At 45.9% G+C, this 1,106,253-nt stretch overlaps 98 protein-coding genes, 17 long non-coding RNA genes and 1 pseudogene across 224 annotated transcripts in view; 59 read left to right on the forward strand and 57 right to left on the reverse strand.

The window, feature by feature from the left end:
* Window positions 1-2,209: 2,209 nt before the first annotated feature.
* Window positions 2,210-16,875, reverse strand: phf1 (PHD finger protein 1). Its single transcript, XM_052065400.1, has 16 exons — window positions 16,700-16,875; window positions 16,404-16,559; window positions 15,906-16,250; window positions 15,717-15,798; window positions 14,517-14,603; window positions 12,939-13,033; window positions 12,378-12,526; window positions 12,190-12,285; window positions 11,069-11,137; window positions 10,859-10,982; window positions 9,642-9,709; window positions 9,160-9,291; window positions 8,758-8,836; window positions 7,768-7,883; window positions 5,947-6,015; window positions 2,210-5,421 (listed from the first exon to the last, which is right to left on the reverse strand). The coding sequence occupies exons 3-16, from the start codon at window positions 15,981-15,983 to the stop codon at window positions 5,139-5,141; spliced, it is 1,527 nt and encodes a 508-aa protein (XP_051921360.1). The 5' UTR covers window positions 15,984-16,250; window positions 16,404-16,559; window positions 16,700-16,875; the 3' UTR covers window positions 2,210-5,138.
* A 2,153-nt stretch (window positions 16,876-19,028) lies between these two features.
* Window positions 19,029-37,030, forward strand: rgl2 (ral guanine nucleotide dissociation stimulator-like 2). 4 transcript variants are annotated; one of them, XM_052065049.1, is made up of 20 exons: window positions 19,029-19,301; window positions 21,427-21,566; window positions 27,382-27,429; window positions 27,522-27,596; window positions 28,493-28,662; window positions 28,735-28,791; window positions 29,841-30,040; window positions 30,356-30,468; window positions 30,601-30,810; window positions 31,061-31,164; window positions 31,454-31,538; window positions 31,973-32,032; window positions 32,652-32,741; window positions 32,831-32,863; window positions 33,402-33,523; window positions 34,016-34,111; window positions 34,173-34,272; window positions 35,020-35,268; window positions 35,398-35,512; window positions 36,244-37,030. In XM_052065049.1, the coding sequence occupies exons 2-20, from the start codon at window positions 21,441-21,443 to the stop codon at window positions 36,432-36,434; spliced, it is 2,244 nt and encodes a 747-aa protein (XP_051921009.1). In that variant the 5' UTR covers window positions 19,029-19,301; window positions 21,427-21,440; the 3' UTR covers window positions 36,435-37,030. The 4 variants fall into 4 exon arrangements, with proteins under 4 accessions (XP_051921009.1, XP_051921010.1, XP_051921011.1 ...); XM_052065050.1 differs by having other exon boundaries at window positions 19,030-19,301; window positions 28,496-28,662; XM_052065051.1 differs by lacking the exons at window positions 19,029-19,301; window positions 21,427-21,566 and adding an exon at window positions 25,743-25,936.
* A 711-nt stretch (window positions 37,031-37,741) lies between these two features.
* On the reverse strand, window positions 37,742-42,800 carry dnase2 (deoxyribonuclease II, lysosomal). Of its 2 annotated transcripts, none has more exons than XM_052065229.1 (6): window positions 42,648-42,800; window positions 41,372-41,534; window positions 41,120-41,195; window positions 39,911-40,075; window positions 39,615-39,812; window positions 37,742-38,668 (listed from the first exon to the last, which is right to left on the reverse strand). In XM_052065229.1, exons 2-6 carry the CDS (start codon window positions 41,525-41,527, stop codon window positions 38,301-38,303), a joined length of 963 nt encoding a protein of 320 aa, XP_051921189.1. In that variant the 5' UTR covers window positions 41,528-41,534; window positions 42,648-42,800; the 3' UTR covers window positions 37,742-38,300. The 2 variants fall into 2 exon arrangements, with proteins under 2 accessions (XP_051921189.1, XP_051921188.1); XM_052065228.1 differs by having other exon boundaries at window positions 41,821-42,800.
* Window positions 42,801-44,295: 1,495 nt separating this feature from the next.
* On the reverse strand, window positions 44,296-48,827 carry LOC127600619 (G-protein-signaling modulator 1-like). The gene is made up of 5 exons (XM_052065309.1): window positions 48,520-48,827; window positions 46,615-46,832; window positions 45,586-45,748; window positions 45,175-45,401; window positions 44,296-44,630 (listed from the first exon to the last, which is right to left on the reverse strand). Exons 2-5 carry the CDS (start codon window positions 46,819-46,821, stop codon window positions 44,490-44,492), a joined length of 738 nt encoding a protein of 245 aa, XP_051921269.1. The 5' UTR covers window positions 46,822-46,832; window positions 48,520-48,827; the 3' UTR covers window positions 44,296-44,489.
* Window positions 48,828-50,441: 1,614 nt separating this feature from the next.
* On the forward strand, window positions 50,442-57,391 carry pbx2 (pre-B-cell leukemia homeobox 2). Its single transcript, XM_052065230.1, has 8 exons — window positions 50,442-50,799; window positions 52,246-52,319; window positions 53,317-53,561; window positions 54,509-54,699; window positions 54,801-54,936; window positions 55,034-55,175; window positions 55,704-55,783; window positions 56,671-57,391. Exons 1-8 carry the CDS (start codon window positions 50,543-50,545, stop codon window positions 56,752-56,754), a joined length of 1,209 nt encoding a protein of 402 aa, XP_051921190.1. The 5' UTR covers window positions 50,442-50,542; the 3' UTR covers window positions 56,755-57,391.
* A 157-nt stretch (window positions 57,392-57,548) lies between these two features.
* Window positions 57,549-64,194, forward strand: LOC127600462 (gamma-aminobutyric acid type B receptor subunit 2-like). 3 transcript variants are annotated; one of them, XM_052065030.1, is made up of 16 exons: window positions 57,549-58,418; window positions 58,629-58,766; window positions 58,855-59,019; window positions 59,589-59,690; window positions 59,794-59,868; window positions 59,947-60,132; window positions 60,899-61,138; window positions 61,199-61,259; window positions 61,350-61,430; window positions 61,513-61,772; window positions 62,406-62,606; window positions 62,678-62,788; window positions 62,874-63,104; window positions 63,182-63,274; window positions 63,359-63,492; window positions 63,727-64,194. In XM_052065030.1, the coding sequence occupies exons 1-16, from the start codon at window positions 58,158-58,160 to the stop codon at window positions 63,851-63,853; spliced, it is 2,466 nt and encodes an 821-aa protein (XP_051920990.1). In that variant the 5' UTR covers window positions 57,549-58,157; the 3' UTR covers window positions 63,854-64,194. The 3 variants fall into 3 exon arrangements, with proteins under 3 accessions (XP_051920990.1, XP_051920991.1, XP_051920992.1); XM_052065031.1 differs by having other exon boundaries at window positions 63,416-63,492; XM_052065032.1 differs by lacking the exon at window positions 57,549-58,418 and having other exon boundaries at window positions 58,428-58,766.
* A 2,080-nt stretch (window positions 64,195-66,274) lies between these two features.
* tmem116 (transmembrane protein 116) lies at window positions 66,275-71,901 on the reverse strand. The gene is made up of 11 exons (XM_052064489.1): window positions 70,884-71,901; window positions 70,722-70,768; window positions 69,933-69,999; window positions 69,740-69,865; window positions 69,456-69,560; window positions 69,165-69,214; window positions 68,997-69,080; window positions 68,772-68,901; window positions 68,030-68,174; window positions 67,181-67,263; window positions 66,275-67,100 (listed from the first exon to the last, which is right to left on the reverse strand). The coding sequence occupies exons 1-11, from the start codon at window positions 70,926-70,928 to the stop codon at window positions 66,948-66,950; spliced, it is 1,035 nt and encodes a 344-aa protein (XP_051920449.1). The 5' UTR covers window positions 70,929-71,901; the 3' UTR covers window positions 66,275-66,947.
* Window positions 71,902-72,024: 123 nt separating this feature from the next.
* Window positions 72,025-76,775, reverse strand: LOC127600186 (zinc finger protein 189-like). Of its 3 annotated transcripts, none has more exons than XM_052064488.1 (7): window positions 76,321-76,775; window positions 75,516-75,862; window positions 75,136-75,414; window positions 74,725-74,782; window positions 73,876-74,273; window positions 73,016-73,163; window positions 72,025-72,831 (listed from the first exon to the last, which is right to left on the reverse strand). In XM_052064488.1, exons 1-7 carry the CDS (start codon window positions 76,382-76,384, stop codon window positions 72,089-72,091), a joined length of 2,037 nt encoding a protein of 678 aa, XP_051920448.1. In that variant the 5' UTR covers window positions 76,385-76,775; the 3' UTR covers window positions 72,025-72,088. The 3 variants fall into 3 exon arrangements, with proteins under 3 accessions (XP_051920448.1, XP_051920447.1, XP_051920446.1); XM_052064487.1 differs by having other exon boundaries at window positions 73,876-74,270; window positions 75,968-76,775; XM_052064486.1 differs by having other exon boundaries at window positions 75,968-76,775.
* Window positions 76,776-77,618: 843 nt separating this feature from the next.
* On the reverse strand, window positions 77,619-79,149 carry mrps12 (mitochondrial ribosomal protein S12). The gene is made up of 3 exons (XM_052064491.1): window positions 78,974-79,149; window positions 78,565-78,618; window positions 77,619-78,378 (listed from the first exon to the last, which is right to left on the reverse strand). The coding sequence occupies exons 1-3, from the start codon at window positions 78,987-78,989 to the stop codon at window positions 77,996-77,998; spliced, it is 453 nt and encodes a 150-aa protein (XP_051920451.1). The 5' UTR covers window positions 78,990-79,149; the 3' UTR covers window positions 77,619-77,995.
* Window positions 79,150-80,044: 895 nt separating this feature from the next.
* Window positions 80,045-83,220, forward strand: zgc:153896 (uncharacterized protein LOC569930 homolog). Its single transcript, XM_052066825.1, has 5 exons — window positions 80,045-80,365; window positions 80,939-81,084; window positions 81,443-82,066; window positions 82,528-82,756; window positions 82,838-83,220. Exons 1-5 carry the CDS (start codon window positions 80,092-80,094, stop codon window positions 82,912-82,914), a joined length of 1,350 nt encoding a protein of 449 aa, XP_051922785.1. The 5' UTR covers window positions 80,045-80,091; the 3' UTR covers window positions 82,915-83,220.
* Window positions 83,102-85,498, reverse strand: tmem242 (transmembrane protein 242). The gene is made up of 5 exons (XM_052066836.1): window positions 85,445-85,498; window positions 84,521-84,647; window positions 84,221-84,321; window positions 83,733-83,870; window positions 83,102-83,655 (listed from the first exon to the last, which is right to left on the reverse strand). The coding sequence occupies exons 1-5, from the start codon at window positions 85,481-85,483 to the stop codon at window positions 83,545-83,547; spliced, it is 516 nt and encodes a 171-aa protein (XP_051922796.1). The 5' UTR covers window positions 85,484-85,498; the 3' UTR covers window positions 83,102-83,544.
* A 784-nt stretch (window positions 85,499-86,282) lies between these two features.
* Window positions 86,283-92,132, reverse strand: syt11a (synaptotagmin XIa). Its single transcript, XM_052066824.1, has 4 exons — window positions 91,810-92,132; window positions 89,920-90,836; window positions 88,900-89,020; window positions 86,283-88,340 (listed from the first exon to the last, which is right to left on the reverse strand). Exons 1-4 carry the CDS (start codon window positions 91,841-91,843, stop codon window positions 88,030-88,032), a joined length of 1,383 nt encoding a protein of 460 aa, XP_051922784.1. The 5' UTR covers window positions 91,844-92,132; the 3' UTR covers window positions 86,283-88,029.
* Window positions 92,133-92,893: 761 nt separating this feature from the next.
* Window positions 92,894-103,402, forward strand: LOC127601499 (uncharacterized). Of its 7 annotated transcripts, none has more exons than XM_052066829.1 (7): window positions 92,896-93,225; window positions 93,558-93,935; window positions 94,182-94,439; window positions 94,662-94,779; window positions 94,845-94,902; window positions 94,976-95,441; window positions 103,103-103,402. In XM_052066829.1, the coding sequence occupies exons 1-6, from the start codon at window positions 93,177-93,179 to the stop codon at window positions 95,069-95,071; spliced, it is 957 nt and encodes a 318-aa protein (XP_051922789.1). In that variant the 5' UTR covers window positions 92,896-93,176; the 3' UTR covers window positions 95,072-95,441; window positions 103,103-103,402. The 7 variants fall into 7 exon arrangements, with proteins under 7 accessions (XP_051922792.1, XP_051922790.1, XP_051922794.1 ...); XM_052066827.1 differs by lacking the exon at window positions 103,103-103,402 and adding an exon at window positions 102,866-103,016 and having other exon boundaries at window positions 92,897-93,225; window positions 94,976-95,211; XM_052066833.1 differs by lacking the exon at window positions 103,103-103,402 and adding an exon at window positions 102,866-103,016 and having other exon boundaries at window positions 92,898-93,225; window positions 94,689-94,779; window positions 94,976-95,211.
* LOC127601502 (uncharacterized) lies at window positions 96,366-97,009 on the reverse strand. 2 transcript variants are annotated; one of them, XR_007962577.1, is made up of 3 exons: window positions 96,939-97,009; window positions 96,610-96,779; window positions 96,366-96,533 (listed from the first exon to the last, which is right to left on the reverse strand). It is a non-coding gene; the product is annotated as an uncharacterized LOC127601502 (long non-coding RNA). The 2 variants fall into 2 exon arrangements; XR_007962576.1 differs by having other exon boundaries at window positions 96,894-97,006.
* On the reverse strand, window positions 97,023-97,648 carry LOC127601503 (uncharacterized). Its single transcript, XR_007962578.1, has 3 exons — window positions 97,539-97,648; window positions 97,254-97,363; window positions 97,023-97,103 (listed from the first exon to the last, which is right to left on the reverse strand). It is a non-coding gene; the product is annotated as an uncharacterized LOC127601503 (long non-coding RNA).
* On the reverse strand, window positions 97,772-98,977 carry LOC127601500 (uncharacterized). The gene is made up of 3 exons (XM_052066835.1): window positions 98,316-98,977; window positions 98,133-98,246; window positions 97,772-98,046 (listed from the first exon to the last, which is right to left on the reverse strand). Exons 1-3 carry the CDS (start codon window positions 98,710-98,712, stop codon window positions 97,928-97,930), a joined length of 630 nt encoding a protein of 209 aa, XP_051922795.1. The 5' UTR covers window positions 98,713-98,977; the 3' UTR covers window positions 97,772-97,927.
* A 918-nt stretch (window positions 103,403-104,320) lies between the features above and the next one.
* Window positions 104,321-107,374, forward strand: LOC127601498 (uncharacterized). The gene is made up of 7 exons (XM_052066826.1): window positions 104,321-104,470; window positions 105,688-106,035; window positions 106,293-106,550; window positions 106,713-106,803; window positions 106,877-106,934; window positions 107,019-107,149; window positions 107,238-107,374. Exons 1-7 carry the CDS (start codon window positions 104,425-104,427, stop codon window positions 107,293-107,295), a joined length of 990 nt encoding a protein of 329 aa, XP_051922786.1. The 5' UTR covers window positions 104,321-104,424; the 3' UTR covers window positions 107,296-107,374.
* A 1,025-nt stretch (window positions 107,375-108,399) lies between these two features.
* On the forward strand, window positions 108,400-124,012 carry tg (thyroglobulin). The gene is made up of 49 exons (XM_052066741.1): window positions 108,400-108,891; window positions 109,014-109,113; window positions 109,822-109,919; window positions 110,003-110,158; window positions 110,232-110,406; window positions 110,543-110,649; window positions 110,712-110,855; window positions 110,987-111,172; window positions 111,307-111,791; window positions 112,082-112,469; window positions 112,580-112,618; window positions 112,700-112,930; window positions 113,075-113,179; window positions 113,250-113,327; window positions 113,421-113,527; window positions 114,294-114,405; window positions 114,487-114,648; window positions 114,976-115,170; window positions 115,258-115,385; window positions 115,471-115,621; window positions 115,696-115,851; window positions 115,950-116,096; window positions 116,167-116,331; window positions 116,430-116,534; window positions 116,602-116,705; window positions 116,776-116,881; window positions 116,953-117,132; window positions 117,339-117,509; window positions 117,609-117,692; window positions 117,766-117,822; window positions 117,906-118,043; window positions 118,112-118,288; window positions 118,379-118,493; window positions 118,559-118,635; window positions 119,426-119,572; window positions 119,659-119,724; window positions 119,791-119,925; window positions 120,132-120,314; window positions 120,484-120,697; window positions 120,760-120,838; window positions 120,906-121,056; window positions 121,182-121,372; window positions 121,710-121,874; window positions 121,966-122,124; window positions 122,225-122,415; window positions 122,671-122,769; window positions 123,120-123,260; window positions 123,527-123,705; window positions 123,773-124,012. The coding sequence occupies exons 1-49, from the start codon at window positions 108,819-108,821 to the stop codon at window positions 123,862-123,864; spliced, it is 7,194 nt and encodes a 2,397-aa protein (XP_051922701.1). The 5' UTR covers window positions 108,400-108,818; the 3' UTR covers window positions 123,865-124,012.
* On the reverse strand, window positions 109,104-120,621 carry LOC127601467 (uncharacterized). Of its 6 annotated transcripts, none has more exons than XR_007962568.1 (8): window positions 120,473-120,621; window positions 120,124-120,304; window positions 118,094-118,248; window positions 115,267-117,483; window positions 114,962-115,162; window positions 114,452-114,579; window positions 114,249-114,398; window positions 109,104-110,121 (listed from the first exon to the last, which is right to left on the reverse strand). It is a non-coding gene; the product is annotated as an uncharacterized LOC127601467 (long non-coding RNA). The 6 variants fall into 6 exon arrangements; XR_007962565.1 differs by having other exon boundaries at window positions 114,962-115,173; XR_007962564.1 differs by having other exon boundaries at window positions 114,962-115,182.
* On the reverse strand, window positions 120,900-121,812 carry LOC127601468 (uncharacterized). Its single transcript, XR_007962569.1, has 3 exons — window positions 121,663-121,812; window positions 121,133-121,261; window positions 120,900-121,046 (listed from the first exon to the last, which is right to left on the reverse strand). It is a non-coding gene; the product is annotated as an uncharacterized LOC127601468 (long non-coding RNA).
* A 918-nt stretch (window positions 124,013-124,930) lies between the features above and the next one.
* Window positions 124,931-127,985, forward strand: LOC127601471 (uncharacterized). Of its 3 annotated transcripts, none has more exons than XM_052066746.1 (5): window positions 124,931-125,169; window positions 125,258-125,652; window positions 126,012-126,116; window positions 126,852-126,883; window positions 127,073-127,985. In XM_052066746.1, the coding sequence occupies exons 1-5, from the start codon at window positions 125,133-125,135 to the stop codon at window positions 127,098-127,100; spliced, it is 597 nt and encodes a 198-aa protein (XP_051922706.1). In that variant the 5' UTR covers window positions 124,931-125,132; the 3' UTR covers window positions 127,101-127,985. The 3 variants fall into 3 exon arrangements, with proteins under 3 accessions (XP_051922706.1, XP_051922707.1, XP_051922705.1); XM_052066747.1 differs by having other exon boundaries at window positions 126,855-126,883; XM_052066745.1 differs by lacking the exons at window positions 126,852-126,883; window positions 127,073-127,985 and having other exon boundaries at window positions 126,012-126,434.
* A 355-nt stretch (window positions 127,986-128,340) lies between these two features.
* On the forward strand, window positions 128,341-134,108 carry LOC127601470 (protein DEK-like). The gene is made up of 11 exons (XM_052066744.1): window positions 128,341-128,503; window positions 129,330-129,602; window positions 129,671-129,780; window positions 130,919-131,013; window positions 131,084-131,213; window positions 132,005-132,295; window positions 133,298-133,387; window positions 133,471-133,543; window positions 133,614-133,756; window positions 133,832-133,900; window positions 133,972-134,108. Exons 1-11 carry the CDS (start codon window positions 128,404-128,406, stop codon window positions 133,981-133,983), a joined length of 1,386 nt encoding a protein of 461 aa, XP_051922704.1. The 5' UTR covers window positions 128,341-128,403; the 3' UTR covers window positions 133,984-134,108.
* A 1,543-nt stretch (window positions 134,109-135,651) lies between these two features.
* On the reverse strand, window positions 135,652-158,248 carry npr1b (natriuretic peptide receptor 1b). Its single transcript, XM_052066743.1, has 22 exons — window positions 157,645-158,248; window positions 153,337-154,085; window positions 148,289-148,476; window positions 147,148-147,261; window positions 145,962-146,097; window positions 142,252-142,346; window positions 141,460-141,595; window positions 141,291-141,375; window positions 140,535-140,652; window positions 140,395-140,466; window positions 140,237-140,314; window positions 139,295-139,399; window positions 139,095-139,166; window positions 138,860-139,022; window positions 138,525-138,680; window positions 138,277-138,445; window positions 137,964-138,110; window positions 137,533-137,656; window positions 137,272-137,340; window positions 137,028-137,202; window positions 136,753-136,851; window positions 135,652-136,087 (listed from the first exon to the last, which is right to left on the reverse strand). The coding sequence occupies exons 2-22, from the start codon at window positions 154,079-154,081 to the stop codon at window positions 135,942-135,944; spliced, it is 3,192 nt and encodes a 1,063-aa protein (XP_051922703.1). The 5' UTR covers window positions 154,082-154,085; window positions 157,645-158,248; the 3' UTR covers window positions 135,652-135,941.
* A 3,038-nt stretch (window positions 158,249-161,286) lies between these two features.
* Window positions 161,287-166,379, reverse strand: creb3l4 (cAMP responsive element binding protein 3-like 4). Of its 3 annotated transcripts, XM_052064904.1 has the most exons (11): window positions 166,167-166,379; window positions 165,550-165,625; window positions 164,938-165,039; window positions 164,681-164,867; window positions 163,643-163,743; window positions 163,416-163,505; window positions 163,230-163,336; window positions 162,240-162,308; window positions 162,061-162,145; window positions 161,892-161,985; window positions 161,287-161,779 (listed from the first exon to the last, which is right to left on the reverse strand). In XM_052064904.1, the coding sequence occupies exons 3-11, from the start codon at window positions 165,034-165,036 to the stop codon at window positions 161,535-161,537; spliced, it is 1,077 nt and encodes a 358-aa protein (XP_051920864.1). In that variant the 5' UTR covers window positions 165,037-165,039; window positions 165,550-165,625; window positions 166,167-166,379; the 3' UTR covers window positions 161,287-161,534. The 3 variants fall into 3 exon arrangements, with proteins under 3 accessions (XP_051920864.1, XP_051920863.1, XP_051920865.1); XM_052064903.1 differs by lacking the exon at window positions 165,550-165,625 and having other exon boundaries at window positions 166,167-166,378; XM_052064905.1 differs by lacking the exon at window positions 165,550-165,625 and having other exon boundaries at window positions 163,649-163,743; window positions 166,167-166,377.
* A 564-nt stretch (window positions 166,380-166,943) lies between these two features.
* On the forward strand, window positions 166,944-169,934 carry LOC127600412 (zinc transporter ZIP1-like). Its single transcript, XM_052064909.1, has 4 exons — window positions 166,944-167,173; window positions 168,122-168,320; window positions 168,466-168,596; window positions 169,135-169,934. The coding sequence occupies exons 2-4, from the start codon at window positions 168,203-168,205 to the stop codon at window positions 169,795-169,797; spliced, it is 912 nt and encodes a 303-aa protein (XP_051920869.1). The 5' UTR covers window positions 166,944-167,173; window positions 168,122-168,202; the 3' UTR covers window positions 169,798-169,934.
* Window positions 169,935-171,839: 1,905 nt separating this feature from the next.
* LOC127601479 (CREB-regulated transcription coactivator 2) lies at window positions 171,840-186,641 on the forward strand. Of its 2 annotated transcripts, XM_052066767.1 has the most exons (15): window positions 171,840-172,157; window positions 175,725-175,826; window positions 175,899-176,015; window positions 177,330-177,391; window positions 179,237-179,308; window positions 179,991-180,097; window positions 180,180-180,265; window positions 180,349-180,398; window positions 181,027-181,271; window positions 182,562-182,992; window positions 183,209-183,382; window positions 183,474-183,641; window positions 183,713-183,784; window positions 184,643-184,820; window positions 186,122-186,641. In XM_052066767.1, exons 1-15 carry the CDS (start codon window positions 171,993-171,995, stop codon window positions 186,310-186,312), a joined length of 2,220 nt encoding a protein of 739 aa, XP_051922727.1. In that variant the 5' UTR covers window positions 171,840-171,992; the 3' UTR covers window positions 186,313-186,641. The 2 variants fall into 2 exon arrangements, with proteins under 2 accessions (XP_051922727.1, XP_051922728.1); XM_052066768.1 differs by lacking the exon at window positions 179,237-179,308.
* A 4,916-nt stretch (window positions 186,642-191,557) lies between these two features.
* On the forward strand, window positions 191,558-207,758 carry LOC127601478 (DENN domain-containing protein 4B-like). 2 transcript variants are annotated; one of them, XM_052066766.1, is made up of 29 exons: window positions 191,558-191,741; window positions 193,155-193,490; window positions 194,610-194,865; window positions 194,930-194,999; window positions 195,067-195,236; window positions 196,394-196,635; window positions 196,709-196,775; window positions 196,955-197,013; window positions 197,101-197,245; window positions 197,317-197,492; window positions 197,735-197,835; window positions 199,273-199,488; window positions 199,632-199,777; window positions 201,178-201,311; window positions 201,381-201,495; window positions 201,595-201,801; window positions 201,936-202,064; window positions 202,137-202,263; window positions 202,338-202,502; window positions 202,637-202,817; window positions 203,019-203,307; window positions 204,396-204,491; window positions 204,586-204,761; window positions 204,844-204,949; window positions 205,024-205,227; window positions 206,593-206,689; window positions 206,764-206,944; window positions 207,112-207,170; window positions 207,250-207,758. In XM_052066766.1, exons 2-29 carry the CDS (start codon window positions 193,174-193,176, stop codon window positions 207,393-207,395), a joined length of 4,377 nt encoding a protein of 1,458 aa, XP_051922726.1. In that variant the 5' UTR covers window positions 191,558-191,741; window positions 193,155-193,173; the 3' UTR covers window positions 207,396-207,758. The 2 variants fall into 2 exon arrangements, with proteins under 2 accessions (XP_051922726.1, XP_051922724.1); XM_052066764.1 differs by having other exon boundaries at window positions 191,559-191,741; window positions 202,347-202,502; window positions 204,360-204,491.
* A 1,787-nt stretch (window positions 207,759-209,545) lies between these two features.
* aldh5a1 (aldehyde dehydrogenase 5 family, member A1 (succinate-semialdehyde dehydrogenase)) lies at window positions 209,546-217,153 on the reverse strand. Of its 2 annotated transcripts, none has more exons than XM_052064525.1 (11): window positions 217,044-217,153; window positions 215,854-216,170; window positions 215,633-215,716; window positions 213,809-213,979; window positions 213,619-213,735; window positions 213,351-213,494; window positions 213,127-213,270; window positions 212,455-212,613; window positions 212,159-212,322; window positions 211,398-211,456; window positions 209,546-210,293 (listed from the first exon to the last, which is right to left on the reverse strand). In XM_052064525.1, exons 2-11 carry the CDS (start codon window positions 216,133-216,135, stop codon window positions 210,076-210,078), a joined length of 1,542 nt encoding a protein of 513 aa, XP_051920485.1. In that variant the 5' UTR covers window positions 216,136-216,170; window positions 217,044-217,153; the 3' UTR covers window positions 209,546-210,075. The 2 variants fall into 2 exon arrangements, with proteins under 2 accessions (XP_051920485.1, XP_051920484.1); XM_052064524.1 differs by having other exon boundaries at window positions 216,902-217,050.
* Window positions 217,154-219,316: 2,163 nt separating this feature from the next.
* Window positions 219,317-236,866, forward strand: atp2c1 (ATPase secretory pathway Ca2+ transporting 1). Of its 4 annotated transcripts, none has more exons than XM_052065624.1 (27): window positions 219,317-219,618; window positions 226,863-226,970; window positions 227,067-227,183; window positions 227,954-228,043; window positions 228,127-228,162; window positions 228,234-228,295; window positions 229,805-229,913; window positions 229,988-230,143; window positions 230,498-230,566; window positions 230,661-230,736; window positions 230,804-230,870; window positions 231,247-231,371; window positions 231,454-231,551; window positions 232,097-232,192; window positions 232,268-232,357; window positions 232,497-232,601; window positions 233,531-233,687; window positions 233,774-233,944; window positions 234,047-234,147; window positions 234,234-234,284; window positions 234,375-234,541; window positions 234,748-234,816; window positions 234,959-235,075; window positions 235,287-235,434; window positions 235,528-235,623; window positions 235,942-236,083; window positions 236,221-236,866. In XM_052065624.1, the coding sequence occupies exons 1-27, from the start codon at window positions 219,595-219,597 to the stop codon at window positions 236,340-236,342; spliced, it is 2,769 nt and encodes a 922-aa protein (XP_051921584.1). In that variant the 5' UTR covers window positions 219,317-219,594; the 3' UTR covers window positions 236,343-236,866. The 4 variants fall into 4 exon arrangements, with proteins under 4 accessions (XP_051921584.1, XP_051921586.1, XP_051921585.1 ...); XM_052065625.1 differs by lacking the exon at window positions 219,317-219,618 and adding an exon at window positions 221,669-222,620; XM_052065622.1 differs by lacking the exon at window positions 219,317-219,618 and adding an exon at window positions 224,056-224,262.
* A 3,047-nt stretch (window positions 236,867-239,913) lies between these two features.
* On the forward strand, window positions 239,914-245,574 carry plin6 (perilipin 6). The gene is made up of 8 exons (XM_052065661.1): window positions 239,914-240,030; window positions 242,466-242,508; window positions 242,576-242,774; window positions 242,915-242,997; window positions 243,734-243,971; window positions 244,210-244,391; window positions 244,696-244,962; window positions 245,113-245,574. Exons 1-8 carry the CDS (start codon window positions 240,026-240,028, stop codon window positions 245,512-245,514), a joined length of 1,419 nt encoding a protein of 472 aa, XP_051921621.1. The 5' UTR covers window positions 239,914-240,025; the 3' UTR covers window positions 245,515-245,574.
* A 547-nt stretch (window positions 245,575-246,121) lies between these two features.
* On the reverse strand, window positions 246,122-252,560 carry dcst2 (DC-STAMP domain containing 2). The gene is made up of 15 exons (XM_052065638.1): window positions 252,337-252,560; window positions 251,552-251,823; window positions 251,307-251,477; window positions 251,115-251,216; window positions 250,837-251,031; window positions 250,433-250,498; window positions 250,142-250,355; window positions 249,848-250,005; window positions 249,582-249,746; window positions 249,226-249,393; window positions 249,051-249,151; window positions 248,022-248,155; window positions 247,658-247,755; window positions 247,367-247,460; window positions 246,122-246,729 (listed from the first exon to the last, which is right to left on the reverse strand). The coding sequence occupies exons 1-15, from the start codon at window positions 252,420-252,422 to the stop codon at window positions 246,555-246,557; spliced, it is 2,199 nt and encodes a 732-aa protein (XP_051921598.1). The 5' UTR covers window positions 252,423-252,560; the 3' UTR covers window positions 246,122-246,554.
* dcst1 (DC-STAMP domain containing 1) lies at window positions 251,715-258,353 on the forward strand. Of its 2 annotated transcripts, none has more exons than XM_052065652.1 (16): window positions 251,715-251,850; window positions 252,806-252,925; window positions 253,901-253,975; window positions 254,047-254,175; window positions 254,298-254,437; window positions 254,555-254,732; window positions 254,811-254,954; window positions 255,043-255,164; window positions 255,274-255,431; window positions 255,529-255,628; window positions 255,719-255,814; window positions 255,884-256,010; window positions 256,101-256,217; window positions 256,305-256,447; window positions 258,037-258,129; window positions 258,234-258,353. In XM_052065652.1, the coding sequence occupies exons 3-16, from the start codon at window positions 253,903-253,905 to the stop codon at window positions 258,303-258,305; spliced, it is 1,692 nt and encodes a 563-aa protein (XP_051921612.1). In that variant the 5' UTR covers window positions 251,715-251,850; window positions 252,806-252,925; window positions 253,901-253,902; the 3' UTR covers window positions 258,306-258,353. The 2 variants fall into 2 exon arrangements, with proteins under 2 accessions (XP_051921612.1, XP_051921611.1); XM_052065651.1 differs by lacking the exon at window positions 251,715-251,850 and adding an exon at window positions 252,458-252,710 and having other exon boundaries at window positions 252,800-252,925.
* A 382-nt stretch (window positions 258,354-258,735) lies between these two features.
* On the forward strand, window positions 258,736-268,736 carry adam15 (ADAM metallopeptidase domain 15). 4 transcript variants are annotated; one of them, XM_052065627.1, is made up of 25 exons: window positions 258,736-259,126; window positions 260,483-260,574; window positions 261,456-261,532; window positions 261,603-261,681; window positions 261,786-261,862; window positions 262,146-262,401; window positions 262,488-262,553; window positions 262,620-262,691; window positions 262,781-262,950; window positions 263,031-263,115; window positions 263,212-263,360; window positions 263,576-263,753; window positions 263,832-263,924; window positions 264,007-264,202; window positions 264,272-264,380; window positions 264,456-264,651; window positions 265,327-265,404; window positions 265,476-265,587; window positions 265,672-265,822; window positions 265,889-266,009; window positions 266,128-266,196; window positions 267,246-267,314; window positions 268,033-268,098; window positions 268,181-268,275; window positions 268,368-268,736. In XM_052065627.1, the coding sequence occupies exons 1-25, from the start codon at window positions 259,018-259,020 to the stop codon at window positions 268,426-268,428; spliced, it is 2,826 nt and encodes a 941-aa protein (XP_051921587.1). In that variant the 5' UTR covers window positions 258,736-259,017; the 3' UTR covers window positions 268,429-268,736. The 4 variants fall into 4 exon arrangements, with proteins under 4 accessions (XP_051921587.1, XP_051921588.1, XP_051921589.1 ...); XM_052065628.1 differs by lacking the exon at window positions 266,128-266,196 and having other exon boundaries at window positions 258,737-259,126; XM_052065629.1 differs by lacking the exons at window positions 266,128-266,196; window positions 267,246-267,314 and having other exon boundaries at window positions 258,737-259,126.
* Window positions 268,737-268,879: 143 nt separating this feature from the next.
* Window positions 268,880-274,590, forward strand: LOC127600819 (semaphorin-4A-like). 3 transcript variants are annotated; one of them, XM_052065640.1, is made up of 15 exons: window positions 268,882-269,031; window positions 269,333-269,493; window positions 269,570-269,632; window positions 269,716-269,814; window positions 269,889-269,979; window positions 270,056-270,178; window positions 270,244-270,371; window positions 270,517-270,689; window positions 270,862-271,000; window positions 271,690-271,879; window positions 272,050-272,165; window positions 272,236-272,408; window positions 273,643-273,713; window positions 273,912-274,231; window positions 274,317-274,590. In XM_052065640.1, exons 1-15 carry the CDS (start codon window positions 268,932-268,934, stop codon window positions 274,452-274,454), a joined length of 2,085 nt encoding a protein of 694 aa, XP_051921600.1. In that variant the 5' UTR covers window positions 268,882-268,931; the 3' UTR covers window positions 274,455-274,590. The 3 variants fall into 3 exon arrangements, with proteins under 3 accessions (XP_051921601.1, XP_051921600.1, XP_051921599.1); XM_052065639.1 differs by having other exon boundaries at window positions 268,883-269,031; window positions 273,912-274,590; XM_052065641.1 differs by lacking the exons at window positions 273,643-273,713; window positions 274,317-274,590 and having other exon boundaries at window positions 268,880-269,031; window positions 273,912-274,083.
* Window positions 274,591-274,797: 207 nt separating this feature from the next.
* On the forward strand, window positions 274,798-278,584 carry LOC127600842 (uncharacterized). 2 transcript variants are annotated; one of them, XM_052065682.1, is made up of 7 exons: window positions 274,798-275,110; window positions 276,244-276,454; window positions 276,535-276,633; window positions 276,835-276,891; window positions 276,965-277,138; window positions 277,737-277,862; window positions 277,929-278,584. In XM_052065682.1, the coding sequence occupies exons 2-7, from the start codon at window positions 276,245-276,247 to the stop codon at window positions 277,971-277,973; spliced, it is 711 nt and encodes a 236-aa protein (XP_051921642.1). In that variant the 5' UTR covers window positions 274,798-275,110; window position 276,244; the 3' UTR covers window positions 277,974-278,584. The 2 variants fall into 2 exon arrangements, with proteins under 2 accessions (XP_051921642.1, XP_051921643.1); XM_052065683.1 differs by lacking the exon at window positions 274,798-275,110 and adding an exon at window positions 275,152-275,303.
* Window positions 278,585-278,847: 263 nt separating this feature from the next.
* Window positions 278,848-281,357, forward strand: nudt17 (nudix (nucleoside diphosphate linked moiety X)-type motif 17). The gene is made up of 9 exons (XM_052065669.1): window positions 278,848-279,109; window positions 279,352-279,455; window positions 279,526-279,630; window positions 279,745-279,928; window positions 280,026-280,051; window positions 280,163-280,258; window positions 280,331-280,429; window positions 280,765-280,910; window positions 280,976-281,357. The coding sequence occupies exons 1-9, from the start codon at window positions 278,968-278,970 to the stop codon at window positions 281,151-281,153; spliced, it is 1,080 nt and encodes a 359-aa protein (XP_051921629.1). The 5' UTR covers window positions 278,848-278,967; the 3' UTR covers window positions 281,154-281,357.
* Window positions 281,358-281,532: 175 nt separating this feature from the next.
* On the forward strand, window positions 281,533-285,155 carry mtx1a (metaxin 1a). Its single transcript, XM_052065674.1, has 8 exons — window positions 281,533-281,674; window positions 282,528-282,597; window positions 282,671-282,750; window positions 283,410-283,502; window positions 283,579-283,761; window positions 284,143-284,219; window positions 284,313-284,458; window positions 284,548-285,155. The coding sequence occupies exons 1-8, from the start codon at window positions 281,594-281,596 to the stop codon at window positions 284,766-284,768; spliced, it is 951 nt and encodes a 316-aa protein (XP_051921634.1). The 5' UTR covers window positions 281,533-281,593; the 3' UTR covers window positions 284,769-285,155.
* A 441-nt stretch (window positions 285,156-285,596) lies between these two features.
* Window positions 285,597-298,520, forward strand: thbs3a (thrombospondin 3a). 2 transcript variants are annotated; one of them, XM_052065634.1, is made up of 21 exons: window positions 287,043-287,423; window positions 287,952-288,051; window positions 288,127-288,153; window positions 288,232-288,314; window positions 288,415-288,466; window positions 288,865-289,013; window positions 289,091-289,228; window positions 289,594-289,668; window positions 289,819-289,971; window positions 290,065-290,175; window positions 290,271-290,378; window positions 291,538-291,697; window positions 291,784-291,902; window positions 291,966-292,018; window positions 292,571-292,752; window positions 292,830-293,008; window positions 293,081-293,129; window positions 293,204-293,400; window positions 294,100-294,272; window positions 294,775-294,914; window positions 298,314-298,520. In XM_052065634.1, exons 1-21 carry the CDS (start codon window positions 287,334-287,336, stop codon window positions 298,373-298,375), a joined length of 2,400 nt encoding a protein of 799 aa, XP_051921594.1. In that variant the 5' UTR covers window positions 287,043-287,333; the 3' UTR covers window positions 298,376-298,520. The 2 variants fall into 2 exon arrangements, with proteins under 2 accessions (XP_051921595.1, XP_051921594.1); XM_052065635.1 differs by lacking the exons at window positions 293,081-293,129; window positions 293,204-293,400; window positions 294,100-294,272; window positions 294,775-294,914; window positions 298,314-298,520 and adding exons at window positions 285,597-285,729; window positions 286,759-286,953 and having other exon boundaries at window positions 287,167-287,423; window positions 292,571-292,979.
* On the forward strand, window positions 286,050-286,625 carry LOC127600849 (uncharacterized). Its single transcript, XR_007962431.1, has 2 exons — window positions 286,050-286,208; window positions 286,270-286,625. It is a non-coding gene; the product is annotated as an uncharacterized LOC127600849 (long non-coding RNA).
* A 289-nt stretch (window positions 298,521-298,809) lies between the features above and the next one.
* On the reverse strand, window positions 298,810-301,183 carry LOC127600838 (leukocyte antigen CD37-like). Its single transcript, XM_052065676.1, has 8 exons — window positions 300,792-301,183; window positions 300,654-300,732; window positions 300,453-300,565; window positions 300,185-300,259; window positions 300,022-300,117; window positions 299,599-299,799; window positions 299,423-299,506; window positions 298,810-299,360 (listed from the first exon to the last, which is right to left on the reverse strand). The coding sequence occupies exons 1-8, from the start codon at window positions 300,855-300,857 to the stop codon at window positions 299,202-299,204; spliced, it is 873 nt and encodes a 290-aa protein (XP_051921636.1). The 5' UTR covers window positions 300,858-301,183; the 3' UTR covers window positions 298,810-299,201.
* An 80-nt stretch (window positions 301,184-301,263) lies between these two features.
* LOC127600847 (uncharacterized) lies at window positions 301,264-302,266 on the reverse strand. The gene is made up of 2 exons (XR_007962424.1): window positions 302,133-302,266; window positions 301,264-301,545 (listed from the first exon to the last, which is right to left on the reverse strand). It is a non-coding gene; the product is annotated as an uncharacterized LOC127600847 (long non-coding RNA).
* Window positions 302,267-302,574: 308 nt separating this feature from the next.
* Window positions 302,575-305,718, reverse strand: LOC127600843 (uncharacterized). 4 transcript variants are annotated; one of them, XM_052065686.1, is made up of 5 exons: window positions 305,617-305,718; window positions 305,027-305,097; window positions 303,933-304,035; window positions 303,257-303,413; window positions 302,575-302,864 (listed from the first exon to the last, which is right to left on the reverse strand). In XM_052065686.1, exons 2-5 carry the CDS (start codon window positions 305,089-305,091, stop codon window positions 302,575-302,577), a joined length of 615 nt encoding a protein of 204 aa, XP_051921646.1. In that variant the 5' UTR covers window positions 305,092-305,097; window positions 305,617-305,718. The 4 variants fall into 4 exon arrangements, with proteins under 4 accessions (XP_051921646.1, XP_051921647.1, XP_051921645.1 ...); XM_052065687.1 differs by having other exon boundaries at window positions 305,027-305,094; window positions 305,617-305,711; XM_052065685.1 differs by lacking the exon at window positions 305,617-305,718 and adding an exon at window positions 305,168-305,609 and having other exon boundaries at window positions 305,027-305,094.
* A 29-nt stretch (window positions 305,719-305,747) lies between these two features.
* Window positions 305,748-317,032, reverse strand: pi4kb (phosphatidylinositol 4-kinase, catalytic, beta). 2 transcript variants are annotated; one of them, XM_052065632.1, is made up of 13 exons: window positions 316,878-317,032; window positions 314,679-315,259; window positions 312,246-312,581; window positions 311,416-311,457; window positions 310,351-310,578; window positions 309,796-310,023; window positions 309,609-309,715; window positions 308,283-308,387; window positions 308,086-308,209; window positions 307,735-308,000; window positions 306,595-306,727; window positions 306,378-306,498; window positions 305,748-306,288 (listed from the first exon to the last, which is right to left on the reverse strand). In XM_052065632.1, exons 2-13 carry the CDS (start codon window positions 315,222-315,224, stop codon window positions 306,107-306,109), a joined length of 2,418 nt encoding a protein of 805 aa, XP_051921592.1. In that variant the 5' UTR covers window positions 315,225-315,259; window positions 316,878-317,032; the 3' UTR covers window positions 305,748-306,106. The 2 variants fall into 2 exon arrangements, with proteins under 2 accessions (XP_051921592.1, XP_051921593.1); XM_052065633.1 differs by lacking the exon at window positions 311,416-311,457 and having other exon boundaries at window positions 316,878-317,028.
* Window positions 317,033-317,561: 529 nt separating this feature from the next.
* Window positions 317,562-325,569, reverse strand: selenbp1 (selenium binding protein 1). The gene is given in 12 exon segments (XM_052065660.1): window positions 317,562-318,094; window positions 318,198-318,316; window positions 318,447-318,539; window positions 318,623-318,744; window positions 318,824-318,902; window positions 319,086-319,267; window positions 319,609-319,791; window positions 319,865-319,985; window positions 320,694-320,879; window positions 321,947-322,059; window positions 322,134-322,187; window positions 325,452-325,569. Coding segments are annotated over 12 exon segments (1,419 nt in total). The 5' UTR covers window positions 325,456-325,569; the 3' UTR covers window positions 317,562-317,931.
* Window positions 325,570-326,367: 798 nt separating this feature from the next.
* pogzb (pogo transposable element derived with ZNF domain b) lies at window positions 326,368-338,805 on the reverse strand. Its single transcript, XM_052065616.1, has 17 exons — window positions 338,305-338,805; window positions 337,824-337,942; window positions 337,007-337,149; window positions 336,643-336,700; window positions 336,444-336,551; window positions 335,439-335,616; window positions 335,209-335,354; window positions 335,037-335,137; window positions 334,184-334,330; window positions 333,868-334,002; window positions 333,601-333,794; window positions 331,696-331,821; window positions 331,551-331,610; window positions 331,361-331,473; window positions 329,174-330,790; window positions 329,053-329,089; window positions 326,368-328,824 (listed from the first exon to the last, which is right to left on the reverse strand). Exons 2-17 carry the CDS (start codon window positions 337,936-337,938, stop codon window positions 326,916-326,918), a joined length of 5,187 nt encoding a protein of 1,728 aa, XP_051921576.1. The 5' UTR covers window positions 337,939-337,942; window positions 338,305-338,805; the 3' UTR covers window positions 326,368-326,915.
* Window positions 338,806-339,203: 398 nt separating this feature from the next.
* On the forward strand, window positions 339,204-345,306 carry si:dkey-23o4.6 (retinol dehydrogenase 13). 2 transcript variants are annotated; one of them, XM_052065670.1, is made up of 7 exons: window positions 339,206-339,796; window positions 339,877-340,011; window positions 342,086-342,277; window positions 342,387-342,548; window positions 342,629-342,748; window positions 343,303-343,507; window positions 344,951-345,306. In XM_052065670.1, exons 1-7 carry the CDS (start codon window positions 339,658-339,660, stop codon window positions 345,054-345,056), a joined length of 1,059 nt encoding a protein of 352 aa, XP_051921630.1. In that variant the 5' UTR covers window positions 339,206-339,657; the 3' UTR covers window positions 345,057-345,306. The 2 variants fall into 2 exon arrangements, with proteins under 2 accessions (XP_051921631.1, XP_051921630.1); XM_052065671.1 differs by lacking the exon at window positions 342,629-342,748 and having other exon boundaries at window positions 339,204-339,796.
* A 576-nt stretch (window positions 345,307-345,882) lies between these two features.
* Window positions 345,883-351,060, forward strand: plekho1b (pleckstrin homology domain containing, family O member 1b). 4 transcript variants are annotated; one of them, XM_052065665.1, is made up of 7 exons: window positions 345,885-346,152; window positions 346,476-346,604; window positions 346,705-346,854; window positions 347,293-347,433; window positions 347,503-347,607; window positions 348,777-348,875; window positions 348,969-351,060. In XM_052065665.1, the coding sequence occupies exons 3-7, from the start codon at window positions 346,708-346,710 to the stop codon at window positions 349,635-349,637; spliced, it is 1,161 nt and encodes a 386-aa protein (XP_051921625.1). In that variant the 5' UTR covers window positions 345,885-346,152; window positions 346,476-346,604; window positions 346,705-346,707; the 3' UTR covers window positions 349,638-351,060. The 4 variants fall into 4 exon arrangements, with proteins under 4 accessions (XP_051921622.1, XP_051921623.1, XP_051921625.1 ...); XM_052065666.1 differs by having other exon boundaries at window positions 346,708-346,854; XM_052065662.1 differs by lacking the exon at window positions 346,476-346,604 and having other exon boundaries at window positions 345,883-346,152.
* On the reverse strand, window positions 350,966-354,419 carry LOC127600839 (acidic leucine-rich nuclear phosphoprotein 32 family member E-like). The gene is made up of 7 exons (XM_052065678.1): window positions 354,217-354,419; window positions 353,619-353,768; window positions 353,262-353,384; window positions 353,041-353,194; window positions 352,027-352,160; window positions 351,392-351,461; window positions 350,966-351,313 (listed from the first exon to the last, which is right to left on the reverse strand). The coding sequence occupies exons 1-7, from the start codon at window positions 354,274-354,276 to the stop codon at window positions 351,237-351,239; spliced, it is 768 nt and encodes a 255-aa protein (XP_051921638.1). The 5' UTR covers window positions 354,277-354,419; the 3' UTR covers window positions 350,966-351,236.
* Window positions 354,420-354,835: 416 nt separating this feature from the next.
* On the forward strand, window positions 354,836-363,565 carry myo1eb (myosin IEb). 2 transcript variants are annotated; one of them, XM_052065621.1, is made up of 28 exons: window positions 354,836-355,031; window positions 355,831-355,968; window positions 356,058-356,147; window positions 356,308-356,402; window positions 356,473-356,560; window positions 356,667-356,756; window positions 356,921-357,052; window positions 357,281-357,415; window positions 357,529-357,661; window positions 357,737-357,933; window positions 358,003-358,083; window positions 358,154-358,240; window positions 358,336-358,422; window positions 358,960-359,127; window positions 359,196-359,281; window positions 359,361-359,442; window positions 359,517-359,722; window positions 359,798-359,942; window positions 360,016-360,130; window positions 360,205-360,374; window positions 360,452-360,597; window positions 361,001-361,147; window positions 361,236-361,393; window positions 361,469-361,543; window positions 361,614-361,803; window positions 362,724-362,899; window positions 363,151-363,235; window positions 363,318-363,565. In XM_052065621.1, the coding sequence occupies exons 1-27, from the start codon at window positions 355,029-355,031 to the stop codon at window positions 363,225-363,227; spliced, it is 3,297 nt and encodes a 1,098-aa protein (XP_051921581.1). In that variant the 5' UTR covers window positions 354,836-355,028; the 3' UTR covers window positions 363,228-363,235; window positions 363,318-363,565. The 2 variants fall into 2 exon arrangements, with proteins under 2 accessions (XP_051921581.1, XP_051921580.1); XM_052065620.1 differs by having other exon boundaries at window positions 354,837-355,031; window positions 363,151-363,565.
* Window positions 363,566-364,072: 507 nt separating this feature from the next.
* prune (prune exopolyphosphatase) lies at window positions 364,073-368,333 on the forward strand. Its single transcript, XM_052065667.1, has 9 exons — window positions 364,073-364,885; window positions 365,512-365,622; window positions 365,696-365,901; window positions 366,096-366,280; window positions 366,352-366,510; window positions 366,571-366,662; window positions 366,857-367,015; window positions 367,373-367,463; window positions 367,720-368,333. Exons 1-9 carry the CDS (start codon window positions 364,847-364,849, stop codon window positions 367,938-367,940), a joined length of 1,263 nt encoding a protein of 420 aa, XP_051921627.1. The 5' UTR covers window positions 364,073-364,846; the 3' UTR covers window positions 367,941-368,333.
* Window positions 368,334-368,577: 244 nt separating this feature from the next.
* Window positions 368,578-371,520, reverse strand: polr3glb (RNA polymerase III subunit GL b). The gene is made up of 8 exons (XM_052065688.1): window positions 371,366-371,520; window positions 370,477-370,594; window positions 370,269-370,407; window positions 370,128-370,199; window positions 369,279-369,335; window positions 369,099-369,193; window positions 368,882-368,992; window positions 368,578-368,804 (listed from the first exon to the last, which is right to left on the reverse strand). The coding sequence occupies exons 2-8, from the start codon at window positions 370,576-370,578 to the stop codon at window positions 368,718-368,720; spliced, it is 663 nt and encodes a 220-aa protein (XP_051921648.1). The 5' UTR covers window positions 370,579-370,594; window positions 371,366-371,520; the 3' UTR covers window positions 368,578-368,717.
* Window positions 371,521-372,134: 614 nt separating this feature from the next.
* Window positions 372,135-374,970, reverse strand: LOC127600831 (gonadotropin-releasing hormone II receptor-like). The gene is made up of 3 exons (XM_052065668.1): window positions 374,337-374,970; window positions 373,074-373,281; window positions 372,135-372,857 (listed from the first exon to the last, which is right to left on the reverse strand). Exons 1-3 carry the CDS (start codon window positions 374,823-374,825, stop codon window positions 372,418-372,420), a joined length of 1,137 nt encoding a protein of 378 aa, XP_051921628.1. The 5' UTR covers window positions 374,826-374,970; the 3' UTR covers window positions 372,135-372,417.
* Window positions 374,971-375,869: 899 nt separating this feature from the next.
* On the forward strand, window positions 375,870-391,347 carry LOC127600808 (ras GTPase-activating-like protein IQGAP3). Its single transcript, XM_052065617.1, is given in 39 exon segments — window positions 375,870-376,075; window positions 376,300-376,387; window positions 376,940-377,096; window positions 377,333-377,410; window positions 377,874-377,950; window positions 378,183-378,250; window positions 378,395-378,508; window positions 378,592-378,770; window positions 379,089-379,170; window positions 379,237-379,400; window positions 379,867-379,939; window positions 380,034-380,139; window positions 380,141-380,168; window positions 380,238-380,398; window positions 380,458-380,573; window positions 380,644-380,807; window positions 380,943-381,033; window positions 381,545-381,712; window positions 381,782-381,924; window positions 382,008-382,178; window positions 382,255-382,338; window positions 383,730-383,801; window positions 384,032-384,101; window positions 384,169-384,377; window positions 384,443-384,595; window positions 384,696-384,859; window positions 384,950-385,174; window positions 385,266-385,406; window positions 385,490-385,574; window positions 386,884-387,119; window positions 387,359-387,491; window positions 387,562-387,688; window positions 387,768-387,888; window positions 387,963-388,050; window positions 389,093-389,305; window positions 389,379-389,542; window positions 389,606-389,731; window positions 390,926-391,034; window positions 391,100-391,347. Coding segments are annotated over 39 exon segments (4,890 nt in total). The 5' UTR covers window positions 375,870-376,047; the 3' UTR covers window positions 391,214-391,347.
* Window positions 391,348-392,239: 892 nt separating this feature from the next.
* Window positions 392,240-395,890, reverse strand: LOC127600825 (ankyrin repeat domain-containing protein 34A). 3 transcript variants are annotated; one of them, XM_052065659.1, is made up of 2 exons: window positions 395,764-395,890; window positions 392,240-394,531 (listed from the first exon to the last, which is right to left on the reverse strand). In XM_052065659.1, the coding sequence occupies exon 2, from the start codon at window positions 394,480-394,482 to the stop codon at window positions 392,881-392,883; it is 1,602 nt and encodes a 533-aa protein (XP_051921619.1). In that variant the 5' UTR covers window positions 394,483-394,531; window positions 395,764-395,890; the 3' UTR covers window positions 392,240-392,880. The 3 variants fall into 3 exon arrangements, with proteins under 3 accessions (XP_051921619.1, XP_051921617.1, XP_051921618.1); XM_052065657.1 differs by having other exon boundaries at window positions 395,628-395,852; XM_052065658.1 differs by lacking the exon at window positions 395,764-395,890 and adding an exon at window positions 395,485-395,758 and having other exon boundaries at window positions 392,310-394,531.
* Window positions 395,891-396,358: 468 nt separating this feature from the next.
* Window positions 396,359-413,195, forward strand: LOC127600809 (GON-4-like protein). 2 transcript variants are annotated; one of them, XM_052065618.1, is made up of 29 exons: window positions 396,359-396,512; window positions 396,903-396,998; window positions 397,073-397,188; window positions 397,330-397,404; window positions 397,487-397,537; window positions 397,629-397,667; window positions 397,740-397,838; window positions 397,957-398,022; window positions 398,113-398,229; window positions 399,192-399,429; window positions 399,665-399,766; window positions 400,168-400,208; window positions 400,318-400,424; window positions 401,240-401,441; window positions 401,530-401,616; window positions 401,691-401,871; window positions 401,951-402,101; window positions 404,068-404,218; window positions 404,303-404,419; window positions 404,936-405,730; window positions 405,820-406,069; window positions 406,970-407,130; window positions 409,439-409,633; window positions 411,612-411,755; window positions 411,839-412,141; window positions 412,217-412,300; window positions 412,375-412,709; window positions 412,790-412,892; window positions 412,979-413,195. In XM_052065618.1, exons 1-29 carry the CDS (start codon window positions 396,374-396,376, stop codon window positions 413,090-413,092), a joined length of 4,659 nt encoding a protein of 1,552 aa, XP_051921578.1. In that variant the 5' UTR covers window positions 396,359-396,373; the 3' UTR covers window positions 413,093-413,195. The 2 variants fall into 2 exon arrangements, with proteins under 2 accessions (XP_051921578.1, XP_051921579.1); XM_052065619.1 differs by lacking the exon at window positions 396,359-396,512 and adding an exon at window positions 396,519-396,741.
* A 173-nt stretch (window positions 413,196-413,368) lies between these two features.
* LOC127600840 (transmembrane protein 79-like) lies at window positions 413,369-415,145 on the reverse strand. 2 transcript variants are annotated; one of them, XM_052065679.1, is made up of 5 exons: window positions 414,934-415,145; window positions 414,322-414,472; window positions 414,049-414,243; window positions 413,739-413,970; window positions 413,369-413,668 (listed from the first exon to the last, which is right to left on the reverse strand). In XM_052065679.1, the coding sequence occupies exons 2-5, from the start codon at window positions 414,452-414,454 to the stop codon at window positions 413,479-413,481; spliced, it is 750 nt and encodes a 249-aa protein (XP_051921639.1). In that variant the 5' UTR covers window positions 414,455-414,472; window positions 414,934-415,145; the 3' UTR covers window positions 413,369-413,478. The 2 variants fall into 2 exon arrangements, with proteins under 2 accessions (XP_051921639.1, XP_051921640.1); XM_052065680.1 differs by having other exon boundaries at window positions 414,989-415,144.
* Window positions 415,146-415,759: 614 nt separating this feature from the next.
* Window positions 415,760-435,658, forward strand: LOC127600813 (rho guanine nucleotide exchange factor 2-like). Its single transcript, XM_052065631.1, has 22 exons — window positions 415,760-416,258; window positions 419,765-419,912; window positions 420,056-420,123; window positions 420,504-420,567; window positions 420,649-420,781; window positions 420,870-420,973; window positions 421,754-421,897; window positions 421,998-422,248; window positions 422,350-422,475; window positions 423,593-423,710; window positions 425,594-425,842; window positions 425,918-425,994; window positions 426,080-426,252; window positions 426,869-426,936; window positions 427,028-427,249; window positions 427,326-427,403; window positions 427,496-427,545; window positions 428,265-428,306; window positions 428,381-428,431; window positions 428,507-428,788; window positions 430,970-431,129; window positions 434,677-435,658. Exons 1-22 carry the CDS (start codon window positions 416,202-416,204, stop codon window positions 434,724-434,726), a joined length of 2,715 nt encoding a protein of 904 aa, XP_051921591.1. The 5' UTR covers window positions 415,760-416,201; the 3' UTR covers window positions 434,727-435,658.
* LOC127600841 (tropomyosin alpha-4 chain-like) lies at window positions 435,435-441,156 on the forward strand. Its single transcript, XM_052065681.1, has 9 exons — window positions 435,435-435,658; window positions 436,139-436,282; window positions 436,362-436,495; window positions 436,570-436,687; window positions 439,926-439,996; window positions 440,171-440,246; window positions 440,320-440,382; window positions 440,585-440,654; window positions 440,726-441,156. The coding sequence occupies exons 2-9, from the start codon at window positions 436,151-436,153 to the stop codon at window positions 440,806-440,808; spliced, it is 747 nt and encodes a 248-aa protein (XP_051921641.1). The 5' UTR covers window positions 435,435-435,658; window positions 436,139-436,150; the 3' UTR covers window positions 440,809-441,156.
* Window positions 441,157-441,889: 733 nt separating this feature from the next.
* On the reverse strand, window positions 441,890-443,522 carry pmvk (phosphomevalonate kinase). The gene is made up of 5 exons (XM_052065690.1): window positions 443,331-443,522; window positions 443,196-443,259; window positions 442,498-442,650; window positions 442,300-442,429; window positions 441,890-442,225 (listed from the first exon to the last, which is right to left on the reverse strand). Exons 1-5 carry the CDS (start codon window positions 443,441-443,443, stop codon window positions 442,083-442,085), a joined length of 603 nt encoding a protein of 200 aa, XP_051921650.1. The 5' UTR covers window positions 443,444-443,522; the 3' UTR covers window positions 441,890-442,082.
* An 85-nt stretch (window positions 443,523-443,607) lies between these two features.
* On the forward strand, window positions 443,608-448,053 carry decr1 (2,4-dienoyl CoA reductase 1, mitochondrial). Its single transcript, XM_052065673.1, has 10 exons — window positions 443,608-443,802; window positions 445,116-445,318; window positions 446,678-446,735; window positions 446,809-446,895; window positions 446,974-447,121; window positions 447,196-447,295; window positions 447,380-447,452; window positions 447,539-447,685; window positions 447,760-447,822; window positions 447,907-448,053. The coding sequence occupies exons 1-10, from the start codon at window positions 443,755-443,757 to the stop codon at window positions 447,964-447,966; spliced, it is 987 nt and encodes a 328-aa protein (XP_051921633.1). The 5' UTR covers window positions 443,608-443,754; the 3' UTR covers window positions 447,967-448,053.
* A 320-nt stretch (window positions 448,054-448,373) lies between these two features.
* LOC127600848 (uncharacterized) lies at window positions 448,374-452,004 on the forward strand. 6 transcript variants are annotated; one of them, XR_007962428.1, is made up of 6 exons: window positions 448,374-448,454; window positions 448,817-448,914; window positions 449,096-449,182; window positions 449,734-449,831; window positions 450,013-450,184; window positions 451,287-452,004. It is a non-coding gene; the product is annotated as an uncharacterized LOC127600848 (long non-coding RNA). The 6 variants fall into 6 exon arrangements; XR_007962426.1 differs by lacking the exon at window positions 448,374-448,454 and adding an exon at window positions 448,537-448,635; XR_007962430.1 differs by lacking the exon at window positions 449,096-449,182 and having other exon boundaries at window positions 449,647-449,831.
* Window positions 452,005-452,205: 201 nt separating this feature from the next.
* LOC127600817 (B-cell receptor CD22-like) lies at window positions 452,206-464,094 on the forward strand. Its single transcript, XM_052065636.1, has 11 exons — window positions 452,206-452,632; window positions 453,159-453,400; window positions 454,661-454,781; window positions 455,257-455,571; window positions 457,236-457,493; window positions 459,009-459,269; window positions 460,351-460,617; window positions 461,978-462,280; window positions 462,350-462,431; window positions 462,636-462,708; window positions 463,387-464,094. Exons 1-11 carry the CDS (start codon window positions 452,545-452,547, stop codon window positions 463,705-463,707), a joined length of 2,331 nt encoding a protein of 776 aa, XP_051921596.1. The 5' UTR covers window positions 452,206-452,544; the 3' UTR covers window positions 463,708-464,094.
* A 4,124-nt stretch (window positions 464,095-468,218) lies between these two features.
* On the forward strand, window positions 468,219-473,930 carry LOC127600837 (olfactory receptor 10J4-like). Its single transcript, XM_052065675.1, has 2 exons — window positions 468,219-468,358; window positions 472,594-473,930. Exon 2 carries the CDS (start codon window positions 472,613-472,615, stop codon window positions 473,552-473,554), a length of 942 nt encoding a protein of 313 aa, XP_051921635.1. The 5' UTR covers window positions 468,219-468,358; window positions 472,594-472,612; the 3' UTR covers window positions 473,555-473,930.
* LOC127601209 (olfactory receptor 10J4-like) lies at window positions 468,247-469,480 on the forward strand (annotated as a pseudogene).
* On the reverse strand, window positions 470,189-483,228 carry LOC127600824 (sialic acid-binding Ig-like lectin 5). 4 transcript variants are annotated; one of them, XM_052065654.1, is made up of 9 exons: window positions 482,803-482,945; window positions 480,974-481,342; window positions 479,454-479,780; window positions 478,017-478,283; window positions 476,152-476,436; window positions 475,721-475,838; window positions 475,564-475,633; window positions 474,445-474,740; window positions 470,189-470,598 (listed from the first exon to the last, which is right to left on the reverse strand). In XM_052065654.1, the coding sequence occupies exons 1-8, from the start codon at window positions 482,900-482,902 to the stop codon at window positions 474,447-474,449; spliced, it is 1,830 nt and encodes a 609-aa protein (XP_051921614.1). In that variant the 5' UTR covers window positions 482,903-482,945; the 3' UTR covers window positions 470,189-470,598; window positions 474,445-474,446. The 4 variants fall into 4 exon arrangements, with proteins under 4 accessions (XP_051921614.1, XP_051921616.1, XP_051921615.1 ...); XM_052065656.1 differs by lacking the exon at window positions 470,189-470,598 and adding an exon at window positions 470,605-470,802 and having other exon boundaries at window positions 474,642-474,740; XM_052065653.1 differs by lacking the exon at window positions 470,189-470,598 and adding an exon at window positions 483,135-483,228 and having other exon boundaries at window positions 474,101-474,740; window positions 482,803-482,929.
* Window positions 483,229-486,235: 3,007 nt separating this feature from the next.
* Window positions 486,236-504,944, reverse strand: mag (myelin associated glycoprotein). Of its 6 annotated transcripts, none has more exons than XM_052065642.1 (13): window positions 504,811-504,944; window positions 498,585-498,688; window positions 494,777-494,877; window positions 494,565-494,628; window positions 493,778-494,146; window positions 492,537-492,833; window positions 491,447-491,704; window positions 491,078-491,338; window positions 490,673-490,981; window positions 489,502-489,601; window positions 487,950-488,046; window positions 487,627-487,680; window positions 486,236-487,082 (listed from the first exon to the last, which is right to left on the reverse strand). In XM_052065642.1, the coding sequence occupies exons 4-13, from the start codon at window positions 494,608-494,610 to the stop codon at window positions 486,924-486,926; spliced, it is 1,950 nt and encodes a 649-aa protein (XP_051921602.1). In that variant the 5' UTR covers window positions 494,611-494,628; window positions 494,777-494,877; window positions 498,585-498,688; window positions 504,811-504,944; the 3' UTR covers window positions 486,236-486,923. The 6 variants fall into 6 exon arrangements, with proteins under 6 accessions (XP_051921602.1, XP_051921603.1, XP_051921604.1 ...); XM_052065643.1 differs by lacking the exon at window positions 504,811-504,944 and adding an exon at window positions 501,788-501,915; XM_052065646.1 differs by having other exon boundaries at window positions 486,941-487,082; window positions 487,915-488,046.
* Window positions 504,945-506,791: 1,847 nt separating this feature from the next.
* lsr (lipolysis stimulated lipoprotein receptor) lies at window positions 506,792-514,671 on the reverse strand. Of its 2 annotated transcripts, XM_052065648.1 has the most exons (11): window positions 514,455-514,671; window positions 512,334-512,663; window positions 511,835-511,954; window positions 511,494-511,550; window positions 509,899-510,045; window positions 509,487-509,690; window positions 509,348-509,407; window positions 509,089-509,205; window positions 508,263-508,557; window positions 507,575-508,019; window positions 506,792-507,273 (listed from the first exon to the last, which is right to left on the reverse strand). In XM_052065648.1, exons 1-11 carry the CDS (start codon window positions 514,498-514,500, stop codon window positions 507,238-507,240), a joined length of 1,857 nt encoding a protein of 618 aa, XP_051921608.1. In that variant the 5' UTR covers window positions 514,501-514,671; the 3' UTR covers window positions 506,792-507,237. The 2 variants fall into 2 exon arrangements, with proteins under 2 accessions (XP_051921608.1, XP_051921609.1); XM_052065649.1 differs by lacking the exon at window positions 511,494-511,550 and having other exon boundaries at window positions 514,455-514,670.
* A 1,479-nt stretch (window positions 514,672-516,150) lies between these two features.
* zmp:0000000881 (uncharacterized) lies at window positions 516,151-521,614 on the forward strand. Its single transcript, XM_052066657.1, has 6 exons — window positions 516,151-516,258; window positions 516,997-517,169; window positions 517,340-517,478; window positions 517,834-517,941; window positions 518,581-519,028; window positions 519,309-521,614. The coding sequence occupies exons 2-6, from the start codon at window positions 517,024-517,026 to the stop codon at window positions 519,665-519,667; spliced, it is 1,200 nt and encodes a 399-aa protein (XP_051922617.1). The 5' UTR covers window positions 516,151-516,258; window positions 516,997-517,023; the 3' UTR covers window positions 519,668-521,614.
* si:dkey-199f5.8 (beta-1,4-galactosyltransferase 3) lies at window positions 520,197-534,106 on the reverse strand. The gene is made up of 7 exons (XM_052066658.1): window positions 533,892-534,106; window positions 529,055-530,124; window positions 525,791-526,026; window positions 524,778-524,965; window positions 524,480-524,602; window positions 524,249-524,353; window positions 520,197-523,260 (listed from the first exon to the last, which is right to left on the reverse strand). Exons 2-7 carry the CDS (start codon window positions 529,320-529,322, stop codon window positions 523,044-523,046), a joined length of 1,137 nt encoding a protein of 378 aa, XP_051922618.1. The 5' UTR covers window positions 529,323-530,124; window positions 533,892-534,106; the 3' UTR covers window positions 520,197-523,043.
* Window positions 534,107-535,090: 984 nt separating this feature from the next.
* psmc4 (proteasome 26S subunit, ATPase 4) lies at window positions 535,091-542,119 on the reverse strand. Its single transcript, XM_052066655.1, has 11 exons — window positions 541,965-542,119; window positions 540,770-540,868; window positions 540,401-540,587; window positions 540,015-540,161; window positions 538,806-538,915; window positions 538,630-538,723; window positions 537,710-537,877; window positions 537,513-537,589; window positions 536,898-537,066; window positions 535,562-535,617; window positions 535,091-535,468 (listed from the first exon to the last, which is right to left on the reverse strand). The coding sequence occupies exons 1-11, from the start codon at window positions 541,995-541,997 to the stop codon at window positions 535,355-535,357; spliced, it is 1,254 nt and encodes a 417-aa protein (XP_051922615.1). The 5' UTR covers window positions 541,998-542,119; the 3' UTR covers window positions 535,091-535,354.
* Window positions 542,120-542,226: 107 nt separating this feature from the next.
* On the forward strand, window positions 542,227-551,772 carry LOC127601428 (sodium channel subunit beta-1-like). The gene is made up of 6 exons (XM_052066659.1): window positions 542,227-543,874; window positions 548,456-548,622; window positions 549,543-549,780; window positions 549,891-550,032; window positions 551,426-551,500; window positions 551,650-551,772. The coding sequence occupies exons 1-5, from the start codon at window positions 543,811-543,813 to the stop codon at window positions 551,490-551,492; spliced, it is 678 nt and encodes a 225-aa protein (XP_051922619.1). The 5' UTR covers window positions 542,227-543,810; the 3' UTR covers window positions 551,493-551,500; window positions 551,650-551,772.
* On the reverse strand, window positions 545,837-549,982 carry LOC127601429 (uncharacterized). The gene is made up of 3 exons (XR_007962555.1): window positions 549,861-549,982; window positions 548,441-548,612; window positions 545,837-545,863 (listed from the first exon to the last, which is right to left on the reverse strand). It is a non-coding gene; the product is annotated as an uncharacterized LOC127601429 (long non-coding RNA).
* Window positions 551,773-553,734: 1,962 nt separating the features above from the next.
* gramd1a (GRAM domain containing 1A) lies at window positions 553,735-576,809 on the reverse strand. Of its 4 annotated transcripts, XM_052066660.1 has the most exons (21): window positions 576,616-576,809; window positions 576,388-576,494; window positions 570,776-571,375; window positions 564,786-565,014; window positions 564,562-564,582; window positions 564,386-564,470; window positions 564,192-564,295; window positions 563,220-563,315; window positions 563,012-563,092; window positions 562,796-562,914; window positions 562,343-562,622; window positions 561,154-561,307; window positions 560,892-561,038; window positions 559,323-559,444; window positions 558,973-559,115; window positions 557,775-557,878; window positions 557,460-557,675; window positions 557,285-557,369; window positions 555,498-555,605; window positions 555,229-555,349; window positions 553,735-554,680 (listed from the first exon to the last, which is right to left on the reverse strand). In XM_052066660.1, the coding sequence occupies exons 3-21, from the start codon at window positions 571,147-571,149 to the stop codon at window positions 554,597-554,599; spliced, it is 2,673 nt and encodes an 890-aa protein (XP_051922620.1). In that variant the 5' UTR covers window positions 571,150-571,375; window positions 576,388-576,494; window positions 576,616-576,809; the 3' UTR covers window positions 553,735-554,596. The 4 variants fall into 4 exon arrangements, with proteins under 4 accessions (XP_051922620.1, XP_051922621.1, XP_051922622.1 ...); XM_052066661.1 differs by lacking the exons at window positions 570,776-571,375; window positions 576,388-576,494; window positions 576,616-576,809 and adding an exon at window positions 574,060-574,504; XM_052066662.1 differs by lacking the exons at window positions 570,776-571,375; window positions 576,388-576,494; window positions 576,616-576,809 and adding an exon at window positions 567,013-567,273.
* LOC127601435 (uncharacterized) lies at window positions 555,497-557,422 on the forward strand. The gene is made up of 2 exons (XR_007962556.1): window positions 555,497-555,623; window positions 557,291-557,422. It is a non-coding gene; the product is annotated as an uncharacterized LOC127601435 (long non-coding RNA).
* A 1,718-nt stretch (window positions 576,810-578,527) lies between the features above and the next one.
* si:ch211-225p5.8 (uncharacterized protein LOC555567 homolog) lies at window positions 578,528-582,571 on the forward strand. 4 transcript variants are annotated; one of them, XM_052066674.1, is made up of 5 exons: window positions 578,528-578,718; window positions 579,628-579,794; window positions 580,115-580,349; window positions 581,098-581,192; window positions 582,462-582,571. In XM_052066674.1, exons 1-4 carry the CDS (start codon window positions 578,667-578,669, stop codon window positions 581,178-581,180), a joined length of 537 nt encoding a protein of 178 aa, XP_051922634.1. In that variant the 5' UTR covers window positions 578,528-578,666; the 3' UTR covers window positions 581,181-581,192; window positions 582,462-582,571. The 4 variants fall into 4 exon arrangements, with proteins under 4 accessions (XP_051922634.1, XP_051922633.1, XP_051922631.1 ...); XM_052066673.1 differs by lacking the exon at window positions 582,462-582,571 and adding an exon at window positions 581,465-581,533; XM_052066671.1 differs by lacking the exon at window positions 582,462-582,571 and having other exon boundaries at window positions 581,033-581,533.
* A 410-nt stretch (window positions 582,572-582,981) lies between these two features.
* Window positions 582,982-585,703, reverse strand: dnajc28 (DnaJ (Hsp40) homolog, subfamily C, member 28). Of its 3 annotated transcripts, none has more exons than XM_052066666.1 (2): window positions 585,455-585,703; window positions 582,982-584,604 (listed from the first exon to the last, which is right to left on the reverse strand). In XM_052066666.1, exon 2 carries the CDS (start codon window positions 584,588-584,590, stop codon window positions 583,448-583,450), a length of 1,143 nt encoding a protein of 380 aa, XP_051922626.1. In that variant the 5' UTR covers window positions 584,591-584,604; window positions 585,455-585,703; the 3' UTR covers window positions 582,982-583,447. The 3 variants fall into 3 exon arrangements, with proteins under 3 accessions (XP_051922626.1, XP_051922625.1, XP_051922627.1); XM_052066665.1 differs by having other exon boundaries at window positions 585,431-585,703; XM_052066667.1 differs by lacking the exon at window positions 585,455-585,703 and adding an exon at window positions 584,786-585,418.
* A 120-nt stretch (window positions 585,704-585,823) lies between these two features.
* pycard (PYD and CARD domain containing) lies at window positions 585,824-592,577 on the reverse strand. The gene is made up of 8 exons (XM_052066272.1): window positions 592,199-592,577; window positions 591,643-591,687; window positions 590,812-591,015; window positions 589,452-589,852; window positions 588,078-588,324; window positions 587,528-587,572; window positions 587,331-587,390; window positions 585,824-587,081 (listed from the first exon to the last, which is right to left on the reverse strand). Exons 1-8 carry the CDS (start codon window positions 592,443-592,445, stop codon window positions 586,819-586,821), a joined length of 1,512 nt encoding a protein of 503 aa, XP_051922232.1. The 5' UTR covers window positions 592,446-592,577; the 3' UTR covers window positions 585,824-586,818.
* Window positions 592,578-593,095: 518 nt separating this feature from the next.
* Window positions 593,096-598,344, reverse strand: etsrp (ETS1-related protein). Of its 3 annotated transcripts, none has more exons than XM_052066668.1 (7): window positions 598,144-598,344; window positions 597,957-598,038; window positions 595,999-596,100; window positions 595,843-595,917; window positions 594,533-594,937; window positions 594,289-594,407; window positions 593,096-594,201 (listed from the first exon to the last, which is right to left on the reverse strand). In XM_052066668.1, exons 1-7 carry the CDS (start codon window positions 598,183-598,185, stop codon window positions 593,944-593,946), a joined length of 1,083 nt encoding a protein of 360 aa, XP_051922628.1. In that variant the 5' UTR covers window positions 598,186-598,344; the 3' UTR covers window positions 593,096-593,943. The 3 variants fall into 3 exon arrangements, with proteins under 3 accessions (XP_051922628.1, XP_051922629.1, XP_051922630.1); XM_052066669.1 differs by having other exon boundaries at window positions 594,533-594,934; window positions 598,144-598,337; XM_052066670.1 differs by having other exon boundaries at window positions 595,999-596,067; window positions 598,144-598,329.
* Window positions 598,345-603,929: 5,585 nt separating this feature from the next.
* Window positions 603,930-622,067, forward strand: fli1rs (Fli-1 proto-oncogene, ETS transcription factor-related sequence). Of its 4 annotated transcripts, none has more exons than XM_052066855.1 (10): window positions 603,930-604,141; window positions 610,964-611,170; window positions 612,073-612,242; window positions 615,140-615,343; window positions 615,561-615,650; window positions 617,512-617,580; window positions 617,664-617,723; window positions 618,367-618,414; window positions 618,577-618,663; window positions 620,334-622,067. In XM_052066855.1, the coding sequence occupies exons 2-10, from the start codon at window positions 611,052-611,054 to the stop codon at window positions 620,861-620,863; spliced, it is 1,377 nt and encodes a 458-aa protein (XP_051922815.1). In that variant the 5' UTR covers window positions 603,930-604,141; window positions 610,964-611,051; the 3' UTR covers window positions 620,864-622,067. The 4 variants fall into 4 exon arrangements, with proteins under 4 accessions (XP_051922815.1, XP_051922813.1, XP_051922816.1 ...); XM_052066853.1 differs by having other exon boundaries at window positions 603,933-604,141; window positions 610,992-611,170; XM_052066854.1 differs by lacking the exon at window positions 603,930-604,141 and adding an exon at window positions 604,153-604,635 and having other exon boundaries at window positions 610,992-611,170.
* A 794-nt stretch (window positions 622,068-622,861) lies between these two features.
* LOC127601211 (zona pellucida sperm-binding protein 3-like) lies at window positions 622,862-625,472 on the reverse strand (the record flags this gene model as incomplete). Its single annotated transcript, XM_052066274.1, has 7 exons — window positions 624,848-625,472; window positions 624,151-624,266; window positions 623,973-624,076; window positions 623,657-623,831; window positions 623,454-623,559; window positions 623,290-623,375; window positions 622,862-622,949 (listed from the first exon to the last, which is right to left on the reverse strand). Coding segments are annotated over exons 1-7 (1,179 nt in total), but the record flags the coding sequence as incomplete, so codon positions are not given.
* A 3,127-nt stretch (window positions 625,473-628,599) lies between these two features.
* On the reverse strand, window positions 628,600-630,778 carry LOC127600784 (transcription factor HES-7.1-A-like). The gene is made up of 4 exons (XM_052065577.1): window positions 630,165-630,778; window positions 629,939-630,043; window positions 628,863-629,463; window positions 628,600-628,789 (listed from the first exon to the last, which is right to left on the reverse strand). The coding sequence occupies exons 1-3, from the start codon at window positions 630,207-630,209 to the stop codon at window positions 629,059-629,061; spliced, it is 555 nt and encodes a 184-aa protein (XP_051921537.1). The 5' UTR covers window positions 630,210-630,778; the 3' UTR covers window positions 628,600-628,789; window positions 628,863-629,058.
* A 2,504-nt stretch (window positions 630,779-633,282) lies between these two features.
* Window positions 633,283-635,489, forward strand: LOC127600782 (transcription factor HES-2-like). The gene is made up of 3 exons (XM_052065575.1): window positions 633,283-634,011; window positions 634,113-634,199; window positions 634,995-635,489. The coding sequence occupies exons 1-3, from the start codon at window positions 633,967-633,969 to the stop codon at window positions 635,322-635,324; spliced, it is 462 nt and encodes a 153-aa protein (XP_051921535.1). The 5' UTR covers window positions 633,283-633,966; the 3' UTR covers window positions 635,325-635,489.
* A 1,213-nt stretch (window positions 635,490-636,702) lies between these two features.
* On the reverse strand, window positions 636,703-643,642 carry rpp25l (ribonuclease P/MRP 25 subunit-like). The gene is made up of 3 exons (XM_052066686.1): window positions 643,230-643,642; window positions 639,047-639,184; window positions 636,703-637,988 (listed from the first exon to the last, which is right to left on the reverse strand). Exon 3 carries the CDS (start codon window positions 637,986-637,988, stop codon window positions 637,377-637,379), a length of 612 nt encoding a protein of 203 aa, XP_051922646.1. The 5' UTR covers window positions 639,047-639,184; window positions 643,230-643,642; the 3' UTR covers window positions 636,703-637,376.
* col6a4a (collagen, type VI, alpha 4a) lies at window positions 641,408-673,916 on the forward strand. Its single transcript, XM_052066687.1, has 41 exons — window positions 641,408-641,523; window positions 650,651-650,741; window positions 653,128-653,736; window positions 655,902-656,489; window positions 657,865-658,437; window positions 658,620-659,240; window positions 659,330-659,890; window positions 660,100-660,657; window positions 660,759-661,337; window positions 661,542-662,120; window positions 662,671-663,032; window positions 663,238-663,316; window positions 663,394-663,539; window positions 663,689-663,781; window positions 663,864-663,917; window positions 664,944-665,015; window positions 665,096-665,122; window positions 665,201-665,245; window positions 665,326-665,379; window positions 665,508-665,570; window positions 665,645-665,710; window positions 666,082-666,135; window positions 666,223-666,258; window positions 666,391-666,453; window positions 666,528-666,590; window positions 666,673-666,735; window positions 666,807-666,869; window positions 667,170-667,220; window positions 667,481-667,516; window positions 667,619-667,681; window positions 668,152-668,214; window positions 668,721-668,756; window positions 668,843-668,879; window positions 668,977-668,988; window positions 669,781-670,274; window positions 670,579-670,669; window positions 670,836-671,486; window positions 671,647-671,731; window positions 671,803-671,909; window positions 673,355-673,396; window positions 673,463-673,916. The coding sequence occupies exons 2-41, from the start codon at window positions 650,666-650,668 to the stop codon at window positions 673,627-673,629; spliced, it is 8,082 nt and encodes a 2,693-aa protein (XP_051922647.1). The 5' UTR covers window positions 641,408-641,523; window positions 650,651-650,665; the 3' UTR covers window positions 673,630-673,916.
* Window positions 644,269-648,018, reverse strand: LOC127601442 (uncharacterized). The gene is made up of 2 exons (XR_007962558.1): window positions 647,594-648,018; window positions 644,269-647,264 (listed from the first exon to the last, which is right to left on the reverse strand). It is a non-coding gene; the product is annotated as an uncharacterized LOC127601442 (long non-coding RNA).
* LOC127601443 (uncharacterized) lies at window positions 648,644-650,729 on the reverse strand. Its single transcript, XR_007962559.1, has 2 exons — window positions 650,591-650,729; window positions 648,644-649,167 (listed from the first exon to the last, which is right to left on the reverse strand). It is a non-coding gene; the product is annotated as an uncharacterized LOC127601443 (long non-coding RNA).
* Window positions 673,917-674,285: 369 nt separating the features above from the next.
* pik3r4 (phosphoinositide-3-kinase, regulatory subunit 4) lies at window positions 674,286-685,732 on the reverse strand. Its single transcript, XM_052066682.1, has 20 exons — window positions 685,575-685,732; window positions 684,065-684,797; window positions 683,557-683,690; window positions 683,273-683,480; window positions 682,704-683,093; window positions 682,477-682,611; window positions 681,099-681,320; window positions 680,579-680,752; window positions 679,444-679,589; window positions 679,168-679,371; window positions 678,560-678,761; window positions 678,377-678,483; window positions 677,850-678,072; window positions 676,825-677,155; window positions 676,162-676,373; window positions 675,855-675,986; window positions 675,684-675,784; window positions 675,081-675,169; window positions 674,847-674,967; window positions 674,286-674,694 (listed from the first exon to the last, which is right to left on the reverse strand). The coding sequence occupies exons 2-20, from the start codon at window positions 684,780-684,782 to the stop codon at window positions 674,524-674,526; spliced, it is 4,020 nt and encodes a 1,339-aa protein (XP_051922642.1). The 5' UTR covers window positions 684,783-684,797; window positions 685,575-685,732; the 3' UTR covers window positions 674,286-674,523.
* A 229-nt stretch (window positions 685,733-685,961) lies between these two features.
* LOC127601439 (sodium bicarbonate cotransporter 3-like) lies at window positions 685,962-699,423 on the reverse strand. Of its 4 annotated transcripts, XM_052066685.1 has the most exons (25): window positions 699,225-699,423; window positions 698,034-698,109; window positions 697,821-697,958; window positions 697,077-697,215; window positions 696,349-696,509; window positions 695,793-695,981; window positions 695,238-695,350; window positions 694,427-694,584; window positions 693,534-693,621; window positions 693,321-693,467; window positions 692,820-692,923; window positions 692,211-692,385; window positions 691,973-692,106; window positions 691,491-691,736; window positions 691,029-691,137; window positions 690,766-690,927; window positions 690,445-690,558; window positions 689,621-689,782; window positions 688,915-689,166; window positions 688,776-688,844; window positions 688,398-688,571; window positions 688,208-688,336; window positions 688,006-688,097; window positions 687,746-687,856; window positions 685,962-686,779 (listed from the first exon to the last, which is right to left on the reverse strand). In XM_052066685.1, the coding sequence occupies exons 1-25, from the start codon at window positions 699,267-699,269 to the stop codon at window positions 686,728-686,730; spliced, it is 3,339 nt and encodes a 1,112-aa protein (XP_051922645.1). In that variant the 5' UTR covers window positions 699,270-699,423; the 3' UTR covers window positions 685,962-686,727. The 4 variants fall into 4 exon arrangements, 3 of the variants coding, with proteins under 3 accessions (XP_051922645.1, XP_051922644.1, XP_051922643.1); XM_052066684.1 differs by lacking the exons at window positions 697,821-697,958; window positions 698,034-698,109; window positions 699,225-699,423 and having other exon boundaries at window positions 695,238-695,347; window positions 697,008-697,119; XM_052066683.1 differs by lacking the exons at window positions 697,821-697,958; window positions 698,034-698,109; window positions 699,225-699,423 and having other exon boundaries at window positions 697,008-697,119.
* Window positions 699,424-700,653: 1,230 nt separating this feature from the next.
* LOC127601354 (IgGFc-binding protein-like) lies at window positions 700,654-705,397 on the forward strand. Its single transcript, XM_052066536.1, has 4 exons — window positions 700,654-700,730; window positions 701,245-701,312; window positions 702,925-704,067; window positions 704,374-705,397. Exons 2-4 carry the CDS (start codon window positions 701,246-701,248, stop codon window positions 704,790-704,792), a joined length of 1,629 nt encoding a protein of 542 aa, XP_051922496.1. The 5' UTR covers window positions 700,654-700,730; window position 701,245; the 3' UTR covers window positions 704,793-705,397.
* Window positions 705,398-705,573: 176 nt separating this feature from the next.
* Window positions 705,574-721,699, reverse strand: si:dkey-11p23.7 (V-set and Ig domain-containing protein). Its single transcript, XM_052066545.1, is given in 3 exon segments — window positions 705,574-705,752; window positions 705,755-706,002; window positions 721,450-721,699. Coding segments are annotated over 3 exon segments (396 nt in total). The 5' UTR covers window positions 721,475-721,699; the 3' UTR covers window positions 705,574-705,629.
* LOC127601356 (sialic acid-binding Ig-like lectin 15) lies at window positions 707,206-727,435 on the forward strand. Its single transcript, XM_052066539.1, has 7 exons — window positions 707,206-707,360; window positions 722,733-722,908; window positions 724,498-724,869; window positions 725,041-725,409; window positions 725,484-725,525; window positions 726,211-726,303; window positions 726,979-727,435. Exons 2-7 carry the CDS (start codon window positions 722,812-722,814, stop codon window positions 727,086-727,088), a joined length of 1,083 nt encoding a protein of 360 aa, XP_051922499.1. The 5' UTR covers window positions 707,206-707,360; window positions 722,733-722,811; the 3' UTR covers window positions 727,089-727,435.
* On the forward strand, window positions 707,408-727,435 carry LOC127601357 (sialic acid-binding Ig-like lectin 15). Of its 6 annotated transcripts, XM_052066541.1 has the most exons (8): window positions 707,408-707,550; window positions 709,140-709,511; window positions 709,687-710,055; window positions 710,130-710,171; window positions 710,859-710,951; window positions 711,616-711,669; window positions 711,851-711,928; window positions 727,293-727,435. In XM_052066541.1, exons 1-7 carry the CDS (start codon window positions 707,451-707,453, stop codon window positions 711,880-711,882), a joined length of 1,062 nt encoding a protein of 353 aa, XP_051922501.1. In that variant the 5' UTR covers window positions 707,408-707,450; the 3' UTR covers window positions 711,883-711,928; window positions 727,293-727,435. The 6 variants fall into 6 exon arrangements, 3 of the variants coding, with proteins under 3 accessions (XP_051922501.1, XP_051922500.1, XP_051922502.1); XM_052066540.1 differs by lacking the exon at window positions 727,293-727,435 and having other exon boundaries at window positions 711,851-712,072; XR_007962538.1 differs by lacking the exon at window positions 711,851-711,928 and having other exon boundaries at window positions 707,409-707,550; window positions 710,859-710,955; window positions 727,215-727,435.
* Window positions 713,277-715,243, forward strand: LOC127601355 (uncharacterized). The gene is made up of 2 exons (XM_052066538.1): window positions 713,277-714,154; window positions 714,414-715,243. The coding sequence occupies exons 1-2, from the start codon at window positions 713,318-713,320 to the stop codon at window positions 714,738-714,740; spliced, it is 1,164 nt and encodes a 387-aa protein (XP_051922498.1). The 5' UTR covers window positions 713,277-713,317; the 3' UTR covers window positions 714,741-715,243.
* On the reverse strand, window positions 715,631-716,637 carry LOC127601363 (uncharacterized). The gene is made up of 2 exons (XR_007962542.1): window positions 716,493-716,637; window positions 715,631-715,949 (listed from the first exon to the last, which is right to left on the reverse strand). It is a non-coding gene; the product is annotated as an uncharacterized LOC127601363 (long non-coding RNA).
* Window positions 727,436-727,638: 203 nt separating the features above from the next.
* On the forward strand, window positions 727,639-732,377 carry cmtm7 (CKLF-like MARVEL transmembrane domain containing 7). Its single transcript, XM_052066544.1, has 5 exons — window positions 727,639-727,893; window positions 728,537-728,713; window positions 728,971-729,069; window positions 729,234-729,315; window positions 729,536-732,377. The coding sequence occupies exons 1-5, from the start codon at window positions 727,783-727,785 to the stop codon at window positions 729,547-729,549; spliced, it is 483 nt and encodes a 160-aa protein (XP_051922504.1). The 5' UTR covers window positions 727,639-727,782; the 3' UTR covers window positions 729,550-732,377.
* Window positions 732,378-740,081: 7,704 nt separating this feature from the next.
* cpne4a (copine IVa) lies at window positions 740,082-760,402 on the reverse strand. 2 transcript variants are annotated; one of them, XM_052066520.1, is made up of 16 exons: window positions 760,153-760,402; window positions 754,473-754,670; window positions 753,590-753,772; window positions 753,426-753,497; window positions 752,458-752,532; window positions 751,803-751,886; window positions 751,584-751,673; window positions 749,996-750,094; window positions 747,479-747,565; window positions 745,990-746,049; window positions 745,193-745,326; window positions 744,991-745,045; window positions 744,599-744,650; window positions 743,860-743,993; window positions 743,516-743,752; window positions 740,082-742,195 (listed from the first exon to the last, which is right to left on the reverse strand). In XM_052066520.1, the coding sequence occupies exons 2-16, from the start codon at window positions 754,644-754,646 to the stop codon at window positions 742,064-742,066; spliced, it is 1,668 nt and encodes a 555-aa protein (XP_051922480.1). In that variant the 5' UTR covers window positions 754,647-754,670; window positions 760,153-760,402; the 3' UTR covers window positions 740,082-742,063. The 2 variants fall into 2 exon arrangements, with proteins under 2 accessions (XP_051922480.1, XP_051922479.1); XM_052066519.1 differs by having other exon boundaries at window positions 754,473-754,674; window positions 760,153-760,401.
* A 796-nt stretch (window positions 760,403-761,198) lies between these two features.
* cmtm6 (CKLF-like MARVEL transmembrane domain containing 6) lies at window positions 761,199-767,728 on the forward strand. Its single transcript, XM_052066543.1, has 5 exons — window positions 761,199-761,474; window positions 763,098-763,221; window positions 763,900-764,076; window positions 765,411-765,509; window positions 766,624-767,728. Exons 2-5 carry the CDS (start codon window positions 763,105-763,107, stop codon window positions 766,807-766,809), a joined length of 579 nt encoding a protein of 192 aa, XP_051922503.1. The 5' UTR covers window positions 761,199-761,474; window positions 763,098-763,104; the 3' UTR covers window positions 766,810-767,728.
* A 1,625-nt stretch (window positions 767,729-769,353) lies between these two features.
* smarcc1a (SWI/SNF related, matrix associated, actin dependent regulator of chromatin, subfamily c, member 1a) lies at window positions 769,354-783,106 on the forward strand. 4 transcript variants are annotated; one of them, XM_052066515.1, is made up of 28 exons: window positions 769,354-769,610; window positions 770,172-770,291; window positions 770,369-770,454; window positions 770,541-770,622; window positions 770,961-771,053; window positions 771,133-771,202; window positions 771,278-771,347; window positions 771,423-771,498; window positions 771,779-771,904; window positions 773,045-773,163; window positions 773,812-773,942; window positions 774,046-774,105; window positions 774,183-774,220; window positions 774,294-774,415; window positions 774,495-774,566; window positions 775,160-775,273; window positions 775,528-775,681; window positions 775,768-775,875; window positions 776,322-776,381; window positions 776,486-776,744; window positions 776,831-776,992; window positions 779,068-779,123; window positions 779,381-779,534; window positions 779,741-779,919; window positions 780,000-780,134; window positions 780,929-781,247; window positions 781,323-781,451; window positions 781,699-783,106. In XM_052066515.1, the coding sequence occupies exons 1-28, from the start codon at window positions 769,437-769,439 to the stop codon at window positions 781,788-781,790; spliced, it is 3,360 nt and encodes a 1,119-aa protein (XP_051922475.1). In that variant the 5' UTR covers window positions 769,354-769,436; the 3' UTR covers window positions 781,791-783,106. The 4 variants fall into 4 exon arrangements, with proteins under 4 accessions (XP_051922475.1, XP_051922476.1, XP_051922478.1 ...); XM_052066516.1 differs by having other exon boundaries at window positions 781,326-781,451; XM_052066518.1 differs by having other exon boundaries at window positions 773,812-773,906.
* Window positions 783,107-786,107: 3,001 nt separating this feature from the next.
* On the forward strand, window positions 786,108-822,121 carry LOC127601352 (chondroitin sulfate proteoglycan 5-like). Of its 14 annotated transcripts, none has more exons than XM_052066528.1 (7): window positions 786,108-786,458; window positions 807,670-808,531; window positions 811,963-812,151; window positions 815,392-815,545; window positions 818,069-818,125; window positions 819,608-819,697; window positions 821,444-821,587. In XM_052066528.1, the coding sequence occupies exons 1-6, from the start codon at window positions 786,251-786,253 to the stop codon at window positions 819,692-819,694; spliced, it is 1,557 nt and encodes a 518-aa protein (XP_051922488.1). In that variant the 5' UTR covers window positions 786,108-786,250; the 3' UTR covers window positions 819,695-819,697; window positions 821,444-821,587. The 14 variants fall into 14 exon arrangements, with proteins under 14 accessions (XP_051922488.1, XP_051922487.1, XP_051922493.1 ...); XM_052066527.1 differs by having other exon boundaries at window positions 821,426-821,583; XM_052066533.1 differs by having other exon boundaries at window positions 786,109-786,458; window positions 815,392-815,467; window positions 821,426-821,583.
* LOC127601364 (uncharacterized) lies at window positions 787,440-788,749 on the forward strand. Its single transcript, XR_007962543.1, has 2 exons — window positions 787,440-788,119; window positions 788,152-788,749. It is a non-coding gene; the product is annotated as an uncharacterized LOC127601364 (long non-coding RNA).
* LOC127601362 (uncharacterized) lies at window positions 797,846-804,180 on the forward strand. Its single transcript, XR_007962541.1, has 4 exons — window positions 797,846-798,554; window positions 799,902-800,123; window positions 803,322-803,372; window positions 803,484-804,180. It is a non-coding gene; the product is annotated as an uncharacterized LOC127601362 (long non-coding RNA).
* Window positions 812,158-814,568, forward strand: LOC127601365 (uncharacterized). The gene is made up of 2 exons (XR_007962544.1): window positions 812,158-813,969; window positions 814,166-814,568. It is a non-coding gene; the product is annotated as an uncharacterized LOC127601365 (long non-coding RNA).
* Window positions 822,122-825,615: 3,494 nt separating the features above from the next.
* On the forward strand, window positions 825,616-829,996 carry elp6 (elongator acetyltransferase complex subunit 6). Of its 2 annotated transcripts, none has more exons than XM_052064908.1 (7): window positions 825,616-825,920; window positions 826,447-826,525; window positions 826,659-826,729; window positions 828,678-828,784; window positions 828,925-829,126; window positions 829,188-829,352; window positions 829,472-829,996. In XM_052064908.1, exons 1-7 carry the CDS (start codon window positions 825,867-825,869, stop codon window positions 829,592-829,594), a joined length of 801 nt encoding a protein of 266 aa, XP_051920868.1. In that variant the 5' UTR covers window positions 825,616-825,866; the 3' UTR covers window positions 829,595-829,996. The 2 variants fall into 2 exon arrangements, with proteins under 2 accessions (XP_051920868.1, XP_051920867.1); XM_052064907.1 differs by having other exon boundaries at window positions 825,617-825,920; window positions 828,660-828,784.
* Window positions 829,997-830,164: 168 nt separating this feature from the next.
* On the forward strand, window positions 830,165-845,787 carry scap (SREBF chaperone). Of its 3 annotated transcripts, none has more exons than XM_052066465.1 (23): window positions 830,165-830,376; window positions 833,510-833,713; window positions 834,403-834,523; window positions 834,942-835,099; window positions 835,325-835,545; window positions 835,818-835,923; window positions 836,058-836,233; window positions 837,362-837,488; window positions 838,107-838,219; window positions 840,020-840,114; window positions 840,204-840,302; window positions 840,373-840,582; window positions 840,692-841,074; window positions 841,152-841,301; window positions 842,185-842,377; window positions 842,456-842,571; window positions 842,847-843,312; window positions 843,407-843,495; window positions 843,557-843,639; window positions 844,445-844,611; window positions 844,694-844,774; window positions 844,962-845,168; window positions 845,254-845,787. In XM_052066465.1, the coding sequence occupies exons 2-23, from the start codon at window positions 833,595-833,597 to the stop codon at window positions 845,497-845,499; spliced, it is 3,726 nt and encodes a 1,241-aa protein (XP_051922425.1). In that variant the 5' UTR covers window positions 830,165-830,376; window positions 833,510-833,594; the 3' UTR covers window positions 845,500-845,787. The 3 variants fall into 3 exon arrangements, with proteins under 3 accessions (XP_051922425.1, XP_051922424.1, XP_051922423.1); XM_052066464.1 differs by having other exon boundaries at window positions 833,513-833,713; XM_052066463.1 differs by lacking the exon at window positions 830,165-830,376 and adding an exon at window positions 830,739-832,092.
* Window positions 845,788-849,190: 3,403 nt separating this feature from the next.
* Window positions 849,191-859,399, reverse strand: ptpn23a (protein tyrosine phosphatase, non-receptor type 23, a). The gene is made up of 24 exons (XM_052066462.1): window positions 859,158-859,399; window positions 857,684-857,758; window positions 857,486-857,613; window positions 857,217-857,293; window positions 856,881-856,930; window positions 856,682-856,813; window positions 856,537-856,617; window positions 856,313-856,444; window positions 856,195-856,242; window positions 856,047-856,103; window positions 855,917-855,975; window positions 855,759-855,838; window positions 855,469-855,583; window positions 855,329-855,394; window positions 855,109-855,254; window positions 854,660-854,971; window positions 854,429-854,583; window positions 853,942-854,273; window positions 851,378-853,868; window positions 850,879-851,063; window positions 850,700-850,804; window positions 850,340-850,478; window positions 850,155-850,268; window positions 849,191-849,862 (listed from the first exon to the last, which is right to left on the reverse strand). The coding sequence occupies exons 1-24, from the start codon at window positions 859,239-859,241 to the stop codon at window positions 849,326-849,328; spliced, it is 5,700 nt and encodes a 1,899-aa protein (XP_051922422.1). The 5' UTR covers window positions 859,242-859,399; the 3' UTR covers window positions 849,191-849,325.
* A 6,772-nt stretch (window positions 859,400-866,171) lies between these two features.
* Window positions 866,172-867,073, reverse strand: LOC127601343 (cortexin-3). The gene has a single exon (XM_052066513.1). The coding sequence runs from the start codon at window positions 867,071-867,073 to the stop codon at window positions 866,822-866,824; it is 252 nt and encodes an 83-aa protein (XP_051922473.1). The 3' UTR covers window positions 866,172-866,821.
* A 5,714-nt stretch (window positions 867,074-872,787) lies between these two features.
* sema6e (sema domain, transmembrane domain (TM), and cytoplasmic domain, (semaphorin) 6E) lies at window positions 872,788-976,010 on the reverse strand. Of its 3 annotated transcripts, none has more exons than XM_052066467.1 (21): window positions 975,763-976,010; window positions 956,907-956,986; window positions 922,129-922,206; window positions 905,063-905,299; window positions 899,799-899,913; window positions 898,671-898,728; window positions 896,547-896,603; window positions 896,352-896,453; window positions 895,997-896,087; window positions 894,898-895,020; window positions 894,729-894,817; window positions 893,878-894,095; window positions 893,629-893,760; window positions 893,233-893,388; window positions 891,687-891,863; window positions 890,339-890,476; window positions 888,669-888,746; window positions 886,688-886,746; window positions 885,958-886,008; window positions 883,063-883,203; window positions 872,788-875,958 (listed from the first exon to the last, which is right to left on the reverse strand). In XM_052066467.1, the coding sequence occupies exons 4-21, from the start codon at window positions 905,232-905,234 to the stop codon at window positions 874,733-874,735; spliced, it is 3,183 nt and encodes a 1,060-aa protein (XP_051922427.1). In that variant the 5' UTR covers window positions 905,235-905,299; window positions 922,129-922,206; window positions 956,907-956,986; window positions 975,763-976,010; the 3' UTR covers window positions 872,788-874,732. The 3 variants fall into 3 exon arrangements, with proteins under 3 accessions (XP_051922427.1, XP_051922428.1, XP_051922429.1); XM_052066468.1 differs by lacking the exon at window positions 975,763-976,010 and adding an exon at window positions 962,050-962,197; XM_052066469.1 differs by lacking the exon at window positions 883,063-883,203.
* A 44,048-nt stretch (window positions 976,011-1,020,058) lies between these two features.
* Window positions 1,020,059-1,031,564, forward strand: LOC127601320 (soluble guanylate cyclase 88E-like). 2 transcript variants are annotated; one of them, XR_007962530.1, is made up of 17 exons: window positions 1,020,059-1,020,601; window positions 1,021,389-1,021,521; window positions 1,021,895-1,022,069; window positions 1,022,674-1,022,765; window positions 1,023,113-1,023,370; window positions 1,023,472-1,023,616; window positions 1,024,319-1,024,441; window positions 1,024,597-1,024,717; window positions 1,024,805-1,024,934; window positions 1,025,251-1,025,397; window positions 1,026,290-1,026,436; window positions 1,026,552-1,026,708; window positions 1,026,809-1,026,918; window positions 1,027,861-1,027,950; window positions 1,028,491-1,028,609; window positions 1,029,364-1,030,126; window positions 1,030,173-1,031,564. XR_007962530.1 is itself a non-coding variant. In XM_052066475.1 (16 exons), exons 1-16 carry the CDS (start codon window positions 1,020,474-1,020,476, stop codon window positions 1,029,725-1,029,727), a joined length of 2,439 nt encoding a protein of 812 aa, XP_051922435.1. In that variant the 5' UTR covers window positions 1,020,059-1,020,473; the 3' UTR covers window positions 1,029,728-1,030,136. The 2 variants fall into 2 exon arrangements, 1 of the variants encoding a protein (XP_051922435.1); XM_052066475.1 differs by lacking the exon at window positions 1,030,173-1,031,564 and having other exon boundaries at window positions 1,029,364-1,030,136.
* A 9,818-nt stretch (window positions 1,031,565-1,041,382) lies between these two features.
* tnfaip8l2b (tumor necrosis factor, alpha-induced protein 8-like 2b) lies at window positions 1,041,383-1,042,856 on the forward strand. The gene is made up of 3 exons (XM_052066511.1): window positions 1,041,383-1,041,542; window positions 1,041,797-1,042,120; window positions 1,042,217-1,042,856. The coding sequence occupies exons 2-3, from the start codon at window positions 1,041,803-1,041,805 to the stop codon at window positions 1,042,457-1,042,459; spliced, it is 561 nt and encodes a 186-aa protein (XP_051922471.1). The 5' UTR covers window positions 1,041,383-1,041,542; window positions 1,041,797-1,041,802; the 3' UTR covers window positions 1,042,460-1,042,856.
* Window positions 1,042,857-1,044,051: 1,195 nt separating this feature from the next.
* lysmd1 (LysM, putative peptidoglycan-binding, domain containing 1) lies at window positions 1,044,052-1,046,678 on the reverse strand. Its single transcript, XM_052066507.1, has 3 exons — window positions 1,045,989-1,046,678; window positions 1,044,816-1,045,132; window positions 1,044,052-1,044,554 (listed from the first exon to the last, which is right to left on the reverse strand). The coding sequence occupies exons 1-3, from the start codon at window positions 1,046,169-1,046,171 to the stop codon at window positions 1,044,389-1,044,391; spliced, it is 666 nt and encodes a 221-aa protein (XP_051922467.1). The 5' UTR covers window positions 1,046,172-1,046,678; the 3' UTR covers window positions 1,044,052-1,044,388.
* A 298-nt stretch (window positions 1,046,679-1,046,976) lies between these two features.
* On the forward strand, window positions 1,046,977-1,050,400 carry scnm1 (sodium channel modifier 1). The gene is made up of 8 exons (XM_052066506.1): window positions 1,046,977-1,047,286; window positions 1,047,462-1,047,532; window positions 1,047,624-1,047,712; window positions 1,047,786-1,047,880; window positions 1,048,407-1,048,510; window positions 1,048,586-1,048,686; window positions 1,048,893-1,049,013; window positions 1,049,075-1,050,400. Exons 1-8 carry the CDS (start codon window positions 1,047,236-1,047,238, stop codon window positions 1,049,199-1,049,201), a joined length of 759 nt encoding a protein of 252 aa, XP_051922466.1. The 5' UTR covers window positions 1,046,977-1,047,235; the 3' UTR covers window positions 1,049,202-1,050,400.
* Window positions 1,050,401-1,050,432: 32 nt separating this feature from the next.
* On the reverse strand, window positions 1,050,433-1,061,123 carry tmod4 (tropomodulin 4 (muscle)). The gene is made up of 10 exons (XM_052066494.1): window positions 1,060,985-1,061,123; window positions 1,057,651-1,057,837; window positions 1,056,550-1,056,706; window positions 1,054,991-1,055,110; window positions 1,052,776-1,052,868; window positions 1,052,573-1,052,703; window positions 1,052,028-1,052,135; window positions 1,051,790-1,051,933; window positions 1,051,360-1,051,504; window positions 1,050,433-1,050,608 (listed from the first exon to the last, which is right to left on the reverse strand). Exons 2-10 carry the CDS (start codon window positions 1,057,750-1,057,752, stop codon window positions 1,050,586-1,050,588), a joined length of 1,023 nt encoding a protein of 340 aa, XP_051922454.1. The 5' UTR covers window positions 1,057,753-1,057,837; window positions 1,060,985-1,061,123; the 3' UTR covers window positions 1,050,433-1,050,585.
* Window positions 1,061,124-1,079,478: 18,355 nt separating this feature from the next.
* On the forward strand, window positions 1,079,479-1,087,532 carry LOC127601347 (uncharacterized). Its single transcript, XR_007962535.1, has 2 exons — window positions 1,079,479-1,079,721; window positions 1,087,298-1,087,532. It is a non-coding gene; the product is annotated as an uncharacterized LOC127601347 (long non-coding RNA).
* Window positions 1,087,533-1,088,648: 1,116 nt separating this feature from the next.
* Window positions 1,088,649-1,090,839, reverse strand: LOC127601345 (uncharacterized). Its single transcript, XR_007962533.1, has 3 exons — window positions 1,089,550-1,090,839; window positions 1,089,357-1,089,443; window positions 1,088,649-1,088,754 (listed from the first exon to the last, which is right to left on the reverse strand). It is a non-coding gene; the product is annotated as an uncharacterized LOC127601345 (long non-coding RNA).
* A 4,647-nt stretch (window positions 1,090,840-1,095,486) lies between these two features.
* Window positions 1,095,487-1,098,158, reverse strand: mcl1b (MCL1 apoptosis regulator, BCL2 family member b). The gene is made up of 3 exons (XM_052066502.1): window positions 1,097,539-1,098,158; window positions 1,096,445-1,096,695; window positions 1,095,487-1,096,318 (listed from the first exon to the last, which is right to left on the reverse strand). The coding sequence occupies exons 1-3, from the start codon at window positions 1,098,014-1,098,016 to the stop codon at window positions 1,096,202-1,096,204; spliced, it is 846 nt and encodes a 281-aa protein (XP_051922462.1). The 5' UTR covers window positions 1,098,017-1,098,158; the 3' UTR covers window positions 1,095,487-1,096,201.
* Window positions 1,098,159-1,103,164: 5,006 nt separating this feature from the next.
* Window positions 1,103,165-1,106,253, reverse strand: part of ensab (endosulfine alpha b) — a 7,564-nt gene continuing 4,475 nt past the window's right edge. Inside the window, exons 2-3 of the mRNA XM_052066512.1 lie at window positions 1,104,585-1,104,707; window positions 1,103,165-1,104,343 (exon numbers count right to left, since the gene is read on the reverse strand). Of these exons, the coding sequence (XP_051922472.1) occupies window positions 1,104,173-1,104,343; window positions 1,104,585-1,104,707 (294 nt within the window). The 3' untranslated portion in view covers window positions 1,103,165-1,104,172. The remainder of the gene's footprint in view (window positions 1,104,344-1,104,584; window positions 1,104,708-1,106,253) is intronic.

Here is a 1,106,253-nt window from a genome sequence, read left to right on the forward strand (position 1 = left end):
TTCACATTTTAACGCTTTACCATGGTAATTTCCCGTGACATTTTGATGTATGACTGGTGCATTTAACAAAACAAAACAAGCAATTCCTTCAAGTTCATGTCACTGGCACAGTGCAATGTTGGTATGTTGGTTCGGCTTGCCTGAAGGAATTGCTTTGTTTTGTTTTAATGAATGCTCAGGTCAAAGTCAGAATGTTGTAGTGTCAAACTTCATCGCATTATAACAAAAGTAAGTTAAAAAAAATAAAAGAATGTATCTGGTGGGCGGCCTGGGAGTCCAGTGGTAAGCACGTCGACTTCACAGTGCAGAGGTACCGGGTTCAATTCCAGCTCCGGCCTCCCTGTGTGGAGTTTGCATGTTCTCCCCGGGCCTGCATGGGTTTTCTCCGGGTACTCCGGTTTCCTCCCACATTCCAGAAACATGCATGGCAGGCTGATTGATCACTCAAAATTGTCCCTCGGTGTGAGTGAGGGCGTGCATGGTTGTTGGTCTCTGTGTGCCCTGCGATTGGCTGGCTACCAATTCGGAGTGTGCCCCGCCTACTGGCCGAAGACAGCTGGAATAGGCTCCAGCACCACCGCGACCTTAGTGAGGATGAAGCGGTTCGGAAGATGAATGAATGTATCTTGGTGTGGCAGGCTGGCAGCAACATGCTTCCACAGCATGTCTTTTCATAAAAATTCAGCCAGTTTTTGTGAAAGATATTTGCTTCGCCTGGCATTGACTGGCTAAATGGCAGCAAGACAAAATGTTAAAACTGTCTCTTTTGTATTTTTGACTTTGAAGCTAGACAGTTTATTCGGACCATTCAACATGCCACATGAAAACCATTAAATAGTTGAATCTATGTGCGCTTTATAATGCTTTTTGTAATAATGATTTTGTCAACTTTAAGAGAACACCAATAAAATAATTCAAATTTATTTAAAAAAAAAAGTCATGTCATACCTGGATGCAGCAGCCAATCATACAGCAGTGGCGCGTGTCCCGCAGCCATACATTTTACAGCGGGGCATGTCCTGCCTAGATTTCGTGCGGATTCCGACTAACGCAGTCAACTGCGCATGTGCAGGGATTTAAAAGCGGTTGCCCGCGAAGGAGCGTCGACTGTAACCAACAAAATGTGAACAAGCTTCCCGTTGTGCCACTGTAAGCACAGCCAGCCATGGGGCTTGGTCTTTGTCATCTCTGAAGGGCGAGCTAACCTGATGAGAAAGATAGTACTTTCAGTACTTTACAGTTGGGCTGCCGTGACATTCAAACAATGCCATTGTTTCGTGTAAGGAGCCTACTCCAAGGCGCTTTCTTCTTTTTAAACTTTGTTTTGTCGGTTGGCAAACAAGCTCGAAGATATTTTTCTATGTGCGGGCAACGAAAAGCCTCAAAGAAGTGAAAACAGTTAGCGCTATTCATTCTTGCCTCCTTTTGGGTGCCTGACTGAAAACCGGAAGTTCATCTGACGGAAGAAACTGAAGAGCTAAAATGGCGTTCTTTTCTTTGAGGTGAGACGAGCACAAAATGTCATTTGATTGGCAACTGTCTTTTCTTTAAATTGTATCTGTATATGTGTGTATAAATAGAGACAGCTATCCAAATAGTGAAGAGAGATAGATGGTGCGTGTGTGTGTGTGTGTGTGTGTGTGTGTGTGTGTGTCATCAGAGGGAACGAAAATGCTGCATCGAGCTTTTGTTGAAGAATTGTCGCCACTTAGTGGTAAAAAGTAGCCACAGCACAATTCACAATGTTGGTTGAACTCAAAAAGAGTGTGTGTGTGTACACTCTCTCTCTCTCTCTCTCTCTCTCTCTCTCTCTCTCTCTCTCTCTCTCTCTCTCTCTCTCTCTCTCTCTCTCTCTCTCTCTCTCTCTCTCTCTCTCTCTCTCTCTCTCTCTCTCTCTCTCTCTCTCTCTCTCTCTCTCAAAGAAAGGAGCAACTACGATCATCCAGTATCTTTGGCTTGGTGCCATATTCGGTGAAGAGTTTACTCCCCTCAGAAAGAAGCAGCCAGTGGCCTACGAAACCCAGATCTGTCGATGCAACCCCAAACAAACAAATGTTGATGCCAAATGCTGTAAATTGGACAAATCGTAAGGGCCTCCCTCTCGCTTCCGGATTGTATTGACAATCGTCGTAAATATGCTGCCAGCACCTCCACGCTCATCTCCCCACAACCCCCCAAAAAACACACAAAAAAATGACGGCTCTCAATATCCGGGAAGATGTGCGTCTTTATTCCCTCCCTCCTCCTTTTGAGAGAACAACCTAAAACAAGCACTTGACAGGTACAAACATAGCATTAGAAAACACGCTAAAGTACATTACACATCATCGCAACCCCCACCCCTTTTGCGTCCCTAATACAAAGCTACAAACTCACTTCAGGGGCTGAAAAGTGTGAAGCAGTCTCCTGCGTTGGCACAACAGAAAACAACTTATACATTGTTTGTCTCCTCTGATGCAACTTGCCAAACTCAAATAAACAATCATTGCATGTGCCGTATCAAACACAGTGCTTTCGTAGAAAATAGAAACTCTGAAACTTTTCACCCACTCTATTCTCATGACAAACATTGAAATAATTTAGCATAAAAAAAATGCCCCCTTCCCTTTGTGACATGCAAAAAGACAGTCCTTGATTGAATACTGAAGTTTCCAATTATCTGTTTTGCAACAGAAACTTCAACAACAGCACTTTTGCGTCCGATTTCAGCGTTTTGTTGACCAAATTTGCAAAATGGACTGCAGCAGTGTCAAAAAAAAATCAAAGTAATTTCCTGAAAACCCAAATATTTGTTGTCCATTTGGAATGTCAAGAGGTTTGTTTGTCTTATATCGCAAGGCGATCTGATTGGTCCAACCCAAAGAACTATTTTGCAACTACAGGAGAAATACAACAGCAGTATAATGTGGCTGCGTAATTATAATAATAATAATAAAAGACACATACATACATACGTTGGATTAAATGTAAACGTATGACAAAAAATGTATCAAATATTAGTTAAGCAAGCTACAATCTCTTCAGGAAATAATCCAATGAGAGGACTATTTGTCCACCTCCAGGTGACTTGTTTTATTTTTAGCAGGCAGGTCCTCAGTTTACGAAATTTGGAGGTCTGGAATGGTGCGGCATGAACTAGTGTGATGAGCGGCGAAAAAATATGTCAACAACTTCCTTTTTCTCGCTGAATTAGTTTTTTTAGGGCTGCCAAAAATTTGAAGAATCGATTAATCTTTTCATTTTCTTATTTTTCTCAATTCATCTATGAATCAGATAAAAAGTAAAACATTTTCATCCTTTTAGTCAATACCAAGAAATGATTTAAAATTGACAGTGCAGAGAGGGCACAAACATCACTTGATTGTGATTCAATGACTGGTTTGGTCTTTGACATTCATCAGAAAATCGGTCAAAATGTTGAGCAGTGTTTTCCAAAATAAAAGCCGACCGGGTTCAACATTAACGATGGCTTGGGGCCACCACTTAACCGGACTGACCGTGTCTGTACAGATTTCACCTTGTAATGTGCTGAAATCAACATGTTCTTGCTTATCTAATAATGTATATTTTGAGTTGGTCAGTTAATCACATTCTATCGCCCCCATTCGGTGCACATCGTGCACGACGTACTCTCGTAGATTTTGGCCACCGAGGCTACAGCTTCAATATTCCATCCGCAGGTATGTCTATAGGCTACATGTCATTCCGAATTTGCTGAAGTATTGTTTTGAATCACAATATCAAGTGGTTGCCTTGATTGCCCACTGACGCTGTGTACTCGCATGCATTTATCGGGAAAAAAATCGAACCATTCTTTTTTTTTTTTAAATTGGAGAGTCACAGCCCCCGCATTTACACCAGTTACGACTTGTCAAACTTGTGTTCCCGACGGACGCCGTGGAAAATTGCAAGCCCCCTCCGCCTGAGCTGAGCTCTCCTGTGGCCGACATGAAAACTTGGTGCTGGTGACTCCATATCACCCAGAGGTGCCTTGAGATACGAGTGACCCGGTTGAGCCGTTGTTCGCATCGTTGTATTCATTCATTTCTTTTCTTTGCCATGAGCAAAAACCTTTAATGTGTCTTTTCAAGAGTCTAGTTAGTTTTATGTTTACAACAAATACAAAATGCCATAGATGGGCCAATGGATGTTGGAATACAAACGGTGGCGTAACAAAAATAATGAACACTTGTGTGGTTTGGTTTTGAAGTGTGAGCAGAAACTTGACTTTGACTGTGAAACGAAACAAAAAGCAAAGAGTGAATAACATGTTGTTAAAACAACCACATGACTGCATGCAAGGAGAATGGTGGCCTGAAAGCAAACACAGAATGGGAAACGCCATAGAGAGGCTAGCGACTAGCATTGATGTGGTGGTTTTAACAACCTTGAAGCAATGAATATATATAAAGCAATACATGTAGACAGATAATAGCAATATGCGCTGGCATATATTCTTTATCCTTTGCAAAGAATGACTAATATTTCAGAATTTCTATCTATTTGTACACTGCCAAAGTGCAACAAAAACAGTTGAATTCTTCCATCCATCCATCCATCCATTTTCTGATACGCTTATCCTCACGAGGGACGCACGCGGGGGTGCTGGAGCCTATCCCAGCAGTCTATGGGCAGGAGGCGGGGGACACCTTGAACTGGTGTTCTTTCCATTCTATGAAATGATGTCATCACAGCATGTTTTTAGAAAGTACACTATCACAGAGTGTTATTTTTTTACCGTTAAAGAGGACATGACAACAATTGTTATTGGGTTTTTTGGGGTTGGGGCGGGGGGGCAGCTGGCACCTGATTCAAGTCTGAAAGATGGTTTGAGATAGTGTTTGGTGTCAATGGCGTCGCCACAGCGTAAATTCAACTCATAGCTCAAGGCACCACTGTACAAGAAAGGACGAATCAGCTTTTGACCTATTTGTAGCTGTTTTGTAAAGCTTGAAAGTGGAGCTGCCCGCTTGGCGCGCCGTCAGCGGCTGGGCTGAAGGAGCCTCGATCTCCAAAAGGCAAGAGTACAAACATTCCAGGAACGCTTGGGGACATAGGACTGACCCAAGCGGCAGCAACCCGCTGCATTTTTGCCGCCTTTTCTGCCTCTTTCGTGCCTTTCACTCAGTGCCTGGAGTTCAGTACAAGCCCACGTTGTCCCACTCCACGAGGTACTGCACCTTCCCGTCCGGCGTCACGCGTCTGGCCAGGATTCTCACCGCCTCGCCTCCGCTCCAACTCCTGGGAAGCCGGCCGTCTTCCGTCCCGTCGCCGCCCCCGCCCAGCGCGTCTGCCTGCGGGTACGGCGGCAAGTCGTGTAGCAGGATGGCCTCCGCTTGCTTATGTCCCGGTTGCAGGTGCTGGCCCGAGGTCAGCTGGTACGGGAAGCAGGGCGGGGCAACTCGGCAGCTTTCGTCCATGCTGGGGGAGGAGTTAATTATTATTATTTTAATTATTGATGAATCTCTAGATATTTATAATTAATTGATGAATACGAGGCGGCCCGGTAGTCCAGTGGTTAGCACGTCGGCTTCACAGGGCAGAGGTACCGGGTTCGATTCCAGCTCCGGCCTCCCTGTGTGGAGTTTGCATGTTCTCCCCGGGCCTGCGTGGGTTTTCTCCGGGTGCTCCGGTTTCCTCCCACATTCCAAAAACATGCGTGGCAGGCTGATTGAACACTCTAAATTGTCCCTAGGTGTGAGTGTGAGTGCGAATGGTTGTTCGTCTCTGTGTGCCCTGCGATTGGCTGGCAACCGATTCAGGGTGTCCCCCGCCTACTGCCCGGAGACAGCTGGGATAGGCTCCAGCACCCCCCGCGACCCGAGTGAGGATCAAGCGGCTCGGAAGGTGAATGAATGAATGAATGAATGATGAATACGATTCCCGCAATAATCGATGACTAAAATACCGGTAGTTGCGACATTGCATAAACAAAAGAGCAAAGACCTGTTGCAGGAATGGAGACCTCGGGAGAGTGCCGTGTGGTAGAGTGCGTACATCTGCTTCGGCGGAGAACTGCAAAAGGAAAAGCAGCGTTTTTTGTCATTTTTATTTTCATCGCTATTTTACAGTCATCAATGATACACAAATTTAATGCTCTTCGCAGTCAGACCAGGGTCTGGTTGTGATTTCCAGTGAGTAACGAGAGGCCATTGTACCACGTTCTTCACTTTTAGTTTACACGCCGAACATTTCGTTACATTTTTGAATGTTGACAGTTCATAATTTTAGAAATTTTACTTTGACCTTTAAAACGTGATCTACGTGATCGAATTTATAATAAAATGTAGTGTTAATCAGGCGGCCCGGTAGTCCAGTGGTTAGCACGTGGGCTTCACAGTGCAGAGGTACCGGGTTCGATTCCAGCTCCGGCCTCCCTGTGTGGAGTTTGCATGTTCTCCCCGGGCCTGCGTGGGTTTTCTCCGGGTGCTCCGGTTTCCTCCCACATTCCAAAAATATGCATGGCAGGCTTATTGAACACTCCAAATTGTCCCTAGGTGTGAGTGTGAGCGCGGATGGTTGTTCGTCTATGTGTGCCCTGCGATTGGCTGGCAACCGATTCAGGGTGTCCCCCGCCTACTGCCTGCCTGGAGACGGCTGGGATGGGCTCCAGCACCCCCCGCGACCCTAGTGAGGATCAAGCGGTACGGAAGATGAATGAATGAATGAATGTAGTGTTAATCATTAAAAATATACAGGTATATCTGATTCATGTTTAAAAAAAATTCTAAATAATCCAGCAATAAATATTAAAAAGTGAGTCGTACTTATTTCGCGACCATGCTGAAAAAAATTGACGGCAGTGGGTGACCTGATTTGCACTTCGCGATTTATCGGAAACAGACTGGCTTTCACTGGATGTTTTATTTCTCTGTTCATTTGTCTTGTTTTTTTTTTGCATACTTATTTGTATAATTATTGAAAATATCAATGGCCTTGTGTCCAAATTTCTGAATTGATGAACTGTATGTTCCTTTCAAAGGTTTTTCACCTCAAACTTGGGCAACTGGACTTCAGTGATCTCAATTCATCATTGGTACCGCCCAACTCACTCTCAAGGACTCCGCGAGAACTAAGACAATGGCACGGAAAATCCGACTGGACCCCCCACCCCTCACCCTGCCCACCACCTCTTCCAGTTACTCCCTTCAGGTAAGTGCGATTTAAACCATACACACCAAAACCAGCAAATATTCAAACAGCTTCTGCCCTCTCGCCATTAAGTCCCTAAACAGTAACTGAAATCTATTGTGACTTTTTGCATTTCTGCACACCCACGTGGGACAGTATTACCGCACTGATCATTGGAGCTCCAGCTCTCTACAATATTCCACAGCACCCGACACTTAAAAAGGGGTCAAGGACTTTCTGCACAACTGCACACTTAAAGTTGTACTGTACTGCAATCGCTTCTACTGGTAACTTAAATGATCTGCGCCAACTAGTTTTGCATTGCGCCATTGATGGCTTTATCTCTGCAGACTTGGCCAATAAAGATAACGGATGAGCATTCCCCCCCCCCCCCCCCCCTTTTCGGCTCAATTTCAATTTGCTCTTGTCTGACTTTGAAACTGTACTTGACTTACACAATCGGCCTTTGCAGCAATCCCTTCAAAACCTGCCAAGGAAAAGTGCCCGCGTAAGGTTTTGATTTATATTTTCGAACCAGTGACATGATTCCAGTTTGTACAGTCCTGCACCAAACGGGTCAAGTGACACTTCAACCATCCCGTGACCGCTAAAAAAACGTGATAAAAGGTGCGTCACCTCAGGTGGAGTTCCTCCTCGGGCTTGGCAGGGGCGTACAGGCTGTCCCCTCCCATGTAGCCGTGGCAACATGGCAGCAGCTCGATGGGGTTGGACAAAACCGGGGCCGGACACGCCTGGACATGACAGACAAAGCATGATCGCGACTCCTCCTCAACATCATCTTTTGCTTTCAACTAAATTCGTAGACAGTCAACCCTCAACAAATCCGAGTTTACTTCCTGGTGGCATTTCCAAATATGGGCATGGTGGCACTCGGTCGCCATCGTCCATGTGCGGCTGGTATATCCTCAAACAGGATAATTCATCAATCCCAAAGCACTGTCATTTTGGGTGATATCGCCCTCTGCTGGCAACCAAAATTAACATCGCAAGTACCGCCGGCAAAAGTTGTGAACGTCACGTGACCAAAACCCAGAACACAGGTTAGCGGCAGATTCCCTGTGCATGATGCAAGTTGAACAACGTTTCAAGTTCTGGCTCAGACTAGCTTGGCATCGACCTGCCGCTTAAGATAAGATAAGAAAGAAGATAAGAAAGATAAGAAACCCTTTATTAGTCTCACAATGGAGAAATTCCCAATTCACAGCAGCAAAGTTATGAAAGTAAGAAGTAGAACATCAAAATATAGGAGCTGCTGGAAAGGCAGCCACTCTCGCGGCGCCATTTTGAAGTCAAAATAACAAAAATAACACAAGACACACACAGAAAATGTGCCACACCTTCCTCCTGAAAAAAAACAAATGCATTTGTCTCTAGCAGTAAACACTTGATGAATACAAATGCCCACAGCGGTCAATCACTCGCCTCTCTGGTGAATCTGATGTATTTTATTCTGTCATGTCATTCGATAAATATTCAGTGTGAACTTGTCCTGCGTTTTGAACGCAGCGTCAAGCCACGGCGGGAGGCGGCGAGCCGCACGCCTAGACTGCAAAACGAGCGGCGCCGGACTGATTGACGGCTTATTTGGACAGCACGGGCACTGACCTGCGTCTCCATGATGCGGCGCTTTGATTTGCGTGACTCGGGTCCGGACAGCCTCCTCTGGCACGGCAGTGACAGCGGGCTGAAACGCAAACACACCAAAAAAAAAACATCAACACACACATTCATTACTATGCTAATGAGATGTAGACAGGCCTCGAGGGAAAAGAAAAAAAAATACATTTTCCCATTTTGGGTGTAAATCAGCCAAGCATGAAGATGAGATGCGGATTGACAATTTCTTTTCACAGAGCCTCTCATTGAGGGCGGGATTGACATCCATCGTTTTCAGAGTTACCAACGGCGCACCAGTGAACAAGATGGATCACTATGAGCCCATTTTAAAATCATAATCGGGCAGATTGAAAAATTGCTCTTTGTTTTGTGACCAAACGAGACGCTGACCTTCTGCGGTGGGAGATGTTGATGGGCGGCTCGGTGATGAGGGGTGACGAATCCGACGACAGTGGAGGCGGGGCTCGAACCTGAAGCCCAAAAAGACATTTCTTCTTTTTGATTTCTTTCCCAGAGACAAACCTGTTAAAAAAAAACACGTTAGTTTGCCAAAGTGAGCATGCTCCTCTTTAGGCACATGAAATGTACTTATAGCTTCAGAGAGAAACATGTTGCGATGGCATTTGTCATTATAGCGCAAGAAATTTGGGGGGGTAAAGATCACGGGCAAATTCAGTGCTTTGGAACTCATTGACTGGATGAAAATATCCAATTTGGGTGTGGAAGATGAAGAATGTGTCATCGCTGTCTTGATTCTATTGTGCGAATCAAACAATTGATGACCCAAATCATTCTTCGTTGCAACCCCAATAATCAATTTAGTGTCAAATGATAATCCAATGATTTCAGAGTTTCATTTGTCGGCATCTCACCGGTCCTTTTGGGAGTTGAGTGCGTTGAGGAGGTTGTGACATCGCTCTTGCCTCGGCGTGTCTGAGAGCTGCGCAAACGAGAATCAAACCCTTAATGCGGGCAATATTTAAAAATAAAAAAGCAGATGCTCGTAAAAATGTGTTTTAAACTCTTTCCAAGTTGTAAATGGTTATTGTCGCGATTCCCCAAGCACTACATGTAAGTCCCAATTTGGTCTCTTCAGTGTAGTACCGCCTTATGCCACAACATGCCCGGCAGCACTGAGCTTTTCTGAGTGACAAGCAGCAGAATTAGGAGCGACTAGAAGAAGCACTGCCTCCACCTTGCCGAGAGAAAATGTCTGTGATTGTTGTCTACTTTGTTTGCAACATTCATGTGCATAGGTTCGCATTTCAAATACCCGAATACATTATTAGTAATGAACGACATGGTTTGGTTGAGCATTTTGGTAACGGACAGTTTTATAGTTAATGTGAAAGGGAAGTGACAATGTGTATGTTGCTTGGTTTTCGGGTCAGTCGGTTTTGTACTTTGCTTTGTAGGCGCGAAGGGATACGTCCTGTGGTTTGACGCTCCCAGCTAGGTATGATCTCGGTTTTTGAATTATGATTGGTTATGTGCTTTTGGGTTTAAGGTCCCGATTAGCTATGGTCCAGTTTTTTTTTTTGTGGGGGCGGGTTGGCTATTCCTCACTACATCCCTTGGTTTAAAGGCAAGGGGAGACCGCTTTATTTACACATTCAATGTGCATCACAAAATTAAAAGTTTAAAATGTGAAAGCATTTGATAACAAGAAAGTTCAAGACATTTAAAACCAAAATAAAAAGTACCTTTTGAAAAGATTCTGTTTGTGTACATAATACATACATAATATGTTTTCAGGTCCCAATCAAAACTAATCCCGCCGATTGGTTTTTGGGATGGTCACGTACGTTTGGACATTCATAAATGGGCGATTCACTGTCGTGGTAAAAAGGTAGAAAACGGCGGTCATTTTGTTTTATTGATTCCTCCCAAACTAAATGAACAAATGGCTCTTTTTTTGTCTTTCTTAGCTGATGTCAATTTGGCACTTTTCTAAATGCTGTGAATTTGATTTTAGTCAGTTAATGGGCTTCAAATGTCCACTGCAAAAATAAATAAATAAATAAATACAGTGCCCGCAGCATTTCGCACAATTTCATCATGCTGCTTTTAAGTGGAGGATTCACAGTACCGCGCCCAGGAGCAACGAGTCCCAGTTCTCGTTGGTGAAGGACAAGATTTCATGGTCAAAATCAAAGTACTTCCTCTTGCAGCACAGGGACAGGTGGTAGAGCACCAAGTGGGCCAAGTCCACCCTGCAATGCAAATAAAAGAAAGGAGATTAGCTGCTTCGTATCCTGCAAGGTTGGCCAGACTAAGTCATCAAATGTTTCACCAATACCAAGTCATGGGAAGTCTTTTGACGGTTTCTGGTCCTTTATTACACACTGAGCACTGGAACTGATAAAATCTGAAACAAATGCAAAGAGAACAGTCAATTCTGCTTTACAACAAGGATAAAAATTACAAAAAGGCAAATGTCCCACCCGACACGCTCCACATACAAAAACAAATTTGCCATATAAGGAAAATTGCTCAACGGTCATGTCAATCCAATCTCGACTTTGATTTTACGCTTCCTGTTTCGACGTGACATTTTCCGTTCCTCTCAAACTACTCCAATGCGCCTCTTTGCACAATGAAGCGCTGTACGGCAGGGCTTCTCGCCGTTGCAGAAAACAACCGGTCATGAAATGGCTGTTCCACCTACGTGTGGCCACTCTCACTGCAGATGAACACCATCACCTCTCTCAAGTCGCTGCCGGTTTTCTTCTATTTCAAATAACTAGCGGCTGACCCTGGATCTCAGTTGACATGGCAACAACATTGTGTTGCATCAGTTCTTCTATCAGCTGAAGGTCATATTGTGTGTATGTGTGTTGGGTGGGGGTTGCAAATGAAACACGCATCACATACGTGAACATGTTTACTATTCCTCCTGAGAATTCAGGCTTCCGTCTTCCTCCATCACCTGCCAGGCAGTTGTCACCGCTAAACGCCAGCGCGCCTTCTCTCGCCTTTTCTCTGACTGTCAATCAAAAGGCGACGACAAGCACGACTCCCCCGATAGCTCGGGTAATAACGGCGTGTCAAGGCGGGTGTTAAAACCCAGCTGGCTAATGACAATCCCAACTTCATGCATACGTTTTATGAGGCGCCAACGATGCAGCCTGCCTGCGCCATTGGTAACTCTGAAAACGTTGGATGTCAATCCTGCCTTTCTGTTGTCTGAACGTGAAAGGGGGGCCGAGTGGTCATTGAAGCAGAGCCCGTTGAAAAAACGGGGGGGGAAAGGCTGGCATGATTAGTGTTGCCGTCGTGGTTTCCGCCGTAGTTTGTATGTGTCGAGTGTGAGTCGTTTATTCAATCATTTCGGCTAGCTCTGTTGCTAGCCTACTATCGCGCGTAAAGTCGCGATCGACAGGACAGGCGGAAGGAAGGCCCCAATTCCAGCGCACTTGCCTGTCCCCGTAGAGGAGAGGCTTGGTGAGACATTGGGTGCAGGCCTCGTGGAACCACTGGCCACAGCTGGCACACTGAAGCATCTTCAGGTTCCACCTACGCACCAGCAAAAAACAAAAACAAACATTCATTTAGTTACGTTGTCCATGAGACGTTTGCGCACGTTTGAAGCCTTTGGTCTCGCTCACTCTCCAGGTCCGGCGCAGTAGCAGTAACACTGCTGCTGATTGGACAGATGCTGCGGGTCCCAGTCCAGCGAGGTCAGCTGATAGGGCAGCCGCAGTTTCATGAAGTGCATCAGGCGGGCAAAGCGGCCTCGTTTGATGGCACCGCCTCTCTGGGGGGGAGGGGAGGAATTTGACAATGGGGCTTTAGTGGGCAGGTGTGAATTTTCCCGTATCTCTACTTTACTTGGGTACTTTTTTTTTTAATTTTACTTGTATTCCCAGTGTACTGTACAGTAAAAAAAAGTGCAGAAAGAGTTGTGGACCATGAAACAGTGAGGGACGACTGTCATAATCATAACAGTGTTTTTTTTTTATTGTGATGATGGTCATAAATAGCTGCCATTTAGCATAAGAGCTGTTTCTAATATTTTGTCCCTGTCATGGAGCAAAATAAGGCAACCAAAGCAGTAAATGCAGCCTGGAAAATCCTCAAGCGTGAGCTTGTTTTGTTTTGTTTTGTTCTTCCATAGTATGCGACGGGCTTTGTGCAGGTGTAGCCAAGTGTGAGATGAGCGTTCCGACCTTGGTTGCGACGGCAAAGACGCACTGGCGACATATCCAGGATTCGCTGTCGGCTTCGGGCTCGATGCTGGGCGTGTGGCACTCGGCGTGGTAACCTGAGGCGGGAGGCTTTTCATTGGCGTTTTGTCTGAGCGGCAATAATGGCACAGCGGCTGGTTTCCAGGTTTAGCGCCGCGCCATGCCGCATCCCTTTATGAGACTATTTGTGTCCTGGGAGCAGCAGGTCTGTTTATCAGCTCATTCCTGCGCACACGCTCGCTGACAGTTGCCTTGTTTGTCAGATGGCAAAATCTCAGCTTGTTTCCTGCCTTTGAATTCTGATGCTCAGTGTCCTATTGCTAGTTACCTCTTTACATCTGCTTGTTGTAAGCACGTACGATTAGAGTTGCAAAAATTCATTGATTTGTCAACAGCTAAACGATTATCACATTCATCCCCAAATCTTTTGCTCATCGTTTTAGAGACATTGCTGAATTCTAAATTGTTCAAATCCTCAGAAATGTCAGCCTCTCAGAGAAAAAATCTTTTGCTTTTAAAGCAGACTTATTATCTCTGTGTTTGCGCCAATTGAAACCTTTGCAAACAGCTCGTCTGTGAAATGCAAGCCATGACATCACTGCCATGACGAACAGACACCACCAGATGGCGGCATTGCGTCGTTTTGGATCTGAGCTCGGCTTGTCATGTTGATCATGAGGGAGAAAAATGGTTGGAAGTTGGACAAATTTGACACATTATAGAACGAGGGCGTGTTGCAGTGGTGAACAGAACGTGTGTACGGCGATGGGCGGGGGGGGGGAATAAGACGGCATAAAAAAATAAAATAAATAAAATGACCGACATTCCAATCGACCCATGTGGTAAATCAGCTTCCCTCGTGGCAAGTTTTTTGCAGTCGGTCTGTAAATATCGCAAAATACAATTGAAATATCAATCAAAATGCTCCAAAACAGCGACACTTGCGTTTTGGGAGTCTTTCTCACGTTTTCTTTTGTGTCTGTGTATCTCAATGTGCAGTGTATGTCTGTGTCTTGGCTTTTATTTTGCCGTTTGAAGTTCAGTTGCGTGGCAAAAGGGAATCTCTTTTCAACTCCATAAAGAAGGGTTAAAAACCCCAATAAAATAAAAATGCCAATTAATTGGTTAGTAATGACTGTATGTATTGTTACCGTTTGTATTATTTCCATCTTCACCCCTGGCTCGACTTTGCCACATTCAATATGGCGACGACACGCACATCCATTTCTGTTCTTGTATCGAATGTCTACGCTTCGGAACTGCAACCATTTTTCTTGAAAGCAGTCGGGCGATGCATGGTGGGTATTGGGCAAAGCGCCACCATCAATCACGCGTCAATCAAGATTCTGGCTCGCCACCTCGTATCTTTCACAGCTAATGTTTTTTCCTCCTAAATATGTCATTGGCTTCCCTTCCAGTCACAATGGCGGGGTTGCTGTGGCGGAGTTGAGGGGGGTTGCACATAGATCATTTATGACAACACCTTGTTTATTTTCCTTTCCGCGTCAGCTCTTCAAGGTCGGTGCGGGAGGAAGTGTGTGATGAGGTGCTACTCCTTACCGTGGCGGCATTTCAGACAATTTACGAGGGGTTCTTTAAGAGGCGGGGCCTCGCAGATACAGCAAACTTCTTCCACGCCTGCTGCAACTAGACAAGAAGAAGAAGCATAGTGGGGGGGATAAAATAAGAGGGGCAACAATTAATCGGCAGCTAATTTCTTATCAAGATATTTGACGGGCAGCACGGTAGGCGACTGGTTAGCACGTCGGCCTCACAGTGCAGAGGTGCCGGGTTCGATTCCAGCTCTGGCCTCCCTGTGTGGAGTTTGCATGTTCTCCCCATGCCTGTGTGGGTTTTCTCCGGGTACTTTGGTTTCCTCCCATATTCCAAAAACAATATTCTAAATTGTCCCGATGTGTGCGTGTGTGAGTGTTTTTTACTTTTGTATTCCTTATGCAGGAATAAGTTATGTTTTCGGATGTTTTAGTTCTGCAAAATGTAAAGTGACATTCCACATGATTGCACAGTATAAGAACTGAAATCAAATAGAATGGTGAGCTTCTTGACAATATGCGATAACAAAGGCTGCTGCGTTTATAATGCAGGTCAATTCCGATTTATTTATTTATTTTAATCGTTTTTGTCTGTCAATATGAGCAGGACAAATCACTTTTTTTTTTTTTCAAATCCGACCTATGTGCACATGAACGGGATATTTATCCAATGCGACTGCAGTCTGGATGCTTTCATGCAACCTATTTGCCATCAAAAGTCACAAGTGTTGGACAAAAGTGAGATAGCACACGAAGGAGCAAAAAACAAGAATGTTTTCTGCGCCCCCTTCTAGTTTAAAGACGATATTCTGATGATTATTGCGTTGGTGTAATAAGAACGAAACAGATGAATCCCTCTGTTTTCATCCGCCTCATTGCGTGCGCTGCAATTTTGCCATTATGTACAGTGTGCTCCGCTGTCGACTAAACTTGACATCTGCATGCCCTTGGGCTCGAATTACCAATGTCACCGTTTACCTCTTAGGTCACGTGATGTTCACAATGCGAGCCCGAGGGCACTTTGACGTCAACTTCAGCTGACAGGTGCAATACAAAATGGATGGGCGAATTCATCCGCTCCATTCCTACACCAGAAGGGCTTTTTCCACTTGTGGAGGCACACAGAACATATTCTTGCATATGAAATTTTGGACTCGATTTCCCCTTTAAGCAACGGAGAGCTGAGACTGTAAAGAGTTTTCCTTACACGAGTGGATGTCTTTTCTGAGGACCCAGAACTCAGAGTTGTCTTCGAATCTGACCAGGCAGCATTGCTTGACGCCGTCTACCTGAGGTCGGTCGGATGGGGGAGGGAGGGAGGGAGGGAGGACAGTGATTGACACCAAGCTGCAGCCTTCAAGTGGCAAAAAAAAAAAAAAGAAGAAAAAGCACTTACCCGCTTGACGTTGCCCAGGTAGAGGAGCCCATCGCTCCATCTGGCCAGTACATCGTCCCCCTCGCTCACTCTCCCCATCCTTAGTCCACCGACACACGCACACGAGCGCACACACACGCACGCGCACGCGCGTACACACACGGAGAAATGTGCGAACGGAAAATGGGATTTATGCGCTCAACACTTGGATGACGAGAGGATATGGCCGGGAGGAAGACGAGAAAGAGGAAAAGGAAGGTGTTTACACCCCCCCCCCCCACCACCACCCCCACCCCCTCTTCCGCTTTCCTTTCTCCTGGCTGGTTACGTCGTCAGTGGGGTTAAACGCCTCCTTTTTCCCTTCGCCTTTTTTTAGGGGGGTGGTGAAGGGGGGGGGGGCGGTTAACGTGAACAACAAGACACGATGAGCACACAAGCAAAGCGAGTGAGACGAAGTCAAAGCACCGCATGACGACTGCTGCGGCCGGTTCACTTTGACCAGCAGCAAAACTTGCCTACCTTCTGTAAAGTCCAACTCCTTCCGTCCGATTTCCTGCCGTCCTTCCTTCCTTCCTTCCTTCCCGTCGGGGGTCACGCCGATTCGCGGCCAGGCTGCGAGTGCATCATCCTCCTCATCATCCTCATCCTCATCATCACCTTCTTCTTCACCGCTGGCTGCCTGTGCATGCGTGCAAGTGTCAGTCAGCGGTGAAGAGGAGGAAGAGCGAGTAAGAAGCCAGCACGCGTCCTCCTCCGCCGCCGTGCTTTCTTGCTCTTCTCGTTTTTGCTTTTGTTTAGGTTTGTTTGTTTTTAACCTCAACGTTACCGAACTGCCTTCGCCGTTTTATTCTGAGCGACCGCCGGCGTATATCAAGCCGCCAGAGACGCCATCTTCATCCTCCTCCCTCGCTCTCTGTCTCTCTCCGAGCGACTTGTTGTGACGCAGACATAAAACACGGAGATAGAGAGGGAGGCAGATACAGATAGAGGAGGGAGGCTGCTGGGTGACGGATGGATGGAGCCCCAAATTGGGGGATGATGATGATGATGAGGGAGGGTAGGGGGAGGGGGTGGCACGCGGCCAGCGTGCTACCTCTAAACGGTCAATTAAGCGGCCAATTAGGGAGCCTTGAAACACCTCGTTAATTGCCGAGGCTGGATGGAAATTTGGGCTGCAGGGCTGCCCCCCAGCCACTGACATCACCAGTATTTGTCTCCTATGGGTAGTACACCTGAACTACGTCGGAGGGGGAAAAACGCACGTTGCTGCCTTAACCTTTTACTGTTTCGGTCAAGTCGGGCAGCAATTAAAAATAGCCCCAATGACATTCAAGCTCTCGCTGTGGGAACGTGTATTCATACAGTTACACAATGCGGGGCAAAGTGAACTTAACTCCGGTGCAGATTCACCTTCGTTCATTCTACCATATCGCCAACGAGGTACATTTTTTTTTTAAAAAGTCACAGGTGTTACAAAGTTCATATACACTGAGGATGTTCCATGTCAAATTTGAGCTACGTACTGAAATGAAACGTAGATTTGGTAGTGTGTTTTAAATCAGGGAAATAAGTGGGACTCCACCTCAAGTTGTTTTTATGGCAGCGGTTCTCAAAACTTTGCCATAAAGTACTGCCTAAAATAATACTTTTAGAATACAGTAGCATCGAAGGCCTAAGTCTTCATTCAAAGAAAAAAAAAGACAGTTTTTATTGGTGTATTGTTGTAAGCAGGCCATGAAGCTCCATCTCACCCGACAGGTTTTCAATGGGGTAGAGGTCTCGGTAATGAGATGGCGATGGGAGGGGCTAGATTCTGTGTCTGGGCAACTTCTTGTACAACTTTCAGTCTGAGAGTATGCTTCTGCAATGAATTTGGAATTCATATGAAGGCACCGAACACATCTTAGCCATGGCTGACTATCATTGTGGAGGGGCGCTGTATGTGCCTTGTCTCAACGAAGGCTGGGAAACAATTACTATCCGGATGTTCAAAATGGGCCCAGAACATATTAGATCTCTCGTGTGCAGTGAACAAGAACGATCATCTACAAAAGTGTTCAATTGCTCCCAAACTCCTGGGATGGAAAGTGTACTCACACAGACACATCAGCTGCTCTGGTTTACGTTCGCTGGATTCTATCATCTGTGTTCGTGCATCTGTATTAGTCACACCAGTCAGCAAGAACCCTGCCTGACAGAGTGTGTGTGTCTGTGCGTGTGTGCGTGTGTGCGTGTGTGTGTGTGTGTGTGTGTGTGGGCGTCGTGCGTGTCTTTCAAAATGGCCCCCGGCTGCCAGCACGTTCTCTCGTGGTGGTCTTTCTCCTGCAATACAAAAAGATTCCACCAGGAGGGGCGCATAACAAGTGAGCAAAATACTGCTCAGTTTGCGTTGATTGACGCGCTCAAAAAAAGGATTAAAAATACATTATGGGGATTATAGTCACTGTTTTTTTTTTCTTTGACTTAATCAACATATCACCTGACACGCGTCACACATTTTGCGCGTTTGCCTGGCGCTAATGATCACATTTGCATGAATGCATACACACTCGATTGTAAAATAGACATACTCACCAAGAGTCCATCGTGCCGCTCCGTTTTTAAGTGTATGAAAACAAATGTCATAATAGAACCCAGAACCTTTTGACTGTGAGGAACTCCTATTGCACTGCGTTACCTAGTCTTTTTAATGTCCCTTTTGTTGTGTTTTTTTCCCCACAGAAAAGGCCAGGGGAGCTAGAAAATAATCCATGTGAGATTTGAACCAAGAATCTTTCAACTGCGAGCCTCTCTCTCAACATGCTTACCTCGAGCACACCATGTCATTTTTTTTCCCATCATTTCTTTCAAAACGAATGTGTTTTTTGAGCGGGGAAGAAACCCAAAGTGAGATCGATTCATTGCAACCACTTGAGTCGAACGCTTTTTTTGTTGTCTTTTTCTGCTGGAGGAAGCCAGAGGAAGTATTTTTAAAAAATCGATCTTGAAATTGAGCACGCGTTGCTGAAGATAGTCAGCATCAATGTGTTAGCGCCTCCTAATGTTTGCTTGCTTGGTGGCGACGCTGTTGCCAGCAGCTGTGACGTCACCGTGAGCAGGGGTGGAGGGAGGGAAGGAGAGAGAGAGAGAGAAAGTGAGTCAGAGTCACTCGGTCGCCTATCAGCTGCTCGCACAGGCGAGACGGCCGTGTAGATAGAGGACGGAGGTGCGGCAGGCAAGCAGGGAGAGGCGGTCGACTACGCCCCCCACCCCACCTTCACCCCGCGAGCGAGCAAACACCCCCTGCCCTCCCTTCCTGACAACGACAGTTTCGAGTTTCGGATGGGCGCGACTCTCTCGTCGCCGCGGCCGCGACCGCGGTGGTGCAGTCGGCCAACCGCATCCAGCAGCTCTTCGTGAGGCCGAGCTACACATGTTGTAAGTTGAGCCGCTCGCTTCCTTCTTTGGTTCCCTCTTCCTCTTTTCATCACGTTTGCTGTCACCACGTCCTTGTCGCGGTCACATGACCGTACGTGGAAAACCCGACTTGGAAAGAATAGCCAGGAGATGCAAGACGATGCCGTGAGATACGAGTGGCCTGACTTGCGAGTTTTTGCAATACGAGCTGTCGAATTGACTGTAACTAGCCTACTACGTTTTCCTCCGTTGAGTGACTTATGTGATCTTGGACGTTTATGTTTGTTCAAGGTTTACTGCTTGCTTGACTGCAGTTTACCAGCAGGGCTGGGACTACTGTCACCTGGTTACAGGTGTGCGTGTGGACATTTTGACTGTTTTGCATGAGAAAAATTGGATCGGAATTGGTGATCGTGGTCAATTTTGGGTCAATTAGTGATCTTCTCTGAGCAAGCATATTAACCGGAACAGACGTGGCACAAATGTGTGTGACATATCAGCCGATCAGGGTCAGGTGTTTCCATGCACATTTGCAAGTTGCAAAGATGTTAACGCCGGGGTGGTTTGTTTACTTTGGGACCTCCATACTTGCTAAAACACGGAATGAATTCACTCTTATTTCATATTCTTCTACAGTAGATGTACAGATGACTAAAATAGTTTTACTATTGTTGTTTTCATATTTTTATTTGGTCTTTTTCATTTTGTTTTAAAATATACAAATAATTAAATTTTTGCATTAGATGCTTTAAAATGGGGATGGGTTGATGCCACTATTTGATATCCGATACCATTACTACAGCCTTGAGTATATGATGGTATACTTTGGGTTTATAGATTGAATCAGATTGGTTCTAATAAAAATAATCTGATCCTGATGCAGGTATTTTAACCTGGATTGGACTCAATAACGATTCAGTGGATCATAGATATTCCCTACTATAAAACTGGCAATATAAAAAAAGATTTCAAAAAATTGTGGTGGTAATTGAGATCGGACAAGATGGGGGGAAAAATATTTACACTATATATTTTGTCCTTTCCAAATACACCAACAATAGTGCAACGCTGATGCTGGGCTCTCAACTAGCTGTGTTGTGTTGTGTGTACACACTGAATCATCTGGGAGCTGTTTGCCCGCAAATGAATAGCGGCTATTCATTCAAGGCTGGATGACCAACCGACAAACGGAGGTCTGGGCTGGCCTCCAGCCGTGTACACGGCCGTTGGCAAAAGGAAAAAAAAAAACAACCCCCAAAAAAGCTGCGGCCGGTAGAAATGCAGATGCAAACCATGAAAAATGACACAACGGGATGTTGGGATTGCCAGGATACTTGCTAGCGGCAAGACAGACGCCATTTCGTTGTGGGAGGAGCCCCCCCCCCCCCCGCCCCTTTATTTATTTATTTTTTTACTCTTCCTTAGCCTCTCGGCACAGTTTCCCAAGTCATTTTTGAACGTGTTTGGAAAACAAGGAAGAAAAATAAAACACCACAAGCAATTGAAAAAAGATGGCGGCTAAGATTCACCCTTTGCTAATTGCAGTGAGCTAAATCAGTGCTTGTCAAACTTTAGACATAAATTAGCACCTCCAGAAATACTTGACTCTCGGAGGAGCATCATCACGACGACCAACATGAAATCACAGTCGTGCTCTAAGGCTAAGTGTTCATCAAAACCCAGCCTGAGCCTGAAGAGCTGTGCTGAGCTAAGCATCCAAATAGACAGACTGCACTGGAAGTGGTGGCTTTTTTTTCCCCCTGTGGGCCAAAAATGTTGAATGAAAAGAGAAAAAAAAGAAAAGGAGCAATGTCTACGTCTTTCAATAGCTTGTGTATTTACAATACAATACAATACAATACAATACAATACAATACAATACATGCTGATTTATATATATTTGTCAACATGCGTGGCCTCTGAAGACGAATCTGATGATTCGGACAAAAGCGAGCACAGAAGGGAATCGTCGTTCACATTTTCACTGAGAGAGAAATCCTCCATTAGGGCCTCAACATCTGTCAGTCGTACATTTGGACAGCGGCTTAATATTATTTTAAAAATCCATTTGTTTATTCTAACAGGACAGGATTTGAAATTTCCACTGTGTCAGTGTGCTTCTGACCTGTGTGTGTGTGTTTTGCAGCTGCGTTTGTCAGCATGTTGCCCCGTCACATGCGAGCAGGTGGCTATGACCTGCCGGGGTGCGAGTCCAGCGCAGTCCCCCTTCTCGCTTACCGGCCTCTCTGCGGCGACCCCTCAGGCGACCCGCACGCCACTCTGCAGGTGAGTTCCGATTGGAGGCGTTTTGCAATCAATTAGGCCTCACTAGCACCACTCCCTAAAGAAGCCAGCGCTGAGCTCATTACCGATTCTAATGACTAAATGTGGGACGCTTTGCCGTTTGTACAAGCGGAGCAAAATACCAAAAGGGAGCGAGTGAGAAGCTTGACCGCATGTGTCAACTTCCCACTACCGCTTTGGAACTCTGTTAATGTTTACCTGCCTGATGACGAGTAGGCTGATGTCAATCCGTGCTTAAAAGGCAAAGATGGAGCCATCATTTGGAAATGCGGCTGCATGGGAACATTTTGTAAACGTGTTCCAGTGAATCAGAGTCTTATTTTTAATAAGTTAAATAAGTTAATTGTTGACTGATTGCTGTGTCTCATAGAAATCCCAAATAATTGATATGACCAATTTATTTGATGATTGATGATAAATTAATTAAAAACAAGTTAAAAAAAGATAAGCAGATTATTGTGAATTTGAATGGGAAAGATGTGGAACTTTTTGTTTGTTTGTTTGTTTAATGTCTCATTGGGAATGAATGGCGAATTTTGGGGTGGAAAATGGTGAATTCTTTGAAAGTAAAATTCGGGGAGAAGGAAATATGTGGTTTGTATCAGTTGAGAAATGTGGAAGTAGTTGAGTGTCCAAAGTTGGGGAGAATAATTGTTTAGGGGTGTCGAATAAGATCATAATATCTGTCGCGTTAGCTTTTTCTTTCCCACGTGGGCTGTGCCTCCAAGCAGCCTTCCTTTCCTCGCCGTCTCATCTCTGGCCGTGCGCTCAATAATGAATGAATGTGGTGGCTTCAGGCGGGCCGACGGCAACAGTTTGAGTTCACAGCGGGATCGACTTTCACGGCACCGCCTCAAAAATGGAATCCGATACGGCTGCTCGCTGGACTTGAATGACAATGTTTGGCAACGCGAAATTCGCTTGCGGTGGGACCACGCAGGGATTGTTTGACATAGCTTCCATTCCAAACTAGCACAGTAAGCACACCCTTGTGTTTTTGTCAGGAAAATAGCGCTCTCTCAGATTGTATTTGATTAAAAACTGATCATAATAAGATCAATAAATAGAACAGAATCACTTAAAGCGTCAGCAATGTGGGATTTGGCCACTGGGGGCAGTATAGTACTCATGGTGGCCCAAATGAAGAAGATTTTCACAACTACTACACATGACTTAGAAAGCTGTCGTAATTTTGTAGCTTTTCGGAGAATATGAAGAACATTTGCCTGAGTTGGATGTTGTTTACACGTGCTGCTACGCCGCTTGTGTACAAATATCGCTTACTAAAATGGCGATACTACCACGAGACACCGATACCCCCCCGCGAGCCTGTCAATTGAATTTTTATATTGTTGTTGTTTGTATTAAGCTAAGCTAAGTTTCCTACGTGGTTGTTTGAGATTGAAAATATGAAATGTATTTTCCATGTTCATAGCTTTCCAGATTTTTCATGAGCGTACAAACTCTGAAGTCCTCTGAGTATCTGGCACAGCAGTTCCTGATTGGCCCGCTCGATCTGAAAAATTTTCTGGGAATAGAGCATGTTAGATGTAGCGGAGAGCAGATAGAGCCTTGCTGGATGAAAGGCTGGCAAGATGAGCAGGAAGGAAGCCGGTGTGCCTGGGGAACCTCCTTTATGAAAAAACACACAAACACGCACAATGGCTGACCTCAGAAGATGTAGTTACAACTCACGGGTTTGTTTTTTTTTCAGTGCATATCGGAATGATCTGTTGGAAGACAAAAAATGTCAAAAACGTGGTAACTATTAAGGAATTGAGGAAATGGCATGGTTTGGATTTGTTGTGCTATTTTGTGTTGCTGAGTCTGTTATCTGTGGGGGCCTGGGCAAATTTTTAGGCTACGGGGGGGGTTGTGCAAAGGCATTTTCTACTGTAGAGGAACGATCCATCTATCTATTGTCTGCAGCGCACGTTGCTGCGTTGACTGACGCAAGTAGAGTGGAGGACGAAGGGGAACGGCAAGAGCACGGCCGGGCGTCCTGCTTCCTGTGTTTGTCGGCTCTTATTTTGCACTTCCTGTGCCAATTTTGTGCTGCGGCTCGCGACAAGAAACAACAAACGACATGTCGATGGTGGCTCGTGAAAGACTTCCACTCCTTGCCATCGTCATATATCGCGGAACCACTGATAAAAATGCGCTCCATTGCCATACTGCATAAATACAAAATAATCAGCAATTGCATTTTTTTTAAAAAAACAAATAATTCAGCATGTTTATTATGCGTGCCATTCATTTCGTGCAATTTTCAGATTTCTTGTTCACGCAATGTGATCAATACAAATCTTCACCTCGCACGTCATGTGTACACGATACATGAAATCGTGGCTTTAAAAAAAAAAAAGACTCGCAATCTACAAGGCAAGAGTGCTGCTGTGTGTTTGTTATAACGCACCAAAGAACTTTCTGTTGCTGTCTTTTTCTTCTTCTTGATTTCTGGTCGAGGCGGCCCGGTACTCCAGTGGTTAGCACGTCGGCTTCACAGTGCAGAGGTACCGGGTTCGATTCCAGCTCCGGCCTCCCTGTGTGGAGTTTGCATGTTCTCCCCGGGCCTGCGTGGGTTTTCTCCGGGTGCTCCGGTTTCCTCCCACATTCCAAAAACATGCGTGGCAGGCTGATTGAACACTAAATTGTCCCTCGGTGTGAGTGTGAGCGTGGATGGTTGTTCGTCTATGTGTGCCCTGCGATTGGCTGGCAACCGATTCAGGGTGTCCCCCGCCTACTGCCCGGAGACGGCTGGGATGGGCTTCAGCACCCCCCGCGACCCTAGTGAGGATCAAGCGCTACGGAAGATGAATGAATGAATGATTTCTGGTCGAATTGGGATGTTTATTGCTGCCCGCCCGCTGCTTAAGTGCTGAACTTTGATTCGACCCAAGTTCCTTTTTGTTTTGGGGAAGCGCCATATCCTAATTTTGTCTTGAAAGAAGAGTCACAACATCAAATCAGTGAGTACACAAAACGGCAGCCTTTAAGCCACTAGGTGGTGCATCCATACAACAAATAAAGATCACACCAGATCACAAACCGAACCTTATTGTTGTTTATTTGCTAGATTTTAATACCAAGTGACAATTGAGCTAAATCAGGCATGTCCAAAGTCCGGCCCGGGGGCCAAATCCGGCCCGCGGTCGAATTTCATCCGGCCCTCGGCCCCCGTCATAAAATCGGTGCCGTCTGGCCCGCAGGTTGGGCGCAATGGAACACGTGTTGCATTGATTGAGGTCTCGTAGACTGGGGAGTGATGTTTCATAGAGTACTGCTTCCCTCTAGTGGCTAAATGAGTAATAGCATTCACTAAATGAGTAATAGCATTTAGACACTAGAGGGCATCACTCACGAGTTAACAAGACATCACTCCGTGTTTATATTGACTGATGTCATATTTCAAATGATCCTTGCAGTTGTGGATATGTGTATTGCTTGGTCATTTCCCCGTTGTTCGAGTCAAAGGTTTTGTGACTATTGAAAAGTCATGGTGATACATTTTATGTTTCAAATCAATCAATTTGCACTCAGGAGACTTCTGTTTAAGAAAAAGTCAAGTGAATAAGCAGTTGCATGTGATATACCTGTTTCAAATGAACCAGAAGAAATTCTTAAGATTGTTGAAATTAAAATAAAAATGGAAACGTGAAACAGACTGGCTTACTAAAATTTGTTGAACAATATTGTTGTTCAATGTAAAGAATGTCAGCCAAGGTGGGCCCCCCGACATTTTACCACATAAAATCTGGCCCCCTTGGCAAAAAGTTTGGACACCCCTGAGCTAAATGATACTAGAGGGAGAGACTTTTGTGTGGAAAATGCGCCTGGCGCTATAAACATGCTTCCGACGGAGTATACAAGCAGAAATTTGCTCTGGACTTATTGTTGTATTTGACTACACTCAGTTATTTTCCCGACACCTCATATTTGTAAAATTGACTACTTTTGTGTGCGTACTTAAGCGTATCAAATTTTTTTGTTTAAAAAAAAAAAGTGGCCCGGTAAATATCTTGTCGTGTTTGTGCTTGTGTGTTTGTACGTGTGTGTGTGTAGAAGTGCATGTGTGTAGAAAGGGTGTGCCAAAGCATAAGCAGGCAGGCAGGTGGGGGGTGTTGGGGGCGGGGTCAGGTACAGGCGGGGACTTTGCCTCAGGTGTGCGTACCGTGAGTCCCGACTAAGCGGTCGGAGCGTTTGTGTCAGCAAGTCGCCTCGGAAGCGGAGGGCCTGTCAGATGCATGAGGGAGATCGCCCGGCGCGCAAATGCAAAGAGCCGCTGCGCCCCCATCTTGAACGTTTCCAGGAAGCTACGCTGCTGCTTCCTGTCTGGACTTGCCAGACCAAAGGTCAGTGCCCCCCCCCCCCCATGGGTGCGTGTGCACTTGCGTGTCTCTTTGTGGAGCTTTTGAGTGCAGCGCGTTTGTGTTTGTGGGCTTCTTGGATGTGTGAGATCCAATCCCAAAAGTTGCGTTTGCGCAGAGGCGGTGAGTTGAAAAACTGGTTTTTGTGTTGTCACACATACCGGGAGGCCTGCTTTTGAGCTTTGCTCAAATTTAGGCAATTGTTGGAAAGCAAACAAAACGGTAGAGGTCACGGTAGAGGTCACGCGTCACAACCCAATGCCGCTCAACCGCCGTGTGGCGTGCAGCCACTTTTCAAGATTGGTCGGTCGTCGGGCTGCACTGCTTTTGGAAAAAGTCCGGCTTTCATCCATCCCTCTTCTTGCACTTACGTGGGGTGGGCTCACGCCGGCAGCAGCTGAAGCAGGGAAGCCCTGACTTGATCCAGCTGTTCCGAGGCGTTGCCATGCCAACCCAAACGACCGTCGTCTCTCCCACGTGTCTTGGGTGCAGTGGCTCGACTCCTCGCCGAGGGAACTCCTTTGGGCTGTTTGTATCCGCCATCTTGTTATCTGATTTTGCTCTTTCCCTTTTTTGTTCTCCCTTTTTCCATTTAGTCACAATGTGATATCCGACCCATGCGTAGTCCCCCTGCCTATGGTTAACAGAAGCCGTTGTGTTTTTGCCGCGGCTAACTGTCAAAAAGCCGCCCAATGTGTCTCATTCATCATCGTGATCGTTCAAAAGGGCGAGTATGTGTGTGTGTGTGTGTGTGGAAGGCAAAGCATTTGTTTGGAGAGTGTTGCTAAGACGCTGCTCACTGTTGACTCGCCAGGCAGCCAGCCGCCTTTTGTTTCTGACTCATGTGTGGCAAAAGTACACCCACGCTGTACTTCCAAACAAGTTCAGATAGCTGCGTTTAAAAAAAGAAATAAATCAAATAAATAAAAGTTTTATGTCTTCCTTGTTGTCTAACAGCCGCGGTTGTGTTGTGCAGGAAGTGTCTGTCAAAATGATTGACAGCTCTTTGCCAGCTTTTCAAGTTCCCTGTGAGATTGACATGCAAAACAAAAGCATATTCAACGTTGCACATGTCAACAAAAAAACGTTCAACAAAAGCACATAAGAACCAAAGTCTGTTAGCTTAATGCTAACATAAAAAGAGAAGAGCCATCAGTGGGCTAACCCAAACGATACGAGATGTTAGGGGAATTGAAAACCTTTGAACAACTGCGACTTGAACACACGCGGTGATGGAGGAGGAACACAGAGCAACGGAGCAGAGAGCGGTCGTGTCTTTGTACTGCACTGCAGGCGCGGAACTCAGAATTGCTCAAACTTGTCTGTATAGTTAAAAGGGATAAAAGGCCCACTTGTGCAAAAATGTGCAAAAAAACAAAGTGTGCCACGCTCTGAATCTCTGATTCGCTGATTGTGTTTGGGTGGCTCAGGTGGAGTCGTCGCCCATGAAGACGACGTGGTACTGTCCTCTGGATCTGGTGAGGCCACAGACTGCTCTTTTGGGTGGGGGGGGGTTGTTTCTCCGATCACAAAATTGTGCACTGTTTATTATATGTGTGTGTATGTGTAGTCCACAGTAGTGGAGGAGGAAGAGGACGGTCTCATCTACACAGTGGTGATCAAACAAGTGGCCGGGTCCCCCACGGTAAGAAAATATGTGAGAGGATTTCACTTGTGTGTGTGTGTGTGTGTGTGTTCAGAATGTTGCAGTTTATGTGAGAGCTTTTCAGTAATGTGTAAAAGCATTTCATCAGTGAATATGAGTGAAGGAAAATTATTCATTCATTCATTCATCTTCCGAGCCGCTTGATCCTCATTAGGGTCGCGGGGGTGCTGGAGCCTATCCCAGCTGTCTTTGGGCAGTAGGCGGGGGACACCCTGAATCGGTTGCCAGCCAATCGCAGGGCACACAGAGACGAACAACCATTCGCACTCACACTCACACCTAGGGACAATTTAGAGCGTTCAATCAGCCTGCCATGCATATTTTTGGAATGTGGGAGGAAACCGGAGCACCCGGAGAAAACCCACGCAGGCCCGGGGAGAACATGCAAACTCCACACAGGGAGGCCGGAGCTGGAATCGAACCCGGTACCACTGCACTGTGAAGCCGACGTGCTAACCACTGGACTACCGGGCCGCCCTGAAGGAAAATTAACGTGTGATTTTTTTTCTTTTTACTTCCGTCTGAGGGGAAGAAATGAGAGTATTTCGGGAGTGTTTATTAGCAAAAAAAAAAAAGTAGAGAGTTTCACTTGTGCACGCGAGCAAAAAAATGTTTTGTATTTTGTATTTTGTAAATTTGTGTAAATTGTGTGAGAGAATTTCACCTGTGTGTGTGACGGTGTTCCTTTTAGTTTTGCGTGCGCAAAAGAATTTCAATAGTGTGTGTGTGAGAGCGTTAAACTGTAGGTCGGTCAGTATTGGATGGGAGTGAAGAAAATTGAGCAGTGCGTGAGAGGGGTTTAGATATCAGTGTGTTTGTGTGAGATGTAATGTCTTGCTGTGTGTTGTTTTGCTTTATCGGTTACCGTGGCAAAGCAGTCGTGCATTTCACGCTGCCAGTGCGTGAAGGCGGGCACGGAGGAGAAGCTGACACTGCACCTGCTTCGCTCCTTCGCCTTGGGCGACCCGTCCTTCGTCACCATCTTCCTGGCGACCTATCGCTCCTTCACGTCCACGCAGAGAGTTTTAGACATCCTCACCGACCGGTAGGCGTCTTGCGATTTCGGTAGCGACCCCCCGACACAGACGAAGCCTCACTCACATGCTTGCGTATGCAGGTTGGAGAAACCGCCTGCCGACGGCGACGAAGGCCAGTTGAGGAAATCCTTCAACAGGTCTGTTCTTCTCGGTGTCTCAAGGTGCAAGTGTTATTTAATTTATCGGAAATTCATTGATTCTCAAATGAAGCAGCAACTATTTTGATTATCAATGAATCCTTTTGTTGTGAACTTGAAATTGTCCTCCAAATTTCAGCCCCTGAACAGAACTGTATGAAGGCAAGCTATCATTTTGAGTTGCGTGAATCTTGGCGTAGTACCTAATTGTGCCACAACACGACATGGGGCAGTACTGAGCTCGACTGCAAGACATGCACTATATTGAACAGCAACAAGAAGAGGCACAGAACCCCGTATGCTAACTTCTGTTAGCTTGTCGGTGGAGTCTCACATTATAGGTTAGCATTAAGCTAGCATCAAATTTTAGTTGAACATTTTGGTGTTTCAATATGCAATGCTTTTATGGTATATATATTCATTCATTCATCTTCCGAGCCGCTTGGTCCTCACTAGGGTCGCGGGGGGTGCTGGAGCCTATCCCAGCTGTCTTCGGGCAGTAGGCGGGGGACACCCTGAATCGGTTGCCAGCCAATCGCAGGGCACACAGAAACGAACAACCATTCGCACTCACAACTAGGGACAATTTAGAGTGTTCAATCAGCCTGCCACGCATGTTTTTGGAATGTGGGAGGAAACCGGAGCACCCGGAGAAAACCCACGCAGGCCCGGGGAGAACATGCAAACTCCACACAGGGAGGCCGGAGCTGGAATCGAACCCGGTACCTCTGCACTGTGAAGCCGACGTGCTAACCACTGGACTACCGGGCCGCCCATGTATATATATATACATATATACATATATATATATATATATATGTATATATATTTATATTTTCCTTTCCGCATCTATTGCAAGCTGATTTGGAGCATATCTGCCGCGACAAACAGGGGTTTTCCTGTTTGTCGCATTCCGAGTCCCTTCTGTCCATGAGCAAGTGAAATGAATGAATGAATCGCTTTGGCAGAGTCAATCAACATATTTCAGGAAGGCAAACCGCTTGCACGAGTGTCCCTAATGTAACATGCGCCATCCCCTTCCCCCGCAGAGCTGTGTGCTCGGTATTCGGCGCGTGGCTGTCCGAGTACCCTGAGGACTTCCGCGGCCTGAAGGATCCTTCGCGTCTCCTGCGACTAGCACCGCTTCTGCCTCAAGACTCGCCGTTTGCCGCCGACCTCCGCGCTCGCTTCCTCAGCTTGGCCGAGGAGCTCAGCGAGAAAGCGCTGCTGCCCGACGACACATATCGAGGTTGCAACACACACACACACACACACAAAAACCACGTTTTTTAACCCGCATGAACATATTACAAAAGACACAGAAGTGAAGTCGTGAAATGTTCCGACTGTAATTGATGTATTTATTGTTATGAGCATTACAAACCGAAGTACGTTATTCTGTTCATTTGATATTTTTGAAGTGAATCGGTTATCGGATTTTTTATTTTTATTTTTGTCAGGATTTGGAATCTGCACGAGACTCCGAAAATCCGCATCGCTCGAGCCCTAATTGCAACCATGTTTTGTAGTGTTGTAATACTGATGTTCTTCCAACCCCCGGCAGACGTGACCTTGGCCACCCGCCCGTCGTCACGAAACCTGCGCGAGTTCGAGGCCGCCGCCATCCTGGGCTTTCCGTCGGCCGTCGTTGCTGATCAGCTCACCCGCATCGAAACGGTGAGACTAAAGGACTCCTGTGGTGGAACGTATTTTTGGGCTTTGGATTCATTTGAGTCCCAAGCGTACACACACTTTCACCCGCTGTGCCCCCTAAATCAAATGTGCTATGTATGCGTGTGCGCGCGTCAGGATCTGTTTGTGCGGCTGGTGCCGTATCACTGCCTGGGCTCGCTGTGGTCTCAGCGTGACAAGAAAGGTCGCGAGGGCGCGTGCCGGTCCGTGCGGGCCACCGTCCGCCAGTTCAACCGTCTGGCCAACGCCGTGCTCGCCTCGTGCCTGAGCGGTGCCGGCGGCCAGCGGCCGGCCAGGCTGCTGGAGAAGTGGATCGCCGTGGCCCAGGTGTGCACAGTCATCGATCTGTACAACCATCCGCCCTTGATTCATCATTTAACACCCCCACTGGCTCCTTTTAAGTAGTCGATCCACAATGTTGTTTCCACTCAGGTTTAGTCCCAGTCTTGCATTTTTGAGCACCTCACATACACTGTGGAACTTTTCACACATACGCACACACACGTGCTCTGCTGTACATTACTTTGTGTGTGTGTGTGTGTGTGTCTGTGTGTGTGCGTGCATATGCCTTAAAAAGGCCTGCCGTGCCAGGAAGAACTTCTCTTCACTGTACGCCATCGTGTCGGCACTGCAGAGCAACCCCATCCACCGCCTCAGGAGAACCTGGCAGGACACCGACAGGTACCAGCATATGTGTGTGTGTGTGTGTGTGCGTGTGCGTGTGCGTTTGACTGTGCCGGGTCAATATCGCCCCCATCTGTTTGCAAACTATCCTCAGCACGTGATTCTAATTGATCTGTACAAATATTGACAAACGTATTTTTGGACGAATTCCTTTTGCTGCTTGATTTTTTTTTCTTTGATTTATTGTTATTTATTTGTTTTTTTTAATTTTTTACGGTGAGGCAGACGTGCCAATCCACCACCGTTCCGCGCTATTCATCTTCAATATAATTTCCATCATTTACAGGGAGGCAATGAGGAAGTACGAGGAGCTGTGCGAGATCTTCTCAGACAAGGACAACTACTCGCAGAGCCGAGAGCTGCTTAAGGAGGTGATGAGACGTTATGTCATATATTAATCCAATACCATTTGTGAGGTATTTTCTTTATCCTCTGCATAAAATGAGTAATATTATTGCCAGACCGATGAACAGCAGTTTTGACCTATCAATGGACAGTATATCCATCTGTCTGTGTTTTGCTGCCTCCTGGTGGACAAGGTGGGTACATCAGAGGCAACGGCCATCCGATCGATGCATTGTGACAAAAACTGTGAAATTCTTTTGAATGATTCCTGTACTGTGTGTTTTTATCAAGTGAACTACTATGGAGTGATATTTTTTTGCATTGCAACTTTTTTTTTTTTTTTGGCAGGGAGGCTGTAATGGATTCATAGCATTGTTATTCATTTCCATGGGAAAAAATCACTTGTCAGTGTCGTGAGTACTAAATTAATGTGTTTTGTTTCTTTTTGTGTTTTGTGTAGGAAGGCACATCCAAGTTCGCCAACCTGGACAATAACAACATCAACAACAAACACGCCAGGGTGAGTGAGTCTAAATGATTCAAACGATTAAAATTTTTTTTAAATTAAAATGAAAAAAAGGACCGTATGATAAAATCATCCATTGTTCATATGCAGAGGAGAAATTCAGGAGCAACAAAGCAGCCCACAGAAAACAGTTTAAAAAGCAACAGCAACAAAATTCAATGAATCTACTAAATGTGTGCTGCACAACAACGTTTTGTGGAGTTGTTAAACATAAAATAAGGGATGTTGATTTTGAATAGCAGTCAAAAACAATCCTATAATATGCTGTGATGCTGCTTGTGAAGTGACTTTCTTGGCCACCTGACTCAACAATACAGTCAGGGAGACAAACAAATGTTTCTTGTTCTTCTACTACTCGGGGGGTTGCCGTCAAAGTAGCTCTTCTTTGGTGGAGGATAAAGAATGTATGCTTGTATTGTTACAAGTCTCCGTGTATTTGTGTTCAAATATGTGTTGCCTCTAAAATTCTGACGGTGGATGCTAAACATGAGCACTATGGCATTTTGCATCATTTGTTAGCATTTCGCTATGCAGCCTTTGCTAAGATTAAGTGTCATTGTCTCTCTCTCCCCCCCCCCCCCTTGCCTGTTTTCTGTCGTTCTGGTTCACGCAGTGGGGCACGTCGCAGGGTACGGTTCCCTACCTCGGCCTATTCTTGACTGATCTGACCATGCTGGACACAGCCATCAAGGACCGGCTGGAGGTCAGTTGGTCCCGTTCGTCTCCAGCGCAGGACACTATTGTTTGTCGGGCTCTTTTGGTGATATGTCTGGCGATATTGTGTTGTTGCAGAACGGCTACATCAATTTTGACAAGCGCCGACGGGTGAGTGGCCATTGACGCCTTCATACCATGTTAGCCACCTGGCCATCCAGACCCGGCATGCCAAACGCACGTCCAATGTTATTTCAACAAGAGTACGACACCTTAGAGTTCACAAATCCAAGTAGAACTTTCAGTCAAACCATTGCTATTTGACCTTCAATTGACCTCAACGCAAAAACATGGGAGAGGAGTTTGGTCTCAAATATTAAAAGGGTTGCGACGTCAAATTGGGACACATGGAATCCGCGTCCTGATCTACGGAGAACAACAAGAAGAAAGGAGGAATGATGTCAAACCAGATGCGGAAGTCTTCATCTACTGAGAAGCATTTGCACGACGCTAAATTGCCGTCTCGAAAGTGCTGCCGGTACATCAAGCCAGTTCACATTCTCACAGCCTTTGCTGACAAAGACATTTTGCATGTCGAAGGAGGGCAGGCAGCACCAGCGGGTTCCGCTTGCAAGCTAATAAGATCAATTCTGTTTTTCTTCTTTTACTTTTTTTTTAATTCTTTTTTTTTTTTAAACCTCTTCATCAGGAGTTTGAGGTTTTAGCTCAAATCCGACTACTGCAGTCGTCGTGTAAAAACTGCGTCTTGGTCCAGGATGAGGCCTTCCTGCGCTGGTACCGCAGTGTTCCAACTCTAACGGATGAGCAAAGGTAAACTGTCCCCCCCACCCCCACCTCAAACTCAAAAATCTTTACTTTTTATATCTCAATGTATTTATCTTTTTTTTTTACATGAAAATAGAAATTTATTTTCTAAAGTGTACAAATTCAGTCATATTCAACTTCTATTATACATGCACACACACACACACACATCATGTTCATCTTAGTGATGATATGATTCCGATTTTATTTATTTTATTTATTTTATTCGTTTTAAGATCAAGCTTTGTTTTCTTTTTTTTCCCTCCAAAATATGCAGCTTTATTCATGAAAGTAAGCAGCTTTTTCTCACTGTGAATGATTTACCGTAATCTTGTTGAAGTTGAAAATCGACAGCTTTTATTCAAGAAAGATTATATTTTATCTTTTTTTTTTTTAATTAAAATCATATATACAATTAAACTTTACTCCCATAAACTTTGTAAATGTGGCATCGTCTCGAAAAACTCTGAGACGATACGGCAACTTGTGTGGCTTCAGTTACAGACTGTCCAATGAGATCGAAGCACCAAGCGAGTCAGCGACGCCCTCCCGCGGCGCCACCATGCCGGCCATCATCATCACCCAGTGCGCCGAGTAAGCCAGCCCCAGCCACATGCGCCACCTTGGAGTGTTTTTGATCCCGGCTTGTGTCCAGTTTAAGTCGCTCCGGGAGCAGCCTGGCCTCCGACGCCGACGCCGACGCCCACTTCGACTCGCCCTCGCCCGTCAACAGCCTGTTCTCCAGACTCACCAAGGCAAGCGCGGACATCGTTCAATTCGCCCGGGATCCAGATGACTTTTGTTTTTTCCTTGTGATTTTCTCTCGGGACTCTGAGAATCCCACAGGTGCCCTTTGGACAAACGATAGCCACAAAAAAATGGAAGAAAACATAATTTATGTTGAAGGGGTAAAAAAAAAAGAAAGACCCTCTTTTTTGAAAAATATCATATACAGTATGTTTGTTTCATTTTCTTTTTTAACAACATTGACAAATAATACTGTAAAATGTTCATATTTTTGAGTTTTGTTTTTGTATTACTGAGAGAAAAGTTTGGGTTGTCGGAAAATACATTTACATAGAAAAATTTAACCCTTTCATGCACCCTGTAACCTGATAAGATGATAAGTTGCTCACTCTAGTAACCACTGTTCCTGAAATAATTTTTTTAAATTGACAAAAATAGTTCTAAAAAAAACTATAAAAAACTTTTATGTCAATAAAAATGACAAAACATTACTGTTCAAATGTGATAAATTCCTGAGAGAAAAAAAAAGTAGACAGAAAAAATATGGTATGAAAAAATGGCACAATTAAAAAAATATATATATATATATATATATAAAACCCTAATAACTCACAAAAAATATGAATATTTGGGGAGAATTTTTAAGGGGTGGAAAAATAAACATCATGCGTTTTGTATTTTAGAGGAGCGTGTTATTTGCAACAAAAAATGATAACTATAGTACCTATAATATGTGTTTTTGTTTTTATTTCCAGCACATGAGATCTCCGTCAGTGTCGTGTCTGGACGTGGATACGTCGTCGCCGCCGCAGCCCGTCAACGACTCGGCGGCCTTCCATCTGGCTCCCGGGACGCCTCCCAAATCCCATCGCCGCTCAGCCTCCTGCGGCAACAACGCGAGTGCCTCCGCCGCTGCAGGCAAGGGTCAAAGTTCGGGGCCCAACATGCGCATCATCAGAATCCGCATGGATCTGCAAGACGGCAATTTGTACCGCAGCATCCTGGTTAGTCGACGCTCGCTCATCTGGTTCACTCTAGGGCTGAACGGATTCAGCGAATCAATACTCCATCATCATCATCATCGTCATCATGTAGTTGAAGCTGATCGAACACTTGGATTTGTCGGGCCTCAGGTGACGAGCAACGACAAGACGCCGGCCGCCATCACCTCGGCGCTTGAGAAGCACAACCAGGACCCGGCGTGGGCGTCATCTTATGAGCTGATTCAACTTCTGCCTGATGGAAAAGGTGCGCTTACAAAAACACCACCTCTTGGCGCATTGCCAGTTGCTGCTTTCTTCCGGGCAATCTATTCTCAGCCGCTAGATGGCGCAAAGCTCTGGCTAATAAGAACATCGTCACTGGTGTCAAGGAGGTCAGTGTGCCTCCTTGACATATTTTAGCTCACCTCACTTGCTGACTTTTTATCAATTATTTTTATTTGGAGACCATAGTTTGTGCTGCATTCAGTGTTGAAGCTTTTCGTATTTGTTTTTTAATAATTGTGGTTTCCATTAAAGGACCAAAGCCCTGTTGAGTATAAAAGCAATGCTTTGGTTACTCCGGAACTATGTTGAACTGTGAGGATGAGTTTCATTGGGACAAAATTAATGCTTTGGATAAACCTTTTCGGTGTCTGGATTATTTGCCGCAGGGCTCCATCCCAATCCCCTGCCGCTTTCTCCTTCTCCTTCCTAAAAGATGAAAAATATTCTGTGTGCACAAAATGTTTTGATGGTGTGATGATAAAATTTATCTTTACTTCCTCGAATGAAGTACATTTCAGAGTCTGCACTCGTTACGGGATTTGAAATGTTTTCTGTGTGCCTCGGGGATGTGAAGTACTAAAGAAGAATCTGCTTAAGTACTTCATTGTGAGAATCTGAGTCATGTTTATTTATTTTGATTAATTTACCGTATGTATTTTTTTAAATCCACGCAATTTACGAGTGATGTGGATGGCGCGGCTGTTCCCTTAGAGTTGCTGATCCCGGCCACGGGCAACGTTTTCTACGCCATGACGTCATCCAGCGTGGACTTCCTGTTGAGGAGGAAAGCAGGTGACATGTTTGTCAGCGGTTCACCGGCTTCCGGCCAATCGGAAAACACTGCCGCCACGTATCCGCGAATCAAGTCCAAGGGAAGGAGATTAGCCCGAACTCTCTTTTGACGGCAGCTCGGCACACGGCACTTTCAGTTCACCCCCCCCCCTCCCCCCCCCCCCATTTTATGTCAGGAAAATGTCATTTTCCTCCGCAATTTTATTTATTTGAATTTATATTTGCTCCTTGCTTTTTGAAAAAAAATCTTATGAATATACAATACATATATAATATACAGCCTTTACCAAATGTACTTTTTAAATTAATTTCATTTTCTTATTTTCTGTAAATTGTATTTGATCTTGTTTTTGTAAAAGCATGTTTCATTTTTTAAGTAAATATTAATGCATTGTACTTTCAATCATTTTAATTCCTTTTTCTATCCATAGCTCAAACCAAATTATTTTGTAAAATTTCATTTGACATTTTTATTCTTTTCTTTTCATGTTTTATTTTAACGTTAGTTGCTTTGATGCTCAAATACTTTTTGTTTGTTGTTCGTTTTTGATCTGAATGTGTTTGTCCAGTCTGCATACCAAGTGTTGTCCACCAAAACGGGAACATTTTCCCCCCTGATAGCAATCTCCAAAATTGCTTTTTTGGGGGGAGGGGGAAATCTCCATTTTCAACATCTTTCAGTTCCTCTGCCTACATCTTTTTTTTTAACCGGTCTCCAAATTTGGTGAGATTTTCCACCCCAACCATCATCTCCAAATTGTCCCCCCATATGCTTTTTCTTTTCCCTGACTCCAAAATTAGATTCATGACAAGAAAAAAAATGTTCCAGCGTATGTTCATGTTTTTAGCATCGATCCAAATGCATTTTTTTTAGTATTTTAAAATATTTGTGTTTTTCTAAAATATTATTTTGCATGTGAGATTACATTGAATGTATCCCATTTTTTTCCCCACGTTCCAACAGGTTAACCAAGTTCTTTGCCACACACATCTCAAAATCTGGGTTGCTTTTCTATGGATCACCAAATTGCTTTGTTAGTATGGAATTTTGAATGTCTCTTGTACATTATCCATGGAAGCAAAGAAAACAAAACATTTTTTTTAAACTTGTGTCAACGTGTACGTCAAGGTGTGTGAAAGTCCTGGTGCCGGGACTTGGGCTGCATTTCTTGCGGTCGTTGCCGGTGAGGCCTCTCGATAGGCCGAGGCCACCGAAGCGACATGGAGCTGATGTCCCTTTACTTAAACGAAATTATGTCGTCTTCACTCCTTGTAAATATATCCAATAAATGTCCTATTTTTGCACACACAAATGTACTTTTCTAGCAACTTTGAACTTCGCCTATTAAAAAAAAAACATCTGGTGCCACACATCAACCTATGTTGTCATCTTTGCAAGAAAAAAAATCTAACAAAATACAAAATTGTATTTATTTTGGAGGTCAAGATTTTGTTGCACGTCTGTCCAAAATGTGTACATTGTGTCAATTTTGTCGCCAGTATGTCAAATTGTTTTTTTTTCCCACTTGTATTTCCAAACCTTGTTTTGTTTTTTCAGTTTTGTGTTATTTTATATTATGAGTTTTTTCACATATCTCCAAATTTTGGGAATTATTTACATGTAGTGTACCTGCTTTTCCTTTGCCACTTTCAATCTCATGATCGTGTTCATTTTCAACAACTTTCAGTTCCTTTGTCCACATTCTGGATTCTCAATGTTTTTTTTATTTTTTATTTTTATTTTCCACACCTATTTCTAATTTGGGGGGCCATTCGCTCCAATTTCTTTTCCACGTCTTTCTGACTTGCTTCACCCCCAACAAAATTCCAGGAATTGCAAGAGTGATTTTTTTTTGGGGGGGGGTGTATAAATTACATATCTGTCTGGTATTTCAGATTAAAAGAAAAAAAACAGATTCATCAATAAAACCCAAAGTAATATCAGAGCATTTATCTTGACGCCAATGTCCAATTTGTTAATTTGCCGGTTGGGCCCCAGCCTGGCACGGCTTATACTCGAGCGCGGCACCCCGGTACGCTTTCCACACGGCGACGTCTCGCTGACAAAGCGCGCCGCCCCCTCGCTTTTCCTCCGCCTGATTGCGGTTGATGTCCGCCACGCAAATCCAACCTCCGCCGGCCGCGACCGGCTCAGGGCTGACGGCCCACTTGGAGTGGTCCTTGCTGTTGTTATAGGTCAACACGCCGCCCGGGGAAAGCTGCGTGACGTCCAGCACCTTCCAGCCCAGGCTGCAATTGGACGGCAGGATGCCGCCTGAGTGGATCCAGAACTGGACAAGGAGGTCCGACTGCAGGGTGGGGGCCACCCACAACTGGTACAGGTCTACGGCAGGAGAAAACAAGAGGAGATGGGTAGGTGAAACAAACCCCAGACTCACTTTTGGCACTTGACTGCCGTGCATCTGTCCACTGAAGGTGTGCCCAAGTCCAGTCCTCGAGAGCCCCTGTCCAGCCTGTTTTCGAGGTCTCCCTCCTCTGACACACTCGGACGGAGCTTTCTGATCATCTAATCATTTCAATCGGGTGTGTTGGGTCTTGATGAACAGACTTGGGCACCCCTGGTCAAGTGTTTATGCTTTAAATTTGGTAGCACTGAGGCAAAATCTCGAGTACAAATTTCTCTTTTGAAGGACTCTGGGAAACTGATCCTAAAATGTCCACTTCCAACCAAAATGGCTGACCTCCTGCGTGTTTTGGGGCATGGAGACTTTTTTGTGGCTCTCCTTATGATTGACATCCTTTCCAAATGTATTGTTGCATCATCAAACGAACTTTAGTGCTTGATGATGTCAAAAAAGCAAATCCATCAACTTTGAAAAATGGCTGGCCTGGTAGAGCGGACTGACAATTGTTCACTTCCTACCAAAATGGGTGAATGTTTCAAGGCCAGGCTTCTTGAGACTTATTTGTGGGTCCTTACTAAATTTCATGTTGCGAAATAAAACTGGCTTCTGAGGGTGGGAGGGAGGGGGGAAGACAACACTTGATTATCCTTTGGAAGATGGCCTTAACAACAAGCCTAATTTTTTTTTTTTTTTTTGTGGGTCTACTTAAGATTGACATCCTTACCCAATTTCATGTTGCTAAATAGAACAGGCTTCAGGGGTTGAAGGTTATCCTTTGAAGCCTAGAAAATCAAATGGACCCCAAAATGTCCGCTTCAAATTTAAATGGGCGACTTCAGCTATTTTTGGGGGCTTATATTTTTTTTTTATGCGGGGGAGGGAGGAAAATGACAATGTGAGTTAAAAAATGCGCTTTTGCGTTACCGTCATTGAAGGCGGCTCCCTTGGCAAAGCTGACAAAGACGCTACCGCCTTTGGACGTCAGCGCGACACTGCGATTGGTGGCTGGGACGCGCGGGCTGCCTTTTTTGCACACGGCGGCCAGAGCCGGTGCCGCTGTCGCGAAGGATTGTGGGACGTCGCAGTCGTACACGTTGGGCTGATTGATTTGCAGCTGCTCGCCTGTCGAAGGTTCGTATGGGATCGCATTAGAAAAAAAAACTCATTTTGGTGCGCTAATTCTTCTTTTTTTTTTTTTTTTTGTCTTTTGTGGCATTTACCGATGGTGTGGAAGCGCTCCAGCGGGAAGGTGACGCACAGGTAATTCTGTCCATAAGTGGCGCCGCTGCCAGGGTATTGGTAATGTTCCGCTTGTCGCATTGGAGGGAAGGCAGGCGTGCTGTGGATCAGCCAGAAACCCTGAGACCTGTCCAGCAGCACCACACCTCCGCGCATTAAAAGAAATGCAACAAAAGGTCAGAAACTCATTCCTTGGTCAGAAGCATCAGATTCATGGAACTCCACCAACCAAATGTTTGGAACTCCCTCTCGAGTGATGTCATGACTTAGCGGTTGAATTCCTTCCGTGACAAAGCTTGACAACAATCGGCTTTAAAAAAAAAAGTTTCTTTTTGTCCCTTGAGTGAAGACAAGTGGGGAAAAAAAGCAACTCACTCATTCAGTGACCGCCATTTTCTGAACCTTTGTTACCCTACCATATGAAAAAAAAATACATAGATGCAAATAGGATTGAATGTCTGGATTCTTGAAAAAAAAATATATATATGTATATATTTTTTATATATATATAAAGAAATAAATAATATCCCTGGCACAGAATGCAATTAAGAAGCATGTTATGCCTCCAACCTCAAGGGGGCAGTATTTCTAATGCATAAAAAAAGAATTGCACTGTTTTGTATAAAAAAATTCAAGAGAACGGAGATTAATAAATTGGTGTCATAAAGTGAAATGACTGCATGTACTTAAGTATTGGTGTTGAACACATGCCTTTAAGGGGCGGGGCTCTGAGTGCTGAGTTAGTCGGAATACGAGAGTCTGGGGCTGAGTCGCAGCCTACGCCAACTCCTTGTGCATGTGCTTGAATGTTTCTCCCATCCAATAAACGTCTGAAAGTGCATTTTCAAATGTAGCTCTTCTTGCCCACATGCCAGGGCATCACGGTACCTTTATTCCTCTATTTTTTATTTTTGTTTGCCCTTCATTTAAGTGGTGTAATAAGTCAAGTCACCTGTATTTATAGAGCACTTTCAAACAGCCATCGTTGCATACAAAGTGCTGTACATGGAGCAATTTAATATGCACAATAAAAACAAATGTTTTTTGGGGGTGCGGGGGGTGATGGAATGGACAAATGACATTTTTATTCTTGTTGGTGGGACAAGTGATTTTCACATACGAGTACGTTTTGAGTTCCAAATTGGTCACAGAAGGACTTCAACTGGAGCTCCTGCTCGAGTGGAGCTCACCTTTCGTATGTCCTCCTCTGTGGTTCCGCCCTGACGGATCTTGGTCGTTGTAAAGGACGTACGCTACTTCTGCATTCTGACAAAAAGAACGAGTACAAAAAAATAAAAATAAGGGGACACTGCATATCTGAAGGTGCGCTTTGAATTACGACTTGAGCTATCCTGCCTTTAGCCACATTTCTCACAACTGTTTTTTGCGGTTAGTGAGTGTGTGAGAGAGCGGGTAGGACGAAGGATCGATCAAGCGCGTACTTTAGCCTGCGAGTAGAGTTGTCCGAGTGTCCTGCCCAGCGCTCCCGTGGTGTCATTGATGCTCCCCTGGCCGGGCGTCCAGGCGGTGCTGCCCTTGTCCAGCAGCAAGTAGTTTAAACCCGATTGTGTGCCGTGCTTCTTTGGCAGCTTGTACATGTAAAACCTCAGTCATCAAGGAAAACAAAACATTTGTCAGCTTTTTTTTTTTCCCCTTCATGTCAGCGAGGCCTCATTGATTGGCTGGCGTGGACGCTCCACTGGAATCGTCCCATCGACCGACATATTTGTCAAGGCAGTTTTTCAACAGCTACATGTGGATGAGCTTCTCGGTCAGCTTGGGTCACATTGCGCTTTGTAACAAACCACCACCACCAATTGCTAAAAAGCTACATAGATTTACGGCGTTGCAATCCTTTGGGACGGAGATTGGACATCAGCAGAGCTTTTACCAGTCGGTGGCATCTCCTTGGTCATTGTAGCAACTAATTGGAGATGTGTCGCCCCCACGTGGCAAGCAGCAAATCAGCAGCAACAGGGAGAACATCTGGAAAACCAGCATTGTAAGTAACGCTTGATTGCTCAATGAAGTTTTTTTTTTTTTTTTTTTTTGCGTGTTTCGTGATGTTTCCGTGCCCCACATCTGGACAGCAGAATGAGTTGCTTCCAAGAGTTCAAACACTTTTATTGTCTGATACAATACTTCTGTAAACCAGGTGTGCATCACTCATATTGAAAGCTTTACGAGACTCATCTGGTGGCCAAAAGACAGAGGTGCGGAAAAAAATAAACAACATGTTTCCTATTTTTGTGAGCCACTGTAACATTGTGCAGTTTGAACGTTGAATGTAAGAAAGGGGAAATGCCACATAAAAGTGAAATAACAATTCAGACAAGTTTGAATCCAACTTGACTGTAAAAAAAATGTCCTGTACTGGACTCGGAAAAAAAACGTTGGACAAGATGTACGCATAAGTTACCGGGGTTCTTATTTGCTTGCTTGATTTGATATTTTAGTTGGAGATAATTCACTCATTGTTTTGCCCACTACAATGACAATCACTTCACTACAGCTTCTCTCACACACGCAAAGTTATAAACATGTCATTTCAACCAGATACAACGTATATAGTGTGTGTTTTTTTTAATCGAAATCGATTCTTCACACACTCGCCTTCCAACAAATGATGTCCAAGTGCTGCAGTGCAAGACGAAAAGTTTCGTCGCAAATCAACCGGAAAGAAACGAAATGCATGTATAGTCCGTGAAATCAACTTGCCTCTAAATGTGGTCGTTGGTCTTCATGCGAGTTGTTGTGTTGCATTTAGCCTCCTGGCTGGAAATCGCACGGGCTTGACGTCCGGTTCATTTGAATTATTTTTGTTCCGCTATCTCAGTTGTTGGTGTTTCTCTCACGTCGAAATGCGGAAGTGAAAGTGTTTTCTTCTACTGACATTTGAAATGCGGGTTCGAATAAGCGAAACGGCTCGCTTTCGCCTCCTGGCGACTGGCGGTTTCATTTCCCACCACTTGTGACAGCGATGATCAAATTGAACGCGTTGACGCCATTACAGTTGTGCTTGTGTAAAAAAAAAGAAACATGATTTAAGTCTCTTCCAATTTCGAGGCGTAAAAAGAGAGAAGGTGGAAGTAGAAGTGTCTTTAAAATGTCCTTTTTTAAATGTACGCAAGTGAATGCAGAAGTGGAAGTCTCTTTTTTTTTTGTTTGTTTTACTGCATTTTGTTATTTGTGATCAGTTGAGGAGATCTAAACTAATACTCCGAGTGAAAAATGTTTAAATAGTGCAGAAGAATTTCTAAATCCATATCGATGTAAAATCTTGCAATACAAAAACAGATAATGGTGTATCATATATTTTCACTAGAAACAAAATAACCATGGTATTGCCTGCAATGTTAATTATGCATGCTATTTTGCCCAGTATGTCATTTTTAGTTTCTTAATTATTATTATTAATCATAATTGCATATTCGTTAATATTCTCTTGTTTTGCACAGGTTCTTTCATGTTTTGTCCAAAATCCCCAAACAAAACAGATGCAGTTACTCCTTTGGCTTAAATTTGACAGATTTATACGATTTTTCTACCCACGTCAAGATATTGGAATTAGGCATGTTAGATGGTAAATACTGTGAAGAAGAAAAAATATCTAAAATTTCAAATGAATTCTTTCTGCCAGTTTATAGCCCCGAAAGAGAGCATACTCTTTTGTCGTTTTTTTTTTTTTTACCGACACGACTTCCTCTCTAGCGCCCCTTCAAGCCAAGAATGTGTCGAGCAGTTTCATTTTTTGCATCACTTTCCCAGCAACTTGTAAAAGACAAAAAAAAGCTGAATTTTTTTTCTTTTGTCATGTTGGTGAGCAAGTAAAACCATTGAAGAGTTGACGAAGCCTTTCCGCTCAGGAGGCTTCCTCTTTTTTTCCCCCCCTCTTCTTCTCGATGTGCTTGCCTGACACTTTTTATAGCCCTCATGTTCCTCTTAATTGTTTACCCTTTCGGAGCACAACGTGAACTATCGCATATTGATTTGAATTTCCCATTTGCAACAAATGGCGGATGAGTTTTGTACATGCCTGCAGTGTCGCCACGCGTCACTCAACAACACCATACGCGTGCACTGTCTTATTTTTATTTGAGGAAGTGACACAGCATCCCGCCTCGAGCCCGACTTCTGTCATCAGTCAACAGATGGAGCAGAACTTCCTCCTCCTGCCTGCCAACCGACTGGACCGCAAGGGACGCAAACATGCCAAAAGAAGGTCAAAGTTTAGCAGGACTTGCCATGTGGCTCATCGCAGCTGCCCACAAGGATCCCAAAGCCAGTTTCAAAAAGGTTAGTGAGTACATTTTCAGAGAGGTGTCAAAAAACATCTAAGAAGGAGAGCTCCAAAGGGAACAAGAGGCCGGGATGCACTTTTCCTTTAATGAAATGCTAGACTGAGAACAATCCCAGTCATCAAACACAAGTCCCCCCCACCCCAACCTTAAGCAGACATTCAAGAAGGTGTGCAACTTGGTAAGCAAGCAAAATGCAAATTTTAAAACTTTTTTTTCACATTTCAAGCTCTTTTTCTTGCGGTTGTCGTCTTCCTGGTGGTCATGTTTGCAGGATGCAAGGCAGTTCAGTCCTCTGCTCGTCCATGCGTCCACCCTGGACCCTCAGCAGCAGCGAGAAGAAGTCGTCGTCATCCATGGGCCCCGGAGCCCGGCTACGCTGTTCCTCCAGCCTGCCTTGAGCCTGCGCCACCGCAACAGAAACAAAAAACAAAAAAAAGTGGTAAACTCATGGATTATTGTGTGTGTGTGTGTGTTTGATCAAAATATAACATTTACAAATAGCGTCTTTTCATACTAACATACAATGTAAAACATTGAACAGAAATGAGAGTGAACATAGAGCATAGAGGTGAACAGAAATTAAAAGAGGCCCCAGAGTAACTCTTAGCACTCAAACAAATTGAACTTAACACACATACAAAATGAAAATACAATAATAATCTGAGGCATATATTTTATCTGCGCTGTCATGAAAAAAAAATGGCGCTCATGTACTTGGCAACGTTCGTTGCTTCTTCTTGTAATTACGCAGAAATTCTTCCAGTAGAGCTCAGTGCTGCCCCCGTGTTATGTGTGGCACAAATGTGGTACTACACCAAGAAGAAGTGAATGTGAAGCTTTGTAAAGCGCTTTGGCCGTCACTAAAGCCAGGAAAGAAAATGATTTTTTTAGGGGGGGGGGGGGATGCCCATTTTGCATCCCAAGCAGGAGTTGGCTGTTCTGACCTGCGTGGTGAGGATCATGTCGTAGAGCTCCTCCTTGGCGGGCATCTTGGGGGCTCTCCTGGCAAACGAGAGCTGCTTGAGACTTCCTCGGAAGCTTCGGCCTTTCCGCTTGCCCCGCGGCGACCTTTGCAGCTGCGCCCGCTGCTCATCCAGGCGGCGTGCCTGCGCCCTGGCCACCAGTTCGAAAAACTCCTCGCGCTGCAGCGACGTCATGGATGAGAAGATCACTGGCAACGACACGGCATAAAACCGTTGCGGATTACAGACTTTCAAATCCTTTCAGAATCAACGATTCTGTTAGTCCGTCGATTAAACAAGTTGCCGGGTAATTGGACACAAAGTTTGCATTGCGGTTGATTGAAAAAAATCCTAATTGAATGCTGCATGCGCTGCCCCTGGAACACGTCTTACCCCTGTGCGAAGGCTTGGCGGTGTTGGGCTCGGAGTGGCATCGCCTCCTCATGCCGCCGTCCAGCATGAAGGAGCAGCGCTGGTCGTTGAGCCGGCGGCCTTCCTGCAGCGTGCACAGCAGCTCGTACAGCGACTCGGGGAACTCTGACGGCGGGAGGCCGGCCTGGCAGGAGCGTGGACGGAGAAAAGGACCCCCCACCCCCCCCAAAAAGTACTCATTCAATTTCTAGATTCCTTTAAAGAGCCTGTCAGCCCAATTCTGACTTGGTGACTTGGAGACTTGGTGGTTCTAAAAAAACATTTAACACAAAGTAATTCCAGCCTTTATTTCTAAAAGTTAAATGTAATGTTTTTGTAAGCCACTGTAGCATTATACGCAATTTTTACATGAATCGCGTGTTTAAATCTCGGAACTCAAACTGCAGTTAAATAATGATTCAATCGATACATAGTGCACGGGAACATTTGTACCCCAAAAGGTTCACAATGAAACCGTTTTTAAAAACCGTGAATAAAAAATAACAATCATAATAATAATAATAATTAAATTATGTGAAAGAAAATTGTAAATAGTACTGAGATTTATCCATTGTGTTCATATTGTATTTAATTGAAAGATGTTTGTTGTTTTTTTTTTTTTCTTTCTCCTTCTTTCTACCTACATTCTTGCTGCTGGAGGCTGTAAATTTCCCCAGTGTGGGACGAATAAAGGATATCTTATCTTATCTTAAAGACAACATTTAATGCTTCTTTTGCCTACCACTTTCAATCGCTTGTATTTTGGGGGTCAAATTTTTAGGCGCCCGAGACGGATTGATTGGATTTACTTTCGTCTCTATGGGAAATAATGCTTTGGATTTTGTATGATTTTGGTTTTAGTCCGACATCCTGGAATGGATCCATCACAAAATCCACCATGACATTGTGAAGATTCACAATAGAGTTGTGCAAATTTTAAAACCACAATGATGAGTATTTTTTCCTCTTTGCTCCTATAAATTCCACATTTAGTGTTAGTAGTGTGTTCACCTGTTTCCCATCCCCCGCATAGATATCTAACAAGTGACGCCGAACATCCGGGCTTCCCTCCCGCTCGTGTGCTTCCTCATCCTCTTCATCCTCATCATTTAAAGTCTTCTCAGCAGCTGCGCCATCTTCATTCCTGGCTTTTTCAGCAGCCTCCATCGGGGCCGCCGCACCTTGGGTCATGTGCCCGTTCAGCTCGGCGCTCGCCATCAATTTCCAGCCTTGTAGGGGCGAGCACACAATCGGAGAAGTGGGGTGAGTTGAGATGAGGCGGGCCGGTGCCCCTTCCAGGCGCCGCGTGATAAAGTGACTTGAATATGGAGAATTAGGATCGAACCTCCTTGGACCCCGAACTCTTGCATGACTGTACTGTCCACGTACATTCAGCGAATGAGTTAAAATTGTGAAATGCTTTGCATAGCAATATCTAGAATAGCAACAGTAGAAGTCACTTCACCGTGCTTCCCTAAATTAGAACCTCAATTAAATTGTCATATTATTTGACAAAGAAAACAACGAATTATTTTTTTACTTGATGAAACGTCCTCATAAGTGGACGCCAGGCCCTTATAGTCCAAAATTTAACAGTTTTGAAAGCCAAAGACGTCATGTCCACACACATGGACGCACAGGTCCCAGCTTTCATTGATTGCTTTCATTGCTTTGGGGCACAAATGTTGGTGCCCTAGTAATAAAATATTGTTTGTTGTTTTTTTTTTTTTAACTCATTCAGTACCAGCCAATTCTAGACCAAGTCTGAAAAGACGTTTAAAACCGTCTTTGGGAGTGAATGAGTTCATAGTGCTTTTATGAATCCTCAAAGCGCTTCACACGTTATCTAGTTTTTTTGTGTAGCCACAGGTGCCCTGGGAGAGGCTGACGCAGCCCCTGCGACGACCCCCCACCCCCACCCCAAACATCCACTGTACACCGCTGTGAGTGACACTGGAGGCAAGGTAGGTGAACCCTCTTGCCCAACAACACATGACTAGGAAAAGAGCAGGATTTGAGCAGTCAACCCTTACAAGACCACCAGCGCCGAACTCGGCCATGGCCGCCCCTTCGGAGTCTGCCTAGCAACAGGTTACCGTGCTCCGGGAGGTTATCGGACTTTCCCACCAACTCGTTTTGACCTCTCTTGCGGGTGTGGGGCAATGCCCCAAACGATATCACCTTATTAATTCTGTCTAGCAAACAAGCTGCCAAGATTTGGGGGCGGGGTGGTCCTTTGACTTCCCTGACTGACCAACTCTGTCCTCATTGGTCCTTGTGGCAAAGTGCCCCATGTTGGCAGGAAAGCAGCAGTGTGTTAAAACTGATGTTGTCACTTATAGCAAAGTGCAACATTCTTCCTACAAGCAAATCGCTAATTTTGTGAAGTGCTTTCTTTTTTTTTTCCTTTTTTTTCTCCTACCACCTCTCCCTGTCCATTCTCTTGGGTGTGCGGCAGGGCCCCAAGTTGCTGACAAAACAACACTGTAGAATTGATTGTGAATGCCAATCTTTTTTTTTTATAATCGATTTGGGGCGTGAAGGATGGTGCCTCGTGAGTTGCTGCAATTCAACAAACTCTTCCGACAGCAAAGCGCGTGTACAAGCGATGACTGTAGAGTCCTTGTCCGTAGCCTGTAAAAGTCTTTGGGTGTTTTCCCCCCGATAAAAAGCAATACAGTGCAAGTCTTGAAGGGTCGCATTGTCGAGAGGAATTCCCAGCCTGAGCGGCCATAGACCAGGCTACTTGTCGTCTTTCTCTCCCGCTCTTACAAAACACAAACCAGCCCAGCAGGTCGCAGCTTGTCGCCTCGCTGATGTTGCCAGCAAAATGAAACTTTTTTTTTTTTTACATTCCTGCGAACGTTGTCAAAGGTCAAATAGTAGTCGAAGAATGTTGAGTGAATCCAAACTTACCTTTTTGCCTTCTGTGGCTTCTTCTAAAACATCGCCACAGTGGACGTTTGCATCTTGTCAAAAGCCTTGATGGAGCTCAGCCAAAAAAACGAATAGTTGGTGTTGTGTGTGTGTGTGAGACTTGCTTCACTCACACTCGTGTGTCTTCCTCTTTGAGCCGCACACAGCCCACTCCCGCGGCCATCCGCGTGCCCACCCCCTGTTTGAGGTGGATGGCGGAGAAGCAGTCAAACAAAAGCAGAAGCGAGAAACGGCTCCTCCTCCTCCTTCGCCTCCTGGCCTGGTTTTCCTCCTCCTGCTGGGCCTCGATGAGGTCACCAAGGCGTTGCGTTGCAGAGGAGGTTAGCTCCTCCGGTCGTGTTGAAACAAGCGGCAGAGCTTCTTCTGACAGCGCTGTGGTTTGGCCTCACTTCCTGTTGATTTGCAGCCGTCAAAAAAAAAAAAAAAAAGGAGAAGTTCAGCTGCGCTGTGTTTTCATGACTTGAAGTACATAAAATGGCAACACGGCGATGGTTTCCTTATTGCTCGGGCTGCATCATGGCCCATTATCTCAACTCAAGTCAACTTTATTAATAAAAAAAAAAAACAGATGCTTGCAAATCAAGTCAGACCGAAAAAGAGTTGAAACAATCCATTCAAGACGTAAAAACAGTTACCGTACACAGTGAAACAATGGTTCCGTTTGGGAATGTGTATTATATTAAGAATGTTCTTGTTTTTTTTAATCCAAGCCACTATTATTGTTATATTTGTGTTCTTCTGGATGAAAACAAAAACAAAAGATCACGTGCCGTCTGGAATTCTACCCTTACACACTGTTCGTCGTGTGCTTTCCTCATTTGTCTATATCCAATGATGAACTCCGGATCTTTTCATCATGTGTTTATTGCCTGTCTGACATGAATTAATGCATGATGAATTCTTTAGACAAGTTTCAGAGAAGAGGAAACTCATTTTATTTGCTCACTTGCATTACCTGTTTTTGCACAAGCAGATCTGTGTCATGGCATCCTCTGACCTTTATATGAATTGAGTCCGTCTTGATCATCTTTATCCTTTTGGACTATTTGGCGATTTCCCCCGTGACCCTTCAAAGACCAACAGGTGAATGCTTCATGTCCACAACTGTGGTGGTCTCACAGACAATGCTCGGGTTGCTTTTCAAGCTCTCTCTTGAAAACTGTAATCACTGTCCCATTAAAATAAGCATTCATACATTTATGGCATGTACAATGTTGAATGTTGACATGAGGAAACCCATGTCAACATTCCCATTAATGGTAAATCTAAAAGGGCGGCCCGGTAGTCCAGTGGTTAGCATGTCGGCTTCACAGTGCAGAGGTACCGGGTTCGATTCCAGCTTCGGCCTACCTGTGTGGAGTTTGCATGTTCTCCCCGGGCCTGTGTGGGTTTTCTCCGGGTGCTCCGGTTTCCTCCCACATTCCAAAAATATGCATGGCAGGCTGATTGAACACTCTAAGTTGTCCCTAGGTGTGAGTGGGAGTGCGAATGGTTGTTCGTCTCTGTGTGGCCTGCGATTGGCTGTCAACCGATTCAGGGTGTCCCCCGCCTACTGCCCGGAGACAGCAGGGATAGGCTCCAGCACCCCCCGCGACCCTAGTGAGGATCAAGCGGTTAGGAAGATGAATGAAATCTAAAATTATTGATATCAGATTGTGCAGAATGGCGTTGTAAAGTATTTTCATTTTGGTGCAAAGTCATCCTATTTCGAGGTGAAAGAATGACATCAAGACTGCGTTTTATTGAGGCCCGTTGAAGCGTCAAGGAATGTATTATTATTATTATTATAAATGATTTTGGAGAAATGAAGCAACGGCTGCCACTGGCGTATAGAGTCGCTCGCGTAGCTCCTGATGCCAGCCGCTAGGGGGCGTGTGGCCGCGATGCCTGCCGGCTGGTGGCCGCCTGGTGGAGTGCGGGTGCGACGGCGCGGTGGCGCTGGTGCGCTCAGTCGGCCAGCAGCAGCAGTCGAGGTCGCCGCCACTGCGCGTCGCTCGACGAAATGTTGCAGCAGCAGCCGCAGCAGCCTTTGACGGCCAACGGGGCCTCCAACGGCCGGGGCCTCCCCATGAGCGGCCACCCCGGGATGGCTCACCGAGCCCCTGCGCCGCCTCCGCCGCACCACCGCCCCGCCGACGAGCCGCCGGCGGGCCTGGAGAACGGCGCCGAGAACGGACACGAAGTCCGCCGGGACATCGGCGACATCCTGCACCAGATTATGACTATCACCGACCAAAGTCTGGACGAGGCGCAGGCAAAGTCAGTCAACGTTTTGCGATTTCGTTGGAATTTGACCAACTTTATTTTTGACGCTCTCAATTGACAAACTAAAGTTTGTTCCAACTTGCATTGATTGTTTGTAGCCTTTAGCCACGTGCTAACTGTTCGCTTCCAACCGCACCCTGTCAAACATTAAAACGTGAATATATATAGACGAATTGAATAATAATTCAATTTTGGGGTTTTTTGTGTTGTTTTGTTGGGGGGTCGCCTGTACTGGAGCTAACCTGGAAGGTAGCCATTGTTAACTTGCTCGGCTAAGCTAACGAACGAACGCTAAGACGCGAACGGCCGCAGCCAAGCTGTATTAAACCCAATTTTTTGACTCGGCATTTTTAATGCGCGAGATAATATAAATAGTAGAAATAATTCCTACAACGCTTCTAAGCTCTCGTAAATTGCCCGTTCGAGCCGCTTGTGTTGACAAGCGAGATTCTTGTGGCTGTCAGCGGCTGTGTTATTAGCACTTAGCCCGCTGCTAACAAGAGAGGCATGTTCTGTTGGTTTGTTTTTTTTTCCAACAACTTGTTTTACATGTCTGTGAACATTCTGCGAGGGGCTCGGTTAGTAGCTCGCGTTCCAAAATGCCGAGTTGTGGCGTCCTTTTTAGCGAGCTGCTCATTCCTTACCAACTTATTCCGGATTTCTGTGAGCACTCACCTATCTGTAAGCTTGCTAAGCAAATTAGCCTGCTTAGTACTGACTTCCAGTGCCTATGTTGTTAGCACCCTTTAGCTCCCTTGAGAATGGAATCTTGCTTATTTTAATATTTCCACTGATTCCTCAGTTACCTTGAAAAAGTAACAGTTACTTGATTTAAAAAGTAAGGATTTTCCACCATGATCCAATCATTTCTATACAAAATTTCACAAAAACAGCGATAAGCAGACACCTCTGCATTTTCGCCGATGTTCCCCGAGTGTTTCCAGAAAGAACCAAAGGTGGGAGCTTTGAAAAAATGGGGATACTCATGCAGCGTGTTATAGAGGAGTCAAATTCCTTGTCTGTTCAGATTATTCTGATTGGCAAAGTTGTCAAACATCATCGCGGCCCAAGTCCTATTCCAATTGAAACTCTGAAGAAGGCAAGATCTCAGTTGGTCTTGCGTATTAGCTTCAACTAAGAATGCATTGGTTGGATACTTGGTCAGAAAAATATGCCACATACAAAGACACTTGCCATCTTCTTCCCGCATACTTTCTTAGGAAGACTGTCCTTGGCGAGTTCTCAAGAACCGTACTCGACATTCTGGATATTTTTGTAATCGTTTTATTAACGGTCAATTCCTTGTTTGTCAGTCAAGGCGCTTCTTTGGCTACGTTTGATCAGTTAGTGTTTATCCACCTCTGTACCGTCACCTTGAATTAACCTCCTGTCTTTGAATACGATGCTAAGTGCCTCGTGTCTTTGCTGTTGTGCTCACAGGAAACATGCGCTCAACTGTCACAGAATGAAGCCCGCTCTGTTCAGTGTGCTGTGTGAAATTAAAGAAAAGACAGGTACACGCACGCACACGCTTCTCTTACCTTTGTCATGCTTGTGTGTGTGTGTTTGTGGGCTTCTCTCATCAGCAGCCAGAAAGCTGCACCCCCTTTTCAAACATTGGCTTTCAAGAGAGACAACAGCTGACCAAACAGACGTTTAGCATAATGCACACACGAAACGACTCAGACTCGTTCTTTCAGGCGAGGTTGGGAGTCACTTCTCATCGGCTCTCGAGTGCTGTCGGAATGTTTAGTGAGTATTTAGTGAGTCCTTCATTTCATGCCCTCTTTGGATCGCACAATGCATCTTGGAAAGTAGTCATCAAGTGGGGTTGAAACGCTTTTTGGAGTCAGTCACGTAGCTCAGTTCAAGAAAAAAAAAAATTCCCGGGACATTTTTCTGCTTCGGATACCCGTTTATTTACCCGTACACTGTCAGGAAGAACTCAAGCTAACAATAGTTCATGCTATTTGTGACAGGAAGACGCTGCCAAAGTGATGACAAGAAAAGAAACTTCAAAATAAAACCTTACCCGAGCAAATAATTTAAACACAGCATTGCCTAGGACACTTTTATTTTGAAGTCTCGACACACTGCCCGGCCGTGTGTTGAGACGTAGCGCCCAGAATCCGTTTGGGTCATTTATAGTGCTTCACACACAGACTTAAAAAAAAAATACACATCCTGAAATAAAGTTCAGTCATTAAAAGGCAACTTGATGACGCTGACTCTCTATTGTACGGCGCCTGCTGCCGGCGTTTAGCGACGGCTCCAGCATTCGCCGCTCGCAACGCTGTCAATCCTGTCAACGAGGATGGTTTCTTAAACAAGATTTTCATTTGAGTAATGACTGAAATCTAAAAATCCCTCAAGAGTGATTCGGGTGTACGATGCAATTCATTTCAGCCCATTTCAAAATACCCGCAATATCTTCTGTGAACAACGCTCCACGATAAACGGGACTCGACAGAAGTGAAAGTGAGGAGTCGTGCGCCGCCGGTCTGTCCACAGGCCTGTCCATGAGGAACAACCAAGAGGAGGAGCCTCAGGACCCCCAGCTGGTGCGTCTGGACAACATGCTGCTGGCCGAGGGCGTGGCCGGTCCCGAGAAGGGCGGCGGGGCGGCCGCGGCCGTTTCGGCGGCCACCAGCTCGGGCGGCATGTCGCCAGACAGCTCCCTGGAGCACTCGGACTACAAAAGCAAGCTGGGCCAGATACGCGGCATCTACCACACCGAGCTGGAGAAATACGAGCAGGTGCGCCGCCATCATCTCTCTAAATCAGGGGTGTCCAAACTTTTTGCCAAGGGGGCCAGATTTTATGTGGTAAAATGTCGGGGGGGCCGACCTTGGCTGACATTCTTTCCATTGAACAACAATATTGTTCAACAAATTTTAGTAAGCCAGTCTGTTTCACATTTCCATTTTTATTTTAATTTCAACAATCTTAAGAATTTCTTTTGGTTCATTTGAAACGGGTATATCACATGCAACTGCTTATTCACTTGACTTTTTCTTAAACAGAAGTCTCCTGAGTGCAAATTGATTGATTTGAAACATAAAATGTATCACCATGACTTTTCACCAGTCAAAAAACCTTTGACTCGAATAACGGGGAAATGAACAAGCAATACACATATCCACAACTGCAAGGATCATTTGAAATATGACATCAGTCAATATAAACACGGAGTGATGTCTTGTTAACTCGTGAGTGATGCCCTCTAGTGTCTAAATACTATTACTCATTTAGTGAATGCTATTACTCATTTAGCCACTAGAGGGAAGCAGTACTCTATGAAACATCACTCACCAGTCTACGAGACCTCAGTCAATGCAACACGTGTTCCATTGCGCCCAACCTGCGGGCCAGACGGCACTGATTTTATGACAGGGGCCGAGGGCCGGATGAAATTCGACCGCGGGCCGGATTTGGCCCCCGGGCTGGGCTTTGGACATGCCTGCTCTAAATCATACGTTTCATAGCAATATGGAAGTTGTGGCCTGAATGTGAGATGCTGGTAATATCTTCATTTCTTGGTGCCATTTTGTCCGTTCTACGCGTGTTAAGGTTCGGCTCGGTGAGTGACTCGGGGTGGGCGGGGGGCGTCAGGGAATGACAGTAGAATTGCCCCCGTTCCGAGTCCGTCTTTCGAGCGGTCAACTCGTGGCCGTCACATTTGAACATTTGTGGTCCGGCGCAGGCGTGCACGGAGTTCACCACCCACGTGATGAACCTGCTGCGGGAGCAGTCGCGCACGCGGCCCGTCACGCCGCGCGAGATCGAGCGCATGGTCGGCATCATCCACCGCAAGTTCAGCTCCATCCAGACGCAGCTCAAGCAGAGCACCTGCGAGGCCGTCATGATCCTCAGGTCGCGCTTCCTGGATGCCAGGTGAGCGCCGCTAGCCGCGCCGCAACGCTAGCCGTAACTTTAACAACACCTTTTACAAACATCGCGGGCTGCTCAACGGCCATTTTTTTATGTCCCGTCAGGCGTAAGAGGCGAAACTTCAGCAAGCAGGCTACCGAGGTGCTCAACGAGTACTTCTACTCGCACCTCTCCAACCCGTACCCGAGCGAAGAAGCCAAAGAAGAACTCGCCAAACAGTGCGGGATCACCGTCTCTCAGGTACAGGCGTGGGACTTGAGTGGGACCTAATTGAACATATATTCCATCCTTGTATTCTCGCTAACTTGGTTCGCTACGCCTCGTTCTTTTCCGGCAGGTCTCCAACTGGTTCGGCAACAAGAGAATCCGCTACAAGAAAAACATTGGCAAGTTCCAAGAGGAGGCCAACCTGTACGCCATGAAAAACGCTTTGGGAGCGAGACAGGGCGACGACTCGCCACACACGCCCAACTCAACAGGTGCGCCGCTTCCTTTGTGCTCGTCCAATGGATTTATCGGGGGGTGCGAAGTGAATTTGGGGCGGTCCGCATTTCAAAGTCACAGCCGCCAAAGGAGAGTTTTATCAGTGAGACAAAGCCGTCAGGAAGGGGAATTTTCGTGACGACGCGCAAAAATAAACAACAGTGACCGACGCGCGAACTGGATACGGCGACATGTTGCTACCTTCGGCTAGCTTTGATAGATTTGGACCATCAGCGGCGGACCACGAAATCATACAAGGGCAGCGATGCAAAGGGACGCTTTGTTTGGCGCATTATTAAGGGCAGTTCTACGCGGAAAAACGTGATGAAATGGAATTCAAAAGAACGACGCAGGTGAATGCCGCTCATTCTGTTGTGTCTGCCTTGGCCACTTGGGGGCAGTATAAGACAGATGGAAATAAACTACTGAGGACCCAAACAAAAGTGTAGCTGCCAATATGTGAACGTGCAAGTCGCGAAGGGTGCACTGTGCACGGTGAGATGATTTGGTGTGTGCGCTTTCAGGGTCGGGGTCCTTCTCCGCCGACCTGTTCCTCGGGGTCCCGCCTGTCAACGGGGAGGCCGCCTACCAAATGGGGGTGCAGGTACGCGGTGCCGCAGCCACCACCACAAGCATTTTCATTTCCGTTTTCCGCACCATTTGACCCGTTTCTGCAGTTCATGTTTATTTCATCCATAACGTCAAATTGATTATGATCTAAAAAAAAAAATGTAGATCGGAAGATCTTCAGGTAAATTAAATATACAAAAAAATAGTTGAATCGATACATAAAATGCAACCAATTTAAATTCAACAAAAAACACTTTAGTTTATTCCACAATAACAAGTTAGCAATATATAAGATAAGAAAACCTTTATTAGTCTCGCAATGGAGAAATTCCCGATTCACAGCAGCAAAGTTATGAAAGGAAGAAGTAAATAATATTTAAATAAATTAAGCAAAATATATGGGGTGGCCCGGTAGTCCAGTGGTTAGCACGTCGGCTTCACAGTGCAGAGGTACCGGGTTCGATTCCAGCTCCGGCCTCCCTGTGTGGAGTTTGCATGTTCTCCCCGGGCCTGCGTGGGTTTTCTCCGGGTGCTCCGGTTTCCTCCCACATTCCAAAAATCATGCGTGGCAGGCTGATTGGACGCTCTAAATTGTCCCCTAGGTGTGAGTGTGAGTGCGAATGGTTGTTCGTTTCTGTGTGCCCTGCGATTGGCTGGCAACCGATCAAGCGGCTCGGAAGATGAATGAATGAATGAAAACAAAATATATGAAGAGACAATATAAAAACATCTTCCACTTGCACAAACAAACAGGCAGCACCAAACCTTTTCCCGTTGTATTTTTTTCCAAAATCATACATTCCAAAATGTTTTTGCATTTTGGGTAAAAAATAATTGAACCAAAAATAATGCGCATGTGTAAAAAAAAAATAGGCAACACAATCTTTGCTCAGATTTCCTCCTTGTTTGTGTCGTCGTCAGGCCAACGGGAGCTGGCAGGCTCGAAGCTCGCCCCCGCCAGGGACCTCCCCACCCCACAGCGACCAGTCAGACAACTCGGACTGATCAACCCCAGCCCCAACACACAATAGCACCCCCACCACCCCCCCTCCCCTCCTCTGCCACCATTGCCAGACAAAAAGATTGAGGAGTGACAAAGACAGAACGAATGACATCACACTCACTGCCCCACTCAGTCGCGCTTCTTTTCATTTTCCCTTCTTGGCTTTTGTGCTTTTTTTTTTTCTTCCTGTTTTTTGAGTGGAGGTGGAAGTTTGTGTCGTGTGCATGCAGGGTGTGATTTCTTATTAATATCGCCATCAGGGGTTGTCATTTTTCCACTAACATTTTAAGTGTGTGCGCGTGTATGTACCGATTGCATTCTTCTGGTTTGAAGCACACGAAAAGTTCAACATAGACTAGAGTACTGACAATGTTGCTGTTGGATGACTTGAAGAGAGCGAATGAGGGCAATAGAGAAAATCCAAAGACTTTGTATGTTGTTTATCTTTTTTTTTTTCAGATTTTGTTGGGGTTTTTTTTTTAACAGGCTTATGTGTGTATGAAATTTATTTTTGGGGTTTCTGCTTTTGTTGTTTTTATAACAGGCTTGTGTGTGAATGATAACCGTTGTCCTTTTTTCTGTACAGTGAAACACCTGTATTCTCTCTACCTCTTTTACAATAAATATGTGTATTCACAAGCGCGGGCCACATTCTCCACTGTCTGACAACAGCAGAGCTTAGAATTTGGAGCAAAACAAACCTCCAGAGTCATACAAAAACTCTGCTGTCGGCCTAGTTGGTTTTGTGACAACATGCTAATGTTGACAGGCTAATCGGTCTTATCTTGATGTGCTAATGCGGCTAACCGGTGCCTTCTCCAATATACACATGCTAATGTAGCTAAGTAATTCCTCAGAAACATGCTAATCCTCACCGCAGAGATGCTAACATGCTAATGTTACTATTTGTTTTCATGTCTACATGCCAATGCTAATTGGTAGCGTGACCAACTAATGCCACTTGCCTGCATCCATTTCAACATACTAATTTAGTCATGTGATCTAGCTAATAGTATTTACATCAACTCGCTATGGTTGACGTGCTACTGTCAACAATCTAATCTAGCTAACAGGTTCCCACCCAGCGTGCTAAGCGGTTCCATGTCAACATGCGAATTTAGAAATGCTATGTAGCTAGCTGGTTCCCGCCCAGCATGCAAATGCTGATGTGTGAATGCAATTAACTGGCTCCATGCTAAGGTAGCTAACACGGTTAATAAAGTACAGAATCAGACTGTTTTACAGTTAATACAGCAATAGCAAATCTTTTTCAAAATGTCCACTGAAGAGGTCCAGGTGGTGGTGTGACCCGTCGCCATGGTGACGATGCTGATCCGCATCCTGATCCTTTGATCCGCTGCTCAAGTCGTCGGGCCGGCAGGCAGGACACGCTCACTTGCCCGGGATGCCGTTCCTTTGGCGGCGACTCAAAGTCCTCGGGTTCCTGTTGGTCCTGTGTGGCGCGTCGACGGACTCTGTGCCAACGCCGGCGGTCACAGGCCATCCGCTTCCTGTCCTGTGGATGCTTCCGGGGCCTTCGGGCGGGGGCGGAGCCAATGCCAGCGCCGGCCTGACGCTGGCCGTCCGCATGGCTCTCGAGGACCTCGAGAGACAACCGGCCCCCCTCGGGGATTACCGCCTGCAAATGGAAGTGATACACACACAGGTGGGGGGTGGGGGGGGCGACGTTCAATGTGTGTTGAGGTTGAACGTTGTATGTTAATGTGATTAATGGACGTGTATGTTCACGTGTTGCCACGAACGTTGTCCGTGCGTGTTCAGGTGACCATTCGCCACACTTGATCATGTGACCATTGAAAATGCACTAAAATTATTGTCGACCATGACGGCCAGAGTCTTTTTATGTTTGATTCAGTGTGACCTGTCATCGTCCCTCAAATCTCTCTTTGATGCCATCTGGGCGGGGCCAAAGTACCTGCTCCTGCTCGGAGGGGCGTGTCCTGCAGTGGCAACTCGGCTAGCTGGCGCTCTGCCAGCTCTCCGGATGGTTCAGGTCCTTTTGGGGGTTGTTTTCCAATTCGGGGACTTGAGGAGGGGCTGCAAAGTTATCGTCAGGTCTCGACGTGTCACTTCCTGTCCAGGTGTCTTACGGTAATGAGGCGTCCCGGCTATCCGGCGGGAAACGGCACGGGAACGTGTTCACCTTGGCGCCGTCGGGTCGAGCTGTCAATCGGGCGGCCGTCGAGCTGCTGCGACGCTTCGGCTGGACGCGCGTCGGCCTAGTGGCCGGAGAGTCATCCGCGGAGGTAAGTGATGCCCTTTGGCGCCCCCGTCTGGTGGGATGTTGAGCAGGTCAGACAAGAGGCTCCCTCCTCTCTTCCCCACTCGCTCGGCACCCAACAGGACTGATTTCGAGCTTGGATCGTTGGATGCGTAAATTCTTGTATTTAGCTACGTCGTTGCAGGGTACAAAAAAAGTCCGAAAATAGATTAAATGAGTGCCTGGGTGAGATGGATTTTGGGAAGCTAATGCTGTCTGCAATGCAGTGCTCCATAGTTTTTGCACATTTTCATCGAGTATCGTCAAAATATATTTAGAAAAATTTAGAATTCACTTTGCAGTGTCTTTAAACTGACATTTTTTAATGTTTTGAGTTTTTTAAGGCAGCCACTGAATGCAATAATAATACATACAGGTAGTTACAGTATTATATTACACAGTAATAATAATACATACAGGTAGGTAGTAGGACACTTAAAATACGGAATCGGAAATAGTTCAACAAAAGCCAAAAGTTCAAATAAGAATAGAAAACAAAATGCACAAAGGCCCAAAGTGACGTGGTGTCTCACTCCCCCCCCCCCCCTCGTTTAGATGACCGAGGACTTGAAGAGTCGGATGACGATGGCCGACGTCCGCCTGGTTTCCGTGACGACCCTCCCGGACCACAACTGCACGGGCCTCGTGGACATGAAGGTGCGCTTTGCTTGCTAACCTGAACTTGCCCAAATTAGTTTCCGATATGTTCCGTTACAAAGTCGCGTGATGTGACATCACCGAGTTACAAATGATTCTACAGGAACGCGACGTGCGCGTCGTCATCGTCACTCTCGCCCAACCCGAAGAAGGTTCCCTCTCTCCGGTCTTCTGCTGCGTAAGTTGAACATTCTTTGAACGTGTCGACGACTTGATGGCAACGGCGCGTCAGTGGCGTTGTTGACGGCGTGTTCAGGCGTCCAGGCTGAAGATGTTTGGTGCGCACCATCAGTGGATCGTGGCGGGCGCAGACCCAAGATGGAGGCCCGGGTTTCAGGCTCCCGGCTGCACGTCCGATGAGATCGCCGCGGCGACGGACGGTGCCATCTGGCTGCCCGTCATGCGCGCGGGCCGCTCCGACACGCCGGGGGTGTCCGGACGGGTTGGTTGTCAGTCCGCACATTTGTTTTGATTTAATGGGCCGATGTTCCTCTCTGGGGCGGCCCGGTAGTCCAGTGGTTAGCACGTCGGCTTCGCTGTGCAGAGGTACCGGGTTCGATTCCAGCTCCGGCCTCCCTGTGTGGAGTTTGCATGTTCTCCCCGGGCCTGCGTGGATTTTCTCCGGGTGAACGCACACCCTATGGGGCGGCCGGGTAGTCCAGTGGTTAGCACGTCGGCTTCACAGTGCAGAGGTACCGGGTTTGATTCCAGCTCCGGCCTCCCTGTGTGGAGTTTGCATGTTCTCCCCGGGCCTGCGTGGGTATTCTCCGGGTGAACGCACACCCTATGGGGCGGCCGGGTAGTCCAGTGGTTAGCACGTCGGCTTCACAGTGCGGAGTTACCGGGTTCGATTCCAGCTCCGGCCTCCCTGTGTGGAGTTTGCATGTTCTCCCCGGGCCTGCGTGGGTTTTCTCCGGGTGCTCCGGTTTCCTCCCACATTCCAAAAACATGCATGGCAGGCTGATTGGACGCTCTAAATTGTCCCTAGGTGTGAGTGTGAGCGTGGATGGTTGTTCGTCTTTGTGTGCCCTGTGATTGGCTGGCAACCAATTCAGGGTGTCCCCCGCCTACTGCCCGAAGACAGCTGGGATAGGCTCCAGCACCCCCCGCGACCCTAGTGAGGATCAAGCGGCTCTGAAGATGAATGAATGAATGAATGTTCCTCTGTCGCAAATCTAAAAAAAAAGCCCGCCATCCTATGTGGGCAGACTCCCGAAGATTTCGAGCGGGCCTACCTGCAGAAGACCCGGCGCCACCCGGGCGTCCGGCCCGGGCCCCGCCACGCCTTGGCCTACGATGCCGTGTGGGTGGCGGCCAAAGCTTTGAGTGACCTGACGGAGGCGCTCAAGCGTCGCCGCAAGTTCAGCAGAAACGCCGAGGTCACCGAGGATGAAGCGGCCCGCGCCCTGAGGGACGCCGTCGCTCGCACCCACTTTGAAGGCGTCACGGTGAGGAGATGGCGGACATCAAGCCGCGTGACTGCGATGACATCACCATCTCTTTCTCAGGGGACCGTTTCCTTCCAACACGGCCGCCGAAGCTCCTCCGTCGACGTCATCCAGACTCAAGGTGCGTATGCCCGTTGACAGGATCATGATTGCTGACCGCGTGTTGACGTGATTTTTTTTGCGATTCTTGCCCACGTGTGTCGACTGTCAGGCTCCGCCGGAGTCTTGGTGGGCCAGTTGGACATGAAGACACGCGAGCTGCGAGTCTCCGAGCGTCTGCTGAAGTTCAAAGGTGACGGACGCGTCGATCGCGCCGGTCCGGTTGCCACACGAGTACGCGCGTCTTGACGCCAAGTGGTTGCTGGATTTTGCAGCTTCTTCGGCGCCCAAAGACGGCGTGGAAGTGCGCGTGGAGCGGCGCCGCGTCAGCATCCTCATCTACGGCGGCCTGTCCGCCGCGGCCACGGCAATGGCCGCCATCTCGCTGGGCGTCTTCTGCGTGGTGGCCGGCTGGCGGGCCCGAGAAGTGCCGCTGCTGATGCTGACGGCCGTTTTCCTCTCCGCTACATCCGTCATAGCCGGAGGCCCTGATGATGACTTTCTGGGCCCCGAGACGACGCGCGCGCTCTGCTCGGTGATTGACACGTTTCACATCTCGGTTGTGGTCATGTTTGACGTCTTTGACGTTTTCAAAATGTTTGACCTTTGACGGGTCATCGATGATGTGCTTGACCTCTTTGATGTTGTAGTTGTGTGTGTGTGTGTGTGTCTTTTGTTTCTCGTTGTTTGGCTAAATCAAGGGTGTCAAACATACGGCCTGCGGGCCGGAGCCGGCCCCCAAGGAGGTTCGATCAGGCCCGCAGAATAATTTAAAAGTGAAAAAATAGATTAAAGACACGGAATGGATATTTTTCATAAAATGTACTTCTTGGATTATCCACTAGGGGGTCACACTGTTTTCATCAGAGTAAAAGACAACATTGTTTTGATCAGAGAAGAAAACAGCAGTCTCAGTCTGTCTGAAACAGACCCAAAACATCAGACGGTATCAATGCGCCAATGCTGCTTTATACCAAAACAACGGAACATAATGTTTTGGTTATTTATAGCACCGGCCCACTTGACATCTACTGAGTCCGGATGTGGCCCACAATGTGAAAATGAGTTTGACACCCCTGGGCTAAATCCAAACCGTGTCAGGATTTTGACTTTCTGAACGGCGATTTGACAACTACGGTTCGTTGTTTTTTTTTCTTTTTGTTTGCAGCTACGCGCGTGTTTGCTGGTGGCGTCTCACAGTCTGGCATCAACGTCGCTCTTGGCCCAAACGTGGCACCATTTGTCAGAAGGCAAGGTTCCATCCGCCTACCGCCTGGCCTTGGTCTTGACCCCGGTGGATGCGCTCCTTTTGTTGGCTTGGCAGACGCTGGCGCCTCTCGGGCGGGTGGAGATGCGACACGGACCGCGGGTAAGTCGGTGCGTTCACTCGGCGCGGTGTGTGTTCAAGCGCCTCAAGGTGTCGCTCAACCCCGTTTTCAGGGCGACTCCATCCATCCGGATGTCATCACGTGGATTACGTCCCAACGCTGCGGCGGCAACGACATGGACGCCTGGACCGCCGCCATCTACGCATACAAAGTGCCTCTCGTGGTGCGAGCACACACTCGCATCCTGTCCACAGGTGCAAATGATCGCCCACCCTGCAGTTCGTGAGTTGTGTGTGTGTGTGTTGCAGGTGTGTGGGTGTTTGCTGTCCTTGCTGCTCCCCGACCGTCACGGAGCTAGCGGCGGTCCGTGTGTGTGGTGGTGCGCACGCGTGGGCACGGCATGCGTGTTGTGGACGAGCACGTGGGCGGCCACGGCGCTGCCTCTGATTTCCCACAATCCTTCCCTGGACTTCTGTGCGCTCAACGTTGTGCTACTCGCCTGCGACATCATCGCGCTCGCCATCACGTTACGAGGCCCGGTGAGCGTTATATTGTCATGTATATTTTTCCCCATGGCACTGTCAATGAACCGTTTGATCGATCGATGTGCTCACAGCTCATCGACACGAACGTCAAGGACGGCGGGGTGGACGTGGGAGGCGGGGCCTGGGAGAAACTTAATTGGCAGCTGCAACTTCAAAGTATTGAGGTGAGGCAACAAAGATGGAGGCCTGTGTTGTGGAGGACTAACCGGAAAATGTGTGTGTGTTTGTGTGTGTGTGTGTTGGGGCAGTTGGATGCACAAATCCACACGCTAAGCATACAGCTTTGTGACAAGTGGCAAGCGCAGCTCGGCCAGCGGCAGACAGGAAGTAGCGTCACGACGTCACATGATGTCACCGATAGCGACGTCAACTCGCCTGAGCTGTAAGCGCACACACGCATTCTTCCTCTTTCACCTCGTCGTCACGTCACCTCAAACGGGACTTCCTGCGCAACATCAGCTGTTAATTGGAATTGTTGCTAGCCGTCACTTCCTGTTAATTGAACTACCTGCTTGATCTCACTTCCTGTTCATTTGACTTACTGTTTGCCATCACTTCCTGTTCCTTTTTGTGTGTTTTTTAAATTGGTTTTGGTTTGGGGTTTTTTTGCCATCAGCATGCGTCGGCGCATGTCGCTCCAGCTCCCGATTCTCCATCTTTCCTACCTTCCCGCCATCGGCGGCGTCAGTGCGAGTGACTCCGCCAACTTCGCCAGCTGGGACGCCGCGCTCACCAACACTTAGCAGACGACCGGCGGACAAAACCCAGTCAGCAAAATTGGTCTGGCCCAGCTCTGGGGCAGACACGGCACGTACGCTCGGCCCACATACCTCAATGAATGACGGTCCTGCAGTGGCCCACGTCTGGCATCCGTGATGTGGGCCGCATTCGGCCCAGATCTGAGCCGCATTGTAAAACCATATCTGGCCCTACACCGACCCGACGCTGGGCCAGAACAGGTTCCTGATATCAGCCTGAATTCAACCTCAATTAAGCCACATCTTTCATGAACCATATTTGACCCACATTAAAAAAAAGTCTCAAAAACGACTGTTATAAAAATATGTTTATTGTCATAATTTGTAAACCTCACATATAACTCCACATACACTGGAAAAATGCACTTTTCTTTATTTAACAGTGAACACAAAGTCCAAATTGGAATGCAGCTTACTCTTGAAAGGTATTTTTCTGTCCGTCAAATTATTGCACTCTACATGTCCTCTTTTCTTCTCATGCTCTCCTTCCTGTCACCATCCCGATCAGGAGCCAGATATAGCCATCTTTTGATTGTGACATAAATTTCCTGGTCTGAGGCCCAAGATGTTAGGGCTTCACATAAGAAAAAAACGACCATGAATAGGAAGGCGTTTTTAGCCGAAAAAAAATGACCATGTATAGTAAGGCTTTTTTAGCCGAAAAAACGACCATGTATAATAACGCGTTTTTAGCTGGAAAAAAACGAACATGTATAGTAAGGCTTTTTTAGCCGAAAAAAACGACCATGTATAATAAGGCGTTTTAACCCGAAAAAAAACAACCATGTATAGTAAGGCGTTTTTGGCTGGAAAAAACGACCATGTATAGTAAGGCGTTTTTAGCTGGGAAAAAAAACACATAATATAGTAAGGCGTTTTTAGGCTGAAAAAAACGGCATAGTATAGTAAGGCGTTTTTCGGCCGAAAAAACTACATAGTGTAATAAGGCGCTTTTAGGCTGAAAAAAACGACATAGTAGAGTCAGGCGTTTTTAGGCCGAAAAAACGACATAATAGAGTAAGGCGTTTTTAGGCCGAAAAAAACGGCATAGTGTAATAAGGCGTTTTTAGGCCGAAAAAAACGACAGGAGAGTCAGGCGTTTTTAGGCCGAAAAAAACGACATAGTATAGTAAGGCGTTTTTAGCCTGAAAAAAAAACGACATAGTATAGTAAGGCGTTTTTAGGATGAAAAAAACGACAGTATAGTAAGGCGTTTTTAGCCCGAAAAAAAAACGACATAGTATAGTAAGGCGTTTTTAGGATGAAAAAAAAACGACATAGTATAGTAAGGCGTTTTTAGGCTGAAAAAAACGGCATAGTAGTAAGGTGTTTTTCGGACGAAAAAAATGACATAGTATAGTAAGGCGTTTGTAGCCCGAAAAAAACTACATAGTGTAATAAGGCATTTTTAGGCCGAAAAAAACGACATAGAAGAGTAAGGCGTTTTTAGGCTGAAAAAAACGGCATAGTATAGTAAGGCGTTTTTCGGCCGAAAAAAATGACAGTGTAGTAAGGCGTTTTTAGCCCGAAAAAAACTACATAGTATATAGTAAGGCGTTTTTAGGCCCAAAAAACCCTTTGCTGACTGGGAAGTTACGCATCCACTTTTTTTCCCGGGTTTTTTAAATGTTATAAATTATGAATGATTTTTTTCTTCCAGTTTAATGATTCTAAAAATTATATTTCATGAATTATTCAACATAATTTGTTCAAAAATGTTCTGATTTTCTTTGGTTAAATATTTGTTACAATTTGTTATTTATAGTTCAGTACAAGAGCAAAGAGTTGAAGCTTTGGTCACTGGACCAACTAAGTACCAGACACTTTAAAGTAGGTTTTTAAAGTAAGATTCAAATTTCCTTGGAGACGTTTTGTGGTCCAAGGCTATATTAATAAATTTGACTTGACTAATCATTGGTTCTGATTTCTATTTTCACGTTCGTTTCTTTTGCTAATTAGCCTTTTTTGCATTCGGTTGTTTGGAAAATTGAGGTGTGATGTGCTCTCTGAACCGCAAGGGGGCATCACAGGTGCATTCGGCTGCACCAGAAAAGGCCGTTACAATTTTTTGGGCGGGAAGCACCTTTGAAGGATACGCGTGATTCACACGGTGTGCAGATTACGTAACAGGCACGTGAATGTCACTGAAGCCAAGGGGGCCACGTTGTTTGAAACCGCCAACGCTGACGTAACGCCGGCGTGCTCATTAGCGCTGAATGGGGAGCGTAGGAGGGCTATTTGTCTCGTCGTGACAACATGGCGGGGTTCACTCAACCGTAAATTCTTTGTTGTCCGGTCAGGAGTGGGCGGAGTCTGGTCAGGTGGCGTCGCCTCGTGAAAAACCACGCACAAGTGGGCTCCACTTGGGTCGGGACGGAGAAGGTCGCTTCCAAATTTGGAAGTTCAAACTTGTGCTGCGCACTCAACTCACTTAACCACAAAAACAATCTTCAAAAAAACAGCCTTCAAAATGTTGTTTACTCGAAAACAAAGACAGCTACATTCTTTGTATTACAAAAAAAACACATTTGGATTGTGGGAGGAAAACGGAGAACCCATATTATTTTGACCCTCTTCTCATAAAGTTTTTTTTTGTCTTATTTTCCCACAACATCACAACTTGACTCAGGTCATTTTGTTTCGACCTTGTAATATTTGGAACTGACCTGTGGATAAATTGAAATTTTCGCTCCTGAACTTTCTTCTTAATATTACAAGTTGAGTAATGAAAGTTCTCATTTTCTCATTGACGATTTCACTATTGCCTATGTGGTCGACTGAGAGGGCTTCGTATTTTTTCGGTGTTACTGAGTGGGAAAATTTGCAAACCACCCACCGCTCGAAATATTTCTCGAGGACTGAGAAGTTCCAAAAGGCAAGAAAAGTCCCATCGAGCGTCGACGCCAATCAACAGCCCAACGCGAAACTTCACTTATCTCACTTCCTCACGGGGGGAGTCCCCGCCCTCTTTCCTCTTTCGGCTCTCCGCGCCGCTGTTGGAGTTTCCCCGCCCATCGAAGCAAAAGTGGCTGCAGGTGTCGACGTGACGGCGGTGGGCGGCTGAGCAGGCCCGAGATCCTCAACTTGTGTAGGTCCTCGTTGGTCTCTTCTGCGCTCGCAGCAGCGGCGTCTGCGTGTTAGCGTCGCGCCATGCCAAAGTTCGTCCGGGTGGGCCACGCCCACACGCCAGCGCAGCAAAATGGAGGATGCCCGGCGACGCCGATGTGATGGCCTGCCACGCGCGGAAACACGCGGGTGACCTTTGAACTGAGCGCTCGCAACCAAACGTTGATGTTGGTGAAGGTCACCCACCTGCGTGACGTACAAGACCGCGGTGGACACGCCCTCAACGTCCGACGATGACCTTGTCGCACGCAAGGCCACCAAAGATGCCGCTGATGCAACGACAAGGATGTCACATCATCAAAACTGGCTGTCAATCAACAAGCTTACATCATACGTGTCAAACAGTTGATACGCGTGTCATTCTCATATCATTTCATCAGTAACGGTAATGACGTACCCCACTTTTGAAAATCATTTAGTTTGACAGATGAGTCTTTGAATTGTTGGATGAAATGAGTCCATTTGTCTCCGGACATCATGTTCTCAAATTTTCATTCATTCATTCATCTTCCGAACCGCTTGATCCTCACTAGGGTCGCGGGGGGTGAGGGAGCCTATCCCAGCCGTCTCCGGGCAGTAGGCGGGGGACACCCTGAATCAGTTGCCAGCCAATCGCAGGGCACACAGAAACGAACAACCATCCACGCTCACACTCACACCTCGGGACAATTTAGAGTGTTCAATCAGCCTGCCACGCATATTTTTGGAATGTGGGAGGAAACCGGAGCACCCGGAGAAAACCCACGCAGGCCCGGGGAGAACATGCAAACTCCACACAGGGAGGCCGGAGCTGGAATCGAACCCGGTACCTCTGCACTGTGAAGCCGACGTGCTAACCACTGGACTACCGGGCCGCTGTTCTCAAATTTGAAATTGTCAATTCACTTCTTAAAAACACAACTTCAAGCCCGGGAGACATTTACAGCACAAAATTTAAAAAAAATAAAATAAAAATAAAGTGTCTACCGTTACTGACGGAATTACAAGAAAATGAGCCACATACGCGAACATCCGACATGTAATGTTTGCACTAACTTGGTCCCCAGCAGAGGGCAAATGAGAGGAAGTACGCCAGCATCCGCAAATCCAACGCCCGGAAGGACACCCGCTGCTGGTTGCCAAGGTAACCGCGCGACGTCACCACGCGCCGGTAAACCTGACGAGATTTTCCCATGAGCACCTGGGGCAGGAGGAGCTATGTTAGCGTGTCGTGTCCGTCAACGTGTTACCTGGCATGTTCGCGGTTCACGTTAATAATTGCTCCTTTTTCCACATTGTGGTCGAGGAATGTCACGTGACGGGCGTGTTCGAGTGTCACATGATTTCAGGATATCACATGATGTGCTTGTGTGTAATGACAGTAGCATGGCGTGTCCTGTGACGTCTGTGGCATGCCAACTAACATGTTAGCGTGTTAGCGTGTGATGTGTTAGTATGTCGCATGGCAGTCTTAGCAAGTCACATGAAGTGTGAGTATGTTGTATTAGCGTGTCAAGATGGCGCATAGGCATGGGATAGCACATGCTAGCATGGCGTGTCACATTATTAGCATGTACATGGTAACACATTCCCTGACATGCTAACGTGTCAGCTGGTGTGTTACCATCGTCCTGTGACATGCTACTTGTCAAAGACCTGTTAACGGATAACATCAGGATGTCACATGGAGGTGTGTCATGTCAAATGTAAGCGTGTTATGTTAGCGTGAGGTGTCGGCGCGTAACATACTGCACGACATCAGCACGGTGTGCTACGGCACGCCGCGTGACGGACTCACCATCATCCCGACGAGTGTGAGGGCGAAGGCGGCGAGGAAGACGGCGCCGCAGTAACCGAGCAGCAGGCGGCAGGTTCTGATTGGTTGCTCCGCGGTGACAGGAAGCACGCCGACGGGCATGAGCAGACATCTGCCGTCGCGTGTGTATGTACGCAACATGGGTAAAACATAAATCGCACGTTCGTACGTGAGGCCAGGTGGCACACGCATGCTCATTTTTCTCACCTGTAGGCGTCGCTGCAGTTGCCCGCACAGCTGCCCACGCGTGGTTGGATGAAAACGGGCGCCATCAGGAGAGGCGGAATCACGCTGAGTCGAGACACAAGGTGAGCATGTCATCACGTCGCACGCTAGCAGGCTAACAAGCTAGTGGGCTAATGAGCTCAAACTCACCCAGAGAGCAACGCTGTCATGTTGGTGGTCGGGATGGCTCGCTTGGAAATCTGAGGATGAAAATGGCACATCAAATCAAAACAAAATGGATGCCGGGAATGTGCGGGGCTTATTTGTATATCATTTGATTTCTAACAGTGAAGACACACTCTTGTGAAATTGATTTTTAGCTTTACCAATGTTAATTGATTAAAAAATGGACACATCTTTTTTTGTTGCTGTTGTTGTTATGTGTGTGTGTGTGTGTGTGTGTGTGTGTGTGTTGGTGGGGGGGGGCGGCACAGGTGTTACCTGAGCAGGAAGCTGGTGAGGGACACACCAGAAGTTGAGACGTAGACGAGCATAGACGTTCCACATGTAGTTGAGTGTGTAGAAGAAAGACGCCATACACACAACCTGACACACACACAAACGTGTCAGGCGGACAACAATGTGACACTTTCTGTTTTCAGACGCTCAACAGAACATTTGGGTCACACGGGTTTTTGTTGATGTTGCCAGACTGGGGCGGGCGCGCGCACACAAACACACACACACACACACACACACACACACACAAATAATCTTTTTGGGACCTGTCGCGCGGCATGTAGTCGGTACCAGGCGAGGGCGCCAGCGTGCCACACGAGTAGAGCGCCCCCTAGCAGGCCACAAAGGGCGAGCAGCAGGTCGGACACCGCCAGCTGAAAAAGCGCTCGCAACTAAAACGAAACCACAGCGACGTCAGCGAGTCAGCTTCGCAGGCGCCGTTACGGCCTTCGTGCTCACCTCGGACGTGGCTCCGCCCAAGCGCCGTGACGTCACACAGGTGATGACGGAAGCGGAGCAGAGAGCGCTGCAACGACAGTGGAAGTCTGCCTCGTGATGCGGCCAATACTCATCGACGGCAAAATTAGAAGCGTTTGGGATCAACTGCAACCGTGGGTCTCAGTGGCTCCCTCTAGTGCTTGGGTGACCAACGTAGTGACCCCGAGGACCACATGAATAGCCCTCGGGGATGTTCTTAAAAAACTCACTAGTGAATTGTGACGTTCATAGACGTCAACTGACGTCAACTGTCAGGGACGTAATTTATTTAGTTATTTTAAGTTGCATGTAGTTTTTGTTTCCTAATTATTGAGAGAAACATCATTAACATGACTAGTGTCAGAAATTAATGGTTCATTGTTAATCAATCAAACAAGTATGATTAAACGTAATTAGACCAAATATTATTTCCACCGTGTACCAAATTTGTAGCCAATCACCCTGATCTGTGTACCCAAGATTTAGGTCTTATTTTCAAAAAGGTTGATGATCCCTACTCAGTTGGAAGCTACGTTTTACTTTGCTTTGAAATGTCTTTGGTTTCAAATTTTACTTTTATTGATGGGAAGCACATTGAGTTACCTTGTATATGAAATGTGCTACAGAAATAAAGGTGCCCAATTGTCTTGGAATAACCCAATTTGTTCCGTTTCACGTTACGATGAAGCCGCTCCATCAACACATCGGAACCACTGAGAGCATCAGAAGTGCTTGGAACCAACCAATAAAAGTTTTACAATGGCAGGTCACCTGATGAGAGCGATGACGACGTGGATCCACGGCAACGCGCTCAGAACCTGCAAACAGACACACACGCCAGATGACAGCTGCGCTGAAACTCATTCAAAAATTTTCTTTTGTCAGGTGTCAGTCACGGGGTAGCCGCCCCCCCACTCCCCCCGACCACCATACCTGCGTCCATTCGTGCGTTCTGGTCGGGTTGTGCATGCTGCCCATCGGTCTGTCAGTTCGTGGGTATGCGTGTGGTGTGCGCGTTGCCTATTTATGACATTGACAGGCCGTGGCCACGCCCACAATAGGCGGCCAAGCGTCCTGCCTGCGCGCAGTGCCCCCTGGTGGACTTCATGTGCTCCACAAATCAATGGAAGGGTCGTAATTAAGGTTTGACAGCAGTGGCGGTTCTGGGGGAGGGCCAACGGGGGCCAGTGCCCCTGTAGCACTGATTCTGGCCCCCCCTGTGCCACCCCCCTCCGAACGTAGATTACGTGGTCGCCGATGCGAAAAGTGGAACCAAAGTGCGTGATTTAACATTCTCGTCGGACCCTTTAGTGCGCTGCACCACTTAAAAATGAGCGGGAAATGAGAAGCAGTCCGCAGAGAAGGAACTTACCACGACGTGCGCGCGCGCGCGTGTGTGTGTAACTTTTTTAGTCTCCCTTTTTATTTTTATTTAACTGGATCACTATATAAGACATTGCCTTTTAAAATTTGGATAATTATATGCATGTAAAACATCTAGCTTCAGTGTATTTGCAATTTTTGTACCCGGCAGGCTGGTAGGTACCATATCATCCCCTGGCTTGAATATTCTCAACAGATGGACATGGCGTATTGTTACGCTTGCAGACATTTTAGCCCTCCTACTGTTTTTTTCTCATCACTGTAATATTATGACTACAATTTCAAAGTTAGAAGAAATAAAAAGTCATGTAAGATGTTGAATCTGTCTTTTTAGCCCTGGGTTGAATGTGCCCCCCCCATCAAAACCCCTGGCCCCAGCCCGGCCCCCTTAGTGAAATTGATCCAGAAACGCCACTGTTTGACAGCCTGCATTACGGGAAAAAAATGGATTGGGATTGAAGTTAAAGTTTGAATCAGGGGTTAGGATTTCCAAGTATTGCTTCAGGCCAGGACAGTTTTTTAAAGACGGGTAATTGTTTCTAATTATTGTGAGCTTTCATTTCAGGCTTGGGTTAGGGTTTCGAATCAGGGCTTCAAGCCAAGGTTAGGTTGAAACCCTAAGCATGGCTTGAAGACACTGATAAACAGTTTTCACATTGTCGAAATACATAAATAAAATCAGAAGCTAACATGCTGTTATGCTGATAATTTTTAATTGAAGATAAGAAATGTTGATTTTTGAGGCGCCCAGCGCGTCAGTCGCACTTTTCGGCACTTTGGCTCGTCTCCTCGCCGGTGATGGCGGCATCCTCGGCGGCTGCTGATGTGGGGTCGTCACCCTCGGCAGCGGTTGCCGTGGCGGCAGTATCCTCAGCAGCTGTAGCTGCGGCGGTGGCGGCTTGCGCAGCAGCGGCTTCCTTCGCCTGGTGCCTTTTAACGTGCTTGCGGAAGGCCCGCGCCCCGCTGAAGTTCTTGCGGCAGGTGCGGCAGAAGTAGGGTCGGCTGGCGTCGTGCACATCCACGTGGTAGCTGAGTTCGAGCGGCCGGCTGAAGGCCTTGTGGCATACGGGGCAGTGGTGGCGCACGTCCGAGTGCACCAGCATGTGGCTCTTGAGCGAGGTGGCCTGCTTGAAGGTCTTGGCGCAGATGTGGCAGGCGAAGGGCCGCGCGTCGCCGTGCAGCCGCTGGTGGCGGCGCAGCGCGCTGGAGAAGGTGAAAGTCTTGGTGCAGAGCGTGCAGGCGTAGGGCTTCTCGCCCGTGTGGATGCGCCGGTGCTCCTTGAGATGCACCTGCTGCGTGAAGGTCTTCTTGCAGGTGGCGCACTGGAAGGGCCGCTCGCCCGAGTGGATGCGCAGGTGCTTCTGCAGCGCCGACGCCTTGAAGCAGTCGCGGCCGCACACCGGGCACACGTAGCCGCGTTTGTCCTCGTTGGAGCACCGCGCTGCTGCTGCCGCCCTCGTTCTCGTCCTCGTCGTCGCCATTGTGGTGCCGTCCGATTCTGAAAATAGACGCCGAGGTGGTGGTGGGGGCATTAAAAGGAAAAATGAGCAGAAGACAAATAGGATTAGGGTAAAAACAATTGAGGAAAAAGATCAACATCTTAATAGAGAGGACAAACACCAAGAAAATAAAAGACACGAAGATGAAGGCAGGATCTTGGAGGTGGCGAGAGGTCTGCGTACGTATGAGGGCGGGGCTCCAGGCTTCTTCTTCACCGTCAGAGTTGATGAGACCGTTCACCGTTTCCTCCTCCCGCTGCTCTTCCTTCTTGGCATCCTGGTTGCCGTGGTTACCGGGAAGCTGCTCCTCTTTGGGAAAAGCCTCCTCCTTCTACAGATGACATCGTTATAATCAACAAGATGGCTGAACATCACCAGAACATTTAGAATCTCAATTCTTCGTCCTGAAATGTGCATGTCGCCCTTCTCCCAAACCTTTTGGGACAACCAGATGCCACACACGGTCTCATTTTTGCCACAGAGACAGAAAATGACGTGAAAATGCCACAGAGAAATTAATTTCCTAGATTTCAGTGAGGCCCGCTAATCGAGTGGCAACGTAAAATGGCCGCCGGTGAATGATTCCAAATGGAACGGCATTTCTGTTTGGTCTACAAGCAGACTCCTGAGGCCGTGATGAGATCTCATTCATTCATTCATCTTCCGAGCCGCTTGAACCTCACTAGGGTCGCGGGGGGTGCTGGAGCCTATCCCAGCTGTCTTCGGGCAGTAGGCGGAGGACACCCTGAATCGGTTGCCAGCCAATCGCAGGGCACACAGAAACGAACAACCATTCGCACTCACACTCACACCTAAGGACAATTTAGAGTGTTCAATCAGCCTGCCACGCATGTTTTTGGAATGTGGGAGGAAACCGGAGCACCCGGAGAAAACCCACGCAGGCCCGGGGAGAACATGCAAACTCCACACAGGGAGGCCGGAGCTGGAATCGAACCCGCTACCTCTGCACTGTGAAGCCGACATGCTAACCACTGGACTACTGGGCTGCCCGTGATGAGATCTCAAGAAGACAAATGTCCCACCAGAGGTTGCATGACTCCGTCTTCCATATTGGTGCTGTTGGCAGGAATCGATGTCGTCGTCGTCGTCAGTGCTGGCACAGGTACGGCAGGGAGGTCCAAGAGGTCCTGGCGCTCGTGCGTCTTGATGTGCTTGCGCAGCTCGTAGGGCCTGAGGAAGCATTTGGCGCAAATGTGGCAGCGGTGCGGCCGCTCGGCAGTGTGGATCTTCTCGTGGGCCTTCAGGTTGGTGGCGTTGGCGAAGCTTTTGCCGCACACCGAGCAGCCGTGCAGCCGCGTGGCCGCGTGGACCTCCAGGTGCTCCTTCAGCTTGTACGGCCTGGAGAAGACGCGGCCGCACAGCTCGCACTCGTGGACCTTCTTCTTCTTCGTCTTCTTCTTCAGGCGCGCCGACCGCTCTGCTGGAAAGAAGGGAGAAAGGTGATCCTTTGAGCGGCACGCTGGGCATCACGCAAAGGTTCAAACTGTGCATGATTTTGCAACTTTGTTTTAATTTGTACAATTCAGTTGTATTTCACTTTTAATCTCATCGAATTTGTATTTCAGTTTGGAGTTTTTGTTTCTGTATTTCTTGTCAGCGTAGGCAAGGAATTCAATCAAATTTATTGACTGGTGGACTTCTTCAGCACACCTGGACTATCACCGGGGGAAACTATTATTTTGTTAGTATTATTATATTATATATTATATATTATTATATTATTATAATAATATTATTATTTTGTCGCAGGCTACTTTGAAGTGAAAGCTTTACATGATTTGCTTTTGGGGGCCGGATTTGGCCCCGAGGGCTCGAGTTTGACACCTGTGCTGCGGGTCGGTGGGGGCGGGGGGGACGTCGATTCGTCTCACCTGGCAATGAAGACCCATCCTGCGAGTGCTCCTCTTCCTCACCGTCTTGTTCGTCGTCCTGTCGGCACGGCGATGGCAGCTTTAGTCATGTTAAATGGATGACGGCGTACACACGTACACACGTCGACTCCTCAATGGGCTTGTTGGACTATCACGGCGATACGTCAGCTTAACCGCCATTTTGGATGTGACAAATCTGTCAGCTACAATGTGTACAAGTGCGATACCAAGCGCAAATACGACGTACGTGTATACTGTATTTTCTAATGTCTTCACGGCGGCCATGACGGAAAAAGAACGAGGCCGATGCATCTCGGTTGCATCCACTCGACCGACTTTGCCACATCCAATATGGCATGCGGGCGACACCCGACGACATCATCACCGCAGCCTACCGAGGTAGCGACTCACCACGGCGTCTTCCAGATGTTTCTGCAGATGCTTGCGAAGCAGGCCCGGCCGGTTGAAGCTCTTGCTGCACACAGAGCAAGGGTGCGGCTTGCGGCCGGTGTGCAGCGTGGCGTGGTCGCGGAAGGCCGACGGCGTGGTGAAGACCTTGCGGCACACGGCGCAGGTGTAGGCGTCGCCCGAGTGCGTGCGCTGGTGCTCCGAGCGGCCTGCGGTAGAGGCGAAGCGCTTGGGGCAAAGCGCGCAGGCGTACGGGCGCTCGCCCGTGTGCACGCGCTGGTGCTGCGGAAGGTGAAAGAAAACAAAAAAAAACAAACGCAGATGACAGGAATTAATGGGCGGACCGGATCTTTTTCGGATAGGCGATGCTCACAAGAACAAACCTGCAGAAGGTATCGTCGCTGCAGGAAGCCGCGGCCGCACTCGTCGCACGTGTGCTGCTTCTGCGGGGCGTGGCGCAGGCGGTGGCGTCGCAGGCAGCCCAATTGGGCGTAGCGGGCGCCGCAGTCCTGACAGGCGTAGGGCTTCTCGCCCGTGTGCACCCTCTGGTGAACCTTGACGTTGATCTTCTTGCTGAAGCGCTTGCCGCACACGCCGCAGGCGTGCGGCTTCTCGCCAAAGTGCGCCGCGATGTGGTCGGAGAGGCGCGACGGGCACGAGAAGTCGCGCTCGCACAGCGTGCAGTGGTGCCGCCGCTTGGGAGGCCCCGCCATCGGCACCGAGACGTTGCCTGCCGGAAAATGCACACACGCAGCGATGTGAGGGCTCGTCATTTCGTATCAATCCCTCAATCAGTGATCGGTCAAGTGAGGCACTCGTAGCAATGGTTACACACAGGCTCCCTTTATTGGTATGCAAAAGAATCTGGCAACCACTTCAGCGTGTCGTAGGCGCCAAAACCCCACAACCCTGAACATGGGATGCGGGATTGAAAATGGATGGACAGACTGACATTTGCACTTTATTGATATGAAATTTGGGATTCATTCTTGGAAAAGCAAATCCATATTCAAGATCTCAAGATTACAACTTTCAGAATATCACTTGTCTTGTTTGTGATGAACATTTAGGGGTGCTAAGCAACTGTATTTTATCGTTGGGACTTACAGTGGTACTTGGGGAGCTAATTATTTTTTTTGGGGTGCAACTCCACATTCCAGCAGCACAACAAAACGTAGTTAATAATACCTTCAGCCAGCAAATTTGCAAGCTTTTCTTCTTCTGGTTGCTCTTCCATTTTCACTTCATTCATCTTCTCCACTCAAGGAAAAAAAGGACAAATTCCAAATGAACAGCAGTCACGATATTGAATCAACAACAAATGTTTTTATTGGGCGATGATTGCGATGCTTTTTCCCCCCTGTCTAATATGCATTTTTCTATCGCTTTAAGCGGACGGTTTTAAATCATCTGTACTGAAAATTAACAAAAACGAGAGCGCATCAACATTTTACTTAGATATCAAGTAATGTAAATATAAAAACAGAAAAAGAAGAACATAGCAAAACAGTCAAACGAATGCACCGTGAGGCAAACCATGGATAAATTTGGATAATGATTTTAAAAAGTCGTTTGTGAAGTAAAACGGAATGTTTAAAGCCGTGCCACACATGAACAAAGTAAAAACAAACATTACCGATGCCTCACAATGTTTGTTGGCAAGAGCTCACGTTAGTAACAGCGACCTTATCAGCCCTAAAAACAGCTTTCTCAACCAAGCACAGGCAGAGGTTAGCGAGAAAAAAAAGAAAACGCTTTTTAAAAGCTCGTGGAAGCTAACGCCAGCTAAAGGCGGCTACTACCCAAAGCAGTGGCACTTAAACTGAGCCAATCGGTGTTGAATTTTAAAAATTGAAGCGAATAAAAACCGAAGGCAGCTGACAAGCGTGCATTAAAAAATGAATTTCCCGTGTAGATGACGTCGAACACACGGTCGCGATGATGCTAACGCTAGCTAGCTCGGCTAACGGCGACGTGACGCGCTCTTGTCAGTCAAGCAAGGGTGGGGGGTGGCACACACACTTTGCAATCACCTCATAATCCGGATTGTGTTCAAGGTTGATCAATTAATTACCTTTAGGAGCGGCGCAGCGTCCTTAGAGGATCTGTTTTGGCGTCGAGTCGTCAGCTTGCCTGCGCCCACATGCCCGCGCACGTCGTCGGACGCTCGCGCGCGCACGCACCCTTGCTTCAGTCATTCTTCGAACTACGTACGTACGAGACGAACACTGACAACTTCATTACTGCATAAATTTTCTGCGCGAGTTTTTTTAAATCAATAACTAAATAAAATAAGGCTCTCCTCGTGAGGGTAACGGGTGAGCTGGGGGTCTCTATCCCAGCTGACTTTGGGTGACAGATGAACAACCTGGACTGGTCACAAACCAATGTGACAAACATTTGCACTGATCACCATCTGATGGTTGGCCCATTAGTCAATTGTCACTGGATACATGCAATGAATAATGATTTCCAACACACTGCACGAAGTGAACAGTGGTATTTTATTAGCCCATACCAAAATGGGTGCCTTCAAGTGACTGGCATGTCATGGCGACAGACGGCTGCAACATTGTGAGTACATGAAGACACCATCCATTCTTTTGGTTTGCTCGTACATGTGGTTCATGTTTTTGTCGTTTCTTTGGGAAGCTCCCAAAAAGTTTGTGTGGGATGACATTTCCGGATGAACCCTAAATGCTCAATGACCCTTAGAGGTCAACTTCAATTGTCCTTTCATCAACTTCTGGATGCATAGTGGATCTAACACAGTTCCCCCACTGAAAATGCCTTTCCAGACAGAATGAGCGAATTATGTCGAACGGCTGTCCATGCAGTCGTCACCATCGGCAACCGCGTGCCTTCACTGTTTCTTCTTGATGACATGCGCGCAGTCGTATTTGCCCCTGACAATGGTGAGCTTGACGCCGGGCAGGTCCTGAGTACGGCCGCCCTGCACCAGGACCACATTGTGCTCCTGCAGGTTGTGGCCTTCGCCCGGGATGAAGGCTACCGCCTCCTTGCCGTTGGACAGGCGCACGCGGGCGCACTTCCTGTTAGCCGAGTTGGGTTTCTTGGGCTTGCGGATCATCGTCTTCAGGACCACCGCCTTCATCTGTGGCTGGCCAAAGGTGGCGCCTGGCGCCTTGGGCACGGGCTTGGGCTTCCCCTTCCGGTGCATCTGGTTGAGGGTGGCCATGGGTCGGCTTGCCAGGGGGCATGTCCATGTGCCGACGTGCTGGGATACTACACGCGCATACACACTCATGAATACAGTGGTTCAGGGCTGCACGTAAACATTTTTGGAATATGAATGAATGGCCTTTTGACAATAGCAGACGTTATAATCAAATGAATTTATCAGCAACCAAAAAAACTAAGAACTGGCGATGAATTAGAAAACTGCGAAAGTGATTTTCTTTCGCGACTTGCCTTGAAAGAAGGTCGTGACCGCCGTCGACCTCAAACCTCGCAACAGCGACATCACTGAAACGCACCACAACACGGTTGATTGCGTTGCAAACATGAAGCGTTTATCTCAGTGATACTTTGGGTTTCACACACAGCACATGCACCGAGTCAACAGTCCAAAAACAAGAATATGAACAATAACAAACTGCTTCATTCATTCTCGTGATTGCATTTAATTACAAATGTGATATCTGTGCTTAGGTGAAGTAAAACTATCCATGCTTACTGATTGCGAAAAGAGAGTAAAGCGAATCTCGCACAGACTTGGTCAAAGTGATTTTTTTTCAATTATGGTATTCGCGTTGAGGACAAGCTAACACGTCCTTGTGCTAGCAGCTAGCAGCCGGCATTGGCCCAGGAAGCAACCAACCTTGGAACGACGTCATGTCGGGGACTCAAACGACAGCCAGCGGTCGGCGGTTACACTTTCCACGGCCAAACAAGTCCACGTCGCAACATTTCCAGCAAAAACACACTCACACACGCACACAAAAACCAAACCAAGCCGACGACTAGCCAGGAAGTAGAGGCCGTCAAAACGGATGTACTTCCGGGTGAGGGGTCGACACAAATCTTCGAATGAAACACTCAATAAAAAAATAATGATACTGTCAATGCATTAATAAATAACACACGTCCAACAATAATTTGTACTATATAAATAAAACAACATCATTTAATTTAAATATAAATAAAACAAAATAATGTGATATCTATTTTCTCCATCCATATTTTTCAGCAAAAGACTAAATCCAAATGAAAGAAAGTTGAAATTTCTTGAATAACAATATTTCTGTGTTTAGTTTTTTAAAAATAATTTTGTAATTTGAAATGAAACTGAAATTAAAGACAAGCATCTTCATTGGTATGTCATATTTATGTTGATGAAAGGTAATGCTAACCATTACAAAATGAAACGTGCCGCACGTGGGTGGAATTGAAATGGACTGAAATGAAGTTTAAGTGGGGAGACACAAGGACCTTGAGCCAGCTTCAAGGCTAATAGTTCTGATGTCATCACCTGGATTGCTCCCAAGTAGGTGTGCAATAAAAAGAGTGCAGTCATTTATTCCTTTTGGCAACCTTGCCATTCTAATCAGCTATTCTGATAACACGACTGGCCAACACATCAGCCTTTCCAATGCGTGAATGCACCTTTGGCCACAGGCGCCCTGATATGGACTGGCGACCAATCACTCTCTCCTGTCACGTGTCTGAATTCCACCTGTAGTATGTGCCCTGACATCTGCTGGCAGCCTGTCCATTGTTTGTCCAGATGTACCCTGACATCTACTGGCGACCAGTCCCTAGTGTGCTTCACATGCTGTGATGGTAGTGTATGTAAATGTCAATCAAAGTGCATCGCTGGTCCAAGGTCTGGTTGAAGACATCAGCAGATGTCAATCAGACTTTCAATCATTAACAAACCCTCCCCTCGTCCTCGCCACCGCCCGTTCAGTCGCCACTTTTGCTCACAACTGCAACATCATGGCGACTGTCAGGCTGCAACCCATACCCCTGATTCTCCTCGCCATCTTGTCAGCTTGGGTCGCCGCAAAGCCATCCGGAAGCCCAAGCGGGAGCGATGTAGGGAGCAAGAAGCGCCTCCTGCTCATCTCCTTCGATGGCTTCCGTTGGGACTACGACCAGGACGTGGACACACCCAACCTGGACCGGCTGGCGTGGGACGGTGTCAAGGCCAAGTACATCACACCTCCGATGCTCACCATGACCTCGCCGTCGCACTTCACTACCATCACAGGTTCCTGGACACACTCCAGCTAAATCCTGTCCTGCCGTTTGTCCTTTCATGTCCTGTAATATTATGTCCTGTCCTGTCCTGTCCTGTCCTGTCATATCTTGGCCTGTCCTGTTGTATCAGGTCATATCATGTCCTGTCCTATGGTGTCAAACCATGTCCTTTCCTATTACATCACACCCTGTGGTGTCACCCAGTTCTCAGTCCTCTCACCTGTCTTGCCACGTTACACCGTCCTGTCCTGTCGCATCGCGTCTTACCATGTCCTGTGCTTTTACACCGTTCCCTGTCTGGTCATGTCCCCTTCCCGTCTTGTCATCAAACTGTGTCGTGTTGCGATCTGAGTTATTATTTCCTGTCATGTAATATGGTGTCATGTTCCATCGTGTTTTGTCGTGGTGCCGTTTAAGTCTTTTTGAGCTGAGCTTGGTAACGTGTGAAATTCACCCATCTGAACGGCTTGTCGAAAAAGTATGACATCAAGCTCGCCGTGCCTCTTCCAAATATTCTACGTACCCTCCGCCATTTTCCTCATTTCATGCTGCTCATACAGTTGTCCTTCTTGTTCTTACTCAGGTCGCTGGGTGGAGGACCACGAGGTGGTCCACAACATGATGTTCAACACAAAGACCAATCTGAAGGTTCCCCACAAGTTGACTCTCAAGCGCTCCGAGTGGTGGGACAATGGCGTTCTGCCACTTTGGATCACAGCGCAGAACCAGGTGACAGTTGTCAAGCTCAGATTTATAGGTCAATCGATGACCCGTGTTAGTTTTTGTCCCAAGTGATAAATAGCATGACTGTGGATCAGTTGGTAGAGCAGTTCATCCAATGACTGAAGGGTCAGCAGTTTGAAACCTGGCTCAGAATGTCCCCTGTCAAAATGTCTTTAGGCAAGACGCAGAACCGCAAGTAGTCTCCAAATCGGCAATGTTGATCTTCTCAAATGTTTAACCTGGTTTGACTCATTCACTCCCAAAGAGGTTTTTAAACATCTTTTCAGACTTGGTCTAGAATTGGCTGGTACTGAATGAGTTAAAGACTAAATAAATAAATGCAAGTTTCCTCCCCATGTTTCAGGGTCTGAAGACGGCGTCTTTCCACTACCCAGGAGGTGGCGCCAACTACAGCGGCCAAGCGGTGAACCGGGCCATCGTGGAGGAGTCAGGCCTCCCCGATGACAACGAGACAGAGTGGCGGCAAAACATTGACACCGTTCTGAGCTGGTTCTCCGAGGAAGACTTTGACCTCGTCACCCTGTACTATGGAGAGCCCGACAACGTGGGCCACATGCGGGGCCCCGACCACCCGGACCGGAAGGCCATCATCCGGCAGATCGATCGCACGCTGGGTTACCTGCGGGACGGCATCACCCGCCACAGGTTGAACTCCACCCTCAACGTCATCATCACATCCGACCACGGAATGACCACCGTCAAGAAGCGCCCTCTGGTGGACGAGATTGTGCTCAACAAGTACCTGAATCTGCTCAAATTGGCCAGTTTCGAAATTTTAGACTACGGAGGCTTCGGGATCCTGACGCCGCGGCCAGGAAAGGAGCAAGAAGTACTGGAGGCGCTGGCTAAGGCCCCGAACTTGACCGTCTACAGGAAGGAGGACATGCCTGAGAGTTTCCACCTCGGACGGAGCCGACGCATGCCACCTGTCGTCGTCATTGCGGACCTCGGCTTCAACCTCAACTCAGTCAGTGTGCTAACACTCATGCTTAATATGTTTGCTTTGGGGGTCCGTGTGCTTCTTGAAGCTTTCGGCATTGTGATGTCATTTTCAATTGACACCAAATGGCAAAATGGCTGCCCTCCCGTCATGGATAAAAATGGCTGGATTTTGCTAATTAATTCATATTCCACAAAAGCAATATTAATCAAAATAGCATATTTAGACTTACGGGGGTGATAGAACATACAGTATTGTAAAGACAGGTTTTAGCTTGACCTCCTCTTTAACGTAGTTGACTACTTTCGCGTCATTATGCTAATGTGGAGCTGCTAATGTAGCTAACTACTCGAAAGCCATCACACACAAGGACCCATATCTTACCGCAACGTCAACACGCTAACATAGGTAGACGCTTCCCCATGACAACGCTAATGTTACAAATAAGGGCGCAGGCGTTAAAATATTTTTTTTGGGGGGGCCACCAGAGATTCATCGTGTACGTTAATAAAGGCGACCACGGCTTCCACAACGGTGAGATGGACATGAAGATGATCTTCAGGGCCTTCGGACCCGATTTCAAGAAGAACTTCCTATCCGAGCCCTTTGACAGCATTCATATCTATCCGCTCATGTGCCGACTGCTCGACATCCGAGCGGAGCCCAACAACGGATCCCTGGAGCACATCGCCGACATGCTGATCGCCACCCATGACGGTAAGGACCTGGAACCCACACCGAGAATAGGATGGCATGCGAGCACTTCATGAAAACGATCTTGAGTTTTGTTTCCTCCAGGAGGATCTCGGATGAGCCCGATGTCGCCAATGATGTTGACCTTCATCTTCGTCTTCATTTCCACGCCGATGCTTTAGCGTGACAAATCTCCGGGATCTCACCTGCAAGATCTCATCTGCAGAAACACAATGATGCCCCTTTCCCATGAAGATCCTTAACACCATGTCTAGATTCGGTTTCTACAAAAGAGCCTTGATGATATCATCTTAACAATCATACAAGTTCCATTGGTAAATGTTATGAAATACGATTTGCGAGCGCTACGATTATTCATTATTATTTATTTGGTTTTAATGTCTGCACATTTGCACTTTGAGATGCAACAGTTGTGTTTTGTGCTGTAAATAAAATGTATGCAATAAATATGTACACTTCACATTCAATCTATAAAGAGTGGATCACGACATGATTGACTTTTTTCTTCTTCTTAGTGGCCATCAACGTTCGTGGTTTCCGAAAGTTAATAGCCACTCTGTATTTTCGCTAGCTACAACTTTGTTGTTGGATGCTGAGGTTTATGCGCACGCAACATCGACATTCCATTAAAACACGTCGAAGCAGTTCCTTTCGGTTCAGGTGAGTGGCGCAGCGATATTGCAGATGGCTAACGCCAACAGAAAACGTTCCCACAGTCGTTGCAGGCGCCACAAAGTCGACGATCAGTCGGATGCTTTCCGTCACGCGCCGACTAGCATCATTCCGTCCGGTCACTTGGACTTGAAAAGCGAGTCGAGGTCGTGCGAGGCGCTCCCTGGCCCCACTTCAGACTTAGGGATTGACGGGAACAATGACGCCATCTTCTGTCTAAAGTCAGACAGCTGAAAGAAAAAGAAAGGTTCAGGTGTCACTTTCCCTCCCTGGTGGCGAATTTCTAACGAGGCGGATGGAGACATACACTGTGGACGCCGAGCAGCTTCCACACCCCGAAACTGAGTAGGCCCACACCGCAGCACGCGTACACCGAGCCGCGGCCCAGAGCTCGCAGGGCCAGTGCTGCACCGCTCTCAGGGAGCGCCGTCGTCGCTGTAACACCCTGTCGGGGGAAACGGATACGAATCATGACTTCATTACACATGACAGCTTTGAATGGTTTCAACAGGAGGGATTTCTACTGGTCCAAGCATTTCCTGCCACTGAGGAATATTTTTGTCAAGTCTATTTTTCCAAGTCAGCATGGAAGAGAGTCTCACCCAGCTTTTCTTTCAAATTCTGTTTTGTCAACCACTATAATACTGTAGAGAGGCCAGCAGATGGATGCCTTGCATCGCTTTGGATTCAGTATTCAATAATCATTGTCATGTAGTGTTGTAATTATCAACTGAGAAGAAGGTGTGTGATTTCGCTTCAAACAGGAAGTGTAAGCTGGCAACAGGAAGAGATCACCTTGTTGAAGCAGGCCGGATTGTTCTTCTTGGCCAAAGCCAAAGTGGATCCAAAGCCTGCAATCAGGCCCAGTGACGACACAGCCGCCAGGAAAACGGCACCTGTGCACCAGAAGCAAAAAAATTCTCACACCTTCGCGTCCTTTCAGACAACAAGATCCCTTTAAATACAATGCCCTCAAAAGTGTGGGGTGTGCGCGTACACGCGACAGTGTGCTGACATTCGCCCAAAAACACGTTAACAACCAGCAGCGAAATGTCAAACGTGGAGCCAATTTTTGGCAAACGTTTAAATGCTCACCATGAATTAGTTTCAGTCTGTCGTCGTCCGCGTTTGGAGACACTTGGACGAGGAGCTTTTCATCCGCTGCGGACATGTCACGTTGGTCCGTCGGCATCATATGACCGGACAGAAACAACGCCCCGCTCTATGAAAACAAACGAGCATTTCTCTTTATCAAACCACTCAACAATCGCTATTTAAAAAAAAAATACCAAAGCAGACGATCATCAATACATACATCAACACATTAGAGAAGCAAGGGTGTTAAAACAAAAACATTTAATGAAGTGAAGAAATACAAATTTGAGTGCGTTTTCGTTTTCAGAGGTACATGTGGTAGGTACCATTGTCAATAAATAAAAAAGGTTTGAATTACTTAATTCGCATATGTGGATTTGAAATTTCGAAAAAATCTTGAGCAAATGAAAAACATCGACAAAATTTGGTTGAAGAAACAAACCAAAACATTTTCCTATGGCAACCAAGTGAATCGTTGCATAATTTCTGAGTGTCGGGGATGGTGGCCATCTTGAATTTTGTGAAAATGTCTGGACGTCCTGAATGATGAACCTGTATAAGCTTTTGGGGCTGCTCATACACTACGTTGTTCTTTACCACAACAAATAAATCATACAATGATGGCGTAGCCATCAAGAAGCAAGTTGATCCAGACAGATGATGTGAGTGAGGAAAAAGATTATGAATAATTTGAGAAGCAGCCTCACCGATCTGGCGCTCCATTGACATAATGTTGGCCACAGAAACTAGCTTTATTTCATCCGCAGGTCCATGATAACTTCTAATAAATAACACATTACAAATTATAAATGCAGTTAAAAATTCTTGTTAAACTTTGTATGCAGCGATGGCTGTTTGAAAGTGCTCAAATAAATACTGTTGACTTGACTTGACTTGACTTAAACACGATAAATGTATACTTACTGTACTTGTATGCCTCGGCAGCACGTCTGTCTCGCTCATTCAAAACTCAGAAGTGTTAGTACCTCATCTTCCAAAAAAAATGTTCCTAAACACAGCACAATTCGGGAATTTCTCCCCAAATGCTCTGAAGCCATTCAAAGTAGACTCTGAGATGGTGCACAAAACCAAAGCCACTGCAAAGAAAATGTCATTCGCTAGTAAATTAAGATCAGCAAAATGTTGCTTTTTTACTTAGGAGTTGTTCCTGCTCGATTATGAGTGCAGTGGGCATTGTTCTGGATATGTGAGACTTTTATTTCCTGAAAACCCAACTGAGTGTATATGTTATAATAAAGAATAACACACGGATGCACGGCCACCTTTCATTGAGGTGTTGTGTCACCCTGGCCACTGAAACATTTCTGCCTATCTCCTTGTGTCAGAAGGAAGATGAGCGGAGTGATGAAATGCAACCCGTGGCCGGTCACCAACGCATCACGGCTAAGGCAAGACGACGCAGGTTTGGCGATATAAAATCCAAATAAAAAAGGCAGACAAAAGAAGGCGTCGGACTAACTTGTTTTATTTGCACGTCAAGGGGGAGGTTAGCATCATTCAGGTTTACAGCAGGGGGCGCTCCAACGCGCTGAAAGCTTTCAGGATATCGGACAGCTAGAAGTGGAACATTGATACAAAATCCACGCGTCAAGTCCCTACGTTGATGTCTGCCGCAAATCGGGAGGAGCTTCAAGGCTCGGTCGGGAGCGGCCAACAAGACGGCTCGGATCGTTGATGGTGTCATGTTTGGAGCGTTCAGGGGAGCATCGGACAGACGCCGTGGGTGGTGTGCTTTTCGGGAGGGGCGGGGGGGACAGCGGCACCGGCTGGCACAATATTCATGGTGCAAATGAGAAGACTAGTGTTGGGAATCATTCACTCATGCCTAATTACTATCCATGCATTTTGATATCGTTGACCCGAGAGCTGAAACGATTCATCGAATCGCCTCAACTCACAACGACGGGATTTGGATTGGACGTCATTGTCAACCATATAACGCACTGTACAAAAATCTTGCTACAACGATAAGAGAGTATTGGACTCCTCATTTGGAAATGGCCAACTTAGGATATTGTGAATAGGGTGTCATTCTCAACACAGCCAGAGATTTCGAGCCGCTGATCAGCACAGACGCGAATGAACAAGGCCATTACAACGCACGCGGGGTTATGACATCATCATCAAAGAAATATGAACAGGAACGTTTTCGAAGCTTTTGGAGTCATGTCATGTTACCTTCGCTGAATGCCTTCAGGTGCCGCCCGGGTTAACCTTCAGCTCATGAACAGGTAAGCATGGACGTGATGTTAGCTTAGCATTGCGATTAGCGTCTCCGACTCGACTGCCAGCCTGGCTTGGGGACGACTCGTTAGTTGCGACACAAGCCACGAAAGAAAGCGTAAAGGAAGTCCTTCATGTTAGAAACAAGCACACGCATGAATTTATTTACACATTGGAACCTGCACGCGAGCAACCCCGACAGCACGGAAAGCCGTTTGGAGCCTTTATGCCGTATCGACCGTAAGGTCCAGCTACCAGTACGCTTGTTGTCCTCACGAATACGTGCGATTCTGCGCACTGGATTAGCGTGACAATTAGTAGTATTTTCGGATCCACGACACAATTTAAGTTGATATTCTATGTGTGACATATTTCCCAAACGGAGCTCATGAAAACACGATCTGGGAATCGGGGCCACCCTCAGAGTTAATCCTGTCATGCCTCTTTGGTGCACAAACTTCCAGGTTACACACGATGAATCAGAAGTCTGTACGGGAAAATTGAGGCACCTTCAAAGTCTGAAAGCCAGGCGCACTAAAAATGACCGGAGCGTGAATGGGAGAATACGGGCCATGTCACGCACACACGCCCGTGGGAAACTCAAGGAAAGACTGGGATATGTTGTATGTGCCTCTCCCAGTCTGAATGTTGCAGTATTGGAACAGAATGAAGCAGCTGACTGCGCCTGTTTTCATCCTTCTGCAGGTGCTGCCATTTTGGCGTTTTACCGCCCTCTGTCGGCGACTGAAATTCACATCTAGGCGGCAATGCGAGCGTCACGGCTCACTATTGACTGGGTCAATCACGTTGCGCATAAATTTCAAGGTTCAAGCACGTGCATGGACCTCGAGCTGGATTTTAAGTGCATGGGGAAAAAAATGCTCAAAAGGAATTTCCATGACACTCACCAGCAGGTGTCGGTAGTCGGCAGCAAAGCATGGTGGGAATTGTCCGGACTGTGATGGGGGCAGGCTGAAGGGAGCTTTTGGTGTCCTCTTCACAAAGACATGCAATTAACTGCATGATGACAACACCGAATTGTTTTCCTTTGTCAGAACATAAGCGCACGGCACACACACACACACACACACACACAAACACACACCCTTTCCTTCGTACAAGCATATTTTGTTGAGTGTGTGGCGATAACAGACAATGTTTACAAAGAGGATCCCAAGTGTGTGTGTGCGCGCGTGCGTGCGCGCACCCGTGCGCGCTGCACACCGGGCTCTGTACACTGGTCAGTCTAGGCGTGGGTCCGGCACTCAGTACTCGCTGAGAGTGTGCCACTTAGAGACCTGCCGGCGGGGTTTTTCGCAGACCTCCCGCCAGTGGGCGGCGCCAGAGGGCAGGGCGCCGTGTAAGCCCAGGAGCAGGCGGCCCAGGACTTCGTTCTTGGCGGTGCGGTCGAAGTCCACCACCAGGAACTCCACGGAGATCTCGGGCAGCAGCTCGGGCGGGATGTCGTAGATGAAGGACTCATTGAAGACGGGGTTGAGCGTGCACTTCTTCACGTGAGTCTTCTTTTTAGCGATGCGCTTGCGGCCGTAGAACACGTTGACCTTCACGTAGGGGTCTGCGGACAGACAGACGGAGGGAAGGAAAATGTCGTCACGCCGAAGCAATTCACGTCTTACTTGCGTGCAATCTTGATGTCGAGGAGATACAGTATGTTGGAGTCAATTGAGGAGCTCCATTCAGACAAAACTACTCATTTGGAGCATCTTCTGGTGTTTGGTGTGTGAATGAGGGCTATTTTTTTCACCATCATTTAGAAGACGATTTGACCAATTAGGTGATTTTTTTTCATTGGGATTTGGGTTTGTTCACAACACAACACTCTTCTTGACACTGTGTCCAATTTAGAATACTTTTACTTTTCGGGGACATGAAAACAGAGAAACTAATTTGAGTGCAGTTAAAAAAAAAATTTCCAAGTTAGCAAAATGTTTTTTTGATAATTGCCAATGAAAACAATACATTTCCTTCTGTACTTAAGTACGTTTCAGAGTGTGCAGTTTCGTACTTTTACTTCAGTAAAGGTGTGAAAGCCTTGTACTTGCAGTCCTTATTTCAGACAAGTATGTGTATTTGTACTTGAATGGAGCGCGAGGCATCCGGCCGGCCGGACTCACTTGCAGACAGGCCGGCGATGTCCATCTTGGGGAGGTGTCGAGCCTTGTGGACCACCACGCTCAGGCGATGGGACACTGGCTGGTAGGACAACGACGTCAGCAGCTCGCCGCGATTCTCGCACTGACAACACAACGCACAAAGAGTCACTTCCTGTTTCCGTCACGTCATCAGAATGTATGCATTACGCTTCATGAGTCGAATAGGTCAAATTTATCTGAAAAATAAATAAAACTGAGTGTAAAGTATAATTGGTGGTGTAACGTAGTGAGTTGGAGCTGCGCCTTTAAAGGGCGTGGCCTGCTGAGTGAGATTTCAGCAGATTAATGAAGCCTCAAGCACATGTTCGCCCCCTGGTGTCTGGTTGACGGCTGCTTGAGAAAGTGCTTGATTAGATTTGGAGCAGAGCCCACATTTTTTTTCCAAAGCAAATATCACCGGCGATCGGGTTCATTGAATCGAGGCAGCCAAAATCGTGATCACCATTTTGGTTCGATTAATTTTACATCCCGTTCCAGATGCACGATGTGTTCTTTTTTTGATTCAACGTTGCAAATTCTGCTTACAGTTGCCTTTACAAGATGAGCAAAAGAAAAGAAAATAAAGTTGATCAATAAAGTGTGAAATTCTTTTCTTAAGCAGACAACCTCACAGAAGTCTGCAGGATTCATTTTATACATTTACACATAATTAGTTGACAACTCAATTGATTTTGTTATGTTTCAAAATTTGCCCCCCCCCCCCCTACCCGCCACATCTCCCTTACATTTTAAGTGCAGTTGTTACATTCTGGTACACATCGAAATTGTCTGTCTTAACGGAATGTTAAACGCTTTGGAATGTTTGCTTGTTTACATCCTGCCTGATGTTGTCACTTGAACATATTTGAGTTGCAGTGACCAAAAATGGGCCTTGTCAGCGCAGTTCAATTAAGATGAACAAGAGCCCTTTAGTCTGTTGCGGATGAGTGTCGCCACGGCAACAGCCGGCGCAAACACCATGATGTCCGACGGCCGCCTCACCTGTGTGTTCCTCTTGGTGATTCTCTGGCTCAGGTGGACCCGGCCCGTGCTGGGGTCCACGCCCTTGAGTGGCACCAGAGCCTCACCGATGACATCGTCGCGGGCGAAGCGGTCAAAGCTGAGCACCAGGAAGTGCAGCGTCAGCTCGGGCAGTGAGCTGTAGGCCACGCCGTAGAAGGTGAAGGTCTCGTCGAAGAGCGGGTCCAGGGTCTTCCTCAGCACGCGGGTCTTGACACGGTGCTTCTTCTCAGGCAGGACGGTCATCTTGATGTAGGGGTCCGAGCTGCCGGCCTGCTCGTCCATGGCGGGCAGTCCCCGAGCCCCGACCACCGTGACCACCAGGGCCTTCTTGGGGAAGTTGTAGTCCACGGCGAGGCTGACGGTGCCCAGGCCGGCTTCAGCTTCTGGTTCTGAGGACGCGGGCGTGAAGGGCGACGCCGTCTTGCTGCTGCTCTGACTGCTGCCGGCCGAGCTACCGTCCAGACAGCAGTAGTCTGCGCGCACGGGAAGCGCGCGCTCCAGGCCATCGTGGGGTCCCAACCCAGCGGGCACCACTAAATGGCTCATCTGAAGCTGACCCGGGACATCCAGGACGTTGTTCTCGGCGTCCACCAGAACCATGCCCCTAGCCCCCGCCGCGCCACTGCCGTCCCGCTCGGCCCACCCAGCCCGCCTGGCGTTACGCACGATCCTCTTGCTGCTGCTGAGAGATTCTGGATAAATGCTGATCCCCTTCAGCATGTGGATGAACTTGAAGGGTGGGTCCTCGGTGTCGCAGTAGCGGTCGCTGTGCAGCTTGTAGCGTCCGGACGCGCGCAAATAACGGCGCTGGCAGAAGGACCAAAGCAGAAGTGCCACGATCACCACCGCCACCAGAACGCCCGCACCCAGGAAGCCCGCCAGGACGGGAGACATGGCTGCAGCACAAACAGGAAGTGAGATGATTCTTCATGAGAGAGACATGATGTGGAGAAGTAGGCTAGCGGAAAGGGTTGGGATTAGGTGGGGGCAGCGCTTCTGAAGCTTTGTGCATTCCTTGTCCTAATGTGACACTCGCACACACACGCACACACACACGATGCAAGCGCTTCCTTCATTCACAGTCAAAATGTATTCATAGCTTGCAAAGTGCTGAAAAGAACCGGCTCGCTGCCTAGCAGCGCATGCACGCGGGCGCGCACACACACACACACCCGGACACACGCACACACTCAGTGGCTATGTTGGGTGTGATTCCCTATTCAGTATAATGGACTGGTTAGCCCTCGTATCACGTTTGAGTTTTTTTTTTTAGGCAACACGTCTTCTGTCGAAAATTCTTAATTGATGATGTGGGGGTGCGGAATGGCTAAATAATTCCCAACACAAGCAGAACAAACCATCCAGTATAGCGAAAACAATTACGTCATTTCACGGAGCTACGGCCGCACTGAGACCACCGTGTACAGACATGACATCACCCCCGAGGCCCAAACATTTTACTGCGTAGAGACGGGAGCGTGTACGCTTAAAAGTAAAGAAATATGTTATATATGTATAATATATTTTACAACCTAATAGAGAAGGGTGGGGGGTAGACAAAATATGTTACCTTAAATTTTTTTAAAAATCGTCGTCCCCATAGGCGCTGTTGTGATGTCGACACAACATTTGGACGTTTAAGCCAACGACGAGAAGCTGTCAAATGTTGAAAAGAAGCACGATAGAGTCGAAATGGCGGTCGTTCGTCGACTGGGTGGCGCCCGCGGCAGGTGCGATTTAAACCGCAGCGAGCCTTGTGGGAATCCGAGCGGAAGCACGACAAGTGCTCAATCGCGCCGAACGTGTCAGGCTTGCCCACGGGAGGCGACGCCCGGCCGCCCGCTATCAGCTTGGCCTGGATTCACTCACCGTAGGAGGTTCGCAGCTCCGTCATGTCCGCCATTTTGTGACAGGGTGTGAAGCGCCCAGACTACTGACAAGAGCAAGGAAGGAAAGAAGGAGGGAAGGAAGGAGGGAAGGAAGAAGGAAGAGGAGGCAGGCGAAGCGCTCGTTATCCTTTACATTCGTGAGCAAAAAAGACAACGCTGTTCTGGTCGAGTCCGGTCTGGTCCGGTTGGGGCGTCTTCTTACGTAGTGTCCCGCCGCCTCTAGTGCTGATGCTGCTTGGAGTGGAAGGATGCAAAGGATGCAGCGAGTCTGCGCACTCCGGCCGCCGCCCGACCGAGATGCTCCACTGCGCACACGTCTCACTCGTACTCATTCCAAAAAGGTCCTAAGTGTGCATCACCAGAGAAGGAAAACGTGCTTGATTGAAGAAATAAAGCCTCCGTGAGATGAAAAATCAAATTTTCAAGTGTGTCGACCCGGCCAGGACTGTCACATCTGACTCCAAGGCAAGAGGCAAAGAGGAAATAAATAATTGTTTCACCCCCCCCCCCCAAAAAAAAACCTACAGGAAATCAGGCAAAAGATGAATGAGGCAATAAACACATGGTCACACATGCGGAATCCAAAGAAGAAAAAAAAATCACCAAAACACAAAAGGATCTGAAGTCTCAAGAAAGAAACAGGCTTCAACAAGCTGAACTTTTAGTTGTGGGCTTGCGACAGCTTCCCTTCCAAGTCTTGATTGTGTCATTGTAAAAGTTTCACAATAACATTGTTCATTGTTTTGTACTGTATCCGCACATGGTACTGACATTTCAGTTTTCCTGAGGATAAACAGATTATAAAATGGATGGATGGATGGACATATAATAAATTAATAAAATACAAACAATGAAAAAAAGAAAAAAAGAGATCGGCTACGGTGAAATGTGTTGTCAATATCTATCAACTTCAGGCCCACCACTGATCTCTTCGCTGTTTTACTTTCTCAAAATCAATTCAAAACGGTTATGAAAATTCCAACGTTTGCGCCTGAAGGCGGTGCAACGAAACCTCAGCAGAGTGAGATATCATTGTAGCATCCTGGTGCTGTGAGGCCCCAAGCCCCGCCCCCTTGCCGCATCGTCACACATCATGACGGGGAAAAAACGCAAAAGTATGTTTAAAAAAAGAAACAGCTGTATTTCTTTCGATTAGTCGTGAAATCAGCTGTGATCCACTCAGCAGACTTTCCCATCTTTCATGGTTCAACTTGAGATCATCGTCTTCCCTTTTTCTTCTTCCTTATTTTCATTTTTGCTCAGCCCAGAAGAGGAAGAGCAACTTGTACAACCCTTTCGGCTTTTTTTTACTCTCCACAAATTTCTTCTGGTTCCTTCACTGTTACCATGATTTTTCCGCACGCAAATGTCTTGTTGGTCTTACCGCTTCTGACAGGTCAGTGACGTGAACGAGATCACCTGTGTGTATGTTTAGGGGGGTGCTTGTGTGTGTGTGTGATTAGTAATATCTCATCTCCTTTCTGAGTTTATCATGACAGCATAAATAGACGTTCTACGCAGAGGATAAAAACTACATGACTGCGACTACAGCTAAATATTGCCTGCCTATGTCTTTGTTCAACTATTTTTGTTCAGTTTGTGGCTTAAAAGATTTAAACACCACAACAAAGCTTGCGGGGCCTTTCTTTTGGCAGTTTGGGTGTATCAAATACACAATGTAGTAGTTGTTTTTATCTTCTTACATTGTATTGTATATATGTTTTATAGTTGATGTGACTCAATGTTCCTTGGATTTGGAGGACGCAGTGGAGATGATGGACCTAGTGCGCTACTCACCGTTGCCGTGTGCCATGCGTGGCTCCACCGTGACGTTGCTGTGCTCCTTCACGCCCAGCAGGCCAGTGGTTCGGGTGTTTTGGTGCGTCAATCACCTCATCTGTCACAGTGGCGTGCCGTCTGTGTATGACAGCCATGAGCCGTCAGTTGACTTGCGCTACCAATACCTGGGGGACTTGCAGCGAAACTGCACGCTGCAGATTCACGACATCAGGAGGAAAGACAATACCTTCTTCAGATTCCGAATGCAATTCGAAGAGCACATGACACGTTTCACCGGCCTCCAGGGCGTGTTCGTCACCGTCGTTGGTAGGACCCTCACCTCACTCGACTCTTTGCCATATGCATCATAAAGATGCACCGTGACTTACGGGCGCCTCAACTTACAAGATTTTCCATTTACAATTTGAGCCGTGACTTGAGATTTTTCACTCACACAGAAATGTCACACAAGCATCCAAGTCGCGTGCCGCTCGAGTTTCGGGAACTTGGAAAGAGGTCATCACTGTTTTCTGCCAAACGAAGCATCCATCCTCTCTCAATGACCTCCTCTAGATGGCGATCCGATGAGGGTGGAAAGCTCCGCCTCCGACCGCGTGAGCATGGGCGCTGCGGTGAAGTTGAGTTGCGTCTCCAACTGTTCCTTCCACGGTCTGGCGGTGAGCTGGCATCGAGACGGCCACGCTCTCCCGGAGTCCGGCCCCACCCTCTGGCTGACAGCGGCACAGTCAGCCAACTATACTTGTGGCCTGGCTGCCCGCAACACCACCATGTCGCCGCCCTTCTGGCTGAATGTGGAGCAACACCAACCAGGTAAATGACAGGTTCATCTTTTTCGCTTCTTCTGTTCTTATCAATGTTTTCACACATGTAAACATGCACGAAAATACAAATGCACTCGCATACATACAACAGTCTCTCTCTCACACACCAAAAAACAGACCAACACACATGTATCCCACATACAAATACACACAACCACACACAAACTCGGTCATCTCATTTTGTTTTCCATGCGCAAAAAACTTGCCTCAGTCTTTCGCATGTCGATTTTCTTTCAAGACGGACATTTTGCCGTGACTCTCGGCAATTCCCTCCGCCTGCTGATGGTGCTGCTCGGCGTCGTTCCGATCGTCTTCATCCTCGTGAAATGGTACGTCACCTGGCCTGATGCTAGCTGTTAGCATAAGCGCAATTAGCATGCATTTGACATCGCAGGAGGAAGTGTCGGCCGGCGTCTCGTCACGATGGCAAACACGCGGGACGGGACCAGAAGGTGAGTCTGCTGACACCGCGTAATACATCGAGGCCAACTCTTCGCCTCATCCTGCATCTGTCCCTACGTGTAGGGGTGTGAACCCGTGTACATGAACGCGACGGCGTGTGCTGAAGAAAGGCGGCCCAGACAAACAGGAAGCGGGCCTGAGCGCAAAGCAAGTCCATAATGGCGTCAGCGTCATGACGCTGTGAGCCTGCCTGATAGTGTTTATGAGTTTTCACAGCTGCTGTCGGTGATGGGCGGAGCTTCCCACACACACCTGTGCTGCTCTGCGTGTGTCAATTGCTTCTGCTGGCTTTGAGGAGGGTGGGACTTTTCCGAATTGCAATTTGGAAAAGTGCACTGCAACGGCCCTTTGAAATGGGAGTTGCGGGTTGCAAAGTCGGAAAAAAAAAAGGACCCGGAGTTCGACAACCGACTTCAACGTGACATCACTCGACAATGGCGACCCAAGGGAGACACAGACTGTGAATGGCAAAACATCATTTAAAAGATTAGAAACCTATATTACATATAAAAAGGAAATTATGAAAAAGGTTTGCTGAATGTGTTGTGCTGAATCAATGCAGTTGATTTTTCCAAATCAACTTTATTGATTACATTAGCATGCGTCATTTCGTTTTTTGTTCCTCTTTCTGCTTGTGTCATACAGATAGCGGTGTTAACCCCGCCCCCCTCCCCCATTCGGTTAAGTACTTTTTTCCTCCCCTGACAGCTTCAGGCTCCTTTTGCACTGTGCCAATTTGCTGTATCTGTTTAAATTATTGTTTTTGTGGGGGTAGGGGTTTTTTTTTTTGTGTCATTGTTGTTCAATAAAAGCCTTGCGCAATCACCAAAACTTTGATGTTTGCTAGGCTCAAAGGTGCGGATCAAACCGTCACCAATTCCTAGTGGATCGCAGTGAAGTCCGTAAGGGAGCCTCCACGCCGAATTGACGGGACTTTCCATCACTGGAGAGTTGGTGCGAAGTGGTAATGACCTTCGGGTCAGCAAAATCCCGCGGGACCGCGTCCGGCGGTATACAAATCCACCGCAGTCCTGGCGTTAAGCGCCTAGCAAGGCGGCGGACCGGATCCCCAAGCCGACCATCCCCATGGGTTATGAAGGAATGCCCACCCTTCAAAATAAAACACCGGGCCCGGCGCACCCACGGTCCAACCTCGGGTGCTGCAGACCCCCTGGACCACCACCGTCGGCCACCGCGCTGCCGTGGACCCTGGCCACGGGGCCGAAGTGCGGGGGCGGGGTTGCGACCCGTCCCCCTCCCTCACGCTACATAGTCCCCAGGATGGCGATTCTCCCCCCGCCCCCTCAACCAGTTTCCCCCTTCTCCCGATCCCCTTAACCTCAAGAAGTCCGGCGGCGATGGCGCGGGGCGTCGGGGACAGGCTCAGATGAGGGCCCACGTCCCTAATTCCACAACCACACGTTGGCGGCCGTGGCACGATGGTCGCTCCTCTTGCGAACTGGTGATGGTGCAGGGGAGAGGCAGCAACCACGGTGGCAGAGCAGGACTCTTTAGTCGTAGCGCTCCTCCCCTCAATCCGAGGAAGGGCCAATAAAAGGCGGCCTAAACACGCCCATCACCGCCACCGATCGGCTGGAGACCCGCCTCCAGCAGATTCATCCTTCATGCGGGCGAAACAAATACAAACACAATAACCGGACTGCTTTCCTGGAAATCGGCGCTTGGAATGTACGAACCCTGATGGACAATGCAAGAGCAAATAGACCGGAGCGCAGGACTGCCCTCATCGCCCTTGAGATTCAGAAGCTCGGCCTGGACATTGTGGCCCTCTCCGAGACCCGTCTCCCTGGTGCCGGGCAGATCGAGGAGCCTCGGCACTGGTACACCTTCTTCTGGAGCGGACGAGCTGTGGAGGAGAGAAGAATTCACGGTGTAGGGTTCTGCGTTAAGTCACGTCTGGTTAGGGATTACAACATCATCCCCGTAAGAACTTCTGAGAGACTCATGTCCATCACCCTACCTCTGTGTCAATCCCAATCCCTTGTGATCATCAGCGCCTATGCACCTACCCTGGACGCCTCGGAGGAGGCGAAGGAGTCCTTCTATGCCGCTCTGCGTGGCCTGATCCTCCGCGTCAATCGCCGCTCTTGGTTCTGGGGGATTTCAACGCGCGGGTGGGCCGGGACCATCAGCTTTGGGGAGGGATTCTGGGGAAGGAAGGCGTTGGCAACTGCAACGAAAATGGAGAACTACTCCTTGGTCTCTGCGCAGAGACGGAGATGGTAATAACCAACACACTGTTTCGGATGGCCAACAAGCACAAGACCACCTGGCAACATCCAAGATCCGGCCACTGGCACCTGATCGATTACGTCCTTACCCGCATCTGCGACCGAGCGGACGTCATGGTCACGAGGGCAATCCGCTCCATGGATGACGGATGGTCCGATCACAGGCTGGTAGCCTCAAGACTTAGGCTGAAGATCGCGCCTGCGAAAAGAAGGAAGAAGATCCCCAAAAGGACACGTTTCAATGTTGGGCTGCTGAGGAATCCCGAAGTCCTCGAACAGTACCAGACGTCCCTCGCGGACAAACTGGACACTCAACCTCGGACCCTTCCTGCCACTGTCCACTCAGACTGGGAGCACTTGAAAACTGCGCTCACCAAATCCGCGGAAGAGGTCCTCGGTATCCAGAAGAGGAGAAATCCTGATTGGTTTGCCGAAAACCTGGAAGACATTGAGCCACTGATTTCAAGAAAGAGAGAGGCTCGCATTGCATGGCAGAACTGTGTTTCATCCAAGAGACTTGAATAAGTCTACCGGGCGGCCAAGAATGAAGCACAGAGAGAGATCCGGAGGATCCAAAATCTATGGTGGGTCGACTCTGCCCACCAAATGCAGAGTTTCGCTGACCGTCACGATATCAGATCCTTCTTCGAAGCAACGAGGAAGATCATCGGTCCGGCTCACAGTCCTCCAATGGCTGTGAAGGCAAAGGACGGCACAATCCTGCAGGAAAAGGAGGATACTCACCAGCGATGGAAGGAGCATTTCATGGAGCTCCTGAACCGTCCGACATGCGCAGCAGACGGCTTCCTCGATCCTGTCCCCCAGCTCCCCGTGCAACACTGGATGACGGAGCTGCCGACTCTCCGGGAGATCTCCGCAGCCCTGAGGAGGATGAAGAAGAACAAAGCTGCTGGAGTCGACGACATCCCAGTAGAACTTTTACAAGCTGGGGGTGCACATCTCCTCACCCGCCTCCACACCTTCATCCTTCAATGCTGGGTCGAGGAGACGGTGCCTGGAGAACTGAAGGACTCCGTCATCGTCACAATATTCAAGAAGGGCGACAAACTCGACTGTGGAAACTATCGTGGAATTTCCCTGCTGTCAACTGCTGGAAAACTCATCTGTCGTATACTGGCCGACCGACTCACCTGTCTCGCTGAGCGGGTTTTTCCGGAGTCCCAGGCGGGCTTCCGTCCAGGCAGGGGAACCACGGACATGGTGTTCTGCGCCAGACAGCTCCTGGAGAAGTGCCGGGAGCAGCGGAGGGAGTTCCACGCCATCTTTTATGATCTGGCCAAAGCGTTTGATTCTGTGCCCCGAGCAGCACTCTGGAAAGTGCTGGAACGTCAAGGCTGCCCCCCCAAATTCATATCCCTCATCCGGATGTTTCACGACGGCATGAAGGGTTGCGTCCTGACTCAGGGCGAAATGACTCCCCCATTCCCGGTTCGGACCGGTGTCAAACAGGGCTGCACGATAGCGCCGACGTTGTTCTGCCTCTACATCGCAGCGCTCATCCACCACGTCACCCCTGTCCAGGAGCATGGAATCAATCTACGCTACCAAACTGAAGGGTCGCTCTTCAACCTCAGCCGTTTGAGGAGCAAGCGGGGGACCATGGTCACGACCGTCAGCGAACTCCAGTACGCTGATGACAATGCTGCGGTCTCCAACTCCTCCGGGGGCCTCCAGCTCATCGCGGACTGCTTCGCCGCGGCGTACAGGACCTTTGGCCTCTCCGTCAACACCAAAAAGACAAAGACCCTCCACCTGAACCATCATTCACCCCAAATCACCATAGACGACGAACCCATCGAGCAGGTCTCGGCGTTCCCTTATCTGGGTAGCATTATCCAGCAGGACGCCGGCCTCACGGAGGACCTCACTCACGGTATCCAGGCAGCCCACACCGCCTTTGGACGCCTCGGTCGTCGGGTCTTCAGTAATCACGCCATTTCCACCAACACGAAGATCATGGTGTATAAGTCTGTCGTCCTCCCGACCCTTCTCTATGGCGCCGAATGTTGGACCCTCTATCGGAGCAGCATCAAGAGGCTCGAGAGGTTCCGCCAAGGACGACTCCGATCTCTCCTCAACGTTTCCTGGGAGGAGAGATTGACTAATAATGAGATTCTCACACGGGCTGGCCTCACGAGTATCGAGGCCATGATCACACTGGCCCAACTGCGGTGGGCCGGCCACGTGCAGCGGATGAGCGATGACCGTCTCCCGAAGCAGCTCCTCTACGCGGAGTTGCTGGAGGGCACCCGTCCTCGCGGTGCCCCGAAAAGACGTTTCAAAGACCAGCTAAAGGGTCATCTTCAACGGTACCGGATTCCCCCGGCACAGTGGGCTGACCTGGCCGCGGATCGGGTGGCCTGGCGTGGGGCTTTGTGGGGCGGGGTCCGGGTCTTCGAGACTCGACGCGTCGCTGCGGAGGAGGAGCGGCGAGCGCGGAGGAAGGAGAGGGCCCTGCAACCGCCCGACCTCCCAACCCACTTCTGTCAATCCTGCGGGCGGGGTTTTCGGGGAAGACTGGGCCTCCACAGTCATCGGAGACATAAGCACCAGGAGCCATCGCCTTGTCCTGGGGGCCGCATTCCTCGATAACGAGGGCCTTCACCGACCGATATTACCTTTGACAACCTACAACGCCTGAAATAAGACTTGCTAATGTTTTCCACCAGTCTCGTTTTGCACTTTGTCATGAGTGGCCATTAAAAGGGCAGTAATTAGCTAGCTCTTCTGGGCTTAGCTCAGCCCAGAAGAAAAGAGGAAGGACGAGTGCAACTTCTCTTCACGCTTCTTCTCACCACTCATTTCCTTCTCGTCTTTTCGTCCCTTCACATCATGTCTCTCCCACACGCTAGCGCGTTGGTCTTTCTGCTTCTGGCAGGTGAGTGACTGACGTCGACGGGATCACGCGTGCGTGCGTGTATTTCAGGATGTTGCTCCAGCATGTCGTGTTTGGCAATATAATAAGCCTCTGAATGTATTCTTTAAAATAATGTTGTTATAATACTCACCATTAACGTGAAGGTTTTCCTTTCCACACGATGGTGAAGCAAAGTTAGCGGAATTATAGTCAGCTCGCCGGGTCGTTGTTGGTGGCTAGCTTAGCTTTCACCCTGCTCAGTCGCTTGCACGCTTCCTTTCTGGAGTCTCCCGCCGGTTATTTTGATGCCAACGTATCATGGCGCGTGTGAAAGTGCCGCTTTACATTCGACCGTTTCATCGGTGGTATTTTGTCATAGCAAATTAGACACACCGCAGAACCTGTTCCCTCCACAAAGGCGAATCCTTCGGTCTATTCGTTCTGAAATCTACCATTCTCGTCATCTTTTTTTTTCTTTTCGCCATTTTTATTCGTTTAGGATCAACTTTGAGCGAATTCAAAAGGGGGAGTTTACCTGTTTCCACAGCAACGGCTTATGTTGGCCAGTATCATCCAATTAAAATTGGTCCAGCAACTGCAGCCCTGAATGGGACACGAGCAGTGAAAAATCAATGGATGGATTAAACAAGCGAGAATCTTTTGTTTTATCTGCGAGCCAGATGCAGTCATTAAAAACCCTTGTGTGTTCAAAATTAAAAAGGCCTTAAGTTACGCATTTTACAATTTTGGTAATGATGTATTTTGTGTTATAAAAACATTCTTTTTTTTTTTCAAAGACTCAAAATGTTCAGAGGCATCTGTGCTATCCATACATATATAGTTTTTATTAGTTCTTTGGGATAAACTATTTGTGGATGTTTCAGTTTTGTTATTGTTGCAGAGCCAACTCATGATTTTTGTGGAAAAAGCTTAGCGATGATATGTCCTTTCTTATAGATTTTTGGGGGGGAGGTGGGGGATAAAAAAAAAATCTTTTGAAAAGAGCCACAATTTCGGGACCTATTTCAGTATGTTTGCATTATACTGCCCCCAGTGGCCAAGGCGCATACTCCCAAACGAGCAGCTCAATGTCCATTGAACTGAAGCAAAAACAGTTCCATTCTTTGGATTCTCATAAGTTACATCATGATTGGGTTTTTTAACCCGAAAGGTGAATATTGTAGAGTGCTATTTTTCAGGTTCAGCAGTTGCGGAGAAGCGGGTGAGGTACTCATCGCCGAAGTGCGCGGTGCGGGGTTCCACCCTGACGCTGCTGTGCTCCTTCACGGCCATCATGCCAGTGGCTCGGGTGGTGTGGTGCGTCAATCACTTCATCTGTCATGGGACCGCGCCGTCTGTGTACGACAGCAATTCGTCAAAGAACAACTGGCGCTACCTGTACCAAGGGGACCTGGAGAGAAACTGCACGCTGAAGATCGTCAACATCCAGAAGCAAGACAGCACCACTTTCCGATTCCGGATGGAATCCGTAGAGCGCGTCGGACATTACACCGGCCTCCAGGGCGTGTTCGTCACCGTCGTTGGTAGGACCCTCACCTCACTCGACTCTTTGCCATATGCATCATAAAGATGCACCGTGACTTACGGGCGCCTCAACTTACAAGATTTTCCATTTACAATTTGAGCCGTGACTTGAGATTTTTCACTCACACAGAAATGTCACACAAGCATCCAAGTCGCGTGCCGCTCGAGTTTCGGGAACTTGGAAAGAGGCCATCACTGTTTTCTGCCAAACGAAGCATCCATCCTCTCTCAATGACCTCCTCTAGATGGCGATCCGATGAGGGTGGAAAGCTCCGCCTTCGACCGCGTGAGCAAGGGCGCTGCGGTGAAGTTGAGTTGCGTCTCCAACTGTTCCTTCCACGGTCTGGCGGTGAGCTGGCATCGAGACGGCCACGCTCTCCCGGAGTCCGGCCCCACCCTCTGGCTGACAGCGGCACAATCAGCCAACTATACTTGTGGCCTGGCTGCCCGTAACACCACCATGTCGCCGCCCTTCTGGCTGAATGTGGAGCAACAACAACCAGGTAAATGACAGGTTCATTTTTTTCGCTTCTTCTGTTCTTATCAATATTTTCACACATGTAAACATGCACGAAAATACAAATGCACTCGCATACATACAACAGTCTCTCTCTCTCACACACACCAAAAAACAGACCAACACACATGTATCCCACATACAAATACACACAACCACACATAAACTCGGTCATCTCATTTTGTTTTTCATGCGCAAAAAACTTGCCTCAGTCTTTCGCATGTCGATTTTCTTTCAAGACGGACATTTTGCCGTGACTCTCGGCAATTCCCTCCGCCTGCTGATGGTGCTGCTCGGCGTCGTTCCGATCGTCTTCATCCTCGTGAAATGGTACGTCACCTGGCCTGATGCTAGCTGTTAGCATAAGCGCAATTAGCATGCATTTGACATCGCAGGAGGAAGTGTCGAACGGCGTCTCGTCACGATGGCAAACACGCGGGACGGGACCAGAAGGTGAGTCTGCTGACACCGCGTAATACATCGAGGCCAACTCTTCGCCTCATCCTGCATCTGTCCCTACGTGTAGGGGTGTGAACCCGTGTACATGAACGCGACGGCGTGTGCTGAAGAAAGGCGGCCCAGACAAACAGGAAGCGGGCCTGAGCGCAAAGCAATTCCATAATGGCGTCAGCGTCATGACGCTGTGAGCCTGCCTGATAGTGTTTATGAGTTTTCACAGCTGCTGTCGGTGATGGGCGGAGCTTCCCACGCACACCTGTGCTGCTCTGCGTGTGTCAATTGCTTCTGCTGGCTTTGAGGAGGGTGGGACTTTTCCGAATTCCAATTTGGAAAAGTGCACTGCAACGGCCCTTTGAAATGGGAGTTGCGGGTTGCAAAATCGGGAAAAAAAAAAGGACCCGGAGTTCGACAACCGACTTCAACGTGACATCACTCGACAATGGCGACCCAAGGGAGACACAGACTGCGAACGGCAAAACATCATTTAAAAGATTAGAAACCTATATTATACTGTATATAAAAAGGAAATTATGAAAAAGGTTTGCTGAACGTGTTGTGCTGAATCAATGCAGTTGATTTTTCCAAATCAACTTTATTGATTACATTAGCATGCGTCATTTCGTTTTTTGTTCCTCTTTCTGCTTGTGTCATACAGATAGCGGTGTTACCCCGCCCCCTTCCCCATTCAGTTAAGTACTCCCCCCCTGACAGCTTCAGGCTCCTTTTGCACTGTGCCAATTTGCTGTATCTGTTTAAATTATTGTTTTTGTGGGGGGGGGGGGTATTTTTTTGTGTCATTGTTGTTCAATAAAAGCCTTGTGCAATCACCAAAACTTTAATGTTTACTTTGGGATCCGATACTTGTGAATGGGCAACGCTCCCACTCAGTCACACGTGCACTTTCGTCAAGGAGATTGTAGTTCATGAAAATGAAATCATTAAAACCACATTTAAAAAAAGATGTTCGTGAACAAAAATGAACAATTACCAAACTAGATTTTGCCTTAATGGAACGAACTAGAACTATACCGAAACTACCCTTCATTTTCATCAGTTTTTTTTTCTTTTCTGGGAGGTCTGTGCATCTGGCCATGCTAAGCTAATGAGCATACTAACGTTCAATACCTTGAAGGCGGAAGTCACTCATGCTGACATGGCCGCCAGTTTTGCAGCTAGCAGGATTTGACAGCTACCGTCGTTAAGGAGCCTTTCGAGTGGACCGCAGACGACTTTTTGTCCGATAAATCCGGTGTCTGTCAGTTTCGGGTCAGTCAAATCGAGGTCCCGCAGTCTTCCAACGTTAGCGCGCAACTCTGGAACAAACTCAACTGGTGACACGCGACACAACAACGGAGAGGACGGCGCAAGGGTTGGGGTGGGAGGGCACGCGAGTCGAGGCCGCTGTTCAGAAGACTTTTGATTATTTTCGTTGTTGTCATATTACCTTTGACAACCTGCAACGTCTGAAATAAGACTTGCTTATGTTCTCCACCAGTCTCGTTTTGCATTTTGTTATGAGTGGCCATTAAAAGGGCAGTAATTAGCCTGTCGCGGTCTCAAAAAAAAAAAAAAAGGTCACCAAAATATTTTTGTCATCATCGCCGTTGAGTAAAACAACACTGGCAGAGTGAGAGCTAAGTTAAATCTCATTACGCAACAAAATACAAAAACTGAACGTTTAAAAATAACAATTGCAAACGAAAGTTTCTACACGCGATGAGTCGTCACGACAGTGCCGAGCTTTTCATCCCCACTGCTTGACATTGCTCGGCCCAGAAGAAAAGAGGAAGGACGAGTGCAACTTCTCTTCACGCTTCTTCTCACCACTCATTTCCTTCTCGTCTTTTCGTCCCTTCACATCATGTCTCTCCCACACGCTAGCGCGTTGGTCTTTCTGCTTCTGGCAGGTGAGTGACTGACGTCGACGGGATCAAGCGTGCGTGTGTGTATTTCAGGATGTTGCTCCAGCATGTCGTTTTGGCAATATAATAAGCCTCTGAATGTATTCTTTAAAATAATGTTGTTATAATACTCACCATTAACGTGAAGGTTTTCCTTTCCACACGATGGTGAAGCAAAGTTAGCGGAATTATAGTCAGCTCGCCGGGTCGTTGTTGGTGGCTAGCTTAGCTTTCACCCTGCTAATTCGCTTGCACGCTTCCTTTCTGGAGTCTCCCGCCGGTTATTTTGATGCCAACGTATCATGGCGCGTGTGAAAGTGCCGCTTTACATTCGACCGTTTCATCGGTGGTATTTTGTCATAGCAAATTAGACACCGCAGAACCTGTTCCCCCCACAAAGGCGAATCCTTCGGTCCATTCGTTCTGAAATCTACCATTCTCGTCATCTTTTTTTTCTTTTCGCCATTTGTATTCGTTTAGGATCAACTTTGAGCGAATTCAAAAGGGGGAGTTTACCTGTTTCCACAGCAACGGCTTATGTTGGCCAGTATCATCCAATTAAAATTGGTCCAGCAACTGCAGCCCCGAATGGGACACGAGCAGTGAAAAATCAATGGATGGATTAAACAAGCGAGAATATTTTGTTTTATCTGCGAGCCAGATGCAGTCATTAAAAACCCTTGTGTGTTCAAAATTAAAAAGGCCTTAAGTTACGCATTTTACAATTTTGGTAATGATGTATTTTGTGTTATAAAAACATTCTTTTTTTTTTTTCAAAGACTCAAAATGTTCAGAGGCATCTGTGCTATCCATACATATATAGTTTTTATTAGTTCTTTGGGATAAACTATTTGTGGATGTTTCAGTTTTGTTATTGTTGCAGAGCCAACTCATGATTTTTGTGGAAAAAGCTTAGCGATGATATGTCCTTTCTTATAGATTTTTGGGGGGGAGGCGGGGGATAAAAAAAAAATCTTTTGAAAAGAGCCACAATTTCGGGACCTATATCAGTAAATTTCCCCATTGTGGGACGAATAAAGGATATCTTATCTTATGTTTGCATTATACTGCCCCCGGTGGCCAAGGCGCATACTCCCAAACGAGCAGCTCAATGTCCATTGAACTGAAGCAAAAACAGTTCCATTCTTTGGATTCTCATAAGTTACGTCATGATTTGGGTTTTTTAACCCGAAAGGTGAATATTGTAGAGTGCTATTTTTCAGGTTCAGCAGTTGCGGAGGAGCGGGTGAGGTACTCATCGCCGAAGATGTGCGCGGTGCGGGGTTCCACCCTGACGCTTCTGTGCTCCTTCACGGCCATCATGCCAGTGGTTCGGGTGGTGTGGTGCGTCAATCACCTCATCTGTCATGGGATCACGCCGTCCGTGTACGACAGCAATTCGTCAAAGAACAACTGGCGCTACCTGTACCAAGGGGACCTGGAGAGAAACTGCACGCTGGAGATCCACAACATCCAGAAGCAAGACAGCACCACTTTCCGATTCCGGATGGAAGCCAATGAGCGCGCCGGACATTACACTGGCCTCAACGGCGTGCGCGTCACCGTCGTTGGTAGGACCGTTATGTCACTCGAGTTGCCCTCCACATTATCCAGACGTAGCTTGATTTACGCGTGCTCCACGATATCAGTTATGAAATCTTACGTGGTGGATTTTTTTGCACACGCAGACAAAAATCACACACACGCATGCACATGTTCGAATGTCATACAGTATATAACTTGCCGAGTAAAAAAAACATCGGCGACGTTTCCTCACCAAAGTGTTGACAAAGCATCCCATCTCTACGGTAACCTTGCCCCCCTCTAGATGGTGATCCGATGATGGTGAAGAGCTCTTCCCCCGGGCGTGTGCGCGAAGGCACTACGGTTACACTGAGCTGCACGTTTCGGTGTTCCTTTCACACACTGAGCGTGCAGTGGTACCGTGATGGCCACGCCCTCACAGAGTCCGGCCCCGCCCTCCAGTTGACGGCGGAACAGTCGGCCAACTACACTTGCGCCCTGGACGACCGTGCCGACACCATGTCGCCGCCCTTCAGGCTGACTGTGGAACGACACCAGGCGGGTAAGTTACTGTGGAATTCCTTTTCAAAGGTTTTTACACACACACACACGCACACATAGATGCACACGTACCACCTTGTTCTCGCGTTCTCACCCTCTATGTTTTCACGCACGAAAAACTTGCCGAGTCATCACTGTGCGGATCCGCTTTGCCACTTTCAAGACGGACGTTTTGCAGTGCCGCTCAGCATCTCCTTGGGCCTACTGATGGTCCTGCTCCTTGTCGTTGCCATCGCCGTGTTCCTCGTCAAACGGTGCGTCCCCGCGGTAGACGTTAGCATGGTTGCACTTAGCATTAGGACAGTTAGCATGTGGTGGACATTCCAGCAGGAACCGTCGACCGGCGTCTCGTCAAGATGGAACATCTGCTGAAAAGGAGCATGAGGTGAGTCCGCTGGAATTCCCATCATGCACCTGGGACAACTCTCTACCTAATACAAAGTGTACATGTGTGTATGTGTGTGTGTAGACAGGTGAAAACGTGTACAGTAACACAATGCCAGGCGGAGAGCGAGCCGGTCCAGATGGACAGGAAGTGGACCAGAGAACAGACGAAGTCAATTATGCCGCCGTACAGTTTAAACCAAAGGCCATCAACAGGTATCTCTCATACACACGCATGTGCGCACACACACACACACTTCAGCCACACAATTGTGTTGCTATTGAAGCGCTGTTGTCGTTTGAGGCCGGCGGCGACGCAAGAGGACGTCGTCTACTCGTCTGTAGCACGCCCGTCCCAGTGATTGCTGAGCACACAGGAAATGGTGTCCCAAGTCGACAGAAGTGACGAGTTTCAATAAAGTCGGAATCGGAGACCAGCAAGTTGTTTGTCATGACATCATTTCCCGTTGCGTCCGTCTGACTGCCTGCTTGTCGCAACAAAATGTTCGACCACACTTCACTTCCCGTTAACTTCATCCAAGCAAGAGATGCAATTCTCCTTCTTGCCAACAAGCGAGCGGGGCTTTCGGTAGATTCCTGAACGTAAGAACTGAACTGAACTACAGTGTAACCTCAGAAATAAGACCACCTATGTTACTGCTCAAGGTGGTCTTATTTTTGGGGTGGTCTGATTTCTGAAGTGGCATGCAGTAATGATAATGCAGAAGTAATGTGGCTCACATGGAACAATATACTGTAGCGTCATGTACACACAATGAGTAATAAATGATGGATTGTACATGCAACTGTATTGTACACAAAAGAAATTTAAGCATTTGAATAGTCTATGTATGTATAAGGCAAGAGAAAAAAAAACTACATATCACCGCTGGCTCGCTCTCCTGACAGCTTAGCGCCTCCAATGTTGTGCCTTGTTTTGAAACGATCCAGCCAACCGTTGGACGCTTTAAAGACTTCGTCCTTTTTAAGCTCCTTCGCGTATTCTCGTGCCTGTTCCTGGATCATCTGTCCGCTGATAGGGATATTCTGGCTGCGCGCTTTCTGAAACCATCGCCAAGTTAGCTCGTCCACGTCGTCGTAGTCACTTCGGTAGCACAGGCGTTTTCTAGAAGAGCTAGCGTTTGCAACTCCAAACCGCTCAGCCAATGTTCGCTGGCTCGATCCTGGCTGCTCACTGGCTCGAATAACTTCCATTTTCTGTTGTAGGGTCAAATCAATTCTCTTCTTGCTTGCTGCCATTTTCACACCTGGTCGCAATTATGAGGCGATAGCTTCCTCGGACCGGATATCGCGGTCGCAATTCTGAATTCCGGGGTGGTCTCATTTCTAGGGTTTCAATACAATACAATACATAGGCGTTCTATTTGGGACCGTACAAAACCGGTCGTATTTTTAAGGTGGTCGTTTAAATGAGGTGGTCGCATAGCGGGGTTTCACTGTACCTGGAAAAATTAGAACAGCTAACTTCAGGCACAAGGATGCCGCATTGAATTGAAAAATCCTTCTGTTGACTTATGAAGCACTAAATGAAAGCTTGCCTATCCATCCACGAGTCACACTAAACGAGCGCTTGGCTCCCCAAACACAAATTCACGTGTGGTCGCCAGTTCGACCCGAGTGCCCTAAAACAAACAGGTTCCGCATGCTCGCCTCTGGAACTCTTCATCGTCCTCTTCAAAAGTCCTCATCCAATCTCAAGTTGGTCCTCCGAACCTCTTGTCCAATGGTGAGACGTCACGCGGCCCGAGCGGCGACTCTCGGTGCCGCCGGGACAGACGTACAAGGACGCTGACTCAGCACTCCCGACGCCTTAAAAGTAGCGGCCGGGGCCGTCGTTGCCGTCACTGGCGGAGAGACGACCGCGATGGGGAGATTGCTGACCGTCGTCTTGGCGCTGCTCGTATGCCAATCGCCGGCACTCTGCGCCGGGCCTTCGGGTGAGGCTCCTTGTTTACAACCACATGCACCCATTTGGTCTTTGAAGGCTCATTCCAGATGTTGAAATATCGCCGTGGTGACGAGGCCTTTTCGTGACAGTGTTGTTGTTGATGCGGTGTAGAGTATCAGCTGGACTCGACGGTGACGCCATGCGAGGCCGCAAGGGCCGCAGCTCGCCAACCCGGCCCCAGGCCCCAATGCACTCAAAACGGACGCTTCAGGTATTTCTTTGGCGGGCCGGCCCCGCTGCTCGTGTACGGACACCCGAGTTCCTGCCGGATGCCAAACAATTTCTGCCTCAACTGACGAGCGCAATCTTGAGATACGAGCGCAGTGTGGTGGCAACGGAATTCACCTGACAACAAGCAGCAGTTTGGCAAATATTGAACAAGTCTTCAAAAGATAAAAAGATCCTTTACGCCGCTTCTTGCAGCTCCTAACTGAAGCATACTCGTGTAATAACCTTTTTAAAAAAAGGGTATTACATGTACATTCTAAAACAAAACGTTCCTTTCAGAACAGCCTGCTAGCTTAATGCTAACAGGGTTCGGTAAATTGGCATGCTAATATTAGCCTCGATAGTGGCAGTTTTACAACTCTTTCAGCAAAGGGATTTGAACACAAGGCCTGGAGCAACACATGTAAACTGAGAATATAACAATGCTCACAGGCATATTTTTTTCTTTTATCCTCTAAAAAAAAATGACAAACAGCAACTTACATAGTAGAAGAGGTGGAAGTCTATCCTCCTTCATGACGGTATTATACTGCCTCCCTGTGGTGAAGGAAAGCACACCAGAAGGAGCAGCACAATGAACTGCATTGCACCATTAAATCATCTTGAAATCATGACGGATAAAATCTTGAACTCCTTACCTTCCCCTTCATCACGTCATTACTCGCAAGTGCGTGCGTGCGTCTTCGCGTAGGCCCGTGCAGTGCAGTGGGCGGGGCCAAGAGTGTTGGTGCGTTGACGCTGAAGGACAACAAGTGCCCGGGACCCGAACCAACGGATCCATTCCACAGTGTAAGACTGATGGTCACATGACTGACTAGCTAGCCAAAGGCGACACAGGCTGAAAAGTACGCATTTGTCCCCATTGCCATCAGGTGCGTCTTCGTGCCATCTTCAGTCGTCCTTGCGATGCTCGCCCTCGGGTCACTTCCTTCCGCTGCAGTGTGACTCCAGCAGGGGGCAGTGTTGGTGTGTGGACCAGGACGGCATGGAGCTATACGGGACCAGACAGACAGGGACACCGCAAAACTGTACGCGCGCAAACACACAAGCATTGCTACGGACATGGAGACGCTTACACTTTTGAATCCAAACGTTCCGCAGGCCCCGGCAGCTGCTCGGCGCTCTCTCGTCGTCGCCTCCACAGTGCCGTCTCGTCGTCATCGTCTTGGTCTTCGCCGCCGCAGTGCTCCAAGGACGGCGATTTCCTTCCCGTTCAGTGTCAACTCGTCAACATGACTGACAGGCGAGAGATGGACCTGCTGCACGCCTTTAGCATGTAACGCACACGCTAAGCTTACGCACGTCATCTTATGCTAACGATGAACAGGCAAATGGCATCTTGTGTGACTTTTGTCTTTTTACGACTTTGTCTCGTTTTTCTCGCTGGTTGCCATTTGTCCGATTCGGAATAGATTCCCAGAAGCCTTTTCCACATTCAAATCTTTCCGGGAGGCCTTCCCGCTGGTTTCTGCCTACTGCTTCTGCTCCGACAGCAGGGGCCGTGAGATATCCGACACAGGTAACCCCGCCCCTTTGACGATGATGAAGAAGATGGTGAAGTTTGCTGATGTTCTGGTGCAGGCGTGGAGCTCCTGTTGTCCGACGTGTACGACTCCGCCTTCTCTGGCATCGGTGTCGCTCGTTCGTTCGCCGAGTCGACCGTTTTCAAGGTTCTTCACAGAAGGATGCTGGGTCTTCGTCTTGCTGTCAGCGGACAATTCCGATGTAAGTTCAAGTTGGACAGAGACGGCGAGTTGATAAAATCGCTGATTTCTCTGAAATCACATTCTCGCAATCTCCGAATTCGGTCGTTCAGAGTGCGGCAGCCTTTCCGAGCAATGCGTTGATCCCCGCAGGTCCTTCGGCGTGCGAGGAGGAACGGAGGTCGGCTACGGCGACATCCGATGTTTTTGTGCCGTCCTGCCAGGAAAACGGGGCTTTCGCTTCCAAGCAGTGCCAGCAGGGGGGGCAGTGTTGGTGCGTGGACCCCACGGGGGCGGAACTTCCTGGGACTCTTCAGCAGGGAGACTTCCTGGTTTGTGGTGAGTCGCTAAATGTGAACTGAACCAGGATCTTAAGTTTTAAGTGATCTTTCAGTTTGTCTGTAGGTGTAACTTCCATAAAAAATATCTGTTGTTGTTGGCTCTTCTGTTTTTCTTCTTGTCGTCTACAAAAGGAGATGCCGCGTCTGAGGACTGCGTCTCGCTTCGTCGCACGTCACTGTCTCGCCTGTTCTCGGGTCCTCTCAAAGCTCATCTTCCCGCCACCTCCTCAGCGGGACACTCGGCTTCCTGTCAAGCCCTCTTACGACCTTTAGAGGCTCTCCTTCCAGTGGAGGCGGATCCTCTGTCCTTCCTGTCAGTCATGGTGGACGTCATGCACGGGCTCTTCCCCTCAGTGGGCGGGGCTTTGGAGGCTCTGGCCGGCTCCTCTCCTCGTCATCTGCAGGAGTTCCTGTTTGGTGGAAAGTTCCTGAAGAACGCAGCCAGCTTCAACCTCAGTGGCGCGGTGGGAACGCGAGGCGGTCTGAATGCTGACGCGCTCCAACAGCGACATCAGAAGCTGGTCCTTGCCGTCAGCCGCGCCCTGGAGGACCAAGACTTCTTGGCTGGTGTCCGACTCACCTTATTGAGCGTGTCGGAATCCGCCTCCTTGCGTCAGGTGTGCGCATGAAGCCCAAGCGCAACAAAACACTAAAATATAGGAGGCTGTATGTTGAAGTGGAGGGTGCCGAGGAAGGATCCTTGTGGTGTGCCAATAGTGTAGACAGTCAGTGTGTAGCGAATGACAGTATTTATCGTGAGCTGCAGTCAATGAAATGGGAATGAAAATCCAACGGTTAAACTCAAGTCATGAGAATGCTAATGCTAAAATGTGATACCAATGTGCTGAGTATTCTGGATGCTCACCTTCCTGTGCCATATCTTTACGCGATTGCCGTGTTCTTCCAGGTGCTGACGCCCGTCCTCCATTCCTGCGCCGCCACCGAGAACCGAAACGACGAGGGGTCCGTCTTCGTTCCAAGCTGCATGTCAGACGGGTCCTTCCGAGAGGTTCAGTGTCAGGGAGGAGAGTGCTGGTGCGTGAACCCGCGAGGCCAAGAGGTCGCCGGGACGCGGGTGCGTGGTGTCCGGCCTCGATGTCTGTCTCGCTGCGAGATCGAGAGAGCGGCGGCTCTGCGTGTGAGGGACAAGATGGCAGCAGGGGCCAACGTCCACATTCCGGCGTGTTTGCGGGACGGAAGCTTCGCGTCTCTGCAGTGCGGGCCCTCCGGGTGCTTCTGTGTGGACCAACTGGGGACACCGACGACTGCACCCTCATTGGACAGCCACTTGGCCTGTAACGTCACGAATCACATTTAGCCAGCTTCAATTTGTTCTTCTTCCCTTACACCGTCCTTGTTTTTGTCCTCTCCTTCACCCCTTCCTCTGCTTCTTCTTGTCTTTTAGGTGCAGACATGAGCCCTCAGAATTCTCGCCCCTCTTCTGGTCAGAAAACCAAATCGTAGATGATTGTTCTGATTATTTGGAAAGTATTGTTGACTTCCTGTCCCGCAAAAAATGGCACAGGCGAGTGCGCGCGAGCATTACAGGAAGTGGCGACCTTCAGACAGGAAGTGAGCAAAGCGGTGCTTCTCTCCAACTCCTCCCAAATCCCCGCCGGATACGCATTCCAAGTGGCACAGAGTCTGGGTTTTATCCCGGAAGAGCTGCAGGTGACCCAATCGCAGGAGGCGCTGCAGGTGTCCGATTGGCTTCTGAGTCGCTCCAAAGCTGCGTTGCGATTGGCCGCCTCCTCCAGTGAGTCCCGTCCACCTACAAGGCCATCAACCACTGCACTAAATATTACACAATTAATACCACAAGTACTCGGTGACTTTACTGCACGTGTGAACTGGATTGTAAACTCGACGGTAAATGTACTGATCCTCGTTGTTTTTCCAGCCGTGCAGACGTTGCAGCCTGCAGGACCTCTTGCCTATCAGCCGTTCAGTCCGCAGTGTGACAACGATTGGGAATGGCGGCCCATGCAGTGTTACCATAGCACAGGTCCTTCTCTCTCTCTTCTTTCTCTGTCGGCCACACACACCCACATATACATACGAGTTTGTGTGTTCAGGTCAGTGTTGGTGTGTTGATGAAGATGGCGAGTATGTTCCGGATTCTTTGAGCGATCGATCACTCCCTCTGGTCAAATGTGAGCTCACACACAATTGCAGACAAAGACGCACGCGCACACAAAAGTAGCGGGAAAAAAATCTTTGTTGTGGTGTATGTGTGTGTGGTGAAGGTCTCACACGGTGTCAGAGAGCTCAGAGTCACACGCTGCTCTCTGGTTGGACGAAAGCCTCTGACGTCACGGCTAATGACTCGGGGTACAGCCCCCAGTGTGAAAAGGTAAGCACACACACTTAACCCGTGGGTCCTTCAAATGAAAAAAAAAACCCCTAAGTTACGCATTTTACAATTTTTGTAATGATGTATTTTGTGTTATACAAACATTCTTTTTTTTTTTTCAAACACTCAAAATGTTCAGAGGCATCTGTGCTATCCATACATATATAGTTTTTATTAAAAGGGAAAAAAAATTGTGTCTGGAGGTCCCACCCAAGCCCTACTAACAATCCAATCCCGACCGAACGTGTTCATGTAAAATGCATTGTTTTGAAGCCTCCTGCAAAAAGGCAAACTCATTTGCAATCCTCTGGCGCCACCTAAAGGTTGCACAACTGGAATGACCTCAACCCACCAATGTGGCATGCGTACGCCTGTCCAAGCGAAAACAAAGCGATTGACGTAAAAATCGCGTGAAATGCATGTTTACACATTAGGTTTACGATGCATTCAAAAATATGAATTATAATGGGTCTCTATGGTGCAAAATATGTAAATTGTGAAGATTACGGAATCAAAACCTTTTTTATTATTGCTGCAATGCCTGAGAATTATCAGCCGGAGACGTCATGAAATTTAGGCCATCTTAGAACCCCCCCATACGTTTCAGCTCTCTCGTGTTTTTCCGAATGCCTTTGCCTTTGATTCAAAGACATAATTTTACATTTATCGCAAGCGGTGGACTACGAGGGTTAAACATGCATACACACATTCAGACACACACCTGAGCCGAGCATGTGACAGGAAGTGTTTTTGTGACTGCGAACAGGATGGTCGCTTCTCCGTGCTCCAGACAGAGGGCGCCGCAGGCTGGTGTGTCCACCCTGTGAGCGGGGAGAGGCTGCAGGATGCTTCCACGGGCCCTGATGGCCAGCTCACGTGTATGCACGCGCACGCGCACGCGCAAACACACACACACATACACACACACACTCACTATCATGCTTCTGTGTTGCATTTAGGTCCCAGCTGGTGTGAGCTTCAGGGTCTCCAATGTCATCCCGACGGCTCCTTTATCCCTCTTCAGTGCGATGTCACTTCCTGTTGGTGTGTATCTGAGGATGGACAGGAAGTGGTGGAAACCCGGGAACTCAGAGTGACGGGACGCATGCCGTCTTGTGACCGTAAGTGGTCACGGAGTCGAAGCCAAGATTACATTGCCAGTGTTGTTTACATAATTAGCATTGTGCTAGATAAGTTGACATTGGACCAAAGCGCGATGTAGCCACATCTCAGGAAGTGAGCTAATAAGCTCGCACCTATTTAGCTTTGTGTTGAATCGTATATATACAGCACGGTTTGAGTCCAGAGCCACTTTGTGGACATGACAGGAAGTCATCAGCAAACATGCTAGCGCGCGGTTAATATTTTACTCAATGAAATCTAGTTCCAGCTTAGCATCACCAACTACACATGACAAGAAGTGCACCTTGTGACCTTGTGTCCTCCAGGTCCTGACGCTTGCCCCGCAGCCGCCGTCGCCCACGGCGCCCTCGTGTGCCGCCCTGCACAAGATGGCCGCCAAAGCTGCGATCTGGTGTGTCACCGCGGTTACCACAACTCGCTTCCCGTCCGCAGCTTCACCTGCGACACGATCGGTCGCCGGTGGGATGGAGACCTGCGACCCCTGCCTGGAGCCTGCCAGAGTACTTTTGAAACTGAACAAATTTTTCAAAGCTTTCCTTGTGTGTGTAGTACTTATGGTGTGTATGTGTGTGTGTGTGTGTGTGTAGTGAGTGTACCTCCTCAGCGCGTGTGGACATCTCATATTTGGTCACTTACAGCGCCCTGTCGAAACCCACAAGCGATGCACTCAGAGCTGTTACGTGACATGACCAGCAGGGGGCTCTGCTCAGCTCAGGTCAAATCTCACACACACACACACACAAGCAAATATGACAGCAACACAGCGAATAATATTGCCTTTTGTTTGTGCACATGTGCAGCTCCCCATGTCGGGGCGCAGCGTGTCTCTGTGTGACGCCTCTTCATTGCGTGTGCGTTGCAATGGCAACACGTTATGGAGCGTTACGGTCAGTTGGACCACCGTCATGTCTGACCTCCCGACCTCTGAACTGCCTGCGCTTCGTGACATCGGTGAGTCAACATGGGTGATGAGAGCGACACGTCATTTTTCCTGTGACGTCATGTGATATTTTCCGGCGCACTAGCAACGTTCCTGAACGTCTCACGTCTTCTGGAGAGTTTTGAGCGTCTGGTTACTCAGCACATCAACGTCACCTCACGACCACAGCTGGTTTCCACGACGACGCCACGAGTGGGCTGTGCCCACGGTTACCGACTAAGTGATGATGGCGAAGGCTGCAGTGAGTCCATTGATGACATCATCACGTAGCGTGGATTTCACAGTTGACTGAACTAAAACCGCCACACCACAACCCGGTGACGTCATCTTTGTGCGCAGTCATTTGCCCGGCGGGCAGCTACTCTGTTGAGGGGGCGTGTCTTCTGTGTCCCGAGGGAACCTATCAAGACACCGAGGGGTCGGATTTATGCAACCGGTGTCCGAGAGGCTCCTCCTCATCTCCTGGAGCCTTCTCAATCAATCAATGTGAGCTACGAATCATCGGCACGACTGTCAACCATTATTTGCGGACTCTAATGTGTGTGCGTGTGTGTAGGCGTGACAGACTGTCAGAGGCGTGGCCTTCGCTGCTCTGAAGGGGGTGACTTCCTGCCGGCTCAGTCTGACTTCCTGTCCGGCAGGTGGAGCTGCTTTAACAGCGAGGGGGCGGAGCTTGACTGGACCAAGAGTAATTTGCCCCTGACCGATGACGACTGCTCAGGTGACAAAGAAAAGTCAACCAATCAGAAACAAGATTTACGTTTTTTTTAATGTATGTGCATGTACCGTATGTGAATGTGTGTGTTTTTGCATGTGTAGTCCTCAGCAGGTTTCAGGCAGTCCCCAGGTCAGAGGTCATCTTTGGAGCTAAAGACACAGAAGTTCTTCGGCGCATGACCTCTGACCTCAGAACATGTGTTAAAGGTAAAACACACACACATGAGTTGAGTGTGTGTGGTGCAGTCACGTGTGTGGTCGTTTGTCCCCCCAGCGTGTGCAGTGGACACATCCTGCCACCATGCGGCGCTGTCCGACGGCCAGTGCGAAGTGTATAGCACACACACTCTGAACACGCACTGCAACACTTCTGACCAGGTACACACGCGGGCACGCGTGCACACACCCGTACACACTAAACACTGATGGTGTACGTGTGCGGGTGCAGGTGAAAGGGTTTCTGGGTAACAGTGAGGCCGAGCTCTTTGATTGGTTGAGGTGCTTCGTGAGGGTTAGGGGCGGGGCCTCTGATGTGCTGGTCCTCAGGAAGATTGGTAAGCAACCGTAGCAACCAGGTAGCACGCGTACGAGCATCCGCGTGTTAAGGCGGTCAGCTGTGTTTTAGGGGCGGAGTCTACTTCTGGCTTTGGGAGGTCATCGATGTTGAAGGCGGAGTCTGGCGTGTTTCGCACGTCTGTATTCGCCAACGCCTCGCTGGCCGACGCTCATCGTTTCTGTGAGCTGAGCTGTCGCCGCGACGACTGTTGCCACGGCTTCATCCTCAACCGCAACAGCCTAAACGGTGGTACGGCATCAAGTGTGCGTCTCGAGCGTGAGACGACGCGTACTGTGGTGTGGTTGTTGTCGTGTATTTGTGTGTACCCGTGTTGCCGTGCTTGCGTAGTGTGGTCTTTGCGCGCCGATGTGTTGTCCAGCGGCAGTACGTTACCACGGCAACGTGACTTGCGGAGCGAGTTGTCCATCTTGAGCTTCTTGCCCCGCCCACCTCAGGTTCTCTGCTCTGCGGGTGGATGAGGGCACCGTCCATCTTGATGTGCGACAGGCAGGACTGGGACGTGATTGGACGAGGCGCCGCCAATCGCATTTGTGGGGCGGGGCTCACCTACAACAAGCGGCAGCGCAGCTTCCTGTTTGACTTTGGAGGACAGAAATTTATCATCAGTAAGAACAAGAAAGACTCGGCGACTGCAGACTGAATGTGTGTGTGTGTGTGTGTATATGTATCCAAGTACACAAACAAATATGACATATGGCCACCAGCTGAGTCAGCACTTCCTGCTTCCAACGCGGGCAAGGAGTACCAGTCATCCATCGTAGACTTCCAAGCCATCTACCTGACGACTGGTAGAGCGCCACGTTGTCCTTACACAACCCAACACTAAAGTGTTGTGACATAACCTTTCCTCTCCTTCTACAGGCCAATCAGATGATGCTTCCTGCGCAGTCAGCGTTGACTTGACTCAGCCTCTTGATGGTTTGTACATTTCAAGTACTTTCAGTGCGTGTGCGTATTTGCGAGTGCGTCTTTGTGGATGACAACTGTGCACGCGTGTGCAGGGTCGGTGCGGAACAAGTTCACATCACTGTCCGAAGAGGACGTGCTGGTGGACACTCGGAGGTCCCTTCCTGTGCTGTCCTTCCTGCTCAACAAGAAGACCTTCACTTCCCAGAATGCTTTGCAACAGTGTCTCACCCGTGCGTGCTCACACACACGCGCGCGTGCACGCACACACACACGCACAAACCTTGTGTTTTGGTGTTAGGCTGTGAGAGCGAGCCTGGCTGCTCGGTGGCCGAGCTGAACGACGCAGACTCGGCGGATTTCTTCAGCTGCTTCCTGTTTCCTGACAGTCGCGTGTGCGGTGCCTACGACACGCCACTCAGACGCCCCTGTCGCCCCCTGCTGGACAGGAAGCCAAAAAATGCCTTTAGCAAGAAGGGTATGCCTGTTGTATTTCATGGATGATGACGTCTCACCACAACACAGTTTTTTTTTTGTTTTGTGCGTGTGTGCATGTGTGTACGTGTAGTGGATCTGGGGGGTCCGGTGAAGAGCTTCTATGAGCGAGTTACCTTCAAGAAGATGGTGACTTACTCAGTGCGCAATCGAGTTAACGTGAACGCAAACACACCGCTGCCTGAAGGGTAACACACACACACACAGACACACACACACACATTTTATATGTGACGCACATGTATCTTTATAGGTTCATGGATTGTGAGCGGCGCTGTGATGAGGATGCTTGTTGCCGCGGTTTTGGTTTCATCACAGACTCCAAAGATGGTAGCGATCATTTGCACCATATTTGGTATCACACACATGTAACCAACACAAACATGCAACAAACATTCATTCATTCATTCATCTTCCGTACCGCTTGATCCTCACTAGGGTCGCGGGGGGTGCTGGAGCCGATCCCAGCTGTCTCCGGGCAGTAGGCGGGGGACACCCTGAATCGGTTGCCAGCCAATCGCAGGGCACACATAGACGAACAACCATCCACGCTCACACTCACACCTAGGGACAATTTAGAGTGTTCAATCAGCCTGCCACGCATGTTTTTGGAATGTGGGAGGAAACCAGAGCACCCGGAGAAAACCCACGCAGGCCCGGGGAGAACATGCAAACTCCACACAGGGAGGCCGGAGCTGGAATCGAACCCGGTACCTCTGCACTGTGAAGCCAACGTGCTAACCACTGGACTACCGGGCCGCCCTGCAACAAACACATTGCAAAAAAAAACCATAACGCACACATAACACACGCAACATGTGGCAAAGTGTTCCACAATTATCACATGTAACACACACACACAAAAAAAAAAAAACAATGAGACAACCTGTAACTCATGACACATGAACATGAACAACACAACAAGTGTGAAGCAGACGCACGCAACACAAAACAGCAACGTAACACACAACGTCTTCCGAACAAGCATGCATCAAACACAACACACGGCTAGCACGCGACAGACCTGCAACAGGACACCGATGTAACATACACGCAATGCACATCACGCAAATCTACCAAATGTAACTGCCTGTGTGTGTGTGTGTGTGTGTGTGTGCAGGGACCACGGGTGTCGCGTGCGTGACTTTGATCAGTCTCGGGATTCAAACGTGCGGCGAAGACCATCAGAGCTCTTGGGCCATTGGAGATTGTCAAGCAAGTGGAGTCGGCACGTCGCCGCAACCGTTTGGCTGGTACCAAAAACCTGGTAACGCCCTCACAAAACCTCACACGGACACCTCATACACAAACAGTGTGTGTAAACACTGTGTGTGTGTGTGTGTGTGTTTTCAGTCAATCAGTGGACTTTGTCTCCAGCCTTGTGCCCCGCCTTCAGCCTGCCAACTTTGAAAAACAATGGTAAGATATGCCCCAGGTTGGCCGACCCTCGATGAGTTGTATCGTTAACGTGTTGCGATGAATCAGTGTCTATGGACGAGTGGAGTCTCCTGCCCGACTCCTCGCTTCTGCTGGACGCGTCGTCGCATTCTTATGATGTCATCCACATCAGCCGCGACATCGCCGGCGATCCGTCCCGGACCAGAGACTGGTGTCTCCATGGTAACCGATGCTCACTCCCTAATGACTACTTGGGGAATTTGAAATTGGCTGGGGAGTGATATGAAAGGCAACCCAAGTCATGGGGGGGGGGGGGGGGGGGGGGAAGCGACAGGGGGGGCCGGGGGGGGCTCATATGCCAGCAGTGCCGAAGCGTCTGTGCTGAAAGATTTCATGCAACTTTCACATGTGCCAACTTACCGTTTCAGCCTGCCAGGAGGCGGAGTCCTGCGCTGCCGTGTCATTGGCCGAGCAGGATTCGGCCACACGCTGCGTCCTTTACCCCGACACCGCCGTTTGTGGCCTAAGCTCCGCCTCCACCTCCAAAAGACCCGCTCCCTCCTGCCGGCTGGTGGTCCGAGAGCCCGCCCCCCAAGTGTACCTGAGGAAAGGTCAACCAATAGCGGCTCTTATTCATACATGGCGCATGTGTATGTGTGTGTGTTTTTACATGTTCGTGTGTTTGTTCTTCCCAGATATTTGTGCGTACGTTAAATCACCTGTTTATGTGTAAAAAAAATATTTGCGTGTTAATAACATGTGCGTTAACCTCATGATCAGTGTTGCCCTCGTCGCCGGCGACTGTGACAAGCGTCGGCATCGCCGGTCACGGCACCCTCCGAGGCATCGTCGTGGAAACGGCGCTGGGTTCAGACAGGAAGCGCGTGCTTCAGTTCCTCGGCGTTCCGTACGCTCGTCCGCCGATCGGATCGCTGCGCTATCGAAGCGCACAGCCGTCCGATTGGACGGGGACCTGGGACGCCAGCAAAGTGCGGTAAGTGCGAGCGCGCCAAATGGCCGCCCTCAAAATGGCTGACATACGTGTGCGTCCCTCAGGTCCGCCTGCGTCCAACCAGGGCGGGTGGACACCAGTGAGGACTGTCTCTACCTCAACGTCTTCAGGCCCGTCGCCACGGTGACTGACGACTTTTTCAACCAACGAAGTAACACGACATCCTCTGACCTTTCCGTGCCTGTGTCAGAGGGGGCGTGTCCCAGTGCTGGTCTTCTTCATCAACCCCCCGACCAATCAAAGCCGAGCCACCCTGGACGGCTCCACCCTCGCCGCGGTCGGAAACCTGCTGGTGGTGACGGCCGGATACAGGACGGCCGCCCTCGGGTTCCTCAGCACAGGTCTGCACACACACACCAACACATAGAGACACACAACGACACACAAAATGTCCACATGCATAACACACCAAAACACATGTGAGCTAATGTGGTTGCATTCGGCGCGTGCACGCACGGCTTGTCAGGTTCATCGGTCGCGAGCGGCAACTGGGGTGCGACAGACCAGGAGGCGGTTCTGGCCTGGGTAAACGCCCACATTTCCGAGCTGGGCGGGGACCAGAGCAAAGTGACGGTGGGGGCAGAGCGTGGCGGCGCTGACATCATCAGCCAGCTACTCATGCGCCCCGCGCCCCTTTTCCACCGCATGCTGCTTATGGTCAGTCCTAAGTGTGTGTGCTGATGGCAGATTCAAAAAATAGGGGGCGGGGAAAGTGGGTCCTGGCTTTTATACACACGCGTGTATCTGTGTGTGTGATTGTTTGTGTGGTATTTGTGTGTGTGTGTGTGTGTTAACATGTATGTATGATTTGCGTGTTTGTACCTGTTATTTATGCGTGTTTTTTGTTTGTGGGATACCAGGTATATCGTATCGTCTTATTTTAAGGCATCGGGTACTCATGGATGGTGCCGATGCCAAGTGTTGTTCCCGTTTGTGTTCGTCTATACCTGCATACGTCATTGACGTGAACCGTTGATCTATGCGTCACGCGCAGGGCGGCTCGCTGTTCTCTCCGTTGACGTTCCAACCGCCGTCAGCCGCCAGACGTCTGACCTTGCAGTTGGCCGCCGAGTTGGACTGCGCCGTGGACGACGACGAGCGCATGTTAGAGTGCCTCAGAGCGGCGCCCGTGGAGGCGCTCAATGCCGCTCAAACCAAGGTGCGCGAACTGACGCAGCGCCTCGCGTCGAGTCCCGTCGCACGCTGGCGGCCATGTTGTCGTTCCTTATAAAAACTTCCTGCATTTACAGATGCTGGCCGCCGGAGGGCCGTTCCGCTCATGGTCGCCCACGCGGCACCGAGACGCCGCCGCCGACGATGGAGGTGCGCCGGCGTCTTTGCGCAGAGTTGACCTGCTCCTCGGAACATCCCAGCATGATGGAATCCTAGCCCGGATGCAAAGTATCAAGGTTAGAAGCCACGGCGTGCTGGAGAATCACACACACACTCACACATTTTGAAGCATGGACACACATTGATACAAGTACATGGTTTTGTGTGTGCTGTCAGGACTTTGCGGCGGTGCTCCCCGGCGGTGGTGGCGGTAAAACAGCATTTTACGAAGCGCTGAGCCGCTCACTGGGCGGAGCCTCAGGAAGCTCGCTGCTCAAGGAGGCAGCCACCTGGTTCTATTCGCTGGATCATAGCTCCGCCCCCGCTGGATACAACCTCTTTTCACGCGCACTTGACAACGCCACAAGGTCCGAACGCACGTATATGTTTTTTATGCGGCTCTTTCTTTTTTTTTTTAGATGGCCAAAGACAACTTGCGGACATTTGAAAAAGAAGAAAAAAAACTTAATTGCATTAGTTAGCATGAGAAAAACATGCAGTATATCCCAAATGGTTAACATCATCATCAAACTTCACTTGATGCTAGCAACATCTTAGCATTTAAATTGTTTGCTTTATTTTTTTTTTTTACACTAAATGCATGTTATGTGCGTGCGTTGCAGAGACCAGTTCATCATCTGTCCCACATTGCGAATGGCCAACCACTACGCAAAGAACGGCGCCAAGGTCTTCCTGTACCACCAGCCGGCGAGCGCTAGCAGGTGCCAAGTGCTTACCACGGCCATTCCTGACTGTATATGAAGCCAGGGGGCAGCCATTTTACGTTGCCACTGTTACTGACAAGTTCTTTTCTTGATGGCTTTGCTTTCATTTTATGTCCTTGTTGATGGTTTTGACAGCATGACGCAGACAAATCTTTGAGTAGATAAAATTTTAAATTGTATTCGTACCCGATGAAATGTGCAAGTAACGCTTCTTCCAGACTTCTTCGTACAATCCGAAGTGTGTAGAAGAAAGTAATGGAGTCAGTAAAGTGGTCTGAGCGAGTGGCAACGTAAGATGGCCGCCATTCACATCTGTGGTCATGACCAGGTCCGTTTCCGGTTTGCAGGGCTGACCTTTCGCTCCCACTGGACGTGCAGCTACTGTTCGGAGCTCCTCATCAGACAATCGGCTCCTTGCGTTTCACCAAAGCCGAGCGCCGCCTCTCGCTAGCTGTCATGAGCTACGTGGCAAACTTCGTCAGGAGCGGGTAACCACATGCAAACCGACAAACACGCAGATCGCCACAAACACCCAAACTAACTAACTGACCAACAGACAAAGTGACACGTTTTTGTTATCTATCCGTCTGTCCGCCTACTTTACTGACCGACTGACAAACCCAAATACAAAGCACATGACAAAGTGACAGGCTGACAGTTCGTCTGTCTGCCTGTCTGACAAACAGACAAAGTGAAGGGGGGCGACACACGGGACCACACACTTACGATGTGGCCATTTTTCTCTTGCCCTCAGCGATCCAAACCCATCAGCGTCATGGCCAGCGGCCTCTCTGCCCCACTGGCGACCGGTCTTCTCCTCTGGGGTCCCGCCCACCTTTCTGGTGCTAAGCCCTGCCCTCAGCCAGAAGCAAGGCCTGCGCGAGAGGAGCTGCTCTTTCTGGAACCATTTGGCGAAAGTGCTCATGGCCAATGGTCGGTCCAATCACGGCGACCCATCACACTCAGGCGACCTCTCAACCAAACCTCCTTATGTCCACAGGCCAACTGGGGTCAGAGCCTACGTTCGACCCTGAACTCCCGCTAGATGCGCCGCACGACCAATCGCAGAGTGACAAAGACGCCTACAACTGACCATGACGTCTACACGACCCCCCGTGATGTCGTCACGGCCGCGGTGTTATGTCATCACTCGCCATCCAAACACAATATGGAAACAACCATGATGATTTTTTTTCTGATCAATTCTGTCTTCAATCACATTAAAAAAATCAAAGCGCAATCTGATGCCTGTCATTGTCACAAACACAGGTACACACATTTATAAGTAGAAGAGTGCACACACAAATTTATGAGGACACAGCAGCGTAGTAGTAATGGATGGATTTTTCATTGTACTTATATAGATATTTTATATCAAATTCTGTTCGTCTTTATATTTCGAGTTATGTCTATACAAATTATCAACCGCTGAAATTATGTAGAACCAACAAATCCATTATTTATCAAACGAAACACTCTCAAATTGTATGACTTGTTTGAATTCAAAATATGTACAAAGCAAACAATAACCAACTTTGCCACAGTATCCAGAAGCTGTTCGAAATCAGAGAAAATCCTTGAGTGCCTTATAAATTCGTTCTTAGCGATGAAAGATGGATGTCATGCTCGCGGTGTATTGAGCTGCAACTCACAGAACCGAAAGAAAAGTAAATTAAAGTACACGTTACCTCAGATACCGGAAGCCTGCCTTGAGCGAAAACCCACGACGAGCAAGTAGTGTGTCGAATAAATTGGCAGCCGCCGCCCGGCGGGAATCTCACACTTTGAAGACGTAATTTAGAGGCGACACAATGTAAGTGAACTACATTTCCCATCGACCCGCAGTGGCTACGTTTGAAATAAAACAACCCTTTTATGACAACGCATTCATGACTTGCGTTAACCAACAAGGGCTAAAACCAAGGCGCATTTTCGCTATATTTTGTTTACTTGAATACGTTTGGAAAACATAAAATGTCATATCGATCAGTCAACGTTTTCTTTTTTTTAAACATTGCCGTTTTTTTGGTTTTGTATTCTTCACGGAAATCTTTTCTATTTTAATTTGCTTTTTTTTGTCCATCACTGTTAACTCTTAATTTGTAACTTATAAGCGCGCAGACACACGCTCACAATTTGATGACCAAGGGGACCAGGGGCGTGCAGAGGGTGGGACCAATGGCCCCCCACATATCCACCTGAGGGGGAGGGGGGCTTCCATAACAAACCACATGACCATACTGTGTTTCTGCAAGGTGTGATGGGGTGTGGCCCCAACCCCTTTCTGGCGCCGCCTCTGCGCAGGTGTCTGCTTGAAAAGAGAACACGCACATGCATACAGACGCACACACAGCACAAGAATGTGGACGACAACGATGCTCGCCATGTGGATCACAGGTCAGCTCACAGGACGAAGTTCCCACTTCAAGCTGCGTTTCTGTATGCGTGTGAGTTGCAAGTTTGATGTTTGTCAACATGACTGCAGTGTGTTTCATCATGAGAGGCTTTTCCACGACAACAGTCCCACCGTCGCCGTCGACGAGCAGCCCGGGAACGGCCGCCGGCACGTCGACCAACATGTCGACAGTTCTCATGACAACCAAGCAGCAGCCAAACAACACCGGACAGTACACCACGGTTCCTGTCTCCGCAGGAACAAACGCCAGCACTGGCGCCAATAACACGACCGGGAATGGCACAACCGCCATGATGACATCCATGCCGACATCCGCCAACGCCACCTCCGTAACCACAGGGGGCGCTGCGAGCAAGACCTCTATCCCAGCGGGTAGTGGTGCCAACGTTCCCGGTTGGGGAATCGCTCTTCTGGCTCTGGGTGCTCTGCTCCTCGGGCTCCTCCTCCTCATGCTCATGGCCATGGTTAGCGTATCATTTTAAAAATATTTAATAATACATACAAATGGCAGTAAAGGCGCCTCGTGAGGGTTTCCAGCTGCAGATTTTTGCAGAAAGTTAAGAACCGTTATTTTATTTAGATTTTCGGGAAGCTCAGTCAAGTTTTGGGTGAATTACTGAATTATTGAATGTCAAATCCTTTTCGGTCCTGCTTTTTACACCTACATAGAGTGACATCTGTAGGCTCATTTGATCATGTACTGTACATGTTTGTACATGTTGACTATTCTGGAATCCCCCCCCCCCATGTCCCCCTGATGGAAGGTTATATTTTAGCATGGGGCGGTGAGGACTCCTCCACTTATGGTGTTTCTTCTTGGCAGATATTTTGGTGTTGCTGCAACAGGGGGCGTTACAACCATCATGACGACATCCCGCTGTACACCACGCACTCTCGACTTTGGACTGCCGATTCTGCCCCCGCCTATGTGAGTCCCCATACGTGTCACATGTCATTGCAAGTGGTACATGTCATGAGGATGCATGTCAAATGCCACATGTCAACATGTCGAGATTACTCGAGCGCATCACACATGTCACCAGGAGAGGTCATTTTGTACACGCCGCACGGCATATAAACATTTCACCGGACATGCCGCGTGTCCTTAGGAGTGGTCATTTAAGCACCTGGTTCCTTTCACGTGTCAAATGGACACGTATCACGTCACTCGGACACTCCGACCTCATTTGTCGGGAAATATGTGACACTGGGTCAGGTCATGTGACTAAGTACTGTCATCGAGACAATATGGCACGCCATCACGTCACTGCAACAGATCACAAAAACATCAGTTGGACATGTCAACACATCAATAGGACACCTCACATCAGAATCAGAAGAGCTTTTTTGTCAATGACCAACCGGGGTTACAGAGTGTGAGTCCACCGGGTCGCCTTTGACAGTTTTCGCAGATGTAAAGAAAACATGAAGTTGGGACAGTCATAGACAAAGCTTCCTTAGGGGAGCACAGTGTGTATTTTGAAAAAAAAAAATCACACGTTACATGTCACAAGGATAGGTGTTACATGTCAATAAGCCAAGTATGTCGCTTGTCAGGTGACACACGTTAGCAGTGACAAACGTGACAAATATCCTCCGTGTTAGTTGAAGAGCTCTTATGTGTGAGCAGCAGAGGTACAAGTTGATCTTGTTGTTGTTTCAGAAGGACATGGACAAAGACACCGAGATGACCAAGTGAGGAGATGTCACATGACCAGAATGTGTTTTTTTTGGCGGGGGGGCTGATTGCTGATAATTCTTTATGATGATTAAATCAACATGATCGACGACAATCTTGAGAAGCGGAAGACGTTTCGACGCGGCCAAGGAGCGAACGCCTTTGTGTTCTTTTATGTGTTCTTTTGTGTGTTTTTACGGTTCAAGGTTCAAGCGAGTGGGTTCGGCTCGGTGAATTCAAGCATTGAAGTTCTCCTTTGTCTCTGTGTAGAGCGCGCCAATTCATCAATCGTTAATAAACAGCCGCCGACTGCTTCGCTCTCAATTCTTTTGCCGTTCCCATTGATGACAACATTCCCGTTTTGTCCATTGGGAAGGGCGCTCGCCACGTGAACCTTCCCACCGCCCCGCTAACGTGGAACATGACAATCATACGAGCAAACCTTCTTTAGAGAGATGAATACCTTGGTGACATTTAGACAAACGGTGGATTGGCCAACAGTCAATGTCAAGACATGTAGAAAAATGATGGATTGGTCACCAGGCTCTCATCGGGCACAGGCAGACAGACAATAAATTGGTTGTCAGTATCAGGGAACGTAGACAAACGGCTATCGATTTTCACGCACACGCACCTACGGACAATATGGCGTCTTGGATGCAGCCAGCAAGCATGCTAAAATGTTTTAGGGATGACACACAAAATCTCAACTGGATTCCAGCTCACGAGATATATCTCAATTGGCCAGACTTTATTATACCAGTGTTCACATTTTGAAATGATCACTTCTACAATATTCTTGGAGAGTGACAGTGTCCCATCACTGGTGAGCTATTTTTGCAATAGGCCCACAGGTTACTCATGTAGTCCTTGAGGGCTCCTTGACGCATTTTCTGTATGCAGCCTATTATGTATGTGTGTATTTTGGGTGTGTGCTTGTAGAATGAGTTGAGTGACGTTAGATATTGTGTTTGTCTTATCCAATGTAACGACACACAGCAGATCACATAAAAATCGTTTTGGACGATATAAAACAAAAACAAAGAAGTGATGGGTTTAGAAAAAATAAACAAAAACATCTCATTTGGGAAAAATAAAACTGAGTCGTTGGTTTTGGGGTGGGGGAAATCAGCTGCGTTGAAATAAGATCAAAATAAAAATGAAGGACGTGTGTTGCGTGAAGAATGGCAAGAAAGTTAATTTCATCTGCTCATTTCCTTTGACTCAACAAAATTGTTAAATACATGAAGAAAATGTTTGTTGTTGTTGCCGGACAGGTTTGACTGAGCAGCACACGAGTGACGCGTAAGAAGAAAGGCAAATAATAAATTCGAAAACGTCGGACTTTCTGTCAAGAGAAATGAGGCGTCGCTTTATTGATGCGTTATCGCTGGCGCCCTATTGGGGGCAGGAGCGAATCGAGCGCCCTGCCACTTTCGGTATTCGAAGAAGACTAACTTATACGTCATTGCTCTCGTGTCAAATCGGGGGCGAGGATGCAGTTTTAGCCCCGCCCCCTAAGTACCCGCCATGGGGAATGAAACGGAAAAATAAAGACCAAGAGCGACAACAAGAGCTGTACGACGCTACACACAGTGACGCAAACAAAATACGACAAAGAACAACGTCCAGTCCATGTAAGCCAACTTTTGTTCGACTTCCTGACGGCCTCCGGAGGCCTCTCAAATGTTGTCTTGAATCGAGCGCCAACTCGGAACCTTGAATACAGGGGACCGAAGCTAACGTGTTAGCAGCCAGGCTGAAGACATAAAACGATACACGGCGGCCAAGGCCAAGTCAGTCTAACTCCCGTTCAGTCCAAATTAATAGACAATATAATCACGTCGATCGGAACACGCCAAGAACAAGAACGTGTCGTTATCAGCAAGGTGAATTTCATTGAATGACAACAAATGAGATCACGTACGTCTTAATGTTACATGATCTTATTTTGACAGTCCTGAAGCAAGACCTTTACACGGCGTTTTACAAAAACAAAAAAAAGACATACAAAAAAATATAATTTGTCCCAATGCAATTTTGGATGTTGGCGCCATCTGCAGTCATGCACATTTCCGTCGTTCAATGAGCAAGTTGAAAATACGATCACGTGATGGACCACACACGTTTGATTACGTACATGTACTGTACATACATGACTCAGCTCTGAGCTGAAATTTCATGTTGACCCCTAAATAAACTATAACTTTTACAGGTGAACCTAACATAACTTTACAATGCTTAATGTTGATGTAGTTTTCCCTAACTTGCTGTTCAACAACGAGTAGCTCGGAGGCAAAAAAAAAAAATTCACAACGATGATCATTCGTCATCATGAAACTAACAACACATCCCAAAATTGATCACCAGTACTTCGCTATCAAACAAGACGTAGATATAGAGGAGGAGGAGGATGATGATGGTGGTGATGATGATGATGATGGTTCTGATGTGCGTGCTCAGATACGAGTTACATGGCAAAGAAAGCATCAGGTGTGCGAGCTTCATCGCCCGAAGCAACAGCAAAGCGTCCGGAGACGTGGCAGGAAGACAAGAAGTCGGGTGACAAGAAAAGCACGGCGAGCCAAAAAGACGGGCTTCTTGTGCAGCTGGGGGAACATGATCCGGCGCCGGTGTCCGAAGATGAGCTCTGCGTGGCGGGAAAGCGCACCAAGAAGAGTGTGGAGCGACTGGACATGCAGGTGCCCCAACACAAAGAGCTGACCATCGCACAAGGTACGTTGGCCTTTTGCCGCAGCCAAAGCATGGCCACGCTGGCGCTGATGCCGTGTGCGCGCGTGCAGGAAGCGGCGACAAGCTGGGAGACATTCCGCGCATCAACTTCCAGATCGGCAAACTCAAGTCCGAAGAACTTAAGCCACTGCACGCCATCTTGTTTGAGCGGCCAGGAAAGGTAAGGAAAGTCCAGTGGGGGTGGGGTGTACTTTGCCTGTCGACAAGTACTTAATTACTTGTTTCTACTTCTTCTGAGGTGGTATCAAAAGATTGAAATCAATATCGGATCATTTCACGAGCCAAAGATTTTATCGGATCATTTCACGAGCCAAAGAATTGAACTTCAGTGGTGTAGTAACTAACAGATGCCAGCAGAGGGCGACCTAGCATCACTTTCGATTTGAACTCAGCATAGTTTTGGAGTAGATCAGTTGTGATGGAGAGAAATTGGAATTCGTACAAATTGAGCCATGGGAGCCGCCAAACAGGTAACGGTAAAAAAAAAAGGGAGGAAGAAGTAGAATTTGTGTGCGCGTTGTGAGCAAAGATGATGTCGTAGATCAGGTGTCACCAACATTTTTGAGGGTGAGAGCAACTTCATGTGTACCGATTGTGTGAAGGGCTACCAAATTGATACACGTCTGAAATAACATATTTGTCCAAAATACCTTCAATAATATGAGGATGTGTTATTTTTAATACTTGATGATTTAAATTGTCAGACTTTGATCGTGTTTCGAAATGTCTCACAGTACTGCCAATGTTTGCATTTTTAAATCATAATTTCTACTAGCAAATCACAATGTCCAGGCACTGGCGGGCTACTCAAGTGGTCTTCACGGGCTACCTGGTGCCCGCGGGCACCATGTTGGTGACCACTGTCGTAGATGGATTAAGTAGCAAAAGGCCATGTCGAAATGTTCACCGTGCGCCGTTCAGTGAGTCCGATCTGCGCACGTTGCGTTTCCGTAAAGAGGTTTTTTTTTTTTAAACACCAAAAGCCCGTTCACGGGTTTTTATTTTGAGGACCAAAAACAGCTGGTCAAAGTCACTCTTCTGCTTGACTGCTTTCCTTTTTTCTCTCGACTTTTTGGGTCAGAATTGGTCATGTTGTCCTGATTGGTTACTAAAGATGAGAACAAGTCGGAGACACGTTGTTTTGCTCGTGCAGGTTCTCTTGTGACCAAAAGACAAGATTGTGTAAATGTTGCCCAATGAGAAAAGGGTTTTTAGCCGAGTGTCGAGGTCGGACCTTCCCATTTCGTTGGTCACTCTCAATTGTCAAAGAGAAAGTTCTGACGCGTGTGCTTTGACAGATGGCGAGTGTCAAGAAGAACCTGCGCCTCTTCAACGGTTTCCCTTTCTCCGCCGGCAGCGAGGAGTACCTCAAGAAGCGAGACAAACTTCTCAAGTAAGCTCACAACATTTGGCTCCGGTGCTGGCTCGCTCTAACCGCGCCGCTCGTCCGACGCTTGCTGCAGGAACGCCCACTTGACCAACGCCAAACTCAAGCTGGTTTGTAGCATTTTGGACTTGGGGAAGAAAGGGACGCAGTCAGAACTGGTGGACAGGATCATGACCTTCCTGGTAGAGCCCAAGGACAGCGGAAAGGTCAGCGACTGCTACGTCACTAGCACAAGATTGCTCTTGTGCTGCTCTTTCCGGGTTGCAGCGTGACTGCTAAGTCTCAAGTCTAAACTGTCAAGTTTCAAACAAGTCCAGTCGTCACTTGACAGTTGGAAGTCCAGGTGGGTTTTCCCCTGGCTCAAATGCTCGCCGATCGAAATTCTGCTCCCAAAATCCCTTTGAATGAGAGTAAACGGGTAAAAATTGATTTTTTTCTCATTTGCTTGGCGCTCGTGAATGGACTTCTCCCATTGGCTGACAAGTTTCAGATGGAAACTCGTACCACTAAACTCGAACGGGATTCCCCAAGTCCATGCGTCAAAATCAGTGAGATGTTGTCGACTTAAAAAGTCAAGCGGACTAGCACAGATGGAAGATTAGTGGTGGGACAGCTCAAATCATGAATCATAGCAATGCACAAGATGTTTGATGTTTACTTTGACAGCAAAGTCTAAGAAGAGTGTCAAGCCTTGCTTTCAACAGTTATTTCCCCTCATTTTGGTCACGTATCCCAAACTGTTGAGTCCAATGGCACTAGACACTACTCATATTTCAAATGTTTGCTCGCAAGTCAAAGCAAAAAAAACAAAAAAACAAAACCATGGACAAACCATGGTCAAGTCAAAACAGACTTGCGTAAATGTGCACACCGTCTCGTAGACCAGGACAAATGGAAACAAGACTTGTCCAGTCATGTCCTTCCCAACTTTGACCAACGAAGTCAAGTCATGTGACCTGCGATTGGGCACGCTCATTCCCTCCTCTGTTTGTTCCAGCGTCTTCCCGTGAAGAAGAAGCAGCGGTCCAGGAAGAAAACATCCGCCGACTCGGGCGCCAAGAGCAAGCAGACGAAGAGCGACGGCAAGAGGAAACGGGTCTCGTCGTCGTCCTCGTCCAGCCCCAAAAAGTCCAAAGCGCCGAGTAAGTCCAAAGCCATTGTCATGGACTCAAGCAGCGACGAGGAGGAAGAGGAAGATAAGGTACCCGATGGCAAAGCCTCGGACACGGAAGACAAGTCGTCCCGTACGGATGATGATGATGAGGAGCGGGACGAAGAAGAGGACCAGGTAAGAGGACCAATCGAGCAGCGATTCCTTGAGTTGGACTACTTTGGTTATATTAGCTGTCGTTCAATTCATCGTCTTCGTAGTCCACTCGATCAAAATGCACACGGTGAGAGCGAGTCGGGAATGAGTCAACGATTTCCAACACAGACGGATTTAATTCGATTCTAGTCATGAGTCGACGACTCCTTTTTGCCTTTGAGTCGGTCCCCGCTCAGTCAGTCCAAAAACCTCAAAATGATTCCCAAGACTGCCAATGACTTGGTCTGTATTAACTGTTGTTCAACGAATCGTTTCATCAACTATGTAGTCGTCTGCTTAAAAAAAAGAAAAAAATTGTAGTCATTTGGGAAAGAGTCAATGATTTCCATCTTAGACGGTTGTTTAGCTGGACTCGGTCGGCTGTTATTGGATGCGTCGTCTGTGCCCATGCATCAACGACAACACGTCGTTTACAACTGTACGAAAACAATTGCCCGCCTCTGTCAATTATTTAATTACTTGCCATTACGAGATGGATTGTTTTACCCCGAGGACCTCCCGACTAATCATGGGAATAGACTCCAGGGCCAACCGCAACAAATCGACACTCATTAAATCTTGAAGGGGACAAATAAAAGCAGGGGAACTATCTAAAAAAAAAAAAGTAAAGGTGCTGTCGCATATGCGGAACAGCAGACAGGTGGAGGTCTACTGTAGACCACAAATTTGAAGTCATTGTCAACACAGGCAGTTATTCAGTTAATTGTCTCAGCGCAAGCGTCGCATAACAGTACAGTACGTAAAAATCCGATTCAAGCGATTCAACATTGAGAATCATTCACTCATTCCCGACTGAGGGTTGAAACCATTAATGGACACCCCCACCCCCCAACACTATAATGGGATTTTTAGTGGACCAGTTTTGGTCCACTCCATCAAAATGTATTTCTAGCCATAAAGGAATAATGAATCAATGATTCACCCGGCATGTGCACGCCTTTCAATTTGTCAATGTCCTCCAAGAAGCCCTCCAGAACTCCCGCCAAGAAGACTCCACCTCCAAGGAAGCGGGTCAAGAGAGACATCTCTGACAACGACTCGGACATCAATGAGGTTTAAAAAAAAAAAAGACAGAAGAACTCACCATACTGCGGCTTTATCCGTTTGCCTGTGTGACATCACTTCCTGTTTGTCAGGCCAAGAAAAAGAAGCCCGCGCCCAAGACCAAGAAGGCCGACAGCAGCAGCAGCAGCAAGAACACCAACACAGGTGAGAGCAGTGGTGTCAGCGCAACATGGCCCTTGAATTTTAACATACCTCACGTTCGCTTCCACGGCAGCCGACGACACATCGGACGAGGACGAGCCGCTCATCAAGATGATCAAACGAGCACCGAGCGACGATGAGCTGAAGGAGACTGTGTGCACGCTCCTCAAAGACGCCGACCTGGCCCAGTGGACAATGAAGCACATCTGCCAGAGGGTGCGTTCTCCTCGCGAACGAATGCCGCCGCGACCCGCGGCCGCGCCCTCGGTCTCATCCGTTGTTCCCTTTCAGGTGTTCGACACGTATCCCGATCACGATCTGAGCGGCAGGAAAGACTTCATCAAACAGTCCGTCAAGTCTGTGAGTGTCGCACGTGCACGTCCGCTCAAGGCTCGACTTGTGTGTTAAAAGTTGTACCTTTGTGTGTGCAGCTCATCACATGAAAAACAAGAAGACCCCCGCGTGTCATCGACTGGACGCTTCTTCCTTATCAGCTGGATGCTTCTTTGCTTCTCTTTTTTTTTTGATTTTTTTTTAGCGTGCATCTTCAATAAACATTTTCAACTAAGTCCACTTGCGGTGCTTACTTTGGGAATAGGTCATGATAGTTCATCTGTTGCAACACAGCGCTTTGGGCCGACGACCACTATGCCGTAGTTATAAAGAGTTGAGGTTTCGACAACCACACAGACCCCCCCATCATCACAGGCAATACACTCTTGTCTTGCTTTTTGAGGGCACTTCTTAGCACGGCTCAATAGAGAGATCGCTAAATGAGACACCCTTTGAAGGTCCTGACGGGAGGCCAAGCAACTTTTTTTTTTCTCTTTCTCAGACATGGAGGGAGGAAGATGAGAGAGCAACTGCGCAAACTTCACTGATGTCTTTTAGCTATGTTGATTAATGTGCAGGGTTTGAAAAAAAAAAAGCTTCATGGTTCCAGCAGATACTTGTTAGCCCCAATGACACGAGTGGCCTCTAGGTATGTTGTAAAAATAGCTCTCCAGTCACCAGTGATGGGACACTGACCCACATAACACAATGTTTATGTTGATTTTATTTTAACAGATATTGACTGACGTTTAAACAAAATGAAATTGTGTTCAATGTAAAAAAAAAAAAAATTTTTGGAGCTGTAATTTGAATGATACAGCAACATTTTTCCTCACGGTTATCCCGTTAAAAGCAAATATTAGCCCATGCCTTGCGCTGCCTTTGATACAAGTTGAGTTTGTTTGGAAACTATGCTCATAACTCAAGGGGGTCATATCACAAATAATCACTCTCAATTAAAATAAATTCAAACACCATTCATCTTCTCCAGACTGCCCCATCCCCACAAAAAAATAATAATCTACAGCAATGACCGAATTAAATGGCACTGAAAGAAATGTAACTTTTGTTTTGCTGCAATCAATGGCTTGACATGAGGCAGTCATTGCTCCAAGCTCCAAGTTATTCTTTGGAGAGGATAAAGAATATATGATAGAACAGTGTTATATTGTGTCTGCACGTTGCCGCGCTGTTTTTGTTCAAACGTTTGTTGCTGAAAGCGTTTGAACGCTATAGTATACGTCGATGCTATTAGCTCTGGCACATTGTATTGTTTGTTAGCATTCATCTAAATAAGATTTTTTCAATCAGGCAAATTTTTGTGGCTGTTTTTTTTCTGAAGCGTATTCTCCATAATACTGGGGGGTGGGGGGGGGGGGGGGGCTCATTAAAAAAGTGACGTCAAACCGTGAAATACATCACATTAAAACAAGAAATGTACCACCTTAAAATTTATCACACTACAGTGTGCAATTTGGCACCTTATAGTGTGTGATACTGAACTTGAACCCACGTTTGAAATTCACAAAGTATAATTGTCTTCATGTTGTGTTTGTTTTGAACGTAAACCTCAACCGGGCATGGGAACAAACAGCTTGAAGCCTCTTTTTAAAGCTGTGTCGTTGTGAAGTGAGTTGAGCAGAGTCACCTGACGCCACTCAAATAGCTGCCCGCACGATTGAGCAAAAAAAAAAAAAAAAAAAAATTGTCCAAATGATCAACAGCTCGAATCTCAAGGCACTGCCGTATCTGACTTCACTTGCCGTCAAGCTCCTTCGTTTCTTTTGTATTTTTTTTTTAAGCATTAGCTTGTTGCTATGTGGCAAGCGAGGCATTGCGCCATCTAGTGGACGCGCGACACGACACAGAACATCTTGACAGCTGATCGAGTTGAATGTTGAGAGCTTCAAATGGGCCAAAAGTCATAATTTGCAGTCAGGTGACCATCTGACACTTCCTGCTTGCATGGACGGGGCCTTGCCACCGAGAAATAATGCGTTGTAGCTTCCCTCATGTATTTTTTTTTTTTTTGGACAACCTGAGGCGTGGCCCCGCCCTCTTGCTGCAGTCACTGGCTGTCGTTCTCTCCCAGCAACCAGTAGGTGGTCATCTGTCCTTTGCCTTTCATGTGCACGTCCCCTCGGAGCTCCAACTGGAAGCGGCCCGACTCCTGGAGGACGTCGCGAGTGGCCGATGATACGTGGATCTTTAATGCTGCACACACACACGCACATACACACATATCAGATTCAAGTAGACATGTGTAGCGGTCATTTTCAATCATACTAAAGTCATCCTAAATAACATGATGCTCAATAAATGTCACTCAGGCTGTCTGTAGCATTACTGCTACTGGAGGCAGCCTCATGATGATGTTTCAAATACACTAAAGAGGATCTCTGAACTGAAGTGCCAGGATGAGGCAGCCATTTTGCATTCGCACAACAGCAGACAGGAAAATGTGGGGGTGATGATGAATTTGTCAAAATGCCACAACCACTGCACATTAAAAACAAAGATTCAATTTTTTTAAATACCTCCTAAAATGCCTTTATCTGAAATGGAATCATATGAAAATGACCATGATACCACTTTTTCACGAAGCTTCTATTATATGATTGCACCGGTGTATCTCATCTGTTTCTCAGCGGGACCTCGAGTGGCTGCTCACGTTGAGAAAAAAATATTTGCGAGCGGGCTCAGAAAAGTTGACAAATCATTTGGCAACATGAGCTCCTCTCTGTTGCGTTGAGTGCCATTTTATTACTTCAAGCAGCTCATGTCAGCAAAGATGTACTTCAGCGACGGAAACTTCTCAAGAATAATGAGGGGAAAAAAACGGTCCTGACAAAAACAAGGAAATGTAAAGATCTGTTGACCTTCCCCAGTGGACTCCATCCTGGATGACGTGTTGACCGTGTCGCCGAACAGACAGTAGCGAGGCATCTTCAGACCCACCACGCCCGCACACACCGGACCTACGAGAGACACAGAGGTGCATTTTGGAATAAAGGGCAAACTCAAGATTGACTTGCTTGTTCCTTTTGACACAACTACGTAGATAGAAACATTCAATAATTCATTGTGCATGTCTCCTTCAATTAGCCTTGAGGGGGGCCTTAAAAACTGCTGTGTGTGTGTGTGTGTGTCTGACCACTGTGTATGCCGATCCTGAGCTTGAGCTGCTCGTCGGGCCGATGTCGTATCCTGAAGGTGGTGACGGCGCCCAGTAGGGCGAGGGCCATGCGCGCAACCTCGGGGCCATGCAGCCTCCCGTTCCGCACCGGCAGGCCCGATACCACCATGTAGGCGTCGCCGATGGTCTCCACCTGGGGGCGCCACTCGACGTCAACGCTTGTTGCCGTGGCGGCGGCGGCGACGGCGGCACGCACCCTTACCTTGTAAACGTCAAAGTTGTCTATGATGGCGTCAAAGCACGTGTACAGGTCGTTCAGCAGCGTTACCACCTGGAGACACACGCAGGCACCTTGTTGAGGGGGAGGGGGGGTCGCGTTTTCTTTGCAAAACAGGAGGCGAAAGACAAAAAGAGCAGCTTTCCAAGTGCTAACGGGAAAGACGGCCCGTCACGTGTCTCGGGGAGCCTTTGAGGAGCGCTGAAAGGGGCGCGATGAGCGGCGCATGGGCGAGCACGTACTAACCTCCATGGGCGTGCTCTCGGCGGAGATTGCGGTGAAGCCCACAATGTCGCTGAAGTAGATGGTCACCGAGTCGAACGCTTCCGCTTGGACCGTCTCGCCACGCTTTAACTGCTCTGCCACTGAGCTGCAAGTGCGCACACACACACACACACACACACACACACACACATACAATACTGTGGGTCCTGTCCTGTGTTGCATGCAATGTGTGTGTGTGTGTGTGTGTGTGTGTGTGTGTGTGTGTGTGTGTGTGTGTATTGTGGAGGGCCGGGCAATGTATGGCCCACCGAGCAATGACGTTATCAAGAGTCCCGTATTATTTGTTGTCTGTTTTGAAAATCAAGTGTGGAGTTTGGCCTGTGGAGTGTGTCGTGTTATTTGGGGTGGCCTAGTATTGTGTCATGCGATGTGGTGTAGCGTGTAGTACTGACTGCGGCAGTATCTGGTAGAGGAGCGTCTCGGCTTTGCGTTTCTCTTCGTGATACGCTTGTGTTCGTTCCTCCACCAGCTCTTCCAGGTTGTTGGCATACTGTTCCATGCGTGACAACAGGTTGTCCAGGATGTTGGTCCTGGACTCCCTGCGCACAAAGATGCAGACGCCCATGCACGTCTAGCGCCCTTTGAGAGCAGTCGCCACTCGTTCAATTGTGTTGAAAGCATTTTGTGGGAGGGGCTTTCAAACGACGACAACAACAACGACGGCAGCTTGGTCAAGAAGCAAGCAAACGGGGCGCACGCGCTTACTTGTTCTGCTTGCGCAACAGCATTTGGATGTGGTTGAACTCGGGTCTCTCCGTGGGCTCCTCGGCCCAGCAGCGCTGCATCAACTGACCCAGTTCGGGACTGTGAGTGTGCGGGTCCACCATGGGTCTGAAACACGGCCATTCGCCCAGCACTACGCGGTCCACCACCTCTGCACGGGAAGGTCAGCCTGCGCTTTGAGAAGGCCCGGCCCGCCTCGCCCCAAGCCCACGGCGGACTTGCACTCTCACCTTTAGGACTGAGCGGGTCAGAGTCCAGGTAGAAGACTCCCCGACGTAGCGCCACTTCCTGAAGGATGATCCCAAAGCTGTAGACGTCGCCCTTCTGAGTGCCTTGGGGAGGAGGGACTTCGAGCCGGAGAAGTTCCGGGGCCATCCACAGTCTCTCTGTGGGATGACATCACATACGAGCTTTCAACACGACGTCATGCGCGCGTCCAGGTGGCCCGAGCCGATCGAGCTTGCTTGGACGACGTCGCCAGTAAAATAGGTCTAGCGAAGACATTCAGAAACCCGTCTTCACTTGAAGCTACAAGCCGACATTAAGCACACGACGTGTCACTTACGCGCGTAGTAAGCGTGAGCGTCCTTTGCCGATTGGCTCTCAGATTGCAGACTGCTCAGGCCGTAATCGGTGATCTTCAGCACAAAGCGGTTGTCGACCACGCAGTTGGACGACTTCAGCTTGCCGTGAGACATCAGCACGCTGTTATGGAGGAACACCATGCCCTAAGCGCATCAACAAAGACTGTGATCACGGGAACAACGCCCCCTGGCGGACGGTGAGAGAAAACGATCAACCTTGACGATGTCATTGATGAGAGAATATTTGAACATCCAGTCCAGGGTGATGCTGTCGTTCTCCAGGATGTCCTAACGCCCACAAACAGACAGAGACAGGTAAGGAGAGAAACACTCTCACAAGATGCAGACACGAGAGGTGATACAAACAAAGTATATACCATTGAAAGGTATGCAAAGAAAGAGATTGAAAAGAGTACCTGGAGGCTGCCTCGGGGGCAGTATTCGGTGATGATGCAGATGTTTGGAGGGTCGATACACGCTCCGATGAATCGGGTCAGATGTTCATTCTGAACGTCTCGCATCTGCATTCGTCAACAGCATCGTTACAATCTAGGACCACTCAATATGGTAGGAGATCATCGCAATGTATTTGGGATGCTCACAGTACAATATCTTCATGTTATTAAGGTCATGGCAAAAAAAAAATGCCATTGTGTGGAAAATTAACACATTGTAACGGAAGACAAACTACAGTCAAACCTTGGTTTTCGAACATCTCGGTTCTCGACCAAAAATTGAGTTTTTTTTATGCCTCGGATAACGAAGAAATTTCAGTTCTCGAACACACTGAGCGTACATGAATGCACCATTACACTCCTCTCGCCTTCCTTACACGAGGAAGTGACGCTTCCTCGTGTTGCTTTCCATTGTGAGCAGATGTGTTCAAAAAAACATTTTTATTTTAAAAAGGGCGTGGTTTCAGTTTTCGAAAAGCCTTCTGGAACGGATTATGGACGAAAACCGAGGTTTGACTGTAATCATGCTCAAATGTTCCGATGAGAGTCAATTGCTTCAAGTAAAAAGCAATTTGATATATTTTTTCTTAATTCAATGAATAATGTAAACATGGGGGGGTGTCACAATTAAAGGGGTGCCCACCTGCTTTGCTTGCGCAATAACAAATCTTGAAAACAAACAAGAGCCAATCCAACATCCTGACCACGTTTTTTTTCCATCGCTGATGCAAAAGTTGACAGCAGGGGGCAGTGTTTCACAAGCCAGACGGTATCTCTCATGCTTCTCGTTTGAAACCGTCACATCATTGCGAGAATTTTGAACAGTTACATCCCCACAATCCACGACTGTATGTTACATGTCAGAGACCTCGCACTCGTTAGGATGAATTTGTCGATACTCACGTGCTTGAGTTCAAACAGGAGCTTCCTGTTCAACTCCACACGTTTCTTGTTCGTGTACTTGATGGCCACGATGTTTCCCTGCAAGAGGGGGAAGGAAAAAAAAAATCCTAATCGATGATCAACCGATGATGCCGGGTGCGCGACAAGCACACACTTACTTTGTAGTAGCCCGTTTTTGCAAACACCTGGACGTGACCATCCGTCATCAGGGAGCCGTAGTTGGAGCCTCTCTGTGGACAAAGAAAGCGCGGTTAGGGCTCGGGCTACGGTCATGCGGCGCGATCAAGATGAGACCGACCAGAGAGAGCGTGATCCTGCTGCCGCTGCGGAGCACTTTGTCGAGGTTGCTCATGTGGATGTCGTCCCAGGAGATCCTCCAAAGCTGAGCCACCAGCTCCTTCTCCAGCTTCATCCTCCTGCAGTGGCCACAACGAGCGCGACAAATATTCAAACCCATCCAGGAAGAACCACACAACACGTGTGCGAGACTCTAAGCAGGGCTGGCGCCTTCATGCATTTGGAATTGATTTCATAGATTCATCGAGAATCTTTTTGGGTTCTCGCCGTTGACGTGATTCTGTTTGTGACCAACAGGTGGCACTGTAGGGCTCTCCCTGCAGCTGTACACCTGTTGGTCGTTATGTAATTCTTGCTTTAAAAGGAATACCGGCACGACCACTTGGTGTTTGGTCATGTTTGTTTTTGTCATGGTTCTGTTCCTGTTAGTTTTTTGCTTCAGTCATGGTTTTGTTTCGGTACTTTGAATTTCTTGTGTTCTTAGAACTTTGTTTAGGATTTCGTTTTCTCTGTGTTTTTATCAATACAACTCGTCAAGTTCACCCTGCTCCTCTCTCCTGCCTGCTTTTTGGGGTCCACCACCACCTCACAACGTGACAGTCGTATCAGACATTACAGATATTACCCCCCACCCCCACTCCAAAAGCAACACGCACACACAATACTAAGAACACTGGTGCGTTCCAATGGTTTGTAGCCTGCTGCTCTGGGACTGATCTTGCTTTCCTTTTCTGGAATCTATAAGAAAATTCCTCACCTGTAAATGAAAACGGCGACTGTCAGGGTCATGATGAGGATGAAGAAGACCACTATGGACACCATCTGGTGGATGGTAATGGTCTCTGTTGATACAAATAAAAATCAATCTGAAGAACATGCGCAGGTGCACACCGGTTGGCAAGCAGCGGCTGAACGGGGCAACTTACTGGTGTGGCAAGCGGGGTTTTCGTTCTTCAATCCGCACGCGGGAATGTCAGGTGGAGGAACTCCGCCCGGCCAGTGCAGCGACCTTCCGGGAAGGGCCGTCAGCTGCTCATCTAAGCTGTTGTACACCAGCACCATCTGGAATCAAGCGCAACGTTCACAACTCTTCACTCCGAGCAAGGACAGGACTCGTTTAGTAAGGTTCCAGTAACGCTTTCGTCCCAGGAGAGTCAACGAGCTTGTCCACCATCTAAAAAAGCCCTTGTAGTCATTTGGCAGTTGGGAATGATGATGACGATTGCGTTGGCAGTAGCACGTGGAGAAAATTTTGTTTTAGGCAATTCAAGGGAGATTCACTAATGGCAAAAAAACAAACAAACAAACAAACAAACGAAAATAAGCGGGCAGAAGCAAAGTTTGTGATATTATCAACCCACACGAGTGTTATTTGTTATTTGGACGAATGATCTTTTTGATGATACAAAGTTAACGGTGCAAACATTTTTAAAAAAAAGCATTTTGGAGGCACAAGGAAATCAGACTCCTTTTTAAAATATTTATAGAATAATTATTGATTTTATTTTATACTACTCGTTAATGTATGAGAATATAATCTGGGGTTTTTTTGTGTGCGTTTGTTCTTGACTGTGAAAAGAACAAAATTGCACATTTCGTTTTTTTTTGTTTGGTCTTTTTTGGTGTTTCGTCTGGTGTTTTAAATTTTCCCAAAATGTTGTTGTTTTTGTTGTCACACACACTGAGGAGTGACAGGAAGTGTTGCTGTGTGCGTGTACCTGGAATGCGCTGTTGTTGGTGTCAATCATGTCCCACAAAGCAAAGTCGGACTCTCGGTCTCCATTTTCATCCAGCTGTAATGTTCCAGTGACACCTGAACACATCATCATGTCCCACACACACACACACGCGCACACACACACACACGCACACACACACGTTAGTGTGGGATTGAAGGTCAGCTGACTTGGGTAATCAACACTCAGGCTGGATGACCACCAAATCCTTCAAGTGAAACAATTCCATGTTTGTTTGTTTTTTGGGACATTTAAATCATGGCTCACCAGCGTGTTGCCCCCAAGGGCCACATGGAGTAGCCAGCGGGTAGGCCTCTTCTAGAAATAGCTCAGCAGTGATGGGATAATTATGATTTCCCAGGAATGTTGTTGTTGTGATCATTTGAAAAGATGAATACTGGCATAGATTTATAGGACTACAATGTGGCATATAGATATTTATGCGTTCTAATTATTATGAGAAACCATGAACATGATTAGCGTCGTCACATAAATGGATGTCATTAACTGCTAATTAAAATAAACAGCCTGGTGCTGATAGTAATGATTGGCAGAATACAATTCTGATACACGATTAATCGGACGAATAATAACCCCAAAAAACCTAATTAATAAAATCACTTATTTTTTGCCCAATAAACATGATGCAGAGGAAAACTGGCAAAAAAATTGCCAGATTTTTCACCTATTTTGGAGGAATGTTTGAATGTAGTTATTTTTTCTCTCTAATGTTTACAAAATGAAATAACTAAACATAATCAAACATTTTTTTTAGGGGGGTGTTAATTTTTGACCATTTAAAAAGAGTTATGAGCCAAGTCGTTCAGGCCCTAAAAATACCATTATTAAAGGTAATTTGATCACATTTCTTATTTGGAACCCATTTGTATGAATCAGTTCCCAAGAAGTAGCTCAAAGCTTCCGAAAAGATGGCGACCACTAATCGAAATAAATCAATTCAATAAGTGAAAGAATGTGTAGTTGGCCGTCATGTACATTTTCATGTTGTGGTTGTCCTTAAATAACACTAGTGTAGTTGTATTTGAATGTCTGCGCATGTGCGCTGGTTTACGTGTTCCGAGATTGTAACACTGAAAAGTATCCAATATTGGAACCCAATTGAAAGTGAGCCCATGATGATGAGCAAGAAGTCACAATTTGTTTTTTTGTCTCTCAATCGTGAAGATTTGCATTTGTGGAACAGTCGAAAATCAGATGGATTCCCGTTATTGTCTTTTTTTTTTCTTCTTACAGTCTTGTTCTTTCTTGTGAAGCAGTGTTGTCTAAGTGTTGCAGAGTGTGCCGCTCATGAGGAGTAAAAAGTCACAAGTGTAAACCTGAGACCTGTTGCCTGGCAACAGCGGCGTGTAAATCAAAAGATAAGGAATTAGGAACATTACATGCGACGGCTAACAGGAAGTGACATGTCTGAACCCGCTCTTGTCCATTTTGTCCGAGAGGACAAATTGTTCGGAACGGCACAATGAGATTGGCAGCGGTGGGCGGGCGGGCGCTCTGGCGTGATGGATGTCCCCCAGGGAGGACAAAGAGATGAGCACCGAGACAGAGCATGGCGCTTTCACGCCTGCCTTTCTAGGTGCGGTACCGGGCCACACTATGACATTGTCACATGCACATCTAATATTCTAATATTTCTTTGCCAAGAAAACACTCCAACGTGTCACCATCTTTGCGCACCTCATTTTCTACATTTAACAGTGGTGTCAAAGGTACAGGGCACGGGCCAAAACCGGCCCATCGGTGGTCCAATCCGGCCCATAAGGATGGAGAACACATTCACGGCTAATTTTCAAGAAAAGCTAATGTTGTTGCTACTTTGGTCCACTAGGGGGGGGCCTGACAACTACTTCAATGACATCGTACAATAGGCTGCTACTGAGGATTTGACGCCTGATATTGATGCACTTGTGAAGGCTAAAAGATGAAGTATCAAAGTAAGTCAGATGAAATTCTGAGAATACACCTGTGTTCAAATGAATACCTCCTGTAGCAACTATTTTAACACACTGAATAGAGAGAAAGGGGCTGTGCCCAATTTCACAGGCTGCGTCCTCAGGAGGCCGTATTTACGGCCGCATGAGCCCACGCCCACTGAAACTCGACCGCAAATAGTTTCCAAACACGAGAAAGACAATTCGCAGGCTGGGTTCCTTCGAGGCCCTCAAAGGTTCCTCCTCTTGTAGCCTCCGTGGACCAAATAAACCGTGGCAAATTCGGACAGTCTTAAAGTGAGGTCGAGTGCGGTTGAGTGGCGCCGGAATTGCCGTCATGCGGCTGAAAATGTCTTCTGAGTATTCGGCCTGTGAACGTGGACCCTGGCATTGGGGCAGAATTATGACTCCCACGAGGCAGGACACCACCATTGGCTGTTGCATTCACGCAGTATTGCACGCATGAATTTAAAGTGCTTGTCTGTTTTATTATGCGCCCAGGAGGCTAAGCAAGGCGGGCACACAGGAAGGAGTAGCAATCAATTGATGTATATATGTGGCAACTTCTGCATTCTATTTTAGGATGACGTCATTCTGGAAAGTATATTACGATGGGGCGTTCCTTTTGTCCCTTCACACACAGCACGCAACAATTTTGGTTTTTTCCAATTCCTTTCAAGGGGAAAGGGGGATTTGACGTTTTTGACTTATGAGCGTGGTCACAGAACTAATTCAACTTGTATCTCAAGGCACCATTGTATATATATTGTAGATTGTTGTATTTCTTTTTTTTCTTTTTGCTAACACATGTTTGAAATACATACACCGATTTTAATTCAATCAATCAACTGAGGCAATTTTTGGAAGTGCAGTGAGCCCACTCATTGACTGACAGCACCAACACGCCTCGACTGTCATGTCCACTTCATATCCTCAAGTGTCCGCTGCTGGGAAAGCAAACAATTTGTGTGAGTGTGTTGAGAGGCAACACGCTGAAGGGTGTGTGTGTCTTGCACTGTGAAGACATTTCAAACAAAGCTTGTGATTGTTATGATGGATGACACGCTGATGGATGACCAACCAAAATAAAGAGTAGGAATGAAGGACAAATAAAGCAGAACACACACACGCGCCTGTTCCTGACAAAGTAATTGGGGCAAGTGCAAGTCTGACCTGACGTGTGTGGATGTGTGTCTGTGTGTGTGTGTGTTAGACACAAGGGTGGATTTTCATTCGCCTTCTCATCCCCACTCGCACAAAAACCCGGCCCATGCCAGACCTGAATCAGTTAAAAAATAAAAAATAATCCTGTCCTGTCTCACTCCTGGTGGAAACGACTCCCACTCTTGTGCTGCTCTCATTCAGAATGACTCCCACTCGAGTCACACTTAGGTTAGCTACTTTCAAAATGGCAGCCCATCTGTCAGTTTTTTTTTTACTCAATACTTTGACTTGACAAAGGAAATAAAAATTACGGTGAGTTGAGATGTAATTTAAACTCATTATGAAGACTAATGCATAATTTAGCTCCCAAAACTGAAACACATCTCAATGTTACACTAAGTCTCACTTTACATGTTCTTAAAAAATACTTCTTTTTCATAAGTCTTCTGAAATCATACCGTTACATTCAGATTTCTTAATTTGTAGCTGGTCAAAAATGATAAAGACAAAAGTTTGCACGAAGGTGCTTTGAAAGAAGGGAAGGTGTTTGTTTGAAATGGCAAGAGTCAAACGGACCGTGAAAGGTTCTGTTCCACATCCGGTGGGTGACCACCGTCCCCGGAGGCCGCGTGCCGGACGCACTCATGGTTTCGTTGAGCGCATGCGTGTAGAGCATCAGGCCGTCGTAGAAACCTCCGGCGATGATGTTCATCTGGAAGACACAAAGATGGCGTCATGCAAACACCTTTCACTTGAGCCGCTTGTGTGTAGAAAAGCAAAAGTTTTTTTTCGTGGGCATCAATTCTAATTGATGTTAGATTCACCGGCTAATCTTGATCTTCGACTCAAAAGCTGTGCTGCTCTCAAACCAAAACAGAATCCAATGCCGGCATCGGTTTGCTTGTTTTCATTTCAGTCTAGCCAAGCTGAGAGAGAGAGAGAGAGACAGAGAGAGAGAGAGAGAGAGAGAGAGAGAGAGAGAGCAAGAGAGAGAGAGAGAGAGAGAGAGAGAGAGAGAGAGAGATCCGCCTCCACAGCACCACCATGAAAAATGTGCTTGACCAATAGGTGCGTACATCCGTGTCAGGAAACGACTGTCAGTATGTTGAAATATACCGAAAACATCTGGAAGTGGTCAAACTCTCCCAAAAATCTCCCTCTCATGATTTGCATTTGGTTTGTGATTTGTTCACCTTAAAGTGAAACTTTCAGTCCTTACATGATTCACCAATTTCTGTCAGCAGCGCCTGGCACGACCCAGGCTGATTATTGATATTGGGCTGAAGCGCGTCGCGCCTTATTGTTGTATATCTCCAAGTCAACGTCTGTTGGCTTCTCAGCTTTGACGACACATGAGAATACACAACACAAATACACAATCGCCACTCAAATATGACTTAGTGTTTGCTGACATTTATTACGCTCGCCGAGTGTGTGTGTGTGTGAGGGAGAGAGAGAGGGAGAGCTAAGCTCATTAGTGTCTCTCAGCTGTCTGCAACTGATTAACTGGCTTTACAAGCAGACAACCTGCTCATGCCACACACACACACACACACGCACACGCAGGGTGTGTGTGATAAGGGACACAGGGTAGTGCAGTAATGTGATTATGTGTATTGCCGCATAGAGCAAAGTGGCTGATAGCAGCCGCTTGTAAAAATCAGTGCAACATTTGGATGGAGATGAACGCATGTTAGCTTAGCCTTTAGCGCGGCGTGGAAGGTCTATTTTTATTTGTGCGTACGTGCGTGTCCACACTGACCAGCGAGTCGTCGATGGTGTAGTTGAACATCCTCTTGGCGTCCACCTTCAGGTTCTCCACAAAGTTCTTGTACTCGGCGTTCTGAGGCTCTCGATATGTGAGGATCTTCACACTCTGACAACAACACGCATGACAGAAAAGGCGCGTCATGTGAACGAGACAAGACAGATACACATATGATGTCATGTATGACGACAAACGAACAACACATGACGCACGCCATGATGTCAGTGACATGTATGGCGCACGTGTCGACCTTAACAGGGCAACAAAACACATGACGCACATGCATCATATCAACCTGACATGTATGACACACATCATGCTAACAAGGCAACAATACAGAGGACATGTCATCAAGTCGGCAACATGTGTGACGCATGTCACGTCGGCAAGATGTATGACACTTGGCGTCCTGTCATCGCACATCTGACACTGTGTCATTATGTCAGCAACACGCATGACACACATCATCGTGTCAACGACACAAGACACCAACACGTGACATATTTTCAACATGTATGAAATAAGTCATCATTTCACCATTTCAGCAACACGTACGACACACGTCATCCTCTCAATGACACGAATGACACACGGCAATGTCATAATACAGATGACACTTTGTAAACATGTATGACAGACGTCATTATTCAGAATAGCAAGTGTGACACGTCGTCTTGTGAACAACACGGACATAAGACATCATTCTACATAACATGTGATGACGCACGTCATTATGCCTGTCATTTTTTCAACGTAACACGTATGACGCATGTCATGTCACTGCGGACTCGCGAGACATGTCAAGAAGGCAACAACACGCGTGAGACACATCATCCTGTCAACATATCAGACACACATCTTCATGAAAATGACACAACACCACGTAATACACGTCAGTGCGTCAACAACATGTATGACAGGCATCATTAGTGAACATAACTCGTGTGACGCACGTCAGCCTGTAAACAACGCATCCGTCACAAGTCTTGATGTCACCGAAACAACAACTTGTGACGTAGGGCAGCAGCAGTGGGGACTAACATGTTGAGCGTGGTCCGAGCGCGTCAGTGGACAGAAAGCAAAAGGTGACGGGGAAGCATACCACGAGAGGGGAGGGGATGGGGGGCGGGGCTACCTGGAAGGCCTCCTTGGCCACGGCGTCGTCGGGGTCGCCGCGTGCCCACGGCTGCCGGGGCTGCGACTTGAGGCTCTCGCCAAACACGTCGATGAAGAAGAAGACGTATTGCTCGTGGGGAAGGTCGGCGCGGCGAAAGTGCACCATCAGATTCCTGAACACGTCGGGCGAGCAGCACACGAACATCACTGAGGAAGACACACACACACAGTTAGTTTCCTTTGCGCAGAATAAATATCTGACTGTGGCCCGGTAGTCCAGTGGTTAGCACTTCAGCTTCACAGTGCAGAGGTACCGGGTTCGATTCCAGCTCCGGCCTCCCTGTGTGGAGTTTGCATGTTCTCCCCGGGCCTGCGTGGGTTTTCTCCGGGTGCTCCGGTTTCCTCCCACATTCCAAAAATATGCGTGGCAGGCTGATTGAACACTCTAAATTTGTTGTTGTTCGTTTCTGTGTGCCCTGCGATTGGTTGGCAACTGATTCAGGGTGTCCCCCGCCTACTGCCCGGAGACAGCTGGGATAGGCTCCAGCACCCCCCGCGACCCTAGTGAGGATCAAGCGGCTCGGAAGATGATGTTTCGAAATATCTGACTGGTTGAGTTAACTTTGATGTGCGCTTGATTTACAGCAGGGGAAGATGGTGCACATGATCTGAACTCGATTTTCAAGGTGCACATTTCAAGAAAAAAAATGGACTGTGTGAGGTCACAACGGTGCTGGCAGGTTTGTTGCAAGCCACAAAATCTTTTTTTTTTCGGGCCACTTTCAGAGTAGCATGGAACAGCTATCTTGCAAAAGAAGGTCTGCATCGGCGTCTCTGGTTAGTACCGTGTATTGTATCAAGCTTTTAATTTTGATCAACACTTCGAGCGAAGTGACATATTGCACTTGTTTGGAGGTGATGTATTGGAAGGTCAAGCTGAGCATGTTTCTCCAAACCTCAAATGCGCCACATCCCTCCGTTTCTTCTTCAATGCCCCAGGGAGTTCTCTTGAGGTTTTTGTACATTATTTTGCAACATGATGTTGTTATTAAGCGGTGGCTTAGTTCACTTGAGTCCCCGGTGAAGGCTCATATCCCAATGTCCCCGCCCGCCACTGCCGTTTATTGAGTGCTGAGTGACGCATTTGGTGAGCGTTCTTGTAGTATTTGTTGTGTATTTGGTGTGTGGTAGTGCGTGCATGCCGTGTCTCGTCTTCCTCTCGTGCATCAGGAAGTCTCGGGAGCGGCGTCACAAGTGCTGCTGCTGTTCCTGTTCCAGCGCCTCTATTGTTCCACTGGCAGGAAGTCAACAGTAAAAGCGGCCACGCACACGCACACACACGGCTAAAACACTGGAAGCTAGAGTGCACCCCTAAACAAACCTGAATTAGTTAAGCTCCTCCCACTGTGACATGCATCAACGCTCGCCATCTTGGCAGGATGAATTTAACATGACATTTTGTGACATTTGCCAATAAAAAATACCAATGTGTGTTCTAAAAGTTGTGTTTTTTCTTGTTTTCAGAAAATAGAAAATACTGAAAAATGACTTGGCACATTATGGCTGACACACACGTTTGCGTGCATGCCTGTGTGTGTGTGTGTGTGTGTGTGTGTGTGTGTGATAGCATTTGTAATGGGTGGCAAATGTGTGACATTGACATTTATGCTCTGATTTGTTGACTTCCGTACCGCTTGATCCTCACTAGGGTCGCGGGGGGTGCTGGAGCCTATCCCAGCTGACTTCGGGCAGTAGGCGGGGGACACCCTGAATCGGTTGCCAGCCAATCGCAGGGCACACAGAAACGAACAACCATCCACGCTCACACTCGCACCTAGGGACAATTTAGAGTGTTCAATCAGCCTGCCATGCATGTTTTTGGAATGTGGGAGGAAACCGGAGCACCCGGAGAAAACCCACGCATCCCGGGAGAACATGCAAACTCCACACAGGGAGGCCGGAGCTGGAATCGAACCCGGCACCTCTGCACTGTGAAGCAGACGTGCTAACCACTGGACTACCGGGCCGCCTTGATTTGCTGACTATATATCATTTTTCAAAAAGTCAAAGGACACCCACCACCCTGAAAAAAGGAAGTGACCTCAGACCTCTGGCAGCTTTTCCAGACAGAGATGAATACACACACACACGCACAAAATTTGGGTCAGCACTACCGAGCACCGATTCATGTGAAATCAAACAATTTGACACTGTCTTGCTCCGAGGGAAGTGAGCTGAGGAGCTTCATTTAGATAAAAGTAGTGCTTTGCTACCATTCTGTGGCATATTTGTCAAGGAAGTATGTGAAAATAAAGAACAACAAGAAGAAATGAGGAGAAGAGGGAAGTTTTAGTTGGTGAAGGAGTTTCATTTGGACAAAAGTTGCGCTTTGCCATCTTCTTGTGGCATCTATAAGTAAATAGAAAGCATTACGAGGGATATCAATAACTTGTTGAAATTAACGGCGCAGCTGGTCCCGATTGCCCCCCGATGTGTCGCAGAGAAAGTTGGGGCCCGTTTATGCAAAGCAGCTTTCAGAATCTTCATTCAAAGCAGCTGCTGTGATGTCATACGCTACATAAGCCAAAATCCCAAAAAGCCTTGCAATTGTGCCTCATTTTGTCATCTTTCCACCAAATGTGGTCACCGGTCGTACTCCTGCGATGACGGAAAGCTCTGTGTGTGTGTGTGTGTGCGTGTGTAATCGCTTGTCACCCGCTAACATCTGGCTGTGCATTAATGAGACACAAAGTCTAAATTTAGATCTCGTGAGCTTAAATTGTATTCACACGAACACCTTAAAGAATTTAGCGTGCGCCCCCTGCCTTCGCTGCTCGGTAAACTCGTAAAAGCGACGCCGACAGCGGAGTGAAAATGTTGGGAGTTCTGTGAAAATAACAATCAAATGTTAGGATGGTGGCGAGAAAGCGGGCGAGTGGAATGAGCGTGTTTGTCAGGAAATAGCTGTACATCTGATAGGCCCGCCGCAGCTTCCTTATAAGGCCGCAGGTTGCTGACCTCGGTTAATGAATGTCCTGTTGGGAGGCGGCTGGGAATGCGCGCGCACGCAAACACACACACTTATTGTGTACTGCGTGGCGCTCGTGTAGCATACGGTGCCCAATCTAAGGCTCGGGGTGGATTTTTGAGCCGAAATGAGTCACATGGCCGATATGGTTTGCGTGCATTGGTGCTTGTCAAACGCTTGACGCAAAATCCCCCCTGGCCCCAAAAATGACCGACTCAACAAACACCACTCAAATGAGCAACATGAAAATACAGAAGCATAGTCAAAAAAAAAAAAAAAAACCAAGACAAACGTATGCCTGTTGTTGTAATTTTCCCAAACTAAAGTCCATACTTCACATGCAAAATTTCAAATGACACAAAAATAGGAATTATTTGACTGAGTTGTTATCTTCTGGAAAAGAAAAAGTCTCACGGCTTGCAATCGAAAATATAATAAAGAAATATTTTTAAAAATGTCTTTATATTAAATAATACTGTATATAATAAATATTTATTGATATACTTTTTGTTCTTCCACTTGTCCCTTTCATAATTTTGCTGCTGTAAATTGGGAATTTATCCATTGTGAGACAAGTAAAGGTTTTCTTATCTTAAAAAAAACATTTTTTAATTAATGAGATAAAGAAAAAAAAAGAAGAAAAGTCCAAATGTTCGAAGCAAAACCAAGCAAAAAAACAGACCTAATTAACGATTGATTTGCTCTTTGCTCATTGAAGCTGAATACAAATCGCGCGTCAATTGAAGTTGACAAAAATAACGAGAAACTTATTTGTTTCCGTCCGTTTTGTAAAATTTTGTTGAGATTAACGTTAGGCATACCTGAATGTCACTTGAGCTGAATTTATTTGAAATGTTTGCATTCCTTGAAAAATAACCATTCCACGTATTTTTTTTGTTGTTGCTGATACCGTTTGATTGTTTTGTAATTCCTCTTCTTCTTAAAATGTCTTCCTTGATTTTGCAATTGTGAACTAAGCTAACGTGCTAGCTAGCGTTCCCGTAGTACCTCGGCGCAGATACAAAGCGGTCCGAGCTGGCGGCTGCCATCGATCTAATGGAGAAACTGGGGTGGGGGGTGGGGGGGGGGGGGGCGCGTCTCATGTTTCGGCTGCAGCTGCCCTGCGGCAAACGTGGACGCTAATGGAGGTGCGCACCAGTCACCGAGCACTGCTGTCAATAAGGTGGCGCGTCGCACGTGCGTGTGCGATCAAGTCATGTGTGTACAGCAATAGTGATCGGCGTTGATTTGCTGTAAAATGCCTTGTTTTGTTTGTTGAAGTCTTTCTTCAAAACTCAGGCAGGGTGATATGAACTTAAAATCTCAGACTTTTTTCCCCTTTGTGGAATTTGCGTTCTTTTTTCTGATAGCAAAAAAGTTACTTTTCCAGCCAATCAACATTGAAAGAAGGAGCATGTGGTTTAATTTTTGTTTTAAAGAAACCAGCGCACCCAAAGAAGACCCACCTACAGGACACGATGTCTTGAAGCGACAATTTTTAAATCATTTGCCGCGTAATTTCGGGTTTACACGCAGCTTGGCGCCATGCAGAGTTTTGCTGAAACTACGGCGGAAGATCCACCTCTGGAAAAGTGAAGTGCTAACAAGCAGGCACAAGATTAACAAAAACAAGCAGAGCGATAGGACCGCAGGCAGCTGAGAGGATGCTGAAGCCATGAGTAATGAGGGGGGGGGCATGTTGGGCAAAATTGTTACAGTTCACCATCACCTGCTGCCGTTTCGTGAGCTTTCACCATCGGTTCGTGTATATGAGATGGAAATCACACAGTGGCCGTCAGCGACCCATCAATGGGAGTAAAAAACAAATAGAGACGAGCTCGCTACTTGTCCGGATGATTACGTCATGATCAACGTTGATGTCATCCAATCCAGAATTCTCACAAGACCTCAAAAGGATGAGTCTGAATAATCGCAATCGGTGTTAGCCTTAAGAAAACGTAGAGGTCGTTCTTACATTTGGAACGTAACGCGTGGGATTTCACGGCCCTTGAATCTGCAGCGGCGGCGCAAGTACTGACCTCTGCTCTCGTTCTGTATGTCGGCGAGTATCTCCGCGTAGTCAATATGCGGGCGGTTCTCCTCAAAGACGCTGTCCTCGACCGTGATGTTGATCATCTTGAGCTCGTCGTAGAGGCCCTCCACGGCAAAGTAGCACGGCCGGTCGTCCACCTTGTTGTCGTTGAAAATCACCATGACGTGGCGGCGCCAGCCAAAGCGCTGGCAGATGCGCAGGGCGAACTTGCCGAGCTTCTTGTGGGTGGGGCCCGTGTTGGTGATGGACGGGTAGACGCCGCCGTAGAAGGCCACGGCGGGGGCGCCTGCCGTCACCAAGGGCACGTCCCAATGGGTGGTGAAAAAGCCCACAGGCGACGCCGTGTACGAGCAACCCGGCCCGATGAAGGCCCAGGGGTCGTGCACCAGCTTCAGGTCTACCGCCATTAGCGGCGCCACAGACTCGGAGCAGATGCCGTCTTTGTTCTCGCTGCTCTTGAACACGTAGCTCAGGTGCACACCGGGCAGTAGGGCGGGGTCATCGTTGACCTGCTGCACCGCCCGCACCAGGGCGGGGCCCACACGCGGCCACGCCCACGGGTAGGCCATGTTGCTCTCGGGGAGGATGATGGCCAGCGTCACGTTCTGCCGCCGCTGACCACTGCCGAGGTTCCGCTGTGGACGCGCCAGCAGCGCCAGCAGCAGCAGAAGCGGGGTGACGGCACGGTGGGATGGCGGCCTCCTCGCTCTGGTGGGGGGACCCATCATCATGACCCTGAGAAGAACCCCGCGGACTCTTAAAATGGCACAGAAAGGATTCACAAAATGTCTCACACATGAAAAAAAAAAAAGAACATCTCATTGTATCAAGACCAAAGCCAGAAATAGCTTCGAAAATATCCCGAGAATGTCTGCTAAATGTTTTTTTTTTCTTTTTTTTCACAAATCTCTGAAAACGCCCCCAAGAAAAGTTCATCAAGATCTTTAAATGCTTCATAAAACATGTCAAAATGTCTTTTATGGGCCATGGTGCATTTTGGAAACTTTAATGAGACATTTGGAGAGATGCAGAAGGTTTCTGTGGAGACATTTCAGAGATGTTTTCCTGAGATCATGAGCAGATTTAAGGAGTTCATTCGAGGGCTGGGAAATCATTCAAAATCAATAAATATCGCAACAGACAGTTAACCAAAATCCATGGAAATTGCGTTCAATATAATTAAAAACGATTTTAAAAAATTAGGAAGCAAAGCTGGCAATCTGCCAGGTTTGAAAGCTATTTTTCCTTTGGATGGTGGTGTTTTATTGAGTTTCAGCGTTTAAACTTTTTGAGACCTTTTAAAGATTTTGATTACGGTAGGTAAAAAAAAAACGTCAATAAATAAATAAAAACAATCGACTGATATGAATGACTTGTATCCTAATGCACTTTTCCGCCATATCGCCGAGCCCTCGTTCATACAGCATTTTAGGACAGTTATGGAGAAACATGTAAAAGTCATCACTAAGCTCATAAATATCTCTGAAAAGATCAAGTCATCAATGTCTCCTAAAAAGTCAGCAACACAAAGCTCATAAATATCTCGTAAAATATATAGGCGTCGTATAAAGTCGACTCCTAAATATCCCCACGCAAATTAAAATTTATCATCACAACCACCATAAATTTCTTGACTCTTCTTTGACTTTATCTCGTCTCATAAAATACCTCACATGCCCCCACAAACCAAAAATGACTCCTCAAGTTTCTCCTCAATACATCCAAACAAATTTCATAAATACCTACAAAGGTCAACCTAAATTTCTCCCAATTTTTTTCCAGACAAACCAATGTCTCACAAAAGTCTAAATAGGGGGCCACCGACCTTTATTTTCACCAGGGCTTGGTTCACGCTAGCATTCATTGGTCACGGATATTCCCTAATCGCAAATTAATCCTCATAGGGGGGGGGGGGTGATGTCATTTATTCCTGATTGGTACAAATATGCAGCGCTACAAAAAAAGAAAAATTACCCCCCCCCCCCCCCCGTTCAATCTATTTGTGCAGCCAAGTGCCACGTAACCTCACTGCTCTCAATGCATCGACACAAACTTCAGAAATATCTCAGAAATGATTGTGGCCCCAAAAACCAACCAAAATAACTCCATGATTAAAATGTCTCCGCAATGTCTCATAAATATTTCAAGACAAACCTCAGAAACGCATATCTCATCAACATACCTCCTAGATGTCGCAACACAAAACCACTCAAATGACTCTTAAAGTAGCTTCTAAATATCACCCAAATGGTTTCACACAAACCTAAGAAAGATCTCCAAGTGTGTCATGACATATCTCATAAATGTCTCCAAAAAGTATCCCCACAAATCTCAGTAATGACTCACCACAAAGGGTGACCGGCATAAATCTCGTGGACTGATGCTCATACTGTCCAAGAACGGTGAGTGCAAATGTCTCACAGTTAATGAGCCGTTGAAAAGGTTGATGAGTGAATGGCCTAATTAATAAGTTCACTTTCATTAATGAGAGCCATCCAACTCCTGAGGTCACGCAAAAAGGCCAACTCATTATCAACATCACATTTAGGTCCGAATTCATCTTGGCAGGTGGGTTGTATGAAAAATGCTATAATGTAAGGTATGTGGCAACGGACTTCTTTCTGCCTTTTTTTCATGGACATCATCATGCTTTCCACTCATCTCAGAAAAATTATTTCTGGCTTGTTAAAAAATTGTGTTTTCTATTCCAATTTTAATGGAATCTCTTCTGTCGCCTTGTTTTTAAAAGTGGATTATTTTCATTCAGTATTTTGATTGTTATCGCACACACATCTTCGACTGCCCAATAAGTATATACATCTATATTATAGCTTTACATGTTTATATATATATATATATATATTCATTCATTCATTCATCTTCCTAACCGCTTGATCCTCACTAGGGTCGCGGGGTGTGCTGGAGCCCATCCCAGCTGTCTTCGGGCAGTAGGCGGGGGACACCCAGAATCGGTTGCCAGCCAATCGCAGGGCACACAGAAACAAACAACCATTCGCACTCACACTCACACCTAGGGACAATCTAGAGTGTTCAATCAGCCTACCATGCATATTTTTGGAATGTGGGAGGAAACCGGAGCACCCGGAGAAAACCCACGCAGGAGAACATGCAAACTCCACACAGGGAGGCCGGAGCTGGAATCGAACCCGGTACCTCTGCACTGTGAAGCCGACGTGATAATCACTGGACTATCGGGCCGCCTATATATATACATATATATATACTGTATATAATAGCTATATTGGAATATTTATATTGACCTATCCCAACCAATTTTGCGGGTTTTAAGGGGCATGTAAACAAAGTTACATCCAATTTGTATGTTGCCAAAGAACATGATACATTACCAACATTTCTGTCACCTAACCATGGGTGTTGCAACAGGTGTGCAACAGGTGTGTTGCAACTTGCAACACACCTGATTCAAATGATCAGATCATCAGCAAGCGCTGTGGAAGCCTGACATTGAATCTGTTCATTTGAATCAGGTGTGTTGCAACAGGGAGACTCGGAAAACATGCAGTACAAGACCTGAGTTTGACACCCCTGCCTAACCTTGAGTGGGGCGGTACGCAGGAGAGCCGTCCACCGAAATAAGCTCGGTGTCAGGCTGCCAACAATGGTGTGGGAAACTCTGGTAGCCAAACAAACAACATGCAGATTGGTGTCGCACTGCAGAGATGGTTTTTATGGCAGACATAGTGGTTCCCCAAGGTTACCTCGAATCAAAATACATCTCTTTGCTCTGATTTAGGACTATCACGAAACAGTCGCACACCGCTTCGTACAGACACTCAGTTTCAGTACATTCTATTGCAACAATGTGGAAAGTTACTGACATTTTTTCCTGTTTTTTAAGCCCTTAAAATGTCATTGCTTCTTTAATCCTGAACACATTGATACAATTTAAACATGCTTTTGATCCATTATTGCAACTCTTTCCCTTGACATTGGTGTTGGGAGGGGCTGGGGGTATTTCAATTTTGTTGTCACGTCCCTAATTAGTATTTTTGAAAACAAATATAGTAACAACCCAAATTTGGACATAGTTGGCTAGTGTCCAAAGCCAATGATATGGTGTTCGTGAAGTCTTAAAAGATTCAAATGAGATTACAAAACGTTTTGGATGTTTTTCGAGTTTAGTGCCTCACTAATAGCCTTTGTTGATAACCAAGTGCACCTTAAAAGCATAACAATATTAAACTTAGCTTTTGCGTCATTTCGTGTTTGACATTTTTTAAATAGTATATCACAGAAAATACTTTGTTCTTACCTCAACGAGTGTGGTCTTGAGTCTTCATTTTTACTCTTTTTGTTGATTTTAGCGCAAAGCTAGCACACAAACAACACGCTAACAACCGTAGCCCGCCAAGGATGACGTCAAATCCCCACCAATTTCTATTGACATTTACAACAAAACATAAGCAATATTGTCCTCTATCACCCTCAAGAAAGAACACACGAGACAAACAGAGAAGCGCTGAAACCGTTCGCAGCTGGCAGAAGTGAACCACTTTCAAAAACCCACTTGAAATTATTCCTGAAATTAGTGCGCAGGGGCCAAATCATTTCCATGTGTTTCCTCCACACAACTTGGATATCAGAAAAAAAACAACACACACAAAGAAAATAAAAGAAAAAAAAAAGAAAATCCGGCCGGCCGGCGAGACAAGAGCCGTAAACAAACCAAATGAGTCCAGGACTGACTGTTGAATGAATGAATGAATGAATGAATGAATGACGGCGGCGTCAAGTCAAGGCAAATTGTTTGTCCTCCGTCTCCAGTCGTGTGTGTGTTCTCCCGCAGACGCGAGCAAGACGAGAAGTGCGGCACGCAAACACCAACAACGCTAAAGAGGAGGCAGCAGCCGCAGCGGCAAGCAGCAAACCAGGAGGAAGCCAGCAAGGGAGGGACTGGACTGGAGGAGGGTCAACGGGAGGAAATGAGACAGCCACGACAAAAAGAAAAGAAAAGATAAACAACAAATGGGAGGAAATGAGATGCTCAGAAAAGATACATTTGTTCACCATAATAGCAAATATTACGCTCATAATTACACGATGTTATCTACCTACAATCAATCGTCCCCATCACATCGTACGATGATGGACAAGTCACTCGCTCTCGTGTACTTGTCGATGGGCCACAAGCTTTGACGACACTTCTTTATTTGAATACAAAATGCCTTCCATATAATGATGTGAGTGAGTGAGTTTAGCGTGCGTGCGAGTGTCCGACACATCATCTTCATTATATTTTTAGTATTTCATATAAACGTTGAGAGCCAACAAATGAAACGCGTTGACTGCTTTTGTGATAAGATTGTGGACGTTCAGTCATTAATGAGGCACTCGGAATTGAGGAAAAGGTCCCATCAGTGCTGTCACACGACAACATACACGCGCAAGTGCCAGCATATCACGTGACACCCCCCCCCCCCCCCCCCCATACTACATACATGTCCCAGTGCCAGTAGGTAGACTCATATTACACTTTCCGGTCGTACTACAACAACTGATTTATTCTACACTGTGAAAGAAACGATCCCTCGAGTAAACAACACAAACTACCCAGGATTTGACAAGAGATGCCTCAAGCTATTGCCAAAGCACTATTTTTGTCTCAGTGAAAGTCATTAACTCACTTCAACATATCTCTTTCGAACCAAGATGATGACAAAGCCCTACTTTTCTCGTGTGAAACTCCCCAATTCACTTGAACAGTTCCTTGGCACCAAAACATCACAAAAAGGTGCCGATACATGACTGTTTTTAAAAAGAAAATACTCAACTAACTCCAACATAGCTCCTTACTACAAGACGGCACAAGATGGTGCCAAGGCAGTATCTTTATCAAAATGAAACTCCTCAAATCAATCCAGAATAGTTCCTTGGTGTCAAGATTCCACAGGATTTCATTATTTTTGTCTAAATGAAGGTCTTCCATTCATAATTCCTTTGCCCAAAGATGCCACCAGATGCCACCAAATCACTACTTGTTCTCAAATCAAATATTTTCACCTTCTTGTCACACTACACGTATGTACCTACAGATCACATAACACTTCCTGTCAGTCCCCATCCATATGCCACAGTGGTGTCTCCCGGCTCGTCGTCGGCAGGTGCTTCGGTTGCTGTAGCGACGCAGATGTTACACGCATGCACGCCTCAACTAGCTTAGTTTGGCGTCCAGGTTGCCATTAGCTAAAGGTCACACAAATGTGTGCTTATAAGGTCAAGATGGTGTCCGGAGCCGATCCACATACGGATCAGATAGTCCCGTTACCGAGGCGGCCTTGTGGTGTGTAGCCTCGGTCCTCGCAGGGAGCGCAGGCGCCCCATGTTGTCTGCCTGCTCAATTATTTAATGCGCTTGTGTGTGTAATTATTCGAGTACACGCTCATTATCTTCTTCATCGTCATCATCATGGAGTAGGTCGAAGATATGGTGTCAAATGATGCACGGACTTGATTTATTATTTTTTTATTGTTTGCTCAACAACAAACAAAATAAGGAGAATGGGTGCGCTTGAGAAGACCGTCGACAAATTCTTTCCCCATTTCCCCTGGGATCAATAAAACAGACAAGCACGCTCATTCCTTCCTACCTAGCTACCTTGATATCTTCTTTCTACCGATGTTCATTCCTACCTTGCTACCCTACCTACATTCCTTCCTTTCCAGCTTGCCATCGTCTTATTGACTGTATAATAATATATATTCATCATATATTTGCTTCTTTTTCCGTTGGGGCTGTTTACAGTGAGGAGTGATACATTTGTTGAACATATTAAAGGCTGTAGTGAAGAGGTTTGGGTGAAGATGACTTTGGACGCACACATTGAGGACCAGGAGACCCTTTTCAGATCAATGACTGACGCATGATGACAGCTGCTGAGGGTTGATAAGAGGGGAAAGGGAAAGAGTAAGCAAGAATGTCTTTGCCTTGCATGGCCTACGACGCGCGAGATTTCGCGGAACAAGTATGATATAAATCTCCTGTACTCAATTAAAAAAAATCGAGAGGGGCGAGGGGACTGCGGAGAAGGTTGGGCGAGATTGTCCTCAAATCTTCTCTCGTTCTCTAGCTAGCAAAATGAACTTGGTGTCTTTGCTTCCTTCATCGAGTGGTGTTTTATTTTACTACTGTCAACAGATGAACCTGACACTTACCTATCTTCTTCTTTATTAAAATTCTGCTGTCGTCTTTGCGCCAATCTGTATCTTGCTTTCTACCCATCTGCTGTACCTTCACATCAGCAACCAGGCTACCATCCTACCTATGTTGTTACCCATCTTTTCTGAAAACTTTCCTTCATTCCTTCCTCCCTGCTTCGATCACGTCCAAAAACAACAGCGTATGTGAGGACGTGGCGCCATCTTGTGGCTCTTTAACGCACCTGCAGGCCGGTAGTTTGGATGTTCTCATTTCTTTCTAAAGTGCGTCCCGTTTTTTTTTGTGCTTGTTTTGCGTTCATGTTGTTCCTCACATTTCGTTCACTTGCAGCCGTTTGCCTTGAGCTGTTGTTTGTGGGGGTTTTCCCCTCAATGTTTTCATTTGGTAGTCGTTCATCGTGTTCATTTTCTCCCGCTTTTCACGTTATGTTTGTCTTTTAGCGGTGTTTCCATGTTCTCAATGTTGCCCAATTCTCCTTCAATCGCTGCCGTGGTGTCCTCATTTTTATGAAGGCCTTAACCATCTCACGCTGATCTTCTCATTCCGTTCTCTTGCTCTACTTCTATCATGTTGATCTTTTTTGTATCCTTCCAGGTCATCGTATACTCGTTGTACTGTTGTCATGCACATCTTCTCCATCTTATCCCCGTTTTCAATGTTCTCAACTTCTTTTGTTCCTCTGGTGTTTTTTTTTAATTCATGTTCTTCTCAATGCGGTCCACACGCACAATCTAGTGTCTGAACGAACAATTTGTACATTTAATTCAACATTTACAACATGACATGACAATAGGAAGAAGAAAGTGGAGGACGTTGAGTCCAGCCAGAAAGATAAGCGCCATGTTTTGGGTTTGCAGATGACGCAGAGCTTTGGCCATTTGTAACTCAGGGAGAGGTCTCTCATGAGTCTAGTGTCAGAGTTCATTAATTAAGAAGACTGCTGAGGGGGAACCGGCTTTGCAGATTGACACTGATTCTCCAACGTGTCTACATCTCATCAGCATGCGGTAACTTGGCAGCAAGTTGAGCGGGTGACTCAGAGGAACTATTTCCAGATTGGACACCTTGTAGCACCGTGTTGTTAGATGGGACGCCTTCAAGGTTCTGCCCAGCTTCTTGGACATCCACTCCCGATTGGCTGACGTCCGACGGCACAGATGAGTCCGACGGGAGAGTCTCATCGGATGGTGTCAGCGAGGAGGCGAAGTCAGTCAAGATGTTTCTGGAAAGCACTGAAACATCACAGAGAAATGTACAGTCAGCTCGACTGAGCGCAAGCAGGAAGTGATGTCATAGGAAGTGAGGCGTGGAAAAGGAAGTGATACAATCGGGACGCATACTGACCTCCAGTGGGCCGGTCGTCGTCATCTGCAGACAAGCGCCGGCTGAACGGGCTCAAACTGGGGAGCATGATCAAACTCAACGAGATGAAGATGATCTAACACACACACACACACAAAATAAAAAAAAAATGAGTGTGCATACATGCCCACATGCACATGTATGTACATACCAGTAGGCATGTGCTGGTCTGTGCTCCCTTGCTCACTGAGTGTTTGACCAGAGACTGAAGGTGGCGCAGCTGAGTCAGTAGAGACCTCAACACACACACACACACACACACACACACAAACACACACGCATGTGAGTACACATGTGCATGTGTAAGCAAGCGTGCATGTGTGTGCTTACATATTGTGTTTCTCCAACTGCTCCACTTTCTTCTGCAGATCTTTGTTCTGCGCTGAGCACAATGCCGCCCTGCCAGCACACACACCTCAGTTTGCTGTGCAGGTGAACTCAACTTCCTTCTAGTTGTTAATGATCTAGTCATGACTATTCCATCTACATACATACGTACTGCATAGATCTACAAATCTAGATCCATCTAGCTACACTATTTCACTAGAGCAGCCATGTCCAAAGTCCGGCCCGGGGGCCAAATCCGGCCCGCGGTCGAATTTCATCCGGCCCTCGGCCCCGGTCATAAAATCAGTGCCGTCTGGCCCGCAGGTTGGGCGCAATGGAACACGTGTTGCATTGACTGAGGGCTCGTAGACTGGTGAGTGAGGTTTTATAGAGTACTGCTTCCCTCTAGTGGCTAAATGAGTAATAGCATTCACTAAATGAGTAATAGCATTTAGACACTAGAGGGCATCACTCACGAGTTAACAAGACATCACTCCGTGTTTATATTGACTGATATGTCATATTTCAAATTCCTGTTTCAAATGAGCCAAAAGAAATTCTTAAGATTGTTGAAATTCAAATAAAAATGGAAACGTGAAACAGACTGGCTTACTAAAATTTGTTGAACAATATTGTTGTTCAATGTAAAGAATGTCAGCCAAGGTCGGCCCCCCGACATTTTACCACATAAAATCTGGCCCCCTTGGCAAAAAGTTTGGACACCCCTGCTCTAGAGACATATTTACGGTCTCAAACGTTAACCATGAATTGTAGATGATCTCCCACTTCTTGAGCGACTGCATCCACAAGATCTATAGATCTACGCGTCAATGTGATGAGGATGTTTCCTTTGATTTCAGCACTAGCTAGCCGAGATCTATCCATTAAGCCTCCATCTAAGTGTGTGGACTCTCCATCGGCGAGTGGCCGTCTGATGACTGTTATTAGCAAGCGTGAGGCCGCGATTGGTCGCTGAGGAGAAAGTGAAGCCACCTGTCCTCCAGGCCGTCAATGTACTCCTTCCTGCGGCGCCGACTATCCTGCGCCGACTGCTTGTTGCGGATTTTCCGCCGAACTTTCTTCAGGACGCGTTCCTCGGCCTGTCAATCAAGGCCGGTTCAAAGGTCACCTTGGGAAGTGCTGCCGTTGCGTGACACAAAAGTTCAACACATGTCTGACCTTGGTGAGAGGAAGCTTATCGGGCAAGGACACACCCTCCTGACTCAATAGCTTCTCCTCTTCTGCCGTCAGATGCAGAGTGCCACTCGCCTAACGCACACAGCATAAGTCCGAAACATGGACACACACACAGATCACAGATCAAAAGAGACACACACATACCTTCCACAAATCGAAAACACACACACACACACACACACACACACACGCACACGGGTTTTGCTCACTTTTACCTCTTGGTCAGCAGGCACGCCGAAATGCTCTTGTCCCAGCGGCAGCTCACCGACAACACAGGCGTCAGACAGGAAGTGATGCGAGTTCCACGGCTCTGCGAAAGAAAGACATTTAACGTCTTCCGGCAGGGACAGCAAATCATTCAGCGTTTCCTACCACCATGGGGGATTTTTAGATCGACAACTTCAATAGTATCTCTGTTAAAAATTGGTAGGGAGCGAGTAAATAATTTAGAATGCACTCACTTATTCCCAATTCCCCAATCACTAGATTGGTATTTTTATATCGTGGACTATTTGGTTGACCAGAGAGCTGTAAAAATGAATTGAAAAACAGCTAACACTCAATGGCGTCTAACTAAATAACTGGCTGTCTTTGGAATTTCAGACTCTCTAAAGTAAATACTCTTTATAGTATATCCCCATTTCAAGAATTTTTTTGAATTAAAAAAAAAATTCCTTCATCACAATTATAACAGGCATCAATTATACACAAATCTCCTATACTTGCAGGCCAACCACTGTATCTTAATAATAATAGTGAATAATAAAAATAATAATAATAAAGGGCGGCCCGGTAGCCAAGTGGTTAGCACGTCGGCTTCACAGTGCAGAGGTACCGGGTTCGATTCCAGCTCCGGCCTCCCTGTGTGGAGTTTGTATGTTCTCCTGCGTGGGTTTTCTCCGGGTGCTCCGGTTTCCTCCCACATTCCAAAAACATGCATGGCAGGCTGATTGAACACTCTAAATTGTCCCTAGGCGTGACTGTGAGTGCGAATGGTCGTTTGTTTCTGTGTGCCCTGCGATTGGCTGGCAACCTATTCAGGGTGTCCTCCGCCTACTGCCCGAAGACAGCTGGGATAGGCTCCAGCACCCCCCGCGACCCTAGTGAGGATCAAGCGGCTCGGAAGATGAATGAATGAATGAATGAAAAAAGATTCCAATATTGATCCCAAAAATGGCAATGATAATTTTGTGCTATTTGTGCCTGGTGAGGGTTTCCCAACACAGTTGGGAGTCACACGTTCTCACCGAGTTGGATTGCGATGACGTCCACCCCTGCCGGCTCCCCCTCCTCGCTGCTGAGGTCATACACCAGTTGGTAAACAGGTCGGGGTGGGATGAGGTCCTCGTTCCCTGATGACGGCCCGCCGCCGCCAAACACGTCGTTGGGGTCCACAGCATGGAGGACATCTTCTGATTCGCTGTCGCTCAGCATCTGGGTTGGAGGGGGCGGAGACTGAACATAGGAAGCGAACATCACATGACTCGACGGGGGCGACGCTCACGGGATCCAGCGGGCGTCTCTCGGAGAGGGTCAAGGCCACTTCCTGTTGGCAGCTGAGTGATGCAGTGTCGCCGTGGATACGAGCGTTTTCTGCATCCATGGCCTGGAAGAGGTGTTGAAGGAAATATGACAAATGTTGAGAGTCCTCCTTAATACCAGTTACTGTACTATAGAACATTTGAACTGATATTTCAAGAGCCACACAAGCGTGATCAGTAATTCGAAGATTAGTTGGTTTCACCAAAAACAACACTTTGTGACATAAAAATGTTTTTTTTTAACAAAGACGTGAAGTGGCACAGTGACTTTTATTCCAATATTTTTGCTCAAACTATAAAGCAATAAAAACACGAATGAAACTGGGCTTTTAGTGGCAAAGGAATCATTTATTTACAATTAAGGCACCAGGGGAAATGATGACACCCTGGATGGGTCAAGAGGGGCTTTTTTTACTTGGGATTTGCTATTCACTCCATTTGCTGATCTTTTCCCACAATCGAGACACACATTTTCTACTACTTAGTACAACACAAACCCTGTCTCCATCAGACACGTGCCCAACTTCTAATCTGTTCGCATCGTTTCCCTTGCGACATGAAAATATGACCTCCACCTTTATCTTCAACTCAAAAGCTGTGCTGATTTCCCAGAGTGATGCAACACTGCTTTCTACTGGCAAGTGGTTGTCACTGCAAGAATATAGACAAGTGAAAAAAAGGGGCAAGACCTTCTTCCTCACTAGGAAGTTTAAAAACATACTTGGCGAATGAGAGTAAACGTTGAATGTTAACAGCTATGGCAGTGAATGAGTTGCCATGAATATTATGAATCATACATGACATCATTCATTTCTAACACCTTTCGTCTAATCGAGCTGAGAGGAAGAATGTTGGAATAAGGACAATTAAAAAACAGGGAAGAAATGAAAAAGAGAGCTCGAAAACGAGAGACGACTCAAGAGCCAAAGCAGAAAAGAACAGGTGAGAGCAAACATTGGCGAGGATATCCTGTTCCGCGCAAGAAAAGCAAACACTACGAGCACAAGTAACACGTGTTCTTACTGATTGAACATTTTTTTGTAGCTCCTCAAACTCTGATGTTATTGGAGATGATCAGTTTTCTGGTGTTTACATGCTCGTACATACATTTGAAGTAAACCATGATAATGCCACTGGAACAAGTCAAAGTACCACGCTCATTAATTCAACCCCAAAGAAGCAAAACACTCACTGAGGTGCCGTCACATGCGGCGGTTGCACATTACAAAGTTTTCAAAAGAGGTCCAATGGTGCTGCACAAACTCCAACAAGAAACACACAAACACTTTCACCAAACAGAAATAAAAGTCCAAAACTGCTGTTGCAATCGACGTGAAAGCCCAACTTCGCGTCAATTCGTTTCCGCCTCCTTTTCTTCTTCGTTGTCTTCTTCCCCTCGACTGCTTCACATCGGAGACGAGCACTTTTTGTTGCCCTCTGCGCTCGTTTGAAGAAACACAATTAAAAGTCAGGCAAATTTTCTGAGGCTGATATGTTATGAATCGAATCGATTCATCAAGTCGAATCCAAAAAGCGAAGTTCATATTGAAATCATATATGACAACATAGAGACTTTTGGGAAATTTGGAAGGATGTTACTGTCAAAAGCTATCAAGATTTATTACTTCCTCTTTGTCGCCTTTTATAAAATAAAACCACCTGTAACAATATTAACAATTTGTGTATTTTGTTTAAAAAAAAGCAAGCATCACCATTTCAAAAAAATTAAATTCTTAGATTGTAGATTGTACTGTCTTTATTGTCTTTTAAATTTCAGTTTTCGTCGTTTGCTACTTTCTATTTCTACTGTAATTTTGAGAATTTAGTGATGAGGGTGATTTTTAAAAAATTATTACAGTAATATCTTTTCACTGAAAGCCAATACTCGCGGAGGTAACGACAAAACAATAAAAGCGATTAAAGGAGACGAAGACAAGTTGATTTTATTTTGACAACCGGAAACACCGTGCCCGTCTACGGGAACTAACATGTTCCGCGATCAAAATGGAATCAGCTGATCGGAATTGACTCACAGTTCCCGGAGCAACGAGGACACGACAAGACAAAAAAGAAGAAAAGAAAACCAACCATGGAATAACACAATAATTGTGATTTGACATTGCGACAGGAAGTGTTCACTTCCCAACTGAAAGTTTGGTCAGAGTTTTCACGTTGGGATTCGGCGACTTTTGCTCGTAAGTTATTTTCCTCTCCAATGTGATCGGGTGACGCTCATTCTCTTTTGCAAGGTCGGAAAAGTGACGCGAATGTTTTGTCTTTGCTATTACCAACATATTTCTATTTCTCATTCTTCAGTTTGGGCGGGGTGTTGTTACAATAGTGAAGTTGTCATAGTACTTGAAAAACATTTGCCATGAGAATAAAGTCAAAATGGAGGGCAAAAATATGTACCGGTAATTCTTCAGAATAAAACTGGAATAAAATATTTTAGAGAGCAATCTACCTAAGTAATGATTCAATAACAACGGCCATCTAAATTAAAATCAAAGTTTGAAAATAGATTATTTTTTAATCCAGAGGTTTTTCAATTTAAAAGTAAAATACAACTGAAGTGATTAATTAGCCTACCACTAGAGGGAACCTCGTCTATCTATCTATCTATCTATCTATCTATCTATCTATCTATCTATCTATCTATCTATCTATCTATCTATCTATCTATCTATCTATCTATCTATCTATCTATCTATCTATCTATCTATCTATCTATCTATCTATCTATCTATCTATCTATCTATCTATCTATCTATCTATCTATGCACATTAATCAACACACGAATAAACAGTGTAAACCCGCTGGACTTAGCATAAATGCTAGTTTTCAACCATAGTCCCAAGGCAGGTTTCTTGTGTGTCAAATCTAGTTCAACAGACAAGAGAAGTGCTTTCGGGAAACATGAAAATACAGACACACACAAATACAGGGCAGCCCAATGGATGCTAATGCGTAGACGATAACGAAAGCATAGATCAGTATGGACTGGATGACCAGGAGGTGGACTGAGGAAGCACGGGGGGGTCAGTGTGACTTAAGGCTGTGAATGGCTGTTCTTTATTCTTGTGCTTATCCGCCTGTCGCGTCTCCCCGGTTGCAACGGCTCACATGACATCTCCTTTACAGTCGAGCGTGTCGTGTGATGGCCGCTGCATTTTACACCGTCACCTCTGTCTGACATCGATCGGCGTGGGGGAACGTCGTCCTATGACATGTCGGCCCTGGCAGCGAAGATGCTGGCGCTGGCAGTCCTGCTGGCAGTCACGATGATCTTCGGTCTGGTGCCCCTCTGCCTGGTGCAGGGGGCGGGGCCCTGCGCCCTCAGGCCAGGTGAGGAAGCTCACCCCATTGTTTCCGTCTCACTCATCCCACTTGTGTTCTTCACGCCACCCGTCGTTTCTGCTTCGCGTCTCCTACATGCCAACGGTGTCATTGACACCGGTTGTCACCTTGATGCCGCTCGTGTTGTTGGCAGCGTGTCGTGGGCGCGCACAGGCTCTGATTAACAGTTTTGGGGCCGGCGTGTTCCTGGCCACGTGCCTGCTGGACCTCCTCCCAGATTACCTGAGCGGCTTCTACGACGCCTTTGCCCACGCGGGGCTCACGGTAAGCATTTTCTGTACAAACGTACACTTAGTTGGAGTTTTGATTTTGGGAGAGTGTTTTTCACATTGATGTTTGGATTTTGAACTTTGAAGTCAATATTTGGAGGATTGTTTCCATGTGGACGCTTTGACATTGTTTGAATTTTGTTTTCATGTTGAGGGTTTGATTCTTGTGTAGATGTTTTCATGACATTTTGACAGCTTTAAAAATTTTTTTTGTTGATGATCTTTTGCCGTTTACTTTTTGGTTGGTGTTTTAAGGCCATTTTTAATTTTGAAGTTCTGATATTATTGTGACAGTGTTTAGTTTTTGGTTGAATTTTTGATTGTGGATGTTGAAATTTATGTTCTGATTTTGATGTTTTTTTGTTTTTTTTTTGGTGTAGATTTTTACATAATTTGTCAAAACATTGTTTGTTGTCTATATAAATCAGCATGTATTGTATTGTATTGTTTTGAGGGTTTTCCCTTTGTTATTGTCTATGTTTTTGAAATGAATCGAGTGTTTCCTTAACGAGCGTTGTTGTCGTGGGGCACAGCTGCAGTTCCCGCTGGCCGAGTTCATCGTGGCGATGGGCTTCTTCGTGGTTCTGGTTTCGGAGCAGCTGTTCTTGGCCTTCACCGAAGAGCCGCGGAAGCTGGGCCAGGAGGGGCGGGGCCTCCTGGTGGATGGTTACGGCGGTGAGCAGGCCAGCTACGAGGTGGATGACCAATGTCACCCGCAGGCGCGCCCGCTGCCTGCGTCGCCATCCGTGTTGCGCGCCTCGGTTTTGGTCTCCTCATTGTGCCTACATGCGGTGTTTGAGGGGCTGGCGGTTGGTCTGTTGGGCGGGGGCCGGGAGGTGGCGCAGGTGTGTGCGCCGCTCGCCATCCACAAGAGCATGGTCGCGCTCAGCCTGGCCTTCAAGCTGGCTCACACCGGGCTCCGGCGCGCACCGCTGCTCGGCAGCCTGCTGCTTTTTGCCTCCGCCGCACCGGTAGGCATGGGCGCGGGCGCTTTCCTCTCGGAGAGCGCGCTGTCGCCGCGGGCTGGAGTGGCACGTCGGACGCTGGAGGGTGCGGTGGCGGGCGCTTTCGTCTACATCACCTTCATGGAGGTCCTGCCGCGGCAGTTAGGCCGCGGGCGCCGCCGCCTGGCCGAGGTGGCCATCACACTGTTGGGTTTCACCGCCGTCACCGCTGTGCTCTTTGTCAAAATGTGACCGCCGCCGCCGCTCCTCTGAAAGAGGGAGTGAATTTTAAAAAACGACAACAAAAACAAGCAATTGAGATGTTTACAACATAACAATGAAGATGAGATGTGGTATTGTTACTCATTAAAAGTCATCTGTTTATTTTGCGCACGTGTCTTGATGATGACAGACAAGTATTCATATAGGATGGGATGACGACATTCTTTTGAAACAGAATGCAGTTTGTGTCGAAACTGAATGTGAAGCTGCAAAGAAATGGTCCGGGAAGCCAAAACTACGTTCTTTGGGCACTGGAGAGCCCGCCATCCACAGCGGTTCAAAAAACGAACCTTGCAATCCCTTTTTTTTTTTTTTGGCTGCTTGTCGTCAGAAGTCCATCATCATTTATAACACAGTTATAAATAATCTTTTATAACATCAAAAAGATGATAAGTTTGTTCACATCATTCAGCATTAAATGCGTTTTCAATAACCAGAAACGCATGAAGACACCAAAACCCCAGTAGCTGTCAAAAGACACGTTTATCTTTTATTTAAGGTTAAGGTTATTTGAGGTTAAGGTTATTTAAGGTTACGTCTGCTCTTCGCCGATTGGTTCATTTCAACTGTCAGTTTGCTCAGTTTTACCCCGCCTCGGAAATGCGCTTCAGTATGAGTGGCAAAGTAATCTGACCGCACTACTGGCGGAGTCCTTTTTGATAAATCAAAGTCACGCCTTACATAAAACGAACAGCGATCGAAGTTTGGATTTTCAGCCCAGAACAGAAATGGTGTAAAATGAATTCGATTCTTAAAGTGTACGATGTCAGAATTGAAGCCTCAATGTTTCGAATCTCTCAAGAAACGTGGAATTTGATTATTTTGGGTGGAAATTTGGTTAATGTCATGAACCCTTTTAAGTTTGGATGTTTTGGACTAATCCAGAAATATGGGAGGTCAATGTGTGAAATATCGCTTCATTTGGGAATTTTGCTGTGAAAATGTGTACTTTGGTGTCATGTGCTAAATAGTTATTTCGATGTCAATTAGATGAAATCGGTTGAGAAACGTGCGAGGTCCTCTTCGTCTGTAACATCTCTCTTCAGTTGGAAACGTCAGAGAAAGAAGTGTGACATTAGCATTGCGCAACCAATAACGAAGTAATTAATTTCGATTCAAGTGACGGGCGTCTCTTTTTTCCACTTGACCTGATTATTCTTTAGAGAATTCTCGGACGAGGGCGTGTTATGTAAAGCGTGACTTTGATTTATCAAAAAGGACTGCGCCAGTAGTGCGGTCAAATTACGTTGCCACTCGCACTGAACTGACAACCTCTGTTTTTTTGATGATTCTGAGAACATAATAATGGAGACGATTCTTTCAGGAGCACTCGGAGAACATTCAAAATCCCAATCTTATCGATTAAATGTGCATGGAGCGCTTATACCAGACTTACTGATACAACGGTATGCCATACACGGTGTAATTTTCGACATGGAGACATAAAATAACGCGAAATCGCTGCCGAGAAATCAATGTATTCAAGTTAGGCGTGCTTATCAAGTGGCAGTATAAGAAGGGTTTCAAACTAAAGCAGAATTGTTAGTCCGTTCGGAATTGTTAGTCCATTCATATATACGTCCGTGGTTAGACCTTACACTTGAACATTTTTTTTCTTGGTATGGATTCCTGGTTGAAAGAGAAAGCGGAAGAATCGAGCGGACTCTTTGCCGCAGTAGCAGAGCTACGCCGGCAGGTAGCGCTCTGATGCTTTGTCCCAGCAAAAGCCGAGATAGCTTATGAATGACAGATGACTCTCCCGTACCCAACGTCATATGTCACCGCGTGTTTGTTTGCGGGGGCTGATGGCTTTGTGGAGGCGTTGCCACGGCAACCGCGGCACGGTGACGTGTTGAATGAAAAATGTCCTCAATGTGACGTCACGGAAGAAATTACAGGATGGTTGTGATTTGTGGTGAGAGGGCGAAGCCGAGCGCAGCGAGCACGTCGCAAGTCATCTCTGTGCAAGCGATCGCCATGTCGGCCTGGAGGTCACAGGTCAGCGACGGCTTCGTTTGATCGCGCGCGCAACCTCGGAGTGAGGCCTCTTGACCAGCCGAGCGGTGAGGAAGCGATCTCGGGGCGGCCGGTGCAGTGACGTCATCGTGCTGCTGTGGCGGGCGGGCGCTCGTCTCGAGTGAGCGAGCGGGCGAGCGAGCGACAACATGTCTGCGGGCTCAGGCGGCCCAGCGCCGGGGCCCGGCGGCCCCCCGGCGGCCGGTGTCGGCAACCCCCGCAAGTTTAGCGAGAAGATCGCGCTGCACACGCAGCGGCAAGCCGAGGAGACGGCCGCCTTCCACGAGGTCATGATGGACATCACGTCGACTAGGGTGAGCCCGCCTGTTTGCCAGCTCGTCGCCACCGCTGGCGGAGGTGGACGTGGTCGAACGAACGAGCGAGCGCAGGCAGGCCTCAGCCGGGCTCCCGGCGCCGTCCGGCCCACTGGACGTTGTCGGAGCCCGTCGGAGGAACGACCGTAGAGCCGCCTGTCAATGTGTCTGCTCTCTAGTGGCACGTTTGCGAGGCCTCGAATGGCTTGCGCTGCGCTTCCGAGCGCCGTTAGCCTGCTTAGCATGTTAGCCTCGGCGGCTAGTCGCCTTGTTTACCAACTCACCGAGCTGTCATCCCACGCCGGAAGTCCTTCGGCACAGCGTCCGATCGGAAGCTGATTTTCGCGTTGCGGGTCGGGTTTCAATTTCGCCGTTCGACGCTGAGTTGGGCTCGCTTGGAAATCTGCACTACTTGAAACGTTCGGCTGTGGCGGAAGTCTCGCCCAATTTGCCTTTTCTTTGGAAATGGTCACTTTGGGCGCATTTTCTTTGCGACAGGAAGCAATTGGATCTAGCTAGTTTGTGAATTTGAAAGACCTTATCCAGGTGGTTGAGGAGTGCTAGTTCATTTCGTTGGAGAGAGTTATGTACTATTTATAAGCGAGTTGGTCAATATTCGCGTTGAGTCGCGTTGTCACTGGTGAACTTCAGATCGGGTTCAGAGTGATGAACGTGCGCTGTCCAAGTGCAGTTCACTTGCAATTTCACGTCAGTGGTTCGACTGGGATTGTTGCTTGACGAGTCGCCATAGTTACCGTAGTTACCATAGTTACCACCCTCTCTCAGTTACCTAACCACTGTTACCACAAGGAATGTTATTGTCATACCAACACACATTTACACTTGATCTGGCAGACTGGCACCAAATATGATATTCCGGGTTCCAGTTTAGCGCAGTCAGTCCCAGGAATTGTAAACATAAAAATAGAGCAAAATGAGATTGATAATTGTGTGCAAAGATGCAATACAGCAGAATCAGAATGCAAGAGGCTTAAATTACACTTATCTACAAGGTCATTCTGGATTTGACAATAAGAATCGAGTGTTCATCTTGCAGGGATGAATTAGACACGCGGTGTGGGGCTGATGTCAGGACACGGTTTGAGTTTAATAATCCGACAGTTTGTGGAAAGAAGCAGCTTTGTGGAACCTCAGCTTGTACTTACTCCTCCAGGTCCTCTGTAGCCTCTTGCCTGAGGGGAGGAGATGGGCGAGGGAGTGGCTTGGGTCCTTGATGATACAGATAGCTCTCATCTGTTGGTGAAGATTTCTGTAGTTGTGTGGTGGCTTCCCTATGATCTTCTGAGCAACCTTTACCGTCCTTTGAAGACCCTGCCTTTGTTCAGCCGTTGTGCAACAGCGTGATGCTGGTGCTGAGGACACTGTCCACTGCACCATGATTGAGCGCCTCGAAACACAGCTCCCCAGTCCAGCACGTCACAGCTTACAAAGGCAGTATAGACGTTGGGGAGCCTTCTTCAGGGGACGGGGAGTGTTTTAGTTCCAGGTGAGGTCCTCGTAAAGGTGGACCCCCAGGCACATGGAGCTGAAGGGCACTTGCACTTTGCTCCTCTAATGTGAAGAGTGTGTGTGTGAAGGGGTGAAGGTTATCTTTGCTTTGGCCAACTTGATGTATTACCTCCTCTGTGTACTTTTACTAATCATTGTTGGTGATCCGGGCGGCCCGGTAGTCCAGTGGTTAGCACGTGAGCTTCACAGTGCAGAGGTACCGGGTTCGATTCCAGCTCCGGCCTCCCTGTGTGGAGTTTGCATGTTCTCCCTGGGCCTGCGTGGGTTTTCTCCGGGTGCTCCGGTTTCCTCCCACATTCCAAAAATATGCATGGCAGGCTGATTGAACACTCTAAATTGTCCCTAGGTGTGAGTGTGAGCGTGGATGGTTGTTCGTCTCTGTGTGCCCTGCGATTGGCTGGCAACCGATTCAGGGTGTCCCCCGCCTACTGCCCGGAGACAGCTGGGATAGGCTCCAGCACCCCCCGCGACCCTAGTGAGGATCAAGCGGTTAGGAAGATGAATGAATGAATGAATGTTGGTGATCCATGCCACTACCACAGCAAACTTCGCTATATGACTCTATTAGCTGTAGTCATGTGAGCAGGAGGGGCCTCAGCACACACCCCCGGAGGGAACATTAGAGCTGAGGCCGATGGAGGAGAAGATGTTGTAAGGATAATGACAGTCTGTGATCTTGTGGTAGTGAAGTCCAAGACCTAGTTCCACAGTGATGGAATCAGCAGATGAGAAATCCAGGAAGAGCCGGTGGACGTGGGCATTCCTGAGGATGGTGTGGACCACCAATGAGGTGGCATTATCAGCGGAGAGATTCTTCGAGTTGGTGTACTTCCTTTTGAGGGTCCACGGTGATGTGGATGGAATTTTTGATATGTGGCATAATCAGCTTCTCCAAACACTTCGTGAGCTTAAGAGTGACGACCACTCCCAGCCTTTCGTCGGTTGGGACAGACCATGCTGGTCACCTGGTGGCCACAATCTCTCAGCTCAGTACACACGCTAGGATATCAGCGGACCCCCCGCGGCTTTGCGGGGGTTAACCGTTTGCAGGGTTCTCCTCAACCTTGGTAGGGATAAGTTGGTGGGACGTGTTATCGGGTGCTGTTTTGAGTTTGTCGGAGGAGGCGTTGTTGTTGGGGGTCCTCAAAGCAGGCGGAGCACTGGTTGCAGGTACCTGGCTCTTTTCAGTATTGTGCATCATTGGTTTCGTCGTTAAAGCTTTTTCGCGTGAGTTTGAGAGCCATTGGAGGGGCAGGCACCCCTTCCCCGTCAGTATATTATTGTTTCATATTTTTTATTTTCTGGCAGGACCCATCCGCTGTTATTTGTCGAAAATGCCGATTGGTGGAATATCCATGCTCATTCAATTTTTTTTATTCAATGCACTTAGAATAAAATAAATAAATAATAAATAAATAATTAAAAAAAATACAGAATACGGGTGACTTTTGGGTTTAACAAAAGCCACTGTAGCTCGTGGGAAAGCCAGTAGTTCATGTTGCTCATCTTTTGATACATAGCGTCGCAAAACGAGCATTGAATGAGCTGCTCTCACCACTCAAAATGACTTTGCAACCGTAATAACAGGAGAAACACATGGAGCAAGAAATGCAGCATGGAAGAATTGCATGTTTTTCCTCCATTTCCAGCTATGACTGTTAGCGGGGTTCCTATATCGCGCCTTTTTGGGTGGTGAACCCGTTTCGCCGCCTTGAGCCATGTTGCGGTGGCACTGTCTCTGCCTATTCTACATTATGCTAAGCAAAATTAGCCCGTTTAATGTTGCTCCACAGCTCATGACCATGTTACCATTGTTGTGATTGTGAATTAGCGCAGATAGCATCATGACTGTTGTTAGCATCGTCATGACCGTTTCCACTTTAAGTCAAGTCAACAGTATCTCTAGAGCACTTTCAAACAGCCATCGCTGCATACAAAGTGCTGTACATGGAGCAATTTAACTTTAGCATCTTAGCATTTGTTCACGGCTTGTATTGCAGAACGATGTGAAGAGTGTGTTTGTGTTTTGCTGTTCAGCTACAGGCTCAGAAGCTCCGTTTGGCCCGCAACCAGGGTCCGTACTACGGCGGCTCTCTGCCCAACGTCAACCAGATCGGCAGGGGGCCTCAGGACCTGCAGGTGAGTGTGATCACGCCGCCCCCTGCTGGAGCTGCGGCAACCCTCCGCTTGAGCGTGTTTGGTCTTGTGCAGGGCGCCTTCCCGCCGTCGCTGGATTCGGCTCGCTCTACGCGTCATCACGGCCTGGTGGAGCGAGTCCACAGGGAACGTCGCTTCGTGCCGCCCATCAGACCGTACCGCAACCGCCAAGTATCCTTTCTTACGCTCCTTCAAAGCACTTTTAGGGCCTTCTAATAGCCTTCAAAGAAAAGCTCAAATTGTTTTCTACTATATTCACATCTGAAAGGCAAATGGCAACAGGCCTCATCCACTGACGGTGCATTTGGCTGCGCGTCTCTCTACTGGTCCGGACTCTCTCGACTAACTTTCAGAGCATTGGTTAGAACTTCAAAGAAGTTGTCCATTGTGCTTTTCATGTTACCGCCCGTGGCCGTTTTCACTCTAAATCTGATGGACCACGATAATAATATCGTTGACGTTAGATGATTATTATTATTTTGCTGCCGATATTATGTTGATAAAGCATAATTCTAAAACATTTCATTCTCATCCTATGTAATATCAATAAAACGTACTCGGGCTGTGTTCATAAATATTCGGCGAAGGGGTAAAAAGACTCAATATATCTTGACAGACAATATTCTGCCAGTCAGGTTTCTCGGGGGTTAAGAAAAAGTGCAAAGTGACAACATGTTTTTGGGAACAGTAACAAAAAGTAACAAACAGATCACAGCGTCCTGTTCCCGCATTCAATATAAAAAGTCTGCAGCCTTTCTCTTAATTCCCCCCCCCCCCCCTCTCTCGCTCTCTAATGAATGTAGTTATCCGGTGTTGCTGTCGTCAATGAGGGTGTTTTTAGCTATTTTTTAACAAGGTGGTTCACGCACAGTCACATAAGAATTGCGGAGATGAATAACAAAAAGAAATGGGGATATGTGACTACATTGTCCTACTTTTTTTGGGGGGGGGGGAATCACTCCGGGCAAGTATGCGAACGTAGGATACACACGGAAACGCAAGCGGTGGTGTTTAGAGAGCAAACCACTCTGGGGATGGGTTATATAAGTCATCATTATGAGCCTCCTAAACGCCATCTCCATGTAGACGGAATGACCAATTGGTAAATAACTTGGGCGGAGATACTGAAACGTGTTTTCGTCAGGACGAGGGTGGTGGTGGGGGGGGGGGGGGATTTTGGTTAGAAGGCAAACTGCAGCTGCTTGTTTGACGGAGCACCGGTCATGAATCCGACGGTGATTTTGCGGGTATGCTCACATTATTTGCAGAGGAAGAACATTTCCAAGCAGGAGTGAATGTGGCCCAAAGACGTTGAAAAATTTGAGCTTTTTTGGGGGGGTTTGGTTAATACCAAACAAGCTTGGATATGCTTTGAATGAATTGATTTGAATCAAGCTGAATTAATTCATTTGTTGCATCGACTTGCCTTGTTTCCTTATGAAGACTTTTGTGATGTGAACGTTTTCTTAACAGTGGTCTCCTCAGGTGGACAACTCCACCTATAACTCCGCCTACTTGTCGCCACCCCCGGACCCCACCTGGAGAAGGTACATGCTATGACACCCCCCACCCACTCCTTGCGTCTCCACGTGGACACTGTCTGCGGCCATCTTGCTGCTACTTGGAGCCTTTGGCTGTGTTGGGAATCTTTAACTCATTCCCCACTCCTTACATGATGGTATAGTAGACCCAGAGAGGTCCACACATTTGGCCCAGTGTGGGACAAATAAAGGATATCTTAAAAGACCCCCCCCCCTCAAAGACCCACCACAAAAAAAAAAACAAAAAAAAATTGTAGTGATTGTTCATTCATTCATTCATCTTCCTAACCGCTTGATCCTCACTAGGGTCGCGGGGGGTGCTGGAGCCTATCCCAACTGTCTCCGGGCAGTAGGCGGGGGACACCCTGAATCGGTTGCCAGCCAATCGCAGGGCACACAGAGACAAACAACCATTCGCACTCACACTCACACCTAGGGACAATTTAGAGTGTTCAATCAGCCTGCCATGCACATTTTTGGAATGTGGGAGGAAACCGGAGCACCCGGAGAAAACCCACGCAGGCCCGGGGAGAACATGCAAACTCCACACAGGGAGGCCGGAGCTGGAATTGAACCCGGTACCTCTGCACTGTGAAGCCGACGTGCTAACCACTGGACTACCAGGCCGCCTGTAGTGATTGTAATGATTCCAAACACAGCGACTGCGTTCCGAATCCTTCATTGTTCCCAACTCCCTAAAGCACAAGATAGGCTTTAAAAAATAATTTTATGTATATTTTTTCATATTGTTGTCACCACAGTTGAAAAAATATGACTCGGAATGCAGGGATTGACGACCTTAAATGTTCAAAAAGCCACCCCCCCCCCAAAAAAAAACGGGGTTAAAAAAATTCTGTTGACATCAAAAGTCCCCCCCAGGTAGGGCACATTTATAAGAAACTCTCGTATGGAGCAATTTTGGAATCAATAGAGCACTCCAGAGAACACAACACTTGATCTCTGTATGTAACAAAAACCTTTTGGGTGAAACTTGCTTTCAAGTTGAATCGTCTTTTTGAGTCCTCGTATTCATGAACTTTAAGGCAAACTTTCATTTTCCGACAACTCTCGGACATATTTTGAATTGAAACAGTTGAATGCCACAATGCCACCATAATCTTCAAATTTGGAATTACGTTTGAAAAACAAGTTGAAGTTAGTGTTTTGTTTTTCTCCTCTCTGTCTTCAAAGTCACAGAGAGCCACACCAGAACCATGTAAGAACCACATCGGGGTTGCCCACCCACCCCCCCGAAACACAAAAAAGGGATTTTTATTTTATTCTCTTTACTCTGATGGACTAAATCTGACCACAGGACTGAAAGTGAGGATTCATCAAATAAGTTTGTGGGGATTTTTATTTGGTGGACTCGGGATCAATAATCTTGACTGAGTAGTAAACATTGCAACAGCCCTGGCCAATGTCGGCGTGCGTATGAAGTGGCTAGGGAGGGATTCCCGACACGTCCAAACGTTTGGAGAGACGCTTTGGAGCGCTAACATGCTAGCAAGCCACTTGTTCTTTTTTCTTTTTGTGTCCCGCCGCCGCCTCCTCCTTCTTCTTCTTCTTCTTCTTCTTCTTTGGGGAGTCTGCCAGCGTTCTTCCCGCCGCTATTCTAACCACCACGAAACACGCACCCGCATAACACGCTGGCTCCCATGACGACCGGTGGCTAGCTCACGGGATTTTCAGCGGAGGCTTCCGCTTTAGCGTCAACCCGCTTGCGCTTTTCCTGAGGCTGACTTCATCCCGCGCTTCCTCTTCTTCCACCTCACCGTGTCTTTTGCGCGCTGTTGCCGGGGCGGGCGAAGCCCAGTAACGTAACGTTTTGTTCTTGTCGATCGTGAAAAGGAATTGGTCCGCCGGAATCTTCCCGGGGGATAAAAGCCACTTGTTACATCTCCCAACCACTGCGCTCAACAGGTGAATCCTCCTCTTCGTCCTTTTCTACCTTTTTTTTTCCCCCACCTCTTCCTCCCTATCCCCGCTCCTCTTCTTTTGGCTCTTCTCACCCCCCACCCCCATCCTTTGCATCCCAGGACTTTAGTTTTTTTTTTATCTTCCACTTCCCTTCCCCCTCTTTTTCCTCGTCTCTTCTCTCTTCACCCATCTTACTTTTCTTCATCCTTCTTTCTCTTGCACATCTTTTTTTTCTTCATCTTCCTGTTCCTTGTCTTTAATTTATTCCCCCCTTTCTCCTTTTCCTCGGCTACCTCATTTCCTCCCACCTCACTTCCTCTTCCTCTTCTTCCTCCACCTCCTCCCATCTTTTCTCCCCTTATCTGATGATTCAATTTCTGCCCGAATAGATTTTCTTCTTCTTCTTCACGGCCGCCACCTTCTCCTTCGCTCTTTTCTCTTTCTCTCCTTCCGCCACGCCCCTGGCCGGCGTGCATTTCCTGTTGTCATGTTATTGGTTGGCTGTAGGAGGTAAGATGGTGTCGACCAGCCATTGCGCTCACCTTGGTAACATCATTTCTTTCAGAGCATTGAGACCGCGTCAGATGCAGGCTTGTGATTGGTCGAGCATGTTGATTGAACCGCTGACAGCCTTTGTGTGTATGTGTGTGTGTGTGTGTGTGTGTGTGTGTGTGTGGTCCACCAGGACCAACTCTGACTCAGCCCTCCACACCAGCGTGATGAACCCGCCATCGGGTGACCCCTTCGCCACAGGATGTCACACCCTCACAGCCCACGCCGGAAGACGCAACGGTGAGACGCACGTGGGCGTCACCCACCCCGGACCCGAGTCGTTCCGCAGCATCGCCATGACAACCTTGTCTGTCCTTTTTAGTCTTTCCGTACCCGGTCCCGCCCATTGAGGAAAACGTGCTGGATGATGCCAAGCTCATCCACAACAAAGCTTGGGACGCCAAGAAGGTTAAACACCATGCGTGCACACAAACACACACACACACACACAGATTAATCAGCGGTTGATTTGTGTTTGTTTATGTATTCAGTTTCCTGTGATGACCTCCAGACCAAAGTCATGTGAAGTTCCTGGCATCAAGTACGCACCCCCTCCATAACACACACACACACACGCACGCGTGCACACTGCCCTAACATCACATATGTCCTGCATACAGGGGGGCACCAAGATGGTGTTGATGTTTGGAAGCGCCATATCAGTGCCTTACTTAGTTTTTATTCTGAAATTGGCCCTTAGAAGAAATTGTTGTGGTGGCTGACTTGACTCAGAATTGAGGCTTAGCCTAGCCTACAGTATTCTTAGTACGCAAAAGTGCAGCGACACATTCTAACTGGAGCGTATTATTTAATTTCCGTTGCTCATGCACACTAGCGTGCATCCCTGATCATGAGCATCTATTTTTGCCCTATTGAGTTTGTCACAGGGCAATTGAGCGGTTTGACAACAGGGAGCCCTCTACTGGGGCTTCATTGTCACGACAGGTTGAATACATTGCCAGTAATGGCGCCCTCCTGAGGCTGATTGATTGTACTGTTTCATTCTGATTCCCCGAATGTGATATTAATCAGAGCGCCGTGTTTTGAGAAGCGCATTCGTCTACTGCTGACACATGCAATGTTTTTTTTGAAAAACAAATTCGGGGTTTCGTTTCCCTTTGATGTTCAATTTTTTTTCATCCCTCTCATTTGTGTGTCTGCGTGTTAAGCGTGTTCATGTCACCCGAGCTACCGTCGGCTCCCGCACACGGCATCCCGCCGGCCCTCAACATTAGCGGGTCGCTCCCAGATCTGTCCAGCCTTCACTTCCCCTCGCCTCTGCCCACACCGCTGGACCAGGACGAGCCTACGTACCCCGGCGGCAGCACGGGCAACCTGGCGTCCACCCTCACCCAGCTGGGCATCAATACCAGCAGCGCCGAGGGAGGCAACGGCGCCTTTCATCATCAGGCCGGTAAGGCGCACTGACTCAAGGCACACGCGACCGAACCGCACATGAGTTGCCGACCATCTGCGACTAATTTGGCTGCCATTTCAAATGTCCATTTGTGGGAAAGAAAGTGCACACCATTGCAACGGCGCAGACGGACGTTTACACGACCAATCGAAATGGCACTTTTTAATCACGTGATTCATTCATTCATTCATTCATCTTCTGAACCGCTTGATCCTCACAAGGGTCGCGGGGGGTGCTGGAGCCTATCCCAGCTGTCTTCGGGCAGTAGGTGGGGGACACCCTGAATCGGTTGCCAGCCAATCGTAGGGCACACAGAAACGAAGAAGAAGAAGAAAACCTTTATTAGTCTCACAATGGAGAAACGAACAACCATTCGCACTCACACTCACACCTAGGGACAATTTAGAGTGTTCAATCAGCCTGCCACGCATGTTTTTGGAATGTGGGAGGAAACCGGAGCACCCGGAGAAAACCCACGCAGGCCCGGGGAGAACATGCAAACTCCACACAGGGAGGCCGGAGCTGGAATCGAACCCGGTACCTCTGCACTGTGAAGCCGACGTGCTAACCACTGGACTACCGGGCCGCCCTTAATCACGTGATCTCTCGCTAAAAAAAACAAAACAAAAGAAGTGGATTTACAAATCAAAAATCAAATTTTCTGCATCATACAAACTCACGGAAAGTACAATGCGAGAAGGAAAAGGCGCAGGCAAGCGAAGCTATTTGGTTAAAGGGGGAAAAAAAATGCGGGGAAAAATAAAGACAGAAAATGGGGAAATTGTATAGCACCGTGTCAAGTAATTGTTGTAACACAAACCTTACGCTCCAATATGAAGCCGTGCAGGACCTGAGACCAGATCAAATTTACGTCTTGCAAATCACTGAGGGGAACGTTCAAGTACATTGCTAACCTAACGTTAGCCTTGCGCAGGGGCCAGATCTTTGTCAATTAGGACTACCGTCCAATTTGTAATTTGGTTGTAACCACGTACATGCCCTCGACCATCACGACGTCACACGGGGTGCTTTTAAATTTTGCCCTGGAACTGCGTGACACATTGGTGCTCTCCAGTGTCTCCATTTTGTGAACGTGTGGGAGAAAAACAAAGGTGAGGAGAAGGTATTGAACTGCTGTATATGACTTTTAGAACAAAGTTGTTTGGTAGAATTTTGTCCACTTGTTGTCGTGAATGCCCTAAAGATGGCAAGTCATAGTGCTTTGCTTTTATGTGCTGGCAAGTTTCACACGAGGTGCCCGCCATGTTTGCCCTTTCTCTCCCGCAGGTGTGCCGGGCTCGTTGGGAGGCACGCTGAGTAACCCGTCCCTGCAGTCGTCGCTGAGCAACCCCAACATCCAGTCGTCGCTCAGCAGCCACTCTTTCAGCAACTCTCTAAGCTCCGCCTCCTTGCACTCGTCACTCAGCAACCCATCGCTGCAATCGTCTCTGGGCTCCTCCCCCTCTCTGCCCTCCTCCCTCAGCAGCCAATCGCTGCACTCGTCCCTCAGCAGCTCCTCCCTCCAATCGGCCTCCGGTAGCAGCAACCCCGCCTACAGCTCGGGCTCCGCTACCTACACGTCCTCGGTCAACACGTCACCGCGGAGACGGGCGCAACCCTCGCCACTCGTCCTGCCCGTCTTGGGCGGGGACGCCCGGCGACATCACACCAAGCAGTTCTCGCCCACCATCTCACCCACGCTGTCCTCCATCACGCAGGTAACGCGCGCACTCGCATGCACGTTAATGTACACAAACGGATACACGGAAAAGGCCAAATCTCTCTCACGCACACACACACACACACACACACACTCACACAAATGTGTGCTGTCCTCAGTTGCACATTTTTGCGCATTTCTCACCCGAGCTTTCCTCCCTCGCAGAGGTGACACACATACATGCGTACACCTGTTTCCCACTTCCCACCCCTAGGGCGTGCCCCTGGACACGAGTAAGCTGACTCTGGACCAGCGCTTACCACCATATCCACTGGGCCAGCAGGCCCCCCACCAGCAGCCCCCCCACCTGAGTCAGCATCAAGCGCAGATGGTCCGCCTCCAGCAGACGCCGCCGCAGAACCTGCTCAACGCTCAGCACTTTGGAACGGTACCTAAGCGGAAAAAGCGTTTTCATCACATCCATCTTCACGTTCTCCTCCTCTAAACTTCATCGTGCGTGTGTGTGTGTGTGTGTGTAGCCGCAGCGGGCGGGCAGCTCTCAGGTCAGCTCGGCACTGGTGAAGAACAACGCCTTGGAGCCCTACCTCCACGGCACCTTGACCTCCCAGTGTCAGCTCAAGCAGGAAGCGGAGCAACAGAGGAGCGGCAACTTCCCTCAATTGCACTTGACCGCCGACCTGTACAACGTGAGACCTCTACTGGCCTATTTGTTGGTTGCCTGCCCGCTTGCCGTCATGGTAATGCGATGTTTTCCCAGGATGCCTTGCTCAATTCCTTGCTGGACGACTCTTACGTAAACATGCAGCTCAGCGGCAAAGCCGGCCAGCAGGTACGGCGACGCGTGTCACCATCGTGTCATATAAGATCTATACATGCAATACATGTCATGCGACTGACACGTGTCGCTCAACATGCTTCACGCGATCACATGACCGACGCATGTCAGTCACGATTAACGCCTCAAATGGTGAATGTGTCTCATGAGCAACTTGCATCACATGATAAGCCCGTGTCAGATCATCGACGCCCGTCACATTTTCACTCATCTTGAACATGCCGCAATCAAATCATCACGTCACATGACCCACGCATGTCATGATTGACATGATGGACCAGCAGCACGCCAACTACAGCCGACACGTTTGCTGACAACCAGCCGGTCACCTCTTCAAACCATCAATGCGTGTCGTATGACTATGCATCTCGTGAGCAACGTGCATCACATGATCAATGCATGTCGCATAAATAACATGCGTCACATGATCAGCATGCGATAAGCAATTGTAACATGCCGCAATCAAATCATCACGTCACATGACCCACGCATGTCATGATTGACATGATGGACCAGCAGCACGCGAACTACAGCCGACACGTTTGCTGACAACCAGCCGGTCGCCTCTTCAAGCCATCAGACGTGATCAATGCGTGGCGTATGAGTATGCATGTCGTGAGCAACATGCATCACATGATCAATGCATGTCGCATAAATGACATGCGTCACATGATCAGCATGCGATAAAGCAATTGTAACATGATTCAAATCATCCCCTGATCGACGCTTCATGACCAGCGCATGTCACATGATGGACATAAGTCACATGATCAGCACATGTCACATCAACACGCATCATATGATGTCCTCCTTGTCACATGACAGAGGCGCTTGTGCATGTTTGTGCTTCAGTTCCCCGCCGAGAGCCCGAGTGACGCCGTGGGCCGCAGTGCACTGAGCGGCGGCCATAATGACACGCAGATGCTGCAGCAGTCCTTAGACCAAGCCGTACTCAACCAGAACCAGAATCAGAATCACAACTATGGCGGCGGCGATTTTCGCCAGAACATCCCCAACATCATCCTGACGGGTGAGTTCGGGGCGACACGTTAAGCAACGCTCAAGTTGATTGTCTCATTTGTCTGTTGCCAGCAAACAGAAAGTTTGTTTTTCGTCTTAAAGGCCAACTCCAGTCCAACATGTTCTTTGCACTCATGTGTTCTGTATGCCCCCAAAAGTTGAAACACAATGTTCTAATGACTGTTTCGTTGGTGCAATATAAGAAGAAAGACCTCTCTGGAGTCTGACATTTTATGCTGTAGAATTAAATTGATGGCAAAGTCCCCTCGGGCTCGCATTGCTAATGTCGCGTGACGCATGTTAGCAATTGCCGTGGTTATCGTCATCCTCATCAGTCGACTTTTAATTGGTTCCTATTAGAGGTGCAACAATTAATTGAATACTTCTTGACTAATCCATCCATCCATCCATTTTCCGATCCGCTTTATCCTCAAAAAAGTCGCGAGGGGTGCTGGAGCCTATCCCAGCTATCTCCGGGCAGTAGGCAGGGTCCACCCCAAACCGGTTGCCAGCCAATCGCAGGGCGCACAGAGACGAACAACCATACGCACTCACACTCACACCTAGGGACAATTTAGAGTGTTCAACCAGCCTGCCATGCATGTTTTTTGGAATGTGGGAGGAAACCGGAGCACCCGGAGAAAACCCACGCAGGCCCGGGGAGAACATGCAAACTCCACACAGGGAGGCCGGAGCTGGAATTGAACCCGGTACCTCTGCACTTGCTAACCACTGGACCACCGGGCAGCTTGTTGACTAGTTGATTATCTAATTAATCAACAACTATTTTTGATCACCATTTCGAGACCTTGTTTGGCTTTAAATTGTGGAAATTCTCTAATTTCAGCAATAAACATTCTCTGATTTCTGTCTTCCACATGAAAGCACACCGATTGTTTTTGTTTTTAGCAAACGTCAACAGAAACCTTTTCCGATGTTTGAATGAAAGAATAGAAACCTGTTTTCTTTTTTTTTTTAATCCATTTAATAGAAAAAATAATGACAATGACAAATAATAATCGCAAATGAGATGGTGGTTAAAATAATCAGTAGTTGTTGCAGCCCTGATATTTTTTTTTATTCACTTTACTTGTGGTACCAAATGAATGAAGGTTTTCGGAAAGTTCAAAATTTTACTGATGAGTGCCCATGATAAAATTTCTGATGTAGTGACGCGTGAGTCAAAATTGCAAAATTAGCATCATTTGCTCATTCCCTGCTCGGTGGACATTTTAAGGAACTGTCTTGGTCCACGGACAGCTTTTCTCTTCTTTTTTTTTTTTGTTCCATGACGCGTGTATTTACCCTCAGGCGACTCTCCGCCGGGCTTGTCCAAAGAGATCGCCAGCGCCCTGTCGCACGTGCCGGGTTTCGAGATGGACCCGTACTCTCTGGACGACCCGCTCCGGATGGGCGCTCTGGCCCTGGACATGCTGGAGGGAGACCTCATGCTGGCCGACCCCGCCGTGGAGGACTCGTTCCGCTCGGACAGACTCAAGTGAGCTCCGGCGCGGGCCGGCGGGCAGACACCGGGAGCGGACGCGCGCCGCGGGGTCAAGACCGAAACTCACCAGCTGACCCTTCCGGGTTGCGAAGGGGTGAAGCGCTTCCGGAACGTGGCCGGTAAATTTCTACGGGAAGTTAAGATGGGTAATTTAGCAATGATGTCAAATTGGAAACTTTCCATTGGAACCCTTTTTTAAAGGCAGAATATGAACTCATTCACACCCAAAGACGTTTTTTAACGTCTTTTCAGACTTGGTCTAGATTTGTCTCGTACTGAATGAGTTAAGCTATAAAAGCAGTGAACGTACCACAACGAAAAAGAGACTCGGCTCTTTCACCAGAAAAAAAAAAAAATCAGCTCTTTCGTAAACAACCCAAAAGTGGAGAAACAAGCCAAGCTTTTCATGCAAAAAAATAGGATTTCAACATCTCTTTTGCCATTAATGTACAGATATTTTCACATTTGCAACTTTGCGGTGGAGTGTGGAGGACCCAAGCGTAGGGAGGCAAGGCTGGAATGTAGGATCAACACACAAGATCGATTGCGGGGGAGGAAAAAACAAAAGTACCGTCGTATGGTGACAAAATACTGAATTAAAAGTGTAAAAGTCACTCTCCAAAGAATCATGGGAGAAAGCACTAATTGGCTCTACAAGTGTTAACGTTGCACTTTGGGAACACAACACTTTAATTAAAAGTAGTAATTAAAATGTTACACAGTTGTCCAAGTGCCCTAAAAATGAGCATGTTTGTAAATGGTTCTGAAATTAGCTACTTCGATATCAGCGATATCAAGTACATTTTATAAGGACAGTTATTGAGCATAAAACGAACGGGGCAATGAAACACTCGGATTCCACTTCACCAATAAAAACGTCCGTAGCAGTCAACCAGTTACGGGGGAAGTCAAATCAAAAACTTTTTGGACAATAATCTGATCTGTGCGACACCACTCGTCTGTACACGGTATTCTGATGAATGAATGAAAATGTCACCCAGAACGTTTTTGACTTGACGTCTCCTGTAAGCGCTTCCATTCAAAAAAACGGATTCTCGTCAATTGCCTTTAATTGCCATGGAAAGTTTCCAAATTGGACAGTTGACGTGTCACATGACATGACATGTCAGCCATGAACTTTCTCCCGGGTGGCCACGGGTAGCGTCAGCCTATCAAAAGACAGAAAGGCCAACTGCTGAGCCTTCCAAGTCCACCTCCTGGTCCATGCACTAGTGCACTCCTTGTCCTCACTAGTAGGACATCTGCCCTATTCGGACATGTTTTTTACCCATGAACCCCTTTGAGCATTTATTCCCATGCCTTCGAAGTACTCGAGCTCTTTGCCGGATTTCCACACATATATGCCGCACCCGCACATATATGGAACGACGGATCAATAAACAGGGTGAGGAGACATCTCTAGTGGGAACAAGTGTGGGAAAAAAAAAATATGCGAGTCCGCATTCGTTGCCGAGCACGACCGTCATGTAAGATTGCGCACCCTCTTGTCAATCTATGCATCAAACTTCAGGGGGTAAAAGCGGCACTGATGAAATTGGCAAATGTGGAATAAATGCTCACAGTGGGTTTACTTGTATAAAAATCCAAAAGTTGTTCTCAACATCCCTGATGCCTACTTTCGGGTTCATACACTCTTTTTGTCCTAGCTCGTAAGACAATTCAGCATACTCGTAAGAACCACTGTGTCCTACGAATCACATTTTTTTTTTTTCTTTGCACTAGTAGTGGAAAAAACGCGGCCCGGTAGTCCAGTGGTTAGCACGTCGGCTTCACAGTGCAGAGGTACCGGGTTCGATTCCAGCTCCGGCCTCCCTGTGTGGAGTTTGCATGTTCTCCCCGGGCCTGCGTGGGTTTTCTCTGGGTGCTCCGGTTTCCTCCCACATTCCAATAAGGATGCAGGCTGATTGAACACTCTAAATTGTCCCTAGGAGTGAGTGTGAGCGTGGATGGATGTTCGTCTCTGTGTGCCCTGTGATTGGCTGGCAACCGATTCAGGGTGTCCCCCGCCTGCTGCCCGGAGACAGCTGGGATAGGCTCCAGCACCCCCCGCGACCCTAGTGAGGATCAAGCGGCTCGCAAAATGAATGAATGAATTAATGTGTCACAACACGGGCGCGTTGCGTTCACACTAGAAGTCGCATTTGTTTTTGTAGCGAGTATATAAAAAGCTGTAATTCATCACAAAAAAAAAATCCAAATTGTGCCTTGCAGTGTGAACGTAGCCTTGATTGTGAGGAGAAAGAGCAAGCATACTAGTGCGTGGACCTTAATATAGAGAACTAAATATAGTTTCAGGTCCATATACTAGTAGGATGGTTGTAGGCCTCACTGTTGAGTCAGTTCACTACACTCGCAGTCTGACTGTATCTCATAATTTAAAACACGACTTTTATTTTTTTAGTTGAAAAGCAAGTAAGGGAGGTGTTTTAATTGTGCACTGAAGGCGAAGAGCATAATAATATACATGGACCGTTAACTGAATCTCGTTTCAGGTCCATGAACTACTTGTCCAGTCGCTGTCCTCACTATTGAGACAATTTTGAAGTAGGCAGACGGCATCGTTGTGTCTCTAATTGAAAAAGGCTACCTTTAAAGACTCTTTATTTTTTAATTTTTTTGTCTGCTTGTGTGCTGAATTGTACTGACTAATGAGCATACTCGTATATGGACCCGAAACTGGACTTTGCATACTTCCTGCTCTGCTATGCAATTGAAGGCGAGAAGAGAAGCCCGCTGTCTGTCAATACCAATCAGACTGTCGGTGTTCCTCCAAAATCGTCGCGAGCCACCCAAGTGTGGCTTTTCTGCGGGTAAATGGCGAGGTAGTCACACATTCCCTGTTGGCAGCGCTTACCCGTCTTTTGGCTGAAATTTGACAGGAAGCTCCTCGGGATGTGCGTGCGCTGGCGTGCGCTCACGCAGGAAGTCTTCTCATCAAGTCAAGAAGAAGATGAGAATAAATGTCAGCGCGGCATTTTTACGCATTTGACCAGCTTTTTAGTTCTTGAGAATGAAAAAAAAGAATGTTTTCCGAGGTGAGGGAGCGGTCTCAGTCGGTCCCGTCATCATCATGCCAGAACTTCCTCTTTGAACAGGAAGTGTAAGTTTTCACACGCTTGCGTGTTGGTTGGATAAGGTCAAAGTCACATTCGCTGACAAGGAAAATTTCTTTGAGCCAAGCTAAGGTGCATGCATGTGCACACGCGATTGTTTTATGCAATCAGTTCGGCAGAAACAATGTAGTTGGAAACTCTGCCAGTGGGGGAGCTGTTGAGTGATCAGCAACAGGCCATATTTCTCTGAAACACGCACACATGTGTGCGCGTGCGCGCGCACCTCCCCTACCATGAGCTAAAAAGGCCATATTTCATGTTGTCACATTTTTACAAAGGTTTGCTCAAACGTTCTTAACGCTGTTGGGCTCGTGCTTTTAGGCTGAACTGCGTTTATGCGCGTGTTGTAATAATTTGTAATAAGCAGGGACGTGTTTGTACATATGAATGTTTGCAAAGCAGCTAACAAGAGATTTATAAACTGTTACTTCACATTCTTTTTTGCAGAAAATAAACTTTATGTGAACTTGTCAAGTTTCTCCATTGAGAGGGAAGCAACGTTACTGGTCCTTCAAAATAATAGCTCATATGACTGCACTTTTGTAAAACTTGCTTTGTTTCACAACAACTGTATTGAAAACAAAGGAACAGTACTGCTACTTTAAAAATGAAAGCAACAGTGCCGTTACTGCAAATTGAAAACATTACTTGAAAAGAAAAAGGACCAATCATTGAAAGATGAAACCTACTTCAAAATAAAAGCAATACAGTACTATAAATATAAAAGCAACAGTACTGCTATTTCAAAATAAAACCAGCAGTACCATGACTACAGATTAAAGCAACAGCTTTGTCCCCAATACGTCTAAGTTTGTACAATACATCTCTGTGATGAGCTGATTTGGAATCCGCTCCATCCTGGTGACTCCTCAAGAAAAGCCCCACATCTTCATTTGCACCGCCTCCACTTCTGCTTCTTCCTGTTTCTTCAGCACCACTGTCTGAAATCTGTACATCATAGCCAACTGCAGAAGATTTTCCCTTCATCCTCAGCGAGACTCGAACACCACATAACACCCCTAATATTTTCCTCTGCCTATGCCAACCTGTTTGAATCAATTTCTTCACACCCTCAGTCACAGTTGCTCTGGACTGTGTGACCCCACTCATTTTTAGTCCTCCACCATAGCTATACCTCCTCCCTGTAGCTTCACTCTTCTGGTCTATGAGGGTTCCCAGTCTAACCTCATCACTCAAGTCTATCAATCACTATTCCAAAGAGGAAGAGGCTAAGAACAGATCCCTGATGCACCCCAACCTTCACCTCCAACTCTTGTGCTACACTGACAACACACCTAATGAGGGTAGCAGAACAGTGGTTTTGCTACCCTCATAAATCCGTCCTGTACTATTTGAATAAACTTATGCCAATGCAGAGTTCCTCTTTCAGTTGCACACTTATTCTTAGGGTACCATCATAGGCCTTCTCCAGATCAGTAAAGACGTAGGGAAGCTCGCTCTCACCCTCTCTGTACCACTACAGTACTACAAAATGAAAGCACTACTTCAAAATAAAAGCAACAGCCCGGCTACTTTAAAATGAAAGCAGCTATACCACTACTTCAAACAAGAGCAACAGTACTGCTTCTTCAAAATAAAATCAACTTTATTTCGAAATAAAAGCATCACTTCAAAATAAGAACAGCAATACTCCTACTTCAACCACACCTTCAAAATAAAAGAAACAGTACTAAAATTAAAAAATAAAATATTGTTAAATATTGAAACGATAGTAGTGCTACTTCAAAATAACAGCAGAAGTACCACTATTTTAAAATAAAAGAAACCCAGGGACACAGTCTATCGCCTTCTCCACGTTCACAAAACACTCGACTGGATGGGCCAACTCCCAATGCACCCTTGGCGACCCTGCCTTGGGTTTTGAGGTGGTCCACTTTTCCACACTTTTTGGATTTTTGAGACAAAAATCACATGATCGAAAAGGGAAAAAAAATTACCCCCCCCCCCCCCCCCCGCCCGCCCAACGATACAAAAAAATGCAGGAAATTTCAGTTGGTATTGAACCATAGGTGAGTGCCTGCTGTCTATAAAATTAAGAAAAAAATGTGCGGGGAATTTGTATTACTCCGCGTTTTAGACCGTAATCCATTTGTTTCCCCTTCTCTTTTATTTTGAAAAACGTGAGTGGAAGTGGCGGCGCGGCACGGGTGTCTTGACACGTGTTGCCGAGCTGCCGGGGCCCAGATCAAACATGGACGTCACATGGGAGCCAATGAGAGCAACATGAGAGTCGCCGTCTTCTGCCGCCGGACGAAGCATCAAGCACGAGCAGGTAGCGTCGCTCCCAACACAAGTCGAAATTTGACCCAAACGTAACCGCTGCAAAGACGGAAGCTCGGCTAATGCAGGCCAGCGCCGTTAGCTTAACGGCGCTCGCCTATAACGGGGCTAGGCTCCGCTTGGCTGTACGCCCTTTATCGGACACGCCTCTGCCGTCCGTCGCGTCCCTCCCTGCGCGGCCAACATGTCAGCAATCCGCTGTCCAGCGTCTAAAAGAGGAACCCCAATGGTTTGCTGATGTGCGGTGGGCGGCCGTCAAATGGTTGTCGCATTTCAAGCAAATTTGAGGCATGTGTGGCCGACGTGATGGAACAGATGGCAGCTTCTGTCCGATAACGGAACTAGTAGGACGCTTGCCTGCGACCATCCCGGGTCTGTCAGTCGCTGTCGTTCTGTCTGCCCGCGTTAGCACGCGATGCGGTGGCCATCTGTGACGTCATTAGTTTATTTCCGGATGCGGTCCGATAACGGAACTCCCACTGAGGCTGAAGCTGCATGCCATCTTCATCCTCTCCACTATCATCATCATTGTGTGTGACCCATGGCATACACGCGATGGTGTGTATGTTAGGCTCCCATAGTTGTACTTTTCTTTGCAAATGGTTTCGCCACATAAAGCCATGATTGACTTGTCACACGTGACGCATGTGTGTGCGTGTGTTAAAAATAGTCACACGCATGTTGCCGATCTCTCATGTGACCTGCTCATGATGTCGTCAATCAAACCCACAAAGACACTTTTATGAGACACACACACACACAGATAGGATACTCACACACGTATGCTCACACACTCACATGCACACATACATGCATATGCTCATACATGTGGACGAATATGCTCTGACACACAAATCTGTGTGCGCATACACAAGTACATGCACACTGAAACCAACACCCACGTTGACCTAGTTTAAGTAAAGAGGAAGTGAGGTGATGACATTTTGGGCAAACTTCCTACTAGGCTGTAGTCATCTTCAAAAATGGCCACCACCGTGCTCACACGAAGCCTTTTGTGTTTTCATGCCACTCGAATGGCAGCAGGAAACACCTGACAGCATCCTTCCTATTTCGTACTTTCACATCCGGCCCCTGTGCTGACTAATGGTAACAACCTGCAAGGTTCTTCTGTAACTGGGTCCGTTGCCATGAGAACAGGCCACGCCCACTCAAGGATGACAGGCCCTAACATGAGTTGAAGGCTGTCACTACGGATTATTTTGTTAATTGGTTCATTGATTATTTTCTCATTGAATCGATTAATTGCTTTAAAAAATAACATCTGTAGTAGTATGAGTAGGTTCCAACAGAAAGTCGGCAAATGGGCAGATTTACGAAAGCCAAAGCGCATAAACATACCCCCAAAAGCCTGACTTTCTGTCGTGTGATGCGATGCGGCAAGCAGAGTCGGGCACATCGGCGGCATGACGGAAGACAAATGCCCGCAGCTGGTGGACTACTTCGTGGTGGCGGGTCTGGACCCTGCGGGACCCTGGCGACCTCTTGATGACGACGCCAGAACGGCCGCTTCCACGCCGCCGCCGTGCCGGGCGGCAGATCCTGTGACGGACCTGGTGGTGATCGCCCGCGGCCTGGGCGAGGAAGTCCCCCAGGGCTTCACCTGCATCGACAAGTCGCTGGGCGGCCACTCGGCCGAGCTGAGCGCCGGCCTCATCAACAACCCGCGCTTGTACCTCTGCTACCGGAGGGGTCGCGACAAGCCCCCTGTTGTTGACCTCGGGTAAGACATCCGCCACCTCCGCGGCGTCCTTGTCGGGCTGTCGTCACGAGTTGAGCACCTTGCTTCTGTTTTTCCACAATTTCTTCAGTTACAATATTCTTCATTTCTTTTAAAGTGAATAATAATAATAATAATAATAATAATACATTTTATTTAAGGAATAGTCAAGCATTGACACAAGGTCAAGTTAAGATCACCTGCTATAAGTAAGGCTGGTGTATTCGGTTCTGAGGCTGCACAATATATTGCAAAAATATTCCCCCGTGCAATATCTGTATGGCAAATATTCATGTATATTTAAGGATACGTCAACCCTACTTATTTTGCCACGTGAGAAATAAATTATTTCACCAGATAATAAATATGTAATTTCTTTTGGTTTATGTAAAATATTACAATAATATCAATATTGCATATCATTTCCGATGTTGCATGTTTTTCCAAGTTGGCTGAGCTCTATTGAGTCATCTGTTGATGATCTATTTATTCATTCATTCATCTTCCGAGCCGCTTGATCCTCACTAGGGTCGCGGGGGGTGCTGGAGCCTATCTCAGCTGTCTTCGGGCAGTAGGCGGGGGACACCCTGAATCGGTTGCCAGCCAATCGCAGGGCACACAGAAACGAACAACCATTCGCACTCACACTCACACCTAGGGACAATTCAGAGTGTTCAATCAGCCTGCCAAGCATGTTTTTGGAATGTGGGAGGAAACCGGAGCACCCGGAGAAAACCCACGCAGGCCCGGGGAGAACATGCAAACTCCACACAGGGAGGCCGGAGCTGGAATCGAACCCGGTAACTCTGCACTGTGAAGCCGACGTGCTAACCACTGGACTACCGGGCCGCCCTCTATTTATTTAGTTTTCAATTATTATTATTAATGGACGGATTTGATTTTTTAAAAAAAAATCAAATTGACAGTGCAGAAAATGCACAAACTGAATTGATGATGAGTCGGTGACTGGTTTGGTCCGTAACAACCGCCAGAACATGGGAAACATTTGATTGTGTTCCAAAGTTGAAATAAAATTAATTGTGTTCTACAGTAAAAAAAAAAAAACAACAACAACAAACAAACAAAAAAAATTCAAATTCAGTTTTTGGTGTGCATGCTCAGGGTCTTATACGAGGGCAAGGAGCAGCCAAAGACGGGCTGGTACGTGATCGAGACCACACCCTACAGCCGCTCGGCCAACCTGAGTTCCGGCGCCGGCCCGGCGGCGCAGCGTGTCTTCCTGACGTACCGGCGCGCCGCGGACGCGCAAGGCCTGCACTCCTTAGGCGTGACTGACATCGGCGTGCTGCTGCCTGGGAAGGGTGAAGCAGCGCCGCACACCTTCAGCCGTGTGGACAAGAACCTCAACACGGGCATGGTGAGATGCATCGGCCACGCTGACGCGCCGGGCCATCGATGCTAACTCTTGTGCGTGTTTGCAGTGGGGTCACGCCCTGTACGTGTGCTTCAAGCGAGCGGCGGCCAAAGCCAGCGCGCTGGTCTACGAGGCGGGTGAGTGCGCGGCCGCGCTTGAAAATTCGCCGGAGCGCCCGTTTAGAGCTCCCGCGTTGTCTCTCAGGTCTGCTGAGCCGCTACCCCGCCGACGACCAGGATGCCTTCCCGCTCCCCGAGTCGGTGCCCGTCTTCTGCCTGCCCATGGGCGTGGCTCTGGAGAGTTGGCCCGCCGACGCCAAATACCGGCTGCCTGTCTTCTCCACCTTCGTGCTCACCTCTGCCAGCGGGGACAAGGTGGGCTCGCTTTCTTCTTCGCTTGTGTATATTGAGGCCACGCCCACTACGGTAAAAAAAAATTTAAAAAGTGGCCAAATGTACACGTGTGGCTTGATTGGTAGGAATGAATTAGTTGAGCTCGGAAAATTGGCAGAGTTCGCGTTCAACACCTTCTATGGCATGGCATCAATGTCAGAATTTTTAGACCAAGTTACCGTTGTATTTACAATGTCGTTACGTCCCGAGCGGCACCGATTCATCAAATACTGTAACTTGAATTATTCTAAGGCCAAAGCAAAACGCCTTCCCGCAAGCTTCACGGCAAGCATTTGTCCACATGATCATCCGCGGCGTTCACGTGCGAATAATTGTAATCTGATGGCAGCCACGACGAACTTGACTAGCTAGCTAGCTAGCTAAATTCTAGCTAGCTAGCTAAATTCACACTGTCGTATCTGCCAATGTCACTGGGTGAGTGACATTGGCGTCGGGGAATGAGCTGGCTAGCATGCTAGCTAGCCAGCTCATTTGGAGCTGGCTAGCTAGCTCCAAATGACGGCTAAATGCTGGCTAGCTAGCTAGCTAGCCAGCTCATTCCCCGACGCCAATGTCACTCACCCAGTCGCAGATACGACAGTGTGAATGCTGACGAGCCGACGATGAAATGCAACGCTGTGGAATTTTGGGGGGGTGGTGTCGGTCGAAATCATTCACAAAAAATGGAGGAACTAAATACGTCAAGCGTGTCATCATTTGGGAATATTGTTTGTGAATTTTGTGAACTCGATTGTGTGATGAGGAACTTGTCTTTTGTGAAACTTTGTGAGATTTTCGTGTGGTACATTGTGTAAAAATTTGACCCCCCCCCCCCCCCCCCCCCGATGTGTCAAGTCATTCTGAGCACAGCAAATGTGTTGTAAATCCTAATCAATATTTCAACATTTGAAGGAGCACGACCTAAAAAAAAGTTCAGTAAAATACGACCGAACTGTCCAAAAAAAATAAAATAAAATGGGGCGGTTTTGAATTTTATTAATATCTATAACTAAAAATCCCTTCGTCGTGATTGGCTGACTTCACACCCTGCTGCCTAATCACTCAGACTGAAGATTTTCTAGTGGATTTGCGCAAACCGATCGCAGTTGACGTGTATTTATGTCGACCGCTTTGCGCAGGTGTACGGCGCAGCCATCCAGTTCTACGAAGCCTTCCCCAGGGAGGTCCTGTCGGAGCGCCAGAGCATGCGCCTGGGCCTGCTCAGCGTGCTGGACCGCCGTCCCGTCCCGGAGCGCACCCTGCAGGCCAAGAAGAGCATCTGCGTACTTTCGCACTGGCCCTTCTTTGACATCTTCCAGAAATTTCTCACCTTCGTCTATCGATACTCCGTCTCCGGACCCCACGTGCTGCCCCTCGAGAAGTCAGGAAACGCATCTCCATCTTTGCGTGTCGCGTTTCATGCCGCAAACTAACGGCTGATTGATCGATTGCAGGCACATCTCCAGCTTCATGCACAACGTCCCCTTTCCGTCACCCCAGCGACCTCGCATCTTGGTTCAGGTACGCCGGCTTCGCCTGATTTCCTGCTTTGGATGACCGATACCAATGTGTGCCCGCGTCACTTTGTCACCATGGCAACTTCACCGCGTCAAATCTCCTGGTCGCCAGTGTAGCTGTCACCGTGTTGTATTTATGTGAATTCTTAATTAAGACTGTGTGTGTGTGTGTGTGTGTTGCAGCTTTCGCCATATGACAACCTTCTCCTCTGCCAGCCCGTGTCCTCGCCGCTCCCCCTCAGGTGCGCGCGCCCATGTGTTTCTTTCTTCCAGAGGGAGGCAGGGGAGGGGTCTCTTAAAATATGACCTTGTCGCCCGTGTGCATTTAGCGGCGCGAGCTTCCTCAAGCTCCTGCAGAACTTGGGCCCGGGCAACGCCTGCACGCTGCTGCTGGCCGTGTTGACGGAGCACAAGGTCCTGCTCCACTCGCTGCGTCCCGATGTCCTGACGGCCGTCGCCGAGGCGCTTGTCTCCGTAAGCAAGCGCGCGCCTGCGCCTGCGCCGCCGCTGCTTGCGCCAATGACGCGGTCCTTGTTTGCGCGCAGATGACCTTCCCGCTGCGCTGGCTGTGCCCGTACATCCCGCTGTGCCCGCTGCAGATGGCCGAAGTGCTGCTGGCGCCGGTGCCCTTCATCGTGGGCGTGCACTCCAGCTACTTTGACCTCTACGACCCCCCCGCCGACGTCGTCTGCATCGACGTGGACACCAACACCCTTTTCCAGTCAGTGTGCCCGGCATAGCCTTTCAGTAGCGCGTGCGTGTAATTCATTACCGAGTCGTCTACTTGCATATGAAGTGAGAGTCTTTCACTTGTGTGTGAGTGTGTGTGTGTGTGTGTGTTTTAGTCGTGTGTGTTACAGAGATCTTCAAAATGAGAGTGTGTCCGAAACTTATGAGAACGTTGAAATTGCTTGGGTGAGCGGTTCAGAGGCCGGTTTTTGTGACTGTCCTGTCGCCCGTCAGGTCTGATGACAAGAAGCCGTTGTCATGGCGATCGTTACCCAGGAAACCCGGGAAGACTCTTTACAGCACCCTGGGCAACCTGCACAAGACTCTGGAGCAGAGTAGGTCCCAAACAACAAAAAGCCTATGCATGACATCTCAACGTGTTACGATGTGGCCGAAAAACGCCACGGCCTTCTTCTCATTCCTTCGAGTCATAAAGTGAAACGCGTACATTTGATTGGATCTTCCAAATTTCTTCCAATGGTGTCAACTATAGTCATCCAAAGTCAAAAGCACTCTTTTGTCGATATGCTGTTGCTCAATCGATTAGCTGTTTCACTTCTAATTTTCACATTCGGATATGACAGAGGGCGGACCGGTGGCCCAGCGGTTAGCGCATCGACCTCACAGTGCAGACGATCATGGGTTCAATCCCGGTTCTCCCCGTGCCCGCGTGGGTTTTCTCCGGGTACTCCGGTTTCCTCCCACATTCCAAAAACATGCACGGCAGGCTGATTGAACACTCAAAATTGTTAGACTCTGTGTGCCCTGCGATTGGCTGGCAACCGGTTCAGGGTGTGTCACCCCCCCCCCCCCACCTACTGCCCGAAGACGGCTGGGATAGGCTCCAGCACGCCCCGCGACCCTCGAGGATAATGGATGGGTGGACGGTACGACAGAGTTGTCCATTTTCAGCAATACCAAACGTATTTGGAATCAAGTTCCTGATGTCATCCACAAGGCCACGCCCCTTAAAGACACGGTTCGAGTCAACTTAGATGGACTCATCACGTCCAATCACCTGCTGCGTATGTCAAAACACCCCGCGTGCGCAGCCACAGTGAATTGGCAGAAGCTCGCAAATGCGCGCGTACTGACTTGTTAAAAAGGAATGTCATATTGTCTGCGATTGGCCGAGCTCCGAGTTCAGGGTGTAGCCCCGCCTACATGCTCCAGCATGCCCGTGATCTTCGTGAGCATGAAGCGGTTCAAATGGATGAATGGATGAATGTCATTGTTTTACTGGCTGTCAAAGGGTGTGCATGTGTATGGATGGGGGTTGGGAGGGGGTCGGGTGGGGGGGGGGGATATTCCGGGTTGCAACTGCCTACTTTTATGCTTGCCCTTTGATGGCATTTTTGAGCAGTTCTTGCTGCCCCTCCCGCCTCTCTTTAACATCATGGATTGCTAAATGTGTTTGATCTGAACACCTTTTTAGGTCGGGTTACATAACATTTTTGTCTTTGAAAAGTTGCAAACTTTCGGACAAAAGCGTCGATATAAGAAAAAGAAAATTCAGGGGGACTTTGGGCTTTTGAGGGACAAAGAGGAAGGTGCCGAGGTACCAATCACCTCCACCCCCATGTCCGCAAGCCACTAAGCGCCAACAATCGGTAATTACTTTCGAAGCCATTCTTTTTTTTATATGCAGTGCGGTCCTAGTTTTTCAATAAAATCCACTTAAGCAAAGGTCCGGCAACAAACGTTAACAATGAAGTCAAGGTTGTCAGCGTTGCATAACGTGCGTGACTTTGCCACCGTTGGTCGGCTCGCAGTTTGCTCTCCGGGCCAGGAGGAAGCCACGTTGGAGTTTCTGCTGACCGACTTCGACCAGATGTACCGTCGGCAGAAGCAGCTGGAGGCCGACATTCAGGAAGCCTTCCTGCGCTTCATGAGCGTCCTGCTGCGAGGCTACCGCACCTTCCTGCTGCCCATCACGCAGGCTCCATCCGACACCGCCACCGACTGCAGTTCCCTCTTCAACCTGCAGGGTGAGCTCTCCTGCGTGCAGGCCGTCTTGGTAATCCCTGTCCGTGTACTCTAAGCGGTCAGTCGGCCCTTTTCTAGCGCCGTTGAAATAAACGTGTCCATTCGCGCCGTTCCTTTCTCCTTTGACGCGTCTGCTTCCTTCCAGGCTTCCTGAAGTCTCGCGATCGCACTCAGCAGAAGTTCTACTCTCAGTTCACGCGCACGCAGATGTTCACGCAGTTCATTGAGGAGTGCTCCTTCGTCAGCGACCGCCACGCCTGCCTCGAGTTCTTCGACGAGTGCGTGCAAAAGGTCAGTGTGCGCTTTTGCCGATCGTCGCAAGAGAAGGAGAAGTTTGGGAACTTGAAAACTTTTAAGGGAGGAATTATGATGTATAAAAACACAAAGCAATGAATTTGTCTTTGGAGTAATGCCGCAAGGATATAAGTTGAAAGGCTTCCTGCAGATCCTTGGAAAGGCTCAACCCACCACAAACGATGAAAAGAATCGGCAGATACCGTATTGGCCCGAATATCTTTTCTCTATTCTCTTTTTGTTTTATTGTTGTTGAGTTTTGTATTTATTCATTCATTCATTCATTCATCTTCCGAGCCGCTTGATCCTCACTAGGGTCGCGGGGGGTGCTGGAGCCTATCCCAGCTGTCTTTGGGCAGTAGGCGGGGGACACCCTGAACACACACAGGGGGCACACAGAAACGAACAACCATTCGCACTCACACTCACACCTAGGGACAATTCAGAGTGTTCAATCAGCCTGCCACGCATGTTTTTGGAATGTGGGAGGAAACCGGAGCACCCGGAGAAAACCCACGCAGGCCCGGGGAGAACATGCAAACTCTACACAGGGAGGCCGGAGCTGGAATCGAACCCGGTACCTCTGCACTGTGAAGCCGACGTGCTAACCACTGGACTACCGGGCCGCCAGTTTTGTATTTATTACCGCGTTATTTTATTTTTTGCACGAAGGAGTAGCACCCAAATTTCGTTGTATGTAATACAATGACAATAAAGGTGATTCTGATTCTGATATAAAACGGTGTTTTTTGCATTGAAATAAGACTGAAAAAGTGGGGGTCGTCTTATATTCGGGGTCTGGACGTTATACCCATTCACGACACTAGAGGGCGCCAGATACCATTGAAGCGAATGCTGAACTTGAGTCCCCGGACCAAGGCGAACGAACCCCTGTCACGAAGAATAAAAATAAAAAATAGCGGAAGCACGAAGAAGAAAAATAAAAAATAGCGTTAAGGAAGAAAAGACAAGAAAACAATCGAAGAGATAACAGAAAATGGAGAAAAGTGGGTCGAAGATCGGCAGCTCAGAAGTTATGATGTCATTTACATTTCAAAAACCAGAAGCCATTCATTTACGAATGTGATTGCACTTTAGATTTGAATGAGGCAAAATAACATCCTTTTTCTCTCAAATATATTTTCATCATTTGTTTCAGATGCACTTTAATTATTTTCTGTATAAAAATGAATTTAGTGTTCAAAAAGTCTTTTTTCAAATTTGAGTCTCGAAAAAGAGTCTTATAATCAGGGCCGTCTTGTATTCGGGCCAATGAGGTAAATCGATTGGTTAGTAACTTCATAGCAGTCAGCGTTTTCTAGGAAATTGAGAATGTTGGGCAAAACTCGGGACAATCCCACCGAAGGAACTAAAGGGCGGCGCCGGTGTCCCGGCAGGTGGACGTGGAAAAGCCGGAGGACGTCCGTCTGGTGGGCGTGGACGAGAGCCACTGCGGCGAGCGCACTGTTTTCATCATGCCGCCCGAGCAGCCCACGGAAGACGATGGCTCCGAGTGCCCCGCCCACTACAGGTGATGTGACGCTCCATTGCTACGCCATCTCTCACACACGCTCTCTCACACTCTGTGGCACGGGTGCAGCTACGACACTTTCCCCGCCTTGAGGCCCGAGCTCTTTGACCAGCCGCTCGACCAACTGCGTGTCCCCGCCAAGGGCAGCGCTCCCAGTAGCCCCGCCCCCCGACGCACCAAACAGGTATGCAAAGAACGCACTCCCTGTCCACCCGGTAAAAACGTGAGAGGGAGTCGACTATTTCTCCCAAATGACACCGGCGTGCGACCGCACTGTCGCCAGGAGCTGAAGGTGGCGCAGCGGCGCGCGCAGACGTGCTGCGGCTCGGCCGACATGTGGTGCAAGTGTCTGCTGGGTCACATGTACGGCCTGTGGTTCATCTACCTGCCCACCTACGTGCGTGCGCAGAGCGCCAAGGTGCCCGCCCTCCATGCCGCTTACGATGTCCTCAAGCACATGGAGAGCAGGAAGGTCCTGCTGCCCGATGAGGTGATCGCATCGCTCGCGATTATCGTCGTGATGATGACTCATGATTGACAAACTACTCTTAATGCGCGCACCTTTGTTGTGTGTCTGTCGTGTGTTTGCGTGTACGCGTATTGCTGCGGGCGTTTTTGTCTCAGGTGTGTTACAGGATCCTGATGCAGTTGTGCGGTCAGTACGGTCAGCCCGTGCTTGCCGTGCGTGTCCTCCTTGAGATGAAGAAGGCGGGCATCACGCCCAACACAATCACATACGGATACTACAACAAGGTACGCACGCGTGTATGCGCACACAGCACAGACTCGCGATGACCTGGACGTTTCTTGCGCTTTTGCGCTCAGGCGGTCCTGGAGAGCAAATGGCCGTCAACCAATCAGGGCGGGCGCTTGCTTTGGGCCAAGCTGAGGAACGTGGTGCTGGCCGTCGCCCTCTTCAGGCAGCCCATCAAAATGCGCCCCAACGGCCAAGGTCAGGACGCCGCCGCGTCAAAACGGGTCATCTCGGCAACTCACACCTCCGCCTTCTCTGCTTCTTCTTCTCAGGACATGCAGCCGTCATGGAGGAGCACAGTCCCCGGCCCCGCCCCAGCTTGCCTCTGATTCGTCAGGCCAGCTGGAGCGGCCTGAGCGAAAGCTCCAGTCACGAATCTTTGACGGGATCCTTTGCCAAGAGCAGCAGCCTCAGCAGCATCAAGACGCCCGCACAGTGTAACACGCAACATGCCGCGCACCAATACATCCATCCGCCGTGCCCCAAAGCCACCCTTAATTGCCCGCCAAAACTGAAACAAGTACTCGAGCGTCTTTTTTTTTTTTTTTTTTTGTGGTTTTGGGTTCAACAGTGGCGAATACACGTAACAGGAAGTCGGGCTTCCGTGATGAACTGTCCAGCAAGCCTCCTCTGGCGCCCTCTGGTGGCGTTCTGGTGCGTCGCAGTGACATCTGCTTGTCCAGCTTCTACGCAGATGCCGCAGAGAATGACGAGTGCGGGGGCGACTGGGAGGCGGGTGCGAGGTCAGGAAGGTGGGACACACACACACACACACACACACACACACACACACACACCGAAAGTCGAGTTAGTATGACGTGTATACCGCTCAGCAAAACAAATGGCAACCAATCAATCAAGTTGGATGGTTGCATTGCAATCGCGAAACAGGAAGTGGACCGACAGACAGGAAGCAGATACAAGCGCGCCAAGTCGGCCTTCTTTCCCCACAGAGTGGCGAGCGCCTGCGAGGTGGCGTCGGTGGACGAGAACGACAACAAAGTTGCCGTCCCGCCCAGCCGAGGCCTGGCGGGACGGCTGCAGCAGCTCCTGACGCCCACACGACACAGGTCGGCGGTCCGACGCGCCGCCAGCGTGGACGAGCGGCGGCCGGGCGCCAGAGGGCGAGGACCCGCCGCAACTTCGAGCCGCCGGCTGTCCGAGCAGCGTAGGTCCAGGAAGTCGCAGGTGGCGGAAACGTTGCTGAAGGCCAAAGAACGCCTCGCCAACGCCACTTCGGAGGTGACGCGCCGCCGCCTGCTTGCATGCTAACTTTTGCTTGGGAAGAAGCGGAATTCACAAAATGGCCGCCCTTTACACATGCGCACTCAAAATCACAGCCGATACAGTGTGGGACGTGATGATGGCCCCGCCCCATTTTCACATTTTGTTGAATACAACATCAAGTTTTGGGTGATTAGGTTAGTCGATGGAGTCATCAAGTATTAAAATATTTTCATTGTTATTGTTATGCGGCCCGGTAGGCCAGTGGTTAGCACGTCGGCTTCACAGTGCAGAGTTACCGGGTTCGATTCCAGCTCCGGCCTCCCTGTGTGGAGTTTGCATGTTCTCCCCGGGCCTGCGTGGGTTTTCTCCGGGTGAACGCACACCCTATGGGGCGGCCGGATAGTCCAGTGGTTAGCACGTCGGCTTCACAGTGCAGAGGTACCGGGTTCGATTCTAGCTCCGGACTCCCTGTGTGGAGTTTGCATGTTCTCCCCGGGCCTGCGTGGGTTTTCTCCGGGTGAACGCACACCCTATGGGGCGGCCGGGTATCCAGTGGTTAGCACGTCGGCTTCACAGTGCAGAGGTACCGGGTTCGATTCCAGCTCCGGCCTCCCTGTGTGGAGTTTGCATGTTCTCCCCGGGCCTGCGTGGGTTTTCTCCGGGTGCTCCAGTTTCCTCCCACATTCCAAAAACATGCATGGCAGGCTGATTGAACACTCTAAATTGTCCCTCGGTGTGAGTGTGAGCGTGGATGGTTGTTCGTCTATGTGTGCCCTGCGATTGGCTGGCAACCGATTCAGGGTGTCCCCCGCCTACTGCCCGGAGACAGCTGGGATGGGCTCCAGCACCCCCCGCGACCCTAGTGAGGATCAAGCGGTACGGAAGATGATGATGATGATGATGTTATTGTTATATAACCCATTGGAATCATTTTTCTTGAACTAAAACTCAAGATTTCAAAAAAGCACAAAACAATTTCCATTCAGTAAGGCCCGTTTCCCTTCATTTTCACGGCAGGTTTGTGAATTGGAATCGGATAGTTGTATTTTTTTTTTTTTTTTTGCCAGCGCAGTGACGAGATCGCTGAATTTGTTTTTGGCCAGAGCTCTCTGTCGCTGGGCAGCGACGCCGACCCGGTGGACACGCCGCGACCTCTCCGCCACTCCTGGGATGCTAATCAAGACGCGGCGGGGATCGAGGTGAGCCAGTCCCACGTTTCATTTGTCAGGACAAATTGTCCTTGTGAGTTTTTTTGGGGGGGGGTTTCATATGAATGTTTTTAATGCGCGTGAGGTTTTGATGTCGAGCTGCTCACGGTGCCGCGCTTGCGGTTGCCTGGTGTACGACGAGGAGATCATGGCGGGGTGGACGCCTGACGACTCCAACCTCAACTCCCGCTGCCCCTTTTGTGCCGCCTCCTTCGTCCCCTTCCTCAATGCCCACATCTGTGACCTGCGACCCCCCGGCGGGTACGAGTCGCCGTCGCCGCCGTGTGACATTCCCGTGCCCGCCGCCGGCTTCATCATCTTTTGGTCTTCTGGACATTTCCAGTGACGGCGAGGGTGAAACTGGCATCCAGCCTCCCGGCGGTCAGCCGGCGGGGACGGCGTCTAACGGCTTGGGCGACGACCTCACCCCCGAGAGCGACGCAACCGTGGTAAGGCTAGAGCGATGCGAACCGGTCGACCGTGCCGCGCAGCGTGACTGGTAGTGACGGCGCGCGGCCACCAGGTGGCGGTGGCGTACGTGAGTCCGCTGGTGCTCCGGAAGGAGCTGGAAAGCCTCCTGGACCACGAGGGCGAGGCGGTACTGGGCCAGCAGCAGTTCCTGGAGAGCCACTGCATCATCTTCTGGAACCTTCTGTGGTTCTTCCAGCGCCTCGGTTTGCCGAGCCACCTGCTGCGGCTCGTGCGACTCCTCGTCAAGCCCACGCAGGTAGAACATACCAGAAAACCGCGTTTCTCTTCGATGTCAACTTCTTTGGATTCTTCAGTTTTCGTAACTTCTCTAACTGGAAAAAGTACCCCCCCCCCCTTAATTACAGCTTAATTACGTGCACCTTTTAGACGTGTTCAGATCAAGTTTCAATCCATCTTACTTAAGGTCAGATCAGGTTCCAGTCGGTTTACTTTTGCATCAGGTTTCAATTAATTTGTGAGATTCTCATCAGAAACGGATCTGGTTCACATCCGATGCAGATCTGGATCGGGTTAAAATACGTTTCAAATTAGTTTTACTCAAGTAAGTCTGATTCAGATCACGTCAGGTTCAAAGACGGTATGGATCGAGATGATCCGCAACTCCACCCATCCATCCGTTTTCCACCGCTTATCCGGGGTCGGGTCGCGGGGGCAGCAGTTTTAGGAGGGAAGCCCAGACTTCCCTCTCCCCAGCCACTTCTTCGAGCTCTTCCAGGCGGATCCGAGGCGTTCCCGTGCCAGCTGGGTGACATAGTCTCTCCGGCGTGTCCTAGGTCGTCCTCGGGTTCTCCTGCCAGTGGGACATGCCCGGAAGACCTCACCAGGGAGGCGTCCAGGAGGCATCCTAATTAGATGCCCGAGCCACTTCATCTGGCTCCTCTCGATTGTGGAGGAGAAGCGGCTCTCCTCTGAACCCCTCCCGGATGACCGAGCTTCTCACCTTATCTCTAAGGGAGAGCCCGGACACCCTGCGGAGAAAACTCATTTCGGTCGCTTGTATCCGGGATCTCGTTCTTTCGGTCACGACCCATAGCTGGTGACCGTAGATGAGGGTTGGGACGTAGATCGACCGGTAAATTTCGCTCAGCTCAGTCTTTTCCGACTGATGACCATGGTTTCAGATTTGAAGGTGCTGATCCTCATCCCAACCGCTTCACACTCGGCTGCGAAACGCTCCAGTGAGAGCCATCAGAACCACATCATCTGCAAAAAAGCAGAGATGCAAGACTGAGGCCACCAAAACGGATCCCCCTCAACGCTTCGGCTACGCCTAGAAATTCTGTCCAGAAAGGTGATGAACAGAATCGGCGACAAAGGGCAGCCTTGGCGGATTCCAACCCTCACTGGAAACGATTCCGACGCCGTAAAATCCAATTCGGATCACAATCGGGTTCATATGACTTATGATTAATATTTCAAATTCGCATCAAATACGTTTTGGGATTCAGTGGAGTTAATGTCATATAGCGAGGAATCAAATTGTAGGTTTGATTCGATGATCAATTTCAGAAGCGCGGTCGCACATCTGAAAAACAACACCTTTTCACATTGGGGTATGTGTGTGTGTGTGTGTGTGTGTGTGTGTGTGTGTGTGTGTCAGTCGGAAGGTGCGTGTCTTCGTGTAAGGCTCCTTTGGGACACCCTGACCCCCGACCCTGACTCGTGGCCACCCCTCTACGTACTGTGGCGTCTTCACAGTAAGTGAGCTTTTCGACTTAACCCCACACCCACCCGACTAATCCCCCCACCCCCCCACACCCCCTCGGAACAGGCGGCGTTCCCGTGCGCGGCTCCCGCTGGCGTCGCCACAACCACCCTTTCACGCTGGCCTTCCTGGAGGAGGTACTGCGCTGCGTGGGCATGAACGAGGTCCACAAGGCCGTCACGCTCTTCCTCAACACCGTCGACGAGGCGCGACGCCACGCCCGCACCGCCTCTCCGCCGCTCCGCAGGTCAGATGTGGAACTGCGCACTCGCGCCACATTCAGCTTTTGTGTGTGACTGACTGAATGTTTCAGTGGGTCAGTCAATTTTGTCAGTTTGTCGTTCGCCACTGATGTTCCGTGTTTCTAATGTTCTCTGTGTGTGTGCGCGTACACATGCGCACGTGTACATTCAGGAGCGTGTACCGAGAGTTGCTGTTCCTGACACTGGCGGCAATGGGCAAGGATCACGCGGGTAAGTGTGGGGAGGGGTCGTGAGGCGGCAAATTGGGTCTCTACCTTTGGGGCGAACACGGCTGCGTCGTTCCTCACAGGTGCTTTCGACAAGAAGTACAAGTCGGCGTACGCGCGCCTCAGTGGCGTCATGGGCAAAGAAGAACTGCGCGAGAAGCGAGCGCAGCCTCCCAGCGCCAAAGCCCTGGACTGCAGACGCAGCTTCCAGCCGCCGCTCCAGTGCTGATCGGTCGCCGCTTCTGATGCCAGTTGATCAGTGACAACCCACTTCCTCCTCTTCGCCGGCTCTCCGAAGCGGCGCGGCCTACCCTGCCGCGCGCCCAGGCACCCGTACGTCGTAGGCCGCCGCCACTCAACTCAACCGCAACCGCTCGATTTCCCGTGTTGTGAGCGAGCAAAGATGGAGACGCGTCCCCTTTGTGTTTTCCCGGCACGGTCGTAAAAGAGTTTTTGCGGCAGCCCGTGATGTCACGGTGATATCATTGTGATTTCATCAGCCGGTGTTTGCAGGGAAAGTTAGTTGACGAATCACTTTGTGATCATGCGACCTGAGCCACGTGTCCACCTGTGATGTCATTTTGCCCCCCGCCCCCCGCCTCAACATTATTTCAATTTAAAAAAGATGTTTACAGTGTAATTTATTCTGTTGTAAATGTTGTTGGGTTTTTTTAAAGAAAATAAAAGCAGGGATGAGAATTTTCTGATTGAACATTTTTTGTACGTCTGGTTGTTGTCGAGCGGTGCCTTTCGATATGATCACTTTTGTTCTTAAATGCGTTATGTATTATTGTTTTTTTTTGTACAATATTATAGCAATCGTATTTTATTGTCAAATACACAACGAAAACTAGTTAAATAGTTGACTTGTTCAACGTCACTTCATTTCCTACTCGAACCTCCATATCAAAAGGAAGAATACGTTTCAATCTGAAGCGTGATTTTTTTTTTCGTCCATCCATCCATTCATGTCACGGTACTGTGTCAGTCTGGCCAGTAGGTGGCATTAGAGGACTTCTGTGCACACCTGCTGTCAATCTATGATTAGTCACTCTGTATTTAAGGAGCCCTCTGATATGCACATGTCGCTGGAGTATCGAATTTCGCCTTGCTCATTGACTGCTTGTCACGTTTCGGTTTTTCGGTCTGGCCAGCAGGTGGCATGAGCGGTCTTCCTAGCACACCTGCTGGCAAATTAGTACCATTTTGTTTTGATGATCTGGCTTTTCATGCGTGTACAAAGTGTTACATTGTTTTTCGTTCGTAGTTTGTGGGCTTTACTTTCCTTTTCTTGCTCTTTTGTGCAAGCACCTTTTGTTAGTCGTTTTTGATTTACCTCCTGGTGCTCATTGTGGACCAGCGCTTTATGTTCTCGCTTATTTTCGGTGCGATTTAGACATTAAATTGTCTTTACATCGGAGACCTTGTTCTTGTCTACGTTTTTTTGATCCCCCTCCCTAACTCGGTTTACCCGAGTTCGTAACACTGCTATTGCTACAGACCTCGTCGTGTTTCGTTTTTTGAACTCTCGGTTCTCAGTGTTTTGTAAGTATGGTTCTTCGTTTGTCATTTGGCTCTCGCTTGCGTGTCGCATTGTTTTTTGTTTGCCTTCGCGATTCTTATTTTCCCCCCTTGCCTTTTGTGCAAGCGCTTTTTGTTATTCGTTTTTGTGCCCTCTGGTCCTTGTTTTGACCAGCACTTTGTTACTACTTTGTTAGTGCGAATTTTTGTGTATTAAACCCTTTTGCTACGGAGACCTTGTTTGGTGTCTGCATTTCGGGGATTCACTTCCTTATTTTTTGTTGTGCGCGAAGCGATTATCCTATCGCTTCGTGCACAACGTGACAATTCATGATTTGAACGGCGGGTCGCAGGACTGCCGAAACCTATCTCCGTTGTCTTCGGGCAGTAGGCGGGGTACACACTGAACCGGTCACTAGCCTTTAATCCAGTGGTGTGAATATTTTTAACGATGCAATTCTTGGATAATCCGCTAGGGGGCACACTGTTTTCTCCTACGTTTGTAAAGTGCAGGCAGGGATTCAATTTTGATTTTATATGTGCAGACGGTTGAAAAAAATATCCTTTCTTTATGAATCTCGTTTCATCTGAAAATGCATGACGATATTTTTCAATACCAGCGACTTGTTGAGGTTTTGTGCCTTTGAACAATCATTGGGATCCGTTCGCATTGCGCCACGAACGGCCGCTCGTCGCTCGGAATGGGACTGCGACAGAAAGATACACGGGGCAGACGCCACCGTTTCGGGTGGAACGCCTACCCGTGACGGCGACGCCTCGTGAGTGATGGCCGCCTTTTATTTTGACAGCGATGCCACAACTGTTTTATTTTGAAGGACGGACACAGAGGCAGTGACGTGCTGATTGTATGAAATGTTTTATTCATCTTATTAGAATAGAAACAGTTATTTTCCAAAGGACAACGACAAACTATTTCACATTTAGGATCAATAGACGGAAAGGATATCATGTGCTCATCATCCTGCTGACGTGAATGAGAACATTGTCAAACGGCACATACGCTCGTTCAAGCGTGATGCAAATCTACATGACATGTCGATCTAATTTGTTTTCACCTCGCATTGTGCTTGTTTTTCTTTTTTTCATCGTTTCAATGAGTGACTACAAGGAGAAAATTGTATCTCCCGATTGGATGGCAGAAGCGTCACATCATCTAGTCACGGTTTGGCAATATTGGATTAATAAATTAACGCGTGACACAAATCAGGCGTAATTTGAGATGATGCTACGCTAACTTTCATTCTACAGGACAAAATGGCAGGATGAACTAAGATCACGCGCTATAATTAGCTTTCGTCTCCCCCCTCGCCCAATCACAGCAAATCATTTATGGCACATTTTTTGGGGTTGCCGTTTGACAATCCCCGTTAGCCGGTTAGAGACAGGCCGCCCAAGCAGACGTATTTGACGTCCAGGTACTCGTCCACGCCGTACTTTGAGCCCTCGCGACCCAGACCGGACTCCTTGACACCCCCGAATGAGGCTTCCGGGGTGGATAGCAGACCCTCGTTGACCCCCACCAGACCGACTTCCAAAGCCTCAGCAACTCGCCAGATCTGAGACACATCCGACGAGTAGAAGTAACCTAAGGCGGTGAACCAGCCAGAACACACAAAAATATTATGTACTGAACAAGTGGTGGAAGACACTCAATTAGAACTGAACTGGAACAAGACAAAAAAAAAAATGAGCGCTGTCGAATTAACACTAGAAATGAACTACATTCAGACGAGCTTGTTTAGAACTGGACCAGCACTGATCTAGGAAAATAAAAAGATTAGGAGTAAGAGGACTGGAACTTGAAAAGAACTAGACTACGCAAGGTTGGAACTTAAAAAGAACTGGTATGGAATTATCTGAACACAAGGCTGCGTGGACAAGACAAGGACTGAACCGCAACTTTAAGAGACGAGACTGGACTCAAAACTAGACTGAACTAGAACTGGCCAAAAGCCAGTGAAAGACTGGACAAGAATTGAAGTGGACTCGACGAGACTGAACTAGACCTGAGCAAGTGGTGGAATTTGAGGGTAATTAGGCTGAAACTGATTATTAGGACTGTTGTAAATCACAAAAATAACCACGACTGGACTCGATCGGACGAGTCCAAAAGACAAAAGACTAGCATTTAAGTGATACGAGTACCATATTTTCCACACTAAAAGGCGCAAGTTCAATGAATGGCCTATTTTGTAATTGTTTTGTAAGACGCAATCTACAATGCATCCACTAGATGGAGGTATGCTCAAGGAAAAGCCAACAATGTCAGTAAAACTTATTTAAAGCAGCGACACGGGTCATTTAACCAACAGCAAGTTATAACATTGACTCATTAACGTTGAACTCTCTTGCCGCTGCGCTATTTTCCGTGTTCAACTGCGTAACCGTTTGAACTCTGCGTTTTCAGCACGTCTCTAGCGGGGCCTGTTTGGGGTCGAGATATTACCATAATGACCATACACAAAGGCGGATCTGATTTTAAGGCGGGCTTTGAGCTTTTAAGAAAATGGAAGGCTTTTAGGTGCACCTTTTAGTCCGGAAAATACGGTACTCAACTCGTGTTAAAGAACTGGACGTGACAAGAATACAATTGAACTGAAAAGAAGAGTTAACACGTCTCGACTCAAAATGGCCTGGCAATGGATGAGATGTACGCAAATAGCAGTCTGGGGCAGGTTTGGGTGCTCACCTGCTAGACCCACTCGGGAGGCATTGGCGATGGCGAGAGCTTCCTGCTCTGTGTCAAACCTGCGCACGAAAACGATATAATTCCGTCATCATCATTCTGATTCAGTTCAGGAAATACGCTACTGTATCCGGTTTGGAGTCGGGCGGTCTCCGTTCTGACGTTTTGGGCCTGTCACACTGGGGGGGAGGAGGCCCCCCGGGGGATGAACACACGGAAGACACTAAGGGCTAGCTGGTTAGCTAGCTCTCTCTCTCTCTATATATATATATACACACAGTATATATAATAATTATTATTATTACACACAGAAGACACTACGGGCTAGCTGGTTAGCTAGCTATCTCTCTATATATACACAGTATATATAATAATTATTACACACAGAAGACACTATGGGCTAGCTGGTTAGCTATCTCTCTCTCTCTCTCTCTCTACATATATACAGTATATAATAATAATAATAATTAATAATTATTATTATTACCCACGGAAGACTACGGGCTAGCTGGTTAGCTATCTCTCTCTCTCTCTCTCTCTCTCTCTCTCTCTCTCTCTCTCTCTCTCTATATATATATATATATATATATATATATATACAGTATATATAATAATAATACATTTTATTTATAAGCGCCATTCAAGACACCCAAGGACAATTTACTATATAATACTATATAGTATATATATATATATATATATATATATATATATATATATATATATATAAAAACATAAACTGGTGGTGAGGTGTATTAGCTCACCTGACGACAGGCACAAGCGGCCCAAAGGTTTCCTCTTGCATGCACAACATGTCGGCGCTGACGTCCGCCAGCAGCGTGGGGGCCACAAAAGAGCCGTGAAGACGTTGACCACCCCGCAAGAGCCGGGCCCCGCGAGAGAGGGCATCCTCCACCTGATGGACCACCTGACAGCCACGCGGAGGTAGGAAATGAAGAAGACGAAGAACAGCCGGGGTCAGTGTCAACGCCCACGTCCCACCCTCAGCTGCCGGTCCACGGCAGGCCCTTTGGAGGTAACAGCGTAACCTAACTCTGACCTTGTCCGCCGCCCTGTTGTTGATGAGCGGCCCCTGGGTGGTGTCCGGCTCGCTGCCGTGTCCTATCTTCAGCTCTCGGTCCATGGCGGCGCCCAGTTTGGCCATGAAACTGTCATAGATGGAGCTCTGCACCAGGAAACGGTTGGAGCACACGCACGTCTGAACACAAAACAACAGCAGCCATGTTTGGTGACTCCGAGAGCAAAAAAAAACAAGGCTTCAGTTTGTAGAGAACCCTCTATTCGGGCTAGGGTCACCTGGGAAGACCTCGCCATTTTTTTCTTGCACTTAGTTAAATCCTGTTTGTTGGCCCTTGCCTTGCCTGGATTTCGGCCTGTTTTACTGCCTCTTCTCCCATCCTCAGTGGCAATTACCTTGTCCGAGGCTCTGGATGGATTTTGCACTGACTGACTAGGACCAGATCTTAAGCGGACCACTTCCCCGGAAGCGTCGCTCGGGAGATTCTGCATCGACCGACCGGGTCAGGTCCTAAAGGTTAGCTATTTTTCTTAAGGTTTCTTAAGGTCATCTCATTAAACTGACCATTCCGCTAACACAACAACACAACACGAACAATAACATGGACGTGAGGAAACAAATAGTCACATTCACTGGCATGTCAGTTTTTTTTTTGGTCCCCTATTTTTCCCCCAGTCTGAAGATTGCGCTCACCTGTCCCGAGTTCCTGAACTTTGAGGCCATGACTCCTTGCACTGACTTGTCCACATCCGCACTGTCAAAGACAATGAAGGGGGCGTGACCTCCCAGCTCCATAGAGGCCCTCTTGACTGTGTCGGCGGCCATTTTCAGCAAAACCTGACAACGCAGCGCTCGTTAGCATGAGCACAAGAACAGACCCAGGCACGGCGCCTGGGTCTGTTCTGGTCTTGCCTTGCCTTGCCGGTGGCGGTGGAGCCCGTGAAGGAGATCTTGGCCACCAGTGGGTCGGTGCACAAGACACGCCCCACCGATGGCGTCTGCTCCCTGGAGCACGGGACCACGTTGAACACGCCCGCCGGGAGGCCCGCCTGGGACGACAGCTAACGAGACGCAACAATACGACAACATCATGAGATCTAACACAAACCCGAAGAAGACGCAACGTATGCCAACGATTTGGGTTTTGTGGAGGCACATTTGAACAGTGCGTCATGCGCTTGTAACCTCGGCCAGGGCGAGCGCAGAAAGGGGCGTGTCCTCGGCTGGTTTGACCACGACGGTACAACCCGTGGCTAGCGCGGCGCCGACCTTCCTGGTGATCATGGCGCTCGGGAAGTTCCACTAAGGCACGACACAAAGTGAACGTCACAACTAGCCTAAAGTAGCCAAGTTATCCCACTGGCCAATCACTCACCGGCGTGATGATGGAAACCACGCCCACCGGCTGCTTGAGTAGGAGGATCTTGCGATCCTTGTGGGGTGACGGCACCACGTCGCCGTACACCCGACGCGCTTCCTCCGAAAACCACTCCAGGAAGGATGCCGAGTAGGCGATTTCGCTCAGGGCCTCTTTCATGGGTTTGCCCTGAACAAGCAAACGCTCACCCTTACATTACCCAAAAGTCATGCCAACCACAAGCTAATGTCACACAAACATCACTAACATGCTAACGTGATGCTAACATCATAATTTTATCATGCTAACAACAGTCTTACATGATGATAACGTTATATGCTTACATGATGCTACTGTCATACTGACAGTACGCTAGTTTCACTCTGACATCATGCTTACACAAAACTAACGTCATAACGTATATCATGTTAAAAACATGCTAACACAGTAATGTCACTGTAATAGCACTTTAGTCCCGCTAATGTCATGCTTACATCACAGTAACGACACGCTGTGTCATGATTCGGTTTGGGACCAACAGGTGGCACTGTAGTGCTCCCCCTGCAGCTGCACACCTGTTGGTCATTAGGTAATTAGTGCTTTAAAAGGGCTCCCAGCCCGACCACTCATTGTCGGGTCATTGTTTGCTCTTGCTACTGTCACGGTTGTTTGTTTGCTGTTCCTTTGCTGCCGTCATGGTTATGGTTCTGTTCCTGTTTTGGCTGCAGTCATGGTTTTGTTTTGCTACTTTGGATTAGTTTTGTTTGTTAGCACTTTGTTTGTTTTGGATTCCGTTTTCTCAGTTTTATTCAATATAATTCGTCAAGTTCACCCTGCTGCTCCCTCCTGCCTGCTTTTGTGGGGTCCACCACCACCTTGCAAACGTGACACGCTGACGTGACACTAACCTGTCATGTTAGCATCATGCTATTGTCATATCAAAATGGCGCTAATGCAGTGCTTTTCAATTCTTTTCTTTTACCCCCGGCTCTCCAAGAAGAACAAAACATTCTGCCCCCTTAGACTCTGTTCCACGACTATTAGTGGTAACATTGGTCTATAAAATTGTGATAAGTACACCATAGCATAACATTGTATCCTTGTTAACATTAAATAACAAAAAAAACTATAGATCAAATTACAAGAAACAATAACTTTATAAATCAGCATGTATTGTATTGTATTGTATTATTTTTAGTCTGTGACGGAAAAGATTTGAAGTGCATTAATTTGCCTGAAATAAAAACAATAAATGAGTACCACTGCAACCAACTGTAGAGGATGTGCAATTGGACCAGAGATGGGCAAACTACGGCCCGCGGGCCAAATCCGGCCCGTTTGTCTTTTTAATCCGGCCCGCCGAAGGTTGGTACATAATTAAGGTTCGATGTCAACGACTGCATTCATTTCATTTGGACTTGCATTTCAACGCCAGGTGGCACAGTTACTTGAAGTTGCAGAGCATAGGGAGGAAGGGGGAGACGATACGGAAGCCCGCAGTAGCGCCAAGTCAAGCAAATCCCGCTCGATAGGACGGAATAATGTACTCTTAAAGTCTGAAAAACGTGCCAAAAAATGCTAAATACTGCTTTTTAAATAAAGAAATCAAATTAATATTATGTCGAATTTAGTTCAACCTTTTGATCCGGCCCTCCATAATATTTTCTGGTTCTCATGTGGCCCTATACAAAAAATAATTGCCCACCCCTGAATTAGACCATGTCACACGCCTCCAATTGGGGGTCCGCACCACTACTTGAGAAGGACTGCAATAATGCCACACCATATATCATGCTAATGCTCATTGATGCTAAATCAGAAAGAGGACCGGGTGGGACTAACGCTTTCAAAGGTGATGATGTTGGCCAGGTGGTCTTTGTGTTCCGTCATCAGGTTGGCCCACTTCCTCAGCAGGGTGCTGCGCTCCTGCAGCCAACAAGTACAACTCAATGACAGTGACAGCAACATTTTATGTAGTGCTTGTAGAGTTTTTTTCTTGCACACTTTGAGAACCTCGATCTAATTTCTTCTCGGGCAGTCCCGCTTTCTTGTCATCTTCTCACCTTGGCCGTGACGTCCTTCCAGAGTCGGAAAGCTTCGTAGGCAGCGTTCACGGCACGCTTGGCCTCTTCCGGACCGCAGTCAGCTACTTGCGCGATCTCGGTGCCGGTGGCCGGGTCCAAAACCGGGAAATCCTGAGTGGCGCCCACCCAGCGACCGTGCACGTAGCCCCGTGTGCGCACCAGCTGTGCGCTAGCGTCCAGGCTGAAAGCGCGTTTGAGCGGCGCGGTCCCGACTGCCGCGAGGAGGCGCGCGCTCCGCGTCGTCTTCATCATCGTCGTCATCGTCGTCGGGGTGGTCGTCAGGCTGGTGGTCGTACCTGGGTAGGCAGTGGGCGCAGGAGCCGCTCATTCACTAAGTAGCTTCCGGTCGCTTTCAACACTCGTTCTGCACTCTAGTCACGTCTGGTCACGTGACCACGCTCCCTCGCAAGGCTTTTTTTTTTGTTTGACGGCGCATGCGCACAGCATACGTACTCGCGGACGCGCATACAGGCGCTTATTCGCGACATCAAATTAGATAATCTAAACTTGATTGGTCACTTCGCTGTACACACGCAATAAATTAAAAGAGAAAAAATAGAGCGAAGGAGCACGTGATGGTAATTTGCCAATTGGGTGACGAAAAACTACTTGAACGGCACTTTTTTTTGGACATTGTCGTCATCTTCAACATTCCCAAGAAATGTGTTATCATAAAGTATTGACTATATTGAAATTAATGTATTGTGCTTGTGAAAATCACACTTGAGCCTTTTGTGTGGACTAAATGGAGCAGATGCATGTCGTGAACTGTTCGACAGTAGTACGTTGGATATCGCAAGACGAAATTTGAGCTGTGAGTGACTTCAAACGCGTGAAGTACGAAGAAAAATACAAATTAAAAATGAAGAGAACGTGTGAGAGAGAGAGCGAGCGCAAATGAGGTCCTGTAATGTCGTCACATGTGGCGATGATACTTCTTAATTTTGCATGAATGACAAAATTACAAAATCGCTTACATTGCCACCAAGTTTCACAATGCAAATGATTTCAAAATTCCCCATCTTACCTTACAGTGGTATACAGTTTAAACAGACGTTTCCCAGCGACCCTCCCACCCCCGGCCGCGAATCACACACACGCACACTTGAGTTGATGATCAGACAAAGACACCGCGTTTGTAAAGTTAGGACGGGGGGAGAAAAACGGACCTTGATTCCTGCTCTTCTGCTTCTTGAAGTCGGTTAGTCGCTCCTTTCCTTTTTTTTAATATCAAACGAGAGAGTACGGAGGTCATATGACATGCCCACTCCTCCTGTGGCAGAACAAAGTTGAACACCATCTTTTTTTTTGTTTTTATTAGAATACAAACTCAAAGTCAAAATGCCCTGAGAAAAATCGCACCAATGTTTGGCGCTAACTTAAATCTTTGGACCCTTAATTAGCGCGGAACAGTACTGAAACACTACTTCTCTGAAAATGCAATATTTACGAATAAAAATACAGCAGCATCTTGGCAAAAAAAAAGATTTGTTCGACCCAATCCTTCTCCTCGAACTTCTGTCCCATCTTTGAATCAAAGAGAGAGGCTAGATGTCGCGCTGGAATGTACAAAATGGTGACATTTACTGTGTCTTTCTCAGCACTCCGAAACCACTGATCCGACAATCGCCCCTGTTGTGAATCACAACCAGTAAAAAATAAAAGTGGAGACAAAAGGTCACATGATCAGCATTGCGTCTTTATGGGGCACAAAGTTGCATTTTACTCGATCATTGTGACTTTCAGACCATCGCCAAGGTGATGAGCACCTCCAAACACTCATATAGAAAATCATATTTCTCATTGAAATGAATGGTTCGTGCTTTTTTTCTGATAAGGAAAATCAGCTACGTATAATGTTGGTCCGGATAAGATATTGCGTAACAACCATCAACAATAATGATGTGAGACAGTGCATCATGCACACTGCATCCAATTCATTTTGCTGCCTTTCTGCTGTGCCCAACTTGGCCACCGAGAGGCAGTATAATCCAGTAGTACTGTACAGACAAAGAACAGACCATCTAAACCAGGTAGGTCCAAAGTCCTGCCCGCGGTCGAATTTCATCCGGCCCTCGGCCTCTGTCATAAAATCAATAACATCTGGCCCGCAGGTTGGGCGCAATGGGACACGTGTTGCACGGAGTGAGGTCTCGTAGACTGGTGAATGATGTTTCATAGAGTGCTGCCTCCCTCTAGTGGCTAAATGAGTAATAGCAGTCATTAAATGAGTACTGTAATAGCATTTAGACACTAGAGAGCAGTAGCACTCTACGAGACATCACTCACGAGTCGACGAGACATCACTCCGTGCACATATTAACCTCCCAGTTTACTAAAATGGCGACAATCAACAGAAAAAGGAAAGTTGACTGCGAGGGACGACGATTCAAGGATGGATGAAAATTGGACTATTTCTTCACTGAAATACGCAACAACTGTGTCTGCCTCATTTGCCAAGAGACTGGCTGTTTTTAAAGATTATAATGTCACCACCAGCAACTTTCTCTCGCCAACTTTTACTGACAGCTGAATAAGGAGAGGTTCGGAGAGATTCGAGCTAAGAAAATGCTGAGCTTGTTTGGGTCGACGTATTTGTGTGAGACGACATTCTCGGTTATGAACGTAAATAAAAGGTATGTGAGGACACGACTAACGGACGATCACCTGCGAGACATTTTGCGCATCAATACCACTGCTTTTGAGCCAGACCTGCCCTTTGTGCATCAATCCAGATCTCGATATCACCCGTCACATGAAGACAAACAAGTGATTTGTCAGCTGGCAATAAGTCTGAATAAATGTTTAAGATCTACATCAGTCCTAAGTTTCATTCCAGAGTAAAATTTTAAAAGTTCAATCAACATTTATATTGACTGATATGTCATATTTCATATCTGGCTTACTAAAATTTGTTTAACAATATTGTTGTTCAATGTAAAGAATGTCAGCCAAGGTCGCCCCCCCCCGACATTTTACCACATAAAATCTGCCCCCCTTGGCAAAAAGTTTGGACACCCCTGATTTAAACTGAGAAATTGTTTCTTGTTGTTTCATCTTGACCTCCAGCAAACTTTTGTCACAATTTCCTTAACTTATATAAATAAATAAACATCTTATTTTCAATGCATTTCATTCATTTTACCAAATAACAATGGAGAAAGACAATGGCATATCTTGATGACGTCAGTACAAATCATGTTAGTTTGTGTTATTTTGAATAGCGACTACTTTTTTGTCTGTGTCTCTGTGGGGGTCTCCATCGAAGAATGATGTCACAAGGAAGTGGGTCGGTGACTTTTTTGACTTGGACCTCCGAGTTCAACGGGGCACTTTTCCTTGTCGGAACTCGGAGAACCCCGACTTCCCACCTTCCTGGAATGCAGCATAAGACCCACCCCCTTCCATTCTTCTCTGATCAAAATACCGGTATCTTAAACTACGCAGGAAATTTAGAACCGCAGACGAGATTAAATACGTTTTCTGATCGATTGGGGGGAAGCATCTCTTCACGGCTTTAGATGTTGATTAATGTATATGTATGCACACACCGTCCATAAAACCAAACCAAATGAAACAAAAGCAACCAATCCAGTAGCGGAAGTTGTTGCTTTGTTTTGAAAGCGTATCCGGAAGAGGAGTGGATCTGCGTGATATGGTGGACGAGAAGTGTGTCTGTCGAGCTCAAAAGCTCCGCGCTGCGGTGCGATTTGACGGAAGATGGTAAAGAAACGGGAGCGGTTGGTAAGTGAAACCCGCGTCTCCGTTTCTCGGGCTGTTGACTTGAGCTCGGTGGAGCAATTTAGACGTCCGCGAGGAGGGGGGTAGGCGTGCTGGTTGGCCGGCCGGTCGACGCTTGTATCCGGCTGCGGCGCGAGGAAAGCGGAAGGACGGATCCTTAGCTTCCCGCTGTTAGCATGCTACTGACGGCCTCCCACGAGGGGGCCTACGTTCGTGAACTTGTCAGTATGGGAACGAGATGAGTTGGGAGGTAGCCGAAGGCTCGTTCTGGGGGATTACGGACGCCGTCGAAGTGATTGCAGGCGGCCAGCCAGCCAGCTACCTAGCCATCCCAGGCAGGCAGGCAGGCAGGTGCCGATGCGAGCTAGCCGGCTCACTTGGTGGGATTCTTGGCATGTTTGTAGGTTACTACGTGTTCGCTTGATTTTGCCACCTACCCGGAGTGACCCTCCACAATAAGTCTCGTTATTTTGTTTGTAAAGCCGAGACACCCGCAGAGTGCATGCCTGATGGATGACGCATTTTGTCTGTTGGGACTGACAAACTAACGGACTCTTGATCCGAGATTTTAATCTCTTTGACCTTATGGTCCACTGACTACTTTTCAAGATTTTCTCACAATGTTCCCCCACAATTGACAAAAATCCATCAATATTCGACACCTCACAAAAAGGTTTTCCAACTACCCATTGGTAGGATCACATGGTGGGAAAAGCTCTGCGTTTACCTAAGTGTTGGTTCTCGAAAATAACCAGTAAATTAAAATAATTAGTTTCTAGCCCTGATGTGAAGCTCCTTAAGTCATGTGAACATAGTTCCTTTGCAACGTGATGCAAGCGAAGCATGATTTTTGTGTAAATGGAGCTCCTCATCACATGTAAATACGGTTCCTCGGCATCAAGATAGTAGCAAAGTTCTTTTGTCTAAATTAAACTTTTCAACTCACTTCAACATAGTTCCTTAGAACCTACAGTAGATGCTATAAGATGGCTCCAAAGTAATAAATGAGCTTGGTTATGCTGAACCTTAAATATAGACTTTACATCTGCAGTCTTGATGGCCATGTCATCAACACGAGCCGCCAATGAAAACATTTTTGAGGTGCTCAGTCCTGTACTTTTACTCATTTTTGACAAAATGTGAGCAATATAATATAGGTCATTGGTCCCCAGCCACCACTCTCTGGCCTATATTGTAGCAGGCTGCACAGCGAGATAGATTCTCCACAATCCCCACACGGTCAATTATCCTCCAAAAAGCAGTATTAGTATGCCCGGGTGATTATGATTGAGAATGGTGATGTCACGTGACCAGCTACGAGACGTGAGCATATGAACGCCATCAGAGGCGGCAGAAACCTGCGCCGATGGAGCCAATCGAAGTCCAGCTTGTCTTTTTAACATTGTTTCGAAACGTGAAGTCACCAAAATGAAAGAAGAGTAACAGTAACAATGAGCGGACGCGCGGCTGATGGGCAGCCGTGACAAGGCATCATCTTTCGCAATCAATTATGTCAAATTTGCAAGTACCAACGATTTCAACGCCTTGTGAAGGAGCAGAACTTCCAAATTATGCTGTTTACATTTTAAGGGCGTATATATTATTCCTGAGGTTGTCCCACTTTTAGTGGAGGAGCACTGTGTTATATTGTTTACATTTGTTGGACCGGTGAATACGTTTTAAAATGTTTTATATAGCCAGTCGGCTAATGGCTGAAAATCTTTGAGGGTTATTCTCTAACGAGTGAACCGTCTCAACTTTCCCGGTAATTACGCAACATTTAATTGAGTTGAACTTTTCAGTCATTTTGCATTCTTGCATATTTGTTGCCGAAAGGCATCGCTCTTCCACTTCATATGTTTTGATATTATAAGCTAGCCAATATTCAAGTCGTCATTTATTAAATCTTACCAAATGTACTTAACAGGGACTTCTGGTCACCGTGTGCTGATTCAACTGGCAGAAAGAAAAAAAAAACGACTGATTGTTACAAACTCATTTTATTTGTGGGACAAATGCGACGCTCGGAAGCTAGACCCTTTGAACTTTTTCTTGCGTAACATACCTATAGGGTGTATCAGGTTTTGGGCGGGTGTGGTCAAGGTTTGGCTACCGCACGTTTGCATCGTGTTGCCCACTGTGTCCCGAGGAGCGTTTCATCAAAATTAGAGGCGAGGTTGCTTGTGAATGTTCCTTTCAGTGACAATGGCAAGAAAAGCCCTTTTGATTCTGCTATGTGGAGGTTTACTCGGTCACGTTGCAACAATTGATGAATGAACAATTGAGGCTGGAAACTTGTTATTTTGTTGATTAATCACTGAATTGGGTGGGTGGGGGGAGCCCAACATTTAATTTCCGTGCCTTTACTGAAAAACTGGACGTGACTTCAATGTGGATGTCGTGAATCCAAAATTGATGATTCCGTTTGTTTTTTGCCTGAAATTTCCATGAGTAAAAAAAAACAAGCAGATGTTTGCAAATGTCGTCTTTTTCAAAGAAAATCAGTATGGTTTCTTGGACGGCTGGACAAATCTGAGATTTACTTTTGAGTGGCAGAAATTTGACCTCCCCTCCACACCACCCCCCCAAAAAAAAGCCTGTTGAGAGGCAGACAGTTTGACGTGAATGCAGGCTTAAAAAGCGGTGAATCACTCATCAAATATTTTTCTCGATTCATTTGACAATGAATTATGAATTGAAATGCTGAACTGTTGCAACTGTACTCAGAAAGTGGATATGGCGTCATTTCCAATACAGCTGATGACCTTTTCCTTGTCTTTTTTTTGTTTTGTTTTGTTTTCATTTCTTTTCTTCTTCTTATTGAACTTGTGGCTTACCTGCTGATGTCCAAAACCCGCCCATCGGGCAATAAAAACAACCGACCCCATTGTGCGGCCCAAAAAGTGACATGCTGTCAAAGCATGTGACTGGTTCCGCGGCATTGTTGGACGTTCCAGCCGGCGCATTCACGGTGAACGCCCGTCATGCGCGGGAACCGCCCTCGGGTGTGTTTATTGGCGCGTGGGGTCTCTGTCATCACGGCGGCGCCTTTGTTGTTACGGCAGCGGCGCCACGCACGCCATCTGGCACCCGAGCAGAAACTCGCATCTCTCTCACAGCCAAAATTCCATTTCGATAAAAATAGCGATTTACTGACGCGCCGCAGTACTCTGCTTTCCGACTTCTACTTGTTACTTCAAACGATAGCTCATCCAATCACGGTGAACAGAATCGAATCACACGGGACTGTTTTTTTATGTTGCTATATCTAAAAGCTAAGGTTGATTTTCCGAGTGCATGTTACGGACGTCAATTTTGGATTTGCTGCTTGAGGTAAAACGTTTGAGGAAAGACAGTTTCAAAACTGCAGCGCAATTATTTTAGCTCGATTGCAGCTTTCGCTAGCGTTGGATGGCCCACGGCGCCTTCAGATCCGGTGCCACTTTGTTTTTGTTGTAATTTGGCATGGAACTTTCTAAGCACCCTTTCTTACAATTTGAATAGAAAGTCGATCGATCGATCGTAGGGTTGTGCACGATTCAATCAGGTTTTTCGAAACGTGGTTCAATTGGGAAGTAGACCGATTTGTGTTTGACTCGGCGGCATTATGATTTGGTGCAGTGCAGCTCTTTTCATTCATTCATTCATTCATTCATTCATTCATTCATTCATCTTCTGAGCCGCTTGATCCTCACTAGGGTCGCGGGGGGTGCTGGAGCGTATCCCAGCTGTCTTCGGTCAGTAGGCGGGGGACACCCTGAATCGGTTGCCAGCCAATCGCAGGGCACACAGAAACGAAAAACCATTCGCACTCACACTCACACCTAGGGACAATTTAGAGTGTTCAATCAGCCCGCCACGCATGTTTTCGGAATGTGGGAGGAAACCGGAGCACCCGGAGAAAACCCACGCAAGCCCGGAGAGAACATGCAAACTCCACACAGGGAGGCAGTAGCTGGAATCGAACCCGGTACCTCTGCACTGTGAAGCCGACGTGCTAACCACTGGACTACCGGACCGCCGCAGCTCTTTTCAAGAAGCTATAATGTAATGATTCTTTTTTTTTTTTTTGTCATTTTACCTACGATCAAATGAACCTGGCAGCACTGCAAACGTACGCATGGAATGGTTCGATTTGATGCACGCACATTTTTTTAAAATCAAAACAATACTGTTACAAATATTTTTTTTTGTCACACCCCTAATACAATTTAGAACATGTTGAATTTGCAAATGTGAAAAACAGGTTCACAAAAGTGCTCAAAGGCATTCTAAAGTTGTTCAGCGTTGGCGTTTCTGTTATTCAAAATTTTGATTCCAATGTTTTTCCCCTTTGCTGCAAATAAGTATCACCTTTCTCAACTGCTTCTTGGAAAAAATGTCATTCTAATCTCTTAAAGAAAACACCCTGATAGACTCGGGGTGTGCGTGTGTGTGCGTATGTGTGTGTGTGTGTGTTTTTCTGCGCACGCGTCGGGTGGAGCAGTCTCAGGTGAATACAACCGTGAAGGTAGGCGAGAAATAACAGAAGCTTTCCAGTCACAAAGCTCTCGTGGTCAGCAAACGGCAGCGAGTATGCGGAGCGAATGCAACCGGTTTCCCCGCGCCCCTCATGCACAAATGAAAATGGGCGACAAGGTCTTCCAGGTAAGACTCAACACCGAATTGATGTCTTCCACTCAATCAAATTTATTGGCGTGGGCTCTTTATGTTTATTTTTAAACATCCGATTTATTTCTTTTGGTGGAGAATCGGAGTTGGAATTTGTTGTTGTTGTTGTTGATAGGGCTGTTGTAGTGCCCATTGCGCGCTCTCACCCGTCCCTGCCGCTCAGGCCCTGAGTCCAGTTTTCTGCTCAAACGGTCACGCCACAGAGCCCGTCGCTGAGCAAAAAAATCTTCGTCTTTATGGTACTGGAAGTACTTGTGTGCGGGGCGATGGAAATCGCCTTTGTGAGAAGCCAAGCCACCGGCGGCCATCTTGCGTTGCCAAACGCGAAGTGAGCCGAACGACACGCTGTGTGTATGAGTCCGTACGTCCGGCATGCAATTATGTCATGTAAAAAGTAGAAAATAACCAAAGTTGCTATCGCCGTCCATCTGCGTCACGACGTTGTCCGTGCGGCGTCGTTTAAATCCAATCAAATGAGGGACAAACCCTGTCCGCTCATTCATGCAAACAGGTTATTCTGAATGCTTCCGATATTGACTGCACCTAATGACAGAAACGGTGGCGCTTTGCCAAAAATATGTATTTACATTACACAACTTATCGGCAAATATTAAGCATTTGACTCACTGCTTCCAAGTCGCTACTATTTTGGCGAGGTAATCTCGCGTCGCCGGTACAACCGGAAAGCTGATGAAGGCGTGCTCGCTGCCACGTTTTCCATCCATGAAGTTTAATAGCCTGTTTTATGATGGCCCATTTGTCAACATATTGCGCCAAAACATCTCTTGTTGCTCTGGGTTGATGCCAAAAATGCAGCGGAGGAAAAAAAAATTTTTTTTTAAACTTCTTGGCTATCATGAGAAACAAAGCAAATCCCAGAAGAGGGGAGAAATGGTAATTGTTTGTTTCGGCTTTTTTTCTGTTTAATGTATTCACCAATTGAGTCCCGAATTGTATTTCTGTGAGAAAAAAAAAGTTTTCTTTGAAGGCCATCAGGCTCAAACTGACTTCAAGATTAGCATTTGGCAAACGCTGCTTCTTGTAAAAAAAAAAAAAAAAAACGCACAACTCCACAAATTTGATTTGTGATCATGATTTCGACAGCCACGATGAAATGAACCTGATCGCCGACGATGATTACATTTCAAACGCTGGCTCTGCTGTTCATTTAATGAAGCTGAAATCGAGTCCCATCACTTCATCATTTTTTTTTTTCTCCAGCCGATTTGGTATTGGTACTGTTACACCCGCGCTGCAAGAAGGAGAGATACCGACGCTCGTTCCTACCGACTGCTGTCAGGCTGATGAATAAAAAATAACAATCATAATAAGAATAATAATTAAATGATGTGAAGGAAAATTGTAAATAGTACTGCGATTTATCCATTTTGTGTTCATATTGCATTTAATTGAAAGATGTTTGTTGTTTTTTTCTCTTTCTTCTTTCTACATACATTCTTGCTGCTGGAGGCTGTAAATTTCCCCAGTGTGGGACGAATAAAGGAAATCTTATCTTATTGGATGATAAAGATGGCATTTTTAAACGAATATAATTTCTTAAGTCTTAAACTTTATTGTTTCGCTGCTTGGAACTTGGGCTCAGCTGTGTTCCGCGCAACTCTTATAGCTGAGATGCCTCGTGTTAGTTCTAGTTTGGTTGGTTGGTTGGTAGATTTGCGTCGTCGATCTCCCGCTGACTCGGTCACAACTCTGAGACGGCTGCTGTTCGATTTGGCATTGGATGAGCCCGTATATGTTGGTGCAACATTTGCCTCATTTTGTCGAGTGGACAACCAGTTGTTTTTTTTGGGGCATTCGTGCCAGTGCGGAACTGCGTCTTTTGTGATCAATGACCGTTCCCTCCTCCTCCATCACTACAAAGGAAATTTCTAGTGGACGTTTTGGGCACACTGTGTGTTTTCACAAACTGTCCTTTTGGGGAAATGTTGTCACGTCGCTGTTACAATGCAGCTAATATCACACCCAGTGTGGACGGTACTTTGCCACCCAATGAAAATTATTTTCAGACTATTTTTGCTGCTCTAGAACAAAGAAAATAGGTCCCCCGCCCACGCATTACAGTAAAAATTCATTCATCCATTCATCTTCCTAACCGCTCGATCCTCACTAGGGTCGCGGGGGGTGCTAGAGCCTATCCCAGCTGTCTCCGGGCAGTAGGCGGGGGACACCCTGAATCGGTTGCCAGCCAATCGCAGGGCACACAGAGACGAACAACCATTCGCACTCACACTCCCACGAGGGACAATTTTTTGAGTGTTCAATCAGCCTGCCAAGCATGTTTTTGGAATGTGGGAGGAAACCGGAGCACCCGGAGAAAACCCACGCAGGCCCGGGGAGAACATGCAAACTCCACACAGGGAGTCCGGAGCTGGAATCGAACCCGGTACCTCTGCACTGTGAAGCCGACGTGCTAACCACTGGAGTAAAAATAAAAGGAAAAAATTCGCCCAACCGTAACTATGCGCGGGTGCGCCGTACTGATCTTTTTGAGCGTTCCCCATATGACTGTGACGACAGTGACATTTTTTTTTGTGCGCACTTGTTGGATTTTGCAGCTTTCCCACACAGATGCCGAGTGCAGCCAAGATGACATGATGGTTCCCGTGCTGAGCTCCAAAAAAGCCAGCGAGCTGCCCGTCAACGAGGTGGCGTGCGCTCTGCAGGTATCAGCCGGAAAGCTTTTAGATTTTTTTTTTTTTTTTTAAATGTGATTTTCTTGGGCAAGATTACAAGTGGGGTGAGTGTTGGTGCGCGTGCAGGCGAACCTTCAGTACGGGTTGGGTGAGGACGAGGTGTCAAGACGCAGGATCTACCACGGCTGGAACGAATTTGACATCAGCGAGGACGAGCCACTATGGAGGAAGTACATCGCGCAGGTACCCGTGAAACCTCGTCGCCATACCCGTCCGTCTCGGCGCAAGGGGAAAAAATATGCTTCTGTTCACGATCCCATTCCTGGCAATCGGCAGTACCGGTTTTGGGTGGGTGCGCGCGGCGTGTGCTTGTATTCACAAATGTTTAACTTTGAAAAAACGATGCAGTTAAATGACCGTCATTTTTATTTTTTACATTATGCACAACTCAACATTTATTGTGCAATGATCAAATTTTAACGTGTGTTTGTTGCATATTTTGATGCGCTTTTTATGCTTTCATCAACATTTTTGGTGTGAATTTAGAGGGGGCGGGGCTTGAAACGAATTGGGGCATTTACATGGAAAACGCGTCTCTACTTACAAACTTTTCTAGTGAAGACATTTTTTCCAGAAGCAATTAATTTTGTAGGTAGAGGTACCACTCACTGTATGTGATTTTTGAGAAATTTCTCAAAACAAGAACAACAAAAAAAAAGTGCTGTGGGTGCACGCCACTAATGGCTTTTGTCTCGAGCGATTTTCCTCCCTGCGGCCAAGTTAGCGTAACATGTCCGCTTGGCCCGGCGCCCGCTTTCCCATCCAAAGTCAACAAGTCGATTGGTGCCTTGTAAATGCCGTTGCCCTTTGACCTTCAGGTCTCATGTTTGTTTCCACTCACCGAGTCTCCGCCCTGACTTGCGACTCGAGCACTTGATTTTATTACTTGTTGATGGTTTTGACAACAAGATGCAGACGAATCTTTCACGTACCCCACCCCCCCCCACCCCCAGTTCAAAGACCCGCTGATCTTGCTGCTGCTGGCCTCGGCCGTCATCAGCGTCCTCATGCGGCAGTTCGACGACGCCATCAGCATCACCGTGGTACGACTGGCGCACCCCACGTCCCTTTTGACTCTGTTAGCGTTAGCTTTAGCGCTGACCGCTACGTCTGCGTCTCCCAACAGGCTATCATCATCGTAGTCACCGTCGCCTTCGTCCAGGTGAGTCTGCAAGATGCCAAGCGAGTGCACGGTGGGAAACCTCACTGATGGCCTCTTTGCTTATTGGGTAGGAGTATCGCTCGGAGAAGTCTCTGGAAGAGCTGGGAAAACTGGTCCCGCCACAGTGCCACTGGTATGCCCGCTTCGCATAATCCTCCGCTTCTAGAGCTTTCTTTGCGAACGTCACATGACCGAACCCAGAAAACATCCGTGATGCTTGCAATGCCTGGCTGAGGGCACGTTGACGTCAGTTTCAGTCGACGGTAGAGGTCGGTACAGTACAAAATGGCGGTACACTGAGATCCCCTTTAATAACACACGGAGCGGCAACATATCGAAACGTTTTGATATGTTGATCACGCACTTTGAGGATTTCCGCCACTTCATTTTCATGGACAGTCAAACCTCGGTTTTCGTCCATGATCCGTTCCGGAAGGCTGTTCAAAATCCGAAATTGTTCAAAAGCCGAAACCACGCTCTTCTTAAAATAAAAATGTTTACTGAACACGTCTGCTCACAATGGAAAGCAACAGTGAAAGGAAGCGTCACTGCCTCGTGTAAGGAAGGCGAGACGAGTCAAATGGTGCATTCAAGTGCGCTCGGTTTGTTTGAGAACCGAAATGCGTTCGTCACCCGAAGCATAAATAATTCGAAATTTGCGGTTGAGAACCGAGACGTTCGAAAACCGAGGTTTGACTGGACTTAATTACGTCGCTGTGTGTTGTCCGGTACAGCTCAGTGCTGCCCACAACTGTCATCTGGGACTTGCTGAAGCATTTAAAAAAAAAAAAAAAAAAAAAAAAGGGCGGCCCGGTAGTCCAGTGGTTAGCACGTCGGCTTCACAGTGCAGAGGTTCTGGGTTCGATTCCAGCTGCGGCCTCCCTGTGTGGAGTTTGCATGTTCTCCCCGGGCCTGCGTGGGTTTTCTCCGGGTGCTCCGGTTTCCTCCCACATTCCAAAAACATGCGTGGCAGGCTGATTCTGATTGAACACTCTAAATTGTCCCTAGGTGTGAGTGTGAGTGCGAATGGTTGTTCGTTTCTGTGTGCCCTGCGATTGGCTGGCAACCATTTCAGGGTGTCCCCCACCTACTGCCCGAAGACCGCTGGGATAGGCTCCAGCACCCCCGCGACCCTCGTGAGGATCAAGCGGCTCGGAAGATGAATGAATGAATGAATGTTTACTGAACACGTCTGCTCACAATGGAAAGCAACACGAGGAAGCGTCACTGCCTCGTGTAAGGAAGGCGAGACGAGTCAAATGGTGCATTCAAGTGCGCTCAGTTTGTTCGAGAACCGAAATGCGTTCGTCACCCGAGGCATAAATAATTCGAAATTTGCGGTTGAGAACCGAGACGTTCGAAAACCGAGGTTTGACTGGACTTAATTACGTCGCTGTGTGTTGTCCGGTAGAGCTCAGTGCTGCCCACAACTGTAAACTGGGACTTGCTGAAGCATTTAAAAAAAATAAAAAATTCCGCTAACACGGAAGCCTCCATAAGTGGCAAATATTTGGAAGTAACATTCACACTCTGCGTAAAAGCAGGGTGCGAATGACGCACGGCGATATCGTGGGCGAGCGCTGTACACTTGCCGAAACGGATTCCTTGCGCGTGCGCCTGTTCATGATGACGATGGTTTCAGCATCCGCGATGGTCAGCTGCAGCACATGCTGGCCAGGGAACTGGTTCCGGGAGACACGGTGTGCCTGGCGGTGGGAGAGCGCGTGCCGGCGGACCTGCGCCTCTTTGAGGTGAGCGCCCCCCCCGCATTTATAACACCGCACGTGGTATTCCGCCGCTGAGCCTCCCCACCCTGACGCGGCAGGCCAGCGACCTTTCGGTGGACGAGTCCAGTCTGACGGGGGAGACGGCGCCCTGTTCCAAGTCCACGGCGCCTCAGCCGGCCGCCAACAACGGCGACATCGCTTCCCGGGCCAACATCGCATTCATGGGCACGCTGGTGCGCTGCGGCAAAGCCAAGGTACAGAGTTGGACGGACGGAAGGACGGGCGGATACTCCTTCAATTTAGCCGTTTTTAAAGAAATCGGGGAAGGAGAACACTTGCCAGAAGCTGCCGGAGGCCATAACTGCGCTCGCATGCGGGCCAGCTGCACTGAAGCGTGACTCGCTTGGCCCCGCCCCTTAACTGCACACATTCAGCCCCATAGCCACCTGTGACAACGTGCGGTCATTTATTTCACTTTGTCAAGTCGATTGCTTGACCTCGTCTTTGAGTTTGTAGACACGACTGTGCTGTTTTTCTTGGTGTTCATCTGCAAATTAAACCGATCCAGCTGTTATTTGAGGAAAACCCTTATTTGCGTTTTGCGGCAGGGGATTGTCATCGGAACGGGAGAAAACTCCGAGTTTGGTGAGGTCTTCAAGATGATGCAGGCGGAGGAGGTGCGTCCCCCGGTGGCGAGCGCAGCTCGGCGCTGAGACGACCGCTCCCGCGCCCGCTTACTTGATTGTTTTTTTTGTTTTGTTGCGCGGCAAGGCTCCCAAGACGCCGCTGCAGAAGAGCATGGACCTGCTGGGCAAGCAGCTCTCGCTCTACTCTTTTGGCATCATCGGTCAGTCGCCCCGTCTCGCTCTGTTGTCGTTCTTGACGCTGATGAGCGCCGCTTGTGCTTCCTGCAGGGGTGATCATGCTGGTGGGCTGGCTGCAGGGCAAGAGGATCCTGGACATGTTCACCATCGGCGTCAGGTAGCCCGTCATTTGGCAACCAGAGCGCCGCTCATTTGCCAAATTTTTTGGGGGATTGAAACGCCTTGGCGCTAAAAATTGTTCCTGCGATTACAAATGGAAGATCATCGCAGAATATGGCCACAAAGCACCGTAACCATTGAATTAAAACCGGATGCGATTTTGTTTCTGATCCAGAAAATGGCGCCTTGTCTGCTCCCAAATTCAACTCTTCTGAGCTATTTCTCTCGTCTGCATTATATTTGTCGCGGCTTTAGTTGTCGCAGGAATTTCAAATGAGCGATCACCATTTAAATTTTTTATTTTTACCCCCATTTGTGACCTTATTGTTCCACGTGGTGTTGAAATGAAGGCTAACGGCGCGCTCTCCCCGCAGTCTGGCGGTGGCGGCCATTCCCGAGGGTCTCCCCATCGTGGTGACGGTGACGCTGGCACTGGGCGTCATGCGCATGGTCCAGAAGCGAGCCATCGTCAAGAAGCTTCCCATCGTCGAGACGCTGAGTACGCACACCCGCGCGCACAAAAAGAAGCACGCGCGCGCCCCCCGTGCGACCTTGTGACCTCGGCGCGCGTTCGTCGGCAGGCTGCTGTAACGTCATCTGCTCGGACAAGACGGGAACGCTGACCAAGAACGAGATGACCGTCACGCAGATGTTCACGTCGGACGGAATCCACGCCGAGGTGGGCCACGCTTCCGTTTGGTTACGACGCCGTGCACTGCTCGCTCCTCTTCTTCTCCAACTTGGTCTTCTTTCTTTTTGCTCCTCTCTCCGTTCCTCTGCCTCTCCATTTGCGTGAACCTGTACTTGCTCTTCTTCTTGTTCTTTTACTTGGTCCTCCTTTTGCTGCTCTTCTTCCGCTCTTGTTCTTTTTTTGGGGGGGTGGGGTGTGGGGTCTCTAGTTGTGTTGGCCTTATCCCTGTTTTTTTTTCTTTCTTTTTCTCCTCCCATCAATTGTCTCGGCTCAATTGGCCCGTGTTTTATCTGGCAACCTTTGTCGTCACTCACCTCAGGAAGATGACAACTCTTGTCTGAGTTGGCCTCTTCTGCTGATTCAATCAAACGCACACAAATGCCTCAAGCACGAATGTATGCAAATAATTTTGTATTTAAAAGTCTCCCGTGAGAATGACACTGAATCACTTGAGGTCAAAAATGAACCGAAACGGATTCCTGATTTGACTTTTTTTGCCGTCGCTGACTGCGATGATTTGTGTTGCGGTCCAGGTGACGGGTGTGGGCTACAACGGCAACGGAGAGGTTTTAGCCGACGGAGAAATTATCCACGGCTTTTCTCACCCGTCGCTCAGCAAAATTGTGGAGGTCAGTCCGTGACTAAATAATCGGGAAAGAAGCAGCGATAGACGGATGACTGGCTTGTAACGTCCGCGTCTTCAGGTGGGCTGCGTCTGCAACGACTCGGTCATCAGGAACGGGACTCTGCTGGGCCGGCCCACGGAGGGAGCGCTCTTGGCCCTCGCCATGAAGGTAGGAGGACGCATCATGTGGAACGCGTCGCACCTCGTCGTCATGCTTTCCTCCAGAGGGCCTTTCTGACCCCAAATAAACGCGACAATGGCCTCTCGTTCCATATTGCCCCGCCTCCTTGTTCCCGCCGGGGTCGCAGATGGGCCTGGAAGGCGCCCAGCAAGAGTACGTACGTCTGGAAGAGCTTCCCTTCACCTCCGAAAAGAAGTGGATGGCGGTGCGCTGCGTTCACCGCACGCAGCAGGTGCGTAACGCGGCCAACGTCTACCGGGGCACGAGCGCGCCGCGTGTTGCAAGGAAAAAAAAATGAAGTTTCTGAAACCAGCTGCGTTTCTACATGAACTGGTTTTCTAATGTCATCGAACGCGCAACTGGACGCAGCTACGGCCCGGTACTCACAGAAGGATTTTTATTTATTTTTTTCAAATCTGAAGACATTTTCTATTATCTGTGATGGTCCTCACACATACAGATAGAAAATCAGACGTTGAAGACTTTCGGTGGTGGTGTGCGCGCCGACAGACACTCAATACTGAACGGCATTCACATGGCTCTTTATTTTCATGAATATGAGGACTCAAATGGACATTGAGTGTGTGTTGTTGTTCTTATAAATGCTGAGCCATCATTTTATGAACAAATGAGCCGGAGCTCAACTTTATTATTCAGCACGTATGGTCGTGAACTCCCCCGTTACCGGAAGCCTTGTCACATGCTATCAACTCTAAACCTACAGCGCCCTCTGTTGGCCATATGTTTCACAACCGCATATCGAGACAGAGTGGCTGGCTATTCGATTTGCAAGTGAGCCGTAAAGCCTTTTTTCAAGTTGTTTTTCATACACGCAGAAAGATTTTAGTCTCTGTCGCAGTCCATTGATTTCATAAATGCAACAGACTTTATAGTTTCTTATCCATATCGGTGAACAACAACCAACAACAATATGCGATGTTCTCCAGATTTTGTGACTCCGGGTGTTTGTTTCTTTCTTTTCCCCCGTGTGAGATGGTCCCAACAGATAAGATAGTCGACTCCTGACTTGGCAGTTTAGATCCTTTTTCTTGCAACTTATATTATGTTTGACCTTTTTTTTTTTTTAAATGAGAACAGTTTGAGCAATGGCCACCCGGCAAAGCGGTCTAACTGTATTTTCACGTGATGCCCGCATGCCAGGACAAAACGGGCGTGCTGTTTGTGAAGGGCGCCTATGAGCAAGTGATCCGCTTCTGCAGCTCCTACAACAGCCGAGGGAGCGCCTTTCCTCTCACCCAGCAGCAGGTGGAGCTCTACCAGCAGCACATCAGCTACATGGGCACCGCCGGCCTCCGAGGTCTGCAGGCCAACGCCAACCTCAACCTCGGCCGCTGTACCGCGCCGCGCCGCCTCGCCTCACCCGCTCTGTCTCTCTCCCTTTAGTTCTGGCGTTCGCTTCCGGGTATGAGATGGGAACTTTGACCTTCTTGGGCCTGGTGGGCATCATCGACCCGCCTAGGGCGGGCGTCAAAGAGGCGGTGGGCACGCTCATCAGCTCGGGCGTCGCCATCAAGATGATCACCGGAGACTCTCAGGAGACCGCCGCTTCCATAGGTCAGCTTGAAACTGCTTGAAAAAAAAAAATAAAACTGGCTCTTTGTTTTGGGGAACAGAAAAAAAACGCAGTAACGTCGGCTTTCTCTCAACTGTGTGCAGCCAGTCGCCTGGGCCTTTGTTCCAAAGGAGGAGGGGAGTGTTTATCGGGAGAGGAGGTGGACCGTCTGGATCTGCAGCAGCTCTCGCAAATTGTCCCCCGCGTAAGACGCACTCGCACGTAAGATCCGAGGCACCCTGAAGTGAAGGTGGCGCTCCTGAGCAATTCTTCTCCTGTGTGTGCGCGCAGATCTCCGTCTTCTACAGAGCCAGCCCCAGACACAAGCTCAAGATCGTCAAGGTGAGCACAAAACCGCACCTGCCCAATCCAAACAGCCGCACACACACACACACACACACACATGAAGTGGTAACCTTTTGCGCGGCTTAGTCCCTGCAGAACATCGGCGCCGTGGTGGCCATGACGGGCGACGGCGTGAACGACGCGGTGGCGCTGAAGGCGGCCGACATCGGCGTGGCCATGGGCCGCACCGGAACCGACGTCTGCAAGGAAGCTGCCGACATGATCCTGGTGGACGACGACTTCAACACCATAATGTGAGCCCGACGACGGGGGGGGGGGGGGGCCTCCTCGCCGCCTTCCCGAGTTCGTTCGGCGCTACGCGGGGGGATGACCGAGATAGTTGCGCTGCTAAGAATCGCCGCGTAATGATTGCGGAGTCGGGAACGAGTGAGAGATGGCGGTGAGTTCCTAGTGGGCCCGTGCGATTCCTTACGCGCGTCTCGCTTTCCGGTGCTTGCAGGTCGGCCATCGAGGAGGGGAAAGGAATCTACAACAACATCAAGAACTTTGTGCGCTTCCAACTCAGCACGTGAGTTGTCTCGTCCTCAAGAGAAAAAAAAAAGAGAGAGAGAAAGAGAGAGGATGCCGGCTTCATAGTCCTTATTTTGTCGGACTGCAAAATGCTTTTTGCGGGCTTCAGTTTTCCATTACCTCCGTAACGCCCCCTGCAGGAGCATCGCGGCACTGACACTCATCTCCTTGGCCACGCTGATGAATTTCCCCAACCCGCTGAACGCCATGCAGATCCTGTGGATCAACATCATCATGGACGGGCCCCCCGCGCAAAGGTAACCCCCCGCCCTAAATCTCGTTTCGAACCCTATGCTGAGCTTGAAACCCGACTTAGAACCCATAACCCTGATTTGAAGTCTAACCCAAGTTTGGAACCCTCCTTTCAGCCCCTACCTGATCTTGAAATGATAACCCAGGTTTGAAAGTCTAACCCTTGGCTTGAAATGCTCCGTGGCCATCCTTTTGTGCGCGCTTGCTTGTGTTCAGTCTGGGCGTGGAGCCGGTGGACCGGGCGGTAATCCTGAAGCCTCCTCGCAACGTCTCCGACAGCATCATCACACGCGGCCTCCTTGTTAAAGTTCTGGTGTCGGCCTTCATCATCGTCTGCGGGACGCTCTTCGTCTTCTGGAGAGAGGTCACAACCCCCTTGACCCGATGCCGACTTCCTCCATTCTCCCGGTCCTCATTTTTATTTATTTTCTTGTCGTCTCCATCTTGTGTTTTGCAGCTGCAGGACAACGAGATCACCCCGCGAGACACCACCATGACCTTCACCTGCTTTGTCTTCTTCGACATGTTCAATGCGCTCAGCTCGCGCTCGCAGGTGACCTTGTTATCTGGTTTTTCACGCCTGACCCCAAACGTTTGAAGCCATAATAAAAGTCAACCCGAGTGGGATGTTCTGATACGATTTAAGGATGGTATATACGGTTTGCCCTCGCCACTGAGCCCTTGTTGCAAAGTCACTATTTGGCCAAGATTTTCATTCTTGGGCATAGTTTCATCATTGCAGTTGTGCAAAAAAAAAAATTAAAAACATGGACATCAGGCTCGCGTTGGGCGATTCACTCTGCGGCCGTGCACTACTCTGATAATTATGCAGAACAGCAAATAATCAGTTTGCGTGTCTGTGCGTGCTCAGACCCGTCTGGTTCACGAGATGGGCCTCTGCAGCAACCGCACGTTCTGCCTGGCGGTGCTGGCGTCCATCATGGGCCAACTGCTGGTCATCTACTTCCCTCCGCTGCAGCGCGTCTTCCAGACCGAGAGCCTCAGCCTGTTTGGTGAGCACACAAAAAGCTTTTCTCAACCAGGGTCCCCACCCCCCACCCCACCCTTTGCTTGGGGCACAAAGCTAACAAGAGTTTCCAGAAAATGCTGTGCGGCCAGTTGAAGTTGATTGCGTGTCACTGTTTGTCAGACTTGCTGTTCCTGGTTGCGCTGACGTCGTCCGTGTGCATCGTGTCGGAGGCCATCAAGAGAGCCGAGCGGTGGCGAAGCTTTCCCAGAAGGGCGCCTGGCGACTGCTTCCATCAGGTATGACGCAAATGGGCGCCCAGCCGGCCCCTGGAGACGGCGCTCAAGTGGAAGGACAAAACGGCGCAAGCACCTCCCTCGCCCCCAGCAACTGCATTCCTGCTCTTTGCCGCCCCCTGCTGTCCGGCGCCCTCATTCTTCTTTTGCGCACCGAGGCGTCCGCCGCCGCCGCCACGCGGGAAGTGACCTCACAGCGTCACAAGTACAGAGCGCTCGGACCGCCGATCCACTCGTATCGTGCCGAGGTTGACTCTCTGAGCTCCCGTCGTGGTGGAAGGCGCAGCAGGTCTGTCGTAAGGACGTTCAGCAACCGAACCTCACGCGGGAAGCCCACAGCAAGTGATCTCTGCCAAGCTTCCAGGCAGAGATTTCGATGAATCGTGTCAGCCCTCCGGTCTCCGCATCCTTTTCGTGATGGTTGGGGAGCAGGGACTGAGACGATGATTCCCAACACAGCCGGTTATTTAGTTGGCCAGTTAACACGCAGGCTGAAGCGATTCATCGAAAACTCCCCAACCACTGCAAAGTCCCTTTTTTAGTGGAAGTCCACCCTCATAAGTGAAATACAACAGAAACGTTCTCTCAAATCCACAAACGTCCTTGGATCCACCCGGACAATGCTGCAGTTGGCCGTCGTCCACTGGGGCGGCCCAGCAGCCATGCCAAACTGTTAGCATGTCGCAGCTCACGACGCTAAGATGCCAAAAGTGTGGCCGGCGGGCGTCGTCGGGGTCCAAACTCCTGCAGGGTCGGCGGTGTGCCTTACGGGAGCGCTTGTCATCCACTTTTCTAAGGCTTTCTCTGCGGCGCGGGATGGAAAATCTTTTTATTTTGTTTGTTTGTTTGATTGAAGCAGACATTTTAGGGCATTTGAATGAACCCTGTAACAATCCACTCGACCAATCAGTAGAGGAAGCAAAAGATTTTGGACTTTGGAGGACCACACGTGTAAGATCAACTTGTTTTTAAAGGACTAATTTATTTTGTTGTTTTCAAATAAAGGTTCACAGTTGATGAAAAAGGATAAAGTTAATATAAAAGGATACAAACACCCTGTTAACCAAATGTTCCCACATTTTCTCTTTTGGAGTTTCCCCCTGAGCCCCATATTTTTATTTTATTTATTTTTCTGAAACCTCATCAAGTGAAATGTCAACCATTTGGTGGAGGCTGCTGTTTTTAAAACTACTGATTTTGTTGTAAGTGCCCAAAGGAAATAAAAAGCAAACTTTTTTTTGTGTGTGTGTTGCTTGTTGAAAGATGTGGTAAGGAAGATCCCTTCAAACATGTTAACATGAGCATTAAGATGCATTGCATTGTATTTTATTTTGAAGTTTGTATTGCGCTACATAACACGGTGTGCACAAAACGATGCATGCAAATGGCCAGGTTCAAAAGACGACAGCACTCGTTGCCGCTTTCACGTCTGCCGTCTCGCTGCTCGTTCGCTGCTCATGAGGGAACTCCCTCAGCTGCCCATCGCTGACTTCCTCCAATGACTTTCTGGTGACTCGTTCAACTTGCAAAGCATAGAATGAGAAGCTTAAGCCTGATCGGCTGTTGTCACAGACATTTCACGCTTTGGATCGCGCAAATGTGCTTCCAGCTGATCAGCCTCGGGCCGGCCGGCAAACACAACAGGTTCAGTTTCAGGAGCAAGCATGCCAATTGGAACTTTTGGGGAAATGAGCATCACGGAAAAATTTCCTAATAACCACTGAAGATGATTTACTGCAATGCAGGGGTCAGCGAGCTTTTTGCAATTGAGATCGACTTCTTGGGTACGGATTATTGCTCAGGTCTCAAAGAAGATTTGAGACTTTTATTTGTCTCACTATGGAGAAATTCGCAATTTACAGCAGCAAAAATTATGAAAAGGTGAAAGTACACAAAAGTATTTGCATGTACGAAAAAAACCCCCAAAATGGACTGTACATAGTACAGAGTGTAATATAAATATAAGCATTTGCAAAGTGGGTTCGCTATAGCATCTTGATGTCCAGCCATCCATTTTCCAACCGCTTAATCCTCCCAAGGGTCGCGGGGGGTGCTGGAGCCTATCCCAGCCGTCTTTGGGCAATAGGGAGGGGACACCCTGAACCGGTTGCCAGCCAATAGCAAGGCACACACAAACAACCATCCACGCTCACTCTCACACCTCGTGACAATTTGTAGTGTTCAGTCAGCCTGCCATGCATGTTTTTGGAACGTGGGAGGAAAGCGGAGTACCCGGAGAAAACCCACGCAGGCCCGGGGAGAACATGCAAACTGTGAGGTTGACGCGCTAACCACAGGCCACCCGCATCTCGATGTACCCTACTGAAATAAGGCATTTTCTAAAATTACCTTTAATAATATTATTCATGCAAATATCAGATTGATTCATACATTTTTTAATTTAAAAACAAATAATAGGCAGAGTTGTATTTCAAAAATCAGTGCCGGTGTTTTATATGTCAATGCATTGCCCCTTTCAATATGGCCGCCACGTATGTTCGGGTGCCACAGCGAGGTCACTGTGGGGATGCAGAAGCTGAGTCATCTTTCACTGGAACCTCTGTAAGCAGAATGAAGGTGTGTGAGGCTCCATTTCTTGCGAGTGAGTGGCGTGGCGAAACGCGCTAAGAAGCCACGCTCACATGAGCTACCGCCAAATTAGCTTACGGCGGTTCCAGCACAAGGGGCGAATACATTTCACTTGCCTCTTTTACCCTTCTCATCTTTCGTAAAAATCGAAACATAAGAACAACTACGTGACATCGTGATCTATCAAAACGTAAACGGGGCTCAAAATACAAATTGACGAGTTAACGAGGCACACCTGGGTAAGGTACAAGCGGCTGGAGCGAGACGATCGGTTGACATGGCTGATGAGAATAGGGGAGATGAAAACCAACTTTGTTTGACAATGGCATGAACGACAGGAATGGGATGTGAAACCAAGCTAAATATGTTCAAGTCAAAGCAAAATTCCACAAACCTGACCAAAAGGATCAGTTGGAGAGTCGAGAGGAATTCGCAAGGCGTTACAAGGCAGGCGGAAGAGGACGGCTGGCACATGACAACCACCGCGTATCTCCAAAATGGGTCAAAAGACCACAAGCCGATTACAAAAGGAGGGCCGTGGCAACGCTGAAGGGCCCCAAGAGATTTCTGGCCATTTTCTGGCAAAAATTTCGAATCTTCATGTTTCCAGGTAATGTGGCAACATGCAAGGAGACCTCGTCGTTATGTTTTTATTGTACAAGGAAAAGAAAACAAACACATGTGAGGGCCTGATGATAGCTAGCTTGACATTTTTTGTCATCACCGCAGCCGATGTCCTCCACAATGGCACGGCTGAAATCGAACATTTTTTTTTGTATGCATGATTGTTGCGGTTATTTGTATACAATGTCGAGGGAATTACGAACTGTTCCAAATTTCTGTCAATGTCGGCACAACTGTTTCAAACTTCTGTTAGAAAGAAAAAAAAAATCGGCAAGAGCTCTACTTTTTGGAGCCAGTGATTGCGAAAGTGAAGCGCGTCACAATAAAGGCCCCATTCATGTGGCAAGGGCTCGCAGCGCGTGGCGTCCCATCACGTCACACGTCTCCTCCTGAAAAGCGGCCGTCCCGCGGCCCGCCGAGCTCACAAGCGCTTTGCTCATCTTCATCCGCTCTTCGTCTTCAGCAGCTGTGCCTTGCTCATGGGGTGAGTGTGCCTTTTTGGCCCCTTTTGGAGTTTTTGGCTTTTCTGTAGGGTGGGGAGTGGGGGGGGTGTTCCAATCCCAGTATGAGTTTGGGTCTTCTCCTCGCCCGCCACCTTGCGTGAGTTTCTCCTGCTCGCACTTTCTTTGAGTACTCGTTGTAAATCCCCGTAAGATTGTGACTCTCGGTCCCCCGCTCCGGCGTGAACCTGGGCCCTCGCCCAAATCCACCTGCGATGAGTTCCAAGTCCCCCTAAAGCCGATCTTTTTTTGGAAAGCGCATATGACCTGGGGGTGCGCTTTTTTTTTCTGAGCATGAAAAAAAATGTAATTGCACGTCCATTCCAGTGGGTGGCAGTGGTACTCTCATTTATTTACTAGTTTATATTTCAGGCAAATCGATGCACTTAAAATCATTTCAGTGACAAAATGTCAACAATCCTGTTGAATTTATTCTTTGTTATAAGTTGAGCTCTCTGTCTTTGTTTGAAATGTTAATAAGAATCGTCTGTTCAACAGAAGTTTACATGGAACAGTTTGAGACAAAACCATTTATTGTCGCGCCAGAGAGTTGGTGGGGAGGTAAAATGTTTTTTTCGCCTTCGGGGGGGAGGGACTTACGTAAAATAAATGAGAAACACGGAACTAAAGTAACCTGTCATGAGGATGGACATATGAACAAACACAATAAGGCACGGGTGTCAAAGTCAAGGCCCCGGGGCCAGATCTGGGGCCCCCCACATCATTTTATGTGGCCTGCGAAAGCAAATCAACCATGTCAACGCCAATGATGTTTGCTAAAGTCTGAACCAAAATTTCCAATTGTCACATCCAATCCATAACAACAGTGTTTGAACAAGCCCTTATTCTTGACTTGGGATCCGCGACAAAAATGAGTTTGAGACCCCTGCGCCAAGGCGTACCAGCAGTCCTCTAGTGTTTTCAGACGCTCGAATGCCATCAGGGCGTGGTCCTTCTTCGCCGAGTTTTTCAACGACGACGTCTTTCCTCGTTTGTTACAAAACCTTCCAGAGAAATTACGGGACGAAAAAAAGTGGACTTTGAGAACCAAGAGATTCGTGAAACTGCTATAATGGCGAACGCGGGTGTTGGTATGCATGGTGAGCAGATTGCCAAGATAGTCTGTGGTGAAAGGATGAATGCCTGAAACTCAACGTTTTGCCCTCATGAGTGATCCAAGTCGTCAGAACAACCCGCACCGGAGCCACTTTCAACTTGTGTTTTTGGGGGAAAACGATGATACCGCGTCCTTTTGGATGACGCTAAGAAGTAAATTTTCCCACGGATTGGTCTCCTGTCAATCCGGTGGAGTGAATGGACTCCGTGGCAAGCGTCAGTGGGGAAATGTCATGAGAGCGGCGCCCTCCAAAGTCCTTGAAAGGCTGTTTTGTGCGCATGTGAGCGTACGTGCATTGGCCATAGTGGGCAATTTCCACGCTGGTTCGGCGGCGGAACATTGAAGAGTCGTGTGCACGAGCAGCTGACTTCCTCATGTCGCCGCCCGCCGAGGCCGCAGACGCTATCACCTCTTCACTCGCAAATGAAGGATGCAAGTCGGCCACATGCGAAGGTCTCGTTGCTGCCCTCTGTTGGGGGTCCTCTGTTATAACCTTCCATACAAACCTCGTGTCTTTCTGGTCCATCAACGAAACTACAAAGCCCAAATCTGACAAACTGAGATGTTGTGGGTAAGGTTAAAGTTGTTAAAAAAAAATATATATATATATATATAATATAATATATGGGCGGCCCGGTAGTCCAGTGGTTAGCACGTCGGCTTCACAGTGCGGAGGTACCGGGTTCGATTCCAGCTCCGGCCTCCCTGTGTGGAGTTTGCATGTTCTCCCCGGGCCTGCGTGGGTTTTCTCTGGGTGCTCCGGTTTCCTCCCACATTCCAAAAACATGCGTGGCAGGCTGATTGAACACTCTAAATTGTCCCTAGGTGTGAGTGTGACTGCGAATGGTTGTTCGTTTCTGTGTGCCCTGCGATTGGCTGGCAACCGATTCAGGGTGTCCCCCGCCTACTGCCCGAAGACAGCTGGGATAGGCTCCAGCACCCCCCGCGACCCTAGTGAGGATCAAGCGGCTCGGAAGATGAATGAATGAATGAATGAATATGTGTATATATACTGTATATATATATATATATATATAATATATATATATAAAATGGTGCAATGGAGTTCCGCTTAGTTTGATTCACAGATTTTGAACTTGGTTTTACTAATCTCAGATGAGAGTAAATTTTACATCAAGTTAACCATGACCAGGTCTAGGTATCTGTGACATGGTATCGGCAGACATCATGAGTACCCGATACCTTGAAATAAAGCCAGCATTGACCCGATACCGGCTGTGGGTGTGAAGTCTTATAATAATCCAATGCACTGACTTCCTTCCTCTGTTTGTCTCCCTTCAGATTTGGGGAAAGAGATAACGACATGGCTCATCACAATCATGAGGTGAGATGGGCGGGACTTGGGACTCTCTTGGTCACGCCACTCAAACATTGGTTGATTGTGTGTTCAGATGAGTGTGGTGCTGAGGGTCTCGCACCTCCCTCTGGTGCGCTCGGCGCTGGAGTTGGTGACCTCGATGTACTCGGAGGCCAAAGGTCGCTACCCTCTGCTGAGCTTGGTTGGAGGCGTGGCCGAGGTGGGCGTCCAAAATGCCTCCAAGGTGGCCTTGAGCGGAGCCACGCCCCTCGTGCAGACCCTCAGGCCTCAGAGTGCGTACTGTGCTGATGCTAATGCTAAATCCTAATAATGCTGCTGCCCTGTAGCTACTTTGTACCATTTCAGCTAACGTGGTGATCCTGTGCTACTTCCTGTGTTTTCGTGACACACTTTCTGTGTTGTGTGCTCCAAGTCGAGGCGGCGAACAGTTTTGCTCTGGTGGGTCTGGACCAGCTGGAGAGGACCTTTCCCATCCTTAACCAGTCCACCGACGAGGTTGCCAACTTGTTTCTTCTTCTTGTTGAGTGTGTGACGACTTTTTTTGGGGATGATTTGCAAAAAAAGTTGACTGGAAAAGGCCTCTGTAGTGCGTGTGTGTGTGTGTGTGTGTGTGTGTGTGTGTGTGTGTGTGTGTGTGTGTGTACGCGCATGTACGTTTCTAAGCCTAAAAAGAAAATGACCATTTACTCACTGGTCAGTGAACCTAAACAGGATAAGTAATGAGTACACTACTTAGTACAACTACTACGATGGCAACATTTACACAGTTAACATCGCACTTCTTGCATATCATACTCTTATTCTGACAGACAAGATGCACAATTTCCGGTTGCTAACTTTACCGTCAATACATGGTAACCTTCACCCGTGAACCGAGAAGTCAGCTATGGCCTTCCGGTGAAACCAATAAGAAGGCACTTGAAGTATGCTCGCGTATATCTACTCAAATAATGTCCTAAACGGAATGTGACTCGATAGAAACAGGATTATTAACATCTAAGAAACGGCTAGCATAAAACCTAGTTGATACGGTCAATCCCCGTTTATTACAAACCAACAAATTTCACAGATCTTCTGGCAATGTACATGAATAATGTGGCCCGCAGATGTACATTGTCCAATGAACCTACAGCCATTGCTTTCTGTAGGCAGAAAAAGCAGGATTGCATAGAAATCCGTGACGTAGCCGGTCAGGCATGCGTCGCCACGCTAATGGTGCGCCCCCGTCCAGGTGGTGGGTCACCTGAAGGATGCCTTCTTCCTGACGCTGGATGACATGCAGCTGTGGATGGTGGATGGATTGGACGGCGCGTTGGACCAGATGGAGCGTCTGTCTAACTCCGCCTGGATGGCGGTGCGGCAGGTGCAGGAGTCGCAGGTGGGACGCGCCGCCTCGTCGGGTCTGGATGACTTGCTCAGCCGCCTGGAGGACGCCACCGCCTACTACATGCCGCTGCCTCCCACGCTCCGTAAGTTAGCAACATTTGTTTTGAACTTTGTGATTTACCATCATTAGGGTCAATACGATGATGTCCATGGTGGTCTGTAATGGTCCATTTTGGTTTGGAGACAGAGTGAGCCAGTCCACATCTGGATTTCTAGGGGAGCCAGTGATTATTTGGGGGGAAATGGTTTATTTCGGAAAGCAAGCTTGTAGGTTGTAACGGCGTTTGTTGACGTGTGCTGTGTGTCATGTGGCGTGTTGAGGTCGCGAGTGGGAGATGCGGGTTCAGGAGTATGAGGACGAAGATGACGACGAGGAGCCCAGCGTCTGGACCCGCGTCCGTAGCCTCCTACTCTCCATAAGCCTGCAGCTTTACCACCGCATGGCTAAGGTCCAAGAACAGCTGGAGGACGCCACCGGAGCCCTGGGGGACGCCGTCCAAGCGGTTTGTGCAAAGCTAATCAAAACACTCGGCTCATGCTGGTACTGTACCTTGACTTTTTTTTTTTTTAATCTCTTCGCTGAACTTAATCTTGTCTTTAATCTTTTTGTTTGCCTTTTTCGTCGCACCTGAAATGCCTTCACAGGCCAGATAAAAGGATGTGGCAGGCTAAATCTGGCTCCCGGACTGCTAGCTTGATTGTCTAGGAAGAAGCATGTTCCCAAAAAGAGAGTGCCAATGTAACGATTTTGGGATACGACCCCATACATTTATTGTGCCACACTCCCCCCCCCCCCCCCCCCTGCAGGTGGGACTGGGGACTGTGCTGGAAGTGCTGGGGGAGTTGCTGCAGTACTTGCAGAGGCTGCTCGTGGCCCTTGTGTACCGCACAGAGATGCTAAGGCAGCTGACCCTGGGCCGCGTTCGCGAGCAGGCTGTCGTGTTAGCGGAGCTTCGTCCGGTGCAGCAGATCCGAGAGCTCCCGCTTCAGGTCCGCCACCTCCTGGAGGATCTTCAGAAGCTCTCCAGGATTCTCCTCCAGCTCGTCATCAACACCACGCCACTGTACGACTTGGTGAGCACACTTTGTACGACTCATATGTCGCCATGAGCTGACCTCCGCCACAATTGGGACACATTTGAAGCGGGTTTTCGGCATGTTCTGGACATCTTGGAGTCGTGTGAGTTTGACACCAATTTCAAGCCCATGTTTCCTATGCGTCAGCTCCAGCAGCCGTCCAACAAAGAGGTGGAGGATTTCCTGAACCAGGAGGACTTCCGTGCGGACAGCTCGTCCCGCCGCAGCTCAGCCAACAGTCTGTTCCTGAAAGCCATGGACGGACGTCCTCGCCGGCGCAAGAGTCTTTTCTCCAGAGCCGCCCGCAGTCCAGGCCCGGATGCCGCCGCCGTTGCCCCTGCGGCCGCCTCCGGCCAGCGCTCCAGCCTGAAGCAGGACGCGGAGGCGGACGGCTCCCCCGTCCTTTCCGATAGCGCCGCCCAACGCCGTCCCTCCGCCGCCGAGCTCATCCTTTCGCCGCTCAAGCAGTTTGTGTCGCAGAGCCAAAAGGCCTTCGAGTACCTCAACCCCAACTCGGTGGAAGAGCCCATCAACAGCGCCACCGACTGATGAGCGCCACCCCGTCCACGCCACAGCACGGTGCCGCCGCTTCCCCCGTGCCTCCCCTGCTCCGAGCCACACCCAGTCAGCCACCCTGACAGCAGAACGCCGTGGTATGTGTCGGTCAGCGTATGGCTTCTCCGACAGAATCGGCGCAAAACTCATCTAATCGCCGTACTCACTGACACAATTCTTCTTCCTTCCACTCTCACTTGACCTCCTGTCACGGTCACGTCACGCGCCATTAAGTCCTAGTATACACATTTGTAGTTTTCATATATGAAAAGATCGATTTTGTTACCGAGCCCACTCAACAAGCTCAAAAACCGGATCACTTTTAATATTTTGGTCATACTATGTGTCTAAGAATTGTCACAAGCAGATATGCGGCGACCGTTACTGAAATTTGCGTTGAAAAATGCCCAAATCATCAGAAAAGACTTTGATTTGGAAAATACTCTTGAGAAGCTGCCTCATTTCCGGCTGCTTCCCTTGCGCTCAACTAGCCTGTTTCTTGGATTGGCTAACTTTCAGTTCCACGTCACAATTCGTAAAATCAAACAACTCCAGCATAGTCAGCTATCCCAGCAAACATGGAAGTTTTTTGGGGGGTGGGGGGGGGGTCCTAAATATTGGAACATGTGTAATATTTAAGATTCTCAATTGGGTCTTTTGAGGCCCGGCCAGCTTTTAAGACCTCCCAATTGCGACTGGAGTGTGTTGCATAACATCAAATGTAGCTTGCTAACTGCTAACAGGAAGCAATTCGCCTGCTAACACGTTAATTGTAGCCATAAAATTTTATTTTATGTTTTATTTGTGGGGGGGGGGCGGGCCGGGGTGTGTGTGTCAGTGATGTCCATCAATAAAGCTTCACACAACCTTCGTGTGACTGCTTGTTTTTTTTTACCTACTATTAATTTCGAAGCATTTTTCAGCATGTTGAAGGAGTATTTGTAAGTTTCATGTGAAAGGGGAATGGTTTCTTGGCAATAGATTGTGATTGTGTCACACACGTACATGCGCGCTTAATGCAAGGTCAGAGGTCATCAGCGCGGCGTGGGGCCACTGCCACCGAAGTCTTGAAGAAAGCCGAAGGCGGAAGAGAAAAAGCTTTGGGACGCCGACGGCTCCAGCGATGGCGGCTCGGGGCGACCGGCGCTCACATCGGCCCCGGGGGCGTCCTGGCGGGCGGCGTCCTCGCGCTCGTCCTCGCTCGAGTCACTGACGAGGTGCGTATGCACACGCAGAAGCAAAAAGAATATTTGGAATATTTCTCAGCACTCACATTGTTGTCTTTCGAGTTTTCTGAAGTTCTCTGTTTTCATCTTTGGTGTTTGTATTCGTTTGATTTTTTTTGTTTTTTCACCTTTTTCTCATTCCAGTTTTCTTGGTTTTTTTTCTCCTTATTAGTATTTTCTCATATTGTTTTTCGCTTTTTTATTTTTACATTTTTCCCAATGTCATATTTTTTCCCCATGTATTTTTTGCATTTTTCTCACTTTTTTTTTTACAGTTTCTCCTATTTTTATTTTTATTTTTTTATGCTTTTCTACTTAAGAGTTTTATTTTTAGTGTTTCTCTTGTACCTTTTAGCATTTTTTTCTTTTTTGTGGTTATTTCATTTTTTGTTTCTCTCCTTTTGGGGATTTAGGTTTTCTTTTTTTCAGTTTTTATTTTTTTACTTGTGTTCCTCATTTGACCTTTTCCTAGTGCTGGTCATTCTCATTTTTTAATTTCTCTTATTTTAGAGTTTTATTCAACCTCCGTTTTTCGCGTTTTCCTCAATTGAAGGCCGTTTCTTGTTTTTCGGCTATCGAGCGCTCGCTTTTGCAGGATTTCTCGTGGCGGCGTCACTCACGGCTCCTCCTGGCTGTCTTCTCGGAAGGTCGCCGGTCGCGCGCACACGTGACACATCTTCCCACCTCTCTTGAAACACGGCTTACAAAACACTCCTGCAAACACAGCGAGGGGAAACCAAAAACCTCGTGACAGCGGTTACCGCGGTTAGCGGCCAACACCGCGTGCTCTCCCTGACGCCACCTGACCCCCCCGCACCCCCTGCGCCAAGATTTAGCCGTAGCACGTTGCTACCCGTCTTGTGCAGAGTTGTGATTGGCGGGTGCCCGGTGGGCCTTATCGACCATCCTACCTGGACACCGATCGACGTCGCAGACGAACGGCACAAGCCCCGCCCTCCCACCGCAGGACACGCACATTTCTGACAGGTAGGCTCCTCCCCCTGGAAGCCTGACAGACACATGCATTGATACTTGATTGACTGTTGTGGAAAAGAAACACACGTGACCGACGCGGTGGCTGCGAGAGTGACGCTCATCCAGTCTCCTAATATTGGGTCGTGTGCGTTTGATTCGGACGGGCGGGGGCTCGACTGACCTCCGACTGGGGAATGACATTGGAGAAAGAGCTCATGCTTAACTTTGGCTCACTGATACCAGGTCGTTATGAAGTCCCCACGACGCACGTTATGAAGTCCAAATGTCCCCACGACGCACCTTCGCAACAGGGCCCAGAGACGGCCGCGAGGCTTTGCCCCTTTCGGCGACATCCTGGCCGCCGCCCTCAGCAGGGCTCTTCCCGCCGCCCGCCTCTCGTCCAGGATTTGCTGGCGAAGGAAGTGGAGACGTGCCTGATGGAGCAGGAAGTGAGTGTAAAGCCAGTAGATGTCGGAAAACTAATTGAGCGCATGGCAAAGGGCATATAGTGACATTCATTCATTCATTCATTCATCTTCCGAACCGCTTGATCCTCACTTGGGTCGCGGGGGGTGCTGGAGCCCATCCCAGCCATCTACGGGCAGTAGGCGGGGGACACCCTGAACTGGTTGCCAGCCAATCGCAGGGCACACAGAAACGAACAACCACTCGCGCTCACTCACACACCCAGGGACAATTTAGAGTGTTCAATCAGCCTGCCACGCATGTTTTTGGAATGCGGGAGGAAACCGGAGCACCCGGAGAAAACCCACGCAGGCCCGGGGAGAACATGCAAACTCCACACAGGGAGGCCGGAGCTGGAATCGAACCCGGTACCTCTGCACTGTGAAGCCGACGTGCTAACCACTGGACTACCGGGCCGCCTGCAAAGGGCATATAGTGACATTCATTCATTCATCTTCCGAACCGCTTGATCCTCACTAGGGTCGCGGGGGGTGCTGGAGCCCATCCCAGCCGTCTCCGGGCAGTAGGCGGGGGACACCCTGAATCGGTTGCCAGCCAATCGCAGGGCACACAGAAACGAACAACCACTCGCGCTCACTCACACACCCAGGGACAATTCAGAGCGTCCAATCAGCCTGCCATGCATGTTTTTGGAATATGGGAGGAAACCGGAGCACCCGGAGAAAACCCACGCAGGGGGAACATGCAAACTCCACACAGAGAGTCCGGAGCTGGAATCGAACCCGGTACCTCTGCACTGTGAAGCCCACGTGCTAACCACTGGACTACCGGGCCGCCCCATATAATGACAACGCGTCGCTATATGACGCGTTTCTTGGTCTATTTGCGAGGGTGTGCGTTTACCATCTCGGTGTCGGGGTGGAAGTATGCGCAGATGAGGCGTCTTGACCGGCGGACGATTCCTCCGGCGAGCGTCACCAGCAGGGCCACGCCCAAAAGGAAGCCTGAGAGATGAGCGGACAGGTCACCTCTCCCCCCCCCACGCCTCCATACATCACTTCCCGCGGCGGAGGCCCACCTATGGCGAAGCAGGAAGCGTAGTCGGGTTCCGATGGTACAAACAGACACTTGGGGCTGATGACGGTGACGTTTCCGGCCTGCAGCACGTTGAAGGACACCGCCAGGTCACGCATGATGTCGGCCATGTAGCCCGAGCCTTCCACCTGAACTGCCACCGTTACCGGAGCTGCGGGATCATACCACCCCACGCTCAGACATAACCGTGTACCCGTCCGGCTCGTTTAAGATCGTTAGCGCTCACGGCATTAGCGCTTAGGAAGGATTGAAGGACAAGTGAAGGACGATTGAAGGAATTGGAAGATGCAAGTGGAAAAAAAAAGGGTTCATTCGGGAAACGCGTCGCTGGCATAGCACCTCGGGCCACGACGCCCCCCTGGACCTGCCGGTGCACCTGATCCAAAAGCCAGAAGACCAGGAAGTCCAGAGCTACAAGAACCGCCGACATCAGCATGTGTCTCGTCACCCAGGCCACGCCCACTAGCACCGAACGACACTCTCTGCGTGTCAGCCACAGAGACACTGAAACAGGAATTGATGCCATTAAGTGGCGACAGGAAGTGATGGGTGACTGGCGTGCGACGTGGACCCGAGTCGTCAATCGTCGTTTCTGATGAACTCACGTGGCCTAATGTAGATCTGTGACTCCTTACGCGTGATTGGCAGGATGGAAGCCCCGCCTTCTGAGGTCAACCGACGATCCAGTTTTACAAACTGAGCGGTGATGTAAACGTTTTCGAAATTCAAGCGCGTCAAGTATTTGCGCTGGTACCGCACCGCCCTACACACACACGCTTGCGTTAGCTAGCAGCCGCTAGTTTCACACACAAAATCATCGGCGGACGTGCACGAAGACACGTTCGCGCAAACCGACACGGTTGCGGGTCTGGCACGCCCAGCGCAGAAGGTGCGGTCACCTGATTAGGGAGCAGGTTAGGAACAAAAGCCCCGCCCACACGAGCGGTCCTCTAAGTGTGGTGAAGACCTTGAGGTCCGAAGTCAGCTGCTCCAAGATCTCCTGAGCCGTCTGGTGTAGCGAGCGGCTCACGTTGGCGTCCACCTCCACGTCGGCCGACACCGACAGGTTGAAATCGAAATGGCTCCGCATTCGGCGGAAGGCGGAGATGACGGCTGAATATGCAAGTGGGAGGAGTCAGGGGGTGGGGCCGGGAGGCGGGAGGCGGGCTCTCAATGGCCGGCAGACTTACGCTCGGCCAAGTGCTTCTTGAGCTGGCTGGAGATATATTCCGGAATGATGCAGAACAGCTTGGGGGCTAAAAGACACCAAAAGCAGACGTACTTGTTGGATTATTTGCTTTCAGGTTTGCTTCTCTGTCTCACTAGCTTGTTTTGTCCTCTGCTGCTAGCTTGTTGTTGTCCTCTGCTGCTGTTATAGTGTATGTTTCACAGTTTTTTTGGGGGACTTTGAAATTCCATTGCTATGCTATGCTATGCTATGCTATGCTATGCTATGCTATGCTATGCTGTGCTGTGCTGTGCTGTGCTGTGCTGTGCTAGGCTATGCTATGCTATGCTATGCTATGCTATGCTAGGCTATGACTTCACCAAGGCACATAAAAAGCTAAGTCAGGCACCCGGCGGGTCAATGCACCTTTCGCCAGCTCACAAAGGTGCATGAAGCCATCGACGATGCCACACAGGAAGTTGAAGTCGCCTAGCTTAGCAACGCAGTCGCCTTTGGCCCGGATAAAGATGGCGCGACACTTCCTGTACGGCGCGCCCAGTTTGGCGTTGCACACGTTGCCAAGGTCCGACAGGAAATGAAAAACGTTCATCATGGTGCGGGCTGGAGGGCGAGGAGGACAAAGACTCAACCTGAAGACAGGTGTGCACATACACACACACACACATAGATTGTGATTTTCTCACCAACATGGCGGATGCCATCACTCAGCGAGCCAATCAGCTTGTTGACTCTGGCCGCCATGGCAGCGGCGTTCCTTCCAATCTGGCGGATGTGGTCCAGCGCGGCTGCATGGCCATGCACACACATGCACACGATTTTCTCTGAGGTGTTGCTCAGCGGAACTGCGATGAGGGAAGCCAGTGGGCGTGTCTTACCCAGGAGAGGCGTGGCCGCGTTCTTCATCAGCTGTCGTGTCTGATTGGCGGCAAACTCGGCGCCACAGAGCAGGCTGGCGGCGGCTAGCTCCGAATTCTCCAATGTATTTGCCACCGGGCCCGACACCAGCACCGCCGTGCTTGCCAGCAACAGGAAGTTACGTCCGTGAGCTACACACACACATATCATCGGATATACACACACACATACACACACACACACACACAAGAGCGAAGGCACTGACCCGAGCAGAGCGACGGCAGCATAAGGCTGATGGCGGTGCGCACGCGCACGGACATCCCCATCCCGAAGCCAGCGATAGTGGCCACCGCCAGCGTTCCGTATATACACGGCCACAGTGGCGCCCCCTGCAGAAAGAGCGCGGTGGCACCGTAGCAGGAGGCCAGCACCAGCCCCGCCCCGAAGGCCACCAGGCTCCGCGCCGCCGCTCGAAAGTCACCTCGCAAATTGCCGCGCCGCGATGCCGGCGAGGATGACGACGAGGAAGATGGCAGCCTTTGGTGTGAAAAAAAAAATGGTGAGGTGTTTTGCGTCATGGCCTTGAGAGTTTCTGGCTCCATTTTTAACATTCTTGGTAAGACGTAATTGCCTTTTGTAGAGCTCCCAAAAAGTCTTCCAATGGATTTGCCTGGATTATATTGTCTGTTTACATGTGCTGCTGCAACGTTTGTGTTGTTCAAGTATCCATGCTATTTGTTCTTCCGTCTAGGCCATTTACCATGATATTCTAGCATTAAGGTAGTGAGAGCATTCCTTTGCACAATCAGCCCAATGACGGTTCGTGGCAACAAAAAAAACAAACAAACAAACAAATCTAGTCAGGTTGTATCAGTCGTATCTCAGGGCACCGCAATGCGCTCAGTCGTAGCAACTTTTTTGTCTTTTTGTTTGGATCACATTTCTTTGCATTTTCAAAATCACAAAAAAAGTCAAGCATCTTGTCCGCTCTCCCATCTTTGACAATAGAATGCAAGAAATTAGCCGTGCAGTTCATTTGGGACATTTTACCTGCCTGGGCGTCGCCATGGTAACCAGTTGACTGCACTTCCGTCCATCACGCGACGGGACTCGTACTCGTCAAACAAGTTTTTCATTACATGGTTCAGATCGTCTCAGTTCTTTTTTTCCCCCAAATGTTTGTAACTCAAAGTTGAACGTGCGCGTCAGGAACGTGTAAGGGAATTTACTTTGACGGCGTCACGTGACATAACGCGTCGTTTAACTGTGACGTCACACTGGTTTGCGCCGGGGAAAAGGCATGGATTAGGATTTAGGATTATCAGTATATGATTGTGATCTTTACGGTCATTGTGAACAACAAGCACCAACGGCACAAGCCGGTCGTGACGTGATCATGACTCGTGACGACCAACCTCGCAGTAGTGAGTGTTTTCTTTTCATCTTTCTTGTACACGTCCTTGTGGTATTTCTGGTGTGTGACGCCATCTGGTGGCGGTGACGTGTCTCGCAGCTGTAGAGCATCTGATCAAGCACTTCCTCCCACGTGCCTGCCATCGCTTCCTTTTCAACCAATCGGACGAGCTGCGGCTTGCTGACGTCATCATACGCGCCCTGTTCGGCGCGCTGAGTGGTGCAGGTAAGAAAAATAAATCAACGAAAAAGAAAAGTAAAAAACACCAAGGTGGATGGACTTTGACTCAGGAGGTCTTGTTTTTTTGCTGTTGATATGTGGCCAGTCTAAATGGGAGCTCGGAGTGAAGTGGAACGATTGAAGTATCACGAACGAGTTGTGTTGATGTTTTTTTTTTGTTTTTTTTCCCCCAAAAGAGAAGTGTCCTCCATAATGCGCAATAATAGCAGTGGCTTTTGGAGCCATAATCGCAATGATTATGAATCATTTGAAAACCATATTGGCAGCATCTGGATCAAAATGTTCCGCACTTCCGTGGATGTTCTAGAGACGCTCAGGACCAGGGGTGCCCATTAGGTAGATCCTGATCTACCGGTAGATCTAAGACAGGTCCCAAGTAGATCCGAGGAGTGTCGAGAAGAAAAAAAACAAACAACCATTTGTGTGTCTTTGTACATGTTAGTAATATATTTTTTTGTGTTAATATACACTGCACACTAATCAGTCTCATTTTCACTAAAAAAAATATTTAAAAAATAAAATAAAGCAGGTAAATCTTAAATTTGTGTGTGTGTGTGCGTGCACGCGCCGGTAAGGGTAGATCCCGTGAGGTTAGTTGATCAAAAAGTAGATCTTCGATCCAAAAAGTTTGGGCACCCCTGCTCTAGACAAAGGGCTACCAACTCCGGTCATCGAGACCCCCTGCTGCACCGATCAGGATCGTTATCAGGCTCCTGCAGAGCTTGCAGATTATTTGAATCGGCTCTGTTGGAGGAGGGAAACATCTCGGGCTCTCATTGGAGTTGATGACCCCTGTTTTTTTTCAGTAAAATATGGTTTTATAGGGGTGGGGGGTCTGGGGGGGGCTCACACAGACTCTCCATTCAGAACCAATCCAGAACAATGTCAACTGCTAAGTCAAGCTAGCGCCGTCCAATCAACAGCAGACGATGTCAAGTGATGTGTTTGTCATGTGATCAGCCATGTTCGCTGCCATTGCGCCGGGCCTGCCCCTGACCTTTGACCTCAAGCTGGCCACAGGATGCATCTTTACTGGTGAGGAAGATGATGATGATGCGCCGCCACCTACAGGATGCCTGCGTGACTGTGCTTGTGGCCATATCCAGGGGTGTGTGTGGTGGGCGGGGCCACATCATCGGCCTTCAGATGTGCCGTCCTGCTGATGTTTCCCAGCATGCTCGGCTCCCGCGGACGCGCCTTCCTCTTACTGCTCGTTGTCTCTGCGCTCTATTCAGGTGGGTGCGCGACAGCGGGGTAACGCGATTGATAATGGACAGCGAATGCAGCACAGCTCGATAAATGCTGACCAACAGGTAGTCGCCGGATGATTGACAAGTGCGTGGCGCTTGATTGACAGGTCCGGTGTCCAACATCCAGCACAATGTCGAGACGGCGGCGGAGTCTCTGAGTTGCAATCTGGACCTTCAAGTGCGCAACGCCAAGTTGTTGTGGAGGGACGCCGTCAAGCCCTTCCTCAAGGTGGCGAAAGAAGTCGTGGTAAGACCCCCCCCCACACAAGTCATGTGACCACCCTGCTGCTGAACAAAAATAATTGCTTTTTAGCTAATGGCCTGCAGGTGATGTGCTAACTTCCTGCCTCTTTGGTGCGTCCAGCAGGGAGAAGCGGAATTCGAGTCAGAAGCTCACGGCGCCCACGGCGCCTTCGCCGACGTCCGACAGGAAGTGCTCGGTCGGGACACGAACGGCCGGCTGCTGAATGAGCCTTCCCGAAACGCAGACCGGAACAGCACGCAGGAACGTTTCGCCCTCAGCGCCTTAACGCAATGCGACGGTGAGCCTTCCTCCTCCTCCACCACCTTCTCCTTCTTCATCTCCATCATCGTCGCGTTCGTCTCCTGTCGGCCCGTAGGCATGGTCAAGGGGGGCATCGCGGCCTGCACCAAATGGTTCTCCGACAAGTGGGCGGAGTGCGCCAAGGCCATCCAGGTGCCCGTCATCAAGCACATCCTGTGCGTGCCCATGAAGTTCCACTTCCTGTGTAACATCATGAGAGGTCGGCGGACACCAGATCATCGACACATGCGCGATGATGATGATGATGATGATGATGACGACGGCGCCCGTGCGCTTTTGTTCCTCAGTCATGACGGCCTGGTGCAAGGAGCACATCCCCGTGGAGAAAAATTTCGGTCAGCTGTTCGATCATCTCAACACTTCCATTGATCTTCTCAATCGGGAGTTCACCAGCAAGCTCGTCGTCAAGGTCGCGACCCCGTCACGTTTTCGCCCGACGCCCGTATTTATTATTTACCTTCCGCGTGTTCCTGTGGCGCCTGTTGACATTTTCCCGTTCCTGTGTCGGTGCGCGACAGGAACATCAGCAGCAGTCGGCGCTGGACGGACAGCTGCTGGACGGCGACTTCACGCGCGGCATCCGGACTTCTTTCCGACAGGGGGAAGCTCGCATACGTAAACTGCTGGACATCTTCCGCCTCGTCATGTCCTTCGCATTCTTGTCCGTGTTCACGCAGTAAGCCGCTGGCCTCCAACCCAACCCCGCCCCCCACCCCCGCCGCCGTTGCAGTTGCAAATGGCGCCGGCGTCCTCGGTGTGTTTGTGTGTTCAAGGTCTCTCGGTTACGTGCGACAATTCCGAGGAGACATTTACTTCGATAACATGTACATCACCAAGTACTTCGGCATCATCGACCAACGCAGGAAGTCGCTGGTAACGCCTTCATCATTGGCGTCATCATCATCATCAGCAGCCTCATTATCATGTGTGTGTGTGTGTGTGTGTGTGTGCGTGCACATTCAGGGCAAACGGCATTTATTACCTCTCACGCCATCTGAGAGACGAAAGTTTGTGGACCCCTGGAGCCCCAAAATTCACCCTAAAGAAATCAAAGAAGTGGTGGGCTCACCTCGCACGTACACACACACACACACACACGCATGTGTCACTCATTGTCTGCGTTTGCAGCTGTCAAGTGTCGTTCAGGTTTTGTCCGTGCTCCTTCTGGCGTTTGTCCTGCTGACGGTGGACGTGTCAGTTTTTCGTGTACTGGACGTGGTGAGCAAGCACACGCGTACCACCGTCAACGTCACGAGTAAGACATCCGTTGCGTGACCCGTAAACACAAACATCCCGGGGCGTGTTGTGTAATGGTGCCCCGTGGTGGGCGTGGCCTTTTTTTCAGCCAGCCATCAGGTGGACATAAAAGTAGGCGGAACCTCAATGATGGCGCGCCTCTTGCGGAGGACGTTTTCCGCCTTCAACGGGTCGTCGAGGGTTCGCGTGGTATCCGACAACCAGCGTGAGTCGGTTTGGGGGTCAAGGGTCGCGCAGGGGTGATGATCGGCAGCCCAAATGAACTTGAATCTCATTCTCTATCCCCCTAAAGGCTGCGTGACTGCGCCCTCCTCCCTGGCCGCCTCTGCGTACATCAGCGTTGCCTGCTGCCTCCTGCTGGCGGCGCTCTTCAGCTGCCTTCAGGTTTACGCTAACCGCCTGCGGAGGGTCATCGCCGCCTTCTACCACCCGCGGGTAACGCCCCCTTATCATCCCGACATCCATCCATCCATTATCTGATCCGCTTCTACTCACGAGGGCCGCGGGTGTGCGGGTGTGCTCCCAGCCGTCTTCGGGGACACCCTGAACACCCTGAATTGCAGCGCACACATAAACAAACGGCCATTTGCGCTCACAATCAAACCTAGGGATGATTTGGAGGGTGGGGGGGTGTTCAATCAACCAACTGTGCATGTTTTTGGACTGTGGGAGGGAACCGAAGTACCCGGAGAAAAGCCACATAGGCACTGGGAGACATGCTAACCAATCATCCACTAATCGGAGTATTTGTTGTCTTCCTGAGGTTAGGCTTGCTTGCGTCTTGTTTGTTTTTGGGCCTGTGTTATACGTGAAAGCGGACAAAACGTCTGCGTCAGCTCTTCGGGTCCTTTTTGCAATAATTTACAAGCGCTCTTTGTTTGCGCCAGCTGCCGATGTCACTTCCTCTCGCATAGTGATGAGCTAGCAAAGTGTAAAACTTCAACACGTGCACACGCGGTCCAGCTAAGCCGATCAGGGCAATGAAGTGCACTTGAGAGCGTTTCCAACCAAACTCAATACGTGACGTCATTCATCTCAACTCGGCTTTATTTGGAATTCGGGGTGGATTTCTCTCATCTCATCTTCATTTCAAAACGACAACTGCGGATGTGAAAAAGTTCGGCGCCTCGTCAAGATCAGACATGAGACACATAAACTAAAAACAATTCTTAGAATGATGACGAAGAAATTCAAATAAGAACAATTGACTGATTTTTAAAAGACTCCTGCGGCGTCTTTCCTCTGTATTTGACCAATAAAATGAATTATTCTTGTACAGTATGTCACAGTTCTGAAATCGGCCATCTGCTGTTCCGCCAACGGCCTGCAGGTGGTGTCAAGGTGTATACTGGTCAGACATGGATTGTGATGCCAATTTAATGACCGCTCTTTGTTTGCGGTGTGGGGAAGGCCTCATTTTTTTGCATTTTTCAAAGCACAGCATGGAAACGGTGACGATGAAAGAAAAGCAACGTGCTTTGCCATCTGCTGTTCTTCATTGAAGCCTTTGAACAGTCCTTTGGTTGAAATGACACTTTGACTGGCTCTCAAGTTGCCCTGGAATTATTTTTGCCAGGTCAAAATATGCCCCAAAACACATGAAAAGCTTAAACGGTAACCCAAATGGCCTTCTGTCATAATATTGAACCAATTAAGTCATTCATAGTAACACCAATCTTCCCCCACTATGATATATTTATCATATTTTTTAAATCTTTTTGTAAGGGTTGACCTCTAATGCGAGCAGCAAAAAAAATATATATAAAAATAAAAAACCTCCCAAGGGTTTAGTTTTGCCCACAAAATGACGCCAATGTATTACTGAAGGTTGGCTTAATGAAATGAAGCCACACCCACTCACATTTCTGGGTGACATTTTGGGGGTCACTGTCGGCACTGTCCGCTGTCTGAGTGACCTTGGGCAGGATGCCACTCCCGGGGGGCCTGCGCGAGTGCGTGCGTGAGTCAAGATGAAGCCAAGCGTCTGCGCTGCACATCGCACATTTTGTCTTTTTGTCTTCCAGAGGGAGAAAACACGAATCTTGTTCTTGTACAACCTCAGCCTGCACAGAAGAATGTTGTACAAGCCTACGTGCAACCAACAGGCCCGCACAAACGTACGCAAACGCACTCAAAATTCTGACTACGCCACCGGCTTCTCACGAAAGTGTGTTGTATTGTGTGTGTGTGTGTGTCTGTCTGTCTGTGTGTGTCCCCACAGGTGATGGAGTGTTTATCTCGGCTGTGTCGGAGACGGCGGGAAGCGTCGGGGTCTGAGGTTCAAAGTGTGTAGAATGTGTGAAAAGATAAAGGTCGCATTAAACTCGTTTCAAATGTCAAAGGTCAAATGTTGTAAATGAATAAAAAATAACAATAATAATAATTAAATGATGTGAAAAACAATTGTAAATAGCACTGCTATTTATCCATTTTGTATTTATATTGCACTTAATTGAACGGTGTTTGTTTTTCTTTCTTTCTACCCACATTCTTGCTGCTGGAGGCTGTAAATTTCCCCAGTGTGGGACAAATAAAGGATATCTTATCTTATCTTATCTTACCACATACAAAACACAAAAAATGTACATGTGGGCTTAATGCACGCTTGATGATGTCACTGAGATCAGTTTGCTGGCAGCACACGTGTGTCAAACTGCGAAATTCCAGCAGTTGAAAGAATCCGAGCGCTTTTATTTTGTAGCCCGATTGTGTGGCTTCCTGGAAAGTGGATTAACTTGACTCGGTGGGTGACGTCACCACTCGGGTCCGTTATAAACACCAGCGAGTTGTCGGCTCGCGACGCGACTTGACGTGGACTTGGCGAACTCGAGATTTGCGTTTTGACGGAAGCGCGCCACAAGCGCAAACCTTAAACTTCCGCTTGGGACGCGGCTGGACGACGCGTGACGGAAGACAGACGAAACTCGTTCTGTCCAACGGATGTGGGACTCCACAAACATGGTGGCTCGTCCACACGCTGACCGGAAGTCAGCCATGGCGGCGAAATGAAACAACTTTTGCCGCCACTTTTGATCCTGCTGATCGGCGCCGGCGGGGCGTTCACGGACGCCCGGACCCTGAACGCAACGCCGCCGCCCCGACACCATCTTGCAGGTACCGTACCGCGCACGCACCCGGCGTCACAAAGAGGAGCGGAACTAAGACTAGATCAGGTCAAGACTAGACACGTCACGTGCTATTATTATCAGTCAGGTAGGCAGGTCAGGTGTGTGTGTGTGTGTGCGCGCGCGCGCGTGTGTGTCTGTGCGTTCGTGCGTGCGTGCGTGCGTGTGTGTATGTGTGTGTGAGAGAGAGAGCCAATGTGTGTGTGTGTGTGTGTGTGTGTGTGTGTGTGTGTGTGTGTGAGAGAGAGAGAGCCAATGTGTGTGTGTGTGTGTGTGTGTGTTTGTGTGTGTGCCATAAGAGGTTTTCGTGTGCTGCAACAAAACGTGTGTGCGTGTGTGTGTGTTAATTAAGCGGTTTAAGTGTGTTACAACAACAAAACAGGTTGTTTGTGTGTGTGTGTATACAGTTGATATTAAAAGCCTTGTGTCTTTTAATGGATCGTGAGTCTGCTGAAAAATGATTAATTGAAATAATTTCCCTTTTATGCTAAGTGTAGTCTCTAAGGTTGTGTTCACAATTAACAGTTTATGTCAGACAATATTTTCAGAGACCGGCATTTAAGGTGTTGCGGAAATAATACAACAAAATAACATGGTATGAGCTGCATGAAAACTGGCGTTTTCGAAATATAATAACAATAAACACAAGGAGTGTATAATCTGGCCGCAACACTGATCGCGATGGTAATGTTTAATGTTTTCAAAATACGATACAATGCAAATTCAAAGTGCATGAAAATCACGACTCACCACAGCCCCGAGCTTGATTTTCTGCAACCAGACGGCCATCTCGTTGTAATAGGAGACAATGACACCTCAAGTGTGTGTTTTATGTCCAGCCTACTTCGTAATTTTGTTTTAGTCGCCGTTGCTGCAGAAAACCCCCACCTCGCACAGGTAGTAGCATGTCGGAAATAGCAACAGCGCTATTGTGGCAATCTCAGAATATTCAGCCATAACTTTAATCCAGTTGTCTCGAGCGTCCTTTTAAGGCCGCCGTCATTTGCGATCTCCAGCAGGTTTTTTACTTTTTTAAGTCTTTTTTTTTTTTAGCATAATCAGTCACGTGATGCAGAAGCGTGGTTTGACGCGTCAGGCATGACAGAGACGGATGTAACAGAGAATCCAGTAATTTTTCAAAATAAAACATCTTTCGTTTTCCGAAATAAATAAAACGGAATCAAGGCAAGTTCTCTCTATGCGGCCCGGCACGAAATGCCCTGCGGACCGGTACCGGTCCGCGAACCGGCGGTTGGGGACCCCTGGTTTCGAAGACTTCTGTTAGCCACTCTACTATCGTGTCAAAAGTGTGCCAACTGCGTGTGGGCGTTGTTATTGCTTTCAGGTAACGTGGAATGGCGGCGCCCCCTGCTGGGGAGGACTCAACCTTTTGTTCTGGTTGGTGGGCAGAGGCGGAGCCTGAAGGAGGCACTGCAGGTCAGTTTATTCAAGGCTATTCATGTTGATTTTATTTGACGTGTGTGTGTGTGTGTGTGTGTGTGTGTGTGTGTGTGTGTGCGCGAGAGGGAGGGGGGGAATTCTTGAGTGTTCTGGTTAGGTACTCCCTGATCTTCCTCATTTTCATCTTGGTCTTAATAAAATAACATAGCTATGAAGATGATGTCATACACTGTGAGTCACATGACCTTCTCCCAGAATGTTCCAGACGGAGGGTGTGAGGACGAACACATCTGAGATCACATCCTGTCGAAATCCCCCAAGATCCACACCCACACCCACACACACACACACACACACACGCATACAAGGGATGATGGGAGGCGGCATGTTCAGCATGTTCGCGGCGGTTGTTGTAGCAAATTGACTTCTGGCGTGATGTCATGACCTTGAAAATAATCCAATTCTAAGAAACAAACCTACTTCCTGTCATGCGCCTGTAACAGGAAGTAGTTTCACTTGAAAGAGGAAAAGCCACTGATTGCATAGCCACTGGGTGGACATTGGTCCGGTTTGGTTGTGGTCTGAGGGAATTCTGGTTCTGGTTGTTTGTGGGTGTCGTTATTTGTCACTTTGGTTGATTATTATTATTATTATTTATTTTTTTTATGATGCTGATTGGTTGTGGGTCTGGTTGATTAGAAGTCCTGGTTGGTTTTGGTCTTTGTTTTAGTTTTAGTTTTTCCTTGACAGAGATTTAAGATCAACAGATGTTGTTCATATTTGGCAACCGTGGGCATGTGAAGCCCTATCGGACTTTCCTGTGGTTAAGGTCTCTATAAATAAAAAAATTTAAAAAAGGACTTGACTTGATCCTGGTCCTTGTTGAGTGCGGTTGTTAAAGTCGCTAATCTTTTCAGGACGGTCACCCAGAGCATCTGCAGTGTGGCCTGAAGGTCCGAGGTGAGGTCCTTGTCCTGGACCTGCAGAAAAATCGGTGAGTGAGCGCAGATGGATCAACATCACTTTTCAACAAATTTGCACTGACGGCTGCGCTTCGACCTCAGCGACCTCCTGCCCAAAGCGCCAAACGTCTTCTTCTACCTGCCCAACGGCACTGGAATTTCCATGACGGACGAGCCCGTGGTGAGTCCCTGAACGCAGCTGACCATCTGACCGAGTGACAGACTGACCGCCCGACCTTCCGAAGATGGACTGCCTCGCTGAGCTGTTTGGTTTTGTCTCCGCAGACGCATTGTTATTACCACGGCAACGTAAGAGGATTCCCAAGCTCCAGAGTAGCAATCAGCACCTGCTCCGGTCTGCGGTGAGTTTTCGCAAAGTGGTTTACGGCGATCTCTGAGCCCTGAAGGATTAACAGATTTGCCCCAAGCATCAGCGCTTACACAATTCTTCATTGTTCTTCGACACGTGCGTTTTAGCATTTTCATGGAACAACCAATAACGCGGAGCTTGCACACGTCCTTCAGTGTTTGCTTGTCACAGTGTCAAGGCCTGCGGCGAAAGCCTTGCTGGCCCTGACCGATCACCACCGAGCATTTTGTCAAAAGGGGATGACATCGCCCATCAACCGTCTTCTTTCTCTTTAGCGGCGTGATCGGCGTCAACTCCACGTTGAGTTTGGAGGTTCAGCCGCAGGAGCTCCGCCCCCTGCGCCACAGCATTGCGGCGAGTGGCGAAGGGGGCGGGGCCAGCGGAGGAGGAGTTGAAGAAGAGGCGGGAGAAGATGGAGACCACCTGATCTTCTCCGGCGCTCACGTGGCCGACCGAGCTGCCGGGAGCTGCGGCGTTTTGCGCGGCCGCGGCGGCGCGCGCCACCATACCGTTGCGCACCCGCTACACAGGGTAAAGGGGGGGGGGGGCGACGTGACACGAAATGGCGGAATGAAACCAAGAAGAAAAGCCCTCTCCTGAACGTGCTTTGTGCGCAGATAAAAAGGGACATCCTGTCCGAGACCAAATACATCGAGCTGGTGTTGGTGGCGGACCACCAGGAGGTGAGCGGACGCTTGATTGACCGCCGCCCTTAGCATATTGTGACGACCAATCTCCTTGCCGTTTAGTTCTTGAATTACCAGAAGAACAACAAGACCATCATCTACCGCTTGCTGGATGTGGCCAATCAGGTGGACTGGGTGAGACCTTTGACCTTGCCATCACCATGACGACAACCCCCAGAGCCTTAAAAAAAAAACACCGTTGCACGTGTACGCGCGGGCGGCAGTATTACCGGCCGCTGAAGGTGCGCGTGGCGCTGACGGGTTTGGAGGTGTGGAGCGACCGGGACAAGATCCGCGTGGAGAAGAACCCCGGCGCCACGCTCAACAACTTCCTGCTGTGGCGGACCAGGGAGCTCCTGCCGCGCCTTCGCCACGACAACGCTCAGCTCGTCATGTACGGTTGCCGGAAGCCATGTTGACCTTCCCGCCGACCTTACCGCTTTCTCGTTGACCTTTGTGCCGCTTCCGGCGCAGGGGAAGCGCCTTGGACGGCACGACGGTGGGCATGGCGGCGCAGGCGTCCATGTGCTCCAGAGACCGCTCGGGAGGCGTCAACGTGGTGAGTGGTGCGGCCGGCTCATCGTCATCGTCGTCGTCGGTATCGGTATCGGTATCGGTATCGACGTCTGTAGCAACCCGCCGCTGTTGTGAGCAGGACCACCTGGTCAGCGTCCTGGGTGTGGCGTCCACGGTGGCTCACGAGCTGGGACACAATCTGGGGATGAGCCACGACAGCCCCGAACGGCGATGCCGCTGCGACAATCAACCCCGCGCGGGCGGCTGCATCATGGAACCCTCCACCGGGTCGGCACCCGCGCGGCTCGCCGCCCTCATTGGCGCAACCCCGACTTAAACCCGCAGACCGACGTCCCCGCGAATGTCCATTTGACTTGCTCTTGACGTGCGACTTACCTCCTGCCGACTTGCTTTTGGCTTCCGACTGACTTGCTGGACTGTTGACATCTCGGTGCCAATTTGCTGTGGACTTAATGCCCCCCCCCCCTCACCCACCACCGCAGGTTCCTGCCGGGTCAGCAGTTCAGCAGCTGCAGCGAGTCCGACCTGTCGGCCAGTCTTCTGCGAGGCGGCGGCATGTGCCTATTCAACGTGCCGGCGCCCGAGCGCCTCCTGGGCGGGCCACGCTGCGGCAACCTCTACGTGGAGCCCGGCGAGGAGTGCGACTGCGGCCTGCTGGAGGTACGCGCCCCCCGGCGGCTCGCGCGCCGCGGGCGAAGCTGGTACGTAACCGTGGCCTGTTGCGCTCCGATTGGTCAGGAATGCCGGGACCCCTGCTGTGATGCGGCCACGTGTCAGTTGCGCCCTGGCGCCCGCTGCTCGTCCGACGGCGTCTGCTGCCAGGACTGCCAGGTAGGCGCCGCCCCCTGCCCGAGCCCCCCCCCCCCCCTTCAAACATTTGGTCTGAATCTTAAAGATACCTTGACGTCCTCAGCTGCGGGCGGCAGGCTCCGTATGCCGGGAGCCCGTCGGTGAGTGCGACCTGCCCGAGTTCTGCACGGGCTCCTCCCCCTTCTGCCCGCCAAACGTCTACGTTCAGAATGGCGAGCCCTGCGAGGACGGCGCCGCCTACTGTTACGCCGGCTCTTGCGCCAGCATGCATGCGCAGTGCCGGACACTTTGGGGACCCAGTAAGTCACGCGAAGCTAACCACCCGGTAATGTGCCGTGAGAATTCTAACGGCGCTGTCGGCTGGTCAGACGCCACCGCCGCACCGGCCGTCTGCTTCTCGTCCGTCAACAAGCAAGGAAACAAATACGGAAACTGTGGACAGCTCGCCAACGGGTCCTACGTTGCCTGCGCACCCAAGTCAGTGTTTTTGTGTGTGTGTAACATGCATGCCCCCTGTTGTCGGCGGATCACTTCCCGCGTTTGTGGTTGCAGTGACGTGCAGTGCGGCAGAATCCAGTGCCAGGGCGGCCTGGAGCGCCCCCTGTTGGGCACCAACACCGAGATCCTGACCACCACCGTGCGCTTCGACCTCCGCAACCTGGTGTGCCGCGGGACCGTCTTCCACCTGGGGGACGATGTGTCCGACCCCGCCTCCGTGGCCCAGGGCACCGCCTGCGGACCCGGCAAGGTCAGGCCCAAGCTCGCCCCTGACCTCTGACCTGTTAACTGTTTATCCAAATACATTAAGGCGGCTGGACCAAAAGCGCAAGGTTTGCGCAGCTGGCTCAAATTCGAAAAAAATCAAGTGCTTATAATTGTGAGAATTTCCACCGTCTAAAAATCTCTATGCAGTCTTGAACTATTACGTCGGTGTTGTTGTGTGGCCATGCTCGCAACTGAAAATGCGCACGTCAAAATATTTTTCAGTCAGGAAAAGAGCCCTGGACGACACTCATGATCACGTAATCGAAAAGAAAGGAAAGGCTGAAACATTTGGTGCGTCATAAATTCATTGTCCGGCACTTTGTGGTGTGAGCACTTTGGCCACCTAGGCGCAGTGTAATATGATGGTGTGTGTGTGTGTGTGTTCTTGTACTCATCACATTGTGAGGACCGGCATGAGTTTTTAGCCAGCAGAGTGAGGACATTTTGACGAAGTGGGGACATTTTGGCCGGTCCTCACTTTGACACCCTCTAAATTGTGTGTGTTTGTGCGCGTATGGCTCCAAACTCCAAAGCTTTCAGATGTCCCGATGAATGATTTTGTCTTTCATTTCTTTCGTGCCCTTCCGGTCACGACAAGGGGATTTGTAGCAACCATCTTGCTCCACTGCATCCAAAAAGAGTGGCATTGTATTTCCAGGCGTGCTTGGACCACAAATGTCAGGACGTTTCCGTCTTCGGCGTGGACGATTGCCACAGGAAGTGCAACGGTCACGGCGTGAGTGGCCCGCCGCTCACACGCCCGCCGCCCGTCGTCGCGCCGACAGCTCAGCTCTTCCCGTCTTTCAGATCTGCAACAGCAACGACAATTGTCACTGCCGACCGGGATGGGCGCCGCCCGACTGCGCCTACGCCGGACGCGGGGGTAGCGTGGACAGCGGACCGGCGAGCGCTGCCACAGGTACACGCAAGCACTCGTAAAAAAGTACACGCAAATAAAACACAAATCACACTTGAAGTGTATTTTGTGTGTACGTGCGCATAGGGTCTGATCCGGTCCTGGTGGCCCTGCTGGTGCTCTTCCTCGTCATCCTGCCGGCGCTGCTCCTCTTCCTCGCTCTACGCTTTCCTCGCCTCCGTCGCGCGTGTTTCGCTTTGGGAGGCGGCAAACTCTCTCCCAAATCCTCACACAACCGGTAAACCCGCAGTGTGTGCGCGTATGCGTACGTATGGATTCGTGAACACGTGCGACCGTTGTCCAGGACTCCGGCGACAGAGCGCTCTTCGGACCGCAACGTGGAGCAAATTCTTCCGCTGAGGTTTGAGACCAACGTGTCATCATCACCACTGTCGGACATCCCCGGAACGCCGCCGCTCAAGGAGGTAAGTGAAACCGAACCCCCCACGCCCCAAAAAAAAAAACATGACGACTTGACCACGTGAGAACACGTGGACGGCGCACGTCTGTCACTCTGCTACTTCCTGTTTTCTCTCCAATCAGCTTGCCAACAGGCCTGCTCCTCCCACTAAGCCACTCCCCCCCGCCCCCCCACTAAATCCCCCGCCGCAGGTAAACGGGCATGACCACTTCCTGTCTGTGTCACGCCATCTTCTCGCTAGGCTGTCGCGTGTTGTCATGGCTTCGCGACTGCTCTAGAGTGTGCTGGTGTGCCGACTGTTGTCGAGTGTTCTCATGCCTTTTCTGGGGAACCTGAGAATGCTCCAGAATGTTGCGTAGCGTGCTCGAATGTGTCTTATAGGGTAGGGACATTGTGTCAAATGTGTAGAATGTTTCCCCCGATGTTGTACTTTGTTCGAGAATCAATTGTCAAACGTTAGAGCGCCCTGAAATACTGCACAGAATGTTGCAATGTTCCAAAAGGCCAAATAAAAGCTTCTAGAATTTAGTCACAATCGAGTCTGTAAAATGTTGTCGTGTTTTAAAATGCTGTGGAATGTAGTGTCTTTATAGATTTTTTTTTTTTTTTTTTTGGTAGTGCTTGAATGTTCCAGGGTCCATGTACACATGCTCTAGAACAGGGGTGGGCAAACTTTTTGGCTAGGGGGCCGCATTGACTTTTAAAATTCGACAGAAGGGCCAGGTCAGCACGAGCTATGGTACATTAAAAAAAATGCATTTGTTGACGGTCCATATTAAACATCAACAGAACAAAAGCATGAAAGTACTGCATTAATATACTTTTAAAAAATGACAACAGTGTTGTTGATGACCTATTTTAGCTTGTGCATTGTTGCAGATGGGTTGTGATCAGACCAGTAGAAGTAGAGGTTCGACCCTAAGTGTTCTGCAACTTCAAGTCAATGCGCCACCTGGCGGTGAAATGCCTGTCATTACAAGTCCAATTGAAATTAATGCAATCATTCACATTGAACCTTAATTTTGGACCAATCTTTGGCGGGCCGGATTAAAAGGACCAACGGGCCGGATTCGGCCCGTGGGCCGTAGTTTGCCCACCCCTGCTCTAGAATGTTGTAGAAATCTAGTGCGGTGTGTTGAAAGTAGTTTTGTGTCTTGTTCCAGTCGCGAGTTGCAAAGTGTTGTCACGTGTGCGGCCCGGCTGCCCTAAAATTTCAGCTCATTTGTTGTTGTGACTTCAGCGATCGGAATGTCGTCCGGCTCCGCCCACCAAGCCTCTTCCACCCGCCCCTCCTGCCAGAGGTGTTCAGGTAGGAACCGTTGTCTGGACAGGAGGCACGCTGGCCATTCATTGATTGGCTGGAGAGGGAAAATGTTGATTGGCGCTCCACAAACAATGAGTGGCTTTCATAGTGATTTGCTGTAATCTGAGGCTTGGCCAGGCGGCCTCGCTGCCGTTCAAATCTCGAATCGACGCAAAATCTGCTCCAACGTAATGGGCTGCTCATGAAAACGGAGGTCAAACGAGTGTTGAGTCCTTTCGGGCCCTTTATTTATTTATTTGTATATTGATTTGTATTTATTTATTTATTATATATTTTTTATTTTTTATTTTTTCCCCTTCAAGCTATGCTTAAGGCCACTAGGGGGAGCCTCATGAAAACCTGGACTCACCCGCACTCACCCATTTTTAATATGCTTCTGTGTATACTTAATATTTATGAACTTTTTGTCCTCCACTTTTTAATTTTGCTGCTGTAAATTGGGAATTTCTCCATTGTGAGACAAATAAAGGTTCTCTTATCTCATGATGTTGTTGCAAAAACCAGAGACCTACGTGGCAGCCATATTGAAGTCAAACAATAGCAGACGATTCTATATTTAAAAAAAAAAATGTATGGGTGTCTTTATGTCTATGAATGGAATTATTCTGAAAAGGAGCCCTAATCTTCGCTACTTAACACGCATGTCAGCATGAGCACGTTTCCTGACTTTCCACTCTTTGTCCTTACCTTCGCTAATGTTCAGCTGCTAGCGAGCCGACCGGCTCCACCCACTAAGCCCCTCCCCCCTGACCCAGTCTCACCCGATCAGGTACGCGCACGCCTCTTGGCATTTTGCGCTCATGTGGGGACGCCCTACGCGCGTGATCATGTCCCACAAATTCTCTCGTTAGGGTTCACGTCCGCCCAAACCAGCGGTACCCAAAAAGCCGTCAGTTCTTCCGCCTCGCCCCCATCTGACCGTTGCGACGACGGCCTCGTCTAACAGGTTGGAACCGCCGCAATTCCGCAGTTTTTTGCCCAATCGGAAGTCATCAGAGGTTTTTTGCCTGTCTGATGACTTGTGTTCTTATTTTCCAGCCGTGGCGGTCGTCATCCTCCATCGCGTCCCACAATTCCGCCAAGACCAGAGCCACGGTGACAGGACAGTGCCCCCCACTGGTGGTGGTTATGCATTGCAGTGCCTTCTTGCCAAAGCAGGAACCGCTTCTCATTGGCTGTCTGCAGGAAGCCACGCCCCTTTACAGCCATGCCTTAGCAGGAGGTCACTTGACTGACGAATCGAAGACAAAATATCAAGTCCATTTTTTGTTTTTTGTCGGAAAAGAAATATCAAATGGGGAAAAAAACAATGGCGGGAGTGATGTCACGTCTGCAGGAAGTGATGTCACTGACTCTTCTGTCACTTTCTGTTGCTGCTTGACCAAATAAAAGTAATCGAACCCTAAATCCGTCATGTTTGCTGTCTCGAGGGGGGGGACTCCCCGAGACAGGAAGTGGCAATGGTGTGGTAAAGAGGCGGCGCAGAAGTGAAACAAGAACTTTGAAGGCATCACCCTATCGTCTGCCTCGCCCCCTTCTGAAGACCAAGCGACAGGAAGCGGTAGAGGGCCTTCCTGTTCCTCGTCACTCACTACCTTCACGATGGCCGTCGCGCTCGTCTTGCTGCTCGTCGCCATCGCGATGGACGCCGTCGGGACGGACGCCACTTTGCCGCTCCACGCGCACTCTTCCTTCCCCTTTAGTGAGTCCTCATCCTTCTTCTTCCACTTCCTGTGCGGCTGATTGGACCTCGGTCACATGACACGCGCTCTGTGATTTGTAACCGTGGCAACACTGACCGACACGATGACGATTGCTGAGGTGGTCACTCGGCGTTGTCATGCAGACCCTCGCAGTCTTGTCCGTCGAGCTGTCAATCAAACTGTCAACGTGTCATCCGTCTGGCCAGAGCTCAGACCACTTCCTGTATGAAGCGTCACATCTGAGCTCAGACAGGAAGTGCGCATGAAGTCCGTGCGCATGGAAACTGTTTTTGTGCTCAGACTCTCCCGACAGGCCACTCGTGCGCTTCTCCCTCCCCGACACCCACAACTTCTCCACGCTGCTGCTGAGCGACGACCACGACACGCTCTACGTGGGCGCGCGCGATGCTGTGCTCTCGTTGAACGTGAGCGCCGGCGACGTCCTGACCCTGAAGAAGAAGGTGAACAGACGCGGTCGGCGCCCGCCGCTCTGTCCCGACGGCGCCTGACCGTGACGTGTCTAACCCCCTTCCGCAGGTGTCCTGGCGTCCGACGGACTCCGACGTGGACGTCTGTCGGAGCAAAGGGAAGAACGCCACGGTAACCTTTGACCTCTGTGAGACTTTTCATGTGTTTCCGCAATGGGTAGAAGACTATGTGTGTGTGTGTGTGTGTGCGTGTAGATGGAGTGTGGAAACTTTGTGGGGGTGTTGCAGCACCTGAACGCCTCGCACGTGTATGCCTGTGGCAGCTTCGCCTTCAACCCACGCGACGCCTTCCTGGTGAGCGCAGGCGTCGGCCTTAATGCTGATGACGTTCTTGTACTGTTTGAAGACTCCTCCCCCCCCCCCCGCAGGACGCCGACACCTTGGCCATGACCCGCCTGCCAGCTGCCCGAGGTCGCTGCCCCTTCAGCCCGTGGCAAAGGAGCGCCGCCCTCGTCGCAGGTCGGCAACCACGCCGCCGCTCGCCGGATTCAGGTGCATAAGCCCCGCCTCCTGACTGACTTTGTGCGGGGCGCAGACGGCGAATTGTTCACCGCCGTAATGGCCGACTTCAAGGGAGTCACGCCACTCATCGCGCGACACTTCAGCAAAGGCGGGCGTCCAGACGTCAGCCAGGAGTTGTCGCCCATCCTACTGGAAGGTGGGTGACGCTGCACGCGCACGCCCTCCCCTAGAATGGCCGTCACCCTCACTTCCTGTGTGCAGAGGCGGACTTTGTGGGCTCTGCACTGGACGCCGCCCAAAGGAAGGTCCTCTTCTTCTTTAACGAAGTGGCCAAGGAGTTCAACGTCCGGGACGAGCAGCACGTGGCGCGCGTGGCCAGCGTCTGCCAGGTGCTCCGGGACTCGCGCCAAGGACACTCACATTAGCATGTAGCATGTAGCATGTAGCGAAGCACACAGCAAAACATGACCCATTGGCATACCAAAGAGTCAACGGGCTCACGCTAACTAAACACCCCGCCTTGTGGCCCGGCAGGATGACGTGGGCGGCGTCCAGATCCTGCAGAAAAAGTGGACGTCGCTGGTGAAGACCACGCTCCGCTGCCTGCCGCCTTTCGCCGTCCTGCGCGACATCGTCGCCCTCCCCCCGCCGCCGGAGGATGGCGAAAGCGCCCACACGCTCTTCTACGCCATCTTCAGCTCGCAGTGGTGCGCAACGAACATTACCTTGTCCTACTGTTACAAATAGTGACAGTAAAAAAAAAAATCCATCGATGTCAACGAGTACTGTGTGCTCACTTGCCTTAATCCGGAGAACAAAGACTGTCCTTAAGCCGTCTATCACGGATGCCACTCACTCCACTTCCCGTCGCTGTCGCAGGTCCCTCCGTCCCGAGTCGGCAGTGTGCGCCTTCCGGCTGGCGTCCCTCAGGGAGGCGTTCGCCGGCCCCTACAGGCACTTTGATGCTCACACTCACCTGTGGAGCCCCCTGCAGGCCAAAAGCTCCGACTTCGGGCAGGTTAGTCTGTCACCCATGAACGAAATGACCGCACTTTTCGCCATCATGCCTCGGTGACTCAGCAATTTAGTTGACTACATCAAAATCCCCATGTGCAGAGATTTGGGAATTAATGACTCTCAATCTATGATTAATTGATCAATCAATTAATCAACTCTCAATTAATTCTGACTCTCAATCAATGATTAATTGATTAATCAATTAATCAACTCTCAATTAATTCTGACTCTCAATCAATGATTAATTGATTAATCAATTAATCTACTCTCAATTAATTCTGACTCTCAATGATAAATTGATTAATCAATTAATCAAGTCTCAATTAATTCTGACTCTCAATCAATGACTCCCAACACAAAAAGTTACTTTGTCGGACTCCATTGGCAATACGAACCATGATTCGGTTCATTGTTTCAATCCTAGTCCACAATACAAAAATCCCGATGTACTAATCAGCGAGTTGTGAATGTGTGAATGCTACTCAACACAGCAGCTTGTTTATTTAGACTCCATTCGCTAATGCGTATTTACCGAAACATGTACCTGGCGACAGGGAATGAGTAAATGATTCCGAACGCAATCATTCACTCATCGCCGAGTCCCCGATCGTTTTTGACGGCGCTATCTCGCTCCCCGATGTCAAAATCCTTCTGGTAAGTGCCGAATGATTGTGCGTATGTGCAACCCAGTGTGGCCTGGAGGGGGCCTCGCATAGCAAACTGGAGGAGGTGAAGCGCACTTTCCTGACAGATGGCCATGTGGATCCGGAGCAAAGCCGCCCCCTGCTGGTCTCCACCCGCCACCGCTACAGTCGTGTGGCGGTCATGAGCGTGCGCGCGGCTGACGGTTGGAGTTACCAGCTTCTCTTCCTCCTCACCGGTGAGCCTCAAAGACACGCGCTTGCAAGTCATTTACATCGCCCGTCAAAGTGGTTTTTTTACTCTCTTGGTTTTTCAAAGACACCCGGTCACGGCCGATGTGTTTCTGCAAACGTGAAACTTGAAACATGAAAGCGATGTGATGTCAGTTGAGTGTGTTTGCGTTTCTAGAAAATGGAATCCTGCACAAAGTGTTTTTGTCTTTGCGGGGTCCGCGGGTCATTGAGGAGATTGCGGTGCTGGAGCGCGGCGACCACGTTACGGCCTTGGCGCTGTCGGCCTCCAAGGTAAAGCGGAGGTTAGACGTCATCCGGCCCGTTAGACGTCTTTGCTGAATGCGTCCGTGGCATTTATCAGGGCGTGGCTTTCGTCGGCTCGTGGGGCGGCGTCACCGCCGTGCCGGTGGCTCGATGCTCCGCCCACCCCTCGTGCGGACGCTGCCTATTGGCCAGAGACCCTCTTTGCGGCTGGAGCCGAAGCAGGAAGCTGTGCGCCCGTTTGGACCAGGAACCGGGACAGGAAGAATGCATGTACGGACCACGCTGTCATCCCGGCATCATTATTGCTCATGTTTTGATCACTCATAATCATGTATTGATCACATAATCATCACGTACTGGGTGGCCTAGCGGTGTCAGAGGCACGAGGTCAGGTTCACACGGAGGAATTTTTCAAATTTGAAGAGTGTTTATCTTCAGTATGACAGAGACCTTCCGCACAGAGAACATCTCCATCGTTAGGGGATTACGGTTAAGGATTTGAGGGTTAGGATTAGGGTAATGAGGGTTTGCTGTAGAGTTGGTGTTCGGGTTAGGGCATTAGGGTTAGGGTTGGGGGGGTAGGCTTTGGGTGGGGGTTTGTGTAAAGGTTAGGTTAGGATTTGGGTTTGGGTAAGGGTTAGGGGATTAGGGTTGGGAAGGTGTTGGGGGTTAGGAATAGGGGTGAGGATTAGGTTTAAGGGTCAATGTGAAGGGGGCGGGGGGAGGGTTCGGGTGAGGGGTTGGAGTTAGGGTGAAGGTTAGGGGGTTAGGGTTAGGGGTTAAGTTTAGTGGTTGGGGTTAGGGTTAGAGGCTGGGGTTAGGGTTTGGGGTCGGGTTAGGGGATTAGGGTTGGGAAAGGGGTGGGGGTTAGGAATAGGGGTGAGGGTGAGGTTTAAGGGTTAATGTTAAGGGGTTGGGGGTAGGGTTCGGGTTAGGGGTTGGAGTTAAGGTGAAGGTTAGGGGGTTAGGGCTAGGGGTTACGTTTAGTGGTTGGGTTTAGGGTTAGGTTAAAGGTTAGTGTTGGAGTTAGGGGTTAGCGTTAGGGTTAAAGTTAGGGGTTAGGGTTGGCGTTTGACTCAGCATGACTTAGATTTGCTCTTGATTTTACTGCTTGGTGCTTTCTACCGCCTTATTACTTATTACTTATTACTGATTCGTCTTACTGTTTATTGTATATGTTAAATCGCTCCATGTACAGCACTTTGTATGCAGCGATGGCTGTTTGAAAGTGCTCTATAAATACTGTTGACTTGACTTGACTTGACTAGGGTTAGAGGCTGGGGTTAGGGTTTGGGGTCGGGTTAGGGGTTTGGGTAAGGGGGTTAGGGGTTGGGTTTATTGGTTAGGGTTAGGGTTAGAGTTTGGGTTACCTCCCGATGGAATCTTTTCACTGGCATATATTGATGACACATATTGATGATGTACAGCCTGTCTTGAAATGAGCTCACGTTGTTCACATTCTGTTGATGTACCAAGAGCATTTTGAACATTTTGTGCTGATCAGGGTTCAACTCCTGGAGGGTGGTGACGTGGCGAAGGCATGTCATGGAGAAGGCGGCAACCCCCCTGTCAAAAGTGAGACATCGAGTTGTGAACTCTGACGGCGTGTGCCGTTTGACATGTGGCATCTGGTGTGCGGTGTGTGATGACTGCCTGGTGACGTGTAACACGAAATGTGGCATGAGATGATCCATGTCCGACCGTGGAGTGTGGCGTGTGTGACATGATATCTGACGTGACTGATGTCTGGCATGTGTTGTGTGGCGCATGCAGATGTGGTGGCGGGTGTCAATGAAGTCGTCAGGCTCCGGTGCAAAAAACCTTGGGAGTCGTGCACGCTGAAGTGGACGTCCTTGCGATTCCAAGACCTCCCACCGCAACTGTTCATCCGATCGGGTGACGGCAGCCTCACCTTCTTGGTCAACGCAGACACGCCGGACGTATACCACTGTCAAGCAGAAGAGGACGGCTACACGGAAACGGTCGCCAGCTACAAAGTCATTGCGTCGGCCCGACCGCGCTCCATGCGCCATGGCGCCGGCGCGGAGGACGACTGGACCATTGGGGTGGGGTCCTCATCTTCGCCGCCACAGGTGCTCTGTGAAAGGCGGAGCTACGAGGGAAGAATGGCAGGGGTGGCCCTGGTGCTGACCACCTGCATCTGTTTCCTGATGTCAGCCGCAATCCTGGCATGTGTCCGCAGGAAGTCCGCCAATTGTCATGAGGGTACATCATACACCCAGGGTGACAAAAACCATGACAAAGTTTCAGAGCCGAGGGTGGAGCTACGACAACTCCCTGACTAGCGACACTTAACCGACACGCCAGCTTAGCTTGGTTTATTTTAGCTCATTTTAGCTTGTCAACATTAGCATTGTGAATCCGAACGTGAAATTCATTTGAAATGATGAAATTTGTCACTAATGGCCGTCATTAAATCACCTGTGAAACACATCGTCTACTTCCTTTTACAGTAACCAAATCCAAAGAGCAAATTACAAAAAAAAATTGTGTATTTTTATGTATAACAATTTACCATGCCATTGTGTTTTGTACATTTGAAAAAAAATACAATTAAAAAAAAAGTTATGCGAATGACGGGAAATGTTTGTGGTGCCTTCAGCGTCTGTAGGAACTACGTATTGCAATCCATTTTCAAATTTGACTTCGTGTTTGGCTCGACGTCTATTGAACAGGTTTTAGGGCCTGTCGTACGAACAAAACGACTGATTATTTATGGATTGTTACTCAGAATATTGTGACACTTGACACGGTAATGTGTAGTGGTGTGATAGATGTTCTCTGTACAGTTTTTACAGGTGCCTACAAACGCATCATCTCAATCTCCGTGGTTTGGTCTCACTATCAAATCGACTTGACTAGGCATTTTACTAACATCCAATTATTTAACTTATTTAGAATATTAGGCAGTGGAGTGTCTCGAGTGCCGTTGAACGTCCACCGAGCAGCAGGTGAGATTGTTTTTGTTGGGTTTTTGGGGACGTCGCGTCACTTGTCTTACTTCCTGCTTTCCTTCTCGCCAAACGTGACGCATTCACCGAAACTCGTTTTAAACTTGTCCACTTTGATACGTTTTACTGTTTTGTGGGACAACGACAAGAAGTCTTGCGGGGCGACAGCTGACCACTGAAACAGGACACATTTGTGCGCAATTCGGATTATTTCACGCCATGTGAAATTTACGCGTTTGGCGGACGGACGACTTGTCAACAAGCCTTTGCGTGTCAAAAATTGGCCCCTAAATGTTTACATACTGTACATCTACTACCCACAAAAAGTTTGGGATATTTTTGTGTTCTGGTGATATTTATATAAAAAGTTCACGCTACAGTGATGTCATATTAAAAAGTAATATGAAAGTAGGACATTTAAGTAGAAGGATGCACTGACGATTTCCTCATCCCAAACAAATCAGTGAAACAAAAATGAAAGGTAAATGGTGAAGTAAGTTTACAAAGTCCCAAATGAAACATTTTATGTCCCAAGTAGTTACGCAAAATACATTGAAGAATGAAAAAAAAACCCGTCTTAAATTCGACAAACTAATCGTTTTCCCGAAGTGAAATCCCGAAGAGCGACAAACCCCGAAGTGTGACGTCACACACCTCTTAAGACAACAATAGGGCTCACTATGGAAAATGTACACAGCCGGTCAGAAATCGATTCGGAAAGCGACATTTTACACAGATCTTGGGGATGTTTGAAGAGTTGGAGGAAGATGAGGTTGTTGGCTAGATGTATACTGGACCATACATATATGAGCCGGATGCTCAGGAGGTCAGTCTGAGTGTTAGGAAGTGGACACAAACCATTTTCACAGCGCGGCGGGCATCAAATGGCACCACAGATGACATTGCACATATTAACGGCCAGGTAAATGTTCTCGCTGTATTATGCGAACAACAAATTTCCAGTCATTACCAGGACTGAGGACTTCAGTCCTGGTAATTTGCCACATCGCATGTTGTGGTCCAAGCGGGTCGTATTGGAAATGACCACTTGCCTTTGTCGTGTAAAACCCCCTCAAACGCGCTTGTTTCAAAGCCGGTTGGCTTCTACAAAAATGTGTGTCCTTCTGTGGCAGAATGGCAACATCTTCGTCCGTCACGAGCGTCGGCGGCATGCTGATCGTCACGCAGGTCATCCCGCAAGATGTCGGAGACACAAAATCCATGCCGCTACGCCCCGCGGATGCGGCTCCGCCCACCGATGAGCAGGCCACGCCCCCCGCGCTTCCCACCAAGAAGGACGCTGGCTTCGCCGATTACCAGCGAGGGGAGATCCCCGGCCTTGGGGTGAGGTCGTGCGTCCCCACAATGCCTCCGGATGCTGCGCCACGCAAGCGCTTGATGTTTGTGTGTGAACGCGTTTGCAGGTCGTCCAGCTGGTCATCGGGTCGCTGTGCGTTCTCTTCAGCCTGACGGCCATCTCACGGTTCCTGCTTGCGCACGTGGCGTTTTGCCTCTGCGTCTGGGTGAGTTGAGTGCCGACGTGATGTGTGTGATGGGTGCACTATTGTTTTTAATTTAGGCGCAAAATCCAAAGTTTGACCCAGAAGTCGTGACGCATCACTTGCCTTGCAACGCGATATTTGTCATGCGACGTACGATGTGACGTGTTTCGCGTAATGTCGTCATTTCAAGTGTTTGATTAGCGCCCTCTGCTGTCCCTCCAGTTTCTGGTGTCTGGTTGGCTGTCATTGGCGGCTCACAGGAAGCCCTCCATTAGGCTGGTGAGTCTCCTTTTGATGACATCACGCTGATCCCGTCGTTCCCGTTGTCAGCCCTTTTTGTTGCGTCATGCAGATCTGGGCGTGTCTGTGGTCCAACGTCATCAGCGTCCTGCTGAGCCTGGCAGGCTTTGCCTACCTGAGCTGGCTGCTAGCAACCAGTTGGTCGTCTAGGCACGTCTGCGGCGAGCAGTTATTCGACGATCCCTCAGCATGGGGACACTGTGTCGGAAATCTGAGATTATTGAATGTAAGTTTGTCAGTAGACGAGCCGCTGCATTGTTCAAGGAAGTTGCTCACCGAGTGGCCTCTCATCGTTACACGGTACTTACTTGACTGAGTGCTCATCGGACTCTAGAATTCCACTTACGGCAGAATGCAGCACGTGTTTATGCTCAGCTGGGTCTTGTTTTGGTGGAAGTGGAAAAAAGGTAGCCGTAAACGGGATATCCGAAAGCAGGGCTTCCAGCTACCAGAAGCTCACCAAGGGGGGGGTGTCAGTAGCTCTTATGGCATGAAATCACATCACTGTCAAGGGGCTTACTTTGATGCTATTGACACAGTATAGTTACCTGCACTCAAAGACTTGGAAGGTGACACTGTGAAACTCTTTTTCCGAAAATAAGGACAACCTAAAATGACTGCCACGACACATTGGGGTGTAAAATAAAAGTGTGCCTTTTCCTCTCAAAATCTCGGGCTGAATTTGTGGCCCCCTAAGGGACTGGCGGCGCAACATGGCACACTTGTATCGTGCCATCTTTCACACCAAAATGGATGTTTGCAGCTACCAAAGGAGACGAGGCCCACTCGCTCGTGTTTAAAAAAAAATGGAATTTTTTTTCCAGCGTGTGCTTCAGGGCCTGCGCGGCCTCATCATGGCTCTGCTGTTCATGGAGGCCGGCGTCTGTCTGATGATTTGCGTCCGCGTCACCAAAGAAATCAGGACGCGCTTCCACTACGCGCCCATCATGGTAAGACGGCACCCGTCGTCTTCTTCCAATCGCCGATCGCCATGTCTCACGTTTGACTCTTGCCAGGTGGGGAACGGAGGAAGCTGCTCTGGCGGGAATGAAGAGGCCTAGCTCGATTCAACGCAACCTTGTGACAGCGTCATAATTTCAATCAATCAATCAATTGGGTCATAATTTTTTTTTAATTTGATATACAACACAATGAGAGGAGTAACAGAAGAGCATCATAACATTTTTTCCCCACGATATAATAGGGTAGTAGTGACATTATAGCCTTTGTGTGTGTGGGGGTGGGGGGGGTTGTACTGTGATTTTTTTTTTTTATATTGTGGCTCATTAGCGAGCTAAATTAAGAATGCGTTATCATTTTATCCCCCATGAGCCTTTGCTTGAAATCGATGCACAACTCTGAGATGTACCAGTGCCTACACAAAAAGAAAGTTGGTTGCATTTTCTTTGACAAATTATTTAGCCTCAAGTAGACATACGAGCAAGCCAAATTGAACACTGCCGACATGTTCACCACATGAGTTAGGACGCTTCATGCAAACTAGCTTCACGTCACTCACCGGAAGTCGTGCAACTCGCACGGATAATTCGTTTCTTGACTTCACATCTTGCTTGCGTTTGGTTAGTTAGCGTGTAGTGTTAACTGCATGGGGGGAAATTGCACCTTCCTGCATTTGATATCAACCAAAATCAATAAAGTGGCAACAAATGTCCCGGTCTGTTTGGTTCTTTAATGACAAGTGGAGTGCATGTGACTTGGCAAACTTATGAAAGTCACACATGCAAAAATGTCGAAGATATTGATGGACAGATACAACACAAGAACTATCAGTAAAATGTTTGGACACAGTTCCTCATCCTAATGTGTGTCCAACTTTTTGACTGGTAATGAAATACACACGCATACGTTCCATGTACTTGTAGTCTTATGTTTGCCAAGACTGGGGCCCAAACTGCGCTCAGTCGAACATTTGAAGACAGGCTCTTCACATTAAAAGCTTTGTGTGCTATTGTGGTTCGATATGCCCGCTACGGGCAACCTCAAAAACTTTTTGCTTAACTTTTCCTCTTTTTTGGACAATCAAGCTGCCTCTCGATGCAAGAGAGCCTGGCCGTACAGACGTCATCGCTACGCCACCCCGAACGGCTCACCTTTATTGTGAAATTTGACACCGGATGTAGGAGAAGTGTTTGTCACTGTCGTCGGTGCGGAAACTTTTCTTCTTGCACTCACTGGCGTCGGTTTCTCAATTTTGACTTTACCGTGAAATCCAATTTGCAAGAAGCGAAACGTGCGCCGAACGAATGCGTTCGTTGCTAGAGTTCGTCTGTTTAGCATTAGCGAGCTAGCTTCTGATTACCCGCCCTCCCCCTATAAGGACACATTGGACAAGTTGCAATCAGGATTGGTTGGTCGCTACTGCTACGTGTAAACTGCATTACAAGTACGTGATTGGCGGTGCTTGTTTGTTTCCGACAGAGGAGCAAGTGATCGCGTGGTGTGTGGCGATGGAGGTATTGCGGAGGGTAATAGTATGGACGTGCATGGATGGGGCGCCGCCGCAGATGGTTCCCTTCCTCCGGGTGCGTGTCGCCTTTCCTCTCTTGGCTGGCTTGGCGCCCATCCTGACCCGGACACGGTCTCCGCCCTCAGAGCGTGACGGGCAGCTTGGGCTCTGGCGACCAGGCGAGCATCCGTTGGCGGCTGGACCAGAACCGCCTGCTGCTTTCCCGAGACCCAACCGGCATCCTCCTCCAGGTAGCGACCACTTGCAGTTACCTGATTATTATTATTAATTCGGGTATGGGTGCGGGGAGAATTCATGGATCTGATTGACAGTTTACCAGACCGTGATCGCTTTTTGCTTGTCAGAGGCCGGCCTATTGTCCCATCAAACACCTGTCCGTCAAAGAGGCGGCCTCTGTCCCATTGGACATTCAGCAGAGGGGAGTGGACGTGGGCGTGGCCATCATCCTAGAGTCTGCCGATCAAAGTGTGTTGCTGACTCGACGAGCAAAACACCTGCGAATATTTCCCAATATTTGGGTGTTACCAGGTAAGATCTCTGTCGCCCTCTTGTCCATGGCCACACCTTTTTTTCCCTCCTTAAGGGCCACGCCCACTTTCTCTCACGCCGTGCCTTTCTCCCACAGGCGGCCATCTTGAACCGGATGAGACGGTACGTTTTCCCGGATTTGTCAGCTGCTTGGCAACATGCCAGTATGTGCATGTGTGTCAAGGTTCGGACAGTTACCGATCAGTAACAAAATAATTAAAACAACAAATGTAGCTTCTCGAGGCGGGTCTGCGGGAGCTGAAGGAGGAAACGGGATTGGCTGTGGAAGCGGAACAATTCCCAAGTGCGAAGTTTCTGGGTGTGTGGGAGGTGAGAGCAGGACAGTGTATGCACGTTTGTCGATCAAATCCAAGTAATCAGACAATCACTGGTGCGTGTCAGTCAGTGTACCCCCTTATGCTGAGCAGAGGACCTCCCCAACGGCACCACCTCGTGGTCTACGTGCTGCTCCGCTCGGCCCACACGCACTTGCAGCTCCAGGTAATCCTAATTTGGGCTGCAACTATTATTTGATCCAGACAATCTATCAATTATTGCTTTTTAATGAAAAGATGAATTTTGAAAAAAAAAAGAAACAACAGAAAATCAATCTGCTTTGAAGGAGAACTACAGAAAATGCAGATTTAGTTTACTTTTAAGGTTTGGAGCAATTTGAAGTTAATATGTCAAATGGATTATCATAATGGTTGTCGATTAATTTGTCAATTCATGTTTGTGTTAGTTGCAGCCCTGACACTAACCTTAGCTAGCATGCTAACCTGGCGTTGACTGAACATTGGAGCGTTATTGATGATGCGTGTCAATGATGTCATCAGGAGTGTCTGCGCCCCTCCCCCGCTGAGGTGAGCGCTTGTCTGTGGGCTGACGCCCGGCTGGCCGGCGCCTCAGTGGCCGCCGTGGATGGGCAGGACTGTTCAGCAGCTGAAACAGACGAGCCAGAAGGCCTTCCTGCCTCCATCAGGTATGGTGCTCGCGACCCCTGATGGGGTGACAAGCACGTGACCCTTGACCTGTGTCACCTCTCAGTGTGTCCGAGGTGTCCCCTGATGGCGGACTGAAGAACGGCGCCCTGCCCGTCTGTGTCCTCTTGCGCCGCGCGCCGCCCAGGGGGCCTGACGTGGAGCGAGTCAGCGCAGGGACCAAGTTTGCCCTTAACCTTTGGCTCAAGACGCTCCGACCCAGCACAACACTATTTCACTCATGATATCATTAGACATGTATGAGTCCCAAACCCCCCCCCCCCCCCACTTGCCATTGTGTAAATGTATCTGTGTATTGTGGACTTTCTTCACTTGTCACAATGTTCCTAAATACAAGTTTAATTGAGTTGTCAAAATATCTATTAACCTTTACATGACTTTGTGCTTCTTGACTTTCAATGTATTTGATTTAAAATGTATGTCTGCAATGTTTCATGTCCTTCTACAATCAGACACGGACAGACTCACAGACAAACAAGCACAACACAAACGGGCGCGCGCACATACTGACCAATCCCTGGGTGGACGGGAAGGTACGAGTTGACAAACAGGGACACAAAACGCAATTGACTTTCTCCTTGCTCTCCGTCGGCAGCTCGTTTAGTCACTTTTACTTTGTTGGGCACAAGTAGGAAGCAGTTACTCACTTCCGGTCAGGGGAAAGATGGCGGCGCCCGATGAGCTGTTCGTGTGGGAAGGAGATTGGGGGCTGCCGTCCGTCAACAGCGACTGCTTGGTGCTTCTGGTCGGTTCCTTTTTGATTTTGGGGTCGTTTTGTGTTTGACGTTAGTTGCGTTTTGTGGCGGTGGCATTCACGATGTCAAGCTTTGCATGCTAACAAGAAGAGACGGGATATACTCTGCGTGTGACGGAACAAATAAGTGCATGATGTCAAGACTGCGCGTCAGAGGGCGACGTGAATTTATAAACAACTTCCTCCAACTATTATTGTTTTATTTTTATTGAGCCTTTTTGTAACCGGGTAAGCCCTGAATGAACAAATTCCCGTTTACATTGTCGATCTGGCTGCAGACAGCAGAGTAAAACAAAATAAAAATGAATGTAAATGCAATGTGTGGAAGTTACAGACTACATATTTACACATTACACCGCAGCATTTCGTCACGCAAACGAACACGCCCAACTGCCTCACTCACTTTTTTTTTAACCAAAGTCAGATATTTGAGGAAATGATAACTCCATCCTATCGTGCAATTCCAAAAATGCCCTTCTCAAAGACAAACGATGAGTTAGGAATTTGTAACAAACGATGAGTTAGGAATTTGTTATTAGCATGACGATGTGATGAATTCACACAGATTCATAAAAGCCCGAAAACAGGTGCACGTTTTTTAACGGTGTCCCTATCAACTTTCAACGATAGACTATTTGAGCTAGTTGGAATCCATCCATTTTCTAATCTACTAACCATAAGAAGGGTCTCGGGCGTGTTGGAGCCTGTACCAGTCGTTTTCGGGCGAGGGGGTGAGGCGTACACCCTGATCTGGTTGCCTCACAATCACACCTCGGGACAATTTTGTCGTGTTTTTTAGAAGATGGCGTGTGTTTGTAAATGTTGTGCCGCGTGTTCCTGACAGGCGTACGCTCAATTTTCCGGCGCTCCCCTCAAAGTTCACAAGGTGTGCAACCCGTGGAGATGTCCCGGAGGTGAGAGAGAGACTCCTCCTAACTCCCACGCCTGCCGACAGAGGGCGCTACATCACCTCTTCTTTCCCTTTAGGTGCCATACCCGCCCTGAGGACCGCCCACAAGGAGGCGCTGTGGCGACCCTCTGACATCATCATCCACCTACGAAAACAGGCACGTAACGAAATACCTCCCGGACTGAATGCAATGCGGCGATTTAGACGTTATTCAAGTCAGCAGCAAGTCATGCTTGAAATGTTCTCATATCCGCAACAATGATTGCTGTTCTAAAGAAGTATGAAAAAGTAATTTTCCAATTTCTATTTTTTATTTTTATTTTTATTTTTTGCATAGTTTCCCTTCCTTGAATGTGTAAGCTCCTCAAACAAATATAAAAGTCCCGACTGTAAATGTGGCCTTTCTTTCCATCAGACAGACGTTGAGGGCTTTTCAAGATGTTTGTTTTGTTTTCAAGAATGTCAGACGTCTTGGAAGAGGTTCTGGTGACATTTTCCTGCTGTGTCTCCTTCTTCATAGTGGTTTTGACCCACATTTTCCCTCATCAGACCCCCACCCCAATGCACCGATACTTCTCCCGGCAGCTGGAAGTCATTAACCAGCATGCTCGTAATATATGTAGGGACGTGCGTGGGTGCGATTTTCTTGATCACATGCACTTTGAGGTGAATCCATCCCATTATGAGAGCAGCCGTGTGTCCCGAGCGTAGCGAGGTGACTCAGAGGGGGGAAAAGCACACGTTGGTTGTCGATGGTGTTGTCATGACAACCTCGATTCTTCTTCTTTTTTTTTTTTTTCGGTGTCCCTTTTTCAGAAGTACAACGCAGACTTTGACCTCTCGGCCAAGGAGGCCGCAGACAGCCTCGCCTTCATCGCACTCATCCAACAGAAACTCACGCCGGCCGTGGTGCGTGCGTGTGTGCACGCGTGAGCCTGTGTGTGTGTATACGTGCGTGCGACAATTTTCGACTCGTGCGTTGTAGTTATACGCCTTGTGGGTGGAGCCCAAAAACTTTGTGGAGGTGACGCGGCGCTGGTACGCCGAGCACATGTCCTTCCCGCTCAGCTTGTTCCTGCCGGGCCGCATGCAGCGCCACCAGCTGGATACGCTGCGGCTGCTGCGAGGGGATGCCAGCCTGGAGGCTAGCGAGGAGCTGGAGAAGGAGGTGAGCGAACGTCCACGCGGGCGTCTTGCCGCAGCACTTTCCAGCCTTCTTGTATGTTTGTGGAAAAACGTACGCAGTGGAATATCATCATCATGCAGCAGCAGACGTTTGGCTTTTTTTCTCACTTGGCCCCCACGTGGCCGTCAGCTCGCTCCTTTAAAAAAAAAAAAGGCCGTGCTAGCTTGCTAGCCAAGATGAAGCAGCACTGCCTGTTAGCATGTAGCACAGGACATATTTTCGGACAAATGACCCGCCCACCACAACTTCAAAACCTAAAAAAATAGAAAGGAAGCAAAAGAATCGCTTCAAGTTTGGAAATGTGGACAATATGGCCGCCTGTATTGAAAGCGCACGTGAAGGTGATCGTATTTTGCCTTCCAGTTGTACGGCGACGCCACCGACTGCATGGACCTGCTGTCGCAACGACTCGGAACGCAAAAGTTCTTCTTTGGAGACTCGTGAGTCCGCCGCTGCTACGATCGACATCGTTGACCGCGATGACATTCACAACAGCCGATAATATCCGCGCATGTTTCCCCCCCCACCCCCAGGCCTTCGTCTCTAGACGCGTTTGTGTTCGGCTGGCTGGCTCCGATCCTCAAGTGCAAACTTCCCAGCGGGAAACTGCAGCAGCATCTCAAATCTCTGGACAACCTGCATGCGTTTTGCGCCAACATCCTGCTCGTCTACTTCCCCAGTCAGGACACGCCACACCTCCGTACGTTCCGTGACCGCTCGCGTCGCTAATGCCGCACCTGTTTTTCTTTCTCCCCCCCCCATCCACAGATAACAGCGCTCCCCGGTCTGGCCGCTCGGACGAGTGCCGGGACCCCGAGCACGTGCCCAACCGACGCACCAAGCAGTTCCTGTCCGCGCTGGCGGCGCTGGGCGCCATGTTGTCCTACGCCTTGCTCACCGGCATGGTGTCCGTCCAGCATGGCCACAAGGGGGCGGTGGAGCACAGCGAACTTTCGCACCCGCACCAAGACGACGACGAAGACGACTGAATTCAGCCAGCGCTTGGGGATTTTCCTCACGTTTCATTCTGCCTTTCTTCCATATTTCACTTCATCCACCTTTCTTGGGTTTCCTCTTTTTTTGTTGTTTTCATCCATGCCTTCCTTCCTGCTTCCTTCATGTTGACATGGGAATGGCCCTGAATTTAACAAAGTAATTTTATTTTATTTTTATTATTTTTTTGCTTTTTGAAATCTTGACAATAAAGCTCATGAGAGCTCCGCCCATCAGTCTGGACTCCAGCTGCACGCATGACACCAAAGCTGAGGAATGTGTGTGTGTGTGTGTGTGTTTAAACTAGATAATCTGGAAGTAGTTTGCTGTTGAGCTTTGTTAGGTGATGAAATAAAGGCCTTGGCCCATGCTGAGAAAATTTATTATGGCAACAATGGTTTACAACAAACACGAGTTTCCACAAGAACACGCATACACACACACAAAAGCTTCTTGGGGAGCCCTCGAGTTGAAGTCGAGGTGACCTCTCAACTCTGAGGTTGAAAACGTAGTCACGTGATGAAGATGCACTACATACTCAGCACAGTGTGTAACGTCATCGGATTATATTTTTCCTCTGTTGCCCGCATACATAACACACAAAAAAAGACTTGGTCGTCGTGACGTCATGTTTTCCAGCCTGGCGGCCCGGCGCGCGCGGAAACACTCCGGGCCGCTACTGGGTCTTTTTCTCTTTTTTTATTATTTTTTGTTGGTTGTTTTTTTTTCTGCGTCCGCGGCGCGTGTGGGTCCGCCCTCTTTCCCGTCCGTCCCTGACTTCCGGCCGTCCACGCGCTCCCGCCACTGTGGTACGCCCGCCCGCGGCTGGTAGGCGTCAGAGCGCGCCTGCCTGTGAGCTGGAGAGGATGAAGATGATGACGATAAAGAAGAAGATGATGACGTTTGTGTTGTCAGTGATTTTGCTGAGCACCGCGGCACAACTTCCTGAGCAGCAAGGTAAACACACCTTTCACTTTTCGCTCTTCGTCTTCATCACTTCAAGTTCTTCCTCTCTGACGTCACTCACTTGATTGACAGCAGGGATTTAGGGGTGGGGTGGGAGGACACTAACGATGTTAAGCATGCACTTCATCAGGGTGTCCTCAAACGTTTGACAACAAGTAGCATCTCCAAAAATTGTCGCTCTCCACCAAAAACTAACGAAAATGATTGAATGAAGAATGTTTAGTTTTTTTTAATGGAAACATATTGCTGCCACAAAAGAAAAAAAAATTCAAAATCACATTGGGATATAAATAAAATGTTCTAATGTGAAAAGTTTCGACTTGCTGAGTCACTTTGCCAATCTTTGATGATATTAAACTTAACATGTCTTAATGTGATAACTGATGACGTTTTTGTGTCAAATTCAAAATGGGACATTCAACATTTTTCCTGTTAAGCAGGAATGTGCTTCCGTAGCGTAGCACATAAATGTAAACTACAAAAAAATGATACCGTTTTTTTTTTTTTTTTTTGCAAAACGAGCAGCTCAAGATCAAATGCAAATGTGTTGTTCTTAAAAGTGGACGAAAACAGAATTCTACTTTCAAAAAGTAATGGAATTGAGAAAAAAACTGTGACTGTGCGTTTCTAAAAGCTTTGTTACAATATTTGTTAATATTTAAATGTAAAATATTTTTTTATTTGATTGCATTTCACGTTTTAGATGAAAACGTAGACTTTTTCTTTCGGGGAACAGTGGGTGAGGATTCTTTTTCGTACCACAAGAGGGAGCCCACGTACCTGCACCACTCTGACAATCACTGCTCACTACATCAAACAAACCGAACATCACTCGTATGGCATACAAAACTTTGAAGCAATAATTTTGAAAGCTGACGCGACAAGCTGGGACTAGTGAAATGATTGTAAATGTTGTTCTGACAATCCGAGACCGCCAATAAAACAATTTGAAGAAGCCACGATCCACGTGGGGCAGCAGATCCGGCTCGCGACCAAGGTAACCGTCCCGTCTCCTGTCAGTGATGGACGTGCTGAGCGCTCACGACTCCAAGCGTGTGGGCGAGTTTTGGGGCAGTCTGAGCGCAGCGGCCGATCTCTACGTTGCGGCGGCCGTTCGCCTGCCGCCCAAGGCCGGCGGCGTCCTCCTCGGCGTGTACGGCAAGCACGACAACAGGAAGTACCTGGAAATCGCCGTCGTGGCCAAGATCAACAAAGGTGCCCAACCGAGCGCTTGCTCCTTTTTTAGTCGCCACTTTTTGTTTTTCTTGACAGCACTTCCTGTTTATTTTAACCACTTCCTGTTAGGCGTAAACAATTCGAATTTGACTTCCTGTTTGTCCTAAGCACTTTATTTTTTTGTCTTGATGACTTCCTGGTTGTTTTGAGACAACTTTGTATTTGTCCCGATCGCTTCCCGTGCGCACGCAGTGTCGCTCCGCTTCTGGCGTGCATCCGACGGGAAGGTTCACACGGTGAACCTGGCGAACGCCAACGTGTCGGACGGACGCCGCCATTCGCTGGTGTTGCGCCTGGGTGACCTGCAGCGCGCCAGCGTGAGAGCCGAGCTCTACGTGGACTGCCGATTGGCCGACGCGATGGAGGGCGGGCCCCGCCTAGCTCCCCTCCCCTGGGAGGCGGACGCCGTGGAGATTCGACATGGACAGAAGGCGTACGCACGCGCGCAGGTACGCTTGGCCACGCCTCTTAGCGGCTCCGCGTGGGTATTCATGAGACCAAAGCAGTCACGTGTCATTTTTTTTTTGGGGGGGGTCTCGCATACTAGTTAACCTGAGATTAACATTCATTATCTGTCTCCCACATCACTCAACGGGCCAGGCCCCGCCTCTTAAAGCCACATACCCCTTTTGACACAGCGTTGAGCCACTTTGATGCATTTTATTTAATTTTTTTCAAATAGCCTCACTTAAAAATAAGGATACCGAGTCATTTTGCTTGACTAAACCTTTTGGTTTGGCATTGGTACAGAAATTCGGTGCGTTACGACTGAAGACCTCGGTGGCGGACGTTTAATCCACAGTTAGGTGAATTATTTTATTCGTCCCAGTCGGACGGGCAAGTCGTACAATGCCGCGTCACTACTCTACAGTGCATGGCTGGCCTTCGCTAATTTCACCGAGATTGATTGGATTGAGATTGGAATGACGAGTGATTGGCGAATGACGAATAACGTTGACCGGCTGTTTCCGGGTCAGGGCGCCGTGGAGTCCCTGCGAGTGGCGCTAGGGGGCAGCGTGGCCCAAGCCGGCGCCCTGGTCGACTGTCCCTTTCAACGTGACTCCGCCCACAACTTAGGTGAGTGACACGCCGCCCGGTAGGTCACGTGACTCCCGTCTGCCGTTCTTGAAGCGTAACGTTTTATGTCCGTAGCGAGTGGCGAACTGCACGCCATCCTGGGTGAGTGTGTGCAATCCGTTAACGATCACTTTGAACGCCGATGATGTCATCTGGTGACTGAGCTTTACTTCCTGTCAGCCGACCATGCCAAAGTGCTGATTGGTCAGATGGTCCTCTTCAATCAGATGCTGGGCGAACTACGACAGGATTTCAAGGAGCAGGTGACTCACACAATACATACGTTCACACATATACGGGCGTAACAAACACACACTTTTTTTTTTCCCCATTACTCACGTGAACAAATCCACACACATCCAGGCGAAGGAGATGTCTTTGCTGAGGAACACCATCCTGGAGTGTCAAGTTTGCGGTGAGTGTGATGTTGTGAGCGTGCTCCATCTGACCCGACTGAAGTTGTGTGTGTGTGTGTGTGTGTGTGTGTTCTTGTACTTATAACATTGTGAGGACCGGCATGAGTTTTTAACCAACAGAGTGAGGACATTTTGACGAAGGGAGGACATTTTGCCCGGTCCTCACTTTGACACCCTCTAAATCAACTCCAAAGTGTCCAAAACGGGTACCCTGTGCTTTTCCCCAAAGTGTTAAGTTAAGAAAAGCTTTATTAGTCTCGCAATGGAGAAATTCCTAATTCACAGCAGCAAAGTTATGAAAGGAAGAAGTAGAACAACAAAATATAGGAGCTGCTGGAAAGGCAGGCACTCTCGTGGCGCCATTTTTGAAAAAAAAAAAAAAAAATCACTCCCTTAGGCTATCACGAGGCGCGCTCTCGCTGCTCACCCAACCCGTGCCACACTGGAGTGGCCTGCATGGAAAGCCCTCATTTCCCGGGCTTCACGTGTGGACCGTGCCCGCCCGGCACCGTCGGAAACGGGACGCACTGTCACGACGTGGATGAGGTTAGCGAACACGCAATCACACGTCCGCACGGAGGACGACGCCAGCAAGTGACGATGCCATCCCTTACGTGGGCCAGTGCGAGGCGCAGCCGTGCTTCCGGCCGTCGGCGTGCGTCAACACGGATGGCGGCTTCCGATGCGCTTCGTGTCCTCCTGGCCTGCGGGGGCCGCCACTCGCCGGGACTGGACTGCGCTACGCCAAGACGCACAAGCAGGTCTCGCATACACCTGCATAAACAAATACACATACCTACGGAGGTGTGCATGTGTTTGTGTCTTTGTGATAGTGTGTGTGTGTGTGTGTGTGTGCACAACATGTGTCTGTTTTGGTATTTTTGAAAGTGTTTTGCCTGAATTTTATTGTGTGTAAGTGTATTTATGTTTGTGTGAGCATTTGTGTGCCTGTGTGTGTGTGTGTGTGTGTGTGTGTGCGCACAGACATGTTTTTTTTTTGTGTGTGTAGTTTGTCTGTGCGAACGTACTTATCTGTGTGCAAGCGTGTTTCTATATGTTATGCTACGTTTGTAAATGCGTATTTGCGCATATCCGTGCGTGCATGTGTGTTTTTGTTTTTTTTCAGGAATGTGTGGACATGGACGAGTGTGTGGAGCTTCCCAACGCCTGCGTGCAAAACTCGGTTTGCACCAACACAGAGGTGAGTGGCTGCTGACAAGCCCCGCCCCCTATCCCAACGTATCTGCGGAAAGTGATGTCTTGCCTGAAAGGGCTTTTGACGGCGCCGCACGCGTCCTGGCCATTGTCCGACATCCTTTGGTGTTGTGGTGTCTCGTTGGGGTCGGGTTAGGGATCGTTCCTGTGTGGCGCCTGTAAAGCGGGTTACGTTGGCAACCAAACCGTAGGCTGCTTCCCCAGCAATTCGTGCGCCACCTTGTCCTACAACCCCTGCGATAGCCACGCTCACTGCAACATGGAGAGGAACGGCATCCCATCTTGCACGGTGAAACACGCATGCGCACCCGCACAAACAAGATACATGTACGTCCCGTTTCTCACTTTGTGCTGACGTGTGTGTATGTGTGTGTGTGTGTAGTGTAACGTGGGTTGGGCGGGTAACGGTAACACGTGCAGTGTGGACACAGACCTGGATGGTTACCCTGACCGCTCGCTACCCTGCTTGGACAACAATAAGCACTGCAGACAGGTCCTCATCCTCCTCATCTTCCTCCTCTTCATCTCCATGTGATCAATCCTGTCACCAGTGGCGACCAATCGCGTGACGAGCCTCGTGTCCATCAGGACAATTGTGTGTTGACTCCTAACTCAGGCCAGGAGGACGCCGACAACGACGGTATCGGGGATCAATGTGATGATGACGCAGATGGAGATGGGATCAAAAATGTGGAGGTGTGTGTGTGTGTGTGTGTTCTTGTACTCATGACATTGTGAGGACCGACATGAGATTTTTAACCAACAGAGTGAGGACATTTTGACGAACTAGGACATTTTGCCCGGTCCTCACTTTGACACCCTCTAAATCAACTCCAAATTGTCCAAAACGGGTACCCTGTGCTTTTCCCCAAAGGTCCCCAGAATGTGTCCATGTTGAGAATTTTTCGCCAGGAATTCACACCCTTTTTGCTCCCTACTGCACCTTCTGTCGAAATTCGGTACTGCACCAACTTCACACTCTTTGCTCTCTACTGCAGCCATGTGAAGCATGGTCTTGGAATGGAATGGAATCCAATTTGTTGTCGTTGCACATTTCACAAGCCGAGAGCAAAGAAATTCACTTCGACAGTTCAAACCGCTTCAAGAGACATAAACAAACAATGACCAAGAGAGGGAGAGAGAAAGGGAAGCCACCATGATTTTTGATGAAAAAGAACAAAAAAGTCAGGGGGGAGGGAAACAAAAGAAGCCCCAAACTATGCTCTTACAAAGGGCCGGGGCGAGGGACACCCGAATGCAACACATCCGCACTGAAACAAGAGAAGGAGTTGGGGGGGCGGGGGGGGGGGGGGGGCGAGAGGTAGCTGACGATATGCATTGATAGTAAGGTTGCATCGTGTGGAGTGAGGCTGCGTATACGTAAAAATGGGTCCTCGGTCCTGGCGCCAGCTCGCCGGGTCAGATCGCCTCGTTTCTGTGGAGATGACCCCAATGTGTTCTGAACAGTGCCACGGAGCACAGGAGGAAGGAGGGTGGGAGGGAAACGGCGATACAGCTTCAAATTCCAGTCGGCCTAAACGTCCGGGAAGTATTCGTTTGATTCAGGTGTGTTGGCGCAGGGAGACGTTGAAAACATTCAGGACGTCGACTTTCGAGGAACGTGCTGCCTGGAACTATCCCCTTTTCTGATCTTCTCGTTGTCAATATTTGCCCAATTGCATCAACAGAGCAGCTGATCAATTCCAAAGTTTGGATTTTTGGGAGGAAAAATATAGAAATGCTCGTGTGAGTTTTGAGACAAAAAGACTTTTACACTGTCACATAAACATGACACGGATGAATATTCCGGCTCGGGTCCTGTGACAAGCCCCGTTGCGTTGCGTGTGTGCGACAGGACAACTGTCGTTTGGTTGCTAACAAGGACCAGCAGAATTCCGACAGCGACTCGTTCGGCGATGCGTGCGACAACTGTCCCAACGTGCCCAACGGCGAGCAGACGGACACGGACGGAAACACCAGAGGAGACGCCTGCGACCTGGACATCGACGGAGACGGTACGCGTGGCCGCTAACGGCAGGCCGACGGCGGACTCAAAATTCTACTCGACTCCTCACGCGTGTGTGTGTGTGTGTTTGTACAGGCATTCCAAACGTGCTCGATAATTGTCCCAAGGTTCCTAACCCCATGCAGACCGACAGAGATTATGACGGAATCGGGGACGCCTGCGACAGTTGTCCCGAACTCAGCAACCCGACACAAGTACTCGCGGACACTTTTTTTCGATTGTGTGTTCTTTGCTGACTACGTTTTTCCATTTTTCAGACCGACGTTGACGACGATTTAGTGGGAGATATCTGCGACAACAACCACGACACGTACGACACACCCGCATGTCTTGTTGTATGAATTTCAACTGAAATTTAGCAGACGCGTCGAGTAAAGTAAGCATGCGAAAAATATTTAGATTGAGGATTTAAAGGGAGAGGCGGCCCGGTAGTCCAGTGGTTAGCACGTCGGCTTCACAGTGCAGAGGTACCGGGTTCGATTCCAGCTCCGGCCTCCCTGTGTGGAGTTTGCATGTTCTCCCCGGGCCTGCGTGGGTTTTCTCCGGGTGCTCCGGTTTCCTCCCGCATTCCAAAAATATGCGTGGCAGGCTGATTGAACACGTTAGAATTGTCCCTAGGTGTGTGTGAGTGCGAATGGTTGTTCGTTTCTGTGTGCCCTGTGATTGGCTGGCGACCGATTCAGGGTGTCCCCCGCCTACTGCCCGGAGACAGCTGGGATAGGCTCCAGCACCCCCCGCGACCCTAGTGAGGATCAGGCGGAAGATGAATGAATGAATGAAAAGATTTAAAGGGATGCAGGCAAGTCCAAGGCTCCGAGTCACCCGTGGAAGAGGACGTGACGACACGCCGCGCTGTGTTCAGGGACGGCGACGGACATCAGGACAACCGGGACAACTGTCCCGACATTCCCAACAGTTCTCAGCTGGACTCGGATAACGACGGCCTGGGAGATGACTGCGACCAGGACGACGACAACGACGGTGTCCCGGACCACAGGGACAACTGCAGACTCATCGGAAACCCTCACCAACAAGACTGGGACCGTAAAAACAACCGAGCGCCGTCTGTGAATGTGCGCGTCTTCGCGTGTGTTGATGTGCGTTCATGTGAATGTGTAAAGTGAACGGCATTGGCGACGTGTGCGAGTTTGACTTTGACAACGACGCGGTCCGGGACGCACTGGACGCATGTCCCGAGAGTGCCGAGGTGACGCTGACCGACTTCCGGGCTTATCAGACGGTTGTTTTGGATCCCGAGGGCGACGCCCAGATTGACCCCAATTGGGTGGTCCTCAATCAGGTCAGGCGACACCCGCTTCCTGCTGCTCAACTTCATCTTCAGGGTTCTTAGCTGACTTCCTATCCTTTCTAGGGGATGGAAATCGTCCAGACGATGAACAGCGACCCGGGCCTGGCAATTGGTAGGTTCGTCGCAGAAGCCCGTAAATCCTCATCGTGATGATTGTCAATTTTGCATCACGATATCTGTATGCAGGCTACACGTCATTCAACGGCGTGGATTTTGAGGGAACTTTCCACGTGAACACGGTGACGGATGACGACTATGCCGGCATCGTGTTCTCCTATCAAGACTCGTCAAGTTTCTACACCGTCATGTGGAAGCAGACGCAACAAATCTACTGGCAGACGCGACCGTTCAGCGCCATTGCAAGCCCCGCCCTGCACCTCAAGGTATTACTCTAAACCAGGGGTGTCAAACTCATTTTTGTCAGGGGCCACATTGTAGTTACGGTTTCCCTTGGGGGGGGGGGGGGCAATATGAATTTTGGGAAACCATATGTTTAATCACCTCCACATATTACATACACGGCGCACAACAAATTAATGGATAACTAGTTTTAAAATCCTAAGTCAAGAATAATGACTGTTATTGTGGATTACGTATGACAATTTGAAATTTTGGTTCAGACTTTAGCGAACATCATGGAATGTGACATGCTTGATTTGCTTTCGCGGGCCACATAAAATGATGTGGCGGGCCAAATCTGGCCCCCGGGCCTTGACTTTGACACCCGTGCTCTAAACTATACCCCTACTGTGCTCTAAACTACCTACTTATTTTGACACCATACTTTTTATGCTGACTTCACACGGACTCCTCTGTTCTGCTTATACTCTATTCTGACTCTACTCTTCTCTGATTACGCTAACCTTGACTTAGCTCTTTTGTCAGTCGCCTGTGACCCGATTTTGGCTCCTCCCTTTGGACTCTGTTGAGTTTGAAACAAATTCTACTCTGATTGCACTACTCTATAATGTCTATTTGACCCAACTAGTGTATGTGTGTGTGTGTGTAGTTCCAAAAGCAGTGTCCTCTAGTGTTGTACTGTTAGCGTGTTAGCATAACCCTTATGCGCGTGTGCTGGTTAGGCGGTGAAGTCGAGCACGGGTCCGGGCGAGTATTTGAGGAACGCGCTGTGGCACACGGGCGACACGAGTGGCGAAGCGACACTCCTGTGGAAAGATCCCAGGAATGTGGGCTGGAAGGATAAAACATCGTATCGGTGGCAGGTCAGCCACCGCCCGCAGGTCGGATACATCAGGTCAGTGTGGAACGCGGCACACCAATGTCTTGTCATTCACAAATGCTAAGCTCGTACACTCATCGGGGGTCATGTGACATACTGATGCTAAGCTCTCATCTGTCAGTCATTTCTAGTGTTGGTGGTGGTGTTTAAATTGGCTAGAAAGTTAAGGTTGGAAAAAAAAAAGAAGCTAAGCCCCTTTTTAACACACTCTCTCCTTCTGCTAGCACAGACTAATGGAGGCTACTATTCTGTAAGCAAAAACTATAAGATGTGTAAATGTGGCCTATTGAGGCTAATAGAAGCTTTTCACTGCTAGCATAGGCACATGGAAGCTAAAAGGTTGCAACCAGATGCTAAGAAAAGCTAAAACACCTAGCACAAGCTAATGGTAGCCAGAACTATAGCAGTCTCTCAAAATCAAAAACACAGAGTAGGGTCTAGTGAACTTGGCAAGTTCCTAAGAGCCTATTTCCAAACAATGCTAGACTGTACTTATGTGGATTGCTCTTCACTCCAGGGTTCGCCTGTTCGAGGGCTCTGACATGGTGGCCGACTCAGGTGTGGTGATTGACACCACCTTGAGGGGAGGAAGACTGGGGGTCCTCTGCTTCTCGCAGGAAAACATCATCTGGTCTAACCTACGCTACCGCTGCAACGGTTAAGAACACACGCACACACTCTGCCCCTGAGAGTAGTTTAGAACCCCACTTTGAAAACCTGACCTTAGTTTCAAACCCTACTTTGATACTCTAACCTAGTTCAAAACTGTGCTTTAAAACCCTTACCCCAGTTTAAACCCTACCCAGTCAGCAAAATTGGTCTGGCCCAGCTCTGGGGGAGACACGGCACGTACACTCGGCCCACATACCTCAATGAATGACGGTCCTGCAGTGGCCCACGTCTGGCATCCGTGATGTGAGCCGCATTCGGTCCAGATCTGAGCCATATTGTAAAACCGTATCTGGCCCTACACCGACCCGACGCTGGGCCAGAACAGTTTCCTGATATCAGCCTGAATTCAACCTCAACTGAGCCACATCTTTAATGAGCCATATTTGACGCACATTAAAAAAAAGTCTCGTAAAAAAATTTAGGTCAAAAACGCCTTACGATACATGGTCGTTTTTTTTTGGCTAAAAACACCTTACTCTTCATGGTAGTTTTTTTCGGCTCAAAACACCTCACTATACGTGGTCGTTTTTTCGGCTAAAAATGCCTTACTATACATGGTTGTTTTTTCGGCTAAAAATGCCTTACTATACATGGTCGTTTTTTCGCCTAAAAACACCTTACTCTATATGGTCGTTTTTTTCGGCTAAAAACGCCTAACTATATACATGGTCGTTTTTTTTTCATCAAAAAACGCCTTACTATACATCATCGTTTTTTTCGTCTAAAAACACCTTACCATACATGGTCGTTTTTTGGGGGCTAAAAACACCTAACTATATACATGGTCGTTTTTTTTCATCAAAAAACGCCTTACTATACATCATCGTTTTTTTCGTCTAAAAACACCTTACCATACATGGTCGTTTTTTTGGGGCTAAAAACACCTAACTATATACATGGTCGTTTTTTTCATCAAAAAACGCCTTACTATACAACGTCGTTTTTTTCGTCTAAAAACACCTTACTATACATGGTCGTTTTTTTTCCGGCTAAAAACGCCTTACTACACATGGTCGTTTTTTTTGGGCTAAAAACACCTTACGATACATGGTCGTTTTTTTGGGCTAAAAACGCCTTACTATTCATGGTCGTTTTTTTTTCGGCTCAAAACACTTTTCTGTACATGGTCGTTTTTTTTCATCAAAAAACGCCTTACTATACATGGTCGTTTTTTTCATCTAAAAACGCCTTACTATACGTGGTCGTTTTTTCGGCTAAAAATGCCTTACTATACATGGTCGTTTTTTCGCCTAAAAACACCTTACTCTATATGGTCGTTTTTTTCGGCTAAAAACGCCTAACTATATACATGGTCGTTTTTTTTCATCAAAAAACGCCTTACTATACATCGTCGTTTTTTTCGTCTAAAAACACCTTACTATACATGGTCGTTTTTTTTCCGGCTAAAAACGCCTTACTACACATGGTCGTTTTTTTGGGGCTAAAAACACCTTACGATACATGGTCGTTTTTTTGGGCTAAAAACGCCTTACTATTCATGGTCGTTTTTTTCGGCTCAAAACACTTTTCTGTACATGGTCGTTTTTTTCATCTAAAAACGCCTTACTATACGTGGTCGTTTTTTCGGCTAAAAATGCCTTACTATACATGGTCGTTTTTTCGCCTAAAAACACCTTACTCTATATGGTCGTTTTTTTCGGCTAAAAACGCCTAACTATATACAGTACATGGTCGTTTTTTTTTCATCAAAAAACGCCTTACTATACATCGTCGTTTTTTTCGTCTAAAAACACCTTACTATACATGGTCGTTTTTTTTCCGGCTAAAAACGCCTTACTACACATGGTCGTTTTTTTTGGGCTAAAAACACCTTACGATACATGGTCGTTTTTTTGGGCTAAAAACACCTTACGATACATGGTCGTTTTTTTGGGCTAAAAACGCCTTACTATTCATGGTCGTTTTTTTCGGCTCAAAACACTTTTCTGTACATGGTCGTTTTTTTCGGCTCAAAACACTTTTCTGTACATAGGCGTTTTTTGATGAAAAAAAACGACCTACTATACATGGTCGTTTTTTTCATCTAAAAACGCCTTACTATACGTGGTCGTTTTTTTTCGGCTAAAAACGCCTTACTCTTCATGGTAGTTTTGTTCGGCTCAAAACACCTTACTATACATGGTCGTTTTTTTCGGCTAAAAACGCCTAACTATATACATGGTCGTTTTTTTTCATCAAAAAACGCCTTACTATACATCGTCATTTTTTTCGTCTAAAAACACCTTACTATACATGGTCGTTTTTTGGGGCTAAAAACACCTTACGATACATGGTCGTTTTTTGGGGCTAAAAACGCCTTACTATACATCACTGGTGTCAAACTCATTTCACATGGTGGGCCACACACGGTACCTCGGTAGATGTCAAGTGGGCCGGACCATTAAAATGATAGCATACTTTGCTATAAACAACCAAAACAATATGTCTTTCCTTTGTTTTGGTATAGAGAAGCATAAGAACATTTGGAAAATGTTGAAATTTAATGAACGTATCTTTTACAAAACATTTCATGAAGCACCTTACATTTCATTCAACAAATGTGCAATTTACTTTTATCATTCACATACTGTATATGCATTGCAACTGATCCCATTGATTGTACAAACTTTAACAAGTAATTGGTATTGAAAAATATAGTAATGCACTTTATGATTAAACAAGATTTATAAAGAAAGGAAGTTTTAAACCATTTACACATGCAAATAAAATCTAAATGTAATCCCTGCCTACACCTTACAAACTAAGGAGAGTGCTATTAAATGTGTAAATGTGTGAGTGCTATTTGATAGCGTCTGCTGTCATGGGTCTGTCCCAGTGACGGACTGAAGCTTCTGTTTTCTTCTTCTCTGGGCAAGGGCCAAACAGTGTCCCCTAGCGGATACTCAATGATTTGCACCTTATTAAAAATATGAATTCTGTCTTTTATGCATTTTTTTCATTTTTAAATTATCCTGCGGGCCTGATTGAACCTCTCGCGCGCGCCAGTGACTCCTTTGCCACTCCTGGGCCGTGTTCGGCCCACATGCATTATGCCAGTGCCGACTCAAGGCCAGCTTTGCCAGCTTCATGCCGAATCCGGGCCAGATGCCTTTGCTGACTGGGTACTTAGGGTAGTTTTCAACTACCAAATAGCACGCTACGGATAAAACTCATAGGCCCGAACCCAAGTTTAATATTTGAAACACTAACCATCGCTTAAAACCCTAATTTGAAATCCTAACCCAGTTTAAAATCCTAATTTGAAACCCTAACCCTCGTTTGAAACTATAGGACTAATTTGAAACCCTAACCACAGTTTGAAACCCTAAGACTAGTTTAAAACCCTCATTCTGAAACCCTGACCCGAGTCTGTTGTGCTTCCAGACACTCTTCCTGAAGACTTCCACTCTAGCGGCCAGCAGGTGGTGATGCACGTGCAAGTGTGACCATATGTGGAGGCGGAGCCTCGGGCCAGAGGCGGGGCCACACTGGAGCCATGGGCTGTCAATCAAAGGACAAACTTGAAGACAAGTGAAGTGAATGGTGTCAAGGATTAAGTTCAAAGAATAAAGCCAAAAATTAAGTTTGTCATTCTAGTATACAAATCGATGACATCACCCATGACATCAGACGGTACAAACAATTGGGCTGGCACACATTTGTCTTGACACTTTGATGAGCTCATGAGACCCCTTTGGGTGTTCACATGAAAACTTTGATGACATCTGCTCCAGCTGTGATGATTGACATGCAAAATGAGCCAATGAGAACAGCCACTCACAAGAGAGAGGCAATGGGTCCTCAAGGGCCCCCATCCTGCATGTTTTAGACCCCCCCCCCCCCCCAAATACAGGGTTGCTCAGCGGATCAGGGGGATCAGGATCGTGATCAGGTTTCTTCAGAGCTTGCTGAGGAGCTGACCATTTGAATCAGGTGTGGTGGCGGAGGGAAACATGCAGAGTTGTGGCCCTCGTGGATCACAGTTGCCCATCCGTGGTGTAGGCAGGGTATAGAAGAGGCGGAGTGGAAAGGAGTCAGAGTGGGGTATCCTGGAATTTTCTACCTGCTAGCGTTCGAGGCTGAGGTCCAAGGAGAATAGTCAGGAGAGGAGAGAAGGGCACAAGTCCAGCCAGAGTTGGTGTGGAATCAAGTCACAAGGTGCAGAAAGTGGGTGCTTGGAATATTAGCTTGTGATGTCACACCTGGGCAGACAGGTGTAAGCTCCGCCCCTTACTTCTTGTTTGATAATGTGGCGTTCAAAAGGAACGTGGCCTACTGGATGATCTGGTGGGCGGAGTCAGCGTCGTCACCGCTGTCCTGGGCGTGGCCTATGTGTACCGAATCAGCATCATCCGTTTGATGCGTTGTCCTCACGGTGTCCCTGCGGCGAAAAGTCCTCCAGAGTTGCAGGGCCAGCGCCAGCTGCAGCACCTGGCGGGAAGCGCAAGATGATGGCAGGCCGCTCGCGGCGCGTCGGCGGCCGGCCGCCTTACCTGCGCCACCATCAAGCTGATGTCCATTACCACCACCGTCACCACGTTCTCGTGCAGCCAATCACTGAGCAGCTCGCGGCAGCCCTGGGCGCAAACTAGCGTTAGCCTTCTTAGCGTTTGCTCGTACACAAAAACAACCCGCTGAGCAAGTGGGTGCCGCCGTGTTACACGTCTACCTGCGTGTGCGTGCAGTTAGCGAGCGCAATGGCGGGCACGTGCGTGACGTTGGGGTCTTGCGAGCACCACGCCGTTTCCAAGTTGCGTTGAGGCGAGCCAAAACACGAACAAGGAAGCGTGCTCGTGGCGCTCGTGTTGAGCGTCTGCACAAAGGAATTCTGCAGCCAATCGGACGGGCCCATCAGGCCGCAGCACGCCTCCTGCAGGCAGAGGGCGCCGTTAAGACCTGAACTTTTCACTTCTTTTCGATCTTCACAATCAAGACATTTTTTTTATATGCTGAACCTATGAGGTGGATCCACACAGTTCCCAAAATGTCCACTGAAAGGTGGTGCTAGCGCGAGAAAACAATGGCTTGCGGCCCAATTGAGGCCCGCTCCGTCATAATTCCGGCCCACAGCGTGAACGAGGAAGTGACTGACGTGTTGCTGCAGGTAGTCCAGGAAGCCATCTTGCCGTCCGTCGCCCCGGTACTGGCGTATCATGTGAGCCACCGCCGCATCTGCCTTCTCCTCGATCTGTCGGCAAAGCTCAACGTTTGATTAACGTCACGTAATGTTCACGTGCGCGTGTGAGGAGGCTCACCTGGGCTCTGCTGAGCAGCAGCAGCAGGAGAAGGCCCACGCAGCACAGGAACAGGATCAGCAGCCCCCAAATGCACTGATATCACATGAGCATCGCATGACATCTCATGATCATCAAAAATAAAGAATGACCCCAACAACCACTCGTATCTCAAGGCAAGTGTGCTGTGCCGTGTTATCATATGACATCACTTGATCATCTTGTGACATCACGTGATGTCGCGTAAGGGTTGATGTTACTCCGTGACATGACTATGACCGTTACTCACAATCAGCATGAGAATTGGCTTTTCCCAGCGTGCTCCTAAACACGCCACCAAGCAGGACGCCATCACCAGGGTGCCAATCAACATTAGCCCCGCCCCCACAGCTTGCAGCTCATCTGGGGACACACACATCCACATTCACACACAGCGTGTGAGCATGCAAAGCGGTGAGAAGAATCCAAGAACGCGAGGTCGGCTGGTTACCGGAAGAAACGACGGCGATGAAGCTGGTGTTGTCGAAGCAGATCCAAACACCGCAACAAGCCACGACCAATCCCAGAGCCTACAGACAGGTCAACGGTCAGGGAACGGCGCAGCGGCAGAAGGACATCTCGGACTCACCAGAAGTACAAAGCTCAGAAGAAGCAAGAACAACTTGAGCACATCGGCTTTCACCTCCGACTTCATCGTCTTCACCTACGCACACACGCACACACTTCCTGATACACCCACACTTCCTGATTGCCGGTGAACCTTCATCTCCGCTCAACGTGCTGACCTTTGGACGCACACACGCATACGTCACACATGATTATTTGTAGACATATCTAGAAAAAAGATGTTCATTGGCATGTGGGCAAGAGTGTGTGTGTGTTTGTGTACACACCCGTGAGAATGTGCTCATGTATGCGTGAGTTTTATGTATGCCGATGCGTGTGTGTGCTTTTCAGTGCATGTGCTTTTGTGTCATCGAAAGGAAGTAGTGTGTACATGTTGGGATTTGTTGTTTGACGTTCTTCAAGATTCTCATCAAGCGTGCACACTCACACACACTTTTGCAGCGTGCGTGCGAGAGCATTGGTACATGTCGGGATTTGTTGCCGTGACGTGGTTGAGGAGTGTCGTTTTCATCATTTTCAGTGTGTGTGTGTGTGTGTGTGCCTGCATGCGATGGCTGCGCTGCGCGTGTTGCTGTGCGTGCTGGCGACATGGCCCCGCTTGGGTAAAAGCGAGCGAGCGAGCGCACCGACGTCAAAGGTCATCTATCTCCCTTCATCGTGTTGTCGATCTTCACCCCAGCAGGAGGTCAAGACGAGAGCAAGTGGGAGGACGACCTTGTGACCCCCACGCCCGACTACTACGACTACGCGGCCACCTTTGACTACGACTACTGTAAGGACATGCACGGACACTCCGAAGTATGCGACTTGGGAGTGTCCTTTGTATTCTTTGTGTTGAAAGATACTTTTTTTTTTGGGGGGGGGGGGGACAAAAGTGTCACCCCAAGTAAATTCAATATGAAATTGGTCATGTGAAAAGATTATTTGATAAGAATAATGAAGTGGGAACCTGGCATTTGATGGTGCTCATGAAACAACTTGTAAAAATGTCCTGCAATTTTAAAACTTGTTTTTGCTAAGGATTTTTTTTTTTTGGGGGGGGGGGGGTCAAAAAAAGCAAAAGGCCAAAAAGGCTGAAGGTGACATCACTGAAAATGTCAGCAAGCTTCTTAAAGGGCCAACGACGCGCTACTGACAATCTTTGATCTGACGATGAAAACGGATCAAGCCGCTGCCTGAACGACATGCGAGGCATCGCAAAACCAAACATGTTTTTGTGACTCGTATTTTTGCTTTCAAAAAACTCCCTCCAAAAAAGCTTGGTCATGGAACAAAAAAAAAAAAACTTGCTGACTATTGTGTATTTTTGATTTAGTCTCCTTTTGATTTTGTGTGTAGTTACAGCAACTTCGCCAGAGCTCAAGAACAAGGTGAGCAAAGGTCATCAGGTCATGACTGTCAACAGGAAGGGTGTGAACTTTGACCTCTTCAGGCTTCAGCGGCAGGACCGAGTCTGGCGCTCGTGCTGGCGACCGTTCATCTGATGATGTGAAGAAAAGCCTCCCGGCAGACACGAGCGGTCACCTTCACTTTCGAGCGCAAAATAAAACTTGTGCACCCGTTGTTCCCTTTTACCATTTTTAATTCGAATGACACCCTGTCTTAGCGTATTTCAAATTCAAATTATTTTCTTTTTCGTTCAAGTAACAAACATAAAAAAAAGCACTCTAGAGCAACGTAGCTCTGACAACAGGCCTGCAAGCCAACCAAGTAAATGCTAACGCTTGAGACAAAGGAAAAAGCTTGGAAGCGTTTCAACTGGATGGGGCAAAGCGTGGGCAGGTTCATTCAAACCAGGACAGCGGCCGTCTGCCCTGCGCCATGTACTCATCCAGGTCGGCGTCCAGTCGCTTCTTGGACTTGGCCATGTAATCGTCCAGCTGCGCGTCCAGTCGCTTCTTGGACTTGGACATGTAGTTGTCCAGCTGCGCGTCAAGCCTTTTTTTGGTGGGCGCTTTGAAGTTGAAGCTCTCCCGCCTATGGTAAATACCGGACGCTGGTGTTCGACCCCGAGCGGCCTTTCGGAAGCTTCCCAATGTGATGAGGCAGCGCACAGCCGGGCTTCCGGTTCCTTCTGTGGAGGGAAACCAAGATTTCACTTTGACTAGCTCACTCCCAACACCCAGGCAGGAAGGGGCGGGACTTCCAATCATGTTTGGAGAAGTCGCCACTCATACACTGTACATTACAGAAAAAAAAAGACTATTAGTACTAAATTAGTTGTCGTCTGCCAAATATGATGTTTATTCATGGACTCAGTTCACCGCCCAAGTAGCGGGCCACTTTGAGGAGTTCTTGCTCCAATTGCGAGGTTGCACATGGCACGCACATATGCAGTGAAAAATGTTCCTACAACAGTTCAGAAGCTTCTTTCTGTCCAGGATATTTTTTTTTCCCAGAAAAGATGCTTTTCAGCACAAAAAGTGTCAAGTGTTGCCGAGGCGACGCGTGGTACCCATCACTCACTTGCTCTCGTGAGGGTGGCACGGCTCCTGCCTCTCCATCCATACTTGTTCCGGGAGGACCAGAAGCCGACCCGCCGCCAGCCCAGGCGGGTCCACACGCTTCTTCGTCTGGGAGGGGGTGGAGCCATGGGCACCAACGAGAAGCAGGCGGGCCCCACCTGGAAGACGCCACACAGACATTGTTGATAGCATAACGTGTTAGCTTGGTGTTCACTGCTTAGTCAGCATTGCTAAATTTGCCATTTCATTATTTTACTTATTATACTAAATAGTAAATAAACTCTTTACTAAATAGTAAAGAGTTACCAAGTGTTGTTACGACATGATTTGTCAAAATATAACGATCAACGATTGTAAAGATATTAGCATATTACATTCATCTCTCGCTTTTGTACAGTAGAGTTACTGAACTGTTTAAGCAGCAGGTGCTCTTTCAAAAACTGATAAAACACAGTCACCAAAGTACAATGTTAGCACATTTGCCACTCGCCTCGACTGACTATGGCAAATGTTAGAACCAGAAAATGACAAAGACCGGCCAAATAGGCATATTATGCAAGACTAACTTGCCCTTTTCGGTTCACACTTCAGGTGTGGGCGCAAAGGCTCCAAGTCACTTGGACCTAAATATCACCTTGAGGAAGAAAATGGAGCCTCCTGATTGGCTGAGAGCTAACCTGTGGGTTGATTGAAGATGAGGATGCCGTCCACAGGAGCACAGACTCAGGAACGGTCGCCATTTGGGGCCCCATCGGTTGCCCAGCCGGCACCTGAGAGAAGCTAAATCCAAAAGTGACACAAAAAAAAGCTTAATCATTCAAAAAGTCAGCATTTCAAAATAGGGTTATCCCGATCCGATCGACTTGCTTGAAAAGTGGGGCTGATCACCTGATTTTCAGGTGATTGGCTTTGTCTTAAATTTTTTTTATAAAAGACTAGATTTTCAAATTTGTCGTTTGCGTTGAAGGGATACTGGATCAGGACTCAATAGACAGATACTTAAAATCAAGTGACCTGCACTCAGATTTAGATGCAAAAATATGTAATTGGGTGATCTCTACTTCAAAACAAAAGACGACTGAAAAGTAACGGGCAATTTTTAAATACATATTCATTCCCATTGTTGTAATATCTCTCTCATTTTTTTATTTTACATGATGCAGGGGAATTAAATGTACCCTTGGTTTTGTTTCACATCGGTTGTTTTGTTGGCTACAACAAGGTAAGTCTTCCAACATAGAGTTCCTCATGAAATTAGGCATTACGCATTTCCCGAGTGGCTTGAGAAACTGCTGCCAAATTCCACACCCAATTTGACATAAAACCCCAATGTGATACACCTTTATCATATTTATTTTGTGAGAGTTTTAGTTCAGAAAGCAGTAACACGTATTTACAAATAGGGAGATACTTTTCAATCACTCTGTAGTTTAAAAAGTCCCAGAATTCAAAAGGTAAATTCTTCAAAAATAGTTTATTTAAACAGTTTCATGATTCACGGTCAAAACTATCAAAACATTTTAATTAAATATTTTTTAGAAAAGTCAATTCTTCATTAAGTAATTTATCCCCCCCCCACCCCCCAAAAAAAATCAATGAGTCAAAACTTCTAGGATTCACGTAAAGCACTTCAAAGTAATTCAACCAAGTTTATCACACAAAGCCAAATATTTGTTCACACATTTTCCTGAGAAAACAAAATCTTGCTAATTCGTACAACGGCTACATTATTTGTTGTCAGAAAATGAAATGTGTCAAGTTCAATTCTTACCGCTTATGAAGAGAAACGTTGGAAGACCTTTTCAAGCGAACACCGCAAGCTGCCATTCGTCTCATCGTCTTCTTGAAAAAGAATATGACACAAATATGCAATTTTGGAAGGATTGACCGCAACCCTGACAGTTGGGCCTACCCGTCTTTGTCCGCCCCAAGCGAGGGAGCTGTAACTCATCGCGGCGTCGAAGCGTCCAACCATCGAGTACAATCGTTGTTAGCCAAATGGACCGACCAAAAGGAGCTCAAAGCGAATGGCGGCTAAAGGCGCCATTTCAACATAGGGCGAGAGTTTGCGCGCACCCGATTCCATTTCGCATCACACAGCGTCATAACAGCTAGTGAGCCTTAATTTTGACTTTTCTAATATAGCACACTTGACGTAAAAGAACCAAGCTTGACCGTAAATTCTAATAATACGACCAAGTTTGTACAAACATTCGAGTGTTAACTAGCTAGCGTTAGCCGCAACGCTTACCCTCTGGCACACCCGAGTTTAACTTGACGTCATCTCACACGATAAACAAATGCAACTAGTTTTAAGTATTTGGGGAAAATTTGTCAGCTTCTGAGTAATAATCAGCTCACCTGTGCACATGCAGGGGGTCCTTCACAGCTTTTTCTTTTTTTTCAGCCTCCAGCTCAAGGAGACAATTATGATGCCGAAACGTTTGACTTAATGCTCAATTTCTTGTTTCACAAGCAGAAACAGTTTCAAGTTAAACTTTTTGTCACACTTTTATTTGGGTGCGTCCAAAAAGGTTTGAACAGTACATTTGTTTCAAAAGGCCATCAAATCATCACTTCCTTTCACGTTTCCAAGCAAGTGCCTGTAAAAAAAAAGTGGGCGGGGCCATGTTGGGAGTGGTAATGATTGACAGGTCACTGTGGTTAACGAGGACTGGGCACACCCAACAAAAGGAACTAAACGAGCAAAAACGTGGGGAATGTTACACAAACCTTTCTCCACGGAACACTGACCGACACGCCAGTGACAAAAACAAACAAAAACACCTGAGAATGCAATTGTCATTGTCTCCTTTGTCACGTGTGTGGTGGTCCCCGAATGTAGCGGCGGTCACATGATGCCGTTGGTGAAATACTGAAAGCCGTCATAGAGTTTGGTGGTGAGCGAGCGCATGGAGCCCACCACCATCTGCTCCACTAGCAGTTGCAGCTGCTCTTCGGTCAGGCTCATGTGGAAGCGCTCCTTCAGGCCTCGCATGGTGCTCGAGCCGTGGAAGCAGGGCAGCTGTGAGCCTGTCGCGCGCGCACACACACGCACCTGCCGTCAGCTCATGGGCTTGCATGGCATGTTAGTTTGTGTGCTCTTGGCGTGTGCTGCCGACCTTGTTGCATGATCTCGACAATCTGCAGCACGCGCTCCATGTGCTTCCGGGCGGCGATCAGGCCCTGGAGCATCAACATCTTGTAGTAGTTGAACATGTCGCCGTCGGGACCGCCCATCACCTGACACACACACACACACACACACACACACACACACACACACACGATGAAGATGCGGCTATGGCGAGCGTGGAGGCCGACGGGATGACACGAGACCTCGACAAACTCGGCGGTGAGTTTGAAGGCTGACGTCTCGAAGCCAAGGTTCTTGGGAGAGCTGGACAGGATGAAGCCAAAGTCTATGTGGATGATGTGGCCACACGCGTCCAGCAGGATGTTGCCATTGTGCCTGAGGGGATGCCAGAAAATCCAAGTTTTAGACCGAGCCCAGATCGTACCCAGTTGTAACGCAAGGCACGATCCCCTCAAAGGCTTAGTCCGTAGACCTGAGGCACCGGGCAAGTGCATAGGAGTGGAGGATCTCAGAGAAGTAAGGGAGGGGTGAGGTGGAGAGGGGGAGACCATTTAAATATTTGAAAATAAATTCAAGAAAGGATCTCCAAAAATGTACAGACATCCTTTGTGTTTCTGTTGTAAGAATCGTTAACTTAGCTAGCTGCCCAAGTAAAAAAAAAAAAGATGAATTTAACAACAGCATCAATTTGTCGGTCCAATTTAATATCACTGTTCAGTTTCAGACCCAAGTTAGAGACTGTTGGCTTTACATAAGGCGCCAGAGGCCCAAGTCAGCAGGATGGGATGTAGAGGTACGAGGCCCACTGGGGCGAAACATCCATTTTCCGAACCGCTTGATCCTCACTAGGGTCGCGGGGGGTGCTGGAGCCTATCCCAGCTGTCTTCGGGCAGTAGGCGGGGGACACCCTGAATCGGTTGCCAGCCAATCGCAGGACATGCATAGATGAACAATGAGACGCACTCATAATCACACCTAGGGACAATTTAGAGTGTTCAATCAACCTGCCATGCATGTTTTTGGAATGTGGGAGGAAACCGGCGTACCCGTAGAAAACCCACGCATGGCCCGGGGAGAACATGCAAACTCCACACAGGGAGGCCAGGGCCGGAGCTGGAATTGAACCCGGTACCTCTGCACTGTGAAGTCGATGTGCTAACCACTGGACTACCGGGCCGCCCCATATATGACAATCCTGTGTTTTTTTTCCAGTGCAACTGAAGAAATTCTGTGCCATCCGGGCCTTGATTTCCTCCGGCCAGGACAAAAAAGGGTCTTTTTAGCTCAACGTGACTGCAGTTGAATACGTGTACAATAAAAAAGATGCCCAATGTACCGCAGGGGACGATGATATATGGGGGGCGAAGTTGCTTTGCACTGACCTGTCCTTGACCTGCAGCAAATAGCAAATGAGGCTGTAGCCAGCACAGCTCTGCACAAAGTTCCTCTGCGCCGACAGGAAGGCTTCGGTGGTGGGCGCCCCGTGTTCCTGCAGGAAGTAGTCCAGCAGAGACAGCTGGCTGTGCTTCTTCACCTGATGCAGCGACACGGCGTTCACCACCGGCTCGATCATGCCGCTGTCCGATGACAGAACCAGAATCTTGTAGGGCTTGATCCAAAGCGGCACACGTTCCGCTTCCCAGATGGACTGGGGGGGTGGAACAAAGGGGCAGCGAGAGAGGGGCTTAGACGGCTATCGGACAGCGTGGGCGCGTTTCCGGATGACGACTTACTTTCAACTGCCACAGCACTTGGAAGGCCAGCAGCTCCTGACGGAGGTCGTCGCCGCACTTGACGATGACGGACAGCAGGCGCCACGTGGGCATGTGCCCGTAAGGCGAACCCTCGCGGATCCGCCTGTACAAGATGGCCGAGGTTAGGTGCCGCGCGCGGCAACGGAAGTCAAAGTGACAAGTGACGGGACGCCTACCGAACTTTCTCCTCCCATGGTTCCTTGAGGGCCACGGCCGACGGGTCCTCGGGGTCCCGTTTGAAAGTGGTCGGCGTCTGCGCCAGCTGCTCCGACAGACGCCGCCTGCAAACAAGCATTCCGAGGTGACATGTTGACACAGTAACGCGTTGACGGATACGTCAACAAATTGACGGATACGGTATCAGGAATGATGAACACGCCGTCCTGTCATACACGCGAACACGGGGGTCGGCAACACGCGGCTCCAGAGCTGCATGCAGCTCTTTAGCGACATCTAGTGGCTTCCCAGAGCTTTATAAAAAATGTTTGAAAGTGGAAAAAGATTTTGATAGGCTAATATACTGTAGCTCAGTAAATGCATGTTGCGGCTCCAAAAAAGGAGAGCTGCGGTGTTGTTTTTTTTTTAATGTACACTTTATTTATGCTTTTAACAGTCCCTTCTCTCTTCTCGTTCGACTCGAGAGGCGTTCAAAGACCGCCTCAGAAAAATGAAAATGAATGACCACTTCACTGACACGAAGAAATACTGGACACCAGAACAAAACAAAAAAAATAAATCAAGTGAGGAAATTACAAAATAAATTCTATGGGCGCACAACAAATAAACAATTGAGACATTTCAGTCTCTTACAAACATACAAAATGTGTTTCCTTCATTGTAAGTTTTATAGAAGGCTTTTATTTTTTTGCGGCTCCAGACATTTGTTTTTTTTGGGGGGGGCGGGGGGGGGGGGGTCTGTCCTCTTTCAACATTCTGGGTTGCCGACCCCTGCACTAACACGTGGGCGGAAACACCCGTTCATTAACTCTTTCATTCCACAAGACGTACTCGCTTTTTTAAAATTAGGCCCCGCCTACCAAGGACGTACTTGTACGTCCAAGTCTTTTTTTTTTTTTTGCGTCATAAAGAGGAGGAGGGTCTGATGCAATCTGTGAATGAGAATAAGCCATTTGCATTGTAAATCATGTTAAAAAAAAAAAAAAGCGACCGGTAAGTGGCAGTGGTGCCTTACGTGATTTAAATGCTTCTCCATTTTTTTTTTTTTTTTGCTCAGGAATCGCCATTTCCATGAAACTTAGCCATTTTGTAATGCCGATTGCTGAAGAATGGAATGAGATAGAAACGATTTTTTTTTCTGCTGAAAAAAATAGAGTCCAAGTCCAAACTTTATTTTGGTAGGCTCTGTGTTTATATAGCATTAGAACCAAATATTCTGCGGGTCTTGCAAAATCAGTCAAAATCCAATAAAACGCTGGGATTGAGAGGCTTGCTCCAGTGAAAATGGCTGCGGATTGAACGAGAGCTGGAAGCGGAGGACCAACCTGATGTCACCGGCGGCGATGAAGACGGGTTCTTTGCTCTCCAGACTGCCCACGCTATCCACGGAGAACTGACTGATATTGTCGCAGCTGGCGTGAACCTCCGGAAGCTGCCGGAAAAAGACCCGCATTCCTGTCACGCGGCCGCGTTACGGAGGCAGAAATTTTGCAGCGGGGGGCGGACACGCACCTCCACCTGCAGCTCGCCGATGTCGTCCACCGACCAGGCCTCGTCGTCGTTGTCGTAGTTGGGGACAGTGGAGAAGCTTCCGGCGCGCTGCTCGGCGCTCATGCCGCAGTCGGGTAGGTGCTCCACCGAGCGTGTGCTCCTGATGCGGTTCTCGGGTATTCGAGCCGGCACGTTGGACGTCTCAAAGTCGTCCACCTCCAGAACCTCCACGTAAATGAGGTAGGGTGCCTGCGGAGTCAAAAAAAAAAAACAACAAGTGGGTTTTCTCCGGGTGCTCCGGTTTCCTCCCACATTCCAAAAACATGCGTGGCAGGCTGATTGGACGCTCTAAATTGTCCCGAGGTGTGAGTGCGAATGGTTGTTCGTTTCTGTGTGCCCTGCGATTGGCTGGCAACCGATTCAGGGTGTCCCCCACCTACTGCCCGGAGACGGCTGGGATAGGCTCCAGCACCCCCTGCGACCCTAGTGAGGATCAAGCGGCTCGGAAGATGAATGAATGAATGAACTCTTTCACTCGACTCACTCACTCACTCGAGGCGGGCGTGTGGCTCTCACCTTGTCCTTGGAGTTGAGCACGACGGCCTGCGTGTGCGGCACGCGCACCACGTGGTGCTCGAAGGCGGCGGTGGGCAGCCAGACGCGAGCGGGCAGCTTGTGGTTGAGCAGCGACAGCTCCGAGATGAGCCGCTGCGTCTTCTGCTCCTTGGTGGGCAGCGTGGCCAGACGCCTGCCGATGCCCATCAGAGACTTGATGAAGTCGCGCTGCGGCGCCAGGCGCACGGGCTGCGGGGCGGACGGGGACCACCAAAACACCACAAGTCGGCGAGTGTTAGTTTTTGCGGCAGAAAAATTTGCAAAAAGGCCTGCGGACTGCCACTTTTCATATACTCTTAAGGTTATGAACAAGAACTAAGGAAGTAAACTGAAAACAACAATTTCGGTTGACAAAAACAAAACTGCTTTAAAAAAAAAAAATTCGAACCAAAAACACATTTTATCTCCAGAACACTGAAATGAACTAAAATGACAGCAAAAAAATGTCCTTTGTTTTCATCTTTGTCAATTCATTTCAAACACAGGCATTTATTTCGCCATCAATGGACAGAACATGAAAAGGTCAAACAGTCCTTCGAGAATCAGAATTGACTTTCATATGTGATACATATTTACTTTTTGGGTTTTTTTTTTTTTTGCACTTGACAAATACAATTATTAATGGCCATCAGGACCAGATGAGACCTCCAAAACCCTCAAAGCTTTCCAACCGGCGGGTTCCTTTAAGCAAGCTTCTGTGATGTCATCGTCTCATTTGAAACGAGGTCACAATATCAAGATGAAGACCAAAAACCAAGATCTGGTCTTGTGTGAGTGGAGGTCGGCGGGGTCAAGCAGCGCCGTGACGTGGCCTGATCGGAGCGTGGCTCGTTCCTTCATTGACACTCCCTCATCAAGCTCCCATGATTGTCACACCCACAAGCAACATCACACCCACATCCAGGAAGAGGAAGAATGAGAAAAAAAAAAGGAAGCGGCGACAGAGAACCAGAAACGTCAGCCTGATCGTCGACAGCGCCCTTTTCCCACAATGCAGCACGTACGGGCTGAAGTTGTAAAACTTACGGCGGTGCTAACAACGTCGACGGACTCCACGCTGGAAGTTTCCTGAGGGTCATAGGTCAGAGGTCAGAGGAGGTCGTCGACTGAGCCTCCTGCCTCACAATTTCCCGATTTCTAATCGGTCACACCGAGTCTTTGCTTTGACTTTGGGAGCATGTGATGCAACGCGGTTGTTGTCGCCTGCACTTACGCGGGGGGGGCGGCTTTTAAGCGACGCACGCATTCGCAGCGCAGAATTGAACCGAGACGTGAAGCGGCAGTCCAAGCGGTTCTCCAAAATCCAATTTGAGTCAATGTGAAATCCAGAATGGAAACATTCCTTAAAACTGGGTGGGAGCGGGGGGGGGGGGGGGGGGGGGGATCACTCTAGTTTGGTCTTTTCTATATCCAAGAAGGATTTCCTGAGGTGAAAGTTGCACAAAAGAGCAGCATTTCAGATTCAGGGAACTAAACCCAAACATTTTTTTGGGGGCAAGTAGACATCGCATGTGCCATCACTAGTTAGTATAACGTTACCATGGTGAAATCCGATTTAAACAGAAGAATTCATCCAGGTAAGCGGGCGGCTCCGTCGGGCAAAATCATCACCAGCCGCAAACCGGCAGTGGCGCGGAAGCGGCTGTTCTGCTAACGTGAAAAGATTTCACCGCCTCGTGCGTACGCCGCGAACCGAGATGAAAACGGCGTGGCGGCCATCAGACAACGAGATCCGCAAAAAGAAGAGCAGATGGCTATGCGAGTGGCGCAGATATAAATATGAGAAAACGCGTGCACGCAAAAACGCAGTGATGCTATTTTAGCAATAATCTCGCAGCGCGGCGCGGTTACCTCACCTCGTCGTAACTGCTTTCCACTTTGGGGTTGCTGGCCGTCCTCTTGAGGTTGCTGCTCAGACTGACGGCCACGGCGGCGTCGGACTTGGAGCGTTGGTGCGTGCGTTTGGAAGGCGACAGGCCGTGCTCGGCGGCGGCGGCGCAGAAGGGCGTGAGCGTCAGGGGTTCCCGGCGGGCGCGGGCGGCGGCCGGCTTGAGCTGGTCGGACAGGATGAGCTTGCGAAGTTTGGCGCCTCGCGAGTGGCGCTGCGTGGAGATGTGCATGTCGGACGAGTACGCCGCTAGCAGCCAGACGCATTGCAGGCTGAAGGAGATGCTCTGCCTGCAGCGATGCACCTGAGGGACACGCGACAGAGAAACACGCACATGAGCCTACTTGAAATCAACTTTCACTCAAATAACAGACAAAATAAAAAATACATTTTTTTATGACTTTCTCGAAAGTCACAAATTGACATATTGTACATTTTATGAGAACAGTGGCCGACCAAGCCAGCAAGTAGCAAAATGGCCTACATGTGCCCTAACGGGTGACGTTAGTACCTGGAGTCGCTTGGCGGGTGTTACGAGTCTCTGGCTTGTGAGATGACGTGGTCAACTTCAAATGCCGTTTGAAGGTTTTGTGACTTACTCGGAAAACATCTCATGGCTTTGCACTTTCCTGTCTTACTTAGCGTTGGCGTACATTCTGTCCACAAACCTTGGTTGGCAACAATGGCGGTCCAAGAGTCTCTTGGAGCTCCAGTAATCTGTTTTATGCCTTACCAGTGAAAATTCCGGCTGCCTCTTAACCCTTTTAATCCCAGCGGTCACATTTGTGAGGGACAACAATGATTTAATTTACATGGCCCTAAAAATTGTTATTACTGATTACTTAAAAGGGCAACCAATGACACCTGATTTTGATTTTTAAATGTCTGGGAAAAAAATTGGGATTAAATAGGTTAAGTACAAATGCTTGAATCTCCATTCATTCATTCATTAATTCATTCATCTTCCGAGCCGCTTGATCCTCACTAGGGTCGCGGGGGGTGCTAGAGCATATCCCAGCTGTCATCGGGCAGTAGGCGGGGGACACCCTGAATCGGTTGCCAGCCAATCACAGGGCACACAGAGACGAACAAAGATCCACGCTCACATTCACACCTAGGGACAATTTAGAGTGTTCAATCAGCCTGCTACGCACGTTTTTGGAATGTGGGAGGAAACCGGAGCACCCGGAGAAAACCCACGCAGGCCCGGGGAGAACATGCAAACTTCACACAGGGAGGCCGGAGCTGGAATCGAACCCGGTACCTCTGCACTGTGAAGCCCACGTGCTAACCACTGGACTACCGGGCCGCCCGCTTGAATCTCCAATTCTGACTTATTTCAGAATCAGAATCATCTTTATTGGCCAAGTATGTAGAACACACAAGGAATTTGTCTCCGGTATAACACGCTGCATTAGTATCATCGTAAACAACAAAATCATTGAACCATTTTAGAGTAACCAGTAGTTTTGTAGTACCATTTTGTAGTACAAGAAGAGTGACTACATCAGTGACTGTTTAAGGAGTTAATGGCTAGCGGGAAGAAGCTGTTTAAGCGTCTGCTGGATTTGGTGCACATGGATCTGTAGCGTCTGCCTGAGGGGAGTAGCTGGAAAAGGTGGTGGGCAGGATGCGGGGGATCCAGGAGGATTTTCCGTGCCCTTGTCTTGATTCTTGCACTGTGCAAGTCCTCAAGAGTGGGTAGGGCGGTTGACATCGAGTTAAACTGCATGCTAGCTTCTCTTACCACCGCCGATCCTCTCTCTCTTGCCTCCTCTTGGAGTGGGGGGGTAGGGGGGGTGTCGGTTTCATCTCTGGAAACCGACTCTCATGTCAAGCTAGCTAACCTTGTTTCACAGTTTTCAATGTTGCCCACTAGGCATCAGGCATATGTTGCAGCCTGGAAGGGGAAGACACCCCCCCCCCCCCGACTCCCCACCGGTATGCGGTACTGTACCTGTATATACATTCATTCATTCATTCATCTTCCGAGCCGCTTGATCCTCACTAGGGTCGCGGGGGGTGCTGCAGCATATCCCAGCTGTCTTCGGGCAGTAGGCGGGGGACACCCTGAATCGGTTGCCAGCCAATCGCAGGGCACACAGAGACGAACAACCATCCACGCTCACACTCACACCTAGGGACAATTTAGAGTGTTCAAACAGCCTGCCATGCATGTTTTTGGAATGTGGGAGGAAACCGGAGCACCCGGAGAAAACCCACGCAGGCCCGGGGAGAACATGCAAACTCCACACAGGGAGGCCGGAGCTGGAATCGAACCCGGTACCTCTGCACTGTGAAGCCGACGTGCTAACCACTGGACGACCGGGCCGCCCCTGTATATACATGTGTGTTTGAATACCCGTGCGCATATCGCGCATGCATGTGCACGTGCACCCACCACGTAAGGTTTGATGGCATCGCCGACGTGCTCGTCCATGTGCACGTACATGTTGAGGAGCTGCGGCAGGAAGAAGTCGACCTCGTCGTGCGGGAAACTGAAGAGTCGGTTGCCAATGTAGGCCTGCACGCCAGGCTCCTTGGAGTTGTGCAGGTAGGAGATGGCCATGGACACATCAAAGAGTTTGGACTCAAACAGACGCAGGAGCCATGACTGTTTGGAAGGGTTGGGCCGTCGCCGCCGGCGGCCGCCCTCCGCCCAGCTCTCTTCCTCCTGGTCCCGGTCTTGGTCGGCTACGGCCGGCCTGTCGCCGTCGCGGGCGGGGTCGGTATGTCTCAATTTGAGCTTGTGCAGGACTTCCCGACATGCCCTCTCAGCCGCCGCCGCGTCGATCAGTGGCCCCGCACCCTCGCCCGCCGCTGCCTCGCCAGCCCCCTCGTTGATAACGCCCAGTGGAGGCGTGCCGGCAGGGGCGGGGCCCGGGCGCTGCGAGGGGCTGTCGTGTTCCGAAGGGGCAGGGGAGAGCTCCGCCTTCTTTTCCTCCATTGAGAGCGATGGGAGGGAGGCTCCGCCCACCTCCACTACAGTGCGCACACACATGAACACGGGTGGTTACGTTGTCAACACGTACTCCTCGGCTTAATTTGGTGCCAGAAAACCTCGGCCATCATTCAAAGTTGATTTTTTTTTCTCCAGGCTAAAGTTGCAAATGGACGCCAAGAGGATGGTGCTACATCACAAACAGTTGTGAGCGGCTAAAACCCACAAACAAGATGAAAAGGCGCAAAGCAAAGATTTTTTGGACTATTACCAAAGTCACAAACCATTTGGGGGTTGTTGTTATTTTTTTCCACGTTTCCTTTTTATTGGCTTTTGACGTGGCTCACTTTTGCCCATTCTCATCCATTCTTCCAAGAGACCATTCATTCATTCATTCAGCAGAGGTGAAAGAATGGTCTTGACAGCCTTTTAGAAGATAAACTATAAAAACCACAAAGGAAGGAAAGAAGAATGGGGAAACGGCTCCCTTTCTGATTTCAATGTTGAATCCAAAATGAGGGACAGATGGTGGTGGTGCTATGACGCATGTCCTTTTTTTTAATCACAAGGACATTTTTGTAGCTTATCAGATTTCTCTGAAACACCGAAAGCCAGACTATTAGGGTTTTGATCAAGGGTAATTGCGGAAATTTCAGGACTAATTTTGAATTTGGCCTATTTGCAAGTCGACATGTGTCAAGTGTTGACAGGTTGCTTATGTGTTACTGCACGTCAAATGCAAAAGCAGTGGAAAAGCATCCGAACCTATTTTCTTGATGTGGCTCGGTTCATTTGGCAAAGAGACATCTAATTACTACAAAAAATTTAAATGGGTTGTTGCTTAGGCAACGGTAACAATGAGTCCATGTAATTGGGTCATATTGGTTCCAAATACAAATTGAACCGACCACAGCTGCAACCGTACAATCAACTCTCCGTCACATTGGCCTATTTTTTATTTGTGGAATAAAACTCGCGCTTGAGTTATCTACTGGCAAAAAAATGAAAACCAACTTCAGTGAAAACTGCTCCTCAAGGAAAAAGTTATTTCGAACCTTGCTCGTTGCGAATTCTCGTGATGCGAACGCGGTTATTTCATCACTGGATTTTGAACGGACGTCTTAGGAATCTCAACTCGATTGGACAATGATTTTGACAATGATTTCTTTTTTTTCTAATATCTCCAAAATCGGCCATTTAAACAGAGGGTGCGTGGACTTTTCTCGGCACTCAAAAAAAAACAACGGACTGGTCGCCTGTCAGTCATCAGCACGGCTCCGTGGACTGGACGCGCCACCGAACTGAACATAAACGTGAGATTCAAATCAGTAAATTGTGCTCTCGGAGCTCCACATCAACACGCCTTTGTGGGCCAGCAGATGACATGAACACATTCTGGACGAGCGTCGAGTATTCATCGGATTAGCATAAGTGGGGGCTAGTGGCTAACAATCGGCTATCAGTCGATTAGCCCGAGCGTCTGCGGCTACGGGCGGCTGTAAGGCTGCCCAAGCTCACTCGGGGAGGCTATTTAGCCTCACCAGCGTTAGCCAACTGTTGCTATGTATGTCGAGTAAACGCTTGAGCTAGATGGGAAGCTAAAAGCTAAGCCAACGTTGATTGAGCTGTGTGACGTGTTTACGGGCGGCTTGCTCGTACCTTGTTGAACTCTGGCGGCCGTCAATCGTGTCGTCAAGTCAACTTTGTCGCCCCATTGATGTTGCCGACTGGCCGCAGCCGCAGCAGATAATGGCCATTGGCCGCTAGGGGGAGACACGCTTTTTTTATGTGCCTCGCCGCTCGTTCTCTTTTACACGCCTACCTCGCCGCCATGTTGGTCCGGTCAACATTCCGGAAACGTGTTTGCGTCAAAATGAAAATGAATAAACAAATGTTCTTTACCGCATCGAATAGTGCTTCTAAAACCGAAAAAAACATTTACCTCTCCAAGTAGCACCATGACGAGTAACTTACAAAAATGTATGCTGCATTGAAATGAGTAGCCCAATGAGCGCCATTTGCAAAAGTTACTGGAGTAATTGAGTGAATGCAGTACCCTACTACTCGCCTCAGCTGAAAGAAGAGGAGTGTCACAGTTGAAGGCTCTCGACGGTATCTTTGTCTGTAGCCAGCGCAAGGATGGCAAAATGGCAATGATGTCACTCAGCCTGAGATGAGACCGATACAAGTGCCTTGCGGTGACTATCCGGTCTCAGAGATGCTCGCGTGAATTTTTTTTTCGAGAGAATTGCTACAGTCAAGACGTGCGGCCATCACACAAACCTCAACTTAGAAATATTGTCCACTTCACATGTGAAAAATAAACCCAGAAGAATGGCCTGATCCAATTTGACCCCAATGCTTTTTTTCAAGCTGGGGTGTCTATTTATTGAAAGTGACTCCAAACAGGTGGCAATAATCAGTCTGGCCTCGGTTGGCATTTTTTTTTTGGTCAAACACTCCCCCAGCAGGCCTTTTGGGGGAAGATACATTTATTGTATAAGTACAGTCATGGACCCTAGTGGTGCTGCTGTGTTTGTCAGCTCACAATCATCATACAAGTAATTTTGAATATGCATTTCAGTCGCTGATGTATTCCGAACATTTAAACAAAACCTGATGATCTTAAACTGGGAAGTACAGATCAAGTCTAACTCACAGGCACCCTAAACAGAAGCAGGGAATGTTTGGAGGGGGGCGGGGGGTAGGGCCCTCACAGCCAGATGTCGGACGTGCAGTCTCCCCCGGGGTATCTCAGCTCGTGAGCCAGTGCCGGACCACCAGGCTCATTACCGAAATCCACAAGGAACTTCTCGTTGGGGGTCAGACCCCCCTTCGAGGTGTCCACGTCGATCTGCATCATTACTGACCCCTCCCTAAAAATGACGTTAGCAACGTTAGCATCATCATGGACCAAAGCCATTACAAACTAAAAAAAACAAACATATGTGTGTGAGAAGGCATGAGAAACACACTAACCGGACCATTTCAGGGTAGAACTGTTTGTCCCAGCCACTGTAAAGTGACGTAGTTACATACAGCCTTTGACCATCCAAACTTAATTGTAACATCTGAGGACCACCGTAGACTCGCTTCCCCTAGACACACGCGTGCATACAGACAGGCAGATAGACAAGTAGGTAGACCACAGATTACTAGCGGGCTATACAGATGCCGTCAGATAGGCATAAATGAGAAATAGTGAGGCGGTTGTTCTGTCTGAGAAACCTGAATAAAACGAGGCTGGGGCTGTGGCTGGTTTTCCGGGTCCTCAAGAACTCTGACTGGTCCATCGTTGGTGATGCTGCCTCCCAAAAACACCTGCAGCCAAACAGACGGAAAGTAAAAGCGTCTCTCCCGCAAAGGGCTGCGCCTGCTGGACATTCTGTAACGTGATAGGCGACCTGTCCAACCAGTCGAGGGTTCCTGGTGTCGCTGATGTCATACTGTCTGATGTCACCGTGGAGCCAATTGCTGAAGTAAAGGAAGCGGTCATCCAAGGAGATCAAGATGTCCGTGATCAGGGCTACATACATATGGACAGGTGTTGAACAGAGGGGGGACCAAGAGACAGACAGACAGCTTTGGCGGGCGTTGATGCAGACCTGGCATGTCAGGCAGCATCCATCCTTCGACTTTCTTACTGGGAATGCTGATGACCTTTTCTGCAGCCCACTTCCCTGTCTGGAGGACAACATGGAACATGGAACAAAGAACTGTTCGAAAAAGGACAAACAATAAGGTGACCGTGGAGGAGGGTGGCAGCGTCAAAACCAGATAGGGGCCAGATGGTCCTGGTCCCGTCACGTGGAATATTTGGGGCCTCGCTGGTGGAGAGGTTCATGGATTACGCTAGGGATTGCTCACTGGTGCTCTGTAGAAGCGGAACACGCTCCCCTTGAGAGCGCAGCCCACAAAACCTTCAGTGGCGTTTGGGTCGTGGAGAAAGCGGATTTCAAGAGGAATAGCGCCCTCTTCTCCCAGATCCAGCGTCTGCACCCTCTTGTGGGTGGTCCAGTCCCACACGTGGAGGGAAGTACCGTAATGGCCTAGAACAACAAGGAATTCGCATTGGTCCTTATGGTCAAGATTCAGATGTTGGCGACGTGCCTACTAGAACCTCAACCTGTCAGGTCTTAATTTGTGATTTCTAGTAACCTGAAGATCAATCTGTGAAGTGCTGACTTTGGACATCTGGAAATTTGTGAAATCCTGATTTGGGAATACTAGAACCCGATACTCAGTCTACGAGGACTCGGTAGTACACTTGGGTTAGCGGAGAGCAGCTAATTAAAAAGAACAACAGATGCTTTTTAAAAGGTCTTGAGAGTCCGGGGCATTTTTGTGAATGAAAGACATCAGACGAGGTCCTTCTTGTCTTTGTTCTCACCTTCTGCGACATGAGCAGGATTGAACCCATTAGCGAGGGCTTTGGGGGCCCCCCATTCGCTGCTGATCATCACGTTGTGGCGAGGCTGGTACCAAAAGTCGTAGCCGAAGGGGGCCGCCTCACCGGGCTGCTCCCAGTTGCCGATCACGTCAAATGTCTAGCCGTCCAGAAGCAGAAAGCCACCTGAGAGGGCAACAGAGAAGGTGAGTCCCAAAACTTGTAGCGGTCAGGTGGTGCTCTCTAGTCCCGCTCTAACCTTTGCCGCCCCCGGACGGGTCGCCCATGCAACTGATCAGGATTTGACCGCTGCCCAGGCAGTGGGTCGTGTGGGGGTTGGCCAGGCCACACTTCCAATAGAGGTCCACTGGCTCCACGGTCTGGGAACAAAACAAGGGCTGCCGTACTCTGAAAACCCAAGAACCGCCTTACTCAGTGGCCAAGAGCCCGGAGGCCAGGACTCGCAAGAAACCGCGTGCAAGACGACATTAGCTGGAGGACTGGACTCACCCCAAAACAAAAGCATTTAGGGACTCACTTGAGACTGGAAGGTTAGGACTTGAGAGTCACACACAACTTGATCTGACCTCTCATGCTCGGTGATCAAAACCAGAGACCAAGGACCACAGTAGTCAATATCAAGACCTTAGAGACCAAATCGGTAGTTCTCGGCCACTGCAACCATATTATTTTGATGCCTTCTGTAAGTAGGGCTTTCCAGTTTTTGGTGGTTTTTGGCTATTGGGGGTCGGGTTTGGTCCCTACTTGACTGTATATTGGAACCATCTGGTTAGTTGAAGACTGGCTTTTGAATGAATAGATTTCAAATGGCCATTGCACATTTTATGACCTTGTTGATGCGACTAACTAACAAAGTCCATCAGGTCCCCACATGAGGACTCCACAATCTTCCTCAAAGAAAAGCTTGTTGACCAAAACCTTTTCTCCTTTGGGGGGAAAAACTTCATCCCCACAGGAGACCGTAGCAAAGCCTAACATATCGATTAGCATGGAGCTTGGCTGACAGGAGCGAGTTTATTTGAAGCGGACACGGCGAGTAGCAATCAGTTGCCGTTTGTGCGACAGACCTTGTGGAGTCTGGGTTTTCTGGGCTCGGTGCCGACGTCGACCACATAGATCCGAGAGGAGATGAGGGCGGGCAGGATGAGGCGGTTCCGCTTCTTGGACGCATCGCCGAAGCAACTGCTGCAGGCATTCCAGCCACTGTGGTGGAGCTCGTCATTGACGTTGGGCATAGGAAGGCGGTGGACGACCTGCAAAACAAGCTGAACCGTCTGGATCGGCGACATTGCAGAAGGCTTGCAACATTTTGGGGAATGTTTCAACTTGCTAACTTTCTGTGCATGTGGACCAATAAGGAATACATCAGTCATTTGCAAAATGGAAGGGTGGCTTTTGATAGGGAAGTTGGGGAAATCTCATACTTTGCAAAATGGGGACCAAAACAAGCAAATTCGAGCCTGCAATGATGCAGAGGGAGCGAGTTAAATGAGATGGGGCTGTTTTACGTTCAGCTCTTTAACGGAACTTTGGCGGCATTTGTTTTCCTTCGGAATGCTTGAGTTGGGCGACGAGTCATATTTCAGTCAACATGATGGTTTTCTCCTTCCAAGAAATGCGTGCCAAAAAAAAAAAAAACAAATCTAACTTGATGGTGTTCTACTTACAAATCTGTTGAAATGACCTGCTTTCTAATTCCAATACTGTATATGAAAGTCCGCCTTGGACAAAACAACAGACATTGACTATATGTCACCTTTCTATTAATTAATTCATTCATTCATCTTCCGAGCCGCTTGATCCTCACTAGGGTCGCGGGGGGTGCTGGAGCCTATCCCAGCTGTCTTCAGGCAGTAGGCGGGGGACACCCTGAATCAGTTGCCAGCCAATCGCAGGGCACACAGAGACAAACAACCATCCATGCTCACATTCACACCTAGGGACAATTTAGAGTGTTCAATCAGCCTGCCACGCATGTTTTTGGAATGTGGGAGGAAACCGGAGCACCCGGAGAAAACCCACGCAGGCCCGGGGAGAACACGCAAACTCCACACAGGGAGGCCGGAGCTGGAATCGAACCCGGTACCTCTGCACTGTGAAGCCGACGTGCTAACCACTGGACGACCGGGCCGCCACCTTTCTATTAAATGAATCTCAATTCTCAGTTTCAATTCCCTTTCTGAACTTCCCACGGAATTTGTATGGAACACTTTCCATAAATGCTAGCAGCCCTTTGCAACTCTACAGAGAAGTTCAAACCCGACAGAGAAAATAAAACGGAGGAGCGTCAGAATGATGACATTTACGACGGCAACGTCACCTGGCAATAGGATGAAGATTCCGGGTCCACGTCCACGGTGGCCAAGTAGTCGGCCTGGCGGATGGACGTGTTTCGGTAGATGCACGGAAGATATACGATCTTCTCGCGATCGCCTTGAAACACAAGCACGCACGCGTACATTGTGAGAAACACACATGCTGGCTGACGTAACCATACAGACACTCACCTTTCATGGCGTCGAGCGGGCTCCTGTACCCTGGTCCGCATCCTGAGCAGCCAGCTGCGCACAAGCAAGGGCAAAAGGTCACAAAACGGGACGTAGCAGCCGTGGCCCAGTGTGACCCCTGACCCCGTCCTCCTTGGGATGGGGCGCGACCCCGATCTGACTGCTGGAATGGACTTGAGAACTCCAGAAAAACTAGTCGCCGTCCAGTAAATGAAAGGGACGCGCATCGGGGCTCTCGTCGCCATTGTGAGAGTAAGCGCACTCATGTTGTTTTGCACTGCTAACATGCTACGTGCTAATTGTTCTGGAAAGGGCTTTGTTACGGCTGCAACTGTTGTGAAAGCGCTATTCATTCATTCATCTTCCGTACCGCTTGATCCTCACTAGGGTCGCGGGGGGTGCTGGAGCCCATCCCAGCCGTCTCCGGGCAGTAGGCGGGGGACACCCTGAATCGGCTGCCAGCCAATCGCAGGGCACACATAGACGAACAACCATCCACGCTCACACTCACACCTAGGGACAATTTAGAGTGTTCAATCAGCCTGCCATGCATATTTTTGGAATGTGGGAGGAAACCGGAGCACCCGGAGAAAACCCACGCAGGCCCGGGGAGAACATGCAAACTCCACACAGGGAGGCCGGAGCTGGAATCGAACCCGGTACCTCTGCACTGTGAAGCCGACGTGCTAACCACTGGACTACCGGGCCGCCCGTGAAAGCGCTATATACCTGGTAAATAAAGTTTTGGGGTTTTTTTGTATTACGGAGGTGAGGGAATACAATATTTGGGATTGAAGAGGGACAAACTAGTCCTGTTGTCCAAGCCGAAAGGGGAAACATTGGACTTTTGAAGAGATGTATGCTGACGAGACACAAATAAAGTATTCACAGCACTTCCTTTTTCTGCCACATTTTGTTAGGCTGTAACCCTCCTCCAAAACATATTCATAAACCCACCCCAAAAAAAAAAAAAAAAAATTCAGCATGCAATGCAACATCCAGTTTTTTTCCGTGATCTGTTTGCAAAACTATCAAGAATTTTGTCTAAGCACAAAATCACATCCGCCCACATTTTGTTGACAGGTTTTGCCATGGTGGTTATATGGGCTCAAAATCTAAACATTTGTTGTGTTTTTTTTTTTTAAACTCGAGCTTGTGCTGCGCCTACGTGTGAAGAAGCTCGTTCTCAATGGCGATTGGCTATCACCAACGACGACACATGGCCTGGACCGGCCTGAAATTATGATGGAATGATGACGGACGTCCAGAACCAGAATCATCCAGATCATTTCATTTTTTTTGGCTTCTCTTGCAAATAGGAGCCACAACAACCGGATCAATCCAGTTGCCCTCCTACCAACGCTCTGAGAATCAACAAGTGTTATGCAAGTTCGGGCTAAATATTAGCCTTGGCATCGCAGGAGGCACTTTGTTGTATTTTATGAGCAAAGAGCGACTGAAGACTGCAACGTAAGCAGCGGCACAGCTGTCAGATGCGTCCACCTGCTCAAAAACAAATGAGGACAGCACTTAACCATGTTAAAACCAATTTTAAGACAATTATGTGCCCTTCAAAAAGACACTTTGTCTTTCCACTACACGCAGCTGGCAAATCGAGGTCCATTCAGTAAAATGCCTGCATTTAATTCGGTAGGTGACTTGAGCTGTCGTTGTGTCACTGTGACTTTATCTCCCGACTAGGCTTCCTTTATCTTTTTGCACACATCGCATCTAGTTGGAACCAGTCAAGACCGTGGAGTCACACAGGGAATGTGTGACTCCACGGACCCTCACTGGGTCCTTTGAATGGCGCATTTTCGGCCAAATGAAATTCACTTCAGGCGCTACTTGACCGCACGAGGCGTCCCAATTCACATTAAAAGCCTGTCGAATTTCAACACGGTTTACGCAGCCCACACGAGAAACAGCCTTTGAAGGTGTCGAAGGACCCAGCCTGTGAATTCCTTCCATAACTTGCAATCCACATGCGGGCGAGTCGCACCCGACGTGAACCCGACGTGACGTCATGCGGCCGAAGAATGCAACCCTCGGACGATGCAGCCTGTGAATTTGGACATCGCCATTATCACGTAGTCTCGGCGGGAGTTTTTTGGCCATCGATACAGTATTGAGGCACAGCTTCCTCTCAAATGATTCGCTGCCATATTATCTTCAGCAAACTCAGTCTTGTCGAAGGCTTCCATTGATGTCAAATTTTGTGCAGTGCACTTAATTGTATTTATTTATTTTTTGGTGCTGGTGTCGCCGCTGAAAAGTCACTCTTGCAGCTAATCGCAAATGTTTTTGTTTTTTTTCGGTAAACAAAATTGTGTTAAATAGATGCTTGGAATATTGTTGAACATCAACTTAGTATGCATAAAATCTAAACTCGGGCCAATCATGTGCGAACAAATTATTAACCACGCCAGATTGGAGCTCGATGAAACTCCACAGTTTGCTAAAATATTTTGTAGATGCTGAAATGGAAACGTCAGCGTATGAAATAGAAGTGCATTCACATTTGTTCGTGTATCGGTTGCTTCTTTCTTTCTTTCTTTTTCATTTTTATAGTGACTCAAGTCCACTGCAATGGGGCAATGAGTAACTTGTGTTTCTCCGGGTTGCTACGTTGAAATTGTTGCCGAGCCATTGTGGACCCGAATGATCCCAATTTTCCAACTGTGAGGGGGTCATCTCAGGACTCGAGTCTAAAGTGTGCGCGTGTTCCCAGGACAAGCAGCAGGAGAAGCAGAAACAACAAAAAAACAACCTCTACTGAACACACCAGACACAGCTGAAGATCAGAATCCACACCCAAAAAAAACCCCAAAACAACAACATTGACGTCATTAAAACAAAGATCCCATTCAGCATTTTGGACTCACACTACTGACACTCTCCAAACATGTTTTCATTTCATCCTCATCACTGGACAAAACCAATACTGATCATTCAAGTTAGCATTTTGTTGGTTGCTCTGGAATCACCAGTTCTAAAGCTTTTTAATGTGTGTTCAAAGGTCATCTGCATTCTGCACAAATAAAAAAAAGTGCACCAGCCTTGTTGAAAAAATCAGGCAGTGACCAGATGACCCCAGTAAAAAGTCCCACACAGTGATGTGTAATGATCGTCACACTTATGCAAGACCCCCGTCCCATTCGGGCAACATATGCACACACAAAAGACTATGGTGGAAGTAGGCACTTAGCAAATAAAAGCACTTCACAATGACCCCATGATTTAAAAAAAAATGTGTTAAGTTTGTAGCGTGAGTATCAAGTTGCCTTGTGGTGTTTCTTTTGCAGAAGGTCCACTCACCCATGTCGACGCTTGCTGGGGTTCACCGTGCACAAACACACACACACAAGTTGGGTGCCAAGCAGCCTCACACACAGAGATTTGTGGCCATGCTCCACCAATGAGACACCAGGGGCGGGCCTACAACAGGCCCGTTAAATAGGAGGCGGAGCTGCAAGCAAGAAGACAAGCTCTGCTTCGGAGGTCACTTTTGGGCCTAGAGTTGATGATGATATATTCCACGTGTTGGTCAAATGTGGAATGAAACAACCAAATCGTTTCATTGTGTGACCATTTGTCAACAAGTGCCTGTGAGCAAGACCTCAATTTTGCAAAAATCCCGTCCCCACAAAGTCAGGTACACTTGCTGAATATTCAGAGCCACTTCTAAAGACAGCGTCAAATACGATGAGGCAAGCAGACGTAACAAGCACAAAGCCAACAGGTAAGCAGCGCTGCACTGACTGTCATGAGACACGCAGATTAGCATTAGCTTCTGAAGAGCATCACGGGCACGATTGTTCGGTGAAGCAGCCAACCAAGAAGTGCGTTTGGTGACATATACAGAGTAGTGTATGAAGTGCTGCTTCCTCGAGTGAAAATGCTTTTACTGCCTTTGTTGCTGCTCACTTTTTTTGCTATCTATCTTCATTCCAGCTGCCACGTCAATGAAAATCAGGCTAGCCTGATGTCTAGGGTGAGGTGAGCAGTGGCTCGCTTCACATCGAAACAGGCTCATTTTAGCCAAACAAGCACAATGTGCTATCTTTGTGGCTTCTTCGGGTCTTCTGACCTCTCAGGGGTCTCAGCAAAAACATTTTCTTCCAATCTAAAGTCATCTTTTGTTGATCGACAGAGAACATGAAAACATGATTGACAGTTGACAATTTGTCTCATTGTGTAGAAATCACAAAACAAAACAAACAAAAGCCTGAGCGATTATTGATCATAAAAAGACTTTATAGTGGAAAAACAGGAAATGGCATTAGCATCATTCAAGTGTCGTATTGGCCCCGCCCACCATAAACATGTGGCCCACGACGACAATGTCAGGTGATTGGCAGGAAACCAACAGGACAGGTAGTGACACCATCCAAATAGGAGAAAGGATGACGTCATGTTTGAAATTGAGGAGCTCGTCGCTCATCTTGCTGCAATTAGTGTTAGCACGTAGCAACAAGTCCATGCTAACAAAGTCTCGTTAACATTTACATGGAGCATTGATTGGCCAGCTGTTCTTGAATGCGTGGGCCTTTAGCAAACCTACCCTAATTTGGAAGCTAGATGCTAAGAGTTAGCCTGGAAGGTTTGTTCGTGTGCTTCAACACGTCATAGTCATGATGACTTCACACATTTCTCACAAGTTTAGAACATCAATTGAGAACGTTGCATCAATGTCCGACGCTTGGAGACTTTCCATTCGTCCATCCTGGCAGTCCCGTCGGTCAACTGGATTTTGGCTCTTCGAAAGATCCGGAACAACCTTCAGCTCTGGTCCATTTGTTGGGGCTCGTCTTGGTTTGTCTGGGCAGCTTCGGTCCTTGTCTCCGTCCTGGTCTTCATGGTTATCTTCCACTCGTCGCCGACTTCCTCTCCAATCATGATCCTGGTCTCCCTGCGCTCCTTAGTGGCCTCATTCCTGTCCTCGTTCTCCTTCTCTTCTTCTTCACTCTCCGCCTCCATTGTCAGAAGCTGGTCTGCGTGGTCTATTTTAGTGTTCACCCCTGGTTCTTCTGCCTCCAGGCTGTCTGTTTCTCTGTTCTCTTCCCAGGTTATATTGGTGTCTCCCTGTAGTGCTTCTTCCTCCTGAACCTCCGTCTCTACGTTGCCTTCCCCTTTCTCTCTCCGTTTTATGATGGTGTCTGACCCTGGTTCCTCTTGAGTGTCCTCCTCTTTACTCTCTTCGGATTTCCCTGCAGATGTCCGGTCATCTTCAGAGTCCTCCTCATACTCTTTATCTTCCACTTCCAGGAGGTCCAAACAATCTTTGGAAGGCAGCAGTAACTTTTCAAGTTTCTCTAAGAGCTTTTGCTGGTTGTCCTCTCGGTCGAGACCTTCTTGGCGGGGATCTGTCAAGGGCAGGATACCCGAGATCTCGAAGGAGGTCCTCCATGGCTGACGGAGGTCTTTAAGGAGCGTCAAGGCTTCGGTCGTCCAACGGACCAGCATTTGAACGGCAGTGTCGTGCAGTTTTCCCGGCGCAGGTAGTTCGGGCTCATTCTGGTGGTCAGTGCAGAACTTGGTCCAACGGGCCCGGAGGAAACGCTCTAGAGCCGGTTTTACGCAGAGGTCCAGAGGCTGCAGGAGGAAGGAACAACCTTCGGGGATCACGGCCGGAAGAGTGCCCGAGGTGCTCAGCTGGTTGAGGGAAATGTCTCCCACGTGGTTGTGATGCTGGTCCAACACCAACATGGACTTCCTGTGCTGAACTGGCCCAGAAAGATATTGAAGCCAAATCCTTTGAGTCCAGACCTTGAAAGCCTCCGCAGCGTATGGGTTCTGCGAAGTGACTTCAAGCACAACAAAGTCTGGCAGCATCTCACCCGTCAGCTCTCGGTTGGTTAGCACCAAGGCGGGAAGCATCGTTCCGTCAGCCAGTGCCGACAGACACACGGTGACCAGTGGTACTGAGCCTGTGAATTGCAAAGCCTCGGCGTGCAGCCGCCGGTCCTGAAAGCTCCTGTGATCCACAAAGAAGCACAACTCATCCATCACGGCGACTGCATTTTCGGGAAGGTGGTGAACCCGTATCACTCTATGAGTAAACTCCTTGAAGGACTGAACGTTAGCTTGCAGAGCCAGCGGCAGTTGGCGAGCCGGCGCTCGCTTGCTGCCGCCGGGCAGTGTCGTGCCAAGTCGGTATCGAAGCATGAAGAGCACGGCCCAGTCGTACGACATTTGGAAGGTGTCACCCAAGGCGCCGTTCTTGTTGAGGGCGGCCGCTTTGTGAAAAAATACACTTTCACTGACGGGAAGCTGCTGCTCACGCTGGCTCAGTACCCAGGCCACCAGGCGGGCCTCGCCATCCCCCTGGACCTGCACCTCAACTTCTTCCCGGTTCTTTTGTTTCAGATGGTTACTGGCTTCTTTCAGCCAGAACCGGATGAGCTGAGGCTCGGTGGCAAACACCGCGGAAGCCTGCCGCACTCCGCTGCACAAAGCCAGCAGTGCTACCCTCAGCTGGTGGGCTGATAGGAAGTCTACTCGTTCTTTGGGGGCGGGGGCAGCTGATTGGCTGCTGATATTTGCCGGATGAGCCGAGGAAGGCGGTGAAGGCGGCTCCTCTTTTATACGTTGGCTTTCCTCAGGCTTGTCTGCGCCCTCGTCTTCAGAGAAGTCCAAGTCCTCAAGTGGGGCCATATGGTCTAGGAGATTGTCAGACTCCGCCTCCCCGCTGTGACACACAATTGACAGACAAGTCAGATAGCAAGAAGGCTGCACAATGTCATTTACGGATCATAATCCTTCAAAGGGACATTCAATTCCTCAATCTCGCACAGGGCTATTAACCGATTTGATCAATCCATTTTTGTTTGTCAGGGCGTTAGGACGACATCCTATTCATCGCTCTGGCTCAGCAAATCCCAAAAGAAATACTTGTTGAGCAAGGGGCTGCGATTACCTTCGGACGCTGTCGAGGAACCCAACTTCCGTCGGGCCTGCGGAGAACAACGGACAACTTTAAGCAGCAATTGGCATCACCGCCGCGATCTTCAGATGACCTTCAAAGACGACGGACACACCTTTGTTTAGAGGCGACAGTCCGTGGAACTCCCAGAAGCATCGCGGGTCTTTGCATAGTCCCACCCCGCACGCCATGCAGCCCCAGCCAACGTCCTTGGTTCCGTTGCAGTGTTGGCACCACTTCGACGAGCCCCCAATTTTGCCCATCCGGTGCCGGCGTTGGACGCTTGGGTCGCCCCTCTCCACTTTGGGCTGCTTGAGCCCGGCGCTCCCATTCGAGGCCTTGTGGGCACACTCAGCCAGCTGGACACCCAGACGCCTGCGGAAGTTGACTTGCGTGAAGAGGCCGTCTCGCACCCATGCTGGCGGGTTGTCCTTGCGGCTCTCGCGGAGGACGATGAAGGCGTTGACCACGCTCAGGTTGACCAGGAACCAGAAGAGCGTACGCCAGTGGCGGTCCTGCAGGATTCCACCCAGCGGATTGCAGGCCAGCAGCTGCTTGCAGATGTCCACCCCTCGCATGTTCTCTTGCAGAAGTCGGAAGGCCATGGGCCGCTTTATGGGATCCAAGCTCCCCACCTTGGTCTGGGAGCGCCTCCACACCGTGTCCGCTTCCCCCACCTGGGCGTTTGTGGACAGGCAGCCCATCTCTTTGGTGTCCCTCCAGCGCGTAGCCAGCACGGGACCCAATTGCCTTTGCAGGAAGTCCCCGGGTTTGTCCAGCCGGCCGTCCTCCCAAACTCCCGCCGGCAGGATGGGACTGGGAGGTGGGAAGGAACTGGAGGTGTAGATGCCCCGCTCCAGAAGATTCTGCACCAGAGGGACGGACGTGAGCGAGTTGGCCAAGTAGATCTGGTGGTGTTTGTTCTCCAGACCCTTGACCAGCTCTTGCACGACATCTGAGCCCGCCTCCCGGCTCGCCTTATCACCGGTCTCGATGAAGAGGCGATGGCAGTAGCCGGACTTGGAGTCGCACAGCAGCCATACCTGTGGCTGCCCCTTGGAGCTCCCCGATTCCAGGTCCCCCTCCAGACCGGGAAGCAGAGCTCTGTCTACGCTCAAGCAGCAGTTGGGACAGTAGGCGTCCCACATGGCATCGCTCAGGATGTCCAGCATGCGCCTAAAAACGCGTAGCGGGTCGTCGGCTTTGCGGCCGTGCATTAATTCGTCTGCGCTGAAGCTTCCCATGCGGATGTTGGAGGCCAGTTGCTTGAAACGTTCCAGGCTCATGGTGCGCTGGAAGGTGGGGCCGTTGTCGTGCTCGTTCCACGACCAGTACTGAGACGGCTCTGGAAAGTTCTGAACGCCCATCAGGATGCACAGACCCAGGAAACCTTTGATTTCTTGGGGGTTGACTGGAACCCAGTCCCGGCAGCCCGAGCCCAGGTAGCGGCACGTCTTGGCGTGGGCATTGGTCTCTGTGGTGATCAATTCCACTAGCGCCGCAGGGAACAGCAGGTCGAAGAAATCCACAGCGTCGCCGTTCTTCAGCGGCGGCTGGCGAGGCCCACAGGGCTGAGTGAACGGCGCAATGCGGGTCTTGGCGTCCGGGTCCTCCTCGGGCCGTATCCAACTGTCGGCCGACCTCCAATCATGGTTGCAAACGGTTTCGTCCCCCTTAAGCACGCGTGGCATCTCTTCGTCAGAACACAGCTGGATGTCCGGCTCGATATACGCTGCAAACAACAAGAATCTTAAAGAAGCTTCAACTTGAACCCCAGTCCACTCATTACTCATACGTGTCTTTAGACTACACATGACTATTACATTTTTATACAGCAATATTATTTCTCTTTCGTTCATAAATCTTTTTCAAAACTTTGGGCATGCTCACACAAAATGAACATCACTAGCAGGGGTGGACATAAGTGGTGCGAAGGTGCGCATTCGATCTGAAACTAGTCATGTGCATGCCACGTTCGATCGGTGAGCATTTGCGTTTCAAGCATATTGCATCCGCATGTACTGCATGTGCTGCAGCTCAGTGCCCACAATCGAAAAGTCCAAGTTAAGTTAGCGACTACGATTGCTTACTAGCGCTAACTTCAGAATTAAACACAACTAGCGCCTCAATGTGCAGTTCTTTTTTCTACAAGTGTCAGTACTGTTACTGGAGTACTGAACACGGGTACATTTGACATCTTTTCTTGATATACACATGAATTGGTAAGTACGCCTTGAAGACGAGCCACCACTCGAGGCCATCGGAAGCACGCATTCAATTCTTGAAGGGCCGTAGCGCTCACCTCTGGAGCGACACGTGGCGCTGCCGTGCTCCGGGTTGGCCACCAGGTGTTCGGCCATCTCGTCCCCAGACACTGACGCAAAGTCACAGCGGGAACAGACCAAGAAGAAGTGACTGAAACACAGTAAGGCCTTTGTCAGCGATTACTTCACGGCCGTCTGAGGCTGGAAGAGGCGACGGCGTCGTCTCACCAGGGCGGCGGCCGCCGATGCGCGGGAAGAAGCTGGTCTTTGGTGCGCGGCACATGGTGGCTGGAATCAGATGGCAACATTCAATCACGAGCGCTGCCCACGTGGGCCCCACCCGTTCCCCGCTCCGCGGTGCGTGTGGACTTACTGGATCATGTGGGTGGCATACGCACGAGAGCAGCAGCTGCCGAAAGCGCACAGCAGGCAGCGTACATGCGTTGGGTAGTGGGCCGCCATGTCTTGCACGTCACCGCCGCACTCTAAACACCACAACCTGACACATGAAAAAAACAGACATAATTCTTGCCGTTTGCTTCGGACATATCAAATTCACAACCTCCACTTAGCAGTTTGTTCCCCATTGAAATGATCTGAAATGACAAAAATCCATACCAGCCACCTAGAAAATATCCGTTTTTTCAAAGAGCATTTCACTGCATTGTATACAAACAGAATGAAACAAAGGAGGAGGAATGTGAAGAGATAGACACGTTTTAGAAACCGGACTTGCTGTACTGTCAAATCTGTGTGTTGTATGTGTGCCTTTAAGGGGTGTGACGCCATCTCTCCTTGCCCATATGTCAGGGCATTACACTACATTGATTGCTCAGGATTCTGCATTAGCAGTGGCCCAGTGGCAACCCAAAGATTTATATAGGGGGAAATCAATAGCATGCCCCCCCCCCAAAAAAAACAGAAATAACCACACGTTATATTTTCTTACAGGTTTAAATAATACAGGAAATATGCTAATTTCATTCTGTCATGAAGATACAGGCCCGGTTCCAGCAGGGCCAACACCCATAGAATTCTGCCGACTTTCTGCTCTTGGTGGCAGGTCTGCATTTCTAACCCCCACCAATTTTGGGGGTTTATTGTTGCAGGGGTAAAAAGCATGTTTATTATATAGCATTTTTATCATCCTTGACCTGAGTGCAGCCTTCGACACAATCTCTCACCCCATCCTCCTCAATAGACTCTCTACCATAGGCATCACCAACACCCCTCTAAATTGGTTCCACTCATATCTCACTGGCCGCTCTCAGTTCATTCAACTTGATTCTTTTACTTCACAATCCCTCCCCGTTTCTTCTGGTGTTCCCCAGGGTTCTGTCCTCGGTCCGCTCCTCTTCATTGTCTACCTCCTTCCACTCGGAAACATTTTCCGCAAATTTGGCTTACACTTTCACTGCTTTGCGGATGACACCCAGCTCTATCTCTCCAGCAAACCCGACACTTCTCTCCCACCATCGTCCCTCTCTCACTGTCTCTCAGAAATCAAATCTTGGTTCACCCACAATTTCCTCAAGCTAAACAGCAATAAAACTGAACTCCTACTCGTCGGTACCAAATCCACTCTAAACAAAGCCGACAGTTTCTCCCTCACAATTGATAATGCCACTATACTCTAACTAACCACCACTAACTCACTCCTCTTCGGTGTCCATCAAAAATTCCTCCATAAACTTGTTCATAATTCAGCAGCCCGGATCATCACGAGAACCCCCTCCTTCCATCATATCACCCCCATCCTCCGTCAGCTCCACTGGCTTCCTGTCAAACTTAGAATCAACTTCAAAATACTTCTCTATACATTCAAAGCCATCCATAACCTTGCGCCCCCCTATCTGTCAGATCTTCTTCAAATCTCCATTCCCTCTCGCTCACTCAGGTCCTCATCCTCCCTCCACCTTTTTCTACCCTCTGCCCGTCTCAGTACAATGGGGTGCAGAGCCTTCAGTCGCTCTGCCCCCAAACTCTGGAACTCACTTCCTCCCAACATTCGTAATATTGACTCTCTTTCCTTATTCAAAACCCAGCTCAAAACCCACCTATTCAGACTTGCCTACCCGCCTTAAATCTTTCTTTCTTTATTTATTATTTTATCTGTGTTTTACTATTGGTCTTGGCTGTAGTGTCCTTGAGTGTTGTGAAAGGCGCTTACAAATGTGATGTATTATTATTATTATTATTATTATTTGGTTGAAGGAAAAGTCAACAGAAGAATAAACGCGTGGTCCTAAGCACGAGCGTATGCGGACCGGTCATTCACCTGCCGTTCGTCGACCCTGCGGGGGGCGAAAGCGGGGGGTCGGTCGGCGGTGGGCTCCCGATGGCGGAAGCGCTCTGTAGCTCCGTCTTGATCTTGATTGGCTGGATGAGGCAAGACGGGTCCTGCAGGAGCCGGGCCCCGCCCCTGACCGACACCACGGGAACTTTTCTCTTGCCGTACATGCGAATGGTCACCTTGCGTGCACAACAACATCAACATGAACGACAAGGCCTCATGAAGGATCTCTCAGCAGGACCGGGAGCCGACCTTTGTACCCAGCGGTAGCCCCTCCAGCTTGGCGGGTCTGCGGACGCTGCGGTGGCGCTCCAGCTTGTGGCGCTTTTTGTCAGCAAGGAAGGCGAACTGCAGGCGACACCTGCTGCAGTGGAAAGCCTGGCCTGCCTGATACAAGCACAAACGCAGAGGTGTGAGGTTGCTTCACAAATGATGTCTAATTTCCAAATAAAATCTTATTTAAAAAAAAAAAGCAAATGACAATAAATGAACGATTTAAAAATCTTCCTGACAAACTAATGAATCAATGGCGCAGCCCTAGTGCAAATGCGCACACGTGTGTGTATACCTGGTGATGCAGGACGTGCTTCTGATAGCTGGCAACGTTCCGGCTGACTTTGAGGCAAAAAACACACAGCAGGTAGCGCGATTCTTTGTGGATACTGGCAAAGTGTTGCAGGACGTCCGAGTAAAAGGACGAGCGGTAGAAGCACACCTGAGGACAACCCGAATCATTAGGATGAGAAAACCACGAGAAAACCACGAGAATTCAAGCAGCCTCCCTCCACTCCTTTTATTGTAAAATAAAATATGGCTTATTACCACACACAACAGTACCAACACTTGGCATAGTTGAGAATTTCAACCAAATCGTATTTGTTGAGGGCCAGCCAATAGTCGCTTGCCCATCTCCCAAGTGTTCGATAGTTGTTATAATTTATGCAATATATCTCGGAGATTTAGGGCGGCCCGGTAGTCCAGTGGTTAGCACGTCGGCTTCACAGTGCAGAGGTACCGGGTTCGATTCCAGCTCCGGCCTCCCTGTGTGGAGTTTGCATGTTCTCCCTGGGCCTGCGTGGGTTTTCTCCGGGTGCTCCGGTTTGCTCCCACATTCCAAAAATTTGCACAGCAGGCTGATTGAACACTCTAAATTGTCCCTAGGTGTGAGCGTGGATGGTTGTTCGTCTATGTGTGCCCTGCGATTGGCTGGCAACCGATTCAGGGTGTCCCCCGCCTACTGCCCGGAGACGGCTGGGATGGGCTCCAGCACCCCCCGCGACCTTAGTGAGGATCAAGCGGTACGGAAGATCAGATGAGATGAGAGATCTTGGAGATTTGATTTCTTCGTTTAAATTGAACTCTGCATTTTTAATCAAGCATGAATTTCAAATCAAAACAACGTGCAGGAGGCCCACCCGCACCTGACAGACGTAGGGCATCTCTCCCGGCTTGTGATTGGTCTTCATGTGGTTGAGGAAGGTCGGCTCACTGTCAAAGGCCCACTCGCAGATACGGCACGTGCCTGCGGACACCCCACGGTGTAAAGTCAGCTGTCGTTGTCAGTACGTGAGATCGAGCTACTCGATGATTTACAGGAGGAGGGGGAGGGGCCGTGAACCCGCTCGCGATGGCCCTGGAGATGAGCGCCGCTCGAAAACTGGCGGAAGCAAAAGGCGCACATCTTCTGGTCGTCGCCTCCTCTTATCAGCGGCGAGTGCTGAAGCGTGTGCTGGACCAACCTGCACAACAAGTTCCTGACGTCAACGCTGAATGACTCCTTAAATGTGGCGAAAGTGTGCCGCAACGACGCAGCCGAGGCACACCTGAGGTTGTCGCTAATTGCGCGCTCACAAATGCTGCAGTTGAAAGCGTCAGCCTCGGTCACCTGCGGGTACTTCCTCCTCAGAGGCTGATCGTCCCCGGCCGTCCCATAGTAGAACTCGTCCACGCTTAAGACCACCTTGGTTGGCGCCACGCTCGAGTCGAACGCCGAGCCAGCAGCTGCCGGGTCATGTGACACAACCAAATGGCGTTTGCGTAATGTCACACAACAAACAAAAATAAATTAATTGATGGTTGTGTGGGCGGCCCGGTAGTCCAGTGGTTAGCATGTCGGCTTCACAGTGCAGAGGTACCGGGTTCGATTCCAGCTCCAGCCTCCCTGTGTGGAGTTTGCATGTTCTCCCCGGGCCTGCGTGGGTTTTCTCCGGGTGCTCCGGTTTCCTCCCACATTCCAAAAACATGCATGGCAGGCTGATTGAACACTCTAAATTGTCCCTAGGCGTGACTGTGAGTGCGAATGGTCGTTTGTTTCTGTGTGCCCTGCGATTGGCTGGCAACCGATTCAGGGTGTCCCCCGCCTACTGCCCGGAGACAGCTGGGATAGGCTCCAGCACCCCCCGCGACCCTAGTGAGGATCAAGCGGTTAGGAAGATGAATGAATGAATGAATGAATGAATGAATGAATGAATGAATGAATGATGGTTGTGTACAAATTCATAGCCTGCATCCTCAAAAGGCTTCATTTTCAGCTACATTATTCGGCTGCATGCCGTCACTTCTAGTGTACGTCATTTCCAAACTCCGGAAAGACAGTTCGCAGGCTGGGTCCTACGACAGCTCCAAAAGCAACGCCACACGGATCCTCCATCGACGACATAAACCATGGCGAATGTGGACAAGCTCAATGTGAATTTGGACATCACTTGTGGTCGATCCACGCCGGAAGTGACGTTACAAGGCCGAAAACGCTGCCCTCGGTGTACCCCAGTTTGTGTAATGTGGACACCGGTTCTGAGTGGATTGACCAGTAAGTACCACCCACTGACCTTGGTGGCCCTTGCTGGCGTGGAGGTTCAGCTGGACGGGAGCTCCTGAGAGGATGAGGCCACGAGGGAAGGTAGAGGATACTCCCAGGGCGGGCCGGACCACAGGTGCTGTGGAGACAAGAAACAGTGCAAAAAGTCTACACAGGTTTTTTTTGCTTTTTTTTTGTGGGTGGAGTTTGATGAGAGTGGCGCAACCTACAGGGTATCTGTGGTAGGTTGACAATAAGCGAGGGTCCAGGTGATGGCAGCGGCAATGCCTAAAGCCGGAATAACACACACACACACACACACACACACACACACACACACACACACACACACACACACACACACACACACACAAGGTTTACTTGTGCTTGTTTGTGAAAGTCTGCCTCCAGCCTTATTATGAGAAAAAATTATAAAACTGCTTTAGGAATCACTAGAGTTCAAAGCATTTGACTAAATGTCGAAATGAATTTTAAAAGAATAAAATACGGTCAAAGATCCAAACTAAAATGGAATGCAGTAAAAGATTCAGTCAAGGACTGTCATGCTTGTGGTACGTGTGTGGTTTTGAGAACCTGGGTGGTGAGGAGGAGGTGTGCCCCCCCACTGGTCTGTGTCAGGATGAAGGGCGGGGTCTGAGACAACACCGGGATGGCACAGGAGGCAGGAGGTGGCGGCGCAGCTGTCGGCTTCAGTGATGACGACAACAACAAAGAAGCTGAGGAAGACAAACGCATGTCAAATCAAGACAATTTGACCATATGGTGAGCTATTTAAAGACAATAGACACGTTTTAGTTAGATCTTTTCATTTCCAAATAGTTCCAGAACAGGGGTGTCCAAATCTTGTCCTCGAGGAGCATTATCCTGCATGTTTTAGATGTTTCCCTCTTCCAACATGCCTTATTCCAATGGTCAGGATATATATGTATACAGTATCAATGGATAAATAGATGTACACAGTATAGATAGATTGACCGATAGATCTCTATTGATTGGCACTAAAATAACGCCGGCTGGTGTAATTTTCTTACTAGAATACTGGCAACGAATTGTAATATAGCAATGATGGAAGCGCTGTTAGAATAACGATGACAAAATGACGATTACAGCTTGGTTTGCCTTGGGGTAATGATGGATTGACAATAAAGGACGGGTGTCCCGGCTGTTGGGGAATGGTAGACTGCCAAAAATGTATTATGTAGAGTCACTCGTATCTCAAGTGACGCAGTGATTGGGGAGTGGCGAATGACCGAATGTTCACAAATGCAGTTGATAGATTTGGAAGCATTCATTCATTCCGGCCTCCCCAATCACAGCAAAGGCATTTTCAAAGGTACTCTCCTGCTTGACTGAGTGAATGATCCTCACCAAAGCGTTTGCAATGTACTACCTGGCTCACAAGTGCCCATGTTGTCGTCATTATCGTCTTCGTCCACGCCATCGTCCACCTGCTGCCACGGTTCCAGCTCCTCCTCTTCACACTCCATAAACAACTCCATGTCCATGTTGCTATGGAAACCACATCAAGCCATCATCCCATTAGCACACACGAACACGTGGGGCGGAGTCAAGACTATTGGACTGGAAACTACTTCACTCTGAGGGCAATACCGAGCCACGCCCAAATCACACACATATGAGAGCCAAGATCCGAACCGAGAACCTCCAAAGTGTAACTTATAACGTGTAACCGCTGTGGAGACCAACAACACATTTGTGATTCAAATCAACACACACAAGACTGAAAATACTGAAGAATGAAAGTGTCTAATGTGTGTCTACTTAGTTGGTAATCTAGGCTAAAATAAAATAAACAGAGCTAAAATAAACGAAGCCGAGAGCCCTGTCAGCATTTCCGCTGCTCCTCTGACCTGTAATGTGTGGCGGCGGCTGCAGGGGTCACTGCCGCGCCCCTCCTCGTCTATACTGATGTCTTTTTGTCTTTCTTCTTCGGTCTTCGGTTGCGATGGCTTAAAACGCGCCCGCCAAGTGACCGGAAATAGGACATAAACTCCAAGTTTGCCCAACGCAGGGGGACATAAAGGGTGCTTTGTTCTATTGGGTTCTGTTTGCTTCGGTTCGGCTGAGCGGCGTTCGGTTGGTCAAGCACCGCCCCTCGGATGCACTGAGCGTTCCCTCCGTGCTCCCGCCCAGCGGCGTGACGAGATTTTGCAAGACATGAGGACCTTAACGGGCCGAGTGGAACTGAAGTGAGCAGAACCGCTCTTACCTGCCGCGGTAACGCAAAGCCCCAATAAAACAACGGCACGACCAGCCAACGAGCGCGGCCGGACCGACGCTCGGACGGACGGCAACAGACGAAATCGCGCCGGGCGGGACTTCCGCTTAATTTTTTACTTTGGTGCCGCAGATTGGTTGTGTGTATTACGTCACTTCCGGGTAGGCGGCATGCTCACCTCTTGATACATTACAACACGAAAAAAAACATACACGAAAAGGAATAAGAGTTTGAGAGAAAAGCATCTGTTAAATTGCAATGTCCAGCTTCTGAGCGGGGCTGCATTGTGACGCACCTCTCTCTCTCTCTCTCTCACGCACGCACACTCACACACACACGCACACACACACACTCGCACTCAAAAAAAAAGAATTGACAGGAAATTATTTGTATGAAATTTGGCGTTTAACTCAAATGACCTTGACTTGATTTGATTATAAATTAATTCAAGTAAAAATTAAATTCATTGCTAGATTAGTTGGAATACTAATATAAAATAATTTATGTACAGCAGGTACACACACAGGAAGTCATGTGTTCATTTCGCCTGTGTGTTTTTTAATCCGATCTAATCAGATTTAATCTGGCTCCGCCTTCTCCGTGTTTTGTCCTGGTTCACTGGCCTGCCACACCAGAATGCGGCAATCTGAAAGGCAGAACCCTCTATGCACCGGAACACTCTATACACCTGAACAGAGTGTTGAGCAGAACACTCTGTTGACCAGAGCACGTTCTGGCCCAGAACACTACTTAGACCAAAATACGTTGTGGACCAGAATACCCAGTGGACCGGAAAACTTGGTGTATCAGAAACTGTGAAGATCAGACCATTCTGTATATCGGAGCACTCTGTGGACCAAAACACCCTGTTGACCAGAAATTTTTTTTTCAACAAGAATACTGAGAAGACTAGAACACACTTTGGACCAGAGAACTCTGTGGACTGGAACACTCTTTGGAGCAGAGCAGTGCGTCTACGCACACAATGCCAGATAGGTCTGGTTTTCTGGTCCTGCCGTGGCCTGGTGTTGGGTCAGAGGCTGAGGCTGAGGTCGAGGTTTCGGAGGGACGGGGAGATATGCTGCTGCGGGGAGGCGCCTTGCTCGGAGCAGTCCTGGTTATCTGTGAGAACAGCATCAGCTGCATGTTACCAATAAACTCGGCTCATTTGATCAAAAATCTGTGTGTGTGTGTGCGCGCGCAGGTGTGACAGCCTTGCGCAGATGGATTGGCGGTGGCGTTTGCCGCAGTGGTGAGCGCCAGGATGGGAAGACGGTGCTGGTAACGGGCGCCAATACGGGCATCGGCAAGGAGACATGCAGAGAGATGGCGAGGCGAGGTAAGCGGGTGGGGAGGACAGCCATCTTGGGAAGGATCTCGCAGGAAGTTGGCACTTTGAGATGACATCATTACTGTGATGTCAAGTGGATCTACCCACACCCGTGCGATTGGAGCACCATGACATCACAGGTCAGAGTTTGTGGTGAGGCCAAACAAAGTTGTGTAAGCCGATTAAGCAGACGATTACTTCCTCTTGCTGCATTTAATACTGCGGTGTACTTGCCCTTAAACGGATTATTACTTCCTGTTGTACAGATGAATACTTGAGGTTCTGCCACGGATACAGCATTACAGCATGGTTTACGCGAATTTTTGCTTTGTCTTGTTCGAGTTAAATGAAAAAAAAACATCCATCCATCCATCCATCCATCTTCTACCGCCGGGTCGCGGGGGCAACAGCTTTAGCAGGGAAGCCCAGACTTCCCTCTCCCTAGCTACTTCTTCCAGCTCTCCCCGGGGGATCCCGAGGCGTTCCCAGGCCAGCTGGGTGACATAGTCTCTCCAGCGTGTCCTGGGTCTTCCTCGGGGTCTCCTCCCGGTGGGACATGCCCGGAACACCGCACCAGGGAGGCGTTCAGGAGGCATCCGAATCAGATGCCCAAGCCACCTCATCTGGCTCCTCTCGATGTGGAGGAGAAGCGGCTCGACTCGGAGCCCCTCCCGGATGACCGAGCTTCTCACCTTATCTCTAAGGGAGAGCCCGGACACCCTGCGGAGAAAACTCATTTCGGCCGCTTGTATCCGGGATCTCGTTCTTTCGGTCGAGAAAGAACGAAGAAAAAAGTCATGGAGTCATGAAAGTAGTATGATGCCCTGGTATGTGTGGGCAAGAAGAGCTGCAGTCGTCATTGATTGAACTGGACAAACAAGTCAAACACAAAATGAGAATACTCGCAAGGAGCTGCCGTAGACCACAACTCACGCCTCGACGCTCCGATGCAGACGATCGAGACTGAAGCTCCTCATATCAGTCACTAGGCCACACCCCTTCACTCATACTTGATTCTCACATTTATGGTCCCTGTTGCGTATCTTTCCATTGGTAGATGTGGAAGAGGAAAAATCCAAGCTTCCGCTTATAACTGCAATGATGATCAAACACCAGCAGATGGCATAGGCGAACAGCAGAGCTTTTGAGGAGAAGATAAAGACTAGGCAGTGAATCTCAGCTTGTCTCGTCGATTATGAGCGAGATAGATGGAATCGTTTAAGCCAGGGGTGTCCAAACTTTTTGCCAAGGGGGCCAGATTTTATGTGGTAAAATGTCGGGGGGCCGACCTTGGCTGACATTCTTTACATTGAACAACAATATTGTTCAAAAAATTTTAGTAAGCCAGTCTGTTTCACATTTTCATTTTTATTTTAATTTCAACAATCTTAAGAATTTCTTTTGGTTCATTTGAAACAGGAATTCGAAATATGACATATCAGTCAATATAAACACGGAGTGATGTCTTGTTAACTCGTGAGTGATGCCCTCTAGTGTCTAAATGCTATTACTCATTTAGTGAATGCTATTACTCATTTAGCCACTAGAGGGAAGCAGTACTCTATGAAACATCACTCACCAGTCTACGAGACCTCAGTCAATGCAACACGTGTTCCATTGCGCCCAAACTGCGGGCCAGACGGCACTGATTTTATGACAGGGGCCGAGGGCCGGATGAAATTCGACCGCGGGCCGGATTTGGCCCCCGGGCCGGACTTTGGACATGGCTGGTTTAAGCAGTTGACACTCCAACACTGCATACATTATGTACCATATCCTGTCAATAGAGTATGTGTGGCTGTAGGAGTAGAAAATATATATGAGAGAAAAGATTATGCAGTTCATGGAATGAACACTGTGTAAAAACAACTCAAGCTATTTTGCTTTATTAGGAACAAGTCAAGTCAGCTTTTTTTGTCAAATATGCTCCGTGCGCAACATACAGCACAGATGAAATTACTTTTCCTCTCTCAACCACAGTGTAAACATGCAGTACATTGAACAGCTACAATTTACATAGTAAGTGAATGAAGGTGGCAGTCAAAGGCTTGCGGTGTTAGTGCTTTGCAATGTGTCCCTTTAGGCGCCCGCGTAGTGATGGCGTGCAGAGATCTGTCTCGGGCCGATCAGGCGGCAGAGGACATCCGCAAGTCCACGGGCAACGGCAACGTGGTGGTCCGACACTTGGACCTGGCCTCCCTCTACTCAGTCCGACAGTTTGCCAAAGATTTCCTGGACAGCGAGGACAGACTGGACATCCTCATCAACAACGCCGGTACGGCCGTCTGTCTCATCGTTCCCGTCTTGCTGTCAGTCCACCAAGATTTCTGCCCCACTGTTGACCTGTTTTGTCTGTCTGGATGTCTCACCGTGCGTGTATTCAGGTGTGATGATGTGTCCCAAATGGCTGACGGAGGACGGCTTTGAGACTCAGTTTGCCGTCAATCACCTGTCTCACTTTCTTCTGACCAATCTGCTGCTTCCGAAGCTGAAGAGCTCCGCCCCCAGCCGCGTGGTAACCGTGTCATCCATCGCCCACAGGGGAGGTGGGACTTTTGACCGTTTAGTTTCCAGTGACTTTTAGCTGACGTTTGAGCATTTGTTTGTTCCAAATGTTTGTGTTCAGGTCACATCGACTTTTCCGATTTGTTCTTCAGCTCTCGTCCGTACAGTCCGCTTCAGAGCTACCGGCAGAGCAAGCTTGCTAATGTGCTATTTAGCAGAGAGCTAGCACGCCGCCTGCGAGGTCACACACACAAACACCCACATACCCACACACGCCCAGTTTTTATGTATGACAACACAAAGAGGGTTGAACATATCAGCTATTCACAACTAGCGAAAACTAACAGATACCAAGAGACATTTTCATAAGCTAACAACTAGCGACTGTCATAAACTCAAGCTAGTGCATGTTTGCCAATACAGCTAGCCACCAGCATGATTTGTTTAGGACAGTTCCTACGCCGGATGCCTTTCCCGACACAACCGTTCCATTCCACGAACCCATTGCCGAGTTAAGTTTGGAGCTGCGAATGGCAAGTCACAAGCTAAGACCTGCTAAATGAAACCAAGAGCTACTGACTATCGGCCTAAATTCAAGACCCTTTCAAGTAATTTGTTTCTAAATACATGAAAACATACGCAAAGACTGAAAACAACTTAGTCGGTCTGGATTATTTGAAAGTGGCTAAAACCAAGGTGTGGCCACGCCCACCAGACTTGACATCTTAGTGCCGTATTATCTGGCGCGGTGCGGCGTGCACTCTCCTGTGATGATGCTGTGCATTTGTCGCTCAGGTTCGGGAGTGAGCTCATTCTGCGTGCATCCCGGCGTCATCCGGACCGAGCTGGGCCGCCACGTGGAGGGTTGGTTCCCTCTGTTGGGGGTGTTGCTGAGGCTACCGGCCATGCTGCTCATGAAAACGCCACGCCAGGGCAGCCAAACCAGTTTGTACTGCGCCATCACGCCGGGACTTGAGGAACAATCAGGAAGCTACTTCAGGTACGGTTGGAGGAACATGTGCCTGTCCATTATCAGCAATGTCAAAAATGCTTCAGCTGTTGTTCGGAATCAGTACCGACTCACACAGCGATCTTGAGATTTTGGCCTTGGATTGTTTCTCCACCGGGCGGCCCGGTAGTCCAGTGGTTAGCACGTCGGCTTCATAGTGCAGAGGTACCGGGTTCGATTCCAGCTCCGGCCTCCCTGTGTGGAGTTTGCATGTTCTTCCGGGGCCTGCGTGGGTTTTCTCCGGGTGCTCCGGTTTCCTCCCACATTCCAAAAACATGCGTGGCAGGCTGATTGAAGACTCTAAATTGTCCCTAGGTGTGAGTGTGAGTGCGAATGGTTGTTCGTTTCTGTGTGCCCTGCGATTGGCTGGCAACCAATTCAGGGTGTCCCCCGCCTACTGCCCGAAGACAGCTGGGATAGGCTCCAGCACCCCCCGCGACCCTAGTGAGGATCAAGCGGCTCGGAAGATGAATGAATGAATGAATGAATGTTCCTTTGTGGCGATTTAACGATTCTCACTCATTGGACTTTTCCGATTTGTTCTTCAGCTTTCAATAGTGATTTGAGAGTAATTTGCCATATCTACATTTTTCCATATTGGACAAGAAGTTCACGCTCAGGCTGAAATGATTGATCGAAGATCCAAGTCCAACTAAACAACCAGCAGTGTCTGTAATTTTTGACTCATTCATAATGCCCCGCGAGATAAGAGTTGAATTTGTTCTCTCAATTTGAAATCAGGGCGGCCCGGTAGTCCAGTGGTTAGCACGTCGGCTTCACAGTTCAGAGGTACCGGGTTCGATTCCAGCTGCGGCCTCCCCGTGTGGAGTTTGCATGTTCTCCCCGGGCCTGCGTGGGTTTTCTCCGGGTGCTCCGGTTTCCTCCCACATTCCAAAAACATGCGTGGCAGGCTGATTGAACACTCTAAATTGTCCCTAGGTGTGAGTGCAAATGGTTGTTCGCCCTGCGATTGGCTGGCAACCGATTCAGGGTGTCCCCCGCCTACTGCCCGAAGACAGCTGGGATAGGCTCCAGCACCCCCTGTGACCCTAATGAGGACCAAGCGGCTCGGAAGATGAATGAATGAATTTGAAATCATCCTTTCCCACTGAAATGGATGGAAATGCCATCAAGCCGGTCCAGTCTTCCCCAAAAACAACCCTCCCCCCAATTTTTTTTTTCATAAGAAAATAGCGCATGCTATGAAAACGTCCAACTCACTTGACAACAACTCGACAACTGTTCCAAAAAAGTAACTCTAAACTTCAGTTGGGAATGGTGAGAAAAAGCTAAAAGACTTTTTGAACAGTTATTGCTGCCTAATGTCAACCGAGTCAAGTATGAAGTCGAGTCATCAGTCAATTGAAAGTTGCTTGCTTCCAATCTTCAAAAAGGAGTGAAAACGCCATTTTCTTTTGGTTGCTTTGTGTTCAGCGACTGCGCCGTGAAGGAGGTGGCACCAGAAGGTCGGGACGATGAGGTGGCTGACAGGCTGTGGAGGGAGAGCGCGCTGCTGGTCGGAATCAAAGATACTTGCTGAGCTGTGATCCTCTTTTGGAATGGTGTGACCTCGCTCCCTGGGAGACAGCCAGCCAGCTAGCTAGCTAGCTTGGCCAGCCATGTTGCTAATGCAGCGATGCCGTACTACGAGTTGCATTCAAATACGATATATGAAGATTAGAATTCAAGTTAAGGTTGTAAATTAAGCTCATAAGATAAGATCCTGAATTAAGATAAAAATGTGGCGTGAAAAACATCTGAAGCTAATAAAACAACGATTTGAAGAACAACTGTATCTTGTGAAATTTGTTCCGACAGAAGACAAAGCACTCAAACTCAATCGACTCATGAAAATGTTTTCAATTTTGCCCAAATGTGATGCCGCACTTGACTTGTAAAAGCTTGCCCCCACATTCGGTCCCTTTCCCCGTGAATTTGCAGCCTGGCTGGGTGAACATTTCTAACCATTTTCAAGTCTTGGCCATATGACGCTGTGTGAATCACCATCTTCCCAAAGTCAAAAGGAAAGAAGAACTGCATCGAGCTGCTGTTAGCATTTGCTAACAGCTTCTGATAAGTCGTGAAGTTGTCGACTGGTCTGCACACTCATTTCAAACAAATTTTTCGGATTTCATTTTGCTGCACGAACGTTTGAGCCTGTTTCACGTCCTCAAGAAAAAAAAAAGTGGTGATTTTTTTTTTTACTGGGGCTGTAGTCATATGCTTCGATCAGAGTATTGAAGGAAGCAATTAAACTTTGCTTGGTAGCTGGCATTCACCACAGACTGGCCATAAGAGGGCACTGCAAGGCTGCCGAGGACCCGCTGAGCTAGCCAACAGGGGATGAAAGCCGGGGGTGGGGCAATAAGGATGAGTGAGGGGGAGGTCTTGGATGTGATCAGAGCAACCGGACACCGAGCGCTCCAGCGGCTTCTGTCCGCTCACATGACACCAAAGGCCGGCGGAGGCTCGGCAGAGTGTGCGGGGTTGCAGGTTGTAAGAGGGGGCGCCTTGATCCGTCTTGGACCGCCACAATGCTCGCCGGACTGCCCGACGCCAACGGCGACACAACAAAGTCATCAACAACAACAGCAACAACAACAATAAAGAAGGACAAACACCCCGACACTCACACGGTGAGTATATACACTCACGCATGCACACAGCTAATATAATAGAAAAGTTCAAAAGGAATGACAAAGGACAGAAAGAACGACAAAAGATGAACGAAGAAAGGATTACCTCGTAGCCTTTATTTTGAAGTCGAGGAATTTACTGGCTGGCCTGAAACCAGCTTCCGCTTTTCAAAATGTCAAAATAAAATAACGTCCTTGGCACAGGCGAATAGGGAGTTGGCGTGCTCTCCCCGTGCCTGCGTGGGTTTTCTCTGGGTACTGCGGTTTCCCACTTTCCAAAAACATGCATGGCAGGTTAATGGAACACTCTAAATTGTCCCTAGGTGTAAGCGTGAGTGCAGATGGTTGTTCGACTATGTGTGCCCCGCGACTGGCTGGCGACCGGTTCAGGGTGTCTCCTGTCTACTCCCCGAAGGCGGCTGGGATAGGTTCCACCACCCGCCGCGACCCTTGTGAGGATAAAGCAGATCAAAAAATACAAGGACGGATGTATCTTTTAAACCTATCGCTCCAAAGTATTTCCAGTGTGCAAATATGTCCATTGATCTCCAGCAGATGGCGTCCATTTTGTCTTGTCAAGCGGACAAGGTGGACAAAGCGGGCTGGCTGCGAAGGTTCTGCGGCAAAGTACTGTTCCGGGAGATCTGGAAGAACCGCTTCGTCATCCTCAAAGACCAACAGCTGATGGTCTGTGAGAAAGAGGTGTGTGGATCGGCATTTGGTCTGGGGGTGGCGGGGGGGGGGGGGGGCTGGACACTTGTCACCTCAGCACATCACATGTTGGTTGTGAGACGTCAGAATAGACAGACACTTGTCAGGTTAAAACTATCAACCACTTTCAATAAGAGTCACATTTCACTGAACACACACTCACACACACAGTGTAAGTGTGAGGGGGGGGGGGGGGCTTGTCCCGAGCTGAAAGGGGGTTAATAATGGATGTTGTTTCCATGACGATAATCCTGTGAAACACTGACTGCGTGCGTGCGTGCGCTGGTTGGACTATAACATGCATGCTAACGATGCTAACTTGTTTGGAAAGTGAAATGTCCACAATTTGTGAGAGTAAATGATTGACATGTGAGTGGTTTGAACGTTAATTTGAAACGCGTGAACCGATTTTGGCTGTGTGAGTCGCAGGGTCGCGCGGGCGCTGACGAGGTTTTGGACTTGAGCCACTTCGGCAGCTGCGACGACGTCAAGAAGCACAAAAAGAAAAATCGAAGCAAAAAGAATCACAGCAAGTTTACACTTCAACGATGCTGCTCAGCAAACAACACGGTATGCATGCGCGCCGACACACACACGCGCGCACGCTGGTTTGTGTGTGTAAGTGTGTCTGTGTTTTAGGTGGTGAGCGTTCTGTTCCTGGCAGTGAGTCCTGAAGACAAAGAGTCATGGATCAATGTGATCAACGTCGCCATCACGAGGGCCAAGAACAAAATCCTGGATCAGGTAGGGGTCGGTTGTCGTGGCCCAAAGGAACGGCTACCAAACGAGCGCTTGACCTTTTTGACCTTATCCTCAAACAGGCTTTCATGAAATCAAATGCACACATAAACCGATCTTGCCCAATATGATCATTCATAATAAAAACAAGAACAAAGCCCAGCAAAAACTTGATATGTTCAGAATTATTATTATATATTATATATACAGTACAGGGCGGCCCGGTAGTCCAGTGGTTAGCACGTCGGCTTCACAGTGCAGAGGTACCGGGTTCGATTCCAGCTCCGGCCTCCCTGTGTGGAGTTTGCATGTTCTCCCCGGGCCTTCGTGGGTTTTCTCCGGGTGCTCCGGTTTCCTCCCACATTCCAAAAACATGCGTGGCAGGCTGATTGGACGCTCTAAATTGTCCCTAGGTGTGAGTGTGAATGGTTGTTCGTTTCTGTGTGCCCTGCGATTGGCTGGCAACCGATTCAGGGTGTCCCCCGCCTACTGCCCGAAGACAGCTGGGATAGGCTCCTGCACCCCCCGCGACCCTAGTGAGGATCTAGCGGCTCGGAAGATGAATGAATGAATGAGTACAGGGCGGCCCGGTAGTCCAGTGGTTAGCATGTCAGCTTCACAGTGCAGAGGTACCGGGTTCGATTCCAGCTCCGGCCTCCCTGTGTGGAGTTTGCATGTTCTCCCCGGGCCTGCGTGGGTTTTCTCCGGGTGCTCCGATTTCCTCCCACGTTCCAAAAACATGCATGGTAGGCTGATTGGACGCTCTAAATTGTCCCTGGGTGTGAATGTGAGCGCGGATGGTCGTTCGTTTCTGTGTGCCCTGCGATTGGCTGGCAACTGATCCAGGGTGTCCCCCGCCTACTGCCCGAAGACGGCTGGGATAGGCTCCAGCACCCCCCGCGACCCTAGTGAGGATTAAGCGGTTCAGAAAATGGATGGATGGATGGATATACAGTACATATCACATATACTATAAAATGCTATGCTATGTAACGTTGCACTGTATGTATATTGTGGGGTGTGGGCTACTTCTACGCCGCTGCAGCAGCAGAACGTGTTCGGTGTTGAGACCAAGCAGGCTCAAGGGAAACAAATTACAGTCAAATTTTGTTTCCCAATTTGTGTTCAATGAAACGCAATGAAGATTACACCCAAATGTGTTGTTTGCTCTGCAGGTGACCACAGACGAGACTCAGTTGTGTCACCTGACCCGAGACCGAGCCAGGATCGGTCATGGTCGCCGCCTGCCGAGCCGAGGGCATCTGCTGGCTGTGGTAAGTCACAAATTCAGACACTTTGTGTTTACGACTTCCAGTTCTGTACGCCACGTGGGTCTGCCCTAAGTTGTCCTGGCTCCTTTTTTCCAGGCGTCTTTGTCAGACGGGACCATGACTTTGGATCTGATTCACGAGGAAGACGTTCCAACATCATGCAAACCCGAGAGCGGCGACTTAGAATCCCCGCTCGCCTCGTCCCATGACGGGTCCATACCGCATGGGACATTCTTCGTTGGGACTGCTCAAGCTTCTGGGAAGTCGCAGAGTCTTCCTCGTGAGGCACCGGCAAAGCAGCCGACAGGTCCCACCTGCACTTTCGGGCCAGGAAATGAATCCAGGACATCCCAGAAGAACCGCTGCGCCTCAATGGATGAGATTTCCAGCCACTCGGACAAGAACCGGGCCACGCCACTGCGCTCGGACGCCTCTGCGTCCGTAAGTCGCCTGCACCGCCTTATCAGCCTCAAGGTGGCACAGACGGAGCAGCTGCTGGCGGCCACACGGGATGCGCACGAGTTTGACCGACCCAAAGGCAAAGATGGAAAACGGATAGAGTCAGTGGAGGAAATGAGAATGGAAGCCTCCAACCTCCTGAAGGAGGCACTGGCAGCCCTGGAGCAGGCCCGCCGGGTCCTGCAGGAGGTGAAGGAGCTCAGGGAACTCCATGGCCAACTGGACCAGTTCCAAAAGAAACCGGCACCAGCACAATTCCCCAAACTGAAGCCACAAAATGGACAAGCAAACAGTGGGATCGAGTAAAAGGAAAACATCAACATCTTCTGTGTTATTCTAACTCAAATCTGCGTGTAAGCTAACAACGCAACATGCTAACTCATTCAACGTACCCTGCTGCTTTCACTGTCATGCTTGGAAACATTACTGACAGCCACCAGTAGATGGCAGCGTTGTACCGTATCAGATCAGCAGCTCAGTTAGTGACAGTTTGTGTTGTGGTCGTGAACGCAGGTATGCGCGCGCGTGCGCGACAAAATACAACAGAGCTCTTGAATGTATGACGAGGATGACAGTCGCTATGTAATGAGCCACTCAATCTGGTGAGTTTACAGCTGCTCACGGCAAGTTTGTCCTGGTTGATGTACTCTTTATTTTGCAATCAGAAGCCATTCCTACAGCGGGTGTTGCTTTCGAGAATAAAAGCACAGTGAGATCAAATGTTTGAGGTGTCACGATAGCCTAAAAAAAATATTGTATCCAAGTCACTGTTGTGCTTGATGTAGCCATGGAGCAAAGTAAAAGAGGAAACCCGTCAATCTGCTTGTTTCTTCTTCATTGGAAATGCCCGCTACATTTGTTTGGGTGAATACAACCGTGACAAGAAAAATAACTCAAGGGTTGGTCCCACGGATGCGCTTTTGCATGCATGTTTCCTTGAGTTTTCCTAACCAAAATCACTTGAGTTCTTCTGGCAGCTTTTATGCAAGTCATGTTTTGATTTCTGGGCGTTCGTGACAGCAGGCATTCCGATAAACAAGAAATTGAAGATACCAAGATAGTCTGTCTGCTCAGTTTTGACTGACCCAAAGTTCATTTTTGCTGTTTCTTTTTTTTTTTTCCCTTTGAGGCGGTAGCGGGTGGACTTCATTTTTGTTTAACTGCGGATTACCAAATCCCATATCCCAGTGAGATTTTGGAGGTTTGCAAGTGTGTGCTCACGCAACCATTTTCTTGACTTGTCAACTTTCATAGAATGTTGCAAACAAGTGTAAAGACGTCTGCCAGACATTCCCACACAGTTGTAAAGATTGCAAACAGTTTTTCTTGTCACCATAAAATTTTGAATAAGAAAAACTTTTGGAGACCATTAAAATTGTTGCCCAAAATTGTTGAACGAACCCTGCAGATAAAACAACATTATGATGAACAAGATTATGGCCTTAAAGAAGGACAAAATGGATCAGGCTGCAGTTGATTTTCCCTGCTGAAGGAGGAGAGTCTATTCCTTCGGGCAGATTTGGTGTCTACTGTATATGGAGCCAATATTCTGTGGCTCTTTAAAAATCCGCCCAAATCCTCTGAAAACAGCTGACTATCATTGAGACCTCAAAGAAAGAGTGTGACAGGTCACATTGCTTGTGGCAGTTTTATTGAAAAACAATGGCGTCATGTGACCATATGACGATGCTAGAAAACAACAAAAACACAATTAAAAAAAAAAAGAAAATCAACTGGTGGGACTTTCAAAGTTAAAAGAGTTCACTTGTATTTACACACCAGGACCAAGACCAGACCAGGACCAGCTGATCACCAACTGCGTTTCCTGTGCCACTGAGGGGGACGCGGCTCGAAGTCAGCAAAAAAAAAAAAAAGTAAAAGTGGGCGGGGCCTGGCGGCACTCATCTATTGATCATCTTCCTCCCCGTCTTCGTCATCGTCGTCGTCTCTCTTCCTCTTGTCGCCTCGGAGAGCCTCATCGTCTGAAAAGCCAATGGCAGCGTCAGCCTTCACTTTTGGTTTCCCTCGGCAATTTGTTTTTTTTTTTCTTGCAAACTAACCTCCATCTTCATCGTCCTCCTCCCCGTCCTCCTCCTCCTCCTCCACGTAGTCACCGTCATCATCCTCGTCCTGAAGACAAGTGGCAATCAAAAGAGGGTCCACACATTCATCCATTGGACACTTTAAAGCTCTGGATGATTTTTTTTTAGGTGGCTTCTGTTGTCGAAAGTGCAACTCAACTGATGTGCATTGCTGAAGGGCTTTTTATACTCGCACGTAACGCGTGGGCGATAACGTCCATAATGCATCACATGACCGAAGCATTGTGATGCGCGGCATTGATGTTTTAATAATAATTGATCAAATTCGCAATCCAAATTAAATTGATCATCTTGGTGCCATTGTTCCAGTGGGCGCCAGAGGAACTATCCACAAGTCTTTGTTCAATACAACGAGTTTAAAAAAAAATCCCCTACAAAAAAATATATAATAATATAATAATATATTATATATTATTATTATTTTATTATAATAAATAAAAAAATATATTTGTATTTATTTATATTATTAATTAATATATATTTGTATATTTTTATTTATTATATTTATAATAATATAATTATTATATTTATAATAATATAAAATAAAGTCTTTTTGTTGTGAGCTCTCAAATCCACTATATGAAGTCACCCACCTGGATGCCCTCCTTCATCAGGTATGACAGTCCGACTTCGTCCTCTTCCTCCTCCTCCTCCTCCTCCGAGACATCTTCATCGTCGTCGTCATCATCGCCATTCCCACCGTGTGGACCGACGCCGTCATCCTCGTCTGCAACACAACAGTCCACTAAACCCGTCAAAAATCGCCTCGGACGCAACACTTCCAAAGTCCCTATGCAACTCTTTCAGTGCAAACAACGTCAAGGTATTTTGTAACGTGAAGTCTTTTGTGCGCAGTGTTTCTGTTTGTTTGCCGGGTTTGCGTTTGAGTCCAGGGATATCAAAGTCATTTGAGGTTAGGAGCCATATTCACCCCAATTTGATGTCACCTGGACTCTGCAGGCAATGTTACTGCGAATTATGCATGCTTGACTTCATCCAGTAAATATGAGAATGTTCTCAAATTTGGAACGCTTTACATTAGATGATGCTAAACATTCAAATAGAAAGACTTTGGTGGTAAATGTTAGTCGGCTAACCAAAGCCGTTTGGTCATTGCACTGATTTCAAAAGCAGGACAAAAGACACGACATCTGTCACAACTCGTCACGCAAACGTCTCGACTTTTTAAAAAATATATTGTCAAGCCATAGTGTTTGGGTTCCTCATCTCCAATCAGCGCTTGGCATCGAGTTGGACTTTCTGGTCTGTACAGTGCTGTGCTCTGTTGGTAAAGGAGGGGAAATTTTTAAATTACGTATGCCAAACAAGGCACATGCCAGCCAAACCGAAGCGTTTTCAAAAAGCCTCCCAGCCTTAGTGGGAATGTTTCTGAATTATGGCAGTACCCTTTTCTGGGGTAACTTTGATCCTTCACGACTGCATCAATATCGAGCAAGAGCTAAAATCACAGCCAATTTCTGTCATTAAAGCGCCCCCCTGTGGACAAAAGCATGTTACAACAGCTACCTTTTGACCCAAATTAGAGTGACGATCATCCCTTTGTCTGGGCACACGCACATTTGACGAGCAAGTAATGGGAGTGTTACCGTTGTCCGAATCCGGTGCCTCGTTGTCGTGCCGATCATATCCGTCCAGATAGCTGACGTTCGGCAGGAGGCGGAAGACAGCGTCACGGTAGTCATCCTGCGTGCTCACCTCGCAACCAGACACGTCCAAAGTCTTCAGCTTCTTTAGGGGTTCCTGTGGGCGGTCGGGGCCACGTCAGGGGAATGCTGACTGGTAGCGATGACTTCCTGTGGGCACTCACCAAAGCCTCCAGGGCGGCCATGTTGGCAATCTTGTTGCCGCTGATGTTGAGATGCGTCAGGTTGGGACACTTTTCGGCCAGTGCCTCCAAACCGCCACAGATGGCGTTGCCGCTCAACTCCAGCTGACAAACAAAGTAAAAACAATAACTAATAATATACATTTTTTTATGAATCAGGGGTCCACTTAGGGTGTGGTTATGAGCAAGGGCCACCCACCCGTTACGCACACAACACACGTGGAATGTGTTAAGATGAAAGAAGTTTGTGTTGGCGAGTTCAAAGAATTTACATGAGCACCAGTAAAGCTTCCATCGTTGCACCCCACACTACAGGAAGTGAGTGCTGGGCTGTCCCACCTTGTGTAGTTTGGGTAACAAAGGCAGTTTGGAGAGGGACTTGAGGCCCACGTTGGACATGCGCAGAACCTCCAGACTCGAAAACTCCTCTGTCACGCCGTCCACCTCGCCGTCACCCGAACGACATGTGTCCAAGGCCAAGACGCACACCTGCACGACGACAACACTACAGTTCACATTTTAACAGCTTGTGGGCATGGGCGTGTAAATCGTGCTCAGTGGTTGTCATGACAACATCCGACTTTCGAAAGGGGAGTTCGTGATGGACGAGTCCTGTGAGACGGTCACCAGGGTAACCGAGCCGTAAACGGAGGCGGTTTCTCAACCGGAAGTGAGCGAGCGAGCACGACAACAACGCTTTGGCGCCAAAGACAAGCCAAAGTGTGGGTTTTCAAGTCACGTGACGAGAAGTGGAAGGCGCGAACGTGAAGCTGAAACAATGGCGGCGATGCGACGGAGGTAAAGAATACAAACGTCGACGTCCGAGTCCACAACCACGACTCCGACTCCATGTTGCCACATTCCTAATGAGGCATTGCGAGCAAAAAAAAGGAGACGACACAAGGAGACGTTCGATGGGCCGTCGCCGTTCACGCACCTCAGCGGGACTTCTGTCCTTCAGCTCCAAGTGGACCCTCTTCTTCATGTCCATGTCCATCGTCAACGCCTCAAAGTTGCTGAGAGCAAAAGAAAAGAAGTAAAATGGAACGTAAATGTGACGCTCGATGTACAAAGAAGGCCAAAAGCTCTGAGCTAGACCGCCATTTTGGACGCTCGCCGTCAAACCACGCCCCTCTCCGCCAACGCCAATAGAATCGCCTGGAACTCTCCTCCCATTGGTTAATCCAGTCACGAATCCTGCCCTCCCAAAAGAGATTTTATATGGATAAAATCGTGTAATGCAGTTTTGAACTGCAGTGTTGAATTCGTTTGGAGGAAATATTTTATTTTTGCTGGAGGCATACGAGTGGAACTGTGTATTGTTACATAAATATTCTACACGGTGTAACATTACACAAATAGTCAACACAGTTTGACGTCAAGGTGAAGTGAAAGATGGCTTTAAATAATTGGTCATGGTGAAAGCCACGTCAATGTGAGAGGTCTGACTCAATAGATCTCTCCACCAGGAAAAACATTCCAGATCGTATGAAGACTGGCTGATTTATTTGTCGACAGCAGAGGGCAGGCGCATGCGTTTTCCTCAGATTTCCTTGAAGGAGAAGGAGGGGGAGGCGTGGCCATACCTGTCCACACCTGCATGGACTTGGCTTCCCTTGACGCTTCGTCTGTCTCCAAAGTAGCAACTGTGTGCACAGCAGCAAAGTGGACTCATGTGGACTCAAGTGATCTGATCTGGATTGATTTTGTGGGTCAACTTCAATTTTTCAGGAAGTGACAGTTGCAGACATGGTGAGGTCAACGTCTTGGTGACACGCCCTTCTCCTGGTTCTGGTCCTTGTACTGATCATGGTTGTGGTCCTTGTAATGGTGCTGGTTGTGATCCAGATCCCGGATTTGATCCTCTCTTGAATTGTACTTGTGCTACTTGTGGCTTCTTTTCTTGAACTTTCTCCTTGACTTGTTTCTTTTTCCTGGTTTCTGGTTTGTATTTCTAATCAGAAGAGTAAAATGAACCAAAAGTAAACCCGGCAAAATGGTGAAATAAATAAAAATAAGACTATGCAAAAAAAAAAAAACATATATATATATATATATATATATATATATATATATATATATATATATATACACACACACACACACACACCAGCTCTTGGGATCAATTCTTTCTCTCTCTCTCTCTCTCTCTCTCTCTCTCATATACACACATATACGTACACACGTACATAAACAACCATTCCACACACACAAATCGTGTGTGTGTGTGTGTGAATAGTGTAGTTTGCGTCCACAAACATGAGCCAACAGGACTTTGGAATGCTGGAAATTCAGGAAGGAGACACGCCTGTGCCTCACATTATCAGGATATTCTCTGACATTCGGATTCCGTACCATGAACTGAGTCAAAATAAAAACTATGCTTTTTAGCTTTGACATTAAATCTGTCTTCCAATGTCCTCATGTGTCAAAATGAAACTGAATGTCTTATGGAAAGGTTTTCACCCTTGCCTTGGAGTGTGTGTGTGTGAGTGTGTGTGTGTGTGTTTTAGTGTTTAAAAATTGAAGTTTGGTCGTGCCACCCTTACAGGGCAGCAAAGAGCGCTATCATTGGCTGGCTCAGGATGTGAAGGTGAGCGGTGTGGACGACATGGTGCTCCTGTCCAAAATCAATGAGGATTCCATCACAGAGAACCTCAAGAAGAGATACATGGACGACTACATCTTTGTATCCTCAACACACTCCCACGTTCAGCCACACCATTTTCACTACTTCACTTACCTCTTCTACTGCAACCCTTAACATATTTTTGTCAGACCTACATTGGACCGGTTCTGATCTCCGTCAATCCATTTAAACAACTTCCATATTTCACAGACAGAGAAGTGGACCTCTACCAGGGAGCGGTACCAGATGCATGCACACACACACACACACACACACACACGCTTACACATTCCTAATCATAAAAATACAATATCAGGTTCAAGTTACTTTGTCCAGTCTTTGACCACCTGTTGAGAAGCTGCGGTGTAGCATCCATGTTGATGATGTCACCTGTGCCAGGCTCAATACGAGAACCCACCTCACATCTACGCGCTGGCCGATGACGTTTACCGCAACATGATGATTGACAGCGAGAACCAGTGTGTCATCATCAGGTGGGCGGGACTTTGTTTCGTCAAGGAAAAAAAAAAGTCTGACTCGTCTGACTTCTTTGATGGTCCTCAGTGGCGAGAGTGGCGCCGGGAAGACGGTGGCAGCCAAATACATCATGAGTTACGTTTCCAAGGTGTCGGGGGGTGGAGACAAGGTGCAGGTGAGTGGAATGGTGCGGGGGAGTGGGGGGGTGGGGGGGGCTTGTGGTGAGGCAGGGTCTGGGAGCTCTTGCGCTAATAAATGTGTGTGTGTGTGTTTATGTGTAGCATGTGAAGGACATCATCCTGCAGTCCAACCCCCTGCTGGAGGCCTTCGGAAACGCCAAGACAGTCCGGAATAATAATTCCAGCCGCTTCGTTAGTATTCGCCACTCATACACCCCCACACACACACACACACACACATTCCTGTATGACTGTATTTGTGAGGTCGATCGTTCGAGACACACACACACACACACACACAGACGGCAACAGGTGCACATAAACACACGCGCATGGAACGTGCAATCCCCTGACAGGGAAAGTACTTTGAGATCCAGTTCAGTCGCGGTGGCGCTCCCGACGGAGGGAAGATCTCCAACTTCCTGTTGGAGAAGAGCCGCGTGGTTTCACAAAATCCAGGAGAGAGGAACTTCCACATCTACTACCAGGTACGATCAGGTCCTACCAGACATCAGCAGATATTAGCGGTGGCCAGATAGCATCAGGTAGCACCTGGTACTAATGGACCTTGCCAGGTACTACCAGATCAGACCAGGCATTGCTACGCCAGCTCTCCCCCCCCCCCCGCCCCCCCAACTCCAACCCAAAATTCCAACTTAAACAAACTTAAAAGCTACAAACCCTAACTTCACTCACCTTTGACCTCTGACTTTCAGCTGCTGGAGGGAGCGAGTGGGGAGCAGAGGGAAAACCTTGGGGTCACAACCCCCGACTACTACAACTACCTCAACCAGTCGGGAACGTTCACGGTGGAAGACGTCAACGACAAGAAGGAATTCTCGGACACTCTGGTCTGTCTATCGCTCTCTATCTGTCTGTCTGTACACCAGTCTACCTGTCTGTGCGTTTGTCGGTGTCTCCACACCCGTTTACCTCTCTTTTTCTGTGTGTCTTGACGTGTTAGGGCGCCATGTCGGTGGTGGGACTGTCCATGGAGGACCAGGATTCGGTCATTCAGTTGGTCGCGGGCATCCTCCACCTGGGCAACATCAACTTCCGCGAGGAGAACAACTTTGCGGTGGTAGAGAGTTCCGACTGTAAGTCCTGAAAAATTTGGGCGCTGCGTCACGTTGCTGGTCACCGGCTCGCGTAACGCCGTGTGCGTGCTTCAGTTCTGGCCTTCCCGTCCTTCCTGCTCGGGATCCCTCAGGACGCTCTGTGCAGCAAACTGACCAGCAGGATTATGGACAGCAAGTGGGGGGGGAAGACCGAGTCCATCTCGGTCACCCTGAACACGGAGCAGGCCTGCTTTACCCGCGATGCCCTGGCCAAAGCCCTGTACAGTCGCCTCTTTGACTTCCTGGTCGATGTCAGTTTGCAGTCGCATGGTCCTGGTCCATCGGGTTCTACCTCGCCATTGACTGTGTGTGTGTGTCAGTGTGTCAATAGAGCCATTCAGAAGGATCAGGAGGAGTTCAACATCGGAGTCCTGGACATCTACGGCTTTGAGATCTTCCAGGTAAGACACACACACATACACACACACACACACACACTGGCTAATCTGGCGTTTTGTTTTGTGGCTTTAGCAAAACGGTTTTGAACAGTTCTGCATCAACTTCGTCAACGAGAAGCTGCAGCAGATTTTCATCCAGCTCACGTTGAAGGCAGAACAGGTGTTGTGACTTCACCATCGTCTCAGACAACTCACAATCCAAGAACCTCCTTCACAGATATATGCAAACGTGTGTTTCTTTGTGTGTGTGTTTAGGAGGAGTATGTTCAGGAGGGAATCAAATGGACACCCATCGAGTATTTCAACAATAAAGTTGTGTGTGACCTCATTGAGTCCAAACTGGTGAGTGGTACAATTACACAACATTAAAGATAAGCCGGCGGCCCGGTAGTCCAGTGGTTAGCACGTCGGCTTCACAATGCAGAGGCACCGGGTTCGATTCCAGCTCCGGCCTCCCTGTGTGGAGTTTGCATGTTCTCCCCGGGCCTGCGTGGGTTTTCTCCGGGTGCTCCGGTTTCCTCCCACATTCCAAAAACATGCATGGCAGGCTGATTGGACGCTCTAAATTGTCCCTAGGTGTGAGTGTGAATGGTTGTTCGTCTCTGTGTGCCCTGCGATTGGCTAGCAACCGATTCAGGGTGTCCCCCGTCTACTGCCCGGAGACAGCTGGGATAGGCTCCAGCACCCCCCGCGACCCTAGTGAGGATCAAGCGGCTCGGAAGATGAATGAATGAATAAAGATAAGCCTTTCAACATCACGTCATCTTCAAATTCGGGGAATGAATGACATGTCTTCAGCAATCAAGAGACCAGTTGCCCCCAAGACCCAGTTGAATGCGCATAAATACCTTCCGTGAGCTTCCTTGTGATCCTTCCCAGAATCCTCCCGGCATCATGAGCGTGTTGGATGATGTGTGTGCCACCATGCATGCCAAAGGGGATGGCGCAGACCAGACGCTCCTGCAGAAACTCCAAGGTCAAGTCGGCTCGCACGAACACTTCAGCAGCTGGAACAAAGGTTTCATCGTACACCACTACGCCGGAAAGGTGCACCCACCGAGCCGTGACGCGCTTCGTCTGTCGGTCTGTCTGATGAGCCTCGTGGCGCCGTTCAGGTGTCGTACGACGTCAGCGGCTTCTGCGAGAGGAACCGAGACGTACTGTTCAACGACATCATCGAGCTGATGCAAGGCAGCGAGTTGTAAGTGCCGCTCGGCGTCGTACGCGACAACCTCGTTCCTGTCATGACCTGACGGCTCCGTGCCACGCTTTGATGTCAGTCCGTTCATCCGGGCGCTTTTCCCCGAGAACCTGAACGCCGAGAAGAGAGGACGTCCAACCACGGCCAGCAGCAAGATCAAGGTGTGCGACGGACCGTTCGTCCAAGTGGCTCGGTCCGACCCCGTGACCTCATTATGATCCTCCTGTCTGGTTAGAAACAAGCCAACACTCTGGTCCAGACACTCATGAAGTGTACCCCTCACTACATTCGCTGCATCAAACCCAACGAGACCAAACGTCCTCGGGACTGGGAGGAGAACAGAGTACGACACCAAGTGGAGTACCTGGGCCTCCGCGAGAACATCCGGGTCCGTCGAGCCGGATATGCCTTCCGTCGCGTTTTCAACAAGTTCCTGCAGAGGTCAGCGAGCCAAGGAGTGCGAGCGCCGATAAGCGGGTCACCACGCCCGCCGTCGCTAACCTTTTGGCCACGCAGGTACGCCATCCTGACCAAAGAGACGTGGCCCGCTTGGCAAGGCGACGAGCGTCGGGGCGTCCTGCACCTCTTGAACTCTGTCAACATGGACGAGGACCAATTCCAGCTGGGGAAGACAAAAGTCTTTGTTAAAGCTCCGGAGTCGGTAGGAAAAACGTGTCGAGGTTGTGAGTGGAGTTCTGGATCTTGATCCACCGCGCGGTCGCGTCGCCTTGCAGCTCTTCCTGTTGGAGGAGATGAGAGAAAGGAAGTACAACGGTTACGCTCGGGTCATCCAAAAGGCGTGGCGTAAACACATCGCCGTACGCAAGTATGTGAAGATGAGGGAGGAAGGTGAGACCTCATTTCTAATGCACGCTCTCTGGAAGCAGATTCGCACCCGCTTCTATTTCTTTTTCTTCTTCCAGCATCTGACATCCTGCTGAACAAGAAGGAACGTCGCAAGAACAGCTTGAACCGGAACTTTGTGGGCGACTACATCGGCACCGACGTCCACCCGGAGATCCGGCAGTTTGTCGGTCGCAGGGAGAGGATTGACTTTGCCGATGTGGTCGTCAAATTTGACCGCAGGTTCAGGGTAAGAAACCAAACTCAAGGAACCGTTTGGCTTCACAACACCAGAGTTGTTTTTCATCTTTTTTTTTTTTGGACCAGACGGTAAAGCGTGACCTCATACTCACCCCCAAGTTCTTGTACATGATTGGTCGGGAGAAGGTGAAACAGGGGCCAGATAAAGGTCAAATCCAGGAGGTTCTCAAAAGGAAGATGGAACTCGACCATATCCAGTCTGTTTCCTTAAGGTACAAATCCAAGCTCGCGACCGCATCATTGCAACCAAAACCCGGACTTGAGCTGGACTTCGAAAAAGAACTGCAAAAAAAACACCCCCAAATACTGTAGATAGTAACGATGTGAGTGTGAATGGTTGTTTGTCTCTATATGTGTCCTGCAACTGACTGGCGACCAGTCAGGGTGTAGTCCGCCTTTCACCTGAAATCAGCTCGGATAGTCTCCGCCACCCTCCCGCGAGCGATCCTGTTTTCAGGATGAGTGGTGTTGAAAGTGGATAGACGCACGTTTGTCGTTATGAATGAATCTAAGGATCGCGAGCTAAAAGATGTATCAGGTAGAGAAGCGGAACTGGGAAAAACCGGAAATACGTGCTGCTTGAATGGAGCGGTTTTTCTTTGTGTGCATCTTTAGCACCCTGCAGGATGACATCTTTATTATCCACCAACAAGAGTACGACAGTGTCCTCCAGAGTGTCTTCAAGACCGAATTCCTTAGTCTACTTATCAAACGTCACCATGAGAAAACTCAGAGTAATCTTCCGCTCAAGTTCAACAACCTGTGAGTACCCAAATAGATTCTGCGTCTTCTTTGCAGTCAATCGACCTGCGTCTGGGTTCCCGATTGAGATCTTCCTTTGTGCGTTCAGTCTGGAGTTCAAAGTGAAGAAAGGAGGATGGGGTCCGTTTAGCTCATCGGGTTCCAGGCAGATCCAGTTCCAGGTGGGTCAGGGGGACGAGGCAGTCCTAAAACCCAGTGGCAAGGTTCTGCATGTCTCCATTGGACCGGGTCTGCCCAAAAACTCACGTAAGCGCCAAACAGGTCTCGTGAGTGCAACCAGGGTTTCCTGAGTGTCTCCTCTGACTTCCCGTCTGTTCTCAGGACCCACAAGGAGGGATAACCGGAAGAGTTTCTACCGAGACAATCATGCCACACCCAGCACCCAGAACACCCCAGGTACCAGTTGAACATACCCTGTTTTAATGATGTCAACTGCGGGACTCATCTGCACTGTTGACTTCCTCAGTTCCTCACAATGGGGGTGTCAAGACCCGCCAAGGAAGCTCCTCCAGAGGCACGTTACAGAGGCAGCAGTCCAGCATGGAGCAGCCCAGTCTGCCCCGACTCCAGAACCAGAACCAGCATCGGCGTGACAGCGGGCGCTCTAAGCATGTAGACATGGGCTTCATGAACGTCCCAGACCAGGGTGCCGCTGGGTGAGAACACTCGGATCGCAACTCCAACTGATGCTACCGCCTTTTCAGCCGAGTCCCGGCGGCTAGTACGAGGTACTCGAAGCTCTTGACACTGACTCCTCATTCACCTACTGATGATGCAGCATCAGGAGCAACTGGGGATTCAGTATCTTGGTCAAGGACACTTCGATATAGTCACGGGGGCAAGGGGAGACTACAAACACTGATCCATCCCGCCCCCCAAAACACAAGACAAGCCTGTAAAAGTCCACAGGATCCACACACGCACTCAGATCCACGGAAGCTATGGTGACGGGCGGCTCCATTTTCACTCGGGGCGGCCATGAGAGTCCACGGGACATGAATGCATGTGAATCAGAGGCCGCTTGCCGCTGTAGTCCGAGTAGAGCTTTTGACTACGTCTGGGACCTGCTGAGATCCTGTCAGTTGGAATCCGGGAAAATAATGACATACATAGTAGAGTGGGCGGCCCGGTAGTCCAGTGGTTAGCACGTCGGCTTCACAGTGCGGAGGTACCGGGTTCGATTCCAGCTCCGGCCTCCATGTGTGGAGTTTGCATGTTCTCCCCGGGCCTGCGTGGGTTTTCTCCGGGTGCTCCGGTTTCCTCCCACATTCCAAAAACATGCGTGGCAGGCTGATTGAACACTCTAAATTGTCCCTAGTTGTGAGTGTGAGTGCGAATGGTTGTTCGTTTCTGTGTGCCCTGCGATTGGGTGGCAACCGATTCAGGGTGTCCCCCGCCTACTGCCCGAAGACGGCTGGGATAGGCTCCAGCACCCCCCGCGACCCTAGTGAGGATCAAGCGGCTCGGAAGATGAGATGAGACATAGTAGAGTGAGCCCGTCGGGTTACGCATCGGGGGACCATCGCACCCGTATGGCTCCGCACACTTGACTCCCGGTTGTCATGTCTGCCTTTAGGCTGCAGCGTCGGCGTTCCAAGGAGATGAAGCCGGTCCCTGGAGCGGGTCGACCGAAACCGGCACCTAAACCAAAGCCTCGTTCCCCGCAGTGTCGCGCCCTCTACGCTTACGATGCCCAGGACACGGATGAGCTCAGCTTCAACACAGATGACGTCATTGAGATTCTCACTGAAGGTACCAGTGGAGCCGCCGTCCTCCTCTCGTCCTTCTTCAATATTGTCCTCTTTTCCTTCTACTCCTCACTCACAGCACTACAACTGGTTAACAGTGCACAAGGGAAGTGCACCGAAATGAGTTAGCAACTGAACACCTTCGTCTCCTTCTTCCTTCTAGTTATTCTCCTCCCTCTTCAGCTGCCCATTTTGCTTAATCTTTGTCACCCACTTCTTCTCTTTTCCTCTAACGATGAGACGTTTGTGATTTAGATCCATCGGGCTGGTGGTACGGACGCCTTCGCGGCCGAGAGGGAATGTTCCCCGGAAACTACGTGGAGAAGATGTAGCTATTGAGGTCAGAGCACACTGACCATTGTTTTACTGTTTAAGAAAAAAATATCTTTTTACAGACTGACAGCTGTCAGTCATCACCCTAGGGGTCACAGGTCAACGTGCTGCCAGCAGGCCGTGAAGTAGGCGGCGGTTACATGTTGCCATGGAAACCAGAGAGGAAGTCGATGCGGCGGCTGGGATTTGAGGACACATGTTCATTAACATTAATTAATTTGAAGTTAATTGTGTTAATGAGTGTTCTGTTCATCTTCTTTGAACGGGATGCGATGCCTGAAAGTCCCCGTGCAAACACAGAAATCAACTCGTGTCATTAAATGAACAAGTTGGGATACACCTTGCGTTCTTTTTAAGCCTCCCGCATTGAGCATTTATGGTGTGACGTCACCCTGAGGTCAATGAAGCTGAGCAAAAGCGATGTCAAGTTCTCCTTATTTGAAAAGGCAAGTCTGCTTCATTTCTAGAGTTTAAGTCATACACAAGTTAACTCAATGTTATTTGCATGATTGAAAGTTCAACTTCCATCCATCGATTATCTGATCCACTTATCCTCACAAGGATCGCTGGCATGCTGGAGCCTATCCCAGGTGTCTTCGGGTAGTAGGCCGGGTACAACTGGTTGCCATCCAATCGCAGAAGTTCAACTTTGAAAATCATTAAGTAAAAAAAAAAAAGTCAAGATATTTAAAAACAAGTACATAAGTAAAAGACTGCCGACTAAAAGAACGTACAGTTCAAATGAATGATTTGAAAATGTTGCTCAAGCTAAGAGAGAAAAAGAACAGTTTTTAAAAAATACTTTATTTCCCGGAGTTACATTCCATTCTACAGTTCATTCATGTTGCCTTCAAGTCCTTGGTGAAAAAATGGAAAATATTCTCCCGTTATATGTACATGAGTTACAAACTTCACTTAACACAGTTGTGTTGTTCAAAACGTTTTGCCCACACAGTAAGTTTTCGTACAGGACAACAAAATGTCCTGATGTGAGAATATTTGCGGTCCTATGATCTCCCGGGAACGAAGGAAGTTGGTGCGAGGGTGGGTTTTGCATACGTGAAAGGAACAACCATTAACAATAAAAAAGATGAGATGGAACAATTTAATTGACAAACAGAATCAATTTTTAAAAAATTAATAAACGGGAACACGTGTATTGCACAGAAAACTGGGCATGCGATACACTACAAGGTGTATGTTTATGTATGGAGTATTGCATTCTTCGTTCAGTTGAAACACTTTTAAAGTATCTCATCAAATACTGTAAAACATACTGTAGATTCTTTTGGAGGTAACCGACAGTCTTTTTTACAAGTCAAATTAAAGTACCACACCGTTGTCGCTTCCTGATGACGTGGCTCTGCGCCTCATGACGAAGAGGCTTCCTTGCAACGAACGCTTCCAAGCAGAAGAACAAAACTCAGAGCTTGGATGCATGTCAAAGATGGAGCTTCGATGACTCAAGAGTAGACGAAGCGAAAGATTCCCATTGGGAGAAGACCGTGAAGGCAGCGTGACCTTTCACACGCCACACTCCCTCGTCACATTTTGGTCATTGAGCTACTACGCAACACACAAAGACACTTGATCACTGAACCGGAACCGTGTGTGAACCATGAACGACTTTCTCTCCACTTGCCACGCAGCCGTCAAGGTAACACACGTACACATGCACAGACGCACACACGATGACGTACACGAGGATGACAGTCATTGAAGGGGGGGACGTTTTACACCATTTGCCCTCTAGGTGTCACTCGCACGTGAGCAATGCGAACTTGTCCAAATACCGCGAGAAATTATGGAGGTTTGGAGACAGGCGAATCAGGTCTCGAAAAAGCCCAAAAAACTTTGGCTCTGGCAGTGAGTCACGTCTGGCAGCCGTCAATCAATCTCAATAAACAACATATCAGAGACAGCTCTGAAACACCGCGGTTGGAGTTGGGTGTCGCGTTGGATGTTGCCTGTCAGATGTTGGCTCCTCAAGGGATGGCGCCACACCGAGGCTGGAGGGCGGGGATGGGGGTGGGGGGGGGGGGGGGGACGCACCCCGTCAGAAATGTGTAAAGTCCCAGCCAAATCCCTCCAGCGTGTCATTTAAAAAATATATGTATAAAGTACTCTCCCAGCCTATTTACAAAGTACTCTCTGGGATGTTCTGTTAAATCAGATGCTATGCATTTGTTGTCACGTGTTCAATGTGGTATGTAATTTGGATGCCAGCTGTGGAATGTTTTAGGTTGGATGTCAGATTTTGTTTGTCGGATGTCTTTCTCTCAGGCAAGTGATGGGCTACCGTCAGGCCATCCGTTCCACGTGGTTCTGGGAAATGAGGCATGCGACCTGGACTCCATGGTGTCCTCGTTGGTGTATGCCTACTACCTGTCCAAGGTGAGCTTGAATTGCGTTGCGTCCCATCAGAGCGTTCACATCAGCCAAAGGACTGATTTCCTCCTCTCGGCAGACGCGCGGCGATGAAGAGGTGCTCAGCGTACCGCTGCTCAACATCCGGCAGGGAGAGCTTTTGCTCCGTTCCGACAACGTGTTCCTGCTGCGCCAGGCCGGCCTCTCTCCAGATTTCCTGCTCTTCCGGGACCAGCTGGACTTGGCGGCGCTGTGGCGGGCGGGTCGCCTACGCCTCACGCTCGTAGACCAAAATGTCCTTCCCAGGTAAAAATTTGGACGGTGCCATGGCTGTACTCTAAGTAGGCACCCAGCGCTTGAAAACGCAAAACAAATAAATAAATAAATCAAATCAGGAAAGGGTGTAATGGGCAATAGTCAGGATCCATGTGTAATGATGCCAGCCACCACCAGGGGGCGTGAGCGAAGTGCAGTGACATCGCAGGTGTCTGTCCCTGCAGTTCAGATGCCGACCTTGAGGGGGCGGTGGTGGAGGTGATTGACCATCACGCGCTGGAGCGAAACCCCAGTCCATCCTGTCCCATTACCGTGGAGACGGTGGGCTCCTGCGCCACCCTGGTGACCGAACGCCTCATCCATAAGGCGCCGCACATTCTGGACCAGCAGCTGGCGCAGCTTCTCTACGGTAAGCGACCCCAAACACCCTCCTGCTCGACCGCCCGCTCGTGACTGATAAGCATCTACTGCATTGCTTAGCGACCATCTTGACCGACTGCGTCAACATGGCGCCCGAGGCGGGAAAGGTGACAGCCAAAGACAGCCAGTACGTCGCCACCCTGGAGGCGCGTTTCCCTTCCCTGCCACCGCGTGGTGCTCTCTTCCAGGCCCTGCACAACGCTAAGTTTGACGTGTCAGGTGAGCGTCGCCTTTACCTGGAGCGTCTTATGTCACAACTGATGATGTCATTGTCTTCAGGGCTCAACACGGAACAGATGTTGATGAAAGACATGAAAATGCTCAAAGGAAGTTTGTTCATGGCTGTCTCCGTACTCTTCCTGCCCATAGAGGTTGCTTCTCTCACACATACACACACATTCTGTGCTAACTCACTTGTGGTGAGGATTCTGAACGGGTGTGTGCGTGTTAGTGCGTGTGTGTGACAATGAGTATCCTGTGTGTGTTTTTCAATGTGAGTGTGTATGTCTGTGTTAACGTGTTGCCAATGCGTTTGTTAACGTTCATGCGTGTGTGTGTGTGTCAGGCATTCCTGCAGAGGGTGGAGCTGGAGGCGGAGCTTTGCAGCTTCTGCCACAAGCTGGGTTTGGATCTGTTGGTGTTGATGAGCATCTCCTTCACGGAGGCCAAGCAGCCAGTCAGAGAGCTGGCGCTCTTCAGCCACAGCGCTCCCTGCAGGGAACAGGTACACACTGCGGCTCATACGACTTTCATCGTCTCCGTTGACGGATTGACGGGAGAGCGCCGCTTCTCATTAGTTTGCTTGCCTAAACAACAGCAGCACCCAAAAGGGAAAATACTTCACACACTCACACACACTTTTATGTTATTTATGATGAGCACTTGGCAGCCTTGGTAGAAATGTAGTTGAGTCCATATAATAGGTCCTCCCAAAATGTACTATTCAAGTAAGGACATGTAATCAATATTATCAATCTGTCATTGTGTGATGGAAGCTGATAGCCTTGAATGTATTGAGTCACGGTGTTTAGGCCCCAGAGCGTTCCACTCTCACGACTCCTCCCTCACCCGCCCATGACAGGTGAGCCACTTCCTGGAGCGGGCCGGCGACCCCCCGCTTGACCTGCGTCCAATCAGCAGCCCTCATGCCCACGTGGCGGCCTACCACCAAGGTAAGAAGTGCGTGCTTGACATGGCTTCTCGAAGTTTGATCCAAAATTGGAATGATGACCCAGCCCAACTGTTCATATTCAACCGTAGTTTTGTTCCTCTTATTTGTTGTATTAAACACTCCAAGACAAGTTGAGTGTGTAATTCCTCTGGGGATACTTTCTCTGTCATGAGGCTGCACGGCACTCCCCTGGAGGCCTCATCTAGGAATTCCCAACATAAAGCCACGTGGTTGACTTTGGTCCGTCCGCCCTTCAGGAAATGCGTTGGCGTCGCGAAAGAAGCTTCTGCCGCTGCTCAAAGACTTTCTGAGGGCGCGTGACGGCGAGGACAAGGACGACGAGGCCGAAGACGAGCGTGGCCGGGTTCCGCCAACGCCGGCCAACAGCCTGGTGGAGGGCTGCCCCCTGGATGCCGGACCACCCAGCATTAGTGCGCACGCACTGCACGAAAAGTTCAGCAAGATGAACCCACATTGACCACGCAAGTCCCCTCCCCTCATTTGCTATTCTCAAGTGGTACTACTCTATGCAGAATTAAAGGTGACAACTTCACCTTAATTACTTTTCCCTGAACACAATCTCACACGCAACTAACACGAGCCAAATTGATATGGAACCCAACAAGCGATGCGGTGGCTTCTATATCAAGTCACGTCAAGCTTTATTGTCAAATATGCTCTGTGCAACATACAGCACAGATGAAATTACGAGGAATGGACTCAGAATGCCGCTTATTTGCTGTAGGGAGAAGTGAAGCCACCGGCGGCCATCTTGCGTAGCCACTCGCCTAACTTGAATACATTGATATCGCTGTTGCGTTATAGTGACAAAGATGAACTAAGTAAACCCAGAAATGTAGTTTTGAAATGATTTGATCCATGAACTCATCCATTGCCAGCCGCTGAATGAACAGCGAGTGTGCCCACACACGCGGGAATCACAAAACCGTCACTGCTCCATTTTTTTTCCCACCTCGCTCAGTCGGAGGTGTAGCCAAAGGGCGCTCATCTAGCAGGGTTTAGCTTCCAACACAAGGCACCAAAATGGGCCAAGTTAGAGCACTCCAAAGTCAACCTAACGGTATTTTGAGCACAAAGAAAAAAAAAACAAATCATTTAGTATATGACACCTTGTATTTAAGCCATTTGAGTAAAAAGCGAACATTTAACATGAAAAAGAATACATAAAAAAGGAATAAAAACTTTAAAATGGGAGTTGTCACATCTGCGTCACCACGGCAACAGCCCAAAGGTTTCAGTAAACGGCTTCGTCCATGTTGTCGTCGCTTTCAGCGCCAAATTCTTCGCCGTTGTCAAAGTAGGACATGATGTAATCGGTCTCCTGTAACAAACACATGGTCACCTTTCAAAATAAAAGCCATTCTTACTTGAAGCATGCGCACGGGGGCGCACACTCACTTCTTCCAGCTCTTCCTCGTCGTACTCGTCGTCCACCTCCTGATCGCCCTCCTTCTTTTTCTCTTCCTCGTCCTCGTCCTCTGAGCTCCGCTGCTCCTCATTGGCCAGCGTCTGCGTTACAACCACATTGCAGCGGATGTTTCGTTGAAGGTGCACGTGAAGGTGGCGACTTATGTTATCGGTGGAATTGAGGGTAGTAATGTGTTGTTGACCTCACCTCCAGTTTGAGGAGCACTCCTTTTTTGTCTTCCACGCTTTCCTTCTGCTCATCAGCCTGACCTCTCTTTGACCCCAACACCTCTTTGGACGCACCTGACAGCAACGTTTTGGGTTTGAACAAGTCCACCCATTTCCATAAACTTACGTGAAAGCAAGAGTGTTGTTTGTACCCACCGACCTTTTTTTATGGATCTTCTGACACATAGTCTTATTTCTTTTGGGAATCTCTTCCAGTCTGGACAAGGAAAAAAACAACAACATTAACATCAAGTGTTGAGACAAATCTGAGAAACACGTGCAGCCCCAAGCAAATGCACACTTCAGTTTTCAAATTATTATTCTTGGACATTTTAGGATCATTGTATTCATTCATTCAATTTCCGATGCGCTTATCCTCTCAAGGGTCACGGGGCGTGCTGGAGCATATCCCAGCCGTCTGTGGGCAGTAGGCGGGGTAACCCTGAACCGGTTGCCAGCCAATTGCAGGGCACACGGAGACAAACAAGACAAACAACCATCTGCGCTCACACTCGCACATGGGGACAATTTTAGAGTGTTCAATCAGCTTGCCATGCTTGGTTTTGGAATGTGGGAGGAAACCGGAGCACCCGGAGAAAACCCACGCAGGCCCGGGGAGAACATGCAAACTCCACACAGGTCCACTGTGAGGTTGACGCACTAACCGCTGGACCACGGGGCTCATATGTATTTCAAAATTCCACTTGTTGGGAAAATCACATTGATGAGGATATGCACACTGCCACCTAGTGACGGGATGACGTGTAAGATACAACCAACCATGTGTTGTGAGAAATTTACGGTCAATGCTTTCTTAAGGCTTTACTTGAAGACAATCTGACATTTTGAGCTTTCGTGGGCTTAATGAAACAATGTAGCGAGCTACGTTGGGCCCGCAAGCCTTGAGTTTGACTTTAGTTGTTGAAACCTGTGTCTCAAGTTGAATTTAAGATTAAGACCTACAGCAGCAAAATTGGGGGGGGGTAAATGGTGGGTGGGTGTACTGTACCTGTGATCCAGTCAGTCAGTGCATCCATCTGCTCGTTGGAGTTGTGATATTTGTCCGAATATCTTTCCACATCTGAAGATTAAATCAAAATTTTAAAAAAACAGATCTGGATATATGACATAAAAGGGCAAGGTCGCTGACCTGCGTGTGACCTGTGACCCGTATGCGGCTGGATGAAACCCGGTCGTGTCATCATGGTGCCTCTGAACTCCTGCTTGAGTGCCAAAAGGTACTCGGCCTCCTCACCACCTGTCAAGGGGAGGGGCTTGTGCTCCATCACCTGTGCCGCACAGAAGAAAGGTCAACCGTGAAAAGGAACGTCGGGCAATTTCCGGTGACGATCGCTCACCGGAAACAGAGGGCTCGGCTGCTGGACGGACGACAGGAGCGGTTCGCCTCTGTTGCCGATTGTGCCCTCTGGTCCGCGCCGGCCACGGCCGCGCCCCGACATCTCACCTACAATCTGTCTGTGCATCAACAACAGAAAAAGGGTGACTTTGTTTGCAAGGGGGGCAGTCGCCATGGCAACAGAAAAAAGTCAAAGGTTATGTTTTCATGTGACTTGTCATAGTAACAACTGGCAATAGCCCTTCATTAAGAGGTGCCTTGAAAACGTACTCCTCCTGTGTGAAGATGGCAAAATATAAAAATGTTTATTTAATAAAATAAACATTTGATCAATTAGAAAAGATCTCTAAGCATTTAAAAAAAATAACCACTATTAAATTTTGTTTAAAATACGTAAGGACGTCAATAAAAAAGTCCAAGAAAAGAGACTTTAATTCACCATTTTTAGGAGTGAAAACGGCGAAGTGAGTGCAACAAATGTTTCCGGAAATATTGAAATCGGTACCAAGCCATTCATACATTCGTTGTTCTGGAAATGATGCAAGCAACATGTAGCGGATAATAGAACCGATACGTAGATACAATAGAGAAAATCGGTAAAAATCTATTTTATTATTATTATTATGTTACGTGGTCTCTAAAGCGTTTTGTTACAGTTACGGCTGTTGTGAACGTACTATATAAATAAATATACGGTACATTGTATTGTATAAGTTTGAGTTATCTTCCAAAACACACGGGGGCGTATAAAGCCTTGGAGGAAGCTCCCCTTTTGTAATTATATGGTAATAACGTCACCCAGCTGGCCAGCGTGCTTAACACCAGTCGTCGTCATGGTCGAAGCTGAACTCTTCCTCGCAAAGCTTTCTGCTTTTTACCTAAAGTCTTACTTGGACTGGCAGTGGTCAGTCGGCTGAGCAGTGCAATTATTTCGTAGTTATCCTCTTTACGCGCCGGCCACCATTTTCTCTTTGTGGCGCTTCCGCTTGTGTTGGTCGTTCAGCCAATCAGACGTCAGCTCGACGCCACCTGGCGGCTTACGGAAGTACTAGCTGCAATGGCGTCAGTAAACAAATGTCAACTTCCATCAATCCATCTATGATTTAGTAGAAGTAACAGCTAACCTGTGGAAGGGATTTTACTTTCTGGAACTGAATTCTCCCCCTCTGTGAATGCTGGTAACGGATTTTGTCATCATATTTTCCAAACGTTGCAGTTAGTATGTGGGATTTTAAAGCGCGAGTGTCCTGCAACCTGAAAGTTGTCCGACGATGAACTTCTTGTTTTGTCCTCAAAAACCAAACCAAAACTTTTTGTGACTTTGTCGATGACAAAATGAAACACTTTAACCAAAACTTCTTATGCTTTAAACAACACAAATGGTGCAGCAGCAATGCAGATCCGCGATGAAACAACAGCACCAGAACTATAATCTTTATCTTCTGCAAAATACAACTACTGTAGTTACTGAGCCAATTTTAGGAGTTGCAAAACTCTTCTTCGTTTGTGTTTGCATGACAGTATTGCAGTGCCCCCAGTGGACAAGTCACAACTGCAAGTGATTAATCATGATGCACAAACTGTTATGTTTTTATCAGTAATAATAATAATAATGCATTTTATTTATAAGCGCCTTTCAAGACACATTATAGATTTTTTTGGAGGGGGGGAGGTGCAGCAAATGAATGGCATCTTCATTCATCTCAGTTTGATGAAATACATTGAGATATACTGTAAGTGTCGTGAGCAATGAATGTGGCCACAGAACCGATTCAGTTATTGTCTCAATGCACTGGCGTAAATTGCATGTGTGTGTGTGTGTGTGTGTGTATAAATGGATGGTTTATCTTGGCGGTAGCTAAAGGACACTTGCAGAAAGGAAAACGCCAGCCCTCTTCCTGTTGTCCATCTTGTTATCTTGGCGGCTTCTTATTGTACATGGTCACGCTTGGTGTTCTCCACAAGTTGGCGGTGGAGCTCCAAGACCGGTTTCGTCCCCGCCCTTGCGGATATGACAACTCGGCAGCCTTCTTCGTCCTTCCACTTCATTCTGGGCGTAGGGGACGGGGAGCGCGAAGACGGCGGCAGCTGGTTCCCGCCGGTCAAGGCGGCAGCAGGCGGCCAGGTCAGCCCTGAAGGAGGGTGTGTAGAAACCGTAGATGAGCGGGTCACAGCAGGTGTTGAGGTTCCCGAAGAGGAAGAGACTGTGGTGGATGTACTCGGGCGTGAAGTCGACCACTTCGGGCTGGAACCAGTACCACACCCCCAGCAGGTAGTATGGCGTCCAGCACACCACAAAAGACAGCACGATGACCACGGTCATCTTCAGCGTGTTCATCCTGGCCTTGGAGATCCCGTCGCTGCTGCTGCGACGCAGTTCACCTGAGGATGCACAGAAATGCGACACATTTAATTCCTGGTCCTTGAACGACAATTTTCTGTCATGTCACTTGTTCTGCCTTTCACTATATGTTGCTAGCAATCAGAGCTGAAGATGACGACACATGACTTGGAGCAAATCAATCAACTTTCTGGAACTGGACATTGAGCGTGTTTCACCAGTGGCTAGCATGTTACTTGACATGTTGCTTGAGTTACCTTTGTTCCGCATGTGCGTGTTGTTGATATGAAGCATGATGTGGCCATAGCAGCAACTCATCACCAGCAGGGGGATCGCGTACAAGGTGCTGAAGTGGAACATGTTATAGAGCGTTTCCTGCCAACGGACGCTGAAAGTGGCGTGCGTAGCACACTGAGTGAAGTCATCGCCCACCTCGCCCGCCTCCACCTCGCCGAACACAAACAGCTGCAAGTGGGGAGCATCGCATCAGTGTCTGACACCGGGATAGTGTTACGTCATGATAACTTGACATCATCCATCCATCCATCCATCATCTACCGCTTATCCGGGGCCGGGTCGCGGGGGCAACAGCTTTAGCAGGGAAGCCCAGACTTCCCTCTCCCTAGCTACTTCTTCCAGCTCTCCCTGGGGGATCTCGAGTCGTTCCCAGGCCAGCTGGGTGACATAGTCTCTCCAGCGTGTCCTGGGTCTTCCTCGGGGTCTCCTCCCGGTGGGACATGACCGGAACACCTCACCGGGGAGGCGTTCAGGGGGCATCCGAATCAGATGCCCAAGCCACCTCATCTGGCTCCTCTCGATGTAGAGGAGAAGCGGCTCGACTCTGAGCCCCTCCCGGATGACTGAGCTTCTCACCTTATCTCTAAGGGAGAGCCCGGACACCCCTCCGTGAGTCGTCACCTTACCGTGGTGGAGGGGTTTGTGTGTCCCAATGATCCTAGAAGCTAAGTTGTCTGGGGCACATCATGACATCTTAAAATAACACATGTTGAAAAAAATGATATCATGACACCGTGACGTGTTGAGAGCATGAAAATGAGATCATGAAAATCTAACACCATAGTGGCTCTCAAAGACCGGACTCTGCCCCCCCCCCCCTCCGTTCTAATGTGTTGTTAGTTTTCTGCAGGAAGCCTTGTAGCATTGCTAGCATTCCGCATGGAAACAAAGTGGTGTTGTTCGCCCAAGCTAGCAGCAGGTGGTCTTCTTCATTAAATTTCCCAGAACATTCTACCCGGGATTATCACTGCAGCATCTGCTAATCGCAAATACTCCGATATAGAATGTTCCACAAGTGTTACAAAGTTTATTTTACATTTCAACGGCAATGCCGGGTGTTCCCGAGAATTCACGGTTAACTGCTTTTAAAAATGTAGCCGACTTGAACTATCCCACTAACGTAGTAACGCCCTCGTCCCCACTCGTCCACTATTTGAACCACTACATTGTTACTACATGAGGTTTCACGCTACTGGTCTCAGTTGTAGCGCCAAAGTACACACCTGTGGCGCAGCAAGCAGCAGACTGAGACTCCAGGCCAACGCCAACATGCGTCTGTTTCTGCACCGAGCACTTAGAGCACGCAGCGGCCGCACAATGGCACGATGGCGGTCCAGGCCGATGACCACCAGCGCCGAGGCCGAAGCGTACATGGCCAACAGTTTCAGGAAGCTGAGCAGCTTACACAAGGCATCACCCCCGTACCACTGCACCGTGGCATTCCACGCTACATCCAGAGGCATCACCACAAAGGTCATCATCAGGTCGGCCGAAGCCAGGCTGACCATGAGCGGTCTTAGACGAGTGGCCGAATGACGGCGGCCGCGCACGCCGCACACACTGGCCATCAGCGCCAGGTTGCCAGCGGCGGCCACGACAAACAGGAGTGCTGTGGCGCCAACACGGAAGCGAGCTGCTGCCCCGAATGTGGGGGCCTCCCATTGGGTCACGTTGGCGGGGGACCAGACCGGTGGTGACCGCTGTCCAGGCATTCTTGGAGTGAGCGCCGCTGCACCGACAAGGTCGAAAGATGACCGGGAGAGAGAGAGAGAGAGAGAGAGACAGACAGAGAGCAGCTCAACTTTAGGTCCTGCCTTTTATCAAGCTCCACCCCTTTGCTGCCTGGCAAACCAGCTCGAAGATACATAGCCCACATATGTACATGCAAACACACACACACACACACACACACACACACAAGTATACACTAATGCACAAACACGTGACACACACAAGAACCTACTTTTGAAACCCATCCCTAGCAATCGGTGAACAAATCATTTTTTAATTCTTGGAGCGCTGTTGATGTGGAATGCCGTCAGCGGAAATCCTAACAGGGAGTGTCAATTGCCATCAAAAACAGAATGGGCAGAGAAAATCCTTGGTCAGATGGGGTTTGATCATTAATTTAAGCCAAGAAAGTTTTAAAAAATACATAATTAAACATTTGCTCCGGCCAGCAGATCACAGCATTCAAACTTTTTGGGTGGAGCTCACCACATGTCAGAACGATGTGGAAGCTTCTTCTAAAACATGGCAGACCCTCAGAATTGTATGGAAGTGTGTAGCCACCAATGTGGAATAAAAATATTTTGACTGGAAAATAAGTTTAAATGCATTCAGACGTACTCCTAATACGTTCGAACATACTTGGAAATAGGTTTGAATGTAAATGTAGGGTAAATGCGACAAACGTAGCATTTTTCACTAATTCCACGGGGTATTGATTTACACTTGCAGTATGGGAAAAATGCCAAACTTAAATCATGTACTGCAGCCATAATAAATCCATAAAATTACAAATGAACCGTGTTTAATCATTTAATAGTCAAACGTCTAAATTATTAGGAGGAAAGAAGATGAAATGAAGGATCACTGTTCCATAATTCGTTACAAGCTTTGTGTGTGTGTGCGTTTTCAATAGCTTTGAAGTTGTCAGAAATGTGACGAATTTTCACCCGTGCTGCGGTCAGCCAATAGGAAACGTTTCCTATCTGTCGACCAATGAGAGACAGGCGCGAGCTTTCAAACCTAAAGCGGAAGTAGCTTACTTGTTTGCTGTTGGCTGTTGAGTCGCTGCTGTCATCTCATCAGTCAGTTTTGTCGCGGTCGTATTTCAAGCTTTGATTTATTTAAAAACTTTCATTCGATTCCGCCTTTGGGGAAGGCAAAGTTTGACTTGATTCCGCTTGTGTGGGAGCGACGACGTCAAACATGGCGGAGTCCAATTCTCAGATTCACTGTGAGTTACTAGCGTCCTCGTCTGCTTCGGAAATGCGATTATTTCATCAATTTACTTTGTTTGTCCTTACGACCGTATCCAGAATGTATGTGTGTGTGTGCGTCTGTGTGTTCGTGCGTTTGTGTGTGTGTGTGTGTGTATGTGATTTTTTGGGGGGTTGGGGGGCTGCCTGCCTGCCTGCCTGCCGAAAGTTTTCCAAGTTGCTTGTTTTGTCCGATGAGCAGATGGCCGTCTGACAGCCGAGGAGATGGATGAGCAGAGGCTCCAAAATGTGGCCTATCACTACTTGTGTCGACTGGAGGAGGCAAAAAGGTCACCCGCTCATTTGTTCACGTATTCTTCATAGACACCCTGTCTTATATATGTGCATTACGCCAGGGTGGGGTTAGAAACTTCTATGCCACTGATTCATGCGAATGGCTACCAGTACAGGTCTGAACTGACAAATTTGACGCAAACTACTGTAATTGATGATAATGAATGATAGTCCTTTGATATATATGTATATATAACGATTTATTGCAGTCATTATCAACATTGTTTGCACATTTTTGGGAACAAATTATAATCAAAATGCAAAATATCAATATGCAACACCAATTCTAGGTGGATACAGTTTTGAAAATCGTCATTTCTACACCATTTCGAGAAAATCATAATGTGCCTCAGTGGTGAGAATAGGCCCCCAGTGCACTCATCTGTCCCCTGCAGGCAACGCGGTCGCCACGGACTCCGGGTTGGTGACCCGTGGAATACAATATGCCCCCACTCGCATGCGTTGCGTACAGTAACAAGTCATTGCCGCGGCCTTTGGCGAAAAGCTCAACAGGCATCGTTTGCTCACAATGGCATCCGTCTCCGCAGGTGGATGGAGGCATGCCTGGGGGAGGAGCTTCCCGCTCCCACCGAGTTGGAGGAAGCGTTGAGGAATGGCGTCATTCTCGCCAAACTGGGCCATCGCTTTGCGCCTTCCGTGGTTCCTCGGAAGAAGATTTACGACTGGGAGCAGCTGCGCTACAAGGTGGTTCGTTCGTTCTTGTCCGTTGCAGCCATGACAACCAACCTCATCCACAATGTGTCTATCCTGAACAATCACAGTCAGCTCGTTTCTTGTCAACCAAAATATTCATGTCAAAGTAAAGTTTTTTGGTTGGGGGGAGATTAACTCAGACTGCAATTTATCCCCAAAATGTATTTCGTAAATGTTTACTCGCTTACAAATATTGCATGTTGACCTCAAATGTTTCCTTTTTTCAGGCTATGGGTGTTGATTTTCGTCACACTGACAACATCAACCACTGGAGGAACGCCATGATGTCGCTTGGGCTGCCATCGGTGAGTAACCAAGTGCTGACCGGAGCACGGCCCTGCATACGTAGCACGACAAACTGCTGCCACGTTGGCAAATTGTTGCCAGCTACCACTGCGCCACTTCCTGGCCTGGCATGAGGCTACTCAAGAATTCATATTCCTTTGGTGTCAACAAGTCAGTCACGACTCGAGTACCGAAATATGGGGAAGAGACCACATGAATTTTCTCAATTACTTTTTTTTAATTTTTATTTTTTTAAATAAAGATGATACCATTTGTGGCTGTGTTTTAACTCAAGAACTAAAAGATTCATGCTTTACAAAATTTGAAGAAAAAAAAAAGTCTTCGGATCGGACCCAATTTCCGATCACGTGATCAAATCGGGACAGGCTTAGTGACCGCCGAGGTCATTGTTTTTACAGTTGAAAAATCGACCCTCGCCCCACCCGCACGCTTGTTCTTGTATCGCTGTTGTTGTTGATTCAGATCTTCCATCCGGAGACCACAGACATTTACGACAAGAAGAACATGCCCAGAGCTGTTTATTGCATCCATGCACTCAGGTAACGTCTGTCTGTCTGTCTGTCTGTCTCTTCCGCCTTCCCTGTTTGCTTCCATCTGGTCTGTCTGTTTGTCTGTCCTGAGTTATTGCTTCTATATAGGATTGGGCAATTTATCAAAATTGTGATTTTATTATTTTTTTCATTTCATTGGAATGTACATTGCACTTTTATATGACGAGGACATGTAGACGCAGCTGAGAGTGATTTTGTTTATTTTTTTGTGTGCGTGTAGCTTGTACCTGTACAGGCTTGGCCTTGCTCCGCAGATAACTGACCTTTGTGGGAAGGTCAACTTTACAGGTAAGCATGGATCCAAATTGGCCAAATTTCAAGCTCCGCCTTATTGTTCATATTGACAAGCAGTAATGTCAGAATTTGATCACGTCCGATCCAGCGGCTTCGGTTTAAAATGAAATGATGGTGTGTGGGCGTGGGTGTCTACAGTGGAGGAGATCAACAACATGAGGCTGGAATTGGACAAATACGGCCTGCAGCTTCCTGCCTTCCACAAAATTGGAGGAATTCTGTCCAATGAATTGTCAGTGGACGAGGCGGCGGGTACGACGACGTGCTAACACGACGACGTTTTCTTCTCCGCCCGTCAGCCATTGTTGCCAAACGCCCTCTTGTCCTCTCTTCAGTCCACGCGGCGGTGATCGCCATCAATGAGGCCGTGGAGAGTCGTGATGTCGGGGCGACGGCCCGGGCTCTCAGGAACCCCAATGCGCAACTCACTGACCTGCAGGAGGCGCTGATGAGCGTCTACCAGGCGAAGCTGTTTCAGGCCAAACAAAGAAAAGAGCAGCAGGCGGCCAGTCGGGTGAGTGCGGCTCAGGGGCGCCGCCTAGCAGACATGGGTGGAGGCTCTCGGTTCACTACCAGTTTTCCCTCTCGCACCCGTCGAATGTTTCTCGAGAAAGACGCTCCACTTTGTCCGTCTTTATCAACCAATTTGAGGCATACTGGGAGAAGCTCAATACATTTGACTTTGAGACCTACTTTAACTCATTCACTCCCAAAGACGTTTTTAAACGTCTTTTCAGACTAGGCCCAGAATTGGCTGCTACTGAATGAGTTAAGGGCTAGCGTTAGCGTTTGAGAACATGGCCTAAAGTAACGCGGTCATTGTGTCTTCCAGGGTGGAGCCTCGGAAGAGAAAGATCTGTACGAGGAGTTTCTGACTCACCGAGAAATCCAGAACAACATCAACGTGGTCAACGGTAAGAGTGTTGTCACTGTGAAGTGGAGAGCATGGCCGGTGCTGATGGCGGCGACTGCGTCTGCAGTGAGATGGGCGGTGGAGCAAGTGGACGAAGCCGTGGAGGCCGGCGACGAGAAGGCTCTTGCGTACGCCCTGCGACTGCCGTGTTTGGCCCTCACCGACGTCCTCGGCGCCAACGGGCGCTGCTACCTGGAGAGTCTGGCGGCCGAGCGCGACGCAAAAGCGCCGGTATGGCATGGACTCGCCCGTCAAATATTCTTCAAATGAGTGCTGTAGAGATTTTTTTTCGAGAAAAACTTCATATTTGTCATTGTAATCCATTTGAAAACACGGCCAGATTTCATGCACATTTAATCACTTGAAAAAGAAACTTTTCAAAATGTGCTGCCTGCAAGTGAGCAGACGACCCCGTAACGCGGCGTCACACTTGGGTCGGGCGACTACAAATGACCACGGGTGTGCATCCCTCCAATAAACACACGATTCGTACGTAACTGATTGCACAATTTTCACTTTTAGAGCTGCTCACCAATGATTATTTAAATTCTTGATGAATCTGTTATTGTTATATTTTAGCTTATCGGCGCTTTACCCAGCAAAACTCATACCACTCGAGCCATACATGTAAAGCTGACGGACGTCCCTCGAATGAATCACATGATTGATGGAATGTGTTGTTGCGCTGCCTCCTCAGGAGCCGCTGGAGCCTGACGAGCTTCAAGAAGTTATCCACATGGCAAACTGGGAAGCCTGCGCAGACGCCAAGAGTGAGTGAGATGCTTCCTCTTTGGCTCCTTGGCCGAGGTGTGGCCGCACATGAGTGACTGTATGGCGCCCCGTGCGTGTGTGTGTGCGCTACAGTGCAGGCAGCGCTGGACAGTGTCAACCAATCGTTGCGGGGCAGCGACCCCCAGCACACGGTCAGCTGTCTGATGTCCTCTGATCTTCAGCTGCCCGCGGTCTTCCCTTCAGCTGCTACAGACGCACGCGGCCCAGGTACGCTCGCCCGCTCGCACGCGCGCGTCGTAGGCAACATGCGCTGTGATGTTGCCGCGTCTCCTGCAGGGGGTGCTGCAGCAGGAAGAGCTGTTTGTTGCCGTGGAGATGCTATCTGCCGTGGTGCTTGTCAATCAGGCGGTGGAGGAGCGAAACCTGCAGCAGCTCAGCTCCTTATTGGCCAGTTCGTCTGTGGGCTTGGCTGATGTGGACCACACCCTGATGGACAAGTAAGGATTGATGAGATGACGATGATGACGGTGACGACGAGAGTGAATATTGCGCGCAGGTATTTGTGGTGCCTCTCCGAGATGAAGCAATCGGCCGGCCGAGAAGCGCTGACCTGGAATCAACTTCAGGAAGGAATCAAGCTGGCCAACACCAACGCGCTGGCCCAACATCAGCGTACGTCACAAATACCAGATGCGAAGCTCGGCTAATCGTCTCAATGCCTGCATGACCTCTGACCCTTTAGAGATCTTGGCCCTCCAAGCGGTTAATGAGGCTTTGATGAGCGGAGATGCTCACCGGCTGCTTTCTTCACTGCTACTGCCCTCTAGTGGAGTGGAGGACATCCTGCCCGCCAACTCCTACAGATACCTCCACTTGATGAGCGCTGCCCGGCAACTGAAAGCTCAGGTGGACCCGCACATACGCACACACACACACACACACACACACACACACAATTTGACGGACAGTCTGAAGTGAATCAGTCCCGGTCTAGCTTCTGTGTTTAACGTCAGGTCATGTTTTCTGCCCTAAACCAATCAGCTCAGCAAAGATGCGGGAGCTGAGCTGTGGTTGGCTGACATCCAGGAAGTAGTGAGACGAGCCAATCAGGATACTCGGAAAGCTTTGAAGTGTGAGTCAATCACATGATTCATTTTGCCTGTTCCAGCACACACACCATCCTGTTTTCGTACCAACGATGGCGGAGATTTTGACTGTCCCACTATGTTGCACATTTTCTGTTAAGCATATCCATTTTTAGTGTTAAATATATTTACAATGAAGAGTAGCAAAGCGGTTCACACTGATAACGCAGCATCAGGAGCAACTTGTATCTTGCTCAAGGACACTTCAACAACATGGGGAAACGCAGGAAACTCGAATGTGCCTGTTCAAAATTTTGAATTAAATACAAATTATTAGCTTTGCAAACAAGAAATTAAACAGCGGATTTTACTGAATTCACACCTAAAATAAAGAGATGTCTCTTCAAATGTTTTATTCCAGAATTAAAAAGTGTGTGAGGGGGATCAAAATATTTTAAAACATTTTTTTTTCGCCATATGATGGATTTTTACTGTTGCCTGGAATGCATCCCCATAAAAAAATGAAGCTTGAGTGTGTGTGTGTGCGTTTGTGCGCAGTGTGTCTGGGGGTGGCAGCTGTCAATCAAGCAGTAAAAGAGAAGCAGGCTGCGCAGACGCTGCGAGTGCTGTCGCTACCAGAGGTGGCGCTGCAGGGTGTGACAAGGCGCTGCGCAGCAGAGTACCAGCAGCAACTCGCTGCTTTGGTGCAGCGCAAGGCCAGCGCAGGTGACGTGTGCTCCTTTTAGCATGGCCGCAGGTCAGAGGTCAGCCGCTCAGACTGACAGGTGTTTGCAGGAAACAACAAGAGTCCGTGGGTGGAATTCACAACGGAAGACGGCTCGTTGTTCTTCTTCCACCTGAACAGACTGGAAGGCACGTGGGAGAGACCGGACGGGTTCGTCCACAACAACTTGTTCTTGGACCAGCATGACATCCAGGTGATGCCTTGAAACACGCGCGCACACACACAGGCATGCCACGCCACGCCGCCTCTGTCAGCTCACACCTCTCCCCGCGGCAGGAAGTGGTCAGCGGCGTGTGGTCGACGCACCAGCGCCAAGAGCTTTGGGCCGACAACAGAGCTTTGGTTGTCCGTCTGCAGGCGGCCATTCGGGGATTCCTCACCCGCCGCAATCTCGCGGCTCGCCGAAGTTACCTGCGCGGCCACATCCGCGCTGTCATCCTCATCCAGGTGCCAAAAGCAACGCCTGGTGGCGACCGCTGACGTAACCCCTTCCTCCAGTGACCAACTGGCATTCTGTGTTTAGGCTCACTGGAGGAGGTTCATCCAGCAGAGAGCGTACAGGCGGCGGCTGGAGTTCCTCTACGGCAACTGGAGGGCGGCGGTCAAGGTGACGTGGCGCCATGTACACAGACTGACCAAATGAACGCCTCATTGACCCCCCCCCCCTCCACCCACCCCCCTCAAACTTCTGTAGATCCCAAATAATTTCTCACCCTTACCCTTCAAAATAAAAGGCTTATAGATGATCCCATTCGGACTGGCTCCAGTGAATGCCACCTTCACATCCTGTTAAAAACACCAATTATGATTTTCCTATTAGTGGACGCTTCGTCGGCCAGCTCGTGGCATCTCAGGGAATTCTCCAATTCTCCGATGTGGAATATGCGGCCCAGCAGGACAGGGCAAACGTTTGTGCTCAAGGGTCACATTTGATTTTTGAAACGGACAGATGGGCCCGGTACGTCATAGATGAGGTAAAAACTACAGAATCATTACAGTTAACAGATAGCGAACGGGACTGGGCCAGCTTTGCCGATAGCCAAAATCCACATCGCATTAACAACTGTTCAAATGGATCAGAGGATCTTTTTTTTCTTTTTTTTAACCCCCCATTCAACCCCCTACCATATACATAGTGTACATACGTGGGTCAAAATTTTATTGAATGAAATCACGTGTGATATTTAAGATAAGATAAGATATCCTTTAAGCGGCCCGGTAGTCCAGTGGTTAGCACGTCGGCTTCACAGTGCAGAGGTACCGGGTTCGATTCCAGCTCCGGCCTCCCTGTGTGGAGTTTGCATGTTCTCCCCGGGCCTGCGTGGGTTTTCTCCGGGTGCTCCGGTTTCCTCCCACATTCCAAAAACATGCTTGGCAGGCTGATTGAACACTCTAAATTGTCCCTAGGTGTGAGTGTGAGTGCGAATGGTTGTTCGTTTCTGTGTGCCCTGCGATTGGCTGGCAACCGATTCAGGGTGTCCCCCGCCTACTGCCCGAAGACAGTTGGGATAGGCTCCAGCACACCCCCCCGCGACCCTAGTGAGGATCAAGCGGCTCGGAAGATGAATGAATGAATAAGATATCCTTTATTTGTCCCACACTGGGGACATTTACAGCCTCCAGCAGCAAGAATGTAGGTAGAAAGAAGAAAAAAAACAACAACACCGTTCAATTAAGTGCAATATCAACACAAAATGGATTAATCGCAGTGCTATTTACAATTGTCTTTCACATAATTTAATTATTATTATTATTATTGGTATTCGTTGACACACATGATTTGCTTTCGCGGCCACATGAAACGATCAGGCGGGCCGGATCTGGGCCCCCGGGCCTTGAGTTTGACACCTGTGGGTTAGCATATCCGCCTCGCAGTTCATTCAAGTTCATTCAGTATTTACAATTGTCTTTCACATCATTTAATTATTATTATTATTATTATTATTGTTGTTGTTATTTTTATTCAGCAGCCTGACAGCAGTCGGTATTTGTTGACAGATTCAAGCCTTCGTGAAGATGTGCTTCGCCAGGAGAAAATATCTGGCACGGTTGAGGTTCTTCCGACAAAACGTGAGTGTGCGATTGATAAACGGACAACTTAATAAGACTCAGGCAAGATGGTTGGAGGTGAAAATGAGATCTTTACACGGTTCATACATGGAAGACACTGATATTCTTCGAAGGGTATTCCCTTGAAAGGAAGCTCACTGAGTAAACATGTTTTGGTACAGTTAAGCAACAGGGCGAAGTGGTTTCGTTCTCTTAGTTCTTTCTACCCGGGTAACTGTGTCGATCCACAGGTGGGCGCCATTGTAAAGATCCAAACTTTCTTCCGAGCGAGTCGGGCGCGGGCCGAGTACAAGATGCTGGGTAAGTGTTGTCCGACGAAGCGATTGGCCCAAGCGCACCCAAAAACGAACGTCCGCTCCCGTCTCAGTACAATGGGACACGCCCCCTCTGAGTGTACTCAGGAAGTTCATCCACTTGCTGGATTTGGGCGACGGCGACATCAGGGAGGAGGCGGAGCTAGTGCGTCTTCAGCAAGAAGTGGTCCGAACCATCCGCTTCAACCGGCAGCTGGAGGCCGACCTGGACCTGATGGACTTGAAGATCGGGCTGCTGGTGCGCAACAGGGCCACCCTGCAGGTGAAGCCGCTCCCGTCGCTTCGTCAAAACAGAGGATGGTGTCTTACGGGGAGCGCCTCCTACAGGAAGTGGCGTCTCACTGCAAGAAGCTGACCAAGAAGAACAAGGAGAAGCTGTCGTCCATGATGGACGTGGAGAGGAGCAAAGGCCTGAAGGCGCTGAGCCGAGAGCGGAGGCAGAGACTGGAGGCTTATCAGAATCTCTTCTATCTGCTCCAAGTGGGTTACTGCGTCTGTGTGTGAGACAGAGAAGGGGGTTGGGGGGGGGGGGGGGGGGCGAAAGGGGTCAGCCTCCACTCAATGCGATGCTGCGTTTCAGACTCAGCCGTCCTACTTGGCGCAGCTGATCTTCCTGATGCCGCAGAGCCGCTGCTCGTCCTTCATGGAGATGCTCGTCTTCAGCCTGTTCAACTACGGAGCGGACGATCGGGAAGCCTTTCTGCTTCTCCAGCTCTTCACGCAGGCGCTACACTTCGAGATCAGGTCACATACCTTGTCGCGTCTACTCATCTTGACTTTCCCGCCGCGTGCGTAGCGACTGAGTAGCCGTACTCATGAGTGCGTTGCGGTCAGGTCCAATGTGAGCGAGCCCCGGGACGTGATCAGGGGGAACCCCTTTGTGATCAAGATGCTGGTCAACTTCTACCGACACGAGCGCGGTCGCAACGTCCTGCGGGAGGTGCTGGGTCCGGCGCTGCGCGACATCTTGGCCGACGGCGACCTCGACGTCAGGACCGACCCCCTGGAGGTATACAAGACCTGGATCAACCAGACGGAGAGCCGGAGCGGATTCAAGAGGTCTGAAACGTGCGCTGGAGAATCCCTCGCCCGCCAGGCGACCGCCGCTCACCCCCCCGATAATGTGTTCCCATCTCGCCTCGCCCGCCAGCTCGCTTCCCTACGACGTCTCCCCCGAGGACGCTTTGTCTCACCCCGAAGTCCGGCGCCGCGTTGACATCGCCGTGGTCAACCTGCACAACCTGACCCAGAGAATCCTTAAGGCCATCACGTCCAACGTCGACAAACTCCCGTAAGCCGATGCCTCTTCATCAGTTCCTCCCCCTCCTCCTCCTCCTCCTCTTCCTCTTTACACGAGTGCTTGTGTTTATGCAGATATGGCTTCCGCTACACAGCCAAGGTTCTTGGAGACACCCTGAGGTCAACCTTTCCGGCTGCCAGCGAGGATGACGTCTACAAGGTCATCACAAATGTTTCTCATTGACTTGAATTGACAATGATGAGGTCATAACAAAATCAAAACATAAATGTGGCGGCACGCCGAATAACCGGTTAGCACAGGGGTGTCAAAATCATTTTAGTCGAGGGCCAATTTGGAGTTGCGTCTCCCCTATGACAGTGAAACCACTAAATTATTACTTGGACACACACATGAATAGATTACTAGTGTGAAACCAGTCAAGTCAATTATAATCGTTTGTTCAAGTGTGTGTAAACAGGGTAACAAAATTCTTGCAAAATCTCAACGTTATTTATTCATTCATTCATTCATTCATCTTCCGAGCCGCTTGATCCTCACTAGGGTCGCGGGGGGTGCTGGAGCCTATCCCAGCTGTCTTCGGGCAGTAGGCGGGGGACACCCTGAACCGGTTGCCAGCCAATCGCAGGGCACACAGAAACGAACAAAGATCCACGCTCACATTCACACCTAGGGAAAATTTAGAAATGTTCAATCAGCCTGCCATGCATGTTTTTGGAATGTGGGAGGAAACCGGAGCACCCGGAGAAAACCCACGCAGGCCCGGGGAGAACATGCAAACTCCACACAGGGAGGCCGGAGCAGGAATCGAACCCGGTACCTCTGCACTGTGAAGCCGACGTGCTAACCACCGGGCCGCCACGTTATTTTTTTATACATGACAATTTGAGATTTCGGTACAGATTTTAGCAAGTTATGTGTCCCACACTGGGGAAATTTACAGCCTCCAGCAGCAAGAATGTGGGAAGAAAGAAGAAAAACAACAACAACAAACAACTTTCAATTAAGTGTAATTGAACGTTGTTTTTAAGTTATAAATTGGTTATAAGTTTTAATTAATTATAACTTATAACTTAATTATAAGTTATAATTAAGTTATAAGTTATAAACACAAAATGGATACATCGCAGTGCTATTTACGATTGTCTTTCACATCATTTAATTATTAATATTACTATTATTATTATTATTGGTATTAGTTGACACACATGATTTGCTTTCGCGGGCCACATCAAACGATCAGGCGGGCCGGATCTGGGCCCCCGGGCCTTGAGTTTGACACCTGTGGGTTGGCATATCCGCCTCGCAGTTCAGAGGCGGTGTGTTTGAAATCTGAGCTCTAACTTTCCTGTGTGGAGTTAGTACGCTATGCTTTTGCGTGGGTTTCCTTCGACTACTTTGGCTTCCTCCCACATTCCAAAATAACCCGGCTTTCGTTAATAATTGAAAATTTAGCTCGTGGATCTTCTCATTCATCCAGCTTCTTTGCCCGCCTTATGTCTGCCCGCAGGTGCTTTGCAACCTGGTGTATTACCGCTTCATGAATCCCGCCATCGTGGCGCCGGATGCTTTTGACGTGTTGGAGCCTTCGGGGGTGCCGGGAGGGCTGCGGCCAGAACGGCGGCGCCTGCTGGGCTCGGCGGCCCGCCTGCTGCAACGCGCCGCCGCCGGCGAGCTCTTCCTCGGAAGCGGCGAGCACATCGCCGCGCTCAACCGCTACGTCACGCACGCGCACGCCACCTTCAGGTCATTACGCAAACTGCCGCCTCTTTGACAAAACAACGGCGACAATGTTCTGCTCTGTGTTGATGTACGATAGCATAGCATTTGAGGAAATATGCATCTCACATGCATATTTCATATTCGGCAACAAACTTTCAAAGATGCAGAAGTGATTTGAAGAAATAAATGCCCGCTACTTTGCCTAACCCCGGCGATCTGCAGAAGAAGGGACGACTGTAGTGTGTGATTTTGTCACGCGACAGGAAGTTTGTACGGCGCGTGTGCGACGTCCCCAATCCGTCTCAGCACTTCCGGATGGACGAGTACTCGGAGACGCTGATCGTCAGTCGGCCGCTCGTCTACATCTCGCTGGGCGAGCTGCTCAATACGCACAAGGTACGTATTCACATGCATTCAGTGAACGCTTGTCGGGCCGCTCGTGTTATTGATGTGTGGCGCCTTGTAGCTGTTGCTGGAGCACCGCGATGCTTTGTGTCCCGAGCCCTCGGACCAGCTCAGACTTCTACTCGCCGATGTCGGGCCTCTTCCAACCCTACAGGAGCTTGTGGGTACTGCAACTACGACAGCCCCAGGTACTCGCAGCATCTCCCCGATGATGATGTGAGGGTGATGCTGGGGGGTTTATTTTATTTTATTTTTTGTATTTCTCAGCCGATCCAGGGTGCGAGTGGGCTTGGAGCAAGACGGAAGTTTCTCTGATGCTCACAAACAAGTTTGAAGTTTTCGACGAGCACGACGACGACTCGGCTGACACGGGCGCGCTGCTGCTCTCGTACGTGGTCGCGCTCTGCAGCGACTTGCGGGCGGGTCGGCGGCTAGCTATGCTAACGGCGCTTTTATGTTCAGCACCAAGCAGCTGATGGCGGACGTCATCCGGACGCAGCCGGGGGACACGCTCGCCGACGTTCTCAGAGCTGCTGTGTCGCCCGACCAGGTCAGATCGGTTCTGGTGCTGCGTCGTCATTGATCGTAATGGCGGTGGAGGTCAAAACTACCTCTCCGTTGTTGCTTAGGATTTGGAATGAAAGCAGTTCAGCTCACTGTGGCTTTCTCGAATGTTGTCATCTGCTAATTTGTGAGCAAATGGGACAGACGAGACCTTTCCTCTTCTGCAGGCACCTACATATGGCACCTCATATGGCACCTCTTTTTTTTTTTAAGGGTAATGCAAATGCACCTGCGTAACTCTTGATGTCTCATTCATTCATTCATTCATTCATTCATTCATTCATTCATTCATTCATCTTCCGAGCTGCTTGATCCTCACTAGGGTCGCAGGGGGTGCTGGAGCCTATCCCAGCTGTCTTCGGGCAGTAGGCGGGGGACACCCTGAATCGGTTGCCAGCCAATCGCAGGGCACACAGAAACGAACAACCATTCGCACTCACACTCACACCTAGGGACAATTTAGAGCGTCCAATCAGCCTGCCACGCATGTTTTTTGGAATGTGGGAGGAAACCGGAGCACCCGGAGAAAACCCACGCAGGCCCGGGGAGAACATTCAAACTTCACACAGGGAGGCCGGAGCTGGAATCGAACCCGGTACCTCTGCACTGTGAAGCCGACGTGCTAACCACTGGACTACCCGGCCGCCCCATAGGATGTGAGTTCACCCGGAGAAAACCCACGCAGGCCCGGTGAGAACATGCAAACTCCACACAGGGAGGCCGGAGCTGGAATCGAACCCGGTACCTCTGCACTGTGAAGCCAACGTGCTAACCACTGGACTTACCGGGCCGCCCTATGTCTCTTTCATTCTTGTCTTATTTCTCGTTTTTTGGTTCTTTTGTGGTTTTGTCTTGTGCCTCTTTGTGTGTTGATGCGTCTCACTCTTATCGTGTTGTTGTGCATTGTTGCATTATCGAATGTGGGAGTGGCCTAACGGCAGGCGTATTTGAATGCTGGCCAATCATTTAAAAGAAGGCTTGATGTTTGTCATTGTGTATTCATTGCTCACTGTCGCTTCTGGAAACAGGAACTGCGCCACAAGGAGCTGATGCATCGCCGCATTGCGCAAGATGCAAACACGCCGGACAAAATGAAGAGGAGGACATCCACCTTGGCCACCACCTCCTTGAGCCTGGAGGAGAAGAAGCGAAAGATCGGCAGAAGCGTTCGCCGTCTGGAAGCGTTGGGCGTCCTCCCGGCGGCACGCGGCCACGAGCGCATCCTCAAAATGATTGCGCAGGTAACGCGCGCAACATCCCGCTAGCCGCTTCTGCTTCCCCGGCACTAACGCCGCCGCTTCCCGCCCGTCATAGGACGTCCGCAACCAGCGCGTGCACCGCCGGCGTCGGGGCGGAGAGCTTGTGAAACTCGGCCAGACACTGCGCGGCCTGCGCGACAAAAGCAACTTTCTCGGCCAGCAGGTGGACTACTACGGGCATTACATCGCTTCCTGTCTGGACAAGCTGACAGTCAACGAGTAAGTCGCTCGGCTACGCGAAAGCCGCTCCTCGACGCCCATCTATCGTTTGTCGCTCTGCAGGCGAGCCGCCGTGAAGAAAATGGCAGATGCGCGAGCGAAGAAGAAAGCTCCTGTCATGAGTTACACGGCCACGCGCCTACATGAGAAAGGTGTTTTGCTGGAGATCCAGGACCTGCCCTCCACCCAGTGAGTGTGCGCGTACACACACACACACACACAAAAAAACACTCATCCAAGTGAGGACATTGCATTCAACCCCAATTTCGAATCTTGGAAATGGCACGTGAATGTCCCAATTGGGCAGGTTGCCCCAAGAGGAAGTTGTTCAGCTCTAGTTAGTCGCTCAACAAACCTTTTTTTTGAGAGAGGGTTGCGGGGGTCTCAAAAACCTCACTGGCTTTTAGAGTGGTGAGGATTCTGCCTGACCAACGGCAACGATAAACACTAATCGAAGATCATATTTACAGATAGTTCATAAAATCACTGTACATATAAATGTCACCATGACCCTCTTGGTACAAAAAGTTATGACTGAGCCTGAGTCACTATACAAAATATGCCAGAAAAAAAATTGCATTAGAGGGAAGAAAAAAAAAAGACTTGAGCTTTCACAATAAGCCCGAACATGCACAAATAGGCCCGTTGGTCCAGTGGTTAGCACGTCGGCTTCACAGTGCAGAGGTACCGGGTTCGATTCCAGCTCCGGCCTCCCTGTGTGGAGTTTGCATGTTCTCCCCGGGCCTGCGTGGGTTTTCTCCGGGTGCTCCGGTTTCCTCCCACATTCCAAAAACATGCGTGGAAGGCTGATTGAACACTCTAAATTGTCCCTAGGTGTGAGTGCGAATGGTTGTTCGTTTCTGTGTGCCCTGCGATTGGCTGGCAACCGATTCAGGGTGTCCCCCGCCTACTGCCCGAAGACAGCTGGGATAGGCTCCTGCACCCCCCGCGACCCTAGTGAGGATCAAGCGCCTTGGAAGATGAATGAATGAATGTCTCCTTGCAAGCAAATTTCTACAACATATCGTCATGCTGCGTGGGTTTTCTCCGGGTACTCCGGTTTCCTCCCACATTCCAAAAAAAAAACATGCGTGGCAGGCTGATTGAACACTCTAAATTGTCCCTAGGTGTGAGTGTGAGTGCGAATGGTTGTTCGTTTCTGTGTGCCCTGCGATTGGCTGGCAACCGATTCAGGGTGTCCCCCGCCTACTGCCCGAAGACAGCTGGGATAGGCTCCAGCACCCCCCGCGACCCTAGTGAGGACCAAGCGGCTCGGAAGATGAATGAATGAATGCACAAATATGGTACGAATGAAGAGTTGCCATATTCACTTCGACAAGTTGAGCCATCCCATGGTAACGCCAGTGTCTCATTGCGATGAAGGTTCAAGAACGTGGTCTTCGATATCGTCAGGGGCGCCGAGAAAGGAAGCTTCCTCATCAAAGCTCGCTTCCTCGGCGTCGACATGGAAGAATTCCACATCAAATATCAGGTAACCGTCAAAGCAAAACCACACACACATCAGTGCCAATCACTCAATCCATCCATCCAAACTAGGACCTGCTCCAGCTCCAGTATGAAGGCGTGGCGGTGATGAAGATGTTTGACAAAGCAAAAGTTAACGTCAACTTGCTCATCTTCCTCCTCAACAAAAAGTTCTTCAACAAATGAAAAGAAACTCCCGTGTTTGTGCGTGTGTCTTTATTCATGTTTCGTTTCATCAATAGATAACCAACAGGTCCTGTATACATATTTGTTTGTTTTTTTCACATTTATCAATAAATAATATTTTGTGTAAGACAAAACATGGAAGTGTTTCATTGAACAGACCAGCACGGGGTGGCGGCCAAATGAATGGGAGCCAGCCCTCCGTTCAAGTGAAGAGACCCGGTGAGCGGTGAGTGCCGCTTGGCTAAAATCTTTACCGCAAGCTTCACTATTTCTTCCATTGACACTTATGAAATTATATACCTGTATCTGGATAAGAATGATCATAAAACACTATATGTGCACTGCGTACACAGTATATACTGTATTTTTATGTCTCGGCATCGGGGGACTGTCTCTCGCCTGCTTTAACCCTCGTAGTCCACCGTTTGTGATAAATGCAAAATTATGTCTTTGTATCAAAGGCAAAGGCATTCGGAAAAACACGAGAGAGCTGAAACGTATGGGGGGGTTCTAAAATGGCCTAAATTTCATGACGTCACCGGCTGATAATTCTCAGGCATTGCAGCAATAATAAAAAAGGTTTTGATTCCATAAGCTTCACAATTTACATATTTTTCACCATAGAGACCCATTATAATTCATATTTTTTAATGCATCGTAAACCTAAAGTGTAAACATGCATTTCACACGATTTTTACGTCAATCGCTTTGTTTTCGCTTGGATAGACGTATGCATGCCACATTGGTGGGTTGAGGTCATTCCAATTGTGCAACCTTTAGGTGGCGGCAGAGGATCGCAAATGAGTTTGCCTTTTTGCAGGAAGCTTCAAACCAATACATTTTACATGAACACGTCCGGTCGGGATTGTTAGTAGGGCTTGGTTGGGACCTCCAGACACACATTTTTTTTTTCCTTTTGCAAAAAATAAAGAATAAAAAATCCCAAAGAACTAATAACAACTATATATGTATGGATAGGCACAGATGTCTCTGAACATTTTGAGTGTTTGAAAAAAAAATGTTTGTATAACACAAAATACATCATTACAAAAATTGTAAAATGCGTAATTTAGGGGTTTTTTTGTTTCGAAGGACCTAAGGGTTAATCCCGCAAATTGATTGTTTGGTCTGCATGAAAGCTTCTGTGCATTTTAATGGGATGTAATTAGTCATCATGCGGTGCCGATTGCTATTTTGAATCTCCGGGACTCGCCACTCATGAAATCTTACGGCAGAACCCCGCACATTGCGAGTGTACAGTGGAGGCTTGCGCAGTTCCGTTGATCCTACTTCAATTGATTGCCATGTTGTCATGGAAACGAAACCAAGGCTAGGCCAGGCAGTGCGGGAACAGGCCGTTCTGGAAACGTGTGTCGTTCCGGATTGGTCAAAATGTCAAACACATTAGCTCCATCCGTCACTCTTGATGGTCGGGCCGAGATGTCCGAGACGTGATGTGATAACGTTTATACGTCGTCGAATACTTGCAGATGCATCGAGATACATCAAAATATACTGCGTTTTTCAATACAGCGTAAGTATGAAACAGAAATGATCAAATATGTGAAGCAGGGCAAAATGTGCACCGCAGAAAAATAGTTGCGAGTTGTTCATTTCCGGTTGAGCAGAATTAGTCGGCCCCCGCATGACCCCCATCCACGAAGAGGTCAATCCCCGTTGGATTCGATGACTTTCTCAGCCAGGATCTGCTGGAACGTGGAGAGCTGCTTCATCTGTTCCGTCTGCATGGAGTGCCTCCTCATGAGCTTTTTTTTCATTTTGAAGTCAGGACCACGTTTCGGCGAAGCCGGGGCCACGGGAACCAGGATCTTATGAGTGCCGTGGACCGGCGAGGGGGGCTTGCTGTTGGAACGGATATCCGGGATGGGTCTCTGGGGGTTGATGTTGAGCGGCGGCAGAAATCCGGGCCTGGTGTGTGATATGCGGTCGAGAAGGAAGGTTCCGGAGCCGCGGCGCTCAAGGAGTCCGGGGCTGCGGCGGCGCGCAGCCGCAGGCGACACGGAGTTGGGGATGTTCTCCAGGGATTCCCGAGACGAGCTGTTGACCAGAGAATGGGGGGACGCGTTGTACTTCCTCCGCTCCAAGGACACCGGCCCAGAGTCCGGAGATCCGGGGATGGATTCCTGACCCGCGTGGCTGTCGGCCTCGCAGTGATCCGACCGAGTCAATTTGGGATGAGTTGCTATCTGCAGGTTGGTGTTTTCTTTGGACTCCGGGTTCCTGCAATATAAGATTTGGTGCTGTTGAACATTGTCCGCCCAGGAAGAGGGGGAGAGAAGGACCCGGTCCTCGGAGCAGGACCGATCCGTGACCGTTGGGGAAGAAGGCTCGTGGGTTTCGATGCTGTGTCGCCGTGACAGCAGAGCTCGAGCGGGCTGGCTGAGGCACAGTCCGTTGATTCGTTGACTCAGACGACAGATGCCCTCCGCTTCCTCCAAACGTCCCCTGACGCTCTCCTGAGACGCGGCGGCTGAGGCCAAGGGTGCCACCAGGCCCCAAGGCTCAGAATTGAGCCTCTTGAGCAGCTTGCGTGGAGGCGCCGCCGCCGTCCCCATTCTCTTTTCTCCCACAGGGCGGCCGTTAGGGGGCGGCGGTGCGCGGGCGAGCGGGAAGCTGAAGATCCCATCTTCTTTGTCTCTCTCGCGCTCAACCGGAGACGAGGTCACAATCTCCACGTCCGATGGCGACATGCAGGCGGCGGGTGTGGACTCGGGGGACACCTTATCCACCACGCCTGGAGACGGAGGAGAGTTCAGGTACTGCTTTGTCTTTTTGGTACCAGATGGAGACGTGTCGGTGGTGATGATGATGACCTCCTTGCCTTTGGCCCTGCAGGCGTCCAGCAGGACCTGCAGGGTGTCACGGTCGCCCTTGTTGAGGGCGTGCATGAGGGCGGAACACCCCGAGTAGTCTTTGAGGCTGGGGTCGGCCCCGTTCTCCAGCAGGAGGGAAACGGCCTCCTTCCCGGCCCGCTTGGCGCAGGCGTGCATCAGGGCTGTCCTGCCGCTCTTGTCCGGAATGTTGGGGTCAGCGCCTTTCTCCAGCAAATAGCGCACCATCCGGAGGCGGGTCCGAGGGTCCTCGTAGTCGGCCAGGCAGGCAGCCGACACCGGAGTTTGGCCCAGCTCGTTACCCTCGTTGACGTACGCGCCGCCCTCCAGCAGCAGACGGCTCAGCCTCAGCTTCCCTTGAGAGACGGCTTTGAGGAGGGCGTTGCCTTCCATCTGCAGGGGGTCTCCGTCTCCCATGGTCAGCTCTGCCCGCCCCACCGGGTGGTCTTTTAAGATGTCGTTGGACCTGGGGGAGGAAACCAGAGAAATTGGTTTTGTGATGACAGCGCGGTAGCCATGTTTCTATGCAGACTCTTTTTATCATTCATTCATTCATTCATCTTCCGAGCCGCTTGATCCGCACTAGTCGCGGGGGGTGCTGGAGCCTATCCCAGCTGTCTTCGGGCAGTAGGCGGGGGACACCCTGAATCGGTTGCCAGCCAATCGCAGGGCACACAGAAACGAACAACCATTCGCACTCACACCTAGGGACAATTTAGAGCGTCCAATCAGCCTGCCACGCATGTTTTTGGAATGTGGGAGGAAACCGGAGCACCCGGAGAAAACCCACGCAGGCCCGGGGAGAACATGCAAACTCCACACAGGGAGGCCGGAGCTGGAATCGAACCCGGTACCTCTGCACTGTGAAGCCGACGTGCTAACCACTGGACTACCGGGCCGACTCTTTTTATGTATTTATTTATTTTGGGTGAATCCATCTCTGGTCAGCTGTTTTGATGTGACATCACCTATTCTTATCTGCTTTTTACACGTGCCACTTTAGTGAATCACAACAACTGTTTTACAAACAGGTGTCATGCTCAAATCGATGCAAAGATCATTTGATCAGATAAAATCGAACAATTCCAGATGAAATATACTGTCTTTGCAATACGCATATTCTATAGCCCAGTATCTCCGTGATTATATTTTTGCGATTTATTGTGCAGCCCTACTGGGTTGTGATATTGCGCCGATGTCACACCTGGCATGGTGATGTACAGTGACATCACAGCTGGTTTTGTGATGTCACCGCTGGTGTGATGACGTGCAGTGATATCACAACTGGATTTGTGATGATAACACAACAGTGACAGTGACATCACATTCAAAACTGCAAGGTTCCCTATCAAGTGTGCTAATGTTAGCTGCTGACTGTCGCGTCATTACTGATAGTTAGCATAGCATAGCATCATTTACCTGACATGATGGTGACGTCACGTAGGAGCAGCGCGACCGCTCGCAGGCGCACGTCACGTTTGGTCGTTCACGCGCGATGATGATGATGATGATGATGATGATGACGAAGATGAAGACGTGACATGTCAAGATTAATGCCTCACATGTCGCTTGACGATCCCCAAAACGCTCCGCGCGTGCAGTCACGCCAACGCGGGCGCGCACACACGGCCTCGGGGCCGCGCCAGGCCCGCAAGACCGCTTGTACGTCAGAACAAAGACAATTGATTTTCTTCCTACCGCCGGGCGAGAGAATCTTCATCATCATCATCATCTTCACCAGAAAGCCGCCGAGAGACCGACGAATTGATCCTGATCCTTCTCCTCCTCCTCCACCTACCTCCTCCTCTTCCTCACTGAGCAGTTTAACCCTTTGCTGGCTGTCACGTTGGCTGCGTTAACATGAGCAGACATTTTGTCAAGTTAACTTCACCGTCACCATGGTAACTGAGAAACGCCTCTTGTTTGCAGGTACTAGAAATCGGCGCCCACCGACCAGAGATGTGAGACTCGAGGCAATTTCTTTACACGGGACAAAAATATAAACGCACCACTTTTGTTTTTGCTTGCATTTTTCATGAACATCCCCAGGCAAAGAAGAAGAGCTCACTTTAGCTTTCGGCAGATCTGTCACTGATAACAGATCCAGTTACTTCATGACGCACAGGGGAACAACAGTCCCAAATGAAACAAATAAATCGTCAAATTATCAAATATTAATATTTATTGAAATCCAGAAATCAATATCGAAATAGTGAATTGATAATGCAAATAACAAATTCAATTCTGAACTACATAAACACCGACCCGTTGAAATACATGTTTGTTTTTCCGTCCTCGCGCTTGAGAAATGTCGTCCTCCAGGTCGACAGGTGGCGACATATTGTTGCCACTGCGCTACGACTGGCGCCATTTCAGGGGAAGCTGGATTGTTATTGGCGGAAATCGAACTGACATGCCGCAAACGGGCTGGGAACAAACATTCGACGGTAAAGGATGATTTTAGACTTGTTTTAGTGTTGAGCCTTTCAAAATGAATGTCATTCAACAATTTATTATCATTTACAAGCGCCACTTGTACTGACTGAACAGAACGTCTTCAGCAAGTTGAATGGCTCATGCGATAGAATACAAGCATCATCTGTCAATTGTAGAATAAAAAAAAAATACCGTAATTTACAATTCCTTTCACCGTTTTGGGTCACATGCTTCTATGACGTGAGTAGTTAACCTGTGTTTAGCAATTCTGTCCTCTGATGGGTGAATAGATCGACTTGATGAATCCCTTTAATGTTACTTGTGTACTTGTTTGTGTTCATGTAGATAGGTCGAGCATATAAATAGGAATCAAATCTCTCTTTTTGAATTGATGTTATTAGCGAGGATGCATGAGGACGATGCAGAAGAGGGCAAGGAGACTTTTTCCGTCAAACTAAGGAGCGCTGGACTGGAAGATGAATGGAGACCTTCGGCAGGTGACTTGGAACGAATATGACGTCATCACGATCAAGTGTCATCATCTCATGATGACGTCTGCCTTGTTACTCAGGTGGGCAACAGCCGGAGGAGTCCAGCGAAGACGAGTTGGGCCGACTGGACATCGATTTGGACAGAAAGTCCAGACAACTCAACTTGACGTCCGGCAACGTGCGCACCATCTTGCATGTCAGTCACGAGCGCGGCACGCACACACACACACATACACATTCTGTTATATGAAATGCAGTTGAAAGAAATTCACAAAGTAGTCATCTCGACCAGGGATGGGGAAATTTTTGTGCACTTCAGCTTGTTTCGTTTTCTCAGGAGGTGATTACTCACGAACGTGTGGTGGACATGATGAAAGCTGCCATCAGAGCCACCCAGGACATGCCCATGTTTGTAGGTCACGCTACACCACTAACATGGACGACCTTCAAAATAAGCCATGATCATGATGGCTTGTCTTTTGTCACCAAACCAGGAGCCGAAGATGACACGCGCAAGATTGAAGAGGGCCATCCAACAGGGACAGGTGATTGATTAGCCACACACAAATAGCCGTTCATCATCATCATCATCATCATCTACATGACAAGCTGTCCTTGTGTTGTGTTGCTGTCCAGTGTCCCGACTGGAATTTTTCTGCAGAACAAAATATGCCGGTAAAACGTCACAACTGCATATTCAATATCAATGGGCTGAGTGAAATGCTGACTCCACGTTTTGTCTTCAAGCATCCTCAGTTTGTCGACATCCATCTCGACGCCGACGAAGACTCGTCAGATGAAGAGTACTGCCCTGAAGACGAAGATGACGATGACACGGCTGAAGAGGTCTGCCTTTGTATTAACAGGCACTAGTGATGCGTGTGGCTTCTGCCTGTCATGATGCTGTAACATAATTTGATGTTACCCAAATGTTCTCTTGTTTGCTATTTTTGTGCATACGCAGACTTTCCTCAGTGATGGTGACATCATTTCGCCTGACAAAATTCAACACTCTGACTCCAACTCCCAGGTAACCTTTAACCACTCGTCTTCTTTGGCGTGCCGTCGTTTCGTGCTGAGCGTTGACGTGACCTCTGGTGCAATTCTTTTTTTTTTTTAGCGGCACTCGATGCCCGCCGTCCTCCAGCTCACAGATGCCGCCGGCCCCTCCTTCCTGGAATGCCTGAACGCTGTGGAGGAGGAACTCAACTGCGGTCCCGCCTACTCTTCCTTGTCGGTAAACATCTGCAGTCCGCAGTTGGGACGTGCCGGCACGGCGTCAAGCTCTTAAAGCAGGGGTGTCCAAACTTTTTGCCAAGGGGGCCAGATTTTATGTGGTAAAATGTCGGGGGGCCGACCTTGGCTGACATTCTTAACATTGAACAACAATATTGTTCAACAAATTTTAGTAAGCCATTCTGTTTCACATTTCCATTTTTATTTTAATTTCAACAATCTTAAGAATTTCTTTTGGTTCATTTGAAACGGGTATATCACATGCAACTGCTTATTCACTTGACTTTTTCTTAAACAGAATTCTCCTGAGTGCAAATTGATTGATTTGAAACATAAAATGTATCACCATGACTTTTCAATAGTCACAAAACCTTTGACTCGAACAATAGGGAAACGAACAAGCAATACACATATCCACAACTGCAAGGATCATTTGAAATATGACATCTCAGTCAATAGGTGTCCCCCGCCTACCGATGACTGCTGGGATAGGCTCCAGCACCCCCTGCGACCCTAGTGAGGATCAAGCGGTACGGAAGATGAATGAATGAATGAATGAATGAATAAACACGGAGTGATGTCTTGTTAACTCATGAGTGATGTCTCGTAGAGTGCTACTGCCCTCTAGTGTCTAAATGCTATTACTCATTTAGCCACTAGAGGGAAGCAGCACTCTATGAAACATCACTCACCAGTCTACGAGACCTCAGTCAATGCAACACGTGTTCCATTGCGCCCAACCTGCGGGCCAGACGGCACTGATTTTATGACAGGGGGCGAGGGCCGGATGAAATTCGACCGCGGGCCGGATTTGGCCCCCGGGCCGGACTTTGGACATACCTGCCTTAAAGTATCTTCGCCGTCTGCCAGAATGATGGGCAGAAAAAAATTGCTGAGATCAGAAGGGGGAAAAGCTGAAATATTAATAAGCCCTAAAATGAGTATATTTGCAATTGTGTGCAGTCTCACGGTGCAGGCGAGGAGAAAGAGGAGGAAGAGGAGAAGGATGAAGGATCTAGCGGGTTGGCGTTCCGCACGCGTTCCAAACTTCCCCTGGTCGACGTGCCCCTGGAGCAACTGGAGGCGGAGCTTCTGGCTCCTGACATCACAGCCGACATGTATGAGCAAAGCTCCGCCCGCAAGGAGGAAGATTGCCATTGGGCACGCTGGCTGCATGGACTCATGGCGGCCGACAACGGAGGTCAGGATAAGATGAATTGGTCACCTGTTGGCCTAAACATCCGAACCGGAGCAAATCTTCACCCGTGTTCTCGTGTCCAGCGAGCCCACCAATGCACCACTACTCAAATATGACCACTTTTTTAAAATGGAGCAAGTCGTAAAGTAACGTGAGGTCGATTGGGAAATTGGCCCTTTCTGGGGGAGCGACGTCACATCTGCGCCGGTTCACCTTTTTTTTAACTTGTTTCTTGCAGAGGAAGCCGACGACGATGACGACCCGGAGTATAACTTCTTGGACGACCTGGATGAACCTGACCTGGAGGACTACAGGACAGACCGAGCTGTTCAGATCACCAGTACGTGGCCATTGATGATGATTTTTTTGGGGGGGTGGGGGGCGGAGTGACGTCACGGTGCCGGGTGGGCTCAGCTTGTGAAAGTCGCGTGATCGAACTCGGAAAACAACTGAGCCGTGATTGGTCGTTACATGAGCGACTGTGATCTCATTTTTCATCGAGAAGCGGCAGGGAGAGGAAGCCTGAATAGTGAGTCCATCCAAACGGAATAAAAATGTGGTGGAACCTGCAACCAAGTATGGAGTCCTGTCTGGCCACAAATGGACGAATTAACTGCTGGAGCGCCTGTGAAGCAATTGTGGCTGCTCTTGATGTGCACGAATACTTGACGCACTGAGCCCCCTCTCGTGTCATCCCGCTAGCATGATTGATTTGTCAATTCTTCTCTCTATCGTTTCCAGAGAGGGAGGTCAGCGAGCTACTGGAGGAGCTCTTTGACACGGTCGGTTCATCTCTGATGTCTTAAGATGATACATGCCCGTTTCTAGCCACATCGCTAGACCGCCACAGTCCAGTCCGAGGAGCTGATATGTTTTGGCATCTGTGTGCAGCTCCAGGATGACCAACCAGAAGAAGAGGAGGATGAGGAGGAGGAGCATCCAGCTGAGGGGGAGGAGCTAAAAGCCAGCCCCAACTTCAATGTCCCTCAACCTTTGTGGTAAAACGACAGCGCTCGACTTACATGTCCTGATATGTCCTCCTGTTGGGACGCCACGGCAAAGATGTGCTGCGAGCGTTTGGGTCAGGAGGAAGAACAATCTGGTCCTCCTGTTCAGCTTCTTCCAATAAGCCCTGTGAAGGAGAGCTGACCTAGAGAGGAAAACATTATTCATGATTTGTTTTTCTTTCCTTAAGGCAAAAAGAATTTTTAACCTTAACTAGGTTCAATGTTCACTGCCGCCTTAATACAAAGGTGAAAAGAAACTCACAGTAATAACTATATAATAACATAATATACATAATAATAACTCAGGGGCGGCCCGGTAGTCCAGTGGTTAGCACGTCGGCTTCACAGTGAAGAGGTACCGGGTTCGATTCCAGCTCCGGCCTCCCTGTGTGGAGTTTGCATGTTCTCCCCAGGCCTGCGTGGGTTTTCTCCGGGTGCTCCGGTTTCCTCCCACATTCCAAAAACATGCTTGGCAGGCTGATTGAACACTCTAAATTGTCCCTAGGTGTGAGTGTGAGTGCGAATGCTTGTTCGTTTCCGTGTGCCCTGCGATTGGCCGGCAACCGATTCAGGGTGTCCCCCGCCTACTGCCCGGAGACGGCTGGGATAGGCTCCAGCACCCCCCGCGACCCTAGTGAGGATCAAGCGGCTCGGAAGATGAATGAATGAATGAATAATAACTCAATGTGTAGACAAGAAGACAAAATGATTGTTGTTTACCAGAAAACATTTTTTCTTGCAATCCGTTACTCACTTTCTTTGTGATGGCACTTTTTGCATCTCCCCCCCACCCCCTTCCAATGTAGCTTGGAGCCACCGTTAGCCGGTATGCTAACCGCGCGGAAGCGAGCTGTCCGTGAACAATTCCCGGCCGTGCAGCAAAGGAGAGCCCTGCAGGACACCACCAACCGTCCGTGGCCTTCACCCGGACATGTTACCTGGCTGCTTCCCAGCTCACTGTGCCCCTCCTCTGCGCACAAACTGCAACTGCAACAGCAAATCCAGCAGGTGGCCGCCCTTTCCTTGCTTTGCCAAGTAGATAAAAAAAGTCAATCCCAATCCCAAGACGAAATCTTTATCCGTTCGCGTCTTTCAGCATGTGCAGCTTCTGACTCAAGTTCATCTGCTGAGTCGCGGCGTCGGCGTCCTGAAACATGAAGCGTTTGTCACCAAACACTTCCTGGTCAGTCAAGGTTACACGACGCAAACGCCGCTGACAAACACAAACCGAAGGAGAATGTGTAACGTGTGCCGCAGGAGGAGCTGCAGCGTTTTGCCATTCGGCAGGAGCAGCTCTTCCGTGCCTCGTCTTTCCGGGCGTGCAACCTGCAGGGTGCTCTGGATCTTCTTCAGGAGATCGAGCGGAGAGTGGACCTTCCTCCCCCCGCACCTCCCTCGTCCAGGCGCTGGCTCCCCATCATGTCTTCGTCCACCATTAGTAAGGACGCCCCCCCCCCCCCCCCACAATTCCTCACATTAGCTGCTTCTCGCTCATGTTTGGTTCCTGCTCTGTTTAGGCCACGCCTTCCCTGTATTGCCCTCCGAGACCGCCTGGTTGCTTGCCACACGACCCGTCTTTCTCTACCCGGAACTACTTCCTGTTTGCAGCCTGGATCCTTCCCACCACACACGAACCTGTCGCAGTATTTTTACTGCAGGAGAGGATGGGTAAATAAACAAATACTCTTGAATATACACTCCGCGGCGCTGATTTTCCCACAGCATACCATCGAGAGTCAAGTCAAGAGTATTTATAGAGCACTTTCAAACAGCCATCGCTGCATACAAAGTGCTGTACATGGAGCGATTTAACATACACAATGAACAGCGGCCGAAATGAGTTTTCTCCGCAGGGTGTCCGGGCTCTCCCTGAGAGATAAGGTGAGAAGCTCGGTCATCCGGGAGGGGCTCCGAGTCGAGCCGCTTCTCCTCCACATCGAGAGGAGCCAGATGAGGTGGCTTGGGCATCTGATTCGGATGCCTCCTGAACGCCTCCCTGGTGAGGTGTTCCGGGCATGTCCCACCGGGAGGAGACCCCGGGGAAGACCCAGGACAAGCTGGAGAGACTATGTCACCCAGCTTGCCTGGGAACGACTCGGGATCCCCCGGGGAGAGCTGGAAGAAGTAGCTAGGGAGAGGGAAGTCTGGGCTTCCCTGCTAAAGCTGTTGCCCCCGCGACCCGGCCCCGGATAAGCGGTAGAAGATGGATGGATGGATGGATGGAATGAACAGTAAGACGAATCGATGATAAAGGCGGTAGAAAGCACCAAGCAGTAAAATCAAGAACAAATCTAAGTCATGCTGAGTCGAACGCCAAAGAATACAAGTGAGTTTTGAGGAGGGCTTTGAAGATGGGCAGCGAGGAGGCTTGCCGAATGTTCAGTGGGAGGTCATTCCAGAGAGAAGGACCCGCAACAGAAAAGGCTCGATCCCCTCTGAGCCTCAGTTTAGTTCTTGGTACTTCTAACAAAGACTGGTCCACAGACCTGAGGCGCCGGTCAGGTGTGTAGGGGCGGATGAGCTCATAGAGGTAAAGTGGCGCGAGATTATTTAGAAATTTGAAAACAAAGAGGAGGATCTTGAAAATAACTCTAAAATGAATGGGGAGCCAGTGAAGGGATGCCAGGGTAGGAGATATATGGTCCCTCTTACGAGTACCAGTCAAGAGGCGAGCAGCGGCATTCTGGAGCAGCTGAAGGCGCTTAATGGAGGACTGGCTGACTCCAAAGTAAAGGGCATTGCAGTAATCGACCTGGGATGTGACAAAGGCACGAATTACTGTCTCAAAGTGTTCATGTGAGAGGAGAGGTTTTATTTTGGCCAGCTGTCTAAGGTGAAAGAAGCTAGATTTAACAACGGCACCAATTTGCCGATCGAGTTTGAAATCACTGTCCAGTTTAAGGCCCAAGTTTGAGACCGTTGATTTCAGATGAGGAGACAGCGCGTAAGAGAGCAGAAATATATCAAAAGACAACAGACGTCTAACAATCGTCTAACTGATCCACACGTTTTTGCTAAGGAACGCTGCGGACATGGACGTCGGTGGCTGCCAGCCGACTGTTCCGGCAGCTGTCGTGTCCAAAAGACTTAAGAAATTTGATGTTTTTGTATTTCAACACTCTTTACACTTTTTTTTTTTTGTAAAGTAATTTGAACGAAGGGCGGTCCGGTAGTCCAGTGGTTAGCACGTCGGCTTCACAGTGCAGAGGTACCGGGTTCGATTCCAGCTCCGGCCTCCCTGTGTGGAGTTTGCATGTTCTCCCCGGGCCTGCGTGGGTTTTCTCCGGGTGCTCCTGTTTCCTCCCACATTCCAAAAACATGCATGGCAGGCTGATTGAACACTCTAAATTGTCCCTAGGTGTGAGTGTGAGCGTGGATGGTTGTTCGTCTCTCTGTGCCCTGCGATCGGCTGGCAACCGATTCAGGGTGTCCCCCGCCTACTGCCCGGAGACAGCTGGGATAGGCTCCAGCACCCCCCGCGACCCTAGTGAGGATCAAGCGGCACGGAAGATGAATGAATGAATTTGAACGAATAACTGTCCATCTGATGACTGACCAATTAGTACTGATTTGTGAAGAAATATTCAAGGCGCTTTCACCCGACATTGTTTTCCCAACCGATGTCCACGCGTAGGCTGATTGTTTTAGGTCTGAAGCACTTTGAGGGAACCGCCCACCCAGAGCATTTGATCAGCTCCTACCTGCTCTGCAAGAGTGCTTGGAAGTTGACAAAACACATCCGAGAGATGAGCAGCTACAGGGCGCCGCGTGAAAATGTTCTCAAGGTGAATACGTGAAAAAAAAAATCCTCACGGGTGTGAAAATGTCCCACGATATGCACAAGTTGAGCGTCTTTCTGCCCTTTGCAGATGTTCCTTGCCCGGCAGCTCGTGGCCCCCTCGGCATTGCCTTGTGCTCGAGTGCAACCTGAAGACCAGCGCCCCCCGGTGGAGAGAGACACCTCCATCATGCCAGATTGGCTCAAGGTGTGAAAGATGGTGATGAAATAGTTACAGGGAGTCCTTAGGTTGCGGCACAGTTCTGTTCTCGAGATGGGAAGGTGCCGAAGATAGCGCACCGGGAAAATCCGAGCAGTCAAGCCACAGCAGCACGTCGCAGGGCACAGCATGCCGTCGATGAATCCGTTCACTGTGTAATTGAAGCGATGCCCCAAGTGGACATTTGCCATCATTGCGCCGCGCCTCGTGTTGAGAAACGTTTATCTTGGGAACAGCGTCGCATGCGTGAGAGGGCTTGCCGGAGTGATTTCAGAGCGCTAACCGTAGATATCGACCACAGGTAGATTTGACTCGCCCATTTGAGCGGCGGGTCTATGGCGGGTGTTGAAGTTGGTAGGGGCAAAGTGTCGGGCCAAAAGTCGTTACGTCAACCGGGGACGGGTCAGGTGTGTCAAAAAAAATCAGAAGTGGTTTGCCGAATCTTCACCCCCCCCTCCCCTCCCAGAGTTGTCATCCTCATCCTCGTTGTCGTCTCATTCACAGAATAGCCAGGAGGTCATCCAGAAGACACAAATGAACACCCGTTCTCCGTGCTACCCTCGCTTCCTTCCCAGAGGCTGCAATCTGAGACTTTACCCCTCCCGCCTCAAAACGTCCTCACGCCCACGCCCACCCGTACGCTCCCAGAGACGTCTTTTCACCCTGGCCCATAACGCATCTCTGCAACCCATCTGCCCGGCAGAACAAAAAACTGAGCCGAACGTGTGCACGACAAGTGCCGCCATGTCTTGCGCGGATGATCCACTCAAAGCCAGCTACTTCGACTACAACGCGTCGCAATTTCTCCCCTGTGTGACACTGCGGCCCGAACCCGCCGGAGATTGCACCGCAACAGTAGAAGCTCACCGGCCAGAGGATGAACACAACACGCGCTATGAAAAGACATCCGACTGTCAACAAGCAGGACGCCGTTTGACCACTGCGGGGGAGGAAGGGCGAAAGCCGCCGGACGAGGAGGGGCCCGGAGTAGAAGAAGCACAAGGGGAGGATGAGGAGCAGGGAGGAGAGGAAGAAGGACAAGGACAGGAAGATGGTCGGGACGGAGAAGAGGCAGGACAAGGAGAGGGAGAGGAGCAAGGAGGAGAGGAAGAAGGACAAGGAGAGGAAGGGGAGCAAGGAGACGGAGAGAAAGATGAAGAGCAAGAAAAGCAGCAGGAGGAGGAGGAGGACGAAGAGGAGGAGGATGAAGATTTTGATGAGCTGACGCAGGATGAAGACGAGGAGGAGGCCATGTCGTCGGCGTCAGAAGAGTCTCTTCTGTCCATCCCGGAGCTGCAGGTAACGTTTGCACTCGGCCTCCGCGGGGGGGGGGGGGGGGGGGGGGGGGGGCGCACACAGCAGCTGACCTTTCACCCGATCCTCCGAAGGAGACCATGAAGCAGCTGGCCTGGCTGGCATCCCGGAGGAGGCTGGGCGCCGACGCCGAGTCGGAGGAGGACCACTCGCCCACCTCGCCCGGATCGCAGGAGGAAGAAGAGGAAGAGGAAGAGGCGCCCAAAGGAGGCGAGGCCGGCGGGAGGACGGCGACGGCGGTGTCGGAGGACGACGATGCGGCCAACGCCGGCGAGGAAGAAGCACCCCGAGGAGGACGAAGAGGAGGAAAGAGACGAGGAAGAGGTTTGTTTTATTCAACTACGGTGATCCCTCGCTATTTCGTGGTTTGTTTATCTGGGCTTCGGTGCGTCGGGGATTATTTTCAAACATTCATTAAAAAAAAAAAAAATTAAAATCCACAAAAAATTGTGTCTATCTACTCATGAGCGTGCAGGCGAGTGTATGTGTGTTGCTGAGAGAGAGTTCGAGAGAGAAAGAGAGAGAGAGAAAAAGCAGGTCTCTCCATCCTTAATTGTCTAAACAACCTTAATTGACTAATCATAAACACTGCTGCACTCCCAGAGATCGCTGGCAGTGTGTGCGTGTGTGTTCGTGCTCTTTACTCAAGCACGAAGGCCCACGTGGGGCTTTTTTTTTTAATATATGGTAATTGGTCGCTACTTCGTGGATTTTCGTTTATCAGGTGGTTTTGGTCCCCATTAACCGCGATAAACGAGGGATTACTGCATTTCCCCTATTTGCAGTTTGATCGCTGGATAGAGAAACCTCAATTCGTGCAGTGTTATTACCGTCCAGCAGGGGGAGGCATGGGTAGTGGGCAGCTCATCTGCTTCTGCCTCTCCACCACAATTCTGCCAATCTCTTTTTCCCATCTTAAGTTCAGAGAAGCCGGCGACTTTTTCAGTCCATTCCTCCTTTTCAGTCCATAATAATGTGTTTGTGTCACAGACACAAAACCAAGGGTGACTTCAACATGGCTGGCAAATGCACGCTTAGATTCAGATGATGCGAATGGGACCGTCCGTCGCGGCACTGACATTTTGCTCTCTCAGCCAAAGAGTCGACCGCCATCGACAATGTCACGCTTGTCTATTTCCATGTTCTATCGGGATAAAAGGATTCCTTCAACAATGGGATGTCTTGTATGTGTTTTCTCTAACGTTTGTTGTTTGTGGGCATCAGGTCAGCAGAGCCGAGCTCTCGGAGGGCCGCGTCGAACTCGTCAGGAGCGTCACAAGAAAGACGAGAGCAAAGCGAGTCTGCTCTACGATGAAAACATGCTGGAGAACGACCCTCAGCGCCAAAGCAAAGATGTGGCCTTTGCTCAGAGTTACCTCAACAGGGTGAGACGACGCGCTGAAAACATTTCTCACCCCCACCATATAGCCTGAAAATAAACGCCGGACAAAAGTACAGTCGCCATTTGAAGCGATTCTTCTTTGACAACTTCACCGCTGGGAAAACGTTAAAATCGACAATTGTCCCTTTTTCCCCCGTCTGGGATTTGCTGGATTTCTTTTGAAGGCAAACAACACAAAGGAGCCTTTCTTGGGAACGTTAAGCCTTGAATAGAAACGCAGGATGTTGATGAGGTTGCACCCAGGGGAGGTGCAGGCAGAAGTTGGCACGTCAGTGGAGGAGTGATTCAGGGTCCCGCTGATATCCGTTTGGAGAGCAACAATGTCCCCCCCCCTAAATAGTGAAAATCGAGGACTCAGTTGAACTCCCTCCCCTCGTAAAGATCTATAAAGTAATTGCTTGCAGATGTCACAAGATGGTGGCAAAATACTACAAAACGCAATTCCAACGTTTTGTCGTATTTTCATAAATTTCATACATTTATTTATGTTTGCCACAACATCGCATACATAGAAATTACTTTTAGGTACCGTATTTTCCGCATTATAAGGTGCACCAAAAAGCATTCCGTTTCCTCAAAAACCAACAGCGTGCCTTATAATCCGGTGTGCCTTATATATGGATCAATATTCTGATTTTGTGGACGGGGTATTTGAACTGTTCTGTAAAGCGCTCTGTTCCAGCTGCAGCGGTGGTGAAGGTGCAATATAAATAACACTGTGGAGTTTGCATGTTCTCCCCGGGCCTGCGTGGGTTTTATCCGGGTGCTTCGTTTCCTCCCACATTCCAAAAATATGCATGGCAGGCTGATTGAACACTCTAAATCAGGGGTGTCCAAACTTTTTGCCAAGGGGGCCAGATTTTATGTGGTAAAATGTCGGGGGGCCGACCTTGGCTGACATTCTTTACATTGAACAACAATATTGTTCAACAAATTTTAGTAAGCCAGTCTGTTTCACATTTCCATTTTTATTTTAATTTCAACAATCTTAAGAATTTCTTTTGGTTCATTTGAAACAGGAATTTGAAATATGACATAGTCAATATAAACACGGAGTGATGTCTTGTTAACTCGTGAGTGATGCCCTCTAGTGTCTAAATGCTATTACTCATTTAGTGAATGTTATTACTTATTTAGCCACTAGAGGGAAGCAGTACTCTATGAAACATCACTCGCCAGTCTACGAGACCTCAGTCAATGCAACACGTGTTCCATTGCGCCCAACCTGCGGGCCAGACGGCACTGATTTTATGACGGGGGCCGAGGGCCGGATGAAATTCGACCGCGGGCCGGATTTGGCCCGCGGGCCGGACTTTGGACACGCCTGCTCTAAATTGTCCCTAGGTGTGAGTGTGAGTGCGAATGGTTGTTCGTTTCTGTGTGCCCTGCGATTGGCTGGCAACCAATTCAGGGTGTCCCCCGCCTACTGCCCGAAGACGGCTGGGATGGGCTCCAGCACCCCCCGCGACCCTAGTGAGGATCAAGCGGTACGGGAGATGAATGAATGAATGAATATTTATGTTTGCCACAACATCGCATACATAGAACTTTTACTTTTAGGTACCGTATTTTCCGTATTATAAGGCGCACCTAAAAGCATTCCGTTTCCTCAAAAGCCAACAGCGTGCCTTATAATCCGGTGTGCCTTATAAATGGATCAATATTCTGATTTTGTGGACGGGGTATTTGAACTGTTCTGTAAAGCGCTCTGTTCCAACTGGTGGTGAAGGTGCAATATAAATAACGCTGTATTGTATTGTATTCCCTTTAGCGTAGCTCCACTTAGTGGCCGCATAAGGCAACCTCAGCCACTATTATAATAATAATAATAATACATTTTATTTATAAGCGCCTTTCAAGACACCTAAGGACACTTTACAATAACCAAAAACACAAAACAATACGGTTTGAGCAGCGGCAGCCAAAACGCGCCAGCATGCACTCAACCCGAACACAAACAAGTACACAAGTAACATTAAAGGGATTCATCAAGTCTATCGTAGCATCTATTCTATGCGCCTTATAACGCAGTGCGCCCCACACATGAAAACCGTCGTCAAATCGGCCATTCATCGAAGGTGCGCCTTATACTCCGAAGCGCCTTATAGTGCGGAAAATACGGTATGTGAAATGTAGCCTTTCTAAGCAGATGATTCAAATACGCATCGTTTTCGCGCCAGTTGATGTTCTTTTAGCGCTGAGCTGCCGTCTGCCGTTTTGTTCAAAGCCAAAACAAAACTAAAGTTTTGGAAAACGAATCCAAGTCATGTTGTTGCTTGCTTGGCTTTGAGGTTCGGGAGGCGCTGCACGATGTCCCAGGGAAGATGGAGGAGTTTGTGTCGCTGCTGAACGACTTGGAGCGGCTGGAAGGACAGGAAGTGCTCGGCGTCTTCAGGAAACTACGCTGCATCCTGGGAAACCGGACGGACTTGACGCGGGACTTTGCTGCCTTCCTGCATCCGGAACAGGCCCTGGAGTGCGGACTGGTAAGGAGGGGGAGGGCGAGGGACACGCGGCTTTCCGTCTGGGACACTGTTGGGGGGGGGTTTTAAACCCTGCTAAAGAGGTCAGACAAAGTGTGGCCAAGCGAGGCCTCAAACATGAAGTGTGACATCTTGTCAGGAGGCAGCCGAATAGACGCGACTGCCCCGCCCACCTTTGAGCTCCCATCGAATGAGACTCTCCGACTCGCTCCAGAGGAAGTTGCAGGAGGATCTTAGACGGAGTGACACAAGTCACCTTTAAATTGATTGAGGAACAAAAAAAACATGCTACAATTGATCTCAAAACTGCTTTAAAAGAGCTAAATCATATGTGGGGGAGAGAGGGGGTGGGGTGATGTAGTTTTGAACCTGGATTGAAAAGCATCCGCACTTTTTGGCTGGCTTGACTTCTGTTGCCAGCCGATTCCATTTGTGCGCAGCATAACGGTTACATGCTGCGTCACCATGTTTTCTCCTTATTTTGCCGTACAGCGCAGAGACGGAACTACCAAGTTGCCGCACGGGATCTATGAGGAAAGGAACAAGAAAATGTTACTTCCATGAGAGACTAGTTTACTCTGTGTGAAGAAATTTAGTGCAAGTCAGCCACCGGCTGGCAAGCCTTATGACATCATATACCTTTTAAACGGCATTTGTTTTCAGAGGATATGTTGAACGCCCTCAAACTATTGTTCTCTTGTATTCATGATTGGTTGTGACTTGGCAACAATAGAAAAATGCAGGTACCAGTTTGACAACATTCATTCATCTTCCGAGCCGCTTGATCCTCACTGGGGTCGCGGGGGGTGCCGGAGCCTATCCCAGCTGTCTCCGGGCAGTAGGCGGGGAACACCCTGAATCGGTTGCCAGCCAATCGCAGGGCACACAGAGACGAACAACCATTCGCACTCACACTCACACCTAGGGACAATTTAGAGTGTTCAATCAGCCTGCCATGCAAATTTTTGGAATGTGGGAGGAAACCGGAGCACCCGGAGAAAACCCACGCAGGCCTGGGGAGAACATGCAAACTCCACACAGGGAGGCCAGAGGCTGGAATCGAACCCGGTACCTCTGCACTGTGAAGCCGACGTGCTAACCACTGGACTACCGGGCCGCCCAGTTTGACAACAGTCCTGTGCAATTTGCCATGACAGTTTTGGTGTGCGATGCGCCGGGTTATCATAATTCTACATTTGTCGTCATAGTCGGCTTTTATTTTGTTGTCTTTGAATTTACGTAGTTGAAATTAGTTTTTAGAGCACGTTTGTTTTGTGTGTGTGTTTTTATTCATTTTGATTTTTTTTCAATTAGTTTTCAAGAATTATATATATATTTTTAAAGATGGAATATTAAGTGCAAAATAAAAGTCAGCACTGTGTATTAAAGTAGACTACAATTCTCGGATGACCGTTTGACCTTTGCTCTGACGGACGGATAAGCAATACCAAAATAAACATTTAACATACATATAAAATGAAGGGCGGGGCGGCCCGGTAGTCCAGTGGTTAGCACGTCGGCTTCACAGTGCAGAGGTACCGGGTTCGATTCCAGCTCCGGCCTGCCTGTGTGGAGTTTGCATGTTCTCCCCGGGCCTGCGTGGGTTTTCTCCGGGTGCTCCGGTTTCCTCCCACATTCCAAGAATATGCATGGCAGGCTGATTGAACACTCTAAATTGTCCCTAGGTGTGAGTGTGAGTGCGTATGGTTGTTCGTTTCTGTGTGCCCTGCGATTGGCTGGCAACCGATTCAGGGTGTCCCCCGCCTACTGCCCGGAGACGGCTGGGATGGGCTCCGGCACCCCCCGCGACCCTACTGAGGATCAACCGGTACGGAAGATGAATGAATTAATGAATAAAATGAAGGGCATTTTTGCTATAAATATTGTTCATATGTAGTTTTTGGTAAGGTTGGTTTTTTTTTTTGGTATTAGTTTTAGTGTTAGTTTTTCTTAACTGGAACAACCTTGGTGCTGTGTGCAGTTCCAAGAGCAACAAGCCTTCGAGCGCAGTCGACGCTTCTTGCGACAACTGGAGATCACGTTCGGAGATAATCCGTCTCACTACAGCAAGATCATCAAGGCTTTGCAACCCGGACCGCACCTCAGTCCCACCGACATCGACGAGGTATGTTCCGGCCTTCGTACGCCCGCCGCGCGAACGAGCGCATCGTTGTCACCGTTGCTCATCCGCTGCCGCGCGTCCTTTAGCTCAAAGCTCAAATGGCCACGCTGCTCAAAGGACACCCTCATCTGCAAGCGGAGTTCTGGGTGTTTTTCGACGAGCTCCGCCCACCGCCGGCTCGCCCGGGACAATTCGAAGAAGCTCATTGGCCGGAGGAAGGCGGAGGCGGAACAGAAGGAAGTGAGGGCAGAGGCCGCGTGAATGCAGGGGTGGCCCATGGCGCTTTTGAGGAAGTCACCTTACCGGATGTGGACGAGGACGGACACAAGATGGATGCCGCCATGAGCCGGCGCCAGAGGAGGAAGCTGCGGTCGCGTGTAGCCGACGAGGTAGGAACAGACGGGAAGCCTCGCGAGATCCTCCTGCGCTTGCTCAATTTGCTGCGCTTCTTGCTTTCTCGCCAGGGATCCGATTGGCTCTGCCTTTGTCGCCACTCCAAGAGCCGCGCGCACCGTCGCAGAGGATGCGCCCGCTGCCACGGCAATAAGGTGCGCCTGTGCTTTGTCAACGAGGCCTCCATCCATCCGTGAGCAATGTGACGCCCCTCTCGCTTCCTGTCCAGGGTTCAGGGGGCGTGTCCAGAGCCATGAAGAGTCTAGACCCGCTCGACACTCCGACAGGCTTAGCCTTGGAAGACAAAGGTGGCGAGTCAAAGGTCGCCAACTGTGCACGTACCGGCGCACCGTCATGGGAACGCTCGTTCCCATCGGCTGACGACGAAGAAGCGGATGACGGCAACAAGGCGGAGTCACCTCCTTCCAAGAGGAAAAGGGAAGAAGAGCTCCATCCTCCCTCCTTGGCCTCCTCCTGCATCGCCCCCTTACCTCAGGACCTCCCCGTGTGCGCCAAAAACATTTCTGTGACGCCGAGCGGAGAGAAAGTGATCCTGTGGACCAGGTGCGTCCTCGACCCTCCTCTCCCGCTACCCAGCCAGGGGGGGGGGGGGCGCGCTCAAATAACTGCGGAGTCTCTTTCAGGGAAGCGGATCGGGTTATTTTGACCACATGTCGGCAGGAAGGAGCCAATCACAACACCTTCCAGGGCATCTCCAGTCTACTCGGCAACAAGACTCCCGGGGAGGTGATTGGCCGCCGCAACGCGCTGTCAAAAGCCTGCCAAGCCGGTGTCAGTCAGTCGCTGACATTCCTTTTGTGGTTTTGTTGCAGGTTTCTCGGCGCTTTCGGGATTTAATGCGTCTTTTTCAGAGCGCTGCTCGTCACGCTGGCTCAGACGATGAGGCTCCGCCCTCTGAACTTGAGGCCATTGAAGATCAGGGCTGATCTTTTTGCCATGTGTCATACTGTTTCCTGTAAATAATTGTAAATAATTCTCTGCTCGCTATTGAAAGGTTTGATGAGAATAAAATAAGATTTGTTTTGTTTCTGTTTTGACTTACATTTTCTGAGGATTTCCCTCTTATAAATAATTGTACTTAGGAAGGTGAAAGTGTTGTGTAGTCAGTAGGCTGACATGTTTGGCAAATGAGACCTGATGTTTTGGTGCAGTCAGATGGGATGCTTTTAAGAGACGTGAACAGTGGTAAAGAGGAAGTCGTCTTCATCATCAGAATAATTGGCTTTTATTACGAAAGGACAAAGCAAACATTTGAAAATGTGCCATGCCAAGCTGATGCGGCAACAAGCAATTTGTCTGCAGCTCTTGCTTTTCATCCCCAGAACCTCTGTTGGCTGATGGCCACGACGGGACGCTGAGGCGAACTCCACATGGACGGCGACTCGGCCGTGAAGATGAACACCAAGTTGGCCATCATCATCACCAGACAGGGTAGCAAGGACATGCCCAGTCCAAAAGCCCGAATGCTGCTGCCGAACGCGGCGGCCACCCAGTAAATCAACCTGCCGAGAGAACAAGTTTGCTTTATGGCACTTGCACCGGAGCCCAAAGCCAAACGTTTATCGGCCGCACCGTCCCAAGGCGAAGATAATGGCGAACAGAGGCACAAGCTTCAGCTGCTCCTGGCTCAGATAGATCGCCATGACAACCAGCTGCAGGAGGTACATCAGGAAGAGGCTGACAGACTCCCGCGTGTAGTTCCTGTGAACGTTGATTTCCTCCAGATCCGCCGTCACTTCCATCTCGTCCAAGAGTGGCCTAACGACGCCAAACCTGAAACGCGCCACACCCACTGCCAGCCAACCTGACCAGCACATACAAAACAGCTAAGTAAGACGGTCAGAAGAACGAATGGGTGGGTTGGGGGGAATGTTGTCATCACCCAGGACGATGGGTGTGGAAGCAAAGACGGAGCACCGTAGTGCATAGATCATCTTGAGGGGTACGCCATCCAGCAGGGGGGCATCAAAGGGCAGGAACACGAAACCCCCCCACACCAGGAAGGGGAAGAAGATTGCTGAGGTCATCAAGGACACACCCACCTTCAAGAAATCTCGACTGGGACAGCTATTTCCGCCTGAGACAAAAATAATTAAAAATACTTGTGCCCAATGTCACACACCTGGCCAGGGTAGGAAGTTTTCCCAAGATTTACATGCAGCGGGCGAGCTGTCATCCCAGTGGCCGTGTAGCTTGAGACCTCCCGCAAGGTTCATCTTGTCCCTTTCCCACAATGCTTGTGGCTCGGCCCCCACGCCATGGTTCTGGGCCCCCATGTACTCGTCCATGGGTGTCGGTCAGGCATGCTTGGCGAAGAGCACGACAATTACACACTTTAGGTTTGCACATTTGTTCGTCAAATTCGAGTAGTCAGTCATTCTGATGTAGGAATTTTCCAAAACAGCAAACATGTTACTTTTATAAGCCAATGTGAATAAAGCCATTAAAGGACAACTGAATGAGAGTCTTCAAGAAAAATTGGCTACAGCTTGGTTAATAAAGCACATTGAAGGGTCAACTTAACTGGTCACTTTGGCTAGTCGAGTTAGCAATTTGCTTTAGCTAGCGAACGTTTCATGAATGATGTCACTCAAAAGAACCTGGCAGATATGACGTCCTCAACTATAGCCTGACTAAAATTCAACCTTTCAAGTTAGAGTCGGGGGGAACGAATTATACTCGTCAGGACGACTGTGTACAATGTTTGCCAAGTTACGTATCAGGTGTGAAGACTCATCGAGTACTCGATGCTAACTGGCTAACTTGCCGAAAAGATAGCAAGAAGTCAAACATTTCAACGAATTTCGAGGAGTTCAACTGACCACTCAAGAGTTTCCGTCGTTTATTTGGTCTGGACGTATTGGCCGCGCTCGCGTTGAAAACGAAAACGCAGTTCAAGCAGCAAACCAGGTGTGCGTGTGTTTGTGCTACAGGTGAGCGACGTCAAACGCGCCGACTCCTCCTTTAAGGAAAAAAATGAGAGCGGAAGTGGTAGCTTTTTCCAAACGATGCCAAGATAATACTTGTTTTATTTGTCTCTTATGTATGTACTCTTAAGCGGGTGTGTTATACGACCTGGTTGAAGCTAGTTTGAAGATGACACACGAAATAGATGTACGAGGCTATAGTTTCAACTTGATACTCTTAACCGCGGGTACAAGGTCTCCCACGGCGACCACATAAGCACCCCGCGGCCCTGACTGTTTTCCCGGGACATGGAGATGTTCTTAGAAGGATGTAGAAGTGCTTATGTGTAAATACGAACACTGGCACGGGTTGTTTTTTTAATATAAGAAAAAATACTGTCTTGCCTATTCATATGATGTTTCCTAATTGGATGTGAGAAATTATTCACACAATGAATGAATACATACAATAAAATAATAACACAGTTGTAACATAATTGCAAGTAATTTGAGCCAACTTATTTCAGAAGTGCATATCGAACTGCCCTTTGTGTCTCTGTTTCAAAAAGGTTGTTGACCCCCCGAACTCGACTATATGCTTGCATTGGATAAGAAATGTATAGACTATTAATGACGTCACTCTTCATTTTATTTGTGTACGTTTTTTCCTTTCATGTCAGCGGCGTACACCGGTTAGGCGGGGCTAGGTGGCGGGTTCCACGTCATCAGAAGAATGTGGAGCCAGTCACGTGATCTCCGGCATGTTTCCGAATGGCTATCGAGTGCCACGTGACTATCTGACACGTTGTCATAGCGATGGACTCCGCCCATTTGAGCCCGCCCAGCCCTCCGTCACGTCCCGGCGTACAAAGCGAACGCCACCGGAGTGAAGTAGGTGGGGCTTTACACAGGCCCGCCTCGGGGATTGGTCGAAGGCTCTTTGAGCGGCTTCAGCTCTGATTGGACGGTAGCCTCGATGCCGTCTGTCACTCCTGGTCAAGCCCCGCCCCTGCACCCAGATTGCAGACTGCTCGTGGACCGGGATCCGAACCTCTGCCGGAGATCGATCGATTGACTGGTTGATTTATTGATTGACTGACGGGTACTTCCACGTGGACACTCGGGCGGGATGTCCCGGCTCTTGGAGGGAAGGAACAAGGACAAGATGAAAGAAATGAACGCAAAGGTGAGCCCGCTTGAAAGCAAAAAGAACGAACGAAAGGCGTAATTGATTATTGATTATCGATTATCACCGGTCCAATGCTTTAGTTACATCTATAGATATCACTTTAAGCCTCTTTTTCGGTTCCGCTTTTTACCCTCTCCTTTTCACCCTTCCCCCTCGTGGACCTGGCCAGCCCGCTTCTTTATTGTTCCTTATTCTTCAACCTTAGTTGTGAAAAGACGATATTGATCTGTGATCGGGAGACTGGTCGCTCGATCGCTTTGCGTTTGCCACAGTGGCAAGAGTTTGCCTACGAGTGTGTGCGCGCGCGCGCGTTAAGCAACTTGGCGGAAATTGAAGCATTTTCTCCCGTTTAGGTTCGGAAAAAACAAAACAAAAAACAAACACAAAACATGGCCTTTTTTCACCCGGTACTGTCATGCGGGTGCGGTGGCGTGTGTTACGTTTGTCGCCGCGCGAATTGTATTTGCGCTTCTTCCTTGCCTATGAGCGTGTGTGCGTGTCCGTTACTCGCAGCGTGGCTGCTTTGTCCTGCAGAGGAAACGGGCGGGGGGAGGGGAGGCCCGGTGCGCGCGTGCGCGTGAACAAACAGGAAGTGAAAATGTTCCACGAGAAATCGTTAACAGAACTTCATCGAGTATTTTCATATGAAAACTTGTAAATTTGTAATGGTCTTAAGTGGTATTTGGCTGTATAAGAAGTGTTAATGTATTGATATTAACACTGCTACAAATAGTTAGGATGGATTCAATTGTTTGATAGCAGTTCATGAAAGACATAACACATGTGATGTTAATGTAAACCCGCCCAAAACAATTACACAGTGTGTAAATTATTTCTTGTTGACATAACCAACATCAGCCAAATGTAAATTTGCAATGCAACATGATGCTCAACTCTTCCTGGTCAGGTGAATAGGGCTTGACCTAGAAGACCCAAAGTATGGTGTGAACCTCTGCTGGAAGAAATAGTTTCCACCTCAGTCAGAATTCAAGACCGAACTTGCCGTGTTCCGAGCATCCACAATTGAGTCAGAGCCATAAGGTGTTTGCCGCCTCTCATATTGGCAATCCCGGAACCCGTTGCTGGGCACTAGTGGAGAGGGATGCTGTTGAGATGAAGGAGAAGTCCTGTTGGGCCTTTCTGTCCTGTGAGACTCCACAAGTGGATGATGGGTACCGGCTGGCCACACCAAATGCAGCTTTGGTGGGTGGTCACTGTGCTCAGTGAGGCAATGGAGACCCACTTCTGTACGGCTTTGGGGAAATTATGGTCACCCACTTAGCTCATATGGAGGGAGAATCATTCTCGCTCTCTCTCTCTCTCTCTCTCTCTCTCTCTCTCTCTCTCTCTCTCTCTCTCTCTCCCTATCTGTGTGTGTGTGTGTGTGTCTGCAACATGAGTTTAATGTTTAACCTGCGTGGTGTTTTCATTTTCCCTTCATGTTTGCATAGCTTCTCTCTGGCTTCCTCCCACATTAAGATAAGATAATTTTTTATTAGCCCCATGACAAAAACATGTTTTTTTGGCATGGCACTATTAGTGTAAAAGTCTTGGTTCTACTGGATCTCACCTCTGTGAATACAGTAGATCACCACATTTTATTGAACAGCTTCAAAGCCTGGTCTGCCTCTCTGGTACTGTTTTTAATTTGTTGAGCTCCAATTTCACAGAGTGAGGTTTTTTTGTAGGTATGGGCTCCTCCGGGACACAAGAAATTGATTGTGTGTGCCCCAAGGCTCAATTTTAGGCCCGATTCTTTTTTTATCTCTTCATGCGTCGCCTTGGGTGACGTCAGCTGGAGACACGGGATCAGCTTTCACGGTTATCCAGATAACACCTGACAAGACAGGGCACGAACCTGGCCGTCTTTTTTTCTATTGTGAGCCAAATTTTATTCTACACAATAAGACATTAATTATTATAGTATTCTAACATTTGAAGAATGAAGCCAGAGTCGGCCTGTTGCTTGATACATGCTTTTATTTTTTTATATAACATATTCAATCTGTAAAATAACTTAATAACTCACCTGCTTGTGTCCTGATGAAAACCAGAGAGTGGGAGCACATTATCCCAACATTAATATCACTTACTTGGCACGCCCCATGTATATTTTTCATCTTCGGTACCGCTTGATCCTCACGAGGGTCGCGGGGGATGCTGGAGCCTATCCCAGCTGTCTCCGGGCAGTAGGCGGGGGACATCCTGAATCGGTTGCCAGCCAATCGCAGGGCACAGAGAGCCGAACAACCATCCACGCTCACACTCACACCAAGGGACAATTTAGAGTGTTCAATCAGCCTGCCATGCATGTTTTTGGAATGTGGGAGGAAACCGGAACACCCGGAGAAAACCCACGCAGGCCCGGGGAGAACATGCAAACTCCACACAGGGAGGCCGGAGCTGGAATCGAACCCGGTACCTCTGCACTGTGAAGCAGACGTGCTAACCACTGGACTACCGGGCCGCCCCTATATTTTTATATATATATTTGTATATATATATATTTGTTTTCAAATATCTTCATAGTCTTGGGTCTTTATATCGCTATAATATGCCTGTACCAGATCAACCCTCTATGATATGGTCAATGATTGGCCAGAGTGAAAGTCCGGCGCTGTTGGCGCTTCCTGCGCCGTCACTCTTACATCTTCCTCAGTTCCTGTGAGGTGCCATGTGGGCGTGTGTTGTGCTGGTGGTCAGCCAGTGTGACTGGAGTCTCATGACACATACACACGCACACACACAGGGCGAGGGTCTCGAGAGTCCTGTCAGCTGATTTCGGAACTCTTGATGCTTTGCAGAGGGGAAAAAAAAACATTTGAATGAGACAATCCTTGTTTTTTTTTGGTGACTTTTATTTGTTGACATCTAATGGCAAGGTTGGGCGGCCCGGTAGTCCAGTGGTTAGCACGTCGGCTTCACAGTGCAGAGGTACCGGGTTTGATTCCAGCTCCGGCCTCCCTGCGTGGAGTTTGCATGTTCTCCCCGGGCCTGCGTGGGTTTTCTCCGGGTGCTCCGGTTTCCTCCCACATTCCAAAAACATGCGTGGCAGGCTGATTGAACACTCTAAATTGTCCCGAGGTGTGAGTGTGAGTGCGAATGGTTGTTCGTTTCTGTGTGCCCTGCGATTGGCTGGCAACCGATTCAGGGTGTCCCCCGCCTACTGCCCGAAGACAGCTGGGATAGGCTCCAGCACCCCCCGCGACCCTAGTGAGGACCAAGCGGCTCGGAAGATGAATGAATAATGGCAAGGTTGTAATCAGATGTCACCAATCAGCTTGTTGACATTTTTCTGTTGTGTGAAGGCATGTAAACACAAGCACACACACTCCCTGTGCTGTGTGTGTCGAGCAGTTAAGTCGGAAAAAAAGAAGTTGCCTTCATTATCTACAATGCATACCTAACACGAGCTGCCTCTCCTCAACTTTTTTATTTCCATAAGGTCACCTTGTATGTGTGTGTGTGTGCGTACGTGTGTGTGTGTGTGTGTATGTTGTTAGAACAAGGAGAAGGAGCGAGTCAAAGAGCGCGAGAAGGAGGCTCGCTCCAACAAAGGCCACCTGTTCACATCTCTCACAGTCTCCTCCACTACTTTGTGCTCGGCATGCAACCGAAGCATCACCGCCAAGGAAGCACTCAGTTGCCCTGGTAAAACACACACACACACACACACATACACGCGCACGAAAACAGTCCCAGCAATTAATATAGTCCAGACACTGACATTTATTGAATGATTGTAAACGATCTGTCTCTAATTAGTCCGTGTGTCTGCCGTGCGCGTCTGTCAGGTTGCAACGTGACCATTCACAACCGTTGCCGAGACAGTTTGGCGAGCTGTGCCAAGATGAAGCAGAAGGTAACGGACACATGTGATTCCAAGTCAGTACATTACCGGTGTCAAACCCAAGGCCCCGGGGGCCAAATCTGGCCCGCCACAACATTTTATTTGGCCCGCGAAAGCAAATCAAGCACGTCAAGTTCCATCATGCTTGCTAAAGTCTGAAACAAAATTTAAAATTGCCATATGTAATCCACAATAACAGTCGTTATTCTTGAATTCTGATTGTAAAACTAGGTATTGATCAGTTTGTTGTGCGATATGTAAAGGGGATTAAACATTGATATGGTTTCCCAAAATTCACAACGGCCCTGCAAGGGAAACTGTAACTACAATGTGGCCTGCTTCTGCTTGTCCTCCTTCTCGCTCACGTGTCCGCTTGCCTGTCTGGTTAACAGCAACAGAAGCTGGCGATGGCGAGGAACAGTTCGGCCCTTCAGAACGTTGCTCTGCGGGCAAAAAGTGAGTAGACCCGATTCCGCCGTTGGACGTCGCGTGTATGTTGTAGTCGCGTTGTGAAGAGTTTCTCATGTCTCTTTTCAGCCCCAGTGCTGAAGGAGCGTCCCAGTTCGGCCATCTACCCATCAGACAGCCTCCGCCAGTCTCTGCTTGGTTCCCGAAGGGTCCGCTCGGGCCTCTCGCTCGCCAAGAGCGTCTCCACCAATAATATCGCCGGGTGAGTGGGAAGCGCTAGCTGCCCGCTTCTCCATCCATTTCACCTTGTAGCTCCTTGTTACAAGAAAGCCGTCTGTCTGTGCGTCCAGTGGGAGCGAGGACTCGGTCGGCCTCAGGCGGATTCTGTCTCAGTCCACCGAGTCTCTGAATTTTCGGAGCAGGACTTTGTCCATGGAGTCGCTCACTGATGATGGTGCGTATATTTCCGTGACTGCATGTCGTCCGTCAGGGTTGAGATTAACCCTTGGGTCCTTCAAATGAAAAAAAAACCCTAAGTTACGCATTTTACAATTTTTGAAATGATCTATTTTGTGTTATACAAACATTCTTTTTTTTTTTTTTCAAACACCCAAAATGTTCAGAGGCATCTGTGCTATCCATACATATATAGTTTTTATTAGTTCTTTGGGATTTTTTGTTCTTTATTTTTTGCAAAAGGAAAAAAAAATTGTGTCTGGAGGCCCCAACCAAGCCCTACTAACAATCCCGATCGGATGTGTTCATGTAAAATGCATTGGTTTGAAGCCTCCTGCAAAAAGGCAAACTCATTTGCGATCCTCTGGCGCCACCTAAAGTTGCAAAATTGGAATGACCTCAACCCAACAATGTGGCATGCATACGTCTGTCCAAGCGAAAACAAAGCGATTGACGTAAAAATCGCGTGAAATGCATGTTTACACATTAGGTTTACGATGCATTCAAAAATATGAATTATAATGGGTCTCTATGGTGCAAAAGATGTAAATTGTGAAGATTACGGAATCAAAACCTTTTTTATTATTGCTGCAATGCCTGAGAATTATCAGCCGGTGATGTCATGAAATTTAGGCCATTTTAGAACACCCCCCCCCCATACGTTTCAGCTCTCTCGTGTTTTTCCGAATGCCTTTGCCTTTGATTCAAAGACATAATTTTGCATTTATCGCAAGCGGTGGACTACGAGGGTTATAATGAAAGCTGGCATTTCCTATAGGAGACTGGTGGTGGAGCCCCCTGCTGGAGGAGCTGCAGGTGGAGGGCCGTAGCGTTCAAGCCGACAGCTGGAGTCTGGTGGTGGAGCCCAAATTCCTGCAGACGCTCCACAAAGACCTGATTAAACAGCAAGACGTCATCTACGGTAATGCCGCATCTGACAGGAACAGTTTCATCGACAGCCGACAAATACGTTTGAGCGTTGTCGTCGTTTTGACAAGTGCCTTCATTTGCTCGGCGCACAGAGTTAATTCAGACGGAATTCAACCACGTCCGCACGCTACGCATCATGGAGGGTGTGTATCGGCGTGGTATGCTGGAAGAGGTGATGCTGGAGGCCGGCGTGGTCCATACCATCTTTCCGTGTCTGGACCAGCTGCTGGAACTGCACACCGCTTTCTTGGCCCAGCTCGTGGCCCGGAGGAAGCAGGGCACCGCCGAGGGCAGCGACGCCAACTTTATCGTGCCGAATATCGGAGAGCTGCTCCTCGCACAGGTGAGAACGCCACACGCCGGGGATGTCGGAAACGGGAAAGCCGCCAATGGAATGAGTCAACGGCGTGTGTGTGTGTGTGTGTGTGTGTGTGTCTTGTCTAGTTTTCTGGTCAGTGCGCAGACGACATGAAGAAAGTTTATTCGGAATTTTGCAGTCGTCACCCGAAAGCTGTGAAACTCTACAAAGACGTTCTAACTCGCGACCGAAGGCTGCAGCACTTCATCAGGGTAAGTAAGCACGTACAGAAAATTCTTCGACTTAGCGCTTAGCTCCTCCTATGAATGCACTCAAAGCACTTTGCATTGAGTTCACATTCACCAACTGATGACGCGGCGTCAGGAGGAACTGGGTATTTCGTAGTACAAAAGGCTAGACACAGACGAGGACCTAAGGCTGGACTAAGTCCCAATCTAGTCGTTGGGGGTAGACCCTGAGCCTCTATTTCTCCGGCTAACACAGACCAGTCTGGCCTCTAGAATGCCACTCATCCAGGATTTGGTCATCTGCAAAAGTTGAACTGAGGCAATGAGACTCTTCTTTTTTTGGGGGGGGGGGGGTAACAGATGTAAGGGTTATGGGCGGCCCGGTAGTCCAGTGGTTAGCACGTCGGCTTCACAGTGCAGAGGTACCGGGTTCGATTCCAGCTCCGGCCTTCCTGTGTGGAGTTTGCATGTTCTCCCCGGGCCTGCGTGGGTTTTCTCCGGGTGCTCCGGTTTCCTCCCACATTCCAAAAACATGCGTGGCAGGCTGATTGAACACTCTAAATTGTCCCTAGGTGTGAGTGTGAGCGCGGATGGTTGTTCGTCTATGTGTGCCCTGCGATTGGCTGGCAACCGATTCAGGGTGTCCCCCGCCTACTGCCCAAAGACAGCTGGGATAGGCTCCAGCACCCCCCGCGACCCTAATGAGGATCGAGCGGCTCGGAAGATGAATGAATGAATGTAAGGGTTATTGAGTTTTATGTTTTGAAGCGAATCCCTCACCCCCATTGTTCTCTTACACAAAGTTTGTCACCTTCCACATGAAGAGTGGTCACTCATGAGCTGTTATGTCAACAGGCGGGCAAACACTCTGGGCGACACACCCACCTGAGCCCTAAATAGGGGCACGCGGCACCTGCACGTGAAAAATTGAGAATTTACAAAGGCTTACGGATTCAGGTTTTGTACAAAGAATAAAAGTCCAGTTGCCTCCATTCAGTCTTTGCGGACAGATAGGCCTTGATGAGTTAGCTTTAGCCGTTAGCATACTTCTGTGGAAGGACAGGCATCTCCATTGTTGTCTGCGCTCCAATGGCGATGATTGAACGTTGTCCGTTAAGAATGGTGCCCCTGTGTTTGCCAGCGCGCCTGCCGCGGCCCTCTGTTGCGTCGTCACGGTGTCCCAGAGTGCATCCTGCTGGTCACCCAGAGGATTACCAAGTATCCCGTTCTCATTCAGAGGATCCTGGACAACACCAAAGGTACGCCACCGTCCGTCCATCCATCCATTCGGGATCACGAATGCTGTAGTCACACCGGGTGAGGGGGAGCCCGTCCCGATTACTTTGGGTGGGGCGAGAGGCGGGCCGCACCCCGAAGTGGTCGCCGGCCAGCGCGGGGCACAATGAGACAAGCGTTCACAGTCACATTCAATCTTTAGTCTTGATTGACCCCAAGAAACGCTTCACACACCCATTCACACACCCATTCTTTTTTTTTTTTTGTTGCAAAGACTGGATACTGGAGGCAGCCTGGTAGTCCAGTGGTTAGCACATCGGCTTCACGGTGCAGAGGTACCGGGTTCGATTCCAGCTCCGGGCTCCCTGTGTGGAGTTTGCATGTTCTCCCCGGGCCTGCGTGGGTTTTCTCCGGGTGAACGCACACCCTATGGGGCGGCCGGGTATCCAGTGGTTAGCACGTCGGCTTCACAGTGCAGAGGTACCGGGTTCGATTCCAGCTCCGGCCTCCCTATGTGGAGTTTGCATGTTCTCCCCGGGCCTGCGTGGGTTTTCTCCGGGTGCTCCGGTTTCCTCCCACATTCCAAAAACATGCGTGGCAGGCTGATTGAACACTCTAAATTGTCCCTAGGTGTGAGTGTGAGTGCGAATGGTTGTTCGTTTCTTTGTGCCCTGCGATTGGCTGGCAACCTATTCAGGGTGTCCCCCGCCTACTGCCCGAAGACAGCTGGGATAGGATCCAGCACCCCCCGCGACCCTAGTGAGGATCAAGCGGCTCGCAAGATGAATGAATGAATGGATACTGGAAGATGGACTTGTGTTGAATTGATCAACATCATTATTGTGTCTGTGTGCACAGAAATATGACCCGTTGACCTTTTCACACTGTTTGTATATAAAAGGCAGAGGAACCTTGAGTCACCGTGACGAGAACCGTTTTTGTTTGGGGTTGTGTTGCCAGAGAAGATGCAACACTTGTAAAGAGCTCCGTCATTGGGCTTGTGGGAGGCATTTTCTCATAGGTACAAATCTGTGTCGAGCGAAACATAATGGCGAGCCTCTTAGTAGCGTGCTATCCATTTAAAATAATCATGTTAAGAGTCTGTGAACTTCCACCTTCGTCTATTTTTGTCGAAATGATCATTTGCTCCTTTTGGGGCCCAGCAGCGTGCGAACTTCCGGTGGCTCGGCGAGAGATAACGACATCATGCAAGCTAGCATGCTAACTGACACAGTTAGCATGCTAACTGACACAGTTAGCATGTGTCTGTGAAGCGATCAAAAAATAATAATAATCCGATTGAAAGACCTCTCGATAATTTCAGCGTGCCCGCATGTGCGTATGCGTATCGACGGCCACCGCTTCATCTTTGAGATGCTCGACTCAAAATTTGTTGACCGCCATGCGTCCAAAAATTTGAATACCGAGGCAAAGTCCATTTACTTCAATAATTTGTTTCAAAAGGTGAAGCTTGCTGTATGGTGCTGATAAGTGAGCGTTTTAAATCACGAAACACAAAGAGTAACAAAATACGAGTCACGGCAAACAAACTGCACCGTGTCAGGAAAAATGTTCCTACGGCTCAATTTTCGCGACAGCGTTGGCCAACGGGAACGCCTCGCTCGAGCTGAACGGCGCCAGCGGGGAACGATTTGTTGTCACCGGGATGAAATGAAACTTTCCAACTCCTTTGGAGTACCGACGTGTTCAAACAAAAAGCCGAGTTGGATCTCTGAACATAATGGACATCGCAGAAAGAATGAATTTCTTTTTTCGGAGCAGGAACAGGCACGGGGGGCCATTGGGCAATGTGAGGAAGGGAAGGAAAATGGAAAATTTTGCCGTAGGCGGAATGTGGGCCAGGGAAGCAAAGTCATAGGCTCACGACCATGTGACCTCCCACCAGGCAATGAGGAGGAGGTGCGAGCTCTGGAACGTGCCTTGGTCCTCCTCAAGGAGCTGATCGTCTCGGTGAATAAGGAAGTTCTGGAGCTGGAGCGGACCAGGAGGCTGCAGGAAGTCCAAGCTCGGCTGGTTCCCCGGTCTCAAGCGGAGGTGCGTGGCGGCGGAGTGTTCCGAGGAGGCGAGCTTCTGCGAAGAAAGCTCCTCCATGAAGGAATGCTCCTTTGGAAGGTCCAAGGCTCCAGGATGAAAGGTACGATACCGGAGACTGCTAACCGTGTGGGTGGAGCTAACACAATCACGTGACCTGCCTCGTTTGTATTTCCAGACGTCCACGTCCTGCTGATGTCAGACATCTTGGTCTTCCTCCAGGAAAAGGACCAGAAGTTCACCTTTGCGTCCTTTGTAAGTTCTCGCTGACGACCCCAAAGAGATTTGGACACTGGCTTGCGGAGGCTACAATGTGCGTGTCGGTATTTGCGTGTGACAGGACAAGTCTCCGGTGGTGTCCCTGAACAAGCTCATTGTCAGAGATATAGCCAATCAGGAGCGAGGGATGTACCTGATCAGTGACTCCACTCCCCCGGAGATGTACGAGCTGCACGCCTCTTCCAAAGACGACCGACGCACTTGGATGAACGTCATACAGCAGGCCTCGCTCAGGTTAGCGCCGATGCGCGAACGCCGCCTCGTTCGGCTAGCACCGCTACACGGCTACCGCCGCCACTAAATGCACCGATGTGCATTTTGGGGTGTATCCATAGAGAACGTTTTATTTACCACTGTCCATCCTCACGTTGCCTACTGTAGTATGCGGGGCTTTGAATATAGCAAAAATCTGTGATAAAACTGGAGTAGGTACGATTTTAAAACTGGAATAGGTACGATTTTAAAGAATGGCAATTCTTTGAGACATGTGAAAAGTGAACCGCGAAATGGCAAAGGACGACTGCGACATAATGGCCAACAACAGTTTAGCATATATATACTGCCCTACGACACATAGGGCATGTTGTCAAAGTCAAGGCCCGGGGGCCAAATCCGGCCCCCTACGTCATTTTATGTGGCCCGCGGGAGCAAATCATGTGTGTCAACTATCATGATTCTTGCTGAAATCTGCACCGAAATGTCCAATTGTGATGGGTAATAAATAACGTTGAGATTTTGCGAGATTTTCCGAGGGAAGCCGTAACTCCGAAGTGGCCCGTGACAAAAAATGAGTTTGACACCCCTGTAGAAGAAAAAAAATGAGTATGTGTGTGTGTGTGTGTGTGTGCAGTTGTCCGTCCAGAGAAGAATTCCCTTTAATTGAAACAGAAGACAAAGCTTTACTGCGACGACTTAAAGGTAGCGCCCCCCCCCCCCCCCCACTACTTCATTTTGTTCATCGCTGTTCTTTTCTTAATCGTTTGGTTGTCGTCGCGCTCCCCTTGGTCAGCGGACATCTTGCAGAAGGATCGTGAGGTTTTGGAGCTGCTCCAGGAGCGTGTGACTTTATTTTCGGAGTTGGCCGAGGCGACGGGAAAAAGCGGCGTCGGGGAAGGAGCTCCAGAAGTTGGCGGCACGCCTTCCAGATCATCCGATAGCCGGAAGTTGTTCCGAGCAGACTCCGCTCACGCCCCTCCCGCCGGACCGCTACTCAGCGGTGCCATCCGTGAAGGTGCAGACGAAGGTCCGCGTGTCGATGTCGCGGCGGAAAGGGCGGAAGGACTTACCATGTTCTTTTTGGTACTCAGTGGACAAACTGAGCCATCTGCTGGCAGGATGCAGCATCAGCAAAGCATCGGTCACCAACTGCAACCACGAGATGAGCAGTGAGGGGCCGCCGTCGTCAATCATTGGAGTATAAGATTGAAAATACTTCATCATCATCATCATCATCCTCCTCTTGTTGTGTTTGCATCAGACGGCGAACCCGTGACACTCAACGTGTCTCCCGAGCTCAACTCTTCCAAGGTACGTGGAGCCGCCGTCAAGCAGGCGTCAGATGAATGAATGAATCAAGGCGCTTTAAAGGTCGGAAGTCATATTTTCATGCTTTCATCTCATTTTCTGGCATATTTGTAAAATTTACTGTACATCGTGAATATTGCCCTGAAGTTTGATTTCGGGAGAAAAACTATGAAGAGATTAGTGGCCCGATAGTCCAGTGGTTAGCACGTCGGCTTCACAGTGCAGAGGTCGCGGGTTCGATCCCGGCTCCGGCCTCCCTGTGTGGAGTTTGCATGTTCTCCCCGGGCCTGCGTGGGTTTTCTCCGGGTGCTCCGGTTTCCTCCCACATTCCAAAAACATGCATGGCAGGCTGATTGAACGCTCTAAATTGTCCCTAGGTGTGAATGTGAGCGTGGATGGTTGTTCGTCTCTGTGTGCCCTGTGATTGGCTGGCAACTGATTCAGGGTGTCCCCCGCCTACTGCCCGGAGACAGCTGGGATAGGCGCCAGCACCCCCCGCGACCCTAGTGAGGATCAAGCGGCTCGGAAGAATGAATGAATGAATGAATGAATGAATGAATGAATGAATGAATGAACTATGAAGAGTTGAATCAAAAATCACATTTTCTGCCGGAAAAAAATTTGCAATTCACTCGTTTCCAGAAACGGTTCGGCACTAGTATGGAGCCTTTGAAACATTGGCTCAGGAAAATATCTTAGTCGCTATCTCGTTCGTCCTGCAGGACACGAATGGAAACCAGGTTCAGGAGGCCACGTTGAAGGAGGTGACCCTGCCGACGCCCGTGTGTATTGAGCATTTGCTGGCGCCCTCTCGCTAACTGAATTATTCCCTCCGCAGGAAGTGTGTAAGCTCCTGATCAGCGTGAGTGCGCAGCTTCACGCTCTTCAGGTCAGTGGTCGTCGTCATCGTCATTGATTGGCCCGAGCTTCCTTTCTGTTGACTCGTTGACTCCGCCCCCCTCAGGCCGCCGTCATTCGCCAGGACTCGGTGGTGGAGGTGTTTGCCAAAAGCGGCCCCGCCCCCGGTCCCACCTCCGGACCCCGCCTCAGCCGCTCCGTGTCGCGGGACACGGGTTTGGACGGCGGCAACGGCGAGGTGGGGCTGCTGAAACGGCAAGTGGAGCTCCTGCAGGACGAAGTGAAGCGGCTGCGGGCTCGAGAGGAGGAGCCTGGCAGACAGGAGGTGCAGCTTGCCGGCAGGAGGAGGAGCAACGGAGACCTGAGCGACGTCATCAAGGGAGACTCGGTAGGGAACTGGACCCGGTCTTTGAGTGACGCCGCTCAGCCGCCCGCATTTCATGAAGGAGCGCCGTTTGAATTGCAATGAGGCAGATGTAACGCCATATCAAACATAAGATAAGAAAACCTTTATTAGTCTCGCAATGGAGAAATTCCCAATTCACAGCAGCAAAGTTATGAAAGGAAGAAGTAGAACAACAAAATATAGGAGCTGCTGGAAAGGCAGCCACTCTGGCAGCGCCATTTTGAAGTCAAAATAACAAAAATAACACAACACATAGGACACAGACACATTCTGCATACATTTTGTTGTCTGAAGCAGTTATAGATAAAAGAGGAGAGGATCAAAGTGTCCTTTCACCAGTGGATCAGAGACGTCATGCTGAAAATGTGCACATGTCAGCTACAAGCTAAGTTTTGAAAGCAAACACGAAGCTGTAGCGTCCATTGACGAAAAGAGATTAGTATACTTCTCCCGTCCCGCGTAATCCGCTTCAAACTCCAAGCCGCGACTCCCAGTTCCAAAACCGCATCGGCGCTCCGCGCTAGCTCCTTTCTTCTCATCGTCGGCTTCTCAAGCCTTACATCCATCCAGCCGCAGACCGTTCAACAGCACCGATCTCTCCGCTGAACAAAGCGGGGCTGTGAAAAATGCTGCAAGACACAAGCGCAAAAACATGAACTTTTGCAACAAAAATATACCGAGCCGCATCCAGCCGTTCCCAAACTGTATACCCGTATACAGTATATATGGCTTGAGACTCATTCATTCATTCATCTTCCGAGCCGCTTGATCCTCACTAGGGTCGCGGGGGGTGCTGGAGCCTATCCCAGCCGTCTTTGGGCAGGAGGCGGTGGACACCCTGAATCGGTTGCCAGCCAATCGCAGGGCACACAGAAACGAACAACCATTCGCACTCACACTCACACCTAGGGACAATTTAGAGTGTTCAATCAGCCTGCCACGCATGTTTTTAGAATGTGGGAGGAAACCGGAGCACCCGGAGAAAACCCACGCAGGCCCGGGGAGAACATGCAAACTCCACACAGGGAGGCCGGAGCCGGAATCAAACCCGGTACCTCTGCACTGTGAAGCCGACGTGCTAACCACTGGCTTGAGACTCCTAACTAACTATTTAGGATCAGATATGCATCTGTGGCCAAAGCTTGTAGTCGGTGACAGTCATTGAAATGCACGAGCGCAGTCATAGCCAAAGTCTCAACTTGTAACTCTCGCCTGTTTCCTCATTTCTTTGGCATGATGACATGGCTGCAGCGGCTGGGGCAATCCGGTTCTGCCTTGACAAAAAATCGCTTCCCGATAAGAACACACGGGCTGCTGTTTCCTCTCTTCCAGTTAGTCGGTATGCGAGTCAGGGTTGATGGCCAGGTGTGCTGAAATCTGTTGCCGTTTGTCCAGTTCAGTGGCTCTCAGTCATGTTATTGACGTTAGCGTGAGAAAATCCGGGCTCAGACAATACATCCGAGCGCTAGGTTGCGTGATGTCTTTTGTCCTTCATGGTCCAGGTGAGACAATTGTAAACAGATTGTCATGCAAGGCCGACCTGGTTGCAGACAGCAGAGTAAACTCAAATCAAATACTGTACACATACTGTACATAGACAGCAAACGGTGTAATACATAATACTTGACACGACACCCTAAAATCAGGCGCTGCTTTGAAAACAAAGAGATGAAAGAACAAAGCTGGAATGGAGAGTGCAAGTTGTGGTATGCACGGTGAGCAGTGAGCCAAGACAGTAGCAAATGACAAATTGAACAGCAGAACCGTTGAGACGCATAATATAGCCGGGGTGCTTTCATTGTGCGATTTATTCTTGTGCTATGAATACTAACCCGAACCTGTTGACTTGTAAACTTTGCATATTTTGAAAAGATCATCATTTTTCCTCCTGCGTCGGGAGAAGTCACCCTGAGGATGGATAAGCTAATGTAGTACATTTGTCTTACGCAACTGTTGCACGGCTCATACAAATCAGGAGATATCCTCAAGGAAAAAAAAAATATACATATTGTGTCCGAGCAAACTTCGTGGTGCGCCATCACAATTTGATTCTGATCCAAAGGTATGCGCGTGTGTTCCTAATGAAGTGGCCTCTCGACGTTTACCTTCAGATTTCCTGCACCCTTGCTTACGTAACTTCTTTCTGCTTTGCACTTTGACCAGTCGAGGAAGAGGCGGGGAAGTAGAGAGCTGGATCTCCACCCCCTCGCTCCATTGGCCACTCACGATCCGCTAGACCAATTAGACGGCGTTCAGGAAGCCAACGAGGAGGAGGAAGACCAACAAGTTGTGAAGATTTCTCCTCGCTCCGACAGCCCAAGAGGTCAGTAGCCCAGTACAAAGTGCAAAGGGCACATACAGTATCGAGGAAACACGGTGGACCGGTGGTTAGAATGCATGCCTTGCCGTCAAGGGGTCTCTGGTTGTACAAGATGAAAATGCACAATTTTTATCCGATTTTCGTCATGTACATGTGTACCGTGGATTTCTAGTCCTGGGATTGACTCCCACTTGTCTTTGGTCAGTAAGTGGGGTACACCCTGAACTGGTTGCAAGCCAATCACACCTAGGGACAATTTGGGGCAGGGGTCCCCAACCATGGGTCCACGGACCAATACCGGCCGGCCCTCCAAATGAATGAAGCTATTTCGACAACAGAAGATGTTTCCCCCTTGCCGTATCTCCAGAGCCATGTGGAGGAAGAAGCTGTTGTCAAGTCAAGAGTATTTATAGAGCACTTTCAAACAGCCATCGCTGCATACAAAGTGCTGTACATGGAGCAATTTAACATGCACAATAAACAGTAAGACAAATCGATAATAAAAGGCGGTAGAAAGCACCAAACAGTAAAATCAAGAACAAATCTAAGTCATGCTGATGCCTGTTGACTCATTTGAACAAGTAGCAAGCGATCACGTGGAAAGCATGAAAATGCAAACGGTTTCCGCAGCCTGCCCCGATAAACATGAGCGGTTTGGTTGCTAATAACTAGCCGACAGCCACCGGATAAAAGCCATTTTTTCATCAGTCACATTTGAACGTGGGCAGCCCGGTAGTCCAGTGGTTAGCACGTCGGCTTCACAGTGCAGAGGTACCGGGTTCGAATCCAGCTCCGGCCTCCCTGTGTGGAGTTTGCATGTTCTCCCCGGGCCTGCGTGGGTTTTCTCCGGGTGCTCCGGTTTCCTCCCACATTCCAAAAATATGCATGGCAGGCTGATTGAACACTCTAAATTGTCCCTAGGTGTGAGTGTGAGTGCGAATGGTTGTTCGTCTCTGTGTGCCCTGTGATTGGCTGGCAACCGATTCAGGGTGTCCCCCGCCTACTGCCCGGAGACAGCTGGGATAGGATCCAGCACCCCCCGCGACCCTAGTGAGGATCAAGCGGCTCGGAAGATGAACATTTGAACGTAGCAATGATGCTAACGCGACATGTAGGATCAGAATTTTAAGATGAATATGTTTACATTGTAAGGAGTTTTGAGGATTCCTAATTGATCCATTTCTTAGTAGTTCACTTTTATTTTATTTTACATTAGTTCTACAGTCGAATAACACAGTTTTTTTCAAACTGTAAATTTGAATGATTTGAAAAAAAATCAATTTTAATAAAATGTTTAATTATTTTATAATCATCTTTGTTGTCAGTACTAGTGCTTTAAAACTGCCAATTTAAAAGCAATGAAAAAAAAAATGGTTGCTGGTTGTCTGCAAACAGCATGTACTTGTCTCAACTGGTCCGTGACACATACAGTGCCCTCCATAAGTATTGGCACCCCTGGTTGAGATGTGTTTTTTAGCTTCCAATTATTTTATTTTTTTTCTAAATAATATGGGACCTTAATGGAAAAAAAGAGAAAAATCCAACCTTCAATACAAGTGCATTTATTCAGTGGGGAAAAAATCCCACATAAAGAAATAATTATTTGACATCAAATAATGTGTGTCACAATTATTAGCACCCCTGGTGTTAATATTTTGTACAACCCCCTTTTGCCAACAAAACAGCACCTAATCTTCTCCTATAATGTTTCACAAGATGGGAAAAGACAGAAAGAGGGATCTTCAGCCATTCCTCTTTGCAGAATCTCTCTAAATCATCCAGAGACCTGGGTCCTCTCCTCTGTACTCTCCTCTTCAGCTCACCCCACAGGTTCTCAATGGGGTTGAGGTCAGGGGACTGAGATGGCCATGGGAGGAGCTTGATTTTGTGTCTGGTGAACCATTTCTGTGTAGATTTGGCCATATGTTTAGGGTCATTGTCTTGCTGAAAGACCCAGTGACGACCCAGCTTCAGCTTTCGGGCAGAGGGCAACAGATTTTGATTTAAAATGTCCTGGTATTTCAAAGCATTCATGATGCCATGCACCCTAACAAGGTTCCCAGGGCCTTTGGAAGCGAAACAGCCCCACAGCATCACTGACCCACCCCCATACTTCACAGTGGGTATGAGGTGCTTTTCAGCATGCGCATCTTTCGTGGTACGCCAGACCCACTTAGAGTGTTTGTTGCCAAAAAGCTCAATCTTGGTCTCATCTGACCAAAGCACACGGTCCCAGTTGAAGCCCCAATACCGCTTGGCGAACTCCAGACGCTTGCGTTTATGATTGTGAGTGAGGAAAGGTTTTCTCCGTGCATGCCTCCCAAACAGCTTGTTGGCGTGTAGACAGCGCCTGATGGTTGATTTGGAGACTTTGTGACCCCAGGATGCTACCATTTGTTGTAATTCTGTAACAGTGAGCTTTGGAGATCTTTTGATTTCTCTTACCATCCTCCTCACTGTGCGTGGTGGCAAAATAAACTTGGCTCCTCGTCCAGGCTTGTTTACCACTGTTCCAGTTGTTTTGAACTTCTTAATTATTCCTCTCACAGTGGATATGGGCAGCTGCAGTTGAGTGGCAATCTTCTTGTAGCCTCTGCCTGACCTGTGAAGGTCGACGCACATCTGCCTCACTTGTATGCTGTGTTCCTTTGTCTTTCCCATGTTTAAGAGTGGATAAGAGAAATGGCCTCGGTGTCACGTCATATTTATACCCCAGGGAGACAGGAAGTGATGAATTACTAATTAAATGTTCCTACATACTCTGGTAAACTTTGTAAACTACTGTAGAAATGACAGAAATGCTTCAATTATGTTTATTTCCTGGGAATTGTTAAGGGTGCCAATAATTGTGGAACAGGTGATTTGATGTCAAATAATTATTTCTTTATGTGGGATTTTTTCCCCACTGAATAAATGCACTTGTATTGAAGGTTGGATTTTTCTCTTTTTTTCCATTAAGGTCCCATATTATTTAGAAAAAAAATAAAATAATTGGAAGCTAAAAAACACATCTCAACCAGGGGTGCCAATAATTATGGAGGGCACTGTAAAAGGTTGGAGTCCGCTGAGTTAGTGTTCATCAATCCCAATTCATGTTTTTGGAATGTGGGAGGAAACCGGAGTACCCGGAGAAAACCTACATAGGCACAGAGAGAATATGCAAATTCCGCACAGGAAGGTTGGATTCAAACCCTGGACTTCTGCACTGTGAGGCGGGCGTGCTAACCGATTATCCGGCGTGCTAACCAGTCATCCACTACTATTTATCCTGCTCATATGAAAATAAATGCACCGATATTCTCCAACATTTTTTATTTTATCATTTAATATTGGCTGCCCTGTAATTGGCTGGCAACCGGTTCAGGGTGTCCCCGCTTACTGCATGATGACAGCTGGGATAGGATCCAGCACCCTCAGTGTCCCTTGTGAGGATAAAGCGGATCCGAAAATGGGTGGATGAATGATACTTTAATTTTTTCATATCATCTGGCTGAGTGATTGTTTGCTGGATGTTGTTGTTTATGGCTAACAATGACCTCTGACCTTTCAGACCTGCAGGACATCCCAGAGGAGAGCGAGTGTGGAGCTGAACCCAGTTAATGTTTCACCATGAGGTCACCGTGAAAAGGAGAGAGTCAGCACGTAAAGACGCATTTCCTGCTCCATAAAGACTTTTCCCAATAATGCTGTCTAACTTGAAACAAGAATCATAGGAGTGGGTGGGGCTAGCGATGTGTGCAAAGGTCACTAAAAGACTTGACTACACTACCCACAATGCCTTTGGCCATCGTCATCATCATGACTATTTATTTATTTTTCTTCGTGTTTTTTGAAGAGACTGAAACACTCCATCCATTTTACAGTGGCTGATGAAAAAAAAACAAAGAGGGAAGCTGTTAGCATGGTAGCTAGTAGGTGTCTTCTTCAAAATGAAGGTCAGATATTTGTGACATTTTGAGGCACTTCATTTCCTGTGTGTCAAGGGACCTCTTGGCTGCTCTTGCTTAGTTCATGTCAAACTTGTTTTTGTTCTCAGGAGAACTTTTTGTTGTTGTTGTTTTTTTTTATACAAACGTCTAAAGAACATACATTATTTGTGCTCTTTCGAAATCAACTAAGCTAGCCAATACTGTTGCATGCCCCCTTATTCATGAATACATTAGGCAGTGTTTATGAAATACAAACTATGACAATAAAGGAATATACTAGGCCGTTATATGATTTTAAAATTATTTCAAAAAGTTGGCGAGAGTTGTCCACTACGTCACTTCCTGCTCGCAACAACGCGGAAAAAGGCGGAGATCAAGCTGGGAGTTGGTTCAATACGGAAGCCGAGCCGAGCCGAACCAAAAGCAACACCACGGCCAGAATCTACGCCAAAACTGAGAAACGATCGAACTGCTGACGTTCTCGCTGGAGACTCAATAGGAAGGGGCGACAAGAAGCTGTCGTTCTTCGTCATTCACAATCCCCCTGGTAGCTGCTATTGGCTAGTTAGCCTGCTACTTGCTAACGTTTGAGGACTCGTCCAGGTAACTAATGTCGTGTCTCTCACACACACATACTCTTACACACTTGTTGGATGCTAACTGGCTAACAGGCTAATGCGGCCGTGAGAGCGGTGGTCCTCTTTTAGTTTCACGGGCGAACTAACGTGATGCCACAGAGCTAAACTTTATTGGCGGACACCGTTTGTTGCAAAGTTTGCCTCTTTCTACTACAAATGAGAGATTATTGAGCACAGTGAACGCGCCATGACACGTTCGTGTTGTGACGTCACAAGACTGAGCGTAAGCGACACGCCTGGACCCGCCCGAACCTGCTCCGCGGCACCTTGGTTTCAGCGCGAATATTTGTGATTCTCCTTCAATAAGCCGCCTCTTTGATTCGTGCGCCTTATTGTGAAATTGATGAACTTCTCGTCGTGTACCTTTCTCGCTGTCATTGACCGAGATGCTCCTCCCCCTCCGACACCTGTATGACCCTTAAAGAAACTTCCTACTACTTCCTAGAACAAAACGAACATGAGCGGCGTGAGCAGCATTGAGGCCGTTAAGAAGAAGATCAAAGTTCTTCAAGCACAAGCGGAAGAAGCTGAAGAACGTGCAGAGGTGCTGCAAAGACAACTGGAAGAGGAGAAAAGGGCTCGTGATGAGGTTAATGCACGCACACACTCATGGAACCGTGTGACCTTGACTGTCGCATTGAGCTAATTGGCCGTCATATGTTCCGCAGGCAGAGGCGGAAGTGGCATCGCTCACTCGTCGTCTTCAAATGACAGAGGACAACCTGGACCAGACACATGAGCAGCTCACTTCCGCCATTGGAAAGCTGGACAAGCTGGAGAAGGTGGCTGATGAGAGTGAGAGGTAAGCCTGCATGTAAGTGATGCTGCTGATGATAATGATGATGATGACGACGACGATGATGATAACGTTTTCAGAGGGATTCGTGTGATTGAGACACGAGCCATGAAGGATGAGGAAAAGATGGAACTTCTGACCGTTGAGCTGAAGCAAGCTCAAATCATTGCTGAGGAGGCTGACCGCAAATATGAGGAAGTATGTACACAACGCACACACGCACCACAGCTGCACACTTATGGCCAAAATAATAATCGCAATAAATTTGACCAACACTATAATCTCAAGTTTTAAATAAAAATGATTAGTACTTTTCAACAAACAATATGTAAACGGTTTCAATGCAAAATGAATAAAATACTAGTTTTTTAAATGATAATAATCAAAAGAATCACATTTAACCAATAATGAAAGTTTTGTTCCAATGGCTGACTGAATAAATGTGCTCTTACCTTGTTGAACTTGACAGAATGCTAAACAAGTCCAGACAACAGCTGTTTACCCTTTTCGAGGCACTCACTCCAGTTTTTTGCTGCACTTCCCTTCTCCGGCCATGACTTGGTTGGGTGTGCTCGCTGGCACTTAAAGAAGCTTTCACCGTGTGCCTTTCGGCCACTGGTTGGTTGGCTGACTACCGCTTGATGAGAAACTTATCAGAACTCACGTTCGATTATTATTATTTTTTTTAATCGCCAATGATCAGGTTATTTTAATCGTGGTGGGCTTAATATCTCACAATAGATTCCTTGCATGACACGTGACAGTCATCCATTGATGGCATTCAGTTAGACCTGTGCGATATAACAATGTGTATTGCAGATATATATAAATATACAGTACATATGTACATATATCTATGCTATAACGTCATCCTCTATGGAGAGAATCCTGTCATTTCCTTTCCTCCGCTTCGTAACATTTGGGCTAGCTCAATGTTAGGGCTACGTGAACGTTAGCCAAAGCACACCGTGTGTATGTGGGCTCAAGACTGCCACCAAATATGTCGCTTATGCGATGTCACAGTAAATCTGTGCGTGCTAGCTTCCAGACAGTGCTGTCCCAAACTCAGAAATGGTATCAGACGTCAATCACAATGTGCTTCCTTTTTCGATCCTCGGGCGTCCGGCAGTGCTGCTGTGAAAGGCATCATCGTGTCAAGTATTTTTGCTAGTACGGGCCTGAAATTTCGGACTCTTCTGCTAACAGCAGTTAGCCGGTTAGCTGCTTGTAGCTGTAGTGCTTGGTGTTAACGCGAGACTTAAACAGGACACACACTCGTCAGCCGCGGTGCCTGCGTCACACAGGTATTGTATTATCCAAATATTCATTCATTCATTCATTCATCTTCCGAGCCGCTTGATCCTCACTAGGGTCGCGGGGGGTGCTGGAGCCTATCCAAGTTGTCTTCGGGCAGTAGGCGGGGGACACCCTGAATCGGTTGCCAGCCAATCGCAGGGCACACAGAGACGAACAACCATTCGCACTCACACTCACACCTAGGGACAATTTTAGAGTGTTCAATCAGCCTGCCACGCATGTTTTTGGAATGTGGGAGGAAACCGGAGCACCCGGAGAAAACCCACGCAGACCCGGGGAGAACATGCAAACTCCACACAGGGAGGCCGGAGCTGGAATCGAACCCGGTACCTCTGCACTGTGAAGCCGACGTGCTAACCACTGGACTACCGGGCTGCCTATTATCCAAATAAATGACCAAAAAAAAACTAGATTACAAAACAAGTAAGAAAGGGAAACCTTGGTATTTGTGGCTCGAACATTCAAGGCATTGTCGGGAGTATTCAAATTCAACATTCCCGTCTGAGGGAGTGACATCGGCACATTGATGACTCACGTGTTCATCACAGCGGCAATGGAGGGAGGAGTCGAGAGATATTTGGCAGCCGTCCTGCACGCATGTGCATTTTACAATCCGAATGCCAAAACGGAAATCGTTTTCCATCAAATCAATTCTGAGCAGTCCTGATGCGACTACTTTGTACAACAGAGCAGCACCCCCGCCTCTTCTCGAATGTTTCACAAATTGCCAGAATACATTTCAATCACTCCAAATAATCCAGCGACCTGACGCCTTTCCTCTGTAGTCCCCTGCAATGCTTTTCAACGCCGTTGAGGTCTGGGGGACTGGGTGGAGCTTGCTTCTGTGTCCGTTGAACCATTACCACAACTGTCAGTTGTGGAGCGTTTGCTTCTGCAAGAACAATTGCGGTTTTTCGAAATGCCAGGGGGGGGGGGGTGACAATAATTGGACTGGGCCTTTCAGATCTCCACATTCACGCGCTGCGCCAAGCATGTAGCCATCGTTTGTGGTCGGAGGCGCTTCTATGAGTACAGACTGGCCCAGACCAGTGATTAATCCACCTCTGCCCCCGACTTTTCATTCGGGATGGATGGAAATGCGTCCGTCTCCACGTAAGACTGTGAGATTGTCTGCGCCCACACCATTAGAGTGAAAGGCAATCCCATATCCTGATTGGCCACATTGCGGTTAAACACACCCGTATTAAATTAGTGTGTAAGTGGGTGTGTGTGTTTCCATACATAATATATTAATGATAATGCTCTAAAAACCAGTAATAGTAGTCATACCGGTATTTAGAATTTGATGCACGAAACGTTTTTGCGAATCAAAATGATAAATACCAGTGAGGTGTTTGCATTCTATCAGTTCACCACAAGATGGGACTAAATTCTACACCAGGGGTCCCCAAACTTTTTACTGTGAGGGCCACATAACTTTTCCCTTCTCTGATGGGGGACTAGTGTCAGTTTGTAACAAAAAAAGTGTGACGATCGTAGGGGAGCTTAAAAAAAATTGTTTTCCAGAAAGCCACACATAACCAAAGAACCCTTTCCAGGTTCTTGACAGAAAAAAAGTCAGGAAACGAATAATAACACTATTAATGAAATGAATAATAACTAAGTAAACCCTCTGAGTTCTTCACAGGAAATAAATAATAACTAAATAACTCTCTGGGTTCTTCATCGAAAAAAAAAAGCCATGGAACATTATCTTTCAGATAACAAAACAGATGAACGTTCAGCTCATTTGTCAGAGCAGAATCTCTCTGACACATATGAGCAATCTCTTAAAGTTCTTGTGTTCCTTCCTTATCATCCTTTTGTAGGTTCCAGTCGGCTTGTAGACACCGCTGTTTGCAGTTAGGGTTTTTTTTGGGGGGGGGGCGTTTTTAACACAGTGACGGGTCATTTTGACCCGAGGACAACAGGTGGGTTAGAGGGCCGGGCCAAATGTGCTGACGGGCCGTATCCGGCCCGCGGGCCGTAGTTTGGGGACCGCTGTTCTACACAGTACCTTTAAAGGCAAACAAACTTGTTTCAAATTCAAATTTCTGTTGACAAAGGTTGCACGGCGAGTTTGCTGATCACATGAGTTGAGCATATTTATGATTGACAGGTGGCCCGCAAACTGGTGATGGGGGAGCAGGAATTGGAACGTGTCGAAGCCCGAGCTGAGCTCGCTGAGAGGTAACACACACACACACACACGTACCTCCGAGGAGTTTGGGCCAGTGAGTGATGAGATGTCAGGTCATGAGGCTCACCTGACACCTCACCAACTTTGACCTCGGGCTGCATCTTCTCATTTTGACCTGCACTTATTCCCATCGTGTTTGTGACCGTATGGCCTCGGCCCCACAGCAAAAGTCGTATGTTGGAGGAGGAGCTGAAGAGTCTGTCGGCCAGTTCCAAGAGTTTTGAGTGTCAGGCTGAGAAGGTGAGAGGTGGGAAGTGGGTCCTGATGGTTTGCTGGATCAGTGTGTCATGTCTCATGCCATTGCGTCTTGTAGTTCTCCGTGCAGGAGGAGCGCGCCGAGCTGGAGATCACCAGCCTCAGGAGTAAACTGATGGAGGTAAGATGCGCTCCTTAGCTCACCCGGCCACGTCAGCGTCGGTCATGTAGCGCCCCCAGCCTGGCCAGCGCTCGTCCCCATGAAATGAGGGGACTTGATGACGTGATAAGATGCGTAAATCAATTCCAAGAAAAGGAGTCTGGAACGGCGGGAGGGTCGCTCGAGTCGCTTCTTGTTCATGGCACATCTCCTTCCTCTGCAGGCGGAAAATAGAGCGGATGCTGCCGAGCGCACAGTGGCCAAGCTGGAGAGAACCGTGGAGGAGATTGAAGGTGCGGTGCGCCCCTATCGACCGACTGGCATGTCATGACGTGACCCCTGACCCATTTTTGCGCGTTTGCAGATTCGCTGGCGGCAGCCCAGTCGGCCAACGTGGAACTCCATGCCACGCTCAACCAGACCATGGAGGAGCTCAATGCCTGCTGAACATTCCTCATCCTTTCACCTTCATTAGTGGGATCAATAATCAATGTGCGCTTAATTATTATTGTTTTTTTGCTCACTTTGTGGGCATGTGCTTGGAAGGGAAACAGCCAATCAGATTTTTCTGCCAAACCTATGGGGCCAATTTGAGGTCAGACACACCTCCGTGTTCTGCGGCAGCCATCACTCGTTTTCGACCGTGATGTTGCGTGCCATCGCTATGGCATAAATTCAAGGGGCCAATCGGAGTACAGAGATGTGCCTACCTGATCAATTAAGCGTCACGTGGTCTTACGCTGTGATGATGTCATCATGACAGCTTTTTTTTCTAAAATAAAAGCACCAAGTTAATTTGTTTACCGTCTTTATTGGTGGTGGTGGTGGTGGTGGGTGGGAGCACCTCCCCTTAATGTCTTCCTCGATAATCAAGTGGAACAGACAATTGGTCACGTTGCTAGTAATAGGTTTCCATGTCCTGTTAGCATTAGCAAAGGTAATGGACGCCATGATGATGATCATAATAAATTTTATTTGTAGGCGAAAGCCCTGCTGTAGCCTTGGTGGGTTTTTGGCCGGTTGTAAGTGGATTTGAAAGTCTTCAACGGCATTATATTGTAACCATGAATCTATAAACAAGGACTCAATTTGCATTAAAATGTCTTTAATCGGCCCCGGCGAGGGGCCATCCCTGTCCTCAATATTTAAGAAGTTTTAAAAATGTTAACATAATTACCATTTTATAATTGCAGTTAAGTCTCAAAATAACATTAAGTAAAAAAAAAACAATTATGAAAAAACATTGCACAATCACTATATCAGAACCTACAAAATTGTTAGGAGGGCTAAGTCAGGACTCCTCAGCGCAGACGCACATCGTGTATGTACTGTTGGACAATCGTGGAATGCTGCTCTTAAATTTCATTTCAAATGGAATTTTTAAAAATATTTAATTTTTATTTTTAATAATTTTTTATAATTTTATTTAAAAAATATCACAAAATATATATATATATATTTTGTATATATATATATATATAGTTGTATATTTTATATATATATAGTTTCGATCGCCTTGTCCAAAACGATGGGTGTTTTTCAACAATTTCAACAATTGTAATCTCAGGTGGACAAAAAAGGGCTCTGTGGAAGACATTCCTTCCATGCGGTCCAATTTGGAACCGGTTAACTGCGTCACTTGGTGACATTATACCAAACCGGGTAGCGATATGGCGCCCGTCCCGGCTTTGTTGAATGCGGTTTGGGTTAGCTTCGGACGATCATTGACTGGCAGCTTCCGCAGCCAGCGCTAAGATTGGCCGCAACTGGTCGTCTAATGAGGGGGCGTCGGCCTCGTTCATGATGATCCAATGGTAGTCCACACCAGTGTCCAACCCGCACTCGGACTCTGCGTCATCCACGCCTGACGCAAACACACACACACAAAATCAGATGGAAAGGCGAGCAGGGGTTAAACGGGCGCATGGCCGGACGTACCCGGTGTGAAGATCCACCCCCTCCGCCTGCGCGTTTCTTCTCGACTTTGCACGCGCACGCAGCGAGTCTGTTCAGGAAAGTTGTTCCAAAACCACCGAAGGTCCGACATCCGCCGCGCGTCACTCACCACCTGAGTAATCACAGAGCAGAGCGGCGCTTGCGGGTTGCTCATCTCTACACCGAAGCGGAGTGACGTACCCAAACGGGTTGATGCGCTCCTCTGGTCGCCAGGCGGCAGAAGAATCCGGGATCTCGCAGTCTGCGAGCTTCGCCCCACCTGATCATGTCGGCCCGGTAGAGCTCCTTGTAAGGGCCGGAACTCGCCAGCTGCTCCGCGTCCAGGCCGTGTTCCTGCACAGTTTGATAACATGAAGACGACACCGGCGTTGAAAGGGCCTTTTCCCGTTAGGGAGCAGATATTGGGGGATGCAGCGCGCGTGTTGACCCAACTGGAGGCCGACTCACTCTTTGGCTTGTCCCCCTGTGTATTCGAGTCTTTCGACTCGGGATTGATTCAGTATTTTATTGTAGTTACTGTCTTTGTTATTCATTTATTGTATGTCAGACTTTAACTTCATGTACGATACTTCGTATGCGGCTTTGGTTGTTTTTAAGGCGCTCTATAAAATCCAACGGTACGCATTATAGGGATCTTGGGTGCGTATTTTTCCAATGTGAATTTGAAAAGTGGGCGTGATTTATTATTCTTTAATGTTGTTTTTAATCGAAATGCAGTTTGCGATTTTGGGGTTCTGATGCACTTGCTAGATTCATTTAAGTTTTTCATCTGTCCCCTGGCATTTCATTAAAAGAAATGTATGGGGTCACTGTGCGTGGCGTGAGACTGACGTCACTCACCCCATGATTGGCCCGGCCCTGTGTGTGACGTCACTTACCTGAGCGTAGGCTTGTTTGAGGGGTGCAGAAAGACGAACGACGCCGCAGACGTCTTCGCCTAAACTGCAGCACAACACACATGATCCAAGTGCGTGTCGATACGTGATCGACAGAGCAAGCGCAGTAGATTTTACCGATCTTGGATGAAATCTGTGACGTAATCTTTCCCCGACTTCCGTTTTCCGCTGAAAATTAAAATGAGTTTTGGTTCCGAGTGGGAACTTTCCAGAGCGGCAGAGGAATCCATCACAAGAGATGATTGTTCGCTGATCTATCAAAATTTACCTCCCGTCCGACTCCCTGAAATATGCCGGAAGTGACGGAACCGACCAATGCACTTCAAAAGATTAGTCTTGTCGTACCGCGGCAGCCACATCGCGTCCGTCTTCTTCACGCAACGAAGCGGCGACAATTGGTCGAATTATGGCTTTCTTTTCCGTTTAATTGATTTATTCCTCTATCCAATTATGTTATTATTCTTTATTCATCTTTTGTCTACACTTTGCTTTGAAAAGGTCGCGATTACGTCCGGGGCGGAGTTGAACAGCTTTCGGCAACATGGCCGCGTTGGTTCGTCGGTGTAAAACTTTTAAAACATTTGCAGCGGTGAGTGGAACTGCATGCAAACATTGTGTGATACAGTATTGATCATCATTTGTGATTAGTAACAACCTTGGCGACTTTCAACATCAGTTAAACGATTCACCTCTCACCCACTTTGCATTTCATTTGATTGTTTTTGAGGACGACTGGCCTCGTTTAGGATACGGGCCAGACTGACAGCCACTTACTTGCCATCGGGAGAAGTGAAGGCACCGGTGGCCATTTTACGATGCCAAACTTGAAGTCTGACTTGAATAGATTTGATTTATCTGCTGTACCTTCACGTTTTTTTCTGTCTCTACGACGAAGTTGACACCATCTATGGCATGTTGTTATACCAGTAAGTTTAGTTGAACTTGTTTAAGTGCTACTTAAATACTCGTCTGTATCATGGTACCATAGTGATTCACAATTAAATGATACCAAAGACCCTCAGGACAAACTTCGCTGCAAAATGTTTACCGACTGATTGAGTCTTAATCTTTGTCAGTCTGAGTTGAGTTGAGTTGAGTCACAATTCAAGATACTGAGATAATATACGATGGATGGTCAATGCAAACAGCGAGGTTCATTCTTTGAAAGGCTGTCATTACGCCATACAGAGAACCTATCGTAAAACACGCACCGATTGTTTTCAACGAGGGGGCGGCGGGGGGAATGGTCAGTAACATTGATAACGTAAGATGGCTGCCCTCTGGCTTCAGCCATGAGGGGACAATTGATGTCCATTCATTTATAAATTCAGACTTGTTTATTATATAATAATAATAATAATAATATATTATTCGGACTTATTGACCCGTGGTGAAAGGCAGAGTGCACCTAGATTTGATTTTTTTCACTCATGTTCATATTCCACAAACGCAGTCTTAATCAGAATGTCATGGTTTTACTAGTAGGTCAACAAAAAATATTATTGTTTAAGACAATTTTTCAGTTGACATCCCCTTTTTACTTGATAAACACATTTGAACTGGAATCTTTTAAGTGTTCACAATGACACCTTGACCAAATTCCATTAAACAAATGTAGCATGAACAGAATTTAGTACGTTGTGAATCTTACTACAACATTTGAAAAAAATCTCTATAATCCGGGAAGTCCTAAATTGACCCGGGACCTCACGAGTGCAGTGCGGGTGTGCTAATCGTTTATCCACCATGCGTTAATCCATTTCAATCTATCAATCCTCATCCTTCATTGCCAGTGGATGCAAAAGGGTTCAATGTCCAAGTGCCCGTCCACCAAAATGCACTTCACGTCTGTCTCGTCAAGCGTTTGCGTACAGTTGACGTGGCTGTGTGGCGCCTTGTCAGACATGTTTCCACAGCTCCTCGACCGTCGCTCAGCAGCCACCCCTTCCTCACTCGCGCTTCTTCCCGCCGCTGGAGGCGGCCATGTTGCCGGACGGAACCTTTCGGGGCCGGGTGGCCTTCATTACGGGAGGCGGGACCGGTTTGGGACGTGCCATGACTGCCACCCTCTCCCACCTGGGTGCGCAGTGCGTCATCGCTAGCAGGTCAGGCGCCCGCCGGAATCTGTGCATCCAGTTTAACCCTTGGGTCCTTCAAATGAAAAAAACCCTAAGTTACGCATTTTACAATTTTTGTAATGATGTATTTTGTGTTATACAAACATTCATTTTTTTTTTCAAACACTCAAAATGTTCAGAGGCATCTGTGCTATCCATACATATATAGTTTTTATTAGTTCTTTGGGGATTTTTTATTCTTTATTTTTCGCAAAAGGAAAAAAAAATGTGTGTCTGGAGGTCCCAACCAAGCCCTACTAACAATCCCGACCGGACGTGTTCATGTAAAATGTATTGGTTTGAAGCCTCCTGCAAAAAGGCAAACTCATTTGCGACCCTCTAGCGCCACCTAAAAGTTGCACAATTGGAATGACCTCAACCCAACAATGTGGCATGCATACGTCTGTCCAAGCGAAAACAAAGCGATTGACGTAAAAATCGCGTGAAATGCATGTTTACACTTTAGGTTTACGATGCATTCAAAAATATAAATTATAATGGGTCTCTCTGGTGCAAAATATGTAAATTGTGAAGATTACGGACTCAAAACCTTTTTTTTTATTGCTGCAATGCCTGAGAATTATCAGCCGGTGACGTCATGAAATTTAGGCCATTTTAGAACTCCCCCATACGTTTCAGCTCTCTCGTGTTTTTCCGAATGCCTTTGCCTTTGATTCAAAGACATAATTTTGCATTTATCGCAAGCGGTGGACGACGAGGGTTAAGTAAGAATTGGCTTTAGTACCGCCATGTTCAAAGTGCGGCTCGGGGGGCCAAATGCAGCCTCTGGTATAAAATTAATGTGTGACCCGTCAGCACTTACGATCACAGTAGAAAATGCACATGTATCAAAAAGCTATTTTATATTTCACCACAAGGTGGCAGCCTTCCCCCGGTGCTTTCTGAAACGCCCTTTCCCCATTTCTAATCATGAAAAAGTCATGAAAAAAAAGAAAGTTGACAGAGAGCGCCCTGGCTTCCAGGACAACTGAAAAGTATTTTTGTATATTTTTTTGCTGAAATACAAAAACTGTGGAGTTTGCGAAAAGACAAAGCCCCGCCCCCCAATGTATTCAATACCAGGAGCCACTACGAACGAAAATAGGCGAACCGCAACAAGGTGACCGGTAATGAACGGCATGTGAACAAAAAAAAAAGCAACCGAATCACCAAATCTGGCCATCTTTACAAAAAGTCGGACACTCCCGCTCAAGTGAGTGCAGCTCGGCGATGATGTGGAGGTTTGCTGTAGAGCTCGAATCCAACTTCTATCGACCAAGTCTTGGTCCACGGCAAAATCTGACAACATGAGTGGTCTGAGACTAACACTAAGGCTTTATGAGACAGGAAGTTGGAGGTCCTGCAGCAGACGGCGGACGAGATCAGTGGTCAGACTGGAAACAAGGTGAGAGGTCAAAGAAATGGCCTCGGTATCAGCTCACCTGACTTGCTGGTCCGGTCTTATCTTGATGTCTCAGGTCCACGCGGTCCAGCTTGACGTCAGAGATCCTCAGGCTGTCACGCGTTGCGTGGAACACATCGAAAGTCTGACAGGCTTGCCTGATGTAAGAATCCCTCCCCCCCCCTCCCTATCGCCACCACACACACACACAGTGACATCACAGTTGGGTCTGTGTGCGCAGGTGATCATCAACAACGCGGCGGGAAACTTTGTGTGTCCGTCGGAAAATCTGTCGGCCAACGCCTGGAAGAGCATCACCGACATCGTCCTGAACGGCACGGCTTTCGTCACGCTGGAGCTGGGAAAGAGACTCGTCCGCAGCCAGAAAGGTCAGAAGGCGTCCGGGGGTCAGGGGTCAGCCAAGGAGGCGGGTCGCTCAGTCGCAGAGCTGTTGGTCCGTCAGGTGCCGCGTTCCTGGCTATCACCACCATCTACGCCGAGTCTGGCTCCGGCTTCGTGGTTCCCAGCGCCGCCGCCAAGGCCGGAGTTGAGGCGCTCTACAAGTGGGTCGTGTGCGCACACGCGACGACAACTCAGTGGTCGCCGTGGTAACTGGCATCTTGTCAAATGCGGTTGTCCCTCATCAGGTCTTTGGCAGGAGAGTGGGGACGCTACGGTCTCCGGTTCAACATCATCCAGCCTGGACCCATCAGAACCAAAGTATGATATGTTGTCTTCATGTTTTTTTTTTTTTTTTTAATTGCGCCGGTCTGCCATAAGGCTCATCATCTGATTAATGCATCAAGGGTGCCTTCAGCCGCTTGGACCCGACGGGACAATTTGAAGCCGGAATGCTGAGTCGTATTCCGACAGGTCGACTGGGCCAAGCGTCCGAGATGGCGAACTTGGCGTCATACCTGTGTAGCGACTACGCCAGCTGGATGTCGGGAGCAGTGAGTGACGCCATCGGAGTCGGAATTGATTGGGGGAGGGGGGCGGAGGTGAACGCCATTTGTTTGTGTTCAAGGTGATTCGCTTCGATGGCGGCGAGTACGTGATGATGGCGGGAGAATTCAACGAGCTGCGCAAGGTTGGAGCTTTTCCACTTTTTCCTCAACTTCGCCTTTCTCGTTTTTTTTTTTTTTAGCTTTGGCACTTCTTCTGCCTCGCGCAGGTCACGGCCGATCAATGGAAGGTGATGGAAAAGATGATCAGGAGCACCAAAGGATCCTAAAGACCCGTTCACCACCCGTGTTGTTTTCGTCAAACTGATCCGCCCCATTTCATGTCAGCATAATAAATGCGACTTTACTACACCACATGTGCAAGTATGTTGTCCAAATGTCTCTACTCAAGTCTTGTGATATAGAATACAACTTTATCACCAACACAGGAACAATGGAAATCAGTTGGATGGCTCACATTTTGCAGCGTTGGGGTAAAACAAAAAGTTTCAGCTAGGGTTAGGGTTTTAAAGTTGGGATATAACTTCAAAACAGGGTTTGAAATAAGGGGTAGGGTTTTAAATCAGGGTTAGGTTTCAAACAAGGGAGGGAGTTTTGAACAAGGGTTGAAAATTTGGGTTGAGTTTTTGCAAACTGGGCTTTAAAACTAGGGGTAGGGTTGTAAACTCAGGTTAGGCTTTCAAGTTGGGATATGGCTTCAAAACAGGGTTTGGAATAAGGGGTAGGGTTTTAAATCACAATTTAAAATCAGGGTTAGGTTTCAAACGAGGGAGTTTCGAACAAGGGTTGAAAATTTGGGTTGAGTTTTTGCAAACTGGGCTTTAAAACTAGGGGTAGGGTTGTAAACTCAGGTTAGGGTTTCAAGTTGGGATATGGCTTCAAAACAGGGTTTGGAATAAGGGGTAGGGTTTTAAATCACAATTTAAAATCAGGGTTAGGTTTCAAACGAGGGAGTTTCGAACAAGGGTTGAAAATTTGGGTTGAGTTTTTGCAAACTGGGCTTTAAAACTAGGGGTAGGGTTGTAAACTCAGGTTAGGGTTTCAAGTTGGGATATGGCTTCAAAACAGGGTTTGAAATAAGGGGTTGGGTTTTAAATCACAATTTAAAATCAGGGTTAGGTTTCAAACAAGGGAGGGAGTTTCGAACAAGGGTTGAAAATTTGGGTTGAGTTTTTGCAAACTGGGCTTTAAAACTAGGGGTAGGGTTGTAAACTCAGGTTAGGGTTTTAAGTTGGGATATAGCTTCAAAACAGGGTTTGAAATAAGGGGTAGGGTTTTAAATCACAATTTAAAATCAGGGTTAGGTTTCAAACGAGGGAGTTTTGAACAAGGGTTGAAAATTTGGGTTGAGTTTTTGCAAACTGGGCTTTAAAACTAGGGGTAGGGTTGTAAACTCAGGTTAGGGTTTCAAGTTGGGATATAGCTTCAAAACAGGGTTTGAAATAAGGGGTAGGGTTTTAAATCACAATTTAAAATCAGGGTTAGGTTTCAAACAAGGGAGGGAGTTTCCAACAAGGGTTGAAAATGTGGGTTGAGTTTTTGCAAACTGGGCTTTAAAACTAGGGGTAGGGTTGTAAACTCAGGTTAGGGTTTTAAGTTGGGATATAGCTTCAAAACAGGGTTTGAAATAAGGGGTAGGGTTTTAAATCACAATTTAAAATCAGGGTTAGGTTTCAAACAAGGGAGGGAGTTTCCAACAAGGGTTGAAAATTTGGGTTGAGTTTTTGCAAACTGGGCTTTAAAACTAGGGGTAGGGTTGTAAACTCAGGTTAGGGTTTTAAGTTGGGATATAGCTTCAAAACAGGGTTTGAAATAAGGGGTAGGGTTTTAAATCACAATTTAAAATCAGGGTTAGGTTTCAAACGAGGGAGTTTTGAACAAGGGTTGAAAATTTGGGTTGAGTTTTTGCAAACTGGGCTTTAAAACTAGGGGTAGGGTTGTAAACTCAGGTTAGGGTTTCAAGTTGGGATATGGCTTCAAAACAGGGTTTGAAATAAGGGGTTGGGTTTTAAATCACAATTTAAAATCAGGGTTAGGTTTCAAACAAGGGAGGGAGTTTCGAACAAGGGTTGAAAATTTGGGTTGAGTTTTTGCAAACTGGGCTTTAAAACTAGGGGTAGGGTTGTAAACTCAGGTTAGGGTTTCAAGTTGGGATATGGCTTCAAAACAGGGTTTGGAATAAGGGGTAGGGTTTTAAATCACAATTTAAAATCAGGGTTAGGTTTCAAACGAGGGAGTTTCGAACAAGGGTTGAAAATTTGGGTTGAGTTTTTGCAAACTGGGCTTTAAAACTAGGGGTAGGGTTGTAAACTCAGGTTAGGGTTTCAAGTTGGGATATGGCTTCAAAACAGGGTTTGAAATAAGGGGTTGGGTTTTAAATCACAATTTAAAATCAGGGTTAGGTTTCAAACAAGGGAGGGAGTTTCGAACAAGGGTTGAAAATTTGGGTTGAGTTTTTGCAAACTGGGCTTTAAAACTAGGGGTAGGGTTGTAAACTCAGGTTAGGGTTTTAAGTTGGGATATAGCTTCAAAACAGGGTTTGAAATAAGGGGTAGGGTTTTAAATCACAATTTAAAATCAGGGTTAGGTTTCAAACGAGGGAGTTTTGAACAAGGGTTGAAAATTTGGGTTGAGTTTTTGCAAACTGGGCTTTAAAACTAGGGGTAGGGTTGTAAACTCAGGTTAGGGTTTCAAGTTGGGATATAGCTTCAAAACAGGGTTTGAAATAAGGGGTAGGGTTTTAAATCACAATTTAAAATCAGGGTTAGGTTTCAAACAAGGGAGGGAGTTTCCAACAAGGGTTGAAAATTTGGGTTGAGTTTTTGCAAACTGGGCTTTAAAACTAGGGGTAGGGTTGTAAACTCAGGTTAGGGTTTTAAGTTGGGATATAGCTTCAAAACAGGGTTTGAAATAAGGGGTAGGGTTTTAAATCACAATTTAAAATCAGGGTTAGGTTTCAAACGAGGGAGTTTTGAACAAGGGTTGAAAATTTGGGTTGAGTTTTTGCAAACTGGGCTTTAAAACTAGGGGTAGGGTTGTAAACTCAGGTTAGGGTTTCAAGTTGGGATATAGCTTCAAAACAGGGTTTGAAATAAGGGGTAGGGTTTTAAATCACAATTTAAAATCAGGGTTAGGTTTCAAACAAGGGAGGGAGTTTCCAACAAGGGTTGAAAATTTGGGTTGAGTTTTTGCAAACTGGGCTTTAAAACTAGGGGTAGGGTTGTAAACTCAGGTTAGGGTTTCAAGTTGGGATATAGCTTCAAAACAGGGTTTGAAATAAGGGGTAGGGTTTTAAATCACAATTTAAAATCAGGGTTAGGTTTCAAACAAGGGAGGGAGTTTCCAACAAGGGTTGAAAATTTGGGTTGAGTTTTTGCAAACTGGGCTTTAAAACTAGGGGTAGGGTTGTAAACTCAGGTTAGGGTTTTAAGTTGGGATATAGCTTCAAAACAGGGTTTGAAATAAGGGGTAGGGTTTTAAATCACAATTTTAAATCAGGATTAGGTTTCAAACAAGGGAGGGAGTTTCGAACAAGGGTTGAAAATTTGGGTTGAGTTTTTGCAAACTGGGCTTTAAAACTAGGGGTAAGGTTGTAAACTCAGGTTAGGGTTTCAAGTTGGGATATGGCTTCAAAACAGGGTTTGAAATAAGGGGTAGGGTTTTAAATCACAATTTTAAATCAGGGTTAGGTTTCAAACAAGGGAGGGAGTTTCGAACAAGGGTTGAAAGTTTGGGTTGAGTTTTTACAAACGGCTTTAAAACTAGGGGTAGGGTTGTAAACTCAGGTTAGGGTTTTAAGCTTAGGTTTAAAACTATTAGGGTTTCAAATTAGGGCTGTAGACGAGGGTTAGGTTTTCAAATTAGTATTTGTTGAGACTCGGGTTAGGGTTTTAAGTAGGGTCTAAAAATAGGGTTGGTGTTTTTAACTCGGGTTAGGGTTTCAAATGAGAGTTTTAAACAAGGGTCAGGAATTCAAAACGGGTTTTGAAACAATGGTGAAGGTTTCAAATCAGGATTTTAAATTAGGGTTACGGTTTCAAACTAGTGTTAGTGTTCTAAAGTAGGTTCTTAAAATAATGTTCGGGTTTCGACGTTGGGTTTAAAACTTAGGGTTAGGGTTTCAAATTTACTGACGGCACATCTGCGGGTAGTACTTTTTCGGGCACCAATTAGGTCCGTTTTGGCCAGTTACAAGAGGGTGTGCACACAACGTTATGTTAGTTTAATTGGAATTTGAATTCCCCACTCTATGCTGTAAAAATTATTTTATTCATATTTCTTTACATTCCAAAAATATGGCAAGTCAACGGGGGTGGGGTGGGGAGCAGGGGGGGGGGTGTTCTTTTCCTACCCACCACTGTAACAAAGCGGAAACGGGTGGTCCCTCTACCGATGTTCTTTCGGCAGTTGCGAGCATCTTTCTAAAGCGCTGTTGAAATATTTCTGACCTCAAAAGCAATTTCCTGTGTTAAGTCACACACAAATCAAATAGAAAAATTTCCATTGGAACAAAGGAAATAATTTGTGACATTTTCTGTGTCGACAATTTGAATGCAACAAGCCTCCGATTAGAATTTGGAGGTAGATTTATTTTTTTTTTGCATTACTCTTTGTTTCGTTTTTTTTTTTTTTGGGTGAACCAATAAAGACTCTTTCAGTTCCCCAAATAGAAGTTGAGAGCTTCGCACACACCCACATTTAGCGACGGCGCTGATGGAACGCAAGCGGTTGAATTTAAAGACTCAGCTCAAGCGAGTCCCAAGTTAAGATGAAATGAATGTTTTGTTGTTTTTTTTGGAATGATTCGCCCTTTAAAAAATTGTTCTTGAGAGAATTTCGGCAAGACTATGTTTCTGTGCATCAATAAGGAGAGAAAAACCCCTAAAATGACACACATCACGTTGAAGGTTTTTCTACTTTGTGGTTTGCTTGAAGGTAAGTAATTTGTTATTAAAGTGTTGTTAATTATGATTTTATTTTTTTTTACAATTATCTATATATTTTTTCCATTCAATAATGATAAATATATTTTTTTCCGTATCACTTGTAAATGTTTCTCATAAAAAGTACAGTACATTGGATAAAATTGCGGTTTATATTTTTACTATATTTACAAATTACATTTTCAAATTAAAAGTTCAATATGGATTCGAATTTTGTACAGCGAGTATTATTTTTTATGCTTTTTCAAATTTCATTGTAATTAAATCTTAGCATTTTAAAAAAGTGCACTAGACCCAAATATTTTTTTTAAAATGTATAATTTTTCTTCACCACTTTGAACATTTTTATTACACTAAATTTCTTTTTCAGGAAATTTTCAAATCAAAAGCACAATATAAATTACTATATTTAGAATGCAATGAAAACTTTAAAAAATTGCATTTTTTTATTTTCTGATTTACTTTATATTTATTCTTATTGAGTCTTTTTTAAAAAATGATTATCATTTGGATTTCAGGCAGCCTGTGTCAGCAGTGGGCGACTATGTTGCCGTCATCCGTGCAGGGCATGAGTGGCTCGTGCATTCGTATTCCCTGCAGGTTCAGGATGCCTCCGGACTTGGATAGTTTCCTGGACCGCACCTGTGCCGCCATTTGGAGGCGAGGCTATTACAGGACGCTCATGTTCGACTCCAGACTTACAAGGGAGGAAAGTGCCTTACGGAATGTCCTACAGGGAAACCTCACCGGGAACTTGCAGGTCAGAATAAATGTTAACATTAACTATATACTATATTTAACTATATACTGTATGTATATATATATATATACACGCACACACACACACACACACACTCAAGCCTCCTCTGCTGCGGGGTACTGCTGCTGTACTTACTGAGTAAGGACAAAAAAAAAAAAAAAAGGTGAGCACCCAGAAAGAGTGGAAAAACATGTTTTCAATACTGGAGCCAGCTTTTCAGCACACTTAATATATACCTGTTAAATTAGTGTAACAACATTTTTTAAAAACATTTTTTTTAAATTTGACTTTCAATTTTAAAAATAAAATAATTTAAAAATAAATGCATATTAGTAGCGGCCCGGTAGTCGAGCGGATATCAAAATGGGTTGATTAACCCTTGTGTGTGCTCCAAATTAAAAAGGCCTTAAGTTACGCATTTTACAATTTTTGTAATGATGTATTTTGTGTTATAAAAACATTCTTTTTTTTTTCAAACACTCAAAATGTTCAGAGGCATCTGTGCTATCCATACATATATAGTTTTTATTAGTTCTTTGGGATTTTTTTATTCTTTATTTTTTGCAAAAGGGAAAAAAAAATTGTGTATGGAGGTCCCCAAGCAAGCCCTACTAACAATCCCGACCGGACGTGTTCATGTAAAATGCATTGGTTTGAAGCCTCCTGCAAAAAGGCAAACTCATTTGCGATCCTCTGGCGCCACCTAAAGGTTGCACAATTGGAATGACCTCAACCCACCAATGTGGCATGCTTACGTCTGTCCAAGCGAAAACAAAGCGATTGACGTAAAAATCGCGTGAAATGCATGTTTACACTTTAGGTTTACGATGCATTCAAAAATATGAATTATAATGGGTCTCTATGGTGCAAAATATGTAAATTGTGAAGATTACGGAATCAAAACCTTTTTTTATTGCTGCAATGCCTGAGAATTATCAGCCGGTGACGTCATGAAATTTAGGCCATTTTAGAACCCCCCCCCCCCATACGTTTCAGCTCTCTCGTGTTTTTCCGAATGCCTTTGCCTTTGAGTCAAAGACATAATTTTGAATTTATCGCAAACGGTGGACTACGAGGGTTAAACTACATAATTAATTTCTCTTGAACACGATATTAATTAGAATATCTATAATGTTGGTGATGTTATACAGAATACTTCACAAGTGGGTGTCTACTGTATTCATTCGGATATTTTCGCATTTATAGCCTACAATTGAAGTTTCTTTGACGTCTTTCCATTTTTGTTCCGTCCCTTGTCAGGAAAAGGACTGCAGCACCATCCTTGAGGACATGACAGAGCAGTCTTACTACTATTACTTCAGGCTGGACTGTGACCGTCTCAAATTCAGCTTTGACCAGAGCGTCTTGGTCTACATTCGAGGTCGGTTTTAAATTATGGTTTCAAGTCAGAGTGAGGGTGTCAAATTTCGGGTTTGAAGCCATGGTTAGTGGTTTATGTAAAGCCAGCCTGTATTGCGGTTTCAAACCAGCATTACTGTTTCAAATTATGGTGTGAAGTCAGGATTGGTGTTTCAAATTAGGATTTCAAATTAGGGTTGAACGTGACGGTCGGAAGCTAATATTGCGGTTTCACATTTTGATTTCATGTCATGGTTAGTGTTTCAGTTGCGGGGTTCAATTTCAAAGTATGGTTTCAAGCCTGGTTTATTGCTCTATATTATGGTTTCAGGATCATTTTAGGATTTTTAGACTAGGGGTATGGTTTCAAAGTATAGTTTGAAGTCATGGCTGGGGTTTAGCATTTGGGGTTCAAAACCAGGGTTATTGTGCGCAGAACAATAGGCGGGTAACCCTGGACGACAAATTCTTGTTTTTCTTCTCATGTGACGTTCCAGACTCAGCACCCGTGCCCACTATCATCCCAAACGAGGTTGAGGTTCAGGAAGGTACCGCGCTGGTTCTGGAGTGCTGGACGCCGGCTCCTTGCCCAATGTTGCCGCCACTCCTGACGTGGACGCCGCAGCTTGGCGACGTGACGGAGGTGGTGATAGAAGCGGAAGGGGAGATAGCGGCGAGGGTCATCGCAGTCATGAATTTCAACGCCACTTACCAACACAACAGACTGGAGGTGACCTGCAGCGCCATCTACAGGAGGCAAGCGGGACGCACTGAGGTGTCCACAAAAAGCTTGTTGAGACTTCAAGTTTTGCGTGAGTAAGTTTTTGTTATACCAATAACACAAATTAATATTATTTAAATTATAATTGACAGAATTGTATTAGTTTTCTATTTCATAATATATCGAAAATAATTAAATACAATTTCAAAACCAAACATTCCCTGTTTTGGGATAAGTGGAATTTCTGAGGTGTCTAATAAATAATAGCTCTCGCTCTCTCTCTCTCTCTCTGTCCCCCCTCCCTTCCTCTCTTGAACAAGAAAAAAAGAAAAACTTAAAAATAAATAAAGAAATTGAGTTTATTTCATTTAAAAAACATCCATCATAAATTCAAAAACATTTTACGTCAAAATTAAATTAACCCTCTAATGCGCCCTGCAACCTGATAAGTTAAATGATATGTAATTGACTGTGTCTTATTCTATAAACGTCTACAAATCATGAAATACATCACAATATGGAACTAAACGATATGAGAAAAAAAATATTTATTTTGAAGAGTACTCCATGCTTTCCTCTCTGGTTGTTAGAAGTGAGTGATCATTTTACTTGGGCCAACTTTACAAAATGTTTGGTCTCGATGTCACTTTGTACTTGAGAAGTACGTGCGTGCGTGGTGACGCGTGTATGTGCAGAAAGTGAATGAGGAAACAGAACCGAAGGGAAGTTGCGCACTGTATGTTACTTCATTAAAAAGTCTCCGTACATCCAAACTGCCCTGGGTGCGCAACAATGTAATTTACTCAATCTTGTACAAAGTACCTGTGAGTGATACTTGGGTAAAAGTGAATATTTTTCAAAATTGTAAAATATTTGAATTTGTTGTTGTTGTTTGTCCTTGGCGGATACTCCCTGATTTTATTTAATTTGGATTATTATTACCGTATTGGCCCGAATATAAAACAGTGTTTTTTGCATTGAAATAAGACGGGAAAAAGAAAAAGTGGGGGTCGTCTCATATTCGGGGTCTAGACCAATTCACGACGCTAGATGGCGCCAGATATCACTGAAGCGAATGCTGAACTTGTCTTCCCAAATCCAAGCGAACCCCTGTCACGAAGAATAAAGATAAAAATAGTGGTAGCATGACAAAGAAAAATAAAAAATAGCGGTAAAAAAGAAAAGAGAATTAAATAATAGAAGAGGTGACAGAAAATGGAGAAACATCGCGACAATCTGGAGAAAAACGGGTCGAAGATCGGCCAGGTTAACCAGCAGCTGAGGAGAAATTATGATGTCATTTACATTTCAAAAACCAGAAGCCATTCATTTACGAATGTGATAGCCTTTAGATTTGAATGAGGCAAAATAACATGCTTTTTCTCTCAAATACATTGTTATAATCATTGCTTTCAGATGTACTGTAATTATTTTCTGTATAAAAATTAATTTGTTGTTCAAAAAGTCTTTTTTTCAAACTTGTGTCTTGAAAAAGAGGGGGTTGTCTTATAATCAGGGCCGTCTTATATTCAGGCCAATACGGTATTATTTTTAAAAATATATAATATAAAATATTATTTTTTTTAATTAATCATTTAATATGTTTGTATTCATACACTGATTTTTGGTGTTGGTGGGCCAACCCGGTCTGTATCCCCAGTGAAAAGCGAAGGTCAACTTTTTATTTCAAAAACATAGTGCAGTAAAAGTCGAAGTAAAAGTATTCCTGTGTTCCTGTGTATTCCTTGTGTTCAGATGGTCCTAAGAATACATCTGTGAGCTACCCAGGCCCCGTGATGGCGGGCATGTCGGTCACACTAACTTGCAACACCATCGCCAACCCTGCAGTGAGGGACTACTTTTGGTACCTAGTAGATGGAGGTCACGTGACGCAAGTGGGAAGAAGGAAACGACTCATCATCGATGTCACGGAAGCCTCTCCCAGCTTTCAATGCGGGGTGATCAACAAATACGGAGTACAAAATTCATCCGTCATCACCATTGATGTTCAATGTGAGTCCACTTGAGAGAACGCACAAAAAAACGGTGATTGGACACCCATGGAAGACGAGCTTAGCTTGGTTCGGTTTTTCCATGTGTGGAATAATGCTGATGCTAATTGAAGACAACAGGAATTCTCCAACAAGATTTTTTTGTCCCTCATACTACCATTTCATAAAATTGCTCTAGTAAAATAATTTATGAACGAGAGTATCTCAGCTCATGCTAACAACTGTTATGCTAAAAACGCTCACACAGCAAGATGGCTAGCTGAGTAAAGAAAGCGCTAAAGGCAGAGTGATAATGATTTTCATGGTCAGCTACCCTACTAAATGCTAACAATTGCTATGCTAACCACCGATGTGAAGTATTATTATTATTATTTTTTTTATCTTTATTGAACAAGTCAGAATACAACTCTCAGCAAACAGAAAACAAAACGAACGTGCTACCAATACATACATATTACAAACGTTTAAACAAAAAAGAAGGGGAAAAAAATAGAATGAAGCCAGGGGATTTTTAGACAAAAATTCCAAATAAGGAGCATATAGCCAGAGTCTTAACAGCTTTTTTGTTTTTGGAATCCATAATAGAGCTCAGGTACTGCTTTGTTTCTGCTTCAAAAATTAAGAAAAGAGGTTTTGATTTATTCCATCTGCATTTGTGGATATGGAACTTAACAAGAATGATTATTAAATTTATAATGAAGGTTTGTTTAGTGTTTTTTTCATTGTCTTTGTAGAACCCAAATAGTACATTTTTCCAGTATAGCATAAAGTCAGTCAATATGTTCAATGATAAATCTGTATACAACTTTCCAAAATGTGTTGGTATACTGGCATTGCCAGAACAAGTGAACCATTGTTTCAGGGTACATTCCACAAAATGAACAATCAACAGAGATGTCTTTCTTGAACCTAAGAAGATAATGCTTGGTGGGATAGTATTTATGTATCATTTTAAAAGAGATTTCCCTTACTTTATTAGTCAGGAGGTATTTGTATGGGAGAGACCAGATTTTTCCCAGTGAAAAATCGGGTCTCGGGCCCGGCACGCTGTGGCACGCTAACCTACAGCAGCCTGGGAGGGTCAATATTCTCCCATCAACGGCTTTTGTGTACTTTGAAATTCAGTTGTAGCTCGCTAATTTCCGAACCGATTTTCATGAGGTTTATTTTTTGTTTTTGGTCAATGTTACAAAGTGTGCTATCAGTACAGAGAAGGATAACTTTAGTTGCCGTAGGCGCACTGCTCAAAAGCGGTGCGTCTTACCCAGCGCGTTCACATCTATGAAGCAACATTCGGCGAGATGGCAAACTCGAATTGAGAAAGCTCGAAGGCACATCAGTAAGGATTTAACACTCTGCCCTGTGGTTAGGTACCATTTGAAAGGACATCAGCTCAAACGTTAACATGCTAACGGTCATGATGCTGACATGCAACACTATTATAACCGGATGATGTTTTTGAAAACTCCGTAGTGGTAGAAATCGTCATCAGAAGTTCTTTTTGCTGCGTTAACAGTCCCTCCCAAGAACACCACGGTGATTGTCGAGCCGCCCGACGTGATCCTGGAGGGCACCCCGGTAATCCTGCTGTGCCAGAGCCAAGCCAAGCCGCCTGTGCACAACTACAGCTGGTCCATAAACGGCGGAGAGTACCTGGAGATCGGGGACCTCCTGATCCTCAACGCCGCCCAGCCCAGACACACTGGCGAGTACCGCTGTATGGCCAAGAACGCGGTGGGAGAGGACGCGTCTCCAGTCGTTCATCTGGACGTTCAGTGTAAGTCTGTTGGACGTTACCAATGAGTGACTACTGTGTTATTTGCTGAAGATTGCGCGACAAGCATGTGTCTGCAGCGGGCACAGTGGCCTACTGTTGACACGCGTGACAAGGTGCACACAGTTCTTTGTGTGCAAAGACTGTTTTGTTTCATATGCGTGTAAGGTTGTACTAATGTGTCATTTCCAGCCGAAGAAGAAAAAAAAAAAGTCAGTTTGCTCCAGACAGCTGCTGAAAAACTATTTCGGGGCCAAAGCTTTTTACTTTTTTGCCAGTCATCAAAGAAGAAATGAATACAAATGTATGGACTTAAATTAATAATAATAAACACAAAATATAGTGAGTATATATACAGTATATATATTAGCATTTGATAATATATAGAAAATGGAAACAATGTAGAATAATCCAATTTATTCTGTTAAATTTGAAAAATAAGTATAATATTATTCAAGCCACAACATAGTAATTTAAGTAAAACATCTAAACGGATTAAAAAAAAAGTCTAAGAGGAAAAAAAATCAATTGAGAAAAAATATTTCAAAACATTTGCAAAAAAAAGTTACATTAAAAATACACATTTTGTTTTATGGATATAAAAATAAATACATTACATGAAGAATATAAATTTTATGAAATTGTCTTTATCAAGCTTTTGGGGGGGGGAAAAACGATGCTAAATTGTACCTACTAGCATAATTAAATGAGCAGGACGAGGTTATGTCATATATTCATATATACAAGCACCTCAATTTAGTTTTGAGTTTGCTTGATCGTTTTTTGTTTATTTTTTAAAAATTTGTGTTTGCAGGCCATAATTTGCCTTGCAATTGTCGCCGCTAGAATAAAGTCAAATATAATGATGCAATGCCCTCGCATGTGGGCAAGGATAGCTGCAGTCTTCCATGCACTTCAGACACTCAAACACACAAATAAAAAATGAGGACACCTACAAGGAGGACACTCAAAACTCACGCCCAGACTACCTGGCCAACCTGACGCAGCTCGTCATCGCTCACTTGGCCACACCCCTTAAATGTACTTCGCTCACAATGCTAACCGACACACCGTTGTGTTTCAGATCCTCCAAAGAACACAACAGTGTCCATGTCGCCACCTGGTTCTTTACCTGAGGGCAGCACCGTGACTTTAAGGTGCGCCAGTGTGGCAAACCCGCCGGCCGTCAACACCACCTGGTATCGAGTGAGCGCCGGGGAGAAGACACCAATGGGCTCGGGACAGGAAATTACATTCAATGTCACAAAGCTGTCACGGGACACGTTTTATTGTGAAAATCGCAACGTTCACGGGGGACAGTCGGCGCAGCCGATTGCCATCGATGTCACATGTGAGCATCTCATTACCTTTAGCGACGTGAAATTTGGTAGACGTGTCTATTAGGGACAGATTGGAAAAAAAAAAATAGCAAGAAGCCATGCCTGAAAAATTCTGCCGTTTCGGGTCACTTTTGACCTTTGCCATGGGTCCTTCGAAGACCAACTCATTGTGGAGATTATGTCTCCTTGCACGGCCCGGTAGTCCAGTGGTTAGCACGTCGGCTTCACAGTGCAGAGGTACCGGGTTCGATTCCAGCTCCGGCCTCCCTGTGTGGAGTTTGCATGTTCTCCCCGGGCCTGCGTGGGTTTTCTCCGGGTGCTCCGGTTTCCTCCCACATTCCAAAAATATGCATGGCAGGCTGATTGAACACTCTAAATTGTCCCAAGGTGTGAGTGTGAGTGCGGATGGTTGTTCGTCTATGTGTGCCCTGCGATTGGCTGGCAACCGATTCAGGGTGTGCCCCGCCTACTGCCCGAAGACCGCTGGGATTAGGCTCCAGCACCCCCCGCGACCCTAATGAGGATCGAGCGGCTTGGAAGATGAATGAATGAATGAATGTCTCCTTGCAAGCAAATTTCTACAACATATCGTCATGCTGCGTGGGTTTTCTCCGGGTACTCCAGTTTCCTCCCACATTCCAAAGACGTGCATGGCAGGCTGATTGATCACTCTAAAATCGTCATGCTAATAACGTAACTTCTTAACACAATTTTTTGCGAAAGTCAGATTTGTGCAGAAAGTGTCTCTCCATAGTCCAATGCGCATGTTGTGAAAATATCGAGACAAAAGAGGAGTTAGGCCGTTATTAGCACGGACGATATACTAAACATGTTGGCCACACCAAATTGCCAAACATTTTTCGTTTTTATTCATACTGTGTTGGTGCAGCATAGCCTCAAAGTTGACTTGCGATAAAACACAAAAAATACAACTTTGAGGGAAATCTAAGCCACAAAAAAACTGCTTCACTTAGTAACGAAATTTGGTAGGCATCTGTGTTATGATAGACCAACAAAAAAAAATCTCAATCAACCCTGCCGGAAAAACAACAGGAAGTCTTCCATTTTGGTTTGCAGCGGTCTCTGTCGTATCCTTTGAATTGTTATTCAGTCCCAAAAGCCAGGTTCACGTAGCAAAATTTGGTAATCATGTCTATGATGAGTAGACCCACCAAAAAATAAATCACCAGGAGCTAGGCCTGAAAAGACCATGGTAGCACCCCTGGCAATTTTTGGCGGGGAAAGCATTTTTCACTCAGCAACATAAAATTTGGAAGGCATGTCTGACATAAATAGTACCACAAAAACGTCTGAAAGGAGCCTTTCCATAAAAAATAAAATACATCAAAATCTGCCATTTACTGTCTTCAGTTGCCCCAGAGATCCTGACATCCTCCCACTGCCAAGATGTGTCAGCCCAAACACGATGTACCTGCGACAGCCAGGCCAACCCGCCTCCCTCCCTCCAGTGGGAATTGTCTGGGGTGCTCGTCAATCACTCGGACAACAGCCCCATCACAGAGGAGGCCCTTGACAGCGCCACCCGGAGGAGCGTCATCATCATGCAACGCCTGGACGGCGAAGAATTTGTGTCCTCGTTGATTTGCGTCAGCTTCAACCCGTTTGGATTTGACACTCTTGCCTTCAACATGTCCTCCCCTGCTGCTCGGACAGGTCTCTTTTGTTCACACTTGATTAAGGTTGCTATGATTTGCAGGCATCACTCATGTTTGGGCTTTTTAGATGTGACGGTTCTGGTTGGATCTGCTGTGGGAGTGGTGACCATGCTTATCTTGAGTCTCCTGCTGCTCTTGTACATTTGCAGGTGAGCACACAGGCCACTCATTATGGTCAAATGTATTTGAAAACAATTATTTGAACGTAATTGAAAAAAAATAATTAATGTATACAATATTTAAAAAATGCTGTGTGGCAGTAATTGGCAGAGAAGACAAATGGCGTCGAGACAAACATTTTCCGAAATAAGGTTTTGGTTGTTTTTTTTTTTTTGTGTGTGTTTGTCCACCAGGAAAACCAAAGGTACCTTTCCCTCTAACGACAGACAAGCAGACAACGCCACAGACTTTTTGGTCACCAATGAGGTGAGTCCAGAGTCAGATTTAACTTCAAGAAAGTCAATGAATGACCGTCTGCCAAATAAATGTATTTAAATTGGACCCATACTTTAAGTTACACAATTTAGCCTGGCGATTTTTCGGTGCTAAATTAATCAAGTTTTGGGGCAAACTAGTCAATTAGAAAAAAAAATATATATATATATATATATATTTAAGGGAAAAAAAACTCTCATGACCAAAGACAATTTCTAAAATATACTCACGTTGGGAAGAAAACTCCTATGTCCAAATTTGGTCGATTTTTTAAAATTTCACAAATCGTTACTTTTGGTTCGTGCTAATGTGGGTAGGTTAGTTTTCCAAATGGACTGATTGAAAGCGTGGAAAATGCCTTATGCGCTTTGATGATGCAATGCGAATGGCTCAACAAACATGATTATTTTTTTGTTTCCTGAAAAGTGATCGTTTTGGAGATGGGTGGTATAAGCTTGATGCCAGCAAAATCACAAATTAAAAATACTCGATGACAAAAGAAATTCATTAACCCTCTGCCCCCCCCAAAAAAAATAAACTGTCAAGAAAATAACATTGAGCAATAAAACAATGCCACCATCGTGGTGTGCATTCCCACTCAATGCCCCATTCCTAAATGCCCGTTAAATCGATGCCTTCACTTCTGAATCCATCTTTGTGTGTTTACAGACCCACACTTCCGACGTCAACGCGATTTACGCAAACGACAAGGACTTGACCAAGGAGGCGGCGCCAGACCACGAGCAGCTGCACTACGCCGACGTCAGCGTGATCCAATTGCAGGCGCGCGACCGCGCCGAGATACGAGGGCTCTCCTCCGTCACGAGTGAGTATGCGGAGATACGACTGCGTCCTGTCGGAAGCGACAAGGGCGAGGAGCCGCAAGCGGATACTGAACCGGATCCAGAATCGGAGGAGGAGAAAATGGTGGCGGACACTCCTTCTGGACAGGAAGTGGCAAGTGAAGAGGTTGCAGCTTCGACGGAGTGAAAGCCATCAGTGGTTCTCAACATACAACTTACCTTAAAAACTTACCTTGATGGTACTTATGGGTGATACTGGCATGTATGTGCATGGTCGCATTCATAACCCAGAACAGCATGAACATGCTGAGATTTTTTTCCAGCCCATAATGTGCCCCCCGCACTCCCTTTCCTTCCTTAAAATAAACATTTTTTTTTTTCTCCCTCTTGGCTCATGTTTTCCTTTTTTCCATCTAAGAAACTCGGGGCACTGAGTAGCCTACCGCTGGCTTCCCATTCTGTCTCCCTCTGTTGGTCTTTGTTACTTTTTGGCTTTGGGACAGGTTGTGACTGTTAAAAAAAATTCCTGGTGTGCTTGCACATAGTTGGACAATAAAGCTGATCCTGATTCTGACTCTCGACTACATTCAAAACAAACACTGCCGAAGCCTCACAGATGACAGCTGACAATCACGTGTGAAAATGAAGGTAACGTCTTCAGACCTGAAGTGTGCGACGTTTCTAGGCTAAGTATCAGGAGCAAAAACCTGGTAGAATAGTTTGAAAATATCTAGAGCAACTTAGCCTGAATCCTTCAGAGACATCCTCAAAGGACCATGTATAGTAAGGCATTTTTTGCCGAAAAAAACCCGGCCATGTATAGTAAGGCGTTTTTTTGCCGGGAAAAAAACGACCGTGAATAGTAAGGCATTTTTTGACGAAAAAAAACAACCGTGTATAGTAAGGCGTTTTTTGCCAAAAAAAACAACCATGTATAGTAAGGCGTTTTTTTGCCAAAAAAAACGACCGTGAATAGTAAGGCGTTTTTTGACGAAAAAAACAGGCATGTATAGTAAGGCGTTTTTTGCCAAAAAAAACGACCATGAATAGTAAGCCATTTTTAGCCGAAATAAACGACCATGTATAGTAAGGCCTTTTTTTGCCGAAAAAACAACCATGTATAGTAAGGCGTTTTTTGCGGAAAAAAATGACCATGTATAGTAAGGCGTTTTTTGCAGAAATAAATGACCATGTATAGTAAGGCGTTTTTTTGCCCAAAAAACGACAATGAATAGTAAGGCGTTTTTTGCCGAAAAAAACAGGCATGTATAGTAAGGCGTTTTTTGCCGAAAAAAACAACCATGTATAGTAAGGCGTTTTTTGGAGAAAAAAATGACCATGTATAGTAAGCCATTTTTAGGCGAAAAAACGACCATGTATAGTAAGGCGTTTTTTGCCAAAAAAACGACCGTGAATAGTAAGGCGTTTTTTGCCCCAAAAAAACAACCGTGTATAGTAAAGCGTTTTATTGCCAAAAAACGCCTTACGAAACATGGTTGTTTTTTTTCGGCTAAAAACGCCTTACTAAACATGGTGGTTTTTTTGGGCTAAAAACACCTATACATGGCCTTTTTTTCGGCTAAAAACGCCTTACTATACATGGTTGTTTCTTCTGGCTAAAAACGCCTTACTAAACCTGGTCGTTTTTTTTCATCTAAAAACGCCTTACTAGACATGGTCGGGGGTTTTTGGGGGCTAAAAACGCCTTACTATACATGGTCGTTTTTTTCGGCTAAAAACGCCCAACTAAACATGGTCGTTTTTTTTTCGGCTAAAAACGCCTTACTATACATGGTCGTTTTTTTGGGCTAAAAACGCCTTACTATACATGGTCGTTTTTTTGGGGGTTATAACGCCTTACTAAACATGGTCTTATTTCGGCTAAAAACGGCTTACTAAACATGGTCGTTTTTTTTCAGCTAAAAACGCCTTACTATATACATGGTCATTTTTTTCGGGTTAAAACGCCTTATTATACATAGAAAAATACCGTTCAAGAGTAAGCTGCATTCCAATTTGGACTTTGTGTTCACTGTTAAATAAAGAAAAGTGCATTTTTCCAGTGTATGTGGAGTTATATGAGGTTCACAAATTATGACAATAAACATATTTTTATAACAGTCGTTGTTGAGACTTTTTTTTTTTACTTTGGGTCAAATATGGCTCATGAAAGATGTGGCTTAGTTGAGGTTGAATTCAGGCTGATATCAGGAACCTGTTCTGGCCCAGCTTCGGGTCGGAGTAGCGCCAGATATGGTTTTACAATGCGGCTCAGATCTGGGCCGAATGCGGGCCACATCACGGATGCCAGACGTGGGCCACTGCAGGACCATCATTCATTGAGGTATGTGGGCCGAGTGTACGTGCCCTGTCTGCCCTAGAGCTGGGCCAGACCAATTTTGCTGACTGGGTAATACAGTATGTACTGTAAACGCTCTTGACCAGAAATGTTGAGTTCATGTGCGGTTAAAGTCCAAACAGGACAGATGAATAACAAGCTGGGCCAGTGGGGAATGAGTTAATGACGACCCTGTGGGGTCACAGTGATGTTTTCTTAGCTGAGCTTAGGTATTTGAATGATCCCGTAGGATGCTAGCGGTGCGAGATTTGCCGCTGATGGACAGTGAGTGATGTTGGAAAAACAAAGTCGGCCTCGGGGGAATGCTAGTGATGAGTCTGCGGTCAAAGCGCTGTTGTCTCTTGGGAGAGATGGCTCTGACAAACAAGGCAACAACTGATCACTGTGTCATCATTAGTTAATCCCTCTGGCCGAGCTTGTTTTTCAGTTTGCTACACACAAACAGATATTATCAGGCACTGGGCCAGATTTTCTTCTCTCCTGAGGCTTAAAGGTGGCTTGACTGATTTGTGTGTGTTTGTGTGTGCTGGCTGAAAAACTGTTTTTACATAGTGTTTAGATTTTTTTAAGGGGACCAAAAAAACGCCATTCAAAGCTAACTGACCCAGTGTCAAAAAATTACTTGCCCCACTTCCCACTTCTTCAACTACGAATTTATTTTTCGGTTCATTTTCGCCAAGCACATCCGAGCCTGATTACTTTTGGACCTGTTCAATCAAGAACTCGCCCAAATAGAACCAGTTTGACAAAATGAAGTCAGTCAAAAGATTTTTAAAAACTGCAACAAGATGCCAAGATCCAAAGAAGTTCAAGAACAGATGAGAAAGAAAATAATTGATACCCATCAGTCTGGAAACGGTTAAAAGTCATTCCAGAAGCTACAGGACTCAAGTAAATCACACTGACAGCCATTATCCACAAATTGTTGAATTTTAAAAGAGTGGTGAACCTTCCCAGGAGCCGCAAAGCCAACAACACAACAACGACCCATTGAAGATGTCACAAAGAAATCCAAGATAACATCTGAAGAACTTTTGGCATTACTCCGGATAGATTAGGTCAGTGTTCATGACTTAACAAAGAGGAAGACACCGAGCAAAAATGACATCCTGAACATCATACCCAGAGTCAAACATGGCGGTGGAAGTGTGATGGTCTGGGGCTGCTTCACCTCTTCAGGGCCTGGACGACTTTGCTGTGATGGATACAACCACGAGAATTGCCCTTCATCAGAAAATTATGAGACGGGATGTTTGACTAGGGGCGGCCCGGTAGTCCAGTGGTTAGCACGTCGGCTTCACAGTGCAGAGGTACCGGGTTCGATTCCAGCTCCGGCCTCCCTGTGTGGAGTTTGCATGTTCTCCCCGGGCCTGTGTGGGTTTTCTCCGGGTGCTCCGGTTTCCTCCCACATTCCAAAAACATGCATGGTAGGCTGATTGGACGCTCTAAATTGTCCCTAGGTGTGAATGTGAGCGTGGATGGTTGTTCGTCTCTGTGTGCCCTGCGATTGGCTGGCAACTGATCCAGGGTGTCCCCCGCCTACTGCCCGAAGACGGCTGGGATAGGCTCCAGCACCCCCGGCGACCCTAGTAAGGATTAAGCGGTTCAGAAAATGGATGGATGGATGGATGTTTGACTATCAGTTTGTGACCTCAAGCTGAATTGCAAAATGAGTCAACTTCTGAATGCCTTACAAAAAAACCAACCCCCCCCCCCACCCTAAACTAAACTAAATGAAGGTTTTACGGCGGCGTAGTTGAAGTCCAGACTTGAATCTCGTTGAAATGCTGTGGCTTAACATTTAAAAGGCTGTTCCTGCTGACAAACCTCACAGCGTTACTGAATTCGAGTAAATCTGGAATGAAGATTGGGCCAAAAGATCTCCACAGAGATAGCAAAGACGAGGTTGCCAGCATTCCAAAACACTTGATTTCAATCATTGCTGCCGAGCGTCGCCCAACCTGTTATTCGGTTTAGAAAGTATTCCGTTTTTCACAGAGCGCCATGTAGGGTTGGATTTATTATTTTTGTTCTCCATTAATAATGAAAGACTCACTTCATTTAAAAAGTTTTGTTTTTTTTTGTCTTGGACAAATATTGATTATTTGTTTGATGATGAATAGAGGCCGTCAGCCGAAAAAGTTTAAACACCCCCTGCTTTCGGGGCTTTTGCTCAATGATTTTTAATGTCTTTTTTTTTTTTTTTCAAATCACAAATCAACAACAGTACTGCAGTTCAGGGCCACAACAATAAGCCCAAAGTGTTCTTGAGCCCTGTGAGACATTTCGGCCAAAGAGGGAAGGAGCAGAACGCCTCCTCAACAAGATGACCAATCGCAGGCTGTCATCATTCCGATCATCAGCTAGATGTCTTCTTACTTCTGCGTCTGCAGCCGCCGCTCAGCAGCACTTCCATCAGCGACGACGTGGACGCTCCGACCAGGAAGTATAAGATTTATTGACCTTGAGTCATTATTTTGTGGCGTGTGCTTGTCACGATGGAACGGAACGCTGATGCTGAGTCTCGATGGCTTTGTAGATGTGGACAAGTACAGATACGTTTACGTGGTGTTCTTTTTGGCATTGTATGTTCTCATTCTCTGCTCTAATTGCATCATTATTTGTCTCGTCTGGATCCATAGGAACCTTCACGAGCCCATGTACATTTTCATTGCAGCTTTGTCGCTCAATTCGCTTTTTTTCAGCACTGCAGTCTACCCCCAACTCGTTGTGGCCGTTTTGTCTCACCAGCAGAGAGTTTCTTATTCCGGTTGTTTGGTCCAGGTTTTTTTTCTTCTACAGTTTAGGTAGTTCTGACATTTTGTTGCTGCTTGCTATGTCTTACGACAGATACGTGTCCATCTGCAGGCCTCTTCAATACGCATCTACCATGAGCACCACCAGCGTCAGCATTTGTTTGGCCTCGGCCTGGTTTGTGCCTGTCTGTGTGACAACGGTGACGGTTGTCTTTCTGTCCAAACCAAAAATCTGCAGCGTGACATTGGTTGGAATTGTTTGCAATGCGACAATGATGAATATTCACTGTACATTACCAACGTTTCTCGCTACGTGGATTTTGTTTAACCTATCCGTTATGATTGTCATCCCCGTGCTGTTCATTTTCTTCACGTATTTTAAGATATTCATGGTCGCCTATCATAGCCGGGGAGAAGTCTGGAAAAAAGTGCTCGATACGTGTTTACCGCACCTGATTGTCTTATTGGCTACCTTCTCTTTGATGACCTTTGACGTCATCATGGGTCTACTGGAGTCGGTGCTTCCGAAAAACGCGCGACTGATTCTGACTCTGCAAACGTTGGTGTACAATCCCCTGCTCAATCCGATCATTTATGGTTTGAAGATGACGGAAATCCGGAAGCACATCAAGAGATTGTGTTGCAGTCATGTCGTAGTGATCAAAACTCAAGAGGAATGAAGAGGACTTCATTTGTGTGCGTTGTGTTGGGGTGTGAGGGTGCGTGTGAACTACCGTCTTACTGTTTATTGTGCACGTTAAATCGCTCCATGTACAGCACTTTGTATGCAGCGATGGCTGTTTGAAAGTGCTCTATAAATACTCTTGACTTGACTGTGTTTTTAATTTATGTACATGCAGCTTGACGTGTATGCGTTTGTTACGCGGGTGTGAGTGCAGGCGCGCAGGTATGTGTGCGCACTTGTGCGTTTGTGGTTTGTCCGCACGCCCTGCAAATATTTGAATACGCTGATTTATTTGTACTCTGACTGTAATCAAAAAAATGACAAAGCTCGACTGTGTAGTTTCATGTTGCCACTTAATATTTTCACATCATTAAATGCCCGTGGATATCTTTTCATATCATTCGGTGGTTCTCCATTTGTTGTCACCCCTTCTCCTTTGATCACAAAGTCGCCACCCGCTTTCAAACCCACACCAAAGCTTAATCTATTCAAGCACATATATACACACACTGGTGTGAATGTGTCAGGAGGGAAGAATACGGGCATGCGCGTTTTTTGTGGTCGGATTTGGTCATTTTAATGCGTTGACCCCGGAATGGAGCAGCATGGCCTCATCATGTTGGGATGCTCGGTCACAATCTAATCAGAGCGGTGAGAAACACTAAATTGACAACAACAAAAAATTTTGTTTGCTTTGTTACAGAATTATTGATTTGAAATGCTTCACATATTTTGAAGATAGTCATGATTAAATCATTTTATTTAAATCCGTTTTTTTAAAGCAGCATGTTGTTGGAATATGAAAAAAAAATTACGTTCATTTTTGGAGAATTGTTGAACACAACAATTCCCCCAAAATAGGTTCAACTACATTGAAGATAGTGTCATTATTTTTAAATCATTTTGATCATATTTTTTAACCACCATGTTGTTTATTTAATAAAAACATTACAGGGACAAATATAATGTAAGTACACATTTTAAAATGTGAAATATTGATAATAATTACACGCACGCACACACATATATACAAGGACAACCTCCATCTATGTATCGCAATACCACCTATACCCTGAAATACTATTTTATGTAATAATTTCACACAATGCAAGTCTAAAATGCTTCGAAATGTGATTAAAGTGTACATTGTCACGATTGTCTCACCATTGCCTCCAATTAATTTTAACACTGCCAATAAAAAAACATCTTGAAATGCCTGTGAGTGATTTCTTTTGCAGCTTTTGTACCACAGCTGAAAACATCTGAATTTAAAGCAAAGGGGGCCGTTCATGACTTTATAGCGTCCTTCACATTTGAATACAAGGCTTCCTCTTCGTTCTCTTCATTCTTATTGTTACACTGTGTCCTATTCTCCGACGCCATTACATCCTTTTCTTTATCGTCATTATGCTCTAGCGATTCGTTACCATTTCCCTTTGTTTTGATCTGAGCATACTCGGTGGTCTGGTGAGTGTTTGTAACCTCCCTGGTGTTGTTTCTCATCAACGCGGAGAAGTTGATGCTGGCGTACTCCACGTCCGCTTTGGTCGCCTCCTCGCCGACAACTTTGCGGCCAGAGTCCTGACAAGAGAAAACGTCAACCTCTAAATTAGCACTAATTAGCGGATAGCTACATAGCCGCTGACTTGTTAGCTGATAAATATTGTTACGCTCTTTAAAAACAGAACGTGTCTTAGGTAGTTAAAGAATTAGCAATTAGCGTGAGGTGCTAATCACTCCAAGCAAATGCTAGCAGGCAACGCTAGCCACTATTTAGCTACCGACTGGCTCACTGATATACATGTCGCTTTGTTATGACGTGATAAGTGATTGATTTGACTTCCAAATTCGGCAAAGCAAAACAAAATTTTCAGTTTTACTGGCGAAGTTATTTTCGTGCCTCATGAATCAAAGTCACGAGCTATGTAACTCTGCTGCTCTTCTTTAATACTGTGAAATAAACAATACGATAAAAACAGCTCACTAAAAAGCCAGCTTCGACTCCTGAGAGAAACTCGCATTCATCCGGATTTGCAACCCTGTTACTGTCATTCCAGTGACAGCCATTTATTGTAAACGCCAAATAAATCATGTCATAAAAATTGTACGATTGATCTATGCTGAGCTAATCAACCATGTAATAATCATAATAATAATGATTTATTCAGATTTTCATGCCAAGATGGTGTCGTAGTTGGGAGCTCGTCTGCTTGTTCTGCTAATGTGTTCTGGTGTATGATTTTGTGTTAACTGTTCTATAGCTTTGCTTTGTTACAGCTGTTGTGAAAGCGACTTATAAATAAAGATGTAGTAAGAATGATCCCCCCCCCCCCCCATTAGTTCTTAAGGTTAAAAAAAAGGAAAATACCTGTGGGTCATCTTCATCTTGTGGTTCCACCAGTGCTAGATCCAGACGCCCAGGCCTTTTCTTTGGTTTCCTGGATATAAAAATGGACACACGTATCATAATGTGTCTTAACAAAAGTGGGGGGTGGGTCATAATGTGTCTTAACAAAAGTGGGGTGTGGGGGTGTGGGGGGGGGCGGGGAGAGAAGATGGTGTACCGGCAGCAAGTCCTGGAAAACCAGCACAAGATGGCTGACAGTAGTGCGCCGCTCAAAAATGCGATGAAGACATCCAGGCGAAACATGGTTGTCATATTTTTCATATCTCGCTCTGAATCGGTTTTATGAGGAGTCAAAAGTTCAAATATTCTAAAAAAAAGATTTGCAACTTTCCATAATATAAAAAGAATAAGTCACATTTGAACAAACTGGAAACGGTTAAAAGTCATTCCAGAAGCTGCAGAACTCAAGTAAATCACACTGACAGCCTTGTGGATAATGGATTTATTATTTTTGTTCTCCCTTAATAAAAGACTCACTTCATTTAAAAACTTTTTTTTTTGTATTGGACAAATATTTATTATTTGTTTGATGATGAATACAGGCCGTCAGCCGAAAAAGTTGAAACACCCCCTGCTTTCGGGTCTTTCGCTCGTGCTTTTTAAAGTTATGTCTTTTTTTTTTTCTTTTCAAATCACCAAACAACAATACTGCAGTTCAGGGCCACAACAATAAGCCCAAAGTGTTCTTGAGCCCTGTGAGACATTTCGGCCAAAGAGGGAAGGAGCAGAACGCCTCCTCAACAGGATGACCAATCGCAGGCTGTCATCATTCCGATCATCAGCTTGATGTCTTCTTACTTCTGCGTCCGCAGCCACGGCTCAGCAGCACTTCCATCGGCGACGACGTGGACGCTCCGACCAGTAAGTATAAGATTGCTTGTCACGATGGAACGGAACGGAACGCTGATGCTGAGTCTCGATGGCTTTGTAGATGTGGACAAGTACAGATACGTTTACGTGGTGTTCTTTTTGGCAGTCTATGCTCTCATTCTCTGCTCTAATTGCATCATTTTTTGTCTCGTCTGGATCCATAGGAACCTTCACGAGCCCATGTACATTTTCATTGCAGCTTTGTCGCTCAACTCGCTTTTTTTCAGCACTGCAATCTACCCCCAGCTCATCGTGGCTGTTTTGTCTGACCAACAGAGAGTTTCTTATTCCGGTTGTTTGGTCCAGGTTTTTTTCTTCTACAATTTAGGTAGTTCTGACATTTTGTTGCTGCTTGCTATGTCTTACGACAGATACGTGTCCATCTGCAGGCCTCTTCAATACGCATCTACCATGGGCACCACCAGCGTCAGCATTTGTTTGGCCTCGGCCTGGTTTGTGCCCGTCTGTCTGATATCGGTGACGGTTGTCTTTCAGTCCAAACAAAAAATCTGCAGCGTGACATTGGCTGGAATTATTTGCAATGCGGCAATGATGAATATTCACTGTACATTACCAACGTTTCTCGCTACGTGGACTTTGTTTACCCTATCCGTTATGGCTGTCATCCCCGTGCTGTTCATTTTCTTCACGTATTTTAAGATATTCATGGTCGCCTATCATAGCCGGGGAGAAGTCTGGAAAAAAGCGGTCGATACGTGTTTACCCCACCTGATTGTCTTATTGGCTACCTTCTCTTTGATGACCTTTGACGTCATCATGGGTCTACTGGAGTCGGTGCTTCCGAAAAACGCGCGACTGATTCTGACTCTCCAAACGTTGGTGTACAATCCCCTGCTCAATCCGATCATTTATGGTTTGAAGATGACGGAAATCCGGAAGCACATCAAGAGATTGTGTTGCAGTCATGTCGTAGTGATCAAAACTCAAGAGGAATGAAGATGACTTCATTTGTGTGCGTTTGTGTGTGTGGGTGTGAGAGTGCGTGTGAGCTACTGTGTTTTTAATGTATGTACATGCAGCTTGACGTGTATGCGTTTCTTACGCGGGTGTGAGTGCAGGCGCGCAGGTATGTGTGCGCACTTGTGCGTTTGTGGTTTGTCCGCACGCCCTGCAAATATTTGAATACGCTGATTTATTTGTACTCTGACTGTAATCAAAAAAGGACAAAGCTCCACTGTGTAGTTTCATGTTGCCACTTAATATTTTCACATCATTAAATGCCCGTGGATATCATTTCATATCATTCGGTGGTTCTCCATTTGTTGTCACCCCTTCTCCTTTGATCACAAAGTCGCCGCCCGCTTTCAAACCCGCACCAAAGCTTAATCTATTCAAGCACATACATACACACACTGGTGTGAATGTGCCAGGAGGGAAGAATACAACAATTCTCCAAAAATAGGTTCAACTACATTGAAGATAGTGTCATTATTTTTAAATCATTTTGATCATATTTTTTTAACCACCATATTGTTTATTTAAAAAAAACATTACAGGGACAAATATAATGTAAGTACACATTTTAAAATGTGAAATATTTATAATAATTACACACACGGACACACATATATACACAGACAACCTCCATCTATGTATCGCAATACCACCTACCCTGAAATACTATTTTATGTAATAATTTCACACAATGCAAGTCTAAAATGCTTCGAAATGTGATTAAAGTGTACATTGTCACGATTGTCTCACCATTGCCTCCAATGAATTTCAACACTGCCAATAAAAAAAACATCTTGAAATGCCTGTGAGTGATTTCTTTTGCAGCTTTTGTACCACAGCTGAAAACATCTGAATTTAAAGCAAAGGGGGCCGTTCATGACATCATAGCGTCCTTCACATTTGAATACAAGGCTTCCTCTTCCTTCTCTTCATTCTTATTGTTACACTGTGTCCTATTCTCCGCCGTCATTTCATCCTTTTCTTTATCGTCATTATGCTCCAGTGATTCGTTACCATTTCCCTTTGTTTTGATTTGAGCATACTCGGTGGCCTGGTGAGTGGTTGTAACCTCCCTGGTGTTGTTTCTCCTCAACGCGGAGAAGTTGATGCTGGCGTACTCCACGTCCGCTTTGGTCGCCTCCTCGCCGACAATTTTGCGGCCAGAGTCCTGACAAGAGAAAACGTCAACCTCTAAATTAGCACTAATTAGCGGCTAGCTGCATAGCCGCTGACTTGTTAGCTGATAAATATTGTTACCATCTTCAAAAACAGAGCGCATCTTAGCTAGTTAAAGAATTAGCAATTAGCGTGAGGTGCTAATCACTCCAAGCAAATGCTAGCAGGCAACGCTAGCCACTATTTAGCTACCGACTGGCTCACTGATATACATGTCGCTTTCTTGCTTCCCGACTGTCTTGAAAAAAAAAGTTCAGTATTATGTTATGACGTGATAAGTGATTGATTTGACTTCCAAATTCGGCAAAACAAAATTTTCAGTTTTACTGGCGGAGTTCTTTTCCTGCCTCATGAATCAAAGTCACGAGCTATGTAACTCTGCTGCTCTTTTTTAATACTGTGAAATAAACAATACAATAAAAACAGCCCACTAAAAAGCCAGCTTCGACTCCTGAGAGAAACTAACATTCATCCGGATTTGCAACCCTGTTACTGTCATTCCAGTGACAGCCAGGTATTGTAAACGCCAAATAAATCATGTCATAAAAATTGTACGATTGATCTATGCTGAGCTAATCAACCATGTAATAATCCTAATAATAATGAGTTATTCAAATTTTCATGCCAAGATGGCGTCGTAGTTGGGGGCTCGTCTGCTAATGTGTTCTGGTATATGATTTTGTGTTAACTGTTCTATAGCTTTGCTTTGTTACAGCTGTTGTGAAAGCGACTTATAAATAAAGATGAAGTAGAATTATTTTTTTCCCATTAGTTCTTATGGTTAAAAAAATAAAAAATAAAAAAAAGCAAAATACCTGTGGGTCATCTTCATCTTGTGGTTCCACCAGCTCCAGATCCAGATGACCAGGGCTTTTCTTTGGTTTCCTGGATATAAAAATGGACACACGTATCATAATGTGTCTGAACAAAAGTGGGGGGTGGGGGGAAGAAGAAGAGAAGATGATGGTGTACCGGCAGCAAGTCCTGGAAAACCAGCACAAGATGGCTGACAGTAGCGCGCCGCTCAAAAATGCGATGAAGACTTTCAGGCGAAACATGGTTGTCATATTTTTCATACCTCGCTCTGAATCTGTTTTATGAGAAGGAGTCAAAAGTTTAAATATTCTAAAAAAAGATTTGCAACTTTCCATATTATGACAAGAATAAGTCACATTTGAACAAAAAATAGTCTTACGATGAAATGTTACAAAAGTACATTTTCATTTTCGGTCACTCTCGGTCGAAAGTTGTATTCAGAGAATCATTTGGAATTTTCTCAGAACAAGTTGCAATTTGCCAGTAACAACTCATATTTCCGAAACAAGTATACTTTTCTGAAAACAAGTCACATACAGCCAATGTTATCACCTGTGCTAGAAAATTGACTTTCTAATCATCCCTACCTTCCCATTCTAATGTTTTGCGTTGAACGGTCAGTGTTTTCCTGAGGCCGCCATCTTGATGCATGCTGACACACTCCACCGCAGAGATATTGAGACCGTCGACAATCAGCGTGACGCTGCTGTTGACGCTGTCGTCAGACACTGCGGTGACGGCGCTGCAGAACGTCGTGTTGGCCAGCAACGGCCACATGATGGAGGGTCGCGGGACCCCGCCGCTGATACACACACAGGTCAACACCGGCCCCCGTAGCGAACATCCCGATCCGTTGAGGATTCCCCCGAACCCTGCGGAAGGGCACAATACGCATGAAAATACGGCGACAGGTAAGAGCAAAAATCCTTATAACATACCAAAGCATTTTATGTCAAAATAACGGCACAGAAAAAAACCCCAGGAAATTTTCAATGATATTTATTGTAGATCTCCATAATACAATGTCTGGTTAATGTTTAATCGTCATTCTACTTAGCGGCATTACTGTGTTTTGAGTTGTAATCCGGAAATGAAAGCATTCGAGTAGACGAGCACCGCTCTGGGCAAAAGCAAACGCAACTACCTGTCAGGGGGGGGGGGGGGGGGGCGGAAACAAAAACGAAAATTTTAAGAATCCGTATGATTTGTGCGATACGGCCATATACGTGAGATTCACCACAAAATCCATATGAACTATGGCTAAACTGTATGAGTTGACAGGTATGGACACGAGGAAAATTCTGCCCGTAACACTCTCGGGTCGCTATGGTAACGTTTAAACGTGCCTTCAAAATAAGATACACCACAAATATAAAGTACTGCATGAAAAATACGACTCGCCATCGCTGCATATTATGTAGAGTGGGCTTGGTGCGTGGGAATCTCCTGTTGAGATAAATCCGTATTTTAAGTAGGACTCCTGATACTGTCTATTAAATTCAGGCTTCTTTTTCTTGAAAGTCGTTGGCCCCTCTTCCGTCTTTTTCCCTTGCCAAAGAAACTTTCCAACGATGTTTGTTATTGCAGTGATCCCTCGCTACTTCGCGGTTCGTTTCTCGCGGGTTCAGTGCATCGTGGATTTTTTCAAACATATTAATTTTTTAAAACATATTCATGTACAGTACTGTATATGTTGCTCTCTGTGACTCGCTGTTGTTTTGCAGCTTCTCGCGGACCGTTTGTGGACTTCAATTTTTTTTTTTACCTGTTTATGTTAATTCGACGCTACTTCGCGGATTTTTGTTTATTGCGGGTGGTTTTTGTCCCCATTGACCGCGACAAACGAGGGATCACTGTACTCATTTTGCTCGCTCCTGGGTTTCATTTTTAGCGGTAACATATCACATGACCGAGAAGCGCGCCCACGTCAAGAGTGACATACTGTAGGCAGATGTACCAGAGAATCCGGTCGTTTTTCAAACTAAAACACATTTCAGATTCCAAAATAAATAAAATGCAAGTAATACACACTACATGCTGATTTATATAGCGCTTTCACAACAGCGTCAGCTGTAACAAAGCGCTTAACATAAGTTCTTTATTCTTTCTGTGGGGCCCGGTCACAAATGATCCACGGACCGTTACCGGTCCGCGGCTCGGGGGTTGGGCACCACTAGTTTAAACCATAAACTGTCACAAACTATGATCGCCAAATACTTTTAAATGACTACACCATAAAAATGTGTACCTGCAGGGTGCTTGTATGTCACCCTGAAATTCATACGACAACTGTCAAACAAAAATGAGTTTGTTAGCTTTTTCACTCATTCACCGCCAGATATGTTCAAATCGGAGTTTCCCGTACTGCCGGCCATTTTGGAGCATTTCGATTGATCTTTCAACACCCACGCAATATCGTGCTCTCTTTTAAGCAAGGCTACACTGTACTCACATGTCACCGTCACATTCACGTGGACCGTATAGTGAGTCGCTACGCATTGGTAGCGTCCAGAGTGGGCCGCCGTCACGTTGGGGATGACGAGAAAAGCGCTAGCTCCGGTCGGGCTCATCTGTGATCCGCTTTGCACGTTGGTCCCGTTAGAATAGGGAAGGTTCCAAAAGACGCGAGAGGGCGGGAAACTGTCAGCGTTGCACAAAAGAGTTAAGGTGTCGCCTTCTTTCACCGTCGTCCGCCCAGAGATGGATGGAGGCTTCGCATCTGGGACGAAAAGGTACAGGCGTCATTTCATCCCTTGCCGGAAAAGTCGGGATTTTAAGAGATTAAGTCAACACCCGCATACTTGCGATTCGCTATGTGTTAATTGGTGTTTTCACTCCGCATATATGTCAGATCAATCATTCATTCATTCATCTTCCGTACCGCTTGATCCTCACTAGGGTCGCGGGGGGTGCTGGAGCCCATCCCAGCTGTCTCCGGGCAGTAGGCGGGGGACAACACCCTGAATCGGTTGCCAGCCAATCGCAGGGCACACAGAGACGAACAACCATTCGCACTCACACTCACACCTAGGGACAATTTAGAGCAGGGGTGTCCAAACATTTTGCCAAGGGGGCCAGATTTTATGTGGTAAAATGTCGGGGGGCCGACCTTGGCTGACATTCTTTACATTGAACAACAATACTGCTCAACAAATTTTAGTAAGCCAGTATGTTTCACATTTCCATTTTTATTTTAATTTCAACAATCTTAAGAATTTCTTTTGGTTCATTTGAAACAGGAATTTGAAATATGACATATCAGTCAATATAAACACGGAGTGATGTCTTGTTAACTCGTGAGTGATGCCCTCTAGTGTCTAAATGCTATTACTCATTTAGTGAATGCTATTACTCATTTAGCCACTAGAGGGAAGCAGTACTCTATGAAACATCACTCACCAGTCTACGAGACCTCAGTCAATGCAACACGTGTTCCATTGCGCCCAACCTGCGGGCCAGACGGCACTGATTTTATGACGGGGGCCGAGGGCCGGATGAAATTCGACCGCGGGCCGGATTTGGCCCGCGGGCCGGACTTTGGACATGCCTGATTTAGAGTGTTCAATCAGCCTGCCATGCATGTTTTTTGGAATGTGGGAGGAAACCGGAGCACCCGGAGAAAACCCACGCAGGCCCGGGGAGAACATGCAAACTCCACACAGGGAGGCCGGAGCTGGAATCGAACCCGGTACCTCTGCACTGTGAAGCCGACGTGCTAACCACTGGACTACCGGGCCGCCCATATATGTCAGATCAATCATAGAGTATTTTATGTGATCAATTGGAGTCATTTGACAAGACCACACGCACAGGTCTCACGATGTGTTGTGCACAAGCGCACACACACACACACACACACACCACAAAGTTGTCAGTGGATGCTACTCACAGGTAACATTCAGTGTCACGGTTTTCTCCGTGGTCTCGTTGACTCCCCAGTAGTAGACTTGGCAAGTGACGTCGCGACCGTGGTGTTCGGCATTAGCGTTGAAGGTCAAAGTTGACTTGTATCTCCAATGGAGCGGTGTCAAAGTCTCCCACTGGAAAGTCGTCGCGTTAGGGACCACGGCGTGAGTGTCGTTGTCTAGCGATTGCTTCCACGCCCAGCTGATGGTGGGGATGGAGCCGGAGCAGAGGCCCGGGGCCACGCAGGTGAGCATCGCCGATTGACCGGCGGTCATTGGCTCGGACCACACGGTGGGCTTCTGCCTGAGAGCTGACAAGAACGCACAAAGTTTAAGTGCCATTTTCCTCACCTATATTTTGTTTTGTTAGGAGAGTAAAAAATAAAGGTTGACTAAGGCCATCAAATGAACGAATCGGGTCTCTTTTGGAAGAGATCACCGTTTACCAGAACAATGCGGATGGCTCTTGTACGTGGCGGATTTTTGGAAATTCAATTACAAGCAGATTGTGATTGAGCGTTTGTCACATGATATCGACTGCAAAGGGTGTCACAAAACAGAAAAGATGTCGGTGGTTATTTCAATTCAGAAGCAATGATGTAGTCTATGTGCACACACACTTGTGCATGGCATACATGCATACACACACGACTAAATACTACTACTACTACTACAAATCGAGTGCAAATAGTTTGGAATTGTTGGAAAACTGTGAGCCTGGTGATTATTCGAAATACAATATCTTCTTTTCTTAGTTGTAATTGGTATTTTATTTTGAAAAAATTGATTTCAGATGTTTAAGTATAGTCACTAAAGTAAAAATATATATATATATATGTATGAGCACAAAAGTCACTGTGGTGCATAAAATGCATCTTTTCACAAAAGGTTTGATTTCGGGGGGTTTTTTTTGGTCCAAAATGGAAAATGGAATCACAATTTTTTTTTTCCAGTGGGTTCAATTCAACTGCAATCATCACATTTTAGCTGTAAAAAAAACTGCGACTATCACATTCATTCATTCATCTTCCTAACCGCCTGATCCTCACTAGGGTCGCGGGGGGTGCTGGAGCCTATCCCAGCCGTCTCCGGGCAGTAGGCGGGGGACACCCTGAATCGGTTGCCAGCCAATCGCAGGGCACACAGAGACGAACAACCATTCGCACTCACACTCACACCCAGGGACAGTTTGGAGTGTTCAATCAGCCTGCCATGCATATTTTTGGAATGTGGGAGGAAACCGGAGCACCCGGAGAAAACCCACACAGGCCCGGGGAGAACATGCAAACTCCACACAGGGAGGCCGGAGCTGGAATCGAACCCGGTACCTCTGCACTGTGAAGCCGACGTGCTAACCACTGGGCTACCGGGCCGCCTGCGACTATCACATTTTAGCTCTAAAATGTGAAGTTCAAGTAAAAATAAATACATCTTCCAATCTCCAAAAGCTTGAAAGACGCTTTACTTATATGTGAAAGTCCCGCAGTGTGGCCGTGCAACTTACGTGTTACGGTGATCAACACTCGCTTTTTGTAAGTAAATCCTTCCACGGTGTTCCGCAGCAGGCCATTAACTCTCAGCTGATACGCTCCCGAGTCCGAGGGTCTGAGGTTGTTGATCATGATGCTGCAGTTCCAGCGGCTCACGTTGGACTGCAGCATCCGAACTCGGTTCCGGAAACCGATCTCCGAGTCGCCGCATCTGCTTTTGCTTTGGGAGCACTTGAACCACACCATGCTCTGAGGCGTGAAGTCAATGGCGGAGAAGGAGCACGGGATGACGGTGCAGAGTCCCGCTTCGGATACAATCTCGGTTTTGTCGAGGTTGATGCAGAAGGGCCCCTTGCAGAAGTTGTTGCTCTGTGATGCGATTGCTTCAAAACACGCGAAAAGACATTTTAAAAAGAATAATAAAAATTCAAAAACACCTTACTGACTGATGAGACGAAGACTGTCTATAATGTACATTCTGAATGGCTGCAGTGTAAAAATAATCAGTTTTAGTTCTGTTTCAAATATCAAGTTGAAAAAAAAAATGATTTGCAAATAGTTATGTTCTGTTTTTAATTGAGATTTTACACAAGGTCCCAACTTGAATGGAATTGGAGTTTAGATTTGAGATAATACATAAAAGCGTTTGAGTAGCTGTCAATCGGAGTGGTTTGAGTGGATCAGTCACAGTTGACATGAAGACTCATGACAGAAATGGCTTTTGAAGAGCAGACGACTGTGGCAACTGATGCCAAACTTTGCCGTTAAGAGTCAGACACATACCGGACTGTAGAACAAGGTGCCTAATACATTGATCGCGATCCACCTGGAGTTGCTCCTAAAGTCAATCGCGAGCGAAGTGGAAGGGAGAAAAAAGCCAAAACATTTTGTGTGTCTGTGTGCTTGTTATCAATATATTTTTGTGTTAATGTACGGTGCACTCTTGATATCCTATAAGTCTAACTTTTGCAAAAAATATTGAAAGAGTTTTTTAAAAAAACTAGAAAAAAAAGCAGGTCAACGTGAACCGTAGGTGTCAAAGTCAAGGCCCGGGGGCCAGATCTGGTCCGCCACATCATTTTATGTGGCCCGCGAAAGCAAATCAAGCATGTCAAGTTTGATGATGCTAAACCAACATTTCAAATTGTCGTATGTAATTCACAATAACAGTCATTATTCTTGACTTCTGATTTTAAAATTAGTTATCCATCAATTTGTTGTGTGCTGTGTATGTAATATGCGGAGGCGGTTGGCGGTCTGGATTTTCAGCTTGCGATCAGAGCTGTTGCACTATATATATAAAAATATTTGTATGTGATTATTATTCTCATTCAGAGTTTGTTTCATGTACAATTCACCAAAGGCACGGGCAAAGAATGTGAATCCGGAGTGCCGTGAGAAGGATTTTAAAACTGTTCACTTCAGCTACGATCATTCCCACGCTGCGCAAGTGCCTTCCATGCTTCCGCCTCAGTTCTCTGTTTCTTTATTTTTGCGTTCATTTGAGTAGTGGCTGTCATGGCAGCATGCGTGTCTAAGTGCGTGCGCGGTAACGGGTCGATTGCGGGAGGTTGGTTGATCAAAAAGTAGATCTTTGGTCAAAAAAGGTTGGGCACCTCTGCTGTTGAAGAAAGTTGCCTCTGAACAGCTGCCTATTCTTGAACTAGTGCATTAGTCACTGCAGTGGACAGGAGTGTCACATCCTAGTCTGCCACTCGCTTGTTCACGCTTACTAGTGCATATCAGCCCCTGTTGTATGAAGTTCAACTTTTTGCAGTATACCGTATTACCATATCAGTTAAACAGGCTAACATCCCATGAAGTGACTTGATTGTTTTCATACCTGTGTCGACGCACACATGGAGGAGCAAAGCAGCCCCGGCAAGAAAGAACATCCTAAAGGCAGAATTTTGGGCCACAAGTCCAACGCAACATGAAGACATGAAGTTCTGCTATTTCATGGGACACGTCTCAAACACACACACACACACATGGAATAATAATTAATCTCACACTTTCTATATTCATAAGAACAATAAAAACAAAAAGGTTCCAAACGAACTCAAATGTTCTTGCTACCATATTGCAGACAGAATAACACAGAATCATGTTGACGCTCGTTGGTAGACACTTAATAAATCCGAAAAGATATCTTTAAAATGGCGTTGAACATACCTCTCAGTATGTCTGTGTCGTGCTGTTGTCTTTTTGTGGTGATTGTTCCTCTCTCAACTTTCGATTTTTCTTCCGTCATTGTGCAATAGCAAAAGTTTTTAAGAAGTGTGGACATGATACGAATGATCCGTTTTGTCCTGCTCACACTGTGGCCTTTTTAAAGAAGGCCACAGTGTGAGCAAGTATAATACAAGTGTTTTTAAAAAACACTTGTGTTATATTTAGAACTCTCTTAATGTCATAAAAAATAAACCAGAAAACAGTTTTTAATCACCTTGTATTTTTTCCACCAGTGACCAAAATAAAAACAGTATTTTTGAAAATAAAAATATTACTACTTAAAAGTTTTTTTTGGATGAACCATCTATTTAATTGCCCCCCACCCCTTCCCCCATATTTCTGCTATTTTAACAGCTCGCATTATCAATGGCGATCACTTCTGCATTTTTTAAAAACTATTTCGCCACAACCAAATGTGGAACTAGGCCATTTTGGACAAACAAAAATAACAAATTCAATGTTCAACAGCAAATTTTATTCACAGATGGTATTATGTGTGTTTCTAAACGTATTTATGATGCTGTTCTAAACTTTTTTCTTGGATATTAGTTTTTGAGATGTTTTTATTTTTTGTTTTAATTTCAGGCGGCGCGTCTGACAACTGTTTACCATGTTGGCCTCACATATTTGTTCATCTATGTGTGCCCTGTGCTTAGCTGGCAACCAGTTCAAGGTGATTTGAGATCCTGATGTTTTAAGATTTAAGTGTCGAAAAGGATCTAATACACTTATGTCAAGACACAACTGTGTTTCTTAGTAAGGCTGGGAAAAAAGGTTAACCAAGTCGAATAAGTCATGCAGTAATATATGGTCGATATTTTTTTTTTGTTTCCAAGTCTTCGTCAAGCGTTGGCATTCGCACAGACATTTCAGGTTCAGTCAACATAAACGTCCATTCTCCTGCACGGAACGACTCATGATGTTTTCAGTTGATTAGCACCCCCTTGTGAGAGAAAGTTGATACTGCAGCCAGGCAAAGTCAATTGGCGCTCAGGAGTCTCAAATTGCAGCTTGCGATCAGAGCTGTTCAATGAAAAGTTAATAGAATAATTGATTCTAAAAATATGAAATCGTGACATCCCGGTTTCACTTATTTTATTCAGTCACTGCACTAGGCAACAAAAAATATATTGATTTACTTGTGTTTCAAAGGAAGACGACTACCAATTGACTGGGATATCGCTTTAATGGATGACTGATCATAAATACACAACATGTAGTATGTTTGAAATTATCAAAGCAAAGTCGATTAACTGTCAAGTTGAACGTCTGGTGCAATTTTTGAAACTTGGTTTTGTTTGTACTGGCATCCCGCTTTTTATCAAAATACATATGCCATAATACGTTACTTATTGACAACATGGTTATCGAATTAGACTATTAGCTTAGCATCGATATAGTGTATTATTTCCAAGATCTCTGACCACACAAACGTCAACATCTGATGCAACACTGTGAGAACATCCACACAAATGACCTCCAAAATTGCCCAAAAGAAGATATTGTCTTCCAGCACAGTTGGAGCACATATATACACAGGTGCACACACACATTGTCTACATGAGAAAACACTATAAACGTGTGCCTTGTTGCGTTTTTCTCGATCAGTGCGTTAGAGACAGTGTGGTGGAATACAAAAAAAAAAGAACGATTTCCCCTCCAAACCCATCAATTACTGACTTAGTTGCATTTCTAAACGGTTTTAAAGACTCTTCAAGGAGACGGTGACCAAATTGTTCACTGTACAAGTTAAATACAATAAAAAATACTGACACAAGGTTCCGTCTTTACCCTATCGAGCAAAAGAAATGAGAGGATGACAGAAGCCCCTAAAGATCATCGAAGTGTAGCTACTTTCCCTCGAGAAATTGTGGTATAAAGTACAACCCTATTGATCTTCCGTGTGGGACGAAAGGCTCTTTTGACAAAGCACGACCCCCCCCCAAAAAAACGTTCTGAATTTACCCTTTCCCTGATGCTTTGACAGGCAGCAGACACAGTGGCACAAATAAACGTTGACTCATGCGGCGCGCCAACGATAGACAACGAGGGGTGTAATGGTAAGGGCCTTTTTCCAGTACGGACCACATTAGGTAAGGGACAAATTGCTTCGTGCGATAGCCACACGTCGTCTTCGATAAACAAAATCATAGTTTCTTACGATTGATAACTTTTTCTCTTAAGATGGCAACTTGGAAAAAAACCCCTGCGCTTTTCATCGTGTTCATTGATGACTTCATTCTCTCAAGTACGAGTTGGACTTAATTTCTGTTGCATGAAAAGCGGTTTCACGCTACGAGAATAGAATTTGAATATTTGAAGGAAAAAAACTATAGTTTTGTGAGAGAAAACGATTATATTTCCCAAGAAATACTGTAATTGTGTTATTAGCTAAAACTTTAACGAAATATTTGTGGCGTTGACAATTCTGACTCTGTCACTGACTTCTAATTTGTATTTTTTTTTAATCGGAATACCATGAGTATGAAATCGGAATATTTTAAGAACAAAAGTCCTTAATTTTCCAAGAAAAAAAAAAGATGACATTTTCTGAGCATAACTGTCTCATACTTTAGCCACACATCAACTCAGTAATCCGACGCGGTGAAGCTCCGCCTCTGGCTAGCGGCCGTCACGGCTAACAATATATCCATCCATCCATCCATTTTCTGGACCGCTTAATCCTCACTAGGGTCGCGGGGGGTGCTGGAGCCTATCCCAGCCGTCTTCGGGCAGTAGGCGGGGGACACCCTGGATCAGTTGCCAGCCAATCGCAGGGCACACAGAGACGAACAACCATCCACGCTCACATTCACGCCTAGGGACAATTTAGAGCGTCCAATCAGCCTACCATGCATGTTTTTGGAATGTGGGAGGAAACCGGAGCACCCGGAGAAAACCCACGCAGGCCCGGGGAGAACATGCAAACTCCACACAGGGAGGCCGGAGCTGGAATCGAACCCGGTACCTCTGCACTGTGAAGCCGACGTGCTAACCACTGGACTACCGGGCCGCCCCGCTAACAATATACTTTTAGTGAAGTCACCCAGCCTCTCTGGATCCACCAAGGGAACGCTAAATGCTAAGATGACGAAGCTAAGAATCCCCGCCTCAATAATATCCAATCAACTTCTTACAAGTATCGTAGCTAAAAGACGCTGACGAAAAGCTAATCACACGGCAGAATCGGAGCAAATAGAGAAGCTATGCTAATTGCTAAAGCTAACAGAATAGGCGCACAGAAAATGAGCGCATACACTTTAATAGCCGTCGGAAATAAAAAAAGAATAAATCTGTGTCATTTTATACCTTTTCCTGTAGCTTGAACCGAACAGTCATCGGGGGTCCTTAGTTTCGATAAGCACATTCCGCTCTTACGGCGGCAACGTAAGACAAATGTGTATGCCAACGATCGGCCGCTAGAGTCCATCACTAACTTATGCTAATGCAATAGTAAGGTAATAATAACAATAAAGTGAATATTTGTATGAAACGAATGAAAAACACTAAACGGGCAGCCATCTTGGTGAGAAAGAAAGAAGGGAAAAAAAAGACTATAGCTATAAATGCCAATAAATTCTTCCAGTGAGTCGTGTGCCACGGAGGAAAAAGTTAGCACTTAAGCATGAAATTCGGACCCATGGAAAACCCAAGTCGTTGCGGGGACGAGGAGATGGAGGTTTTGCAACTGCGTCTCGCGTGGTCGAGGCATCAGGGAAGGATCGCGCTTCATTTGGCTTTGATTTCCGCGTAACTGCTGGTACCGTCGTCCCCCCTCCCCCGGCCCCCCTCCTCTCTGGGCCCACCAAGCTCCAGGGCGGCGTAGTTCAACTCTCGCCTCTCCATGCCTGCCAAAGAGCCCGCAGGTTGGAAATCCCCGTCTTCTCCCTTTAGCACCCCCGCCAAAAAAAAAAAAAGAAGGAATGGTGTTAATGTTGATATGGTTTGACTGGATTTTTGACAACTTTTTTGCTTGCAAAATGACAACTAACTCTAAAATTTGCGAATGCATCGTTTTGTTGGATGAGACAAATGTGCAACCAAATCTGAATGTGTAAAGAAACAAACCCGTTGTATTGAAAGAAAAAATAAAGTTTAATTTTTCAAGAACAAATATCACATTTCAAATAAATAATCGACTACACACACGCTTCAATGGAAAACTACCAAATGACTGCTGAATATTCCCCAGAGAGCCCCCCGCCCACCCCTACCCCAGAGTAGTGTGCAACATGCACAAATAAATTAGTGGTTACTGTTGGGAGACTTGAGACATGTTAGGTGGGCAAGTATGGACGTTAGCGATGAGGTAGCCATGCAGACGACACTTTGGCGTAGACAAAAAAAAAAAAAAAAGAACGGAAACGGCGTACTGGAGTACAGAAGCGGATATGCCGAGTGTGTGCGGTTGGCCGGGACTAAGGAACCTTACCGTGCTCTCCTCTAGAATGGAGTTAAACTTTGAGCCCAACAGCTCTGTCTTAAGCTGTGCAGGAGTTAAGGGAGAGAAGAAACAAACAGAAGAAGGGGGGGGGGGGGGGGGGGAAGAAACCCCCCCCCCCCCCCGCAGAGAAGCGATGAAAGCAAGAAACTGTGTTTCCAAAAGGTTCATGGTGGGGGGGGGCGGGGGGGGGTGTTCTCGTCACGTGTACAGGGTTGTGTGTGTGGGGGTCGGGGGGGGGGGGGCGACGACGACCACTCGTTTGACTTAACATCTTACTTCGCGTCATCGTGAGAGTCATCGGCATGTCTCACCACTTTCTTCCTCAGATTTTGTTTGTCCTTCTTGACCGCGCTGTAGTACAAAGCAGGGTTCTCCAGGACCACGTCCTGTCTAGGGAAGCCATTCTCTCTGGGGTGGGACGGGGGGGGGGGGGGGGGGGGGCGAAGTCACATGATCAAACTCGGACCTCGCCGCTAAAACGCAGGGCGACACGCAAAGCCTTTCCCATCCATTTTGAAACTGACAAGTGCCGTCGGGTTATGCTGAATGCCGCGGTTATGACGTGGGTTTAGTCACGGGGAGGGGTGGGTGGAGAGGGGGGGGGGGGGCGTGTATCATTTAGTGGGGATTTAGAAGCTTGTCATTTGAGTCCGAATAAAGCAACATAGTGGATTGAGCAAGAGGTGAGAGAAGCTGAGTGAGTGCAGGGAGTCATGCCTGCAGAATTTTTATATAGCATGTTGTTTGGAATGTGGGAGGAAACCCGAGTACCCGGAGAAAAGCCACGCGGGCATTGGGTTGTTTTTTTCACGCCCCCCCCCTCCCATCTCATCTCTCAATTATTTTTTTCTCCACGCTGCACTGATGTCAACGTTCATAAGAATCAACACCTCATAGACCCACGACAAAATCGTTCCAGAAGATTCGATACTCTCAGAACTGCAAAGCTGTCACGTCCCGTGCCCGCCAGCAGGTGGCGGGCTTTTCCCTCCGCCAACTGCACACCTGTCCGTAATTTCGGGTTGATTATCTGCCTTTATTAAGAGGCTCCGGCAGTCCACTCACTGCCGGAGAATTCCACGCCGTGCCATTGTTCTCTCGCGCTAAAACATCTAGAGTTAATTTCTCGTTGCCTTCTAGCCTTGTGGCCGTTTATCTTGCGTTCTCTCTAGTCCCAAAATTGTCTATTTAGTCCATAGTCTCATCAGACCTTCCTCGCCTTTTGTTTTTCTGCGAGCGTTTTCTGTCGTTTCCTTATTTCTTCCCTGGTCCTTATTTGACCAGCGTTTTTTGTTCCTGTTTCCCTGTCGGGCTCTTTCTGTTCGTTATTAAAGACTTTTTGTGTTCATACAAAATCATTTCGTGTCTGCTTTACCTGGGGATCCACCTCGTTATTTTGTTGTGCACGAGGCAATCTTTGATCGCCTCGGGCACAACGTGACAAAAGCACGTTCTTCTTTTTCAGTTCCCGTTTTTGAAACGGGCTCGGTGTCCCAAGTCTTGTGTCCTAACTTGGCTTTAAGCTCAATGTTGGGTTCACATAGGTTACTGATGCGCAAAGTCTGAATCGAGGCAACTGGAGTCCCCCCCCCCCCACAAGTGCTTCTACTTGACCTGCGGTGAGAACTCGGCACGACTCTGTACCGAAAAAATAAAATAAAAATCTGAATTCGTGGACCATTGCACCCCTTAGCGTATAGCGTTAGTGTTTCATCATCTTCAACCCCTAGCAGGAAATTGGCAAGGATCCGATACTCACGTCCACGCCAATCAATGTGTCAGTGTTGTTTTAGAATGGATGACAAGGCTTAGGTGTTGACTTGGATTTACACATCTCTTTGTCGTTCCTCCTCCGGTACTTACTTCTTGTTATTGTGGCCCACGTATCTCACTGCCGCAATGATGAAGGCAATGACCGCCACTCCGCCGATTGTGCCCACGATGACGGCCATCAGGTACTTCTCTGGAATGAACGCGAGGCAGTGTTACGGTGAGGGTGGGATTTAACGATAAAAATAGTTGCCGCGGCGGGAATCGATGTTGTGACTGTATTTCAGTAGATTCCTTAACGACACACGACATGGACACCTAAAAACTGTCAGCTTACTCCATTCAAAAATTCTCCGTCGTAAACATATACAGTGAAACTCCTCTACAATGAAACCTACATGGGTAAAAGTACCCCCTAGTGTGAAGTTTTCGTGCATGAAAGCCATTCCCACTTTTCTGCTCCCCCTACGATGAAAAGTCCCCCTGTTCCGTTATCCGAAAAAATGTTCTCTTCTCTTGCCTTGTAAAGAGATTCACTACAATGAAAACAAGCCTTCCGCAAAAGTCTAATCCAATGTCAGCATGCCACAGCGACCTCTCCTGCTTCGTTCAGAAATGGCAACAGCAACCACCACACAGGTTTTCACATGCGCAGTACTCCAGGAAGTATTTATTCACGTTAGTTTCAGACGCAGCACAAATGTTACATTGCTAAAATGGCTATAAAACGGACCTTTGCCGACCAAGGAGTGAAGAAAAGCATTCACGCTTGAAGACAGAATAAAAGTAATAAAAATGAAAGATGGAGGAGGCAAAGCAAAAGACATTATGCAAGAAATTGATGGAAGTGAAAGTGAATGCTGATCATAAATTTTGCAATTTCTTTCCCGTTTTGTTTTCCTTTCTACACCGGCTATATGAAGTGTCAAATAAGTGTATGCTCATATTTATGCACTACGTATTGGAATAAAAATAAAGAGTATACACATACGTTGTGTGTGTGTGTTTACATCCGAGATAAAATTTGCTACAGTGAAAAGCCCCCTGTTGTGAAAAATTTCTTGCTGCAAACGGGATTTTGTTGTAGAGGAGTTTCACTGTGGATGTTGCGGCTAGGCAAGATGTATTTTCTTCACGTTATCGTAGCCAATGTACAGTGTGTTTCGTAAATAGGCTCACAACGTTAGCAATGCTATTGTCGTACGTTTCCGTGGCATTGAGGCCTTTTAATAGAGTACAGCATGTGAGTACTTGTGCCACTCACTCTCCTGCTGCAGCTCCAGGATGACGCTTTCTCTGCCGTACACGTTGGAGATGCTGCAGTGGACGTTGACGGCAGGGCCGCCGTCGCCGGTCCGCTCGCCCTTCTCCCGTAGTTTGATCATGCCAGTGGACGTCTGACCGTCCGTGTGCGTGTAGAAGTTGTAGCGGCCCTCCGTCTCGTTGATTGTGACGTTCAAGTCGGGCAAGTGGAACTCGATGGTGGGCTCGGGGTTCCCCGAAGCCACGCAGACGCACTGGACGCCCTCCCGCACCACCGTGCATTTGGACTCGGCCAGAAGAATGGGAGCATCTGGCGGAAAAGGACACGGGGGGGAAAAATATTGTCGGGGAAAATGCTCGGGGGCGTCAAACAGAACATCCGACTGGGATTTGTCGTCCCACTCACACTCCACGGTGATGTTCAGGGAGCTGCTGGCACGGCCGTGCTCGTTCTCAGCCAGGCAGCGGTATTGGCCGTCACCCTGCGGCGTGATGCCGTCAAGCTCCAGCACGGACATCTCGTCGGCGGTGATGGCGCCCACCAGCTCGCCGTCCTTTAGCCAGGTGAGGGTGGGCGGCGGGCTGCCCTGAGTGCTGCAGTACAGCGTTAGCGAGGCGCCCTCCAGCACGGTCAAGGAGTCGTTGACGACTGGTTCGCGGGGAGGGTCTGAAATGTCAAATCGTGATTGTAAAGTGTCAGAAAGTGGAAAAAACAAAGCAAAAGAAGAAACGAAGATGAAAATTGTCCTTCCCGAGAGGGTTGAACAAAACTCACACTTGACGGCCAAGTAGAGTGACGTATTCATGGCGCCGTAGCCGTTGTCGCCGACGCAGGTGTAGACGCCTTCCTCCGCCGGTGTCACGTCATCCACGGTGAGCGATAGGTTGGATGCCGTGTCCCACAGCAGTTCCTGATCTCCAAACTTCCAGGAAATCCTGGAAGGGGGGTTACTGTCCACTTCGCAGTGCAGCGTCACCGAATTGCCTTCCATCACCTCCGAGGAGACGTTCACCCACACAGATCGGGGAGCGTCTGGTTAGATACAAAAAGAGGATTTTGCTTTTACCAAATATTAATATTACGAGTACATATTCGCAACATTTTTTGAAAGTATTTTGAAATATATTTTAATTATTATTTTATTCCAAGCAGGGGACGTGGGATGTTGTTTTTGGGTGGTGAACCAACCCCTTTTTTCAGTGGAGGTTAATCCGCCTTTTTCAAATATTTTTTTTTTGGGGGGGGTGAAAAAAATGTAAATTAAATTTATAATCATCCTCTATATGCAGATTTCCTCAATTCACGGGCCAGCCCGGTCCTTATCCCTCCCGTCATTTGAAGGGGTCCACTGTAGTGTAAGACAATAAGCCAAACCATACAGTGGTCCCTGAATTTTTAAGTGCCTCTAAAACTTTGTTTTTTTTCCCTCAACTCTAGTGAAGTGATGTGGAAAAAAAATATCACTGCGCAAGTCCAACTGAGACAGAATTTTGGTGCCGTGGAGCACAAAATCCGCAAAGAGGTCAGTTAATAAAGAGCAAATGCTACACAAACTAAATATTAACCAAGATGAAAACCTCAAATGAAAATAAATGATGCTTCTACTGTGACTGCAAAAAAGATCTTTTCACCAGGCAGCTTTTTTTTTGTACAAGAGCATTTCACTTGTTTGAAAAATTTGTTCTTAAACTTCTTTTCCTGTCCGATTGACACGATTTTTGCTACAATGAATGAAAACATGCTTCATTTGATTACATTTTTTGTATTGTAATCCCAGTTCTTGAAATATAGCCCCCCCCCCCAAAAAAAATTGTGAATATGTGAAATCGCGACTCGTGAACCGTGATGGTAGTTTTAAACTTACACTTAATATCCAGAGAGACGAGTCTCTCGTAGACCAGCGTGGTGTTGGGGTAGTACACCCTGCAGCCCAGCAGTTGGCCATTGTGCACCGGCCTGGGGGTGAACACCAGAGTGCTGGACCGCACGGCGGTATTGCCCTCCTCAACGTCGTCGGCGCTGAACTCGGGGTCGGGCAGGTAATCTGTGTACATCCACTGGATCTCGGGGTTCATGTCGGGGCAGTTGTCGGGAGCGTGGCAGGTCAGCGTCAGGCTCTCGTCGCTCACAATCTCATCCGGGACGTCGATGTTGGGTTGCTCTAATGGAAGAAGTATACAGAGGAAGCTCTACTTACTCCATACGAGTAAGCTCTCCATACGAAATTTTTAAGGTACGAAACGCCTCAACAGGAAAATATTGCCTTTTGTTACAAAAGAAATTTCAAGATACGAAAGGTAAAAATACAGTATGGGCAGCTAGTTGCAGCTCCGAGTTCCCTGAACGCAACATTCTTAGAGCTGCTCTGCCATTGGCTATTAGCAAGCATCATCCTGGCATCCCATTGGCTAAGAAGGACCTCTACTGTATGTGTCTGTGTGCGGAGATAGATAAATAGGCATCCTCGTCATTCGCCCAGGAGGTGTTCTGATAGTTTTACGTAAATGCGAGTCACCTAGAAAAAGTGTAAACCAGTCGGGCGATCGCTCACTATGCAGATGTTTGCCTTGGACATTTTCGAAGGATTGTTAAAAGCCGATAAAACCAAACGTCCTCGGAACAATTCTTGACAAAACTCCAGGGAAAAACCACTACTGAGAGAGAACATGGACTCAAGAGAGCAAAACACAATCAGGGTATAGTTAAAAGTTAAATGACCTTTTTTTTTTTTTTTTTTACATTATGCACATCTCTCATTTATTGTGCAATTATCTAATTGTAACATGTATTTATTACATATTTTGATGTAATTTTAATGTTTTACAAAACATTTATATTTGAATTTTGGGGGGGATTTGGAACGGATTAGGGCATTTACATGGAAAACTTGCAAAAATTTTCAAGTTCAGAAATGTCTTCCAGAACCAATTAACTTCGTAAGTAGAGGTACCGATGCCGTACTCTATGACTTTGATGGTGCAAAGATACCTCATGTGGTTCAATATCTTGGCACACACAAGTGTGTGTATGTATAAGCCTTTCAGGGTCAGCGGTTATGACAGTGGACAGATTCTGTTATCAGGTTACCCATATAGTGCGCCTCACCCAGAACTTTGAGATCAGCAAAGTCCGGAAAGGTGTACACGTTGGCCCCGCCGAGATCAGCGCGAAAGTAGTATCTCCCGGAGTGCTCCGGTCCAACACTGTTGATGAGCAGCGTGCAATTCCTCTGCTGCAGGTCGCCCAGCATCTTGGTGCGACCTTGGTAACTCTCGTGCACTACGTCCGTGCGGGTCTTGAACACCACAGGCGGGAAGAGCTGCGGGTAGGGCTGGCCGTAGTACCAGATGCCGTGGACGCCGCGGTACGGCCTGATCCCCGACGGGTACATGAAGGTGCACGGGATGACCACGCAGGTGTTGGTCATGGCCGAGATGTCCCGCGGCACCCAAATGTTCCACTGGGAGCTGACATCTTTTGAACGAGACATAAATCAGCAGAAAAGTCAACATCACACCGACGCAGCTACGCAGGTTTTTTTCCTGGAGATTGAATGTGCTTCGATCCATAAGTTTGTTTTATTTGACATAATGGTAGAGTTTTTGAAGCTAGATAACACTTTGTCAACAGCACAAAATGTGCAAACATCATTTTCTATAGCTGACACCAACTCCAAAAAAAATTACTATATTTTGTTCTTTACTCTGGAATTGGGCTTCCTGGTGTTTATTAATTGTCAATTACTGGTTTTGTTCCAACTACACGGTTGAGGGGAAACCATGATTGGGGAAAAAAAAAAGGGTGATTCCTATTCCAGTGTTGACAAAGCTCTGGTTTAAAAACACGACGCAACTGTATGCTTGATAGTGATGACGTTCCAAGTATTTCTTACCATTGATGATTAGCAGGAGCGGTAAAAGCAGCGTCAAACACCACATGGCGTCCACTCCACACCTCTGTTAGTTCCAACACATGCATCATCGCCATCGGAGAAAATACATTGCAAATGTCAGTGAATCATTCCCGCCATCCCGCGCTCATTTTTTTTTTTCTCAAAAAGCTTTGGGATTCAATTGAATGACATCTCGCTAGCACATCGAATACCTCGGAACGGTGATGATTCAAAGCAAACAGATGTTTGGTCGCGGAAAGTGCTCCAATGGTGGGTGTTTGCTCACACCCAGACGGCTTGACAACCTTCTTCTCTACAAAAAAAAAAAAAAAAAAATAGAGACAATAATTAGACAGGCTGACAAAGCAAAGAAAATTCAGTGAAGAACAGCCATGACGAGGTCTTAAATTCTCTGAACCCTTTTGGGTGCCAGCGGTTACTCGAGGGAACAGCTATTCGAATGTTGTTTCCTCTTGGATTAATTCATCTTAATGACACTGTTGTGAGGTCGGCCCGGTAGTCCAGTGGTTAGCACGTCGGCTTTGCAGTGCAGAGGTACCGGGTTCGATTCCAGCTCCGGCCTCCCTGTGTGGAGTTTGCATGTTCTCCCCGGGCCTGCGTGGGTTTTCTCCGGGTGCTCCGGTTTCCTCCCACATTCCAAAAACATGCATGGCAGGCTGATTGAACACTCTAAATTGTCCCTACGTGCGAGTATGAGCGCAAATGGTTGCTTGTTTCTGTGTGCCCTGCGATTGGCTGGCAACCGATTCAGGGTGTCCCCCGCCGACTGCCCGAAGACAGCTGGGATAGGCTCCAGCACCCCCCGTGACCCTAGTGAGGATCAAGCGGCTCGGAAGAATGAATGAATGAATGAATGACTGACACTGTTGTGCATCGGCCAGTACAGTGGACCCTGATGTATGTTACCATCTAGTGCCATCGTTACGGCATTTTTTTTTCCATGCATAAATCCTGATGTCGGTTATCATAATTTGTGCATGAAATGGTTAAATATGATTTTGACTGAGTATTTAACATGCATTCCAGGTAAAAAAACCAAAAACAAAGACCCCAAATTTAACAATGATAGGATACCTGGACCCAGTGGAGCTCGTGTGTCCAAATTTCCAGCTCAGACACCCCGAATGCCCCTAAAATGGTCGAGTTCCACACTATGAGAGCACTACCAGGCACTATTTTTCTTTTCTTTCACATAATCCTTGAAATGATCTTCAAACTTTGACACCATGCTCTGCCAACATCGCACGGGCAAAAATGAGCTTCACGGTTTCGCATCAATCATCTGTCTAACTGCTGCCCACCAAATTCTGCGGCAATCGCTAAAACCCGGGTGCCGTCGCCGGAGCGCCGCTGATGGCGCTTCTCAAATAGCATGACCTCATATTTAGTCGCGATAGTGAGTTAGTTTGTCTCACCAAGCACAGGAGAAAAAAAAAAATCCTCGCCTCAGTGGAGTCACTCATCATCGTGGCCGAAGCTCGTCCAATGAAAGCCTCGCACTGTTGACGCATCACATCGGCTTTGTTTAGATTACTGATGCCGTCTGTGCTTCACGGACAGTGAACCGGTGACGCACTAACAAACTATACTACATTTTTGTGGAAAATATATCGTCCTGTATTGTACAAAAAAAAAAAAAAGTTTCGGCGGCGAGGAAAAGGAGGATTTATGCGTCACTCGGTGGCAGCAGCAGGCGGGTACAGATGGCAGGCCTGCGAGTGGATTTTGCAATGTTGAGCTCCGTGTTGAAAGCAGCTCAACATGTTGAGCTGTTGCTAAAAACAAAGTGGCTGCCCGACTTTGTGATCGGACTCGATTTCACATGCGTACTTTAGGTCGGGAGTCATAAACGAGGGAAATGATTCCAAATGACGTGTTCCATCCTGCATAACCACCGTGATCCCAAGAAATCGGCAACATCGGAACTGAACGACTATAGGCCTGTCGCCCTGACGTCTGTGGTCATGAAGTCCTTTGAGCGCCTTGTGCTGAACCACCTAAAGAACGTCACTGGACCCCTACTGGACCCTCTCCAGTTTGCCTACCGGGCAAACAGGTCTGTGGAAGACGCAGTCAACATAGGTCTGCACTACATCCTCAAGCACCTCGACAGCACAGGGACCTACGCAAGGATTCTGTTTGTGGATTTCAGCTCTGCGTTCAACACCATCATCCCGGAACTCCTCACCCCTAAACTACTCCACCTCGGTGTGTCCCCTGCGATCTGCCAGTGGATCCTCAGCTTCCTGATGGGACGGACACAACAGGTGAGACTGGGAGCAACAACATCATCAATACGCACCACCAGCACTGGAGCCCCACAGGGATGTGTCCTCTCGCCACTGCTCTTCTCTCTCTACACAAACGATTGCACCGCAACAGATCCAGCTGTCAAACTCATAAAGTTCGCAGACGACACCACGGTCATCGGTCTCATCAAAGACGGCGACGAGTCTGTGTACCGCCAACAAGTGGAGCAGCTGGAGCTCTGGTGCGGCCGACACAACCTCGGGCTGAACACGCTCAAGACTCTAGAGAATCACAGTCTCCCAGGACATGAAGTGGGAAGTCAACACCATCTCCATCCTAAAAAGGGCCCGGCAGCGGATGTACTTCCTGAGGCTGCCGAGGAAGCATGGCCTGCCACAGGAGGTGCTACGACAGTTCTACACGGCAGTCATCGAATCAATCCTGTGTTCTTCCATCACGGTTTGGTTTGGGGCCGCCACAAAAAAGGACAAAATCCGACTTCAACGGACAGTTAGGACGGCAGAAAAAATCGTTGGCACCGCCCTACCCACTCTTGAGGACTTGCACACTGCAAGAATCAAGACAAGGGCACGGAAAATCCTCCTGGATCCCCCGCACCCTGCCCACCACCTTTTTCAGCCACTCCCCTCAGGCAGACGCTACAGATCCATACGCACCAAATCCAGTAGACACTTAAAACGGCTTCTTCCCTCTAGCCATTAACTCCTGAAACACTCACTGACGTAGTCACTCTTCTTGCACCACAAAATGGTACTACAAAACTACTGGTTACTCTAAAATGGTTCAATGATTTTGTTGTTTACGATGATACTAGTGCAGCGTGTTATATCAGATACAAATTCCTTGTGTGTTGTACATACTTGGCCAATAAAGATGATTCTGATTCTGATATACAGGCCTTGGCTGGCTCTCGTGGCATCTTAAGCTCACCCATCGACTCCTAAAGCTATCATTGACGCTGTTGCGCTACTGCATGACGGAATACATAAAATGACGCGGACATTTAGGGCTAAAAAAATTAATAAGAAATAGCCAGTGCAGAGACCTTTACTACTGTTATGTTTTGGATCCAGTTTATGCTCATTTCCATTAGCATTTTGCATTACAGTATATGCTAGCATTGAGCCGGATTTTCTGGACTGAAATGATATGGTTTGGTTGAACATTTCAGCGTTTAAATATATAACGTTTGATTGTACTGTATTTTATTTTCGTTATCATTTTTCCAGGTCAAATAAAAACTGGGAGTGACAAATAAGCAGCTTGAACCAAGCACGCATGGTCTCTTGGAGATCTTGGCGAGCGAGTGAGAATACTTAAGTGTGTTGAATTACGTTTCATTGTGGTGAAACCGTGTGGAAGGATTAAAGTCGTTTTAATGTCGGAAGTTTTTTCTGTTACCTTTATTCTATTCCCAACGGGTCTGGAATGTATCCCCACGATGAATGTGAGTTTACTGTCAAGTGTGCTACTGCGAAATATCCCCCCCCCCCCGCCTTGTCCACCCCCCCTGAGATGTCCGGACCCATACAATCCTGATGTTGCGTCAAGCTCTGCCATCTGCACCGGGACAAAAGGCAGAGAGACGGCCGAGTGAGTCCAGGCCCGAGAGGCGGTGACCCCCCCCACCCCCACCCCTGCTCCCACCCTCCGTCGTCAGCCTTCACAATGGCTTCATTGACGGATGGACAAACGAGAGCATACGCTTTCCTCGTACAAACCACTTGCCTCATACCAGCCTCAGCACCAGGCTCCCGCTCACCCCCCGTCTCTCACGGGCTTCTTGTTTCGGCTTCCTCGTCCACGCTCGACCACTCGGAGACGTTCGAATTCTGGAGGGAAGAAGGACAGAAGTCAGTGAGAGAGACAGCGGGGAAGTTTTGTTTGACAGTGCGATGATGTTTAATAAGGTAAAGCAAAACGAGTCCACTTTAAAATAAAGAAATAAAATAAAAGGTAACGACGAATGATTGTGACTGCAGTCACTGATCATCTCAATGTAGGGATTTTTAGTGGACGTTATTTTCGTATAGAATCATATAGTCGACGATATTGAAGCAATAAATAAAATATAATGCATAGAGTAGTCATTCAAGCAACTGATGACTCAGTTTAATTCCCACCAAGGCCACATATGAAGCGTGGGTGCAATGCAGAGCTTGTTTGGATCTTTTTTCATTTTTGGCGGGGGGTGGGGGATATACAGTCGTTATGTCGTTTTCAGCATTTTAGCCATAGCTTGGTAACTATTCACCATTTTGCCGTAACATTGCACTTATAATGAAAAGACTTTTTGTGCTTATTGTAAAGTATTACATGGTAGCGACAGATATCATTCCCTAACTCGGTATCCACACTGGGATCGATCCGCTCACGTTAAGCAACCGGATCTAAAAAACTTTTAGTTAATGGTTCATACGTCAAGCATATAACGCAGTGATTCTCAAAAAAATAAAATATGTACAACATGGATTCACATGCATCACGTAACGTGATGGGACCCAGCATCCTATCTGCACCATTTGTCGTGCCAAGTTGAGCACCTCAAAACTGAAGGAACACTTCTTGAAATCCTAATTTGATTTTTTCCCCTACTGAAGGGTTCGATGAACGTGCACGTGAACTGATTAGGTTGGGTACCTTAAACAAGGTTACGGAACCACCGATATAACGTCCGGAAAACTACTGAGGACAGGAATGCTGAGTGTTGGCTCTATTACCATTCGGCACGCTGCATCCCGCCTACGCTACACGCGTGTGTTAGCGTAAAACCCGCTAACACGCTTGGCGACGTGGGTTGCGCAGCTATGTGACCTTCCTCCTCATCTTCCTCTGAGGCTTTTCTGCCCGACCGCTCAACACAAAGAAGCCAATGCCGAGCTGGACATTACCATGACTGTGTGTGTGCTTTCATTCAGCAACACACACACACACACACAATTCTGTAATTAATATCCGGTAGTTTTTCAGGCTGTGTGCGCAGAACTGGCATATCAAATATACTTCATCATATGGAATTATTCTTGTGCCAAGAAGATTATCAATGTGAGTACCTCCCGCCAGTGTACTTGAAAGGCACTTTTGCGGAGCGTGCGAGAAAATGAAAGACCTTGTGGGCACAAACACTGGCTGGCCATTGTGTGCCACGGGATAACTGGAGGAATTTTATTTTATCTTTTTTTTTTTTTCCTTTCCCCACAACAGGGGCAGCTCACAGTGTGCGCTCTTCTACTGGGCCGTGACGCAAGCCAATAGTCCCTCGTACCTCAACCCTGACCAAAAAAAAAAAAACAACCAGAGAGAAGCAGATGGTCTTCAACACCCCCACACACACACAAACACTGAGTGCTGCCGGTGGCCAATCAGTCGAGATGCGACAGTGAAAGCCGCTAACCCGTTACAGTATGTCGAGGAGGAAAAGACGAGTCATTTTACTTTTACTTTTTGACCTTGGAAAACCGGTGACTGAGTCAAAACATCAGTTTTACACTTTAGGGGCGTGAGAAAATATGGATAACGTTTCCTGTCGTCTATCTTTAAATAAGAAGCGAGTCGTTTTATTTGATATATTTCATTTTAATAATGGCGGAAGGACAACTGACGGAATGATTTGCGTACGCCTGTCTATAATATTGTACTTTACAAAAAACATACACTATCCAACATAATTCGATGGACCGTAACTCAAATTTTGTTGCTGCATTGTTTTGATTCAGTTCAATGGGCATTGTGATGCTCCTTCTGGTGTGCGTGACTCGACCACCTGGTGGCAGCGTAATACAGTCATTCAGAAAGACACGGAGGAGCCTATCACAGTTGCTCACTAAGACACGGTAACATTAGCGGTTTCAGGAGAGAAAGAATAAATGCCTGTGAGTATTGCCCGTCTATATGTGTTGCTGCACTGCTTGTGTTCAAATGTCCTATCCATAAAGGCATATGAAGCCAGAATAAGGATGCTATTCGTTAGCGCATTGATGGAGTTTTTTATTTTGTGGTGGTTTTAAATACACAAAGTGAAATTCTCTGTTTTATGTCTTTAACTTGACGGCAATATTCTCGTTTTCGATGAATACTTGGGCCCGCTCTTGCTGTATTTTACTGTTAGTCGTGATGTTTCTATTTAGAGAGCTAAGTATATTTTAGGTGGTACTTGGTAAAAATGTTTGAGAAGCGCTGTCACAAAGAATGAGGAGTGTTTTTGAACACAGCCTCTGTGTTTTTTTTAAGTTAAGAGTGAACATACAGAGCATCTGAGCTACATTTGGCAGAAGAGCACATAACAAGAATCTAGTTGCCAGTGGGCAGATGGCAATCCACGGGCCTCCGCGGCCGTTTGGGAACGTTGCCTTCCGCTCGGAACCAAAGGGGGGCACCACCGAATGGTATTTTGTTTAAATACAAACAAAAATGGCACCAAGCAAGCAGACGTCCCAGGAAAACAGAAAGGGAAGAATTTCAAACATGGAGCCATTTTTTTCTTAGCTAAGAGCGGATTTCTTGCGTGATCGTCCAGTATTGCTCCTACGGTTGATCTTTAAGTCATTTTAATTAAAGCTTGTTTTTTTTTTTTTTTTTTTAAACACAAGTGCAGCTAACTTTTTGATAAAATGTTTTGACCCAGCCTGTTTAAAGTCCGAACAAATCCAATCAATACTACTACCTGTTAACACGTCAAATAAATTATAAGGTTGTGGCGATCGATTATTAAAAAAAAAATATATATATATCGCTTCGATAAAGACTAAGAGAGTTCTAATGCAATCTTTTCAAGGAAGAGGAGAGCACACACAAAATCTGACCAGCATTGCAGTTGCCGTCACACGGACACCAAAACAAGTAATTATTTACGCCTACGTGCCGCCTAGCATACACAGCTAATGAGCCTCATGCTGCTTCACCGCGAGCAGACTTAAATGGAAGATGGGTACCTGAGTAGGCGGACCTGCCAGCTGCTTTCCCCGTCACACTGGCACGCGAAGAAGTCAGTCGCCACTCTCTGTACCAAGCCCCAGGGTGGCCCTCTACGACCCCACCGCCATCCGCACCCCCCACCACTAAGACCCCTCACCCCCGGCGCCCCCTCTCACTGTATGACAATCACTCTTCAGTATGGGAGCATTGTTCGCCCCGAGCCTTTGCCATTCGCCACAAAGGGAACACTGTTCCTTCCCTTTTGCCTACAATGTGCTAATGCTACGTTACATTCCGTTGTCCTGTTAATACCTCCACCAAGGCAATTCACTGTTTGTTTTGCTACCTGCTCGATTTCCTAGAGAGACCTAGTGAAGCCAAGAAAACATTTGAAGGGGTGGGGGGTAACTTTATTGTAAAAGATGAATGTGAAATACAAGTAAAATGTACGTAAAATGTATTTACGTATGTACTGTTTTTTTTTTAAATGTGTAAGAAATTGTACAGTATTATAAAGTTTAAACAAAGTGGATGGATGAGTGGATTCGAACGTACCACTAGAGGGCGCTTGTGCACCAAAGTGATAATTACGACTGACATGAATGTTTTTTTTCTTGAAAGATCTGTTTTAAGGAGCCATGAAAACATCTGAACTTAACATCTTGGGGGGGAGGAAAAAATGTTCAATTTTCGTAACCTGAATTTTATGAATATGCAAGACCGATAATAATAATAATGTGTGCTAGGTCGGCACTAGGTTGCTTCTTGAAACGGCAAGGCACTTTATTTGTTCAGCTCAATGATGGATTCCTCCAAGAGATGTGGTGCTGTGTAACATTTTTACATTAAAAAATGCGAGTCGTTTGTTCTAGTGATCAGGGTAACACCGGTGTTTTAGTTCGGATTGCTTTTTTACTTTTGTGAGCATATACTGTATTTACAGTCCTGTTCAGGTCAGTTAATCACATTTATGTTGGTATTGGTAATCGTCTCGGTCGTCCGCGCATTACATTTGGCAATGACACTATTCAGGATCAGTCATTTTTAACTTACTGTTATGATTTTTTTTTTAAATTGCTTGCTAAAACCTTTTCCCCCGAAAATGTAGAAACATTACTTGTGCAACTATGCAATTAGGCGAATGATTTCCAAGGTAAGAGTTCGCCTAGCTTCAAGGAGAAGCAACACGTTGCGTCAATTCCTCTTTCCTTACATTTCTAATGTTTTGGGGGGCCTGCTACTTTCTTATTGTGCGTCACCTCATATACTTTTCACCCAATTCTTTTTTTACTTATTGTTGTTGACTTGATCCTTTTGTAGTCTACACAACGTCTTATAGCAAATTCAATAAAAATAAATCAATCAACCTTCACTCCCAAGTGGGCGTCAGGACCTCCAAAACTGTACAAAAACACACTAAGCAGCCTTTGTCCTTTCTGGAACTCAAGCCTGCCTGACACGGCACAACACCGGAAAGTGGACGCACAGAACACCAGTCAAACAATTCCCTTTTTCTCTTTCTGCCTCTCACCTCTTGATCACCATTAACACACTAGCATGTAGCCTTTGGGCTCAAAAGTGATCAAACAATACGTGAACACTCAGATGGTGAGATGTCTTCTTTTGTAAATAAAGTTATATGTTAAGGATCACAGTTTCTCTGTGGATTTCAATTTTTGAAATGGACATTTGGTGTACAAACTCACTCGGAGCCATGTTGGAGCACGATGGGGCTGAGTGCACAAAACGAAAGACTAAGAAAGGTCCCATTGTGTGTCTGGACACTTGACCAGACTCCAGCCATGTATGGATAGACGCCAGTTGACAGGAGAAAAATGTTGGAAGAAAACAAGAAGAATGTCACATTGGAAAAAAAATATGTTTGCCCTTTCAAGTGTGGAAGAGTCTGTTCTCCACAAATGCAGGGGTGGTCAACCTAGGGAGAGTTGACCATAATGCAAGAGCTTTTTGATAAGGGTTGTAAATGCAATTTATAACAATAATTTATAACAAACTGCTCAATTTTTTTTAAATAATCGCATCATTTTGTTTCATAATACTATGCCCCCGAAAAAAGAAATTAAATATTTCAATCTTCTGATTAATAAACCAAGTCAATTTGGTCCTGTAATATTGTGGGTTATATATATTTTTAAAGAAAAAAATAAATACTACATTTACTTGAATAATAACGCACAATTTCAAATGGTTTAATTCATAATATTTAAAAAAAAACTCAAATGGCCCATATGACATTTATAGAATATTAATGAGACATTGGGTTCCTCTACAACAGCGCAATAATGTTTTTTCCTCCTTCAAAGCATCTTTATGTACCACAACCCACCTTTGCACTATCCAAATATTTGACTTATAATCTCACAGTACACATCCAACCATGACAATGACATTCATAAATAATATATCTAATCTTCAAAACGGTGCCGAGTGTCGGCGTCTGCAAGACCTGTTTTTTTTTTGTTGTAGTTGTTTCGTGTTGTATAAACTTAGCTTGTACTTGTGCGTCCATGCTTGAAATTGAAGCGGATCTAGATGGGACAGGAGAACCGAACTAGCCCCTGTATTCGACATATGTTAAAAAGTCTGGAAAGCGCTATTATAGGTAAAGATGTATCGTGTTGTATAAACCTAGCTTGGAGCCGATATGTGTGACGTCGTTACGCACGCTGAGATTGTGATGTCTCTGATTCACTGGTGAAAGGAGACTTTCTCTCCTCTTTCGTCTATAACCGCTTCTTACAACAACGTACTGTATATGTTTGAATAGTTGTCACGATTGTATTATTGTCCACGTTTGAGGTTGTGTTCTGTTGTATTACTTTTGTGAATTTTTATGTAAAATCTAGAGTCCACTTAGCTGTTGTGAAGGTACTATATGAATCGAGATGTACTAAAATTACATCATGACCGGTATTTAACATTTAATCAGAACTGTAAGTTATTGCAGCCTACCAACATGCCCCACCCCTTAAAAAGCTTTTCACAGATTATTGTACACATAAAAAATGAGAGCTCTTACCTCATTAGCCTGAAGTGATGGATTGATGGGTGTGAGACAGCGTTGCCGTCCTCTTCATCATCCTCTCGCTCTCTCTCAACGTGACATCATCTGGTCCGCCCCTTTAAAACGCCCTACTCACAGTTTTCAACTCAAAATGCTGCATTTTTAATGACAAACTACAGAAGACTGATAATCTACAGCTCATGTTGATGAGGACATGGCTAAACACTTTTGGAAATCTTTGAGAATATAAATAACCCTCGTGTAGGCATGCAAGGTTTCAAGTAAATTCTGTTGAAGTGTGAAGATGGTGCTGTACAGTAAAAGAGAAAAGTCAGCTCAAATGACTTACCTTATTAATGACATGTTGAAGTCAACTTCAGCCATCATACTTTTTAGAAGACAAGAAAAATCTTAACCATCATACTGTACAAGCATAAAAAGAACTTCGGTTGAGTAAAACATAACGCAAATGACAAACATTGTTTATGTAAGTTAATGTGGGCGAGGGGGAAATGGTTACCGGTACTTACATTAAATGTCGTTGTCGTTTGGTTTTTCCATAAAGATAAACAGGGAATTGATTAAAACCCAAAATTAATAATTTTTTTTCTGGGGAAATAAAATTTCATTTTATGGCTGTTGCCCAGTGCCACTGTCAAACAAGTGTGAAAATGAGTTGACAGCTGCAGAATGGGACAAACAAATCCTAAAATAAACTCGAGCTACTCACACAACTTATAGCATGGCCATGGCATGCTGGTAAATTTCAAACTTTTTTTTTTGGTGCAAAATTCTAAAACATCATACGGGGAAAAAGTTAACTGTTGTACGGTAAAATTGAAATGAGCAACCTGGGAGGCAATTCCTTTCATTTTGATCCCCCTTTGCTATGCTAACTGGTACCATTCATAAAATGCCTAAAAAGCCAAAAACTATGCAAAACACAGTGAGAGTTTATCCTTTGGGGAAGGAAATCGTTTCAGCTCAGGAGCCACGTTTGACACTGAAAAATAGACGGATGGGCCATGTTATTCAAAAATAAGGGATGGAAAAATGTTTACATAAATAGATTTTTTTTTAAGTACAACAAATATAAAATGCATTTTATATTTACACAATGTATATTTTTATTTGATTTGTTGGGAGTAGTCTACAAGCAAATGTCCTTAGAAGTGACAAGAAAGCCAAGTCCTGTATACAATAGCGTACGGCAGGCATGTCCAAAGTCCGGCCCGGGGGCCAAATCCGGCCCGCGGTCGAATTTCATCCGGCCCTCGGCCCGTCATAAAATCAGTGCCGTCTGGCCCGCAGGTTGGGCGCAATGGAACACGTGTTGCATTGACTGAGGTCTCGTAGACTGGTGAGTGATGTTTCATAGAGTACTGCTAAATGAGTAATAGCATTCACTAAATGAGTAATAGCATTTAGACACTAGAGGGCATCACTCACGAGTTAACAAGACATCACTCCGTGTTTATATTGACTGATATGTCATATTTCAAATGATCCTTGCAGTTGTGGATATGTGTATTGCTTGTTCATTTCCCGGTTGTTCGAGTCAAAGGTTTTGTGACTATTGAAAAGTCATGGTGATACATTTTATTTTTTTATGTTATACATTTAACATACATTCTTGCTGCTGGAGGCTGTAAATTTCCCCAGTGTGGGACGAATAAAGGATATCTTATTTGCACTCAGGAGACTTCTGTTTAAGAAAAGGTCAAGTGAATAAGCAGTTGCATGTGATATACCTGTTTCAAATGAACCAAAAGAAATTCTTAAGATTGTTGAAATTAAAATAAAAATGGAAATGTGAAACAGACTGGCTTACTAAAATTTGTTGAACAATATTGTTGTTCTATGTAAAGAATGTCAGCCAAGGTCGGCCCCCCGATATTTTACCACATAAAATCTGGCCCCCTTGGCAAAAAGTTTGGACACCCCTGGCGTACGGTGATGGCGCCCTCTAGTGGTTGTTAATGTCAACAAACATAAATGGCCGAGCGGGACAGCTTTATTTGTAAAAGACGTTTTTCCATCATGTGACGAACATTTACATTGTCATCTGTACATGTTTTTAAAATTGAAAAATTCACATAGTAAGTAGCAAAGTACATATAAAAAAGTGTTCTAAAAATGTATGCTAAAAATCCCTCTAAGTTGATACTGCAACTAAATAAAACCATGTGAGTAAAACTAACATCTACACTTTTGTACAGTTGAAGGCACTTGTGGCAGCCACAATGTTTCATAAAGCACATAAAATCACACTTTGTGCATCTCTCACACACTCATATACATTTATATTCAATTTGCGACAAGGTTTCGAAGGCAAGTTAAAAAAAAGATTCAAGATAGCTAATTAGAGAAATAAAAACTGTACAATCTCAAAATTTACTTGCTTTTTGGGGAGGAGCAGTGGTGTTTCCTGTTGTGGGTGTCTCACACCACCAGGCTCTCTCGGCTTACAGCTCCATTCTGGAAGGAAGGGGAGAAAAACGTTTTCAGTTAAAACCAGAAACATTGTCCAAAAATGTACACCTTTTTCATGACGAAATCTGAAAGAGGAGCTCTGGAATTCACCCAAAATGGTTGCTTGAAACCAAAATGGCTGACTTGGACAGGGGGTCCTTGAGAGTTATTTGGGGGTCATCTTATTATAGACATGTCCCCTCAGTATTGTGCCAATGGAAGTTAACTGCAAACTTTTTTTTTTTTACTTTCCAACGTGGGGTGCTACTGAGTAAATTTTGTTGGGGCTGCCAGAGCTGTTCCTCACCTTGCGCAGATTGCTTTTCTTAGACGACGTCATGCTCTCGTCGTCGCTGTAGGGCGGCGGTAGAGCGCTAGGTCCCGAAGGCGGGTTCAGAGGGAGCGGTGGGGGTCCTCGGGGGGGCGGGGCCCTGCCTCGGTCAGAACGCTCCCCGTCACTCTCCAGTCGGTCTCGGCTGCGAGCCCTCTGCTGCTCCCCCAGCCTCTTCCTCTCCATGGCCTCTCTCAGGATGCTGTCGTCATAGTCGTCTCTTCTGTCGCGGCCGCCGCCCGGTCGCCGGTCCCTCTCCAGGTCCATCAGATCGTCGCGACTGCGGCTTCGCCGCCCTGGAAGGGCGCCATAGCCTCCTCCGCTTGCCCCTCTTCGGTAGTCATCCGGGGAGTAGTCGCGGCGTCTGCGGTCGTCTCGGTCATAGCCAGCGCGGCCGCTGCTGCTCCAATCGTCGTCAGAGCTGAAGATTGGTTAGTTTTAGCATGTAAGTTCATCGATTTAATGTATCATTCATGATTGTTTTTTTTTTGTGGCTTCTTTAGTTACATTTGGGGGAAATCAGCAAAAACTCCACAAACATTAAAAAGTAACGCTCATTTTGAATAAGTTCACTGTGTCATATGAATTTTCTATGAAATCAAGTGGTGAGGATGCGGGGGATGATTAAAATCAAATTGATCACATTTCAAGAGCGGTGACTTACCCTCTCCTGCCTCGGTGCTCATCCGGACGTCGGTGCGGCGGGTAGTCGTCGCGGCCATAGCGGCGTCCGATGTCGTCCAGGCTTTCCATGGAGCGGGCCCGGCCCCGGTCACCCATGTAGCCTCGGCGCGGCGGCTCATTCGGGCGGCGGTGCACGTGTTGTGACACGCTGCTGATGGTGCTCATGCCCTCCTCGTCGTCGTATACGGTGGACAGCGCTGGCGGTTGCGGGCGACCGCCGCGGGATCGCGGGTCGACGTTGGTGTGCAGCGAAGTCACCTCGCTCACGTTGTCCACTGAGAACAGGCCACAAGAAATTAAATTGAAACCTACACACACTCGGTTCACATCCTCAAGAGAGCCAATATTTAACGAGATGCATTTTTTTCTATATTTGGGATGCAGGATTATTCCATCGATTAATCGGATTAAAAAAATGATTTTGCACCAATAAACAAAATATGCAAGTTAGGTATTGTATTATTGTTATCAACTTGGTTTTGCCCTCCTCACATTCCATACTAAAATATCTGTGACTGCGTACACCTTTAAAAGGTGAGGCCTGGCCTAGTAAGTGACGCGGGAGTCAGCGGATGAGATCGTAAACTTGGTGTTACATAATGTTAGTGCATGTGGAAAAAAAAGATCCCTACGAAGCTTGCTTGCGTTCTTTTTTTCCCCTAATTGAATTATGCGAGTCATTCGACCAATCGTTTCAGGATATTTTCAGTATTTATTGTACATTCCATCGCGATGCAAAGACATGTAAATATAAACATCCGAGTCATCCATCTTGTAATTAAATGTGTGCATGGCGCGTGACTCACAGCGGTTGTGGTTGGCGGGTCTGGACGGGTCCAGGTTGGCGAGCTCTCGCTCCATGTAGTAAATGGCACGCGTGGCGTTGCCTTCAGGGTCCACCTGGATGCGATAGCCGCTCCGAGCTGGAGGTGACAACATTTGTTGAGGAAATGAAAAATAGCAGACAGTATTTCCAGAAAAAAAACAGGAATTGAAACAATACACTCACACACATTTTTGGCATCTTTGAAATGAACCATTCACATCGTCTTTCTGTTGACTTACTATGGTCGCCACCGCCGCCGTCTTGGTCGTGCAGCAGAGGCACTTGGGAACCATGACCCACTGCATGCAAACAATAAAATTAAATTAAACACGAACTGGAAATGACTTTCAATATTATCTCACCCCCGGACCCCCTCACCGGAGCTGGCGCCGTCAAACTCGCGCCCGTAGCCGTTCTGTGAGGGCGGGACGCCGACGCCGTTGGGCAGAGGGAGCAGCGGCATGGCGGGCTGGTGGACGAGCTGCCCGCTGTAGCCCGGCTGGGCGTACATGCTGGGGGCGTAGACGGTGGCGGCGTACTGGTTGGACATGCCCTTCTTCACCGCCTTACCCGCCTCGTACACTGCGGCACCAGAGAGACGCCATGATCAACTAATGTCATCGATAATGTCCTACTGTGAAAGCATGGGTTGTATTTTTCCCCCTTGTGGAACTACAGCACTCTTACTTTTCACCAAGATGGTGGATTGCCTTTTTTTTCAGTGACACAAATACCGCGCCCAACTATTTGTATCCAAGCAAATGAAAAGTCCATTTTGCCAAGTACTCACGTGCCCGCGGGCAGCAGCATCGGTCGGGGCAGCAGGGGCAGCTGACGTAGCAGCAGCACGTGTGCGGACAACACTGACACCAGCAGATGCCGATCAGCATCAGCAGCAGCAGAAAGCCCAACACCACGACCACCACCAGCAGCCAATCTGGACATCAAAAAAAAAAAAGGAAATACATGGGAATCGTGATTATTCGCAAAATAGGAACCATTATGACCATTATGACCATTTATGTCAAGTTAAACTGCAGTTTTGAAAAAAAAAAAGGACATTGATAGAGAAATGGATACAAGTGGCTGGCTCCCAGTTCAGAGTGTCGTGTCGTCCCCCACCCCCCTCCTGTTCAATTACAGCTGGGATAGGCTGCAGCATGCCGGCCACCTTACTTGAACACGGCAAATGTTTCATTTACTTTGATACTTTTGAGAGTAACAACTTATTATTGACATTTTCATATCCAGCTGCGTGGTTTTCCGAACAGTCTTGCCTTAACACATGGTACTTCGGTTACAAAAGAAACATTTTCAGGACAACTGAAATGATACATTATGACAACATCGCCACCTTCTTGATTCAGTTTGTTTGTGGCCCCCGCCCCTAGTGAGTGAGTCTTTTTTTTAATGAAAAGAAGCTTCTGTGTACAGTATTACCTCCTGTCCATCTGTATCGGCTATCGTTGGTGTTCATTTTTTTAAAGTGGACAGAAAACATTCTGACAAACTGTATCAAGACGCGTATTAGAGGGACAGCCAACCCCCCCCACCCCACACCCCTTGCAGTGTATGAAAAACACATGACATCACACTTTGCTGTGCTTGGCAGAGGCAAACATGCAGCATTTTTATGTCCCAAGAACCACAAGGCTCATTGTCAAACGTCTGCTTTCCAACCTGAGATAAACAAGATTTCTCCTGGCAAACTGGCTGAGCCTGTTTATGTGAGGCATGACACAACGAGAGCGCTGCAAAGGTAAACAAAATAAAATGGGAAAAGAAATGCTTCAGAGCGTTACGGGATAATTTAAGAAAGATGAAATAGACGAATACGGAAAGAATGCACTTGGTCACGGAAATCATTTTAACGTGTTGATAAAACTTCCTTTGCTTGCCTTACTTTGTTTCCATAACATAGGAAGGACATCGTGATTCCTCCTGCTTAAGCCAAGTTCAATCAAATATTAAGCCTTTTTATCCCCAGACTTTTTTTTTTACTTACATTTGAAATTTAATTCAAAACCAACTTCAACTCCGCGCCCAAAGTCCCATGTTGTCCAAAGTTGCCACCGTATATCAATAACATGGATCTCCTGTTGGCAATGCCTATTAAAACCACATCACTGTTTTGTTCCCTCTGCTTTCGTGATTGCACGATGTTACCACGAGTCGGTCTGTAAATTATTATTTTTTAAGAACGTTACTTCAGGTTGACATTTGAAACCGTTTACAATCACAAAATCCTACTTCTGTGTCAACAGTTTTTTGTTCCTCATTTTTAAAAGACTGATTTAAGATATTTTATCACCAACTGAGGCGTTACTTTTGACTGAGGATCTAGTAGCACTCAAACCAGTCACACTAAGAGGCCTTTTGTACTACCTTCCATAACCAGTAAGTCAATGCCGGGCAGCAGGTCAGTAGTATCTGACTTTCTCTCTGCGAAAGAAAGATAAAGCCACAATTACTAGATCGTGTGCGCTCTTGGGACGATCACACCTGCCCACGCGGCGTTTCAGCTGGAAAACACGACGACGACGCATGGCCAAATCCATCAATATTTGCTCTACTTTTATTCGTAATTCTAGACGCATTCCGAGTTTCTGCGAACCTGATCGATTAATTGATGCATGTCACATCTTTTGTCCTATTAGTTTCTTTTGGTCGGGGTACAGCAAAGGGAAGAGAAGGCCAGTAGTAGAAAGCAGTTGATTGGCGTTTACCCAAGACAATGAGCTCGGTGTAGTCCTCGCCATTGCCCGTGAGGTCCTGCGAGGAGATGACAGAGCACACGTAGACCCCGCTGTCGCCCCACGCCGTTTGTGCAATGTTCAGGTCAGCATCTGGCAGTGAGGACACAAGAGAAGAAGTTGAGGAAAACACGTGCTGGCTAGTAGCAGACAAAGCGAGGACGCCTCTTGCAAACGTGACTTTTGGAGGTTCATATGATCAGAAAAATGCACTGCACTTTAGGGAAGAAAAAAAAAATAAATTTTCACGTAAATCTAAAAAAAATGAAATACGAAATTTGAAGACGGAATTTTTTTATCCCAAACCATAATCAAACTTCAGCTTATTTTTTAATGTTTATTATTAGACCAATGCAAAACATTTTTACTTCACGCTTAATAAGGAACAATAGTATCCCATTTGGAGAATAGAATTTTGTCCAGTATGTCATTGCACCTGCTGAAAGAAGAATGTGTTGCGTCTCGCACTCACTGTTGATGATGCTGATCTTGCGTCCTTGATACTCGCTGCCCAACGTCACGGCGCTGCCCTGCTTGGAGGCCACGATGCGCACCGTGCGCTGGCTGTCGGCGCACTCGATGTTGGCGTCGTAGTTGGGGTTATTCTGCGACAGGATGTTGTCGGCACTGCTGGGGTTGAGCGCCGCCTGCACCGGGTCGCGGCAGTACGACTTGTAGCGCCACGTGACCACAGGCGGCTGCGAGGCGGTGGACTGGAAGTTACAGGTGAGCGTGACGGGCTGGAACAGGATGACCACGTAGCGCTTCACCGGGCTGCTCACTGACACGGCCAGGGCCGACTCTAGAATGACGTTGAGTAAAAAGGATACAAACGGTTTGCAGGGAATTGATAAAACGTGTATGGTGCTTCCACCACGGTCTGATACAAATACTTTTTATGTAACTTATTTTGTTGTTGTTTCTCAATTTCTCTCTTGTAATCATAGACTATACTAAACACAAAATATTACATTAAATACGAGTTAGTAGTCACATGAGCGTAAAAGCAGAATTGTAGTTAAAAAAAAAACGACATTGCAGTGCTGTTCAAGCAATAATTTTTCCAATGTCAGAGGTTATAGAGCCCGAGGCAGCCTGAATCAAGTCAGAAGCGTCCACCTTCAAATGTCACGTGGTGTTGACTAGTATCACCATGAGCCACTGATGAGTCAACTACTTTGTCAGCTCTTTGTACTCGAGAGTAATTAAGCTGAAAAGAGACATATTACCGTACTCATTAGCAAGTTGGCTTCCTGCTTCTATTTACTAACGGATGGAGAGCCCTGAGTGTAGAAAATAAGCGAGAGCCCAAGACAATTAAAGCACTTTGGTGGCGCGCCGATTTATCAGCACAAAATCATTCTGAAGTTGCTGTCTCTGACAACCTAAAATGTTTCCTAGTGATAAAAAAACAAAAAAATCAGCTATTTGCTACCTAACAATATAAACAAGGAGCTACAATTAAATTAGGAATGGTGATGATGATACCATGTTGGGAAGGTGGTAGAAGGTAAGAAACGTTCTACATATCCTGGTTTGGTTTATGACACGAACGTAGTGTCTGAATATCACTGCAAATAGGTGGATCAAACCATTTCAGAAGAGAGACGACATTGCTGTAATTTTGCTGTTAAAATGTCAAGTTCCAACAAAATTCTGGATGTTCACTCATTTCTCTCGCTTGTTTAATTAAAAAAGACATACAAAAAATTCTGTTGGCCCGGTATTCAATTTAGGGGGGCTTCAGCACCCCCAAAAAATTGGTTAGAAACGCCCATTGTCCCCAGTAGTTTGATTAAAATCTTTTGGGAAGAAATATGGCAACTATGAAGAGAGATGTGACAGGATTCATTTTACACAGAATGTTCTTATTAAGATCCAATAAGTGATTAGATTTATTGATATCATTGGTAAACCCAAATTTATTAAGATCGACTTTGTAGGTGTCACTCTATAGCAGCAACTACTCCAACAGTCAATATTTAGGATGTTGATAATTGAATCATGGAGCGTCTTTATAACTGAACCTATTTCATCAGGGTGCTTAAATACATGAATGAAAGATGATTAAAAACTAAAAACAACTGAGTATACAATAAATGTGAATAACCTCTCAAAAATTACTTTGGTTCCATTATTTTATTGTGAAGAGACTTGGTCGGACACCGTTTTTTTCAAATTGGTTATGCATTACCGTAGATTGGGAGCTGGCATTAGGTACGATATATCTGCAAGAAATAAAACACTAACACCACAATAAGTAAAAAAAGTAGTTGTGGGCTTCAACTGACGTGATGGGCAATTGGTTGTTTTACAACCGAATTAAGATATGTACGCCATTTTGTACACCCAAAATGAATCCAACTGCCTTATTTTATTTATTTTTTAGATGAACGCAATACTTCAAAGGACAAATCAGTTTGCAACAGCTCCTTGAAGCCTCTGGTTATGTGGATTGAAAACACCCCAAACGGTCACTAAAACGCAATTAATGTATCCAAATTGTACAAAAAAACTATGCGAGTAGAAAGAACATGTCCACCGTCTGAGGCGGAAGCGGGCCCACCCAGTCGAGGCGAAAACTCTTTCTTACCTGTCGCCAGAGTCGCGGCGATAAATAACACCCAAAATATCTTCATTCCGCCGCCGAACTCCGCGAATCACTCGTTGAATCTTGTTTGTTAATCACAACTTTATCAGAACAACTAATTTACATAGTGCTCTAATCGTAAATTCTCCCCTTAGACCGGAGCGTCAATCCCATTTTGTGACGTCCCCAGTTTCGCTCAGGAGGTAAGTACCTGAACGCACCACGCAGGTGTAAGGTCAGACATGTTGCGAAACACGGAGGGGAGAACATGCGATTTAAACGTATTTTCTGAAAAGCGACAACTAATTTAAAGCAATACTAAGCAAATAAGACTATAATTATATTAATATAAAATACAAAGTCATCGGTTAAGCAACACCATGTTCTAAATACGGACGTAAATGGACACTAAACTAAGTTGATCTCCCCTACTTCTAAAAGTGGTACGTTCCATTTGGTGATGAGGGTGTTCATTAATGTTCAACAGCCTCTCGGAGTTTCTATGAAAATTCGAGCATGTTTTTCGAGACTATTCACATTAGTTGAAGATAATTGACTATTCACATTAGTTGAAGATAATGTTAATAGTTGACAGTTCACACACACGCACGCACACGCACAGACACACACATATATATTCTTATGTGGAATGTTTACATGTTCTCCCCGTGACTGTGTGGGTTTTCTCCGGGTACTCCGGTTTCCTCCCACATTTCAAAATCATGCGTTGCAGATCAATGGAACACTAAATTTTCCCTAGGTATGAGTGTGAGTTCGAATGGTTGTTCATCTATGTCTGCCCTGCGATTGGCTTGTACCCCACCTGCTGTCCGAAGACAGCTGGGATAGGCTCCAGTTTGCCCGTGACCTTTGTGGGGATAAGCAGATTAGAAAATGGATCAATGGATGGATATTTGAAGTACACATTTCCTTAGAGTATCACAGAATGCAGTGAAACTGACAGTCACCACGTTGGTATTTGCTGACCTCCAGTGGAAGTAAATTAGTCAGACAGAAACCAGGGGATCATTTCTTTAAATTTAAGCAGGAGTTTTAAAAACAAAATCTATTTGTTTCATTTGCTAAAACGCTGAGTCTAACCCCAATAAATGTTCGATCGGGTGAGGAAAAAAAATCATCTCTTTGTACCTCCATCTTTTACCTGTAATTAGATTAAGAACCCTCATGCCCGAGGAAAAACAACCGATGAGAGAAACAAGATGTAGCAGACGAGGTGTCAATATTTACAGTGCTCTTGGAGTGAATTAAATGAAATGAATTACAAAAGAAAACGTTTATTTCCACCCCTCTGTTCAATAATGGCACATTATTCCAAATTGACAGTGTAGAAAATGCCCACACACAAATTAATTATGGGCAAAGAGCTTTAATGATACTTGTGGCCTATTTATGTCCTATTCAATTTGTTTCAAGTAGACCAGGGATGTCCAAAGTCAGTCCTCAAGGGCCACCGTCCTCCCTGTTTTCGAGCTCTCTCAGGAGCAACACACCTGATTCAAATACTCAGTGTCGTTCGAATGCTGCTTCATAGCCGATTCATCTGAATCAGGCGTGTTGCAGCCGCGAGAGCTGGAAAACAGGCAGGACAGCGGCCCTCCAGGCCCGGAGCTGGACATGTCTGAAGTACGGTAGACTTTTATACGGTTGTCAGAAAGTCAGTCAGTCAGTCAGGCCGGGACAGGCCCTCCCGCCCGCCTCAAGGGAGGCGTGGTACGAATCCAAGCAAGTATGATAAAGAGCTATGTCGATTCGTGTTCAGACCTGATGCCTCCACTCTGCCTCAACGGTAAGACGACCGAATCTATGTTTACGTTACACCAGCAGAATGTTGACTTGATGGATGATTTATCCCAATTGTATTCATTCTTAACATGCGGGTTATATTTGGCATATTTTGTAATTGCTGGTGGTTTTTCCGGTTTGTGAGTGTCTTCTTTGTAATCCGACTATGCCCATTTTGGTAAACCCACGTTCAAATCGAAGTCTCATGTCTTACATCCAAAGGTAGGGGGCAAATTGTCTTTTTTTTATGTTCCTGGAGAAAAGGTGGAAAAAAGCAAGCGACGTTCGTCGATGACAGTGGCACTCCCCAACCAGGAATGCTTATTTGCACTCATTTCATCACACGCTGTTCGCTTTTAGTCTTGATGAGCAGATGCATTTCGATGAATTAGCATTGTTGCATTTCCTTGAAAGAACAGATCAGAATCAAGACTCTTTCACACAGGCAAAAATAAAAATTTTAGGGGTCATGATCCAGACACACCCGAACGTAACGAATGTTATAAACTCAAGTTTATAACATTCAAGAGGTGTGCCTCAAGGCTCAATATTAGATACACTACATTTCTCAATTTCCTGTACCCAGAGAATTAACAGTAGTTCTCCACACTGATCATGTTCGTCCATCAAGTAAACTTTACAAAGAGTGGAGTCAGTTTTGCTTGATATCCCATTATTTTGGATCTCAAAAGGTCTTGCAGGTGTACCTATTAATGTGAACTGTGTGTGTGAATACTGGCAGCCATTACCGCTGACAAAGGTAGCCCGGATGGCGTACTCCACCGGAACTCTGGCACAAGGCTGCTTTGGCAAGGTTTACCGAGAGAAGTACAATGACACCTGGGCGGCCATCAAGAAAGTTCCTCAGCACCTCATCAGCAGGAAGGACCTGGAGAGAGAGTGCGAAGTGTACAAGTGGGTAGTAGGCTAAGTAAACTATTGTGCAGGAAATTCAAACCACTCACCCTTGGACAGCCAAGGAAACGGGCTCACAAGCAGTCGTTTCACACCATTGCAAACCAATAAAAACAAATCATAAAGTGGTTTTGTTGTCATATGTCTGTTTTCGTTGCATTTTTTCAAAGCAAAGCCAATCACCCAAACATCGTCAGACTGCTGGGCAACATCAACCTGAAAGACGGCAAATGGATTATTCCACTGGAGTTCATCTTCGGAGAGGACCTGGAAACTACCATTTTTAAGTCGGCAAAATCCAAAATACAGGTGAGCACGGGAACCAATTGGTGCCATCCAGTTCAAGAGACGCACATACTATTACAGGTCTCTTGTCCGATGGACTGGATTAATGACAAGAGCGGGCCATGCGTAGCCCTCAGACCATACTTTAACCTCCTTGATCTAATTATTAGTCCTCAGAAGTTTAGTTTTTGATTTGAAGGGAAAAACCAAAAGGAAAAGAAGACAACGAAGTTTTGTTTTTGACCGCGCCATGCTATTTCCACACATTGCAAATTCATTCACGCCTGAGGGAGGAAAAGCCGGTTTTGAAATTGACACCTGGTTGAAACGTTTCCACCTTTTCATGATTGTTTTTTTTGTTTGTTTGTTTGTTTTACAGCTGACACCAACGAATCGAGGCAAAATAATTTTGGGCATGTGTGAGGGGCTTCTGCACCTCCACTCTAAAGATATTGTCCATCAAGATCTCAAGCCTGAAAACATCATGGTGGGTACACGTGTTAAGCGATAAAATGACTGACAGGTGAGATAGTGTCGGCTACCTAGATGAACTGAATGATTTAACATTATTGTAAAAAGGAACAAGCATACAATAAAGGACGAAAAATACATAGTGGTAGCGTCAAGAATACTTCTGAGTTGATTAAAATCAAATCATGTACAGTTCACTAAACATGGCTTGCGGTTACTACAGTGGACAGCTTATGTTATCAGGTGACATGTTATCATTATTGGTGTATGAAAGGGTTAATCAAATGAGAACCACCTGTTACAACCGCAAACATATTTGATAGTCTTGTGAGTCAATAGTCAGTTTCAAGCAAGTCACATCCGGTAATATTGCCGTCAGGCAGAATCCTCGCATCTGCAAAACCACTGCTTTGCCCCCTGTCTTCCCATAAAAAGTTATTTATTACACTGTCATTGATTGTTACAGGCATGCGACCCATTAAAAGGTTCTAAATTTAATGCAAAAAATCTGCATATTTTGTTTGTAATCAACTGCTTAATACGAAACAGTCGTCCATGAATAAATGCAAATGCATTCAACTTAAAAGTTAAATACAATTTGACTATACAGTGATACTTTGAGAACCCGCACCACTCACCGTTTCTCCACCTCCAGGTGGAACACAACACCAACCGAGCCGTGATCATCGACCTGGGTCTGGCCAAGTTCTTCCGGCGCGGCCTCAACTCGGCCATGGACATGGGAAACGAGGCCTACTCAGCCCCTGAGGTGCTGCAGCGCCACAGCCAACGGAACCAGCGCTCGGACGTGTGGGCCATGGGCAAGATCATCGCCGAGCTTTGCGCCCGCGTTCGGCTGCACACCCCTAGCGTCTGCCCGGCCAAGATCCGGGAGGTGATGCGCGACCAGCCCTACTGCCAGGCCGTATGCAGGATGGTGGAAAGTAATCCTGCCCTGAGGACCTCCATGGTGGGCATCATCAGTGACATGAGGAGGACCGGCGGAGGTCTGGAACGCCTCACTCCGCCGCAGGGAAGGATCAGGAACCGGTCAGCGTCACCGTGCCGAAGAGGTCCATCTCCGTTCAACAAAGAGCAGCGAGGTAGATTACGAGTCAATGGAAAAGGTTCTTACAGTCTTCCTACTCATGTTGTAGTATACGGCAGCAGAACACCCACTGTAAGAATATCTGCCACCTAGTGGTAAATTGTGATATTGAAATGGTTAACACCTGCATAGTGCATACCTGGAAAAAAAAAACAAAGGTTAAAGGTAACTTTAAAAGAATAATCCAGTGATTCTTTCACATACCACTAGAGGGACCCTGCATCACATTTTGAGAATTCCTGCCAGTTGAATGACAATCATTTCACTTTTTTCAGCACACTCACCAATGAAGCATGGATCGCCACTGGGGTGGGAGCGCACCCCTCGACCGGACATAAAACTTCTGCCCCGCAGCCCCAGGCAACCCCGTTCACTCTCCCCACAAAGGATCCAAGCGCTGGTCCCCGCGGCCGGTGGCGGCGACGCAATGAAGTTGACCAAGGACATGATGAAGATGGGCTTATTCCAGGAAGCTGCCCGCGACCTGCCGTGCCAGCTGCCCGCCACCGGCCGGGTGATGGTGCGCCGCTTCGAGGAGAAGAACGGCGAGGTGGAAACGTGGGCGCAGAAAGAAGTGGTCATGCGCGACGGCAAAATAATTAAGTATAATGACGTCACCTACAACAGCTCATAGAATTTTTCTCAGGCAGAAAAAAAAATACCCCACTATAAACACATTGAGCGTATCGGCCTAAAAAACATTCAACTTGAATGTGACCTCTAAAAATGTAAATGCACAAATGTTTCATTTTTATTTCTTTTTTACAATTTGACTTTCTCGAACAAGGACCTGAATGGCAGAAGTCACCTCTGTTGGTTGACACATTGACATTTCCAGACATATTTAGGGAAGGTCAAAGTAAGTTTATAGTGCATTTTATGTTGATTCAGAAAACGTCAGCCCCAAAGCCCAATATCCTGTAACTTTTTGTGAGTAGTGTATGACTGCAAAGAAGACTGTTTACCTTCTTGGGAGAGCAAACACAAGCTAGCCTGTCCACACCTGAGCATGTTTTATTCCAGTTGTAATAGGACACCAGGAAATAGCTTCTGAAAGCATTCTAACATGCTTGCTGAACCTACAAATTACCACCCATGACTGTGAACCAGTCGCAAACTTGCATAGTTACGAAGAGAAATTCTGTTGGCCCGATTTTTAAAAAAAACTTTTACTCAGTAATTTAGATGATTTTGAGTGATTTCCACTCAATGCAGGACTGTATTTCTCCTGCCATGTTTGTTTCTTAGGGAAACGTATGCCTTTTTTCAGCCCTTTGTGTCATTGCCCAGTTAATACTTTAAGTATACAATGCAAATTTAAAAGTTTAAAAAGCACAAGTGGAGCAAAACTTTTTTTTTTGCCAAGTTAATTACTATCTATGAAGATAGTAGCTAGCTACTTGCTCTCTCGCAAGAGGGAGCGATACCAGGATTACATTTGCTAAGGTCAACCTTTGGAAATTTTAACGACAGTGAACCATGACATATAATGACAGTTTGACAAACTGAAAATCGTTTTGGCGCCATCCTGTGGCAACCTGGTGCCAAGAATTTTGAACTGGGTTGAGTATACAGTATTTAAATTTTGATTTTTTTTTTTTAAATGCTTTGCCACCAACTTAGGCCACCTATGTTCAATTATAAACCATTTGGGGAGGTCCAATTTCAAATTTTTGCAATTCGCAGCAGGGCTTAGTGTATGTGAGTTTTCAATTAGCTCACAAGCAAACAGGTTTGGGCCTGGTAATGGCAATTCGATTACAGCTAGATTGCTGATGAAAAAAAAATATGTCTCATCTAAAATGTGATTGTATTTCAACTGTGTGGAGCACTTTGAGTCTTCAGTGAAAACTGTGAAATAAAACATTTGTTCAACAGTTGCATAATTACCGCACCCTCCATACAGCATTTGAATAATCGATTTATTACAGAATTTAAGGCCACTCAAGTGTGTTGAACACACACATACACTCACATACACAAGCAGAGCCAACAGTACCCCAGTCCAGTACTAAGCTGCAATGTCACAAAGAAAAAAAAGTTACACCAAAAATCAGGACACTTTTTACAGTGCACTGACCTGCTAATATGCAGAGTGAATTCGATATGCTGCCAAGTCGAAATCAATTGTTCACAACCCATGAATGAAAAGTTGTAGAATGTCTTTTTTTTTTATACCAACCTTAAGGTCCATTCACTAGTAGGCTCTTTGTCATCTCTAATAGGGCAATTCTAATACTAGCATCACCGTTTACTCAGTACAACTGTTGTACCTCATTAATGACATGTAGTCATCCTAATAATACTCCCTACTTCTTATACTAGTGCACTAAATTGTTACTAGTGAAGGAGGAGAAGAGCATGGACCTCAGGATGGATGTCCGGGATATCAATAAACGGTCAAACGGCTTTACCTTGTCGGACTGCAAAAACATCCACTTGGGTGGTCTACTAGTGTGCTTCATTGAGCCTCTTAGCACATGGAACTTAAGATGGATATCAAGGATAAAGAAAAAAAAAAGTTTGTGTACTAACAGACCCAAAGTGGTATGAGTTGTAGGTTCATTTAAAAACAAACAAACCCCCCCCCCCCCCTCAAAGACAGTTTCATTACTGCAATGAATTGTATGACTATTGAGGACAATGAGCTAGTAAAGACACCGTCAGCTGGATATCAAGGAAATAGAATAAATGCTGAATGAACTATCTATAATAGCTGGTATACATACTCTGTCCCTCCCAGATTCTCTTTGGTCGGTGGCTTCCTGAGACACTGATTACAACATTGGATTAATATTCAGATTACAATGATTTTGTATAAGAACACTCGTGTATGTTTGATGTCTCTGTTTGGTGGATGTTAAGGCAAAGAGCATGTGGTGGACATTTACTGCATGAAAGGAAGGAGAGCTGTGCAGTATTTGTCACCGTCAGGTGCAAAAGTTTTTTTTTTCCCCCCTCAATCAGAAAATGCAAAAATATTTCTTAGCATTTTGCAAAAATTACAATATTTTGTTTTTGCGTGTTGGGAGAAGAAAACACATCTTCAAGTTTATAAAAGTACAAAATAAAATACAAATAAAAAAGTATTATAGAAAGGCAAAAGAGTCAAAAATTAAATGATTAATTAATAAGACTTAATTTTGAGTTAGTGATTTTTTTTGTTGAGAGGGTGCCATGCAAGAGAAATGAGGAATTTCCTAATGTAACTTCATTTGTGATGAAAAATGTTGATTTAGATTTTTGAAGTTTTATTGAAGAGACTGATGATGAAAACAATTTTTAATGTGTTGGTTCTGAACGGGTAGCGTAGTATTTTATTTCATTATTATTTGCATACTAACATTTTAATCTATCGATTTTTTTGCAATTACTTTTCACTTTATAATACTCATTGAAGTTTGTTTCAGGCACCGCTGTTGACATGAATATAATTCAAATTTGTTGGTTTCTTTTTGATAGGCTAAATATCCATATATGTAATGTAAAAAAAAAAAAGAAAAAAAGGAATTGTGCTCGAAATATTGATATTTATCCTTTTATCAACAATAACTTAATTGGACTGATGATTTTTTTTTGGAACCTGGCCGCTACCTTGTGTCCTACCCATCAAACACAAAAAAGTCAAATATGAAGGCCTGCGGAATTAACTGCAAATACCACCTGTGGAAGTGAAATATGAAACTACTGCAAAATGTGCCACGATATGCTTGTATTCATTTTCTCAAAATGTGTAAACTAGGCCATATCCTTTGACTGTAGTAGAACCACATCCCCCACCCGCTCCCCACTTGAAAAGAAGTTAACGAAGGAGCATCAATAGTGGAAGTGGATTGCGCAAGTATTCGAAGGCATCAGGAGGTTTGAGCAGCCAGCATATGGCGGCACCGTCGATAAACTCACAGAGTCCAACGCGACAGGGATAGTTGATATTTTTCAAAAGATGCGCCAAGCCCGCGAGGACGAATAAGGCCTCTCAAAAAAAAAAAAAAAAAAAAATTGACAACAGGCTATTTGTCAGGTTTCGGAGTGGCGGGCTTGACAGAAGCCTTGGCAGAGATCGGGACAGTGGACCGTGGCGGCAGCGGTTGCAGCCCGGCCTCTGTGCCGATGTGGACAGTGATGTTTGTGTAGAGCGGGAGGTACTCCCGGGACAAAACTTCATACTCAGCCGTGTTCATACCGTCCAGCTTCCAAGTTTGACGCGTCTTGGCCAGCATGTTGAACCTGGACACACAAAAATACATTTTATCTAAATTTAAAAAAAAAAAAGCTTTAAAAATCACGTTAAATAAAATGAATACAAATTGCTTCTAAGAAATTTGCCAACCGAACGGATGCCGTTACATCAAAGTTCTACCCATCGATTTTCTAATCCGTTTATCCTCACGAAGGTTGCATGCGTGCTGGAGCACACAGACGCCATCCGCACTCACACTTAGTGACAATTTAGAGTTCTCCATTAACCCGCCATGCATGTTTTTAGAATGTAGATTGAAACTGGAGTACACAGAGAAAACCCACGCAGGCACGCGGGGTATATGCAAACACGGGGAGGCCGGAGCCGGAATCGCTGCACTGCGAGGTGGATGTGCTAACCTGGAGTCCACCGTGCCAACCCACATGGAAGTTCAATTAATGCACATAAAAACAGCAGCTGAAGAGATGAAAGAAGGAAGAGTAAAAACTAAAAACAAATGCTAAAACATTCTGAATTAAATCAATTAAGAAAATATTAAGTACAAAATAGAAATAAAGAAATCGATTGAAAAAAACATCGAAATCGCAAAAAGAGCAATATTTAGCTGAATTCCATTTTGAAAAACAAGCCAAAAAAATGTAAGTCAAATGAATTGAACAACGGATAAATTAATTTAAAAAAAATACATTTTTAAATACTGCATATAATTGTTAATACAAATGAAAAATAAGGAATGACAAAAATAAAGCCCAAATATCTTAAAACACTGAAAAAAAAATTAAAAGCACCAAAAAAAAAAAAAAAAGGTGCCAAGAGTATAATTATCTACTCTGTACTCATTATAAAAAGACAAACTTGCATGGACCACTTTGTCTTCAATCTAAAGATTCTTTTCGACAAATTTTATACACAGAACAATCATTGGGATTACAACTCTATCATAAAGGGTTCAAAAAAATGCCTTGAATGTACATTGATCATTTTTCCAAATAAAATCTTCCAAAATTGGCATACCTTTTTGGGTTGACATCGTTGCCTTTGTCCAGCTTGTGTTTGATCATCTTATAGCGGCCCACCTTCAGGGACGGACGCGAGATGGACATTCCCGCCAGAGACACTCTGGGTAGACAAGAGCGCGCGCGTTATGTCTCCGATTGTCAACTTGACGAGGAATCCATTTCATAATAGTTTCATTTTGAAAAAAAAATAAGATAGGGCGTTTCTCGCGTCACCGAGAGGCCTCACCTGACGCCGATGTCGTCGTCCTCGCCGCCCCAGCCCCAGTAGTTGTTGGGGAAGCCGTTCATTTTGAGGTAGTGGAGAGGCGTGAGAGCCGACACTCCTCCAAAGTACATCTGATACGGAAGCCTGCGGGGCGAATACCACACAAAACATGACTTGATGATTGAATGGAGTGTTAAGAATATTCTTGGCAAGATTGGGGGAAAAAAAAAAAAAACAACAACACAGTCCCGGTCATGAAAAATATTCCCTCGACACATGTTGTACAACATCAACACAAGTGACACTGGTGGGAACGCACTTGTAGCCAAACTTGTCCATGGCGATGGCGGCGTGCTTGGGGTTTGCGTCGCACACGTAGGTGTTGCGATCATCCTCGGGGATCAGGTCCACGTCGTGGAAGAACAGGCAGTCCCAGTCCTCCTCACGCATGGCCTCGCGGAAGCCGGCGTTCATCAGCTTGGCCCGGTTGAATGTGTAGCTGCCCGCCTGCACGGCAGATCAAAATGAAACGCAATTTGGGGGGGGGGGGATGAAAACAGCGGCGACTCTTGTGAGGATAAGCCGTTCATAAAAATAGATGGATGGGTGAACGTCTCCCTTCTTTTCCCCCCCACCATGGAAAAATCAAAACAGGAAGTCTCATTGTATATGCACACGTGTGCCCATTTGTTCGCAATCAGTCTTGTTTCTTTTTCCCATTGGTTCTTTGAAAATGTTATTTATTTGCTCTATTGGGATGTTCTAATACCGTTACTGTTAATTATCCTAAGTATGTCTTTTGCACACTTCAACAGCCCCCCACCCCCCATCTATAATAAAAAACCAATAAACACCCTACTTTATGGGCGGATCAGCATCCGTCAGCGACGCATCATCACACAGTCTTAAAATGACAGCCAAAGACCATAAAAAGGCACACAACTGTCGATGTTTTAGAGCCAAATTATGAAGATGCTGTAATTTGGGAATTTATGTCCAAAATGAAGAAGGGACTTGATGAAAAAAAATAAAAAAATTGGAGGCCCCTGAGAGCAGAGTCCCGTTTTTATATGAAGGAAATGAGGACAACCACAGAGATGTGATGCGTTTATTTCATCAGCGTGCATCATTTCCCGTCACGGATTTGGATAAGAAGGATAGTAATGGAACCAGCATAGCCACGGGAGGGAATGCCGTATTGACTTCGAGTAAGACCATCCTCATTTTTGGCGACCGAAGACATTTGCTAACTTAGCGGCGCCTGGCACCGGTCCACGGTGTACCAGCTGCGACAGAAATGAGGACGAGCGCCACAGAAAATGGCTGACTGACCTGGTGAATGACGTAGATGGCGTAGTTGAGCTGCTGACGCTGCAGGAACGGGTGCAGGTAGTAGAGTAGGAACCTGAGGTGGTGCTCGCGATGGCGGTGCGGGATGACCACGGCTGTGCGGTGGCGCGCCTCGCAGTTGGCCGGCCGGTAGCGCCCGCCGCGCTCCACCAGCGGATTCTTGCGCCTCACCTCGGCCAGCGTGAGGCCTGACGGGAAGCTGACGTGCATCGGCCCGGCTGAAATGAGATGGAAAAATTGATTACGAAGGCAGCGTGTTATACCGGAGACAAATTCCTTGTGTGTTCTACATACTTGGCCAATAAAGATGATTCTGAATAAAAATAAATCAATCAAAACATGGTGATTTATTTTTTGCATCATAATACCCCCCCCCCCCCCCCCCACCCGTTCCCATGCGATTGGGGGAGGAAAAAATGCCTATTGGGCATGGTATTTTACAGTAATACATCCATCACAACATCTATGTACATGCACTGCATAAAGAATTCCAGAAAACAACCATCCTGCATGGGCGGCCCAGGTAGTCCAGTGGTTAGCACGTCGGCTTCACAGTGCAGAGGTACCGGGTTCGATTCCAGCTCCGGCCTCCCTGTGTGGAGTTTGCATGTTCTCCCCGGGCCTGCGTGGGTTTTCTCCGGGTGCTCCGGTTTCCTCCCACATTCCAAAAATATGCGTGGCAGGCTGATTGAACACTCTAAATTTGTTGTTGTTCGTTTCTGTGTGCCCTGCGATTGGCTGGCAACCGATTCAGGGTGTCCCCCGCCTACTGCCCGGAGACAGCTGGGATAGGCTCCAGCACCCCCTAGTGAGGATCAAGCGGTTCGGAAAATGAATGAATGAATGAACCATCCTGCATGTTTTGAGTAGATACTTCAAAAAATTCATGAACAGTTCAGTGGAAAGCCGACCTGTCCCGTTAACACAACACAAGCGAGAGTTACTGAATTCCCCATCAGAAATGTGTACTGCATTTTTTTTACAAGTCGTTCTGAAATATCCTTGGAAAGACCTCGCCCGACCAGCTCGGCCGGTTTGACGACACACTTCAAATCAGTTTTAAGAATTTGTTTTGAAAAGGAATGTGAATTCCGCGACACAAATCACTGCAAAAATTCCAACGTCACTTGAACCCAATCTCGGCTTCTGCGAAGAATTCTACCAGGCAAGACGTGCTTATAGGTAATCAAGTTACTTTGCATTTTGTGTGACATCACCAGCAGCACAATAGGGAAATACATGTTCGGACAGCAATATTTTCGCAAAGAGCAAACATGAACAAGGATCAGGATGTTAAAGAGTGACAAGTGCGTGGCACGGAGTTCGATACTCAGAAAAATCAAACAAAAGGAGATATGACTCACATTGTCGTTAATGAGTCACAAGTATTTTTTCCCGGTGATCACATTTCTAAACGAAAAGCAACACGAGGCTGCGGAAAACAAGTTTCATTTATCTGAAACCTGAAATGATCTCGATGATTGAAGGGAAATTATTTGGGGAACAATCCTCCTATCTGCCATTTTAACTGCCTTGTTAAATTGAGAGTCGAAAGGCACAAAGCTCAGAGTCTAAGAAAATCAAAACCTGTCATTTCTTTTCAACTGAGATGTTGCCAATTGGGGCGGCCCGGTAGTCCAGTGGCTAGCACGTCGGCTTCACAGTGCAGAGGTACCGGGTTCGATTCCAGCTCCGGCCTCCCTGTGTGGAGTTTGCATGTTCTCCCCGGGCCTGCGTGGGTTTTCTCCGGGTGCTCCGGTTTCCTCCCACATTCCAAAAATGTGCATGGCAGGCTGATTGAACACTCTAAATTGTCCCTAGATGTGAGCGTGGATGGTTGTTCGTCTCTGTGTGCCCTGCGATTGGCTGGCAACCGATTCAGGGTGTCCCCCGCCTACTGCCCGGAGACAGCTGGGATAGGCTCCAGCACCCCCCGTGACCCTAGTGAGGATCAAGCGGTTAGGAAGATGAATGAATGAATGAATGTTGCCAATTGACCAAAAGAACACGAAGATGAAAGCAGGTGTTTAGTTTCGAGAGAGGCACCAAATTTGGGAATGAGGCATTCTTCGCCAGCCTGGGGAATCTCACTCCAATAACTTGCAAAAATGAATTTTTTTTTGATAATTTCTATTTAAAAAAAAAAAAAAAACGAGTCTTGACTTAACATACAGGGACTACTTGTTTTGATATTGTTAAAAAAAAGTCGGTCTTTGTACACTTAAGTATATTTTTAATCCAATCGATTTTTTTTCCTCGACATATTTAACTGTGCGGCCCGGTAGTCCAGTGGTTAGCACGTCGGCTTCACAGTGCAGAGGTACCGGGTTCGATTCCAGCTCCGGCCTCCCTGTGTGGAGTTTGCATGTTCTCCCCGGGCCTGCGTGGGTTTTCTCCGGGTGCTCCGGTTTCCTCCCACATTCCAAAAACATGCGTGGCAGGCTGATTGATCACTCTAAATTGTCCTGAGGTGTGAGTGTGAGCGCGGATGGTTGTTCGTTTCTGTGTGCCCTGCGATTGGCTGGCAACCGATTCAGGGTGTCCCCCGCCTACTGCCCGGAGACGGCTGGGATGGGCTCCAGCACCCCTCGCGACCCTACTGAGGATCAAGCGGCTTGGAAGATGAAGGATGAAGGATATCTAACTGTTCTAATGTCAAAAGAACATTTATAAGCTAGGCTACGGGTGTCAAACTCAAGGCCCGGGGGCCAGATCCGGCCCGCCATGTCATTTTATGTGGCCCGCGAAAGCAATTCATGCGTCATCTTGCTAAAATCTGTCGCAAAATGTCAAATAGTCATGTGTAATCAATAACGCCGAGACTGTGCAATAATTTTGTTACCCTGTTTACACTCACTTGAACAAACTATTATACCGGTAATTGATTTGACGGAATTCAAAATGTGTATTCTAATAATAGGTTACGTACAAGTAATAATTTTGTGATTTCATAATGGCCCTCCGAGGGAAGACCTAACCCCGCATTGGCCCGCGACTAAAATGAGTTTGACGCCCCTGATCTAGGCTGTCGATAAACACCACTAAATTTGGGGACTTCCTTCAATGACATAATTTGGCGGGATTTTCACTTCAAGATTGAATACCTCCTGCAATCCATTTTGTTTTGTTTTTTTGACAAAGGGTTATTGAAGCTAGATAACACAATGTCACTGGTGTCCAATGAGGCAGTTTGAGTTGAAACACAACACACCAAAAGGGCCCGTTGCAAAGTCTTTCGCCACTCACCTAAGAGAGGCGACGTCATGGGACAGTAGAAGACATCTCCTCCATCGTTCTCCGCCTTGCGAGAGAGGTTACCGTACACGTTGCCGACGGGCACGTCCGTGGCCGTGCGGTTCTGAGCCTGCGCGCCGGCGGGGTCCGATTTGCGGAAGATGCGTATGAAGTAGGAAACCCTTTTCTGGTAGCCCTCCCGGGACAGCAGCGCCATGACCACCAGCTGGATGCCGAGGAACATGAACAGGTAACGCCATTTGGACTGCAGTGAGATCATGGTGGTTACGGGAAAGCAAGGCAACGTGTGAAAGTCTGCGCGGGGACGAGCGGGAAGCCGGTGGATTTTCCGCTATTTGTTGGTCATGTCGGCATCCACCCTGAAGTCAAGTCAAAAATATTCACAAATCTACTGTAAAAAAAAAAAAAAGGCACTTTTGGTGGGCTTTCACTCCGGGAGACCACCACCAAACAGATCAAGAGTAAAGTTCTTCCAAAGAGGGAGGAGGAAAAAAAAAAAATCAGTCTTCCATTGCTCAGTTCATTCCTCGCTACAGATTAAGTTTGTTCCAAATATTTCAAAACTCGGCTTTTGGTCCAATCTCTGACTGGCGAAAGGGGGCGACGCTGGTGCCGCATGGTGTGTTTTTCACCCCCCTGCTGAATTTCATGTCCTTCCGCAGGTCCGGCGGACGTCTTCCTGCCTTTTTTTTGTTTTCTTTTTTTTGCAAACTTCACACCGCCTCCTGCTTTTCCCTGTGCAGCTGCCTGAGAGACTCTACGGTAACAACAACAACAGCAGTCTCCATGACAAAAGGGGCGAGCGTATGCAGCCACGACGCTTTTAGCAGGATGACAAGGCCGCTGCCCACCTCGCCGCCTGACTGGTAAAGGAGACAGCAAGGGGGTGGGATTTGTCTGTGCGTTAGTTTTGAGTGGGGGGGGGGGCACATGTACAATTGTTTCTGTGAAGAAGGAGAGACAGATTCCCTTCGCTATTCTTCCATAGTGGCAGGCTGCGGTGGACTATCGGCAACCGGTCCTACTGGGTGGACAGGTACCGGGTCACTCAATGCCACGAGCTGTAAAACAAAACACACACACACACACACACAAATAGTAAGACAGTGCGTTTCAATTAGAATCTAATGGCAAGCACACATTCATTACAAATAAAGCCTACCGAGCGATCGAAATAAAGCAGCGGTGTTTATTTTCCCTCCAAATTGCAGCTTTGGGCGATTTCAAAATTGCATTCTCCTACGGCGCGACGTCGATTTTCATTTGATGAATTCGTTCAGCCCCGTTTACAGTCAGTCATACTTATAGTGGGTTGCACGAAGAAGGTTTCATTGACTCGAAGATGTTTGCGCATCCAGCTACAGGAGTTAGCACGTCTGCAATTGGTGAAAGGAAGACTCAAGACTCGCCACCAACGAGGCAGATAAACGGCTAACGTCAGGTTGTTGGTTTCTACTCTGTTACTTTACAAAAAGGAGAAATTTTCTAATTTTCTGAGGAAAAAAAAAGATCTTTTACCGTTCCACTAACTCTGGATTTGGACAAAAATGCAATTGTTTAATGTCTTTTTTCGTGTAATTATGTACTCGATGAAGCGCTTTGAATAGCGAGTTATCCAATAGAATTTTTCTAACTGTTATCAGGATCCGAACACCATCACATGCCGACATCTGACCTCTTGAAAATTGTTAGCAGCAGCATTTTTGAATGCAATTCCACCCCCCCCCCCCACCCTTCTTTCTTTTGTGGTCAACGCCTCCAGCTGTAAAATGGTTTCAGTGCTCACCTCCTCCATTTTTATTTTTTTTTTTGTTGCCCCAACTCCAGTTTGTGTCAAATGTCATTTTTAGTACATTAGGCTAAACTGTTAAAGTCAGACTTTTTTTTTTAAAAAACCTGCAGAAGAATATTTCTACTGGCTCACAATGGACAATTGTGCATCGGCCCAACAAACGGATTGTGTTTGTTTACACGGTGGGGCTGCACAGCACAGTTGACCGGAGAGGCCTGACAAATCGCAATTGCTACAGATGATCGACCCTCGACCATCCTGCTTGTCACTTGGTGGATGATGCCTTAGTTGCTGTTTCCAAAGAGTCAATTTTGGCTGGTTAAAAGGCGGCAGGGCGGCCCGGTAGTCCAGTGGTTAGCACGTCGGCTTCACAGTGCAGAGGTACCGGGTTCGATTCCAGCTCTGGCCTCCCTGTGTGGAGTTTGCATGTTCTCCCCGGGCCTGCGTGGGTTTTCTCCGGGTGCTCCGGTTTCCTCCCACATTTCAAAAATATGCATAGCAGGCTGATTGAACACTCTGAATTGTCCCTAGGTGTGAGTGTGAGCGTGGATGGTTGTTCGCCTATGTGTGCCCTGCGATTGGCTGGCAACCGATTCAGGGTGTCCCCCGCCTACTGCCCGGAGACGGCTGGGATGGGCTCCAGCACCCCCCGCGACCCTAGTGAGGATCAAGCGGTACGGAAGATGAATGAATGAATGATAAAAGGCGGCATCACGATGCAACTCATCCTCATTCGAACTCGTCAGACGCTTCAACTAAAGACCGCCCCCCGCCTCTCAATTTACAGGCGGAAATTGCAGTATCAGTCATAATGGAAGATGAGGCATGATTATTCAATGATTTCAAAACTTTGTATTTATCCAACTACCTACAAATGTAATAAAGAAAAAAAAAAACAATGTGCTCAAATATTTAACAGAAGATTTTGGGAGTCAGACGAGGTGGTTGAGAAGCCAGTTAGTTACCCTTGTGTTCTTTTGGCTTCATCGTCCTTCCTGCTCCCATTTTCATTTCTACTTAACCGAAACAAAGCGCCGGCATGACTTACAAGAAACGCTCCGCCCTTGCCTCTCGTGTCAGACTTATTTGTGGACAACACGCTCTTAAGTCACGACACATGGCTGCCAGCAAGCATTTTCTTCATGCCTACGGGTCATTAAAATTCTATGCCGTAAGTCGATGTCCGCATGCATACTTGCACACATGAGTGGACGTGAGAGGGGCGCTTGGGTTAAATATAGGTCTTCGTATAGGGACAAGAGCTCAAGGGTGAGCGTCGCTATTCACATCTTCAAAGGGTTGGCAGAACGCAGATGGAAACAAGTTAGCTTGGTTTGCCACACGCCCCATGTGACCTTTCAGGCGAAGTCAAACCCAACATTTTTATTACGTACATGAAAATGTTCTATGCGCCTCCACTAGTCTAACCACACCATTCTGATTAAATTAATACTGCGTTTGTGGAATATGAATCAAGCAGCAAAATCCACCCCTTTCCCTCTGAAATGCACTAACCCCCCCAAAAATAAATGATCTATTATATAAAAATATAAAATCTTGTTCAAATTACAACTTTAGTTTCGAAAATAGTGACTTATTTCCAAAATGCAGGACTTTTTAAACTAAATGATTTAAATCAAACAATCAAAATGATGTTTTTCACTTTGCATTTAATCTTGATTAATATTCAAATTTTTCTCGTCAGATTACACCGCTAATCTTACAATGTCATTCGAATTTGAGTTGTTTTCAGAATGGATGTTATGTGTTTCAAAGCAACGGCTAATCTCGTAGGAGCGTTGAGCAAACAGTTCTTACACAACAGAACCCCCCACCCCCTCGCTTTGAATTGCAGGAGAACACTGGACAAATACGGAAACCCTTCGAGACGCAATAGAGTAAAAGGCAAATTCACATTCAAAGTGCGTGCGACATGCAAACACGAGCTGGGAGTGCTGAAGCAGGATGACAGAACAAACGCGTGCCGGCATCCCAGCCATGGCAACCCATCCTGAGCCCGGCTGATTCATTATGGGCGCAGCTGGTACACCACGGTCTCTGGAGGGGTCCCATCCAATGAGACACAAAACTGCAGCGGCTTGCACAGTTCGCAACAACAACCATAGGGATGATGGATGACTCCGGGAAGTACCACAACAACACAAAGCACAAACAGAAAATACAAACCAATGTTTGAAGAAACATTCGGACATTTTTTACGGTCATACAGGATCAAGCAACAGATCACTTGAAAGCGGCAAAGTAAAATTGACAAATGTGAATCTTATTCACGTTACTGCCAGATGCCAGGGAAGAAATTTCATCTGTGCTGTATCTTGCACATCCAGTGCATTTGACAATAACGTTGTACTTGACATTCCTTAAAGTTTGAAGAAGTATGACCTCAGCTATGAAAGTTCACGGACAATCTAGCCATATAAAATTAATCATTAAAAAAGGGCCATTCTTTGTACTTGCTGGTGTGTCGGCGATTTCTGCGACCTGTGGATCTTTTGTTGTGCCGAAGAAGCCATTGAATGCAAATAAGGACTTAAGAATATAAGACAGACAACCAGCAACCATTTTTAAACCACCAAGGTTGACCAACTCCTACTTAAAAACTCTTTCTCGAAAACTTCATACGTTCAAATAAAACCCCGGACACTTTTATTTGGCGGTTCATCATACAAACAAATAAAATTTGAACAAAAGTTTGGCTAGCGTCCTCTAACTTCGATACTAAAAATAATGCACGTGCCACCTTTTAAAAAAAACATAATTCATAGAGTTTTAAAAACGCCGTCACGCTAAAACAGGTTTTGGAGTTCCTCATTCGCATTCGTGCTTAATGTGTACGTTTATTTGAGGAAAATGGACTAAGTCAAGTAAAGACAAGCGGAAACAAAAACACAACCGCCCCTCCGGATTCCAGCTGCGGAGAGCCGCGTCGCGGAGTTAGCATGTACCTAAGCTAAGCTAAACTAGCAACTGTTCCTCCCCGCCCGACAAGCGTCAATTCTCACTTCAAATGCTTACCTCGGAGGTCGGTCGACAGGCTCCCCGCAGGGGTCCATGGACAACGGATGATGGGTATTTTCATGAAAAACGAGGTCGCTGCGTGCTGGTGATAAGCTTTAGAAGTTCTAAAGGACCGAGCGAGCGCAGTCCGCGTGACCGCCACACATTCGCACTGACTGGGCTAGATAATGGTGATGAGGAGCGGCGGCTGGAGGGTCGCCTGCTTGGTTTCTCCTCCCCCTTTAATCACACATCCTCATACGTGGTATTGTTTATGTTTTTCCCAATGAATAAACTTGTGGATAATAAAATATCTAACAACGTAAAGTGGAAATTTAAGTGAAACGAACTGTAATTGAGGTGTTTGTTGCGGAAGAGGATTAGGTTTGTGAATCGAAAATAAGTCAGGAATAAAATGGCCAATTCGAGTTTATTGGGTGTTTCGGTCTGGAGTTCAAGAGCAATTTTCACGTGGGAAAAACTGACCTTGGAAACGCAAGAAAAGTTTAAAAAGCATTGCATAACTTCTGTACGATACCATAGCAACACTTTCATCCGATTCAGTGCGCTACGTACCATCACTATGGTACGGAACTGTGGAGCTGCCAATGTGGAGTAAAATTATTTTGTCTGTCAAATACCAGAGATGGGCATATCGGCCATGGGACCGCAAGGTCCATACGCCCGTCAGGTACGGACGCTTATTTTGGGGGCGGTGGACGAGATGGACTAAGGACGAACTAAACAAGGCTGTAAGTGGGTTTTCGTCGGTCTCTTTAGTCGTCCCTACCCGGTTTAAGTATGTGGTGTCGGGAGGCAAAGTAACAATGTCAGAATGTAGCCAAACACTGTATTTTCTTAACAGATTATTCACACCACAACACGAATTCGTAGGACTCGGTCACTTTTACGGAACCTTCCTTTTTCCAACAGGATTTTTATAGTAACACTGCCCCCTAATGTACAGTTAGGGGGAGATAACAATACAGTTATTATCTCGTTATCATCGTTATTTTTGTGTTGTGCAATACTAATGTTGAGTTGAATTAAAACATTAAAAATACTGTATAAAGAAACTGATGTCATTTTTTTTTTCATGGCCAGTCTTATCTGCAACGGCCAATTACGGCGTGACTGAAAATGAGGTCTGATCTGGCCCCGCGGCCTTCAGTTTGACACCTGTGAATTAAAACAAATCGTGAGTGGACAGAGTCATGTTCACATTTTATGGAAAACAACTTTAATGGATATTTAAGTCATATGCTTGGATATAGATGCAACCCGACTATTGATAAAGCCTGATCTTTTTTCTCGAGTGCCTGTACACAAAAAAAAAAAAAAAAAAAAAAATCAACACACTTACAAGAGCACGTGAATCTTATTATTGGGCCTTACGCCGTGGTAACTTTGTTCAGTTTGAGATAGATCAAAAATGCAAATGACACATGGTAGCTACAGATTCAAAGGTTTTTCCATCCTCTCTACTTATAGAACTCGTGCTCCTGCTCATCCTTTTTGATGACCGTCTTGTAGGCCTTCTCAAAGTCTTTGGCCAGGACGATGTAGCGGTTCTCGCGGACAGCCAACATGCCGGCCTTAAAACGGGGAATAAAGAAATCGATATTAATATCGGGTGTGCGTCTTGGGTTTATATTTTCTCATGTTGATCATTTGGTTCGGCCACTCACCTCCTGGCAGATGGAGTTGATGTCGGCTCCAGAGATCTTGTCTGGTCGGGCCACGTCTGTAGAACCGGTTAAGGTGGCTAGCAAGCTTATTTACATAACACGGCGTCACCGCCGCTTTGATGCAGTTCACTGACACATGCCATATGATCGCGGGTCAATATTTGGGGAGGATTGGTTCTCATGCTATTGAGCAGTTTAAATTAGTATATATATATTTTTTTCCTTTTACAATATGATTTATAGACCAACACTATCCACTTCGGTGACATATGGCCTAGCACCATGAGTCAACATTTGGGATGGACTTCTTCCCACTAACAAGCTCAAGTTCGTTTTTTTTTCCTCCTAAAGTGTGTCAACACAACTGTGGAGGAACCAGACGCACAACAAAGCTCCACATCCTGTTCAGTGGTCATCACACGCTTCCTCTCTTGTGGCAGTTGGCTGACATCTTGCGTTTATGTCAACGAATATTAATCAAAGTGTCAACACTCCCAAGATTTTTTTGGACTGATGAGAAACAGTTTTTCCCAAAAAAATGCTGAACTCCGCGACAAATAATTGTCAGAGGAAACACATTTGAAATTTTGCAAGGAATAAGAAGTGGGGACGGCCTGATGGTCGACTGGTTTAGCACGTCGGCCTCACAGTGCAGAGGTGGAGGGTTCGACTCCAGCTCTAGCCTTCCTGTGTGGAGTTTGGACCCCCCCCCCCCCCCCCCGTGCGGGTTTTCTCCAGGTACTCTGGTTTCCTCCCTCTTTGCAAAAACATGCACGGCAGGCTGACTGAACACTCTAAATCACATGTGTCAAAGTCAAGGCCTGGGGGCCAGATCTGGCCCGCCACTTCATTTTATGTGGCCCGTGATAGCAAATCAAGCATGTCAAGTTCCACGATGCTTGCTGAAGTCTGAACCAAAATGTCAAAATTGTTATTTGTGATCCACTATAACAGTAATTATTCTTGACTTCTGATTTTAAAACTAGTGATCCATCAACTTGTTGTGCGCCGTGCATGCAATATGTGGAGGTGATTAAACATTTATATGGTTTGCCAAAATTCACAACGGCCCTCCAGAGGAAACCGTGACTAATGTGGCCCTCGACAAAAATGAGTTTGACACCCCTGCTCTAAATTGTCACGAGGTGTGAGTGTGAGCGTGGATGGTTGTTTTGTCACTGTATGCCCTGCGATTGGCTGGCAACCAGTTCAGGGTGGACCCCGCCTACTACCTGAAGCCAGCTGGGATAGGCTCTGGCACCCTCGCGAGGATAAGAAGATTAGAAAAAGCATGGATGGATAAGAAGAGCATAAACATGCCAGAAAAAGGGGATACAGTCCTCGAGGTCCACCTCCTCTGAAAGGTTCATTTTGCTGGTGATGGTGGAGAAGATGAGACGCTTTTGCCGGCGGTCGGGCAGTGGGAACTCGATCTTCCGGTCCAGGCGGCCTGGACGCAGCAGGGCCGGGTCCAGCGTATCTGCTCTGTTGGTGGCCATGATCACCTAGGATAGCCAGGAGACAAACACGGTATATGAGACGGCCCATTTGTTTAAAAAGAGGGAATATAGATGGTGAATAACAAGGCACTCGGTGTTTAAAGCGAGAGAGTTACGTGCTCGATAGAATGTCATGTTAACAATTTAGGTGCCAATGTTAGTGAGGTTAACCGGTAGAGAATGTAAACAAAACAAAAGCAGAGTGTGAAAACGTGCTAGTCACACTGATAGCAAGATGCTCACGGCGATCCGGCTCGGCGAAAGCTCGTGGTCTAAATGTCCTCTAATAAATTTGAATGAGAAAAGCCTGATCATGAAGCGCACATAATGATGTAATCACAGATGACGCCGTGAGGGAGAACGGGATGGTTCAGCCACGGGTGAAAAAGTTCAAAGCTTCAGACTGTGCACGTCTGTGAGGGAGGTTGGCTGGGAAGGAGAATTTGGCTCACCTTGACGTTGACGTTCTGGTCAAAACCATCCATCTGATTAAGCAGCTCCAGTAAAATTCTCTGCACTTCTCGGTCAGCTGCAGACGGAAAACGACTCGATGAGGCTCGTCCCCAACTAGCGGATCACGGACAGGCGCCGTGCCGCGGGGGCAACTGGTACCGGATGACCACCACAATTGACATCTGCATCATCGTACCTCCGGTCTGTGCGTCAAATCGCTTGGTGGCGATGGCGTCGATCTCGTCGATGAAGATGATGGCGGGCGCGTTCTCCTTCGCCAGCCGGAAGACGTCGCGCACCATGCGGGGGCCCTCACCCAGATACTTCTGGACAAACTCAGAGCCTACCACGCGGATGAACGCCGCTGCAGGGGGGTGGGGGGTGAGAGCACAAGATTAACATAGAGCAGACATGTCCAAAGTCCGGCCCGCGGGCCGGATAATTTCATCCGGCCCTCGGCCCCCGTCATAAAATCAGTGCCGCCTGGCCCGCAGGTTGGGCGCAATGGAACACGTGTTGCATTGACTGAGGTCTCGTAGACTGGTGAGTGATGTTTCATAGAGTACTGCTTCCCTCTAGTGGCTAAATGAGTAATAGCATTCACTAAATGAGTAATAGCATTTAGACACTAGAGGGCATCACTCACGAGTTAACAAGACATCACTCTGTGATTATATTGACTGATATGTCATATTTCAAATTCCTGTTTCAAATGAACCAAAAGAAATTCTTAAGATTGTTGAAATTAAAATAAAAATGGAAATGTGAAACAGACTGGCTTACTAAAATTTGTTGAACAATATTGTTGTTCAATGTAAAGAATGTCAGCCAAGGTCGGCCCCCCGACATTTTACCACATAAAATCTGGCCCCCTTGGCAAAAAGTTTGGACACCCCTGACATAGAGACTGAAAAAAACCACACCATCAAACATTATTCCGCCTCCTGGACCTGGCAAAGGCAAGTTATTACTCAAACTGTGCACTTAACACAGAGACGCTCTATAAAACAGACAGCTGCTTTGAAGACACGGGGGAGGTACTTGGCGTAAAAAAAAAGTTCAACAACCACTGCTTCAGAGGCTCATTTTAATATCGACGTCATGCGCAGGCCCCACCTGTTGTATGGTGTGCCACAGCTTTAGCCAACATGGTCTTGCCGCATCCGGGAGGTCCGTACATGAGGACTCCTCTGGGTGGGTCGATGCCAATCTGACAGACACAAAATATTTGGTTGGTTTCTTGACATTGCAGTAGAATATCGGACTGGTTGAGATGTGTGTGAGAGAGAGACCTGCTTATAAAGCTCAAAGTGTGTGAGTGGAAGCTCCACCGCCTCCCTGACTTCCTGCTTCTGGATGTCCATGCCTCCTATGTCGGCGTACATCACGTCAGGTTTCTGGTCTACAGTAGGCGCAAACACAGCAAAAAGGACAAATCAGCCCCTGCCTGTTGCCTATTGGCAGGTTTTATCATGGTAGGTTTCTACTTCCTGTTGGAGATATTGGCTTGAAGCCCATGTGGCTGCTTTTATTTTGGTACGTTTCTTCTTGCTTTAGAAGGTTTCTACTTTATCATTTGAGACGACTACTTGATAATGCACAGCTGGTTTTATTTTGAAAGGTGTCTACATCTTGTAAAACATAACTTTTTTGTTTGTTTGGCGTTTTTTTTCTTTCAATTGGTGTCAAGAGCTTGGTTTCATTTACATAAATTTGTACTTCTCCTTGGAAAGACTACATCCCCGTTTTGCTTTGGAAGGTTTCTACTTCCAATGAGAGATCACCAGTCGCTGTGTTTACATGGGAAGGTTTACATTCCCCGTGTCTTTTATTTTGGTAGGCTTCTGCTCGCCCTTAGCCACGCACCGACTTTAATTTGCTATGTTTCTACTTGCTGTTGTAGACGATTGGCTTGAGCTGCGTAGCTCATGGTATTTTGGGAGGTTTTTACTTCCTGGTGAAAGAAACGGAGCTGTTGGAGATGATGACTTATAGCCAGGCAGCTGTTTTCTATTTTTAGAAGGTCTCTACTAACGGCTGGAGACGTGCATTCATAACCACACATCAAGCTTAATTTGGGCAGGTTTCTGTTTCCTGCTGAAGATGATTGCTTTGACCGTACGACTCTTACGGCCTCACAACCTTGTAGCCATGTGACTATTTTTAATTTGTCAGGTTTATACTTCCTGTTGCAGATAATGGCTTGTAACAACATTGCTGGTTTCATATATTTTCTTCATTTTCTCGTTACTGTTTTTGCTCCCATTCACGGAGGTTGATAGACCTCTTCACCAAAGCAACTGTTGACCAACTTAATCCGAAGGGGGAAAAAAAAAGTTAATTTGAACATTTTGTGACAGGTAACCGACAACTGATTCCCGTCCACTCGTAACCCTTGACCTCTGAGCGAAGATGTAGACAGCTTTGTTAGCTTCTGGCTACTAGAAATTGTTATCCTCCAAGGTACACCCGGTACATGCGGATGCGAGTGGTTCCAATACCTGAGGTGAGCATCATGATGCTGCTATCGGCTTCCGGGGGCAGTACGTCTACAAGGGCGTTGCTGTGTTTGTGCAGTGCTACCGAGGCGTTGGGTTTCAACAACTCCCGGTCGATGGTGCTCAGGATGCGCACGTAGTAGTTTGACCCTACAGGGGACAAGGGGATTGGATGGCGACAGGGACAAGATGTGAGCAAAAGACCAACCGAATCAAAATGTATATAAAACACTTGACCAAAAAAGTGTGGGTTTTTTTCCCAGCCACTTACTTCGTAAAATGGGAAAAAATTTGAGCGAGGAGGAACCCTGTGATAGGGTTCAATCTGTAGCGTGTGTTTTTCTTTTTCTATTTTGTCTTTCTGCAGAGATTGCTCCTTTGCGTTCTACCTGTAGTGGAGCCAACAATGGCCGTGTTCTGGTCGACGGCTTCCAGGAATTGGCCGATGACGAGCGGGATGCTCTGTATCCTCTTCACCTCCTCCTGCGCGTGGAGGAACTCCTTCTTCAGGTTCTTCTGCTCATCCTTAATGTACTCCTCTTGCACCTCCAGGAACTCCAGCTCCTGCTGCAGCTTCTGTAAACACAGCAATGAGTGAAGATCCACGAGAAAGAGATTACTTTTTATGCTTAACCTACACCAACTGTTCATTTTTCCATTCCATGAGTAGTCTTTTATGGGTCAAATTCGAGCTTGGCCAAGAATATTAAATCAGAATTGGGCACTTGGACCTGCCTAAGATTGATGAATTCTCTGACCTTGTATCTGCTGTAAAGGTCCTCCAGGTCCTCTGGTTCTGGTGCCAGGAAGGATAGGCCGGTCTGCGGTCGGGAGTTCAAGATCGCAGGCATTTCCTCCTATCAATGGAAAAACACACAGGCAAACAAATAAACACCTTTTCCATCCATCCATTTTCTATGGCGCTTGACTTCAGTGGGGCCAAGGTTGAGCTGGCGACTATACCAGCCGACATTGTTTGAGAGGCGAAGTACGACAACGATCGTCACTCACTCCTGCGCACAATTTAGAGTCTTGAATCAACTGAAAATGGGTGGGTTCTTAAATGTGGGAGAAAGGAAGTCGGAGTGCTTAAGGGGATAATTTGCAAACTCCACACGGGTAGGCCAGAGCCACGAAGAAACTGTAAAACTCAGAAGTGTGAGGCAGATGTGCTGGACACTATCCAGCATGTTGCCAAATTGCTGAATATTTAGTATGCTCATTTATTAAGGAACCTGTTTCCATGTATTTTGAGAAGATGTAAATTTTTCCAAGATTTTTTCCATTTTCCATTTCCATTTTCCAAATGGTCATCAAGACAAAAAATATTTATTTCGTGTGGATTGATGCAAAACCAAACCCCACGAGGTGGGAAACAAAACAAATAACAAAACTTGTTTTAAATAATGGTATTGTCATTGGCTTTCTCTGAGGGGGGATACGGATTGCATAATCGAAAACCATATGCCCCAGCTCCATCTCTGACAAGTGCTAATTAAAATAATCAACTGCAGATCTTGATGTTAAATGAACATTTATGTCCAAGATAACAAGGTGAACCAGGCGAAGAGCCGCTTCGCTAGCTGATAGCAATTCCCATTTGACAGCGTGGAAAATGAACACATTCTCTTTTTTCGATTCACCAACCAAAAAATACACTTGGAACGCGATTAACCGCGAGTTGTGATCATTGTGTTCGTGAAACTTTATTAAAGCAGAATGGTCTGTTTGCACCATGCTAACGCTAGCGGCTAACTTGCGTGATAGTGCGATCGGCCAGAATGAATTGGCAGCTTTACGTTTTGCACATTATTAACAGGCTATGAGGCAACAGAGACAATTTAGATAACACAAACGGCCATCGCCTATTAAACGCTTAAATGTATGTAATAAAGTTGCCGAAACTATGTTAATGTAAGCACAAAGCATGAAACAAAATTGGCGAAATCATACCGGGCTCTTTTCAACAGCCATGGTATCGTCCATGTTGGATTCTGCCAGCGGGTTGGCGTGGTGACGTCATACGACAACGTAACAGGGGATTGTGGGTAATGAGGTTTTGTACAGTTCAACAAAAATACGCAACAAAACAATTGGGCATATTTTGATGGACTGATGGACTTTTGAAATTCCTATGTCAATTGTAATTATCGTTAAGATCTAGAGATGTCTTGACTAAATGTAATCGGCCAATTTTCAATTTTATTTGGGAGAGGGCGGGGGACAAAATAAGTACAGTCGTATCTAACATTACAGACAAAAAAAAAGAGGACGTAAGGGTATGATTTTAAAAATGCTCAACGTCAAAGGACAGATTTTATGGTGCAAAAAAGCAACACAATCAGGCTTTCTCTAAGTACTTAAAAGTTGCTGCACATGTAACAATAAAAATGTGTTTATGAAGTTAAGTCACCCAAAAAAACAAAACAAATGGAAATCGTGAGACGGCCACCACATGCAAATCCACGTTGCTATGACAACGCCGTGATACATTTCCGTGATCATCCACCTCTATGTTGCATCACTTCGTCCGCACCCTACCTCCCTCATTCTCCCCCTATCCCAAAGACTGATCAGCAGAGCATCCTTCCACACGGGCACGTCATGTCCGCTTGCGAGCCTCCAGCTCTGTCCTGTCCTCTCCTGCCTGCCGTCGTATCTCTCTCTCTTTTTCTTTTTTTAAACTGACATGCATTTGAAAGCCTTCAGATGTTGCAGCGCATAGCTGCCGAGTGGGAATCCCCAGCATTCAATAACATGGACGGGATGGGACCACCTCTGGATCATTGCAAGTGAGAATTTCCCTTCTCAATAGAGGATATTTTGACAGCAAGGTGTAGTGACTCGCCTTTAAAACAGCATTTCAATTTGGTTTGAGTTTTTTGGAGAAATTTGCCTGACTTTCATGACACTTGTTTCATTTTCCTGAAACTGAGGAGGAACCCTTTGCTTTTTCAAATTTGCAGCCTTTTTTTTAAGGGGAGGTGGTTATTCACTGAAGAACTCACCTATTCGCTGGTTTGTGCTTTGAGTCTTTTGTGTGTGTGTGTGTGTGACAAATTCAGGCCAATCCACAGATTTTTTTGAGGGAAAACCTATTTTCTATTATTCACCGATTTTGTGCTCAGGTGATAATATTTGTTTGCCAAGGAAAGGTAGAAGACCCCGTTGAACTTGCAAAGGACGTGCTGAAAACTTACCTATTTGCTGTTGTTGTGCCATTTTGGTGGATTCAGTTATTCAAATATTTTTGAAAAGGACCTTTTTGAAGAGGTGATTTCATGAAAAATTTCAATATTTGCAGTTTTTATGCTCAAGCCAAAGCAATAAACGTTTTACGGTCTTGGTGGACTCACCCATTTGTGGATTTTTGGGTGACCTACCCTCTTGTTAATCACCTTTTTGTACTCAATCACAAACCTTTTCAGAGGGGGGGCGGGTGTCAATTACAATTGAACCCAAGTTTTAAATCTGTACATTTGTATAGACAACATGGACTTCGTGATTCCGTTCAACTTAACAAGATGATTTTTGTCAACAACAGCCATGATCCTTGTGGGATAAAGCCAAAGAAGGAAATAGAAGAAAAAGAAAATCACAAGAGGTCCATGACAAATACACTGCGACCGATTCCTCTTCTGTAACTGGGCACTGTAGCTGTGATCAGTGAAATCCTCCTTTTGTGCCTCCTACTTTTTCTTCTTTGGTGCGGTGCATCACATCCAAGAATCGCAACACCCGGTTGTGTTGTTCTTGGTCACTTTTTGGGGACATCTCCTACAGGTTCACCTGTGGCAAAATGTCTGCCTTGGCAGAGGCCCCCCTGATGTTAATTGTGTTGGTCCTCCTCATGGCTCTTCAAGGTGAGTAGCTTATGGTTTCTGTTAACACCACGCGGTGTATTGACTGTATGGAATTGGAAATTTTTAAGATTTGAAATTTTTTGGGGGGAACTTTTTTGTGTTTTTGTGCTCACACCAAAGTCGTGTGTAATCTAAAAGTATCACTTTATCACCAGCTGGTTGTATGTTCTTGAGACGTTTTGGCAAATGGCTGCTTCTACCTAAAATGGTCGACATCCATTGCAACTTCAAGCACGGGACACAGAGAATTTTTCCTGTGATCGTTATCAGCCGTTCAATTTTGTTTTAATCTGTTGAGCTCACGTCAAAGGCTTTTTTTTTTAACCTTCCCAGAAACATAGAAAATTACTTTTCTAAGGCCGACATTAGGCATAACAAACTCAATTTAACCATTTAGCATCTATCTGTCTAGTATCTCTGCTTCTGATTGGGTTTCATTTGAATCATTTCCCTAGTAAGAAAGTTTCGTGTTAATCGTTAAACTTTATGTTTTTGGGCAGATTTTTTTTTTAATTTCTTTTCGAAACTTTCACAGACAGATTTAAACCAAAATGATTTTGGGAGGGCATAGTTCCCTGAGATGTTTTTGTGCGTCTTGTTAGTGAAGAAACGTCCGCCAAATTTCATGGTGATCAATCGAGTGGTTGAACTGTTGTCGGGGGGGGGGGGGTGTGTGATTTTTTTGTTGTTGTTTTCTTCGAAAAGCTTTCGAGGAGCAATTAACAAGGGAATTCGCCCATAGTGACTGCTTCAAATCAAAATGGCCGACTTTCTGTTCAACTTTAAGCATTCGTGGCATTGGATTTTTTGTGCATTTTATTAGGATCAGCATGTCCGCCAAAAATCATGTTGTTTGGTGAAACTGTTGTTCTTTTTTTTTCTCAAGGTAATTTCTTAATACGGAAAGTGACTTTCTGTTCAATTTCAAGTCAAGTGTATTTCTAGAGCACTTTCAAACAGCCATCGCTGCATACAAAGTGCTGTACATGGAACAATTTAACATGCACAATAAACAGTAAAACAAATCGGTAATAAAGACGGTAGAAAGCACCAAACAGTAAAACATTGGTCCCAAGAGGTTTTCTTTGTGAGTCAAAGCCAATTCATTAATTAATTGAAAGAACGGCAATCCGGCCTTTAATATTTACTTACGGTTGGTTCATGTGGCTTAAATATGGTAACCAAAGTACGACAAAACTTTTAAGGTTACGCGTCACAGATGATCTCGTTTTAAGCCCGAGGATTTAAAAAGAGACCACAAAAAGGATGTGATGCATTAGGAGAGATTATCCACTCATCCAGCTGCTGCTATTTGATTTATTATTCCAACCAGAGTACCAAGTAGTGATGAAAAAAACAAACAAACTCGGTTGCATTCCCTGAAAAGTTCCACACACACACACAAAAAAAACTAAGAACATCACTTTCAATGATTAACATGTAATTTGGTGGATTGGGATTGGATACAACTCTATTGTCAAATGTGCTGTATGTAACATACAGCACAGATGAAAATTTCTTCCCTCTCAACATAAAACAAAGATATTTCTATTATAACAGGATACACGAAAAAGTCTCAAGGACCGATGCTCAAAACTGTACGAGTCGTTGAAAGCAGTTGTCCGAAATAGGCAGATGATGCAAAGTTGCCGACTTGCCCGTTTTGCTCACACCATCAAACGTAGGTGAGGCACAGTGTTGATGCTTGACGATCTTTTTTTGAGGATTTCGGAAAGTTTGCAAAAATTAGCCGCTCACACCAATTTCGCCCACCAGCGTTTGAAATTGTACTGACACGCCGATCGAGACAGAATGCATGAAGAAAGCCTCAAGGCCTAACGCATGGAAGTGAACAGCAAGTCAGCCTTGCAGCTTCAACATTTATAACGAGAACATTTATGATGACATGCATAACACAGATGTTGCGGCAAAGCAACGTTTTTGGGAGAGAGAGGCTTGGGATGGAGTTCGGTGTTGACTGCGGCACATCTGGAGACACACGAGTGAGGATCAGGCAGGAAATTGGGAGGAGAGCTCAAAAGACGGCGGCTTGATTAAAAATACCAAGCCTTTTAAATCTGGAGGGGTGCACTTGATGTGAGAAAGTCAATTGCGGCAGTGAACGTAGAGAGAATATAAATGATGGCGACGGAAGGATGAGAACGGTCAACGCCAGCCATTTTATTAAATGCAGTGATGAATGGCTACAAAGGGCACAAGCAATCCGAACTTGAGAAAACGTCAAATAAAACAGATGTATATTCATTTTAAGCCATTCAAGATGTGGAATATTAAAGTTAATTATAATCAAAAATACACATCAATATTATTGACGGGAAAATATGATATGTTGAAATAAAATTGGGCGGCCCGGTAGTCCAGTGGTTAGCACGTCGGCTCACAGTGCAGAGGTACCGGGTTCGATTCCAGCTCCGGACTCCCTGTGTGGAGTTTGCATGTTCTCCCCGGGCCTGCGTGGGTTTTCTCCGGGTGCTCCGGTTTCCTCCCACGTTCCAAAAACATGCATGGTAGGCTGATTGGATGCTCTAAATTGTCCCTAGGTGTGAGTGTGAGTGCGAATGGTTGTTTGTTTCTGTGTGCCCTGCGATTGGCTGGCAACCGATTCAGGGTGTCCCCCGCCTACTGCCCGGAGACGGCTGGGATAGGCTCCAGCACCCCCCGTGACCCTAGTGAGGATCAAGCGGCTCGGAAGATGAATCATTTTAACCAATTACGATAAAATACTAAAAATTGGAAAAAGTAAATCTCATCGCACCACCTCGGATGGGCGTCTTGTTGCTAGGCAGATTTCAAAGTTAATGACAGTTTTTTTTTTGTAAAATTCTAAAGAATAACGAATACAACATTTGCAGAAACAGACCATCGAAGGGGCATTTCAAAATAAAAAAATAGCTGTTCATTTTGTATTAATATGTTTATATTGTGTGATTATTTAAAAAAAAGCAATATAAAATAAGAAATGTTTCGCCAAATTTTTGCGGGGGTTGGGGTAGGGGACGACTAATAAAGTGTACATCATCTGTCGTTACAAAGTACAAGACCGTAGGGAGATATTTTTCGCATTAAGCACACATCACAAGAAGTTTTTGGGGGAGGAGGGCGGTGAGCACAGCCACAGAACCAATTAAATCCATAAATCAGGGCACCACTATTAGATTTTAATATTAATTTCTTAAAAAAAATCAAGCACATGGAGCCAACTTTTCACGTTTTATTGGCCACCTGTTGCTAGGCAGATTTCATAGGGCTCAAATACATCAGCCTGACAATCTAGTGGAGAAAATAGACTATGACAGTCACAAGAAATGGAAATTACTAATTTAAAAAAAAACACTATGAGATCCATCATTTGATTGGTTATTTAAAAAATACACTCGCGAGTGATTGTGTGTCTTTTGTGTGGTTTGAGCTCACACAGGATTTAATTCAAAGGATTAGTGAGCCAGCACATGGCAAATTCTGGAATATCGGTTGCGTAATTCCGACTCATCAGGTCACAGATGATGTAACGTTGACATTTTTGATGCGGTGTGCACAAACCGTGTGTTTGTGTTAGTCACCGTCAGGTTGTGTCAGTTTGTTGCATCAGCATAAAAAATGTTTTTGACATTGAGCTGCCTGCGGCGCGGCTAATTGATCGCGATTGTTTATGTTGACTTACTGAAAGTTGGATGTTTTGCTCTCCCCGTTAAGAAATTATGAATGATGTGTCCTGTATTTTTGCCATATAAAAATGATTTACATCAGGATTGGCATATACATGCACATCTGCCGTGGATTACTGTGGCTTCCCCATAATTAACACCAGTCAGTCATCATAGCATTTAGACTAATGATAATGAATTAGAGATTTTTTTTTTCTCCAAATATAGTTGTTAAAAGAAAATACACAATGTCATATATTTTAACTCAACGTTTCAAACACAATTACCTCAAATATAATTAAACAATTGTAATGATGGTTTAAAATTCAAATTAAAAATGGAAATTCTAAATTGAATTACACTTGACACATGTGCTCAAAATCTTAGCATCATTTATTCGAGGTAACTGGAATTGTAATTAAGTGTAAATAAGTAAATTGTAACTTTGATGTAACTCTGTAACTGTAGTTAAGTAATGCAACAAAGTAACTCTCACAAAGTATACGAGTAACTAAGTCGGCAAAAAGAAAAGCCTACTAGAACATCAGAGTTTTCTGAACAAAGCGGGTTCCCCATTATCTCAGACGTAACAAGATGGGGACAAAAATGTAATGGAATTGTACATGTTTTAGGTCACATTAATTATGGTTTTAGAATTATTTTTCTTGGTCGCATTTTTCATGTCACACACGAAACTAGCATAGGAACAGGGGTGTGTTGACTTTTTCTATCCACTGTAGTTTGCCCTGTGCTTGAGCTTAAAGGGTGCTCAATGCCAAACAGGACACAGCACTTGAGCGACAGTTCCAACTGATACGATGCCGACCAAAGCCCCTTAGAGCACAGCAACATCATCATTTTGTCACGTGACGTACAAACACGTGACGGGAGATCGTCTTACGTGTCTTCTCTCCAGCGGGCATGTGTGCGGGCGCGTGCGTGGAGGTGGACTCGGACACGGAGGCGGTGGCCAACCGAGGCTTCAAGCTGGGCTGCATCTCATGCAAGAGGAGGGGAGAGGTCATGGCCACGGCCAGCGTCACCTGGCTCTTCAAGGCCGTCGGCGAGGCCGACTTCTCGCACGTCAGTCACATGCGCAAATAGAAACAGATTAAAAAAAATAATAATATATTTTTTTAATGGAATAAAAAAATATAGTTTTGCATTTTATTTTTACATTATATATAAATATATTATATATTTTTATATCATATATAAAAATATATTTAAATCCAGGTTTTTTAATTATATATTTTCTTAAATGAATAAAAAATATAGTTTTTGCATTTTATTTTTACATTATATATAAATATATTATATATTTTTATATAATATATAAAATATATTTAAATCCAGGTTTTTTAAAAATTATATTTTTTTAATGAATAAAAAATATAGTTTTTGCATTTTATTTTTACATTATATATAAATATATTATATATTTTTATATAATATATAAAAATATATTTAAATACAGGTTTTTTAAAAATTATATATATTTTTTAAGTGAATAAAAAATATAGTTTTTGCATTTTATTTTTACATTATATATAAATATATAATATATTTTTATATATTATATAAAAATATATTTAAATACAGGTTTTTTAAAAAATTATATTTTTTTTAATGAATAAAAAATAGTTTTTGCATTTTATTTTTACATTATATATAAATATATATTTTTATATAATATATAAGAATATATTTAAATCCAGTTTTTTAAAAATTATAATAATATATTTTTTAAAAATGAATAAAATATAGTTTTTGCATTTTATTTTTATAAAGATATATTTTTTATATAATATATACAAATATATTTAAATCCAGGTTTGAAACGATGCGCTTTTCTCATTCCTTTGCTTAAATTGAATTTACTAATTCCACATAAGTGTTCATGTTTTCCGATAAGTTACCCCAAAACAAAAAAAAGTCCCGAAACGGTCCTAATTCTACTCGTACGATTCTGAACGAACTGTACGGCTCGCAACTTCTCGTAGCTGTACAGCTACGAGGATCAGCGCGGCAGGATCGCGGACGAGCGCTTCGAGGGGCGCGTGCTGTGGCGCGGAAGCAGGCGGACGCTGGACCTCCAGGACGGCTCCATCTACATCCCCAACATCACATTTAACGACACGGGCAGCTACAAATGCGTCTTCAGCCGCGTGCTCATCTACGACGACTACGTCTTCCGCACCAACACCAGCAAGATCATCAATGTACGCGTGGTGGCCAAAAGTATGCGCCCTTTGGCTTTAGACGTGTAACTAGGGGGGGGGGGGGGGGGGGTGATAACAACCGTAGAAGTCGGAACTCACTCGTGCTGTTTTTTCCCCTCTTGGTGTCAGTGACGAGGGGGATGGCGTCCATCCTGTCCGAGGTGATGATGTACGTCGCCATCATCGGCTTGCAGTTGTGGCTCCTGGTGGAGATGATCTACTGCTACAGGAAGATCTCGGCGGCCAGCGAGGAGGCCTTGAGGGAGAGCGCGTGAGTCGACATACAGTTTTGGGAACAATGGGCGCCAGGGTGCTGGCGAGTGGCAGAAAAGTGACAGGCTCACGCTCACCTGAAATGAGAACCATGACAGGAGATTGTTGTCGGATATCGCGCTATAGATTACCTTCAAATGAATCAATATCAAATCCATGCAAGATGTTATCTCAAAGGTATTTTTAAAAACATTTTCTTGGGCTGCGTTTGCATAATGCAGCAAAACAAAACGGCTAGGCGGATAAAAAACTTCAGCAACACAACCAAGAAGCTTCGAGAGGATGACCGAGTCGATCCAATACTTTTTGCTGCTCTGCCATTGGCCATTACCTGAGCATTTTCCTGGCATCTCATTGGCTAAGAGGGACTTTTATAGAATGTGTTCTGTGTGCAGATAGATAGATACGTGTCTCTGCAGCGTCCTCGTCATTCGCTGAGGGGTTACGATAGGTTTACCTAAATGTCAATCACCCAGAAAAAGTGTTCACCAGTCGGGCGATCGCTCGCTATGCTGATTTTTGCCTTGGATCGTTCAAAGCAAACGTCCTCGGATCCGTTCTTTACAAAACGTCGGGGGAAAAAAACACTTCCGAGAGAGAAAAAGGGCACCAAAAAAACGATGAGGACGCAGATAGAAGTTAAATGGCCATCATTTTTATTCTTGACTCTATTTTTACATTATGCACAATTCTCATTTATTGTGCAATAATCTAATTGTAATGTGTATTTGTTACATATTTGGATGCTTTAGGAAACATTTATATTTGAATATGGGGGTGGGGGGGTGGGCTTGGAACGGATTAGGGCATTTACATGGAAAACATGTCTCGATTTACAATATTTTATAGTTCAGAAATTTCTTCCAGAACCAATTACCGTAATTTCCCAAGTAGAGGTACCACTGTACTTTGATACCTTCTCGGATCATGTGGGGTGTACATGTGGACGAATCTTTGTGGGAGGAGAAAGAAATATTATTAAAGATCATTTGAGGGAATATATCATTTCAGAAGTGTGTATCAAACTGGTAGCCCTTTGCATTCATCAGTATACAGGAAGTAGCCTCGAGTTTCCAAAAAGTGGATGAATGAGATTAGAATGAGTGGGTGCGTAGTCAACAGACGGAGGTAAGTATCCCGTGTACCTGTGAATCTTCTCAATCCTTCGGGTCGCTGCGTTCTTTCCCCAACAGTTCAGTTTTCGAATCCTTCAAAATCCGGAAAAGCGCACCATTGAGTTTGACATATATGAATGGATGACTTTTATAAACGAATGAAGTTAGAGAAGACTTCATGACATCATGGCTTCACTTCTCCCTTCAATGTTCTCCTTCTGAACTCAACTTGTTTGACTCTTTCTCTCTCCTTCCTCCTGCTCGTCGTCATCTCAGGGCCGAGTACTTAGCCGTAGCGTCTGAAAATAAAGACAACTCCGCAGCTGTGCTGATGGCAGAGTAACACAAACGGTAGGATCCGATCCACAATACTGCCCAAAATCTCGCCTACTTGACCATTTTTGGTCACCATAACGCACGCACACACAAGCAAAAACTGTTTGGTGGAAAGTACAAACGTGCATTCACTGATTATTGTTTGGTGTTTTGTGTGACCTCAGTGTGGGAAAGCGCTGGCGCAGAGACGGATTCTCACATCCACCTTCAGCGTCGCCGTCTCCACCGCAACAACACGCTATGACGGGAGTGTGACGCTCCCATTCAGACACTTTATGCAAAGATGCATAGTGTGGTGCAAGCAAAAAAAATTAAAACTAATAAATTTAGCATAACAGCAGCAGCAAAAAACAAACAAAAGCAAAAAAAAATAAGTATGCCAGGAAACATTTTGAAAAATATTAGATATATCAAATAAATTACATTTCAGATTAAAATTTTATATTTTTTACTCTTACAGTAATTAATTGAGTTACAGTAAAATAGTTAAACACTATTTTAATTTCTCACTGTGTAAAAAGCTCTAAACCAAAATGTTTTCATATTTTTTTGAGACACCAATTTGCACCATTCATTAATTTTTTTACTAATTTCACAATTCTAATCTAAATTCCATTAAAATGTTCACTTGTGACTGCTCTCTGAAAATCTATAAACCAAAGTAGTATTTCCATATATTTCCTGAGATTATTTATTTCAGTTTATACATTTCTTGGAGACAGCTTTAAAATGGGAAATGAATTTCTGAGGGCTCGTATATAAGGGCTGTCAATCTCACTCACTCACTCACTCACTCACTCACTCACTCACTCACTCACTCACTCACTCACTCACTCACTCACTCACTCACTCACTCACTCACTCACTCACTCACTCACTCACTCACAGTGGATTATTGTTCCACAAAAATATGTCCGGTGTCAGTGTGCCTCCCCACAAAGGAAACCAAAAGTTTTCCAAGAGCCTTGTTCTCGGCCTCCTAATTTTGTATTGTGATCACAGCCACTAGAGGGCAGCAAAGCACTCCAATGATCTGCCAAACGGATAAAACGGGCCCAAAAAAAAAAAACATGACCGCCATGTGAAATATCTTTGTTGTGTTCTAAGGGGGGCAGCCCGGTAGACCAGTGGTTATCACGTCGGCTTCACAGTGCAGAGGTACCGGGTTCGATTCCAGCTCCGGCCTCCCTGTGTGGAGTTTGCATGTTCTCCCCTCCGCCTGCGTGGGTTTTCTCCGGGTGCTCCGGTTTCCTCCCACATTCCAAAAACATGCGTGGCAGGCTGATTGAACACTCTAAATTGTCCCTAGGTGTGAGTCTGAGCGGGGATGGTTGTTCGTTTCTGTGTGCCCTGCGATTGGCTGGCAACCGATTCAGGGTGTCCCCCGCCTACTGCCCGAAGACAGCTGGAATAGGCTCCAGCACCCCCGCGACCCTAGTGAGGATCAAGCGGCTCGGAAGATGAATGAATGAATGAATGTTCTACGGGTTGAGATCAATCACTAATGAAAAGCAAAACTGATGTGCGTTAATTTCCGACGACGGTAGACCCCCGCATACTCCCGGTTTGACAGCCTTGGGATTCACCTAATTGTGGATGTGTTTTCCAATAGTACGGTATTTCAGTATACACTGCACATATTTTTTTAAAAAGTTGCACTGTATTGAGTGAAAACATAATAAAAGAGAATGTTTAGAAATACATTGGCTTTATCTGATGCATACTTTTAAGTGATGTGGCCGACGCATTTAATTGTTGACCAATAAAAGTGAAAATGTTTTTTACATTTTATCATTTGTTTAATGCCTGAAGACCTATTTTTTTATAAATTTCAACCAGCCATGATAAATACTTGTGCATAAAAAGTTGACAAAGAATGACTCAAATGAATTTCAATATATTACTACTTTAAAAAGCTTTATAATATACTATATATAGAATATTATATATACTGTGAATTTATATTTTATTTTATGTTACACCATAATGTATTTCATCAAATCTATTTGTAATTTTTTTTTTATGAGACACTTGGTTGAAGTTCGTGAGATTTCAATTTTTCATAAATGGAGTAAAGGCGCGCGCGCGCACACACACACGCGCGCGCGCGCACACACACACACACACACACAAAGATGAGCCAGGACTTCTTGCATTTTTTTTTCTTTTCAATTTCTCTCCGTGTGCACAATCACATCATCTTCACAGTACATTCTCGTCTTTGCACCCCTCCCTAAATAAATACACCCCTTTTGTCGTGGTGCGCAGCCGGCCGTGCACAGCAGGGCCGTAACAAACCAAACGGGAGGGAAGGCGGGCGGGGCAGATGGAGTGGTGGAGTCAGAGGGTGGGTGGTGATTGGTCAATAAAAGGAGTTGGGGACATAAAGGGGTACAAATGTCACGATAAAAAGAAAAAAAAAGTGACAGGTGAGATAAATGTATTACAAATGAGATTCCCTTTTGTCCCATCAAGGAATTGCGGTTGGTCCATGGTGATTGGTAAGCGAATGAGGTGTTGGAGAAACATTGGCCCAAAAAAAAAAAAAAAAAACCCCCCCCAACAGCCAACACTACGAAAATATCAGAAATGTAACATGGACTCCTCATGGACACACACACACACACTCGCACACACACTCGCACCATCATAATTATTATTATTGACAATATATCCTACTATGAAACATTCAAGAACAATCACTACAGTCATTATTGGCCACCTGCCGACAGCCAATCGGGGGGCGTGGAGGCCGGGACTTGGGCAATAAATACTGTAACGGTCCCAAGTTGCACGCTTGTCTTCATGTCCCTTATGTTTTTTTTTTTTTTTAACATCAAATCCCAAGATTTACGCCAACTTTGGAAAAACAAAAAAGTGGCGTGGGAAGAAAATTCCGTGAAGCGGGCTTATTGGAGGGCCCACCTGTGGGCCTCCGTCCGAGTTTTATTGCTGAGTCACCATGGGGGTGATGTGGTTTTCAAGTCCAACAGGTTGAGGAGGCGTGTGGGTAATGTAGTTCCCTGTTATGTTTTTTGGGTTTTTTTTTTTTTGAACTGGTGGACCATCCATGTTGTTGGGTGGGGGTGGACAGTACCGTACAGGATGGGCTCATGCATCCGTCTCAGCCGGTTGGTCCTGGTTGACCCCGGGGACGGCGATGCCTTGGTGGAGTTTTTCGAGTGACTGCTTCATCTGGGGAAAGAGCAGAAAAAGAAAAAGTTTTCCTCGGGTGCCACTGATCATGTGAGGACGTCATTTTGATTCAAGTGATCTAAACATTAGCAGTGACAGGCACCCCCCGCGACCCTTGTGAGGATTAAGCGGCTTAGAAAATGGATGGATGGAAGTTGAGGCCCGATGCTGTAAATGCACTTGACTGTGAGGGTGGGCTGGCTGACTCCAAACGTGTCGACTTGGTTCAAATTGCTTCTTTACTGGAGCAGCTAAGAGAGAGTCGCATAACTCCGATCACCGCGTCTGATCGAGTAAATATGCTCAGAACGGGCGTATATGCTCCGCAAAAAAAAAAGCGCTACAACTAATTTGAATGAAAGGTTCGTTTTGTTTTTTTTCTGCAAATTTTTGCCATCTGGTGTAATGTCTAAAAAGCTTCGAGGACCAAGGTGAGAAATTGAACAGTTGGCCATTTTGCAGCAATTCCCAGGGCTCGTACGGTGATGAACTACGACTAACTCCAGGAATTCCTCGAAATGATTCGTAGACGAGACTGTGACACACACCTGGTCAAGAAGAGCCACAGACGACTGCAAAATCTGCTGCCACTTGCTGAGCTGCGCCTGGTGGAACTGTCTCTGCAGCTGTAAGACCTGAGCCCACTCTCCTGCTGTCTGAGGAAGAGGACTGACATAGGAAAAATAAAACCATTTTAGGAAAGTCCACTTTTTGCATGCCTTATGTTTTAGATGCAGATTGTGCTTTCCGCCATTTTGGGCAGTAATTTTAATCGAGTGTTGAGCTCACCGTCACAGTGGTGACTTTTGACACGTACCTGTCTGTCAGCGAGTACGAGTGCCACGTCTCCAGTGTGTGGGCAGCCCTCTCCAGAGCGTACAGTTTGTAGAACAGCAGCATGTTGAGCGCCACCAACACCACCAGACTGGACAGAAACACGCATGTTGGATAAAGAGTGTTTGTCAATACACTTTGCAAGGAAACATTTAAGGCGCTTCTTTTCCACCAAGCACAACGATGACATCTGCGAGAAATTGACGCTGACCCGAAAAAGGTTTGTAACTGCCTACACATGCCACAAGATGGCGACAAAGCGTTATAGACAATTGCAGCTCCTCCCCCGCATTAATGGCAACGTATGCATCGTGTTTTCCAGTTAATTAAAGACATATACATTTTATTTGATTATATATTACCTTTGGCACAGTGGGGATCAAATTGTTATTAAATATGGGTTATTATGGTGGCTATTTTTCTACCTGAGAAGCAAGACACCAGGTTCACGAAAACCGCGCCTGCGCTGTACTCTTGACTTGAGGTGCATTCAGTGACCGCTCACAAAGTACGACATTTCAAAATTAAACAGAAAAAAGTCACTGAATACACCAAACAGCGATATCTAGTATTTAAGCACATTGCGAGGCGTACGTGGAAACCTACTTCTAATTTATTTGCCGTACCAAAATCAAAACAGTCGCATCTGAACTGAAGTTGCAGTTGATTTGATCACCAAATAACGTAAAATTGGTTCTGGGAAAAAAAAATCTGTGAATAAGTTTGCGGATGCTGAAATATGAATACGCTAAATTGTTTTATATTTCAAATACTAGGTTTAAAACCATATAAAATAAGAGAAAATGTGAAAAAAACATAGCAAATATTATATATTGTAAATAATTGCCACTATTGAGGAAACTTAAAAAAAATATTTAAAAAAAACACTGTGCATGTGCTTGGCGGAAACTGATTTTTTTTTTAATGTGTGCATGATAAGCGACAATGATAAGCACATGAAAGAGGCTCACAAACACTGCGCTCACGTCACAAGTGGGACCTTCATTACAGGAAACATCAATATGTTTGCGCTTGAATGGACTATGAGCCTAATCACTTCAAGTCAGATGTTTCCTGTAAAAAAAAGTGTGGCTTTGCAGTTGCAGAGGAAGTAAAAGCCTTTGATACCATACCTGATACAGATCCTACACACGGGTACAAAGTGGTGCGCAAGGAGACACAAAAAGAGAAGATGTCGAGAAAAGGCACCATGAAGTGTTAGTATGCACAAAAGCCATAAACGTTCTGTTATTTATCTATAACTGCTTCAAACAAGGCTGGTCTGTGTTATGTTGTGTGGTCGTTAGTTTGTGTTAAAAAATTCTTATAAGGTGAAAAAAAAATGGTTAAACATTACAGAAGTGATTTACTTTTCCCCCTAGATTAGATGACTGTTTTAAAAATCGAGTATTTTATTTTGGTAAAATAAATAAATAAAAATGATTTATCGCATTGTTTTTTTTTTAAATACTATTACAGAGTCTGTACCAATACAGTAAATATTTTATCATTTTTAAATTAATAAAATTAAATTTTTGAAAGAAAAATGAAAACTTGGTGTGGGGCGGTAAATGTTTGTGTGTATGTGGGCGTAGCAATGAGATGGTGTGGCATCGATTATCAATATTTATAGTTTGATCAAATAAGAAGCTGAACATCAACATTCCATCAACATGTTTAAAAAGATGATGAGTTTGGTCATGTGACGTCCGTTACTTCATTCGTCATTTCAGCACTTGGATGGAATCAAATGATTGTGTTGCTACTTACATGAAGCTGACGATGAGGAGGATCGTGGAGACGCTGTTTTGTGCTGCGCCACGTGCGCGCTCTCCCAGCATCATATACTGAGCACCTACAAAAAAAAAAAAAAAAAAAAAAAAAAACTTAAATAAATAAATAACAGTACTGTAAAAATAATGAATTGTTAGAGCGGTACACTAACCGGCGTCCCTGCGCTCTCGCTCTTCACCGACACCCCTATCCCCTCGCTCGGCGGCGGCCCCGCCATCCCGGTCCCCCTGACGGCGTGAGCAGGTGCGCTTGCGTCGCCGGAGGGCCGGCGGCGTCTTGGTGGCCTCTGCGGCGCTGGTGGCGTCCCTGGACGTCACCACGGTCACCTCAGACTGAAGCAGCGTCTCCAGCTTGCACACCTCGCTCTCTGCCGAGGAGCAGAACGTTTTGTTTGTATGGAAATGATTGTTGGTGATGGTACTCATATGGCCATTTTGACCCTCAGAAGGCAGACAAAGTGACTGACCCATGTGGCGGTAGTACTCCTCAATCCCGCTCCATGTGTTCTTCTCAATCAAAGCTTTGACCAGACTCCACGGCTGCTTCCGGTAGCAGATGTCGGATGAAACTCTGGAGCAAAAGCAGCAGAACTTTGACAAGGGTGTTGCATGGTACTTTAATTATGAATCGTTATGATTTGTAGGAAAATTGTGACTTTTATTTTGTATGATTATAATTTTTTAATATTTCCTTTAAAAAAACACATTACGTTTCATTTTAAAAATATATATATAAATTGTCTTGAAAAAAAATCCAACTGCTCATTGTTATGAAACTGCCAGCTTATTTTCAAAAAAACTACAAATAGTCTTGTATGAATGCAACTTAAAAAGTGAGTGGAAAATGTGAATTTTTACAAAGTTTTCAGGGAAATATTAACATTCTCAAATTATATTTTCAGTAAAAAAAAAAAAGACTCGTCTCATACAAATTACTTTTCCTCTTATGACTTCTATTGTTAAAAAAAACAACAAAAAATATTTTCTCTGCCACTTTAAAAATAAGACTTTTTGTCCTAATTAGGGAAGTTCAATACTACTCCACCCTCAACCCCAGACAAATGCCAGTCCGAGTGAGTGGTCCTCACTGATAATTTCAGTACATGAAATTTCATTGAACACATTCATTCATCTTCCGAGCCGCTTGATCCTCACTAGTGTTGCGGGGGGTGCTGGAGCCTATCCCAGCTGTCTTCGGGCAGTAGGGAGGACACCCTGAATCGGTTGCCAGCCAATCGCAGGGCACACAGAAGCGAACAACCACTCACACCTAGGGACAATTTAGAGTGTTCAATCAGCCTGCCACGCATGTTTTTGGAATGTGGGAGGAAACCGGAGCACCCGGAGAAAACCCATGCAGGCCCAGGGAGAACATGCAAACTCCACACAGGGAGGCCGGAGCTGGAATCGAACCTGATACCTCTGCACTACACAATGACAACGAAATGTGAACAAGACCTGTCTTTCTAACACGGATGATGTATTCACCAGTGCAGCGCCAAATACTGCTGAAATCTGAATTATTTTTTTTTTGCCTTAGGTATCGGCAGGCGGCATGAGTACCCGATGCCTCAAAATAAGACCGGCATCGACCCGAGACATCTACCTGCTATCTGTATTAATGACTCAGATTAAAACGTTTTTAAAAAACTGAGAGAAAGTCACCTGAGGCGGCTTTTGTTCTTATTGATGGAGGTGAGGCAGTATCTATGCACCGTGTAGAAGTAGTCTTGATATGGGATACCCGACGTGATCACCTCCGAGTCCACCACATAGCACTCGCCCTGAGCGCTGTTCTTATGCAGAGTCTAGACCCAGAAAGATATTCTGTTGAGCATTTCTTCCGGGTCACCATGACAACGCTAGCAATAGTATAATCCCTATTACACGCCAGTATCACAGTTGTCATTTTAGAGTAAAATTACCGTTCCTTTACTTAAGGATCAAGGTCACACACGGGAGCTGAGAAGAAACTTTTATCTTCGCTGTGATGATCAGTCCAATCGAGTTCTTACCTGCGTCTCTACCACGGGGGCAGTCTTGGGCCCGAGGGGATTGTTGAGAGCAATGGTGTAGCTGAGCACGCGGCTGGTGGTCCCGCTGCTGCCGTCCCGCTGCCACTCGCCCACCGTCAGGTCTGCGAGACGACGGACAAGTAATGGAATTACACAAAAGAAAAAATTCAATCATCATAGGAAGTTTTCTATATGAAAAACAGAAGGGCTTCCAGCTGAGCATGGAATGCTGGGTGAAAAGGGGGGAGTCGGGTCGGTCTCTACAAAGGAACGCCCCCACCCCCCTCCCGCCCCAATTAATGTGACACAATGTTCCTCAGCAGCGGGGATGATGCCCCTCTGGTCAAATTCACTCATGCCGTCCTCGTTTGAAAGGAATGAAAGAACGCTCAACAAGTGACAATGGAGGGAGGCTAAAATGGCATGACATGCATGTATCCACCAATTCTCATAAAAATCTGACTTTATTCTTGACAACCTCTTCTCCCTCCTCAAAAAAGCAGAACTTTGTTGTAAAATGACAACTACTCTCATACAATTGCAATGTAAAAAGAAAAAAGTCCTCAAAAATTCATATTTTTGTTCTTTTATCTCAACAAAATTACCACCCCAAAAATTTAAATATAGAACAATCCTCAAAAATGTAAAAAATTCGCAATATTACATTTTTTTGTTTTGCAGTGAAAACATGTCCATTAATTTCTCTGTACCACTCAATAAAAGAAATACATTCTTCTCGTAAGATTGTGAAAATTACAGCTGCCCTTGGCCAATTACAACTTTCATTTTCACAACTTGATCCAGTAAAGTCGCATTTTTCCCTCCAAAAATTAGGACTCTCTTTTGCTTTATTGACATTAAAACGTTTTTCTGAAAAAAAAAATCTCATAAATGACTATTGAGAAATTCAACTTAATTCTATGAAAAACTGTTTAGGTAAAATTAATAAATAAATACAACTCTTCTAAAATCTCTATAAAAGTATGACTTGAGTTATTTGATAATGTCCTTTAATCAAAGAAAAATGCAGAAAAATCAAACTATCCATCCACAATCGGAACCATCTAGGGTCACGGTAGTCTCATAGAATTAACTTTACTTAATTGATAAACTGCGACTTTTCCGAAACAAACAAACAAACAAATAAGAACATTGGGTAAACTGATAAATCATAGCTCAATAACGTTTTTTAAAAAGCTTGCAATTTTTCCTCCTGGTTTAATCTTAACAGAAAAAAACCCCCAGAAGGATATTGCCTATCCCTAAATGTTTAAATATTAACTTCAACGTTTACACTCGTGTACTTCTGTTGAATCGTATAGGAGCAAAAATTGCTTGCTGTCTCTTTTCAATGTCAAAAGGCTGAAATTAATTGAATAAACCGAAAGAAATTAAAATAGACAATTATTTTAACAAGTTATTAAGTGTGCTTCTGCAGTTACAATGTGGCTTCATTAAAATTGAACGAAAATCATGAAGAATCAGGTGCACATCTGGAAGGCTTGACGTGGGATTGTGTGTGCATGTGTGTGTGTGTGTGTGTGTGTGTGTGTGTGTGTGTGTGTGTACCAGTGAAATGTCGCTGCGAGAAAAGGTGCTGGATGAAATGTGTGTCGGCAGAGAAGAGCAGATCGTGCAGCTTGTCCACGCTCATTCGTACGGCGGCGTTGACGTGCAGCCGCCCGTTTAGATCGGCGCAGAACGACTCCACCTCACCTGCAGGTTGGAAGGAGAGACATTGACATTGAACAACGTTTACAATTGTTGTGGCGCAAATGGAAACCAAAAACGCTGTCGACGCAGCGAGATTAAAAGGAGCCACAACACTCACTCTCCTCCTGTGTGTCAGACGAGTTGCTTGGGTCGGTGGGCAGGTCCTCATCGTTGGTGGCGTCCAATGAGGAGAGTGTTCCAAGGCTGGTGTTGGGAAGGGCCAGCATGTGATTGGCTGACTCGCAGAGGCTGTCCCCGCCCTCCTCTGGGTTCTGAGGGGAAGGGAATCAGGCCATTCTCATATGACTTTGAAGAGGAAGTGAAGCCCATTCGCAACGAGTTGGCACTGAGAGTGAGTGAATTGTGAGTGTAATCAAAAGCACAGCAGACACTTCGAGGCAAACTCTGGAACACATTGTCCTTGCTCTTGTATAACTTCACTTGTACATTATAGTAAAGATTACATTTCAAATGAACCACCATCACAGAATAGTGCTATGCAAGTTTCATACTCTTTCACTTTCTTTTTATTTAATGATCCTTTTGAGGGCTAAAATAGCCATTTTAAGGACGTTTTCTCCATTCAGCAGGGGATTCATGTTGGATTTAATGCCCGCTCAGCAATATGCGGGCTGAACAGAAAGTCGGATATCACCGAGCTGGTGTTCAAATCATTGCTGCCAAAGGAGGGCCACATCTTTATTTTTAGGGGCAATCAGCTAACCATTTATTTGACATACTGTACGTCAAAATGTCATTTTCCTACCCGTTTTACAGGTAGGAAAATGACAAAAACTTGAATTCATTCTCAAATAAAGTACACTTAATTCTCAAATAAAGTACACTAAGAAAAATTAAAATTTAGAAAATATAAAATTTCAATTTATTTTCAAATAAAAAGGATTTTAATTGATTTTAGAAGCTTTCCCTTAACATTAAGGACAATTAAGAACAGAATTTGACCGCTTCTTTTTTGGGGGGATTTTTACTAACTTTAAGGACCCGTGGGAACCTTGAAATGGCCATGAGGCGATGTTCGTCTGTCTCCGAATTGAGATCAGAGCTGCTGACCAGAGCAGCGACACAATGCGCTGAAATCCAGAACCAAGTTGAACAGCTTCCAGGAAATATACACGTATGACCACCATGCATCCCATCTGGCATTCGAAAAGAGTTTATGGTGGGGACTGTATAGCCACATTCTCCATGCTTACTATTCCTTGGACCAAACTGGTATATGGGAGGTACTCATTTCTTAAATTAAGTACTGTGAATGATAGCGTTCATAAATAAATAAAACCACTCACAGAGGCATTGGTGGGCGCGGTGGACGCCACTGAGCCATGAGAGTTGGGCGGGCTTGGCTCAGGGGGATCCGAGCTGAGCCGCCGACCCGACAAGGAGGGCACCTCAATGGGTAAGCAGCAGGCGGTGGAGGGAGGGGACGAGCCCACGGCGGCGCTGGTCGCCGACGGGGGGCTGGTCTGAGCGCAGGGCACCAGCGGAGGAGGGGAGCTGCCCGAGGATGGAAGCGATACAGAGCTCAGGTCCAGAAGATCAGTGACGGATACGGACTCTTCTCCAGGCCTGGGACAATGATAGAACAAGGTGACACATGATTCACTAAATAATTCTGCAGAGTGTGTGTGTGTGTGTGTGTGTGTGTGTGTGTGTGTGTGTTTTTGCTGCATACTTTGTCACGGGAGCTATAATACATATTAATTAGAAGATAACATTTACTTAGTTACTAAGCCACTCACAGCAGGCCATTCATGTGTTCGGCAGTCGGGGAAACGTAGTCGTCGTCCTCACTGGTGAGGCCCAGCTCGGTGCCGTAACACTGGTGCACGATGTGCCACAATTCTTTGGGGGACAACGACTGCAAGCATAGAGACAGAAAATATTACATTTCACATAATCGGGCCATTTCGATCAAGTTATTAAAGGGACTATGAGCTGCTGTCAGGGGGTGGTACCTTGTCCATCAGCGCGTTCTGCCACAGGCGGAAAATCATCATAAAGCTGCGATCCCGCGCCCCAAATGAGGTGAAGAAGTGCTGAGAATTTCAATGGGAAGGAAAGGAAGGATGAAAAGGTCGGTTGGCTGGCTTGTGGAGCCGACTCAGCTTGTTTTTTTTTTAAGACTACACATTATAAAGTAAGCGTGTGTGACTAATGGCCGACCTTCTCATTGTCCGTGCTGATCTGGATGGCGTTTGGAATGAGCTTGGCGGTCTTCTCCTTGGTCATTGAGGTCACGTCTTTCAGCAGGATAGTGATCTGCAGACACACAAAAAAAGCAGCCATTTGTATAAAACCCGCTGTACGGTTGACTTATTTTCCATTTTGCCCCGTGGAAAAGTCTGAGTTTAAAAAAGAAAAAAAGGGGGCCTGTAAGGGAAAGCAAGCAAATAAGTAATTTTCCTCTTCTCATGAGTTGTAAAGGAAGCCTTCCTCACACCCCAGAATAAAAATGTCAAACATCCACCAACTCGGAAGTAGCCTGCTGTCCAAGTTACAAACGCAAACAAATTATTAACTCTGGTTGCCGCGTTAGCTCCATGACCAGCGCTCAGAAATGTTACAATCTTTCAATCGTATGTTATCCACAGTGAAGCAGGAAGTAGCCTACTAACTTAAAATATCGTCAGTTATAAGGATTTTTTTTTTTACAAAATGACACCATTAGTCATTCCCCGTGTTTGACAAAAATAGTTCATTCTTATGCTTTTGAATCATCCTCCATGAAACAGTGACTAGCCTACTAGCCAATATACACAAAAAAATGGCAATTAGTGTCAGATATCTTCCAATTTACCACCAGAAATCCAGTAAAGGCTCCTGGCTTAGGATTTAAAGAAATAATCAAACATTCTAGTGGTCTTAAATCATCCTCCATAAACCCGAAGCCTACTAACCAATGTACACAAGAAAATGGCAATTTATTCCACATGTTTTTTGCTTGTGTCATAATGTAAGTATTATCCACTGACCTAGACAAAAAAAAAGAACATTTCTATGGTCTTAAATAATCTTGCCTGTACGAGGAAGTGGTTAATTTACTTTTTGTTCTTTTTTTTTAACTCCGGTAGTGTTTTTTTTTTTATTTTAACTTTATCAGCACTGATCTGCAAATAATTCGAAGCTGATGCTTACAGTGGTTTCCCAGCGGAAGATGTTGCTGTAGAAACACAGCCAGTTCTCAGACAGATACAGGCGTCCCTGGAGCAAGATATCTTTCTGCAGCGCGCACGAATAATCTGCAGGAAAAGGGTTGAGGAGTTCAGCATGACCAAACCCAAAGCCCGAAACCTCTCCGAGTTTGGGACGTTTCATTACTTTGTACTCACCCACTATGAGCCGTTCCGTGTCCGGAAGCTTCTTGAAGATCTTACGGAAGTCCTCATTCCGCTGCTTATACGTGGGGCTGAGGACCTGAGGAAGAGGAACACCAGAACTATGGTTGGTACCAATAACCTCATGTTGAAATGAAGACACCCATAAAGAAACCAAACGAGATACTCACATTGTACCAGCTTTGCATTTTCTGCAAAGACATCAAACACAACTATTACAATCATGAATGTCTGGGTGGAGGAGGAGTGGGGGGGGGGAATCTAATGAACAATCAATGTGTAATGTAAATACATTTCAGAAGATAGTGATTTTTATTCAACTTGTGTTTGTGCTACCGTGACCTCCATTTAGTCATCATGTTCAAATATAACAACAACATGGAGCGTGCGTGACCTTGGCATTGCTCCTGAAATGTCGGGAGGCAATCGGGTAGGCCGAGGTAAGCGATGATGCCGACGGTATGGACGGCAGGGGGCTGTCTGAGCCCCCGCCTCCTCCTCCTCCTCCTCCAACGCTCTTCTCCCCTGCTCCCTCGCTTTCGCTGGCCCGGCCGCCCCCGAGCACCCGCCGCCGCAGGGAGGGGGAGCTGCCTGGAGTGCTGCGTGGAGAGTTACTGGCCGTGCTGCAAAGAGAAAAGAAGCAACAAAAAAAAAACCACACACAACTAAATGTGAATTTTTCATAAGGCAGCAAAGAGCAGACGACAAAAAGGCGTCGAGGGGGGCTTCCTGTTTGACAATAGGCATGCTGCGGTGAACTGAAAGCAAAGGGAAGGCCACGAAGGGGGTGGGGGGGGGGGTTATCAGCTTGAACCCATTTTGACTGATAAGGTGGCCAATGCTGCTTTCATTTGGGAAGGCACAAATATTTCTTCACATTTGGGGTCTATACAAAACACTGAGAATAAATCAGCTCAATCATTAACAGTCAATCTAAGCTAAACATTTTTTTTTTTGCCACAACTACATCATGAATTTTTGGCGCAAACACAAAAGAACAGCGTAACCAAATTGGAGCATGGTGGTGGCAGGATGACATTTTGGTGATATTTTTCTTTCGCTGCAACTGGGGCTTTCGACAAAGTAGAGCGAATTGTGAACTTCCAAATACAGGTCAGTGTTAGTACAAAATCAGGAAAAGCCGAAATGAATATCTGAGCTTTATTCGGTATTAATCAGAGGAACTAAAATGTGACAGGTATGCACAGACTTACAGACAATTCACGTCTGGATGTGACTGGATTATTGAGAACACAGCAGATCCGAGCTCTGAAAGGCTGTGAACACTTTTGCACATTTCCCCTTGTGCAAAGATTTTAAAACAATTGGCTTGTACATGTGATGGGTCACATTAATATTGGGAAAAAGTTTTGAGTTTTAATTTATTTTAATCCACTATTTTTATTTGTTTAGTTTGTTTTGTGACCACCTATTTGTTAGTACAATTTGAATTACACGGTATACAATCTGACTGAGTTTACGTTGACAGAATACAATAAACAACCTGCATGTGCAGACACCCAAATTGCATGAAAAAACTACACAAGAGATTTGCAACTTAAACCTCAGAACGGTGAGGCTGAGGACTCAACCACCGCACTGCCATTAACACTTGCACAGCGCAAAAACCAAAAAACATTTGAGCAACTACGGCATCAACATTCAACATGCGGCGTAGGTCAGATACTTTAACATGCCAAGAATGAACATTCATCTGACACAATATCAGCCACAACTGAGTAGGCTGAGATCCAAGTCAAAAATTGCTGCGTGCAGTGTAGATCGGTTTTAACATGTCAATACAGTACCATACATTCATCTGACTCAATATTAGGCACAACTAAATAGCCCGAGATCCGAGGCAATAATTCTGCTGATTTGGACTCAAGCCATGACAAATGTCATGAATTTGAAAAATAATTTAATATTGTGCATCACCGCATGATTGCTCTCTTTTTGCCTCGCTCCATTATCTGAAACGATTACTGTATCCTCACTAGAGTCGCATGTTAACAACACTTACAAATGACGGAATCCTACCACGTTCCGTAACATTAGCCTATTGAAGGGATTTATTGATGAGAATCCATGTGAGCCTTTGTTTACAACCTGGTCCAGTCTCCAGTGACACAGAACTACGACAACCACCGCACAATTCAATATTTATTTTCAGTAATAACACTAATAATCATCATTTATATCACCTCTGTAGTGTTAACTGATTCATTCGGGCAGCGGGGGTGGGCTAGCGAGTTAGCAACGCGGCTAAATTAGCATCAATCGCTTTAGGACACCGGGATCGGAGAAGCCAACAAAAACACCCGAGAAGGAGGCACAGTGACAGGGGGGGGGGGCGCTCGGTGAGAAACGACCGCTTGTGGGTGGATGAAGGCTGCCGTGCCCGGCGGCGAGGGACTGAGGGGAGGGTGAGACGGTGACCGGATGACCGCTGAGCGACCGGGATTCACTTGAACACACCGCTAGCGTTCTGTCCGAATAATACACAAGAATGGCTTGAAATTGAGGCAAAATGTTCATTTTCATCTTAAACGCACGCTAATCCTAACAAAAAAGCGGACATTTGGAACGCCGCTAATATCAGTCGCCGTCGAATGACTTACTCGAACATGTCATGAGGCGTTCGCGGTCACAAGCGGGGGTCCGAATGAAAACAAACGAACACCGCACTTCTCGTCGGTATCGCCAGGTTGGAGCGAACCTTCGACGAGGAGGCGAGGGATGCTAGTATCCCACCATCGCCGTCGTCGACGCCCTTCGCGGACAGACGACGGCTGCCTGCGCAGGATGAGCCGCCGACGAGCTGCCGTCCATCCGTAATCCCCTCAGCGCACAGATGGGGGAGGCGAGGCAGGGGGAGGAGGTGCGGCTTTATGGCCCGGAGGAGGGGGGCCTCTGATAAACATTTTGGTAACTGGGGGGGCCACAGATAAGAGGCCACTAGAAGGAGCTGAACGGAAGCTTTTCAGAAAATAAATGTACATTATAATCTTGAATTTTGATTCAGGACGCAGCTCATTCGAGTTTTGGGACACATGTCTGATCTCAACAAGCGACTTCTCGAAGGGGGAATTGGAAGGTGTCCCAATATTTTTGTCTAGACTCGACAGAGTGGACATGACAGCTACACACATCACTTCAAGAGGTTGCCGAGTCAAAGCTGCAGCGCATTTAAACAATGCCGGAAAATGCAAAATAGAGAACATTTTTGGGACAAACAATCCAATTTATCCAGTAATATTACAACTTCAACAAATCGTGCATTGTACCATTTTTTTTCATTAAATGGCAACAAAAAAAAGTCGACTGAGATGTATCATATGGTAGCGTCTCCTTAAAACAAGAAACGTAAAAAAAACATCACGCTTGTTCTCTGCTCAACTAAACTCCAAGAAGCTAAATTTTTCAAATCATATTTAAGGTTTCTTGTTATATTATGTTGTTCTGCTAAAATGTCACCATGTTCTTAAATGACTATTCACATAATTTTACTTTAATCCATTGTATGTCTTTTTCAGTGTGTCACCTATTAAAGACAAATTGTCAGTCACAATTTACTGCGATGTGAAGTGGGCCGACAACTGTATTCCTCTCCGACATCTTTTAAACTCAGTGAGCGCGACGCTATCATTTCACCCTCAATCTGTGTCTATCCCGCTGGATTAGAGCGCGTATCATAATCCAGCAGCCTCAGTCTATCTGTGTGTAATCTGCTTTAGCACCGCGAGAGTTGCGTCCAACTGACAGGAAACGATGAGCGCCTCTTCCTTCCTGACAACAGGCACGCATTTTTATTTTCAGATTGTGACAAAGAGAGTGACAATCACTTGGTACTGAGAGTGACCTATTGTCTATTTTTATTGTATTCATTCATCTTCCGAACCGCTTCATCCACACTAGGGTCGCGGGGGTGCTGGAGCCTATCCCAGCTGTCTTCGGGCAGTAGGCGGGGGACACCCTGAAATGGTTGCCAGCCAATCGCAGGGCACACAGAGACAAACAACCATGCACGCCCTCACTCACACCTAGGGACAATTTTGAGTGATCAATCAGCCTGCCGCGCATGTTTTTGGAATGTGGGAGGAAACCGGAGGACCCGGAGAAAACCCACGCAGGGGGAACATGCAAACCCCACACAGGGAGGCCGGAGCTGGAATTGAACCCGGTACCTCTGCACTGTGAAGTGCTAACCACAGGACTACCGGGCCGCCCTATTTTTATTGTAATTCACCCAATAGAGAATTTGGCTGCAACATGGAAGGGGGGTAGAGCATATCATGTGCGGTTTTGGTCAAGGTAGCGTCGTCGGCTTCCTCTGGGGTTCATGAAGGGAGAGAAAAAAAAGTCTTCTCAACATCTACTCTGTTTGAAGAAATATACAATGTGGCTTTTTTTATAGGCCTGTAATATGTTGCCATATCTATATAAAAAAATCTCTTCCAAGAAGCTTACAAGAAAAAAAAAATCTAAGCTGTCCCATTGTTTTCAATAAAATTGTAAACCCCATCTTAATTATCTATTATATGATGACCTCCAGTATATCGTGTTGGTTTTTGCAGGTTTCACAAGCACAAGATGATGTGGCCCTCCTCTCCCATTTTTCTGTACGTGGAAAAAGTGTGGACATCCCCGAAATAGGCCGATACATACTTCATGAGTTTAGAATGTATGGATTAAATAAAGTGGATGCACTAAAGAGGAGAGGAGGTGGATCGGGAAGTTGGGGGATCACCCTCACCATACAGAGCTTCCTGATTGGGCCAGCGTGACATCATCAGACGATAGGCAAGCTACCATTGGCCGAGGGTGATGTCATGATTCAGGGTGCGCGCGGAGTGTTCGAGCCCCACCTCCCACCTTATTGTGACGACTCAGTGAGCTGACAGTCAATCAACGTGTTGTTGTTGACGATAGTTTGAACAGGACGATTCATAAATAATGAGGCGCGCTTGGTAGCTATTAGCAACTGCGTCATGTTTGGTTTTCCTGTCCTCCATATGGGAACTCAGCTGAGGTAAGACACAGAATCCCCACAGAGCAGCAGGAGCGCTGACCGTGTAGACCTCCGGTTCCCAGCTGGCGGACCTTATGCACTGTACGGCAAAAGCACACTCAAGAAACCTCCCTCCAAATAAATGGAAATGAAATCAATCTGATGAAAACAGAAACGCAATACCAGAAAGCACCCAAATATTGCCCTGCGCGACAAATATTGCACAAATACAGTGGTACCTCTACTTATGAAATTAATTGGTTCTGGAAGAAATTTCTAGAAAATTTTGTAAGGAGAGACGCGTTTTCCATGTAAACGCCCTAATCCGTTCCAGGACCGCCCAAATTAATTCATGTTTTATAAAGCATAAACAAATACATGTTACCAATTTGATTAGTGCACAATAAATGAAAGTTGTCTATCATGTACAAAACAAGGAATAGAGTAAAGAATAAAAATGATGATCATTTAACTTTGAACTGCTTCCTCGTCGTTTTTTTGCCCTCTTTAGTTCATGTTCTCTCTCAGAAGTGGTTTTGGCCTGGAGTTTTTGAAAAGAACTGATCCAGGGACGTCTGCTTTTGTCGGCTTTTAACGATCATTCCAAAAAGTCCAAGGCAAACATCCGCATAGTGAACGACCGCCCGACTTGTGAACACTTTTTCTGGGTGATTGACATTTACGTAAACCTATCGGAAGGCCTCATGGCCCGACGGGCGAATGACGAGGACGATGCATAGACACATACCTATTTATTTATCTATCTACAGACATTGACACAAGCGGTAGAGTTCCCTCTTAGCCAATGGGATGCCAGGAAGATTCTCGGTAATAGCCAATGACAGAGCAGCTATAAGTATGTTGCGTTCAGGAAACTCGGAGCTGCTAGTATCAGACCGTACTGTATTTTTACCCTTCATATCTTGCCATTTCATTCGTAACAAGAGTCAATATTTTCCTGCTTCCCATTTTCGTAACTTCAATATTTCGTCTGAAGAGACGTTCGTAAGTAGAGGTACCACTGTACTCCAACCCTCAATAGTTGAACGCGCGATAACTATCTGAAAATTACCGGCCCGATCGTCAAAGTCTCATGTAATGGTCCGACATCAGCAAAATTAGGCCGATATTGAAAGCCGCCTCAAATGCACTAATGGTGTGGTTACTGTCACTAAACTCAGATTTAATCCCGATGCTTCAAGTGAAATGAGAAACAAAGGCAGGTTGGAGTAGCAGGAAGTTGTCGTGCATAACGATGTAAACATTTTGAGAACCACTCGTCTAAATTAGACCTTCTAGGGCTGATCTGCCCATCACCTCCTTGTAGTTCCGAGCTGCGGACTGTTGCAGGAGTCCGACACCGGCACACTAACCTGCAGCTGTCCCAGTCAGAATCCCTGCCCAGCAGGCTCCGGAGGGACCACCGAGAGCGGCGGCTAGGAGAGGGACTACGCGACCAAGATAGAGAAGGCGGCAAAAGGAGGTCACGGTCCTGCTCATCACTTCTTATCGGAGGGGCCTCTAAGGCAGAGGGCGCAGGGGCCATTTCCTCCTCAATTACGATCTGCGGGGTTCCGGACCGCTTGTCTGCGCTCCGCTTCTTGGTTCGGCTGCGGACTCGGTAGGAGCGCGGATGGCGGCCGGAGCGATACGGCCGGGGGCTGGGCGATCGGGACCAGGACTCCGTGTCGGAGGACGGGGGCAGGATGGTCAGCGTTGGGACGGCCCGGGGGGAGGACATGGTCATTTCCGGGAATGCCGATTTTCGACTCGTCAAGAGACAGGACCCGTTGAGTCCTCAATCGGGGAAAATTTTATCCTAAGGAAATAAATCATCCTTCAGAAATAAGTTCCTCTAAGGGTGTGTTGTGTTTGGGACATCCAACGTCTTTGCGTGCATGGTGTCCTCACAGCTCCTCAGCTGTCACATGTGCGTAATGCGTCTCATCTTTGCGAGCTCTGAAGTTGAACACCTGAGGGGTGAAAAGACTTTGCACTCAAAACGGACGATGTCATCTGACCGGTTATAAACGCAGAGCTTCAGATACAGAATAAGTCCATAAAGTCCTCCACTGAGCTATTTTATTTCACTCTGGTCTATTCATACCATTTCACAAGATAGGACACAGGGTGAACATTATGAAACAATTAATCTAGTAACTGAAATAATTTGATAAGATCAAACCAAAAAAAAAAAAAAGGAATAACCCCCCCACCCCCACCAAACTACCTCAAAGTTTTGCAGTGACCATTTTTGTGTACTAAAGTTACTGCAGATTCATGCACTACTTCGTGTCGAAATACGGTTGCTATGATGGTTGCAAGCCAGGCAGGAAATAGTGCCTAAAATTTACAGTAAATACATTTTTTTAAACAGTAAATATCACGTTGGAATGCAAGTAGTTTTTTTCCCCCCTTCAACACAATTTCTCGGTACTGGTGAAAATCTATTTAATTTAAAATAAAAATTTGAATCAACCCATGCATCATAGAGAGGAAAATTTGGGGATTTTTTGGGGGTTTGTTTTGGAGGGTGGGGGGGAGAGATGGATTTTAATCACGGGAAATTATGGCTGCTCCAACGCGTTGTCGTGCCCCCACAAATGGTCAAGGATAGACAGCTGTCAGCGTATTTTTAATTGTTTTAAGAGCAGACTTTCGCACAAGCTGCAGATGGTCACAACTGACACCGAGTCACTCAATACGCGACTTAACAGTCAGCTGCTAACCTGAGCCCACAGCAGCCAACGCCACACTATCAGTCAGTGACACCCGCATCACTCCAAGGCCGGGTCCCGCCTTTTAAATCCATACACAACCAAAACCACAAATATTAAAATAGAATGCGCTGATGCCGACACCAGGTGGACAAACATAATACCTCCACCTCACATGCACTTTGCGTTAAATAACACAACACCATTTTCGCCCGATTAATCAACATGCTCGCCGGTAGAATAAGTGATTCCAAAAATGTTCAATAGCTGCAGCCAAAGTTGAAAGCGATTTTTGTTTTTTAGATGTCACGCTAGCTAACATTTTCCTGGCTTTTCATTTTCCCTCCAGGTTAGCCGTTCTGTACAGACTGTGTGAAAGTGTGCAGAGTTGCAGCAATATCGGGCCATTATTGGTCTCTGGGTGAAAGGTAAACATGGCTGATTTACAACTTTTTTTCAATCCGGAATTTCTCTGAGGTCGTTTGGAAAAACTCTTAACCACGGGTTCCATGACATGACATGGATTTTTTTTTCACTTTGAAACCTTGTTCCCAGCTAGGAAGTAGTGAGACTAATGCTGGGATGCGGGAAATTTGAGAGCACCCACTTCCTATTGCGAGTGTTCCCTCCGATATTGATGACACTCTAAACAAGTCCAAGAAAGACCCAAAGTGCATGACGGCGATGCGGGAAAACACTCAACAAGGTCATAGGGGAACATTCCAGCAAAAAGAAGCAAAGACTCACTCACAAACACACACACCATTTTACATAACAGGAAATGTTTGACAAAAGGCACAAAAATACATTCACACGTTGACTATTGGGTGACCCGGCTTATGATTGTTTTAGACACACAAGCCATTGTCAGACGATTACTTTTGCCTGGAGTTGTAAAGCAAAGTCAGGAGCGCAAGATGCACAAATCAGCAGTTTGATGCAGAACAATTCCGACATAAAAGATGTCAAGTGTCCTTGCTTCAAGCTGTTGAGTGCCAGCCATTCCCAGCAGAAATTTACCATCATCACTCAACAAAAGAAATCATACAACCTAACTTTGCCTCATGAAAGTCTGCTAGCTTATTGCCGACACATTATTGTGAATGTCATCGCTAATGATATTGTGGTACATATGAACACTTCAAAAACTTATATTTGAACACAAGCGGCAACAAAAATAGAAGCGGACACGGCAAACAATGAGAAATGTATTTATATTTGTGTGCATTGCAAAAACTGACTAATATAGCAGCTTGGTCAAGTCTACTTTGTACTGGTTGTACGTCTGTACGTATTATAAGATAAGAAAATACTGCCCAAAGTGGCCAAAGGAAGCAGTACAATAAAAGCATGAAATTACATTGCATGAACGATTTAATTCTTTACAATTTATGTGATAGTTATTTTTGTGTTTCAATACTGTCAAGTGGTGTTTCTCTTTTTATAAAATACTTTTTGAGGGACTTTCTGGGAAGATGGATGGATTAATAATGTTTTCATTTTCTTTTGGAAAGATCATTTGAGATACGACTGAGGCGAGTTTAAGGGGTGAATACATTCGTACGTCACGGCAACACAGCTTTTGACTTTCTCCATATTTTTCTCCGTTAGCGACTTTTCATCAAATTGAAAAAAATAAAGGATTTCCTGGAAAACAAACAAACAAACAAAAATGAAGGCAACCTGGAATAAACTAAGATCAAGGTCAAAAGTTTGTGTGACTGGCGGGACACAGCCAGTCACAGCTACATTATCGCGCCCCACTGTTTGCTCTTGTGTTTGAACAAGAACAATCGTAGCACGGACATGTTTGACCAACGTAATCTTGCAAATAGACTTTCCAATCAACGCATTAAGTATAGCCCGCGTTCCTTTCCGCCAGGTTATTGTTTCAACCCAAGCACTAAACCAAAACGTTGCATTCACCCTCGGCCCCCTACCTGCCGTTGGACGAATTCCCCCCATTCCGGTGGTCGTGCTCGGCCTCGAAGACGAGCCGAGAGACGGCGCGCGACGTGATGTTAAAATCCACTTTTTCCACGGAGCACATCAGCATGGTTGTGCGAAAGCTCGCCCTGCCGACCAGGAGCGCATCCGCCGGTGCTAACCGTTAGCTTCCTCCGGGCAAGCTAACAGTACCAAGCGAAAGTTTCGGCCAACTTTTTCTTCTCCTAAGCCCCCGCGTCGACTTCTTTCTTTCGGGGGCCGGCTACCACCGTTACCCACCTCCCCCAAAAGACAGTAGACAAACTAAACAGCTTCAGCTTCTACCATTTTTTTTACATTTAAAACAAACACAGAAATAAAATAAGCGATTGCAGAAAAAGCTAAAACCAGAGTTAAATGGATGAGCTTATTGTTGTCGGTAAAGGGAGGAAGGGTGGAAGAGTGAACTCGAGTATTCGGCGTTTGTTTAGGGGGGACACGACGGTGAATTTGTAACTTACTTCTCATTTTAACTTTAATTACCGTGTATATATAAGTGTTACATAATGGTATTATGTTTTATTCATTAAATAATGATTGTGCAATCCAACAACATATCAATAGAGAGGGCAAAAAACAAAATATGAAGAAAGGCACCCCCTCTGACAAACTTTTGGTTAAGTCCGGGAAATAACTGTTCGCCTCAAGCCGTCTCAGTGGACAAACGAGCGAACGCGAAGATTAAGTCAGTGCTCAGTGGGGGACACAACCTTAAAATAACGAACTACTCAGCTTTTTTAACGTTTTGTCACCACTTGTGTTTTATGAATATTAAATTTAAGTTTATGGTAACTGAATCCATGTGAAATTAAACACTATAACATAAGATAAAACAAAAAGTAAAACGACAAGACAACCATCACCCCTCCTTGCAAATTTTGTAGTTCGGTCCTGGAAATAACAGTCTGCACTTTGCAGCAGCAAACCTCACCCGCTGTTTGAAACATTCGGCGTTTGTCTGATGGTGGTGGTGGTGGCGGCGGGAGAAAATGATATACATGGCAAAGTTTTAACTCATTGCAACGCATTTAATAAATATAAAAACAACGTGGGTGGTGTGTTTATAAACACACAATTGCAACGATCTAAATACACGTTATTCCTTAGAGCAATAGGAACTGTAACGACTTCGTAAAGTGGTTTTAATTTTGCTCTAAAACTAACTACGAATAGACAAGACCGGCGCCTCACAAGTGGTTCCAAATTGTTTGTATCACAGTACAGTACAGTATAAGTACTGTAAATGTACGATGCAGTATCTTGACCTAAGTGAAATGGCGACCCCTGGAGGTCATCCAGGGGTCGTGCGGACACTATAATTGCTACCCTCGTCACGTGACTCAAATGCGTGGCAGTGGGCCTTTGTCAGCCTACGTGGAAAAGAGCTTAATAAATTGTCTAAATGTGGCACTCACAGAGCCTCCTAAATGTCAACACAGTAGCACTACAACACACTGAAAGCCAAGAGATGGACAGCCACGGCGCATGGGCAGAATGTGGTCCCATGAGGGCATTTGATGGAAATACTCAAATTAACAGGACCTTAGACTGAGAACATATGTTATCTTAACAAGTTCCACCAATCAGTACAACCAATGGAGGACTTAGAGAAAATATTTTACCTCAACTTCATCACACTGCATCACTTTACATTCACCTCAACTTGTCTGATATATATTCTGAGAAAATTAACACATTTTCCAACCAACTATAAATATTTTTTTCTGCCTGTAATACATGCCTTTTTGAGAATATCCACATTTTCCTTTAAACAAATTCTTGAAGGATATGATTTTTTTAAAAAACGTATCAAAAATATGACTTCTGGAAAATGACCAAATTGTTTCTTGAATACATCGGAACATTTTTTTTATATATTTGACAAGTTCTGAAAAAGTTTTCCTAAAAAATATATACAACTTTGCTCTAAAACACTTTTAAAATCAACATTTAAAACATTAAAATACTTTTTTTCCTGACTAACTTTTTGGGGGAGACTTTCTTTTTGAAATACCCATTTTTTAAACAAAATTTCCCACCCCCCGTGAAATTTAATAATTTTTTAACAGTATTTTTTTAATCAGACTTTTTTATTTTCCCTAGAGACATTTAAATTTGTTTCTCAAAAACATTGGTTCCAACTTTTTTTTCTAAAAAAGAGATATGACTTTTCCTTTGTACAAGATTTTTTAAAAAACTTAAGGAAATGCCTTTTAGATCATTACAATTGTCATGGGTGTAACCAGTGGAGGACTTTATGGAAGAAAATCGTCGCTCCTCACCTTCATCCTGCCGCAGCATCACTTCATGTTCCCGTCACCTTGTCTGAAGGGGAGAAAATCAAACAAAGGAAGACCGGCAGGATGAAGTCGAGCCAAAGAAACTGAATCTAAACTCATAAATTGAGAGCAACAAAGACGAATATTCAAGAGAGTATTTTAAATACAATGTCCGATCTCCGTAAACGCTCAAGGCTCACATTCCAAATACGAGCACGTGTTGGCGTTTACCTGCCACGGAGCACAATTTCCTATTCATTTATCAGCAGAGCATCACAATGACTTGGCACTTTCCTTGAAGTCGGCGCGGCATCGTTCCCGACCTCCGCTCCACTCGGGCTGCCAAACACTCGGGAGCTGCTCCAGGCTGCCGGGAGGGCTGTGGAAACTCGATCTGTGCTAAAAATAAGAAACATCAGCAGCATTGGAGAGAAAGGATATATGTGTGTGTGTGTGTGTGTTGGCGGGGGTCGACTATCCCCCTCACACCACACACACACACACACAAACTTCAAGGCAATTTGACATCTGCCATGTGTGTGTGTGTGTGTGTGTGTGTGTGTGTGGTGTGAGGGGGATAGTCGACCCCCGCCAACACACACACGCACACACACACACACATATATCCTTACAAACTTCAAGGCAATTTGACATCTGCCATGTGTGTGTGTGTGTGTGTGTGTCCAATGTTTCACTGGTTTCCTCATTACGGCTCGCGGGAGACGAGAAGTGGCAAGGTCGCCCCCCTGCCCTCACCCTCACCTACACACACACACAAACACACACACACTCCCAGGTCATCTGGTTGCATCACATGACAACAACCCTGACCCCCAGTGGACCCACTGTACACACACGCACACACACACACACACACACACACACACACACACAAGCGCGGTGACACACGCGTGACGAAAGCTTACAAGGACTCCAAACGTCGCGTGCTTATCTTTATTTGATGAGCGTTTACAGTTAATCACGACACTGCACGACACTCGTATCATCCACGTGAATCTTTCATAAACTGAATGAGGCCTTCACTTCATCTCTGCAATAGCAGCTATGACAACAACAACAACAAAAAAACTGTGAAAAAAGAGTCATACATGCTATTCCAAACAAAGGAATTTTCGAGAATCTTCCATTTTCATTTTTTTGAACGAAAATGCCCTAGATTAACATCCCATAGGGGGTCAAAAGTTAATTAATGGTCAATAGCTTCTGTCCAAAGTGCCATTTATGACCCCTAGGGGTCAAAGTTTATGATAAATGGCTACTGGCCCTTGTCAAACATGAGATTTATGACCTTAACAGGTGAAAGGTTATGATGAATGACATCTATCTTCTATCAAAAATTGGATTAACGTCCCCAAAGGGTTAAAGGTCACTATGGCATATATCTGTAGCTTCTGTCAAAACGGAAATGACGACTTCCAGCAACTGTCATGATGTGGATAGTCAAGTCAAGTCAAGTCAACAGTATTTATAGAGCACTTTCAAACAGCCATCGCTGCATACAAAGTGCTGTACATGGAGCGATTTAACATACACAATAAACAGTAAGACGAATCGGTACTAAAGGCGGTAGAAAGCACCAAGCAGTAAAATCAAGAACAATATCAAGAAGAATAGATTTATGACCCTGACCAAACATCAACACTGAAGGGGCTTAACACAAAAGTATATCACACAAATAAATAAATAAATAACCTCGTCGGTCACATTGAGGTGCAGGGGGGGGGGGGGGGGGGGACATTCCGCCGATAAGCTCAACGATCATGTCACGCTGTTGACGCTGTTAATAGTTGATGCGGTTCTCATTAGGCGCGTGTGTGTGTGTGTGTGTGTGTGTGTGTGTGTGTGTGTGTGAGTGTGTGTGTGTATGCGTTTTCTAATATGTGGGTCACATAGTGACATTATTCTACAGCATGTGATATCAAGGGAAAAGTCCAAAATATCCCAGTAAGTAGGTGCACAGTGACACAATTGAAGGCCATCCATCCACCCATCTACAGTATGTCTGCTGAGACAAGCGTTCTTGAGCCATCGCGGGATCTCGTATGGGCATCTCGTCATCTCAAGTTTCCAGTTGGCTTTCGGGATTGTTGACACCCTCTAAATATAACCTTCTTAAAGTCGGAGCAGTGGGTACCCAGGGAGACGACAAAGCACTCGCTAAACAACTTTGTGTTTTCGCTGCCATTTTTTGTGGCCTTGTTTTTGACATAAACTGAGGACTTCATGGAGCCTGGATGATTTGAGCAGGCGGATTTTGTTCAATGGCTCCCAGAAAAGTCCAGTGGCCTCTTGTCATTGTCGTCAGTCTGCTTGGTGAGTCCAAAAATCACTCGAAAGGGATATTTTTACACCCCCCCCCCCCACACACACACACAGGAATGAATGCCAAACAACATTTCAATTGAAGTTATAGATCAACCAGCTGAAGGTAAAATTGAAATAAAGTAAAACTGCTCACCCTTCTCGTAACAAGAGGTGGTGAAAAGGGAAATCGGAAGCTGAGCTACACTGTCACCTAGTGGCCTTTTGCGGTTTCCTCGTGCATTCTAAAAAACATACTTGAAAGGCTAATTGAAGACTCTTAAACTGTCCGTAGGTGTGAATGTGACAGTGGATGGTTGGTTGTCTGTATGTGCCCTGTGATTGGCTGTCGACCAGTTCAGGGCGTACCCCACTCTCAGTCAGCTGGGAGAGCCTGCAGCACACCCGTGACAGAGAATCGATGGATGGATTTATTCATTCATTCATTCATTCATCTTCCGAGCCGCTTGATCCTCACTAGGGTCGCGGGGGGTGCTGGAGCCTATCCCAGCTGTCTCCGGGCAGTAGGCGGGGGACACCCTGAATCGGTTGCCAGCCAATCGCAGCGCACACAGAAACGAACAACCATTCGCACTCACACTCACACCTAGGGACAATTTTTTAGAGTGTTCAATCAGCCTGCCATGCATGTTTTTGGAATGTGGGAGGAAACCGGAGCACCCGGAGAAAACCCACGCAGGCCCGGGGAGAACATGCAAACTCCACACAGGGAGGCCGGAGCTGGAATCGAACCCGGTACCTCTGCACTGTGAAGCCGACGTGCTAACCACTGGGCTACCGGGCCGCCCTTGGATGGATTTAGTGTTTTTTTTTTTTTTACAATAAAATGTATACTGTTGGTAAGTGATGAAAAATATTCGGTACCACAATTCCTTTTTGTTGCCTTGTCGATCCGTGTAGTGCGCGAGTGTCTGGGGGGCTGCTCTGAGGTGGACTCGCTGACAGAGGCCGTGCAGGGCGAACCCTTTGTGCTGGGCTGCATTTCCTGCAAGAAACGAGGGGAAGTGTCGGCCATCACTACCGTCGACTGGCATTTCAGACCCCAAGGAAAGGAAAACTTCACGCACGTGAGATCACAGCTGACAATTTCCTTCATGCGGAACTGAATGTACCGTGACATTTTTTTTTGGAATGATAAGCGCTGTCGTTCGAAGAATTGTTTCGCTTTGACTTGTGACCAAAAAATTTGAAATACGAGTGCTTTTTAATGTTGGGGACCTCGACTTGACTCCCGTCACAACAAGCAGCAATTTGGCACATAGTGACCCCAATCTTATGGAGTTTGACCCCCCAAAGTGTCAAAGTAAACAAAAAAAATAAAATAAATAAATAAAACGAGACTTGCATGTGTATTTAAGGCAAAACGCATCCTGGCTTTTCCCCTCAGATCTTCCACTACGAGCACCCCAGCGCCGACGTGATGGATGACGCCTTCAGGGGACGCCTGGACTGGCTGGGCACACGGGGCGAGGACATCCAGGCCGGCACCGTCGCCGTGCGCAACGTCAGCTACACGGACGCCGGCACATATCGCTGCATCTTCAACAGAACGCTCCTGCTGGCGGGCTTCCGGCACCAAGTCAGCGTGGAGAAGGAGGTGGAGCTCAGCGTGGTGGACGCCGGTGAGTACGAGTCAGTCGGAATACTACAAGAACAAGATTTGTCACAAGAACCTCACCATTTTGAGAGAACAGGTCAAAATCTGGCTAGCTTACGTTAAAACTTTCTGAAAATGAGTTGTGATTGAACTTGAACAAGTTGCTAGGGAAAATATTGTGAGAAGAAATCACAATTCCCGAGTATGGAATAATGACGTTGGAATTTTCCAGAGGACAGTTGGAATTTTTTTTGGGGGGGGGGATTAATTTTATGAAAACAAACTGTCATCATTCAAGTGTAAATTGCAGCTTTATTTCAAAACGTCTGCTCCGCAGCACGATGGAAAACACACTTCTCGGCAACGGAATCACTTCCTGCTTTCCTTTTCTTCAGCCAATCAGAAGCTATCAATATAAAAATATGATTGATTGATATAAAAACGTCAACGCAATTATTACACCACAGAATGCAATTTAGGTCATCTTAACATGAAACAATATGATGCTCAAACATCAAATGATGATAATTAATAATATAATATAAGCTTACGTAAGGACAAGATCGAATCATACAAGGACAAATCGTGATCTTATGAGCATAAATTGTAATGTTTCCGGATTGATGTGAACATTTCGGAGAATGAAATGCTATTTTTTGGGTTTTGTGTGTCTGTGTTTTGTTTTGATTTTTGTCATCTGTTTTGAAGCCAAGCGAGAGCTGGCGGCAGTGGTGTCGGAGATGGTCATGTACGTGCTGATCGTGTTTCTGCAGTTGTGGCTCATCGTGGTGGTGGTCTACTGCTACAAGAAGGTGTCCGACGATATGGACGCCCGCGAGGCTCGGAGAGCTCTTAAGGCTCCCAAGGAGTACGTTGAATAATTCTTTCAGCCTGCCATGCATGTTTTTGGAATGTGGGAGGAAACCGCAGTACCTGTACCTGGAGAAAACCTGCGCAGGTCCGGGGAGAACATGTAAACTGGAATTGAACCCAGTACCTCTGCACCGTGAGGTCGACTCGCCAACCACTGGGCCGCCCTTGTTAACTTGCAGAAAAACAGTTTTCATAAAGCATTGTGACATATAGCATGCTTACAAGGTGTGTGTGTGTGTGTGGGGGGGGGGGGGGGTTGTGTTGCAGACTGCTGGACTGTGATGGCATCAAATTGGGGGAAGCTAAATAATCAAATAAATTTTATTTTCAAAAACACATTGGGTAGTGTGTAAATTTGTGTTTCTGTTACAAATATTTTTGGATTTATTATTTTAATTATTAAATGTATGTAGTTATATAAATGGATATGTAATATATAAAAAAAATTCAATACAGGTACATACTGTAGTCATACAGTGCAGTGGACTGCAAAAGTTGCGCTCAAGGACATCTAGAGGTCACAGTAATATAATGAAAGCATTGTTCTGCCAATGAGCTGTCATTTCACACTAGTCTTAATAATACGGGGGGTCCGGGGGGTGTCGAAAAGTAAGTATAATTTGCATCACGGTGTCCTCACATATTAACTGGAGTTAAATTAAATTTAAAAGGCTTTCATTAAAAGTGTGACAGCGAGGTACCGGATGTGTTTTAGGACCCAGCGGTTAGATTTATTTTTTATTTTTTGAGGTGTGGGGGGGTAAAAAATTGAGTTTGGTCCATCGAGCTCGGACAACCAAAGTGATCAGACAGGTAAGTTTCTCCTTCTGAGCAGCAAGAATTATCAATACATTCACAATAAAATTCAGACAATATGTCATGCAGAAAGATAAAACGTGTTTGTTTTCTGATCAGTGATTTATTGGAACTTTGTCATGTAACGAACTGACTTTTGTTAACATGGCTCTAAATACAAGGGAGGTAGTTGAGTCTTTAATCGTGTATTTTAAAAAAAGTCCTGTTCTTACCAAAACCGTGTGAACCCCTTAACACTAAGTGTTTTGGCTTTTTAGTGTTAAACCCGCTGTATTGTGCTTACAATACAGTAAGCAATACACGTAAGTATACATTTTTTAAAATCCTGGACTTAAATTATCCTGATGATGTTTTTTCCCTCTCCCTACCCAGTGTTTTCCTTTCTGAATTCTGACTGTAATTCCCCCATTGCGGGACAAATAAAGGATATCTTAATCTCACCTTGCAGTTACAGGAGCGTCCAGCAGGAGGCGGCAATGTCTCACATCAACGGCACTGAACTGACTTCCCTGTTTCTGTCCTTGCTGCATCACTGTCTCAACGCAACCACTGCTAAACCGCCACTGAACCACACCAAAACCTCCGCCGCATCCCAAGGAGTCTTCTACATCCTTCTGGTGCTCGGCATGTTCAGCTTCTTCTCCTTCGCGGTCATGTTCAGGTTCATCCGTTCCAGGAAGCTGGAGGGCTCCCAGGACCCGTACCAGCAGTACATCGCCCGAGACTGGAGCCAGAAGCGGATGCCGTCCACGGCCGCCATGACTCAGGCTCGGCGGGTCGTTGAGGTGTCATCGTCGGTGGTCATCAGTAACCCGGCGACAGAGCAGGAAACATAGACATGCTCCTGCAACATCAGGAAGTGACCGACTCGAATTTTTTCTTTTTTTGGAGTCAGGGCGGTATGGGCAGCATGTTCAACACCACTTTTTTTTTCAGATTGTTATCAGTACTCCTTGAGTACTCACTAATAGCGAGTGCCGTCTTTTGAAAGATAAATTTTAATTTAACACAAAAAACTGTGAACAAAGACCGTTCTCTTTTCCACAGATGAGGGTTCGCCGATGTAGCAAACGTCACAGTATAGCGCCGACTACTGCCAAGAAGGACTTACACAACTTCTGATTTAAAAAAAATAACGTTTCAAGTATCAGTAGCTAGTATCGGCAGCACCCATGAGTACCAGATACCTCAAAATAAGGCTGTATGAGCCCAATAATGATACCTAGTATCAGTACTAGGTTGGAAAAAAACGGACAAATTAAAATTTGTTCCAATGGTACCACATGAATTCTTCGATGTCAGAGTTCAGGTCGCTAATGGTCTGTTTTAGCTATCATTTAAGGTTGGAAAGTCGAACATTGTTTAAAACCTTATTCCATCAAGTCAAAGATTAAACTGACAAATGGATGAAAATGAAATGAAGTTTCCCGTCATTCATTTGAGCCAACTTTGCATCCACGACACCAGTCCTCGCTTTGCGTCTGCAGACTTGGCAGCGACATGGGCGGCATTGACCCTTTTCCTCTCCTCTTTCCTCTTCTGTCGCTGCTCAAGTCGGCGGCATCCGGCCACCTCTTCCGCACGCCGGACCTCCCGCGCCAAGTTGAAGTGCACCATTTGCATCTGGAGCATGGGAACAATCAGGTTGTAGTTGTCCACCTTCTTGTTGAGTTTCGCCAGCTCTTCCTCAGCATGGGCGCACAGCTCCTCCCAGCGGAGGCGCTCCATCGGGCCGAGGGTTTCGCCCAGCCCGGCGCGACCATCCAGTAGGTCTCGCCGGATGCGATCGGCGGTCTCGCGGATGTCGCGCTGAGTGAGCACCCAGGGTGGCTGGTAGCCATTGTCCATGAGGATGCGATTGAGGTTGTGCGTCATGGGGTCGGAGTAGGGGTTGTGTTGGAACTTGTTGAGTGGCTTTCCGGCACCACTCAGGTTGCGGAAGTCGCCCCGGGCCATGGACTCCTGGATTAGGTCCTCCACCAGCCGCTCCACCGCTTGTGTGATTTTGATATTCCTGCTGCGCCGCCGCATGTCCCGCTCCACTAGCGCCCCCTCAGACGCTGCCGCCCTCTCCTGCTCCCTCTGCCGATAGTCCAGAACTTGCTCGGCGGCCCTGTCGGCACGGAAGTGGCGGTACTGGCGCTCGCGCTGGCTCGGGGTGCCTGAACCCACGCCCTCGTAGCTGAGGTAGTGTCTATGCTGAGGGGCCACACCTGCAGCTGGGTCCTTGTCCTCATCCTCGTCCGGCATTCTATCCCGAGACCGGGCCTCACTGCAGTGTGCCACCACGCACCGGTAGGCCTCCACCACCCGCGTAAAAAGGGCCGCATCAGCAGTGGGCGAGCCAGAGTCCGGGTGGTAGAGCTTGGCCAGGCGCAGGTAGGACACCTTCACCTGCTCAGGGCTGATGGATTTGTTTTCGGGCAGCTGCAGCAGCCGATAGCTCTCGCTAATAAGACTGCCGCTGATGTGAGGTTTGCCACTCAAGGTCCGGAGCCAGCAGAACCCACCAGAACAAAGCAGCAGGAGGGTTGCATGACGGGAGGAGTTGCTGGACACCAGGAGATGGGAACTCATTTCTCACCGCACTCCTGGAAAGAGCAAACACAACAACCAGAATGTGGCCCACCCTGAGAAATGTTGACAATTGCTTATGTAATACAATCTAAAATCGTAAATACAGTATACAATTTATTTTCTGAACAAAAACTTCAAAACCAAGCAACCATTGTTCATAAATACGGTAATTCCAGGCATATCCCAACCACTTACTGAAAGACGTGATCCAGCACTGAGAAACTTATATGACGGTCCCCACATTAACAGATGCTAACATACCTGTTAAGGGTTAATTAATGCCAAGTTAAAGATGAATCATAGAGATGACCATTGGAATAGGAATATGAGGCTACAATAAACATTATCTAATGCGCCCATGGGAATATCTGAAAAAAATTACAGGATTTTTACGTGAAAAAACATGTCTTGGATCACAGCTTTTATTTTATTTAGTTGGCAAACAAAGAACGTGAATTAAACTGCCTCTCATTTACGAAATTTAAGAGTGAATAAATAATACGTTGCAAAGTTTATTTCTTTCTCTTTGGGCTTAAACAATGTATTTTAGCATGACACAATTTCTAAAAGAATGTGCTGACATATTTAAGTTGAATAACATTTTCTGTCCATTTGTAATAAATTATTGCAACTGTATGTATATCGGCAACGTCATAAAATGCCCGGATGTCATACGTCCATTAGCTGGAAGCTAGCTAGCCCGTGGCGATTGAAGTAAGCTAAAGCCTTCAGTACAGACGTCGTGCTGCTTTGTGCGAACGCTAGCTGTCACGCAAATACCCCCACGGACGTGTCGATTTGCTCCCCGCAAACTACAAAAAAAAAAAGAAATTCAATTACAAATAGAAGACGAAAATAGGTCACCGGCTCCTAGCTGTGGTTGTTCCGTTTTGCCGAGTCTTCTTCGTTTGCTTGCCTTTCACTGGCGGTTGGTGAGAAAGTGCATCAGCGACATCTTGCGAACCGGAACCCAAACGACAAAAACTTCGGAATGATTACAGTAACTAAATCTAACCTCGATGTTTCAAACATGTACTTTTAGCGGGTGTTGGTGTTATAAAATTTTGCAATATTCTTAACAAGAAAATGCTAAACAAGTTAGTCTGATTTCTGTAGATTCACACTACATGAACAACAAACCAAGTGTCAGCTCAACACAAAAATGACCAGGATGAATCCCGCAGTCCATCCTCACGTTTCGCTGGTCAAGGCAACAGTCCAAATGACACATGATTAAAATGTTTAAAAACTTTAATTAAGTCTTGAAAAAAACATTTACAAAATTAAGTCGTCTAAAAATTGAAATAAATTGACAATTAAAAAAAATCCCACATTTTCTTCTCATTTAAAAAAGATTCAAGTGACTTTAAAATAAACTTATTATGACATGTGGGGGGCATATGAAGTCCTGCCCCCATATGTGAAAATTGTGTATGCTGAAGTTAGGCTATGTTGATGAAATGTCCTGTCATATGCAAATGAACCATCGTCCCCTCTATTGCAGGGTGTGCCAATGGAAGATAGCCTTCAATGGCATGTGTCCAACGGGCGTGCAGGTTAGCATTGGTTTCTGATAAATGGCGTGTCCTCTTTAACGTGGTGGGGTGTATTTGTTTTTTATGAGGTTTTTGTGCACCACAAACACACAGAGGAGTGTTTGAGGTGCTGCAACCACGAGTGAAAAAGTTTGTCATTCAAGCCTTGTGTTTTCATTTACGAAAACAGCGCTTCATCATCAAGTCACGTCGACGTCTTCCGCGAGCAATCGAGTACGTGCCGCTTATCTGAAGCCAGCACTGATGTGTGTATCCAACAACATTGGTGCTCATCTTAGCTTTTTGGCTTTGTTTTAATGCTTCTCTTAATTCAACAAGTCAAGTCAACAGTATTTATAGAGCACTTTCAAACAGCCATCGCTGCATACAAAGTGCTGTACATGGAGCGATTTAACATATACAATAAACAGTAAGACGAATCAGTAATAAGTAATAAGTAATAAGTAATAAGGCGGTAGAAAGCACCAAGCAGTAAAATCAAGAGCAAATCTAAGTCATGCTGAATTTTTCTTAATTCGCTTAATTGCGTGAAAAAAGGAAGACCTTGACCCAGACCTGCTCCAAAATCGTGGGCGGAGAAAATCAACACTGGATTGGGATTATGGAAATTATTTGAAAGGTTACACCAAAGAGGAAAACTACGACAAGAGAATTAACGTCGCGATGGGACTTCTACCCCCCGCGCTCGAGGTCGGCCACGAGGAGCGGCTCGTACTTCTTGAGGCTTTCTAAGAATATGTTCTTGGCATCAATGCCAGATTTGAGAGCCAGGTTGTAGATGTTCCTTGTCTTGCCCTGGTTGCCTGGCGTACCGCTAATTTTCTCATAGATCTCATCCTGGATGACATTCTTCTTCAGCAGGAAATCCAGAATGGAATCAATGTTGCACACGCGCTCTATCAGCGGCAGCTTGTGCTTATCCACAAAGTGCACCTCTGAGGGACAAAATATTAGGGACAGTTGTCAAAACAATCGGTACAGAAAATAATATGTGAAAAATACATAAGTATTTGGGTAAAAGACACTAATAATAGAGAAAATAATAGTGACGTAAGCACAGGTCTATCGATTTATCGCTACACATATGCACACATATACTTATTGACATGCATATGAATATGTAGGAACAAATATAGAACGAGTATAAAATAAATAAAAAATAATGTGGACATCCGGTTAGTTACCGCTGGAGCACGTCGTGTCACCCGAACATCCAGCTTTCTCTGCATTTGTTCCTGCTGGTGCTGGAATAGATAACAATTCAAGTTTAGTAGCTTGTACGGTGCCATTTGAGTATTTTCAGCCTTTATTAAGAGTGTTGCTATCAATAATGTCAAGCAAACAAAAGAAATGAAATGTAATAGAAAAGACGAACACCTACTTCTGCTCCTAGATGACTTTGGGAACAGTTCGGCCATCTGCTCATCTGCCAAAACGTGATCAAAATATGTCAGATTTGCACATACATGACTAGTAAAATATGAAACAAACATACAATATAGGATATGTAATATCTGGAAAATTACATTGAATAAAAAAAAATATAACAACATGAACTATTCAAAAATGTAAGTGTTCCAAACTACATTACCAACATTTCAAAATATTCAATGAAAAAGAAAAATGTATAGGCTTCTAAAATATAAAATTTTGAACAAAAATCTTAGTCCACTACTAACATTTGAGGAAAAAAATACAATTTGAAAAATGTGAAAGCGTTAGGTAAAAACAATGACAATATCTTGGGGGGGGGGATATCTGCGTATCATCTATACTTCACCGTTTGTTGTCGTATTTCTTAAACTTTATACACACACACACACACAATATCCTAAACCAAAATGACAATTCGAAAGACCAATGCGCGTACTCACATCCACGCGCGCGCGACCCCCCCCCCCCCCCCCACACACACACACTAGCACATTTACCCAGCTTTTTGGCTTCGTCGAAGCAATTGATGGACTTCAGCAGTTCAGAGGTGACGGCTGGAGCGTCGTCCTCGGTGAACGTGGACACCAGCACATGGGCTACCTCAATGAAGTTCTTGTCCTCCACCCTGCTGAATGCAACCTTTCGGTCGCCGCCGCGGGCGACCAAAGCCATCCCGAACTTTTCAAAGTTCTTCTTGGACAAGTTCTCCAGCACGTCCGCGATCAACATCTTTTTGGAGGGCATCTTTTAGCGGGGAATGTGGTAAAGAACACGCGAGAGAGGAGTTCTCGAGGACGCAGGGCGGTTTCTAATGATACTTTCATTTTCCTTACTTGATCCCGGAAATTGTCATTACGAAATCACGAACCTCGAGAAAAGGCGCACACGCGTAGATATAAAAGAACAACACACACACAAATAGAGCAATTTATTCAAACTTACTACTTTATGGACCTGACATACTTGAGTTTTGAGCAAAGCGCAATCGATTAACTTGGGGGTTTACATATTTTCGAGTTACTCTGAACGCAGCACCGCCCGCCGGGTGCCGCCTTTGAACTGGACCACGAAAAAACGTACCGCGGAATATTTCATAACACAATCGTACCATGTATATTGTCAGTTAACACGGACAGTCGTGTAATCCTAACCACTTTCCCTCATACTCATAATGACCGTAGTCTGACGCGCCCGCCAAAGAGTTCCCGTTATTTTTAAATCATAAACACTGGATTAAATGCTTCCTTTCCGTAATGGCGGGAACTTCCATCCCCACCCTGGAAGGAGGCGTTTCCAATTTCTGATGATAGACTGACTGTCAACCAGGTCAATGAGTCCTTATGTGTCTGGACCTGTCGGCTTTGTCACCTTTCCTCTTTTCCGCATTTTTCCAACAGAAGGGGGCTGCCTTCTTTCTCACGCATGCGCATTGTAAATTCCAACTCACTATCGTCATTAACCAATCACACATGCTGGAAACCAGCACGACACATATGGAAATTAGTTGAGTTTCCATTCATTCATTCATTCATTCATTCATCTTCCGTACCGCTTGATCCTCACTAGGGTCGCGGGGGCGGGCAGTTGATTCGACAGCAGAGGTACACCTGAGTTCTGTATGTATATAAAAATATAATAAATGCACAAAACTCCACTGTATCAACACTATTTACAAGTATTTTGTCAACAGAAACAAGTCAAGTCAACAGTATTTATAGAGCACTTTCAAACAGCCATCGCTGCATACAAAGTGCTGTACATGGAGCGATTTAACATGCATAATAAACAGTAAGACAAATCGGTAATAAAGGCGGTAGAAAGAACCAAACAGTAAAATCAAGAAGAAGAAGAAGAGGATAAGCGGACATTGCGGCCGTGTGACTGTCCCTCTCGGGCGCGCGGGGGTAGTAGTTGTCTGACGGCTGTGGGCTAGCGTTGGTAGGGTCGGGGCAGATGGAAGACGTAGGCGGGTGCGGCAGGGGGTTCCCGAAACCGAATGGGGAGTATTCGGACCAAAAGGCTCTCCTCTGGCTGTCCGAATCTGGGTAGAGGTCAGCCGAGTAACGGGAGTAGCCCAAGTCGGCGTCGCTTTTTACGCTCGGAAAGGGGCTGTGGCTGCCCTCCGCGGCTGGGGTGAACGGTTCCCTCCCGGGCAACAGGCTCTCGTAGCTCTGGTTGGTTCCTGGCTCCTGGTAGCCGCCCACTTCCCAGGGGGGTATCAGCGGCTCCTGGTAGCCGCCCGCTTGGGGCTGCTCCACCATCAACCCGTCTGCTGGAGGGAAACCGAGCTTAAGAATGTTGAAAACTGCACAAAATATGGTGCCGCTATTGATCGGCGCTCCATCTTATTTACACACATGCCAGTGAGTATCTCTAAAATTGAAAAAAGAAAATGTGCAGCGAATACATGCGATTGATATCGGAATCGGTATCGCCCAATCTAAGTCATGGACAATTGTGGTCTCGGTTTGGGAAGCATAAAACCTTGATCTGAACAGCCCTACTTATTATCTGCGGGAAACACCAACGCCGCTGTGACAAATTACTGTATTTTTTTTAAGTTATTATTGTTGGGAAAATCTATTGAATGTGGGGAGAGGACAATAAATATGCACTTAAATTTCTCAGTTTCCTATTTTTTCTTATGAATGGTGAAAAAAAATATACATTTTTTATGGAGTGACAAACCTATGTGATTTTTTAAAAATTGTTTGGAGAATATATATATATATATATATATATATATATATATATATATATATATATATATATATATATATATATATATATTTTCATCTCCAAAATCTTGTTTGTTAAAATATTTCAATTGGTAAAAATGAAAAAAAAAACCTCAACAAATAAATGTTTATTGTTAGAAAAATATAATTGTAATCTTTTTTCATTGTTGGGATACAAGTCAATCAAAAAGAAAACTTTGGCTGTTGAGAAAGTTGAAAAAATGTGATCTTATGTTTTTACATTTTCTACTGGGAAAAAAAAAATAATTTTTACTGTTTGGAAAAAGAAATGTACTAAAATTGGTGGTTGGTGGGGGACATTCGACTTTTTTACTTTATTATTTTCTTTCGTGAGTTGGGTTAAATCAAATTATGAATGTATATTTATGAATTTCTTCATTTGAAGCCTTTCATGCACCCTGTAACCTGATAAACATGATAAGCTGTCCACTGTAGTAACCGCTGTACCCGATAGGGTTAAACAAAACCTCACCTTGTGGTTCAGAAGGCCACCAGCTGAAATACAGCTCTCCACTGTAGTAACCGCTGTCTCCGATAGGGTTAAACAAAACCGCAACCTTGCCACGTGACACTGCTCCTTCCGGCAGGCTTTTTCCGGTCCAGCGCACCCATGTTAAGTTTTCATAATAAGTCATCCACCTGAACTCGTGGAATGAGCCCAGGTGGCTTGAGTTAACTGCCAAAAAAAAGAAAGAAAAAAAGATGACATGAATTTGAGTGCATCATTTATTGTACATTCTGTCCGATGTTGCTTATTGACCTTTGGGCGGCTCTGCATAGCAGCTGTCAAGCGAATACTGCGACGGTTGCGTAGTAGCTTGTACGGTGTATTTGAGTATTTTCAGCCTTTATTAAGAGTGTTGCTATCAATAATGTCAAGCAAACATTCATTCATTCATTCATCTTCCAAGCCGCTTGATCCTCACTAGGGTCGCGGGGGGTGCTGGAGCCTATCCCAGCTGTCTCCGGGCAGTAGGCGGGGGACACCCTGAATCGGTTGCCAGCCAATCGCAGGGCACACAGAAACAAACAACCATTCGCACTCACACTCACACCTAGGGACAATTTAGAGTGTTCAATCAGCCTGCCACGCATGTTTTTGGAATGTGGGAGGAAACCGGAGCACCCGGAGAAAACCCACGCAGGCCCGGGGAGAACATGCAAACTCCACACAGGGAGGCCGGAGCTGGAATCGAACACGGTACCACTGCACTGTGAAGCCCACGTGCTAACCACTGGACTACTGGGCCGCTCGTCAAGCAAACAAAACAAATGAAATGTAATAGAAAAGACGAACACCTACTTCTGATCCTAGATGACTTTGGGAACTGTTCGGCCATCTGCTCATCTGCCAAAACGTGATCAAAATATGTCAGGTTTGCACATACATGACTAGTAAAATATGAAACAAACATACAATATAGGATATGTAATATCTGGAAAATTACATTGAATAAAAAAAAATATAACAACATGAACTATTCAAAAATGTAAGTCTTCCAAACTACATTACCAACATTTCAAAATATTCAATGAAAAAGAAAAATGTATAGGCTTCTAAAATATAAAATGTTGAACAAAAATCTTAGTCCACTACTAACATTTGAGGAAAAAAATACAATTTGAAAAATGTGAAAGCGTTAGGTAAAAACAATGACAATATCTTGGGGGGTAATATCTGCGTATCATCTATACTTCACTGTTTGTTGTCGTATTTCTTAAACTTTATACACACACACACACACACACACAATATCCTAAACCAAAATGACAATTCGAAAGACCAATGCGCGTACTCACATCCACGCGCGCGCGACCCCCCCCCCCCCCCACACACACGCACACACTAGCACATTTACCCAGTTTTTTGGCTTCGTCGAAGCAATTGATGGACTTCAGCAGTTCAGAGGTGACGGCTGGAGCGTCGTCCTCGGTGAACGTGGACACCAGCACACGGGCTACCTCAATGAAGTTCTTGTCCTCCACCCTGCTGAATGCAACCTTTCGGTCGCCGCCGCGGGCGACCAAAGCCATCCCGAACTTTTCAAAGTTCTTCTTGGACAAGTTCTCCAGCACGCCCGCGATCAACATCTTTTTGGAGGGCATCTTTTAGCGGGGAATGTGGTAAAGAACACGCGAGAGAGAAGGTCTCGAGGACGCAGGGCGGTTTCTAATGATAGTTTCATTTTCCTTACTTGATCCCGGAAATTGTCATTACGAAACCACGAACCTCGAGAAAAGGCGCACACACGTAGAAATAAAAAAACACACACACAAATAGAGCAATTTATTCAAACTTACGACTTTATGGACCTGACATACTTGAGTTTTGAGCAAAGCGCAATCGATTAACTTGGGGGTTTACATATTTTCGAGTTACTCTGAACGCAGCACCGCCCGCCTGTTGGCGCCTTTGAAATGGACCACGAAAAAACGTACCGCGGAATATTTCATAACACAATCGTACCATGTATATTGTCAGTTAACACGGACAGTCGTGTAATCCTAACCACTTTTCCCTCATACTCATAATGACCGTAGTCTGACGCGCCCGCCAAAGATTTCCCGTTATTTTTTAATCATAAACACTGGATTAAATGCTTCCTTTCCGTAATGGCGGGAACCCCCCATCCCCACCCTGGAAGGAGGCGTTTCCAACAGAAGGGGGCTGCCTTCTTTCTCACGCATGCGCATTGTAAATTCCAACTCACTATCGTCATTAACCAATCACACAGGCTGGAAACCAGCACGACACATGTGGAAATTAGTTGAGTTTATTCATTGTAATTCGACAGCAGAGGTAGACCTGAGTTCTGTATATATATAAAAATATAATAAATGCACAAAACTCCACTGTATCAACACTATTTACAAGTATTTTGTCAACAGAAACAAGAGTAAAACCATTGAAGTATTAGCCTCATTAATTAAAAACAAAGTTGGAATGAAACAAAAGAAACTCTTTTATTCATACCATCTTAGAAATCTTGTAAATTGGGACTGTTCTCAGAAAATGGCCATTTGTACCATTTATTTTACCTCCTTAATATAGTGTGTGTGTGTTTATATGTTTGTATTCAAATTTCATTTGTCATATCTCAAATGTATTTTTCAAGTATAATTTGGCAAGAATTATGACGTCATTCACAAAATGACCAAAAATGATTTCAGTTGCATTAAATTACTTTTTTTTTGCTCGTAAAATTGCAGATTTTTGTTGTATTTTCGCCACTTCACTTCAATCTTACAAGAATCTTTCTTTCTTGTAAGATTGTCCATCTTTTTATCACGAATGGCAATCGTGTAAAACTGCACCTTTTTCTCATAAATGTAAGAATTGTACTTTGTGATATCTGCTCCAAAATTCGATGACTTCAACCCCATTGTATCAGAATTTTTTTTTCTCTTGTTCTTCTTAATGTGGCCCAAATACTCTTTGCTGATTACCGTTGTTGGAGATGCTGCGACGCCTTCCTCTTTGTAGTGCTTGAAATGCCTCCTTCGCCCCGAGCTTGACATACTCAATTCTTCCACTACAAATTCTGCTCACCGCATGGTGAATTTGTACAGAAATGTCACTTTTTGATTAGGTTTTTTTTTTCCTTTACTCCCACCGCTCGCTGCTGAACTCTGACGTGGACGACTCTGTGCTGCTGGCGGTGGGCAAAATGTTCAGGCTGCTCAGCACCTCCTGCGCCGTCTTTCCCAACATGCCCTGCACGTCGCAGACAAAGCGGTAGACGTAGCGCTTGCCTGCCGTCTTGTGGATGATGTTCTTGTGGTAATAGTAGCGAAGGCCCCGGCTCAGCTTCTCGTAGTTCATCTTGGGCTTGTTCTTGCACTGGCCCCAGCGCTTTGCTACCTGTGGAGGGAAAGACAAAATTGGAGTCAAACAATTTCAAAGGAAAGACTTCCCTATATGATGCTAGGAAGGAGTGAAAAATCTTACTTCAGTGGGGTCGGACATCTTAAACTCCCAGCCGTCCCCCGTCCAGGAAATGAAGGTGCGACAGGTCGAGTCCAGAAGAAGCTCCAGTAGAAACTGCCACAGCTGGATGGGGCCCGAACCTGACAAAACACACGTGAAAATATGTCTGTTGTAGTTACCATGGCAACCACGGCTATGCATTCACTTCAAACAATTGTTCACCCCCGCCCCGGAAACATTCTAGAAAAACAAAAGCAGTACAAACCCGGGTAAGCGGACATTGCGGTCATGTGACTGTCCCTCTCGGGCCGCTGGAGGTTTTTGCGCTTGGGCGCGCGGGGGTAGTAGTTGTCTGACGGCTGTGGGCTAGCGTTGGTAGGGGCGGGGCAGATGGAAGACGTAGGCGGGTGCGGCAGGGGGTTCCCGAAACCGGATGGGGAGTATTCGGACCAAAAGGCTCTCCTCTGGCTGTCCGAATCCGGGTAGAGGTCAGCCGAGTGACGGGAGTAGCCCAAGTCGGCGTCGCTTTTTACGCTCGGAAAGGGGCTGTGGCTGCCCTCCGCGGCTGGGGTGAACGGTTCCCTCCCGGGCAACAGGCTCTGGTAGCTCTGGTTGGTTCCTGGCTCCTGGTAGCCGCCCGCTTGGGGCTGCTCCACCATCAACCCGTCTGCTGGAGGGAAACCGAGCTTAAGAATGTTGAAAACTGCACAAAATATGGTGCCGCTATTGATCGGGGCTCCATCCTATTTACACACCTGGCAGTGAGTATCTCTAAAATTGAAAAAAGAAAATGTGCAGCGAATACATGCGATTGATATCGGAATCCGTATCGCCCAATCTAAGTCATGGACAATTGTGGTCTCGGTTTGGGAAGCATAAAACCTTGATCTGAACAGCCCTACTTATTATCTGCGTGAAACACCAACGCTGCTGTGACAAGTTACTGTATTTTTTTGAGTTATTATTGTTGGGAAAATCTATTGAATGTGGGGAGAGGAAAATAAATATGCACTTAAATTTCTCATTTTTTCTATTTTTTCTTATGAATGGTGAAAACAAATATACATTTTTTATGGAGTGACAAACCTATGTGATTTTTTAAAAATTGTTTGGAGAATATATATATATATATTTCATCTCCAAAATCTTGTTTGTTAAAATATTTCAATTGGTAAAAATGAAAAAAAAAACAACCCTCAACAAATAAATGTTTATTGTTAGAAAAATAGAATTGTAATCTTTTTTCATTGTTGGCATACAAGTCAATCAAAAAGAAAACGCTGGTTGGTGAGAAAGTTGAAAAAATGTGATCTTATGTTTTTACATTTTCTACTGGGAAAAAATAATAATTTTTACTGTTTGGAAAAAGAAATGTACTAAAATTGGTGGCTGGCGGGGGACATTCGACTTTTTTACTGTATTCTTTTCTTTCGTGAGTTGGGTTAAATCAAATTATGAATGTTTATTTATGAATTTCTTCATTTGAAGCCTGTCATGCACCCTGTAACCTGATAAACATGATAAGCTGTCCACTGTCGTAACCGCTGTCCCCGATAGGGTTAAACAAAACCTCACCTTGTGGATAAGAAGTCCACCAGCTGAACTCCTGGAATGAGTCCAGGTTGAAGAGGCCGATATCGCTTGAGTTAACTGCCAAAAAAAAAAAAAAAAAGATGACATGAATTTGAGTGCATCATTTATTGTACATTCTGTCCGATGTTGCTTACTGACCTTTGGGCGGCTCTGCATAGCAGCTGTCAAGCGAATACTGCGGCGGTTGCGTAGACGCCTTGCTGCTGTCTAACAGAAAAGACATATCTTCACCAGGATAGTCTGGAGGTTACACGCACACATGTACACACACGTTAGGTAAGATTCATACGTCCATATTAGGAAAACATCGTTATAATTTTTCGAATGGCTTTGCTCTTATTTTTTCCGAATCTTACAGCACCACTGAAATAAAAAAAAAACTATCTCAGACAAAAAGAAAAAAAACATTTTGGTAAAATGCATAAATGTTGTCCAAAAATCCAAACATGTATGTCAAAAATGTTCAGGTAAAACCAGAAAATTTGGTGTTTACATCTGTCAGGATGTACAGTGCACAAAATGGTTGGTTGATTGGGTGTGATGATGACGATAAAAGAACACGAAACAAGACACTTGCAATAACTATGTATAACCACTAGATGGTAGTATTATTCCGCAAATAACTTCCGGCTAACGAGCCACAGATTTTCTTCAAAGGCTGAGCGTTTTTGTATTTTTACTTTTAACAACTGTATTGTAACTGTAGTGACCTTTTAATGCAGTGGCCTCATTTTTTTAGACATTTACATGACCACCAAGGATGCAGAAATGTGTCTTAAAACATGACCTATGGAGTTAAAGCTTTTATTCATTCAACTGGCATCATTGTCAGTATTTTTACTTCATTCCAGTTTAATTTTTTTTACAGCATTCAACATATTTGTTAGACTTGCACGATTATTACTGAGACAAACAATCAGTCACACTCACAATCACATCTAGGGGCAATTTAGAGTGTTCCATTAACCTGCCATGTATGTTTTGGGACTGTGGGAGGAAACCGGAACACCCGGAGAAAACCCACGCAGGCACAGGGAGAACATGCAAACTATACACAGGAAAGCTGGATCCCAGAACCAAACCCTAGGTCTCTGAAATGTGAGGTGGATGTGCTCACTAGTTGCTCAACGTGCCAACCTAATTCAATCAGCATATTTTTTAAAAACTTGATTTTACTCTTAAGTCGCTTCTTATACAATACAAAGGACAAATAGTTCTGTAAAAACATATTTCTTTGTTCAAAATGCAGGAAACGCAATATCCCCAATAGCAAAACAGGAAATATTTTGTTGACTTAAAAATTTGATGCAAGTTTATTGCGTGGAAATTTTTTGTTCACTCAACTTTTTTTCCCCTCAATTGTAGGAATAGCCGAATGTGACTCAAAACGTAATCATGTACAGTTCATAAACTGTTGAATAATCAAATTAAATCACTTGATATGTATTCTTGTGGAGGTGGGGGGGGGGGGGTATAACTCTGAAGTCATGTTCCATTTTTGAGGTTCCGCAGCAAAATGACACTGTACCTAATCAACTGTCCAGTGCACACAACAATACAAGCATCATGATGAGGGGCCCAAAGCTGCTGTTTTAGCAATTAGACTAAACACTTATTATTGAAGAGGGTGGGGGCATTTGTTTACCATCCAATCAGCAGAGGCTGCACTTTTTTTCCTCCCCAGCTGAATGGATGGGGAAACAGGGGAGGAAGAGCGTGGAGGAAACACCAGCGGAGGGAGTGTGACAGCGTAGTGATGGAGGGAGGGGGTTCATGCACTCTAAATCTGTTGGAGAAGGAAGTCTGGAGGAAGGGATTAGCCAGGGGAGGGTATCTTTAACTTGTGCACCCTGATTCACTGATTCACATATACACATACACTCCAACACCCCCTCCCTCACATGTGTCAAGGCCTCATTGCAAAAGGCTCTGACAGATGTGATGATGATGCCGACTGGGAAACTATTTCCTGTGTCCTTCAAGGCTCACAGGAAGCCGGCTGCATAAACAACTAGGGCCCTTCATCATCATCATACGAATGAAAAGCATCATCATCAAAATTAGCTCTCGCAAAAAGCATTAAAAAAAACCCTCACCGAAAGATGCAAAGTCAAACCCTGCCGGCACCTCCTGGGTCTTAAAGTCCTCCATGTAAAAACCACCCTGGCATACCTCCATCTAGCGTAAATCAGTTAAAAAAACAACAACAAATATTTTTTAAAAAGTAATAATCCACATTATTTGCCGTTGAAAGAACATTTGTGATACCAAATGACGTCATACCTTTATTTTGGTGTCGGGCTTGATGGCGGAGTCCCAGTACATGTTGGTCCGTGGACCAGTGTGGAGTCAAGTGAAGGGAAGGTAAAGCTCCTCTGTGGTGGGACGGGTCCGTTATAAGAGCAGAGCTGACATTGTGGGAGGGGCAGGCCGAGTCGTGACCACCCTGACGTCATAGACACCCCCTCCCGTCGCACCCCATCTACAACCCCCAATACTTTCATTCATGAACACCTTGCACAAATCATGAAGAGAGAATTTCAAAATCGAATGTGAACAGAACGTTTGAATCGGAAACGATATCACATATACACTTTTTTTTTTGTCATTTTAAATAAATACCGTACATGGATATCATTGCCTATCTATATCACTAGATATTTTCTCATTGGAAAAGTATTTTTTTCTCGATTGTTGGTACAAACCAACATATTTTATTTCTTGGATCAACAAGACAAGGCAGATATTGAATTGTTGTTGAAACTTCATGTATTTTTTTTATATTTATAACACAGTATAATCCATTTTATTTTCAATTCTAATCCCGCAAATTGAGATTTCTTTGAGACATGAAATGTATTACAAATAAAATATATGACACGTTCAAAAATATCCGCGCTGTCTGATTCATTTGAAACCCCCACGGTAGAAATCTACAACAAACGTTACAGAAAATAGTAAGATTGCAATCAATAAACACTAAGTGGTTTATAAATCAAGTAATAAAACACCCGCCTAATTATAACGTCAACTGTTGAAACTAAATATTTTTTTCCAATTTAAGTGCCTCATGCGCAAAATCAGTGATGGAAAAATGTATTTTTCGCTGTTGTTTTTAATTATACAGACACACGGACTTCTTTTTTTGACAACTGGGCAAAATAATTTAGTTTTTTGGGACATTGTCTTTTTTTTTTTTTTTTTTTTACAAGCAATCTCTTTTGTCACGTCGATTGTAACGAATCTGCAAGTGTGATAACACACGCGACAAACATGGCCACAACATCCCATAATAGATACGCGTAATCCCCCATAGCGAACGGCGTAGTTGATTAAAATCTTAACTGTTGAATTTGGAGACTTTTTTTTGGGGGGGGGGGGGTGTCAACCTAGCAGGCCCAAGGACTTGCGCCAAAATAAGAGTCCGCGCATTTGAGGTGAAGTGTGGCTTTTGCAAATCAGATCTCGTCTTTCTAATGAGGTAGAGGAAGGCAGAGAGCAAAAAAAAAATAAAAAGAAGAAATCAGTGTGTGTATCTTTAGAAGGCATTCGGACGAAACAATGGTCCGCGAAACGCACACACATTATGAACACATGCACGCAGCCCGGTTGATGAAGAAAGTCTTGAAATCTCAGCGTGAGTGGTGGCTGCAGATAAGGGCTCCTCCAGAGCTTTATGTAAACAAACACCACTCTGCTATTCTCTCACACAAACACGCGCGCGCAGACGGAGGCACGCACTCGCACACACACACACACAAACACACACTCTCCATCTGGAAAAGCGGGCTCTCGGGTGAAATCGTGCGCGTCGTCGCTGAGTCGTGATTGGGGAGCCCCACCTCGGCCCGGCTGGCCAACGAGCCGGCTAAGGTTACACAAGCGGCGGCCGCTGATTAACTGCCGTCTTCAGGAATCCTAACACAAAACCGGCGCTCACGGATCGTAACGAGACTCTAAGCATTAGTGATTACATTCTATTGTTTTCCCCACGTTGAAGGATTTTATGAGAGTGTGTAATTGACACACTTGGGGCAGGCTGGGGTTGGTTGACAGTAAACAGCCTTCGAACTGACACATGACTAAATGAGATAAAAAAAACATTTTTAAAAAATCAGCATTTCATAGTTGGATACCGATCAGGGGCAGCGCTATGTGGTGGCCAGTTGTGGCTGCAGGGCCACCAACGTCACTCTCTGGCCACCCCCAATCCAGGGGAAAGTTTTGATACCACTGATGTTGCTGCCATTTTTTTTAAACATGGACGCATTATATTCAGGTCACTTGATACTATTTGCAATTAATGAATGCAAATGAACACTACTATTATGTCGCATTTCAAATTGAATTTGGACAATCTAGGAGCTAAAAAGGGATTAAAAACATTAGCCGAGAAGTCTTCCGCAGTATAAACATGGGTACTGTCACTTCCATGTCCAAATTGTCAATTTCCCATTTTTTTCACAGATTCTATAGGTCAGTCCCCACGAGATCAGTTATTTTAAAACTGTGCTTCTCAAAGTGCGGTTAGCGCATAACCAGTCGTATGAGGGCTCTCTCTGGTGGTACATGAAAGAATCGCTGAACTAAATGTTCAAATTGGAGTCCGTTTTTTTAAAGACGGTACAGTAGATTTGTTAATCGCAGTTCAGTTGTATTTGACTTTAAAGTACAATACATGCATGCCTCTTTTTAAGAGTTTTATTTGGGTACAATTTTTATTTCATTTTGATGAGTTATACAATTTAACAGAATCCCTAATTAAGAACAGTTTTCATTTTCCAACATTGAATGGCACTGTTAAAACGCAAACTACGAGAGTGGCTTACCGTAAGACTAAATAAAGCCTCTGTCTCATTTTTGGTGGCATTCTGTATTTTATAAAGGTCATGATGGGGTCCTTTATGAGCCAAATATTTTTGGAAGTGGTATTTAGTATATAAGGTTTGAGAACCACCATAACATGGTGTAAATTTGTGTTAAGACTCCCATCAAACGCAAGTTTGAATGTGACAGGTTCATTTGGAACACAGCCACATACCCACCCATAAGAGGGTGTGCACACTTGTGCAACCATAATATTTCAGTTGACTATTTTTACCTGCCCTCTCGAGGACATTATTACTGTTCACTTGAGTTGTGTAGGTTGCTTTTTGAACAGGGGTGTGTGGACTTTTCATCCACCCATCCATTTTCTAAAACCCACACAGGCAAAGGGGGTATATCATGCAAACTCCAGACAGGAATGCCAAAATCTGGAATTGAACCCTGCACCTCTCAACTGTGAGGCCGACATGCTAAGCAGTTGACTCAATTTCTCTAGCCATCGTCCATCTAGTTTGCGATGGATACATGCGAATATGTTTATTGACCAGATTTGACATTAATTTGGGGGGGGGGGGGGCATCTGTTTGTAAGAAGCTAGCGAGCGAGCTACAAAATGTCACACTGATGTGTAAAAGCCAAGATTTTTTTTAGGGGTCCGATGCAGTGATTTTACAGGGCCTTTGTGTGAAAGAGGAAATTGGATGGACAGACATCTGAAACAAGACATCTTCTCTGGGTTATGTGTAAAAGGCAAATCTAACTACATTCTGTTACTACTGGCAAATTTGGAGGATATCTGTGTGAAAAAAGCTAAAGATAGCTTGCTAGGTGCAATGTACTGCCTTTGCTGGGTTAGTTGTAAAATACAAAGATGGCTAAATGCACGAGTACTGGCACCACGAGTCATTTGGAAGGATTGCCGTGCGAATGACTGCTGATAGCTAGATAGCCAGCTAACATTAATATGCCACCTTTGCTGGATTATGTATAAAAGGTGGCGAAAGGTCTGTCACGGCTCTGATGTGGAACACCTGCTGGATCTCTGTGAGAATGAGGCAATGAATCTAATAAGAGCTGGCTGAAAATGTTTTTAATTGGCTTCTCTGTGAATGGGTTATGGCTCTCATTCTGTAGTATTAAGAGGGTCTGTGTTTAAAAAATTCTCCATGTCACCTACCCTATTCTATGGGTAGATGGGTTAGGGTTCCAATTCTACAATTTTTCTGGGTTTCTGTGGAAAAAGGGCAATCATCTTGCGACAAAATGCAACCTTTTCTGGACTGTGCTTAAATGAGATATAGCTCCAAAACTGCAATTTTGCAGGGTTACTGTGTGTAAAAGGCTGAGAGTGACCTTGCTACAAAATTCTACCCTCACTGGATTTATGTGTAAATAAAATCTTTGCAGAGTCGTCGCGTGAAAGCCTTTCACACGGAGACAAAAAAGGCAATAGGCGAATAGATAGATGGATTGTCCCATCTCTGCTGTGTTATGTGTTAAAGGCAGTGTAACCGCCACATCTTCAGTTACAGCTGACATTTTTTCCATAATCTCTGCATGAAAGACACTTAATGATTGGTGTCCAAATGCCAGAGGTTTTGTTGCGTCTCCGATGCGGAACATTTGCTGGGTCTCTGTGTGAAAGAGGCTAAATGGGCAATTGCATACGAGTAAAGGTTCCAATTCCGCAGCGTCTCCGTGTGAATGAGGCTCGAGCCGGACAGACTGACAGAGTGAGTCAGTGGAGTGGAGAGGATCACAAAGCAAAAGAAGTTCCTGGGGAATGTTCCTTCATTGTGTCTGACAGGAAAGCTGGGATCAACACAAGGCAACAAAAGCCCTCACCTGGAAAATGACGCCGCACGTAAACATCCAAGCAGCTATTCTGGGAACACTCAAGACATATTTTATTGTGACAAGTCACTTGTGGGCTTTGAATAGTGGCCAGAAATTTAGGTTACCTATCAAAGCCAGCTAGGCCACAAGGTTTTATCACCCCCCCCCAGTGGCAACTTTAACGGCTGACCTTGAGGCTGCACTCTGGACTGGATTGTTTGTTTTGTTTTTGTAAAAATGATCACGTTTCCTCAACTTTATTTTGGTAGAAATGAACTGTTAGCCAAGCAAACTATTAAATTCTTCAATGACGTGAAAAAAATACGGCTTTTTGTGATGATAAAATCTAAATTCTCATAGCAAGACGGCTTATTACCGATTTGTGTTTGAAAGAAAAAAAATCTAATAGAACTTTTTCCTTCTTTTTTTTTGCCTTGCCACATTGGCATTTTCTAAATTCTAAAATGTACACTCGTAAAATGAAGATTTTCTTTTAACAGTAAGGTTCGTGACTTTATACTTCTAAAATTCAAAACTAAAATGACTATCTCACATTATGGGAACTTTATTTTCATCACAAAGGAACTCACATTTCCAAACCAGGTGTAGGATAAAAATGAACATTTTAGATTTGGACAAAATATGTGCTCTTGACATTCTGTATTTCATTTTTTTTCAATGCATGTATAAAAGATCCACTCTCCGAACACAACCACAAAGGGTTTGAACCAAACAACACAATAAACACATAACCCGACATGTTTTTCTTCATCCTTTTCATTCATTCATCTTCCGAGCCGCTTGATCCTAACTAGGGTCGCGGGGGGTGCTGGAGCCTATCCCAGCCGTCTCCGGGCAGTAGGCGGGGGACACCCTGAATCGGTCGCCAGCCAATCGCAGGGCACACAGAAACGAACAACCATTCGCACTCACACCTAGGGACAATTTAGAGTGTTCAATCAGCCTGCCATGCATGTTTTTGGAATGTGGGAGGAAATCGGAGTAGCCGGAGAAAACCCACGCAGGCCCGGGGAGAACATGCAAACTCCACACAGGGTGGCCGGAGCTGGAATCGAACCCGGTACCTCTGCACTGTGAAGCCCACGTGCTAACCACTGGACTACCGGGCCGCCTTTTTATGAAACTAAAATTCTCTTTTTATCGTTTTATCTATTTATTCTTGGCTATTATTAATACCATCGTGCGAACGTCCATTTTTTTCTTTTCTTTTAAATGTAATGAATTAGGGCCTACTGATCACATGGCAATAATACATTTTCAATCTAATGTGAGATCACGTGGCACCTTGCCTGAAGAGTTGTTTGAATGCATGGGTGACACTTCCCACTTTAGAGAGACGAGAGAGAGCGAGAGAGAGAGAGAGAGAGAGAGAGAGAGAGAGAGAGAGAGAGAGAGAGCGAGCTCTCGCCATCCGGTTTATGGTGTGCGAGCAGAAAAAAAAGAGCACTACAGTACAATGGTTTGCGCCATCGAGCCAACGCACCTCGGCGCCAATTGAAGACCGCAAATCATTGAACGGCAAAATCAATCAATCCGACGACGAGAAATAGACGCGTTCAATGAGCAAGCCGCTTCGAATATGGACTGCACCATCAAGGTAAGGACGTGCTCGTCGTGGTCGTGGACTTTCCACGCGCACGACGCGTAGCCTTCTTCCACCCACACCGCGAGTGAGAGAGTCCCCCCGCGCACTCTTTCCTTCTTGTACAAAATTTCCTCTTCCTTCCCGTTCGTGGTTGTTATGTCGGCTTCTTGAATAACACAAGTTGAACCGCCGCGTTCGTTTTCTTTCCCTTTCCGTCAAACGGGCCACTCGTTAGCGTGCGCAAAACAAAACCGAACAAAAAAAACGCCCGTTTTACGCTTCTTGGCCTTTGCGTGGTTATTTCTTCGATCGATCTTTTTTTTTGTTGTTGTTGTATCACGCCACCGCAACCAAACCGAACCGGCACGGACACCACGCATGGATTTTTTCAGAAGGTACGAGCCGCAATTTAGCGAGAGGCGTCGAAGCTTGCTCGCAATGGAGCGGCAGGTGTCCCTCAGGGCATCGCGGATGGGCACCGGGAGGCCAAACGTGTGCAAAAAACGGTATTTAACTTCTTTATTTTATCATCCTATTTTATCATGCACTTACTGTTATGACTATTTGACTGAAATGAGATGTGAGGTTCAAACTATTCGGATATGCTGATTTGAGATCAAAACGACGAAAAGACGATTGATTTAAAAAAGATAACGTTTTCAAATAATGCTATAAAACAACACTTAATTCTCTATTTCACTTATCTTATTAAGTTTTTTTTGGGTGGCTTGACAAAAAGGGGCCTAGATGTGCATAGATTGAGGAAGTCATATTTGAGATATTTTCTATAAAAAGGCGTGTCTCGCGTGATGCCCTAAAATGTGACAAATTAACGAAGTTGACAGTGGAAGAACGATGTTTTAATTCTAATGGGTGTTCATGTTAGAAGGGGGTGGAGTGTCACATGCACATTCTTTCGCACACAATGGCCAGCGCAAAGTTTTCTCTCGCGTCGATCGTATGTGTGTGTGTGTGTGTGTGCGTGCGTGTGTGTTTTTGGTGGGGTTTATTTTAAGTCTAATTTATAGCTGCAAACGGGAGCAACTCGTCAGGTGTCGTTATCTCAACTCTGCAGGCTTCCTGTCTCAAACCTCAGACTTTCCGCACATGTTTCCGGCTGCCTGGACCATAGAGACACGCAAAGTTTCAAACATTATTTTTTTTAAAGTGCATTAAAAAAAACCCTACGAAGTTTTCCTGCAAAATTAAAACGTTTGGTTGACTACTGCAGAGAAGTTTCGGCCTCAGGGCGAAAAAAAAAAGACATCGTTTGCAAAATCAGCTCAAGTCAACTTTTACTTCTGCTTTTTTTCCTTTTTTTGTAGGCCTCAGACATGCTCACAACCTTTGCACAACTTCTTCGTCAGAGGACTCATACTGAGAAAAAACAAAAAACTTCACCTCAATAAGTGGATAGCATTGCTATAATTCTAACCACAAAAGGATGTGGATTTTGTTTAAAAATATTAAGCTGTAATTAAAGTCGGCTCATTAAAATGCCAAGCATTTTGTACAATTTGGGACCAAAAAAAAGTTCAGTTTTTCAATTTTATCCTTCATTTTCTAAAAAGTCCAAAGGACCTATGATGACATTTTGTCCAAAGGCAATTCAATGTGCTTCACACAAGCCATGTTTTAGGATTGTGTCACTTTGCTGAAAGTTGCATGAAACGTTGACATTTTGTATAAACTTCATTCTTATAAGATAGCTTTTATTTTTGTCATGTTTTTAGTCAAAATCCACCCCCCTACCCCCCCCCCCCCCACAATTACAACCTTCTCTCAAACAATTTTGCTAACTATGCTTAACTCGAAAAATTAAGTTTCCACCAATTTGATCCAAATAAAAATAAATTGCTTGAACAATACGTCTTTATTCCTATTTTAATAAAAAAAATATATGTATTTCTCTGAAAATCACGTTATAATCGCATAAGATTTGGACTTCTCAGAATATAAAAAAAAACACAACAAAACAATGTTCTTGTAAAATTGCTTTTCTTCTTGGAATACTGTCTTCTGGAAGAAAAAATGTATATACCACTACGCCATTATTCTAAAATAGTTCAATTCGTACTAGTACAATGAAGTGTTTATCCTCAACTTTATGGCAGTTTTTGTGACATTTGCATCTATTCTTGTTTTTCCATTCAAAGATTTTATTCTCATAATGTTCGACTTCTGGTGAAAAGATGTTCGTTTCACAAATATCCAATCTGAAAATGGCAAAGAAAACGTTTTCACATTCAATCTGACATTTCTGTGAGAAAAAAAAATATTGAAGAACACCTGTTATTCTTGTAACGTTTACGATGCTAAAAAGCTTTTGGGAAATTATCTTTATGCTCATGTTTGAAATTTAAGCAACAAAAGCTTTTTTTTTTTAACATTTTATAATAGCCTCGAAATATACAGTATATTTTCTCTTGCATTAACTTTTTCTAAAAATAAACGTTTTTTGTGTGTCTATTTTTAAAAACTTAAAATGATTTGTAACATTTACATTTTTTTTCTTCTAACGTATACTGTACCTGAACATGATTTCAACAAAATGTTCATAACACCTCTCACCTATATTTTGTTTAAAAGTCCAACTTTATTCTCATAATTTTTAAACTTTCTCTAAACAAATTTTTTTAGAGAATACACAAACATTCTCTAAAAAAAAAACCACTTTTCTCTCATGCAATTACATCCACTTTTGTAATATTTCCACAAATTTTTCCTCTTGTAAAATAACTTTGGGAAAAATATTGTTAACATTTTGGGGGGAGGGTAAAATTATAGCATTTTCCCTCCAACATTCAAACTTCATTTTCAGAAAATTATGACCAAAAAAAATTCAAATCACAACATTGTGTATTGTCTCATGCATAAGTGTACGCTCTATTTTGCCTTTTCGTCTCACGTTGCAGCGGTTGACAAACAAGACAGCAATTTTCCCTTGGGAGGTGTGCAGGAATATCGGAAAAGCGGAAAAGGGGTGTGTAGTTTAACACCTGACAATCACTTCTCCCACCATGTTGTGTCGAAAGCAATCGTTGCCGTCAACGACTATTTTGTATGTCGCACCGGAACAACTCACTGATTTTGGATTCATTTGTGAATAAATGAACAAGAGTCCAAAATAAAAATGACATCTCCCAGAGGGAATAAAAATGATAAATTAAAATCAACCAAACAGTTAAAGTTGTGGGCAATGTTATTTTAGTTCGTGAAAATGAACAATTTTTGTTGGGTAATTGGGGGAAAAAAATGACATTTGGCATTTAAAAACTATAATTACAGAAAATTATCCTTTCTTTTCATCTTGGAAATTAAATCTATACATGAGCTCTTCTGGGTTGATTTTAAATGTAGTCATCTTGGTATAACTTTACGACAAACGGAAGACGGATGGTCGATCAGTCGTTTGGAAGTTGTAGTTTACTCTATTACACAATACTGAATGACTTTTTACTTTCTTTTTTTTTTAAATCACGGCCTCAACAAATACTCCATACATGAATAAAAAACTAAAACTAAAACTAATAGAAAAACTAATGAAAAGTGAACAAAAAGCATTTCTTCAAAGATAAAAACTAAAAAAAGCATCCATCCATCCATGTTCTGATCTGCTGATCTCCAACGGTGGCGGGGCACGCTGGAGCCTATCCCAGCTGTCTTTGGGCATTAGGTGGGGTACATCCTGAACCGGTTGCCAGCCAATCGCAGGGCAGACATAGATGAACAACCATGAGGCTCACACTCATACCTAGGGAAAATTTAGAGTGTTCCATTGATCTGCAACGCATGTTTTAGGAACGTGGGAGGAAACCGAAGTACCCGGAGAAAACCCACGCAAACACAGGGAGAAAAAGCAAACTCCACACGGGAAGGCCGGAATCGAACCCTGCACAGCTGCACTGTGAGGCCGAGGCTCGAACCAGTCGACCATCGTCCAAAACTAATTAAAACTGAAATGAAAAAGCAAAATTAAAAACTAAATCGACACTCGCTATAAAGAAAAAACCCAGACAATGATAACTGTAGTTGGGCAAGTGTACCACTGCACTTCAGATTGGCATTTGGGCCTTGAGCCTTGCAACGCTTCAGTTTTAGGCAAGATGGTGTGACGCAATGCGTAGCTGCTGACATGTGTGGAAGTTGCTCTCTTACAACAACAAGACAACGCTTGTTGCAAATTTTCGAGGCTCAAAAAAAAAAAAAAAAAAGGCGGCAACAGCTTGGCTCGGTCTCTAGGAGGCCGTTGCGTTAGCGGTGGTTTTGTACAGCATCGCTTGTGGTAAGTGAGAGAGTAACGGGAGGCCGACTATCGAAAAACAACAACTGCTGTCTCTACTCTTGAGGATTAGTTGCCTCGCAGGCTGTTTGGTGCCAGTTTCAGGTCGCTGTTTCACTTCTGCGCATGAAAATTTGTCTAAAGAGACAGAGAGAGAGAGAGAGAGAAACAGGTCACCTGCGAGAGCAAATAGCATATTAAGCTCCGTCTTGCTCCATGTGCTTTTTTATTTGCGTCGATAAGTCCATTTACATTCAACAGTTAGCTGTTGTCATTTGGTTTGTCTGTAAAGTGGTTTAAAAAATAAAATAACATTTAAAAACAAAGGATAATTACGCCAACGTGGCGGCGATGTGCTCGGGTGGCAAAAGAGATGAAGTGTCGAAGAGCAAAAGAAGAGCAGCGCAATGTAGGCTACGAAAGCGTATTCCTAAGCAGTCTTCGCTCAAGGCCCATTTCCATGGAAACAAAGGCCAGAGTAGAAAGTTATATTCGAAGGCCAAGTGAATTTGGAAACTAGCGTGCGGTCGAGGAGAGCCGGAAGTTCGTCATATTGCCTTCAAATTCGGCCTTTGAAGGACAACCCGTCTCAAGGGGCGTCCATTGTGCCAATTACTATCGACTGAAAAGGATCTCGGGCTCAGTTTACGAATGTCACACAACCTAACACAGAAAACGGGTGAGCCATGGTGGTCGTCACCTGAGCCCTGAGCAACGTCATTTCATGCGACAGGAAGTGGAAAATCCCTGAAATGGCTAAAAACGGGGAGATTTTGCTGCTTAACTCAAAACCACTCACCAATATTTCACCAAGCATCTCTCTTACGTCTAATTGTCAACAAATTACTAGACGTTTGAGCCGGGAAAATATATCAGCTTAAAGCCTCCTTTTGCCTGTAATGTATCCCACCAGGTCTTTAAATGCCGTAACGAATTGCTAGCCACCAGCTAGCTCCCGAGCTAATAGGCTAATTTCCAACAAATCCCCATACATTTGAGCTGTTAAAATATATCTGCTGAAAGCCTACGGTGGTTGAAAAATATCACGAGGTCATTGCCGGGCTTTCCATGCCACAACAAGAGGTGCAACCCATCAGCTAGCGCTCAAGCTAACAGGCTAACAGCTAACCTAGTCAAGTCAAGTCAACAGTATTTATAGAGCACTTTCAAACAGCCATCGCTGCATACAAAGTGCTGTACACTTTAGACATAATAAGTAAGTGGCAATCGCGATAACTCTTGGTGTTTTCCCTTTGTTATTGCCACAACAAAAGTTGTTTATAGAGGTCACCTCAGATCTACAAGACGAGCAAAATCAACAACAATAGTTTGGCTGTCCGACGACCTCGCCTCTCTCATACCACCACCACCCTTGACCATGGGGTGTTTTGCAGATTTCAAATGACCCACATTTTTTTCAACTTCCTCTCCGTGGGTCTGTGCCAAAAGGTTCTGCCGCACATGGCGGCCAGGTTTCCTGTCGGCTGCTGAAAAAGCACATCGCTGACGTACGAGACCCAAAAGACAATGCTTGGCTCCTCTAAACAAACACGCTTCTCAGGCTCCGGACGTCGTCGTAGTTGCTGTGGTCTCTGCTCAGACGCATCAACGTATCGTGCCATCTTAAGCTTTGGCAGAAGAGCTGAAGGGGCTTAAATCTCCGTCGGACCCCACCCACTCGCGCTGCAAACCCAACCCTAATGTCGACTCGCTTTAACTGCGGTCAAAGACGACTGATGCTTTTCAAAGACTTGTTATCTCACACTTGAACACTTGCATTGAAACCTTGTCAGATCTTTTCTGACTGTGGCGTTAGCGTAATCATCTGTATCTTTTCAACAGCATACACTCTTTTGACCAGACACATTTACTGTAAATTGATCACTGTGTATAATTTGTTGAATAAAGTTGGGCTCAACTAAAACTGAAAGTCTAACACGTGTTAAAAGTCCTTTTGTTCCTTATTGACTTTCTGGTTTGTTCAGAGTGATGGACGCTACATTACATTACGTAATACATTTGCATTACGTAGTGTTGGAAAGGTCATGTAAAAAAAAAAAATCGTTAAAATATGTTCTATGCGCGCCCACTGGTCTTAATACAGCTCTGTTTAATATTGTGTTTGTGGAATAGGAATGAAGCAGAAAAATCAATAGGAATGAAGCAGAAAAATCCACCTGTTTCGATCCATCTCAGTTGTCGGCCATTTTGTCACTTGCAGTCTACTGACAATGGCATCAAAGTGGCTAAAATGAACTCGAAAAGCTCACAGAGGATATAATGAAAAACACATTTTCGCTGCGGTTTGAATTTTATGAACATAAAACGCAGTTTCATTTTATTTTCATTAAAACTTTTTTTTTTTTTACTGTTAGCTAGTATCCACGACTTTTATTGAGATTCTTCGCAAGACTGTAATTGGTTTTTCCTTGATACTGTAGACGCCGCCTATCCCTGTGGAAATTGGTAGTTGTGGCGCAACCCTACTAACAGCATTATTCAAATGGGCATCAAAACAATCATTAGGATAATCAGGAAATGTGTTAAAATAGCCACTGACCCAGTGGCCGTGTTGCACAGGAAGCGCTGTCTGTGGTGAGCGAGGACCAGCCCATATACGAGCCGCCCTACACCGCCACCATGCACATGAAGACGGAGATGACGTCGCCAGGCGGATTCAAGCAGAGCCCCGAGCCCACCGAGCCCGACTGGCCGGCCGCCACCGCACAGAAGAGGAGCGAGCACGTCAATGGAACCAAGTGAGTCAGGGCGGGGCCACAGTGGGGGTGGGGGGAGGAATCCAACAGGGAGTGAGGGCAGTGTGGGGGGTGGACTTTGTCACAGTCCGGGGTTTTTCCATTGACTAAAATATTCTTTGGTACCGTTCCAAATGCATCACGCTCGTGGACAGAATTTGGGCATTTGGTGTAAAATCGTAAATTTCTGCCGTGGCGTAAAAATGGCGCAGAAAAATAAAAACTCCAAAATGTCAGTTTTTTTAAAATTGAAAGTTATTAATGTGAATGAAATAAAAAACTACAGAAAATCATTTGACTCAAGGTGCCTAATGGGGAAATAACTGATCAAGGGATACATGAGAAGGCAATATTTTTTAAATTCATATTATGATTCCATCAGTCTATCATTACAAAAAATATATATTTATGGACTAAATTTAATGAAATAATTTTATCAATACTAGGGATATGCTTAGACTATACAGTAATTGACCAAGAGGGAAATCAATGATCCACGAATAAATGTTTAGACTTTTTTTTTTTCATTCCAATATTGATGATCAAGGAATCCATTTTTATAAAGCGGTTTACATTTACGTACTGCATTTATTTTAATTTATTCACAATAGGGCTAAACATTTGCCTATCATTGATGAGGGAAAATTATCAATTGTGAAAAATTCTCTAAATCTCTAAAAAAATCTCTATGTTGTTGTCGTGACGTTCAGCTTGTCCCATCAGAGGTTGCGATAGCAATCACGAAAGTGATTTTGACAACAAATATATTTGTACTTGACTTCATTTTTCTTTGTCGTCGCCTGCGAGGAGAGCAATTGAGATGGCCCCCCAAAGAAAAAACAACCCCATTATTTAGCATACACCGTGAACACACATCATTACAATATCCCCTCCCTGTGTTGTAGCCACGAGTCCCCGGTGGATTGCAGCGTCACCAAGCGCTCCCGCCACATGAGCAACGACGGCGTCCCGATGGCGTACCAGCCCTCGTACCCGGAACCCCGCGTCAGCCCGCCGAACGTCACCCCTCCCAGCATTACCAACACAGAGGAGAAGCGGGTCATCGTACCGGCAGGTGAGCAGATCACCTGCCCGGGCACTCTCAGACCCAGACCCCTCCTGCCCCTCTGAGGACTCTGATGTCTTTCTGTACAAACTGTGGTTATAAAAAGTCTGCACAACCCTTTTCAAATGCCAAGTTTTTCCATGTAAAGAATGAAACCAAGAAAGTTTTTCTCCCATTAATGTGACCATAACAACTTAATTGGAGGCAAAAAAAAAAAAAAATAACACCCCAAAAACTTTTTAGCGTTGGGGACGTAAACATAATCAAATGAGATAATGTGGTTGCACAAGTGTGCACACCCTCATAAGAAGGGGATTTGGCTGTGCTCAGAATTAAGATAAGATAAGATCAGATAAGATATCCTTTATTCGTCCCACACTGGGGAAATTTACAGCCTCCAGCAGCAAGAATGTATGTAAAAAGAAGAAAGAAGAAAGAGAAAGTCACATTCAAACTGCTGCCCCTAATCAAAGCAGTTCAGCCGTTCTAGTCGACTTTTCCTGGAATTAAGTCTTATAGCGGAGGCCACGTGTCACAAGGAGCTTCCGCAATGTCCACAAAAGCCTGATGGTGGCAAAATCACGCTTTGGAGCAAAAAAAAAAAAAAAAAAAAAGCCTACTAGAACAACGGAACTTTATTTGGGGTTAATCACAGGAACTTTAAACTAAATCCAATTCAACATGAAATTTACATGTTGAATTCATCCAGAGACCAATTTTATCAGTCACTCATTTTTACTTCCCTACTCCTAAAAACGCAATCGAATTGAGTTACACATACTGTATTAGTCACAATGGTGGAATTTCTTTTCTTTTATATTATTGATCTTGGTCCGTTTTTTTTTCCATTCAGAAAAAAATTGAACTGCAACCACAATATGCAAATTTTTACAATTTTAACTTGCCCTTCTGTAAAGGCTTAAAAAGGCAAAGATTATTTAGTTAATACTTGTTCAAATTTTTTTTGGGGGGGAGGGTATTTATTCATGTTTGCTCGACAAAATGCAGTTTTATTCTTCCAGTTCTGTGTGAAAATCCAAATTAATTACAAATGTGGGAGCAATAGAGAATTTTATCTAGGTTTTTTTTTCTTCACAAATTTCCTCTTGGAAAGTCAATACTGTATATAATCACTTCCTATAATGCCACAATAAGTTATAACTTACTGTGACTGTTTGAGCTCATTTAGAAATGCGATTTATTTATTTATTTTGGGGAGGGGGGGGGGGCAACTCTTGAAACAGACCTCAACAGTCTGCGCCAGGCTGGTCGATGGCGAGTGTTGCAATGAGTCAGTCGTACTTTTTTTTTTTTTCTCCAATTCAAGTCGCTGAGAAATCTGATGAGACTCACCGAGGAGTCGCTCGTTGCGTCATAATACATGGATATTGCTTCACAGCGGCGTTCGTGTGAACAATTGGGAACAACTAAAAGATGTGTGAGGACGGCGTCCGCAGCACACGATTACGGGCAACTCAAAGGTGCGCTCATTGTTTTGCGACTGGAAATGACTCACCCCTTCCTGCGGTGACACATTTTGGATTGGACATCGTCATTTTAATCACAAAATTGAACGTGACGCCAATTTTAGTCATACTGTATAATCAAACTACTGTGAGGCATTTGTTAACATGTGCAGTAATCATGACTGTGGCATTACCGGCCACTTGGGTGTCTCACATGTAGCACAGTATTGACAGATTACTATGTCCAAGACTCATGTAGCTGCCACACCTAGATATGTTTTTTTCCCCCTTTTTTTAAATAGACCGAGAGCTATTCTTCCAATTATTCTCCCATTGAACTTTGCTAAAATTCAACATTTGTGGGCAATGCAGGCTAAGTGGAGGAGAATGAACGTATATCCAATTTGAATTACCGGTAAATGGTCCGTGTCAGAAGTTGTAAGCTTCACCACAGGCACTTGTTGAGACATTTCAGGATATCTGCAGATTTAAGGAAGATAAATTGGAGAATTTGAAGGCCGTTTTTTGAAGCCACTTTGAGAAATATCCCTAAATTTGACCACCTGTGGTGGGCAACAAGGGTTTAATCTTTTATTGCTATATAGTGCGAGACCCTCAAACATCGGATCAAAGGATAAAATAATAATAGTAATTTTCAAGAAAAATTAAGGCATTAATTTTAGAAAATTATAATCATGTCCCTGACAAATCCCTTTTATATTTTGTTCCCTAAAGAGTTCCCCATTTCATTGTGACAATATAAGCATCAAACCTACCAGGAAAAAAAAAAAGGAATCTCTGCCTCTTTCCATTCTTCGGTAATCAGAAGTTGAAAATGGGTTGGTTGCACCAAAAACACGGGTTTCTGACCAAAAAGTGGAGAAAACCAGCATTTTGTGAAAATAAACGGGCTAAATGTAACAGTGACTTTTTGTGACACCTCCAACAATACAAATGAAATTAATACGGACAAACGACTTTTGATTACAGTGAATTTAGAACTTTATATATCCATATACATCCATCGGTGGCAGTAAACACATTTAATCCAGTTTACGAATATTATAGATGTTCGCAGCAGTGAACAAGTTAATTGTGGAAATAATCATGAATTTTCTTTAGGGTGGAGGGGGGGGGGGGGATACATCACCATCATTATGGAAATGGCCACAGGGGTTCTGCTATAACGGTGATTTGCATTGACAAAGCTCAACTTCCCACAGTTGACATCACGTCGCCCTTCTTAATGCAAGCTACCCTCAGACTGAATCCACAGCGCTTCTGCCGGTTACCGCCAAGTTGTGCTCTCGATAGTGACTCCACTTCCTTCAACAACAATAAATTCCACACAAAAGTTCCTCCTTGAACAATCTTAGCCATTGACAGTCGATAATAAATGAAGCTTTTATTATCTACACTTGACTATCATCCCGGTGTCAGATCCCGAGGTGTGGACACAGGACCACGTGCGTCAGTGGCTGGACTGGGCCATCAAAGAGTATGTCCTGGAGGAAGTGGACGTCATGCTGTTCCAAGCGCTGGACGGCAAGGCCCTGTGCAAGTTGACCAAAGAGGACATGATGCACCTCACGTCCGCCTACAACGCTGACATCCTGCTCTCGCATCTCAATTACCTCCGGCAGAGTAAGGCAACGCCCCTTCCTCACTGAGGCTATTTTTAAGTCGTACTAGCAAATATATATTCATGCCCCCCCCCCAAAAAAACAAAGTGTGATAATGATTATATTAGTTGCAACTAAGTAGTTCACTTGTTATGCCTCAGTTGCTTCAAGAAAATGAAAATAATTAACTACTTGTATCAGACTGGACAAAACATTCACAGTCTTGGTCTCTACGGCAGGCAGTCCCACTTTCTCGTACTCCACGACGACCTCCACCAACACGCCGCCACCGCCGGCCCCACAGCAGCCTCGACTTCAGGTCAAAGCTGGTAAGACTCATCTATTTGCTATTGGCGTTTTGCATGTGATCAATAAAGGATCTACCGACAGGCTCAACAAAAATGGACAAGGACTCATCACTGAGTATCTATACCGACAATCATTCATCATAGGATGTTTGGCTCGATGGTTTGCTCAAACCATCCATCAAATCAGAGCAAATCCACTCCAAAATGTACTTTTAATACACCAAAGTAAGCGGTGTTAAAATGTACATATTTCCAGTAGCATCGTGTTAGTTTTGATGTCCACTTGGCAGAGACTGAGCTCCACTGTGTTTGTTTACCGAGTAGACATGTGCAGGCAAAAACTCATACTTCCATCCAATCTGTTCAATGTCAGAATGCCTCCCGACTACAAAAAAACAAACAAGCACAAGATGCCATTTTTGCTACATCTCATTCTTACTATTACTTGTAGAGCTGCATTTCTGTATATGAATTTGAATGAAAATACAGTGGTAGTTCTACTTTCGAACGTCTCTTCATTCGAAATGTTGTGAAACGCCTCAACAGGAAAATATTGCTTCTCGTTACGAAATAAATGTCAAGATACAAAAGGTAAAAATACAGTATGGGCTGCTACTAGCAGCTCCGAGTTTCCTTTACGCAACATACTTATAGCTGCTCTGCCATTGGCTATTACCGAACATCATCCTGGCATCCTATTGGCTAAGAGGGACTTCTACCGCATGAACCTATAGGCGTCGGTAGACAGATGCATGTCTATGCAGCTTCCTCGTCATTCGCCCCCCCGGACCATGAGGCGTTACGATAATTTTAAGTAAATGTGAATCACCCAGAAAAAAGTGTTCAACAGTCACTATGCCTATGTTCGCCTTGGACATTTTCGAATGATTGTTAAAAGCCGACAAAAGCAAACGTCCTTGGATCAGTTCTGAGAGAGAACATGAAGAGGGCTAAAAACGATGGGCAGTTCAAAGTTAAATGACCATCATTTTTATTCATTTTATTTTATTTCATTTTTTACATTATGCACAACTCTCATTTATTGTGCAATAATCTAATTGTAACATGTATTTGTTCCATATTTTGATTCATTTCTATGCTTGAGAAAACATTTGTGTAATTTTGGGGGGGGGGGGGGGGGGCTTGCAACGGATTAGGGCATTTACATGGAAAACGCAGCTCTACAAAATTTTCTAGTTCAGAAATTTCTTCCAGAACCAATTAATTTCGTAAGTAGTAAGCATTCATGGCAATTACATGACAGCTAAAGCGTAGCGTTCTTCAACGGTCGTTACCCAAATCAAAGTCACACGCTGAACAAATGGCGACCTTTAGAGGTTGCGCTGCATTGTCCAACCGGGATTCTTCATCTCAACCGTCACGTCCATTCTCAGCTTAACCTCCAAATTCTTCGCTTATCGCAAACAAACAAGAGAGCGGGAACGCAGGAGGCTTCGAGAAACAATGCGCTGAGAGTTCAGAGCCGTGTTGCATGGTTTTGCGAGTCGAAAGAGGTTCCTTGGCACAACACTGGCCTCAACTGATGAATCCCAAACTCAACAGGCCGTTTCAGTCAGGAAGCAGCTGCAATGGCACAGGAAGTAGGGGGTAGAGCGGGTTCGCGGTAGGGGGGTATAGGTCGCACTGCGGGGACACGACTCACAATCTGCTGGAGACAGAGGCGGCCGAAACAAAAGAAAGCTCCCCCAAGAAACTACGGGGTCATCTCCAGACTTACTGACTTCTTATCGTCTCGCTGGCCCATTTACGGACTTCCTTCCCACTGAAGCTTCAATGGCCACTTCAAAAGATTTTGCTGATGCTTTACAATCACGCGTCTCATCCGCCGTACTCATCAGTCTCATTGTCTTGTTCTGCGCAGAAAGCAGTTTTGATGAGATTAGCCGCAGGAACAGCTGGACCACAAACAGCATGACCATCGTGCCCAAAGGTAAGAAACTACATCGGAGTCAAGCGCGTGGACACGATTCATTTTAACGTGTCAACACGCTTGAACGTCGTCCTTCTTGCTAGGTTCCAGCATGGAGCACCAACACAGCAGAGTGACAGAACCGGTATCAAGAATCGGCCAAGGTGTGATTCATCAAAAACATGCTTCGAATAAATCAATAAACACATAAATAAATACCATCGACTCAAAGAAACACATCATGGGTGCAGCTAATGCTAATGTAGCTATGAAGGTATCTGCCCACAAAATGGACACCACACCAATGGCATAAGAACAATGGGGATGGGGGGGGGGGGATTGAAGGAGAGTATGAATGCATTTAAACATGCACGTTCGACTGAAAATCAAGACGATATTTGACATATGTGACCTCAACTTCAGAGGTTAAACTGGGTCTCAATGTGTAAAAATCACCTTTGGTGCAGTTGAGTCAACTAATTTGCTGTTTAAATTTTAAATAGTCCGATTTCCACAATCCCCTGGGAAAAATGATTCGAGAAATCAACAACATTTTTCCAACTAGTCAAAGCTGTTGCCATGACAGCCACCACTTGAGTGTCAATAGTACAATACACATTTTCTTATTTGTTGGTTCTTGAACGCACAAAATCACAAGTCTAGCATATTTAAGAGGTTAAAAGCATTTTCACTGTGCATTTGCACTTACTGTTGAGCAGTGATATATACTGTATACTGTATACTGTATACAGTATATACAGTATAATACTGTACCGCTGCTTAATGTCTTGTTCTTACTCTTGACAGACCCCTATCAGACATTAGGGCCCATAAGCAGCCGGCTAGCAAACCCAGGTAAGGAGACTTTCGCAGAATGAGTTCAACAAAAATGGGTGACACAAATGAGGCCTTTCCACTGTTGGCAACACACAAAAACAAAAAAAAGTGAGAGCCTGGCATACAAGCGATGGGCGGAGCCGACGTCTGTGACCGTTTGCCTTGCTGTTTTCCTCACAGAAGGCCAAGGCGTCCGCTCATCCAAGAACCGAACAGGCAAGCAAAGTTCGTACAAGCTGCCTGACCTCAGCGCCCAAAGGCCTGTGGGTAGGTCACTGTCCAGAGATATATCACCTTACTCCAAGTCACACAGTGAAAAGGTCCCATTTGTTGACTCCAAATGTGTGATGAAATTTTCTTACTTCCAGCCTTGTTTTGAGCTTGATTTTAGTCCAGAATGTCCTTTTTTTTATTTTAGGGGGCAAATATTTACTTTTGGCAAGCATGGGTGTGATTAGAATTAAGCCCAAATCATCTTGATTTCAACAGCAACGTACTCATGCAGTCAAACATGTCACTCGAGGGAAGTTCACAATGTCAAAAAATCTTCGAGGAAAACCTTTCGGTAAAGCTGCATGTAGCGCTTAATGGAGCCCTCTAACATCCCCTTTCACGACAAATGCTTAAAATGACTTTGAGCCAGGCTCCGCCCACATTTAGAGGCCTTCAAAACGTCTATGTCAAACTAGAATGGCCGACTTTTGTTTAAAATGTGGGCATTTGTCCTTGATATTTTTTTCATACGTCCTGTGACGATATGACATGTCAACCCATTTCCTGTCTATCAGTGGAACTGGTCTCATGGGCTGATTTTATTTTTTGTATGAATGGACAAATTGACCATTGAATGGCCATTTCAAAACAAAACATCTGAGTTCTACTTAAATTACTAAATCACAATGTACATATTGTTAACTATGCATTTGAATTTGCTTTTATTTTTTGCTACGTTTTATTCTGATGTCAGCTGCCAAGTTGACATTGCAAATGTGAATCTGGATAAATTAGTCAAATAAAGATGAATAATTAACCTTTTTCAACCATAGAGGCCAGCCATTAAAAAAAAGGAACCTCGAGTGTCACACAATATTCTGCCTCAAACATCTGAACACTTGTTTTCTTCTTTAAAATACCATACCAACAATGAAAATGTGATTTTGATGACATACTAATATATTTACCAAAAAACTTAAAAAATAAATTACCAGTGGAAAAATTTTGTTTGAAAAAGTTTTGCAAATAGCATGCAAACTATTTGCTTGCTATTTAGTAGTCGTAGTGGTAGTATTCAGTTGTGTGTGCGTGCATAAGTCCCATAAATTGAGTTTGTGTGTATTTACATTGTCATTGCTTCTAAATATCTTCTCTCTTTGTGACACAATTTGGAGTAGATTTAACGTGACAATCACTTTGATTATTCTGAAGTGGCTGGTAACTTTGTATTTCCAAAGATCCCTCCCATCTTCATTCCATTGGGACAATGCCCTTAACCAAAAGAGATATAATGCTGCCATCTACTGGCCATAGTTTTAAAAAAGGAAAACAACTTTTTAACTTGAGTTTTATAATCAAACCGGTAACCAAATCGTTTTCTCCATCCATTCCTATATTACAAAAATAAAGAAATTAATTTTAATTTAAAAAACACCATACTTGACAGCAATTGCTGTCGCTCCTCGTTAATGTTCTAGCTGACATGATTTGACAAACGAATGGTAAATAATCATTGCAACAAATATTAGAGGGCTCAAAGGGCCAAATATAGTAAAAGATCAGAAAGGCAGGATGTGGCCCACGTGCCATACTTGTCCCACCACTGCACTAATTGCATGAATAAACAAACAACAAAAACCCTACAAATATGGCTTTGATATTTCACACATTTGGTTGTGCAAAGTTCACAGGGTGACACTGACACACAAACTACCTCTGGACAGGTTCAGGCCAGATCCAGCTGTGGCAGTTCCTGTTGGAGCTGCTGTCAGACAGCAACAACGCCAGCATCATCACCTGGGAGGGCACCAACGGCGAGTTCAAAATGACCGATCCCGACGAGGTGGCCAAGCGTTGGGGCGAGCGTAAGAGCAAGCCCAACATGAACTACGACAAGCTGAGTCGCGCCCTGCGCTACTACTACGACAAGAACATCATGACCAAGGTGCACGGCAAGCGCTACGCCTACAAGTTTGACTTCCAGGGCATCTCGCAGACGCACCAGAGCCACCAGGCAGCCGACGGCGGCGGCATGGTCAAATACCAGACAGAGATGTCCTACGTGCAGCCTTATCACAGCCACCAGCCCAAAATGAACTTCATGACGGGTCACCCACCGCCCATGCCTGTCTCACCTGGGAACTTTTTCGGCCCACCGTCCACGTACTGGAACTCGCCCAGCAGCCCCATCTACCCCGGGGGGGCCATGAACAGACATCCGGCCACCCATTCCCACCTGAGCTCATACTACTGAGCACAAACACACCCAAAGGAGGAAGATTTTTTTTTCTTTCAAAAAGGGCATTATACTGAAGTTTGGACGGACACAAGGGACGAATGGGATGGTTGTATACTCATCGTGGGATATTATGAATATACTGATGACACGCTGTATTTACTGTATTCAGTTTTTATGGAACCAAGTTTCTCTTCCCCTTGTACGACGGACAGAAAAAGTCTACACACCCGTTCAAATGACAGATCATTAAATTAAAAACTTTGTCCACCATTGTGACATAACATGTATAATTGATTTTTTTTTACTTATTAGAAAGTGGAGTAAAAATAAACTATGGATAAAATGTATCCCTTAAAACTTATGCGTGAATGAGTTCAGAGTTTATCACATAGAAAATGATTATATAGAAGTCAGAAAAAAACTGCCACCATTTTAAATGCTTCCAATTAAAATCAAATTAATTTTAGCTGTTCTAGTGGGATCTCCCAGACTTTTTCTTTCCTTCAAGTGGAGAAAATGAAGGGCTTTTGCCAACGCTGACTGCAAGGTTGAACTTTATGGCCATCACTACCAAAAGAACACATAGTGGTGACATCATCATGCTTTGGGGCTGTTTTTCTTGACCTAAAACGGCGGCCTTGGACAAGGTGGAAGGAATTATGAACAGTTCCAAACAGCAGCTAATGTTCGCACAAAACATTCACCTTTCTGCTACAAAGCAAAATGAATGATGACGATAACAACTATTTGAGGTTTATCATATGCACTTTCAATTGCGGCAGATGTGCACTGACTCCCATTTAATATTAGCTTGAACGTGAATGGTTAATTTTGAACACAGCCACTTCCAAGTTAGAAGAGGGTGTGCACATTTGTGCAATCAAATTATTACAGGAAGATCTTTTTTTCAAAACTAAGATTTTTTTTTCCAAATCATTTTTTTATAGCTTATAGGTCACAACACGAGCAAAAGCTTGGAAATTATTTATCTTGCTGTAGTTTTGTTTTCCTCAATGTCACAAAACAACTGGTATTTGAAATGGGGTGTGTAGACTTTTTATATCCACTGCAAGTACCTTGTTTGACAGTTGGCGGAACGTTTTTGTCATCGAAAGAAACTTGACTTCAAAGACGTTTGTAAAAGAAATTGTACAGAATATTCCGTCATGTAGCAACGCGACATTTACTCATGTTAATAAATGTTTCTTGTAGCTAAGAACGGGACTCCTGTGGTTGCGACGTTTGGCTTTATTCGTCAAATTCAAAGATATCTTCAAAGGTTCGGAGAGGTTCTTTGACCTCCTCCACCATGGCAGAACCCTTCGTCACCATCTCCTCCTCCTCCTCCTCCCATTCCCAGTCCCACTCCACCACCTTACCCGTCACATCAGGCTTCGTCATCCCCGTGTTAGTCTTCTGTGTCGGCGCTGTGGTGGTGGAAAGCATCTCCATCTCAAATTTTCGGACAGCTTCCACATTAGGCTCTGAATAAAAACAAATGAACGTCATCAGAATTGTATTTATACACCATCACCATGGTACACCATCCATGTCCAAAGTCGCCCCCACTCCATGTGTTTTAACAAAGTTTCGAGATAGTTCTATTTCCTCATGGAATCTTGTAAATACCTTCAAATGCTTGACGAGCTTCCTCCTCTGTGACAGCCGTGCCTTTCACCTGCTTATTCTCCTCCTCATCCTCAACCCGTTCCACTCCTCTGCCCCAAAACGGCCACTTCAGCTCTGTAGTGTCATCTGCGTCCATGATCAGTGCCGGCCACGGTGTAGTCATCCTTTGATTGAGCTCTGTGTTGGTCTTGACAATGGAAGTTGGTGCTCTTGTGGTGGTGGTGGAGAAGAACAATCGCTTCCTCTTGTGGTTTTTGAAGCGTTGCCCTCTTGGCTGCACTTTCCACCCTCTGCTGCTGGTGGTGACTTCACTCACTGGAATAAAGAAATGTGAAAATGATAAATGTAAAATACTAGAGATTTAAAAAGGAAAAAAAAATAGGAGGGATGATGTTTCTCACAAGCAGCAGAAGAGCCACAGCTGGAGTCACAGCAGGCACATACCCAGTCCCAGCCGTGTAGCTCCACCCATCTTAAGGGAAAAAAAAGACAAGCGAAATGATTTTATATATAAATAAGTAAAAGAATATATGATTCCCATTCCTTTCTTTGATTGAATTACAATTATTAGAATCAAATGATGAGTAATTTTTTACTCATGTTGTGAAAAATTACAATTTCCTGACTGCTTGCATGTAAAGTGCATTTTTCCCCCTAACATATTACAGGCACTCTTGACAACAGGTTTTTGACTTATATTAGAATAAACGTTCACATTTTTGTTCTTTTACGATTTATGTACTTCTTTCTATTCTGCCCCTTGTAATTCTAGTAAAGCGGTTTACAAAAAAAAAAAAAAAAAAAAAACAGACCTTCCCAAGTTTGTGTCGTAGTTACAGGACTTTGCCGTCGGAGTGGGAACGTTGCTTTCTGCCGACATGGTGCAGTGCATGTAGAGCTGCGGTAAATGATTTAGAAATTCACTCTTGGCCAAATCGTTGACCTGGAATCGCCAACAAAATGTACAGTAACTCACTTGGTCCGTCATCCCTTGGAAGTAGAAAGCATCCACAGAGAATCGGACAACGTTGTGTTTGTATGGGATGAATCTGGAGCGACTGTATTTGCTTTCAATCATGCACCTTCATCGTTGGAGGAAGACAAACGGTAGTTAAAAAGCACACGTCACTTTCTGCAATACAAAATCTGTGGGGTTTTGTTTTGTTTTTGTTTTTTTACCCAAAGTCCTTCACGACTGGAAATTGAGGTGTGGAGGTGTGCGACTTATTGGGTGTGGCATAACACGAGTGGACATAGAGCCTCATGTCTTGGGGCATGGATGGACCCTCGGCCTCAAAGTACATGGGCTCACCAAGAATGTACTGATCCAACGGAGCAAGCCTTTCCCACTGAGCTGCCAATTACAACACAAGGGAATTTATCTTTAAATTTATCCCATTTCTAGTTCGCACAGAAGTTTTGTTTTTCTCCATTCATATTGATTCTTGAAAATCATTCAAAATGAGGCAACATTGATTATTTCTGCAGAATTTACCATTCCGTGGGGTCAGAATGAAATTGGCTCTGTTTCGCATTGCTTTGAAGATGCGGCGCATGCGCATCTTTGGAAGATAGCCGACTTTGTAGGAATAATGATACCTGCAGAGAAATTCGGAATTTTCATAACACTGCGTATAAGGTCACTGGATCTGGACCCATATGGCGGCAGTCACCTGCTATAATTACAGGAAACCGTAATCACAAAGGGCGCCGTTCTCCTTATGGGCCCTTGGCGTATCCCTGGGTTGTACTGCAGCGTGTTTGAATAAGTCATCTGTCCATTTATCATCTGCACAAAAAGAAGTGAACTATCAGGAAAAAAGATAAATGCCAACTGTACATGTATCTTTTGTTGACAGAATTGTTTAAATAGTGAAATCACCCATGTAAATGAGAATTGAATTATTGGTATTATATAAGCAGATATCTTGTTTAATTTGAATATTCATCTGTGATGTGGTTTGTTTTGTGTCAAATGCTTAAACATTAACTACAAAATCAAATAAAAAAGGGTCAAGTGAACGAAGCAATATATATCAGTCAACAAACACGAATATCGATCTCGATTTGGTTGTTGAGCCAAATATTCGATACATATATAGAAGACGTTAAAACGACCTCGTCGAATTTCAAACAGACAAAACTAAACTTTCGTAAGATTTTTGGTCTCAAGGAGAGTATGTCATCAGGTGTCGTGAGCGAGCAAATTGGAAATTATGCTACTTGTTAGCTTAGCCATAATATGGCTACAATTTTGGGTAAAGGTTGAAATGAGTCAAGGACTCATTTCTAGACATTGTGATAAACTGCTCAACGTGAATGAGTGTAAAGTAATTCGTGGCGTCCCGTTAATCACAAACGAAGGCTCACCTGTCGCTTGGTACCACATTGTTGTAGTCCATTGAGAAAATAAACAAAATTCTTCGAGGATTTTTTTGCTTGACATGTACCCAGTTTGAGCTGATAATTAATTTCCCCATCACCCAGGATGCTTTTGGGGACCCTGACGAGCATTTTGTCCCTTTTGCACGACGTCTTCACGGAGCGATCCGCGGACGGGCCTGGCGGCCTCCAGCCAGGCCGCCCCGGGAGCAGGCGCTCTCGAACAGGCTGAGGTAAAGGCTCGAGGCCGCTGCCTTTGGCCGGGGATAAGTGCAGCTTTTCCAAGGGTGGCAGCCTGGAGTGGACGAACACGGGTAGTCTGAGATAAGCCTGGGGAAAAGTTGGCCATTCTCTTTGGAAATTGTTAATCATTGTTCGGTTTGGTCGGGTTAAAGCACTCGGGAATGGAGCAAAGGTAGTCTGTAATGGGGGCTTCCCTCCTTCGTATGAGGCAAACAGCGACAAAACGGTAAGGAATGGGAAATAAATCATGCCGATGGCGCTTAATGGCTCTGAAAATGGTGTAAATTGGTTTTAGTCTCGCATTAAGCGAAGTTTTTGCTGAGAAGCAGCTCGTTGGTGGCCGTCAAATTACACGCAACGTGAAGTTGAATGGCGCCACCGTCTGCTCATTTGATGTATCACAGCCAGGTGCCTTTAAAATTTCAAACAAATGTACGAGTCGAAGCTAACGAAATAAAATCGAAATTACGGTAAAATCTCAAATGCTGTACATACACATTTTATTATTAAAACCATCGTTTTATTGTGTAAAACATTTTAAGCACTTTCATTTTGATCGCTGCTGCCGCCATGTAGTTGCATGTATCGTTTTAAAACGTTTTTTAATTTTAATTTAAACAATTGACGAAATTGTAGAGAGTTATATTCATAAATTTATACGAGTAAACCAATAATACGTAATATATAAAAAAGAATAACTTTGAACACAAAATCGAAAGTGGGGTGGACGCTGCTTGCCTTAATTTTCAGTCAACCAATGTTTTTTTAATTTACATTTTATTAGGTAAAAGTTCAAAAAATAGAATTGTGTATGGACACCAGTTTTATGAGTAAATAACTGCCAATCTTCATTTAATTGCCAGCATTTTAAATATATTAAACAATTAAATGAGAACATGCTTTGTGAGTGTGCTGCTGCAGGAAGATCGTGTGCTCCAGGATTTTTTGCTTTATTCAACATGTTCCTTCATCTTTGTGGACAAAGGATTTAATTTATACAAATGTTCTGATCCGAATTAAGATTTATAGGCATTGGTGCAGGTCTGCACTGTCATCCATCTTCTTTTGGTCGTCGTATTAATTCATGTTTAACAATTTTTGTTGCATGTGCCAACAAGACCCTTTGCTAATCCACGGGCACGTGGACATAATACACACACACACACACACACACTTACGTGACACGTGCCCCCTGAGAGGTGACAACAGCTCGTGTATTTGAGAAGAAAAAAAAGAGGATGAAAGGGGTGCTGGCATCAAGCATCCGGCGAACGCCAGACACTTCGGGTGTGAAAACGCATATCCAAGACGAGGACCCCCCCCCCCCCCCCACACACACACACACACACATACAAAGCTTTCCCTACAGCTGCTTTGCGCTCACAAAATTCAACCATGAACGACACTCAAATGACCCTCAACTGTTTTTGTGTACGCACTGTATTTCTTTTCAAGTCGCTAAAGCGACATGGTAGGATTCGTAAATTGACGCCAAAAGTGTAACGCACACACACACACCCTCCCCCAAGCGTCTTTTGTGGACTTGCACCATTATTACATTTTTATTTTATTTTATTTTTCGCTTGAGATGCTCACAAACAAATGCTGTGAGTAAAACGTGCGCAAATAAGTGTTTTACGGCCACAATAACGAACATCCACTAGGTTGTGTATTTCATTTCAAGTCTAGGCCTCTAAATTGTGATTAAATGATGTATTAAAGCGGAAAAAACGTGGCTTTCGTGAAAAAACACAATAAACCGAAGGTGTCAACATTTGCACACATATATGTGTGACAGCTGGACAAGTTTCCCACGGGAGATAAGAGAACATTTATGTTACGTGTTTGTTGTTTGACAATTGCCCTCGCGTGCAAAGTTGCCTGCGTGGCGGCCCGTGGAATGACGCGTGCCTGTCTTTTCACTCGTGTGAATAAACGAACGTGTGACTGAATGAAGTTATTGCTGCACTTTGATGACTCACACTTCTCCCCACGACGGAAAGCGACCTGTTTCCGTTCTCCCAGCATCACACCCCGAGGGCAACGTTTGTCTTCACATCGGCCTTGGTTGCATACATTGTCACACAAATTCGATGTCTTGTTCCTCTCTCGCTTTAATATTCTAATAGGCCGAAGCACCCACCGCTTATGTTATTAAAAAAAACTGACAATAGGCTACTTCGAAAGTGAATTTTGCCGAAAAATATTTGGAAAATAATTAATGTATCAATGTAGTCTCACTAGCGACAGATTTGATTTATTCCTAAAATATAGATAAATGCATAAACAACCCTTCGATTGACTTGGTCGTTTGAGCCAATGCGTAAGTATGCACCTCATGTTGGCTGAATGAATAACACTTCATTTATGGCTTCCTGCACTAAAGGATTGAGAAGGGTTGCCGAATGGCGTTCCCACGGGGACACACTTTGATTGTCCCTTCTTTCCACGTAAGTGTAGAAAACGCGTTACAACCCGCTCTCGACATATGCGCCACCATTTGCATCTGTGGCTGAATGTCTGAGAACCCCATTTTGGAACACACACCCACACACACATCTATCTCAATCAACAGCTGTAAATACAGATCCAATTTAAATAAATATAAAGAAGTATCAACATTTTAATCTCCGACTTAAAAAAGGAAAGAATGTTAATTATACTTACAGTATATAACATACAATATCTCAGCAAATGATTTCTGTGATTTGTTTTGAAATACATGAAATTTGCTTGAACAGCTGACAGCAGAGGCAAAGAGGTGTCGACAAAGTCCAAACAACTTCACGCTGGGAAATCATTTCAGCATTTCATTTTATCCGAACCACTTTAAACGGTGGCAGGTGTCTGATGAAGATTTAACATGAGTTTACATGCCTATGTTGTAAGAAATGAGTCCAGTTTGTTTTTAGTTCAGCTCTTGAAAAGATTACCATTTTCTCCGCAGTTGTACGGGTTATAGTCACTTTAAATACGGGGCAGGGGCGGGGGGTCCTCATTTTTAAATATCAGAAAAACCTGGCATTTGGACAAGGGTGTGTAAAAGTTTTACACTACATAGACCACGTGTCAAACTCAAGGCTTGGGGGCCAGATCCGGGCCCCAATATCATTTTATGTGGCCCGCAAGAGCAAATCATGTGTTCAACTATCATGATTCTTGCTCATATCTGTACTGAAATGTCAAAGTGTTGTGGGTAATAAATAATGAGATTTTCCACCGGCCCTCCGAAGGAACCCGTAACTCCAAAATGGCTCGCAACAAAAAAATAAGTTTGACACCCCGGATAAAGACCATATGTATTGGGACTGGTTTCATCTATGACTGATCTGTGCCTTTTAAAAGTGAAATTATTACTTGAATTTAACTTTGCCCACCATGGCAATAGTGTATGCACAGTAACTGCTTTGCGTCTCTGTTGGGATATCAAGACTAATTTAGTCACACCCCCGGAGAAAGTAAGAAGAAAACACACACACACACACACACACGTCGTTTGATTGAATTGGAATGTTTATTTATGGGAGGGGTGGGGTCTGACAACAACAATAGAGGCTCACCATAGGGAGACATGGATAATAAGTTAGTGTGCAAAATATACAAATTATATATTATCATGAGGAGGGATCACAGAGGTTGTTCATAACTCATGGACGTGAGGGTGGGGCCCCTCGTACTTTAAAGCAGCTGGAAATGAGACGGGACACTTGATTATGATCCACACTCCCGTTATGATGTGTGTGTGTGTGTGACAACTCACCTCTGAAGTGGACACATGGTGGGCGCCAGCATCCAGCTCCCCATCCCAAGCGGCACTATATCTACATCTATAGTGGGTCGAGTGGTTCACATATATACACAGCAGCGTACAAACGACGTCTTTAAACTATTTACACCATCAACTTGACAGATAATGTATACATAGGGAAGGGGCGGGGGGGTTCAAAGTTCATTGTTTAGGGCCAGGGCCTCCACACACTGGGGCCAAGTGAGGGGCCCTCCGCCGGGGGGCTCTCCATGCACGTCCCCAGCCAGTTTTGCCCCTGCGGGGGGGTTCTGGGGGCCTGAGCCGCCGCTCGTCTGTTGTGCTTGGACTTGTGTCTCAGCACGTGGAGGATGGAGGAAGAAGAGGAGGATGAAGGTGAAAAGGAGCGTTGGATGAAGGAGGTATCCAAGGCGAGCCACAGGCTTTTGCCCTCGGGCCCCAGGAAGTGGGCGGCCCTTTGCAGGCAGGTGTGGAAGCCGTCTTGGAAGGAATGTTGCGGTGGTTGTTGGCCATTTGTTGCTTTGCTCGTATTGTGGAGGAACAGGACCGTGTGCTCCAAAATCTCGGTCTTCTCCACACGACGCTGCGCTGGACCCTATAGAGCAACACATGTACGTTCATTTAATATCAGGTACACATTTTCAATATTATGTCATCATTAGAGTGGAACCTATGTCAGTTGATTTTGGGCAAAAGGCAGGGTACACTGATAGACAATCATTCCTATTAACACCTCTGCATAATATAGTCCTCAACATGAATGTTTCTTGGGATGCGGAAGCCGGGGCACCTGTAGAAAACCAACGTGAGATTTGAACTCGGAACATTGTGACTGTGAAGCAGATGCGCCAATCACTAGGTCACCTGCAGCCATTTTTTTGAAGAATGATGCTAATGTGCATGTTTTTGACCCATGAAAGTGCACGGAGAACATGCAAACTCCACACAGGAGGGAAGGCCTGAAACGAGATTTGAACCCAGAACAGTGAGGTAGACGTGCTAATCACTAGGTCACCGCGCTGCCCTCAATATGACTCATTTGAGCTCATATTGGCTTTTTGTTTTTTTACCTGCTGCTCCTGTTGTTGTGGCTCTTGCATCAACATGCACCTCAAACGCTCCAGACTATGGTTCATTCTCTCACGTCGACGCTTCTCGACTTGGGATTTTATTAGCTGGAAAGTGTTTTAAAAAAAATAATAAAAACAAGTCAACTCTTCTATATCCATACGAAACTAAACTCCTTCCTAACTACACGTAAATACTACATGATGGGGGGAAAAAAAGGCCTTTTACCTTTCTGTCGCGGTTTGGGTCCTCCGCATCCTGCATGAGCTTCATGATTCGTTCGTTTTCCAACTGTGGACTTTCTGTGGTTTCCAGAAGTTCTCAGGAAAAGGACGCGAAGACAACTGGTTGCTGATTTTATATCCTCGCTCTCCTCTCTGGCCCCGCCCACTTCCCCCGCAACAGCCAATCACGTGGCAAATCCACATTGGTGTCATGTCGCCTCAGATTTGAGTTTTTAGATTGCATGTTATACTGTAACAATTGAGCTACCTCTAATTATCTCGCCATTTAGAGCAATAAATCCGCTTAAGGATTGAAGATGTACAAATAGATAATAAATTCAGATGTCCTTTGCGAAGTGCCCACGCAAACTCTGAAATGTTACCCCGGCCGATAGCGGGCTCAGGTCGGTCACATTCGCCGACACTGGCCCTTACAAAACAAACTCTGGTTCTTTTTCGGCTCCTGAGCGAAGTATCCAAGTAAGCCAATTCGAATTTTTGGATCCCGCGAAAGTGCTGTCAGATCGAAACAGGCTGAGCTAGACAATCGCTGGCTCTTTTTACATGTTTACTTAAACTCCAGAGTGCGGGGGGGGGGGGCAAGCCTGCTTGGGATGTTGCCCGAATCGGACACTCGTTGAGCTCGAACGTTGACATACATGGGTTCTTTTTTTTCCCCCATGTTCAGAGCGCAGTGCCCAGGCGTACTGTTTATTTATTTCTTTCGAATTTATAGTTACGATCGGATGAAAATGTATTTTAACGTGTGTTAAGAAACATAATTTGTGCAGCAGAGCTCCCTGGCGAAGTGGCGTATTTTTAAAAAAAAATGCTTTAAACGTCCCCTCAGGATGTTTGCCACCTCTGCTAAAATCGGCGACATGCTTAGTTAAACAGGTCACTCTTAAAATGAAATTATTAATAAATAAATATCAGATCATTAGTATTTTGGTTCGGGTTTTTTTTTGCATGTTCGGCGAAGTATTGACATATGAAAGCGCGAGAGAATATTAAACATATATGAGATTTTTCAAATAGTAAAGCAACCAAATAAATATTTGAGATGAAGGTATATTTATCCCGTGCAAAACCTGATATTAATTCTTACACTATAACAAATAATTACTCCCAGGCGAACTGCAACGGGTTGCCTTTGTATTTGCCCCTTTGCCGTGTGCATGCGGGATCACTTGAAACGAAGACGTTAGCATTCACACTTGCAAAGCCACGCGTGCCATTTTGCATGTGTGCCGCGTGCTTGCGTACCAAATTGTCCACGGGTGGGTGCGAAATCCTTTCAAGTGGACGCGCGACCGTGGGACAGCGACGCCACTGTCGCAAAGACCCCCAAGGTGTGACAGTGGGAGAGTGACCAGCAGACGTTTCTCGCCAGGGGAAGTGTGAATGGTTCACGCTTGAATCGAAATGACGTGCACGCGTCATTCCACGGGGCGCCGCGCACTCATACGCACGCGAAGGCAATAAGATTAAGGAGAAACGTGACATGAATAAAAAAATAAGTCGATTGATGTATCAATATACCGTATGTTGCACCATGACATTGTTTCGCAACAGAATATGTGTACAACATTTTACGTTTATGCGTGGATTTTGGTTGGAATAATTTAATTTTAAAAAAGTTTAAATGTTATTTGATTGAAAAATTATATGTAAAGACGAATCTAGACTTTCAGATGAATACAGTACAAGACAGTAAAACACTTATACGAACAGCTTCTCCCACGCGTGTTAATACTGGATAACTGCTCTAGATAAAATGCAGACTAATTTTGAATCCAAACCTTCATTAAAATCAAAGCATCTTTCACCGACGGATTAAATAATTTGTTGGTCGGGATAGAATCTCAGTTTTCAAAAAATGAAAGCAACATCTTGTGTTCTTTTTTTGCTCTTCGAGGAAATACGTCAAAACGTTAAAAGAAATGCTTAATTGAGAAACGAGCTCAACTGAGGTTCCCACACACTCACCGGCGGATGCAAATGGTGGCGGCAGTTGTCGAGAGCGTGTTGTAACCATCGAGTTTTTCTACACCTCTGAAAGGAAGTGGACAATGAAAGCGTGTCCTTGTGGGAATGCCATTCGACGGCCCTTCTCATTCTTCAAGTGCAGGAAGCCATAAATGAAGTGCTATTCGTTCAAGCCTAGGTGTCGTGCCTAATGACACGATGGCTCAAGTACGAAAAAGTCAAGTTGTTTGTGCATATAACAGTATTTTATAAATAAAAAATGTTCCTCGCGATTTTATTTAATTAAACCTTTTAAGCACCACCTATAAACACCAACGGCGAGTCTACGGTGATAATGCATTTAGTAGTTTTCGAACTTTTGGTCAAAATTGATTTGGAAAGGCAACCTAAGGTTTTTTTTTTTTGATGGCATGAGCAGCGGGTACTTCAGCCTATTAGAATATTAAAGAGAGAGAGGAAAAGACATCGAATTTGTGTGACAGTGTATGCAAACGTGGCCGATGTGAAGACAAACGTTTCCTTCGGGGTGTGACGGTGGGAGAACGGAAAGCGGTCGCTTCTCGTCGTGGGCACAGGTGTGAGTGAATAAAGTGGAGCAATAGCTTCAGTCGGTCACACGTTTATTCCTTCACACTTGTGAAAAGAGAGCCACGCGTCAGTCTACGGGGCGCCGAGCAGCCATGTTCCCAAGCGAGGGCGATTGTCAATTACAATGCATCGGCTCACAGACGAAATGTACAATACAAGTTTTCTACTTGGAATGATAAAATATTATGAAACGTGACTAATGGATCATCATTCGTGTGTTTGAGAGCACAAACGGGTAAAATAAATGTTCTCTTACCTCCCGTGAGGAAAAATGTCCAGCATTCATGCATATGTATTTGTGTGCACGTGTTTGCACTTTCGGTTGAGTGTATTGACGAAAGTCGTCCATTTCGCTTTAATTATACGGTTTTATCAACATTTAGAAGTCAAGACTTGAAATGAAAGACGCAACACAGTAGATGTTCGTTATTGCTTTTTTGTGTACATTACATTTAATAAAATTAAAATGTATGAATATGTGAGTTCACAAAAGATGCTTGCCGGGAGATGGTGTGTCCACTGTCCATGTGTGTGTTTGACTCACACTTTCGGGGCCAATTCACGAATCTATACATCCGCAAAAAGACAACCATGTGTCCTTCAAGACTTGAAAATAAATACACTGGTGACAGTTGAGGGTCATTGAAGTGTCGTTTATGGTTGATATTAGGTGAGCGCAAACGCAAAGCTTCAACTGTCGCGATATTCCTCTTTGAAGTGTGTTTTCACACAGTTAGTGTCTGGCCTTAGCCGGATGTTTGATGCCAGGACCCCCCCCCCCCCATACACGAGCTGTTCTCACCTCTTAGGGGGCGCGTGTCGCGTGAGTGGGGGTCTGTGCATTATGTCCACGTGCCCCTAGATTTTAAGGGTCCTGTCAGCGACAAAATGTGTGAAATATGGACGAATACGACGGCTATTAGAAGATGGCAGACTTACACTACGCCATACAAATCTGAATTCGGATCAGGACGTTTGTCCAAATTCAATCACTATTCACAAAGATTAAGGAACATGTTTCTAAATAACTTAGTCGCAATATTAGAAAAATGTCAAACAAACATGTTAAGTGTTCCTTTTTTTCAAAATGAATGCGGCGTTTTCTGTGCGAATATGACACACAATCCGATCTGAAAGATGAGTGGGTGGGTGGAGCCTGTGGTGAGTTTTTATAGGTCAAGTGAAGCCTGAGGGACCACATTCCACTTTGACTTTGTTGGACTTCGGTCATGAAGATGCCTCAGCATTGTCAGCATGCAAACACAGACAGAAAGGTACGTGGCTCATTCGTGATCATGGTTATTGGAGCATGGAGATGTAAGGGAATCGTATTAATGATCATCCTGAAAATGTTGATACTGTTTGTCTTCCACAGAATTTAAAACCTCTGGTGGAAAGACGACGACGAGAAAGAATAAATAGAAGCTTGGAGAACCTCAAAACTCTTTTGCTTACACCACAAGTAAATATACCGCTTACATGAGACTTTTGTATGAGCTAAAATTAATATGTACGTGAAAATGAAAGGTACATTCGCCCTAAAGACATAATACACCCTGCAAGATCAATCTACGCACATACACACAAACAAACGAACAAAAAAGCTCCACTAAGTTTCATTTTTTTGCCTTAATTTTTTAACTGATATTTTTAGGGATCGGCAGTTGTTGATTTTTTTTAGTTTCATTCATTTTTATTATTTTTTTAATTATTTGGGGGAGCTGGGATAGGCTCCAGCACCCCTCGCGACCCTAGTGAGGATCAAGCGGCTCGGAAGATGAATGAATGAATTGTTTACCATTTTGATTTAAGTCTTTACCTTTACTGTATTTTCCGCGTCTTTTTGTATCGCAAATTGTGGTATACGTCTCCCTCTAGTGGTAAGCAAGAGAATTACAGAAATAAAGTTTTATGAAGTGTTCTTTTTTTTTAATCCAGTGTAACACACTTCTGAAGTGCAGTAGTTCAGTTGTATTTAAAATGTAATAATACATTTCCATTTAATCCTTTATAAATGTCGGTCATTTCAATTCGGAAACTTGGATAGCCAAATATTTTTGAGATGGTCTCAAAAGTTGACCTGCAAACATTAAAAGTAACTTTGCAGTAAAAACTGTAAGCATTTATTGTATAAAAAGTGAGGTTTAAAATCCGTTTAAATGCGTCTGTGTTAGATGCACACCCACTGTGTGTGCATCTAAAACGGTGTGTGCGTGTGTGTGTGTGTGTGTGTGTGTGTTGCCTGGTGTTTTAACAGTTAGCTGGCGGGCGCAGGTTGGAGAAAGCAGAGATCCTGGAGCACACGGTCTTCTTCCTGCAGCAACACGCCAACAAAGGGCACACGAAGCAGGTGCCGCACTCCTACCATCATGGGTTTTCCTCCTGCCTGCAGAGGGCTGCCCACTTCCTACGATGCGAGGGCGAAGGTGTTGCCATCGCTGACTGTTCATCCTCCTCTTTTTCTTCATCGTCGTGCCCCCCTGGCTTCCCGCCGGCTCTCGGGGGTCCTTCCAGGAGCGTCGTTCGCAACACGACGCCCCAAAAGAGACCCAGCACGGCGGGGAGCTTGTGGAGACCCTGGACCTGATTTCCAACATGAGGGGGACAATGTCAGTGCAATAGAATGTACAACTCCATTTTTACTGTCATTTTATTAAGGACCGAAATCGACTGTGACGATGTTATTCAACGCATGTTTGCACCTTTAATTTATTTAAATGTCGTGTGTAAATAAACCAAATGGGTGGGAAAAATCACTTGTCATGTTCCAGTTCTATTGTTTCACATTTTTAAACGCTATGAAATAGACTGAAAGTGATCCATTCATAAAGCTGGCGGACGTACACTAGACATTTTTCAAATTGCATCGAATAAAACAATTTAAAAATATGTTTTCCACAATCACGGAAAAGGACACCATACTTCACTTTTCCAATTTTGTGTTCAAAATGCAGACACGTGCCAAAACAAAGGTGTTTCACGCGAATGTTTGTTTGGGCTAATAAGTCGTATAAATGGATGAAAATTACACCACACGTTTGCATATTCGTTACTTGTTTCAATAATACAGTGAAATTGAGAATAATATGTCATGAAATGATACGAAGCGAAAAGGCGGTGGCAGCAATCAAAAGGAACGTGTTTAAAAAAAATGTTAAAAGCTCACTTCTCTTCACACTTTCGTGCCGTCCTCGTTTACACTTCAATCCGTGGACACGAGTGTTTGCGTGAACGCGGGCAACGTCCCCTCGCTGCTCACACTTGTAAATGACATTTAACAGCTCGTAAACACGTCGTGGCTGGCTCTCACGAGTCAATAAAATTGATTAGTTACTTTTACGGCAGACGAGCAAAACCTCACGAATGTACAAAAATATCACGAATGTACTTAACACATACGACACAAGAAATGTTTCGAGTATTTTCGACGTAAATTTAACCATATAAATTTTAAATTACTCATACCGTTTGGGAACCCCTCGGCACATTTTCTGTGCTCCATTTGATTTCTTATTCGTATTTTTAATGTAGATGGCACTTAAACATTTACGCAGTTTGAAGATTTCATGATTCTTTCGCATACCACTAGAGGGAGCCCGCGCCGCGTAACAGTAGTTGTACGTACACGCATCACAACTCACTTCAATCCAAGCACTGCTGTAAATCAAATGAAAACAGAATACAATAATTTGCAAAACAAGTACAACACATATTTCATTGAATAAACTACAAAGACAAAATATTCAATGTTCAAACGGATAAACGTTGTTTGTAGCAAATACTTTGGAATTGTATGGCTACAACACATGGCAAAAATAACAATTCATTCATTCATTCATCTTCCGAGCCGCTTGATCCTCACTAGGGTCGCGGGGACACCCTGAATCGGTTGCCAGCCAATCGCAGGGCACACAGAAACGAATAACAATTCATTCAAAGCATAAAACACAACTCTACTGGATAACTTTGTCTTTTAGCTTTGTATTTTAATGATGGTTGACTCAAACTTGGAGTTGTACCAAGACGTTGTTGCAAAATTACAAAAAGGCTTTCTCAACAATGACATATTCCACAGCTGCAGCTGTTGTGTAAGCGCTATATGAATCAGGATGTATTGTATTGTATATGGTGTATGTTGTTGTTTTAATCTGGTTTTCTTAGTCATGTGACGTTTACAAACTGAGCCGCGATTATTCATTTCCTTTGACCTGAGCAACAGTGCTATTTTCAGTCAACAGCAAGTGGCAAAATGGCCGCTCCAAGAGGTGGATAAAAAAAACAGGCAGATTTTTCAGATTCATTTATATTCCCGCAAATGCAATATTAGTCAGAATATCATGTTTAGATTAGTTGGGCCAAATAGAAATATGAACACCAAGTCTTTCAGTTGACCTCCCTATTAAGCTCAATGCCGCCATCTATGGGTGGAGTGTCTGAAGCTCACTTGAATTAAATGCTGGCTTCCCAACACCAAAGAAAAACAAAACAAAAAAGTAAGGCGCAGTTCATGACTTGAAAAACGCATACGTTGGGGCACTTGTAAATCAAGGCACCACTGCATTTGCCCAAACTTCCTCAACTTAACTTCCTATAGAAACTTTCCACTCCTTTGCAATCTTATTCTGCTTATTGGTTATTATCAGATGGGTGCTTTCAAGTCTCGAGAACGTCCTGTGTTCCGCCCTCCACCCCTTCCTCTACCGCCGCCTCCGCCCCTCTTCCTCTTGTACGTTCCCACCTCCTCCTTATCATCACGAGTCCACAGGTTGTCGCAGCGTCCAGGCGCCTGGTACCCAGGCAGGCTGTGATCCAGAGGGTCCTTGGAAAGAAGAATCCAGATGACGGGCAGCTTCCTGCTAACGGTGATGCTATCCAGTCCGGCGGCCGGCTCCAGGGGATCCCACACGTCTGTCAGCGTAGAGCTGGCCAGCGAGGTCAGTTGATGGAGGCCCCGGACGCGTCGTTTAACCACTTCGGCGCATGTTATGGCTTTCGACACGCCCTTGCCGCTGGCCGTGAACACCAGCTGGCGGCAGAGGGGACGGCTGGGCGGATCCTCGTAGACGTCGCCGTCTCCCTCGCCGCCGTTTTTGTCTACCTGCGGCTTGGCCTCTATGCGACTCAGGGCATAGCGGAGCAAGTTGCGGATCTTACTGCCGTCTTTGACCCGCACCTCCGGCGTGTCAGGGACAAGGGTGAACGGACACACGGATGGCTGCTCTGTGCTACGGCCTTTACTGTAATTCTCCATCTGCAAACATAAAGAAATGATTGACTATTATCCCATTTTAATTATAGTAAAAGTCAAGTCAATATTGTGTGCAATAATATGTTGAATGTGGTCCCACTCGTCTAAATATGGTATTCTGATTAAAACTGGTATGGTGGAAAAAAGATGAGGCAGTTTTCAGCCTTCCAGGGAAGCTGACATTTTATGCATCACTGCCCCCTGCTGCTGACTGAAATTGATGTCAAAGTGCAGTTCGTGTTCACATTGCCTACGTTGAGCCGTCTCACCTATATTCTGGGTTTGGTCACGCGAGATTCATAATTATAGTACTTTAATGACCACTGTCATTATATTTAAATTATAAAAAAAAATCTTAATCTGATGACTGATTCAGTGTTGATTCATTTTGACACCTCTAATTGTAACCTATAAGAATACAGGATATGGTAAGAAAGTCATATTGTCACTGCTCCCATAGTTTACATGATGTGAAACTCAGTGCCATGTGTTAGATTATATCACCATGCTATTATTATGGTACAATATAATGGTTACACGATGCTACATGTTGTAGCATCATTGAGAAGTTTTTGATTGTTGTCATGTGACCAACTTCCTCACCTAAGGTTAAAATAAGCACTTAATCGACTTGGTCCACTCAAGTTTGCACTTGATTTATTTATTTTTCTTTCTCAATTTAAGTATGTGCACGCCGAATGGAAACCAGTGTCGTTGGTGTTGATAATGAATTTAATTTAGTTGTTTGATGAAGAGAATGTCACATTTAACGACGAAGATGGCAAAAGTGTGGCACATTTGCAAGGGACATCGTCGGTAGCATGACTACAAAGCTAGTTTATACAGTATGTTTTTGTTTAGAGTAGACGAATAGCTAACTAACTTATGGCGGCGCTTTTCTTTTATTTACATACGAACCAACATGCGAGGCTATGCTAGTTTTCGCACGGGGGGTCACTTGGAATTCCACTCGCCACTGTCACGAAAGCAACATCACACACACACACTCGCAAACGAAATTCGCTTTGCCTGCTCGCGCTGTATGTGAAACTTAGACTTACTTGGGATCTTATTTTCGTTTTCTTTCTTCTCTTTTCCTTCACATGTTTGGTGTACTTCTCGTGCTGTCGTAAAGCAAAGACGAGTGTCGCAAATGGTTTCTCCCCGCCGGGGCGTTAGTAGGGGGCGTGGCTCTTTGCCTCCGTGCGAGAGAATGAATGAAAGATGATTATGTTGATAAAAGCGCGCAAGACGTGGCTGGTACGTGTTGTTTCTGCGATTAACGTTTATGTACACAGGTTGAACAAACCACCCTTTGACTTTTTCTTCTTTTTGTGCATCTAGTCATTATTATAGACCAAATAAGTCGATATTCGATGGGCTTTCACTTTGCAATATGTGGAAATCTGAGATTTGGGAGGACTTTACTTTCTTTTTAAACAGTCTTACATAAACTACACACTTTAGACACATTTAAATGTAGTAAACATGCAAACCTTTTGATACACACTTTAATGCATTCTTTAGCACCTGTTCTTATTCTTGCTCGGAGTCATTCAAATAAGAAGTCAAGCGTGGTGGCTTCCAGCTGTTTATATTTCAACCCCACTTGAAGTGTATTGTAGAAAACATTTGCAGACATGAATTCAAAAATTTGGTTTGAAGTATTTAAAAATTCTGTCCGCAAATTCAGCCTTGGCTTGAGCAACATGAAATGTCGTAGATTGATCGAGCACAAAAAAGCCTTAAGAGACCATCCCCCAAAAGACACTGAACGTCTGCAATTTTAATTCGAAGCAGCCATTTTATGCTGCGTTTTGGCCATCTCCATCTAGCTCAAATGATAAATCCAAAACTGCAATAGCTCTGGTTTGAATCATCCATTTTAGAATCCATTTGGCCGTTTCCACAGGCCCTTTATGGACAAACTCGTCGTAAATATTTTGTGTGAGTGCTACCAAATTTGAACAGCGTAAAAGTGAGAACTTTCACCCTGACGAGCGTGAGAGTGCGAGGAACCGTTTAGCACTGCTGGCAGCAGCTTCAATAGTTACATCCTAGCTTTGAGCAAGCCCCCCCCCTGCCCCTGTAATCATTGTGTTTATTATTCCTCTGGCGAATCAGTGATTGAATGAGTGAATGGTCGTTTGGGGGTGGGGGGTCTCAACATGCCTGAAAGTTCTTTTTTTTGTTGCACTTTTTGTAAACACGTGTATCCGAGTGAAAATGTACAGTTGGTAGTTTAGGGGGTTCCCAGCATGGTCTCCCCTCCCCCAAAATTCACTCATGAGTGCCACCTAGAAAGTTAAAAAAGATTCCTCACCAATTTAAATGGAATCGGAGGGGAGGACATGTCTATCTTAATCGGACACATGAGAAAGTCTCAGGCACCCATGCGTTAAATCAAACAGGAAGTCGGCCATTTTGGTTAAAACACAGCTACTTTTGACAAATTGGTGTCAATGGTGTCTTATGGAAAGTTTAAAAAAAATAAAAAATCAGCCCCCGAAACTAGTTTCACATGAAACATGGACATGAAATTGAGTGGAAATATCATGATAGCAGGACCCGCGAAAAAGTCTCAAGGATCCCTGAGTGAAGTTGAACAGCGAGTCGGCCATTTTGAGCTGAATCTGCTACAGTATTTGGGGTGAATTAGAGGACACATACTTTGCACTTCTGTTCAGGATTTAGTCCAAGCTACAATTGAAATCAGGTTTGTAAAGACTTAGTAGTTCTTGTGTGGATCAAGCATCCAAACTATGGCCCGGGGCTATTCGCGGCCCACTACAAATTTTCAATGGACCATGACATGACACAAATAAAAAAGACATTTGACATGGGCCACAAGGTTAGAAGTGAGGTTGTCAGAAAAACAGGTGCCATTCCCACTAATAAATGTGTTTGTGTACCATCGAATATTTTTTTATATTCAAAGATACTAATAAACCATTAATGATTAAAAGAATTCCACAATTTATCTTCGAAACACTGTAGTCAATAAAGACTTTAGAGGCAAAAATAATTTCTTCCACTTTGTGCTCGATGGCTGATTTATGAACACATCACATTGAAAAATGGTCCACTTACTACAACTTCTTTTTCTGGTTCTGAATGAGGAGATGGGATTCGGCTGCTGTTAAGTGCAGATCTGGATCTACTCTGTGAGATATATGGCTGTTAGCAACCCCGGGAATTTGGAAAAATCCTCAACTACTTGCCTCAAGACCTTTAACAGAAATCTGATGAAATTAACTAGAAAATACAAACAAAATATAATTGCTTTCTTGACTGACTTTAGCGTTTTTCAAAAAGGTGACACATTTTAAAATGTCTCTTTCATCCTTCCATTTTTCTGGATGTGGCTACCAAATGAAAAAAATTGGACACCCCTGCTGTGTGTGTGTGTGTGTGTGTGCGTGTGTGAAGGAGGGGGGTGGTCTTTGAGGGGCGTGTCCAGTCGGACCCAGCCTGCACCTCCCTACAAGGCCGTGGTAACATTGCATTTGGCGTGCAGTGGACGTCCAAGCTGTGACTTGTAAGTGTCTCCTTTTTCTCTTTTGGGTGTACATGATTTAAATGTTGTGTGTGTGTGTGTGTGTATGTGGATGAGGAAGAGGATGAAGGTCATAAATGAACTGAATGTAATGAAAAAAAAGAGCCTATCAGGTGCTTCACATGTGTACTTGTTTAAAGTGATAAGAACTGAAATTGAGTATCTGAGCTAAACAAAAGACTTTATACACACATTTCAACATTTATTTATTGAGTTCAGATTGACATCCTGCAGCCAAAAGGATCATTCATCATATGAAACAAAATGGAACTTTAGAAAAAGTTCACAGCTCGGCCTGAAAATGCATTTAAGTCTTTCTTTGACATGCTCAATTATTTCGCAATTGTGACAAAAAAATCTGCATTGTGTTTACTTATAAACACTCTAGGGAAAAAAAAAGAATTTAAATGAATAACATCCATGCGTGCGCACACAGTGATGGATGGAATGTTTCTTTCATCACAAGTTCCAAGCATTTGAAATGTGTTTAACGTAAATATGATGATGAACATTGTTTTTGATGGTAAAAGCAGCGTAAGTGCAACCATAAGAAAAAAAAAGTGGAACCATATTGTGCGTGTGTGTGTGTGTGGGGTGGGGGGTTAGTTGGTTGGGGGTGTTCTGACACAGCACCCCGCCCCACAGACCCCCACACGTCTGCAAATATTTGCGAGTTGGACTTTTATACCCATCTTGGGCAGCGTTTCATTTGCTGCATCAATGTTGTGTGGCTACACACATAAACCTTTAAAATGCCTTTTTAATTGTCTAATTAATTCATTGTATCCAGTCATTGTTAATTACTGTATTTTATGCTGCAGAAGACACTTAAAACTGACGACATGATGTACCAGCATCAGAAGTGAACTAAACTCTCTTAAAAAACAAGTCTCAAAAATAAAAGAATGTGCTCCTATTCATACATTTGATCTTTTGCCACCATTTGTCTCAAATGAAGTTCCATAGTTTGAGGGGGCCAGTAAATTCCTGCTGGTGCAGCTCATATGTTTTCACTTCTACATGTTTAAATTTTATATACACGAGGTATACATGCTTCACTTTTAGATGCAATACGTCAGAGTGAATGGCTTGGGGCCCACATAAATCTGGCCAAAAAAAGGTTGCCATGATCAAGAGGCCAATTACAGTTGATGCATCATTGTATAGCCCCCCCCCCCCACAACCCCTAAAATCTTGTCATTCAAATTTGTGCATGTCTACATATGAAAAAAAAATGCACAAACCCCGGAAAGTTTATGTCAAGGTTATTCTAGCAAAAAAAAACCCATTTCCGACAACTGAAATAGAAATAAAAGCCAAACAAAAGTGACTTGACATATTTATTGTGACTAAATAAATAAATAAAAAGTAACAGAACTGTTCTGAAACGAATTAAAATTAAATGAATTTGAAAAACGAAAAGCTAAAATGAAAGAAAAGCTTCCACATATGTTAAAAAAAGGTGCCTCCCATACAGCATGGGACAACATTACTTCAACTATAAAAGGCACCTTCTGTCAACAATACAATCAATACAACAAAATAATATTGTACGAGCTGCATGAAAACTGTGGCATTTTCGAAATATAATAACAAAAAACCGCAACACTCTGATCGCGATGGTAATGTTTAATGCTTTCAAAATACGATACAATGTAAATTCAAAGTGCATGAAAATGATGACTCACCACAGCCCCGAGCTTGATTTTCTGCAACCAGACGGCCATCTCGTGGTAATAGTAGACAATGACACTTCAAGTGTGTGTTTTATGTCCAGTCTACTTCGTAATTTTGTTTTAGTCGCCGTTGCTGCAGAAACCCCCCGCCTCACACAGGTAGCATGTCGGAAATAGCAACAGTGCTATTGTGGCGATCTCAGAATATTCAGCCACAACTTTAATCCAGTTGTCTCGAACGTCCTTTTAAGGCCGCCGTCATTTGCGATCTCCAGCACTTTTTTGACAACATTTTTAAGTCTTTTTCTTTTTTAGCGTAGTCGGTCACGTGACGCAGAATCGGGGTTTGACGCGTGTCAAGCGTGACACAGACGGATGTAACGGAAAATCCGGTCATTTTTCAAAATGAAACATCTTTCGTATTCCGAAATAAAAAAAACTGAATTAAGATAAGTTCTTTCTGTGCGGCCCGGTACCAAATGCCCTGCAAATCGGTACCGGTCCGCGGACCGGCGGTTGGGGACCCCTGATGTAGAAGACAGCATATGAAAAGTTGTAAATCGTTTTTTATTAAATTTAATTGCGAAGTGTGTTTCCAATTCCAGTAAAAACAAGACGTACCCGCATGACAACACACCATCGCTTTAAGTATTTTTCAATGATGACCAGATGAAACTTTTCAAACGCTTCAAATCAAACGACAACAAAAAAAGTTAAACATGCACAGACTAAATATTTTGTCGAATGTAAATAGACCACACACAGGCAAACGCGTACACAAACATGTACAAGAGCTTCGACTTGATAGAGGGACAGCTCTCTTTACATTTAATCTGTTCGATCCAACAACAGAAAAGTTTTTATTTTTTCTCAAATTAGTAACTATAACTTCACCAATTCATGCTTTACAATATGGATGAATTAATAATGCATTGTTACATTACTACATATATTCTATGTAAAAAAAACAACAATATCAGTTTTATGTTTAATATTTTGTGAATTTACTGTACAGAGATAAATGACTATTGAATTGTTAAGCTTTTTGGGGGGGTTCATTTGAAGTCTATTTATTTTGGACGTGCTACTATTTGGGTCGATTTGTGAATGGTTGTTCATCTAATGGAATAATCTTTTTAAAAAATAAGTTGTTAAGAATATATTGTCACCTTCTGGCACCTGACAAATACCCCCAGTGACCAAAAAAACAAACAAACAAAACGACAATGAACCAAATAAAAACTAATCACAACTATCAAAATAATTGATAATGACTTCAAACTAATTGAATTGTGAAAACAAAAATAATAATGTTGTGGAGGTGCCTCCCATGCATTAGGGGGCGACGTCATGTTTTATAAAATAAACAAAAGCGTTATGGCGTCCCGCGAGGGATAATTTTTTTTTTTATCGTTTTTTTTCTTTTTTCTGTGGATGTTTGCTCAGCTCATCGTGTGCCCTGCCACTGGCTGGCGACCAGTTCAGGTTGTCGTCCGTCTTTCACCCAAAGTCTGTTGCGATAGGCTCCGGTATACTGTATACAAATTCTGCAATTTTACATTTATATAATTTTCACAGTCCTCCCAGGCTCCGACCAAAAAAATAAAGATTGTTACCCTGCTCTTTGCTTTCACGTCGCAGTTGACTCTGTAGCTTCTCAGAACGATAACGTAACATAAATATAATCTTAGAAAAAAAAAAAAGAAAAATACAGTGAAGTTGGTGTCCATTCAAAGTGGGCGGGGCATGTTGAGGCTGTTTTTATTTTTTGGGTTATCTTTGGCCAAATTCCGTCCGGCTTCCTGCACTCTCGAAACCCAAGAAGAGGAATTTCCTGGAGATGTTCTATCGAGAAGGTTCTGAAGGCCCCAGCAGGAATGTGGCCGTTGTTGGCGTTGACGTTGACCAAATAAGGCAAAGCAGGCCGAGCAGGAAGAAACGTGTGTGGACACGTCTTGGCTAAGCGACCAACCAACATTTTCGTTAGCAGCCATTAGTCAGATCCACAGTGATTTAGATTAGGAATAAACTTTAGTTCACCAAATTCATCAATCAGGAAATAAAGACAAAAAACAATTAAAAAAAAAACTTTTGGAAAAAACGAACCGTCATTTATAAATGGTGTGTCGAGCTTTACTAAAATAATGATTCGCTTCCAGTACTGCACATAAAAGTGAAATAAAAATGATTCCCAACTACAAGTTCATAAACTAACAGTTCTTAAAGACTACATGCAAATACACTGCACTAAAAAGTTAAATACAACTGAACTGTACTTAGGCGGTACCACTCGAGGGAGCTCGCATCCCACGCTTTGAGAATCAAAACTAGAAGTCGACGTTTACAGGTAGCGTGTAGAACGGGGCCTCGAGGTGGGGCTGTCACTTTAGAGTGCCTCGTTGTCGGGAGTGAGTGCTTGCATGTCAAGGCGACAAGATGGCAGGCCGAGGTAATTAGTAATTATTTTTTTACGTGCCTGCAGTTGTTTGGACATCGATTTTGCTCTGCTGTGGCTGCTTTAGAGTGCCTTGTTGTCATACAGTCAGTGACAAGGCCCCACGTCTTAGAGCGAAGAAAGTGACTTGATGTTTTATGATTATGAAGGCTCATTTTATGACAAGGTTGTTAATGACTGTGGTGTGTCAAATTTATTTTCACTCTACAGGAACATTTTTGTAGTGTATTCCTATAAGAGCAGTGTATCCATACTCATCATGTAGTCATAGTAATAATGTATGATTAATTATAATGTAATCATAATAATACTTAAGATGTCATCGTGATAGATTGGACGTTGTGTTAAATGAGTAGGTCAAGAATAATGGTCGTATTTATTGCCAAGCTGAGTCGGGTCTGGTTGGCCTGCCATGTCTTGACTCTTGTGTGAAGTTGAGCTGACTTCAATGGCCATTGTAAGTCCATAAGCATCGGAAACGGGCCAAGGCGCAGTAGGACTTCAGTGTGTGTCAGTGTAGTGTAAATCACTTTTCCTTTCAGTAACAAGATGAAAATGTGGCACTCTGTATCAGATTCGATATGCACGAAATGGCCAAGACCACATCTGTTTTCCAGATGACACTTTGGCGTGGGCCCGGTCCGAAGTCGGTTCTGTGTCTGAGTCTCCTGTAGGGTTTGGGCACACGAGAGCAGCTGTAAAGCTTCTACTCATTAAAAAAAAAAAAAAAACCCTTGACATTTTGCAGGTTTCTGGATTCAACTCGGCGAAGGCGGCCCGAGTCCCAGCTGGTTCCAGCTGGCTCTGTTCTGCTGCTGGTTCTACTCCAGATTGATTGCACTTGAATGACTGTGTTTATTCGATAAATGGCTTTCGAAGAACCAAGACTAACATTTGACATAACACCACCACACCAAGAACAAGGGCCAACGAACAGGAACAGTATCAAGAATGAGGAAGGCCAACAGGAACAAGAACTAAAGAAGAGAAATAGAATAATTAGAACAGGACAAGGCACATCTACGAGAACAGGGACAAGAGCGAGAGAGAATGAAAGAGAACAAAAATAAAAGAACAGGAATGACTCAAAGAACGGGAACAAAAAAAGCCAACAGAAATAAGATCAAGAAGAAGAACGGGAGCATGAACAAGAGGAAAAGAAAGAACAAAAGAACCAGAATAGGAGCAGGATGAATAAAAAGAAGCAGAGAAAGAAGAGAATAACGTGAGTGGAAACAGCAAAAAGAATAAGAAGAGGAACGAGAGCTAGAAAATATTGAGGATGAGTAAGAAAAGAAGCAGCAAAATTTACAAAAACAAACGAGAAACAACAGGCCCAGGAGCAAGAACACGACCAAGAAGAACAGGACTGAGAACATGAACAAGAACAAGGAGAAGTGTTTCTGCTGTTTCGGTGTGGCGAAACACCTTTGACCCTTGAAGACCGCCTTTTCAGATTATGTCAGTGTCACCCAATCGCCTCCCCACCCCTCAGGCCCAGGAGCAAGAACACGATCAAGAAGGACAGGACTGAGAACAACAGGAACAAGAACAAGGAGAAGTGTTTCTGCTGTTTTATTGCGGCGAAACCCCTTTGACCCTTGAAGACCGCCTTTTCAGATTATGTCGGTGTCACCCAATCGCCTGCCCACCCCTCAGGCCCAGGAGCAAGAACACGATCAAGAAGGACAGGATTGAGAACAACAGGAACAAGAACAAGGAGAAGTGTTTCTGCTGTTTCAGTGCCGCGAAACACCTGTGACCCTTGAAGACCGCCTTTTCAGATTAAGGTCAGTGTCACCCAATCGCCTCCCCACCCCTCAGGCCCAGGAGCAAGAACACGATCAAGAAGGACAGGACTGAGAACAACAGGAACAAGAACAAGGAGAAGTGTTTCTGCTGTTTCAGTGCCGCGAAACACCTTTGACCCTTGAAGACCGCCTTTTCAGATTATGTCAGTGTCACCCAATCGCCTCCCCACCCCTCAGGCCCAGGAGCAAGAACACGATCAAGAAGGACAGGACTGAGAACAACAGGAACAAGAACAAGGAGAAGTGTTTCTGCTGTTTTATTGCGGCGAAACCCCTTTGACCCTTGAAGGCCGCCTTTTCAGATTATGTCAGTGTCACCCAATCGCCTCCCCACCCCTCACCCCAAGAGCATTGTAGCACGTCCTTGCGCAAAGGCGGGGATTTGATCTGACGGCGTAAACAAAGTCACTCAAGTGGTCTCGCTGTGATTACCATCAGATGCTTCACATTAGTGGGGCCCCTTTCCTTGGGGGAGGTCTTGCAGGCCTGGCCAGTGATGATACACAGACCTGAAACATATACACAATTTAATGTACACACACACATCAAAGTGTATATATGTATGTAACGTGTGAGTATGTGGTGTGTTGGTGAGTGTGTATGCATGATATCAACTATGACATGAGAGCCTAGAAACCCTACCGCGTAAAGTGTGTGAGAAATGCGACGCACATGAATGTGAAATGTGTGTGTGTGTTTGTGTGTGCATACCTGTCTACATGCCACACACATAATAAACACACACTTCATGTATACACATATTGACATACACGTTATGCACATGCAGGCACACAAAACGCACATATGCGCGCGCGCACACACACACACACACACACACACAACACTCATGCAGCCACAGTAGACAGACACACACACACACTCTTCCTCATCCTCACATTCCTATTAAAATGTTGGATCTGACTGGTACAAATGCCTGTTCGCCACCTCCTCACATGCAGACAGACACACACACACACACATACACGCACACACACACATTCCAGCACCGTGAAGCTAATTTATTAACATCTCACTCCCATCTGTAACCTCTCAACTGTAATAAATATAACAAGCACCATTAACCTTTCAAAGGCTCACCACTCTTTCTTTGGCACGCTCACAACATCCATCCATGTGTAAATATTGCATTCATTAATTAATACAGGTCATCAAGAATGTTTATTGGGATTCTTGGTCGTGTTTAACTACGGATGTTTACAAAAGTTCCTTTATCCATCAGTTTTCTATTGCTGGTTCTCAAGGGGTCGCGTTAGGGTAAGGGGACCATCCGAATTGACTTTTTGAGTACACCCAGGACTGAGATGAGGGTTCGTTAGTTAGTTGGTCAATGTCAGGGCACATAACGACAAACAAACATTGACCACTAGTTCACCGTGTTGCCCGATGTCTTTCTGGAATAACACAATCAAGTTGATGTTCTTGTCGTGGTGCTTTGGAGCTCCTTGTTTACCCTGGTCTTCGATTCACAAACGTCATGCACATGACATTCCAAAGGGGTTCTTTGCCGTTTGACGCTTGATGTGGTCGTCGGCGCGGGACTGCAGGAAACGCAGCCGTCAGCTTAAACACAAGCAGATGGGACAATCCCTCCTCTTTCTTTGTCTGATAGCAGACAGCTGCTCACACTCAAATACGACAGGAAGTGACTTTGGCTTCCCGAACTCTGCGCACACAAACATCCACCATCATCATTATTTTCGTCATCTACTTTTCATCAATAATCAGTAACGAATGGAGTGAGAATGTGCAAACTATGAGATCAAACGTATAACCTCTTGACTGTGCGCTAACCGCTGTTTTACCGTGTTGCATCCTTATTGGGGTGGTGGGTGAGCTAGCTGGTATCCCAACTCAACTCAACTCAACTCAACTGTATTTATAGAGGACTTTCAGACAGCCATCGCTGTATACAAAATGCTGTACACAGCTGGCAGAAAACAGCCTGGATTGGTCACCGGTCAATGTCAGGACAGAAAGGGAAACAATAGACCGGTCACCAGCACATATATGGCCCTGTTATCATAGACAGGCAAAGGTTGTCTCCAAGCGACTTGATGTCATCCGCAAGTGGAAATCTTGCAGTTCTTATCCAGTAAACACACTTTGTGGATGGGCACTAGGAAGTCAGTTATGATTCCGCAATGTACACCGCATGCCTCTCCTGCACCAAATTTAAAGGGAATAGGAGGAGTCGCTTCGATCGGCAAGGAATCAAGTCGGCTATATTCTGTCACACAACAGCGCAGCAACGCCATTTTTAACTGCGCCCGTCTATGAAAGGACCAAAAGTACCGTATTGGCCCGAATATAAGACGGCCCTGATTATAAGACGATCCCCTCTTTTTCAAGACTCGCTTTGAAAAAAGACTTTTTGATCACCAAATTAATTTTTATACAGAAAGGAATTACAGTACATGTGAAACAAATGATTATAACAATATATTTGAGAGAAAAAGCACGTTCTTTTGCCTCATTCAAATCTTATATTATATCTTATAAATATGCAAACTAAAGTGCAATCACATTCGTAAATGAATGGCTTCTGGTTTTTGAAATGTAAATGATATCATAACTTCTCAGCTGCCGATCTTCGACCCACTTTTCTCCAGATTGTCGCTATGTTTCTCCATTTTCTGTTATCTCTTCTATTATTTTCCTCTCTTTTCTTTCTTACCGCTATTTTTTTTTCTTCTTCGTGCTACCACTATTTTAATGTTTATTCTTCGTGAGAGGGGTTCACTTTGGCCTCGGGGGTCAAGTTCAGCATTCGCTTCAATGATATCTGGCGCCATCTAGCGTTGTGAATGGGTATAATGTCTAGACCCCCGAATATAAGACGACCCCCACTTTTTCAGTCTTATTTCAATGCTAAAAACACGTCTTATATTCGGGCCAATGCGGTATTAAAACTATATCGCCTTTGCTAAACAATGAAAAGGTCGCTTAGCAAGGTCAGACCACATGCAGACGAACAATGGTTTGCTCTGCAATCCATACCATGGTCATCAGTAGAAGTAAGGACACATAGAGAAATAATGGACTGGTCGCCAGTTAACGGCAGGGCATATGACGGACAGGATCTCAACCTTTCTGCTTGTTTAATATCGATGATGACATCAAAGCTCCTTGCTGCCTTCTCATTACAGGAGAAAGAAATCATCATGGCGGGGGAGAGGTGTCTTCTCCTTGTACTCATGGGGGCCTTGTGTTTCCATGGTAACGCTGCACAGAGGACAGGTGGGTGCCATTATGGAGTCTGACCTCACTCCTTTGCATTCCATCATATAAAGGACGTTGGCTTTGTATCTCGCTCTCACACACATGCACACACATACACATGAACACACAATAAAACACAAACCTAGCAGTTTACTCATGTGCACAGTGAACATCACCTGTACTAACATCACTGTCTGTGTGTGTGCGTGTGCGTGCGTGTGTGTGTGCGTGCGCGTGTGTGTGTGTATGCTCTTTCACGCATTAACGCCTCACATGCTTCACGCCCAGCATTAACGTCCAGGTCAACTTTCTTCTGTGACTTGAGAGCGTGTTAAAAATGGTTTCCATGGCGATAATCTGATCACGCATATTCCGGATCTTTGAGGAAAACAGTAAAGGAAGAAATCCAAAAGCCTGTTAGTGATTTTATTCTTTTTTGGGTTTGAAGGATTTGCTTCTGGCTTGTCCGACCCTGGTGGACAAATGCATTATGTCGTTTTTCCTGTCATATGGCTTCGTTTAGTAAGATGTGGAAACTGATCTTGATCTACTATCTGGGCGCATCCAGTCAGGCATACGGCGAGAGCAGGGCGTAAGGAGAACGAGAGAGACGACGGTGATCTTTTTCGCTCGTGAAAATATTTTTGAAATGGCAGAAACAACAACAAAATAAATAGATTGGGACTGATGATCTCTTGAGCAATGCTGTCTTGGAAACTGGGCTGACTTGGAAATCATAACAAGAAGAAGTCGTACGACTATATCAGTGATGATAAAATTCTTTTCATCTCTGCATTTCCTTGCATCTGGATCCTTTCAGCAGAATATGACCTTTGGTGCCGGCTTCTCCCAGAGCATTTTTTTTCGGGGTTTGCCTTCCCAAGTTACTCACATATAATGTGTAGAGGCATCCAATTCTGGCACACTAGGGACTCGAAAATCAAACCAAACATGGCTTTTTAAGCAGCTTCCCAAAAACGATCATGGCAGTCGATGCTTTCATCTGCTACTTGTTCCCCCAACCAGATAGGGAATATCTCCAAACACTATTCTTCGACCGCACAAGTTGCGGATGATTTAAAAGGGTCGCGACATTAGCGGTGTAATATCCACTCTTGGTTTGCGTTCCATTTCCTATCCCATTTCTTCAAACTTGATTTTATCCATCAGGCACCTCCTGCCGTAGTGTCATTGAACGTTGCGGATGTAACAGCCAATCAAATAGGCAGATGAACTCTCACAGTGTTTCCGTGTTGAATACACTTGTTTGGGTTTCCAGTAATACTTAACTTTGGTACATTTGTAATTTCATCTGTATCTATGGGGTCAAAAGCAGAGAGCAGTCTCTGTTGACGAAATGCAGGGGAGGAAGTTAGCGAACGGGGTGAAGTGTGTCTTCCTTGATAATTGCACCACGTTTTTGTGGTTTTAAAAAATATATATCTACCGGTATATTATAATAATTACACCACACAACCCAAATACAGATTTGCAGAACAGTGCATTGATCCATGTGCGGGATTTTGATTGCTTTGTGTGCGACAAGAAGTTGCCAACTGTAATTTTGGGCAACTTCATTTGCATTGCTGCTCAGTGTGCAGCAGCAGGCCTTTGAGCCAACACGAAATATATTGCTGTGAGAACCCTGATGGAGATATTTTCAAGATGACTAATGGAGTGTAAAACATACAAATAAAACAAAAGTAAACCCTACAAGTGTAAACAATTTGATATGAGTAGTTGCTGTAGACGCGTGGAAGTTTTAAAAATGGTCCAGTTCCCAGGGTGACTGGACTCAAGGTTTATTTAGTTCTTGTGACGCTCCCACACCCCCACTCCCAGTTGAAATGCCTACCAGAGACATAAAATAGGGGAAATACACAGCAAAGATTTGGAAGAGGCCTTCTGGATTTAAAAGTAAAACGTCTACAGCAAACAAGTGACCAGTTTCCTCCCATTTGACTTTAATGGATAACCACGACCCGGATGACCGACAATCTACACAGACGTAGAGACTCCTCACGAGTTCAGGGCCACGCAGCTTGGATGCTCTTCACGCTTTCGCACTTCCGGTCACTGCAGATTTGTCTTCTTCTACGTCTCCTATGGAAAGCCATTTGAGCATTTATTTCATTTCCTTGTGATCCATCTTTAACCCTTTCATGCACCCCTGTAACCTGGAAACATGATAAGCGGTCCACTTTCGTGACGGCTGTCCCTGACGGCCCTTACGGATCTTTAGCTGGATAGTAACTCTATGGAATAAATGCTGAAACGGCTTTGCCAGACGTCTCCATGTCACCCGCGCTAGCAAAGCACCTAGCTCTCTGACTGGCACGCCATCCAAAACCGCCGCTTGACCACGTAGCCCCTTCATTGACCCTACCCAACCCCCCATTGTCAGTATGCACTCAAGAAGCCGTGGCTGATCTGGTCTTTATGGTGGACGGGTCATGGAGCATCGGCACTGAGAATTTTGAGCGCATCCGCCAGTTTTTGTCCACGCTGGTCAACAGCTTCGACGTGGGTCCAGACCGGGTCCGCATGGCTCTGGTCCAGTACAGCACGACACCAAGAACAGAGTTCCTGCTCAACACATTCCAGAAGAAGGCCGAAATCCTCCAGTATGTCAGCACGCTGCCCTACATGGGGGGCGGTACCCACACGGGTCAAGGCTTGGATTTTATGCTGAGTAAGCATTTTGTGGAAGAGGCCGGGAGCAGGGCGAACCAGAACGTGGCCCAGATCGCCGTGGTCATCACGGACGGAAAATCTCAAGATGACGTGGAGTCTCACGCCACGGAGCTGAAGAAGAAAGGAATTGTCTTGTACGCCATCGGGATTAAAGACGCGGATGAAGATCAGCTGAGGGAGATCGCCAGTGAACCGCATAGTCAATACGTCTACAGCGTGTCCGACTTTGCCGCGCTGCAGGGAATTTCTCAGAGCATCGCCCAAACCTTGTGCACGACCGTGGAGGAGGTCAAACGACAACTCCTGCAAGTGTCTCAAGGTAACGTGAAGTCACGGCAAATCGCTCGTCGTGGAAATGAGACTATAAACATGGCGTGGATGCAAACTTTGGGTGGTCTGCATCACGGTGGAGTTTTCTCCAGACAACATGCTACCTACCGATGCTAACTTGGTTATGCATTATTAAAAACTAAGGACTAGGTGGTACTCAATTGTCTTTTGTTTTTTTAGGCTAAAAGAGGGCTCAGTGATATACTTCATCCATGGCAAGAGTCGCCCCAACACTACTAGATGAGAACCTTAGCACATTTGTTCACATCGGCGGATATCTGACGCAATCGTGACGTGCGGTTAACATGCTAGTTAGGCCTACACCCTGAAAATACATTTTCTGGATAATCCACTGGCCTGGCGGCTTTAGAGTGCCTCATTGTCAGCCACGAGTGCATAGACGTCATGCAGACAAAGGCAGTATCGCGATGAGGGGGGGAAATTTTTGTTTAAAAGAGGTCTTAGGGCTTGCACAACGGCTTTAGAGCGCCTCATTGTAGACACCATGACAATAAGACGTAAGAAATGAAAAAAAAAGGATAGTCCAACTTGACAATCAGTGTGTGGACAGTGGTGTCTTTACAACGCCATGTCAAAGCGTGGAAAAGCCCTCCGACGACCTTCTCAGACAAATTCCAGCATGTCGTCAAGTGTCGGCATGAGAACGGTGCAAAACCAAGTCACATCCATCCATTAGTTTTTTTTTCCACAGTTTGAAAGCATCATTTTATGTACTGATGATTTTTGTGTGTGTGTGAAATAATTCAACTTACATACAGTATATTTATTCCTTTAGATATATTTAGAAACAAAATGCTTTTTTTCCACATTAGTGGGACCGTGAACAATATGATGGAGAGAACTCTTTGAAAGCCAACTGTAATTGAATCAGGGAGTGCATTGGCACCTTCACGGATCAAATATTTGTGAATTTCCAGCTCCAAGAACAAGAAGCCAAATGAAGTTCATTCAGTGCATTATAATGACTTTTAGATTCAGGCTAAAACTTCAGATCAAAAGCCCAAAGTCCCTTTTATTGTAGGCAGTAAATTTCTTGGAATGAAATATAGAAAAATAGAAAACAAGACATTATACCAAATGAATAAATAAACACAATCCCAAAGCAATTTTAAATCCAGAACAGATTGTAGCTCACCCAATGGGAGGCAACATCAATCAATCGGGATGACAGTCAATGTGTTGAAAGCACGATCTGGCCGCTAAAGGAGCTCTGCTTCGTTTGCTGTGGGTCTGAAATACCACCAAAGGAACTTGTGGAGTGTAACATAGCAAGTAATGATTAGCGCCAGTGTCGACATCCTACTCACGCCACAAACATGTGGTTCACTTCAGTGTACTGTCTCTTCAAATATTAAACAAATCTTAAATCACAACCCCCCCCACCCCCCAAAAAACTGTTTATCTTAGTCATTTACCGAAGCAAATGGAAATGATTACCTTAAAGAAGTCTGCCTCTCGTCTTAATTCAATGACAGTGTTTGAAAGAATGTCACCGGTGCTATCGTCTGAAACTGCCGTAAATGGGAGCATTGAGAATTCAATTGGTTGGAGTGACACGCGGTCCTCAGTTTTGGCTGAAAACGTCGAAAAATTCTGAAAAATAAAAGCAAAGACTTACCAATGGTTAGAGCAGCTTGATGATGTTAAATTTGATGAGTCACTTTTATTCCTTCTTTGTCCTAAAAGCTAAAAACGCTTTCGTAACATGGATGTTGAAAGACACGACGTCAGACGTGTGGGAGATCTGGAATGAATTAATGACATTTGGAATACAGCTGTTTTCCTGTCAGAGTGTGGTCACAGAGCAAATTAAAATTGCATCTCAAGGGCACCAGTGCGTTTCGTATTTTAAAATATGTTTGAATCGATTTCACAACGGCTGCAGTTACATTTTGTCAAATGAGAAGTACAATTTACACCCATGCGTTTTGTTTTTTTTGTATTTTGTGTGTAGATTATTTGAAATTTCATTGGGTGGTGGGAGAGAAAATCTCCTCAAATTCCGGATTGACCCTTATCTGTTTTGTGCGATTGACTGACCTTAGCTGCAATGCTAATTATGATAATAAGCAGTTTAGGAAACGGATGGAGGAATATGAAAAAGGTGCTCACTTTGTTCTCTCCTCTCCCCAGAATGTGCCAAAGCCACCATAGCCGATGTGGTCTTCCTGGTGGATGGCTCTTCCAGCATCGGCATTTCCAATTTCCAGGAGGTCAGAGGGTTTCTCCGAAGTGTGGTGTCCGGTTTCGATGTCGGTCCGGACAAGGTCCGCGTGGGGTTGGCTCAATACGCCAATGAACCTTTTCAAGAGTTCTTGTTGAAAGATCACATGGACAAGAAGTCTCTGCTGGCCACACTGGACAAGTTCCCCTACCGAACGGGAGGCACGGAGACGGGCAAGGCCATCGACTTCATACGGACGCAGTTCTTCACGGAAGGCGCCGGAAGCCGAATGAACCAGAGGGTGCCTCAGATCGCCGTGGTCATCACGGACGGAGACTCGGCCGACGACGTTGTGGAGGCTTCGCGGCGCCTCCGACAACACGGGGTCATCGTCTACGCTATCGGAGTGGGACAAGCCAACATGGCCGAGTTGGAGGCCATCGCCAACCGACCGTCCGACAACTTCCGTTTCTTCATCGACAGCTTCCAAGCTCTTCAGAAATTGAGCGAGGGTCTGCTGCAAACAGTGTGTACGTCCATGGAGAACCAGAGGCAAGGTGAGTCGCGCCGAGCAAATACCGGGCTTCGGTTTCCAGGTTCGGAATGACGCGCAATTAAGTAGTTTGCTGGGTGGCGTCAGAATACGTCTCTGAAAAGCTCATTGACAGCCGGTGGGATGAAAAATGATTTGATTTGCCAAACCAATTTGGAATTCAAAGATGTGAGTCCATCTGGACGCGAACTAATGAATTGGTACTTGAATCATATCAAAGCCCACACCCCTGTACGGTAATACTGTTGGCATTTTTGGAAAGCCGTTTACACATTCCTACAAGTTCCTTGATATCCATTTGAAGGCATAGTAGTTTAGGAGTAAAGTTTGATTGGATACTAGTTGACCAAAATCGACACTGGCAGTGCAAAAATGTTACGTACCCTGACACGGTCATTATATTTGGATGATTAGTGTACGGTAGACAAAGTGTACTAGTATAGGTACAATGACCTTAAGCTGGATGTCAAGGAAAAAAAATATAAATGGCAGCTTTCCATACAACTGCAGTCACACAGCATGAGAAGTTATTTCTCATTTGATTAAAAATAAATTAATTGTGGCCAAGAAGCGAGTTTAAGTAAAAGTTGTTCAAACAAATATTTTTTTTAAATTATGACCTGCCGACCTGATGGAATTTGAACCAACGATGAAGACTCGATGCAGCGGTTACGCAACATTGAGTCTCGTTCCACAACCACAACAATGCAGACTGAAACAAGCTAGAAAAGATGTGTGACGGAGGCCAAAACACACGACATGAACAATTCGGTGGAAGGGAAGAATTTACTGTAATGTGTGTTTGCTGTGGGAAATTTCCACAGAAATGAATCCCCAGCCTGTTATTAAAAGTCCAAAGCAGCAAGATGTCAGATCGGCTTTTGGCAAGCGGGGATGATTACTTTCAGCTCCTAGACTTCTCATGAAAGCTGTGAACAATGTGTGCTTCAGTGGGAGGTTAAAATGTGGTCATACCCCGCTCACAGAAATCCAAAACGCAGACTGAACTGGTCTGCCTTTTGGCTGCGCTTGGCCAAAACTAACAGGGGAAGGGATATTAACAGGATAGCGAACTTAATTAGCATTAGCTCAGTCTTCCGGAGGGAGACACATTTTTTTTGTCCTCCACTTTTCAAATCTTGTAGTCTCTTGTTCTACTGACCAACCTGCCTCATTATGCAACCGTAAATTCAGATTTGCGTGCTCAGTAAGGTGTGTGGATCTCTCCAATAAAAGACGATTGGATGCATGTCGTGATATATGGCGTGTGATACGATTCAGGGACTCTTCATTTTAAATTGTAGTTGATTTATGATTCGACTTGAACGCAATAATTTCCTGAACTGTACAATCGCTTTAAAATCTACGGTGTTTTTCAGCTTTATCCGAAAGGTTTTCAGACATCTTCATCCTGGTGGATAGCGGCTTGAGTCAAGCCGAGTTCCAGCAGGTCCGAAGCCTCCTGATCCGACTGACCAACCAACTGACCTTCGGGCTCTCAGCGCACCGCCTCGGCCTGGCTGAGTACGGTCAAGACACCAAGGTGGAATTTCTCCTGAATACTCACCAGACCAACGAAGAGACCAGCGCCGCCCTCCGCCGCTTCCGGCTGCGTAAACTAAAGCCCAATGAGCCGCGCAACTTGGGTGCAGCCTTGGAGTATGCCCGCTTAAACATCTTCACCAGTCAGGCGGGAAGCCGGGCAGACCAAGGCGTCCAACAGTTCCTGGTTGTTCTGAGTGGGAAAGATTCCGACGATGACGTTGACAAGCAATCCCGCTTACTCAAAGCCGAAGGCGTCAAAGTGGTGGGTCTAAGTCTCGGTGCGTCCATACCACAGATGCGGGTGGTAGCCTCCAGTCCTTCCATCGTCTACCAGTCCCCCGTCAACGTCCTTCCTTCTCTGAAGGCTACTTTTGAAGACCAGGAGCTGCCGGCCAATCTTACTGACGGTAAAGCAAGTCTTTCTTCTTTTGCACCTTGTGTCCTTGAAATGATGTACAACCCCTCCCCTTCACCCCTAAATAAATGAGTCATGCGACACAGGAAACCCGAAAATGGCTAACTAGGCCTAATTGGGAAATTTTTACTTAGGGCGCTACAATTTTTCTTTTTGCTGTCATTTCTTGCGCAGAATGTAAAGGAGCCAAACTGGCAGACATAGTGTTCATCATCGATGAGTCCGGAAGCATCGGAACCCCAAACTTCCAGCTGGTACGCACGTTCCTGCACTCGGTTGTGAGCGGACTGGACGTGGCTCCAACCAAGGTGCGAGTGGGCATTGTGATGTACAGTGACAAAGCAAAAGCGCAGGTCTACCTCAACACCTTTGACGACAAGAGCGAGTTGCTTAGTTTCATCAAAATAATGCCATACCACGGCGGCGGCACTAATACGGGAGTCGCTCTCAATTTCACGCGGGAACACGTGTTCACCAAAGAACGAGGCAGCAGGAAGAACAAGGGCATCCAGCAGGTGGCGGTGGTGATCACCGACGGGAAATCCCAAGACGATGTGAGCAATGCTGCGGTGGCCCTCCGTCGGGCGGGTGTCAAGATCTACACGGTGGGCGTCAAGAACGCCAACCGCGCCCAGCTGGTGAAGATGGCGTCCCACCCACCGAGCAAGCACATTTTTATCGTGGACAGTTTCTCCAAACTTCAGGCGCTGGAGCAGAAGCTGCAGAACATCGTTTGCCATAACATTCTGCGGCAAGCGGTCAGCGTCAATATGAGAAGAAGTAGCATCAAGGAAGGTTTGCATCGCCGAACTTGTTTTTTTTCCGACATTGCAGTGGCTGTGTTCGAAATCACTACAATCTCTTATTTTGTTTTTGTGTTCTAGGCTGCTTGCAAACTGATGAAGCGGACATCTTCTTCTTGATAGATCACTCTGGCAGTATCTACCCCACCGACTTTTATGACATGAAAAAGTTCATCATCGAGTTTATTAGTACCTTCCGCATCGGGCCTCAGCACGTTCGCTTGGGCGTCGCCAAGTACGCAGATGCGCCAAACTTGGAATTTGATCTGACAGCCTACACGGACGCCAAAAGCCTGGAGAAGGCGGTGGAGGGAATCGTGCAGGTGGGGGGCGGGACGGAAACAGGAAGGGCGCTGGAGTTCATGGGCCCGCAGTTTGATCGCGCCGTGGCCACTCGTGGTCAGAAGGTGCCGGAATACCTCGTGGTCATCACTGACGGGAAATCCACAGATCAGGTCAAAGGGCCCGCTGAGAAGCTACGAGCTCAGGGTGTCATCATCTACGCCATCGGAGTGAAGAACGCCGACATGGCTGAGCTTCGGGAGATATCCGGTGACAACAAGAAGACGTTCTTTGTCAATAATTTTGATGCTCTGAACCCAATCAAGGATGACATCATCACTGACATCTGCACCACAGATGGTGAGGAGATCGCCCCCAAATATCACCTTTCCTTATGTTTTATTCATGTGGGGCAAGGGGCCCATATTTTGCAGCGGGAAATGGGCGCAGCCTTTGACCATTTTTGATAAGGACACTGGTGGATTTTGGCACAAGGCACAATTTGGCAGTGGAATGTCCACTGAAAATGAATAACTAACTTTAAAACTCTCTATGTTATGTTTCTGCAGTTTGTAAAGATGTACCCGGAGACCTCCTGTTCTTGGTTGACAGCTCCGGGAGCATTTATCCACAGGACTATGAAAAAATGAAGGACTTCATGAAATCTGTCGTCGGCAAGTCCAATATCGGGCAGAGCGACGTCCACATGGGTGTCATGCAGTTCAGCACTATCCAGCAGCTGGTGTTCCCCCTCAATCGCCATTTCACCAAAGACCAAATGCTGCAAGCCATCGACGGCATGCAACAGATTGGAGGAGGGACGAATACGGGAGAAGCTATCGCGGCTTTATCGCCGTACTTTGACGCGTCCCAAGGCGGGCGCCCCGGTGTGAGGCAAAGGATGGTGGTGGTAACCGATGGAGAATCTCAAGATAATGTCAAAATTCCCGCTGCGGCCCTGAGGCGCAAGGGTGTGGTGGCCTACGCCATCGGGGTGATGGATGCCAACACCACCCAGCTGCTGGAGATCACCGGATCACCGGAACGAGTCTTCGCTGAAAGGGACTTTGATGCCCTGAAGGACTTGGAGAGCCAAGTGGCTATGGAGATCTGTGATCCAGATCGAGGTCATTTATCCTTGTTAATGCACTTTTCTAGTACAGTGGTACCTCTACTTAAGAACGTCTCTTCATACGAATACCCAAAACATTCTTTTCTCCTCCGCCAGAATGCAAGAAGACCGAGAAGGCAGACATCATCTTCCTGGTGGACGGCTCTACGAGCATCACCTTGGACAAGTTCCAAAGCATGCAGAAGTTCATGTCATCCATGGTCAGCCAAACGACGGTCGGAAAAGACCTCACCCGCTTTGGAGTCATTCTGTTCTCATCCGAACCCAAATCAGTTTTTACTCTCAACCAATATGAGTCCAAGCAAGATGTTCTAAAAGCAATATCAGCTCTCAAATCTCCGTATGGGGACACCTACACAGGAAAGGCCTTGGAATACGCCTTGCCCTTCTTTAACGCCGAACACGGCGGTCGAGCAGCGCTCAACGTGCCTCAGATTCTGATGGTCATCACAGACGGCGACGCCACCGATCGGAACAATCTGCGTCAACCTTCCGTAGCGCTGCGAGACAAAGGCATCGCCGTCTTCAGTATCGGAGTGGAAGGCGCCATCAAGGACCAGCTGGAGATCATGGCGAATCATGACTCAAGCAGAGTTTTCTACGTGGACAATTTTGCCGCGCTGGAAACTTTGTACAAGAACATCACCTTTGTTCTCTGCAACTCCACAAAACCAGGTAAGAGACACCAAAGAACTTTTGACCGTGACATCACGTGTAGTTCCGGTTGGAAATAGACAGCGCCACGAAAATGTGAACATGATATCGGAGAACTAGTTTAACCCTTTCGGGGACAGCGGTCGCTACAGCGGACAGCTTATCATGTTATTATCAGGTTATGTGGTGCGTGAAAGGATTAATATTCTTCAACAAATTTTGCAGCCTGCGAGAAGCAGAAAGCCGATCTGATCTTCTTGCTCGATCAGTCGGGCAGCATCAGCCAGCAGGACTACACAATCATGAAGAACTTCACCACGCAGCTGGTGGGCAGCTTCAAAGTCAGCCAGGATTTAGTACGCGTCGGACTGGCCCAATTCAGTGACATTTTCGAACACGAGTTCTACCTGAACCAATTCTTCACTCACGAGTCGGTGAACAAACGCATCATGGCCCTGAACCAGCGCGGCGGCGGCACCCTGATCGGACTCGCCCTGAATGCCATCAGGAGTCACTTTGAGGAATCCAACGGTTGCCGCAGGTCGGCCGGCGTCTCGCAAAACCTGGTGCTGATCACGGATGGCGAATCTCAGGATGAGGTGCAGGACGCCGCCGAACACCTCAGGTCTCTCGGGGTGGAGGTGTTTGCCATTGGCGTGGGTGGCGCGCACGACCTGCAGCTCCTGCAGATCACAGGCAGACACGACAGACTCTTTACCGTCGAGAACTTTGGCAGTTTGGACAAGATCAGGCAAAAGGTGGTCGACACCATCTGTAAATCCAAGCTTATCGAAGAGAAGAAAAGTGCGTGCCTAGTTCCTACTTTTATTTCTTCCTTGATTCCTTCTTTCCCATCTGCTTCTTGACTTTTCTCCCTTCATTTTCTTCTGTTACTCCTTTCCCTCCATCCATTTTCCAATCCGCTTTATCCTCACAAGGGTCGCGTGGGGTGCCTATCCTAGCCGTCTCCGGGCAGTCGGCGGGGGACACCCCGATGAACCGGTTGCCAGCCAACAGAGACAAACAATCATCTGCGCTCACACTCGCACCGAGGGACAATTTAGTGTTCAACCAGCCTGTCATGCATGTTTTGGGAATGTGGGAGGAAACTGGAGTACCCGCAGAAAACCAACGCAGGCACAGGGAGAGCATGCAAACTCCACACAGCCGAAAAGGAACCCTGCACCTCTGCACTGTGACCACCGGGCTGCCTACTCTTTGCCTTCATTTCATTTTTCTTTTCCTTCCTTGCTCATTTCCTTCTTACGTTCTTTCTCTCCCCACGGCTTTGATCTTATTCGGGCACAATCACATTTCTGACTTGATTGTACTTTTTGTCGAACAAACGCCTCAGGCTGCAGCGTGGACATCGCCATGGGCTTCGACATTTCTCAAAGAAGCGGACTCCCCGGCGAGATGTTGGTCAGCGGCCATAACAAGCTCAGGACTTTCTTGCCCGAGATTGTCCATTACGCCTCCACCATCCAGGGGCTGTGCTGCATTGGGCCAGACCCGATAGAGACCAAAATCGGTTACAGGGTGGTGGGCCAGGACGGACGACCTCTTTACGACTTCAAGTTCAAACCCTACGACCCCAATGATGACGTGGTGACCAAGGTCATGACTTTGAATTTGAACGTTCCCACTCGTCTCAACAGCGCCATGCTCAGGTCCTTCGGGCAGAAATTTAAGGAGGACTCCCGTGGCGGTGTGAAGGTAAGTCACAAGTCTCCTGTACAAGTGGGGGGCCTCGAGTCACATCACTGGAGTCGGACTTAAGTTGCTGAGGTCAGGACGAAGGACAACCTTGACTAAACTTATGAAAAAGACTTAAACTACATGACTCAAAAGAATTTCCTGTTCACATTTGAAAATCTACTATCGTGGAAGACGCTCAGAAGCACGCGATGTCCTTCTTCAGGTTCTGGTCATCTTCTCAGACGGACTCGATGAAGACGTAGTGAAGTTGGAGTACGAATCAGAACTGCTGCAAAAGTCTGGTAGGAAAAATAAATCAAGACAAAACGTGTTTTTTTTTGTTGTTGTTGTCTTGGACACGGAAGTGGACTTCCTCCAGGTGTGGACGCGCTGCTGATGGTGGGCCTGCAGGGGGCGCCGGACCTGGCGCAGCTTCAGATGTTGGAGTTCGGCCGAGGGTTCGGTTACAAAGTCCCGCTCAGCATCGGCATGCAGAGCGTGGGCAGCATAGTACTCAAGCAGATCGTGAGTTGATTGAGAGGGAAGCGGGGGGGGGGGGGGGGGGCAGCTAGATGCTAATGCTCGCTAATGCTACTCTCTCACAAACATACTCCCACAACAAAAACAACTATATGGAGTGCTCCGAGTAACTGGTTGACGTTGTTTCGTGACAGGACACCGTGTCCAATCGCAAGTGCTGCAACGTCATGTGCAAATGTTCAGGACATGAAGGCATCCGCGGATCTCGGGGTTCCCCGGGGTCAAAGGTTAGAGCATCATTGTCGTTGTAGTCTTCATCATCATCATCATCATCGTCAGCTCCTTCACGTGATGCGTTTTGTCTTTTAGGGTCGGTCAGGGCAAGTGGGTTACCCCGGCTTCCCAGGAGAGGAGGGCGTTCCCGTAAGTGAACTCATCTTTGTTTCTCATTTTGTACCTTTTTGTCCTTCAGTGCCTCCCTCCAATCCTTTCGTCCCTCTGTCTTTCCTGCCCTGATTTTTCTTCCAATCTATAAATACTGTTCAATTGACTTGACTCGATTCCTTCCGTTTGACTTTCCTTCCTTGCCGTATGCTTTTTTTCCTCTCAACCGTTTTTTCTTCAATCCATTTTTACCTTCTTTTTTCCTTGCCTCTTTCTTGCCTTCCTCCCATCTTTTTCCTGTCTTGTATTCTTTCTTGCTTTTTCTTTCCTTCCTTCAAAAGAAGCCAGGAAGTTGCACCCATGCCTGCTTCTTTCTTTGCCTTCTTCCTTTCTTTGTTCATTCGTCATTCCTTTTTCCAGGAACTCCTTCCCTCTGTCCTTCCTTCGTTGTTTTTCCATGTTCCGGTTATTTCTTGACTCCCTTCACCATTTCTTTGCATTTGTCCTTCTGTCTCTCCTTCATTGCTCTTTCTTTCTCTGCACTTTCCTTCCTTGCCGCTTGCTTTTTTTCCTCTCAACCGTTTTTTCTTCAATCCGTTTTTACCTTCTTTTTTCCTTGCCTCTTTCTAGCCTTCCTCCCGTCTTTTTCCTGTCTTGTGTCCTTTCTTGCTTTTTCTTTCCTTCATTCAAAAGAAGCCAGGAAGTTGCTCCCAAGCCTGCTTCTTTCTTTGCCTTCTTCCTTTCTTTGTTCATTCGTCATTCCTTTTTCCAGGAACTCCTTCCCTCTGTCCTTCCTTCGTTGTTTTTCCTTGTTCCGGTTATTTCTTGACTCCCTTCACCATTTCTTTGCATTTGTCCTTCTGTCTCTCCTTCATTGCTCTTTCTTTCTCTGCCTCACAAAACCCACGGAAGTCCCGATCCTTCCTTGCTTCCTTCCTTTCCATTCTTTTTTTCCCTCCTTCCTTGTCTCATCCCTTTTTTCCTTTCGTCTGCCTTTGCTCCATCCTTCCTTGCATCCTTAACCTGTGGTACTCAAGGTTCAGCCTTGGTGTCGTTATGTTTCAGGGTGACCGTGGCAGTCTTGGACCCAGTGGACCTCAGGGTGTTCAGGGCTGTGCTGGAGTCCGGGGATCAAAGGTACTTCCTTCTGTGTGTGTGTGCGACACCACAGAGTGGTATATGATGAGCCTCAATGGTGTGTTTTGTTCTGTATTCAGGGCAACCGAGGGCTGCGAGGGAATCGGGTAAGGGACATTCACGAGATGACGTCGTCCCTTAGCAGGAGGTTCACTTTGACGGACGTTACATGACTTTTCTGGCAGGGGGAGGACGGAGAAGTCGGACTGGACGGCGTCAACGGAGACCAGGTAGGCATTCGGATGTCCTCATCATCATCATCATCATTATAAAGTGTGATGAAGGCTCATACCTGTGCGTCTGCACACAGGGCGTGTCAGGACAAGATGGTAGCCGAGGAGAGCGCGGACATCCCGGAAATCCGGTAAATTATACACGGACATGATGTGTGTTTGGTGTCGTTTAGTTGTGCGTGTGGAAATGCTCTGTGGTCATGTTGACCTGTGAACTCCTACCAGCTGATTGACAGGCGTACTATTGTTCGTCCCACAGGGAATTCCCGGTATCCGAGGGGAGGCGGGGCTCAAGGGACAGCGAGGCTTGAGAGGAGATCCGGTGAGATGAGCGCCCCCTTTGTAAAGCAAGCTCAGGTTGCGGGTCACATGATAGGCATTCTTGTGTTTTGTCAGGGAGAACCAGGACGGGACAACACCGTCCGGGGACCCAAGGGAGACGTCGGAAATCCCGGATTACCTGTCAGCAATCCCACAATGAAATCCTGTTGCTGAGATGATCAGAATGACGTGGACATTCATGTTTCGCCGTTTGCCTTCCTACATTCCCTCTTTTCATGCCTTCGTCCTTTCTTCTCTCCTTCCTTTATCGCATATGTGTCCTTCTTTGGACCGTTTGTTCCTCTTCATCTTGCATTGCTTAATTTTTTTTCCTTCACACCTTCCTCTATGCTTCCTCCCTTCTTTCCTTTCCTCTTACTTCCTCTTTTTTTGTTCCTTCATTTCTTCCATTGATGCTCGATTTCCTTCATTTGTTCCTTCTTTCCTTCCCTACATCCTTCCTTCCTTCCTTCCTGCCTTGTCTCTTGCTTTCTTTCCCCTTTTGTGCACAGGGAGAACCAGGACAAGACGGGAGGGCCGGGGATGCTGGCAGTCCTGGGAATGCCGTGAGTTTTTTTTTTTCTTCAGACTATCGCGATTTAGGTCGTGTCTGCTCACTTCGTCTCACGCTGAGTGTGTGTGTTGTGTATTAGGGTCCCGATGGAAGACGAGGACCCCTTGGAGAAAAGGTGAGAGATGGCCCATAAAACAGTCTACCCACGATCTGCTTCATGTCACAAAACTCACACTGACAACTGTGTGTGTGTGTGTGTGTGTGTGTGTGTGTGTGTGTGTGTGTGTGCGTGTGTGTGCTCCCCCAGGGTGCTGCAGGAGCTCCTGGTGATCCTGGTGTGTCAGGAAGTACTGGTGCTTCAGGTCCTCAGGTGAGTAACAAACAGGAACTGATGTCAGCGTTATAATGAAACTTCTTCTTCACTGATTTTCCATGCGCGTTTAGGGTCCCAGAGGGGTCAGAGGTCAACCTGGACCAAGAGGGATCCCTGGACTTCCTGGGCCACAGGTAACCCAAACCAGCCGAGCCGTCACCAACGGTAAAAGTTGTACAAATGTACATTAACAAATATCATTGTGGTGTCCCGCAGGGAGGGCCGGGCTCAGCGGGAGGGGCGGGCTCCCCGGGAAGACGCGGTGGTCACGGTCAGAAGGTGAGCCAATGGCAGCTTCCCGTTGGCATCATGTGAGGTCACTGTGGTAACGATAATGTTTGTCACGGAAGGGACAACCTGGAGATCCAGGCGTGCGAGGAGTCCAGGGGACGCTGGGACCACGTGGCACGCCGGTGAGTGTTTGTAGGGGGAACTTCCTTAGCATTAACATCTGCTTAAAATAAACGGGATTGAATGATGAGCTGTCATGATGTCGTTCACCAGCATGTAAACAAATAAGGCTTGTTCAATGCGTGTTAATGAATACTTGTTCGTCGATATGTGCCTTGACCGTAACATGACTCAAATGAGAACAGGAAACACATACTGTAAAATGACGTGTTCGGGGTGTTTACGTGTGTCATGTGTCACATGTTGAGAGTGCAGCTGCACTTTTGTGTACTCGTCATGTAAACTGTTGATACCTCTTCCAGGGTCAGGATGGTAGAGATGGATATGGACCAGCTGGACCCAAAGGGATCAAGGTGACCAGGCGACATTCCCGTAAGATTACGCACACGCTCGCAAACTCGTGCTAACCTCAGGTTGCGTGTGTGTTTGTTTGCGCGTGTGTTCTTTCGTGTTGGTGTGCTTGTCATGTCTGTTAACGTGTGCATGCGTGTGTGTTCTTATGTTTGCATGCGTCTTTCTGTGTGCATGCATGTGCATGTTTTTGGATTTGTACATTTGTGTGTTTGTATGCTTGTGTTGGTCTGTGTGTGTGTGTGTTTTCTTGTGTCTGTAGGGAGATCGAGGCTTCCCCGGTTATCCCGGTTTAGTGGTGAGTACGTTCATCCGCACTGAGAGAAAGTCTTTTCATGTGAAATGACGCCTGAGGAAGTGCTAACTGGCCACGCCTACTTTTTTTATTTTTTTTGCTCAGGGTGAGAGCGGCCTGCAGGGTCCTAAAGGTCTCCCGGGGCGCAAAGGCAACCAAGGTCGCGGGGTGAGTCACCACATGAACCTGAACGCACCCATCATACGAATACATTTGCAGCTTGGATGCACATACCTCGGGTCCAAAATTTCCAAGGTGGATAAATGGGCACAATGTTCAGTGCCCATGACTCCACCTTGCGGGCTCTTCATTTATCATACGTTTCTTCTCAAGAAATGAAGTTGCCGGTGACTTTTGTGAAAAAAAAAAAAATAATAATAATAATAATGACATTTTAAAAAATAGTTGCTCAAGTGTTCCGAAACTGGTTAAACATAGTGAGCAAACCACTGACTGTGCTTGTGTAAACTAGGTCCTCCCTGTTTGCAGCCATGTTGTTACTGTCAGCAGTGCATGTCAGCTTTCAACTAAGCAAGCTACAAATATATATATATCACGAGCAATAAAAGCATATAATGGATCAAATTTGTAATTTGACCTTTTTTTTTCTATGAAATAACTGCTGTGACCCCGTGCAGGGCAACTCGGGTCGCACTGGACAGGCGGGTCAACCCGGAGAGCCCGGCTACGAGGGACACAAGGTGAGAGACTGACCCGGCCTTTGAAATTACGGCAGTGAATGAATTAATCCTCAACAAATGGAAGGAAACGGGACTGAACGAAACAATGAAAACATGAATAACTTGACGAATTAATGAAAATAAAGAAATAAATGAAAACTTGAATGATTGCATGAACAAATAAAAGAATGATTGACAGAATATATAAAGAATATAAATACATAGGACTGACAGAAGTAAGTGGTGAGTTAAGACATGATTGAATAACCTCATGAATGGAAGGATGAAACAAAATCCATTGAAAATAAATTACACTTTTTTCAGGGGCAGTCAGGTTACCATTATTGATGCCTAAAATAGTTAATCAATTAAAGAATGACAAATAATGAACAGTTACTGAATGGAATCATGAGAATGAACGAAGCAAAGAAATAAGCCTATCAAAAAAAAACACATTATTGACAGGTAGAATGAAGCAATGAAAGAACGACTGACTGAATGACGTTATCTTTCCTCGTCACCCACAGGGCCCACGAGGTCCCAATGGGGGTAAAGGGAAGACGGTACGTGTTGAACTCACCTCACTGTCAACTTGTTCGTTGGCTGTGTTTGTGTCAATCGTGTTCATGTTGTTGTGTCGCCGTGTCAGGAATGCGAACTTATAACGTTCATCCGAGACAACTGTGGTGAGTTCAGCCTCAGCTAGCCACGCCCATTGTACCAGGTGGTCATCCAATTAGCTGTAAGCTTTCTCTCTCTCTCTCTGTTTATGCTCTCTTTCAGCTTGCTCCATGGGTACGTACACGTCACTTCCTGTCCGAGTTGTCAACTTTCCTGTTGCGGTGGCCATCTTGATTTGGGATCAGGGACCTTGATGAAGGAACGGCTTCTTTCGTTTTGGGAAAAAAATAAGCACTATTCTTGTTGAATTGAAACAATGACCAGTGACTGAATGAAGGAAAAAAAAAACAATTCACAAACGTGCGAATGATTAAAAAGTTTTAGAAAGGAAGAGTGAATGTGACTAGGTGCATGAATGAATTTTCTGAGCGAATGGATGAATGAATGTGTGAACAAATGACTTGAGGAATGAGAGAATTTACTCAGGAATAAATGATTGATAAATCAATCACGAATGAATGAATAAATAAGGAAATCTGATCATGAATATGAACGAGTGGAAAATGAATGAGTGGTTGAATAAGTAAAGGAACAAATTAACAAATGAACTGATGTGAATGGGTGAATGAATGAATTAAAATAAGTGAAGGACTAATTGAAAGAATAAGAAAATGTCCAATGAAAATATGAATGACAAAGGCAATGACCAAATGAAAACATTGAATGAACCCATGTGAACGAATGAATGAACCAACAAATTCATTTCAATGACTGGATGTCTAAAAGAATGAATGAGCAAATTAAGAAATGAACAAATGTGAATGAAAAATGAATGGGTGAATGAATGAATAAATGAACGCATTTCCACAGCACAAATGCCCCAATGTTAATGGGTGAACAAATGAATGAAGTTTGGGTTTTTGGGAGCCATCTTATTATGTGGTCTTATCGTTCCTGGCCGTTCAGATTTGGGTTCTTGCCCGGCTCTCCCAACGGAGCTGGTGGTGGCACTGGACATGTCCGAGGATGTTACGCCAGCGGCGTTCGAGCGCCAGCGTGCGGCCCTGCTGTCCCTCCTGGAGGACATCACCGTGGCGGAGAGCAACTGCCCAACGGGGGCCCGCGTGGCCGTGGTGGCCTACAGTGCTCACACCAAATACTTGGTCCGCTTCCACGATTACCGGCGCAAGACCCAGCTGCTGGATGCCGTGAGGAACGTGGCCCTGGAGCGCACGTCCAACCGGCGGCAGCTGGGCGCCGCCATGCGTTTCGTGGCGCACAACGTGCTCAAGCGCGTGCGGTCGGGCGCCATGATGAGGAAGGTGGCCGTGTTCTTCTCCAACGGGCCATCGCAGGACATCAGCGACGTGGTGACGGCTGTCATGGAGTACCGCGCCCTCAACGTGGTGCCGGCCGTCATCTCCACGAGGAATGCGCCCGCCATCAGCCGCGCCATGGAGGCAAGTTTAACATTGGTGTCTGTTGAAGTGAGTTGAAGAGCTTCACGTATTGCTTTGAAGACGTTTTGGCCCCCGTAGGCAATTGTAAACCTGTTTTGGAAGGGGGTCAATTACTTTCAGATTTGCACAGTACAAATAAATCCCTTCTTACTGTACTTAAGTAGACAGGTGCAGTGAAGCTGAACCCACATTTTCGCACTTTGCCCCATGCAGTCTCCTCGCAAATGTTTTGGGAGGGGAACATATCATACGTTATTTATTCCAGCTTTTGTGAAAGTAATTCTAAAGAAGCGCTTACTTTTAGCTGGACGACACGGGAAACGCCTTCTTCACCGTGCTGGGGAGGGACGCCAATGCCGACCTGAGGAAGGTGAAGAACTGCGCCATCTGTTATGGTAAGCAGCCATGACGTTACACACATTTGATAAATGGTAGCCGTGCTTTTCCCAATTGTTGATTTTTTTGGGGAGGAGGAGGGCGGGAGGATGGAACAGATTGCTGGGTTTTCCATTCATTTCAATGAGGAAAGATGATTTGAGTGTCATTTGTCTATTTGCACAGACCCGTGCCGGCGCTCGCAGGAGTGCGCGTTCATCCAGGAGTCGCCGCCGCCGCAGCAAGTGGACGCGGACGTGGTGATGGTAGTGGACGACTCGCGCGAGATCCAGGCCGACGAGTACGCCGGAGCCCAGCAGCTCTTAGGCTCCGTGGTGGAGCAACTGGCCATCAGCCCCCAGCCTGGCCGGGCCGACGCCCGCCCCCGCGTGGCCGTGGTACAGCAGAGCGGCGCCCGTGACACCAAGCTGGAGTTCGGCCTGCGGGCTTACCAGGAGGGGCGACTCATGAGGTCGCACCTGCTAAGCAACATGCGCCAAGAGGGCGGATCCTCCGCCCTGGGCCACGCCCTGAACCTCGGCCTGAAGGAGGCGATGACGGATGGCAGCCCCCGCAGGAAGAAGGTGGTGCTGGCGGTGGTCGGCACCAGGACGGCGCCCGAGGACCGCCAAGTGCTTCGTGCCGCCGCTCTGAAGGCCAAATGTCAGGGGGTGGCGCTGTTCGTTGTGACGGTGGGCGAGCGCTACGACCGCGAGCAAGTGGAGGCCTTGGCCAGCGAGCCCAGGCAGCAGCACCTTCTGCACTTGGGACGACTTCAGCAGGAAGAACGGGACTACGTGCGGAGGTTCTTCAGGGTCTTCATGGCCGCGTTAGACAGTGAGACACAACGCCAACCACTCAAAAGCGTTTGAATCCATGTGTCATTCGTTCTATTTTTAATTATGCCGGCCACCACACACACACACGCAATGAAATACACAACTATCATCACCTGTACTAACATAATTCTGTGTGTGTGTGTGTGTGTGTGTTACAGAGGGCTTCACCACATACCCACCGCCGTCTTTCAAGCGGATCTGCCAGCAGATGGATAAAGATGGCGGACAGATCATCCTTGACGGGTAAGGCGATTACGTCATCATCATCGTCATCTGTATCTTTAGGTTGGTCACGTGACCGTTGTGGCGTCCAGTCAAGGGCAGGCGCAGGTGGTTGCCGACCAGCCGCGCGGAGGGCCAAGCAGCCATTTGCAGGAGCAAACCGGACAGATGGACGTCGTTCATGTGTTGAGCCAAGAAGGTCGGGAATGATTACAAAACACCTGAAGATCATTTCGAACTCATCTTTAACACACACACATGCGAAAGCACGGGTGTCAAACGCACAGCCCGGGGGCCAGATGTGGCCCACCACACCCTTATCAGTGGCCCGCGAAAGCAAATCTAAGATGTCAACTTCGATGATGTGCTCTAAAATCTGGACCAAAATTTCAAATTTTCGCATCTCATAAATCTGTGACATATTATAAGCAAGCGGCCCGGTAGTCCAGTGGTTAGCACGTCGGCTTCACAGTGCAGAGGTACCGGGTTCGATTCCAGCTCCGGCCTCCCTGTGTGGAGTTTGCATGTTCTCCCCGGGCCTGCGTGGGTTTTCTCCGGGTGCTCCGGTTTCCTCCCACATTCCAAAAACATGCGTAGCAGGCTGATTGAACACTCTAAATTGTCCCTAGGTGTGAGTGCGAATGGTTGTTCGTTTCTGTGTGCCCTGCGAATGGCTGGCAACCGATTCAGGGTGTCCACCGCCTACAGCTGGGATAGGCTCCAGCACCCCCGCGACCCTAATGAGGATCAAGCGGCTCGGGAGATGAATGAATGAATGAATGAATATTATAAGCATTTTCTTTTTCCACGGGTGTCAAACCCACAGCCCGGGGGCCAGATGTGGCCCGCCACACCCTTTTCAGTGGCCCGCGAAAGCAAATCTAAGATGACAACTTCGATGACGTGCTCTAAAATCTGGACCAAAATTTCAAATGTTCGCATGTCATAAATCAGTGACATATTGTAAGCATTTTCTTTTTCCAAACCCCTCATTACAGTTACTTCAACAATAATTGAATAAAACGTTATTCATGACTTCTTCATACAGTTCAGTCATAACGGCCCTCCAAGGGAAACAGTAATTATAATGTGGCCCACGACAAAAATGAGTTTGACACCCTTGTACTAAAGGGGGAGAAGTTTGCCAGAACTTTTAAATACAAAATGAGCATAAAAATATATAATTAGGGGCCACAAGTTGCCTTTGTCAGCCAATAGTTTTCATTTTAGAAAAAAATGTAAATAGGCGAGTTTGTTTACTGTAATTTTCGGGAAATTTTTTTTGTTTTTTTTTTAACCAGTATTTCCACCAAATGTTATCATTGTCTGAGAATAATATCCTGTGATTTTTTTTAAAGAAAAATGTTCCAAAGGTCCTATATTTTCAGAAAAAAAAGTTGGATATATATGATCCTTAAATAGTTTTGGAACACAACTCGGCTACCTTGTCAGTTGAATGTCAAAAAGTGAACAAACAAATCATTTTCGATAACATTATGTTGTGCAAAGTTTACAAAATGAATACAATCAAAACAAGGTAACCATTGGTCGGTCACGACTTTTTAAATGTTGACTGCGTTCTTTTCGAAGTTAATGACAGCGTGATGATTTTATTTCTCGTTCACACGTCAACCATAACAGAAGATGACACGCCAATGCCGCGGTCGACCGACGCCAGCTCCACAGGTAAATCTTACAAATGCACGACACGCTCGTAACGGGCCGACGTCTGACGCCCCCGCCTCTTCGTAGACCCCTGCCTGCTGCGTAATGACGCGGGCGACTGCCGGGACTACACCATGATGTGGTTCTACAACAGCGAGCAGCGGCAGTGCACGCGCTTCTGGTATGGCGGATGCGGCGGAAACGCCAACCGGTTCAGCACCATGGAGGCCTGCCAGGACGCCTGTGTGGCCTGAAGGGGGCGCCAAATCTGAATGTGACTTTTCAACTTGAAACCTTCTCGACTTGATTGATATTTTTTAGGTGCTCATGTCACATGACCAACATTAATTTCTTCATTGATTTTTTTTTTAACGTACAGAGATTAAAACTTGACCTCATAATTTTTAGCATTAATAATTACAGTATACCCGTTCATCATGTAACATCCAGAAAAGATGAACAGTGCAAGAAGAACAGTGCAAACGTTTTCCTTTCATTGCATCTCTTCCGGTGGAGCTCAGTGCTGCCCCATATTGTTGTGGCACAACGTGGTACTACACTACACTTAATGTGGACTCTCCTGTATATTGGGAAAAAAAATCCTTAAAATCTGTGTTGTAGCAGGGCTGCAATTTATGGACCACGATATAGCCAGGATTCACGGTGTAATTTAATTCTGACAATGTCACACAATAATACGAAAAAAAAGTCAAAATAAAACATCCCAGAGTACTTACAGGAAAAAAAAGGTTTCCCTGGAACAAAAAAGTTTGATGGTTGTAAAAAATAAAATAAAAAAAACACAAAGGGCTCCGGTTTCCTCAGTCGTGGCTAATGCTAGCATGCTAACAAACTGAACGTGTCGCCTCCATTTGGAAGGAAGCAGGAGCTATTATTCACAACCAGGATGTCAACGATGAAATCAGCGTTTATTGCGCACGCACAGGTCACTTTTGTTTGCTGAGCATCACATGATCAAACTATCAAACAATATGTACAAGATGATCTCATTTCATCATCATAGGCCAATAAAAGCTCACCATGATAGTTAATTACGGGAAATATGGAGATGAGAGTCTTTGCGCGTTGCCATAGAAACCAACGGAGTTGGTGTGTGTATGAGAGAGAAAGAAGATGATTGCCTGACCTCACTTCCACACTTTGATGATTCCATCCCTGGACGACGTGACGATGAATCCTTGCGTGGTCTGGAAGGTGGCGATGTCAGTGATGATGTCATGGTGTCCCACGGGCAGGGACTCGGGTCCCCTGCGCGGCGAGTCCTCGGAGGCGCCGCTTTTTTGCTTGCTGTGGATCTCCTGAGATGGAAGCAGACGTCAGGCAAAGCCACACTATTTTATTTAATTTGCTTTTTTTTCCCCAAATGATGATTAAGATTTTCCTGGTTTTGCGGTGATTCCAAATATGAATCACAGTGTCACGATGTGGTCACGTACGCAGCTCGGCTTACCTGCACTACCTCGGTGCCTTCAATGATCTTCCTGCTGTACAGCACGGATGGGCAGTGAAGCGAATCGTTGGCCCCGCCCGCCACGATGTACGACCTCTCCGGGTACGCCAGGTCCCAGAACCTGATGAGCGCAAATATCACAGTGTGTTCAAATTTCAATTTCGGGCCTTGAATTTTGGATGCAGATTTTGTTTTACCTGGTTAAAAAAAATAAAATAAATTTGCTTAGCACACCTGATCCTCATGTCGGAGCCGGCGGTCAGCAGCAATGGATTGCCGTCCGCTGGACTGCAGTAGATCCCGTGCACACTGTGAGGCGACGGCTGTGACACAGGACAGACACCGTGAGAGCCCCGACGCTCAACCGCCATCAAATTTGAAAAATGCAAAGTACTTCTTTCCTATGAACAATTGCACCCTCCTTATCTCATTCAGTACCAGCCAATTCTGAACCAAGTCTGAAAAGATGTTTAAAAACGTCTTTGTGAGTGAATGAGTTAAAAAGGAGGCTGAGCAGTTCAGACATCCATTTTCCAATCCGCTTTATCCTCACAAGGGTCGCGGGGGGGGGGGGGGGGTGCTGCAGCCTATCCCAGTTGTCTTTGAGCAGTAGGCGGGGGACACCCTGAACCGATTGCCAGCCAATCGCAGGGCACAAAGAGACGAACAACAGTCCGTGTTCACACTCGCACCCAGGGACAATTTAGAGTGTTCAATCAGCCTGCCAAGCATGTTTTTGGAATGTGGGAGGAAACCAGATTAAGAAAACTCGCCAACCACTGGGCCACCGGGCTGCCTTCAGTTCAGACAACGGATCAATATTTTCATGCTTCTCACCTGCAACTCTGACAGCGGCGGCGCCGAACTGGCCCACAGCGTGAACTTACGATCGCCCGTCTCCATGTCCCACATGGACACCTCGTTGTTGCCCTGCACGGCTGCACGCAAGGGGAGTCACATGACCAGGAAGTCAAACGAGGGAAGTGAGCGAAAGGACGACTCGCTCACCGGCGATGACGGACGATTGATAGAGCGGATGCATGAGCAGGCGCCGGATGCGCGCACGTGCCGGATGCGTGTGGTTGGAGATGGGCAACTGAAAGCGCATATCCCAGCACGCCATGGTGCCGCTGCTCGTACCTGCGGAGGGGATACGCACTCAGGCTGTGTCGGGAATCACAGGCCATGCCAATGACACAGCGCTCTTTATCTGCGTGCGGCCATTTTGTAGTGCTGTTCCATGGTCTGTACAGTGAATCTCATCCCTCCAGCAATCTATTTCCACCGCATGAAATATGGCGTGCGGCAGGCTCACCGAGGCAAAGCCAGCATTGATGCATGTCCACGCTGAAAGAGGTGATGAGTCCCAGGCGCATGTCATGGCGGAGCGTCCAGGCGTTGGAGTTGGAGCGTAGGTCCCAGCCCACCAGCGAGCCGTTGACGGTGGCGTACGCCAGCACGGCCTGAGCGCCAGAGTTAAAATGGTGGATGTCCACCGCACAGCCGTCCTCCTTCAGGTCCAGAGATCTGCAGGGAAGCAGTGGTAGCGGTGTAGTAAAAGTCAGATTAAGACCTATTTTATGTTTTGATTCATGTCATTAGAGTGGTAGATGTTCAAGATATGAACCGCCATTAGCCGGCTTTTTTTTGTTCCTTGTGGTTTCTTTCTGACTTCCTGGTTGAGTGAACGCTGGCGTGTTTTGGCTGCCGCTGCTCAACCCGTATTGTTTTGTGTTTTTTGTTATTGTAAAGTGTCCTTGGGTGTCTTGAAAGGTGCTTATAAATAAAATGTATTATTATTATTATTATTATTATTGTCTTGGTTTAAGAGCAACATTTTGAATTTCGGCTGCAGTTCACACTTTCAACCACTAGATGACGACAAAACCAACCTAAATTTTCAAGTTTCATTTACATTATGTCTGATTTAGAAAAGATATGAAAATTTGACAGGATAAAATTGGTTAATTGAACGAACCTGGTCTGGAAGGGTTGGACTTTGGGCGATTTTGGCGGTTTGCTGGCTTCTACCGCCAGGAGCTGGATGGCGCCGTTGTCGGATGCCACGGCCAAGTAATGCGAGCCCTGGCAGAAGGTCAGCGTCTTGGCGTGGCCGCCGATGCGGGAGTACGTCAGCACCGACCTGGTGGTGGTGGTCTTGCCCTCCATCTTCTGACTGTCCCACACTTTCACGGTGCCGTCGTTGGATGCCGTGGCAAAGATGGCGTGCTCGTCCGACACTCGAATGCGGTTGACGGCTGCTTTGTGCTCGTGGAGGTGGGCCACCAGAAGCCCCTTTGGGTGCCACCCTAAAACACGGACACGGCAATACGGAAAACTGTTTGAGCATTTATTCCATCCTAGTGAAGCCACGTTGTCGTACCAGTGTGCAGAATTGTGTCCGAGATGGAAAACAGTAGTGGGAGAGAAAAAAAAACTCTCACCTCTACTACTCTAGTACTTCTTCACATTACTTTTTGACACCTCAGCGCCCGACTAGAATGGGGGTCGGCAAACAGCAGTTCGAGAGTAACATAAGGCTCTTTAGCGCCGCCCTAGTGGCTCCCTTGAGCTTTTTCAAAAATGTTTGAAAATGGAAAAATATGGGGGAGAGAAATACAGATTTTTTTTTCTGCAGTAGGACAAACATGACACAAACATTCTTAAGGGGAAAAAACATTTAATCATTTAGGCTCATTGTGTATTTGTAGCCAATTTAGTCATTTTGATAGTAGGCTAATATAGCTAATATAGATACATAGAGCGTGTGTTGCCTTCATTATAAGGCTTATATCAGGCTTTTAATTTTTTGTGGCTGCAGACATATACATTATATATATATACAAAATGTTGGGTTACCGACCCCTGTCCTAGAACAACTGGGGGATTTTATTAATTAATTACATTTTGCTCAAGGTCGATGAAAAAGGGCCACAACTTAATGACAATATGGATAGGTGAGGTGACATATGGAGAGGTGAGAGCCAGCGTCAGAGGAGTTACCGGGCGGCGGCGGGCGACTCTCCCACTCCGCGCTCTCCATCATCTGCTTAGCCATGCGCTCGGCGCTGCACTGGTCGCGCTTCTGCTGCACCAGCTGCTGCAGCTCCGCCTTGCACGTGTTGAGACGCCGTTGGTAGGCCAGGCCGCTCGTCACCGACTGCTGCACGGCCAACGCTGGCGCCGCCGCGTTCTTTCGGGATTGACTCGAAGGCCCGTCGGGCACCTGCACGGAACAACAATCATCCATTTTCAACACCGCTTATTCTGATCAGAGTCGCGGAGGTCGTTCGGGCGGACGGCAGACGACACCCTGAACTGGTCGCCAGTCAGTCCCAGGGCACATATAGAGACAAACAACCATTCACACCCACATCCACACCATCACTGAGTGGGACCCAATCCCACGGTGCCCGCTCATAAGTCAGGTGAGTGTACCACAACAGCAACTCACATTACAACAACAAGAAAACAACCTTTCCTCCCAAAAAGTCACAATTAGATTATTTCTCCAGAGCATTCAGCACTACCGTGTTTGCCTGCGCGCTGGCGACGGTGGCGCTGGTGGCGGGCTCCTGAGATCCAAACATGCTCTTCCACTCCTCGTTCATTGAGTCCTGCTTAGTGTGCTTCCTTGCTGCACGAGACAAAAATCAAGCAGAGGTGACGATATTTGCTCTTCCGTTTCATCTGTCTCTCTCTCTCTCTCTCACCTCGCTTGTCCTCCACCTCGCCTTTGGGCTTGGCCAAGTCCACTTGACGTCCGGTGATGCCCAGCACGGCAAGGTCGACCACGCCGGTCAGAGCGGCCTCCCCAAGATGTATCTGCTCCCCCATGTTGGCTTTGGCCTTGTTGGACTTGAGCATGAAGTCTCGGAGTGCCAGCAGCTTGTCTTCTTCTGCCTCGGTCATTCCCTGCACCCGGGTGGACAACGCAAAACAAGCGCTCGCTAATATGTAGGTCATTCACCTGTCGCATCCTATAGGCTGGTGTAAATGTTAATGTTGTTGTAAATGTTAAGGGACCGCCCACCCCCCCAAAAAAAGTACTCATTATATGAATTTAATTGATTAATTGGTTATCAAAACTGTATTCAGCCAAATATTAGAATCTGCTCCAAAAAAAAAAAACATTAGTCATGGTGCTTTGCATTGGCTGTTAGCATTAAGCTAGGAAAAAAAATCTTGACAAAACTTCGAGATCTCAATTTGGTGTTGAAATTGTTTTACACTCAATTTAAACTAGGGGAGACGCCCTTTGTTTTGTTCATACTCTGTACAAAAATGAGATTGGACTTCATGATGGCCTTGGTGCATTCACCTGTGAGAGCAGCTTCTTGAGCAGCTGAGCGATGGCGGGGTCCTCCGGCGGTGGGCATTCCGGGATGGACCCGGCGCGCTTCTTCTGCCGCAGCAGCAGGTGGCGGAAGAGGCTGGCGATGTCTTTGGAGCGCAGCGCATAGTCAAAAATGGAGCGACTCAGCGGTTCTTTCAGGACACTCAGCAGGACCAGCTCCTTGTCGATCTGAGGACGCAATCGGCGCGCATGAGCCGGACCATGATCACGACGAAGCCAAGATGACGCTGACCCACTAACCTGGATGACGGGCTGCGTGATGAAGGGATTGAGGTGCGGCATCAGTTTGCAGTAGACATCGGCCACATTGAGGTGCTGAGCCACCACCGTGATGAAGCCCACTGCGCCGTAACGGATCCATAGGTTGGGGTGGCACAGGAACGGCGCTGCGGCAAGGAAGCAAGTGCAGTGGAAAGACAAGGACCACCGATTGGCAAACTTTGGTGCACAGACACATTTATTTGATTCATACATTAGATCAAATCTACCGTACAGTCCAATGTATTTTAATGAATACTATTCAGAGTAAGTCAATTAACCACAAAATGCATGAGAAAGATGGAAAATTAAGAAATTCACCTCATTAATTTCAATAACCTGACTAAGAAAGAAACAGCTACATTATCACAACAAAAAGTGAACATGTAAACAAACACAATGAGCCCTCAGGCAGGAGCTGCTGTCGGCCACAGCTCACACTCAGACACTCACACAGGAACTCGCCAGCCCACCAGGCCCCTCCTCCTCAAGGCACATACATTTGACACTGATACTATGAAATATGGGCGGCCCGGTAGTCCAGTGGTTAGCACGTCGGCTTCACAGTGCAGAGGTACCGGGTTCGATTCCAGCTCCGGCCTCCCTGTGTGGAGTTTGCATGTTCTCCCCGGGCTGACGTGGGTTTTCTCCGGGCGCTCCGGTTTCCTCCCACATTCCAAAAACATGCGTGGCAGGCTGATTGAACACTCTAAATTGTCACTAGGTGTGAGTGTGAGTGCGAATGGTTGTTTGTCTCTGTGTGCCCTGCGATTGGCTGGCAACCGATTCAGGGTGTCCCCCGCCTACTGCCCGGAGACAGCTGGGATGGGCTCCAGCACCCCCCGCGACCCTAGTGAGGATCAAGCGGTACAGAAGATGAATGAATGAATGAATGAATGAATTTGGAGGGTGCGGGGGTTTTGGGGCAGAAATGAATTTTAGTTAAAATTACATAATTACAAATTTCCCCATTGTGGGACTAAGAAAGGTTATCGAATCTTACTGCAAATTTTCACATGGGTGGTTGATAAACACCTGGGCGCTGGGGCTCCCTGCTCAAGGATGAAACGCGCCACACGCCTGCAGGGGTTGCGGTGAGCGCGAGACGTGAGCTTACCGATGTCGGTGACAAACTCGTAGATATGAGGCTTCTGCAGCAGGCCCAGCTGGCACATGCACGTCAGCGCGTTAAGAGCTTTGTAGATGACAAACTCCTCCGTGTCGCTCAGGCCCTGCTGGAGGAGCGGCTTCAAGATGGACGAGCTCTGCCAGCCCACGTACGCTGCCACTCCTTGACGCCGTGGCACATAAAGACAACATGATGGTTAGTTAAAGGTTTTCAAACTTGGGGTCCCCGGACTCCTGGGAGTCAACTACCTCTAACTTGGGGGTCCGAGAAAGTCATTAGCAATCAGTTATCATGAAATATCGTTTTTTTAAATTGCATGTAAATATACTGCGACCAGTGCAACAAGACAGTCCGATGGCATTTTGAGATGCATATAACAACTATATTATATTGATGTTATGACAGTTATGGGTTACGACGCGGCCCTTGCACAAATTCCCCCCCCCCCCAAAAAATGTGAACCTTCGGATTAGCATTTGGATCGAGACGAACGGGATCTGGTTCTCACCGACGATGCTGTCAAAGAAGGCGCCGCGCAGGTGCCAGTCGTTCTTGTCGTTCAGGAAGGTGATCATGTGGGAGAGCAGCACGTCGTTGGCCTTCTGTCGGCCGAAGAAGACGCAGAGTCGCGTGATGCCGTTCTCCATCAGAGACTGCTTCACCACGTTCTCCGAGTCACTCAGCAGCGTCACCACCTTCTGCTGCACCATCTCGTGGAGCGCCTGCAGCTCTGCAAATTCGGGTCAGGTCTATTCATTTCCATGTAGCTGCTTGTCAACATTCCGTTTTCATGACTTATTTTCAACAGCGGTGTCCTCCTCGGTCTTGGTTAAAGTCCACTTTGGTTCATACAATGACAGACAGTGTGACACTGATGAACATCAACCTTTGAGTACACCTTTAATTTCTTTGATGGTGGTATATTAAGATATTTTGTGATGTTTTCTTTAATCAATGTATATCTTCTCAGTGAAAAACTCTTGAACCTGCTTTGAGATGATTGCATGGCTTGGTGACTTGCTTGCCTAAGCAACTTCAGAGATGGACTCTGGAGCCTGCCTTGACGACTTCAGAGATAAACTATTTAGCCTGCTTTGACGACTTCATAGTCTGCTTTGCTTGAATTGTCAAAACTTGATTGTGATCAATGCCACTTGATTACACAACAAACAGTGTGGCGTAGGGAGGGATGAGAATGGCCACTCACCCCTCCCGATGCACACACTTTAGAGGATAAAAGGAGGGGAGCGATGCTCCTCAGCAGAGTCTGCTGTGGGTTAGCGTACGAACGCCCAGCTCGTATTGAAGCTCACTCTGCTGAGGGTGTTGGCTTTCCACCCTAATGGCATACGGTAAGAGTATATCATCTTTAGCTTCATACAACTTGTTTGAACTGTGTTATCATTTCTGTGTGGGACCAATAAAGTGCCTATTGTTGGTAGCCAGAAGCGTCTTGTCGTTATTTCTGAGTGCCTATCTCCGACGATCCTTTATAAAACTTGATATTCATTCAAATTGAGTATCAGAAGTGTTTCAAAACAGATGGTTATTCTGGCCTATTTTTTTGTAACCGTTGGTTTTATCTGTTTTTTCAATATGTAATCAATTTTCAGGTTGCTTGGCTACAGTTCCGTGGATCCTAAATTTCGGAATATGTGCAGCTGAATGTACAGGAACATCAAGCTGCTTATACCCTTGAGCTTTAATGTGTTTTGAATTTTCTTTCAAATCTCCTGAAACAATTCTATCATTCGCTTCCACTGATCCATGTTTAGTGTAGTACAGTCCATATCAGCAAACAGCACAATGTCTACTTGTCTCCATATGAATACTGTAGCCCGGCCGACTGATTAATTCGAAGTTTGAAGACGCCACCGCGCGCCAACCTGAGTCGTAGTTGTTGTTAGGATGTAGCGTTTCCTCCGCCTCCTCGCCGCTGGCGTCGTGCTCTGTGCTTACGTTGTTCTCCTGGACCAACTCCAAGAAGCGGAGGGCGCTCTCTGCGAGGTGTGCAACGTTCTCTGACAACAACAACAACAACAACAACAACATTCTTGAACGGCCAACTTGAAAGACAATATTGTTGAAACGCCCGAACAAGGTAGCCGCTTACCCGCGTACGCCAATCTGACAATGGTGGCGTCGTCCTGCGCCAGGTGGGCGATGCCGGGCAGGATGTACTCCGGGTAGATATTGATGTCGTTGCGTGGCACCTCCTTGACCAGCGCCAGCACTTTGGTGAGGGTGCGCACAGCCTGTGCCCGCACGCGTGGCACCGGGTCATTGCAAAAGTGCAGCAGGTACGGCGTGATGCGATCCAGCAGGATGTCCACGCCCAAACGCGGCGCCAGGTGGAGGACCAGCTCCAGTGCCGCCAGCTTGGAGTCGCATGAGTGCAGAGTCTGCAGGCACGACGTGATGACCGATGCCAGCACCATCAGGCCTTGCTGCTCCCTGACTGGCACCACGCCCTCGCCCGCATCCTGGGAGGAACTCTGAGAGCCTGCGTCAGGGACGCGCAAGCATGCGTTAGCCTACTTGTTCTGAGCAGAACAAAGGTTTTTGGCTCCACCCTTTTTCTCTCTGGGATGTGACGAGCACTCATAGCTGACGATGAGGCGCTCTAAAGCATCCACGACGATAGACTAGGAGAAGCAAGATGCATTTTCGTTATGCGGTCACCTCTGAGGTTGTGCAGGATGTTGTCCAGGTCTTTACGTATCACGAGCACTCTCTCGTCGGCCGACTGGAAAGTGTCTTTGGCAAACTGCACCATGTAGGGCAGCAGGAAAGTATAGAAGATATCGGGGAAGGCTTTTCCTCGCTGCTGCTTCAGATAGTCCTCGGCCGCCAAGCGCCGCTCCGGTTCACGTTGTACCATCTGAGCCACCTAAAGGACATCAGAGACATCATAATTCTGACGTTTGTCCGGGGGTTTCCGGCGCAATAGGTCAAACGGGCCTCACCAGCTCTCGGATGCTGCGGTCTTCGATCTTCTCCAGGACCTGCTCTGTCTGGAAGTGTCCTTTGCGGTATGCCAGCAGCTGGGACAGATCGAAGAGCGGGATGCCTTCCGTGAACAGCTCAGCGATCACACAGCCTGAGAAAAACAAAGAGAAGATGCTGCGGTCAAGTTTGATTGTGATTGCTTGATTGGTTAATGCTGAACACATATCCCATTTATAGGAGGGTGTGCACACTTATGCAACTAGATCTCAATTTTTTATTTTTTACTTCTCTCCTCAAAGAGATTCGATTTATTTTTTCATTCGAACTGTTTTAAATCCACACCAGTCATCTTGTTGGTCCACGTTGTCTCACAACCATTCTGTTTTGTCCAGAGTGTTCTGAAATGTTACCGACGTCACCACTAGGAACATGAAGTAAACATAAGTGTCGGTGGATCAAAATCAACTTCAGCTGTTTGCGTGCGCAATCAAGTTTGCATTTGAACGTGCAACCTTTCAGACCCACCTGCAGAGAAGATGTCCATGGCCTGCTTGAGCTCGCCTCTGCTCCTCTGGTTGCTGCTATTCAGGTCCACCAGTGGCGTGTTCTGGTCACTCTCAGCGGTGAACATGCTGCCATCCACGAAACGCTCTGGCGCGATGTAGCACGTGCGACGGCGGGACGTGTCAAAGAAGTAGTTGAAGTCGGCGGGGTTGTCTTCGGGAAGGTAGGTGGGTTTGAAACTGGCGAAATCACTTAGCAGCACCCAGTTCCAGCTGGTCACCATCACGTTCTCCGTCTTGATGTCGCCGTGCCGCACGCCGGCCTTGTGCGCCTGGTCCACGGCAGTGAGGATCTGGAAGGCCAGCCAGCGCTTCTCCACGTTGTTTAGGAATGGCCGTGTGCTGATGCGGTCGTACAGGTTGTCGCGCACGTACTGGCGGAAGAGAATGGCGGCCTTCTCCGTCAGCGAGGTCTTCTGGAAGGGCAGGCAGTTGTGGCAGGAGTGCAAGCGGATCTTAAGCTCCTCTAGCTCCTGCTTGTAGCTGCTGAGTGGCAGTGACGGGTCCTGGATAGCAAACACCTTGACCACCAGCATCCCCTCGCGGTGCTTGGCGCGCGCCACCTTGAAGAAGCGCGTGCTGCCCAGGCTCTTGTCGTATTCATGATCGTGGATGTCCGAAAAGTAGCTGTCCACCGACAAGATCTGCGACGGGGCGATGCCCGCCAGCTGGTTGCCCATCACCTCTGCAGGGGGCTCAAAGGGAAATGTTAGTGGTTATTAACCCTGTAACACACTGACTTATCAAAACTACAAACTGGTTTGACAAATAGGGATCAATCACACTTTTTAATGCCCATCCTGGTTGAAATTTACAAACCAGATTCCAATGAAGTTGGTACGTTGTGTGATGTAACGTAGAGGTAAACCTGAGCCTGTCCCAGCTTTTTTGGAACGTGTTGTAGCCATAAAATGCTAAGTTAATGATTATTTGCTAAAAACAGTAGAGTTTTTCAGTTTTAACTTGAACTATTTCGTCTTGGAGGCATCTTCAATTGAATGCTGGCTGAAGATGATTTGCATTAGTTTACTAAGGTTTAATTTTTGCATACTAGTAGTCCAAAAGTGGCACTGATCATGGAAATATAATATTTTTCTTTTACGACATAATCGTACTACAAGTCCTTTTGTCCTACTAGTAAGCACAAAGAGCGTTCTGGTCGTACAAGGAACTTTCATGGATATCAAGGATAAATACAATACAATACAAATACAGTTTAAGTCTGTACTGTTTACCATTTGACGTCGTCGTGTGACTTTTCATGCCAATATTTTTATTCTAACTCCGTGTTTTATCGTTGTAGTTCTGATAAGTGAAATTTGCGCACAGGTTCGAAAATGTTGAAATTCGAAAAGAGCCGTCACATGACATCTCGTTAGCATCCCGTTAGCTTTTCGGCTAACTATTATTAGTGCAACACTCCAAAGCGTCCGCGTAAAAATGGCAGGAAATGGTGGCAAAAGTCGTGTTACCTGCGGATGGCAAAGATGAAGTAATCACTGCGGGAGTTCTTTGATAAAGTCAGTGGGGAAGAAAAAAAGAAAAGAATAAAGGAACCTTTTCGGGAAACGAGCGAGATGAAGCGAAGGGACTGCGTCCAACAGCTGTTGTTGTGATTCCGGGTTAGTCTGACTCGTCACTCGGTCGTCGCCCCGTGAAAGATAAATACGGTGATCTTTACAACTCACCGGCCACAGCACTTAATAAGATAAAATTATAATGATATCTTACGGTCGGTTCGGAGTCAAAATATTAAAATATAAAGTTGTTCGTCTGATACAATAGTTGTATTTAAAAACAAAAATAATTGCTACATCTTTTGTTTGGGTTATTTACGATAAGAGATTAAATCACAATGATGACTGGTGAATAATCTTTATTCTTAAAAATGAAATGTTAATTCATCAAAAAGATGTTTCGTATGGAAAATTTTCCTTGTAAAAAGGAAACCAGAGTAAACAGGAAATGACAAATTGTGCTTTCAAAGTAAAACGCCTGACACGATTTGACAGGCACAGAACCAGGAAGCCCAAATCATTCACAAATGTCAATACACGTGAATGTACATTCACCACCACAATGTTGTACAGTATTTCACTCCAAACTTAACAAGTGATCGATTCATAATACTTATCCACGATACATAAGTTTGTAAATTTCCCCAGTGTGGGACGAATAAAGGATATCTTATCTTATAACTTGGGCCACTGAGAAAGTTTGACATGACAAAATTAACTTTACGGATGTGCAATAAACCCTGGAGTCATACCTGGTTATACAAATGACAAGTTTTGTAGTAAATTGTCATTTTCCCAAGTGTTGTCCTCATGAAAATATGTAATAAATGGGATTTCTTCATACAGCATATAGCTACACAATGTCTATCTAAATAAAACTCTATAATGGTGAATGGAGACAATATAAAAGTATTTTTTTGTGGAATGATACAAACACATTTCGCCATAAAACGTGAATTTAAAGAAAACAAGAAAAACTTTGGTTGTCCAGAAGAGGAGAAGTCAAGTCCTTGTTCTCTTCAGCTTTGACACAGGAGGCATTACGACACCCTGTAGTGGTGTCGACCTCCACCTGTTGGTTATAACGCCGTCTGGACGCCTGCGACGCTCACATTCTTGAATCTTCAAACACCACACTCACGCTGGGCACGGGCTCCTGACTGGAGGGTAGAGTAACAACAACAACATTGTCAGTAACATTCTCCATGATTCTGCGGCATCATCAATGACATTGTCCAAAACATCCACCCATCCATTTGCTTATCCTCAAGAGGGTTGCGAGGGGTGCTGGAGCCTATCCCAGCTGTCTTCAGGCAGTAGGCGGGGGACATGCTGAACCGGTTGCCAGCCAATCGCAAGGCACACAGAGACAAACAACCATCGGCACTCATATTCACACCCAGGGACAGTTTGGAGTGTTCAAACAGTCTGCCATGCATGTTTTTGGAATGTGGGACAAAACTCGAGTACCCGGAGGAAACCCACGCAGACACGTGGAGAACATGCAAGCACCACACAGGAAGGCTGGAGCCCTCCCCTGCCGACATGCTAACCAAGTCAAGTCAAGTGTATTTATAGAGCACTATCTAACAGCCATCGCAGCATACAATTAACAATTAACATGTATTACAAATACAATTAACCTGCACAATAAACAGTAAGACAAATCGGTAATAAAGGCGGTAGAAAGCACCAAACAGTAAAACCAAGAACAAGAACCAGTCAACCACCGTCCTACCCTTCATCCAAAACATCAATGACGTAAAGTAAGCTACATTGTGTTTCATCCTCTATGCGCAGCACTGCACTTGCAAAATTTGGAGCTATTATTTGGGGGTAGGATTTTTACAGTCTAGAGTGCAAATTTAGAATTCCTTCAGTGTCATACTACGTGGAGCCGCAACAAAGAGCAGCACTGGGGTAGAGATGCTACGTAATTAACAGCAAGAAGAAGAGATGGATATTGCGAATGTTGACTTGTTTACATGGGCTAAAGCTAGCTTAGTATTGCTAGCACAGCTATTATTGTTCTCTTGATCACAACTACGCACTTTCATAATTGCATGCCACCATCGATGACGTGAATGAACGCCACCATCAGTAACATCCACAGTACACAAACTGACCTGCTGCTGTTTGGCTTCAAAACTTTGTTGGTGTCCGCCGTCACGGAGAGAGACTTCCAGAAGCCAATTTTACCAATCTCACATGAGATGTTCACCTCGGATGGGTCTGTCCTACCATCGCATCCCCACACATGCACACACGGTTAGGCGTGGGTGCGGTGATTATACACACACACACACACACACACACACACACACACACACACACACACACACACACACACACACACACACGTGCGATGTTTCTGAGGCTGATTCACCTTTGTTTCACACTTTGCATGGGGATCTTGATTGTTGCGTCATTGTCAAACGCATAGTTTTCCACTGCCCCCTCCAAATTCCACTCGGCATCCTGGGAAATGGGGCAGAAAAGGCTATTGGACTGCGAGTCGCATGGTAGTGTATCTACAAAGTGAGGTATGGTCATGTGGTTTGTCTGGTCACATGGGCGGGCGCACTGACTTTTTTCTCCTTCTTATTATCTTCATCCTTCTTTTTCTTGCTCTCCGGTATGAGGTCATCCAGCCAGCTCAGCTCTCGTTTGCTGAAGCCGAAGTCCAGAAGCTTCCGGATAAACACCAATGCCAGAACCTGCGGAGCACAGTGTGAGGCGATGGTATTACATTGGCGCGCGACATGGCTTTTATCTCACCATCATCGGGAAAACGACGGCGACAGCGGAGGTTTTGATGAGCCACAGGGCAATCAGGCAGGAGAGCTGCACAGCGGTGAAGGCATGGACCTTCCTCAACGGCACGTAGCGAAGGTAAATAAGGTCCGGCTGATGCTTGGGCGCCATGGCGAACAGTTGGATGCGGTCAAAGAGCTGCACAAGACCAACAGGAGGGATTAGGGATGGGTTGTTATACTCTGTAGTTAACAAAAATTAATGAAAGAACGAAAATTGAAATTGAAAAATCATTTACTATGTAAAAAAAAAATACCTGGGCAACTCTACGCAAGGAAAGAGCAAGAGAGAACCGGAGGAGGTGCGGTGTCAGCTCTGCGAGAGACGGACTAAGACACGCACCTGAATGCCTTTGAGTGAGGACACGCCCATGTAGAGGAAGACACCATACAGGACGGGCATCGGGATAAACTGAGGACAAAAAAAAAAAACGATCATGTTAGCTGAAACTTCCAGCTCAGATGGACGGTGCAGTGCTCACCTTGAGGATGGACGTCATAAAGACGGAGAAGCCCATGAGGAGGAAGATCATGAAGCCGGTGACGCGCTGCTCCCGGACGCCCAGGAATTTGGGCTGCTCGCCCGGTGCCGCGCATGTCGACTCCAGCTTCAGGCTGTTGACATGCGTGATGGAGAGAACAGTCGCCGCCACGAACCACGGCAGGCCCATGATGGAGCACACAGCTATCATCAGCGACACCAACAGCAGGTCCAGATGGTAGCCGCAGCCTTTCTGCAGGAAGCACGCGCCCACCGGGGGTTAACCGGCGGACTTGCTGGCTAAGGGTTATAAAATTTGGGGAATTTTCTAAGTTGGAAACCAACGGGAATTTATGGAAGGTTGGCCCGTAACGCATTTATCACATTTATCATCATCAAGCAGAATTCACGATTGATTCATGATTGTTGACATACTAGACACATGGTGTTGATGCTTTATGATCCTCTCATATTTTAATGATCCTCTTCCATCATCTTATTTAACCAGTTACAAACCTTTTTGGGTGGGTGTCAATTACTCGCAGATTCTCGCTATTTTGCCACAAGTCTCAGTCCCAATCCCCCCACGAACGGCAGGTTCACTATATTTCCAAGTTCCCGAAGTTCAATTTCCCATGGAAATTTACTGGAAGTGTTCGGCCCCCTTTGCAGCCCTAAGCGCTGGCATGGTGACGTTCGGGCCCCACCGTCAGCTTGTTTTCCTTCCTGTTGACGATGACAGCGGTGATCTGCTGGTCCATGAAGATAAGGATGGTGCAGAGCAGAGCGGGAATGCCGGCGGCCAACAGCGTCCACCAGGGATTGGGACCCAGTGGCGAGATGAGCCAACCACGATTGGCGGAGGTGGGCTGAGACACAACGCATCACAAATGACTGATTAATTGTCACGTATGCGAGGTGGTGGTGGACTCCAAAAAGCAGGCAGAAGGGAGGAGCAGGGTGTATTTGAAGAAGTGTATTGATACAAAGAAAACTAAATCCAAAACAAAGTCTAAAGTAACAAACAAAAATCATGACTTAAACAAAAACTATCAATAACCAAAACACCACTAGAACATTCATTCATTCATTCATCTTCCGAGCCGCTTGATCCTCACTAGGGTCGCAGGGGGTGCTGGAGCCTATCCCAGCTGTCTTCGGGCAGTAGGCAGGGGACACCCTGAATCGGTTGCCAGCCAATCGCAGGGCACACAGAGACGAACAACCATTTACACTAACACCTAGGGACAATTTAGAGTGTTCAATCAGCCTGCCACGCATATTTTTGGAATGTGGGAGGAAACCGGAGCACCCGGAGAAAACCCACGCAGGCCCGGGGAGAACATGCAAACTCCACACAGGGAGGCCGGAGCTGGAATCGAACCCGGTACCTCTGCACTGTGAAGCCGACGTGCTAACCACTGGACTACCGGGCGCCCTACCACTAGAACAAACATCCTTATTACAATGCTAATTGGATATCCTTATCCAATTAGCCATCCTGCGCCTACAGTCTGCAATTCAGCATTACCTGGAAGCGATCCGGGACACTGAGCTTGGGAGATGGAATTCCCACCAGATAATCCATCAGCACCATGAACATAATGGTCAGGAAAACGGCAAAGTCACTGATGGTCGATCGAACCTGTATGTCAAAAAAACTTTGACTATTCATTGATATAATGCCAGTGAAGATTGTCAGTCATCCAAGTCATGGTACTTTGCAAAAGTTGAATGGAGGCCACTGGACTCTTCTTCATTGTTGAAAACGTGTTACCTTTAATCCAAAAAGCCTCTTAAATTCAAAAATCTTATCTGTAGAAGCCTATAGATGACAGGAAGTGAAACCCACCTTGGTGGGGAAGAATCTCTTGTTCTTGAAGCCTTTGAGGTAGGTAGACAATAAAAAGGTTGTGAAGAAGAGAATGATGGACCAGAACAGGACGTCGGGGACGAAGGGACCGTCGTGGCCGCAAGCCGAGCCCACGAACTCACCGCGCAAAGTCTGACAGCGCTGCGAGAGAAAGAGAAAGCTCGGCTGGGGTTCTCCTTGTGTTTCCCAATTCTGCATTAAGTGCACATATGAGATGCTCCAGAGGATTTGCGTCACCTCACCTCTACACTAAGCTGTTCCCACGGGATGCTAGCAGACGAGTTGTAGCCCCAGCGCCTCCAAATTTGACGTATCTCAGCGGAGGCGTTGGTGGGTTGAGAACATTCACACCTGCAGCCCAAGCAGTAGAAGCCAGTATGAGAACTTCCAACTGCAAAGTAGGGTAGTTGTGATAGGGTGATTATGGCCTTTAAAAAAAAAATCTGATTTCCGTCTTTAATAGATTTTTACAATTTGTGGACGAACAGCCGTCTGAGCATTTATTTGATATCCTCGATATCCATTTTAAGGTTGATGTTAGGGTTGCTAAGATAATTCAGTGCATGGTAGGCGCTGTCGTAGAACAGCCGAGTCTTAGTCGTTCTTTAAATGACTAAAATCAAGCAAAACTAAAAATAACAAAATCGATAAATCTCCGCGGCCTAGGTCGGATTGCTTGTGTTGAGCTCAGGCGTCTAATTTACGTGTAGAAGGTCAGATTGTCCAGGTTGTTGGCATTGTTGACTGGGTAGATGTGACCCAGGTGCAGCAGTTTTTCCAGGGCCTCGTAGATGAAGATCAAGCAAATGAGGGCCGCGAAAGCCTCCTCGGTGAAGCGTGTGATGTAGCAAACCAGGGAGCTGGCGTCGGTCGCCACCAGCAGCAGGCACATGAAGGCAGTCCAAAGCCCGATGCTGGTCCGCAGCGACAGGTAGCACAGGCCGTAGTCACTGAGGAGGATATTTGGAAGAATACCTTGTACCTTGTAGCCCTTTTCACACTACACAAAGCAGAGCTTTCCATAAACATTACAAAGCGTTTCATCCATTACAAATTTGAAGTGAGCCAATAATCCACCCGGCAAGAAGAAGAGAAGATCATGTCGTCTCAAACGTGAACGACTACAAGTGGGCAGCGGCGATTCAACCCAACGCGCTTCCCAAAATGTCACCCGGACCAGACTCACCAGCAGAACTTGAAGAGGATCTTCTCAAAAACCAGGACGGGCCCGGTGCTGCCCAAGATGGTGAGAGGCTGACCCGCAAACAAAGAGTAGGTCACGCCCGTCAGGGATGCCCCAAACAGAGATTCAATGGCGCTCTGGAACAGACACAAAGAATGTCTCGGAATGATGATGTCACGCCTGGCTTATCCATAAGGAACCCTTGATATGGACCGCTATGTACTGCGTCTGTGGTTCTTACGATGTTTCCTTGGGTGGCTTCTCCCAGCAGGCCTCCGAAGGTGATGACGGGTGACATGCAAGCGCAGTAGAGGAAGAGGATGGATGCCAAACACTGCAGGCGGAGGCCATCTGTCAGGTCACTGAGTAGAAAAGGTGCCTTTCTCTGGATGTCCTTGAACAGACCGCCAAACAGCCTGACACACACATATGTACATTCAGAAAGTCATTTGAGTTTTCTTTAAATGTATTTTACTAATTGCTGAAAACATGTATTTATTCATTCATTCATTCATTTTCCGAACCGCTTTATTTAGTTTGCCATTTCAATGTTCTCAATTTTTCGGTGGCATGGCTAACATTGGCAATTTTGGAGTGAGCATGAGTTTCCCTTCCACACAATATGCAAACGTGAGCGCCTTTGTTCGGCTCAGCGGCCATCCAAGAATTGAGTTAATGGAATAACCGAACTGTTTTTGAGTGCAGCAAGACCTTGAGATGCAGATGAAATAAATGCTCAAAAAATGACGATTACATGGACCTTGAGGTGGCTCTCATGTCTTTGGGAGAAATGTTAAGACAGCTTTCTACAAAAGTTAGCAAGATGTGGCTAACATCACAAAGCGCTAACCTTCCCGTCCTCTGCAGCTCTGGGCCAATATCATGCTCTGCCCCCTTGATGATGTCACAGATATGGATGGAGCCATTTGGGGCAGAAGGAATCTTCCGCTTCTCCTGCAGAGACAATGTTAGTGTTGTTAGCGTTAGCATGTTACCTATTAGCCATTTAACGTACGCTAAAACTTTCATTTGAAACCCGAACAATGGTTTGAAACCTTGCTTTGAAATCAGAACTCTGGTTTAGAACCTTGACCCTTGCTTAAAATCCGAACTCTGACTTAAAGCCCTACTTAGAAGCTCTAACCCTAGCTTGGAAACATAAGACTTCTTAGACACCCTACTTTGAAACTCTAAAATGGCTTGAAACCCTCATTTGAAACCATAACACTTGTTTGAAATCTTGATTTTGTTTGACATTTTTTCTAACTCTAACCATGGTATCAAACAATACCCGCATTTGTAAAACAATTATCATTGTTAGCATTAGCATTTAGCCAGTGTGTCCACAAACCTGAGAGGGTACATTCTTGGGCGGTTCGATGCGGATGCTGGGGTCCCACTCGCCCGGCGGGAGCACAGTCACTTGGTCCAGGAACTCGTCCAGTCCTGACAGCAGGTCTTTGCGATCCTTGGCCTTGTACGCCACATCGTGGAAGATCTTGGACAGGGCCACACAAACATTTTAAAGACTGCACTTAACTCACACGAGATTCTTACCTCGCACCTCGTCTGTCATCAGTGTGGCCATGGAACGTCCGATCTCATGGTATTGCGGACCTTTTCCGAATGGACCAAGTAGAAGGAAGAGGAACCTGATTGGCGGAGGTTAAAGTGACAATTGTAGTACCTTCGAGATTTACTGGAAGCAAGTCCCAAATTCCTCTGCAAAAATCCAGCAAATTGAGTCAAAATATCACTTGGGCAAATAAAGTGTTAAATCGTACAATCTTTGTAAGACACATAAAAAAGCGTAATTACACCAATAAAAGTTAAGTGGACAATTGAGCGTATCAAATAAAAGTTATTTAGTTATTTCCAATATGGTTATCTCATATTTCTTCATAAATGGATACAAATGGCCCATCCCCACGCCGTCTGTTATTTTTATGCATTATTAACCAATTTAAAGTGTTGAAAATAGCATGACAACACATCTATTAACTTTCTTGAATGTGCAATTGTCTAACAAATGTGGTAAAACTCCGCCTCTTCCCTCAATGTGCAGGAGCTCTGTGGTGAAATGGTGTTACGAGTTCTATGCATTCTGCGATTGACTGGCAACCAGTTCAGGGTGTCCCCCGCCTACTGCCCGAAGACACCTGGGGATAGGCTCCCGCACACCCCACGACCCTTGAGAGGATAAAGCGGATCAGAAAATGGATGGATGGATAAAGTTTTATTGAATTGGATTAAACTTTATTGTGAAATGTACTGTATGTGAAACCTCCAGCACAGATGAAATTTCTTCATTCTTATGAATTCCGATGTGAAAGATTGTGTCCTGATCTGCGAGTCAAGTTGAGTTTTTCAGATGTTTTTATTAAACAAGTACCAGTAATTCCTAAAATTGGCGACTTGAGTCACGTGACCTTTCACCTAGAAGGAGAGGGCGCTCACCTGGTGGGTACGGGAACTTGGGTGAGTCCGGAAAGCAGCACGGCGGGCGCCAGGCGAACAAAAGCAACAATGGGCTTTTCTAGGAAGTCCACTTGCCCCACCAACACGTTGGAGGCTTCGGCACCAGGAGGAATCTTCCTCATGAAGTTCATGTCCACCTGAAGCGCACGGGACAGGCTGCAGTGAACACCCAGTGGAAGCCCTGCATGTTTGCCTTTTGCACACTTGTTTATAGATTATTTTTTAAAACTGTCTGCCCTTCTTTGGCCGCAAACACTCACCTATTCGCTGTTTTTGCACTGAGGCCGAAGCAATGAAAAGTGTTGCTTTGGTGCTGCTGTACAGCATCCAAGTGACGAGAAACTATGTTTAACTCATTCACTCCCAAAGACATTTTTAAACGTCTTTTCAGACTTGGTCTAGAATTGGCTAGTACTGGATGAGTTAAGTGAGTTGAGGAGCTTAATTTTGACCATGGATGGACAAACGGACAAATGGGCCAGGCGTATAGCCACTGATAAAAAAAATTAAAATGTGTAAAATATTTGAAGTTGTTTCTTTTAAATTTGTTAACGTTAAATGTACAGTCTAAGTAAAATTGCTTATTTTGCATATAAAGTGGAAACTATTCGTGAGGGATGGGGACAGGGCAAATATAGTAAAGTGAGCTGAGGAGTTTAATTTCTATAAAAGTTATGCCCCTGCCTCGCCAACTCGAGGTAATTCTAAACCTTTTCAAGTATGGGGTGGGTGTCACTTTCTAGCTGATTTGGGGGGGGGGGTTCACTGAAGACGCAAAGAGGTGTTTCACCTTGCTGAAGTCCACCCCGCTGCTTTCACGACTCACTGCGGCAACGCCACCTTCCGCACCCTTGCTGGCGTCCAGGTTCCCAGGAGCCGACTGAGGGGATGCCAGAAGACCTGCTGGAGCAGGAAGATGCTTCACATCACGTTAGGTGGCCGTCATCAAGTTGCTGCCACTTCCTGTTTATTTTGATTCTTCGTACTTAAAGGCGTTTATGGCATTTCAAATCAGACAATACCATTAAGCTAGCAGACTTATCTTATGACATGGCATGTTGGTTTTTAGATATAAGAGTGTAATTCTTAATTCTGCTTTGTATTCTGGATCATTTTACAGTACACTTCAAATGGCTGTGACAAATAAATGGCTTGAAGACAGCAGACTTTGCTCTTATTTGGAGAACGATGCCAGCGAGAGAGTCTTTTTTTTTTCATTTCCTCTGTGATCTTATACGACTTTCTCCCATTTTTGGGCAGCTTAAGAATGTTGAACAGGCGCTGTGGAATACTTTTTAAAAAGTCTCTTAAAAAAAGGTTAATCAACTGTATTACAGCCACTCACTATTTTGTCCCAGCAGATGAGGGTCAGAATACTTCTTGCCGATGTCAGCGAGGGATCGCACTAGTGGGATGCGCTTGCTCAGCCTCTTCTGGTTCTGATGGTGGTGGCGCTTCAAGATGGCTTCCCTCACCTTGTCTTCGACATGCTGGTCCAGCTGACCTGACGCCAGCATGCTGTCAATCACCATGTCTGAAAAAATATCATACGTTGTTCTTCAATCTTTCTAACCAGCAACTAGTGGGTTGTGATGTGAGGCAATGGAGGAAAAACATGAAGCCACTTTAGAGCAGCACGTTGCCGGTGGGATTTTTTGTTCCAGTCACCGGAGGCTGAGGGTGGATATATTTTTGCTATTCAAACACATAGTTATGCGTTGGCATATGAAAGATGCTACCTAAAGTAGCATCCATTTTTCCATGTTGTAGTTGAGGTACTTGATTGGCAGTTGACAGTTGGTGAGTTGAATGTGATTTCATTGCATTACTGTCGTACAGCATAATGAGAGTGTGGGTACTTCTGCCACTTCTGTGTGCGGGTGTTGCGACGGCGTGCTGACCTGCGATCTGCTCAATGCCGTTGGCGCGCATGTCGAGGACCACGGTGCCGTTCATGATGCACGAGCGCAGCTCAAACAGACTGTGCAGTGACAGGGTGGCCACATAAGGTTTACTCCAACGCTCGCCGCCGTCCTCCACATCCTCCTCAAACTTCAGCCACCTGCCCTCCCGCGTGCGCGCACACACACACACACACACACACACACACACAGACATTACACAAACCCATGCTATAGGACAGATGTGGGCAAACTACGGCCCGCGGGCCAAATCCAGCCCATTGGTCTTTTTAATCCGTCCCGCCGAAGGTTGGTACACAATTAAGGGTCGATGTCAACGACTGCATTCATTTCATTTGGACTTGTAATGACAGGCATTTCAACGCCAGGTGGCACAGTTACTTGAAGTTGCAGAGCATAGGGAGGAAGGGGGAGACGATACGGAAGCCTGCAGTAGCGACAAGTCAAGCAAATCCCGTTCAATACGACGGAATAATGTACTCTTAAAGTCTGAAAAACGTGCCAAAAAATGCTAAATACTGCTTTTTAAATAAAGAAATCCAATTAATATTATGTTGAATTTAGTTCACCCTTTTGATCCGGCCTTCCATAATATTTTCTGGTTCTCATGTGGCCCTATGCAAAAAATAATTGCCCACCCCTACTATAGGAGAAGCCTCATTCAAGATGGCACGCAGCAATAGAAAGCGGCATTGCTGCATTCTTGCCTTGCCGTCTCTTTCCATTCCAAGACTTCTCCATCCCTGAAAGCCAGCTCGTCTAGCTCAGTGAAGAGTTGATGAGGGACATGCTCTTCGTCGTCGTCCTCCATGCCTAAAATGAACTGTACCCTCTGAGAGGGCGTATCTAGTTTTTTTTTGTATCCACATCACAAATACCAAAGGAAAAAAAAAACGACAATTAGTCGTGTCAATCTCATTTTTTTGTCATGGCCCACATTGTTGGCCCGGTTTCCATCTAAGGGCCAATATAATTGTGAAATCTAATGAATGTTACACCTCTACGTACATCGAATGATGGATAACTAGTCTTGAAATCAGAAGTCAAGGATCATGGTTTGTGCAATGATTGATGAAGTTACGGTAAAAACCAAAAAACCCTGCTTGCAATATCACTACATTATTTATTACAGATGACGATTTGAAAATTTGGTTGAGGTGCTAGCTCGAATCACGGAACTTAATGCAAATGATTTGCTTTTGTGGGCCACACAAAATGATGTGGTGGGCCAGATTTGGCCACCGCACCTTGAACTTGACACCTGTGTCTTGCACAAGAAACATACACACCATAAAAATTAAATCACCACGCCCCCCCCCCCCCAAAAAAAAACTCACACAAAACACAACAAAACAAAAACAAATGTGGGAATAAATGCTGTCATTCATTTTAATGTTAACAAAGAGGGAGTTTCTTTTGAAAAAAAAATCGCTAATATCGTCTAGGCCTACCATAAGAAGGCGAGTCGGAGGCATCCTCATGCGGGCGATGCTGCCCCCGCCGCTCATGTCTGTGCCCTCGGTGGCGGTGGCGCCGTCGGTTCTCTCGGCCCAAAGGCACGTGGATGCCAACGTACAACGCCCTGTGACCTGACCCCCAAACATGCCTGACGTGTCAAAATGGTATACTTCGTCCATCATGAGAACAGCACACCCGTCACTCACTCTCCAGCTCCTCCGCCTCAAAATTGGTGTAAAGTGTGGAGCTTGTGTTTCCTCGGTCCAGCACAGCATCCTCCAGCTGCAAACATGCACACACAAACACGCTCAATGATTATACAATGAGGATCAAGTTGAGGAGTTTTTAAAAAGCCTTTCATTTTTCTTTTCTGAAAGTGGCTTTTTCCGTGAAACCAGTCCATGCATGATGCAAAAAAGATGCAGGCGTAAATGATGGACAACACAAATTGTTCTGTGAGGGCTGAATGGGAGGAACTCATAAAGAACAGCAGTGGTTGAAAAGAGAAGAAAAGCAACATCCGTCACGTTGGATAGTATCACGGCATCACCACAGCCGCCACACTTCAAAGCCTGGACCTTGACCACCCGTGATGAGACCGACAGGATGTCAGGAACTTTGAGGAACATTGAACTCTTTCTAGGCTCCTTTAATGTTCCCACAGGCAAAGGATGGTGACATTATTTTTCCATTAGACAGCATTATGAATAAATAAAGCTCAAAATAGCACATTTCCGTGTTTGTGTTTATTTATTTATTTTACTTAAGTACATCAGTTAAATCTATACTGCTACTCTTGCACGTTTTTTTTTACACAAGTACAGTAGTTGTACTTATACTTAAGTACAGTGCCTAAATACGTTTGTCATCTTTGCTATTCAATGATGTCTAATGGTTAAAGTCCCTACCAACGTCCATTCAATAATTTCTGTAACAGACGGATGCTTCAGCAAAACCAAACGATGAAAATGACCGCTTGGTGACGATGTAATACCGAAAGTAAGGTTTATGTGATGCAAGCCGAATGTCAAATGAGTGAGTACAGGTGTCGTTTGCGTTCTTAGAAGACACGCCAAAGCCGAGTCGATGCCGTTTTTTTTGTTGGTTTTAGAAGTTGCAGTTCTCTGGTAGGACTTCGGAAATACGTGGATGCGCGCGAGGCGAGTTCACTTCCTGGAAACAAAGTAAACTTGTCGTACAGTAGACTTTTGTTTAAAGTTAACTAGTATCAAGCGTCTCTTTACAAACATTCTCCTCTATACACACATGAACTTAGTAGTAGCTTTAGTGAGGGACACTTGAGTACAAGTGCCACCGACTTTGGCGCATCTTCGACGGGATGAGAGTAGCTAGCCGCCACCAGGCTAGCAAGAAAATAACAGCAACTACTAACTTACTGATGTCAACAGTGGCCTCATCTGCTCGCTCACGTCTTGTGTCATTTTCAAATTCCACTCGCAGGACGTTCAAGGCTGGTGAAGAAAGGTCCACAAGTTGTACCTTCTCTCCTCCGCCGCCTCATATCGTACTGTAATAACACCAGCTTCAAGAAACGCCCCCTGGTCCGAGTCTCTCTGCACCACTCACAGCAAATAATGCAACGAAAGGGTCTCATCATGGTGGGCGAAAGAAGGAGACGCAAATGAAATCATTACTGAGCCATCCATCCATTTTGTTTTCTTTTGTAATGTTCAAGGTGTTCATAGTAAATGTAAGCTAATAACAAAAACTATAATTGAGAAAACAGTTTTGCTAAGGAAATAAAATTAAAAAGAAAATGTTTTGAAAAAAACAAAACGAACTGATATTACAGATAACGTTTAGAAACTAATTAAAACTAGAGTGAAAAATATACTTGTTTTTAGTTTTGTCAATAATTATCATAAATGAGCCCTCTGAAACGCAGGTTAAAAAGCTATTCGAGAATTGTTCCACAGTTCAGGAGACATAGTCACCTATTTTTCATCTTTCACTCGACAGATACTCCATATATTAAAAATAAATAAAGTGAATGCTAAATTTGAAAAAAAACAACCTAAAACAAAGCATCCAAAACTAAAAACTATAAAATCAGCTCTAAAAACTAAATAAAACTAACTGCCGGTCAGGGCACACACAATCATGGGAAGCAAACCCCACACAAGCGCTGGGAAAACAGGCAATCAAAACCAAAAAGGAAAGCTGGTGCCCAGATTCAAACCCAGAACCTCAGAACTGTGAGACAGACTTGCTAACTGGCAAACCGCTGTGCTGCCTTATTCATCCAATCACCCTATAATTAGCAATGACAAAGATGTCATTAAAACTTGAATGTACAACACCCCCCCCCCCCTCCCCCGCCCTCCCAAAGCCCTAAAATCAACAATCGTTGATGTGATATCAGTGACGGATGCAGTTTGGCTTTTTGAAGACCTTATCTGTGATTAGCACCTTCATATTGGTGTTTGCCCTCCCGCCATGCTGATGATATCTCTGCACACGCGCCATTGTTGTGTGTACAAAGCTGCTTTACAACCACTCACACTTCATTACAGCACCGCAGCTCAGCATACAATGACCGGCTCGGCTTCAAAGATCAAGTCTCGCAAGCGCCGAGATTTGACCTCTAGTTTGACTCTGTATGACTATGTGTGTATAAAGCTATATTAAATAATATTATTACATTCATTATAAATTCATTCAATTTGACTGAAAGAGCTTTGAGCCTCAAAAGAGCTATAAAGGTGATCTTTGCGCATCAAAACGAGCCTTTACTGTTGTGTTGTAAAGTGTTTTGAAGAGTCAGCTCAACACCATGTAAATGTCCTGCTTTGACTGACAAATGTACACTTCTGTGTATTTTTGTTTGTTGGCAATAACTACACAAACGTTTGAAAGTGGAAGCAAGCACGACAAAAGAGAAGGTAAGACCATAATATATCTTTTGATACATTTTAAACAGGAAGTGTGACAGGAATCAGCCTATCAACTTATATTTAAGGGGATATATGACGTAAATGTGACAATTTAATGAATACAGCACTGTGAAGCAGTGTTTTGCATGTCTGGCTCCCAGGTTTGAGGTCCATGGTTTGATTCTCGGCTCTGGCATTGCTGTGTAGAATTAGTACCGGTATGTTCTTTCTGGTGTGAGTTGTTAGCATATTAGCTTCACTGAAGTCAAAGGGACCAGATTGGACCACGCATACCTAAAATCCTTGTATAGTTGATTAGACATCTGTTGAAACAAATAACCCCCCAAAAATATTTGAAAATATTTAAAAGAAATGTTGAAAAAAAGGAAACTAGGCAAATTCGCGGAGTCCAAAGTACAGTATGTGGCCTGTGAGAAATTTTTGCTCAGAAAAGGACACAAAATCAAAACTTGGTGACGTTATAAGAAGTGTATTGCTGAAAGTGATTGTTTTGACTCCTCAGGATGCTGTCGAAGGGCCACCTATTCTCTGCAGTACTGCTTCTTGTGCTGAAGGGGGCAACAAAATCGAGTGAGTCGAAACATGTCGCTTGGGTTTCTATGACAACTCCTCACGGTGAAAAAGTTTGATTTGATTCAGAGAGACTCTTAAGTTTCTCTTGATCATTGGAGAGATGAGAAAAAATACATTGTAGGACTGGACATTCAATTTCTGCCAATAATACTGTTAATTATTTATGCAACTACAATTTAATAATTTGTAGTGCAGCAGTATCACCTAAGTATCAAATAATAACTTCAAATGAAAAAAAAATCCGTGACATTGTGAGATCTCGAGACCACACACACACAAAAAAAATCAACGTACTTGCCTGAATTATTCATTCATTCAGTCATTTTCCGAGCCGCTTGATCCTCACTAGGGTCGCGGGGGGGTGCTGGAGCCGATCCCAGCTGTCTTCGGGCAGTAGGCGGGGGACACCCTGAATCGGTTGCCAGCCAATCGCAGGGCACACAGAAACGAACAGCCATTCGCACTCACACTCACACCTAGGGACAATTTAGAGTGTTCAATCAGCCTGCCACGCATGTTTTTGGAATGTGGGAGGAAACCGGAGCACCCGGAGAAAACCCACGCAGAACATGCAAACTCCACACAGGGAGGCCGGAGCCGGAATCGAACCCGGTACCTCTGCACTGTGAAGCCGACGTGCTAAGCACTGGACTACCGGGCCGCCCTTGCCTGAATTAAAACACAAAATATTTCTTAGTCCCTGTTCTTCTCGTCAAAAATGGGAAACTACCATAAAACATTGCTTTGAGGAAACAAAAAGAAGAAGGCTATCTTTCTCGTGCAGTTCTCAAAACAAAAAGCAGATCATAATTGCTTCTGTTTTATTTGTCAATCCCAGTTATGTTTACTGTTAACAGCATGTCAATATACAGTATACGTGTTTATTTGAAGGCTGCCAGCTACATCAGCATGTTTATGAGGTAGCAGTTAGCTACATGATCTTGTTGAGGTGGGAAAGAAGTTACTCAAGAAGGATATTGACACGTGAAAGCAGTAAGCCAGGCATGTCCAAAGTCCGGCCCGCGGGCCAAATCCGGCCCGCGGTCGAATTTCATCCGGCCCTCGGCCCCCGTCATAAAATCAGTGCCGTCTGGCCCGCAGGTTGGGCGCAATGGAACACGTGTTGCATTGACTGAGGTCTCGTAGACTGGTGAGTGATGTTTCATAGAGTACTGCTTCCCTCTAGTGGCTAAATGACTAATAGCATTCACTAAATGAGTAATAGCATTTAGACACTAGAGGGCATCACTCACGAGTTAACAAGACATCACTCCGTGTTTATATTGACTGATATGTTATATTTCAAATTCCTGTTTCAAATGAACCAAAAGAAATTCTTAAGATTGTTGAAATTCAAATAAAAATGGAAATGTGAAACAGACTGGCTTACTAAAATTTGTTGAACAATATTGTTGTTCAATGTAAAGAATGTCAGCCAAGGTCGGCCCCCCGACATTTTACCACATAAAATCTGGCCCCCTTGGCAAAAAGTTTGGACACCCCTGCAGTAAGCTGTATGCAAACGTTTGCTCTTGGGGACCCCCTAGTGGTCATCTGGCTCTAATTGATTGCTTGATTTGCTTACGCCTTGGGCTGGCTCTGTTTCCAGGATGCGCTGAAGCACAGATCAGCTCGGGTTTCAACTTCCTGGTGATCTATCCAGAAAACATAGCCTACTTTTACCCCGAGGAACCTCACAACCAGTTGCACGTCACGGCTTTGCTTGACAACACAGAAGTCACAGTGGTGATCCGGGAACAAATCCACACTGAGACTCTGGCCGCCGCTCAAACGCGCCGCTTCTTCATCTACGGCGACGCCGAGCTCGGCCGCGAGGGTGTCTCAGACAAGGTGCTCCGGGTGAACAGCACCCGCCAGGTCACGGTCCACGCTGTCAGCATCAAGGCGGGCAGCATACAAAGTGCTCGGGTTCTCCCCGTGGACAGGTTGGGCACTGAGTACCTCGTCCCGCCAGTTCCCCAAATCCAGGGCACCACCCAACCCGCCGACATGGTCAGCCCCAATGTGACAGAGTACACCCCCTTCAGGCTCATTGTAGTCAATGCGGAGAAAGTCAACACAGTCAACCTGGAAGGGGAAGGTAACAATACCAGAGAAGTGGAGCTGGAGCCTTACCATGCCACTCAGTTCAGGGTGGATGGTGACAAAGCCTGGAGGGTGGTGAGGGCAAAGCATCCAGTGGCGGTTCTCTTCGGGCATCCGTGTGCTTCCACACTAAATTGCAGCTGCTCCATGCTCTACGCTACACTGAGTCCCAAACCGAATGACAAGATGACCTTCTTAGTCCCACCGCCGCTGTCCCAAGACTCAGAGGACCAAACTGCTGTACTACTGTCCCAGGACTCCTTGGTGGACTCCTCCTACCCGGGCTGGCCTCTGCTGGAGCTCTCCAGTATCGCCATCCTCTACCGGCCTGGCCTGCTACTGCCGCTCATCCCGCAGTCAGAGTTGGCCTCCTGCTACGTGGTCAACGCCATACCGGACGTGCATAATTTTGCCATCATCCTTGTCCACAAGGACCTCACCGCGGGAGTCCGTGTGGGTGGCGCCCCACCAAAGGACCTCACCTGGCGAGCACTCGCGGGGACGAACTACGTCTCCACGGTGGTAAATTTCAGCCTGGACAACAACATCATTTGGCATACCTCAGACAAGATGGCCGTCTACTATATGGGAGAGAAGGGGAACGCCACTTTTGGGAATCCGGCACTTGCCGTCAGTCAAATCTCAGGTGAACTCATTAGATGTTAAGCATCACAAACGCAAACACAGACTGATAAATGCTCTCATAAGCACAACAGAAAACGGTTTGTCTTGCACAACTGAAATACTTTCACACATAGACACACTTCATAAATGCTCTCCCATTCACTTCTGGAAACACTGTCATGTGCGATATTAAAACACTCTCAGACACAATGTTAATATGTTCTCACACACAACTGAAACACTCACATGCAACTCAAATGCTTTAACACACAATATAGAACGACGAAAAAAGCTCTCTCACATACTACTAAAAGACTCTTTTCGCCAGATTACAGAGGGTGTGTCCTGTCGCCTGAGGTTTTGGAGATTGGCTCTGAGGCTCTGGCCTGGAAGGAGTCAGTCAAGTTCTGCCGAGAACGGAATCTCCATCTGGTCACTTTGTCCTCTTCTGCACTCCTCAATCAAGTGGAGGCGAAAGTCCGGCAGGAGTCTACTCGGGATGGCATCCCGAGGCGGGCTTGGATTGGTTTGCGTCGCAGCACGTTAACCAACGCCTGGTACTGGATAAACAGGGCGCCCTTAACAGTTAGCAACTGGCAGGGGGCGAACCCTGAGGGCTCAGATGGGGGCCAGTGCGGGACCATCAGTCTGGAGATGGGTCAGGACTATGGCTGGAGCCGTGAGAATTGCTGCCTGGATGTCCACCCCATCTGCTACCGAGAACCGCATCTCTTCCCCATGCAGTAGAAGTTAACAAATGAGTCTGGCTAAAAAATGGGTGTGACAGACTAACCCTCACGCGGTTCCAAAACACTAACACACTCCAATGCACTACTAAAACACTCCCACTGACACGACTTAAAAGTGTTTCATTCACCAACGCTATTGAACTTTCGCACAGACTATTGAAACTCTTCAACCCACACTACTGAAACACTCTCATGCACAATACTGAGATACGCTCCCATAAACCACTAAAAAATTTTGCACACACTGCTGACACAATCTCAAACACTACTAAAACACTCACAAAGTAGTGAAATTATTTCCTACGCACTACACTGAAATGCTCTCACACACTACTGAAATGATCACGTAGGCACTACGGCAACATTATCACATAGCACTAAAATGCTCTCACACACTCAGTTATTCACATAAACTACTTAAACACTCACAATGCTCTCACACCCATTAATGCAACCATTCTCACACACTGCAGTCATGATTTTAGGTTGTTTTTGTGTTTTTCTCTTTTCTAGTCTTTGTTAGTGTGAGGCATTGGCTACCTATTGGCTACATTAGCATGTCTTTTAGCATAGTGACCTTGACCAGTCTTTTGTTTCCTTCATAATCTGAAATCTTCCATCCTTACAATTAGCAATTAGCATTGCAGGTGTATTCTTTGTCTTACACCAAAAATAAATGAATACATGATAAACATATGTGAGTGTATTGTCATTTCTTCAACAAGTATTCCTATCCAAAAAATTTTGCGAGTTGTTTTGTAGGTATGTTTTCTTTAAAGCAAAGTAGTAATGAATCTAGTGACCAGGAGGTGGCAGCACAAACTCCATCAAAACTTTATTGGACTTCGCCTGCAGACACCAGCCAGACCTCAATCCCCAGCAGCATAATTACCTTCGACCCCAGAGAAATAATCAGCAGAAGGAGGATATGGGGCGGTGCGCCATCCTTGGTTGGGGGTGTCGGAAGGGGAAGCAGGTGGCTTTATCTTTGCCAAGCGGGTTGGAGGCAGAGCATGTGACCTGATCCTGCTGCCGGCTAACGATGAGGTCGTCACCCAGACTGAGCGGGCCTGTCGTAGAACCTTTTAGCGGATGCTCGGGTGCTAGCCACTGGATGTCGGGTGGCGGCGAGCCTGCCACGCGGCACTCGGCCTTGTGCTTTAAGTCTTCGTCGCCGTCCACCTGCAGGGACAGGATGTTGGGCGGCGCTGCGGCGGGAAACATAAATGTAAAGAACGCCACACACTTCAAAAGGACCCCTTGAAGGACTTACACTCCACACTCAGCCGGGTCCCCATGTTGTCCTCCACGGTCTTGTGATCCCTTCCCTCTACCTCCAACCCACAGTAATAGCGTCCACTGTCCCCCAGGTTGGCACCGCTGATACGTAGCGACAGATCATGCCGGCGGGGGTCACCCTCTAATCGGTACCGCAGGTCCTGCTGGGGGCTAGGCTCGCAGTCAGGGACTTTACCAGTGCAGCGGTAGAGGGCAATGGCACTTAGGCTACCGTCCCGATATTTTCATCCTGTATGAACACATCAACATTAACATACAATAAGAACATGATGACATGAACATATTGATGTTGACACATGAACTTATGAAAACACACTAAACTGAAATTCACACAAACTACAGAAACACTCTTACATGCACTACTGAAACATTGTCAAAAACATACAACTAAAACAATGTCACACACAAGTGAAATACTCTCTCTCACTCTCACACACACACACACACACACACACACACACACACACATTACTAAAATACCCTCACACTCACGACTGAAACACTGTCACACACATTATTAAAACACTCTCATACACATTGTTAATATGTTCTCACACACAACTGAAACACTGACATGCAAAACTCAAATGCTTTAACACACAATACTGAAATCCTGTCAGTCACAGACACAACTGGAATTCTCTCACACACTACAGAACTGCTCTCACACTCATTCTTGAAACACTCGCACGTGTGAAATGTCACAAACACCACGTGAACAAATGAATACATCTGAACATTTCATAATAATTACTGAAGTGAGTGTGTGCAAATGTGTGTGTGCACATGGATATGTATGTGTGTGTGTGTGTGTGTGCCCGAGTGTGTATGGCCCAGCTCACCTCCTTGAGCAGCAAACAACGACATGCAGAGCAACATCGCCATGATGGATGAACGTGTGTGCATGTGTGTGTGTGTGTTTGTGTGTTTCCATTGTGTTTTATTTTGAGGAAGTTTTTCTTGTCTGTGTATAAAAAAAGAAAAAGAGGAAAAAAGAGGAAGTTATAAGGTGCTATAGAGGTCAAAAATACAGTAACATTTATCTTACCAACAACAAAAAACTCCCACACTCACCCAAAAAACTTCAGAACCCCCCCCCCCTCTCATCCAATAAATCTCTCACACACAAGTCTCACGCCACAAAAACTCTCACAAGGCCCCCAAAAAACACTCTGACACTCACCAAAAACCTCACATTTCAGGTCACCTTTTTTTTACAGTGTGGCATTATTTGTTGTGTGTGTGTCTGTGTGTGTGTGTGGTGTGTGTGTGTGTGAGATTATCTTGTAACCAGTCACTGTCCTGTGACTCGTTTCCTTCCTGAATTGCTGTGGTGGCCCAGTGTTGGTGTGTGTTTATGGAGTTCCACACGCCGCCGGTGTGTACTTTTGCGTGTATGTCCAAGATGCGTGTGCGTGTTATTGTGCGTGTGTGTGTTCTGCTGCTGGTGACCACAGGTGAGTTGTGCGTCATTCCGACACGTTCCAATTGGTTTGACCTGCCGCTTCACGGTTCCACTTCTTGATTATGATGTAAAACTACTTGCTGACATTAGCATGTTGACGTGGAAGCACTTTGCGACATTTGAATGGTGACACGGGCTCGGTTCGATCAATTAGCAATGTGATGTGACAGCAGTTAGCTACATTAACATCTTGATATGGAAAGTTACTGACATGGCATCACACGTGTTCACTGCAAAATGGGTTTAAATCTAAACAGGCAAGTGTAGTTTTCTAACAGCTGCTAGCTTGTCCGCTGGCCAATGACACAGAAAAATATTGGTTCCATTTTCCTGTCCCATGTAGTTCTCTTTTCACGGTTGTAACGCCTCACGGTCATAGCGCCATATAGTTGTAGCATCATAGACAAGCAACAAAACTCTATTAGTGCCGATATTTACGCTCATGGAAAAAAATGCTGTTGTAAGCACCCTGGCAGTGAAGTTGCACAACAACAAGCATCGATAACAACCCCCGCCAAAAAAACGTGATGTCCAGTAATGGGGCGATAAGACTCACTGGTATGTGTGGTGGCCTCCCAACCCAGTGGTTGGCGGTTCAATGCCCAGCCATTGCAACCCTGTCAAAGTATCCTTGAGCGTGACACTGAACCCCCAGTTGCTCCTGATGCTACGTCATCAGTTGGTAAATGAGTAAAAAGTGTAAAGCGCTTTGAGTACGAAAGGGCTATAAAGTCAATTTACCACAACCACAATAAATAACCGATGCACAATGAACATTAAATGACAAAAATGGATGGGAAATCCATCCATCCATCCATTTTCCGAACCGCTTGATCCTCACTAGGGTTGCGGGGGGTGCTGGAGCCTATCCCAGCCGTCTTCGGGCAGTAGGCGGGGGACACCCTGAATCGGTTGCCAGCCAATCGCAGGGCACACAGAGACGAACAACCATCCACCCCCACACTCACACCTAGGGACAATTTAGAGCATCCAATCAGCCTGCCATGCATGTTTTTGGAATGTGGGAGGAAACCGGAGCACCCGGAGAAAACCCACGCAGGCCCGGGGAGAACATGCAAACTCCACACAGGGAGGCCAGAGCTGGAATCGAACCCGGTACCTCTGCACTGTGAAGCCGACGTGCTAACCACTTGACTACCGGGCCGCCCTGGATGGGAAATGTACAAATTAATTAAAAAAATTAGGGGCGCTGCCAGTACAGTATTACTCAAGGGCGCCAGGAAGTAGGAGGGTACATTAGCATGACTGCATTAGCATGTTGATGTAAAAGTAGGTAGCCACATAGGCCTGTTGATGTGAAAACTGTTAGCTACATTAGCATGTTGGCGTGGGGGGCACTCGGTGGACACATTAGCATGTCAACATTTGCATGTCGATGTGGAAACATTTAGCTACATTACTATAGTGCTCTGAAAGCAGATGGCAACATTAGCATGTCAGCATTTGCATGGTGATGTGAAAGCCGTTCGGAACATGAATGTGATGACATGGAAGTAGTGGGACCACTGTACTTTTTGGTACAGAGTTTGAGTAATTTGGTCACGTCTGATCCCGGTACAGAGGGTTTGCCATCATCTGGGTTGACTGTGCACGTCTCTGATGAGGTCAGCGTGTTGCGAGGACAAGATGCCATCCTGGGATGCTCCTTCACTCATCCCAAGCAGGACCGCTACACCGACAACATCACGTTGAGCTGGATCCGCGGAATCGAAACTAATTCACCGTTTTTCCAATGTAACGTCAAGAACGACTCATTGGCCAAACTCGAATGCCTTGCCCTCGGCGAATACTCGTTGGCCGGCAACCTCCGCCAGGGGAATGCGTCGCTTCGCATCAGCGCTGTCCAAGTGCAGCAAGACGCTGTGTACTTCTGCAAAATAGAACTGAAGCAAGGAGGGTCACAGACCAAAGAGGTGATGCTGAAGGTACAAGGTAAAGACTCAACTCAATCACTGGACTTCCTGTTTGGTCATAAGGGGGCGTGGTTATTAATGTGAATGTTGAAAAGCTATTTTGGGGTGATCTATGGAAGTACACCAATTGTTTGCAAGGTCACAAATGCACACACAGACATTTTCCTCGCTGTTTTTTCTTCTTCTGCTATCAGTGAGGCCTGCAATCCTGAGCCTGTCAATGGTCACCAGCAGTTCCAGTGCCCCCAACAGGCTACAGTGTGTGGCAGAGGGCCTACCGCTGCCCAACATCACCTGGCTGTCAGCTTACGGGCAGCCGTTAGCGACAGCATTAGCGGCGCGTGTGAAGACCTCATTTGCACATTGGTACCTCAACAGCTCCTTACCATACGAGGGACAGGAAGAGCTCACATGCCGGGTGGAGAATGCGCTGGGGCGAGCCGAGGGGACGTACCCGCCAGCGAAGACGCTGAGGGACGTGGGCCTGGTTCGCGATGTTGTTGCGGTTGCAGTGCTGATGTTGGCCACATGTGGCTTCGTTGTCCACCGACAGAAGATTAGAGGTGAGGCGATGACATCATCAGAGTGGTTGCGTTGTGTGGCATTGATGATGATGACGATGATTTTTCTCGCTCAGCACGAAATCGCAACGCTCAGATTCAACAAAACGATCAAAGACGTGAGTGCAAGCCTTTCTACACTACACCACTCATGCATGAACACATGAACATACAAAATTACATGAATTTCGGATATTTTAACTCGTACTGTAAAGATGTTAGCACATTAATACATTAGAATTGAACATAAACAAACCCCACATTGTTTAGTGTGAGAGGGGTTTTTTTGTGGCGTGTGAGGTTCTTTGCTATGAATTTGAGGGTTTTTATTTGATGGAGGTTTTTGGTGAGTCTGAGTTGTTTGATTGTTTGTGAGAGATTTTTTTTGTCTTGTGTGTGAGAATTCTTTGGGTAAAATTTAATGAATGGGAAGCTTGCTTTTTTTTATCAGTATGAAAGACTTTTTGTAGTGTACGAGAGGTTTTTGTTGAGAGTGAGAATTTCTTTGCTGTGTGTGAGGTTTTTGACCCAATAAGAGTTTTAAGATGATCATGAAATGTGTGTGTGTTTGTGAGTGTGAAAGGGTTTTTGTTCAGTGTGACAATTTTTGTGGATGTGACAGTTATTTGCAGATCTAGGACTTTTTTGGTCAAGAGAGAGATTTTAGTTGCGTGAGTATTATTTTTGGTGTGTATGCAAGGCTTTTTGATGAGTCTGAGATGGTTTTTCGTCAGTGTGAGAGGTTCATCAGTGTGTGTGTGTGTGTGTGTGTGTGTGTGTGTGTGTGTGTGTGTGTGCGTGCCAAGTAGAGAACCGCCTCCTGCAATCCTCCCATGGTCCACCCGGCGGCGCTATTGCGCTTCAGACTGTTTATGCCACTGTTGTTGTTCCTGATGCCAGTGAGTGAGTCGAAATGCATCATTCTACCGATTTTTTTTTTTTGCATTGACTTTACTACACTCCACTAAGACTTGACTTAAGTGTCTTAAGCAGCAGTTTGAAAGTAAGCAAGTAACAATTAGCAAATGATCGTGGTGGTATTGTAACCATTTCAGAAACAGATTTAACACAAGTGGTGCAGACAGACAAAATAGGAGTATTTACCGGCATGTATTCTTTATCCTCTGTGCGGAATGTCTAATATTGGTGCATCAGTCTTATGGCCAGGTGACGGGCATACCAGAAGGAGCAACGCAAATGTGACAGAAACGGTTTAATTATTTTTGAATACATTAAATTAAGCCATTAATGTATCCATCCATCCATTCATTCATCCATTTGCTTATCCTTGGGTGCTGAAGCCTATCCTGTCTTCGGATACACCCTGAAATGGGTCCTGAACCGGTTGCCAGCTATATGTCTATAAATTACAATATTATAGGATGGCATTTTTCCTCATTAAAATATACATTACATAAATTTTTGAGGGAGGATGGGGGTGCATTAATTTTCAAGTTGACATGGTTGACATTCATGCAAAAGGGGGTGTTGTAGATGCCTCTCAATCAATAACAGCTGGTGTGATATGTGTAATGTGTGTAATGAGTGTGCATGTTTTTGCAGGTGAAGGCGTGCCGTGTACAAAGTCCAAGCATGCTCACATAGATCAACAACAAGGTAAGAGTCAAGATCATGAGTTTCTTCTAACAGTTAATCAATCCGTCATTTTATTTTGAATGGCTTGAAAGAAGAAGGATTTTTTGGGGGGCGGGGGGGACTTTGACAGTCTTTTTGTAGTCTTCTTTAAATACTTTCCCAGTCGTTGGTAAATGCCAGATGTTCAATTTTGTCTTTTCAGATATCTTGTACTCAACTGTGGCATTTCAGTAGTCTTCTTCATCATCTTTGAAGTTGTGTGTTCCTCCCCAAGCTTAAGGTCTGCACTGCCGGCAAAGGGGTGGGGTCAACATTTAAAAAGCAGTTTGCAGAAGTTTGAGACATTTTTGTCATTCCTAAATGGTGGCTCTCACATGAAGCATCAGGATGTGATCGAAGTGAATAAAGAACCTTGTGTCATGTTTGTAGTCTGTTTAGTCGTTAGCCTTTTGTAGTCTGTGTCATCTTTTTCTAGTCTTTTTAAAAATCATTTTAAAAACACATTTGAATAAAAGATATTGAAATGTCATGACGGCATCCAAGTTTCTTCCTTCACGAACAGATCTTTTATTGTGAAAGGCACCAACGGACTGCGCGTGTGACTGCGCTTTTGTTGTGAAACGTCAGCGGATGTGGGCAATTGTGCACGCAAAACTGGGCGTGTGTTTTGGCGCCTTCCCGCACTGAAGCCTTTCCAACGAAAAGGATTTCTATTTTCTCTTTTTTCTGGTCAAATAGTTTCTTAGTTTACTTTTAGCAGGCAGGCTAAGATGTCTCACACGGTCAGCCCGACCAGCACCGGCAGGACCTCCGCCTCCGACGGCGTCTTCAACCTGGGATACATCCGAACCATCCCGGGACTGCTCAAGATGGCCCAGATGGTCAGACACCGCACAACAACAATTACACACCAACAACTGCACTCATCAGGCAAAATGACGCTTTTAGCTGATGTGCTAACAACCTGAGCATCAAGTAAACAGGGGTGGAGGAGGAAGGATGGGGGATGGGGGGGGGCAGTGCGGACACGAGGTGACATCCTGTGGGTGTGGTGACAGGCGCGCGCACACACACACACACACACACACACACACTGTGTGCACAATGCTGAAATTGTCGTCAGCTATATAATTATAAGCATCTAACAAGATTTTTTTTTCCAAGCAAGACCATTGTTATAGGAAACGGCAGGAATAAAGGGACATAGTACTTTTAAATGTTGTCAATATACGAGGAATTAAGAAAGTTATGACATTTTAAATGTTTTGAAAAAAAATCTGTTGTTTTGAAATCGAAACAATGGCCTGTGATCAGTTTTGAAGAAAAACAATGAAGCTGAGAGCTTGAGTCCTGTATAGACTAAATTATAAAGTTGATACACCACGAAAAAAAAGCTTTCAATTTCACAAGATGTACGGAGCCCCTAAGGGGACATGGAAGGAAAAAAAAAACTTTGCGAGATCTCGCAAAGTAATGCGAGATCTCGCAAAGTAATGCGAGATCTCGCAAAGAAGGATTGCGAGATCTCGCATTACTTTGCGAGATCTCGCAAAGAAGGATTGCGAGATCTCGCAATACTTTATTTATTTATTTTTAATGGTCGTTGACTTGCTTCCGGGTCATCGTAGGTGCTTCCGGGTCATCGTACGTGTAAACGCAGACAACAGTTATGGAGCGTGTTCAACCGTTCGTGAGTTTAATAGAATTTTACTTTGAAATCGGCTTGAAATACAAAGACATTAAATCTGTTCTTGATGTTAAGTACGGTTTCCAAATAAGTGAAAGACATTTGAAGCGAGTGCTGAACCAAAGAGGACTATTTCGTCGGAAAACGTTCAATGACTTGGCAGTCCTGGTTAACTTCATTCGCAACCAATTGCAGCATTCCGGACAACTACACGGTTACAGGTGGATGTACAGTAAGTGCAGAGAATATGGACTTCTTGTCAGGAAAGAGGACGTTCGTCTGGTCCTGAAAGAGTTGGATCCGAGAGGAGTGTCGTTAAGGCAAGCAAGACGTTTGAGACGGCGAAACTACTTCTCCAAAGGGCCCAATTTTATATGGCACATGGACTCCTATGACAAACTGAAACCATTTGGAATTTGTATCAATGGGGCTATTGATGGTTTTTCAAGGAAAATAATGTGGCTCAATGCCTACATAACTAGTAGTGACCCGAAGTTGATTGGGGGTTACTACATCGACGTTGTGCACCGTTTGGGGGGTTGTCCTCGAATCGTTCGAGCTGATCTTGGGACTGAAAATGGTCACGTCAAAGGCTTTCAGCGTTTCCTCGTGCCAATACCGCCAGGCAGCACTCTTGACAGTTACTTGGATGGAGCCAGCACCGCCAATCAAAGAATTGAATATTGGTGGCGGTTTCTTCGCAGCCAGTGCATGGAGTTCTGGTTATCCCTCTTCACAGACCTCAGAGACAATGGCTTCTTTGATGGTGGATTTCTGGACAAAAACATCCTACAATTTTGTTGCATGGGACTTATTCAGGTGAGTTCATACATTCTGATAGACTCGTTAATTAAATGTGTATTTTTGTATGTGAGAGTGAGTTGATGGGAAAGTGGACAGGAACACCCAAGAGGATAATGGTGTGTGGTGAAGGTGAAGGAAAAGTTGGGGAGATGTGGTACACATGAGAGGGGAGGAGTGAGACAAAAAAGCAGCTTCACGCTAAAAGTTCTTGCTCATAAAAGCCGATATGACTGTGCAACTCTTATTTAATCTGGCTGTATATTATTTTCAACAGGATGAGTTGGATGACACGGCCTTAGTTTGGAACAGCCATCTCATCAGGCCCTCAAAGAACATGAATGTCCCCAGTGGTCGGCCCAACGTGATGTATACGTTACCTGAACTTTATGGTACAACGGACTTCCTCTCCCCGGTTGACAATGAACAAGTTCAACTGTGCAAAAGCCAGTGTGTGTTTCGTTTGACCATGCCTTGTGATCCAGATGTATTTGCATTGTGTGCTTTTTTAATGGCCCAGTCCGATCTAATGCCACCAAAAGATCCATTTCAGGCTGTGAACTTGTATTTACACCTCAGAGAGGCCCTCACCGCTACTCTTTAAGATAAGAAAACCTTTATTAGACTCGCAATGGAGAAATTCCCAATTCACAGCAGCAAATTTATAAAAGGAAGAATATAAAATATACAAAATATAGGAGCTGCTGAAAAGGCAGCCACTCTCACGGCGCCATTTTGAAGTCAAAATAACACAACACATAGGACAGACAGCCGTGCAATCTTCACCAATTTTCTGCATACACTTTATAAATTACAGCAATCTATGTATTGCTTGGTGTTTGGACCAAACTCTATTACGGCTCCTCAACTGGTGTGAGAAGTAACATTTCTTGAAGCCTGAATTTGACCATTGTCATTTCTTTTATCACTTCACCTTCAAAGGATAATTGAAACACTTTATGACAAATAATATATACCCATCATAATTAAAAGCATTGTTTATCTGCTGTTTTTCTACCTGTACAGTATAAGGACAACATATTTGATCTACAATATAAAATGTTTGTCTGTCAAAGCATTATTGGTGTAAATAAACATTCTTTCTTGGTTCCTGACTTTAATCACAAATACTTAACCAACGTGGATGCTGGGGAGTATTCCTACACAATTGTACATCATCCCAATTGAATTTTCACCTGCATGTAAATGATGACTGCGTAATTGTCACTCCTCACTTTCGTCAGCAGGTGGTTTCTTGTGTTTAAAAAAACTGTTAAGAATGATTTGGAACAAATTTTATTCACATTGACAAAATCTTACAAACATTAATCTCAACATTTTAAATGGAATGTACAACTTCAGACCTTTGGGTAAAACTGAAAACTCCCATCTTGCCTGAAACCATCATGAGAATAAGTGGTGCAGAAAATGGAAGGAATGGAGAACTAACACAGAATCGATTGCATTTTAATAATGCACAATACACAAATGGAAAACAATTGCAGACTGCCCTTCACGTGGTTAACTATGCCAGATGTTTTACATCTCAAAAGTGCAAATGAACAACAGAGCCAATAAAATTTTTAAATCTTGCCATTCTCTCATCATGGTTTTGGAGCACACTTGGAGATCCACCCAGTACACCTTTTTTCCTCGATCTTATTTTGTCTCTCAATCTTTGGAGGAGCATTTCATTATCACCCCTGGACATTTTTTGTTGACAAAAGCAAAGGACAGCTATTCGATCACCATAGGAAGTGATATATTTGCCCATTTGCTCTTCAGTCATCAGAGAAATTACCTCCATGTCAACCTGCAAAGATAAATTGTGAGAATGAATACTTGAAATTTTGACTTAATTAATAACTTTTAACAAATGTAACATGAGTGATGGTACAGAGCAGTCATCATTATTTGTATTCAATATTACATAATATAATAATAATAATACATCAGGAAGCAGCAGCACATTTACTAACTGTGATGTCTTTTTAAAATTGTGTTACATAAAGTCATTATTGTAAGAACTAAGAACATCAACAGTACAGGTAGAGTATATAGAAATGCTAGCTTCACTTTCCCTGAAATGCTAGCTTCACTTTCCCCGCCAAGTTAGTTTCTCACTGTATTTGGAGGTCTGCATGACAAATTACTACTACGATGACTACTACTAGGATTAATAATAATAATAGAATTTATGTAATGCTTTTCTTACTTCTCAAAAGAATCAAACGGTTTGCACTACAGTAGTGTATTTACAAAACAAAATTAACAGTAGAGAAAGTGAGCGTGTCGGAGCCAGTGTCCATTTTGCTATTGCTACGCTTATTATGTTAGTGTATGGGTGTATGCCCACCTTGTCGCTTTTCATGCGCGTAATGTCCACCTGAGCGACATTTCTTGATCGCAAGAAGTTTTCCAAGTCCTCCTCCATTATTCTCTCCCCCTCCGATGTCGTGTGTAGTCGCTGAAATTAGCCGCGCACGACAGTCAACATTCGCCAAGCTGACCCGGAAGTAGATCAACGCGCAGGAAAAGAACACACTCCATAACTGTTGTCTGCGTTTACACGTACGATGACCCGGAAGCAAGTCAACGACCATTAAAAATAAATAAATAAAGTATTGCGAGATCTCGCAATCCTTCTTTGCGAGATCTCGCAAAGTAATGCGAGATCTCGCAATCCTTCTTTGCGAGATCTCGCATTACTTTGCGAAATCTCGCAAAGTTTTTTTTTTCCTTCCATGTCCCCTTAGGGGCTCCGTACAAACGTTTGAAAGTGGAAGCAAGCACGACAAAAGAGAAGGTAAGACCATAATATATGTATCTTTTGATACATTTTAAACAGGAAGTGTGACAGGAATCAGCCTATCAACTTATATTTAAGGGGATATATGACGTAAATGTGACAATTTAATGAATACAGCACTGGGAAGCAGTGATTTGCATGTCTGGCTCTCAGGTTTGAGCTCCATGGTTTGATTCTCGGCTCTGGCATTGCTGTGTAGAATTAGTACCGGTATGTTCTTTCTGGTGTGAGTTGTTAGCATATTAGCTTCACTGAAGTCAAAGGGACCAGGTTGGACCACGCATACCTAAAATCCTTGTATAGTTGATTAGACATCTGTTGAAACAAATAACCCCCCGAAAATATTTGAAAATATATAAAAGAAATGTTGAAAAAAAAGGTAACTAAGCAAATTCGCGGAGTCCAAAGTACAGTATGTGGCCTGTGAGAAATGATTGCTCAGAAAAGGACACAAAATCAAAACTTGGTGACGTTATAAGAAGTGTATTGCTGAAAGTGATTGTTTTGACTCCTCAGGATGCTGTCGAAGGGCCACCTATACTCTGCAGTACTGCTTCTTGTGCTGAAGGGGGCAACAAAATCGAGTGAGTCGAAACATGTCGCTTGGGTTTCTATGACAACTCCTCACGGTGAAGAAGTTTGATTTGATTCAGAGAGACTCTAAGTTTCTCTTGATCATTGGAGAGATGAGAAAAAATAAATTGTAGGATTGGACATTCAATTTCTGCCAATAATACTGTTAATTATTTATGCAACTACAATTTAATAATTTGTAGTGCAGCAGTATCACCTAAGTATCAAATAATAACTTCGAACGAAAAAAAATTCCGTGACATTGTGAGATCTCGAGACCACACACACACAAAAAAATCAACGTACTTGCCTGAATTAAAACACACAAAATATTTCTTAGTCCCTGTTCTTGTTGTCAAAAATGGGAAACTACCATTAAACATTGCTTTGAGGAAACAAAAAGAAGAAGGCTCGTGCAGTTCTCAAAACAAAAAGCAGAGCATACTTGCTTCTGTTTTATTTGTCAATCCCAGTTATGTTTACTGTTAACAGCATGTCAATATACAGTATACGTGTTTATTTGAAGGCCGCAAGCTACATCGGCATGTTTATGAGGTAGCAGTTAGCTACATGATCTTGTTGAGGTGGGAAAGATAATACTCGAGAAGGTTATTGACACGTGAAAGCAGTAAGCTGTATGCAAGCTTTTGCTCTTGGGGACCCCCTAGTGGTCATCTGGCTCTAATTGATTTCCTGATTTGCTTACGCCTTGGGCTGGCTCATTTTCCAGGATGCGCAGAAGCACAGATCAGCTCGGGTTTCAACTTCTTGGTGATCTTTCCAGAAAACGTGGCCTACTTTTACCCAGAGGAACCCCATAACCAGGTGCAAGTCACGGCTTTGCTTGACAACACAGAAGTCACAGTATTGATCCGGGAACAAATCCACACCGAGACTCTGGCCGCCGCTCAAACGCGCCGCTTCTTCATCTACGGCGACGCCGAGCTCGGCCGTGAGGGTGTCTCAGACAAGGTGCTCCGGGTGAACAGCACCCGCCAGGTCACGGTCCACGCTGTCAGCATCAAGGCGGGCAGCATACAAAGTGCTCGGGTTCTCCCCGTGGACAGGTTGGGCACTGAGTACCTCGTCCCGCCAGTTCCCCAAATCCAGGGCACCACCCAACCCGCCGAAATGGTCAGCCCCAATGTGACAGAGTACACCCCCTTCAGGCTCATTGTAGTCAATGCGGAGAAAGTCAACACGGTCAACCTGGAAGGGGAAGGTAACAATACCAGAGAAGTGGAGCTGGAGCCTCACCATGCCACTCAGTTCAGGGTGGATGGTGACAAAGCCTGGAGGGTGGTGAGGGCAAAGCATCCAGTGGCGGTTCTCTTTGGGCACCCGTGTGCTGCCACACTAAATTGCAGCTGCTCCATGCTCTACGCTACACTGAGTCCCAAACCGAATGACAAGATGACCTTTTTAGTCCCTCCGCCGCTGTCCCAAGACTCAGAGGACCAAACTGCTGTACTACTGTCCCAGGACTCCTTGGTGGACTCCTCGTACCCGGGCTGGCCTCTGCTGGAGCTCTCCAGTATCGCCATCCTCTACCGGCCTGGCCTGCTACTGCCGCTCATCCCGCAGTCAGAGTTGGCCTCCTGCTACGTGGTCAACGCCATACCGGACGTGCATAATTTTGCCATCATCCTTGTCCACAAGGACCTCACCGCGGGAGTCCGTGTGGGTGGCGCCCCACCAAAGGACCTCACCTGGCGAGCGCTCGCGGGGACGGACTACGTCTCCACGGTGGTGAATTTCAGCCTGGACAACAACGTCATTTGGCATACCTCAGACAAGATGGCCGTCTACTATATGGGAGAGAAGGGGAACGCCACTTTTGGGAATCCGGCACTTGCCGTCAGTCAAATCTCAGGTGAACAAACACAAACACAGACTGATAAATTGTAAATTTCCCCAGTGTGGGACAAATAAAGGATATCTTATCTTATAAGTGCTCTCATAAGCACAACAGAAAACTGTTTCTCTGAACTGTTTCTCACAACTGAAATACTTTCACACATAGACACACTTCATAAATGCTCTCCCATTCACTTCTGGAAATACTGTCATGTGCGATATTAAAACACTCTCAGACACAATGTTAATATGTTCTCACACACAACTGAAACACTCACATGCAACTCAAATGCTTTAACACACAATATAGAACTGAGGGGGAAAAAACTATTCACTCACAGCCTACAGAAAAACTCTCTCATCACAACGAAAAAAGCTCTCTCACATACTACTAAAAGACTCTTTTCGCCAGATTACAGAGGGTGTGTCCTGTCGCCTGAGGTTTTGGAGATTGGCTCTGAGGCTCTGGCCTGGAAGGAGTCAGTCAAGTTCTGTCAAGAACGGAATCTCCATCTGGTCACTTTGTCCTCTTCTGCACTCCTCAATCAAGTGGAGGCGAAAGTCCGGCAGGAGTCTACTCGGGATGGCATCCCGAGGCGGGCTTGGATTGGTTTGCGTCGCAGCACGTTAACCAACGCCTGGTACTGGATAAACAGGGCGCCCTTAACAGTTAGCAACTGGCAGGGGGCGAACCCAGAGGGCTCAGATGGGGGCCAGTGCGGGACCATCAGTCTGGAGATGGGTCAGGACTATGGCTGGAGCCGTGAGAATTGCTGCCTGGATGTCCACCCCATCTGCTACCGAGAACCGCATCTCTTCCCCATGCAGTAGAAGTTAACAAATGAGTCTGGCTAAAAAATGGGTGTGACAGACTAACCCTCACGCGGTTCCAAAACACTAACACACTCCAATGCACTACTAAAACACTCCCACTGACACGACTTAAAAGTGTTTCATTCACCAACGCTATTGAACTTTCGCACAGACTATTGAAACTCTTCAACCCACACTACTGAAACACTCTCATGCACAATACTGAGATACGCTCCCATAAACCACTAAACAATTTTGCACACACTGCTGACACAATCTCAAACACTACTAAAACACTCACAAAGTAATGAAATTATTTCCTACTCACTACACTGAAATGCTCTCACACACTACTGAAATGATCACGTAGGCACTACGGCAACATTATCACATAGCACTAAAATGCTCTCACACACTCAGTTATTCACATAAACTACTTAAACACTCACAATGCTCTCACATCCATTAATGCAACCATTCTCACACACTGCAGTCATGATTTTAGGTTGTTTTTGTGTTTTTCTCTTTTGTAGTCTTTGTTAGTGTGAGGCATGAAACCTATTGGATACATTAGCATGTCTTTTAGCATAGTGACGTTGACCAGTCTTTTGTTTCCTTCATAATCTGAAATCTTCCATCCTTACAATTAGTAATTAGCATTGTAGGTGTATTCTTTGTCTTACACCAAAAATAAATGAATACATGATAAACATATGAGTGTATTGTCATTTTTTCAAAAAGTGTCCCTATCCAAAAAAAATTGAGTTGTTTTGTAGGTATGTTTTCTTTAAAGCAAAGTAGTAATGAATCTAGTGACCAGGAGGTGGCAGCACAAACTCCATCAAAACTTTATTGGACTTCGCCTGCAGACACCAGCCAGACCTCAATCCCCAGCAGCATAATTACCTTGGACCCCAGAGAAATAATCAGCAGAAGGAGGATATGGGGCGGTGCGCCGTCCTTGGTTGGGGGTGTCGGAAGGGGAAGCAGGTGGCTTTATTTTTGCCAAGCGGGTTGGAGGCAGAGCATGTGACCTGATCCTGCTGCCGGCTAACGATGAGGTCATCACCCAGACTCAGCGGGCCTGTCGTAGAACCTTTTAGCGGATGCTCGGGTGCTAGCCACTGGATGTCGGGTAGCGTCGAGCCTTAAGTCTTCGTCGCCGTCCACCTGCAGGGACAGGATGTTGGGCGGCGCTGCGGCGGGAAACATAAATGTAAAGAACGCCACACACTTCAAAAGGACCCCTTGAAGGACTTACACTCCACACTCAGCCGGGTCCCCATGTTGTCCTCCACGGTCTTGTGATCCCTTCCCTCTACCTCCAACCCACAGTAATAGCGTCCACTGTCCCCCAGGGTGGCACCGTTGATACGTAGCGACAGATCATGCCGGCGGGGGTCACCCTCTAATCGGTACCGCAGGTCCTGCTGGGGGCCAGGCTCGCAGACAGGGACTTTACCAATGCAGCGGTAGAGGGCAATGGCACCTAGGCTGCCGTCCCGATATTTTCATCCTGTATGAACACATCAACATTAACATACAATAAGAACATGATGACATGAACATATTGATGTTGACACATGAACTTATGAAAACACACTAAACTGAAATTCACACAAACTACTGAAACACTCTTACACGCACTACTGAAACATTGTCAAAAACATACAACTAAAACAATGTCACACACAAGTGAAATACTCTCTCTCACTCACACACACACACACCCACACACACACACACACATTACTAAAATACTCTCACACTCACGACTGAAACACTGTCACACACATTATTAAAACACTCTCATACACATTGTTAATATGTTCTCACACACAACTGAAACACTGACATGCAAAACTCAAATGCTTTAACACACAATACTGAAATGCTGTCAGTCACAGACACAACTGGAATTCTCTCACACACAACAGAACAGCTCTCACACTCACTCTTGAAACACTCACACGTGTGAAATGTCAGAAACACCACGTGAACAAATGAATACATGAATCTGAACATTTCATAATAATTGCTGAAGTGAGTGTGTGCAAATGTGTGTGTGCACATGTATGGATATGTATGTGTGTGTGTGTGCCCGAGTGTGTATGGCCCAGCTCACCTCCTTGAGCAGCAAACAACGACATGCAGAGTAACATCTCCATGATGGATGAACGTGTGTGTGTGTGTGTTTCCATTGTGTTTCATTTTGAGGAAGTTTTTCTTGTCTGTGTATAAAAAAAAGAAAGAGGAAAAAAGAGGAAGTTATAAGGTGCTATAGAGGTCAAAAATACAGTAACATTTATCTTACCAACAACAAAAAACTCCCACACTCACCCAAAAAACTTCAGAACCCCCCCCCCCTCTCATCCAATAAATCTCTCACACACAAGTCTCACGCCACAAAAACTCTCACAAGGCCCCCAAAAAACACTCTGACACTCACCAAAAACCTCACATTTCAGGTCACCTTTTTTTTACAGTGTGGCATTATTTGTTGTGTGTGTGTCTGTGTGTGTGTGTGGTGTGTGTGTGTGTGAGATTATCTTGTAACCAGTCACTGTCCTGTGACTCGTTTCCTTCCTGAATTGCTGTGGTGGCCCAGTGTTGGTGTGTGTTTATGGAGTTCCACACGCCGGTGTGTGCTTTTGCGTGTATGTCCAAGATGCGTGTGCGTGTTATTGTGCGTGTGTGTGTTCTGCTGCTGGTGACCACAGGTGAGTTGTGCGTCATTCCGACACGTTCCAATTGGTTTGACCTGCCGCTTCACGGTTCCACTTCTTGATTATGATGTAAAACTACTTGCTGACATTAGCATGTTGACGTGGAAGCACTTAGCGACATTTGAATGGTGACACGGGCTCGGTTCGATCAATTAGCAATGTGATGTGACAGCAGTTAGCTACATTAACATCTTGATATGGAAAGTTACTGACATGGCATCACACGTGTTCACTGCAAAATGGGTTTAAATCTAAACAGGCAAGTGTAGTTTTCTAACAGCTGCTAGCTTGTCCGCTGGCCGATGACACAGAAAAATATTGGTTCCATTTTTCTGTCCCATGTAGTTCTCTTTTCACGGTTGTAACGCCTCACGGTCATAGCGCCATATAGTTGTAGCATCATAGACAAGCAACAAAACTCTATTAGTGCCGATATTTACGCTCATGGAAAAAAATGCTGTTGTAAGCACCCTGGCAGTGAAGTTGCACAACAACAAGCATCGATAACAACCCCCGCCAAAAAAACGTGATGTCCAGTAATGGGGCGATAAGACTCACTGGTATGTGTGGTGGCCTCCCAACCCAGTGGTTGGCGGTTCAATGCCCAGCCATTGCAACCCTGTCAAAGTATCCTTGAGCGTGACACTGAACCCCCAGTTGCTCCTGATGCTACGTCATCAGTTGGTAAATGAGTAAAAAGTGTAAAGCGCTTTGAGTACGAAAGGGCTATAAAGTCAATTTACCACAACCACAATAAACAACCGATGCACAATGAACATTAAATGACAAAAATGGATGGGAAATCCATCCATCCCTCCATTTTCCGAACCGCTTGATCCTCACTAGGGTTGCGGGGGGTGCTGGAGCCTATCCCAGCCGTCTTCGGGCAGTAGGCGGGGGACACCCTGAATCGGTTGCCAGCCAATCGCAGGGCACACAGAGACGAACAACCATCCACCCCCACACTCACACCTAGGGACAATTTAGAGCATCCAATCAGCCTGCCATGCATGTTTTTGGAATGTGGGAGGAAACCGGAGCACCCGGAGAAAACCCACGCAGGCCCGGGGAGAACATGCAAACTCCACACAGGGAGGCCAGAGCTGGAATCGAACCCGGTACCTCTGCACTGTGAAGCCGACGTGCTAACCACTTGACTACCGGGCCGCCCTGGATGGGAAATGTACAAATTAATTAAAAAAATTAGGGGCGCTGCCAGTACAGTATTACTCAAGGGCGCCAGGAAGTAGGAGGGTACATTAGCATGACTGCATTAGCATGTTGATGTAAAAGTAGGTAGCCACATAGGCCTGTTGATGTGAAAACTGTTAGCTACATTAGCATGTTGGCGTGGGGGGCACTCGGTGGACACATTAGCATGTCAACATTTGCATGTCGATGTGGAAACATTTAGCTACATTACTATAGTGCTCTGAAAGCAGATGGCAACATTAGCATGTTAGCATTTGCATGGTGATGTGAAAGCCGTTCGGAACATGAATGTGATGACATGGAAGTAGTGGGACCACTGTACTTTTTGGTACAGAGTTTGAGTAATTTGGTCACGTCTGATCCCGGTACAGAGGGTTTGCCATCATCTGGGTTGACTGTGCACGTCTCTGATGAGGTCAGCGTGTTGCGAGGACAAGATGCCATCCTGGGATGCTCCTTCACTCATCCCAAGCAGGACCGCTACACCGACAACATCACGTTGAGCTGGATCCACGGAATCGAAACTAATTCACCGTTTTTCCAATGTAACGTCAAGAACGACTCATTGGCCAAACTCGAATGCCTTGCCCTAGGCGAATACTCGTTGGCTGGCAACCTCCGCCAGGGGAATGCGTCGCTTCGCATCAGCGCTGTCCAAGTGCAGAGAGACGGTGTGTACTTCTGCAAAATAGAACTGAAGCAAGGAGGGTCACAGACCAAAGAGGTGAAGCTGAAGGTACAAGGTAAAGACTCAACTCAATCACTGGACTTCCTGTTTGGTCATAAGGGGGCGTGGTTATTAATGTGAATGTTGAAAAGCTATTTTGGGGTGATCTATGGAAGTACACCAATTATTTGCCAGTCACAAATGCACACACAGACATTTTCCTCGCTGTTTTTTCTTCTGCTATCAGTGAGGCCTTCAATCCTGAGCCTGTCAATGGTCACCAGCAGTTCCAGTGCCCCCAACAGGCTACAGTGTGTGGCAGAGGGCCTACCGGAGCCCAACATCACCTGGCTGTCAGCTTATGGGCAGCCGTTAGCGACAGCATTAGCGGCGCGTGTGAAGACCTCATTTGCAGATCGGTACCTCAACAGCTCCTTACCATACAAGGGGCAGGAAGAGCTCACATGCCGGGTGGAGAATGCGCTGGGGCGAGCCGAGGGGACGTACCCGCCAGCGAACACGCTGAGGGACGTGGGCCTGGTTTGCGGCGTTGTTGCGGTTGCACTGCTGATGTTGGCCACATGGGGCTTCGTCGTCCACCGACAGAAGATTAGAGGTGAGGCGATGACATCATCAGAGTGGTTGCATTGTGTGGCATTGATGATGATGACGACGATTTTTCTCGCTCAGCACGAAATCGCAACGCTCAGATTCAACAAAACGATCAAAGACGTGAGTTCAAGCCTTTCTACACTACACCACTCATGCATGAACACATGAACATACAAAATTACATGAATTTTGGATATTTTAACTCATACTGTAAAGATGTTAACACATTAATACATTAGAATTGAACATAAACAAACCCCACATTGTTTAGTGTGAGAGGGTTTTTTGTGGCGTGTGAGATTCTTTGCTATGAATTTGAGGGTTTTTATTTGATGGAGGTTTTTGGTGAGTTTCAGTCTTTTTTGTTGAGTCTGAGTTGTTTGATTGTTTGTGAGAGATTTTTTTGTCTTGTGTGTTAGAATTCTTTGGGTAAAATTGAATGAATGGGAAGCTTGCTTTTTTTATCAGTATGAAAGACTTTTTGTAGTGTACGAGAGGTTTTTGTTGAGAGTGAGAATTTCTTTGCTGTGTGTGAGGTTTTTGACCCAATAAGAGTTTTAAGATGATCATGAAATGTGTGTGTGTTTGTGAGTGTGAAAGGGTTTTTGTTCAGTGTGACAATTTTTGTGGATGTGACAGTTATTTGCAGATCTAGGACTTTTTTGGTCAAGGGAGAGATTTTAGTTGCGTGAGTATTATTTTTGGTGTGTATGCAAGGCTTTTTGATGAGTCTGAGATGGTTTTTCGTCAGTGTGGGAGGTTCATCAGTGTGTGTGTGTGTGTGTGTGTGTGTGTGCGTGCCAAGTAGAGAACCGCCTCCTGCAATCCTCCCATGGTCCAGCCGGCGGCGCTATTGCGCTTCAGACTGTTTATGCCACTGTTGTTCTTCCCGATGCCAGTGAGTGAGTCGAAATGCATCATTCTACCGATTTTTTTTTTTTTTTGCATTGACTTTACTACACTCCACTAAGACTTGACTTAAGTGTCTTAAGCAGCAGTTTGAAAGTAAACAAGTAACAATTAGCAAATGATCGTGGTGGTATTGTAACCATTTCAGAAACAGATTGAACACAAGTGGTGCAGACAGACAAAATAGGAGTATTTACCGGCATGTGTTCTTTATCCTCTGTGCGGAATGTCTAATATTGGTGCATCTTTCTATCAGTCTAATGGCCAGGTGACGGGCATACCAGAAGGAGCAACGCAAATGTGACAGAAACGTTTCAATTATTTTTGAATACATTAAATTAAGCCATTAATGTATCCATCCATCCATTCATTCATCCATTTGCTTATCCTTGGGTGCTGAAGCCTATCCTGTCTTCGGATACACCCTGAAATGGGTCCTGAACCGGTTGCCAGCTATATGTCTATAAATTACAATATTATAGGATGGCATTTTTCCTCATTAAAATATACATTACATCAATTTTTGAGGGAGGGTGGGGGTGCATTAATTTTCAAGTTGACATGGTTGACATTCATGCAAAAGGGGGTGTTGTCGATGCCTCTCAATCAATAACAGCTGGTGTGACATGTGTAATGTGTGTAATGAGTGTGCATGTTTTTGCAGGTGAAGGCGTGCCATGTACAAAGTCCAAGCATGCTCACATAGATCAACAAGGTAAGAGGCAAGATCATGAGTTTCTTCTAACAGTTAATCAATCCGTCATTTTATTTTGAATGGCTTGAAAGAAGAAGGATTTTTTTTGGGGGGGGGGGGCGGGACTTTGACAGTCTTTTTGTAGTCTTCTTTAAATACTTTCCCAGTCGTTGGTAAATGCCAGATGTTCAATTTTGTCTTTTCAGATATCTTGTACTCAACTGTGGCATTTCAGTAGTCTTCTTCATCATCTTTGAAGTTGCGTGTTCCTCCCCAAGCTTAAGGTCTGCACTACCGGCAAAGGGGTGGGGTCAACATTTAAAAAGCAGTTTGCAGAAGTTTGAGTCATTTTTGTCATTCCTAAATGGTGGCTCTCACATGAAGCATCAGGATGTGATCGAAGTGAATAAAGAACCTCGTGTCATGTGTCTAGTCTGTTTAGTCGTTAGCCTTTTGTAGTCTGTGTCATCTTTTTCTAGTCTTTTTAAAAATCATTTTAAAAACACATTTGAATAAAAGATATTGAAATGTCATGACGACATCCAAGTTTCTTCCTTCACGAACAGATCTTTTATTGTGAAAGGCACCAACGGACTGCGCGTGTGACTGCGCTTTTGTTGTGAAACGTCAGCGGATGTGGGCAATTGTGCACGCAAAACTGGGCGTGTGTTTTGGCGCCTTCCCGCACTGAAGCCTTTCCAACGAACAGGATTTCTATTTTCTCTTTTTTCTGGTCAAGTAGTTTCTTAGTTTACTTTTAGCAGGCAGGCTAAGATGTCTCACACGGTCAGCCCGACCAGCACCGGCAGGACCTCCGCGTCCGACGGCGTCTTCAACCTGGGATACATCCGAACCATCCCGGGACTGCTCAAGATGGCCCAGATGGTCAGACACCGCACAACAACAATTACACACCAACAACTGCACTCATCAGGCAAAATGACGCTTTTAGCTGATGTGCTAACAACCTGAGCATCAAGTAAACAGGGGTGGAGGAGGAAGGAGGGGTGTTGGGGGGGGGGGCAGTGCGGACACGAGGTGACATCCTGTGGGTGTGGTGACACACGCGCGCGCACACACACACACACACACACACACACTGTGTGCACAATGCTGAAATTGTCGTCAGCTATATAATTATAATCATTTAACAAGATTTTTTTTTCCAAGCAAGACCATTGTCATAGGAAACGGCAGGAATAAAGGGACACAGTACTTTTAAATGTTGTCAATATACGAGGAATTAAGAAAGTTATGACATTTTAAATGTTTTGGGAAAAAAACGGCAAAAAATCTATTGTTTTGAAATCGAAACAATGGCCTGTGATCAGTTTTGAAGAAAAACAATGAAGCCGAGAGCTTGAGTCCTGTATAGACTAAATTATAAAGTTGATACACCACGAAAAAAAAACCTTTCAATTTCACAAGATGAGTCATCATGGCGATAATTAATGAATGACAATCAATTGATTAGACAATCCCCTGCACTTCTCCTAATCCCGTGATTAAGATTGAATATGGCCTACAGGTGGCGCTGCTGATCACCTTCCTGTGCGTGCACTGTGCACGGGGCTGGCCCAACTGGGCGGCGTTCCAGTACTTTGAGGTGGTGGCCGTGTGGTTCTTGGTGGTGCTCCTGGTCTTCTTCCTCATGCACCTGTGCCGGCTGCAGGCCAAGATGGGCTGCATCAATTGGCCGCTCACCGTAAGCCGCCCTCATGGCGCCTCACCTTATCTTCACAAAGCACATCCTGTTCATTCTTCTCTTCTTCTACCTCCATCTACCTTCTACACGTCTTCCTCCTCCTTCTCCTCATCCTTTTTCTCCTCCCTCCGCCTCCTACTCTTCCAAATCCCCTTCCTCCCTCCACTACTCTTCTTCCATCTCCTTCTCTTCCTTTTTCCTTCGACACGTCCACCTCCACCTCCTCCTTCTTCTCCTCCTTCTCCATCTTCTTTTAGGAATTCTTCCACTACTCCGTGGGTACGGTGCTGATCTGCATCGGCTCCATCGTGGCGGCGGTGAAGAGTGGAGGAGTGTCCGCCCTGGTGGCAGCCTCTGTAAGTACCACACTGCTATATGTGAGTTGTCGTATTTGTGCATCATAGTGTGTGTTGTTGTCATATGCGCTGCCATTTTCTGTTTGCGTTTTCTCTTTTTGCCGTCGTCAGGTTTGTTGTCATGTTTTACATTCGTCTTGCATGTGTTTTGTTTGTGTTATCAGGTGTTTGGTTTCATCACAACCTTCCTGATGGCGGTCAGCTTGTGGACATCTTATAGTGTTTCCTGTGGACCACACCACACTGGTATGTAATGATTTGTAATGAATTTTGAATGCTAATTTTTGGAGTGAGTCACCTGATTGCTCTTGATAGTGGGTGAGACATTGTATTGCGCAAGTTTTTTTTTTCTCTCCCTTATTAGCATCATCCTGCAAACTGCACTATTGCGCTAATAATGATAATGTCTTGAAGTGTGGGAAAAAAGTAACGCGGTAGTCACATGGATTCAATTTCATGCGGGCAGGCGCTGCGGTGTAATGGCCAGAAACATGATTGGCTGCCTCTGGACCCAACTCACTTTTCTGCCTCGCGACCTGCCAACATGTCAACGTGATTGGATGAGCCTTGGGAGCTGAGAAGCTGATGAGGAGTATCTTGTTTAAAAAAAAAAAAAAAAAATCGGAATGTTGGCGGTGATTCAGTGTCACCTTCACATCGATGTTACATGACAAGAACAAAAGGTGCGAACAATAGCTAGTCAACTTTGTGACTCAATTTCCCATCATTTGTTCTGCTGGATGAAACTATCGCTTTATTGTTTGCTTTCTTAAACGGCGATAATGATAGAGAGCAACACCCTTTTTTGCCTGCTGCATGCCAAAACAACCCGCCTGTCCCTTTTTCATTGAATTTTTCAGTTCATTTAACGCTGAAGCACTGTTTCCGCCTCATCGGCCTTGCTCGGCTAAAGAGATGTTAGCATTCAAAATGCTAACATTGCAAACAAATGCAATGCTGATTGCTGAACCACCTATAGAGTCATTGTCAAATACGCGACGCTCGGGAGAAGTATTAGCATTTAGGATGCTAACCTCGCATGCCAAGAGGTGCATGCTAAGTGTTAGCATTTCATGTTTAACCGAATTCATTTTCATCATTCACAGTATTACGCGACAGCGAGCTAATGAAGTATTAGCGCTTGGTGTGCTAAAACTGCAAACAGACACGACACAGAACCACTTTTCGTAATCAGCCACGCGCCACGCTCGGCTAAAAATACATTAGCATCAAGCATGCTAACCTCGCAAACAGATCAGAGGCTGAACCACCACCACCAGCCACGCCAGGCTAAGGAAATGTTAGCATGTATGTATGCTAACTTACACTAGCCTAATATAACGTGTTAGTGTGCCAACGATTACCTCCCTACGGGTTACATGCACACGCAAGCTGCCGTCACGGCAACAGGCGGGCCAGCGTGCACGGTGCTAGTCTTTCAACGTACGTACCACCAATGAGTTAAAGTTTACACAACGATGATGATTACAGTGATGATCACAAAAACACGTGAAAGCACATACACACTCAAGTCAACAGACTGTTAACAATAACAACACCTTGGACGTTTATATTCAGTCGCAGTCATGTTTGTGTGCCAGCTCGCATCATGTGACCTGCTTGTGCTCTGTGACCAGTCACATGCTCTCACTGACTTTTATGTCAAAATCATTTGCGTGTATATACTATTAGTATAAGATATATTTTAGGAGTCCCCAACATAACTCCACAAATACAAAACTCCCAAAGTAGCGCTCGTGGGAATCTTTGGGGGAAAAAATAAGCCCCCACTACCTGTTTGATCAGTATAATGTCCACAAAAAAATGGGTGGACATGTCTATCAACTATTTCAAGGACCCATGACAGAAATTGAACAGGAAGTGGGACATTTTGGAGTGAAGCAGCCTTCCTCAAGTCATTTTAGCCAGTGATCAAATTTGAAAATCCAGCCTCTGACAACAGTCCCACCGATCACCATGAAATTTGGTGGCCATGTCTATCATAACAGAAGAAATGGGAAAAGTTTCAAGCACCCATGCCTGAAATTGAACAGGAAGTCACCCATTTTGGTTTGGGGCAGACACTTTGAGGCCAATCCCCTCAGTCGTGTCAATTGGAAACTTGAATAAATAACTAAACCAGCCCTCGACACCAGTTTCAGTGACGGACACAAAATTGGGTCTGCCAAAACAGAAAAGGAAGAAGTACCCAGACCTGAAATTCAACAGGAAGTGAGTCATTTCAATTTGAAGAAGACATTTTCAGGAAATCCTCTCAGTATTGCTCCGTGGATGGGCCATTTTGATTTGAAACAGCCACTTTGGGAGCGCACGTTACCTAAACTCATACTTGGGGAATCGCCCAAATTGAAATCAAATGAAAAGCCGGTACCTTAGACAGATGGGCAACACAAAATTGCCATGATTTTTTTTTTTTGCCTTCAACATTTAATATAGACAGAGCATCACAATGTGATATCAGAGCATTTTGGAGGATTCGCTGTGAAAAAGCAGGTGCGAGGTTCATGGATATCTGCAGTTTTTATTTATTTTTGTTTCCTTAGCAGGACAATTGGATGTCCTTTTGAATCTGAAAAGAAATACAAGACTGTCCTTACAAGCTCACGTTCAAGTAACAACATTAGCCACATAGCATGTTGTCACTCAATGTAATTACACACGCTAGCTGTTAGCCACTGCTGTATACAAATCATTTGTATTATGCTGGTTTTACACTTTTTTTTGAAGGGGAAAAAAACGTGGAACTTGTTTTTATGAGTAATATGAACTTTTATTTATGACGGAATGTTTCAGTGTTTGCACATGCGTCAAATTTTGCCAAAAAAAATAACAGTTTGAATGTTTGGGAAGTGGAGGGTGACAAACATTTCCTGCCTACCTGTTGATAGCAATTCAAAATTCCCAAAGTGACAATAATGTATCCCGAGAAAAATAAGATGTATTAAAAACTGTGATTGTATTCTACCTTAACAAACATATTTATATCCTACCATCCAGTGAATGTTCGAATCCTGCTGCAACCTTTGTTTTTTTTTAATGCTAATTATTATGATTGTTTAGTTTTTGTGTACACATCGTCTTAAAAACAGAATTGCTCTTTTTGTAGCTTCACCTTTTCCTAAAGTGCCTTAATGTGCCACTCGATGGAGCAGTTCACTCTGTCGCGGCGAGCTGGCCTGAAGCTCAGAAATAAAGGAGCACAGTATTTACGTGTGCTTTCAAGTTTTTTTTTCAAGGTTGACATTGTGATGCGCTGTATGTTGTCAATTAAACCATTGTTGCACCAATGCGTGACTCCTATCTGACCAGCGATCTTGTCACATGGGCACCTGCACGTCCGTGACCCTAATAAGGATAAGTTGTTCAGAGATTAATGAACATTAATGAACAGATTAATGGATGGATGAATGTCAGAATTGAGTTGACACAAGAGGTGAGGATCACCCTGTACAGGACGCCAGTCAATGAACATACAAATACTGGACTGAATTATTTTACTCTGTTAATTACACTCTCTTGGGAAAAATACTGAGTATAATAAACATGTCACGGTGGCAGTTAGTCATAACACAGAATTTTAAATAACTGATTGAGCCAAAAGTAGCTAAGATACAACTGTGCATGAGAGATTTCGATTTCCCCTAAGAATGAATGTGCAGTGAAGAAAATAAGTGGGTTTTTTTTCTAAAGAAAGGCCACTGAATGACTCGTGTACTTGCGCCAAATGACCGCTAGATGTCACTGTTGAACAAGCGTACAATCAGGCATGAGCACCGTCAGTCGTATCAGATCCGTGTGCTCAGCTCGTGTCAGACAAAATTGAACCACTTTTCATTACTCCTCGCTAACCACAGGTGTCACCTGTCAAGTGATGTCACGTGACAAAGGCATAGCAATGTGTCATAATCGTGATGACTCATGGGAAACTTTTCTATCCTCAGGATACAAAAACAGACACGATAAACACACACATACTCGACACACAAAGAACCGTACAGACACAAAAAACGGATACAAACACTCGTACACGCGCACAAACAACCGCACGAACGCACGTGAAAATAGACACAGTGGAACACACACACACACACACAAAAACGTGCTTTTGAAAACAAACCATACACACCCACGACTACGCGCACACACACACGAGTAGATGTACACGCACTTGAACACATTCAAAACCAGACACTGACATAATGTATGTCCACAAACAAGCACACATACACACACACACACACAAACTCACACAGCCACACACATACATTAGCCTACAACCACTCCGACAAACATTTACATGAACCACACACACGCAAACTCACACCGTCACACACGGTTGACATTGTGTATTTTACCTGCCCACATTAACTTTAACCTTTGCCTCGAAGTCTCGACACAGTGAAGCAATGGACCGAACGAGACGCCTGTCACCAGGAATAAATCGCGCTCAGGAATTTCACCAGGCTGTTGCCACGACAACAAGGTGTGATTGCCAAGCAGGAAGTAGCCGAGCAGCCAGAACAGGAACCTGGAGCTATCTGATTGATCGAACGCTTATTCTCATCAAAAGTTTTGGGGGGGAAAAAATGTTTGGTGACATTACCTGTCCATCAGGAGATGTATCCATGACAACAAAGGCGTGTTTAGTCCCACCCTTTCACCTGATACTCAAAGGCTGCTCTCTGATTGGTTGCTCAGCCTCCACCGCACAAATGACAGGTGAGGAAATGGTTGCTATGGCAACTTGCACTCCCATTTGGGTCAATTCAACACGCTTAAGTACAATTATATGTTTAATGTTCTACTTTTAACATCCCAGTGTGAAGGTGCAGCATGAGCATTATTATCTTCATATGTGTTAGCGGATCCAGGGAAATGATGTTCTGAGAACCACTTGTTCAGTCCTATGCCAGCACACACCTTGTCAAGAGTTCAAAGGTTAGTTGCGTGATGACTCTTAATGAGGGGGGGGGGGGGGCTTCACGGACACACACACACACACATTCAGACACAGTAAGACACTCGCACAAATGCGTATGCACACACCCCACCCGAACACGCATGAACACACGTGCACGTTCGCACACAAAAGTGAGACGTTGTAATTAGTGAAGGATGAAGATGATGATGATGAAGAGATGAACATTGCTGCTTGTTCGTTCCAGTGTGAAAAAGTTGTGACGGCTGTTTTTGGATCATTAGCGCTGCCAACCCGCTAATTAACCCACGCAGCTTGACAGCTTATGACCTCCGCCAAGCACAAAGTCACGTCTTCGCCTGCTCACATGCCACATGCAGACATGATGTAAGCATGTGAAACAAACTTCAATGGGCACTCCATCAGGACCTTTTGAACCAATGGAGGTTCAACCATTAGGGCCAGTGGAACCATCAGACCGATGAAAAAACATCAGGAGCATGAAAGCACCAAATGAACCTCCCTCGTGGTCAAGCACACATATATAGAATATGTATGTGTGTGTGTGTGCTTGTGCATGTGTGTGTGTGTGTGTGTACGTGTGTGATGGGGTGTCATCAATCAGGGTTCAGTGCTGGACCAATATGAGAGATATCACATTCCGGTTTTGGTGCTGCTGCGTTGCCGTGGTAACCACAGAACTATCATTATGCTGATGGGATTTCTACGACATCCCAGCAGGCGGAGCTACAGCCAGTTGGAGACAGGCAGTGGGGGTTTGAGGAAAAAAAATCATTATTTAAAAATAGTTATATAATACATTTGTATTCATAACAATAACCCAGCAAATGTGATGCAAAATTATTCAAATTAGTTGTGCTGGTGTTGGAGTGATATTGTGATACTGGAGTTACTTTAGATGATACCATAGTGATATCATCTATTATTATCATGATATTGACATGCAAATATGATATTTGCCTCATATCATGACGATACTGGAATGATATCATAATGTTGCTGGCTTAATAGCAAGGATATGTTGGATTGATATAATGATATTGGAGTGAAATTACAACGACAATAGCTCGATAACATGGAAAGTATGGCGTGGTAACATGATGACAAATGGGTGAAATGATGATACTGGGTTGGTATGCCAATATCGAAGCGATATCATTTTGATATTGGCATGATGTCATTTCATAAGCTGATATCTTTCTGTGTCCACCGTGGGAAAGAAACAAAATAGGCGGAGCTTCATTAATCGATGCTGTCAATCATCCAGATTGTTTCTGATCTTTCTGTTTTGTTCAGCGATTATGATCACTGCAAAACCAATTATTGATTTCACATTCCAATGAACATCATTATTTGCATGTACATTATTACAGCTCTATCCGTGTGTTAATAGGCCAATATTTGTGTGATTGTGTGTGTGTGTGTGTGTGTGTGGTGTCTCTTTCGGAGACAATCATGAACAGCACCAAGCTCATTACATTAAAACAAACAGACTTCTGAGACTCAAAGAAGGTTTAGCCAAATTCCAATGCATGCTAATGCTAACACCCACACGCAGGCACACACACACACACACACACACACGCATGCATGCGCATGCTCAAGAATGCTTCTATCTGCTATGCTAATTTCAAACAAGTGGGATTCTACTGGATGATTTTTGTTTTATTTAAATAAGGAGTATGTACATCATAAATAAGCGATATTCATAACTATCGCTGTACTACTACCACTAAATACTACTAATGATGATGATGATGATTGTTGACTGTGTACTTTAATTCTCTGATGGTCTTTTTGACTAGTTCCCCTCTTCACTTTTCAAGAAGATTAGCTTGTTATTGATAGTGAGAGAAGTCACAAAGCTTCATGATGATGATGATGATGATAGTGGTGCTGATGATGAAGAGGATCAGTGATGTCACGTTCTGCGATAACTACAAGAATAATTTTAGCCGACGCATATCCATGTAAATAGATGCAAATGAATCCACGCAAGAAGTGAATAAACAAGCATCAAAGAAAATTTTCATGGCTAAAAAAAAAAAACGGTGTTATATTATCACTAATTTATTTCTTTCACTTTGATGAGGAGCCAAACACAAGTTGGCATATTTTCACTGCCCTTTACCCATATTTTATTCATTTGTTCATTCATTGATAATACCACCATCTGTTTTCTTTTTGTTTGTTGCTGAGTTCATAATTTCGGACGTTGTTGCAGTCCACTTGCATTGGGGACAAGCGGACTCAGTATACTTATGCACAAGTTTACTAACAGTTAGTGGCGTAACTGTGATCCAATGTACTATCCGTCATTCTACCAAGTGTTATTGTACCAACACTGAGCTCATGTATCGGTCATTAAACAATCAGTCAGTGGACTGATTATCAGTTAGTGTACCTATCAGTGAAGTAATAATCAGTTCGTGCACCATCACTGTAGCAACAATCAGTCCGTGTACAAACAATCAGCCAGTGTACTATCAGTCAGTCACTGTACTAGCCATCAGCGTATACTTAGAATCACTGAATCGGTGTACTATCAATCAATATACTCACAATCAGTCAGTATACTTAATGGACAAACTACCTGTCAGTGGACTAAGAATCCAAGTGTGCCACTTTCCAGAGACAGCACTTGATTGACACTATCTATGTAGCTAACTAGCTAGCTAGCTAGCTGGCTGGCTGGCTAGCCATCTATTTATGTATGTATCTGTCTACCTACCTGTCTATCTATCTATCTATCTATCTATCTATCTATCTATCTATCTATCTATCTATCTATCTATCTATCTATCTATCTATCTATCTATCTATCTATCTATCTATCTATCTATCTATCTATCTATCTATCTATCTATCTATCTATCTATGTCTGTCTATCTATCTATGTCTGTCTATCTATCTATCTATCTATCTATCTATCTATCTATCTATCTATCTATCTATCTATCTATCTATCTATCTATCTATCTATCTATCTATCTATCTATCTATCTATCTATCTATCTATCTATCTATCTATCTATCTATCTATCTATCTATCTATCTATTTCTGTCTTACCTATGATGATAAAGTAATATTTGCTGTGTGTAGTTTCTGATGTAAAGACAAGGAAGGAACGGATACATTGATCTTTTCTTAATGTTTTTCAGGCTGGTCAGACAGCAAACAGTGGAGAAGAAGAGTCTCCGCTCATGGCTCATGTTGTCATGGCAACAGCATCAGCCTGACACACACACATACACATACATACACACACACACACATAGTTATAGAGTGAGAGCGCTGGTGTGTGCAGTAATTAAAGTGAGGCGATATTAAAGACGAGGCGTTTAGCCTTGTGTTTCTCCTCCAGACCTTTTCCTCGCTATTTTGTTTGAGGACATCTCATGGTCTCACCTCGTTCATCATAACTAGTGACCAAAAGGAGGTTCCAACATTTCCCAATCATCCCGATGACTCGCTCCGATGCTTTTCGATGTGGTCCGGCGTTTTGGGAATCAATAAGTCTTTCCTTTTTATCCCCTCCATTCCCTGCTGCAGTTACTGACTTTTTTCACGTGTTGAAGAAAAGACGGAGTCAAATGTTGAAATCAATGAAAACAGCCACGTTTAAATGTTTTATTTAAACGTGCACCTCAGTCATTACGTTCCCGCGTTGGCCGCTTGCCGCCACTTGCATCACCGCCAACGACAATGCAGACAGAAGCAATCTGCCCAGACAGAGAGATTGGCTTGAGAGAAGGAGGAGAACAAAAATTCTTCAAAGATATTTTGTCCCTCAACAGTGACAGAGAAAGTTCCACTGAGTCCCCCGGGCCCACATGACCTCGATCGGATGATGCCTGTCTGTCGCCAGGTGGCGCCACCACAAAAGTTCCCTGATCCCCGCTGGACATTTCACTGGTAACACCAGCAACTCGCATCACTACACAAATGATAAATAAGTGTAACCGCATGTAAACATTGTGTGAATATTGCCCAACATGAACCCAATGAAGTTTCTTGAGGAGTGACCCACATGACGATGTCACATTTTAGTGGGAACATGCCCGGTAGCCATATTGCGTTCTCGTTTTGATGAGAAGTTTAAAAAAAGAAGACAAAAAAAAAAATGTACAAAAAAATATTCAGGTCTAATTAACTTAACGACACCCCAATCAAGTCAATTAATCAGGTTGTCTTATTATTTGTGGCAGCACCAAAACCTCATTTCATACCGTCTTTCTTTCATGTTTGTATGTGATAAGCTTCTCGTTTATGTTTTTAATCTTTCATTAGCCTTTCGGATTCGAAATTCATCCATCCATGCATCCATCCCTCAAGTTTCTAATCCGCTTATCCTCACGCGGGTCGCGGCCTTGCAACGCCCTATCCCAGCTGACTTCGGGAACTCGTTGGGCCTGAACGGTTTGCCAGCCAATCGCAGGCCACAAACAGACAAAAAAAAAAAATCACGCTCACTCACACCAAGGGTCGAATCCAAGTGTTCCCTTAACCTGTGAGTGGAAATTGGAATACCCGGAGAAAACCCACAGTGGCACAGGGAGAACATGCAAACTCCACACAGGAAGACCAGGACCCGAAATTGAACCTATTACCTCTGTACACCGAGGCAGATGTGCTAATGCGGCCTACATTCGAAATTCATTTGAAAAAAATGAAATCAGTTATTCTAATCAGCAATTAACCAAACTACCACCTAAATACTGTATGCAAAAAAATTACAATTATAAACACATGATATTAAAGCTGCATCTTTATTCAGCAAAAAAAAGAGTATATTTTCAAGTAAACAGCTGAGAAATATTAGTCAAATTTAATAGTCAATAGTCAAATTTAGCAAGTGTTAAATTGGATTTTTGTGTCCAGGGGAGAAAAAAGTTGGTGGTTCTCTCAGCATCACCACTTCTTGTCACCTGATCACATGACTAACTTTCCCACCTTAATGTCTATTTCATGTAGAGAAGGTCATCTCGAGGTAGTTCTCGCGTCTGTGGCGCGCGTGACCTCGCCACAGGCATGGCACCGTTTCTGTCTACTGTTGGCCAATTAAATTTAACGTCTGCGGAGAGGCGGGAAGACGGGAATATGGATGCCGCCCTGCTGCAATAGATGATCTTTGAACCCTGCTTGTTTCATTCCGAGGACACTGAAAACAAAAATGTTCTCATTATTCCCCCCACACCCCCTCTCTTTCCAGCTTCACTGCTCAGTTTTATTGTGAAAAGGCCAGATATTGGGCCTGTTCTAAGGTTTGCTCCTCAGTTTTACTGTGAAAGTGAGCTTGGGTGGTGAGTTTTATTTTGAAACTGGGCTGCTGATGAGCCAGTTCAGAGGTATACTGGTGAGTAAGAAAATTCCAAGACGCACTTATGAATTTTACTGTGAAAGGACATGCTATTGAGACAGTTGAAAGTAGTTCAAAGTTACGGCCATGAGTTTTACTAAGATAACCGCATGCATTTCATGATAGTACATGCATGCTAACTGTGAGAAGGTCGGCTGAGGTTGTATGGTCAAAGTAAGACGCAAACTCTGCTTGATCTTGACAGTAATAAAAGTTTAATTGTCGTCATCAGGTGATGTGACCCATCCGCCATCTTGTTTCAAAGAGTCATGTTAGGAAGGACCAGAGGCTTCAAAATGTCCGCCAGGAAGACACATTAAACTGAAGAAAACATGGCGGATTCCATTCTAACATAACATAATTTGTGCTTGGAAGTCTACAATTGTAGTGCTCGCAAAAAACATTTTGCTCGCAGACATGGTGTAGTATAGCATAAAATATATCGCATACAGAATTGAATACTAATGAATGTTTTGACCCAGCATGCTAGTAGATGTTACATCACAACATGTTAGCATCCAAATTGCTAACTGAATTACGAATACCTACAGTATGTAACATCATACCATCTAAGAGGCCATTTTTATGAAAATGGTTATGATTTCATAGCGCACTAGTAAGATATGTTTTGACCTAGTATGCAAGCAGATATTCTGGCATAAAATATGAAATATGATGTGAAGTCATGACTGGCAACTAGGTCAGGGTGAACCCCGCTTAGTGCCCGAAGACAGCTGGGATCATGGATGGGTGTTCGCAGCCATTTTTGTCATAGTAAGCTCGCAGTTAAATCGTGACGTAGCACACTTGCAGGCATTATGTCATAAAATTCTCTCAGATATGTTTTTGAGCTAGCATGCTAGAAGACTTTGTGTCATAACATGTGTATTACATAAAATTAGGAATGGCTGAATACTCGTGAGGAATGGCAATATCAGTCACTGATTCTTCAAAAGCAATCGTGTGGCCATTCTATCAGAAACTAAATGGTTGACAGGATGTTTTTCTGAGTGAATTGCATACTTCTCTATACTGTTGTATACCCATTAAGATGCAATGTCTTTAAGTATATATACAGTATGTTTATAAGGTTTTTATTAATGTTTTGTGCTTATTAGTTGTGTGTTTCCATCAAAATGTATACATTTATTTGCTATTTGTATGGTCTGATGAGTCTCGGCTTTACATTTTTTTCATGCATACACATTTACGAGAAAGGTGTCATTCAGTGCAATAATCAAGTATATTTTCCTGTTGAAGGCAGTACAGGCATCATAGCTAGTTTACTTACCTGTGTATATTTTACAGCGGGCTATACTCACCTGTTGCCTGATTTTTTTGTTTTTTTAAACTTTTATTTAATTCTAACTTCAGTATTTAACTGACTGCATAACCTAACCACTGGTGAAACCAATACAGTAAGAAAGAAAGGTCTTTGTTCACGATTATCTGTCATTGTGTTAATGGCAGTTTTATGGGTCAGAAGCATGATTTGTACTTTGTATAGGTGCTTACTCAAGAGCGAATGTTCATCCTGTAATCGATCGGGAAAAAATGTGGTTTTGATTATCCCTGGTGGATATGTTTTGGCATAGTTTGCTAACATATGTTAGGCTGACGTCACATCACGCTGCAGACATTTCTTAAAATGCTAGTCGGATATGTTATCACATGCAAAAAACATACAATCTCATGCATGACGCCCCAAGCTACAGGAACACATTCTGTGCTTGTTAACACAACTGCACTTAACTTCCAGACAACGCGTCAATGTGCTCGCTCACAGTGCAACACTTTTCCCTACCTGGCATGCACGACAGATGCTAAAGATGCTACAGCTACCAAGCATTCATTTGAATGAAAAGAAGATGCTAATATTAGTGTGTGTGCTGACGTTCCTTTGGAGTCTTTAGCTATGGTTAGCAGTCACTAGTTGTCAGTAATTGTTGTTTTCAGTCTGTAGTGGTCATTTGAGCTCACTATCAACCGCTACTGGACACTGGTAGTCATTAGCAATCACAAGTGGTCGTTAGTAGTCGCTATTAGCCGTTAACATCTGTTAGCGTTGCTGTAAATCATAGACGCTAAGTTGAGTGCATGCACTAGCAGTTGCTAGCAGTTCCTGGAGGCCATTGGCGGTCGTTAATTAGCACATTTCAAACAGTTGTTAACTATACTTAGCAACCAACGGTCACTATTGGTCATTGGCAATCATTGGCCGTCACTTGTGATTGTTAGCCATTGTTGGTGTTCGCTAGCTATAGTTAGCTGAGACTAATGGTTGTGAGCTGTTACTAGCAGTCATAAGCGGTAGTTAGTGGTCATTAACATTTAAGAGTAGTCATGGGTAGTAGTTTGCTTTTATGTAAAAAGGGGATACTAAGTTGAGCCTGTACTGTAGAAATGCAAAGTGTTTCAAGAATAGGTTAACACTTGTCCATTACAATTAGTGGACGCTACAATTCATAACAAAGTGCTAGTTAGGCTAACACACGAGCTAACCTATCACATGCTCCCAAAGTGTATACTACACAGGAAGTCCCCCCCCCCCCCCCCAACCGCTTCATAAACAACACAAACCAATAAATCTAGTTAAATATTCACATCAGAACAACCAAAAAATTGTGCTTTTCAGAGATACGGCAGCCATGTTGACGGCAGTGGGCCGAGCCCCTCAGGGTCCAAAGGTTCTGGAGGCGTGGTACTGGCTGGCCACTTTGGGTTTGATGCCTCTACTGTTGTAGTAGTCGACCACCTGGTTGGGAACCTCGGCTAACACGCTCTTCGCCAATGCTGCTGGCGATGCCTATGGCCGGCAAACAAAACAGGTTGACATGAATACAAACTGTAGTTATTATTGTTTATTATCAAAGGTGTACCACAAAAAATTGGTCTAACATGAGTGATTGAACGTAGCAAAAAGCATTAAACGGTCAGCAAAAATGTTTATTTTCTTACCATCCTCATTATCATCATTTCCTGCAATGTTGTCATCCACCTCAACATCATTATTGTTATCGCTGCTATTGCTTATTTTCATTTTTTATCACCATCATTCTTCTATTTTTTTCAAATTATCCTAATCACCGTCATTCGCATCGTTATTTATTTATTTATTTATTTGATTTTTTTCCAAGATGGCGCCCGAGTAGGCAGCCTTCGGCAAGTGCTCTTCAAGAGCCTTGCTTTTTTGTTCTTTTTTTCTGTTTTTGTCTTTTGTTTTGTCACATGTTGTTTGTTGTTTCATTGTGTGGACCTGATATGGACTGTTTTCAGCGCTTCTTGGCCACGACATTCGTCAAACGAGCAGTATCTGTGCTTGGTGGATACGCCTTCTCGGCAGCATGCCTGTACCAGCACAAATTTTGATTGGGAGGAATGTCGCCGCCATTGACTGTCGGTGCTGGACAGACCTGGGGCGCTTGTGTTTTTTGCGCCAGTAATGGGCAGCATTTTTCACAACCCCGATTTGTTCAGTGGCTATGTCAGCGCTGTTGGACAGTCAGCGTTGGTGCGGCTGGATGGATGGCCGCTGAAGTTGAGGGTGAGGAGAGAGGAGCGTTGGCGAAGAGCGCCGACGCGTATTTGGAACCGTGAGTCGCCGCTTGGAATTGAAATGGATTTCCATGGGACAGGAGAAGTGAACCAATCTCTTTTTTCGTCAATGGATGCTACAGCTTCTTGTTGACTTTGAAACTTCGCTTGTAGCCGACGTGTGCACATTTTGAGCATGACGTCTCTGATCCACTGGTTAAAGGACACTTTGATTCTCTCCTCTTTCATCTCAAACTGCTTCAAACAACAAAGCGTGTGATGGAAAAGTGGTTAGAACTGCATGACTGTCCGTGTTTTATGTTATGTGTTGTGTTTATTATTTTACTTTATGTTAACTGTTTTGTTAAGCGCTTTGTTACAGCTGCCGCTGTTGTGAAAGCGCTATAGAAATCAGCATGTATTGTACTGTATTGTATTGTTATGCTTATTTTCATCATCATTCTCATCAGATTTTTTTGGTCCTCATCATCATTCTCTCCCTCATCATTGTTATCATCATCATTATCACATCATTCCCCTCATCATTTTCATCATCATCGTCCTCGTAGTGTTGCGGTTAAGTGACACTCACATGCTTGAAGTTCCTGAACGGCACAAACTGGACAATGTCTCTGAGTACAGGCTCCCCTCTGGGCGACCTGAGGATCCCGTCGTCTCCGTCCAGCATCTGCATATCTCCAAAGTCAGCGTTTCCCACGCCCACGATGATGACGGACATGGGAAGGTGTGACGCCTGCACGATGGCCTCGCGCGTGTCCGCCATGTCCGTAATCACGCCGTCCGTCAGGATCAAAAGGATGAAGTATTGCTAGAGTAAACGAGCGCAACGACAAAACAAACACGCCTCATAACATAAGCAGATTTAATATTTATACATAAAAAAAATAAATAAAAATTTGTAACCATGTTATCTACCATAGCCTCTTTGGTGTGAACCTCCTGTGAGGCGGAGTTAGCCACTTTGTGTATGATGGGAGCTATGTTGGTGGGTCCATAGAGTTGAAGTTTGGGAAGGCATGCCTGGTAGGCCTCCACCACACCCTGAATACCTGAAGGAAAATGAAAAAAAAAAAACGCAGGAGGAAAAACATGACAAACATATGAGAATTGCATGTTCATCACTTCCTAAGGAACTCATCTCACTTGTTCACAGCCCAAACATGGTGACTGAAGAATGATATAAAAGTCATTGTGTGACCTGCCATTGCGGTCAAGCTAAGTGAGATTGAGGCGGTCCGTGTCCCAGCATGCCGCGGGGTGGCTCTGATGTGAAGGAACGGTCGTGGAGGGAAGACTTGTTGTCTTAATTAGCGCATCAGCACATGACCTTTAGCTGCAGGACGCCCTTAGCTGTTAGCTTGGTAACGGCTCTAATAACCTCATATCATCACTGTGGCGTAACATTCATCAACAGCGAAATGTAAAAATCAGGATGCTCATCATTCTCTCTAATCATGTGATCATCAGATTAGCATGTACATCCTCATCATCACTTTATTTTTCTTCCACGTCGTCATTATCATTCTCCTTCTCGGGATTCCAAATACCATCCTCCTCATCTTCATGACACGTCGCAATGTGTCCGTTTGCTGAATAGGTTCAGAGTGACTTCAATCTTTTTCGAAATGGAGTGAGTGAACTTCAAAGCACTTACCTGCACACTCGGGGTTCTCCTCGTTAAAATTCACCGCAAAGTCATGGGAGACCTGGAGGGAAGGAAATGGAGGAAGAGGAGAAGTAAGGTGATTGGATGGACCTATAGTTTCTTTGATGTCTGCTTCAACTAAAAAAAAAAAAAAAAAAACCCCACTTCAAACGTCAATGTCAACATTATTTTTTCATCCTTTTTTTTAACCTTTCTTCTTACATGGGACAATATTTGCTATTGTTGCACGCTCTATTTGTATCCGTTGCTGCTTTATCTGTGTTAAAGTAGCAGTCGTTCAAACACTTACAATTACTGTACCATCTGTGCTAATTTCAATTAGCTTGTGAATGGCGTTTGTCATCATCTGCTAGCATCGAGCTAGCGGACGTGGTATATACCTTGTAGTCGGGTGGGATGCGAGCGCCGAAGCCGAACGCTGGGAACATTTTATCACTGAAACAAAAGAAAAAACAGGACAAATGTCACGTAGCCCGCTGAACTCGAGACTTTTGTTTTGCGGATTCGCATCAGCAGCAATGACTCGGCTCTTAAAAGCTCAGGTGCCAAGTCAGTTTCCTCTTTTGATTTGTTGACGCCTACCTGTCGTAGTCCTGGCAGATCTCGCCCACAGCGACCAGCGCCTTCAGGTACTCGTTGGGTCGGTACGGGTGGATGTAGTGCAAAGAGCAGCTATTGCGAGGGTCGCCGTTGGACGCCGTGAAGTCGATGGCAACCTGACGCAGGGAGCAGACAATCAGACAATCAGACACCGGGACGCGTCACGTGAGTTGTGATGTGCGATGAGATGTGTGACATGGATATGTTATGTTCGAAAAGGGGATGCGATTTGTGACATGTGCTGTGTGACGTGAAATTTTTAACCCAATATATGACATGATCTGATGTGCATCGTAACATGTGATGAGATTTGTGACATGTCACGTGACGCCATGAGACGTGACCTGTCTCAACCCCAAAACCTGCTGATAAAATTCCTTAAACTGCTTTTATCTACTTTTATTTAGAAACGCCTTCCTCTTTAGCCAACCACAAAGAGAATCTACCATCAGCACTTCCTGTTTACTGCATTGCCATGACGACACTGAACATTCACTATCCCTGATGCCATGATGTGCCAGCATCAGGGTGACCGGTGGGACCGGTGCAACCACAGCCGTGGTCTGTCGTGGTCGGTAAGTGGGACACCGGGCGGCGGGTTGGTGTTGCCTTGGTTACAGTTGCCGTGGCAACATTATCAGGACCACTCCAAGAACCCGGGTGCCGTTGTCTCTTAATGGAATAAGAAGCAGGACGCTGACCTGGATGTGACTTGTGGTGTGTGTGTGTGTGTGTGTGTGTGTGTGTGTGTGTGTGTGTGTGTGTGTGTGCGCCCTCACAGTAAATTGGATCTGGCAGCCCCCCATGATGTAATCCAGGAAGGAATGCATTTTGATGATCTGCAAACACAATAAAAATATAATGTTAAAAGGATTTAAAAACTTTCATCGTGCAATTTTCATTCATCAATGGACTCGTTTGATGAGGATCTCGACGCATGCACATGCCTGTTCTGATCCGGGAGAACCCCTGGGATTTCTCTTCCACTTATTGCGATATTTAAGTGACTTCCGACCTCTTTGCATGTCATGTCATGTAAATTTTATGACAAAGCGACCATGAAAAAGAAGAAAGATGGAAATAAATCGGAGCAGTGAGACCATGGCGGAGTAGTGGTGGGCGGGGTGGTGGGAGGCAGGGGGGGGCTCTCGGCGGGGCCACAGCTCCCCTAACTGCTCTGACATGTTCGGATGGACCAGAGCTGGGAGGAAGGGAAGAGGGGAACAATGAAACAAGGAGACAAAAGAGGGAAAGAATAGACTAACGAAAGACCAGGTCCACATTGTCATGCGGAAGGAAGAGTCACAGAGTAAACAGGGAATGAAAGAAAAGACAAGGAAAATAAAGTTAAAAAAAAGGAAAGATGGTATGGTGGGATGACAACGGAAAATGCGGAAAAGAAAGAGAGGAAGAGGGAAAAGAAGACAATGAAGTCAGAATAAAAGAGGAGGAAAAAAGGATCGAAAGAAGAAGAGAAGGGAGGGAGCCGTGGCAATGAAGAAGGAGAGAAGGAAAGAAGAAAAAGAAAACTGATACATGCAAGAATGAAGGAAAAGAAGCGATGTCCCGAGGAACGAAGGAGGCAACAGAGAAAGGAGAGGAAAAGAAAAATAATAACAAACAAATAAAAGAAGAAATTGATGGAAAAGGGGCCCAAGGGAAAAAGAAAAGTGTTCAGGAAGGCATGAGAAAAGGTACAAAAAAATTGCGTGAAGAGAAATGAACAAGGAAAGGCAAAGAAAGATGGGGAAAAATGGACTTACAAACTCCCTATATGCTAATTAGGGAATGAGCGCATGATTCCGAACGCGGGAAATTATTGACTCATTCCTTATTCCCTAACCACTCTCGGCCCAACAATGCCAAACCTAAATAAAACCTCGGCCACAGTATATGGATTGTTTTATTGAACTACATCGTCCACCATATTAAAAAAATCCCAAGGAAGTTCTGTTATTGGCCTCATTGAGGTCGGCGGCTGCACTCATTGTCTGCAGGCTCCGCCCACACGGGGCTGGCTCACCCATCCCCATTTATTCACCAGCTCATTTAAACCAAGCCAAGGCTTCAAATTCACATTCGCACCGATCGACCGATCGATAATGACAGATCTGCCTCACATTCAAAAGGTCACGGGTTCAAATCTTGGCTTGGACAGAGGAAGAGGAGGAAAAAAGGGTAATGGGGAAAAAAGACACAATTGGAGAGGCGGAAAGGGAGGAAGACGAGGGGGAGAAGAGGAGGAAGAATAAGAAGAGTATTGTTGACCTTGCACTGGTTGAGGATGACGATGCCGGAGTTCTTGTAGCCCTTCTTCTTCACTTTGTATTTGGAGTTGATGCAAGGCCACTGCACCTACACACACACACACACACACACACACACACACACGCACACACACACACACACACACGCACACACACACACACACACACACACAGATATACGATCACATGACCATTTTGCAAATCTGAAATAATAGCTCGAACTTGCTTCCAGCTGAATGCTCATTATTTGTGTGTGTGTGTGTGTGTGTGTGTGTCCAGCACTAAGTGTTTTGTTTCCTGTAAACAACTAAACGACTATGTATTTTGTACGAGTCCTGTTTGTACTGTGTTACATGATACAAGCTATATATCCATCCATCCATTTTCTGAACCGCTTAGTCCTCACTAGGGTCGCGGGGGGTGCTGGAGCCTATCCCAGCCGTCTTCGGGCAGTAGGCGGGGGACACCCTGGATCAGTTGCCAGCCAATCGCAGGGCACACAGAGACGAACAACCATCCACGCTCACATTCACACCTTGGGACAATTTAGAGCGTCCAATCAGCCTACCATGCATGTTTTTGGAATGTGGGAGGAAACCGGAGCACCCGGAGAAAACCCACGCAGACCCGGGGAGAACATGCAAACTCCACACAGGGAGGCCGGAGCTGGAATCGAACCCGGTACCTCTGCACTGTGAAGCCGACGTGCTAACCACTGGGCTACCGGGCCGCACACAAGCTATATAGTTTGCTCTATTTTTCCTTTATGCAGTGTGCTGAAGTATTTCCTTCTTAGCGGCTATTTGTTAGCATGCTAACAGAACTTAAAATCTCTTGGTGAAGTGGCCAGCGTGCTTATTTTGATAGTTGAAGTCATGAGTTAACCACCAACTAGCTTGATTTGATCGTTTTAGGTGTCATCGTTTTGGTCATTTTTGTCAACGCATCTGTCAACTAATTAGCATCCGCGTCCTTCCTGTATGGCGGACATCTTTGTGTGTGTGTGTGTGTGTGTGTGTGTGTGTGTGTGCGGGAGGGGCGTTTTACAGTCTGGCTGTTACTAGCTAATTAGCATTTCCTCTCTCATGCTGGAAGCTTCAATTAGCGGCTCAGGTTTCGCGAGTTCAGCATCATCTGAGCTACTTTAGGATGCTGAAGGCCACATGATCTCACCGCTAATGTTACAACAAGGTTAGCAGGGCATTAAAAGGTACACGGACCAGACCGCTGTAGGAGTCTCATTGCGACTTAGTCTCATAGCCTTCTGGTATCACGATCTCATGTTAAGATTGTTTCGTTGTCTCGTCGTCTCATAGGTTAATGGTCTCATGGGACCCTAACCACATAGCCTTATCGCCTCTTGATCACGTCTTGTGATCATGATCTCATGGGCTCGTGGTATCATGGTTTAAAGGTCTCATAACCGTATGGTAACATGTTCTCATGTTAACACTGTTTTGTCGTCTCATAGTCTCATTGATTTATGATCACATAGGCTCATGGTGTCACAACCTCATAGTCTTATGATCTCATGATCTCATAGTCTCATTGCGGCATAACATTATCGTCTCGTAGTCTTATCCGTCATCGCAAGGTGTCATGGCCACAGCCTCATAGTCTCTCATGGTGTCATAGCCTGTCGTTGTCACAGTCTGATGGCCTCGTGGTATGAGAACCTCAAAGTATCAATTTGATGGTGTTATAGTTTCCTTCATTCAGAGCATTATGGTCTCATAACATCATATTATATCTTTATGTCTCATGTGTGTCAGTGTATCATGGAGTCTCATGGCCTCACAGTCGCATTGTTTTATGCCCTAATGGTCCCAAACATTCACAGCTTTGTAATACCATGACCTCATAGCCTCTCATGGCCTCATATAGTTGTGCAGTTGTCAGTGTGTAGCTGTCAGTGTGTAGTTGTGTGACTCGCTGATCCGTTAAATTGCTTCTGCAGCTCAAGTCGAAGACGGATCACAAGTTTTCACGCTTTGGACTCCTTGGGATTTTTTGGTCTCCTCCAGGAGTGGTTTTATTCATTTATTTTTTGTCTTTCACGGCGCAGCAGTAAGTTTGGAACAAACGCCCCCCTGCACTCTGAGGAATTCCGCTATCATCTCCACGGATGGAAAATATCTGCTCCTCTTCTTGTGTCAACGTATGGATGTCACTTTGCTCGCTCATCATGTCTGCTGTTTAAACACACGCACGCCACCTGCGACACACCGTATCTCATTTAATGCTAAAATGCATCCAAGACACTTACTTAACACCCTCTAATAGTGCACATAAAACGGAAATGAACGATGCCTTCCTAAATATTTAAACACAAACAGTATTTTAAGATTCAATGGAAATATAATGCGCTTAAAAGTGAAATACAAATTGGAATTTGTGTTTAGGGAGTACTGTACATTCTATTGCGTACCACTAGAGGGAGCATGCATCACTTCATTTGGAGGATGGCTGTCTTTAAGTGTTGTCTCATAGCTGAGGTCGGGAGTGATTTGCGGTATACCTGTCGTCCATCAATGGCACCCCGCATCTCTTGGAAGGTGGCCTCGAACTCTCCGATGTAGTCGTGTTTCCCATTCGAGTCCCAGTCCCACACTGTGCACTAAGGGGTTACACACACACCTTCATTAGCATCTTATTAACTATTATTAGCACATTAGCTTCAGGTTAGCAGTTGAGCTTTGGTGTGTTTTTACACAGTTTCATTGATGAGGAATGATGAGATGTGATGTCATCACATCCACATAAGCCCAGTAGATGACGAGTGTGTGTGTGTGTGTGTGTGTGTGTGCGTGTGTGTGTGTGTGTGTGTGTGACCACTCAGAAAGGAAGAAATAAGAGTAACAGACAGAAAAGAAGGAAGGAAGCAAACAAAAGAGGAAATGAGGGAGAAAAGAAGGAAGGAATTGAAGGAAGGAGAGAAGAAAGTGTTGAAAAGAAGAAATGAAGAGATCGAGAAAGAAAGATAAGGGGAAATGAAGGAAAGAAGGAAGGCATCAAAAGGGCGGGAGCAAAGGATGGGAATACGATGATGGAATGAAGGAGGGAGGACAGGAAAAAAAGGAAAAAGGGAGTGGGGGAAAGAAGAAGAAAATAAACCAACAAAGGAACAGAGAGTGAAGGAACAAAAGAAAGAAAGATTAATGGAAGAAAGGTAAGACAGAAAGTTGAAAAAATGGAGGGAAAGAAGTAAGTGAAGTAAGGAAGGACGCGAGAAAAGGAAGTAATGAAGGAAAGAAGGCAGAAGGCAAAGGAGTGAGGAAAAGAAGAATGGATGGAGAGGAAGGAAGGAAAGAAGAACAGCAAATTGAATGATGAAAAGAGCTGACGTCACTGAATGAAGGAGTGATGAAAACGGAAGCAAAGAAAGGACAAAAGCATAGTTTGGAAAGAAGGGCGGAAAGAAAGAAGGGTAGAATAGGAAGAATGGAAATGGAGGAAAGGAAGCAAAGAAGAAAGGAGGGAAGGGAGGAAAGAAGGAAGAAAGTTACGGTTTCCGTTCGTGAGCGCCGTCGTGTGTTAACGAGCTGTCAGTGTGACGAGGACATAAAAGTGAGTCAATTAGCCAGCAGGCCCAGCGCGCACACTCTCCTCCTCCTGTTTCTTCGCCCCCCTTTCCTAATCCGCTCCACAGTCTTCAAACGTCACATTTGCCCACTTCCACTTCTCACACACTCAATCGTCACTCGAACAACAAGGTGCTAAAAATAAAATGTTAGCGTATCCATGACAACCACACAAATTCCTCTCGGGACTCATTTATTGGGTTCTTTGCAAAACAAGAAAACCTAAAAATACGATGTTTTCATGAGAACGCGACCCACACTTCCTCCAACAAAACGCGGGGTGTGACGAAATCACTACGTAGGACGCATGATGACATCACTACGTAGACAGGAAGTTCTCATGAGGAACTCGCGTGTGTGCGCGTGAAGGTACGTCAACGTCGTGTTCGTGAGCGTGTTCATCCTGTATTAGTGTTTGTTTGTGCGTGTATATACTGTATGTGCGGTACTCGTGTTTGAGTTCGTGTATGTACGTACCGTACATAAGTATTCGTGCGCGTGTGTGGAGCGCGCGCGCAAGCATACCTGCAGTTTGCGCTCGTGGTCCCCGTTACAGAGTGAGTTGAGGGAGACTTTGAATGTTTTCCAGACAGGATTCAAGTTGTTCATCACGGTCTGAGAACAAGAAAACAACAATAACGAAAACACACGTGACTCCGTGGCAGAAACACCAACACCCGTACGTGTGTGTGTGGGGGGGGGGGGGGGGGGGGCGGGGGGGGGTGTGATGACGTGATTTTCTACCTCTGTTCTGTAGACCAGTTGCAGTGTGGCGTCCTCATTCAAACGATAGATTTCCAAGAAGGGATCCGACTTACTGAAGAAGTCCTGAACGACACACACGCACACACATCACACACAAACGTGTAGGTGTCTGTTCTGGACTTTTTCATTTGACTAATTGTTCGCATTAGAGCATTTCTAGAGCATATTTCATCAAAACAAATTAGTGGTGAGCGTGAGAGCATTTTAGCTGTGTGCATGTCAGTGTCAGTCATAAGTAAATAAGAGAGGGGAAAAAAAATTCCAGTAATGTGTGACAGTTACCCGAAACGGTAGGAAAATTCAGTGCATTTCAACACTAAATGGAAAGGGACAAAAAACAGGCGAGCGTGTGTGAGCATTTCAGTTGTTTACGTGTGAAAACTGAAATGCCGTTTTGTTTCTGAGAATGTTTCAATAGTGTATGTGTGTGTGTGTGCATGTGTACGTGTATATGTGAGCATTTGTAGTTGTGTGCAACCGTGAAATATGTCCCTGAATGCCCCTCGCGTTTGTTTGAAGCGTGTTAGTCTGTGTGCGAATGAGTGTGTATGCGTGTGACTGCGCGCGTGTGTGTGTGCACATCACATACTGTATGTTTGTGTCTATTTGTGTGTGAGTGTGCGTGTAACATCACCTTGTCATCCAGCTTCCTGGCACTGAAGGAAAGCTCGATGTAGTCGTCGTTCCCAGTCAGCTCCTCCGCTGTGATCTGAACACGCATACACACACACACACACATACACACAATCACTTGTGAGCAGAGGGGCTGATTATGGAGTAACGTTGCCAAGTAGAAAACACAGCAGAGAACAAGCTGCTACCCATAGTCCAATTCATTATCACCAAATTCTTCATCATCATCATCATCGCAATCGTAATCATCACAACTTTCTTCATCGTCTCATCATCATCACCACAATCGTCATCATCATGAGTTTCTTCATCATCTACGTCAGCATCATCACAATTGTCATTGTCATCTTCTTCCTCATCGTCGTCATTTTCGTCATCTTCATCGACATCATCCTCATCGTCGTCGTCAAAATCGGCATTATCATCACCATCATCCTTTGTCAACGATATCACTGTCATCGTTTCTCCATCATCATCCTCCCCATCATCATCAAAATTGTCATCACCAACTTCTTCATCAACCTCATTGTCTTGATCATCATTTTGTCATCACCACTGTCATCATCATCATCATCATCGTCGTCAAAATTGTCATGGTCATCCCTTTTATCATCATCTTCATCATTCTGATCATCTTCAGCCTCATCATCTTTCGTCTTCATCATCTTTATTATCACCATCATCGTTTTATTTATCATCATCAAAGCATTCTCTTCATCTCCCTAATTATTGTCTTCATGATCTTCATCTGGCTGCTCTGCAACCACAAAAGTTTTTGGTTTCCAAATAAAGACTCTTTCCGTCGATGCAAATTCCACACAGGAAGGCTGCGGCCGGATTCGAACCCCCATGACCGCTTGACTGTGAGGTGCACATGCTCGACACACGAGCATCGTGTTGTTTGTTGATTTTGATTTTGTCTGTGTTAATAGTGGCATACTATGGAGTATGCCATTAAAAGACATTTACCGTGATGATGGTTTTTCCCACGTTGCCTCCTGGTCTCAGTAAAGCTTTGGACAGTTTCCGGTGAGAAATGATCTGCGCACACACACACACACAAACACGTTAGCATAAGCATTAGCATCTCTCATGTTAGAAATGATCACACAAGAGAGGAGTCGGCCCACTACCTGTCCCAGCGTGCACTCCACAGCGCCCAAGAAGTCGGCATCCTTAAGGCCGTTGTAGTTGCTGTTGTTAATGTCATACAGCTCAAAGCGCAAGCGCTGCACCTCTTCAAAATAAAAGTCCAGTGTGAAGACTTTGGAGTAGGATGGGTTGGCGCAGCTACGCATCACCTCCGTGCGGTCCACCTGCGGTGCGGTCACACAAAAGGCTCTAAACGTTAACCAATACGTGTAAAATAAGGAAACAAACACGTGAAAACACAAATACAAAATAAGTCCGAATTAAGTCAAAGAACAGGTTCAAGGTAAGTCAAAACCAAGTCCAAAATCAAAGCAAGAACCAATTTTAGAAATAAGTCAAGAACCAAGTAAATCAAATTAATTCGAAGATCGTGTTGAAAAACACGTAAAAAAAGTCAAAATCCAAATCAAACAAATGAAAACCAAGTTATAAACCATCGTACTGCACGCATTTCTTCTCAGCGCAATTCAAGCTGTGCACGATTTGGCCACCTGGTGGCAGTGTGAGGCACTGTTTGCGTTTTTTGTCTGTTTAGTTTTACAGTTAGGGTGATCTAAATCATGTTTAAAAAAAACTATCCACGATATGATTGAGTAAAATAAACAAGTCAAAATCAGAATCCATGTAAAAAAAAAAGAACCAAAAAAACAAAAACCTCAACTTGATCCCACTTTATAAGTCAAAAAGCATGTCAAACAACGTACAGGACAAAAAAATCTGAAATAACTGAAGAACCAAGTCAAGAATGAACAAAAACTAGCAAATGACACTATGCCGGATCGCAAAAAAAACGTTAATTGGGCCAACAAGTAACCACAACATATGTCCATGAACATGTGCGATGCGGTTGCCGTGGCGACCGACCTCCATCCACTGTCCATGGGACTGCATGTTGAGCACGATGCAAGGGTCAGGTTTGGAGAGAGCGTCGCGGTCGCTGATGCCTTTACACGTCAGTCTCAACTCCACTTTGGTCAGGCATGGAGACTCCAGCAGACCCAACGAGTCGCATGCCGATTCGTAGATGTCGCTCATCATGGTGGCGGGGACTGGACAGGAAGCCTACCTGGCAAAGGCAGATGTCACTTTAACGAACCATATCTTCAGTGTGCGTGCATGCATGTGTGTGTGTGTGTGTGTGTGTGTAGGAAGTCATTATCCTCCATTGACAACGTCCTGCCACACAGCAACGCAGGTTACGCATACCGTGATTGACTTGCGGACAGTCAATTGTTTTGGTCTACATACCCTGACATTGACTGGCAGGCTCTTCTTCAGTCTCCCTTCATCACTCTTCATAACACACCCTCCGAATCGCTTTTCCTTACCGCGTACTCACAATCATAACGTATCAAGCATCATAATCAATCACCTATCACTCTTCATCCGTCCTCATATGAACTGCTCATCACTCCACGTCACTGTTCAGTCTTGATCACGCCACGGTCGTCCTTATCACATCGATACCCCCACCACTTGATCATGCCTCATGATCACGCTTCATTATTCCTTGCTGTTACACCCGCGCTGCAAGAAGATACCGATGCTCGTTCCTACCGACTGCTGTCAGGCTGCTGAATAAAAATAACAATAGTAATAATAATAATAATTCAATGATGTGAAAGACAATTGTAAATAGCACTGCGATTTATCCATTTTGTGTTTATATTGCACTTAATTGAACGGTGTTTGTTGTTTTTTCTTCTTTCTACCTACATTCTTGCTGCTGGAGGCTGTAAATTTCCCCAGTGTGGGACAAATAAAGGATATCTTATCTTATCTTATCATTACCACTCCTCACTCCAAGTCGTTCTCCGTAAGGTTGAATCTTTACCCCCCCCCCCTCCTCCCCTTGCTTTTCTTGATCACTCCTTGTCATTCTTTATCACACTCAAAACCATTTAGCGCACTTCACTCACTCTTGAATACTACTTATGCTTAACCCTTAGGTCCTTCGAAACAAAAAAACCCTAAGTTACGCGTTTTACAATTTTGGAAATGATGTATGTTGTGTTATACAAACATTCTTTTTTTTTTTTCAAACACTCAAAATGTTCAGAGGCATCTGTGCTATCCATACATATATAGTTGTTATTAGTTCTTTGGGATTTTTTATTCTTTATTTTTTGCAAAAGGGAAAAAAATTGTTTCTGGAGGTCCCAACCAAGCCCTACTAACAATCCCGACCGGACGTGTTCATGTAAAATGCATTGGTTTGAAGCCTCCTGCAAAAAGGCAAACTCATTTGCGATCCTCTGGCGCCACCTAAAAGTTGCACAATTGGAATGACCTCTACCCAACAATGTGGCATGCATACGTCTGTCCAAGCGAAAACAAAGCGATTGACGTAAAAATCGTGTGAAATGCATGTATACACATTAGGTTTACGATGCATTCAAAAATATGAATTATAATGGGTCTCTATGGTGCAAAAGATGTAAATTGTGAAGATTACGGAATCAAAACCTTTTTTATTATTGCTGCAATGCCTGAGAATTATCAGCCGGTGACGTCATGAAATTTCGGCCATTTTAGAACCCCCCCCATACGTTTCAGCTCTCTCGTGTTTTTCCGAATGCCTTTGCCTTTGATTCAAAGACATAATTTTGCATTTATCGCAAGCGGTGGACTACGACGGTTAATCATTGTCAGTCTCGGTTCGCGCACTCTTATCACTCCTGTCCTCCTAACTTTACACGACGACATATCATTCTTCACTCGTTACCTCTCACCATAATTCACTTTCGTCCTTCACTCCTTATAATTATTCACCATTACCCACCACACCGTATCACTCCTCATCACCACTCCTTTACTCTCTGGCGTCCTTGTCAGTCCTATTACGTGTTGATATTTATTCATGACCCTTCCTCACCACTCTTCATCGCTCCTTATCACACATTAACGTTTAGACTTCTATCACTTCAATTCTCACTCATCGGTCCCCACCATTTCTCATCACTCTTTATCACCCTTTCACTCCTCTTCACTGTTCTTTCACTCTCACTCGGTGTATGAGTCGCACTCCTGATTATTCCTGATTAGTTGTCTTCGCTCTCCGATCATTCCACATAGTAAGTTTCATCATTCATCATTACTTTTTTATCACTCCTCATCACTCTTTATTACATTCACCCCCCCCCATCACCCCCTTCAAGACTCCTGCTCTTTGTCATTCTGTACCACTCTCCACCACCCCCTCATCACTTTTCAAGGCTCACACTTCTCATGAATTTGTATCATTTTCAGTCAAGAACTTTTCAATTCCCTCTCTTCTTCTTTTCATTGTATTTTCTGTGCACGTTTAACCTGAATGTTTTCTGACGGAATTATAAAAATCCAAAGAAGAGAGTCAAAAGCAAAAGATCATGGGAGTAGTATGCCATAGGAAGAGTTCAAAAGCAGCAGATTTCTTGCCCTCAAGGTGAGCCTGGAGGACGAAAGCTTCAAGGTGGTGAAGTTCACGAAAGTGTGTGTGCGTGTGCATGTGTCTATGCGAGTGTGAGCCGAGCCGGTGCATGCTGGGAGCGTCGATGGCGGCCCGCTGAGGCTTTGCGGCGGCTGAGCAGCCAAGCGGCGGATGAACGCTCCCGCAGGCGGAGCGTTGACATCCCACGGCGGATTAAAGAGCGTCGGTGACATCATAAACGACATGGCTAATTATTGTTGTCATTCAACACATCCCAAAAGGATTGTGGGTAAACATTTGAACTCGTCACGTCCAGACTCTTTGTCGTGCTTTGTAATCAAGAGGACAATCTAGGAAATTGTAGTTCAGGTGGATAGTTAGCGTCACGCCTCGTCTACCCCAAGGAAAGCGAGGCGACTGTTCAAAATGGACAATGTTCAACAAGCTCAGAGCTTGAAGCCATTTTCCCACTGAGACGCACAAATGTCATCATCAACGAGTGTTTATTTGAATGATTAGAATAGAATCCAAATCTATTCCTTCGGCCAATTTTATATCGTCTGCCATGTGTACTTGGAAATGATCATATTTGTTCATATGAAAGACGTCCACAGCAAACATATAAAAATGACCATCAATGAATATGTCATGTATGGTCATGAATGGTCAAGTGAAAGACAATGTGAACTCAATGACCTCACAATGATAGAAGTAGTGTTAGCCCAGCGCATGGATCAATAAAGCATCACGCACTGTCACCTGAGCTACCTCCTGACCATGGAAGGTCAGGTGACCGATATCAAGGTGTGACCACCATATTATAGTAATAAAAAATGGAATGCATGTACAGTATATAGGCCTGCTAGCCAAACGCTACACCATTTGGATACAACCTACTGTACAAGTTGCTGTGTAAAACCTAACTGAGAAATATTATCAAAGCCTAACCCAAGTTCTTTCTGCAGTAATTACAGTACAACAATGTAAATATTACAAAAGTATGAACAGTAGCTTTTCACTTGCTAAGTTTAAAAGCGATGCTACAGTATACAGTATAGGCTTGCTGAATGCTACACAAACTGTTTGGCTTTGTTGGGAACCGCTCCCTATCCACTATGTATCACCCTTAATAGTGAGTTCTTCCCGGTATAGTGCCCTCAGGGTATCCCACAATGCATTTGGAAAAGTAGTGAATAACTGATGGACACTATGATTCATGAGGCATAACGCTAATACAGATATAAACGGATAAGCAAAAAGTGCTTTGCTGGGGTTTCACCCCCCCCCCCCCTCTCCCCTGGGACATCCTTCTACACCACATCAGCCTGACAACTTTGAACTATATGTTGCTTGTGAGGCAAAATTATGAATGTGCATTTAGGTGCTACTCGTAGGCTACTAGTGTATGGCACATGCTAACTACAGTAATCTGGCCTAATAGTGTTCATAGTGCAGCACAGCTGAGGAGTGAATCCTAATTGTATCCAAATAGCCCAAAAGTGGCACGAGTAGTGAAAACAAACATTACTTGTTCAAGTTCAAGTCAACTTTAATGTCAAATGTGCTACATGTGCAAGATAAAGCACCGATGACATTTTATTCCTCTCAACCATAGGAGAGAGAGAAGCCGCCGTGGGTGCCCGCGTCGCCATCAAACCATATTGTAAAACATTAATTCTACTAGGATGGTAAATATTACTTGTGAGGAAAAAAGAGCTTACTAGTACATTGAGCTTAAAGTGGGTATCAGGGATACTGAATAAAAACTCAAACAGCTTTATGGAAAACTAGCTTGACAACCATGTACTAATAAACTCTTTGTCCTCACCAGTAAGACAATTCAGTGTACAATAGAACAACTTTTACTGCTACTGCCTTTCACTTACATGACATTTCTGCACACTAGTAGGACAACTCCGCTATGTTAGTATCATGAGGCGAAACTGCTTTAACCCATTCACTCCCAAAGACGTTTTTAAACGTCTTTTCAGACTTGGTCCAGAATTGGCTGGTACTAAATGAGTTAAGGTCTCTTGGTCTTACAGGTTGGAAGCTACTAGTATAAGACTACCAATTGGGCTTTGTTGTGTTACGTGTGCAGCAGAGTAGTTTACTTGTAAGGTTTAATTGTGTACTAGTAAGCCACGAGTGGCACAAGTAGTGGGTAAAACATGATTAGCAAGACATTGTAATGTTACTAGTGCATTGAACTGTCATCCAAGTGCTGACAAAGCGTGTACTAGTACATAAGCTGTATATCAAGAGTATAAAATAAATGCTCAGATGGGTTTACGGAATGCGATCTTAAGATCCATACACCGATATGCCCGCTGTCCTCACAAGTTAAGCAATTCAGTGCACTGGTAAAATTACTGTGGTGCACTAGTAGACGAACAAATTGTTTCGGTATTGCCTTCTATTCATGTACAGGTACCTACACATTATTTGACAAATCTGGCATATCTCTAGGATAACTACACATTATTAGTGAGGCAAAGCTAATAGTGGGAATTTTTCTATTACGGGGATAGTATGGGATAGGAGCCTACTAGTGCAGCATGGTAATTCACTGGTAAGGTTTAACTGCACAAAAGTGGCAGTACTAATGGTCAAAACATTACGAGTCATACTGTCGGTACATTACGGCAGCAAATTGATTTACTCATGAGGAAAAAGAGCTTTCTAGTGCAGGGGTAGGGAGCCCCGGTCCCCTGAAAGCCATATCCTGCCTGTTTTAGATCCATCCCTACTCCAAGACACCTTATTCAATTGTTCATGATCGTTTCAGGCCTTGACAGAGCTCGCTGATGAGCTGATCATTTGAATCAGGTATGTTGAAGTGGAGAAATCGAAAACAGGCAGGATACGTCTCCCGGGGAACCGGAGTTCCCTACCGCTGTTCTAGTGCATAGACCTTACGTTTCATATTGAGGGTATCAAATAAATAATCAAATGGCTTTCCATACTGATTCACATTCATTCAGTCATTCAATACTACACATGCAACACCACTGATGGGAAAGAGTGCTTGTTTCTTTGTGAGGAAGAGAATGAGGAAGATAAGAGGATGAAGATGGTGCGAGTGCAGGAATGTCAGACGGAGTTTTGGCATTTTTGTTTTGTTTTGTTTTTTACCTTCAGCGGTCAGATGTGTGGGGAAAAATGGAGGAAGGCGTCACAAAGTTTCGTCTTTTGGGATCTCAACTGACATCAGCGCTGCACACCTTCATCCTTTTCCTCCTCTTCTTCTGCTTCTACAGCCTCCCGCCGCCGCGCGCGCGCCTTAAACGCGGGGAAAGCCCGCACTCACTCACGCACACGCGTACGTGCGCGTGTAAAAGAAAGGGCCGTGCTGCTGCGGTGTGTGGACGCCCCCTGGTAGGCTGTCACGGAAACTGCACGGAACATATTCGCGTTTTGCTCAGTATTTTAATATTTTTTATTATTATGTTAGTCCCCACCCCCTAAAAAACAAACAAAAAAAGAAGTAATTTGAGTAGCTTGATTTTAAATAAAATGCTCAAGTTTTTTTTCCAACCGTTTTTTGGTGTGCGCCGTAGCACGTTCGTTTTGTTTTCTGTTTGCTGAGAATTGTATTCTAACTTGTTCAATAAAGGTTAAAAAAACTATGCGTGACGTAACAACTGTCGTCAAGCTACGAAATCCAACTTCAAAATACAAGCTTATCAAGTAATACATGAACACACCTGAATGTGTCTTGGTTTGCTTTTATTTAGAACTTGGGCCTCGCGGCTGTGTGGACTTAACTACTGTACTTGACATACTCGACCGGCCCATTAGTGTCGTGTTATCAAATGAGGCACACGTGAGTCCAACTGTCGTGTTAACGTGGGTAACTTTTATTTAACTTTCCCGATGCGTGTATGCCTCTCTTCGGTCACTCTCTCGTCTCCCGTTCTCGACGCACACTCGTGACGTATTCGCACCGCGACTCTGGAGTCTTGTCTGCCCATCTTTAAAGCCCTCCTCAAAACCCACTTGTATTCTTTGGCGTTCGACTGAGCATGATTTTACTGCTTGGTGCTTTCTACCGCCTTTATTACCATTTCGTCTTACTGTTTATTGTGTATGTTAAATCGCTCCATGTACAGCACTTTGTATGCAGCGATGGCTCTTTGAAAGTGCTCTATAAATACTGTTGACTTGACTTGTACTCGATTACACCACAATTAGTATCGATAATGCATATTTGACAATAAAGTTGTACTTGACTTGATAACTTTTGAGCGCAGTCGATACCTAACTAATATTCGTGATCCTCTATCTTCGATATCAATTGTGTGTAATCGTCGATACCGCACAATGCATAAATTGTGTTTTGTGTTCCGCCATTTCCGCGTTGCCTGAAAAAGGCAAAGCGAAAGTTCACTTCCGTCACTTTTTTGGGGTGGAAAATTGCACGACTGCTTGTTGTTCCGCACCGGGAAACCAGAACGGTGAGTTAAAGTCATTGACTTGAACAAAATTACAGGTTTTATTTGACTCAACGTGCGAACAAGTCAAGTGGCTGAGACGGAAATCTTCGTTAAGAATTATTGTACTGTACTGCATGTTTGCAATGTTGTTTTTGTCTCAGTTTATTTGGCCTAATGTGTGTTCGGTGTGCACATAGGCTTGTTTTACAGGTGCTAAACAACTTGATGCTACGGATTTACCTCACATTTATTGAAGTGATTGGTAATCCAAAGAGGTATTTTGAGCAGAATTAAGTCAGTAGTCAGTCATCACCTTTGCTTTTTGTGTGTGACGAGTTTAATAATCGGTTTGAGCAATTGGACAACTTGGCACACACTCCCTTGGTTACCTTCTCTTTCAGCTTCGACCCAGTCAATAAGACTTCCGCTCATTAAGTTAATTTTCAGTTTCTTTTTATCTTAATTTTCACCAACACACCACACTTGAAACGTTTTTGGTCCTTAAGTGAACTCGGCATCATTCCTCCAAAACAAACGCATGTTTTTCAAATGCTAAGCCAAGTGAACTATCGATTCGTAGTCTAATGACAAACATTGATCAGAACGAAATCCGTTCAGTCAAAACTTTTTCAGTTAAGTTTGTAAGTAGCAGTAGCTTTAGTTTTACCGCTTCTGGTGAAGTTGGTGAACTTTGATATCGATTGTATTAAGTAGTACAGTGGTAACAGTACTGTTTTTGTTTTGTTTTGTTTTTAATTAGAATTATGTGAAGAATCGCCTCCTTTCAAACGAAAAGGGAATTAATTGTCTCAGTTTGACTATTGCTATGAGATCCACTTCCGCCGAAGAAAGACAATCTTCCCTGTGTGTTGAGTCATTTTGTTTAACTTTATCCGTGTAAAAAAAAAACTTGACAGTTTTGTACCACAACTAGCCGTTAGAACAGTCACATTTTCGTTATGTGTTCAAGAAAATCAAATCACACGTTGAGTCATTTAATGACTTAGGGTGACGTAAGGACTCGAATGTTACAATATCATCACGAGGAAAGAAAATGTTTGCAAAAGATAAAAAATAAAAATCACAGTATATCAGAGTACAGACCAAGTCAAGGTTACACCTTCTAGGATGTCAGATTTTCTCAAATTATTCTTTGCGTTTGCTATTTTTTGTGTGTGAATGCGATACAAGTATTTGCTAAAATGTTTATTTGTATTTGCGCTGATTTATTGCATGTATTACAATTTGCATTGATTTAAGGCATTCATCCATCCATTACTTGAATCACTTTACCCTCCCAAGCCGTCTTTAGGGAGTAGGCGGGGTGCACCCAATCCGTTGCCAGCCAATCGCAGTGCACACAGCTATTACAAATATTTGCTTTGATTTTTGTGCATATCGTTGGCAGAATCTTCGTACCTCCAAAATGATCACTTTTCAGGAGAACCCCCAAAGAGTCATGTTTGGTTAGTCATCAATTTGGAATCATCAAAGCGAGCAAGCCATTTTTCATCACTGTAGATTGGTCGATGTGCTAACCAGTCGATCACCATATTTTAATTAAAAATCATTTTTGTTGTATTTTGTGATGGTGGCGCATGTGTGTGTGTGTGTGTTTGTGTGTGTATTTGTCATGCCTCTCAGCCTCATCATGGCCGCAGAAGAAGTTTATTCCTCGACGGTGGTGTCAACCCCAAACGTTGCCTGTTGCCTGGTGCCATCACAATGTCTGGAAAAAGCGCGCTTCATCATCAAGCTCTTGGAAGTGGTGAGTCGGCTGTCCCGATTAGTAGACGGCTCGGTGTAACGTGTGGAGACGACAAGGTGGGTCTCTTTTACTTGAGGACTTTTACAAGGTTTGGTATCTTGCGTGAGGAATTCCTAATGGTTCAGTATAATGCACAAGGAATTCTGCATGGTTGACGGCAGTGTGCGAGGACCTATCGACGTTTGAGTGTCAACCGAACAAAGGACAAATTGGTAGGACAAGCCGACAGAAAACATTGAAGTGTGGTTTCAGTGGCCTTGGCCAAGAATACGCCCTTCCTCCTGCGGCCTCTTGACAGGAAGTGCCCAGCGGGAAGTGAAAGCGCTGCCGTTAGCACATCGCCGTTAGCACATTGCCGTTAGCACAAACCTCTGTTAGCACAAACCTCCGTTAGCCCATCGCGTTAGCTTAAAACCTCCATCGGCTCATCTCCGTTAGCACAAACCTCCGTTAGCCCATCACCGTTGCTCTATCGCAACATTTAACGTGGGATGCAGGAAACCACTCCAAAGGATCTATTCAGTCAGAATTATGACATTTGTCTTCATGTTAGTACGTCAAGGACTTTTCCTGCTCAGCCAAAGCACATATTTGACCTTTTCTGAGGTCTACAAACCTACATTGAGCAAGGAACATCCCCTTGAGATGAGAACCTTCCTTTGCCCCTTACTTTGCTAGCTGCTGTCGCTGGTGGCGTTTATTCTGGAGGAGATGGTCTCCGTCTGCATCAACTGCGCAGCTCTGGAGTTCTTTGAGTTTGTCAGCTGCACGTCATTCCTCTTCACCCCCCTGCTCCTCATCCTGCTCTACACTAAGGTGCACCACGGTTTGGGAATCACCTGCTGGCCCAGCCTGGTAAGCTCCACGTCATCGTTATTGGAACATTGAAATGGAGAAGCGATTTCCTTCTCATAAAAAGTCTCACGGCACGCAACCGAACAAAATTGGAACAAAAAGCGTAAACTGTGCATAAATGAAGTTGCGATCTTGGTCACGGAACAAATAATAAGAGTAAGAAAACCTTTATTCGTTTCACCATGGAGAGATTCCCAATTTACAGCAGCAAAGTTATGAAAGGAAGAAAGTAAGAAGCACAAAAAGTATAGGAGCTGCTGTAAAGGCAGCCACTCTCATGGCGCCATCTTCAAGTCATAAAAACAAAATAATACAACACATAAGAGACAGACAGTCATTCAATCTTAACCACTTTTCTGCATACTCTTTGTTGTTTGAAGTAAATGAACTCTTTGAGAGACAGCTCATCATGTTATCTCGGTACAGGGCTCATAAAAGGGTTAAACTTGTAAATTAAGGTCCCCTTGTTAACCGAAATAGTGATCTAAATCATACATTCATTCATCTTCCTAACCGCTTGATCCTCACTAGGGTCGCGGGGGGTGCGGGAGCCTATCCCAGCTGTCTTCGGGCAGTAGGCGGGGGACACCCTGAATCGGTTGCCAGCCAATCGCAGGGCACACAGAAACAAACAACCATTCGCACTCACACTCACACCTAGGGACAATTTAGAGTGTTCAATCAGCCTGCTATGCATATTTTTGGAATGTGGGAGGAAACCGGAGCACCCGGAGAAAACCCACGCAGGCCCGGGGAGAACATGCAAACTCCACACAGGGAAGCCGGAGCTGGAATCGAACCCGGTACCTCTGCACTGTGAAGCCGACGTGCTAACCACTGGACTACTGGGCCGCTAAATCATACATTTCCCATCCAAAGATGTCACTCCAGATTCTATAAAGTTCTTTTTTTTTGTTCCAACCCCCCAATGAGGAAATTACAAAGTTTTATCAATGGCACAAATGTGACAACGCTGTCAAATGTTGTGCCGTTGATGTCGCAATCCATTCAAACATCATGTGACCACAACGAGGGGCCTCCCCGTCAGGACAAGAAGTCTTCAAGGAAAACAAACAAAAATGCTGAGTTGGCAACTTCCTAATGTTGCTTATTATATTCTTGCCATGTTTAATTTATTCCCTGCCTTTGCTTGCATTTTGCGCATTGGATACAAAAACGTGTTGTACTTTCTCGCTTAGCTGTTTATTTCAAATATCTGCTTTGGATTAGTACTCAAAAGTATATTGCAAATATTTGGTACATAAATGTATAACACGAAGAGCATGTACTGTATATTCATGATTCTTATTGCAATGGTGATTGTTGTGCTGCAGGACTTTGTGTACACGATGGTGATCGCCTTCTTATTCCTCATCGCCTCCATCGTGTTCGCCGCCATCAACGGCGGCACTACTCTGGAGAAAAGTGCTGCGGTGCGGAAACACGTCTTTCCTTCCCTATTTCTTCTTTCGCCCCCCATCTCCTCCCAACCTTTTCTTTGCCATTGACATGTTTCATTCAGTGCATCCTTGTCTTAACTTACATTGTTGTGGCCTTCCCCGCTTCTTTCTTGATTGACTTGCCTTTTCTTCCGCATCTCCTCGACCTCTTCCCCATTTCCATCTTCCACTCCCCACCTTGTTTTCTTCCTTATTTCGTTTTCACCCCCAACATCCTTCCCCCCCTTCCTACCTTCATTCCCTCACTGTCTGTCTTTTCTTCCCTAATTCCTTCTTTCTTTAGCCACCTTTTTGTGTCCTTCCCAACCTCCTCCACCATCCAATTTCCTTCCTTCATATTTCCTATTTGCATCCTCTCCTTCTTTTATTGATTAACTCATGATACTCCTCGCTTGATAGTGTTTCCTTTGTTACTTTATTCTATTCTTCCCTAGCCTAATTCCTTCATTCTTTATCCTCCTTCTTGTGCCCTTCTTTCTTCTTTCATGATATGCCTCTTGGTTTGTCTGCCTCCTTCCACATTTTGTTCCCTAACATTCTTTCACTCTGCAACTTGTTTCCTTCCTTCCTTCCTTCCTGATAATTCCTGATTTTTTTTTCCCCAACTTTGATGTTGCCTTCCCTACCTCTCTTTGTCTTTCCCTATTTCCAACTTGTGTCCTTCCCTACCACCTTCATTCACTACCTGCATTATTTCTTCCCCTACCTAGTCCTATCGTTTCCTAATTCCTTCTTTCTTCATTCACATTCTTGTGTCCTTCCCAACCATCTCCAATCCTTCACCATTTCTTTATTTCATCCCTTACCTTCTGTGCGCCTTCGCTCCTTCCTTATTTTGTATCCTAACACCTTTGGTCACTCCCTCCATCGGTCTTTCCTTCCAAACCTCCTGATTTATTTCCATACTGTGTTCTTTTATCCCTAACGTCTGTGTTGCCTTCCCGACTTCCTTCTTTCCATAGCTCCTTTTCTGTAATTCCTACCCATGGCCTTCCCTACCGCCTTATTTCGCTCCCTATCTTTCTTTTCCTCCATTGTTTCCTTCACTACTTCTTTCTTTAATGTTTTGGAATGTTTCCTCTGGCAGGCATTTGGCTTCCTGGCCACATTTGCGTTCATGGCCGACCTTTTCCTGTTTTGGAGGAAGCGCGGGCTTCCCTTTCTCAAAGGGGGCCAGGCGCAGTCTACTAATGGCATCCCAACGGCAGAACCTGACCAGAAGGATCCCGCAGAGACGGAGAAACTCGGCTTGGGCACCGCAGCAGCCGAATGATTTTGTTTTGTTTTTCTGTGCTTTATGTGCCCCATGAAAGGTCAAACATTTTTACACTTTAGGAGGCGCTCTTGTCTCCGATAGCTGGCATGACTTCCTCTCTTTGTACTACTGAGGCCAGACACTCAGGAAATAATCAATCACCTTTCCACTCAAAGGAGACATATTACGGATGATTTTTCACAATTGAAAAGATTCCCCAGGTGTCCCAAGAAGCTTTTAAAGTGCTGCTCGTCGTGATTACATTTCATTAGGACCGCAGCATTTCATTTGTCGGTTGATGTCGGGGCTTGGCACAAATCCTGGCCAAGTACAGGTAATTTCATGTCAACAACACAGCTCAACGTTGCACTGGTATTGGTAACATGTGTTGGCTAACGCTAATATGTGCGAACATTGCAGGTCTGCTTTGATGTGGTGGTGCTTCCGCCACTGCCTCAGTGTGGTTCTTTTGGAACTTGTTTTTGCCTCGTGGGCAAGCCATTGGCTAACTGACTCTCTCTGTCACATTTTGTGATGTATTGAGATAAAAGATTTTCTTGGTTGATTCATTTTAGTCTCGATTGCTGGGGAGACACTGCCAATACCCAAATATTTGCATAGGTACATTATGTAATCAATTGTCCGTAATATGTCCCCTTTAATATAGTTTGTAAATATTCTGAAGTTAGCTTGTAAGAACAGAAAGTGATGTTATCCCTTGTCATTTTTTTCCTTGTGTTTTCTGTCATAACAGTTAAACGGGATCATACAGTAACAAGCAAATGAAGATGCGTTTTGAAAAATGTTGACCGCCAATAATAGGTACCGGTAAATGGATTCTTATTTTTCATGTGATGAAAAAGTAGACAATCAAATGTAAGATTTGTTTTTTCTGATGAAATGGCTCCACTTTGTAATATTGTTACTAACAGACGATTCTTGAATGTTGTTTCCAATATAACAACAATATATATATATATATAACAATATATATATATTTTTTTTTTTTTTTTTTTTTTTTTCCAAGATGGCGCCCGAGTAGGCAGCCTTCGGCAAGTGCTCTTCAAGAGCCTTGCTTTTTTGTTCTTTTTTGCTGTTTTTGTCTTTTGTTTTGTCACATGTTGTTTGTTGTTTGATCGTGTGGACCTGATATGGACTGTTTTCAGCGCTTTTTGGCCACGACATTCGTCAAAGGAGCAGTATCTGTGCTTGGTGGTTGCGCCTTCTCGGCAGCACGCCTGTACCAGCACAGATTTTGATTGGGACGAATGTCGGCGCCATTGACTGTCGGTGCTGGACAGACCTGGGGCGCTTGTGTTTTTTGCGCCAGTAATGGGCAGCATTTTTCACAACCCCGATTTGTTCAGTGGCTATGTCAGCGCTGTTGGACAGTTGGCGTCGGTGCGGCTGGATGGATGGCCGCTGAAGTTGAGGATGAGGAGAGAGGAGCGTTGGCGAAGAGCACCGATGCGTATTTGGAACCGTGAGTCGCCGCTTGGAATTGAAGTGGATTTCCATGGGACAGGAGAAGTGAACCAATCTCTTTTTTCGTCAATGGATGCTACAGCTTCTTGTTGACTTTGAAACTTAGCTTGTAGCCGACGTGTGCTCATTTTGAGCATGACGTCTCTGATCCACTGGTTAAAGGACACTTTGATTCTCTCCTCTTTCATCTCAAACCGCTTCAAACAACAAAGCGTGTGACGGAAAAGTGGTTAGGACTGCACGACTGTTTGTGTTTTATGTTATGTGTTGTGTTTATTATTTTACTTTATGTTAACTGTTTTGTAAAGCGCTTTGTTACAGCTGCCGCTGTTGTGAAAGCGCTATATAAATCAGAATGTATTGTATTGTATTGTATTGTATTGTATAACCTTTCACCGATGCATTGCTTGGTTGAAACTCTTCAAAACGTGAATCTCTCTGTGTCAAAATGCTAAGATGTCTTAATGTTTGGGTGTATAAAGTTATGATGCAAAATGAAAGCAGTTGTAGAATTGTGTACTTAAATCATTATAAACACACTGCGTTTAATTCTCTTGGCAGTCAAGCAAATGTTAAATGAGTAATTTGTATTTTGTTTCCAAACCAATTTTCTATTGGTTCAACATCTCAGGTGTTCAGTCTGATTGGTCCCAACAAAAATGGCTCTCTAAAATTGAATTGAATTGTATCCCAGATAGGATGTGGACTGCAAATGATGACTCAACTCTAAAAAGCGGTTAGACTTGGTACCGAATGATGATCAATTAATTTACTTTTAATGCTCGATAGTGTGTTCTGTATTTGAACATTGTTATACAACAGACATGTGCCACACTTGCAATTGTGTCAAGATAAAGTGACAACTCACTTGGTTCTATTTTCATAGCATTGATCTTTGCAAATTTCTGTCGGAACAAAAATGTCTTCTACTTCATTGGTTTCCCTCACTATATGATAAATAAAGTATATATCTATTCATCTATCCATCTATCGAGCTCGCTAATTTACTATAAATAACTACATTTCCTACAATGCAACAAGTCTCGGAACTCGCGAGAATTCGAAAAGTAAACACTGCGCCTGCGCAGTAACGGCGGAGCGGTTGCTCGGATCAGGGCGGCGGAGGAGAAAGACAAACGCAACGAACAAAAACACACACAATGGCGACGGCGGCGACCACGGCTAGCGGGCCGACCACCGGCCCCGTCGGCGGCGGCGGAACCGCGGTGGGGCGCAAGAAAGACGGCGGCCCGTCCGCCAAATTCTGGGAGTGTTCCGAGACCATATCCCAACTGGAGACGGTTCGTCTCTGGATCGGCAAGCACTACAAGAAGGTGAGCTAGTTTAGCTTAGCATTTCACCCCATTGATTCCAATGAAGGCCCGTGGCGCGCTGACAATGGAGGACCGATGCGAGCTTATTCAAAAAACATCAACTTTGTGGGTTAAAGGGCTTGTATTTGCTGTTTGTTGGAAGCAGCCAATACCAGCGGTCTATGTATTGCTACTTAACATGGCTCACACCAAGCGTGGCTTTTAATGATGCACATTTTATCGAACAATTGTCATAAATTGTAAAGCTAACCCGCTAGCCCGCTCTGTTTAATGTTCTTAAACTCGCATCATTTACACCGTAGAAATTAAAGTGTAAAGCGCCCAACTATTTGCTATCGCCTCACATTTGACATTGTCAAATAACCATTAATTGTCAAAGCAACAATTAATACAGATTACGCAAAAAGTCTCAATCCATGCATGATTTTGTTTTGAATTATTATTTTTGATTGTCGAGTTGCTGCTTTGAACAAAAAAAAAGTGTCTCTCTATATTTCAGATTTTCAGGAATTCCCTGGGGTTAGGTATTTTGCTTTTAATATAAAATATGTGTGTTGTTAGTACGTCCAGAATGACTCGCCCTCCAGCAAGTCTCTGTCTGGCCTGGTGGTGCAGCTGCTTCAATTTCAGGAGGATTCGTTTGGACGCAAAGTCAACAATCCTGCTCTCACCAAGCTGCCGGTACCACCTCTTACCTCCATGTTGACTGTCCATGACGCTGCTCCTGGTCTCCTCAATGTTCATTTTCTTCCACCAAGGCCAAGTGCTTCCTGGACATGAAAGCGGGAGGTGCTCTCTGCCACATCCTGGGCTCCGTCTACAAGTTCAAGAGCGAGCAGGGATGGTGAGTTCATGGTTTAAATTTTTCACTCAGGATGTCAGTAAGGTGCACATCCACCTTTCACATATGCTCTCCACTGCTATTGGCAGGCGACGCTTTGACCTTCAAAACCCTTCCCGTATGGACAGGAATGTGGAGATGTTCTTGAATGTAGAGAAAAACTTGGTTCAGGTATGTACTTGTGATACGGCTGGACGATAATTGAAACCCAGTGAAAGGTAATATAAGAGTCGATCATGCAGAACTTTGCTGAAGACATTTATTTCCCATTTTATACATTGGATGAGCAGTAATTAAGTCCATGGAAGTAACTTTTCTCTGAAGGTATGTTCTTGCAAGCAGCAAATGTTTTATTTTGCTGGAAACAAAACCAGTGAAATTAAAATCTGAGCTGTTTGTGTGTGTAGGGGGTGGCGTTTATATGCCCAGTCCTAAGTTGTAATTGTCACAAAACAAAATTAAGCCATTGTATTTTTTAATGGCATTCTCATTTGACCGTGTTCTTCCAGAACAACTGCCTGACCCGACCCACCGTGTACTTATCTCCTGATATGGAAGCCAAGCAAGCCAGTAAGCTCAAAGATGCCATTAAGAGGCACCAGGTGAGCATCATGTGGCCACATCGCATCCACACTGTCACCTTTTGCCCCTTCTATAACTTTTATCCTCTTCTTCTTGGAGGGTTCCATAACTGAGGACAAGTCTAAGGCTACACACCTAATTTTCCCGTCTCCGTCGCAGCAAGATGAAGGTTAGCTGTCCTCCAGCTGTCTCTGTTGTTGTTGTTGTTTTCCTAAATCCTTTATTTTGAAACGGTGTATTGCAGAGGAATGGCTGCGTCCCGTCATGAGGAAAGATAAGCAGGTTCTGGTCCACTGGGGACTCTATCCAGACAGGTGAGCATGAACGAGGACTTGTGGAATCTCACAAATGTCCATAAGTTCCGACTCTAAAAAGTCCTTTCTCGTCAGCTACGACACCTGGATGGCAGCCGGCGAAGTGGACGGCGACGTGGAGGAGCCACCAAGTGCCGACCGACCGTGGAAGGTGAGCGTGAACGACAAAATGTTTTGAAGAAATTACAATGCACATCAGATACAGTTTCTCTGCCATCTCAAATCAGTATTGCACTGTATAATAACATGCAGAAAACAGACGTTTGACAAAATACCTGCACCAAAAATAAAATCTAAACTACAGCACAACAGATTTTCTCTGCGAGGTAACAAACGTTAACTGAGGATGGTCAAATGTGAAGTTTGAAGTTTACCCAACAGTAATGGACCGCACAAGTGCCATGAGAATGCAAATATGCCCTCAACCTCAGGTACATGCCAGGTGGGTCCTGGACATGGACGCATTCAACGAGTGGATGAATGAGGAAGACTATGAGGTGGACGACAACAAGAAGCCCGTCACCTTCCGCCAGAAGATCTTCCTGAAGGAGGAAGAGGTAAATGTTACGGAAATGTCACACTTTGCTTATTGTTTGGTGGTTGTTCCTAGTATGGGACGCTTGTGAAATGTCGTCTTGCATGAAGCTGCCCTGTCTGTCTCTATTGTCTGTCTGTCTGTCTGTCTGGATTGCCTGTCGTCATCCTTCCTCACACCTTTTCTCTTCTTCCAAAGCACCTCGGGGTTTCTGTTCATGTTGATGGAAAGTTCTTGATTGCGCTCAGGGACTTAAAATTCAGAAGAATAAGAATTTGTGAGGGTAGAGTCAATGTTTTTATGAATGGACACAGTCTAGAAATAGCAATGATGTTTAAAGGCCTGAATTGTGGTACTAATTTTGCATTTTTTGAGGGTAAAATTGGGTCATTCACAATTTAAAAAAATATATCTATTTAATCAAAGTATGGTTAATTGATTCATTGTAAATCAACATACATTGAACATTTACTGAATAATTGATGAATTACAATTACATTAGTTTTGAATGTAAAATGGAAATGAGTCAATATTGTGCTATTTTAATAATTGTATTAACTTTTATTCATTATTTATTTTGTATTATCAATAAAAATGATAAATTGCTGTTGCAAATAATGTTATACAAAACTAACATCACAAACAACCAAAAACAAAAATACTACATAAATCAAACATGTTTTTTCTTACATGAAATAATTGGCGACTGGCATAATTTCACTGTAAATTAAATGAATAAAATGTAATTATTTGTATTGCAGATAGTGTTATATATTTATATATTTTTTTGCTTCATGTGCAACATTTATTTTTGGACTAAATTATATTAAAACATATTTTTATTATTTTACCATTTTTTGTAATCCATTTACCGAATAATATAATTTATAGTAAATAAGAAAATACAAGCATTAAAAACCTTTTAGCCAGTTTGTATTCGTTTTATTAATGAATCACGATTATATGAATTGTCAAAAAAGGAGTGAGAGTAGCCAGGAACTCTGCTCATGGGTCCACACCACTGCATCCCCCTCTCCTCCCTCCTCCCCACCTGTTGCACCTCCCCATGTGTGCGAACGTTCCATTCTCTCATTCTGCCACTCTTTTATCTCATCCTCCATCCCTCGCTCCCTCCGCGCCGCACGGGCGTTTGTCTGATCAGTCGTCTTCCCGTACGCCCGATCGCAAGGAGCGCAAGGCCAATTCGGCCAGCAAGAAGAGGAGGCGGTCGCCCTCGCCGCCCAGCACCCCCGCCGAGTCCCGGAAGAAAGGTGGAAAGAAGTAAGTAAGCGACACACTGCGTTGTATGCGCCATGTCAGCCATAGACATCGAATATAAATAAATCCAGTTTGGGTGTGGAGTCGCATGCAAACGGCCCTGCTGTTGAGTGTGGAAAGTACCCCATTCGTTTATCTCTGATGTCGCAACAATTTTCTACTCAAAGCCAGATCTCATGAGATTAAGACTGTGAGACTGTCAGTGTCGTGTAAATGTATTTGGCTATCATATGTATCTTCTACTCTGGTGCTTTGGTATAAAATTGTTTCGTCTTGCTTTGACTGTTTGGCCATCATGAGCCACGTTATGGTGGCCCTACTAGAACCGGCCTTGTATATTCATGATGTAACGGAATACATTTCACAGATTTTTGAAGCCTTTTAAAAAATATTACTTCTGTGTATTTTTTTTCTTCTCGCCAACATTTCTAATGATCAGAATAAAAGCTTTGTTGTTTTTGGTGCCTATCAGTTTCTCAAGTATTTTAGTATATGTTTGAATGGGCAGCATTACAATTTTTGCTTTATGAAGTTTGCTCCATTGACTTGCATGACTTGACATTCAACATAGCAACCGCGCCTCAATCAGATGTCTGTGACGGCAGCCATCAACAAGTCATCTAAGATACTGACATCTACTTCCTATTTTAGGAGCCAGGGACATTACTGGAAGCGTCGAGGACACCGCGGCGAAGAGGATGACACGGAGGATGACGTCACCAAGGACCTGGACGACTCGTCTACTGGTGCGAGCATCGAGGAGGGAAGCATTTCTAAGAATGGCACGTTCCAAAATGGAGTGGGGGTGTTTTTTAGTTTGTTTGTTTTTTCATTGCGCTGCGTGATTGCGTTCTTGACACACCGTGCTGTCTTGTATCCACACAGCCCATTCAAAGAAAGATGCAGAGAGCACGCCTCTTAAAGGGGATAATGGTGCAGACATTGGTATGTGACAGCAAGGCATTATTTTCTCAATCACACGAAAAATATCTAACATTGCTTGTGCTGCTTTCTCTCTGGAGATGACATGGAGGATGACTCTGTGCTGTCCGGCGGGAAGGTAACGGTTCATTTATGGAAATGCTACTAAAATATCGTCGTTTTCATGATCTAAATGATCACTTTGCGTTCAGGACGACGAGGACCAGAATAAAGCAGATATGAGCCGCCTTATGGACGCCGGTGAGGACAATGTGACGGAACAGACCCACCACATCATCATCCCCAGCTACAGCGCCTGGTTCGACTACAACTGGTGAGTCGGCGACCCCCGAAGGCCTCGCAAACCTTGGACTGTTCTTCAAGCGTCAGGCGGTTCTCTCCTCTACTTTCAGCATCCACGAGATCGAGAGGAGAGCCCTGCCGGAATTCTTCAATGGGAAGAACAAGTCCAAAACTCCAGAAATGTGAGCATTGAAACATGCAGCAAAATTCAGACAACAATGCATGCTTATTTCCTCAAGTCATGTTTTTAGGGAGAATGAAGTATAAAGTAAGATTCTTTGTTAGTTTTCAAGTATTATTGGTGTGAGAATGAAGTCATGTATTTTTTTTGTAAGAATTCATATTTTGGGAGAATTTTTTTCCAATGGAAAAAAAGATACATTTTTGAAAATAAACATTTTTAAAAAATGGAAATCTATTGTACTGTTAAATAGAACTGAATGCTACTGAAAATATATGATTTACCGTGTTAAACAATTGGGATTATGGATCGCCAGATTAAAAAAAAAAAAGAGTTCAATCCACACTGCAAGATGATCCAGAAGTCGTATGCACAATTTGAATATTTAATTTAGTGATTCTTTCACATACCACCAGAGGGAGCCCCACTTAACAAACCTTTGAGAATCACTGAGTTGTGGAAAAGTTGCCAAGCTTTCACGCTTAAAAAAATTAGCTTACATTTTTTCCCCCTTATTAAACAAGCTATGACATTATGATGACAGTGTCTGCTCGTTTTCTTTTTTTTTTTCTTCTTTCCTACATTCCCAAACAGATACCTGGCTTACCGCAACTTCATGATCGACACTTACCGCCTCAACCCCCAAGAGTACCTCACCTCCACCTCTTGTCGCAGGAACCTGACGGGTGACGTGTGTGCCATTATGAGGTGAGTCTGTGTATTGTGAGGCAAATGTACAAGAGTTGTGATGTGGCCAGAGCAGTACTTTCTTCTTCTTTTTTTGTTGTTGTTTTTTTGTTTTTTTTAAAACGCCTTTATAAGGACTTTTATAATAATCAGGTATTATTTTATTTCAGTATGGCATTTCTTCTATAATATTAAAACTTCTATTCTCATCATAAAATTTGCATTTCTGTCCCTAATATTTGTTAGTAAATGCCGAAGTGTCATATCTTATGCAGGGCTCATGCTTTCTTGGAGCAGTGGGGCTTGGTGAACTACCAGGTGGACTCAGACAGTAGACCTTTGCCCATGGGACCCCCACCAACCCCCCACTTCACCGTCCTGGCCGACACACCCTCTGGCCTCATGCCCCTGAACCACAGACCTCCGCTGGTAAGCGTGTAGTGGAGCGAGAAGCGGGTTGAGGCGGCGAGAGGCAACGGTGTGACTTTCTGCGTACGTATGCTTTAATGTTGCAGATTCCACCGCCGCAGCAGATGGCCAACTTCGCTGACAAGATGAAAGATAAAGCCATTGACCTCCAGAACTTTGGCCTCCGCACCGACCAGTACAAGAGGAACTCAAAGGTCTGAAACGCTAATCCGCAAACATGCAAATTCCCTCAAGGTCATGAAAGTGACACATGAATGAATGAATCTCCACAAAGTCTTCCTGAAGTCTGTGATCTGAAATGTGCCATTCTGCAGATTGGCGGTACTTTCTTCAGAAACTTTGATTCTTTCTGTTGTAATGTTAATCACATTACTGTAAAATTTTTATAAGGTGCAATCATATAGTTTCCAAAAAATGTGACATGATTATCCACGGAGAAATACATAGTCATCGCATATATTGTAGCCACATGAACAATTAAGGTAAGGCAGCTTTATTTACATTGTGTTTCATTCACAAGCTAACGCAATGTGCATCACAAAATTAAAAGTACAACATTTAAAAGCATATACAGAGTTAAAAGATATTTTCAAAGCAAAGTAATGAAATAAGGTTGTCTATTATGTTTTGCTGCTTTCAGGGTAAATCAGTGGTGTCCTCTCGGGAGTGGACCGAGCAGGAAACTTTGCTCCTGCTCGAGGTCAGTTCCTCACCGTTTACATTTTAAACATTTCTTTACAAGCATCCCTAAACAAAGAATATTTATTATATTTATTTATTTAAAAAAATGAATGCCCCTGGCAGGCTCTGGAGATGTACAAAGATGACTGGAATAAAGTGTCGGAGCACGTGGGTTCACGTACACAAGATGAGTGCATCTTGCACTTCCTGCGTCTACCCATCGAGGACCCCTACTTGGAGTGTTCGGAGTCGTCGCTGGGCCCACTGGCCTATCAGCCCATCCCTTTCAGCCAGTCCGGAAACCCCGTCATGAGCACCGTCGCCTTCCTGGCCTCCGTGGTGGACCCGAGGGTGGCGTCTGCCGCCGCCAGGGCCGCGCTCGGTAACGACAATGTACACCGACAAGAAAATACATCTCTCGTGTATGTCAGCGGACTGATTCGGAAGCGTCCCGTGTGGTTTGTGCAGAGGAGTTTTCCCGCGTGCGTGAGGAAGTTCCTGCCGAGCTGGTGGAGGCTCATGTGAAGAAGGTGCAAGAGGCGGCCAGGAACACTGGCAAGGTTGACCCCGCCTTCGGACTGGAGAGCAGTGGCATTGCTGGCACCGCCCCCGAGGAGCCAGAGAAAACAGGTGGGTCGCACTTAGCAGAAAACGCAATGAACATTTCGTATCACAATTATCGTGACCAAAACGCTCTTGGTTATCCTTATCAAGATGAATGTTAAAATAATTCTTTTGTGCTCACGGGTGATTTTGATTGTAAAAATGGACAAATCATTTGTTGATGAGTAAAAAAGTAAATGCATTTTATTATACAAGTATATTTTATTTTATTCATAAAGTAGCATTCCAGTCTTATATTTATAATTAACATATTTTAGGAACAAAATTCACATTTTAGGAAAAAATTGCACAAATGAATACTCTGTTACAAGACTCTTCATAATACTGTAATGTGAATTCTCCATGAGCTGGGTTAGCGATGGGATTGTTTGCCCACCCCTACCGAGAGCATGGCACAAAGATGTATTCTGAATGCAAATGCATGTTGCATGCAAGTTATAGAAAACCCATGCGATTTTTACACATTCGCAGTTCTAAACAGCAGCAGGCAAATTGAATTTTCTTTTATGCAAGATACCATCTCTCTTTGGTCGCGAGAATGCGCACAGGAAGTCGGACGAGCAGGCGATAAGCAAATGAAGCAACTTAAATGTATGTGTTGGGCTGTAATAATTTTAGGGATTGTTAATAATTATTCAAGAATTTTAAACAACAATGCCAACTGTTTGAAATGTTGGCACGTGATAAACCCTGAAGCAAATCGATTGAAGTAGTAGACCAAATCTGGAGCTCCTATTTTCATATGTACAGCCACTAGAGGGCTGCAGATTGTAGCAGAGCGTTTGTTTGTCACAAGTTTGTGTGTGTGCGTGCGTGCGTTCACATTTGCTACGATCACCAGTGGATTAAAACCACAGAGCAGATGGGTGTGTTGCTGCAGGAAAATGGGTCATTGCACATCATGTTTTTCCCCCCACTGCCATCATCTTCATCATCATGGTCATATGTTATTCTTGATTAAATCTCACTTTAGATGTTTTTCACTCTGCCGTAATCATGTCGTTCCCGATTAAAGGCCACGTGGAATCAATGTACCTCGTCTATGTTTACGCCCTCTTCACGCGTACGCAAGAAACACTTTAAATCATCTAACAAAATATGCTGCTGGTTTTTACTTGTAATTTTTTTTCAGGTAATACAAAGCTAATGTGAAAATATCCCAAATTTTTCTTGAAAATATACTACTATACTAGGTGATGTAGAACTTTTCTTACAATTGCGACATATAATCTTTTCTCTAACACAACTGTTTATTTTTTTTCTAGACAATGCATAGCCTTTTCTCAAACAACTTCTTTCTCAGAAGGAGATGACATTCACAAACATTTCAACTTTATTTTTCTACAAGTCAATATCTTTTTCAGATCACACTTTTTCAGAAAAATGTTGTTTTTTTTCCTCCAAAATATACAACCATTTTCTTAAAAAAACTATGGGATTATGATTGTTTTATTTTTTTGCCCAGAAAACAATCCAACTTTTGTTACCTGTCCGCATTTCTTGGGAAGTATACGATATGTATACAACTTTTTTTTTTCACGAGGATACAACTCCAACCATCCACGTTCTAATCCGCTTATCCTCACGGTCCCGGGTGTGCTGGAGCCTATCCCAGCTGTTTTTGGGCAGTAGGCGGGGGACACCGTGAATTGGTTGCCAGCCAATCGCAGGGCACACATAGACGAACGACCATTCGCGCTCACAATCACACCGAGGGACAATTTGTAGTGCTCCGTTGACCTGCCATGCATGTTTTTAGAATGTGGGAGGAAACTGGATTACCTGGAGAAAAGCCACACAGGCACGGGGAGAACATACAAAACTCCACACACACTGGACCTCGACCACCGTGCTGCTCACTCTTTTTCAAAAACTACAATGCAGGAGTTTTTACATTCAGAAAACTGTTAATTCCAGCAAGGCAATTTATATTATTATATTGAAAATGTCCATCTTTTTTTCTCATCCACAACGTTTTTGTAAATATAGTAGTGTTTTTTTTATTTTATTTTTTTATTATATGTGAACACTTGAGTATTATTGCAATGTAATGCCTTCCTTTTTTCCCCCATCCCTTGCAGAGGCCACAGATGGTGACAAGACTGAGACGGACACAGACTCCCAGCAGGGGGATAAGGTGACGACACGACATAGCCGATCTATTGACATCCTCTCTGGGTGTGTAGAAATAAAATGGCAGACGAGCAAAGCGAGTCAATGTGAACCGTGTCCAATGAAAGCCACACTCACACTTTAATGATTTCACTCAAAATAGAATCGCACTGCATCGTCACACATTTTACCTCGTTTGACATCAGTCAAGTCACTTATGCTTGTTCAAAAAGTACGCGTGCATGTTTTATGCTGTGTAAAATGCCTGTCTTTCTCCACCAGGCTGAATCCAAGGATGAGGCGGAGAAGACCAGCGAATCCACGGAGAGAAGCGAGAAGATAGAGGCTCCTGAGAAGGTGAAGAAGGAGTCCGGGGAGGTGTCCGAGAGAGAGGACGAGAGCGAAGATGGGCATGAAGCCAAATCCACGCCTGCTGGTAGTTCAGCTTCTTTTTACATTAAACTTGCTGCACTGGACCAGACGGGAGGAAAAAGCATCGAGATATGGAAAACTGAATGATTCCAGGCTCCCTTCCTGACAGACATAGTTGTAGATGTCATGTGACTGGTCCTCTGTTATGTTCCATTGCCGGTGTTGCGACACGTTCACAGTCATGTGGCATGTCATCTTCCCTCCTGCCAGACAAAGATGAAGAGGAGTCCATGGAGACGTCCTCTGAACAGGAGGAGAAGGACAAGGACGATAAAGTCGGCGCAGAGGAAGGGGAGGAGAAGAGGAAAAAGCTGGAACATGACATGGGCGAAGGAAACATCGCCACAGCGGCAGCCGCCGCCCTCGCCTCTGCTGCCACCAAGGCCAAGGTGACCCATCGGATCATAAATTAGTAGAAGCGCTGTTCCCTTCAGCGTTGAAAATATTTTGAATGTGGTGTGCTCGTCAGCACCTGGCGGCCGTGGAGGAGAGGAAGATCAAGTCACTGGTGGCTCTGCTGGTGGAGACTCAGATGAAGAAGTTGGAGATCAAGCTGAGGCACTTTGAGGAGCTTGAAACTATCATGGACCGCGAAAAGGAAGCTGTAAGTCTCACTGCTGATCACAAAAGCCTTTAACCTCATTCTGCGCGCGGGTTTGTCTTCTTCCATGTGAGCTTGTTGTGCCTTTGAACTAACAACCGAGGGGGGAAAAAAAGATGCCAAATAGCAGTTAGTTGCATTTTGGACACGGTGGTAGGTGGCGAATACGCTGGAGTCACGGCCATCTTGAAGCACGTTTGGAAAGTCACTGTGCCGCTCTGTGCACAAGCTTCAGAGTGAATTTCCAAATGCGCCCCGTGTCCTATGGCCCGTCACCTGACTAATTGAATGTATATGCATCCTAGATCCCCATGCCCTGCATTTATTTATGATGTTGTGACACCTGAGCTATTTTTAGACACCGTGGCATTCAGCATCAACAAAGTTGTCTTGCAACGTCAGTGTACTGAACTAATACTCTTGCAGTGCATCTGTTACCATTGACCTATACCGATACATATTCATTTTAAATGATCGCTTAGCCCTAGCTCATCTGTGTGCTTGTGTGTGCGGCTGCATTCCTGTCTTGATGTTCTCCAGAGTTGATAGAGGACTAAAAAGCTCTTTATAAGGACTTGTTTACGTTTGCTCCTGAGCTGCTGGACCAAATCCACAACCTCAAGCGATGCACTCCAGTCACCAAATGAGATGTTTCACTTGCCTCATGTGTTCTTGTTTCGTGGCAGGTGTCAGTCAAAATGTTAGTCAAAATGTTAGCACGTCAACATTTTTACAATTCAGTTTGGTTCTATCTCACAAATAATGTGTGTTGTCACATGGTGGTGGTGGCGTTTTAGTTGGAGCTGCAGCGTCAGCAGCTGTTGACTGAGCGTCAGGCGTTCCACATGGAGCAGCTCAAGTACGCCGAGATGAAGGCTCGCCAGCAGATGGAGCAGCAGGCAGCGGCGGTAGCCGCCGCCCAGGCTCAGAGCCAGGGCCACGCCCCCGGACCTGGCCCCCACGCAGGACCACCGGGCATGCATCCCGGCGGCCCGCCCCCCCACCACGGAGCCCCACCGCCTCACCACGGAGGACCCCTGCCAGGTGCCGCCATGCACCCCGGTTACCCACCGATGGGCCACCACCCCATGGCGCCCCACCACCCAGGTCAAACGGGTGAGGCTGACCTAGAGTCACACATGCAGACACCTTCAAGTGTCACATGTGAGACATTTTTTTTTCTTTTTCAAGCAGCTCCTATGGGCCCGGGCCAGCCCCTGCCTGGACGCATGATGGCCGGACCCCCCGCCGCCGGACCACCACCTGGTGGGATTCCTCCCATGATGCCCCCGCGCCACCCAGGAGCTCCCAATGGCATGTGTGCGTAGTATACTTGCTCATGAGACATGACCTGTATGCCCTTTTCATTCCTGATCATGGCACATGTTCTCACACAACACATCCACTGTCATGTCATGTCATGTCACGCAACGTCATCAAGTCATGTTGCCAATTTGACATGTCCACTGCCATGATGTCGTGTTGTCATACCACGGGTCCCTCTGAACGCAATGTGACACCCTTCACATTATCAACTTTAACTGATATGCATTTTTTTCACCCCCAGACCCAGGACCAGCACCTGCACAACCTGACGTTGTGCCCCCACTCCCTGTTGGCCCTCCAGCACCCTCTGGTGGCCGTGCAGCAGACAACTAAAACCCCACCCCTTACACACATGATCCACACACACTTGCAGCCTCTTTTACTGGCCTTTGCTACTCATCATTATACCACTTGACAAACATCTTGGAATACACACACACACACACACATGCTCAGGGCTCTGTTCAGTGGCGAGTGCAACACATACACACACGTTATATACACTGTTTCTGCTGAGTTGGTCCTGATAGAGGCTGTAGACAAACACTGTACAAAGTAACCACCTCCAACCTGGCGAGTGTCTACCTCGCATCAAATTTACACTGAATGTGTGTGCGTTTGTGCGCGCGTGTGTGCGTGTGCCAGTCAGACGCTGAGTTCGTTAGTGTGTGTGTGTGTCAAACTTGAACTGAAAATGTGAATGTCACGGTCTTGTGGGCGTGCTTGCCTACCTGTGTGTGGTTGTACGACTGTCTGACTTAACACTGAATGTTTGTGAATGTTTTGACCATTGTGAGCCTCTCCTACTTTTCTGCGCCTGTTAAGCAAAACAAAGATGACAGAATCAAATAGCTGTGCTCGGCCCCTTTCCAAAACATGCACGCACACAAAACTGAGGTTCAGACTGGAGCTGAAACGTGCGCACACACACACAGACGCGCGCTCACGCGTACATACACACACACGCACGCACGCACACCGGCTGCCTTTGTCGGTGCGACTGTGACGTCTTGAGCTAACGCCTAAACCCGCCGCCTCCTCCTCCTCTGCTTCCTAACGCTGCCTACCTCGCTAGCCGCGCCCCCGTCATTCACCCTCCTGTGCTTTGATTGGTCGACCGTGTTGGACAAACTTTGTAAACCTTCATGTTCATACTGTGTGCGCGCGTATACCTGGCCACTTAGCAAACACACTAATATGAACGTTATTCTTTTTGAAATGTAATAAGCATAAATGAGTTCGGCGCGGTCCACACTCAAAGTGACTGAACACCTAGTACTGTTAGCATCTCTGCTACCTCCTCTATCTCCTCCTGGCTGGCTACCTCTTCTAGAACCTTCCTCTGGCTTCTCTTGTAGAACCTTTAGCCTCTTAGCCTCCTGCTACCTCTATTTCCTGTTTTTGTTTGTTTTGTATTTTATTTTGGTATGGCGCCCTCGTGGAATCACAGCACGCTGTCGCAGGCAAGCTAGCAATCTTGTTTGTTTCACCACTGTCGCATATATGATCTTTAATGGCTACTATTGGTATTTTTAAAGGAGTTTTTGTGTAGATGAACTTGTGTTCTTTGTAGCATTTCCTTTGATTTTTGTATCTGGTCCGATTGCTACGTGGACCTCAACGCTGGCCAATAAAATGTTTTTCTTGTTTTTCTTTTTTTGTTTGTTTAACAAACGCTCCTCCGTCAAGTCTCATTGTCTTTGAATGTCCCATTGGCACGCAAAAATGTTTTAATCATAACCATAATTTTTGTATTTCATGTTGGTTTTAGGATACGTATATTGAATAGGCACCATATTGTGCTCATTGGACTCAAAAAGAAACAAATGGGCCCAGTCGTTTTTAGATTAAAAAGAAGAAAACGGTTATATCCATGTCATTTAATGTGTATGAAATTTACAGTGGGGGGCGGGGGGCAGCAATATAGCAGAAATCTACTTATAATTGTCGGCCATTGAAATGCATGTTGGCGATGAATAACGTTTTTAACCCAAAAACACAGGTAAACCTTCACTAAAAAATGGGTACGGTATACTAAAAAAATATATTTTGAAATGTGGAAATGAGAGTTTACATGTTCATAAAATCCTGTAATATTTGTTGCATGATGGTAGCACTTTCTGACTGGTTCATTATTATTTAAAACATCTCATTAAATTGATGTGTTACATATCAGGCATGACTGGTTCGCACGTCCGCTTCACAGTGCAGAGGTGCAGGGTTCGATTCCGGCTCCGGCCTTCATGTGTGGAGTTTTCATGTTCTCCCCCCCTGGGCCCTGTGGATTTTCTCCAGGTATTCCCATTTTCTCCCATATTCCAAAAACATGCACGGCACCTTAATCGAACACTCTAAATTGTCTCACGGTGTGAGTGTGAGCGCGGATGGTTTCTCATCTATGTGTGCCCTGCGACTGGCTGGCAACCAGTTCTGGCTGTGTACCCTCGCTTACTGCCCAAAGACAGCTGGGATAGGCTCCAGCATACCCGCGACCCTTGTGAGGAGAAGTGGATTAGAAACTCGATGGATGAATGTTATATATCAATGTCATTGAAAACATATTTGGCAAATAGCCAATTTCCATATCCATGTGCATATACGCATGACGTGATGACAAAATGGTGAACTGGTGAAAATAATCTGAGGCGTTAGCTAATCTTTCCTCCGAGTGGTACGTTGACGTCACCGCCGTTATGGAGAGTCCCGCGAGGTGATTAATTCAATGTTTTCTTGTGGGTGTAACACCTACACAAGGGGTTGGGCAAAGTATGACCTGGAGGGGTCACATATGGCCTGCTCCTGTTTTTTAATCTGGCCCGCCAAGCATTTCCATCCGCTGATTTCATCATCATTGAGCGCACTAGTATTGACAGTTTTATTTTTTTCACTTCTAATGCAATATCAAACCCCGAATAGTACGCTGCGCTAGTAGACTTTTAAGACCCTACTAGCTGAACCAAAATTCCCACGAGAAGTTCTCCACTGTCCATAAACCCAATTGAGGATTTTTTTAATATCCAATTTTAGATCTATGTACTCTAGTACCTTCTTTGTCCGAACTAGTAAAATGAATGTGCCTTCTTTTTGTTTTGTTTTTAAGAATTACTCGCAGGACTAGCAATCTGCGATTTTCACTTGCACCAGTACCTTTGCCTCACTAGTAACAGGTAATTGTCCTACTAGTAACGAAAAGTAGCACACTTGAACGTGGACCTTCATGGGCTTTCCATAAACCTTTTTGAGTGTTAATTTGATATTTTTAATATCTAGTTTGAGGTCATTGTACTAGTCTGCTCTTTGTCCTCACTGGTAAGGATCAGCACACACTTGTAGAAAAATTCTTACTGATGTTTTTTTTCCCCCACTTCTGTATGACTTTCCACACGCTAGTAGGACAGCATCATTTTCCGTGCGCTACTAGTACTTCTAGTGAAGCGCTCGATGTTAACTAGATACTTAGTATCTGTACTTCCGATAAGGAGTATGAGTCCTTTTCCTAGTGCTGTGTAAAATGTAAGAGCGTGTTTGTTGTGGTTGGTGGTGGAGTGTTTTTAGGAAGGGGGAGGGGCCGCAGACATGTGGAGCGAGGGGGTGCAAGCAAGAATTACTTCTGCTCTGGTTAGCAAACACAACAGAAAAGAAACAACAAAAAATAACATGGGGGGGGGGGGTGTTGTGTGTGCGTGTCACAAGTTTGACATCACAACACTGCACCACTTGCACCCCTAAGCAGTATTGACACGTGCAATCCACGTTGTGTGTGGTTCAGGTCAATAATAGTGGTCGTACGGTTCTATGCAAAACTGCTCTATATTGTGTGTTTCTATGTTTACACAGTGATAACCTTGGCGTACAACTCCTCTTATTCCATTAACAATCTTATCATCGCGTTTTAAATCATCTTTCTGCATTGAAATGAACAGAATTGCCATTAATTTCTTCCAGCTCCCGCAAAAAGCCCATCCAAAAAAAATTGGGAAATGTGTTTTGAATGAGGAAAATAGCAGTTACTCTATGCTTCATAAAATGCAGAAATAATGTTGGGAATGTAAGCGTTTGTGAATCATGATTTCATGTTTCATTGCTGTTTGAGATTGTGCTGCTCCTTCAGATGTTTTCCGTGACCACCAGGGGGCAGTCCAATACAGGTTGAAGAAGAGTTTCACAACTGAATGAATCAATATGTAATGCAACGCATGAACATATAAAGTTCACTGACCTATAAGAAGTAAAAGTATACAGCACAGTGGACCTTTTTTAAAATTCAAGGTCTATTTATGATAAATCACTAAGATATTGCAGCACACAAATACTTTTCTAAATGGTTGTTTTTAAATTCTTTGTGTACAGATACTACAAGAAGTATTTGACATTTGGAATGGATTTTAAAGCTTTCATTTTGTTTGTAATTCTTGCATTTTAGGGCAAAAAAACTTGGGTCACACCCCCCCCCCCCCCCCCCCATCAGCCAAATAGAGAATGGTGTAAACAGTGAATAAAATACAAGTAACCAAGCTGTCACTCATGTTTAGGAAGTTTTGAGAAGGGGAGGAGGGCGGATGAGGAGGATACGAAAGGAGGGGGAGGAGGAGTTGGGGACCAAAACACCAACCCCCTCCTTCCCCGTCCTCTCTCTCTCGCTCTCTCACTTCTCTCTCACTCCTCTCTGATTGTCTTCTTTCATTCCCGCCACTGTGAGTGAGCCGAGCTGGATCGCACCGAGTGAAGTCCCTGAACGCATCACCGCTCTTGGCTGGGGGGGGCGATGGAGCCGTGAGCCGAACCGAGGGGCGATGCTGCTGAGTGAAGAAGACTCCTCTTCCTCCTCCTCCTCTTCTTCTTATTCGTCTTCTTCAAGCGCACGTTCCTGTGCTGTGGGCTGCGCGTGCACGCCGAGCATGGAGACCAGCTCGTGCACGGGATGCTGCCGCCGACGCACGCGGATGGCGCGCACGTCACCGTCGCTGCTGCTGCTGCTGTTGCACTTTATCTCCGTGCATGGTAAGGAAGACTCACGCGCACGCCGCCTCCGCTGTCCGTCGACGCCGTGCCGCACGTGCACGGGGAAACGAGGTCACGTGACCAGACAGATGTTCACTTATTAGTACACTTGAAATCAGGTCAGCGTGGCGCGCGCGCGGTCGAGGCGGCCGCGGGACGCAGATGGATGTCGGCGCGTGCGCGCGCGGTACAAAGAGGCGAAGCGCAGATTAGCGTGAACATGCATAATGCATGAGGGGAGGGGTGCGCGCACGCACGCACGCGCGCACGGACATTCTGATACTCACAAAAGCGCGACGGCGGGCTCTTTGTCCACCAAGGGGGCCGCGCGCACGTCAAATAACCACGCGCTTGCACGAGACGCCGACAGCCTCAGCATGCCGAACTTGTTTACTGTGAATTCATCAATAGATAGTTATTCTACTTCAGTCGACATTGGACATGCCCTTATGTGACTTAGTAAACGATGAAATGATTTTGTCAGCTCCTCTTGATGTGATTTTTTTTTTCAAATGTTTAATCAGGAAGTTTTTTTTAAAATGTGACTCTTTATGTAACTGTGTGTGTGACTTGCTAAGTGACTTGGTGTATATCCATTATAGTGATACGTTGACTTACTAACTGACTGTGATAGGTGACTTAGTATTTGACTCAGAAGGTAACGAGGAAGCGGCCCGTTGGTCCAGTGGTTAGCACGTTAACCTCACAGTGCAGAGGTACCGGGTTCAACTGCGTGGATTTTCTCCGGGTACTCCGGTTTCCTCCCACATTCGAAAAACATGCATGGCAGACTGATTGAACACTCAAAATTGTCCCTAGATGTGTTTGTCTCTGTCTGCCCTGCAATTAGCTGGCAACCGGTTCAGGGTGTCCGAAGACGGCTGGGATAGGTTCGAGCACCCCCCACGACCCTTGTGAGGATAAGCAGATCGGAAAATGGATGAATGGTAACTAAATAGTTTCCTAAGTGAGTCAGTAAAATATCTCACATGGAATGTGAATTGCTAAGTGATTTAGTATGCAGCTTGTTAAGTGGCTGAGCAAGTGACTCAGTTAGCAACTCGTTATGTGACTCAGTTTGTGGTTTAGTGCATGACTCAAGTTACTCAGTCAGTGTTTTAGTCAGTTAACACTAAACTGAGCATATCTGACTCAGTCATTGCCTTCGGATGGAACTCTGGAAGTGACTCGGTTAGACTCTGTGTGCGAATTCAATGTGTGGTTGTGCATATGTGTCGCCGTGAATGTAAATGGCCATTGATTAAAATGCAAAGCTAAGCTCATGCTACGCTACTTAGGGAATACATTAGTCGTATGCTAACAGGCATGATTCCAGGTTGGAGCGGTCGTTCAGGTGTGTGTGTGTGTGTGTGTGAGATTCCAAAACCTGTCTCTGCTCACCTCCTTCTTCCCGGCACGCTGCAAAGGAACCCGGTGAACTCAAAGAAGTCATATCTGCATCCCGCTGCAGGAAGCGAGCTGTTGCCGTGGAAACTGCATCTCTCTTTGTTCGCGTGTGTCGTTGTGAAGTAGTGTGCAGAATGCACCCTTGTTACGTAACTGGTAAACACAAACATACAAGGATGCAGAATGCATATTGATACACGGGTACCTTGACTCCCGCGTGCCCTCGCTTGCATCTTATAGTTATAAGATGTAATGTTTAACTATAATAATAGTTATAAGATGTCAGTTAGTCGATTTTGCAGGTTTGTCTTTGTTACAGTGAAGTGAAAAAAAAAAGAGTAATTGCATCAAAAATCGATATTGCGACGATTTATGTCAATACGGTATCGATACACTGCTATCAAATATCGGTATTACAATGTGATGTTGTCTTTTGTGATACGGGATCAATATAGGATCTTCAAATATCAAAGTAGACATATATTGTGTCATCAGCTATTATTATTATGATTATATGTACCAGTGTGAAAGACAATTACTCTGGTGAATGAATGGCTACTGTTCGATGGATACATAGATTAGTACGACTTTCTGCCATCTAGTGGAAGAACATTTCATAGTTCTGCCTGTCACTATACATTACTAGCATAGATAGAGAAGCAAAGTTGCATTATTTGTAGCACATAAATTGAAATCCTTATATGGTTCATACAGGAGGGGTTGCACGGCTATCGTTGGCAAACTTGGGATGTTGTAACTCTGCAGTTTCCTCGGTGTACTGCATGTGTGTGTGTGTGTGTGTGTGCGCGCGCATGTGCAGCGGTGGATTGTGGGATGTCTGCAAAGATTTAACCCGTGCATGACCTCAATGGTGATCTGAAAAATGACAACAAAGAGATCCGAAAGCTCTTCTGATACCAAAAAGCAGCAGATGTTCTGCTGTGCTTTGTGCTAGTGTGTGTGTGTGTGTTGGGATGTGAAGGGTGCGTTTCCATGACAACAGATGTTGCTGATCCAACTGGATGGAGGAACGTCAGCCCATCATGCTTGCGCCCTTCTGTGAGACTGCCATGAAAAACACAATAAAACATTTGGTTTTATTGGCTCCGCTCTGCGTTGACGACGTTCTTGTTTCCACCACATTAAAAAAAAAAAAACGTTTCAGAGCAGAGAACGATCCAAAATGAGGAAGCGGTTGCAACCAGCATACATACGTACTGTACGTACACATATAGGCAGATGCATATGCAAATGTTACCTTGCACACATACGGTATATGAACGTAGTGTCCAACATGTAATGAATGTGTGTGTGCGTGTGTGTGTTTGTACGGCTATACTTGTGAGGACCACTGTGATTATAAGACCAACGTAGTGAGGACATTTTTGACAAGTGAGGACATTTAGGCCAGTCCTCACAAGTTTTTCATTCTAAAGGCCTCTAGAGGGTTTATATAGGCATCTCTCAAAGTTTCAGAGAGGTCCTCACAAATATACCAAAAATGATTTTTTGTGTGTATTTTCATTTAAATTCAATACACACACTTTTTACTCACTACCGCCACCTATTGATTTCTGAAATATTTTTGTTCCAACAAAACTGAAACTATAGAAAACAGTCTCATGGGCTTATTAGAAAGTAAAACAATGATGTATTTTTTATTATATCTAATATTTGTCTAAGTTTAACTTTTTTAACAAACATCTTGTTATGAAATAGAACTTGTTATGCAAACCCAAATCTGGAATATGGCCTCAGACCCACACGAAATTACACCTTAAATCAAACCACTAAATAAAAAACCTAAAATAATTTAGTGAAGTACACACTTATTCCATTTGTGACATATTGAGGTTTTAGTTGTCATTTCATAGCTCCACATTTGTAATTTGAAGTGCACATTTCTAACATTAAGCAAAGCTCTCTGAGTATTTTTACTGAGTAATGTTTTATATTCTATTGTATACTACTGATGGAACTATTATTTACTATTATATTTAGGGCATCAGTCTCATCTTTTCCATAAGGACACAAGGACAGAGGTGGCAGAATAAATGTGCACTCAATTGTATTAGTGTTACTTTTGAAAAATATGACATGTAAAAAAAAGAGTCCTTGAATAAGAGTAAATATGTACGTAGTGGGGCAGCCCGGTAGTCCAGTGGTTACCACGTCGGCTTCACAGTGCAGAGGTACCGGGTTCGATTCCAGCTCCAGCCTCCCTGTGTGGAGTTTGCATGTTCTCCCGGGCGTGGGTTTTCTCCGGGTGCTCCGGTTCCCTCCCACATTCCAAAAACATGCGTAGCAGGCTGATTGAACACTCTAAATTGTCCCTAGGTGTGAGTGTGACTGCGAATGGTTGAATGTTTCTGTGTGCCCTGCGATTGGCTGGCAACCGATTCAGGGTGTCCCCCGCCTACTGCCCGAAGACAGCTGGGATAGGCTCCAGCACCCCCGCGACCCTAGTGAGGATCAAGCGGCTCGAAAGATGAATGAATGTACGTAGTGAAAGAATCACAAGTACTGAGTAATTGGTGAGGAACTTCTTATTTATATTTTCAAACTACCACATTAAATAGAAATAGGAAAGTGCAATTAAATTAAAAAAGTTAAAGCTGTAAGCATATTTACGCCCTCAGGCATGTCGGAGTTCTCATTGTAACATACATTCAGTCATTTTCCGATCCGTTTTATCCTCACAAGGGTCACGGGGGGTGCTGGAGCCTATCCCAGCCGTCTTCGGTCAGTAGAGAGGGGACACCCTGAACCGGTTGCCAGCCAATCGCAGGGCACACACAGACAAACAACCATCCGCGCTCACACTCACCACCGAGGGACAATTTGGATTGTTCAATTAGCCTGCCATGCATGTTTTTGGAATGTGGGATCTGGAGAGAACCCACACAGACCTGGGGAGAACATGCAAACTTCACACAGGGTGGCCGGAGCTGAAATTGAACCTGGTACCTCTGCGCTGTGAGGTCAACACGCGGACCACTAGTTCACCAGGCCGCTCCCCAGAAAATCCATCCATCCATGCATCATCTACCGCTTATCCGGGGCCGGGTCGCGGGGGCAACAGCTTTAGCAGGGAAGCCCAGACTTCTCTCTCCCTAGCTACTTCTTCCAGCTCTCTCCGGGGGATCCCGAGCCGTTCCCAGGCAAGCTGGGTGACATAGTCTCTCCAGCGTGTCCTGGGTCTTCCTCTGGGTCTCCTCCCGGTGGGACATGACCGGAACACCTCACCGGTGAGGCGCTCAAGAGGCATCCGAATCAGATGCCCAAGCCACCTCATCTGGCTCCTCTCGATGTGGAGGAGAAGCGGCTCGACTCTGAACCCCTCCCGGATGACTGAGCTCCTCACCTTATCTCTAAGGGAGAGCCCGGACACCCTCCGGAGAAAACTCATTTCGGCCGCTTGTATCCGGGATCTCGTTCTTTCGGTCACGACCCATAGCTCGTGACCATAGGTGAGGGTTGGGACGTAGATCGACCGGTAAATTGAGAGCTTCTCCCTTTGGCTCAGCTCCTTCTTCTCCACGACAGACCGATACAACGTCCGCATCACAGCAGATGCTGCACCGATCCGCCTGTCGATCTCCCGCTCCCTCCTACCCCCACTCGTGAACAAGACCCCAAGATACTTGAACTCCTCCACTTGGGGTAAGATCTCTTCCCCGACCCGGAGGGGGCACTCCACCCTTTTCCGACTGAGGACCATGGTTTCAGATTTGGAGGTGCTGATTCTCATCCCAACCGCTTCACACTCGGCTGCGAAACGCTCCAGTGAGAGTTGGAGAGCCCCGTTTGAAGGAGCCAACAGCACCACATCATCTGCAAAAAGCAGGGATGCAATACTGAGGCCCCCAAAACTGACCCCCTCAACGCTTCGGCTGCGCCTAGAAATTCTGTCCATAAAGGTTATGAACAGAATCAGCGACAAACGGCAGCCTTGGCGGAGTCCTACCCCCACTGGAAACGATTCCGACTTACTGCTGGCAATGCGAACCAAACTCTGACATCGGTGGTATAGTGACCGAACAGCCCGTATCAGGGGGTTCGGTACCCCATACCCACGAAGCACCCCCAACAGAACTCCCCGAGGGACACGGTCAAACGCCTTCTCCAAGTCCACAAAACACATGTAGACTGGTTGGGCGAATTCCCACATACCCTCAAGGACCCTGCTAAGGGTGTAGAGCTGGTCCACTGTTCCACGGCCGGGACGAAAACCACACTGCTCCTCCTCAATTGGCGGCTCGACTTCCTGACGGACCCTCCTCTCCAGCACCCCTGAATAGACCTTACCAGGGAGACTGAGGAGTGTGATCCCTCTATAGTTGGAACACACCCTCCGGTCCCCCTTTTTAAAAAGAGGGACTACCACCCCGGTCTGCCAATCCAGAGGCACTCTCCCTGTTGACCACGCGATGTTGCAGAGGCGTGTCAACCAGGACAGCCCAACAACATCCAGAGCCTTGAGGAACTCCGGGCGGATCTCATCCACCCCTGGGGCCCTACCACCGAGGAGCTTTTTAACCACATCGGTGACTTCAACCACAGAGATAGGAGAGCCCACCTCAGAGTCCCCAGGCTCTGCTTCCTCCAAGGAAGGCGTGTTGGTGGAGTTGAGGAGGTCTTCGAAGTACTCTGCCCACCGGTTCACAACGTCCCGAGTCGAAGTCAGCAGCGCCCCATCCCCGCTGTACACAGTGTTAGTGGTGCACTGCTTCCCCCTCCTGAGACGTCGGATGGTTGACCAGAATTTCCTCGAAGCCGTCCGGAAGTCGGCTTCCATGGCCTCGCCGAACTCTTCCCACGCTCGGGTTTTTGCCTCGGCGACCACCGAAGCCGCGGTCCGCTTGGCCAGTCGATACCCGTCAGCTGCCTCTGGGGTCCCACAGGCCATAAAGGCTCGATAGGACTCCTTCTTCAGCTTGACGGCATCCCTTACTGCTGGTGTCCACCAGCGAGTACGGGGATTGCCGCCACGACAGGCACCAACCACCTTACGGCCACAACTCAGATTGGCCGCCTCAACAATAGAGGCACGGAACATGGTCCACTCGGGCTCAATGTCCAGCGCCTCCCCCGGAACATTGGAAAAGCTCTGTCGGAGGTGGGAGTTGAAACTCCTTCTGACAGGGGATTCCGCCAGACGCTCCCAACAAACCCTCACTATACGCTTGGGTCTGCCAGGACGGACCGGCATCTTCCCCCACCATCGAAGCCTACTATCCACCAGGTGGTGATCAGTTGACAGCTCCGCTCCTCTCTTCACCCGAGTGTCCAGAACATGCGGCCGCAAATCCGATGATACAACTACAAAGTCGATCATCGAACTGCGGCCTAGGGTGTCCTGGTGCCAAGTGCACATATGGACACCCTTATGCTTTAACAAGGTGTTCGTTATGGACAATCCGTGACGAGCACAGAAGTCCAATAACAAAACACCACTCGGGTTCTGATCGGGGGGGCCGTTCCTCCCAATCACGCCCCTCCAGGTATCACTGTCATTCCCCACGTGAGCATTGAAGTCCCCCAGCAGAACAAGGGAGTCCCCAGCAGGAGTACTCTCCAGCACACCCTCCAAGGACTCCAAAAAGGGTGGGTATGCTGAGCTGCTGTTTGGTGCATATGCACAAACAACAGTCAGGACCCGTCCAGCCACCCGAAGGCGGAGGGAGGCGACCCTCTCGTCTACCGGTGTGAACCCCAATGTACAGGCACTGAGCCGGGGGGCAATGAGTATGCCCACACCTGCTCTGCGCCTCTCACCGTGAGCAACTCCAGAGTGGAAGAGAGTCCAACCCCTCTCGAGAGAACTGGCACCAGAACCCAGGCTGTGTGTGGAGGCAAGTCCGACTATATCCAGTCGGAAATTCTCTGCCTCACACACCAGCTCGGGCTCCTTCCCTGCCAGAGAGGTGACATTCCATGTCCCAAGAGCTAGCTTCTGCAGCCGAGGATCGGACCGCCAGGGTCCCCGCCTTTGGCTGCCGCCCAGCTCACATTGCACCCGACCCATTTGGCCCCTCTCATTGGCGGTGAGCCCATGGGAAGGGGGATCCACGTTGCCTCTTCGGGCTGTGCCCGGCCGGGCCCCATGGGTGTAGGCCCGGCCACCAGGCGCCTGCCAACGAGCCCCACCTCCAGGCCTGGCTCCAGAAGGGGGCCCCGGTGACCCGCGTCCGGGCAAGGGAAACCTAGATCCATTTATTGTATTCATCATTGGGGTCTTTGAGCCGTGCTTTGTCTGGCCCCTCACCTCGAACCTGTTTGCCATGGGTGACCCTGCCAGGGGCATAAAGCCCCAGACAACTTAGCTTCTAGGATCATTGGGACACACAAACCCCTCCACCACGGTAAGGTGACGACTCACGGAGGGCCCCAGAAAATCCAATTCATTTTATTCTGCTTTGGACATTGAAACTGGAAAATATGACTTGCATTCAATAAGTAAAGAATTCCAATTCCAAGAAACCAAGAAACGATTAAATTCCATATTAGAGTTTGGAATTATGTTGCTTTAAAAACAATTGTAAATTTTTAAGTCAGTTTAAATATACTGTGTGTGCGGTTGTGTTTGTGAACATATATATAATTTTATTTGCTGTAATTATTTTAGGAGTATGTGACATTGGTGATCCTCGTTACTCAAATACTGTATGTAGATGTTGCTCAAAATTTATCATGCTCTCCTTCACATCAGACCTCAAAGTTCACAAAGGCTGTGGGAACTTTGACAATTGACTTAATCATTGGCCAAGAAGAGGAGCGGCTGTTACCTGCTCCAAAACGAAGTTTTTGCAGCACCCCTCCCCCCAGACATGAGTTTGTTTACATTTCATTTAGCAGAGCTGCGCAGAAGCCAGCCACAACGCTTTGCAAGAAAAAAATGAGTTAGGTACTGTATTGCAGAAGTGTCCCCAGCATATCCAATTTATTTCATTCAGCTTTGGACATTGAAACTGGAAAATATGACTTGCATTCAATAAGTAAATAATTGTTTCATCTAAATTCCATATTAGAGTTTGGAATTATGTTGCTTTAAAAACAATTGTAAAATTGTAAGTCAGTTTAAATATACTGTGTGTGCGCGGAGTATGTGACATTGGTGAGCCTAGTTACTCAAATACTGTATGTAGATGTTGCTCAAAATTTATCATGCTCGCCTTCACAGCAGACCTCAAAGTTCAAAAAGGCTATGGCAATTTTGATAATTGACTTAGTCATTGGCCATGAAGAGGAGCGGCTGTTACCTGCTCCAAAACGAAGTTTTTGCTGCACCCCTCCCCCCAGACATGAGTTTGTTTACATTTCAATTAGCAGAGCTGCGCAGAAGCCAGCCACAACGCTTTGCAAGAAAAAATGAATTAGGTACTGTATTGCAGAAGTGTCCCCAGCATATCCAATTTGTTTCATTCTGCTTTGGACATTTCAACTGGATCATTATGATTTGCATCCAATAAGTAACAACAGTAAGTATTCTTTAGTAAGAAATCATGTTTGCGTTGCTCAATCAGTCTTGATAACAGAATTTCCTTATGTGGGACATGACTACGGTACACGTCCTTTATGAACATGCAAGTGTGTTAACAAAATACATGTGTAAGAACACAAGCAGTAAAATGCAAAAATATATGCTCCAACAACACAAATAACACAAAAACGGCAGTATACAGTACAGGTATATGAACAAAATACATTATAACAAGAGTAGTCACAAAATGAGGGCTCTTTGCTCCAAAATGAGACCTATAACAGCTGGTGGCTTTTCTTTCCAATCACTCACTATCTCGAACTTGACCTCCCCTCGATCACCACCCAAGACAGCGTTGCTCAGCTGATGTTGTGCAACAAATGTCTGAAGGCATCCACGGGACCCTTCAAAGTCCTCCATGCCCATAGCGCGATGGAACTCGCCTTCTCTCTGATTAGCGCTCCAGTTAGCGCAAATTGTTTTCAAATCTCTAAATGACCTTTTCAAATCTCTAAATTACCTCGTGCCACCTTACCTCGCTGACCTCATCTGGTCTGCGGACCAGACATTATTAGAAGGACCAAGAACTAAACTGAGGCTCAGAGGGGATGGAGCCTTTTCTGTTGCTGGTCCCTCTCTCTGGAATGACCTCCCACTGAACATTCGGCAAGCCTCCTCGCTGCCCATCTTCAAAACGCGCCTCAAAACTCACTTGTATTCTTTGGCATTTGACTCACCATGACTTAGATTTGTTCTTGGTTTTGCTGTTCGGTGCTTTCTACCGTATTTATTACAGACTGCGTTACTGTTTGTTGTATATGTTAAATTGCTCCATGTAAAGCACTTTGTATGCAGCGATGGCTGTTTGAAAGTGCTCTATAAATAATGTTGAGTTGAGTTAGCATGATAGCAGGTCAAGCATTCCAGGAAACGTTCATTTACTCTACAGTCCGTCGAGCCACAAGCAACTTGCTTTGAGCATCTAATCGGATGCATTCCATGTTCCCTTCCACAGTCATTACCATTCCTTTGTTTGGATGCAACGATCGACAGGACGTAAATGTAAATGAATGGAATAGAAAGTCGTTCACGATTCCAGTAAACGCATACTAATAGAGAGATTCTGCTGTTTTTGTGCCAAAGAGAGTAAAAAGTGGTGCAGACAGTTATTCCGCGGTATCGAACGGGACTTGCTTGAGTTTGCTCTAATTCGAGCTTCCGTATGGCTTCCAGGTTCCAGGTATCGGAACGTTCGTCCGTTGTTATGAATCGATCACTAATGTAATATCCATCCATCCATATTCCACCGCTTATCCAAGGTCGGGTAACAGGGGCAGCAGCTTTAGCAGGGAAGCCCAGACTTCCCTCTCCCCAGCCACTTCTCCTAGCTCTTCCCGGGGATTCTGAAACGTTCCCAGGCCAGCTGAGTGACACAGTCTCTCCAGCGTGTCTTGGGTTGTCCCCGGGGCCTCCTGCCAGTGGGACATGCCCGGAACACCTTTAAAACTCATTTCGGCCGCTTGTATCTGGGATCTCATTCTTTCGGTCACGACTCATTGCTCATGACAGTAGATGAGGGTTGGAACGTAGATCAACCGGTAAATTGAGAGCTTCGCCCTTTGGCTCAGCTCCTTCTTCACCACGACTGACCGATACAAAGCGCGCAGAGCAAGCAGCAGCCGCTTCACCGCTGCGCCTGTCGATCTCTCATTCCCTCCTGCCCTCACTTGCAAACAAGACCCCAAAATACTTAAACTCCTCCACTTGGGACAAGATCTCCTCCCCGACCCGGAGAGAGAACTCCACCCTTTTCCGACTGATTTTCATCCCAACCACTTCATACTCAGCTGCGAAACGCTCAAGTGAGAGTTGAAGGGCCCTGCTTGAAAGAGCCAACAGTCCCACATCATCTGCAATAAGCAGAGATGTAATACTGAGGCCACCAAAATGGACCCCCATCAACACTTACACTGCGCCTAGAAATTGCCAATGTCCGTAATGTTTATGAACAGAATCGATGACAAAGGGCAGCCTTGGCGGAGTCCAACCCTCACTGGAAACGATTCTGACTTACTGCCGGTAATGTGAACCAAATTCTGACATCTGTGGTGGAGGGACCAAAGTGCCCGCATCAGGGGACTCGGTACCTCATACTCCTGAAGCAATCATATAATGTAATATCGTACTCAAATGTGTAATGCATAGATTTTTATTCTGGGTGAGGGAATTTTCGTTTGACAGAAGTCAATAGATGGCAATACTTACTGTAATTATGTTTCATTGAACAATTATAATATTTAAGTCTGGTTTAAAAAATATGAACAGGTATATACATTTGTGTTATTACAGTTGCTGAAACATATTGATGTTGCTTGAAATTTATCATGCTCCCCTCAAAACAGACCGCAGAGTAAAATAAAAGTTAAAGGCTGAGCAATTTTAGTTTATCGTTGGCCATGAAGGGGGGAGGGGCTGTTCCCAGCGCCAAACCCTCGCAGTTGCACTGTTTGAACCTAGTTTATTCAGCTCCCCTCCCCCACACTAGTTTGAGCACGTGATCAACTAGGAGCGCGGTTCATACAGCAGCAACAAAGCTTTGCAAGAAGAGTTGAGTGTTGCAGTCGTGTCCCCAGAAAATCTAATTCGTTTTATTCTGCTTTGGACATCGAAACTGTATAATACGAATTGCATCCAATAAGTAAATAATAATGATGTTTCATCACAATTCCATATTAGCATTTGGGAATAATGTTGCTTTCAGAACAATTACAATATTTTAAGTCGTTTTTAAAATATGTGTGTGTGTGTATATACTGTATATATATACAGTATGTATATACACACACATGTATATATGCTGTGCTCATTTTAGGAGTACATGACATTGGTGTAAACAAGAGTTCATAAAATATGTTGATATTGCTTGACATTTACTATGCCCCACTTCAAAACGGACCTCAGAGGAAAAGTGAAGGAGTTTTGGTTATGAAGGGGCGGGGCTGTTTTCACACCCCAAAACGTCACAGTTACGTTGCAGGAAACGAGTTTCTACAGCTACCCTCCCCCACATCACACTCGCTGACCATCAATTAGGAAACGCGCGCTTTGCTACCTGCACAAAAGGAAGGCGTTGAGAAGAGTGAGCGTACGAGTCAGCATCATCGAGAAAACCCCAGAAAGTGACAAATACTTCAGAATTAAAGCAGGTAAGACACTCAAGTTTTGAATATTTTCTTACAAGTTAGTTATTCTAAGTAATTCGGGCAGGCTCAAAGGTTCGTGTTATATCAGCATTAGAGTGAAACCAACTATATGAATAACTCTACTATGCTGTACCTAAGGAGTTGTCACCAAGATAGAAAGTTTCCTCTCAAACAATAAACTTTCAATAGGCCGTCAGACACACAATACAGCGCCACAGAATAGGCCGTTGGTGTGGTAAAATGAAGTTTTAACACCCCCCCCCCCACCCCCCCGCCGCCGTCGTCTCGCCGTCGTCTCGCCGTCGTCGTCGTCGCCATTTTAGTTGAGCAGAAAATTAGTTGCAAATGACCCAGCGTCTTTCGCCGCCGCCGCCATCTTAGTTGAGCAGAGAATTAGTTGCAAATGGAACCCAGTGTCTTTCCATATACAGAAAGTAACTGCAAAAAGACGATGTAAAATACCAAGCAATTTACAGATAAAGTGGGTTGAACGAAATATTATACTGTGAACCATTATCAACACAAAAGTTAAAATTAAATAATAAATGAATAAAAAACAATAATAAAGGTTAAATGTGTGGATCACCAAAACCTATGCATTTTGGGCTGAAAAACCCCCCACTTATATGAGGAGAGATGCATATTTTCTATGTTTGTTAAGCTTTCTACTATTTTATGGGGACATTTTGATGATTTTTTTTTGTGGCAACATACATTGTCACTGTCATCAACCTTTGCGATTTGTAACCACACTCGCTCATCGTTTATTGATCCAAATATCCTTATTGGCAAAGCCGAATTAGTGGTGATTGAAACTTTGACTTTTCAAACGTCAAACCAGTTATTGGCCCAGGCTTATAAAAACACACTAGTGATGCATTCTCAGCATGAATCTTAACCTTATCATACTCATATCAACTTAGTGATTAGACGTTAATCGGCAAATTAGTGGATGAATGTTGATGTTGATTTTCTGAAATATCGATTGCTGGTATTGGCAGCCTCCACGATAACCTTAAAATAATGCCAGTATCAGCCTGATACCATTATTTGGTTTCGGCACTTACCTATCTTTGCCAAGCACTGGAAATGAGTGATATAGACATTTTTAAAAATTATAATAAGTCGACTTTTAATTGATTACCCGGTCAGTTTCAAATGCTGTATTTGCCCATATTAAACAAAATAAGTTATTTCTATAAGGTATTTCTGTTTTGCCATGTTAATGTGTTCGATTAATATTTTATCCCACAGAACTATCTTGTCATGTAAGCCTGAATTATCAGTACTATTCTCTAACATCATTAATTGCAATGGTATTTTCTGATCTTTTTTTTTTTTAAATAACAGATGGACAATCCCACTGAAGATGGTGATTATTCTGACTCAAGTCTTTTTGGATCAGATGAGGAATACAAACCAACTAAGACATCCTCTGAGTCGAGTGATGACGAGGAGATATTCCATCCAAAGGTAGAAAAATTGTTCTTATGATACATCCAGTGAAGACTCTACAAGTCATCAGACATATGAAGCAGAGGAGCACAGTCATGTCTGCAATTCGTAAAGAAGGTAACCCATTAACCTATGTAAAAACAAAAGATGAGCAAAGAAGATCCTTCTTTAACCATAAAAGCATTTACAAAAAGGGAAGGCAAACGAGTTTGGCACAGAAGTCATTATTGCTTCTACTGTGGCCAATCAAATTTAAAGATGGCAAGGCAATTGGAAAGGAAACATAAGGCATCACAAAATAAATTCTGTGGGGGGGTTTGTGAACACATAAAGGAACAAACTACACAATCAACTCTGAGACGGTCTCCTACAAAAGGAAAGATGACAGAAGTACAAACGAGCACGAAAGCAACACATTCTACCCGTATGTAATCAACTCTTTTCACGCGTAGCAAGTCTACTCCTGTAGCGTTCACACGTCCCATTTTATATCGGTGCTGCCCCGCATACTAGCATTTACTCCAGAGTAAATGTTTAAACCACCTCCTGAGCAGGGTTACATTTGCTCCGTTTTAAGCTGTTTTCAGGGGCTACACTGGTGTAACTTTGTACGTGGCAACGCTCGACATGGGGGCAGTCGGCTTTTGGGGTGTGGGGGGGGGCAGAACGGATGAATGGACATGTCAAGAGTTTTAATTTCTCCATATTTTGTTCCGGTCAGTTGTCACGCAGTATGAGGAACATATATAAATTATATTTAATCCTTGTGTATTTTTAGCCGTTATAAATCAAATGTTTCTTGGGGGAAATAATGCGGCGTAAATTCACTCTAGCACCTAAAGCACTATGAAATGACATACAACAAAAATTTCTACTGTACAATATTACACGATCGATTACAGCATTGTTTTGGGTATTTTTGTATTTAGATTCATGTTCTTACCATTTCATTTATCAAATGCATTGCCCACACTGGACAATGTAATCTATCAATATAAAAGATGTTTTTCGAAACCCCTGCTATTCGCGTTCAATAGAGACCAGGCTCGTTCACTGGCTGCCACTGGAATGCACTTGAAGGGGGAAGATAATTTATGGATGATAGTTATTTTGAATCAGGAATCAGTATTTTATTTCTGCCAAATATTTGCATTGGTCTAACAAAATGTAATTATGTCGGTTGGTTCACACTGACTAGCATGAAATCATACAACATGTTCTTGTAACATACCTTTCAAATGTTATATGTTGCCCAGTAAATCTTCTCTATTCTTAATGGAAGCACGAACTTGTATTTAATACATAATACAATGATTTGCATGTCATGTTCAACCTCTATTTACCGTATTTTCACGACTATTCGACGCATCGTACTAATGGCCGCAGTCTCATTAATGCGTGACATTTCTGTATTTTACACATACACAGGACGCATCGTACGAATAGCCGCAGTTTTACAGTGGTAAAACATACGCCAGCTTAAACATACGGCATGCATGCGCGCACTCTAACACGTTAGCTTGAAGCATACGGTAGCATGCCAAGACATACAGATAAGATAAAAACAAGTTTTTAAAAAGGCAACGAAAGCAGAACTGAGTTCGGGTGTATTTTATTTAGCCATCGTACAATGTTCTCACGTTTTCGATCAATCATCACCCAGAAATCCATCAAAGTCCTCATCCTCTGTATCAGAAGCAGAGGACTGCACATCTCAGTTGTCATTGAATGCATCACATGCTAGTGTGAGTTGCTACTCATTGCCGAGCGGAAAGAAGGAGTAGCAACAGCAAAGTCAACATTTCTCTCGTGTGAAGCTTTCCCACATTTGAAAGTAAAGAACAGAGCGAAACATGGTGGCAGCGCGTGTGTGTGTAGAAAGAATTGAACAATTGTGCAAGTACCGTAATCCATCAAAAACGCCGCGTTCCCTCTCGTTGTTGCGTATTGTGGCGTAACTCGCCCAGCGCTGCCTCTCACTCTTTGTAAAGTTGTGTTTGCCATCGATCATTGTTCCCATGCTGTTCGCAACTTTACTTTGAACGCCCGGTTGATGCCAATGTCCAGCGGTTGGAGTTCTTTAGTCAAGCCTCCGGGAATAACGGCAAGCTCAGAGTTCATTTGCTTGACTTGATTTTTCACCGCTGCTGTGAGATGGTCACGCATGCCAAAAGCATAACCGGTGGCTTTAAGTTTTAACTGAGCTTCGTAGGCATGTCTCTTTGTCGAATTTATTTTCAGGGGTTCTTAGAAACCAAAACCGGAGTTGTTTTGCAACAATGCACATTGCCACACGCTATACAAGTGTTGGTACTGGCTTGAGGCGTCCACTTACACGCCCACCCTTCACCATTGGCGGACTAGCTTGTCTGTCCTCTCTCCCTCTCCATATATGTATATATACACGCCCACCCTTCTCTGATTGGCCGACTTCTTTCACAGTCACTTCCGCCTTTTCTCTATATAAACAGCGTGTTGGCTGTCAGTCAGATTTTGGAACTCAGCGCATATAAAGGACGCTCCGCACCATAAGGCGTCCTGTCCATTTTGGAGAAAATTTAAGACTTTTAATGGCGCCTTATAGTCGTGAAAATACGGTAATTGGCTACACTACTATGTTGGAATTGATGGCTGCAACACGTTCCAAACAAGCTGGGACAAGGTGGTTTTGGATGCAGTGCTCTCTGATAGGTCGAAGGTCATGGCCTTTGAATGTTATCTGTTTTTGGCCTTGCCGCTTACATGCACTGATTGGTCCAGATTCTCTGAACCTTTTGATATTATGGACCAAAGATGACGTAATCCCTCAATTCCTTGCAATTATACGTTGTGAAACTCTGTCCTTCAACGATTCAACTTGTGGTGACCCTCACCCAATCTTTGCTTGTGAATTCAGGATAGCTACTTTTTGACCCAATCATGGCACCCACCCATTCACAGTTAGCCTGTTCACCGGTGGGATGTGACAAACAGGGGTTTGATGAGCATTTCTCAACATTATTTTTTTTGCTAGCTGTTCCATCTTTTATGGAACGCATTACAGCCATTAAATTCTAAGTTAAATATTATTGGAAAAAATTAAATGTACCAATTTGAACATTGAATGTTGTCTTGTCTTTGTAATGCTTCACTTAAATATAGGTTGGACATGATTTGCAAATCATTGTATTCTGTTTTGATTGATGAGCATAATGTCCCAATTTCACTGGAATTGGGTTACTAAATGAATGCCTTGATAGCATATTTTTGTTCAACACTGATTTAGTAAAATGTGTCACTTTGTTCTCCTTTTCATGTGGTGGTATCGACCTTTAGCCCCAAAAAGGGAAAAGCATCTCTCCAAAAGAGGGAAGACTGAATTGGATGGTAAGCTTTGGATGAGGAACTATATCTCTTTTTTCATAATTTAACCAGTTAAAATGCATGCAACGTATTTGACAATGAGTGTCAAATCAGGGATGTCCCATTTCATTGCAGATTCGAGTCCAGGCGGGGACCCTGGCGGTCCGATCCTTGGCTGCAGAAGCTAGCTCTTGGGACATGGAATGTCACCTCTCTGGCTGGGAAGGAGCCCGAGCTGGTGTGTGAGGCAGAGAATTTCCGACTGGATATAGTCGGACTTGCCTCCACACACAGCCTGGGTTCTGGTACCAGTTCTCTCGAGAGGGGTTGGACTCTCTTCCACTCTGGAGTTGCTCACGGTGAGAGGCGCAGAGCAGGTGTGGGCATACTCATTGCCCCCCGCCTCAGTGCCTGTACATTGGGGTTCACACCGGTAGACGAGAGGGTTGCCTCCCTCCGCCTTCGGGTGGGTGGACGGGTCCTGACTGTTGTTTGTGCATATGCACCAAACAGCAGCTCAGCATACCCACCCTTTTTGGAGTCCTTGGAGGGTGTGCTGGAGAGTACTCCTGCTGGGGACTCCATTGTTCTGCTGGGGGACTTCAATGCTCACGTGGGCAATGACAGTGATACCTGGAGGGGCGTGATTGGGAGGAACGGCCCCCCCGATCAAAACCCGAGTGGTGTTTTGTTATTGGACTTCTGTGCTCGTCACGGATTGTCCATAACGAACACCTTGTTCAAACATAAGGGTGTCCATATGTGCACTTGGCACCAGGACACCCTAGGCCGCAGTTCGATGATCGACTTTGTAGTTGTATCATCGGATTTGCGGCCGCATGTTCTGGACACTCGGGTGAAGAGAGGGGCGGAGCTGTCAACTGATCACCACCTGGTGGATAGTAGGCTCCGATGGTGGGGGAAGATGCCGGTCCGTCCTGGCAGACCCAAACGTATAGTGAGGGTTTGTTGGGAGCGTCTGGCGGAATCCCCTGTCAGAAGGAGTTTCAACTCCCACCTCCGACAGAGCTTTTCCCATGTTCCGGGGGAGACGGGGGACATTGAGTCCGAGTGGACCATGTTCCGTGCCTCTATTGTTGAGGCGGCCAATCTGAGTTGTGGCCGTAAGGTGGTTGGTGCCTGTCGTGGCGGCAATCCCCGTACTCGCTGGTGGACACCAGCAGTAAGGGATGCCGTCAAGCTGAAGAAGGAGTCCTATCGAGCCTTTATGGCCTGTGGGACCCCAGAGGCAGCTGACGGGTATCGACTGGCCAAGTGGACCGCGGCTTCGGTGTTCGCCGAGGCAAAAACCCGAGCGTGGGAAGAGTTCGGTGAGGCCATGGAAGCGGACTTCCGGACGGCTTCGAGGAAAATCTGGTCCACCATCCGACGTCTCAGGAGGGGGAAGCAGTGCACCACTAACACTGTGTACAGTGGGGATGGGGCGCTGCTGACTTCGACTCGGGACGTTGTGAACCGGTGGGCAGAGTACTTCGAAGACCTCCTCAACTCCACCAACACGCCTTCCTTGGAGGAAGCAGAGCCTGGGGACTCTGAGGTGGGCTCTCCTATCTCTGTGGTTGAAGTCACCGATGTGGTTAAAAAGCTCCTCGGTGGCAAGGCCCCAGGGGTGGATGAGATCCGCCCGGAGTTCCTCAAGGCTCTGGATGTTGTGGGGCTGTCCTGGTTGACACGCCTCTGCAACATCGCGTGGTCAACAGGGAGAGTGCCTCTGGATTGGCAGACCGGGGTGGTAGTCCCTCTTTTTAAAAAGGGGGACCGGAGGGTGTGTTCCAACTACAGAGGGATCACACTCCTCAGCCTCCCTGGTAAGGTCTATTCAGGGGTGCTGGAGAGGAGGGTCCGTCAGGAAGTCGAGCCTCCAATTGAGGAGGAGCAGTGTGGTTTTCGTCCCGGCCGTGGAACAGTGGACCAGCTCTACACCCTTAGCAGGGCCCTTGAGGGTATGTGGGAATTCGCCCAACCAGTCTACATGTGTTTTGTGGACTTGGAGAAGGCGTTTGACCGTGTCCCTTGGGGAGTTCTGTGGGGGGTGCTTCGTGGGTATGGGGTACCGAACCCCCTGATACGGGCTGTTCGGTCACTATACCACCGATGTCAGAGTTTGGTTCGCATTGCCAGCAGTAAGTCGGAATCGTTTCCAGTGGGGGTAGGACTCAGCCAAGGCTGCCCTTTGTCGCAGATTCTGTTCATAACCTTTATGGACAGAATTTCTAGGCGCAGCCGAAGCGTTGAGGGGGTCAGTTTTGAGGGCCTCAGTATTACATCCCTGCTTTTTGCAGATGATGTGGTGCTGTTGGCTCCTTCAAACGGGGCTCTCCAACTCTCACTGGAGCGTTTCGCAGCCGAGTGTGAAGCGGTTGGGATGGAAATCAGCACCTCCAAATCTGAAACCATGGTCCTCGGTCGGAAAAGGGTGGAGTGCCCCCTCCGGGTCGGGGAGGAGATCTTACCCCAAGTGGAGGAGTTCAAGTATCTTGGGGTCTTGTTCACGAGTGGGGGTAGGAGGGAGCGGGAGATCGACAGGCGGATCGGTGCAGCGTCTGCTGTGATGCGGACGTTGTATCGGTCTGTCGTGGTGAAGAAGGAGCTGAGCCAAAGGGCGAAGCTCTCAATTTACCGGTCGATCTACGTCCCAACCCTCACCTATGGTCACGAGCTATGGGTCGTGACCGAAAGAACGAGATCCCGGATACAAGCGGCTGAAATGATTTTTCTCCGCAGGGTGTCCGGGCTCTCCCTTAGAGATAAGGTGAGAAGCTCAGTCATCCGGGAGGGGTTCAGAGTCGAGCCGCTTCTCCTCCACATCGAGAGGAGCCAGATGAGGAGGCTTGGGCATCTGATTCGGATGCCTCCTGAGCGCCTCCCCGGTGAGGTGTACCGGTCATATCCCACCGGGAGGAGACCCAGGACACGCTGGAGAGACTATGTCACCCAGCTTGCCTGGGAACGACTCGGGATCCCCCGAGGAGAGCTGGAAGAAGTAGCTAGGGAGAGGGAAGCCTGGGCTTCCCTGCTAAAGCTGTTGCCCCCGCGACCCGGCCCTGGATAAGCGGTAGATGATGGATGGATGGAAAAAACCTTACACCCAAAGAGCAGGCAAAATCTAAATTGGAGAAAAAGACAAGTACTTTTATTTTTTTTACGTATAAAATCCACATTGTAAAGCTATCACAAGGTGGTCTTGGTGAGTATCATTAAATTGCAATTGTCATCATATTTAGGGTCTCCCAGAGCAAATTTGAGGAGACCATGGAATGAAGAAGAAAAGGCTGCTGTGGAAAAACACCTGGGGAGACTTATAAAAGGGTGTCAAGCAAGAACAATGCACTGACTGCAAAATGAAAGAGCCGCAGGCCTTGGCTCAAAGAACCTGTAAAGACGTAAAGAACTTCAAGAAAAGATCTGCTTCTCGAGTTCTTCATTTTTAAATTTAAATTTTCTTGCTGGAGTATTTTTTTTTTCAATTCTTTTCTACTCTTCCTGAGCAGTGTTGTTAAAAATGTTCTACTTGAGGTGAGATTTAATGTTGACATGTACTTATAAAGTTTTACAATATATTTGATTTAGTTCCGTAAATTAATTGGCCAAAGCATGGGTCACTTTTATTGTAGTAGTAATTGTACAGCAATTAATCGGTTCAAGTTGTGATTGATATATAATGTATAAATGAGGAACTCTGCTTATCTTAAGTTGAAACTATCAAATTATTCATAAAACAGACTACTCACACTTTTTAAAATTAAAATACAAAATGTCTGCTGTGTAATTGCAGGTTAATAAGAGAGGAAAAACTCTGAAGGCCATACCAAAAGTTGATTTGTATGCTTAACTGCAACAAAACCAAAAAAGATAAGATATTTTAACCAAAGTCACAACAGGAGTGAGGACTTTGAATGTGCCCATTCAGAGTCCTCACTCCTGCTATGATTTCAGTTTCAAGTCTACTTTTTATTGCTCTGTTTTTTAAAGAAGTTGAAGTGGGGAAAGTAGTTGGGGTGACATCTAGTGTACAAATCTAACACTAGTTCCTCTCTAAACCTATCAGAAAGGGTGGTCCTCACTCCCTATCTGGAGTTACCCGGACCTCACAAATATAGTCTTACAGGAATGTGTGTGTGTGTGTGTGTGTGTTGAAACTGATGATGGTGTCCTCACTAATCTTTAATCTGGACTCTCTCGTGTTGAAGTGCATTAGTCAATGACTCCTTTAATCCATCCCATAATGCCTCACCGGTCACGTGATGTCACCCGTGTGTGTCAGCGCAAGAGTTCACTTCCTATTTGTGTGTGTTTACAGGAGTCGTCACGGCGACCAACACCACCGAACTGGCCGCCGCCCTCAACGGGACCCTCCCGCTCAGCGAGCAGGAGGGTCCCACCGATGTCGGCCGTGCCGTCACCACGGAAACCGGACCCGGCGCTTCTGTCACTGTGACGCCCAGGGCGGGCCGGGTGGTCCGGGGCGGTGGCGAGGAAGAGGAGCTAAGCAGCGGCATGTTTGGTGAAACGGCAGTGCCGGAAGCGGGTGGCGCCAAATCACCATCTCAGATCAGCCTTGATTCAGCGGAGACGGAGCTGCTGTTGCCGGGCAACCGTCTGCCAGCCGACGTGGTGGAGGAGGAGCCTCCGCCGCGTAGTGACCCGCCGTGGATCAACGCCAAAGACACAGCTGTGTTCGACCTGGACCGACCATCCACTGACGCCCCGCTGCCTCCAGCCACCAACGCCGCCCAACCCGACGTCCTCCACGTGGACTTTTTCGATCCTGCCTCCCGTGGACGTCAACTGGACTTGGCCTCGCGTCCCACCACGTCGCTGGCCCACGAGCTCCAGGGCGGCGACCCGACTTCCTGGGCCATGCCGGACAGCTACGATTACCTGACCCCGTACGAGGACGGGGTGTCGCCCACCGCTGACGAGTACCCCGACGCCACCACCGACAACGGCGGCTCTCGCCCCAAATTGGCAGGTCCCATCCCTTACTTGCCGAACGGCCCGCGGCGCGCCACCCCGGTGGACGGCTCCGATGGGATGGGCGGCTGTCGCCCGGGCTACCAGATGGTCAACGCCACTTGTCGCTCCCCATGCGACTTTGACCCCAACTACTGCTACAATGGAGGACAGTGTTACCTGCTGGAAGACGCCGGAACATTTTGCAGGTGACACACACACTTCGTCATCGTACATGTAGCATATGCCGAACATACAGTACGTATAATGTATAAGCGTTCACCGTTTGCGTACCTCTGCTATATTGCAAATTATAAGTGATAATTTTGTAGAGTTTTGTTGTAGTATCCAGGCAAGTGCAGATTTCGGGCTACTCCCCTTCATTTTTGTTTCACTTTTCTCCACAACTTTTTCGGCAGCATTGAGATTTATAGGAAGCATAATGCATAATATTTGAATGCAATAAGATAAGATAAGATATCCTTTATTCGTCCCACACTGGGGAAATTTACAGCCTCCAGCAGCAGAGTCAGATTGAGCTCCAGTAGGCGTTGCCATCAAATAGAGAATCTAAGACATGTGAAGTTTCACCGAAGTAGAGAACATATGACATTCATTCATTCATTCATTCTTCCGAGCCGCTTGATCCTCACTAGGGTCGCGGGGGGTGCTGGAGCCTATCCCAGCTGTCTTCGGGCAGTAGGCGGGGGACACCCTGAATCGGTTGCCAGCCAATCGCAGGGCACACAGACGAACAACCAACCACGCTCACACTCACACCTAGGGACAATTTAGAGTGTTCAATCAGCATTTCTCTGAAATTCAGCTAATGTCGTTTCTCATTATACGTTAGCATTAAGCTAGCAGACTTTTTGTTTGGCAAAGTGGTCAAAATTATGGTTAGGCTGGAACGTTTTATTGTTTGAATATAGAATGTATGCGGGTTCACTGTTAACTGTCAGTCTGACGTGACACTAAATACATAACTTATGTGGTAGACACGCCACATCATACATTTGACAAAGATGTGACATCCAGAAGACATTTCACATATGGCTTCACACATTTATTGCATTAAATGAATGTGAAATGCTCCATGCGACATCATAAATGTAAACCAGGGCATACCATCGATCTGACATCCTACATGTGACATACAGTATATGTGCCATCACACATGTTAAATACACGTAATACATGCGGTACATGCGTGTCTGTGGCGAGAGATGATTCAAGCATTCACACGCGAGACGTCAAAGTCAGGCATTGAACTAGAGAAGGAGAAAAAGAAGAAAAGCATCAACAGATGAGAAGCATGCAGAGGTGGAGCACAAATCCAATGAGTCACAACTTTACAGCGTTGCCAGCACTCTCGCGTGTGTGTGTGCGTGTGCGTGTGTGTGTGTCCGTGTCCGGCAGCTTGATATAATTAAGCTTGCATGCAGTGTGTATCCATTTTACATTTCATGGAAACACAAGGCGCAATAATAAAAACATCTGCATGGACACACACACACACACACACACACACAGCCTCAATGTGTGTGCATATGCGTGTGTGTGTGTGTCTCAGGGTTCACTTCCAGTCAATGGGTTCATAGGTCAAAGACACAGGAGAGTTATGACTGCCAGTGAGATTACGACAAAGGACACATGCACAAACAGATTTGCGTGCACACATGCACGCACACACACGCACGCGCATGCACACACACACACACAAAAAACACTGTTTTTGCCAAAGACGTTTGACACGTTGCATTGGAAATACACACACACACACACACACACGCACACACACACGGGCAGTGCTCCACAGTGTGTTTTAGCGCATACAAAACAAAGATATTTCTTCATTTTAAGTTAACAGTCACTCTCATTTGGAAAGCATATCTATAAATACATTTATTGCAATCTGGATTGATGTAATGGTAATGGTGGTCACAGGGTGGGAGGTGGGGTGAAGGCTGAGGGGGAGGCCGACAGAGGGGAGGACAGATTGGGGGGGGGGGGCGGAGCGAGATGGCCTGAGGGGCGGAGATGAAGTGGAAGAAACATGTCAAATGTATCTTTTTATTCCTGTGTGTGATGGAATGAGAAAGATTCGGCTGCTCGGGCTGAGTTGCCATGACAACCAGAACATCCCCACCTCCCCCACTCTCCTCACTCTTTACTCCCCCTCACCACCACTCTCTTACATAAACCTTCTTTGTCCGCTAGTTTGTATTCATGCCCTCACTGACACACATGACCACTAAATGTGTCATCATGGTGCCGCCCTCACTGACCATGTAACATACTTAACAGGTCGTCATGGTAACATATCACGGTAACACAGTCATGTCATTGTGACACAGGGCGTTTTGTGACGGTCACATGACATCAGCGTAACTAATCATGCCATCATGATAACAATAACATAATGTCATTATAGCGCAAAAATATCACTGTGGCTCATTGCAACGTTACAAATGTCAATGTAACACTCGTCATGTCATTGTGTTAATATTACAGCCATTGTCACATACATAGTCTTAGCACACATGTCATGGTAACCTGTCATCACTGCAACACAATTAATTACAACATACAGGATGTTGTCATGGTAACATGCCCAATGTCAGGGTCACCCACGTAGCATTTTGTCGTGGTAACTTACTCAGTGTCAATGAGTAACACACATGACATGTCAGCACATCGATGCATTCAAGGTTAGTGTCACGTACTCAACGTTTCAGCAATGTAACACAATTTATGTTAATAACACGCTTCGGGACCTATTTTAATGCCCAGCGCAAGGCTAGCTTGCAGTCTGACTGTGTGCGTTGCTTGAGTTTTCTTTCTTTTGGCATTTTCATAGACAGACGCAGTTAGAAATAGGAGTTTGCGCCGTTGTGGGCGCGAACATTGACGATTTGATTATTGGCCAGTCAAAGTGGCTCGCCTTTAAATTCAGCTCAGGTGAGGTGACTTGTCCAAATTGCGGAGATCGGCTTGCGCAAAGTATGTTTATAAGGAACTCCAAGAAGATCTCCTTTTGCCGATGATGTCAAGTTGTCAGTCAAACGCACTCAACGGCAAGACATGCCATTAGTGTAACACAGTCAATGTCTCACTGCTCTGCACCATGTCACCATGGTAACACTCCGATGCTAGTGTAAAACCCTAAACGTCGACTTGGTAGCACACTCAATGTCAACGTAACATACTTAACATGTTACCATGACCACATACTGTATGTGTGTCACATTGAGTGCGTTACATCACCAACACGTTTAGAGTTCTACACTGACATTGAGCATGTGACCAAGAAACGGTCAATGTCAATGTCTCACATTAATGAGTCTGTCACGGTAGAACACACAACGCCAATGTTACTCACTAGATCTGACCACGATGGACGATGACGATCTGGCCACGATGAAACTGAGCAGCGGTGCAACATGCTTAAACTCTCACTATCAATGGCACACCGTCAACTTTCTATCGTAGTCACAGACTCCACACTAGTGTAACATGCTCAACGTCAATGAGACACACAATTAAAAAGACACTAGATGTCAGTGTAACGCGCCAAGTACGTCGTCACGGTAACACAATGGAGGTCAGGCCTGTTCATGACCGTTCCGCCGCCCTCCAGGTGCAACGTTCAGGACTACATCTGGCACAAGGGTGCCCGCTGCGAGGCCGTGGTGACGGAGTTCCAGGTTATGTGTTTGGCGGTCGGTGCATCGGCCGTGGTGGTCCTGCTGCTCTTCATGATGGTGGTCTGCTTCGCCAAGAAGCTTCACATACTCAAGATGGAGAATAAGAAGCTGCGCAGACGCAGGTGAGGTGGCCGTGTCGTCACATACAGTAAATACAAAACACTCAAATTCCAAAACTTCATGAGTTCATATTCACCCCCTCCAAATATTTGAGCCGCTGAAAACGAAAGAGGTCGCCTTTTGCAGGAGAATGATTTCACATTTTATGACGGCTGCCCGGTGGCTTACGCTAAGGGCTCTATTTTGGCGCTTAGTCTGAATTAAGACTGGGTTTTGGTATTTTTGTAGATGCGTGCAGCTTGACTCATTTGGAAAACAGGCGTTGTGGGCGTGAACTTGATTAGCTGTCAAATGAACCAGCTCCTCTCATTCCCTTTAGCATCAGTGTGAGATGGGCGCAGTCTTTGACATGGCTGGAGCAGATAATGATTTGCTCGAGTCTACCCAATTTATGTTTATAAGGAACTGCGAGCAGACCTCCACAGGTGGATCATGTCAGGAGACCAGATCACAAATCTGTGAAGTGGGTGCTTCTAGACCCCCTTAAAAACAAACGGCTGACATATGATTCCTTGCTTCTGAGTATGACGCTGCTGGGTGCGTGCGTGCGTGTGTGTGTGTGTGTGTGTGTACTTGCGCGTGGGTGTGGTTGTTTCACAACTTGTGAAAAAGCGAAAGACTACTTTGTCATTAATGAGAGGTTAGCAACATCTTGTGGAATATTATGGCATTACAAAGAGAGCACACAAATAAAGAAAGAAAATTAAGACTCAAATAAACCTACAAGTTCGGATTCAACTTCTGTACGTGAGTCAAAACAATGAACTCGTTGGCGTGACTTTACTTAATTTGTGTGCGGCATAGTAAATGCTGAATGCTGCAAACTGCTGCGTCACCATGTTTGTTTTGAACTTGAGGTTCCACTGACTGACCCTGACTTTGGAGACCCCAAAGCCCTACTAGGGCAATATCCATTTAGGACAATCTTTCAAAGCTATCCAACATTGGCTTGATTTTTATAATGCATTCCTATAGTTTGGCTAATATTATGCACAAAAAACCCGCTCAATTAGCTCATGATAACAACTGAATAATTACACCATAGTTGTATGCAGATTGCAATGTTGTGATTAAAAGTAAAAAGTAATCACAAAAATGAATACTGAAGTAAAGTACAGATACCTGGGAAGTCGACTTAAGTACAGTTACACATTTTCAACAAATCTGTGAATTTGTAAATACGTGTGAGTTCATTGTACGCCGTTTATAGTCATCCCCCCCAAAAAATAACATGGCCGTTGCCAATAAGGTGCCCAACTTTATGTACGCTCTGTATACTCTAAATGTCGGATGACGCCCAGGTGCTAAAATGGCGTCTCCTCCTTCTTCTTCCAATTCCCGTTGGCGAGATGCGAGAGAAAGATGGCGAAGTGAGGAGGAGGATGGGATGGAGGAAGTGGACTGAATGTAAAATGCAGTGAGGTGACAGTGAGATTGGGGGCGTGGGGGCTGAGACGACTGGGCGCTTAGAAGGGGTTGGGGGGGGGGGGTTCTGTGCAGGCGGGGGCGGATGCTTGACCGAGTGTTTTCACAGCCGTCTCCATGGCAACCAGGCAGCAGCTCTCTGGAATCGAACATGCAAATGTGAAGTGGCAAAGCGCTCGGTCGCCGGCTCCCACGCTCGGCGGAAATTTTTGGACCGTTGGGAGATGGCTCGGGGAGGGTTGGGGGGGTGGGGGCGTGAGCCGATGGCAATGCGGGGGGCTAACATGATGATGATGATGATGAAGGCGAGGAGATGCCGCTAGCCAGGAGAGAGATTTTGACAAAGAGAAAAGATGATGTCATGGCTTCGCCGCATCCAGCTTGAAAGTAGGGCAGTCGGAGAGGGTGGGGGCGAGGAGGGAGGGGAGGAGGGGCTGACCTACATGCAGCTGTGCAACTTTGAGGGTGGGAGGGGGCGATGCGGGAGGGGACGCGGTGTGGATGGAGGAATGAGGGAGAGGAAGATGGGGTGGGGGTGGGGGTGGGGGTGGGGGGGTTGGGGAAGAAGTAAGGCAGCATGACAGTAGATAGTAGGAGGCGAAGAGAAGATGGAAGCGTAGTTGCAAGTAAGGAAGCAAGAGAATTGAGGAGGAAGCGAGCAAGGAGGAAGTAGGGGGGGCCAGAAGGAAGTGAGGAGTCAGTCAGAAGTAAGGGAGCAAGAGAAGTGAGTTGGAAGTCAGTGACAATTAATAAGGAAGATAGTCAACTCAACTCGTCTCATTTGATAACATCAGTTTGGCAGCACAATTCTTCAACATAAAAGCTCCAACGGTTGGGCACCCCCAGTTGAGGTTTACTGTCAAACCATACATTAAAAACACACACACAAACAAAACCACGATGTATATTTTAAACAACCAAACAAATTAAACTCAGGAATGCCCCTGCTAGCTTAACACCAACACGTAATGGAAAAAGCCATTGACGGGTAGCATCGATTGGTCATGGTGTTGGTTTAAGCAACACTCGACTGAACTGAACTCAACACAACTTTATTTAAAGATCACTTTAAAAACGTGCGTAGCTGCATACAAAGTGCTGTACATAAAGTAAATAACACGTATCAAATCAATGACCGTTAAAACAATAAATTAACATGAAAACAACCAACACAATGAAAACACTAAAACAATACAGCGTTAAAGCTAAGTCAAAAGCCAAAGAAGAAAAAATGTGGTTTGACGCGAGTTGTAACAATTTAAAGGAACATAAAAGGTGGCGCAACACATGTAGACAGAAAACATCACAGTTCTCAACAGGCATACACTCTCACTCATTTTGTCTTTGTGACTGTATTTACTGTCCCCAGTGGCCAAGATGAGCATAGCAGAAAGAACGGTGCAACACATATTTAATTTATGCATTAAATCATAATGCAAAAATAATTTAAGTTCTTACATTTTCTTTAATCGTTTTTTTTAATTTGCTGTACTTTTACTTGTATCTACTACAATATTATCAAGTTCTATTTTGCTGATTTAAAAAAAACAAAAACACAGAACTTTTTTTCATGGAACGGCTTAGTGGTATTTATTTTAATGGTGGAAGATTTAGACCTACGACACGACTGCATTTTGATACTGGTCACTTGTAGCGCTCATTTTGTTTTTAGGTGCTACTTGGTGCACGAGTGGTTCTTTGAATGTTGATGTTTTGCATCACAGATGAAAAGTTTGCTTCTTCTTTCTTGCTCTCTTTCCTTCCTCTTTGCTTCTTCATCTTCTTCTTCCTGGTTGGTGTGTGTGTCGCCCTTGCAGTAAGTACCGGCCCACGTCGGAGGCTCACAATGATAATTTCTCGCTGTCCACCATCGCTGAGGGCTCCCACCCAAACGTAAGGAAACTGTGCGACACCCCTCCTAACGCCCCCCATGCCCGTGCATTGGCTTACTATGATAACATTATCTGTCAGGTAACGTGCCCCCGCCGCTCTCTTATTCCCTTTTTCTGCATCTGACTCCTCCCCTTTCCCTACCCCTCCCCACCCCGACGCATGGGCATGAGTACCCCCAAGTAGAGAGACTCAGTCTGAGGCCAGCGGGGAGGCGGGAGAGGGTAGTGATGGATGGCGGGGGTGTGGGGGGTCGGGGAGGTTTGCCCAGGAGGACGGCGCCTGACTGTTGAATGAAGAAAGCGGATCATATACAAAGCTGTTCATGTACATTACCTCACAAAAGTGTGAACATCCCGCTCATTTTTGTAAATATTGTATTCCGTCTTTTATTAAAACTGAATAAATGACACATTTTTTAAAGTCGTCAGTGCGCAGCGTGTACGACTGTCTAGTTAAAATAACCCGACGCGCGACCTTTTGCACATCCATTTTTCATTCAAGGGCACCAAGTAAACCTTGAGTTAATCTATTCCTCCCAATATGTCTGTGAGCAAGCCATTCAAAAATTTGCCACATTGTGACATCACAATTGGGCTAATTTAAATAATCCTGCCTCCATACCGAGTTTCTTAGCCAATGACATGATCATTTTCCCTAGACAAAGTTCCAGAGAGAAAGACACTTGGGCCCAAAGCATTGTCAACTCAAAGCTAAAAGGGAAGAAGAGCGACAATGTCAGCGCATATTAGCGTTTGACAGTTTTACCAGCATTGCTTCCGAAAGTAATGTTTGACCGTGTCATGCATGGCACATAAATTAATTGACAAATGTCATTTGTTGACTTACTGATGAAAATTCATAAATGTCAGCCCCAAAAAATGGATCATGTGTGTCCTTTAAAACGTAGCATCACAAACAATTATGTCACAGTCAAGCCCCGCCTTCTTTCCCTCAATCCTTCACTCCCCGCTGCCGCATCCATCTTTCTCTCCAATCTGTGGTCTCTGTTTGCCTCTCTGCTCGGTAAGTCAAGGCTCGACATGCGTCACCTGATGGCCATGCCCGCCACTGCAGCTCTGCTTCGTTAACAAACTAGTTTATCCTGATAGTGGGCGTTACAAGGGGCGGGGCCGGGTGACATCATCCAGTATGAGCCTATCAGGATAAACATCTGAGATGCAAGCCCACTCTGAGATTCCACTAACACTAGCATGGTTAGCCGTTAGCATAATATTAGCTGAGCATGATGTCCCTGCAGGATGGCGTAAGGAAAAAAAACATGCTAATATATTCTCATGTTCCGTTTGGAATGTTTTTTACGCCATTCAGCGATCTGAGTCGGTAGCCGCATGGGTTAGCTTAGCTTTGCGCTACAACTATTTGTTGTGGGGTTTTTTTTTTTTTTTGGTCTGCATTTTGGTAGAAGTGGTACCACCTCTAACAGCCCATCACTCTTTAGCTCTTTGCTAACTTTTCAAAGCAAACTCAACAAAGAACATTTTCCCAACTTTGCTCTCACACATTAAAACAACACTTGCAGGGTTAATCGCTACAATGGTATTAGCTTAACATAACTGGATCATAGGTTATGCCAAACAAAAACAAAAAAAACATGCCCTGCTATCATAGTCTCATGTTCTCTTTAGAATGTTTTGAAGGGTCAGAGGGTGTGGTGGATTGGGGGCAAGGAGGGGGTGGGCGGCAGATGTGGCAAATCAAGGTCCAGAAAGTAAAAACCCTGGCACGGTTTGTCGTTAGCCACAGGTATTTCTACTCAATCGGTCGGAAAACCATCTGCCTGAGTTGAAGCCAAACTGTATCAGGTTTTTTTTTTTCTTTCTGGACTTGGATTTGCCATCTCTGGCAGTTGGTAACCACAAGGGTTAGGTTAGCTGAACACTACTTTTTGGCCTGTTTTTTTTGAGTGAGATAAATGCTACCACCCTGGAACACCCCATTACTACGTTTGTTCCCTGCTAACACTCCAAGCAAATAACATTTTCACAACTCTCACCCACAAAGACTGGGAATAAATATGTATCTTCATCACATCTCCCTTAAAGTCTTTTTACCTCACAACATTTCCAAAAAAGTCACACGAAATAAAAGCTACACTTACTCCCTGAAGCACTAAAAATATAATGGATTGAATGTGTTTCATTGCTAACAAGCGTGTTCATTTTCCATTTAAAATAGCTTATGCTAATATCCTTAGCATTGAAAAATGAAAACAGAGGCCATCTTGTTGTGCTGTAGCTAATTGACCTGACAAGTATCACACAGACATTGCGTTTGTGTAATTTGTAAAAACAAACCAATGTATTTATGTCAGTAGCATCAGGCGCTAAAACGCGAGCCGTGTATACAATAAATATGATCGCAACTAAAACATGAATGACACATTCATCTCTGAAATAAAAACGGATCAATTATCATTAGCTAACATTAACTTAATTAGTATAGCATTAGCACCTTTCTTCACTTCCTGTCTGCCTCGTTCTTCTGGCTCTAAGCGCCAACTCTTTTGTCTCCTGCGCCGTCGTCCTGACAACAATGCCTTTCCGTCTTTGAGGAGTGTAACCTTTGAACCCCCCCTCCCAGAAAACCATGAGCAGATACACGTGGGAGTGTAAGACCAAAGAGGAGTCCGACTGCGAGGTAAGACCATAAACCCCTCCGCCCCTGTTCTCCCTTGTCCCACCACGCTGTCAGTTAGCCCTGCCCCGCCACACCTTTCTAAACAGACCTGTCAATCAATCAATCAGTCACTAAATCAATCAATCGCCTCAACTGTCACTGCACCAATACATGTACACTGAAATACCTTCATACACTATCATGACCAAATATGAGAAGAAGGAAATGTGAGTAGGAAATAACCAGGTAGAGAGAAGTAATTAAAAGGAAGTTAGCAAATGAGCAGGAAGTAAGACGGATGTGAGCGTGAAGTGAGAGAGAAACGAGAAGGAAATGATCTGGGAATGAACATGACGTGAAATGTGCATGAGTAGGGAGTAAGAGAAAAGTAAGCGCAGTCTAAAAATAACCCGGACGTGTAATGGCGCCTACTTTCCATCGCGGCGATTAAATTCAGCAGCAGCCATCTTGTGTTGCCACTTTTATGTGTACCCACAATGATTCTAGACTGATTTTGCTTTGGTGTACTCATCATATAGTCAGAATGAAATGAAATGGAATAAATGAAACAATAATAATAATGAAGTCCATCACAAAAAAAATGCAAATTCATTTTATTTGTACATTAATAATAGGAGACTGTGAAACATAAAGCTAACATCTGTAATGCACGATTGACGATACTGAAATAATATACTCTGAATGGTCGATGCAGCCAGTTAAGTTTGTCCTTTGCTGGGTTCCGATTACTCAATACAGGGATCATGGTCGAAAACACACACGAGCAACGTGTTTTCGGCGCAAACCAAGCCGAATTTCTCATTAACGGTGGCAATGCAAGATGGCTGCCCTCTGACTTCAGCCGCGAGAGGCCACTGTGAGTCCAGGTTCTTTTTAGATGTCCGTAGAAGTAAGCAAGAAATTAAAAGGATGAGAGTCAAGTTGGTAGGGGGAGAGTGCGCTTAAAGAAAACAAGATGGAGATCAGGAAGTAATCTGGAAATGAGAGGTAAGCAGGAAGTGACCAGAAAGTATGGCGGAAATCAGAAAAAAAGTGAGCATAAAGTGCAAACAAAGCTGAATTAAATCGGGAAGTGTCCAGGAAACTGTACGGAAATATGCAGGAACTTGAAAGAAAGTAAGCAGGAAGTGAGTAGAAAAAAATGAAAAGATAATTCTTGTTCAATAAAATAGTCAGCATCCAATCGAGCATTAATTGAACATAAAGATCAAACTTGGTTCAAACGGGAGTCGGGGCGGGGGAGTCGTTGGTCTGCCCAGAGTGTGCGTGTGCCTTCATCATCATCACCATCAAAACGTTTTTATCTCTGTTCCCCACCTCCCCTGCAAAAAAAAAAAAAAAAAAACGCTGGAAACTCCTCGTGATTCTGTGCCCCCCACCCTACCGCCAAACCCAGTTCCTCGCAACCGCCACTACCACCACCCACATGCACCGCCACCAAAGCCCAACAAGTCAAAACAAAAAACCCAAAACGTTTTCCAGTTTCACGCTGACGGGAGGAAAGAAGGCTCGTACCCCGTAACCATGGAAGTCACGTACCCGCACGTCCTGCCCGAAGTTACGATCTAGCCGGTAAATCCACTTTTTGTCACATGACACACACGTATCGCTCACATGAACAATTTTTTTCCCTTGAGTGTGTGTATTATGAGGATGTGTGAGTGTATGTGAGTGATGATGCGGGTCATGAAAGGGAATTTTTAAAAAAATCAATAAATAAACAGTCCTTCAAACATTCTGATGGTGGTACCCACAGAAGACCCCCATGGGCAACATAAGTGTTCATTTTGGGGAGTGGGAGGGGCAAACAGTGTTGGGGTGGAGGTGGGGCATGAGTCAATATTCTATAAGTGGTGAGTATTCTTAGGGTTGTGGTATGGAAAACTTGTTGCATGTGGATGTGCATGTGCTTCCTGGTTTGTCAGAATGGGCTGAGGGAGGTTGATGGGTGGGGTAGGGTGGGTCGGGTTGTGGGTTCACCTTTTCTATCAACGGAATATCATGATACATAAATGTACGTTATCATGCCCCTCAGCGAGATACGTGACATGACATTACAAAACGTACCGAATGACATGATATGAGACGTGTTTCATGACGTTACAAAGCTTACGTCACCATACTGGCATTAAAATGAGTTTCACATGTTTCCCAGTGTTGACTTGTTACGTAACACTGGCTGCGTTATACACGTTACATGTATGACATGACATTACACGCATTTCATTCGGACACACGTCTCACATGATGTCACGCGATGTCACACTTGTTACATACCGGTACATGGGTTGCACATGCATCAGACAATTACTCATGTAACGTGTATGATATCATGTTACACATGTGTGAGACATGTGTAACATGATGTCATACACATTTCATGAACTTCAAGTGTTACAGGCTACGTTGCTGAAATGACAACAGGGTCCATGACGAAGTTACAAGCATTACATGATGCTACACACGTTACATGACTTGTTGTTACAGTATAGATAGGCTTCACACATGCATCCCCCCGCCCCCACCATGAAAAAAAACTGGACAGGATCATGACAATTAGATGTGTTACGTGGGATAACAGGCCTTACAGTTTGGGTATTCAACATAAATAATATAATTTAACGATTCTGACATCAGGCGGCCCGGTAGTCCAGTGGTTAGCACGTCGGCTTCACAGTGCAGAGGTACCGGGTTCGATTCCAGCTCCGGCCTCCCTGTGTGGAGTTTGCATGTTCTCCCCGGGCCTGCGTGGGTTTTCTCCGGGTGCTCCGGTTTCCTCCCACATTCCAAAAACATGCGTGGCAGGCTGATTGAACGCTCTAAATTGTCCCTAGGTGTGAGTGCGGATGGTTGTTCGTTTCTGTGTGCCCTGCGATTGGCTGGCAACCGATTCAGGGTGTCCCCCGCCTACTGCCCGGAGACAGCTGGGATAGGCTCCAGCACCCCCCGCGACCCTCGTGAGGATCAAGCGGCTCGGAAGATGAATGAATGGATTCTGACATCTCGTCAATGCTACAAGTCGCGTAACGACAAGAATATGAGAACGTTACAAACATTCCACAGTGTTACACGTTATATGACGTGTTACGTGACGGACCAGATCTTTCATGTAGTACATGACGTTACACGCTTAATATGACGTTACACACGTTTCATGACTTCCACATCACTGTGACAGGATATTAGACGCCTTGCATGATTGAGGCGATCATATGTTACCATTGTACTGGGGGAGGGGGGGTCTCTGTGCTAATTCCACTTTCTACCTTCCCCACTTTACCCTTCTCCTCCTCATGTCAGGATGATCCCAATTCCCAGAATAAACTGGAGGAGCCGGTGAAGGCCCCGCCCAAGGAAGACGACGCCCTGAACATCCACAACGCGCTGACGCCCAAACATGACAACCACAAGTTGCTGGGCGACGACGACTCGGAGGTCAACTCCCTGCAGAACAACATGATGTGAAAAAAAACTTTTTCACCAACACACCGATCGCTGTCCATCGACCCACTCGAGCCCACCACGCCGCTCCCCACGGGTTCCTCGACCAGCCGCGCCAACGCTGCCGCCCAAACCCGTTCTCGTCCTGTTGCCCCTCCATCTTCACTTCACTATCTTGTTGCTGTCACTTAACTGCCCCTTACCTCTTTCACTACACACACACACATGCACACACACACACATGCACACACACCTCCCTGCCTGCATCGTTGTATTTTGTAAAAAGATTCCAGAATTCCAGCGTCTGTAAACGTGGTCAAAAGAAAAAGCTACTGAGAGGTTTTGATGTTTGTTGACTAATCCAGTGAGTGTTTATAAATATTGCAAACAAATCCGATCGATGGATCGACTTCAAACACGACGTGTCTTGTTTTCTTTGATGTGATTTCTAATCCTTTGATGTACTTTTACTGTTTTTATTTTCTACTCTTTCAACCAACGAGAAACAACAAACGAGATTCCGACACTTGTTGAAATAAAACCTTTTTAACATGACCGTTGTCTGGATGTCTGTTCTCCGTTCGCACATACACACATATTGTCACACCAGAATGACATCAAATTATCTGAAGGGGGGAAGCCGCAACACTCGAATGACATCACATGAATTGTGCGAGCGACACCCACAACAATGCGTCATATCACAGGTGTTACGTGCCTTGCATTCCAGGAGCTAATGATGTGTGATGTTACACGTGTTACATGGCACCACATTATATTTTTATTTTATTCTATTTAATCAGGAAAAGCGGCTGAGTATATCCCCTCTTTACCTGGCATCGCCCGATGGCACGTCCGTTACACGTTATGTCTATTTTTTTAAAATTACACATTTCACTCGCATGACCTGATGTTACGCGTCTTTTACGTGGAGTCACATAACGGTGTTACAGGAAATCTGTGAGTTACATGGCGGTACTTGTCAATCCAGGACGTTACACAAGTTGACACAAATTTGCTCATGTAAAAATATTGCCGGCACATCAAAGAAAGGACAGCGTATCTGTGTTTTCAGTTTTAAAAACTGTCGACTGGATTTTGGATTCAGAAGAAAGAAAATGCGCGCACACACACACACACACACACACACACTATGTCGTTTCAAGACGTCCTGAGCTTCTTTCCCAACATATTTGCATATGAACACCCCCCCCCCCCTCCTACACACAGCATACAGAGCACGCCATTCAGGTTGTTGCACGCTTACATTCATATGTGCACAAAGCATCTGACAGTTCACACACTTTCAAACCATATAATAACACACACACATCCGCACACACGCACACACACACACGCACACACACTTATAGGCAATCTACTTCACATCATATTTAGTGCACTGGTGTGTCCACCTGCATACACACCCGAGGCCGACGTGCCTTGTGCATGGTGTCTTGTGGACATGAGAGAAATGAAAGAGTTAAAACACGCTATTGTTACTGCTGATTCCCAGGGTGCTGCTAGTGGGGGTTAGAGGGAGATGGTAGGCAGTTTTTTTTTTTGGGGTGGGGGGGCTGGTGTCTGCCGGGCGAGGTTCCCTTGTGTCCCCTCAGATAAATAAAGAAGGGGATGGGGGTCTAGATGGGGGTGCGTAAGTAACACTTTAGTCTAAAGAAGAAGAAAAGGCTTTTGTAGCGCGAAGGAAACAAATACAACAGTTAATCACACACACACACACACACACACAGTAGAGGATGTGAGTTGAAACAAGTGAAGCAAAGTAGTCCTGCTGCCATGGCAACAAGTGGGCATCACATGACCAACAGAGCACAACAGGCAGGGTGTGGGAGTGTCTGTCTGGGCACCCGAATACCCCCCCCCGACCCCCCCCCCCCCACACACACACGCAATCACAGATTTTGAAGCAAACTTTTTTTTCACGGATTTGAAGAGTATTCAGTTAAATGTATGGCACGACTGGAAGGGAGTCACTGTAATCAACAGCAAAAAAAAAAAGAGGTGAAAGTGTTCCCCTTCTAAACTCCCCACAGGGCAGTGAAAATATAAAGTATGCTTGTGAGTATTGTTGTATGCTAGATTTGTATGTGTTGGTGCTCCATGTGAGTTAAAAGTAACAGTTTTGGGAAGTTTTATGATTACCTTAACACCTATGCTCATTTACATTTGCTATGCTGTTTCACTTCTATGTTAGCATAGAGCTAGCAGACTTTTGTTAGATTAAGTTATGTAGTTTGCTTGACCTCTATAACTTAATTATTTGAATAGAAAATGTTTGATGCTCTTCTTTTGCAAATTCTGTTTGTATGTGTTGCTGCACCTTTTTTATTAGGATGAGCTACTTGAGATCCAAAATACTGAGATGTTGAGAAACTAAAATGATGAGACGATGAGACACTGACAAGATGAGATACTCATTAAAAAACCTAGGAACCGAGCACGGAGCCTGAGTCATCAATAATGACAGGCGCGCGTGTGTTTGTGTGTGTGTGTGTGTGTGTGTGTTTGTGCGAATGCATATCGTGCACACGTACTGTACATACATGACTTATGAATCGATTTATGCCAGCCAACATGGTCCATGTAAGTGTGCGAGTGTGTGCACGATATGCAGTGAGAAGTGCACCCTACACACCAGCATGCATGACTTATGCATGCCTGCATAGTACATGTTTGTGTGTGTGTGCATGTGTGTATAAGTGTGTGAGTGCATTCATCACGTATGCATCCATGCACGCATGCGTGTATGTGTGTGCGTGCGTGTGTGGTCGCTAACCAATCACAATGCTTCCTCATGCATGCGGACAACATCATTCCACCACATCATCAGCCAATCAGGAGCTGTCTAAATCCCGGCAGAACAAAGATGGAAAATAAACATTCTCAAGATGACATTCCAGTCGATGTCAATTTAGCTTTGCTGTAGCACCATACAAACCATTCAAAAATACAAACTGAAATTTTTATTTTAGTTTGAAATTGCCCCAATGAACCAACCTGCAAAACATTGCTCCTCAGTCCTCACAGTTACAAAGCTGCTCCACAAATGAAACCATCGATGAGCAAAACTCCTCCAGGAAAAATAAGTTACTTCAAGTCTTTTAGGTTCGCATTTTTGATCCACGTTACATGCATAAAGCTTGACCTGTTTGAGGCATGTGAGAGCCCAACACTGCTGCCTGCTGACACTGCATTGCTTGTGCACATTGCACAAGGATGCCATTCGCTCTCTATTTGTAGTGTAATGCATGATCTATCATGCCTGTCATCTTATTTATCTGCTAATAAAAAAATTAAAAAACACGCCAAATACAGCTGCTGTTGTAGTATTATAAATATTCGTCTGTATGTATTATTATACAGTACCATACATACAGAAGCCACGAAAAGTCAGTACAGTATTTGTAATACTTAAGACAGGGCTGTCAAACTCATTTGACATTGTAGGCCGCATACAGCCTCGGAAGATGTCAAGTGGGCCGGACCATTAAAATGATACCATACTCTGCTATAAATAACCAAAATATCATCTCTTTCCTTTGTTTTTGGGATAGTGAAGCATAAGAACATTAGGAAAATGTCGACATTTAATGAACGTATTTTTTACAAAACGTTTCATGAAGCACCTTAGATTTCCTTATATATGATATGCATTGCAACTGATCCCACTGATAGTACAAAGGCCCAAAACTTTAACAAATAATTGGTATTGAAAAATATAGTCATGCATTTTAAGATGGAACGAGATTTATAAAGAAAGGAATTTTTGAACCATTTACACATGCGCATATAAAATCTAAATGTAATCCCTGCCTGCACTTTACAAACTAAAGAGAAAAGGTCTGCCCCCTATCGGATAATCCATTAATTACATTTATTAAAAATATTCATTCTGTGTCTTTTATGCATCTTTTTTTCCCTACATTTTAATTACTCTGCGGGTATGATCAAGCCTCCTCGGGAGCCGTTTGTTAGACACCACTAATTTAAAATAATAAAACAGGCAATATATAATAACCAGAGTGAGCCATCATGTACTAGAATTGGATCTTTGGTTGAACGCCGCTAACTCAAGTTAGCTTATCAGTCAGCATCGCGAGGCTTCTGCTTCTTGAATTATTTGATCATGTTGAATCTTTCAATGAAACACTGATGGCCAGATGAAGTCTCGATTATTAGTATTAGTATTGACAACCGTACTGGTGTGAGATTTAAGCTAGTTTTGTGTGTTCGTGACATGTAGCTCCTGCTGGCTGGTTAGCTGCTAGTTTGGCTAACTATGTTTGCGGAGCTCAACAGCATCTTGAACGTCAGCCCGGAACACTTCAGCACGGTAAGCGGCGAAAGTGGCAGCAAGTCGCATTTGTGTAAGTCGTCAAGTCTTAAAATTTAAGTTTAAGCAATTCCCAGGTTACTCTGGTAAAAATCAAACGAGTCATAGATACACAGTTAGAAGCACAGGCGGGGAGTAAAAGCCCCCCTCCCTCTACTGTTAATTTACAGTAATATGGCTCCTGTAAAAATCACATGGAGCCTTCTAAATAATTACTCTAGTCAGTATCAAGTGAACATAACAAAAACATTGCTGAGTAACTTCAGTTTTTTTTCTAATTTCTTCAATCAGATCATGAAATAAACAACATAAAATAGGAACGTAGTTATAGATTGACCTAACATTTGAGATTTTGTATCGCTCCATCACTATCAAGCGCACCACGTTTCATGAACTTCTAAAATTACGGATTTACAGTAAGACGGACTCTTCGTTCAAACACGTCGCTTCCGGCTCAATGCGCATCATGTTTGTATTGATTATGAATGAAGGCTGCTCACACATGTTCTTGTTTTGTTGTCATCAGAGTGAGTTTGTGCTGCTGTCGGACAGGCAAAGCGATGCCTCGTTTCTCCTGCACCACTTCCTCGGATTCTACCTCAGAGGTGAACGCGACACATATCGTACACGTGAATGATAGGACGTGACGTGACGTGATGTGACATGTCATGACAAACACGTGAATAATAAGCCTTGCTGATAATCCACTAAAGTGTCAAATGTCGTGTCTTGTTCCAGCTGGCTGTCAAGTGTGCTTCGTGGCTCTGGCGCAGTCGTTCAGTCACTACAGTGCAGTTAGCCAAAGACTGGTACATCACACACCACTTAGATTTGTTCTTGATTTTACTGCTTGGTGCTTTCTACCGCCTTTATTACCGATTTGTCTTACTGTTTATTGTGCATGTTAAATTGCTCCATGTACAGCACTTTGTATGCAGCGATGGCTGTTTGAAAGTGCTCTATAAATACGGTTGACTTGACTTGACTTGACACCACAACACATTCGTTAAAAAAAACAATACAATTTAATCAAAACGTGATACAAAGACACACGTACTGATGAGACATCCAGGTCGTGAACACTGCTCAACATCAAGTGAACGAATTGGGATATTACTGTTTCACGAGAATGTGCAACTTGGATTTAATATGACCGTTAATTGAAACATATATACAAGGAGGAGCAGAAAACATCACTTAAATGATAATCATTAATGACCTCACGAAGGAAAAAGTTTAGTATAGCGTGCCGCGTAGTATACCGGGAACCAAAGAGCGACTGAAAACACAAACAACAGTATTTAGTTTTTCTTCACATGAACCGTTGACAGTTCGTTTACAGTGCATGAGGTTCTCCATCCCTGGTCTAGATTACACCCACTACAACTGTTTCTTTAAATTGCAATCTGTACAACTGTGGGCTCTTTGGAAAAGGCATTCATGAAAGCCCCAGCACTCATTTGGATCCTTATATGGTAATAAAAAAGAGGGATAGACATGGTCCATTTGTCAGTTTGGACCATTTATGTTCCTTTTCTAACCATAAACAGTATGTATGTGTACCGAGAGGTTCAGTCATGAACCCTGAAGGGTACATCACAAAAAGTTGAACCATGTACCCAAAGCTATGGGACTATTCATATGTCATAAATCATATAATGTTATCCATGTCATAAAAGAGAAAGTGTTTGTTGAAAGATAATACGATTGACTTTTGATGGACTCATGATTTCACCATATGATCATTACCATGCTAAACTACAGTGTAACCTCAGAAATAAGACCACCTATGTTACTGCTCAAGGTGGTCTTATTTTCGGGGTGGTCTGATTTCTGAAGTGGCATGCAGTAATGATAATGCAGAAGTAATGTGGCTCACATGCAACAATATACTGTAGCGTCATGTACACACGATGAGTAATAAATGATGGATTGTACATGCAACTGTATTGTACACAAAATAAATTTAAGCATTTGAATAGTCTATGTATGTATAAGGCAAGAGAAAAAAACTACATATCACCGCTGGCTCGCTCTCCTGACAGCTTAGCGCCTCCAATGTTGTGCCTCGTTTTGAAACGATCCAGCCAACCGTTGGACGCTTTAAAGACTTCGTCCTTTTTAAGCTCCTTCGCGTATTCTCGTGCCTGTTCCTGGATCATCTGTCCGCTGATAGGGATATTCTGGCTGCGCGCTTTCTGAAACCATCGCCAAGTTAGCTCGTCCACGTCGTCGTAGTCACTTCGGTAGCACAGGCGTTTTCTAGAAGAGCTAGCGTTTGCTTGGTATGTGTCTAGGAGCTCCCGTTTCTTCTTCAAAATGGTTTGGATTTGAGTTTTTCCAACTCCAAACCGCTCAGCCAATGTTCGCTGGCTCGATCCTGGCTGCTCACTGGCTCGAATAACTTCAATTTTCTGTTGTAGGGTCAAATCAATTCTCTTCTTGCTTGCTGCCATTTTCACACCTGGTCGCAATTATGAGGCGATAGCTTCCTGGGACCGGATATCGCGGTCGCAATTCTGAATTCCGGGGTGGTCTCATTTCTAGGGTTTCAATACAATACAATACATAGGTGTTCTATTTGGGACCGTACAAAACCGGTCGTATTTTTAAGGTGGTCGTTTAAATGAGGTGGTCGCATAGCGGGGTTTCACTGTATTTCAAATGTGCCAGCCAAAAAGATGCTGCTCTTCATGTGATGCAGAAAGAAAGCTAATATCTTGTCTCCTGTTTGTTGAGGGTGTGAATTTGTCTCAGGCCAAGGAGAAAGGTCAGCTGGTTTTCCTTGAAGGACTCCAAGAATCCTTGTCCATCCTCAATCCGCACGATGCTACAACAGGAAGTGAGGCCATGGATTTCCTCAGGTGAAACCTCCTCCGTTTTTCTCCCCCCCCCCCGCCCGAGTCACATTTGCTTCGCTTGGAACGTGCTTAATTTACATTATTGTGAAGAACGCGTTTGACTTGACTAAAGTGTCTTTTATTTGATCTCTCATTTTGTTCAGGAATCCCGGGGCAGGCCTGCAATGTCTCTTCCAGTTTGTTTCCTCCAGTGTCAATCATTCCAGGGGCACAGAGGACGGTGGGCGCGGGCCCCCCGTGCTGTTGGTGGATGACCTGAGCGTGCTGCTGAGTCTCGGCGTCGGCGTGGATGCCGTGCTGGATTTCAGCCATTACTGCCGCGCCGCCATCTGCTCAGAACTGAAGGTGAGCTGATGTCTCCGTGGAGAAGATTCCAGATGCCATCTTGAGTTGACTTTGGCGGCAGGGCAATGTGGTGATGCTGCTGCGCTGTGACGGAGAAGATGACGACGACGATGTTGGAAGTGATGATGGTTCGGAGAGGCTGCTGAGGGGTTTGACTCACCAGTGTAGCCTCGCTCTTCATGTGCAAAGTCTCCCGACGGGATATTGCAGGGACATTCACGGTCAGGTGAGCAGTCAAGTGGTCCAGTTAAAAAAATCTGCAAGTATTTAATTAACTGCCCTCACACACACTCCTCCGGGAAAAAAAAACTGAATAGGAAATAATAGGTTTGCGTGCCTGTTCAGGTGGAAATGTGCGACAGGAGGAAACAAGCTGGCGGTCAACAGAGGAAAATGACTTTTCAGTTCAAAGTCCACGACAAAGGGGCTTCGTTCTTCGCTCTGGGGACTTCCAGCGCTGTTCTCTAAACCGGGCACGTCGTGGCATTCCTCATGAGGGATTGGCAAAGATGACGGAGGACGCCTTGCACGGAAACGGTTTACGGATGCATCCAGACGAGCATCCAGTGCACGTCTGGATTCTCCTTCTTTTAGGAGATTTTTTTTCTCATGTTCCTAAGTTATCAAAACCTTTTGAAGTTGACAGTCTTTTTTTTAACTTGAGAATTTTTCATTTCATGCTTTTTTACTTACTTCACAAAGTTAAATGGGTACTATTTAAAAGAAATTCCACAATTTTCTGTGCTCCTAAAGTACGGAGTGCATTAATTAATTGTTAGGCATAATCACCAAAATTATTTGATTAAATCCTGAAATATTTCATTTTGTGTGTAATGAATCTACTTGAATTAATAAACAGTACTGACTTAAGTTTGCACGATATCTTAACTTCCGTGGGGAAAAAAAACAAAAGAATTAAATACAAATGCACTGTATTTAGACACTTTTTAAAAATTCTTTTTTAAAAACGTCTTTAACAAAGTTGTAGTGACAGAGTTTGGCCATATGGAGGTCGCTGTGGTCATCAACGCTCTTCTCGTCGATTCCGTGAAGAAGTATTTGAGAGCATCAATCTTTTGTGGAATCTCAGGTTGGACGGGTCAGCCTTGTGGACCACGCTAAAAAGGGAGAAAAAAAACATGCTAGACAACATTTTGCCGCTTTCCCCGACCACTTGACACTCTTCCAGGCACCCAAAAGGAGGAGGAGCACCGCGGAGCTGCTGCGAGGGAAACGTGACGTTTGTCCAGGCAAGTATTGGAAGTTTCGAGCTGCTTGGCTACGAGTGTGGTGTTATAATTGAGAGGACACAAAGAATTCATTAAAACTTATATTTTATCCACAAAGTCTCTTTCAAATGGAATGTATATTTATTAAGTTATGATTTCTATTGAATGAGGCAACTTAAAAGTGTACTCTTTATGTCATAACTTCCACCCTTGCGTCTATTTATTTGCAATGTGCAAAAATGGAAAGGGAATTAATGGAAGCCGCGTAATAATTTGATGCTAAATAGAAACAATTCAACGTGTGCGGCACACTTTTTAAAAAAACAACTTACTATTAGATACAAGGCGAAATATTCACAAATAAACTGATTCATCCGCGTGGTTGTATTTTAACATCAAGGTGTGTTTCGTGAAAGGTGTTTGTAAATATCAATGTGTTTTGTACCATTCGTCCATGTGATGAATTGATGCAGAGGATGCTAACAGCTTCCTAGCCTATTATTGCTAACCTAGCTGCCAGGTCGCTAGACAGATACGCTTTATCCGTCCCTTAAATATTCGTGAATTGCATTTGTCTGTCAGGTAGGGATTCTTAATGTGACTAAGGGATTTTATGGTGCACCCCGTGGAGCTAAAAGGCTAATGCTAACCCACGACAGGAGACAAACTTTCCCACCCGAGAAGCAGTCTTTCATATATCATTCCTTTCTTTTGGAAAATTTTCACAATCTTCGCAAGAGGTTGTGCGCGGTGACATTGTGTCATGACAATTTTACACGATTTAAGACACGGAATCGATTGCAAAGCATGACTAGGTTATAACTTTAGCATTAGCATGAGCCTCCTGCGTGTGAACTTTATTTCATTTTATGAGTTTTATTGTGTTCTCCAACCATCTGTTTCGTCCATTCTTGGAGCTCAAGCGAATAACAAGCACTTTTCTACTTGCTCGTTCACGGTGGCCGGGTAAATTGGAGATAAAGTACTCGGCGTGGTTAAAGCTCGGGTCAGGTTTTCGCAGCGCACTAAAGCTGTCATTAAAAAAGGATTGACGGTGTATTTTGCTGATGAATGAAGCAAAACGCGTTCTCGACACGAATGAGAACACCCCCGGAATGGAAGTGAGGCAATCAATTTGTGTGTCAGGAAGTTGATAAGAGTGAGAGAGAGTTTGTGTGAATGTGTGTGTAAGTGAGACAAAGTCTACCGCTGTGTGTGTGTGTGAGAGAGAGAGGGACTTGTGTGAGAACACTTGTGACAGTGAATGTGTCCACTAGTGCATGTGTGTGAGAGAGATGGGGGGGGGGGGGCAGTGAACGTATTTTAGCAAATGTTCTGTGTGTGAGTGTGGTGTGAAAGAATGAATGTGTGTGAAAGAGAATGTGAATGTGCGTCGGTAAATATGTCAGGGTGAGAGAGAATTGTGTGTGGGAATATTTGAGTTGTGTCACTGTGTGTGAGAGAGAACAATAATGAGAGGGTGTGTGTAAATGTGCGCGCGCTTGTTTGTGTGTACAGTATGTTACGCATGGAGTCAAATGATAAATGATTGATCGAGGGAAGGAAGTCCCTGTCAAGTGTAGCCTCAATTGCGGCAGCACATCTGATGACAGGGGGGGATCACGCTCACATGTACAACACCCTTGAAATACTTCTCGTGACCACATGAATGGTCATGTTGCTGAAACCTGGACATGGCTTGAGGGCTGCTGTTTTAGGAAATGCTTTTGACAAGAGGTAAGACGGTTGTTGTTCCACGGCGATTTACAGCAAGTGTTTATATATTCATATGCTGTTTACTTCACCATGTTGACAACCAACTTGTATGTGTATCTTATCTTTATCTTATCATTGTTGTTCATATTTGTTTGGGTTGGGCGATCGATTTATTCCGAATAGTTATTAGGGCTCAATGATTCGGGGAAATAATTGCAATTTCCACTGTGATTTTTGCGCTGGAAGTTTTCATGACAACGAAAGTTGACATGGTTCATTCAGTTACAGGCAGTTATCCTAATTTTCTCCTTCATTTTGCATTTTGTATGCAGAAAATTGGTGAAGATTGAACGACTGTCTGTGTCCTATGTGTTGTCTTGTGTTATTTTTGTTATTTTGACTTCAAAATGGCGCCGCGAGAGTGGCTGCCTTTCCAGCAGCTCCTATATTTTGTTGTTCTACTTCTTACTTTCATAACTTTGCTGCTGTGAATTGGGAATTTCTCCATTGTGAGACTAATAAAGGTTTTTCTTATCTTTTATCAACGCTTGGATGAAACCCGAACGTTGCGCTTTGTTTTTGTCCTTGATGTTGGCGGCGTGGTGTTTGTGCGGCATTGTATTTATTTTTGTAGCTGGCTTGCGCGGCTGTGTCCACATCTAAAACTATTTCAACACAATGGCTGCTCGCTCGCCAAGTAGGAGGGGGGGGGGGGGGGGGGGGGGTTGTCGCAGGACGCAAACCGGCGGGAGTTCTTCCAATCGTGGAATTCGTCAGAATTAACTAGCAGCCACATCCACAAAAATTGTTGTCGTCAGCTCAAAAGTTGTCAACACTGGGTGAGCTTTTGTGAACTAGCCACTTTGTGTTAGCAACCACGTTAACAGAAGCATGTGTATGTCAGTGTGGATGCACTTTGAACTACCCCCCCCCCCCCCCAGCAGGCTCTTCAACACAACGCTCATTCTCACGGTCTTTAGACTCATCAGGAATGTGGAAAGTGAGCACATGGCGTTCCATGTGCGTGCCAAGCAAACGCATCTCAACGGGTTCTATTGAGATGGCCGTGTTGTGATTACTGTGTCGGCTATTAATAGCGACGTTGCCTGCTTAATGCTCCTGAAGGGAACTCCCTGCAGAGTTTCTGTTGATAAGGCACCCCGAGACGCAACAAACGTAGCCTTGGTGCGAGATCGACGTGCTATGTACGTTACAACGTGCTACGCTGTTAAAGTGACCTTGGCCGACCCCCAATGTCAGCTCCAGGTTGACACTGGAAAGGAGAAACCTTTTTTTCGAAACCTGTGGCAATAAATAGAAATGAATTCAATCGCTGCAAGGCCATTACATCAATGTTTTTGATTTGTAGCAAATCGTAGGGCGTTGTAACTTTACTCTGAATATTCATATCACGGATGAATCTTTCTTTTTGTCTCAGCAGGAACTCGAATGTCCCGCGGCGTCTGCTCGGCGACTGCCCCGTGCTCCCCAATGGCCGGGAGTTGACACCGCCCTCCGCGACGATGCTGCGCGAGCAGCTTAGGGAGAAGATCTCGGCGGCCTTCTACCGCCACGGACTGTTGTGTGCCACCTACCCGGTGCCCATCATTCTCTTCACTTCAGTCAGCATCCTCACATGCTGGTGGGTTTGCGCTACACACACACACACACACACACACACACACACGGGCCTCATCGTCGTCCCCTTGGATGGCTCTGATGACTGAAAATCGGATCAATGTGCTCGGAGCCATATCCTTGTCTAATAGAGAAATGGGTAATTTATCACGATCTTGTGGCATTTATTTGGGGTGCAAATTTCTTGTAGAGGGCGGCCCGGTAGTCCAGTGGTTAGCACGTGGGCTTCACAGTGCAGAGGTACCGGGTTCGATTCCAGCTCCGGCCTCCCTGTGTGGAGGAGTTTGCATGTTCTCCCCCGGCCTGCGTGGGTTTTCTCCGGGTGCTCCTGTTTCCTCCCACATTCCAAAAACATGCATGGCAGGCTTATTGGACGCTCTAAATTGTCCCTAGGTGTGGTTGTGAGCGTGGATGGTTGTTCGTCTCTGTGTGCCCTGCGATTGGCTGGCAACTGATCCAGGGTGTCCCCCGCCTACTGCCCGAAGACAGCTGGGATAGGCTCCAGCACCCCCCGCGACCCTAGTGAGGATTAAGCGGTTCAGAAAATGGATGGATGGATGGATTTCTTGTAGATTTCGTAGTCTGCGCCAGGGCTCTGAGGGTAAATGATGTACTTTCTCTGCAAGTGTTAACTCATTCAGAATGCATTTCCCACAACTCTTTGACACCCCCCACCCCTCCTCTTTCTGGCAGCTACCCGTTACTGAGGCTCCCCCTCCCCGGCACAGGTCCCGTGGAGTTCAGCACAAGCGTGCGGGACTACAGCGTTCCTTCCCGCGAGCCTCAAGGAGACCTCGGAGAACGGCCTGACTGGGTATCCCTCCTTTTTAGTTCACTGACGCCCACAGTGTTCTTTATCCTCTGCAAAGAATGACGAATGTTACTGCTGAGGAATTATGACAATGTGCATTGAAGGAGAAAGTCTCATAAATTTTTGTATTTAATTTGTTTCAGGACTGTATGTTTTTATGAAGTATGCTATTCTTTTTTTATGGAGTGCAATTTTTTTTATACTCATAAAATATGACAGTTCCTTTTTGTTGAATAGGCTGGAATTGATGAACAGTAATTCAATTAATTTCACGAGGAGAAGATGAATTCAAGTTGTGGGATTTAAATTTGAAAAAGCAGATTTTCAGTCTCGGCAAAGAATATAGGATAACTGCCGCTAGCTTTGAAGTGTCAAGAAGAAGAAAACGTGTTTGTTGTCACGTTTTTGCTCCACATCGCAGTACCAGGGAGCTCCGGTGGCGTACATCCAGCAAGTGTTGGTGAAGGCGGCGGTGGTGCCATGGGACAACAGCCTGGTGCCGGTGGACGTGTTTCGCTCACCGTTAGGGCGAGTCTTCAGCCTGCTGGACGAGATCCGCAACCATGTGCACACCGACAGGTTAGTCTTACATCATGAGTACCTTGACTCATGAGTGCCCCAGCTCGCAGGCAGGTTTTTCAAGTCGGGAGCTGGTTGATTTATTTATTTATTTTTAAATATATTTTTTTAACCCTCCAATGCAATTTCGGCAGTGTACTTTGGCCACTTTGTATGTCAAGGTACCCGATATATGCAGAAAAGTGTCTGGAGAAAGAAATGTTGTTTTTCCGTCCTGGTCGGCAGCTCGGGCGTTCGCAGTCTGGAGTCGCTGTGCCTGCAGGTGGCGGACTTGCTGCCGGGTTTGCGGCGGATGCAGTCGGTGCTGCCCGAGCACGGCTGCCTGTTGGTCTCGCCCGCCAACTACTGGAAGAACCAACGCGAGCTCTTTGACGCCGACCCCAACCCCTTGAAGACCGTCCAGAAGCACGAGCCCAAAGGCCTGCACACCTCGGCCACGCTCAGAGGTGTGTGCACGCGCCGGTGTGTCTTTAGTTTTAGTGTTGTTTATGTGTGTGTGTGTGTGTGTGTGTGTGTGTGTGTGTGTTTTGGGTTTTTATTTTTTTTTTTTGCATCTCGTGTGTGTACAAAATATTTTGTAATCTTTTTTTCTTCTAAATGTCATGTCTGGGGCTCTGTAAGTTCGGGAACCATTGTGCGTGCAGATTTCTCGTTCTTGTTTCTCGCAATTGCGTGTTTGTGTTTGCACGATCATGACGACGTGCGTTTGTTATTCCAGACCTCCTGTTCGGCGTTCCAGGGAAGCTCACAGGCGTCAGTCACTACAACAGGAAGCGGGTGGTCACGTACACCATCAGCATGGTGCTATCCAGCTATGACGCAAGGTGACCATACGTTGGAGCTTAGTTTTGCGTTCCGTTTGGTTCCTGAAAAATCTGGCGGAACTCCTCGGTGACCTGAGGACCGCTTGTACTCTTGACAAAAATAACAAAAGAAATGCCCGTCCTGTGCGTTTTAGTTTCCTGGGCAGCCTTCGCGCTCGCCTGAAGCAGCTGCACCCGTCCACCAACTGCACCGGCCTGAAGAACGAGCGTATGGTCCACGTGCACTTCAAGGAGGAGATCGGCGTGGCCGAGCTCATCCCGTTGGTCACCACCTACATCATCCTCTTCGCCTACATCTACTTCTCCACACGTCAGTATCTGCTCGGCTCCGCTTCATCTCGGAAACTTCTTAAGTCGCTTTTTGTGTGCCCGAGCTTGTTCCGTCGAGGATAATCTCCTGCAACTCGACCGGCCCGCCGCTAGCGACCGGGACAAACGTCGGCTCGGTTGCCAAAGTACACGACGTGTCGCTGATTAACTTTGACGTTGTTTGAAGAGCAACGCGAAGAACACTTCCTTGTATTAAAGATATTTTTGCATCATTAAACCCTTTCATGTACCCTGTAACCTGATAATTACATGATAAGCTGTCCGCTGCAGTAACCGCTGTCCCCGAACGGTTGAAAAGAGTTTCCCAAATCGATTACGCAAAGGATGAAGTATGACAACGCGTTTAACATCCAATCGTCGCACTGCTTGAAATCATTCTCTTTTGATGGGTCGGTTCCGGCTCATGCCAATGCAGAAGTTTGTCTTTCGTAGCCAAGATGAGCTGGGGCGGCGGCAGCTGCTCATTGTTGCCAACTTAACAACTTTGTAGCTATATGCAGCCAGTCTTTTTTTTGTTTTGTTTTTTTTAATTAAAAAAAAGGAAGCTGTTAACTCATTCACTCCCAAAGACGTTTTTAAACGTCTTTTCAGACTTGGTCCAGAATTGGCTGGCAGTGAATGAGTTAAAATGGCATCTCTTTGCCTAGCTGCCATGTGATGGGTGGACTAATTAGGTGTTGTGGTTGGAGTATGTAAATGTGACCTACCATTACATCACAGTTGGGCCAAATTGAGAATGTCTTGCTCGCAGCCATTAAAAAAAAAAAATTATAGAACTCGCCAAATACGATTCCCTCCAAATTTCCTTGGTTATATAGTTTGAAACTTTGTCGGTAGACTGGCACCCGCAACTCACATTATTACTAGCATTAAAACACCTTTGAAGTCAAGATGGCGCCCGAGTAGGATTTCTTGTTATTTTGACTTCAAAATGGCGCCGCGAGAGTGGCTGCCTTTCCAGCAGCTCCTATATTTTGTTGTTCTCCTTCTTACTTTCATAACTTTGCTGCTGTGAATTGGGAATTTCTCCATTGTGAGACTAATAAAGGTTTTCTTCTTCTTCTTCTTCTATTTTAAACCCCACCCCTCCCCCCCGACCCCTCTGCAGGGAAAATCGACATGGTCAAGTCCAAGTGGGGTCTAGCTCTGGCAGCTGTGGTTACCGTGCTGAGCTCGCTGCTCATGTCGGTCGGCCTGTGCACGCTCTTTGGCCTCACGCCCACTCTCAACGGAGGGTACGCCGCACACACACACACACACACACACGCGCGCTTATCAATGGCCTCCTTCCAGTGATTTGTGTCAATGTTTACTAGCGCTCTGTGAACTAATTGCTATCCTGATATTGACGCTGCACGTCCGTCCAATCATGTGAGAATACCTCGAAATCAGATGCCATGGCGTGACGTGCGTCATCCAACAATTGGACCAAACTTGTCTGCCATTGGCCCAAATGCACACATGCGCCACTAAACACACACACGCACACGCTAGTGAAAGGGCGTGTGCGTTTGATGTCGCCACTGTTGACGCAGTTGTGCAATTTCGCCCCGCCACAAAATGCCTTCCCGCTGAATCATATGCAGCATGGCATAACAGATCACGTTACCCCAGTCCCGTTTGTGCATTTTCCGGACTGATAAATTGAAATAATGTCCAGAGATTTACATGAATGAATAAATTTTCATAAATCTGATTTAAAATAAAAAGATTGAATATAAACACTTTCATGCGTGCTGCATCCTGATAAGTTGTCCACTGTAGTAACCGCTATCCCTGAAAGTTTACATATCATCCTTAGTTGCAGCCTTTTTTTCGCACTTCAGAGCGGATGTGTCTTTTTGTCCTGACAGGGAGATCTTTCCATATCTGGTGGTGGTGATTGGTGTGGAGAACGTCTTGGTCCTCACCCAGTCTGTGGTGTCCACGCCGGTTGATCTGGAGGTCAAGCTGCGTATCGCTCAGGGTACGCGTGGCTGGGCAATATTGCCTCAAAATCAAATTGATTTCCGAATTCCCAATGTGAATCGATATTTTATTTTATTATACAGTGCACTCCGCTTAATAGAACTCCGGTTAATAGAGTAATCCGCTTAATAGAGCAAAAGGCTCTGGAACGGATTTGCCTAATGCAATTTCCTATAAAGATACTCTGCTTAATAGAACAGGCCGTAAGCAATGAAAATTGTAAACTAGTGGTTTTCGAAGTGTAGCAATCGCGATACTACTATAATATACTTTATCACTGCTATGCTGTTGCGCCTACGATTACGCCATACAATGTTGCGCAATGTGTAGTTCTAGCCGTATAACAGGTAGAACGGGTCACTCCACACATAGACACACGCACGTCACAATGGCTTCAAATTCATTCAAGCGACGAGGGCTATCACCTGCGGATAAGAAGGACATACTCAGACGATACGATGCATTGCCGGATTCTCAGAAGGTATCACAAGAGGATGCTGCCTCTCATCTAGACGTATCCCGGAGTAGCTTGAATCGGATACTCAAAAACAGGAAAGAAATTTTGGAACTTGAGGATTCTGATCGCAAGCGACAGCGAAATGGCAAAGCACCTGATGTGGAAAAAGCTCTCGTAAAGTGGATTCACGCTGCCAGAGACAAGAATGCGCCTTTGTCTGGGAAGATCGTGAAAGCTAAATCTGAGGAGCTGGCATCAAAAATGAAGGTGGAGGGATTCAGTGCCACTGAAGGTTGGTTCGATCGCTTTAAGAAGAGAGTTTGATTTAAGATATGGACGTCCACAGTCGAAATATCTCTTCTAACTCGTCAGCAGGGGTTTTTCTGCGTGCATAACTTGGTCGTCGACGTGTCTGATGACCATCTCCGGTTAATAGAAACTCCGCTTAGTAGAACAGAAGCGCTTCGGCCCAATGGTGTTCTATTAAGCGGAGTGCACTGTAGTTTTTTTTGCTTTGCTGAACCTTAAAGTATTGTACACGACTATCCTTTGGAAATGAAAATGTATTCCACCCCCCCTGTCTCCCAAACAGCGTAAAATCCTAAAATGAACCATCCCAACTGCAGGGCTTGGCTGGTTCGTGTATCGATTGTCCTAGAGCAGGGGTGTCAAACAGTTTCACTCGGAGGGCCATTATGACTGAAAATAAATAAGTCAACAACAGTTTATTCAACTATTGTTGAAGGAGGAAGTTACTGTAATGAGTTTTTTGGCAACAAGAAAAAGCTTACAGTATCACTCTTTATTTTTTACAAATGAGAATTTGAAATTTTCGGTACTTATTTTAGCAAGCGTCATGGAAGTTGCCATATTTGATTTGCTTTCGCGGGCCACGTAAAATTATGCGACGGGCCATATCTGGCCCCAGGGCCTTGACTTTGACACACGTGTCCTCGAGGGAGCACTGAAGCCTCTTTAGCGCTCATGCTCTTCTTTTTTCATGCGTACAGGTGAGACGAGGTAAATATGTGCGGCTTGGTAGCACATAACTGGGGTCAAAAGCTTTTTGTTTGTTTTGTGGGTTGGTTTTGAAACGGCTCGTGACTTAAAAAAAATGCCTTACCTGTCAACATCAACTGTACTTTTCTCCTTCCTGTTTGCAGCTATGTTTGTAGTGTAAGCAGTGAATGCCCGCGCTTTGAACAAACTCATTGGATTTCCGCAAATATAAATTTTCAACTCAAATGAATCAATAAATTGGATTAATCGCTCGCCCGTAGCTCAGTATGAGAAGCAAAAGCTGTTGGCCGCATTTTTGACTTTGGACCTTTTGCTCTGCAGGCCTGAGTAACGAGAGCTGGTCCATCATGAAGAACATGGCCACCGAGCTGTGCATCATCCTCATTGGATACTTCACGCTCGTGCCAGCCATTCAGGTTTTGCGACCTTTTTTGATGTTTTTTTTTTGACCGCCAGCAATGTTGTGGAAGGTTTTTGAATAACCGATCGCTCGGATTACTCGTAGGAGTTCTGCCTGTTTGCCGTGGTGGGCCTGGTGTCCGACTTCTTCCTTCAGATGTTCTTCTTCACCACCGTGCTGTCCATCGACATCCGCCGCATGGAGGTGCGCGCGTCCGTTTCCTGTAAGTCGTTTGTGGACACAAATCGCCGATCGATGAAAACATCTGTTGCAGCTGGTGGACCTGCACGGGCACATGCGAACCGAGGACAGCCTGCCGGCAACCAAGCCCTCCCCTTTGCGAACGCGGTCGGCACCTCCTCCGCCGCGGCCCCTTCCTCACACCATCACATTACAGACCCCCGCTAGGAACCTGCGCCCCCCCAAGAGGCTTCGACTTGTCTACTTCCTGGCACGCACGCGCCTGGCTCAGCGCATCATTATGGTAAGGCCACCTAAATTGGCCAACCGGTCCAGAATCCAAACGCCGGTCCGGGTTTAACATCCTCGGCGGCGGTCCAAGCGTATCATCATCATCGCCGCCTCGTTTGCAGGTCAGCACGGTGATCTGGATCGGCATTCTGGTATATACCGACCCGGCCGGCGTGCGCATCTACTTGGCCGCGCAAGTGTCGGAGCAAAGTCCCCTGGGAGACGACGGGGGCGGAGGTCTGACCCCCCACCTGGAGGTGGCGCCCGTCTTCCGCGGAGGAGATCCGACCAGCACTCTCACCGACCGCCTGGCGCCGGACCCGACGCCTTTACCTGACAACCGACCGCAGGGCCCACCGGGCTCCAAAGCGGAACCCCCACCCGACTCCCCGCCGGCTGTACCCCAGATCACCTGGGGGGCTGAAGACGAGGAGGTCTGGAGGAGACTCTCATTCAGACACTGGCCTTCACTCTTCAGCTACTACAACATCACGTTAGCGAAGAGGTGAGTACACCAGTGCGGATCGGAACTCCTTTCAGTGGAGGCGACGGAGCTAGCTTAGCATCCGGGCCATGTTTCAGGTACATCAGCATCTTGCCCGTCATCCCCGTTGCCATTCAGCTGAGCCCTCAGGAAGCTATCGAGGGGCGCCACCCTCAGGACACCCAGTACCCACTGCCGCCCATTCCCAAGGTGGCGGCGGATCTCCAGACGGACCTGACACTTTACAAGTTAGTCGTGGCACACACACACACACACACACACACACACACACACACACACACACACACACACACACACTACTCAAATGACTGAAGCGTATTAGATGATCCTGAGCTGGACTCCCTCTGCACCCTCTTCCTGCAACGTACAGAGTACCCGGCAGAACAATTAAAGGCTGTTCCACTGGATCAGACGTCTCAAACATACGGCCCACGGGCCGGAACCGGGCCCTGAGGAGTTTTGATTAGGCCCGCAGGATAATTGAAATGTGAAAAAAAATTGCAGTTTTTCAATACCAATTTAAAAATCTTATTTTTAGAAAGGGGACCTTAAAAGGGAATCTTAATTTTAGAAATCTAAGGTGTTTCATGAAATCTTTTGTGAAAGATATGTTCATTAAATGTCAACATTTTCCTAATGTTCTTGTGCTTCACTATACTATAACAAAGGAAAGACATGATATTTTTGTTATTTATAGCAGAGTATGGTACAATTTTAATGGTCCGGCCCACTTGACATCTCCCGAGGCCGTATGTGGCCCACAATGCGAAATGAGTTTGACACCGCTGCACTAGATAGTAGGAAGGTGTGGTTAAAACCTGCGTATCTGTTTTGAACCCTTTCAGGGACAGCGGTTACTACAGTGGACAGCTTACCATGTTGTCAGGTTACAGGGTGCGTGAAAGGGTTAAATGCATTTTTTTTCCCAGCTCACAACTCGGGGATAAGTTTCACATCAAAAAGCATGAATATGTGAGATGTGAACCACGCGTATGCAAAAGAGGACTGTAAAACGAAGCACGCGTCTCGCCACGTGATTGAGTTGAGGATTGTCACGCACTAGTTTGGTGAATCGTGGAGCAGCTCCAACATTCTTGTTGTTTCCGTCAGTGTGGCGGCGCTGGGCCTGGCCGCCGGCGTCCTGCTGGTTCTGCTCCTCCTTTGTCTCTACCGGCTTCTGTGCCCGCGAAACTACGGGCAGAACGGCGGGCGGCGACGCCGAGGGGACCGGCCGTGCGACGGCTACGGATACTGGCCGCCCGTCAGCGAGATCTCGCCGCTCCTGTTACGGGGCCACAGCATGGTGGGGAAAAGAACCGAATTTCTTTGCGCGTCGTCCGCCACCTGGAGAGTTTGATCTCCTCGCTTTGTCGCCTTGCAGGACATCGAGTGTCTGGCCAGTGACGGGATGCTGCTGGCCAGCTGCTGCTTGGCCGGACAGATTCGGGTTTGGGATGCCCAGACGGGAGACTGCCTGACTGTCATTCCCAAGCACGGGTAAGCCGGAGCCACATCCCAACTTAAATGCCACCTTAGCTTCCATGCTAGCTGCCGCCATGCTAGCTGCCGCCACTTCAACTACCACACTCCACTCTGATGTCATGTTCGATGCCATCTTGGCCTCTCTATCAGCAGCCAACTCTGTGCCCCCCCCCACCCCGCCCCCACACACTTAATTTTGACACCTTAGATGTCTCCCTCGACGTAAACTTCAATTTTCACTCAAGATGGCGTCCTGTTTTTGAAGCTACTGTGGCTTGTACCACCTGCAGGCGCGGGCGTAGAAGCAGCATGGACTGCTGGGTAAACGTCAGCTCAGAGGGTCCCGAGCCCTCCCTGAGCGGCGACAGCCTGTCTGAGGACGAAGGCTATCAGGTGAGGCACCGCACCACCCCCAGCCGGCCGCCCCTCTTCAAAGACCAGCCGGACCTGACGCCGCTCATCGAAACCAACTTCGCCTCCACGCCGACCTGCCCCAACGCCGCCAGGCCCACCAGGGACGGTTTCGACTACGGCGACCTGGTGGCGGACGCCTACATGGCGCACAAGCCGCTCTCGCCGTCCAACTTCTACTCCCCCTCCTCGCCCTCGCCGCCCTCCACCGCGCCGCCCCACAGTCGCCCCAGTTTTGGCGACGCCTTTGGCGTGACACCCCCGGACTTGGGCGGCGGCTCGGTGTGGGCGCTGGAGCTCAGAGGGAATCTCATAGCTGCTGGGCGGAGCAACGGCAAACTGGAGGTGTGTGTTTGTCGCGGGTGTGGTGCACCGTGTAGTTATCCCGCGGACTTGTCTTTCTTTGCGCGTTTCATGTGTCGCGGTGCCGCGTTTTCAGCTGTGGGACACCACTGACGGCCGGCTGCGCTGCAGCAGCGAGGGCGTGAGTGCATCCGGCATCACGGCGCTGGCCTTCCTCAACAACAGGTGGGTCGCACCTTTGGAAACGTTTCCACACCATCGGCTGACGAGTTTTGGTCTTTGTCAGAATCGTGGCGGCGCGTCTGAACGGCTCTCTGGACTTCTTCAGCGTGGACGTCAACAAACCGCTCGCACTGCTTCAGTACCGAGGTGAGAATACTTGGGTGCACCTTTCAAGTGAAACCAAGCCCGTGTTTTGTTTTGTTTTTTCTTTTCAAAAAATAAATTCGACTTGCCCAAACTAGTCCAAACGCAGTATTCCGATTAATATTGCGTTGCCGGAAAACAACTTAGTTGACTCCCGTAGCATAGCTAACAGGATGATGACGTGATCATTTAAGCACCTAAACTGCCTCTTTGAAGTTAATTGGGGCTCCTCGGAAGAGAGGGGAGGGATGAGCAGTTACGCACAATTCATTCATTCATTCCTCTTCCGAGCCGCTTGATCCTCACTAGGGTCGCGGGGGGTGCTGGAGCCTATCCCAGCTGTCTTCGGGCAGTAGGCGGGGGACACCCTGAATCGGTTGCCAGCCAATCGCAGGGCACACAGAGACGAACAACCATTTACACTAACACCTAGGGACAATTTAGAGTGTTCAATCAGCCTGCCATGCATAGTTTTGGAATGTGGGAGGAAACCGGAGCACCCGAGAAAACCCACGCAGGCCCGGGGAGAACATGCAAACTCCACACGGGGAGGCCGGAGCTGGAATCGAACCCGGTAACTCTGCACTGTGAAGCCGACGTGCTAACCACAGGACTACCGGGCCGCCCAGTTACGCACAATCAAATAGACTTGCGCATTGTCCTAAAAAAAAAAAAAAAATTGCTAGTGAGTACTATGTTAGCCTCAAGGACAACCGAGGTAGCTTGCGAAGTACTTGGGTGTATTTGCAAAGTGTGATATAAAAATGTGAGTTGTCCTGTTGATTTATTTTTCCCCTTCTCGTTTGAGGCACACCATGCCGGGCTGGGGTCCCCATGTCGCCCTGCTACAGCAGCGAAGACGCCATAAGCTGCCAGCTAACGCGCTCGGTGCAGTGCGCCCACCAGAAGCCCATCACGGTCTTGAGGGCGGCGGCCGGCAGGGTGATCACCGGTAGCCACGATCACACCGTGCGGGTAAGCCCCCCCGCACCCCGCCCCCGCCTAGGGGGAAACGCTGGAAAGGACCGCAGAAAGTGCTGAATGTTTATGTGCTCAGGTTTATCGTCTGGAGGACTCTTGCTGCCTCTTCACACTGCAGGAACACTCGGCAGGCATCACCGCCGTTTACATCGATGAGGTCACTTCCTGTTCCTTTGAAGTTTGTGTGTGTGTGTGTGTGCTTGGCCGTTTTTGTCTGGGGACTGTGTTTAACTGTCACGTGCAAATGTTGGACTGTGTTTGTGCGTGTGCGCGTACGTACGCCTCCGACCAATCTTGGGCTTGTGCTGTCATCGACGTTTCTTGTTCTTTTTGCGTCTCCTCAGACGATGGTCCTGGCGAGCGGCAGCCAGGACGGCGCCATCTTCCTCTGGGACGTCTTGACGGGCAAGTGCGTCAGTCACGTTTACGGTCACCGCGGCGACGTCACCTCCCTGGTGTGCACGCCGCTCTGCATCATCAGCTCGGGTTTGGATGACCTCATCTGCGTCTGGGACCGCAGCACCGGCATCAAATTGTACTCCATACAGCAGGTACGCGTCACCCGGTGGCCATGTTGCAGTTGTGACTTTTCCTTTGACATCCTCCCGCGTGCACGTGGGTGTTCCCCCACCGCAGGAGGCCGGCTGCGGTTCCAGCCTGGGTCTCATCTCGGACTCTCTTCTGGTGACTGGCGGTCTGGGCTGCGTCTCCTTCTGGGACTTGAACTACGGAGACTTGATCCAGACGGTCTACTTGGGTCCAAGTAGCGACGGTCAGGGCGTGAGGCAGCTACTCGTCCTCAACAACGCCGCCATCGTATGCGACTTTGGCAGCGAGCTCAGTCTCGTCTTCGTACCGTCGGTTCTCGAGAAATTGGACTGATGTCTGAGAGCTGATCTTTGATCTCACGCCCTGTATGCTGCTCGAGCCGTGAAAACTCAGCCCGCCCTCACAGATAGCTGAAAAAAAACAACCCTGCTGCCTGTTCGCATCATGTGCGAACGTACTGTATGACCTGCTGCCAACTATATACACCTCCTGGGGGCGCTGTTTGTTACGTATACATCATTATTTATTAGAGGTACTTGAGATCTTTACTATGGAACTTTGGAGTCATGAACGTCATATTTTTCTTTTTTTTTTTTTTAGCCTTGTGTGTAGTCGCTATAACGTAGACTTTGTACAATGCATACCTGGCATGTACAACTCAAAGCCTCTATTTTCACACTGCCCCGCAAGGACATTGCTGTGGCAATGCCATGCACAGGTTGCCTTTCTAGTCACGTTGTTTTGAAAGTCTGCTGGTCGCTGTTTTTACTTTACGGAACGAAGATCAAAGCCACAATGGAGACCGTGGATCATTGCGGTTGAAACTTGGGAGCTCACGTGAAATCTCAATTATTGAACAAACTAGCCGCAGAAGGGCAAGTTACGTCATCAAAGCGATGTGACTTAACTGGCAAATCATGAGAGATGACGGGCGTGGCGTTCTACGCCCGGCGATAATTTCTGTCGTGCATGCGGCATGTGTTGCAAACCGATCATAGTGGTGCCGCCCGACAATGCTTTGGTCGTACGCGGGAGGAGAAAAAGAGGCTTTTTCGTAAATCGCATCAGAAGCAGACAGGACTTCTCACACTGCACTCGGCAATGCACTGTTGACAAAAAACACTAATGTGTGGAAGTGTTGCCAAGGTGCGAGGAGGGCGTCCCATCGTGGCGCCACATTGCACAAGTTCATTTTGAGAGTACCGTATCGGATATCATTGGGCTCTCAATAATAGACCAGCCTGCGGGAAAAGCCCCTCACTATTACTTCCTATGGGGCTGCTCTGCAAGCGCGTCCGAATATGGACAAGCTTGCATGCTGTTGTCATTTCGCTCTGCCCTGCGGTGAAAGAGCAAGTGCAATGTGAAAAGACCTTTAGGTGTAGGTAATTACAGGGTTCCCACTCTTCCACTTGCTTTTTATTTATGGACCTTTAAGGACTTTTGAGGGCGATTTGCCCATTTTTAAGGACTTTTCACACCACCACCCCCCCCCCCCCCCCCCCGCGGGGGATTCACGGTGGATTTAATGAACAAAAAGCAACATGTCACTGAGCTGCTGTTCAAATCATTGCTGCCAAAGGAAGGGCGCATCTTTATTTTTAGGGGCAATCAGCTAACCCTTTATTTGACATTCATTCATTCATTCATTCATCTTCCGTACCGCTTGATCCTCACTAGGGTCGCGGGTTATTTGACATACTGTATGTCAAATTGGCCTGAAAGGACCCGAAGTGATCACATGATCATCATCGGAACTGATCGGAGACGGCGGGAAAAGCAGAGCGGGAATCAGGAAGGCATGTAGCCCGACAGCGGGGTTTGAGGTTAAGGGCGCCAGGCGCATTTTCTGACAAAACTATTAATCGGAAGGGTGTGGAAAATGACATACACAAATTAAATGAACACCACAGGTTAATTTTTAAGGATTTTTATTGACTTCAGAAGCGTTCCCAAAAATTAAGGATAATTAAGAACAATTTTACAACATATTTTTTAATGAACTTTAAGGACCCGTGGGAACCCTGAATTAGTTGCACATGCAAACTAGTTCAGGTACAGATTTGGTTTACGCAGGTAACAATGAGTTAAGTTGTATTTGCGATGGTGAGAAGCACCAGTTTGACTTACAAAGTTGTATGTGCATGACACAAAGGTAGAGGTGCGACTTTGCAAATCATGCATGCCACATGGAAAGTCGGGGTGCAACTTACCAAGTTGAACATGTGAGGTATAAACGGTGTAGTTTTGACTTGCTTGCTAAGTACATAAGGTGCAACTTGCCAAGGCGCACGGGCAACTTTCTAAGTTGCACTTCAGTGTGAAACTTACAGGGTGTCACTCACACACACACACACACCTTTGGGTCTGTAACTTACTATGTAAGGCACAACCCCAAGATACTAAAAGTGTAGGTGTTGTCATATTTTTCATTTGTACATGAATGGGATGGCCGGGTTTTGACACCCCATTAACGTAAACCGCGACGACACAGATATCTTGTATCTCACACCTAAAACGAGCCTGAGGGAGCTCGCTGATAAAACTCTAAGGTGCACTGCCCTAATGTCGCATCTTGCACATGCAACTTATAGGAAATCGCACACGAGATTTGTAAAGGTGCGCGTGCAACTTAATTGGGGACAAGATACAAAATGTGCAGGTGTGACGTTGTCTCCCGGGTTGCGGAGAGTGTGGCGGGACAGGATGTTGCTGAACTGGAAGCTGCAGTGCACACATAAAGTTTACGTGACAATGACATGCGGTTGAAACTTGGAGGTCACATGACTCTCGCTGCCGCTCTGCTTCATCATCCCTTTAGCGCAGGTGTGGGCAAAGGCCATTGGTATTTATTGCATTCACTTCGATAATTTAAAAATGTATTTTTAATCATCATGTGATTCATGTATTGTTTAAACAAAAAAATTATGAAACCAATAATTGATTAACGACCATGTAAAGAAAGGTGTTTTTAGCCGAAAAAAACGACCATGCATAGTCAGGCGTTTTTAGCCCAAAAAAAACGACCATTATTCGTAAGGCATGTTAACCCGAAAAAAACGACCATGTATAGAAAGCGTTTTTAGCCAAAAAAAAGGACCATGTAGAGTAAGGCGTTTTTAGCCGAAAAAAAAGGACCATGTGTACTTTGGCGTTGTTAGCCGGAACCCCCCCCGGCTGAGAATGCCTTACTATACATGGTCTTTTTTTTTTTTTTTCGATAAAAACGGCTTACTATATACTTTACATGGTCATCTTTTTCGGCTAAAAACGCCTTACTCTACGTGGTCGTTCATTAATTTATTAGATGCAATTAACTAAAATGAGCTTATCCTTATATGTCCTTTTCAAAAATGATTTGCCCACTCCTGCGTTAACATTTCACTGCTGAACTCGTGTGACGTGTTTGGACCAAACAAAGCAAATGTAGAATAATAAGAATGTATTTTCTGGTCGCGTGTCACACGCTAACTTAAGGCTCTTTAGGCACTTTTGTGTTAGCACATTTTGTCAATGTTTTGGGTTTTTTTTTCCTCCATGTAATGTCAAGACACGTGACGGGACCAGGGGGCCGGGGTGTTGTCCACCCCCGAGAGGCAGGAAACCCACGCCCCCTTATTCCCCCATTGGCTGGCTATGCGAGCTTAAGTAGTGACATAATTTATTGACTTGTTTTGTAACAAAAGCTTTGTACTAATTTTCCAATAAAGACACTTTGATATTACAATATGATTTTTCACTTTATTGTGCAACTTGGTGACTCGTGTGACTAAGCAGCACAAGTGGCATTTAATGTGTTGTGCTTGTGAAACAAAGCTCAATGTTCAACTTCCTAAGTTGTGCCTTACTGAGTTGCGGGTGCCAGAGACCTGCCACTTATCAAAAACTACTTTAGTGAATCGAGGCGGGAAACTCCGCTCCCCTCATCCCTGACTTGGTTGACCATGCAGGCTTCAGAAGACGCATAACTTAACGACTCATAAAAAAAACACTCACATTTAAATAAAGTCGCTTTGATGAGACGTGACATCTAAATCAATTTATTTTTAATTATTACTCAAACCTTGAGATATTTACAAAGTCGATTGAATGGTCACCTTAAAGTGCCCCCTTGTGGATAATGATGGTGGTGCATGCTGAGATTTTTTAAAAACTTGTTTTAGGGTTTGTTGAGGCTCCACAGGGGGTCCAGACCGCTGAGGGGGTCCGTACTCTCAGCCCCCCAAGTCCCATGGAGACCCTGGCCCTCCACTGGCTGCAGGAAACTCTGCTTGGTCACCCGCTGTTTGGCCCCACTGCCACCACCACCCTCCATGGAGAAGGCCTCAGGGGCCAGTGAGGCAAGCAGCTCCAAAGACGAGGTCGGCGGTGGGGTGGCCGTCTCCGGTGGTGGTGAGGCCGCATCCAGGCCGTTGGGTGGCGGAGGGGACGGAACGGCAGGGGGCGAACTCGAGCAGTCGGGGCCTGACGGGGGTGACGCGGGTGACCCCGTGAAAGCGCCTGGCTCCATTGTGGGGCAGGGATCTCTTGGCGAGTGGATGGACGGCGGAAAGGAGAGGGGTGGATCATTGTCATCATCTATGTCCAGGTCACTGGGGGTCGGTACACTGAGCTTGGCGATGGTGGCCTGGATGGAGCTGATGGGCAGGTCACCACCGAGAACCAGGTCCTGCTGGGACTCCTGGCGGGAGTACGACTGCAAACAAAGACCAGGAAGTCAACGATTGTTGTGAACACGCCATTCCCTAGGCACAAGAATCTTCACTTTCAACGAGACCATACAATTCGGATGCTTCGGATTCGGATTCTTGCTTGACTATATCGTTTAGGAAGTACTACCTTTGCACGGGTTAAGCACCTTCTTCTTCATTTTGGACAAAACTTCTCTTATGACTAGAACATTCACTCCGGACAAGAACCTTCTTTGTGGAATAGATCAAGACCTGTGTAAACTGTATGCATTTGCTTGTTTCAATGTTTGTCGTCACCTTGGAGACAGTCGAAGCGGCGTTCCTGCTGTCGGTGGCCACGGAGACACCGTGTTGGAGCAAGATCTGCTCGGCGTGTTTCGCCACAGCCTCATAGCAGAACTTGAGGTGCAGCTGCATGGGACAAGAAAGTGCGGTGCTTAGTAACTTAAGTGAAGCCTCAGTGGGCGGCGGCAACATCATACTTTCTCCTGCAGCATGTTCTTTCTCTGCTGCCGCATTTTCCTGACCAGGGCTCGAAGGTCGGCAATGCCGTTCCCCGCCTCCAGCTCCTGCACCGCCGCATACAGCAGACAGAAGGCCCCAGTGCGACCCACGCCAGAACTACAGCACAACGAGAGATAGACAAAAAGAGAATGTTCTGGATGGACTCTGGATGAGCACATTCACTTGGGACCAAAACCATTCTTTGCATCATCTTTCCTCTCGGGACTTGTATCTTCCATCTAGGAACTAAAACCTATCACTTTTGGGTCTACTCGAGAAGATGGCATAAGTCTACATCTATAAATAAGGTATCGTCTGTACTAGATTTGTAGTCTGACCTGCAGTGGACCACCACGGGCATGTGCATGGGTCTCTGATGCAGGTAGTGTCCATGGACCTCCTGGATGAAGTGCAGCAGGTTGCTCTTGCTATCAGGAAGTCCCCTAGTGGACACAAAAGACACATATGTCAAAACAACAATCTGAAACAAGACAGGAATTGAAGTGAGTGCTCGTACAGCTCTGGCCAGGAAGTAAACTGCAGGTGGACCACGGTCCGCTTCAGGCTCTGCTCATGGTACTGCAGGCAGATCATCCGCTCTACGTGGGTAGCCGTGGTCTTATGTGTGGTCAGACTGATCTTGATGGGACCTTGAGACAGCTGTTGGCCGCGCTCTGTTGGGAAGTAGCGTGCCACTTTTCCCTACGAGAGCAAAAGTAATGCTATCAAACCAAACTGACATATCAGAAAACACAAAAAAACTGAGTCTGGCCATTTTGTTTTTTCAGCATCTCTGCTCATCTGCACTGCTGACATTAACAAGAGAGGAGCTAATTTACAAACGCATAGTCACCATTTCAACACCCTCACAATCACAGTTTCTTGGCATCAGGAATCCACAAAATGGCGCCGATGTAATACTTTTATATTCCATTCACTTCATCAGACATCCCTATCACCAAGATGTTACCAGATGCTAGACCAGACTTAAACCAAGAAGTAATCCTGCCAGTTACCTTCTCCACTTCTTGCTCCGACACCAGCATGACCACCAAGGAGACCTTCTGCTCATAGACCATTAACCAGAAGTCAGCGGCGGTGCCAGTGAGTGGCGCCTGTGTGGCAATGATTTGAGGGCAAAATGGTGACAAGTCTTTGATGTAGCTGGCGTTGATGTAGTCGTCTTTGCCCGACTTCAGCAGCACACGGTTGAGATCGTAGGGCATGACGTCCTGGTGCCGGTTCTTCATGGTGTAGCAGCGGGCGATGGCGATCGACAGTTGCCGGGCATCCCTCTCTTGCTGCTCCTGGAGCTCTTTCCAGTGTGCGTCCAGCACCGACATCCCCTTCTCGCCGTCTGAAGGCTCCTCCAGGGACTCTACCTGCGCTCGGAAATCTTCCAACTCAGTGTGGAGGCGGGCTACGACCTCCGGAGCTTCGTACGGATCGCCTTGGATCAGAAGAATGCCCTGGGAGTCTTTCTTGCGACGCTCCCCTTCCTGTGGGTCTGCTTTCGTAGGCTGGAGGACATTGGTGGGGGACTTGGCGCCGCCCGGTTGGCTTTCGGGACTGGAAGATAGAAGGTCGTGGTTGCTGGAGCTCTGACGTTGGAAGAGAGAAGTCGAGGGAGCACAGATGGCAGCGAGAGATGAAAGCGTCGGTGGAAGCGTCGCACCCATGTTGGGGGAAACAGTGGGTATCTGCTGGGGTGTCAGAGCCAGAGCAGAAGGTCCAGGTGTGGGGGATGTTGACTGCGCAGGCGACGGGGAGGGAGGATGGTTTGGTTGTCCTGGTTGTCCTACTGGAGGACCTCCAGGACAGGGTTGGAGCATGTGCTGGGGAGGCATGTGAGGATGTAAACTGTGTGGGCCAAGGGCAGGTGTTGGTAGTGGGGCACTTGTGGGCACATTAACCCCCGGATTTGATGGGTACATTGAAGGCTGCGAGTGGGCAACACCATGAGAGGGTTGAGGCTGTTGGAGTGCAACGGACTGCGGTGCCAGGGGCTGCTGAGGCATCATGGGTGGTCCTCCAGGATAGCAACCCCCCACAGTGTGGTGGGCTTGGACATGGGTGTGACTGGGCATGGAGATGGGCGGTTGAGGCATGTTTGGAATGGGAGGATGTCCAGGGTGGGAGTGGTGCTGCGGGGCAAGGGGGTTAGGGGGGGTGTTGCCTATGGGAGCCATTGGGAGATGACCCTGAGGACCAGGAAGCAGATGAGGTTGCGAAGCAGGAGGCATCTGTGGATGATGTGCGGGGTGGATTGTCTGGCTGGTCGAAGGCATCGGCCCCCTGGGGCCACTTTGCATTTGTGGATGGGGTCCCAGTGGCTGGGCACTGGGGGGCATTGGGAGGTGTTGATGAGGGAGGTAAGGTTGAGAAACAGGCGGTACGGTCTGAGATGTAGGTGGGAGCTGGAGAGGAGGATTTTGTGGTGGCATGGGGCCCCGAGGTGGACTCGGCATGGGGCCTGGCATCACCTGAGGGTGCTGCTGGGGGGCGTAGTTCTGGGCCTGGTAACCTTGGGGTATCTGTAGCGGAGCTGTGTAGCCATTTTGTGGTGCTTGCCTAAGACCTGGGAACACTTGAGGGTACTGTGGAGGTGTGACAGGCCTGGGAGGAGCACCAGGCTGTGGAGGGGGGGCAAGTTGTGGCGGGCCGCCAAGTTGCGGAGGGATGCCAAGTTGCGGAGCCATGTATCCAGGTGGGTAGGTCTGCATAGGAAGTTGAGGGGTCGGAAGAGTTCTCGGTCCGGCTAGATAGCCTGAGGACAGGGGTTGGCCCAAGGGGGGTGGGTACTGATGCTGTAACTGCTTCTGTTGTGTCATTTGAGGCACAAACTGGGGGTAGGTTGTGGCACCCATCTGTGGAGGTCCAGTGTAGGCCGGAGAAACTGAGGGTGGGACGGGGGCTCCTGTGTAGGCGGCAGAAACCGAGGGTGGGACGGGGTAGTGAGGTGTCGGAGTGTAGCTGGGTATAGGTGCTTGAATGGTGTCCACAGTGGTGGTTGAAGGCCGGACTGGGGCAGGACAAACAGGGCCCACCTGGGGGACTTGAGACCTGTAAACCGCCTGTTGTGGGGGTATCTGGCGGGCTATGTGAGGAATAGGTCTACATGGCAAAGGTCCCGGTATGGGCAGTGTGCCAGATGTTGGAAAATTGGCAATCCGTGCCAGAAGCTCCGGTGGCGGGAGATTGGCTGGGAAGCGAGGAAGACCGACAGCTGAGTGACCAGGCCAAGGCAATGAGCTGCTGCTGCCAATGTTGGCACCCGGGGGGAGGAATGCTTCTGGACCCAGCTGATGAGCCGCAGAGGTGGGGAGAGAAGGAATGTCTGGTGGGAGGCTGCGAAGCTCCTCTGGCTTGTCCTCTGATAAGGCCAAGATGGCGGCATTAATTTGGGCTAACTCCGGATCCTCCAAACTGGAGTCTTCATCCTGAGATTTTGGCTTCAAAGAAGGCTTTGCTGCTGTCGGTCTCGCTGGAGGCTTCTTGCAGATCTCTCTACAAGGAGAACAGAGGTAAGAATCGGTTCGCTTGAGTCGTTGCAACCTAAATAGAAAAGTAGAAAACGTACCTTTCAAGGAAGTGCTTCCTCGCCTCCATCCTGCTCTGACACAAAGTCTTTACTCTCTCCAGCAGACGTGACGCTTTGGCCTCCAAGTCATCGTAGAACTCCTTGCCCTCCTGCGACTTCTTCATCAGGTCCTCGTAAGCCTCGTAGGAGCCCACAAGGCCCTCAACCATGCTGGTCCACTGCTGCTCTGTCTCGCTGAGGCTTTTACGCACCGTTGCGTACTGAACGTAGGTCTCGGTCAGAGCTTTCAGGATGTTTTCTTGGGCTGACAGGTTCTGGTCAATGTAGACCTTCAACGGCTCATACTTCTTCAGCTGCTCCTCAAACAAGCCCTGGTAGTACAAAGTGCAAAGTTGTAGTAAGGAGTTTCCGGTGAGGTCTGGAACTTCATTACTGGGTTCCGGTGTCTCTCTGTGATGCCCAAAACCGTCTTCCTGGTTCAGTAGCTCAGAGTAGGGTCCGGAACATTCTCCCTAAAAAGACATACCCTTATGTCGGCTTTCTCGGTGGTGACTAGGGTGCAAGTGATGTCGTCCTGCTCTATGAGGTCCCGCAGTTGTTTCTCCAAAGTGGCTCTCTGGTCCCTCATTTCTTGGACCTTCCCCAGAATGCGCTTCATGCACTGCAACCCGGCCATGTCCTCTGCTCAACACAGCACAACAGACTCCCTTATTTTGCTGAGACACAAGTGCAAACCACAACTGATCGTCATTTCTACCTTCGCTAAGTTGCGGGCGAGGCAGGGTGTCTCTCAGGCTCTCTAGTGGTCCGCCCAGCAGACGGAGGTTGCTGATGTGCAAGTTCATGGCCCGGTGGAGTTCCGTGTTGGTGAAACTGGCCTTCTCGTGGGCCTCCATGTATTTCTCCAGATCCCTGCGGAACTCTGCAAGAAGCTGCGCATGCACTGCCGGGTAGGCCTCAACCGGGGCGCTGGATTCCGAAAGGGTCCGTTCGGCCGCCTCGTCGGACTCCAGAATGTCTCTGATCTCACGGAGGGACGACTCCACTTCGGTGAAGATGCCCGAGAGGACTGAGGCATAGAACACAGAAGATGGAAGTTAGTCTTTTACACCAAGATTTCACAGAGGTTTTAAAAAAGACGTTTAAAGACGTCATTCAGTGAATGAGTTAAACACGATTCCTCTGGTGTACTGGCGCAAAACGCACCTTGCATGGACTGGATAAGACTCTTGACGGTGTCAGGACGCACGCTAAGAGCAGCGCATTTGGCCATTAGGACCTGCGGAATGTGGTTGTACATGTCGAGATTGTCGACGGACTCTGCCTCCACGTCCAGAGAGTCCATGAACTGCCTGCGGGCAAGGGACGGAAGGTGTTAGCTTAGCAATTAGCAACATTCCATTTTTTTCACGTGCATGCTGCTCACTCCAGTACGTCGTTCTTGCTTTCGATCTTGGCCATGACATCTCTCAGCAGCTTTGCTTTCTCCTCGCTGTAAACACAAACACTGCGTGTGTGGTAGCTTGAGTGCTAACGTGCTGCTATGCTAACAGCATTGGCGTGTACCTGTAGAGAGAGGCGGATTCATGGGCCGCCATGGGGACCAGTTTGGAAAAGAGGTCCGGTCCGGTGACACTGGGGTCCGTGGGATTGACGGGCAGGGCTTTGACCAGGGGGGCACCTGCACATGTCAAAGGACTTTATCACATTTGACAATATCAAACTAAAATCCTTTTTTTGACCCCAGGAAAATCGGATTTTTGACTTTCCTAATTTTGGCCCCTTATAGAGAAAGCAAATAAAAGCAATTTATCGCCCAGCCCTATTAGCATGCTATGCTAACTGACGACTGTTACCTTTGACGGACGTCAACGTTTCCAAAGATGGAATGGTCTCGTGATAGATGAAGTCATTGTCCTTTTTGGCAGAGTTGTATCTACAAATAGGGCAGTCAAAGTCAACTGTGAGAGAAAGAACAAAAACTCAACAAATTTTGAGAAAGTGTCTTTCTTACTTGCCGCCAATGACATCCATGGTGAAATGCAGAGCCTCCTGCACGGTGTCAGGCTGACCCTGAGTACACAGACGTGTTCTGTAAGACCACCGTGATAAGCGGTGCGATTCTGCTCCGAGATATTCTATACCTTGGCCAGCTTGATAGCCTCGGCCAGCTTGTCCAAGGCGCTCTGAAGGTATGCCAGCTGCACACAAACAAGCGGGCGTACTTCAACACAAACACAATAAGGACACGTAGGTTCGGCTTGCAACCGTTTGTGGCGTAGTTGTGCGTACCTGCTCGCCGTACTTTTGCTGCTCCTCGGCTTGTTTGCCCATGTGGAACTGTGTGAGGAGTAACAGTGAGGTGGCGTGTAGGTCGGGGTGTCTCACGCGCACACAAATTCACACTCACATGCGCGATTGAGGCAAAGTAGTAGATCTTCATCTGAACCAGCTTTTTCCAGTCTTTCTGGATCTTTCCCAGCATGGAGGCCGTCTCGGAGTTCTCCAGAGCCCTGCAGGCCTCCTTGTAGTAATCCACCACCTGGAGGGGTGTCACGGTGTATGCGCTTAGCAAGCTTGAACGTGCGCCACGATGTCATAATATTGGAATGATTGACCGGGAGATGCCCCCACCTGAGCACTGATGCGGGCCACCAGGAAGCTCTTCCTGTTGTCCAGCATGGATTTCTCCAGAAGACACTCCTGAGCCTGACCCTGACGTACACACACAAAGATTGAATGGCACTGCTTGCATGTGCACGTGCACGTGTGTACTTACCAGCATGAGGTTGATGTTGAGGTTGAGAATCTGGTGACTCATATCGACGCTAAAGTTGTGACTGAAATGGTCACTCAGGTAGGAAAACGCGCCCGCTGAGCACTGGAAATGTGTGCATGACACCTTCATGCCCTGGAATCATAACAAAGCGCGTGAGTGTGCGCGTGTGTGTTGGTTCATGTGCTTTGATGCATCATACCTCCTCCGACACGCGGTTGTCCATGGCTCCCAACATGGAATGCAGAGCACCTACAAGTGAACGCGGGTGAGATTTTTTTTCTCCCCTCTATTTTGTTAAATCAAATACAACTAACTGCCAGTCTTCACTATTGGACACTTTATATTGCATCATGGCTCTCAGTACTTTGGCGTCTATGGCCTCAAGGTATATTTTTGATCGCAGTGGCAATTCCACAAGAAACTTTGCACTTGCCTAATGTTCAAACCCTGGTAATTAAACAGTTGGGTGACTATTTCCTGATTGTAAAACTAAGCTCCGCCCCCCCAAGCAAACAACCAAACTGATTTAACTCACCAAGATTGTAGAGAATACACGCCTGCTCGTAGCAGATGTCATCATGGGTCACTGTTTTACCGGAGAAGATCTCAGTCCTACACTCACACACACACACACACACACACACACACACACACACACACACACACACATTTCACATTGCTTTAACAATGACTCAGCTGTTGTTGCGCTGGTTTACTGAAGCAGTCTGTTTTTGTCTCGGGCGGAAAGGAAAAAAAAAAACAATCATGTGACAACGTTGTGTGCCTGTGTGTGCGCGTGCGCACCATGAGATGGACACCGCTGCCTCCTGCCCCGTCGTCATGGGAATGCGACTCTGGAGGTAATGAAGCTGACCGAAGTACTTCCTCAACGTGCTGCAGCCCTCAAAGTCTCTGGTCACGTTCACGGCACTCTGACGAACACACACAAAACACGTTTCAAACGGTCCTTATAAACGTGGTCACGTGGCGACTTGGACCGACCTGCCGCAGAGTTTCCAGTTTCTTCAGCTGCTCGTTGTAGTTGTCAGGATTCTCGTTGTAGTTCTTCAGGATGTACTAAAAGACATATAACAAATAATATACAGAGGCAATACAGTTCACCACACTAACACTTGACAGGAAGTTCTCATAATATCCATCTGACGGAGCACTCAAACCTGCACACACATCGTAAAAGGATTGTCGACGATGTCACAGAACATTTGATTAATCGGCTGAAAATACAGCTTGCATTATTAAACAACCACACCGAGATAAATGGTGGAGGTATTTTGTCCCCTTAGCGTCGCCATCCTTAGGTTCTATATTGTACTGTGACTTTCAATGTGTATGCCTTTAAAAGGCAATGCCCAGCCTGGTGAGGGATGTGTGCATTAGTGACACAGAGTGTAGTTAGCTGTTGTGAGCTCAGTTTAGCCCGTCTGCAGTTTTCAGAGAGTGCTGCTTAGAAGTAGACACGGTGCACTTTATTATCTTATTTTTTTTAAGTGTGAAATGATCCCAAACTTTGGACACGTTCCCTCTTTTACAGTATTTTCCCTTGCACTTTAATATCAAAATCAAACCATTCTTCAGATGATACATGTGGAGATTTGTATCAGATGGCCTTTCATGAATGAAGTGCACACTCCGACAGCCGATATTTGATATAAGTGTTTCACAACCTCCATTGCGCAAAGTCACATCACCAAACAACAGATGTCAGCTGAGAGTAGACATGAATGACGTGACATCGAGCGGAAGGGCATTTCGTTGTTCTGCCTCTTACTAAATGTCGTTGGGGTTGATTGATGACAGACGAATAACTTTGGGGGCCAATTAAATCAATTTGAATAATTTCTTGCTGCGCACTGATGAGCTCTGACGGCACAATGGTTGTACATCATTGACTTTGGTTAATTTTCAATTAGTTATGATGACGCGTTGATGCGTATCACGAAAACGAGGACGCGCTCAAAAGGTAAAGGACTTTATCTAGAATAGGAAGAACAAAACAGATAAATGCCTAAATGAATATTCAAGACTATTTTTGTTTTGTGACGTGACTTTTTGGCATGGTCTAATAACCAAAATTCATATCGAACTTGTATTTTCATGCCCACTTGTTAGCTGTTGTCATGACGTCGCGGCTTTGAGTCATGTGACGTTATCTCGGCCTGATTAGTCCCGGTCCACTTCTGTCCGCTTATTAGCCGTGTTAGCTTTTTCGTTTGCTGCCAGCTAATTCCACCAAAGGCTCCGTCGATAGCTGAGCTAAGACGACGCTAACCATAGCAAAGAAAAGGCAGACTGATGCTAGCCGAGCAGTTCGGCCTTCTTGTAACTTATGTTGATGTTTAGCCTGACATGCTGCGGCGCTTGGCTCGGTTCCGGTCAAAAGTGTTTTGTTTATGGCCACTTTGGGGCCAGTTGCTGCCCCCCTCCCTTACTCGGTCCGCGTCCCCGCCCAGCTCACCTGCCTGACGGCCGAGTTAAACTGGAAGTCTCCCGCTTCCTTCAGGTCGAGCCATATCATCGGCATGCGGGGGACCGCCTCCATCGCGGCGGCGGCTGCTGGCGGTGCCCACAAGCCCGCGAGGATGTCACTTGGGGTCGGCTTGAGGTGGCGGAGGCAGGCTGCTCGCGAAGACGCGCTCTGTTCTTTTCCCCAACAACTGTGTCATGGAGCCGTCCCCGCTTGAACCGGAAATGCGTCGACGACGCGTCACGTAGAAAGCCAGAGAGCATCGCCCCTTGGAATTGTGGGAAATGTATTCCATATGTCAACTGACGCTTTTCTCGTGTGCTGGACCTTGGGCCCACATATGAGGGGTGGGCAATTCATTTTGAAAGGGGTCACGTGAAAATTTGGAATGCTTGGCGAGGGCCAAGCCAACATGAAACCCTCAGCTTGGTTTATATTATTTTTTAATTATTGAGAAAAGGCATATTGTTTCGTTCTGAAATAATTGTGACCTGTGTAGTGATGTTGTGTCATCATTAGGAAAATCGACAATTTTTTCATAGGCCCCATCATGAAAGACTAACGCAAATTACGTCAACTACCAATCGTACTCCTAAAAGTCACAGGAATTAAAAGTTTGCTTATTTTTGGCCAAAATATAAAAGTCGTAATCTTACGTTAAAAAAAGGAGAAAAAAATTGAGGCGGGGGACGACTAAATTTATTTTTAAAATTTTGCATTTTTACAAGAAATAATCAGTCATAATCTTGTTCTTTCACTTAGACGGCAGAAGGTACATTATTATTTGTCTATCCAAGTTTTTTAAAAAAAGATGTGCCTTAGCTTAATAAAGGTTGGCAAGCTACATGAAAGTGCCCCACATAACCATTGGGAGGCGCTGTGCGCTCGTGAAGGCGACTCAGTGGCAGAAGTCTTCAGACACATCACCATGGCGACCACAGCTCAGGATGCTGATGCAGCCACAGGTGGGCACACACACACACACACGCACACACACACACACACACACACACACACGGGACAGACTGAAGAGTAGGAGGAGGAGGAGGAAGAAGAAGGCCCGCTGAGGTGCATGACAGCAAACACGATGGAAGGAAACACAAAAACAAGACGAAGGAAAGTGGGGAAAAAAAGACTTAATAATGAGCCGGTTCATCCGACTGAAGATGATAAGGAGAGGCGAGGAGGAAAGTGAAAGAAGAGTCATTGCAGAAATGCTTCTGAGGGTAGTTGCCATGGTTACTTGATGTTCTCACTGTCGCACTGACGTTTACGTATTCACCTCACAGTATCATCGCAAACAGCACCTTTCATATTGCAATATTTATTTCATAGTCCATTCATAATTCATCCGTGTTTCATTTATATTTGCATATGTTGCAGTGCAAGGTTTTTTTTTTTGCTTCCAGGTAATTTACATCATCCATAAGCCAATCCATGATCAAGCACTTCGCTTTATATCAACACTATATTATAGTGCACACCACTACTGTGTATTATATATGACACAATAGTATACAGTATATATTGGCCACTTCAATATATTATTCTTTTTCTTTTAATATATTACATTTATCTATCGGGGGCTCTTTTGGGATATATCTATCTAGCTAGCTATCTTGCTAGCTAGCTGTCTAGCTAGCGCAGGCTCTTTAAGGAGCTATCTATCGCTCTATCTATGAAAAAATCCCACGTATTGTATACTCTATTGACAAGTCCATATATATTTGACTATTAAAATTTGATCATAGCATTTTCTTGATCAAAGTTCCACTGAGCCTATATTTCCAGGCTACCAAAAACATATCGCTGATAAAACAGAACCTCATTTCATTCAAGTAGTTTCAATTGCTCAACAAAGCAAGCGAGTTGTTTGCTCCAAAACAATTCAGTTTTTTTTAACTTATCTTTAAATTGGGGCCAATTATTTCTTTAAACTCTTAATTCTTTGTTGAAAATGTGAGGAAGACGATTTATATATCAGCAAAAGTTAAAACATTTTGTCTAATTGACTCAACTTGAAATTTTGTTTGCGGAAATTTTGAGTTCATCAACTTTTTTTTTTTTTTTTTTTACTGTGTGTCATCAATAAGATTTCAGAGACTTTTTAAAATTTACATTGAAATTATTTTTTGTGGTATGTAGAAATTGAAAGGGTATTTTTGGGTGACATATGAGACATTTGTGCTCTCTGAAGTGTATTGCACGCATGTTAAAATGTTCACTATCAATGTATGAAAATGTCACCGTGTCACGCATACTAGAACGGTGAGCAATTCATTTGAAATATAAATCACGTCTGTAAAAATCCAATGAGAAGAACTCACGGCCCACATAAAAATCATCATTCATGACAAATCCGTAATCCGATTAGCGGCAGTGAATAAGTCATGCGGATGGTTCATGCGCGGCTTTGATGATAAGAAAAATGAGAGTGGAATGTCGCTGGTGCAAGGCGAGCGCGAGTGTGATCGGTTGCCGTGGATACACAATCTGATGCCGCAGAGGAACATGTTGCTCTTCTGTGGGAGGTTGATCTTGCATCATCTCTGGTCTCATGATGTAAACTATCTTCGTATTTATCTCGTTATATAAACCCCCGTGTGTGTGTGTGTGTGTGTGTGTGTGTGTGTTGTCAGCTTTTTGCGTTGGAGGAACATCTCACCATCAGCTTGGCTCTGGTCCAAGGTGACCTGCTCAAGCAGATGTGAGATCCTGATGGGTGCAATCGGCCCTTCGCTTCGCTTTCCTGGTAAGTCTCACAAGCCGAATGTGACAGGAATTAGAAGACGATCAGGTCACGTGCCGCTTCCTGCTTGCGCGTGGAATCGTTTCACGCCTCACGACTAACTCAAACGATTAACAAGCCAGACACTTTCATACAAACTCCCGCTTGACATCAACAACATTCTTGATCCATTAACAGGTCTAATTGTGTCCAAAAGTATTCTGCATAAAGCGACACTCAACCGAGTCAGCCAATGGTAGGCATTAGCATCTCAAAGAGCGTCACCCGCGCCGACTGGCGGCATGATGGTGGCGGCCATGACAGGTTGAGCAAGCTGCTTCTTTCCTGTTTTTGAATGTTTGTGTCTTACATTAGAAGACGATCGCTCGTTTCAAATCCTGTGATGTTGCGTGCATACACACACACACACACACACACACACACACACACACACACACACATGCACGCGCACACATTGACATCCACAGGCACACAAATGTACACATTTTCCAGTCACACACACAGTCACAGAAACATACACAATACACCAACACGCACTCACACACATACACACACACACACAAATATCCACAATCAGTTTACCGAAATACGTACACAAGCATACACACAGAAACTCGTTCAGAGAAACTGACACACAAAAACAGCCGCATATTTACTGCGTGCGTCAATACATACACATATGCACAAACACACTCACACACATTTGCATAAATACACTCTCACACACCAACACACCTTTCTACCCATACACACACACACACACACAAAAACACACACAAACTTTCACGTAGACGCGCACAAATGCAGTGGCCACAAGCTGTTCTTGGACGCCCAGCAAAGCATCACACAGAATAAGAAAAACATGTTGGGAACATTGGCCCAGGGAAGAGGCGGACTTGTGTGTGTTTGTGTGTGTGTGTGTGTGTGTATGCATGTGTGCGTGCTTGGGTGAGAGGTGTGCGTGTGTGTGTGTGTATAGAAATGTATATGTATGAGTGTGTGCGCGTTTGTTTGCGTGCATGTCCATGGATGTGTACGTTTGTGATTGTGTGCGTGTGTGTGTTTCTGTGACTGTGTGCGTGTGTGGAAATGTGTACATTTGTGTGCCTGTGGATGTAAATGTGTGCATTGTGTGTGTGTGTATTTGTGTGTGTGTGTACACGTGTGTGTGCTTGGAATGGGAGGTGTGTGTGTGTGTGGAGATAGAAATGTATATCTATGTGTGTGTGCGCGTGTTTGTTTGCGTGCATGTCCATGGATATGTGTGCGTTTGTGACTGTGTGTGTGTGTTTCCGTGACTGTTTATGTGTGTGTGAAAATGTGTACATATGTGTGCCTGTGGGTGTAAATGTGTGCATTGTGTGTGTGTGTGTGTGCGTACGTGCGTGTGTATGTGTGTTCACCCTGTCTGGCTTCACAAGAGAAGCAATCGAGCCCCCAGCGGGTGTGTACTGGCGGCCGCTGATAAGGTGAAATTGAAATGTTTTCAGGGCTCCCAGAACGCCGCCGCCTTCTCCTTAGAACCCGCCGGATGGCTCAGAGGAATCCATTTTTCATTTCGGGGCTAAAACACATGATGCCTCAAACCGCCTCGGCACCCAAATATGGCGTGAAACAAACGAGAGAAAGAAGGACGCAGAGCAATCTGAACTTTTAATTCCCAAAAATAAATAAATAAATAAAAGAAAGGCTCCTTCAGGACCGCGAAGGCTCTTTAAGGAGCACGAAGGCTCCGATAACTGACGGGAAACATCGGGAATGCGCGGAACATGCACGGAGAGGCCAGCGACATGCACACCACCAAAGCCAGAGAAGAAACTTGTGCGACTGGCGGAGGAGGGGGGAAGGCCACAGCATCACGACAACGGCGCGAGAAAGGCTCAAGCGGTCCACTTCCTCTCGCAACAGGAAGTGCACGAGTGGAAGAATGAGGAGGCGGGCGAGAGGGGAGTGTCTCTTTTCATGACATCACTAGGAAGGAAAAGTCTGTAAACAATCTACACTATAAGGCAGAGGTGGGTCACATCTGTGCAGGTCTGAAGTCTCGAGTCTTAACGTTCAAGTTTCAAGCTAGTCCCAAGTCACGATGAGTCATCAAGTCATGATTTGACTGAATTCATTCAATCTTGTTTTTAGTCATTTGGACATGAGCCACTTTGTACTCCATAATTGTACTCGTCATGTTTGTTAGCTGTACAAATCTTCATATTTGGCTAGTTTTTGAAATGGTCCACACCGGTATCCCGATTGCCTCGGACTTTATCTTTCCTGGTGTGTAACAAACATGACACGTAGCTCGTGTTTGACGACTCCCGTTAGCTAAACTAAAATATTAGCTTCGCTTACTCGTCTTTGTGAGTTTTATGTGACTGAAAGCAAAATTTGATTAACCCCCCCCCCCTCCGTTTTATCCAAACCATCCATCTCTTTTCGATACCGCTAATCCTCATTCGGGTTCGCTAACCATTAGCCACTGACGGGGCACAAATAGACAATCATTCACACTCACATCCACATTTAGTCTTCAAAAAAAGCTAACGGGTATGATTTGGAGAGCATGAAAACTCCAAACAGGAAGGCCAAAGATAAGACTCAAACCTCAAATACCAGGCCTAGGGGGGGAGGATTGGCACCGCTTATCCACCTCACTGCCAAATGGTGCGCTGTCTTTCAAATGTAAACAGGCAATACTTGTCCAGTCAAGTCTATCGTCTACGTTTTAGTCAATCAATGACAAAAGTCCTAAGAATTGGCGGCTTAAGTCTGACTCGAGTCAAGTCACATGACTCAGCCCCCCCCCCCCCCCATCTTTGGCTATTGGTGAGCTAAACTGTGAGCTCACATAGTCTAGCCTTTATAGTGAAAGATAAAGTTAGCTGCTGGAGTTGTTGTCTCGTACCTTTGAGATGGCATTCTGTCCATTTTGTCAGATCTCAGAGCTCCCTCACAAAACAAAACTTTTTTTTTCCAAAGCAAAATAACAAATTGAGTCAAAGTGAAGTCAAGACTCAAGAAATCAAAGTCAGGTTGATTCTACATCATCATCGTATCATCGTCTGAAGTCCTGAAAATCGGTGACTTGAATCCGACTCGACTCAAGTCATGCGACTCGATTCCCCCACCTCTGCTGTAAGGCGCACAGATGGCGAAAAGCCATGGCGACGGTTGGCGAAGGCTTTGGTGGGAGGACGGAGACGCCGCGGCCGCCGCCGTCCCCCTACCAAGTGCCGGCAGTGACCCTGCTTGAGGAACACGGACGTCACGTGACGAAAACCACACGGGACAACATGTGGAGGCACACGGTACAGCACTCTTTGGGTCCGACGTGGCCAACGCCAATGTTCAAAGGGTTTACGTTAAAGGGAGCGCTCCAAGAAGAAGAAGAAGAAGAAGAAGAAGAAGAAGAAGAAGGCAGGAAGCCTTGGAGGAGGTCAACTACGCGGGTGGGCAAAACAACACTGATTGTCTAAATCTAGCAAAGACGCTGGCATGTAAACTCTGTTTGACCCTGTTGAGACGTCCACACACAAGATGGCGGTACGAGGTAGTCCACGAATGGATGACGAGAAAGGAGGAAGGGGGTGTTGGTGGGGTAGGGGGTCCTCTCAGGGGCCCGGTGGTGTTGGGGGGAAGCCATTTTCAAGGCGACAGAGCCGCCACACAATCCTAGAAGTTTAGATCAGTGGTTCTCAAACCGGGGGTCCGAAAGCCGTAATTTAAAGGGGGCTCAATATTTTTCCAATAAATGATGTCTTGTAAATATTTAAAACGTGAACCCTCGCGAGTTGAGACCTGCTGCGAAACGTGAAAACCCACAAGTCATTCATGCTCACCCTGAAAGCCAATGGATGGGGGCAAAGGACTTTTTGTATGGGACAAGGCTATGGCCTGACTAAATGAAGCGCCTCCTCTTACTTCTACATAGTTCCCTGGTACCAAGATGTCACCAGATGGGGTCAAAGCACGTAAAAGTTCTGACACGATCGTGACATTCCGCATAAATCAGTCATCAAGGTTGCCTACATGTTGTAAAAACAAACAAACAAAAAACTGTTTTTGTGAGAATGAAGGTGACTTTCCCAGCTTAAAAGGGGCGATACTATGAATAAAAAGTTGTATTTTTTTGAAATTCATGTTAAAATCATAGCATCGTTTTATATGACTCTGCTTTTGTAAAATTAAGATATTTTTTTAATCTTGATAAAATCTGAATGAATTAAACTTTTTTTAAAATTCTATTTTAATCTCTTTTTGTATTGCTTAACGCAAAAGTGTCACTTATTATCCTGTTCAAATCTGATTTAAACCTCATAAGATTACAAATTTGTATCCCCAAAAATCTGACTGTATTTTCTTACGATTTTAACATTGAATCCTGACAAAATCAGACTTAAATCCAGAATGATTACGATTTTTTTTTACCAATCTGCGACCTCATTCCAAATTGCGACTTTTTACATATCGTAAAAATCTGACAGAATTCCTGTAAAATCACGTCTCATTAGACTTTGACTCGTACAATTAATTTTATTCCAAACCTCCCCTCAAAAATATATTCTCATCACACTGCCCCTTTCCCCCCCCCATGAAATAAAAATATATTTAATCGTACCATAACAATTTTTAAAAAATCAACAGTAGATCGACATTATGTGTGTTTAAAGCATGTGGGAGAGGGTAAAAGTTTCTAAAAAATGTTTTTGTTTGTTTGTTTTTTAAAATATGGTCTTCATATATTGTGGATTTTTATCTACTGCGGGTGATTCTGGAACATATCCCCCGTGATAAACTGATTCATTACTTACGGTAAATTTCCTGGCTTTTCGGGCCATACATGATAGTCGGGTGTAGTTGGGATTTGGAAGAATTTCGCCCCTGGACCCCGAAAATTTGAGAACGCCCCGGCTTAGACGATGCGATAGTCGAAGGTGTCCTTCTCGGTGTGGTCAGTCCAGTTGGATGAGGGCATGCTGCGGTAGGGGTCCAGCAGGATGCGGAAGCAGCGCACGATGAGGAGCGCCAGGAAGATGAAGAGCAGCAGCACGAAGATGAAGGCCGCCTTCTGCTCCAGCGTCAGGTAGGACGCCGCGTGTTGTCCGCCGCCCGACGACGACAGCGTGCTGCTGAAGAGGCCCTCGGCCATCCTGGGCACGTCCATGCTGGAGCGTCGCGGCTCCAGCGCTGTGGCCGGCACTCGGTAACCACGCACGGAACACGGGGGTTGTGGAGGGTGGCAGCCAGACGCCTGCGAAGCAGACAAATCAATCAACTGTACATGCAGGTCATAAATGTAAAAGCTAAAAATGCTGACGGACAATATTTAAAAAAAAAAAAAACAGAAAAATCTGCTTTCTTCTCCCTATGGGATACCTTAGCGGCTGGGTAAACCAAAACAGCTTTAGATCACCCACTGGAATCTTAGCTAAGTGATGAACTGGTGTCCCAGGCCTGAAGCAGTACATGGAACTGAGACTCCAAATGAACCACCGGTCAACTCAACAAATTCATTTGACCGTTGCCAAGTAAAGTGGGTAGTGGGTAACTACAAAACTTTAATTGAATGAGTTAATCAATAGATATATGATCGAGGATAGAAACTAAACTAATACACACAAATATCTGTAAACCATTGTAGTGTCCGACTGGATTTGAATGCACCTCACATCGCGTGCTCATCGCTAAGTGTCAATGTTTACTCTCCCGTTTGCGACGGAGACTTGTGCCGCCTCATAAAATGACGGCGTAATTCGTTTGTAGTTTCTTCGCATCTCAAATCAGCGATTGAATATGATTTCAGATAGGCGGTGTTGGGAGCAACTATGTACTAAATTTGCGATACGGTAAACCAAAATGTCGACGGTACAAATCGCCTTAGCCGGCCTTCCACCACACGCGCCAACTTCAAAATAAAAGTTCACTGAGGACGTTGGATTGGCGTCAATTGATTATTTGATAAGATTTTACTTTGAAGTTAGTCGTTGCGTTAGCGGCGTGTTACGTTCCTTGTTGTCTAAATGACGGCGCACACGCCAAATAAACTGTTACTGGACACATAATTTTTTTTTTTAATCCATATTTTGGGGGGTTTGGGGGGCGGGGTACCTGAATGATTGACAGAGTCGTGTGGGTATCACAAAGTGCAAGAGAGTAATTGAACAAAAGACGGTACAGTGATATCGCTGCTACCGGCCCACTTAAAGCACTGAAGAATATCCATAAGGGATAAAAACATTTAAATAGAAAATAAGAACAACGTAATGGCCAAACAATAAAATTCACATTGAATTTGAGATGTAAAAAAAAATGCTGAAAATACAATTACAATTTTTTATTTTATTAAAAATATAATATAACTATAATTTCAAAATCTAAAATCCATCAATTTTCTTACCCTCACAAGGGTTTGCGGGGTATGTGTGTGTGTGTGTGTGTGTGTGTGTACATATAATATAATCAAAACGATCCAAAATGCATAAGGTGTGCACCAAGTGCTCTTGATTAAATGTTGCCGATGATCAATTAAAACAATAATCATTACAATCTATCTATCTATCTAAACATGTATATATAAAATATCATTCATTGTGCTCATCATTCTCACATTAAGAGTCAAGTGTGAGTGTCACTGACCTGCTCCTGCTCCGGTTATTGTTTTGTTGTTTGTTGATGTCACGTCAGTCCGCCATCATGCCGCCGCCGCCTCCGCCGGTTCGATTCTTGAGTCCGCGTGAGCTGGACGCCCGCCACTGCCGCCAACACGTCTGAGTGTCTTTGCGTGCGGACCTCACCCTGGCGCGTGCACGAGTGTCTTTGCGCGCCGCCGCGCTCGCCGGTTGTCTGGCGGCGATGGAGCGGTACCCCGTCGCTATGAGCAACTTGTTGCCATGGCGATCCTCCGGCAAGGTGATATGGCGCAAGTCAATGAGGGAGGGGTGCGGCCCTTGCGAACGTGCACGTAAAATCACTTGCGCGTTTTTCTTTCAAATGAATTGTCTTTGATTAGAATCGGCTACATAAATGGATGACTCGAAGACACCTAGTCTTTGAAGTGTGCATGATTTGGCATTACTTTTGCTCTTTGTGTTTTGGATCGGTATTTGAGATGTTTTTGATATCGGCAGAATCAGCTACAGGGTGACATCTGTGAGATAGTTGTGTTTTTCTTTGATGTTTCTTCAAGGTGCTTCTGATTTGTGTTTGAGGCGGTTTTCCAAATCAGACAATTCAAATCGTTCTTATTTTTCTTTGAGGCAGGCTCAATGTGTCTCAGATTTGTTATTTGGGTGTCTGAAGTGTTTTTGGATGTCAAAGGTGTCTGATATTGACAGAATCAGTTACATAAATGGGAACATCCTGGCACGAGAGGTTGACATCCTTAAGTGTTTTTGTCTTTGTGGTGTTTTGAGTTGTTTTCTAGGTGGGTTTTGACATCAGATAATTCAACTAGTCATTGAACAGAATTTTTTGTCTTTTATTTATTTATTTTTTGCTCTCTAGAGTCACATTTTTGTGCAACTTGACATTCTAAAATCATATGTTGTTCAAATATGGATCTTTGACAACTTTGAGGGATTTTGGATTTGTGCTTGAGGTGTCCTTGACATCTCAGACAACTCAAATAATCGTTGCTTTGCTGTTTAATTTGATTGTTTCTGATGTCTCGTAGATGTTTTTGATGCTGGCAGGATCCACTGCATAGTGACACCCGAGTGCAACATAACATGAGAGCTGATGTGTTTTTGATTTGTCATTTATTTTTCTTTTTGATTTTTTCTTATTTGTTTTTCTGATGTTTCTGAGACACATCAATTAGTCTGTAGCTTTTATTTGTTTTCAATGTAGGCAGAATCAGCTCCATAGAGTGACATCCAAGCACAGCATAGCATGACATCCTAATGGACGTCTTTGCCATTAATAACACCTCAAACAGTTTTTGACATGTCTGATTTTTCATTAACATGTCTTCCATTTGTCTTTAAGGTGCCTGATGTGTTTATGTATTTTGATTTTTACGTAGGGTGTCTTTGACGTCAAAGACACTTCAACAGTCTTTTAATGGCCACTAATGCATCTTGGATGTGTCTAAATGGATGTTTTAAAAACGTATTTTGATGGTTTTTGGGGTGACTTAGCTATCAAATACACTTCAATTTGTCTTTGACATGTATTTTATTTGTATTTGACATGTCCGATTTTTTGGGGGCAATAGACAAGATCAGTTACTAATTACACACAGTTAGGGCAAAGCACGCATACGCATATAGTATTTAATACAATATATAATGATGCCCGGCCCGGCGCCTGAGGTCTGCGGACCAGACATTATTAGATGTACCAAGAACTAAACTGAGGCTCAGAGGGGATCGAGCCTTTTCTGTTGCTGGTCCCTCTCTCTGGAATGACCTCCCACTGAACATTCGGCAAGCCTCCTCGCTGCCAATCTTCAAAACCCTCCTCAAAAACTCACTTGTATTCTTTGGCATTCGACTCAGTGTGACTTAGATTTGTTCTTGGTTTTACTGTTCAGTGCTTTCTACCGTCTTTAGTACGGATTTGTTTTACTGTTTATTGTAAATGTTAAATTGCTCCATGTACAGCACTTTGTATGTAGCAATGGCTGTTTGAAAGTGCTCTATAAATACAGTTGAGTAATATTTGTAGGAGAAATTAATACATGACACATATACGTCTGGGTTTCTCCCGAAGTTAAGAGTTCGAGCACCATGTGAGTGGTGTACTGTGTCTCCCTCTGGCGGCGTAGATTAAGTACTGCAGCATCTTTTTCAGCCAATGAAATGCTACTGAGCCACGAAGACCGCTGCAATGACATGCTTCCGCTTAAAAAAGGACTTATTTCTCACAGGTGAACAACTTTTAACAATTTAAGTTGTGATTTTAGTCCTATAAGAGTGTGACTTTTTGTCAAGGTTATGTTTTTTATTTAAGTTTTTGTCATTAAGTTCTTGAAAAAGGTTTTACTGAAAGACAAAAACATGTTTTTCTTGAAAATGTTGACTTAATGAAAAAAATACTTTATATCGAAAAACATTTTTTTCTTGTAACCGTTTTCTTCCAAATTTCATAAAAAATAAATTTTCTTCACAAATATCAATTCAAATATTTTTAAATGGTGACTTCCTCAAAAAACTATTCGTTTAATCTTTGTTGCATTATTAAAAAAAACATTTTTAAGCAGTCAATTTTTTTTTCTTTGTAGACGTTACACGTCACTGAAGTGTCCCTGGTCTCTGAGGGGACTTCCTGCATTATACGTACACGACCACAAGATGTCACTACACATCCAACAATCAATCATAAAGAACACTTTCAAACTGAACAATGGAGAAAAATAAACACGAACAATAACAAAAACAAATATATTGAAAAAGCAAAAGTGCTTAGAGGGCTTTAGATGACGCCGATAGATAATGAAAATTGGTACACGATCCACCGGGAAAGTAAAAACGAATATAAAACTGGACTATATTAGTTGTTTTTATATTACTTCTCTTTTTTCACTTTTAACACGACAAAGTGTACGTAATTTATTATCTTGTCTTTCATGCGTCTTCCTGTGTGTGTTTGGGAAAGCCGTGATGTCGTGGCAGCCAGCCAAGTCACAACACACAAACGTGCACATTCACTTCCAACATAGGCCAATTACTCGTACAATTGGTCAGGTAAAACAAACACGTCTTAGTTGTTGCGCGTGTGAGGTCCCATTCAAGTTTTTCTTCAGTAAGCACTTACCTACATCGAGGCTCCGTTAGGGTAGTGACATCACTGAGTTGAATTATGAAAACTAAATCAAACATCGTAGAAGCCTTCACAGAGATGTGACGGCCATCTTGGATGTGGTTAGTTCCTGTCAAAGGCCACATAAACAAATCCATTTTACTCATCAATATATTGTGCACTAATTATTCTGCTCATCTAAAAAATTTATACTTATATTTTAACATGTGTTATAGCATTAAATTGTCATTATTTTTTACCCCGCTTTCATTACAACTCGGCTGGGTAGGCAAGCAACAACCTAGCCAGCGCTCTCTATTGACAAGCCACCGCGGGCACACAAAAAAATTGGTTAAAGGAATTTAAATGATCGTGAACATCCGGTTAGCTTGTCAGTAGCACCTTGGCTTTAATACCAACACGTGGGCATGCCAAAAGTATGGTTCTCTCATTCCAATTCAAAAAAGGACCTTGTTACTGTTTGACCACCTGGAACGTTTCAGTTTGAAAAATAACGTCCGCTAACTTCAAGCTCTTTCAACCTGAACAGTGCCCTTTGGTTAAATGCAGCAAAAATTAAACCTGGGAATGATAATGATAACCGAGTGGTAGTAGGAAATAAATTTGCTGCATTTTCTGGTCTAGGTAATGTTAGATATCGGTCATTAGATAATTGGCGAAGGTTTGTTGAAAATACTGTATTTGCTTCAAAATCCATATGACTGGAAGCTATAGCTCTGTGCAAATTATATTTGTCGCCCAGAAACAGAAGTGGGGTGGATCAACCCATTTTTAGGAAAAGAGGGTTGTATTTGTGTTAAAATATTACATCGCAACCCATTACTGCATGGTTTAAACAGTTGCCTTGCGTGCTAAATAAGAATATGGTGGTAAAAATTAATTCTAAAGAGGTCTAAAATTTTGGGGGTGCTTGGATTCACTTTAGGGGTGGTTTGAGGACCCTCAAGAATGGGCTGGACACACAGACTGACAATTTGTCATGTGAGAATTAGAGCCTGTTTAGGTATACCTAAGACTGAGTAACCCAGAACCTCTTGACTGTGAGGCAGATTGACCAACCACTACCAATCCGTGCTGCCATGAGTATGAAATAAGGCACGCACGTACGTACATCTGTGTAGTCAGTATGTTTTTATTTACAAGCATTAACCTCAAAGTGTGTCGATAAGAAGTGCAGCTCTCGCTATTGTCGTAGTTTGTTTTGGGAATGTCGGCCTCTGGCGGTCCAAAATGTTCCCCCTGGAGAAATGTCCATGTCAGCAACAATCAAAATTTCTTCCCAGGGAAAAACAAGAGCAACAAAAAAAAAAAAGACAACAGCGAGTTGTCGGCGTCAGCAGACTGGTGCCACTGCACCGCCCCCCCATAAAAACGAATAATGCAAAAAAAGGAAACACAATAATAAAATTGGCATTTTTTTTTTGCGCAGCCAAATGACAATGAAGTCAGGATGCTGTGATGTCATTTCAGGAACATTTTAGGAATAAGCCTCAAATGTATTTGTTGGTCGGTTTTGAGGGCTTTTTAGTTTTTGGAGAATTTTTCTTTTTTTTTTTTCTTTTTGAGGGGATTAGGGGTGGCGTTTGGGGAGTTTCATGGTTTTTGAGTATAATAAGGCAAAGACAAAAGTTACTTTCTTGCTAATGTCATCACAACTTGACACACACATATGTATATATATATATCTATATTTATATATACTGCAGATTGCATATACTGTATGTGGCTCTACACACACATACAGTATACAGTGCACGCACGCACGCACGCTCGCACACACACGCACACATGCATAATAGAAACACATTCTGTTAGCAACAACGACATCGCAAAGAAAACGAGAACCAAGCGTTGCAGCGCTTCACGTCGCTTCAAGTCTTTACCGCAACTCGGTGCAACCTTCGCGTCGCCGTCAATGCAATTGCTGCGTATTCGCTAATGCGGTAGTTATTGTGGGCAATGTAGCTGTTGATGTCGTCAATGTAGTTGTTTGATGGCGTTACAAAAGGAGTCACTAGTAGTTATCGATACGATCGATGTAGTTGTCATTGTTGACGTCTGTTTAGCTGGTATGTAGTGATTGTAGAAGTCGTCGGTGCACTTTACACTTTGATGTCATTCTTTTTGTTGTTGACGCAAATTGCTAACGTCGCCATTGGTATGGTTGTGTAGACAATGTGTATTGGTTATTAATGTAGTTATTGATGTAGTGGTTATTCAAGAAGTCACTGGTCTTGCTGTTAATGTTGATGCAGCCGCCGTAGTCCATGTAGTTGTTGATGTAGTTGTTCAAATAGGTGTAGATGTACACACCGATGCAGTTTGGTATGAATGCAGTTGTTCTTCAGATAGTGTTTGCGTTGACATTGTCGTCATTGATGTAGTTATTGTTGATGTCGTGATAAGATAATCCGTTGAGATAGTTATTGTTGAAGTCGATGCGGTTATTGTTTTAGTTGTTGACAGTGTAACCGGTATACGTGTGATGTTCGGTCGTTATTAAAGTGTTTGTTGGTGTAGCTGTTATTGTTGTTGTAGTTGTTGATGTCGACATTGATCTAATTGTTTTTGATGAGTTGACTCCACATAGTTGTGGTCATTGAAGAAATACTGTTGATGACGTGGTCACCCAAGTCGCTGTTGTTGTTGTTGTTAACGTCGTGGTTGATGTCGCCCGTTCCTGTAATTGTTCACGTAGATATGCGGTGAGTGATGCAATGTCGTCACTGATGTAGTTGTTGCGGAGACAATGTAATCATTGCTCTTGCGGACTGGAGTCGTGAATGCAGTCGTAGTCGTTCACGCAGCTGACGTGACTACAGTATTCATGTCGTGGTTGGTGTAGTTGTTGACATAGTTAGGTTGTGATTAGCGATTCAGTTTTTGACTCAGGAGTGGCTGAAGTTGTTGCGGTTGCACTTTGAGGACGCCATCAGCTGTTCTGCGCTGCGTTGCGTTGCAAGGTCAATGTAGTGCGTCACGTAGAAGAGAACAATACCAATATGGTACAAAGATAATTCCCCACGTCGACTTGAGGCGCCGGTCCGTGTCTGAAATGCCGTCAGTAGTTGAAATTGGCGTGCGGGCTGACGGGCGAGGAGGCGGGAATAAAGAGCGGCTTGGGCGGGGCGTCGGATTTTAGGGGGGGCCCCCTTCGCATCCCTCCGCCGCCCCTGAGGGGGCCTTCCTGCTGGGCGGCGTTGTAGCGTGCCAAGTACCCGGGCGGCAGGAGGGGAAAGTGGCCGTCGCAGCTTCCTGTGGAGTTCATGCGCGCCAAGAGGGGCGGCGGCTGGTGGGCGACTCCCATACGTTGGCTGAAGCTGTGATGGCGAGGGAGCGCCGCCCCGCCGCCGCCGCCGGCACCCATTAAGGAGTGCCTCTGGGACGAGGACTGGCGGCGCTCCAGCGTGGACGTGTGCGGCGCGGGCGGCGGCGGGTCCGGGGGGACGTCCATGCGGCGGGTGAGGCTGTCGCGGGGCAGCGTGGACGAGCTGTAGTAAGGCGCCGACTCCGTCTCGGGAATGTGAGGCTGGACGCGGCCGGCGTAGGCCAGGTGCCCCGCCGCCGCTGCCGCGCCGCCAGTGTGATGCCCCCCCGACGGGCTGATGAGCTGCGGCGTCTTGGCGCCGCCCCCCTCGTGGATGTGCTTGAGTAGCTCGTCCAATGAGGTGACTTCCATCACCTTGTGGGCGTAGCCCGGGTGTTGCGGCAGGAGGCGCTCGGCGTTGTGGACTTTGCGCTCATCGGGATGGCGCGACGCCCCGTAGGGGAACACGTGGGCCGACGGCGGCCGCGACGCGTTGTTGCAGTTGTGGTTCTTCTCCCACTGGTTTCGGAAGGCCTTCATGCTCTTGATGGGCAGCTCGGGCGTAGAGTCTGGCGTGGGCAGTCCAGAGAGTTCCGAGGACGAGCGCAGGTGGTGGTGGTGTGGCAGCACCAGGTCCCCCATTGACATGGCATGGTGGGCGCTCCTCCTGGGGGCCTCCTTGGAGAACAAGGAGCTGTAGATCTTCGGGGAAGATGCCTCCAGCTTGTCCTCCTTGCCGGCGCCGCCCTCCAGGAGGCCATTGAGCTTGGCCAAGCTGCGCAGGGACAGCGCGTGAGGGATCTGGACCTCAGGGTCCTTGGAGAGCTTGCGGGTCTTGTGCCCCGTCCGGTTGCAGTAGCAGGATACCAGAAAACCCGAGAGGAAGGCGCCCAGCACAAAGGCCACCAGGACGCACGCGATCAGCAGCGTGTAGTGGACGCTGTGGTTGCTCTTGTCCGCTTCGGAAGGACGGCGCACGCCTGAAAACGACACAAAATCATTTATTCGTTCTCATTTGCAAGGTTTTTATTGGGACCAAAAACCAACAAGATCATTTAAAGTAAAATGTTTAAAAATTATTCTCTTTAAGGGAATAAAAAAAAAAGACAAACCAACTCTTATTTAAAAAAAAAAATCAAAACATAACACCGTATGTTTTGTGGACTCATAGTCAAAAAATCTTTTTTTTTTTAAAGTTTGGCTCGTCATGCGACTAACAAAGGTGCGTCTTGTACAAATTTAATGGAGTTTAACAGCCCAAATCATCATTCCCGCATCGTTTTAACTTTCTTCTGGCAGTTGGCCAGCAGGTGGCAGTGATGCGCCAAGATTTTCCAACCGTCAAAAGAAAGTAGAAGAAATGGATGAACAAGAAAAAGGATCGGAAGAAGATACGGAAGGAGAAGAAATAATAGGAGTCGTCATGACAACTAATGTATGACATATTACGAGTTCAGCATGTGGCTTCCTTTCGCCACAGTCAGGATTTAGAGTCACCCCCCCCCCAAAAAAAAAAACAACTAATCTCTCACCAGGATTCCAGCTTTGGCACAATGCAACATGGGATTCTCGTTCAGGTAAACCAAAAAAAAAAAAGCAGCCCAGATTGGAACCCATCACCTCTCATCTTTGAGGCAGACATGCTAACTAATAATAATAATAATAATAATAATAATAATAATAATACATTTTATTTATAAGCGCCTTTCAAGACACCCAAGGACACTTTACACTGCCATGCTGCGCTTTTGAGTCATTTTCATCCATAACTAGAGCAATACATGAGAATTCATGCTCTTGATTAAAAAAAAAAAAAAAAACCTCATGGAGGGAAAAAGGATTGTGAGGGAAGGACAATTGAGCCATCAGCAGCTGTCAATCATTCGTGTTTCCCCACCTTTAAGCCCCAGCAACACAGAAAATGGCCGCCACTCAAAAGACTCAATATGGACTTAATTGATAGTGTGTGTTGTGTACGTGCGTGTGCGCGTTTGTGTGTGTGCGTGTGTGTGTGTGAGTGTGTGTGTGTAATGCTTTAAACGACCTTGGTCCACACTGCCGACCATCTGGGGTGTCACGTCTCCCCTCTACGCCGACGCCCCCAAAAGCCAACATGACACATTAGTGAGTGTGTGTGTGTGTTTGTCTCATTAGCATATGCCCCCGCGCGTGCCTGCGCGTGGTCCAAAGCAACAGAACTGCGGCTAAAATCTTTACCGAGGAGTGAAAATGATGAAGTCCAAATGATGTGAATGATCATAACGGGATAATGATCGTTAAGATGATGACTCATCACGCTCGCTGATCAATAATGAACAATACGCAGCGGAGCTCAACTTTCATCTTTTTTTTGGGAGGGCATGAAATGAACACTGACGAGATCGCTCGCATGCACGACGGGGGGGGGGGGGGGGGGCGTTTGGGCGTAATCTTGAATTGACAAAAATCTCTTCAAGGGCAAATTAAAAATCCGCCGCTGACAAAAACGTGAACGTGTGCGAATGATTCAGAGCCGTGTCCCAATATTTTCGCTCAAATCGTGAGCAAGGCGTGGCGGCGGTGAGGAAATTAGGAGCAGACTCAAGATTATTTTTCACAAGTGCGCAGACAAAAGTGTGCGACTCGTTTGTAACGCGTATGCGAGTGTGTGTGTGTGAGAGGAGAAAGTGGTCGTCATGGCAACCGTGGCAGACAACGACGTCGACTCCCAGGAGGCTTTGCAGGCCTCAAAGTGTCAGACGTCTGCTGACAGATAAAGACAGCGCGAGGAAGAGCAACATCCAAGCAAACCGCATCAGTCGTTCTTTTTTTTTTTTTTTTTGTCCTCCTTGGTCTCTTCCTCGGTCTATCGTTTGAGCGCACGCAGTTCCTGGATGAGTTCCATGAATTAATTAGTCAAATGACCACAGAAGCACATTCAAATGTCATCTTTTCAGCCATCCATTAGACAGTGACAAATTGACACCGAGGCGCTTGTGATCATCCCAGGAATTCGGCCGCTTCAGAGATACGGTATGCGTTTCAAGTCGGCACGCGCGGTGTGTCGGCATGCATCTACGTATGCGTGAATGAATGCGTGTTTATGTTGAAGAGGGAGGGAGGGGGGGGGGGAGCGGAGAGCAAGATGTGATTGATGGGACGTCACTTGAGAAAATGTTTTGAAGATGCGAGTATCAAGTATCAGCACACGTCCTCCCCGTGTCGTGGGAGGACAAACAACAATCACTTGAAATGAAAACAGACGCGGCGCTCGTCTCTCTGCTTTCCATCAACTGAGTGAAAAAAAAAAAAAAAACAATAACAGTAAGTCAGGGAGGTTTTCCTCACGCTCGGTGACTCCATGTCCTTGAGAAGACGGCACCGGTTGTGCGGAAAAAGCACAAAGTGTGGCGGGACTTGACAACGGGTGGAATGATTGACAACGGCTGCAGTGGGAATCGTTAACTCATTGTTGACTCCTTAATCTTAAAAATCTGAATACTTTGGAGTCAGCCAATCCTCCATTAAGCCTCTCCAGTTGGTCCAGAATGCTGCTGCTCGCCTCTCGACATAACTCCGACTCTGGCATCACTTCACTGGCTCCCTATCCATTTTGGAGTTCTTTTTAAGATCCTATTATTTGTTTGTCAAATCTTGAAATGGCCTCGCTCCACCGCCCCTACACACCTGCCTCAGGTCTACGGACCAAATATTATTAGCGGTACCAAGAACTAAGCAGAGGCTCAGAGGGGACCGAGCCTCTCTTTGGAATGAGCCCCTCCCACTGAACATTCTCTATCCTCACCCGCAAATAATCGATGCCTCCCCGAAAGGTTCATCATTGCTGAACGATGCGACAAAATGGGCAGCAGAGCCCTCAAAAATGAGAGGATCACAAACACCATGCTTCTCGCACATACAGAATCGCGAAGCCATGTTATTTGAACAACTCTATTCAGTCTTTCAGTGGCCCGGTAGTCCAGTGGTTAGTACGTCGGCTTCACAGTGCAGAGGTACCGGGTTCGATTCCAGCTCCGGCCTCCCTGTGTGGAGTTTGCATGTTCTCCCCGGGCCTGCGTGGGTTTTCTCCGGGTGCTCCGGTTTCCTCCCACATTCCAAAAACATGCGTGGCAGGCTGATTGAACACTCTAAATTGTCCCAAGGTGTGAGTGTGAGTGCGAATGGTTGTTTGTTTCTGTGTGCCCTGCGATTGGCTGGCAACCGATTCAGGGTATCTCCCGCCTACTGCCCGAAGACAGCTGGGATAGGCTCCAGCACCCCCCGCGACCCGAGTGAGGATCAAGCGGCTCGGAAGATGAATGAATGAATGAATGAATGAATATTCAGTCTTTCAAATATTCAACACAAACAAACCACCTTCATGTGAGACAATAGCGTAAGCTAGCATGCGTGTTATTCAGACTGACGTAACGTCATACACGGGCAAACCAATACGCACGCTGATACTTTACACAAATGGTCGTTCAACTCAGCTATTGGCGTAAACGCACAAGAATAAATGTTAAGGGAATGCAGGCAAATTGTAATGATGAGTAGATGCATCGGGAGGGAAGCAGACACATACTTTCACTTTTGAATTTGCATGAAGTGAACCACCCAAAAAAGAGAAAATCTCATCTCTGGATGAATTAGGCCTAACAACGCCAATATTCCACCAGAGGGCGCTAATGTAATGCTTCAATTGCTTTTGGCCTGAGCAGCAAATAGCGAGTAACAAAGGCTGGAGTATCAACAAATAAAAGATGGATTCCCCAAAAGAAGAAGAAAAAAAAGAAAAAGAAAATCTGACAGTAGCTTGTTAGGACTGCAATCCAACACTCCCCGACAGGAAATGGACTCACATGCCCCTGTGAGCGCTAAATAAGTATCACAACATTCGCATTGTGAGGCGGGACTGTTGTGTGAATTCCAGCAACAAAAAAAAAAAAGTTGAATTTCTAGTCAAGAGCTGCTCTTTTAATAAAGTCAAAAGAGTTCAGTAATTAGTGGGAGTGAATGTGAGCTCAAGAGGGCGTGTAATTGTTCCGTAATGACTTCTTCATCCTGACAGCAGCGCCGCCTCAGGCTTTGTTTATGCGCACATGCAATCGCGGCGCAACGCCGCTGTGCCGCTCGAACAGCAAATCTAAACCTTTCTATTCCACACGCACGCACACACACGCACACACACGTCTCTGGCAGAAGAGAAGTTTAAGTTTCCACATGCAAAAACTGAATTCAGGTGGAGGGGATTTCAGGAGATAATCAATGAGCTCATCCAATATCTAATTTTTAAATATAAAAGCACTTCGAGGTCGATGTAAAGACATTGATAAATCTAACGTAAATGCTGGGGTCTGACTGGCTGCTGTTTAGCGTTAGGTAGTCATGGCATCGGTCAGTTGCGTTGCCTGGGTCGTGCTAGCAGTCAGTCGTGTTAGCGGTGAGTTGCGCCGGTGGTCGGTCACGTTAGTTAGTTGTGTTAGCCGTCAGTCATGTTCATGGTCTGCTGGGTTAGGGGGTCAGCCGTGTTGGTCTATTGCGTAAGCGATCAGTCGTGTTCGCAGTCAGTCGTGTTCGCAGTCAGTTGTGATAGTGGTGTTAGCAGTGAGCCATGTTAGGCGTTGGCTGTTTTGGCGGTCAGTTGTTGTAGGCGGTGTTAATGGTCAGTCATACTAATTGTGTCGGCAGTTGGTCCCGTTATCGGTCGTGTTCGAGGTTTGCTGTGTTAGCAAGTCAGTTGCATTAATCGGTCATGATAGCAATCTGTCGTATTAGTACTGTTCGTGCTAGGTCGTGTTAGTCAGTGGTGTTAGCAGTCAGTCGCATTATCAGTCAGTTGCGTAGGGGGTCAGACGCATAAGTCAGTGGTGTTAGCAGTCAGACTCGTTAGTCAGTTGTGTTAGCTGTCAATCGGGCTAGTGGTCAGTTATGTGAGCGGTCAGTTGCATTAGTCAGCGGTGTTAATAGTCAGCGAGGTTAGCAATCGGTGGGTTTGGCGGTCAGTTTTATTGACAGTCCGTTGCGCTAGCCATGCTTCCTGTCAGTCGCGTTCGTCGTGTTAGCATTCGGCTGTTTCGGTTGTCAGTCACTTATGTTAGCGATTGTGTTGGCGGTCAGTAGTGTTCGTCGTGTTAGCATTCGGCTGTTTCGGTTGTCAGTCACTTATGTTAGCGATTGTGTTGGCGGTCAGTAGTGTTCTTCGTGTTAGCATTCGGCTGTTTCGGTTGTCAGTCACTTATGTTAGCGATTGTGTTGGCGGTCAGTAGTGTTCTTCGTGTTAGCATTCGGCTGTTTCGGTTGTCAGTCACTTATGTTAGCGATTGTGTTGGCGGTCAGTAGTGTTCGTCGTGTTAGCATTCGGCTGTTTCGGCTGTCAGTGATTTATGTTAGCGATTGTGTTGGCGGTCAGTAGTGTTCGTCGTAAGCTCACCGCTCACCACAAATCAGGGAGATGGTGCCGCCTCCACTGCCGAGTCAGCAACCTCAAACAGAACGTGCCGCATGTTGTGCTTTGCACCTTTAAATGGAGAGCACTGACATCTCATGCATGCTCTCCTTTGCATGCACACGGCCGCAAAGCAGTGTGCTTCCGGAGCAAACTTCCTAGCGGCTCGAATGGGAATATGATGCCACCAAGGAAGTTTCTTTTGCTTCGCCACAGTACACACGGAAGTCACTTTGCATGATTTCAACATGTTGACTGCAGATTTAAAGAAGGTGGCCGGCCGGGGGGGGGGGGGGGGGGGGGGCTGTTGGGGGCTCAATTTCAGTGGGGGATTTGGGATAGACGTTATGAGGAAGCAAGCGGGTCAGGCAGGGAAGACCACAGAAGGTGGGACATTGGTAGCGGGGGTTGGGGGGGGATACAATCACTGTGGGCCCAGTCAGTCGCTGTTGTCAAAAAAAAAACAAAAAACAAAAAAACCCCGTCTTGTGTGTAGTGTTTGAGATCCTTTTGTTGACGATGCATCGTGGTCACATACCGCAGAGACATCAAATCAGCTGCAGTGTTAACTCAATGTCAAAGCATGCTGGCTTGTGAAAAAAAAAAAACTCAATCTTCGCATTTTATTTAATCTTTGTTTTGGCGGTGTGACCTAGTTCCGTCACTGCTGATTGGTCAAGTTTTTTTTTTCACATCTAACAGGAATCCGGTCCATATGGACATTTGCATATTAAAGACTGGAGTCAGCGCTTCTGTGAGGAGCACGTTATGACCCGCTAAACTGATAAATATTTATAGATAAAATGAAATATTCTTCAAGTATTTGTTTGTCGGAGGCCATCTGCTGGGAGCAAATGTCCAACTTTTCTGCAGGCCTTTCAGTCTATCCCGTACAACAACATTTCTCAGGATAGTTGTTTGCCATGGTTTTGATAAGTACAAATAAACACTGATTTCATAATAAAAATAAAAAATAATGACCTCAGTGTTAATAACCACAGCACAGTGTGTGTGTCTGTGTGTGCAAAGTCTTCTTAATGTCGTCCTATTTCTTTTTCTCATTGTATGTGTTGCATCTCTTGATGCCCTTAGCGAGGATTTACGCCGCTCGGACAGCACACGCCAGCAAGAAGGTGAGACAGGTGGCGAGGAAAACCACTTCCTTAACTTCCATCTACCCTGCTAAAGCCTCCAAAAGCTGTTCTTATGACCTCCATCCACCAAGGAGACAACTTGTGCTGTATGGAGTGTGTTGTTCTAGTTTGTGCTGCTGGCATTGGCTCGCAAGCTAATGTTCGGGAGGGTACACTCTCGACATTGGTGTTCACACTGCTAGCTAGGAGACTTCTGATCGGGTCTCTCTTGCTGGTTGTGTTAGTCATGTTCGCCGTCGGTTTAGTTATTTACTTGCGTTAATCAGTCGTGCTGTCAGTTAGTTATGTTGGTCCGGCATTGTTTGCAGTCAATTGTGATAGTGATCACTTGTGTTAGCGGTCTGTTGTGTGACGATGAATTGAGTTAGTCAGCGCTGTTAGCGATCACTGGTGTGTTTAATTGCATTCGTCAGTCACTTGTGTTAGTCAGGCATATGGGACCCAAGCAGCGCAAATCCCTAAGAGGTTGCAGTGCACAAAAGACACAAGCCCCTTCCCCTTACCCTCCATCTCCACAATGATTGGCTCCGAGTCAGGTGACCCTAGCTCCCCCTCGTAGGGAGGGCCCTCCGGACCTGGACCTCTTTCAGGGTCACCTGCCTCCATATGATTGGATGGGCCGGCGCTTGTGGGGATGGCCTTCCCTGTGGTCGCAGCGGAGGAAGGGAGAGGAGGGGGAGGGGCAACACAGTGTTTGATTAGTGACTGGTCAATCAACTTCCGGATTCGGAAGGAAAATTGCTCAAGTGCACGCCTCGTTGTGAAACGTGTACACTCATCTGTCAATCAATCAATGATAGATGATTGACATGATGATTTTTAAAAAAATGTATGGTGACACAGGCGTGGGCAGGCTCACGTTAGCGATGTCGCTAACTGACAGGAAGCTAAACAACGTGTAGAATGTTTGTTGTGCAGTCGATTGTGTTAATCGTGTGAGTGGTCAGTTGCGTTGGGGGATTGTGATGTTCGCAGTCAATCGCGCGAGTTGCGCTAGGGGTCTGTCATGGTAGCTATCAGTTACGATGGTGGTCAGCTGATCTAGTCAGTCGTGTTAGCTATCAGTTGCGTAAGCGGTCTGTCACATTAGCGGTCAGTTGCATTAGAATTCTGAAAGGATGTTAAACGATGGCACGCGGAATGTTTGTCAATTGGCAGACATATTGTCCCGCTGACACAGTGTATGCTTGATAGCGTCATTAGCGCCCTCCTGTTAGCAGCGTGCTAAATGGCCCTTAAAGGGAGGAAAAAAAACCCTCAGTTTGTCATCTTCCTGGTGGAGTGCCAGATGACGGCGTCCTGCCACGTCACCATCTGTGCTCTCTCTTTGATTTATTGTGAAGGTTTTTGTTTCTATGGCAACGACGCAAAAGATGGAGGATAATCTGATTGGATATGCCGGTGGGTGTTTATCGTCCGCCTTTCTCCCTGCGGGCAACCATTGTTGAGATGGCAGGAAGTGGAAGAAAAATGGCGTCCGGGGCTTAGGCGAGTGGCGGCTTCGTGCGATCCATCAGCTTTGTTAGTGTGATAAATATTTTAGCAGACAAAAGAGCGACAAGCGTGAGAGTGCATCCGGCGGGTATCAACCACTGAGCTGCATCCTAAGGGTCGCCAGCATAGTGCTAACTTCGCCCCCAAGGAAGTGAAGTTATGGAAGTCTGGTAGGCAATATTTTGTTGCAATAGACATCGAGAACACAAACATTCGGGACAACTTAGGCTGACTACACATTAGGAACGGCACTACAAAATGGTAAACTCACTGCTTGTATGAGGGGCCCATGTAGTGGATATGGGGTCATTCCAAACACATCCTGGGTTGTATTCGTGGTTAGTCAATTGTGTTGGTGGTCAGTTATGTTGTTGGTTAGTGTGTCAGTGGTCATTTAGTCAGTCATTCAGTGGTCTTTGGTCAATCACGTTCGTTTACAGTCGGTCTTGTCAGTCGTCGGTCGGCCATATTAGCACTTAGGTATTAGCAGTCAAGCCGCGTTCGTGGTCAGTCAGCTGTGTTGACGGGCAGTCTTAGCGGTCTGTCAATCCGGTTAATGCTCAAGGCAGTGGTGTTTAGTGGTTAGTCAGTTGTATTAGAGGTCCGTCATGCTAGCCATCAGTCGTGTTATTGGACAGTCGCGTTAGTCGTCAGTTTCCTTAGCGGTCAATCGTGTTCACGCTCAGTCAGTCAGTTAGTGGTTAGTCAGTGGTCTTAGCGGTCGGTTGTATTAGCGGTTAGATGTTTGTTGGTCAGTCAAGTAGTGCTAGTCTTCAGTCAGTTGTGCTAGCGGTCAGTCGTGTGTGCAGTCAATTGTGTTAGCTGTTGGTATATTAAGATATTTTGTGATGTTTTCTTTAACCAATGTATATCTTCTCAGAGGTAAACTCTTGAACCTGCTTTGGAATAATTGCAAGTAAATGATTACAAATAAGATAAACCCTTTGGAATGCTTTTAAATGATCACAAGTGAGATAAGTGAGATTGAACCTGCTTTGGAATAATTGCAAGTAAATGATTACAAGTCCGTGCCACTTGGTTACACAACAAACAGTGTGGCGTAAGAAGGGATGAGAATGGCCACTCACCCCTCCCGATGCACACACTTTAGAGGATAAAAGGATGGGAGCAATGCTACTTCAGCAGAGTCCGCTATGGGTTACCGTACGAACGCCTAGCTCGTATTGAAGCTCACTCTGCTGAGGGTGTTGGCTCTCCACCCTACTGGCACACGGTAAGAGTTCTTTAGCTTTATACAACTTGTTGGAACTGTGTTATCATTTCTGTGTGGGACCAATAAAGTGCCTATTGTTGGTAGCCAGAAGTGTCTTGTCATTATTTCTGAGTGCCTATCTCCGACGATCCTTTATAAAACTTGATATTCATTCAAATTGGGTATCAGAAGTGTTTCAAACAGCTGTCGACCAGTCATTTTCGTGGTCAGTCAGTCTTGTTAGCAGTTAGCTACGCTAGTGCTCAGTGAGTCAGTCGTGTTATGGAGGTCAGTGGTGTTAGCAACCATTCAGTCTTGTTGGCGGTCAGTCAAGAGATACAAAATGGATGCCCACAGTGTGGGTCTGCCAAGACAGGCCGTGACAAACGTGAACAATTTTTTCCTTCAGGGCCTCCTGGGTTGTATCGGAGCAACGGCCAGCTCGGCCGTGTCCCGATACTTCATTCCCAGCACGCCACAGGCACTGGTGAGCCAAATGAGACATGACAGCGATGGCAGTCCTCGGGGATAAAGACCATTAAAGACAAAGGCCGCCATGTTTAAGCTGTCACCGAACAGCCTGAATGAAAGATTCCGGAAGCTTCCAGGCGGCATTCAGAAGTACGGACGAGCAAGTGGTCATTTGTGGAGAGAACATGGGGGTGGGGGGGGGGGGAATTTGTGAACTGACCGTAAGACGAGTCCAGAGGTGTGTTATGCTTGCGAGTGGTCGCCAGGATATCTGAAGATGGAAAACAAAGAAAACGTTTGGAATTTGTTTTCCCGTCAAGGATTCCCAGGCTCGACTGTGATTCATCTCCAATGGGATATCTTTGTTGTCGCCTTTGTTGTTGTTGTCTGCGTTAGGCAAACGAGCGATAAAAACGGCATCCGAGAAACGCCTCACCATACCGGGGAAGATTAAAAGCACTTCCTAGAGGGGTATCACAGGAGCGGTCGGAATAAAATTGTTCGGCATTCTCCCGACACGATTGCAACATGCTAATGCTTCATGCTAATGTGTGTGTTTGGAGGGGGTGAGCAGCTATCTCGTGTCGAACCTGACATGACTGACGTTTGTTTTTCCTTTCAGCTGCCAGAAGACGCCGATGTTGTAAACGTTATTTATTTATCAATTTATTTATTTGTTTTTTTAACGTGTGCGAGCACTGGACGGAATAATTAGCATCTCGTCTGGAACGTTCTTCACGGCCGACTGACGACAAACTGATAGTCTGTCAGCTTCACGCAATTAAAAAGACAATCTTCAGGATTCAATGAGGAGATCAACGTCGGCGCAGCCTACAGCAGTCGACAAGTACGTGCTAACTAGCTAGCCGAGAGACAATACAGTACTGGCGACGGTAGATTCCATTAGCCTTTTGTTTATGTTGTGAGAAGACAACGCGGTGGGGACTCACCGTGACAGGCGTTCGGATGGAGAGGAGCGGCGTTCTCCACATCCTGCTCAAAGGCGCTTCTGGGTGGACACACAAAAAAAAAAAAACATTTGCGTCAGCAACTAACATTTCACACGTGATATGATGCCACCTATGTCATATGTCACATGTGTCACATGATGTCGGAGGTCACATGGTGCCGCTCAAGTCTGCTGTGTCACTGCTCAAAGATGCTTAAACGATGCCACATGTCACCTGAGTTAGATGGTGCCACCCATGTCACATGATACCATGCCCGTGCACCCAAATCGCATGTGATGCGTCATGTGGCATCTGTGCCGCAAGGGACCACCTACAGTATGTCACGCGTCAGCTGTCTTTCATAATGCCACCTGTCACATGTCCCTTATGTCATATGCGTGTAAGTCGTGTGACGCTATAATAAATCCAATGTGCTTTAGTTTGGACTCAAAGATGCTTAAATGAAGCCATATGTGATGTCCGCATCCGACACGTGATGCCACCAATAATATCCGTGTCACATTATACCGCCGACGTCACCTGTTATCTTGCGATCTCGCGCGCGTCACGCCACGCGTGTCATATTTGCCGTCTTCGGTCTCATTTGTGTCGCATGAGCTCACCTAATATCACATTTCATCCGATTCCGTCGCTCTGATGTAGCATCGTTTGTGTCATGACTTCTGACCACACGGAATCATGTCATTCGCTACCATTCATATGATTGCTCGTCCTAATATAAACTCGTCATGATGTGACATCAAAATAAACCGCGTATGATGTCATGTGATGCCGTCATTAAGGCGACGGGTAAAATTGTATTTCTACTTTCTCCTCCTCATGAGTAACAACGCTGATGATGTTTGCCTGCTGAGACTGCCAGGTAGGCAATGAAGACAGAGGCACGACACCAGAACGCGCTGTCATTTTTTTGTTGAGACTTCCTGCTGTGGCTTGTGCTGCTACAAGGTAAAAGTTTCTGGACAAAACTTTTTTTAAAGCTATGTACTGTGAATGAGAACAGCGTGTGCGGAACACGACAAAGAAGATTTTTCGTCACAGTCTCGACTTGAAATCACAACCACCCCCCCTATCCCCCCCACACACCTTACCTCCACAAAAAAAATGAAGAATTTGAGATTCTAGCCTCGGTGTGACATCTTTGTCACAAAAATATAGAGTAGAAAAAGAAGAGGTGAAATAGAATTATAGAAGATGTCATCAAGCTTGCATGGTAAATATGAGCGCCTCTTCTCAGGAAAGCTGACTCCGACTTTGCGCTGTCACTCAAGTCACAAGCTGTCAGCGACAATATGACACCTGTGTCCAATGTCCCATGATGCCACATGTTAAATTGGATTGGATTGGACATTTGCAATATACGGCATATCATGTCACCTCCGGAACAATATGAAAACAAGTTTCCTTATGCAACTAAGCAAATGGAATCCATCCATCCATCCATCCATCCATCCATCCATCCATCCCTGCAGTATGGTGCGCAAGTGGTTAGGACGTCTGCCTCGCAGTTCTTATGCTTTGGATTTGAATTGCCGATGCTCATTCCACATCCATGCGTATTAAACAATAATAGAGCACAAAAGACGTGTCGAAATCTAAATCACTTGGTCTGCATTTTTGCTCTGGATTGTGGAATGCGGAGCGGAGGATCTAGCACGGTTCTACAACACCCCTGACTGTTCGCTCATTGGACGGCGGCCCGTAAATGAAAAACCTCAGCGAGCCGCTCGGGAATGTTATGTCAGAATGTCGTCTCTTTCCATCACTAAAGGGGCCTTCCAACGAAATGAAGCTCACAGTGCGGAGTGGAAAATTCAGCCGCTCGCAGCAAACGCACAGCAAGTCCTTGACTGTCACTCAACAGTTAGTCCCGCCTTTATCAGCTGTCTGCTAACCGCGTCTTGTTTTTGATGATGTCACTGCGACATCCTAACGGCATCAACACATTGTAGAGACTTACTTGATTCCGGGTGTGGTGGCGACACACTTTCCGGTCTTCAGCCACACGCAGTAAGGGTCCCGTGAGGACAGGCAGCGTCTGCAAGGCAGGAGAGACGACCATTTTGAAGTATTAGTGTCTTCGGTGTTCCCCCTGCGATATCATGGCTTGTCCTTTGCGGCTCCGTGATGGCATATGTATATTTTCAAGTCATCGTCGATCGGATTTTATAGTATACAGGCAAGTCTGATTTTAGCGTTGCGTGCCTTTCGTGGAGTATTACATTGTGCTAGAACTTTCCAGGTAACACTGAGGTCTCCTGGAAGAAATGCAACATATATTAAGAGCAACAAGAAAAGGCAAAAAAGGTCCACAATTAAAATGCGAAGAAAGCAAAAGTATGGTGATGAATGTATGCTTTGCTGCTCCGTGTGCATTGAAGTAGCAGTTGTTGAAAGTTGATAACTCCCGTAGCATATTTGCCAAATCCTACTAGCCCGTCTATGGCATTTCACATCATATTAGCATTAAGCTAACAAAATGAAGCTATTTGGTTTGTTTGAACGTGTGTCTAAGTTTAAGTGTTTTTTGTTAACTTGAACTGCATTTAAATCACAGATTTTTCACCTATGACTGATGGCAGTGGAACTTATCCCCTGTGGTCAATGAGGGCCAGTGTATTTACTATATATTGATTTGCCCATATATGGTATGCGCAAGACTGAGTAATACGAGTGGTGATCCGGCATTCTCAATGCACATTTAAGGAGCAAATGACGCGTGTCTCAGCTCTACAGCCAGCGCTTGCAGAGCTTAAGTAGGAATCGCTTCCATGCATTTTACCCCTCCGCCCCAAATCCCATCCAAAAACACCCCTTTAGTCCCCCCCCGACTTGCATTTAACCCCCCCCCCCCTCCTCCTTCCCCCCCAAATATCCTCCAACACTGGCTCCTGGTCAATCAGCTGGATCCAATCTGGCAGTGAAAGTGTGAGTGCTGCCGAGACGTTTGCATGCAATGGGACTTTATCAATTCCCCGAAGGAGGAGCAATCCTTCCTCTCGCTTTACATACTCAAAGGGGGGGGGATAAACGGGGGCTCGGAGGGGGTGACTGAGTTGAACATTCCTCCCCGAAAATAGAAAACGACGATGAGGGGGGGGGAGATAAACAGGGGGCTCGGAGGCCGTGACTGAGTCGAACCGAGTTGAACATTCCTCCCCGAAAATAGAAAATGACGCTGAGAACGTGGAAGGAGCAAACAGAAACAAAAACAAAGAGTCAACATCTGATAGCATTGAATTGCTTCCTTATCAGACTTGAAAGTAGTCAAACACAAGGAATTGTGTTTGACTTCAACGCTACAAAAAAAGTATTCCAGAGATGCATTATTGTTGGCGGTTGTCAAGGAATCTTCTCCATTTTAGGCCACATCATTGCTGTTACTGGGTCGTTTCCAGCGATGGCTTTCTTTCAGCTTCTGAGTTGCTACAGTTCGGGGTTGTGTCAGTTGTATGACCTCACCGGTGTCAAGAACCCGACCCATTTAAGGCATAGCGAGGAGTTAAAGCGACATGTTTGATTGAACATTGAACCATTCACCATTGTTGTTATTTTGTCTTTTCCACTCATGATTCTTTTCCCGCTTCCGATTGGCTACAGTATCAGGAGCACGGGCGGGATGCCACTCACGTCTTGCAATCGCTGTAGTCGTCGCAGCGGCTGAGCGGTACGCGGATGACGCACCCGGAGAAGGCCACGAAGAGGGCGTGGTGGTCTCGATCGAGCTCCATTGCCAAGACCCGACGCGCCTCCCCTCTCACGTTGCATCTGGAAGTTGACACGGCAAGGAGTCTGAACAAACTTTCACGTGGCGTCGTCGGGAAATAAACGGCTTCAAGTGGTGTGCTGATGCAAAGCATTACATTTTAATGGAGGGAGCGGGTTAAAAATGCACACACGCACATACGTGCGCCAACGTAACAGAAAGTAGACGATGGTAAATGAAAAACGACATTCTGAAAGGTGGCGTCTATCTTTTCAGCTATGATGTTGAAGGAAAAAAAAAATCACAGGTTACTAAAGTAACTCGAGTGAGCAAAAGAATGAAAAGTAGTAGGAGTGGCTAAGGCAAAGCTAAACAAAAGTAAACCCATGCTTTGCTAGGAAGAAACAAACTTTGGGATAAGTGAAGCTAAGAAAAGGTTAAGAAGAAGCGGCCTTAAGAAAAGGGTACGTCAAACAGAAGCTAAAAAAATAGGTAATAAAAAGCCAGCATAAGCGGAGCCTAATCTAAAATAAGGCTCCCTCTTATGAAGAAGTCTTGTGAAGAAGCTAAGCTAAGAAAAGGCTAAAAAGAATCCAAGCTAGGAAGCCTAAGAAAGTAAAGACAAAAAAAGCTACGGCGTGAAAGAAGGCAAAGTAAGGGGGAAAAAAAATTCAGAAGAACCTAATTTAAAAAGAAACTAAGGTAAGAAAAGGCTGCAATCAGAAAAAAAAGTTAAGGAAAAGCAAAGCAGAGCTATGGAAAGTCTGAGCTGAAAAGAAGGTACGAGAAGAAAAAGCTATGTCAAAAAGAACACATTTTAAGAAGAGTTTAAAAACAAGCAAGAAACGAAGATGCAGTTAAAAGTTAAATGACCATCACTTTTATTCTTTATTCTTTTTTTTTTTTTTTACATGATGCACCATTCTCATTTATTGTGAAATAATCAAATTGGAACACATATTTGTTACATATTTTGATGCATTTTTATGCTTTACAAAACATTTATGTCTGAATTCTGGGGGGTCTTGGAACGGATTAGGGCATTTACATGGAAAACACGTCTCTATTTAAAACATTTTCTAGTTAGGACATTTTTTCCAGAACCAATTAATTTCGTAAGTAGAGGTACCACTTCAGACTTCAATATTTTAGCTAAAAAAAAATAAATCAACTTATATGAGAGGAAAATAATGATGAATCGAAGCTTTGAAAAATCAATGTTAAGACACGCAAGAAAATAAGCACAGCCAAGAAGAATGTTTCGATTGTTACCTGTTATCGTTGTAGACGCTGATGTCCTCCAGAAGAGTGGTGCTGAGCGTCTGATTGTTTCCATCGGTGCTGGTGAGAACCTTCAGAACTCGGCCGTCCTCCGAACCCAAGAAGATGACTGTGAAGTTCCTGTTGGGACCCGCAGACGTGTCGACTGCGATCTGAGTCAACTTGAACCTGCCATGACACAAAACATCCCCATCAGCAACATGGAAAAACAAGATTAGGATTGCTCCTCTTCCCAAGATCATCTTTTGTGTCATCGAGGTTGGCAATTTACAATTATTCTTTGTTTGTTGTTCTTAGTATCATATTCGGGAAACGCTCTTGTTTTGGGGATTTGTCTTGTGCTTGGGATTGGGATTGCTTTTGTTCTGACGATTGTTCTTATTCTTGGTGTTAGTCTTATTCTCGTTACAGCACTTGGCATTTTTCCTGGAAATATTCTGGGATTGTTTTAGTTGTCGGCATCCTTATTCTTGAGGTCGGTCTTGAAATTGTTCTGGTGATTGTTGGAGTTCTGAGGCTTGCTCTCGTGACCTTTCCAGCGAGGCTTTTAGGGTTGTTCTTGGGATCGATCCTTTTTCTTCAGATCGTTCTGACTTCTGGGATTGTTTTTGTTCCGGGGATTATTCTTGTTGGGCTGTTCTTGTTATCTTGTCATTGTGATTATTCCCACGCTAACTTGAAGAAATCAATCAGCTGATCTCCCCGCCTCACCAGAACGCCCTCGTTCACCTTCACCCGTTAATCCATCCATGTCACCACTCCGTCTCAACATCGATCCGCTTGCTCGACTCTTTTGAATATCAGCTTCTGATCTTCAATTTTCTCAAAAACCAACAGCCTGTATTATAATCGGATGCGCCTTGGTTATGGATCAATATTATGATCTTTGGACGTAATATTTTCAAAGTTCTGTAAAGCGCTTTGTTAGAGCTGCAGCCGGTTGTGAAAGCTCTATGTAAACAAAGCTGTATTGTATTGTATTCGCTTTAGCGTAGCTCCATCTAGTGGATACATAACACAACTGCAGCCACTATTGTAGCTTCTATTCTATGCGCCTTATAATGCGGTGCGCCCGATATATGAAAACAGCTTTAAAATAAGCCATTCATTGAATAATAATAATAATAATTGAATAACCCTTATTCAATTACATTTTTTTGTCTATTGCCTCATTGTCTGTTTTATCTAAAATCATCCCCTAACCATAACCTTCTCTCATTGTAACTTTCCAGCTTTTTTTCTGCTCCCAAAAACAGTAACACTTTTTCAAGAAATAACACACTATTTCCAGAAAAAAATCGTACATTATCAGAGTAAAGTTGCATTTTTTTTTAGCTGCGGTTGTTAAAGACAATAAAATTTTCAGCTTTTCAATTCCTATGACATTTACAGTCACGATCGGGTAGTTATTTTTAATTGCCCCCTTTAGAAAAAAAATACATTCCCAATACATGTGAGATGCTGTCAATCACGATGATACTTCAAGTGCGTGGAATACGTGTAAGAACTTCCAGGGTTGTTCTGGGCCTGTGCGTACCTGCTGGTGGTCCTGGTGAAGAGTGGCCTGTTATTGGCGGAGGGCACGGCCTCATCCATGAGCGGGTAGGACTTGATGAATGTCAGCATTTCGTCGGGGAAAGCGGTGGATGACTTCAGGTCAGCAGCTGAACCTTCGCCGGCGCAGCAGCCGGGCCTGGGCGACAACAGAGCATGGACAGGGGAAGCTAAGCTAATTTAAGAGGATACTATGCTGAGGAGAAGCTAAGTTAAGAAATCATTAATAAGAGGAATCTAAGGTGAAAAGAAACAAAGTCACTAGAGGATGAGGAGGCTAAGCTGAAAAGATGCTAAGCTAAGAAAAAGCGAGGGAGTGAAGAAAACGCTACGTGTAGAGGCTAAGGTGAGAAGACGCTAAGCTAAGAAGTAGCATCACCTTGGTTTGGGGACCTGCTCATCGGGGACGGGCGTCCAGGCCGCCTCGCTGTTCTTCTGCTCCTTGAACTTCCCGCTAAAGGCCTTCTCGATGTCATCCATGTAGAAGGCGCACACGGCCGAGCCGGTGATGCTGCAGGTAGACCAACGAGACACCGGGGTGTGAGACCAGTCACCGTGCAAATAATAAGATATCTGAACTGGTATGATGTACCATGAGGTACCATGGACGAGTCGCCGTGGTACTGACCTGTTTGCCTGTGTAGTGAAGACACCGAGCACGGCGGGCCGGCGGTTGATCTGCAGCACGTTAGTGAGCGACTGCAGCACGTCAAAGTAGAAGAAGGAGTCTCCGGGCACAGAGCAGTTGAGGCGGGCCTTCAGGAAGGATGTCCAGTAGCGCTCCAGAACCCGAGGCGAACCGCCGTTGTCGTTCTTACACACGCGCGCTACTCTGGAGAAAACCACCTAAGCGGCACCAGAGAGCCAAGACACGCTATGTTAAGAAAAAAATATCTTGTGTACAAATAGTTAGGGCGTCTGGTGTGCCTGACTGATGTGTGAAATTAAACGACCAATTCATCTTTTGGTTAGCTGGCCATTTCTGAAAATGGGTCTGCGAGCGAGACACTCAATATTGCACCACTATGATCTAACTATGCAGCTAAATTACATAATCCCTCCCCAAATTCAGGTACTCCTATCAATGACAATTTCAGCGAGGCTGGATAAACCTCCACGGCCAAAAAAACGACTTTGAAGAACTGTTAGCAAAGATTAGCTAAGCGTGTTAGTGGAATTGACTTCTCATGACAAGATTGTAATCTCAAAGTGGGGCAAAGCGGTCAAAGTGGGGGATATGTGTGCTTGGCCATACCATGCGCCACACCGCTACATGAATTGACAATCGCATTTCTGTGGCTCAGTGATTAAATACTGCTGCAATGACAACATTAAATCACTACGAGTACTCGCGTTAAGTGAGATAACATTATTAGCTTCTTAATGACACTCGACTGCTGGGTGAAATTGTTGGATGGGTATTTGTGTTTGTCGAGGTCATGCGACACATTTACGAGACAATTTTGGCGAGGGTCTCACCTTGCCCAGTGACGTGTACTCCACAGCGATCTCGCTGAAGAAGAAGTACACAAAGTTGCCGTACTCGATGGCGTGCAGGAAGTGAGGCTCTGGTGTCGTGGAAAGGACATGCATGACTCCGCTGATCAAGGCGGGGGGGGAAGAAAAAACAGCGACACCATGAGCTCACCTCGCAGCCATTTTGAATCGTACTTGACAGTCCGCAGTACGGGGCGACTCTCCCCCAAGCTGCGGTAAATCACCGCGTCGCTCGCCAAGAAGTCAGTCATGGTTGCCGAGTAGAAGTCACCCCCTGGGAGACAAGACAAAACATAATACAGTGGGTACCTCTACTTACGAACGTCTCTCCATACGACATTTTCAAGTTACGAAACGCATCAACGGGAAAATATTGCCTCTTTTTACAAAAGAAATTTCAAGATACGAAAGGTAAAAATACAGTATGGGCTGCTAATCACAGCTCCGAGTTTCTCAAACGCAACATACTTATAGCCGCTCTGCCATTGGCTATTAGCGAGCATCATCCTGGCATCCCATTGGTGAAGAGGGACCACTTACCGTTTCTGTCTACGTGTACGATAAATAGATAGATATGTGTTTCTGCAGTGTCCTCATCATTCAGCCCTCAGATGCTTTTTAGTCTCAGATTTACATTGTAGGCGGCCCGGTAGGCCAGTGGTTAGCACGTCGGCTTCACAGTGCAGAGGTACCGGGTTCGATTGCAGCTCCGGCCTCCCTGTGTGGAGTTTGCATGTTCTCCCCGGGCCTGCGTGGGTTTTCTCCGGGTGCTCCGGTTTCCTCCCACATTCCAAAAAATATGCATGGCAGGCTGATTGGACGCTCTAAATTGTCCCTAGGTGTGAGTGTGAGCGTGGATGGTTGTTCGTCTCCGTGTGCCCTGTGATTGGCTGGCAACCGATTCAGGGTGTCCCCCGCCTAATACCCGAAGACAGCTGGTATAGGCTCCAGCACCCCCCGCGACCCTAGTGAGGATCAAGTGGCTCGGAAGATGAATGAATGAATATTTACATTGTATGCTATTCCATATGTATACTATGCCAATCAGTGACATAACAGTACTCAGTGCCGTGATTGGTCAAAACCAAAGTTTGGTAGGCGTGCCCAATCGGAGCAACATTTTGTACGCAATGTCCCGCCTTTCATGAGCAGATCACATCGGAGCAGTCCCAGATCGGTTCTTTAAGTGATTCATGTACCAGTCTGGGTCTTTCCAGGTTAAAACCAGCGCCTTTGTCAGTATAACGCACCTGCAAAAAGCCCGACGTTGGACTGATGCGACTCGAAGGGACAACGAGCCTGACCGACCATCTCCTCGCCGTCCTGCTCCAAAGTCGACATCTGATGACACAATATGACAAAAACTGACTCTGCACATACCTTTTACACTGCTCCCAAAAAGTGAAATCATTCATTTTTGGGGGGTAAAATTTCAGGATGAACCTCCGGAGCTCTTTAAACTTGAATTTAAGTTGACTATTACTAAACTTCTGAAAGCATAAAGTCTCTTCAATGTTTCAGTTTCGGGTAATTCTCACAACAATTTCACATCAAGTCTCTTTTAAATACTATTCGTCTTATTTTCATATGATGACATGGTGGTACCTTGTAGTTGCGACATGTGGGGTTGAAGGCGTTAGTACCGCACGCAAACAGCGTCTCATCGTTGCGGGGCACCAAAACTTTGATGTAATTGTAACATTCATCCTGGCGGGGATTAAAAAAAAAAATACAATAAAATCGCCGTCAATGCATGCGCGCAGGAGTGCGTGCACGCGAGAGGGCGGATGGGATACTTACGCTGTTCTTCCCTCGCACCGTGCACTTGTCCACATCCTTCGTCTTCCACGTCAGCTTCTGGGGAAATAAACAACACGTCAAATTTGAGAGGGAAAAGCGAGGAAGCTAAGATGAGAAGAAGCCAAGCTAAGATGAAGCTAAGCTAAAAAAAAAAAAAAAAAGTTAAGGAGAGAAGAGACCTGACTAAGGCAGCTAAGCTAAGCCGCAAAGGTGAAGCTTAGCTAAAAAGATGCTGAGAAGACTAAAACTAAAAAGATAAGGAGTCACTCAGTTGAAAAGGTGCTAGCAAAAAGCTGAGCTCAGATGAAGTTAAACAAAGAAACGCGATGAAACTCAGCCGAGAAGAAGCCACGGAAAGACGAAGCCAAGCTAAGAAGAGGCTACTCACAAAGAAACAACATTGAAATGATTAAAAGAGGAAGCCAAGAAAAGGAGAAAAGATGAAGCTAAGCTAGAAAGTATGCGAGCGAGAAAAAGACAAAAGAGGCAAGAATAAAGATGACCAGCTGACGTTGATCCACTGCGTTATAACGACGCCACAGCAATGAGGTCATTAACTGTGAACGAGTAGTGTCCCAAGACTACATTTGGACTGACGAGCGACGTCTTTAGTTCACTCCAAATCTACAAAAAATACCGTGGAGTGGCGAGGGAGTAGGAAATGACTGAATGATCCCAACCACAGCCTATGACAGGAGTCATATTCGCACCATCTCGCATCCTCTAATTTTTTTACACACTACACGACAGCACGAGACGCCACAAAACACAAACAACCACACACCGACCAAATATGACCGCACAGCAACCCAACCAAACAACTTCACACAAGCCAAGGAAACAAAACACACCAGTAGAGACACACACACACCACATGCCAAGACATTCTAAACTAGACATGTCCAAAGTCCGGCCCGCGGGCCAAATCCGGCCCGCGGTCGAATTTCATCCGGCCCTCGGCCCCCGTCATAAACTCAGTGCCGTCTGGCCCGCAGGTTGGGCGCGATGGAACACGTGTTGCATTGACTGAGGTCTCGTAGACTGGTGAGTGATGTTTCATAGAGTACTGCTTCCCTCTAGTGGCTAAATGAGTAATAGCATTCACTAAATGAGTAATAGCATTTAGACACTAGAGGGCATCACTCACGAGTTAACAAGACATCACTCCGTGTTTATATTGACTGATATGTCATATTTCAAATGATCTTTGCAGTTGTGGATATGTGTATTGCTTGTTCATTTCCCGGTTGTTCGAGTCAAAGATTTTGTGACTATAGAAAAGTCACGGTGATACATTTTATGTTTCAAATCAATCAATTTGCACTCAGGAGACTTCTGTTTAAGAAAAAGTCAAGTGAATAAGCAGTTGCATGTGATATACCTGTTTCAAATGAACCAAAAGAAATTCTTAAGATTGTTGAAATTAAAATAAAAATGGAAATGTGAAACAGACTGGCTTACTAAAATTTGTTGAACAATATTGTTGTTCAATGTAAAGAATGTCAGCCAAGGTCGGCCCCCCGAAATTTTACCACATAAAATCTGGCCCCCTTGGCAAAAAGTTTGGACACCCCTGGCGTAAACCAAAACAACCGCAACACGGAAGACAACATAAACACGAAACACACCAAAAAAACAAAAGACACACCCCAAACAACACGACCCTCAACCCAACACACGTCAAGACAAAATCCCGAGCCAACACCCTGCAACGCAAGTCACAACAAAACAAATCAGCACGACGTACCACACAACCCAACAGCCCACATAAACGTTTCACACAAGAGCATCGGGAGATGGATTAGTTCTGCCTAACATTAGGCACACGTGTGCGTGCGATCAGGCAGACTAATCGGTGGCGGCATCCATCTTGCCTGCTCATCTCAATACATAAACGTAGCGGCGGCGGGCCGCTCGCCGCGTTTTATTTAAGTCCAATCATGTTTGACAAATGAGGCCGGTTTCCCGGGCGGCGCGGGGGCTCCGAGCCCGTTGGATCGGTGATTGGAAAACACTCGAATTCTCCCGTAGCGGAATAACGAGACGCTGACGTTGCCGCCTGATCGAGAAAGCAAGTGCGGCGGGATCACGCGACGACGCGCGCGTTGGGGCGAACGCTCTTACCTGCTGCGGGAAGATTTGCTCCGAGGACATCGCCAGATTGATGGCAAAAACGTGATCCCTGGAAGGAGGAGGAGATGCTAACTGTTAGCCTAGCACAGAATATAGATACTTCACTGTTCTCGTAGTATCCACAATGAAAACGAAATGGCAAAGCAGGCATGATCTTTCATTCATTTTCCGAGCCGCTTGATCCTCACTAGGGTCGCGGGGGGGGTTGCTGGAGCCTATCCCAGCTGTCTTCGGGCACTAGGCGGGGGACACCCTGGATCGGTTGCCAGCCAATCGCAGTGCACACAGAAACGAACAACCATTCGCACTCACACCTAGGGACAATTTAGAGCGTTCAATCAGCCTGCCACGCATGTTTTTGGAATGTGGGAGGAAACCGGAGTACCCGGAGAAAACCCACGCAGGCCCAGGGGAGAACATGCAAACTCCACACAGGGAGGCCGGAGCTGGAATCGAACCCGGTACCTCTGCACTGTGAAGCCGACGTGCTAACCACTGGACTACCGGGCCGCCCCAGGCATGATCTATTATTCATATATTTTAAAAAAACATGCACGCTCTTGGTGCCTCAGGGTCCGTCATGAACCTCTTTTAAGTCGGGCCGCCATGAGCCAAAATGAAGTGGCCCCGTCAGAGCCCGTCCTGACCCCCGTACACTTATAATCATTGCTTCTCATTACGGTTAACGACGCTTGTAGAGCAGTTGTACAAAAGCAATATCGCATGAGAGGTTGTGATGTGTTACCGCATATCATCACGACCTCCGGTGTGATAAATGCTTCGTTAAACAATGCGGCGTTAAACATTTCAAAAGAGAAAAGTGATTTGAGGAGTGCGGGTGACGAGCATGGTAACGAAACAAAATAAACTGGCGAGTCAGGGTACATATGTACGACTAAGCTAAATGCCATCAGATATTTAATAGGAAAGAGTAATTTTTTTGGGGGGGGGGTTCAAAATGATGACATACTCGCATTTTCGATACAGCAATCTGTAAGCAAAATGGGACGTTAGGGAATATGAGCCAACACCTGGGAACAATTTGTGATGAGGAAATCTGATGACTTTGCCCATGACTAAGTGATCCCACCCCCACGGCCCCCAAAAGGGTGGACTGACCGTGCGGCAACATAGAGCATGTGGTTGATCCTCAGCATCCTCTGGAAGTCCAGACCCAGACGCTCTGTGTCATTGTCCTCCATCAAGCCTTGGAAACTGGGGAACAAGTAGGAAGCTGCAACGGGAAAAAAAAAAGTCATCAAATCTAAAAGAAAAACAACACACACGCATGATTTTTACTTATTGTCAAAAAAAAACAATCTGGAATTAAGGAACACAAGGACAGATCCTGGAAGTTGTGTGCACAATTTGAAAATGAGGAAAATTCTCGATTTTCATTCATTCATTCATCTTCCGAGCCGCTTGATCCTCACTAGGGTCGCGGGGGGTGCTGGAGCCTATCCCAGCCGTCTTCGGGCAGCAGGCGGGGGACACCCTGAATTGGTTGCCAGCCAATCGCAGGGCACACAGAAACGAACAACCATTCGCACTCACACTCACACCTAGGGACAATTTAGAGTGGTCAATCAGCCTGTCATGCCCGTTTTTGGAATGTGGGAGGAAACCGGAGCACCCGGAGAAAACCCACGCAGGCCCGGGGAGAACATGCAAACTCCACACAGGGAGGCCGGAGCTGGAATTGAACCCGGTACCTCTGCACTGTGAAGCCGACGTGCTAACCACTGGACTACCGGGCCGCTCTCGATTTTCAAAGTTCATTTGTTAGACAACGAAGATGAGTTTCAATAAAAGGAAGAGGGAGAAGAAGATGGCAGAGAAGATGATTTTTTTGGGGGGGGGTTGGGGTTGGGTTGGATTGGTTAGCTCATAATTAAAAAAGGGGGGGGGGGAATTCTGGAGAAGAAAAAAAGGCAAAAGAAAAAGATGACGACTGACTTTTGAGTAAGACTAAAGACCAAATGGTAACAAAAACGTCGAAAAAGTTGGAGAATAAGTAAGAGGAAGATGATTAAGAAAAAGAAAAAAAAAGATGAAAGTGACAAAGAAGAAGGCACACAAAGACGAATAAGAAGATGACGACCGAGAAGGAACCCGACGAAGATGACGAAAAACCCCAAGTAGAGAATTAATTACAGCGTCGAGAAAGAGGACTAAAAAGAAAAATAAACCCCACAAAGCTGACTGGAAACCAAAAGGCCAATTAAAACCACAGAGGAAAAAGAAGAACAAAAATCAAGGCGATGAAGAACAGGACAACGATTGCAATTGTGTTGCTTTTTAGAAACCAAAAGAAAATTCTCAAACAACACAAAGGGGGAAGATAAATAAAAACACATCTCCAGTACTTGACTTATTCCCAGGGCAGCATGTTAGGATGTCGTGTTCAATTTTTTTAGCATCAAGAGGACAGACGTGTCCTGGAACTTGCGGACACATTTCCTGCGTGTGTTTAAGGCAGGAAAGAGGAAGAGCCGAAAGTAGCAAAGGTTCCGGACGTTCCCATCCGAGCTGAGCGGCTCCATAAAAGGAACACAACGGAATGAACGCAAATGATTGTCCCAGTAGGGGATTCAGTTCAAATGCTCGTCTGGAATCGACCGCGGAAAGATTGAAGTCATTCCAAGCCCCGGACCCTAACCCATCGAGTGTTCTCCTCCCCCCCCACCCGGGGCTTTTTGAAACCGGGATTTTAATCCCTCCTGAGTCCTTTTCCTGAACCTGCTATGCCACTCCGACTGATCAAAGCACAACAAACATGAGAAGCGCAACTTTACTTCTTCATTTGCATGATGACAGAGCAATTAGGAGAACGGAAAGTCATCGTGTTTGCTTTTTGGGGGAATTCTTTACTCATTTGAGCAGCTCTGGCTACGGTACATTTATTTTCTGACGTCAGGACGTTGGAAGAGTTGATTTGAAGGGCTAGGCAAAATGGCTTGAAAATAAAATGACAAAAATTTGAACTGCGATGGGGCGGCCCGGTAGACCAGTGGCTAGCACGTCGGCTTCACAGTGCAGAGGTACCGGGTTCGATTCCAGCTCCGGCCTCCCTGTGTGGAGTTTGCATGTTCTCCCCGGGCCTGCGTGGGTTTTCTCCGGGTGCTCCGGTTTCCTCCCACATTCCAAAAACATGCGTGGCAGACTGATTGGACACTCTAAATTGTCCCTAGGTGTGAGTGTGAGCGTGATGGTTGTTCGTCTCTGTGTGCCCTGTGATTGGCTGGCAACCGATTCAGGGTGTCCCCCGCCGACTGCCCGAAGACGGCTGGGATAGGCTCCAGCACCCCCCGCGACCCTAGTGAGGATCAAGCGGCTCGGAAAATGGATGGATGGATGAACTGCGATGTGGCACACAATGAAAATGAATTCAAAATGGTGCCAGAACAAATTCTAAAGTCTCCAAAAAAAAAAAAAAGAATGGCTGGCAATTTATAGAAAAATGGGGAGAAGCTTCATCATGCGACAAGACAAAAAAAAAATAAAAAATACATCGCTAACAATGAAAGACTTCAATCGGAGGAAAAGCATTTCAAACAAAGAATGGAGCAATCTGGTGAAGTCAATGGCTTGCAGGCTTGATGGCGTTCTTGCAAATAAAAAGGTTTATGCCAGCACATAATAAAAGTTACTGACGTGAAGGTAATTTAATAATGTCCGTTTCAATGGCTTTTGCCCTCTTGAAAAGTGGATGGCTTTAAACCAAAGTCGCCTTGCCCTGAGTTGCTTAACGCATCTCAATGTAAACACCACCAAATAAAAGCTAAAAATTTTTTGCCTCATCATCTTTTGATCTGAAACCAAAAATGTCTCCAATATCAAACCAAAACAAAGGAATTGACCATGCCATTCCAATACTTTTGGTGCGAACTGTAACACTATATATTGTGTTTGCAAAAAAATACTACATTTAGAATTTCATATAGCCCTGTGGCTAGGAAGCAAAGCGTGGAGAATTGAAGTCGCCGTGCAGTCAGTGAAGAGGGCGCTCGGTCGCTACCAATTTAAACATCCACGCACTCCTTCTCCGCGCCCGTTACGTCCTCTTTGGGGCCATCCGCTTCTTCTTCCTTGACAATTGCGGCATTCGGTTTTGACGTTGGAGCACTGTGAAGAGCCTCGGTTGCGCAAATGCTTGGTGTGACTCGCTAGCTGTAGCATGGAGGCTAATTTTCTGTTAGCTTATCGTTTCTGTTAGCTTATGTTAGCTTATGCGTTTCACGGGATGTTAGCATTAAACTATCCGAAATTACACGGCTCGATTGCGCATTTTGTTGTTAAAATGTTTCGTTCATGAGCTGCCACATGTTTCAACAAGTCCTCGAACGGTGTAGAAGGAGTAAAAGTATGAAGAAGAAAAAAAAAAAAACGTTTTTTGTATTGTTTCTCCATAATTGCAGCTTTTCACCTGTGGTGGGCGGGTCCAATTCCCTTCACTTTAAGCGAGCAGGACCGACCTCTACTATTGTAAACTAGCTTCTCTCGCTTCACGGCCATTTTTTCAGGATGAGGCGATGCATGTCAAGTAAAATAAAGCTCCTAACAAACACTCAAATTGCCCGATAGCATCAATTAAACTCCCAGGCTTGTTTGGGCGTAAAGCTCCTCATATCCATATTTGTAATTATTCCTTCCCCTCCAAGTAGACAAATCTACTGAGCAGCCCAAACATTGCCTCTCTGACTCTTAAGTGACTCCATGAGCACTTTTATGGACTCCATATCGGGCGGACCCGGTGTAACGGCGTCACCCGCCGGACCCTCAGCTAACAAATGGCTGTCATTACGCTGGCCGCCTCTATTAGTGCCGACACGGCTACTTCCGCTAATGGCTGGCCCCCCGCCTCCACGAAGATCCATTAGAGCGCCTGGAATGACATCCCTCACCCATCCATTAGATCCCGTCACTTCCTCGCGCGGTGATGGGGGGGGTCCGATGACCAAAGGTTTTGAGGGACTGTCACATATGTTCAGCGTCTTCTTTTGCCTCTTTTGAGCTTAGCATTCAGCGGGCGAAATTGAATACATACTAAAACAATGCATGAATGCAATTTAAAATAAACCCCCCAAAATTGCGTATGGATTGCGGGGAATGAGTTGAATTTTTGAAATGGCGAATGGGAGACTTGAAGTTGGAATGGCACAATTACTGTGCTTCAAACACGTCAGCTTCTCATATGGGTTTCAATCGGCCGGAAGCGGCCTCGATACAGCCACAAAGTAAAACGTGAAGTCAACAGCATATTTAATGGTTCAAAACGAGGAAGTGAGGTTGACACAAATGGCCAGCGCAGAGCTCAGAGGGTCATGGAGGTCAGCCGTGGTTTTTGTTTACGTTTGATTGTGATGCTCTGTGGTTTTCGCGATGTCAGAGTCAAATGGACTACTTGAGAATTTACAAGAGTCTTGAAATGCAACGTGAGCCGAAATCGTCATCATTAGTCGCAGCCCCCACCATGCGCGCATACGCATCCAGTCTCAGAAGCTGATTTTATTATTAGGCAATGTTTATTTACAACTTGAGGTGATAAAGGTCACATGTTATTTATTTATTTTGGGGGGGAAAGCAACTGACAGGAAGACAAAGAAAATGTGAGAGCATCCTCTTTTGTTGTGGTGTGTTGTTGTGGGGGGGGGGGGGTCAATGTTGCTAATAATAAAAACTAAATAGGCTACATGTCATGCGTGGATGTCTCAGTACATGCGTGGTATGTTTCCGTTCCGTGCTGTCGTGCGCTCGCATTCACGAGTGTGTTTGTGTGTACGTGCGAATTTGCATGAGTGTTTATGAGTGTTAAGCCTTTCTTTTGTTACTAGCTGAAAAACAACTATTTGCTTCTTTTGTTTGTGCTCAGGGCAAAAAGCACAAATATAAAAGTAGCACTTTGGCGCCATCTGGTCGCAGCTCTAGGCAGTTATAAACAATTAGAGACGGACCATCGATTCGTTGTGGATTGTTGCTATTTATGGTTGGGGTCAGTCCTCATAATTTTTGTTATTGTAAAGTGTCCTTGGGTGTCTTGAAAGGCGCTTATAAATAAAATGTATTATTATTATTATAATTATGGTTACGCAAGTGACCAAACGTCGTGAACCGACGCCCCTTTGAAAAACCAATGGCTGCTTTTGTGCTGGGGCCAATCGTATCTAAGATGAAAGTATTGCTTTGGAAGCATCTCATGGCATCCAGGCGCTTGGGAACTATGTTGAAGTTGAGGAAATGAGCTTCAAATGAGACAGATCAAGGCACGCTTTAATAGAAAAAAAAAATGCTATGCTGCAACTATAGCCGCATCTAAACCCGACTAGGGGGGTGGATGTCAGTCGGCGTTTCCCCGGCAACTAGCGAGCGGATGCTGTACTCACAGTCTCGTCCGACCACGCTGATGGGCTCCAGGTCCTGAGGAAAGGGGGTGGCGCCACCGGGAGGTGGTGGCATGGAAGCGGCGGTGCCCAATAGCAGCAGCAGCAGCAGCAAGAAGGGGAGGGGCGAGGGGGGCGATCTGGGCGAGTGGAGAGGAGGCGGCGTTCGCCTCATGGTGGCCCCCAAGTGACGACTCAGCAGCAACACATGACCCCAGCACACCACTGTTCACCTCCAACCTGACAAAAACACACATAACAAAAAATGTGTTCAAAGTCAGCTGAGCTGAGGTGAGGTGAAAAAAAATAAAATCATTCTTTAAAAAGAATTATTCTGCCACTCCCAGTTGACGTTTACTGTCAAACTATACACAAAACAATACGTGTTAGACATGATGTATGGACAACGACAGATTCGCTTTCTTAGACATTTTCATGTTTGGTCAGTTCCATGCTGAAGTGCACTCGATTTTGACATTGTTTCATGAAAAATGAAAAGTTGATTTGTTTGTATTATTGTTGGAATCTAATCAATGACTTGTTAGGCCCACTTTGATAATTGTCGTTTTTGTTTTGTTAAATTTTCATAGCGAACGCTTAAAAGACTGTCGGTCCAAGTTTTTGAGTTAACAACGCTTAGTAAATAAAGTAAGGAGTAAATAAACAGTCTTTCATAATAATTCAAGGTTTATTTGACTTTATTTTAGCTTAAGTGTAAACTATAAGATCTTTAAAACATTTATGGCCGATAAATCTGATACTGTGTATTGTAATAACGATGAAGTTATTGTTATTACATCGTTATTAAATCGTAAAATTTGAAGAAAAAAAAATCACAATAACTTTTGCCGGACAATGTCTGGCCTGTAACGATTAGTTGGAACTGCTGCAGATGCTGTGCAGGCATGTTTAAGTTGTGCTTGTGTAATGTTTTCAACTAGTTGTAAGGAAGAAAGGACTAAAAAAAGAATTTAAAAAAAAATCTTAGACATTGTCCTGTTGTCAGAAATTTTTATCTTGGCTGACATGGACTCACGGGCTCGCTCTGCAACGCTCCGCCGACGTTGCGCGCTGTCCACAAGACAAAAATGCTGTTGCATCAGCTTCAGAACACAAAAGAGATTCTTTTGTTGGATTTATTCTGCTTTGTCGACTTCAGGCCAGAAAAAGACAACTTAGCGCAGCCCGCAGACAAAAGACAAAAAAAGAAACCCAGTCAATGTGCACAAAAAGACAAGGATACAAGGAATGAATAACGCAAAGACAGCACATTTATATAATGCATTTAAGCCTTTTTCTTTTTTTTTTTTTTAGCATTGTCAAGGCATAATCACACCAGGACACTTGAAAACGTAAATGTCCCATCCATTTTCAACAGTGTTTGTTGCAGGCTGAGAATGAAATCTCTTGATTGCGAGGCAGACAACATCAACCACTACTCCACCATGCAAGCCTCCAATACAAAATCCATCATTTGATTAGTCGGCACATATTTAATGTCTACTTAATGAGCTCTCGTTGTCACAAGCCTCTCCTTAATTAATGTTACGACGACATAAGCTAGACGTTTTATTGAACTTCCCGGAAGGCTTTTTTTTTTTTTAAACGGTAGCTTTGAGTCAAAGCTCAAGGCTACGGGGACCTCGGGCCGGCGTAAAATCGATGAAGCCGGCCAACTCGGAGACGGGACCACCTGTCAGTCATGCCAACTTGAGGTGAAGCAACGTTCCTGTGAGAACCGCCTGAGTGGCACTGATGGCGAGTGGGGTCCCGACCCCACACTTGTCATCTTCGTCGCCATCTGGTGACATCCCCTCGATGAGTCGCCTTCCACATTGGGCAACATAAGATCAGATCTTTGGGTTCTTTTTTTGGCAGCATGGTGGGATTAAGCAGTTAGCATGTCGGCATTTGCGACCGCACACACTGCTGTGCCACTGGTCATTGTGGGCATCCTAGCATGCTAGGCAGCATTTTGTTGTAGCTCATTTCATGTTTTAGCATTCATGTTAGGTGTTTGTGTTTCCATCCAACAGTAGCGATATGTGTTTGACTTGGATCTTGTAGCAGATGTTAAAAATGAGTATTCTGTTTGGATGACTGTGTGTGAGATTGCGTTTGGCTGGAGCTTGTTGTGACACAGTGCGCCACTCAAGCTAGGACTGCCATTGCTAACAGTTGTATCTTTCGGGTTGTTAATCTGGCCATGGGTTTGCACGTTTTCCTGCTTTTCTCTGGATACTGTGGAATCTTCCTTCCAAAAATATTTATGTTGGGATACTGAGGTTTACGAGCGCAATGAAATTTGGAAAAAGTTCTAAATTTGATGGGGACAAGAAAAACTGTTTGCGAATGCTGGGCAAAAGTCTTTGCAACCTTTTGTGACCTTGAATGAACCCAGACGAAAAAAAATAACACGCTCTACGTTCGTTACCACTTCATAAATTAATATCGAAGGCAGCAGAAAGCAAAAAAAAAAACAAACTGTCAAACTAAAATCAAATCTGAGTCATGTTGAGTCAAAAGCCAAAGAATACAAATGAGTTTTGAGACGAGTTTTAAAGACGGACAGCGCGGAGGCTTGCCAAATGTTCAGAGGGAGGTCATTCCAAAGAGAGGGACCGGCAACGGAAAAGGATATGGTCCCCTCTGAGCCACCGCTTAGTTCTTGGTACCTCTAATAATGTCATGTCCGCAGACCTGAGGTGAGCAGCAGCGTTCTGGAGCAACTGGAGACACTGAATGGAGGATTGGCTGACTCCAAAGTCAAGTGCATTGCAGTAATCCAGCTGGGGATGTGACGAAGGCATGAATTACTGTTTCAAAGTGCTCATGAGAAATTTAAGTGTCTTGTTTTCCTATGCGCACCCTGCAACTCCTTGGCGGCCAGACTAGGGCGTACGACGCTTCTCTCATCAAAAGTCAAGATAGGCTCCATGTGATCCATGCCTCTAATGCAGTGGTCACCAACATGGTGCCCGCGGGCACCAGGTAGCCCGTGAAGACCACTTGAGTAGCCCGCCAGTGCCTGGACATTGTGATTTGCTAGTAGAAATTATGATTTAAAAATGCAAACATTGGCAGTACTGTGAGACATTTCGAAACACGATCAAAGTCTGACAATTTAAATCATCAAGTATTAAAAATAACACATCCTCATATTATTGAAGGTATTTTGGACAAATATGTTATTTCAGACGTGTATCAATTTGGTAGCCCTTCACACAATCGGTACACATGAAGTTGCTCTCACCCTCAAAAATGTTGGTGACACCTGCTCTAATGAGTATAAGCAGAAGAAAAAAAAATGGATGACTTGAGTTGTCTTTGCAGCTTTTAGAACAGACATCCCCCTGGTGCATTTTTTTTGATTTCCCCACTTGGACCGGAAAGTGTTTGTGTTCAACAATCAGCCTTCAAATGCCTTCTTCTTCGGAAGGCACCAGACAGGTGAGCGAATCACTCCTTTAGCTCTTGTGCTTGAAAGGCCCTCAATGCGCCAACTGCTCAACGTTTTCCCAGTCTGAGAAAGTCTGCAGGTGTCGATGTGCGACAGCCGCCTTCAAAGTCTGGTAATTGGAGCTTGACTGCAAGCGTGACACCCCGTCTGACACCCTTCGGTCCGTCGTCGTGGCCCGCGAGGGATTTGTGCTCCCAATTATTGGCTAGCGCTCCCTGATCCCACTTCCAATTTGCTGCAAGGACCTCGGCATGGTCAGCCTCTGGAAATCTAATTAGCAAACTTTCTCTCGTCGCAGGTGCAAAGGCGAAGCAAACGGACACAAGCAGCCGGCGTCAGTATGAGGGAACGTCGCAACTCCGAGCTCACAATGAAGCGTTTGTCCCACCATGGTCCACGTTCCCATCATGGGTTGTTTTCCTGCTGTGGCATTAGCGTCCACATGAGCTGCCTCTGGCAACTTTTTACTTTCTGCTGTGTCATGGCGAAAGACAAGTTCGTCTTTAACTTGGCGACATGGTGAAAAAAATGAGCAAAAGTAACAAGGAGTTCAGCAAAGCCCTTTCTAACATGCCCACATGAGTAACTAAAAGGCTGAGATAAAATCCCCACATACCCTTGTACCTTGACTTGCCCGCTAATTTTTTAAGTTGCGAAACGTGTCTTGGTCCATTTTTTTGCTTTGTATTGGAGCCACCATTTGAATTGTGAGCAAGTTTCACAGACACCATCACCCAAGTGAACTTTTTTTTTTTAGTGAACCCCTGCTATTTGTAGGGGATCGGGACAGAGCCCTGTGGCGTATCTCCAAAAAAATACAGTGCAGTAACTGACACCCAAAACTAAATCTGCAAATTTGTAAAGGCTGAACTGTGAATATGTGGGTACTTATTGTATATCTTATACACTCTCTCATATATATATATATATTCATTCATTCATTCATCTTCCGAGCCGCTTGATCCTCACTAGGGTCGCGGGGGGTGCTGGGGCCTATCCCAGCTGTCTCCGGGCAGTAGGCGGGGGACACCCTGAATCGGTTGCCAGCCAATCGCAGGGCACACAGAGACGAACAACCATTCGCACTCACACTCACACCTAGGGACAATTTAGAGTGTTCAATCAGCCTGCTATGCACATTTTTGGAATGTGGGAGGAAACCGGAGCACCCGGAGAAAACCCACGCAGGCCCGGGGAGAACATGCAAACTCCACACAGGGAGGCTGGAGCTGGAATCGAACCCGGTACCTCTGCACTGTGAAGCCGACGTGCTAACCACTGGACTACCGGGCCGCCATATATATATATATATCCATCCATCCATTTTCTGGACCGCTTAATCCTCACTAGGGTCGCGGGGGGTGCTGGAGCCCATCCCAGCCGTCTTCGGGCAGTAGGCGGGGGACACCCTGGATCAGTTGCCAGCCAATCGCAGGGCACACAGAGACGAACAACCATCCACGCTCACATTCACACCTAGGGACAATTTAGAGCGTCCAATCAGCCTACCATGCATGTTTTTGGAATGTGGGAGGAAACCGGAGCACCCGGAGAAAACCCACGCAGGCCCGGGGAGAACATGCAAACTCCACACAGGGAGGCCGGAGCTGGAATCGAACCCGGTACCTCTGCACTGTGAAGCCGACGTGCTAACCACTGGACTACCGGGCCGCCCATATATATATATATATATATAAACGGTATATATATATATACACACACAGACACACACACACACACACACACACACACACACACACGCACGCACACACACACACACACAATAAGGGAACCAGTTTATAAACACGAGGGGCTAAAATGCTAAGTCGAACATAACGTTCTGATATGCAGCAGGAAAGAGCCACATCCTGGGTGCAGAGGTTCATTGCTGGCCGCAGCTGATCAAAGATAAAGCAGATGAAATGTGCTTCTGATTGCAGTCTTAATGGCTGCGTTGTACCGGCCAAGGATGGATGATAAAATCTCCTGCGTACTTATTATTTTTATTGCTAACCACACATTCATACGCCGGACCGTCATGTCGTTATCGCACGTCACCCTAACATGGAAATGCATCTTCGTGTCAATGCCTCGTTTGCATGTTTGACTCACAGTCAAGAGGTTACGGGTTGCTGTGTCGGTTTGGGCCTTTCATTGTGGCGCTCGCATGCTTTTCCCACATTCCAAAAACATGTCTGCTTCAATGAAGAGACATTTTCCTTCGGTGCGAATATAAATCTTTATTGTCTACAAGTGCCCTGTGATTGCGTGGCGAGCAGTCCACGGTGTGACCCACTTTAGTCGCCAAAAGTCAACTGGGATAGGCCCCACATCACCTGCCACTGTAATAAGAAAAAGGGCTGTAGGAACATGAATTATTTTAGATGTTTTAAACACTGTTGATGTCCAAAATGAGATCCTTATGTGATTGTCTCCCCTGATTGCTCGCATCATCCCTAGCATGAATCATCCGGCACCGTGGCTACCATAGCGTAGCACAGCATGCGCGTGGCTCTCAGAACATTGCGTCTCTGCGATGGAGCGGGAAGACATCGTCCATCATTTTGGTCTACTTGTCAGAAGAAAAGAAAAACTTCTTAGGCTTGGGCTGGATGAAGCCTTTCACTCTTATTCATCCCACAATTGCACGTTAATTATTCAGTTTGAACTTAGAGAAGGCTGAAAATTCCTGACCTGCCGCGCTCACCGTCACTTATAATCCACACCGGTCCATTGGTAATGCCCAGACTTTAAAATATTCAGGGCGCCATCCAGTGACCATCTAGCCCCCACTTTCGCATCCCCCCCCCCCCCCCCACTTCACCATATTAATAATTCAGTCAGCAAGTGAAAAGCACCACCCGATACCTCTCATATCTTCGTTGCTTGTATCAACCACGAGAATCTCGGTAGCATCCTTCCCCTGAAGGGCGTCACATTGCGATCGATGTTTTCTTGTATTGGCCGATTTGCCTTCTCAGAGTTTCTATTTGTGTCTGGGCCGACAGAGTCAAGCAAAGTTCAGGGCGGCCCCGGTGATATCCCGTGTTGTCATGTGTTTCTGAGGTTTTGGAAATTTGACAAAGACCTTTGCGTCAAACGTGTTGTCCGGACGTAATGTTAGATTTCATCGGACCCCCCAACATGGTGGCCAGAGTGGCAAGAGAAGAGATTGTGGTTCTTCTGGTGGTACTTAATGACAAAAGAGGTTAGCATGATTCTTGGTAACTTCAATGATCAGGGAGGAAATACACCAAAAGAGTGAAAATGTTGAAATCAGGCTTGATTATTGGTATGCGTTAAACACAATTTGCATTTTTCAAGCATATCAGGGGGGGGGGAACGACAGACCCAACACCTTATAATAATAACTCAGGTCCATCTTTCGCCTCACACCATAAATCAGGCTAGAATATCATTGTGTAAAACCTGCTTTGTGGCAGCAATTTGCACTCAACTTTTCAACTTTTAAACATCGTGAGTTCTTAAAACGCCAGGAGACTTTTGAATCATGTCTTAAGAAGCACATGCCATTATTAACCTTAAACCTACTTAATGATTTTGTATCTTTAGCCATGCTTGCAAACACCTGGACACAGTGTGATTGTTATGACAACAACACAGAACCTTTTGGGCATGAACTAATTTGACAAAGTACTACTCTTACATACAAACAGTTTGAGTCCAGAAGACAAATAGACGCTAAGAGCACAATTTGGCGGGAAAGAGGCCACGTTAAGATAACGGTGGCAGCATGAAGAGTGTCCGCTCCCCTGCTCAGATTAAACACTTCATCATTGTTTGAAGGCCACGCCGTGGTCACCGTACCGCCGCGACACACCGCGAAAGCTTCCAATTATGCTCTGACTAGACATCCTCGCATCACGCGGTGTTCCGGGAGGAAGGATGAAGGCGTCTAACGGGGACAGATCTTCCTCGCGGGACATTCGGCGGCTGATGACCTTCTCGCGGCTCCAGCTGATGACATCATCAGACAGCAGAGTGGATAAATGAGGATGCCGAGTGTGTGGTGGGGGAAGGCGGACACCAAGGAGGGACTGGGTGGTGAAGGACAATGTCCAGCAGCTTGCTGGCATGGAATTGGCCGGGCCAATCATCCAAGGATGTCGTGGGTGAGGAGTCAGTCATTTTTAATTAAGTCCAAAAATAAGATGGGACTTAATGATGCTTTACTACAGGACCCACTTTGAAGGCCTGCTGCTTCCGGACACACTCATCAAGTAACTTGTTAACACCAGCAGTTAATGAGCATCTGCCACATGCTAACGAGATTGCGACTGTAGAATATGCTCATTATGCCTTTCATTGTACTTCTTTAAGTGTTCTGATTTGGCACACATGAAACATCCACACTAATCAGTTTCACGGTGAACACAAATGATTGTTGAAAACAATTGTTAGCATGTAGCAGTAAGCATTTGAAGCTAGTTGGGGAAATTCACATCAAAGAATAAAAAAAAAACGAAATTTCGGTCATCACGATCTCATGAGGTTGACTGGACCATAGCAGACCAGACAGAACTAGACCAAACCGCACCCAAACACTCAAGACAGCGTATAACAGATTGAACTGGAGGTCACAAGATAGGCAAAGACCAGTCTAAATGAAACTAAACTGTAGTGGAAAAGACAGGACTGAGCAGGACCAAACTAGACTGGACCACATGCCAATGAACAACACTGGACCAGATCAGATTGATCAAGACTAGCCAAGACAAACACCAGAACAGAATTCACCAGAGTAAACCACAGCTGGAACATAACCACACTAAACATGAGAACTGATAATTGAACCATACAAGACCGTGACCAAATGAGACTGGAGCACACAAGAACGGACTGCATCAGGTCAGACCACACAAAAACAGACCAGACTGAACTGGACCAAGCCAGACTGACCCACATCTTAAGAGATCAGATCAAACTATGCAAAACTGGATCACGCAAGAGAGAAGCCGACTTGACAGCACTGTACCACATGAGATTGGCCCAAACCAGACTGGACTACAGCCCAGTGGACCGGACAGGACAGGACGCAGATAAAACCCAGACTGAACAAGACCAGAATGGATCAAACCAGATTGTCCCACCCACAGAACAGACCAAGTCGGACCAAACTTGACAAGACAAATACCAGACTCCCACAGAAGACAACAACCGGACCAGATGGAACTGGACCATAGCAGACTAAAGTGCACGTGCATGACCAGGACGATGTCCTCTTTCTGTCAACAGGAGTTATGACCTACTACACGACCAACCAGCCACTGAATAGAACTTGCTGTTTGTTGCATGCCATGATCCGCTCGGTGCATGGAGGTTATTAATCTTTCCACATGGAGCAGAACGCATATTCCTCTTTTTTTTTTTTGCTGACAGCTGCTGCATGTAGGATGGAAAGGATGGATGGGAATGAAGAGCCTAAGCTGGATGAGGTCGCCGGGCTACCCGGTTCTAGCCATCTGAACCCCGGAGCAGATCAATATGGTGACATAAGTTTCTGTTGACTCGTCATATAAGTATTTTGGATTCTTCTGTGTCCTTCAGAAGGACCTTGAAGAATGTCATTAAAAGCCTCTGGTGGGAGGAGCTTGACTGACAGCTGAGAAAATGATGGTCTGTCACATCCAGTGGGTGACAAGAGATTTTTGGGGGAAAGAACTGGAAAGGCGAGAAGATTAAAGGATCAGACGGGACCGAAAGAACCACACCGTGGGCGTGTTTTGGTGCTCTCTTGGTTTCGGACCAAGACCCACTGTGAGTAGGAAATGGCCACATTTTTAGATGCTGTAATGCCACTGCAATGTGGGCAAGGGCAGCCAGTCGATGATAAATTTTCGCCTACTTCCACATCATGAAAAAAGTTTTTTTTTCCCTCCAATGTTTTATGTTCTATAAATTGTGTGCTAATTTTCTTCATTAAAATGATTTAACCGGTTAGTGCATCAAAATTAATTATCCCTTCTTCGCAATGAGGATAAAGAATATACACCGGTGAACATTTATGGCTGATAAATCTGATCATTTATGGAAATACAGACACATTTATTGGCTGTTTTTGTTAAAAAATACATGGAGAGGTGACCAAGGAAAAACAATCGCACATCAAACCGCCATCACAATATTGAAGGGTGGGGTGGTGGGGGGGGGGGGGGGGGGGTGGGTGAGAATAAAAAAAACACAATGATTTATTTTTCAAAATTGTTCAGCCCTTTTGCCACCTGCATTTCAAGTTCGGATCCGTTTATGGAAGTGCAACAGAAGCGCTGCTGTGTTTGTTTTCAAACAAACCACAGGGTGTACAGAGCGAAAATTATTGTTCAGAGTGACATGAAGAAACCAGAATTGACATCTCAGAACCTTTGGTGATCCGAGGCCACAGATGTCTTGGCCCTCCAGGGGAGACGGGGGACATTTAATTGGACTCCTCAGTGATGTGCTGCACTCGCTAATTAAAGCGGCAAGCGAGGCTCGTAGTCTTGCCAAAGTCAACATCATCGGAAAAACATTTGGACGGGAAGACGGCGACCCTGGAAGCTTCTCATCGGGGAAAAAAAAAAAAAACACGAAAGAAAAAACACGGGCTTGAGGTTTGGCTCAAAATGTCCTCAACAAAATAAATAGGAGAAAATAGAAAAATCAAGCCTGGCCACAATTTATTTGAATAAAAATGACCACTAGTAAATGTGTAGTCAGTAAAAAAAAAAAATTATATATATATATATATATATATATATATATATACACACATATACTGTATATATAAATATATGAATGATACTACAGATGTCAATTATACACAGATGTGTGTACAAGTGTTCGCTCACACTCTGGCACTTTGAAACAAACTAACATCCAAGCGCGTCCCACAGTGACATCCCATAATAGGCTGCATGCAGTGTGACAGATGTTGCATCATTGTGAGCAAGATCAGCAACACAGACAAATTCAGACTCGATTCTTCGCTTTGCGCTTTGAGAGCATTTTTTTTTAATTCCAAAGATGCATTTTTTTTTTCTGTGTGAGTGTGTTATTTACATGATCTTTGGCAGGAAGGAGGTCCCAGCTGTTGCACGAAATGTCAAAGCACCCTGGGAAAGTACCCCCCCCCCCCACACACACTCTATAGTCCACGATCGCAAATACACCAAACGACGTGCAATATCATGACAAAAACAACATCATGTTCATTAACCGACCGAATATGAGCACAAACAAAACAAAGCGTCCGAGGTAACTGTTCAGTCGGATCAGTCACCCGCTGACAGGACGCAATGACGCAAGGTACACACGTATCGATTTTCAACATTTAAGTGATTCTTGAGGTGGAAAAAAAAAAGATAAGATAAGAAAACCTTTATTAGTCTCGCAATGGAGAAATTCCCGATTCACAGCAAACAACAAAAAAGCAAGGCTCATGAGAGCGCTTGCCGACGGCTGCCTACTCGGGTGCCATCTTGACTTAAATATATACAGTGTGTATATAAATACTCATTCATTCATTCATTCATTCATTCATCTTTCTAACCGCTTGATCCTCACTAGGGTCGCGGTGGGTGCTGGAGCCTATCCCAGCTGTCTCCGGGCAGTAGGCGGGGGACACCCTGAATCGGTTGCCAGCCAATCGCAGGGCACACAGAGACGAACAACCATTCACACTCACACTCACACCTAGGGACAATTTAGAGTGTTCAATCAGCCTGCCATGCAGATTTTTGGAATGTGGGAGGAAACCGGAGCACCCGGAGAAAACCCACGCAGGCCCAGGGGAGAACATGCAAACTCCACACAGGGAGGCCGGAGCTGGAATCGAACCCGGTACCTCTGCACTGTGAAGCCGACGTGCTAACCACTGGACTACCGGGCCGCCCCTGTATATAAATATATATAGCTAATTGCCCCACGGGGATAAATCAGGTTTTCTGAATCTGAATCTGAAAATCAGCGTGTGCCGTTACTGCTCTTGGAGTGTTTGGAGGACTCAAGATAAGCTACACGTTACAGCTTAATATGACGCTTTACACCACGGTGATCGCACGCCAAAGGATAATCATTTGGATTCATTATAGAGACATTTGAGAACTGCAACTTAGCAGTATTTGATCAGAACGGGAGGGGGCGGGGTGTTGGACTCAAAATCGGCCCCATTATTTTTATGTATGTACCACACTGTTGTCTCCGAGGATCAGGGAGGAAAAATGGTTTCTTAACACACCCCACAGCGCAGGGGAATCAGTCAGGATAACCTGAAGAGAGACTGGGGAATTGGGCCTTTGCTGATTTTGATCAAAAAAGAGGAATCAGGTTAAGACCTGATTATTGGTCGATGACTCTTAACACACCCGAGACCACGGGATAATTACTTAGGATTTATCTTTGGAGACATCTGACATTCGGGCCATCGCTGGCTTTGATCAGAAGGGAGGGGAAATGCTTAAACTGGGATTGATTGTTGGAATGTGTGAAGCCAGCGGTACCTTTTCCGTGAAGATCTGGGCGAAAAATGAGTTTAGAAAAATAAATAAATCTCACAATTGGGTCTCAATTTATTTTGATCAGAATTGGGGAGTCTGGCTCAAAATCTGTCATGTGTGTATCACGCGGTGCATTTGGAGAGAATTGCCGTAAAGAAAAAATTCTCTCAACACACCACAGGATAACTGAAGAGCTGACAATCGGGCGTTTACCGTCTTTGACCGCAAAGAAGGGGCAAAATAATTCAATTTATTCCCGAATATCACTAACTGTGAGCATGCGGCTTTTGTTCTTTGAGAAGATTGGGGAGGAAAATTGACTCAAGACACCCTCACATCACAGGATGATGACTCAGCATAGTCTTAAAAGACATCTGACAATAGGGCCATTGCTGACTTTGATTGGAAGAAGACAAATCAGTCTCAAATTTGCCCCAATTACCTTTTAATAGCCACTATTTTCCAACCTACGGACCTTTCTGTGCATTACCCCTCCTTTCTTCCGGAGGCAACATACAGCAGAACAGTGGCTCGCGTGGCATTTTTAAAACGTAAACACGATTTTTGAAGGAGCTGATTTACATTCTGAGGACACGTCCTAACGAGCAGAACTGTCAACAATTCGAGCTCACGTAGCCGAGCGTCGTGTTTCACGTGCAGACACGGTGCGTGATGTTGGCGTGAGCTTCATGCCGATGCGGCGTGAGTGCAGGGTGCTGTGTGCGCTGTGCGTCGGGTGTCTCCGGTGTGCCGGCACGTGCCAGGAGCAGAGTTGGAAGATTTTACGACACGTGTCGACGCCGCTTCGCAAAAACACTTTGACAAGCCGTCTCCTCGCTGTCGCCATCTGCCTCTTTGCCACCGCCAATTTGTCAGAGCACATGCCAGTGAGAGTAGCCGGGCTGTGGGTTCGCTCATGGAGTGGGGGTGTGGGGGGGAATCAGGGCATGCACTAAGGCGGTGAGCGAGGTGAACCACAGTTCATCCGCTGTAAAAGCAACGCAAAGACTAAAAACTAAAACGTGCTAAAAACAAACATACACGGATGGCCAAGTTCATCTGCAGCAGGCGCAGGCCTTGCGCTGCTTTACTCTGGGCCCTTACCTTATCATGAGTTGTGTATTAATTATTTGATGAATTTCATTTTTCCTAAAATTTATTTGATTTATTTGTCCAATAATTTGTTGTGAATCTCCAGTGGTTGCGGCGATACGTTCCAGATCCACACGCGCGCAAAATTCACAGTAGATCCCATAAAAATAAAAATAAATGTTTATGAAAGAGTTTTACCGTTCCCACACACTGTTGACATGTTTAAACATTAAAACATATTTAAACATGGTTGCCCAAATAAGTGTTTCAATCACTGTCACTCACAGTTGACGTTTGCTGTCAAACTGACACAAAACATCAGAGAACTAAACACTTAAGTCCTTGATGAATTAAAATAAATGTCTAGCAATTTTGACACACCACAGTTAACAACCCTGTCAAATGTGAATGATTTGGAAAAAATAAAAATAAAATAGATGAAATGAGGCTTTACAATCATACAACACCATAAACAATCTTTGCTTATCGCATCGAAAAATGGATGCGATTTGGTCTGGCAAATTTCTTATACCTAAACAACTCTCCATGTTTGAGCCGCAAAAAGGCAATTGCCAAAAGCCTGCCAGCTAGCGCATTAGCTAACAGACTTTTGGGGCAAAACACAGCTGTTCGGTTAAATTGTAGCACAGAGGCAAGAAGAATTTCTGGGGTGTAGGCGTAGCTAGCTAGCTAGCTAACCGTACACTTTTGTGGAAATAAATAGTCGTAGTAGTACTAGTAGTAATAACACCAAATACTGTGATAGGGGAGACTCATGCCAGTCCGCCAAGTACATCACTTTGGTCACCTGTTTTAGTATTTAGCGCGTAATTTCAAACATGTATAAGGTAGTTAGAGAGAGAGAAAAAATATCCATATCCACTTTTAAACACTAAAATGTCAACCAAACTATGTCATTTTGTCAAACAAAAGTGGACAAGCTTCATGCTAACATAATGTAAAAATGCTTATGCCATACAAAAAGAAACCGTTAGCGCGACGGTAATCATAAGCGACCAATTTAGCAGTGACACAGCATACATATATAACAGTTGCTCACTACATCTAATTGAATAATTTTACATTTATATACATATTAGCTATGTAAACAACATTACAGATTAGTCAATTGAAATGTTTTTTGTTTTAGTGTGTGAATGCTAACTTGTGAACAAACGTTAGCGCGGGCTGAGCAAGGTAACTAACACTTAGCCTGTCTTAATGAGAGCAAACAATATCCCTGATGAGTAATGGATGAACTAAGCGACACAGCGAGCCTCCTCCAGGTTTTCCAGTTTACACTTGAACAACCAACGGCGGTGAGCACAAAGGCGCTCACCGCCGCTCACGTTCGGGCCCGCTGGCGACGCTCGTGTTCACGCTCATCGGCTGTTCCGACCCTGTTTTCAATTATGTGCCCTGAACTCTGCCTCACACATGCCAAGCCTACTCAGTACATTCCAGTCAAGGCTTAAACCAGCCGCCGGCTTCTATTCACTTTGAGTGACACGTGGGGAGGGGCACCAGCACAGAGAAAGGGGCAACTGTACAATAGTGTGGGATTGGAGGGGCGTTGCGGTGAATAGAGCGCCAAGTCCAACGTAAAAGCCAAAAACGCGCTTCCACGCTGCTTTTGCTACAATCTCCTTTTTCCGCCATCATCCCCTGTTTTTTTTTTTTTTGCTCATGCATCCTTACAACATTGGTCCTGCAGCTTATAACTGCTTTTCTGCCATCCTTTCTTCTTCCAGACCTGACTTTTTTTCCTTCCTTCCCTCCATCCATCTCACACCTGCTTTTAACTTCCTTCCATCCACACCACCTACATTCCTGACTTCATTAACCGTTCCTTCCTTTGCTGACAACAAATCCTTCCTCTCCTGCTTCCCTTTCCTTCGGCACCTCCTCCTTTCCCACAGACCCACTTTTTTATTTAACATTTTTCCCTTCCTTCGCAACTGTTTTCGTAACACATCCTTCCACCTCAGTCCTGCTTTCTTACTTCTTTCCTGCACTCCTTCATCAGGTCCTACTCATTCTTTCTTCCTTTGCTTGAATGTTTTTACTTTTCTGCCTTCCTTCCTTCCTTCCATTCCTCCCGACACCTTCTTCCCCCCCACAGACTTGCATTTTACTTTCTATCTTTCCTTCCTTAAAATGTTTTTTCTGCCTTGCTTCCTTCAAAAAGCTGCTTATAATTAAGTGGCCATTCCATCTGTCGCTTAAATCTACTTTTCTGATTTCTTTCCTAACCTAGATGTCATTTGTCTTCTCCGTCCCTCCCCCGTAAACATCATTCAGCCTTCCTTCTTTTCTGCCTTCCGTCCGTCCTTCCTTTGCTTCAAATTTCTTTTCTGCATTTCTTCCTTTAGTACTGCCCAATGCTTCTTTAGATTCCATTTTGTTCATTCTTGACTCATTCATTCATTCATTCATCTTCCGAGCCGCTTGATCCTCACTAGGGTCGCGGCGGGTGCTGGAGCCTATCCCAGCTGTCTTCAGGCAGCAGGCGGGGGACACCCTGAATCGGTTGCCAGCCAATCACAGGGCACACATAGACGAACAACCACCCACGCTCACACTCACACCTAGGGACAATTTAGAGTGTTCAATCAGCCTGCCACGCATGTTTTTGGAATGTGGGAGGAAACCGGAGTACCCGGAGAAAACCCACACAGGCCCAGGGAGAACATGTAAACTCCACACAGGGTGGCCGGAGCTGGAATCGAACCCGGTACCTCTGCACTGTGAAGCCGACGTGCTAACCACTGGACTACCGGGCCGCCTATTCTTGACTCTTTTTTTTTTTTTTGGCATTGTTTAGCATTGACATGCGGTCACGCCGCAATCTTTGCCTGAGAGTTTGTTTTTCGAAATTCGACGAAATCTAATCGTATTTCCCCGGCCTGCAGAATGCAAACGAAATCAATCACTGATCGCCATCTGTTGAATATAATTGACATTTCTCGTGTTCTCAATCAAAAGGTGAAAAAGTGAGAATTTGTTTTGCCGGCTTGCTGTGCTGCCAGGCGGAAAAATTGATTATTGATTAGCGTTTGGAATGCAGCCAAGATCGCTCAGCTCATGTTGTTGACATTTCTGTCGAGCCCCGCCATGCACCCACCCATCAATCGACTTGATTTAATGTCAATACGGCAGAGACAGCGTTAGCTTACATTCTAATCAAAGAGTTTCAACGTCAATTTACAGTTGGATTCAAAGAGGTTCAAAGTCAAATTACAGTAGGATTGAAGCGGGTGAACATCGCGGGGTGTCAAAATTCATTTTACAGGCGGGTTGGACGGAGTTAAAATGCCAAAACAGTCAAGTGACAAAAAGGTTTTAAAGAGGTTCGCGATTGAGGTTAAAAACAACGGGTTTAAAGTTGTTCAAAGTGAATTTGCAATCAAAAGTTAAAAGACAACTGACAGCCTGGATCAAATCAAATCTAAAGCTAATCAATCAAAGAATTTTGGTGTCATCTGACAGTCCGAGTTATAAAGTAACTATGCAGTCCAGATAAAAGAGGCTCCAAGTCAACTTCGTCAAGATCAAGGAGGTTAAAAAAAAAACAAAAAAAAAACTTCAAGGGTTTGAAGAGGTTAAAACATCGATGAGGTTGAAAACTACAGTAAACAATTAAAGACCCTCAAAGTCAACTCACAATTACCAGTGACCTGAAACCGTTGAATCCACACGAGTGCCGCGGGCGTGCTGGAGCGTATCCCAGCTGTCAAAGTCTAAATTAAAATCTTCAATCTCAACTTTTAGTCGGGATCAAAGAGGTGAGACATCAGTGAGGTGAAGAGACAACTTAAGAGTGCAGATCAAAGAGAAAAAGGCGACTTACAGTCAAAGTTTTAAGAAGTTAAACGTCAGCATTTAAAAATCGATTCCATTGATGAAAATTTTTGCGCCGACCGTTTTTTTTTAAGGACGAGTTAGCCGAGTTTTTCCACTGCCTTTCCCCTGCAGTCAGACTCAAAGAGACTCCACATCAAAGACGCTCCCAACTCGCTTACCGTCAGGTTGGGTTGGATGCAATGACACTGACAGCGTCAAATCTCGCGCCGATGCCTCTCTTGCTGTCTTGAAAGTTCCTAAGAAAGAACAACAATAAAATAAGTGCAAGGACTACACATGGAGGACAGTCCCTTCTGAGGTTTGCAGCAAACGGGGTTTCTTTGACCCCCCCCACCCCACTCACAAAGTCCCCCCATGGGACCTCAGCTGTCACAACACGCCACAAAAACAAATTCTGCGACGAAAATACTGCAGTTAAAAGGAATCATTATGTTTAGTCGGGTCTGAACTTGCGCCCACACACAAATTTGTGTTCACGCGCCGCACACGCCAGATGACCGCCATCTTTGCGGTGAGCATACGCCGCCGCCATGCCGGTCCGACGCTATGCCAACGCTGTGCCCACGCTCGCAAAAACCAACATACGGCCGGAGAAAATCTGCAACAAGGTTTACGCAATGGCCAGAAAAGGTGGGAAAATAAAGTCGATTTTGGTGCCGAAGTTGTTCAACGTGCATTTTTTTTGGTTTTGTTTTGTAAACAATGCACAATTGTTTCAAAGTATACGTTTTCATTTGCCAGTGTACATTTTGTGTCATTAAATAGAAGTCCAGTGGTTAGCACGTCGGCTTCACAGTGCAGAGGTACCGGGTTCAATTCCAGCTCCGGCCTCCCTGTGTGGAGTTTGCATGTTCTCCCCGGGCCTGCATGGGTTTTCTCCGGGTGCTCCGGTTTCCTCCCACATTCCAAAAACATGCATGGCAGGCTGATTGGACGCTCTAAATTGTCCCTAGATGTGAGCGTGAGCGCAGATGGTTCTTTGTCTCTGTGTGCCCTGCGATTGGCTGGCAACCGATTCAGGGTGTCCCCCGCCTACTGCCCGGAGACGGCTGGGATGGGCTCCAGCACCCCCCGCGACCCTAGTGAGGATCAAGCGGTACGGAAGATGAATGAATGAATGAATGAATGAATGTTGCTTATAACATGCAATTGCGTGGTTTCTATTCACTATAGCGTACATTTTGTGTGTTAAAATGTTGTAAAACAAAAACAAAACCAAAAGACCAAGGCCATCCCCAGAACCCCCCCCCCCACCTACCCCACCCCCCATTTACAGAACTTCTCAATTCATTGACCTCCAAGCTATCTACAAAATCCACAACACTTTGCCATCTGCACTCGCGATGATGGAGATTTCCCATAAGGCCTTGCAGCGCTGGCTGATCGATGGACCCTGGCCGCCGGCCTGGGGGTGGGGGTGGGGGGGGGGTGCTGGAGGCGGGCACTGTCTCCAGGAATTGAGGTATTAATAATGCAGGGTCCGCACCTGTCATAGCTTCCATTAGGACGGGCAAGGAGGGAGGTCCACAGCTGATTGATGAACTGGTTAGATTAATTAGACTCTTTTAGTTGTGTCTGTGTGTGTGAGTGGGGCGGGGGGTGGGGGGTGGGGGTGAAAGTGTGGAGCGGGGTAGTTCAGTAGTGAGATTAACGCAACTTGTTTCAAGGCACACATTTTAAAACGGCTGGTCTTTTAATTTAGGTTTATCGATCAGGCCGTTTTGTTTTTTTTTTCAAAGCACAAAGCAGCTGATGTGCGCTGCTTCCACGAACAACATGGCTGTGAAGAGAGAGTAACTCGTTTAATTGAGCGACTTTTCCGACTGTTTAAAATGGCGGGACGATTAATCGACATCGGTCAAAACGCAACTGATGTATGAACTTTTCTTATTTTTTTTTTTTTGACTGTGCCGATATGTGTTTGTACTGCACTCTGCCCGAGTGTCTGACCCCTCAGGCACAAACAGGCCCCGGCCATGTGCAACACCTGCTCCCAAATCACTCAAATCGGCATAATGTAACGCTACACTTTCCCTCAGAGGGCCGTTGTGACTGTAAATCAGCATGTCCAAAGTCCGGCCCGCGGGCCAAATCCGGCCCGCGGTCGAATTTCATCCGGCCCTCGGCCCCCGTCATAAAGTCAGTGCCGTCTGGCCCGCAGGTTGGGCGCAATGGAACATGTGTTGCATTGACTGAGGTCTCGTAGACTGGTGAGTGATGTTTCATAGAGTACTGCTTCCCTCTAGTGGCTAAATGAGTAATAGCATTCACTAAATGAGTAATAGCATTTAGACACTAGAGGGCATCACTCACGAGTTAACAAGACATCACTCCGTGTTTATATTGACTGATATGTCATATTTCAAATGATCCTTGCAGTTGTGGATATGTGTATTGCTTGTTCATTTCCCGGTTGTTCGAGTCAAAGGTTTTGTGACTATTGAAAAGTCATGGTGATACATTTTATGTTTCAAATCATTCACTTTGCTCTCAGGAGACTTCTGTTTAAGAAAAAGTCAAGTGAATAAGCCGTTGCATGTGATATACCTGTTTCAAATGAACCAAAAGAAATTCTTAAGATTGTTGAAATTAAAATAAAAATGGAAATGTGAAACAGACTGGCTTACTAAAATTTGTTGAACAATATTGTTGTTCAATGTAAAGAATGTCAGTCAAGGTCGGCCCCCCGACATTTTACCACATAAAGTCTGGCCCCCTTAGCAAAAAGTTTGGACACCCCTGCTGTAAATGATGGAAAAAGGAGAAAGGAACAAAATGATCATTTGCAAATTCTCAACAGGATTCATAATATGCACGTGACAAGTGAAAATCTGAGGACAGATTTGACCAATTAATTAGATTTGTTCCGCCCCCTCCCAATACTTTTTAATCCAAATATGTAATTGATTGTGCCCCAGAAAGCTTTGGATGGTCATAGAAAATGAAGCGGAAAAGCAAGAAAGATTCTGATAGCATTGACTTGGTAATTTTCTAAATGAGAGTTAGCGACATAGCAATTTGACTTTGCGGCAGTGTTGGAATATTGATGTTTACCGTGACGAACAGCGGGGGCCTTTCACTCGAAATAATGTCGCATCTTAGGCTACTTTTTATAACTGTCACTGCGAGCTCCCTAAATGACCAATTGACTGTTTGATGTCAAGGTCCATCAGTGAGGCTTTTAAAGGCACTTCAACTCCAATAGAGAGGAGGGGGGCGGGGGGCCATCAATTGTTTTGGGCACTTTATTCTACTGTCAATCAAAAATATTGAAACGTTTCCAAATGAACATGAAGCACAATCATCACAGTGTCACCATTGGACTAAATAACGATTAAAAAAAGAAAAGAAAGACCTTTAATGGCAATTAAAAAAAATCATAATAATTAAAACAACATAAAAAACATTCATTTATTATTGTTTTTAATTTATATCGAGTGTATTTATCATATTCGCTAGCTTCCCCTGCTTTGACACCCTAATCGTTACTCGCAATTTAAAACGTAAAACCCCAACCTTTGCTTGACACCCTAACCCACTGGTGTGAAAGTCGAGGCCCGGGGGCCAAATCTGGCCCGCCACGATGTGGCCCGCGGAAGCGAATCAAACATGTTGACGTCTATGATGCTTGCTTAAATTTGCACCAAAAGTTCAAATTCTCATATGTATTACTAGCTGGTTCGCCGCCCTCTGGGCGGCTCATCAGCTAATTCCTGCGGAAGGCTGGTAAGGTGGGCCTTCGGCCCACAAAAGTGTTGTTGCTTGGTTCAACTTTTTGTTCATCTTCATTGCTTATCGCGGAAATAAAGAGATGTTTAGCTCTACTAAATAACTAACAATTTCATTGCAATGCTTGTGGGTAGACAACATTTTTTCGCTAAGATGCCCGCGCGATCGTAGTGAGCCACTGCCTGAGCGGCGCAGTGGCGGCGCGCAGTGGCGGCGCGGTGAAGTAGTTACGTTTTGAAAAGGGACAGACGGAAGGACAGAGCGCGTGCGGGACGACGCGCAATATATATATAGATATAAGACAGCTATTGGAAGTTTTCCTGTTACCAAATCCCTCATTACAGTAACTTAAACTATAGTTGAGTAAACCACTGTGGTTGACTTCCTGATATGGTTTCACAGTCATCACGGCCCACCCTCAACAAAAATGAGTTTGACACCCCTGCCCGAAAACTAATCTTAGTTTTAAACCCTCATTTGAAACCCCAACCCTTGGTTCAAAACCCTAATTTGATACCCCAACCCTGCCTTGAAACCTTTGCCTGACACCTCTACCTTTCATGAAAACCTTAATCCTGGCTTGAAACTTTACTTTGGAACAAGAAACTTGGAACTGGATCACATGGACAGTCAAACCTTGCTGAGGTAGCGGGGCACGGAAAAGCCCGATAAGCACTAAATATAAATTCTATTTGAAAGATTATTGCCCAAACTGATAATCATTTGTTGTATTGACGAAAAGCGAAGGTTCTTTTTGTAAGGCTCCGCTTGGACGAGAAGCGTTAGTGAGCTCATTTTGACTGATGTGGATTTGAAATCGAAGATAAACAACCTGAATGTTCCAGACGTGACTCAGTGTGGGCCCCCCCGGTGCTTCTTTTTGGGAATGACGACACCTTTCTTAGGGCTCGGGAATCAATTAGCGAGCATTAGCGGTCGTGCTTTGTGATGAATGTGAAGCAAGAATATGAAAACGGTCGCAAAGAAAATATTGATTGCCACCGTGGTCTCATTTGCCTGTGACAAATCTTGCATGTGACGACAAGAACAACAGGAACGGAAAGAATGTTCTCGCTGTGTCCTTGATTAGGTCCAAATTGACAATAAGTGGCGAGGCGGGCGGGCAGTCGGGCAGGTGGCCTAGGCGAAGGGGGGTTGAGGGGGGGGGGGGGGGGTGGAAGTCGAGGCGTACACGTACGCGCTCAGCGCTCGCATACGCCCACACGTGCACACAAATAGACTCGCGTCGGAACAGGAAGCGCCTGTACTTTTGCTGTTTGTCATCCTGAAAGCGCTCTGGAACGTTTCCAAAGTGGGTCACACCACACAGACACACACACACACACACGCGCGCGCGCACACGCACACGCACAGTGGAAGCTGAAAAATAGATTTTTTTAAAGGCAAATTGATTCTGATATTTGACAGAATAAAATACCGATGACCGATTAAACGGCCAATAATTGAAAAAAAAAGTATAATGAATAAAATAGGGGCGGCCCGGTAGTCCAGTGGTTAGCACGTCGGCTTCACAGTGTGGAGGTACCGGGTTCGATTCCAGCTCCGGCCTCCCTGTGTGGAGTTTGCATGTTCTCCCCGGGCCTGCGTGGGTTTTCTCCGGGTGCTCCGGTTTCCTCCCACATTCCAAAAACATGCGTGGCAGGCTGATTGAACACTCTAAATTGTCCCTAGGTGTGAGTGTGAGTGCGGATGGTTGTTCGTTTCTGTGTGCCCTGCGATTGGCTGCCAACCGATTCAGGGTGTCCCCCGCCTACTGTCCGAAGACAGCTGGGAAAGGATCCAGCACCCCCCGCGACCCTAGTGAGGATCAAGCGGTTAGGAAAATGGATGGATTAGGAAAATGAATAAAATAGGCGGTCCGGTGATCGAGTGATTAGCGCATCGACCTCACAGTGCAGATCGGGTTCGATTCCAGCTCCGGCCTTCATGTGTGGAATTTGCATGTTCTACCCGTGCCTACGTGGGTTTTCTGCGGGTACTTCGGTTTCTTCCCACATTTCAAAAACATGCATTGCGGGTTACTTTAATTCGTCTCCAGGTGTGAGCGTGAGCACAAATGTTTGTTTGTCTATGTGTGCCCTGCGATTGGCTGACAACCGGTTCAGGGTGTCCCCCCCCCCACCTAACTACCCGAAGACAGCTGGGATAGGCTCCGGCACACCCTGCGACCCTTGTGAGGTTTAAGAAGATTAGAAAAGGGATGAATGGACGGGAGAAGATATTCTCTGCTGTAAAATGGCCACAAACAAGCTAAAAGGCTCGTAAAACGCAACAACGGCTGAGCATTCACTTTATAAAAGATTTGTTCGGATTCCACTGCGTAGCAAATGAAATGGGCCATTAATGTTTCTGTTACACCATTGTAATAAGCACAACAACTCCTTCAGTCGCCATGTAGGAATGTGACGAGGAGGAGTCAGGATGAAGACGTGGAGCGGAATTTCGGGTTCATCGCTGCGACTCCCCCGTGCAACGCAGAGGACGAACATACAAAACAAATGCGGCTTTTGTTGGAGTGGCATTCTCGGGAATGCGTTGGCATAAACAATGCGAGGTTCAGAGTCGGACTTGAGAGGGCCGGCGGGGAAGCAAGTTCACGGAATTCTTTCCTGGTACATCCAAACCAACAAGGATAATCACCAGTCAAAGCCAGATTGCCTGATTATTCTGAAAACGGATCACGATGGATTATCCTATGGTGTGCTGGGGATGTTTTAAGAGTCCATTTTTTACTCGATGATCTGCTCGAAAACCAGGGTGAGGATGTATATAATCCCGATACAAACCAAAAGTTGAAAAAATATCAAGGTTAAGGGTAAAGTATGAGCCTTAATGGAGACTTCTTCTTACTTTTTCTTTTCTGATTGATATAAAAATGATTTAGTAGATATAAACACATAACGGGGTAGGACTAGATAAGTTTTTTTACTTCATCCTACTCCCTTGAACATAATAACTGTGTTGAATGAAGACTGATTTCTTTCTTTTACTTTTTTATCTACCTTATTTTCTGTCAAATTATTACTGTATATATTTTATGTTCAATAAACAATAAACAAACAAACAAAACAAAACTGATTCACATTTCGAATGTCATCTAAATCCAGTAAATACCACAACCGCTAGTGTCACCACCACAGTTTATACGACTTCCATCAAAACCACGAATACTACTACTTGTGCCACCGCTGTTTCTACTCCACTTCATTTAGAAAGCACTTTAAAACAAAAGTGCGTTAAAGTAAAAATCTGAAGTAAAAAAGACAAAGACGGTCAAACCACTAAATGAATAACAAAACGAGTTAACAATAAAAACAAGGCCAAGTCAAGAGCTGAAGAAGAAAAATGTGTTTTACGACAAGTTTTACAGATGGGCAGAGAGGGGCCTTGCCTGACATGTCACGGAAGGTCATTCCATTGGGAGAGAGCGGCAATGATGAGAAACTAAATGAGGCTCCACTTAGTACTTGGTACCTCCAGTAGCATCTGGTTTAGTGACATACGCTCCCTCCTACGAGCTCCAGTTAGCAGGCATGCAGCAGCATTTTGGACCAATTGGAGATGCGCGAGGGAGGACGGGCTGACTCCAAAATAAAGGCCTTGTTCATACTGCCAGCAAAAATTTCGATTTTTAGCGCATCCAGATTGAACCTGGATGGTTTTCGCGTCGTCTGAACAGTCAAGATATTGAAGTCTCTGGACAGGGGAGGAAATGCTTTGGCTTATCAGTCTGTGGCTCGAGAGCCCCAACAAGCAAAGCTTGAGAGTATGTAATGAAACAAATATTTCTTCAAATATTTCGTGTGTCGCCACCATCGCTGGACAGCACGCGTTGCGCGAGGTTGCCTCCGTTTAGACGTCGGTGATCCAGCAACCTGTCAGATGGGTCAATGACGTATCCCAGTCTGAACGGGCCCGAATCCCATTTGGACACTTGCTAAAAGCTGTGCGGGCAGTCTGCCCAAAACATCAGATGTGAGGAGAATCTGATTTGAATCGGATATGGCTGCAGTCTGAACGCAGCCCAAGCGCATGAGAGTAATCCAGTCTGGATGTAACAAAGGCACGGTGGATTAGTGTTTCTTCTGCTGCTGTGAAAAGAGAGGGTTTACTTTTGCCAGCTGCCTAAAATGAAAAAAAAAAAAAAAGAGCTCGGTTGAACAGCAGCGCCAATTTGCCAATTTAAAGCCCAAATTCGATCCCGTTGGCTTCAGATAAAAAAAAACAGGGTGCCCATGTCAACAGGGTGAGTTGTACAAGAGCCACTAGGACGGTGGTGGGCAAACTACGGCCCGCGGGCCGAATCCGGCCCGTTGGTCTTTTTAATCCGGCCCGCCGAAGGTTGGTCCACAATTAAGGTTCGATGTGAATGATTTGCATTCATTTCAATTGGACTTGTAATGACGGGCATTTCACCGCCAGGTGGCGCATTGGCTTGAAGTTGCAGAACACGGGTGGGGGGGGGAGAATCTTTTCAACCACCTAGTACCTCTGTATCGCTCTACTTCTACTGGTCTGATCATAACCCATCTGCAGCGATGCACAGGCTAAAATAGGTCATCAACAACACGTTTGTCATTTAAAAAAAGTATATAAAGACCGTACTTTCATGCTTTTGTTCTGTTGATGTTTGATATGGACCGTCAACAAATTCAGTTTTTTGTTAATGTACCATAGCTCAAATTTTAAAAGTCAATGCAGCCCCCCAAGCCAAAAAGTTTGCCCACCCCTGCACTAGGACCACGACTACTAGTGCTACCACCGTCACTTCTCCCACTACGATTACGACCACCTTTGCTACCACAACTGCAATTACTACCAGTGCAACCACCACTACTACAAACTCTACCACGACCGCGACTAGTAGCACACCTCCCTCCCTCCCTCCCTCCCATACTCTGTGGCTACCACTTTGTTTAACCTTGACCCATCCTCTAACTGCGGACATGTGAACATGTTGCACCTCAAAGCGACTTGCACTCTGTGCAAAACTCCCAATTGTCGCACACACGCTCCACTCTGACGGCTTCCAACACAAATACAATTTGTTTGGCCTTTGGGTGACACGTGAGGTCCCAATCAAGACCTGTGGAACACACGCGGCCACGCACGAATACACGCATCAGCGCAAATACACTGCATCTTTGTTTCGCTAATAGTGAAAGTGCAGCACCTTGGCCCACAAGGTAAGATTTGAACAAAGCTCATAAATCATAGAGAACACACACACACACACACACAAAACTATTTATACCGACTGTGTGTGTGTCTCAAATATTGAGCTCGATATTTTCGCTGGCCACTTCATTAGGTACACTTGGAGAATTTAATTCAATCCGCTTTCTCCTCATAAGGGTCGTGGAGGGGGGGGGGGGGGGTGCTGGAAATTTCTAAAAAAATTTCGTAAGATGAGACGTTCATAAGTAGAGGTACCACTGTAGAAATATAAAAACACACCGACATTGACTGAGAACAATGACCACAGCGATAACAGACAAGAAAGTCACATGACGTCTCAGCAGGACGGTCAGGGTGACGTGGGGGAGCGGGCGCTGAGGGGGGGTCTGGAGGCAAAGTGCATGACATTTGTCTCCTGACAAATCAAAGTCAGCAGGCGAGGCCGCGGCGTGGCATCCTTTTGGGGTGCGCCGCCATCCGTGTGACAAACGCAGGAGAGCGAGGACACGCCGGTAATCCAGGATTACCAGACTGACGTGTCATTTCCCGTACGACCTGCCTCTTGCGGCAGCCGCGCGTCGGCATAGAGCGTCGCATAATCAGATCCCGTTGGCGTGTCAACGCCAGACAGGGCCCCCGCCGCTCCATCGCACCCCGACCATCTTGTGTGACAATCCGTCGCTTAAGACGCCGTCTGCTCCAGTCCCACAGTGTTCATCAGGAAGATTTGACGCGTCGTCGAGAGAAAACCACACGCATTTACAGTATGCTTCCGCAGAGGTCAATGTTCACACGTCACGCGTTGCCAAGTGCTTCTGCCAATTCCAAATGGGGTAACCTGGCAACATCTTTAGGTTATGTCCACACAAACAGCAGGAGTTACGAATGCCCTCATTTACGCCGCCACTCAAGTAAAGTGGGAAATTAATGGGGTGATGAAGGGAATGTATGGCCTTGCTTGTGGGCAAGGAGAGCCACAGTGAGCCATTTTTTTTCCAGTGGTTAGCACGTCGGCTTCACAGTGCAGAGGTACCGGGTTCGATTCCAGCTCCGGCCTCCCTGTGTGGAGTTTGCATGTTCTCCCCGGGCCTGCGTGGGTTTTCTCCGGGTGCTCCGGTTTCCTCCCACATTCCAAAAATATGCATGGCAGGCTGATTGAACACTCTAAATTGTCCCTAAGTGTGAGCGTGAATGGTTGTTCGTTTCTGTGTGCCCTGCGATTGGCTGGCAACCGATTCATGGTGTCCCCCGCCTACTGCCCGGAGACGGCTGGGATGGGCTCCAGCACCCCCCACGACCCTAGTGAGGATCAAGCGGTACAGAAGATGAATGAATGAATGAATCTTTAATGGATATTTAAGTCATATGCTTGGATATAGATGCAACCCGACTATTGATAAAGCCTGATCTTTTTTCTCAACGAGTGCCTGTACAAAAAAAAATAAAAATCAACACACTTACATGGGCACATGAACCTTATTATTGGGCCTTACGCATTTCTTTTCCATTGGCGAAAAACCATTAATCCCACAAATACGAAATGGAAACAATCGCAAGGAGCAGGATATAACACTGAAATAATCTGACTGCGGTTCTTGACATCCCCGACTAGGCCACACCCTTTTCAAGGGAAAGTCAAATAAAATCATTTTTCTTTTTAATAACACGTGGATGTCTTCCCGCGAATCTAAATACGGCATTCTGATTAACATTGCGTTTGTGGAATATGAATGAAGCAGGAAAATCCATCCATTTTTATCCATCTCAGTGGGCGGCCATTTTGTTATTTGCTGTCGACTGGAAGTGAGATCGTAAAGGCCCTCAGTAACCACCAATCACGATTTACCCGTTTTCTGGGTTTCACCCATGATTATTTGAATATTATGGAACCTGAAATACATTACTCACTACAGTTTTCAACAGAGAAGTACTAACTGTCTAACTATCGCAATACATTTTTCAGGTAACCCTGCCTAACCTGGTAATGTAATATGCATTCATTCATTCATCTTCTGAGCCGCTTGATCCTCACTAGGGTCGCGGGGGGTGCTGGAGCCTATCCCAGCTGTCTTCGGGCAGTAGGCAGGGGACACCCTGAATCGGTTGCCAGCCAATCGCAGGGCACACAGAAACAAACAACCATTTGTACTCACACTCACACCTAGGGACAATCTTAGAGTGTTCAATTAGCCTGCCACGCATGTTTTTGGAATGTGGGAGGAAACCGCAGCACCCGGAGAAAACCCACGCAGGCCCGGGGAGAACATCCAAACTCCACACAGGGAGGCCGGAGCTGGAATCGAACCCGGTACCTCTGCACTGTGAAGCCGACGTGCTAACCACTGGACTACCGGGCTGCCCGGTAATGTAATAATGACCTGAAAATATTAAGCCCCTTTCATAATTAGTGTCATTATAATGTACATTTAGAAATGATTGTCAACAGAATGACATAACGTGAAGAAATTATTTCAACATCGTGGACAAGGAACAATTTTAAACAGAATGTATTTGCAGCAATGGCAACGAGAAAGCCAGCTGAAAATTTTCATCCTTTACCCAGAGATGACAAATGTGTTTTTCTGCGGACAGATTCTTCTTATTATTGTTTTTTTTTTTTTCAAACCCATTGTGAGCAGTCGTAGATCTTTTTGACCCTGGAGCTATGAAGACATACTTTTGAAAACTACAGTATATCGCCAATACATGCGGACATGGCCTGCGGCTGTGTACACAAGGTTTTTGATTTGCTATTGTGGGTCAGCCCGAAATGTTATTTCAAAAGAGGGGTTCGGAGTGAACTACAGGCTCTCCACAGCTCAAGCACAAGTGAACAAAATGTTTGCAAACTCATTTTGGGGACAAATATTGCTTGGGTTAACGAACAACGCAAAAGTTTACATAATACATAGGCGTTGTTATTATTATTATCTCAACTACAAATGAAATTGCTTTTTTTATTTATGGCCAGTGAGCACCAAAGGTTCTCCACCCCAGCTTGAGAGCTTTCTCGCATCTTGAAGAGTGCGAGGAAATGTTGCCTTGGCAACAGTCCAAATGATGAAAAACAACTGAAAATCTTTGTGTCTTTCTGGGCGTATTCTCATGTTTCACATTCACATTTCAAGTTTCAAGAATCAACACTTAGCAATATTTTAAAATGAGTCGGGTCCCGCTCCCTGTGCCAAATATGCGTGTTGAACTTCTTGTCGCGAGTACAGTTTGTTTACAAGCACGCTTTCTTGAGTGAGGTGATTTGTCTGATTGGTTTGAGACAGCCATCAGTTCTTCCAAGGGCAACTTGTGTCACCGGTGCTCTGAACACACACGCACACACACACACACACACATTAACAGATACACTGTCAAGGCTGGTGAGGAAAAAGGCCAATAAATCAGTAGGACATCATAGACGACAGTGATGCATTGGTGCGAGGTTAACAGGCGATTAGCCTACTGTGTGTGATCATACACATCATGTGTGCAGGTCACATCACACTCACATACAAACACACAATGTTTACTTGGTAATGAGGGCAACTGAGGGTGCCAAAACGTATTTTATTGTCCTTTTCGTTTCACACATAAAAAAAAACATGTGAACATCTGCTCCAAGATCATTTTGAACGATATTATGATTTGAACACACCTTATGGCCCATTTTAAAGTAGAACGTCCTAGATGACGGGATGTAATGAATGATGGTGTTTAATAAGCTTAGTTTTCGCCCCCCCCCCCCCCACACCTTTATCTGATCCCTTTTTGAACAAATCAGACTTGTGTCCTGCCTTTTGCACTACAAAATGTTGAACATATAACAACAGAATATAGTTTCATTTGAGTATTTTCAAAAGAATAAGAAAATTTTCTTCTGTCATGCTAATGCTAAACTCATATGTGCTTCCTTGTTACTACACTCGCTTTGTAAGAATCAAATTTTTGCTTCTTTTTTTTCCCCTATCATCTGGAATACTAGCTTTTCTGCTACAAATAGATTTGCTTGCGTGTACCATTCCCTCTTTGTATTAGAATGATTCTTTATTCTCTCATTGTTAACACGAGCACACGATGCTAATGCTAACTGACCTGTGGGCTTAAAAAGATAAAAGGATTAATTATTGCCCCACCTCTTGTTAATGGCAACACAAGCACATCATTCTCATGCTAATGCTAATGCTATGTGGGCTAAAAACAACCAATAATACTAGCTTTTCTGCTACAAATAGATTTGCTTGCTTGTACCATTCCCTCTTTGTATTAGAATGATTCGTGATTCTCTCATTGTTAACACGAGCACACGATGCTAATGCTAACTGACCTGTGGGCTTAAAAAGATAAAAGGATTAATTATTGCCCCACCTCTTGTTAATGGCAACACAAGCACATCATTCTCATGCTAATGCTATGTGGGCTAAAAACAACCAATAATACTAGCTTTTCTGCTACAAATAGATTTGCTTGCTTGTACCATTCCCTCTTTGTATTAGAATGATTCGTGATTCTCTCATTGTTAACACGAGCACACGATGCTAATGCTAACTGACTTGTGGGCTTAAAAAAAATGAAAGGAGTAATTATTGCCCTCCTCCTCTTGTTAATGGGAACACAAGCACATCATTCGCATGCTAATGCTAATGCTATGTGGGCTAAAAACAACCAATTCGCCCAATGATCAATGAAGAAAATATCGAATGACGTACAAAGGTGACTAAAATGTGTGCCTTGAACACCAAGTTTCCCACAATGCCCTTCGTCAAGAGAGGGTAAGTACGTCCGCCCAATTGGCGTGAGTTAGACCCCTGGCAGCAAGCTTTATTTTTGGGAAAGAAGCAGCCATGACTTGAGTGCCGCTAATGACTTTCTGAGTTTGCAAGTGTCATTTGTCCGCCTGATTGATGCCAGTGCCATTAGCCTCAAACTCCCTCTGTCATCCATCTTAGTGGCCAGGGTGAAGAGACAAATCGGAAAAAAAAAATTTCGTGGCAGCGGACTCGTTTTTGGTCGCCACCGTGACACCACATCAAAACGACAGCAAACATTGCTAAGCCACAAGCTACTCGACATTCAGGCTGCATCTGTTCTTGTTTAGTTTTATGCGTGAAAATAAAAGGCTGTTGTTCTGGCAGGAGAAGATGTTGCAATGTTGATGCCTCGATTTTTTTTGTTTTTTTTGGGGGGGGGGGGCTAGGGGGGTTGCCCTCTTGCTAATTTGCCTCCATACCACTGGGGGGCATACAAAGCAATTAGCATGCTGACACTCAACTTCAGGTCAAAACATTTTTTCCAGACCTCGGGAAAAAAAAGAACCGTCAGAGTTTTTTGTTTCTGCAGTTGTTTCTGTCTTTGTAATTGACAGCAAAAGCAGACAAAAGCTAATGCTCTTGTGAATGCTTCACCAAATCCCTTTCCCAATAGAAACATAGTCGCGTAATAGCTACTATGAACAGAGACTGAAGTGATTTTATGAGTCAGAAGTGATATCAACACAGTTTGGGGATCATAGTGGGTGGTATATTTGCATTCATATTGAAATTATTAACATAGTCAAGTACAAACCTTTAAGCTACCATATCATTTGGGATTTTATTTTGTGTTTCCTCTTTCTATTAGAAAATTGGCGATCTGAAGAGCTCCCGCAGCTGCTCGTTTTAGTAGTTTGTCTTTTTATGGATGATGCGAAAAAAAAAACCCAGAAACATAAAACAAAGCAGTTCTTCTTTCTGGAGAAGATGTTGCAATGTTAACGGGTCAGAACGGGTTAAGTCCCGGAGGGCGAGGCCAGATGGAGATGAGGCGAGTGTGAGGTGAGGCAGGCGGTGGGCTTGTCCAAAAGGCCTGGAGGAGGATGATCAACGGTGGGTCGGAAGCTGAGAAGAATTCCCACTACCACCACCACTACCATCCAACCAGCTACATAACTCACAAATATATATGCTGCTTTGAAATGAGGTCTGTTTGGCGGATATTGTATTACATGAAGATTTTTTTGTGATGGTCCATGGCTAATTGTAAAGGTTTTTGTTCCAAATATTTGCAGCATCCTGTTTAGGTGCATTTCTGTAGTGTCGGTTTTAAATAATGTCCTGTTTTGTTGTTGTATGATGTTTTATGAAGACAAGTGGGAAAAAAAATGCACAATGTCTTCTTCCAAGCATTGCCTGTTCAGTTTTATGATTAATGTGTTTTCATTGAGGCCTCTGGATGAAAACCATATGATGCTCTTCTGGTGACGACGGATGGAGGTGCGTTCACGACATTTAACTGATGCGTCACAATTCATCATCTCACTGCATTCATCTCGCCCGGCACAGTTCAAAGTTCACACACACCGCTGTCGAGCGTCTGCCTCTACAAAAGGGAACAGTGGAATGACGGACGCCTCCCTGAAGGAATATCTTCGCATTACGAGCATTGAACTGTCAACTTCAGCAGAAGCTTCCCATGTGCCTTTTTATTTTTTTTTTCCTCCAACTTTAGCATACAACATCATACATCCCAAAGGTGGGATTTCCTACTCGGGCAAACAGACGGCCCGTGAGACGGTAATAAATATACATGCATATGCTCTTCATACATAACATTTGTATGATGTCATAAACTTAAAAAAAAAACACAAACTCACTCCTGGGACGACACCCTGAACCGGTTGTCAGCCAATCGCAGGGCACACAGAGACAAACAACCATCTCAGAATCAGAATCATCTTTATTGGCCAAGTATGTACAACACACAAGGAATTTGTCTCCGGTATAACACGTTGCACTAGTATCATCGTAAACAACAAAATCATTGAACCATTTTAGAGTAACCAGTAGTTTTGTAGTACCATTTTGTGGTGCAAGAAGAGTGACTACGTCAGTGACTGTTTAAGGAGTTAATGGCTAGAGGGAAGAAGCTGTTTAAGTGTCTACTGGATTTGGTGCGCATGGATCTGTAGCGTCTGCCTGAGGGGAGTGGCTGAAAAAGGTGGTGGGCAGGGTGCGGGGGATCCAGGAGGATTTTCCGTGCCCTTGTCTTGATTCTTGCAGTGTGCAAGTCCTCAAGAGTGGGTAGGGCGGTGCCAACGATTTTTACTGCCGTCCTAACTGTCCGTTGAAGTCGGATTTTGTCCTTTTTTGTGGCGGCCCCAAACCAAACCGTGATGGAAGAACGCAGGATTGATTCGATGACTGCCGTGTAGAACTGTCGTAGCACCTCCTGTGGCATGACATGCTTCCTCAGCAGCCTCAGGATGGACATCCGCTGCCGGGCCCTTTTCAGGATGGAGATGGTGTTGACTTCCCACTTCATGTCCTGGGAGACTGTGATTCCCAGGAACTTGAAGGTCTCGACGGTTGACACAGGGCAGTTGGATAGTGTGAGGGGCAACTGTGGAGAAGAATCTTTCCTGAAGTCCACGATCATCTCTAGAGTCTTGAGCGTGTTCAGCCCAAGGTTGTGTCGGCCGCACCAGGGCTCCAGCTGCTCCACTTGTTGGCGGTACACAGACTCGTCGCCGTCTTTGATGAGACCGATGACCGTGGTGTCGTCTGCGAACTTTATGAGTTTGACAGCTGGATCTGTTGAGGTGCAATCGTTTGTGTAGAGAGAGAAGAGCAGTGGCGAGAGGACACATCCCTGTGGGGCTCCAGTGCTGGTGGTGCGTATTGATGATGTTGTTGCTCCCAGTCTCACCTGTTGTGTCCGTCAATCGCAGGGCACACAGAGACAAACAACCATCTGCGCTTACACTCACACTTTGGGACAATTTAGAGTGTACAATCAGCCTGCCAGGCATGTTTTTGGGATGTGGGAGGAAACACGAGTACCCAGAGAAAACCCATAGGGAGCCCAGAGAACTGTGAGATCGACGCACTCACTACTGGACATAATCACACCCACCAAAAACAATTTCTTTGCTCATGACAGCTAGGCTGGGGGAAGATCAGCCGTTTTCCAGCAACATCTGGACCACACTGTGGAAAAACGACGAAATGTCAAAAGACAAAAGGTAAGCAGTGCTGCAATAGTGCAAGATTCAGAATAGAGGCACACTTGCGGTCTCTTTTGGCTTCTTAAGCCATTTTTTGTGGGTCTACTCATTCCAGACATGCGTGCCATGGGATGAAGTGGCCACTATTTTGTCACCAGGCAAGTGAACAACCGATCGGTTTGACAAAATGCACAACGGTATTTGTCCCTGACAACAGGCCACAAACGACCCCCGGCCTATACTTTGGACACCCTTGATTGGCACAGCCATTCATCAACAAAACTGACCATATTATTTGATGGTCACGTATATAAAAAGGAGAGCTTAATGCGTGTCACAATTCAAGTGTGTGCAGTTCACCAGCAGAATAACAAGCACTGCGAGCAAACACGTCTTTATTTACCCCGCCTGCCTGCTCTTGGCACCGTGATGCCCCACGGCATCATTGACATGCAAGCGCCAGTGGCCCAGCTCGAGGCCGCACAACGGCTCCCCTGTGCCCGCGACCACGCTTTTGGAAGACCCGAAGGAGCGACGCCGATGGCCTTCGCATGGACGCCACAGGTGACGTGTACCGATTCTTCTCATATGAATCAAGACTGCGGAGATGTAAAAATGTTCCATTGCTTCATTAAAATTCCAAAGCCGTTGTCGCTAACAGCTAAATTAGACTATGTTGAAAAAAAAAAAATTGAAGGGGGGAAAAAAATGACTGCAAGCATAATTTCTGCTTCCTGTGCTCATTTAGTTAACCGATATATGCAAGTATCTCTGCGGGCTGCACAAAGACATTTAAGGCCACTGCTCGTGTTTAATATTTATCAATTTGCAATATTTTTATCTAACATGTAACCAACTGCAGCGTGTCAAGTGAAAATTGCAGGAGCAAAAACTTTTCACTAATTGCCAATGTGTGGCTTGTTTTGAAGTCACTTCAAGTCCGCTCACCGCTACCATACAGCGCACGTTTCAAGTAAATTTGGGAGTCAATTGATACGACATCATTATTTCAGCATGAAGTGGGCCCATGATTTACGAATGCCCCTTTCTACGAACAATTTGAGTTGTCCTCAATTTTTGTAGAAAAATGACCTCTACTCACATACTATTTTCGTGTACTTAGTTCTCAAAGCTGGAACAGATTAATCCCATTTCCATTCTTTTCGATGCGAAAAATTACCTCGATTTATGAACATTTCGAGTGAAAAAACAACTCAGGCGATCAATTAAATTCGGAACTATTTTGTATACTTTCTCGACTGGAAAGACTTTTTATGGCATTTGCTTGCTAGGGCGTTGTGAGATTTTTTTTAAAAATGAATGTTAAATAAATTACAAACAATTCCAAAGAAAATGTTGCTATGCTGTTCATTTTGTGTGATGAACGGCTGCTTTGCGGTTAAGAGACATTTTAAGGACGTTTTATGATTTCAACTGAGGATTTATAACAAACAACATGATGCAGAGCTGCAGCTTACGCCCACACTGACGTAAATTTCCCTTTCTCCCTTTAAAAACAATCTTTGTTTGTAACCATGGAACGTTCATGAGAATAATTCACTCCGCTAGCAGAGATGAATAGCTCTTCATGATGGGACCATCAGAAACAACTTCAAAGCCATGCTCGATAAATACACTCATGTGTGTCAAACGAGCATTGTCCTAGTATGTGTGGTTCAAGTTTGGTAGCGATCTGACAAAATTCGAAAAAGGACAGCTACAAATGGTCAAGATGGTCCAAAGATGGCAATTTCAAAAGAAAACGTCAGACTTGTCTTTTCGGGCTTTTGAGACGTGGGTCTACTCAAAATGGATCATCCTTTTTTGCCAGGTTGGCATTACAAATGAGAATATACTCTCAATTGCTTTACCTGGATAAACAGAGTATTTGACCCAGATGAAATGGCTGCTTGGCCTTTAACTGAAATTATCAGATGTCTTTTATATTTTATGGTGTGGGTTCTTACGATTTATTAATTTTTATTTTTTTTGTGGGTCGACTCATGGAAAACAGACCGATTGAATTTTGTGTTGCCAAGTGAAACAATACCCCAAACGCCCCCCCCCAAAAAAATTGTGCTACAAGCCAAACCAACTATTTTGTGGGTCTACTCCTGAAAGACAAAGCTACCAAATTTCATGTTGCTAAATCAAGTAACACTGGCTTCAAGGCCTACATAACTCTAAAAATATGAATGCAGTTAAATGGCCTAAAAATTCCCCCAAAAGGAAAATGTTTTTTTTTGTCCATCTACCCTCGATAGATATTTCTTCCAAATGTCACGTTGCTGAATGAAACTGATTTCACATCATTTTTTGGTGATTATTCATCTTGGACATGCCTGAAAAATTTTGTATTGTCACATGAAAATGGCTTTTGGGGCTGCAATTTCAAACAAAATTGTCAGAAGTGCAACCAAACCAAAATGTTAGGTTCATACCAATATGGTAGACTTCCTGTGTTTTTTTTAAATATGATTATGAATATTTTTTTGGGGGGGGGCGTGTCCATTCATAACAAATATTTACAAAGAAAAAAAAAACTAACAGTGGTCCTAGCTATCCAAAAAGTCTGCTACGACTGTCTTTTCAGGCATGGCTTTAAGACATTTTTGTGCGTCTAATTCGGATTCACTCGTGTGCCAAATTTCATGTTGCTACGCAAAACCGTTTAAGGGCTTAGGTGTGTTCCAGTGTCCATCAAGAGTAAGCAAGTGAGAAGCAAAATGCTGATGAAGGTGATCGCTCGGTGGCGTGGGCTTGCAGGTCAGGACGGGTGTGACATCATCACTCGCCTCAAAGTTCACGTGGGAGGATGATGAAGGTCGGCGTGAGCTGCTCCCAGCTCCTCGTTAAGGACGAGGAGGATGAGGAGGAGGAGGAGTGATGAAGACTCCCTCCCGGCAGCACAGATCAGAAAGCTCGGTGGAGAAGCGAGGATTTTTTTCTTTTTTCAGGCGGGAACATTATCAGGAGCATCAAAGAGGAGCAAATGTCACCGGAATTTACCGCCGTAGGGAGGGAGGATCACTGACACCGCCATGACTTGACTTTAGATCAAAAGAAACAACCCTTAAACTCCCTCCCCTTGGCGGCTGCTTCATCTACTTCGTGAAAAGTGCCGAGTCAGCTTTTGACAAAACAAAACGTGGGCAGCAAGACATTCCCAACACAGGAACAACCATTTAACACGGGCCTGTTCTCGCTTGCATAGGTTTATTTCTCGGCCATTTTGGGGGGGGGGGCAGGGGGCTTGAGTAGTTTATAAGCACTAAATGTAGTCAACAAGCTTTACAAAAAGCAGCAAATGAACTTAAAAAAAATAAAGCGCTTCCTGAGTCACTTAGTTGTGAAACTCTTCTTCGGTGCATGTATGTATTATACTGCCCCCTGGTGGCCAAAGTACTCAGAACAATGTGTGATAGAACGGTGCAATGTGGGAAAATTAACTTATTGCACCCTGCAGCACAACAACCTCTATGTCAGATGGCAATAATGGTGCAAAAATCAATAGGATTCTTGATTAGAAAATATGAAAGGGCAGCCCGGGAGAGGCAGAGCAGGTTTGATTGCCTTTCCCGTGTAGTCATTTGCTTTTGGCAAGCGCTTTCTCGTCTCTCCCGTGAATTCAGCCTGTGATGAATGATTCCACTTTGTCTTTTTTTTTCACTTCAAAACAAACAGCAATATTGTTGTAGTGTGGTGTGGGAGAACATAGGATGAGGGAGAAAAAAAATGAGACTTGTGCTTTCTCTTTCGGTCTAAAGTGCTGCTTTGTGATGACAAAGTGAACGCGGAGTCAGCTTTGAAATGCCTTGATGTAAATGAGACAAATTTTAGAAGATACTGCTACCTCACCATATGAGTGATTTGACTTAAGAGCTTTGAGATACGAGCCACCCCTCTTGTTTTTAGTTTCAAGCAGAAATGTGAGTTTTGGCTGTTCAATGGTGGCAGTGTAACTTCAGAACACGCAACAACTACCACAAAAAAAAAAAAAAAGGGAGCACAACGTCAATGGAAATTAAAGCCTGACATCATGATGCACACAGTTGAACTCTTACCATTTAATTTCATTGTTTTCGTACTGTATGTTTATTTTGATAAAACGTTTCCTTCTTAAACAACAAAAAAGGTTTGCTGGTGTTTTTGGTGGTGATAGAAGGACATTTCATTTATGGCTGTATTTCGAAATTGCGCGAATAATCTGCAATTTTACTATTAACTTGATGTATTTTTTTAAATTATTGGTTTTCCACTCAAATTCGATGAATTGTTCCAGGCTTTTCAATTTTTAGATGGATATATCTTTTCCATTTCCCCCCCCACCCATAATTGTATGCATCTTCTGACCTTTATTATAAATATCGATTTTCGCATGCATTTTATATACTTTGTCAAATGACAAATTTTGACTCAAATTTGACTTTTTCAAACACAGTTCAATTTTTACAGTTTTTTTTTAAAGATTTCAGATTATTTTTTTTTTAAATTATAATTCACCATCTGTCATGAATTAATGAAAATTTCAGACTATTTGCATACATTTGATGGACATTTTCAAACAATGTATTTTTCCACAAATTTCATGAATTTGTACGCTTTTATTTGATTTTTGCCCTTCCTCCCCACCAAATTGTAAGCCTGCACTCAACAGTAGGTTTGCGAGTGTTTTCTGAGTGAATAATGTGTATTTTGTGACAGTGTTCGGTCAAGGTCGCAAATGACGTTTGCCAGATGCTCACCAAAAGCTTTGTTTTAATGGTTACACACAGGTTTTCTCATCGCCATCCAATGTTTAAAACCTATTTAAAGTATCTTTTCATTCCTTTTTTTAAAAAAATGGCATGCGAGAATGGAAGTGAAATGGCTTTTAAGCCACTGTAACATCTACTTCAAGTTTCTCTGTGAGAGAGTATGCCCTCGCCGGTCGCTCGCCATCATTCATCGCGGCGGGGAGGCCGGCGAGGCAACAAGGAGGCGCTCGGAACGGCTTCCAAGAGACAGAAAAAGAAGTGCCGAGAGCCGTGAAAGAAAGCAGATAAGCGCCAGGAAGAGCATGCTAATCCCGCTCCGAAAGGCGCTCCGGGCGGGGAGGGAAGTGTCGAGGGATTGGACACGTCAGGTCCGGGACGCCGGCGGGAACAAAGCGAGGGAGAAATGCGAGGGAGCAGTCATCTTACTGACGAAGAGAAAGAAAGCGTGGGAACCAGAAAGGGAGCGAAATCGTGGCTTGCTGACTTATTGAAGGGATGTCTTTATGTTCGTGGAGATACTCAGCTGCACACTTGTGGACGTGATTCTAACACACTGATTGGTACCTCTACTTACGAAATCAATTGGTTTTGGAAGAAATTTCTTAACTAGAAAAGTTTGTAAATAGAGACGCGTTTTCCATGTAAATGCCTTAATCGGTTCCAAGCCCCCCCACCTCCTAAATTCAGACCGAAATGTTTCCTGAAGCATAAAAATGCATCAATATATGTAACCAATACATGTTCCAATTCGATTACTGCACAATAAATGAGAGTTGTGCATAAAGCAAAAATCAAAGAGTAAAGAGTTAAAATGATGCTCATTTAACTATTAACTGCGTTAACTGAGTTAACTCATCGTTTTTCTTTTTTACCCTCTTTAGTTCACGTTCTCGCTCAGAAGTGGTTTTTGCCTGGCATTTTGTAAAGAACTGATCCGAGGACGTTTGCTTTTGTCGAAAGAAACGCCACCGAAGCGACGCAAATCTAAAAGAAATAATCGCCCCAAAAAATCTGCGATATTCTGGAGGTGCAAACGATGAACAACAATTTCGCGGGGGAGGCGGTGGGACACTGTTGTATCTTATTTATTTTACTGGACACTGGGTGGGGATGCTGTACCTAATGATGTGAGCCCCGAGAGTGACTCGCTGGAGCGTCAGTCAGGTTGAGTGACAGGTCGCGTATGAGACGGCGTAAACGGTGATTAGGAGCCAATTAGAGCAGGCCAAGATGACGAGTCAATTAGGCCCGACGTAGGTGGAGAGGGAGAAGATGAAAGACGGATTGGAGATTTCCGCGGACGGGAATGTCTTCATGAATTATTCACGAGCTCCGAGGCGGCATTCAGGCTGAGGTCACGCCCAATGGGAACGTGGAAGCTTTCCCGACAAAACTTTCAAAGAAAACCACAATTCCAGACTCCGAAACACCCAACTGGAGGCTGACTAATCCAAGAAGGGTTGTTGTTTGGACCACCAAGATGTTTGCGGACTGTGAGGAGGTTCTTAGGTCTCTTCATACAAAATTTTCGAGTGACGAAACGTCTCAACGGGAAAATATTGCCTCTTCTAACGAAAGAAAAGATACGAAAAGTTAAAAATACTGTATGAGTTTTCTGAACATACTTATAGCTGCTCCGCCATTGGCTACTACCGAGCATCATCCTGCCATCCCATTGGCTGAGAGGGACCTCTACCATACTGCGTGTGTCGATAGATAAATAGATATGTGTCTATGCAGTGTCAGACGACCGCTCACTATGCTGAAGTTTGCCTTGGATATTTTCGAAGGATTGTTAAAAGCAATCCATTCTCGGATCAGTTCTTTACAAAACGCCAGGCAAAAAAAACACTTCTGACTTCAGAAAATGAACTAAAGAGGGCAAAAAAAACAATGAGGACGCAGTTAAACGTCAAATGACCATCACTTTTATTCTTTATTCCATTTTCTTTTTTACACTATGCAAAACTCTCGTTTATTGCGCAATAATCTAATAGTAACATGTATTTGTTACATATTTTGATGCATTTTTATGCTTCGGCAAACGTTTACGTCTGAATTTTGGGGGGCTTGGAACGGATTAGGACATTTACATGGAAAACGCGTCTCGAAAAATTTTCTAGTGAAGAAATATCTTCCAGAACCAATTCATTTCGTAAGTGGAGGTACCACTGTATCGCAAAATCGTTATTAATCTGAATGCCATGTTTAGAGTGGTGGGAGCGCAGAGAATATATTGTAAAGAAAATCTTTGACCCACTTCCACTTTCAACGTCCAATGTTCAATTCATTTGTGTTAAGAGAGTTTTATAGCAAGCTTCAACTGGAAGTGACAAATAGCTTGAAGAGAGCGCGCTTTCTTGCAGAGAGAGCTGTACAAACTCGTCTTCTTCTGGCTTCCTCAGAGTGATATTACACAACAGTCAACTATTATTTTTTCTTTGGACAGCATGCGAGAAAAGGCACGAAGGAATGCTTGAAAAACTTTTCCAATAGATTTAAGTATGTTTTTAAAAGTTACAATGTGCTTAAAGCAAGTGCGAGGAGTAAAACAATCTAAAAAAGGAGGGGCGGGGGGGGTTTATATCATCAATTTATATTGCAGATTTTTCCCAAATGGGTGTTCATTGCAGAAGCAGATTGTGTGCGAGTGTATACTCGCACGTACGCGTCCACTCATCAACATGCGCGTCTAAGTGTGCAGCTGCACTAATCAACCCGTTGTGCCGCATACTCTTGTTGGATGATTAATTTGTGCACTTGTCACGCATATGTGCTCATTTTACAAACCTACATACAGGTGTATCTCATTAAAATTTGAATCTCGGAGAAAACTTCATTAATGTCAATAGTTCGATTTCATAAGTGAAACTGGAGGATACAGATTCATTCGACCGATGACGGCCTACGCCAGCAAACGGTAACATCGATTGAAAATCATTAAGACTTTTTTTTTTTTTAACGATGCAATAATCACATTTCTTGAATGTTGTTTTTCAGACCGAACTTGAAGCGACTCGTTAGCGTGTCGAACAGCCAATGCTGGTTGTTCCATTTACATAAAATAGGTCTGATCTGGTAAGCTGACGTCTTGCCAGACTCCTATGGTGGTTTTTTTTTTAAAGAAAATGCTATTTATTTATATTTTTGGAGACTTCCCAGAGATTTCAGACAGTATCGAGGCGTGCAACTTACCGTTTTTTTTCCACAATAGGAGCTGTATATCAATTATTTTAAGAGTTACAACCATTGAATGATAGCAGCAAACATGACAATAAGTTGCAGATAAAGAATTTTTCAAAGCTGTGCATTGTAACCTCCAGCTGAAATTTACTCATGACAATTGTTGTGTCTTTAACCAAAGCACAGAACTTATGTAGGACTAGCTAGCTTCATGCGAACACACGATACAAAAACAACAGTCTAACGCAAAATCGCATCAATGTTGCGGTAGGTATATCCCTTGAAGCAATGGATATTCGAACACTATCGGTGCAGCAAGACATGAAAACCGACAATAACAATATTTATCCTCTGCTTCAATTGACATAACTGCATCTTATTGTGTTACGTAGATGTGAAAGTACATCTCTTACGTATGTCTGCATTAGACTGTACCCAGATGGCCAATCCTTGCACACCAGAAGAAGAAAAATGTATATGGGTACTGGAAGCATGAAAGTATGATGGCCAAACTGTACAATACTTTATTATATTTGACTCCATCGGGCTATTTGTCTTGATTACAATACAATACAATACAATACAATACAATACAATACATGATATGAATGTGACCAAAATCTTTGTTTGTGGGTTTTGTGGTGCTAAAATGGATTCACAAAAATCAGGTTCATTTTCAAAAAGTGATTTGATTGTTTTGCCACTCGTAAGGCAAGGTAATACTCTACTGAGTTGACACTGTGAAAGAGATACTCGAGTACATCACCGGTAACATAAAGATGACACGAGATGATCACGTCTTTGAAATCCTGTTTGAACAGGTGAAACGCACCCGACACTTTTTGCAAACGCACAAACGTATCTTGATCGAACAGGCCTGCATTCACGGAGTCAAAAAGTTTTTTTCCCCTCCACTGGAAAGTCAAAAAAAAAAAAAAAATGAAGTTAGCGCTCAGTTAACCAAGACGCGGTGCTGCTGCCAAATAAGAATCTTTGCTTTGTTTAGCTAAGCAGCTCTGTGCCATTTGATGGAGGGGAGAAAAAAATGGATTAAGCACAGCGTGAATGTGTGTCACACCATTTTGTTGAATGTTTTAGACAGCGTGAGCCAACTTGAACGCCACAGCGACCGCACGTGCGCACACCAATGTGCACGCTCGCATACAAACCGAATATTTGTGGGTCTCAGACATGAGCGTACGTGCAGCCAGCTGCTGTATTATTATCATTGTTATGATTAAGAAAACGTTCTGGACTGGAGGGGGGGGGGGCACAAATTGGATATGGTTCCAGCATGTGTTCCAGGAGTGGACCACAAGGACGAGCTGGCGCTTCCCGCTGTTCCAGAGTCTCTTACGCCACGTGAGCTCCCATAAATTGTCCTTCACGAGATGCAAGTTCACCTCCCGATCACAAGCTCGGGCAGCAGCAACCTTCTGCTGCATTAGCATTTGAAAAGGGGGGGGGGGGTGGAAAATGGGGACGGCTGATTTGTTCAAGTGCGTTAGTGGTCAAAGCACTGAAGTTTCGTTGTGTTTTTCACCTTGGGGGTAACACCAGGCTGCTGCGCACGCACACACAGAGCAGTCAATAATAATCATTAAAGATGCGCTTAGCAGGGCACTCGCACCCCCCAACAAAGTCACACAGGGCTGATAGAATTCGGGAGGGGCGCCTGATGGGGGAATTTGATAAGAGTACAGAGAACCGCTGCGATGTGGTTTAGCATTTGCTGCCCTGCTGTAGCGTGGATTTTTAATCGGGAATCAGAATCATCTTTATTGGCCAAGTATGTGGAACACACAAGGAATTTGTCTCTGGTAGTTGAGGCTACACAAGTATCATCAATAACGAGCAACTACGATAAACAAGGAGCTGGAGCTACAATGATTATTGCGGTCATTCTGTTCCACGGGGGTGTGCAAACTTGCATAGAGACACTATTCGGGTAGATTTGGGTTACTATTTAGGGAGTTATTAGTTCGAGGGAGGCGGCCCGGTAGTCCAGTGGTCAGCACGTCGGCTTCACAGTGCAGAGGTACCGGGTTTGATTCCAGCTTCGGCCTCCCTGTGTGGAGTTTGCATGTTCTCCCCGGGCCTGCGTGGGTTTTCTCCGGGTGCTCCGGTTTCCTCCCACATTCCGAAAACATGCGTGGCAGGCTGATTGAACACTCTAAATTGTCCCTAGGTGTGAGTGTGAGCGTGGATGGTTGTTCGTCTCTGTGTGCCCTGCGATTGGCTGGCTACCAATTCGGGGTGTTCCCCGCCTACTGCCCGAAGACAGCTGGGATAGGCTCCAGCACCCCCCGCGACCCTAGTGAGGATCAAGCGGTTCGGAAGATGAATGAATGAATGAATGACTAGCTCGAGGGACGAAGCTGTTTGAATGTCTGCTGGATTTGGTGCGCATGGATCAGTAAAAATCGTAAATAATTAAGTACAAATAATATCAACTGCAAAAAAAAAACAACTAGTCATACCTCGGTTTTTGACCATAACCCGAAAAGTGATTTGTTCGAAATCTGAAACTATTTTATTAGCCCGTGATTATGGGACGAAGCCACTATGCAGAAATAAAAAAAATGCATAAATCACAACAAACAGGGCTCTCCAACTCTCACTGGAGCGTTTTGCAGCCGAGTGTGAAGCGGTTGGGATGAAAATCAGCACCTCCAAATCTGAAACCATGGTCCTCAGTCGGAAAAGGGTGGAGTGCCCCCTCCGGGTCGGGGGGGAGATCTTGCCCCAAGTGGAGGAGTTTAAGTATCTTGGGGTCTTGTTCACGAGTGAGGGCAGGAGGGAGCGAGAGATCGACAGGCGGATCGGTGCAGCGTCTGCCAAAGGGCGAAGCTCTCAATTTACCGGTCGATCTACGTTCCAACCCTCATCTATGGTCACGAGCTATGGGTCGTGACCGAAAGAACGAGATCCCGGATACAAGCTCAGTCATCCGGGAGGGGCTCGAGTCGAGCCGCATCTCCTCCACATCGAGAGGAGCCAGATGAGGTGGCGTGGGCATCTGATTCGGATGCCTCCTGAACGCCTCCCTGGTGAGGTGTTCCGGGCATGTCCCACCGGGAGGAGACCCCGAGGAAGACCCAGGACACGCTGGAGAGACTATGTCACCCAGCTGGCCTGGGAACGCCTCGGGATCCCCCGGGGAGAGCTGGAAGAAGTAGCTAGGGAGAGGGAAGTCTGGGCTTCCCTGCTAAAGCTGTTGCCCCCGCGACCCGGCCCCGGATAAGCGGTAGAAGATGGATGGAAATCACAACAAGGAAGCGTCACTTCCTTGAATAAAAATCTCGATTTTTCTGGTAGAAATCCGATTTGGTCGATAACAGAGATGTTCAAAAACCGAGGTTTGACTGTACTTGTAATGAATAGAGCCCCCCTTTTCAAATAAGCATACTTGTCAAAAAAGGTTTGAGCTCCTCACGGTAATGTCGGGAGACGACAATGAGAATGTGCACGGCTGGATGTGAAGGGCGGATACATTCCTCTTCCTGAAGCTGTCGGACATCAGCTTTGATTTCATGCGGCGTCAGAGATGGCGGCTGGAGAAAAACCTCCAATTTGCACACCACTCTTCTCCTCTGTCATCTCCTCCTCCTCCACGTCCTCCCCCACCAATCACAGCGGCTTAGCCACAGCGGATAACGACGCGAGATTGTCAGTAATGACGCTTCCGCCGGTTGCGGCGCTGACCAAACTTCCCGGAGCGTCTTGTTTCGACGGTAATTACCAGGATGGCGGAGTGAGTGCCTGGAAAGAGTGGAGCGGGCCTTCCTCTTGTGGTGACCTTTTCATGGAAAGGACTTGAAAGGCGGCCCGAACTGAAGTGAAGATGAACAAAGACGAGGTGGAAATGGGATGAGTTGCGAGCAAGGTGACGAGTACAAGGAAAGGAGCTCTGAGAACAATTACATTCTATTTTCAGTTTGTCATCATCCATCTGTCGAGCATGCGTGGTTCGAATTTTGGCAGCAATCAGTTCTGAAGTTATTACTTGCACCAAATGGAGCCTAAAATGGCAGTTGTCAAATCCCAAGGACAGACTTGTGTTTTTTTTGGGGGGAGTTTTTTTTTTGTGTGTGTGTGTTTTTTGTGGGTCTGCTCATGGTAAACATGGCTGGCAAATTCCATATAGCAAAATCGTAAAAACATGTTTTGTGCAGGTGGTCCAAGAATAACCCTAAACAAGTCGCCTAAATGCAAAAATGAAATGGTCGACTCAAGAAATACAATGCCACCAAATTTCATTTTGCTCAGTCATTCAGTTCGAAGGTAAGATTATTCTGAAAATATGATTGCAGTTAACTGGAGCTAGGAATGGAAAGAAAACACAGCAATGGCAGAATTTCTGGCTATATGATGACAGAAAGGTGTTGCTTTGGATTTCGTTTGTTGTTGCAATGAAACAAAGCAAGCGCATTTCATCATCAGTCTTCTAGCTGCATTTTAGTGCGTCCAAATGGACAATTAATGCGGCAATCGGCTTTAATGCCTCGCAGGGGGGAACTAGTAAACACCGTTTATGACCGCTCGCAATCATGGTGGACGGTTGAATTATGGGGGAGGGTGGGAAAGGAGGGAACGGGCGTCGATGCAGCAACCACACAATAGTGGTTTGAACGTGGCTATGCTAACGATCGTTAGCGACTGGCAGGCAGCGTTGTGGTCGTGAAACGTCCACAAACTCAATGTTTCCTCGTTAAGTGTACTCCTTTTTTACATAAATGCGATCACTATCCTTAGAAACGCGGTAAGCTAGTAGATTGCATGTCTACCCCACAGTTCTTGGGTTGGGGGTCGGAATCTCGGCTTTGGTCTTGCTCGTTTGAGTCGGTCGTTTGTCTCCATGTCATCGTCTAGTGACCAGTCCATTGCGTCTCCCAAATGTGTCTCGACATTGACTGGTCACCAGTCCAGGTATGAACAGTGTGCACAAGCTTTCCGGATAAAGTTTTTAGAAAACAAGAAAAAAAAACTTTCAAACACATTCTTATTCATTATTAATTGATTTGGAAACAGTGAGTCAAAAGTGACTTGGTCAATTATCACATTAGGCTGCCGAATTGTTGAGACTCAAGATCAATGAGTGTTTGAAAAAGAACCAAACAGGGCTCTGCTTTCCACCTACACACTTTCCGCACCGCGCTGCCTGCCAGCCTTACGCCTCTTTTCATACTTGAAGCAACAAAAATAGTTGTTGTGAGAGAAGCGCGACGACAGCGTCTTAAAAGCATCTCGGGTTAGCACCGCCGCTAATGAACGCCAAGAGCCGCAGCTGTTGGATGACACAGGACAGGGTGGCCACACAGCTGCTGCTTCAGTCAACATTCGACACTTGTGAAAGTTAAATAGGAGTCACATCGTGCGACAACAAGAAGGTGGCGTGGCTAGCATGTAGCTCAGGAGTTCTGCGGTCATGTTTTTGGTGGTTTCCATTATTATACCATACTCTGCTATAAATAATGGAAACCACCAAAAATAGCATGTCTTTCCTTTGTTTTGGTAGAAAGAAGAACAAGAACATTAGTTCAGCCGCCTTCATCATGCATCATTTAAAAAAGCCACCATCGGAATACGGCTTTGATGCTAATGCTATTTCGCTAGCAATTAGGTAGCTGGCTTTTACTGCTGTGTTGGGTCTGTCTCAGTTTAAGACTGAGACTGCTGTTGTCTTCTTCTCTGATCAAAACAATGTTGTCTTCCACTCCGATCAAAACAGTGTTCCCCCTAGCGGATGATTAATGAATTGCAGCTTATTGAAAATACTCATTCCGTGTCTTTTATGTACTTTTTTCACTTACAAATTACCCTGCAGGCCTGATTGAACCTCCTTGGGGGCTGGTTCCAAAAGTCACTTTTGAAAAGAAGAAGAGGCAGAGGATGAGGACTGAGGTAAACGGCGGGGTGGCGTTTCCAGGCTTCATTAACATCCAGCTCACAAAGACGCGTCCTTGGCGTCACTTTGAAGTGGTCCCGGCGAGGAGCTTTTGAGCGCGCCGCAATCTCACCGCCGTGACCAGTGCGGGATTAGCCAAGCTCCCCCCCTAGAGAACCGCGGCGGCGGGCGCCATTTCCACGAGAATTTTGAATGTGTCAGCAGTCATGTTGCGGTCACGAGCCCGGCGGATTAACAAGACGACTCTTTTTTTTTTTTTTCCATCACCCCAACACAGAGGAAGGTTTAATGTATCTTGCTGACAGCACGCAAAAAAAACAAAAAAACAACCAAAGATCACGAGGGAGGGTGCTTGTCTTTGACATGAGACCAAACTACCCATATAATTTTTTGCCACAGAAATCCCATTGTAATCAAATTTTCCACCAAATACATTTTTGTCGTATGTAAAATGTCCTTCAAAATGTTCTGATCAGATTTCTATGCACATAAAATCCCATTTGAGTTGATTTTATTCATTACACAGAATTTCACAGCTTATGTAAAAAAAAATGTCCCATTGCCTTTTTCAGAGCGGGAGTCATTAGCTTTTCAGTAGCTGCCAATACGGAGCCTCAATCCGATATCTCGGCAATGCATTAGGAAAAAAAAAAAGGTGCATCTAAAGTGTCCCCCCCCCCCCCAATTAAGGTATCCCAGCAGTACATGGCTCTAAGTCAGCAGTGTTTCAAATCGCAGCACAGTCATGTTACCTAAAAAAAAAATTTTTTGATTTTAGCATAAATGCTATGTGGCTATATTTCTTGTATTTGGTCATTCTGAATAAATCTGCAGAATAAAAATAAAATTACGTGAAAAACACTTGTAAAAAGCACAGCCACCTTATCTATATCTATATTTATTTTGCACTTAATTGCACTGTGTACATTGAAACTGAAACCTCTATTTTTGTGAATGCTAACACCAAAGTGTTAGCATTCACAAAAATAAAGGTTTTTCTTCTTTCCACCCCCCAATTTCGCTGCTGTAGACTAAATTTCCCCAGTGTGGGACAAATAAATGATATCTTATCTTATCTTATTCTTTGCTCACAGCTTACTCCTGTTGCATTTAGCGAATGACCTTGAGCACACATACACACACCAAAAAAAAAACCACACAAAGTTGCCCAAGATGGGCCAATATACACATTTAAAGAAGTACATTTAGAAATGTAAGCTTATTTCAGGCGCGTTACAAAAAAGAAGCAAAGCACAATGACATTCAAATTCTGCCTTTTGAGTTTTGTTGCCCTCCTGGGAAGAGTCTCGCCGGGCCAAAACACAACAAAGCGACCTTGGCAAAATATTTGCAGCTTGGGTGAACAAACTGCACCTTGCGTCTAAACGTTTCCAACAAGTGGATAAATACGTTATGAAGAGACACCATGTCTTTAGCCATGTTCAGCGCCACCGACTCCGCGCTTGTTGTCTACTTGGCTTGTTTCGTGCCTCACGCACACAAGAAAGGAAAAACAATTCTGCTCAAGCTGACCGCTTCTTGTTAACTTGAAATAAACTCACACAAGCAACAGCAAAACATCTGAGAGCAACTCGGCGTTAACAATTCAGCGACTTGAGTTCAACTTTGCTTCACCTGGAAACGTTGTCGTGCATTTTAGGTTTGTTTTGGAATTTTACCAGAAAGTCTAATATCTCGAGGGGCAACGATTAATCGAATCAAACTTTTTTTGATTTTATCTTGATAATTAATTGATTGTTAGGAGACCTTGTTCAAATCCTTGAAATTTCAGCCTCTCAGCAGTAAATATTCTCTAATTTCTGTCATCGTCTGTGAAAGCAGACAGATCATCTTCATGTTGAATCACACACAAAAAAAAAAAACATTTGTCAATATCCGCTTTTACTTTGAAAAACAATGATCAACATTTTCTGATATCTTAATTTAGGTTTGTCATTCATTCATCTTCCGAGCCGCTTGATCCTCACTAGGGTCGCGGGGGGTGCTGGAGCCTATCCCAGCTGTCTCCGGGCAGTAGGCGGGGGACACCCTCAATCGGTTGCCAGCCAATCGCAGGGCACACAGAAACGTACAACCATTCGCACTCACACTCACACCTAGGGACAATTTAGAGTGTTCAATCAGCCTGTTACGCATGTTTTTGGAATGTGGGAGGAAACCGGAGCACCCGGAGAAAACCCACGCAGGCCCGGGGAGAACATGCAAACTCCACACAGGGAGGCCGGAGCTGGAATCGAACCCGCTACCTCTGTGTGAAGCCAACGCGCTAACCACTGGACTACCGGGCCGCCCTAATTTAGGTTTGTGCACTGTCCATTTAAAGAACGGCCTGTTTTTGAAGAAAAGGCTGGAAATTAAATCTTCCTTTTCGCCGATTCAACAAAATAAGAGAGCCATTGATTATTAACAATCATTCGTTGCTCGCCCTCCAATAGCCGCCTGAGCTTTTTTTTTTTGTAGTTGTGTGTGTGTGTGTGTGTGTGCTTAAACCTGCATTGAGCACGTGTGCCGCTGAAGTCCAAACCTCGAGGGGAGGACGATGACGACTTTGAGGAGTCATAAGGCTCACGTGGCTTCACAACAACCAGCTCTTCTTAATAAAGCCTCCAGCCATATGACTCACCCCAATTACACATCTGACACCTCCTTCTGTCAGTCCCCCTCGCAATATCCTCCTTCCAGCTGTCCACTTCCCAGCTCCTCTCATCATCATCAGCTCAACAACACTGCCGCCACGATGTCACAATAATTAATTGATTAATTAATAGCTGTCTGACAGTGTCACTCAAAAGTGAGAAGTATCAACTTTGAGCAGGGTGTCCACCGATCCCAATAAATTACAAGAGTGAAGGCCTCAATTACCCAACGAGTGACGCTTAATCTTTAAGTCCGTTATTAAAATGCCACACGCATCCATCCGGGAAATTTCTTTCCACGTATCGGGTCGCCCAGACTTCTTTCTCACCAGCCACCGAGTCCAGCTCTTCCAGGGTAATAATCCGACGGCATACCCAGATCAGCCACGAGACTGTTATTGTATCCAAATTGAAAGGCCTGGTCCTCCGAAGGCGGCCTTTTCATCTGTATCGTACCACCTCCACTGCGACGAGACCGCACGTGGTGTCTAAATTCACATGAACCCTCCGAGAGAAAGACGCAAACATCGCTGCTCCTCCTGAATCTGAGGTTTGATTTCCCGATGGACCCTCCTCTCCAGAACCCCCGAATTGACCTTAACGGGGGGGCTTGAGGAGTGCAGAGTGCTTGCGAACGTCACATGACCAATCCCAGAAAACTGGTGAACTGTGATTGGTCATTACCTTTGCCCTTAGGCTGTGATGTAATTTTCAGTCGGCTCTCCCACTCCCGCATAGTCACAACTTCAAAAGATGTGCTCGGGAACGGAAACGTGGTAAGTGAATCTGTGCTCCATCGATGTGTACCCCCCCCCCCAAAAAAAAGTACATGCTTTGGTGCCCATCGCGACCAAACGACCTTAAAAAGCCTTCAATTTGATTTCCCTAAAGCGCTTTATAAATCCAGAAGCTTGGCTCAGATGTGATGTACGTAATAAAATGAGTGCGCTTCCAGTTGCAGAAATGTTGCTTAGATTGATGGCTTCTTCGTGTGCGCGACTCCGTTTTATCAGAGTGAAGCAGCGCTGAAGGTCACAGCAGGCGGCATGCCGCCCGCCATCTGCTTTCCATCATCCCGCGGGAAGGCCTGTCATTGGCGCTCACTGACCCGTCAATGGGCCGTAAGGACTGGTCGTACGGGTCCGTTGTTACCGTGTACGCATGCATAGTGGAAAGCCGGGAGTATTTTTTCCGATATCTTTGACATCCATCCTAAGGATCGCGTACTAGTGGGCTATTTCTCCTCTATAGTAAGACAGTAGCGCCACCTATGGTCTATTAGTCCCACTTTGAGCTGGATAACAAGGATACTGGAAAACATGCTCAAACTGGTGTGATATCCTTGATATCCAGGTAAAGGTCAGAATACTAGTACGCTCTTTGAGACAATTCGGCGCACGAGTAGAACGCCCGTGCGCACGCATGCACAAAGAGGATCAGTGTAGCGCACCAACACTGCGCTCAGCAAATCAAACATTCCACAAGCGCTAATTACACCAAATCCGCTTTTTAAAATGCAATCACAGCGTACCTTAGCTCGGCTCAGCATCCATCCAACATCTGAGGGGGCCACGACGTGAAGAGGCTCTGCAACGATGAGCTCCAATGGTCCTGTGGAGGAACAACAATTTGAGGTCAGCGAGTCCTTTAAAAAAAAGAGGATGTTGTCGTTGTTGCTGCTGTGTCAATAGACAGCAGCAGTTAAGCCCGACGAAAGCCTGAAGAGCGAAGAACACTTGACTGACGATTGCAAAAAAACAAAACAAAAAAAAAAAAACAATTAAAAAAAAAAATACATTTGGCTACTCTTGGTCACACACAATGGCTGGACAATTAATCAAATTCAAATCATACATCACAACATAGCAGAATGCAATTTTCACAAATGCAAAAAAAATCACAAATGCTTACATTTTGAAAAAAAAAATAGTAATAAAAATAAAAATGTATAATCAGAGGATAATTTTTTTATATACATGTATATTGTGTTTTGTTTGTTTGTTTATTGAAAATTAAACACATACAGTAATAATTTGACAGAAAATAAGGTAGATAAAAAAGTAAAAAGAAAGAAATCAGTCTTCATTCAACACAGTTATTATGTTCAAGGGAGTAGGACGAAGTAAAAAAACTTATCTAGTCCTACCCTGTTATGTGTTTATATCTACTAAATCATTTTTATATCAATCAGAAAAGAAAAAGTAAGAAAAAGTCTCCATTAAGGCTCTTAACCGTGATATTTTCACAACTTTTGGTTTGTACCGGGATTATATACTGTACATCCTCACCCTGGCACTCTTGTTTCAATTTTCTCTTGTATTCATAATGGATATTTCAATACCTTTCTCTATTTATCAACTTAGTTCTGATTTATCATTATATTTAATGTTTAGAATTTAGAATTTTCATGTATGAGTTCATGTAAATTTCCCCATTGTGGGACAAATAAAGGATATCTTATCTTATCTTATCTTATGTATTTATATCGTGTGGAATGCGCATGCGACCATTACCGGTTGGACGGTTTACTGTGGTTTTAAAAAGTCACATTTCAATAATCACGAACACTGACTTTCACCCCCCCGCCCCATTGTTCTTTTTTCCAGGGGATATCGAAGCAGGATTCAATATGACTGACTGCTTGCACAGTTGAGTCAAGAAACCGCCTCTTTGAAGTTAATTTGTTCCAATTAACTTTTTTTGTGGAATTTCCTTCTCAGAAAGCAGACGATAAACAGACTGTGCAAACACCAAATGTCTTTTCCAAAATAAAAATGATTGCCTGCAATGGGGATTTTTTTTTTCTTATTTCAGTACGTAAGGAGCACAGCGCATGTTTACATATCGTAGCTTAAAATGAAAAATTGTTGAGATTAAAACCACAGATTTGTTTGCATCGGTGTCGTAATTTGACGATTTCTTTTATTAGATGACGCGATTAATCGCATAATCTCTCACACTTTAGGGGCCACACATGTCCAATATTGCAATTACAAAGCCGTTATTGCCTTAGAGTTGACATTTTTTCTGGAACATTCTCAATGGGAAATATTGTGCCTTGGAACAAATCAAATTGATGAACCCAAGAGTGGCAGTAATTTCTCAATTTTCGGGGGTGGGGGTGGGTAGTGGTGGGGGTTACATTTGAAAAAGGCGAGCAGCAGCCATCGCGGAGGCACATATGGGTGACAAACTTCCATTAACCTTTTTGAGGAAGACGACGACGGGAGCACTGTGTCACTTGGAGGTTCTAACCTCAACGGGAGCCAATTTCAAGTAGCGGCGGCCAGAAGAGCGCCACTGTCTCGATTAGCGAGCGCCGGCTGTTCGCCGCATGTCCATGGCGCCGTGCTTCATGTTTAAAAAAACAAAAACCAACAAAAACGACAAAGGCCCACCTGCTGGGATGTGTGATTGGAGGGCAGACAGCTTTTTGTAAAATATCATGAGGAGGAAGAAAAAAAAAAAACTACACACACTTTGCAGTTGCAACCACAGCAACGTCAGTGATACAATACGATATGAAAAAAATAGCATTGTTTCTGCAATATATCTATATATATATTGCGCGTCGTCCCGCACGCGGTCTGTCCTTCTGTCTGTCCCTTTTCAAAACGTACCTACTTCACCGCGCCGCTGCGCCCCGCCACTGCGCCGCTAAGGCGGTGGCTCACTACGATCGCGCGGGCATCTTAGCGAAAAAATGTCGTCTACCCACAAGCATTGCAATGAAATTGTTAGTTATTTAGTAGAGCTAAACATCTCTTTATTTTCGCGATAAGCAATGAAGATGAACAAAAAGTTGAACCAAGCAACAACACTTTTGTGGGCCACAAAACCAGCCTTCCGCAGGAACTAGCTGATGAGCCGCCCGGAGGGCGGCGAACCAGCTAGTGGTTGTATATTAAGGGTGAGGGAGGATCTAAAGTCATAAACAAAAAAAAAAGACAATTAAAGCCCCCCCCCCCAAAGAAAAAAAAGTATTTCCAAAGAGAAAAAGTCACATTTTGTCAAGTCGGCTTGCGTTTTCTATTCTAACAAACTATAAATTGCTACTTTCAGTACTGAAGCTATTTTACTCGATTTGATGACATGACAAATCATTATCATAAAAAAAAAAAAAAAAGACTGTGGACTAAGGCAATATGATTATAAGATGTGACCTTTAAGATAAAAGGTGTGGTAAGGTGCTCGATTGGAGGGAAGACACCACATGACAAAACATCACAGACCACAGCAAATTAATGAATCTCCACGCGCACTCACGCGCGCAGTGCAAACACAGCAGCAGCCGAGCAAAAAAAAAAAAAAAAAAAAAAAGAAGCAGCGGCATTAAAAGGGAAATCAAGTCAAACATTTCTTTTCAATATTATGTTCCATGCACCCTGACTTGTCCAAACACGCCATTCTGATGAATATTGTGTTCGTGGCAGATGAAGAAAATGTCAAAACCCATCCCTGTTTCTGTCCATCTCAAGGGGCAGCCATTTTGCTATCGATTGAAAATGACATCAAGTAAAAACCAACCACAGCTCACCTGTCGTCTGGGTTTTTGGCATGTGGTGTTTGCGATATGAATCCAAAAACTGTGTTTAGACTGTGTTGCCCAAAAAGAAAGTCATTTTCCCCATCGGGAAAAAAACAAAACTCATAGTCCAATGAAACACAACTGCTCACATTCGTCGAAATGACTTTTTCAAAGATTTTGATTCCTTTTTTTGGGGGGGTTGGGGGGGATAAAAGGCTTGTTGGATGATTGATTAGAAGGCAGAACGTGGCGGGATCAACCTCCAAATGACAAGAAGCTTCTGGATGTGGCGACTTAACTTTCCACTCAACAACGAAACACACGGAGCCGATTTTGTACAAGCTTTATAGCGGAACCAAGAAGCGCTTCGCCGACTCGGACCCACCGGGATTCGCTCCCACTCTTCATCCATCACGGCTCGACTTCGTGTCATCTCGACATTCCCCCCCACCCCGCCCCCAGAAAGCTTCCAAAACCGCAACTTGGAAGCGCAGCAAAGGACGGAGGAATTGGAGCAAAGATTTGCTTGATTAGATCCGGATGTTTTACTCCGAAGCTCGTAGTCACGTGACCTCGCCTCGTCAGTTGACTTTTGCAACAGAGCCACTGATCGGGTTACACGTTGCGGTGGACTCACTAAAGTCCCTTGTACGAAAAAAAAAAGGCACCGTTGGCATTGCATCATCTTAGACGCTATTCACAGTCGACAACGAAACGACCCCGGCAGGACGACGATCGTGCGAGATCAGCCTTGCAGCAGGTCTGATAGTGGATCTTTTTGGAGACAATTCCATTATACCATTAAATTGCCTTTTACTCATTCGCCGGCAGAATACAGTGAATCCCATTAATTGCGAGAGATAGGTTTGAAACCCACTGGCGAAAAGAGAAAATCTGCAAGACAGAAGAACCATAATTTTTTTTTTGGGGGGGGGGGGGGGGTGGACTTATAACCCTTATACTCCCGCATGCTTTAAACACATTTAAACATTGCGAAACCCGCTAAATTTATTTCAGACGGAAGAACATTGAGACCGTATTTTTCAGACCGTAAGGCGCATTTAAGAATCCTTCAATTTTCTGAAAAATCTGAACCGAGCCAAAACGTTTGGGTCACGGTGAGCGCGTTGACATTTTGTGAACTGTCAACCAAGATAGCATCTAGCATTAGCCAAAGGAATATTACAACTACCAGTCACTCGAGTAACTAGCAATGATCAAACTTTTTTTTCTCCGTCTGTCGGAGGACCCCCTTCGACACTCCAAGCGACCCCCGCCTCGTCATGCAGCAAAGAAAAGTAAGCGATACATGTGCCGCTACCTGATATTTCATGTCCGGTCTCTGAATTTAGCTTAATAGTGCTATCAAATCAAAAAATATATGGTACAATTAGAATAAACCATTCATTCATTCATTCATTCATTCATCTTCCGAACCGCTTGATCCTCACTAGGGTCGCGGGGGGTGCTGGAGCCTATCCCAGCTGTCTCCGGGCAGTAGGCGGGGGACACCCTGAATCGGTTGCCAGCCAATCGCAGGGCACACAGAGACGAACAACCATCCACGCTCACACTCACACCTAGGGACAATTTAGAGTGTTCAATCAGCCTGCCACGCATGTTTTTGGAATGTGGGAGGAAACCAGAGCACCCGGAGAAAACCCACGCAGGCCCGGGGAGAACATGCAAACTCCACACAGGGAGGCCGGACCTGGAATCGAACCCGGTACCTCCGCACTGTGAAACCAACGTGCTAACCACTGGACTACCGGGCCGCCTAGAATAAACTAATTCACATAAAATGCTTCACAAAGGTAACCTGAAGTGCCTTACATAAGAAAATGTATTTAATGAAGTCGTTGAATGATACGGTAAATCGAATGGTTTGAAAACTACAGTAGTTTGAAATTCAAATATCTCTTTTGTGAGAACAGTTCTGGAACTTTTTTGCCATGTCCTTTATTTATTGAGGTCTGCAGTCCAAAACAAGAGGAAAGTGACGTGCAATTCTCATTTATTGTCTCTTTGCTCATGTTCCTTCCTTCCTTCCTTCCGCTTCCCAAGAACGCCAGTCAGCGAAATTCTTGTAAACATCGGCTCATAAAACCTGGCAGAAAAAAGCGTGTGTGGCATGAAGCCAACTGACCATGTCATCACCTGCCGATGTCCAGGAAACGTCCAAACAAACTCTGTACATTCCTCGCTCCGGCCGTCGGGAGTCCACCTAAGCTAACATCCGTCGTTTTGTGCCACCCACGACAACAAAATCTTCTTTTTGAGGGTTTCCAGGTGTCCCCCCCCGCCCCGATCCTTCGCCACCGCGCGGGAAGTCTCTCCAGCTGAACCTCGCCATCCCGACAATCGTCTCCTTCCTCCCCTCCCTCTCACTCTCTCCCTTCCTCCCAGCGGCGCGGCGCTAACCCATTTATTCATTTCCCCTTCAGTAGGCTGTGACACACGAGGTGTCGAGAAGCCTTGTTCCCGCCACGGAAAAGTGTAAGAGGAGGAGTGGGGGTGTGGGGGTTGAGGGGTGGGATCGTCAGAATTAGCATAGCGTAATTACAAGACGCGGACCGTCATTTGGCCCAGAGCTTCCCCCGCGCCGTTGACGGCCACTCCATGATAGCCGAGATGAATGTCGGAATTCAGGCTGTTCGTTTAACTGATGGTGCATTTGGGGCTGTAATAAGCGCGGGCGGCTCGCCGTCACTTTCCCGAGAGCATTATCATGCTAATGCCAGCGAGGAGGAGATACAGTGCAAAGTAACCAGAAAAAAAAAAAACACAAATACAAAAAAAAAACCTATATCACGGAGGAAGGAGCGGAGACAAAGAAACTAGCCGATCACTCGCTCGTCGGCCAGCCCGCCGCTGACAAATGGACTCGGACACTCGGTTCATTAAGAGAACACCGCCTAATTAAAAATATCTCGTCGGGCAACGAGCGACCTGTGCCTCTTTGCTCATGTCATTCGATTAAAAGAGCGGCACAGATGGGCCCGCTAGTGGACTATCGTTTCAAGGAGACGACCATTTATAATTAGAGAAGTCGATGATGAAACCTTACACGATGAGTCAAAGTGATCAGGGTCGGTCGGAATTCATCATGTCCGATGACGTCAAAACGGATAACGAGGGTGGTGACTGAACGGTCGTGTACGGAAGGACTATCGCAAAAGTCCCGTGTGAGAATACGGCCGATCAAGAGGTTCGTGTGTGAGGTCACACACTCACAGATTTAGCAACGCGTTTATTGATGTACTCACACATACAAATCATCATCATCATCATCATCATCTTCCGAGGGTGCTGGAGCCTATCCCAGCTGTCATCGGGCAGTGGGCGGGGTACACCCTGAATCGGTTGCCAGCCAATCGCAGGGCACACAGAAACGAACAACCATTCGCACTTACACTCACACCTAGGGACAATTTAGAGTGTTCAATCAGCCTGCCATGAATATTTTTTGGAATGTGGGAGGAAACCGGAGTACCCGTAGAAAACCCACGCAGGCCCAGGGAGAACATGCAAACTCCACAGAGGGTGGCCGGAGCTGGAATCGAACCCGGTACCACTGCACTGTGAAGCCGACGTGCTAACCACTGGACTACCGGGCCGCCCACATACAAATCAACGTACACATTCTAAATGTTACGTTTCAACTTTTAGTCACGCGTTTGATTCATGTTACACATCTGGGACGGTGGTTACGGATACGGATTCTTTGACGTATTTGTGGATTGAAACATGTAAATGGTTCGCTAGAACAATGGCCCCATGTTATTGGTTAATTTCGCGTCACCATCACGGAGTCCATCGCTCTCCCCAGTTCTGTGGTGGCCGCACGAAGAAGAGGAAGTCGGCTCCATGTCAGTCAGTTGGTAGCCTTTATTTTATTTGTATATATTACTAGCTGGTTCGCCGTCCTCCGGGCGGCTCATCAGCTAGTTCCTGCGGAAGGCTGGTAAGGTGGGCCTTTGGCCCACAAAAGTGTTGTTGCTTGGTTCAACTTTTTGTTCATCTTCATTGCTTATCGCGAAAATAAAGAGATGTTTAGCTCTACTAAATAACTAACAATTTCATTGCAATGCTTGTGGGTAGACAACATTTTTTCGCTAAGATGCCCGCGCGATCGTAGTGAGCCACTGCCTGAGAGGGGCAGTGGCGGCGCGCAGTGGCGGCGCGCAGCGGCGCGGTGAAGTAGGTACGTTTTGAAAAGGGACAGACGGAAGGACAGACCGCGTGCGGGACGATGCGCAATATATATATAGATGTATGCATTTCTGACTCATTAAGTGCTGTGCTAAAGACGTACATTCCACAAGTTTCATTAAACATCAATAGCTGAGGTGATAAAACCACACATCTGTTTGCATTATTGCTGCAATCGAATTCATGTTTTCACCCGAACGGAAAAATATTGCCTCTTGTTACGAAAGAAATTTCAAGACAGGAAACGTAAAAATACAGCAGAAAACAAACGATGAGGACGCAGTTAAAAGGTAAACGACCATCCTTTTTACTCTCTTCGTTTTTTTAAATTATGCACAACTCAGATTGATTGTGCAATAATCTAAATGTAACATGCATTTGTTCATTTTTGATGCATTTTTATGTCTGAATTTTGGAACGGATTAGGGCTGGAACTGGAAAACGCGTCTCTACTTACAATAATTTTGTAAGTAGAGGTACCACTGTACTGCAAAATCTGATATATACAGTATACTGAATATATATAATCTAATATTATTTATAAGATAAGCTTATTGCTTGTGTTTGTCAAAAAAAGACATAAGAAGAGGACCTTGGAATATTTTTTTTTGAAGGGGGACCCCCCCTTCAATTAAATTATCTTTCAAAATCGCTCAGCCCTAATCTTGAGAGACATCCGGCAATTGGGCCTTTGCTGCCTTTCATCGGAAGGGAGGAATTAGGCTCGTAACAGCATGTGTGTAAACGTGGCTCGTAACATCAAATCCGTCGAGCGACAACAAAAGCAAACGCAATTATGAAAAACAATGATGCACTCTTTTATATCAGATTGTAAGCCAATCAAGCGCTGATTAGACAAAGAAAGAGGACAGAGCGATGATATCATTTTGCGATTGCATTCAGCGGCGGAAACGGCAGACACTGCAATGTGAAGGTACTATGAAAGAAAAAAAAAAAAAAGTAATCGAGACCCTTCCAGGTCGACCAAATAACCAATAGGCAATCAATCACGAGAAGATGATGTGATTCCAGTGTTGACAGCAAACATTTAATGTGTGCAAACGTGTGATTGTAAAAGAGCTACAGATGAGTCACGCAGATTAAATGAACTTTAATTAAAGCAAAAGACGCCCGAGCAACGTGTTCTGTTTGGTAATGCTACAACGCTGATTGTCTCGTCAATGAGAATGAGAGCATGTTCCCAGAGTGGGGTAAAAAAAATAAAAAATATTCACATGACGCAGTGCTGGGGACAAACCGACAGGAAATGTCCACCTGGCGGATCACTTCTGTTCTGATGAGGTCAGCCCTGGTCTGGGCTCTTATTGATCGATTTCAAAGCTTTGTATCTACTCAACTACCGAAACTCTATTACTTAAAACTACCACCAGCCCCCCGGGCACCCACTCCACCCACACTGCCTATTCACCCCTGGGCACTGGTAGCTCTGCTTACGAATGTCTCTTCATACGACATTTTCAAGTTACGAAACGCCTCAACAGGAAAATATTGTCTCTTGTTACGAAAGAAATTTCAAGATACGAAAGGTAAAAAAAAATACAGTTTGGGCTGCGAGTCACAGCTCTGAGTTTCCTGAACGCAACATACTTAAAGTGCTCTGCCTTTGGCTATTCCTGAGCATCTTCCTGGCATCCCATTGGCTAAGAGGGACGGAACGTGTCCATGTGTGTAGATAGCCTCGTCATTCGCCCCTCGGGCCATGAGGCGTTCTGTGAATGTGAATCACCCAGAAAAGAATTTCGCCTTGGACATTTTCGAAGGATTATTAAAAGCCGACAAAAGCAGTATATTACAAAACGCCAGGCAAAAAAATACTTCTGAGAGAGAACATGAGGGCAAAAAACGATGAGGACGCAGTTACAAGTTAAATTACCGTAATTTTTATTCTTTATTTTTAAAATTATGCACAACTCTCGTTTATTGTGCAAGAATGGACTTGTAACATGTATTTGTTACATATTTTGATGCTTTTTTATGCTTTTGAAAACATTGGTGTCTGAATTTTAGGGGGGCTTGGAACGGATTAGGGTATTTACATTGATAATGCGTCTCTACTTACAAAATTTGAAAGAAATTTATTTCAGAACCAATTAATTTCCTAAGTAGGAGGTACCAGTGCAGCAAATGTGCAAATCAAACATTTCCATTCTGCCGCATCCAGATCTTTGCTGCATCTCACCTTTCCACACATCCCACCCATAGATATGCATCTTTTGTACCATGGCCATATTTATTGTTGTTAATTTGTTTTTACCAAAGTGAACTACCCACTTCATGGAAATAAGCCACGCAACAAACAGAACCATAACAAGTCGGAAAAGTCATTTTACTTGGATGAAGACCTGCAAAGTGTAATTTGCAATATTTTCTGTTCTCATGCCAAACATTTTTTGGAGCCTTATTTTGGGATCACTGGGGGCTTATGTAGGAATTACGAGCAAGCGCATCAAGAACTCGGCCTGCATAAAAACCTAATTACATGATTCCCAACAAACCCTGGAAATAATAATCCATCATCTGCTTTCACTGTTGATTGTTAGCAATGATCATTATCTACTTCTGCTTGGCAAAAATCACAATAAAAATGACTCTATTGTTAAACTGGCACATTTGAGTCAGGCTGATTTTAAAAATGGATCTGTACACTATTAAGGAAAAAAATAAAAAGTTCCGGGAACTCCAAATTTCAATGCAACCACCCTATAATATTTGAAATTGGCCAAAAAATATATATATAATGTAAAAAATATTTGTACATTTTGCTGATGTGAAAACTGGCTTTGCGGTATTTCCGGAAAAAAATAAAAGTTGACAGAACAAAATTTCCCTTGCATTGTCCCCCATCTTAAAGATATAAATTAAAAAAAAAACTCAAAATATTTTGGAGGGACCAAAGTACTTGTTTTTTTTTGTGTGCTAAGCGACAGTTTCCATAAGTGTCTATAATTAATATTTTAAAATTCTTCCAACTTAAATTACTTATACCCCCCCTCCCCCGCCTCCCAAATACCAGTTGTCTGTCTTAATTTTTTTTTACATTGCTTCTCAGTCAGGCTGTCAGCATCAAAGTCTCCAAGAGTAATTTTTGACTTTTAAACTGCCTTTGAAATGAACCGCAATGGCTCTTAACAACGGACTGCGTACGTCAGGTCAGTATGGACAAAAACTCTCGAATTAAGTTATGGAATAAAACTCTGGTCTACGATTATGGAAAAAGTCTCTGCAATATGACTAGAAAACATGTGGAAATGGCAACAAGACTGTGGAAATCATCGAGAGAATACGAATATGAAAAAAAGTCTGTTATTAGTATTAATTTGACACTTTTGTGGAGGGAGAGGTGTGTGGGTTGTTTTCGCCTGATTGGACGTCTGCCTGCTCAGAAATCATGTGACCTCGACGAACGTGCCCCCCCCTTCTCGAACCATGCCGCCCCCACCGCCCCATAACACCCTCTGTCCCTCCCTCCTTTCAAATATCCGTTTAAAAATAGACCAAGATGTATGGAAAGCAGCCCGGATTTCTGAGGAGGCGCGCGCTAGCTTCCAAGGCAAATATTGCGCACATATGGCAGGCGTTAAAGAAATACGGCAATAAAAAAATAAATAAATAAAAAATGAAGGATGACACAAGACGCACTCAACACCGACCGCGCTTCGGCAAGGCCGCTCGTCTTTGAGAGGGAAATACCATAAAATTGACTTTATGCACTTCATACCGATAGCTTCATGTCTGGAGTGGCTGTGAAATGAAACAATCATGTAAGACGTTTGCTTTTTTGATGAGTTCGAAAAACGCATATGTGAGCGAGCCTTTTCCATTTTTGACCAATGAGGGAGGTCACAATTTGGCCAAAATTTAAGAACAAAAGAACCACTTGGATAAGCAGAGCTGCAGTCTTGGCACACATTAGCATTAGCTTCAGAGAAAACCCAAAATACTTTTACATTCAATGTAATTAGCCGCAATGCTACATTAATTCACGAGTGCATTTTAGTTGCTCAGAAATACATCATGTGATTGGAAACGCGTGTCCACTTTTAGCGCGTGTGTGGGAGGGTTGCTGTTAAATTAGCCAACGGTGATTTTGCAACTAGCACGCGCCGCATATGTTAAAACACACCAAATAACACCTCAATTAAAAACCGAAAAAAAAACAGAACCCTGTCAGTGTTCATCAAAAGTGAGGCAGATTCTTAAAAATGAGCCACTGTGACTCTTCTGCCCTAACCAAGCGCTTGACGTGAGAGCATGACGTAGACCGCGAGCTAAACAATCCTCCAAAACAAACACAAAGATGAGAATGCACCGTTTAGTATTTTTATGGAAGTCTTTCTTGTAAAACTGCATATAAACACAAACACAACACGAATATTTGTACAGCATCCAATAATACACATGAAACGGCACTCTTCGAAACGATAGCCCTATTCTCTAGCTTATTAACAATGCCATGGTAAGTATTTACAGAGATTAATTGATGAAATACTTATAACTTGCACAACAAAGAGTAGTTTGTACAACTGTGTAAATGTACTTCCAGATTGTGCCTGAACGTGTCGAAAGAAGGAGAATTCATCTTTTGTGTGGTATCAAAATAAGACATTGTCAAACATCGCCTTTTACTTTAGAAAACGAGGAGCCAACTGATTCGGTTTCAAAAAGCTTGCCGATCTTGCTTCACGGTTGTTAAGTTGTCTTTCCGTCACTCGACAATACCAAATAAACAACGGAAATTGGTGAATAAACTGTAACGGGTAGATAACGGTTCTGTAGTGCCCTGAGGCAAAATAAAATTGGATCCGACGAATCGATAGCATAATTGATTTGAAAGATTAGCGATCGTGACAGCCCTACATTTCACTTAATCTTTTTTTAAATATCCAGTTTCTGGAAAGCACTCGCTTATTTCCCACACTCTCGGTTGAAGTTGAACTGGTAGAAGCCGGCAGGATCCAGCCCGCTGCTCGTCAATCAAAGGTAAGCCGGACTCCCTAAAGGCCCGCCCCTAAAGTAAGTCTGTTTGACCATCGCAGGAAATATGCTGTAAATACGTCTATAAACGTTGACCCTTTTGGTCGAAAGCATACCAAAGACGTGATATGAAGACACCCGGGAACTGTTTTGAATTGTGAAAACAAAGCTAAACGTCTCCTTGAATGTGCAACACGAAGATGAACGACTGTCAAGGTCAAAGGTAAAAGGGTCTATTTGTGGAAGGAGACCTCGTTAAGGCGGCCCTCTGTGAAAAATGACGGAGGGGTGTTTTGTGGGCGGGGAAGTGGGGGGTAGGGGCACAGAGAATAGAAAAGTCATTTTAGACTTTTAATTTCTTGCTTGGTTTCACATCTGCGGGCCATAAAAAGCTTCATTTTGCGAGACGGCATGGTGACTCCTCCCCTTCACGCTGTTATGCTAATTGCTTTAGCAGAGATGTGACGACTGCTTTTGTCTTCATCAAGGGCTTTTCTCAAACCCTCAAACTTTCTTTTCCGACGGGTTTTTCACACTAATTCACCCGCGTCGAGACCCCCCGTCCCTACCCACCCACACACACACGCACACACGCACACACACACACACCGCACAACACACGCCAGCTGTCAACCAATCAACCAAGTCAATCTACCGAATCCAAAGACTCCTGCCGGTCGCTGTGACCTTTTGGCGGCCGTCACTTTCTGCGGCCACCAAATTGTGACCATTGATGACATCACACAGGGACCTGTTATGATTTGCTGGTCATACAGTCTGGAATAGGAAAAATATGCACAATCCACTTCCGTTCAAAATATTGAACGAGACGTCAGGGTAGCTCATGAGAGCCCCTTTCAGTGAGCATAAAAAATAAATAAATTGAAAAACGGAAAAATATGTCCTCAAAGGTGAACAACTTGACAGACTGTCGGCTATCATGCAAGTCGCAAAGACCTTCAGTATCAGAAAACAAACCATCATAACCTATTTTTGATTTTTCTTTTTCACGTTCAGCATGTGGACGAAGCAGCATGAAGTCGGAAACTTGATGTGGCGCAACAAAGCACACATTACTGTGCTTGGTGGTTGCGCCTTCTCGGCAGCAAGCCTGTACCAGCACAGATTTGGATTGGGAGGAATGTCGGCGCCATTGACTGTCGGTGCTGGACAGACCTGGGGCGCTTGTGTTTTTTTGCGCCTGTAATGGGCAGCATTTTTCACAACCCAGTTTTGTTCAGCGGAGATGTCGGCGTTGTTGCGGCTGGATGGATGACTGCTGAAGTCGAGGATGAGGGGAGAGGAGCGTTAGCGTTGGAGCGCCGATGCGTATTTGGAACAGAGAGTCGCCGCTTGGAATTGAAATGGATTTTCATGGGACAGGAGAAGTGAACCAATCTGTTTTTTCATCAATGGATGCTACAGCTTCTTGTTGACTTTGAAACTTAGCTTGTAGCCGACGTGTGCACATTTTGAGCATGACGTCTCTGATCCACTGGTTAAAGGACACTTTGAATCTCTCCTCTGTCATCTCAAACTGCTTCAAACAACAAAGCGTGTGACGGAAAAGTGGTTAGGACTGCACGACCGTCCGTGTTTTATGTTATGTGGTGTGTTTATTTATTTTACTTTATGGTAACCGTTTTGTTAAGCGCTTTGTTGCAGCTGCCGCTGTTGTGAAAGCAATATATAAATCAGCATGTATTGTATTGTATTGTAAAGCAAATCAATAAGCAAGAGTGCATGCCGCCGGCTATTTCCTCACACGCTGGCTTTCGTTTTGCCACGCCGCGTCTCCGTTAATCGCCGAGGGGAGAGAGAGCGAGGGGGGGAGATATTGTGGACGTATTCTTGTCCGGGTTTTAAAGAAACGCGGCGGGGGTGCATTGTGGGTAGACATAGCCACCAAGCAATCGTGCTGAGAAGCCAGCACATAAAGGCACACGAGGTCCACTCGCACACGCCCGATGCGGTTCTGACAGATGGCGATGAGGCGAGTCTGCGGTGGCTTGGCCGGTTACCGTGGTTACCTCTTTGCTAATTCTGACCGTGGCGCTTCACCTCCGACTGACAGCGATGTCACACAGGGTTGGGTGTGATGGCTTGAAAATATATATATTTTTAAAACATTCAGTAATAGAAAAGGCAATCACAATGGCATGATAGATTTTTCCCCCCCTTCTGGAATTAAAAAAATAATAATTATCCTGACATCAAAGAAGTTTTTAAAGCTTTTCTTGTCAACTTTCGTCGATACAATAGAAAGAGAGAATTTTTTCTTTGAGAATGTGAAAATGAGTGATTCCTCTTGGTTAAAAAAAAATTAATAAAAACAAAAACATAATTCTTAATATATCACCATTTTAAAAGATCAGCAATTTCACAAAAAAAGAAATCTCAGTCATCCAGGTCATTGTAATCGGCAAAGGCTGAATGGCCTCTACTTTTTTTTACGTTTGCCGAAGACATTTCACCATTCTTCCAAATGGCTTCTTTAAAATGATGAAGCCGATCTATTGATTGTGGTTTTAAAACCGTTTGTCATAAACACAATATTGTTTCCAAAATATTTGTATGTCCACACAAAAACAATGGTGGGGAACGCGAAACAAGCGAGGAAGTGTGTTGACTGACAACGAATAACAAATTCGGCCTAGGGTCACGACAGGGGAACGCTAAACTGCTGTTCTCCATTTTCAATTACCGTTTGCGCTGCTAGCACACGGTTACATGAGCACTGAGACGACCGGTGTCATCCTCTCAGGAAAGATGTGTTGTAAACGGGGAAACGAGGGCGGCATTTTCAGATTTACACACGCTGGAATCTACTTTTAAGATGAATCGTTTTCAAGCTGTCAAACTGCGGTTTCCGCACTAATGAGCCACTTCGCCATCAGACGGGTGAGCGACTGGTTGCTATACTATTCGTCAACCACACCTAGCAACGCCATTGAGACGAGCCCCAAGGTACACGGGTCACCAGAGACGTAAAAAGGATCTAAAATTTGGAATTGGAGAAGCCTTTTGGATTCAAGTTAAACTGTCGTCAACAAGTAAGAAGAGTTCAGTTGCCTTGATTCAATCTCTGTGGATTCTAAATGGACCGCCACACAAAATAAGCCCTTTCGGTCCGGACTCGCAACGCCGACATCCATCTTGTCCTGCTCGGCCATGGACCGAACGCCAAGCGGGCGTGAGCCAACAAGCGGTCGAAAAAGGGGAAGCTGCTGTTGCCAAGTTTGTGGAAGCACGGCGGCAGTTAAAACCCAAATGGGTGGATCAGCTTTGTCATGACAAACACAAAGCGCAAGCAGAGCTGCAGATTCGTGGCACATACTCAAATGTCGGGTGAGTTGTCGACGTGGTGCCGGGACCTATTCAGGTTTGCTGATGCGTTAAGTGTAATTTGAAGGCTTGGTCATGAAGTGCTGCCTGCACAAGGCGAAAATATAATCGAATCGTTATATACACCTGCGATTAATAGATCCGTAGGTTGAAAGACAAGAGATTCATCATGTCCTGGATTTTTCCAAATCGACACCCGATGTGCTCCGATTGGCCGCCTCGGTGGGCTGTTAGCGGGACAACTTGCAACCGCCGCCTTCTTTCCCGGCGCCTTTAAAAGCCGCTCAACAACTTCCCGTTTTACCGAGCTTGAAATGTTTCCATGTTTGAGCCGCGCACGCCTACCTGGATGCCAATTCATCCGACTCCATGTTCCCCAAGGGCCTCCGCGGGCGCCCCGCCCCTACCCCTCCACTTCCTTCCCCGAGTCGTCTTCCCTGCTTCGAAGCCTAATTTCAACCACCATTACCCCAAGGGCTGTTAAGGAGGTGTCATCTGCAGTCGAGGAACCCCCAAACAAACAAACAAAACAACACTGGGAACGGGGACTAAAATCACATTCGGGGATTAACACTCCATTCGTTGCGCCAACTGTGACGCCGATCAATCAGAACCGGGGAAAGTCACGTGACATCACTCTGGATGACATTGATAGTAACTTGCACTGGCCTCTATGAGACATCTTGTACCACGAATGACTCGCATGACACCAGGCATCAACAACAACAAAAAAAAACCTTAACCGGGACATTTTCACTCAGGGCTCAACTCACTTTTGTTACTTGATGTTTAGACCTAAGTGGGTATTGCGTGAGGAATTTTAAGGGCAAAGTCCCTCTGCGCTGTTACACAAGCAGTACAGTAACCACTTCACTTTGAAGCCAAGTACTATTTTGTCATTGTGGTTCCATGAAAAGTATCAAATATTTACAAACGTGAGGGGTGTGCTCACTTTTGTGAGCTATTGCAAGCCACGTGAGCCAAATCCTGGAAAGCAAAACAACTTCATGGCCTGCTGATTGAATGCCGACAGCACACCGAAGATGCTTTCGGTCAAGCGAACAAACTGGATGCTGAGAGTGAAACCTGAGCTCACCATCATCATCATCATCATCATCCCCATACTGTCGCCAGGTCCAACCAACCCACACACCCCTGATCCATGGGGGGAAAAAAAACAACAATACCAGGGATGGAAATGGAAACTAAAGTGACTCATAGAGATGAACACTCCAGTGGTCACGCCGGCCACAACAGCAAACCAATCATTGGCCCGCCGCCACGCGTCATTTAAATAAAAATCGATTATGTCACATCGACGCTGTGGTGAGCAGTCTGGGCCAGCTCGTTCTTCGTTGCTGTCCTGAACACAATCAAAGCTATAATTGAAATTGAAATATTTGTTTGATTAAATGATGATTTTTTTTCTTCACCAAGTGTCCATTTACTATTAAATAGAATTTCTCTTGAGTGCACTTTTTTTCTGTGATGTGACTTTTTCGTCTCCAATTCGATTTCAGCCTCTGATATCAACCTAATCTGCCAATGGCCTTCAGAATTAGACGCAATTGCAACTTGACAATGAGCCAGCGCTATTTGCGGCGGGAGAGGGGCCAAGCCATGCTGCAAACAGTGAAAATCTGTCAATATTTGACTCCCTCCCCGCCACAGCCCCCCCAAAAAGTTTCATAACGGCCTACTGTATATATGCAACAAGATGGGAGGCAAATTACAGCTTTTTCCTTAACGTCAACATAGTTCCTTGGCCCCAACATGCCAAAAGATCATGTCATGGTAAGAATTGTTTCTTCGGCTCAAACACAAGTTGTTCAACAAATATCGGAGGGAAGTAAACTTTACACAGATCGGATCGGCGGATATTTTACTTTTTATGCCAAATTGGTAGTCGGTAATGTCATCATTTACAGACCGATTAATGAAGGGAGGTTTTAGACTGACACCCCTCCATCCACATTTCCCATGTATTGAACGTTAATCAACAATTTTGGGTGAATTTCTAGGTTTTAATGGATGTGTTTTTTTTTCTCCACCAATATATTTCACTGGGCGTCGATTATACACAAATGTTGGCTATTCGTAGGCCCAATCTCCCTGCAAATAGGGAGGTACAACTGTATAGGAAATAAACAAGTCGTTTAAATAGATTGGCCAAATTGATCATTTTCCGATGGTAATGGATGATTTTTTTTTTAACTCTGCCGAATCATGGAAAGCGTCGATGAAGGATTATTTTAAAAATGCAAAAATGTGAATTAACAAATGCCCAATTTCAAATATGAGGGGATTCGTGGTCTTAGCCATGGGAATGTTTCTGTAAACAATCCAATTTCAGTTTTTTCCTCACAGAGCTAAAGCGCCGGACCGCGACTTTGTCAGCCTTTGTCCGTCCTCTGATTGGTTGGTCAGAGCAAAACTTGTGACAGCCAAATTTTGATCATGAAACGGCTTTTGTATTTGACACATTATTGGATAAACGTCGTGAAATTCTCCATATCCAGTATGCGTGCCATTATATGTGCGTTTTTATTGAACAACGACGGTTTCCAGAACTGCGACATGATAATGGCGTTCTTCAAAGGTGGATTAAATTATGCGAGCATCCACTCAAAGCCCAGGTGCCAAAATCCACGGTCCGTCACTGCATCCGCACAATCCGATAAAAATCAACTTGATGGACTGCTAAATGGGATGAAAGCCAAACGCAAGTCGCCTCCAGTCAAGCCAACACACTGGATGTTCGGAGCGGAACCCGAGCTCGCCATCGTCGCCGTGATGTCACTGCAGCAGCGGATGGCGAAGCCAGGTCAGACGATTTCTCCAGAGAATGAGGTGACAACTTGAACGGCATCCACAGTAGCAACAGAGACTTGACGTGCACGCGCACTGACTGCCTGCGAGTGCACAAAGACGGGCTGACCTGTTCTCAGCAGCATCTTCCTTTGCACAACTGGAAAGATCGCTTGCTCTTTTTTTGTGCAGCAGCATAACAATCCTGTGAGAACAATGAGCTCTCATCGAGACGCCTGGACCTGGTAGGTCCAGGAAGCTATACACGAAAACATTCAGAAACGAGAAGGAGGGAGGGGGGGGGGGGGCAAGCCATTGCTCATTAGGCGTGCAGAGTGGGCACATTTTAGAGTCAGATGCTTTTCATTAGCGCAAAGTTGCGGAGCGCGGACGTGGACGCTACCAGACTGAGAAAACCAGAGAAAGCCCCCTGACCCCCACCCCAAAATGTCAAAACAATAAAGAAATGAAACGTACATGGGATGGGGGGTTGTCTTACCTTCTTCCTTGAGGTAGGTGACGGGAAGCGCGCGACGACCACGTATAAAATTCAACTGTTCGCTAGCTCCTCACTTGGTAGCTGTTCGAGACTGTGATGTCACGTTCGACAGATACGGTGTTGTTATTATTCTTTCGGTGAGTTTGTGCTCCACGAGTGCTTCCGTATCCCATAAAGTGTCCTCTCGCTCTGACCAGACTCGAGCGAACGAGGCTGAGACAAGACCACAAGCAATTGGCAAGCAGTGAGAACACGCCTTCCCACTGGAGTGACACGTGGGACGGCCAATCACGGGTAAGGTAACGGAATTTGTATCCTTTCTGATTGGTCAAGGTGGTTTCTCCCTACGTCCTTATGAGCGCCACTCACTTTTCGTCCAGATGTTAAATGTCTTACCGTGTCGACCTTTTTGAACTGACGCCAGCCAATCAGAGCGCAAACAATGCCAGATTGAAATTCGGACATTCGGACACCACACCTGAACTGACGAGATAAGTCACGTGGTCGGGGTATTTTTTGTCTTCCACATTAAAAGATCGTTAATGCCTCATTAAATTAAATGACATAACTTTATTACATTACATTACATTACATTTAGCTCGTTACAACATTACAAGGCATGTCACATTTTAAATTCAGACCGAACACCTGAACCGACGAGCTGGGTCACGTGTTTATTTTGGGAAATATTTAAAAGATGAAATCCATCCAAGTAGATGGATTGGATGATTAAAAATATGTATAGTACCTAAATTAATATGCAAGGTCGGAATAAAGTTTAATTAGGAATTGCAGGACACGTACTTGCGATCTGTCTGTCTGTTGTCAGTCCGTCCATTCTTCCATCCAGTCACCCATCCATGAAATTATTCAAAAGATTAAATGGAAATTATATTTTTCATGGGGTATATTTAAAGTTGAGCTCACTCTGCTGCAGAATAAAAATATAGTTTCCCAAAACTAGTTTCCCCAGTGATTTTTTCCCCCTCCCCGAATTGCATTTACAGTGAGTGTCATTATCTATGCAAGATGTTAAAACAAAAACAACTGCGGTGGGCCAACACCTCCACCAAGGCCAAACAAACAACACAGCTCATGTGATATGTCTTTAACATTCATTTTTATTCACAGAGACATGATGAAAAATTAAATATATCTCGGGTGGGTGCTGGGGAAGGGGGGGGGGGGCATTCGTGGATCTGCAACAAATTGGAGCGAGGCCTTTGACACAGCCCTCTAGAAAATTATTTTGAGTGTAAAATGAATTTGGTCATTAGCTACAGTTGCTAGTTAGGTTCTAACATGTTAATAGTGAGGCAAAACAGTGTACTAGTCGACAACTGTGTGCGACTAGCACCACCGGGGACATTATATACAGTAGTTATACTAGTTAACATTTAGCTTTTGTGGACATTTTGCCCCATGAGGAGTTGTCCTAATTGTTTACCAAAATTGTGAGGACAAGGAGCATATGAGTACTTTAGCTGCATCCCAACCATCTCAACGTTGTTTGCAGATTAATTCACGATCAAAGAAAAACGTCTTCAGGTTGTGCTAGAACCCAGAAGGAGCACTACTAACGGAAAAAAATATGACGATGGACACACCGTTGTTCTTCTTGTGTGTTGAATTCGTATTTGTGACGCCAAAGAGCGTGCTAGCACATGGACTTGAACAACTTTAGAGTAGTAGTACTAATAGTACCACGGAGTTGTCAACGAGTGCATCATTTTGCCCGACTCGTAGTTCTCTGAGCAATATGGAAAAATGCTCGAGGAAATAATGCTTCCGGCAAAACATATTTGTTGAACTAGTGCGCTGATTTGTCTTGAAAGGCGCATACTTGTACATGATTCCTTAAATGGACATCGAAGATATCAAATGCTCAAATTAATTAGCGTAGTCGGTGACGCGTGGCGAGAAGCACGCACATCTTGTCCATAATTCATGCATGTAAAGCACATTTTCCACGTTGGTTCAAGCGTGCTGATTTGTTGCAGTTTGCCTTTAGGGTTCACACCGTCGATCGCGCGTTACGTATAAACGCTGGCCGACGTTACGTAAGGACCGCGTGAAGCTGCAAAAAGCGGCACTTGTAAGTAAACAATCATGTGAACGAGCCCGAGGGGCGAGCTTTACCTCCGTCTGTCGGGAGATGACACAAGGGGGGTAAAAAATAAAAAAATAAAAAAAAGGAATCGAGTTCTCGGAGAAAACCGCAACATGGCGCAACTTGAGTTGAGCAAACTGATAAAAGGTTTTCTTCATGAACACGTCCAATCAACACTTCATTAGTAGCTTCTCGACTCTATTGGATTGAAACCGCTTTTATGCCTTCAACGTATTCATAGCTTCACTTTGCCAGACTTTTCTCGAGAGCAGCGCGCACCGTGGGGATGTTATTATGGGATGCTACTACAAACAATTCTGGTCTTACAAGAGAAGGATCGCACACTTTAGAAATATTGCTACGCTGGGAGTCATTTGTGCTTGCAGCTTTTTCCACATTAAAAAAAAAAAAAGGTACACCGCATCATTCTGGGAAAAAAAAGCAAATACAAAACTTCCAGGGTACTAGTCAAGTCAAGTCAACAGTATTTCTAGAGCACTTTCAAACAGCCATCGCTGCATACAAAGTGCTGTACATGGAGCGATTTAACATGCACAATAAACAGTAAGACAAATCGGTAATAAAGGTGGTAGAAAGAACCAAACAGTAAAATCAAGAACAAAACGAAGTCATGCTGAGTCGAATGCCAAAGAATGCAAGTGAATTTTTTTTTAGAATGTTCAGTGGGAGGTCATTCCAGAGAGATGGACCAGCAACAGAAAAGGCTCGATCCCCTCTGAGCCTCAGTTTAGTTCTTGGTACTTCTAACAAAGACTGGTCCACAGACCTGAGGCGTCGGGCAGGTGTGTAGGGGCGAATGAGCTCAGAGAGGTAAGGTGGCGCGAGATTATTCAGAGATTTGAAAGCAAAGAGGAGGATCTTGAAAATAACTAAAATGAATGGGGAGCCAGTGAAGGGATGCCAGAGTAGGAGTTATATGCTCCCTCTTACGAGTACCAGTCAAGAGGCGAGCAGCGGCATTCTGGAGCAGCTGAAGGCGCTTGATGGAGGACTGGCTGACTCCAAAGTAAAGGGCATTGCAGTAATCCAGCCGGGATGTGACAAAGGCATGAATTACTGTCTCAAAGTGTTCATGTGAGAGGAGAGGTTGTATTTTGGCCAGCTGTCTAAGGTGAAAGAAGCCGGATTTAACAACGGCACCAATTTGCCGATGGAGTTTAAAATGACTACTCCAATGACTGGACCCCAAACTCACACGAATGACCATATTTGGTCCCAGTGACCCTTTTAAATTTTGTGGTTGACTTATCACAGTTTACAGCGATGCGGCGAGTCATTATAACATAACAAGAACTCTGAATTTTCTCTGACGAGTAGGCTTTACATGTGGTTTAACCCTTTCACGCACCCTGTAACCCGATAACTATGATAAGCTGTCGCCTGTTGTAACCGACGTCCCTCAAAGGTATAAATTTACCATTTGGATAAAATCTCCAGAATGAATTGAGTGTTGAAAGACCGTCTGGGGAAATGGCCAAAATTCACCGATAAGGGCAACTTTGAACCAAAATGGCAGGCTTCCTGAGGCGTTTTATTTTTTTAAAATTAAAGACTTCTTATGATAGACACGCCGAACAAATTTCATGTTGCTAAATGGCTTCAAGAAAGACATTTTCAAAATTGTAGTTCAATGATCATATTTTAGGGCTTTGCAGCGTGTCATCAATCTTCCACCCACAAACCAGGACAAAAACCTTTAAATTCCACAATTGAAAGTTACCAACACTACCCGGTAGTCCAGTGGTTAGCACGTCGGCTTCACATTGCAGTGGTACCGGGTTCGATTCCAGCTGCGGCCTCCCTGTGTGGAGTTTGCATGTTCTCCCCGGGCCTGCGTGGGTTTTCTCCGGGTGCTCGGTTTCCTCCCGCATTCCAAAAACATGCGTGGCAGGCTGATTGAACACTCTAAATTGTCCCTAGATGTGAGTGTGAGTGGTTGTTCGTTTCTGTGTGCCCTGCGATTGGCTGGCAACCGATTCAGGGTGTCCCCCGCCTACTGCACGGAGACAGCTGGGATAGGCTCCAGCACCCCCCGCGACCCTAGTGAGGATCAAGCGGCTCGGAAGATGAATGAAAATGAATGAAAAAGTTACCAGTTTGTCTAGTACACATTCCCCTTGTGTGGAAAGCATTTTCCATGATATGTATTTGGCTCAGCAAGAATCAGTATTATACCCAAGAATTATCCTATACAACATATAGGCCCTTTAAGATTTAACATTCAGTGCATTTTTTGGGGGCCGTTGATCAGGATGAAGATGAGGATGGATGCTGTGGCTAATGTAGCCTCTCATTGAGGTTAAAAAAAAAAAAGCCTGTTTAAGAGTCAAGATAAATCCCGGCTGTGGCCTCATTTGGACACTGACTAATATCTGGATGCAAAGGCAGGAGTCCATTCGAATGATAAACATTCCATTAGTTTAATTTCTTAACTCCATTAGAAAGCAGACACGCTTCACTTTGTTGCATCTGTCACTGTGATGCATCGGACACCGCCAACCGCCCCCCCCCCCCCCCGGCCGCACCCTTCCGACCTTCATGAGTGATGGTCATCTACAGATGTCGGTGCCGCTCGTTGAGATCAACACCGTGACGGCCACCACGCAATAATCCGACGTGACGGAATCGACGTGATGGAACGGCAATGTTGACGAGGAGGTGAAGGGAAGTGAATGGAGAAGAGGAACTGATTCAATATTGGGAGGCTTGCTTCCTCTTCTTAAGATGAAGGTCAACTCCGGGACGGAGGACGGACGGATCGATGTCGGAGGACGGATGGGTCACGCCGCCAAGTAAAAGGTCAGAGTGGTCGGGTGTTGTGTACTCGGATAAGATGAATTTAAGAGATGTCAACGATGCATCGAAAGCAGAATGAAGCATGGAAGCAGAGAGGTGGTATACATAGACGGACATTGGGAAAAAGCCAACAAAGCGATGCATTGACTTACGGGTTTCATTTGTTACTCCTGTCAAGTACGTTTTCAATTCAAATTGATTGAAATATTGTGCTTTCAGATTGGCAGGCAACCAATTCATCCATCCATCCATTTTCCGAACCGCTTGATCCTCACTAGGGTCGCGGGGGGTGCTGGAGCCTATCCCAGCCATCTTCGGTCAGTAGGCAGGGGACACCCTGAATCGGTTGCCAGCCAATCACAGGGCACACAGAGACGAACAACCATTCACGCTCACATTCACACCTAGGGACAATTTGGAGTGTTCAATCAGCTTGCCACGCATGTTTTTGAAATGTGGGAAGAAACCAAAGCACCCGGAGAAAACCCACGCAGGGAGGCCGGAGCTGGAATCGAACCCGGTACCTCTGCACTGTGAAGCCGACGCGCTAACCATTGGACTACCGGGCCGCCCACAATCAGATTGGGCAAAAGTCATTCCCTGACTTTTGCCCGAAGAGACCTGGGACAGCATGTTCGTGACCCTCGAGAAGATAATTAGTTCATAAAATGGATTAATTAATTCTTAATCATTCATCGGTCTCAATCTCCCTGAAAAAATACCCCCCCCAAAAAAAAATCTGAAAAAAACCTTACTTTTTTTGTTGCTGTTTTATGAGGTACTCCATTCACATTGAGCGATAAAGAGGACATAAGATCTGATGCAGTTCAAGAGTAAGTCACTCAAGTCTTTCACATTTATCCAAGCAAGCCCCCAGTCCGATAACTCATTCAGTAACAGCCAATTCTAGACCAAGTCTGAAAAGACGTTTAAAAACGTCTTTAGGAGTGAATGAGTTAATAGGCGACTTATTCAAATTTTGCGACTGGAGCCCTCTAAGATGGACGCGTGACCACTTCTTCCACCCTCTCAACACGAACAATGACGCTGGCACGCACCTTCCAATTCTACAGTAACTCCATATTTTCATTCATTCATTCATTCATTCATCTTCCGAGCCGCTTGATCCTCACTAGGGTCGCGGGGGGTGCTGGAGCCTATCCCAGCCGTCTCCGGGCAGTAGGCGGGGGACACCCTGAATCGGTCGCCAGCCAATCGCAGGGCACACAGAAACGAACAACCATTCGCACTCAAACTCACACCTAGGGACAATTTAGAGTGTTCAACCAGCCTGCCACGCATGTTTTTAGAATGTGGGAGGAAACCGGAGCACCCGGAGAAAACCCACGCAGGCCCGGGGAGAACATGCAAACTCCACACAGGGAGGCCGGAGCTGGAATCGAACCCGGTACCTCTGCACTGTGAAGCCGACGTGCTAACCACTGGACTACCGGGCCGCCCAACTCCATATTTTCCCTTAATTAATTATGCCGTGTGCATTGCTGACGTTGCTCATCAACGATCCAAGCACCGTTCAGGGGGGGTTTGTGCCGAATGCTCAGGCGCATGGAAAATAAGAGGGAACATCGCTCGAGTCTCCCCCCCCACTTCTGATTACCGTGTCTTCTGCGCCTCGTGGCTGGCCGGGCGGAAGAATAGAAGAAGGTGAAAGTGGACCGAGATGATGTCCGCTTAAAGTGTGCTAATCTGTACCCAGAGTGTTCTCCAGAAGCTCTCCGGGAAGAGAAGGCCGGCGTCCAAATGACAAGTATGGCGATTACGGCAGCAGATTGTTGGAGCGGCTCAGCACAAGCAACACTTGTTTGGGCGCAAGAGCGGCACTTTATACACTCATGCATACACATACAGTACACACACAAAGACACACGCTATGGTAATAAGGTAGCGGAGTGTTCAGCTGGGACCGGCTTCAGTGAGTCACAGTTTGACTTAGTGAGTGTCTGCGCCCAGCAGACCAGGCCTGAAGAATTTTAAGTTCTGCTCAGCTGGGTCCACTTTTTTAAAATAAAAGCCGTGCAACGCCGCAGGACGCTTCCACATGAACGCCCTTATTTTTACATGCCTTTTGGTCCATAGACATCAGTGAAGCCTTCAAAAAGGACCAAGCAGAAAGTCTTTCTTTTAATCACAAGCCCCGCCCCCTTTCACATTGCCTATGAAAGCACCGAATTTTCCATCTTCCACCAAGAAAAGGTTGTAAAATGCACGCACACTGTGCGAAAGTACAAGCAGAGCGTTCTGAAATGTACTCGAGGACCTGTGAAGTGAATTCATCCATCCGCAACATCCATTTTCTAATCCGCTTATCTTCATGAGGGCCCGCGGGCGTGCCGGAGCCTATCCCAGCTCTCTTCGGGCAGTAGGTGGGGTCCACCCTAGATTGGTACACCTGTTATGTAACAATTTGAGTGCCTTGAGGGGGGTGGGGGGGGCAATGAGGGATATTCCTGAATTTTCACGATATCTGAGTAATATTAAAAAGCCATCAGAGGGAAAATATGAGTGATACCCGAATAATCTACTTCAGTCCGCAAAGTATTTTTATTTTGTTACTTCCCACTACTCTTCATAAAGAACACCATTTTACATATTTTTTTTTCCAGGATGACTTTGGGGTGGCGAGATGGAGATAATCTTCACGATTAGCTCATGAAGCGTGAATAATGAAGCGAAGCATTGAATAACGTTCTGAATGTCCTGCTGGCAAACGTGCACCCTCTGTACTAAAAAGCAACAGAAAAACATTTTCAGCTGATTCTGACAATGATGAAAGCAAACATAAAACAAAGGCACTCCTTCATAGTGATGAAGATGTGCTGCTCATGTGCTCGTCAGTCGTCGTGGTCCTGGCCGCTCACGACGCACTCCGATGACTTCCGGCGTTGCGGTCAAATTTACGGAGTTGTCACATTAACCCGAAACAGATCTGGCTAGCTTGCACATGAATGAATTTTGAATACTAAGTGTACAAGAGTTAGACCACTGCTTGCCAAAAAGTGAGCCCACACTCATAGGTAAAACAAGCAAACATTAGCTACTGCTTGCCAAAATGTAAGTCCACACTCGCAACAGTAAGCCCAAACTCAAGGATACGACAAGTGACTTATTGCCAAATAGTGAGTGTACAATTGAAGGGAAGTCAAGTGAGAATAAACTGCTGTTTGCCAAATAGTGAGCTCACGGTCACAATGGAGTCCAAATTCAAGTACAATAAGTTATTGCCACACTTGGCCCACACTTGAAGAGCAGGAAAGTAATCATTATGTACTGCTTGCGGGCGGCCCGGTAGTCCAGTGGTTAGCACGTCGGCTTCACAGTGCAGAGGTACCGGGTTCGATTCCAGCTCCGGCCTCCCTGTGTGGAGTTTGCATGTTCTCCACGGGCCTGCGTGGGTTTTCTCCGGGTGCCCCGGTTTCCTCCCACATTCCAAAAACATGCGTGGCAGTGTGATTGAACACTCTAAATTGTCCCTAGGTGTGAGTGTGAGTGCGAATGGTTGTTCGTTTCTGTGTGCCCTGCGATTGGCTGGCAACCGATTCAGGGTGTCCCCCGCCTACTGCCCGAAGACAGCTGGGATAGGCTCCAGAACCCCCCGCAACCCTAGTGAGGATCAAGCGGTTAGGAAGATGAATGAATGAATGAATGTACTGCTTGCAAAATAGTGAGCCCACACTCAAACAGGAGAAAATGCTTAATATTACCAAATGTTGAGCTCACCCTCGAAGAGGGAAAAAGAAAGCGATTAGCTACTAGTTGCCAGATAGTGAGCGGGAGTTACTTTCTTTCCAAATAGTGAAACCATTTAAACAATTCCTTTCCAATAAGTGTGCTCACGCTCAAAGCAAAGCCACCTGCTTATCAAATAGTGACCCCGCACTCAAACATGACAAGCGAGTTACCCGCCATTTGCCAAATAGTGAGTCTCCGCTCAAGGTTAAAACAATTGCTTTCTAAATATGAACCTACACTCAAAGAAATGAGCTACCTGCTACTTGCCAGAGAGTTAAGAACTGGACTTCAAGACAAGTGAGTTATTGCCAAACACTGAGCCCCCATTCAAAGACAGCCGTGTCCATCAAAGCATGGAGTCGTCGCCTAGGGTCTGGCACACTCGCAGGTAGTTGATATGTTGTGTATGTGTGCGTTTAGTGTAGCAGTATGGTTCAAACGAGAAATTGTGCGTATAAAAGTGAGGCCAGACGCCCACGCTGGTGCTGTTGGCCGTCTCCAACAAAAGAAACAGCGGGAGATTTCTGGCTGGTGTACATCTGCCAAAGCAACCTGACTAAACGGCCCCTTAGCCCCTCGCCCGCGTGTTTTATTTTTTTTTAGTGCCAGCTCACTTTGGGATGACCTCGAACATCCATGGATGCAGCTCCAAGTCACTGCCGGCTGCTAAAAGAACATCATCACCACCGTAGAATAACATTCCGGTGCCAACCTCCCATTTTGTATACCTTCCTGGATCCTAGCATTAAAAATAAACATACCCTGGAGGAGCAGGAAGACCTCTCTGAGTCACATTTTTTTTCAGCACGAGATTTTATTCTGAATGCCCAAAATTCTAGTCTCTTGTTAAAAGTTATACTTGCACATTAGCTTCGCCTCCATACAAAATATAGAAGAAAGTCTTGCTTGTTCTATCTTTGATTGCCAGCTCACTATTTGGCAAGCAGTCGGTACGGCTCGCTACTTATCGTTGAGTGTACGCTCACTATCTGGCAAGCTGTAAATAACACTCACTTGTCTTATCTTTGAGTGTATGCTCAGTATCTAGGAAACGGTAAGACTTGCTTATCTTACGTTTGAGTGCTGGCTCACTATTTGGCAAGTAGAAGCTACCTTTTGAATGTCTTATGTTTGAGAGCGGGTCCACTATTTGCAAAGAAGAAACTAACTTTTTGCTTGCCCTATATTTGAGCGCCAGCTAACAAGACGGCTAGGGGTAGGTAAGGTTTGCTCGTCTTATCGTTGAGGGTAGGCACACTGTCTGGCAAGCAGTAAGTAAGACTCATTTGTCTGAACTTTGAGTGCTGGCACTCTATTTGACAAGCAATAGCGTACTTTTGCAAGTCTCATGTTTTTAGAGTGCACTTACTTTTTGGGAAAAAGAACAAAATGCTCGCTTGTCTTGTTTTTGAGTGTGATCTCACAATTTGGCAAGCAGGAGCTAATGTTTGCCTGTCTTATGTTGGAGCGCGGGCTCCCTTTTTGTTCCACAGTAGATAACATTTGTGTGCCTCATGTTTGAGAATAGCGCATCCGTCTCACTTTACAGAGGTCTAAGGTATCAGGTTTGAATCCGGGCGTTGGACCTCCTGTGTGGAATTTCCATGTTCTACCTTTGTGGGTTTTATTAGGGTACTCCAGTTTCCTCTTTCTAAAAACATGCAGGATAGGTTAAGTGGACATGTGCCCTGCGAATGGCTGGCAACCAGTTCACGGTGTACCCGGCTTACTGCCTGAAGACAGCTGCAATAGGCTCCAGCGTGCCCACAAACCTTCATGAGGATTCATGAGTGGGCTCATTATTTGCCAAGCAGGAGGTAGCTCACTTGTCTTGTCTTTGAGAGCGGGGTCACCATTTCGCAAGCACTAGCTAATTTCTTCATGTCATGGTTGAAAGGGCTCACTAATCTGAAAGCAATAGGTAACTTATACTGTATGTTTTTGCATACAGGCTCACTATTTGGCAAGAAAGTATCAAACTGTCGCTTATCTTATCTTTGGGTGTGATCTCAGTCTATGGCAAGCAGTTGGTATTACTCGACTTGGAGTGTATGCCTCTGATCATTTTAGACAGATCTCTGCGTGAAAGAAACTCGAGTCTTTCAATCACAAGGTGACACTGGAAGCACAGGTGGTGGAAGGAAGCTGCCATGAGGTGAGAATGTGTGCGTGTGTGTGTGTGGGGGGGGGGGCTGCACGCGTGTATGTGAGTGGGAGGAAATATGGCGCTGATTAGCAGCCTGAGAAGCCTTTAATGACCCATAACTCATCAGAGCATTTTAATCTACCCCATTTGTGGCCCAGTGTAACACGCCGCCCTTCATGCTTACGTGCACTTTTATGAAGCCCCCCCCCAAACCTCACACTTGCACACACAAGCACTGAAAAGACTAATTAAGCTGACACACAAGAGAGGGGAGGTTCAGCCTCATAACTGCGGCGAAATGACATCGGTGCACGCGAATTTGCAGTTTTTCTCCAGGTGCGACCATTCATCTGTCTGCTCCACGGCGACCCGACCACACAAACCAAACCAAACAAACACAAGTGAATGTCACGCGACCTTCATGCTGATGATGTTTTCGTGGTGTGTGAAACCGAGCGAGCTAACTGAGGAGCCGACCGCGATTTGTTGCTTCAGCACCTCATGCCGGAGCATGATTCAAAGCACACAATGCGGCGTCATCAACAACTTCAACATTATAATTGTTTGTTGCAAAACACACACTTAGACAAAAGCACTTGATGAATCACCAAAGTCAACAGCAACCTGCTGACATTGTTATATAGTCAAGAGTTGGCTTCTGTTTGCCGAATAGTGAGCCCACCCTCAAAACATATGAAAAGCTAGCATTATCAACTGTTTGTCAAATAGTGATAATAATGAGCTTTTCTTTGACAACCTTGACATTATTCCTCAGGTTCATGTACTAGTATGTACTAGTATTTTTCTTTGTCCTTGCTGGTCCGATATTGGAAGAAAAATTACGATTTAAAATCTAAATTAACATTTGCTTTGGTTTTCATGATAAGTCCATAGAATCCACAAATGGCCTTACATATATTTTATGTGTAATACATATATATATATAGATATATATTATACACACACACACACACACGTATACACAATATCTGTGTAATAAATGTGTAATAAATAATAAAATGAGTGTGACTTGTGTACAACTGCTGTAAATGATTAGAGGACATAAAGGTAACAACAATCAGCAAACATTGATTATTTGGGTCAATGTGCAAAGGGCCATAATTGGCCAATTTAATCGGCTTGACGATTAATCAGTCGGGCCCTGTTTTTATGACAGGGTTGGAGTTTCAAGTTAGTGTTTCAATGCAAGGTTTGAATTTGTCAATTTAAGCCAGTTTCAATTTCCCGTTTTAATGGGGAATTAAGGTGTTCAACAATTTCAAATTTGGATTTCAAGCCTGGATTGTGGGTTCAAAGTTAGTTATCCAGATGTGGTTGAAAAGTAGGACTTTAAAACAGGTTTTTAAAATATGGGTTTCTATTTTGGTTTAGTGTTTCAAAATTGGGTTTCAAGCTGGCGGTAGGGTTTCAAATTTGGTTCTCAAGCCGCAGTTAAGATTTGGAATCTGTTTCTCAAGCTGGAAGTAAGATTTAAAACAGTATATTGAGTATTGATTTCAAATTAAGGTTTTCAGACAGGGTGAGGATTTCAAAATAGAGTTTCTAGATGGGGTTAGGATTCCAAATGAGGACTTTGTGCAAGTGTATGAGTTTTAAGGATGCGTTTCCGGTTGGGGGTTGTGTTTCAAATGTGGGTTTTGAGACAAGTTTATGGTTTCAAAGCAGTGTTTCTGGTCGGGTTTGGGATTCATCTTTTAATCCCATGATCAAACTGGATTTGGATCTCAAATTTAGGTTTCAAACTAGAATTATGTTTCACAACAAGAGGTGGTCAAAATAAAAAGGTCAGGGGTTCAAAGAAAGATTTGCTGCTCTGCATTTTGGGTTTGGAACGAGGACACAAGCATCAAATAACGTTTCAATACAGTTTCAATGAACCCCCCGCCCCCCACCCAAAAAAAATATTGGTCGTGTAATGTGCTTGCAAACATGCAATAAAACTTACAATTTCTATATTTCCAAATACATACACATGTAACAGGCAGCGTACGAACAGTATAGCACCATGTTCACGTGTTGATCGGAGAGAGAAAGTGAAGGTCACCTTGGCACACGCTCACATGCGCGCACACACACACACACACACACACACACACACGCGCGCGCACACACACACACACACACGTCTTGCTCAAGGGTCTTTTCTGCAGACATCGTTGTTGCTTGGAGTGTTTTTTTGCAACACATCCTCCACCACCATCCCCACACACACTCCCCCAAATACTCTGAGCACCCCATTAGTGAGAGAAGAGGGAGGTGAAAGGAGGGAAGAGATTGGCCTCCACCTCACCGGTGAGGAGCTCGGTGTAATGAACTTGTGTGCGCTTGTGTATGCATGTACGTGTATGTGTGTGTGTGTTTGTACAGTATGTGTCTGTGTGTGCTTGTGTGTGTCCGGGGGCGGGCCGCAATCGCTTGCTAAGAAGTTCCACCGCTGCGTCCTTTCGGGGCATGTGAATGTCGAAAGGCGTGAGGCAGTGTGGGAGTCAAAGTTGTTCTCATCACGAAACGAAACGAGCCCCTTGCCGCGGACCCCACCCCCCACCCCCCGTCAGCAGCTCCAAACTAAGAGCCTCCCCACCCCCCACCCATTTCATCCACCTTTCATACTTTTAATTGAGCGGGGAAGGGAGAACCCTCGCGGGCGCTATCCGATCACAACGTGATGTTGTCTCGGAAAAGTGCTGCACCAACATGAGACCGGCGAGGACAAACATCTGACGGCCTTCTTGCGTCTGAAGATCACATGATCACCTCAGCTTGCCTCGGAACGGACATAGAATGCAATAATAGAGATCACCACGACAACTTTACGGTGGTACCTCTATTTGCAAAATTAATTGGTACTGGAAGAAATTTCTTGACAACTGTTTGTAAGTCGAGGCGCGTTTTCCATGTTAATGCCCTAATCCGTTCCAAGCACCCCCAAAATTCAGACATAAATGGTTTCTAAAGCATAAAAATGCATCATGCCAGAAATGGAGCTTATTCGCGACCGCAGAGCCGATGGCTACTGACTCAGGAGTAAATCCGTAACATGTTTAATGGTAGCGTGCCGAAGCTAGTTGTTAGCTAGCTGGTGCAGTGTACATAACACCGAACTTGCCTCGACCTCTAACTGCTAGCTAAGGGAGTGACGTGAGATGCTTTTAAGGACCATCTCGGCAGTTGATTTTCACTTTTGCTATTCTTCGCTAGACCCTCTTCATTGTGTTTTCATGAGGCGCGAAATGTTAATTTCGCCTGGGAAACTGTGATGCCGAATGCCTGATTTACAACCTTGCACTCGCATCCGTCGTGTGAATGTGTGTGTTTGTGTTCGTTATTGATCAATATTTGTTTTAGTTGACAAAGACAAAAGATGATTTGTTCAAACCGACTTGACATTTACAACTTCAAACATCTTCATCCTCCTCTGACCTTCTTCTTCCTCAGATAAATCTTGATATTCTTCTGCCTTCTCCCTCTGCGCTTCATCGTTCTATTCCTCATCGTCTTGGTCTTCGGAACCCCGTCTCTGTTCTTTCACTTCACCTTCCTCATCCCCTTGCCCTCCCCCCCCTCTCCTCCTCCCACTTTTACTCCTTGCCTTTCTGTCCCTCCTCCTCTCCTCCTTATCTGTATTTTCTTCTTTGTCCTGGTCCTGGTTCACTTTTCCTTTTTTTCCTCTCCTCGTGCTTCTCCTCGGTCGCCGAGTACTTGAATATTCCATGCGGTTGCCCGCAGGTGTTAATATTTGCGGCAATAAAAAGTGAGCTATGGTCTGATGTGATGTGATTATTCAGGCGGCGGTGGCGGCTGTTTCGTATTCAGGCGGTGGCGGCGATGGAGACGATGAAGACGCCGTCGGCCTGAGGAAGATTCTCCCGAGGAAGCGTCTTCATCATCGCGCTAACAAATAATTAGCTGCTGAGCCTTCATATTTGTAAAAGTTCTACCCGCAGGCCAAATTCCTCATCGTGAAGACGCAAGCACATCTCAGACTTACTCGGAACACCTGCTCACTCATCTAATAATCATAAAAAATAAAAAAATAAAAAAACAAGTTGCCTTTATTAATGTTTGGATAGGCTCGTGTCCTTCCATGAGGTCAATGTAGTTTTACGAGCATAGTTTTAAAAGTTGTTCAATTAAATCCTCAATCTCAATTAATTTTGATGTTGATGGCATGACATGGTGTACCGAATAAAATGTGTAAACAGTGGCGCCTTCAGATATTAGTTTGATTTGTTCTGTGACCACTTTCATAATTCAAAACATACAGTGGTGCCTCTACTTATAAAATTAATTGGTTCTGCAAGAAATTTCTTAACGAGAAAATTTTGTGAGTCGGGACGTGTTTTCCATGTAAATGCCCTAATCCGTTCCAAGCCCCCCCAAAATTCAGGCATAAATGTTTTCTGAAAAAATAAAAAACACTTTTTCTGGGTGATTCACATTCACGTACAACTATCGGAGCGCCTCATGGTCCGCGGAGCGAATGACGAGGCCGCTGCATATCTCTCTATTCATCCTTTTGCCAATGGTAGAGCAGCTATAAGTATGTTGCGTTCAGGAAACTCGGAGCTGTGATTAGCAGCCCATACTGTATTTTTACCTTTCGTATCTTGAAATTTCTTTCGTCACAAGAGGCAAAATTTTCCTGTTCAGGCATTTCGTAACTTGAACATTTTGTTTGAAGAGACGTTCATAAAGTAGAGGTACCACTGTATAGGTAAGTGAATAGCTCTGTTTAACATTTAGTTTGACAGTAAAGTTCAAGTCGCTAGAACTACCAGTAGTGGGCAGATGTCATACAATTGCACAGTTTTTCATACGTAATAACATGTAAATGTCCTAATAGTATGCCAAAGCTGTCATTATTGTGTGAAGACATGTCGCAGTTCTGGAAGGCAGTGGTGGAAAACCCAGTAGGACGTAGTCGTTCTATTAGGACATTGAATTGTCTTAGTAGTGAGGAGAAATAGCATACAGGTTCGAAAACATGCATAATGGCGATCAAACATAAATGCCAACATGAATGTTCATAGCCTCTTGCTCGTTAGGACTTTCATGGCAAGAGCCAGGAGGAGAGAGTAGACGCTATAGCGGGTTATCAAAAAACAAACAAACCAACAAAAACCAAGATAGAAAAAAACGCCACTTGTTTTCTGAAATGAGGTAAAAAAAAAAAATCAATGCCTTAATCGTCCTCTGGGAGGCGCCATCATTAGTGAGCAGCTCTTTTGTGCCGATGGCTAATTTGCAAGCAAAACCTCATCACCTTCCTCGCTAATGACTCAATAAACGTGTCGCTAATTGTTAGCAATTAGCATGCGGCATCACAAGTTGGTTTAAAGAGTGTGTCGCTGTTCGTCGCAGGGGATATGTTCCGAACAGGTGAAAATGTGTTCAAAGCCCCGCCGCCACGCCGCCCCCTCACCCCTTCTACACACTTTGGACTATTGTAAGTTATTCAACAAACACGCTTAAGTTATTAAAATGCATGCCTCAGTCAAGAAATGAAAGACGATTAAGTAGCATCATTTAAGGCAACGAAAAGAAGACTCAGTTCTCCAAATGAGGCAACGGTTTAAGTTTTAAGCAGTTCGGCCCTCTCAGACTCCCACTTGAAGCTCACAGGAAAAACGGCACATATCGCTAAAGAGAATGAAACATGATATATTTGGACAAAAATTATCTTATATATTTTTATTTTATTATATTTAAATTATTTTATATATTATAAAAAAACATATCATATTGTCTCATTAAAGACCAATAACGACGTCACAGTAGCAATTGATAGAAGTCATCGGGAAAATAAATACTCAAGTAAACACAAGGTGTTATCCTCTTTGTTTGATGTTTAGTTGGACAGCAAACTTGAACCAGGAGTTGCATTCAAGAACCCGAAGCCTCGTTTATTGATGAATTGTCCACTATTTCCCAAACTGCTGCTTATTGTAAACGAGTAGCTCACATCTCAAGGTACCACTGTAGAGTAAAAAAGTATTTATACTTCATTACTTCCCACCGCTGCCGCCATCAAGACGTCAATACGCGTGTGCTCTCTCAGAATGAAGGACTCTCCGCCCATCGATTCCATTGTTTTCACTCTCGCCAATTTGTCAGATGTTCATTTACTCGCTGTCAACCGACTGCCGTTGCTTATTATCATTATTGGATGGCGACTTCATTGCGTCTCGCTCGATGCGCGACGCCACTCGATATCAACAAATGAGACGTCATGTGACCAGACTGGACGAGATGAAGAGGAAATAAATGTCATCGCCTGGACGTTTAGCTTCACGCTCAACAAGTAGTTCACTCTCAGAATTATGTTCCAATTTTTCAATGGCGGTGCATGTGTTTGGTACCTGGGCCTTATCCGACCTCATCCGCCTCTTACTACTACCGCTATCGGGTCATGAATCTAGAAACCGTCAATGCTACACGACAACTCAATATAACAGCACTTTCAAAATCAATATTTAGCAAATAACGTTCCACAACATTAAAAAGTTGACCACTCAGAAGACGAAAAAATGCTGATATCATTGAAGGCCCTGTGGGGATGGATTTGGAGTCTGATTTGTTAACGCAACGGCCTCATTGCTAATTTACAGTAGTTTAAATGCTACAGGAAAAGATGCTGTTGGGAAAAAAAATAATGCAATTTGATGCTGCTGTGTGTGTGTGTGTGTGTGTGTGTGTGTGTGTGTGTGTGTGTGTGTGTGTGTGTGTGTGTGTGTGCGTTAAAGTAGTAGTTGTTTGAAGCTTCATAATTTCCATAGCATCGATGCTAATTTACCTTATTCTGTCTAAGGTGTTTCATATTTATGTTAGCATGAAGCTAGCAAAGTTTCGGCTTTTTTTATCTACGGTTTGGTTGGCTTTTTTGCGCTCGAAAACACAATGAGTGATTTGCGAAGGAATACTTTATAAAGAGTCTGACTCAAGTCATCCATCTCAGTTTAAAAGTGGTCAAAGTATATGGGAGGGCTAACATGTTTTTAAATATTTTAATATACGATCGACGTGGGTCCTGGAGCTGGAATGTGTCCTCTACCGTAAATGAGGGTTCACTGTACTTTTTTTAAACTTTTTAACTTGAAAGAAAAACTGCTGTGAACAAAAGTGACCTTCATCAATTAGCCTTTATCAAACAATGAACACACACGCACACACACGCACGCACACAAACACACACGAGCGCGCAGTGGAGCACATTAAAAAGCAATTAGGCTTTTTATTTTTTTGGGGATCCGTGAGCTGCTGAGTGCAGCTGCTTCCCCCCACGGCCTCAGCGGGGCGCCGTGGAGCGAGTCAGCAGCTGAAAGCACGACTCAGCAAATCGGGGCGGCAGTTGGCAACAATTAACCGTGACAATTACCTGCTCTCGGATGACAACGAGAAGACTAGTGAGCGGTGAAAAGTTGGTCCTTTTTGTACGCGGCGGGAAACAGGCTAACATGTGAACATGCTGACATGCCGCTAAGCTAAAATGCCCCCAGTCCTTCTTGTTTGTGGCTTTAGGTTTGTCAGGGTGCTCAATCAAATCCGGGCCGGGTGAGGAAATGCAAATGCGCAACAAACACTGTTGCTCACAGAGTATGGTTTCGTGAACTCGCCAAGTCCATTCTTCTAAGAACAAATCCGAGAATGTTCCTCCAAAGAGTCTTTTTGTACTTGCAACGGCTGTTTAATTCTGATCACCACTCCCAACTGTGACATATGTCCATAATCGCAACACAAAAGGCCTGTTGAGCTATTTTCTTAACCAAGCCTTCACCAGTATACAACCAATGCATCCTTGGTTTAAACAAATTGACACCTGGACGCAAGAATGAACAAGAACGCAAATCGAGAAAGGGCAAAGGTGTTGCACTTTCTGTGGGCGGAGCTAGCTTTGTCCAATTAGTCTTCATGTGGGATTTTAAAGGCTTTTTTTTTAAAAACAGATGCCATTCGTAGGATAATATAGGATATATATATAATATATAATATAATACAGGATAGTATGGTTAGCAAATGGCCAGGTAGCATGCTAACATAAGGATATGGACTGCATGCTAGCCACCTTGCATGCTATTGTCAGGGTAAGAGTGGGGGCAAGTGACTCAACCAGGAAGTAAAGAATGTACTTGATAAATAAATACACAAATAAACAATACATTTCCTTAATTTTCCAAGGTGCACCTGAAGGCATCACCTCCGCTAAAAGGACACTCAACGTTATACTATACAGGTATAGTATAGTATCGTAAAAAGTTATTATTCTGACTGTGATGAAAACTTCATTATTATTCAAGGACAATTAAACTGGTTTTGAAAGGTGTTAGTTGTACATGAAAAATAATGACATGATCAAATTCAGTATAGACAAAATGTTAACTTTTTACCGCTGAAAATTGACAAAATTAGTCAAGTATCCCTTGAATACATGTGTGCTCATCGTACTTTGAATATGTGCGCACGTGTGGTTTCTTCTGTGTATACGTGTGTGTTTTCCTCTTTGTGCCATTAATCAGCACGCAGCACAACATTCATTAAAGCAAGATGAATACACGCACATTAAGAGCACCATGTTAATTGCGCATTACAGATGTGCCCAAACTCATCGTTAGTGCTGTACTGTGTGTGTGTGTGTGTGTGTGTGTGTGTGTGTGTGTGTGTGTGTGTGTATGTTTTGTGTGTAATTCTGTTGTCAGTAAGAAGTGTGACCTTGTCGAGAAATATCAAGTTCAGATGCACGTGGGAAAAATCTAGGGATACGCTCATGCTCTCACACACACACACACACACACACCTACACACACACAGGCAGGCACGCACGCACGCACACTGTTGTTTGTGTATTTCGATTTTTAACGTGTGGGTCTGCGTGTGTGTCTCATCTTGGTTACCAACTTCTCACAACAAAAAGTATATATTATGTAATTACCTCCTTGCCTCCACAGTGATACGAGACGGAATGCTTACACACACACACACACGCACACACACGCACACACACGCACACACACACACACGTACACACACGCAGGCCCACGGAGACTCAGGAGGATCTTAAATCAACTTTGTTATTGTTTCAGTCAAACTTCCTGTGAGGTGTTCTCAAACACTTTGTGAGGATGTAACAATAAATTATTGGATTTTTATGACGTGGCATCATATTTTTCTAAGGGGGTAAAAAGCTTTTGTTGTTCTTTTTTTTTTCTTTTTACACATTTGACACACTGCCAGAGTGCTTCTGTCTTGTCTCATAAAATGTAAATAGAATCGAAATGTGATATATGCCCTCACTTTGCCTCCTAGCATCAAATACTCACTCTTCTAACGCTCGCTGTTGAGTCAATTCAGCAGCAGATTAAAAACAGAAAAATAGGAGAATAAGCGTCTATGTGAGCCATAAGCGTGAAATAATGGTTGAGCCAAACAAGAACTTTGCTGGAAGAAAAAGAAATACAACAATCAAGCTTTCAGAAAGTTCCCACGCAAACTGCTAAAACGACACATACTGATAGTGGTAAGCCACAACTTTTCATCAGTGTTAGTCGCAGGGGGACCGACCCAAAGACACTCTTCCTAGCTAAATGTATTACAAAAATGCTATTTTTTCTTATTGTAAAGTGTCCTTGGGTGTCTTGAAAGGCGCTTATAAATAAAATGTATTATTATTATTATTATTTTAGATCCCACCATTCCCTCGTGCAAAAGGCAGTTTACAACGTTCAAGGATGGCACAAAACTGCCGAACAGCACACAATACATGAAGTGCAATAACTCTGTTTTTTTTCTTTTTTCACAAAAACGAATTTTCTGAAAATTCTAAAGTTATTCAGGTACTATGTTCTGCCTGCATATCCTTCCAAAGCCACCCCCCCCCAAAAAAAAAATGATTCCAATGTTGTAGTATAGGGCAGGATACAATCCAGTGTTCGCGCAGCTAAGCCACATCTGCCAACGGGGGACAATTGGTGGGTTAAAACTTCAAAATGCAGTCGGTGCAAATGTGTAGTTCAGAACCCAGCAAATTTGTTGATTCGTTTTCCTTTTTCGTAATATTTAATTTTTTTCCTTTTTTTTTTGCCTCTAATCGCGGATTTATTTTTGCAGTTTATTTTAGATTTATTTTTATATTTTGTCTTCTACGTTCTCCCTTTCATAACTTTGCTGCTGTAAATGGGGAATTTCTCCATTGTGAGACAAATAAAGGTTTTCTTATCTTATCTTTAGCCCCCGTATTTCATTGCAAATGTGTTTTTTTTTCCTTCAAAGAAATAAAATGAAATCCTGTATGTATTTTTATTAATTAACCCTGGGACCAGGGCGGCCCGGTAGTCCAGTGGTTAGCACGTCGGCTTCACAGTGCAGAGGTACCGGGTACGATTCCAGCTCCGGACTCCCTGTGTGGAGTTTGCATGTTCTCCCCGGGCCTGCGTGGGTTTTCTCCGGGTTCTCCGGTTTCCTCCCATATTCCAAAAACATGCGTGGCAGGCTGATTGAACACTCTAAATTGTCCCTAGGTGTGAGTGTGAGTGTGAGTGTGGGTGTTTGTTCGTCTCTGTGTGCCCTGTGATTGGCTGGCAACCAATTCAGGGTGTCCTACTGCCCGGAGACAGCTGGGATAGGCTCCAGCACCCCCCGCGACCCTAGTGAGGATCAAGCGGCTCGGAAGATGAATGAATGAATGAATGAATGAATGAACGAACCCTGGGACCACTCAGACCGGCAAATGCCCATTCCTGCTCTCGACTGTGAAGCAGACGTGCTAGCCACTTGCGTACTTTGCTGCCCACCACAAATCCAACTCATATATATTTACGACTGCATGACTGAAGGAAGTCCAGTCAGAGGTGGACTCAAAGTAAACAGAAGCACATTGATTGGCTCACGCGGCACGCACACACACACACACACACACACACACACACTGCCTTTAGGTCCCCCCCCAAACAGAATCCTCGAAAAAGTCCCAAGGACCCATGCTTCAAATTCAAACAGGAAATCAGGCATGTAATTGAATATCAACGGCTTGAGTGGATATATCCCCAATGAGAATATCAGAACGACATCTGTGCTTGCGACTCAGACTGAATATCTCTATGGAAAATTCATACAAGCTTCCCAATCAGTGAATGGACTCAACATCGTTTGTTTGTGCTGAGCGAGGCACAGGGTGCCCTCTCCTGCACTCCAAATGACGTCATCCGAAAGACGGGAAGAAACGCCACCGGAATGTCAACTGGCTTCTTTGACCTTCCAAAGGACGGCTCGTTATTAGCCAATTTGCTAACACACCAACACAACACTTTTATCAAATATTCCCATCACATTAACAGCATACACACAGACACACACACACACACTGGGGCCACTACAGGGAAATTCACCCTGCAATGTTATTGCTGTGCAACACCAAAAAAAGCCACGAGGACAGGAAAACAGAAATCAAGATGAGCCAAGGCAAAACTCATAGTCGGGACCTCGGTGCTGCCTGGCATGTTGTGGCACAATGTAGTACTACACGGAAGGCACACATATCTAAATTGGAGCTATATCGTGTAAAAATGCATTAAAAAAAATTAAAAATCTGCATTACAGTGGTAGGGGAGGACGGTCACAATGTGTCGAGAAATGTAAATCGTCACATGTGCAAGCAAAAAAAAAAAATTGCTGATGAATAAAGATATATCACAGTGATGATCTATTGTTCGAATAGTTGATGTTCATGCACTCACGTGTTGAAAAAGAGGAAAAAGTGCTGACCGGGCAGATGTGCCCCTTCAATGGGAATAGAGTGATGAATAATGCGAGCGATGAATAATGTGTGTTATGAATAACAATATGTGATGAAGGATGTGTTTCATTTGAAGGAAGCAAGTAGGCCTATCTCGCGCTTTTTGTAATTTCCCCAAAGACCAACATGACAATTGAGTGAGGCCGCGGCTGATATTAAAAACATGAATATTAGATTGAGAGCGCAGTAATCACTTGATGCAATATTCATGATGAAGATTGAAAGATGAAAAAACCTCCGAAAATATCCCGGTCACAATGTACACACAGTACGCATAACATGGCTGAATATATATCTGTGTACATATCGTCAGTTATGTGGACACGGGAAATGACGCATTATAGGGGAATAAAAGCTCATGAATATGACGCGTTACACGATGTGAAATATAGGATTATATTATATTGAACACAGTGCGATGCAGTATATTAAAGCGCCATTGGGCCGACATTAAACAAAAGCCGGGTTGGCCTCATGAGGTATTTATGAACGGGTGAATAATTGAACCCCGAATCACTGACAGGTTTGATCATATTTTATACTTTGAGAGTCAGCATAAAGTATATCGTATAAAATGGAAGAATATTTGCAGGTGTCGAATATTTGTGTTTAGTCTCATATGACTGCGTTCTGCTTAATGTTTAAATAAAATTTAAATAATTATATATATATCATGCTCTGTTGGTATGACAGCAAAGCACATGTTCAAGGTGTCCCTTACGTCACATAGTCATTCATTCATTCATTCATTCATCTTCCTAACCGCTTGATCCTCACTAGGGTCGCGGGGGGTGCTGGAGCCCATCCCAGCTGTCTCCAGGCAGTAGGCGGGGGACACCCTGAATCGGTTGCCAGCCAATCGCAGGGCACACAGAGACGAACAACCATTCGCACTCACACTCACACCTAGGGACAATTTAGAGTGTTCAATCAGCCTGCCATGCATGTTTTTGGAATGTGGGAGGAAACCGGAGCACCCGGAGAAAACCCACGCAGGCCCGGGGAGAACATGCAAACTCCACACAGGGAGGCCGGAGCTGGAATCGAACCCGGTACCTCTGCACTGTGAAGCCGACGTGCTAACCACTGGACTACCGGGCCGCCGTCACATAGTCATATGATGACAAAGGAAGTCATGTCATAGAAACAAAGCACCTGTTCATTTTTGGCGTAACAATAAAGCACACATCACACATTTTTGTTGTGATGTGTTCACTTTTGGCGAGGTGGAAGAACATTTGCAAACTTGACGTTTGTGTGATTATTCTGAATAGAAATCGAATGATTGCAAAGCAAACAACAGCGTCCGGGCTGACAGCTTGTCTTCACTCCCACTCGTGCTTTGCGCGCCGGTACTTTTCCAACGGAGTCAGCAAGACTAATAAAAAAAAAGAAAAAAAAGAAAGGGAAACATCCCCCCCGCCCCCCAAAATCAAGCCGTCGCTGCCACCACTAAGCTGATCTTCAAAGACCGATTAATTCAACCCGTCGCTCAAATGGCGGCCATGACAGTCGGCAAAAAAAAAAGGCCAATCAAATGTGCTGGAGTCAGCCAGAGGTTATGGATGTGTGAGTGACAATAGTGGCATATAAGTATACAAATGTACACTACAGTGTACCACATCCAACACAGTACACCGTTGTAAAATACACCCGAGTAGTCCAAACTAGTCTACAGTACACTATAGTGGAACTCAGGACACATTAGGCAATTAATTGTCGTTTAGCAATAATGGACATGCTCGTAAACGACAATACACACTGTAAACGGAATTTAGCCATAGTACACAACATGTCATATTTTCTGATAGTACAGCACAGCGACAACAGTTCACTTAAGTATACCACAGTTGACAAAAGTACACACAATTACCCTATGGTACACATAGCACAGCAGCAAAGACGCAAACACAACACAGTACACCCTGATGACAATGGCCCATCCTACAACACAATATCCACACAGTATCCAAAAACAGACGTGAAAAAAAAACGGACTGATTAGCAAATTGATGAAAGAATGGAAAACTGAAAGCTGATTGCGCCATTGTGCGTCTGGTGTTGTGCTAATTGGGTTATTATTATTCATGAGCATCTCCATTTTTTTTTCCATGAAGTGTAACTAACTCGACTCTTCGCTCGACGTTTGGCACACACGACTGCCACTTCGACACAAATCTTGACGTCTGCGGCCGCCCGAATGCGATGAGAGTAGTGCCAGAATGGGGAGACAGTAGCGCTCTAGAGTATCAGAGCGCAGTATCAGCTCAGTATCAGTATCTAAGAGTATCAGCTGTGGAAATGACTACGTTGGTGGCGGCGACAGCAGCGATGGCAGTGACGGTGGTAGAAATGGACAGCAGGTGCTGCGACATTGGCAGTGGTAGTCGTGACAGCAGTTGCGGAGCTAGCGCTGGCGATTGTGGCAGCAGTGGTCGCGGTGGTGGTCGTGACAGGTGGTGGTAATACTGGCAGTAGTGGTGACGGTGGCGGTTGCGGCAGCGACAGTTGCAGTGGCCGTGTTTCGTGGCGATAATAGCGGCGGCGGGAGCAGCGATAGTCTGGACGGAAGTAGTGGTTGTGCTAGCGGTAGACTTGTCAACGGTTGTCGTGTTAATGGTTTTCGCGGCAGCAGAGGCGCTTGCGGCAGTTGTAATGGCGGCCATAGCGACAGTAAAACCGTTGGTTGCGGCAGTGAGAGTAGCAGTGGCCGTGTTTCGCGGCGATAATAGCGGCGGCGGGAGCAGCGATAGTCTGGACGCAAGTAGTGGTTGTGCTAGCAGTAGCCTTGTTAACGGTTGTCGTGTTGATGGTAGTAGCGGCGGCAGTGGCGCTTGCAGTAGTGGCGGTAGCGGTGGTTGCGGCAGCGGTGGTTGCAGTGGTCGTGTTCTGTGGCGATAATAGCGGCAGCAGTAGCAGCGATGGTCTGGACAGATGCAGTGGTTATGCTAGCGGTTAGCCTTGTCGTGTTGGTGGTAGTAGAGGCAGCAGTGGCACTTGTGGTAGTGGCGGCAGTGATGGTTGCGGCAGTGGTAGTGGTAGAGGCGGCCATAGCGACAGTAAAAGCGTGGTGAAAGTAGTCGTGGTTTTGGGTGTTTGCGAAGCTGTGGCGGTGGCAGCAGCAGGGGCGTTTGCAGCGACGACATTGCGGCGGTGGGGTCTGCAATAGCAGTGGTGGTGGATAAAGTACTCACGCTCTATACTTAAGTAGATGTACTGATCAGTTCTCCTCAGTTGCCCCTCACACTATCCAACTGCCCTGTGTCAACCGTCGAGACCTTCAAGTTCCTGGGAATCACAGTCTCCCAGGACATGAAGTGGGAAGTCAACACCATCTCCATCCTGAAAAGGGCCCGGCAGAGGATGTACTTCCTCAGGCTGCTGAGGAAGCATGGCCTGCCACAGGAGGTGCTACGACAGTTCTACACGGCAGTCATCAAATCAATCCTGTGTTCTTCCATCACGGTTTGGTTTGGGGCCGCCACAAAAAAGGACAAAATCCGACTTCAACGGACAGTTAGGACGGCGGAAAAAATCGTTGGCACCGCCCTACCCACTCTTGAGGACTTGCACACTGCAAGAATCAAGACACAAGGGCACGGAAAATCCTCCTGGATCCCTCGCACCCTGCCCACCACCTTTTCCAGCTACTCCCCTCAGGCAGACGCTACAGATCCATGCGCACCAAATCCAGTAGACACTTAAACAGCTTCTTCCCTCTAGCCATTAATTCCTTAAACAGTCACTGACGTAGTCACTCTTCTTCCACCACAAAATGGTACTACAAAACTACTGGTTACTCTAAAATGGTTCAATGATTTTGTTGTTTACGATGATACTAGTGCAGCGTGTTATACCGGAGACAAATTCCTTGTGTGTTCTACATACTTGGCCAATAAAGATGATTCTGATTCTGCTTCTGATACCTGTGCAGTCTCTTAAAACACTTCAACCTTGTCTGCACGCTCAAACAATACAATAACCTGTCCTACTACTGTGCCTGAAAGGGTTAATACAAAAGTAGTAGTACATTTTCCTGTCACTTACATACAATATCTTTTTTGAGAAACTTAAAACCCCCCAAAAAGGTATTTGAACACAAGTCCACAAATATGAAGAGAAAAGATTCTTGTAATAATCTTTTCACACTTAGCCAATGCATTATTTTATGTAGTTTCACGCCATACACAAGGGTAGCGTTACAGGCACTCAATCTTGGGTTACGCAACAAAACATCAGTGCAATAGTTAAGCTTTGCCCACTTGCTGCAGCATATCTGGGCTGATCACGCAGCCATGTTTTAGTGCAGCCATTTTTCAGCACCTCCCGGGTTGCAGGAAGTGGAGGCACATAAACCTTGCTCGATAAAGAAAGACGTCACAAGCAGTTAGGTCCCGTGGCGTTAAAGGCCACTCGAAGAACCTCCCGATTGTCTTACCCAGCATGGCCCATCAATCTGTTTGGCGAATGCTAATTGAGGATTCACCAGAAATCGAGACGCTGGTGTGGCAGTGCTCCATCTTACTGAAAAAGTAAGTCACCCCCATCGGCAGCTAGTTGCGGAAAATCGATTAGCATCGCCAGGTAATTTTGAAGACGAGACCATAAAGTGTACAAAGGTATTAGAAATCATAAGACTGAGAATAAAATATTGTCGATAGGGAATTTATGGACTAAGGATTGAAGTGATGAGTCTACTAGTCAACAAGTCGACTTTTAAACTCTGCATCGAGTTTATGGTTGACTAATTGCTAAGTATGTGTTTTAGGCTACTTTTCTTCCAGTTGGCCAATTTCCGGAGAATTTTTAGCTCTCCATCTGCTACAATGCACTCTGGGGCTGCGAACTGTCCAGCCACCAAGGTGACACAGCCTTCACATGCTCATGCTAGTCTGAGAGTACAAAAAAAAAAGCTAATGGTGGATGAGAACAGCGGTTAGCGTCACTAGCTTAGGCGATTGCGATCGCCATCTTCGTTACCTAAATGCTATGTCCTGCCATTTATCGTTGAAGACAAAAACATGCAGGGTTACCACTATTTCTGACAACTAAATTCAGTGGAATGGTGAGTTGTATTATTATTATTTTTTTTTTTCTGTGCCGGTATGTGGCGCAAAAAAAGGTTGCTGACCTGTGCTGTTAAAATTCTGGACTGAAAAATTATCAAATGACATAAATCGAGTCATCCACTTTAACTTGATTTTCATCAATTATATTCAATAACAAAATAATTTTTAGTTGGTCAACCCCCCACTATGAACTCAAGCGTAATCAATATATCTGAATTGGTGTTGACATCATGTAATGAAAGTTATTGTAGACACCCTAAATCAATAAAATAGCTAGCCATGGCTCAAGCTTTTTGAACATCAAAACAACGTCATAGCTTTGTTAACGTTGAGAACGGACTAACATAAGAATGCGAAATGAGTTGCTGATAACAACCGTTAAAAAAAAACAATCAAAAGAAACCAAAAAACATACGTCAATATTTTTTTCTGCATATAGACCGATTTCTTTATTGTCAGACGATGGTTGGAAACAAAAACACATTAATTGTGGTGCATGGCTTCCACAAAGACCGAGAAAAAAAAAAAGCCCGAGTAGACATCTTCCGTCTCAAGACACCAAGGCTCAGACAACCTCTCATAGAGCCAGATCAAACCGGAACACCCGCAGCGGCTCCAGGCCATGGAGGCGAGCCGAAGCGTGAAGGGTCTGCTTCAAGGACAGCATTTGTTTAAAAAAAAAGAGAAAAAAAAAGTTGCCGCGGGAATTAAGAAGGAACATCAGAGTCAAAAGTGTTCATTGCAATGCTTTCTGGATTCAAAATGCCGGCGGACATGCAAATGATTGTTTCTGTTGCTTGACTCGGAAAACTTCACACATAAAGAACAGCAAGAGAAGTTATGTCTGGCAGAATTAGAACAAGAGAAGCATTAAAAAAAAATCAATAAAATATAATTAAAATGTCACCTCAGGTAATCCAGGCTAACAGGAGCTACCCTGCCAACAAGAATTCATCTAAATATTCCACATTTTTAATGCTGTGCTTGTGCCTACGTTGAAATTATTTTGTCAAGGCCGCTAGACGCTACTTAGCGTCAGGCCATTTACTGAAAGCAGAACAATTTCTTTTAAATTGGTTTTTGTTAGTTTTTTAGCCACTTCGCTAAAATGAATGAAAGTCTTTAGATACCTTTGAGTAAATCTGGTTTGTGAAAAATGGATGATGATTCGGAATGTTGAACTTTTTTTTTTAATGTTGTGCTGTTGCTTCTGTTTGCTCGCTCCGTTTGGCGGTAGCAAAAGTTAGCTTGGCAACTAGCCACTTAAAACAATCTCTCATTTTGCGCTTTCACATTGTAGGCCAAGCTAGCACAGCAAAATCATGTGTCAACAAAATATTAAACATACTCAGGTGCTGTGCTGCTGTTTCTGTTTGTTATTTGTTGTAAATTCGGGATTGACAAGACTTAGTTAGCTTAGCATCGGGCCACACTCACTGACTAGTTTCTTACAGCAAGCGTGTTAGCCCAAGAACAATTTTGAGAGAGTTGAGAGAATGTAAAAATACAAAACAACACGAATTAGCTTCAAGTTGTTTTTCTTTTTTTTTTTTTTTGCTGCCTTGTTGGTTTCATGTCACCGTGGCGACATGCACGTCACATAATATCAGCACAACATGCGTCAGTGCCCACTTCCAGCTTGTCTAAAAGCTTGTTATGGGCTAATAGCATTTGGAAAATAAAATATGAATCAAGCCTAATGCATAGCGCTAATGCTGAGCGCAAACACTTCACCTCAAGGGTTTGTTTTTTCCTTTTTTTGTGCGTTGAAAAGCATGTGTGACACGCACCTGAACACACCCGCATACATTGCGTTCGTGCGGGTGACGATGAGCTTCCATAAACAAGGGGGAGATTAGTGTTCATCTACATTAACATCGGCATGAACTTTTATGGTGACATTCCACCGTTAACGTGAGCGTCATAAAGTTGCATCAACACAATTTGTAGTTTGGTGACACCAATTAGCATTTGCAAAAGAGAAAACATGAGCGTAAATGTCAGCTTCATTAAAAACAACACAAACACGCTGCTGCGAGTTTGCACTTTAAACCATCGTTGGTAAATAGAATTCACCGTGGGTGTACACACGCACACACACACACACACAAACACACACAGATGACGCGCATCATCACACCAGGTCTCATCTCTTAAAAGCAAATACTGTACATGTACACATAGGGACAATACATATCCTGGCAATTTGTGTGTTTATTCATCTTGTGTGTGTGTGTGTGTATTGATGTGTTCATTGTTGTACGTGCATCAGTGTGCGCACACGTGTGTGTTTATGTGCGTCCTGGTTTGCTCGATGCCCTCCAGGATCCTCGGCGGAACATTTGTTGCCGTTTCATCCTGGCCTGAATCTTCGTCAGCCTATCGGTAAGAAGGATCGCGGCGACTCCATCAAATACATAACGGCCCTTTCCACCCCGACGCCCCCCCCCTCCTCCCCTCAAACCCCATCGCTTTTCACCCATCATATCCCTCTCCCAACAAAACCCCCTGGCAGGCAGATTTAGAAGACAAAAGCAGGAGGTCTGGTGCGGGGGAAGCAGCGTCTTCTCTTTCAGGCACCTAATGAGGATAAGAATAAAATATGGAATCTTTTTCTGGGCGTCTCAGCTCCTTGGGAAGTCTGGCGCGGCTGATAAAAGTGTCGGGAGCTGATGGAGCAGCTTTGCGTGAACTGGATCGGGGATGAGGGGGGGACCGGAAATAGACAAAGACACCTCCTCAAGGATGGAGATCAACAGAGAGGCAAAATGGCCATCGGGTGAACTTTTGGAAATCATCTCCTTCAAAAGTTTTCATCACTTCATCATTCGTACAGACTTCGCTTCAGTGGTGAAGGCGAATTTACAGAGTTTGACTAACATTCTAACGGCGACAAAATAGCATTATTTAAAAGAACAGGAGTTATCTGGATTTTTCGTTTGGGATACACAATATCCATCCATGGGTAACCTATTATTGTTCTGAGTAATGAAATTAATAAATTACAACAACAAAAAAGTAGGAGCTGATGTATATTTTTGAAATGTCTTCCTTCTCCCATTTAAACATGCTAAATCATGACGATTGATGTGATTGTTTGATAAACAAAAACTAATTCCATTGGGGGCGGCCCGGTAGTCCAGTGGTTAGCACGTCGGCTTCACAGTGCAGAGGTACCGGGTTCGATTCCTGCTCCGGCCTCCCTGTGTGGAGTTTGCATGTTCTCCCCGGGCCTGCGTGGGTTTTCTCCGGGTGCTCCGGTTTCCTCCCACATTCCAAAAATATGCGTGGCAGGCTGATTGAACACTCTAAATCAGGGGTGTCCAAACTTTTTGCCAAGGGGGCCAGATTGTATGTGGTAAAATGTCGGGGGGCCGACATTGGCTGACATTCTTTACATTGAACAACAATATTGTTCAACAAATTTTAGTAAGCCAGTCTGTTTCACATTTCCATTTTTATTTTAATTTCAACCATCTTAAGAATTTCCTTTGGTTCATTTGAAACAGGTATATCACATGTAACTGCTTATTCGCTTGACTTTTTCTTAAACAGAAGTCTGAGTGCAAATTGATTGATTTGAAACATAAAATGTATCACCATGACTTTTCAATAGTCACAAAACCTTTGACTCGAACAACAGGGAAATGAACAAGCAATACACATATCCACAACTGCAAGGATCATTTGAAATATGACATATCAGTCAATATAAACACGGAGTGATGTCTTGTTAACTCGTGAGTGATGCCTTCTAGTGTCTAAATGATATTACTCATTTAGTGAATGCTATTACTCATTTAGCCACTAGAGGGAAGCAGTACTCTATGAAACATCACTCACCAGTCTACGAGACCTCAGTCAATGCAACACGTGTTCCATTGCGCCCAACCTGCGGGCCAGACGGCACTGATTTTATGACAGGGGCCGAGGGCCGGATGAAATTCGACCGCGGGCCGGATTTGGCCCGCGGGCCGGACTTTGGACATGCCTGCTCTAAATTGTCCCTAGGTGTGAGTGTGGGCGTGGATGGTTGTTCAAGTCAAGTCAAGTCAAGTCAACAGTATTTATAGAGCACTTTCAAACAGCCATCGCTGCATACAAAGTGCTGTACATGGAGCGATTTAACATATACAATAAACAGTAAGACGAATCAGTAATAAGTAATAAGTAATAAGGCGGTAGAAAGCACCAAGCAGTAAAACCAATAGCAAATCTAAGTCATGCTGAGTCAAACGCCAAAGAATACAAGTGAGTTTTGAGGAGGGCTTTAAAGATGGGCAGCGAGGAGGCTTGCCGAATGTTCAGTGGGAGGTCATTCCAGAGAGATGGACCAGCAACAGAAAAGGCTCGATCCCCTCTGAGCCTCAGTTTAGTTCTTGGTACGTCTAGCAAAGACTGGTCCACAGACCTGAGGCGCCGGGCAGGGGTGTAGGGGCGTATGAGCTCAGAGAGGTAAGGTGGCGCGAGATTATTCAGAGATTTGAAAACAAAGAGGAGGATCTTAAAAATAATTCTAAAATGAATGGGGAGCCAGTGAAGGGATGCCAAAGTAGGAGTTATATGCTCCCTCTTACGAGTACCAGTCAAGAGGCGAGCAGCGGCATTCTGTACCAGCTGAAGGCGCTTGATGGAGGACTGGCTGACTCCAAAGTACAGGGCGTTGCAGTAATCGAGCCGGGATGTGACAAAGGCATGAATTACTGTCTCAAAGTGTTCATGTGAGAGGAAAGGTTTTATTTTGGCCAGCTGTCTCAGGTGAAAGAAGCTGGATTTAACAACGGCACCAATTTGCCGATCGAGTTTGAAATCACTGTCCAGTTTAAGTCCCAAGTTTGAGACCGTTGATTTCAGATAAGTTCGTATCCGTGTGCCCTGCGATTGGCTGGCAACCGATTCAGGGTTTCCCCCGCCTACTGCCCGGAGACGGCTGGGATGGGCTCCAGCACCCCCCGCGACCCTAGTGAGGATCAAGCGGTACGGAAGATGAATGAATGAAAATGAATAATTTCATTGGTACCATGACAAATCATCCTTACCCATTGAAATGAATTCAAATGCCATTAATCTGTTCCAGGATTCCCTAAGGTTAAGATTTCAAGTCAGGGGCATTCAAGCCAGGGTTAGGATTTCAAAGCTGGGTTTTTAGAGACCTAACCCCGTCTTGAAATCCTACGTTTTGTTTGATTTGACTGATTGATTGCGATCCATGTGAGGCTTACGAGAACGGTGCGTTTCAGGACGTCTGAACGTGTTAGTCTGATCGGGACATAAAAGGACACAACCATGACTAGAGGAGAGCGGTCACTCTTATTGAGGCCCTGTGCACGCCCGTCTCCGCTTCGCAGAGTCCAACATTTGGACCTCCACGCGCCGCCCGCTCGTCACGGTAACCGAGCCAGCCACCGTGTCCCGCTCAATGGAGACATTTCACAATGACAAACATCCTGGGAACGCGGCCACATTCGGGACAAAGTCACTTTACACCAGAAGGGAGGCAGGGGGCGGCAAGTTTGAGAGGGGTGGGTGAGTTTCAGAGGGACTGCTGCTGCCCTGTCACGTCCAATTAGATGGACGCCATCCTCGTTAGCCACGGGTCAAATTCAATTACCCTCACGCTCGCGAGGCTCCGGTTATGGCCCAGGAGGCAGCGCAAGCCAGTGTGTGTGTGTGTGTGAAGGGACAGACATTTAAATTGCGTGGGTGAGTGATGGGTCAGAAAGCTGTTTACATGAAGTTTGTGAACTGCCAGGCATTTACATTATGGTTGATATGATTGGGCGGACAGGTGTTTACAGGATGTGCGCATCAGGTTTAGAGCTTGTAAGTTTTGGATTTGACAATATAGTCAGTTTTCAACTATTTTTGACTTTTAGGTTTTTCAATTCAACTGTGCATATGTGAGTGTTTAGAGCAGATTGGTTATTTTGCTATTAGGGTTTGTATTCGGGCAGCTCAGTGGTTAGCGCATCGACAGGTTTAATTCCGGCTCCGGTCACCCTGTGTGGAGTTTGCATGTTCTCCCCGGGTCTGCGTGGGTATTCTCCAGGTACTCCGGTTTCCTCCCACATTCCAAAAACAAGCATAGCAGGCTGATTTTATCACACAAAATTGTCCCTAGGATGTCAGTGTGAGCACGGATGGTTGTTCGTCTGTATGTGCCCTGCGATTGGCTGGCAACCGGTTCAGGGTGTCCCCCTGCCTACTGCCCGAAGACGGCTGGGATAGGCTCCAGCACCCCCGCGACCCTTGTGAGGATAAAGAGGATTGGGAAATGGATGGATGGCTGAATGGATGGATGGGTGGGTTTGTATTCTAATTTTAGTTCGGTTTTTATTAGTCTCAGTCTTAATTTTAGTTTTGAGGACTTATGAGGACATATGAGGACTTTTAAAAAACATTTTCTTAAATGCAAAATAAAAAGTCGCCAAGTCGCTAGGTCACTATTGGGTCACTTAGTATTGTGTGATAAAGTCAAATAAATGACAACTCCCAAATGAGGATCTGTCCTTCCTTTTTCTGTTCAATGGATGTCAACGTACAAGAAGCAGTGCAGCTCGGAGAAACACAGTGAGATGAAGAGAATCGACTCTTGCCAAAAAAAGCTGCATGCGTTTAAAAAGACAGGTGGCGGTTCATTCAGGTCCTGTTGGAGAGCTATAATTTCTTTCCCATAGTGCACACCACTACGATGTTCCCACTCCAGCCCGGCGGAGGACATTTATTCCACCTCCGCGAAGGTGTTTTTTTTCCCCTCCCGGCCAGTGATGGCGTTTCACAGCAGATTAGCGGACTAAAAAAAAGGAGTTATGAAGCAGACAGCTGCACCGGCAGGAGATACGGAGCCGGGCGGGAGGCCGAGGAAATGGATTCCTGCTCCCAACTCTGCGGGTTAACAGCCTGTCGCCGGCCAGCCTTCCTTATCGCCCGGCCCAGATCAATGGCGCCGACACCCACAATGCACCTGCGGGACGCTGAAATAAAATCATTATCACCCTTTCTCCCGCCGAGACTTCACACCTTACTAAGCGCACTCGCGCGACCGGTTCGGACCTTTCCATCCACGGCAGGGCAACGACAAAGCCAGGAAGTGAGGACAAACGCCGTGCTTGTAACACGCATTGCTATGAGGTGCGAATAGACATGGGCGATCGTATATAATATGCGTGACAGATGTTGACATGACAGTCCCTCTCCAAAATGTGTGCAATAGCTCAGATCGCTTTTCCCTCCTTTGCCGGCTTCAGAACGGTTTTCTTTTCTTTCATAGACTGAATAGCAAATACAATTGTAATTTTTTTTTTATCCCAAATGCAAAATGTCTTGTATTGAGCTTTCCGGTCCAATACTTTTGACGGGGGCTGTATGTTTCTGTAAATAGACAAATGTATGCACTGTGTACGTATATGGATTCCATGGACGAATGTTTTACATCGTCCACGAGTGTAAATGGACATGACTGAAGAAAGCGAGGGAAAAGGTCATCTGCTTGATTGGGCGCCGGGACTTCCAAGCGGTCTCCACCATGTCTCCATCAAATATGAAGGATGTCCCTTTTATCCACAGACCACCTTCAAGAGGTTCCTGCAATACGCCCACTTTCATTATTGAACGAAAGGAGCTCAACAGCGTCCCTGTGACGTTTTCACAACGTGTCCATATGTTGTCGGAACGCTTCGATAATGGATTCGTAATGTTCCATATAATGTGTTCAGGTCGCCGTATTTTTATACACAATATTAATCATCGCTCCTTAGCGTCTTCATAACGTCTGCTAAATGTCCCGTTTTCAACATGTCGTCAAAAGGTCTCCTCATGTTTTCAGACTATTTTCCGTGTTTTCACAGCGCTGCAATATTTTTACGTCTCCACATAAGGTGTCGTGACAATATTTTCAGCTTTTCAAGTTGGCAGTGTTTCAAAATGTCTCCTTTATTTTTTGAAACGCTTTCATCACGTCACATGAAGGCGTCGTCGACGTCTCCGTGATATTTTCATGATGTCTCCATATTGACTTCAAAATGATTCCATATGTAACCATAATGACTCCACGGCGCGTTCATAACACGTCTCCTTATAATGTCCACATGACAGTTATCCTTATGTTTTCCGAACATATTTCCACAACGTGTTCGTGTCACGTTTCCATAATGTCTCCATTTTTATTTTTTTTAAATGAATAACATCTCCAAACGTCTTTGTAATGTGTCCCGTCTAGCCCGCGTGCGCTTTCACTGCCTCTGAGCTGACCCTCATCGCCATTGCGTTGTTTTTATGATCCATGGAGGAAGGCGTAAAGGTCACGGGACTCGACTGCCGCTGCCGTTTCTTTTAACGGCGGCAAACAGCAGTCACTCTGTTACACACGAAAGAGCAACAAGAAAACAACAACTGTCCTCGGTTTCACTATTCAACCCCCCCCCCTGACCCCCTGCCCGAAAGAAACCTCAAAGACAAGCATGCGTGGTGAATGCGAGACAAACAAAAAACTCTCAATGGCCAGCAGGGGGAGCCAAAGTGCAATAAGAGGGGAAAAAGTCAGATGAAAGTATCAGACACGAGACACTCACTTAAATGGCCTCTCTCATTCTCACACACACACACACACACACACACACACACACACACACACACACACACACACACACACACACACACACACACACACACTATATTATATATATATATATATACTGTACATTATACATATATATTAGATAGATATACTGTATATACACACACACACACACACACACACACACAGCACATGCATACAGTCCACTTATACAAGTAGACATAAGAATTTGTATAAAATATGGGCACTTCTAAAATGTTCAACACCAGGAAAACGTCTGCCGCTTTGTGTCAAGTTGTCAAACAGGAAGTTGTGGATAGTTTTTGTCGTCGCGGTGCGGTTGCCACCGGCAGGATGAAACTCCGATCCTGGCCCCCTTGAAAACAGAAGCGACATCGTGGCAGCGTGATAAAAATAGAGTGTGTTGTTGCTGTGCAGTTGCAGTGGTGAAATGAACACAATCATTCACATCATGTCTTCAATTTACCAGCGAGTGCACCTACTGTATTTCATCACTGCAAATGGCGTGTGTACGTGTGTGTACGTGTGTGTATGTGTGCAGGTGCGCGCATGCGTTCCATCCAATCAGATCATGATCCACTTCTCTATCAAACACTGAAGCACGAAAATAAATTCATTTTCAGTGTGCGGGTATCTAAGAGAGAGAAAGAGTGTGTGTGTGTGTGTGTGCGACTTTTTTTTTCCTCCTCGAATTTGAATATGAAGACTGATGGCATTCTCTCGTGGTTGCACATTCATCTGCCTGTATACATTATCTGTGTGTGTGTGGGGGGGGGGGGGGGAAGAAGTGGGGCGGGGAGGGCGTACAAGAACCTAACCGCCGATGAAATCATAAAAAATGTGCCGAACGAGAAGGACCAGTCACACAATCAAATGCAAATATATTCCACGGAGTATGTACAAAATACATTGTTTGTTGCATGCCTATATGACATAAAACAATACATACCCGACTGTATGTTCATACTTCAATACATATAAAACAACCAGCAGATACAAAATATTTGTTGCATGGAATTTTTATGACTCGATTCCAAACAGTCTAGTCTGTTCATAATGTTTCTCTTGCCTGAATTGTTCCCAGTACATTAATTCATTCATTTGATGAATGAATAAATTGTAATTCATCCAAATTCCATCAGTAGTGTTGGCCAATGTAACTTCAACGATAACGTCAACGGGACTGTTTCTCTAACATATAAAAATTTTCAAATGCACTGGACTTTGACGACGTCAGGGTAGTTTTTTTTCCATCCAGTGACTGGTTGGTCTGAACCAAACAGGTCAAACTTTTTATACTGATGGTTTCTAAAAATGCGATGTGATAGTGCAAGATGCGGATTCAGTATGGTAAATTCCCACTGAAGGCAAAACAGGTCCAACGTCGTCCATACTTTTGTACATCCATCCATCCATTTTCGGAGCCGCTTAATCCTCACTAGGGTCGCGGGGGGTGCTGGAGCCTATCCCAGCCGTCTTCGGGCAGTAGGCGGGGGACACCCTGGATCAGTTGCCAGCCAATCGCAGGGCACACAGAGACGAACAACCATTCGCACTCACACCTACACCTAGGGACAATTTAGAGTGTTCAATCAGCCTGCCACGCATGTTTTTGGAATGTGGGAGGAAACCGGAGCACCCGGAGAAAACCCACGCAGGCCCGGGGAGAACATGCAAACTCCACACAGGGAGGCCGGAGCTGGAATCGAACCCGGTACCTCTGCACTGTGAAGCCGACGTGCTAACCACTGGACTACCGGGCCGCCCTTACTTTTGTACATTTAAACAAAACTACAACATTTCGACACGCTGTACTTGGAGTCACGTGTCGTGCAAGTGCACCGGCAGGAAGCGGCAGCATCAAACACCGCCACGCTGCCAAGCTAAAGAGTGCTAACGTGAGCTGCGAGGACATGGCGGCGACATGGCGAAGTGGCGCATCCCTGCCATGTTTGGCACACAGAGAGCGTCTGGCGCATCCCTGGCATACTATCAAAATGTTATCTCCCGCACACTGGACAAGACGCCCAGTCCGGATTTCTGTTGTTAGACATTGAACTCCAGTGTATCTCGAGTAATGTGTTCCAGACCCGCAAGATCTCTTTTCTTGTTGTTGTTGTTTTCCCCTTCCATCATGTTTTGAGTACATTTAAGTAGTTACGGTTTGCCTTGGAGGGCCATGATGAATTTTGGGAAACCATCTAAATGTTTAATCACATCCACATATTACATACACAGCACACAACAAATTGATGAGGAAGTAATTTTAAAATCTGAAGTCAAAATAATGACTGTTATTGTGGATAACGTATGGCAATTTGAAATTTTGGTTCAGACTTTAGCAAGCATCATGGATCTTGACGTGCTTGATTTGCTTTCGCGGGCCACATAAAATGATGCAGCGGGCCAGATCTGGCCCCCGGGCCTTGACTTTGATACCAGTGCTGTAACATGGTAATATTGTCCACTGTGGTAATCGCTGGCCCCCAAAGGGTTCAACTTAACATTACACAGTTGATCCAAAAAAAAAATAATAATAATTTTTTAAACAACGCACTAGTCCGCAGCCAATGGGCAATTTCAAGTCTTGATTGAAGCTAAAATGTTTTTAAAATGCGACAGGAAAACAAAACAAAACACATGCAATATGAGACTCAAACCCAGAACCTCCGGACTGCGAGGCGGACAGCTAACCACTCGCAACCAACACATGAGGTCAAATGCTTTTTTTTTCTCCACTTCCCATCTCCGGTATTGTTATTCCTTTGGCGGCGGAAGAACACCATTGATTTGATCAGATTCTCTTGTGTGAGCTTTTAACATTCACACCGTCTCCCCTGACCTTTCCGACGCGGGGGTGTATGTGTGTGCGCACGCGTGCACGAGTGTGTATTGTCGCTGAAATTGGATTAGCGTCACCTGTGATGAGGCGCAGGGGCCAAAAGTATTAGAAGAGGAAGCGGCTATTTCCCTCCCCCGCCCTCCCCTCCAACCTCGCCTCCATAATTTCATTTGGGCATCCGCGCTGAATACATAACGCTGTTATGGAGCCGACTCCACTAAATGGAATATTGATATGCACGCTTCTTTTCTCTGCAAAAACGCTCGCTGGCTTGCTTCACTTTCCTTTGAAGCTGCAGCAGAACCTCTGAGCTGGCACAGAAGATGCTCCGATGGTGAAAAGTCGTCACCATGTACAAATGTATTGTAGTCAATATTTAATGTCATTACCATTGTGTGGAAAGGGCATCCAAGGTCGCCATTTCGTAAGTGGAGGGTGGTGAATTTTGGGCCTTTTGAATAACGCCATCATGTCACAAAATGTACCCCCCCCCCCCCAAAACAACAAACAAACAAAAACTAAGGCGACGTTCACACTGTAGAATGTGTGACTAAAAACTTTTTTTTTAACTGACTTTTCAGAAATATTTTTTCCGAAACGTATTGCAGAAACATATTACTGTTTCACAAAAATAACATAATAAAATAAAATCTGCTGCATTTTGAAAAATATGTGACTTATTTTTTGTAAATATCCCAAATTTTTCAAATCAAATGTTTTTTCTGTCACGTCCCATGTGTGCCAGCAGGGGGCGGGCTTTCTCCCCGCCACCTTTTTTCCCCATAAATTACCAACATTTTTTTCTCTCGCAAATTTCGCACAACTTTTTCGAAATATATGACTTTGGAAATGCAGCGTTTTTGAAATTTTCCAAGTGTTATTTGGAAATACTGCCCTTTAAGTAAGTTTATTCTGGTTACTTATACAATACAATACAATACAATACATGCTGATTTATTTAGCGCTTTCACAACAGCGGCAGCTGTAACAAAGCGCTTTACAAAACAGTTAACATAAAGTAAAATAATAAACACAACACATAACATAAAACACGGACAGTCGTGCAGTCCTAACCACTTTTCCGTCACACGCTTTGTTGTTTGAAGCGGTTTGAGATGAAAGATTATTTTACATCCTTGTGTGCTAGTTTTATGTGATCGCTCGCAGTTTTTAGCCGTTGCTAGCAGGCATTAGCAGTGGTTAGCTGTTACTTATTTGCATTTTCTGAATGCTGAGAGAACAGTAAAATAAACACCATGAGCATACGCCATTATAGAAGCTGCTGCAGGCCACAGCTCACGTTCAAACACTCACACACAGACTCACCGACATCACATGCCACCTTATCAGGATCCGCCTCTTAAAGGCACATGCATGCATGTAAACAAACACCGAAATACGCGCAGCATATTGTCACATTTTGTGCTTGCAATTTGCTTGGTGCGTGTGTGTGTTTGTGTTGAGAGAGAGCGGTTATTTTTATAAGTTTCCAACATATTTCACAGCTATTATTAAAAAATGTGTGCTTTTGGCTGCAGGTCTTGGTCCTGAACCTTGGCTAACAGCTGGCGTTGACTGTAATGTCTTTTTAAAATTCTTCCCACACACACACACACGAAGAGCAGCTGAGCTGGGAGGGAAGCAGCCAAGATAAAGATGCTGTCAGGGTGGGAGGGGTCGGGGGGTTGTGATGGGCTGGGAGGGGGCCCGTGGGGAGGAGGTGCTGTAGATGGAGAATACACAGAGGAGCAATAAATGCAATCCAAAGAGCACCCAACTCGTTAGCATTCAGCTAGCGTGGCCCCCGCAGCCGCCGTGTGAGCCAATGAGGAGGCGGTGTCGGCACCGGGAGACTGTAATGGACTGTCAGAGTGTGTGTGTGTGTGTGTGTGTGCGTTTGAAAGAGAGCTAAACGTCAAAATGCACCCATCAACTGGAAGATCCAAAGACGTTTAAAATGAAAAGGAGAAAATAGCATTTCCTAAATAAATAGAAGACCATCAGGGTGAAAAGGGGAGACGCCGTCGCACATGATTTCCGAACATGCGGAGATTGTGCGTGTTTTTCACAGAACAGCGATGAAGTGAGATGTGCTGAAACATATCGCTGTGTACGGGTCTACTTAAAGCACTAACTACATAAAAAATATTGGCGAACAGTGTTACTTTCCTGTCATGAACACGTTACTTTTGCTTTCGTTGCTGAATATAATTGCGAGTTTTAAGACTTGAAACATTATAAAAGGAGAATACTTGCTCTGCTAGCATTTCCTCACAACTGCAATGAAAAAATAATAATAAATTGCGGCTTATCCTCCTGGTTGAATAACGGCGAGCAGAAACGCTATCAGCGTTGGTACAGGAGCTTCTCGGAATCCGAAGCGATAAGGGCGTCAGCGGATAAGAGGCGAAAAAGATACACCTGCGCAACGACGACAAGGACTGACTCAGCGGGTTGTGCTAATGAAGGCGGCCGTCGCCTTTTGCACATTGTTATCTCTCCATGGTTGCGCCACCGCTGAGGTGTCAGGGCGCTACAGAGTCACACCACCGCAAACGACCAAAACCAACTGCCGAGGTGGGAAGACGAGGTGAATAAACGTGCTAGGCCATTAGCTTCATTCGCGCGCTCGAGCCCACGTGGCGACTAAGGCCACGCGTGACCTTGTTTGCGCCATGACATACAGTATGTGTCAACATCAGATGCCACTTCTCTCTAAAAACATCCAGTCTGAAGCTTTGCCACTGAACGCTAACTAAAACTCCTCTAAGTGCGCTGAATGAAGAAGCAAAGTTAACCGTGTTTTTAATTCATTGAGGTTTTGGGGACCTACTGTATAAGGCCTAAGTAGTTAGGAAGCTACTAAAATGACCAAACTAAAGCACTGAAAGGAAAGGCTAAGACACTCGCGCTACAGGAGAAGCTAGCATTTGAAGGTTACATCCTAAAATGTTTCTCAGAGCGCTAAAAGCTATTCAGTTCAAATGATCAAAGTTAAGCTCTAAAAGGAGACGCTAGCAGACGAAATTACTAAAGTTACTGTAGTGCTACGAGCAGAAGCTAACATGCTGAGATGATACTGTATTCTAAAGTGTCTCTCAGGCTGCGAAAAGGAAACAAGCTAAATTGTTTTCTTGACAAGTAAAAGGAAAAGCAAACACACCAATATGACTCCCAAAGCCCTAAAATCAGAAGTGGACCCGTTCAAATCTCTGTTTATGAGACCTTTTGGAAAACTCACTAAATCGCAATATTTTTCAATCATAGAGTGCGGTACACTGCATGCATTTAAGGTGGTACCTTAACTTAAGATTGCCCAAAATAATGACTTGTTGAATTATGAGCTGTCACTTTTTTTTTGTGTTGAGTCGAGTGAAGAGGAAAGAAAAATGAAACAGTGTTAAGGCACTGTTATACCTTTAGGGGTGGGCAAGGAGAGCTATGGTCACTGATGCACTTTAATTTTTTTATTCGTCAAATACACAAAAACAAAATGAGAACACTTGCAAGGAACATGCCGGGAGTCTAGATACACACACAACTGTACTACAGTGTGTGTGTGTCACGCACGTTTGCTGCATGTTAAAGCTTCTCACATTTTTCTTGTTGCCAAAAGGTCACTCAACACTTGTTTGGTTTGGCTTCATACGTTTAAATGGTGCTTTCCTCTGCAGACGCAACAAGCAAGCCGTGCCAACAGTGCCCCCTTGTGGAGACCAAAGGTGGTGGATACAGTCCAATAATAAAGATCTTGTTATGTTATCCCACGTTGGCTGAAAGGGTGTGCCTAATAAAGTAACTGGCAAGCCCATGTTGACTTCAATTATCGACTTCAAACGAGCTGATTTGAAATGTCAATGCATGAGTTGATGGATTTGTTAGTCTTTCAAAATAACGGAAATTAATTTGTAATGTGATGTTGTGCTTTTTTTTTTTTTTTAATCTCACAAATGTACCCAATACAAATTGCAAATAACTTTTGATAGAACGTGTGCATTTCAAACACAATCATTCAGGCAGAAAATGTATGTCTCATTTCAAGTCATTAACGTGTGAAAAAGTATTTGATTTGGTTGTTTTAAATTTCCATGTGATCGGGAAAAAAAGCAGTCCAAAAACACTTCATTCATATTTTACTGAATATGCAGAGTTTGAATGAACATTTAACGGAGACCGTGCACATTAAAGACAGAACAGTTAACATTTCAGAGAAGCCGTTTAGTTTAAAATGAACACGAAATACGAAATGTGCATTTAAATTGCAGGAGTTAGCATTTCGTTGAATTAATTTGTGGCACTCAAAATACTAATTAACTTTTGTCCATCGGTTCGTCGGTCATGTCAACTTTTGATTGAGTGAAGTCGTTTAGTCAGCTAGTCACAAATTTAGTTAGCCTGCCAGCTAGTCAATGAAGCCAGTCATTAAGTTGGTCAGTATGTTTGTTTTTCATTCAGTCACTTTGTGAGTCAGTTTGTTCATCAGTTAGTTGTTTTCTCATTTAGTCAGTCAGTTCATCAGCCAGTCCCAAAGTTAGCTAGTTATTTAGTAGACTGTCAGCTAGTCAGTCAGCCAGTCAGCTAGTCACTGTTTAATAATTTACTCAGTCTGTCATTCAGTTAGTCATCTAGTTAGTTTATTCAACTCAATTTTATTCATAGAGCACTGAATGAGTCAGTCATTTAGTTACTCAGTCAGTCAGTCATTTAATATTTGTTAGCTACCCAGTCACTAATGTAATACGTCAGCTGGCACGTCACTTAGCTAATCAGTCAGTCATTTTGTTAGTTACTCAGTCACTAAATTAAGTTGGTCAGTCAGTTAATTAGCAGAACTTTCATTTAGTTAGTCATTCATTTTTTTCAGTCAGCAAGCTAATCGGTCAGAAATGTAGTTAGTCACCTAGCTAATTAATTGCTAAATAACCAGTCAATTAGTTCATCAGTCAGTCACTTACTAAGTCTTAATGTAGTCTGTTTAACTTCAATAGTTAAGACGCGATTGCGTTGGGCAGCACGTCGGAGTGGATGCGTTTTGTTTGGCAGGTGCCACAAACACACGTCACTTGTTCTATTTCGGACCGAATCACCTGTTGACCTGACAGTCAAGTGTCTGTACGTTTGTGATGTTGGGGCTCGCGGGGTGGGTAACTGTCATGTGCAGGTGGTCTTGGCGAGCGGTGGTCTGCGCTTCGGTTTAGCCTCGCACACTTGCGACCTGAGACGACACAGGGCTCAGACTCCGCAGGTAAGAAGAACTTTGCTTAGCCACCTTGTTTTCTGATCCGCTCGCCGCTGCCGAGAACCCCCTTGGACCAAATAGGCGCCCGCCACTTTAGTTTCAGCTGTATCGGATTTCCACCCCCCTACAAACAAATCAGTTTTGAACCCGTGGTTTTTGTGAGGTTTAGCAACACCGAGGTGAGCCAGATCTCATTCCGGTCCATCCGAGGACTGCCACCTAGACAGCAGGTGACTCCCAGCGGACCCCCCGCCCCCCAGCTTGTGTTCTCCCCTCAGCTAAGCAGTTAAGACGGGCAGCGATACGGAGGTCCCTAGCGCCACCAGCGCCGCCAAGATGTACGGCCTGTACCTGGAAGCGGTCAACGACTACATCAACGAGTCCTACGGCGAGGACGTGTGGCGGCTGATTGAGAACCGAGCCGAGATCCCGCACCTCAAGTTTGTCAGGCATCAGATGTACAAGTAGGTGACGAGGATTGGACCACATGAATAATCCGGAAGTTCGGAGATGTCAACTTTCATTGAATTTAACGATGGCTTGCTCTTCGTCAATAAAGTTGATTGAATGGACAACAAAGAGCAAGAATCATTTTGTGGCAAAAAGGACAGCGGCCCTTGAGGACCGACTTTGGGCACCCCCCTGATATTACTAAATGAGTGACTAAACCACTGACAAAGCGACTGACTAAATGACGACTAACCAACTGACAAAGCAAACCAACTGATTATCCAAACAGCTCACTGAGAGCGGCTAACGAAATCAGGGACTGACTCTCAAAAACGACAAACAGATTGACTAACCAAATGACTTACTTAATCCAAGTGACTAGATAATGACTTACTATTTGACTGACCCATAGACCAACCATCTGGGAAGCACCTAACTGAATGACTAACTGACCAAAAGTGAGCGAGTAACTGGTGGCTGACTAAATTACAAAATGACTAACTACCTAATTACTTACCTGACAGACTGACAGTCGACAAGATCAGTGAACCGACTACCTAAGTAACTGTCTAAAGTGACCTAGAAACTGAGAGCTTAATTACGAACCAATTTCTGACTGATAGACTAGATGAATGACTCAATAACTGAATGACTAACTGATTAACTGACTTGCCGACCAGCTGTCACAGAACCAACCAACTGACTGAATGACTGACCGAACGTGGCCCATTTGCGAGATGACTGACTGACGAAATGATCAACCACCTAAAGTAACAAAGTTACATGGCTTCTCCCTCTCAGTGACAACCTGATTCTACGTCTGGCCAAGGCGGCAGGTGAAGTTTTGGGAAAGACACATGACGAGCTGATGTACGCCTTTGGAGTCTACATGGTCAAGAGGATCGGAAATTACGGCTACGAGCGCATCCTCAAGGTAACCCGACCTTCCGTTACATCACAAGACCAATTAGCCTTTTACTTGTACTGATTCTGAGCCAGTAAGCCTTGAGAGCTCGTATCGGTGTGACAAGGGAAATTGTTTTTCAATTAATTGGTCAGAAAAATCTTGTTCTTTTTTTTGGTCCTTCTCCATTTATGCCGGCGAAGTTTAGTGACAGGCAGAATAATTAACTCATTCAGTACCAGCCAATTCTAGACCAAGTCTGAAAAGACGTTTAAATCCGTCTTTGGGAGTGAATGAGTTAAATGCTCTTCCACGAGATAGCAGAAAAGTATATCAATAAAAGAGTGGATCAGACGGCGACTTGACCATCAAAAGACCGAAGTGTCGTGTTGTTGTCTCGTAGGTTTTGGGCCGTAACGTGCGCGACTTCATCAACGAGCTGGACAACTTGCACGAGTATTTCCGCTTCTCCTTCCCAAAAGTGCAGCCGCCCAGCTTCTGCGTGGAGGAGGAGTGCGAGACCAGTCTGACGCTGCACTATCGAAGCACACGCAAAGGATTTACGCAGTTTGTCAAAGGTCTCACACTTATTTAAATACTCTACTCTGTTAATCCCGAAAAGTGACCAAAAATTTTTTTAATTGACTAAGCACTCCCTGAAAGTTACCCAAATGCTCTTAAATGTACGGAAATACTTCCTAATTTGTAGATTCAAATCAGTGATTTCTTCAGCTACTACTAGAGGGAGCCCACGTTCCACCAGCTGTACAAAAATCACTGCTTTGACAGCAAATATTGCTTACGTTTGTTGATGTCATAGCATCAGCCTCAGTGTGAATATGGCCGAATCGTTGAATACTTTTTTCCCGATAATTTACAGAAAAAAAAACAGGTTTGGCTCTGTTTTTTTTCACCCTTCTGATATCGATTACCTTGCATATTTGCAGATTTCTTTGCACATACCTCAGGTTGAAAAAAATTCCATGAGTGTTTTGGAAATGAAAAATGCAATGCGTCTTGGGCAAACTTTAGCGCCATTGACTGTGCGATTGCCTTCCACCGGGCTCATTTCTTATCATGCGCAAAACAAATGATTCCGTTCATCTCGTCTGTTTCTTAGCGGGAACGAAACCCCCAAAGTTGACATGTTTTGACATGCCTTGACGCCCCACCCCCCTGCAGGCCAGCTCTCCCAGGTGGGCCGTCAGTTTTACAACACAGACATTGAAGTGGAGATCTTGTCCAAGGAGGAAACGGAGAAGATGACTTATGTGGTAAGTACGTAGCAACATGATGAGTGAGTCATCGTCATCATCGTTGTTATCAATGTCACAGACTCCTTAAAATATCGCAGTAGATCAAATTAATGTGTCACGATACAGTGTCAATACACAAAAAAATGCTTCTTGTAGAGCTCTCTGCCGCCTACATGTTGTGTCACTCTACTAAAGATGCGCAACCCTCAATTCGGACTTGCCTCTGTAGTGTAACCCCGGCCTCCACACCCCCAAAAAGACCGCTTAAAAATCTGTAATATATAGCGGGGTGCCATTTTGTCATGCGTTGCGATATGTTATGTATCCTGATGATGAGAATGGTTATGCTGCTCCCATCCTGTCAGGTGTATAAGATGAACTTTGACAACGCGGCCTTCAAACACCGCATGCCGCAGCAAAAGACGGCACCGAGCTATGAGAAGCTTCCCATGAAGCGAGGTATCTTTTTTGACATGTTCCCCTTCAGCGTAATCTTCCGCCGCGACATGACCATGTACCGAATTGGCGACGGCCTCAAAGAGGTCTTCTCTGACCTCCAGGGCAAGAAGGTGAACGAGGAGTTCACCCTAGTCAGGCCCATGTTGGAGTTCAGCTGGGACAACGTGAGTGTCGGACCCACCCCTTCCACTCCTCCCCGCCGTTAGCGCGGTGCTCTGACCGCTCAGTAACATGTACCCCCACCCCCTCATTCCTTCCCATATAGATCTACACCCACCTGAACAATGTGTTTGAGCTGCTGTCTAAAGCAGTGGTGGAGAGCAAACAAAAAGTAAATATTCCCAAACTGAACAAGGAGGAACCTGAAGAGAAAGAGGAAAGCGAGAAGACCAAGAGGGAACAAGAAAGAGGTACGGCATCCGAACAGCACAGACGAGAGTTGTGGAAGGTGGTGGGTGGTGACGCCCAATCAATGATACAAAGATGGCAGGATGTCATCGACTGACATCATCATATGACACTATGGTGTGACTTTATAGCTCGACAACCCCCTCGACATAACGTAATGTACATCACGTATGATGCTACGCTACGACATAAAGCCGATATCAGAAGGTGTTACGCCCTTGTGATAGGAAATCACAAGATGATGTCACACCGCGCCATTGTGACACGTCATGGTACGATACCACGCTATAGTGGTCACGCTTTGATGTCACAAGTAAACAACACGTCAAGACTTCACGCCTAGATACCAAGGGACAAGGTTACACCGAGGTCACCATCTTGACAACATGCTAAGACATCTTCAGCACATCACGTCATGACATCATTCTATGATGTCACGGTGCGCAATCTCGCAATATGTCCCAACGTGTTCAGATCTCCCACTAGGATGCTGCAATTTGACATCAGAGTTTAGACATGTCGCGCCATAACCACCTAAGCCATCACGGTATGATGTCATGGTGTGATATTACTCTACGATAGCAAGCTTTTAGTCACAACGAATCATCCTTGTAGGGGGCGAAATGACGTGATGTAAAAAGCCACGGCTAAAGACGTCGTTCTACTTGTTGACCATCTGACTGAGCGGCTTGTGGTCCGTGCAGAACAAAAGTCTGAGGAGATGAATGGCACAGATCAGGAGTACAGCAGCACTGTGGCGCAGTACAATAGCACCACCAACTCTGGAGGTGAAGACATCGAGCTGTTGGCCTTCCAGACCGTCACAGGTAAGCCAAAGTGGGAAAAAAAAGGACTTAAAACTCATTCAGTACCAGCCACATTCTGGACCAAGTCTGAAAAGACGTTTTAAAACGTCTTTGGGAGTGAATGACTTTTAAGTGCGGTCACGATGTTGCATGATGTTACATTGTGTTCCTCTCAGGAAAATGCAGCGAGACCATTTTTGAGGACATGCGAGAGCCCCCCAAAAAGCCTCTCCACCTGAAGGGCCAGATGAAGTATGTCCCGCAGTGGGACTCGCTCATCTTCCTGGGGACGCCCATGTAAGGCCATCACCACGCACTCTGGCGTCTGCACTCCCTATTCTTGACTTCGGGGTGACCTCGATGGAATTTGTTCTGTTTTTGCAGTATTGAGACGGTGGAGGACATGATCAAGATGGGCGTCTACGTCAACGACTTGAACCTGCACGACTCCAGCAGGGAGCTGATCCTGGCCGGGACGCAGCAGTCGGCCGAGCTGCAGCTGGCCCTGGATCAGGTGAGGAACATGGGCCGTAAGACTATGATGGTGACGGGAACTACTGATGAATAATTTAGATCACCAGTATCAAACTCAAGGCCAGGGGGCCAGTTATGGCCCGCCACATCATTTTATGTGGCCCGCGAAAGCAAATCAAACGCTCCATGACGCTTGCTAAAAATCTCAACCAAAAGTTTAAAATTCTCATATGTCATAAATAGACATATTGTAAGCATTTTCTTGGAACCAAACCCCGTCGGCTTGAGGACAAAGAGGACTGCAAGGAATTGAAAGGAAGCAAGACGTAGGCGTCACAATCCAATCTTCTTTGTAGGAGCAACAAAAGTATGCGCAGCTGCAGGAGATCATCAAGAAGCTGGATGAAGAGAAGAAGCGCGGCGACTCCTTGCTGTACGCCATGATCCCTAAAGCCGTGGCCGACCGTCTCAGGAAAGGAATCACCGCCTTGGAGACGTGCCAGGTACGCTGCAACGTCTGCAAACCTCCGCTTTGGATGAACCTTGACCATCTTGTGGGGCTTGGTCCGCCATAGCGGTGCTCGGAGTAGACCTTTAGCACTGTTGATACGGCTGCTTTTGTGCCCACTGCTCTCTCGGATCACTACACCATTATCCAGGGCAGTTTTTTTGTAGTCTCTGATTTGATTCGGACCCCTTGGGATTTTGACTCATACTTGTGTCGGACTCAGGTATTGGAGTCGACAAATATTTTTGACTTGACCGAGTGCAACTATGTTTTTATTCCTGCAAATGAACTTCTGCCTTTGAAACAAATTTAAAGTATTTAAGATTAAAATAGCTATCTGGTTGGTTAACCGAAACCACTCAGTTTTTTTTGTTTCAGTCACAAGTGGTAGGATCTATAAAATTGTCCTTAACCACAGGGTAATTTAAAAAAAAAACAAAAAAAATGAAGCAACCTGCAGATTCTGGAAGAAGTCAATTTCAGACACATCGTTGTTTATCCGCACACAAGTTTCATAAAGCAAAGGGTTCCATGCCATGTTTAGCATCATTTTTTTCTTATTTTGTGGTCTTGGAAAAAAAGTATTTCTGTGTTTTAATCTCAATTTTCTCTTTCGTGCACCGATCATGATAACCTGTATCCTGAATTTACATGATAAGTTGCCAACTGTAGTAAACGCTTTCCCTGTAAGGGTTCATCTCATCTGGATTTGGACTTTTGTGACTCGGACTCGGACCTACGTGACTGGGATTTGCACTCGAAAAAGATGGACTTAACAGTCTTGCCTCTAGTCTATCTTCTCTGTCTCTCCATCGCAAATCAACTGGCCAAGGCAGTGTCACCAATCGCAGAAAAAGGACATCATGACTTTGCTCGATACGTTCCAGGTCTTCCCGGACGTGACCATCCTGTTCAGCGACGTGGTCAAGTTCAACGAGATCTGCATCCACATTACTCCCATGCAAGTGGTGGACATGCTCAATGAGATCTACATCGTCTTTGACACGCTCAGTGAAAAGCACAACGTCTACAAGGTGGGCCACCTCAGCCTCACCGTGAGATCGTCAATCAATCCTTCAATCGATCAGAGGTCGGGCGAGCACAAACGCGATGACTTTCAAGATGGGTTTCGACTGACGTTGGGTGCAGGTGGAGACCATTCGCGATGCTTACATGGTCGTGGCGGGCGTGCCCAACAAGACCACATTCCACGCACATCACATCTGCGACATGGCCCTGGACATGTTGAGCTCCATTGACCACCTGAAGGACCCGTCCACAGGGGACAACATCCAGATCCGAGTGGGTGAGTGCAACCACCGGACCCGTCCTCGTGTCGATGCGTCTGATCGCTGTCGGGCGGAAACCTCGTGTTGTAAAACTCAACGTTTTCACTCACTCTGCAGGTGTCCACTCAGGAATGGTGGTGGCCGGCGTGGTGGGCCTGAAGATGCCTCGCTATTGTCTCTTTGGCGATACGGTCAACACCGCCTCCAGGATGGAGAGCAACGGCGTGGTGACTGCACTGACATCCATTATTACTAACTCTCGAGCAAGGGTTCTTGCGCTGGGGTTGCTCAGAGCTCTGAGGATCCACCAGCTGCAGTTTAGGGTCCACAAAATAATTTGCAATAAATTACGTTATATAATTTCAAAAAGGGGCGGCCCGGTAGTCCAGTGGTTAGCACGTCGGTTTCACAGTGCAGAGGTACCGGGTTCGATTCCAGCTCCGGCCTCCCTGTGTGGAGTTTGCATGTTCTCCCCAGGCCTGCGTGGGTTCTCTCCGGGTGCTCCGGTTTCCTCCCACATTCCAAAAACATGCGTGGCGGGCTGATTGAACCCGCTAGAATTGTCCCTAGGTGTGAGTGGTTGTTCGTTTCTGCGTGCCCTGTGATTGGCTGGCAACCGATTCAGGGTGTCCCCCGCCTACTGCCCGAAGACAGCTGGGATAGGCTCCAGCACCCCCCGCGACCCTAGTGAGGATCAAGCGGCTCGGAAGATGAATGAATGAATGAATGAATTTCAAAAAGGACATGCATTAATTTTTTTTTGGACCCCGCAAGAAGTTGTTATCTTACAAAAGTAAAGCAATATTTTTTTGAAAAACGAGGCGGATATTTGGGACAGAAGTCAAACCTTTTTCAAGACAAAAAGTGGAAATTAATAAACCAAGGTTTACCCATTACAATTTAACATTTCGGTACAGATTTCGGTCATGATTTGCTCCCGCGGGCCACATAAAATGATGTGTGTGTGTGTGTATGTAGGGGGGGGGGGGGTGTCTGCCCCCCAGGACCTTGACTTTGACACCTGTGGTTTAGGGCATTTAGAACATGTGGTGGTCCTCAGAAATATTCTCAGCAAGAAATCTCTGGACCCCAAACGTTGAAGAACCCCTGCTATACAAGATTTAAGCCGCAAAATGCTAAGTGTGTTATTTGTTTGTGTGTGTGAGCAGGGTATGCAGATACACATCAGCCAGACCACCAAAGACCATCTGGAACATGAGCCATACATCATCGAGGAGAGGGGCAAGATATTTGTCAAGGTCAACCACTTGCGTTCACTCAATCTTGTCAATTTAGCCACTTTTTTGCCATATGCTGCGATTTTTTTTTTTGCGCAACCGAGGCAGCGCGTGAAAAATAAATAAGTAAAGGCATTATGTTCCATGCACTACAATTTTTTTTTTTACAAAACAGTAAAGGTTTTACTTTTCACATACAGCACATTGTTCTAAGTTGAATTCAGTTGCAGTTTAAGTACAATAAATTTGCATTCAACCTTTTTGTTTTTAAATATTCAAATACAATTGATTGAACTTTTATTTGCAACATATTTTTTAATTCATTTCCATCCCTCATACATGAAAGCACGGCGTTAATCTTCAAACCGTGCATCATGACTTACACTAATATTCAGTAAAAATCTCTACTTCATTTTTGAACACTGTACGACGCTAATGCCGGTAATGGTTGTGCTACTTGGCGTAAAAATCACTGCTTTAGAGATTCCACTCTCATTTATTTGCGATGACGCCGTATGATCTCTTCACATACGCTGACTTGCTAATTACGGTGTGCCGCAGGGTAAAGGCTACATGAAGACATACTGGCTGAAGGGAAAGAAAGATCTTTCTTTCAAGACTCCGGCGGAGTTGCGCTACAGCAGCGAACAGAAGGACTCTGATGACAAAAGCTCCAACGGGTGAGTCGAGGACTTCAGATGAACGGGTACATCCGAAATTGTCCTTTTTTAGGCACAGCAGTTATTACGGTGGACAGGCTAGCATGTTATCAGGTGACAGGTTATCATTTGTGCATGAAAGGGTTACACAGGAACTACTTTGTCACGCCGTGGACCGGTTTCACGTAAAGACATCATAAAAACAAATGACAAACACAACTCGCTATTAAGCTAATTGTCGTAATTAGTGGAAGGTCTCCTCTTGTGTTCCATAGCATAGTACACTGTAAAGTGGCACATGGCAAACATAAAAAAGCAAAAACAACAAAAGAAAAACGTTTGACATTTGAGGAAGCTACTCATTTTATTTTTGGTGGATAAATATATTCAAACTCTTGTAGCATTCATACACCCACTCCCGAGCTATTATCACAAAATTCGCTAAAGCTAGCTGTGGCCTTGTTGGCTGCTCCACTTTGCTATTAGCATTGCAATGGCAGCAGATGGGGAAATCATTGTTTGCCCCAAAAAATAATGACTTGATATCAAACGTTGAGCGTCGATTCGAAGTAGTAAAAGTCTACTCGACGACTAGTCGACTGATCGGGGGAGGAAAATGAAATAGCTTACTCACAGACACCATTGCGACACAGCTCTGCGCGTTTTTGACCTTAATTAAACAACCTTTCTGATCTCGCTCGTGACTATTTGTCAAAAATGTCAAATTTTGCTCTGCCTCCCCTTTAAATTTCACCTCGCACGATGTGTTTGCCAGTTCCGAAAGCACCGACGGCAAGCACATGTCGTCCAGCCAGCCCATCAGCGGTGGCGAAGACCAAGCGGAGGGCAGCCCCAGCGACCTCCGCCAGGATACCCTGCCGCTGCCCGAGGGCACCAGCGAGCCCACGGGCGCGCCGGGCGACCTCCAGGAGAAGGAGAAGTCCAAAAAGACGAAGAACAACAAAGGCGCCAAGGCTGAGGAGGGGTTGGGGTTCGCGGCATCGGAGCTGGCGCCACCCGTCGATGACTCCGAGCACCCAGGGCCCATGCTCAACATGAAGAGGAATAGCTTCAGGCAGCAGTACGCCAAGCTGCCCACAAACCTACCCATAAGGAGCGCCTCGTGTACCCTCCTGTGAGCACGTGGCACCGTGCCATGATCACAATGTCATAAAGTCATGACAACAGGACGCCGTGATGTCATCGCGCTGTGGCAGTGAGAAACGGCGGTGTGTATGGGAAGCCTTTTGAGTTTTTATTCCATGACAATTATATCCAGTTTAAGGTTCACATAGTAGTTTGCGCTTTGTCCTCAGGAGAAAAACAATTCAGCACATCAGTAGAACAACTCGAACCCAAGGTAAAAAGAACAAGTGGTTATCACTTGTAAGGTTATTTCCACTTGTAAAGTAAGGCAAGGCAGCTTTATTTCTGGAGCACATTTCATGCACAAGTGAACTCAATGTGCCTCACATACAAGAGTTAAAATTCAACATCGATGCATCCATCCATTTTCGACTTTGCTTATTCTCAAGAGCGTCGCGGGGCGTGCTGGAGCCTATCCCAGCTATCTTCGGGCAGTAGGCGTGGGTACACCCTGAACTGGTCGCCAGCCGATCGCAGGGCACACAGACGAATAATCCGCGCTCACCATCACACCTAGTGACAATTTAGAGTGTTTTAAGCTGCCATGCATGTTTTTAGAACGTGGGACGAAACCGGAATACCCGGAGAAAACCCACGCAGGCACAGTGAAAACACGCAAACTTCACACAGGAAAGCCGAAGCCGGAATCGAATCCTGCACCTCTGCACTGTGAGGCGGACGTGCGAACCAGTCGACTACCGTGTCGCGCGAAAATTCAATATTTTAAAAGGCAAAATATGAGATTTAAAGGGAAAAGCTTTACGAAAATAAATAACATTGAAATTTAAGACACAGAGTAAAGAAATCAAAAGTCATTTAACAAAATTACTCAAAGAATGTACAGCAAAAGAACATGGAAATGCTCGAAAAGACTAATCGTTCTGCTGGCAGCATAACAGCTAAATACTGAGGCACCTTGTTTGCTTTGATCTCAACTAAATGACCCTAGTCTACAGACCTCACAACACTACTGGGTAATCCACGATTTATAGACCAGTAGCATAATTTAAAGTTCATTCTGCAGTCTTGTCACTTGTGGCAAACGGCGTCCTAGCACATGAACCTTGAACCGGATATCAACCATATGGAATATAAGACCAAACGACGACATGGAAAGAAAGCCCTTTGAGCTTTTATTCCATATCTTTGATTTGGAGGCTAGTAGTGTGCATACTAATTGGGCCTAATAGTGCAACTCGTGCTACTCGATTAAAAAGTGCCACTCGTTAGTGGAGAAAAAAAAATGTACGACAATTGTTCTGCTTGTGTGCCGTAGTCGTTCCGCTAGTGTGCTAAATTGTCTTACGAGTGAGGAAAAGGAGCGTAATAGTAAAATATAGACGAAATGATCAAACGGCTTTCCATAACAACATAGCATCACTATAGCATGACATGCTTTAAGGTACATTTTGTTTCCCCACTACTAGTGCAACTTTTGCCCTACTAGTGTAAGCTTGAGCTGGATTTCCGCGATATCCACCTGAAGGTGCATGTACTCCTACGCTCTTCGACCTCACTAGGAAGACAACTACATGTTCCTAGTGAAAACTGTGCACAGAGTTGATTGTCACGTCCGTTAATTCCCAACATGATTTTAATTCTGATACACAAAAGTAGGAAGCAATCGTATGGGCAGACAGACACGTAATTATTAGTCTGATTGTTTTGGTAATGTTTTCATCATTTAAAAAAAATTTTTTTTGAATGATGATGCTAACAAAGTAGGGGATGTTTTTGCTGTTCAAAGTAGACAAAATGATTACTGTGATGTTTATGTTGAGTGACATGTATTCTGCTTATTGTCTTCAGATAAAGATGGATGTACAGCCACTTTATATGTGCATGTGTTTCCATCGTTTATATGCTTTTGTAACCAAGGGCCACATTGGAATCTTCAGATTAAAAGGCATTGACTAAAAACAAAATCACAGTGCATAAAATATGTCTACTAGTGTCATCTAATTTTCTTCTTATTAAGTATAATGGATTGAATTTCATTTCATAAAATAAGGCTACATTTAGTGTAGCTCTAAAACGGATTTTCCCCCTTTTATTATTCAATAAAAGTTAATCTAAAATTGTGGGTGGTCAAAATGCTGAGTGGTTAAGTCGAAACTGGGGAATCAAGTAGCCACAGGCAATGCCTGGTGACCAAAACATTTCAACAGTTTAGCTTCCATTACAACATTCAACTCCAAAATCTCCTCGCTATAGCATAACTGGCAACAATCATTTTATACTAAAACTAAATTGAACCCCCCCCCCCCCCAAAAAAAAAAATAAAACTTTAATGTACTCACCGGAAATGCATTTTGTTTGTAGACAAACTCCATCTCTCTTGCTAGCTCAGCTTAGAATGGTCAAAGCTAGCTATAATAAACCCGAGTTGAAACAAGCCAGCCAGGTACAAGCGTTGTCCTCACATTATCCAGTTTTTCAAAAAGCTCCCCTTGAAAATAAGCTCTTTCAATTATGTCTAAACATCGACCTCTTCTGGCTTCACCTCCATGATTCGCATTTGAGTAGCTCTGAACCAACCAATCAGAGAACAGAAAAACTCTGACATCACCCAAAGTCCTCCGGCTGGCCGTTGATTGAATCTGATATTTGATTGGCTGAGATTGTTGGGGAAAAAACAACAACTCTCAAATCTTGAGTCTGAAGGTGCAGCGAAATTTACATTGATGCGGCAACACTAGAAAGCTGAAACCTTGAATGGCTCCAAAAATAATCGAAATTAGCCACAAATGGAAGCTATGCAGCCAAGGCTGAAATGAAATTAAATGAAGACAAAATCCAATTGGAATTACACATATACAATTTCCTGTACGTTTTAAATGCATGTCAGCGCTTTTTCATAATGTCTAGGCTAGCAGAGAAGGCTTTGAATGCCCTCAGTGCACACCGCTGATGTAATGCCCTGGCATGTGGGCAAGGAGAGCCACAGTTGCCGAATGTCATTGTAGTTTGTCGTTCGTCTGCCCTAACTGATACAGACTCCTTTTTTTTTTTTTAGTACGATGCCAATTTGCCGATTCTAATATTTGGCAGAGCAAGATTCTGAAAATCAATTAATCAGATGATTTAAAATGTTAAAAAAAGCAATGAAAAGAACAGATTTTTTAGTCACTTCTGAATTAAAGGCTGAACTTTGACTGTGACCTTTTTTTTGTCCTCAACTCTTTGAGGTCATCATCTGTTTTAATGTTAAAAAGCTCACGTCTAAAGAGATTAATAATTTTTTTTGCTGCCAATTTTTAAAGAGGTCATTTCAGCTGATTCATCGTTCAAGCCATAGTAATCACAGTTCATAAAATCGCTTTTTTATCATCACATTTGTTGATATTTACTTTTATGTTTGCATGTTTGTTTACATACCCGACGGTGCTAGCCGTGCTAGCCAAAAAAGTGCTACAAGCTCAGCCAAAGTGTGCTTAGCCTATAATTTTACATGTTTTGGGCTATTAGAAATATTATTGGGGTCAAAGTAAAAACAGCAGGGATTTACCAATGTGGACTAAGGTGCATGGTAGCATTATACACACACACACACACACACACACACACGAAAACCCACCCAGATATCGTTGATATTGCCACACGCCCGCTGATGTTTTCTCGTGAGATGTCATTACACGATAAAGAGGAAGCCGACAGGAAACCACTTAAGCACTACTTCCTGCCTGTTACCGTAGCAACCGGCCTCCTTCTGCTGCAGTGGAGCCACTCACTCGTTTTGACTCGGCGAGACAAAGAGGCAGGTGTGCTCGTGGGTTCCTCAATGGGCACGAGCCCTCTGGCCTCCCAGCGGAGCAGCTGGAATTCAGCGTAACCGCCGACATCAACATCTGGCAGCAATTAATATGTTGGTGGGACAAGGGCAGGGCTGTGGGGGGGGGGGGGGGGGGGTGCCTAAATGGTCCCAGTGTCCACACACCTGCATGTCATTTATACACAACCACACCGTCACTGAGTTAGTGTTTAAATAATCACAACAGTGTAGAAGATTTGTTAACTAATATTATGGCTCGGTATTTATGTATACTTTCCGGGGGCGAACTGCTGGTGAATTTAGAGATTCCAGATGGACCATTGGCTGTGTGCTACAGTATATCAACACTGATTTGACTTCACCCGACATGCATCTTCAATTCTTTCAGGACTCTAAATTACCCTCATATTGTGAATATGTGTGGGCGTCCCGAGATTGAATGGCGACCAGTCCTGGGAGTACCCCACCATCTTGCCACAAATCAGCCGGAACAGGCTCCAGCACACCAGAATGGGAGTAGGAATGGGCAAGCACTGACGCCACGTATTCGGATCGGACTGATACCAGACTCGTTTAGAAGTATCGGGTTCTCGTGGAGGCTGCCGATAACTGCCACCGATACTTCGCAGAAGTTTGTTTTCTTCCTGTGGTTGATTGACACATAAGTGAATCGCCATCTGCAGAGAGGAAAGTTTTTCACACACGGTTTTCTGTCCATCCATCCATCCGTGTTCTGATCCGCTTTATCCTCACAAGGGTCGTGCACTTTATATGCGTGTTGTGCCTTTAAGGGGCGTGGCCTAGTGGGTGACACAGAGCTGGAGTCTGTTGTTCTCATTCCATATTTGTATGATTGACGGTTTGTCCTGTTGAAAAAAAATATCTGACGCTGCATCTGCTCACCTTGCCCACATGCGAGGGCATTACAGCACCTTTATTGCTACGTTCTTTTACTTCACCGCACACGGTTATTGTAGCTCATGAAAACTAACAACATGACTATCATTAAATTGATTTAATTTCTGAAATACAAATAAAATCGCTTTTGAAAAAAATGAAAACTGATTCAGGCTCAGGGCGGCCCGGTAGTCCAGTGGTTAGCACGTGGGCTTCACAGTGCAGAGGTACCGGGTTCGATTCCAGCTCCAGCCTCCCTGTGTGGAGTTTGCATGTTCTCCCCGGGCCTGCGTGGGTTTTCTCCGGGTGCTCCGGTTTCCTCCCACATTCCAAATAACATGCGTGGCAGGCTGATTGAACACTCTAAATTGTCCATAGGTGTGAGTGTGAGCGTGGATGGTTGTTCGTCTATGTGTGCCCTGCGATTGGCTGGCAACCGATTCAGGGTGTCCCCCGCCTACTGCCCGAAGACGGCTGGGATAGGCTCCAGCACGCCCGCGACCCTAGTGAGGATCGAGCAGCTCGGAAGATGAATGAATGAATGAATGAATGAATGAATGAATGATTCAGGCTCCATCTTAGTTTATAAAACCCTAAGAAAGAAATTATAATGATCGTGAAAATGTGTTTTGTTTTCATCTTTGTCAATTTATGTCATATATGAGCTTTTGGGGTTCAGCTGTTTGAGAATTGTAGTTTACTTGATTACGCATTATTGGGTGACCTTTTTTTTTTTAATTCTGCTCTTGACAAACACTATCTTATATGAAAAAATCTAAAACTAATACTAAAACAAATGAAAACTAAACTAAAAGAACACATTTTAGACAACATAGAAATGAATCCAAATTAACAAACCTGCTCTAAAAACTAATTTAAACAAATAAATGAATTGGAAAAAAAGACCAAAATAAAATTTAAACTAGCATGAAAAAAAAATCCCAAACTATTATAACCCTACTCCACGCGAGCGAGGGTCATATTCACTCAAATGTTTGCTTGTGATAGCAAATAAATAAATGAATAATCAACAGGGCGACAGCTTGTGACTGGCAAAACTCACAAGTTGGGGCACTCGTACGTCAAAGCGGCGTTGTACTTTGAGAAAAGATTTTATAGCGAACAATCAGCATATTACCCCCCCCCCCGCACACACACACACACACACACACACACACACACACACACACACACACACACACACACACACAGACACTCATGACATCCACATTTTGCTTTTCTGCATAGAATAAAAGCGAGAACGTGAACGCAGCACTGACAACCGCATTCCAGGCGAGGTGAACCCACACAAACACACACACACGCACGCACACACACACAAAAGGTCTAAGCCGCTCCCCATCAGGCTGCTGCATCTCTGGCTTACATTCTTTGTGTTTTCACTTGTCAGGACAAGCAGACTTTTACAACGTCAGCAGTCGGTGACTTGATTGCGGGGACGCTGCAACTTTTACAAGTCAATCTATGAGCAGTGAGAGAGAGAGAGACACACACACACACGCACTTTACACTCACACACTTAGGCACTGAGGGGTGTGTCGAAGCACGTTCAGTTCCTCAAGGAAGTACAAGTCGTCAGTATCGCAAGGCGGAGTGCCGAGAAGCCAGCGGCCGCTGCTTTTGCAAACATGAAGCGTTGAGGTCACGCCGGTCTCCTTGTTGTTGCCATCCTCCACCGGATCAACCACGACACGAGGGGGGTGGTGGGACGCCAACTTAACACAGGTAAGGCCACTCGCCAGCGTTCCACACGGTGAAACTTACCCACTCCGATGAGCTAAAAACCAAACGGACCGCTTTCCACTTCCCCTTGCCTGCGCTCGCGCGCACGACTCATATGTGCGGTTGCTCAAGTCGAGACTATGCGTTCCCCACTCCGCCGAGCTTATTGGGTACGAGATGCTGAGAGACGACGGTACAGACCAACTGTCAGCTGTCAGTTTCGCTTCCCGTCGGAGGGGCGTGGCCAAGGGGCCCGCGGGCTTGAGCAACGACCACTTGAGCAACGGCGTAATGTCCGCCTGGCAATTTCGACACAGATTCCGAGTCAGGTCGCTTTGAGGAAGCGGTCGTGCGTCAACGTGCGCCTGGGAAGAGAGTGTGTCGCTTTTTACACAAAGTTATCGTAGTAGGAAAGTAGTAAAATACTTTGGCACAAAGGTTTCATTCCTTAAAAAAAAAATGCATTACCATCACTGCATGCCACTTTAACAGCACTTCTTCAGCATTAGCACTGTTTAGGCACAGAGGGGGAAAATTTTTTAAAATAAAGTTTTCATTAAGCTGCATTGCACATAAGATAAGATAAGATATCCTTTATTCGTCCCACACTGGGGAAATTTACAAAAGTTATGTAATAATTGTATCTAAAAAAAAAGAATAATAATAAATAAAATGAAAACATTCCAAAAGATTGAATACAAATGGAGTTAGATACTGACATGTATTTCACAAAAGTACTGTGCTGGATTAAAAAAAGAAAAAAAAAAGAAAAAGAAAAACAGTTTTTGCAGTATTATACACAGTTTGAACATTTAACTTGGTGATTCTACGACTGCGAGCCTGCATATCACACTTTGAGAATCACTGGTCCGGTGGTGTCAAACTGAAGGCCCATGGGCCAAATCGGGCCTTTCATATCATTTTAACCGCCCCAGATATCTAGCCATAAAAATGAGAGCCACGTGCAAAGAGTCAATTGTAATATGACGGCGTGTCGGAAAACATATTGACCGGCCCAAGACATTTTGCTGCCCATCAAAATGCACACATGCTGTTCGATAAAAGGACAAGATGTGGTGCTGCCTCACACTCTCGCTGTAAACCGACACAGCGCTACTCTACTTCTGGCCAGGACGTGTCATGGTTCACCGTAGGTTGGAATTAAAAAAATAAAAAGTATTTGGAGGGGTTTCACTTTAACTGCGAGGTAGTCCCTGATGAAAATAAGTTTGACACCCCTACTCTAGTGTGATGATTCTCTGCTGGGTTTAAATTCCAAAACGAGCACCCGCATTTAAAAGTAGTATAATAATGTTTCTGATTGCACCATGTAAGTGAAACAACTCAGAAGTATTATACTTTACTAGCTGGTTCGCCGCCCTCCGGGAGGCTCATCAGCTAGTTCCTGCGGAAGGCTGGTAAGGTGGTGGTTCGCCGCCCTCCGGGCGGCTCATCAGGCAACTTCCTGCGGAAGGCTGGTAAGGTGGGCCTTCGGCCCACAAAAGTGTTGTTGCTTGGTTCAACTTTTTGTTCATCTTCATTGCTTATCGCGAAAATAAAGAGATGTTTAGCTCTACTAAATAACTAACAATTTCATTGCAATGCTTGTGGGTAGACAACATTTTTTCGCTAAGATGCCCGCGCGATCGTAGTGAGCCACTGCCTGAGCGGCGCAGTGGCGCGGTGAAGTAGGTACGTTTTGAAAAGGGACAGACGGAAGGACAGACCGCGTGCGGGACGACGCGCAATATATATATAGATTATACTTATTTATTTAATGGAAAAACATACAGTATATGGAATGGCCCCTCCATCTGGCTAAATAAGTAACTTCCCCCAAACTCCGCACTATAGAAATATCTAATTTCAATACACCCTACACATTTTTATAGCATTATGGCACTTTTTTTCAAAGGTCTTTAAACACTTCAAAATTGGTACAAACACATTTAAACACATACAGTCTGATATATTGATTTTATACAAAAATATTCTAATGTACTGCAATGTCTTTACCATAAACTAATCCTGTTTTTTTCCAGACTAACAATAATCACTATATCCATTCCGAATTACACCCAAAGATGTGCACAAGAAAAAGGACCGACCGCCTTTACTTGCTGTAGGTTTAAAAAGCAGGATTGAAGAGGATTGACCTTCCATCATTTTCATACTGTACTTCCTGTTTTCAATCTTCTTTAGTCAAGGATACACAATGGCAAACTAATTAGTGTGTCTCTAACGAGTGGTCAAAAACAAAACAGCAGGACTTTTGATCATGTAAATGTGTTGTGGTCTATATGAAAGAACTTTATTTTTGGAGAATTTTATTTTAGGATGTTCTTTGAGGTCATGTTGTTATTTGAGTAAGGATTCTAATGTTTTTTTTGAAGGAGGTTTCTTCTTTCTGGGGGTCATTTGCAGAATCAAGAGTTCATTTGTTGAGGTGAGATTTGTAATGTTTGGGAGTGTTTTTTTCCAAGAAAAGTTGTAATTGTTCTTTTTGGGTGATTTTTTGTGGATCATTTTTGGTGTGGATTCCGGAGACGTGCTTGGAATATCTGCTGCATGTACTGTGGTGCTGATGACATGCGGAGCAAACAGGCGTGGGCTTGCCTCAGCTATGTCACTCGCCTCTGCAACTTGCCAGCACAGGCAATAATTTGCACACAACAGCTTCATACATTCGCAATGGTTTGACTAGTTGTGGACTTGGGAGTCTGGCAGAGAACCAGTACTGTGGTTGTGGAGTTGGACCGCTCAATCAAAATGGGACTGACTGTTGTACTCGGACAATTGAAATCATTTTGGCAATACAGACCCCAAGGACTTCTGGTCCTCGTTCAAGTCAGGTCTTGACCACCAAAACCAGCAGACACTTCAACATCTTATCTCCCCCCCCCCATCCTATTAATTTCTTAAACAGGATTCATTTGTGTTAAAGTAATGTGAATTTTCTTGTCGTGTCATTTTTGCTTGAGTGCAAATTTGACACCAAATATCGTAGATAGATTTCTTGCATCCAACAAAATCAAATTGAGGAAGATGGCGAGATCCCAGATGCTGGTGTCATCAAACTGCGGGACACCTCAGGGGAAAAAAAAATAACGCATTCAGTCCCAATGACCTCTCCTGGGTGTATGTGTGTGTTGGATACAAAGTGTGCTAAACAATCCCGGTGGAGAGTAAAAGCCACGGGAGAGCCACGTTAATGCTGTTTTTCCCGTTAGGCTTCACTCGTCGATATGACAAAAACAAGCAAACAAAAATGTGACACTGTCGCGCCACCAGTGTGATGCTTTACGTTACTTTGTTTCACGTTCATCCAAAACACATTCATTTGGTTTCCGTGGCCAGAAGTTGTGAAGGGTATCAAAAGCAATAGAAGTCTCGGGCATGTGAGTGAACTGATGATTTTAAGTGATTGATTTTAAGTGGATCCGCCATGAAATGTTGAGAAACCTTCGATTCCATGTTGTGATTTTGCGAGTATGCTAAATGTTGACAAAAGTAGCACTGTATCGCCATCCTCTGGCATTTTGGTATCAGGGAACTGCGTTGAAGGGAATTGAGGATCTTCATTTTGCCAAAGGTATAACTTTGGTGCCATCTTGGTGCCAAGGAATTATTTCAAGGTGAGTTGAGGAGCGGCCGGGCGGCCCGTTAGTCCAGTGGTTAGCACGTCGGCTTCACAGTGCAGAGGTACCGGGTTCGATTCCAGCTCCGGCCTCCCTGTGTGGAGTTTGCATGTTCTCCCCGGGCCTGCGTGGGTTTTCTCCGGGTGCTCCGGTTTCCTCCCACATTCCAAAAATATGCATGGCAGGCTGATTGAACACTCTAAATTGTCCCTAGGTGTGAGTGTGAGCGTGGATTTAGATTCAGGGTGTCCCCCGCCTGCTGCCCGGAGACGGCTGGGATGGGCTCCAGCACCCCCCGCGACCCTAGTGAGGATCAAGCGGTACGGAAGATGAGTTGAGGAGCTTCATTTAGGCAAAGGTAGTGCTTTGGCACCATCTTGGTGCCAAGGAACTATGCTGAACTGAGTTGAGGAGCTTCCTTTAGGCAAAAGGGAGTATTTGGTGTCATCTTGGTGCCAAGGAACTATTTTAAAGTGAGTGGAGGGGCTCCATTTTGGATTAAGTAGTGCTTTGGCACCATCTTGGGGTCAAGAAAATATGAAGTGAGCCAAGGAGCTCCCTGAAGGCAAATGTCAAAATCTTGTTACCAGGGAACTATGCTAAAGTGAGTCGAGGACTATGTTGAAGGGAGTTGAGCTTCATTTACACAAAAGTAGTGCTTTACATCTTGCGGCATCGATAGCTGATTGTAAACATTTTCCTTTGGGGGTCGACAATCTGAGATTTGAGTTCTTCATGCAGGGGTGCATGGACAACTATTTTCTTTGAATTGGGAACCATGAGCAAGGGTATTGTAATTCAAGGGGCGGAGCTAGACAGTGCAGGCTGCTGATTGGTGGAGACAAAAAATTGACAACGTCATCTTGTAACCAAGAGGAAAGATTTTCCCCGTTTTTGGTGGTCTGTCAACGCGCTCTATTTTGTTGAATTGACTATGATGTCACACTGTGACGTCACACTAGTTGTGCTCAGCACATTAAGATTTGCTGTGTATTTTTTAAACCGTCAACTGGACTGGACCACTTTGGTGGAAACGTGGATTAAGACTGATGTTATTTCACAGGAAGCATGCGACACTTAAACTGGATTTACACAACATGCTCGAAGCGACACAATTCTGATGTTTGGCAGAATTTGTGTCAAATTTAGGGTGTTTTGTTAGCTACTGATGCTAACAACGATAACATGCCGGCGACAGCTGTTTTAAGCGATGCTAAATACAGAACGGCGATCGCGGTCCGAGAAACGACTGAAGATTTTATCCTATACAGAGATACGTGCAGCGCACACATTTTGTTTGCGCCACACTTCCTGTGTCGTCGTGTTCCACTTGGCAAGCAGCAGCGAGAATGTTGCCTGTCCTCATGCCAGCATGACGATTTTGATGATTATGTTTGTCACATATTAAAAACTGACGGAGTACAAGGGCGTCTCGAGTGACAAACTTCTACAAGGTCAAGTTAAAAAAAACAAAAAAACAACAACAAGAATGACAACAAAAAGTCCAGGTAGGCGGCTCAACCGGAGGGGAAGCACATTCTAAAATGCTAAATGTGTGGCTCTCAACTGTTGTAATGCGATCCGCATTTCCCCAAAGTTGCATTTGTGAAGAGAAGGTGTTCAAAAACCTTTTTTTTTTTTTAACCGAAACGACAGTTTACTTTGAACTTCTTATTGAAGAACTGACAATTAACGTGACACCTGCAAAAATAAAAGTAAACAGAGACATCAGCAAGATCTTAAAGCGAGGACTCCTCCGTAAGTTGTGTTTTGTTTTTTTTGGTTATCTGGTTTCAATTTTTTTTTCCTGTGCTAAAAATGATTTTTCTTCTTTTTTTTCCGAAAAAAAAAAATCCAACAATCGTGCATTTTTTGACAACTTTTATAAATTTAAAAGACGGTATTTTGGTGACTACACCATCATCAAGCTAGAGCCCAGTCATTTTTTTTTAAACGACCCATCCACACAGTCGATACTCACTGGACTAAATGAATCGCCATGTCATTTCCAGACAACCATGGACCACTTCAGCTCCAGGGACACGGCCTTGAAGGTCCAAAAGAAGATCCTGAGCAGCATGGCGACCAAGGCCTCCGTCCAAATGTTCATCGACGACACCACCAGCGAGATTCTGGACGAGCTCTACCGCGTCTCCAAAGGATACTCGGGCAACAAGACCGAGGCCCACAAGGTGGTCAAGGACCTAATCAAGATCGCCGTCAAGATCGGCCTTCTGTTTCGCAACAACCGCTTCAGCACCGAGGAGCTGATTTTGGCCCAGGACTTCAAAAAGAAGCTGCACCAGGGCGCGATGACTGCCATCAGTTTCTACGAGGTACACACTTGTAATCTTGCCCCGAAGCGAAATTCTAAAATCTCAAATCGGACAATCCGTGGAGAAATATCACGATCGTTTGTGGTGTTCCAACAGGTGGACTTCACCTTCGACAAGACAGTCATGTCGGAGCTCCTGACGGGATGCAGGGACCTCCTGCTGCGGCTGGTCAACAGCCACCTGACGCCAAAATCCCACGGGCGCATCAACCACGTGTTCAACCATTACGCCGACCCCCAGCTGCTCACCCGGCTCTACCAGCCTGACGGGCCCTTCCGGGACAACCTGGAGCACATCTGCAAGGGACTCAACAAGCTGCTGGAGGACGGGACAATATGACGGTGCCCCCACTGCCGAGCCCCATTCCCTTGGGACCACACTGACACTCCACACTCGACACTGTCCTGCTGCTAAGAGAGCAAATGTTAAGGAGGGAGGCCCCGCCAAACGCTCGACTTGGGAACAAAACTGCCGCAGATAGATTTTTTTTTCCCTTTTGTTGTGAGGCGCTGTCATGACAACAGGTCAAATCCGAACTAAAGGGATTTACAGTATTTTAAAATCATGAATACGCTGATGTTTGATGGAAAGAGGAAGAGGGGAGTCTGCTGATACAATGCTGCCCTCTGGTGGCCAGGACGTTGTGGAAGCATCCAGAAATCAGAAAAAATAAAACAGCCAATTATAAAAATGACGACGATGATCATAATAAAATAAGGCCTGACTGTGGTGTCAACGCTGTGTGTGGGCTCTGCATTCAATTATCCGTCCATTCATCCATGTTCAACACTGATTATCCCGTGCAATCATCGATTCAGAATTGCCTATTAATTAATCAAATCAATACTGCAGTTTAAATTATTAAATTCAATTAAATGTACTAAATTAATAAATATATATTGAAACGTGATTAATTAATTGCATTAAATAATCAACACAAATTTGTATCATCATATCTATTAAATTACTAAAAAATGGGCATAATAAATTAAATTATTTTAAATAATGCATGTGTAAAATAGATGCTTCTTGTTAGAGCCATAAGGAAAATTTGGTTAAATTATAAATGCAGCCTTTTGAATAATTAGAATTTAATAGATGCAAGGCGTTTGGTTTATATTTGATATTTTATTAGAACAAATTTATTAAGAACATCGAAGTATCTGGGCTCCATTGGTTGTCCTGTTTTTAGTCTGTTAAGAGGCTAGATTTATGTAAACATCATTAGGAAGACAGTAGGGCATGGAGCAACACCTTTTTTTTGACCGTACTTTGTGTTTGCTTATTTCGTACTTTGTGTTTGCTTAATTCGTACGTACCTCGTATTTCGTTTAAGTGTATTGTATAAGTTTTATTAATCCATTTGATAAAGCCTTAATTTGTGTTCAAGAAAATAAAGGGATTCTGGTTTTTTTTTTTGGATCAACGATGGCGGCCTAGTGTATTCCTTGTCGTCGCCGTGGAAAGGAAAAGCCCGTCGAAGAAAAGCACGAGTCAAAACCTACATGCCCTGCTGACGTAGCGACAAAAGGATAGCAAGTTGCCGCTACACTTCTTAACAAATGAGCATGTAATCATAGATTACATTTATGAACTAAAAATAAGTAATTTTTCCCCAAATTTTCTAAACAATATTTTTTTCAATGAATACATACGTACAAGCATGTTTTGATTTAAGAAATTGTAACTATAGTTAATTCAACTGAATAGATTAAATCAGGCGTAAATAAATGTTTTTATGAATTAAATAAAATGCATGACATTTGTTCAATAAAAATATGTATTCACATAATAAATAACGATACCATTCATACAACCAGTCATTGTCAATAACGTTTTGCTAAATTACATGTATGAAATAATATCAAGTTTTAAAATTATTATGAAACCTAAAACACTTAGGTGAGCAAACAACACTACTCCGCGAGGTGCACTTTTCAAATATCAAATATTTAATAAACTCTACATGACCTTCCTCTCAACACGATTATGCCAATTATCATGAAATCATACCTCCAGTGTCCTGTAAGAAATAAGCTTCATTCAGTGCATAAGTTAATAAGCGGGGAACAATATTGCCTGCTGTTGCGAGTTGGGCCTGGGAGGCCGCTTCACACGCGTCACCTGACCGCCAACATGTGACTTGCCTCCATGTGACACGTCACACGCAGTCCATATGCAGCACCACATCGAGATGAAATAGTGTTCAAAATGTATTTCAAAGCATACCCGGGGTTCAGTGTCACACACCATGTTAGTGTTGTCGCTTCACAGCTCAAACATGTCATCCTCTCGCTCCCTCAGCTTCATTGTCAGCTTGGTGGTGGTGGGTGGAACCGCGGCGGCGGATGGCGGCGCCCGCTGACGCCTGCCCGAAGGTGACCGCGGACGCTCGCTCAGCCTGCTAGAGCAAATCGTCTCCAGATCGGCTAGCCTGACAGAGGAAAGCCGAAGAGAGGAAACAGAGGAATTATTGACCTTTTGGTTAACTTTGTGTCTCAGCTACATTCCCTGATCTTTAGAAGAGGTCATTTTGGTCGAAAAGCAGCTAGACAGACCGACAGATACTCAAAATACATTCTGCAGACTGACAGACGCAGTGAGTTCAACTCATACTGTTGTTGGATCGATAGACCGGCAAACAATCTGATCCTACGGATGGAATGAATAGTGCTCGATAGAAGTGTATTTTAACCTCTTCTCCGCATCCTGCCATGTCCTGGCGGCTGCCCGCTTGGACTCGCTGATAACGCTGTCCAATCGGCTGAAGAAATCCCCGGCCGTCAATTCTGTGGTGGCGCAAGAGGGGCTCGCCGTCGGGCCGTTATCGGTCCGGAAAACCCGGTCGCCCAAACGCGCATCTTTGTCATCGCCATCCTCCTCCTCTTCGTTGTCAGCGTCGGTTGCAGCGTTGTGAGCATCTGAGTGCGACGACACGGGGATGGACAAGGACCTCTTTAGGAAGATGGAGTCGTTGGTGTACAGACGGTTGACTCGTTTGATTTGCTCCGTCTGAAAGGTAACGGCAACTGTTGGAATACACGATCATAAAAAGCATATCAAACTTTTTTTTTTAAATGATAAATTACACTGGCCAGCACATTTTCGCTTTTTTTTCTTTAATCGAAGATGCAAGTAAACTGTTTTTTTTGCGCTGCTTCAGCATACCCGCCACCCTCATGACGAGAAGCGAATTAGAAAATGGATGGATGGATGAAGTTCAGCAACAGGTGAATTTTTTTTCTGGGAATGGTTTAAATTACAATGTCTAGTAAAAATCCACATTGCGTAAGCTTTTATTGATCACATTTAAAAACAACAAAAATGAAAATATCTAAACAAACAAAAAAAACCTATTGTATGAGGGAGGGACAAAACGAATTTTTTAAAAATCTGTGTAAAAATGTGATTCGGGACACATAGTCATCTCTAATTTAATTTGCTATTGACAAATGTTATAGGAGAAATGTATTGAATTATTGTAATACATTTTTTTGTTACATCGATATTTGCATGCATCTTATGGGTTTGTTCCATGCAATCATTACAACGTTTCACATGGGATATCATAAAAACACTGCATATTATAATCTGTGATTAATTTTGCTTCAAATATTGTCATAGTAGTATGGTCGTGGCTAATGGTGGAAATGACTTAAATGTACTTTGTGACTGTACCTGGTCGATTTTCAAGTATCTGTTGTATTTGATTTTCTGATGTCTTTGAACGTTTGCTCCCTATATTAGCAAACAGGTATCGCTACTTCCTACTCCTTGTCAAAACTGTCTCTTTTTTTAAGTAAAGGACAATTATTTAAATGGATTAATCCAATATTGTAAACAAGACAAAGTACTAGAGGCTACGTACAGTGACTCCGTATTTCAGGGCGAGGCCTTGGAGGGTTTCGCCGGGCTTGATGGGATGTTCGATATGTCTTCGTCGGACCGGGGATAGATTGGACCGGACCAGGCTGCCGTAGGACCTGCTGCTCCGGCCGCCTCGCAGCAGGCTGCTCCCACCCGCGTCCGCAGGCTCTTTCCCCGCGGACATGACGGCAGGGGAAGGAAGGAAGGAATCACTTGGATCCGGTCAACTTTCGTAATTTCGTAGAATCGCACACATGGCGGTTTCGTAATCACCAACGCGATTTTTCGGTTTTGTGCTTGTTTTTGTTTTTTTGTGTTTTTAAAAAATCAGTTGCTTAATCGGCGCTCCAAAATAACGAGCGATGTAATATCCGTAATGTCAATCCATGCAGAGTAGGGTCAACATTACAAAGAAGAGTAAAATATAAAATAATTATATAAGAGATAAAAACGGCGAAAAGTTCCAGTGGGAAAAGACAAAAGTTGAGCTTTCCGCCGTCTCCTGCTCGCCGCCATATGTTGCCATGGCTGCCTTGTGAGTGACAGCTCCCATGATGCATTGCGGGTGATGCATTCACTAATAATCGGCATTGAAAGTATCCATATCATTTTGTAACGGTGTTACGATACAATAAAATAAATTTAAAGTATTACGAAATTACAGTTGATTTGAAGCCGTCACTTATCCTAACCATAATATTTACCCCTACTTTGAAAGCCTCATTATCTTGTCGGCTAGACCATAAGTAAACAGGCTAACGAGGCTGTTACCCAGCAGCACTGCATGTAAGAGACATACTTTTAAAAGCAAAACTGACGATAAGAGTCAACATAATATCCTGAGGAGAATGTCTTTGTCCGGTTTACGTTATTGTCAGTCGATACATGTTTAACCAGGCTGTTAAGTTAGCTAAACAAACAGCAACAACGTAATGACATAAGCTGCAGTTTTAGTGACAGCTCCCATGAGGCTTTGCGCATGATGCCTTCAAGGGCGCACGTCATTAGCTGTGATTAAATGAACCCGTTACTGCGTTACAATGTAGTTGTTAGGTTTTCAAACGCAAAACTCAGTATCAAATGGATAGCTGTTTTATTTTTCAATTCGGAAGCTATCCACTTTAGTTAAAACCTTTAAAAACCGAAATGCCAAATGAACCATTACTTTGAACGCCACAGTACGCTAGCTAAGTTGATAACGTGTTACTAAAGTACTGTTTCAACATCTTATGGTAGTGCTAAACAAACATGTCTTTTAAACGGGAAGGTAACGACAAGAGTCAGCTAAATATCCTCAAGGTGACTGTGAATATTATAGCATGTGTTGTGATCAATGGATACATATTACAGTGCGCAAAGTAAGCTAATTGTTAGCATACGTAACGCTCCAATTTAACGACAAACAAACGGAAATAGACTGCATTACTTACAATTTGTTGTCTGTAGACACCCTTCTTGTTGTGTTTGCTTGCAGAAACGTCGCGTCGCAGATCTCCTGTCAAACTTTATACCAGAGGACGAAGCAACACTTCTGAGCAATGGAAGGTAAAATGTAAACACTGACCACACCGTGATTGTCTGTAGCTATTCCAACTCATGTTACACCCAATCACCACCATGACGTTGTTTCGTTTAGATACACTTGTCTTGTGTGCAACTACCGCCCTGTGTTTGATACCGTCGACATGCTGACAGTCCACAGGAATGGGAAAAGGCATCTAGAAGGTGAGTTACTGGTGCATTTCAACTGGCTTACTGTAACACAAAACCCTCTGATTAGTGTGAAAATGTTGACTAGGTTTAAAGGCATTCTATGGGAGGAAGGCCCGGCTGAAGCACGAAATAACAAAAAGGAAACAAGAAAACCTAATTGAAGCTGAAGACCAGGGGCAGGTGGGTGGCCCTTGCTGCACATGTCGATGCACTTTTCAATAAGATAAGACAAACCTTAAGTAGTGGTGCCCGGAGTAGAAATTCAAATGTTACAATAGTGGAGGATAGAACAGTGCACAGCCGAATGTTAATCATCACAAGTTAGTGATATTGGGCTTTCTGAATGAACCGAAAGTACATTCTGACCTTTGCAGGTGAACTTCATTTTATCTTCTCTAAACTTTTAAGCGCAATTGTTCAAATTTTTCCAGTTTCAATACATTTTGCTTCTTTAACAAAGAGCAACATTGTAAAAATGTGCAAGTTTTTTTTTAAACTTCCCCTCCTATGGGCCTATGTGGGTTCTTTGAGTTAGTCTGTTGATGACATGCTGTGACACTTTTTAGCTCAGTCACCGTATACCTCTGTTCCTGCCATTTAAAATAAAGTAGCTTTTAACTACTTGTATGTAAGGCGAGGCAAAGGCATCTTTATCTAGCAAATTTCATACATACACATAAAAATGAGTTTTTGTTGTATTTCAAAGGAAGGATCCAGTTCAGCAGCTCCTTTATTGGCCCAAACGAGGAAGCTGACCCATCACGCTTTGCTGAGGACGGTCCCATATAACAGCTGCCATCAAAGAATTAGGCATGCCGCATTCATGTTTCATGCCATCTCACAAAAGCCCAAAAGATTAAGCAACTTTTTTTTTTTTGTTTAAAGCAAAAAAACTGTGAAAGGCCCGGGAAACAGCCGACGTCCACTTGATCACGTAGCGTCACCTTGCGGAGCTGCAGAGTCAACTGATGTTTCGAGCATGCCAGGTGATATTGATTCAATTGATATTGATTTATTTGAGTTAATCTGTCCCTGTTGAAGGCTCAAAATAAGCGGTTCTGCGTTGTATTTTGCGCCTTGATCAAACACACCTGAACGCAAAACTGTCAACAGGTGTTTTATACGGTAAACGGCAGAGCTGCCAAATGTTGCAGAAATCAGTTTGTAAACGCCTTGACTTGGTTGTATGCAGGCAGTGACCAGTCACATTCATCAAACACCACAGGAAGATGTCCCCCGTCTGCGACGCCAGCATCTGAGCCCATGTCGGCCCAGAGGAGACGCGAGCTGGAGCATTATCTCAAACTGAAAAGGTACACTGTTGTTCATGTTTTCACACACGTATGGATGCTAAGTGCGTCATCTTACCCGCAGCGACGGATGGCTGCAGGACACAAGCGGCCGCTGGGTTAAAGACGGCGATGTGGAGTTTGATTCCGATGAGGACGAGCCTCCTTTGCTCACAAGCGTGCCTTCAGGGGACACCTGTGAAGAGTCATGAGATTCCCGCTCTCAAACCTCAAGACTCACACTTCCTGGATAGCTGAGATGCTCCGATGTGAAATGTGATACCTCCCTTGCCCCGAGTGTACCCCTCGTGATTCCCGCTCAGCTTAAGTGTAAACCTGAAGTGGACGAGCTGGTCGGGTGCTAATTTGGAACGTGATTCCACCAGTTAGCATCGCGCTCAGCAAAGTGGTGGTAAATTAGAGAAGCACGCGAGGGTCGGGGGAGCTAAATCAGGGGGTGCGGGGAGGAGAGGGGGTGCTGGACACTTCTCAATGCCGCTAATGTGTCGAATGCATCGTGCATCCAGGAGGAGTATTTCAATATATCCAGTTGTCAGAGGAAGCAATAGTCAACTGCGCCATTGTAATCCAGAGTGGTGCAACACCGCCGTCTACAGGAATCTGGTAGTCATTACAGTGGTTTACAAACCTGAATTTCACAAACCTTTCCCTCCAGCGCCTGCCTGTTGGAAAAACAAACTTGACAAATCTATACGTCGGTGGCAGTGAACTGTTGAATTCCAATTTCCAAACATAAATGTCCATGGCAGTGAATGTTTTCATGTGTAAACTGCTGGTGACAAAAGTGAGTACATCCCTAAGTGAAAATTTCCAAATTGGTATCAGGAGTAATAAAGCCAATCCCAGAAGGGAAACAAATTAAAAGAGCAAAACTTTGAAAAGCTCAAATAGTGGTCGCCATGGAACTGAGCTGGCCATCACTTTAAGGAGAACAAAGATGAAAAACATGACGGGCAAGAAAGAGAAGGAAATGCCAGCCATGGTGTGGAAATCCTGGGAGGTTAGCAGCTGTTATTACCCATAAAGCGCAGAGGACGCAAAGGAGTTCCTCTTCTATGTGGAACGCCGTAACTGAAGCCCGGCCGACCGGATCTGTTTCACTTTGCGTCCCGGGAGGATAAAAATAGCTCATGTGCTTGTGGGAAGTGCTTGGATTATAAGTGACTTAAAGGAGATTTGCATGATTAAAATGAAACCGTAGAAGGTTGTCAAGAGACCACATGCCAGAGGTGAGGAAATCGTGGAATTAGGGATGGGCAATATGGCCTTCAAATAAAATCTTGATTTTATGAACTGAATGAATTTTTTCCCTCCCTCCCAATTTTAATCACCCAGCTGGTCTTTTGTTGAGGGTAGACATACTGTACCTCATTTTTGTGTGTTCTGTTTTTTTTTAAACAGCCAATAAAAGGGGTACAAATGTTTACAAAGAGGATTTGAATAAATATTTTACTGAAAGTATTTACAGACGCTCCTCCCCCCACACATGAGATGAATCATCATCATGTCACATGTCCTAAAATAAAATAAAAGATGCTCTGCTTGACAAGTGACGAGTTCTTCCACCCTTCATCTTCATCTCAGCCTCTGCTGCCGAACTGGACGAATGAGGAAGCAAAAACAAAAAGTTAAACTCAAGACGGTGCGATTAAATGAGTCAGAACTTTTTTGTCATTTCATCATTCATAGCCTTCCATTTTCAATAAATTAGCTCACAAAACTAGCATCAATGGCACGGCAGCTACAGACCTTTTAAGCAACTTAAATTTGAAGACCAGGTAGCAACACAGACACGGCATATATTCTTTATCCCCTTCAAAAACGACTCATTTCACATCGTCATTGTCACGTCTACATCTAGTATGTCAATTCATTCATTCATTCATCTTCCGAACCGCTTGATCCTCACTAGGGTCGCGGGGGGTGCTGGAGCCTATCCCAGCTGTCTCCGGGCAGTAGGCGGGGGACACCCTGAATCGGTTGCCAGCCAATCGCAGGGCACACAGAGACGAACAACCATCTACGCTCACACTCACACCTAGGGACAATTTAGAGTGTTCAATCAGCCTGCCACGCATGTTTTTGGAATGTGGGAGGAAACCGGAGTACCCGGAGAAAACCCACGCAGACCCGGGGAGAACATGCAAACTCCACACAGAGAGGCCGGAGCTGGAATCGAACCCGGTACCTCCGCACTGTGAAGCCGACGTGCTAACCACTGGACTACCGGGCCGCTAGTATGTCAATATATTGTATTATTCCGCCCCCTGGTGGCCAAGGCGCACACACATGAAGGAGCGGCACAATGCCCATTGAATTATCATGATGCACAAACTGTTTAATTCTTACGCATGTCGTTGTTTCGTGTCATGGCCATGGCGGCGCGGGTGCGCGGGCCCTGCTGCGTGAAATGGTAGCCGAACTTGAGGATGCTGGAGTTGTTCTCCAGCATGGCGGCGATCTCCATTTCCACCGAGTCGCCGAGCTTCTGTCGCTGTGAGGGGAGAAAATCCTGTCACCGAAATGTGGTCGCTGAAGAAATTTAAGGGCTCATTGAATCAGGTGTTTATAAGGAGGCAGACAACACCCCTGCTTCAGAGTCTTTGGTGAAGCTAAGGAGCTTTTAGATGATTTTCGATGGGAGGAAAAACCACAATAGAACAGAAACTACAACCAGGGAGTCCAGAGTCCAGATATAAAACCTTAACGAACCTCAGAACTGTGAGGCAGACATGCTAACCACTATCCACCATACTGCCTCTCGTGCGTTCTTTCTGACCTGATTGTCGATTTTGAGCTCCACCAGCGTGGCATTACTGGCCATGGCCTTGATGACGGCCATCATGCCGTCGGAAGTGATGAAGTTGGACTCGATGTTAAGACTCTGCAGGTTGGTGTTCTCCTGCAGCATCTCCGCACATGCCTGAGAGGCGCAAAATTACAAATACGCAGACACGAGCTGACATGACATCATTTTCATTCATTGTTAATGGTTGCCAAAAAGACGCTGGACTCACGTAAGCCACGGGGTCGTTGCTACGAGTGGCGGCGATGCTCAGAACCACCACGTGAGAGTTTCCCTTCATGGCCTCGAAGATCTCCTTCAGTGTCGGTATGGGAATGTCCTGAAACCGTGAGGCCGAGGTGCGGTTGAATAAAATATATCTTATCTCAAATTTCGAACTGAAGTAGCGTTTTGGATTCATGGCGAAACATCTTCAAACAAACAAGAACAGTCCAGTTGCCGTGATTTTTGATGACGGTTGACTGACTAGTCAATGAAGTATGGTTCCTCAGACCTCCAAGAGTCTGCAAGCGGTAGCTTGGGGGGTCCACAAAAAAAACTACATGTGGGTCTTACTCCTTCCTAGCTTAACGTTCACCCAGCGAATGGCTCTGATATGATTCAAGCTAAAGACCTCGTTTTAGCTCATCAATTTTCGACTTTGATATCAGAACATTACGGACTCAAAAATTTTGAGAACCCACCTGAAATACATTTCATTGGCTGTCATATACTTTCGACCGACCTATTTGACGCCGTGTGAACATCGGGCTTTACCTTGATGTTGTTAAAGTTGACTGCGGTCAGGCTGCTGTCGTTGTTTTGGATCCTCTCCAGCGTCTCCTCCACGTTGGTAGGGTTAGGTGGCTCGTCGGGGAAGATCTTGAAGGGGTCTTCTTTCACCACGCCTGAAGGGTACACAGGAGAAATTAATAAGCTCCCAAAAGAAATCGCAAGCGACGCCGACTACTACTACGTACTGTTGATGCCCTCCGTGTTGGCGATAGTTCCGGTGGTGCCCAGAGCGTCGTAGTACTGCTTGTTGCTCATCAGTGTGTACATGCCCAAGATGGCTGCGGGGGGGTGAGAAATCATTGGCGGGTCATGTTGTGGTTTAATCTGTGAGTGGCATGCAATTGCCATCCAGGTAGAAGACAAGGAAGTGGACACTGTCTAAATATTTGAGTATCATCATAATTTGGGACAATGACTGCAGTCAAAATCAAAGCACCGGTTCAGGGACGGCATTTTGCGTTCTGTCCAGTTTTAACACACGATGGAACGGTTAGGATATTCGTTTAGGGAGCAAAATCGAACTATCGGGTCTGTTATGGCCTTTAATTGTTGTTGGTACTGGGTCAGTGTTGAAGAAGCGCATACAGTATTATGAGACAGACTCAATTGTTTGTAGGTCTCAGCTGACTTCAGAAGAGTCAGTCTGATATTTGACTGTGTGTAAGTGAGACCTCAACGCCGAGAAAGATCTTTAAATTTAGCGCGGCGCATCACAAATGGTCTATTCTGGTGTTTCTTGACCTCAGCCAGGCCTTAGCAAGTTGACTGTGGAATTCTCTTTGAGATACTTGAACTCCGGTCAGACAGTATTCCTCTTTCGTTTCTAACCGGACACACATAGAGGCCCACAGGGGTCCATTCTGTGCCCACTGATCTTTTAACCTGGTTATTTGAGTTCAGAGACAGATTTTGAAGAGAAAAAAAAAGTTTCGTCCATTCATTCCTGAAAATGCCAATGATTTGACTTCACATCTACAAGAAATGCAGATGTGAATTGTCGAGTTTGCAGGTGACTCCGTACAACACAAATGAAAAGCAGTTGTCACAAAAATGCGCATGCAAGGAAAGTCAGCAATTGCCAGAAAACATTTTTTAGTTTACTGAGTACATTTTGAGCAGCCAAATATTACTTCAGTTTTTTTTTTACATTTTGTCAAGAATTTACTTTTGATATAATTTTCTTCATGTGCTGATTTAGATTAGAATGCAGTGATCTCTATTTGTGTTTTGTGCATGGAAAAGGCCACAATCAGGATTTTTTTTTTATCTTCACACACTTTTTTTTAACATGCTGCAACAAATTTTTATTCTATTTTTGATGCATAGTCGTGTTAGCTTAAATAAGAAGTTTAGACCTCGAACTACAATTTTACCGTGACCATGAGGGGGAAGCAGTGTGTCTCATGCCGTAACGTGCTTCCCATGAAAGTGTATAATACACCAACTGCTGTGACACTGCTACCCCCCACCCTTCCACCCATCCCTTGTGACCCCATCAAGGAAAGGCAGGCGAGTGAGACAGCTGCCTGCTTAGCCATAAACACCTGCTGCGGCCCTGAAAGTAACCCTGCTAGCTTTACGGCTCCAGATAGCCAAGCAGGGGAGCGGCGACTGATGCTAATATTGTCAATAAAACAGTTAATTACATTGCTGACCTGCAGTGGTGCGCTCTCTTTTACGCCAAGCTTTTCATCCCCTGCCAACACGCTGGCCAAAAAAGCTCAACAAACGGCTGACGGAAGCTAAGCGAGCTTTAATCCTCATCTGGACCTCGTCCAGATCCAAGGCCAGAGGCAGCCAGTGAGGGGCCAGGCTCTGTGGGTCTGTCTGTCTGTCCACATGTTTTGGACCTGCTTTGGAATCGAGAATTGATCCTTAACTTTTATGGCTTTGACAAACACATCAAATCCAAATATATGCGACGACGACAGTTCTTAGCTGACCCCCAAAATTTGGCACACCATTCCGAAACATGTGTTTAAACAATTAACAGGCTTAAATATAAAATATATGAGCCACAGGCCATCTTGGGTTTATTCTGTCAACGGCCGTGTGTTTTACAAAGATATCCTATCTTCCGCCCCACAGAAGCCGCTCCACCCTACCAGCCCGGCGCGTTTTATTTTTGAGCTGCTGACTTCGGGGAATCGGATCCTGTCGCATGTCTGTCGTGGCTGATAGGACGTCAGAGTGCAAATTATATGTGGGTCAGTCCAATCAGTGTGCCAGCATACTGAGGGTTAACAAAAAAAACAAACAAACAAGCAAATAAAAAAATACGTAACATGGCAGCGCAGCACGATGCTTGTTCCTCTGTCCATCACACGTATGGATAGTTTGAGGCTGCATTTGGGTGCGAGCAGTAGACAAACAAGCAAGGCGTTAAAGACGCGGTCTCACCTGCAATGTCGCACATTTCGGCGTCGGTGGCATTTTTGAGCGCCTCCTCTAGCTCGGGCTCCAAGATGACCTGCTCGTGCTGGGGAATCTCAGCCGCTTTTTTTGCCACAAAGGCTTTTCCTGGAGGCAAAGAGACAAAGAACACTGTTTATACAGATGCTAGGGTTATTATTTTTTTTCTTCCAATTTTTTGGCTATCCAAACCCTGGGGTCCGCTATCTGTAACTTGGGGGGGGGGTCAGTAAAATAAGTAGCACTAAATGATTAGGTCATGGGCAGCCCAGTAGGCCAGTGGTTAGCACGTTGGCTTCACAGTGCATAGGTACCGGGTTTGATTCCAGCTCCGGCCTCCCTGTGTGAAGTTTGCATGTTCTCCCCGTGCCTGCGTGGGTTTTCTCCGGGTACTCCAGTTTCCTCACACATTCCAAAAACATGCATGGCAGGCTGATTGAACACTCCAAATTGTGCCTAGGTGTGAGCGTGAGCGCGGATGGTTCTTCGTCTCTGTGTGCCCTACGATTGGCTGGCAACCGGTTCAGGGTGTCCCCCGCCTATTGCCCGAAGACAGCTGGGATAGGCTCCAGCACCCCCCCACCCCCTGCGACCCTTGTGAGAATAAAGCGGATCGGAAAATGGATGGATGGACGGTTGATTAGGTCGCATTATTTCATTAAAGTGCACAGCTACAAATGGGGAACAAAGAGCCAATAAACCAGACTACAGAACTACTAAAGTGTCACCCGCTATACTGTAGTTCATTTTTGATGACCCAGCTATGTTGCAAATATTTTATACGACTTACCAGCATTCATCTTATGAACATTATGGGCATACAAACTATTCTGTGTTGTTTTTTTTTCTGCAAGTCACAATTTAGAGTTGGGCACCTTTAGCGCAGGACAGTATTGCGTTGTGCCCCAAAATGCCGGAAGAGATGTAGCATAATTCAGAGCCATAAAAAGAGGAAGAGAAGGCCCCCTATTAAGGTCCACGAATAGTCGATGTTCCCACAGAGCAGAGAGAATCTATGCAGAGTCCGTTTTTCTGATAATTGCTCATTTCTGTTCTCATCGATGGCTTTTCACATTAATTGAGCATCGAGCGAGCAGTCTTTTGCCCATTCAAATTGTATGGTTTCCTTGACGTTTTAAAGTTTATGTGTGTTGGAGAGTTGGCAAAACTACACAAAAATGTTTTTTTACATGGTCCCCCTATATTACAGATTTTCACAGGGGTGCAGGAGCATCTGGAACGCAGTCCTATGATAAATGGGGGCTCACTCTGATTCCCTTGACATTTTGGGTTCATATCATTAGCCAAATCGCATAATTGCCAAGGTAATATTTAGCTTACTGTCAGAGATATAATTTTTTTGAAAAAGTGTTTGATTTGTAATGTCTACGTTGATTTTCAAGGTCAAAATGATACAAGAGGACACTTGTTTGAATATGTTTTGTTAATGCAATAACGTTAATAAATAAATATTTCGGCAATTATGCTATTAAGATAACAACAAAGTACAGTACGTGTAAGGAGTCCGCGGATAAAATGTCAGGCACCTTTCTTCTCCCTCGTGAAAGGCACCAGCTCCTCTCGGTCTGGGTGCTCCATGGCCTGCTTCTCCAGGTGCTGCATCAGAGCGTCACGGTCAAACGGTCCCGTCGGGTTTTTCTTTGTCTGGTCACGCTGCCGCATACCAGCTGGCAGCAGGGCATTCTGGGAGGACAAGGAGGTCATGTTTATGTGACCAGACAGCAGAACTGGGAGTAAGTCACATATGTAAAAGTCTTAACCTTCAAGTTTTGAGCAGGTCCTAGATTAATTGTGGCAAAATTCTAGCAAATCAAGTCTAATCATAACTTGGGCTGAGCAAATCACAAGTCACGTTATGTAGTATGGCTGAGTCACAACGTACGGTTCATTTGCACATTAGCCACTTTGCGCTCATTATTTTTACTAGTTCCTCAGTTGTACGAAGCACAATCACAATTGTTTTAATCGTCAAAAAACCCAGAGCTCATATTGTCTATCACTTTTTATTGTATTTTTCAATTAAACACATCACCAAGGCAACATGAAACTTAGTTTGAAAGCTGCCGGTTAGCTAAATCTGTGAAGGTAACGTAGCTTACGCGACCTTGTTGATTTTAGAGTTTATAACTTAATAAAAACGTTTTTTTTAACGTATTGTTATAAGTAAAGACCCTGTCAAATGAAATTCTACATTTTTTCTGAATACATTATACATGTTGCTGAAAAAAAATGCAAGGACTATGTAGTACTGAATTGTAACAAGATATAGTTTTTCACCGTTTCGGTTTTTCAGATTTTTGGGGTGTGTGGCTAAAATGGCGCCCAGTGACGCAAGCATCCGGCAGCCAGTGAGTCAACTTTCCCTTTCATACAAAAACACCTGAGCACCTTAGTTGGCATCAATGGTTATCCAGTGCATCTTTTTATTATTTTTTTTCCATCGCTACCGCACAGTTAGCTAGCTAGCTAGCTAGCTAAGCCTACACGATGACAATGCCACAGTTTAGTGAACAGAACAGCTTAGCGGAGTTATTCAATCTCCCAAGCAACACACATTTATTTTCAGTCGACACTTTTGGTTTGACTCCAGTCAAGTCATGTGACTCAAATGACGTGCCCCCTCATACCTCGGGGTCCAGCTCTTGCAGTTCATAATCCAGCTGGTCGAGCTCTTCGGGACTCAGGCCCTTGAGGATGGCGTCCTCATCGATGTCCCTGGGGTCCGACATGACTCACTTCTCGGGGTGGGGGGGTGGTGGGGGCGCACACTCACATGCACTCGTTCTGGTGCGGGTGGGCCGAGGTGGTGGGGTTCTGCGAGAGAAAAGAGCGGGGTGGAGCAAAAATAATTGGGATCAGTAACTACCAGTATCAGCCTGTCACGATCAAATATTTTTGGTGTTGGATTATTTCATCGATTAATCGAATAAAAACATTAAATTCGAATGTATTGAGATCTTCTCATTATTATTGTACAGGCAACAGTTTACTTACCTGCGTGCAACACACAGAGTGCTATGCTCACCTGTTGCCTACTTTTTTTGGTACGAGTATTTATTTGATCATACTTGTGTTCAAATTTTGCAACATATTCAGTGAACTCTTTGTTTAAGCCGAAAGAGACCAGAAGTGTCATAATGATCTGCTGTTATTTGAAAATTTACGTATCAGATATCGGCTACTAGTGGTATCAGTACTCACTGAATTGGTATCTGGGTCAAAAAAGTGATATTAAACATCCCTAGAAAAGACACTTAACACATCACATGACATCACACAGCAGGCAAGCGAGGCCAAGCGATGACTGAAACGGGAAATTGAATGAGGTGCGAGTAACTCTAAACCTTTTAGCCGCAACTCGTAGCCGCTAAGAATAGCAGGGAGGCTGCGCACACGCATTTATCTTCCGCGCAGCCTCATTTGTCATCCGCGTACCCTCTTGAATGCTCCAACAAATGTTTGGACCGTCTCTAAAAAGTCTGATAAAGAGTAAGGATGTTTTGCTTGTGTGACTACCGCTGTTTGCGGACTATAAGCCACGACTTTTGTCACACGCTTTATTTAATGAAGCGGCCTATATAAGGATTTTCCTAATGGTCGCCAGGGAGCGCTCAAGTATAAAAGGTAAGAGTGAGACAAGTTGATATCTACACACGTGTTGAGGAAGACGCTATCATTTGTCACACTGAAAACAAGTGGCCACGAGGGAGCGCGTTTGACCTGTGTTTTGGGCTGCACTGCATCCACCAAGGATTACGATAAGTCCCCCACCCCCCAAGCAAAAAATAAAAATTTAGAAAAGCTCCTGAAAGACATTGTCGTGAAAGTTAACACCAAAGCATCGATGGTAGAGCCTAAGAAGGAATGGTTGACCAAACTTTATGGCAAGCAAGGATTGTTTTCAGAGGAAAAAAAAAGCATTACTTGCCGGCGAACAGTGACTTTTATGTGTGTGTGTTTTTTGTTTTTTTTTAAATAGCCCTGTTCGTGCTGTTTTACTGCTGCCGTGTTGCAGGCACGATTTGGAAAGAAAAGTTAAGGTATGTTATGAAAACTTTGAAAACGCTTTCTGTGTACCGTCTTTCTTTGTAAATATTTCCTGTTACAATATGGGCTCCTGCGGCTTATAGACAGATGTGGCTTATGTGTGTAATTTTTTTTTCCCCTTTTAAAAATGTAGTGGGTGCGGTTTATAATCAGGTCTCTATATAGGTCTCTCTATAGTCCGGAAATTACGGGTAAATGTGTAGGTGAAACCTTTCACTGAGGAAAACGGTGGATGTTGAAACAGCTACATCCACCATGGGTAAAGTAGGATCCAACTACCAGTAATTAATCGACAGACATTCACCTGTTTAAAATTAATTAATCAAATAAATAAATGAATAATACATGTATGGGAGTATGTCTGTGCCATCAGATTGGGAATCTGAATGACTCACACCAAATTTTATTCCCGTTCAAATATTTGGTGTATTCAGCTTCAAAAATTTAACATTCATTCACAAACCGTCACAACCCGGCCGCCAATCCACCTGGGCCGAAGCAGGCAATAGCAGCAGCATCCAAAACCAGTCAATCATGTTTGCACCCTAACCGAGGTTGGATCATTGATCCATCGATTGCTTCGGCCTGGAAGCTGGAAGTGACAAATTTTGTGAAGCTAAAAAAAATGTCTATTGAATGTTTAGATGCTAATGCAATTCAGCGGGAGGAATCCATAGTCAGAATTTGACAGCACAGATTAGATAGATAGATAGATAGATAGATAGATAGATAGATAGATAGATAGATAGATAGATAGATAGATAGATAGATAGATAGATAGATAGATAGATAGATAGATAGATAGATAGATAGATAGATAGATAGATAGATAGATAGATAGATAGATAGATACATAAGTGAACAACCAGATAAATAAATAAATTGGCACAGCCAACCGTTTCCTGAACAAACACTTCGAGGATATCAAGGTAATTTTTGCTATTGACAGTGGCACACATTTATTTGCCTTCTTCCTGTTGCTGCAGGTCTTAGCGCCCAAGTGTAACATTCCAAATCATGCTGGGCTTAATTTTAGCTTGGCAAGTCAGCTACTTGCAGTCGCGTCAAGCCTCAGCGCCTTAGGTTGCCCGCACACGCACACTCACGGACTGCACATGCATCTTGTCACGCAGCCAAGAGAAATTGCTGATTCACTGAAATACACCCGCAATAAAAAAATAATAATAAAAAACTACATTTCTCCAAATTCATCCATCAACTGTTTTTACCCAACTTCCAAATATCTTCAACTCCAATCTCCCAAAATCTTCATGTTCAACTTCCACTCCTCATCTTTATGTTTCAAAGATGTTCCTGGCTTACTCAAAACATCAACATCAAAATGCCTCTAAAAATCTGGAGCTTCATCCTCCAGACACTTTCACGCTCCACAGACCTTCATCATCTCTAACCTCCCAAAAATATATTTGACTTTGACTTCTAAATTCTTTGTTCCCCCAAAAACTTCATCCCCTGGAAAACTTCGTGATCCATAAACCTTTGTCTTCAACCTCCAAAAAACATCTAAAAATCTCCATCTTCTTCTTCCAAAATCAACTTTTGAGTATCTTTCCTTTCTTCAAACCTTCAAGAAACCTTCATATGCCCCCCCCAAAAAAAAAACACCTCCAACCTGCATAATCCTTTATGTTCTTTTTCCAGAAACATCCACTTTCAAACACATTCACCTTCTAAAAACCTCCATCTTATACTTCAAAATTCCTTCATATTCTGCTTTTGAAAACCACCGCTTCACCTTCCAGAAACCTTAATTGTCTTACACCTCTAAACACTTAAACATCAAAAACCTCCACTTTTATTGCCATCTAAAATTCTCCTAGCCCCAAATTCAGTATGTCTAAGCAGGAACAAGCGGCATTGAGGATTTAAAAGTTCAACATGGATCTCACCTACCTCAAGTCGCAGGGTTCGAGCCTCCACTGAGACACGACTACACCGACCACCACCACCCTATACCATCCTAACGACCCCACCTCTCTTGTGACGTCAGCACTGTATTATTATAGAGGGAGAAAGAGAGGAGGGTGGGACAGCGACAGAACTTTCAGGGTCGACGGTAACATGGACAGTGGAGCACACTCGTAGAGAAACACTGACACCCAGTGGATGAAACTTGTCAGTGTAAAGACAGGCGACAATATTAGTCCAGTCCAAATTGCTGAAGTTTAGCATGTTGGACTTAGCAGCTAACCAGTACCGTAAGAATAATGTTGAAGTGAGGATGTGGTCTTCAGCTCAAATGTGACGTAAATGAGGATTCAACAGCGTAGAAATAAAGACTGTGGATAGATGGCTGAAACGCGTGTTTATGATTCATGTCCAGCAGATGGCACCAAAACGTTCGGTCGCGTCAAGTACGTCTGTTGAGACAAACCTCCTTTTGTTTGGACAAGACAAGCCCTTTCATAACTTACTATTGTCCTTCTGTGTTGAGATGCTGATTATGAAACACACAAACAATAGAGATGTTGTCCAGAGAAACCAAGAAAACAAAAGTCTTTGTAAAACGATGAGATTTATTCCGGTTATACAATTTATTGAGAAACACCGGATCTTCAAGCGGCGGGGGTGCGGCCCACCATACACATTTTTTTTTTTTGCTTCTTGGAAGGGATTAAAGTGTAAAACAAACTTTCAACATGTTGCCATTACGGTTATGTTGTACTTCATTGTCATTAGTCATACGCTTTGGACCATTGAAAAACATGAGCATGAGATGGGGAGGCTGCCCCCGTCTTGACATCTGTTTGCAGCTCATCACTTTTTGCATCGACATGTCTAAAGCGCAGGAAAATCACAAACTTGCACAGCAACGACCATACTTATGGATAGCAGGATGTGTGATACAAGTGAACACTGGTGATGATCAAATTTCCATGACAACACCTGACAATATTCTGCCCCCCCCCCCCCCCCACACACACACACACATAATAGATTTTGCTAGATTTTTTGTTGTTGTAGTCCCTTTTGTGTCCCCCGGACTGATTCTCCCACCTTTTTTGTGCCTGACATTAACACCCACTTATGTTTCCCCACATTGACATTCTCATGCTTTCTTTGGTCATTTTCTCAACATCCCCTAAATGTTCTTTTTTTTGTGCACCGCAATTATATTTTCATCCTTTTTTTGTATCTCTCGTTTGACATCTTGATGCTTTATTGTCATTTTTTTGGTTGGGCTACATTTACATTTTCACAATTTTTTTGTCTTTTTGTTTATATCAAAATAATTTTTGGGCTCTCACTCTGACACTGTTTTGGTCTTTTTGTTGTGTCTTATGTTAACATCCTCAATTTTTTTGGTCTTCTTGTTGGTCTCAAATTGAACTTCTCAAATTTTTTTAATGTCCTGCATTTGTATTGTCACACTTTCATTTTTTGTTCTTAGCTGGGATTCACTCACATTGTCTATTTTGTGTGTGTGTGTGTGTGTGCGTCTGTCACTTTGACACTCACACGCGTCCCCTATTAAAGTCAGACTTTGAGGACTAATACTGCATTAGCGGCTTTTTGTATTTATTTTTGTGTGTGTGTGTGTGTGTGTGTTTGTGTGTGTTCCACACTAAGATTCTCACGCTCTGTGTTTCTGTGTCGCTCATTGACATCACTCCGTCTTCATCTTCCTCATGACCTATTTCGTACAGTAATGTCACTAAGCAGACTTGACATTTTGTGGTCGTCAAACACACCTAACAACAAATTATGCACAAGTCCCAATAACAAAAATAGACAACAAATTTTTCGTATACCACATTGACATTCTCAGACGTTCGCTGTCTTCTTTTGTGACCCACATTTTCATGCTCACATCCCAAAGTAATATACTCACAAATTTTGTGTCTTGCGCTGATGTTATTGCTCATTATTTTTTGTTTTGAGGGGATGCGGTCCTCATATTGCACTTTGTGTGTGTGTGTGTTTCACATGCACATATTGTCTCCTTCAATCTACAATGACCTTATGATTATTTCTGTCATGTTATGAAACAACCTGAGACATCATGCAACCATGAAACACACCTGACAACATTGGGTGCATCCTTACCTGCAACAATAACACACACACAAGTACATGCAAATCACTTGTCCTCCCCGGGTGTTCCGTGTTATTCTTGCTATGATGTTCTGAAACTTGAAGGACATGTTTGACATTCTATGACTTTGAAATCACACCTGACAACATTAATACACCATCCATAGTTACAACGATAACAACGCACAAACACACGCAGGTTGTGTATCACTCCTGTTTTGTAATCCTTTTTTTGTCCCAAAATGATATTCTTATACACTACTTTCTTTTGTGTGTGTGTATGTGTGTGACTTAAATTGACATTTTCAGCCTTTTTGCAGTCCCACGTATTAAAAATGTTTAAGAGTCTTAACATTTCAAAGCAAAATGAATCCTTTGTAATGTAATTTACAATGTAAAGGTTAACAGCAGAATTGAGTATTTCTCTGTGTGTGACACCTATTGAGGAAGTTCACACTTCCCCTTGTTGTTGTTGTTTTTTTTGGGGGGGGGGATTCAGGCACAAGATTGCACAGAATTGCATTCATTACAACTTACATTAATTGCTTCATGTTGGCTAGGAACAGAAGAACATGACAAACAAACATGAACGTGACTCGTGACACACACTCACACGAAATGTCATCCTCCTGAGGGCTGACCTCTGCCAAGACTCCAGTCACAATCTTCTACCCTATTAACCTCATTCAATGTGCCTAACACAATTTTAATAGCTTGTTCAAACTGTACCAAAACACAGATCCTTTGTGTAAATTCCCAGGCAACCAAAGCAACTCAACACACCACCAACCCCCCCCCCAAAAAAGGAATCTACCAACATTACACAAAACATAATCCCCGCACAAAACAATGCGACCTTGCACAACACAACCCAAATCAACTAAAAAAAAAACACTAGAAAAAAACACGTCATATAACAACACTACACAACAAAAAGCAAAAGAACACCGAACAACACAAAACAACCAAACCAAACCAACCCAAGTAAAACCAACAATGCAGTAGAAAACAACACAGAAACATGAACTTTTTTGAACTATTTTATACTTTCGGTAAGAGAAACCGGAAGTAATTCCGGTTCTCCAGCCCTTGCATGGTGCCTGATCACCCTGAGCATCTTCGGGGCAAAGTACGGCACCGACCACATGCATACATTCCGCAACAACTTCCGGCTACGTGATCACGGAGGACGTGGGTTTCATTTCAAACAGGAAGTGAATGGGCCTTCCCCCTCCCCCCTCTCTCACCCACAACTCCTGTGACTGTGCTCCCGTGACGACAATGGTGTTCCTTTTTAGGTCGCAAAAGAAGCCACTTCCTCTACTCGGAGCCCCCACGCCCCTCCCAAAACGGCCACACAAAAACTAACATGTAGTTGGATGCTTTGCTATTATACATTCTGCCGCCAGGGGACGCACCAGACGCGCTCCATTTGTCTGGAACGCTGCTCCTTTTTGCGTCTCAGTGTGTTTTGTGGAGAGACCAAAGGGGCGCGGGGGATAGTGTGTGTGTGTGTGTGTGTGTGTGACTACGAGTTTCAATGTTCATGTGACAGCGTACGTTTTATTGTATATCTGTGTGTTACTGTGCATATGTGTTTATGTATGAGCGTGTACGTGTGTGTGTGTGTGTGTGTGCATGAGAGTGTGTATGCTATTATGCACAGCAGGCATTTTGTGTTCTGATGGGCCACAATTAAAAAGTTCAAAGGCAGGCTGCGGTGGAGGATTGGACGCCACAGTAGGAAAGCCAGTTTGTCATGATGGTGAGGATGAGGATGAGGAGGCTGATGACATCCACAGGTGTGTCGGTGACATGTCGGACTCAGTCTGACTGAAGTACCAGAAGGTGTCTGTTTGTTTATGTTACTATGGCAAGTACAAAGACAACTCTGAAATGTGGATTAGGTGGCGTAGTTGTCTGTGTTTATTATTCTTGACAAATCCATCACCACAACATGCATGCCCGAAAACGTACCAATCTTGGCAAGTGCAGCGGCCCTCAAAATAACTCAGCCAAAACTCAGTCGGTGAGCCCACAAAATGACGTAAGAGAAAACCATACAAACTTTGTATCACCCCTTGGAAATTTTTCAACAAATGTTCCCCCAACACCAGTTTCAATTTATTTTAACACCAGCCCCAATTTTATTCCACTAACCTAAACAGGGTCTCTAATTCAGTTTGGAAACTGTTCACAAAACAGTTAATTCAACAGTTTTTTGTTTTTTTTGTTTTGGGTAAAACTCTGTACTCTTTACTTGGGCCTCAATTATTTTGTGAAATTTTAAAACTCTCCCTTCTGCTTGTATTGAAAGAGAAAGAGGAAAGCACCCCCCCCCCAAAAAAAGCCGCATTTCATCTGCATATTTCTTTGTAGTTTAAAGAATCAGATGACAGGACAAAGAAAAAAGCATTGAGCGGCCGTCTCGTCTTGTTAAAAAAATGTGAATGGCAGAAAATGTGAATGGACGCAGACGGCCGGCCTCCCTGCTCACATCAACGCCATCGCGTTCTCTTTGTCTCTCAACGTTGTCCCACACCGGCAGGGAGGAGGATCCTATTTCCCGTCGACTGTGATCTCCTCCCCCCATCCCAAACACACACACACACACACACAGAGGAAAAACCACATGAGCGCATGGGGAAAGAATTCAAGAGCAGATCCATCAGAGGAAAAAACAGAACCAAACAGAGAAGAGGAACCACACTTTGGAAAATTCAAGGACATTTGAGTATCGCAGTAACTAACTACGTGTGATGATGATTTGCAATAGAGTGCAGCCATCGATGTGAATGTGAAGTTGAGTGCTGGTCTGTCTTCATTTCTACATGGGAATTACCATACATGGGGTCCCTCAAGGGTCAGTAATTGGACCCCTTTACTTCAGTGTGTATAAGTTAGCCTTGGGTCAAGTGCTTCAGAACGCCTATTTTGGTTATCACGGTTCTGCAGATGACAACTGCTATATTTATCAATGTTCCCAAATGTCAGCAGTTCAATTAACACGTCTGGAGCAAATGAACAACTGGATGAACCAAAATTTCCTTCAGCTTATCAAAACAAAAGAGGATAATTACTTTTGGCAAAAAAAGAAAGGCAATCTCTCAAGGAAAATCTTATATACTCTAAATAGGGCGTAGCTCCCAATGCATACTTCACCTTCGGTTTCAAATGCTTTTTTCCCCCCAAAATTGTTCCAAATGTTTTCTTTTACGAAAAACATAACTGATGCAGTGCTTTCATTTCTCCAACAATGCTTTCATTTACGAAGAACATAACTGTTGCAACATTTTCGAATCTCCAGAAACTGTTCCAATACTGACATTTACAAATAACATAATTGTTGCAGCACTTTTGTCTCTAGCGGGTTCGAATAAAACTTGGGTGTGAAACTGCAAGTCAGCAAGTAGATGCATGCACAGTGTTGTCTGGTCTTTGTCTGCAAAGGTCAAAATTGTTGGCAATATGTCGTTAAGCTATTAATGCAAATAGCTAAATAATGGCTTCAAAAGCAAAGACCAAATCCGAAATAACTGACCTGACCTTTGGTCGTCATAGCAAATCAATCACTCAAACAACCTTTTACCAGCTGAAAAACACATCCAGACTAACTGATGGCATGATCCAAGCAGACCAAAAGAAACTTATCCATGCTTTTATCTCCAGTAGACTTGATTGATGTAACGGTCTTATTGGACTCCTTGAGAGGAGCTTCAAACAGTCGCAGTCGATTCAGAAAGCTGCAGCTCAGGTGACCAGAGCAAAGAGAACCTTCAGTCCTAAAGGTTTTTTACACTCGCTCCCAGTCATGTTCTGATACCGATCTATAAATCGTCAAATCATTTGGATTCGGAATACATTCAAGAAATGTGGATTGAGAAACCCAGTAAGGCTCTGAGCTGTTTCAGACTTGTGTCAATTAGTGTCACCCCAAAGTTCAAAACAAACATGGTGAAGCAGCATTTACCCGTTATGCTGCATGCAAATGGAATAAGATGACAAACAGAAGTGAAGTGAGCCCCAAATGTAAAAATGTCCAAAAAAAAATCTTTGCTTGTGCATGAAACATCTTAGATATATAAAGCCACCTTGCCTTGGCTTGCTGCCTGGCTTGTTGCGGCACGACGTGGTACTTTACTAAGCTACTAAAAATATAAAATAAAAATGACTGCTTAAAATCATCACAGATGAAGCAACCATATGATGAAAAATGTAATCAAATCTGATACCCTCTCTCAAAAAAATGGACCATTCCTTGAATTAAAAAATATATACAGTATATACAGTATCGGGCGGCCCGGTAGTCCAGTGGTTAGCACGTCGGCTTCACAGTGCAGAGGTACCGGGTTCGATTCCAGCTCCGGCCTCCCTGTGTGGAGTTTGCATGTTCTCCCCGGGCTTGCATGGGTTTTCTCCGGGTGCTCCGGTTTCCTCCCACATTCCAAAAACATGCATGGCAGGCTGATTGGACGCTCTAAATTGTCCCTAGGTGTGAGTGTGAGCGCGAATGGTTGTTCGTCTCTGTGTGCCCTGCGATTGGCTGGCAACTGATCCAGGGTGTCCCCCGCCTACTGCCCGAAGACGGCTGGGATAGGCTCCAGCACCCCCCGCGACCCTAGTGAGGATCAAGCGGTTCAGAAAATGGATGGATGGATGGATATACAGTATCCAGTACGTGTATTACAAAAAAAGTTGAAAGAGTTGTCAGAAACCCTACTTTTGGATGCTCGGGACAATCATAAGCAAAATGATACAATCCAAAATCACATGAAGGTCACACACACAAGTGCGCACACCACACAGACACACGAAAGTCCACAACAACGTGTCACAAAAGCAGCATGTGAGCAAGGCAAAGCACATGGAAACAAAGAGAATATTCTCTACTTTTTTCTCTCACGTGTTTGCCCCCAGCGAAAAACAAAACTGATGAGCTTTTGTTTGAATTATTGTCATTGAGTGGTATATATAGACAGGCACTTAATAAACGGCGCCATGTGAGCATGAAGGTTTTGTATTAGCATTTTTATATTTATTTTAGATATATTTGTTTATGCTGTATAAAACAATAACAAATAATACAATAACAAACAAACAATAATAAAAGAGAAATCAATTTAACGAAAAAAGTTCAAGAATGAGAATTCAATTCTGAATTAATCAAATATAAGACACGCGGTTCAAAAAAGGTTATGTATGTAAAACATGAAAAAATATCATATATATTTAATAATAAAATTTCATTTTTGGTTGTATTTTTTCAAACTGTGTTTAATCATAATCAAGCAATTATTAAAAATTATTTAGTTAAATTCAACTGATGTGAAATCGCTATTTGACTATTTTTTTGGGAATTATTTACAATTATATTTAAATATTTTCTATTTACATTTTTAAAAGTTATTAAATGAGATAAATTAGTCAAAACAAAAATAAACGGACTAAATATAAAACACTAAATAAATTTTGGGTGGGGAAAAAATGCAAAGAAGTATTACATAATGTAAATGCTTGGAAGGTAGGATTATCAGTACATATGTCCATGTATCAATTTTATAATCAGTTGATCAATAAACATGATGTGTGCAATGCATTCTGGGTGTTTTGTGACTCAATCGGGCGTGCGGCTTGTGTTTCACATCAGGCAGCATAAATATTTACATTGAGCATATGACCTCAATTTCCATATGTGGCATCGGTGATGGAGGGGGCTGATGGAGGGTAGAATGCGGGGGCCGGGGGGGCGTTGCGCAAAAGTGCGGGGGTTGCTTTAATCCATCTTAACAACGGTGGGGCCTCGAACCCAAAGCGGCAAATAACATGTGGCATGTAAAGCGTCCCTTTGATTGCATTGTTGCTATCGAAGGCCGCGCGAGCCTGTCGGGGCGGCCCGCCAGACTGCAGCCGCCCACCCCCGCATTCATGGCGCACCCTCCAGCCCCCAACTCCCCCACCACCACACATACACACACTGAAGAGCGAGGCCGCGGCCTTCCTGCAGCCGGCTGATGTCAGGCTGCAGGAATGTGGAAAACAGAGCACACTGGGGGGGCCTTGTTCTCCCCCTGTGAATAGAAGGCGGCAGGCCAAAGCACATGCCACACACACGGCCCAGCCTGGGGGAGCCAGAGGGGCTTTGTGGGAGGCGTCGGGATGGAGGAGGGCCGAGTGTATTTTGAGGTCATGTGGAGGCACTTTTGATTCAGTTTCGTTTCCAATGAAAGAGTTTTTTTTCAAAACAACTTGATTGTGAACACTTCAAAACAGGAAGTGCAAGGGCAGCACCCTTTGGCAGGCTTTTCTTTTTTTTTTTCTTTCAACGTTTTATTTCTATTTTTTTCATCACTCTATGAATGAAGGTTGCGCAAGGGGGTGCTATAGCCATCGGACAAAGGCTGCAACTTTGGGGGGAAAAATACGTCATATCGGTCAGTTGGTAGACTTTATGCATTTATTTTTTAGTTAGTTAGTTTGTTCATTAGTTAGTGTCTAAATAAGTTTCGTGCTTAATAACCTGGATGTGCAGTCCACATGTTTACATGACCAAGTTGCCTTCATAAAAACTTCAAACAATTAATGTACTCAACACACAGAGCAAAAACGCATACAAAGAGAGCATACAACAACACTCACCGGAATAAATAGGAATAAACTAAAAATATAAAATGTGATGTGTTCGCCAAAGTTGATTCTTGACGGCTCCTTACATGAAAACAACGAATCATCGTTGCAATGGCGTTGACTTCAAATCATTTGCTGACATGTTCCAGCGTGACTAACACTCAAGTCAGCACATTCTCATGCACTCGTCTTACTGTAAATACTTAATTGGCACTTGCCAATTATTCAGCGAATGCATCATAGGGTTGGGAGTGTTAAAAAAAAAAACGTTAAAAAAAGAAGTAATCTATATATATATTGCGCGTCGTCCCGCACGCGGTCTGTCCTTCCGTCTGTCCCTTTTCAAAACGTACCTACTTCACCGTGCCGTTGCGCGCCGCAACTGCGCCGCTCAGGCAGTGGCTCACTACGATCGCGCGGGCATGTTAGCGAAAAAATGTTGTCTACCCACAAGCATTGCAATGAAATTGTTAGTTATTTAGTAGAGCTAAACATCTCTTTATTTTCGCGATAAGCAATGAAGATGAACAAGAAGTTGAACCAAGCAACAACACTTTTGTGGGCCGAAGGCCCACCTTACCAGCCTTCCGCAGTGGATAGATATACGGATTGAGAGATATATTGATTGAGTCATAGATTTAATGCAGTTGGTCTTCGATCGAAGCCCAGGGGTTTGGTGAATCGGTCTCAGGGGTACATCAAAGCCTCTGCCACGGATATTAAGACACACCGACTCAACATGTCAATTATTGACGACACGCCCGCTGCAGATAATCACATTACATCGCTTGTCCAATCAGTGCTGCGGGAAATTTAGTTCGCTCAGTCGTCAATGAGTGACTGTTGTGGGGGTAGATCGATTATAGAATAGATAGATGGTTATAGTACAGACGGACACATAAATAGTATTGTCCACAAGCCTGACGATGACGACAAGAGTGGCGGAACAAGCGCAAAGAAGAAAAAGGAGAAGATAAAAAAAAAAGACGGCCACGTCATTGAAATCAGCTGATTGCCACAAAGCAACTGACAGCAAGTTGTCCAATTCAAAAAGTGGAAAAGTGACGAAAGCAGCAAGAAAAATGAGACATGGAAAAGAGGACAGCGCCTTTTGTGATGTCGCCAAGCACCCAGCTTGAGGCAAAATAAGAAGCACGAGGGCATGCGTGGTGACATCAGTGTTCCAACATGGCTGACACTAGCAACAACTGCTACCACTATTCATTCTTTTCACATTTTTTTTTTCGTACTTGCGTGCTAGCTCACACTTTAAAGGTGGAATACGATGTTAAATGTTTACACCTGTGTGTATTTCACATGCGATGTCCAAGCAGTCTACCACTGGATGACTATCGAGGTGCGGTCATGTCTGCAAGGATGATGTCACTGCTCTTATGTAAGCATCAACAAGTCCAGACGTGCTCTCGCCGCCAGATGTTTGAGCCCGACAGTGGTGCTGCAGAACCAAGTTCAAAAACTTTATTATTGTACTTCAGTCATAAGTGTCTGAATTGTGCTCATTTTCCAGACTACTTTTTTGCTTTGACTCTCAACAATTGAACACGGATATCGGTTCTCTGTTTCCAGAAAGATAAAACTTCACATTTTAGGCCTTTTATTTTGGGCAGCCAAAGGCACACCTAATTTTGCTTGGGATAAACTGTTTAGCTTAATGCTAACACGCATTGTAATCGCCCGGATAGGTGAATGAATTTCAGGCACATGGTGGTGTTTTAACGCAACAAGCGATGGCTAATTGAACAAAAACGTTGCAGCAACTCATGTAGACAATGTACCATCACGCACAGGCATGTTTTTTAATTTTTTTTTAATCTTTTGTGAAAAATGACAACGCACACCGAGTCACTTTCTTTCAGCAATCAGAACATGGGTGGCAGGAAAAACAGCTGTAGTCACAATCATATCGAGGGAGGTATTTTGTGCATGTGCCTTGTTTCTGTGTTCAGAAAAGGCAAAAAACCCCCAAAAAAACTCAAACTAAAACTAAAGATAGAGTATGGACCTGTTCCTGAATGGTGGGAAGAAAGTGGTATGGACCGTCTATTTTCCAAAAAGAACTTAAGATAACACATTTGCTTCGTGTCAGCCCATTTGTTAATCAGCTACTAGCTTTGCAGTTAGCAAGCGTAGCATGAGTAATTTGAAGTCATTTTTATTTCTTTAGTTTGCTTTCAAATGTCTTTCAATATTTTGTGAATGTGTGCTTTTTTTGTCATTTTAGTGTAAGCTTATGTTAAATTATTAATTATTTTCATTTTATATTTGAGCATTATATTCTTTTGTGCTACAGTTACCTAGGTTATATTCCGTTTAATAAAGTGTTTTGTGTTTCCGGGAAGGAGGAGTCTCGTTCATCCGTTCGGAGGTGCAGACGTTATTTTTTTCTTTTTTCTTTCTACTTTTTAAATAAACTGCATCAAAGGATTCCATCTCTCCATCTGTCATTCGCAAAGAAGAGCCATCCAGTGAAAAACAACGAACCCCTCAACTTACATTAGTAAACTACTTTTGTTCTTTTTGGTAAGCCTTTGAATGTCTTCAGCACAATTAGTCACCTTGTGTATGAAGCGTTCGATATAAATAAAGCGGCCTTGCTTTGCTGTGGCTCTTTTGTTTCGAAATGCTTTTAAATGTTATTTTTAATGATGCAAAGCACATTTGAGTTACCTTGTATATGAGGTGTGCGGTACAAATAAAGTGGCCTTGCCTTCTAAGTGCGGTATGTAAATTAGTCTTTGACATTAAAAAAAATATATGACTAATTAAGTTGACTTTGAAGTTTCAATTAAGCACACCGGTATGAATCGTATGTAGTGTCACGTGTTGTGTGATGCATTTTGGAACAGGAGTCAATAGTTAGCCTGAAGCTAATGATCATGTGGGTAACAAAGCGATCTTAAAACGTAAAAAAATAAAATAAAATAAAAAAACAAGACCAGTGTTGTTCTTAAATTCTTCTGAAAGCATGAAAAGCCACATGAAAAAAAGAACCCCCCTTTCACTGCAAATCCTCCCCCCCCAAAAAAAATCCCCAGTGGCAATCCAAACGCCTCCTCACAGACACACATACCACTGTGGTTGAAAAAAAAAAATACAAAAGAAACTAAAAACCTAACAGAGCTGACTGTAGGCGTTCTCGGTGGCGATAAAGGGACAACATAATGGAAGCCAAGCCGGAACGCTGAATACATTTACATGTCCAAAACGACAGAATAATGTACACGGCAAATACCGACATGTGTAAGAACAAAACCAACTGCATGACCGCCTACGTACCGACTCACACTGTGTGTGTGTGTGTGTATGTGTGAGGAGAGAGACTTGCTTGATCACATGAAACCAAAACCTTTTTTGTTCCAGTAAAGTCAAGGAATGAATGGAAAGAAAAAGCTAGAATATGTTTCTTTAGTCTGTCAAGTCAACTTCGGGTAAAAAGTTTTTTCGTTCAAGAATAAGCAGCAAAAATAAGTTTTTAAAAGAAAAACAACAATATTTGGAAATATGGAATCCATACATACATTTTCTGAACTGCTGATCCTGGTCAAGCAATAAATACAATCGATATCCACGTGTAAAATAGTCTCAAATTTGGCAAAAATATCATAGGAAAATATTCCAAATAACATAAAAGTGCTCAATAATTGGTTTGCCATCAGTAAAATCAACTGTCTTGTCGTTGGGTCTACTCATGGATGCATGACAGTGTTGAAAATGTCAATGTCAAACAAACGCAAAACAAATGTAAGACTTCAGAAATATCTATATTTTTAATTATATATATATATATATATATATATATATATATATATATATATATATATATACACAATCACGACAACCTAGCACTTGCTAAATCAATACAACAAGCAACCAACCGATGAAGTGGGACGACAATTTTGTCGTGTCTCCATTTTCTGAACGTTTTCGCAAACTCTTCCTGCTGGGTTGAAACGAGTTAAGCACTGCGTCAGCACAACATGTTTGCGCAAACGTTACTGATTGACATGGCATGTGGTCTGATAAGAGCCACTGCTGTGTTTAGCTTGGACATACAAGTTTTAAAAAAATAAATAAAAAATGAGTGCTGTCAATCATCTGCGACTGACCAATTTTCCACGGTCGGCACGGCGGTATGGCAGGGGTGCGCCACGACTCGGCTCTTTTTTCCTTACATTCCTCTGTACCCCTCTCCTCCTCCGATTTCCCCGCCCCCTTGTCAACTCTCATCTTCTTTTGAACTCTCTCATCCCTCAATAATCTCAGACTTCATGATCAAATCCAAGACTTCTTCCTGTCAGTTAGATCCCCTAAAACACAGTCCTGGTCAAATCCTGCTTACGCTCGATAAATATTTTTACATTTCAGGAAAAGAACTCAAGGAATAAATCAAGGAATACGGACAAGAAATCAACGTGTCGTTCATTTTTTTTTCCAGCTTCAGTTAAATCACTTCATGGAATAAATTATGGGATAGAAGAAATAAAAAAATGAAAATGAAGGAAGAAATAAGTAAGTGCAAAATATGTTCGCAGGGGCGGCCTTTTGGGCCGGTGGTTAGCGCGTCGACCTCACAGCGTAGAGGTCGTGGGTTCGATCCCGGCTCCGGCCTTCCTTTGCGGAGATCGCATGTTCTCCCCGTGCCTGCGTGGTTATTCTCCGGGTACTCCGGTTTCCTCCCACATTCCAAAAACATGCATGGCAGGCTAAGTGAACAGTCCAAATTGTCCCTAGATGAGAGCGTGAGCGCAGATGGTTCTTTGTCTCTGTGTGCCCTGCGATTGGCTGGTAACCGGTTTGGGGCGTCCCCCGCCTACTGCCTGAAGACGGCCGGGATAGGCTCCAGCACATCCCGCGACCCTTGTGAGGATAAAGCGGATCCGAAAATGGATGGATATGTTCGCAGGAGTGCAGCACGAAGCAGCACTCTTTCTTTGCAAATTTTGTGTTCGTGTCAAGTCACTGCATAAGCAAAATGTGCATACTAACTAACTAAAGAGCTAACTAACTATCTAGTTGACTAACTAAATAACTAACGCCATCAATACTTGGGTTTTTATAACTAACTCACTAACTAGCTAATAAAGATATGAACACGTTTTCCAGCTACTAACATGATTGTATGATTCAACATGTTTTTATTTTAGTCTGTGAAACTCAAAATGTCTCAGCTGCTTTCTGGCCCATCAAGGTCAACAGTTTGGAGTCTCGGGTACTTTCCTCCACTTTAGAAAGTGGGCACGCGCCCCTAAGTATCGACACGCTTCATCGCCACTACTTCCGCCTTATTCATTTCCACGCATCACTGAGCTCCAAAGTGCTACTCCGCTTTCAAACGCGCTTCACATTTATCCAAACAATGTCAAGGTACATAGACGCAAACGGGAGACAGGTTGCCAGTAAATGTGCGGACACGTTTTGACATGTGTGACATCACAAAGATCAGACCCCACGTTCACGTCAAATAAGTTTCAATGCAAAAGCCAAGACAAAAGTGACGACACATCAAAAGTGAAGTCATGAGAAGAAAAGGTGGGTGGGAAAATTCCAGTATGTTAAAAACAAAAAGACTTGCATAACAACCAATCAATTGGCATGACCATACTTGTACTGCTAAAAATTCCATCAGTGATTATTACCGTGAGTGTGTGTGTGTGTGTGTGTGTGTGTGTGTGTGTGTGTGTGTGGCGTGCACCAGCATGAGCAGTATGACTCTATAGAGTTGTGTCGTGTGGACTGAGCTCAGCTATGTGAGGCTCGTGGGAACACGAAAATGACTTCATTCGCACACACACACACACACACACACACCATAAACAGGACACGCAGATGAACACTTGAAAAAAAAAAACAGGCACACAAATGCAACACACATCCCAGAAAATACACATGGACACCACATTTACGCTACAGTAACATGAACATACAACAACACACACACACACACACACACACACACAGACACAACAATATGCAAATGTAGACGTGAACATACTCGCATGCATGGACACTTTTGCACACCAAACAACACACACCTATGTACACACACACGCATGCACATTCCCACACTCACCCAAGCACACACACAAGCATGCACATGAACAACAAAGACACGCACACAAACACACTGGATTGAAATCAAAACAAAAGCAAAGCAAGTAGCAGGTCGAGGCTTGCAATCAAGGATTTAGCTTGCAACCGGCATGTTAATGTTCGTATGGTTTGTTGTGTTGATGCTGATGTAGTTGAAATGTGGTCATTTATATGCTGTATTTGTTGTGCGGTCGTTGAACAGCTGTTAATGTGCAGTAGTCGTGTCGTTGATGAAATTGTTGCGTCATTGTTAGGGAGATTGTTTTGTAGTTGTTAGTGCAGTTAAAGCAATGATTTGTTCGACCCAAATGTGCAGCATATGATCCGTTGTTTGCTGAGGACAAGGAGGCTGAAGCCATGGCCCAGTTCATGGCCCGACGTGCAGGTGCAGGCCCTGGCATAGGCAAGCCATCTCATGCACGTCGCAGTCAAAATGTCCACTTTCTAAGGGCGCGTTTGGAAATACGCTTCGAGCATGCACTGATTCACCTCGACAATTCAGAAAGTCTGAGCGTTGCTGCACCAAACATGTAGTGCTAGTTCACACAGGCGCTCCGACTGAAGACACGATGTAATCCCACGAAATTAATGGGAGCGGCGCGAACTTTGTCTTTACAAACACGCCCACGCTCAGAGTAGCGCACAGACATCAGAATACATTTTCAAATGTGCTGGAGCGAGTGTCACACGAGCATGAAGCAGTCGACAATAGCAGCAGGCAATAAAACAAAACACAACTTTAAGCTTCAGTTGATTCAAAATAAAACAAAAACAAACAGAAAAAGGGAGTTGAGCATTCATTCACATGAGTGCTGCTAGGCAAATGTGACACTCAAACAAGCTGCAAAAGCAGAAGCTGGCAAGCCAAAATGACCATGCTGCGCGCTAAAAGGAGAAGCGAACACACTAATGTCTCCCAGAGCGCTTCAAGGAAAAGCGAACATGTCACCCTCAGTGCTAAAAGGAGAAACTGACATTATAAAATGAAGCTGACAAGCTAAAATGACTAAAATTGTGCCTCTGAGAGCACACAAAGGAGATGGTTACAAGCTAGTGAAGTGCTAAAACGTCTCTCAGTGTTAAAAGAAGCTAACAAGCTAAAATGACCCAACTAAAGCCGCAAAAGGAGACACCGTCACACTAAAAGGATGAAACTGATGTGCAAAAAGCAGAAGCTGATATACTGAGCTGTTTCTCAGCATGCTAAAATTAGAAGCTAATATGCTAAAATCGCTCTCAAAATGCTAAAAAAGAAAAAGCTAAAATGATCACTCTGAAGTGCTAACGTATGTTCATTCATTCATTCATTCATCTTCCGAGCCGCTTGATCCTCACTAGGGTCGCGGGGGGTGGTGGAGCCTATCCCAGCTGTCTTCGGGCAGTAGGCGGGGGACACCCTGAATCGGTTGCCAGCCAATCACAGGGCACACAGAGACGAACAACCATCCACGCTCACACTCACACCTAGGGACAATTTAGAGCAGGTGTCACCAACATTTTTGAGGGTGAGAGCAACTTCATGTGTACCGATTGTGTGAAGGGCTACCAAATTGATACACGTCTGAAATAACATATTTGTCCAAAATACCTTCAATAATATGAGGATGTGTTATTTTTAATACTTGATGATTTAAATTGTCAGACTTTGATCGTGTCTCGAAATGTCTCACAGTACTGCCAATGTTTGCATTTTTAAATCATAATTTCTACTAGCAAATCACAATGTCCAGGCACTGGCGGGCTACTCAAGTGGTCTTCACGGGCTACCTGGTGCCCGCGGGCACCATGTTGGTGACCACTGATTTAGAGTGTTCAATCAGCCTGCCACGCATGTTTTTGGAATGCGGGAGGAAACCGAAGCACCCGGAGAAAACCCACGCAGGCCCGGGGAGAACATGCAAACTCCACACAGGGAGGCCGGAGCTGGAATCGAACCCGGTACCTCTGCACTGTGAAGCCGACGTGCTAACCACTGGATTACCGTATGTGTCTGTGAAATTAACTTGAAAAAAAATCAAAAACATATGCTAACAGGATAAAATGTTAAAAAGTTAAAAAACTACAACGCCTCTCAGAGCGCTGCTTCAAACTTACAGCAAACAGCCATGAGGTTTTCCACCCCGTGTGCGTAGGCGTCTGTGCATTCGTGGGAAGGAGAGTCAAAGTTCTCATGACTATGGGATAACTTACATTTTTATTGCATCGCCTTTGCGTGAATCATCACTTTCATCACACTTTTGACACCTTGGAAAAGAAATCCAGTCATCCAAAGTCATGCTGGTTGTGAAACTGTCAAGTTGACAAGTTGTCACAAGACACGATGGTCAGCAGGAATGTGGGCAAAAAAAAAAAAAATAATAAGCACAATAAACGGATGCAACCTTTGAACTCATTTCCATACTCTGTGTGTCTAAATCAAGCTGGTGCTGTCTATCCCAGTTTGCTTTTAGGGGGAGCGATTTGAGGTATATGCTGGAGTGGTCTGCCAGGGCACAATATTGACAAAAAATAATAATAATAACATTCACACCCCATTCACACTTATCGAAAATTTACGGTTGCCTTTGGGGTTGAGCTGAAGCTTGCCTAGTTCCAAACTCTGAGACGGATGTGCTAACCACTACCCCACCATTTTGCGCCTTCAAATATTTATGACATGCCTGTTCTTTGACTTTCATTTTGACTGCACTATTGTCTCATTAAAAGGAAGCATTCGGAACATTTCGAGCATGCCACACCTCATACCAACGTATGACAACAGGACAAACAAGATTTTGCAAAATTGTAGTATGGTACAATTCCTGAAATCCTGTTCCGGATTCCTGAATGTTCCGGATTCCTGACCACCAAAGGCACACAAAAATGTTTGTGGGTTTTTTAAATGTTGTCTTTTACGGTTGTTTCGAAATACTCAAGCAAGATAAATGATGTCACCTGAAAACAGAACTCTGAAGTTGTAAAGAAAATACAGCTGTCATATGTCCCAGCAGGTACATAAAAGCTTTATTGACACGCTGGCATGAGATGCAGTAAACTCAGTACAGGGTCAAGATGTTTTGTCTATTCGTCTTCACGCGCACCAGGAAATGTTCTCATTTGTATGCGCGTCAAAAATTTCACAAATATAAATAGCTTGTCAAACAAGTAAATCCAATGCATGAGAATACTTTAACCGAGGAAATACAAGAAAATACGTTGACAAGAAGAGTGGCAAGAAGCTATGAAGCAAAAACTACGAACGTCTAGAAAATTCTGGCACTTGGAGACTAGAGTCATGAGCGAGGCTGTAATAATCCAAAGGCCAGTTGTCGGCGTGGCAGAGTCTTTAAAGGCAGCAAGTAATGAGGCATGGTTAGAGACAAGTGCACCACAAATATATTAATTGGGAGCTCCTCTATGACGTTTTCCATTGTTTGTTAGCATCGAGCTAAGTGGATTTTGGTTGTTTGAGATACACAATGTATTTGTTTAAATTTAGCTTTAGAGTAGCACCTCCACATTTGAAAAAGACTGACAAATCCTCAAGTCTTTTTTCAGGCAGTGTGATTTGCCAAAAAGCAACTTGCCGGGTTGTGCATAAGCGAGAGTATGCGAGTGAGTGTGCTCATTGACGTGCATAGTAAAAGACTCGACTGTAGTGAGGCTCCACTCAAAAGGTTCTCCGCATTCCTTTACGCTAAGCTCTTGTTTTTCCTTACACGGATCAGTCGGTACAAACACGTCTGGTGAAGTTGTTGGGCACTTTTATGTGCAAGTCGGGGACAAAGCGACGGTCGGGGAAGAAGTTGCCTCCCGCATCGCCGGCATCGGAGCCTCAACGGACTTCACAGACACCCACACCAGCATTTATGTTACAAAAGGTGACTTGAGTTTGCGTAAACAATCACAACCAGCCATGGGCTGCGATATTTTTTTCATTGTCAACCAATTTAAATTATATGGGCTGTAACAAAATCCTCTACGACCAAATTTGTTACTGCACTTTCAATAAGACTTTTCCAGGTTATCTGTACTAACGGATTTAGTTTTAGGATAATGTTTTACTTTTAATTGCTTCATTTGAAAACAGACATTTGTACTTTTTATTCATTACTTTGTCAAAATAGGTAAATCAATTAAGATGTCTGTCAGCGTGTCCGAAAATGTCTCTTAAAATGCTAAAAGGACAAGTTAACATTCTAATGTGTCTCATACGCTCACATAGCTCGCTCAGCGCACTAAAAAAAAAAAAAACAAGCTAAAAGTTAAAACAACCAAACTAATGTGCTGAAATGTCTGTCGGAATGCTAAAAGGAACAAGCTAAAATGTTTCCTAAACTAAAAAAGGGAGAAGCTAACTGGCTAAAATGTCTCTCAGCGCACTAAAAGGAGAAGCTAACATGTTATCAATTGTCATGAAGGGTTAAAATGAGAAACTAATCAGGTAACACGCCTCTCAGTCACATCATTAGCGCTGCAAAGCAGGAAGTTTGCCAGTTTACATGCTTGAGGACGCAACCGTGGCGCCCTTAAACGCAATGGACTTTTCCTCGCTGGCACTGGTTGGTATCACCAATGTCAACAATGGCACACCGATACACCTGTTCCTCCACTCGTATGTCTCACGCTTATCACCTTTCCCCTTGAATGAACGTAACACAGTTGAAGCGTAGAGCTTCCATTACCGATGGCTTGTTTCTACACCGGATCGTTATCGCCGCCTCTGGCACGCAGGAGAGTTTCTCACGCGGCTCAAGTTCAAACGAAACGAAAAAAAAAAGGACAGACCGAATTCTGCCGATGTCGTCACCTGTGAAACCATCTAAACAACACCGGATGGTGTTAAATCTAAAAATAAGGGCATGAAAAAGTGGGGTTCGTTCTGCTTGCACATAGTCAACCATCTGCAGCTTCATGCAGGTTCTTGTTGCGTCAAAAGGTTTGTCCTCACGGGTCCTGATAAGCTATCTGCATTCTATCTGTAAGCTGATACCGGTGCTCCAAAATGACAGTATAAAATTTTTAAGAGCACTAAAAAACAAGCTAAAAGCTAAAGTGCCGAAATGTCTGTCAGAACGCTAAAAGGAAACGCGAATAAGCTAAAATGTTTCCTAAGCTACTAAAAGAGGCGCTAACATGCTAACATGTCTCTCAGAGCACTAAAGAGAGAAGCTAACATCTTATAAAGTCTCTTGGAGGATTGAAATGAGAAACTAAGAAGGTAAGACGCTCCTCAGTCACATGATTAGCGCTATAAAGCTGCAAACGGGACATATGCAAGTTTACATGCTTGACGAAGCAACCGCAATGCCCTTAAATGGCCTTAAGAAATACTTTAAAAAGTAGGTTTGCACGAAGATGACTTTTGGGCGGCTTTGAACAGGTGATAAGCTATCCGCTTTTTATAGGTAAGCTGATATCGGTTATGGTATTATATTATATTTGACAGGTTATGGTATTGTTGCCGGCAATAATAATAAAATGATGATAAAAAGGTTCCTATGACAGAAAACCATTACCAGTTGGACAAAGATTTCAGGAAACATCTGTAACAACTGTCATGAGCAAGTTTTAGTTTAACCCGATACTTCCTCAACTCAACTGTATTTCTCAAGCACTTTCAAACACCCATCGCTGCGCACAAAGTGCTGTACATGGAGCAACTAACATATACAACAGTAAAGCAACAAATCAGTAACAAAGACGGTAGAAAGCACAGAAGAGCAAAACCAAGAACAAATCTGAGTCATGCCGAGTCAAATGCTTAGGTCTTGGGAATAAAGAAACTTTGTTCTAATTTTTTTAAACAATTTTTTACTGTACAGTATATACATACACGCACACAAAGGGTCTTTTAGGCCACGGAAAATGTGTGTGGTAAACCCCCAACGACGACCATTTATCATCGACATGAACAGCATATTGGAAAACAGTCCCACGCCGTATCACTTCTTTTAAAAATAAATACTCATACTTGTGGTTCTTTCAACTGCTCAGGTGTGAATTAAATGCCAACACAAAGTCCAAACTCTGTATGTCGTTATCTGATTATACAAAGATAAAGACATACTTGATTAATCCTGTGTATGACTAACATATTAACTTGTATTTTTCTCTATGCAAACAACAAACAAAAGTAACAAAAAGAAATAGATGCCATGTAAAACAAAAAAAAAATTGGGATGAATAAGATTTGCATATAGCAATTAATAAATGCAGCCGTTTTATATTACAGTTAGAGTCATACAATGAGAGCTCATAATTCGTGGATGGTATATGCTAATAAGCATAATATTGACAGTACTACATAGTAGTGCACAACCGATGATGTGGCTGGCTCATTTAATCGCCAATATTAGGGCTTTTAAAAACAGGTGATTTTTATTATTATTTTATTTTTTTGCTTTTAAACATTAACAAATCATAACACAATCTTAAGCCAATGACATTCACCCCACATGGAAAAAAAAATCAGCCCAAAGAACAAAGTAATGTAAAATAGTCAAATGTTCTGCCGGTAATTTATATCATTATGGTTATTAGCATCAAGGGATCAAAAGAGAAGTGATATTTATTTATGAAATGCTTTTTTAAATTAATCTGTCGATGAACCTGTTATTGGAATTATCTTCCACTAAATATCAGAATAGGCTTAAAAAAAAATCCTTATCGGTCGGGCCCCACAAAAATAGTTCACCACACATGATTCCCTAAATGACTCGCGTGAGGGCAGCGCAGCGCCCTCGTGGTTTTAGCATGTCTGTTTTACAGTCCTTAGGTTCTGGCACATGCGTGCACATCCTTGAGACCTGTCACGAGAGCGTCACCCCTTCGAAGGAACGCACGCCGTTTGTCTCCTTGTTGTCTGATTGGCTGGCTAATATTCCCAGCGTGGACTCAGATTCTGTTGCCAAAAGTCAACTGGGGTAGTTTTGTCCGTAACCTGAATGAGGGCAAGCGCTGCAGAAAAAGGCTGAACTTTGTTCAGGCTAAGAACGTGAACGTTGTCTTGTAATTGCACTTGAATACTTGTCGATATGTTGGGTGGCAATCAGTAAAGGGTGTAACCAACTTCTCTAGCCAAAGGGATAGGCTCTAAATCACCCGCAACCATTAACGGGCGCCAATGTGAATGTCAATCCCTGTTGTCTATAAATGTACTGACGCCGACCAGCATCGAGTCCAGGCGGTACCCCAACTTCTCTCGTCGAACGAATATACGATGAACATGCACGACAGTAGGTGGTGGCCTGATTGGTCCTAGTCACATGAATTCATAGGTGTGCTAAAGGCAGTGAAGAGAAGAAGCAGCTGGTGTAAGGTTAGCAAACAGACGCAGGCGCACGACGCGGAACACCTGCTGGCGCCGTCCTGAGCAAACAGATGCCATCGGAAGTGCTCAGGACAAGAGACAAAACAAAACCGGCTGCTGGCTAAATGTCAGAAACGTGAGCGCTTATTGAAGAGGAACGTAAAGAGGGGGAAGAAAAAAACATGGCGTGAATAACGCGATAGGTCGCCCACACAGTTGTAACTAAGAATGGCCACACACCTCTCATTAATAAGATTTACGGTCTTGATAAGGATCTCATTTCCCTATTACATAGAGGCTAAAGGTTGTTGGCGTGCACGGCGTGGTGGCGGTTAGCAGGAGCATATCCAAATGTCAAATACACCTCCAGGGAAAATTAACGGTGGAAATTCCAAGACTTTTTTTTATGCTGCACCAGTAGGTCCAATTTCCAGTTCAGTCTGCAAACATCACATTTGTTGAAACATTTTATGACGGACAGAATTTACGGGGCATTATTTTGTTCGGGCTTTTTGGGGTTTTCACATGTTTCAAATTCGGCTTCATCGCTTCAACTTTGCTGTGCCTTGTTCGGCTTTCAAAGTCCAACGACACAACAACCTTTTACGACCGTTGCACTCAAGGGAGAATGAAAGACTCAGCAAAGGCAATTTACGATGGCGACACAAGCGTCATTCTGAATCTAATTAGAGTCGCTAACGAGGAATGAGCGCCCCACTAATTAACTGCTACGGTGCTGGAAAGTTATGACGCACATGTGATGTGCTGTCAACCCCGACTGTGAATCATAACTCGCCGCCGCCGTGTCTCTACGCTCACCAGTGAAAAGAAAGAAAGAGTTGACCAAACGGACCAAATGGGGAAATCTGTATTTTTTTTTTATTTACAAAAAAAAAAGAGACAGAGCTCTTATTACATTTAGTTTGATTTAGAGTCTTTTAAAGTGTTGTCAAGGAGAAGTGATAGACAGACATGGAGCTGTTTATGGCCTTTAAAGCGCTAAACCTCATTGGTTTTAAGGAATTTTGATTAAAGTCGGAATACAGCGGGATTAAGATACTTTAGGGGCAGATTAGTGCATCGATAAAACACTCCTGATCTGGCTTTTTTTTTTTTACTGGATTATCTGTTGTTTTCTGTAACCTTTTCTTTGTGTCTGGGAAAACGCCAAAGTAAAAACAGCAGGATCAACACTTTGGCTACGCAGTTACACTCCTTTGTGTCCTTTTTTATATCGTCTGCGGTGTAATCCCCCACCCCCCTTACCTCCAAGATCTTCACCATCATTATCATCATCGTCACAGTGGTTGTTGTCGTCAACCACGGGGGAAGATGAAAGACCTGACCCAAATTCACGCCGAGACAAAACAATGGCAAAGCTTCTGATTGTCGGCACGTGTGTAAAAAGCTGTGAAGGATTCAGCCAAACACAGACTAAAACACCCGCAGCACGAATACGCTGAATGCCTGTTGCGTTTTTACCGTTTACCCGAGTGTACACACATGTAAGATGTTAAAATGGCACAAATGAAGTAAAGCGTACTTTACTGTGTCTTGTTTACAGGTTTGTGTGTCTGGAGTGCCTGCCCATTAATCATGTGTGATGTTAAACCATTCATTCATTCATTCATCTTCCGAGGCGCTTGATCCTCACTAGGGTCGCGGGGGGTGCTGGAGCCTATCCCAGCTGTCTTCGGGCAGTAGGCGGGGGACACCCTGAATCGGTTGCCAGCCAATCACAGGGCACACAGAGACGAACAACCATCCACGCTCACACTCACACCTAGGGACAATTTAGAGTGTTCAATCAGCCTGCCACGCATGTTTTTGGAATGTGGGAGGAAACCGGAGCACCCGGAGAAAACCCACGCAGGCCCGGGGAGAACATGCAAACTCCACACAGGGAGGCCGGAGCTGGAATCGAACCCGGTACCTCTGCACTGTGAAGCCGACGTGCTAACCACTGGACTACCGGGCCGCCCGATGTTAAACCAGTGTTTCTCAAATACTGCATCCCCCACCCACTCCCAGGGGGGGCCTGTGGCGCGTTTGACCTCGGGGAACATGCTTTTTTATTTCGATTTTTTTTTTATTGTCCTATAATAAAGTGCAATTGCACCTCCACTACATTAGGGGGCAGTGGCGCTCTCATTGGCAGAGTGTGCGGAGGGAGCAGTCTTTGCACTTTGCACACAGCACAGCGTATGAGATAAAAGACAAACGAAAGTCTCCCGAAAGCTAAAATGAGGAAAAATTATGAAGCGTATGTAGCGCTTGGCTTCACTGAGACTACGGTGGGAGACGAGGAAAGACCGGTCTCCAAGTACCGTGTCTAAAAATGTTGGCAGCGGACAGCATCAAGCCAAATAAATTAAGGTGTCACTTAAAGACTCCAATCATGCTTATAAGCCGCTTGAGTTTTTTTCAGCGAAAACGTGCCGAATATTGCCATCAATCATCCCGCTTTGTGACTGCTACTGGTAGCCATTAATCCATACATCATCTTTGATTTTTAAAAAATCTGCACAAATTATTTTAAATATTTTTGTTTTGCTGGTTAACGTTTTTTTTTTTAATATTGTGCTCCTGATATAATGTTGGTGATTAGTTTGAATGCATTATAAGTTACTAAGTTACTGATTAAATGTACCGGTAATATTATTTTTCAGTATTGTATGGTTTGACATGGTCAGTCAAAAAAATATTAATAATTAAATTAAGGATTTAATTTTATTTTTGAATTTAAGATGCACTTTGTTTCTGTTACAGTTACTAAAGCTATTCTTTGTTGCAAGTTGGTCCATATGTCTTTCTTTTTTATTCTCTTATACGTTAATAAGGATACAGTGTTTTGCAAAGGTGTACATATAACTATTTAAGAGACAAATGATATGATTTGTAGTTGTGCGGGGGTGGGTGGGCGAGTGTTTTTCTCTTCCTGGGGGGGGGGCATGACAAACAATAATTGAGAACCACTGCGTTAAACAAACAAGGCAATCTTTAGTTGTCTATTTCTGAAAAAGCTCGTCTACATTTCTAGCCCAATGTGACATCACAAAAGAGTTATTTAACATGATTCCGCCCTCACCCCAAGGCGCTCAGCCACTGATTTAGCAGCTAGGTTGGCTAAAGCACTAACGTGTACCTATGTGGATTTGCCGTCGATATATATTTTATTATAGTGACATGTTTGCTGTACTGGAGTGGCACGAAACACCGGTGATAAATCGCCTCGGTGCTCTTAACATACTTGGCGAATAAAGGCGATTCGGATTTTAAAAAGCAGAACTCGAGTGTTTGCAAGGATTAGCCTGAGTTGGCAGGATTACCTTCGAGCCTATCCGTACTTTGCTATTTGCAAATCCACCTTTTCCTAGATTTTCTTTTACGGGAAGCCATCCTGTTATTTGCAAAATAAATAAATAAATAAAGGAAATAAATGTTGCAAACATGACACATTTTTTGGTCTTCTTTTGGAGTTGCTGTTTTGAGTTAAATGCGAAGCAGAAGGACATTTATACGGTTCGTGTGTTCATTTGTGCTGAGCAAGTGCTGAGCACAGCTTCACAACCGGGAAGCGGGGGCGGGGGGGGGGGGGGGGGTGGTTAGTCACTATAATTAGCCACTCGGAGGTGAGTTCATCTCTTGAACTTCCAGAAGTCATCAGATGGCGCAACAACACTCATCAGCTGCTCGGCCGATAGAAAACAAACATGTGAGGTAAAGATGCATGACTCCACGAGGCTGAGCCGTGCCAGGCTGAGCTTCTTCATAAAACCGATGATGAGTGACACAAGCTGGCCTCGGCGCAGGGCTGGTTGACATGGCTTTCAAATAAAATCTTGAATGATATGAATCAATTTGGTTTTAAACAGATAAAATGCTAATAAGTGCTTCCTCTAGGGAAAAAAGAAAATATCTCAAAAGGTGTAATGGATGGATGGATCAGATGAACATTGCGCTCTATAATTACAGTGGTACCTCTACTTAGGAAAATTAATTAGGAAATTAATTCCCACAATTTACATCAAAGAGTCTTTGACCCTCACATCGTTGGCTAGTTAGCGGGAATTAAAATTGAAGGACACTTTCTTGAATAACATTGTTGCTAAGTATTGCAATCAGGACAAATGCACTTTTTATAGTCGCAGGTCAATTCACAGCCACCACGACGACGGGACAAGCGGACCCAGAAAGAACGAGGCCTGCCCTACCGCCGCCGTCGTTGTCATGGCGTCAACGCAACATACTTCCTCTGGGTGACCGCACAAGAAGTGGGTCACCTGTTTTTGGGCGACGACCACATCCTCAGCGGGAGTCTGCGGCGGGCTCGGGTTTTTGTTTCAGAAAAAATTCCGTTGCACAAAAAAAATAAATAAATTCCCATGCTCGTCTTCACAAACCAAAACAAATTTGGGTTTTTTTTGGGTTAGTTTTGTTTCTCCATTGGTAAGCCATTTCCTCACAGAATTTGCTGTGTTCTTTAATTCCCATGTCAATGTTGCAATAAAGTGCATCATTTCGATTCGAGATTTCAAACGTTTATTGTCGTGTGCATAGTAAAAAAAAAAAAAAAACACATTTGTAAACATTAAACATTGCATCTGAAGCTCTTCGTGATAAGGCTGGAAAAAAATTATGTATTATTCATACAAGCCTTTTTAGAAATCAAACTCATGACTCCAGCGTGCTCTGAAAGTCGTCAGTGATCAGTGCGCAAAATGTCCATGACACTACAAAGTTGAGGGAATAATATTAGCATCTCCCTCGAGCCGTAGTCCATTACGGACAAAAGCTCGTTCAGCAGCCATCTGCTGCTGCACGTCAGGCTATCCAACTCTGTGTGTCCCCTATTCTTAATGCTGCACCGCCCCCCCCCCCCCCCCGACTCCTTCAGCAAAAATACACGAGAGCACTGGTCACCACACTTGCAGAACAACATCAGCAGTATTTTTTGCAGATGTGAAGGAAAGCCACGTCTTCTGGGGAAGTTGCTGTTTTTTTCCTGTACAGGGCGCCAGTGTTGGGGGAGCCAGTTAGCCTTTTACACTGCACACCCAGTTAGTTGTACATTTGAAAAGAAAATATTTTTAAAAATATAGAGTTAAAAAAATTAGGCTAATTAAGCCATTAGATATATTGTGAAACTCAGTTGTCAAATACATTTTTTTTATTTAACCAATAGTTGGTCATGAATATTCTATTTGACTCGGGCAAATGACAACAGAAAAAAGGGGCGGGGAAAACAGTCCAAACGGGTGAGTGAGCGACAGAACGAAAGAGTAGTCATAAAGTCTAAGTGTGTACACGTTCCCTGAAAACTATTAAGCAAAAACCACATGCAGTCTATTTACACTCCAATTAGCTCATTAAAATTAATGTGTTCGAAGTCCCTGCCCCACATTCTTTTTAACATTTTGTGACCCAATTTTCTAATTTGCATCCCAAACACTGAAGCTGACTTGGTGGCAATATGACTTTAGAAAGACGTTGTGCTTGTTATCGCCGCTTCCCTTTTTCTGCATCCGGACGTTGGCGACCGCGTTTGCCAGGTGGCGCCCACGAAGGCTGAGGTGGACCTCGGGAAGCCGGTCGGTGCAAACTTGCGGGGTTGTTCACGAGTGCAAACAGAGGCATGTTGAAAATGTCCACTTTTAGAAATCACGTCCTCACAGAAAAAACCCCAAAAAGTTATTTCTTGCCAGAGATTTGGATTTAAACCAACAAAAACTCTTTCAGGGACAGCGGTCACTCCAGTGGACAGCTTATCATGTTATCAGGTTACGGGTTATATTCTGGTTCCTGGAGAGTCATGGAACATTTTCTGTTTCTATAGTTACAGAGCTGCTTTATTTTGTAAAGCCAATTTGTTATTGTAAAGGGCACACCGGATATTGTTGCGTAAGACACTTCCTGTTTCACGTTGTGCGGGGAAGCTCCGAAAAACTGACTGCAACTTTGTGTCCTAAGCCAAGCACAGCCTGTAAGTGTACATTATGTCATTTATGCCATATTATTAATTAGTGGGGTGTGTTCACCGTGAATTTACATTTGAGGGACGTTCCAATTGTTTAGTTATTTACGTACAGCGATTAGCTTGCCAACGTTAGCAACCCGAGGGTAGTCACGCGTTCCGTCATGTGTCATACAAGTGTGGCACATTGTTTTACTTTACGTGGAAGTGCTTTTATGTGTGTCTGTTACCGTTTTACACCTTCTTGACTCACTGGTGAATAACTTCCAAGGAACATCAACGGGTGTGGTCATTGAAGGAGTTGTCCGTCCGTTTAGCTGCAGCAGGGACGTGGCGAGGGCAAAACAGCTTTGTCATTATTGGCGCATGAAAGGGTTAAAGTAGTGCAGTATACCCACCATACCAGCACTGCAATAAAGTCACATTCATCCGAATTATTATTGAAGTTGCTGTTTGTTCTTGCGCAAGTGCAGTCGGATGCTCACAAGGAAGCCACGTAAGAATGAAACTAACAAACTTCAGCAAAGTAAAACCACCGCAACCAGAGTTTTGTGCATTACACGGGTCTTCAGTCCAGTTCCTCAAACGGCACCGCCCAGCCTGTTACCATCCCCACGCCCCCGCAGCAACACATTATCCAGCTTCTGCAGATCTTACTGATGATCTGATCATTTGAATCGAGGATGTTCCAGCGGGGCCGAGATGGAAAACAAGCAGGAATGCGAATGAGTAGCCCAACAGTCAATGTCAGTGCACATATAAATAAACAAGCATTTACACTCGTATCAACACCAAGAGGCTTCTGTTCACCTAACATTCATATTTTTTGGAATATGGGAAGAAGCGGCACTATCCCGGAAAAAACAAACAACAACAAAAAAACCCCCAACAGACTTTGCATATTCTTCTTACTGGAAGAATAGACAAACTTCTCAAATTCTTCCTTGCAAATTTCAGACTGATAACCCCAGATTTGTGCACCCTGCTGCCTATCTCAAACGTAGTGACTAAAATCATATGTTATCTGTTATTTCCCACCCCTAAATTACTGAAGGCGCAGCGAACAGGAACGATTGCTCTATTATGCCTTTCTTCTCTTTAAGATAATTGATGTGCATCAGATCAAAACGAAGATGAACATATTCTTTGCCCATGATTAACTTTGTGTCATGTCATCTCTCAACATTCTCTTCCGCCCGCCGGAATGTTCAACCAACCAGCCGAGCAGGAAAAAGCCAGAAACGCGTAGCGTCTTCGTTTTATTAAGGTGCTATCCCAGCTCGTGTGCAAACTTGATTCTCACGCGTCTCCTTCTTTCTGGAATGGCAATGAGAAGGACACTTTCCGCTGGTCATATCCTGGGAATTATTTGCGCAAACGCTACCCTGATGAGCGGTTCCGCAGTGGATGTAAACAAACACGCCTGACCCATGGTGAGGTCAGGGCGCTTGTTTTCTTCCTCTCCAGAACACAGTGTTCCCGGCAACAGTTTGCAGGAAAGGCTCAACATTCCAATCTTACGTAAACACGCAGCAGGAACTTCCACAACGGTGACAGAGATTCGAAGCGCGTTCCCTGTCGTCAGACAGGCGTTTTTTCCTGCTTCATGTGACGCGATTTTCAGGGCGGCCGAGCTTTTTTGACCGAAGACCTACTTTTTGATCAACTGACTTCCGCGTTCAACCTGTTTACCGCACACGCGCGCATTTACACACGCATGCCATAACGCCCCCTAAGTTGAAAGAAACGTGAAACACGAAAGTTGAAAGAAACATGAAAAAATAAAGTAGTCTCAAGAGTTTGTGGGTTTATGAAAAGGACATCGCTGCCTACCTTCGTCGAGAGTCTCGAGACCTGACGCGGAGGCATGGGAGACGCACTTTCGCAGCGTTTTCACGATGGATAGCTCAGGTGTACCGTTTTAAAATACTTCTCCCGGCAGATTCCCTTTCTTTGCCGATGACCTCGGTGAATTGAACACGAAACACAACTCTGAATGAGAATAATAATAATAATAATAAAGATATAGCTAAACGGCTCTGATCGCAAGCTACAATTTCAGACTGTTGACTGCTAACAACTTCCGGTGATGCGTGTCACGCGCCACTTTAGGTAAAAGGTGACCTGCCTTTTTATTTTATTTTATAAATACTTTTTTTTTGTAAAAGTGACACTGATAGGATGCCCAGGGTCCGGTGTGCAATAAAAAAAAGAATGTATCAAATTTATAACACGCACCTTTTTTTCCCTATACACCCCTCGATTGACTTGGGGCCAAGCTAAGCCATGATTGATTGAGGCGCGAGCAGAAAATGGCCGCCCCCTGAGATCGACTTTACTGCTTAACTCATATTCCACAAAGGGAATATTAATCAGGAAGCCAGCCGTGTTTAGACAAGTGGAGGCGCACAAAACTTATGATTGTAAAGATTTTTTTAGGTTGACTTCCCTTTTAAAAGACAGACATCGCTCATAGGAGACATCTTTAAATACAATGTTCTATTTTAAGAGCCTGTGAGTAAGCCTCTTTGTACTCAACCACACCTGGCAACCTAAATATTTTCTTGAATTTTTTTTTAGATAACTTCACGACATGACAGCATCGTGAGAACCAAAAGCCTTCCAGGAATTCTGAAGCGACTATGGTATGTTCGTCAAGCGCCACTAAATCATGTTCCTGCTGATCCTCCATGTGAGTCTTCCGAGTGACAAACAAATAAACGAAATAACGTGGCAAAAGTGTTGACGGCACTGCTTCACTGGTGTCTCATAGTCATTATTCTTACTTTTTCTTTTTATTCATTCATTTATTTGAACATGAAGCATCTCCAGCGTGACATTCAAACTGGGCACACACACCTGCGGGGCAGCCTTCACATTGCCCCACCACACATGAAAGCCGTGCCGCAAAGAGAGCACACAACATTGCCATCCGACTCCTCACTCTTGAGCAAGTGACATCACAATCTGTCAAACGCTGCACAATAAAAATGTTTCTTTTATAATCTGGCTTTCCTTGTTCTGAATCAAACTGCCCGTTACGATGAAAATACTTTTTTTCCCCGTTTCACATTCTCTAAATGGAGGCGGACTAGCAAAGTGAAATTGAAATAGGGCACATGTAATCCACCCTAACTTTGTTTTAAACCTGTTTACACAGGTTTGTCTGAATGCATGTGTGAAACGTCCCCCCCCCCCCCCCAAAAAACGAAACAACTCCATCAAGTTGTTGTGTCAACATAGTGTGCAATTTCACTGCTGCGTGCAGCTGAAAAACGGTGTGGTCGGTTTGTGCAAGCAGACTTTTTTCTTTCTTTCTCTCGCTGTCGTCCTTGCAGGCCAACATTTATCGTTTTTTTTATCTCCACAATCAGGCTCTCACCGAGCTCAAGCATCAAAGTTCTTAGTAAGAGCAGCTGAGTTATCCGGTTAAAGATAAACTTGCACCAGAGCCCACTTCCTGGAATCGAAGGCTTTTTTTAAAAAAAGAAGGGGAGGCGGGGGGGAGTCTGTCGCCAGCAACCAATGCGCAAGGCGGGCCAGAGGGCCGATCCTCAACGGTTCAAATTACCAAAAGTTCAAACTGCAGCAGACTGGTTTGCACAGGTAGCTATGAGATCAAATGACAAAACAAAACAATTCGTTTTCTCCTCACTACAGTTCTTTAAATGAAATAATTTTGACCGATCTTCGTTATGGTGCTCGATGGGAAGGAGTCGCCAATGCACTTTCAGCCGTTTATCAAGCAGGACCACACACAGAACGAAAAGCCGCGCAAGGCACGTGTAGCACAAGTCGACCACACAAATTCAAAAAAATGAAAGCACTCGCAAGGCGCATGGAGCAGACGAACACCGATAAATACAAAATATGAACCTCACAAAGGTGCAGATTAAGCACGTGGTCAACGGAAGCTGAGAGCGGGAGTCAGAGGCTCATCACTCATTAGGCCACACCCCTTAAAGGCATACATCGCACAAATATCGCAGTATTCTGTCTTCAATACACTGAAAGCAAGCTTCTTTTTATTCTTCTGTTTTTGTACTTGTATTTTAGTTCACCTTCATTGAAAACATGGTTCACCGGCATTTCAGTCCATTTCAATATGAAAAATTTCTTTGAAATAGAGTTAAACTCAAACTGAAAACGAATTTAACAGAAGGTACTAACACATAAGGAGAAAAAATTCTACATAGTTATTGGGGGTGGGGGCGTCAAGTTATTCCGAACGCAACCTTTGGAAGTGTGTCTTAAGATCTAAAGTGAAAAAACGAGTTCCAGCCTGATGACAATCGTTCAACACCGCCCACGGGAATCACAATGTGAACTATGCGCTCGATTGTTTGCAAGAACCGCGCCTGCAACGCTCCCAGCGCTGCAATGCGGCTCGAGCGACACTTCCTGTTTGACGCTCCCGACTGTTAAGACGGCTTTTTATTTCCATGGCTGCCAACAAGCAGCGAGTGCTAGGAAAGCCACGAGAAATGTTTGTTTTACCTTTTTTTTTGCCTAGATGAGCTCTACAAATGGAGTAAAATGGAGTGCACAAAAAATAAAATCATTGGTAAACAATGGACATCTGCCAAGGTGACAGTCGAAAAGGGCAAATACTACAGTGGACAACTCATCAGGTTATAAACGGTGAAGGGTGAATAAATGAGTAATTTACAACAATTAAAAAATATATTTTAATTTAACCTGTGTTACATGCCTAATCTAGACCACATTAAGCCTAACTGCCACTTTTAGGATGTCACGATAATGTCATTTACGTATTTTTGAGACGCCTCATGGAAGCTGTGGAACGTCGTCACCCGAGATTCACATCTGACACGGAGGCGTTTGACCAAAAGTACAGACCACGGTTTCGACTGAGTCACTTCTGGTTTGCGGTGTCCGAACTCTGGCCCACACAATGGGGGCGGATAAGGCAGCAAAAAATGAGTCACAAGATAGCGATCGTAATCTTTTACATACCAGGCAAGATGAAATTGAAGAGTCTCGCAGAGTTATCGAAAAGTCCTGTTAGAGACAAGTCTCTTTAGAATTTGGATGGTGGCAAAATTCAATTTTCAGTTCACAACTTTGATTGGATTCGATTACATTTTTTTTAAACAAATTGAATGACTCATTTGAGCACTCGGGGTGTTTTTTACTTTGACATCTACATTTTTTTGCTACAAACGGTAACTTCTTGCAAAAGTCAACTGGACTCTTTGTGGTTAAACTTTTTTTTTCTTGTCTGAAATAGGTCAAAAATAACATTATGCTGTGTCAAAGTGTCACAACACCATCGAAGTCTCGCGGGCTGTCTCACGAGGACGCAAACTATCACAAAATGAAGTCCTGGCAAAATGAACTTGCAAACGGTCTTGTCTTCGCAACAGATTTTTTTTTTACAAAGTCTCGAAAAATTCCACCGTGGCATTTTTTGTTGAAGCTTCTCGAAACATGCCGAATTACCTGAAGCGCAAAAAAAAAAAAAATCTGGCGATACACGTTTGTTTTTACGAGTTTGGCAAGAGACTTACGAGATGCGTTAAAGACGCCTCACGAATTACAAGACCATCAAAGACTCAAAATACATCTCACGAGGTTATGTCGAAGTAACAAGTCTGTTTTTATGTTGCGTCAATCAGCCCAGCGAAACTCATTCAGTGCAGGCCATTTTTAGACTGTTTTTTACACGAACGCTTGGGAAAGAAATGATAACCGAGTAGCTGGGATCAAATGTGCGGAGTCTGAAAAGACACAAATATGGCTTTGGGAGTGAATTAGAAAGCTGCTGGAATTATGATGCCATGGGCAAAGCTGAACTCGAGAACACGTTTAAATGAAACGAGGTCGCTGCCAGATCTTCAAATCCACATCAGCCCCCTCCCCGCCAAAGATGCTGCAATGCGCCTCCTTTTGTTGCTCCTGAATGACGCAAGCATTCCTGCCATGTTGCCCACTAAAGACCCCCTTTCCCTCCCACCATAATTTGCCTGCCAGAAGCAGACTGCTGCTGGAGTAACCAAGCCCGTAGATTTCACTGATCATCACCGTGGAGACAACAGACTTCCAACTCCTCTTGAGAAACGTGTTTTGCGTTGCCACCCGGGACAACTGCGAGGATCTGAACAAACATGGGAGGAGTAGATGTTCCCGGGCGGACATAATGTCACGTACCACGAAGCCGTTATATAATTCTGACGGATGTGGGGTGCAGACAGTGGGAGGGATCTTGTTTCTAAGAAACAAGTGTTGCGGTGCGATAAAGGGGAAGTAGAGCGAAAGTGGCGCGAGGGTGACAAAAAGGAAACTTCTGCATTTACAGAAATTCCCTAAACAGAAAGACAGCATGAACAAAAACATATTGTGTTACTTTTATTTTTATTAACTAATAACCCTATACATTCTCCTGGTGGTTTACACGTGGGCCCGTGCCAGCGCCCTTGGTGACGACCCCATCGCCTGCAGGCCTTCGTTTCTGTGACGCACTTTGAGCTCAGTCCTTGAAAAGCTTCTCACAAGAAACTCAAAGGGTCCAGGGCGCAGTACTTCCCAACATTCTGCAGTGCTTCGGTTCCTGGCGCTGATCTGACTCGAGAGGAAGCACCGAGCGGCACCAATGCTAATGTTCTGCGCTCCACTCACAAAGCTGTATTGTTCCGGAATCAGACTAATGGAAATGAGCTTCACCGTCACTATGCTGTATATGGAAGATGCGGCTGGCGCTTCCTACTAAGAATTTTCACGACTCCACCAGTGCGGGGAAATGTCCACAAAAAAAAAAAAAAAGGCGCACAATCAGGGTGAATCTTTTACAAAGTTGCATAGAAACATATTTTAGATCTAATAGAAAAAATAAATTTCTTTGAAAATTAAATAATGCTAATTACTGGACGAAGTCAACCCGTGAAAAGTAGACGTGTCTGCACAAACGCTTAAGTCATACGTAGGAACACCAAACTGCCATAAACAGTGACTTTGCCTCAATTTCCATCTTTTAAAGTCCGAGGGGAACATCTGCGATGCTTGTCCGGATCAGCATCAACGTTGGTTCAAATATCGTCTTTAAAGTCCGACAAATTCACCTGATCAACAGGGCCAATGTGGCGCCAATGCCAGCCACTCCAGCAAAGGCCATTAATGTGTTCCTCACTGTAGACTCAGGATCCACTTCCCGAAAGAATTGTACAAAGCCATCCTAGGGGGGGGGGGGAAATAGATACATCAAAGGGATGATTAGTTGTGGGGTGCGGAGGCTGCTTGACACGTAGACTTCGTAACGTTACACAATCACTTTACAGTCAGCCATGACTCACTGACTTACCCAAGACTTGTTTTTCACCAGCCAGTTGCGCTGGTGCGACAGCAGATACGAAGAGATCTCGTCGGCCACCGGCTCCACACAGTGGGCCCGGCCCTTTTCTTTCAGGTGCTGGGACACAATGGCCCCAAAGGCCACCAAGCTGGCCACGCGCCCCCAGTTGGTTGTCCCATCCGAAAACATGCTCTTGGCCACTTCACTGACAAAGCTCACGTTGTCCCCTCGGTCATCCAGAGACAGTTTGTTGATGATACCTGAAGGAAATATGGAGGTGTCATTAACTTAAGTGCACCATTCTGAATGTTCATCTTTCATTGTACTTTTTGCTGCTCGCTCTTAATGTTATCATCTTGTGTCAAGAATGTCTTTCAAGAACATTGAAGAGTATTTGCCGATGATACCTGGGAGTAACTAAGTCCTAGTCAATCAAACTGATCTTTTAATGTCTTAATTATTTCAAGAAGCATGCCCACTCTTTTCATTGATAACTTTTCCACTGTACACTTTGTTCCTCATTTGTTTAATGTTCCCATCTTCCGTTTGGCAAGTTGTCCACTAGGCTCAGGATATTGAATTTCATGTGCTGGTTATGATATCTTGAGCAAATAAAAGGCCCAGTTTAAAAAAAAAAGCATAGCACCCGTGACTTTACTCGTTGCCTTACTTTTTTTTTTGCTTTCAAATTACAGCCGCTGGCTTGAGGAAACAGGTTACACCCAAAAGCCTCAGAAAAACCTTTAAAAGTTTGTCGACAACACCTTTGGTAAATACATGGCCTAGTTTACAAAAGTGTTCTTTTCATAATCACCTTCGTTTCCGGAAACGTGCTCTCATTATTGGCGTCTTTCTGAACGACTTTGCTGCTACTAAATCTCATTTGTTGAAACGTGCTGCGATATAGTACGTGTGATTGTCGTGGCCTGTGAATTATATAAAAAATTCAATGCACCTGTAAAATTATTGACGAGTGCTAACCTTTGGAACAATATGTTCAAGTACTAACCAAGCACGTCTTCCTGGTTATGAGTGTAAAAGATGGCCGCCGAGCAAATAGCACACGTCACGAAAGAAAATGAGGAAAAGAAAGAGCCACTCACCATTGTACTTGTACTTGTGCTTTTCCAAAACCTTTTCGACTACTCTTTTCATGGTCGAATGTGCCTTGCTTTCGTTCCAGCTAGCAGTCGACAGGCCGGTAAAGTCTGTGAGAAAACGTTTAATGAGGCCCTTGGTCTCGGCGTCCAGCACGTCGTTGCGGCCGTCGCCGACGAGCGAGTCCTGGGAGTCGGGGGTACTCGGTGGTGAGTCGTCGTTGCTTTCCACATCGAATTCGTCGTGGCTGTTGTTGCGGTGGTTCATGGTGGCTAGTCCGCCCTTGCATAGAATTTCCAAGGGTCGCGGCTTGTTGCCGTTAACGGCGCCCAAGGTCGCCACAGCCCGATGAACCTGAGGCGGCGATTTGGAGGCGACGGAGGGAGAGTTGCATTGCATTGAGCCTTCCCCGACTCCATTTTGTGGAAGCATTGGGCGGCCTTGAGGCGTCAGAACGTGGCTTGTGGTCTGCCCCATACTCATCTTGAAGGTTGCTTTTCTTCTTGTATTTTCAATGAAAGTGCGGTGAAAAAAAGTACCCAAGTTGTACAAAAGCTAGTCTTGACTCTAATTAATCTCCCATAACTGCCTCGACGTTGGAAGGCGAGACCTACTGCCGCTGGTGCGGACATATATAGTACACAGAGATACACGTCATTGCGTGACGCACATTTATCCGCCCACTTCCTCTATGAAGTATTTATCAACTCTTTAAAAAAAAAGAACATTTTATCAACTATTAAAAAAAATCAACCACATTTACGTGATGATTTTTTTCCATTTTTTAATCTAGGCTTCTTTTTAAAAAAAAAACTCATTCTAAACCCTCAGAGGTAAAAATGTGAACATGTTACACTGGGATTTAGATCAGGGGATGTCGTTCATATTTGTCACCCCTCAAGGCCTTTTTGGGATTAGAGGCTATAATAAATACATTTGACGTGACTATTATAGACTAAATTTCTTTAGATATAGGCTATGTTAGGAATGTCAAAAACTACTGTCAAACCCAGTGCAATCTATCTTTTTTTTCGCTCCATTTTGGCAATCTGCTTTGTACATTGCATTTTACACTGGACTTTTCATATGCCGTGAATACATTTTTTCTTAATCAATGTTCCAGAGGGAGACATAACTGTCTCACAACACAGGATTTTGTCAAGACAACGTGACTCACTGAAGTTTCAAGACGTTCTGTTCTCTATTTTCAAATAAAAACATTCCATTCATTTTTGCCAAGTTTGTGGTTAGTGAGTCGGAGACAAACACATACATATTTGTTTAAATATAGGCTATGTTAGGAATGTCAAAAGCTACTGTCAAACCCAGTGCAATCAATCTTTTTTTCGCTCCATTTTGGCAATCTGCTTTGTACATTGCATTTTACACAGGACTTTACAGCCAGTATAGCTGTGAGACAAATAAGGTTTTCTTCTTCTTCTATGATACATTTATACCAATTCCATTTCCCCGTACTTGTTTCATATGCCGTGAATACATTTTTTTCTTAATCGATGTTCCAGAGGGAGACATAACTGTGTCACAACACAGGATTTTGTCAAGACAACGTGACTCACTGAAGTTTCAAGACGCTCTGTTCCCTATTTTCAAATAAAAACATTCCATTCATTTTTGCCAAGTTGTGAGTCAGAGACAAACGCATTGGAAATGAAATTTTGCCTCCCCCGAGTGGTTGATGGTGGTAAGTTCTACTTGGATGAAGTCTGCATTTAAGTCCTTTTCGTTGACACCGAAAAAAAGGAGAAATTATGAACATTGGTTGAACGCATTCTAATCATGCTTCACCTTTGTCCAAATTTTTAAATTAATGTACAGCAAATCCAACAGGTTTTGCCAGTGTATATTTTTGCTAATGTAACCTCTGCTTTTAAGGTTAGATAAGATATCTTATATTTGTCCCACGTGTTGTTAACGTGGTTTCCAGTTTAACTGTAGCAGTTAATACAATGACAATAATTCCACTCCTACTATTAACAATGCTATAACTGTAGCATCATTATTACGACAAAACCAGGGGTGGGCAAACGTTCGATTTCTAAAATGGACGATGGACCAGGTGATGACAATATGCGACAAATAAAAACAAAATAGTGAAATATCTCAAAATGTTCATTATAATTATATAAAACAATCGATATTGCTCATATTTTAATCAAACAAAATCATTATTTGTAACGAATATTTTACGTTTTATATAAACGTACTTATTGTGATTATATATGTACCACCTTGGCTAAACTGTACAAGTAGAGCCGCAAAGCATGATACTGCCACTACCTGGTGTATTTTGTTCTTTGTGTGTGCATGAACATTTGCCATTACGTGCGGTTAACATTTTGGGGTTAAACGGACATTTGAAACAGTAGCAAGTGCGTCCTAACTCTTTCACGAGTCTGAATGTGCGAGTCTGAATGTGATTGGTTCATTCTGAACACACAATCACATTCCCATTTGTAAATAGGGCGTGAACTCCATCATCCATCTACTTTGCGCTTTATCATCACAAGAGTCGCGGGGGCTGCTGGAGCCTATTGCAGCTGTCTTCAGGCAGTCGGCGGTGGACACCCTGAACCGGTCGTCAGCCAATCGCAGGGCACACAGAGATGAACAACCATCCGCAACTCACATTCACACTTACAGGAAGGTCGTAGCAGGGATTGACCCCACGACCTATACCCTATAAGGTCGGCACACTAACCACCGCGTGAACTCTCCGTTCATTTTTATTTATTTAAGAGTTGCACAAGTTATAGGCCATATTAATGGAGGAACAAGTTTTGAAATGGTTTATCTTGGCCTCATCATTTAGATCACAAAAGCTAAATTGAACAAGGGTGTGAAAATTTGTTATGTCCACTACACATAGTTTTATGTTGTATAAACAAGCCTAAAAAGGAAATATTCCATGTTCGTGGGTAGATTTGTTTCACTGTGTGATCAGGGATGTGATTCTTCATCTGTAATTAGCAACATAGACTAAATAAAACTGAATTGCCTGGTTCTGTCAGTGAAGAAAAATAAAATGACACTTGATTCATGTGAAATTTTATTTCAAATACTGGCAAAAAAACAAAAAAACTTTCTCCATGACTATCCACAGAAGATCAACATTCCAAGCACATTGTGAAGTCCTTATTCCCGTGTTTACCACGCGTTCTCCTGTCATGTAAACTTTTTTTTTCTCGGAATATATTTGTCCTTGAAGCATGGAGGCCTCTGGTTTCCCTGCAGTGATGCCAAGCCAGGGTGATTTTTTGTGTGTGTGTTTGTTTCATATATTTTTGTATACACTTGTGATAGGAGAAGAGAACACAACAAGAACGGAAATCAAGGAGATGCTCGTTCATGATCATATTTACATTCGGGTACATGAGAACTACCCCGTCTGAAACAAGCCCGTCACAACTCCCATCGTGGTCGCTTATCACCCTCAATTTCTCTCTAACACAAGCAACACCGAGATGTTTAGCTGGCGTTCAGTAACGTCAAGGCAAATTCCACACATTTTGGCCTGTGTCACGGCACAGAGAGAAGACGCTGCCACCAGCAGCATTTAGACAAGATGAGTCTCACACACACACACACGCACACACACACACACATTCACACGAGTCTATTTACAATGCATTCACATGCATGTGCACCACCAATCGAGAAACTAGCAGGCTGACGAAGTTTGGAAAGCCATTTGGGAATTTGGTTGATAGCCTTGATGGAACATCTGACATTTTTTTTTTCTTTGCAAGGACTTGTTTTGTACCGAGGCAAAACTGTATTAGTTGGTCGCTGCGTGCAACTGGAACTACGAGTGACATTATTTAATTGTACTAGTTAACCGATTAACAGCCATTGACGGTTTTTATTTGTCAACTAAATATCGACCGTTGGCTGCCATTGACCGTGTGCGTTTGTGTGTGTGGTCAAGTATATATATATATATAGCAACCAAGTACATTTTTCAACAGGAAGGCATTAAAAAGGAGGTCCCTTAAGCTTGTTTGTGAAATTTAAGTTTGTAAACCACGGTAATGACACAACTCTGTTTATTTTGTTATGCTTTGTTACAGCTGCCGCTGTTGTGAAAGCGCTATATAAATTAGCATGTATTGTATTTTTTTTTTTTACAATTGTCTTGTTTTGAGTTGAACTCAGCACAGCTTTTAAGCTGAAGATAAAGATTACGGGGTTAATATCGGTTTGTCATGGCAATGACAAAGTCAAACAAGTATAGTCATTCTACGCATACATGAAATTGTCTTACTAGAGACCAGAGAGCACTAGTGTGTGAACCTCAAGGTGGATACCAAGGATGTGACCTAACCGCTCAAACAGCTTTCCAAATTCAATGCGGCTCACATACACGTCATGACCAACAGTGCGAATGTTCCCTGAAAGGCTCGTCCTCAACGTCATGCACTTTAAATTCAAACTTTGTCAGGACTGCAGAGCGGCTTGACATGCTCGAGGAGTCTACGATGCGTCACGACACGTCGATGTGCTCTGCTGAGAATAGGCGTGGGTGTGTGTTGCGCGAACCCCTGCGGGAAAGCCGCGGCCTACTTTCATGAAGCAAAGCTGGACTTGCTGCCTATCAGGTTGCGGACACGCCAGCGATTATGGAAAGCAGTTGGAACTTTTATTCGGCATCCTCAAAACCCAAATTTCAAGTCCACATAAGAGTCTGCTCTTTGACCTGGTCTAAAAAATGTCTCACCGGTGATGGGACATTGTGATTTCCAAAGACTGTTGTAAAAATGCTAATTTAAAATACTCAAGTTTATTTCCTTGTGAAATAATTGTTGATCATTCTTTTGTGAAATCATTCACATGATCAGTCTTCCTTGATATCCAGCTTTACGCCCATGCACTAGTATGTGCTGGGTCTTCACGAGTAAGTCTGTGTCTAAGTGGCGGCGTTCTGAACAACTGCATTAAATTTCTTGAAAACTGGTCGAACAACTACATGTTACGAGTGAGGCAAAACTACTGGCGGCCATTTTGGTTCTACTAGTAGGGTCCAGGTGGCTACTAGTGCGTGACGCATGCCTGCCTGCTAGTAGGGTCACCAAGAGGCACGTTACGATTCGAGAATGCTCCATTTTGAAGCCGAACGATTCAATGGGATTACGATTTACATCGATTATAGTACGGCTGTTGCTTTTGGGATATTAATTTATAAGTGACATCATGTAAAAGCTCTCCAACGCCCCCCTTATGAAAGTTCATTCAATTCAGAGAAACAACAAACCATCAGCAACATCAAACCGATTCATATCTGCCGTGCATCCTTCATAAAAGATGATTCGATGATGCACCTCGAAATATGGGGTGCGACACATTTTGAAATATACCGTCCGTGAATCGTAGCAATTCGATTTGGTCAAATCCAAAATTGATTTCCCAAATCAAATTGGCTTTTGTTACTTCCCTAGGTATACAACTAAGCGTACTAATATGTGCACGAATCAGTGAAAATTGCAATCGTAGTGGAACCCCCCCCCCCAGCCCCCAAAGTTGTTCTTTCAATGCGCCGACGTCTTACGAGTGACGATAAAGAATACATGGACCTTAAGCTGGATATCAAGGACATTGAATAAATGTTCAACTGGCTTTGCACATCAAATGGAACTTTATTTGTAGAAACATGAACAAATTTGTTTACTGGAGCCGAATATTAATATTTCATGTTGTGTTATTTCAAGCCAACGAAACTGAAGCAGCACACATTCAGTCAGTTGCTGCTGTAATGTGACTTAACACTTAATTTTTAGGTTGGTGTGCTTTTTAAGGACGAGTCTCCCGGAGAGAAAGTTTGTCAGAATGGATGTTAAAAACAAACAAAAAAAAAAGTCACACTGTTGCTGCCACTCTGAAGCTTGATTTCCTGCTCAAAGCACAAAACTGAACTGCACAAAGGGCATGCCTGTGTGAGCACGACTGAGAAGAGCATGCGGCCAGTGTTTGCCGGGTGATTGCCAGGCCAAAACAGAAGTCAGATAAAGTTCAGCGACTGAATTGCGCTGTGGATTGTCCCGACAGCAAAGAAAAACAAAACAGAACAAAAATAACGAAGAAGGTGGTCCCCTCCCCCGTTAGGATTTCTTGTCGGATACAATCATGCAGCGTTTTTTTTGTCGAGTGTACAATTAAAGCAACGTCAACTCCCATCGCACCTGCGGAAATTTGGTATACGAGCAAGTAGGGATGTGCGCGCGTTCGAACCCCTAACCGCATCCGGAAGCAGGAAGCTGGATCCCCAGTCTCTGACGCACATCAATCACCAAACTACAAAGTGCACAAAGTCCCCGGCGAAGTCACACACCTGCTGATGGCAACCATCTTGGAATACGGACAACCAAGACAAGAGGAGGAGCGCAGTGCGAACGGTGCGGGCGCGCCGCTGTGCTCAGGAGAGGAAGGGAGAGGACGCCGTCTCCTTCCGACCCACAAACGAGAGCATCACTCAACAAGTCTGCCCTGGATGTCCCCCCGCGGATGACGAGGGAAGATGGGGTGGTGGCGATTGGTTTGACGACACGGGGTGGGGGTGTGGCGGGGCGGGAGCGGAGAGGGATACGGGTGAGGCAGGGGGTGTTCTCTTGGTGTGATGGCGAAAGGCTAGCCGGCGAGCTTGCTGGTCACCAAGGACGACTTCCTCTGCGGCAGGTCTTGCGGCGTGGGGATGTGGTCGCCGGTCACCAGGTTCTTGTCGGTCCCTGCCACGGGAAGCTGTTTGTTCTTCATCTTGGCCTTGGCCATGTTGTAGTCGCCCGAGTCAAAGTATTTTTGCTGTGCGACGAGAGGGGTCGGCCATGTTAGCGCAGCTCGTTGTACTCTTGCCAGACCAACGCAGTCGGTTATACGAGTATACAAAATATTAGAAACGGCATTTGTACGGCATTGCAGTTTATTGTATCGTAAACCATAGTTTCGACTGAATCAAATACACTACAAAGACAAGCCATTTCATGTTCAAATTGATCAGCTTCATCGTTTTGAGCATCTCCGTTATGCCGCAGACGCGTCTTACCCCTTTCTGTAGCCGCTTCATGAGGAAGTCGGAGCCGCCGGGCCGCTGACCAAGACCCGGGTACTTGGCCTTTAGCTTGGCCTCCTCGGCCTTCACCGGGTTGCCGTTCTTCTCCTGGGAGTCCTGTGTGAACAAGTCCACATCCTTATCAATGCACATTTCTGTCAATATGGAGGAAGGAGGCAGAATGTTCACAAAACAGCTGCTCATGTGACAGGGGATCATTGACAGCCATCCTCAGTTTCCAAACATGCACGGAACAGCAGCAATGGACATTCCAGATTGTTGGAACACTGCCTAAGTCAGGCATGTCCAAAGTCCGGCCCGGGGGCCAAATCCGGCCCGCGGTCGAATTTCATCCGGCCCTCGGCCCCTGTCATAAAATCAGTGCCGTCTGGCCCGCAGGTTGGGCGCAATGGAACACGTGTTGCATTGACTGAGGTCACGTAGACTGGTGAGTGATGTTTCATAGAGTACTGCTTCCCTCTAGTGGCTAAATGAGTAATAGCATTCACTAAATGAGTAATAGCATTTAGACACTAGAGGGCATCACTCACGAGTTAACAAGACATCACTCCCTGTTTATATCGACTGATATGTCATATTTCAAATGATCCTTGCAGTTGTGGATATGTGTATTGCTTGTTCATTTCCCTGTTGTTCGAGTCAAAGGTTTTGTAACTATTGAAAAGTCATGGTGATACATTTTATGTTTCAAATCAATCAATTTGCACTCAGGAGACTTCTGTTTAAGAAAAAGTCAAGTGAATAAGCAGTTGCATGTGATATACAGTGCCCTCCATAAGTATTGGCACCCCTGGTTGAGATGTGTTTTTTAGCTTCCAATTATTTTATTTTTTTTCTAAATAATATGGGACCTTAATGGAAAAAAAGAGAAAAATCCAACCTTCAATACAAGTGCATTTATTCAGTGGGGAAAAAATCCCACATAAAGAAATAATTATTTGACATCAAATCACCTGTTCCACAATTATTGGCACCCTTAACAATTCCCAGGAAATAAATATAATTGAAGCATTTCTGTCATTTCTACAGTAGTTTACAAAGTTTACCAGAGTATGTAGGAACATTTAATTAGTAATTCATCACTTCCTGTCTCCCTGGGGTATAAATATGACGTGACACCGAGGCCATTTCTCTTATCCACTCTTAAACATGGGAAAGACAAAGGAACACAGCATACAAGTGAGGCAGATGTGCGTCGACCTTCACAGGTCAGGCAGAGGCTACAAGAAGATTGCCACTCAACTGCAGCTGCCCATATCCACTGTGAGAGGAATAATTAAGAAGTTCAAAACAACTGGAACAGTGGTAAACAAGCCTGGACGAGGAGCCAAGTTTATTTTGCCACCACGCACAGTGAGGAGGATGGTAAGAGAAATCAAAAGATCTCCAAAGCTCACTGTTACAGAATTACAACAAATGGTAGCATCCTGGGGTCACAAAGTCTCCAAATCAACCATCAGGCGCTGTCTACACGCCAACAAGCTGTTTGGGAGGCATGCACGGAGAAAACCTTTCCTCACTCACAATCATAAACGCAAGCGTCTGGAGTTCGCCAAGCGGTATTGGGGCTTCAACTGGGACCGTGTGCTTTGGTCAGATGAGACCAAGATTGAGCTTTTTGGCAACAAACACTCTAAGTGGG

The sequence above is a fragment of the Hippocampus zosterae genome, chromosome 5 (genome assembly GCF_025434085.1).
Source record: "Hippocampus zosterae strain Florida chromosome 5, ASM2543408v3, whole genome shotgun sequence".
Taxonomy (NCBI): Eukaryota; Metazoa; Chordata; class Actinopteri; order Syngnathiformes; family Syngnathidae; genus Hippocampus; species Hippocampus zosterae.

Excerpts from the sequence above, each read along its gene's own strand:
- phf1 (XM_052065400.1), bottom strand. The coding sequence starts at position 15,983 with ATGGGGAGAGTGAGCGAGGGGGACGATGTACTGGCCAGATGGAGCGAT. Across the intron at positions 12,527-12,938 it reads TCTTTGCCGTCGCAACCAAG|AGAGGCGGTGCCATCAAACG; the intron begins GTCGGAACGCTC and ends CCTCCCCCCCAG. Across the intron at positions 8,837-9,159 it reads AACATCTCCCACCGCAGAAG|CCCGCTGTCACTGCCGTGCC; the intron begins GTCAGCGTCTCG and ends TTTGCGTTTCAG.
- rgl2 (XM_052065049.1), top strand. The coding sequence starts at position 21,441 with ATGTTGCCCCGTCACATGCGAGCAGGTGGCTATGACCTGCCGGGGTGC. Across the intron at positions 31,539-31,972 it reads GCCGAGAGCTGCTTAAGGAG|GAAGGCACATCCAAGTTCGC; the intron begins GTGATGAGACGT and ends TGTTTTGTGTAG. Across the intron at positions 34,112-34,172 it reads ATCATCACCCAGTGCGCCGA|TTTAAGTCGCTCCGGGAGCA; the intron begins GTAAGCCAGCCC and ends GCTTGTGTCCAG.
- dnase2 (XM_052065228.1), bottom strand. The coding sequence starts at position 42,092 with ATGCACACCTGGTTTACAGAAGTATTGTATCAGACAATAAAAGTGTTT. Across the intron at positions 41,535-41,820 it reads CAAGGAGATGCCACCGACTG|GTTTTACATGTACAAGCTGC; the intron begins GTAAAAGCTCTG and ends TTGATGACTGAG. Across the intron at positions 38,669-39,614 it reads GGGAGCCGCCTTCAATGACG|ACCTGTACCAGTTGTGGGTG; the intron begins GTAACGCAAAAG and ends CTCCTGCCGTAG.
- LOC127600619 (XM_052065309.1), bottom strand. The coding sequence starts at position 46,821 with ATGGCGAGCGCCGAGCTGAACGGGCACATGACCCAAGGTGCGGCGGCC. Across the intron at positions 45,749-46,614 it reads ATGCGGGGGATGGGAAACAG|GCCGGCCTCCCGCCGTCAGA; the intron begins GTGAACACACTA and ends CGCTCCTGCCAG. Across the intron at positions 45,402-45,585 it reads CGCCAAGCCTTCGCACAGGG|TGATCTTCTCATCCATGACG; the intron begins GTAAGACGTGTT and ends TGTCGTTGCCAG.
- pbx2 (XM_052065230.1), top strand. The coding sequence starts at position 50,543 with ATGTTGCAGCAGCAGCCGCAGCAGCCTTTGACGGCCAACGGGGCCTCC. Across the intron at positions 53,562-54,508 it reads AGCTGGAGAAATACGAGCAG|GCGTGCACGGAGTTCACCAC; the intron begins GTGCGCCGCCAT and ends GGTCCGGCGCAG. Across the intron at positions 54,937-55,033 it reads GCGGGATCACCGTCTCTCAG|GTCTCCAACTGGTTCGGCAA; the intron begins GTACAGGCGTGG and ends CTTTTCCGGCAG.
- LOC127600462 (XM_052065030.1), top strand. The coding sequence starts at position 58,158 with ATGCCGTTCCTTTGGCGGCGACTCAAAGTCCTCGGGTTCCTGTTGGTC. Across the intron at positions 58,419-58,628 it reads TGGAAGTGATACACACACAG|TGTGACCTGTCATCGTCCCT; the intron begins GTGGGGGGTGGG and ends TGTTTGATTCAG. Across the intron at positions 62,789-62,873 it reads CATACAAAGTGCCTCTCGTG|GTGTGTGGGTGTTTGCTGTC; the intron begins GTGCGAGCACAC and ends TGTGTGTTGCAG.
- tmem116 (XM_052064489.1), bottom strand. The coding sequence starts at position 70,928 with ATGGGCAGCATGCACAACCCGACCAGAACGCACGAATGGACGCAG. Across the intron at positions 70,769-70,883 it reads GAACGCACGAATGGACGCAG|GTTCTGAGCGCGTTGCCGTG; the intron begins GTATGGTGGTCG and ends GTCTGTTTGCAG. Across the intron at positions 67,101-67,180 it reads CGGTCTTGTACGTCACGCAG|GCCATCACATCGGCGTCGCC; the intron begins GTGGGTGACCTT and ends CGCGCGTGGCAG.
- LOC127600186 (XM_052064486.1), bottom strand. The coding sequence starts at position 76,049 with ATGTTCAGGGTTGTGGGGTTTTGGCGCCTACGACACGCTGAAGTGGTT. Across the intron at positions 75,415-75,515 it reads AGCGACGATACCTTCTGCAG|CACCAGCGCGTGCACACGGG; the intron begins GTTTGTTCTTGT and ends CACCTTCCGCAG. Across the intron at positions 74,783-75,135 it reads AACATCTGGAAGACGCCGTG|GACGACGAACAAGACGGTGA; the intron begins GTGAGTCGCTAC and ends CCGTGCCGACAG.
- mrps12 (XM_052064491.1), bottom strand. Across the intron at positions 78,379-78,564 it reads GGTCACGACCTTCTTTCAAG|TATCCCAGCACGTCGGCACA; the intron begins GCAAGTCGCGAA and ends ATGCGCGTGTAG.
- zgc:153896 (XM_052066825.1), top strand. The coding sequence starts at position 80,092 with ATGGCGACTGTCAGGCTGCAACCCATACCCCTGATTCTCCTCGCCATC. Across the intron at positions 80,366-80,938 it reads GCACTTCACTACCATCACAG|GTCGCTGGGTGGAGGACCAC; the intron begins GTTCCTGGACAC and ends GTTCTTACTCAG. Across the intron at positions 82,067-82,527 it reads TCGGCTTCAACCTCAACTCA|AGATTCATCGTGTACGTTAA; the intron begins GTCAGTGTGCTA and ends GGGGGCCACCAG.
- tmem242 (XM_052066836.1), bottom strand. The coding sequence starts at position 85,483 with ATGAGCGAGACAGACGTGCTGCCGAGGCATACAAGTACA. Across the intron at positions 84,322-84,520 it reads CAGACTGAAACTAATTCATG|GTGCCGTTTTCCTGGCGGCT; the intron begins GTGAGCATTTAA and ends TCTGGTGCACAG. Across the intron at positions 83,871-84,220 it reads ATCCGGCCTGCTTCAACAAG|GGTGTTACAGCGACGACGGC; the intron begins GTGATCTCTTCC and ends TTCCCCCGACAG.
- syt11a (XM_052066824.1), bottom strand. The coding sequence starts at position 91,843 with ATGGCGGACATGACGGAGCTGCGAACCTCCTACG. Across the intron at positions 90,837-91,809 it reads GGAGCTGCGAACCTCCTACG|CCATGTCTCCCGTCCTGGCG; the intron begins GTGAGTGAATCC and ends TTTGTGCTGCAG. Across the intron at positions 88,341-88,899 it reads CATCGCCGGCCTGTCTGCAA|ACCCCTACGTGAAGGTCAAC; the intron begins GTGAGTCCGGCC and ends GTCTGTCCGCAG.
- LOC127601499 (XM_052066832.1), top strand. The coding sequence starts at position 93,177 with ATGATTTTTCCGCACGCAAATGTCTTGTTGGTCTTACCGCTTCTGACA. Across the intron at positions 93,226-93,557 it reads GGTCTTACCGCTTCTGACAG|TTGATGTGACTCAATGTTCC; the intron begins GTCAGTGACGTG and ends TATGTTTTATAG. Across the intron at positions 94,440-102,316 it reads TGTGGAGCAACACCAACCAG|TCTTTCGCATGTCGATTTTC; the intron begins GTAAATGACAGG and ends AACTTGCCTCAG.
- LOC127601500 (XM_052066835.1), bottom strand. The coding sequence starts at position 98,712 with ATGCTCCTGGACAGGGGTGACGTGGTGGATGAGCGCTGCGATGTAGAG. Across the intron at positions 98,247-98,315 it reads AAACCCGCTCAGCGAGACAG|TTTCCACAGTCGAGTTTGTC; the intron begins GTGAGTCGGTCG and ends ATTCCACGATAG. Across the intron at positions 98,047-98,132 it reads GGATGAAGGTGTGGAGGCGG|GGCTGCGGAGATCTCCCGGA; the intron begins GTGAGGAGATGT and ends CATCCTCCTCAG.
- LOC127601498 (XM_052066826.1), top strand. The coding sequence starts at position 104,425 with ATGTCTCTCCCACACGCTAGCGCGTTGGTCTTTCTGCTTCTGGCAG. Across the intron at positions 106,935-107,018 it reads CTGCTGAAAAGGAGCATGAG|ACAGGTGAAAACGTGTACAG; the intron begins GTGAGTCCGCTG and ends GTGTGTGTGTAG. Across the intron at positions 107,150-107,237 it reads AAACCAAAGGCCATCAACAG|GCCGGCGGCGACGCAAGAGG; the intron begins GTATCTCTCATA and ends TTGTCGTTTGAG.
- tg (XM_052066741.1), top strand. The coding sequence starts at position 108,819 with ATGGGGAGATTGCTGACCGTCGTCTTGGCGCTGCTCGTATGCCAATCG. Across the intron at positions 114,649-114,975 it reads ACGCATGCCGTCTTGTGACC|GTCCTGACGCTTGCCCCGCA; the intron begins GTAAGTGGTCAC and ends TGTGTCCTCCAG. Across the intron at positions 121,875-121,965 it reads TCAATGCCGCTCAAACCAAG|ATGCTGGCCGCCGGAGGGCC; the intron begins GTGCGCGAACTG and ends CTGCATTTACAG.
- LOC127601471 (XM_052066745.1), top strand. The coding sequence starts at position 125,133 with ATGTGGACGACAACGATGCTCGCCATGTGGATCACAG. Across the intron at positions 125,170-125,257 it reads GCTCGCCATGTGGATCACAG|TGTGTTTCATCATGAGAGGC; the intron begins GTCAGCTCACAG and ends ACATGACTGCAG. Across the intron at positions 125,653-126,011 it reads TCCTCATGCTCATGGCCATG|ATATTTTGGTGTTGCTGCAA; the intron begins GTTAGCGTATCA and ends TCTTCTTGGCAG.
- LOC127601470 (XM_052066744.1), top strand. The coding sequence starts at position 128,404 with ATGAAACGGAAAAATAAAGACCAAGAGCGACAACAAGAGCTGTACGAC. Across the intron at positions 129,781-130,918 it reads TGTTTGAGCGGCCAGGAAAG|ATGGCGAGTGTCAAGAAGAA; the intron begins GTAAGGAAAGTC and ends GTGCTTTGACAG. Across the intron at positions 131,214-132,004 it reads AGCCCAAGGACAGCGGAAAG|CGTCTTCCCGTGAAGAAGAA; the intron begins GTCAGCGACTGC and ends TGTTTGTTCCAG.
- npr1b (XM_052066743.1), bottom strand. The coding sequence starts at position 154,081 with ATGATGATGGGTCCCCCCACCAGAGCGAGGAGGCCGCCATCCCACCGT. Across the intron at positions 141,376-141,459 it reads AAACCCCGCTTGCCACACCA|AGACCATTACCATCCACCAG; the intron begins GTAAGTTGCCCC and ends TTGTATCAACAG. Across the intron at positions 138,681-138,859 it reads CGCTCACGCTTACTACGCGC|AGAGACTGTGGATGGCCCCG; the intron begins GTAAGTGACACG and ends GTCATCCCACAG.
- creb3l4 (XM_052064904.1), bottom strand. The coding sequence starts at position 165,036 with ATGGATGCAGAAAACGCTCGTATCCACGGCGACACTGCATCACTCAGC. Across the intron at positions 164,868-164,937 it reads AGAGACGCCCGCTGGATCCC|ATGCTGAGCGACAGCGAATC; the intron begins GTGAGCGTCGCC and ends CCTCCAACCCAG. Across the intron at positions 161,780-161,891 it reads CGACGACCGGCCCACTGGAG|TGCTTTCCAGAAACATCTTG; the intron begins GTCAGTATGCGT and ends GTGATGTTTCAG.
- LOC127600412 (XM_052064909.1), top strand. The coding sequence starts at position 168,203 with ATGTCGGCCCTGGCAGCGAAGATGCTGGCGCTGGCAGTCCTGCTGGCA. Across the intron at positions 168,321-168,465 it reads GCCCTGCGCCCTCAGGCCAG|CGTGTCGTGGGCGCGCACAG; the intron begins GTGAGGAAGCTC and ends TGTTGTTGGCAG. Across the intron at positions 168,597-169,134 it reads TTGCCCACGCGGGGCTCACG|CTGCAGTTCCCGCTGGCCGA; the intron begins GTAAGCATTTTC and ends CGTGGGGCACAG.
- LOC127601479 (XM_052066767.1), top strand. The coding sequence starts at position 171,993 with ATGTCTGCGGGCTCAGGCGGCCCAGCGCCGGGGCCCGGCGGCCCCCCG. Across the intron at positions 175,827-175,898 it reads GGGGGCCTCAGGACCTGCAG|GGCGCCTTCCCGCCGTCGCT; the intron begins GTGAGTGTGATC and ends GGTCTTGTGCAG. Across the intron at positions 177,392-179,236 it reads CCGGACCCCACCTGGAGAAG|GAATTGGTCCGCCGGAATCT; the intron begins GTACATGCTATG and ends GATCGTGAAAAG.
- LOC127601478 (XM_052066764.1), top strand. The coding sequence starts at position 193,174 with ATGACGGAAGACAAATGCCCGCAGCTGGTGGACTACTTCGTGGTGGCG. Across the intron at positions 195,237-196,393 it reads CCTCTGCCAGCGGGGACAAG|GTGTACGGCGCAGCCATCCA; the intron begins GTGGGCTCGCTT and ends CGCTTTGCGCAG. Across the intron at positions 201,496-201,594 it reads CCCCCCGACGCACCAAACAG|GAGCTGAAGGTGGCGCAGCG; the intron begins GTATGCAAAGAA and ends CACTGTCGCCAG.
- aldh5a1 (XM_052064525.1), bottom strand. The coding sequence starts at position 216,135 with ATGACGACGATGATGAAGACGACGCGGAGCGCGCGCCTCCTCGCGGCA. Across the intron at positions 213,980-215,632 it reads ACATCATCACCTTTGAAAGC|GGCAAACCCATGAAAGAGGC; the intron begins GTTAGTCCCACC and ends TTGCTTGTTCAG. Across the intron at positions 212,614-213,126 it reads AGTTCAGGAACTCGGGACAG|ACGTGCGTGTGCTCCAACCG; the intron begins GTGAGCGCAATC and ends TTTTGTGTTCAG.
- atp2c1 (XM_052065622.1), top strand. The coding sequence starts at position 224,056 with ATGTGTGTGTGTGTGTGTTTTTCTGCGCACGCGTCGGGTGGAGCAGTC. Across the intron at positions 224,263-226,862 it reads TGGGCGACAAGGTCTTCCAG|CTTTCCCACACAGATGCCGA; the intron begins GTAAGACTCAAC and ends TGGATTTTGCAG. Across the intron at positions 236,084-236,220 it reads CGAGAGCCTCAGCCTGTTTG|ACTTGCTGTTCCTGGTTGCG; the intron begins GTGAGCACACAA and ends ACTGTTTGTCAG.
- plin6 (XM_052065661.1), top strand. Across the intron at positions 242,509-242,575 it reads TGGCTCATCACAATCATGAG|ATGAGTGTGGTGCTGAGGGT; the intron begins GTGAGATGGGCG and ends TTGTGTGTTCAG. Across the intron at positions 242,775-242,914 it reads GCAGACCCTCAGGCCTCAGA|TCGAGGCGGCGAACAGTTTT; the intron begins GTGCGTACTGTG and ends GTGTGCTCCAAG.
- dcst2 (XM_052065638.1), bottom strand. The coding sequence starts at position 252,422 with ATGAAAAACTTGTTTGACGAGTACGAGTCCCGTCGCGTGATGGACGGA. Across the intron at positions 251,032-251,114 it reads TGATGGCATCCGCCATGTTG|CCCGCACCATGATGAACGTT; the intron begins GTGAGAAAATCA and ends CTCGCCCTCCAG. Across the intron at positions 246,730-247,366 it reads GAAGACAGCCAGGAGGAGCC|TGACTCGAGCGAGGACGAGC; the intron begins GTGAGTGACGCC and ends GCACCTCGTCAG.
- dcst1 (XM_052065651.1), top strand. The coding sequence starts at position 252,683 with ATGACTCGTGACGACCAACCTCGCAGTA. Across the intron at positions 253,976-254,046 it reads CACAGGATGCATCTTTACTG|GGGTGTGTGTGGTGGGCGGG; the intron begins GTGAGGAAGATG and ends GGCCATATCCAG. Across the intron at positions 255,815-255,883 it reads CTAAAGAAATCAAAGAAGTG|CTGTCAAGTGTCGTTCAGGT; the intron begins GTGGGCTCACCT and ends CTGCGTTTGCAG.
- adam15 (XM_052065627.1), top strand. The coding sequence starts at position 259,018 with ATGAAACAACTTTTGCCGCCACTTTTGATCCTGCTGATCGGCGCCGGC. Across the intron at positions 261,682-261,785 it reads CCATGACGGACGAGCCCGTG|ACGCATTGTTATTACCACGG; the intron begins GTGAGTCCCTGA and ends TTGTCTCCGCAG. Across the intron at positions 262,951-263,030 it reads GACAACGCTCAGCTCGTCAT|GGGAAGCGCCTTGGACGGCA; the intron begins GTACGGTTGCCG and ends CTTCCGGCGCAG.
- LOC127600819 (XM_052065639.1), top strand. The coding sequence starts at position 268,932 with ATGGCCGTCGCGCTCGTCTTGCTGCTCGTCGCCATCGCGATGGACGCC. Across the intron at positions 271,880-272,049 it reads GCTTCTCTTCCTCCTCACCG|AAAATGGAATCCTGCACAAA; the intron begins GTGAGCCTCAAA and ends TTGCGTTTCTAG. Across the intron at positions 272,166-272,235 it reads TGGCGCTGTCGGCCTCCAAG|GGCGTGGCTTTCGTCGGCTC; the intron begins GTAAAGCGGAGG and ends GGCATTTATCAG.
- LOC127600842 (XM_052065682.1), top strand. The coding sequence starts at position 276,245 with ATGGCAACATCTTCGTCCGTCACGAGCGTCGGCGGCATGCTGATCGTC. Across the intron at positions 276,455-276,534 it reads GGGAGATCCCCGGCCTTGGG|GTCGTCCAGCTGGTCATCGG; the intron begins GTGAGGTCGTGC and ends ACGCGTTTGCAG. Across the intron at positions 276,634-276,834 it reads CGTTTTGCCTCTGCGTCTGG|TTTCTGGTGTCTGGTTGGCT; the intron begins GTGAGTTGAGTG and ends CTGTCCCTCCAG.
- nudt17 (XM_052065669.1), top strand. The coding sequence starts at position 278,968 with ATGCAAGAGAGCCTGGCCGTACAGACGTCATCGCTACGCCACCCCGAA. Across the intron at positions 279,456-279,525 it reads AGATGGTTCCCTTCCTCCGG|AGCGTGACGGGCAGCTTGGG; the intron begins GTGCGTGTCGCC and ends CTCCGCCCTCAG. Across the intron at positions 280,430-280,764 it reads ACACGCACTTGCAGCTCCAG|GAGTGTCTGCGCCCCTCCCC; the intron begins GTAATCCTAATT and ends TGATGTCATCAG.
- mtx1a (XM_052065674.1), top strand. The coding sequence starts at position 281,594 with ATGGCGGCGCCCGATGAGCTGTTCGTGTGGGAAGGAGATTGGGGGCTG. Across the intron at positions 282,598-282,670 it reads CCCGTGGAGATGTCCCGGAG|GTGCCATACCCGCCCTGAGG; the intron begins GTGAGAGAGAGA and ends CTTTCCCTTTAG. Across the intron at positions 283,503-283,578 it reads AGAAACTCACGCCGGCCGTG|TTATACGCCTTGTGGGTGGA; the intron begins GTGCGTGCGTGT and ends CGTGCGTTGTAG.
- thbs3a (XM_052065634.1), top strand. The coding sequence starts at position 287,334 with ATGGAGGGCGGGCCCCGCCTAGCTCCCCTCCCCTGGGAGGCGGACGCC. Across the intron at positions 288,467-288,864 it reads CCTGGAGTGTCAAGTTTGCG|GCTATCACGAGGCGCGCTCT; the intron begins GTGAGTGTGATG and ends TCACTCCCTTAG. Across the intron at positions 294,915-298,313 it reads CCTACGCTACCGCTGCAACG|ACACTCTTCCTGAAGACTTC; the intron begins GTTAAGAACACA and ends TTGTGCTTCCAG.
- LOC127600838 (XM_052065676.1), bottom strand. The coding sequence starts at position 300,857 with ATGAAGTCGGAGGTGAAAGCCGATGTGCTCAAGTTGTTCTTGCTTCTT. Across the intron at positions 300,566-300,653 it reads CATCGCCGTCGTTTCTTCCG|ATGAGCTGCAAGCTGTGGGG; the intron begins GTAACCAGCCGA and ends GTGTGTCCCCAG. Across the intron at positions 299,507-299,598 it reads CTAACTGCACGCACACGCAG|GGCTGCCGCGAGCTGCTCAG; the intron begins GTAGACGTGTAA and ends GTTTGCGCCCAG.
- LOC127600843 (XM_052065684.1), bottom strand. The coding sequence starts at position 305,230 with ATGGTTGGACGCTTCGACGCCGCGATGAGTTACAGCTCCCTCGCTTGG. Across the intron at positions 305,098-305,167 it reads CTTGGGGCGGACAAAGACGG|AAGACGATGAGACGAATGGC; the intron begins GTAGGCCCAACT and ends TTCTTTTTCAAG. Across the intron at positions 304,036-305,026 it reads AACGTTTCTCTTCATAAGCG|CTTCTCTCAGGTGCCGGCTG; the intron begins GTAAGAATTGAA and ends TTTTGGATTTAG.
- pi4kb (XM_052065632.1), bottom strand. The coding sequence starts at position 315,224 with ATGGAGGAAAAGAAGGCGGAGCTCTCCCCTGCCCCTTCGGAACACGAC. Across the intron at positions 308,001-308,085 it reads AAGTGCTGTGGCAGTTGAAA|TCCATCTGGGAAGCGGAACG; the intron begins GTAAGTCGTCAT and ends CCACCCCCCCAG. Across the intron at positions 306,728-307,734 it reads TTGCTGCAGGTCAAGGACAG|GCACAATGGCAACATCCTGC; the intron begins GTCAGTGCAAAG and ends GCATCCCCTCAG.
- pogzb (XM_052065616.1), bottom strand. The coding sequence starts at position 337,938 with ATGGACATGGAGTTGTTTATGGAGTGTGAAGAGGAGGAGCTGGAACCG. Across the intron at positions 334,003-334,183 it reads AGCACGTCCTGCATCACCAG|GCAGGCCAGGCTTTCCACTG; the intron begins GTATACACACAC and ends TGCTTGTATCAG. Across the intron at positions 331,822-333,600 it reads GCAGGGTCGACGAACGGCAG|GTTGTGGTGTTTAGAGTGCG; the intron begins GTGAATGACCGG and ends TTCATGTGTCAG.
- si:dkey-23o4.6 (XM_052065670.1), top strand. The coding sequence starts at position 339,658 with ATGCCAGATAGGTCTGGTTTTCTGGTCCTGCCGTGGCCTGGTGTTGGG. Across the intron at positions 340,012-342,085 it reads CAGAGAGATGGCGAGGCGAG|GCGCCCGCGTAGTGATGGCG; the intron begins GTAAGCGGGTGG and ends GTGTCCCTTTAG. Across the intron at positions 342,749-343,302 it reads GCTAGCACGCCGCCTGCGAG|GTTCGGGAGTGAGCTCATTC; the intron begins GTCACACACACA and ends TTTGTCGCTCAG.
- plekho1b (XM_052065662.1), top strand. The coding sequence starts at position 346,051 with ATGCTCGCCGGACTGCCCGACGCCAACGGCGACACAACAAAGTCATCA. Across the intron at positions 347,434-347,502 it reads GCTGCTCAGCAAACAACACG|GTGGTGAGCGTTCTGTTCCT; the intron begins GTATGCATGCGC and ends TCTGTGTTTTAG. Across the intron at positions 347,608-348,776 it reads AGAACAAAATCCTGGATCAG|GTGACCACAGACGAGACTCA; the intron begins GTAGGGGTCGGT and ends TTTGCTCTGCAG.
- LOC127600839 (XM_052065678.1), bottom strand. The coding sequence starts at position 354,276 with ATGGACATGGACATGAAGAAGAGGGTCCACTTGGAGCTGAAGGACAGA. Across the intron at positions 352,161-353,040 it reads GGCACCGGATTCGGACAACG|ACGAGGATGACGGCGTCGGT; the intron begins GTAACACTCCCA and ends GTTGTGTTGCAG. Across the intron at positions 351,314-351,391 it reads GGAGGACGATGAAGATGGAG|ACGATGAGGCTCTCCGAGGC; the intron begins GTTAGTTTGCAA and ends TTGGCTTTTCAG.
- myo1eb (XM_052065621.1), top strand. Across the intron at positions 358,084-358,153 it reads ACGGCTTTGAGATCTTCCAG|CAAAACGGTTTTGAACAGTT; the intron begins GTAAGACACACA and ends TTGTGGCTTTAG. Across the intron at positions 359,723-359,797 it reads TTCAACAAGTTCCTGCAGAG|GTACGCCATCCTGACCAAAG; the intron begins GTCAGCGAGCCA and ends TTGGCCACGCAG.
- prune (XM_052065667.1), top strand. The coding sequence starts at position 364,847 with ATGAACGACTTTCTCTCCACTTGCCACGCAGCCGTCAAG. Across the intron at positions 365,902-366,095 it reads GACCAAAATGTCCTTCCCAG|TTCAGATGCCGACCTTGAGG; the intron begins GTAAAAATTTGG and ends CTGTCCCTGCAG. Across the intron at positions 367,464-367,719 it reads CGTGGCGGCCTACCACCAAG|GAAATGCGTTGGCGTCGCGA; the intron begins GTAAGAAGTGCG and ends TCCGCCCTTCAG.
- polr3glb (XM_052065688.1), bottom strand. The coding sequence starts at position 370,578 with ATGTCGGGGCGCGGCCGTGGCCGGCGCGGACCAGAGGGCACAATCGGC. Across the intron at positions 368,993-369,098 it reads GAGTGCTCCTCAAACTGGAG|ACGCTGGCCAATGAGGAGCA; the intron begins GTGAGGTCAACA and ends GTTGTAACGCAG. Across the intron at positions 368,805-368,881 it reads ACGAGGAAGAGCTGGAAGAA|GAGACCGATTACATCATGTC; the intron begins GTGAGTGTGCGC and ends TGTTTGTTACAG.
- LOC127600831 (XM_052065668.1), bottom strand. The coding sequence starts at position 374,825 with ATGCCTGGACAGCGGTCACCACCGGTCTGGTCCCCCGCCAACGTGACC. Across the intron at positions 373,282-374,336 it reads TGCTGCTTGCTGCGCCACAG|CTGTTTGTGTTCGGCGAGGT; the intron begins GTGTGTACTTTG and ends CCCCACTTGCAG. Across the intron at positions 372,858-373,073 it reads CACGCACATGCGGAACAAAG|GTGAACTGCGTCGCAGCAGC; the intron begins GTAACTCAAGCA and ends GTGCATCCTCAG.
- LOC127600825 (XM_052065657.1), bottom strand. The coding sequence starts at position 395,797 with ATGATGATGATGATGAAGATTCTCTCGCCCGGCGGTAGGAAGAAAATC. Across the intron at positions 394,532-395,627 it reads TGGGGATCGTCAAGCGACAT|GTCCAACGACATCTTAAAAG; the intron begins GTGAGGCATTAA and ends TTCCTCCCCCAG.
- LOC127600809 (XM_052065618.1), top strand. The coding sequence starts at position 396,374 with ATGTCGTCCTCCAGGTCGACAGGTGGCGACATATTGTTGCCACTGCGC. Across the intron at positions 402,102-404,067 it reads TTTACTGCAGGAGAGGATGG|GCTGATTGTTTTAGGTCTGA; the intron begins GTAAATAAACAA and ends GTCCACGCGTAG. Across the intron at positions 405,731-405,819 it reads TGTCCATCCCGGAGCTGCAG|GAGACCATGAAGCAGCTGGC; the intron begins GTAACGTTTGCA and ends GATCCTCCGAAG.
- LOC127600840 (XM_052065679.1), bottom strand. The coding sequence starts at position 414,454 with ATGGACGAGTACATGGGGGCCCAGAACCATGGCGTGGGGGCCGAGCCA. Across the intron at positions 413,971-414,048 it reads TTCCACACCCATCGTCCTGG|GTTGGCTGGCAGTGGGTGTG; the intron begins GTGATGACAACA and ends TGTGCTGGTCAG. Across the intron at positions 413,669-413,738 it reads ATTATCTTCGCCTTGGGACG|GTTGATTTACTGGGTGGCCG; the intron begins GTGCGGCCGATA and ends TTCTCTCGGCAG.
- LOC127600813 (XM_052065631.1), top strand. The coding sequence starts at position 416,202 with ATGTCCCGGCTCTTGGAGGGAAGGAACAAGGACAAGATGAAAGAAATG. Across the intron at positions 420,124-420,503 it reads GTGCCAAGATGAAGCAGAAG|CAACAGAAGCTGGCGATGGC; the intron begins GTAACGGACACA and ends TCTGGTTAACAG. Across the intron at positions 427,546-428,264 it reads CCGAGCTCAACTCTTCCAAG|GACACGAATGGAAACCAGGT; the intron begins GTACGTGGAGCC and ends TTCGTCCTGCAG.
- LOC127600841 (XM_052065681.1), top strand. The coding sequence starts at position 436,151 with ATGAGCGGCGTGAGCAGCATTGAGGCCGTTAAGAAGAAGATCAAAGTT. Across the intron at positions 436,688-439,925 it reads CTGACCGCAAATATGAGGAA|GTGGCCCGCAAACTGGTGAT; the intron begins GTATGTACACAA and ends TATGATTGACAG. Across the intron at positions 440,655-440,725 it reads AACCGTGGAGGAGATTGAAG|ATTCGCTGGCGGCAGCCCAG; the intron begins GTGCGGTGCGCC and ends GCGCGTTTGCAG.
- pmvk (XM_052065690.1), bottom strand. The coding sequence starts at position 443,443 with ATGGATTCCTCTGCCGCTCTGGAAAGTTCCCACTCGGAACCAAAACTC. Across the intron at positions 442,430-442,497 it reads GAGCGCATCAACCCGTTTGG|GTGGTGAGTGACGCGCGGCG; the intron begins GTACGTCACTCC and ends GTGATTACTCAG. Across the intron at positions 442,226-442,299 it reads GGGGTGGATCTTCACACCGG|GCGTGGATGACGCAGAGTCC; the intron begins GTACGTCCGGCC and ends TGTTTGCGTCAG.
- decr1 (XM_052065673.1), top strand. The coding sequence starts at position 443,755 with ATGGCCGCGTTGGTTCGTCGGTGTAAAACTTTTAAAACATTTGCAGCG. Across the intron at positions 447,453-447,538 it reads CTGGACCCATCAGAACCAAA|GGTGCCTTCAGCCGCTTGGA; the intron begins GTATGATATGTT and ends TAATGCATCAAG. Across the intron at positions 447,686-447,759 it reads CCAGCTGGATGTCGGGAGCA|GTGATTCGCTTCGATGGCGG; the intron begins GTGAGTGACGCC and ends TTTGTGTTCAAG.
- LOC127600817 (XM_052065636.1), top strand. The coding sequence starts at position 452,545 with ATGTTTCTGTGCATCAATAAGGAGAGAAAAACCCCTAAAATGACACAC. Across the intron at positions 453,401-454,660 it reads ACCTCACCGGGAACTTGCAG|GAAAAGGACTGCAGCACCAT; the intron begins GTCAGAATAAAT and ends GTCCCTTGTCAG. Across the intron at positions 459,270-460,350 it reads CGTTCATCTGGACGTTCAGT|ATCCTCCAAAGAACACAACA; the intron begins GTAAGTCTGTTG and ends GTTGTGTTTCAG.
- LOC127600837 (XM_052065675.1), top strand. The coding sequence starts at position 472,613 with ATGGAACGGAACGGAACGCTGATGCTGAGTCTCGATGGCTTTGTAGAT.
- LOC127600824 (XM_052065654.1), bottom strand. The coding sequence starts at position 482,902 with ATGTCTTCATGTTGCGTTGGACTTGTGGCCCAAAATTCTGCCTTTAGG. Across the intron at positions 476,437-478,016 it reads CGTGAATGTGACGGTGACAT|GGTTCGGGGGAATCCTCAAC; the intron begins GTGAGTACAGTG and ends GCCCTTCCGCAG. Across the intron at positions 475,839-476,151 it reads CAAAACATTAGAATGGGAAG|ATTCAGAGCGAGGTATGAAA; the intron begins GTAGGGATGATT and ends CTCATAAAACAG.
- mag (XM_052065642.1), bottom strand. The coding sequence starts at position 494,610 with ATGTGGTGTTTGACGCTGCTTTTACCGCTCCTGCTAATCATCAATG. Across the intron at positions 494,147-494,564 it reads GCTCCTGCTAATCATCAATG|ATGTCAGCTCCCAGTGGAAC; the intron begins GTAAGAAATACT and ends CTCGTTCAAAAG. Across the intron at positions 489,602-490,672 it reads CCTGGAGCTGCAGCAGGAGA|AGAAGTACCTGATGGCCGTC; the intron begins GTGAGTGGCACA and ends CGTTCATTCCAG.
- lsr (XM_052065648.1), bottom strand. The coding sequence starts at position 514,500 with ATGAAGATATTTTGGGTGTTATTTATCGCCGCGACTCTGGCGACAG. Across the intron at positions 511,955-512,333 it reads CAAGATCAGCATCATCAACA|ATGCTGACCTGAACATTGCA; the intron begins GTGAGTGCGAGA and ends CCTCACTGCCAG. Across the intron at positions 509,408-509,486 it reads GTTTGACGGCGCCAGCTCCG|TGGGTCATGGTTCCCAAGTG; the intron begins GTGAGGGGGTCC and ends GTTTGCATGCAG.
- zmp:0000000881 (XM_052066657.1), top strand. The coding sequence starts at position 517,024 with ATGGCGTACTCCACCGGAACTCTGGCACAAGGCTGCTTTGGCAAGGTT. Across the intron at positions 517,479-517,833 it reads CGGCAAAATCCAAAATACAG|CTGACACCAACGAATCGAGG; the intron begins GTGAGCACGGGA and ends TTTGTTTTACAG. Across the intron at positions 519,029-519,308 it reads GTTCAACAAAGAGCAGCGAG|CACACTCACCAATGAAGCAT; the intron begins GTAGATTACGAG and ends CACTTTTTTCAG.
- si:dkey-199f5.8 (XM_052066658.1), bottom strand. The coding sequence starts at position 529,322 with ATGATCTCACTGCAGTCCAAATGGCGTTACCTGTTCATGTTCCTCGGC. Across the intron at positions 526,027-529,054 it reads CATGACGTCGCCTCTCTTAG|CCGGGCCGATGCACGTCAGC; the intron begins GTGAGTGGCGAA and ends ATCTCATTTCAG. Across the intron at positions 524,354-524,479 it reads GACGACGACATCGGCGTCAG|AGTGTCTCTGGCGGGAATGT; the intron begins GTGAGGCCTCTC and ends TTGTCTACCCAG.
- psmc4 (XM_052066655.1), bottom strand. The coding sequence starts at position 541,997 with ATGGACGATACCATGGCTGTTGAAAAGAGCCCG. Across the intron at positions 538,916-540,014 it reads CATCATGATGCTCACCTCAG|ACCAGAAACCTGACGTGATG; the intron begins GTATTGGAACCA and ends CGCCTACTGTAG. Across the intron at positions 537,878-538,629 it reads TGTGGCACACCATACAACAG|CGGCGTTCATCCGCGTGGTA; the intron begins GTGGGGCCTGCG and ends ACCCCCCTGCAG.
- LOC127601428 (XM_052066659.1), top strand. The coding sequence starts at position 543,811 with ATGTCTGCCTTGGCAGAGGCCCCCCTGATGTTAATTGTGTTGGTCCTC. Across the intron at positions 543,875-548,455 it reads CCTCCTCATGGCTCTTCAAG|CGGGCATGTGTGCGGGCGCG; the intron begins GTGAGTAGCTTA and ends TCTTCTCTCCAG. Across the intron at positions 548,623-549,542 it reads GCGAGGCCGACTTCTCGCAC|CTGTACAGCTACGAGGATCA; the intron begins GTCAGTCACATG and ends AACTTCTCGTAG.
- gramd1a (XM_052066660.1), bottom strand. The coding sequence starts at position 571,149 with ATGACCATGTCCTCCCCCCGGGCCGTCCCAACGCTGACCATCCTGCCC. Across the intron at positions 562,915-563,011 it reads AGAACGCGCTGATGGACAAG|TCGTTGTCCCCCAAAGAATT; the intron begins GTACCACCCCCT and ends CTATGCTTGCAG. Across the intron at positions 554,681-555,228 it reads CTGTGGCTCTTCTTGACCAG|ATGAAGCAGTCACTCGAAAA; the intron begins GTGTGTGTCACA and ends CTCTTTCCCCAG.
- si:ch211-225p5.8 (XM_052066671.1), top strand. The coding sequence starts at position 578,667 with ATGGCTCCCAGAAAAGTCCAGTGGCCTCTTGTCATTGTCGTCAGTCTG. Across the intron at positions 578,719-579,627 it reads CATTGTCGTCAGTCTGCTTG|TGCGCGAGTGTCTGGGGGGC; the intron begins GTGAGTCCAAAA and ends CGATCCGTGTAG. Across the intron at positions 579,795-580,114 it reads GAAAGGAAAACTTCACGCAC|ATCTTCCACTACGAGCACCC; the intron begins GTGAGATCACAG and ends TTTTCCCCTCAG.
- dnajc28 (XM_052066666.1), bottom strand. The coding sequence starts at position 584,590 with ATGAGTTCCCATCTCCTGGTGTCCAGCAACTCCTCCCGTCATGCAACC.
- pycard (XM_052066272.1), bottom strand. The coding sequence starts at position 592,445 with ATGCCCTCCAAAAAGATGTTGATCGCGGGCGTGCTGGAGAACTTGTCC. Across the intron at positions 591,688-592,198 it reads CGACGAAGCCAAAAAACTGG|ATGAGCAGATGGCCGAACAG; the intron begins GTAAATGTGCTA and ends ACGTTTTGGCAG. Across the intron at positions 589,853-590,811 it reads GTGGCCTTCTGAACCACAAG|CAGACGGGTTGATGGTGGAG; the intron begins GTGAGGTTTTGT and ends GTTTCCCTCCAG.
- etsrp (XM_052066668.1), bottom strand. The coding sequence starts at position 598,185 with ATGTACTGGGACTCCGCCATCAAGCCCGACACCAAAATAAAG. Across the intron at positions 598,039-598,143 it reads AGCCCGACACCAAAATAAAG|ATGGAGGTATGCCAGGGTGG; the intron begins GTATGACGTCAT and ends GATTTACGCTAG. Across the intron at positions 596,101-597,956 it reads GTTTGACTTTGCATCTTTCG|ACTATCCTGGTGAAGATATG; the intron begins GTGAGGGTTTTT and ends TGTAACCTCCAG.
- fli1rs (XM_052066853.1), top strand. Across the intron at positions 615,651-617,511 it reads TCGACTTCAGGTCAAAGCTG|AAAGCAGTTTTGATGAGATT; the intron begins GTAAGACTCATC and ends TGTTCTGCGCAG. Across the intron at positions 617,724-618,366 it reads GGTATCAAGAATCGGCCAAG|ACCCCTATCAGACATTAGGG; the intron begins GTGTGATTCATC and ends TACTCTTGACAG.
- LOC127600784 (XM_052065577.1), bottom strand. The coding sequence starts at position 630,209 with ATGAAGCTCATGCAGGATGCGGAGGACCCAAACCGCGACAGAAAG. Across the intron at positions 630,044-630,164 it reads ACCCAAACCGCGACAGAAAG|CTAATAAAATCCCAAGTCGA; the intron begins GTAAAAGGCCTT and ends AACACTTTCCAG. Across the intron at positions 629,464-629,938 it reads CACAACAACAGGAGCAGCAG|GGTCCAGCGCAGCGTCGTGT; the intron begins GTAAAAAAACAA and ends GTTGCTCTATAG.
- LOC127600782 (XM_052065575.1), top strand. The coding sequence starts at position 633,967 with ATGAAGATGCCTCAGCATTGTCAGCATGCAAACACAGACAGAAAG. Across the intron at positions 634,012-634,112 it reads ATGCAAACACAGACAGAAAG|AATTTAAAACCTCTGGTGGA; the intron begins GTACGTGGCTCA and ends TGTCTTCCACAG. Across the intron at positions 634,200-634,994 it reads CTCTTTTGCTTACACCACAA|TTAGCTGGCGGGCGCAGGTT; the intron begins GTAAATATACCG and ends GTGTTTTAACAG.
- rpp25l (XM_052066686.1), bottom strand. The coding sequence starts at position 637,988 with ATGGAGAATTACAGTAAAGGCCGTAGCACAGAGCAGCCATCCGTGTGT.
- col6a4a (XM_052066687.1), top strand. The coding sequence starts at position 650,666 with ATGGCGGGGGAGAGGTGTCTTCTCCTTGTACTCATGGGGGCCTTGTGT. Across the intron at positions 663,782-663,863 it reads GGGGTTCCCCGGGGTCAAAG|GGTCGGTCAGGGCAAGTGGG; the intron begins GTTAGAGCATCA and ends TTTGTCTTTTAG. Across the intron at positions 670,275-670,578 it reads CCATCAGCCGCGCCATGGAG|CTGGACGACACGGGAAACGC; the intron begins GCAAGTTTAACA and ends GCTTACTTTTAG.
- pik3r4 (XM_052066682.1), bottom strand. The coding sequence starts at position 684,782 with ATGGGCAACCAGCTGGCGGGCATCGCCCCGTCGCAGATCTTGTCGGTG. Across the intron at positions 683,691-684,064 it reads CATGGACATCTTCTCTGCAG|GCTGTGTGATCGCTGAGCTG; the intron begins GTGGGTCTGAAA and ends TGTTTTTCTCAG. Across the intron at positions 679,590-680,578 it reads CGAGTTTGTCACCGACATCG|CGCCGTTCCTGTGCCACCCC; the intron begins GTAAGCTCACGT and ends TCCTTGCCGCAG.
- LOC127601439 (XM_052066685.1), bottom strand. The coding sequence starts at position 699,269 with ATGACACAAGACGTGAGCGAGCAGATGAGGCCACTGTTGACATCA. Across the intron at positions 697,959-698,033 it reads TGAGGCGGAGGAGCTGGAGA|GTCACAGGGCGTTGTACGTT; the intron begins GTGAGTGACGGG and ends TTTGGGGGTCAG. Across the intron at positions 695,351-695,792 it reads TCATCTGCTGGGACAAAATA|CAGGTCTTCTGGCATCCCCT; the intron begins GTGAGTGGCTGT and ends TTCCTGCTCCAG.
- LOC127601354 (XM_052066536.1), top strand. The coding sequence starts at position 701,246 with ATGCTGTCGAAGGGCCACCTATTCTCTGCAGTACTGCTTCTTGTGCTG. Across the intron at positions 701,313-702,924 it reads GAAGGGGGCAACAAAATCGA|GATGCGCTGAAGCACAGATC; the intron begins GTGAGTCGAAAC and ends CTCTGTTTCCAG. Across the intron at positions 704,068-704,373 it reads TGCCGTCAGTCAAATCTCAG|ATTACAGAGGGTGTGTCCTG; the intron begins GTGAACTCATTA and ends TCTTTTCGCCAG.
- LOC127601357 (XM_052066541.1), top strand. The coding sequence starts at position 707,451 with ATGGAGTTCCACACGCCGCCGGTGTGTACTTTTGCGTGTATGTCCAAG. Across the intron at positions 707,551-709,139 it reads TCTGCTGCTGGTGACCACAG|AGGGTTTGCCATCATCTGGG; the intron begins GTGAGTTGTGCG and ends ATCCCGGTACAG. Across the intron at positions 710,172-710,858 it reads TCAACAAAACGATCAAAGAC|TAGAGAACCGCCTCCTGCAA; the intron begins GTGAGTGCAAGC and ends GTGCGTGCCAAG.
- LOC127601355 (XM_052066538.1), top strand. The coding sequence starts at position 713,318 with ATGGAGCGTGTTCAACCGTTCGTGAGTTTAATAGAATTTTACTTTGAA. Across the intron at positions 714,155-714,413 it reads GTTGCATGGGACTTATTCAG|GATGAGTTGGATGACACGGC; the intron begins GTGAGTTCATAC and ends TATTTTCAACAG.
- LOC127601356 (XM_052066539.1), top strand. The coding sequence starts at position 722,812 with ATGGAGTTCCACACGCCGGTGTGTGCTTTTGCGTGTATGTCCAAGATG. Across the intron at positions 725,410-725,483 it reads CCACCGACAGAAGATTAGAG|CACGAAATCGCAACGCTCAG; the intron begins GTGAGGCGATGA and ends TTTCTCGCTCAG. Across the intron at positions 725,526-726,210 it reads TCAACAAAACGATCAAAGAC|TAGAGAACCGCCTCCTGCAA; the intron begins GTGAGTTCAAGC and ends GTGCGTGCCAAG.
- cmtm7 (XM_052066544.1), top strand. The coding sequence starts at position 727,783 with ATGTCTCACACGGTCAGCCCGACCAGCACCGGCAGGACCTCCGCGTCC. Across the intron at positions 728,714-728,970 it reads GCATCAATTGGCCGCTCACC|GAATTCTTCCACTACTCCGT; the intron begins GTAAGCCGCCCT and ends ATCTTCTTTTAG. Across the intron at positions 729,070-729,233 it reads CCGCCCTGGTGGCAGCCTCT|GTGTTTGGTTTCATCACAAC; the intron begins GTAAGTACCACA and ends TTGTGTTATCAG.
- cpne4a (XM_052066520.1), bottom strand. The coding sequence starts at position 754,646 with ATGATGAGCGACATCTACGAATCGGCATGCGACTCGTTGGGTCTGCTG. Across the intron at positions 750,095-751,583 it reads ACCACGAGCGCAAACTGCAG|TGCACAGTGTGGGACTGGGA; the intron begins GTATGCTTGCGC and ends GTAACCCCTTAG. Across the intron at positions 743,994-744,598 it reads GGAGAACCCCGAGTGTGCAG|GTATTCAGGGTGTGGTGGAG; the intron begins GTAAGTGCTTTG and ends ATTTTCCTTCAG.
- cmtm6 (XM_052066543.1), top strand. The coding sequence starts at position 763,105 with ATGGCCGCAGAAGAAGTTTATTCCTCGACGGTGGTGTCAACCCCAAAC. Across the intron at positions 763,222-763,899 it reads TCATCAAGCTCTTGGAAGTG|CTGCTGTCGCTGGTGGCGTT; the intron begins GTGAGTCGGCTG and ends TTACTTTGCTAG. Across the intron at positions 764,077-765,410 it reads TCACCTGCTGGCCCAGCCTG|GACTTTGTGTACACGATGGT; the intron begins GTAAGCTCCACG and ends GTTGTGCTGCAG.
- smarcc1a (XM_052066515.1), top strand. The coding sequence starts at position 769,437 with ATGGCGACGGCGGCGACCACGGCTAGCGGGCCGACCACCGGCCCCGTC. Across the intron at positions 771,203-771,277 it reads TCCGTCGCAGCAAGATGAAG|AGGAATGGCTGCGTCCCGTC; the intron begins GTTAGCTGTCCT and ends GGTGTATTGCAG. Across the intron at positions 771,905-773,044 it reads TCTTCCTGAAGGAGGAAGAG|TCGTCTTCCCGTACGCCCGA; the intron begins GTAAATGTTACG and ends TTGTCTGATCAG.
- LOC127601352 (XM_052066521.1), top strand. The coding sequence starts at position 786,251 with ATGCTGCTGAGTGAAGAAGACTCCTCTTCCTCCTCCTCCTCTTCTTCT. Across the intron at positions 786,459-807,669 it reads GCACTTTATCTCCGTGCATG|GAGTCGTCACGGCGACCAAC; the intron begins GTAAGGAAGACT and ends GTGTGTTTACAG. Across the intron at positions 818,126-821,425 it reads AAGAGGAGTCCGACTGCGAG|GATGATCCCAATTCCCAGAA; the intron begins GTAAGACCATAA and ends TCCTCATGTCAG.
- elp6 (XM_052064907.1), top strand. The coding sequence starts at position 825,867 with ATGTTTGCGGAGCTCAACAGCATCTTGAACGTCAGCCCGGAACACTTC. Across the intron at positions 826,526-826,658 it reads CCTCGGATTCTACCTCAGAG|CTGGCTGTCAAGTGTGCTTC; the intron begins GTGAACGCGACA and ends GTCTTGTTCCAG. Across the intron at positions 826,730-828,659 it reads GTGCAGTTAGCCAAAGACTG|GGTGTGAATTTGTCTCAGGC; the intron begins GTACATCACACA and ends CTGTTTGTTGAG.
- scap (XM_052066463.1), top strand. The coding sequence starts at position 832,025 with ATGGTCATGTTGCTGAAACCTGGACATGGCTTGAGGGCTGCTGTTTTA. Across the intron at positions 838,220-840,019 it reads CAAGCTGCGTATCGCTCAGG|GCCTGAGTAACGAGAGCTGG; the intron begins GTACGCGTGGCT and ends TTTGCTCTGCAG. Across the intron at positions 843,640-844,444 it reads CGCACTGCTTCAGTACCGAG|GCACACCATGCCGGGCTGGG; the intron begins GTGAGAATACTT and ends TTCTCGTTTGAG.
- ptpn23a (XM_052066462.1), bottom strand. The coding sequence starts at position 859,241 with ATGGAGGCGGTCCCCCGCATGCCGATGATATGGCTCGACCTGAAGGAA. Across the intron at positions 856,445-856,536 it reads TGGCCCGCATCAGTGCTCAG|GTGGTGGATTACTACAAGGA; the intron begins GTGGGGGCATCT and ends ACACCCCTCCAG. Across the intron at positions 853,869-853,941 it reads AGGAAGCACTTCCTTGAAAG|AGAGATCTGCAAGAAGCCTC; the intron begins GTACGTTTTCTA and ends TTCTCCTTGTAG.
- LOC127601343 (XM_052066513.1), bottom strand. The coding sequence starts at position 867,073 with ATGGACGTGCCCAGGATGGCCGAGGGCCTCTTCAGCAGCACGCTGTCG.
- sema6e (XM_052066467.1), bottom strand. The coding sequence starts at position 905,234 with ATGAGGCGAACGCCGCCTCCTCTCCACTCGCCCAGATCGCCCCCCTCG. Across the intron at positions 893,761-893,877 it reads TTCACTACACAGGCAAACAG|CATCACCGGCTCGGCCGTGT; the intron begins GTCAGTACCACG and ends GTCTACCTGCAG. Across the intron at positions 886,747-888,668 it reads GCCACCACACCCGGAATCAA|AAGCGCCTTTGAGCAGGATG; the intron begins GTAAGTCTCTAC and ends GTGTCCACCCAG.
- LOC127601320 (XM_052066475.1), top strand. The coding sequence starts at position 1,020,474 with ATGTACGGCCTGTACCTGGAAGCGGTCAACGACTACATCAACGAGTCC. Across the intron at positions 1,022,070-1,022,673 it reads ATTTACGCAGTTTGTCAAAG|GCCAGCTCTCCCAGGTGGGC; the intron begins GTCTCACACTTA and ends ACCCCCCTGCAG. Across the intron at positions 1,026,919-1,027,860 it reads GGATGGAGAGCAACGGCGTG|GGTATGCAGATACACATCAG; the intron begins GTGACTGCACTG and ends GTGTGTGAGCAG.
- tnfaip8l2b (XM_052066511.1), top strand. The coding sequence starts at position 1,041,803 with ATGGACCACTTCAGCTCCAGGGACACGGCCTTGAAGGTCCAAAAGAAG. Across the intron at positions 1,042,121-1,042,216 it reads CTGCCATCAGTTTCTACGAG|GTGGACTTCACCTTCGACAA; the intron begins GTACACACTTGT and ends GTGTTCCAACAG.
- lysmd1 (XM_052066507.1), bottom strand. The coding sequence starts at position 1,046,171 with ATGTCCGCGGGGAAAGAGCCTGCGGACGCGGGTGGGAGCAGCCTGCTG. Across the intron at positions 1,045,133-1,045,988 it reads CCCTGAAATACGGAGTCACT|ACGGAGCAAATCAAACGAGT; the intron begins GTACGTAGCCTC and ends GTTACCTTTCAG. Across the intron at positions 1,044,555-1,044,815 it reads TGGCAGGATGCGGAGAAGAG|GCTAGCCGATCTGGAGACGA; the intron begins GTTAAAATACAC and ends TTCCTCTGTCAG.
- scnm1 (XM_052066506.1), top strand. The coding sequence starts at position 1,047,236 with ATGTCTTTTAAACGGGAAGGTAACGACAAGAGTCAGCTAAATATCCTC. Across the intron at positions 1,047,287-1,047,461 it reads GTCAGCTAAATATCCTCAAG|AAACGTCGCGTCGCAGATCT; the intron begins GTGACTGTGAAT and ends GTTTGCTTGCAG. Across the intron at positions 1,049,014-1,049,074 it reads CATTATCTCAAACTGAAAAG|CGACGGATGGCTGCAGGACA; the intron begins GTACACTGTTGT and ends TCTTACCCGCAG.
- tmod4 (XM_052066494.1), bottom strand. The coding sequence starts at position 1,057,752 with ATGTCGGACCCCAGGGACATCGATGAGGACGCCATCCTCAAGGGCCTG. Across the intron at positions 1,052,869-1,054,990 it reads CGAAATGTGCGACATTGCAG|CCATCTTGGGCATGTACACA; the intron begins GTGAGACCGCGT and ends ACCCCCCCGCAG. Across the intron at positions 1,050,609-1,051,359 it reads GACACGAAACAACGACATGC|TTCGGCAGCAGAGGCTGAGA; the intron begins GTAAGAATTAAA and ends TCATTCGTCCAG.
- mcl1b (XM_052066502.1), bottom strand. The coding sequence starts at position 1,098,016 with ATGAGTATGGGGCAGACCACAAGCCACGTTCTGACGCCTCAAGGCCGC. Across the intron at positions 1,096,696-1,097,538 it reads GCACAAGTACAAGTACAATG|GTATCATCAACAAACTGTCT; the intron begins GTGAGTGGCTCT and ends TATTTCCTTCAG. Across the intron at positions 1,096,319-1,096,444 it reads TGGTGAAAAACAAGTCTTGG|GATGGCTTTGTACAATTCTT; the intron begins GTAAGTCAGTGA and ends CCCCCCCCCTAG.